Source organism: Lissotriton helveticus, chromosome 4_2, assembly GCF_964261635.1.
Source record: "Lissotriton helveticus chromosome 4_2, aLisHel1.1, whole genome shotgun sequence".
Lineage (NCBI taxonomy): Eukaryota > Metazoa > Chordata > Amphibia > Caudata > Salamandridae > Lissotriton > Lissotriton helveticus.
Genome location: NC_136064.1, coordinates 17,929,905 through 19,083,337, shown reverse-complemented (window position 1 = coordinate 19,083,337; position 1,153,433 = coordinate 17,929,905). Strand labels below are relative to the sequence as shown.

General features: G+C 45.8%; 1 protein-coding gene and 1 long non-coding RNA gene across 7 annotated transcripts; one reads left to right on the top strand and one right to left on the bottom strand.

Annotated features, from left to right (window-relative positions):
• Nucleotides 1–408,837: 408,837 nt before the first annotated feature.
• LOC144752189 (uncharacterized) lies at nucleotides 408,838–423,710 on the bottom strand. The gene is made up of 2 exons (XR_013594039.1): nucleotides 423,590–423,710; nucleotides 408,838–409,703 (listed from the first exon to the last, which is right to left on the bottom strand). It is a non-coding gene; the product is annotated as an uncharacterized LOC144752189 (long non-coding RNA).
• ST3GAL4 (ST3 beta-galactoside alpha-2,3-sialyltransferase 4) lies at nucleotides 420,921–941,095 on the top strand. 6 transcript variants are annotated; one of them, XM_078640129.1, is made up of 12 exons: nucleotides 420,921–421,313; nucleotides 564,629–564,697; nucleotides 689,981–690,211; nucleotides 748,735–748,822; nucleotides 819,601–819,675; nucleotides 824,915–825,012; nucleotides 827,358–827,421; nucleotides 842,665–842,760; nucleotides 872,720–872,909; nucleotides 873,629–873,778; nucleotides 888,373–888,516; nucleotides 937,697–941,095. In XM_078640129.1, exons 2-12 carry the CDS (start codon nucleotides 564,682–564,684, stop codon nucleotides 937,781–937,783), a joined length of 1,239 nt encoding a protein of 412 aa, XP_078496255.1. In that variant the 5' UTR covers nucleotides 420,921–421,313; nucleotides 564,629–564,681; the 3' UTR covers nucleotides 937,784–941,095. The 6 variants fall into 6 exon arrangements, 5 of the variants coding, with proteins under 5 accessions (XP_078496255.1, XP_078496258.1, XP_078496256.1 ...); XM_078640132.1 differs by lacking the exon at nucleotides 420,921–421,313 and adding an exon at nucleotides 422,669–422,696; XR_013594038.1 differs by lacking the exons at nucleotides 420,921–421,313; nucleotides 937,697–941,095 and adding exons at nucleotides 423,080–423,670; nucleotides 898,679–900,381 and having other exon boundaries at nucleotides 888,373–890,052.
• Nucleotides 941,096–1,153,433: the final 212,338 nt, after the last annotated feature.

Here is a 1,153,433-nt window from a genome sequence, read left to right as displayed (position 1 = left end):
GTTAGTTATGGGTGCATGATGCAACTGTTTTGTTGAATTTAAACATCATTGAGGGCATGGATGGCATGGGATTGTGCTGTTTTTTGTGTTTTTTGATGTTTTGGGCTGCTGTTGGGGCCTTTTGCCCAGGGGTAGTGAGTGGTGCATGGACTGAGTCTGTCTGTGGGGTCTCTTTAATGTAAACATCATGGATGGCATTGGATTGTGGTGATTTTTGTGTGTTTTTCGTTTTTTTTTGGGGGTGTACTGTTGATGGGGACTGGCCATGTGGGTGGGGGCCATTTTGAGTGCTGGTACAGGCAGGCCCTGGCCATGTGCTTAGGGTGCAAGGGGCCATTTTGAATGCAGGCAGTGTTGTCAGGCCTGCACCCATTTTGCCTAGCTTTCATCCATTATGCCCAGGGGTAGTGAGTGGTGCATGGGCTGAGTCTGTCTATGGGGTCTCTTTAATGTACACATCATGGATGGCATTGGATTGTGGTGATTTATGTGTGTTTTTTGTTTTTTTGGGGTGTACTGTTGATAGGGACTGGCCATGTGGGTGGGGACCATTTTGAGTGCTGGTACAGGCAGGCCCTGGCCATGTGCTTGGGGTGCAAGGGGCCATTTTGAATGCAGGCAGTGTTGTCAGGCCTGCAACCATTTTGCCTAGCTTTCATCCATTATGCCTAGGGGTAGTGAGTGGTGCATGGACTGAGTCTGTCTGTGGGGTCTCTTTAATGTAAACATCATGGATGGCATTGGATTGTGGTGATTTTTGTGTGTTTTTCATTTTTTTGGGGTTTCCTGTTGATGGGGACTGGCCATGTGGGTGGGGGCCATTTTGAGTGCTGGTAAAGGCAGGCCCTGGCCATGTGCGTGGGGTGCAAGGGGCCATTTTGAATGCAGGTAGTGTTGTCAGGCCTGCACCCATTTTGCCTAGCTTTCATCCATTATGCCCAGGGGTAGTGAGTGGTGCATGGACTGAGTCTGTCTGTGGGGTCTCTTTAATGTAAACATCATGGATGGCATTGGATTGTGGTGATTTTTGTGTGTTTTTCGTTTTTTTGGGGTGTACTGTTGATGGGGACTGGCCATGTGGGTGGGGGCCATTTTGAGTGCTGGTACAGGCAGGCCCTGGCCATGTGCTTGGGGTCCAAGGGGCCATTTTGAATGCAGGCAGTGTTGTCAGGCCTGCACCCATTTTGCCTAGCTTTCATTCATTATGCCAAGGGGTAGTGAGTGGTGCATGGACTGAGTCTGTCTGTGGGGTCTCTTTAATGTAAACATCATGGATGGCATTGGATTGTGGTGATTTGTGTGTGTTTTTCGTTTTTTTAAGGGTGTACTGTCGATGGGGACTGGCAATGTGGGTGGGGGGCCATTTTGAGTGCTGGTACAGGCAGGCCCTGGTCATGTGCTTGGGGTGCAAGGGGCCATTTTGAAGGCAGGCAGTGTTGTCAGGCCTGCCCCCATTTTGCCTAGCTTTCATCCATTATGCCCAGGGGTAGTGAGTGGTGCATGGACTGAGTCTGTCTGTGGGGTCTCTTTAATGTAAACATCATGGTTGGCATTGGATTGTGGTGATTTTTGTGTGTTTTTCGTTTTTTTGGGGTGTACTGTTGATGGGGACTGGCCATGTGGGTGGGGGCCATTTTGAGTGCTGGTACAGGCAGGCCCTGGCCATGTGCTTGGGGTGAAAGGGGCCATTTTGAATGCAGGCAGTGTTGTCAGGCCTGCACCCATTTTGCCTAGCTTTCATCCATTATGCCCAGGGGTAGTGAGTGGTGCATGGACTGAGTCCGTCTGTGTGGTCTCTTTAATGTAAACATCATGGATGGCATTGGATTGTGGTGATTTTTGTGTGTTTTTCGTTTTTTTGGGGTGTACTGTTGATGGGGACTGGCCATGTGGGTGGAGGCCATTTTGAGTGCTGGTACAGGCAGGCCCTGGCCATGTGCTTGGGGTGCAAGGGGCCATTTTGAAGACAGGCAGTGTTGTCAGGCCTGCACCTATTTTGCCTAGCTTTCATCCATTATGCCCAGGGGTATTGAGTGGTGCATGGACTGAGTCTGTCTGTGGGGTCTCTTTAATGTAAACATCATGGATGGCATTGGATTGTGGTGATTTATGTGTGTTTTTCGTTTTTATGGGGTGTACTGTTGATGGGGACTGGCCATGTGGGTGGGGGCCATTTTGAGTGCTGGTACAGGCAGGCCCTGGCCATGTGCTTGGGGTGCAAGGGGCCATTTTGAAGGCAGGCAGTGTTCTCAGGCCTGCACCCATTTTGCCTAGCTTTCATCCATTATGCCCAGGGGTAGTGAGAGGTGCATGGGCCTAGTCTTTCTGTGGGGTGTCTTCTTGAATTTAAACATCATTGAGGGCATGGATGGCATGGGATTGTGCTGATTTTTATGTGTTTTTCGACTTTTTGGGGTGTATAACTGATGTTCCTCTGTCTTCCATTGCTTTTAGGTGCACAAGAGAACCACCAGTGCCAGGAAGAAGTCCTGCAGCGGTGTGTGTGCAGCATAACGTCACGCGACGTCACGTGTGGCCACAGACAAGACAACTCTGCAACTCGTGCAACTGCGGCCTGATGTACTGACCTCTGAAGAAGATGGCCCCAAAAAAAGTTCCCCGTAGCTCCTCTAGCAAGAAAGTTGCCAGTAAGGAGCAGAAGAAGCAAGTGGCGCCACTTACCAAGGAGACTGGTGTGCCAACCGCCACATTTTTTGGGAAAAAAATAAGTACGCCTGCAGCAGCAGCAGGGTTTGCTGGGGACCAAGCTGCCGGGAGCAGCACCCCCGCTCCATTGGGCTCAGTGCCACCACCACCACGCCAACTTAGGTCCAAGCCCTTGAGTGCTTTAGAGGCCGCCAGTATAGTTGTTCAATCACCATCGACCAGTGATGTTGGCTCATCGCAAGAAAGTAGCAGCAATGTCCCTCAATCAACACAGGTTGTTGTAACTCATCTGACGAGTGTTCAACAGCCACAGCCGCAACAACAACCACATGTGCATGTACAAGCCCAAGTACATGTGGAAGGAGAGGCAGCGCAAGGAGATGCGCAAGCAGAGGTGCGTGGAGCGGCACAAGTGCCCACAATAGTTGTTCCTCCCGAAGTAGGGGCACATCAGGAAATCGACATTCAAGCCGAGGTATTGTAGTGTAGTTCCTATAGTCCCAATAGGCTCTGTGCATTGGAATAATATCTTCAGTAGTGTAGACGTAGGACTGAGGTTAACTAGGTCTCTACTGACTATATTAGACTTAAGTTTTGTGCCAGCTAGCTCAGAGTTCACTAGAAACTTTCTCGAATAGGCGAGGAGGAGTTTAACCTCCCTGGATTGACAAGAAGGGATTTAGTTTCTGACAACCATAAAACATGACAACTTAGCTCTACCTGAATAAGAGTATATGTCTAGAGTCGTGTGAAAACAAAAGACAGCTATTTCACTCAGTCAAAGGTGCGTACTTAGTTTCACCAGATGTAGAGAAAAAGAGAGATGGGCGTTTTCAATAAAAGGTGTTATTTATTGAGCAGTCTCTTTCCTCATACAAGAGAAATGAATTGCTACAATTGCAATACTTATAGTTAAGTAAAGTGCATACAGTAAAAGCAGGATTATAAAATAATACTGTAAAAGCATTGATATGGTTTCTTAGCCATATGATACTTTAAAATGGATAAAATAGATACATACATATGTACATTGACTAATCGTACTCAACTGGTGCTTCTAACTACGCCTACCCCGGTGTACCTGACCTAAGCCTAATACGTGGGAAGGAGTAAGTAAGTAGCAGTTTAAGTTAAGTTTGTTTTGCCAAGAATCTGACTCAAGAATTCTCTGTAAGGGTTTAGTCAGTTCAGTACCTGGGTATTAGAAGGCAGGAGGGCTGCTATCTCTCTCTCAGGACTCGGTATCCCAGTCACCCGCAAGGGTAGGCTGGAAACGCCGGAGGCTGGATTTCTCGGCAAGAGAAAAGACAGCGTCTTTCTCAGCGCGTCAAAAGGGAGGGGCAGCGTCCGTGGGCTCTCGCATCAGCTGGGCTCTCGGGCAAGTAGTAGCTTCTCCAGATTCATCACCACCGTGTGTTTGCTTAAGGCAACGTTGGTATATTTATACTTGAAAGGTGCCGGGTTTGACGTAAGGCTGGACATAAGACGTCAATAAAGATGTCACTAAGAACTGGTCGTTCTTACAGTGCTTTACAGGAGTTCTTCGGACGAAATCAAAACAAAGCAGCGGGGATTTCCCAGGTTGCTGGAGGCTTGGATTTGTTTAAGAACTCGGTGTGCTTTCTAGGGGGCTGGAGAAATAGGCTTGCTTAATGTGACAGCATGCGCTATGACTGAATTATGAAAAAGGGTTTCTACGCCATTGCAGGGATATTATTGATTTATAACCGGACAAGGGCAAAGAATAGGATATTGATTCAGGTACCTAGATAAAACACACTACACCCACTCCATGAATTCATGTCCATAATTACTAAACTAAGCAATAGTAAACATATCTAACGGTGCATGTGTATACCGATCCACCCCAAAATACATTTTTTTGCATCTGAAATAGCATATGCGAAATACACTAAAAATGAGTATAGGTACTGTATGCTTTCAAGCAGTGTAATCATGCATTAAAAAGGATGCACATATATATCAGCACGAATGATTTGCGAAAATTACACATGAAATGGCTCTTAATACAGAAAAGAAAGTGCGAGACCATTCCATCACATATAAATACATTTATTTGTAAGTATGCTAGAGGCTGAGGTAATATATTGTCTCTAGAGTTCCTAAAAATAGAAGCTATGTTCTCTAAGAATAGTTCTACTTTAAGCAGAGGATGAGTGCCTAAAAAAAAGGTAAATATTTTGGAATCGGGGAAAAATAGTTTCGTTTTTCAAGGGAAGAAGTCAAAACAGTTCCAAATATTTTCAGAAGCTTTTGTTTTTTCAAAGCTGAAGGCCAAATTCAGAGTTCAGGGAACGCTGAGTGCTCGTTTGCTTAAAAGTTTATTCTTTCTGTTCGGGGGAGAACATCATTTCAGACAGACTTTCAAAAAAGCAGTTTACCGCTTCAGGTGAAAGTTGGAAAATGCCGCAACTGTGCAGTCGTGAGAATGATTGTTATCATCGATGACAGGATCAGCAGTGCTCACAGAAGGTCGTACCTGGTTGATGCTGCTCTCATCTTGCACTTCACTACCCTTTAATCGCAGTGGTGAAGTCTCAACGAATGCCGTCATCAGGATGGGTAACCGCTGGGGACAACACGATGCATGAGCCTTTACTGGACTTAGCAAAGTATCTGTATCCAATGGTACTTCTGATTGTAGTGTGAGACAGACGTCTAACACGCATTCTTCTCCGCACAGCATACATCTTAACACAGGTAAGATACAGTTCTGCCAGATGGGTCTGAATGAAAGAAACCTGGTCATATTCAGATCTCTTAGCTGGGCTAATCCAAGGACTTTAGTTATGCGGTCCGATAACGTATAGCTAGGATCGTTTCTTCCATTGTTGCTGGAGTTTTGTCTGTGACGTGGCTTGCCATAACGAAGCAGGAGAATCAAAAATAAAATGCCTGCTACGAGTCCCAACAGGAGTGGAAGGCCGCCAAGGAGTGAATGGACAAAATTAGGAAAAGATGCCCAGGCCTGCTTTGAAAGGTGTCAACAGTCCCAAAAAAATTGTCTTAAATACACTCGCGATACCATTCGTATCAGAAATGTTTAAGATTTCATTTAGCATTTCTGCGAAGTGTAGGGGGCAATTTGTTGATAAAAGGTTATGTATCTTTGCCGTTGTCCTTGCAACTTGGAGATCATACGTTTCTTTTAATGACGTCAAGTGCACTGGCGTCTGTAGAAGAACAGACTTCATTCTGCTTAAAGTATCAATTCGAATAGAAGAGATTTTCAAACTGGGCCAAATTTTTCCCTCCCTGTCTGGAGTGTCGTTGGGATACAATACTTGCTCACAGCAAGTGACCCTGGACGTTACGCTTACCAGATAAGCTTTTCCTGGCACCAAGCCACAACATCTGTGGTCCATTATTAGAATGTAGCTCCCGTTTGAAAGCCGTCTAAAGAATGGCTCTATTCGAGTTGCAGGTGTGCCAAGCTGGTGACATGAAAGGTTATTTGAAGTCCCCTCACAGGACCCATGTAGATTTATACCCTGACACAGAAGTGTACCACTTAGTGATGTTTCACAATTATCACCACTAAGAAATACATTCTGTCCTTTTTCACTATAACATGTGTGAGTGTAAGGTAATTTCCATGATGACTTGATGTATCCTTTACCCAACCTTTCATACTGGCCTGCCTGTATATACTGTTGGCAGTATCGAAATTGGAAAGTTGTTATCGTAATAGTTATTATCCCGTGTATTATCCATTCAATGACAGGTCGTTCTGACATTGTCAATGGTAATCTCTCAAGTTTTTCAATGCTCAGAATTGTATATTCTGCTCCCTTTTGTGCCAAGCTGATTTGTATATCAGTAAGGTTAAAGATAGAGAACAGTGACGTTGTGTTGATTAAACGCCAAGGCACGTAGCCCGAACGCAGATTTTGTAACGTCCAGCCAAGCTGTACAATAGAACGCAATTGGGACTGACCATGTTGTAACATTAGCATGTCCTGTTCTATTATATCGATTGCAGATGATACAATCCTGTCCAGTGAATATATTCTGGAAGACAGAGTCATTAACCCGTTGTCCACAACAGAAAGTGATTTTTCCAAATTAATACGGTCAATTTCCCGTATTTTCTCTGCTGTTTTAATTTGAGTTTTTTTCCAAACTTCGTTATAAGCTGCATATATAGAGGCCGCTATGAAGCGTTTTTGACGCTGTTTGCGTGGTCCCATAATGAAATCACGCAAGTCAGCACCTTCTTTAAGTAAAGTTAAGTGTTGCTTAATTTCTGCCAGTGTGGATGTATGTAGCCATTCAAGGCATAGTTTACCTACACTGTATGTTGTTACAATCCCTGGATGTTGTCGCTGGGAGTATCTAGGGTCTGGCCTGGTCAACTTGAACCCCTGTATTTTGTTCAGGAATCTATCTTGACAGTTATTTGTGTCTGTGGGCCAGATCAACCATTTCTTCCAATCAGGATGTGTTCTGTTTTGGTTAAAAATATGGGATACGTCTATCTCAACATCTGTAGTGCTATTACTATCAGGTGATGGCTTTGGAATAGACGGTTTGTTTAAGTCTTTAATTTTGGCTAGGCCAAGACAGGTTGTTTGTTGAATTGTGTCATTCAGAAATATAATTTGTTCTGGGATCATGCAGGCACTGAATAGTGATTCTATACCTTGGACTTGCCAGTCTTTAGTACCCCAGATTGTTTTCGTTTCAATGTTATTTTTCCAAAAATCAAAACCAAATGTATTCATTTTTTCATAAAATGATTCTGAATAGATTAATTTTGTATTTGTTAGCATGGTTTTCATTCCTGTCTTATTTAACAATTTGAAATAAAATGTTTCTGCTTCACTTGTGTTAAACCCTGAGAAGTATGGGAATTTCTCATAGAATGTTTTTGAACTACCTTTTGGTGGAGTTGCACAATGTTCCCATTGATTATAATTTAAAACATTTCTAGGCTGAGCAGATCTATTTAAATAATGGTTACCATAGTGGTTGTAGCAGTACATCTGATCATAATTTGATGAACCCTGTAAATAATCATGTTCTGTAAATTTTGCTGACATAACTAAGTCTGACATCATATCATTAATACTTTCAAAGTCCCAATCATCAGAGAATGTACTCGGTTTTACAAAGTCACTTAATGAAACCTTAAATTGATGAGGATACTTCAAGAGCTCGACCGAGCCATATATATCGTACTCTGTTCTGTCCCATGCTACCCCACCGGGTAATGGATTGGCTGTGAAGTTTACTGAAGTAAGTTCTCTTTTCTCGATGTGTGAAGACTTGTGTGGCTTTAGGACCAGGTTGATATTCTGGCTTGCTGTGTCCATTGTAACATATTTTCCCTCAATGAAGTGTCCCAAGCATAGCACCATGATGAGCCAAAGCAGGAGGAAAAGTACACCTAGCACCACCCAAAATTCAATCCATGGAGAAATCAGATAGGTTTCTTTTAGTTGATGAAAGAGTTCTTTAGTCTTGTCTTTAAAAGTTGTTGTTTTTGTCGGCTGTTCCTCAGGTTCGCTCGGATCCTCAGAAAAGTCATCGAAGTTGATGAATTAGCCTGATGCAGTTCTGGCAATTATTGGGATTGCTTCTGGATTTTTCCTTGTTTTATTAGCATAGTCTGTGGCTACATCGTTGTAGACAGGTGTTTCTTGACGAATTGTTCTAATTTGGGTTTCAAGAGGCATAAGTTCCATGGCTTTGTTGCATAGTCCTTGTTGATTCACTGTAGGTTTATCAAATGTGATTAGTCTCTCAGTTTGAACCTCTTGATTTGTAGCAAACTTTGGTGTTCTGCTACTTCTTGGGAGTCCACTTGGCCTACTACTTATTATTGGCCACATGATTGTGGTTTAACCAGGTCGATGGATACAACTCGGTTCTCCTTTTTACCAGCAAGGGGCGGTAGTACAACTGATCTTGTTCCGTTGACAGCTAAGACAGGTACTGCTTTTCTGTAAGAAGGTTTTAAATTCCTTCTTCACCGCGATTTTCTCTCTGACCAGATCCTCAATCTTTGGAATCCAGACAGGTCTTGCTGGGACAGGTGGTTTCTCTTCAGTGGCTGTTGGCTGTTGTTTCAACTTTATGTTGCTCAGGTCTTTTCTTGTTTCATTTAAGTCCTGTAAAATAGCCAAATGATCTTTGATATCAAAGCATTTTCTTTCTACCACTGAAGTTTGACTATCGCGGTCCTGGATATGCATTCTAGTCCCGAACAATAGTTCGTACGGACTGAAACCTTTTAGAGAATTTCTTGGCAGATTATTAAGACTACGTTGGACACTTATTAAATGTTTGACCCACCCAACCCCCGAACCTAATACCTTAGCCGTTATAGATTGCTTTATGTCTCGGTTTTTTCTTTCCACCATCCCATTTCCCTCAGGAAGGAAGTGATAAGATTCCCACAATGCAATGCCCATGCTGGTCACATCCTCCTCATAAGCTCGAGAGCTAAAAGCAGGACCCTGATCAGAGTGTAGCATGCCAATTGCGTCTATGCCGCTATAGACTCGCAAATCTTTTTATAACAGTTCAGGCGTCAGCCGAGTGCTGGGGTCTACATTTTAAGTGAAACTAGTCTGAAATGATATTATTAATGGAACGCATTTTTTATGGGAATTTATGTGATCTCTAAAAGAAGGGCATTGGTAGTGCTCCGGGCATTTCGCCACTGCGGTCTCTGTTGCAGTTTTTACAGTAAAATGCAAATTTGTAGTTTTGCAGGCTCATTCCCGGCCACCAGTATATTGATTGTAATTGTTTCAGAGATTCCTTAATCTTAAGGTGTCTTAGACCCTCACCCATATGTGCGTCTGCCACTAATAAGTTTCTCCTGTTCGTGTTTGGAATCACTATATCCCCCACTCCAGGGATTTGAGCAAAAGGAACGGAGTTTGCATCGATTACGTATGTATAATTGAGTGGATAGTTGACAGGTAGCGCTGAACAGTCGCCTTTTGATGAGGTTTTTACCGCCAGCATTGTTTCCCTGTCTACGTATTTTCCTGATTGCTTTTTGTAGCTACGGAAGCCAACTTAGTTGCTTCCGCTGTGGCTGTCTCAGCCAATGAATTCCCTGGAACGTGAACGCCATCACGTTCATGACTCAATGAATGTATCACGTGAGTCTTTGGTAGTTCTTTCTGTAAAAGAACTACTTGATCCCAAAGCGTTTTTTGCTTTATTGTGGCACCTGTGTCATCTTTGTAACCGTTTTGAACCCATTTCTGCAAGTCGTTATTGTATGATTTGACGCAGTAATATGAATCGCACACTATTATTGTCGGGAATTCGCGATCCGCATTATCTAGCGCCATTTTCAACGCTATTAATTCAGTTTGTTTATCTGAATTATTTTCCACAGAGTGTGATTTTGTTACCAGAGGTCTTAATTTATCTCCGCGCCACACGTATTTAACAATCTCGCATGTGGCGTTATAGGCTTGTTTTCCCCAAACTGCGGGTTGTGCATGTCCGTCTGTATATATTACACAGGCGTACTGTTGTATGGGCCGAATGTCGATTGGCAGAGGATATTCTCTTTCATATTCTAGATTTTTTAATTTTTTCATTTCCGGGTCGAAATAGTATTTCACTTTGTCTGTAGCAAGAGAATTTTCCCATTGTATCCATTTTAGATTTAATGCCACAGTAGGTAAATTACATGGGCTTGTTAATGCCTCAAAGGCTGATTCTGCTGTTCTAACAGTAATCTGTCTGCCATCAGCTTGGTCTCTTTCTTTTGCTACAGCTGTTTGAACCGCATGAACAATGTTTTCCTTAATGCTGAATGTTTTTTCAGCTTCTGTGTACAAATGTGATTTGTATGCTATTGGTACTGTTTCTCCCTCATTAGAGGTTAGGTACGTGAATCCGCATCTTCCTGGGATGACTCGGATTACAAGGTTGCGAGTGTTATCGCGTGTTTGCAATTTTGTTTTAGTTAACATGGTTGTTTGCAATGATCTCAAAATTTCTGTGTGTTTTTGAGTCCAATTGATTGTTTTAAAATCTGGTCTTATTAGTTCATAGAGAGGTTTAACTCTCTCTACATAATTTAGAATGTAAGTTCTTCCGAAATTCAGGAAACCTAGAATTGATTGTAAGTTTTTCAGCGTTCTTGGTGCTTGGATTACAGCACATTTCTCTAAGAAATTGTCTGCCAGGCTTTTGCCTTCACTTGATAATTCATATCCTAAAAACAGGACAGTTAGATGGGCAATTCGTGACTTTTTAAAGTTGAATTTGTAACCCTCTGCTGCGAATTATGGTGTTCACTCTTTTCAAGTGAGTATCCAAGTCATCATCTGTTAGATAGATGTCATCGACATAAGATAATGCCTCATCATCATACATTTGTAGTAACTCTGTTACTCTTGCTGAGAATAATCCTGGGCTGTTCTTGAACCCCTGTGGGATCCGACAGAATTTTCAGCGAGCCCATTATTGAGAAAGCGGTCAAATACCTGCTTTCAGGTGCTATATTTTGACAAAATAATCCATTAGAGATGTCTAATGTTGTTTTGTATTTTTTGCGCACGATGTTATTCATTAGTGCTGCACTGTGTGAGTTTTGTACTGCAAAAGTTTTGTAACATGAGTTAAGGTGTCTGTAGTCCAAAACTAGACGATATGAATCGTCTGGCTTGGAGACAGGAAACAAAGGGCTATTCATTTGTGAGGTGCATGTTTCAATCACCCCCTGGTATTTAAGTTGATCTAAGATCTCCTTGACCTGTTTTTTAGCTTCTTGCTTAATTGGGTACTGCCTTTGTGCAGTTGGTTGATTTTTTAACTGGATTTTGTGAGGAGGAGAGTCCTCATCCCATCCAACATGTTTTTATATAATGCAGGAGCTTAGGCTACTGCCCACTTTCTTGCAAGTGTATATTTTTTATGAATTGGAATGTGATTTGAGAAGGCAGGCATAATCATTTCTTCGCCATGAGGGCACTCCCTGACAAACTCCGGTGGACAGTCTTTTTCAGCTAAAACGATGTCATAGCCTTTGGAGAGGTTATCCCAAAATAGACCCCTCATTTTCGTAGTCTTATCTCCCTCTATACGTAACGTTATTTCGTATATTTTATGAGGTTTGCTTACTCTGGTGTCTGCAGTTTCCACCTGAATGTATTCATTCGTGTCCACTGTCTCCAGATGATTCATCAGGATCTTGCGAGCTATGCTCACTTTTGCTGCGCTGTCTAGCATTGTCTGAGCCCACTCTCCGTTTTTCAGCTGTGTCCTCAGGATCCTCCGCATGTTTGATTATTTTAATGCTGGCTACCTTCTTTTTTGGAAATTGTAGTTTTTTACTTTGATGAGCAGGTTCCTTGTCTTTGGACTTGACGTGCTCTTCCCTGTGTTCTGACCGTCCTCTTCTTTCCGATTTCTGCGAGGAAGTCTGAAAAGATCGAGAGGGACGTGTATCAATATCTTGATATCTATCAGGTTTTTTCAAATTATCCCTATTTCTAAGGTTGTATCTTTTCTCAGAGGGCTCCCTCTGGGGAGACTTGTGTCCTTGGTCCGGAGATGTTTCTCTCCGCCGAGGAGACCTTCCTCTGGACTGGAATCTTTTTTCTTTGGGAGTGGATTGTTTATTTCCATCCCAACTCTTTTTTGGAGTGTTTAGATTATTTTTAATAAATATCTTTTCAGGATTTTGTTAGTTAGGGTTTTACTGGTTTCCCCCCCAATCTATCTCTTCCTAGCTCTTCATAGGATTTTTCTATGATTCTGGCAAGTTCAAATGGCTGTTCTGCTATATCTGTCTCCTTCAGTTTCTGACGGATCGCCACAGATGCTGCTTCTCCTTTTATGTTAGATAATAATAAAGCTGAGACCTGCTTGAAGTCTTTCAGTAATTTCATACCCAGAGTTAAAGCAGGTTCTGGACCGTATTCGTTTTGAATTTGTCTTAGCACATCTGGTATTACCGCCATGGACGGAACACCATGTGTTTTTGTGTAAATGGAAGCAAAGACTGTGCCCCAAGTGTCACAGTCCTCCACATGTGGTGCGATCCCCATTGGAAGACAGATAGTCAGAATTCTGTGTTTCTCAGCAGGGCTAGTATCCGGAAATACTGCCTCTATTTGAGTGATTTTTTGTGCTAACCAGAATGGAATTTGTTCCCGTTTTGCGGGTACTTTACCCAGAAACGACTGTATGTTCTGTGGTGTTATTTTATTTGTATTCCCCTGATGAGGGGTCAGCTGTGGAATGTTGATAGCTGGTTGGACTGTTGAAGTCCGCATTACATATTGGACTAATTGTCTATGTATTTTAATCAGTTGTTTTAACTGTACCAAAAGTTCTGGTATTGACATTTTTTCAATGTCTGGATGTGGTGTGTAGCTCGCTAGAACTGGCCACGTTGCTCCTGGTCTACCTAGTGGACCGAGCCTGGTGATGTGATTATTATGTTTTAGGGCGCCTTTAAACCAGAGCAGGTGCTCTTGGTATTTTAATGGGATTTCCACCTCCTCGAAAGGAGTGTAGATATCCGGTGGTTCCTCTATTTTGTAATAGTGGAACTCATGTGTGACAGCGTTTGCTGCTGGAAAGTTTATCCATGAATAGAATACCTCTGTCTGCCGATATTCATGTGCCTCAATTACGAATATGACTGTACCACCTCTCGATGTTAGTCCATTTTCTATTAGTTTAAGAGTTATAGTTTTTCTTATGCTGACCGGGATGAGTATTGCATCCGGGTCTTGCTGTAGGAGACTTGTGTCTTCCTCTAGGAGACGAGCTGCTATTCTAGCTGCCTCCCTTTCTTCTTCATTGTCTGACATTTTAGTGACAAGAAGGTTTTTTGTTGCAGATTAAGTTTTCAAGGAAACAAAGATTAGGTGCACAATATTTTGGAACACTGTATCCTTCAACGTTGAATAAACCAAAAACTATACATAGAAATCTCTTCCTACTAAGTTCCGGCGGATTTTAACCTTTGACCCACTCCAGACGTCTTTGGAGTATTTACGGGAGAAAGGGTCTGTGTGAAAAAGCACGACTGAGTTACTCTAACGTCTTGCGTTAGATTTATCGCCTTACCAAACATTGGGCGCCATGTAGTGTAGTTCCTATAGTCCCAATAGGCTCTGCGCATTGGAATAATATCTTCAGTAGTGTAGACGTAGGACTGAGGTTAACTAGGTCTCTACTGACTATATTAGACTTAAGTTTTGTGCCAGCTAGCTCAGAGTTCACTAGAAACTTTCTCGAATAGGCGAGGAGGAGTTTAACCTCCCTGGATAGACAAGAAGGGATTTAGTTTCTGACAACGTGGAGAAGTGTGGCTCAATGGTTAGAGCGGCAGACCCTGATGCAGAGGTCTAGCCCGGGACCAGGGTTCAATTCCCCGCCTCGGCGGGACTTGGGCTCAAAATTCCACGGACCTGATAATTCTCGCTCGGTGCCTATTCCAATCATAATGTCCAACTCTGAAACTCTGGGCAATAGCTTGCTTAATCTCCACAACGGCCCCCACAACGCTAAGGATGCCTGGCCTCCACCTTGGTGGTTCCCAGGAGTGGACACCTCACAGGGAAAGCCAGGATGGGTTCCACAGCGGTATTCGTACAAGCGCCTTGAGACCCTTGCGGGTGAGTAGTGCGCTATACAAGTATCAATTTACAATTTTTACAACCATAAAACATGACAACTTTGCTCTCCCTGAATAAGAGTATATCTCTAGAGTCGTGTGAAAACAAAAGACAGCTATTTCACTCAGTCAAAGGTGCGTACTTAGTTTCACCAGATTGTAGAGAAAAAGAGAGACGGGCGTTTTCAATAAAAGGTGTTATTTATTGAGCAGTCTCTTTCCTCATACAAGAGAAATGAATTGCTACAATTGCAATACTAATAGTTAAGTAAAGTGCATACAGTAAAAGCAGGATTATAAAATAATACTGTAAAAGCATTGATATGGTTTCTTAGCCATATGATACTTTAAAATGGATAAAATAGATACATACATATATACATTGACTAATCGTACTCAATTCGTGCTTCTAACTACGCCTACCCCGGTGTACCTGACCTAAGCCTAATACGTGGGAAGGAGTAAGTAAGTAGCAGTTTAAGTTAAGTTTGTTTTGCCAAGAATCTGACTCAAGAATTCTCTGTAAGGGTTTAGTCAGTTCAGGACTCGGTATCCCAGTCACCCGCAAGGGTAGGCTGGAAACGCCGGAGGATGGATTTCTCGGCAAGAGAAAAGACAGCGTCAAAAGGGAGGGGCAGCGTCCGTGGGCTCTGGCATCAGCTGGGCTCTCGGGCAAGTAGTAGCTGCTCCAGATTCATCACCACCGTGTTTTTGCTTAAGGCAACGTTGGTATATTTATACCTGAAAGGTGCCGGGTTTGACGTAAGGCTGGACATAAGACGTCAATAAAGCTGTCACTAAGAACTGGTCGTTCTTACAGTGCTTTACAGGAGTTCTTCGGACGAAATCAAAACAAAGCAGCGGGGATTTCCCAGGTTGCTGGAGGCTTGGATTTGTTTAAGAACTCGGTGTGCTTTCTAGGGGGCTGGAGAAATAGGCTTGCTTAATGTGACAGCATGCACTATGACTGAATTATGAAAAAGGGTTTCTACGCCGTTGCAGGGATATTATTGATTTATAACCGGACAAGGGCAAAGAATAGGATATTGATTCAGGTACCTAGATAAAACACACTACAGTATCACATGAGGAAGCCACTCCTCCTGATGATTCATTGTCTTCTAGATCCCCAGCAAGGAAAAGATCAAGGATGGTGTCTACATCTTCTTCAAGCCCCCTTCCTTCTGATGATATGGATGAAACTTGGGAACCACCACTGCCGTCTGAGAGTGAGGCACACCATGATCTGACAAAGGTAGCTAAGCGTAAAAGGAAGGTCCCCGAAACTCTCGTACTTATGGAGTGTGGTGCTGAAGAAGAAGTGGCGTATACTACTCCTGCTGATGAAGACTCTCACGACGACGACGCAGTCATCATACACGTCACTCCAGCCTCAGCGGGCATGCAGCAAACAGACATTTCGACCCTAGCCCGAAAAGCAGCTGAGCGTCATGTTGTCGACGAGGAGGCAATGGGAACACCATCATTGGAGTTAACTAGTACACCACCACCTACTGCTTCTATATTTTTTTCTCGCCAGAAGGGACCTCCATCCACCTCCACCTCAATTAGTGGTGGTGCAAGTGCACAACGTAGTAAAGTTCGGCAACATACATCCTCCACTTCATCTGCCATTAGCAGCATGACCACCAGTATCGCCTCCTCCGCCCCCCACAGAAATTTGAAGTCCGCAGTTTGGGACTTCTTTAGTGTTTGCCCAAAAAGGGAAAACATAGCCATTTGTAGCATTTGTAAGCTTGCAGTTAGTCGTGGTAAGATTGGTACCAACTATGGTACCGGAGGCCAGAGAGGTCATCTTAAGAGACAGCACACTGTCCAATGGCTTGCGCACCTAAAGGAGATCAAGGAAGCCCGAATTGGAAGTCAACAAACTGTATCCGTTGATGTTTAATCTGATGATGACGAGGAGGAAGAAGCGTCAAACGTTTCTTCACCTACACCCAGTACCCCTGTCAGCAGCACACCCCCTGTGCGCCACACTAAGAGTGTGGGAGAGAGTGAGACACCAATGCGAAAAACGTCATCACCGAGCGTAACTGGGTCGAAGAAGTCATCATCTTCCCGTAAAAAAATGGCCCAGCCCACCATTAGAAGCATGTTGTTTTCAGATGCGCCATTTGAACGCAACCACCCAATGGCGCGTCTGTATAACACTCAAGCTGGCTAAAATGCTAGCGCTGGACCTTCTCCCTTTTTCTTTTGTGGAAGGGGTTGGTTTTCTTGAATTAGTGGCAACGCTCTGCCCTAAATGGAAGGTTCCTATCCGGTTCTATTTTGCCAGAGTTGCGGTTCCAGCAATACATGCAGATGTGCTGGAGGCGATTTGGGCAGCTTTGAAGAAGAGTGCTGTTCACACTATACATCTGACAACAGACATGTGGACCAGTGGCTCAGGCACTGATTCCATGTGCATCACTGCACACTGGGTCTCTTTTTCAGGAGTTACAGCAAAGCTAAGGGCAGGTGTTCACACGGACAACGTTTTTAAAGCTGCTCGGAAACATGCAACACTAGCCATGTTTGGCATGGAGTCTAGTCATACAGCAGAAAACATTTTGCAGGAGTTTAACACAAAGGTCTTTCAATGGCTGTCCCCCCAAAAACTTATGATTGGTTATGTTTCCACGGATAACGGCGCCAATGTAGTTAAGGCCATGGATAAGGGTAACTATTTCAGAGTGCCGTGTTTGGCGCACTGTATAAACCTGGTTGTTAAAAAATTCTTGAGTGAAGAAAGTCCAGCGTGCGAGTTACTGACCACCTGCCGAAGAATGTGCACACATTTCAGCCATTCTTTTAAGGCCCGGAAGCATCTGAGGGGCCTGCTACATGAACGTCGACTGCCAGTGAAAGCACTCATCCAGGAGGTGGCAACACGTTGGAACTCAACCTTCTACATGCTTGAGCGTCTGTATGAGCAGTTTACGGTTCTCGATCAGTATTTCCTTACACTGGGTACAGCTGTGAAGGACCTGAGGTTACATGCGGAGCAATGGGAGCTAGTTAAAAGCCTGACAGACAAGCTTCGTCCTTTTGAGGTCTTCACGCGTGCAGTCAGCAGGGAGGACTGTAGTTTGGGAAAAGCTATCCCATTGTTGCGCATGCTAGAGCACCAAGAAGCTTTTGATTTGGCGGAGAAATTATTACAGCTCCTACTTTGCGATGAACGTCTTCAAAAGATCCACACAGAACAGCATTACATTTGTGCTACTATTCTGTATCCATGCTACAAAAAGGCACTGGCAGGCCGAGCATTGTTTGCTTTTGGTGACGCAGAAGTTTCAAAGTACAACCGTTGGCTAGCTCTGTCAGCCATGAGGTTTGAAAGAGAACGGCAGGAAATTGAAGGAAAAGACAGTACATCAGCATTAGCAGGCCATCCGGAGTCCAAAGAATCCACTCCTGCACCTGTGGCTGTGGCAGAAGTGACCTCTCAGCCGTTAAAGACACCAGCAACCGGATCATCTGCACCAGACAGAACAGTACCATTCTGTGAAGAAGACGATTGGCTAACTCAGCTTGGGATTGCTTCTGAAAAGGTCCCAGCAAAAAGTAAGCAAAGTGGAGGAACCCTGCAGAACCTTGAGTCAATGGTGCAGGACTATCTGAATGACCCAACAGAGGTCTATATTCATGATGACCCATTGGCGTATTGGCATGGGAAAAGAGAATTGTGGCCAGAGATCACCAATCTGGCTATAAATTACTTGTCTTGCCCACTCGCAAGCGTGTTTTCTGAACGTGTTTTCAGTGCTGCTGGTGGCATTGTAACTTGCAAAAGGACCCGTCTCTCGCCCAAAAATGTGGAGAGGTTAACAATGATCAAGATGCATCAGCACCTCATACCACCAGATTACAAAGTACGAGAATACACGCCGGAAGAAGACGAGGACCAACTCTGCTTCCCCGACACCGAGCCCTGAAAATGAGCCAATGAATCAATAACTTTCTTTTTCGTCCTTATTCACTTTTATTCCTGTGTGTATGTCTTTCTTTGTTTTGCAAAGTCAATATAAATAAAAAATGTAATCACCTAATCACAAAAACAAGCCCATCAGCAGAACTGTCTTCTCTTATTTGCTTATTGATTTGAAGGTGCCGCAGTCTGCATTCCTCAGGTTCACAAGTTCACAAGAACATGCTCCTCAATCCTCCTCCTCCAGACTCCTATTTCCCTGAAAGCAGAGGGCTGGATTACGCCCAATGAAGAAAGACTCTGCACTTGTGGGGGTGTTCTACTTCTTTGCGGGTGAGTTGACGGCTCTGGGGCCATTGCTGGGAAGGCCTAATACCGGATAAAGGTGGGTTGGACAAATTCGGAGGCAAAATTTTCTTTGCGTTTTTGCTGACTTGCTTGTCTTTGAGGTGCTGTTTGGGGGGGTTCCGGGTGTTTGTGGGTGGGTTTTGTGATCTGGGAGCACTGCTGGCACAGTCTAATTTTGATTGCATTTGTTTTTCAGTAAATCCATGGTGGAAAATGGGAGTTATGACCTAGCGGCACAGAAGGCCGAAAAATATTGTATGAGATTTTCCATTTTTGGTTTTTGGCTGTTTGGGGGTGTTGTGCCTTTTTGCGAGTGGGTTGGCGGGTCTTGGGGCATTGCTGGGAAGGTCTAATACCGGATAAAACTGGTTTGGACCAAATCCATGAGGATTTCGATCAATGTAGCGTTTTCGGGGGCCGGTTTGGGGGGCTTCCTGGTGTTTGTGGGTGGGTTTCGGGGTCTGGGAGCACTGCTGGGTATGGATAGTTTTGATAGCAAGAGGTTTGAAGAAAATCCATGGTGGCAGAGGGGAGTTAGGGCCTAGCTGCAGAGCGCGCGCGGAGTGATTTTGGAAATTGCCCAGAAAATGACTAAGTGCCCATTTTTTGGATTTTTGCTTTTTGGCTGTTTGGGGGTCTTCTACTTGTTTTCGCCTGGGTTGACGGCTCTGGGGCCATTGCTGGGAAGCTCTAATACCGGATAAAACTGGTTTGGACCAAATCGGCGGCGAAAACTTTTTTGCGTTTTTGCTGACTTGCTTGTCTTTGAGGTGCTCTTTGGGGGGGTTCCGGGTGTTTGTGGGTGGGTTTTGGGGTCTGGGAGCACTGCTGGCACAGTCTAATTTTGATTGCATTTGTTTTTCAGGAAATCCATGGTGGAAAACGGGAGTTATGGCCTAGCTGCACAGCGCGTTTGGACAGAATTGAAAGAAGGCCAAAAAATATTGTAAGTATGAGATTTTCCATTTTTGGTTTTTGCCTGTTTGGGGGTGTTGTGCTTTTTTGCGGGTGGGTTGGCGGGTCTTGGGGCATTGCTGGGAAGGTCTAATACCGGATAGAACTGGTTTGGACCAAATCCATGCTGAAAAGCCTTTTGGCATTTTTTGTAACTTAGGGTTTGTTAGGGTTAACACTAGCAGCAGTATTCCATGAGTTTTGGGGTGTTCTAGATTTTTGAAACTGGGTTCTGGGGTCTTACAGCACTCGTGGGAATGTGTAATCTTGGTTGCAAGTTGTTTGAAGAAAATCCATGGTGGCATTTTTTGTAACTTAGGGTTAGTTAGGGTTAGCACTAGCAGCAGTATTCCATGTGTTTGGGGGGGTTCTAGATTTTTGCAACTGGGTTCTGGGGTCTTACAGCACTCGTGGGAATGTGTAATCTTGGTTGCAACTAGTGGTTTGAAGAAAATCCATGGTGGGAAAGGGTGGATTTTGCCTAGAGAAAGAAAGCATTTGCCACTATTTTTAACTTAGGGCTCGTTAGGGTTAGCAGTATTGTATTGCATGTGTTTGGGCGGGGGTTATAGATTTTTACGACTGGGTGGGGTCTTGGAAAACTTGTTGTAATGTCTAATTTTGATTGCAAGTCGTTTGAACATAATCCATGGTGGAAAAGGGGGGTTTTGGCCATACTTTCTGAGTGCATTTTGACACGATTTGAAATTAGGCCTCTGTGAGGTAGCAGCAGTATTCTGCACGTTTTTGGGAGGGTAATGGGGGGTGTTCTAGATTTTGGGGATTGTCATCTCTGAAAGTGACAGTATAATTTTTGCACTACACAGCGTGCCTTACATATTTTTTTCTCCGAGGTGTCTTTAACACTCACTGTTTTATTTTTCCATCATCAATTACAGGCAGGCTTTTACCCTGTGTCATCGATGTACTACTCAGGCGTACAATTAGCGATCCGCAAATCCGCATCAGGCAGGCAGTGGACAGTGTGTCTGGTCACCAAGATTGATCGACGGAGCATCCGATGGAATGAAGGAGTACCGCGAGTAAGAGGAATGGCTGGATGCATCGACTTCACAAATTCAACGGGACCACTACAAAAAACAGTAACAGTATCCAAAATTCTCCTTATCTTTTCAATGATATTCTTGTGAACTTGAACTTATTTCTACGAGTGTGACTCTGTGCGTTTGTTTGATCTCTGCTTCAAATTCATCCCTCCAGCTATTTGATACGTCTTTGCTATGTTTAACACTAATTTAATGTTCTAAGTGTTTTTTGTCTGAGGGCAGAGAGGCAAGTGAAATTGCGTAATGACTGCAGCCCTGTACTGCCAAGTTTGCCAACTTGTTCCTTCATAGTTACTAGTAAGTTGCAGTAAGTAGTAGTACTACTTTTCAGTAAGCTAACCATCCATTTACCAAACAACTTCTCGCATGCAGTAGTGCACTTTCTTTATGTCCCTTTAAAGGTTTATCGATATCTTCAAATCCAAAGATTTGTTTCTCTTCATTTGTAGTTTTACTGACCATGTTGTGGTTTTTTTCCTCTCTACCAAACTTTCCCCAAAAAAAAAACCATTCCCATCCAATTTTCAAACCCTAACCCTCTTCCCCCGGGCTGTGTGGTATTTCATTGATGTGTGACTGACAACAACAATAAATTCCACACACTTGCTGGGGAGGATAAGGTCAAAGCATCCAGAAGTTCATGTGCGCCATCCTGGATTGATAATAAGAACATCCTCCTCCTACACGACGTGAACAATCTAAACCTTAATGCTTACCTTACGTTGGCACTGCTTAGGCTACAATTTAGGGCACTGTTCTGTACCGTACTATCTATATTGTACTGTTTCTAATGCTACGCTCAGGCCACTCAATGTTTAATTTCCTCTTTTTTTTCATATGGTGATACTGCCAGTGTGTACCACTACTGCTACCAGCACAACAATGATATTGCATCCGTCGAGGATTCAAGTCAACAACCAACCTTATTCTCCAACCGTGATTCGCAAATCACAGGTAAGATAAGCATATTGGGGAGGTAGTAGAATAATGGGCTAGGACTAAATTTGGAGGAGAGCAGAGACTAACAGTACTACTAGTAAAGTACAGTAGTAGGGCTACTGAATTGACTAACTCGGTTATTTGCATGTTGGTACATTTAGGACAAGATGTTTCATTCATGCTGGTAAGTTTGAAAAACCAAACGTCCAGTATGTATGGATGTTGTTGTCATCACAAAAATAGAATTACCCCAACTCACCCCCCTCCCTAACCAAATCAATGTCCAAAAATCAAAAAGTACCCTTTCCCAAAAACCCAATTCCCCCCCCCAACTGTCTTTAAAAGAGAGACAAGGGACAGTCACTTCCTCCGGTGGCGTTTAGAGAGCTGGTGCTGCACGTCCCGCAGCTCTTTGCGGAGGTCCCGGACCTGGCGCTCCAGGTAGTCCACTCGCTTTCGGAGGCGGCGCTGGCGTACCATCCAGGCTCTGGGGGGGCAGCTGTTGTTTTTGCTGCTGTGCGGCGGCGGGAGGCTGTCGGACCACGGCTCCGTTTGGCTGGAGGCTTGTGGCTGGTGGACCCGGGGGCAGTGGAGGAGGATGTGGAGGTTGTTGTAGTTTCCTTCTCATGCTCCCGAGCCCACAACCGTCGATACTCGACACAAATAGCCTCCAGCTTACGGGCCCTGGCCCGGACAGCCATCTCCTTACGGGTGAGCTTTTTGGGAGTAGCATCTATGAAAAAAGAAAGAAAAAAACTGTAGCCAATAGTCTTTACCATAAAGTCAAAATAATTCAACAGAAAGTTGACACTCAGTAACACCAGCATAAGTAACACCAGCAAGTAGCAAACACAGTATAACATTTTTAAGATAACGGCCCAGGTTTTTTTTTATTGTCGATCCGCAACTGGCGCCTCCCGTAAGTGACGTTATTTATAATTTCTAACCATTATTTTGAGGGTGCCCCAGATAGGAGGAAGAACCTAAACCTCCAATTAGGACCAAGATCCAAACATAATTGATACAGCAGGTATCTGTGCACACGTCGCCTTTTACAGAGTAAATGCTGTTGGTAATCAAACAACACAACCAGACAAACAATGTGGAAGTAGTCTTGATAGAAGTTTTTCTTCAATTCAGATTTTATCCACCACGCCCAGCCAACACGTGTTTCGTCAGGGCTAGTGGTCCGCGACTTCATCAGGGCTCCCGCGGGCAGAGGTTCCAAAGCTATTGCCACAATGGCTAGGTGCTCTCAGCCGGTTCTAATTCCGACCCTACTACCGGGTACTGTCGAGGTTCTAGCTGATTCGTCTACTCAAAAGAATTTCAATACGTAAGGAGTATAATAACTTACCACCGTCCGCCGCCGCTGAGTCTTCCCCCCCAGCTCCTCCTGTTGGCGCCGCCCCATCCTGAGTGGACCCCTCCGCACTGCTGGCCCGGCACTGGTTGTCATCTGTGCCGCGTCAGATGTTGTGACGTCTAGGAAAAACATGTCATATTTTCAGATGCCATACACAACCCCCTATTTTGTCTCGTAACGGAAGAAAATGTTACATAACACATTTTTTTTATTACTGGGATTGAAAAAAAGTAACGGTTTTGGGGAGGGTGTTAACCTTTTATATGCTTAATCCATTAAATGCTACACTTGTTCTTATGACAACTGATGAATGCTTGCTTAACAGGCACCATTTTTCTCATTACAGAAAGAAGATTCCATTGCCCTTCTGCCAGACAATACTCCAACTACTAGTAAGTCATCACCAGCAGTACTGTGTTTTCATTTCTTAATTGAAAATAAAACTTTAAAACTAACAAACACTGTGTGGTTTTTGTTTACGAGTGAGTGAGCGGAAAGGTTTGAACTACTGCACTTGGCAGTCATGTTTCAGTGACTCAGATAGGCCGGGGCTCGGAGGTAGTCTTCTTCAGTTCTTCTGGGTCGTAAAAATCATTGGTCAGACATTCTAGATAGTCGGTCAGGGGATTGGGGGTTCAACTTCTGTTCGGACTGAGGTATGTCGAAAGACGAACTGCACCTATCATCTTGTCCATACTTCTTTGTGTGCAGAATAGTCCCTGAAACACTAGCGGTATGGGATGTGCTCCTCTCAAATCAAAAAGGACACTGCTACCTTTTACTTGGTGTAAACAATTACATTTTGTTGTTGCAAATTGTCAAAGCACTTACATTAAGAAGACTGGAATAGACAGCAAGGGCAACCCAGAGGACTACACTCAGTGCCTAGAGCTATTGCTGTATCAGAGTTTTGTTTCACACCGTTTGCCGAATGGGCAAGCTTAGCTACCTACACAGACCGACTCATAATTGTAAATAGTAGTAGCACAGAGAGTGATGGTAGAGGCAGGATAAGAATGTAGAAAGTAGTCTACATTAGAAGAAGATCCAAGACTATTTTGTAAAACATAGAATTATTAGGAACCAGTGTATAATAAATAGGGGCTGTAAAAGTTAGGGAAGTATAAGTATTAAGATAACAATAAGACAACTTACTGGGGCCAGCAGAAGAGCCTGGAAGGGACTGATCCTGTCCAACTTTTGCCACCGGAGTCTCTGTCGCCGCCGTCGCATTGCCCCTGGGAGTTGCTTCTGGTGATCATGAAATAAAGAAACACAACATGGATGATTGTTTTTTGGGAAATATTTGATTTCTTTGTACTCAATCTAAAACTATGTCGGGGTAACAAATTAACATCAATTGCATCTGATCTGGTCAACTAAGAGGATAGTAGTACAGTATTGCAGGATTCGCAGACCGTCTAATAGGAAAGTTATGTAATTCACTAACTACATCAACAACAAAAAGGTTCTACTACGACTGCCATCACTTAGCAGCACGAGACGTCGCGTGACAGACACAGTCCGTCATCATGATTGCAGACCACTAACAAATGTCCTAGAACAAGTAATAAATAGTATACTCAACGTATCAATCCACCACTATCTCTTCAAAGTGGCAGCAGCAGGAGTACAAAGAAGGACTAGACTTGAGTCTACTGTCTCTAGCATTACGTAGTAATGCTCTCAAATGACTAAAAAGTTGCAAACAGGTAAGCATAGTAGCAACGCCAATAACCAGGCGAGCACCTGCAATAACAGAAGCTATTTAAACATTAATTTACCTGATGTGTAATCTAATCAGCAGCATTCGTACTCTTCAGGAAAAAAATAGATTAGCAATATAACAGAGCAAAAGGAAAAAAAGTAGGTATTAAATAGCTACTTACCAAGCCCAGGGATCTCCACACCAAACAGGTCGACCAGTTCATGCTCCCGGTCCAAGATGTCACTCCACCGGTGCGTCAGTTGGTGGTAGGTGCGCCGGACCCCAGACTCCATATGCATGCGCCGGCACACCGTGTCCCACAGCTCGCGACGCTCCCGGAGGCCGTAACCGGAAGCAATCCGCCCACCTACTGCCACGGTCTTAGGGAGGTGGACCTGGACAAAAACCAGCAAGGCGGCCACCTCCACCGCAGAAAAGATCTCCCTGGGCTGCACTTCTTTCCCCCTCCAATGCCCGCAAGAGAGCCGGGTACGTGGGGCGGGGCCCTTGCCCTTGTTGCCTCCCTTAGCCATGGTCCTGGGCACTAGAAGAAGGAAAGAAGAATAGGTGTGAAAAAAAAATAAGAGAGAGAGAAAAAGAAATAAAGTAGGTAATAAAGTAACAAAAAAGTAAAAAAAAACACAAAATATAGATGTAGGAAATTGAAGAGAGAGATAATAAGCAAAAAATAACAAAAAAAGTTCAGAAAAACATAAGATTGCAAAGATGTAAGGTGGATAGAAAGGTAGCATGCCCAAAACCATAGCAGTGAATGAAAAACAAGATGGCCGCGCCCATAGAGGACCGCGTGGGTAAGTTTGCGCGATATTTCCCCCGCGAGCACGCAAAAACGCCCAAGAATACGTAATCGCGCGCCGCATACGACGCGAACTTGCAACGAGCGGCCGGAAACGGAAACACGTCAACCAAACAAGATGGCCGCGCCCGTACATGACCTCATGGGCAACCTCGGAGTCGGTGCACTGCAAGCGGCCCGGGAAGAAGCAAAAAAACGCCCGAACACCCAAAAAAAAAAAAACGCCCGAACATGCAAAAAAAAGAGAAATCAGCAAATTCGCACGAATTTGCGGATTGCAAGTTCGATTTCGCGTCCCGCAAATCTCGCGAAATGGAAGAAATACAAATTTTGGAAAACTGAAAGCACTTAGCAGGTGCAAAAGTTCAAACTAATTTGTAACCATTCCCTGTAGTGCTTCCTGAGGTCCCCCTCCAGAGTTTAGTTGCCTACTTTCAACTATTCTCTGACCCTGCTCTGACCCTCAAAGCAGGGTCAGAGAATAGTTACAAGTATGTAAAAAAAATAACTGCAACAGGAAGGTCTTACAGCTAAGGAAGCAGGTGCCAGACTTGAAGCACAAATTCAGTGACACATTAACCAGCCCCAAATTAATTCATCTCAGTTGAGGCTGGGAAGGTGTGCTTTGCTTTCCCCCCATAATCTACAGAGGTAGTGGAGAACCAGAGGGTGCTGTGATAAACCGGAGGGGGACAGTGATGATCCAGAGGGTGGCAGTGGCAAACCAGAAGGTGCAGTGATGAACCAAAGGGTGGCAGGGAGGAACCACAGGGTCGCTAACAGGATGGACACGTAGAAACAACATGATCGGGATCGCTGCGACCACACAAGTAAGTTTGCGTTCCCGAACTTGTACAAAACCCTCGCGAACTGGCAAAAACAGCAAATTCGCACGAATTCGCGAACCGCGAATTCGCAAAATTCGCCCATACTTACATATTACTTATGCTCCTTTCAAATCATCTTACTTCAAGAGACATGGCTACAGACAGCATATCAACTATAAGATTTCATAAACCATCATATTCCTGCATTTAAACGACTGAACTTCGGCCGAAGTAGTAGAGGCCTAGCAATCTATGTATTGGCCAATGGCACAATTCACTCTTGGGAACAAGTGAGCGACACCTTAGAGCGGCAAGCAGTAGGCATCTCGTTTGGAACCGACAACAGCCAGTCAAGAATCTAACTTTGATAAACGTTTACATCCATCCAAAGTCTGGCATAAGGGCAGCGATCAAAAAGAAACTGACCTCCACAGTCTTAAACCTCAGATCAGAAAACCCCAGCACAGACATTATAATCTCGGGAGACTTTAATATGTGACTCATGATCAATCTTCCCGCAAATTAGATAATGCAGTCACAAGAAGGTGATTGGGCTATTCCATCCCAGGATCACCCCAGGTGGGGCAAAGATGACCACCCAAGAGGATGGGTCCTCCAAGGAAATCCGGAACACCTTGGTCTAAGAGCCCTCAATGGCCGATTTCACCCCGATAAGCCACCTGGCCTATCACACTTGTCCAAGACTGTGGCTTCCTTTATTGACTATACATTTGTCAGCCTTCCCTTGTTGATTCAAATCACTGCATTTGGGTTCTGTGAAAACATGGACAATGACCATCACCCTCAAGAGCTCACCATTAACAACCGGATGAACCAATACAAAGTGGCAGCTGACCGAGGTTTTGAAAGCCACACTATTAAACTAAAACTCATCAAGTGTTCCATCAACAGCCTCCCGACCCTGGTCAAATTGCTACTATCCAGCATCCACGAATCAGAGGGAGATCCAATCTTCAGATGGTCAATGTTCTCGGAAAAACTGGCAGACCAGTTTGCAAAACCGGTACGGGGCAAAGGAATGCTGCCTGTCTCACATGGGGGAGGCTTCTGTCATCCCATAAGTTATGGCAAAACAAATGTCAACCGGTTGTGGAGTAATCTCAAAAGGTCACTAATGGACCCAAAAGTAATAAGCAAGCTCAGAGAGGCTCAAAAACAGCTAAAGACAGCAAAACGTGAAATCCAAAGGAAAATCGGGAACTCCTTCTGAACTAAACTACTACACGATATCAGGACAAACAACTCCCCAAACTTTTGGTGCACCATAAATGGACTAGGAGGCTCTCTCCCTAAGGTGGCTTCTACCAACAACAGAGCCAGTGTGGTACCACTTCCTAAATGATCATTTCAATGCCCAACCATCACCAGACCAATTCCTCGCACAGGAGGAACGCTATGCGGCCAACGGTGTCCGGGAAATTACAACCGAGAGCCACGACCAAGCAACTGTTGGGTTCTACATTCCAGAAGACCTAATCCAAAAACAAACCACCAAGGGACGCTGGGGTGCAATTCCTGGCCCAGGGGGAATACCACCTGCTATATATAAGGACGACCCGGCATTCTGGGCCACCCAACTGGCCCCGTTCTATTCATCCATTCTGGAAAAGTACTGCATCCCCCCTTAGTGGAGTGGTTTGATACTTGCCCCAATTTTCAAAGGGTGACAAAAAATCGCCCGGGAACTACAGTATGATAGCCCTAATAGATAATGAAGCAAAGGATTCTCTACAATCATAAGCTGAGATAAATAAAATCATACCCCCAAACCAAACTGGATTCACAAGGCACACTAGGACAACAGTGAAGCTAACAGCACTCTCCTTCTTGATCGACCAGGCGGAATCAAACACCTGCTCCTTATATATGGGGTTTATAGACCAGAAGTCTGTATTCAACAGGGTCCATACAGGGAAGCTCTGGCAGAAACCTGCCCTCCTCAACATCCTTGACACCTTGCTCTGGGCTCAGCAGCTTCTACACCATGATATCTTGGTCAGAATTAAGATCAGGGATAGATCATGCCTGCACAGCCCATAATGCAAGGCCTTAAGCAAGGTTGCCTCCTTCCCCCACTCAGTTCATCATACTCTTATCCGATCTGTCTCTGGTCCTCAACTCCGTAAACTTGCACCAACCCAAACTAGGAGGACTCTGCCTCTCAAATCTACTCTATGCAAATGACCTGGTTCTTATCAGCAAAACAAAGATTGGTCTGCAACACCTCCTGGATGAAACTTCCACATTCTCCAAAAGGAATGGCCTGCAAATAAACAAAAAGAAAACCAAGATTCTCGCGGTCCAAGTTGCCAGGATCCAAAAACCAACATGGTGCCTCGACCAGGAGAAATTAGAAGCAACCAACTGCCACAAGTATCTAGGCGTCCTTTTTAATGATGATGGCAGATATGCAAGCCAGATGATAGAAATAAAAAAGAAAGGCACTGCACTTTTGTTTGCTCTCTTATCCGCACACACAAAACTAAAAGGCCTCACCTTTATACTGATCCTTCAGGATGCTCAGGTGAAGGTTCTCCCAACTGTTAGATATGGGTGGGAGGTTCTGAAAGGGCAGGAGAGCGAGGCACTCAACAAAACGCTCACAAAGATCTACAGATCAGTTTTCCAGCTCTCTTCTTACACATCGCCAGTGCAAATAAGACTGGAAATCGGAATTTGTAGACAGGCGCTGCCTCGCAAGGCTGCCTTTGGTATTAGCTGTCACAAACTTAGGGCCTCCAAGGAAGGCTCCCTTGCACACCACTTATGGATGGACTTGGCCTCAAACTATAGGTCAACATCGGGCAACCACTATCTGACCCAAGCACTCAGCACACTTGACTTGGGTCCCACCGAGGACTTACACACCAGCTATCATGAATTTAAAAGACTGGCAAAAATTAGCACGAAACGGCTCTCTTCAATAGAAGACAGGGCCAGTCTCCCTGCATGGTCCCATGGTTGGATGACCCTATGCACCTGTAAACAACTGACACTCCAGTGTTACTTAGATAACCCCTACAACGAAATGACCAGGCTACAGTTCATGAAGTTTAGAATGGGGTGATCCCCACTGCCTGGCACCTTTCAGCGTGGAAAAGGGGCAAGGTTGAGGCAATGTGTCGGCTCTGCAATCAACATAAAGAGGACATAACACACATCTTGTGCCTGTGCCCCATCCTTCTAGACGATAGAAAGGCTTTGCTAAGAAGGAGCTGGATAGCTAAACAACATAAGATCCTGCAGGGGAGCAGTCCTGGCCTGCTTCGACCCTTCAAATACCATCCTGAATTATGCCTTGGTTCAATTTATGGACCGCTTCTCTAGGAAGATTGAGGCTCAGATTCGTGCTCGCGATGGGCTTACAGATAACTCGTCTACCATTGGGCCCCCGCAACCGACTACTCCTCCCTAATGTCGTTCCCCTCCTTCTTCTGCTTAGTGACTAACAGGGAGAACAGCCATTACAACGCGGGGATTACCCCGCACTACCATTACAACGTGGGGATTACAACGAAAGTCGTTACAACGTCTTTCGCTGGAGGGCGCTGTTGGATAGGGAATAGTTTAATTTTCTATCCAACACCTTCCCTACTGTCAACGTGGGCTGGAGTTGGAATAGAAAATTCAACTATTCCTCTATCCAGCACCCTCCAGCGAAAGTCGTTGTAACGACCTTCGTTGTAATCCCCGCGTTGTAATGGCATGCGGGGTAAAAGCCCGCGTTGTAATGACATACAACCGACTAAGAGACATGCTCCAGTCCATACAAAAGTGTTACGCACTGTAGGTGTTATCTACTCGGACAAACTTTCCATATATTTACATCACATTTTCTCATTTAGAGTACATTATTTCAACTTCTTGCCATTTAACATATGCATCCACTTTTTATTCTAGCACCATTGTGTTAGCAACAAGTAATATCGGCCTATGTGACTCGCTGATTTCTTAACTTTTATTGTTTTAAACCTGCATTTTAAAAGAAATAAGCTTATGGAATACGCAAACTGTGATCTGATGCCACCTTTTCACATTGTAAAGGTTTTTTTTTTTTTTCATTTCAAAAGAGTTTATTATTTTGAAGGAGCACATAAGGAAATAAGGTACAAACATTAGTGATACCATTGAAATCAGACAAGTACAAACAACATATGAGGCTAAAAATAATTAGCTCGATACATATGTCTAATACACTAAGTCTACTGAAGTCAGGTAGATAAATCAAGAAAAGGAGAAAAATTAATAGTCAGTAGACGTAACTGTCAAAAGTAACACTATCAGGTAGTATATTAAGGGAAAAAGGGGGGGAGAAGAAAGAAGAGAAAAGAGGAAAAAAGAAAAAGAGAAAGGAAGAGGGAGCAGGAAAGCAGCAAAAAAAGAGGATAGAGAAAGGAAGAAAGAGATGAGAACGAGAGAAAAAGGACTTCCAAAGCACCTTCCTAAAAAGGAGAACATCATTTAAACAGACAAATCAAAGGGAAATTGAGCTACCAACCCTTTCGAGGCTGAATCCATGTATGAATCTAAGGCAGACCAAACACCAGCAGATATGGAAGGAGAAAGATGAGCATGATCAACTGAAGTATGAGCACTCCGTAAAAAGGAGACCCAAGCCCACCAGGTATGATGGGAAAGTGAAGAAAAAGACTTCCATTCCATGAGAATGATTTTCACTGCAACAGTTAACAACAGGTCCAACAATTGCAATTCCGTAGAATCCAAAGGAAGAGGGACCGGGGCAGCTAACGGGCCTAATAGAATTAATGGAAAAGAAAGGTGGAATTTAATACCAAAAATAAGCATAAGATGTTTGTGTATTAGATCCCAAAAGGGTTGGAGGAGGGAGCACCCAAAGAACATATGCTGGAAATCCCCAGATAACAAACCACAACTCCAACACAAGTTATCATCTTTAAGATTTAGCGAATGTAAGCGAGTAGGAGTCCAATGAAGGAGATTCATAGAGAAAAATTTAGATTGCATTAGTGAATAGGCAATTTTATTACGAAGAGAGAGCTTACCAATAAGCTGCCAGGTGTCGGGAGAAACATGAGCCGTAACGCCATGATCAAAATGATGCAACCATTTCCGTAGTGTAACAGTTGGGGTAGGTAATAAAGAAGATGATAAGAATTTATAAATTCTGGAGGCTACATGTCCAGACCGTACCCATAAGTGAAAAAGGGTGATTGTGGGGGAAGAAGGATGAAGGAGCACCTTGGCAAGTGCCACTTTAATCTTAAGGAAGGTATAAAAATCCAAGTTAGTTAAAGAGAATTGACTTGCCAAGGAAGATACTCGACCCCTGAGGCTTGAGCCGGGTGGTTGCTTTTTAAACTGCTTTTAAAAACCCTGATTCACCCCTCCCTTTGTGTCCTTCCCACACCAGCTACAGCGCTCCACACTGCTTGTCATTTCGGCGCTTTCACTCGCGCTTCATATTGGAGTTTCAGGACTCGTTTTGGTCTCTTATTAATTGCAATTTTTGACTCTGCTCGGTTTTGGCAGACTACGTGCCTTCCCCTCACCCTCCGTCCGACTTAGGGCCGTCATTACCGAGGGACCGAGAGAAAAGCTCAGTGGCGGACATCTTGGAGTGGGCTTTCCCTCCTGTCACTCGGGCGCCTATAAAAACTGTAGAAGGACTCTGTCTCAGTAGATTGCTGATACTCGACCCCTGAGGCTTGAGCCGGGTGGTTGCTTTTTAAACTGCTTTTAAAAACCCTGATTCACCCCTCCCTTTGTGTCCTTCCCACACCAGCTACAGCGCTCCACGCTGCTTGTCATTTCGGCGCTTTCACTCGCGCTTCATATTGAAGTTTCAGGACTCGTTTTGGTCTCTTATTAATTGCAATTTTTGACTCTGCTCGGTTTTGGCAGACTACGTGCCTTCCCCTCACCCTCCGGCCGACTTAGGGCCGTCATTACCGAGGGACCGAGAGAAAAGCTCAGTGGCGGACATCTTGGAGTGGGCTTTCCCTCCTGTCACTCGGGCGCCTATAAAATCATTCACTCATGGCTCAGCGCAGCGGACGCGTTCAGCGGGTGCGCCGGTCGCACGCCGGAGTCACGCCAGAGTCCTGCCCGTCTGCGCCCGTCCGCGGCCGGACGGGCCCAGGGGCCAGGGATGCCGCCACTGCTATTTCTTACTCCCCCTCTGCTCTTATGAGCCTACAAGCCTCTGCTTGCCCCCTATCTCTTGATACCTGGGCCAGGATCTCCTCACTGGGGATTGCAGGGTACTCCCCCCTCATCTGGGGCCGGCGCTACCTCTCATTGCCCCTGCTCTTGTTGAGCCGCAGCTCCGGGTATTATACCTAAACACTCGCTCTTTGGTCAGGCATCAAGCCGATATTTTCCATCTTCTCATGACGGAGAGGCCAGACGTTCTCTTACTATCTGAGACCTGGCTCACCGACGATTCCCTCCCTGACATCCTCGCTGCGTTACCCCCAGATTATTTTCTGTTGAACACCAACCGTCCTGGGGGCCGCTCCGGTGGAGGGGTGGCAGCGGTTATACGCAAGAATCTTAAGATTATCGCCTCCGCCTCCATGACCCTACCTGAAGTGGATAACCTGGTCCTCCGTCTTGGGACCGAGGTAGGTGCAGTTACCCTAATGGTACTTTATCGCCCCCCCCACCCCATGCCTTCCTTCCCCTCCTCTTTTATTGAACAGTTGACTAACCTTGCTACCTCCTCCCCCCGCACTGTCATTGTTGGTGACTTTAACTACTGGTTTCAGAACGAGGACGCTGGCCCCCATGCCATCGAACTGTTCGAGGCCCTCTCGAGCCTGAACTTCACTCAATTAGTCAGGTCCGCCACTCACAGTGGCGGCCACATCCTGGACCACATTTGGGTCCACGGGGTCAAGTCCTCCTGTCCGCTTATAACACCGTGTGTGTGGTCCGATCACTTTTTGATTGACACCACTTTCTCGGCTGTCGGTCAGATCAGGATCCCACTGCAGGAGGGCGGCACCGCCCGCAAGTGGAGAGCCGCCGACTCCTCTAAACTTCTATCTCACCTCTCTCTAACCCGTCCCCTGCTCCCCAACGATTTAAGCACCAGCGAGCTTCAGAGGCATATTTCTGACTGGCTCACGACAGCCAGCGATATTTTTGCCCCTCTAACTAAGTTCCCCCGATCCCGACATTTCCACTCCCACAAATGGTTCACCCCCCACCTCAAGACCCTGCAATTGGAACTCCGCCGATCTGAGCGCAGGTGGAGGAGAGACTATTGCTCGTCTAGTAGAGGCGTATATGTGGCCGCGCGCAATAAGTACAAAACAGCCATCTCCGCAGCCAAAAAAGCTTACGCCTCAGAAAAAATCTTATCCGCCCCTTGCAAGTCCAAAGCGATTTTTAAAGTCCTTAACGAATTCACTTCCGACCCCAGGACACTTCCGACTCAGGCCCCCACACAGGAATCTTGTAACGCGCTAAGTACTTTTTTTATTCAGAAAATTGCTTTGATTAAAGACACCATCCCGGCTACTCCCCCTGGCGCGGGTTCCGTCTCTCCCCCTCACAATGCCCTCTCTTTCACTCAGTTTCCTCCCTTAGATCCCACTTCCCTGGCCACATTGGCTACCCGTATTAAGTCTGGATCTCCAGACGACTGTTGTCCCCCCACCATACTACGAGACATCTGCCATTCTCTACCCGACTGCATCCTTCCCCTGCTGAATTCCTCTCTCTCGTCCGGTACGGTACCCTGCTCCTTCAAGGAGGCCGTTCTGGTGCCTCTACTGAAGAAGCCTGGGGCTGATCCCGCCGTTCCGGCGAACTACCGCCCCATCTCTCTCTTGCCTTTCTTCTCTAAAATCCTGGAAGCCCACGCCACCGCCTGTCTCTCACAGTTTATCGAGAGCTCCAACTTTCTCGAGGCCAATCAGGCCGGCTTCAGACCCGGCCAATCCACGGAGACTGTGATCTTGGCCGTGCTGGATGCCTTGAGAGACGGCGCTGACAATGGTACCCCCCAGGCCTTGGTTTTATTAGATCTGTCAGCCGCTTTCGACACGGTGGACCACAACATCCTCCTCCACCGTGTCGAGCAGGCTGGCATCCAGGGCCTGGCGCTGGCATGGGTCAAATCCTTCCTGACCGGGAGGTCTCAGACCCTCAGCCTGGGCACTCTTAGAGCTCCTAGGGAGCACTTGCCCTGCGGGGTCCCTCAGGGCTCCTCCTTATCCCCTCTTCTCTTTAACCTCTATCTTCGACCCCTCCTTTTTTCTCTGAGGCAGTGGGACGTCACCGTTTTTAACTACGCGGACGACCTGCAACTCATCTTTCCTCTCGATTCCCCCTCTGCTATTCCTAACTTCCAGGCAGCCATGTCCCACATCCTACAGTGGATGTGTCAAAACCAGCTCAAATTGAATCCCGGAAAGACGGAGCTCCTTCTTCCTGGCAGGAGCTCTACCCACTGGGGTCCGTACTTTTGGCCGGCAGAACTTGGCCCCCCCCACCCCTGTGGCCTCGGTAAAAAGTCTCGGGTTCCTATTGACTCCGGCCTCTCCCTTGGGCCCCAAGTGGGGACGGTGGTCTCCTCCTGCATGTTCCAGGTGCACAGGATCAGGAAGGTGGCCTATCTCCTCACTCCTGAAGCTCTTCTGCAAGTAATTATGGCCCTTGTCCTCTCCCGCTTAGATTTTTCGAACTCTATTTACCACGGTCTGCCTAAAACATCTCTCTCCAGACTACAATCTGTTCAAAATCAAGTGGCGAGACTGGCCCTTGGGATTCCGAAATGGCAATCCGCCAAACCCCTTCTTTCTAAACTGCATTGGCTCCCTGTCATCTCGAGGGCAGCCTTTAAGATCGGCTGCCTCACCTTTAAATCTTTATCTGGCTCCTGTCCCGTCTTTCTGAAATCTCTTATCAGGCCCTATTGTCCTTCACGGAACCTGAGATCTTCCCACCTTCACTTCCTACTCATCCCCCCCATCAAACTTTGCAGATCTGGAGGCCGGAGATTCGCATTCCTGGCCCCTAAACTTTGGAACTCCTTTCCCCTCTCTCTCAAAACCTCTAACTCTCTCATTCTTTTCCGTAAATCCCTAAAAACATGGCTCTTCCCTCAATCTGGCTAAATCCCTCTGGTCCTTCAGCATTCAACCAGCGCCAGGAAACCCACGGTGTCAGTGCGCTTTACAAGCTCACCTTACAATACAATACAATACAACGGTTGATCATCAGCATCATAAAGATGTTTAACAAGCGAAATCCCTTTGTTAGCCCAATAGGACACCAGAGAAGGATCAATATTGATTTTTATTTTAGAATTTCGCCAAATAGACGACCATCTAGATTTATGCAATGGAACCGCAACCCTTCTATCAATCTTGCGGACCGCAGCAATAGTATCTAAAATAATGGAACGGGAGAAAAGGATAGAAAGGGTGTTCGTAGTCATAAAGAAGCGATCGGTAGTGGGGAGGCCAGAGTTTGTTCTATCAACAGCCAAGATGGAATATGAATAGAGGGGGAAGAAAACCATAAAGCACCTTGAGACGCCAAGAAGGCAACTTGGTACTTCTCCCAGTCAGGAAGATTACATCCACCCATGTCACAAGGTTGACGTAAAGATTTATAGGCAATCCTAGCCCGTTTATCATTCCATAAGAATTTAGAAGTGAGAACATCAATTTCATGAAAGAAGGAAGCAGAAAGTTTAACCGGAAGCATAGAGGAGACAAAATTAATAATAGGGGTAATCATCATCTTAAGTGTTTGCAGGCGACCCCACCAAGAAATGTGTTTCGGAGACCAGGTTTCCAAAAGACGCCACACTTTAAGAATGGTTTGGGATTCATTATAAGAGACTGTAGCAGCTAAGGAAGAACAAAAATAAATACCCAAATATTTCAATTGTTTAGTTTGCCACTTAAAGCCAGCAGAACCCATATGATGAGAAAAACAGTACGCATTCAAAGGGAACATCGCCGTTTTATCCCTATTCAAGGTGTATCCAGAGACCTTTGAAAAGAGAGAAATCGTGTCAGAAATAGCAGGGATGGCCAATGCAATGTCATCAGAGAAAATAAGGACATCATCTGCATAGGCAACTGTTTTGAAACAATGCGAACCAAAAGAAAAGCCTTTAATATCTGGGTGGAGGTCAATCAGTCTGAGAAGAGGGTCAATGGATAATAAAAATAAAAGAGGGGATAAAGGGCAACCCTGTCTAGTACCTTGGCGAAGGTTAAAAAAGGATGATGTAGCACCATTAACTCTTATGTTAGCTCTAGGGCGAGAATAAACAGACATAACCATCTGAATAAAGGAGTCCCCAAGATTATGGGCACATAAAATCGCACGCAGGAAAGGCCAAGAAACCTTATCAAAGGCCTTCTCAGCATCGAGTGCCAAGGCCGCAGCTGGAAGTTGAGAACGTTTAGCTGATCCAAGAATGTGACAGAATGTTCGAATATTGTCACGTGCCAACCGACCTTTTACAAAACCTGTTTGCGAGGGATGTATCAGATGAGCGATAAAGGATTCTAAACGTTTAGCTAAGATTTTCGCAAAAACTTTAGCTTCCATGTTAAGAAGAGAAATAGGACGAAAAATTTTGGGGTCGGAATGATCCTTACCTTCTTTCGGAATCACTACAATTGTAGCATCAGCGGCAGAACCAGAGACAGAGCCATCCTTAATAAAAGCATCAAAGACGGATTGTAATTTGGGAACAATTACAGGAAGAAAGGTTTTGTAAAATAGAATAGGGTAGCCATCAGGACCTGGAGCTTTCCCAGAACGAGTATCTTTAATTGCAGCAGTAATTTCGTCAGAAGAAATAGGGCGATTCAAAAAGGAACTATCTTCCACTGATATCGATTTTATTGGAATTGTCTTTAAAAAGTCTTGGCATTGCTCAAAAGATACCTGATTAGAGGGAGTATATAATTTATCATAAAAATCACGAAATACCCCAAGAATCTCCTCAGTCTGAAATTTCTTATGACCCAAATGGTCAACAATAGAAGAAATCCTGGGAGATTTACAAGAAGATTCCTGAAATTTTAATGTAGCTGCAAGAATCTTGCCAGCTCGATTTTTTAATAAGAGTGCTTTAGATTTCTGAGCCTGAAGACCAATATGAGCCCGTCTGGTAATAATAGTATTATATGTGTATTTTAAGTGTTTAATGGATTGTAGACAGGATTTATCCTTAGATTGACGAAAAAGAGATTCTTGTCTTTTAATCTCATCAGCTAAATCTGTTAGTTCCTTTCTAATAGCAGCATTCCTCCTTGACATACATTTAATGACCTGACCCCGGAAAGTACATTTAAAGGAATCCCAGAGCACCACTGGTGAATCAACTGAACCTTCATTGTCAAGGAAAAAAGTTCCAATCTCCTTAGAAAACTCACAAACCTGCGAGTCATCATACAACATTTTTGTATTTAGCCTCCATGACCTTGATTTTGTCGTGGGAGCAAAGGACAGCAGCGTGAAAGAAATCGCAGCATGGTCCGAAATCAAAATAGGATGAATAGGAGGAGAGGAGGAACATTGAAGAAGGGAGGAGTGTACCAAAAGGTAGTCAATACGCGAGAAAGTAGAATGAGGGGAGGAGAAAAAGGAAAAATCACTACCAGTGGGATTAAAGAGACGCCAGACATCCTGAAGATGGAGCAGAGAACACATATTAGTCATTTGTTTATGTGACTTCGGAGGACAAAAATGAAAGGCAGAATTCCTATCTAGGATGGGATCCATTGGCAAATTAAAATCTCCACCCACCAGCAAATTACCAGAATGAGGAGTGTCATGCAATTTTTTTGTTACTGTTGTCCAAAATAACGGATCATCCTTATTCGGAGCATAAATATTCATGACAAAAAGATCAACATTACCATCAGACAATTTAGATAACAGCCAACGACCCTCTGTATCCTGTTCAGAAGAGACAGTAGACAAACCAGATTTTTTAGAAATCAACGTAATGACCCCATTTCTTTTGCCACACGCATCTGAACAAGCAACATCTGATACCCACTCCTTTCTCAGGAAAAGTGAGTCCTTGGCCGAAACCTTTGTTTCCTGTAACAGTACAAGATCCGAAGAAAGAGATTTGCAGTAGTCCAAAATGTTCGACCTTTTAACTGGGTGATTTAGACCCTTAGCATTAAGGGATAATACATTTAAGCCAGGCATGAATCATGTAGAAGATAAGACAGAGAAGACCTAGAAGATAATATATGAACAAGCAGAATAGAAATAATCTTCCAAACACTAAGCAGATACGTTAAAAAGGGGAAGGTTAATAAAGGAGCCCAAGAGAAGAGAAAAAAGCAGAGAGAGGAGAAAAAAGAGGAGAAGATCGAGGAAAAAAAGAAAGCAAGAGAAAAGAAAGAAAAAGGGGAAGAAGAGCAAGGAAGTGAAGTCTGAAAAAGACCATATTCATACTAGGGGGAATGTGAAAAGGGGGATCAAGGACGCCGTTATGAGGAGAAATAGATTCAGCAACATCAGCCCCAATAAAAATTATGTCTTGAAACAACTAATTTACAGAAAAATATCTTGAAGAAGCATCAAATATAACAAAATACTCAAGCAAAGTATTAAAATAGACTATCATGTGAGTGAAGAGAGAGTAAATATAATAAAGAAGCATAAAAGAAAAATGAAAAAGATACAATAGAAATATAAAAAAGTAGTCATATGATAGAAAAAGTATGTGAGAAGCAGGCGAAGTAACAGACAGTAAGTCGTCATTGATAATAAAAACATTAAATAAGAACACAATAAATAGGCAACAGCTAGTAGAAATCCATACAACAGGAAAAACCATAGCATGCAAAAGTAATTATCATTAAATAGAAAAAGAAAGAACCTCATGAAAAAACAGTGTAACTCTGAACAGAACCATATGTAAGTATATCACCTTCAAAATCTAGAGACTAATAAAAATGTGCAAGGGTAACGAGCGAGAAAAAGAGATAGCGGGATATAAAGAAAAGAACATCCAATGCAATGAAACAAAAATTCTAGAAAAATAGAGAAAACAATAAGGAGAAGCATCCTAAAACAGTACCTAACTAACTACATAGGGGTATAGAATACTAATGATAAGTGAGATAAAAGCGAAGACGCATCTGTCAAAGAAGGCAAAAACCAGGAATGGAGACGGAGATAATCGAGGACGGAAGAGAAGCAAACAACAATGAAAACAATTAGCAGTGGATTAGGAGCAACAGGAAAAGTATTCCAGACTGAGATAAGGACACATGCAATAAAGTCTAGAAAGTCATGAAAAGAGAGTACAAAAGCATGATAAATAAGGAAAGAACAAACAAAAAAGAGCCCATATTAAAGGATAGAGTAATCAATAAAAGAATAAGAACCGTATCTAGAGACACAGAAAAAATTAGGAAGAAGAAACACACCGTAAAACAAGAGAGGAAAAAGAAGAAACTGACAAACAGACCACCCCAGAAAAGGCGAAAAATAAAGAGAGAACACACAGGAAACAAACCCAAACTACCATGGGTAGAGCCACAAACAGACAGCACCACAATACTAGTTATAGAGAAACATAAAACCACCAAACCGATCATAAAAGACAACTAAGTCAATAGATCTGAAAAAGAGAGAACAAAGGAGGTACAGATATACACTTCATGTGCCAGAAGCACCAGGTTCAAGTGAAGCTGCCATTTGAAGTTCCATTTGCAGTTCCATCTGATTGTCCAAAAAAGAAGCTAGATCTGCGGGTTCATCAAAAATTCTGGAACGACCTTTGAAGGTAATACGAAATTTCGGTGGCCCAGAAAAGGATAAGGGAATGTTCATTTCAGAAAGGTGTTTCCAAAGATTAAGAAAGCCCTTCCTCCTTATCACTGTATCCCTGGTGAAGTCTTGAGAGATTGAAATTCGATGACCTTCCCAGGAAACCACTTTAATTTTCCTCATGTGGGCAAGAATGTGCTCCGTTGTTGATGACGTAATGGTTTAAAAATTACAGCTCTTAGCTGTGTGGCAGATTTAGATCGGAAGGTGGGAACACGATGTGCCCTTTCTAGTTCAAAGTCTCTCTGGAAAGAGATTTGTAGAGTAGAAGGAAGCCATTGGTATAAAAAATCAATCATTGAAGAGGATGTTTTCTCTGCATCTTCCGGCAGACCAAAAATGCGCAGATTAGATCTGCAATTAGGATCCTCCTGTTCAGTGAGATCTCTGCACAATGCCATTGAGTGCTCTAAGTGGGTAAGAGACCGAGATTGCTTCTGCAGATGGTCCTCTGCTCCACTAATACGTGTCTCCGTGGTCGAAACACGAATAGAGAGAGCCTTGAAATCATTCCTGATAGCGGACATCTCCACTTGCAGTAAATCTGCGTTAGTCTTTGTTGACTGCGCAATCTCATGAACCTCATTGAGGCGCGTTAAAATTGCGTCAAGAGTGGTATTAGTGTCTGTGTGAGAAGACTCAGGCGTAGGAGACAATTGTTTGAGTCTTTTAAGCGAGGCACCTGAATCTTTTGAGTCTTTAACAGATGATGAACGGCCCATATTGGCGGCCATGGAACAACAGACACAGAGAAAAAAAATATATAAAACCACTTGAGGAAAAATAGAGGCAGGCAAAAAAGGTTAAAGGAAGTGTCTTCCCCACCAAAAATAAGAGAAGAGAGCGCACTGAAAGCAGATAAATCAGAATAAGCTAAAAGGGCGGACTTATATGACAAACCTTTGAAGGAATTAGTAAAAGCACCTTCCAGAGTCCAGCAGGCTAAAGCAGAGACCCAACGAATAGATAGAACGCAGCTCAGGGCTCAAACTGCTGTACCAAGGCAAGCCAAAACGTGTGCAAGCATAAAGAGCCACAGAATAACCAGCCAAGCAGCGCGAGGGAAAAAGTGAGGAAGAAAAAATGAAAAAGTATCCAAATGTAGTCACAAGCACCTGGTATTCCGCCGAACTGGCAAGAAAGTATCCATGACGGCTTTGCTGAGAAGAGAAGCTGACGTCCGTCACAATCAGCTAAAATGGCGGCCGCCCGTAGAGATAACGAGCGCCACCTCAGCCTGTCAGAAATCACACCTCCGTAGCCAAAATCCGACTGAAATGCTCGCAAACGGCTCCCGGCATGTTCCGAGGGTCAGGAGAGCTGTTGTGATGAACAGGGGCACCTGGAAGCGGGCGAAAACCTCCAACGGCCCTCAGTCCCCCTGGAGCTCAAGCGCAAGTCGCCATACCACAGCGGCGCGCAAGCCACGCGCCCCCCACATTGTAAAGGTTTTAACTAATCAAGCAATAAAGTCTTAACCAACATGCCAGAGTGAAATATCATGAATTGATGCTTTAAGGCCAATGAGAAGTGAGCTAATATATATTCCTGAGGCTTCCTAGTACAGTAGGAGTTAATCACCGTCCAAGCATGATGTCTTTGTAATAGAGTGTTCTTGTCTGTGGAATGTGACAGGAGTTTTTTGTTCGGTTAATTGCTTAGTTGAAGGCCTCTTTCCCAATGCTGGAGTTCCAAATGTCTTTCGCACAAATATCCTCTATTCCCTTGTTTAAATAGCAACCCCAATAGCCTTGTATTTTCTTCTCTTTTTGTGCCTCAATTTCTTTCCAGCACAGGTTTTCAATGGAACCAGTTTCGGATGCACGGATCTTCTCACATAGTTTAAGCCCTCCCATGCTGGTGACGGAGCCGCTCCGTCACCAGCCTCTGTCGAGCTGTGCTGGTGACGGAGCGGTACCGTCACGGCCCGCTCGGCGCTGATTTCGCGCCTGCACGGCACGTTCTATTAAGCGGGCGGGGCCGTGACGGAACCGCTCCGTCACAAGCACAGCGCGCCCGAGGCTCGTGACAGAGCGGTTCCGTCATGAGCATGGGAGCGCCACGCGGCCCTCCTCGCCCCTAGCGCTGCAGCAGAATTGCCGCCGCAGCAAAGGGGTTACAAAAGAAACAAACAGAAATCTGACCTCTCAACCTTTACAAAGGGCCTTCCAATGCACAGAAACACGTTGCAGCATTTTTAGCAGCTTTTGAACCTTATGAGCTAGACATATTTTTTGTTGTTAAAATCAGCAAAAACATTTCCACTGATGATGGATTACGTGGCAAATGCAGCAAATCTCTATTTATGCATAAACGCGGCAGCCGCACACTCGCATAATTCCAGTGGCCCTGGTTACGATTAAGTTCTCGCTTAGAAGGGGCACAATGGAAAAATCAGGTAATACATATTTCACAATCACAGGGTTAAAATAAACAAGCTCAACAAGTCTTACGGGTTAATGCAATGCTACTGTTCAACTGCTAAAAAATCTAACTTTTTCAGACAAGTTACACCAATTGCACATCCTGACGTATTTGACAACACTACTTAAAATGTTTTATCCATATAGAAAATTAATTGCCTCCACACAATACAGGTCATGAAATAGCCACCGCAGTAAGTGTTCTTTGGTACAAAGCAACAAAATAAACAATAAGCCTCCAGCTTTCGGCACAAATGATCCCTCAAATGATAACATTAAGTAAGTCTTATAAATGTAATAATTTTCTCTGAAGAATGCTCTTGACAGTTTCCGAAAAAAAAGACATTTCACCAAGACATACTCAGCTTTGCATTTTTGCATGAATACGCTCACTTTTACCATACTATATAATGTTCCCAAAAGCAAGTTTTTACTTTAATTTTCCACAAATACTGATTTCATCCTAGGGAGAGACTTATCACTTTCCCCAGCACTTCTAATACCTGGTCCGATTTTATTCATATTTTTTTATTATCATCATCAAATGCTATTGATACCCATCATATTGCAGAGATTTTCATGAGTATTATGCATCAGTTTCCCAGGGCCACCTTTATCTAACATATAGCCAGATATATATACGAAGGACGCAGACAGAATGTCATGGAAGGACATCACTTTGTCACCTACAACCAGTCATCAGCAAAAAGCCACAATATATAAAAATAAAATGGCACCATAACTCCCCCGACAACCACCCCAAACAATCCACCCTCTCAACTCCAACATCACAGAAATGTCACACTCACCAATCACCGAAACACACAAATGCATGCATATTCAGTTTGCCCATTTTAAGATTCCCATGTTTTTTTCTGTGCTTTATTTTTTTTTGCCATCATTTTGGTTTTACTTTTTCCACATGTCCTATCTCCATATTTTTTATTTAATCATTTGCCTTTATTTCCATTTTCTTCCTTGAACCATTTTTTCTTTACCTTTTAGACTTACATCTCCCTTTTTTACAACACATCCATTTATGTCGTTTTTTCTCACTGACCTTCCTCCCTCTCTTAATCTTTCCTCCTTCTTCGGTCTGTTTCTGACCACCTAACAGCTCATCTTAATACCCACCCACAATCCATTGATGGCAGCAGCCCAGATCATCTCACAGTTCACATCACAGCTCACACTGGTATTGCCCCTACAGACAATCCACTTCATCTCAGAGAGAGAGGCTCAGCAGCTGCACACCAGGCATTCTCTACCACTAGAAGTCCTGCTCCTTGGAGGCTATAGCGCCAGCAGTGGTTGGTCACTTCCTGACATTCATCTTCCTGAGTGTTGGCGGGAACCTTTTCCTATACTGTGGATGCTGACTGAAGATGCATCAATCTGTATCCCTGTTTCATTTAAAATCATGAAAGCTTCACACTTAAAAAAAAAGATTTTACTGTTTTTGGAAATTTACAAGACAGGCCTTTCCAGCTTTGTACACGCCAAGTAAAACTATCTTTGTTCAGAACTCCATTGCTTTGTAACAAGGGCCATGCTGTATAACTCACCTACACTCATAATTATTACGTTACTATTGACTTAATTCCTCCCCATCAATCTATTGAACAATGGGAATATAACAGCGTCCCCCTTCTGCATCCACAAATTGTGTTTATAATGTTCATTGCCTGGAAGAAACCACCCCTTGTCTCCATATTCTTGAACTGAAAAAGTAATGAATATTAGCTATGGAGGCAGCCATGCATATTGCTTTTATGTCCTTTGTTAGTTTAACCCTTACCAACATGCTTTTTAATTGTCAGATGAACCAACAATCAGAAGCTTGAAAGAACCCGTTAAGATTAAAGTGAAAACAATAAGTGTGCAAAAACATCCCTCACATACTTTGTGTAAAAGACACAGGAGCATATTACCAACAAGAAGCGATATTTATCGCTAAATAGGCTTAGCGACGATTTTTTTATGGCTGAGAATCACCGGAATTTATCGCTGAGATAACATGCTATTAGCAACGTTTATCTCCAAAGCGATACATTTTCCGGCGATAACGGCGGAATGCGTGAATATCGCTGAGAATACAGAGATATTCACGCATTAGCGACAAAATGCTCTTAGCCATGTTATCCACCTCCCATTGGATAACATGGCTAAGAACTGGTCTGGGCAGGTGTTAGTATTTGGAGATATTCGCGCTTAGCGCGAATATTTCCATCGCTACGCCTGCCTTGCTAATAAGCGATAGCGATGTTAGCGACTGTTTTCGGTCGCTAACAGTTTGGGTACGCCCACTTTGCATGTCATTAGTGATAAATATCGCTAACATGCAAAGTGGGCCCCAAACTGCTCGCTATCACCTAAAAGCTGTCGCTAACTGCTGTTAGTGACAGCTTGCTAATAGGACGATAGAATTATCGCTGCTTAGCGGTTGAAAACGGGCGCTAAAGCGGCGAAAATTCACTATCGCCACCCTTGATAATATACCCCACAGTTAGGGTTGTGAAAAACACTTTTCAAAGGACAGGCCTGCGAGGCACATTGTACAGAGCATGGACATGAAACATCGTGCAAAAAGATAAAGTCCAATATACATGACAATACACGTTTTGGAAGACACATTATAAGAATGTCAGTCACTGGACAAGTTTTGGAAATCACACATCCTTTAGCAGATACGAGCATGGCGTGGTTGAGGACACTCTGTACAAAACAGGCTGTTGATAAGATAGTGAATGGCAATGCTTAAAGGGATCGATTACCCAAAATATACTACAAATTGGCTGGTAGGATCTGTTTTCTTTTCAAATGCTGAAAACGTGCTCCTACATTACATGCACACGGAAATATTTATTATGAAACTCTCCTTCTAAAATAAACACAACATGGGACTACAGAGCCATGCTTAAATATTGCGGAGAATATGTTATATTGATGAATTACATAGTGACTGTCATGTTTTACATCTCTGTTTTTTTATATAGCGCAAACCTGGGTTAAGGATATTGGAGCGCTTTACACAAGCACTGGATTACATTAAACCTTTCGCTGCTAGGCCTTTCCCTTCGCCTCTTCGCACTTAGGCCCCTGTAACTCTTTGTCCAAATAAGGTATTCATGCCAAAATTGCATCCTTTTCTTCCAATATCATGGGGATTTTAAAGGTACTCAGGGTTTGTTGATTACCCTGGAGGGGACCCAAAAATTAGCCAAAATACAGCAACGTTTTTTTTTGTTAAATGGGAAAAAAGTGCTGCAGAAGAAAGCATCTGGGGGCATATTATCAAGGACCGGTGTTAAAATTATCGCCGTTTTATCGGCAGGAAACCGCCGATAAAACGGCAATAATGGGCTTGATAATACGCCCTTGTTAATTACCATAGAAGCCCATGTTAACACCAGAACATGGGCTTCTATGGGAATTAACAAGGGCGTATTATCAAGCCCATTATCGCCGTTTTATCGGCAGTTTCCTGACGATAAAACAGTGATAATTTTAACACTGGTCCTTGATAATATTCCCCCTGGTTTTTTCCCCTGCAAATTATAACAACAAAGGGTTGGTGGTGCTGAAATCAGCAGCTTTCAGGGACAGACAGACTTTTGTCAGAAAAACAAACTTTTGCACACAGTTTTGGCATTTTACTGGGACATAGCCCATTTTTGCTATTTTTTGTGCTTTCAAACTCCTTCCAGTTAGTGGTAGAAATAGGTAAGAAAGCAATAATGGATCCAGGAAGGCTATCCATTTCTGAAAAGTAGAAAACATTCTGAATTAAGCCAGGAGTCATTTGCATAAATCTTTTAAGGTTTTTTTATAGGAACTAACAGTTGAATATAAGAAAAATTGAAAATGAGTTGAAAAAAACAGCCATTTGTGCCAACGTTTGCACCGGTAACTTCTTTGAAGTATGACAGATTTTTTAAAGCAATATACCGTTACATCCGCTGGACTCTTCTGGTTGTTGGGATATATAGGACTTGTAGGTTCACCAAGAACCCGAGGAAAAAGAGCCAATAACTGAGCTGCGTCTTGCAATAGATTTTCATTGTGTACCGGGTATATAGCAATAAATAAAGAGTGAAAAATAGGTACCGAGGACACCTATGCATTACCGAAATAGGAACGAAATATAGAGTTTAGAAGCAGTCACTATTTGTACATCTCTGAAATTGTGTGTACCCATACTAGCATGTGAATTTTAGGACATTTTTCAAAGTGACTTCTTTTTTTACACATTGTCTTACATTTGGAAAGCAGAAATGCATAGAAAGTCAATAGGTAATAACAGGTGATCTACAATTACATGTTCCCCTACATCTCCCATAAAAATGGTACCTCACTTGTGTGAGTAGGCTTAGTGCCCGCGACAGAAAATGGCCCAAAATGCAGACCCTTTTTTTGCGAAGTGCCTAGCTGTTTATTTTGAACCCTAGCTCAGGCGGCACCTTGGGCAATCTAGCAACCCTATACATTTTTGAAAAACAGACACCTAGAGGAATCTAGGAGAGGGTGACTTGTGTGGCTTTGACCAGGTTCTGTTACCCAGAATTCCTTGCAAACCTCAAACTTTGTAAAAGAATAAACGCATTTTCTTCCCATTTCTGTGATGTAAAGTTCTGGAATCTGCGTGGATCCAAAAAATTCTACCCACCTCGCATTCCCCAAAGTCTTCTAATGAAAACGGTACCTCACTTGTGTGGGTAAGCCTAGTGCCCATGACAGGAAACAGGCCAAAACGCAATATGGGCACACCACATTTTTACAGTGAACACTAGCTCTGCCGGCACCTAGGAAAATTTAGCAAACCTATAAATTTTTGAAAACTAGACACCCAAGGGAATCCTAGAGGGGGTGACTTGTGTGACTTTCACCAGGTTCTGCTACCCAGAATCTATTGCAAACCTCAAACTTTGTCACAAAAACAAATTTTCCTCACATTTCCGTGATGGAAAGTTCTGGAATCTGCGTGGATCACAAATTTCCATGCATCTTGCATTCCCCAAAGTCTTTTGTATATAAATGACACCTCACTTGTGTGGGTAGGCCTAGAGCACGTGACAGGAAACAGGCCAAAATGCAACATGGACATACCACATTTTTACAGTGAAAACCGACCCTTTTTTCAAAGTGCCTAGCTGTGGATTTTGAACCCTAGCTCTGCTGGAACCTAGGGAAACCTAGCACACCTATACATTTCTGAAAACTAGACACCCAGGGGAATCCAGGATGAGGTGACTTGTGTGGCTCCAACCAGGTTCTGTTACACAGAATCTCTTGCAGACCTCAAACATTGTAAAAACAGAACACATTTCCCAACATTCATGTGATAGAGAGTTCAGGATTCTGCGTGAGTCCACAAATTTCCACCCACCCGCATTCTCCAAAGTCTTCCAATAAAAATGTTACCTTACTTGTGTGTGTGGGCTAAGTGCCCGCAGCAGAGAAGGGCCCAAAACGTATGGTGAAGACATCAAAATTGCCTACCACAAAACGACCTGCTTTCGCAAAGGGGCTCACCTGGGTTTTTGTCCCGCGCTCAGCAGACATTTAGAGAAACCTACCAAACCCAGACATCTTTAAAAACTCGACACCTAGTGGAGTTCAGAGAGGTATGGCTTGTGCGAACCACCCAACATTTTTCTACCCAGAATCCCCTACAAACTTCAAATTTATTTGAAAAAATCAAATTTTTCTCAAATTTCTGTGTGGGAAAGTTGTAGGATCACCGGGCTGACACAAATTTCCTACCAGCCAGCATTTCCCCAGGTCTCGCGATAAAAATTGTACCTCACTCGTGTGGGTGGTCCAAGTACCCGCGACAGGCCAGGGTCCAAAATGTATTGTGGAGACATCAAAACAACCTGGTTTTGCAAGAGGGGGTCACCTGGGGTTTTGGCCCCCGGCTCGGCAGCCATCTAGGGAAACCTACCCAACCCACACATTTCTGAAAACAAGGGACCCGGGGGAGTCCTGGGGCGTATGTCTTACCCCCTGCAAACCTCAAATTTAGCTGAAATAATCACATTTTTGTGTGGGATCACTGTGCCCGCACAAATGTCTGACCACCCAGCATTCCCCTTGTTCTCGCGAGTAAAATGATACCTCACTTGTGTGGGTGGGCCAAGGGCCTGTGACTGGGAAGGGGCAAAAACATAGCGATTGAGGGTACAGCACAGCGAATTCTAAGCGCTACATTTTTTACAAAATACGTTTTTAACAGATTCTGCATTGGACAACTTTACCACACAGAAATTTGAGAAAAAATTGTTTTTTTCAGCTAAATTTGAGGTTTGTGGGGATTCTGGGTAGGAAAATGTTGAGGGACCCACTCAAGCCATATCTCCCTGGACTCCAGAAATGTCTGGGTTTGGTAGGTTTCCCTAGAGGGCCGCTGAGCCGGGGACCAAAAACGCATGTTTTCCCCATGCAAAACCAGGTCGTATTGTGATAGATAATTTTGAAGTCTGCACAATATGTTTTAGGCCATTGCCTGTCGAAGGTGCTTGGCCCACCCATAGAAGTGAGGTACCATTTGTATCGGGAGACCTGAGGGAACGTGGGGTGGTAGAAACTTTGTGTTAGCCCAGTGATCACTCCACTTTCCCACCCAGATTCTGGAACTTTACATCACAGAAATATGAGGAAAATGTGTTTTTGACAATGTTTGAGGTTTGCACGGGATTTTGGGTAACAGAGCCTGGTGAGAGCCACACAAATCACCACGTCCTGGATTCCTCTGGGTGTCTAGTTTTTAAAAATGTATAGGTTTGCTAGGTTTCCTTAGGTGCCAGCAGAACTAGAATCCAAAATCCACAGCTAGGCACATTACAAAAAAGGGTCAGTTTTCCCTGGAAAAATATGATGTGTCCATGTTGTGTTTTGGGCTGTTTTGTGTTGCAGGTATTAGACCTACCGACACAAGTGAGGGACTATTTTTATCAGGAAACTTTGGGGAATGCTGGGTGAGTGGAAGCTTGTGGATTCGTAGAGATTCTAGAACTTTCCATCACAGAAATGTGAGGAAAATTAGTTTTTTAAGTTTGAAGTTTGCAAGGGATTCTGGGTAACAGAACCTGGTGGGAGACACACAAGTCACCCCATTTTGGACTCCCCTTGTTGTCTAGCTTTCAAAAATGTACAGTTTTGCTAGGTTTCCTTAGGTGCCGGCTGCATTAGGGCCCAAAATCCATAGCTAGGCACATTGTGAAAAAAGAAGTCAGTGCCTAGTGGGCTTTCTGCCGTCCTGGTGGTTGTGGAGATTGGGGGCTATTGCCCCGATATGCCCCCAAGAGGGGCAGAAAGACTGTGGCTATTTTTTGGGGGGTGGGGGCATTTGCAGCCCCCATTCCTACGAATAAAAAAAAGCCTGCATAATCCCTGGTGCCTAGTGGACTCTCTGCCCCCCCAGGGAGCAGATCAGGGGCTATTGCCCGCATCTGCCTCCAGGGAGGGCAGGGAGGGCAGAAAAACTGTGGCATTTTTTGGGGTGGGGGCATTGGCAGGCCCATTCTGGGCAGCCCCCCTAGCAATAAATTAAAAAAACGAATCCCTGTTGCCTAATGGGCTTTCCACCCCCGCGGGCAGATCAGGGGCTATTACCCCCTATCTGCCTCCTGGGGGGGGGGGCAGAAAGACTTTTGCATTTTTTGGGGTGGAAGGGTGGGGGCAATGGTATGCCCATTCTGGGAAGCCCCCCCCCCCTGACCAAAAAAAAAAGAATCTCTGGTGTCTACGGGCCGTTCCCCCCTCCCTGCGGCCTAGTGGGTGGACCCTGCTTGGGGCACACCCTCCAACAGCAATAGCCAAGCAAGAATCCACTAGGAAAGGATACCATTGGAAAGGGGAGATTCTCTTGTTTCCAACAATACCTCTCCCATGTAATTTGGTACTCTGGTGGCTGTGATAGCCCCACGAGCACCGAAACAATGAAACTGAAACAAAGTTTCAGTTTCATTTTCAATGTAATGGTGTCAGCACGCCATGCACGCGATCGTCATTACATTGAACAAAAAAAAAGGCTCAGGAGGTTGGGGAAGCTCTTCCCCAACCTCCTGAGGCAAAATTTTAAAAAAGGAAATCCCTCTTGTCTGCAGTAGAGGGAGTTTGTGTGCCTGAGTACATGAGGGAATGGCTCCGTCATGAGCACAGGAGCACTGGTGCTCATGACGGAACCATTCTGTCATAAGCACCGAAGAGGTTATACAAGGTCAGACTCCTATTTGGTTTTTTTTAGGCACAGTGAGTTTAAGAAGCGTTGGGATAAGAATGGGGGGCAGTCGGGCATTGGGCCCACACCTATTGGTCACCTGTAGGCTGTTTTTAAGACCTCGCTCAACCGCCCAAAATAGCCTTACTGTCTTCCACGATGTCACCAATGTTACTGGATATTAGCTTTAAAGTGCCTCATTTACCAAACATTTCTCTACAAACAAGTCAAATGAGACAAACCAAATTGTGTTTAATGAAATGTCACGATCGGGGAAAATGGGCCACTTTTTCAGGAGTGACCAGGCTTAATTGTGATCCCAATCGACCTTGAGTTAAAATGAGTTGCCCAAAATCACAGAGTGTTGAGCTGATGCCAGGACTCGAACCTCTTCCCCTGTTGCAGGGTGGAAAGCTCTGGCTGTTCGGTCACACCTTGTCAATAATTGTATTCTGAGGAGTCCGGGGAGTTAACAAATACATCCAGTGTATGCTTGATGACCAAATGCCATATGATGAAATCATGTGGAAAAGCGTATTTATGTCAAAAAGTTTCTTCCTTTAAGAAATCTCCCGGGCTTTCATTTCCCATGAGAGGTGGCTAAGGTGCACACAGCCCTGTGTCAAAGGTGCAGGGGAGCATGTGTTATCATACATGAGAACATTTTAGAAGAGTAAAGTTAGAGATTTTTTTTTAAATAATTGGAAGAATTTGTTTTTTCTGTTGACTTCTATCGAAGCAGAGGCAATTTCAGGCGGTGGACAGCCAAATTAAAGCCATTTTTGGCATGAAAAATCAGGGATCTCCTGCCGGAATCGGGTCTATTGGCATGTGTGCGTGTTCTCTGGGCCAGTGATGTCCGCTTAGGTGCTGCTGGACTAGGATTTTGGTGTGGTGTATCCATTCAGGCCATGCGGGTTCTTAGCTGGAGCAATGAAGGACCCTGGGGGAAGTGAAGGTCGCAGACCAGTCTTCCCTCTGGGTGATTTGTGCAAGGGCCAATAGGACAGGGTGGCGGATAGGCTTAGTTAGGGGGAAGGGGCCGGTTCAAATAGGGTATAAAGGTGTCAGGAGAGGAAGATCCGGTCTATTCCTGACATCTGAACATCACTGGCCTGGGAGTTTGTCTTGGGCCTCCCACCCACCCTACATGCTGTAGGCAGAAAAGTGTGGTAGAGACATGGTTGGGCGTTGCCAGTTTAGGATGGGTTGCAGGGCTTAGGCGGTAGTTTGGGAGGGTGGTGGGTCACATACAGGCATATTCACCCCTCAGGAGAGGAAGAGTGCACAGGGAACTGATTGCGGGCACGGGATGCGATGAGCAAGGGGAAAGTCTTCAAGGGAGGATGTTTGGCAGGCGAGTGAAGGAAAGTTTAAGTAGATCGAATGAGGTCAGTGATTGAGAGGGTAAACAGTGGAACAAAGGATATGGTCTTTTGAGGTACATGTAAGCGGGCCACTGATGAATAGGGAAGGGAGAATGTAACTGTCTGGGTTATGTTAATGATTCATATTTAAAAGTATTGTTAAAGATAATAAAGTTCACCTAGTTTGTAAGCAACCTTGTTGTAATAAATGGCCTTTTACGCTATCACAACAGTGTGGAGCGTGGTTATTGCACAAGCGCTAGTGGGGCTGTTCCCTTGTGATTCAGGTGGGCTCCATAAGTTCGTGGGATTGATTGTTGCTTACTGACTACCCTCTGAGAAGGTGGTGTAGAGCAAGGATCCCCATTCCTGCTTTAGCCTGTGTTCTCAAAGGAACTTGGGGAGGCTATGATGAAAATTTGTGGGGAACATCCTTTACAACGCGGATGTTACCCCGCACTACAGTTACGACGCGTCTTTTACAAAGCAAGTCGTAACCACGACTTGCGCTGGAGGGCACTCAAGGACAAGGATTAGTAGATTTACCATTCCAACACCTTCTCTACTGTACGTAGGCTGGTCCAGCACCCCTACAGTGCAAGCCGTGGTAGCGACTTGTGTTGTAAAAAACACGGTGTAACGGTACGCGTGGTAATACCGCACATTGTACCGTCATACATCCAAAATTTGTTACCGCCCGAGTAGGCTCCCATTGTTAACACACCTCTTCTGTACTGGACATGCACAGCATGTTTATGGATAGCGAATGCATGAAAGGGGCTGAAATGAATAAAACGCACTTCACACATGCGCAAACCATTTTTGCCCTGCTGTAGTCCCTGCCTGTGCTTTGGACTTGCGCACTTCGCACTGTCAGCAACACAGGCCTTGGGAATGAAAAGAGACAAAATGACATACTTGTCATTTCGTGAATTTGCTTTTCAGCTGCACCAAGCTGCATAGAACATCAACAGGACACAGGCCAAAACGAAACATGGGCACACCACATTTTTACAGTGAACACTAGCTCTGCCGACACCTAATGAAATTTAGCAAACCTATACATTTTGGTCCGGGCACTGATGAAAAAAGTGGCCCACATTCACGGGCCGGGCCCACATTCGCGGGCGTGCCCTTTCATGAAACACACAAGGAATGTAAGTGGGAGGATATTGTGCTTGTGAAGGACAAAGAGCAAAGGTGACAATGTCCTACAAGCTGAGGACCTGAAAAACAGTGTGGCCCCTTTCTATTACAAAATTATTCTTCAGCCCTCCAGCGCAGGAGCACCTGAAAAACAGAGGCCCATTTCACCTGAAAAAATATTCCCCAACACTCCAGCGCAGGAGCATCTGAAAATAGCGAGGCCCCTTTATATTAAAAAAGTATTCCCCAGCCCTCCAGCGCAGGAGCATCTGAAAACAGCGAGGCCCATTTCTCTTACAAAATTATTACCCAGCCATCCAGCGCAGGAGCATCTGAAAACAGCGAGGCTCCTTTCTATTAAAAAATTATTCCCCAGCCCTCCAGCGCAAGAGCACCTAAAAACAGCGAGGCCCCTTTCTCTTAAAAAAATATTTCCCAGCCCTCCAGCGCAGGGGCACCTGAAAACAGCGAGGCCCCTTTCTCTTAAAACATTATTCCCCAACCCTCCAGCGCAGGAGCACCTGAAAACAGCGAGGCCCCTTTCTCTTAAAAAATATTTCCCAGCCCTCCAGCGCAGGGGCACCTGAAAACAGCGAGGCCCCTTTCTCTTAAAAAATTATTCCCCAACCCTCCAGCGCAGGAGCACCTGAAAACAGCGAGGCCCCTTTCTCTTAAAAAATATTTCCCAGCCCTCCAGCGCAGGAGCACCTGAAAACAGCGAGGCCCCTTTCTCTTAAAAAATTATTCCCCAACCCTCCAGCGCAGGAGCACCTGAAAAACAGGAGGCCCCAGCTATTTGTAAATTACTCAGCCATCCCCAGCCCTTCACTGCCTCAGGGCAATGGTGTGGCAGCAGAGGGACTAAAGCAGAAATACAGCTTCTGGGCCATCCATGGGGATGGGGGAGGCTAAGGTGAAGATGGTGCGAGTTCCCCACATCACCTGGCCCCCATGGTGAGACCCATTCTTCTTCGCCCACAATGCCCTGAATGAGAAGGGCTGTGGGCGAGGTGTTAATGCAAGCACTGTTTCTGGGCTGCGTGGGCCCGAGGGGGGCCGAGGTGAAAATCGCTCATAGGCCTGAGCAACACCTGGCACCCTGGGAGGCTGATTCTGGCACAGAATCACCCCACCCCAGCCCACCATCAGCATGATTGTTTGGCAGGGCAGGGGGTCAAGGAGAGGCCATAGCTGATCAGCGCTGAATGCTGGCCTCACAGCGAATGCTTTCCTCTCCCTGTCAGTGCTCTCTGTGGACTGGGAAAGAGGGGAAAAAATGACCCACAGAGTGCACTGAGACACCGGCCCTTCGGCCCATGCCCTAGTGCCCACAGTGCCAATCCGCCCCTGAACAGCAGCTTATTCTGTATCTGCTTGTGTTGGCGAGTATACGCCCTGGCGCCCCTGTGGGCCAATCACCCCTGACGTGTGCCCCTCCTCTGGCCTTCTGTCTCCTCCCCTGGGACCTAAGGCCATGGTCTGGTGCTGCAAGGAGGGGCACTCCCTCTCCTATTCCTACACGTGACAGCGGGGAGTCCTCTTCCCTGGGCCAAAGCAGCAAGGCACACGCCACTCTCATTTGGATGGGGAGGGGGGCGGGCACAAGAGGATTTAGTGTGGGAAGCCGTGACTTGGCCGTGGCGCACTGCCACGGGGCCCATTTTGGAGGGCTGAGCACAGGGCTCTGGGCAGCTTCCCGCACTGCCCACGCCTAGCGCCGGCCCCAGTTATTAATCACCACTTATAGAGCACTGAGGTCAGGCAAACCCTGAACATTAAAATTGCAGTACAAGAAACATTTACTTTAGAGAATGTAGGACCTTAATTCAGACATAAACGTACATCTCTTGCGAACTATTTACTTTGCATTTAAATTGACAGTTTAATGCTTACTCCCCATGCGTCTACATGTTTTATTTTTTATTTTATTTTTTATATAAGCGAGCCAATAAGTAGCACAGTTATACAAAACATTTTGCATGGAGCATGAGAAAAGCATCTAGCAAACCACATTACATTATAGCAGCAATTCTTACAGATTCATGCAGTAGGTACTTAAAACAATCCACACAGTGAGAGAGCAGATTAAGAAAGAGAGGCACAGATTTCAATCATAGCCTTAAATTGTACTCATTTTGCAATAACCCTCTGTGCTGGCCACAAACTTAATAATTAATTTGACCTAACATCGATCCCAAACCCTTGCGCCCAGTGTATGTTTGATTGGCCCCTTGAGAGAGTATAAACTATGCTCAAGGCTACAGATGGCATACAATCTTGCTCTCCACATTTCAAAGGACGGGGGTCTCTTTCTGCAGCCAAATTGAGGCTATGCATAACTTTGGTTGCCATAAAGAGCAAGTACCTGCCATGCTGTACTGCCCGATTAGTCAGAGACTCGTCTAGCAGACCTAAGAGCATTGCTGTGGGTGCGATGATAATTTCTGCACCATTTATATCTGTCAAAAAAATGTCCATTCCCCCAATTAGCTGTCTTAATTTAGGACACATAAAAAACATGTGAAGAATGTCAGCTTGATCGGCCCCACAGCGAGTACATTTTCCATCATTTGTCCCACCCCATTTAAATATTTTGACTGGGGTATATGAGAGATTAAAAATTGATTTATAATGCTGTGTCTTCAGATGGAAGAAATTAAAATCTTCTCCCCCATTGAAATAGATTCCTGCAGAAATGTGCCGCCTTGACTCAATCTGGCAGTCCATTTAAGATTTTGAGCGTCCAATATATTGGCTACCGAATCTGCCTCTCCGTCTAATTGCCTCAATCAAACTGTTTTTAGATATTGTAACCTTATTTTGCTTTCTCTGTATAGAATCCCAAATCTGTAGAAACTTTAAAAAATCTATTTTTGACGGTGAATTATTTTCTGCCAACTCGGAGAATGACATAGTATAATCTTTATATAATCTCCGAATATCCTTATCCCCTTTCATCTCCATCTAACCATAATGGTATCCCAGAAGATAGGAGGAAGTAATAGTGATGATGACGTGGATGTATAATGCCAGATCCTACCGAGCTGGAGACATTTTCGGACCTGCTTCCAAGCTTTATAAGCTGGCTGCCGTGAGAACCTTAAATCCGGTCTTCTTATGGTAACTCGGTTCACCCATCTTTAATAAACACCTCTTTCCCTCCGAGTCCAGTAGAATTTGATATATAGATAGGGCGTCTGCCACATCTGTATTCTCCTCCCCTGTGAGTAAGAACCGCAAGTGCTGTAAGAGACAAGCCCAGTAATAAAATGTAAAAATTGGGCATCGCCCAGCCCTCCTCGGATTCTAGGTAGAGTCATATATTTTATTGCCCTGTGAGGTTTCTTTTGACCACACATTAAACTACCACAGATCGACTGTAGTTTCTGCAGCAGGATTTTACCAAGGTCCAGTGGTACACACCTAAAAAAATACTTTATACAGTATATTCTTTTTAAAACATTGCAACTTCCGACCAACGAGATATGTAAATATTCCATTCTGTCAAGCTCACTTTTAATTCTAGCCAGAATAGGAAACCAGTTGGCAGCTATCAATTTGTCCAAGCAAGTTCCTATTTTGATACCGAGTGACACTGCATCCTCAGTGATCCTTGTGTCATTAAAAAGGGCTTGATTAGTTAAAATGATCTGGGTTTTGGATATATTTAATTTATACCAGGAACACTGCCTGAAGTGGTGGGCCAACCGCTCAATTACAGGCTTTGCCACTGTCGGTTCTGGAGTGACAATAGCAACATCGTTGGCATGCAAACATCCAATAACTTTCCTGTCCATGCTGAACAGATTTAATAATAGGGATACATTCCAGCATAGTCAAAAATGGGTTAATATATAAAGTGAAAAATAAAGGGGAGCAAGGGCAGCCTTGTCTTGTCCCACTTGAGATAGGTACGAGCTCTGATTCTAGGCCAATTACACAAATTGGGGCAGAAGGTGTTCTATACATGGTCCTTATTGCATTGATGAAACCTGGCCCAAAGCCTTGCCAGCTGATGATTGCCCACAAAAACTCTTAGGAGACACGGTCAAATGACTTTTTGGCATTGAGAACCACCGATTCAAACGGAGCTTGATGTACATTAGCCAGATCAAGTAAGGTAACCACCCTGCTTGTATGATTGACCATGCCTCTTCCCGGGATGAAGCCATGCTGCCGGAGCGAGACCAAAGGGGTTTTAACCCTAGCTAAGCACATAGCCAGAATCTTTGCGTACGGTAAACATTGTTTACAACACGGTGTTTACACCGCAGTGCCTTTACAACGATGCCATTACAACGCAAGTCGTTACTACGACTTGCGCTGGATGGCGCTGTTGGGCAAGGAATGTTGTAATTTTGTATTCCAACACCTTCCCTACTGTTACGTGGACTGGTGTTGGAATATAAAATTATAATATTCCAAAATTCGCGCCCTCCAACGCAAGTCGTTGTAACGACTAGCGTTGTAATGCCCGCGTTGTCAAGTACCGCGATCTTTTAGATCGCGTTGTACTGACATACATCCTTGCGTACATTTTATCATCACAATTCAATAGGGAAATGGGTCTGTATAACCCCGGTAATGTAGATGGCATATCCCTTTTTTTTAAAAATGACAATGTTAGCCGAATCCCAAGATAATGGAGCCTGTGCCTCCTGAAAAGTTATCAGTATGCCTTTTTTTAAATCTTGAAAGAAGGTTTTGTAGAATTCTAAAGGCAGCTTGTCGGGACCGGCAGCCTTGCCTATACCTAATGAGAAAATTAAATGCTTTTAATGAATACTGCAAGAGTAAACTGCTAATAGTAAATATGGACAAAACAAAGGTTATGTGCTTTGGTAAAAGGCCAAAGAGCTTCTGCTGGTATCTAGATAAAACTAAATTAGAAATAGTAAAAGAATATAAATATCTGGGCCTATGGTTTGAATCATCCTTAAAATGGAACAAACATGTAGAAAACCAAAATGCAAAAGCTTCTTCCTCCATTTGTGGTTTGAAAAAATTCAATAAAACCTACGGAGAGATGTCACATAAACCCATGATAAAAGCTTTCTCAGCCATGGTCCCCCCACAAGTACTATATGGGGCAGAGGTCATATTCCTTAGTGGTAAAGGGGATTGGAATCGGGAGGAAGGTAAAGCTGTAAAAACGCTATTGTCCTTACCAAAGTCAGCCATGCTACAGGCAATTAGACTCGAAACAGGATTGGTAAGGTGGAATACCCAGGCCAGAATGGCGGTGGCTAGATTCTGGAAACGTCAATCTCTAGAGGAAGCTCAAAAGGTGTCACATTGGTGTAGTGAGGTAATACAACACAGCAACCTAAGATGGGCAGCGGAGGCAAAAAAGAAGATAAAAGAGACAATTTGTTGCCTAGATGTGGGTACAACCCAAAACCCCTTAGAAGTAGTCTTTACAAAAGTGACACTTAGAGCACAAGGAAGGGAGCACTCGAGAATGCAGGACCTAGGTTATCTAAGAACCAAAAAATCGGTAAAAAACATGATAGAAGTATGGGAAACCGATACAGGATATCCATACCTAGAAGCACTCCCGATCTATGGATTTAGGTGGGATATTTTAAAAATGAGAATTGGCATTATCCCCTGGCGAGTGGAAGAGAAAGTCACGGCAGAAATGATGTACCCAGATGGTTTATGCAAATGCGGTATGGGGACTAAGTGTGAGATAATGCACATTCTTCTTGATTGTCTCATGTGTGTTGAAGTGAGAAAACGGATTCTGCGACTCATATTCATAAAATATGACACAAGAGTGAGAGCCCAAGCAATCAATTTAATACTAAGAATGGAATATCTAGAAATAGCGATAGCTCTGGGTTACTACCTGAAATAAATAAATCAAATGGTCAGGGGAAAGCTCAAAGAAGTGTAGTGATAAACACCATTTACCCTGTATATAATAAAAGAAGAAGAGTAACTTAGGCGGGACAAGTCCTATGGGTTTTAATATCTTTTAAATCTCCTTACTGTAATGGTGGACTGCTGAAGATAATGAATAGCCTTAACTTTAAAAGTCCAAGACGATTCAGCTTTTAAGTAGAATGTTTTGTATGTTTTTATACCTTTTAAAGATTTTAACAAAAGCTGTATATTGTTTTACTAATAATTAATTATCCAACCGTATGGCTCCCTTTCCTCTCCCGATAGGCGCTGCTAGGCGAGGCCGTGTTACTCCTGCGGTTGAGCCCAACCGCTATAAGTCACAAAAACGATTCCTCGAGTAGAGAAAACTTGGAGTCGCAAGCAAATAGTCGCAAGTCACACAGGATAATGTTTATGTTTATTTATTCTTCAATCCATGGGGTTTCAAAAACAAAGCAATAGACCAACGCGTTTCGACAGCCTCCGCTGTGTTGATCACGGTTAGTTTGTCAAGTGATTGTGCACAACTCAACAATAATTAATTATGTATAATACCCTGAATTTGACTCGATTTGGTTATAAAGACTAAGGTCTAAATAAACAGAGTTTCTCTCTCTCTCTCTATACCTAATGAGTTAATGGCCTTCGCGAGCTCTTCAAGTGTGATAGGAGGATCCAAATGATCACTGTCCTCAATACTAAGTCTCTGTATACACAAACCTTGTAACAATTCATTGTAACCAGAGTTCCCGTTTATTGCTTCCTCTGTATACAATTCTTCATATAATGTCCTAAACCCTGTAAGAATCTCGTAGTGTCCCATCTAGCCTACCTGAAGAATCTCCAATAGAGGCTATCACAAGCTCGACATCATTGCACCTAATCTGTTTTGCCAAGCATTTACCCCAGCCTCACCATAATCGTAGCATTCCTTATTGCACAAGTAGTATTTATGAGCATTCTCCTTAGACCAATGTAGATTGATTCTGGCCCCACCATGGGCAACCTCTATTTATGTCGAAGTAATTTACAAATTCTCCTGCAGGCATTGTACTAATTTCTGCTAGCCTTCCTCAGATCATCATAAAAGCCCTGTATCAGGAGCTTATGCTGTCTCTGTATATACACACCAAATCTGAGAACTTTCCCCCGAAGACCTGCCTTTAACGCATCCCATACCACCACACAAGCAGTAGTGTTACGATTGATTTCCAGGAATTGTACTATCCATTGCCTGATATGACTAACAAATGAAAAATCTAACAGAAGATTCCCATCAAAAGAAAAAGATGAGCTCCCTGAACTTCAAGATCCCAGTACCATTGCATACGTTTGGTGAACGCTTCTGTAAAGAGTTCAACAATTAATTTCTGGACATCTGATTCTTCCATCCCCTCTGGTATACCAAGAACTCTGAGGTTACTTAGTCGAATACGATTCTCCAAATCCGTCAGCTTCTACTGCGTATCGTCCTTCTGAGACCTTAGCGTATCAGTTCAGGTTTTCTTGGCTGCAAGCTCATCTTCTAGCATTGAAATTCGATTCTCAGCTTCACTAATCCTCTCAGCAATTTCTGAGCACGTCTTGGCACCTCACTGAATAGAGCTCTGCATTTTGCGGCAAGCCGCTTAAGTTCTTAGGCTCTTTGTCCTATTCTCTTCCCTGTGTGCCATGATGCTTTGGTAGATAACAGAAAGTGATGAGAGTGATACTTCTTCTGAACTCTCTTGGACACCTGGAATAGTCTGCATTGGCATTCAAGGCCCATCAGCACAAAGTGAAGAAGAGAATGAGTAATGTGAGCATGCCCCTGCTTCTTCTCTTTGTTCCACTGCATCAGGTAATCCTTTCTTTTTCCGTACAGTGCCCGATTCAGCATTTTTACTGCCAGTGTCCTCTTCCTCCAAGTGTAGGCCGCTCGATTCACTCAATCCACTACCTGGCAACTCTACCCCTTAAACCGCTTTGAGGCATAAGAGACCTCATCCCCTGAAGAATTGGACGGATCTGAAAGGGAGAAAGATTTCTCTCCAGAATCTGTCTCCTTTATGACATCAAGACTGCCAACTTGCTCCGCCCAGTGCTGACCTTTACTGTCCAATGTCTTAGCCTTCTTCAATTTCTTTTTGGATGTTACTTTTAAAGATTTCTCCTTTATCGGGGCTACTTGTGAGTGTTCACCTTGGTCAATTGCGTCTTTGCTCAGCATTATTGAAGATACAGGTGTAGGACCTAGCACTGAACCATCAGAGCTCCCCTCTATAGCCCCTCCAGTGCCCCGTCATGCCCTGCAACTTTGTTCAAATTATCCTCAGTGGGTAGGCTCACCTCAGCACTCTGACCTGTAACACCAGCCTCTGCCCACCGGTTCTCATTAACACATGTACTGTGTTAGATTTGGGGGTCTCTAGTTGGCAGAGGTAGGTACCTTTGACCAAATAGGGACCCTTGCGTCTAGTCAGGGTAAGGGGGTACACTCCTAAAATAACCCCTGCTCACCCTTTTGGTAGCTTGGCATGAGCAGGCAGGCTTATCTCAGAGGCAGTGTGTTAAGCATTTGTGAACACATACAGTAATACAGTGGCAACACTACAGCTGGGCATCACACAAGTTGTAGTATAAAAATAAGTACTTTTCTATAGACTTAACACAAGAGCAAAAACGACAAAAATCCACAATACTGTACTTTAAAAATGGTAGAAATAGCTTAGTTCTCTTTAGATGGTAAATGTGACACTTTAAGTTTAAGTTCAAAGAATCCCCGGTTGGACTTTTTCCCGGGTCCAGTGCATCATATTTTCTCAGAGGCAGTGTCAGCCAGCGCGCTCCACTTCATCATCACCCTTCGCTAACACCGAAACGTCCGCTGAACCGTGAACCTTGGCTCCTCTCGCCGTCTTTGGCAGCACTACGGGCAGCCCAGATCATATTGAGTTATTCCGCAGCCATAAAGCGGGACATCCAGCCCCAGCAATGGATTAAGACATGACAGGAGGGAAAAAAGAGAAAAAGAAGAAGCAACGGTGGGGGCAAACCTCCGCATGCACCAGGGAGAAGTGTACAAAAATAATTGTAGTTCTGATAGTCTCTTATTAGTAGGGCGGATACTCTTCTTTCTTAGGTCCACCGTCAAGACCCCACACATGAACCATGAAAGGAGTATTAATGAAAGGAGCACCCAAATTGATGAATTCACGATTAACGGTCCATGTTGAAGTCCATATTCATTTATTCAACGATAATGGTTCAGTTTCCAACATAAGCGTTCATTATATCACAAGCAAACAATTCAGTCAAATATTCAAAATCCAATCTTGAATATATGTTGTATCAATGTTCCTTGACACAAAGCAATCAACAGCCTACGCGCTTCGTCCCTAATGGGACATCATCAGGGCTGATTAGGGGAAATCGTTTCTCATGTATTGTTGAGAAGATTATCAAAAAGCGATCAAAAGCCTTGGTATCAATGTTTGCCTATAAAGCAGTTAGAGTCATCTTCTATTCCTTAGTACATGGAGGTCAGCGTTGAAATTGCTACTTCTTGTTAGACCAGAAGTTTAGACGGAATTTAAAAAGCCTTTGTGTCAATCTTTCATTAATACTCCTTACATGACAGGAGGGGTTGACCGAGTTGGAGAGTTTACACAGCTGACTGCTCGGTCACTCTCTTGCCTCGTATCCCCATGCATCTAAATTCTTAACTATTATTTTCACATTTTTCATTAATATTGACCTATAACATACATCAGCAGCAGATTAAACAAATCACAGTTTAGATAGTCAACATTTATGCAGTGCACGATTGCAGAGTAGAATGGATGTTTCCCCTCCCACTACCATTGAATGCACCCCCTACCACTACCTCTCTCTCCCTCCTACCCCCTGCCATGCTGTTGCGTATACATTCCCACACTGGTTAAAAGTGTTCTAGAGCATCTTCCCAACGTTTAGCCCCTTCTCCCACTGTCCACCCTTCAATGCAAATACGGTCAGGCGCTGTCCCTCCCTGACCCCTCCATTGTCGCGTGAGAGCTGTGTGGTGTGTTGGTGTCTGTGTTCGTGTCTGGGGCCATAAAACAATCCATCAGTTGTTCTCATCCTCTAGTCCTGTCAATTGTTCCCCATCTTCTCTTCAGCTCCCTGAATAACACAGCACTTTCAAGCCCAGCCCACTTGGTGAGTTCCTCTCGCCATTTAACTAGCCTCAGTCTCCTCGGGCTCTCCACTGCATAGTGAGTTTCCTTTTCACCAGGATCAGTGCCAGGTCAGTGAACCTAGTGGTCGTTTTGCATTTGGATGAGCGTGAGAATCCCTCAAGGAGGCAAGCCAAAGGTGTGCAAGGGACCGCCCGGACATTATTAATGCATTCTATCACTATATCCCAATACCCCGCTATGGAGGGGCAGGCCCACACCATATGGAACATCTCCTCCCTAAATTCCCCACATTGAGGACATATGGCCACTGTTATAGTATAAAACCTATCAACCCTGCCAGGTGTGAGGCAAGATATGTGTAGGTAGTAAATGTTAATGAGTTCGAACCTGGCATTATGGGAAATGGTGGGGAAATTCTCCAGTGTTCTGCCCCAGTCCACATCTGTAATCTGTAATTCCAAATCCGTGTCCTATTTCACCGTATGGTGTGTCAGAGACTTAACAATGTGAGTGCGGGGTGCTGAGTAAGAATTTGTAAAAATATCAACTTGCACAAATATCGAGGTAAAAATATTGTGGGTAAGAAATATCGTCAGACAAAATATCGTGGTCAAGAATATAGATTTTAGGTAAGTAACATCGATATAAAAATTTCGAAGTGTTTAATATCATTTGTAAACAAATACTGGCAGATGCATCAACGTAGCCTTTTGCTATTCCTAAATAGCGATTTTTAAGGAATCGCTATTTAGGAATAGCAAAAGCCTATGCATGTAGGAATCGCTATTAAAATAGGGATTCCTAAACATTCCTTAATTGCTACTCCCAAATTGCTAGTAAGGAATGCTGTCCCATTCATTCCCATGGGCCGACAGGCCCATAGGAATGAATTGGAGATTGCATGAGCAATGTGCGAGTACCAGTAGGTGCTCGCAAATTGCTCATGCAATTTCAAGGGTGCAAGGGTGTCGAAATGACACCCTGTTGCACCCCTGAAATTGATCTCTGCACATATGTTGCACACACACATGCCTTACGGGCATGTGTGTGCGCAACATGACACTTTGAAAAATGCACAAAAGTGCTTTTTTCAAACTTTTAGCAAATTACCATGAAGTTCAACTTCATGATAATTTGCTACTCTTATTAGCGGAATCGCTAATTTTTTAACTTTTATGCATTGCATTTAAGGAATCTCAATTTGGGATTCCTTAAATGCAATCGCAATTTAAGGAATCTCAATTTAGAGATTCCTTAAATTGTGATTTTTGCATTTGGGATGATGCATCTGCCCCTTTGCTCCCGGTATTTACTTTGATGCATATGCCTGATAGTTGTTAAAAATATCGATTTTTTTATTACTGTTATGTATTTTAGTATATATTTTATATCTGTGTGATGTTTGTTTTTTTGGTAAGGAATTGTTAATTTTTTGTAATTTAATTTTGCATTTTTAGTTCCGTAGCGGGTTGTCGGTTTATAGGGAAATAGGGTGGGAAGTAATTTAATTATACAAAATGTATTGATTAGTTATAGTGATTATTCATTTTTTTTTATTTGAAATTTGCGTTTTTAGTTACGTAGCAGTTTGTGGTCTTAAAGTGGAATAGGGTGGGAAGTAATTCTATTATATAAGCTGTATTGAATAATTGTAATGTTTAAGTGTTAAATGTGTAAATGAATTTATTGATTATTAGTTGTGAATTAACTTGAATTAATTAATTAGTAATTAATTATGGTAGATGTATAATTAATTTTAGGTGTGTGTTGTGGTGTTTATAGGTGTAAATTGTATGAAGGGTGCAAAGTAATTTGTTTTTTATTGATGAATTATTAATTATTTGTTAATTAATTGAAATTAATTAATTAGTAATTAATTATGGTAATTGTGTATTTATTTTTATGTGTGTGTTGTGGATATTATAGTGTTAAAGAATGTGTAATCAATGAAGGTTTATTATTTTTATTTATTAATAATATATTTTAAATTCATTATTTATTATGTTAATTATAAAAACGTTGACGTCTTTTTTTTGGTTTGGTGTTATAGTGTAGAAAATAAAATAAATACATTTACGTTTTAAATAATTTGTTTGTGAATATTTGCTCCTTTCAAATAAATATTGTTTATAAATACATTTATTACTTTTTTAAATAATATTTGTACCTTTTTGTTATTTGTAAATAACATTATAATATGTGTTTTTTAACATGTTTAATATATTTAATTGTATACTTTTAAAATATTGTTCATTTATTTGTAAGATTGTTTTTTAATTGTTTAAATGTTAATAGTAATTTTTGTTTCTCTACTATCCAATAGTTTCCCTACTGTTGCACTCATTGGAGTGGGAATAGTAATTTTTACCACTCTGCTATCCAATACATTCCTTACTGTTGCACTCACTGGATGGGAATAGTAATTTTCACCCTTTCGCTATCCAGCACTTTCCCTACTGTTGCACTCACTGGAGTGGGAATAGTAATTTTTACCCCTCCGCTATCCAAGGTTTTTCTTATTGTTGCACTCATTGGAGTGGGAATAGTAATTTTTGCCCCTCCGCTATCCAATACTTTCCCTACTGTTTGCACTCACTGGAGTGGGAATAGTACTTTTTAGCCATCCACTATCCAGCACTTTCCCTATTGTTGTACTCATTGGCGTGGTAATAGTAATTTTGACCCATTTGCTATCCAGCATTTTCCCTACTGTTGCACTCACTGGAGTGGGAATAGTAAATTTTACCCATCCGCTATCTAACACTTTCCCTACTGCCGCACTCTTTGGAGTGGGAATAGTAATTGTTACCCCAGCGCTTACTAAAACGTTCCCTACTGGTGCACTCATTGCAGTTGCAATAGTAAATTTAATTATGTCGCTATCCAACATTTTCCCCACTGTATTTATTGTATTGCTAAATGTACATTTTAGTTTTGTTGTAATAGTTTTTCTCCTGATCCTCGACCTTGAACACTTAAGTGCATTGGCCTCCAACTATTTCGTCAAACAGTGGCCATGGACAGCAATTTTAAAGTCGTCCCACTCGATCAGAGGGGAGGTATTGGCCCCCGTATTATCAGCAAAGTAATTGGAGATGACCTCCCCAATAGTATGTTGAACAACCGGGTTGCCCAGAGCCTACCCATAATCACCAATCAGTGATGCAGGGGGTCTCGAGCTCCCACTTCAGAGACAGGAACACCGGATTATGGTCCTATTGACAGCGGGTGTACACATGAAAGTGTCAAGGTGAAAATGAAGTTTGTGCATACCAGAATAGAATGAGTAGTCTTGGGGCAAAGGGTGGAGAAGTCTCCAGGAATCTTCCAACCCTCATTGCCTCTGCCAATCCGAACAAATGTGCACCAGCTGAGACACCGGGGAGTCTCGCAGGGGCAGATGGGAGCGATCAAGGGCAAGTTGACCAGCTCCCAAAGTCCCCCCCGGGTAATACCTTTTGTGTCAGGTATGGGGCCAACAGCTAAGTAAAGAACCACCCAGGTAAATATTCGGAGCATAATCCTCATTACCGCTAGGTTGCGCCCCGCCAAACTGCCAGTGACCACCACAAATCTAACCTCAGAGTCTGAGAGCTCACTCCTCTTCTGCAATTGTACTGCTGGCCTCACCAACAGCAGAACTCCCGGGGCAATACATTCTTCACTATTATGTATGTTCAGGCAAGACATATCTCATTATGTGAAGTGAATGTAATTGATTGAAGCTCGCATGAAATGCACCTTCCTATTTTTTATTTGCCTCGCCAGGCTATTTTGTTCCCAAAACAATCCTACATAATATACATAGAGAGGTCCTTTTGGTAAGTGGACTTTATTAATTAGTCGGTTAAACTCTCATTCAGATTTTGCTTCTACTCACTTGCAGCGGAGTGCATGGGGCAATGAGTCAGCCCACTTTGCCCACGGGCTCCCTTGCCTTTGAGTGACTAAACAACACATATTCCATTGTTCACATTCGCCTCAAAATAGTTCCTTTCTCTTCAAGGACAAAGCTGGCTTAAAGGGTGCATTATTTGTTTTTTTATATATTATCTTTAAATACCAGCTATTTATTTTGCCCGCACATAGGGTACCCAGCTAGAAGACGATCTGTTTTTTGTCGTCTTTCTAAAGATAAACTGTCAAAGTGGCACAGTAATATTGTAGCTGTCTGCAACGTGAGTGCTCGTTTTGTGGGCGATTCTTGTCTCCTTCACAAATAATAACAATAATATTAACTCATCAGGGGTAGTAAGTGCTATATAAATAAAATTGAAAAAGTATTACAATACATATACAATATAACAAAATGCATAGCACAACTGAAAGGTTTATTACAAAAAATGTACTAGTTACGTGGCCACTAGGGTGCTGGCTTAATACTTTTTACATTTTTATTGTGAACGCATGACGTTTAGGTGGCTGCATGGTTTCTTTTCAGGTTATTTTGTGACATGTTCTTGCATTAAAAATTGAAGATGCACCAGCAAGGACCGGTTTGTGGATTTTACCAATCTTTGGTTTCATTTTTTATGAAATGTGACAATGTTAACAGTTCATTTTTTATTGAAGAGTGCCATTGGTGAGGCAAGTCTTTATATTAATGGGAGGAAAATAAAATGTTGGTAAGCCCAATTGTTTGGCAAAGACAGACTGGACTTGTGAGGAAGGGGAACACAACAATAAACATGTCAACTCAGCCCAGCTACTGCTGAAATAGTTACATTATGTTCTGTACATTCACTAGTCAAAATCAGTGAACTGCATATGGGGCTAAATAACACTTATTCTTGAAATGTATGAGAAACAGAACTGTTGCAAATGAAAAGGGTCTTAGATGTTCTAGGAGACTGCCATGGGTAGATGTGTGTTTTGACACAATTAGATATGAAATGGGTAGAGTATTTAAGGGGACATGCTCCTTTTCGGTTTTGTACGAAAATGCAGTACAAACATCAATGGAAGTCCTCTCAAAGTGTCAAGTGGAATAGTGAAAAGGGCGGGATCATGGCGGGGGGGGGAGGTCATTCTCTCAGAGCGAAGGTTGGATAGACCATTATCCTCAATCTCTAGAACACAGAGAGACATGTCTGGGAGGCGAAGGTAGAGTTAGGTAATATACAATTTACAACAAACGTTGGCAAAGCCAATAGCTCTTGCCTAGGCAAGAGCTATTGGTTTGCCAATCTTTTTTAGCAATGTTGTACCCCAGTATGGTTGCTCTTGCTCTTCAGCATGACTAAAAGTTAGTGGCATAGAGAAGAGTGAGGTGGAGTGAAGTGTCATAGACTGTCATGGATCAGATTGATGTGTAATAGAGTTCAGTGGAGTCTTGTGGAGTACAGTGAAGTGTCATGGAGTAGAATGGAATGTTGAGAAGTGGAGTGGCATAGAGTGTCTTAGAATGGGATGGTATAGAGTGGAGTGATGTAGAGTGGAGTAGTGTAGTGGGGTGTGCTAATGTGTCGTAGAGTAGAATGGAGTGTCATAGGGCCACGTGTATGAACATTAGGAATAGCAATTGCCTAATTGCAACGTTCTATGAATCGATATTATGTTATCCTCCTTACTATGCGAAATATCCAGAACATCGAGTTCCGGAGTCAAGTGAGCCAAACAACGACTTGCTAGAACAACGACTTAGCCTTAACCACGCATGTGCGTGGTTAAGGCTGAGTCTGTCTAGTGTTCGGGTTGGACGGGGAGAGAGGAACGTCGAACAGGAACAGGACAGGTAAGAGGGGTTTAGAGTAGTTTTCAGGGGGTGGGAGGGGTTCAGGGTAGTTGTTAGGGGGTAGGGTGTTTGGGGTAGTTTTAAGGGGTTCAGGTTAGTTTTTAGGGAGTGGGGGTACAGGGTAATTTTTTTGGGGTGTGAGGGGTTTGGGTTAGTTTTTAGGGAGTGGAAGAGATTCAGGTCTGTTTTTAGGGAATGGGGTTTGGGGTTGTTTTTAGGGGGTGGGAGGGGTAAGGAATAGTTCTTAGGGGGTGGAGGGTTTAGGTTAGTTTTTAGGGGGTGGGCGGGTTTGGGTTAGATTTTAGGGGGTGGGAGTTTGTGGTAGTTTTTAGGGGTGGGGTGTTTGGGGTAGTTTTAGGGGTTGGGCATGGGATAGTTAGTAGGTGGTGGGGGGGATTGGGGTAGTTTGGCAGAGGTTGGGGGCCGTTTACCATGCATGCCTTTATCACAAAATCTTGTGGTAAAGAAATGCGTGGTAAAAAAATCATGGTTGAGACACAGTTGTTGTAGAGACTGCATTGTTAAGGTAGTCATTGCTGAGGAACTTGTTTTTCCAAAATACAACCAATTACTACTAATGAGGTAGATTGCAATTTGAGACCCCCTAGGAATCACTAAAATCATGGGATGGTGGCCTACTAGGGTCAGCAGATGACTATGTCTGTGATTGCTTTTCAATAAAGCAATTACAATTTTAAAATGCAGGAAAATGGGTAGCGTTTAAAAGAAATAAATCAAAAGTTTTTTTAAGAGCAGGCAGGCAGTGGTCATGCTTGCTTTGTACAGTGGAATAAAGTGTTGTAGAGTGGAGTGGAGTAGAGTGGAGTAAAGTGGAGAGGCGTAGCATACGTAGAGTTTCATAGAGTGAAGTCTCGTGGAGTGGAGTAGAGTAGAGTGGAGTGGCATAGAGTGGCATTCAGAGTCATTGAGCATCATACAGCATCATAAAGTGGAGTGTTGTAAAGTGCAATCGTATAGTGTCATATATTGGAGTTGGGTGGAGTGACCTATAGTAAAGTAGGGTAGAGAGTCATAGAGTGGCTTAGAGTCGAGTGTCATAGAGTGGAGCAGAGTGTCATAGAGTGTTATGTTATGGATATTTGTACAGTGCATAGCTACCCGACGGAGTACCGGCGCTAGCAGAGAGAGGGAGGTCAGAGCAGCTTAATAGGTGGGGTTTTGAAAAAGCCAAGTTTTCAGAAGTTTACGGAACGGAAGGAGATTAGGTTCTGAGCGTAAGTGGATGGGAAGAGTGTTCCAGAGCCTAGCAGCGGTGAAACAGAAAGATTGACCACCACTTCTCATCCTGTTGGTTTTAGGGACCGTGGCTAAGTGGAGACTTGGTGATCAAAGGCGTCTACTTGGATGGTAAGGGGACATAGTGGCTTGGAGGATGGGGGGCCTTTCTTCCAGAAAGATTTATGGGCAATGCATGGAGATTTAAAATGTTATTCTGTCCACAACCGAAAGCCAGTGTAGGGTTTTCATGGCAGGACTTACAGAGTGGCTGTTAGGAGTCATTAAGAGCATCTGTACTGCACATTTCTGGATGACTTGCAGTCTGTTAGTGGTAGTTCTGGGAGCACCTAAGAATAAAGCATTTCCATAGTCGAGGCGAGAAAGAATTAAGGCCTGAACTAGTCTTCTTGCTGAAAAGGGAAGAAGCAGGAGAGCTTTACGGAGCATCCGCAGGACGCTGTAGCAGGATGCAGCCAATTTTGTAGTCTGATGATCAAAAGTGAGTGAATGATCTAGCCACATACCTAGACTTTTGATCTGGTTTCTGGGTATGGGTGGGGAGCCGAGACAGCATGGCCATGCTGTGCCAATACCAGAAATAGATGAATTGCCTAGCAGCATGAGCTGTGTTTTGTCTCCATTTAATTTAATGGAGGAGAGTTCCATCCATTTGGTGACGCTTTCCAGGCAGGGGCCTATACTGGACAAGATGGATCCTGGAAAGTTTAGGGCCACCACTAATTGGGTGTCATTGGCGTACGTAACAATGTCTATCCCAAAGGGAAGGACGATCTGTGCCAGTGGGCTCATATAGACATTGAATAATGTTGGGCTCAGGGATGAACCCTGAGGGACGCTGCATCCAAGTGGGATTCGATCTGAAGAGTTGTCTCCTTCAAAGACTTGAAAACACCTGTCCTTGAGAAAGGACTGCAGCCAGATGATGATGATACTACCTGATAGACCAACATTCCTCAGCCTGTGGAGCAGGATGGTGTAATTAATAGTGGCGTAGGCAGCACTGAGGTCCAAAAGGATGACAGTCTTCGATCCTCCTTCATCCAGGATCTTTTTGGCCTTTTTAACCACTGCAAGTAGTGCAGTTTCAGTCCTGTGTTGGGAGTGAAATCCAGTTTGTGACTGGTGGAGTATATTGTTGGATTCAAGAAAAGCAGAGACTACTGAATTAACATGCTTCTCTAGCATTTTGCTGACACTGGGGAGGAGGGAAATTGGGCGAAAATTCCCAAGTGTATCAGGATCGGGCTGGGTTTCTTCAATAGTACCCTCACCATGGCGTATTTCCATGGTGGGGGTGCTAAACCTGTCGACATGGAGGAGTTCATCAGCTTCAGCAACACTGGGAAGATTGTATCCCCGGCCTTACTTAAGATTTGGGGAGGTGTTGGATCATTGGAAGAGCCAGATTTTACTGAGGCGCATATATTCACTAGGGTGTCCATGTCCATCAAGGGAATCTTCCTGAGAAGATGCTCAGCAGACATGGGATGCTCGGTGAGCTGCTGATTGATGGTAGGGGAGGAGGGGGAGGAAGGAGTTGTAGAAATCCTTGATTTTATTGGAAAAGTACACACCAAGTTTGTTGCAACGTGTCTTTGAGCTGTCGGATGGGACATCCCTGGCTGTGAGTTTTAGGAGGTGCTTAGCTATCTTAAATATTTCGCGTAGGGAGTTTGAGGCGGAGTATTTATGTTCCTCATCGTATAGTGCTCGTGCCTCCTTCACTTTAGATTGGTACATTTCTAGTCTTTTTCAGATTTGTTTGTATTCATGCAGCTTAGAGGAGTGCCATGGAAAGGGGTTGTTCCTGATTTTTTTATGGATATGTTTCCTAGGTGTAGCTGAGTCCAGGGCGGTGTTGTTCCACTGGTTAAATTGGTCATTCGCGACCGTGAGGCTGGGATCTAAGATGGGTATGTTGTTTTCCAGAGCTGCATACCAGGAGTCCAGCTGGAGGTTGGACCAGAGGCGTTTCCAGCTACTTATTGTGCCAGTGTTGGGGAGGCTTTGGTTAGATCCCATGAGAAGGTGACCTGGAAGTGGTCGGGCCATGGAACTGGGACTGGGTCTCTGACTGAGATTTTATTACAGTTGGAGAATATGGGTTCTAAAAAGTGCCCTTTTTTGTGAGTGGGGCTCGTAACCTTTTGTTTTATCTGAAGAGCCTGAAGATTTTGGGTAATATCACTCACTACTGGGTCTGAGGGGTCATCGAAATACAAGTTGAGATCCCCCAGTACAATAAAGTAAGAAAAAGAATTTGCCAGATTGGCAACAACTTCTGGTAACGTTTTAAACAGTTGTCCATGTGGTCCAGGAAGGCGATATATAAGAATGCCTGAGAATGTGTGAGTTGGAAAAAGAGAGGTTCTCACAATCAGGGAGGATAACGGGGGATGGTGCGGCATTTAAAACCATCTTTTAGGATGATGGCAATGCCTCCTCCCCACCCCTTTTCCTGGTCTTTCCTCAGGATATAATAACCTGGTGGGAGACATTGGACTAGGTCTGGTTCTGACTCAGCATGGAGCCAGGTTTCTGTGAGGAATAAAACGTCAGGGCATTCTTCCTGTAGTAAGATGGAGATTTGTGCAACGTGTTTAGGTAGTGATCTATAGTTTATAGACAGCATTTTGTAGGCTGAGGAGGAGGCAGGTACCCAGGAGGGTTTTGGAGAGGGAAGTGGACAAATGGAATGAAGGCAATTCTTGCTGGGAGATATCGTTAATCTCCTCAGTAGCTCTGGGGAATAAAAAAGGTGGAATGAGTTAGAACCTGCAGGGGGGTCGCCCCAGGCCCCGGCCGGATGTGGGCGGGCGTAGACGGGCTTGCCTTTGGTGCGCCGCTGGTATACCCGGAGCCTTAAAGCAAATTGGAGGTAGACTAGAGCATCTCACCTCAAAGATGACTGCCGTGTAGTGGCCCAGCGGAAGTGGATGGAAACACCAACTTCCTGGAGAGAAGAACAACTCCCTCCACTCAATCACCAGCCTGGCTGGTGTGGTGGAATGGGATGGGGAGCAGTAGGGGACCTCTAACGAAGGTGGCGGATTTAAAATGCAACCAGCAGAAATACAAAGTAAAAACAATAGTTGCAGTATAAGAGTTCCACACAATCACAATTAAAGAAGCTAAAAACGAATTTAAAGATTGAAAACGTTTTCTAAAAAGTAGGAAAGGATGTCACCAGCAGCGCTCTGTGCACTACCTTCTCAAAGCTTAATGGGGCTTAGTGGGGTGGTGTAGAGCTTCTCAAAGCTTAATGGGGCTTAGTGGAGAGTGGAATACAGTGTCGTAGAGGAGGGTGGAGTGGTTTAGCGGGGAGTAGAGTGGTATAGAGTGGCCTAGAGTGGAGTGGCATAAAGTGGAGTAGAAATTCGTAGAGTGAAGTGGCATAGAGTGTAGTAGTGTCGTAGAGTGTTGTGGAGTGTTGTAGTGTGTCGTAGAGTGCAGAGTGGAGTTTCATAAAGCGAAGTTTCGTAGAGTGCAGTAGAGTGGAGGAGAACGCATAGAGTGGTGTAGAGTGGAGCGACATAGAGTGGAGTAGAGCATTATGTAATGTTATATTACCTAGTTTTATTGAGCGCATGGCTACCTAAACTCTGGTTTCTCAGTGGTAGCAGACATAATGACAAGAGATTTGAGATGACTAACTAAACAGGTGTGTCCTTAATTTCTTTCTAAAACTCAGGAGATTGTGGTTTGCTTTCAAGTGTATGGGGAGGGAGTTCCATAGTTTAGATGCCAAGTATATGAAGGACCTTTATCCACCTCTGGTTCTTTTGATCTTTGGGATCACCAGGAAGGAGCAATTGTTCGACCTCAAGTCTTGTGAGCTGGTGTGTGGTTTAAAATATGTAGGCCCTGAGCCCATTAGATCTTGTGTGCAATGCATAAGACCTTGAACTTAATCGGTCTCTTTAGTGGGAGACAATGAAGACTTGCCAGGGCTGTGCGTTCAGAGTGAGATTTGGGAATATTCAGTAGAACGCAAACAGCAGCATTTTGAATGATCTGTAACGTTTTTATCACATAGGCTGGACTGCTACAGAAGAGGGAATTGCAGTAGTCAAGCCACAAGAGTATAAGGCCCTGTACCACAATTCGTCTTGATTCGCCTGGGAGCCATTTCAGAGTCTTCCTCAATGCACTTAATAGGCCGAAGCATGCCCCTGCCACTTTTTTTGCTTGGGTGGCCACAGTAGGACGAGAGTCCAGATGGATTCTCAGGCTCTTGACCTCTGGTGTGGGGGGCGGGCGATCCCCCAGACATTGAGGCCAGATAAGCTGGTTCCACAAAGAAGGGTCATTCCCCACCACCAAGACTTCCGTCTTGTCGCCATTTAACTCAAGGAGACTGGAGGCCATCCAATTATTAACTTGTACGACGAAGGTACTCAAATTCATCGCAGCTTGACTGATAGTAGGTGTCAGAGAGACAACAATTTAGGCAACATCAGCACAGGACACCATAGTAAGGCCAGAAGAGCAGATGAAATCTGCAAGGGGTCGACATATACATTGAAAATTGTGGGGCTCAGGGAGAGCCCTGAGGCACACCACATTTAAGCTGCTGAACATCTGACAGATGAAGGCCTTCCCTAAACTGAAATCATATATTTTCTAAAAAGGAGGACAGCCATTCAAGTACTTTTCCAATTATCCCAAGTGTTTCCAAGTCAAGGAATGAAGTGGTGTGGAGTGTTGCAGAGTGTAGAGTGGAGTGTCGTGAAGTGGTGTGGTGTAGAGTGGAATGTTGTATAGAGGAGAGGTATAGAGTAGAGTGGAGTAGAACGGTGCAGAGAGGAGTAGAGTGGCAAAGAGTGCAGTAGAGTTTCTTAGAGTTGAGTGGCGTAATGTGAAGTACAGTGGAGTAAAGTGTTGTAGAGTATAGTTGCCCTAGAATGGAATGGAGTAGAGTGGCATACCATAGAGAGGAGTAAAATGATGAAGAGTGGAGTAAAGTGTGGTAGAATGGAGTGGCATAGAGTGAAGTGCCACAGAATGAAGAGGAGTAGAGTGGGGTGTAGTGGCATATAGTAGAGACGAGTAAAGTGTTATAGAGTGGGCTGGCATTGTGTGGGGTGTTTTATTTATTTATTTTTGGAGTTTTATACAGCACTAGTCAGACCCGGAGGTATCGGAGCGCTTTACAACATTTGTACATAACAGTCTAGTACACCAAGAGTGTCCAGGAAAACATTGATTCCAAGGAGGGTCATTAATCCGTACACGTCAAGTAGCATTCGATGCAGAGTTGAAAGATTGTGGTACAGATAGGGGGGAGTAGGGTGCGGGAAAGGGGGAAGTGTTGTAAGGAGTGATCTTAACGTAGTTGCTGGGTCCTCTGTCTTGAGGTAGGAACTTCAAGTAGGTCCGTTGTAACATGGTGAGGGCTCGATTGAGGAAGAGCGCTTTGAGCTGGCTCTTGAATGCTTTGTGGGAAGGGTGTGTGCTAATATGTATGAGGATGGCATTCCAGATTTTGGGTGCATTTCCGGTAAAGGACCTAGATAAGGTCTTTTGTTTGCAGGATTTTGGGGGAATGAGTAGCAGAGAGTTGGTGCTTCTGAGGTTTCTTGTCTGTCCCGCTTTTTGGAGTTTGGCAGCTAGATAGGTGGGTTTGCCTGTGTGCAGCACTTTGTGTGTGAGGCAAGCAGTTCTGGAATTGGTCCACATTTCTATTGGGAGCCACTTAACCTCTTTTAGAGCGGGGGTGATGTGTTTGTATTTCTTTACTCCCGTCACCATTCTGGCTGCTGCATTTAGAGTTGTTCTGAGAGGAGCAAGGTGAAGTTTAGCTGTGTCTGTGAGGGTGGCGATCCCATAGTCTAATCTGGATAGAACGAGGGATTGCGTGGCTTGCTTAAGGTCAGTTGGTGGGATGAAGGGTTTGATTTTGCTCAGTAGCTTTAAGTTGAAGAAGGCGCCTCTTGCGGTGTTCTTGATGTGTTTGATCATATCCAGGTTGGGATCTAGAGTGATACCCAATGACTTCACTGAGTCTGCTGGGATGAGAGTACAGTCGAGAGCATCAATAGACTTTATCCATTCCGTGATTGGGGGGTCTGTTCTTTGTTGGCTATGAGAAGGATTTCCGTTTTGTCTTGATTTAGTTTCAGATGGTTTAGGGACAGCCACTTTTGTACTTCTCTTAGGGTGTTGTTTAGACTTTGCATGTCTGCTATGGAGGAGGTTTCTAGGTAGATCTGGGTGTCGTCGGCATAGAGGTGGAAGGGAATGTTGGCTTTTTGGAGGATGATGGTGAGTGGCTCCATGTAGATGTTGAACAGAGCGGGTTAAAGAAATGAGCCTTGGGGAACATCTCTGATTATAGGGTATAGGCCGGACGTGGAGTTATCCTATTTTCTTCTTTCGGAGCGGTTTTGTAGGAAGGAGGTGAACCATTGTGAGACCACCCCTTTTGCTCCTACCCTGTCTTGGAGAGTGTTGATGAGTAGTTTGTGGTCAACGGTGTCAAAGGCCGCCGAGATGTCAAGGAGTATGAGTAGACAGCAGCGGTTCTTGTCCAGTGATTTGTGAACATCATCTATGACATTTAAGATGGCAGTCTCTGTGCTACATCCTTTTCTGAAGCCTTATTGGTGTGGGTCGAGGAGGTTGTTAATGTCCATGTGGTGGGTGAGTGTACGGAGAACACATTTTTCTAGTAATTTTGCTAGGAAAGGAAGATTGGAGACAGACCTGTAGTTGTTGAGATCATTAGGGTCGGCACCTGCCTTTTTTATTAATGATGTTACTTGGCCTATTTTGAGGAAGTCAAGCATGATTCCAGTTTCCAGGGAGCTGTTTATAATCTCAGTCCAGACAGGGGCTAAGGATTGTTTGAGTTTTTTTGCCAGTTGAGCGGGGAGGGGGGTCCTTAAGGTGCGATGAGGGTTTGGATCCGGTAGTTAGCTCAATAATTTCCGTTTCAGTGGTGGGTGCAAAGGTTAGCCAGTTGTTGGTTGATTGGCTCGGTGGCTTTATATCTTCTTTGATGAGTAGCGGGTCTGCCATTGAGGGATGAGAGTGGTCCATCAGTGACAGCTCAATCTTTAGTATTTTTTCATTGAAGAATTTGACAAATTTGTTACATAGGTCTTTGGAGGCTGGAATTGCAGCCGGTGTTGGTTTGAATGTTTGCTGTCTGATAATGTTGAAGAGTTCTTTGGGGCGGTTTTTCACATTATTCAGTGTGTCGCAAAAGAAGGAGGATTTTCCATGCGTGATGTGCTTATTGTATTTCCTACGTTCCTTTTTGAGTAGTTCGAGGTGGGTTGTCGAGGGGTTGTTGTGCCACAGTCTTTCAGCTGCTCTTAGTTGCCTTCTTTCTAGGTTTAGTTCAGTGTTGACCACAATCTCGATGGTAGGGTCTTGCTCTTTTTCTGTTTCAGGGGTGCTATTTTGTCCAGCATGTCGGTCAGAGCCTCATTATATTGTGAGGTAATTTCTACTGTGGACCTTTCTCCTACTTTGGAGGGGAAGACTGTGCTCAGTCTTTCTTCTAGTTCTTCCAAGGGGATCTGTCTCAGGTTTCTCATCCAGTGGAAGTGTTGTAGAGTGACATAAAGTGGTGTGGAGTGTAGTAGGGTGGAGTGGCACAGAGTGTCATAGAGTGTTGTAGAGTGGGTTGTCGTAAAGTAGAGTGGAGTTAAGTGTCATGGAATGGAGTGGAGAGTTATAGAGTGGAATGTCGTAGAGTGACATAGAGGGGAGTAGAGTGCTTAGACTGAAGTGGCCTAGAGTGTTGCAGAGTGGCATAGAATGGTGTAGAGCAGAGTGGCATAGAGTGTTGTGGAGTGTCGTAGAGTAGAGGGTTGTACAGTGGATTTATGTAGAGTGGCATAGAGTGGAGTGGGAAAGAGTGGAGTAGAGTGTTGTAGAGTGAAGTGGCATAGAGTGGAGCAGTGTCGTTGAGTGTCGTGGAGTGTCCTAGAGTGACATAGAGTGTGAAGTGTCATTGAGCGAAATGTCGTAAAGTGGAGTGGCATACAGTGGCATAGAGTGCAATTGAGTGGGATAAAGTGGTGTAGCATGGCATAGAGCAGAGTGGAGGGAAGTGGAGTGGCGTAGAGTTGAGTAGAGTGGCGTACAGTGGAGTAGAGTGGCATTTAGTGTTTTGGAGTGTACTGATGTGGAGTTTCATGGAGTGTGTAGAGTGGCGTAGAGTGCCATTGAGTGTCATAGAGTACAGTGGCGTTTAGAGGAGTATGCATAGTGTTGTAGTGCACTGACATTACAGACTACACATTTTCAATTGAAATGACCAATACATTTGCACACACATACAGTTTCACTGACAAAACTATACAGTGCACCAACGACAATGTGTGGAAATGGCATCGCCTGGTGCATTTGTTTTAATACTATTAAAGTATTTGTTTCCACCACATTTTAGAATTACAAAAAAATATGTGTTCATTTGTTCTTTGCTAATTCTGATATATTCTAAAATATTTCTACAGCTCATTTACAGACATTTACATTTTGTTGTGTGCTAGAAGAAAGTTTTTCCTTTCACACCCCTAGATTGTCAGATAAATGTTCTCACTTTAACCCCTCCCATGCTCGTGACAGAACCGTTCCGTCACGAGCCTCGGGTGGACTGTGCTGGCGACGGAACGGTTCCGTCACGGCCCCGCCGCCGCGCCTGGGCGGCGCTGATTTTGCGCCTGCGCGGCGCTGATTTTGCGCCTGCGCAGCGCGTTCTATTGAGCGGGCGGGGCCGTGAAGGAACCGTTCCGTCACAAGCACAGCTCACCCGCGTGCCGTGACGGAGCGGTTCCGTCACGAGCACGGGACCGCCGCGCTGCCGCCCCGCCCCCTTAGCGCTGCGGCGGAATAGCCGCCGCAGCGAAGGGGTTAAAGTCAGAGAATGAAAAGTAAATATCAAGCTCCCCCAGAACACAGAACCTCACATTTGATGTCTTTCTTTGAATGCACAGTAAATTTGACAAGATAAGAACAAAATGTAAAGGTCTGTTTACAGAAAAGTGAGCGCTCATGGAAGAATACAGTAAACAGGCTATGTTCAACGGGCGGGACATAGACATGCAGGACAGCCTAAAACAAATAAAGTCAGCAAAAAGGAAGCAAGAATGTGTGAGTTACAAACTACAAAGCCAATAGTAAGCAACGGGTGGAATGCTTTGCCGGGGAATCTTTCAGACCGTCAACAAGAAGTCTTTGCAAACCAGATTTAGGCCTCAACCTAAAGCAGTGTTATAAACACTTTGTGTGTTTATAGCACAAGGAGGTTCATAAAGTTGCAGAGCTGCCAGTGGTAGACCTGCTTCTTGCTGGAGTAATGTCACAGTCTGTCTCTCAAACAGCTGTAGTTAAAGGGACATTGTGACTGTTGTCGAGCCTTTTTTCTGTCCCAGCCCGACCCACCTCAGTGCTCCAATGATTGCCTCAATACCTTGATGTTGCTACTTTTTCTAAAACAATTACTTGTGATGGGGCACTAGCTTTTACCTGAACCTTTAGAAGGCCTAAAAGAGGCAACCCTATATTTAAAATGGCCTCACCGTACTCACGCAATACTTCATTGGTGTCTCCTTGCAGCAAGATTGAAAAAAACACACACAAACAAGAGTGCTTAGCAACCATCTTTAATGTTTCTATTGAACCTTTGTCTGCCTACTGCTCGGAGTCTTGGGCATTTCCTAGGAGCCCTGTGGGTACACCGACTGCCAGGAGGCATGTTGGTGTCTGGCTATGTGCAACCGTTTCTAAAGATACGTGTGACAAGACAATAAAACTGAAGATGCTAAACTTGTCAATCTGGTTCCGAGATGATACTATTCTCAGCATCCAGCCAGTGCCCAGGCCTTAGGGCAGTTCACGTTGAGGGGGGAATCCTTTGACAGCTATGCAGATCAATTGTTCGCTTTCAAACTAGCAACAACCTAAAAACTTTTCTTCTGGTCCCTCCCTATTTAATTCGAACGAAGGCCATTGCCTTTACTTTAGAGAGGAGCCCTGCTGCCAATGGGCGCTTCAGAACCCACTTAACATTTTTTGCATAGTAGTGTAACCTTTGTGAATTGTATGTTGGAGATCAACACAAACTCACTTTATTGCTCTCATAGAGAGTCACTGGTGCGAATACTGGGTTCTGAATCCGGGAATTGTTTGATTTTACTTAGTAACAGTGGAAACATATAATTTGCTTACACTGCTTTTGTGTCACCGGCCGGGCCTTGACCGTTGTTGCAGAGAAAGGGGGGGAGGTGTTTTAAAGGTTGTTGGAAGTCTGCCATTGCTGTTACCCCCGCATTACCTCCATCGCCTGCTTCTCTTGGATCTTTGCAGTGCAAAGAGAGGTGGGGGAATGCCAACCCCTGCTTCCCGGTCAGCACGGGTCAGCATTGTTCCATGCATTGGTTCCAGGCTGAGGTAACCGCTCCTCTGTCACAGCCTGTGCTCATAGGGTCAGCGCTTGGCCCTGATGGAGAGTGGAAAGCACCGCTTCGACTGCCAGATTCATCCTCTTAGTCCGCTAAGCTGAGTCCGCTAAGTGGCCCAAGTCTAGGACGGGATGTGGCCATCCTCTAGGGACTGCAGCAGGGAGGAGGAGTGGTGGGCACTGCAAGTGGACATGTCGATTTGGCCGGCCATCTTATGACGGCCAATCCAACAGGCAAACTTACATTTCTCCAACCCAGCAGTGTTGCACCGCCCGGTGGAGAAGAGGCCCAGGTCCCTGAGCGAGCATCAGACGAGCCTGATCAGATCGACCCTGGCGCTTCTCTGGTGCTGGGTAATAGCATGAAAGCAGAGTCCGGATTGGATGAGGAGTCTGGGAGCTGGACTGCACTCATGGAATAAGTGGGACCCTGGCACATCAGGTCGGTCCTTTAAAAAAATATATTCTGCCCCACCACGCTGACTCACCATGTTCTATTGGAAGCAGCCTCCACTGTTCCGAACATACCATGCCTCTAGGCAATCACAAATCACCTCAAAATGTTTCATTTGCTCCCAGTGCATAAACTAATCCATTTTAGAACATGCAAATGTTGAGCGCTCCATTGACGACAATGGAGTCCCCCAGGCTTCAAATGGCTGGTGAAAGCCCGGAGCCTCAACATTCCAATGTTAATTCTCAGCAACAGCTGTGATCAAAGGCGTCATAGATCCCGAGGGGATTTCAACCACCTCGGGCTCCATGGGGCCTCTGTTTTACAATTAAGAACATTCGGACCTCTAGGGGACTAATGTTCTAATAGCGTTGAAGCCCTATGTAGCGGGCTCTACCGGCCATTAAGGACCGCTCTCTTGTTAAAGGCCCTCACTTTCAGATCGGGCCTTTAATACTTGAGCAGGCCTTTACGATGGCCAAAAATATCTTATTAAGAGACTTAGGACCTGATCTAGACTTTGCCGAATGGGATACTCCAACACAAATGTGACAGATATCTCCTCCGCCATATTGCAAGTGCATTCAGTGGCATAATGAAACTTGAGTGGGCCCCTCTGAACAGTACATGGAGGGGGCTTGAACCCAGTCAGGAGCTCTCAGGCCTGGGTCCCGCCGCCCATGCGCCATGCTGTAGGGGCCTCCTGGAGCTCGGACCCCACACATCGCAAAGGCTGCTGGGGCTATTGTTATGCCACTGAGTGCATCATATCCTTTGGCACTTGTAATACAGAAGATGCAATATCCGTCACGTTTGTGATGGAGTACCCATGGCCAAACTCTAAATCAGACCCTTACTCTTTATTGTCCCACCAATCCCGCAGATCATCCAGTGTGCTGCTTCTGAAGAGTCCCTGCTTTTTTGGCTTACAAAGCCAAAAAAGCGGAGATAAAATCAGCGCCCTATTTACAAGAGGGTGCTAACATGCATAATCGCATGTTAGCACCCTTTTTCCCAACGCCTCACTTTGCATCTCCAATGAGATGCAAAGTGGGCATTACTGGGCGTACCCCAGATGGACTACCTTGCAAATATCGCTGATGTTTACATTGCGATATTTACAAGGCAGCCCACAAGATTTTAGCACACATTAGATTTTGGCAAAAACTGCAATTTTTGCCAAAATCTAACGTCTGCTAAAATCCTGACTTAGACATCCCTAACATAGGGGGTGGATTATGCTGATACGACCCTGTGGGTTGTATCAGCATGGTTATCGCCGTTTTGCAGGGAACATCGCTGGAAAACCAGCGATGTTCCCTGCAAAAGGGCGATGACCTCGCTATCTCTGGAATTTGTATCGCCCTGGAGTAACGTGTTGTTAATTACATGCTACCAGGGCGATAAATACCAGAGATTGCCTGCGATAATATAATTTTCGCTAAGCACGGCCAGCGATGATTATCTCTGGACGTTGTTAATATGCCTCTTAATTCCTTTGTTTGGTTTGCTGTCTGCTTATGTTAGCGCTGGAACACCCTGAATAGAGCAGCTGGTGCACGGTCTAACTTATTCATTCAGTTATTCTTTAGTCACATTGAGGGGGAAAGTAGCAGTGGGTAGTGTGGGTCGGTGGCAGGAGCTCAGGTATTAATTTTAGGACGGTGGCGGATGAGGGGAGGGAAGTTGCTGAGGGTGATGAGTGGCAGAGCAACGTGCATTTTCTTAAACTATATGGGGTAATGAGGGTAGAAGAAACCATGTATGGTTGCGTAGAATGGCAGGGTAGACATTATTGGTCTTCTCTTTGAATTGCAGGACAGGGAAGGGTCTTGTGATAATGTTGCAGCAGGATGGCAAAATACCAGAAATATTCTGTATATTTAAGGGAGTGGCAGGCACTAACAAGGGGATGTAGATTGAAGGAAACCATGTATCTGCCAATTTTTTTTAAATATAATTGGGGGAGGTAGGTGAAGGAGATGACGCCAGTGTGTGCTTTGCTCTCCCATGCACCTTCTTCCTCTGTGCAGAGGAGAGGTATTTAGGATGGCATAGCATACATTTGTTGATAGATAATTTGTAATAAAGCAGAGTCCTACACCTTGTGGTTTCAAGTGGCATCATTGACTTCTCTCGCTGTCTTATACATATCATTTGGAACCTCTTGGTAGAAAACAACCCCGTTGTTGATAACTAACCACCTGTATCCCCACATGTTATGGACTGCATGTGGCAAGGGAGAAAATGAAGCGGGTGACGTTGATTGACTTTGGGATTGCTGTAAATGTAAACAAGGAGATGGTCTATCGTAAGCATTTCTTGCTGACCTGATCTAGAATTTCATCTTTTTGGCAGATGGTAATGGAGAGGACCAGCCTTATTATATATGAGGAAATGCATCTTTCTAAAAAGATGGTCATCTCGAATTATGTATGCAGCATTACCGCAAAGAGTCTATTCATTAAATTTGGCTCAAACAGTGGCGGCTGCTCGTGAAAGAAAAGTGGTGGACATGTAGGGGGAGAAAAACACAGGGAAAAAATAGTACTTACCTCCTGGCTAGTTGCTCGTCTGCTTCTCTAGGCTCCCAGTAGTCCATGCACATGTTCACAGGCTCCCCTATGCCAATACAGAATCTGCTCTCATGCTGGGAATACTATTACCCAGCATGAGAGAAGTGATGGGATTGGTCTCAGCAGGCTGGTTTGACGCTCAGTCGGGGCTTGGGAGCCTATGCCTGTTCTCCACCTGGCGTGCAGCACAGCTCGGGTGGAGAGATCTAAGTGCGCATGTCGGTTTGGCCATCCTATGACAGCCGGCCAAACAGAAATGCTGCACTTTCAGCAGTGCTCACCACTCTTCCTCCCTGCTGCAGGAACTGTCCATCAGGATGGCCCAGCCCCGCCCACACCGTCCTAGACTCGGCTCAGTGAGGAAAAATAAAATGATAATAACCTGTTTTGTTATCAGTTCATTTTTTATGTTTCCACTGCTGAGAGTTCAGTGGTGCGCAGCTCCTCCATCTTAACAGAGGAGCTGCCAATGGGCTCAAAAGCAATTATGACAGTTTAAAAGCTACTTTTGAGGAAGAATTGTGTTGGCACATTGTAAGTGAACTTTCACTAGCTTCTAATAGATTGTTATTTTGTAGATCACGTTTTGTTTTTTAAATGAACTTTTTAATAAACAATAAATAAAAATTAGACTCATTAAACATACTTTTTAAAGTTTTGATTCCAGGTACTACACCTCTTCCTGAATTCTCGGAATGGGTCAAATAAATATCTCTTTTGCAATACCTTCAAAACCTTGGGGCCGATTAGGATGGCGGACGGAAGAGCCACCGCGGCCCTGGAGTAGGCGGAAAAAGCCTCTTCCGTGTCCGCCTGCCGCGGATACTCCGTCCGCCATATCAGGATAGGAAAACGTGTCAAATTTCCGTCCGCGACGGAAAAGCACGCTCCGCCGGCCAACTACACACGACCACGCGGCGGACGTAACACATCCGGACGCTCCGCCGTACGCACTTACGTCTAAGACCGTCCCCCAAATCAAGATGGCGGAAAACACACATAAAACCGCAGCGGAAAAACAACCTGTCTTAACACGGCGGAATCCCCACAGCGAACATAGGTGACACAGCCGAGATACCCACCGCAAGCTGACCACCACCATGGACCCGGCGCTACACGCTTTCCCGATGCTCTTCGCGATCCACCACGTCCTAGTCATGGCCTACTATGGACGACGACGCAGGTAAGGTACAAACCATTGGCTGTCTGGAGGGGAATACCAGCAAGGGACGTGACGTAGGGAGGGGGAGTGTCATGTTATCGAAACCACTGATGAGAACCATATACGAATACACATTTGCAGTACGCAAGCAGGAATGGCAACGACAGACCACGAGACTTGATAGACTACCTTTATTGTCCAAAATAGGGGTCAAATCACAGTGTATGCGTGAGCATGGGCAAAGTGGGCACCAGAGCAGGTACAACATAGCAGGCAACGAGAGGGCAGCATGCAGTATCAGAGCATCAACAGTGCATTGTGCAGTACAGAGCAGGTACATCAGAGCAGGTAACGAGAGGGCAGCATGCAGTATCAGAGCATCAACAGGGCATTGTGCAGTACAGAGCAGGTACATCACAGCAGGTAACGAGAGGGCAGCATGCAGTATCAGAGCATCAACAGGGCATTGTGCAGTACAGAGCAGGTACATCACAGCAGGTAACGAGAGGGCAGCATGCAGTATCAGAGCATCAACAGGGCATTGTGCAGTACAGAGCAGGTACATCACAGCAGGTAACGAGAGGGCAGCATGCAGTATCAGAGCATCAACAGGGCATTGTGCAGTACAGAGCAGGTACATCACAGCAGGTAACGAGAGGGCAGCATGCAGTATCAGAGCATCAACAGGGCATTGTAGAGTACAGAGCAGGTCCATCAGAGGCAGCACGTGGGAGGGGCTAAGTGCATCAACAGTCCATTGCACAGAACAGGCCCTATCAGAGGCAGCACGTGAGAGGGGCAAAGTGCATCAACAGTCCATTGCACAGAACAGGTCCATCAGAGGCAGCACGTGAGAGGGGCAAAGTGCATCAACAGTCCATTGCACAGTCAGGTCCATCAGAGGCAGCACGTGAGAGGGGCTAAGTGCATCAACAGTCCATTGCACAGAACAGGTCCATCAGAGGCAGCACGTGAGAGGGGCAAAGTGCATCAACAGTCCATTGCACAGAACAGGTCCATCAGAGGCAGCACGTGACAGGGGCAAAGTGCATCAACAGTCCATTGCACAGAACAGGTCCATCAGAGGCAGCACGTGAGAGGGGCAAAGTGCATCAACAGTCCATTGCACAGAACAGGTCCATCAGAGGCAGCACGTGAGAGGGGCAAAGTGCATCAACAGTCCATTGCACAGAACAGGTCCATCAGAGGCAGCACATGAGAGGGCATACAGCAGCATGTGAACAACAACAGGGCAGTGTGGACACCAGAGCAGGTACATCAGAGGCAGTACAACACAGGGCATACAGCAGCAAGAGAACAGCAACAGGGCATTGTGGAGTACAGAGCAGGTACATCAGAGGCAGTAAACGAGAGGGCAGTATGCAGTATCAGAGCATCAACAGGGCATTGTAGAGTACAGAGCAGGTACATCATAGGCAGCACAACTACGTGTCCCTACCAACCCGTCACAGGGACCACAAGAGTGCCACGCAGTTCTCAATGGACACACCATGTGAAGTAACATTTGAGTGAAGTGTTCAGCACCTCACATCACAGATTCAGGGGGACTGCGTGAACTACCTGCCTCGGACACACTGGCAGCACCAGCAACAGGAGTGTGAGACACAGCCACAGCCCGAGTGACACACACATGGGCCACGGACCCAGACACACTGGCAGCACCAGCAACAGGAGTGTGAGACACAGCCACAGCCCGAGTGACACACACATGGGCCACGGACCCAGACACACTGGCAGCACCAGCAACAGGAGTGTGAGACACAGCCACAGCCCGAGTGACACACATATGGGCCACGGACCCAGACACACTGGCAGCACCAGCAACAGGAGTGTGAGACACAGCCACAGATGTAGTCACTGACACGTGAGCCACTGACCCAGACAGACTGCCAGCACCAGAAACAGGAGTGTGCAACACAGCCACAGATCTTCTAACTGACACGTGAGCCATAGACCCAGATACACTGCCAGGACCTGCAACAGGAGAGGGCACAACTGACACTGTGCCACCATCTGATACATGAGAGTCAACTGCACCAGCGCCACTGGGACAACTGAAATGATGAGCCACAGGGCTGTATGGGCCAGGAGGCAGGGTGGGCCTGGGAGCTGGGGATAGCTCACCTAGAGCCAAATCGGGGTTGGCAGGTGTCAATGGTGTGTGTCTGCGTTTCTTAGGGAGGTGTGAGTGCACCCTGGACAGGACTGGACTGCCAAGTGGTGGGGACTCCAAAGAATCACCACCCAGCATAGGTGGAGCAACTGCTGCCGGGGATCTGGTTTCGGGGGAGGTGCTGGAGCCTGCTTGTCGTTTGCTCTGTGCCTGCCGCCTGGACTCGGAATGATGTGTAATGGGGGATGCAACAACAGGGGACACCCTCCTCTGCTTCTGACTGGCCTGGATGGGAGTGGAGGTATGGGGGGACTCCGCCGCGGAGACATCAGTTTGGCGTTTAGTAGAAAACATCAGCCTCAGTGCAGCCAGGGGTGAAGTATGCCTGTCCTTGATAGCGCCATTGTCCATGCTAGATGCCTTGTCCGTAGGTTGTGCCTTATCCTTAGGTGGAGTGTTGTCTCTGGATGTAGCCTGTGCCCTGCTCGCCGCCCTGTTCCTGCCAGCAGACTTGTCGTCTGTGGTGCACCTGCCTCCAGCAGACACCTGCTCCCTGTGTGTGTCCCTGCCCTTGGGAGTGTTCCTATCCACTGCTGTGGGCCTGCTCTTGGGAGTCTCCCTGCTCTTAGTAGGTGCCTTAGTCTTCTCAGTGTCCTTGGGAGTGTTCCTATCCACTGCTGTGGGCCTGCTCTTGGGAGTCTCCCTGCTCTTAGTAGGTGCCTTAGTCTTCTCAGTGTCCTTGGGAGTGTTCCTATCCACTGCTGTGGGCCTGCTCTTGGGAGTCTCCCTGCTCTTAGTAGGTGCCTTAGTCTTCTCACTGTCCTTGGGAGTGTCCCTTACCTCTGCTGTGGGCCTGCTCTTGGGAGTCTCCCTGCTCTCAGTAGGTGCCTTAGTCTTCTCACTGTCCTTGGGAGTGTCCCTTACCTCTGCTGTGGGCCTGCTCTTGGGAGTCTCCCTGCTCTCAGTAGGTGCCTTAGTCTTCTCACTGTCCTTGGGAGTGTCCCTTACCTCTGCTGTGGGCCTGCTCTTGGGAGTCTCCCTGCTCTTAGTAGGTGCCTTTGTCTTCTGACTGGCCTTGTCCAAGGAACAGTCCATGGACATGTGAGTATCCCTTGCCTTCGGAGTACCTTTCGTGTTGAATGCCTGTGTAGCTCCGGAAGGCATGTCCCCCAACAACACTTGTGGATCCTGTGTGTGTACTCCAGTGCATCTGACGTCGTCTACGTGAACAGATTTAGCTGATCTAGGGGATGGGGTCTGTGCCCTGCGTGCCCTGACGTGCTGTCTGACGCTGCTTCTAGTGCAATAACCTGTATTTGAGTCCTGCTCTGAATAATCACTACCCCCTGAGACATCCAGCGGTGTAGATGGGGAAACAGAAGTAGCACCCTGTTCATTCGACTGTACTATTGCAGACGACACACTGCTTGCCAATGACTGCACTGTCCTGTGTAGACCTGCAAGATCGCCATGCATCCCTTCCATGAATGCCACCACCTGCCCCAACTTCCTATCATGGTCCTGGAAAGCATTTGTCATATTGGTCTGACCCACACACAGCTGTCGCAGCAGATCAACGGCCTCAGCACACAGTGCATTTTGGCTCACCGTGGCAGGGGCAGCGGTGCCTGCACCGAACGCCACTCTGCTCCCCCTACTCCTCCGGCCACGAACAATACATGGTGCAGTTGGCGGAAGTGTGGGCCCTGTGTGCTGTCTTCCGACAGAAGGTGATGAGTGCCCACTCCCAGTCTGTGACAACAGTGCAGGCTCACCAAGAGTGTCCGACGAGGAGGACGATGGTGTCTCCACATGCGAGTCCTCAGGGACGGTCCTGTCCCCCTCTCCGGCGCTGGCCTCCTCCGTGTCAGTCTGCGTGTGTGCGAAGTCTGAGCCGGACTCATTTCCTCGGCTACTCTCCACCGTCTGTGGCTGAGTGTCCTCTGTCAAAGCTGAAATGCACAGAAAAGATGTGTGAGTCATGGGCACACTCACGTACAGAAGGAACAGGATAGCCAAATCACATAGCAGACAAAGGTTCATGAGCCCTCATCCTGCACATGGCCCACCCCTACCAGTCATCCTCACATTTTCTGCCATGGGGCCATGGACCACTAGGGGATGTGCCTTAACACTCAACTACTAAGCAAGTGGCGTGTCAACATGGCGGACCTGGATGTCAAATGAGTACCACCCAATGGGACCAAAATGCCATCACAGGCATACATACGCAACACGGAACTCAATAGTGTGTCTGTGCACCAATACATGCATAGCACTCACAAGTTTCCTACACAGACAGTATGCTCACCGCTAGTTTGCTGTTGATCGGCACTCAGACGTTCGGCCAGTTCAGGATGCATCACTGCAATGATACGGTGCATGAGAGGGGTCATGGAGCGTCGGGCCAGACGGGGCGTCCTTGGAATCAGGCCCAGTGTTACTTCCGCTACATTCTTGCTCAGCCTGGAAATGTCGTCCCAGCGTTTGTGGCAGTGTGTATGTCGTCTGTTGCACACCCCCAATGCCCGTACTTCCCGTGCTATGGTCCTCCACAGGTCCTTGCGAAGGTGCAGCTTGACCTACCATGATGGGAGACAAAAGGGTTTAAGTCAGTGGACAGGTGGCCTGTCACACACATAGGGGCAAGACGTTACTGTCAGCAGCCATGCACAATCAGGAACATATGTCTAGCCCACACTACACAGCTAAGATAGAAATAGGCCTGATCATTTGGCCCCCTCATGAACACCAACATGTCCCACACTGCACTTACCACCCGTCCCGGTGCGCCGTAGAGGCGTCCATAGTTGCGGAGTACACCGTCCACGAGGACATCAAGCTCCGCGGCGGTGAAGGGTCGAGACCGGATCTCTTTGCCACTCGACATGGCAAGATCACGGAGTATGGCACTAGAGCAGCAGTCGGTGGTCAGCTCAGCAGCAGCAGCAGCAGGTCGAGGTGATGGTCACAGGCAGCAGTCGGTGGTCAGCTCAGCAGCAGCAGCAGCAGGTCGAGGTGATGGTCACAGGCAGCAGTCGGTGGTCAGCTCAGCAGCAGCAGCAGCAGCAGGTCGAGGTGATGGTCACAGGCAGCACTGGTCCCCAGGGTAGGAAGTTTCATTTTGGCCAAGACACATATATAGGGCCCTCAGCACGTGTCAGTGGCATACGTCGCCAGCAATTGGTCAGCCCTGGAAGCGTGATCGTGAAATGGGCCAATGACTGGCCCTGTTGTTGCGGTGCACAGCTTCCGCTACTTGCGATTGGCCGTATGCGGCCAGCGTCCCTCTTCCCATTGGCTGCATGTGCAGGGACCGTCACGGGCACACATCGGCAACCGCACGTGCAAGCTTCAGGCACGGAAGCTTCAGTTGCAACAATGTACTATCACTGGCGCCTCCATGGCGGTGCACGTACACAGCGGGGGAGGTGCAGGCCTATACACCCTGCAGATGTACTCAATGGACATGCCAGTTCATGACCCCCCTTACAGTCACCTTGCATCATCCACCGTACACCGGCCGGAGCGGCCGGCCCATGAACAACCGCCGGTCCCGGCCATGAACAACCGCCGTGCCCGGCCATGAACAACCGCCGGTCCCGGCCATGAACAACCGCCGTGCCCGGCCATGAACAACCGCCGGTCCCGGCCATGAACAACCGCCGTGCCCGGCCATGAACAACCGCCGTGCCCGGCCATGAACAACCGCCGTGCCCGGCCATGAACACAACCGCCATGGCCGGGACCGGCGGTTGTTCATGGCCGGGCACGGCGGTTGTTCAAGGCCGGGACCGGCGGTTGTTCATGGCCGGGACCGGCGGTTGTTCATGGCCGGGCACGGCGGTTGTTCATGGCCGGGCACGGCGGTTGTTCATGGCCGGGCACGGCGGTTGTTCATGGCCGGGACCGGCGGTTGTTCATGGCCGGGCACGGCGGTTGTTCATGGCCGGGACCGGCGGTTGTTCATGGGCCGGCCGCTCCGGCCGGTGTACGGTGGATGATGCAAGGTGACTGTAAGGGGGGTCATGAACTGGCATGTCCATTGAGTACATCTGCAGGGTGTATAGGCCTGCACCTCCCCCGCTGTGTACGTGCACCGCCATGGAGGCGCCAGTGATAGTACATTGTTGCAACTGAAGCTTCCGTGCCTGAAGCTTGCACGTGCGGTTGCCGATGTGTGCCCGTGACGGTCCCTGCACATGCAGCCAATGGGAAGAGGGACGCAGGCCGCATATGGCCTTTGGGAAGTAGCGGAAGTTGAGCACCGCCATGGCGGCGCCAAATATGTGATCTTGTCAGACGCTGCACCGTGATGTGTTGTGTGCAGTTGCGTCATGAGGGATGTGAGCGTGATTGTGAAAGGTCATATGTCATACAATATAGCATGTGTGTCCATACAATGGACATCGGTCGGCACACAATGGGCAACAGATGTGCATTTGTACGTGTTGACGTCGGGTTTGACCCTACAGACGTTGTTACATCTTCACAACTACACAGTACATCACGGCTGTGTGGCCAATTAATGCATCTGTTGTCAGTTTCTTGTTGTGTCGAGGTGACTACAGTGGTGGTGGTACACATGCATTCCGTGTATGTGATTTATACGTTCTGTCACCATGCATGTCATTACCGTATGCACATCATCATTGGTGGTGGCATTTGTGCTTGATGACATGGCGTGTGTAAACTTATCGTTTGTGTGCATGCAGTTGCATGAGTGTCTGTGATGTGTCTACGATACATTAGGGTGACGACTGAAGTTTTGTCAGTAAGGTACACATGTGATGGAGTTGTACACGTATGCGTCGTTTGTAAGTTGACCTAAGTTACATCTCTCTCCCACACAGGAGGGCTCCAAATGTGCATCGCCCATACACTCTGCTGGAGGATATGGTAGACGAGGAGGTGATTCGGAAATTCCGGCTGGATCGACGTCGGTTGCTGGAGCTTGTGGCTCAATTGTCTCCTCATCTGCAGCCACGTAGAACGTATCCTGGCTCGTTTACACCCACTGCACAGGTCATGGCGGTACTACATTTCTTCGCTACTGGCACATTTCAGTATACAGTTGGAGGTGCCGGGGGCATGTCACAGGCCATGTTCAGCACGGTTCTTCGGGATGTGTTAACAGCTATGATGCTGTACAAGGATGAGTACATACATTTCCCACGTCCGGAAGAGTTGCCAGCTGTCAAAGCTGGTTTCTATGCACTGGGCCACATACCTCACGTTGTGGGCTCAATTGATGGCACGCACATCGCGCTCATTCCACCACGGGCACGCGAACAAGTGTTCAGGAATCGCAAACACTTTCATTCGCTGAACGTGCAGGTGGTGTGCCTGGCGAGCAACATCATCTCCCATGTGTGTGCAAGATTTCCTGGATCCGCACATGACGCCCACATCATGCGAACCAGCAATGTCCCACGACTCATGGCAAATCTGCCACCCGGTCAAGCGTGGCTTGTTGGTGAGTGTGCAGTGGGGACTCTTGTGATCTCTGTGTTGCATGGGGTACCCACCATATCTTGTTCTGATGTTTGTCTCTGTCATCCCCCTACATAGGCGACTCGGCTTACCCAAACCGGCCCTGGCTCCTCAGTCCCCTACGTAATCCGAGGACGGCGGGTGAAATGCGGTACAATGAGGCACATGGAAGGACACGGAGAGTCATCGAACGTACCTTTGGACTGCTCAAGTCTAGGTTTCGGTGCCTCGATAAGACCGGAGGGGCCCTGCCTTACTCACCAGGAAAAGTATGCAAGATCGTGATTGCCTGCTGCATGCTCCACAACCTGGCAGTACGCAATAACATTGAACTGCTGTTGGACCCTGAAGACGAAGGAGTTTCTCGGCCTCCCATCCCACCCATGTCGACTGATGAGGATAGTGGTGAGGAGGAAGGTGTGGACCAGAGGCGCCAGCTCATTGATCGCTACTTCCCTTGAATGTGAGTATCTACCTCTAGTGGCGGTTGACAATGGCTCATGTATGTTTTCTGGTGTTGTGTGGATATGGGGTTAATCAGCTGGGTGTGGTTTGTGATGGTTGCACATGTGTGTCTTCATGTCTTTGGACATAGGAGTGTCCATGATGTGTGTGCTCCCATCCCATGCTTGTGTGATGGTTGTCGTTTGTGTAATGTTGCTGTGCATTGTGTTGCGATGTGTGTGAATCTCTTTAGTGACGTGTGTTTGCTGTCTCTGGTTTTCTCTAGGTCACTCCCGCAGCGCCATGATCATGTGCGACTATGATCCCTGTACCTGTTTACGTCTGTATCTGATGGCAATCATGTGAATAAACATGGAGGCAAAACATCATTGTGTGAGTAAATGCAATTTATTGACAGGTTGTGCTTTTGTGCTGGTGAATATTTACAAGTAAGTGGGGGGGAGGGAGTTGGAGTTGAAGGTAATGGCAGATGAAATGTCCGTGCTGACACCACATTGGGGGGTGTCAGGCTAGTCCAGCAGACCAGTGGCAATGATTGTCTATGTGGGACAGGATGGTTAGCAGGGTGAATGTCTGGCACAGGCAGTGGCATTGTCAAGGTCGTCCCCTCTTGGAGCGTGTGCCTGGCGCTCCAACACTGCTCTCAGCCACTTCCTGCCTCGGCCGCCCCCTCCGTCTCGGAGGTGGTACAGAGTCAGCTGGGAGGGCAGGTTGGTGATGGGCCACATCCGTCGCCAGGGGCTCAGGTGGTGGTGGCGGCGGTGGAGGCGAAGGCGGAGGTGACGGGGGAGGCGGAGGTGACGGTGGCGGTGGCGCTGCCACACTTGGTGGAGGGGGGGGGGGGGTTGTTCCCGCCAACCCATTCCCTCCACATCGTTGCCTGCTGGCCCATGATCACCAACATCTGGCCAAGGATGCCAGAGATCTCGCGCAGGATGTTGGTGTTGTCCACTGAGTCCTGGTGAACACGATCAGCGTTTGCCTGGGACCGGTCGTATGAGGCCTGGCACCTGGCAAGAGCTTGTAGGGACTGTGCCACTGGCTCGGGTAGCTGTCCCTCCTCTGACCGGCGGTGTGTGGCTCGCCTGATTGGCAGTTGTCCCGTTGCCTGTGTTTGTGGCCCACTCACCCTGCTTGTGTGTGGGGCCGTTGGACCAGCGTTGCGCGCTGGGTCATGCTGGGTGGCACCGGCAGGAGTCGTGGTGCTGGTGGTAGTGGTGGTACTGGTGGTACTGGTGGTACTGGTGGTACTGGTGGTGGTGGGGACTGTGCAGATCACAGAGACAGGTGCCGCGGGAGTCACACATGCGACGTTGGTCGGTCCCGGGAGTCCCTGTGAGCCAGATGGCCCTGGCTGCGTGCTTGGTCCCGCTCCATCCTCCGCCCCGGAGCTGCCTGTGTCGTCGTCAGCAGAGAGTCCTGTAGGTGTGGGAGGCGAGGCTGGCGGCCGGGTACTGCTTTCCCCAGTCAGTTGACGATCACCTGAGGGACAAGATCGAGCTGGTCAGTAATGTGGACAGTACATGGTTACATTGATTTGTAGACATTTCTGTTTCCTGTCGCACACACCCCACCCTCCACCACCACCACCACCACCACCCTCCCCGTGCACATGGGGGCCTGTTGGGAGTTGTAGTTTGGTCCTCTCACACACCCCACCCTCCACCACCACCACCACCACCACCCTCCCCGTGCACATGGGGGCCTGTTGGGAGTTGTAGTTTGGGCCTCTCACACACCCCACCCTCCACCACCACCACCACCACCACCCTCCCCGTGCACATGGGGGCCTGTTGGGAGTTGTAGTTTGGGCCTCTCACACACCCCACCCTCCACCACCACCACCACCACCACCCTCCCCGTGAACATGGGGGCCTGTTGGGAGCCATGGACATGTTAGTGTGTTGGTGTCCGACGTGCATGGGTTGGGGCGTGGGGGATGTTTCTTCTCAGTTGTGTGAGCCTGACCATGTCGTGCTGATCGTGGTGCTTGGTTTGTACTCACCAGTCTCTTCTCCTTCGTCAAGGCCGTCTAGGCTCTCTGGGTGTAGTATCACCAGCACCTTCTCCTCCCAATCGGTGTAGGGTATGGGCTCCGGGGGTGTGCCACCGCCAGTAAGATTGGCTCTGGCGTGGTTTTTCGCTCGGATGCCCTTGACCCTGGTCTTAAGGTCATGCCACCGCCTCTGAATGTCGTGCTTGGTCCTCGGCACAGTCCCCGACGCATTCACCCGAGTGACGATCCTGTCCCACATGTGGTTCTTTTGCGCCACGGTCGTCTGCTGGACTTGGGCCCCGAAGATGTTGGGCTCCACACGGATAATTTCATCTACCATTACCCGCAACTCTGTCTCCGTGAATTTGGGGTTTTTTTTGGGTGCCATAGTGTGTGGTGCTCAGTGTGTGAGTTGAGTGAGTTGGGAGGTGCAGGTGTGTGGTGTGTGATGTGTAGGATTTGTGTGGTGGGTGTTTGTGTGGTAGGGTGGTGGGTGGGTGTCTTCTATGTGATTTTATGTGAGTTAGCAGTGTCTCGAATGGCCCTCTTGCTGGCAGCAATGCTGTGGTGCAAGGGATTGTGGTTGTGTGGGGGTGTCTTTTTGTAGTCGTGTCTCAATGGTTGTTGCGAGTCAGGTGGTAGGTGGGCGTGTTGACTTGTGTGCATTATTGGATAATTGGGACGTGTCATGGTGGCTTGTGCTTGGGGGGGGGGCCTTGTCAATGTTCGTATGTTTGCTTAGGACTTGCGGTGCACTTTCATACATTTGTTAGGCGCTAGGGATGTTGTGCGTGTTGGCCTTCCGCCCTGATGCTGTGGTTCTCGTAGCATTGTTTCCGCCGCGGACGTGGATGGCTGTGAGTTCCGTGGTACGGGCGGATTTATCCTAATTGCGGCCACGGAGTATTCTCAGGTATGGCGGTACATGTTTTATTTTCCGCGGTCATTTCCGTCCGCGGCAGTGGTTGTTCATTGGACTCCGTCCGCCGCGGACGGACTTGGTTGTGTTCCGTCCACCGCGGACGGTGTTGGTTGTGATCCGTCCGCCGCGGTCGGAGTTTCGTGACATGAATATCCTAATCCCAACCGCGGTTTCTCCGCGGCGCAGCCGGGAGTAAAATTTCCCCCACCATGGCGGACAGTACCCATTTCCGTCCGCCATCCTAATCGACCCCTTAGTGTCTAGCCTTTGATGAAAAGTAACCTTTCCCATATCAACTTACCAAACTCAAGCAGTCAAGCTTTACACCAGGAAGTGACAGTTTTGAAACTCTGATAGTCTGATCCACTAGTTACAATCATTCCCACTTTATTGTCACAGCTATTGCTTGTAAAAGAATGCTTCTCCTTCCTCACCTCCAAACCTTGGCCTACTCTTCCTTAGTCCATCAAGAGTCCATCTAATTAATTCATATTGACTAAGCAGCTAAATAGTGAACGGTTAACCCTCTATAAATACCTTTGTAGAGTGACTTTAGCATTACTTCAGGGTGCATGGCCTTTCTTGATTCACAGTTCTTATGCTGCCACTGTGCCACAATCCCTTAAAACCTCCACTACCCTTCTCGCTGCTGGCCAGCCCTGACTAGAAGACTGGTTGCCGATACCGAACGCCACTTGCGGGGGCTGAAGTCTCCACCCATAAGCCTTTATGTGTGGACAGACATTTTGCACATAATATCCTGACCTCCTCAGGACATTCTACTTTCCAGCTAATCAAGTATCAATCCACCTCTGGAGAAGAACAGAATGGCAAACTGCATAGCTGTAAAAAAGATCACCCAGGATCCCTGGGTCACATCTGTTGCATGTATGGAGTTCAAATCACCATCTTCCTTTCGAGCATCTTTCTTAATAGCCGCATTGGCCTGGAGTCTCTCATTCCTCAAGAAGCATTGGATTTTGGAATATCTAGTTTGCAGATTCACATTCTTGTTTGACAACCTCAAAGGAAGATAGAAGTTTTGTTGGAGGTGAATAATAAGTACAAGATGTTCCAGTCCGACCTAGACTCAGAATTAATATTTTTTTCCAAAGGCATGGCATCAGTTGGAGTCTTCTTACAACATGGAATGACATATATCACTATTTGGAGGACTGGTTGGTGCGATCTTCACATCCTCCAAATATTGCTGCATATTTGTCAATGTTTTCTCCGCTCTTTAACTTTGGACACTGGTCGACATGTCCATGCTTTCTCTTTTCTTCAGCAGAAAGGATCTGGGCTCCACAATTGACCAGTTAGTCCCTCCAGAATCTTGCTTACACCAATATGTAAACATTTCACACACTCTGAACTAATAGTCAACTGTGTTTTGGTCGAACTAATTGAACACCTTGTAAAACATTTGAAACAGGTTGTGTTCCAGTGGAGATGTTTAACTGCAGAGAGGTGGAAGAAAAGAGAGAGATAGAGACAAATATAGGGCAAGAGAGAGATAGAAAGTGAGGGAGAGAGACAGAGAGGGAGAGATAATGAACAAGAATAAGGGTATGTGTACAGTGGAGGTGTGAGAAAGTGGATTGTTAGTTGGGATCGATAGTTGTCCATCGCAAGAAATAATAACGCTATTCTTGTTGGGTCCAGTAAAGGTTTCAGTAATCTGGACAACCCTTCAGAGCCCTACTTGGCTCATAAACAATACCTCATCTGGATGTGTTGCTTTAATTACAATTTCTTCTCTCCCTGTTTCCAATGAAGGAGCATTTTGCTATCCATGTCCCCTTCTTTTTCTCCACCAGTGGCAGCACAATCATCATCCCTCTGACTTGACAGTAAAGGTAAAATTTGATTTTGAAATGTCTGCGTCTTTAAAAGAATACTCCAAAAAGTAGTAGGAAGTATTGAAGTGAAGGGCTTTGTGTGCTAGAACTGAAATCTTCAGCTGAATTTGTGCTTCATAGGGTAGCCAGTTGAGAGATTTAAGGACTGGTAAAATGTGCTCATTTCATTTGGCGCCAGTAACTAGTCTGGCTGCGGAGTTCATTGAGGCCCTTAGTGGCGTCAAGGCGTATTTGGGAAGGCAACAGAGAGTAGCACTGCCATAGTCTAGTCTTGACAGGACAAGTGCTTGTACCACATGCTTGAAATCATTTTGTGACAGGAAAGGTTTGATATTTCTAAGAGTCCTTATCAAGTGGTTTGCCCCTTTACTAACATTGTTGATGTGATTGTTCATATGCAGGTGCTTGTCCATGGTGATTACGAGCGATTTGGCTGAGTCTATGATAATCGGAGTGCAGTTGAAAGCAGTGAAGTGAGTCAGCCAGAGGTCTAGATTGGGGATGTGTTTCGGAGGGGAGATGAGCAGGAACTCCGTTGGCAGTGTTAAGTAGGAGATGGTTCTTGGTTAACCAATTTTGAGTAGACGTTATGATAGTAATGAGTGAGATGATATTTTCCAGGGATGAAATTTTCAGGTAGAGTTGTGTGTCATCAGTATACATGTGTAAGAAAATTTTTGTTGAGTTTAGTGCGTTAGCAAGCAGTTCCAAGAAGAGGTTGAAGAGGATGGGAGAAAGGGCGGACCCTTGGGGGACCCCCAATGATTACTGGAGAAGGCTGGGAGACGGAGTGGTTTGACTTGAATCTTTGTGATCTGTGCTGGATTAAGGATGAGAACCATTGAAGCACCAAATCTGAGAAACCCATTCTATATTGCAAGATGGATAGGAGGTTGTCATGATTAACTGTCGAAAGTTGAGGAAAGGTCCAAGAGTATCAGTAGGCAAGATTCATTATGATCAAGCATTTTCAAAATGTCATCCATAACGTGTGTGAGGGCCGATTCGGTGCTGTGCCCCCTCTGAAAACTGGATTGATGCTGGTCTAACAGTTGATACTTCTCTACGTGAGCACAAATTTGGGGTTGAACACATTTTTCAGGGAGTTTCGCTAGAGTAGGGATGTTGGAGATGGGATGGAAGTTATTGAGATCAGATTTGTCAGTGTTGTTTTTTTTAGAATAGGTGAGCCCTGAGCTGCTTTTAAGCAGTCCGGGACCATGCCTTTCAATAAGGAAGCATTTACAATTTTCTTCCCGGTAGGGATGAGAGCAAACTTGATCTCTTTGAATATGGTTGTGGGCAATGTGTCACCGAAGTGGTTGGACGGGTTGATAGTCTGGAGAATTTTGTCGATGTCTTTTTCAGTAAATGGGGAAAAGGAGCCCCATGACGCATTGTTCTTAGCGATTAGGAGGGGCGAGTTATATTTTTCAAAGAGGTCAGTGGGTGAGGCTGCAATAGAGGAGGGTAATAGTGTCTTCGTAGAGGCGAGGTCAATAGAAATGAGCTGCGATTTCTCCGTGAAGAAGGCATCAAAATCTTCACAGGAGGGATGGTTGCCAACTGGATCTGAGAGAATTGGAGTAGAAACCGATTGCTGTTTGACCAGTTCGAAAAGTTTCTTGGGACGGTTCGCTGCTTGGTCTAATTGTAGTCTGAAATAGTGGGAAACATCCTTTACGACGCAGTAATGACACCGCAGTGCCATTACAACGCAGGTTTCACAACTCAAGTCGTTACCACGACTTGCGCTGGAGGGCGCTCTAGGACAAGGAATAGTGTAATTTACTATCCAACACCTTCCCTACTGTATGTAGACTGGAGTTGGAATAGTAAATTACACTACACCTTAGTCCAGCGCCCTCCAATGCAAGTCGTCGTAACGACTTGCGTTATAAAACCTGCGTTGTGATGGTCTGCGGTGTTTTATACCGCGTTGTACTATCATACATCCGAAATAGTCAGCCTTAGCTCTGTTGATCAATTTGTTGTAGAGGTTCCTGACCTCTCTCAGAAGTTTTAGTTGGTCCGAGGAGGGATTTAATCGCCAAGAGCATTCAGCTGCTCTAAGGTTGCGACGTTCTGTGTTTAAGTTGTCGTTATACCACGGTTTGGATAAATTGGAGAAGTCATTTTTAAGCTGGAGTGGTACAATGTCATCCATGATGTTGGTAATGGTCGCATTGTAGGCGTCAGTGAGTGTTTGAACCTCGTCCTGGTCGGCTTGAGACGAGAGTTCAGATTTACAGTGGTCAGCGGAATTGCTGAGGTTTACTGATCTGATACAAAATAGTATCTGATACAAAATAGTATGCTTAGGTGTATGGCAATCGCCACCACCATGGCGGAGATCTTGGCACAGAAAAGGCAGGTGGAGCAAAAGTGGAGCTTTCCACCCATAGGGGTACAAATTTCATTTTGCAGTAACAGAGTACCACTTTACGTACTACAAAATGACGTTTCTAAATTTTGTCCAGAGAGTGAGTGGGTTCTACTAGGAGTACACACAATAAAGCTACATTTTCCCTGATAAATAAGTTTATGATACAGGCCACTGTTAAAATAGAAAAAGATTAGTAGCCGCATAAACTATTTTTTTGGGATACATATGAAACTGTTTATTGACAACACACCTTTGGCAATACATTTAGACGTTCGTTATTCACGCTTCATTTAACCTCATCCCTGCGGCGGCTATTCCGCCGCAGCGCTAAGAGGGCAGGGGGGCCGCGCGGCGCGCCCATGCTGGTGACGGAACCGCTCCGTCACCAGCCGCGGTTGAGCTGTGCTCATGACGGAGCGGTTCCGTCATGGCCCTGCCCGCTTAATAGAACGCGCCACGCATGTGCGAAATCAGCGCCGCGCAGGCGCATCGGTCGGGCCATGACGGAACCGCTCCGTCATCAGCACAGCGCCACCATGGCTGATGACGGAGCGGTTCCGTCATCAGCACGGAAAGGGTTAGAGACCACTGCTGTCGAGTTACTGTCCATGTTGCACTGCAAGATGCTCAACAGATCATCCCATGAAAGTTGCAGCCATTTATAAAATTGTTGATGGTTCTACTTCTTTCCCATAACGTAAGATAATCTTACCCCGAAAAGGAGTGTGGCTTCTAGAAATAGTTGCCACTGCGTATATTCGTGCTCACCTTGGTGCTTATAGGCTGTGGGCAAAGCAGATCGGGTAGTAGTTTAATAAATATACATATATGTAATCATTTTCATTATGGGGGTGCATAATTAATACAAGATTAAAACGTTTACGGATTATATGCATCGTTTGTATATTAGTGCATATAAAATGAAATTTCTCCTGCAATGGGTAAACCAAAACTCGTGCGTTTAGCTACTCCATCGGGTGGAGTATGTAGGATGACCAGTCAGTCAGCAACGTGCTTGAAACAACCATACTGCTTTATGTTGCTCGCAGTTCATGCTCTGTTCGTGTCGAAACAAACCAGTGCTTCATTTGAGGCCACCCATCCCACCTGTGAGGAGCTGGATTTGTGCTGCTATAACGAATCAAGCTGAGTGCACCATTCAGTTTTTAACTTCCTAATTCACGTTCCTTCACATTTACAGAGCATTTTAAAATTTTCAATTCTCACATTTTGCTTTTTAAGTATATGTACTTTATTTTTTTTAAACTTTAATTTAGCATTTAGTATGCAAACTCGATGAAGAATGGAATGTTCCAAACTGAGAAAGTGATATACAAAGTGAAAAAGAGGGGCCGTTCCAAGAGCGTGGGGTTAAACTAGAGCTGTTGTCATACATACAAACAACATCAAGCAGCAAGTTAGTGACAAGATATGAGCCACATACAATTAGAGGGAGGGATGTGAGGAAGCATAAATGCCTAAATATCCATATTGTCATTACAGTAAACCAGGTCCTTGCTGACGCGGGATTTCTGGTCTATTGTTACCTTACCAGATCCCAGCTCAGGTCGACTGAATCGTTGGTACCTGTCATTGAGTAAAAGGCAATCCACTTCTAGGTTAATCAAGAAAGAACGTACACCACTCTAAAGAACCACTTACCACTAGAAAAGGTTTAAAAGTTTATTATAAAGCCAAAAGTATCTGGAGATACAAACATCTCAGAATAAGGTTCAAAAGATATATGGGTATCAATATAGAATGCTCTTAATCGGCAAAAGGAAATTATCAAAAATATCTCAAATACCATGAGAGTTGCAAGAATCGCTATGAGTTGCAACTTGAGAGTCATTTACAGAAAGGAAAAGTTCAGGTTAGACTGTCCCTACACTAGACTAAGTGACATCCCTACTTAACAAGATCTTTACCTAAAAAGGTGTCAGCAGTGGTGACTTCCAAAGAAGATCACACACTTCCCTTAGTCTTTGTCTCAAAGTCGAAGTCTTGCAGTTCCCTATCTGCCTACCCATCCGCTCTCTTAGGTTCCTCAGATCATCTGCTCTAACTCCACCCCGGGGTGCTGTCCCTAATACAAAATCACATTTCCAATAGGAACGCCCCTGGAGACGCCTCTTACGTGGTGTAGTTTCTGGCGGCAAATTCCATGCTGGTGCTCCTCGGGACCCTTCATTAAAGTTGACCTTGCTTCCCAGGCTTCTCTCCGACCAGGCGGTACCCCCTAAAATTCCTGAAGACTCCTACAGGCCTGTGCCTGGCGTCTCTGAACAAAAGTCTATTCATCATTTCTGATAAAGCCCCCCTCGCACCTGCAAACAGACACTTTCTCGGTAGGCCCCAAATTCCGGCCTTCCACCATATCTAAAAGTCGTAAACCATGTTACAGACTTTTCGTTCGTGCTCTATGCGACCTCTCCTTAACGAGCACATGCAGATCAAAGAAGCGACTTTATCTATTCAGGCCTACTAGAATTACATGAAACGGGCCTCTGCAATATGCACATTTAATTTCTTTGTTTAAACAGTATTCTAACTAACACACATTACTATAATGTAACACATCTATTTAAAACATTATTTCAATTCTATGATTAATAATACTCTATAGTAAAATGACATTAGAATCCAAGTTACTTAAAAGTGTAGCAGCATCTTTCGTTTCTTGTGAAATGCCATGTGGCCTACACATTTCCATGGTTTGCAGAATTACATTTCTTTTTCACACAGCCCCATAACGTGAGACTCCAACATCATTCTAACATTTCTACACCTCTACATTAGTTTTTCACACTGATATATGTATCCCTATTCTAATTAAACACTCATGTATATATTTTCTCTATATAAGTTTGACATTCTTGTATATTATCTACTAGACTAATACAACGTGCTTGTAAATATGGTGCAGTTCTAAATTTTTCAGATTTGTGCTCTCTCAATCCCCCCTTTGATGACTTACAGTAGTCATCATCATCACAACACCCTCTCTAAAGTATAGAGTATCAAACTGAAGTCGTTGCAACCTTCCCTCGTTTCATCTCCTCTAGAGCCCTCAGACTCCTGTACTGATTCTCCTGCATCGCAGCTAGTTTCCTCCCCTGCTCTCGCATGGACCTCTGCAATCTGTTTGCTCGATACCATTTGTACAGCCTCACCAACCCCCACAAAGTGATTACACAAATCACTATTATGATGATAGGTTTCAATATGTACCAAATGATATTCTTTCCCAGGTTGGCAAACCAACCTCCAACTTTACCCATTGCTTGACCTACTTTTTCCCACACTGTTACCTTAGTCAAATCTTCTATCTCATGGTGTATTTCAGTAATATTTCGAATGTACTTTTCTAGAGGTTTTGAATTGTCTGGAATGTAAGTGCAACATTCCTGGACCTTCAAAGCCTTACAGACTCCGCCCTCTTTGGCCAACAGAACGTCTAGAGCAAGTCGGTTTTGAAGAACCATTGCCCTTATTGATTGCATCTCTCCCTCCACCAGCATTAAAGATCTAGCAGTACTGGCGGATAGTCTATCTACAACTGTTGCCAATCTTCTTATCTTAACATCATTTAGTGCTATTCCCAAAATAGGGAACATAGCACCAAATACATCTCCAACTACCTCCTCAGCGCTTACGCCCCTCCTTCTCCTAGTTTGTTTTCCCCTCTTTTTGGTTTCTAAGTCCTCAGCATGGTATATTTTGGGGAAGACAATAGCTAAATAACATGATCCATACCAATTATCTGGTAGTTTCACGTATGCATTTCTTCCACAAACAAAATACACATTCGGGATCGCCTGCCTTTCCTTCAGGAAATCCTTAGAATAGTACTCTAATTGGAAAGCATGTTCACAACTGACTTCTCCCACAAACACATTCTCATAATATGTTCGACTTCTGTGTATACATAGCTTTCCCCTTTTCTCTCGGTCTAAAGCTATTGGACCACTGCTACCCTTTCTTTGGTGTTCTCTTACTTCCTGGGTCCAATCTGTTTTCCATTGTCCTGAAGCTTTTAGGATCTTTTGTCTTCTATATCGATCATCCACCTGCCCTATAAACTTTTTCTCAATTTCGGATACTTTACAAGTCAAATTATTTCTTCGGGCATGTGAAGTATCTAAAGTTCTCCATGGAAGGAAAAACTTCTGTAACCTGTCTTCACACTTATAATAATCCCACTTATTTAGGTGTTTATAATTCGGCACCTCTGGCAATACCGAATCGAAGTTCGAGAAGTAATACTCAAACCCCTCACGTTCATAAAATATGCTCAGCAATAAACTACATGATATTCCATAAGTCAATGGAAAATGGTGATATCTGATGCCTTCATCTACAGAAGCTGGCAACTGCATACAGACGTAGCAGTTCTTCGCCTCCATGACATCAATATATTCATAAAGCAATTTGGCATAAGCATTTGTTTTAAAATTCCCCTGTGATTCATCTGCATGTAATCTTTTTATTTCAGCATCTAACAAAGCTTTCTCCTTCGCTGTGTTTTCCCCCTGTTTGCCAATCGTAGGAGACTTCTGTGTTGATGCACTTTTTGCTTCCTTTTCTGCTTTCACATCATTTTCATGTCCCACTACATATGATACAGTAACCATTAAAACTATAAGAGAAATCACTACCACTAAAAGTGTGCCTATTATGCATTTTGTCCTGCGGTTCGGGTTGCCAGCCTCCATGGTCTCAAGACAGTGTAGTTCTGGTTTTCTTTCACAATACAAGTCTCTTTTCTTTGCTTCTCCAATCTTTCGAACCACACCTGGAAGCTGAAAATCCCCTCCGCAAAACAGTCTCTAAGTTCTGTAGCAATAGACAACCTTAGTCCTTCTCCATCCTCTAAAATGGAAATCCCTAATTTCTTCTTCTTCTTCTTGGTACTAGGTTATCTCTCAATCTGTATTTACAAAGTTCTTTGCAAAGTCTTTAGTAATCCGAAACTATGCGTGTTCCAAGAACTTCCACCACTTGCTCAAATATTTCCATACGAAGAAGGATTCCCTCAAGTATTGGACACCTTGAACAACAACATGGAAATTCAACTGTCTCTAGAATCAATTTTCTTATTCCGCTCAGGAGAGGAGGATAGACGATGTTAAGTGTCAGCAGTCTCTCGACCTCCACTCCTGGTACCACCAACTCTACTTCCACTGTTATGAAGGGGTCAGTTCTGGTCAGGGTCACTTTCCTCACCCTCCCAGTTCTGCGTCCCGCTGAGGACATCTGTAGCGAGGTAGGTCCACTCGGGAGTAGCGTATCTTCTGCAAGGCACTCGCACCCTCCTTGACCTTCTCGGACCTTCCTGCTCTTGTCCTTGTGCACTTTCTTCTGGATCTGAGTCTTCGGATATAGGAGCAAGAGTTTCCTCTCGAGCTGGCTTCAAGCTTGGCCTCCTTTTTCTTTCAGGCCAGGTAGCTGCTCCACGCCTTGTTCTCCTATCTCTTGTCCGTTCACTCAGTTCTTGATCACTCTGAATTTGTTCTGTCTCTGAGTTGGTTTCGCAACAGCTTTCTCCTTCCGTGGCAACTTCGGTTTCACTGCCGTCCTGCCTTTCTTCGTCTTCTGTGACACTCCCAACTTCTTCAGACACCCCCACAGCTTGACCGATCCCCTCTTGTGATTCTTCTTCCACTACTGGATTTTCGTCTGTGAGAGGAGCTGTTTCTTCAAGAGGTGCGGGAACTCTTCGAGTATGGGAAGCGTGGATCCAATTTGGCAGTCCTCCGCACTTCACGGCAGTGTTCGTGGTTAAGATTATCTGGTAAGGCCCCTTCCAGCGCACGTCCAAACAGTTCTTCCGGACGTGCTTCTTCACCAGCACCCAGTCTCCTGGGCACAGGTCGTGGCACTGATTTCTGGAAGGTGGAACTTCTGCGGCCTGTACCTGAAGAGACACAGAATGAATGGCGTCAGACAACCCCTTGCAATAATCCAGGATCAGGTCATCTGTAATGTTCAGTAATGCAGTTGTTGGGACCGTTGGAAGTCTCATTGCCCTCCCCATCAGCACCTCGTGTGGAGAGAGACCTGTCCTCCTGTCGGGTGTGCTACGCATACTCATAAGGACCAAAGGAAGAGCATCAGGCCAACTTAAGGAAGTTGATGAACACACTTTAGCCAGTCGACATTTCAACGTCCCATTTATCTGCTCCACGATACCTGAAGCCTCTGGTCGATAGCTACAATGCAATTTCTGATCAATGTTCAATGCAGAGCAAAGCATCTTCACAACTTCGCTGTTAAAATGTGTCCCTCTGTCCGATTCCAGAGAGGCAGGCACCCCGAAGCGCGGTATCAACTCTCTAAGCAACAACTTTGCTACTGTGAGTGTATCGCACCTGCGTGTAGGGTATGCTTCTGTAGTGTAGCTCCTATTTTCCCAATAGGCTCTGCGCATTGGAATAATACCTACAGCAGTAAAGGCCTAGACCAGACGTTAACTAGGTCTACTACTGTCGATACTAGACTTAATTTTTGGGTTTGCCAGCTCAGCTCAGAGTTCGCTAGAAACTTTCTCGAATGTTCAAGGAAGGATTAACTCCCCTGATTAGACAAGAAGGGATTTAGTTTCTGACAACCATAGAACATGACAACTTTGCTCTCCCCTAATCAAGAGTCAATCTCAAGAGTCGTGTGAGCACAAGGCAATTATTTTACTCAGTCAGTACGTGCATTCTTAGTCTCATCAGAATGTAGAGAAAAGGAAGAGACGGGCGTGTTCAATAAAAGGTGTTATTTATTGATCAGTCTCTTTTCTCATACATGAGAAATGGATCGATATTATTGCAATACTTATAGTTAAGTAAATTTAAAGCAATAGTATAAAATAATACTGTAAAAACATTGATATGGTTTCTGAGCCATATGATGTTTTAAAATGATTAAAATATATTTACATACACATATACATTTGACTAAACGTACTCAACTGGTGTTTCTAAATACGCCTACCCCGTGTACCTGACCTAAGTCTAATGCGTGGGCGGGAATAGAAAGTTACAGTTTAAGTTAAGTTTGTTTTTGCCAAGTGAATAACTAAGGAATTCTCTGTGAGGGGTTATTCAGTTCTGTACCTGGAATTTAGGATGAATGAGGAATGGTATCTCGTTCTCTGCTCTCGATATTCCAGGCTGCCTGCGAGGGCTGCCCAGAAGCGCCGGTGCTGGGTCTCTCGGCTTGAGATAGCAGCGCGTCTCTCAGCGCGTCAGGAAGGCGGGGCTGCTGCCAGCGGGGTCTGCTTCTGCTCTCGGCTTCGGCAAGTATGGCTGCTCCGTCTTGTCACCACGCGTGTGTTTGCATAGGGCAAGGTCGGCAATATTTATACCTTAAAGGTGCCGAGATTGACGTAAGGATGGACATAGGTACGTCAATAAAGATGTCATACGACTTGCTCGTTAGCACATTCTTTTGCAAAAGTTCTCTGTGAAATCAAAACAATGGCCGCACGGATTATCCAGGTTGTCATAGGTTTGATTTGTTATGAGAACGTCGTATGCCTTATCAGGGGCTGGAGGAATGTCGCTTGTCTAATTAGATCTCAAGCGTTATGACCTAATCAGATAACACGTTCCTGTGCCGTAGTGTGACTGCGTCAGATAACGGTATCTGCATCATGGGGGCTGTTCTTGCCTCATGGGCTGACTGTTAGTTAACTAGCTAGTTAGTTTAACCAGAATAGGGTCAGGAATAGGGGGATCGATTCAGGACCTATAGAAATACACGACACTTCAACCCATCTGGAAAATATGCATACTACCACCAGAACATACCTAAGGCGGTTGACTTTTGGCATTTCAATAAAATCTAATTGCATTCTGTTGAAAGGCCCCCCAGACCTCCCAATGTGACTCAGTGTAACTGGTGTTCTTTTCCCTATGTTCAACTGCTGACAAGTAACACATCGCTTACACACTGCTTCTGCTGCAATCCTAAATTTTGGGCAATACCAAGTCTGCCTGAACACCCTCAGCATGGCATCTCTTCCTAAATGCACTGGACCATGTATCTGTCGTGCCATTGGGCTCGCTAACTCCTCAGGTAACACTGCCCTTCCATCTGCTGAAACCCAAAAATCCATTTCGCTTCTCACACACCCTGCTGTTTCCAAGCCTGCTTCTCAGATTCTGGTGCATTGTCTTGCATTTGTTTCAAATCTTCCCAAGTATCAACCGTTTCTAACATCATGCTTAATTCTGTCCTTTCCTGAGCCCCACCTACTTCCACCTCCGGGAAAGAATAACCATGCTCCGCACAATAGCGGGCAACTTCGTCTGCATATCTATTTCCTTGTGACACAAAATCTGTATTTTTCGTATGAGCTACACATTTTACAACCGCGATTGCAGTTGGACCCTGTAATGCTTCTAACAACAGCCGCACAAATTCTCCATTTCTGATTGGCGAACCAGAGGAGGTCATGTAACCCCTCTGAGACCACAATTGCCCGAAATCATGAACTACACCGAAACCATATTGGCTATCAGTATATTCGGTGACTCTAATTTTCTTGCCTGCTGTACAGGCACGTGTCAATGCAACGATTTCTGCTACCTGTGCGGAGTGTCCTCCTTCCAGGCAAGCGGCTTCCACAACTCCAGTAATGGTGCAAACAGCATAAGCTGCTCTCAACCGACCAGTATCATCTCTTAAACATGAACCATCGACAAAGTAAATTTCATCGGGGTCGATCAATGGTTCATCCACAATATCTGGTCTTGGCTTCGTACATAGTTCAGTCACATCAAGGCAATCGTGATCTTCACAGTCTTCGCTTTCAATGTCATTAGGGAGTGGCATCAGTGTAGCAGGATTCAAGACAGAGCACCTCTTAAGGGTCACGTTCTCCGCAGCAAGAATAACTTGCTCATAGCGCGTGAGCCTACTGTTAGTCAAGTGCTGGGTCTTGGTCCTGGTCATTAACAGTTCCACAGAATGAGGTACATACACCACTAACTGGTGTCCCATCACAATGCTTTCGCAACGCTCAATGCTGACACCTGTTGCAGCAACGGATTTGAGACATCCGGGCAACGCTGCGGCTACTGGATCTAAGGTAGCCGAAAAGTAAGCAACTGGTCTACGGGCATTTCCATGGACTTGCACTAAAACTGACAAAGCACAGCCCTCCCTTTCGCAGCAATAGAGGGAAAATGGCCTCTCATAGTCCGGCATCCCCAGAGCCGGAGCACGACACAAGTCATCTCTCAGCTGTAGGAACGCCATCAAGCACTCATTGTCCCATGGTACCGGATCGCTCACCTCCTTGTGCGTCAGTTTCTGTAAGGGTTTTGCTTTCAGTGAAAAGTTAGCTATCCACTGTCGGCAATAACCAACCATTCCTAGAAACATCCTGACTTCTCTCTGTGTTGTAGGCGAGTTCATCTTCATGATTGCCTCTATTCTATCTGGTGACACCTTGCGCTTTCCTTTTTCTATCCGGTGACCCAAGTACTGTACTTCTGTCAGACAGTACTGCAATTTGTTCGGGGATACCTTGTGTCCATTTTCAGCTAAATGGTTCAGCAAGGCGATGGTATCTGTCTTACAAGCCTCTTCTGTTTCTGACGCAACAAGTAGGTCGTCTATGTACTGGACCAGAACCGAATTCTGTGGCAGCACTAGACTTTCAAGGTTCTTTTTCAACAGCTGGTTGAAGATTGAAGGGCTATCTGTGAACCCTTGTGGGATTCTACACCATGTTAAGACGCGACTCTCCATTTTAAAAGCGAAGAGATACTGGCTCTCTTCGTCTAATGGGATTGAAAAGAAAGCCTGACAAAGATCTATCACTGTGAACCACTCAGCTTGGAATGGTGTCTGAAACAGTATCACTGATGGATTCGGTACCACTGGACAACATGAAACAACAATGTTATTAATTTTCCGAAGGTCCTGTACTATCCTAAATTTCCCACTAGGTTTCTGCAAACCCATAATCGGGGAGTTGCATGGGCTTCCCACGATTTCCTTCATTATTCCCTGTTTAATCATAGAGTCGATCACGGGTTTTATTCCTGCAATCATCTCTTGAGACAGCTTGTATTGTGGCGTTCTTGGATAATCAACATTTGGTTACACTATGATCTTCACTGGCTCTACCCCTTTGACCAATCCTATCTCTTCTCCTGTAAAATCCCATACTTCTGATGATACTGCCTCGCGTAAGTCCCAAGGAAGGTCCTCCACAGTCAGAGTGGGATACAGTTCTATGCATGTTCTTGAATTCACAATTTTGAAGGTAGCGTCATCATCTGTCGTCTCTACCTCTACTCCCTGTGGTGTGCAGTATATGGTACAGTTCAGCTTGCACAATAAGTCCCTTCCTAACAGACACACAGGACTAGAATCGCACACCACAAACTGATGTTCATTCATGTAGTTTCCGATCTTCACTGACACTGGTTCCGTCAAAGGGCTAGTCATTCTCTTGTTTGCGACTCCTACCACCTGAATCGTTTCCCCCGACATTGGTAGATCCGGAACCACTGCTGATCTCAAAGTTGATCGAGTAGCTCCGGTATCCACCAAGAATGTTGTGGGACACCCTGCCACTTCTGCCTCTAGAAATGGTCCTCTTTGATCCACTTCCAGAACTGCCCCGAGGGTGCAGTCCTCTTCTTTGCTTACACATTGTCCTGTCAATGGATCAATGTAGTAACATTTTTCTTCGTCTACGAAAAGAGGCATTTGTCTAAAAACCTTTTCCCCAGTCGAAATCTTTGGTGGCTGCGGAAACTGAGCTCGTGGAGCCGAAGTCCCCCCTTTGGCCACCTTGATTCTCGGCACTGGCACCCCTTGAACTGGAACCTCTGGAACCTCCTCCTCTACTTCTAGTTCTCCGTTTTCAGGGTTATAGGGACACTCGCGTCTCCAATGTCCCACCTGATGACACTGGTGGCACTTTGTCGTTTTCTTCAACGTAGCAAGGTCTATTCTAGGTCTCGGGTTTTCCTCGCTGTCTCTATTCTGTCCGTTTGGTTTTCGTCCCATTGTCCCTGTTCCCTGTTGGCGCTGTCCACCCTTTCCAGCTGACTGCATCTGTACTACCATCAGCTTCTCTTTTAGCTTCTTTGCTTTGGAATCTATTTCGTCACTGCAGTACCTTGCATACCTCAAAATCTCATCTAATGGTCTGTTTTGCCAACAAATTAAATGTTGCTGAATCATCAAACAAATATCAGGTCTCAACCCCAAAACAAACTTTGACACAAACTGCCCTATGTCCTTGGGGTCCATTACATCGAGTCCACTGTATTGTTTGAATGTTTTCAAGAATCTCTCATAAAACTCATGAACTGTCTCCTTGGGTTCCTGTCTTGTTCGGTCTATTTTTACCCAATCTATGTCTTGTGGTGGGACCTTTTCCTTCAACCAGGTGATTACTCTTTCATATTTCAACATTACAGTTTCAGACGGTCCATTTGTAGCAGCATTCCTTTCTGGTTCTACAGTTGGCCACTCGACACTAGTCTTGCATGCTGTCCACAAATCTCCTGGCACCACAATGTCAAACAAGGTGTTCAAATCAATCCACAATACCTTTGAGATTTTCACAAACCTTTCTACCTGCTTGTACCACTCAACGGGATTGTCCCTTAACTTCGGAAATGAATTGGTAAATGCAGCCAAATCTCCTCTACTCCAGGGCACATGTACATAGTTCCCATTCGATATTTCTCTCAAAGGAAATGCCTCCATCTGCATTACCCTTCTTTCCGGAGACATCACACTCGTGCTCCGCCTGACAGTACCCCTTTTGGACCACCTCTCTTCCCATTTGTCCAGATCTCTCCACGCTCTTATTCCTGTTATCAGCTCCCTTATGTGTGTCTTTAATCCTGTAGTTCTCTTCTCATCTAAGTCTTGGTCTGAATACTGCAACCTATGGTTACTCTGTAATGTCTTTGTTCTGGACAAGTCCACCATATACTTCTCTGCCAGTTCAGACAGTTTCTCATGAATTGCTCTTGCCTTTCGGGTAATATCCTTTGCTATAAACAGTAACTCATCTTGTTCGTATAGGTCAATCCTTTCTAAGGCTAACGTCCCATCTATTATCTCGTCCAGATCATTTTTTAAACTAGTGACATCAAGTCTTCTGGCCTTTACTGCAGCTTTCAGTATGCTAGCTCTAGGGGGTCCATTCCCATCTCTCCCATCCCAGCTCCGAGTCCTACGTCTAGGCTCAGGCGAGTTATGGGGAGTCCTCCCATGTTCCCATCTCTCCAGGTCCCATGCAGTTCCATCCTCTCTGGGTGTGTGGTGAAACACTTTCCCATTTCTCATAATCCCACAAGTCCCATCCTGCATGGTTTCCCTAGATGTATGGTAAGACATTCCGTTATTCCCCCTTTCTTCATCATTTGCCGGTGGTCTCTGATCTCTCGACCCATGGCAAGATCCTTCACTGTTCCCCATGCTCCCACGACTCCAGTGCTGTACATTATCATCAGGTGCGTGGTGAGTACATCTAAACCTATCCCTGTATTCTTGTGTCCTTCGGTCTCCCTCACTTGTTATGAGACGGGACGTCTCTCCACATCCTGTACTTCTCTCACGTCTCTCTTGCTCATTCCCACCGGCAGTATGACGTATAACTCCTCTACCCTCCGGACTGTTACCATCCCACTCCTGACTGCTTGCGCTAGCCCCGCAGTGAGACAATGTTCCATTGCTTCGACTTCCCCAATCAGCCTCTGTTCTTGACCTGTGGGCTGGTACTTCTGTGGACCCATCCCATTCTCTCAAGTCAGCTCTCAGCTCCTTAAAGGATTTCGGCCGTGGTCCCCTCAGGTCCATCGGTCCTCTCTGGCCCCCCTGTTCTGCTGCGGAACCCTCTGCTGAATCAAATGGGGTGCTCCACGTCACTGGTCCTGGCAATTGCCTCCAGGCATTTGTCATGTTATTTCTCCTTTCCATTTCAGCTCTCTCTCTATCTAACCTCATCTGTTCTTCCTCTCTGTCTCTCTCGGGGTTGTAAATCGATACTATAGGACCTATGGTAACGGGTACTTGTAGAGCGTCTGGCAACCCGTAAGACTCAACCCTCTCTGTTTCTGGCACCTTCTGCACCACAAACCTTCCGACTACACTCTGTACTGTACTAGGCTGAGGTGTCTCCTCACCTTTGGTCGGTGTCCACTCCGATATAGGGAGTGGTATATACCCCTCTATGGCAGCCCCATCATCCCTTGCGAGTCCCCTATCCTCCATTCTCCCAACGTTCGGAGGCGGTCTATCTATCAGCAACCTATTTATCAAGTTGTCCTCCGACTCTCTCTCCTCATCCTCTTCCATGAGCCTCTGTTCTCCTGTCTCCTCTCTCACTGGGTATAACTTATCCACCTCAATAGCCTGTACCCTCCATCTCTTGGCGTCCGCATCCCATTGGGCATCTCGCACTGCCCTTACTGATCGCTTCAACCTTTCTTGGCGCCTGTTCAGATTTCTGTTGTGTGCCGCCCTAAGCCACGCATTAAGGGCCTCAAACTGTGTTGGTCTAGGCGGAGGATTCAATGAGGACATAATTGATTTCAGCCGATGTAACGCCTCTAACGTGAACGTTCCATACTTAGGAAACGTCAGTTCCTCATTCCCTTCCGAAATCTTATTCCATTCACTAATCCATAGTATCGTATGCAAGCCAACATTCGCTGCCATATAGTAAGCTGGTGTACCCTCTGGCGGTGCCTCTTCCCCGTAATAAGAGTTCCTTCTTTTTCTCTTAAAAATCCCTCTCAAACATTTAAAACACTTCATGTTCAAAACCTACAAAATGTCTATTTTTCTCCGCGTCTGTTTACTTCCTGATGACAATCCACCAATCTCAGCACGGTTCTTGCTAACTGCCCTATCAGAACGCGGCTTTTCACTGACGTCACACCAACCGCCCTATCACGGCACGGCTTCTCACTAACCGGCCTATCTCAGCGTGACTCTCGCTGACGTCACTCGTCCCCCTTCGCAGCAGTTCCCCTCCTTTCTCAGCTCGTCTCCGCGGTCATGCATGCGTCCCATTCATACCCCGAAAAATGATTACTTCCGTCCAAGCGATCACTTTTCTTTGACTGTACGCCCACAGTCTATCTGTAATTGTCGCCTTAACTGACGAAATGTCTTTCCGTTTACGTCCAGACAATCGCCTTCTCTGATAGGTTACTTACACACAGTAACTTTCGACCTGCGTCCGTTACTCACACATACACTCTTGCGTTCCCCCTATCTCGGTCCTGCGGCGGTCAATGGTACCTCATGACCTCCTTACTCTGGTCGACAATTACTCTGGATGTTCGATACACCCGAACCACTTAAGCTCTACCCCGAACTTAAGATTTTACCAGGTTGCGCGCGCTCACAACCTTCTCACAATCACACTACAGGCATTCAACTCCGCATGACATTACAATACAAATACAACACAAAACCGCAATCTGTTCACGCATGACCCTTTTTATACTCACTCTCGTCCGATACTGCTGCTTTTCTCTCTCCGTCAGTGCCTTCTTCGGCAGGCCACCTCTCGAACTCTAGGGACCTTGGGGTAAACTAACCTAGCCTAGATTACCTTCCTCAAGAAGATAACCATCCTCACTCTGCTACCAACTGCTGACGCGGGATTTCTGGTCTATTGTTACCTTACCAGATCCCAGCTCAGGTCGACTGAATCGTTGGTACCTGTCATTGAGTAAAAGGCAATCCACTTCTAGGTTAATCAAGAAAGAACGTACACCACTCTAAAGAACCACTTACCACTAGAAAAGGTTTTAAAGTTTATTATAAAGCCAAAAGTATCTGGAGTTACAAACATCTCAGAATAAGGTTCAAAAGATATACGGGTATCAATATAAAAAGATATTCTCTGAATGCTCCTAATCGACAAAAGGAAATTATCAAAAATATCTCAAATACCATGAGAGTTGCAAGAATCGCTATGAGTTGCAACTTGAGAGTCATTTACAGAAAGGAAAAGTTCAGGTTAGACTGTCCCTACACTAGACTAAGTGACATCCCTACTTAACAAGATCTTTACCTAAAAAGGTGTCAGCAGTGGTGACTTCCAAAGAAGATCACACACTTCCCTTAGTCTTTGTCTCAAAGTCGAAGTCTTGCAGTTCCCTATCTGCCTACCCATCCGCTCTCTTAGGTTCCTCAGATCATCTGCTCTAACTCCACCCCGGGGTGCTGTCCCTAATACAAAATCACATTTCCAATAGGAACGCCCCTGGAGACGCCTCTCACGTGGTGTAGTTTCTGGCGGCAAATTCCATGCTGGTGCTCCTCGGGACCCTTCATTAAAGTTGACCTTGCTTCCCAGGCTTCTCTCCGACCAGGCGGTACCCCCTAAAATTCCTGAAGACTCCTACAGGCCTGTGCCTGGCGTCTCTGAACAAAAGTCTATTCATCATTTCTGATAAAGCCCCCCTCGCACCTGCAAACAGACACTTTCTCAGTAGGCCCCAAATTCCGGCCTTCCACCATATCTAAAAGTCGTAAACCATGTTACAGACTTTTCGTTCGTGCTCTATGCGACCTCTCCTTAACGAGCACATGCAGATCAAAGAAGCGACTTTATCTATTCAGGCCTACTAGAATTACATGAAACGGGCCTCTGCAATATGCACATTTAATTTCTTTGTTTAAACAGTATTCTAACTAACACACATTACTATAATGTAACACATCTATTTAAAACATTATTTCAATTCTATGATTAATAATACTCTATAGTAAAATGACATTAGAATCCAAGTTACTTAAAAGTGTAGCAGCATCTTTCGTTTCTTGTGAAATGCCATGTGGCCTACACATTTCCATGGTTTGCAGAATTACATTTCTTTTTCACACAGCCCCATAACGTGAGACTCCAACATCATTCTAACATTTCTACACCTCTACATTAGTTTTTCACACTGATATATGCATCCCTATTCTAATTAAACACTCATGTATATATTTTCTCTATATAAGTTTGACATTCTTGTATATTATCTACTAGACTAATACAACGTGCTTGTAAATATGGTGCACTTCTACATTTTTCAGAGTTGTGCTCTCTCATCCTTAATCAAATCTGCATCCTTAGGGAGGAGGTCTCAACCCCATCTCATGGCAACCCTGTGCTTGGCAAGGAGAAGAGCTAACGCTGTTCATCGCCCTGACCAGGGCCGGACTAGGAATCCAAAGCAGCTCTGGCCACTTTGTAGGACCAGCCCAGGAGGAGCTGGGGGTGGAGGGGGCAGGGGTAATTTGGGGTGCAAGGGAGAAGCACAGCTGCTTTTGGTACTGGTGGCCGATATTGCAGCACCGCTGCAAAACTGGCCCCCAATAACATAAAACTGGCCCACACTGCTGAAAAAACAGCCCCACCCTTCTAGCCCCCCGGGAAAACGCCTGAGGCCGCTACAGCCAGTCCGGCCCTGGTCCTGAGGGCTTCAGAACATCCTTATCGTAGCGTAAATGGAGTTTGGACAAGAGAGGGGGCAGGGGAGCCATAATTTCAGGAAGTATCTTGAATATCCCGCTAAGAATGAGAAGGTGGGTGGGCAAGACCATGCCATACGGCAGTAGTTAGCCCCTGTGCAGTGGCATTGAGAACAACTGGGATTTGTGGTAAGGCCTAATGGCGTGCAGCCGAGCTGGTGTGTAGTGCATCCTATGTAAGTATTTAAAATTAATTAATCTGTATCTGCTGTTAAGTGATGTTCTCTGGAGCGGCTGACAGCGGTTTGTCCATGTGGCATCATTTAGCGTTGTGGTTAGATCCGGCTCTCACTTCTCCCTCGAGGAGGATTCAGGCTGCTTGGATGATTCTGTAGAGTGTCACTCAGCCTCTACCGCAGGGGATATGATGCATTATGCAATTTGAGGCTGGGCATGGCCACGGATGCCAATAAAAGGGTTGTAGACCAGCCGCAGCCTGTCTATACTGGTGAAGGGGTCACACCCCCTCAACTTCTTCAGAGGAGAAGAGTGTCCGTCATGCTGAGCAAAGGTCAGTCTGATAAACACTTGTTCAGGTCAGGCAGCTTGGACCTAGACATGCACTGAATGAGCAGTCTCCAGGCTGACTGAGCTGAACTTTGCCAGGCTGAGGTTTCACAGCCCTGTGAGCGTGACCCCCTCAGCCTGGCAACCGTTCCTTGCAGCCCTCCCCCTCATGAGCTGATTGCCTCAGACCTGGGCGCTTCACTTTTAGACCTGCTGTGCCCATGGTTGTGTAAATCAGTGATACATTATGACAGATTGGGGTGGGGTCAGTGGTTTCACTGACCCCATCCCACTTTTTGACGGGACTGCTGCCTTCCCTCATTCTCTGACCTAAGGTCAGCCAATGAGGGAAGGTAGCAGTCCCAAGTCTCCTGGGACCTCCAAGGATTTCTGCTCCAGGATCTGCTGGACAGGTAGGTAAGTGTTATGGTTTTGAATGTTTGGCGCATGTGTGTGTGTGTATAAATGTATACATTTGTTGATAGTGTGTGAATGGGTGTGTGTGCGCATGTGTGAATGCATGGGTGTGAGTGAATATGTATATATGTATATGTGTTTGTAGCCTGCCCCACCTGCCAAAATTACCGGGCGCCACTGTTGCAGACACATCCATACCAGAGTACCAGAGTGTTCCATGTATTGTTATTACTGACAGAGGCACCGAGTGGCCTGCATCTGGCAGGTCTACCCACAGGGGTACCACATTGGTGACTCGGGCAGACCTCCGACTGCCCTCGCTCTGTCACTTGTGCTGGTGAGTGCTGCCTAACGGTGCTCCCTAATCTCGGTACTGGGGTGAATGTATGAGATTGTTTTGCATTCTGTCCATCAATTGTTTTTTTTGCCTGCCATGCTCCAGCAAGCGCTCTCCTACATTGGTGGCACGAACGCTCTGCTTGCAGTGGGTGCAGCTCTCCTTCCCACATGACCTGTTGGTGCCTCCTGCCTCACTTGGACCGGCCCCTGCAGCTCGGCTCCAGCACAGGTGTGCCACGACCTGCCAGCTCCCAGCTAATCCCAATTGACAGTGGAGCCGCACTGCATTGATGATTGTTGCCCCCATGTCCTGGGAGAATTAGGCAGAAACATGCTGTGGGAGCAGCCCCTTGGGGTGGGTCGATAACACTGCAGGTGTATGGCCTTCCCCTGTCTGCTGCTCTTCTGCCTATAAGTTGGTGTCTGAGGCAAGTATTCACACCTCCATTGCAGTGCTCCCCCCGTTTAGTGAGCTGATGGACCCTGCAAAAGCTGTCCCCCTTTGGAATACATGGGTAGGGAGACTCAACAGTATTTTTGCAACATGATGGAAACCAAAGGTGGTGTAAAAAGGTATTTGCTGCTGCACTTCAGGGGAAGAGGAGGTTTACTCAGTGTTTGAGAACCTCCTTGGAAAAGATGAAGACAATCACTATGAGGCTGCCTTGGTGGAACTCAAAGCAAATTACGACCCACAGCTAAACCCAGATTTTGAGTGGTTTAAGCTTTATCAGGCAAGACATCTTGACAAATAAATAATCAACAGCTTCCATGCATGGCTCAGGGCACTAAAGATCATTGTAATTAATGATGATTAGCCAAAAGAGGTCAGGGCACAACTGATTCATGAGTGTCACTCATGTGCATTACGTCGCCTAATTCTGTACCAACCAGGCATGAAACTAAAGGCCATTCTCGTATTGGCAAGGTCACACAACCTCTCCAACAGCCAAACAGCAGCAACAATCTAGGGATTAAGGCAAAATGGCTTGCACTACTATTAGAGTACCACAACTAAGTCAGTATTGAAGGTGCTAGAACCTGGAGCGTAATCCCTATACGGTCCTAACAGGGAATAGAGAAAACTCTAGTTCCTTAACAACATACACCTGAGATTTGGTCTGCACCCTTCAAAATTCAATTCCTTATTACAAACTACAAAAAAGTGTTTTATAATAGCAACCCTTAGTAGATACAGAGTATTTCATGTGTTTTCCCAAAGAAACAGCAAACGAAGAATCTTCACTTCAATTCAGTTCTTTATTCAGTTTTCTTAAAATTGCAGAAAGCCAGATAGCCAACGCGTTTTGTCCATGACCAGACTTCTTCAGGGCTATACATAGTGCAAAATACAAAAATACATATTTACAAAGTGCTATTTACAAACATATAAAAAACTATTTAGCTATAGTCCAAGAACCAGAACTTAACAAGGTTATTTATGTTTCTATTTAAGATTGCTTGTGAAAACATTCTAGACTGGCATTAATGACAATGTAGACCTCAACCTTCATATTTTTTACAAATATTTATATTCTAGAGGATATATAGTCGGATAAGTACACGATGACACTATTTCACATATTCTCTTGAGGTCTATATCATTTGTTCACTCCTAAGTGCCATCAATAGTTAATTCAAAGAACACCAAACATAATTTAACACAGTACATAGAAAAAGAAAGGGTTGATTGTGATATACCTGAACAGAACGTATCAAAGACAGATTCAGGTACAGTTCATACCGCTGATTGTTTATTAATCTGTTGATGTAATAGTCCTCATTAGTGTATACGAAAATAGAACACGTGCTACACATTGCATATTCCATAAGTTAGACATTACACCATCTTACCCTTCTGTTTAGCTGGAAAGTTCATTAAGGCAAAATTTCACAAAGGATAAATGTCTCAAGGGCCCTACATAATAAAGGGGTCCTCACACAACAGTTAAAGCTATCTGATTCACAAAGATTGGCCACTAATGTGAAAAATTACACTTGCTATATCTTAATACTCACTTATTTATATTCTTTTTTTGAGTAGAAAAAGAGGTCTTCAGTGATTTGACGATAAATTCAATATTGGTGTTTTCAGGCAAATAGTAAAGCCTAAACACGAGACAAAATTGATATGATAATTTTTGAATCCTAGCTTATTTAAGATAGTCATCTATAAATGTAAAGCAATCCAAGACATAGATTTACATTTTCTATTTATGCTCGTTATTTTCCTAAATATGACAAGGCATACATTAAATTAAGACTCATAACATGTTTTCGTGAGAACATGGCAGACATCTTTAAAAGGGCCCTATAACGTAATCCCGATCATCACTGCTAATATCTAGAGCAGAATGCAGTCTTTATTGTCTGTTACTCTATTTATGCGGTCTACAGATTTGTATGTTCTTCTTGTAACCGTTTTTTTGATAACCGTTTTTTTCGACTTGTCTATATTAAAACTACGATCGTATTTCTTAAAAACCGTAACCGCGACCTCTAAAGAACATAGACACAGATTTAGGGTAATCCACGGCATCCATATTGAAAGGGTGCCGTATTATACGCTACTGATTACCTAATACTGGCATTGCTTATCCCAACCACTAACAAATAATCATCAAAAGAAATGTTGTTAAAGTATCACTGGACTATTGAGAATTAAAAAGAAATTCTTGTAATAACTCGCCATATCAGTATTACATGCTTGCTCGCCGCCCCTACTCACCGCAAATGCGCGTAGTATTCGGTCATAATGTGGTCGTCTGGTTCACTCATTTACTGAGAGACCAGTGTATTTATAGGCGTACTACAATCAATTAAAACACCAATTAATCACTTATCACATTAATTTCAGTTTAATTAGTCGCATCCAAAATACGTCATATTTATCTCAAAACCGGCGCCATTTCAGAGTGGTAAATATATTAAAACAAAGTCTGAACAAAACCTCAAATAACACACTTGCAAACTTGCTGTTTAAAATATTTGTCACCAATAAAATAATTATTTTGTGGCAACGAAAAATAAGTTAAAATCTCCCATTGTTCACTGTATCGCACAATGTAATCCGAAGTCATGATTTACATCCCGGGTTCGCGCCAATTGTAATGTTAATATTTATTATTTATTTATTTAAAACATTTGTATAGCGCGGCTGTCACCTTACAGGCATCCTGGCGCTGAGATATCTCCAGGGGGGAAGCACGGGGGGAGCAGCAGTACAGTGGCCAGTACGTTAACATTTAGGAAACAGCCAGGTTTTGACACATTTCCTAAAAGGAAGGAGTTCTTTTGTATGGCGGATATCCAGGGGCAGACTGTTCAAGAGTTTAGCAGCCGCAACTCTGAAAGATATGCCTCCGGTCCAAACTTTTTTGAATCTCTGCACTTTTACAAGACATGCCGTAGTAGAGCGAAGTGCTCTGGTTGGAGAGTACCAGTCAAACATGGCTTGCAGAGAGCTGGGCCCGAATCCGTGCAAGGCCTTGAAAACGAGACAGAGGGATTTAAAGGCCACTTGCTGTTTCAACGGGAGCCAGTGGAGTTCGGCCAACGCTGCTGTGGCCGAGGATCTCCTCGGCCAACCAAGGGCCAGTTTAGAAGCGGCAGTTTGTACTCTTTGAAGTCTGTCTAACAGCAAGGCTGGAGACTCGAGTAGCAGCGCGTTGCAATAGTCGAGGCGACTTAAAATAGTACACCTGACTATTAAAGCCCGGGCCTGTAAGGGAAGTAATGGCAGGATCTTACGTAGAGATCGAATGAGGACCGAACAGGTGGACACTGTTTTCGCAACCTGGGCTTCCATGCTGAGTTTGTTGTTCATCATAACACCCAGGTTGCGAACAGTAGTGACCGGCTGGGGTTTTTCCGAGGATTCAGGGGGCCAAAAATCCATCGGGAAAGGGCGAGGGATCCGGCTTCCGGCACAGCACAAGACCTCAGTTTTGGAGGCGTTAAACTGCAGTGAGTTGTTGTGTAACCAGCCAGCCGTGTCTCGCAGACAGTCATCAAAGGATTCCAGAGGAATTGATTCCTCACCCTCCCAAGAGAGGATGAGTTGAGTGTCGTCTGCGTAATTGATAGCCTTCAGCCGGTAAGATTTTATCAACGTGATCAATGGTTTGAGGTACACGTTAAATAAAATCGGGCTGATGGACGAGCCTTGGGGCACCCCATGAGATACCGGGGTGAATGCCGATTGAAAACGGAGGAAGGGATACAGCCGGCTTCCTATCCTGCAGGAAGGAACGAAACCAGTGCAAGGCAATGCCACCCACCCCGGCTTCCCTCAGTCTCTCCAGTAGAATCCCATGATTAACCGTATCGAATGCGGCAGACAGGTCCAGTAGAATCAAAGCTACTGCCTGACCCCTGTCTGCACGCAATCGAAGGTCCTCCATAGCAGTGAGTAGGTCTGTTTCGGTGCCGTGGGCTGGGCGGAAACCGAATTGTATTTCATCCAGAAATAAATGCTGCTCCAAATGTTTGGAGAGACATGAGCTCACCCAACGCTCAATGATTTTTGCAGGGAACGGTAGCAAGGAGATGGGTCTGTAATTCTGTAGGCACTCTGGATTTAGGGAGGTTTTTTTTAGAAGTGGCGAAACGAGAGCCTGCTTCCAAGAAGCAGGAACTGTGCCACTGTGCAGAGATTGATTACAGATCCTGCAGAGAGTATGAAAGAGTTCCTCTCCGGAGGCCTTCCAAATTTTGTGGGGGATAGGCTCCAGAGGAGATCCAGATGAGATACCGCAAGCCAATCTATCGAAGTCCGCCTCAGTGATAGGGGGGAGCTCCAGTAGACAATCCGCAGGCTGCCAACCTGGGTTCCCCGCACCGATGTCTATAATACCTTCCCCCGAGTAGGGGGTACAGACCATGGTAGGGGTAGTACTCAAGCTGCGAATAATGGTTTCTATTTTCTCATTAAAAAACAGAGCTAGATTATCGCAGAGGGCCTGTGTGGGAAGGGTCGATTTTTTTGAGCAGTCAGGGTGGGTAAGACTGTTCAGAATCTGAAAAATGCTTTTGGAACTATTTGCTGCTGTACATATTGTTGAGCAAAAATAGTCAGATTTAGATTTCTGGATCAAGGCTTTATATTCGGAGAGTTTCATTTTCCAGAGCAGTTTGCTGGCATCGGTGTAACCCTGCCTCCATTTCCTTTCCGCCTGTTTACAGGCAAGTTTTAGAGCTTTTAGAGAGTCATTGAACCATGGGGACGACACTCTGCCCTTATGCCTGCGTTTTTTTAATGGAGCATCGGAGTCAACCCTCGTGGTTATCCTGAGATACAAAGCCTCGTAATTGTCATCAACTTGACGGTCCGGGGAGAAGCTGTCGTCCACATTGAACACAGCCTCAGTAGTTCTCAGCCTTTCAAGAGCTCTCCAGTCTCTGTACATAAATTCAGAGGTGATGCCATGTGCCTGCATTCTAACCCCCTTACTATTAATATGGAATTTAAGAAGGGAATGATCAGATCAACCCATGGGCAAGATTTCGTCCAGGTGTACAAGCTGTGGGAACGAAAAAATAAGGTCAAGCCGATGCCCTGCTTTATGGGTGGATTCTCTGACTAGTTGCTGAAGACCCACACTTTCACAAGAGATCAAAAGATTGTGCAGCCCGGTGTCTAAGGTGCCATTCGGCCAAAGGCCAAATAACATGACAAATCTTTATACATGCAATCTGTTTTCATTCTCCATACATAGAGAGATTCTCGGGTTCCCACTAATGAGGTTACCGCGTAACGAGGTCAAATAACACATTGTAATTTTAGGAATGGGCGCCATCTTGAAACTACCAATACCTCGTTAGTGCCAATACAAGTTATCCATTTTATCGGTATGATCATTGAAGTCCCTGTTTATTCACTATTTAATAAATTCCGCAATCCTTGTCCCAAATGTAGATCATACAACAGATCTATAGTTCATATTACTCGAGTCTGATTTTATTTCATGTTATCAGTCAGCTCGTAACTAATGTCATAAGGAACGCAATCTGGCAAAAAGATCATTGTGTTCTCAGATATTCCTCAAACTAGATTTTCAGTTTGGCAAATAGGTTAGTGATTTTACACACACCTTTATAAGAACATTCTTTAAAAGGATCTCCAACAGCCATGCTGATAATATGGAGCTAACCTTGGGAAAATGGCCTGCAGCCCCAGCCCTCACCAGACCTGGGGGCATCAAAGTCGAGACATTTGTATAACCGCGGGCTAGAGCCCCACACGCCAGATAACTGTCCAGCAAAAGGAAAGGCATGTTCCCAGTGTGGAAAGCAGAATGACTTTGCCTGAACAGTGAAAAAGGTGAAAGGTTGCAGGCGCAACTGAGCCCCACATCCACACATCCAAGCTGACCCTTATGACCACTGACCCAACCAGGGAGACCCAAGGCTGCCTGCCTCAGAAGAGGAGGTCCTCAGCAAGGTGGTATCTCAGCAGCCGCGCCCATGCAGGTAAGCGTGATGGGGTGGTGGGGCCAGGTGAGGGGGGTGTTCGACATACAAGGGAAAATTATTTATTTATTTAATTTACCTCATGGTCGTCTGTCGAATCCCCCCCAACCCAACCCGACCATCACACTGCTCTTACATGCATGGGCCACAGCTGTATGTCAGAGGAAGGTGACCCCCTCTCATGTACACCATCATAGTGGAGGGAAAGACTATGTAGGCCCAAGAACACCGCTGCAATGTTCCAGCACAAAGATATATGCATATGGAGAGAGAGCACCTTTCCTCTGGCCCAAGTGATAGAAGTCGTAGCCAGAAACTAGGATATGCAGAAGAAAATCCAGTTCAATATCACAAGTGAGGATGAGGGTACCCTCATTGTGGGTCACACTGAGGAGGACTTGTACCTAGTCTACGTCACTAGCCAAATACAAAATCACAAAGAATATGAGATTCTGAAGGAGTTTCTCCAGCTATAACAGGGTACCTGAAGGGACTACTCCCCAAACTTCACATTGACACTCATTATGACCAACTGCACTCCGGCACGGGCGAGTGCCATTCCATTTCTGCCCTCTGGTAGAGAAAGAACTACAAAGGCTAGTGGAACAAGGAGTCATTGAGAAAGTATCAGGGACCACTCTGAGAGTGCCTCCACTGGTGGTTGTGCCGAAGCAACCCTGGCGCCAACACGCTATGTGTAGACATGAGGCTCCCCAACAAGGCAATATGGGGGAACAGCATCTGACATTGGCCATGGATGATATTATAGCTGATTTAAATGGGTTTCAGTGGTTTTCAAAGTTAGATTTGAATGGTTGACATCATCACCTAGAGCCAGATCCAGGCAGCCGCTTTAACACAACCTTCTCCCCTCACTTGGGACTACAAAGATACAAGCGACTAAGCTTCGGAATATTCTCGGCAGCCGAGGTCTTCCAAACTGCCATATAAGAAACATTGTGTGGTCCAGAGGACATTATCAACCTAAGTGATGCCATATTGAGTTACTCTACAATGCTATAAGACTACCATCAGCGCTTCTATGCTACTCTAGCATGACTGGCTGAACATAGACTCACACTACACCGGCAGAAGTGCTCATTCTTTGAGACCACCATTGAGTTCTTTGGATACATAATTTTAAAAGAAGGCATTCAGGATGACCCCTATAAGGCGGACTCCATCCAAAATACTCTGGCACCCCAGAACCCATGACAGTTTGCAGTTCAGTGGTGATGTCCACCTATTGTGCAAGGTTCATGCCATACCTGCCCATGATGTCTGAACCCCTTTGCACTCTCACAAAGGCCAAAGCAGTTTGGAACTGGGACTCCTTTGAGGACATCACAAATGCCCTCCTTTGATACGATATGATGGCATACTTCAACCCCCGCCACAGTAACAAACCTCTTATAGAAGTGATCCCCATGGGCCAGGGTGCAGTGCTGAAATAGGAAGTGTCGCATGGTGTATAGGTCTTCATTTCATGTGCCACCACACATGACTGGGACAGAGACAAAATACGCCCAGATCGAAATGGCTGTCAACATTTCCATCTTTACTTATACAGAAGGGAGTTCTTGGTGGTCACTAACCACAAGCCATTGGTTCTCCTATTCGCCGGCACCTCCCACCATTCGCTAATTCGGATCAAACAGTGGGCGGTAGAACTGCACCTTTGCAACTTCATAGTCATCTACCACCACAGCGCAAGAAACCTTGCAGACTATCTATTGTGGCACCCTCAGCCTTTGAAGAATAGGGACTCTGAGCAGGAGGAAGTATTTGCACACAACATTGCCCAGGGTGCCTGTCTAAAGGTGATGATGCCTGACAAAATCCGCATCACAATGATCGATGGCAGCTGTTTGAAGAAGGCTAGACACTCAATGCAACACCACTAGTGGAAAAGCTCCCTTGACAAAGCCAAGAGCAAGAGCGTGAAGTCAAAGTTAGTAATGATGCAGCTCTGGGGAGTTTGGGATGAACTCATCTGCACAGCAGATAGCCCCTGCTGCAGAGTCATGGTGCTATTTTGCCAGTCACTATGGAAATGACCGCTGAGTTGGCCCACCACTGAAAACAAGGGGCTGCCAAGAAGAAAGCGAGGCTCTAGGACAAAGTCTGGTTCCCTGGCTCGGATGCTGCCAGCAATAGCAGGGTCAGGGTTTGCAATCAATGCCAGATCATGGGAGGTGAGCCACACCCAGCCCCTGTCATCACTGTGATAAAGATCAATTTACAATGGTCAGGCGATTTCAGTAGTTGTTTCCTAAGTTAAGTTTGCCCGGCGCAAAAACGCCTCTAATACCATACGAAGTTATTCAATAAAGAGGCAGGCGCTGGAGACTGGAAGACAGGAAACAAGTTTTATTCCGACGGAGTAGAACACGTCTGATCGGACAACAAGGTATCGTCTCGAGGTGCTCTCTCTACCTCTCTGAGACCTGGTCTTTTATACACTGGTTCAAGACATGTGGACGCTCTTAATTACAATAAGGGCATTTATGAAGCATGAGAATGACATCAGAACGATATCCCCGACACCCCCCAGTTCCAGCCCATTCCAACACATGACAACAGTAGAGACTCTTTCCCCTCATATGATTGGGAGGGGGCTATCACGCAGCTGAGTGTTCTGCCGATTCCTTTGGAATGTGTGCGCCGGATCGAATCTCTGGGGGTGGAGGGTCGTGATCAATAGTGGCTCCTTTCAGGAGAGGCGAGTGCATACAGTAGTGGGCAATAAACTGTATCCTCGGGCTAAAGGATGACCAGCGGTCCGTGCTGACGTTCGGGCTCAGAGGAAGGGGTCATCAAAGGAGGGGTATTCATGGACGGAAAGGAGGTGTTGGTCAGGCGCGGGGTGCGATTCCCTGGGACAGAGTCATGCGGGAGGGGAGGGCTCATGACTTGTGCATGAGAGAGCGGGGGCAGTCAGGGTGCATGGGGAACGCTTGCAGGGTCAGGGAAGTGCGCTGATGAGCGATCGTGAACAGGGAGACCATGGTACCTAAAATGGCTGTCGTGTATGCTCGTACGTGGGTCTGCAAGATGGCGTAGATGATGTTCAATACACGAACTAAAATTCCACAGTCCTCCCTTTAACATGTCTCGCCAGCTTGTCAGTTCGGATCGATCCCCATGAGACCACGCACCTCTATTTCGTATAGGGGACTCATGTGCTCAGGTTTAAAGTTCAAAGTCTTCGGGCACATACAGTTGGAAATGAGTGCACATAAAGATGGTAAACATTGAATACCTAAACAACACCCACATAGTATCATGATTGGTATTAGTAAAAACGTGAACAGTCTCCATCCCCAGTTCTTTAAAGTGTCCCAGAACCAGCCTCCAAGCGACCATCCTTCCTGTTCATGGTGAACCTCCGAGGACAGTCTGTGGAGGTGTTCGATTGCTTTGTAGACTGAAGGTGAGTTATCTGGCACGTAGGTGCAACAGCTGGAGCCGATGATACGGCATGCACCTCCACGGTCGGCCAGAACCACATCTAGAACAAGACAGTTTTGAAGAGCCACCAGGCGGACTGCCTGAAGTTCAGCCGTGTTGTTGGCGAGGATGCCAGCGGTGATATTGATGGTTGTTTCTAATGCCTGAGTTAGGTGTCGGATTGCGCGGCTATTGGCCATTGGTCCCCACAGAGGAACAAGTCCCTTTGCTGCGTCCAGGAACTGTGCTCCGGTGGAGTCGGCTTGTTCAACATCTCCAGCGCGCTTTTGCCGGTGGTGGTTGGCTGGAGCCACATACGTGGGAGGAAGAATGAAGGCGATGTAGCACGTACCCTTCCAGCCTTTTGGGAGCCACGTGTAAGCTTTGGTGCCACAAACGAAGTACATATTCGGGGAAGCAACAAAGGAGGGGGGGTCAGCTGAGGCCAATGTTTTGGTGATGTGGCAAGAACTGTGACCCACCAGCTGCGTTCCTTGTCCTTTGAGGCACACGAGTCCTGTGACATTGATGACAGACAGGGCCGCAGTCAGGGTGGCAGCCGTTTGTTTCCGCAGGTGGGAGAAGGTGGATCTGGCTGGATTGTGGAGCACCTGCATTTCGACCCTTTCTTTGGCAGGGATGTTCGTAAGGAAGGTTGAACCTGAAATTGCGGGACAAAAGGGCTTTCCTGTGTTGTTCGGCCAGAACCCATAGTAGAAGTGCGACACTGTCTGACCAGAAGTGGCGTTGTCCTTGTGGCTTTCTTGCATGAGGATCAACCAGGCGAGGCAAGAGCCGTGAACTGAGAAAGGTGAAGGAATAAAGGGGATGGAGTGTCCGGTAGCATGTGGGAGCAACCCACAGATCCAGCAGTTTGTGGCATTTGCAGCAAGGTTGTGCTGGTGCAACAGTTGCACAAAGGAATTGTTCCAGAATTCCCTACGCCTTTCTCGAAGCTGAGGTGAAAGGGTGATCAGGTGGTGCTCTTTCACGGTGGTTGGCTGGACAGTGGTTGGCAACATTTGGTGAGCGGGCGTGCTTTCCTCCAGGATCCAGAAGGAAGTCATGAGGAGGAGGCAGAACAGGAAGACAATGAAGAAGGCGATTGTCTTTGATTTGTGCAAATTGTCAGTTTTTGGATTCCTATAGTGGGTATTTCCTGTTGCTTTCGACGTTTTCTTATCTGGCGCTTCCATCATCTTCTTATCTGGCGCTTCCATCATCTTCATCTTCAAGGTGCTCGGTAGTGGGCAGAACCACAGACTTAGTTTAGCTTCTCTCCAGGTAACCCTTGGTTGCTTTGGGTCACCGTTCTGAGATTTTTAACTTAGTCAGTGGCCTACTTAGCCGAAGCTCCCTCCTTTCGACGCAGGAAATACCCTTCTCGAGATGGCACAGTGGGATCAGAGTGTTTTGCAAGTTCAAGTGCCTCGGTATCAGGATAGCAGTTCAATGATGGTCGGTCTTTGTTCAGGAGCTCTTCCTGGGTGCTGACGTTGTCTGTCGTGGCCAGGGTTGAGGAAATATTTTTGCAGTGATGGGCGTGCAGCCAGTGCTTCTTCCCCTCCACTCGAAGAGCCGTCCGAGTGGTGATCAGTACTTGCCAGGGGCCCGTCCACCGGGGTTCCAGACTCTTCGCTCGTTGAAAGTTCCGGACTAGGATGTAGTCACCCGGTTGGATATCGTGACCGGGACACCTGGAAGCATCGGGGATGGCCTGCTGCACCTGTTGATGAATGACAGACAATGTCTTAGTTAACTTGTACAAATAATCTGACAACAGGACGTCAGGGACGTCATGAATGGAGGTTGGTTTGGGGGCAGTCCAGAGGTTCATAGGCCGCCCAAACACAACTTCGTAGGGGGTCAAGTGATGCTTAGTGGGGGTGGAGCGCATCGATAGTAATGCCAGTGGAAGGGCATCTGGCCATTTAAGTCCTGTGGTGGCCACTATTTTCGACAGTTTCAGTTTCAGTGTAGCGTTGTGTCGTTCAACCAGGCCAGCGGATTGGGGGTGGAAGACCGCATGGAACCTTTGTTTGACCCCCAACCCCTTCAGGATAAGTTGGATAACTTCAGCTATGAAGTGGGGGCCATTGTCGCTCCATAAAATTCGACAAAGGCCGTAGCGAGGGAAAAACTCCTTCAGTAGTACTTTGGCAGTAGTCATGGCAGTGTTATCACGGGTCGGATAGGCTTCCACCCATTTGCTGAAGGCACATACAATGACTAATACGTACTTCAAGCCTTGGCACCTCTCTAATTGGATGTAATCCATCTGGAGGACCTCAAAGGGGTGGTCGGGGATCCCAAACCCTCCCCGGGGTACCACAGTTCCTTTCCCGGGGTTGTGTTGTAAGCAGATAAGGCACTGTTGGACTAGGCGTTTGGCTGAGTCAGGGATCTTGCCGTTGTGCCAGACTTTGGAAATGAGTTCGATCATGGGGGCAGAACCTATGTGTGCAGGGTAATGTGCCATTGTCAGTATGGGGATCAAGTATGCATCAGGCAGCAACCATTTGTTCGTGTCCTTTGTCCGCCAGCAGACTTCATCGTCCCTTAGACCCACCCGTGCCCACTCAGTCAGTTCGTGTGGTGTGCTGGTCGATTGGATATCCCTGATCGTTTCCCTAGCGTTGGTCCATTTTTCTGCTTGTGACCTGGTCACATACATGCGTGTCGTGGCCCTATTCTCAGCTGTGGTTCGGGCAGTGATGTCGGCTAGTGCGTTTCCCTGTCCAACTAAATCTGTCACCTTCTTGTGTGCCTGACATTTGATCACTGCTAATAGTGTGGGGAGAAGGACTGCTTCAATCAGGGCGGAGACTAAATCTCCGTGAAGGATGGGTGTACCATGGAACGTCAGGAATCCCCTTTCCCTCCACAGGATCCCAAAATGATGAACTACCCCGAAGGCGTACTGGCTGTCCGTGTAAATGTTCGCCGTGGTTCCTGCTGCTATGATACATGCTCGCGTGAGGGCAATTAGTTCTGCTGCCTGTGCGGATCGTTGTGTGATGCAAGCTGTTTCAACTACTGTTCGAGCAGTTGTTACCGCATAGGCAGCAGAAGTGGTGCCGTCTGGGAGTTTGATGCAAGAGCCATCTACCCATAGTTCTCCGTCAGGATCTGTGAAAGCAATGTCTCGGAGGTCAATTCTACTCCTAGTCTGTTTGTCCGTGAGAGTCACACAGTCGTGTATAGGGGGCACATCGGGGTCATTTTCGGGCAAGGGTAACAGTGTAGCAGGATTTGATGTCGTGCATCTTTTCAGAGTGATGTGGGGCGCAAGCAAAGTCAATTCGTATCCTGTCAGTCGTGCACTAGTCAAGTGTTGAGTCTTGGTCTGGTTCAAAAGGGTGTCAACTGCATGGGGTACTAATACCGTGAGAGAGTTCGAAAGTACAATTCCCTCACTCTGTCGGATAGAGACAGCAGCAGCAGCTACTGCTCGAAGGCAGGCTGGTAGAGCTCTGGCGACTGGATCAAGAGTGGCAGAGAAGTAGGCACAAGGGCGTTGTTTGGCGCCGATGGGCTGAGTTAGAACAGACAATGTGCATCCCTCCCTTTCGTGAGTGAAGAGGGAGAAGGGTTTGGAGTAATCTGGTGTTCCTAGAACGGGTGCCGAGCAAAGGGCATCTCGCAACTCCTTAAAGGATGCTTGGCATTCGGGGGTCCACGGGAGTGGGAACGGAACATCTTTGGCCAACAGGGAAAGTAAGGGTTTTATAATGAGACTGAAATTTGGTAGCCATTGTCGGCAGAAAGAAGTAAGGCCTACTAATGAACGGACTTGCTTCTGTGTTTTCGGAATAGGGGTGTCTAGGATGGTTTGGATTCGGTCGAGTGTAAGTTTTCTCCCTTCTTTGGACAGGAGATGACCTAGGTATGTTACTTGGGACTGACAGAACTGCAGTTTCTTTTTGGAGACTTTGTGGCCATTCTCCGCGAGAAAGTGCAAGAGTTGGATAGTGGCTGTGATTGCAAGTGGAGTGGTGTCGGCCGCCAAAAGGATATCATCGACATATTGGATGAACACCACTCCATCTGGTAGCTGGACGGCATCCAGCTGCCTTTTTAGGGCCTGGCTGTAAATGCTGGGACTTTCAGTGTAGCCCTGGGGAGCTCTACAAAATCGGTATGAACGGTTTTTTAAAGTGAAGCCGAAGAGATAACGGCTGTCTGGATGGATGGGGATAGAGAAAAATGCATTTTTAAGATCTATAACGGTGAAGGTGGTGGCAGTGGACGGGATGAGGGTCAGAATGTTGGCGATGTCTGAGACTACGGGGTACTGTGGCACCACCACTTTGTTGACTTCTCGCAGGTCGATGATGAAGCGGTACGCTTTCTCATCCCCCTCACCTTGCTTCTTAACAATGGGTAGGATAGGACTATTGCAGACATTACTGACCACTTCCTCTACCACTCCTGCACCTACCAAGGACTGAATAATCGCTACCAATGCCTTCTCGCCTTCGGGCGATATCCGGTACTGTGGGAGTTTCGGGAGTATTGCATCTGGTCGAACAGTTATGTGTACAGGATCGATCATCATTCGTCCTACATCGAGTCGTTTCTGGCCCATAGGTGCAGGGGTAGCGAATCGAGCAAGGATAGGTCAGCATCTGTTAAAGTGTACATATGTCGTGCGGGGTAGGGTCTGGACATGTTCGGGTTGTCATACAGGATGACTCGGACTCCTTCCGGGGAACACCTAATAGTAGCTCGGAAATGTTTCAGTAAATCAATACCCATAATAGCGTCAGGGGAGTTGGAGGAGAGCAGAAACGTCGTGTCAGTGGGATTGTTTCCTAGGTCAAAGGAGATAGGTACAGACAGGGGATTAGTGGAGGGCGTCCCATTGAAACCTATCGAGGTAATGTGTGAGCCAGACAAGGGTGCCCTTGGAATCAGTCGTTTTGATAACACACTACGTGTCGCTCCAGTGTCTACCAAAAATGGAGACTTTGTACCCAGGACCTTAGCAGTGACATAAGGACCTTGCTGGTCAACACAGAGCTCGACTGGATCCCTCCCTTGCCCCTGGCAGTCCTATGCAGAGTCGTGATTATTGTAGCCATCGGACTGTTGGCACTGATTCGGTCGGGGGTGGTCAAATGTGTTTGGTCTACCAGATCGGTCATTGGTGGTGTCGTGGGTCTGTCCTCGTCCCTGCCCTCCAGTTTTGGGGCCATTTGCCATGTCCCTTGTCTCTTTATTTTTAATCAGTTCCCGAAGGGCTAGGCATTGAGACTTCCAATGTCCAAATTCTTTACAAAATGCACATTGGTTCTCATCAAGGTCGGTTCGTGGAGCGCCAGGGGTGGGGTTGCGGTCTCTAGGGGTCGAATTCCTAGGGGCATTTGACTGGTAGTTTCCCCTATACCGTTCCCTCCCTGTGGTCACTCCCTGTAGTTGTGCAATCATTACTCGTTCCTTTAGGTCCTTTTTCTTTTTCTCAGTTGCCCTTTCGTTCTCGTTCTTTTGGTGTTCGTAATACTGAGCCATCTGAAGGATAGCTGCAGGTTTAGAGGCTCCCCAACTACTTTCGCTAGTCTGTAACTTTTGGGAGACCTCTTGTGATAGCCCCTTTACGTAGTTCTGCACAAATAGGTGTTGTCCGGTTGCGGTGGTCATGTCTTGGCCACTGTAGTCGGAGAACACTGTTTCAAATCGTGAGAAGTATTCTGATACGTCCTCCTGAGGTTTCTGGTGGCAGGCCGTGACTATCGACCAGTCTACCTTCTTTTCTGGGATCAATGTTTTTAGCTTCTGCACTATTTTGTCGGGGAGTTCCAATATGTCTTTTACAGGTTTCTTTCCGGGCTCTCGCTGCCTATCTAGTTCATCGAGTTTTGTCCAGGTGTGTCCGAACAGATCTGTGTGGTCGGCTCTCCGGATTTGCTTCCACACATCAGCCGGCAGACACAACCCGAAAAACAAATCCATGTCCGCTAGAGTCATTATGGTTGAGCCCAAGGCTGTGCCTAATTCGGTATAGAATGCTGTAGGGTTCTTTCTTAAATCGGGCAGGGTTTGTCTAAAAGTTAAAATATCTTGCCGATCCCATGGTTGGTAAACCCAGTTGTACACAACCCTCCCTTTGGCATCTGCATGGTTGATATCATCGTTTGTTCCCTGACCTCTTGGGGGAACCCAATAGGGGGCAGCTTCTCTGATAGGCATCATGGTGTTGGCTGCTTCTAATGAGGGCTCAATCGTCTCAGGGACTGTGATCTTGACCTCTGGTTTCTGTTCCGCGAGGTGGCGGAAGACCTCAAGCGTTTGCATGAAGAGGTCCGTCACATCGCTTTCAGCCCCATCTCCGACATCAACCCTTCTATATAGAGCCGTCACTTTAGCAGGACCCTTAGTCTGGTACCTATCCTCATACGCGTTCAGGGTGTGGTAGCTGAACCGTAAAATAAAATGCCGTCTGTGACTACCGGCATGCGAGTTGTGCATATTCATCGTATATTCTTCGCTCTCCTTTCGTTCTACCAGGGTTTTTGCTATTTGGTCGATTCCATCCCGCTCATCTTTGCTCAACCTGTTTGGTCTGGCTGTTAGATGCCTGCCGGTCTCATGCTCATCTGCTGTTGTTACCAACGCGGTTGGTGCGAAGGCCGTAAGAGCCGGGGCACTAGCGCTAGGGTTACTCACACCTGTATTGTGAACTGGTGAGTGTTGTGCTAGAGGTTGGCTGGGAGCATAAGGAGGAGGCATGTAGATAATTGGAGGACCGAGCAGTAACTCGTCATTTGCCCGCTGTTCGGAGGGAATCTCCGGGTAGAGCGCAGCGGTGGTCCTGACAGGGCATTGACCTGTCAGTCCTGATTCTTGCGTTTGTTTAACTTCCTCTCTTCTTCTTATTTCTTCATCTAGTTCTTTTGCGGCCAGATGGGCTGCTTTTCGTAATTCTTTCACTGTTTTTACTTCCTCTCTTTTCCTGCGATGGTCTGCTTCTTTGCGCCACATGCCAATACTAACGAGCATAGTGGGCGTTACCTTATTTATTTTTACAGCTGCTTCTAGTGTTTTTATTTTGTTTTCATCAAAAGAACCTATCAGTGGCCACTGGTTTTTAGGATCCCTTTTTGTATATTTATGCCATAACTTACTATAAGCTATAGCGACTAGTCCTTGCTTAGTAAACATGTCCTTATAAGGGGTGCCTTCCAGTGGAGCTGGATGGTTCATCTCTAATAAGCGGTCCGGGTTGACCCAACTATGAGCCAATGGGGAGAAGATAGGCATGACGGATTACAATGGGGGGCAAAAGCCTGCACTACCTATCTTTTCACTATTTGCAAAGACTGGACAGAATAGTCTATTCTACGCTATTTGCAAACAGAGAATACCTCCAGAAAGAACCAATTCCAAACAGTCAATGTTTGGACAAACAATCAATCAATGAGGAACGAAATAGGTACGACGTGTTAAAGGTTTGCGTTACCTACCCTTCACTCTCTGCAAAGGGAGAGAGAATATTCCTATTCTTCCCCGTTTGCAGGCAGAGAAGATCCCTAAGAGAACCAACTTCGAACAATTCAATGCTCGATTCAATCAATCAATCAATGGGGAGAAAAAAATAGGCACGACGTGTTAAAGTTTTGCGTTGCCTACCCTTCACTATCTGCAAAGACTAAACAGAGTATGGTGATTCTGTGTTTGTTTGCAAATAGAGAATCTCCCAGAAGCAATCAATAGGTAATACTAGTATTTTCAAACAATCAATCAATCAATCAATTTCGCAATTTGTCGTGTGTCACGACCTTACCCGGACCGCATGGACAGTTTCTTGTCTTCCGCTTCCAGCGCCCGATCGTCCTCTATTCTCTGTTGCTATCGCGGCACTCCTGGTGGTTCCCAGTCAGGACCGTAGATCACTCGGGAGAGGTCTGCTCGGAATCAGTGAAGTTCAGATGATCGGCTGTCAGACGAGGGTCTATCGGACAGGAGCTCTTCCGATCGTTGCAGTCGTTCACTCTGTCGTCGGGACCTCTCCCACTGGATCCACGTGTCGCTGATGGGCCCCACGTTTGGGACGCCAATTGATAAAGATCAATTTACAATGGTCAGGCGATTTCAGTAGTTGTTTCCTAAGTTAAGTTTGCCCGGCACAAAAACGCCTCTAATACCATACGAAGTTATTCAATAAAGAGGCAGGCGCTGGAGACTGGAAGACAGGAAACAAGTTTTATTCCGACGGAGTAGAACACGTCAGATCGGACAACAAGGTATCGTCTCGAGGTGCTCTCTCTACCTCTCTGAGACCTGGTCTTTTATACACTGGTTCAAGACATGTGGACGCTCTTAATTACAATAAGGGCATTTATGAAGCATGAGAATGACATCAGAACGATATCCCCGACACCCCCCAGTTCCAGCCCATTCCAACACATGACAACAGTAGAGACTCTTTCCCCTCATATGATTGGGAGGGGGCTATCACGCAGCTGAGTGTTCTGCCGATTCCTTTGGAATGTGTGCGCCTGATCGAATCTCTGAGGGTGGAGGGTCGTGATCAATAGTGGCTCCTTTCAGGAGAGGCGAGTGCATACAGTAGTGGGCAATAAACTGTATCCTCGGGCTAAAGGATGACCAGCGATCCGTGCTGACGTTCGGGCTCAGAGGAAGGGGTCATCAAAGGAGGGGTATTCATGGACGGAAAGGAGGTGTTGGTCAGGCGCGGGGTGCGATTCCCTGGGACAGAGTCATGCGGGAGGGGAGGGCTCATGACTTGTGCATGAGAGAGCGGGGGCAGTCAGGGTGCATGGGGAACGCTTGCAGGGTCAGGGAAGTGCGCTGATGAGCGATCGTGAACAGGGAGACCATGGTACCTAAAATGGCTGTCGTGTATGCTCGTACGTGGGTCTGCAAGATGGCGTAGATGATGTTCAATACACGAACTAAAATTCCACAACTGGGGATCCATGCAGCAGTTCATGGACAAACGCCAGCGCCGATTATGGGAGCCTCCTAAATGGGTGACTCACGTTAGTGTTGCTGGACAGCTATTACAAGTATCCAATTGTCGCAGTAACACCCTCAATGTCATTCTTCTGGGTGAGGCCCATTCAACCGAAGGTCTTTGCCCCTTTTGGCCTCCCCAGAAAGGTTCAAACTGACAATGGGGCTCTGGGCATCAGAAACAAGAAAACCATGCCACAATGGTTGTAAGCCATTGACGAAGTGGAAAGGTTCATGTGGACATTGAACAAATTGCTCTGAATCAGCATAGATAATGGGAAGATCCAGGAATGATGCTTAAATCAATTTCTAAGGGAGTACTGGCACAACTGTCCCCATCCCCCACAGCAGAACACTAATTGCCACAATTGCTCTTATGTTTCAGGAACGGATTCATGGCAGCCTCCCCACCAGGCTTACCTGGCACCTGGTTCCAATCTGCATCGACGAGTACCCAGCAACAACGCCTGCCAGTAACAACCCTGCCAAGGTGCAAAGCATGAAACTTCCGGCCCTCCAAGCAGGGAATTGCATGGTTGTCTGGGACTGGCATTTGGGCTGGAAATTTCCGATGCCATCAGAGAGAATCCTGAAACCAAAACTGGGTAGGGCTCAAAACCGTAAGGCCAAGCCTCATGTAACTGAACGACAAAATACATGCCAGTACTGCCACTCTATTCTGATCTCTTTTTAAAGGGGACGTATGGATTTGAAACAATATGTACCATGGACCTCTTTTTCAGTCTGAAGTAAATCAATTTCTTTTATTTAATTTTTCCTATCAAAAGAACTTTTCTTTTTTTCTCTATTTATAAACACATGATTAACATTTGCACCTTAACACATCCTAGAAAAATTGAATTACATTCACTCTCTCTCCTTCTCACATTCCTTTTCATCCATTCATACATACACCCAACAACATATCCAAAGATTTCTTTTTTACAAAAACAATATATACATTTACAAGTTATTTACAAAACACAGCCATGGGAAATCATTTTAGTAATTGTCTGGTTTATATCTCATATCTTATAGGCACACTCCTAAGGCTGTAAGAAGAACTGGTCTACGCGTTTCGAACTCCCTCAATTAAGGGGAGTTCTCGTCAGGACAATTATTTTATTTTCTAACAGTTGCAGACACCCTCGAAGGTATGCAGCATTTAGAACGCAAGCATTACCACGGAATACCTTTACAAAGCGGGCGTAACAACAAAAGTTGTTACCACGCATTGACCTGGGGGGCGCTCAAGGATAGTAAATGATTTAATTTACTATCCCAACACCTTCCCTACTATCCATGGGGACTGGTGTTGGAATAGTAAATTAAATTAATCAATTTTGCGCCCCCCAGCGCAATGCGTGGTGACAACTTTCGTTGTTACGAACGCGTTGTAAAGGTACGCGTTGTCAATGTATGCGTTCTAACGTCATGCATCCCCCTCGAAAGGAGTCACAAACTATACCTGTGATCCACAGGTTAAGAACCAAAGCTCTTTTTGTTTGGTTCAGCCTAGACAGTGCGCATGGGCTGTCTGCTAGACATGTAGTATTCAGTAAAGGATGTAGCTCCCGTCTGCTGCTTACCATTTGTTCAGTGCAGTGTCAGTCTTCATTGTTGCCTCGTAACTGGCTTAAGCAGGGATATGTCACTTCCCTTTTTTATCTAGAGGAGCACAGGCCAAGTACAGTTGCGTTTTGCTTAGGTAGCTTATGTGTTATTTGGGTGAACTCTTTTTTAGGTCTCAACTATTATATCCCGCAGGGATAAATAGGCGAGTATACAGTAGGCCAAACAAAATCTCTACCAACTGCGGATTACGTCCAGTTCATGTGATGCAGTCGTGTGAGACACGCGCGTGCACATCAACCCCATCAGCCTAGCATCAGACTTCAATGGAATGCGCTCCCAAGCTGCTCCCCCGCCCCCTGCATCAGACTTCAAAGCAATGCGCTCCCGCCCCCCCACAGCATGCCAAGAGCTTGTTAATCCTCCTTGTTTTGTGTGTTGGCACTTCCTGTAGCTTTCTGCCTGTCCTTGCAGATCAGCTCACGCCTTGCGATGCTCTCCCCACACCATAACTTCCTATTACTGCTTGCTTTACTGCTGCAGTCACTTCTCTACAGCCACCTGCTACGTAAAACAGGTAACCGGCTGCCGCTCGTTCAAATTTTTTTCTTCCATTTCAGCCGTGTGTCTTGTTGTTTTATATAGCGCATACTCGACCCGAGTGTATCAGAGCACTTTACAGACACACAATCATTTTTTAGGCACTGGGAGATTTGCACAGAATCACAGGATGTTGAGCTGAGCGTCCCTGTCGAGACTAGAACCCGTTTCCAGAGCTCGACCGCTCCAGCCATTATATCGCATCCACGCCCAAATCTTTGTTTTATTTATTATTTATGTATTCATTTATTTAGCCTTTTTTTTGTCGAGATTTCTAGTAAGCGATCCGAAAAGTCTGCCAAGGGCGGATTAGTCACAGTTCATGTGAGAAAGGCGCGTGCACAAACCAGCCACATCACACACTACCATTTGTCTGCCTCGCATCAGATTTCAAAGGAATGCATTCCGCTCCCCCGCCTCCCTCACAGCAATGCCGAGAGCTTGATTAAGCTTCTAAGCTAAACGTGAAAGGCACTCCCCCAAGCCACTTTTATTTAGTCCAGTGCAAGTTCCTTTCTGCACGCATCACCTCGAAGGTTCCCATATGCTTGAGAGCTTGTTTAAGCTCGTAAGCTAAATGTGAAAGGCACTCCACCAGGCCACTTTTATTTAGTCCAGCGCAAGTTCCTTTCTGCACGCATCACCTCGAAGGTTCCCATATGCTTGAGAGCTTGTTTAAGCTTGTAAGCTAAACGTGAAAGGCACTCCCCCAGGCCACTTTTATTTAGTCCAGCGCGAGTTCCTTTCTGCAAGCATCACCTCGAAGGTTCCCATATGCTTGCACCACTCTCAAGTAGTTGTTTTTATTTTTTTAGCAAAGTCCTGAAGTAGCTGGGGTCTGATCACGTAGGACAGATGTTTTCACTGACTTAAGCCTCGTTTGTGACTGCTGTCCTGGTTGTCTGCGAGGCACATTACATTTTTTTACTAAAAGCTTTGTCTCTGTGCAACAGTTGCCACAATTATGTAATTAGCCTTGTTTTGGCTCTGATGTGGTGGCGAGGCCTATTGCGATTTCTTTATAAGTTTTCTGGATTTAGCCAACACACCCTTAACATGTCTACCCCGGGATTTGTTTTATTTTACTATGCCGCAGTGGGTGAATTAACGGAATTTCCCGAGCACTTTCATTTACAATACGTCCTTTTTCTTTTTGTTTTCATTGAAGAGAGCGTGAGAAAGTAGGACACGACTGTTGTGCCTATTTAGATATTTAACGTGCCCTGCGTTGCTTGGAGTACATACAACAGTAGAGCTTAAACGGACACACAGCGGAGTTTAATTAAGATAAGGAGGGCATATTTTTACCAAGCTTTGTTGCACCACACAGACCACCATACCTTGAGTCAGGGGCATAACGCAGGCCCCTGCTGCCACAAGTTGCATTCTCTCCCCTTCTTACAGCAGCGTAAACCACACAATCCAGTGGTTCCCCATATTGCAGAACTGGTGCCTCTAACCCCCACCCCCCATGTGCAAATCACCCTTGCCCTTTATCTGTGGTGTCCCGCCCCACAGTGCCCGGCACCACAACTCCATCTATTGCCCTCTATCTATCCATCCATCTATCGCCCTCCCTCCATCCAACCATCTATCTCCCCCCCTCCATCCACCCATCCATCTCCCTCCCTCCATCCATCCATCCATCGCCCTCCTTCCATCCATCCATCGCCCTCCCTCCATCTATCCATCGCTCTCCCTCCATCCATCACCCTCCCGCCATCCATCCATCGCCCTCCCGCCATCCATCCATCCATCGCCCTCCCTCCATCCATCCATTCATCGTCCTCCCTCCATCCATCCATCCCCCTCCCACCATCCATCCATCCATCCATCGCCCTCCCTCCTTCCATCTATTCATCGCAATCCCTCCATCCACCCATCCATCCATCCATCGCCCTCCCTCCATCCATCCATCCATCGCCCTCCCTCCCTTCATCCATCCATCCATCCATCCATCGCCCTCCATCCATCCATCCATCAATCCATCCATCCATTGCCCTCCATCCATCCATGGCCCTCCATCCATCCATCCATGGCCCTCCCTCCATCCATCCATCCATGGCCCTCCCTCCATCCATCCATGGCCCTCCCTCCATCCATCCATCCATGGCCCTCCATCCATCCATGGCCCTCCATCCATCCATCTATCTATCGCCCTCCCTCCATCCATCCATTTATCTATCTATCGCCATCCATCGCCCTCCCTCCATCCATCCATCCATCCATCCATTGCCCTCCCTCCCTCCATCCATCCATACATCGCCCTCCCTCCATCCATCCATCACCCTCCCTCCATCCATCCATCGCCCTCCCGCCATCCATTCATCCATCGCCCTCCCTCAATCCATCCATCGCCCTCCCTCCCTCCATCCATCGATCCATCGCCCTTCCTCCATCCATCCATCATCATCCATCCATCCATCGTCCTCCCTCCATCCATCCATCCATCCATCGCCCTCCCTCCATCAATCTATCCATCCATCTCCCTCCATCCATCCATCCATCCACCGCCCTCTATCCATCCATTCATCCATCGCCCTCCCTCCATCCATCCATCGCCCTCCCTCCATCCATCCATCGCCCTCCCTCCCTCCATCCATCCATCGCCCTCCCGCCATCCATTCATCCATCGCCCTCCCTCAATCCATCCATCGCCCTCCCTCCCTCCATCCATCGATCCATCGCCCTTCCTCCATCCATCCATCATCATCCATCCATCCATCGTCCTCCCTCCATCCATCCATCCATCCATCGCCCTCCCTCCATCAATCTATCCATCCATCTCCCTCCATCCATCCATCCATCCACCGCCCTCTATCCATCCATTCATCCATCGCTCTCCCTCCATCCATCCATCGCCCTCCCTCCATCCATCCATCGCTATCCCTCCATCCATCCATTGCCATGCGTCCATCCATCCATCGCCATCCACCCATCCATCGCCCTCCCTCCATCCATCCATCACCCTCCCTCCATCTATTCATTGCCCTCCCTCCATCCATCCATCGCCCTCCCTCCATCTATCCATCGCCCTCCCTCCATCCATCCATCGCTATCCCTCCATCCATCCATCGCCATGCATCCATCCATCCAGCGCCATCCACCCATCCATCGCCCTCCCTCCATCCATCCATCGCCCTCCCTCCATCCATCCATTGCCCTCCCTCCATCCATCCATCGCCCTCCCTCCATCCATCCATCGCCCTCCCGCCAACCATCCATCCATCGCCCTTCCTCCATCCATCCATCCATCACCCTCCCTCCATCCATCCATTGCCCTCCCTCCATCCATCCCGCACCCTCCCTCCATGCATCCATCGCCCTCCATCCATCATCCATCCATCGCCCTCCCTCCATCCATCCATCGCCCTCCCTCCATTCGTCGCCCTCCCTCCATCCATCCATCCATCGCCCTCCCTCCATCCATCCATCCATCGCCCTCCCTCCATCCATCCATTGCCCTCCCTCCATCCATCCATTGCCCTCCCTCCATCCATCCATCGTCCTCCATCCATCATCCATCCATCGCCCTCCATCCATCCATCCGTCGCCCTCCCTCCATCCATCCATCGCCCTCCCTCCATCCATCCATCGCCCTCCCTCCATCCATCCATCGCCCTCCCTCCATCCATCCATTGCCCTCCCTCCATCCATCCATCGCCCTCCCTCCATCCATCCATCGCCCTCCCTCCATCCATCCATCGGCCTCCATCCATCCATCCATCGCCCTTTCTCCATTCGTCGCCCTCCCTCCATCCATCCATCCGTCGCCCTCCTTCAATCAATCAATCATTGACACTTATAGAGCGCGCTACCTACCCGTAGGGTCTCAAGGCGCTGGGGGGGGGGGGGGTGCCGCTACTGCTCGAACAGCCAGGTCTTCAGCTTCTTCCTGAAGGAGAGGTGGTCTTGGGTCAGGCGCAGGTCGGTCGGGAGGGAGTTCCAGGTCTTGGCGGCCAGGTAGGAGAAGGACCTTCCTCCTGTAGTCGTTCTTCGGATGCGGGGGACGGCGGCGAGGGCGTGGTTGGCTGATCGGAGGTGGCGCTTGGGAGCGTAGAAGTTGACTCGGCTGTTGAGGTAGCTCGGGCCTTGGTCGTGTAGGGCTTTGTGTGCGTGGGTGAGGAGGCGGAAGGTGATTCTTTTGTTGACGGGGAGCCAGTGAAGGTCTCTCAGGTGTCCGGAGATGTGGCTGGTACGTGGGATGTCGAGGATGAGTCTGGCTGAGGCGTTCTGGATCCGCTGGAGTCTCTTCTGGAGCTTGGCGGTGGTACCGGCGTAGAGGGCGTTGCCGTAGTCCAGTCGGCTGGTGACGAGGGCCTGGGTGACGGTCTTCCTGGTCTCGGTGGGGATCCACCAGAAGATCTTCCGTAGCATGCGTAGGATGTTGAAGCACGCCGAGGAGACGCTGTTGACTTGCCTGGTCATGGAGAGGGAGGCGTCCAGGATGAAGCCCAGGTTGCGTGCATGGTCTGTAGGTTTGGGTGCGGTGCCCAGGGCGGGGGGCCACCAGGAGTTGTCCCAGGCGGAGGGCGAGGAGCCCAGGATGAGGACCTCCGTCTTGTCCGAGTTCAGTTTCAGGCGGCTGGTCATCATCCACTCGGCTACCTCTTTCATCCCTTCGTGCAGGTTGGTTCTGGCGGCGGCGGGGTCGTTGGTCAGGGAGAGGATCAGCTGGGTATCGTCGGCGTAGGAGATTATGCTGAGGTTGTGTTTGCGTACGATGGCCGCGAGGGGGCTCATGTAGACGTTGAAGAGGGTGGGGCTCAGAGATGATCCTTGGGGGACGCCGCAGATGACTTCGGAGGCCTCTGACTTGTACGGTGGTAGGCGAACTCTCTGTGTTCTTCCGTCGAGGAAGGAGATGATCCATTCCAGTGCCTTCCCCTGGATTCCGGCGTTGTTGAGACGCTGTACTAGGGTGCGGTGGCAGACCGTGTCGAAAGCCGCGGAGAGGTCTAGGAGGATGAGGGCCGCTGTTTCTCCCTTGTCCATCAGGGCTCGGATGTCATCGGTGGCGGCGATGAGGGCGGTCTCGGTGCTGTGATTGGCACGGAAGCCAGACTGTGAGGGGTCGAGGGATCCGTTCGTCTCGAGGAAGGCGGCCATCTGCTTGTTGACGGTCTTCTCGATGACCTTGGCTGGAAACGGGAGGAGCGAGATGGGTCGGTAATTCTTGAGGTCGGTGGGGTCCGCTGTTGGTTTCTTGAGTAGAGCGCTGAGTTCGGCGTGTTTCCAGCTCTCCGGGAAGATGGTGGTGTCGAAGGATGTGTTGATGATGTCTCGCAGGTGGGGTGCGATGACAGCGTCGGCCTTGTTGAAGACGTGGTGAGGGCAGGGGTCGGTCGGTGATCCGGAGTGGATGGAGTTCATCGTGCGGATGGTGTCTTCGGTGCTGATCGGGGTCCAGGCGTGGAGGGTGGTGGTGGGGGGTGGTTGTTCGGTCCTGGTGTGCGCAGGTTGGTTGTTGAAGCTGTTGTGTATATCCGCGATCTTGTTGTGGAAGTATGAAGCGAGGGAGTTGCAGAGGTCTTGCGATGGGGTGATGTCGTTGTTACCTGCGCTGGGGTTGGAAAGCTCTTTCACGATGTTGAAGAGTTCCTTGCAGTTGTGTGCGTTGTTGTCCAACCGGTCCTTGAATGCTGTTTTCTTGGCGGCGCGGATCAGCTGGTGGTGTTTCCGGGTGGCAAGTTTGAAGGAGGTCCTGCTGACCGGTGTCGGTTCCCTCCTCCAGACTTTCTCGAGGGCTCGGCAGTTCTTCTTGGAGCTCTTGAGTTCGTCGGTGAACCATGGGGCCTTCTTGCTGCCGGGTCTGCTAGGCGGGGTCCTCAGTGGGGCCCTCCCTCCATCCATCCACCTCCCTCCATCCTTCCATAGCCCTCCCTCCATCCATCCATCGCCCTCCCTCCATCCATCCATCGCTCTCCCTCCATCCATCCATCGCCCTCCCTCCATCGCCCTCCCTCTATCCATCACCCTCCATCCATCGCCCTCCCTCCATCTATCGCCTTCTCTCTATCTAGCAACCTCCCTCTATCTATCACTCAGGGGCACCACAACATCACTATGCGGTAACACAGCATCACTGAATGCCACAACATCACTCGTAGCCACCACATCACTCAGCGCCACTACAGCATCAATCTGCGCAACCATTCAACAACTGGTTCAAATATGTTTCCTCAATGTTTCAAGCTTTATTACAAATGGCACAAAAAACAAACAAAACAAAAATATTTCACCTCTGTTCTTGGATTTCGTCACAATAAAATACACTGAACTGAATCTTCACAAAAGTTATTTACAAAAGTTTAATATATTGCCATTATAAATTACAATAACTTATTTAAGTATGAATTATTAAAAAAATTAAAAGCCATTGTTATTTGTAATATCAATACATCTAAGTCACGTAAATACAACACATATTGCAGTACAAATGCTATAGGTGTCACATTTGCAAAAGTTAAAACTATTGGCATTGTAAATGACAAAGCTATTAATTTCGCTATTTTCAAAACCAACACAAAAATAAAAAATGTGTCATTTACAATAGCAATAGCTCAAACTTTCCTAATGCGAGACCTATTGCATTGCAAATGCTTGTTTTTAAATTGCATTGCTTCATGCTTTGCACACGTCTGTGGCGTCCCTACCACCCACCTGTCGCTCCTTGTGAGACAGAGACACTGCTAGATAATTCTTTTAGGAACATGCAAACATTATTTGCACTCCAAGTAATGCTTACTGCCCGCTCCTGGCATACAGGAAAGCACATCAAAGGCAGAGATACTTGAGAAGCGAGTCTGAGAAGAGCTGTGCTGTGCTGTGCTGGAAAACCTCCTCAGATGGTACATACTGCAGAGAGGACGGGATTACATTTCTATCCACAGTAATTCTGTAAATGCTCCACAAGGGATGCCATGATCATTTTCAGTTTTAAAGTGATCAAACCACGGACATGCGGCACTTAGGGGCAGATGTATCAAAGGAATTTTTAGTCGCAAACGCTGCGATTCGCAAAAAAGCAGCGTTTGCGACTAAAAATTCGCAAAATGGTATGTATGATGCAAAAATTAAGGAATTGTACATTTTGCGATTGCTTAATTTTGCATAAGCATTTAAGGAATCAAAATGCTATGTAAGAAACATTTTAGTTACGCGATTTTACCTTAAGAAATCACAAATTACCACCAACAAGTAGTTGGTGGTAATTCGCGATTCCTTTTACAAATGCACTTTTTGGCATTTGTAAAGGTGCCATGTGGCGCTCATACATGCCCTTTGGGCATGTATGTGCGCCAGATGCGCACACATGTAAATTTCAGGGGTGCAGCAGGGTGTCATTAAGACACCCTTGCACCCTTGAAATTATTCTCAATTTGCGATTAGCATATTGCCAATCGCAAATTGAGAATAACTTCCCATTCCTTCCTATGGGCGTCCTGGCCCATAGAAATGAATGGGAAAATATTCCTTAATTGCAATTCGCAATTTGCTAATCGCAATTACGGAATTTTAAGAAATCGCAAAAAAAATGCGAATATCTACATACATACCATTTTGCATTTCTCAAATAGCGATTCTCAAAATATTGCTATTTGAGAATCGCAAATAGGTATTTTGATACATCTGCCCCTTAATCATTGTAATAACCTTAATGAAAATACGAAGACATCGAGACATTGGAAGATCTGCAAAAAGTAAAAGCGCAAACCCTGTTTATTCGTTACAGTGTATTAAGATAAGTCGAGGTCAGTACTATGAGGTGACTGCGTTATTGCTAAGTTCTCCTACTTACCTGCATATTTGACCGTGTGAGCGTCAGCCTTGTGTTTTCATTTAACCTGGAAACAGCAGGTGAAGGCTTCGGCCACCATGAGCCTCCATCCTGCTGCCCCCACATTTCATTGCCTGCTATTCAGGGCTGACTTATCAAAGAAGTTGATCTTGCTCAATATGCAACTTCATGAGCCCTAATATTAAATGTGTTTGCCAAGATGGATGGTTTACTGCATGTTTCACAATTCTGCTGGATTCTGGGGGGAAGGCTGAAAAACTAGGAAGCATTTGAAACAAACAGTAGTCTAAACATCTGTTATCGTTTAGAGTCGTCCTGTCTTGTTTAATTTTTAGGTGGGTGGGATATGAAGAAGCACTTATAATTTACCTTCAAGGCTCATTAAAAGGCACATGTAGAGAAGGCTTGGTTTTTTTAATTCTAAAAATTCAAATGGCAGAGACAGACCTTTCAAAGGTTATAATGTGATGTGGTGCTATAACCTGACGCAGCGAGACAGATGGTCATATTCTCATTGTTCTTCATCAACATTACTAGTCATTAGATTAGTTTCTCCATGCACTTATGCAATTTGCAATACGTTAAATGAAGCATGCTTTCTAATTTCTAGGTTATAATCCTCAGCAATTTTTAAATGCTAAATGAGCACCACCTCAACATCACTCTGCACCACCTCAGCAAGACTGAGCACCATCTCAGCACCATCACCACATCTCCTTAGCATCACTCAACACAACCACAGCCCCCCACAGCACCATCTCAGCATCAGCACAGCACCATCTCAGCACAGCACCACCTTTGCATCAGTGCACCACCAGAGCAGCACCACCCCACACCACCTCAGCAACACTCAGCACCACCTCACCATTACTCAGCACCAGCACGGCACCACTTTAGCACCAGCACAGCACCACCTCAGCACACCACCATCTCAGCATCACCACAGCACCACCTCCGCATCACTGCATCACCGCCAGTGCAACCCCACCACATCCCCACCCCAGCACCACCTCAGGACAGCACCAACTCAACATCCCCAACACCACCTGAGTAGCACCTCAGCACAGTGCAGCACTACCATCTCAGCACCACACAACATAATGACACCCCACATAGTAACACTCAGTGTAACATACATAAACTCTGCATATTTACAATCAAATGACTCAACATAAAAACACCCCACATAAATGCCCTCCATACCACATACAAGCAATCCCCATAAATTCACTTCACACCATGACACATAATTCCAATAAGCACAATTTCATTCAACGCCACACATTTAAACACCAACCCTGTCATATCTCCCTCACGCACCCATTTGCCCTGTCATCACACTGCCACTAGCCGCTCTCACCCCTCCCTCACACTCCCTAGCTCCTTTCTGTACTGCCTGCTGACACATGCTACCTTCCTGTACCACCATGCACTGAGCAAAAGTCCACCTCCCGCCCCCCAACCTCTGGGTGCCCCTTCTTCTCGTCCCTCTCTCTCTCTCACACACACACCTCTCCCCTTTCTCACACACTCTTTCTGCTCCTCTATCTAGAGTACATTCACTACTTCACACACAAACTACCTATCCCTCTCTATCTTCCTTTCTCTCTATGCTGGGCAGCTCTCACCCCTGTCTATAAACCATGCCACACAATTCAACTATACTAATACACCTACCACCACACAAAAACACCCTACACAATTTCACAGCTCACAATTCCAATTCAAACCACATAATTCCACTCCAAACAACATACATCCAATCCACTCTAAACCAAAACACATAGATAAAAAACATTGTCATTTGCATTTCTAATAGATAGCTCTAAATCTCGAAAATGCGAGACATATTGCATTGCAAATGCTGTTTTAGTGATTACTATTGATTCAAGCAGCCATTTTGTGGAATAATCTGCTTCTTGCCTTAAAACTGAAAGTAGATCCTCTTACCTAAAGGCATGAAGTTAAAACTTTCTGTTCCTGGCCTGATACAGCATCGTTTTCTGACGTGAGAGCTTCAGTTCCTCCGCGCCAGCTGTTAGCTTGTGGTGATCAGGTACCATACATATCCTGAATGACATAGTGAAAATATAGAAGTGCCTCCGAAGTGTTTGCTAAGAAATTGTTTCAAGCTTCAGTAAGAATACAAACAATCAAACGGATCATAAAAGAGGCTATATCATGTGACTGGTACACTTTATTGAAAGGTGAGCTTGTTTGCTAAAATGCCCATCTTTAAGGACAGCAATGCCTTCAGTCATGATATTAATAAAATATATGCCTGTGGGGATATTGAAAAAGGCATCCATCCTTTAATTATTTCGTGATCTTACAGCTATAGGTGCCCTCCTGTCAGAATCTATATGGAAACATCGCCAGACAAGTATGTTAAAAACTATATTCCAAGATGGGGTAATATTTTAAGAAAAAGGTGCAGAAGAGATATGGAATATATGTGGGTGTTTTATCTTTGTAGTAGCAAATACCCAGATGCTAATCTGGGGTCTCGTTGGCAGTGGTAGTTCCTGCCAAAGAGGAGGACATCCTTGGCAGTGGCAGCAACCAAGTCTAATGTGGGGGCACTAATGGTAATGCCATGAGCCAGGAAACCTGTGTGGGTCCTCAGTGGCAGCCGCAGACTCCCAGAGGCATATCTGGTTGTAAATGTTAATATTTACCAAGTTCACAACCCAGACATCAATGGCAGTGGGAGATGCCCAGACAGAATTATGAGTCTTCAGTGGCAGTACCAAGCACTAAGAGCCCAAATGTAGGTCATACAATTACAAAGACGGGGATAATTATACATGTTCTTTAGCACATTGCTGTGTTTATTGCCAGTGGAATGAGGTGGATTGGGGTTGGGTGAACTGGAGTGGGGTGGTGTGGATTGAATTGGGGTGGGGTGGATTGGTGTGAGCTGGATTGGTTCTGAGCGCTGTGGATTGGATTGGAGTGGGGTAAATTGGATTGGTGGATTGGATTGGGGGTGAAGTGGATTGGATTGGGGTGAGGTGGATTGGATGGGGATGGATTGCAATGGGGCGGTATTTTTTTGGATTAGAGTGGGCTAGGTTTGAATGGAGCAGATTGTTTTGGATTGGAGTGGGGCATATTGGAGTGGGGCAATTTGTCTTGGGTTGGAGAGGGGCAGATTGTTTTGGATTGGAGTCGGAAATATAGGAGTGAGGCAAATTGTTTTGGATTGGAGAGGGGAAGGTTGTTTTGGATTTGAGTGGGGTTGATTGTTGTGGTTTGAAGTGGGGCAGATTGGTCTCAGGCAGAATGTTTTGAATTGGACTGGGGCAGATTGGAGCAGGCAGATTGTTATGGATTGAGTAGAGCAGATTGTTTTGAATTGTAGTGGGGGAAATTGTTTTGGATTGGAGTGGGACAGGTTGTTTTGGTCTTGAGTGGGGCAGAATGGTGTGGGGCAAATTGGACTGGGTAAATTGTTTTGGATTGGAGTGAGGTGGATTGGACTGGAGTGGGGTAGATTGGATTGTGCTGGATTGGGTTGGATTGAATTGGTGTAGGGTGGATTGGATTTGAGCGGGGCAGATTGGAGTGAGATGGACTGTTTTGGATTGGAGTGGGTAGATTGGAGTGGATAGATTGTTTTGAATTGGAGTCGGGCAGATTGGAGTGAGATGGATTAGAATGGGGTAGACTGTTTTGGATTGAGTGGGATGGATTGGTGTGAGGCTGATTGAAGTGAGGCAGATTGGAGTGGGGCAGATTGTTTTAGATTAGAGTAGGGCAGATTTTAGTGCGATGGATTGGATTGAGGCAGATTGTTTTGTATTGGAGTGGGGTAGATTAGAGTGAAAAGATTGTTTAGGATTGGATTGGGATGGATTGGAGTTGGGCGGATTGGAATGGTGCGAATTTGAGTGCAGCAGATTGTTTTGGATTGGAGTGGGGCAGACTGTTTTGAATTGGAGTGGGGCAGATTGTTTTAGATTGGGCAGATTGGAGTGGGGCAGACTGTTTTGGATTAAAGCTGACTGTTTTGGACTGGAGTGGGACAGATTGTTTTGGATTGGAGTGGGGCAGATTATTGTGCGTTGGAGTGGGACATATTGTAGTGGGCAGATTGTTTTGGACTGGGGCAGATTCTTTTGGACTGGAGTGTGGTAGATTGTTTTGGATTGGAGTGGGGCAGATTGTTTTGGAATGGAGTGGGGCGAATTGAAGTGGGGAAAATTGGAGTGGGGCAGATTTGAGTGGGTGGGTTGGAAGGACTAGACTGTGGTGAATTGTACTGAATTGGTTTGTGGTGAGTGGTTTGGATTGGAGTGTGATGGATTGAGTGGGGTGGATTGGTGTGGGGTGAGGTGGGGTGGATTGGTGTGGATCGGAGTTGGGTCGATTGGGTTGTACTGCATGATTGTGTGTTAAAGCATTATTTCAGATATTACAAATAAGAAAGAAACAATGTCCCTTTGTAGTAACATAATCTTCGTCTTTTGAGGACAGTGCCCACGATCAAAAACAAAAGAAAACATGAGTGCAAAGTGAGAAAAGACTTGCCAAATTAAAAGAAAGTTAACTATCCAAAATAAATATTTGCAATTTTGTTTGTCCTGCTGTGCACATTTTTGTCAATCACACACCTTCTGTTTGCAGGGCACTAAAGGTTAAAAAGAACAAAGTGATATCTCAAGCACATCTGGAGCAGCAGATGGGCACTGATTAAGTTGAATCAATCAGTGCTTGGTCCCTGCTCCACAGAGAGGAACGTAAATGATGCTAGGCCTGCTTTGACAAATTATGAGGCGACGAGAAGAGTGCCAGAATGGTAAGCAACAGGCAGGCTCAAAGTCCTTTTCTGTATACAGCGCATGCTCTTGCTGGCTCAAACCTAATTAAAGCGAAAAGTAAAGATATGGCATGCAATAAAACCCACAATCAAATGAAAGCTAAAATAAAAATATGGTCTGCAATAATTCCTGCAATAAAATGTAAGCTAAAACAAAATATGGTCTGCAATAATACCTGCAATAAAATGAAAGCTAAAAATAAAGATATTGGCTGCTATGGTCTGCAATAACACTTGCAATCAAATGAAAGCTAAAAATAAAGATATTGTCTGCAATAACACCAGCAATCACCTGTAATCTCTTCGCTATCCTAGTTCTTAAACATCAGCACGGCATATTGGTGACATCCTTATAATACAGGAGATAATGTAAGAAGGGTATGTCTTGGACAGGGAAGGCAAAGTGGGAGGACGTGAGTGCGTTATCGGCTCATTGGGACATACTTGGGGAAGAAAACAAAGATACAATAAAGGGGGGTTAGGCTTTCTCTAACTTTCTGACAGCTATGTAATATGGGGAGCTCTCAGAGCCCTCCTCTCTCCTGGGCAGCTGGGACCATACTGGGTTCATCACACTGTACAGGGACAAGGTGACCTGAACTCTGAGATGAGAAGGGACTATTCCACCACCTAAGCCCAATCAGTAACTGATGTTAAAATACGTGAGGGGTTCTGGTTTCCAAGACACACTGTGTTATTTCTGGGATTTGTGTTTGTTTCCTGAATGCTATGCAAAGGTAGCCTTAACCCCTTCCACACTCATGACGAGCTGGGCTCGTCATGAGGTAGCCTCCTCGCACGCTCATGACGAGCCCAGCTCGTCATGAAACAATGGGAATCAACAAATCTCAGCACAGGAGGGGAATATGCTGAGCATCGATGTGGTTAAGGACACAAGTGAGTTTTTAAAACGATCATTCGCAAAGCCAATAGGTCTCGCTTATGTGAGAGCCATTGGCTTTGGCAAGGTGTTTTAGCCATTATGTACACCAGTGTGAATGCTGTTCAGCATGGCTAAAAGTTAGTGGCGTGGAGTGGGTTAGATTGGAGTGGAGTAGATTGTGGTAGAGTGAAATGGGGTTAATTGGTGTAGAGTGTAGTGGAGTTAGAGTGGGGTGGATTGGGTAGACTGGATTGGGGGAGTTGGGTAGATTAGCATGGTAGATTGGAGTGGGGTAGATTACATTGGGATAGTGTGGGGTGGAGTGGGGTAGATCAGAGTAGAATAGATTGGGGTAGATTAGACTGGGGATACGTAGGAATGGGCTAGATAGGAGTGGGATAGATTGGGGTAGATTGTGGTAAAGTGGAGAGGGATATATTGGAGTAGCTTTGAGTGAAGTGGAGTAAATTGTGGAAGAGTGGATTGGGGTGGATTGGGATAGATTAAAATGAAGTGGGTTAGACTGGAGTGGAGTTGGGCTGATTGTAGTGGGGTAGACTGGGTCAAATATAGTGTGGTAGAATGGAATGGAGTTGGGTAGATTGGTGTAGTTAGGTGTAGATTAAGTTGTGGTGGAGTGGGATATATTGGGGAAGTGTGGTAGATTGGGGTTGTGTGGGGTAGATTGGGATGATGTGGGTTAGACTGGAGTGGGCTGGAGTGGGGTAGATTGGGGTAGAGTGGTGTAGATTGGTCTTGAGTGGGGCAGTTTAGAGTGTAGTATATTGGGGTAGGTTGGAGTGGTGTAGATAGAGTGGGGTGGAACGGATGAGTTAGATTGGAGTAAGGTAGTTTGTGGTGGCGTGGGGTTGGGTAGATTGGAGTGGGATAGATTGGGGTAGAGTGAAGTGGGGCAGTTTGGGGTGGAGTGAAGTGGGGGTAGATTGGGTGGATTGGAGTAGGAAGATTGGTGTAGAGTGAAGTAACTACGAGTGTATTGTGCGTAGCGGGGCTACGCAGAGGTCGACGGAGTTGAAAACAAACTCCGTGGAACTCTACAATGCCACCCGCCTCCAAACCCCATTATAAAAAAGTAATTAAACATTATTAAAAAATAAATGTAAAACCACTCTCCTGGCATGCGGTATCCCCGGGCTGCCCTCCTCCTCTTCTTCGTTGTCTAGCTAATTCTTGTGAGAACTGCACACACACATGCACGCGTGCATGCGCAGTTTTCACAAGGATTACTGATAGGGCGAAGAAGAGGAGGAGGGCAACCCGGGGACGCCACATGCCAGGTAAGTGGTTCTACATTTATTTTTTTAATGTTTAATTACTTTTTATAATGGGGGGTGGAGGCGGGGGCTTGCCAACTCTGCTCCACTGTGGAGTGTGTGGAGATTTTCCTTCTCTGTGGAACACGGAGAAGGCAAATCTCAGCACACTCTACGGGCAGAGCAGAGGTCTCTGCCTGGGGTTAGAGTGGAGTGGGGTTGAGTGGAGTTGGATAGATTGGAGTGAAGTCAAATTTGGAGTGGAGTGAGATAGGTTGGGGAAGAGTGGAGTGGGGTATTAGAGTGGATTAGAGTAGGGTAGATTGGAATGGAGTGGGGAAGATTGAAGTGGGGTAGATTGAAGAGGTATGATTGCAGTGGGGTAGTTTGGAGTGCGGTAGATTGGAGTAAAGTGGGGTAGATTAGAGGGGAGTGATTGGAGTGAGGTAGAGAGGGTTGGCGTGGGGTAGAGTTAGATGGGGTACATTGCAATGGGGTGGGGTAGGGTGGAGTGGGATAGATTGGGGTGGAGTGAGGTGAGGTAGATTGGAGTGGGGTGGATTGGGGTGGAGTGTATTAAATTAGAGTGTAGTGGGGTAGATTTGAGAGGAGTGTGGTAAATTGGAATGGGGTAGATTGTAGTGAGGTGGAGTGGGGTAGATTTGGGTAGTGTGGGAGGGGTAGATTGGAGTGTGGTAGATTTGAGTGGAGAGGGGTAGATTATGGTAGACTGGAGTAGGGTAGATTGTGGTGGGTTGGGGTTGAGAGGAGTTGGATAGATTGTAGTGGAGTTTGGAGTGGAGTGGGGTAAATTGGAATGGAGTGAGATAGTTTGGACTGGAGTAGTTTGGAGTGGAGTGGGGTAGGTTGGTGTTGATTTTAGTGGAGTGGGGTAGATTGGAGCAGAGTGGGGTAGATTTGAGTGGAGTGTGGTGGACTGGAATGGATTGGGAAAGATTGGAGTCGGGTGGGATTGATTGTGAGTTTGGCAGACAGGGTTACTCCGTCACAATCATGACTGATATTCCATCGTCCAAATTACAATTCCATAATATCTTATGGAAATAGTAATATGGTGGACAAAATATCCATCAGGTTTGTGATGGAGTATTCCATTCGCCAAGATCTTAATCAGGTTCTTGGTTGTTCTGCTCACCAAGCAAGGATATAAGAACAATACCATCCTTATTAAGACTGTCATTTGGCTAAACAAATTCCAGGGTTGTCCTGAATTCCCAGTCTTTTTTTCTGTTATGGTGTCTTCTCATTGACAGCTGCTCTACTTGAGCTAGGAAGATATTTCGCAACGATCACACAACTGTGTCTTCTGGATTGTCACAAAAGTGTAGGATGCACAACGTTATGACTAGGAGAGGGAAAAGTATGCCGCAAGCCTCTGCTGGGAGAGATTTGCTTCAGACCAGGTTACCAGTCATCATCTTTAGCCCTGCCAACCAGTTGGCTCATGGCCACCACTGAGGTGCCTAAATGGCAACATTATCAAGTCTGGACCCTATTTTTCTGACACAGTAAAGAATTTTGGACCTGGCATTTAATTGGGCCGCTCTGTTAAGATCTCAAGCGACAAAAATGATATTCATATGATGACGAATGAAAGTGAGACACTGAAATCAGTTAGTCTAGAGAAGATGAGAGAAGTTCTTAAATTTCATCTCAGGAGTTGTCAGCCCACTGTGGTGTCACCAGCCACAGTGGGCTGACACACCCCAATAGAAGAAATATCAACAGTGTTAACGCATGGAAAGCAAAACTGTTTAAAGTTCAAGAAATGGAAAGGAAATATGCAATAAGATCAGGAGCACTAAGAAAGTATGAAAAATATTGGAGTGTGTTTGAAATATAGGATAACAGCTTATAGTTGGGATAAGATGATTAAATCAATGCGGAGGCGTTTATTTGTTATAAAGTATTTTGCACTTCATTTCGTATAATAATGGGGATCTTTTGCTGCACATTTTTTAGGATCTGGTATAAAAAGACAGAATATGCATGTACATATGTATTCTGATTCAGCACTCGGCATTTTAACTCATTATGATCTTTTACTGTGTAAGGGGAATATTATGATTGTATTTTTTTGGAATGAGTATTTTTAATATTATAATACTTTGCACTTTAAATTTAAGCCAATCCTTCATTTCCTCAATATCTCGCATTATGTATTTATAATCGTAAATATCATGTTGTACTTGCTATGAACTCTCAATAAAATATTTAAAAAACAGTGTAATCAGGAAAAACAACACTCATTTTTCACTGGAAAGACAATAATAGCTCACGAAAAGTCTTCCTGTCTGAAAAAAACAGAGATTTAAAGATCAACTGCTCATCATATTTGAGTCACTGAGCATCACTGACCATACCTTGTCAAAGAACATAGAAAGATAGAAGCATGTTATAAATGGCTACAAGATCAGATGCCTCATTTCTGTAGCCAAAATTCCAGCATTAGCTGGCCTTATTGTCAATCTCATTTGCTCGCTTCTGTTTCAGTGGCTTTCCTTGTCCCGGCTTGCCCATAGTATTTGTCCTTCCCTGGACCCTATCCTCTTCACCATCTCTCGGATTGGCTGGTTTCTATCCTTCCTCTCACTTCTATCTGTTTTCGAGCTCTATTCCTTGTGTGCTTCCCCCCTCCATGCTCTATGTTGGTGTCTCCCTGGTGTTGCAAGCTCTCTCCTGTGTCCCCTTCTCCACACACTCTCCATTGACCCTCCCCCCACCCCCCTCACCCCCCCGTCCTCCATTTTTTGGTGGGAATGGGTGAGACCGGGAATCAAATAGCTGCCATCTCCATTGCCTTAACAAATAGCTTTAGCAATATTTATTTTTCATTTTCTTTTTACTGATCCATCTCAAATAGGTAAATAAAAATGGTGTCCATGTCATCATGAGGCATGAACTTACCCAACGGTACGGCTGTGATATTGCGGCCTTTAATTTTCTTTAATACTCTTGGCCACTGATCCAGCGGCCTATAGAAAATATGTCATAAAATACACTACCTAACTACACCACGCACTCTAAAAATCACCACTTAAAAACATGGACCCATTAACAAAACCTGAGATATTTTGACCAACTGAATCATGTGGCCTAATTAAACTTATATACAACTTATATACATTTATATACATCCGCAGAAAATAAAGACATTATTCAAACAAATCCTAACTATTTAATTGGCCACCATTGGCGATGGTATCTAGCTAATGATAACCTGCACTCCCGAAATGACAAGACCAGCTTGTTTTCAAAAGTAAGATTTTATTAGCTATTTATTTGAATTGTAAGAATATAGTTTTATTTAAGCATTTTATTAGAATTGTCATAAGCATATTTGTAAGCATCATATAGAATTCAGATTATTTGCAAAGAATTATAAGTTTAGCATTTTCCAGAACCTAAGTCCCTAAATAAGCTAAATAAATGGAAATAAAGTAAAGTCTTTAGGGATTTCTTACGTGCTCCAAGTAAAGTCCGACAGCACGACACCCTCATCCAAAGGTTAGAAAGCAGCAGCGTGACCCATCCACGGGGCAAGGATCTTTATACCTTTCTGCGCTAAGCTAATCTAAGTAAAAGTAAAACTTTCCGCAAAAGTCGATGTCCCATTGGCTCATGAGTGACAAGTGACATGTCACCCCATATTTCAAAACATCAGTTCCGTCACTTTCTTAGACTCCATTGTCTCTACTGTACGTGATCCGAGGCTTCCTTTGCTTGCAACAATTTTGCCATAGTTTTTCACTAGTTTCATTTCACTTCCTCGGATGCCAAATTATCAAATGTTCTTTCTGCCGGTTCCTGGCCTTGGCCACGTCTGACCAGAATAATGTAAGAGCCTCATCACAGTTCAACAAATGTTACTTCGATGGAAAACTTTAGAAAGGACATCTCAGGCTTCGTGCAGAAATTAAATTCATCTTTTAGTAAACTCGAGTGAACTAGGCCCAAGCAGTCAACTTAATTTCTCTAATGTATAAACAAACACACGAAAATAATGAATGAAAGAAATATTATTCATTCTGTTTCCACCCTTTGTTTGCTAATTATTTAACCCACCCGTTAGTATAATATTACCTAGCACAAAGCAAACAAATAAAGCAGCATTTTATATCTACCAGTCTTCATTATTCCACAAAATCCACAAAATCCTTTATGCACCTTTAGAGAGTAGAATGACATCTCATAGACAAGGAAAGCAAAATAAGCACATGCCACTTTTTAAATTCAGCTGCAGTTAGTTATGACATGACAGAACCACAAAATTAATTTATTATTTTTTCACGAACAAAAAGATGCAACAGTTATGCACATTTATGAGCACATGTGTTAGTTTTCCCACGTGTAAAAGTTTAATCTAAGTTGATTTAGTACGAATACATCACAAATCATTAATAAGATTATTTTATTTTATGGAAGTATAACTTCACGAGTTGGAATAAAAAGTTATTCTCTATCTCGCTCCATCAACTCCCTCATCTGGTGATTAACAAATCACCACACCACACCCAAAATTTAGAAAATGTTAACTAAAATAGAAAATGATTCAAATTCACTTGAGTTAGTATTCTAAAAATTTGTTTCTGCAAAATCTCTGCAATTATCATAACGAGCCCTATGTAATTCTTGTAATTCTATTTCATTTTCTCCTTCCTTTTTTATTTTATAAATTCTCTTCTTTTCCTTCATTTGTTTCTTTCTCTTGTGTAATAAACAACCAATTTTCGATAGAACTATTATAAATATTATCACAATCAAAGGTGTTAAAATCTTGCCAAGAACTGAACCACCTATTTCTTGAAACCATGTTTTTATAGCTTGAAACCTTTTTGAAAGTCGCTCTGAGAAATCATCCTCTTCTAATGGAACTATCTCTGAATGTATTTCTGTAATATTCTTAATGTACATATCAATATTCTTACTTTTGTCTGGTATGTAGGTACAACAATGTTGTACATGTAGAATGCCACAAACTCCTCCCTCTTTTGCTAGTAGTATATCCAAAGCAAGGCGATCTTGCATCTCCATAGTTCTAATTGCAATGACTTCAACATTCACTAATTGGAAACCATCTGCTGTATCAGTGGACAATCTATCAACAATTGTGGATAATGTTCTAATCTTCCCTGCATTCAAGGTTATACCCACTATGGGTATCACTGCTTCAAAAATATCTCCCAAAATTTCTGTGAAACTTTCTCTTCTATATCTATTTACATGATTATTAATTTTGAACAATCCTTCTGTATTTCTGTCAACATGAAATATTTTTGGAAAAACAATTCCAACAAAACAAGTCCCATACCAGTGATCTGGGAGATTATAATAAGCTTTGTCACCACAAATAAAATAAATTCCAGGAAAAATTGGATCGTTGCCACCTTTGAATCCCCAACCACCCATAATCTGTGTCTTCACAATTACTAGCACCCACAAAATAATTATCAAAAAGTGTATTATCTCTTCTAATACAAAGCTTACCACTAACTTTATCTATGTGAATTGCAACATTATCAAAAGTTTTACCATTAAGCTTCTCATCTTCTTTTTGCCAGAACCTAGATTTAGTCTGCTTAACTAATTCGTTTCTTTTATAAATTGCTCTTCTCTCCTCAACAAGGTTCAGGAAATTCTTGCCTTCGCCTCCTCATTTCACTATAACGCCTCCTCATTTCACTATAAGCCTCCCTGAGGCAGTCGCGGTTGGTACAGTCACGTTCCCCCTGTGGTATTTGAGAATGCTCTATTTGTTCTCCTAAGGACCCTATGCCTCTACATCCACGCACTGAGCGTTATGTATGTAATTGTACCTCAACTTAGCAAGCATTGTCTTACTTTATATTTTATATTCTTTGCTTTTGTGTAATTGTACATCGCTAAATGCATCAGTCATTTATGTAACGGAAGAATTACTGTACTGTGTTTCTTTTGCTTTCTTCTACTTCAATAAAAATGATTTGAAATAAAAAAAAAAGGAAATTCTTGCCTTCAGTACTTAGTTTACAAGTTAGATTATTCTTATAAGCATACTCATAAGTGAGTTCGTTAGTTACTAAGAAAAATTCCCTCATCTGTTTAGCTTTCTTATGTTTATTCAAAACACTCTCAATTTTTAAATTCGCAAACATTTCGTCAAAATTTGAATAATAGTATTCTAAACGTCCAGTCTGATAGAACAAACTAGCTAACACACTACATGTTATACCATATGTAAGAGGAAGCATATTATATGTTACTCCCTCAGAAACAGAAGCAGGTAATTTTACACAAACATAGCAATCTTTAGCATCCATTACTTTAACATATTCTCCTAAAAGCCTTGTGAATGTATTGCTTGAAAAATCACTAATAGATTTGTCCTGATGAATTTCAGGTTTGTGATCAATAACTTTGCCTGTTACACTATGTTTGTTTTAACTAATTGAAGCTTTGCTTGTCATATTGACCTTGTGTAAATTTTTGTTGATTTCAAAAGGAATAACAACAGCTAGTACTAACCAGAGCAAAATTAACACGAGCACACATACCAGAGTCATCTTACAGCATCTCTTGAATATAGAACACTTTGAAGTACTCCGTTCCATAACGTAAGGCATTTTTTTTTTTTTAGAAGATAAAAAGAAACAAAAATTATTTTAAAATATTAATTTCTAAATTGTACACCCCCCTTTTAAAAGATTTTTTTTTTTTTAACTTAGCCCTAACAATGTATCTTCGACCTTATGTCACAAACAATTTCACAGCTAAACAAGTTTTCTTCGACCTTGTGTCACCTAACAAAATTTCTTCGGCCTTTTGCCAAATAATAAAAAGAAAAAACCCAATTTAATAAATCAGTACTTCAATCATTGTCACTAATTTCTTCAATTTCATCTTCCTGGCTGCTACTATTAATCTCAATAACAGGAGGAATTATCAGATAAGTCCATTCAGGAGACCTATATTTATTTATTTATTTATTTATTTATTTTTTGCATTTGTAAGGCGCACAGATACCCACAAAGGGTTTCCCGGCGCCAGGCCTATGGAACCAGAGCTGTACAAAAGCAAAAACGACTAGAGACCAGATTATTTATTGAAAAGCCAGGTCTTAATGCTTTTCCTGAAGTTGGCAAAGTTTTCCTCCTTTCGTATAACAAGAGGAAGGGAGTTCCAAAGGGTCGGTCCCAAAAAGGAAAAGGACCTCCCTCCGACTCTAGCCAGTCTAAATCTGGGCACTGCAAAATTCGCTGCATTTAAGGAGCGGAGATTGCGTGTGGGGAGATAAGGCCTAACCAGTTTTTGCAGATACTTTGGTGCGGTACCTGCCTTTATTTTAAACATATAACTCAGGGCCTTGAACCGTACCCGGTTTTCCACCCTGAGCCAATGTAAGTCCTTAAGGTGTTTAGAAATCCTCGCTGTTCTAGGGATTTTGCACAACAGCCTGGCTGCAGAATTCTGGACAAGCTGGAGACGTCTAATAACAGCTTGGTTGGAACCCAGGTAAAGTATGTTACCGTAGTCAAGCCGTGATGTAATGAGGGCATTGACTACGGTCTTCTGGGTGACCAAGGGCAGCATCCATATAATCTTGCGCAGCCATTTAAGAATTGTAAAGCAGATGCCAGCTACTTTATTGGCCTGTTGTTTCATCGATAATGTGTCATCGATGTGCACCCCTAAGTTTCTAACCTGGGTAGCTGGTGTAGGAAAAGCACCCAGGGATGGCGGCCAATGAGTGTCCTTCCAGAGGTCCCTATTTTTACCTAAGAGAAGAATCTAAGTCTTTTCCCCATTGAGCTTCAGCTGGTTATTTGACATCCAGCTGAAGACTTCATGAAGGCCAAGTTTAAGCACAGATGGAGATGAAGGGTCAGATTCTGAGAGAGAAAAATAATCTGCGAATCATCCGCATAAGTCATTAATTCTAAGCCAACTCGCTCCACTAAGTCAGCGAGGGGACGAAGGTACAGATTAAAAAATAGCGGGCTCAGAATTGAACCCTGAGGCACGCCATGGGGCGAGCTGAAAATGTCCGACTGAGCCTGAGATGACGCGATCTGGAAGGTACGGTTGCAAAGATAGGATTCAATCCAATCCAGCGCTGCCCCTCCGACACCATCCTCACCCAGCCTGGCAAGCAGTCTGGAGTGAGAGATGGTATCGAAGGCCGCACTAAGATCGAGCAGGACAAGTGCAACCGTTTGCCCATCGTCCAAGAGCTCCCTAATCTTCTCAGTAACTCCCAGAAGGGCGGACTCGGTGGAATGTCCAGCCCTGAAGCCTGACTGGGAGAAATGGAGCAAGCCGTTTTTTTCCGTAAATGTGCTGAGAGCACTGTGAATATGCTTCTCCAAGATTTTTGAGAAGGCAGGAAGTAGGGAGATAGGACGGTAATTGGCTAACACCTCAGGGTCGGCAGTAGGCTTCTTCAGCTAAGGGCTCACCATGGCGTGTTTCCATGCCGCTGGAACTTTCGCGAATCGAATAGAGGCATTAAGTGTCTCAGAAACGATAGTCAGGGCGGGGTCATCCAACTGGCTCAGAATACTGATAGGAAGAGGATCACATGGGGAACCTGACTTGATGGAGGTAGCTAGAGATTTCAAAGTGTCCAGCGTAATAAGAGGCCAAGACTCAAGCCGACACCCTCCAGTTGTGATCGGAGGAAGGTCCTCTCTGTCATCCGTAGTAGGAGGATTAATGTTAGTGATGATGGTCTCAATTTTTTCCACAAAGTAAGTGGCCAAGTCTCGACATTTCTGGGTAGTAAGAGGACACGCAGCAGCCATTGAGTTAGCTCCAGCTAGTTCTTTCACCGTATTAAAAAGGGTACGTGGGAGGAGGAGCCAAGCCGGCAACCGCAATGGCTGCTTAGTCCCTCGGCTCCGATCACCATCTCATCCTGAGACCACATCCTGTATGCACTACCGCAGCAAGACGGTGCGCGCGGGGACATGAAAGCGTCCGCTTCCCGAGGGTGAGGCTCCGAGGTCCGTGCCTGCTTCTGGAGGCGAGTTAGGGTCGGCGAAGTTTGCATCCCGCGAAGGCCTTGAGACCGGGGCCTCGGCTGGACTGAAGCGGGTCCCTGAGTGCATAACAGCGGCCGCCGGTGACCTGGAGGAACCGGTCAGCTCCGTGGTGGTGTGTAGCGGCAGTTTTTCTGGCGGGCCCATATTGGCGTACTGTGCGCAAGTGTGAGGACCGTGCATATCATTCTGCCTCCATGTGGACGGATGGTGCGACACGGTCTTCGATAGTTCTCCGCCGAGAAGTGTTTTGTCCCGCTCATGGCGGGAGGCTCCCGAATTTCCAACGAGCCGCCGCTCAGCTGAACTAACCCCGGCGGTGCCTTTTGCTTGCTCTTGGTTACACCGCTTGCCGCCTTGCTGCCTGTGTCGCGGCCCCGCTCCGGCCCTGCTCGGCCCCGTGCAACTATGGAGAAGGGGTACATGATACACGGGGGCACGGACCGGATCTACATCTTGGCGATTTGATGGCTTCCCTAGCTGCCCTCCGTGACACCTTGGTTCAGGGCGCCCGATTACTGGGGGGCAAGTTGGACGGGGTGGCCCTCGCGGTGAAACGAATGAGATCGGCGGACCCGTCAGCACATGGCGAGACGCCGTCTTCGGCACCCAGAAGCTTTAAGATGGCGCCCATTACTGCAGCCGGAGGATCAGAACCACCGTGCCTCGTAACATTCTATGATCGTGCTATTGGATGCACTGGACAGTTCAGCGGCGCTGGACTGCATCTGACTTATGGACCCTTTTCCTGCGACCTGCTGCCGGAGATCCTGGTGCTGCTCCTGTCGTTTTTGGACATTGCCGTGTTGTTCTCCTGTGTTACCTCGTTGCATGATGTGTGGGAGGTCTGTTTTCTAGCTGGGTCTTGCCCGTCGCACTTGCTGGAGTTTGGTAATGTTGCTGGATCTGGTGATATACGAAAGACTGGACAGGGATGACTAACTCTCCTTCGGGTCCTCATCTTTTGGGCTGGGGGCTGTGAGGGTTACGCGACACGTTGCCTTCCTTAATGCTGCGCTGGGTTGATTTTGTCCCTTGCGACTTGTTTACTAATTCTAATTTCTAATTTCTAATTTCTAATTTAAAATACTTGTAGAGCGCAGCGTACACCTTGCGGTTTCTTGGCGCTGGGGGGATCGGCAACTGAGATGAAAAGGGACCAGGGAGAGATGAAAAAAAAACAAAAAAAATAAAAATAAAAATATTGAGGGAGTTTTTTAAGTGGGGAAAGCCTGACTAAAAAGAAACGTTTTTAGTTCTCTGCGAAAAGGGAGATACTGAGTAGCAGAGCGGAGGTGGTCAGGAAGTGAGTTCCAGAAGGTTGGGGCTAGGGTGGAGAAATTAGCCCCGCCCCACTTTTTGCGAGTGAAGCGAGGGATCTGGAGGAGGGACCTGGAGGAAGACCGAAGTTCTCTTGCAGGTACATAGGACTTGATTAGTGAGGAGATGAAGGCAGGGGCAGAGCCCTGACGGGCCTGGAAAACCATGCACCCGATCTTGAATAGAGCCCGTTCCTTTATGGGGAGCCAGTGGAGCTCCCTGAGAAGGGGGGTGGAATGGTGATATCGAGGGAGGCCGTACACAAGCCGGGCCGCTTGATTCTGAACGGTCTGGAGTCTACGCAAACTATAAGCAGGGATGCCGTGGTAAAGAGCGTTTGCGTAGTCCAATTTGGATATTACAAGTGCGGCCATGATGATCCTGAGTGCCTGGGGGGAAAAGAAGCGGGAAACAGTGCGGATAGTGCGGAGAGAGAGGAAACAAGAGGACACCACAGAGCTAATTTGTGAATGAAGAGTGAGTTGGCTGTTAATTTTGACCCCAAGTGTTTTGACCGTGGTGGAGGGGGTCGGTGCAGATCTGACTTTTGCTGCTTTGGTTCCCATCCTGTGTGACTATAATGATTATGTGAGGAGAGGCCGAGGGTCTGCTGTAACTTTGCTTTTTATTTTTGTTTTTGGTTTATGCTGCATTGGGTATTGTTTTCATAACATGGTTGCTATAGTGGATGTTGCTGATATGGGGGGCGGAATGTGCTGTTTTTTTAGCCGATCCTGTTCCATGCTTATTACTGCTTCCGCTCCGCTCGCAATAGTCCCGTCTGTCTACATCTTGCTCAATGATGACCCCTTGTACGTTTAGGTTTTGATTGCCGGCTGGGGGCGCTGAATGCCCGGGAGCGAGTCTGTTTCTCTCCTCCTCCACTCTTTATATTTTTTCCCTACTGTGGGGCAGTTCCGGGGCGACAGGCACACTGTTAGTGGGTTTGGCCATAGCCATTACAGGGGTGCGGGGTGGAGGGTGCGGGGGGGGGTTGTTATTTTAGTTTGTTTTGTTCTATGGTCTCTATCGCTCTTTTCCGGCTTTGGGAGGGTTCTTTCCTCTTTACTAGGGTTGGCTGTCTCTGGGTCGCACACCTTCTTCTTTTCTGTGTCTTCGCAAGCTTTTCTTTCCTGTTCTTGGGGGTGGGCTCTCTGGGTTTACACCCAGAAATGTTGATTCTGTAAAACTGCTTGTTGTCCAGTCTTACCGCTGCGGCTGCTCAAATTCTATACTTGCCGAACTCATAGCCTATCTCTGATGGTAAATGGGGTGGTTCCCCCTTGTTTCTACTGTATCCCCTTATGTATGGTGTGTAGTCCTTGTTGTTGCAGCCCCCTCTCTTCTTCTAAATTTAAAATGAAACCCTCATATCCTGTGTAGCGCACCCCGCAATCACGTCTGGTGTATTTTGTACTATCATGAGTGTAGATTCATCTACGGTTATCCTGTTTTTATTGACTGTCTTTGTGGCCGGCCACGATGGTTGTGGGCTTACGCATGTATCTCCTACTTTTCACAATAAAGGTTTTTAAATAAAAATAAAAAAATAAAAAAAGGGTACGTGATCTATTTGCAGCAGTATTGATGGTTTCCATTACATAACAGGCTTTAGCTTTCGTGCAGGCCGAATGATAAAGATTTCTAGCCTTGCGATAGGTCTCTTTTTTTAAAGGGTCATAGTGTTTACGCCATTGTCTTTCATGCACCTTACACTTAGATTTTTCTATTTTAAGACTTTCAGTGTACCAGGGAGCAGGTGGACGATGAACATTCCCTCTACACCTAGCAAGGGGCAGGCAAGTATCAACCGCCTTCTCTAACCATGTATGAGTTACAAGCGCGTTATTATCCATGTCGCAACCCAGAACAGGGGGAGATTTCTTCAATGCAATCTGCAATTCAGATGCATTTCTGATTAGGCTTCACAACTCTCTTAGTTTTTCTAGACACTACTTCTATTTTCCTCCCTTTTTCAGCTTTCTTTTCAGGCTCTTTTTGACTAGTGATTTCATCCACCTGCTCCTTAGAATTTTTAATTAGCCTGACTCTCAATTTTCCACTTTCGCTTGGCCACAAATCACCCTTTTTCAAGATCTTTCTTTTCGGTTCTGAAACATTTGTTTCTGACTTCCAATATCTTTTCTTTACTTTTCCATCTTCATCATACACGTCACTTTCTCCAGAGTCACTGTCAGAAATTTCGATTCTTGACACAGGAACTTTTCTACTCGGCAGTTTCACTCCGTTAGGAACTATACTTTGTCTTCCATCACTGGTACTTGGTAATTCGTTCTCCTCCTCCTCTTCAATTACCTTCAACTTCCCAGTTTCTGGTTTCTTGTTCCTTCTTCCAGAGCTTATCCTCTGCTTTTCAATACTCTCCTGGTCAGAAATTTCAATTGATTCAGCTTCTCTGTCTTCAAAATTTTCAATAGTCTTTACTCTATTCACTTTCTTGACAGACTCTTCTGCTGAATTTCTTTTAATCAGATCTTCATCACTTTCAGAGTCTATTTCAATGATTCCCAAATCTTCTTTATTCAAGTCTTTATTCACTTGCAGATTTTCCAGATGTCGACCTCTCTGTCGATCTTCAGAATCTGGATTTCTTTCACCTTCTATTTCGGAATCAGAATCATCTGTAGAATCACTCTCTTCATCAGAGTTTTCAGGAGTAGGAATTGGAATAGTGTGGCTGGGATGAATCCACCTTTTCAATCCTTCACATTTTACTGCATTCGTAGTGACTAAAATTATCTGCCTAGGCTTCTGCCACCTAGGGACCAAACAATTTCTTCTTCGATGAACTTTTGTCCTGACCCAATCTCCAGGTCTCAGATCATGAGTCTGTACTTTTTCATCAGATTGTGCTTCAGTTCCCACCTGATTAGACACAGAAGTCACTACGTCAGACAGTCTCTTGCAATATTCCAAAATAGCACTGTCATTAATACTCAACAATTTGCCAACTGGAACAAAAGCTTGCCTCATGACCCTGCCCATTAAAATCTCATGAGGACTCAGACCTGTCTTCTTATCAGGTGTACTCCTTAATGACATTAGAACTAGTGGAAGAGCATCTGTCCACTTTACACCTGTATCTAGACACATTTTTCCAATCCTGTTCTTAATTGTTCCATTAATTTGCTCAACAACTCCAGATGCCTCTGGTCTGTATGCACAGTGTATTTTCTGCTCAATATTTAATGCTTCACAAATTAACTTCATAAGTTTGTTATCAAAATGGCTCCCTCCATCACTTTCAATAGTGACAGGAAAACCGTACCTTGGAATGATTTCTCTAAGTAACAGTTTTGCAACTGTAATTGAATCACAATGTCGAGTAGGAAAAGCTTCTACCCATCTTGAAAATAAACAAACAATCACAAGAACATATTTCAAACAGTTGTGTAAGGGCATCTCAATGAAATCCATTTGCAATCTGGTGAAAGGACCACCTTCTCGACCTATAATTCCTGTACCCACTATTGACTTTCTGTTTGGGTTCATTTGCTGGCAAGATAAACACCTCTGACAAAAAGATTCAGCAATAGTTCTAAATTTTGTATTAAACCAAGTTTCTTTAAAAAGTCTGATCATGGAATCTCTTCCAATATGGCCAGGACCATGATATAATCTGGCCATGTCAGCAATCAAACAATTTGGTAAAACTACTCTGCCATCTTTGTAAGTCCATACTCCATCCTCATGACGTGGTCTACATTCTGCTCTTAACCACGAATCTTTTTCCTCATCATCAGCTTCATTTTGCAAATCCCTGATTTCCTGCCATGTTTCCACTACTGATGTTAGCATCAATGAATTTGAATCACATTCTTTGCTTTTTTCCCGATTGTATGCACGACAATTTTTGGCACGTCTGCATAAGCATTGCCTTTAAAATCTACACCTTTTGTATGTGCTGCACACTTAACTACAGCAATTTCTTTAGGTAACTGTATTGCGTCAATTAATTTTTTAATAAACACTGCATTTTTAATTGGTGACCCTGCTGAAGTTAAATAGCCCCTCTGAGACCAAAGCTGTCCATAATCATGCACAACTCCGTACCCATACTGGCTGTCAGTTATTATGGTAACTCTCAAATCCTTTGAAATTTCGCAGGCACGAATTAAAGCAATTAATTCAGCCACCTGTGCTGAACGAATTCCTTCAAGACATGATGCTTCTTCAACATCAGCAACTGTACAAACTGAATAGGCTGCTTTTAAAATACCTCCTTCTGACCTCAAACAAGAACCATCTACAAAGTAAACAAAATCTGATTCAGGCAAAGGAACATCCTTAATGTCCTGCCTAGGCTTGGTGCAATATTCCATAACATCCAAGCACTCATGTTCCACATCATTTTCATCAATAATTTCAGAATCAGGTAACAATGTGGAAGGATTAAGATTCATGCATCTTGCAATAGAAACATTATCTGCTCCCAGAATAATTTTTTCATATTTGGTCAACCTACTACTAGTTAAATGCTGAGTTTTACCTCTTGTCAGTAATATTTCAACTGAATGAGGCACGAAAACTTTCACAGGAAATCCCATTATGATTCCTTCACTTTGTTCAAGACTGACACTTGTTGCAGCAACTGCTTTTAAACAACCTGGTAAGGCTTTAGCAACTGGATCAAGAACTGCAGAGAAATATGCAATGGGCTTCTTTAAATTCCCATGTCTTTGTATTAACACAGACAAAGCACAGACAAAGCACATCCCTCTCTCTCACTGCAATATAATTCAAAACCTTTTTCATAATTTGGCATGCCTAAAGCTGGAGCTTCACACAAGCTTCTTTTTAGATTTTCAAAAGACTCAAATTCAGCTTCATGTCTTTTACATCTGATTTTGTCAATCTCTGTAGTGGTTTCGCAATTACAGAAAATCCACTTATCCATTGTCGACAGTAACCAACCATTCCTAGAAACATTCTGACTTGTCTTTGTGTTCTTGGAGGTTGCATTGCTTGAATCATTTTAATTATCTCAACTGTCACTTGTCTCTTTCCCTTTGCAATTCTGTGACCTAGATATTTTACCTGCTGTTTACAAAACTGCAACTTAGCTGGAGATACCTTATGTCCCTCATCTGCTAGATGATTTAACAGTATAATTGTGTCTGTCACACAATTTTCTCTTGTTTTAGCAGCTATCAACAAATCGTCAATATACTGCACCAACGTTGACCTGCCAGGTAAATCTAGATCTTCCAAAGATCTTTTTAACAACTCATTAAAGATAGAAGGACTCTCTGTATATACCCTTGAGGAATTCTACACCATGCGAGGGTCCTACTCTGAAATCTGAAAGCAAAAATTTCTTGACTCTAGGGATGTAATGGTACAGTAAAGAACGCATTGCAGAGATCAATAACAGTATACCATTCTGCATCATGTGGAATCTGGTACAAAATAACTTCAGGATTTGGAACCACAGGACAGCATGGAATAACAATCTGATTAATTTTTCTCAAATCCTGAACAATCCTATATGTTCCATTTGATTTCTTGATTCCCATAATCGGTGAATTACAAGGACTACTCTCAATTTCTTTTAAAATACCTTGTTTAATGAATTTTTCAATCACAGGAATAACTCCTTTAACTGTCTCTGCTTTCATTTTATACTGAGGGATATTTGGAAATTCTATTCCCTGTTTTAAAGATATTTTGACTAGATCGACATGTTTCATCAGACCCATCTCATTTCCAGTCAAATCCCAAATTTCAGCTTTTACTGTTTCTTTGAGCTCTTTTGGTAAATTATCTTTTTCAAAAGTAGGAAACAATTTTGATTCTTCTGTTTCTACTAACATCATAGTCATTCGATACAAACCATCTTCCTCCATTGTTTGTAGTTCAACTCCCTCAGGAGAACAATATATTCTACAATTCATTTTGCACAATATATCCCTCCGAATACAAATTCACAGGACTGCTGTTACAAACCACAAATCTGTGTTTGTCTTTGAAATTTCCAATTTCAACTGGTACTGGATCAGTTAGATCCGTTTTGATTTGTTGATTACTTACACCGATTACTTGAATGGTTTCCCCAGAGAGAGGTAGGTTTTCACTTTCCACTGATCTAACAGTAGAACGGGTAGCACCAGTGTCCACTAAGAAAGTGATGTCTACATCATTAACTTTCCCATTTACAAATGGACCAGACTGGTCAACCTCAAGAGTGGCTCCAATAACACACTCTTCCCCCTCTCTCGGGCACCGTCAGAAGTAATCATCAGAATCACTTTCTTGTTGCTCTGTTAATAAAAACTGTCCTGAAGCATTTTGCACAATTTGCCTATGGTTTCTTATTACCTGATCATCTCCTTGAAATCCCACACTTGGATTATATTTTTGACTTCCCCCACAATTAGGGAAAGGAGGTTGCGGAATTTGATTTTGCTGGTGATTCAATTGGTTTTGCAGCTGTCGCTGAAGACTCAAATCATTTAGATTTTGTTGCAACTGTAGCTGTCGCTGCAGATCAACATCACTCTGCATCTGTGGTTTTAACAATGGACTCTTTAAATTTCTAGGTGGTTTCTTACACTCGTCTCTCCAATGTCCAATTTCTCCACAATTGAAACAAGGTAATTTCAGTTTTAATTCTTCAACTTTAGGATTACATTTTCTGTTAATATTAAATTTAAATTTTCCTTGACCTTGATTTGAATTTTGAGTTTGAATAAAATTAGTATTTTTATTTCCAAGACTAGCAATTTGTTGCTCAGCCACTTTCACTTGAGCCCACATTGCTTTCTCCTTAAGCTTTTTCTGTTTCACTTCTAACTCATCACTGCAGTATTTAGCTTTTCTTAAAATGTCATCAACTGAAAGTGATTGCCAACCCACAATATTATTTCTGATCATTTCTCCAACCTCTGGTCTGAGACCATAAACAAATCTATATATAAAATGACTCATATCCTTTTCATCCAATTTCTCATAGCCACTGTATTGTTTAAAAACTAACAATAACCTCTCATAAAATGAATGAACTGATTCTTTCGGTTCTTGATTAGTTCTATCTATTTTGACCCAATCAACCTCTTTTGGTGGAATTTTTTGTTTTAACCATAAAATCACTTTTTCATAAAAATCCATTACTATCGGAGCTGGAGCACCTGTTTCTTTAATTCGTTCAGGTTCCTCCTTTGGCCAACTTATAGAAATTTTACATTCTGTCCAAAGATCTGATGGAACAACAATGTCAAAGAATCCATCCAGATCAATCCACAGAACTTTTGAGACTTTTATAAATCTGTCTACCTGACGATACCACTCGACAGGTTTTTCTCTTAATCTAGGAAAGTCATTTGTAAACAACAGAATGTCTTGTCTTGACCAAGGGACATGAACATACCCTCCACCTGCAATCTCTCTCATTGGAAACTGTTTTGACAATTTTTCTAATTTCTCATCTTCCTTCTTTCTTGTCCATTTAACTCTCCACTTACTCAACTCACCTAATGTTTTGATGTAAACAATTAATTCTTTTATATGCATTATTCTTCCCATTGAATTTAAGTGTTCAATATCCTTTTCTGAAAAATCTAATCTATAATGTTTTCCAAAATTCTTTTGCCTGTTCAAATCAATTTCAAGTTCTGCCGCCAGTTCTTCCAATTGATCGTATTTATTTTTTGTTTTCCACTGAATACTCTTGCAGATGAACAGGAGTTCATCATCACGTTAAAATTTTAAACTATCAGGACCAATTGTACCAATAATTAATTCCTCCAGATTAGCTTTTAATTTTGCAACATCAAGTTTAGAATTTTGTTTTCTAGCATCAGAAGATTCAGCATCAGATTCTGCACCCATCGGTGTTTTGGAAAAAGAACCTTCATTAAAAGTCAGATCAGGCATTCTTGTTTTTCCCGAATTAACTTCAGATATATCTGAGTAAAGTTTTTCAGCAACCCTTTGAATTTCAGCATTTAGAGGAATTGTTAAACCTGTTTTGTTAATTTCATTTCGTTCAAAAACAGGCTGAACAGGACCAATCGTTACTGGAACTGTCACAGCTTCCAAGCTTTTTGTCATTTATCGAATTAATTCTTCTTTTGATCGGAAATATTCAGAAGAATTTTCAACTTCTTCATTTTTTATTTCTCTCATATAATTTTTTGGAGCTTCCCTTTCTCTTGGAATTAACGAAAAATGTTTACCTCCAATACAGACATCAGCATTTGTCCTAATTTCTAATTTTTCTGGGGTTTCAAAAGATTCAGAATTATTTGGATATAATTTAGAAGATTCACTAATCGGAGGTGCACTCGGTGTAGTATCTGTAGAAACCATCGGAGCAGACCATGATTGGGGAGGTCTCAAAGGCTCATTTCTTTTGTTAGAAGTGAAAATTTCTTCTAAAACTGCATCTTCAGTCTCACTTCTTTTTTCACTAGGAGAACCTAAAACCATTTCTCTAATTAAATAAAGTCCATCGCTCATGCTTCCCTGTCTCCACATTCGCATTCTATCTTCATGAGTTTCTCTTCTATAGCTTGGTATTTTAGGAGGTCTTTTAATACCACTCGCTTCTCTTTGTAGTTGAAACATTTCATCCTCCCATTCAACTAAAGCTTCAAATTGAGTAGGTCTCGGCTTTGGTACAAGAGCATTCATCTTTTCTCTTAAATTTCTTAAAACCTTTACATTAAAAGAACCATCGTCCGGCCAAGTCAAAACACCATCATCTTTTGTATAGTGTTTCCAAATATCAAACCACAAAACAGTATGATAACCATATTCACCTTCCATATACGCTGCAGGTGTTTTATATTTATGAAGTAATTTACCACCTCGCGTTTCTATTTTCTTGTCCGGTGAAATAAAATTTTTAAGTTTCTGAAATAATGTAGGCTTTTTCTCAACATGTTTAAAATGATAACTCATTTTTAAGAGTCTAATTCAATTAATAAAATTGTTTTAAAATTATTTCCGGGATGTTCCGCAAAATCCAGCCAATCCGTGCGCGAAACACACCAACAAGCCAATCAGGATTGAGCTACGTCACCACTTTGCTCACCCAATAGAAATAGAATTTTACTGAAGAGCCAATCAGCTATTAGCTCGTCTGAGATTCAAGAGCCAACCAGAACACAGCTTGTGACGTATGTCACCCAATCATAGAGCGGCTCTGTGACGTACACAGCAGCTGCGGTTTCTCGCGTCTCACTCCCAGCGCTCACCCCTCCTTCACAAAATCTTTTCACAGCGCCATTTTAAGAACGCTCTTTCGGTGAAAATTAATTTTTGACAAGAAAGACTCATCTGTCTGTTTCTCTAATAAGTGACAGAATTACATTCATTCAAGTATTCTCAGCTTGGAATAGTCGGCCCTATTCTCATAGAATAATTTTCAATTGCCAGTAGAGCAACTCTTACTCTACCCTCCAAGCAAGTAATTAATGAACTCGTTTTCCCTCTAGAATGCACAATTAAGTGACTTAATTCGAAAGTTCGACTTGAACACAATTACAAAACATTCACGCACTTTCAAACGGAAAGACCCTAAAATCAAACACACATGAAATCCGTACAGGACTCTCACCTGTTTATAGATATCATGCACCGTTAATAAAATAAACGACGTTATCCGTACAGGACTTTCACCTGTTTATAGATATGAAACATGTATCCCTACAGGACTTTCACCTATTTATAGATAATCATGTACCGACGTTATCCTACCCTTCATTTAAGTTCGAATATATACTATTACTCTTATCACAGTGAGTTTTAGAACGGGCACATTGTCCCTATACTCATGCTGTTCAAATTTCTTAGATAATCCTCACTATACAACATTCACACCTAGCCCTAACATGTGTTGCACGGCCACAACACCAGTGATACACGGCGATACCACTACACTGAAACAGATCAAATGTACTGTGTGACTACCTTCTCATCACACTATCTGTACCGGTACAACTCACATATAGCACGAAAAACAAACTCAACATGTGTTAAACATCGATCCTATTTTCATACCATAATACATTGATTACCATAGCAACCATCAAAATCTGCTACCAGAAGAATTGATCCAGCGGCCTATAGAAAATATGTCATAAAATACACTACCTAACTACACCACGCACTCTAAAAATCACCACTTAAAAACATGGACCCATTAACAAAACCTGACATATTTTGACCAACTGAATCATGTGGCCTAATTAAACTTATATACAACTTATATACATTTATATACATCCGCAGAAAATAAAGACATTATTCAAACAAATCCTAACTATTTAATTGGCCACCATTGGCGATGGTATCTAGCTAATGATAACCTGCACTCCCGAAATGACAAGACCAGCTTGTTTTCAAAAGTAAGATTTTATTAGCTATTTATTTGAATTGTAAGAATATAGTTTTATTTAAGCATTTTATTAGAATTGTCATAAGCATATTTGTAAGCATCATATAGAATTCAGATTATTTGCAAAGAATTATAAGTTTAGCATTTTCCAGAACCTAAGTCCCTAAATAAGCTAAATAAATGGAAATAAAGTAAAGTCTTTAGGGATTTCTTACGTGCTCCAAGTAAAGTCCGACAGCACGACACCCTCATCCAAAGGTTAGAAAGCCGCAGCGTGACCCATCCACGGGGCATGGATCTTTATACCTTTCTGTGCTAAGCTAATCTAAGTAAAAGTAAAACTTTCCGCAAAAGTCGATGTCCCATTGGCTCATGAGTGACAAGTGACATGTCACCCCATATTTCAAAACATCAGTTCCGTCACTTTCTTAGACTCCATTGTCTCTACTGTACGTGATCCGAGGCTTCCTTTGCTTGCAACAATTTTGCCATAGTTTTTCACTAGTTTCATTTCACTTCCTCGGATGCCAAATTATCAAATGTTCTTTCTGCCGGTTCCTGGCCTTGGCCACGTCCGACCAGAATAATGTAAGAGCCTCATCACAGTTCAACAAATGTTACTTCGATGGAAAACTTTAGAAAGGACATCTCAGGCTTCGTGCAGAAATTAAATTCATCTTTTAGTAAACTCGAGTGAACTAGGCCCAAAGCAGTCAACTTAATTTCTCTAATGTATAAACAAACACAAGAAAATAATTAATGAAAGAAATATTATTCATTCTGTTTCCACCCTTTGTTTGCTAATTATTTAACCCACCCGTTAGTATAATATTACCTAGCACAAAGCAAACAAATAAAGCAGCATTTTATATCTACCAGTCTTCATTATTCCACAAAATCCACAAAATCCTTTATGCACCTTTAGAGAGTAGAATGACATCTCATAGACAAGGAAAGCAAAATAAGCACATGCCACTTTTTAAATTCAGCTGCAGTTAGTTATGACATGACAGAACAACAAAATTAATTTATTATTTTTCACGAACAAAAAGATGCAACAGTTATGCACATTTATGAGCACATGTGTTAGTTTTCCCACGTGTAAAAGTTTAATCTAAGTTGATTTAGTACGAATACATCACAAATCATTAATAAGATTATTTTATTTTATGGAAGTATAACTTCACGAGTTGGAATAAAAAGTTATTCTCTATCTCGCTCCATCACCACACTTCACCGCATCCTCTCAGAGCTGTATAACTTCGCCAAGAGACATTAGCATATCCATTGGGTTTCAAAGCCAAGACCTATTGGTTTTGCCAGTGTTTTTTTATGAAGAGGCACACATGGTGCTATTCATTATATATTATAAATGTGTATCCTTTCTCTCCAAATCAAATATGCCCTAAACCAGGATATAAACCGAACATTTAAACGATTATCATAGCTAGAAATGTTCCATGGAACGACACCGAGGGGAGAACAGAAAAGAACATACATGTCAGTAATATGCAGTGGTGGCTCGTCATCAGGGGCTTCAGGGCATAGTCATGCCTCCTGTGGGGTATCACTTAGTGCCTCTTGCCGCAATTTCTAATTATTTAACTGAGAAGTGTTCATCAAAACACGACTTTTAGGTTTTTATGAACACTGCCAGTGAGCAGGTCAGCCCTCTCACCCTTGTTTGATGACAGGCGGAAGGGGGCTTGGGGCTTCTAGGCATGACCCAACTACAGAATTGCGTTTAAAAACATGACACTTGGTAGGTGCATGTCTCAACTGTGCATGTACGAGAGGCGTGATTCTACTGGGATCCCCTCACATAGGCGGGGTCTGTTTTAACCATCAGCCATACTGTGCATACCTCAGCAGCACAGTATTTCTGCTAAAATGTGTCTGTCAGTACTTTTCCAGCTTCTTCTAGGGCTGTGCTTCCAGTCCTATCAAGAAACTAGGAGAGGAATTGTGGTGAGGCTTCCACTTTTCAAACCTGGCCTTGATGCTCTGTCTAGCTTGCTGGTTCGAATATTCAGAGCCAGATTCCTGCTCAGTGAGTGTGAATGTGTGTAGGTGTATTTATACGTGAGTGTGAGAGCCACTTAGTATGAGTAGATTTGTATGTTATGTTAAGTTATTTTATGTTATGTTATATGGTAATGAGATTTGTAGAGTGTATGGCTGCCCCAACAACAGGGCTTTCCAGCGCTGGGCCCTGTAATCCGGAAAAGTAACAGGAAGGACAAAGAAGATACTGAGATATCTGAGTAGCGAACAGCCATGTTTTAAGTTTTTTCTAAAGCAAAGATTGCTCGGTGTAGTCCTTAGATCATGACACATGCTGATGAAATGGACAAGTACCAACACCCAAAGGGTGCGACCACCCAGTTTCTTTTTCTTAAATGGGGGGACCAATGCCAGATTGAGTTCTGCAGAGTGAAGAGCTCTGGTAGGAAAATAAGCCAGCTCAAGTTCTGAGAGGGTGGAGGCTCCTGAGAAGTGCATGATCTTATGAGTGGTACTGAGAACTGTAAACTGGATGCGCTTCTCAATCGGAAACCAGTGGAGCTTTAGAAGGAGTACCGATGAGAGACAAAACCTAGAAGGACAAAACAGAAGTCGGGCTGCAACATCCAAACTGATTGCAACTTCTTCAGAGTTTATTTTTTACAACCCATATACAAGATGGAATATGTGACGTTACAACGCAAACAATTAAAACGCATGCCTTTGCAACACGGTTTTTACATAGCAACTACCATTACATCGCATAATTTCACAATGCATGCAATTACAACACATTTTTTAAAACTACCATTACAACGCATACCATTACAATGCATAGCATTACAGCGCATAATGCTTTTAGGGTAACAGTGGGGTAAGTGTTGGAAAGTGTAGGGTAAAAATTACTATTCCCACTCCAGTGAGTGCAACAGTAGGGTAAGTGTTGGATAGTGTAGCGGTAAAAATTACTATTCCTACTCCAGTGAGTGCAACAGTAGGGAAAGTGTTGGATAGTGTAGGGGTTAAAATTACTATTCCCATGTAGCCCAAAACCCATATCAACTCTAAAACCAGAAAATCTCCTTTACTTACCTTATAATGCGTTGTAATGGCATAAGTTGTAATGGCATGTGTTGTAATGGTATGAGTTGTAATGGCATGTGTTGTAATGGTATGAGTTGTAATGGCATGTGTTGTAATGGTATGAGTTGTAATGGCATGCATTGTAGTATCATACGTTGTAATGGCATGCAATGTAAAGGCAGTTGCATTGTAACAGCTGTGTTGTAAATGTAGTGCGTTGTAATGACTGTGTTGTAATGGTTGTTTCCCTTCGCAGAGGTGCTGAAGGAACATCTTATGTGATATGGTGTTGAATATGGGACTCAAGTCCAAGATAATAACGGATGCAGAACGTCCCCCATCAGCTACTCTTCAATCCAGATCTGTGGTTCGACCTCAAACCACTTTGGGACGTATCCAAAATGTGTTCTTTTCAAGGAACGCCATTAAGAGTTTGTTGACATGTTTTTCCACAACTTTAGCTAGGTAAGGGAGCAGGGGGATAGGGCGATATTTTTAAGGTTTAGTAGGGTCAAGAGATACTAGCTACATCAGAGGTATCTCCTGAACCTGCTTTCACGCCTGTGGAATAGTGGTCGAAGACTGGAATAGATTGGCCACCTCAAGAAATTTGGGAAGGATGGCCTCGGGGAATGTATTGACAAAGTCTGGTTAACGGGGATCATCTGGGGAGCCTGATTTCACTGTGAGGCACAGAGTGGAGAAAGAGGGCAGATCATGGAGAGCTAGTTCAGTCAGTTCTGGCCCAGGCTTAAATTTGGCTAAATGGACAGGAGAAGCCTCAGTATCAGAAGGGACAGATCTTGAGCGGAAAATGGGAGTAAACAGTATCGATCTTTTCAATGAAAAAGTTGGCTATGTTATTGCAGTGTTCATTTGAGGCCTCACCTGGTCATCATGACAGGTTTCATAAACCTGTTTACAATAAATATTTCTTTTGAGTTTTTTTAAAATTTAAGATCTTATTGGAAAGGAATTCTGCTTGCACTTTCCTCATTGCTTTGCAGTAGGCTTTGATTGTACTCGTACTTTATTTTTTGCCACTACATCAGAGCACTTTCTCCAGGCTCACTTGAGCACTATGCAGTTTTATTCCCTCTGCCACCAACTCCACGTTGAACCAAGGGGGAGAGGGCCTGCTTCTGGTTAAAACTTGACAGGGGGGTAAAAACTTGTCAAGGGCTGAGGTGAGACAATCTTTGACCATGGAATCAGCACAATCGGCATTGGTATCTAACTCGGGGCTGGTGGCAGGTAGCTTAGCTGCTAAATTCTGCCAGATTTCATTTGTGCCAACGCCTTTTCATAGTAATATTTCCGGTGAGAGAATTACTATTGATCAATGTTGCAGGACATGGGGATCAGACAATAGTTCGACAAGCTCATAGATCATGGAAGTGCAACCTGTAAATTGGGCAGTTTAGAAAAAACTGTATCCAGAAGGTGCGAAAGCTGTGTGTGCAGGGGAACTCTTACTACTTGAACAAGCTAGAGCGCAGCTAAGTCATCCAACAGTTCGTGGGATCCAACATCATTGGGCTGTTCCAAGTGAAAGTTATGATTACCTAAAATGATAACATTTGAGCATTTAAGAGCTAAGGTAATCACCTGGTTAATTATTGCTAAAGGCTTTGATGGGGCCAAAGGTTCTATAAATTTGAAGGCCGGAAAAAGTAACAATGTTATTCACGGATATCTGGAAAAGGGCACTTTTGGAGTCTTGAACAGGGCAGAGGTCCAATTTACAGGCTATCCTAGATGTATAGATGCCGCCCCTCCTGTCGCTGAGCCTGTCACATCTTGTGATGCTAAAACTTGAGGGCAGGGCTACAAGAGGTCCAGCAGTAGTTGTAGGGCTAGCCAGGTTTCAGTGAGAAATATAACATCAGAGGAGTTGTCTTGAATGAAATAGAATACCTCCGCACAGTGGCAAACAAAATAGCGGCAATTAATGGTTCACAATTCCATCTTTGATCAGAGACTATACTGAGAAGGATGTATGGCTGCCAAGGAAGGGCTAGTGGGCAGGCCCATACTAGGCACAAAGCCACACTGTTCTGACTTAGAAGAACTTTCCCCCAGGCACCAAGCATGTAAACCATGGGTACTCACAAACATTTTCTACGGGGCTACAAATTTGGTCAGTGAGGTGACCAAGGCCACATTGATACCAGAAAGGTGGTGGTCTGGTTTTCTGGAGGGTTTTGTGGTAAGGTAGGTGTAAGGAAAGCTAGGCGAATACATCTAGTGTCTGAACTGCACAATGTGAAACCAAAAATTTGGTATTAATCCCTGCTTCTCTGCTTAACCAAATTATGTAATCCTAGGCAATTATTTTATTTCACTTTCCCTCTATTTTCTTAATTATCACATAAGAGAACCTCGAAATACATGACTTCAGGATGTGTGCTGTGCAAAGCCTTCTCAGTGTTTGATTTAAAAAACTATATGTTCTTCCTGTATAATAGAAACTCAGGCCCCCAAAAAGTACACATGACAACTGACTTGCCTCTTCGAGCACTATTGGTATTACTAGTGTATGGAAGTGGAGGGGATGTGACTATCACCCAGATGACCATGATACAGTCCCGAGAATCAAATACAAACATTCACCTCCAGTAGTAGAGATTCTGGGAGCCAGGATGATTTGGAGTGCTAGAAATTGGAGCAGGAGCTCCAGAAAGACAGCAAGCAAATCTCAGTATCTAACATGCAATATCGGTGGTTCAGCACTCAAAATTTAACATTTACAAAAGCATTTGTATTTCAACATGCATCTTCAATCAATCAATCAATCAATCAGGGATTTATAAAGCACTCTACTCACCCGTGAGGGTCTTGAGACGCTGGGGGGGAGAGGGGTATGCAGATCAGTTTCAGCCGAAGAGCCAGGACTTGAGGGTCTTCTTGAAGGTGTTCAGGGAGGGGGCGCATCTGATATCTGTCGGTAGCTCGTTCCAGGTTTTGGCTGCAATGTGGGATAACGGTCTTCCGCCTGCTCTTGTTCTGTGGATGTGTGAGGTTTCAGCTAGTGCGAGGTTGGCAGATCGGAGGTTTTCATTTGGGCATGTGGAAATTTATTCTGTCGTTAAGGTATTTGGGGCTGCTTTTGTGAAGGCATTTGTAGGCGTGGGTGAGGATTTTGAAGAGGTCTCTCTTCTCCCCCGGGACCCAGTGGAGTCTCTGCAGGTGTTGGCTGATGTGTTTGGGCGGTGGGATGCCGAGGGAGAGTATGGCTGCAGTGTTCTGTATCGTCTGGATTTTGTGGAGTAGGGATTTGTTGATGCCGGCGTAGAGAGCGTTTCCATAGTTGATTTTGCTGGTGATGAGTGCTTGGGTGATTGTCTTCCTTGACTTAGGGAGGATCCATTTTTAAGGTCTTTCGAAAGATGCGGAGGGTGTCGAAGCAGCTGGAGGTGACGGCGTTGACCTGTCGGGTCATGGCGAGTGATGAATCGAGTACGATGCCGAGGTTTTAGGCATGGCCTGAGGGGGTAGGAGAGATTCTGAGGGCGGTGAGCCACCAGGTGTTGTACCATGCTGAAGGGGTGGTTCCGAGGACGAGGACTTCTGTCTTTTCTGCGTTAAGTGTTAGGCAGCTGTTGGTCATCCAGACTGCGACGTCTTGTTTTTCTCTCTGGAAGCTGAGTTTTGCGGTGGTTGGGTGCCTATTGAGGGAAGAGGATGAGCTGGGTGTCATCGGCATAGGAAACTATGTTGAGACTGTGACGTGTGACGATGACTGGGAGGGGGGCCACGTAGATGTTGAAAATTAACTTTGGCATGTGCAGAACATAAGTATTCTTATCCACTGAATATCATGCATATGACAAATGCATATCACGAAAGTTTCTTTATTCAAAGATTCTTTATTTGTTTTCTTCTTTTTAAAAAGTCCCACCAACAGACAGTAGCCAGCGCGTTTCGTCCTACAAGGACTTCTTCAGGGCTCTGAATTGTATGTGGACATTACTGGTTCTTCGAAATGTTATTGTATAATGAAGAACAAGGATTTTTTCATCCATCAAAAAGTATCAACGTTAGAGTACATATGCTCCACGATGAGAAGTATGTGTGACATCTGCTTCTGTAAAATGTCAGTGTCTGTCGATGGCAGGGTTAACCTGAGATGCCCTAGTCATCTCAGGGAACCGAAGAGGAGCAACACAAAAACGGTGCAGGGAACGCCAACAGTGCAAAATATGCTACTGGAGTAGGGCACCCATCAACGGATGTTGCCAGGCAAAGTGTAATATTGTGACTGGTGCTCAAATCTTCCCAGATGCTACTGAACCAGAAGAATCCCAAATCTTCTGGCTCCTTCTGGAATTTTCTGGGTCTTCCAGAATGCTCCAGTGCTTTCAGAATCTTCTTGGTCTTTCCACCTTGTCCTCCAAGTGCTGATCTATGCTGCCGTATGACTACACCCTCGTTTACCTCCCCAGCAACCACTAGGCCATCTGTCACAGTCTCCAGGTCAGCCCATAGCCGGCTTTAATCGAGGAGTTTACACATTTGACAGCATCCCTGTGATGGGCAGTTCGAACTCCAAGATTCCTCTCAAAATGGCTAGCCTGTCACTGGAATATGTACCATAAATCTTTCAATGGAGCACAAAATGGCCACTTGACTCAATACACGTCTAGAAGCATAGAGTGTTGGCCCACGTCGTATTGTCCTACTACTATTGCACGGTTCCTTGACACACAGCTCTAGCCAGGACAAAGTGGGCTAGCACCTCGTTAATAACGTGTCAAGACACAAGACAAAGTAGCTGAAACAGAAGCAACACTGGAGAAGGTGGAGAACATGCCAATAGAAAATACAGACAGGCATAGGAGGATAGAATCCTTACAATCCCAGCAGGTCTGTTTGCACTGCACCATCCATATTAGGATTAGATGTAGCAGTAGCTCTTTTGGGTCAGTAGAGGAAGAAATTTCATGTGCAGAAGAAAGTTGTTTGTGAACCCCAGTTGTTATCACTATTTTGCTAATGCTACAGTTCACACTCAGCCTACTCGCCCTCTCACTTTTTATGTTTTCTCACTTCTCGATTCCCATTAGTTCGCTTAACCTTATTGCTCCTATGCCTTGTTGGTATCCTGTGTCTGTTAGCTTTATCACCCTACTCCAAGATTTAATGATGACCAGTTCTGCAGCGAATGCTATTTTCATCGTGATTCACATTTGAAGGGGCTCTAGGTGTGCTTGGAGCTAGTTACACAGTGTCTACATGCTGCCCCAAATAAGTCTAGCTACTCTTCATGTGATACCCATGTGTATAGCCCTTATGTGCGTTACCCTTCTGTGACTCTGCTTTCCTTCCCCAGGGAGGATAAGCCAGGACCTAGGAAAGGGGGTTGATCAAACTACTTAGGAAACAAGAAAGAGTACTTTAATCTCTTCCAGGTTACACAGCTCTAGTAGAAAATGTAGGTATCCCACAGGAGATAAAATCACTTTGCCATATTCTGCCCATTTGGTTTTTCCATCATGCGACCTGTATGAGTGTGTAGGAGTGTATCTCTTTTACTCCCTCTCCATAGCTTCTTTTTCACTTCCACTTGGGTCCTATTCACAGTCCCCGAGATTACTACAGGGGGGGAATGGACCCATAGAAAAAATCAGAGGGATTCACCTAGATGTTATATGCCTTACAATCGTGACTAATTTGCAGACCATTCAAAAATGGATTCCACTGTGAGTCCCCTGCAGGCAGTGGGGAAAGCGAGAACTAAGGTATTGGACAATCATGCAATTTCACTTCATATTACTTCATAGGTTTAATTAAGTCATAGACCCCCTGGTTGCTTCCAGTGAAGGTGGAGCTTCTTCCATCACCCCTTCCAGTAAGCCTACTCAGTCAGGCTTTGGAGTAGAAGCTCCAGGTTGTGTCATCCTTTGGCTCTACCCTCCGTTGCTATAGGTATATCACAACCTGAATCATTTTCATGAGACTCTCACAGCTTTCAGTCATTCGTGACTCAATTATATATCGCATTCCTTCCAAAACTAGAGCAGTTTTCACCAGAGCGCGGCAAAGTCATATTTGTGTTATTCTACCTCAGCGAAGACGCTTTACCATGGCCTACCCTGCTAATTTTAAATCAGGAACTGTAGCTCTCCAGCTACTTGAGAAGAAACCGACTTGATCACCAGCCCATTCAGGGTTCCTTACCTTATGCCAAAAAATTAAGATGTTAATTTTGTACATCAGTCATTTATATCAACTGGTGGCTGACACTGCTTGGACTGCAGCAGCATTTTGCCAGGGCCTCAGACAACAATTAAAGGAGCCCTAATTAGATGTGCAATACAGACCTACCACATCAACTGCCCTAATAGATCTAACCTTACAGCTCAATGAACAGCAAAATCAGCAGTGTCAAGAAAGGAGATGGTATCCTTGACAAAATCCCATGGAAGTATAAACGGAATCAGGCAAGGAAGAGGTGGCCAGACCTGATGCAGTTTGGAAGTATCAGGAAATCGTTAAGCACAGATGAAAAGACTTGAAACAATTGTTAAAGATTGTCCACAACAGGGGGAAACTTCTGACTTGATCATAACCAGCAATACCTGGCTGAGTCCCTTTCCCACTCAGAGGTTTGAACCATAGTGTGAAGAATATGTAAAAGACCATTTTCAATTTCCAGTAAGGCTTCTTACAGCCCAAGGGCACTTAAACATCCAGGTTTTAATTTATTGTGGAATGTTTGGCTATTTTATGTGCCAAAGATTTCATAATGAACATTGCCTTCTGCTTTAGAAGGCAATGGAAACCAAGGAAAACTCCTGAGCAATTTTAGGCCTTGGTGGTATCAGAGGAAGTATGCTGGGAAACACTCTGTATAGGAATGACATTGGAGAATGGACATGTGCATATCATCTGACATAATTGACCCAGTTGACCCATTCCACAGAATAGGACCCATCCGATCTCACTAATTGACTAACTAGACCTAATTGACCCATTGACCTCATTGATACCCTTTTATTTTCTGTAGTTATAAGAACTCAATTGTTTCACAAACATAATCTAATTTACCAGGGAGCACAGACCATCTCAATTTCATCTAAGTTGCTTCCACAGAGAAGGATTGAACTGTGTCCTTCCTATAATCTGCTATGCCACTATCAAAATCCAGACTATTTAATGGTACAAGAAGGTTATAAAGAGTTCCAGGATGAATTCAGTAAGAAGGTTGGGCAATCAATTCCATCCTCGCTGTCCATATATTTATCGTATGGACTTTGTCCTTGTAGCTTAGATTCCTCATGGGAGAATCTATCCTGTCACTATAGAAGAATGCATAGTACTTCAAAAATCACCTAACTATGCTACCTGGTACTCTGAGGCATTTCCTCTACAAACATTATCTACGCATGTTTCCAGTATCCTTATACCCTAGTTTTCATGTGTGGGACTGCTAGAGGAGATTTTGATAGACTAAGGCACCTGGGGCCCGATGTAGGTAAAATAGATTTACCGATTTTTAATTACCGAATCATACCGATTCGGTAATTAAAAATCAGTAAATCTAAGGGGTGGAGATGTAGGAACATCCAGATGTTCCTTTTACCGAACCGATTTTGACAAGGGTGCAGGGGGTGTCACTTTGACACCCTCTAGCACCCCCAAAAAAGATTCGGGGGCCATGTGGCAGGCATACCTGCCCTAAGGGCAGGTCTGTCTGTCATATGGCACAGGTGTGCATGCACACATCTGCATGCACACCTGAATCGGTATTTTACCATCAAATATATTTGATGGTAAAATACCGAATCGGTAAGGGTTGTGGGACTCAGAAGAGTCCCACCTACATAGCAAAAATACCGAATAGGTATGAATACCGATTCGGTATTTTACAGATTCGGTAAATTTACAGATCGGTAAATTTATTGAATCTGTAAAATTCTGGGCCCTACATACCAAATCTTATTTACCGGTCGGTAACGGCCGAAAATACCGATTTTCGGCCATTACCGACCGACCTACATCTGGCCCCTGGACAGGAAAGGGGGAGGGGAGAGGTAATCAAACTACCTAGGAAACAAGAAAGAATTTTTGAATGTCTTCCAGGTTATACAACTGTAGTAAAGTAGAGCATGCTGTTGTTACTCCGCAGGAGTTAAAATCCAGAATAAGCCCTATTGTATTCGGGAAGCACAGAGAGGGGCAGTAAAAGAGAAGATTGAGTTCATGTTGTCTTTGGATAAAATAGAGCCATCCATGTGTGAATGGTTGATAGCTATTGTACTGGTGGCAAAATCAAATGGAGCCATCCATTTTCCCATCAATGTTTGCCAAGTTTATAAGGTATCTTCTTGTGATGCATATCCTATGCACAGAGTGGATGATCTCATTAAGTGACTGGGGTCGGCCCAATAGATTAGCATGCTACATCTCACAAAGGGATACCAGCAGATTCCTTTCTAGACCTCAGAGAGGGAAAAACTTGTAATTTCTACACTATTTTCCCTGTTTCAGTTTCATGGGCCTCCATTTGGGCAGCATGGAGCTCCAATCACAATTCAATGGCTCATGAATCCCATTCTAAGACCTCACAAAAGTTTTTCATGGTGTCTACCTGGATGAGGTTGCTATTTTCAGTCCGGATTGGAAGTCTCATTTCAAGCATTTGGGGTCTGTACTGGAAGCATTAGAACAAGCAGGGTTAATGGTTGATCCGGCTAAGTGCACCATAGCGGTAACTCAAGTATAAAACGTGGGTTACTGTATTGGAAATAGAAGGGTTTGTCCTCAGTTGAAGAAAATTGAAGCGTGTAGTATGATACAGGGACCTATAAATAGGAAGAAGGTTTATTCCTTCATGGGTTTTGTGGGACTCTACCGGCGATTTGTTCCACACTTTTTGACTTTAGCTGAACCAATCAAAGCGTTGTTAAAAAAGTGCCCTGCAAATCAATTACCTTGGGGTCAAGAACAAGAGAATCCATTTAGAGAACTAAAAACAGCTCTAGTTATGGACCCAGTGCTAAGTTATCTAGATATTAAACCACCCTTTGTGTTGCAGACAGATGCTTCTGGGATTTGGGCTTGGGGCAGTTTGGTTAAAGGAATTTGAGGATAATGAACACTCAACAGTATATATTAGTAGACAGTTACTGCCTATTGAAGTCTCATATGCAACCACTGAGAAAGAATGTCTGGCGATTCAATGAGCCTTGGTGGTATAGAAATATTATGTCTTAGATGGACATTTTGAAGTCATAACTGACCATGCTCCATTGACCCAGTTAGTTCAGAATAAGGATAGCAACAATCCAGTGTTACAATGGCTCCTAGCATTATAATCTTATTCCTTCTCAATAAATCAGCAACCAGCAGCCGCGGTCCATGCAGGTAAGAGCAGTAGGGCCAGGTGGGATGGGGAGGAGTGGATTTCAACAGACGACGACAAGGAAAAATGAATCATTTATTTAATTATCCCTTGTGGTCATCTGTCAAATCCACCTCTGCCAATCCTGCCCCACCACTCCTACCTGCACGGGCCGCAGCTGGCAACCAGGAAAACTGATGGGTACAGTAGATTATTTGTGAAGGATTCATGAAGTTGTCCTGACTGATCATCCTGGTTTAAGAGGGAATGAATGTGAGGAGTTTAATGTAGGCTACCCAAGAACCAATTTCCCGAGAGAGAAATGTCTGGGCCAGGAAGACCTGTAGTGGGAGAATTAGAGGTTACCATCAACAGGAGAGAACACTAAGTTGTAGCATGCTGAAACAGAATATCTATGCTTATTTCTCACCAGAATACATGTTCCAGAATGGGAGAGCAAACTCACCTGGAAAGAGAACAGGCAGGTTTCAGGGGTGTTGGTGAGGAGAAGAGGGCAGAGCCTGAAGTTTTACAGGGAGCAGAGCCACATGAGAGGAGGACCAATGGTGAAGGGAGAAGTAGTGGCAAGAATGTTCCTCCACCAATGAGAATGTAAGGGGAGGTTAAAAGAGAGGAAGGGCTTCGGGTTAGAAAAAAGCAAAGGAGACTGGCTGCAAGGGCAACACCCTTCTCTACTATTGATCATTCTTCTTTGCAGATGGAATGCTGTAGAGCCCACCATGAATTAGAGTCTTGCCGGAGATAAGAAGGCCCAAGGAGGACCCAAATGCCATTGGGTTCAAGGAAGGGTTTAGGGTGTGGGTGGGAGGCAATTAAAGCACAAGATAGAAATTCACCCCAAGAAAGTAAAAAAGAATAACGCTGTTTGTCATAACAAACAGCCTCTCTCCAGATCTGTCAATGGACAGCTGACACTCCTGCAGTGCTCTTTTAAGTGCTTTTATATACCTGTGTGAATTGGCCACAATAAATCAAAAAATTGATAAAAATGGGAAGAAGGGACTGTGTCCTCCTCACTACTTTATTATTAGAGAGTTGCATGTTTCGGTTTGATTCACAAAGAAGATTTGATTACCCTTTTTGTACTAGTCCCCATTTTTGTGGATCAGACTCATGGCTAGCTTCTGGGAGTTCATTTATGGCAAAACAAAACTGGACAGTGAAACAAAGCTGAGGGGGGAGTGGAAACATTTATTTATATTATTTTAAGGCTGAATGAAACACTGATATGTTAACTTAAAAAGGAGAATGTTCAGTGTGAAGGCACACCATCATTCCACCTTAAAAGAGAGTAACAGCTCTGGTTCATGTTTAAAAATAGACATGGGACACTTCCTGCACAATGGCGTCCTTGTGATCCCTACTGCGTCCATGAAATAATGAGTAAGTATCTTACTATGAGCAGATGCATTATGTGTTTCATGTTAATGTAAACAAAAAAGTAAACATATTGTTGTGTAGTTCCTACTAATCCATAGGATCTGCACATTATTTGGACAACATAAAATAGGAGCTTGGTGTCTAGACTGATTCTGGACACCCCCGCAGAATATGTCGGCCGATAGACCAAATAGCTTACAGTGCCACATGAGGCCCCAGACCCTACCAGGGAGCAAATGGTTTCTGGCAACTACTGAACATGACAACCCAGACACCCCCCCCAGGGATCGTGGAAACAGTACAGAACCTTTCGCTCAGTCACTTGTGCTTACTTCCTTTCAGGGAAGCATACAGAGACTACACAGTGGGATGTTTTCAATAAATTTATAGAACCAACGTTATTCTTGCAAAATACGTGTGCTGCAATGATTAATAGACAGAAGCAGATAGACGTGATTAGAAGCACAAAAAGCGTAAATAATAGATATAGTTCTACCATAGTGCTAAAACAGTGTATATTTGAAGGCATATAAAACGCACAAATAATCAAACGTAATCCTACAAAGCGGTCCTGACTCTAAGTGTACCTACAGTGTGTGTAGCTGTAAAGCCAACAATTGCGCAGAGGGACGATCCAACCCCATTACCTGATGGGATAGAATGAAGGACCCTAACTTGGTCACGAACTGGACACCCCTCATGAGATGTCAGATCACTCACTGCATGAGGATTGTTCAGCATTCAAGCATCCTTGGTGTCCATGGAAGTGCCTCCTTACTAATCTATTGGGATGGTCATCTTTTATAATAGAGAGCAGCCTTGCAATGGGCACATAGATTAACAATGTTATAGATATGTAGATAGCCCTATCGTCCCATGGATGAAGATAGAGATAACATTTGTAAATAGTCCAAAACAAGACCTTGCACATGATGTTCAGGGCATTGAGAAAATGTTGCGTGAAGGTAGATGGGTAAACAAGTTTAGTTTCAGGGAAACCAATCCAACATTGTTGTACACGCAAATATGTGCAAAAGGTCACAGCTGTAAATGTTATTGGACGGCAATGTAAGAAATAAGCTGCTTGGCTACATGGGCAGACCATGGGAATATGACAATATCAACAACTTAAGTTGTTATTTTATTTACTTTCAAAAGTAATTCTAATGTAAGTCCTGCAAGCGTATCCTTCTGCAGCCTTTAAAGCATCATGTCCTGAAGGTGGTAGTTGAGTTGGATGTTTACCTTCATTGTAGAAATTATCACTGAGAGATGGGGGCATGGCTTGTAAGGCCGAGATAGTGGACACACCTTAATGTTGCTTCGTCACACATCCCCTTTATCTGACATTTATCAAACCCCAGGTGCGGCATCTACAAACTTGTGGGGTCATCCAGTGCTGCTCTGCTCCCCCGTGCCGTGCTGTCCTGAAGCTGGGGGGGCCTGCAGACCACCGTTGAGGACTTGCGGCCTGGCCAAGAGAGGGGAAGCTGACGGTGATTGTTGGGCACAGGAGACAGGTGGCGCCAGCCTGGGTAGCTGCCTGGCGTCTGTGAACGCAGAGACGACCGGGCGATAGTGGAGGTGGCCCGGAACTCCTTGTGAGACGGCACGGGTGCCGTGGCTTCGGGCCCACGAAGGTAGGACTGTATAACTGAACTTGAGCGAGCCTGCTGCACCCACACATCAGAGTTGAGGCCTATTGGACTCGGGCGATTACTGTGGGCACCGCCGGCACCTGGGGGCTGACTGAGGAGTTACCAAAGTAGAGACGGAGGCAGATACAGTGGCTGGGTTTATCCTCCTATCAGTTACGTAGTAAGACAAAAATTGAGTATTTTGAAGAAAACCTGCCCTTAGAGAATTAGATAGGATACAACAAGATTTCATTGTAATCACTTATCTAGAAAAAATACTTTTTTTCTAGATACCCCTCACCCCCCAGGGTGGCATGATTCATCATTGGGGTTCCTCTTAATCCACTACAGCACAGCTTTTCAAACTGTGTGGCGCGACACATTACTGTGTCGCGCCCCAACCGTAGGTGTGTCGCGCGATGAGATGACTTCTGCCGGGAATCGGCAGAGTCGAGCTTCAGGGGCTCTTAGAAGGGGTGAAACAACAACAAAGCCCTATTATAGCCCCTGCAGCTCGACTCTGCCGAGAACTTCACAGGTCTTTAAAGACCTTGTGCATGTTAATAGGGCCTATTAACATGCACAAGGTCTTTAAAGACCTGTGAAGTGCTCGGGTGCGACTGTGAGCGGTCCCGGGCTGCCACACCCGACGGGGGGGGGGATGAGTGGGGGCTGAAGCCCTCTGATGCCAATGGGGGTGGGGGCTTAAACCCTTTGATGACTACATCAACCTCTTCTCAGTGAGTCCCCTAAATGAAGCTGTTCTGGAGTTCCTGATTTTGCTCCTTCCCATGGACTTTGTCAGCAGTTTGTCCACATGAACCCGGGCCCAGTGCAGAGCGCGGCACATACTTTCTCCGATATTAAATCTGTGGTGGGAGGATCGCCAGGGGGGGGCTTTGCGAGAGCAGGAAATGACATGCAGAGACCTGTGCATTTTTCAAATCGGTGGTGAAAAAATATGAGTATGTTGCTGGAGATGTGGGCCCCCGTGCCACCAAGGTACTTACCGGGGGAGGGTAAACACCCATTATTCCGCAACTTTCTTTCCGCATCCCATCACTCCGCATACTTTCATTACGAAAGTACCATGACTCCGCAATGCCATTATAACGCATAGCATTATATTGTATATGCTTTTACCACGCATACATTTACAACGAAATTCGTTGTAAATGCATGAATGGTAAAAGCATGTTTTTTTTTAATGTTTGGATAAGGTAAGTATGGGTATAGGGTATATGTTTTGGGGTACTGAAGTATATGTTTTGGGGTGTTTGGGTATTTTAAGGGTTCAGATATAGTTTTGGGTTATGGGGTACAGGGGTAGTTTTAGGGTTTAGGGTTAGGTATGGGTTTTGGGGTACAGGAGTATTTTTAGGGTTCAGAGCTAGGTTTAGGTTTTGGGGTATAGGGGTATTTATAGGGTTCAGGGATAGGTTTGGGTTTTGGGGTACAGGGGTATTTTAAGGGTTCAGGGCTAGGTTTGGGTTTTGGGGTACAGGGGTATTTTTAGGGTTCAGGGCTAGGTTTGGGTTTTGGGGTACAGGGTTATTTTTATGGTTCAGGGCTAGGTTTGGGTTTTGGGGTACAGGGGTATTTTAGGGTTCAGGGGTAGGTTTGGGTTTTGGGGTACAGGGGTATTTTTAGGGTTCAGAGGTAGGTTTGGGTTTTGAGATACAGGGGTATATTTAGTGTTCAGGGCTAGGTTTGGGTTTTGGGGTACGGGGGTATTTTTAGGGTTTAGGGATAAGTTTGGGTTTTGGGGTACAGGGTATATTTATAGGGTTAAGATGGGTTAGTGTTTAAGGGTGTTGGGGTATTTTAAGGAGTAAGGGTGGGTTATGATTATGGGGTGCAGGGGGTTTTAAAGGGAGCAGGGTGGACACCCGGAGCTGGAATGTACAGAACCTGGGAAGAAAAAACAATGAAATATTGAGCACAACGCTCACTTTTTTTTCCCGTAATCCCGCGCCCCGCACACGCCTACGCCCCTAGCACACGCCCACAGCACAAGATATGAGACATGGCATGAAGGGCGGAACGTACCACACACACCCAGCGTTTGTCACGCCCCCACAACGCAGACACGCCCACAAGGGACTACTTTGCTGGCACGGTTCTTTTACCTTTTAAACGTATATGGTGGGTGTCTGCATAGCCTATGTCCTTCTGCTGCAACTGCCCTTTCCAACGCTTTATTGGGTGTTGTGATTGGTGCTATGGTTCCTGAGATTACCCGCCTCAAAGGTTTGGGCTCTCTCTTTATTATATTAGTATAGATGGGGGTGGATTATCAGAATAAGCCCCCATTGGCGTTAATGCGAGAATATCGCTGGATTTGCAGCGGTATTTTCGCATTTCGCCTCTATCGCTGGATATTTTAGCACAATGGAGAAAAACGTTGCTAATAGCATGTTTTCTCCGCTAAAATTTCCAGCAATAGCCAGCGATAAAAAAAGTCGCTAACCACGTTTAGCGATAAATATTGTTATTTCTTGCTAATAGGCCCCTGTGTTATTAATCCAACTGCACAAGCACTTTTTTGTATATAATTTATTCTGGGGATTTTACCATTGGCTTTGTTTACTCGTTCTTGAACCAAAAAAAAACAAACACACTTAGTCTATGTCCGACGGGGTGTCAGGTTATAGAGAATGATGAAGGCGTCTCATTTTTTTGTAAAGTGTATGCAAAACAACACTCAAAGAGGATTATCCCCCTTTGTAGACTTCTGGGCTTTAATGATCGGCACACCGCTTTAAGAACATGCAAAAAAAAATACTAAAGACTATTGTTTTCTCAATTACAAGCAACTTGTCGTCGATATTGCACATTGGATAAAAGCATTAAAAAACTCCACATTTTTATGAGGTAACACGCCGTGTCAATTAAATGATTTGGATATTTTATTTTGAAAGAAATGCAGTATTTGAAGATCTCAAATTTTGAACAAAATTGAAGTTTAGGGCTATAGATGTTTTTATATATGCATTTGTCAGCTTTACTCTGTACCTTTCGGGAATTTGTGATTAGAGGGAGGCAGCTATTGAAGTAATCAAATTTTAATTTATATTTTATTTTAGCAGCATATGTAGTCTTTTTGGTAAATGAACATGTTCATTTTTAATTTGTTTTATCTGCATTTGTATGGTCTTACTGAACTAACTCAATGGAATGTTGACAATGAACTGCGTTGTGCACTTTAAGCTAGCATAACATCTCTCTAAGGCACATGGAACTGTTGGCTCTATTCCCAAGGTACCTGAAATTGTTAGAATTTTCAGATGGCATGACGAACCCTTTTTTTGGCCTATTTTTAAGGACTTTTTTGAGTTTTTTTGGCACTTTGGTTTTCTTTTCAGTTGGAAGATACCTTAGTGCCAAGGGGTGTATTATGTTCAAAAGCAATTCTATTTAATGTAATGGTTTTGGCTGTCATTTAATACAATTGATTGGTGATTTTATTTTTTTACTATGCACTTTTATGACTGAATGAACCGAAACAAAGTTTTGATGATGTAGAAGTTGAGAGCATTCTAGAGTCCTAGGTACATTACAGCAGGGCCAGCTTTAGTGCAGAACGACCGGAGTCACCGCACTGAGCACCGAGTTTTTGAGCGCTATGTTTTGAAATATTTTGTTGCTTTAAAAGCACCTGCTGCAGAATTCATTGTATTTCCAGCAATTTGCAGGCAGCAATAAAAAGTAGAGATAACTCTGGTGATTAATGTAACTGCTGGAGAGATCTGAGTTTTGCTAGTGCCGTTTTGAATCAATTCAATTCAATTAAAAAATTCTTTATTTCGGCCATTTGAGGCCATAAAAGAGCAGTAATAAATACATAATACAGAGGAAATAATGATAAAATTCATTGCATAGATACCATAGAATTCCTTACATGCATAGAAAACGTATTTACAGTATAAAAAGGATCAAGATGTTTTATGCTTAACATTCAATATCTACTAGTTGATGGCTCTTTGTCCACATGGCTAATAAATTCTTGGAAAATGCAAATACGATAAGACTTGAAGTGTCTGTCTTTAGAATTCTAATAGCATGTGAACACATTCTAACACCTAGGTTTCTGCAAAGTGGTACAAGCTTTGAATCATCATAATGGAGCACAGAGGGTTAGAGGTTTACTACTTGTGTCAGAGAGATCCATTTGTTACTTGCAGTTTATAGGTTACACGCTTAATATAGCACAGTGACCTATGAACTGTCATCAAAGAGCTGCATGTACACTGCAAGATATAGGTTAGAACATTGTATTGATTTCCTCAGTCTTTCCTTATCCTAATGTTGCTTAAAAGGGTTCTTTTGGAAAGAATTAAATTCTTATTAGTAAAGCCAAACCCAATTGCTGTGTTACGTTTTAAGTTCCGAGTTTGTGCTTCTCCAGACCAAGCACTTAAACAATACTGTCTACATGTATGGCTGGCGTGTGACTCCTACACCCGTAGTTCTCATTGTCTCATGTAACATTTCGTAAACACTGATCTACCTAGGTAAGATGAATTGTGTCTGTATATGTGTGTTTGATGTAAAGTGCTCTGATACCCTGCACTACTATGAGTAGCACTATAAAACAAATGGAATATGTGTGAGTGTGGGCTATGGAGAAAGGAGGGACACTGTTGGAAGATGGTAGTGAGGGAATCCTTGGATAGGACAATTGGGGGCACCAACAAAGATTGCCGCACTGGGTGCTACCAGCGGTAAAGCCAACCCTGCATTGTGGTACACTACAGTATTTCGAAGTGATTTGCCGTGGAAGAAAGCTCTTGGGAACAAGTTATACATAAGCATGCACCTAGATTAGTAAAGAAATGTAATGATTCTCAACCAAACAAGCCAGGCATAGTGACTGTGCCTGGGGCAGGGTGTGGGGGTGGTGGGGGATACTGTCTGTAACATCAACACAGTACTTGTGGTCAGAGTAGGCGAGCTGTTGTGACAGGGGCTTATCAAAGTAGATGGTCATGAGCATGAGATGCATTTATAGTTTATTACATTTAGTCATTCAGAACATTTATAGCTTCAATGTTGTTTTCAAATAATTAATACTGAATGCAGATTCAAGTAATCATTCTATAATTCTAAGATAAATCAGGAATGGGAAGCGGTGGTGCATATTTCTCAAGCCAAGATGTCCCTTACACCGTGAAAGTCAAGATCCAAAGGAGACACGTGTGAACTAGAACGTGGTCACCCTCTTTGAACTCTACTACTTTAAGTCACTTACCCTGGAGAACCTTGCTTCCCAGTGGCCATTTTTTGCCTGCTCCCATCTCACTCAGATGAAGACTGAATAGTGTTGCTATCTTCTCTGCAATATCCCCTTTGTGGAATCAGCTGAAAATCTTGAAAGGAACTGATTCCTGTTGGCGTGCCACCATCTTTGTTTGTATGGACTTGACTTTTACTTCCAAGTTAGCATTGTTTGTGAGATAGTTCAGGCAAAAAATCAGTTTAGTAATTGGTGTTTGTTAGTTTCCACAGGCCTCAAATGCATCAGATAAATCTATACCAAGTCCAAGAGATGTGCTGCTCAGTGACGTGTGACTTCCCAATTCCCATGGGTGCTTAATTTGTAAAACATTAAGTGCCAGGGCTCTTGGCAGGAGGCTACTGCAGCTTGCCCCTGCCAGCGCAGACAATGATAATGCACTAACCAGCACAATCCTACAAATGCGATAATGGCCACCCAAGCAATTTGGAGGCAGGAATAGTCTTCTTTTTATATATATTTAATTATAAAGTAACTGTTGTTGTGGTCATCCCTAAATTGGCCAGACAGCGCCACCTCCAAAGCACTGGTGTTGACAATTAAGTCCTGGTGCTGAGCACCGGAAACCACCCGCTCAAATTATGCACTGGGCAAGACAGAGCAGATTCAAAGCCCAGACATGCCTGCAGTGAAACCATGAGACTGTGAAGATCTCTGGAGCAATAGCATTAAACTACAGGATTATCTTACTTAAAAGAGGAATCTGTAACCTACACGAACATCCTTTTCTCAGCCGCAGGCACATTAACCATCTGAGCTATTTTATGAGGATTCACCCAGTAACTAGGGAATCCACGCAGATCTCTCCAGTAAGGGTATTATTCATGGCAGTACTACCTGTAGTATTCCTTAAAACACGTACGTTGTTGTAGGAGGGGCATTAACCCACTAAGCTTACTTGATATGCAGTCTGTTAGAAATTTGCAACAAAAAAAAGAATAATGCAGTTTGATTGTCATCCCCTCCATCCCTCCTGGTGCTGCCCTCATGAGTACGCCCCTCAACAACACTCCCTCAATGTCTGCATTCTGCGAGTCATATTGTTTCCATTTTCAGCACTGTTTGCAATGGATCTAGTGGGTTTCCAAACTCTACCTTGCGGGCACCTGGTCCGGGACAGTGTAGTCAGTCTGTTGTCTTCTCTGGCCAACCTTAGGAACAAGGATTGGCAAAGCCATTAGCAGGTAAGCTGAACACCAGCAGCTGCCCAGTGTCATTAAATGTAAATGTACAGGAATTTATATAGCGCAAATCACCAAGCGGTTTCTAAGCGCTTGCTAAGGGAACCCATCCTGGTATTCCCCTGTGAGATAACCCCGGCAGGGTATCCGCAAGGTGAAAGCCAGGCATCCAGCCGCGAGGGGCCGTTGTGGAGATTAAGCAAGCTATTGCCCAGAGTCGCAGAGTGGAGTGGTGCTGTATATGTTTGGCAGCAAGGCCAAAAGGAGCTTCCAAGAGTACTGACAACTAGCAACAAGCCAGCAGGAGGATAAAATGGAGCTGCCGTGTGCACTGAAAGGTAGCAGGGGTCTAATGGAAGGATGACAGTGAGCCTCCATCGGCTTTCAACCCCAGCAATGGTCTGGCTGCAGTTTGCAAAGTAGTTACTAGGCATCAGTCCTTAATTTGTAAATAAATAGGAGCCAGGGCCATCACCAGGAGACCACAGCAACCGCTGCTACTGACAATTCAGACTTTTTATACATAAAAAATTACTAATATCTATTTTAGAACACAGTATTTTACTGTAATGTTCAGTTCTACAATTGCTCTTAAGTGTATTATGAGATGTATAAGCAATCTTCTGATTTCATATTTTTTATATTATTTCTATAGATTGTAGTACTGTATAATTTCTGTTATATATTTACTCTTCTGAATGCAATATTATATTTGTATTTATGTGTTCTTCTTCTTAAATAAAAATTATTTTAACAAAAAAATTACTAATATCTGCCACCCAAGCTATTTTTGAGGCTTTGGGTGGCAGATATGAGTAATTTTAATGTATGTAGAATTATTAAACAACTGTTGTTGTGTTCATCACAAAATTGGAAAATAGTGCCACCATGTGGCTGGGTGTCATGTCTATGTCTATCTACTGTTTTTGTAGAGTGCATATTTCACCCAAAGGTCTCAGAGTGCTTTTCTGAGACTCGGGAACAGACAGAAAAGATGGCTAGAAGTGTCATAAGTCCCGGTGTTGATAACTAAGTACCGGTGCCGAGCACCAGAAACCACCAGCTCAAATTAAACACTGCTAAGTGTGCTGGCCATAAGCAGTGAACCGGCATAATTCTTCAGATGCTGTATGTTGGGCTGCAATGGTAATGCGGCTCAATGACAGCCTCTTACAAAGAATTTCAAAGGACATCCAGAGGCTGAAGTGCATAAAACAGGTCTGAGAAACCATGATCCTGAGTGCAAAGGTGACTTGTCCAGATATCTGGCTAAAAAAGAAAAAAATATTCCTCAACTATTTAGTTGGCCATTCACCTTTGTGTAAATGAATATATAACACACGCAACAGACAGTCACACAACTCAATTCTGGTTGGTGCACCAGGGAAGAGTGGCGTGTATTGATATTGTAACAAGGTCCCAGTCTGCGAATTAAAGCATTGTATATATACAAGTCATTATTTTAAAATTCAATTCCATACAGTATAAGATAGACTGCAAAAAAATATTCAAAGAGACTTTGGTGCGGATGTGGAAAATGACTAAAATTAGGTATCTATAAGCGGCGTTCATTTATGTTCGCCACTGTTGAAAGTAAAGTGAAAATCGAGAAACAGTGGCCACGCCATCTTGTCCCTTTTAGGCCCCATCATGCACGTAAGTGGCAGCCATTTTGTGTGTCGTGGCCTCTCTGCCCACTGCCAATAGCCTGCGCGTCTCTCCCACTCACTCCCCGGCCTCGCAAGCATTCCCCCGCGCCCCGACACCCCCCGGTCTCTCCTGCTTGGGCCATAAATGCACCTCTAACGCGACCCTGTCTCCGAGCCACATCCCGTACTGAACCCCCTCGCTCTTTCATCTCATTCAAAGAACAGGCCCTTTTTGATAACTTCTTTCTCCCTGCCCAATTGTCCGGCCTGATCCCAGGCCATCACCTAGCCCAACAGATGCAGTTTATTGCCCCCTACAGTAGGACCTCGCCTCACATCAAAGGAACGGGGATTAATCAATGCTTTCGCACCCCGAAGATCCGACTGATCACACACATCCCCGTTCCCAGCGGAATATCCAGTTGCGCGATAACCACCACATGCTGAGACCGGGGTGGGAACTCTACTGTAGATGTGTGTGGGAACGGGCCTGGACCGGGGATTCCAAGGATGTCTTTTCTGTCTTTCAAAGAAACATTACGGATGCAGTGTATGTAATAAAGCCATGAACCTGTGTATAAGAGGCCAGGCCTCAGAGATGCGGTTAGAGCACCTCGAGAAGATACCCTGTTGTCTGATTTGACGTGTTCTGCTCCATCGTAATAAACTCCTGTTTCTCGTCTTCCTGTCTCCAGCACCTGCCTCTTGTTTGGTAATCTCGAATGGTATGAGAGGCGACTAACGCCGGGCAAATACTGAAGGGTTCTTGGTCGAATTCGGCCCTACCTTTTCACAATTGGTGCCCAACGTTGGGCCCATCAGCGACACGTGGATCCAGTGGGAGAGGTCCCAACGACAAAGTGAACGACTGCAACGATCGGGAAGTGCACCAGCCCGATAGACCCTCGTCTGGCAGCCGATCATCCGAACTTCACTGGTTCCGAGCAGACCTCTCTCGAGTGATCTACGGTCCTGACTGGGAACCATCAGGAGTGCCACAGCAATTACGGAGAATAGAGGACGATCAGGTGCTAGAAGCGGAAGACGACAAACTGTCCATGCGGTCCGGGTAAGGTCGTGTAACACGACAAATTGCGAATTGATTGTTTGATTGTTTGAAAAAACTAGTATTACTCATTTGATTGTTTCTGAGAGATTCTCTATTTGCAAACAAGCACAGAGTCGCAATACTCTGTTTAGTCTTTGCAGATAGCGAAGGGTAGGTAACGCAGGCCTTTGCCCCCTTTGTAATCCGTCGTGCCTGCTTCCCTCTCCATTTGATTGATTGTTATCCAAGCATTTACTGTTTTGGAATTGGTTCTCTTTGGATCATTCTCTATTTGCAAACAAGCACAGAGTCGCAATACTCTGTTTAGTCTTTGCAGATAGTGAAGGATAGGTAACGCAGGCTTTTGCCCCCGTTGTAATCCGTCGTGCCTATTTTTATCCCTCATTTGATTGATTGTTTATCCGAACATTTATCGTTCGGAATTGGTTCTCTTTGGGTTATTCTCTATTCACAAATAAGCACAGAGTCGCAATACTCTGTTTAGTCTTTGCGGATAGTGAAGGATAGGTAGTGCAGACTTTTGTCCCCTTCGTAACCCGTCATGCCTATCTTCGCCCCGTTTGTTGGTAGTTGGTTCAGCCCGGACCGCTTATTAGAGGTAGATCATCCGGCTCTACCGGAGGACACCCCTAATAAAAAGGACATATATATAAAAATACGGATTAGCCGCTGTATCTTGCTAGCAAACTATTACATAAAAATCATTAGGGAAAACAAAAGGAATCGAGCAAAATCAGTAGGCCACTGATGGGATCTTTTTCACCCCGCTAAAATAGAAACATTAGGAACAACCCCTCATGAGAAATATGAAACTAGTGAGAAGAGCCGAGCTCGACGCCATGATGGCCGCAAGACAGCTCGACTCCGCCGCCCACCCCGCCCAAATAACGACAAACCCTATGTAACTATTATAAATATATACAACACTCCAGCAAAGTAAAATGTTAAAACGTTTTATTATACAACTATTTATTATACAACTATTTACATGGCAGCCGGCTGTAACATCGATCCCCATGCATTCGCCGTCTGCTTGACGCTGTAGCAATGTTGGGCTACTTTTTAGTAGGCTTTGGGCTATAAGAAAGTCTACAAAAGCCATCAGCCGGCGTGGTAGCGTCGGTGGCGGCCTGGGGTGGAGGACCGTTGTGCGAATAGGCCGGAGGCAACCCAACGCGTCGAGGCCCGTCCCCGGATCATCCAGAGGTGATGTCCAGCAAGTTGTGTGCGGGGGATGCCTTGCTGATGGCTCCCCCCTTTGTTGCCTGGTCCAGCCATTTTTTATACCTACGCCAGCAGATGGCATGGGGCGCCCGCGGAGAGACGGCGCGGACAGCCCCCTCCACCTCCAGATGGAGGTTCCTCTCCTGCACCAAGACTGCCATTCGCGTTCCACTCGCGGACCCCCCCCACGGCTGGCTGACCGAGAGGGGCCGCTCCGGTGGCCATGGTGAAGGGCAGCTGCTGGGGGGCTCTCAAGATGGCGGCCGGCTCCCCGGATTTGGGCCTGGTCCACTAGGATGGCTCTGGGCTACCATGGAACTCGGGTGCTTGCCTGCTCGGGCATGAGCCCCACTCTTGAAGACGTCCTCTCAGTTTTAAAGATTCTACGAGAGTCGTTGGCCCTCGACTCCCGCGGGCTTCCGGTGGGGGCAACCGCCACTGTTGCTCGACTATCCCCCATGGATATGCCGCTGCCCCGGGCGACCGCCGCCTTATCCACATCTGGTGCCGTAGGAAAGACTGATTCAGCGCATCTGTGGAGGGATACGCCTGCTGTCCCGCTCTCCAGAGTGGCCACAACGTTGTCACAAGATGGTGGTGCTCTCATGCTGACACCAGCTTTTGTCCGAATCACTAAGAGACACTGTAGACTGCCAACTAGATCAGCTCCGGTGGGACCTCAGCGTGAGCCGGTAGGGAAGATTTTGCCTTCCTCGCCTTTAAGTCGCGGCTCATGCCGCCTGTCCTTTCTGCTGGCGTTAACGGAATTCTTTGAACTGCCGAAAGGGATTCTGGTCCGGCCGCTAGTTATTGGAGGCATTTGAACTATACTCGACCCGCCTGGCCTCGACCAAAATGGCGCCAGTATGTGCGGGACTTGCAACTCCTTATGACGATTCTAGTTACTTAGCCTTGATGTTATGGGGGATGTATGCGGTCTTTGTGCACATGGCGGGCGGGGAAGAGTACTGGCTGGGCATGCGGACAACCCTATTGATGTCGTTTTTTACCGTTGATTATTGTATTATTAAAGCTCCGAAGTAATGTTACTCATGATATTCGCCTATGGTGTGTGTATGGACGATTTTATTGTAACTGACCCTGTTATACTTTCAATTATAAAATCAACCTTCACTGATCCTGCAACCGTTTGTCACGTTTAGTTTTTTCAATTAAAATGGCTCGCTCGTTACGTACTCCTATACTACAGTGTAATCTCTCCTTACCTCATGCATTTCCCGTCTGCCCCGTGGCCGGCCTGTATGGTTGGAGGCCCGTATTTGAATGCTGACATTTTTGCAATCAAGGTTTTAAAAGAAAAATATATATGGAACTAGCATCATAACAGTCATTTAGATTGATAGGGTTGTTTTTTTAAATACCATGCTCTGCGAACAAGAACGACCCTATACCACCGTAAACCATTTCTTTTCCTCGAATGAAAACAGGAATCCGTCACCCCCCCCTTATACTGAATACCCCTGGCCTTTGACCCTCCCCTACACTCGGTCTGTACTACCGCCCTCGGGCGATCTATGTAATGAACAGACTACCATTGGTTATCTTTGCCGCACTACCAGTTCCTCTGGGCTTCAATGCCGAGACATAAGGGACTGCATCCCAGAGAGATAAGTCAAGTACGTGGTAGGTAAAAACATTTTCGTGTTTATGCGCGCTGATATGCTTTGAACGCTGCCCCCCCCCCCTCTTTTTCTCTTTTTGCAGGTTACATCGGAATTTCAGCTGAAGTATGGAGAAGACCTAAAACCGCACCGTGTTCCACGCGTGGAAAATAGGCTAGCTCTGTGAGACGGTACATTATATGTAAGAGCTATCTCTGGGAGCGTGAAAAATTGTATGGTATGAATGTGCGCATGGGCCCTGATTTGTATGGTATGAATGCGTATGTGTGGCACACGTCTGGGTCAATAAAAGAATGCTTTTTGTATGATTGAGGCGTTGATCGAACGGTTAATGGGATAGGAAAATTAAGCCCGAACATGGTACGGATAAAAATATAGCACTTTCCTTACTTAGGAACGACTCTCTCTGGAGCTAACGAATGGGAGAGTGGCCTGCACCAGAAACTTGAAGGCTTATTTCAGTACGACGAACCCAACCCCAACCGATATCCCAAATGTACACCCAAAATAATGCGCACCAGTGAGTCAATTTATGTGCTGACTAAATAAGAAAAGTTAAGAGTACCCCGGGTTGGGGTTCATCCAAAATCCCCCTCAGCCCAGATATTAGGGATATTGTTATTTTTTTTAGATTTACCCCTTCTCCTTCCACCCTCGTAGAAAAGTCAGAATTGTACCATCGCACGTCCGACTGACACCCCTCCTTTACCTCAGCTTGGATCATCATTTGCTAGATGTTGGAAGACCCCACCGTGAGTATAAGCACGACTGGACTAGTGTCCGACCAATTAAAAAGGAGTAAGTATTTTTGAAGCGAGGTTACCAACAAAAATTGTCTACTATTAGGAAGGAAGGAGAACAAAGAGCTCGACCCCCAAAATAAATTAAAGGGAATACTGAGAATACGCAACATGCATGACAAAGTTTTTTTGCCCAAAATAGCTCTGTGTTCTGTCTTAGGTTTCCGTACTTGATTTATGTACTGTCGCACCCTATCTGGTATTTGTGTGTACGTAAACTATGAATTTATGTTTTCCCTCAGCTTGTGTTTTATACGTGAAACCGACCCGTACTGTTCTATATGTGTGTGCACTGAATAACCTATTATTATACACGTCTCTCTCTCTCTCTCTCTCTCTTTATGTTGTACGTGTACTAATAGCCTATTTGGTGCACACGACGCTCTCTCTCTCTGAGGGCTCCCTTGCTCCCTTCTGAATAAATGACGACACTGTACCTCGCCGGCACAGGTATAATTGGCCGACAGTGTTTGAACAAATTGACAGAAACAAAACGATCGTATTTTGCCATATTACTACCTCTCCTTTCTGTAAAATGATGGAACTTAATTGGCTGAGAAAGAAAGGACAGGTAAGACGACTAATGTCCCCTAATCTGACCCTTAAAAGGGAACTATATGTCAGTGGCTTTTGTTTTTGTGCTTTAGTAACACCACCCTCATCATTCGGATTACCACCGCCCATTGCACAAAAGTAGAATGTCCGAAACGTCCCCGTTTTTCCAGAATGGTCCCAGTTCTGTAAACCAGCCGTCCCAGAAAATCTTAAAGACTGTAGCTGACGACCTTGTTTTTAAAGATAAATCGTCCAAAAACTGATAAAAGTTAGCCATTGCTATCAGAAAAGAAAAAAATACTTAACGTATGTCCTTCCCTGGAAAAAGTAGCTGTAAGCCCATGATAATAAGCACTTCACACTTTTTATGAATTAGCAGACCTTGAAGAAAATAGCTCAACAGGATTTGTTTTAGAAAAACACGAGTCTCTACTGGAGGAGCCGGTTTGAATTCGATGAACCATGTAATTGTTAGATATCAGACTTCTTGCCACGCTCGCGAATATAGCAGGAATAAACACCAGACAGACATGATGTTTGAAAATAGAAAGATACTTGCAGACATGCACCACAGCAATGATGCATGAGTTAACAGCATACACCGGTGTAAGGATTACTAAGCATCCACCCTATTGTGACCAATAAACGTTTCCCCAACTACTTGGGGTTGGGAGAGAAATTAAAGTGTGTAAACATCTTCCCCTGCCAGTTCTTTAAGACTTGTTTTTTTGTACTCATTTAAAGATAACGTGCGGTTGTCGGAGGAGAGGGGCCGGACGTGATACACAGCCTGGCTGCAGATCGGGGAATATCTATGACCTCGACCAAGGTGGAGCCACAGAGCAAAGAGTTGCGGGACAAGGCACCATTCTCAACGTGGAAAGTGAAGGAAAGAAGGGCTGTCCAGAAGCCTCTGCATGTTGATGAGCTCGTGCCAAAAGTCCCAGCCCATTGTGCCCGATTGATGGGCCCACTTGCTTGAAATTTCTGCCCTCCTTGGTCCGTTTCAGACCTGATCCCACTCCACCCTCTTTTCCCTCGGCCTCCCGAAGCACGCCCCCAACACCCCTTTTCCATATGGAGTTTTTGAACTTGACTTAAAGAAGAAACACAGCACAAAAGATAGATTAGGGTTTGTCCCGAAAGAAGAACGGAATACGGGTACCCCGACTAAAGTACCCATGGTAGATTAGTTAGGTAACAGGACAAACAGGACTGTGGTCCGAGCGCAAAGAGTGGCCACACCCTGCAACGCGAAATCTGAATCCGAGCTGGACGCATAGCTCCACCGCCGGTGCTCAACAGTGCCAACGAAAGAAGAAAAACAATGAGAGCCTACCAGTGATGGCTCGCTGTAAAAAGACACTGGAAAGACGAACCTTTTTTTTTTAACATTGCCACCTCTTGACTGTCCCTTGCATTAAGTTGAATTCCTCTCCCAACCGCTTTGTATTGATTATCACCCAATTGAGCTTTCGAAACCTTACATCGGTCACTTTTCAACTGTACATGGATAACTAAGAAGGCGTTAACTCTGTATCTTGATGATTGTAGAACACCAGTTATGCACATGAACATACTGTCTAGTTTTGACCCCCATGGAGTCCAGACCTCAAGTGATAATAGCCCTTAACCTACCAGGACATTTTTGTATGACATCATGTTTGTATTCGAACGAATCTCCTACATCGTCTAATGTAATGTCCCCGCCTCCAAGGTCTAACGTATGACACAGCTAATGTAATTTTGTATGCACTTTCTCCCCGCCCACCACATTGACTACATATGGTTATGTACGATTCTGTCTGCATTGATAGCAGAATTATTTCCATCTGCCTGTCATACATATGGGCTACCAAGGCGAATTGTATAACTAATGTCAGCTTGTACATCCTCACCTGTGACATGAACAGGAATGAACTAACTTATGATAAAAACTGGGGACTGTGGAAAATGACTAAAATTAGGTATCTATAAGCGGCGTTCATTTATGTTCACCACAGCCACTGTTGAAAGTAAAGTGAAAATCGAGAAACAGTGGCCACGCCATCTTGTCCCTTTTAGGCCCCATCATGCACGTAAGTGGCAGCCATTTTGTGTGTCGTGGCCTCTCTGCCCACTGCCAATAGCCTGCGCGTCTCTCCCCCTCACTCCCCGGCCTCGCAAGCATTCCCCCGCGCCCTGACACCCCCCGACACCCCCCGGTCTCTCCTGCTTGGGCCATAAATGCACCTCTAACGCGACCCTGTCTCCGAGCCACATCCCGTACTGAACCCCCTCGCTCTTTCATCTCATTCAAAGAACAGGCCCTTTTTGATAACCTCTTCCTCCCTGCCCAATTGTCCGGCCTGATCCCAGGCCATCACCTAGCCCAACAGATGCAGTTTATTGCCCCCTACAGTAGGACCTCGCCTCACAAAGGAACGGGGATTAATCAATGCTTTCGCACCCCGAAGATCCGACTGATCACACACATCCCCGTTCCCAGCGGAATGTCCAGCTGCGCGATAACCACCACATGCTGAGACCGGGGTGGGAACTCTACTGTAGATGTGTGTGGGAACGGGCCTGGACCGGGGATTCCAAGGATGTCTTTTCTGTACTTCAAAGAAACATTACGGATGCAGTGTATGTAATAAAGCCATAAACCTGTGTATAAGAGGCCAGGCCTCAGAGATGCAGTTAGAGCACCTCGAGAAGATACCCTGTTGTCTGATTTGACGTGTTCTGCTCCGTCGGAATAAACTCCTGTTTCTCGTCTTCCTGTCTCCAGCGCCTGCCTCTTGTTTGGTAATCTCGAATGGTATGAGAGGCGACTAACGCCGGGCAAATACTGAAGGGTTTTTGGTCGAATTCGGCCCTACCTTTTCACAATGATGTATAAAAATATTTTTGCAGTCAGAAAGCCTGTGATTTTGAAAATTACAGAGCCTTTGACCACTAAGAGGTTTTTGAATGTACTAAACCTTTTTTGCAATTCAGTAACAGGTTGCTAAATCACTTAATGGGTTTAGAAAGGGATAATGAATCACTTATCGGAAGTGGTGTGTTCATTGCATCCTTTCCAAATAGTGATTTGTTATGGCATGTTATAATGGTCTGCAACTGAAATTCGGTTACAAAACTTTGAAAAGTTACGGACTCCTGAGGTGAAATGGTAAAACTTTAGCAAATGTGAATGTAAAAAACAAAGTTTGTTGGAGAGTTGGCAGTTGCCCAAGGGGCCACTGCCAATTCTCAAATAAACTTTAAAAACGTTTCTTTTTTAAAGGCACACCTGTTTCCTTTAAGAATAACAGACTGCTTTTGAAAAAAAGAGTTACCTTTATTACGATGCAATCAAAGACATGGTACTCCGATGACCCCAGCAGGCGCCATCCATCCCTGTGATGGCATACAATCATACTGAGTTGCAATTTGCACCCTGCTTCATGAATATTGATGAGGTAGATTTGATTGTGACACATTACTATTTACAATTTCGCAAATAGATCTATTAGTACATAGGTCGTTTCACAAAAATCTTTTCCTTCATGTAATTTGCATCCACTTTTTGCCAGTGGACATTTGATACATTAGGCTTTTAAGTTTAAGTTAAAGCAAACGTGTTAAAAAGAAATATTTGTAGTAAGACACAATATGACTGTACATAGTGCATACCTTGAATTGAGCACAAGAAGGACACCTTTAATACGTTTTCACTAGAAGCATGCACACCAGAATGTCACCGATAACACCACTGCATTACCCCTCAAGAAGAATAAACCTTAATCACCATGTGAATCCCTCAACTAAAGCGAAATACTGGCTCTCAAGCAGACTTTAGACTTGTCTAACAACCAATTGCGCACATTTACATCTATATCAGATAGCAGGCACCCTGTTGAGCAGGCGTGTGTCTTCTTTTGCCTTCTGCCTCTACCTTGGCTTCACAGAGCAGGTGACCACCTCCCTTCCTTTTAATCCACGGGCACCTGTAGCCCAGCATTGTAAGTTCTGGAATGGTTGTTATTTTTATTTACATTTTTTAGTATGCCAGCTGTTGTTGCAAAAATTAAAAGATTGGTCATGTTGTTCCTAACAGATACCGCCCACTTTAACCACTAAGATCGTCCAACGGCCATTTACAGGTAGAGGAGGCTTTGTTTTATTTCCATTGGTTCTGGTGCCTCGTGTTGTTGTGCTCACTCTGTGCCTAATCAGTCCACTTGCAAGGTGCCCATGGGCCGTGTTGGGGAACTGGGCGGAGCGGAATTCCTGTGCAGAGTTCCATACCACACAATTATAAGAGGTACAGAGTTCCGACTACGGGATTTACTGGCTGCAGTAAAAACAAACCAGATTTTACAAGCCAGAAAACCCAGCAGGTAAAATCAGTGCAACCTAGTTGTCAATCATTTTCTCTTCAAATTCATGTAGCGGCATAACAGCAAAACATATTACCTCCTCGTTAGTCTTCCTCGCCACATAACTAACGAAGTGAGCCTCAGCTCCACACCAGAACCCTCCAAAGCAAAAGTTAGCCTCCCATGCCTCCCCAATATGGCCGCCTCATACACTCCATGACCACTATAAGAGGCGGGCAGGCCCAAATCCAAAGCCTGAAACTACCAAGCACAAACATGAAGCCGATAGCCAGACAGGGAGGGAGAGATGGGAACTCATGTGGCGAGGTAGACTAACTCAGAGTAATGAAGATTACCTGTAAGTAACCGGGGCATTAACGGCATACCTTTGGTCCTGATTCATGATAGAAAAAAACTGCCCATATAAGCTACACAATAAACATATACTGTTCCATCTATGGCACTCCAAAGAGTAGAATTCTCCCATCCACAAATGTGCTTTGGAGTCCTGTTAGGAGTTAGAAATGCTATATAGATACAAGTGCAATACAATACAACATACTCAAACACTACAGTACTGTGAGTCCCTAATAGTAGCAATACAGAGCTAGGCAAATTACTATTGACATCAACTACCCCTTCCTTTAATAAACATTCATGTTTTACTCAGACCTTGATTCAAAGTTGGGTTTTAAATTCCTATTCAGGCATAGATGAATCTTTGCACCAATGACAGAAGTTATACAACAGTTACCACATCTGCAATTTTCTCCTGGCAGATTGCCCTAGATAAAGACAAAGGAAATCTACCATATTAAAATGCTTCAACATAACTGCAAAACATTCAGAAATCGGTGTGATAATCATCAATTCCACTTATTAGATTTCAGTCTGAGATGCCGGAACTCAGGAGAAGTTAATTATGTTTCTCATTAAATATCGCACATTAGTCAATTAATCAATCAATCAAGCGTTTGTAGAGCGCGACTACTCACCCGTAAGGGTCTCTAGGTGCTGGGGGTGGAGGGGGTGCAGGTTCCAGTCCATCAAGGAGGGGGTCTATCGAAGAGCCATGTTTGGAGGTTTCTTGCGAAGATGGGGAGCGATGTTGTCTGTCTGAGGTGGAGCGGAAGGGCGTCAAAGGCTCAGGCCGCGAGAAAGGAGAAGGAGCAGCCTCCCGATCTCGGCTTTCTAGTGTGGGGCACCACGGCGTAGGAGAGCTGGGCTTATTGTTGGGTCCTTTGGGGTGTGTGGAATTTGATTCCGCTGTTCAGGTATGCTGGTCCGGTGTTGTGGAGGGCCATGTGTGCGTGGGTGAGCATCTTGAAGGTGATCCTAGCCTCCATGGGGAGCCAGTGGAATGTGCGCAGGTGCTGGGAGATGTGGCAGTGTCTTGACAGGTTGAAGACCTGCAGCGGCGTTCTGGATTTTCTGTAGCTTGCGGGTGAGTGTTAATTACCATGTTAACTAATTAAAACCCAAACACTACATTTTCTGAAATTGTTGCCTTAGTCTTCAAATCTGTCTTTGTACTTCTATCATGTTGATATCTATACAGATACATGGGATTCATTATAAGGCCCTCTGCTTTCACCCTACAGCCTATTATAAACCAATCACTATACTGCTTATGATTATTGGCTTTGACATTTGAAATTGGGGGACTTGTTGTGGGTCTGTAGTGGGTCAGTAGTGGTCTACCTCTGTAGTTTAATAGCTGTTAATTTTACCCACTTGGTTTTGCTATAACTTTTGGATAGGGGAAAAAGGAAACATCCAGGCGAGGTTCCTAAATCGCCGAGTAGTGCCCACCTTCCCTCTTCCATTCTGAACTATATTACAGGTGCAATGGGGGTATTGGAGAGACAGATTATGAGTGTGGAGGAGTCTCTAACAAATTGCACCAATAACATCTCAGTTTTAATTCCTACTGAAACAGGTTTAACTGTCATTCCTACCCTTGCTCCAAGTCCTAGACCTGATAGTTCTGATAGTTTGCGGGTAATTGGGCAGCGAGAAGATAAGGAACTAGAGAAGTGTCCCGAAAAATCCCCTAGCATAGCCCCTCCTTATACCCAATTTGCCATAAAACCCCCAAGTAAACGCTTTAAAACGTCATCTTTCGAATTGTCCTAAATCCCTCCAGCATTAGCCCTGTCCGCCCGCCCTAGTACAGTCCTTGTCTGAGTTAGTTAGGGTCGCATTTAGCATTTGGAACAATTAAAAGGGATTGAGAGGGATATTCTTTCCCGACTGGACCAATCAGTCACTATCAGCAAATCCCCAGCAAATTAGAGATGATAATGTTTCAGACCAACCCTGTTGATGCCCGATCCTATTCTTAACACTCATGGTATATATCAACCCTACCACACAGTGCCTGATAGGACAGGGGACATGATTAGCTTCATTTCAAGCACTAACAATCAGGGTGTGGCCCCTATTTCCCTCCCCAGCCGCCACTACCCTGACCCAAGATTAGTAATCACTCCACCATATCACACAACATTTTTCATAATTCAATTCGCACTGATCATGCAACTACTGACTCTGTGCGTACCTTTCCTGTCTCAAAAATTGACTTTCTAGAGCTACAGCCTGCAGTTACACCCTATGTAGTAATTTTAGCGAACATCCAGGGTGCTTCTAGCTCTGTGCATGAATCATGTGAATCTCTCAGGAATAACTCTTCAAATTGGTTGAATGTGAGGGTAGGTCTTGGAGGGCACTTTTTGCAGACCTGAAAATGATTAGGAGGATTAAATGGGTGGGAACAGGAAGCAAAACTTTAGAAGGCGATTGTGTGGTGCTCTCATTAGCTTCCCCTAATTTAGTGAAACTCATCTTTGAGAGAGCTAGTTTACCATCTCTCACCATAAAGCAGATTGCGGTCCTACCACTTGGCTTTTTCTATCAACCTCCCGCCCCCTCCAAATATTGCCTCAAGCAGTCTCTACACATCACCTGGGGAATATGCTAGAGCACCAACACCCAATTGAAACCCACAACAGGTTTTATTGTCTTTCCACATTAAACGGTGTAGATTGACTAAAGACTACGGATAATCTAAGCAGGGATAATCAGAGTGGTTTGGCGGCTCTTTTGGTGCATGAGATGCGGCTAGGTTCAGAGATAGACGATGAATTTGTGTCCCTAGATATTCCTGGGCCTTGTTTCGCGGATGACTCCCTAGTTTCGCTGTGGTTAAGATGCCTGCAGCAGCCCTCACAGTTCTTTATTGGAATATAGTGGGTTTTTGCCATAACTGTATTATGAACGGATGGTTTGAATTCACGTCTAAGTTTAACATTCTTTGCTTACAGGAAACTTGGGCAGTGGAGTCAATCCACTTAAATGGCTTTAAAATATTTCACAGGCCAGCGATTAGGTCCAATTGTTGGCGACCCAAAGGGGGCCTGAGTATTTATGTTTCAAACATGTTGGCTCCTCTAAACACTACAGTGATTGCTATAAAAGTGTTTTTTTCAAATGGTTTCTTTTCAAATCTCTGCTCACGCCACTCTGGCCATTGTTAATTCTAATAATAAGGCGTGTACATCGGAAATTATTACAGTTCTCCACCAATTTGGCCATGACCTGGAGAAAGCTTTTCCCAACAATTGTAGGAATCCAATTATCTTATGGGGCGGAGAATTTAACACACGTCTCTGGCCTGTGTCATCTAATAAGGTGTGTGGCATGACATCTCCTGATAACTGTGAGATTAGCCACTTTCTTCATTCAGAGTATGAAGATACTCTAAATGATTTACTTTTTAAACACAATGTGTGGTTTTGTAATGAACTTAGCCGTATACCAGTTACAGTGAGGTGTACCTACAATGGAAGGGGCGATAACAGTGTGATAGACTTCCTATTGTTCCCTCAGCGCTATTCAGCACTGGTTTTGGAGTTTTGTATCTATGACATAGCAACCAGCCGATCATTTCCCCCAAAGTGTCGCCTTGAATTTCGACCTTTTTGGCCAGTTATGAGATGCACAAAAAGTTACTGCTCTAGAGGAAATTGTGATCTCCGGCCATAACAGGTATGTGTTAAGATGGTCCCTGGTGGATCCATCTAACTTTTTTGTGAAACTAATTCAAAAAGAGATGGAGGCCTTTGAAGTATGCCTAGAAGAAACTAGAGGCACACAAGTTTATTTTAGCTTTCAATCGCATAAAAAAGGGCATTGGTGAGGGGCTCCACGTAAATCAGAAAATAGCAAAGGCGGATTATTGTGGCTGGTTTGATTCAGATTGCACATAAACTCACAGAAATTTAAAATTAGCCATAGCTAAACAACCAAGATCTGTTAATGAGGTCCGGGAATGCAGACTAGCTTATAAACTAGCCATTAAACAATTGAAAAGAAACTTGAAGGAGGAAATGTTGAACAGATTACTCGATGCTAGTTTTTCCAATGATAACACCACGTTTTGGCGTGTCATCAACTCTCCTTCCCATAATTCCCCAGACTGCCCTCGAGCAGAAATAGCCATCACAGAGGCTGCATGGATAGCACATTTTACTAATTTGTATTTTCCTAAGACATTGCAATCCCCTCCCCCCCTTTTCCGTTCACACTAGGCACGCGCCTCTCACCAACGTTTCCAATTCTACTGGACCTTTAAACAACTTGACATATCAAAAAATGTCCTTGGTCAAAGTTGTTCTGGCACTGAAAGCAAGAAAGGGGGGTAGAGCCACAGGGACAGATGGGGTCCCTATTGACCTAACACTGATCTTTGGGGCCCCATCCTTACCTTGCTCTTCAGAGCCTGTCGGGAACAAGGTTTTTTATCCACCTGGCCTGAGTCGCCTATTGTCCCTATATTCATGAAGGGTGACAGTAACAACCCAGCGCAATGCAGGCATTTTTCTCTTCTGGATTGTTTAGTATAGGTGGCTGGTCGTATTCTTTTATGACAACTCCAGGACTGGGAAGAAACAAACAATATCCTCCCAGACCTTCAGCATGGTTTTAGGGCTGGGCTTGGGACTGTAGGACAGGCCATTAATCTAGATTTACTAATTGGTAAATACGTGCATGTAAAAGGTGGCAATTTATTTTTAGGTTTTGTAGATTTGTCTTCTGCGTTTCATTTAGTGGCTCACGATAAGTTATGGTCAATCATGGCTAACATGTGTGTGGACTGTACTATCTCAGAGATCTGTACACCCAAGGCAGGGGTAGAGTTCTCTAAGGCCTCGATAGCAACTGTACCGGGCCATTTAAAATAGGAAGAGGGGTACGCCAGGGATGAGTACTCGCCCCCTTCCTGTTTAATCTCTATCTTAATAGTGTAGGCAACATACTGGCAAGCAAATGTGTGGCCTACCTCAGGTGTGACATCGGCCTCTACCAGCTCTTTTTCATGCCGATGACGTGGTACTAATGGTCCGTACTCCTATTGACCTCCAGCGTCTAATTGACGAGTTTGCCCAGTTCATGCAAAACCTTCTAATATATTACCTACTGGCGGTCGCCAGTAGGTAGTTATAGTTAGGACCTAGTTTCCATAGGAAATCCGCAACATTCTATTGGGAATAACTTTGGCGTTGATGGATGGAATTGGCTGAATTTCTCCAAGAAAATGGCCAGCTTTGCTCTGCTCCTTCCCTGAAAATTTGGGGGGGTTCGTGAAGCAGGTGCCAAGATAAAAGGGGGTTCCCAAAACGTGTTTTCCCCATGTTAATTTCCATAGGGCGGTTGGACTCACTTTTAGCCCGAACGGCTGAATGTATTTCCTCCCAACTTGGCAAAATTGTAGGGACTGGTAGCCCGATGTGCCTTTGCTATGTCTCAAGATATGTGCTCCAGTGGATTTTGAGTAATTTACGTTAAAAAAATATATATATCTATAAGCACGCCCCGGTATGCGCACCGGGGCGCGCACCAGCGCGCTACGCGAGTTCGCAAGCGGAAAGCTGATTGGCTCGCGGGTGTCTGTCAACATTCCAAACAGTCCGGGGCGGCCGCCATCTTGTGTCTCGGTAGGATCGAGACACAAGAGGTGGCAAAAACAAAGGGGGAAATGACCAAAAGGGGGCAGGGTAGACCCCCCCTGACCTCCTAGGTTTGATGTGGGGGCCATAAAAGGGCCCCGCGGGGCAAATTATTATTTTTTTTTTTCGATTTACGCGGGGGGAGCGCCCGGTACGCGCACCGGGGAGCGTACCGGGGAGCGTACCATGGAGAAAAAAGAAAGACAGTTTTTAAAAAATGTAGCATTTTTTTATAAATTGGAGGTAGTTCTAAAAAGAACTGTTTTTTTAATTCTTTTTGTTGTTTTATATATTTTTATTGTTTTTTTGAATTTTTTTCCTTTTGTTGGCTTTTATGAACAATTTTATATTTTTTTTGTATTTTTTATGGGGACAAACAAAAAACAGGGATTTGTAAACGGCTCATCTGGAGCAAAAAAAATCAGGAAAAAATTAAGGCTTCTTTCGGCACTTGTGGTTGTCTCCAGCACGGTTTATTAGTTTGATGCTCTGCTCCCCATAAGAAATTGTAGTTCCGCAAAATATACAAGTAATCTTGTAATCTCCAAACTGGCGTTGGATGTTTAGGAACGTCTCTCTAGTCTCTGGACCCGATGGAGTGGGTTGTTTGGAGGTGCTCGGAGAAGATTGGGGAGGGTTTCTGGTCAGTTCTCTGACCTCTGCTGCAGCATAGTTGTTGGGGTGCCTTCGTAGCATGTGGCGAAGCATTGTGTGGTTCCCAAATGAATATTTTTTTTGCAGGGTTCCCCCTGGAAAGTACAGCGCCACAGATGAGACAGGTCACCTTTGGCACATTGACTTTCTTTTGGTCCTTTGGGATTTTAAAAAACTCCCACACAAAGTGCTCCTTAGGTTTATAGGAGGTATTGTCTTCAGGCAGGAACTGCCTCTCCTCTTCCTCCTCCTCCTCCTCCTCTTCTTCTTCACCACCAATGTGGTGGTGTGGTGGTCCTTGTGGTGGTGGTGGTGGTGCAGATGCTCCGGCTGCTGCTGCTACTGTAGCCATTTCTCTATGAATAGAAGCAGGTCTTCCTCACTCAAAGAACAAAGTGAGAATGAGGAAAAAAGGTAGGGGCTTTCATCATTTGGAAAACCAAACTGTTCTGAACCAATGAAAAGTGTTATTTTCAGGTCACATGACCCGGGCTTTCATCATTTGGAAACCAAAACTGTTCTGAACCAATGAAAAGTGTTATTTTCAGGTCACATAACCCGACGCGCTCACGCTACGCGCCCGGGGGATGTGATGTCATCAGTGATGTCCATTGAGATGTCATCAGTGATGTCATCAGTGATGCCCATTGAGATGTCATCAGTGATGTCATCAGTGATGTCATTTGAGATGTCATCAGTGATGTCACTAACCATGTCATGAATGATGTAATATGTGACATCATCAGCAGTGCATTGCGGGCGCGCGAGTTATAGTGAGTCCAACTAACTATAACGTGGGAATTTCAATGGTTTTATGTCAGTAAAATTTCCAGCTAACTATAACTGGTGTGAAACCTATGGTTTTGTCAGTGAATTTAATAGGTTTTTTAAATGCTAATTCCTAACTATAACTGGTGTGAAACCTATGGTTTTTTCAGTAAATATATATATATATATATGAATGAAGAAAAATTCCTTAGGAGAAGAAATCAGAGGCCAGAGGGGAAAACAGGGAAGGTAACACGTTTTATTCAAATTGTCCCAGTGGTGGCGAATGCATTTCGGCAAAAGCTGGCTTCCTCAGCGCCCTGCACTGTAACAAGTCCTTCACCAATTAACTCAATCCTGGTTAAAATACGTGCATGCATCCTAGTCTCCTCACCCTAATGCTGTCAGCACACCTGTAGAAGTTCATGGTGAGTGTATTGAACTTCAAATCCCAGAAGGCACTGTGTCGGCAGAACTGAGTAGGTGACATGGGGGAGTGAACAACAACAATGGGTCGGTGCGTGCTTACAGGTGAGTGGTAAAGGGATCCTCAAGGCAAAAAGAAGTCCACGGCCACTGTCCTGAGTCCCTTCGTGCTGCTACCGCCAGTTGCCACAGGTATATATATATAAAATAATCAAAATTAAAAACTTACCTATATTACTTACCTAAAATACAAACATATAAAAAAGAATCAAAAATGAACACTTACCTCACTTACCAACATTGCTTACATTACAATGTGTTGAAACGGCATGCGTTGTAATGGCACGTGCGTTATAATGGCATGCGATGTAATGTCACCTGCATTGTAATAGTTGCGTTGTAAGGGCATTACAATATAGTGCCTGCGGTGTAATGGATGTTTCCGCCATAAACTGTATGCAATTTCCCCTATAATCTCGACTGGATTAAGCTATCCCCTATACCTCTAAGGGAAGAATGAGATTTCTCATTGAAGTTTGTACCCTTATATTGCAACCCTCTCATTACGATTCTGTTCTGTATCCTCACCCAGACTTGATTATTTTAACTTATTCTAATATTGAGTATGTATACAACCATGTACTTTGGCAGCCCTTTCCAAGAGATCTTATGATTCGCTATCCTACATGTACGTATGAGTACCTCCCTGTGGTTACTTTGTCTCCCTTATTTCTGATATGCTTGTTAATAAAACTTATTTGAAATTTTAAAAAACCACAGTGAGGAACAAGACTCCTCTGTTGCAGCCTCCTTCATCTATTGTCATCTATTGTAGTATGTCTAATCAAGAATATTAAGTTGAGAGCCCTGACTGCCATATTTCTGCAGGGCACTGGTTCAATCATTACCCAGCCCTTTATGCAGAATTGATTTTTTTCCATCCACCCCTTTTGAGATTGTTGGTGACAATATTAACCCCTTTACGCTAGAGTAAACAAATGCTGCAGTCCGAGCTCAGAAACCAGGGAAAGCACTAGGTTTGCACAGGAGACCGTCAGTGGACCTATTCCACTCTGAGTGGCAGGTTTGGGGTCCCTATATAAATTCTCTATGGAATTCTTTAATGGATGGCGCCCCTATACTGAGCTCCTGGAAAGGAACTGAAACAATACCTATATTCAAAAAGGGGGATAAACCTGCCCTGGGAATTTACAGGTCTAATCGACAGCATAGAAAAAATATACCGTATGCAAATTTTAACAAGGCTGTGGGACTGAAACTCCTTAGGCAAGTGCTAACACACTTCCAGGCGTGATTCAAACTAAATACTAGCACAATCGATCAGATTATGCTGTTTCTGGTTATTAAATGGAAGACTGTTGCTAACGAGGGTTCCCTTTTTGTTGCCTTCATGGATCTCCGTGCTGCATTTGATCTTGTCCCGAGGGCAAAACTTTGAGAGGTGTTGAAAAGGATGGGGGACCCCTTGAGTTTGTTGTCTTTAATACAGGCATTGTATACTGAGAATTTTGCAAGTTTAGGTGGGGTACAGTAGGGGAGCAGATGGAAGATATCCCCATCAGAAGAGGCATTAGACAGGGATGCGTGTTGGACCTCCCCCCACTTTTATACATCAATGGATGTATTCACTATCTCCTATACTACAAGAATGATTAATCAAAAATGTCACAGCGCAAAATACCGGACTTCCTTTTCACAGATGACACTGCGAAACTGCGAGGAGCTTATCCACACTTCTGAAAAAGATGTTGCCTTTTCTGCAAAGAACATGGCTTGGAAATAAATAGCAATAAAACTAAGTACATGGGGGCCTGTTAGGATCACCGGCGGATCGCCATCACCTGCATGGCGGTGGCGATCCGCCCGTGATCCGACACCGCCCGCCACCCATTCCCCCCCGCCATATTACTATGGCGGGGGGACCGTGGCTGACGGAAAGACCGTCCACCGCTTTTCCGCCCCGTCAACGATTTGACCGGGCGGAAAAGGGTTTAATATGGTGGCGGTGTCTGTTAGACACCGCCACCCAAATTAACATGGGTGCGGAAAGATGCCTTTCAGTGGCGGCAAAGACATGCAGGAATAGACTTCGAGGGCCCGCGGTACTCTAAGGGGTGGGGGTGCACATGGGGGGTACCCCCCAGCAGTTCCATGCACAACATGGCAGGCACCGTGCGGTGCTTGCCATGTTAATACTAAAGACTATATTGTTTTCTCAGTTACAAGCGACTTGTCGTCGAAATGGCACATTAGATAAAAGCATTAAAAAACTCCACATTTTTATGAGGTAACACGCCGTGTCAATTAAATTATTTGGATATTTTATTTTGAAAGAAATGCAGTAGTTGAAGAACTCAAATTTTGAACAAAATTGAAGTTTAGGGCTATAGATGTTTTTATATATGCATTTGTCAACTTTACTCTGTACCTTTCGGGAATTTGTGATTAGAGGACGGCAGCTATTGAATTAATCACATTTTAATTGACCCTTTTTTTAGCCTATTTTTAAGGACTTTTTTGGAGGTTTTTGTCACTTTGGTTTTCTTTTGATGTGGAAGATACCTTAGTGCCAAGGGATGTATTATGTTCAAAAGCAATTCTATTTAATGTAATGGTTTTGCCTGTCATTTAATACAATTGCTTGGTGAGTTTATATTTTTACTATGCACTTTTATGTCTGAATGAACCGAAACAAAGTTTTGATGATGTAGAAATTGAGAGCATTCTAGATTCCTAGGTACATTACAGCAGGGCCTTCTTTAGTGCAGTACGACCGGAGTCACCGCACTGAGCACCGAGTTTTTGGGCGCTATGTTTTGAAATATTTTGTGGCTTTAAAAGCACCTGCTGCAGAGTTTATTGCATTTCCAGCAATTTGCAGGCAGCAATAAAAATGTAAAGATGTAAAGATAACTCTGGTGATAACTCTGGTGATTAATGTAACTGCTGGAGAGATCTGAATTTTGCTAGTGCCGTTTTGAATCATCATAATGGAGCACAGAGGGTTAGTGGTTTACTACTTGTGTCAGAGAGATCCATTTGTTACTTGCAGTTTATAGGTTACACTCTTAATACAGCACAGTGACCTATGAACTGTCATCAAAGAGCTGCATGTGAACTGCAATATATAGGTTATAACATTGTATTGTTTTCCCCAGTCTTTTCTTATCCTAATGTTGCTTAGAAGGGTTCTTTTGGAAAGAATTAAATTCTTATTAGTAAAGCCAAACTCATTTGCTGTGTTACGTTTTAAGTTCCGAGTTTGTGCTTCTCCAGACCAAGCACTTAAAACAATACTGCCTACCAGTATGGCTGGCGTGTGACTCCTACACCCGTAGTTCTCATTGGGGCAGATGTATCAAGGGATTCGTAAAAATTCTCAAAATGGTATGTATGATGCAAAAATTAAGGAATCGCAAATTTTGCGATTCCTTAATTTTGCGTAAGCATTTAAGGAATCGCAAATTGCGATTCCTTAAATGCTATGTAAGAAACATTTAATTTTTGCGATTTCACCTTAAGAAATCGCAAATTACCACCAACTTGTAGTTGGTGGTAATTTGCGATTCCTTTTACAAATTCACGTTTTTGGCATTTGTAAAGGTGCCATCGGGCGCTCATATATTCTCTTAGGGCATGTATGTGCGCCAAATGCGCACACATGTCAATTTCAGGGGTGCAGCAGGGTGTCCTTAAGACACCCTTGCACCCTTGAAATTATTCTCAATTTGCGATTTGCAAATTGCGAATCGCAAATTGAGAATAACTTCCCATTCCTTCCTATGGGCCTCCTGGCCCATAGAAATGAATGGGAAAATATTCCCCAATTGCAATTTGCGAATCGCAATTAAGGAATTTGAAGAAATCGCAAAAAAAATTGCGAATTTCTACATACATACCATTTTGCAATTCACAAATAGCGATTCTCATAAAATTGCTATTTGAGAATCGCAAATAGGTATTTTGATACATCTGCCCCATTGTCTCATGTAACATTTCCTAAACACTGATTTACCTAGGTAAGATGAATTGTGTCTGTATATGTGTGTTTGATGTAAAGTGCTCTGATACCCTGCACTACTATGAGTAGCACTATAAAACTAATGGAATATGTGTGAGTGTGGGCTATGGAGAAAGGAGGGACACTGTTGGAAGATAGTAGTGAGGGAATCCTTGGCATAGGACAATTGGGGGCACCAACAAAGATTGCCGCACTGGGTGCTACCAGCGGTAAAACCAACCCTGCATTGTGGTACACTACAGTATTTCGAAGTGATTTGCAGTGGAAGAAAGATCTTGGTAACAAGTTACACATAAGCATGCACCTAGATTAGTAAAGAAATTTAATGATTCTCAACCAAACAAGCCAGGCATAGTGACTGTGCCTGGGGCAGGGTGTGGGGGTGGTGGGGGATACTGTCTGTAACATCAACACACTAATTGTGGTCAGAGTAGGCGAGCTGTTTTGACAGGGGCTTATCAAAGTAGATGGTCATGAGCATGAGGTATATTTATAGTTTTTACATTTAGTCATTCAGAACATTTATAGCTTCAATGTTGTTTCCAAGTGATTAATACTGAATGCAGATTCAAGTAATCATTCTATAATTCTAAGATGTATCAGGGATGGGAAGCGGTGGCGCATATTTCTCAAGCCAAGATGTCCCCCACACCGTGAAAGTCAAAATCCAAAGGAGACAAGTCTGAACTAGAATGTGGCCACCCTCTTTGAACTCTACTACTTTAAGTCACTTACCCTGGAGAACCTGGCTTCCCAGTGGCCATTTTTTGCCTGCTTCCATCTCACTCAGATGAAGACTGAATAGTGTTGCTATCTTCTCTGGAATATCCCCTTTGTGGAATCAGCAGAAAATCTTGAAAGGAACTGATTCCTGTTGGCGTGCCACCATCTTTGTTTGTATGGACTTGGTTATGACTTCAAAGTTAGCATTGTTTGTGAGATAGATCAGGCAAAACATCAATTTAGTAAATGGTGTGTGTTAGTTTCTTCAGGCCTCAAGTGCATCAGATAAATCTATACCAAGTCCAAGAAAGGTGCTGCTCAGTGACGCGTGTCTTTCCCAATTCCCATGGGTGCTTAATTTGTAAAACATTAAATGCCAGGGCTCTCGTCAGGAGGCTACTGCAGCCTGCCCCTGACAGTGCAGACAATGATAATGCATAACTACTAACCAGGACACTCCTACAAGTGCGATAATGGCCACCAAAGCGATAAAGAAAGGCTTGGCAGGCAGGTAACAATCATTTTTTATATATATTTAATTATAAAGTAACTGTTGTTGTGGTCATACCTATATTGGCCAGACAAGGCCACCTCCCAAGCACTGGTGTTTACAATTAAGTCCTGGTGCTGAGCACCGGAAACCACCCGCTCAAATTAAGCACTGGGCAAGACAGAGCAGATTCGAAGCCCAGACATGCCTGCAAAGAAACCTTGAGACTGTGAAGATCTCTGGAGCAATAGCATTAAACTACAGAATTATCTTACTTAAAAGAAGAATCTGTAACCTACACAATCATCCTTTTCTCTGCCACAGGCACATTAACCATCTGAGCTATGTTATGAGGATTCACCCAGTAACTAGGGAATCCACGCAGATCTCTCCAGTAAGGGTATTATTCATGGCAGTACTACCTGTAGTATTCTTTGAAACACGTACGTCGTTGTAGCAGGGGCATTAACCCACTAAGCTTACTTGATATGCAGTTTGTTAGAAATTTGCAACAAAAAAAAGAAGAATGCAGTTTGATTGTCATCCCCTCCATCCCTCCTGGTGCTGCCCTCAGGAGTACGCCCCTCAACAACACTCCCTCAATGTCTGCATTCTGCAAGTCATATTGTTTCCATTTTCAGCGTTGCAATGGATCTAGCGGGCTTCCAAACTCTACCTTGCGGGCACCTGGTCTGGGACAGTGTAGTCAGTCTGTTGTCTTCTCTGGCCAACCTTAGGAACAAGGATTGGCAAAGCCATTAGCAGGTAAGCTGATTACCAGCAGCTGCCCAGTGTCATTGCTGGGAGTAGTGAAAGGCTGTATATGTTTGGCAGCAGGACCAAAAGGAGCTTCCAAGAGTACTGACAGCTAGCAACAAGCCAGCAGTAGGATAAAATGGAGCTATCCTGTGCACTGATAGGTAGCAGGGGACTAATGGAAGGATGACAGTGAGCCTCCATCTGCTTTCAACACCAGCAATGGCCTGGCTGCAGTTTGCAAAGTAGTTACTAGGCATCAGTCCTTAATTTGTAAATAAATAAGAGCCAGGGCCCTCATCAGGAGACCACAGCAGCTGCACCACCCATTACGCTGCTACTGACAATTCAGACTTTTTATACATTAAAAATTACTAATATCTATTTTAGAACACAGTATTTTACTATAATGTTCAGTTCTACAATTGTTCTTAAGTGTATAAGCAATCTTCTGATTTCATATTTTTTATATTATTTTTATAGATTTTAGTACGGTATACTTTTTTATATATTTACTCTTCTGAACGCAATATTATATTTGTATTTATGTGTTCTTTTTCTTAAATAAAAATTATTTAACAAAAAAATTACTAATATCTGCCACCCAAGCTATTTTTGTGGCTTTGGGTGGCAGATATGAATAATTTTAATGCATATAGAATTATTAAACAACTGTTGTTGTTTTCATCACAAAATTGGAAAATAGTGCTACCATGTGTCTGGGTGTCATGTCTATGTCTATGTCTACGTACTGTTTCTTGTAGAGTGCATATATCACCCAAAGGTCTCAGAGTGCTTTGCTGAGACTCAGGAACAGACAGAAAAGATGGCTAGAAGTGTCATAAGTCCCGGTGTTGATAACTAAGTGCCAGTGCCGAGCACCAGAAACCACCAGCTCAAATTAAGCACTGCTAGGTGTGCTGACCATAAGCAGTTAACCGGCATAATTCTTCAGATGCTGTATGTTGGGCTGCAATGGTAATGGGGGCTCAATGACAGCCTCTTACAAAGAATTTCACAGGCCATCCAGAGGCTGAAGTGCATAAAACAGGTCTGAGAAACCATGATCCTAAATGCAAAGGTGACTTGTCCAGAGATCTGGCTAAAAAAGAACAAAATATTCCTCAACTATTTAGTTGGCCATTCACCTTGGTGTAAATGAATATATAACACACGCAACAGACAGTCACACAACTCAATTCTGGTTGGTGCACCAGGGAAGAGTGGCGTGTATTGATATTGTAACAAGGTCCCAGTCTGCGAATTAAAGCATTGTATATATACAAGTCTTTATTTTAAAATTCAATTCCATACAGTATAAGATAGACTGCAAAAAAAAAATTCAAAAAAACTTTGGTCCGGATGTACAAAAATATTTTTGCAGTCAGAAAGCCTGTGATTTTGAAAATTACAGAGCTTTTGACCACTAAGAGGTTTTTGAATGTACTAAACCTTTTTCGCAATTCAGTAACGGATTGCTAAATCACTTAATGGGTTTAGAAAAGGATAATGAATCACTTATCGGAAGTGGTGTGTTCATTGCATCCTTTCCAAATAGTGATTTGTTATGGAATGTTATAATGGTTTGCAACTGAAATTCGGTTGCACAACTTTGAAAAGTTACGGACTCCTGAGGTGAAATGGTAAAACATTAGCAGATGTGAATGTAAAAAACAAAGTTTGTTGGAGAGTTGGCAGTTGCCCAAGGGGCCACTGACAACTCTCAAATAAACTTTAAAAACTTTTCTTTTTTAAAGGCACTCCTGTTTCCTTTAAGAATAACAGGCTGCTTTTAAAAAGAAAAGAGTTTCCTTTATTTCGATGCAATCTAAGACATAATCCGATGACCCCAGCAGGCCGCCATCCGTCCCTGTGATGGCATCAATCATACTGAGTTGCAATTGGCTCCCTGCTTCACGAATTTTGATGAGGTAGGTTTGATTGTGACACATTACTATGTACAATTTTGCAAATAGATCTATAGGTCGTTTCACAAAAATGTTTTCCATCATGTAATTTGCATCCACATTTTGCCAGTGGACATTTGATACATTAGGCTTTTAGGTTTATGATAAAACAAGGGTGTTAAAAAAAATATTTGTAGTAAGACACAATCAGACTATAGGTAGTGCATACCTTGAATTGAGCACAAGAAGGACACCTTTTTAATACTTTTCACTAGAAGCATGCACACCAGAATGTCACTGATAACACCACTGCATTACCCCTCAAGAAGAATAAACCTTAATCACCATAAAACCCTATGTGAATCCCTCAACTAACGAGAAATACTGGCTCTCAAGCAGACTTTAGACTTGTCAAACACCAATTGTGCACATTTACATCTATATCAGATAGCAGGCACCCTGTTGAGAAGGCTTGTGTCTTCTTTTGCTGTCTGCCTCTCCCTTGGCTTCACAGAGCAGGTGACCACCTCCCTTCCCTTTAATCCAGGTGCACCTGTAGGCCGCATTGTACGTTCTGGAATCGTTGTTATTTTTATTTAATTTTTTTAGTATGCCAGCTGTTGGTGCAAAAATTAAAAGATTGGTCATGTTGTTCCGAACGGATCCCGCCCACTTTAACCACTAAGATCATCCAACGGCCATTTACAGGTAGAGGAGGCTTTGTTTTATTTCCATTGGTTCTGGTGCCTCGTGGTGTTGTGCTCCCTCTGTGCCTAATCAGTCCACTTGCAAGGTGCCCATGGGCCGTGTTGGAAAACTGGGCGGAGCGGAAATCCTGTGCAGAGTTCCATACCACACAATTATAAGAGGTACAGAGTTCCGACTATGGGATTTACTGGCTGCAGTAAAAACAAACCAGATTTTACCAGCCAGAAAACCCAGCAGGTAAAATCAGTACAACCTAGTTGTCAATCATTTTCTCTTCAAATTCATGCAGCGGAATAGCAGCAAAACACATTACCTCCTCGTTAGTCTTCCTCGCCATATGACTAACAAAGCAAAAGTTAGCCTCCCATGCCTCCCATCCCTTCCCAATATGGCCGACTCATACACTCCATGACCACTATAAGAGGTGGACCGGCCCAACCCCAAAGTCTGAAAATACCAAGCCCAAACATGAAGCCGATAGCCAGACAGGGAGGGAGGGATGGGAACTTATGTGGCGAGGAAGACTAACTCAGAGTAATGAAGATTACCGGTAAGTAACCGGGGCATTAACAGCATACCTTTGGTCCTGATTCATGATAGAAAAAACTCCCCATATAAGCTACGCAATAAACATATACTGTTCCATCTATGGCACTCCAAAGAGCAGAATTCTCCCATCCACAAATGTGCTTTGGAGCCCTGTTAGGAGTTAGAAATGCTATATAGATACAAGTGCAATACAATACAACATACTCAAACACTACAGTACTGTGAGTCCCTAATACTAGCAATACAGAGCTAGGCAAATTACTATTGACATCAACTACCCCTGCCTTTGATAAACATTCATGTTTTACTCAGACCTTGATTCAAAGTTGGGTTTTAAATTCCAATCCAGGCATAGATGAATCTTTGCACCAATGACAGAATTCTAAGTTATACAACAGTTACCACATTCTGCAATTTTCTCCTGGCAGATTGCCCTAGATAAAGACAAAGGAAATCGACCATATTAAAATGCTTCAACATAACTGCAAAACATTCAGAAATCGGTGTGATAATCATCAATTCCACTTGATAGACTTCAGTCTGAGATGCCGGAACTCAGGAGAAGTTAATTATGTTTCTCATTAAATATTGCACATTAGTCAATTAAACAATCAATCAAGCGTTTGTAGAGCGCGACTACTCACCCGTAAGGGTCTCCAGGTGCTGGGGGTGGAGGGGGTGCAGGTTCCAGTCCATCAAGGAGGGGGTCTGATGAAGAGCCAGGTTTTGAGGTTTCTTGCAAAGATGGGGAGCGATGTTGTCTGTCTGAGGTGGAGCGGAAGGGCGTCAAAGGCTCGGGCCGCGAGAAAGGAGAAGGAGCAGCCTCCTGATCTGGTCTTTCTGGTGCGGGGGACCACGGCGTAGGAGAGCTGGGCTTAAAGGGTCCTTTGGGGTGTGTGGAATTTGAGTCGGCTGTTCAGGTATGCTGGTCCGGTGTCGTGGAGGGCCTTGTGTGCAGGGGTAAGTATCTTGAAGGTGATCCTAGCCTCGATGGGGAGCCAGTGGAATGTGCGCAGGTGCTGGGAGATGTGGCAGTGTCTTGGCAGGTTGAGTACCAGTCTTTTAGCGGCGTTCTGGATCTTCTGTAGCTTGCGGGTGAGTGTTAATTACCATGTTAACTAATTAAAGCCCAAACACGACATTGTCTGAAATTGTTGCCTTAGTCTTCAAATCTGTCTTTGTACTTCTATCTTGTTGATATCTATACAGATACATGGGATTCATTATAAGGCCCTCTGCTATGCCCATACAGCCTAATATAAAGCAATCACCATGCTGCTTATGTGTTTGCTTCCAAGTCTAAACAATGCCTTCAATGTGGCTCCTCCCTCATGCTATCAGCCTCCCAATTTAGGAAGGCTTGGTGAGAAGCAGAGGGACCTGAAATGCATGCTCTTAAATTGCAGATCAGCCGTGAAAAATGCAGCAGACATAGCAGACCTCATCCTCACGAATGAACTTGACCTAATCCTCCTAAGCGAAACATGGCTAAAGATCGACTCTGTACCCATCCTTGACATTCTAATCCATCCACTCTATGGCATATTAAGAGCAGACAGACCAAAAAGATCTGGGGATGGCATAGCCTGTATACATCGCACTAACCTTATGGTAAACCAGTCACAAACCATCGTCCTCCCCACCTGCGAATACCTATGCATAAACACTGTGAGCAACAACAGTCCACCATGTAAATTTCACCTGATCTACCACCCTTCAGGCAACAACCAAGCATTCATTGAACAAATCATGGAAATCATCTACACCAACGCTGGTCAACAGTGCTCCCACATTTTCCTCGGAGACTTCAACCTTGACTGGAACGACCACAATGACCCCACTGTTAATAGCCTAAAAACCTACACGCTGCTCGTGCTGCCACTGCTCGTTGGGGGAGTCCAAGCCCCAGAACTCTTTGCTATCCCAGGAGGAAGGAGCCTGCATCCTGCTTGCGCTTTAAAAAGTGCTCACGACACTGCAGCGCGGGACTCTGTTTCTGCTGCCACTGCTCGTTGGGGGACTCCAAGCCCTAGAACTCTTTGCTCTCCCAGGAGGGAGGAGCCTGCATCCTGCTTGCGCTTTAAAAAATGCCCAAGACAGCGCGGGACGCGCACAGGATGCACCCGGGCAAAGCCCAGGCCAAGGGCGGGCCCGTCTGAGCCCGTCAGCGATAGGAAGAGGCAGGGCCTCCCCTCTTGGTTTTGGTACACGACACAAGGAGCTGAAGTGACTCGTGCGTATCCTGCTCTGCAGCTAAGGTTCATCATATTGATTCACCTGACCCTCCTGATTTGCTTACATAACCCCTGGGACAATTGATTATTGCCTTTGACATTTGCAATTGGGGAACTTGTTGTGGGTCTGTAGTGGTCTACCTCTGTAGTTTAATAGCTGTTAATTTTACCCACTTGGTTTTGCTATAATATTTGAATATGGGGAAAAGAAAACATCCAGATGGGGCTGCTAAATCGCCGAGTAGTGCCCACCCTCCCTCTTTCATTCTGAACTATATTAGAGGTGAAATGAGGGTATTGAAGAGACAGATTATGAGTGTGGAGGAGTCTCTAACAAATTGCACCAATAGCATCTCAGGTTTAATTCCTACTGAAACAGGTTCAACTGTCATTCCTACCCCTGCTATGAGTCCTAGTCCTGATAGTACTGATAGTTTGCGGGTAATTGGGCAGCGGGAAGATAAGGAACTAGAGAAGTATCCTAAAAAATCCCCTAGCATAGCCCCTCCTGATACCCAATTTGCCATTCAACCTCCAAGTAAATGCTTTAAAACTTTGTCTATCGTATTGTCCTGAGGTCCTCTACCATCTGTATCTAGTGGAGTAGATGGGGGTGGTCAACGTCTAAAGAAACGTTTAACTCAAAAGCAATTGTCGACCAAAAAACCTAATAAAACAGTGGTAGAACAGCAGCATGCTGATTATGTAGCCCTGTCCGCCCGCCCTAGTACAGTCCTTGTCTGAGTCTGTGAGGGTCGCATTTAGCTCACTGACGGAACAATTAAAAGTGATTGAGAGGAATAATCTTTGCCCGACTGGACCTACGGGGTAACAATCAGTCACTATCAGAAAATCCCCAGCAAATTAGAGATAATAACATTTCAGACCATCCCTGTCCATGCCCCGATCCTATTCTTAACACACATGGTATATATCAACCCTACCACACAGCGCCTGATAGGACAGGGGACATGATTAGCTCCATTTCAAGCACTAACCATCAGGGTGTGGCTCATATTTCCCTCCCCAGCCTTTACTACCCTGACCCAAGCTCAGTAATCGCCCCACCATATCACACAACATTTTTCATAATTCAATTCACACTGATCATACAACTACTGACTCTATGCATACCTTTCCTGTCTAAAAAATGGACTGTCTAGAGCTACCGCCTGCAGTTACAGCCTATGTAGTAATTTTAGCTAACGTCCCGGTTGCTTCTAGCTCTGTGCATGAATCATGGGAATCTCTCAGGAATAAATCTTTACATTGGTTGAATGTGAGGGTAAGGCTTGGGGGGGCACTCTTTGCAGACCTGAAAATGATTAGGAGGATTAAATGGGTGGGAACGGGAAGCAAAACTTTAGAAGGCGATTTTGTGGTGCTCTCATTAACTTCCCCCAATCTAGTGAAACGCATCTTTGAGAGAGCCAGTTTACCATCTCTCACCACAAAGTAGATTGCAGTCCTACCATTTGGCTTTTTCTATCAACCTCCCGCCCCCCTCCAAATCTTGCCTCAAGAAGTCCCCACACATAACCTGAGGAATCTGCTAGAGCACCAACACCCAATTGAAACACACAACAGGTGTGATTGTATTTCCACATTAAACGGTGTAGATTGACTAAAGACTACTGATGATCTAAGCAGGGATAATCAGAGTGGTTTGGCGACTCTTTTAGTGCATGAGATGGGTGTTGGACAGGCCACATGAAGGGCTCGCTCCCTCCCCGCAGGACAGGGGCCGGGCCACCGTCAGCACCATTGCCCGGCCCAGCCGCCATCTTGGACACGGCACCACGGGGCCGTGCGGCCTCAGCCCGACCCCAACCCTGGGCCTGGCCAGGCCCCGACATCCCGGCACCACCCTCCACCCAGGAGGTGAACGGCCCACTTGGCAGGTCAATGGGAGTACGAAGTGTCGATGGCTCTCCCCCGCCAGGTGCCGAGCACCCCCAGCCTCCTCGGGCGCTGGCTCCACCCCCCTGCTGGGTGTCTGGACTCCCTCATCCCGGACCTCCCGACCTCCAAGAGCGAGGGTCCGGACATCAAAGGGCGCCAGACCTATAACTGAGGCAGCCCAGGACAGGAAGGCAGTTGTATCCTGGAGTCGAGAGACACCGCGACGAACTCATCCTTGACGGACTGTTGGCGCTGCCACAGCCCTGACTTGTGAACTATTGTCCTGCCTGCTGGCGCTGCCGCGGCCCTCTGCAACCTTCATCCTCGTGGGACCTGCTGGCGCTGCCGCGGCCCTCTGCAACCTGCATTCTCGTGGGACCTGCTGGCGCTGCCGCGGCCCGTTGTAACCTTCATTCTCGTGGGACCTGCTGGCGCTGCCGCGGCCCGTCGTAACCTTCATCCTCGTGGGACCTGCTGGCGCTGCCGCGGCCCTTTGCAACCTGCATTCTCGTGGGACCTGCTGGCGCTGCCGCGGCCCGTCGTAACCTTCATCCTCGTTGGGACCTGCTGGCGCTGCCGCGGCCCGTGCCACCTACGACCTCTTCGGGACCTGCCGGCGCTGCCGCGGTCTGACCCCTCCGAACACCGAGCTCGAGGATTGTGAGCTATCACCGTTACACACCCGTACCCGTGGGTACCAAGACTGTCCCGCTACCCCCTTCCCTTACTAGAGACTAGAATTGAGAGGATCATCGTGTCCTGATCGCCCTGTATCGTACCACACTACTACCCGAAGTGCCTATAAAAGGTGTTACCATAAGCTTTGTGTGGTGTCCATCTGTGGGGGGGAAGTTACCTGTCTGTGCGATCACTGTGCTCGGCCGACCCTCCAGGTCCCCGTCTAACATTGGTGGCTAGCGGCGCGATCCGAACCAACGCGTACCGTACAGACAGTAACTCACCCTACAACTAAAACCACAATGACGACCAAAGAGAGCGGATCGGCGGAGAAGTTCCAGATGGAAAAGCTGGAAGAATACAACCACCGAGAGCTCAAACAATTTTGCATGGACTTAGGCATTGCTACCACCGGGCTAAGCACAAAAGAAGACTTCAAAAACGCCCTAGAGGCCTGGACAGAGACAAATACCGCAACCCCCCGGGACCCCGCAGCCCCGGAAGTCAACACCACCCGGACGGAAGAACGGAGAACAGGCCCCTCCCATGAAGAGATCCAAGAGCGGGAAAAAAATAGATTACACGAGTTAGACTTGGCACGACTCAGATTAGACGGAGAATTGAAACTGGCGGAACAAAAAATAAACTTAGAACACTTACGGCTCAGAGAAGAGCGAGAGGAAAAACAGAGACAGAGAGACCTCGAAGAAAAAAGACTGGCATACGAGCACGAGTGCAAACTAGCGGAGATCGAAATGCGCAAACTGAACAAAAACCTAGGGGTGCCCGAGCAACCGCACTCCCCGGGTCCTACCGAGCAGAAGGTCCACATCCCCAAGGATGTGGTCCGAGAATATCACCGGAACGACGACATACAGCAGTGGTTCAAGGCCTATGAGATTGCCATGACCGCCCACCGGGTCGCTCGAAGTGACTGGGGAGCCGGTCTATGGGGGAGATTCGTCAACGAGGGTCGTGATGCCCTGCTGCAGCTTCCGGACCATCAAATGACGTCCTATGACCACATGAAGGCCGCCCTCCTCAATCGATATGGACTTACACCCGAAATGTACCGCCAGAGGTTCCGCAACTGCACCAGGATCCCAGGTACGACGTGGTTGGAATACGTGAACTATTTCAGCCGAGCCTTCGAGGGGTGGATCAAGGGTAACAACGTAACCACTTACGAACAACTCTTCAATCTCATTGTGTGGGAGCACCTCTCCAACAACTGCTTTGTCGAGCTCAGGCAGCACCTCCTCGACAGTAAATTGACTGAACCCCGGCAGCTCGCCACCGAGGCTGACCGGTGGGAGAGCACCCGAGTGGCCCGGAGTGGGCCGAATGAGCAGAACAGAACCAACCAAGGTCACCATCGTCCCCGAGGAGGAGGAGGAGGCCCGGGCCGGGGCAGAGACGCCGCCCCGGCCGCACCCACTAACGCCACCCCGGCCCCAGCAGGCCGGGGAAACCCCCCGATGCGCCCGGGGTTCCGAGCTAACGTGACGTGTCATCGATGCCAGCGAGTCGGCCACTATGCCAGTGACCCGACCTGCCCGAAGAACCAGGCCCCCGGGCCCCGCCAGATGGCGGCCGCCGCCCTGGGAGAAGAACAAGTCTCCGAAGACACGGAGACCTATGAGTCGGAGCAGTTCGAGTGGGAACCCGCCGCCATGACCCTGGCATGCCTAGGAGGAAGAGACATGGTCCCGCGGACTCCCCTGCCCGCCAACACTCGGAAGTACAGCCAATGGGTGAGCATCAATGGGCGCAAGGCCGAGGCCCTGCGTGACACCGGGGCCAGTGTGACGGCCGTCCGCTGTCACCTGGTGACCCCAGAACAAATCCTACCAAACGTACTTTGCCCCGTCCGATCGGCGGATAACTCGGAGAGCCTGTGTCGGATGGCCTGCGTCCCCTTCGAATGGGGAGGAGTGTCCGGCATGCTGAAAGTAACTGTCCGTGACGATGCCCCCGTAGACTGCCTCCTGGGGAACGATCTCGAGAGCTCCCCGTGGGCCGCTGTGGAAAGAAGAGAGCATCTGGGGATGTTGGGTCTCCCGGACTGGGCGTGCGTAACCACCCGGTCCATGGCCACCCGCACCATCCCTAGACCAGAAGAACCAGAATGGGCAGCACCTCCGCCCTCGATCATTCCAGAAGAAGACTCCCTCCAGACCGACCACCCGGACCCCACCCCAGAGGGGTCCACACAGCCCCCCGAGCTTCCCGACCTGGCTCAGTGGCGTCAAGAAGGGGGGCCCACCCAGGAACAATTCCGGCAGGAGCAAAAGACCTGCCCCTCTCTCGAGGGATTGCGACAGCAAGCGCTCGCCCAGAGCCAAGGGGACACCCGGTGCGAGGCCCGCTCAGCCTAGTCAAAGAAGGCTGGGAAATGCCCCCTCTAAAGAACACTCCAGATGTTTTCAAGTACCTCCTAACCCTCCGCAACCAGACCAGAAGGTTCAGAGAGATGGCAAAAGCAAACCTGGAGGCCAGTCAGGAGGACATGAAAAGGTGGTACGATCAAAATGCATCCTCCATCGAATTTGAACCCGGCCAACAAGTGTGGGTAATGTCTCCTACCGAACCATGCGCCCTGCTAGACAAATGGACGGGGCCCTTCAAAGTAATCGAGCGCAAGAGCCCTGTCACCTATCTCATCGATATGGAATCTTCCCGAAACCCTCTCCGGGTCCTCCACGCTAATAGACTGAAACCCCACTTTGTACGCTCCGAACTCAGTCTCCTGATGGCAACCGACAATGGAACCGAGGAGGACTCCGAACCCCTTCCTGACCTCCTACGGTCACGGGAGAAGGACGGCTCCGTGGACGGGGTCCGACTCTCGGAGGCCCTCACCCTGGAACAGCGCCAAGACTGCCGAGTCCTCCTGCTCCAGTTCTCCACCCTGTTCTCCCTCACCCCAGGGGTCTCCCCCTGGTGCTTACACGACGTGGACACTGGAGACAGTCCTCCTATCCGCCATCGGGCCTACCGCGTACCAGATCGGGTACGGGCCTGCATCCAAGAGGAGGTGGCCAAGATGCTCACACTCGGGATCATCGAGCCCTCAGACAGCCCCTGGGCCAGCCCAGTGGTACTGGTCCCCAAAGCGGCCGCCCCCGGCGCCACGCCGGAGCTCCGGTTCTGCGTCGACTACCGGGGCTTGAATGCGGTCACCAGAACGGACGCACACCCCATCCCCCGAGCAGATGAACTAATCGATCGCATGGGAGCTGCCCGCTACCTCAGCATCTTCGACCTGACAGCGGGCTACTGGCAGATCGGTCTCACACCCCGGGCCCAAGAACGATCGGCATTCTCTACCCCTGATGGCCACTATAACTTCAAGGTCATGCCATTCGGCATGAAGAATGCGCCAGCAACATTTCAGCGGCTAGTAAACCAGGTCCTGGCAGGACTCGAAGGATTCAGCGCCGCCTACCTGGACGATATCGCTGTGTACAGCCACCACTGGTTCGACCACCTCCACCACCTCCGAGAGGTGCTACAGGCCCTCCAACGAGCTGGCCTCACGATCAAGGCCAGCAAATGCCAAATTGGCCAGGGGTCCGTGACCTATCTCGGGCACCAGGTGGGAAGCGGTCTGGTGGCCCCGCTGCAACTCAAGATCGCTGCCATCCAGTCGTGGCAGTCCCCCATCACCCAGACCGAGGTCCGCGCCTTCCTGGGACTCACAGGCTACTACCGACGGTTCGTGAGGGACTATGGCAGCATCGTAGGGCCCCTCACGGAACTCACCTCTAAAAACCAACCCAAGGAGGTCAACTGGACCCCAGACTGTCAAGCAGCCTTCGAGAAGCTAAAGGCCGCCATGTGCTCCGCCCCGGTGCTCCAGGCCCCCGACTACAGCCGGGAATTTATCGTCCAAACAGATGCCTCCGACCACGGCGTTGGGGCAGTCCTTTCCCAGCTGAACCCCGAAGGACTTGACCAGCCAGTGGCGTTCATCAGCAGACGGCTCCTGGCCCGAGAACGACGCTGGAGCACCATCGAGAGGGAGGCCTTCGCCGTGGTGTGGGCCCTCAAAAAGCTCCGGCCTTATCTCTTCGGCACCCACTTCCGGGTCCAGACCGATCATCGACCCCTGCAATGGCTCATGCAGATGCGGGGGGAAAACCCGAAACTACTACGTTGGTCCATCTCCCTGCAGGGGATGGACTTCACTGTGGAACATCGACCCGGCCAAGACCACGCCAACGCGGATGGCCTGTCCCGCTTTTTCCGCCTCGACGAGGAAAGTCCCCAAGAAGATGGGTGACTCTCCCCGCCTTCAGCTGGGGGGGACGCATGTTGGACAGGCCACATGAAGGGCTCGCTCCCTCCCCGCAGGACAGGGGCCGGGCCACCGTCAGCACCATTGCCCGGCCCAGCCGCCATCTTGGACACGGCACCACGGGGCCGTGCGGCCTCAGCCCGACCCCAACCCTGGGCCTGGCCAGGCCCCGACATCCCGGCACCACCCTCCACCCAGGAGGTGAACGGCCCACTTGGCAGGTCAATGGGAGTACGAAGTGTCGATGGCTCTCCCCCGCCAGGTGCCGAGCACCCCCAGCCTCCTCGGGCGCTGGCTCCACCCCCCTGCTGGGTGTCTGGACTCCCTCATCCCGGACCTCCCGACCTCCAAGAGCGAGGGTCCGGACATCAAAGGGCGCCAGACCTATAACTGAGGCAGCCCAGGACAGGAAGGCAGTTGTATCCTGGAGTCGAGAGACACCGCGACGAACTCATCCTTGACGGACTGTTGGCGCTGCCACAGCCCTGACTTGTGAACTATTGTCCTGCCTGCTGGCGCTGCCGCGGCCCTCTGCAACCTTCATCCTCGTGGGACCTGCTGGCGCTGCCGCGGCCCTCTGCAACCTGCATTCTCGTGGGACCTGCTGGCGCTGCCGCGGCCCGTTGTAACCTTCATTCTCGTGGGACCTGCTGGCGCTGCCGCGGCCCGTCGTAACCTTCATCCTCGTGGGACCTGCTGGCGCTGCCGCGGCCCTTTGCAACCTGCATTCTCGTGGGACCTGCTGGCGCTGCCGCGGCCCGTCGTAACCTTCATCCTCGTTGGGACCTGCTGGCGCTGCCGCGGCCCGTGCCACCTACGACCTCTTCGGGACCTGCCGGCGCTGCCGCGGTCTGACCCCTCCGAACACCGAGCTCGAGGATTGTGAGCTATCACCGTTACACACCCGTACCCGTGGGTACCAAGACTGTCCCGCTACCCCCTTCCCTTACTAGAGACTAGAATTGAGAGGATCATCGTGTCCTGATCGCCCTGTATCGTACCACACTACTACCCGAAGTGCCTATAAAAGGTGTTACCATAAGCTTTGTGTGGTGTCCATCTGTGGGGGGGAAGTTACCTGTCTGTGCGATCACTGTGCTCGGCCGACCCTCCAGGTCCCCGTCTAACAATGGGGCTTCGTACAGAGATAGACGATGCATTTGTGTCCCTAGATATTCCTGGGCCTTGTTTCGCGGATGACTCCCTTATTTCACAGTTACCATCTGCAGTGGTTAAAACACCTGCAGCAGCCCTCACATTTCTTTATTGGAATTTAGCTGGTTTATGCCATAAATGGTTTGACTTCACGTCTAAGTTTAACATTCTTTGCTTACAGGAAACTTGGGCAGTGGAGCCACTCCACTTAAGTGGCTTTAAAACATTTCACAGCCCAGCGATTAAGTCGAATTGTGGGCGACCCAAAGGGGACCTGAGTATTTATGTGTCAAACATGTTGGCTCCTCTAAACACTACAGTGATTGCTACAAGAGTGTCTTATCAAATTGTTTCTTTTCAAATCTCTGCTCACGCAATTCTGACCATTGTTAATTTTAATAATAACGCCTGTCGGAACATCGGAAATTATTACAGTTCTCCACCAATTAGACCTTGACCTGGAGAAAGCTTTTCCCAACAATTGTAGGATTGCAATTATTTTATGGGGTGGAGATTTTAACACACGTCTCTGCCCTGTGTCATCTAATAAGGTGTGTGCCATGACATCTCCTGATAACTGTGAGATTAGCCACTTTCTTCATTCGGAGTATGGGGATACTCTAAATGATTTACTTTTAAAACACAATTTGTGGTTTTGTAATGAACTTCCTATTGTTCCCTCAGCGTTATTCAGCACTGGTTTTAGAGTTCCGTATCTATGACACAGCGATCAGCGATCATTTCCCCCAAAGTGTCGCCTTGAATTTTGACCTTTTTGGCCAGTTACGAGATGCACAAAATGTTACTGCTCTAGAGGAAATTGTGATCTCCGGCAGTAACAGGTACCCGTTAAGATGCTCCCTGGTGGATCCATCTCACTTTTTAGTGAAACTAATTAAAAAAGAGACTTTTGAGTATGCCTAGAAGAAACTACAGAGGCACACAAGTTTATTTTAGCATTCAATCGCATAAAAAAGAGGGATCAGTGACTAAATATCGAGGGACAAAATATAGACTACCCAAAATATCGATGCCAAAATATCAACAGACAAAATATTGAATTCCTATCTACAAACAGATAAGTACCAAAAAATTGAATCCAAAATATCGTTTGAAAATACATACTTTGTAAAAATATCGAATTTCTTAAAAATAATGTAAAATTAAAAAAATATTAATAATAAATAGCTAAAACATACTTAAAAATACTTAAATTACCTTAAAACTATTTAATAATTAATTTAACTTATAAAAAAACATACAATGATATATGTTAAAACATATATATATATTAACATAATATTAATACAAAATACACAATAATATTACCGTAGGATAGCAGGAGTGTAAAAATTACTATTCCCACTCCTGGAAGTGCAACAGTAGGGAAAGCGTTGGATAGCGTAGGGGTATAAATTAGTATTCCCACTCCAAAGAGTGCAACAGTAGGGAAAGCGTTGGATAGCATGGGGGTAAAAATTACTATTCCCACTCCAGAGAGTGCAACAGTAGGGAAAGCGTTGGATAGCGTAGGGGTAAGAATTACTATTCCCACTCCATGAGAGTGCAACAGTAGGGAAAGCGTTGGATAGCGTAGGGGTAAAAATTACTATTCTCACTCCAGAAAGTGCAACAGTAGGGAAAGCATTGGATAGCGTGTGGGTAAAAATTACTATTCCCACTCCAGAGAGTGCAACAGTAGGGAAAACGTTGGATAGCGTAGGGGTAAAAATTACTATTCCCACTCCAGAGAGTGCAACAGTAGGGAAAGCGCTGGATAGCTTAGGGGTACACATTACTATTCCCACTCCAGAGAGTGCAACAGTATGGAAAGCGTTGGATAGCTTAGGGGTAAAAATTACTATTCCCACTCCAGAGAGTGCAACAGTAGGGAAAGCGTTGGATAGAGTAGGGGTAAAAATTACTATTCCCACTCCAGTGAGTGCAACAGTAGGGAAAGCGTTGGATAGCATAGGGGTAACTTTTACTATTCCCACTCTAGTGAAAGTAAATTAATATAATTCACAAAATTATCAATTAATCAATTAATACAAATGAATTACCAATTAAGAATTAATTAATTACCAATTAAAAATTAATTAACAATGTACTCAAAATAAATACCAATAAATAAATTAACATATTTAATTAATTATAATTAAATTACTTCTCACCCTATTCCCCTATAAACCCACAACCCTCTACAGAAAATAAATTTATATTATTCACATAATTATCAATTAATCAATTAATAAAATGAATTACCAATTAAGAATTAATTAATTACCAATTAAAAATTAATTAACAATTTATTCAAAATAAATACCAATAAATAAATGTACATATTTAATTAATTATAATTAAATTACTTCCCACCCTATTCCCCTATAAAACCACAACCCGCTACAGAAAATAAATTAATAATATTCACATCATTATCAATTTATTAAAAATTAACTATCAATTAAGAATTAATTAATTACCAATTAAAAATTCATTAACAATGTATTCAAAAAAATACCAATAAATTAATTAATATATTGAATTAACTATAATTAAATTACTTCCCACCCTATTCCCCTATAAACCCACAACCCGCTACAGAATTAAATTACGCAAAAATTAAATAACATAAAATTAATTACTTAAAATAAATTACAAAAAAATATACCCTTTTCACACATATAATAACATACAAAACACTTTAAAAAATTCGATATTATTAAAAATTCGATATTTTTAATAACCTATATTATGTACTTCGATATTTTGACTTTGTATATTTTTAAAATCGATATTACATTACTTACCTTAAAAACGATATTTTTTATGTCTATATTCTGTCCATTCGATATTTTGTCCATTCTATATTTTGGAGTCGATATTTGTGTTACTCGATATTTTGGACTCGATATTTTGACCATATACCAAAAAAGGACATTGGCGAGGGGCTCCACATAAAGGAGAAAATAGCAAAGGCTGGTTATTGTGGCTGGTTTGATTCAGATTGCACAAAAGCTCACAGAAATTTAAAATTAGCCTTAGCTAAACAACCAAGATCTGTTAATGAGGCCTGGGAACTCAGACTAGAATATAAACTAGCCATTAAACAACAGAAAAGAAATTTGAAGGAGGAAATGTGGAACAGATTACTCGATGTTAGTTTGTCCAATGATAGCACCACATTTTGGCGTGTCATCAACTCTCCTTCCCATAATTCCCCAGACTGCCCTCGAGCAGAGATAGCCATCACAGAGGCTGCATGGATAGCACATTTTACTAATTTGTATTATCCTAAGAAAGACATTGCAATCCCCCCTATTGTTTCGGTTCACACTGGGCCCGCGCCTCTCACCAACGTTTCCAATTCTACTGGACCTTTAAACAACTTGAGATATCAAAAAATTTCCTTGGACAAAGTTGTTCTGGCACTGAGTAAGGGGGGTAAAGCCACAGGGAGAGAGAGATGGGATCTCTATTGAGCTGTTTAAAGCTAACACTGATCTTTGGGGCCCTATCCTTACCTTACTCTTCAGAGCCTGTCGGGAACAAGGTTTTTTTATCCACCTGGCCTGAGTCGCTTATTGTCCCTATATTCAAGAAGGGTGACAGTAACAACTCAGCACAATACAGGCCTATTTCTCTTCTGGATTGTTTGGTAAAGGTGGCTGGTCGTACTCTTTTAGGACGACTCCAGGACTGGGCAGAAACAAACAATATCCTCTCGGACCTACAGCATGGTTTTAGGGCTGGGCTTGGGACTGTAGAGCAGGCCATTAATCTAGATTTACTCATTAGTAAATACGTGCATATAAAAGGTGGCAATTTGTTTTTAGGTTTTGTAGATTTATATTCTGCATTTGATTTTGTGGCTCACGATAAGTTATGGTCAATCATGGCTAACATGTGCATGGACTGTACTATTGTGAACTTTCTCAGAGATCTGTACGCCCAAGGCAGAGGTAGAGTTTGCTATGGCCTCAATAGCAACTGTACTGGGCCATTATAGGAAGAGGGGTACGCCAGGGATGCATACTCGCCCCCTTCCTGGTTAATCTTTATCTTAACAGTGTAGGTGACATACGAGCAAGCAAATGTGTGGACCTACCACAGGTGGAACATAGGCCTATACCAGCTCTTTTTTATGCTGATGACGTGATACTAATGGCCCGTAGTCCTCTTGCCCTCCAGCGTCTAGTTGACGGGTTTGCCCAGTTCATGCAAATTCTTGGGCTAATAATGAACATTAACAAAATCTTTGCCATGAAGATTGGGAAGAAGGCCACCCGCTATCGTAACATCTTCATTGAGGGTTCTAAAATTCAGCTTACAGCATCATTTTCATATCTGGGCATTGTGTTTAGTCAATCTGGGAATTGGCAAGGGGCAATTAAATCAAGGCAACTCCATTTTGTCAAAACGATAATGGCTCTCCTAAATTTTGCTAGACAGCTTGGCATTAAACAACCAAATGAATTGATGACAATTTATAAGGCCAAATGCAGATCCACTGCTGTGTATGGGGCTGAGCTCTGGAAAGATTGATACACTCCAGCTTGAAGAAATTGCTTTTTTAAGGACTCGCCTTGCTAACCCAAAAAGCAGCGCAACCTATGTGTGTCACTCCGAACTAGGAGCCCCTCATATAGCAGATTTGATCAGGATCCTGCCAGTCCTACTCTGGCATAAAATGTAGTCATCTGAACATACTACTCTTAATCGAGCCATAATTGCTGATTGTTTAAAATCTTCACATGCGCTTAACATCTCTTGGCTTAAATTTGTGCACAATTTCCTGACAGACCTCGGCCATCACAAATACTTTAATCTTCCAGAGAGTCTGGTCAGCATCCAAAGAAAAGCCTTGAAACTGAAATGCATTTCATTATTGGAGGAAACCAGATTATCTTCTTAAATTCGGAAAGCCTCTGTGTTGAGAAATCAAATGATTCTGACTAGTTACTATATGCAACCATATTTAGCCAATGTGTATAATCCGCGCCACAGGTTCGTGTTGACCCATTTTCAGTTGGATATCTTTCACAGTTTAATTAGTTTTCCTATAATTAACAACTGGTCGCCTGACATGGGGAATTGCCTGTGTGATGATACCCTACCACAGAACACCATGCATCCTGTGCTTTTCTGTAAAAAAAATTCAGGGCTGAGAAAGAAATTCCTCAAACCTATGTTATTACAGCTGGGTTTTACACAATGTCACCCAGCTTTTATTTACCAGCAAATGCTACCGAACTTATACAATGTGTAGTAATGTCACAATTTCTGCTGGCCGTTAATAATTACAGGAAGCAGCTGTAAATAGAAATTGAGTGACCACGCAGTTGACAACTGTTTTAGATATATGTTTTTATACAGAATAACTTTTTGTACTCTGTTTTAAACTTGTATTCTGGTTTTTAAACTCTGTCATGGATGTACTTTTGTAGCTTTTATGATTCACTTTGTGATTTTGAATAAAGCTTATTTTGATTTGATTTGAAAAACCTACATTACTGACTTCAAACTGGTCCAAATATGCGACCCCAAGACGCACAACCTTGGGGCTAAACTGGATCTTGTCATCGTTAGATCAAACTCCATCAAACTTGAATCGATCGTCCCCTCTGATTGGACAGACCACCACTACATCACCTTCCTTAGTACTGAACCAACTAAGACACATAATTCCTAAATTAAGAAACCAAAACAATGGAAAAGGAACACCTGCACCATTAACCTGATCGATCTATCATCCCTCAGCAACAGTGTACTTGCACCACCAGTGGACATGACAGAGGTCCATGACCTCACAAACCACTACAACAACTCAATGACTAGCATTCTTGACGTAGTTGCGCCCTTTCAGCTAAAAAGAACCTCCTCTAAACACTCCAAACCAAGGTACAATGGGAGCCTAAATGAACAAAGACGCAACCTGAGATTAGCTGAACGGACATGGAGATCCTCACCATCGCTAAAGCACCTTAAGCAACTGAGATCACAGAGAAGCACCTACAACAAACACATCAGAATCTCAAAAGCAAATTTCTTCAAAGTTCAGCTGCACAAGGCCATAAAGTGCCCAAGGAAATTGTTCGAAATTATGAAGCAACAATTCGCTCAACAAGCTAGCACCACCACATTAGGTCCTAACTCACAACCCAAAATGTGACATATTCGCCTCCCTCTTCCTTGAAAAATCTAAAAAGATAGAAAATGAACTCAAAACAGCAAGGAACACCTCATAAAGATACCTTCTTGCATCCCCCAGTCGCCCCGATCTGTACACACCCTGAACCAACCTGAACTCACCCTCAAAAACAAAGCGTCCTAGAACACTTTCAAAACTTTCGACGAAAATGACATCCTCAAGATCTTAACATCACTTACACCATCAAATCACTTCTGCAACCTTCTTCCAGCCAACATCATCAGTGAGATCAAAAATTCTCTTATACCCCTCTGACAAAGATTGTGAACGCCTCCCTACTGCAAGGAACCCTCCCGAGCTGCCTTAAAATCAGGTCAGGTAACCTCCATTCTAAAACAAAACCACAGCTGACCACACAATCCCAGATAACTACCACCCAATATCCAATATTCCTACCCTAGCAAAACTACTGGAGAAATGCATACATTCCCAACTATGCAGCCACATAGCTCAATTCCACCTCATTGACCAGTTCCAATCAGACTACCGTCAGGACCATAGCACGGAAACAGCCATGACACACATTGATGATGACGTGCTCAGAATACTAGACCAAAATGATTCCTGCCTCCTAATCCTCCTAGACCTATCCTCAGCCTTCGATAAGGTAAAACATGACAGTCTCCAGGACTTACTTGAACACAGAATGGGATAATCTGGTACTGTCCTAAAATGGTTAGCCTCTTTCTTAGACAGCCGAACGCAAAGAATCAAGATCAACCAATCGCTGTCCACGCCCACGGCGGTCACCCTAGGAGTCCCACAAGGTTCCACCCTATCTCCTACTCTCTTCAATATATTCATGGAACCCTTAAGCGAAATTCGGAAACTCTCCAATGTTCACTACCGCATATATGCAGATGATATCCAACTATACCTAAAAGTATAATCTCCATATGATATACGTTCAGTCAATACAACTCTACAAAAAAACTCCCAACTGCCTGACCAGAAAACACATCAAACATAATGCGCTCAAAACCAAATTCCTCCTGATTACCCCTCCGCAGTGACACTTCGACATTGAATATTGGATGAAACACTTTACAGCCTTCAACTGCAAACCACACTTCACAGATTTCAAAATCTTTGGGAATAACAATCAACAAAACTCACAACATGCAGGAACACATCAGTACAGTCACCAGAAGGGCAAACATTCATATGAACATTAGAAAACTAAAACCCGAAATCCCCGCCGACGACCTCAAATCACTAGTATCTAGTGATACCCAAAATAGACTTTGGGAATACAACCTTATGTTCGCTTCCAAGATCCAGACTGGCTCCACTAAGAGCCTCTCTCAACATGGCCGCAAGACTTGTCACCGGCTCCAAAAAGAACAACCACATCACCCCTGATCTAAAGGCACTGAACTGGCTCCCTTTTGAGGTAAGAGCACAGCTAAAATTTGCCTGCATTACACACAAAGCCTTGCACTTCAACACAGCAAGGTATCTAGCCGATAAACAGGAACTCTCAGGTGGTGGCATAACGTCAAGAAGCTCCAGCACATGGCTATTGAAACTGCAAAGATTTCAGAAAAAGAAAACATACAACCATACTTTCTCTGGAATAGCAACTAGAATCTGGAATGCCCTACCACCGGAAATCAGAATGATCCCTTCTAGCACTTAATTCAAGAATGAAGTCAAACTGCTTCTAATGAACAAACTACAACCCAACACCAACACTTCACTTAACTCACCAAACATGAATTTCCTTACTATCTACTCTAATTTTTGGACCTCTTGTATCAAACTACTCACTTGATGTAACTTTGTAAAGCGCTCTGATACCCTTCCAGGGTCTAGTTTGCGCGATATAAAATGTTTTAAATAAATACAAATAAAAAGTTACTGCTCTTTTTTTGCTTCCTCTGTTTGTAATGTACTCCGTTTTGGCTTGCGCAAAATAGAGAGCCATTCTATGTTTAGGAAGGCTGTTAAAATTAATTTGTTTTATTGACTATCTTCATGTCTTTTCTGATTTAAGTTAGTTCAGCACCAAGATACATTACAGCATTTGTTGCCCTTTATAAGTAACATCTCAACTCATATCTTGCATGTGTAGATATCAATATATTTAATTAGTGCCCTTAGGCCCTAAAGACAGAGAAAGTGGGAACTTTAGAAGGAAGTGGGCAGAAATGATTTGTTGGGACTACTGTCTTTTGGTGATGAAGCAAAGTTGCCTGAGGCATAGCAAAAGGTTCAATCGCCTGAACAGTGGGTAGACTGAGAGATTGTTCAACTATGTTATGACTGAACATATCATTTATGTCTAAACAAAGGCAGACCTCTTACACGTAAAGCAAACTCCTCTATGATTAGTTTCTCAGAGTGCATTGTAAGATAGAGTGTTAGACCTGTCAGCTTTAGGGTGGTCTTCCCCCAAACATTTTTCTTACTCCACCATTTTTGCTGATCTCATTTTTGTTGATTTTAGAACTCTGTGCACTTTACCACTGTTAACCAGTGCTAAACTGCATATGCTCACTCACTAAACATGGTAAAATTGGCTTAAACTCAATTGACACATTTTATGTACTTGTAAGTGCCTAGTAACATGGTACTACATGTACTCAGGGCCTGTAGGTTAAAAGCTACTAGTGTGCGTACAGCACTGATTATGCCACCCACTTCAGTCGCCCTTCTAAACAAGTCTGAGGCCTCCATCTGCAGCCTGTGTATGCAGTTTTAAACAGCTGTTTCAACCTGACAAAATAACCCCTTTTCCAATCCTAATCCTTCCTTTTTAATAGCATATTCTCTAAACAGTCATGGGCAGGGTGAAATGTATTTAAAAGTTTGGGCTTGTACTTTCAAGTTTTACATATCCTGGTTTGTGAAAAACAATTACATTTGTTTTTCACTACTATAAGGTCTACTTCTCCTACTGGATAACGTTGGGTTACCATATTACATTTAATAGGTGCTAACTTTCAATTGGGAGCAAGTAGGAACAGTGAGATTGGTGTCTTAAGAATTGTAATGTAAATACCTATTTAATGGTAAAGTTGGATTTTAAGTCACAATTCGGGAAATGCCACTTTATGAAGGTTGACATGTTCTTGTCCTAACCATTTAGTGCCTGCAGCCTGTATCCTGGGTCACATGACTAGATGTAGCTGGCAGTTGGTCTTTGTGTCTTTATCTGCTTTCTATTTTCTATCTTTTCCTCTTTTCATTTCTTTATTATTCCTTATTTCCCTTGCTTTTCTTTTAATATATTAATTATATAATTTATTCATGGGTACTTAAGATTTTTTAGCAGATATTAAAATGTTAAATAACTGTTAAATAGTTCACTAGTTAACAAACCATGACATATGTGTACCTTTTTCCGATGCTCTTTTATTTATTATCAAAATCAATAAAATATTTAACAGAAAAGGCTGATGCAGTGAATAAGTAATAAAAAATAATTATTATTTTTTGTAGAGAATGTTTGTATGACAAAACGAATTGAATGGGTGGGGACTGTGTGATTTTTTTAGATGTAAAAAGACCATCATATTTTGCAATGCAAATACTCCATAGGAAGCAAACTGATGCAAAGAAACACTTGTCTGGGATAGGACCTATTCCCACTCTATAAATATTTTAAAGAATTTGTAACAAGTCTGAAAGACAGCTGATATTGACCCCACCCTATCATTATTTTGAACATGACAGAATGTGCATTGTTATGTTGCACGGAAAATTGCTGAAATTGGCCCATTGTGTTTTCTGTTTATTTATATAGCTACATGTCAGAGATGCCATGTAGACTTGCCTTTTCTCATTATAAATGTCTGAGGAGTAGTTATTAAATAAAAAGCTATGCCTTTCATAGTTCCTCCCAGTTCCAGGCTCTTTTGAACACCTACATGCAACCCCTTCCAACTATCCTCACCCAAATCTACATCAGAATCCTAAAAGATCAGGAATACAGTTACTTGAGGTATGACTGCCTCTTTCTCATACACTTGTGGGTGGCTGATACCTAAGCTTGCTTGACTAGTGAAAAAACAGATCTTGGTTTTCAGTACTGATGATCCAAGGGCCATCTAACTGACCTGACCTTAATTCTTTGATGCGTCCTCTCTCCCTTTTGCATTGGCCGAAATTGTGGGATCATTTTTAGACTGCTAGTTATCATTTTCAAAGAAAAAAGGACCAGGCTGTACTTGCAGGGCGTGGTTAGAGAGGAATGTTCAGAACCACTGAAGCACAGTTTTATGCCAACCAAGCATGTTTTCCAAACATGATAGAAGACTGTTGTGTGTAAAAGGCAGTAGAAAGGTGCAGAAGGATCAAGACACAGCCCTCACCCGAAGAGACTAATCAATGCATGACATTTGGTAACGTGGTTTTGGAGCATAAATCAGAAGGTGTTTTGTATCCAAGTAAGTAAAGGGTTGCAAAGTAACTACTGCTGTAGGGACTGTGTGATAGCTAGCTGGCAGGCCGGAGACTAGTTTATAATTGACATTGGTGGTCAACACTTGAACAAAGCTAAAGTGGCATGCTTAGTTTTGAGAGACAACCCTCCACAGAATGGAAGTATTGCTGAACCTCGTGGTGATCAGTGCCTTCGCAGATTGACCATATCTCATAATTTTGACATTGCCTGGTTCTGAAACTGAAGGAACAGGTTTAAGTGTATTAGTGATTTTGATCATGGTTGTAGAAGGTCCATCTAGAAGTGGTCTGCAGAACTCTTGTTGATGTGTATTGGTCTGGCGCAAGCTTGCCTGGAACTTTGCAATATATTTATCGATGAATGACTTTACAAAGATTTTGTGAGTGTGGCAATTGTAGGCGTTTCCAGATGTCTGTATGGCTGTTTGTAACCTCGGTTGTGGTTGCCCCACGCTGTTCTGACGACAGGCAGGTGTCGCATTTTCCTGCCCCTCTCGTGCCTTACCTTTGCCTTCGACGTATCAGAATCTTTGGGAACCATTTGTTGTGCCATGCATTGGATGACTTGCTTTGGTTTTACATGGGGAAGCAAGCATAGGAAGGTTGGCAGTGGCTATTTTGAATAGATAGGCAAGGTTGTTTTCGTTAATGGAAGAAGCGTGTGACATGGTTATCTGGCCATTCTTGTTTTGTGTGCTGCAGCACATGAATGTTGATCCAGCTTTCAAAAGGGGATTAGATAGTTATACACTGACCCACTGAGAGCTGAAGTGAAGGGCCTATCATGGTTGTATTCAGTCCTCAGTGCTGCTCATGTTGCTTGTAAACCCTTTACCTTATACATTAATAAAAACTCTACCTGATAGTGGAGTCACTGTGACAAACAAATTGCACACAATATGTTTATTTGATACTGACATTGTACTTCACCTTAAGAACCTAAGAGAGTCAGGTCTAAAATTGGTGGAGAAAGTTGAACATTTTTGATCAGTGTCCAGTTTAATGTTAGATGTGTACTCTCTCGGGTATCTGGGAATACAAGTATGCCATGGGGAAGCTGAGTCAATTCAAAAGAATACAAGCAGGGTTTTGGAGGTATTCAGAAAGTGACTACCGTCCTGCATAATACTGCTGTGATCAATTATGGACCAGGTTGCTCAGGGGAAAATCGTTTTGCTGCCCAGGGGTCTATGAGCAAGATGTACGATGCATTTTACCGGTCGCAAACAGCCCATCGGGCCGTTTGTGACTAATAAAATGCATTTTCGTATGCACCAACCTCATTTTGCGAGTTGGTAACCTATTAAAGACTCTCAAAATAGGGATTGCGAGTCCCTATTAGGAAGGGGCGTGTAAAGGGCGCTCTTTTTTAATAGTGAGTCATAGTGGTATGTATGAATGTTTTGCAACCTGGAATGTGGTCGCAAAACTTTTGCAGATTACAATCAATTTCAAATTGGTGGTAAGCTATTCACAAACAGGAAGGGTGCCCCTATTCCCTTACGGACCCCTTCCCCTTTGTGAATGGGGGCACCCACTTTTTTTAGGAGCAGGCAGTGGTCCCATGTGGCACTGCCCACTGTAAAAAAAATCAAAAGAAATCTTTTCACTTTTGAAATGCATCTCGTTTTCCTTTAAAGAAAACCGGCTGCATTTTCTTTTTAAACTGCTTTATTTAAAAAGCACCTCATGGAAAAAATGGGGGTTTGCCCGGTATTTCCTACTGCATCTGGGCAAGGAATACACTCGGGAAACAGACAGTGATGGAGAGGCACTAATATATATATTCTTTAATAGGGAAAAAAACAAATTAGTCCCTATCAATGAGTCCGCAATCTCTAAAATTATTTCCTTTATACCAAACCATAACACACTCCACAAATGGTTGTTAAAGCATATATTTTATCTGTTTTATTACGTTGAACACACATAAAGATACATACAAAACATGTTCATAAATACAAACATATCCAAATAAACAATCCTTTCTACCCGTTGCCTCTACATACGGATGCTAAAAAAAAAAACAAAGAACGTAATTCAAAAACAGCAATCCGAGATAGAGGGAGGTAGTCCATTACACATTCGAGGGAATCAATCAACCCTCCACTTGGTACAAGAAACGTGTCATCACAATCTTTTATGAATTAATCATAATCTGTCAGACTCCTCCTTGATGAAAGGTCGATGCGTTTCGGCCCATTCATTCGAGCCTCTTCAGGACAGGGGAGACAAGAAATGGCAATTCCTACAAAAAATTATTTATACAAATCAATACCAATTATATTAGTACTAATTAAAAACACAAAACTGAGGTGTGTATGACAAGACCACACCTTTACAGCACATATAGCCTCGTATGCTAGACTAGGATACACCAACCAAAAAGATGTGTTGGAAAAGGAAATCAAGTGCAGAAAAAAACAAGTAAAAAGCATGCCAGTGAAAACTCAAAACAAAACAATCATGGCAAAGGAAAAGGAAATCAAGAGCAGACAGTGGTCCCATGAATCACAGCCAACTATAAACAAAATGAAAAGAAAAGTTTTCACTTTTGAAATGCATCCCGAAAACGGACTGCGTTTTTATTTGAAAACTGCTTTATTTAAAAAGCAGTCACAGACATTGTGGTCTGCTCACCCCAGCAGACCAACATCCCTGTCAGTGCCACAAACTGCAATCTGCATCATGAATATTAATCAGGCAGGTCCCTAGTGACCTATTTGTGACTTACAAACAGTGTCTGAGATACTGTTGTACATCAAGTTTTGCGACTTGCCAATTGCAGGTTGCTAAAAATCGAAATTTGCAAGTCGCAAAACCTGACAGTCCTACATGTGGTGCTATGTGTTTTTCAAGGGTGCATGTGCTCCTAGCTGGGGTGCAACTGCAAAGAACCAGGGAGCTCATTGTCTACATTTTATCTGGGGGTGAAAACTGTAGTAGAGTAAGTAGAAATATCATCGTCGCCTTTCCTATGAAAGGAGACGGCTGAGCGTTGCTTACTTTCAAAATGACAGTGGCGGACGGTAATTTTAGGAGGGAGAAGGGCGGAACGGACACATGCACAGACACTCATACACACTCACTCATCCCCATGCATTCACACACACACAAACACAGCCATTCACAACACTCATGACCAAATATTGAAACATACATGCACGCACCAAACATTAATTATGAAAAAAATCACACTTACCTTCAGCTCTGCCTCGGAGGTCCCAGGAGGTTGGGACTGCTGCCTTCCCTCATTGGTTGACTTTAGGTCAGTCAATGAGGGTAGGCAGCAGTCCCAAGCCTCGGCAGTCCCAACCTCGTCACAGAGTGTGATGGGGTTGGTAAGAATGCTGACCCCACCTGACTCTGTGACAAAGTGTCACTGATTCATACCAGGCCCTGGGCGCTACAGAGCTTAAAATTGAAGTGCTGAGGTCCAAGGCAATGCATGACACTAGCCCTCGTCACCCAGGGGAGGGCCTCAAGGACCTTTGCTGAGCTCAGAAGATCACGACCACAGGAGCTGTGACAACCTCAGCCCAGCAAAGTTCAGCTCAGGCAGTCAGGAGGCTGCGTATTTAGCGGCTGCTTCTTGCACTGTTTGAAGCATCCATAACATTTGTTTGGTGGCACCTGCATACAGGCTGTTAAAGTAATCTAATCTTGATGTGATTAGTGCCCCGGACACCGTCTTTCCTGCTGAGCAGGAGATAAAGTCGAAGAACTTTTTGTGAGATTTTATCTGCTTGAAACACATCCCTGCCACTGCGAGTGCTTGTAGGCAGAACGAGAGAGAGGCATCAAATTTTATGTTGAGGGTTTTTACCACCTCAACAGTATTGGGTGGGGGGCAGATTCAGGCTACCATAAAACCATGTCGAAAGGGTATGAGATCCCTACAAGCATGATCTCAGTCTTGTCTGTATTACATTTGAGGTGGCTGAGTTGCATCCACTGGATGACCTCTGTTAGACATAGCTTAAAGTTATGCTCTGTTAGACATAGCTTAAAGTTATGCTCTGAATTTGTTGAATCTTTATCTAGGCTAGGATCAGCTGCGTGTCATTACCGTATGAGATTGTTTCTATATTAAAAGATGATATCATCGAGATGATTGGGACCATGTAGATAATAAATTATACAGGCTGAGAGAAGAATCCTGCGGTACGCCTAATGTAAGGGGTTGTTCAGTTGGCAGATATGGTCCTAGAGTGACAGTTTACCTACAGTTGGAGATGATGGATTGCAGCCAGGCTTGGGCAAGATGGGATATGCCACAACTTTTTATATAATGTAATAGTATATCATGGAGATGGTGTCAAAAGCAGCTGATATATCCTACAGGATCAGCACTGCATTATTCCCAGAGTCAAGAGTTAATTTTGAAGTATCTGCGATTTCCAATAGTGCTTATTCACTCGATTGTTTAGGACGAAAACACAATTGGCAGGGGTGCCAACTTTTTGGACTCTTCTAGAAAGTTTGTTAGCTGGTAATTAACCAATTTTTCAACACTTTTGCTGAAAATAAAGAGTGTCTGTCAGGTAGATCTTTGCTCAGCCTGACAAACACTGTTCTTGAGGGGCAAAAGTTGAGGAGGCGTGTCCCTTCAGACCCAATGGACCGTCTGATGTTGGGACCGTCTGATGTTGGAAAATAATCATATTGAATTGAGCAATGCATTTGTAGAGCGCAGCTGTCGTTTCGCATTGAGCATCCTAGCGCTGTGTGGAAATGAAATAGAGTTCAGATCATACATGGACAGAGTCAGATCTCTAGATCAGCGAAAAGCACAGAGAGTCTGGTGTTGCAAAGATTCAATAGTAGCATCTGGAATAGTACTCTTTTATGAATTGGCAGCCAGTTCAGAGTTTTAAGAGCTGCTGAGACTGAGGAGCATCGGGGCAACTTCAGTACCAGACGAGCGGCTGCTTGTTGCACTCTCTGAAGCATCCATAACATTTGTTTGGTGGCACCTGCATACAGGCTGTTAAAGTAATCTAATCTTGATGTGATTAGTGCCCCGGACACCGTCTTTCTTACTGAGCAGGAGATAAAGTCGAAGAACTTTTTGTGAGATTTTATCTGCTTGAAACACATCCCTGCCACTGCGAGTGCTTGTGGGCAGAACGAGAGAGAGGCATCAAATTGTACGTTGAGGGTTTTTACCACCTCAACAGTATTGGGTGGGGGGCAGCTTCAGGCTACCATAAAACCATGTCGGAAGGGTATGAGATACCTACAAGCATGATCTATGTCATGTCTGTATTACATTTGAGGTGGCTCAGTTGCATCCACTGGATGACCTCTGTTAGACATAGCTTAAAGTTATGCTCCGAATTTGTTGAATCTTTATCTAGGGCTAGGATCAGCTGAGTGTCATTAGCGTATGAGATTGTTTCGATATTAAAAGAGGATATCATCGAGATGATTGGGACCATGTGAGAAGTGAGAAGTGCGGCTCACTGGTTAGAGGAGTCATACCCTGAAGCAGAGGTCAGACCCGGGACCTGGGTTCAATTCCCAACGCAGCAGGGTCTTGAGCCCAAATGTCCACGGACTCGATAATTCTCGCTTCGGTGCCTACTCGAATCACGGGTTCACACTCTGCAGCTCTGGGCAATAGCTTGCTTAATCTCCACTACGGCCCCCCCGTGGCGGGATGCCTGGCTTACACCTTGGGGATGCCCAGTACGGGTTAACTCACAGGGAAAAAGCCAGGACGGGTTCCCAAAGCAAGCGCCTTGAGACCTTGCGGTGATAAGGCGCTATATAAGAACCTTTGACATGACATGACATGTAGATAATAAATAATACAGGCTGAGAGAAGAATCCTGCGGTACGCCTAATGTAAGGGGTTGTTCAGTTGGCAGATATGATCCTAGAGTGACAGTTTACCTACAGTTGGAGAGGATGGATTGCAGCCAGGCTTGGGCAAGATGGGATATGCCACAACTTTTCATATAATGTAATAGTATATCATGGAGATGGTGTCAAAAGCAGCTGATAGATCCTACAGGATCAGCACTGCATTATTCCCAGAGTCAAAAGTTAACTTTGAAGTATCTGCGATTTCCAAAAGTCCTTACTCACTTGAATCTTTAGGACGGAAACACAATTGGCAGGGGTTCCGACTTTTTGGGCTCTTCTAGAAAGTTTGTTAGCTGGTTATTAACCAGTTTTTCAACAATTTTGCAAAGGGCAGGACGTAGCAAGATAAGATGGAGGTTTGCGAGAGTGGAAGGATCTGCGACCTGTTTTTTCAGAAGTAATTTGACTGCTGTGAGCTTCCAGTCTGCAGGGACTTCTGCTGTAGCTAATGAAGATTTTATTATGTTATTACTTACTGCATTGACAATATCCACAATGGCATGGAGGACAGCAGGAGGGCAGGCATCAAAAAGGGAGTCGGATTTGCATGAAACAATTGTTTGACGTTACTGATCAAGGCTAATACTATGGGAGGCATGGAAGGAGGGTCCTGTGTAGGAGGGATCCAACTCTAGATCTAGAGGAGCTGTCGGCATAGTACTAAACTCTTTTTTTGTTTTTCCTCAACAAAGGAAGAGATCTGATTGCATAAGATATGAGAGGGAGGGATGTCTTTGTATAGAGCTCTTGGGAGTAGGAAGGGATTGACAAATTTGAAAATTGATTTTTTTCATTTTTGAGCGTCTGTTATTTGTTTAGAGAAATAGTCCTTTTTTGCTGATTTAATCTGTGAGTGGTAGGGTTTGAGAGCTATTCTAAATTGGACTAGATATTCAGTTTTTTAAGCTCTTCTCCACCTCCGCTCTAACTGTTTGCAGTGGAGATGTTAGTCTGCCAATGCCTGGGTGTACCAAGAGTCTAAGGCCTTGGGACCATGTTTCTTTTGCATTTGCACTAGCGGGGCTAATTTGTTACTATCCTTGGTGACTCAATTCTTAAAATGCCACACATCTTGAGTGGTGGTACCTGATAGCGTGGGTATGGAGGCTAATACACTTATAGTCAAATGGGGGTTGGCTATCAGCCTGGTCCATATACATGTTTTATCGGAATGGATGTTAAGGGCTCATTCTAGGTAATGTAATGCTAAACGGAATGAGCATGTGGTCTGACGAGGCTTGAGGAGTGGGAGATTTGGCTGTAAGGGTAGGGAGATTAGAGCATATCCCTTCCAGGATATGTCATGCACGGTGTGTGAGTAGGAGAGCCCGAGACTCTCGAAAGTATTTAAAAAGTTTCCTACTCTGGGTTCATATCTACTCTCAAGATGGAGGCTAAAGTCCCCCAAAAAGGTAAAATTAGAGTACGGAAGAAATAAAGGGCCTAATATGTCCCATTGAGATTCTGAAAAGTTGGAGCTACGGCCAGTGTTCTCCGCCATGTTGAGAGATCCATTAAAATTAAAACAGAAACCGAGGCTTTCCGTTCCTTTCAAATGAAGGTCAAAGGTTATGCATTGGAGTGATTCGCAATCAATAATTGGAAGTCCACCTCGCCGCGACATTGTCCTATCCTGTCTGCAGATGGTGTATCATGGGAGTAGGGCCTTAGCAATGTGTGGGTTGAACCAATCTTTGAGCCATGGTTGTGTAAAAAAAAGAGAGTCAAGCTGGGAATCGGTTATCAAGTCATGGATATCTTGAGCATGTTTACATAAGGAGCGGGCATTAATAAGCCACCACTTAGAAAATTTACTGATGGACAATTGTTACGAGAGTTTGGTGGTTTAATAATGGGTCTACACTCGGTTCTACAGTTTCGGCAAGTTAAGGGGTCAAAACCTGAAGAGCAAGAATTGGCAAAGCCAATAAGAGGTAAGCTGAACACCAGCAGCTGCACAGCATCAGAATGGAATAGGGGTGCTGAGAGTAGTGAAAGGCAGTATATGTTTGGCAGCAAGGCCAAAAGGAGCTCCCAAGAGTACTGACAGCTAGCAACAAGCCAACAGAAGGATAAAATGGAGCTGCGGTGTGCACTAAAATGTAGCACGGGGCTTGTGGAAGGATGACAATGAGCCTTCATGTGCTTTTAATACAACCAATGGTCCTGCAGCAGTTTGCAAAGTAGTTACTAGGCGTCAGTCCTTAATTTGTAAATAAATAGGAGCCAGGGCCCACATCAGGAGACCACAACAGCTGCACCACCCATTGCGCTGCTACTGACAAATCAGACTTTTTATTCATCAAAAATTACTAATATCCGCCAACCAAGCTATTTTTGTAGCTTTGGGTGTCAGATATTAGTCATTTTAATGTATATAGAATTATTAAACAACTGTTGTGGTGTTCCTTACAAAACTGGAAAACAGCACCACCATGTGGCGGGCTGTTATAAGTCCCAGTGTTGACAATTAAGTGCCAGTGGTGAGCACCGGAAACCACCGGCTTAAATTAAGCACTGCTAGGCGTGCTGACCACCAGTACCAATCCGGCGAGAGGATTAAGATACCTCTCCCTGCATGGAATATGAGCAGTGCCCAGTAGCAGGGTTTCCAGTACCCTGAGCCCCAAAGGTAGGTGCTCAACACATATTGGGCTAAAAGGGCTTTGGATCCCTCCCCAAGTCCCCCACCGCGCTCTGTGTAGTTTGTCGTGGTTCGGAATGCTGCAGCTTCCAGGACATTCATAATGCTACGGATGATGTGTGTTGTTCTACAATGGCGATGAGGGCTTAATGAGAGCCTCTCATAAAGTAGTTCACAGGCCATCCAGAGGCTGAAGGGCATAAAACAAGTATGGGAACTTTGATTCTGAGTGCAAAGGGGACGGGTCCAGATGTGTTCGGCTGAAAAATGGAACAAAATACTCCTCAAACATTTTGTTGGCCATTTACCTCCGTGTAAATAAATATAACATACATACCAGACAGTCATGCAACTCAATCCTGGTTAGTGCACCAGGGAATAGTGAAGTGTATTGATATTAAAACAAGGTCCAAGCCTGCGAATGAAAGCATTGTAAATATGCAAGTCATTATTTTAAAATTGTATTACACACAATATAAGATAGGGTTCAGCAAAATATTTAAAGAGATTTTGGACCTGACGTGCAAAGCTATTTTGCAGTTAGAAAGCCTATGATTTGCAAAATTATAGCGCTTATGGCCACAAAACAGCTTTTTTTAGTGGAGTTTTATATAGCACGAACTAGACCCAAGGATATCAGTTACGTTACACGCAAACATTTTTTCTTAGGCACAGGGAGATTAAATGATTTGCCCAGAATCACAGAATGTTGAGCCTCCTTGCTGAGACTCGAACCTGGTTCCCCAGCTCCAAGGTCGACCACCCTAGCCCATAGGACACATTTTCTCCCCATTCACTCTACATACACTCTCTTAATATACTAGCCCCGTTTTGCAATTCAGTAACCGGTTACTAAATCGCATAATGAGTTTAGAAAGGCATAATGAATCACTGTTCTGTAGGGGTGTGTTTAGAGGGTCCTTTCTAAATAGTGGTTTGTTATTGTATGCAATAATGTTTTGCAACTGAAATATAGTCGCAAAACTTTGAAAAGTTACAGAGTCCTAAGTTCAAATGGCAGCACATTAGCAAATGTCAAAGTAAAAAACAAAGTGTTTTTCGAAAGTAGGCCGTTGAAAGGCACCCCAGTTTCCTTTCAGACTACTTTTAAAAAATACTTTACTTTATTTTAATGCGAATACCCCGGCAGGCCACCATCCATCGCTGTGATGGCATCCATACTGGGCAATTATAAAAGGTTCCGAGTTCCTGCCTCGGATTTACTGGCTTCTGGATCAGAAAAACAGATTTTACCGGCCAGAAAACCCAGCAGGTAAAATCTGTGCAAAGTATTTGTCACTCATTTTCTCTTCAAAATCATGCAGAAGCTGAGCAGCAAAAACATATTAACAGCAGGACTCTGGTCCTGATGCATGAGAGAAAAAAACTCCCCATATAGGCCACACATAAACATGCAGTTTTCCATCTATGGCACTCCACAGAGGAGCATTCTCCCCTGCACAAATGTGCTTTGGCGCCCTGTTAGCACTTAGAAATGCTGTATAGATAAAAGTGCAATACAATACAACATACTCAAGCACTACAGTACTGTGAGTCTCTAATAGTGGCAATACAGAGCTAGGCAAATTGCTATTGACATCAACTACCCCTGCCTTTGATAAACTTGCATCTTTTACTCAGACCTTGATTCAAAGTTGTGTTTTAAATTCCGATCCAGGCATAGATGAATGTTTGCACCAAGGACAGAATTCTAAGTCACACAACAGTTACCACATTCTGCAAGTTTTTCCTGACAGATTGCCCCAGAAAATAACAGAGGAAATCTTCCAGATTTAAATGCTCCAACACAACAGCAAAACATGCAGAACTCAGTGTGGTAATCACCAATTCCACTTGTTAGGTTTCATTCTGAGGTGGGCAACTCGGGAGAAGTTAATTATGTCATTCATTTAATATCCCACATTAGGTGAGCGTTAATTACCATGTTACCTAATTAAAGCCCAAACACTCCCTGATCTGAAATCTTTGCTTTAGTCTTCAAATCTGTCTTTGTGCATCTATCATGATGATATCCATTCAGATACATGGGATTCATTATAAGGCCCTCTGTTTTGCCCATACAGCCTATTATAAAGCAATCACCATGCTGCTTATGTGTTTGCTTCCAAGTCTAAACAATCCCTTCAATGTGGCTCTTTCCTCGTGCTGTCAGACTCACAATTTAGAAAGGCTTGCTGGGGAGCAGAGGGGGATGTTACTTCTCTTTTGTGCGTCCTGTTTGTAATGTACTCTGTCCTGACCTGCACAAAAAAAAGAGGACCATTCCATGTTTAGGAAGGTTGTTAAAATGTATCTGTTTTATTCTCTATCTTCATGTCTTTTCTGACATTAGTCAGTTCAGTGCCAAGATGCATTATGGCATCCGTTGCCCTTTATAAGTAACATCTCAACTCATATCTTGCATGTGTAGGTATCAATGTATTTAATAGGTTCCCTTAGGCTGTAAACACAGGGAAAGTAGCAGCAATATAAGGAAGTGGTCAGAAATGATTTGTTTGGACTACTGTCCTTTGGTGTTGGAGCAAAGTTGCCTGAGGCATAGCAAAAGAGTAGGGGTCAAGAACAGTGGGTAGACTGAGAGATTTTCAACTATGTGATGCCTCAACATATAATTTATGTCTAACCAAAGGGAGACCTCTTCCACCTAAAGCAAACTCAGTTTCTCAGAGTGTGTTCGATTGTTAGACCTGTCAGTCTTAGGATGGTCTTGCCCCAAACGTTTTGCCTTATTCTACCATTTTTGCTGACCTAATTTTTGTTAGATTTAGGACTCTGTACACTCTGTCACTGCTAATTAGTGCTACACTGCATGCGCTCACTCCCTAAAACATAGTAAAATTGACTTACACGCAATTGGCACAATAAATGTACTTGTAAGTTATGTTATGTTATGTTATAGTAATTTTTATAGCGCGCAGCTGCCCCAGCAAAGGGGCGTCCCGGCGCTTTGACAGGCAGAAGGAAGATGCCCAGACATAACAAACCAAACATTACAGGAAGTCCAGCAGAACCCTTACATGCTGGGAGGGAAAAGGAATGTTGTAATAGCCCTCCTAAAGACTAACAAATCCTCCAGGGCACGAATGTGAGCTGGTAAGGTATTCCAACGCTTGGCCGCGAGGTAAGGGAAAGACCGACCTCCGGCACGTCAGCGTTTGAAGCGTGGAACAATGGCCAGATTTTGGCCCGATGACCTTAGAGAACGGGAGGGAACGTAAGGAGTAAGAAGATGTGCCAGAATCTGAGGAGATGACAGTTTAAGAATTTTAAAAGAAAGACAAAGAGTCTTAAACTCAATCCTTTGGGCCATAGGAAGCCAGTGAAGCTTATGGATGGCTGCCTTCGCAGAACAAAATTTAGGTAGACCCATCAAGGCTCTAGCCGCGGCGTTCTGGACGCGTTGCATCCAAACAATTTCCGCCTGATCGGCTCCCAGCAGGAGTGAACTCGCATTATCTAATCGAGAGAGAATAGTGGCCTGAATAATCAGCTGACGAGTCGGAGCATCAAAGAATTTAAGGGCTGGTCTAAGCTCACGCAGTATGCCAAAACAAGTGCAGCTACTTTTTTTGTATGCACAGAAAAACTAAGGGCGGGATCTAACCATACGCCCAGGTTTTTCACCTCAGACACCGGGATGGGAGTGGAGCCCAGCTCTGGGGGCCACCACTGATCACCCCAAAGGTTGCTGTGCTTGCCCACGATGAGAACCTCAGTCTTCTTAGCATTGAGCTGCAGACAGTTCGCCGTCATCCAGCCAGCCACTCCTATCAAACCCTCTCTGAACCTAGAGGCCTCGGAGTCGGCATCCCCGCTAAGGGCTACCGCCAGCTGCGTGTCATCCGCATAGGAAACCATATTCAGGCCCCATTGCTTGACGACCGCAGCCAGCGGCTGCACATACAGGTTGAACAACGTGGGGCTCAGTGCCGACCCCTGAGGCACTCCCTGCTCAATGGGATAGGGCTTAGATATAAAAGGAAAAGTAGTGACCCGGAATGTACGATCCGCTAGGAATGAACTGAACCAGTCCAATGCCCGCCCAGAGACACCTGCTTTGCCCTGACGACGCAGCAGTATCGCTTGCGAAACCGTGTCAAAAGCGGCACTGAGGTCAAGTAACACCAGTGCCGCAGTCTGACCGGAATCAAGCATGGACCGCAGATGTTCCGTCATAGCAAGAAGGGCCGTCTCGGTGCTGTGTCCTGCCAGAAACCCGTTCTGACTAGGGTCCAGGATATTAGCGGTGTGAAGATGTTTAGATAAGGTCTTATTCGCATGCGCCTCGGCAACCTTGGCGGCACATTGGAGAAGGGAGATTGGGCGGTAGTAGTCCCTAGTAATGTGGCACTACATGTACTCTGGGAATCTATGCTAAATGCTAATAGTGGACCTGCAGCACTGATTATGCCACCCACTTCAGTAGCCATTCAAAACAAATCTCAGGCCTCCAACTGAGCCTGTGTGTGTAATTCTATACTGCCATTTCAACCTGACAAAAGAAACCTTTTGCCAGGCCTAAGCCTTCCTTTTTAACACATATAAGCAGCACCCATTGGGTAGTCTCTAGACAGTCCAGGTAAGGGTGCAGTGTATTTAAAAAGTTGGACATATACTTTTTACTCTTTTGACGCTATTGACGGAACCGTTCCGTCATGTCCCTCGGGTGGGCTGTGCTCATGACGGAACGGTTCCATCACGACCCGCTCGCCCCGCCTGCGCGGCGCTGATTTTTCGCCTGAGCGGCGCATTTCATTAAGCGGGCGGGGCCGTGACGGAACCGTTCCGTCACAAGCACAGCTCACCCGCGAGCCGTGACGGAACGGTTCTGTCACCCGCGCAGGTGAGCCACACGCCCCCCGCGACCGTTAGCGCTGCGGCGGAATAGCCGCCGCAGCGAAGGTGTTAAGTTTTACGTATCCTGGTAGTGAAAATCAGTTACATGAGTTTTACACTACTGCAAGGCATACGTCTCCCATTGGATAACATTGGGCTAACTTATTACATTTAATAGGTGCTAACTTTCATTTGGGACAAGTAGGAATGTTGAGTCTGGTGTCTAAAGAATTGTAATGTAAAACCCTCTTTAACGGTAAAGTTGGATTTTAAGTCACAATTCTGAAAATGCTACTTTTAGAACATTGGCATTTCCCCTAGAATTGTTGTTAAAATCTAATCTTTCAATATGTGGATGCTTAATTATCAACCTAACAACAACAGCTATAACTCCAATGTCAAAAAAGAACCAATTATTCCCTAACCCCAACATTTAGAATCTTATAAATATTTGATAAAATGCACATACAATGCTATTGCCATTTTTAATATAACTCATCATCCAGTGGACCAGATACATCATCAAAAATTATACAAAATTACCTAAAAAAACAACACAATCAAAGTACTAAAAAAAAGGTTATTGTGTAGTCAAAGCTTTTGCTGTGGCTTCTTGACCTTTAACCCTCCTTATTCAGGACTAATAACTGAATTAAACCCATTGATACTCTCCAGGATTGTATATCATGTGTATTGAAGGTGTCTTGCTTTTATTGTCCTTCACCAATCATATTACGAAGTCTGTTTCTTTCACAATGAGATAAGAAACTGTCTGTTCAGTGCGGTTCCCTTCGTTTATTTTCAAAAAAAAGGAATGACAGCTTGTGCTCCTGTTGGACTCTGATTTTAACGAGAAATATGGGAAACCATATTGGCAGCCTGCAAGACCTTTGTTGCTTTGTAAACCAGCAGATACAATAAACTGTGTGAAACACTGTGAATCAATGGTTTTAATTCAGTTATTGGTCATACATATGGCCCATAGACCCAATGGCCAGATGTACAATGCATCTTACCGGTCGCAAATGGCCCATTGGGCAACTGGTAAAATGCATTTTCCGATGTACCAACCCTATTTTGCGAGTCACTAACCTATTACCGAGTTGCCAAATAGGGTTTGCGAGTTGCTATTAGGAAGGGGCATTGCTTCCTAATTTAACTGTATGCGTATATAAGTAATGCAAACATGGAGGATACTTTCCGTAATGGATCATGGCCTTTCATGAGGGTCTGGAACACCTAGGAATCCATAGAAATCTATTTATACAATAGCAAAAACTTGTGAGAGCTCTCAGGAATACATTGATGGGGTTCTCCACCTGCCACAAACAGCCATGCTCTGTCAAACCTGCTAGCCTAGAGTGGGGGAGTAGGCACATTTTTTACATTGTACAAAGCATTGAAAGGGACATTTGAAGCAGTCCCACTGAAACCGATTAAAAAATTGAGTACTTTTATTATGAGAAGAAATGTCAGATGCAGATTAGGAAGGTGTCAGATGGCCCATGTGCGCGAGAGACCAAGAGGGCTGTCCTTCCATGTGGCTCCAATAAGCAAGCAATGTATGCTGCAGGATCAGCGTCCACGTGCCTTTTTCATTCCATCCATGGGTGAGCTGTCCTGTAATATACCTGAAGAGAGAGATTGTACGGCTCTGCAGGGTTCAAGGTCCCCTGTGCCAGCATGAAGAATAGTCAGTCTAGGGTGTGCCCTGCTGTAGTGTTTCAGACCTACGGTTGGCATGGCCTTTGGCTGGACACTTCCACCTTCCCTGCATAAATGACTGCAGCTTGGGGCTGTAGTCTGTGACCAAACTCTCCCTCTTTGGTAGTTTGTGAAAAACAAAAATGTTTGGTGCGTGGCTGCCTATAACATGGCAGCCGTGCTCCAAACATTCAGTCACTGTGGTGGCAACTACTTGTAGGCAGCGATAAATGGAAGGCCAGCGGTGATCTCGTAATTTGGCTGGCGGTATCCCAGCCGGGGTGGCAGAAAGGATGACCTCTGCCCCCCGGCCCCCGACTGGCAGCATGGTCAGAGTCAGCCCCTTTAACATAAACTGCCCGAATTTAGGGATGCAGCAGACTGGGAGAGAACTTATTCTTCAGGAATTCGTGGCAAAGATTGATTGGAAGAGAGTTTCCTGTGCAATATGGTCTACTTGAAACCAGATGTACAAGCATTCCGTTTTGCGGGTCGAAAATTGCAATTTATTTTGCGACTCGCGATTTGTGACTCACAAAATTGAACGTACTAATGTGTCTCAGACACATTAGAAATTCTCAATGGGGTCGCTAATGACCTGCCTCATCAAATTCATGAGTCAGGTAGCAATTTGCAACCCACTGGGAATGGTTAGTAACACAGGGATGGTGGCCTGCTGGGGACAGCGGACCACCATGTCTGTGTCTAGTTTTTATATGAAGCAACTTTTTTTTCAAATGCAGCCTGTTTCCCTCAAAGGAAAACCGGATGAGTTTAAAAGAAAAAAAATTGAAGTTTTCTTTTCATTGTTTAAGGGCAGGCAGTGGTCCATGTGACCACTGCCTGCTCTTAAAAGATATTTTCGCTGCCAAACAAAAGGGGAAAGTGTCCCTTGCAGACCCCTTCCTTTGTGCGACTGGCTTACCACTAATTTGAAATTGGTGGTAACTGCGATTGTTTTGCAATCATATTTGTGGTCTCAAAACAATCAAACGTCTCCCTGGGGGGCTGGGGAAGTGAGCTGTGGAAGATTTGTGTACACAGCGCCGGCGGCAGTTACGATTTCATTTCCATGAGATTGAGCATGCAGCAGGTGTTTGTGTTGGAGGGAAAGGCAAGCACTTGCGCGCAAAGTACTGCAGTGCAGTCATAGCGGAAGGATCGGGTATGAGGGACATTACGAGCAGACAACTGGTCCTAGTGGTAGTCGGAACAGAACAACGTAACCTCTTTTGACAGCGTGGATGATGAATCGAAACACAGCTCCTACGTCTTCACAAGTGACAGTCCTAAACCACAGGACTGGACAATGGAAAAGAGTCCAACATACAGCTACTACATTTTTTACATGTATGCAAATATTACAGTCCTTAATAAATTTCGCAAGTAAGTCAAAACAAATGTAACTTCTTATACACTGTATATTTATTAATGGCTGCTGCTAAACATAGATGCAGGTAATATTCTCTGCATCATTATTTCCTAAAGACTTTACTGTGCCATCTCGTTATATGCCAGTATATGCTGTGCGGGCGACACTTCTGACGGAGAACTCACCGGGGCAAAACTTCACCACTGGCTGCAGGTCCCCCCCCGCTGCCGCGACCGGAACTCCACGCGGCTGCCGAGCGGGGGGGGCCACAATTCCCACAGACCTTTGCCTGCTGCTCCGCCCCTACCCGCCCACTGACGCGCCCGGAAGGCGCAGAAAAGGAGAGAACCCCATCTGGGGAGCGGGCGACTCTTCTGACGGAGAACTCACCGGGGCAGGACTTCGCCACTGGCTGCAGGTCCCCCCCGCTGCCGCGACCGGAACTCCACGCGGCTGCCGAGCGGGGGGACCACGGTTCCCGCAGACCTTTGCCTGCTGCTCCGCCCCTACCCACCCACTGACGCGCCCGGAAGGCACAGAAAAGGAGAGAACCCCATCTGGGGAGCGGGCGACTCTTCTGACGGAGAACTCACCGGGGCAAAACGTCACCACTGGCTGCAGGTCCCCCCCGCTGCCGCGACCGGAACTCCACGCGGCTGCCGAGCGGGGAGACCACAATTCCCACAGACCTTTGCCTGCTGCTCCGCCCCTACCCACCCACTGACGCGCCCGGAAGGCGCAGAAAAGGAGAGAACCCCTTCCGCGTCGCGGAACGCCGGGTGAAGCCCGGGCAAAGGGCGGGCCCTCTGTGGCCCTCCGAGGTCTGAGGAGGACGGGACGGGCCACCCCCTTTCGATTTCCGCCTTATCTGCCTTTTGGTCACTGTAAAAGGGAGGTATTATTATTATTTATTTATTTATTTTTTTTTATTTTTTTTTTATTTATGAACTAACTTTTCCATCAAATTGTCTGTCATTATACCTTCTTCGGTATCCCCTATTGGACTATCCTCTGACCTCCCTGTTGTCAGACTATTGGTGTACGTGCGCTTTTGCTTAGCCCCCTGTCGTTGTTTTATCATATATATATTTCCATAAAACTATCTATATTATGGCTGACAAAAGGCGCCGCATGAATAACAACTTCCAGGAAGGGCAACGGAAAGGGTCTTTGGACAACTATCTAATTAGGACCACATCGGCAATCGAGTCCGTCATAGAAAGAGTAGAAAAGAGTCTCTCTATAGAACCCATATCCAGTAACCACTCAGCTATGGTGCCACCAGACCAAACCCAAAATTTTTCTTTACTGGAGGAACTAAATCTGCTCTGTAAAACTGTGTATACCAACGTTGAAAACGGGAATGACCTAACAAATGCTCCTGCAAATGCTTTGCGAAATACTAGTCCCCAGTCTATTACCACATTTCAACTAAACTCAAGCCACTCTGGTACTCCCCCTCTATCAATACCCACAGACACTACACAACAGCTAGTAGATGTTCAGGTACCCTATCCAAATAGAAAGCATAAAGACCCTAAACAGAGGGGAAGATTAGCTAAAATACAAAGATTGTATCAAAGTCCCCTTCGGGCATTAACAACACCCCAAATACATCTGAGGTACGTTCAAACCTGGAGCTGACTGCAAATACTACACCATCTGACTTACTGGCCCAGATCGAACTCCTGGTCAGGTCTTTAATTTCCCCACTGGAAAAAAGAATTGAGGCTATAGGGGAAAAGCTCTGCTCCATAGAGGAAACCACCAGGTCAAACCGAACAATCACAAAAAGAATAGAAGGAAATAATCCAGTTGAGACCCTAGTCACTATTGATATCCCCATCCTCCCTGCACAAAGAAATATCATACAAACTCATGCACTTGCCTCCAAAACATCTAAAACATTAGTCATATCAAACCCCTCAATAACCCAGAATCCTGCACTCAGAGAAGGGCAGATTAAACGACTCACGCCGAAAGAGGGGAAGTCCCAAAACCATGGTAACATGCAAAGAAGGGCTAAACACATAGATCTACCGCCGGAGGCAGCTCCCTTTGTGTCCATCCTCTCGGGTGTGCCCGAGCTCATTAATAGCAAAATTGAAAGACCAGCAGATCTGGCAAACAAGGTCTCTTTCTGGCTGACAAAGAATAGACCCTTACCACCCAATATAGATGGAACGATCTTAAATGTCAGAAGGGTAGGGTGGTTGGGATCTATCCCCAAGGACATACCGGGAGACCTGGTTTTGGTCAACTTTAGGGACCCTCGAGTCATCCAACATCTCCGAAGTTGGCAGCCACAAATAGGTGATGGGCCAATCGGAACATGGGAACTGTATGACTTTTACCCCAGAACTACATATCTGCCCCCTGCAAGATCATCCAAACAACATAACCTTGGGACGGGTAGTAGTGGTCCTGGATCTAACAAGCATATACCACCCACCCATAATCGATTTGCTTTATTCTAAGGCATAGACCTGGTCCCCTGACTTGTTAAATCCGTTTACAGAAGGGCTCTCGTAAATAATTAAAATGGATAATGACTCACACTAAGTCCGTGGATGGTCCTTTCCAAAGGAACAACTTATGTATTTCTCTCCCTCATATCCTCTGAAGGACATTTGCCTTATTTTTTCACCACAACATTTAAACATACCCTATTTTCTAAGCAACTGACCTAATTGAAATTGCTACGACCATGCACTGTAACAAAGCTGCTAGGGTTTGTTTACGTTGAATTGTAAAAATGATTTATTAGTATAACGATTTGTTGTTAACTTTGTACATATAGTGACTTTGTAATGAATATAATTGATGTCTGCTTTTATTGTGTTTTTTTTACTCTGTATGCTTTTATGAATTTTTACTGAATTCGAATAAAGCTTGTTGAACTGAACTGAACTGAACTGAACATACATCTCCCTGCGACTCGCTTTTAGGAAGGGACGCCCTTGGCACGTCCCATCCTAATAGCGACTTGCAAACCCTATTTTTCGATTGGTAATAGGTTACCGACTCGTAAAATAGGGTTTGTAAATGCTACAACCCTTTTTAGCGGTTGCAAATGGCCCGATTTTGTGTTTGCGACCACTAAAAACGGTTGTGCATTTGGCCCTTGGTCCTCTAAATTAGATGAGTATTTGTCAGTCTACTTCAATGGTGTCACATTGGCCGGATTGATTAATGCAGAAATGGAGCGGGGATACAATTTATCGCATTGACAGGAAACAAACTAGAATTGTCAAAGCTAATGGGTTTCACCTATGTAACTTCTTTTTTCTTTGTTATTTTTTTATAGTTTTTTTATTGAAGTCTATGCTGTGATTTAACTGGATTCTTTAATTTTGTAAAAGTTAATTATAAAGACGAATCCATTTTGACGAAAGCGTTTGTGTTTATGTTTAGCTACACAATAATTATGAATTCAATCTGCAACTGTACCTTTTTAAGAACACACATATTACTGGATATATACGATTTCCTAATTTGTCCGTGCAGGCACCAGGGTCAGGATTTGAATGGTGCAGCAGGTGCAGTGGCACAGGGCCCAAAAGGTCTAGAAAACCCACAGTACACGGTTTATTGCTACATTTTATTAATGAGCAAACAGTCTATGCACGTTTTTTTAACTTCGACAATTGTTTTTAGACATGTTGCACAGCCGAGCAAGTTGCTGTGCAACATGGCTTAAAGTCAAGAAAAAAGTGCTATGCCGTGGCCAAGGTTGACTACGGTATAGCACTTTACTTTCTTTTCAGCGTCCTACGTAAAAGGTCATAAGCATTAAGCGAGAGCAAGAATGGGCTGTAGTGTGAAAAAAGAAAGGCACAGGGTTCACAGTGTGCCTACGGAATACCAGTCAACATGGCACTACAGGTATGCAACTAAGGATTGGGGAGCTAGAAGCGGTTCAACTAGTTGAATCAAATTTGGAGCAGTTTCTGTCTGTGCCAAATCAAACCCTCTCTGAAAAGGGCTGTCACCATCAACAAACATCCAACTGTGTCCACAACTGAAACATCTTAACAACATTTGCTTTGCCAGTTCCTCACTGAAGTTGTACTCAACATTTAAAAAGAACAAGAGTCAGCCAATTAAAAAGTTTCGACCCTGCATTTGTTTAAATTTGATAAATGAGACAGGGCTAACAAGTCCAATATTGACCAGGAAAGAGCACATAAGTAGGGAATAGCCATACTTAATGCTGTCAATAAAAGGTTCTGCCCCTTGGAGTAGCCCTGTTTCTACACAGCATAGTTTAAAAGGACCACCAATCAAAACACCTGTTTAAGTCGATTTCCAATCTCTAAACAACCCTCAAAAGCCCCGATTCAATAATTGACATCACACAGTCGACCGTCTCCATGTTACGGTCCAAGCCGTGCAAACTAAAACCAACCAGCAAGTTACAAACATCAAGCCAAATCTTTAAAAGGAGCAAATCGTTGCACGAGTCTGACAGTAATCTCAGCTGAAACCCTGAGGAGAGGATGTGGCGTAAGGGCCAGAGTGAAAACCACTGGCTTTGTCCGTGCTCTCATTCCTAGAGCTATAGTGAGGCCGCTGTGATTTGCATATCTATCTTCTAGACTCGAGTGTTATCCCAGTTCCACAGTAATTAATGGAAATGTTAAGGGGGTGCGTGACCCCCCCCTTGGGAGCCTTCAGTCTCCCTGCGGTGCAAATCCATAGCAAATCCCCAGGACGTTGCCGGTTGGTAATGGGAAGACCGGGTCACGCTGGCATCCTGGGAGGGGGGCTCTATAGGGGACACTGGCTCAATTTACAGCAAGCATGGCATTTTATATTGACCAGCAAGTGAAGACACAGGTGCAGGTCAAACCTAGTAATTGCATGTTCACCGTGGGGTTTCAAACAGCGGCATGCTAACAGAATGTGTCAAAACATAAGCAAGTGGCTGTTGACAAAACAACCTTCATTAGGGGGACGTCATGTTGCTTTTAAGTGAAGGGCAAGTAACAATTGCTACCACCTGCACGCTTGGGCAGCCATCGACCCATGTACATGTGCGAATTCAAGCTATGGGCAGCAAACTGCAGAGCGTGAAAAGGATTGTACAAAGATTGGTGTTTTCGCCATGACACGACCTGCAGCTTCTGCTCACACGATGAACAATGCGGCAACACCTTCCAACCCCCTCCCCCCACCCCCCTCCCCTCCTCAGTCTCTGCCGCCCCACCCCCCGAAACACACACAGACCCAATTCTTCAAACTGGGTTCGAGTCTTGGCGGGACAGAAGCCAGTGATTCTGGACACATCACTTCATCTTTCCGCACATAAAAATGATTGTGTCCTTGTGCAGTGCAACGAGCTCCTCACGTGAAGTGCTCTGATACCCTCGGGTTGAGTTTGCGCTATATTAAAGTGCAAAATAAACAAGCATTTGCAATGCAATAAATCTCGCAATTGCGAGAGTTTGAGCTATTTGCGTTGTAAATGGCAATGCATTTTCTTTATGCGTTTTTAAAAACCTGCAAGCGGTGCATAAACACAAACTTTGCACTTATAGTGTTTGGTTAGGAGAAGCAGGGCTGGCAGTAAAAGAGGCGCAGTTACTACCAACCTTGCTTCTCTGGTAAGCAACAACTATAAGTACAAAGTGGGTGTTTACGCACCCCTTGCTTGTTTTCAAAACACGTAAATAATCGGCATTGTTACTTAGAAGGACAATAGCTGAAACTCTTGCAAATGTGAGACCTATTGCTTTATGATTTAACGTGTTTAATAGGGTGCAATATGTAAACAATTCATGTCCTCCTTGTCGTTAAATAAAAAAGGTACATGTTCATACGTCGTATTGATTAATTATAACATTGCATTCTGTACGAAATCAGCAGACATTAGCCATGGTCAAAATGTCATGTGAATTTGAGACTAAACCTGCAGTGCCATCATGATGCGGACATATGTTGCTTCTTTGCTATTACCTATGGCTCACAAATGTGTCAATATCTTACGCCTGCCTCACAGCAGGCGTAAGACTGACGCAGGCCCAGTCACATGGGGCTTGCCCCATGTGAAAGGACACATTGCTGTAGTTGCGTCACTTTTGTGACACACTCCAGCAATGCATCACTTTTGCACCATACAGATACGTCAGAAATACTGACGCATCTGTAGCTCCTTGCGACATGATGCGTCATACACTAAATATGATGCATCAATCATGTCGCAAGGAGGGCACACTGAGAAGTGACGCATCGCTGCTTTCTCGCAGCGATGCGTCACTTCCCATGAATGAGGCCCTAAGTACTTTCCCCAGAATCACAAGGTGCTGACCCAACGTCAAGGATTGAAACTGATTCCCAGCTCCTAAGTCGGCAGCTCTAGCCCTGAGGCTACATCCACTTGAGTGTGACAGTAACAGGAGGTGTAGCAGTAGTGTAATTTTGAGCTCTTGTGGAACTAGCGATTGTAAGGAACTCTCATGTGTATCAGTCCTCCAAGCAAATAAGTTTTCTTGCTAAACACAAATATCTTGTTAATAAAAGTATATACCTTTAAAGAAAATAGAGCAGAAAAACACTTTACGGTGTTACTGTAATGTGATGGAAATGGTGTTTTACATGCCTGGATGTGCCTGGACCTCTGTACTCCCACCCACAGCAATCTCTAACAGTATACAAATGCACCAATCCCACGTGATGGCAGATGGGCTTAAAGAATGAACTCAGCCTTTTTAACCCCTTCGCTGCGGGGCGTTTTCACCTGCTGTGCGGGGGGGAGGGCCGTGCGCGGCGCCACTATGCTTGTGATGAGCTCGGCTCGTCATGAGGCACAGTGGAGCTGCACTCATGACGAGCAGAGCTCGTCACAACCACACCCGTTTTGGAACGTTCAGCTCGTCCTGAGTGCAGCTCAACCGCAGCTCAACCGTGCTCAACCGTGCCTCATGACGAGCTGAGCTCGTCATGAGCATGGAAGAGGTTGCCCATCTGAACATATTTATTCACAATGGTGTGCTTTCCCAATAAAGTTTCATTGACCAGAATCAGTGGGTTTTTTTGTTTTTGTGTAAGACGTTTATTGCACATTTCACAGGTTCAATCACATCTTTGCGCCTACAACCATAACAGGCCGGCTACATTCGTCTACAGTAAGTGCATGATGTTGTTAGGTATACACAGCCCATCAGCCGACATCCATAGGACCGGCGGCGTTGCAGCAAACAGCGTTTGCGTTATAGTGCAGAGCATCACATTTATCATAACGTGTCTATTTTCTTACATTTTGTGCTTTCTTTTATTTTTCCCTTTCTCTTAAACCTTGGAACTAAGAAAGGTAAGAACTATTACAACTTTAACCACTGTGTCACAGCATTCTCCCTCCCCTTAGTAATGGTTACAAACGTCGCACATCTGTATCATTTATATGGCAATCTATCCTATACATATTACTCGTCTCGGGCTAGTGATTGCGCCTGCAGATAATCCCTCAAATATAGCCAGTATTAGGGCGGGCACTGACTGGCAATTCCTCTTCATACGTTGCAAGCGTATCTCAGCAATATGTTAAGTCTTCTAACCAGTTTTTCATCCTCGGCCCCGTTTTACCATTCCAATGCAGTGAGACTCTCCTTTTTGCCATTAAAAGTGCGAACACACAAAACTTACGTTTCTGCGCCCTGAGCTGCGGGACAAGGCCTAACAGACAGACTTTGATCGTGCAGTCGAGTTTCTCCCCAAGCATTTCACTGACTGCCTGTATCACCTGTACCCAGAACCCTGCCACTGAGTGACACTGCCACGCTAAATGTATGAAGTCCGCGTTATCTTGCTTGCATCGTACACATCTCGAGTTTTCTCGTAACCCATACCTGTGGAGCCTCTCAGGCGTATAGTACATTTGGTGTATGTATTTATAATGAATAATCCTAAGGTTTCCATTCGGCGTTAGCATGCTAGTGAGCATGCATGTCGTTTCCCATTCTTCCTCTGTCAACGTGCCGTCTAACACTGCGCACCATTTACCTCTCATCGCCTCCGTGTTCCCTCCAATGTCCCTCTGTATGCACGTGTATAATCTTGATACTAGGTGTGTGGCGGTGGGTGTTGTTAGGACTAGTTGCAGTGGGGCCAGAGTCTGGGGCTCCTCCGGAAATGTGGCAAAGTGTTCTTTTACTGCTCTTTGCAGCCTATAGTAGTTAAAGCTGAATAACAGTGTCGGATTACTAATGTACTTTAGCTTGTCTAATGTTTGAAAAACCCCTTCTTTGTACAAGTCTCCCATCGTGTCGATACCAGCTTGCCGCAGCAGGTTTATCCCTACTTGTTCTTGAGTGACAGAAAGTGCCGGGTGATTTGCTAACGGGAGCGCTGGTGCATACAATGGCAATTTACCAGCTTTTTTACCCATCAGTCTCCATGCTTCAGTGGTGGTGTTCACCGGGTTTATATCGCGCTCATGCAGTCTAGTTCGCTTGTGTGGCAATATGTTGGCCAATGGGATTGGGGCAGCATCGCCCGTCTCCACCGCTACATGCGTTAGGAAGGGAATCTCGTGGTACCAGTAGTGCGCGAATTGCGCCTGGGCGCAGAGATAATAAAGATAAATGTCTGGGACCCTGAAACCCCCCTTTTCATATGGCAGCGTCATCGTTTGCAATTCTAATCTGGCTTGCTTGCCCGCCCATAGTAGACTCAGTACTAGTTTGTTAATGTTATGGAACACCTCTGCCGGAGGTTTAATGGGGATGTTAGCAAACAGGTAGAGGAACTTAGGCAGTAGTACCATCTTCACGATAGCAGCCCTGTCCGCTAGCGACAGTGGTAATTTATTCCATCGCCTGATCTTGTCATCTAAAGATGATATCACCCTCTCATAGTTGGTTCTAATGACCAGTTCTGGGTCTCTATGAAACCATACTCCCAAATACCTGGTCGGTTCGTCTTGCCATTCTAGTGGGTAATCTAGGGTGGATGGGATCGTGCCATCTGTCAATGCCAAGATAAGAGATTTTGTCCAATTTATCTGTAGTCCTGAGTAGTGGCCAAATTTGATGTATTCACGCAATAAGGGGTTGAGGTGTAGTTCTGGATTTTTAACATATAGAACCATGTCATCTGCGTACAGTGAGATGTGTATAGGGCGTGTTGGGAGTTGTATGGCCGAGTAGTGATGGTGTTGTCTTATTTTTCAAGCTAATGGCTCGAGTACTAGAGCAAAAAGCATCGGGGAGAGTTGGCACCCCTGTCTCGTCCCACGACAAATTGCAATCGGCTCCGAGACATGTTTGTTTACCCTGACACGTGCGGACAGGTTTGTGTAAAGCATGGAGATCCATTGTGTGGAAATTGGAGGAAACCACATTCGTAACAGGATCGTGTGTAGGAAATTCCAGTCTATCGTGTCAAACGCTTTGGCAGCGTCTAAGAGTACCGCCACAGCTTTGACCTCTGGTGCCAGATAATGGGCCAGCGCAAAGAGCGTGCGTGTGTTATGTGTCGTCGATCTATCCTGAATGAAGCCGGACTGGTCAGGCCTCACCAGTAATGGCATTAGAGGTTTGAGTCTTGCCGCTAAGAGGCTCGCTATTATTTTTGTGTCCACATTAATAAGGGATAAGCGGCGGTAAGAGTCACATTGTTCCTCATCCTTCCCTGGTTTTAACAATGCTATCAGCACGGCTTCCCTCATTGATGTCGGGAGAGTTTGTGCCTCGTGCGCTGCTCCGTATAGTCTCAGCAGGTGCGGTGCCAGCAGATCCGCGAATGCCTTATAAAATTCTATTGAGAACCCATCAGGTCCCGGTGCCTTGCCATTCGGCAGATGTTTGATTGTATCTGTCACTTCCTCTACGGTTATGGGGCGAGCTAGGTATTCTCTATGATTATTCGAGAGCCACGCTATTTCTACATCTGCCATATATGACAGCATTTCTTCCTGTGGCATCGAGGGACGTGCTTCATATAGTTGGCCATAAGTATCCATGAATTCACCCATTATGACCTTGATGTCACGTGTTACTATTCCCGCTCGAGTTTTGATTGTATTGACATGTTGAGGCGCTCGTCCTGAGCATATTTTCTCAGCTAGTGCCCTGCCGGGTCTGCCTCCCTCACCATACGTTCTGGCTGTTTTGCGCTTGGTTATGTACTTGAGCTCGTCTGCCGCAAATTGCTGGTGTTCTTTTAGGAGCAAGTGTATTTCCCCCAGTAGTGCAATGTCTCTCGTTTGCGTGTATCTGTGTTCTAATGTTTGTAATGTGTTTTCACGCGCTTTTAATTGCTGCCGTATATCTTTCAGTATGCCCGTGGTTGTGCTAATGCATACCCCCCGCAATGTGGCCTTGAAAGCTTCCCACAGGAGACAAGGGTCGTCCGTCGTGGGGCAGTTGAGGTCAAAGTAGTCCACTATCGCCTTATGTATGGTGTCAGTGTATATCGGGTCTCGTAACGCTCCAGCATTAAACCGCCACGTGAAAGGTGGGGGCTAGTAATGTGGTATGTCTACTGCTAGTATCACAGGGCTGTGGTCTGATAGTGTTCTTGGCAAATGTTTTACAGAGACGGTCCATGCCACCACCTCCCGCGTGCCTAGCCAGTAATCCAGCCTAGACCAGCTATTGTGTGCCGCCGTTATGTGCGTCGCTATGAGTTCCCCCGGATTGTGGACCCTCCATATGTCAGTCATTTGTAATTCCGTCAGTGCATCGTGTAGAGTCGCTCTTGCCCGTGTATGTGGCTCTAGTGTGTTTGGCGACCTGTCTAGTCCATCCCTTAGAGCTATGTTGAAATCACCTCCCCATATTATGTTCTCGATCTGGAGATTTGATATGGTATGCCACAGTTTAGTAAAGAACCCTGGGTCATCTGTGTTGGGGCCGTACGTGTTCACTAAGGCAACTTGATGATGTCTCACCATGCCTATGACAATGACGCTTCGTCCTTCATCGTCTCTGTGTACAGTTGTGATCTCAAAGTGTACCCCCTTCCATATTAAAATGCTGACCCCTCGGGAATAAGAGGAGTAATGTGAGCTGGTCACTGACTCTGCCCATCTAGCGCCCAGTGTGGAGGTGGTGTTGGCAGCTATGTGTGTTTCCTGTAAAAAGGCTATGTCTACATGCAATCTATCAAAGTATGCAAATATCTGTCGAATCTTCTTCGGATTACCCAGTCCCCTAACGTTCCACGTAATGTATTTCAGTGTGGTAGGTCGTGCCATGTCAGTGAGGTAGGATGTCGCGTTAGCGTGGTGTGGCCTAGTGCTCCAGACGCAATCGTTGCATAATGCCCAAGCCTGCATTTCAGTATACAGTTTTTCGCAGTGCTTGTGGTGAAAAGAAAGGTCACAATGCTTCTCAGACACAGTGAATCAGGTCGAACATTTCCCAAATCCCAATCCCTCCCCCCACCCACTTCAGCGCCCAAACTTTGCCAAAGCCATCCCCTTATAGAAACCAAACTAGTATCTGAACTGGAATAGGGGCGCACCCGCTTGGGGGTGTCGCCAGGTACACACATCTCCATCCACATAGTGGATGTGGACGGGTGCACATGTTGTTATTTGAACTATAGTGTCTCTTTTACCTCACATTTCCCGCCAGTCCCTGTTGGCAGTCATCTGCAAAAAATCGACAGTTACCAATTGTCCCATTGTAATACAGTGTGTGTTAGACTGAACATACTTTTGGATCCAGCACCTGTCTTTCGTCCCTTCAGTCTGTTCTGTAGGCACCACCTCCAGTATTGCTCATGCATTAACCATTGGCTGTCCGTCAACCAGTGCTGTGTGTCGTATGTCTAGTGCAGATAAGCCACTATATACACTTTTCACAATCCCGCAGTCCCTCCAGTGTCCCATGTCCGTTTTGGGCTGCAAGGTTACTCACTGTGCATGTTGCGGGCGCGTACATAGAGTGCAGGCTGGGCCCGTTCGTAAGGCACATTTGGGCCCTCACCTGTGCCTGCTCATATCCTGGCTCACCTGCTGTGCGTCTTATGGTGCAGTAATGTCAATCAAGAAATGTCTGAGTTGCATCCAGTGTTGAGGTGCTTCTAGCAGTGTGAAGTCCTGTATGCAGAAGCTTCACTTAGCCTCCTGACGTCTCAGTCATTGTCACTTCCCTGGTCATCTCGTCCCTGCACTTTGCATCGTCGACCCAGTTTCTTGATGTATTCCTGCGCTGCTTGCATCGTGGGGAGAATCACGGGTTTGCCCGCATTTGTGATTTTAAGCATTGCTGGATACAGCATCGCGTATTCGACTCCTAGATCCCGCAGTTTCTTTTTCATTGGCGCGAATTCCTTGCGTGCTAGTTGAACTGCCATGGTGTGGTCTGGATAGAATTCCAGGGTGTTACCTTGATGTGTGATTGCACCCATTTCCCTGGCCAGCCTGAGAACTGTATCTCTGTCCCTGTAGTTGAGCATACAGGCGATTATTATGCGTGGAGGAGCTCCCGGTTGTGGCTTAGGCGCTAAGGAACGGTGCGCGTGTTCAACAAGGAAGACTGATGACAGTTTTTCAGCGCCGAATAAGTCTTTCAGCAACGCCTCGATATAGTTTTCCATTTTGCCTGTGTTGGTGGACTCCGGCAAGCCTGCTATGCGGACGTTGTTGCGTCTAGATCTGGCTTCCTGATCTTCCACCTTAGCCTGCAGGACTTCCAGCGTTTTCTCCATACCTCATTGTGGACTTAGACACGTCCTCCACTCTGGATATCCTTTGTTCCGCTTCCACAAGCCGCTCATCATGTTTTTCGATTTTCGCGGCCATATTGTCCACGCGTTGCACCACGCTGTCCAGCTTGTTATTCATTTCCTGCAGGCTTTGCTGTATCGCCCTTAGGACTGCCTCCATGCCGGTCCCGTCGTTTGCTTCGTTATCCCCCTCTTCGTCCGCTGTCACCGCAGTGTTCTTTGGCTGCTTCCTTGCCTCGAAAGGCAGCTTAGTCTGCTGTTTTTCAGGCTTCCCCATATTGCTGGCGCGCTTTAGAGGGCTGCGCAGTGTTGTCCCTGGGCTTACAGTTGTCGAACCCCTTGCAGCAGTCAGGTCCTGTCATTGAGGTGTTCGCGCTGCCCACAGTGTACCAGATTTATTCATCAGGCACACGGCTGGTCCGCATGGCCACTTTGGTGTTTCGCCGTGTGTGTCGATTGATGCCAAAAATGTCGTGTTCCCACCGTGTCTCCGCAGCGCACACAATTATGTCTTCCCCTTTGCTTTCAGCGTCGGGGCAAAGCTTTCTGCTTATGAGCGCATGAGCACATGTATGTGCAGAAGTTTCCTGCTCGGGCAGCCAGTCACACTGTTCCCTTTTATTTGTTGCGTTCTACGTGTAGGTAAGCGCCTCCTTTCGCTAATATTAGGTTCATTATTCTTTTGTGTGTTTTGTTTTATATAGTCCTCCGTGTCAGGCGTCCAGCGCGGTTACCTTCATTTATAGATGTGTGCCTCACATCTCCTGATGTATTCCCGCCTCTCCAACAGCCCAGCGCCTCCGGACTAGAGCCCGCGGTCGAGCCGCTTAAGGGTACGCTCAGTGCTGCAACAGCTTGCTCGCCTGTTCTCCGGCATCCACAGTTGTCCCACGCTCCGGGTCGCCGAGACCTCGCCGATGTCGGGCTCCAGAGAAGTCCCGCTGGTTACCCTACGATGCTTTTACACCGAGGGTTCCACTGCAGTCGCCATCTTGGAGCTCCTGGAACGCAAACCATCAAACAGCATTTTCGGTGTCTGTAGTACTTCGGCGTTGATCTGTTGTGGCGCAAATCGTCCGTGGCGTGTGTGGGTTGCAAACAGTCCAGGACATTTCGCGTACCTGCTTATTGATCCGTCACAGTAGCCAACAGGTCCGATAGCCGGGAGCCACCATCTTGAATCGCTTCTCGTGCCTGTGCGGTTTTTATCGATATTTCCGTCAATCTTACTGCTTACTGAGTTTCAGCGCCGGTAGTCATGAGGCTGCATGTTCCGATCACTGGCTCTGTCCGTTTCGTTATTCCGGTGGTACTTTTTGTGGGTTTAGGCCGCTTTATCCTGCCCCCGTCCGGCGGAGCTGACTCACGAGCCAACCATCCCGCAGTGCGCCCTCTAGCGCCCCCCCTGACCAGAATCAGTGTTTCTGGCTTCCAGCAGTTGCCATCTGCTTGGCGATAAAAGCTGGCTAGCAGATCTCTGCTTGTATTTCCCACTTCACTGACCCGAATCAGGTGACAGTGGCCCAAAAAATCCCTTCCTCACTGCCTGCATCAGTTTGAAAGCTGCAGTATCGATGCTTCCAGAGAATTAGGATCACAAGAGCTCTTCCTGCCATCTCTGACAGCACACACAATCAACAGGAGAATTATCAAAGTATAATAAAAGTATGATACACAGGGCTTGAGTCGGGGGTACACGCAGGTGCACGGCGTCTCCCCCAAACTTTTCACAGGGTGGACGCCGTCCCCCTGCCAAGAAGCTGGGCCCCACAGAAATATGCTGAACATGTGCGGTGTAATTTTCAGACACCGGGACACGTTCAGCACATGACATGATGAGGTCATTTGCATATTGTCAGTCCCCCCATTTCTTTTTATAGGACTTGTGCCCTGACAATAAATGTGTACGCACGCCCAAACACAAGCACACTGCATGAACTTTTCTGAACAGGCAGAAATCGCTGTGTAGGCCTGGCTGTTTGTCAGGAAACAAGCAGGACACATTGCCTGCAATCTGCATACCCGCAATCCTTTGCACAGCTACAAACCCTTCTCCTTTATTTCCAGTGAAGCTACAGAGATTTACATAGAATGTATAAAACTGTAATAGATAGATAATTGCTCTAAGACATCGGGCAGAAAAAGCTATCTTTTCGAAGTCCTTCTAATATAGTTCGATGATTAATTTCTAATTTCTGCAAGCAGAACTCCTGTATGTATGGGTAAATGGTGATATCTAATTCCTGCAAGAGCTAGCTTTCATTTGCACATTGTGTTGCAATGAAGGGCTCTAGAAACTAACATTTTTGGACAATAAATATAAAGAAAGAGATGTGTGATGGGTTACGGGTATCCTTGTCATTCAGTTAGAACATGAGGGGGCAGATTTACAACTTTGACGTCACTTTTCCCATGTTAAAAGTGACGCAAAAGTAAATCTGCCCGTGAGTGGTGATTGTTAAAGGTAAAAATCATAGTTAATATACTCTTGAATGTTGAATTTTTTAAAAAGTAATCAGATGACTGGATCTTTGTTTTGTCGCTCGTGCTTCATTTGAATAATTCTGTGTGAACGAATGCCATGAACTCCGTCTGTGTCCACTGTGCTGCTCCCCTCCTCCTCCCTGCCAGTCTCCATCACCTCAGGCTTTGCATCAGTGTTTTTCTCTCGGTCACCAATAGTGCACGCTGTGGCCCAGCTCCTCCAGGGGAGGCTTCTCTTGCCTCGGACTCCCGCAGCACCAAAAGCGGGATTGTAAGGCATGGACCCGTAGATGAGGGGTGTGTTTTTATAATTCCATAACTTTATTCCCCAGAAGTTATGTTTTAACCACCAGTACATTTTGGTTTGTACCATTTTGTGGGCCCCTCTGTATAGTTTGTGTTAGTAATAATGCCTTTGGTTTGTTGGGAAATATTATTGATCTGAGTGCCCCCAGGTCTCAGTCCGGGTCCTGTCTGTGCAGCGCTGATGGCAAGGGATTCCTCGGCACCACCCGGCTCCACATGCTACTTGTCGGCCATGTGCTGCGGGTCAACATCCTGCACACTAATTATGAAAATATTTGCAATGCTAAATGGGAGACCTATGGCATTGGAAACAGACGACCGCCATTGTCCCGGCTGCTGCGAAAGTGAAAGCGGGCATGGCCTGCTGAATATAAGCAAAGCACATCGTCATGCTTGAAGTAGGAGAGACTCAGTAAAGAAAATAGAACATGTACAGTGTAAAACCAAGTAAAGGGGCCAGTAGCCATGGGCGATTACAAATGACATCATGGCCATACTAAGGAGGGACTAAAAAGCCTATTAAGGAATCAGACGCCAGCATTTACAAAGGACAAAGACACAAGCCAATGAAAAATAAGGGCGGGGGAGTGGGCAGGGCTTCTCTCCCATACTGAACTACAACAGATCTTCGCCAGAGCAGCGCTTGCGCGCTGACTCTAGGCTAGACATAGAAAAACAAAAAAATGGAGAATGATTGTTTAAACACAAGCATTCGTATGGAGTGCAGGGACAAAGATAACAGATGAGGCATAATGTCTGGAGCCGCCGTCTGTGAAGCTGGGAACCGGGTTCAAGTCTCGCTGGGAGGCTCTATAGATACACAGCTCCAAGTGGACGAAAACACACATTAAACAAACAAATAATGTATTTATAGTAATAAAATAATATGTATCCTGAAAAAAATGGAAGTCTGTATGCAATGTTACAGAAGGGATGTCTGTAGGATGCTGGCTCTTTATATAATACACCAAAGTAAGGTATAGTGTGCACAGAGTCCAGTGGATCTCCAAAGGCTTACAGGGGTAAAAAAAAGTAGATAACACCTTTTTCTCTATTTGTGGTAGTATGGGCGAAGAGTAAGGCTTTATCAGAGGGTAGTGTTAAGCATTTGTTGTACACACTCAGGCAAGAAATTATGTCACACGCTCAAAGACTGAGCTCAGACCAATTGTTTGTATCAAAAAGATTTCTTAGTTGTATTTTTATTTATACAACCAAGCAGGACTTGGTACAGGTAAATATGATTGTACTTTTCAAGACAGATTGTTAAAAAGCAAGCTGGATGAATATTGAAATTTCTTATAGGTTTGTCAAAATGTGTAAATACAGTTGTAATTACTTTTGGATTACTTTAGATTACTTTTCAGGATTACTTTGTCAGGATTACTTTTTCTACCCTGGGTAATATGTCTAAATCTCACACTGTGATATTTCCTGAAATAAAGGTAAATAAGTCAGTTTTTTAAAAAACACAGTTCTTTAGGTTTTCATACAATTTTCAACTCCACACACAACTTTTTCCACAGAAAAATGGTCAATGCAGTCCTATGGGAGAAAATCAGGTTATCAGTTTAAAGGTGAGTAATCACCCTTGGGAGTTGGGTTACTCGGGTTAGCACCAGGGTTTCACGAGGGTGAAGGATGCACTCAAAGAACACCCTCAGACGCACTAGGGCAGGCAGGTGCAGAGTTCTAAGGCCCAATGTTATCCAGTGGGGGATAGGGGGCTTCCGGTTGGTGGCTGCACACAGGCATGCCACTTGGATGTGGGAGCAAAGCTCCTAGTGTTTAGCTCAGGGCAAAGAAGGATCCAAGACAGCACACCAGGTGTAGCCACAGCGGCACAGGGGCGGCCAGGTGCAGGATGCTGGATCGACGTTGGGAGCCCTGTTGGTTACAATGGGGAAGCTCCAGTCAGAACAGCACTGCAGGCTCTGGCACGAAGATATTCTGGATGTGACCACCAGTTGGAGAGGTAAGTTGGGATGTCGAGAGATGCCAGGACACCATTGTTTGGGCCACACAAGGCCGTGGGAAGTCGGATGCAGGTGTGTCTTTTGGCATCAGGTTTTCCTTATTACCTCAGGTCGCGGTCTGGGGGATCCTCAAGATAAGTGCTGCAGGCATTATCGGGAGCCTTAAGGTAGGTCAGGGATCATCGGATCACAGGTCAGGATCGCTGGAGAGACCTCCTTGTGGTGTTGGGCCACTCAAACTTGGGCCATGGGTGTTGTGTGCAGAGTGGTGTAGACTCGCGGATTTGGCCGGATCCAGAGTCTGTTGGTGAGCAAATCCGGGGCTCTCAGGAGACAAAGTCTTTTTAGGGAAGGCAGGGCAGGTCCTCCGGGTTCTGGAGGGCTGCTGGCTGCAAGACACATCGGCAATCTGCTGCAGCAGGTCGAGGTCAGGACAGGCCGGTATGGCTAGGGCCAAGTCAGTTGCTGTCCTCCTCTTCTTCCTTCAGAACGGCTCTTCGGTCTTTCTTATTTTTTCTTGTCTGAGGAGGCAAGGTTATGGGTTGCCCCTAAAAACTAAATTTAGGGATGTTTCATGTAGGTACAGGTCGGCACAAATGAGTCCTTTCCTTGAGGTGGGCACGCCCCCTATTATGCCAACCTCCATTGGGACAGGGGCATAGCCTCACTCTGGTTGGCTGGGTCCCCCATGTTCAAGATGGTGGGGAAAGAAAGTTGGGATTCACCTCGCCTCCACTAACTGAGGGGTGGGTCTGGCAAAGGTGGGCACACCTCTCCTCCTATCTTGGTTTTCCTGCCAATTCTGCCGCCCAATGTGGGGGGTCAGAACCGGTGGCAGGCAGTTGCTGGGAGCAGCAAATGTGGGGTCAACTCGCAATTAATCAATCAGGCGGTAAGGCATTGAAGACTTCCCCTTCATGGACTCTGCCCATCCTGGGGAGGAAGCTTGGCACCTCCGCCCAAGATATGCTTTGTTTCAGGACCCCAAGAGGGAGGCTCTTGACCAAGGGATCCAGAAACATGTCTGGGGGTGGCAGCTGACGAGCAGCCAGTCAGCCAGGACACTGGAGTTAGGTCGTTATTCAGGGGGCATCTCTAAGATGCCACCTGAGTGCATTTAAAGAACAATATGTGTGCCAGGACTGATACTTATTGAAAACAAACACCTTCTATTGACCCTTATGAATGAAACATAAACGTCTGCTTAATCATTTGCATCATTTAATGATGTAGCTCGCATTTTTTCTTTTTTGTAAATTTTTGAAAGAAATATTCTTTGTGCAAAAATAACCTTATAGGACAAACTCCTAATTATATATACAAATATATACAAAATGTACAAGACATTTACAATTGAACAAATTGCACTTACACCACATACATACCTCTTTCAAACTACAAACATACACACGGTACAATAGTCCCTAGGAACTTCATAATCAAGTCAAAAATTACACATCAGGAATGAAACCGATTATCATAAAACATTTACAGTACTTTTTCAATTTGTGACTGTGAATTAAACTAAAGAACCAATGGTGACTCGTCAGTTCGTGTACCCTGGGACCAGGTCGACGCGTTTCAAACCCTCAAACTGGTGGGGTTCTCATCAGGACCAAAAAGACACTACAAGACAAAACCAAAAACCAATTTGTGGATAGCTGCTCCCAAAACTTGATCGTTAGTGCCTAACCAATGCCGAATCCCCTACCTTAAGTCTTCTCAGCAACCGCTTTCGTATGTGGTGGAGCTGTATTTAAATCTGAAATTTATATAGACCCAAGTAAAACCTTCTATGCTCAGGCTGACAAACAATTAGTAACACTCAGACAACAAACATTAAAAAATGCGTGGCCACAGGAACTTACCCCTATTATTATTGGACGGGAGATTTTAAAGGAGTCTCCTAGCTACCTGTTGGAGAAGAGGAAGTGAACTTGAATGAGCCTTATTTTTTTTAAAGAATTGCAAAAAAGCACGACTTGGCATAGCGTTTCACTTACCAAGTGACGCCACGGTTTCTCCAAGGGCTGATTATGTGTCCACGCTGTGTGACTCGGTGGCTGCGTTTTCTTAGGGAACTGCCTATGGGAGGAATCCAAGCATTAGAGAGTTCTCATGCTTGCGACGGTAATCTAAAACGCGGCACGTTTTTCTAAGCTTTGGATTCCTCCCATAGGCAGTTCCCTAAGAAAACGCAGCCACCGAGTCACACAGCGTGGACACATAATCAGCCCTTGGAGAAACCGGGGCGTCACTTGGTAAGTGAAACGCTATGCCAAGTCGTGCTTTTTTGTAATTCTTTAAAAAAAAATAAGGCTCATTCAAGTTCACTTCCTCTTCTCCAACAGGTAGCTAGGAGACTCCTTTAAAATATCCTGTCCAATAATAATAGGGGTAAGTTCCTGTGGCCACGCATTTTTTATTGTTTGTTGTCTGAGTGTTACTAATTGTTTGTCAGCCTGAGCATAGAAGGTTTTACTTGGGTCTATATAAATTTCAGATTTAAAGACAGCTCCACCACATACGAAAGCGGTTGCCGAGAAGACTTAAGGTAGGGGATTCGGCATTGGTTAGGCACTAACGATCAAGTTTTGGGAGCAGCTATCCACAAATTGGTTTTTGGTTTTGTCTTGTAGTGTCTTTTTGGTCCTGATGAGAACCCCACCAGTTTGAGGGTTTGAAACGCGTTGACCTGGTCCCAGGGTACAAGAACTGACGAGTCACCATTGGTTCTTTAGTTTAATTCACAGTCACAAATTGAAAAAGTACTGTAAATGTTTTATGATAATCGGTTTCATTCCTGATGTGTAATTTTTGACTTGATTATGGTGTTCCTAGGGACTATTGTACAGTGTGTATGTTTGTAGTTTGAAAGAGGTATGTATGTGGTGTAAGTGCAATTTGTTCAATTGTAAATGTCTTGTACATTGTGTATATATTTGTATATATAATTAGGAGTTTGTCCTATAAGGTTATTTTTGCACAAAGAATATTTCTTTCAAAAATTTACAAAAAAGAAAAAAATGCGAGCTACATCATTAAATGATGCAAATGATTAAGCAGACGTTTATGTTTCATTCATAAGGGTCAAAAGAAGGTGTTTGTTTTCAATAAGTATCAGTCCTGGCACACATATTGTTCTTTAGAGTATTTTGACTTAGCCGACAGATTTTGAGTCAAGGCCCATTTCTGTTTTCTGGTACCTGAGTGCATTTGGCATTAAATTCTACACTGGCATCAGTGTGGGTTTAATGTGCTGAGAAGTTTATATCAAACTTCCCAGATTTCAGTAAAGCCATTATGGTGCTTTGGAGTTCATAATGACAAACTCCCAGACCATATACTCTTTATGGCTTTACTGTACTTACAATGTATAAGAATGGACTTAGACACCATAGGGGTACAGGACTTATGCACCTGTACCCTCACCAGTGGTATAGTGCACCCAGTTAGAGGGGTGGCTTACCTATGCCATAGGCAGTGGATTGTAGGCAGCTTGAGTACGGCAGATGAAATCTGCAACGAGAAGGACTACTTTGTCCACCCTCTAGAGAATCAAAAACAAAATACATCGACCAGAAACAGACAGGAAATAACATGCCCAAACAAATAAAAAGTAAGATAAACAGAATGGCAAGCAGGAAAAATAACGAAAAGTTGGAGGCAGGCTGTCAGCCCCTTTGAAGAATTTTCTTTACTTACAAAAGACTTCACTAGCACAGCACAAGCTCTGTGCAGGCAAAACCTAAAAAGATGGCAAGGCATGCCCATTCGGTAGGTGCCTGGGGTGGCAGGCTCAAAGTGTAGTTCAATAAAGAGTACATCGACCCTGTTCTTCAGTCCCCTTTACATTTTGCAAGTGTGCTTGAGCTTCTGGCCTGAACCTTATGGGATTTTCATTCCTACAAAGGTTAACACATTTTGAGTCAAGAGTGTCTTCTGTCTCTTCATGCTGAAGGCACTGTTTTATGTGACAGAAACCTGGCAGTGGCCCTGTCTGATTAACTTTGTGATATAATTTGCTTTGGGGAACACTCAAGAATTCATAATAAATGGTATAGGTCTGGGATTTTTCCACGTATGTCTGGTACTTCAAGGGGTAATCTGGACTGCCCATTGCATGGCGCAAAATCTCTGTTGGCTATCTGGAATACTGTTTATTTTTGCAATTTTTTATAGGGCAGACATGGCCCCAAGACATTGGAGCGCTTCACAACAGTAGTCGGATGCATGGGTTACAGCGTGTGACAATTACAGTGATTAAACTCAGACTTTTACATCGGAAGATGCATGCAGGAGTTACTACATGAGACAATTACAGCAGTTGGTCAAAGGTCGTACCCAGTTAACACATCTATTTATATGGTGGTGGTCACATAACGAAGGTAGTTCTGATCCTGGTGAAGAGAGTATGTAAGTATGTTCAAAGAAGATGAAACGAGCTGTCTGTCAAATCGAAGGAGCTTGAAGTCCTATATGAATGTGGCTAAGCAGGTGGTCAGGTGGAGGGAGGGAGGCAGACAGTTCCAGATTTGTGTGGCCCTACTAGATAATGATTGGCTCATGTATCATTCTCACCTGAAGGTGGGGGAGTTCCAGGCGCAGGGATTGGCATTTCTTGAACTCCTATTTGCTCCAGAGATTTTCAGTTTCTTGTTTAGATAGTAGAGTAACGAGGAATGCAGCGCCCTGTGGTCAAGCGGTTTTGAATTGGGCCTGATATTCAATGGAAGCCATTGGAGGGCTAGCAGGGCAGGGAAAATGTGGTCAAATTTCTTGAGACCTTAAACAAAGTGTGCTGCTGCATGCAGTGTTGCTCTCAGTGGACCTAGGTGGATTTTGGGAATACCTAAGAGTAGGGCAAATCCGTAATCTAGCCTGCAGAGAACAAGAGGCTGCACCACTGTTTTGTTGACATGTTCCGCGATTAATTTCCTGATGCCCCGGATGTCTAAGTTTGTGTTTTGCACTTTTGGCTGAGCAGTGGCTGTGAAGATTGAGATGATTGCCAAGGGTGATACCAAGTAATCTGGCTCTCTGGACAATGGTGAGACAGCGGTCCACTGTGGGGAAGTTAACCATCCATTCCTGTACTGAAAGTTTTTGCTTTCAGAGGCGAAATCAAAAGAAATTCAGTTTTAGTTGGATTGAGTTTTAAATGGTGGTTAGATATCCAGTTTTGAAGGACAATGGCTTCTGGGGATGATATTTACATGTATTTGGGTGCCTTTGGCGTAGAAGTGGAATAAAATCCCAGTTTCTGAGAATCACACATAGCGGTTCTAGGTAGAGATTTAGGAGTTACCCATTTTCACGGCTTGGGAACAATTGGTGAGGTATAAGGAGAGCCAGTTGAGGACCGTGCGTTGTTCTAGAGTGCGTAGAAGGTCCAGGTGGTTGACAATGTTGAATGCAGCGGATATATCCAGGAGGACCAGGAGGAAGTAGTTACCGGAGTTGAGGATTTCAAGGGAGTCATTGACTATTTGGAGGATTGCAGTTTCTGTACTGTGGCCCTGGCAGAAACCTGATTGGAGAGTGTCTAGGAGGGAGGTTGTTTGAATGTGTGAAGCTAGTTGGGAGGTTATGCAACTTTCGATGACTTTGCCTACCGAATGGGAGTCTAGAGACTGGGTGGTAGTTATTCATGTTCTCTGGGTCAAGAAGTTGTTTTTTCAAGAGAGTAGAGACATGGCCCACCTTTAGTCATTCTGGAAATATGCCCAGTTTGAGAGAAGTGTTGACCATGTTGGTCCATGTGGGGAGTAGGTGAGCGGTAAGAGATTTGCTAATAGAACTTGGAATGGCGTCCTGAAGGTTGTTTGAGGGTTTTACTTTGGACATTGTTCGCTGTGTGTCCCATTCAAAAATTGGGGAGAAAGATGACCATGAATGCAGCTCTTGCATGGTAGAATCTCAGCCGTTTCTAGGAACTAGCTGGTGGGTAGCAAGATACGGATGTCCTTAACTTTTTTATCATAAAATTCCATGAAACTGTTGCAGGGGGCCACTGACGAGTTAGGAGCTGAAGTGATAGAGGGGTTTGTGGCCTGCGCGATAACCTCGAACAGGCGCTTTGGTCTATTCTTTACAGAATTCGCAAGGGCTTTGATATGGGAGGATTTGGTTTTGAAGATTCGGTCTTGGTATTGTTTCCTCACTTTGCAAAACTTGACCAAAGTCCTAAAGTTCTTTTGAAAACTAAGGACAAGAAGGTTTTGGTCTGGGTAATTTGCTCTTCATGGGTGCACATTTGTCGATAAGGGATTCCCTGCAGAAGTTCAAATTGTCAGTGACCTTGTTAGTACCAAAATGAGCTGTGATTCAAATTAGGGTAGGGAGAACAATGACGGCCATGACTTCTATGTCAAGGTTGGATGTGTCCCTCAGCTATATTTTCTCTTTCTTAGGTTGCCCAGATGTTTTGGTATAAACGCAGGATAGGGAAAACACAATCTTCATGTGGTGGGACCAGTCAGCTAAATGGGGTTCTACGGCTGTAAATTGGGGGAATTGCAGATTATCAGGTCAAGAATTGCACCTTTGTTGTGTGTGTGTTGGTGGCAGTGTAGTTGGAGATCATTGCCTTTGAGAAAGGAGGTAAAAGTGTCGACATAGCTGTTACCCTCGCCTCCCTGGTGGATGTTGAAGTCACCAAAGTAGGTAGTCTTGTATGAGCTGAAAAATTGAGAGGTGAAGAGATCCATGCATTTCTCAATGAAAGTGTTGTTTTGACCCAATGGATGGTAAATCACATTCAGTCGGAAGATAGAAGTAGTGGATGTGGAAATTTCGACCAAAATGCATTTGAAAAACTGAAAATGAGTAGTTTGGAGGGTCCTGCATCTCAGGGAGTTTCTGTGGATGAGTGGGAGACCTCCACCTTGTCTATCTTCCCGGTTGTGATGCAAAATGGAGTAATTGGGAGGAAGTAGAAGGTCTGGAGCGTGGTTAGAGGAGTCATTGAGCCATGTTTTGGTGACGAACAGGATGTCGAGATTATGGGCGAAGAGCAAGTATGATATTTCTAGACAGTGTTTGACTGGAGACCGACAATTTTGTAGCATGCATTTCATAAAATAACATTACATAACATGTATATTTGTAAAGCTCACATTCATCCAAGGGTTTCTTGGTGCTGAATAACAGGTTTATTTTGTTACCCAGTTCAATGGTACTCATTTTATCAACCTCAGAAGGATGAAAGGCTGTGTGGAACCACTGTGAGTTGAACCTGGGACCTTGAGGGCGAACACAGGTCCCTACAGTGGATGCTTTAGTCCCCTAAGCCAGCAGGTCAGAGAGAAGCTGTTGACTTTCTGGCTAGACTGTTCAGAGAGGGTAGTTGGGATTTGTTTGAAGTTAAGAGAGGTTAAACGTACACTGGACTGGGGTGTGTGAGTTTGACTGCTGTCTGAAATCATGGTGGAATTTGGGCAGTCCACTGCGTGAAGAGACGAGGAGGGGTTAACTGAATTTGAAGTTGTTGAGGGGAAATTGAGTCCGTATGTGTCTGGATAGGGAGCAGCAATGTGAGGACAGAGTGTTGCTTATGGAATACAGCTGAGGTGTAGATGTCTTTTTTTCGAGAGAGAGTTGTGAGAACGAGGAAAGTAGCTTTTTGATCGGAGGCCACTTATGTTAATCAATTATAGTTGGAGAAGACATGGTTTGTAGGTATCTGGTGTTGGGAGATGTTGGGGCAAGGAGAGAAGGGAGAGATAGGCTTATGGGCCAACTGTGGGGTGGAGAAAATATACCAGGCCACAAAGTCAAAGATGTAATTGTGTGGGATAATTATGAGGTAACAAAACACAAACTAGTGGCCAAGTTCAAAATATAGTAGGTCACAAAGTCAAAAGTGTAATTATGTGGGATAATTAAGAGGTAACAAAGCACAAACTAGTTGGTGAGGTCAACCTATGGGTTACCGTCAGACTTTCTACTGAACAGTGCATTGTGATTACAACAGTAGAGGAGACATTGAAGCTCCTTTATCTGTTCCTCAAAGTCTCTATTGAAATGATTTAGGCTTTCTTTAAGACCCTGAGGACTCTGGTAGTACAACTGATATGTGCAGACAGACAGCCATGAGTAAGCTGGGGGATACTTACTTTAGCCAACAGCTGGGATGCTAATTCAGTTTTACTTTTGGTCAGCTCTAGCACAATTTAACAATTATTGTCTATGCACTATATAGCTTAAACAACAAACGGCCTGCCCTAATTCAATATGGAATCAATGATCCCTGGTTTCTATACTTATACCTATTCAACAGAGCGTATACTACAACATCCTGTCTACATGTGCTCAATAAAGTCACAGATTTCAAGAATAAAATTGTGTGTGTGACAAACATGTATCTAAGCCCTCACCTCACTGTGCCTTTCTGAACAAGTGTATCATTCAAAAAAGGGGGGAGGGGAGTTGGCAGAGCCTCACGGGAGCAACACCCAGGGAGGAGTTTACAGGCTGGTACTCGCCTGTGTCCTCACGTTCTCATCATCAGCATCTGCCAACTGACAACATAAAGGGGATAAAAACAGTGCAGAAAAAGAAAACCTGTACGTGTTATGTGTAAGTGACCCAATGTGGTGTGCCAAACTTACACGTTGAGAGCTGGTCCCACCACCTGTTAAAAAGAGCTAGGCTACACTTGTTCGTCTAATTTTATCCCATGCTGTGTGTCCACTCTGATTAAAAAACCAACATGTTTCATTGCCTAGTTTTATTTACCGGCAATTTCATCAGGGTTATGGGTCAGCGTGATCTCTGCACGTCTGGATTCTCTGTATATAGTACCTGTGATTGTACACAAATTAAAAGCACACACAAACATTTACTCACTGTGTCTTGCTAGGATACTCCCAGCGGCAATTGCGACTACACCATCTAGTGTCTCAAAAACACATTACCAGGTGGCTGTTGAGCTCTCGCCTACCAGTGCCCCCGTAGAAGAATCAGGGTTGTAGACACCTATATCTCAGATTAGGTTCCGCGAACCGCCCATGGTCAGTTTCTAAGGGAAAGGGAAACATACGATCAATGAAAACATTTAAAAGTCATGTCCCTTCGTAACTGCCACTCATTGCTAGCTTCTCCGTATTTACATGTTTGTATAGATTACTCTGCCCTTATGCACATAACTGAGCTGCTGGTCCTCCACAGATTTCTCCAATTATATACATCACCACCCGGTTCAGGTATATATTTATTTAAAGAAAGACGCAATGCCATCCGGTTCATATTTTCTTTAAAAAGGAGGCATTTAAGTCAGGGGGGAATGGAGCGAGATCGGAACAGCGAGAGGAACTGGCCAATTTTATTCTTGAAATCTGTGACTATATTGAGCACATGTAGACAGGAGTTTGTAGTATACGCTCTGTTGAATAGGTATAAGTATAGAAACGAGGGATCATTGATTCCACATTGAATTAGGGCAGGCTATTTGTTGTTTAAGAGGTATTGAGTGGGGGGCGGCCTGTACATTCCCTTTCTTCCCCTTGAGGCTCCTAATAGGTGAAAGTATGCACAATATAGAGCCTTAATCATATGATAGATGAGAGACAAATTCTGGTCAGTGTAGCCCGAAATCTCAATTATTGGTAATCCACAATTCCTATTTACAATGGAATAGTTGACTCAATCTCAGCTGATCCAGTGATATCTTTCAAGAGGTAAGCTTTATTACACCGTCACAGCTCAAGGTCAGGGGAAACCTCTCCACTAGACATCTTCCTTAACGTCTTTCCTTTTCATGGAATTCAAGCCCCTTACCCCCAAAACCAGCTCTTCCACAGTTAGCCTCAACCTAAGGCCACTATAGTCCTTCTTATCTAATACAATTGATGCTGACTCAAAAAGGAAGTTCGACAAGTGTGTCTGACACAGAATATCACCGCTTTCCTGACGAGAGACCTCCTCCCCGGCCTGTGAGGAAAATGGATCCTGACACCGACCTCCCATGTAGGACCTGCCAGATGGATTACAGCAGCAGAGGTGTCGGGAGTGTGAGAGCAGTCAGTGCGATCGTCCGGGCTGCTAGGTACCAGTGCTGTGGAGATTAGCCACGCCTTTTGCAGCCGGAAAGCAGGCTCAGCCACCATTTAGTCTTTGTTGCTCGGCCCGCCCGCACTTGAAGCTAGAGGAGCCGCTGGGCGCGAGCCTGAGCAGAGGCTACACTTTTCTCCCCATACCTCCTACAGGGAGTGAAGTGGTTGTGGGCACCTGAGCCAGCCGTGGTGCAGAGAACAGCGGCAGGATCACATAGTGCCGTTGTGGCAGCCGTCGCTGCTCAAGGAGCCTCAATGTACTGGGCTGTGTTCATGCCCCGGGGGTGCTCGGTAGGCCAGATAGCAAAGAAGGCGATGAAAGTGGTGCGGCCAGGTACAGTGAGGGATCCTATCGCCGATGCCGCAGTGGGGTCATGGCAGCCTGTGGAGGGCAGACTTCAAGTTCACTTAGTGGCCCACAGTGGACTGCAGCCCCGGCTTCTCGGGCAGAGTGAGGTGATGAGGCCGGGTGAGTGGAGGCCACATCGCAAACTTACTATGCACAATTGAACAAGGCAGAGGCCCAGGTTCTTTTCTGCAGCTCCTGCAGACTGGTTGGGAATGTGGCAGGGGGTCCACTGGAAGTGTGCTCTGGAGGCGGTGGTGGATGGTGTTTCCTATCCCCACCCCTCCTTTCTACTAATCCGATGCTGGCCACAGCGGAGTGCTGAGGGACAGCATGGAGGACTCAGGGCCTGATTCACAGAACTAACTTAAGACAAAATCCTACATTTACTACCATTTTGGTATTCACAGAAGGCACTTACTCATTTTGGTATTCACAGAAGGCACTTACTCATTTCGGTATTCACAGAAGTTAGGAGTCCTAACTTTAGGACTGCTAAATGCCTTCTGTGAATACTGAAAGTCTTAAAGTTAGGATTTTTCTCAGTTTAGGAGTAGTAAAGTTAGGACTCCTAACTTTAGGAGTCCTAAATGCCTTCTGTGAATACCGAAAGTCTTAACGTTAGGATTTTTCTCAGTTTAGTAGTCCTAAAGTTAGGAGTCCTAATTTTACTACTCCTAAACCAAGAAAAATCCTAACTTTAAGACTTTCGGTATTCACAGAAGGCATTTAGGAGTCCTAAAGTTAAGAGTCCTAACTTTACTACAGTCTACAGTCGTCGTTTGACATGTACTGTCTCCTCTTGTTTCTATTCTCTCTTTTCTTTCTCCCCTATATCGTATCTTCTCCCTCTCTTCTTCTAACTGGCTTCCTTGTTTCTTCCTATATATTTCCTTCCTTATGTGATTTCTTATTATCTCTCCCTTTTTTCTATCTTTCTCTCTTACCTTATATTATTATTGTTGCATATATTGTTCTTTATGTATTTTTGGTGACTTTGAATTCAGAGTTATCTCCTGGAATGTGAAAGGTTTTATTAACCCAATTAAGGGACAGAGAATACTTTCCCCTCTTGCCCCTTATAAACCTGACTTGGTCCTCTTACAAGAAACCCACCTTACAGAACCTGAGGCACTAAAATTGAAAAAAAGGTTGGGTAGGTTCAGTCTTAGTATCCCCCACCTCTAGCAAGAAAAATGGTGTGGTTATTCTATGTCACAAGAAGCTGAAATTTAAGGTTATCTTGCAAGAGACTGATACAGAGGGTAGATGGCTGTTGGCGAAGCAGTCAATTAATAACATATCTTTGACTGTATTCAATGTGTATGGGCCCACCCATCCTGATTGCTCTTTTTGGCCTTTGATTACTCAGAAATGTATACTGTTTAAAGATGACTTCTTTATATTAGGAGGTGACTGCAATCAAGTTGTTGACCCCTTTCTTGACCGCCAATCTCAGGTACGCATTGCTCCCCATAAAACATATAAACACTTTCTCGATACCATTTCCCAAGTCCACCTTGTGGACGCTTGGACACTCTCCCATCCTGATATTCTTGATTTTTCTTTCATCTCTCCTCCTCATAACTCTCTTTCCCGTCTTGACTATATTTTTCTATCTCAATCTCTATTTCAAAATGTATTATCTTCCTCTATTGAACCTATTGTTATCTCTGATCATGCCCCAATTGTGGTGGACCTTGATTTGCTCCCTCCACATCCTAGGTCTTCCCAATGGCGCTTAAATAATTCTCTTCTCCTTGATCCCCTTTTCTCTTCTTCTTTTATTACTTTTGCTAAGGAATTTTTTGACCTAAACAATACTCCCATTACCCCCCTCATATATTATGGGATTCCTTTAAGGCTACCACGAGGAGTTCCAGACTAGATTTTGTGTAAAAAAAGAAGAAACATTTCCGCCAACAATGCAAAGATAACCTAGCACACATTAAAAGTAACCCTTGATCATTAATTTTAAACCTCACCGACAGACTCAGTAGTGCCTGATCTTATTCGTGCCAAATTGGCTTTTAATAAAAACCACGACTGATAATGCATCTTCCATACTTCTTTGTAGCAGCGCTAGATATTACGGTGGGCGTAATAAAGTAGGAAAACTCTTAGCGAACTATCTCAAGTCCTGTAAAGACCGTACACTGATTGACACTGTCTATTCCTCTGACTGTACTCCCATTTACAAAGATCAGGACATTCTTAAGGAATTCATGCTTTTTTACAAAAATCTCTATACCCCGGAGACTCCCCCTTCCCCTTCCCTTATTCAGTCTTATCTCAAGGATCTTCCAAATCCGTCTAATGAACATCTCAATCTTTCTGACCTTGACTCAGACGTATCCCTTCAGGAATATCCCATGCTTTAACTGCTTTAAAGAAAGGGAAAACCCCGGGCGCAGAAGGTTTTTCAGTTGAATTTTACTTGCATTTTTCTAACTAATTACTTCCTAAACTCTTACATCTTTTTCACTCCTTTTTTCTTTCTGGTGGGATGGAAGGCACTTTTCAAGAGGTCACAATATCTCTCATACATAAAGAAGGACGCGATCCTATGTTTTGTAAAAATGACTGCCCAATTTCCCTGGTTAACGTAGATTATACATTGTTTGCCAAAGTACTTGCTTGGTGCCTAGATCCCCTCATGCCTCATTTGGTGGGCAAAGAACAATGTGGCTTCGTCAAAGGCAGATTGACTTCTGATAACTCTCGTCTCTTTCTGAATGTTTTCAACAAAATCCCCACTCTTTCCACTTCCTTGGCAGCCATCTCTGTTGATGCTGAAAAGGCGTTAGATAGGGTTGACTGGTCCTTTTAGGTCTTGCCTAGCAGCGCACATGCGCTGCATAGGAAAGGACCTTAAGCCATCGCTTCAGCTTCACAGCCAAAAACGTGCACGAGTTGCATTGCTTTGAACGGCAACTCATGCACATTTGGCGATTCCCTCACCGGATCGAGTTTTAAAACCATCTGTTTGTAATTAATAGATGGTTTTAAAGCTGGCTCCCACAAGAGAAACAGCCACAGGCCCCTTCCTCTCTCCCCCCTCCTCCTTTCAGCGCAAGGCGCGCACTCTAGTTTACTTAGCTGCGAGACATGTTTTGAAGATGCCTTTTACGGAATTTGAACATGACACCCGACCCAGGCATGAAGGACTGACCACAAAGGAGAAATTAACAGAAAGTAAACAGGAAAACCCCTTCAGAATGCCGCTTCCTTTACTGTTTACTGTTTTTTTTTTTTACTTTCAGCGTTAGGCTTACTGACCCTTTTCCCCGTATCTCTCAGTCTCTTCAGCTCTGGTGTTGTCACCCCTCTTTTCCCCGTGCCAGCCTCTCCCCAAGCGCCCTCCCAGGGGTTCTCCGTTTCCCTCCCATGACTCCGCCCCCTGCCCTCGACTCTCAATCTTGGCTGTAGGGGTACTGAGCCCCCGCAGTACCTCGCCATAGCTGCAGAGCTGGCGTTGGTGGAACAGCCCCTGGAGAAGCACCTTCCGCAGCATGAGCTGTGGGAGGTGAACATGATCTTGTATGGGACGGAGAGCAGGTGAGGGTCGGCCGCCTGCAGTCTGGGGAGAAGGTGATAAACATTATTTAGGGGTTACAACAACCTGGGGAGAGGACTGGGGCTCCTGCTCCCTATAGCTCTCGAGTGGTCCCATGCCCTACTTACACCTTCAGAATTAGATAGTTATGACTTTGTAGCCTGCAGCATATTATTTGTTGTTGCAGTTTTTATTATGGTGAACTCGAGGCGAAGGTATTGGAGCGTGTTGGACCCGGCCTCATGGCGTGGTTCGCCTCTGTCCCTTCACACCCTGCGAGCGTAGGCCTGTACCCCGAGTCCCCTGCGCAGCCTCCCTGTTAGTGTAGCCTACCCCCCGAGCCTGGTCGTCCCCCTCCCAGTAAACCCAGATCCCCCCGAGAACCCTGACCAGGCCTGCCTTCCCCGCTCCTCGCCCGGCTCCGAGCGCCTAACCATGCAGGCCCCACGAGGCCCGGACGCCATTTTCCCTTCCCGACATCCCTGTCTCCTTGGGCCTAGCGTGACCCCGGCCCCAGCGAAACCCAGACTCCAAAGGCGCGCCAGTCCCAGCCAGGGGGTAGAGGGCTCCCCGAGTGAGATAAGCCAGGGAGTTTCGATGGCACCTCCGACCTCCCCTGAGGGGCCGGTATCTGTCACACCTTTGGGCCTCCCCTGTGGCCCAGTTTCGATCACCCCTCTGGCCTCCCCGAGGGCTGGCTCCAGACCCGCTGGGCGTCTGGGAATTCCCGGACCCGTCTTTCAAAGGGATCAAAGAGCCAACCGCCGGACCTCACCAACGACCAGCCCCCAGGGCTTGAGACCTCCGCCTGCGAGGGCCCGGAGATCAAAGAGCCACAGGACTCTAACTGGGCCCGCCCAACAGCTAGCGGGCAGTTGTATCTTGGACCTGAAGCCTGCTGATCTGATCGCGGCTGACGCTAAGACGAACTGATCTGGAACCATAGGAGCCCTGCTGATGCTGTCGCGGCTCAAGCTGAACTGGATCATCGGAGCCCTGCTGACGCTGTCGCGGCTCAAGCTGAACTGAACCATAGGAGCCCTGCTGGTGCTGTCGCGGCTCAAGCTGAACTGAATCATCGGAGCCCTGCTGACGCTGTCGCGGCTCAAGCTGAACTGAACCATAGGAGCCCTGCCGACCTCGTCGCGGCTCAAGCTGAACTGAATCATCGGAGCCCTGCTGACGCTGTCGCGGCTCAAGCTGAACTGAACCATCGGAGCCCTGCTGACGCTGTCGCGGCTCAAGCTGAACTGAACCATCGGAGCCCTGCTGACGCTGTCGCGGCTCAAGCTGAACTGAACCATCGGAGCCCTGCCGACCTCGTCGCGGCTCGAAGAGTACTCGGGTCCGTCTGGACCCTCGAGATCCCCATCACGACCTGAGCCGTCTCGACGGAAGTGAGGCAACCAGTACGATCATCATCCCGTATCCCCCGGCTCGAGGATTGAGAGCTGTGCGTAGGGTACGCCTCGTACTGTCCCAGAGACTAACAGACTGTCCCGCTTCCCCCTTCCCGAACCTGCAACGATCTAGTGGTCCCGCGACCACGGTGTATATAAGAGTGCCTTTCTCATTTTATTTTGTACATAAAGAACTGTTTACTTGAATCCAACGGTGTGGTGTCTGTTCGTAGTGTGGTGTGAGCTCAGTGTGTACGATCCTAGACTCGCAGTCCTTCCCGGTGGGGACCTCACGATCAAAGACTCGGCAGGTTCTGTGGGAGAGGTGGGTCTTGGGGGTGACCGGGTGAGCATAACCTGGCCCGCTGAGATAGCCCCTTCCAACATTGGTGGCAGCGGTGGGATAAGAACCCACGTCTAGGGATCGTACAGTACTGACACACTACCCGAACAAAGAACAACCATGAGCCTCAGAAACGACGAGACCCCCTTCCAGATGGAGCGTCTGAAGGACTATTCGCACCGTGAGCTCAAACAATTCTGCAAAGATCTCCATATCCCGTCAACGGGATTAAACACCAAAGAGGACTTTCAACAAGCGCTAACCGCCTGGGTGGAGACCGGAGCCCAACCTCCAGCACCGACAGAAGCCGATGGAGGGGGAGCACCCCTGATCGAAACCCACGCCCCAGAGCGGGAAAGAGCTGAGTCCCCGACACGGACTCACAGCACAGAGAGAGGTTGGTCTCGAGAAGAGATGACCGACCGAGAACGCAACCGAAGCCACGAGCTAGAACTAGCCCGCTTAAAGATGGAGGTAGAACTCAAGCTGGCCGAGAAGAAGCTAGCCATCGAGCAGCTGCGGCTGCAAGGAGAACTGGAAGAGAAGAAGCTCCAGCGAGAACATGACGGGAAGAAGCTCCAGCTGGAGCACGAGCGCAGTGTGCTGGAAATCGAACTAAAGGCCCGGAACGAAAGCAACAAAACAGCAGCGACCCGAGAGTCTGTTCCCCCGGTGGAACCCAAGGTCCACATCCCCAAGGATGTGGTTAAAGAATATTATAAAAATGACGACATCCAGCAATGGTTCAAGGCCTATGAAGTAGCCATGACCTCCCACCGAGTACCGCAGAAAGATTGGGGAGCCGGGCTGTGGGGGCGATTCCTGAGTGAGGGGAGGGACACCCTACTCGACCTACCCTCTGCCGAACAGACCTCCTACAGCCACATGAAAGAAGCCCTACTCACAAGGTACGGGCTCACCCCAGAAATGTACCGCCAACGCTTCAGAGACTGCAAGAAGATCCCCGGCACCACATGGGTGGAATATGTCAACTTCTACAGCCGGGCTCTGGAAGGGTGGATCAAGGGCAGCAAAGTATCCACCTTCGAGGGGCTCTTTGACCTTATTGCCTACGAACATTTGTCTCTGAACTGCTTTGTGGAACTCCGACAGCACCTTCTGGACAGCAAGTTGGCTGACCCCCGGAAACTGGCCGTCGAGGCCGATCGCTGGGTGAGCACCAGAGTCCCCCGGCGGCCCGGGGGAGACCCTGGCCGAAACGAACCGGGATCTGGCCGCCAGAGAGGGGGGGGAAACCAGAATAGGCAGAGGGGGTCCCAGGGAGGGTCCCCACGCAGTCCCCCCCGAAACCAGCCCAGCTCCTCGCCTCCCACCACGCGCGCAGGGTTCCCCCCAGCCAAGCCAGGGCCCCGAGTCAGCCAAGCCTGCTTCCATTGCCAGCAACCAGGGCACTATGCCAATGACCCCCGCTGCCCTTTGCTCAAGAAGCCTGCCGCTGCAGGACCCCCAGCGCGCCACATCACCTCAGTAGCCCTAGAAGAAGAGGAGGGAGAAGAGGAGGTCGAGGCAGCTGACCCCGCAGCAATGATGTTAGTCTCCCTGGGTGATAGGGAGATGGTCCCGGGAGCCCCCCTACCCGACAATACCAAGAAATACCGACAGCAGGTGACTGTCAATGGCCATAACATAGGGGCACTCCGAGACACTGGGGCCAGTATCACCGCCGTCAAACGGCACCTCGTCACCGAGGCCCAGATTGTTCCCCACATCTCCTGCAGGGTGATCGCAGCTGATAACTCCGTCCGCACCTGCCGGATAGCTCAAGTCCCGCTCGAATGGGGTGGCGTCTCTGGAGAGTTACGAGTAGCGGTCTGCTCCGACATGCCCGTGGACTGCCTGCTCGGCAACGATCTGGAGAGCTCCCCCTAGCAGCGGGTTGAGAAAAGGACCCACCTGGAGATGGTGGGCCTGCCCGAGTGGGCCTGTGTGAGCACCAGGTCGATGACCGCCCAAAGAGCCACCCCCGAAGGGGCGACCTTAGAGGCGGCGCCGGCGACCCCAGAGGACCCCGAGGTCCCTGACCCCTCTGAGACCCCTGAGTTGTTGCCCGGGGAAAGCTTCCCCTCCGACGCCAGCCCCCTCGGTCCTGACGTCGGAACAACCCCGAGCTTGGGCGACCTTCCTGAGCTGGCCCAGTGGCGCCAGGAAGGAGGACCGTCCCGAGAAGAGTTCTGCCTAGAGCAGACGTCCTGTCCCTCCTTGGTGGGACCGCGGCAGCAGGCCGCCGCTCAAGCCACGGGTGACCAGTCCGGTTCCCACTTTGTCTATTGGGAAAATGGCCTCTTGTACAGTGAGCAAAAGTCTGCCGAACTAGGGTCAGCCCGAGTGCTGGTGGTACCCCTACGCTTCCGCGGCTTTCTCCTAAACCTGGCCCACGATGTACCCCTGGCGAGACACTTGGGTCAAGACAAGACATATCACCGCCTGGTCACGCACTTCTACTGGCCAGGCACGCGCTCCGATGTGGAGGCCCACTGTAAGTCCTGCCCCACGTGTCAGTCCAGCGGGAAGAGCGGCGGGAGGCGCAAGGCCCCCCTCCAACCCTTCCCCGTGGTCAGTACCCCCTTTGAGAGGGTGGAAATCGACATTGTGGGTCCCCTCGACCCCCGGACCTCCTTGGGTCACCGCTTTATCCTTGTCTTGGTGGACCATGCCACCCGCTACCCCGAAGCCATTCCCCTCCGAACGGTGACCGCCCCGTAGTGGGGCGGGCCCTCATGGCCATCTTCTCTCGGGTGGGATTCCCCCGAGAAGTCGTCAGCGACCGAGGGACTAACTTCATATCGAAATACATGAAGTCCCTCTGGCAACAATGCGGGGTGACCTACAAGTTCACTACCCCCTATAACCCCCAGGGGAACGGTCTGGTGGAACGATTCAACCGGACCCTCAAAGGAATGATCATGGGTCTCGAAGAGCCCCTTAGGCGTAAGTGGGATGTCCTCCTCCCATGTCTCCTCTTCGCTTACCGCGAGGTCCCCCAGAAGTCCCTAGGGTTCAGCCCTTTCGAGCTGCTCTACGGGCACCCCGTCCGAGGACCCCTCAGCCTGGTCAAGGAAGGGTGGGAGACGGCGGCCCCCGAGCCCCCTCCCGATGTGTTTCGATACATCCTGGCCCTCCGGAACCAGACGAGGAAGTTCCGAGAACTGGCCGAGGCCAACCTCGAGGCCAGCCAAGAAGAAATGAAACGGTGGTACGACCAGAATGCCACTCTGGTCGAGTTCCAGCCCGGACAGCAGGTCTGGGTGATGGCGCCCGTAGAGCCCTGTGCCCTGCAAGACAAATGGACAGGGCCCGTCAAGGTGGTGGAGCGCAAGAGTCAGGTGACCTACCTCATCGACGTAGAATCCCCCCGGAACCCCTTGCGGGTCCTCCATGTGAACCGCCTCAAGCCCCACTTCGCCCGGTCCGAGTTGAGCTTGCTCCTCGCCACGGACGATGGGGAGGAAGAAGAAACGGAGCCTCTCCCCGATCTCCTGTCCACGAAAGAAAAAGATGGCTCCGTAGAGGGAGTAAGGCTCTCCTCCTCCCTCTCTTCCGAACAGCGCGAGGACTGTCGCCAGTTGTTGGGACAGTTCTCAGACCTCTTCTCCCTCACCCCCGGCGTCACCAGCTGGTGCGTCCACGACGTGGACACCGGGGACAGCCCACCGGTACGGCACAGAGCCTACCGCGTCCCTGACAGAGTCTGGGCCTGCATCAAGGCCGAGGTATCGAAGATGTTAGCCCTCGGGGTGGTGTAAGCCTCTGACAGCCCATGGGCTAGCCCCGTGGTCCTGGTTCCGAAGGCAGCAGCCCCCGGTGCTGTTCCTGAGCTGAGGTTCTGCGTTGACTACCGCGGGCTCAACGCAGTCACCAGAAACGACGCGCATCCCATCCCCCGAGCAGATGAGCTTATTGATCGCCTCGGGGCTGCACGCTTCCTAAGCACATTCGACCTGACCAGTGGATACTGGCAGATCGCCCTCACCGAGGGAGCTAAGGAAAGATCCGCTTTTTCCACCCCGGATGGTCACTACCATTTCCAGGTGATGCCCTTCGGGATGAAGAACGCCCCCGCCACCTTCCAGAGGCTGGTGAACCAGGTACTGGCGGGGTTAGAGGAGTTCAGCGCTGCGTATCTGGACGATATCGCAGTGTACAGTACCCACTGGTCCGAGCACCTCCAGCACCTCTGGGCGGTGCTGACGGCCCTGAGAAGTGCCGGTCTCACCATTAAGGCAAGCAAGTGCCAGATCGGGCAAGGGTCCGTAGTCTACCTCGGGCACCAGGTCGGAAGCGGCCTCGTAGCCCCCCTCCAGCCCAAAATCGATACCATCGTGGCCTGGGAGGCCCCCACGACCCAGACGGAAGTGCGGGCGTTTCTAGGGCTCACGGGGTACTACCGCCGGTTCATCAAGGGGTACGGCAGTATCGTAGCCCCCCTCACGGAGTTAACCTCCAAGAACCAGCCGAAGAAAGTTAGCTGGACCCCCACCTGCCAAGAGGCGTTTGAAACCTTGAAGCATGCCAAGTGCACCGCCCCCATCCTACAGGCACCCGACTACTCACGAGAGTTTGTAGTCCAGACGGACGCGTCCGAGCATGGCATCGGAGCAGTCCTGTCCCAGGTGAACGAGAACGGCCTAGACCAACCAGTGGCATTCATTAGCCGGAGGCTACTCCCTCGAGAGCAAAGGTGGAGCACCATCGAGCGGGAGGCCTTCGCGGTAGTTTGGGCCCTGAAGAAGCTGAGGCCCTACCTGTTCGGTACTCACTTCCGGGTCCAGACCGACCACCGACCTCTCCGGGGGCTAATGCAAATGAGAGGGGAGAATCCCAAATTACTGCGCTGGTCTATCTCTCTCCAAGGAATGGATTTCGCTGTAGAACACCGGCCTGGTGCTAACCACGCCAACGCAGACGGCCTGTCCCGATTCTTCCGCCTCAGCGAAGAGAACCCCCAAGAGGATGGGTAGTTCTCTCCGCCTTCAGCTGGGGGGGACGCGTGTTGGACCCGGCCTCATGGCGTGGTTCGTCTCTGTCCCTTCACACCCTGCGAGCGTAGACCTGTACCCCGAGTCCCCTGCGCAGCCTCCCTGTTAGTGTAGCCTACCCCCCGAGCCTGGTCGTCCCCCTCCCAGTAAACCCAGATCCCCCCGAGAACCCTGACCAGGCCTGCCTTCCCCGCTCCTCGCCCGGCTCAGAGCGCCTAACCATGCAGGCCCCACGAGGCCCGGACGCCATTTTCCCTTCCCGACATCCCTGTCTCCTTGGGCCTAGCGTGACCCCGGCCCCAGCGAAACCCAGACTCCAAAGGCGCGCCAGTCCCAGCCAGGGGGTAGAGGGCTCCCCGAGTGAGATAAGCCAGGGAGTTTCGATGGCACCTTCGACCTCCCCTGAGTGGCCGGTATCTGTCACACCTTTGGGCCTCCCCTGTGGCCTCCCCGAGGGCTGGCTCCAGACCCGCTGGGCGTCTGGGAATTCCCGGACCCATCTTTCAAAGGGATCAAAGAGCCAACCGCCGGACCTTACCAACGACCAGCCCACAGGGCTTGAGACCTCCGCCTGCGAGGGCCCGGAGATCAAAGAGCCACAGGACTATAACTGGGCCCGCCCAACAGCTAGCGGGCAGTTGTATCTTGGACCTGAAGCCTGCTGATCTGATCGCGGCTGACGCTAAGACGAACTGATCTGGAACCATAGGAGCCCTGCTGACGCTGTCGCGGCTCAAGCTGAACTGAATCATCGGAGCCTCGCTGACGCTGTCGCGGCTCAAGCTGAACTGAACCATAGGAGCCCTGCTGACGCTGTCGCGGCTCAAGCTGAACTGAATCATCGGAGCCCTGCTGACGCTGTCGCGGCTCAAGCTGAACTGAACCATAGGAGCCCTGCTGACGCTGTCGCGGCTCAAGCTGAACTGAATCATCGGAGCCCTGCTGACGCTGTCGCGGCTCAAGCTGAACTGAACCATCGGAGCCCTGCTGACGCTGTCGCGGCTCAAGCTGAACTGAACCATCGGAGCCCTGCTGACGCTGTCGCGGCTCAAGCTGAACTGAACCATCGGAGCCCTGCTGACGCTGTCGCGGCTCAAGCTGAACTGAACCATCGGAGCCCTGCCGACCTCGTCGCGGCTCGAAGAGTACTCGGGTCCGTCTGGACCCTCGAGATCCCCATCACGACCTTAGCCGTCTCGACGGAAGTGAGGCAACCAGTACGATCATCATCCCGTATCCCCCGGCTCGAGGATTGAGAGCTGTGCGTAGGGTACGCCTCGTACTGTCCCAGAGACTAACAGACTGTCCCGCTTCCCCCTTCCCGAACCTGCAATGATCTAGTGGTCCCGCGACCACGGTGTATATAAGAGTGCCTTTCTCATTTTATTTCGTACATAAAGAACTGTTTACTTGAATCCAACGGTGTGGTGTCTGTTCGTAGTGTGGTGTGAGCTCAGTGTGTACGATCCTAGACTCGAAGTCCTTCCCGGTGGGGACCTCACGATCAAAGACTCGGCGGGTTCTGTGGGAGAGGTGGGTCTTGGGGGTGACCGGGTGAGCATAACCTGGCCCGCTGAGATAGCCCCTTCCAACAGAGCGCTTTACACGAGCACCAGTTATGCGCATATTCATTTTTGTAGGCACAGGATAAAAAGTGATTTGCCTGCAATCACAGGATGTTGCTCCGAAACCGAGACTTGATCCTGGTTCCCCAATTCCAAAGTCAGCAGAGTAGGCATCTCTAGCGTTAGGCCACACTGTCATTCAGTATTGCAACCGTGACTATATACTCACAAAGGTGTAACAGTAAAGGCTCAACTACAAGTCCCAGAATGCAATCTGCCGTTGATTACAAAACTTACAGTGGATGAAGGTATCACATGATTCGAGGCCGCTTGTGCAGGCTAGGGGTCGAGTGTTGGCTGGTCCAGGAAACGTGGGTGAGGGGTTTACCAGAGGTAAGGAGAGGTAACTGGTGACCTGAGGGCAAAGAAGTTGTAGAAACCTGATGAGGGGGCATCTTGAGGGCAGTGCGATGATATCAGAGAACAGATGGAAGGAGACAGGCAAAAGGAGGATAATAAGAAAGAAGCAGTGTCTGAGGGCACTTATGTGATCAGGAAGGGGTCTGCGAAATTCACACAATTTAGACTGCTTAATGGCACATAATTTTGGAAAAATTATGCAAAATGGAAATCTGGCCTTTAGTGCTTTAAATGCGCCCTCTTGTCCAGTGTGACTTCATTTCACGCCCAGACAATCGTGCCAAATCCATGAGTGGCGCAAACAGCAGCAGCTCACATTTTGTTCGTTCATGTTATGCTCGTGCTCCCACAGTAGGATTTTTAACCGAACAGACTTGAAATTATGCAACATGACATAATGGCATACTTTCGGGAATTTTACGCAACAAGCATAATGTGAAAAGCCCAAAAATATACCAAAATGTCACCTTAGCCTGCTTTTTATGGCGAGAGTGGCTCTCATTTTGCAGTCATTTATGATAAAAAAAACGGACCTGTTTATTCATATATCTTGTACAGCCCCGGCTCGTTGCCTCATGCACACGTCTCTCGGCATTGGAGCACGCTGCTCCATCCATCATTGGCTCAAGGGTGACGTTGCAGGGTCCTACATACAATTGCCGGTGAGGCCATGCCTGTCAAGTGACCCCGCCCCGCATATCAGATGACAAACGTTATGAGGAATGGGAAGCAGGCAAGGATATTTGACAACGGGAAGACGATTGGGATATTGAGATATAGCAATGGGCATAACAGAGCACCCTGGAGAGGACAAGAAGAACACAAATACGGTAATGTCAGTGGGATCACATGGTTATAAGGGAGTAGGTAGGTTGGGGCAGCGATAACGTCATAAAGTGGTGTGTGGTGCACCAGAGAGCTGGTGGGTATTAAAGACCAACAGCAAGCAGGCCAAGATCATCACACCACTTTCCCTTGTAACACACAGTATGCTAATTCTCACATTTTGTTTACCTTTGATACTTGCACAAATACCAACATTGCCTACGTTACGTTTATTCTTGTGCCTGAGTGTCTAGCTTATTTTGCAGTATTATACCTCTTTTTGTACGTTGTTTTCTCTTATAATCTGCACACTTGTCACTTTCCTCATGGCACTTTTGCTACCTCATGTATTTTGTTTGCTCACAATTGTCACTTTTACCTCATGTAACTTAACGTCTGCTTTTGTAATTTGCTCATGTGTAATGTTTCTCCTCATGTAACAGTTCTGTTCCTTGTGTGAAGCGCTCTGACGCCTTTGGGTAAAGTCCGCGCTATATAAAAAGGCATAAATAAATAAATAAAAATAAGAAGAAGACAATTTCTGTCAGTACCAATATGGCTGGTCACTCTGCTGCTGCCAGTAACCACCCTTGCTCTGGTGGATGCTTTTCACCACCACCATCATATCTCTTTGCCTTTTTCACCCATTCATTGGTTCTTTACAAACCTGAATTACACCATACTTTTGGAACTGGGGCACTATGGTTCTGACCACCTATCCCGATGAGGATCCCTCTTATGTTGTTCCATAAATTCGAAACGTGTGTCGTTAACCATTAACGTTTTTGAATTGTTTTCTCTCATTACTATTCTGAAAAGTGCATTCCTTTTACAAACTGACATTTACAAGATTCCAAATTCCATTTGTACAAGAAAGCACAATCATAGTCATACCTTTCATATCCACCCAACAAATGATAAACAGCCAACAAATATGCAACAAATGATAAACAGAATGACAACACGACTACAACAGCACATGCGCTGAAGCAACATTTTAACTCCTATCTGTACATATGTAATGCTTCAAGTACCGAGGTCTGCTGTCTATCCATTCATTGGTTGTCCCCAGTCACTTTCTTGTTACCTAACCTTTCACTTATTCCATCCCAGACCATTGTTGGCGACTCGGATACCTTGCTTTTGTTCCACACTCAAACAAAAACATCATCCTTCACTCGAACCACCTTTTCAGGTGCGGAGAACATAAATTCACTCTTGCAAAGAATCGTAATTGTTTTCACCCCCACTGCTTCACTTATCCTCACCTTTTCTATGCTGCTTTTCACATTGCCAACTTCCTAAGCATCATAAATGTCATGTCTCTCTCCCCTTCCATATTGTCCTTGTTAACATGCTTCCAATTAATGTATTATTTGGTCTACCTGGTACCAGCAACACTAATCCTTAAAAGTGCAAACAAGGTTATGCTTGCATTGATTTGAGGTCTGCCTGCACAACTCACAACCTCTCTCTCACCATTTCCTACTAGTATAAGCCTTTCAGTGAAGCTAACTGTAAAATACCTTTAATTTCGTTCGACCAACCCATTACTTCTCAAGTGGAACAAGGAAGTCTCAACATGTCTAATCCCACACAACCTCGAAAACTGCTCCATCTCTTTGGCACAAGAGGTTTGCCATTCTCTGTCACAAGTTCTTCTGCAATCTCTTGTCAATTGAAAACACCCCTTTAAAATCTATGTTAGCTTTGAACACACAATATCCGTATATGTCATGTCAGGCCATCCAGAATCCTAATCCACCATAATCATGATGTATTTGAACCCCCAGTGAGAACACCAAATGCAGTGCCACTTAATTACTCTATTGATTACGACATACACTCCCTATAATACCACTCAGTGCCACATAATTACACGCCACACAATACCACTCAGTACCATATAATTGCATGCCACATACTTACACTCTACTCAATGCAACCTAAATACACTCCACATAATACCACACAGTGCCACATAATTATATGAAACATAATTACACTGCACTCAATGCAACACACACTCCAAATACCACTCAGTGCCACATAATTACTCACCACATAATTACACTTTACTGAATACAACATACACTCCATACAATACCACTCAGTGGCACATAATTATTTGCTACATAATTACACTGCACTGAATGCATCATACACTCCACACAATACCACTCAGTGCCACATAATTACACGCCACATAGTTACATTGCACTTAATGCAACATACACTCCAAATAATACCACTCAGTGCCACATTATTACACGAGACAATAACTCTACTGAATACAACATACACTCCCCATAATACCAGTATGTGCCACATAATTACACGCCACATAATTATACCTACTCAATGCAACATAAATACACTCCACATAATTCCATTGAGTACCACATAATCACACGTCACAATTACACTCTATTCAATGCCACATAAATACACTCCACATAATACCACTCATTGCCACATAATTACACACCACATAATTACTTTAATCAATGCAACATAAATACACTCCACATAATACCATTCAGTACCACATAATTACACGTCACATAATTACACTCTATTCAATGCAACATATACACACTCCACATTATAACACCATGCCACATAATTACATGCCACATAATTACACTGTACTCAATGCAACATAAATGCTCTCCACATAATACCACTGAGTGTGACATAGTTACACGCCACATAATTACACTACTCAAGGCAACAGATACACCCCGCATACCACTCAGTACCACATAATTGCAAGCCACATAATTACACTCTACTCAATGCAACATAAATACACTCCACATATTACCACTCAGTGCCACATAATTACACAGCACATCATAACACTCTACTCAATGCAACATAAATACACACCACATAATACCACTCAGTGCCATATAATTATACGCCACATAATTGCACTGTACTCATTTCAACATAAATACACTCCACATAAATGCACTCTATACCACATACCACCAATCAACATAAATGCACTCCACACAATGACACAATTTCACTAAGCATAATTTCACTCAACACCACAGTTCCAGACCACACAATTCAACTCCACACATCTCTAATACACACCGCATAATTACACACCAAACAACATATTTCAACTCCACAATCCACAACCTACCTTCAATCCACATCATATAGTGTCACCACCTGAGCACCAAACATCATTCACCACCTACATTTTGCATCAGCGACCCACCTTAAGCATCACGTCAATCTGCCCTTGGAATTTGGCATCTTTGATTCTCCCCTAGTGTCCGTCCACTGCCCGTGTTCTAATTAAATTACTGTTTTCACACCTCCGCTCCCCCGTTATTTATGTCCCATTCCCCATAACAAAACAATTATAACAAACAAGCATGAGAACAGGCAGGTAGTAGTTGCCAGCACTGCAAGTACAAAAAAAGTAAAAGACACTTTTCATGTTAATATTTCTTTTAATCAGGTTTTACAGTTGTATATAATGTCGTCTTCGTTTGTATAAAAGTAACAAAAATGCTTAACACTTTTTATTATAACTTTTCAACATAATGCACAGCAGCCACAATGCTCTACAACATAGACAAAAGTTTTGACTTACCACATAAGGTCCCAGAGGCAAGACCTATTGGCTATGCCAATGCTTGTTATTTGCTTCTTTGAAGTGGCATGGTTTTGGTCCCAAATTGATTTCACTTATTTCTCCATTATATTATGCCCCTAGGGCCTTTGTACTTTTAAATGGTTGTGTTTCTTCTTACTTCCTTTTACACGTGGTGTTTGTCAGGGCTGTCCTCTCTCCCCTCTTCTTTTTATCTTGGCTCTTGACCCTTTTTTATCCTCAATCTGCAACAATGTTTCTATATCTGGTTTCTCCTATGCCGACCATCATTGAAAAATTTCCACACATATGGATGACATTCTTCTTTTTATTTCCAATCCTGAGACCTCTATCCCTCCTCTATTACGTGAATTTAACTCTTTTTCACTTGTCACCAGCTATAAAATTAATTCAGATAAAACAGAAATTCTACCTCTTACAAAACTTTGTCTTCCGCATTCCTTTTCCTCTACCGGTTTCGCATTTATCTATTTCGGATTTATAATGCGCATAGCTGCTTCAGCAACGAGGCGTCCCAGCGCAACCAGAAACCCGAAAACCCAGGGCTGACAGACGGAGCAGCAAACAATTAGACTACTGGCAGAGGAAAGAGCCAGGTCTTTAAGGCCTTTCGAAAAGCCAGGTGGTTCGGCATAGCTCTCATGAAGAGAGGAAGCGAATTCCAAAGTTTCGCCGCCAGGTAACCGAAGGAACGACCTCCGGCCCTCGCTCTCCAAACGCGCGGGACACGAACCAGCGCAAGGTCAGCAGATCGTAGCAAACGTCCCGGCACATAGTACTCCAGCAGGTGGAGTAACCCTGATGGGGCCTGCTGTGTCAAGATCTTATGAGAGTAACAAAGTGCCTTAAACTCAATGCGCCGGTCAACTGGCAGCCAGTGGCGCTTAGGGAGCACATGCGCCACCGAGTGAGATCTGGGCAGTGCAACCAAAAGCCGGGCTGCCGGGTTCTGGACCATCTGCAGGCGCTTAATGCTCGCCTTGTTTGCACAAGAAGGACAAGATGGACACCTGGACAATAGTCTGGCGCACTCTAGGGGGAAAGAACCAGAGCAATGGTCTTAGGCCACGCAATAGCCCAAAGCTAGTCCCAGCGACGACTTTCGTTTGTTTATCAAAAGTCAAATCGCTGTCGAACCACACACCCAGATTTTTCACAGCCTCTTTAGGGCGAGGGGCGGGCTTGAGGCAGTGTCGTCGGCATAAGACACCAGGGACTGCTTCTAAAATTAAATATTTAGGTATGTGGTTCTCCAATTTCATTGCCTCCTCTATTAAATTGAGTATGACCGCGGTCCTCTCTCGGATCAATAAACTACTCTCCTCCTGGAATCCTCTTTTTCTCTTGTGGTGGGGCCGGTTAGACTCAATTAAGATGATGATAACCCCTATATTGATTTACGCCCTTTCCATGCTTCCGGTCCATATTGCTGCCTGTTATTTTAAAAGATTGATTCTCGCCAGGATTTCCTTATCTTCCCTTCGTAAGGCAAAATCTAATGGAGGCGTAAACTTCCCTGATTTTCGCATATATCACAAATCCTTTTGCCTTCGTCAGGCCTCAAAGTGACTCCTGGCTGAACCTTCTTCCTTTACTCCCTTGTGGTTTTTTATTGAACGTGCTCTGTTACTACCCTTCTCTTTTAGAGAAGCCTAGGCCTTTTCTGCTAAGACTCCTCTTACCTCTCTCCCCTTATTTAAACACACTTGTTCCTTGTTAAAACCTTTGTCCGCTTCAAAACTTATCTCTAGAGAATCCTTTTTAGAGTCTGCAATTTGGCATAATTCTCTTATTACTATTAATAATAGACCAATTTTCTAGAAATTTTGGAGACTCAAGGAGACAATCTGGGTTAAAGATTTATTTTATGGCCTTGCCCTGCGCTCATTTCCCCAACTTCAAGTTAGCTTTCATTGTCCCCACTCCTTCTTTCAGAAATTCTCTATTCTTTTGGACGTTATTCTTGATACTTTTTATTCTCTTCCCTCTATTCCTCCTCCCTCTGATCAGAACCCTGTTCTCAAAGCTCTCCGTGCTCTTCCCAAAGCTTTTCTCATTTACAAACTTTTCCTGTCTCCTAATCCTGATCGTGCTAAAACTAAACTAGAACGTGCATGGGAATCTGACCTGGCACGTGAATGGACTATTATCTTTTGGGACAAACTCTGGTCTCGTTCTCTCAAAATCTTTGGCTCTGCTTCCTTTCCTCAATCTATGTTCTTCCTTCACCATGGACTTTACTTTACGCCTGTCTCTATTGCTAGATTTTCACACTCTACTGATGCTAATTGTTGGTCTTGTGGTTCTCCTAATGTAGACTACATGCATCTTCTCTTTCTTTGCCCTTTAGTTTCTACCTTTTGGTGGAACCTTTGGTCCTACATTACTCGCATGTTTAACATTCTCATTCCTTATTCTCCCCCTCTTCTTTTCTCTGGCAGTTTGTTTCAAACCTTAGATCTTCCCACCCCTATCTTTTTGACCTCACTTTAGCTCTAAGTTTTCAAACACATAACTCTCAACTGGAAAACACTTGCAAAACTTTCTGTCCAACATTGGTGGGACAGTCTATGCCATTTTCACCGACTTGATATTGCTTTCGGCTCCTCCTGTAAGCCAATGGTTAATAGGGAACTTTTTTGGTGGCCACTCACTTCTTATTTGGATAAATTGGTGTTAGCAGATAGTTCTTGTTTGAATGCAGAAAATGTTAAACCTCCTTATACATTTACCTTCTCTGCTCTATCGTTCTAATTCTTGTAAGTTTATTATCTTTATTGTTATATGATAACTATTGTTTGCATTCCTATGTAAATATGCAATTCCATATTTTTACAATATGTGAGAGTCTCCCCTTCTCTTCCTTTCCCCTCCTCCCCCCTCTTTTGTCTTTCTCTCCCCTCCCCTTCCTTTCCCCCCTCACTTCCTTTATATACTTAAACAGCTTTCTCTTTTACTTCTCCGCTAGCCATATTAGTATTACGTATTATTCCAATATGCTACTCTCTGTATTGCTGGCCTTTGTACTTTTTCTATTAATATTCAAATAAAGCTTTTCAAACATGAGAAATCTAAACACACAATGAATATTATGAAGTAGCTGCCAATCTAATTCAAGGAGGAGATGTGGCCTAGTAAGGGCCTAGTTGAGCGTAGGCCAGAAAAAACGCAGCTCTAAACGTCTCTGTGTTTTTGTTGCCATTGCAGTAGACTCGCCTCAATATGCACATATAATTTTAATCAGGGAACAGCATCCATAAAAGGATCAATGTCAGAAAAAGGGTGTCTCGGGGACTAACAATCATTGAGACATTGATCTAGGTAACGAAAGGGATCTGAGTGACCCTCAGATCATAGAGCAAAAGCAATTGATATATTGATGATCAGCAAACAAAGGCTGCTCCATTTCACATTGGCCATGACAGCTATTGAGCTGGATGGGACTGAAGCACCTTTCTTCATTCCCCACTGCTCACACTGTTAAGCTATGCCTGAGTCACCCCTTCTACCAAATGAAGATGAGTGGATACCCTTCATACGAAGTACTACTGGCTAAGAGGAGAGTGGCTATTTGTTGAGGAAGGGTGCAAGTACTGTCTATGTTGCTATGGTTTGAGCATTTGATTGAATTGATTTTTTTATCATATGGACATATCTTGTGCCACTTTCTTCCTGCCATATCATATCCCAGAGAGTTAGGGGGTCTCTCCATCTATACTTGTCACAAAGGGGTGATTCAGGTCCTTACTGTGGGCCACTAGCAGTGATCCTACCAGCTACACTTGGGATTTGCTCTGCGCTGTGCCTGGGTGGTCGGGCCTGTACACTTAACACACTTTGGCATACTTGTGAACAGATGTGATGGATTTACTAGGATGATTTAGTGACTGTCTGACAGACCACCAGAGGAAATCTATATTACTTGTAGTCCACCCCTTAACATTAATCAAATACTGCTGCATCATACCACTATTATACACATGTTAGTACCTTATGTGCCTTCTTGATTCATGGTACTGTGATGCTGCATTGACAGTACAGTATTTTGAGGTATTGCTGCAGACTTCTAGAGATGTCTATTGTGGGACCTCTTGCCATCAAAACATCAAAAAGAAGCACAAGGAAGTACAGAGAAAGTAGGATTTGGTTCAGCTCTTATCAGCCTTTGGGTTTTCATGACTTAACATTGGTTGGTTGGGCTGTACGTCAATGCCATGGCATTTTGTGGATGGTTACATTGTCCCATTAGACTTTAGCAATGGTATCATCTGTTTTTTGTTTAAGCGCAGATGCAACTTAACATGCAGCTCGAAATTAATACTGATGTCATTATTATTATTATTATTATTATTATTATTATAAGAATAAAATTCACCTAAATGTAACTTTATTGATAAACCATTATTTTTCTTTTGTTACAGTGCTGGATGTTTTATATTTCATAGCAAACACAAGGAGATGATGGACGAAGCGCTGATACTTTTCAGAAACTCACTCCCAGTCACTATTAGATCTGAGGCTGGCCACGGCACATGCAGTGGACCCACTTAAGAGGGCAGCCACCTTAGTGCACATTAGGCACAGCCCCGGTCTAGTTTCTGGAGCCCCTGGGATCCCCACAGTCCGGCTCACGATCCTGGCATAATTTTTGGCACTCAGCAGGAGAGGGGCAAAGTACTTATATGTGCCCTAGCCTTCCTTTTCGGATCTTTTCACCATGCTGTTGGGTCGTCTACCACACCATGTGGTCCTGCCGGGTTGGGGCTAAGCTGCAGTCTACATCGGGTAAGTTTGTGCCAAATCACAATCCCCCCAGCCCCCAACCCCCTCCATCCCCGATCCAGGCATTCCTCTCTGGAGGCTGGCCTGCATCCACCCGGGGCTCTAATTAAGGCCCCTCTCACTTGGAGTGCCCTCCGCTCCGACTTTCATTACTGCGCATGGGTCCTGGGGGCAGTGGTAGCCTGGGCTAGGGTGGGCCAGGGTTGGCCGCCGTCCCAGTGACGTGACTGCTTTTGGCATGGGGAGTTTGCTGTCGGACCTCCAGGGTCAGTGCTGGAGGCTCCAAGGCAACGTTCTGCATGGTGGTGAAGGGGCATTGGGTCCCGCAGCTGCCTGGGGTGCGCGAAGCTGCCATCGCTCCAGAATGTATGCCACCTTCCACCCTAGCCAGCAAGGCGGTGGCAGCAAGCCGTGTGAATGCACGCCCCCGCCTCCCTCCGCCGTGTCAGCTGTTGGAGGCTGGGGCGCTAAAGTATTTACTTGCATGGCTACAGCTGCAGACCGGGGAGTAGGGGAACCAAAGCCTCGGGGCCGGCTGAGCATCCTAGGCAGTAGGCAAGTGACCACATGATGTGTGACACCACAGCATGTGACACCACAGGTGGCATCACATGAAGTGCCACCATGAGTACATTTGAGCGCATTACAATATTTAGTAAAGGAGTGCGCTGGCCACACGACACTGGCAGGGTCACGAGCTGGGCGTGTAGGAGCTGACAGCCCTCGCCCGACCCCCCCCCCCAACCCCCCTGCGGGGGGACATATCAGCACAGGGGTAGAATGTGATGGCAATATGGGAGCCAGCTGTATCTATGTGAACCCACTATTCCGCGCTTGGGGGGGGAGCAATAACCATTCTTGTTGTGTCTGCAGCTGAGGCGTCCCATCTGCAGAAAGGAAACCACGAGCCGGGAACGGGGCGAGCGTCGAACAGCACAGGAGCAGGAAGCAGGTACTAGGTGACATTCTTAGGCCGCCATCAGACGGCAGGAGTGTAAGCAAAGCTAGGGGCCTCCACAGTGCAGGGTGAGGGCACCGAAGTAACCGGTTTCATTTATTCCAGACAACGTCTCGATCGCAAGTGGACCGTATCTTGGGTACAAGTAGGCCGCAAACGGGACAGGGGAAAAAAAAGGAATCATCGCCAGGTAGGCGTACACAGGGATTTTCCCGTGGCAACAAGAGTAGCAACCGGGAACATTCTGCTTCCTGAACTTCCCTGTATAGATAAGGGGACTGGAGATCGCAGGGTCAAGACGGAGGGGGATGCGGACCAACGGGGATAGCGGTTGCGGTCCGCCCAGTGTGTCGAGACACACATTGGGGCTGTAGCAGTTTGTGATGTTTTTCTCTCTCACTCCCTCCCTTCATCCAGAGAACGCAGACGAAGTATCCGTCGACCTCGCGGTAGGGCGGGTCATCAGCAAGCCAGCCGGTGGAGACGGATGTGGGGCCCCAGAGCTAATAAGGGCCCACAGGCCAACGAACAAGTATTTCCACCCAAAGCGCCCACTTAGAGAACTAGGAAACAGGCGATTCATCGAGAGGCAGAGACTATGACTACGCCAAACACTAGCACAGCGCCGGCAATCACTCAGTCCATGGAAAAAATGGGTAATCTCATGGACACCATGTTGACTTTTATGTCTGACTTTCAGGCCCACCGTGGCGCTAACTACTACCACGCTAGGAGAGAGGCAACTGGAATCCAACCAGGTTGCAGGCTCCAGTCACTGCAGTAAGTGGCAGCACACCAGCACCCATCAGCATACCCTTCCCCAGCAGGCGGGTACCTTAGAAAACGTAGCTCAGCTCAAAGAAACAGGTCACATAGTAAACACACCAGTTGAAGCCTTGCCCGCAAAACAGACAGAACCGCTTGCAGCTACACCCACGGCAACAGACAAGTTGCTGCTCATAATAAGGCCTCTTTGGGGGAGATCAGTAACCACATGGGCCACTGTGAGTTATGGTAGTCAGAGATCACCTCGAGGAGGGTCTGGCATGGGACCAGGTCGGGGGAGGCCATTGTACTATCACGCAGAAGGGTAAATAGAGCCATGCGCAAGTTCACGGAGCCGAGGGGTTTTGGCTTCATTAGACGTGAGTTTTAACATGCCAACGCCACAGGAAATTTAGATCATATCGGAGTCCACCTGTCCCAGGTGGGCATGGGCATGTTCTTGTTGGAACTGAGCAAAGCCTTGGAGACAGGTTGCAAGTAAGAAATGTGCCTGCCTTGGTGTGGGGGCTCAGAGTGTGACGGCTGCCACATCCGGAGCAGTGGCAGAGTTACAGGGTGATCCGGAGGCTGAATGGTACATAGGGGTACCCTCTTCAGGAGCACATTAGGGGTGCATATAGCAAACAACCCCAGGAGTCTTTATGGCAGGATCCTGGAGGAAAACAACGGTGACCCCGCTAGTCCTTTGGGCAGTTGTAAGCCTGAGCAACTGGAGGCTTGCCCGGACACACTCTGCCCCTAAAAAGGCATGAGTATAAGGATGGACTGCTGGTCCATGGTACTTCAGTCTTGACCCTGTTCTTCATGGAAACTTTCACTGACGACCAGGCTGAGCCATGCAGGACTTTGTGCTAAGCTGAACAACTTCGGTAACTTCTTTTTTTTTTTTTTTTTTTTATAATTTTTATTTGACAAGCAAGTCAAGGAGATCAACATATCAAATACATAATCAGAAAAGATAAAATAAATCGAATTCAATTTGATGCAAATACATATTATAAAAATAAAAACACAAAAAAAAAAGGAAGAGAAGTAGTTCCTAGTCAGGACAAATCGCTAATAATTAATAATATCATAAACAAAGAAAAAACATACATGGTTCAAATCATTGCCGACATGGCAAAAAAAAATTACCCCACATTTTAATAAACTTAATTTTGGCTTTGATTCCTCTATTCCTGGCAATAGCTTCTTCCATAGTATACATTTCATAAACCAATGACCACCATTCAGTTGTATGAGGAGGATTCTGAGAAATCCAAGCCCTTGCTACCACCAGTTTTGCACAAGCCAATATAATATTTAGCAAATCTTTATAAATAGGACTAACCGGGTATATAGCCAAAAGTACCGCGGCGGCATTTAACGAAAAATTGATCAGTTGATTTTGGGTTAAAATATTTTCTATGTCCAACCAATATTTTGCTAATAATGGGCACAAATAAATCATATGTATAAGGTCTGCTGCCACCAGACCACATTTAGGACATTTAGTACGATCATTGTTGGAATTATTTTGCGCCCATTTTGAAATTTTTAATGGAGTGTAGTATAGTTGACTAATCGTCCTATAAGATTGGAGTTTCAAACTGAAAGACTGGACGGCTTTACTGATATTGACTAAGGCAGCGGAGATATTCTGGGTTGTCACGTTAAATCCTAAGCTGGTAGTCCATTTTAGTGCCAATCTAGGGGCTTCGTCAGAGCTATTTTGGCTGAGACACTTGTATCCCAAACTAATTAGTGATTTTCTATGCACAGAATAGAAACATGTCCATATATCTGAGCTGGTAATTTCTACCAGATTCATTTTGCGTACTAAATAGTCCTTAACTTGAATGTATTTGTATCTCATTTTTTCGGGCAATTTATACAAAAGTTGCAATGTTGGAAATTGTAGAAACCCATCCGTACCATAAAGATCACCTAGTGTCTCAATACCATAATTAGCCCATTCTCGGCCAATTTTATCTCTAAAAATATCTGGAAGCCCAGGATTATCCCATATTGGCAGCTCTTTATGAAACAAAAACAACGGTGACCCCGCTAGTCCTTTGGGCAGTTGTAAGCCTGAGCAACTGGAGGCTTGCCCGGACACACTCTGCCCCTAAAAAGGCATGAGTATAAGGATGGACTGCTGGTCCATGGTACTTCAGTCTTGACCCTGTTCTTCATGGAAACTTTCACTGACGACCAGGCTGAGCCATGCGGGACTTTGTGCCAATCTGAACAACTTCGGTAACTTCAACAGTGCCTCAGATCATAACCAGTCCACCCTGCACTCCCAGTGCAAATTTTGGGCTGTGCTGTGGGGGGGCAGAATGCAGGGAATTTGCGGAGACGGCATTGAGGGCTCTGCTGCACACGTGGATGTACTGAGCAAGTATGAATGTGTTGGCCATCATGTGGGTGTGCCTGGCCACCGCCACTGCAGATTAGCCTTCCCAGAAGCTCACAGCAATGCCTGTGCCCTTCCTGCTGTGGCGCCTCAAGAAGACAGGCACATGAGCATCTCCCTGTAGAATGAAACCCCAGCAGTCCGTGACTAGTTGCTAACTGGTGTGGCACTGTAACTCTGCAGGGTGCATTGCGCTTGTTCTATGTGACTTCTGTTGCATCTGTAGTGTTTTTAAACGGCCTCATTTGAGCCTGCATTTCATGCACTCATGTTTTCGCTGTGTCTAGTTGGTCTGTGGATGAAGCTTCCCTTTCCAAGCTGCATGCATGTTGAATTAATAAAAACAAAAATATGCAGATATGTTAAAGATCATATCAGGACTAAAACAATCATGTTAATTAACTGCTAAGTCATTATCATACTTTTTAGGTCTCGCTTACGCATGCGCTGCAAAGGCAAAAAGACCTTTAGCTATTGCTTTGGCTTTTCAGCCAAAAACGTGCACCTTCAATGGCAACGCGTGCACGTCTGGCGATTCACTTGCAGGAGTGAGCGCCGCCATATGGTAGCAATTATTGCTCTCGCAAGGGAATCGCACAGCTCCCCTGCTGCCGCGCGAGGTGCGCGTGCGACTTCCCCTACTGCCGGCATCCTGACGCGCTTGTGCTCCTCTGTTTACCCCCGGAGTAAACTCTAAAATGCTGCACTCCACAAGAGTAACGCCTTATATTGGGATTCTAAAGTAATACTACAGTGTGGCTCCCTCGTAGCAAAGCCACACAATGGGACCCCTTCACCTTCTTAAGGTGGCACCCCAGGTTCAAGCTTATACCTGCGTTCCCGCAGATCACGGGCCCCCTGAAGCAGTGACTGTATTTCTGCCCCTTGCTGGGGGTCTCGCGCCCCATCTATAGACGGCTATCCTTGTCACTAGAAGACACTCTCTCCAGTTGTGGTCCGAGTTGGGCAGCAGGCTCTCGGAGAGGACCCGTATCCAAAACAGTTCTTCTCTCAGGGTGGGGCCTGGTGAGCTGCGTTGGATTTGTGTTGGTGCGAGACAGCAGATCCACCGTCCTTTCAGAGGGCCCGGTCTGTGGTCAAGAGGGCTGGCGAAGTGCCAGCCAGGCCACGCCTGACCTGTGCTCACCCTCCCTCCACCACCGGCCCTCCTTTCAGAGGCGTCAAGCTGTCACTAAGTACGACTTTAAGTGAGACTCTCAATCAGCCCGACCAGTGGCACCAGCCTACCATGGTGTAGGGCAGGGGAGGAATCAAGCACGCTCTGCCTGACACCTGGATTTGCCCTTCCTCGACCACCGTATTTTCAAAGAAACGCGTTTCTGATTGAGTAGGGCTGGAGCACACTTGTCCTGTTGTGCCTGGCGCATGACTGACTCCCCCCAGCCCTAGCGACCTCCTAGAGGCCCGACATGTTTCTCATTTAATGTTCCTAGAGAGGAATCCCGCATCAGGACGGACCCTCACAGGGCTGAGAAATATTACCTGAGATCAGACCTATTTGTTCCAATTATCTTCTCTATCAGTTTATTAAAAACAGTTGGATCTTCAATTATTAGAAAATCGCAGATTTGTACCAGGCCATTTAATTGCCCTCATTCCGATAAGTCTAGATATGAACGTAAACACGGTGAGACACCCCAGGCGGGTATTGTAACTTGGTGAAAATAGCGGGTGTAACCTGCGGGGTCGCAGGCCAGAACCGTGCAGGGCAGCCATAACCTTATATTTGACCCATGTTGTTAAAGTATGCACCATCAGGTGGGGTAATAGTAGCTTATGCTGTTAGGAAATCCAGACTTTGGACACAGGGTACTATTATCATAACCTGGTAAAAGATCTCAGTGGGCTAATTCAACAGCGCTGGCTGTATTGGTAAAAGATTTGAATCCCAGAAGGTTGGACCGAACCTTTCCTCCTTCTAAATTGAACAAGCATTGGCATAGCCAATAGGTCCCACTTTTGGGACCTTCTAAGTATTTAGTTATGCAGCACAATATCCTTAGAGCAACAACATCAGCTGTTGCATGGCTAAACACTTATAAGGTCCCAATGGGGAGACCTATTGGCTATGCCAATGCCTGTTAAAATATGGCTGGGTCACGGTAAAGGTAGTTCATGTGCCCACAGAAAATACAGTACCAAGCTTTTTACTTTTACAAATGAATATTCTGTGTGGTGTAATTGTAGTGAACGAAAATTACAACCCCTACAATGCATTGTTTTGCTAAATGAACATGCCAATGTGGACACACTGGAGGACCTCTCGGCAGTGTCGTAGCAATTGGGGGTAGTCTGCCCCGGGCGGCATGAGTTTTAAGTGCGGTGTTTCCCTCCGCCGCTCTTACATTTGGCCGCCGCCAGCAAACTCAGGCAAAAGGCTTAGCTAAGCCACTCCCTCTCAGCTGCACTTTAAAGTTAACCACTACCAGGGAATACTGTCTCTTGCATGGACGTCTTTTCAGGGACTGTAAACAAGGACCGTCCTGTTCCACCTTACCCATCTACTTCCAGTCCCCTTTACCAACAACACTCTGGGGTCCTTTTTAATGAACTACATCAAACCAGGCTAAACACAGTATGTATAGTGGCATCGGGTCTTCCATGTGATGCTGGATGACATGATCTCATTCATACTGCAAGCACCTCATACACAGTCAAAAGATATATTAGAAAAAGCCCCAAGCGGGGCGTTGAGAACGAACAATTCTGCATCTTGGATGGCTAGACGAGCCAGCATCGCCTATGGGGCAAGGGGCCAGCCTGAATGGGGGAAGAGCTCCCTCCAGAGCTGACAGCAGTATTCCCTCTCCAGGCATGTCTCCAGAGGGACTGTTGCATTAGGAGGAGAGCCAGGAAGCTCAAGTTGGAGCTTGTTAAACTCAGGTTAAAGCGATAAAAAGTGAGAAAATCTTGGAGATGAAATTAATTTGGAGATAGAGAGAAGCAAAATGCTTTTTGATCTGAGCTTGAGAGAACTGGAGTTGCAAGCCAGGAGGGCTGAGTCCTGCTCAGATGGTGGCAGCTAAAATGTAATGTCCAGTATTACAGAGAAGGTTCAAATAGCCAGAGACTTGGTGCCTGACTTCAAAGAGGGGGATGACATACACCGGGGGTTCAGGTTTATGAGGTAGCCCCAGAGGTGCACACGGTCCCTGATTTGGCAGGGGGAGCCATATTCCTAGTGGTGGTAGGGACACTGTACTGACTCTGGAAGAGAGTGACAGGGAGAGGTGTTCCCCCCATGGTAGAAGCCCTGGTAAGGAAGTGTGGAGACACACCAGAAGAGTATGGGTTGAGTTTCAGAGACAGTCCGATACTGTCTCACCAGTCTCGGGAGGGTGTTGATGGGTAATTTTCAGGGCACTGGATAGAGGGGTGAAGGGTAGTAAGGTTAAAAAGTGTGAGGCTGCACACTTTGAGTGCTGGGGAGCATATGTTAGGTCACTGTTTTCCAGAGCTATGCCAACACCCGGTAGAGTGTGAGTTATCTTACCCCAGAGAAGGCAGACCTTTTGTTTAATACCGGAGGGTGTAAAGATGCTTTTGGGACTGATACTGATGGGGGTAGCTCAGGTTTTCCCCCACCGAGGGAGGCTGGGGAGGTTTGAAGTAGCCTAGATACTGTTTTGTTGGCTTTAGAACTCTAGGCACTTTACCACTGCTAACCAGTGCTAAAGTGCATATGTTCTCACTGTAAATTATATTGGTGATTGGTTTATCAATAATTGGTGTATTTGATTTACTAGTAAGTCCCTAGTATAGTGCACCAGGTGTGCCCAGGGCCTGTAAATCAAATGGACTGCAGCACTGGTTGTCCTACCTACATGAGTAGCCTTGCAAACCTGTCTCAGATCTGCCACTGCAGTGTCTGTGTGGGCAGTTTTCAAACATGGCAACTTGGCAAGTACGCCCACTTGACAGACCCAAACCTTCCCTTTTACAACATGTAAGGCACCTCTAAGGCAGGCCCAAGGTAGCCACATTGACAGGGTTCAGTGCTTTGGAAAGGTGGGACATATACTGGTGTGTTTTACATATCCTGATAGTGAAATACTGCTAATTTCGTTTTTCACTGTTGTCAGGACTATGTCTCCCATAGGTTACCATTGGAGCTGCCTTGTAACCTCTTACAAGTGTAACTTTCAATTGGGGAAACATAGAGATTTGGAGTTTGGGGTGTCTGAACTCACAATTTAAAACTCACAATTTAAAAATATGTCTTTTAGTGAAGTTGGTTTTTTAATTGCATGTTTACGCAGGATATTCACCAACTGGCCGACAAATATATTGCAAACATTGAGAGGGAAATAGCGGACTCCTTAAAAAACTGGTCACTTCTTCCTTTGACCTTAATTGGAAGAGTCAATATAGTTAAAATGATGCTGTTACCTAAAATAATATTTATATTTCAAAATATCCCACTTGCTTTTAAAGAAATCAGACTAAGAAAGATTCAAGCTAAATGGAACTCATTTATTTGGGCCTCTAAGGGATAAGGATCGCTTGGAAAAAGCTTTGAAGAAGGAAAGGCAAAGGTGGGCTATGTGCACCAGATCTGAGAATATATGCCTGGACTCTATTACTTAAGGCAGGGATAAGGCTATTTGATTCTCCAGCAGGGACCGAAACAGACTTTATGTTGCGGACTATGTTATCTGAGATTCAGGGAGGGACTCAGGGTTTTTTGTTTAAATTTGGAGATGCGCTTTTTTTTAAGAAAGTCCATCTAAAGGTCCTTAGAGATATGGCATATGTCTTGGCCAGAGTAAGAAAGATGTTGAACATTCCATACTACTCTGCGATGGCTCCAATTTGGGACTCACCGGGTTCTCCAGAGTGGATAAAGACTCATTATCTATCCCACTTCAGAGCGCAAATATCAAATTTTGGGGCCAATTGATGCCGAAGGGAACCTCCTGAGCTGGGATGAGATTTCTGAACTCACGGATAAAAACTTATCTAAATTTAAATATCTACAAATCAGAAGTTGGGCTCAAGCGATGACAGTAGATATTGGTGCTAAGGGAGCTCTGGAGGAACTTTTATTGAAGAAAACAAGGAAAGTTAAAACATCAACGCTTTACTGGCTTATTCTGGAAGGAGAAGATGGAGAGTTCGGTCTCCCGGAACAACTTTGGAAGGACCAAGTCTTGGACGTCGACTTGCAGAATTTATGGCAAGTATCTTTTGATTTACTACATGTTACAGTATCACCTGCCAATTTAAAGCAGAATCACTTGTTTTCCCTCCATAGAGTTTATTGGTCTCCGGTCAGGCTGGCTAAATTTTCTAAAGGGCCTACTCCATGTTGTCCAAAGTGCAACTTGGAAAAAGCTGATGATCTTCACATGTTTATGACCTGCCCTGCGCTCATGAATTTTTGGACTGAAATTGAAGAAGGTATGAAAGCGCTTTTTAATAATGATATACAGGGTAATGTACAATTAGTTTTTTTTAATCCCTCCCAATTATGAGGAACTTCCTCAAGACACTAATAAGTTATCTCTTTATTTAATTATTCTTGCACGTAGAGAAATATGTAAACTTTGGGTGAGTGCTACTGCACCACTGTACGTAGACTGGATTAGAGCAATCAGGCATACTCTCAGATTGGATAAGATGGTATGGAAAAAAAGGAAACATTTTTGGCTCCCATGTGTTAATTGGCTGGATAGACTATCAACGACTTTGTCCAATGATTATGCCTTTTTGCAGAATAGAGCACCCTAAGATCAGTTCATGGGTCTGGAAAGTTCGAAGAACTGAGCTGAATATATAACTGGCAGTACCTGTGGTGGAATTCCAGAACACCATGATGCACATACAGAGGTGGATGAGTCTTAATCATCTAAAGCTTAACCCAGGCAAGACTGAACTTATCTTGCCTGGGATAAAGCGAACTAAGTTGGAGCCCATGCTTTTGGCCATGTAGCATGGGGGCTCCACCTGCGAGATCCTCCTCTGTTAAGAGTCTGGGAGTCACACTTAGTGCGGATCTTTCCCTGGAAAGACAAATTGGCACAGTAGTCTCTGCCAGCTTCTTTCAACTTAAGAAAATAAAAAAAATAGCCCAATTTCTCACGCAAGCCGCACTCATCCAGGTTGTCATCGCCCTTGTCTTGTCCCGACTGGATTTCTCAAACAGTCTTTACTTGGGAATTCCAGCAGGCCTGCAAAAAAGACTCCAACTTGTTCAAAACCAAGCTGCTAGGCTTATCCTTAAACAGGCAAAAAAAACCTTGTTTCTAGATACAACCCCTCACTAAACCTTCGATCTACCTATAAAGCTTTATTGGTTGTTCCACCTTTTAAGAAAAAGCACCTTGGCGGCTGCTGTTTTGACCATCTGGCAGCCACTTTTTGGAACTCGCTACCTCTTTCTTTAAAAATGAGTCCAGATCTCCTCACTTTCAGACACTCTTTAAAAACTTGGCTTTTTAATCAGGCTTACTGTTGAGATTTAAAATTGTTATGTTTGCTGAGTTTTGCAATGTTGTTTTGTTCTCTGCGATAGCGCCATGAAGCCTTCGGGCGTATAAGAGCGCTTAAGAAATACATTTTAACAAACCATACCAGTACTGTGAGGTACGTTTTCGGGTGTCTGCAAAAAGAGCATCCATAAAGATTCTCAGAGACAAATATTGGGCACCCCTGCATAGTCCAGGGGTAGGTTGGAACAACTTACTCTGAAAATATCTTTTTTGGGCGTATGAGGACAAAAAAAGAAACATGTAAGGCACCTCTAAGGCAGGCCCAAGGTAGCCACATTGACAGGGTGCAGTGCTTTGGAAAGGTGGGACATATTCTGGTGTGTTTTACATATCCTGATAGTGAAATGCTGCTAATTTAGTTTTTCACTGTTGTCAGGACTATGTCTCCCATAGGTTACCATTGGAGCTGCCTTGTAACCTCTTACAATTGTAACTTTCAATTGGGGAAACATAGAGATTTGGAGGTTGGGGTGTCTGAACTCACAATTTAAAATTCACAATTTAAAAATATGTCTTTTAGTGAAGTTGGTTTTTGAATTGCATGTTTGAAAATTCCACTTTTGGAAAGTGGGCTTTTTCTTGCTGTGCCGTTCTCTGCCTGTCTTTGGAATCCCAACCTGAGGGAGGGTGACAGTTGGGCTGTGTGTGCAGTCACTCTAGACCTGATAGTCTTAAAACTGGGAGGGAGGCCCCCATAGGAAGACCCAAGGGATCCCAAGGGGGCGCCAGTCTCTGGCCAAATGAATCGTTATGCTTATAGCACTGCTTTTGTTTTAAGCAGTGGGGAAAAGTGAGTGGCAGTAAGACACTCTGTAATGGGCCATCACTAGCTTATTTTGTCATTTATATTCTAGCTAGGAAAAATAGTAACAGAATTCAACTGCAACGTTTAAAGATGTCTTGTGTTTAAAAAGTCGAGACGTATTTAAACATTGCTAGTTTAATCGAATAATTTTGAAAAATCGAGGGGGGTGATTCATTTTATTTCTTTACTGGTAAGGGGCACAGCACTAAAAAGTTTAAAGACAGTCACACAAAGTGAGTTGAGGTGTGCCCTGCATAACCCGATGGACCATTACCAGGCTGATGGTCTTCCTGAGCTAGAGTGGTGGGAGGAGTTGTCACTGACACCTGAACAGGGATGTGCCTTTCCTCACACAAAGCTGTCTCCACCCCCCTGTAGGGTGTTTGGAACGAGGTCAGGGAAAGTCAGGGAAAGTCAGGGTCTTGTGCACAACAAAGACTTTCCTTTGAACTTTGCCGACGAGGATATTCTGTAAAGAAGAAGACCTGGAGAAGCTGTAGGAGGTGAACTGCCACTCTGCTTGTTGTTGTGATGTGCTGGCCTGATGCTTGCTGCTTCTGTCTTGGACAGTGAAAGGATTGGACTTTGCCTTCCATTTCCTGTCCCCAATATTCTCGAAGGGCTTGTGTGTGCTTGTCTCCTGTTAAGAAGTCTCACGGCCATCAAAGTCTTCACCTGCAGCTCCTGAACTCCTCTGCTGAAAGGTCTGACCTGCCCAGTGGTGCCATTCCAGTTCTGGGCGCTTGGAGGTGGCTTTGCAGCAAAAAGAAAAAAATCCATGCATCAGCCTTCAGTGCCTGTTTTTCCTGATGCAGCAGCGCCGTGCGGTTGAAAAACCAATGCATCGCTGTGGTGTGGCCAAAGAATCGACACAGCGCCTACCATGCAGCTGCAAAGATGTATGCAATTTGAGTCCTGAGCACCATCTCCAATGTTCCAGACACCAGCTCCGACTTTGATGCAGGCCCTGCTGTGTCGCAAAAAAAAATGGATGCTTCAGCTTCAGCTGGAAAATCGAAGCAGCACCTGTTTTACTGCCGCCGCATTGACCTCAGCGCATGTGAATTTTTAACTCATCGTACCTGTGCACCAAGGTCTCCATTGACTTTGCACATCAGTAAGGAACCAAGACCACATGTCTGGAGTTGAACGCATAACATCCCCTCGCAGTAAGGAGTCAACGCATCACCTCCCCTGATAGCAAGAAATCGACACATCACCTCCCCTGGGAGTAAGTAATTGACACATCACTTTGTTTTCCGGTGTGTCATCTCTCCAGTACCTGTTTTCATCTTTTATTTTGATGTATCCCAGGTATTTTGTGATAAAGTTTTCTATGGACTGAACTATTTTGAACTATTAAAAAGTGATATCTTTGCTTGTGTATGTTGGATGTTTGTTGTTTTGATCTTGTTTTATTCCGCTAAATATATTTGTTATTTTTCTAAACTGGTGTGGTTTCCTTTTGTAGTGTTTTCACAGTGTTTACTCTTAGTGTATGTGCAAATGCTTTACGTATTGCCTCTGAGATAAGCCTGACTGCTCGTGCCAAGCTATCAAGGGGGTGAGGAGTGGTTACCTTAGCTGTGTAATGCCTTACCCTGACTAGAATAAGGGTCCCTATTTGGACAGGGTGCAAACCACTGCCAACTAGAGACCCATATTTCTAATACCTTCCCTACAGATGGATTTGGCTGTGTGTTGGCAAACAGACCTATTATCTATTATAGACTTAAGGTACACTTTGAGTGAGCCCCTTTCTCATGTGTTATATGGTTTTTCTAAGAATGTAGTGGTCTGTGTATTAGGTCAACATAACATCACAATATAGTAACTTAGTCTACTTATATCATTAGCAAATGTTGGTCTTGGATAGCTCATAGTAGCACGTCTAAACTCCTAACGTTCCAGAGTTATAGATGTTTTCAGTAACCTCAAACATGACCACTACGATTCACAAGGAATTCGTGGATACAGATCTAACCCTTTCGTTTGTCACTTTTGCATGCCCATGGTCAGAAAGAAAATACTTGAGCATACATTTTCACCAAATTCAGCATAGACCCTGTTTAAATGGCCTTATCGGACAGTGCCAGAGGTGCAGAAAAACATCTTTAGTTATTTACCTTTACATGCTCACGGTGTCACAAGAAAAGATACGTGAATACATTTTCAAATGATTATTGAAAAGATCTAACCCTTTTAAATAAAGCATGAGCTGCGAATATTAAGCAGATGAACCACATCATTGCTATGAGCATTATTAGAATGGTGAAAAACACAAACAACCATGTTAATTGTTCCTAATGTTATTCCTATCCATCACTAATACCTCTACACTAGCAGGAGAATATCGTATCAAGAGTAGCCTTCTGCCAGACGTGTTGGAAGGATCTAACTCCATATCTTGGTATAATGTGTCAGGAAGCCGGCCTCAGTGCATTAACAAATGGACGCCGTCTGAGTGTGCAGCCATGAACACTTTGCTTGCATGGCTATCTTCCTTCTCAGGATGAAGGTCGGGCTTGCAGAACTGCATCTCAGTCAGAGCAGCTTCCCTGATAACTTCAGCCTGAAGTGCCTCTCACCGAATTCAGCATGTACTCTGTTTAAATAATAAAACACCAGTCTTATCTCACTGTGCCAAATGTGTAGAATAATGTCTTTAGTTGGTCTGGAGAAAAAGAGCCGTCTCCTACGAGCCCAGAAACAAAAACAAGGGCATCGCATTCTAATAAGTGTGACCATGGAACTAATTGTGCAGACTACAGAGCAACAATTGTGTTAGATTTACATCTGTATTACTGCCAATGCGTATGCCATACATCTATGTGAGGTACCTTGATTCTTTAATGGAATGTAGGAATGCTAGGAATAATTTCTGTCAAGGTAGTTGGTACTGTTGGAGGGTACTGTGCTGCAAGGAATACAGTTACCATTTTAGACCCACCACTTCGTCTCATTTTGGATTCAACAAGTGGCGACGAGGATGGGTGATTTTCCCGGACACACGCACAATCTCTTCTTTAAAATAGAGCCACTTAAAGTCAAAGTGCAAGAAAACAACGAGCCAGAGACTGGCCCATGCTCAATTTTACACTAGAGCGTGTTCGGCATTAAATTGGCTGCACGGCTCTAATATCATCATATAAATGGTAAACTCACAGAGCATTGGTATTTATTTGTGGTACATTTTAAAGTGCATACCGTCTCTGTGATTTTCACACACATTCAGTGCAGATTGTTACAGTGATTTGCACACTTATTGAGTGCAGATCGTCTCTGTGATTTGCACACATATTCAGTCAAGTTGTTACTGTGATTTGTAAACTTATTCAGTGAAAATTGTTTCAGTGATTTGCACACTTTTACTGGTGCAGATTTCTACACTACTTGTACACTATTTCAAAGAAATGTTTACAATTTGCATCGGGGAGAGAAGTTGGCCTAACGGCTAGGGTGGCCGACCTCAAATCTGGGGCAAATGGGTTAGAGTCTCGGCAATGACGCTGAACAACCTGTGATTCTGGGCAAATCACTCAATCTCCCGGTGCCTAAGAAAAATGAATGTGTCCTCATGTAATGCAGCTGGCCCTATGTAAAGGGCTCTGATTCCCAATACCTGGTCAAGTTTGCGCTATATAAAATTCAGTTAAAAAATAAAAGTTTTTGGCTTGGTACTATTTGTCTTCAGCAATGCAGTTTGAGCCTCCCACTAAATTTCAACAAAATAAAGGGGATCCACCTATTCTGTGGATGCGCTGGAAAGAAGAGTTTTTGACATGGTTGAAAGCTATTGATGATGATGATAAGTCAAATTAACACAAGAAAAATATTCTCCTACATTCTTTAGGTTCTGAAGAACAATTGACTTTTTGCACTTTACCACTGATTCCTTTGGAGCAAGAGGATGACACCGATGAAATTAATGTTTTTCACGAAGCACTGGTAGGCTTGGAGAATAGGTTCAAACCGACAGTTAGTGTAGCTTTGAACCGGTTCAAATTATACACCAGAGCGCAAGGAAGTGAGGAAAGTTATGATGAGATTCTAACTGCTTTGAGGGGATTATTGTTGCATTGCAATTTTGGGGCGATAACTGATGAGATGATCAAATTATAGACTAGTGCATGTGAAAAGTAGGAAAGTGCAAGAACAATTGTGGGTCATGGGGGATCCAAAGTTGCAAGATGTGATCTCCAGAGCCAAGGAGTTGGAACTATCTGAAAGTGTATAAAATTTGTACATGCGTCAGAGAAAGTCAACAAGGATGATGTTGATGTTGTTGGTGCGGATGGTTCGGATGGAGTTTCTAAAACTCGTGGAGAAGTTGTTAAAAAAATTATGAAAAGTTTAATAGGATTGCAGCTGACAGAGGAAACAGGTTTGAAGGGGAGAGATATGTAAAGGAAAACAAGTGTGTATGTTATTGCTGTGGTAGTGCATCTTACATTGTTTCCTCGCCTTTTTGTCTTGCTGTTGGGAAAACATGTGTGAAGTGTGTCAGAATAGGACATTTTGCCAGGGTATGTCGTGATTTGAGGAGGAGTGGTAATTTGGGCAACAAGAATAAGCAATTGTATCTTGTTAGTGCAACTGTGTGTGATGAAGGAAACCTGGGACCTGCTTGTGGGTCTGTGAAGGATTCTGAGGGAGCTAGGGGAGTGGTTGTGTCTCTCTCAGAAGGGATAAAGGAGAATGTGGAAGAGGAGGTTAAAAGTTCTCCTAAATGTGTTGTATTAATAGGGTTGATTTAGAGCTTATGGCAAATTCTGGATCACCATGGACGATTGTCACTACTGGATATTTCCTTCATAAATTTGGACATGTATTGAGCATGGAAAGTCTAAATCCTTCAGACATTATTGGTGAGAGTTTTAATGGCATTGCCATTGACATGGTAGGATTAGTTGATACAAATATTCTGTTTAAGGGTAGGGAAGGAATTATAAAATTGTATGCGGCACCTTAGGGAGTGAAAGTTTGTGGTTGGAAAGATCAATGGAAGTTAGGTATAATTCCATTCCGGGGTCATTATTGACAACCAACTCTCCTTCAAACCCCAAGTCAAGGCATTGAGCTCCTCCATACATTGGACCCTGAGAATTATTAGGAAGGTTCTCCCCTTCCTACCGGAGGGAAGCAGAAAGACGGTGGTGACAGCTCTTGTACTTTCACGCATCGACTACTGCAACAGTCTTTTCCTCGAGGTACAACAGGGGGTGCTCAATAAACTTCAGGTCCTACAAAATGCGGCCGCCCGCCTTATTGGGGGACTGCCCATGTTTTCCTCAGTTACCAAAGAGCTGGAGAAGTTGCACTGGCTTCCGGTGCGGAAGCGGATTCTGTTCAAGGCTCTCTGCATAGTCTTCAAGGCATTACATGGTCTTGGCCCTCAGTTCCTTCAGGATCATTTTCAATGGTACAGACCAGGTAGACAATTTAGGTCGGCCAGTCTAGGGTTGATTAAAACCACCCGGATCAGGAAGGTGCGTTGGGGCGGAAGGAGTTTTGTTAGGGGAGCAGCGCTGGCGTGGAACTCCCTCCCTCTTTCCCTTAAACAGAACGAGAATCTGCTGGCATTTAGAAGGGATCTGAAAACATGGCTCTTTTCCCTCTAGTTCCCGAAAACACCCTCCCTGGGGATTATCACTTCAGCGCCAGGACACCGACTGGTAATAGCGCGCTTTATAAGTGTTATAAATAAATAAATAAAAAATAATTCTCGAACCTAGTAATCAGGAACCAGTTTTGATAACAGAAGAAGGGAAGCTGGATAAAGGCATTGTGTGAAAAGTTTCCTGAAGTTTTCAAAGAAAGTTGGGAAAATTGGAAGGATATTCCCACAAAATCAAACTTAAATAGAATGCCAGGCCTGTTATAAAAAAGTTACGTAATGTGCCCATCAATGTAAGGGATGAGTTAAAAAACATGTTTCTGGGAATGGTGAGTGAAGAGATAGAGTCCTCAGAGTGGGTATCTCCAATAGTTTTAGCACGCAAACCAGACAATTCTCTGAGACTCTGTTTGGACTTGAGAGCTGTGAATGCCAACATTATTGTGAACCGTCATCCTTTGCCCAACATCAATGAGGTGATTCACATGCTTGATGGTGACAGAGAGTTCTCCACTTTGGATTTGAGGTCTGCCTACCATCAAATTGAGCTGACTGAGGATTCTCATCATTTAACAGCATTCATTACACCACAGGGGCTATTACAATTTAGATGTATGCCTTTTGGATTAGCCTCTGCGGGTCTGTCTTTCAGATGACTATGTTACATCTGTTTAAGGTCATGGAAAAATGTGTTATATGTTTTCAAGATGATATCTTGATATTTTCAAAAAATGAGATGGAACATGGGAAGCATCTTAGAGAAGTGTGTGATGTTTTGAAGAAGAGTGGTTTGACATTAAAAGAGAAGAAATGCCATTTTGTTTTGCAAATCGGTTCAGTATCTATGTCACACAGTGTCCAAGGATGGTGTTATTCCAAACAATATCTGGTAGATGCCATTCTTAAGGCTCCTGTTCCTGATAATATGGATAAATTGTTATTGTTTGCAGGGCTTTGTGAATATTATAGCAAGTTCATTGAAAATGTTGCCACAAAGATGGAACCATTCAGGGAACTCACATGGAAGAATGTGGACTATCTGTGGACTGACAGACAAAATTCTGCCTTTGAGGAAATTAAGAATGAAATTACACATTCACCTAGTTAGAAACCTTTTAGGACGGGTGAACAATGCATTGTGACTGTGGGCGCGAGTATGTATGGCATTGGTGGGGTATTATCACAAAGGTTTAGTAAGGAACAGTGGAATAACACTTTTGCATCGCGCACGTTGTCTGATGCTGAAAGGAGGTATTCAGTCATTGAGAAAGAGCTAATGCCGTGTGTTTGGGCCATTGAACACTTTCGCAATTATATCTGGGGCACACGTTTTGTTCTCAAAATGGATCACAAACCTCTAGTGGGGATTCTTTCTCTAGGTGGGGGTTGGAAAGCCACTGCTTGGATTGCAAGACTGGTCTCCAAAATTTCAAGAGTATTATTTTGGGGTGGAATATGTGCCGGGACGCAATAATGTGATTGTAATGTAATTTGTGTCAGGTTTAAAGATACATGGAAGTGGGATGGCCAGAAAGGAGAAAGGTGCAGGGAGAACCTGTTCCATTTTTTAGAATAGCTAAGGAATTGGTTATGGAAAATGGTCTTGTTTTCAAAAGTAGAAAACGCATTTATCCTAAAGGAATGCAGGTTGATATTTTGAATTTGGCTCATGAAGGACATCCAGGTATGTCATCAATAAAGAGGCTCATACGCACTACATTTTGGTTGCCAGGTTTGGATAGAATGGCAGAAAACGTTGTAAGAGAATGTGCTATTTGTATCAACAGTGAGAAAATGTTGAAGGCTATTACGGATCTCTTCAACCTGCACCTGCGCCTACTCTTCCTTAGCAAAAGGTGGGCTTTGATATTTCTGGACTGTTTCAAGGGCTTCCTTCTGATTGTCAATTTGACCTAGTTCTAGTTGATTACCATTCTAAATGGCCAGAAGTAAAACTAGTGCATCATGCTAGATCAAGTGCTATTAATGAATTCTCCAAAGAAATGTTTGCTAAGGATGGTAATCCTGAAGTTGGGATATCTGAAAACGGCACTCAACTTGTGTCAAAAACAATACAAAGTTTTTTCACTTTCAGTAATATTGAGCATGTGGCCACTGCTTTATACGAATCACAATTAAATGCACAGGTCTAAAGGTTCAAAAGAGTTCTTAAGGAGTGCATTAATTGGGCATGTGGTTTTGGTGGTTGGTGGAAGGATAAATTGAGAGAGAAACTGTGGTGTTATCTCATTCCTCCTCAGGCTACTGATGAGGTCAGTCCTGTTAGATTGCTGAGAGGTAGATCACCTATATCCAAATTGTGTCCTTGGTGGTTCAGGAGAGAACAAACTATGTTTCAGAATAAAGTGAACGTTCAAGAAATCAAAGATAGAGTCCAGAGGAAGCAAGATAAAGTCAAGAAGTATGATGAAAAATGGAAAACCAAATGTCATTATTTTGTGTTGGGTGATTGGGTCAGAGTGAGGAAACCTGGAGGTTTTGAGGAAGAGTGTGCAAAAGTTTGGTAGGGCTATGAGGATCATCAAGGTTTATGGCAAGAGTGTGGTGACTCAAGATGTGAAGGTCTGGAATGTGAGACGTTTGGCTAAATGTAACCCAGATTAACAGGAAGAATTTAATGATGGATCTTTGCTGAGAATGAATTTGGAAGAACAAGTCAGCTTTGAATTGCAAGCTGGTGATCAAGCACAAAATGACTCCTCCTTCGATTTGGACGTGTCTGAGGAGGGAAGCTCTAGGGAATGTCTTGCTGAAGAATCTGTGGTGTCTAGAGTTATGATGGGAACACGTGTAAAGCGTTTTCCAACCAGATTAGCTGATTTTGTGTAAGTAATTGTTTTCCTTTTATCTTGCATCATCATATCTTCATGTTTATATTTTCTTTGTATATAGTTTTATTTTTGTTTTTATTTGTTAATTTTATTGGGGAAAGGTGTGTTAGGTTTATATCTGTATTACTGCCAATGCTTATGTCCTACATCTATGTGAGGTAACTTGATTCTCCAATGGAATGTAGGAATGCTAGGAATCATTTCTGTAAAGGCGGTTGGTTCTGTTGGAGGGTACCGTGCTGCAAGGAATAAAGGTACCATTTTAGACCCACTACTTTCACTCATTTTGGATTCAACAATTATATACCAGGAATAAATGTGTGTATGGCACTTCTTCATATTAGGGTAAAACATGTGCAAACCATCATCATAAAAAAGATGCTAAGTTAAAAAGGAAAGCTAAAATGGAGACTTAATGTAATCCCTACAACACATAAATCAGTGGATTTCTTGTCTGAGTTCCCTGCTCTTGATTCAATGGCTTACCTTCAGTTTTTAACACAGTGAGATCATAATGCTCCCTGAGCAGTGCAAACACTAGAAGATTATGATCTCAGTGTTTTCATTAGATGTGTTGTATCCTTTCTTTTTTTTTTTTTTTTTGGTCCTCATTCCTGCCCTTGGTATCTAAGTAGTAGTGCGTAGAGATAAGCGTACTGTCACAGTTAAACTGGTATGGGCATTGGATGTTACGAGGTGGTTCACCCATCAGTACTTCAATATACTCCCACAGCACCACATCAAGATAACCCTCAGGGTAGTATGCTGCAGTCAAATACCCAATCCTGTATCGAACCGCCCTATTGGGTATACAGACGTAAAAAGGAAAAGATAGCCAAACAGCGTAATCATTGGACTTCGGGGGAAAGAAAAAAAAAAACAACCCCACTACATACTCAATTATGGCCAGTGTAGTAAAGACCAAAAGTTTCTCTTATCTGGATTGCCCGATCTTTGTAGGTCCATTTTTGATGTTTGTAGCACAGACGTACGCCAGTCCTGTAGGGAAGGGGGTAGCGGGTCTTTCCACTTCTTACAGATTTCCCGTCTGGCCAACAAGATTCCAAAGAAGAGTAAGTTCTTTGCTGAGCCCTGGAATTCTGATGCAACCCCAAAGATTATAAGAGCGGGACATGGCCGGACTTGGGAACCTAATGCAGTAGTGAGTGTAAGACAGACCGCATCCCAAATCGAAAGTAACAAAGGGCAATCATAAAACATGTGTAGATCTGAAGCCGCTCCCAGACCACATTTGGGGCATGCCACCACTGGACTATTTGAAAACTTCGAGAGTCTCTCAGGCGAGTAGTATGCCCTATGTAGGGTAAAAAGGTGGTTTCGACGTAGCCACGATGGTTTTACTATATTCCACAAGATCTTAAAGGACTCAAACCATAGATTCTCCACATTTTGATTCGTAATGTGTGCGGCTCACAATGTGTCGGGCAGATGAAACTCGCCATCAACCTCCTCCAGTAGTAAGTTGTACCAGAATGAAACCTCTTTCTTTGTTGGCGGCTTGTCAATTAAGAGGGAGACCATATTGCTATTACCCCCTAACTGAAATCGGCCCTTAGCAGGAATTTGTGAGAGTGCCCAGCTTCGTATTTGGAGGTATTTAAACTTGGAGAGCCCTGGCCCTATCCTAGAGAGTAACACCTCCCATGGGAGTAAGCTACCCTCCACAAAGAGATCCCCCCACTCCTCCAATCCTGCCTCTCTTAGAGGTACTGCAAGACCATCCAGAAGCCAGCTCAGGGACCCAGGTGAATTCCAGAGTGGAGATCTACCAGAGAAATAATCAAGTTTTATGGAGCGCCTAAGTTTCAACCATGTTTTAGATATATCTCGCAATACCTTCAATTTTATTTTCTTAAAAAACTTGGGGTCGCCAAACTTAAATAAAAATGCATGTTCAGCTATTTTTTCCCCTCTAAACAGTGCTGCAAACATATACCCACAGGCGGAGTTAATGGGTGATTTTAGCAACATCCTAGCATGCGAGAATTGAAAGGCCCATGCATAGAGCTGGATATCAGGGGCCGCCAAACCACCCTTTTCCCTACGGCACCTTAATTTCTTCCACGATATTCTAGGGATGTGATCATTCCAAATAAAAGAACTTATATCACTTTGAAGTTTGGCTATCATAGAGGGTTAAAAAAAAAAGAGGGATGGTATTAAACAAAAAGGTAACTTTAGGAAGAATAGTCATTTTAATCAGGTTGGCTCTACCCAATAGCGACAAAGGAAGTGAAGACCAAGATTTCATCAATCTACGGCACTCTTTAGCAATAAGCAAAAAATTTGATGGAACTATTTCGTTTATATCATTATATATATTTAGGCCCAGGTAACGTAAAACAGGACTCAGCTGAGCCCCTGCCACAGGCTCAGGGTCGTTCCAAACCATGATGTCAGTCTTCGAGGAATTGATTTCATACCCAGACACGTTACCGTGTTCCTGGGCCAAAGCAATTATAGCTGGAAAAGCCGAGCGGAGTTCGGAAATGAAAACAAGGACATCATCTGCGTACAGGGATACCTTCTTCTCCCATCCCTCAAAAGTAAATGGCTTGATGTTGCAGTCGTCTCGTAACCGCTGAGCAAACGGCTCAATATATAGATCAAATAGGAGGGGAGAAAGAGGGCAGCCCTGACGGGTGCCCCTCGTGATGTTAAATGGGTTAGTTAATTCCCCATTGACTAACAAAGAGGCAGATGGATTTTGATACAAAAGTCTCACTGCACGTCTAAATTTTTCGCCGATGTTAAATTTTCCCAAGACTTCCGATAGGTATATCCAGTTGACCCTATCGAAAGCCTTGGTGGCGTCTAGGGTGAGAACAGCCAGTGGAAGAAATTTTACAGAAGCCATATCAATTGCTCCTATGAGATCATAGATCAATTCATAGAGCTGGCGTCCCTTTACGAACCCCTTTTGATCTGAGTGCAGGATACCTGGAGCAACTGCCCCCAACCTATTAGCTAATACTGACGCAAAGATCTTATAATCAGAGTTCAGAATAGAAATTGGTCTATATGACCCACTACAAGTTGCCGGTTTTCCTGGTTTTAATATTAATGTTATTGAAGCATTATAGCATTCCATCTTGGAGGATATTATTAAACAGCTCGGTCAGGAAAGGGAGAATTGTTGAATTCAGAGCCTTATAAATTTCTGATGGCAAGCCGTCGGGGCCAGATGCCCTTCCCTTTTTACTATTAATAATTGCTAATCTAACTTCTTCCTGGGAAATTGGATCATCCAAACCAGCACGTTGTTCTAATGAGAGTGCGGGAAGAGAGACTCCCGTCAACCAATCCCCAACTTGTTCAATTTCGATATTTTTGTCCTCACGGTATATTTCACTAAAAAATTCCCGGAGAATCTCCCTGATTTCTTCATCCGTAGAGTATGTCACACCATTGGAAATAATTGAATAGATGTTATTCCTGACCTGCTCCGTCTTTGTTTTCCAGGCTAGCAACTTTCCAGCCCCCTCACTATACTCAAAATGAGCCAATTTGCTCGCCTCCCATCTCCCTTGAACACGAGCATTCAGAACTGAGCTCAATTCCCCCTTTAGAGTAGCTACGTTATTTTGCCATTCCTGTACTTTGGTCATAGGGGCCTCCGGGTGCATAGCTATTTCTGTCTGCAATTTGACCATTTCCATTTCTAAGGAAGTCACAGCTTCTCTATAGGTTTTATTCTTATGTGCAGCTTTATTTGTTATTAGGCCCCTTAAAAAGGCCTTTAATGAATCCCATACACTACTGGGAGAGGCTGTTCCAACATTATCCTCCAGGTAATGCTGCACCTCCACATTGAGGGCATTGTTAACATCCAACGCGGAGAGCAATGAACGATCAAATGACCAGTTTCTCATACGACTCTTAGGGAACCCCTCCAGTTCTAAATAGATAGCCGCGTGATCTGATAAATGAAAAGGGAGATGAGAGACCGATGTCACCAAATTAACCAAAGATTGACTAATCAAAATAAAATCAATTCTTGACCGGTGGTGGTATCTATAGTTACGAAAAGTAACACCTCGTTGTTGTCCATGCAAAGATCTCCAGATGTCATTGTACCCTAGTTGCTTCATAGTATTCTGCAGAAAAGACCTGGTTTTAGATAAAGGCCTGGCACGGTTAGAAGGGGACTTATCCAATATGGGATCTAAGACTATATTAAAATCTCCTGCAAGAATAACCGGCTCAGGGAATGAATAAAGGTGGGAAAAAAGGGTCTTCAAAACTGACGGGTCGTCCTGATTTGGACCATAATATCCTATAATGGTGATTGGGGACCCTTCTATGATCACTGATGCAATTACCCATCTTCCGCTGGGATCAACCAGTTTAGGAACCAACTTAACTTTTACTGATTTTTTAAAATGTATTGCCACACCTCTAATATGTGCAGATTGCGACGTCATTATACATAGATCAATCCACCTATTCTTTTTAGCCAACAGGACCATTTCGGGTTCATCCAGATGAGTTTCCTGGAGTACTATAATCTGTGCATCAGCGTCTCGAAGGTACTGCATAATGTTATCTTTTCTGGGACTGATACGCAATCCGTTAGTATTCCAGGATAGGATAGCTAGTTTACTCATTATAACGAAAAAACCACACTAAGCCTTTTACCATCAAAAGCAACATAATAGTATCTATAACGAGACAACGGGGTTCATTTGTTACGTACCACCAAGGTAAGAAAAAAACGATCGTATAATCTTCATACAGCACCCACAAACTCAAAACCAAAATAGAGCGGAAATGAGGACGTTTTTTGAATTTTTCCCTTAACACCCCCCCCCCCCCTGTGCCCCAAACCCCCCCCACCCCTCCTGGGGAACCCTTGCTCTATCTATCTGGAGAACCAGAAGATAGCACCCCGACCCTGGGTCCCCGCCCTTCCCGTGAATATGTAAAACCAAGACATTATACCTAAACTATATTCCTTACAGCTATACTGATAGTGATATTTTATGTACCACACTTACTCTGTTGTATCCTTTCACTGCTCATGTCATAACCCTGCATTACAATACACACGGAACTATTTTGCCTCGTTCCTCACCTTATATTGATAGAAGGCCATCTTTTTAATGGATTTTAAACCATTCCAAGTTGCCCGCCCATGTGTGTGCCTGCTCAGTGGCAATCCTGGAAATCGCATTTTAAATAAGAACAGAAAAATCATTCAAAGCTGCACATGAATATACAAACATATGTAGGGCTGTTAACTATTTCAGGCTGCAGGATGAAAAGGCAGCTCCTTTCAGCAGCCACAGTGCCACTGTGTGAAAGGATATATCTTAAAGGTGACAAGTGCCTCAATTTAAGTGATGCAGTTTGGACGAAAAAAACGCATAAATGGCAATCTTTGTCATTTTTGATTGCCAATTAAGGTAATGCTGAATAAAGAAGTGAGGTGTCAAGCTCCACCTTCTGGCATCAGGAAGGAGAAAAGAACCAAGAAAGCAATATAAAGTCAGTAGAAAAGGGTAAAGATAGCAACAACAAATCAGGGATTCAAATGCATTGTGGCAATTCTTTCTCCTACCAAGCCTTCTTTATATATGCTTCAATCAGGAACTGACAAATGCGGGAAGGAACTCTGCCACAATTTGGATTCGGATACCCAAAACAGCCTTCAATAGACTATCATCTTAGAAAGGGCCTTTATAGGTTGACTTCAACCTCTTCTCAAGATCTTACAGTTTGACATCCTTCATGCCGCATGGAATTCTGGAGTGCCACTGCAACCCTTTTTATTACGTGTGTTATAGGACTCACTGGAAAGCCTTCCTGGTCTCTGCGAGTTCAGAAGCACAGGTGGTCCTATGCAGTACTTCTACCTATATATGTCATTCAGAATTATGGATAGTGTATATGTATCGAACCTTATAAAAATTCAACCTGTCCTGCTGTGGCATATATTTGGACTTCCACAAAAACTACTTTTAACCAGTATAATATAAAAGACAGCCTTAAGCTACAGCAGGCCTCTAATATCCCATGGCTAAAATATGTAAAATAATTTATGAATGACCTTGGGCACTGTTGGAACTGGCCCTTCTTGCAGGGTTATCCCCAAACTTTTTGCTTCTTCCTCCCTTATTTTTCCTGACTTGTGGCTGTTGGCAATCGGACTCTGCTCACTTTACCACTGCTGATCAGTGCTAAAGTGCATATGCTCTCTGTGTAAATTGTTATTATGATTGGATATACATGATTGGCATATTTGTATCACCAAGAAGTCCCTAGTAAAGTGCACTGGGTGTGCCAGGGCTGGTGATGATAAATGCTACTAGTGGGTCTGCAGCACTGATTGTGCCACCCACATGAGTAGCCCTAAAATGGTGTCTCAGTCCTGCCACCGCAGTGCCTGTGTGCAGGCTGTGAACTGCCATGTCCTCCTGGTCAGTGTCCCCACTGACCAGGCCTAACCCTTCCCTTTCTGTACACATTAGTCATCCCTATGGAAGGCCCAAGGTACCCCCTTGGGCAGGGTGCAGTGTATGTGAAAGGTAGAGCATGTACTAGTGCAGGTGACATGCTCTGGTAGTGAATTACAGCCATTTTCGTTTTTCACTATTGTAAGGCTATCTTGCTCCATAGGATATCATGGGGAATGCTGGCTACAGTGGCTATCAGCATATCTTCCCATAGGAGCAAGATAGGACATAAAAGTCTAGTATCCCTGAACTCAGAATTTAATAACACATCTTTTAGGAAAAGTTGTTTTTAAATCCTGTGTTTGGGAACAGCACTTTTAGAAAGTGGCTGTTCTCTTGTCTGACCTTTCTGTGTGCCTTGGCCTGTTTGTGAATTGACTGTCTGGTTTGAGAGTGACAGGGGCTGGGGAGCCTCCAGGAGGCTGGATGAGTCAGCCCTAGGCTGAATGACTGCATCTGCATCTTGAGTGGTGGGAGGGGATAGCACCTGGGACCTGAAGAGGACTGTGCCTGCCCCCCACAGTGCTGGCTCCACCCCCTGTGGTGCGTCTGATGTCTCTGCCCTGCACTGTGAAAGGAGAGAAGGAATCATGTCAACTAAGTGCTCCAGGGATGTGCTTTCCCTCCACAATGCTGGCTCCACCTCCTGCTGGGCGACTGACGACCCTGCCCCTCTCTCTGAATGAAAAGGAGAGGCCAGGAAAACAAAGTGCTCAAGGAACACCCAGAACTGGTTCAGACCGGGCTCAGAGCCCTCCTGCACAAAGGGAACAAAGAGTTTTAGGGGTAAAAGTACAGGACCCCAGACTACAGAAAATTAGATCATCCTGGAATCAAGAAGGAACCTCTGCCAAGGAGAAAGCTGAAACTGAAGAAGGAAGACTGTCCTGCTGTTGCTCTGCTGGACTCACCTGCTGTTGCTTTGCTGCCAAGGAGAGGGGAAGGACTTTGCTTTGTGCTGTGTCCCCTGTCTTGAAGGAATCTCCAAGGGCCTGAGAAGAGCTGGCTCCCTGTTCTGAAGTCCCAGGAACAAAAGGACTTCACCGCCAGCTTCCCTGAACTCTACTGAGAGAGTTCTGTCCTTCCTGGAGTGTGTGGCCCCTGTGTGGTGCCTCTAGAAGTTGTACTTGTTTTGGGAAGCTGGAAACCAAGCTTCTAAAGACTTTCTGCAAGTTTTGTTGCATCGGTCGCTTGCGGAGCGCATCCCCAACAGTGCGAGGAAATTCCCACCGCTACGAAGGTCGAGATCGTCGCAGCACCGTCGCATCCTTCATTTGCGGGACGCACCAGACCGGTGAGGGAAGATTACCATTGCTGCGAGTGTCGTCGCTGGGTGAGATCGCCGCACCGCTTGCTTGCGGACTGCATCACATTGCTGCGAGTGTCATCACAGGAGCCATCGCATCGAGGAGCTGCGAGAGAGAGATCACCGCTGGTCCGCGCATCATCACCCAGGAGATCGTCGCAACTCCAAAGATCATCGCATCGTGCCTTTGCGAGAGAAAACTTCCTACGGAACCTTGCACCGGAATCCATACAAGTCTGCCTTCCTCCCCACACAGACCAGATTCCTCGCTACACGTCCGCTGCTGCAGCGGGGTTGTCGCATCGCCTCCTCAGGGTCTCAGGAGTAACGCATCGCTTGTTTTCCACCGCACCAGCTTCTGCTCTGGAACTTTGTCACATTTAAAAGGTACTGTTGGCTAAACGTAACGCAACTGTGAACTTTTCACGCAACTGTGGATTATTTTATCGCAACCTTAAGAACTCTTTTGCAACCATATTCTTGAACTGTGTATGTTGGATTTTTGTCGTTTCGGTCTTGTGTAGTTTAGATTAAATACCTTTATTTTTTCTAAACTGTTGTGGAGTCAGTTTGTGGTGTTTTCACTGTGTTACTGTGAGTGTTGGTACAAATACTTTACACATTGCTTTTGGGTAAGCCTGACTGCTTGTGCCATGCTACCAAGGGGGTGAGCAGAGGTTATCGGAAGAGTGTTTCCTCCTTACCCTGACTAGAAGTAAGGGTCCCTATTTGGAACGTGGTACCTACCTCTGCCAACTAGAGACCCCCAGTTCTAACAGGCAACCAGAATATTACGAAGACCCTGGCTCCATAACTTCTGCTACCAGAATTTTTTTTTAAAGAAACTCCATGATGCTTCAGGAGACAAATATATTTTCTGTAGACATATTGAGGCCAATGGTACAATCTAACCAAATGACACTGACCATCTATGGTATTCAGCCGTATCTTAAAATGTACAATTTTTTTAGGGGGACATGAAAGATTTGTACTGACTTATTTTTGACTAGGGATCTTTTATAGATAAACACTTTTTCCCACCATAAATGATTGTTCTAAGATATTGAGTAATTGCCCATGCGATGATGTATCTCAGCAATCGACAATGCATGTTGTCCCATTGTGTAAATTTCATGAAATTCAAAGAAGCAAGTGGATTTTAACAATTTTAAGGTTACTTGGTCTCAGACAATGTCGTCCTGCATTTTATCACTGCAATTTCTTGATAATGAACATTTTATAAGGTCATTAGCATTGTTTTTTAAAAATGTAACCAGATGTAGACATACAATTTCAATATGAAATTTTATAACATGAAATTTTTGATCACGCTTGAAGGAAGTTATAGTATGTAATTTAAATTGTATACTGATAATTATATTTCAGTAATGATAATCTAAACCTGCTTCTAATTTTAAAATATTGTCTGATTTTATGTGCTTTAATGAGTTTATTAAAAAAAATTGAATAAGGTTGTATTGAATTTAATGGAATAGTATTGTCCATGGCAAAAATCCAGGAACAAATATAACAAGAAAAGGCATAAACCAAATGAGAGAAGTACCCAGCGAGGAAAGAAAAGGTGGGAAGGGAGAGAGAGAGAGAGATAATAAAGGATGAAGTAAAAGATGAATCCTCGAAGGGCTCATAGGGGAGTGAGGCAATAGAGCATGAAGTTGAATCAAAATACAATTTAAACAGATTTCCTTTCAGATTTCTTTGGAAACATCAGTATCATTATATCTCAAGGTCGGGTGGCAGTGAAATTCTGTGAAAAGGTGCAGCTACATAAAAGGCTTGAGCCACCGCTTTGAGCTCTCCATTTATTTTATTTTTATAATCATAAAGATTTTTATATGTCTTTTATACCCATACAACTGTAATGATGATCAGTTCAGTTGCACTGCTTTAAAGACAACCCAGGCCAGTCTAAACTTTATTGTGGCTTCTAGGAGGAAGCTATAAAGTTCTTTAAAGAGGAAACACAGTCATATTTTCCTGTGCCCTAGATAAGCTGTTGCAATCAATGTACCACACATCAGAGGACGGGTTTTCAATGCGGTTAAAAAGTTAAAGAAGAAATAAATATACCTCCAAAACTGAGCACCCATAGTTCATTATCACCAACAGAGGCCTGAATAACGAGACAGAAGTCTGCCATTTAAAAAAATGGCTTGATCTTTTTCACAGCTTAGAGTATGGCTAAGGCTTTTGAAGCAACAGTAGGATCAATCTGTGCAAACATGGAAAACCAAGAGTCGAAGGGTTAACGCTAATGTTGTGAAGCTCTTCAATCCCTTCATTGAAGGATTTTGAATGATGTGTAGACAAATAAAGATAAATTTAGTTTTTTTGTGTGTAAAACTTGATGATATTTTAGGATATCCAGTTGTGGAGATTTGAGAAACATTTTTAGGTTGTGGACGCGCTACACTCCTAAACCATCTTACAGCTCTGTTGCATGCCCAAGAGTGGGGTAGATCGGGACAATGTTAATGTCAATTTCATGAATCAATGTATCCCAGAGATAAGTTACAAAACAGCATCTCAGAAATACACTTAAATAAGTACGGTCTGATTGCAAAAGTGAGGTTGAGAGTAGATTAAGAAAAACCATGAAGGTGTATTTTTCAGAAATTAAAAAGTAAAATACAAGAAAATTGAATGCAAAAAATGCTGGTTTATACAGAAGTCAATACAAAGTCGTGAAAAAAAACAGATAAATGCCAAGTCTCAGGTCTTGTGTCGCAACACGCCACTGTGACACTTGCCAAGTGTGGGTATGTCGCACGACGACATGACGGCGTCTATTAATCATGCAGGATGGTACTGCTCATGTTAGTGACACACTCACTACCTGTTCCTATGGAAGGTGGAAGAGGAGGAGCATTGCGCTGCCGGTCTCCTGCGGGCCCGTTGCAGCGGCAGTGAGTAATATACTGTCGGGGGATGGGGCCGCTTGGGTTTTTACCTCCAGTGGTCCATTACGGGCACAGCCTGGGGTTCTGGGCCTGTCAGTGATCTGGTTACGGGCACAGCCAGGGGTCTAGGGCCACTCCCCGAAACGCCGCCCGTGGTGTATTCGGGGTGCGGGCGCGATCATTCTTTGCCTGCCGTACGCACAGGGCTGCAGCATGGAGAGTCAACTCACATCGATATGAGGGACGAGGGATATGGCGGCGCAGCCGGGCCCCGGGGGAAGCAAAGTCGCAGGCTAGTCTTTCCCCGGGTCATTCGCGCGAGGGAGGACCAGGTAGTGGGAAGGGGTGGAGTTAGGGGGGGTATAAGAGCGCAGGGGAGGAAGGCAGCTTCCTCTTCTTGCCCTCAGCACCATCGGGAGGGAAGTTAGTGAAAAGGAGTTAGTTAGGCATTTTTTAGGTGTATTTGGCGTTTTTGGTGGAGCTACGGAGTTGGAGCGCAGGGGTTCTTTGTCGGGACCTCGGGCAGGCGGCGGAGAGTAGTGTTGACTCACCAGGGTCTTGCGGTCGTGGTTGGCGGCGTCGGGATCACTGGTCGGTGATTGCGGCAGGAGCGGTGAGGTTAGTGGTGGAGTTGGCGTCATGGTGGGCGTGTCCCCCGAGGCGGTGACAGAGGCATTGTTGCTGCTGGGGAGCGTGGAGCGGGACGATCTCCTCCAGCCCCTCGTCCTGGGTCAAGCCTGGGTTGGCTTCTCGAGGGCGCCACGCGTGGCCTCAGCTGGAGTGGCGGCGGCGGTCCTGGCGTGCCAGGAGGACCCGCTGCCACGTGAAGTGAGCGAGGTGGAGCGGGGCTGGGGCGTGGTTTGGAAAGAGCCCGCCTGCGGGGGCAGGCGGAAGAGCCTGCCTCCGAGTTAATTTCCCTCCCTTGGAATTTATGGCGCGTGGGGCCGTGGTGCATGCAGGCCCCCGGGGGACTCCGGGGAGCAGCGCACGGAGCCCGAGGTGCAGGTGGGAGATGGAGGGGAGTTGTGCCTGCAACAGGCTGTGCCAGTGACCGGGGAGGCGATTGGTGCTGGAAAGGGGGGTTGCTGGGGAATGGGGCGTGGTGGGTGGGGAGGGGGGCGAGGGTGCTGTACAGTTAGCCCCTGGTTCAGAGAGAGCACTGGGGAAAGAGGATGAGGCTGATTTGGGGGAGTGGGAGGACGCTCCCATTGACCTGTCGGTCGGCTCTAGGGTGGGCACCCCGGCCTCTCAGGAGGGTGTGGAGGTGCCCCTACAGGTGCGAGGCACGGCTGGGATGGCAGGGGACGGGGCCCACAGGGCTGTGGAGGCCCAGGCATGGCTTGTACCGCATAGAGTGGGTGTACAGGGCTACTGCCCGCCCCCTCCCCTCCCGGGTTGGGAGGCATTGGCGTGGGAAGATAGGGTCAGGGAGCAGAGGCTCATGGTGCAGCTTCAGGAGGCACAGTGGGCAGAGCAGAACTTGGCTAGGCGGAGTGCAGTCTGGGAGGATGACGTTGAGGGTCCCCCTACTCCTACGTCGGAAGAAGAGCGGTAGGCAGAGCGTGAGGAGGCAAGCAGGGCGTGTTGGCGCGCGACCGGTGGTGTGGTGCAGGGCAAGGAGCGGAAGATACTGGCAGGGACGGCCAGGACGGCTTTGAGGCCCGATGGTGCCGGGGCCCACTCAGGCTGGAGATACCTGAGGGGCGGGTGGGGTTCCAAGCCGGCAGCTGTCAGCAGAGGTCGGGGTGATCTGGCGGGGCGCAAGACGACCCCGATATGCCGGCTTCAAGCAGCAGGGCGGTCCGCGGCAGCCATCCCTCTGGCACGGGATTGGGCAACGGCGGCGTGTGTGCCTGGGGGTCAGGGAGTGGCTGCAGTGAAGAGTAAGGGTGTGAAGAGGGCTGTGAATGAAGTGTTATGTGCACCTGTGGATGTGGATCCGGTGGGTGCGTTGGATTATGAGGAGAAGGAGTTGGAAGACGGGGAGGTGAGGGATGACGGTGACTGGATGGGGGGAGCCAAGGGTAACAGTGGCTTTGGTGTCTTACACATGCCTGGGCCATCGAACTGCAAGGAGAAGGCGGCGGCCAAGGTTTCTACCCCCAGAGGAAGGACAGGAGAGCTGCACTCATCGCTTTCAGGTGAGGGGACTGGGTGGGCAGCATGGGATGGTGGGCCCAAAGTTAGTAACAAAAAGGCTTTTAGGTCTGTGGGTGTGGGGGATGCTTCTGTCCGGGACTTTGAGGGGACACCAAAGGGTGGGCCGCCACCGGGGGACAAGCCAGGAGATGGTAAGTCGGTTTCTACGGTGGGGGTGCAGACTGACAAGGTGGAGGGGAAGGATGACAAAGGGGACAAGGGTGATGACAAACATCAGAAGAAGATCCCCTACATGGGGATAGCTATGCCCCTGGGGTCTCATCTGTCGGACAAGATTAAAGGTTGGATATGGAAGCACAAATATGTGGACATGTTTAAATTGTTGCACAGGGAGGTGCAGGTGAAAGAAGGGTCTAAGGAGGAGGAGTGGAGTTGACTAGGCGGCCTAGGGTGCCCGTGACAATGGAAAATTGGACTTCGGGGTTTGTGATCTACGCTAGTATTTAGCCTTGATGACGTACATGGACATCATAAGGAAGGCACAAATGCAGTTTAGTGGGTTTGCATGGCTGAGCTATGACGAGGAGTTCAGGGCTAGGGTTAGTGCAAACCCGGACAAGCATTGGGGGGAGGTGGATGCGGAATTGTGGATGCAGTGGATGGCATCTACGCATTCGTCAGCGTCCACTCATACGGCCAGCGGGTTGCCTGTGGTTTATCGATCTTTTCAGCCGCGTCCCGCCCAAGGTGGGGCGGGGGGAGCTGCCGCCAGCGCAGTCACCACTGGTCAGGTCTCCAAACCGGGCAGTTACAACACTGGGGCTTGTTGGAGCTACAACAGGGGCTATTGCTCGCGCTACCCCTGTAAATTTAAACACGAGTGCTCCAAGTGCGTAGGGAAGCATACCCTTACGCAGTGCCTTACCCTGGTCACCCCCTCTGAGCAGTGCCGGAACGCAAAAGGTAAGGGACAGACTGGACAGAAGGGTGCCTACACCCGTTAGGGTGGAGGCGAATGCCCCGTGGCTCTCGTGTTACCCGAATCAGGAGGCGGCGTTGCAAATTCATTGGGGTTTCACAGATGGCTTTTGGGTGGGCTATCAAGGTCCGAGGGAGATGAGGTGGGCTGAGAATTTGAAGTCAGCAAAAGAATTGCCAGGAGTGGTGGCTTCCAAATTGAGGAAAGAGGTGGAGGAAGGGAGAAAAGCTGGTCCTTTTCACGTCTGGCCAATGCCTGACCTAATCATCTCGCCGCTGGGGGTGGTGCCCAAGAACCAGGAGGGGAAGTTTTGCATGATTCACCATCTCTCGTGGCCTGAAGGTCAATCTGTGAACGATTTCATCGTGGAGGAGGACTCGAGGGTGCTGTATGCGTCCGTGGATGATGCCATTCGCCTAGTGCAGGTGCGTGGGCCGGTGGCGGAACTGGCGAAATGTGATGTTAAGTCTGCTTTCCGCCTGCTGCCTCTACACCCCGCGGATTTATCGCTTCTGGGGATGCAATTCGGTGTGCCATCTACGTGGACAAGGTTTTGCCCATGGGATGTGCTATTTCCTGCACGCTTGTCGAACTCTTTAGCACCTTCCTGCAGTGGGCTTTCACGCGTTTCAGTGGACATGGGGAAGTCACGCACTATCTAGACGATTTCCTCTTCTCAGGGAAGGCGCACTCTGGGGACTGTGGCAGGGCTCTGTCGCATTTCCAGGAGTTGGCAAGGCATTTTGGCGTTCCCTCGGCCCCGGAAAAGAAGGCTGGCCCCAGTTGCAGCCTGACGTTCCTTGGGATTGAGCTGGATTCCATACATTGGCTGGCTCGGCTGCCTGCGGCAAAGGTGGCGGAAATTCAGACGTGCCTTTTGTGGGCGATCGGTGAGTAGAGGATTGCTTTGAGGGCGGTGCAACGGCTGTTGTTTTTTTTATTTTGCGTGCAGAGTAGTCAGGGCGGGGCGGACGTTCTGCCGGCGGCTCAGCATGGCCATGTCGGGGGCAGTGCTTCCACACCACAGGGTCCGGATCTCCATGGTGGTCTGGGCTGACTTGAGGACTTGGCTGACGTTCTTGGAGGGTTTCAATGGTGTGTCCCTGGACTTTGATGAGGGGAGGGCGGTTTGGCAATGTCAAATTTACTCAGATGCAGTGGGGGCGGCTAGTTTTGGAATTTTCTGGGATGGCAGGTGGTGCGCGGAGAGCTGGCCAGCTCATTGGATGAAACAAGGGAGGAGCATTGCCTTCCTGGAATTCTTTCCTTTGTTGGTGGCGCTGGAAGTTTGGGGTCCAGAATTTCTGAACCGAATGGTGCTTTTCCATGTGGATAACATGACTGTGGTGGAACTGGTTAATCGCCAGAGGGCCAGGGATCTGAGAGTGTTGAGGTTGCTGAGGAGTTTTATGCTGAAATGCTAGCGTTTGAATGTGGTTTTCAGAGCCAAGCATGTCCCTGGAGCGAATAATGACATTGCGGATGCTTTGTCTCGTTTGCAGTGGCAGTGGTTCCGGCGTTTGGCACCAGGAGCGGATCAGTGCAAGACCGAGCTGCCAGACGGCATCTGGGCCTTGGGGGAGTGAGAGTGATGGGTCTGGTTGAACATTCTATTGCTGATTCCACGAGAATGAGGTGCTGGCTGGCCTGGGCGGAGTTTGGCTCTTTCATGGGTTGACGTGAGGATTCTGTCCTGGGTGACTGTGTGGCAGTTGAGTATGGTGTCCGGCAGTTTGTGTTGCATTGCATTGACAGCGGACTGACGGCTGAGACTATTTCTGGAAAGTTGGCTGGAGTGGCTTTTTATTGTAGCTTGTTTTTGGGGTTTGATCCTACGAAAGATGTAGTTTTGAGTAGGATGCTCAGGGGTTAGGGCAGGGAAAGACAGGGGGAGGCGGGGTGTTGCGAGAGGTGGTTACGTTTGAATTGCTGGTTTGGCTGGTTGGGGTGTTGGCAGAGTGTTGTTATGATTCGTTTTAGGTGCGGATTTTTCGGCTGTGCATGGTTTGGATGTTCTTTGGGGCTTTTCGGGTCTCTGAATTCTTGGGCATGAGGTCGCAGTGTGGAAGGAGGTATGATGAGGTCAGATTGGATGGTGTGCGTCTAGGGATTTGGTTGGGCTATTCAAAGATGGATCAGCTGGGCCGGGGCAAATGGGTTTGGTTGTGCGAGACAGGTGAGGGTAGTGTGTGTTCAGTTCTGAGTGAGGGATGTTTTTGGCGGCATCGCAGTGTGCGTCTGGCGAGATTTTTTGTCACAAGTCTGGGTCAAGGGTGACGTCGGGGCAGCTGTTGGCGGTGTTGCGCATGGCTTTGCGGTGTTTGGGGCTGGAGCCACCTGGTTTTGGGACCCACTCCTTTTGCATTGGGGCAGCGACAGCGGCGGCCCGTTTGGGGTGTTCTTGGGATAGGATTCGGTAGATTGGGAGGTGGCAGTCTCGGTGTTGTGAGTGGTATGTGCGGAAGTGAGGAGTGCGTGGGATCAGCTGATCAAGTTTGACATTCTGTGTTGTTGGCTTTCTGTTAACATATTTCTATTTTGTAGGTTGCGTGGGTGGACCGGGGGCCAGGACGATCACTTGGATCTTGGGACATTCCTTCGTTCACTGGGCATCCAAGTATGTGGAGCACGTCACTAGGGTTGGTGTCACCTGGTGCGAGTAACTCATGGTGTCACCCCCTCATGACTTACCGCATGGGCTCGAGTCTCGGCAATGACGCTGAACATCCTGTGATTCTACGCAAATCACTTAATCTCCCCGTGCCTAACAAAAAATGAAAGTGTCTTCATGTAAGCAACTGGTGCTATGTAAAGCACTACTCGCTGCTGGTTAGTGTATGTAGGATCACCCACCCTCTCTTGTTTGACAGAGTTGCACCACTAAACCTTTTAACCCACAGAAGGAGAAATATGGCAGCAGGTAAAATAGTATAAACTGAACTCCATAAGGGGCCTAAAGTCTAGGTACCAGCAGGTCACTCAGAGGGCTGTGGGTATATGAAATCATACTACTCAGTACCTTGGTTTTATCCCAGCAGTGTCACGTGCTGTAGCAGACCGGTACCATCAGTAATACCACTTTTTAAGGTTACCTCGCTTTTTAATGTTGACATAAATAAAATACCCTGCGCCACTGAAGTTCAAAATGTTCAAAGGATGTAAATAAAATTCAGACATCTGGCCCTGCACTGTCTTCAGCACAATAACAGCACCATGAACAATGGGGTTTTACAAACTTGTAAGGAGATGACATTCATTCTCTGCCCCATTAACGGCCTATTTTCTCACCTGCGCAGGAAGAAATGCCGAGGGTCTGACTACTTACTTCACTCAAAATTCTCTGTTGCCTTCCAAGGAAACTTTTATTACACCCACAAGGATGCCCTCACTCACTCTGCCAAGACATTCGGTTTTCAGTGCTGTGCCTGATTCGTCTTTTATTCACTCCTTTATTCTTTCATTCCCTGAACTGCTGCACCAGCAGAAAAAGCCTGAGCCCCTCTCCGTTCCTTCGCAGCAAGGGGCATAAAGAATGCTTACTTTTGTGTATTACCTTTTGCAAGTTATATCACTATTCTGCGCAACCCAGAGACTTGTGCGTGGCAGGTATAAACCCACACACTTTTTTTCTACTCAGCATCATTTCCTTTAGCGTGGAATTAAGAATACCTTTGAGAGAAAAAAGATTTAGGTGTATTTGTACACAAGCCATTTACACTTTCTCAGGGCACTGCTCTTTTTGAATTTTACTGCATACGCCGTTTTTTTCCCCACTGACGGATAAACTCATACAGTGAGACATGTCTTGTGGTCCAAGGTGCCACGCGCTCTGCTGAAATTCCAGAATTACCGTATGACCCAGGGAGTTGAGAAACGGAGGCGCGGATTCACGTTCTGACTTCAGAAGTCATGTATTTCTATATATCCCCTTAATGTACAAACATACTTTTTTCGTAGTGTTCCACTGTTAAAAACTGTGATTGTCTCCCGGGCTAGTCAGAGGAAAATGCCTTTGGTCTTTGGAGACAAACCTTCTGGAAGCTCTTTTTATCTCATTTGTTTTTGGCACTCGTGACCCTAGGCAAGGGTGCCTGAGTGTTTAACACATTTTTAGATAGGCAAGTTATGACAGACACTTCGATACCAGTCATACACGCTCTTTGCATACAAGCATCTTCCAGAAGTTATATTACAAGGACTCAGCCCGCCTGCAGTAAATGACATCTACCATTTCGAAAATATTACATCATATGCATGAGCGGAGTGAGACCCTGATCAGATAGGTGTACGGATAACAGTGAGGAGGCACCCTCATCTCCATGCCCTGTAAGTGGCAGAGGACCGAATAGCGTGGGTCGAGGCTGAAACATTAGCACTTGGGGACATGGACGGCGGGTCACAGGTGCGTTGCCTTCGCACCGTGCTCTTGCACTATAATACAGCAGCAGAGCAGACTTGAGGCTGCACTGCAGTGCAGAGCTGTGTTTGTGTTACACAGCGAGCCAGCAGTGCAACCAGATTGGTGTCACCCCATGATGGGGTCACACCCGGTGCGGTCCGCACCCACCGCATCCCCCTAGTGACGCCACTGCCTGGGACTCAAAGGACACCAGCATGAGGTGCACTGGTGGGGTAAAGGGGGAATGCGATGGGGGCACTTTTGCCTTGGCTCGCAAAGATGGTTCCCCAGAAGGGATGCCCGGATTTACTAATCATACATTTGGGGGAGAATGATTTGGTGAAGCTGTCGGGTTTGGCACTCTTGCAGCTGATGCAGAGGGACTTGGAGGTGCTGAAAGTCAGGCTTGCAGGGGCTTGCATTGCCTGGACTGAGTTTGTTCCCAGGAAAGTCTAGAGGGGTGCAATGAAACATGGGGCTAGTGAGAAGGCCCGGAGGAAGCTCAACAGAGCAATGAGACTGTTTTGTTGGGACAAGGACATTCAAGTGATCTCTCACACTGGAATGCGACTTGAGGAGCCATTACTGTTCAGGGACGACGGAGTGCATCTTTCACGTTTAGGGAATGCTTACTATATGATGGAGATGAGGGATGTGGTCAGTAAGCTGTGGAACGAGGCGATTTGGTGTCGCAGGGATGTGTGAAGGGAGTGGTGGTTGAAAGATGCACTATGGCCAAAGGGGGGGCAGGTAACCGCCCTACAGGGGGTTCCCTGGTTGGCGATACTTTGAAGGGGTAGGGGGGTCAAGAGCGGGCGCACCCATGCCTCGGGGGGGAGATTGAATGAGGGGGGAGGTCGAGGCATGACTGTAATGCCAGAGTATATCGGGGTAGGATGCTAGTTGAATTGTGGATATGGATGAGGTACGGAAGGGACACGGAGTGGTTGGAGTCAAAGGGGTGAAGAGAGTGAAGAAACGAAGAATGGTGTGGAGGTTTGCTGTTATTGATGTTGATGTTATTTGTTATTGTTTAGTTGTGCAGCCTGGTCCTAATAAATGGCCTTTTACGCTTAACACCTGCGTGGTCTGTTTATTGCGCGATGCTGCTGTAGAGATCTGTGCCCCGGACAGCAGGATTGTCAGCCACAAGAGAGGGAGCTCTGGAGGAGACACCCTAGGAAAGCCCGATGAATTGCAGTACCTAACGGCTGCACCTAGGTGGGGCACCGGAGCTGCAACGAACCGCCTGCCTGACTTTTATAAAATGGCAGCTGGTTCCCTGCCCCCCAGAGCTTGCAGCAGAAGAGCACCGCTGGAGCTGAATGTCGAGCTGTGCTGAAGAAGTGTGACATCGCGGGAGATATCGGAGTTGCGGCCTGGATTGAGGCCAGCATTTGCAATACACATTGAGGCAGAGACGCTGCCCTAGGGAGTGCGCCTGAGGTCACGGAGGCGAGAGAGAGACCCCCAGGAGAAGCCGGGTCAGTGCGCTGCAGGTTGTGGGTGATTCAGAGGGCCATAGATCCCCACCCCTGATGGGCAGCAGATTGCCAGGGTCTGTGGGGTTGTGGAGAAGGCCCAGAGACTTTTGCTGCAGAGCAGTGGAGCTGCATGACTGTCCCCTGCTGAGACCTGTGGGGGAGCCTGAGCTTGAGGGACGACCATTGAACTGTGGCACAGGCCTGTGAAGAGGCTGCATACTGTGTTGAGCCAGGCAGACCACACCAGAGTTCCCAGACAGTTGTGATGGAAGCTGTGTGAGAGGCGTGGTGGTGTACTTCTTGAGAATGGTGCCTGTCAGGAGTGGCTCTCCAATGGTTGTTTTGTCATTGCTGGGGTGAGAGACCGACGGCCATAAGGAAATAGGAGCTTGCAGGGGAGGCCTGAACAGATGAGTAAGACAGGGGCCAGCTGCAGGCGGAGGCCCTTTTTTTATTGATTTCGGTCAGGAGGCCCCCTGTGGAGAATTGGCTCAGACGGCAGTCTGATATTAGTGGAGGGGTTCACTGGCTTGTCAGCACCACATGCACGGTGTCTTAGGTACCGGTAAACACTGTGGTGGAGTGCCCCAGCTAATGTGATCTTCACTCTCATTTGTCTTCCTCCTTCTGTCCTGCCTAATGTCCTCTCACCTTATGTTGCTCACTCTTTCATTTCTCTCTAGTCCTGCAATCCTCATCATCTCTCATTTCCCCTCTCTTCTGTGATTTATCTCCTTTCCTTCTTTTCTATATTAATAATAATAATTAATAACAGCGGCTCTCTGAAAGGTGCCGCTGTCTGCGATAACCGCTACTGCCGCTCTGTTTTAAAACTACTATTTGCCATTGAAATTGATGTCACAAATTGATTTGCTGCACTGCTTATTTTAAAATTGAAACTCACTGCGCCAAAAGCAGCCTTCACACCGGCCCGACTCACTTCCTGGCATAATTGCCACTCGAGCGCCAATCCGAGTAGAGTGGGAGCGGCTAAGGCTGACAAAGGGCTACAAATTCCGGTAGCAAAGCGGGAGCGATCCCTCTGAAAGGTGCCGCTGCTTGCGATAACCGCTACTGCCGCTCTGTTTTAAAACTACTATTTGCCATTGAAATTGATGTCACAAATTGATTTGCTGCACTGCTTATTTTCAAATTGAATTTAAAACTCACCGCGCCAAAAACCGCTGCCACACCGGCCTGACTCACTTCCTGGTATAATCGCCACTCAAGCGCCAATCAGAGAAGAGGGAGAGGGGCTAAGGCTGACAAAGGGCTACAACTGCCGGTAACAACGCGGGAGCGAAGCGGAAACGCGCAGCGGGCATGTCAACGACACGCCAAATGCGTGCTAAAGGCAAGCCAGTCTGCTCCCGTCCACAGCCAACCAGGGCAAGGGGCAAGCCATCATACTCAAATTCCTACCTACTCCACGACCGAACTCAAATCTCTCCACTCAAACAAACTAGCTGTCGAACGGCGCTGTCTTGCTAGCACAGCCAAGAACGGGACAATGGAAAAAAGATCCTCTTTACCTGAATTGTATCATCGCACACACCCAAGTAAAGGTAATAACCTCCAGGCTATAAACAAAGTAAAGTCCCTAACAGTTATCTATCTAAACACCCGCTCCATGGTCAAACACTAACTAGATATACATAACTTGTTGGTGACCGAAAAACCAGATATCCTACTGTTAACAGAAACCTGGCTAACACAGGACTCCTCCCCTGCCATCCTAGCAGCATTTCATAGCGGCTTTTACATCCTCCAAGCCAACCGCCCTCAGGGAAAAACAGCGGGGATGGCAGCTATAGTCCACCAAGACTTGAAATTCTCAGCACTTACTCCCCTCGACTTATTACAAGTAGACAACCTAGTGATTAAACCAGAATCCAACTCCGCCCCTATGGTCTGTGTTATACTCTACTGTTGTATAGCGTTTTAGGACCCGAATGTAATTTTTCCAATTCATGCCCTTATATAGGTATAATTCACATTGCCCTTATATAGGCATAGAAATCATAACCATATTTAGACATAGCCCATGCAGTCCAAATACAGGCATGGATACTTCCACTAGTTCCGAAAAGCCACAACGATTTCTTGGAAAACTCAGCTTCAGCAGTCAGAGACATCCCCTTGTTTGAATATTGATTTGTCCAAGAACTCATGGAATTTTCAAAGAACTACCATTCCCTTGGGGTTCTTTGATGACGTTATTATGTCCGGCTTTACGTCAAACCAGGCACCTTCAAGGTATAAATATGCCTACACTTGCCCTAGCAAACACACGGTGGTTCGGAGCAGCTCGACTATCTACTTGCCTGACGCAGCTCGCTACAGCAAGTGCCAAGAAAGCCAACCCTCCAGCTGACGCACTGACAGAAAAGCTGTCCTTTCTCTCGCTGTGAATTCAGCTCTAGTGTTTCCAAGCTCCCCTTGAGGGGTGTTGGGAAATCAAGTCCGAGACAAAGAGATACCAGACCTCCTTCATTCTACACTAAGGTATGGAGCTGATTAGACCCTAAGAGAAATCTTGGATAGATTCTTGGCAAAAGAATACTAAACCTATGCTACACCATATTTACTTCTTCCCGCTTACAAGACTTAGGTAGGCATATTTTAGAAGCATCAGTTGAGTACTTTTAGTCGCTGTTATTTATGTATGTATTTTATGGCTTAGAAACCATACCATGCTTTTACAGTATTATTTTATAATACTCTTCTCGCTGTAAGCATTATACTTTACAGCCTGTATTACAATTGTAGCAGTTAATTTCCTCCGCATGAGAAAGAAGACTGTTCAATAAACCTTTTATTGAAAACGCCTGTCTCTCTATTTCGCTGCAGCTCTGATGACACGAAGCATGCATGATTGACTGAGTAAACTATCTATCTATTGTTTCCACGACTCTGGATATACATTCCTTATTCTTGAGGAAACAAAGTTGTCATGTTTATGCGGTTGTCAGAAACAAATCCCGTCTTGTTTATTCGAGAAAGTTTCTAGTGACCTCTGACCTAGCTGGCACTCAATGTTTGGTAAGGCACTAATTTAACGCTAGATACTAGAGTAACTCAGTCGTGCTTTTCACGGAGACCCCTTTTTCCCGTAAATACTCCAATAGACGTCTGGAGTGGGTGAAAGGATAATATCCGCCATAACTGCGTAGGACAAAAATCCTATGTATTAGTTTTTGGTTTGTTCAACGTTGAAGGATACAGTGATCCAAAATATTGTGCACCTTATCTTTGTTTTCTTGAGACTTCTCCTTCGGCTAACATTAATAATCTATGGTCTCAATTATTACAAACCTTTCAAACAACGTCAGCTGCACTAACATATCACTCAGACAAGATGGACATGCAGGTGCACCTGCTAAACACACTCGCGGTGTACACTGCCGGGATCGACCAAAAATTAGAGGCGCTCAACGCTCCTATCAAAAAAGTTCAAGCCCAAACTCAACTGGTGCAATCAGTGTGCTGTTGCTCCCCTATAATCGACTCCCTCTCATCTCTGCCCCAATTCCTTTCAGCCGTCCTAACGGAAATAAAGAAACCCTCGGAGTCTAAGTTGCCAGACTCCTCAACTCATGCTCCAAGCCAGTCATATGAGTCACCCTGCCCGAAAGTACCTCCTGTCCAACTTTTCCAAACCCCACAGAGTCAGTAGTAGCTAAACTACCCACCATCGAACCATCTAGAAACCATAACTTACACCGGTTGTCGAAAAGAGAAAAGAAAAGACAACAAAAAAGCCGGAATAAACTAAAAATTGGTATAACAATCTCAAATATAAGCAACTCCCCTAGGAGCGACGCAGCACTTCCAGGAAACGTTCCATCGGCCGCATCAGCATTACTTTTGAAAGGAGATCTGACAAGCCCACAACTATTATTGAACCAGTTGCCCCTCAGACAGAACCCTCAACCGGGACTACTCAGCTGTCAGTGCTACCTCAAGTTCTGGGATACCCTCTCCAGCCATCCATACAAGTAAAATCTAGTTCTAAACAACCATTTCCCAAGCCCCCATTATCGGAAGCAGAGCAACATAGTCCTGCAACTTTTCATAAGGCTGCCCAGGAAACCAGTTTCCCTCATCTTCTCAAAAAATCAGGCTGTTGAAAATATTTCACCATACCGATTAAGGTGTACCAACCCACGCAGCTCTTTACAGGTGTCAGAGGAAGCGCCAGCAACCTGTCCTTTTTATATGCGGCTGAAGGGAGCAACCCACAAACCCAACAATCTGTCACATTATACACGGCATGAGCATGGTGTAGAGTCTTGATAAAAACATTATCTCGATAGCCCTTACGCATACATTGTTCCCCATAATCAACAGTAACCATATTATGTTCGGGTAGGACAGAAGGAGTAGGGATAAACTTGTGAACATGGTAGGCTTCATCTAGGAAGAACGGTATCCCAAGGATTATTAAGAACTAGCAGCCCATCCCGACCTTGTCCGGTGCTTTCAGGCTTCCCCCTACCCCCGCCTGCCCCGATATTGCCCATCAGCGCGTGCCCCCGCCCGCCCCTTCCCCCGGCTGCCGCCTGGCCCGACCCTCGCCTGGAGGTGTTAGTCCCCGTCCCCCTCCTGCCCCGACCCCCGCCTGCCGCGACATTGCCTTTAGTAACTCCCCGTCCCCCGCCTGGCCCGACACCCGCCTGCTTACCTCATTCTCCGCTCCTGAGTTGACAGGTCCTCGCCGCTCTGCTCCTCACCGCCTGTCCGCCGCCGCTCCTCCCCCGCGCCATGTCCGCCTCTCCGCTGGTCTCTCACCGCCGCTGGCCTGTCCGCTGCTGCTCACGTGACCACTCCTCCCCCACGCCATATCCGCCGGTCCTCTGACGCCGCTCCTCGATGTGAGCACGCACGTCGCGGCCGGCGCTACTTTGGGGGGACTATTTTTTTTTTTAATTAATTTTTTCATAGCCTATAACCATCTACACACCCTGCCGATTTCTACGGTGGATCGGGTGTGTAAATTGGCGCAGTGGTTCCCGCATTTACTTGCCTCAAAGCCTGCAAGTATAGTAGTATAGATGTAACAAAAAGATGTTAATATGTCACTTCTGTTCTTGGATTTTCGTCACAATAAAATACACTGAACATAATCTTCACAAACGTTATTTACAAAACTTTGAGCTATTGCCATTATAAATTACAATAACTTTTATTTAAGTATTAATTATTGAAAAGAAATTAAAAGCCATTATTATTTGTAATATCAATACATGTAAGTCACGTAAATACAACACATATTGCATTACAAATGCTATAGGTGTCACATTTGCGAAAGGTATAACTATTGGCATTGTAAATGACAAAGCTATTAATTTAGCTATTTTCAAATACAAAACATATATACAAAATTTGTAATTTACAATACCAATAGCCCAAACTTTCCTAATGCGAGACCTATTGCATTGCAAATGCTTGTTTCTAACACTTCCCTGCCACACACACACAAATACCACCACTGCCCCGTATCAGCCACCAATAACCTCAATGCCTCGTCTGGGGTAGCAAGCACTTTATAAATGCAATTACAATTACACCTCGGGCATCTGGGTGTTATGCACTCCACGTACAGCTAGCTGTCTTATGTTTTTTACCCCTATATGTACAGCACTCTGCCTTATTAACCCTTTGCATCATACACTGCCTCTGTGTTGCTCTTCCCCAACTTGTCTCTGTCCTGTAGAGGCCTCGCATAGTTTTGTAAAAGTTCTCTAAGACCCTACATTTCCACTCCCGGACGTTCCTTTAACAACATATTGTAGTTTCAAACTTAAGCCCACAGTGTGCAGATGACCTTACACAAAACTACAATTCCCAGAATGACTTCTTTTGTACAGGGACAGAACAGGACGGACACTGTTCTGACACAGAGTCTTCTGGTAGCTGTGGCTGCGCACAGTCCTCTTGTTGCTTCTAAGCGCTTTGCAGTCCCCCCCGAAGCCCCCTCCTGGAGCAGCTGTGTTGCTCAGACTGGGAAGGAGAGACTTTGATGTTCTCTGCACTGGCTTATTTCCTCGGGTGTAATTGCAGCCGCTGAGCGCGGCAACAGGCGGTGTAATTAGTGAGATATAATTCAGCACTTGCCTCACTAATTGATGACAGCTATAAAGTGCTGTTAGCAGGCTGGGGGTAGGGAGAGGAGATGGGGGAAATAGACAAGGCGAGGAAAGAGGGATATGGGGAGGCAAAGAGGGAGGGGGGAGAGAAGAGCCGAGGAGCGGTAGATACAGAAAAGGAGAAAAAGGATAGAGCGAAGGGAGGCATAATGAAAGCACCGCCTCTGTAACTTTGTGGATGCTGGTCTCTCACCGCCGCTGGCCTGTCCGCTGCTGCTCACGTGACAGCTCCTCCCCCGCGCCATGTCCGCCGGTCATCTGACGCCGCTCCTCGACGTGAGCACGCACGTCGCGGCTGGCGCTACTTTGGGGGGACTATTTCTTTTTTTTATTAATTTTTTAAAATAAGTTTTTTTTTAAAGTTTATACAGCCTATAACCATCTACACACCCTGCCGATTTCTACGGTGTATCGGGTGTGTAGATTGGCGCAGTGGTTCCCGCGTTTACTTGCCTCAAAGCCTGCAAGTTTCTCCTTTATTATAGTAGTATAGATATAATGATGAATATCACAATAACCACTATTTTTCCTTTCCAGGACAGAGCAAGCCATGGTGAATCTGGTTCTGGTCTACGAGCAGCTGCAAAGGGCTGCTACTCCTCTGGGATGGGACGGCCAAAGGGATACATATCACCTAGCTAAAAGTCAAAAACTAAACTAAAAGAATATTCAAACAGTTCCAGTCACTCCGAAACCGGCCAGAGGGGGTCTTCACCCTCAAAAGGGATCTTCTCCCTGTGTCCGTTAAAGCCTCACAGGCAGGCTTCCATTCTTTATTCCCTAATCCCTCGACGGAGTCGCACAACTGCAGCAACTCAGGAGCACTAAACCTGGGCCCAGACGCAATCCTAGTGTCCCATTTGACAATGTCTCGATAGTGCACCAGGGCTCTTACCAGCAGCCCATCCCTACCACTAAGCTATACTTTCCAGCATTGTCCACGCCTATTCCCTATCTCAGCCCTTCATTCAGTGCTCAATTTTTCTTCTTCTCTTTTCTGGGCCGCAGATTATAACGGGTGCTCCCTCGCACTTCAGGATCTCTGAACAGAATGGGGAGGTCAATAGCAGGAGATGTATCCTCCGATGTTTTCTCACTGTGATCAGGGGAGGCCTCACCACTTGCAATCAGAGCCGGCCTCTTTTCACTTTCATTTGGCTCCTCACCCCTCAATGAAGCATCCGAGAAGGGGACATACCGAGGAACCGTCTCACACTCGTGATCAGCAACACCGCCTCTCACCCATTCATCATATGGCAGTGGTAGAGGGACGCGTTTGACATGCGATGCATGCGTCCATGCCTTCCGGCCCTCAACCCGAAGTGCGGTGCGGGTGCGAAGGAGCACTTGCCTTGGCTCCGACCACCTGGGTTCCAAGCAGGACTTCCGTTGGTACTTCTTCACGACAACCCAGTCCCCGGGTTGTATGCTGTGGCCTGGCCCCTCCGGCAGCGGCTTCAGGGTGTCTGCTACCTGCTGATGAATAGAACGGAGATCTTTAGTCAAAGCATACAGGTAATCTATCAACAGAGGATATTCAATTTCCGAGAAACATTTAGGTCTAGGGACACCCCACACGTTGGCCGGTCTACCAAATATAACCTCGTGGGGGGAAACACCTGTCTTGGAATTGACTGTCACTCTAGTGGAAAGCAAAGCCAGGGGAAGTGCATCTGGCCAGCGTAACCCTGTACTCTCTTGTATCTTGGCCATTTTGAGTTTTAGGGTGCCATTGAATCTCTCAACCAGACCTGCAGCCTGGGGGTGTTGTGCTGCGTGGAACTTTTGAGAAATTTGCAATCCTTTCCAGATCTGCTTCATTAATTCAGCATTAAAAGACGTGCCGTTGTCGCTCCAGATCACCCGGGGCAAGCCATATCTCGAAAAGTACTCTTTAATCAGCATCTTAGCTGTTGAGATGGCTGTACAATCTTTAGTTGGAAAAGCCTCCACCCGCCTACTAAATGAGCATAGCACCACTAGGACGTATTTGAGGTTATTAACCCTCTCCATCTCAATGTAGTCCATCTGTATTACTTCAAAAGGGAAGGATGGAGGGGCAAAATTGCCAACTGGAACAGGTGTTCCCTTCCGAGGATTATGTCTTAAACAAACCATGCACTGCTGCACTAAATGCGTTGCCACCTTGGAAATGTTCTTATTGCTCCACACTGGGTCTAACAATTTGCATATTCCCCTTGCACTAATATGAGCTGGCCCGTGAGCCATTGTCACCACTGGGAGGACATATGCCTCCGGGAGTAACCATCGTCTTTTATCTGACACATCCGTCCAACACTCATCCGAGTCCAACCGCCCCCCACCATCCTTCCATGTGCTCAACTCGTCCTGAGTCGCTTTTTCTTGTATGTTCCGCATACTTTGTACAGTATTTGCGAACATATTAACATCCGGTACCCACCTAGCTGGCCCTGCCACAAACATTCGTGGGAGTTTTGTCCTAGCCGTTTCCTTAGCTGTTTGATCTGCAAATGCATTTCCCCGTCCTACATCATCTACCACCGCTTTGTGTGCACTACACTTGATCACAGCCAGTCGGTTAGGAAGTGTCAAAGCCGTCAATAGTCGTAATATCAATGTGCCATACTGAATCTTTTGTCCGTGTGATGTCAAAAACCCTCTTTCTGCCCACAGTCGCCCATAACTATGAGCCACGCGAAAGGCGTATTGGCTCTCAGTGTAAATATTCACATACAATCCTTCACTCAGTTCACACGCTCGCATCAATGCTATTATTTCTGCAGCTTGGGCTGAGTGGTACGGGACCCTAGAAGTCTCCACCACCTTTTTCAATGTTGTGACTGCATATGCTGCAGTTGAGGTACCATCCGCAAGTTTAAAACAGGAACCATCAACATACAGCTCCCCGTCGGGGTCATCAAGGGGGGTGTCCGTTAAATCTATCCTTACCTTCGTCTCCTCCTCTGTCCGAAACAAACAATCATGGACTTCATCGTCCTTTTCATCTGAAGGGATGGGTAGTAACGTAGCCGGGTTCAAAGTTGCGCATCTTTTGATCGTAACATGGGGTGCAAATAATGTCATCTCATAACCAGTAAGACGAGCACTAGTTAAATGCTGCGTCTGTGTCCTGTTCAATAAAATGTCCACAGCATGCGGTACCATTACTGTGAGATCTGAACCCAGCACGAGCCCTGCCGATTGTCTAATTGAAACCGCAGCAGCCGCTGGAGCCCTTAGACAGGTTGGCAGCGCTCTCGCCACATTGTCAAGCATAGCGGAAAAATAAGCACAGGGTCTCTGTTTCCCTCCAAAACACTGAGTTAGGACAGACAGCGTGCAACCGTCCGCCTCGTGTACATAAAGCAGAAAAGGCTCCTGGTAATCAGGAGTTCCCAAAACAGGTGCAGAGCATAAAGCAGTTTTTAGTAACTCAAACGCTTCTTGGCATGCTGGAGTCCAAGGTAGGGGTTCGCGCACCTCTTTAGTAGTCAGATACAGAAGGGGTTTTGTTAGTAAGGCGTAATTAGGTATCCACTGGCGATAATACGAGTTTATGCCCAAAAACGCGCGCACCTCTCGCTGCGTGTTAGGTACAGCCATGTTAGTTATCGCATTAATGCGCTCCGGTGTCAACCTCCTCCCCTCCTTCGATAGGAGATGACCTAAGTAGGTAACCTCCTGTCGACAGTATTGGAATTTAGGAAGGGACACCTTGTGTCCTTTGTGAGCCAAATGGTGCAACAATTTAACGGTGGACTCTCGACACCCCTCCTCAGTGTCTGATGCTATGAGAATATCATCTACATATTGCAATAAAACATTACCCTTCGGGAGTTCCAAATCATCCAATTGTGCCTTCAAAGCCTGACTATAAATGCTGGGACTTTCTGCATAACCTTGGGGAATTCTACATAATCTAAAACTTCGTCCAGCCAATGAGAATCCAAAGAGATAACGGCTATCAGGATGTACAGGTATACTAAAAAAAGCATTTTTTAAATCCAGGACAGAAAAATATTTAGCTGTGGGAGGGATCATCGTCAAAATCATGGTGATATCAGAGACCACCGGATATTGGGGCTCAACCACCTTGTTAATGTGGCGTAAATCAATCACAAATCGGTAGACATCGGGTGCACCATCACTGGCATCGGTGGAGGGTCGTTTAAGGATCGGAAGAATAGGACTGTTACAACTGTTAGAGTCTGTCTCCTCCACTACCCCTGACCGGATCAAGTCCTGTATTATTTGTAACAAAGCCTTCTCTCCATCTCTGGATATCTTGTACTGGGGTATCCTAGGCAGTCGGGCTCCCACCTTAACCTTGATGGACACAGGGGCAATATCCTTTTTTCCCACATCGGTATCACTACTAGCCCCTGGGATCCCCTCAAACTCAGCCGGGAGGGGCTCATCTTTTGAAAAGCACTGCTGCGCATGCGCAACAGTAGGACCCAACGTGAGGTACACACCGTCTGGAGAACAATAAATGGTAGCATTCAACCGTTTCAGTAAATCCAAACCCAGCAAATTCTCGCCACAATTCGAAGTCAGAAGGAAAGGAGAGTCAACAGTGAAAGGACCAATCGTAAGAGCAAGAGGCTTAGAAATGGGGCTAATCACCGGAGTACCTGAGAACCCTACGGAGATATTATTCTTGCCAGACAGAGCCGCCCCTGGGACCTGAGAACGTGCCACCGAACTTTTCATAGCACCCGTATCCACAAAAAATTTCTGAGGAGACCCCAACAAATCTGCAGTCACATAGGGTCCTCGTTGATCGATATCCACAGAAACCGGTCCCATGCTCTGTCCTACACTGTCCTAGTTATGAGAGAATCCAGTCAGGTCGTCCATAGTATATGCATCGTTGTAGTACTGTCTATCTCTACCATTGTCACCCTCTGTTTGGAAGTGTTGTCGATCCCTGTCTCCATCAAAGTAATCCCCCCGGTCGCCTGCCCCCGTCAGACTGTCTGTCATCCCTACGAAATTCACCACGACCTCGTCCCCTGCCTTGTCCGTCAGTGGACCGAAGCTCCGGACAATCTCTCCACCAATGCCCTTCCTTTTTGCAGTTGGCACACTGATTCTGTCCCAGACGCTCTCTCTTTTCTCCCCTTCCGTAACTACTTCCACATTGACCAGCTACCATAGGTGGTGGGGCTCCACGTCCCCGACCCTTCGACACCAGCTGCAGTAACACTCTTGTCTTCAAATCCTTGGCCTTCTTTTCTTGTCTGTCTTTATTCTCATTCTCCCTATGTTCATAATACTGAGCCATACGCAGAATACCAGAGGGGGTGGATGTCGTCCACGTACTCTCCGACGCCTGCAATCGAGCTGATATTTCCGGTAACAAATTCGTTATGAATCTATTAACGAAAAGTCGCAGGCCTCCATCCTGGGAGATATCCTGACCACTGAAATCCATGAAAGTCTCTTCAAAACGAGTGAAAAAGTCTGAAACCGCCTCATCCTTTTTCTGTCTACATGCAGTCAATTTATCCCAATCTACTTTCTTTGGAGGAATAAGGGAGTGCATATATTTTATTATACGTCCTGGTAACGCTAAAATCTCAGCCTTCGGCTTCTCCCCTGGCTTCCGCTCCTTGTCCCAATCCTTAATTTCTTCCCAGGTACCACCCAGCTCTTCTGCATGGTCCATGCCCTTTACCTGTCTCCACACATCCACCGGAACCAGTAACCCAAAAAAACAATTCTATATCTGCTAAAGTCATAACTGTCGAGGAAGCTGCTTCCGTTAACTCTTTGTAATAAGCAGTCGGATTTTTTCTCGAGTCGGGCAACTAAGCCTTCAGTGCTAACACCTCGCTCCTTTTCCAAGGTGTATATTCCCACTGTTCTTGGAAATGAGCATCGACACAAGCTCGAGTGACATTATTAGTTACCGGGTCTAACACTTCAGGTACTTCAGTGTGGAAAATAGGGTGTACCTCTCGCATTGGATGTACCCCAGGAAAACAGGGCTCTCCCGCTGACGGCAACTCATTTCTATACTCCAACAGGGACCTCAAACTGCGCAACACGTCCTTCATTCCAGTGTTAGCCCTATAGGCTCTGTTCTTAATGTCATGAAGAATCACCGGTGCCTCTCCACCATATCCCTGTTCCCACAACGCTATCAGTGTCGTCGACATATGCCATAAAGCATGCTGTTGCATCAAAGGCTCGTAATCTTTCATTGTGGAGCAAATGTCTTCGAGTGAGAAAATATTATTCCTGGCCCACTGACAGGCTTGATTAGCCACCACCGTTTTTTCATCCAACCCAACAGTAGAACGCGTAAACACTCCATTTCCCGTACCTCGAGTCGGGGTCAGCAATGCACCCTGAGGGGTAGTACTGGCAGAAACAGCGGGAAGTGCAGAGGAAATCACAGAGGGGGCGGGTGAGCTCGCCGCAAAGAGAGAGACCAAGGGCGTAGGCAAGGAAGAGGTGACAGAAGACAAAGCCTGTTCAACAACAGAGGAAACGGGGGTGCCGGACAAGGGAGGAGCACCCGTTTGGGGAACTGAAACCACCACCGGGGAAGCGGAATCCATCAGCACTGGGTACAATGATTGTGGGGCATAAGGGGGAGGGGGCCGAGTATTCAAAATGTCCTCCATCTCATCTTGTTCTTCCTCTCTCACTACATAACTTTTATTATCCTGTAACCTGTAGAGTCTATCTGCGCGCTCAATCCGCTGCTCATTCTCTTTCTTAGTATGTTCTCTCGCCTTCTGCGCCATTGTCTGTGCCGCTCTCTTCTGAGCCACCTTTTCCTCCTTCAGCTGTCGTTCCTTTACCTCCTTTTGCCACATCCTCAAGGAATCGAACATACTCTGACAACTGCGCCTGGCAAACAATCTGTCTTGTAAATAGTCTAATTTCGCTCCATCGGAAGAACCAGTCAAAGGCCACTGCAAATCCACATTTCCCTTTGTATATCTATGCCACAAAGTAGTAAACAAAATCGGAGTCAATCCATGTTTAACGTACATCTCGAAATCAGGGGAGCCCTCCACCGGGGCGGGTTGGCTCTCGGCCAATCTAGTGTCCGAGGCGCAGCAGCAGCACCCGAGACACAGCAATTTACTGAAACACGGCATCTCCACTCACGCAATCACACACCAACGCAAAAACTCACACTCACCCGCTCACCAACTCCCAAATCACACAATCACTACTAAATACACACACATATGTTCATGCTCCCTATGCGTCAAATCCCTGCCAAAACACGTGTTACCAAAACAGGACATGGCCCGTCGACCAAGTCCTGGGGAACCTGGACTCTACCTAGTAACGTTTTAATCAACTCCACACGGAAACGTGGATAAGAATCAAGCTGGGCGAAGGCTGCCATGTCTCCAGGAAGATACGAACTAAAACCGGCTTCAAACAAGGGTGTGTATTGGCCCCACACCTTTTCAATTTGTTTATATCCGACCTCTCTCCAGCTCTCGACAGTGTAAACTGCCACCCTCCTCAACTCGACGGGACTCGCATCACCAACTTGCTTTACGCCGATGATCTGGTGCTTTTAAGCCACACAAAAGTGGGTCTCCAGAGGCTACAGGACGAATTGCTACCCTATACGACAAGAAACCATCTAGAGCTCAACTTGTCAAAAACTAAAACTATCTCTTTTGGGAAGCAAAAAAGGTCAACAGAAAGGTGGTACTTCAACAAAACAAATTTAGATTCAACCCCCAGTTACCAATACCTGGCCATCTTTCTGGATACAAGAGGCTCCTTTGTCAAGCACAAAGAAGCATTAAAAATCAAAGCTCTGTCATTAGAGGTGGCCGCTGCAAAGTTGGCAAAACAGCTACTAGTCCTAGCCTAACACCCATGCTGAAAGTAATGAAAGCCAAAGTAATCAACTCCCTGACGTACGGCCACGAGATCACCAAGGGCACAACTAGTATACTAATAAACAAGTTAACAAAAACAATCTTTAAAAGAGCCTTTGGGTTGCCAAAATCTGCCTCGCCAGCTCAAGTGAGACTTGAATTGGTACTCCAAGATCACCATGGAGTGGATGCAGGTGCATTCATTAAACTGTGTCATAGACTGCGCCGCGCTCAGGAGGGTTCCTTGGAGGCCCGACTCCGGCAGGAAATACAGCAAAATCAGACCAGCCACAAGCATCGGCAACTCCTGGATTACAGCCTACAGTTTGAGGCGCAAAAGAGCTCTGGGATATAAACCCATCTCTCCCGGTGCTACAGTCCGCCATAAAAAAAACATTAGATTGTGGTCCTTTCACTCGGACAGGGCGATACTCTCAAAGAGGAGACACACCTGGGCTGTAATCGCCAATTTTAAAGTGGGTGTTCAGCCGCTCTACATGTCAAGCACATACGCACTTTATTGGATACGCAAGTTTATAGCCTTGAGGATGGGAGAATGGCTCTTTCTGAAGAACCTCCCGGAATGGCGCCGGCCGGGGAGTAGCACAGAATGCAGATTGTGTGGCTACCATTCAGAAACAATGGAACATATCGTCTGTGCATGCCCTGCACTGCTCACAGCCAGACGGTCACTATTGCGAGGCCAATGTATTATGTTGGGAGTTCAATCTTGCCGCCAAGCAATAATGGCCGCTCTCAACCCTGACAACACCAAGCTAAACATTGGGCTTTTGAAATAAATTTGTCCATAAAGCGTTAAAACGCCATGAAGCCACTCTCCAATCCAAAGTCTCCCCATCATAGCAGAGCGGTCAAGTTAACAGATACAACATCCAAATCAGAGACTACAAGAAACCCAGATTTATTTACTGTATCAGAACATTATCAGATCTTATTGGCCCCCCCGAATCTTAAGTCATTTTAAACTATTTGTTTTAAAACTTTTATCACAGTCATTTCTATTAATGTTTGTCATGTTGTAAATTGTAAATGGTTTTTTTAACCAATCAATAAAGATTATTATTATTATTATTATCACACCTGGACGACTGTGACACTTGGGGTACAGTCTTTGCTGCAATCTACACAGAAATACATGGGGTTCCGTCTATGGCGGTAATTCCAGATGTCCTGAAACAGATTCAAAATTAATACGGGGCAGAGCATGCTTTAAATCTAGGTATGAAATTACTGAAGGATTTCAAACAGGTCTTAGCTATAATATTAGCTAATATTAAAGGTGAAGCAGCATCCGCGGCGATCCACCAAAAAATAAGAGAATTTGATATAACTGAGCAACCATATGAACTTGCCAGAATAATAGAAAAATCCTATGAAGAACTAGGTAGAGATAGTTTGGGTGGGAATCCAGTTAAGCCCCAACTAACAGAGAATCCTGAAAAGGTCTTTATTAAAAACACTCTCACTACTCCTAAAAAGAAGTGGGAGAATACCAAACAAACTTCTAAAGAGAAGCATTCTGAATCCAGTGGAAGGTCCCCTCAAAAGGAGCCCTCTGAAAAGAGGTATAATCTCAGGAACAGGGATAATTTGTGAAAACCTGATAGATATCAAGATACTGACACACGTTCCTCTCGTACCGTTCAGACTTCCACACAGAAATCGGAAAGAAGAGGACGGTCAGAACACAAAGAAGAATGCGTGAAGTCCAAAGACGATCAACATGTTCCAAAAAATAAGAAAACCCAATTCACCAAGAAGAAGGTAGCAAGTCTAAAAATCAGACATGCCGAGGATCTTCAGGACACAACTCAAGAACGGGGAGTGGGCCCAGACAATGCTGGACAGCGCAGCTGAAGTTACCATTAAGCATGGGCCAAAAGTACGTTCCGCTTGCGAAATTTGCGTATTTTCGTCAATTTCGCGATCTGCAAATCTCGCGAAATTGCCACAAAATTCGCAAATTCGCTTGTGGGCAGATTTTTTTTTTTTTATGGCTAGATAACTTAAGGGACCAAAGTTACAGGCACACAGGGTCACTGGAGGCACATCTTCTGGCCCTTTACGCAGCTGCAGTGTAGGAAAAGCACCATACATTTACCCAACGAGGTAGCACTTACTGATTAGCCAGTAGAAAGTACTCCAGTTGAGGAGAGGTATTGCACATGACAAAACGGTGGCATCTTCGTGGATAACTATGCAGGGCAGGATTCGATCTGGCACGAGGCTCCTGTCACAAAAATTAAACCTCAACAGGAAGCACTTACATATATAAATATAGCAGGTGCCCGAGTTGAAGCTCAAATTCAGTAATGTTTTAATCAGCCCAAAACATTAGTGAGCACGGTCGAGGCTGGGCAAGTGTGCTTTAACCCCATATCTGCTGTCGAAAATTAGCTGTAATACTCGAGGGACGTCTTTGAATCCATTAGTTTCTCGAGTGCAATCCCCATGTAGTTCCTGTGACCAGGAGGCTGCTTTCTCCTCACCTGCTGCCCTGCTCGCTCTCCGACACTTTATACACAAGAGGCATGTTGACACGCATAGAAGCCCCACCCGTTTGGTCCCGCACCACACACTAGCAGTATCAAACGTCTTCCCGCCCTTCCCCAACTATGCTGGACAGCTCACTCAAGGGACCTCGGCGCCTTTTGGCGCGGTGGCAAAGTTACAGGCACACATGGTCAGTGGAGACAAATCATCTGGCCCTTTACACAGCTGCAGTGTAGGAAAAGCACTATACATTTACCCAACGAGGTAGCACTTACTGGATTAGCCAGTAGAAAGTACTCCAGAGCAAATCGCTAAAAAATCCACGAGTACGCAGGAAAATGTGTGAATTTGCAGATTTGTTTTGAGATTTCGAGCGAATTCGCAGACCGCAGATCCGCAAAATTCGCCCATAGTTAGTTACCATAACTCACAAGATCCTGTTGGATCATCTGGAGACAGTGGACTTGAATGAGTACATTCAAGTTGAAACTGCCGATACCAGGGTTAGTGTACCTCATAAGTTATATGAAGTAACACTCCGGATGGAGGGGGACATAACTAGGAAAATAAGAGCACTCTTTTGGGAGAAGCTCTCTAAGGGTTAGGACATCCTTCTAGCTGAAAAAGACTGGCCACCAAAATTTGTCAGGGAGTGCCCACATGGCGAAGACATCATTATGCCAGCCTTCTCCAATCATATTACGATTCACTTAAAATACACCTATGCCAGAAAATGGGCTGTAGCCCAGGCTCCAGCATTATATAAAAATCATGTAGGATGGGAAGAGGATTCTCCTCACCATAAAATCCAGTTAAAAACTCAAACAACTGCTCAGAGGCAGCATCCAGTTAAGCAAGAAGCTAAAAAACAGGTCAGGGAGATATTAGATCAACTTGAATACCAAGCGGTGATTGAAACATGCACCTTGTCCATGAACAATCCTTTGTTTCCTGTCTCCAAACCAGACAATATATATCGTCTAGTTTTGGACTACAGACATTTAAACTTTTGTTGCAAAACCTTTGCAGTACAAAATGCACAGTGCAGCACTGATGAATAACATCACGCGCAAAAAAATTAAAACCACATTAGATATTTCTAACGGTTTCTTCTGTCAAAATATTGCACCAGAAAGTAGGTACTTGATCACTTTCTCAATTATGGGGACACAGCGTCATTTCTGTCGTCTCCCCCAGGGATTCAAGAATAGTCCCGGGTTATTTTCAGCCAGAGTAAAAGAGATACTACAAACATATGATGATGAGGCATTATCTTATGTTGATGACATCTATCTAACAGACGATGACTTGGACAGGCACTTGAACAGAGTGAATACCATAATACTTGGCTTTGCATCTGAAGGGTACAAATTCAATTTTAAGAAATCACGAATTGCCCACCTCAACGTCCTTTGCTTAGGATACGAGTTGTCAAGTGAAAGCAAAATCCTGGCAGCAAACTTTCTAGAGAAATGTGCGCTGCTCCAACCTCCAAAAACACGGAAAGACTTACAGTCAATTCTAGGTTTCCTGAATTTCGGAAGAACTTACATTTTAAATTATGCAGAAAGTGTTAAACCTCTCTACGAATTAATCAAACCTGATTTCAAAACAACTAATTGGACTCAAAAACACACAGAAATGTTGCGTTTAGTGCAAACAGACATGTTAGCAACGACACACTTACAAACACGTGTAAACGTACGCAACCTCGTAATCCGAATCATCTCAGGGAGATGCGTATTCACGTACTTCACCTTTAATCAAGGTGAAAGGTACCAATAGCTTATAAATCACACCTGTACACACAAGCTGAAATGACATTCACTTCTACAGAAAAAATTCTGACAGCGGTTGAAACTGCAGTAGCAAAAGAGAGAGTCCTCGCACAGGGAAAACACATAATGGTCGTTACACCTGTACCTGCCTTAGAGGCAGCGACAAAAGCAAGCATTTCAAATGCAAAGGCTTTACATCCAAGATGGATACAATGGGTTAACTCTCTTGCTGCAACAGACTTTAAATAAGTTTTTGACCCGTACTTAAAAACACAAGAATTTCTACAATACGAACAAGAATGTCCTCTGCCCACTGAGATTCTGCCTCTAGAACAATACGAATGTATAATTTATACAGACGGATCGGCACAGCCCGCAATTGGGGGTAAACAGGCATATAGTGCTGCGTGCGCGATCGTTAAAGGTCGCTGGCGCGATGGTAAATTCCGACTTATGCTCACAAAAACACAATCTCTCGGAGATTGTAAAGCTCAGCGAGCTGAACTACAGGCATTCAAGATGGCGCTTGACAATATACCGATCGCGATTTCCCCGCGCTCATAGTGCGCGATTCGTACTACTGCGTTCAATCTTACAATGAATACTTGCAGAACTGGGTTCAAAACGGTTTCAAAGATGCAAAAGGTGGCACAATCAAGCATAAGTTGCTTTGGGAACAAGTAATTCAGTTGCAAAAAGAACTTCAAAAGACTCATGTGATCCATACACTGAGTCATCAGCGTGATGGCGTTCACCTTGCAGGGAATTCATTGGCTGATGAAGCCACGAAGGCAGCTGTGCATACGGCTTCCGTAGCTGCAATCACTCGTTCAGAAACAAAAATAGACGGCAAAATAATGCTAGCTGTCAATGCCACAAGCAAAGGCAGCGATGCAGCGTTACCTCTAAAGTATCCACTTGAATATTCATGAATTATTGACGCCAACTCCGTTCCTTTTGCTCTGATCCCTGGAGTGGGGGATAGAGTAATTCAAAACAGGAGATGTAGAGTAGCATTGATACACGAAGCACATTTGGGAGAGGGTCTGATACATCAAGGGATCTCTAAATCTATACTAGAATTAAAAGAGACATACTGGTGGCCAAGGATGAATGCCCACATTCACGAATTTGCAATCAGTTGTCATGACTGCAACAGAGATCGCAGCAGAGAACGCCGCCAGATACCGGACTACAGTGTTGCCAGCCCAGTACAGACACCATTGTTAGACAGCATTAGACTATCTACACGAAGACGTCCCTATGGACAAATGCGGTCCCACAACTATTAGGACAGATTCATTTGGATATGGCCTCAGCTCTCGGATGACGCCCGAACTGTTATAAAAGATTTGCGAGTCTTTACGGCACATACGCAGTCGGCACGCTACATTCTGACCGGAGTCCTGCCTTTAGCTCTCGAGCTTACAAGGAGGCCATGGCCAGTCTGGGCATTGCATTGTGGTATTCTTGTCCATTCCATCCTGAGGGAAATGCAGTTGTGGAAAGAAAAAGCCGAGACTTAGAGCAATCTATAACAGCAAGGGTATTAGGCTCGAGTGACGGGTGGGTCAAACATCTAATAAGTGTCCAACTTAGTTTAAATAATCTGCCAAGAAATTCTCTGGGTAGAATCACTCCATATGAAATCCTTTTTGGTACCTTGAATGCTTGTCGGAGACCTCGATTGTCACACTTCAGTGGTGGAACAAAAACCTTTTGATATAAAAGAACGTTTGGCTGTTTTGCAGGAGTTAAATGAAACAAGAAGAAGTCTAAGCAACACATTGCAGAAGCCAACGACCACTGAAGGAGAACCACCCATTCCACCAAGGCCTGTCTAGATTCCAAAGATTGGGGATCTAGTCAGAGAAAGGATTGCCGATAAGAAGGAATTTGGGCTTCTTACAGAAAACCAGTACCTGTCTTAGCAATCCACGGATCAAGAACAGTGTTACTGCCGCCCCTTGCTGGAAGAAAGGAGAACAGGTTCGTATCTATCGACCTGGTAAAACCACATCATGTGGCCGATCATAAGTAGTAGGCCAAGTGGACTCCAAAGATGTAGCAGATGACCAAATCTGGCTACTATCCAAGAGGTTCAAACTGAGAGACTCATCACCTTTGAAGAATCTGCAGTGCGAAAAGAAGGACTATGCAACAAAGCCATGGAACTTGTACCTCTTGAAAACCCAAATAACAGTTCGTCAAGAAACACCTGTCTACAATGATATAGCATCTGAATATACTAATATGACAAAAGATCTGGTAGCTCTAGTGATTTCAACTAACCCTGATGCAATCCCTACAATTGACAGAACTGCCTCTGGCTACTTCATTAACTTTGATACGGTTTCCGAGGATCCCAGTGAACCTGAAACAACGCCAGCAAATAAGACTTTTAAAGAAAAGGTAACAGAATTTTTTCATCAACTTGAAAAAACTTATCTCGTTTCACCATGGGTTGAACTTTGGATTGTGTTAGGCGTATTTTCCCTCGTACTTTGGCTGACTCTTGTACTAACTTTGGGAATGCTAATAAATGGAAAATATAGTAAAATGGACACAGCAAGTAAGAATATCTACTTGAAACTTAAACCACACAAATCATCTCATCGTGAACAAATAGACTTGTCATCAATGAACATCGCAGCCCTTCCTATACCTGGTGGTATAGCCTGGGACAGAACTGATTATGACATCTTCGGTTCTACAGAGCTGTTGAAGATTCCACATCAATTTTCGACGTCCGCTCTAAAATCCCTGAGCACCCTGTAAAGATTTCGATCCAGCGCTGTTGTCGCATTGGTTGTGAGGTAAATTCCCAGATATGTTATACCTAAGCTTAGTTATACCCTCTCATGCCAGCTGGAGTTGCCTGGGGCCAGCAGTATGGCCGCCGTTCTCGCCTACGGGGTACACGTATGATTTCCCCCAGTTAATTTTGTACCCCGCATATCTACCATATGTCTCACAACTATCCATTATTGCGGGAAGTGTCTTCTCCGGGTTAGTGACATACATCAGTATATCGTCCGCATATAGGGAAATGCGTTCGTCGGTCTCAACATTTTCTCCACTCCTGAATCCCGAGATATCTGGGTGCGATCGGATCACACAGGCAAGTGGTACCTCAAAAACCTTTCTAATTAAGTGTAGGAGGGGCAGCACAAAATGCAGAGACATATATATTGACAACAAAAAGGTTGATTTTCCTAAGACATACTCTTATTTAGGAATCCTCTTCAGCCAAAGGGGTTATGGTGCCAGGCAGTTAAAGCAAGGGAACTATTATTTTCTAAAACCACTGACGCCCTAGCTAATTTTGCAAGGAAATTGGGAAGACCCCCGTGGAGTTGCTACACATACACCAGGCAAAATGTGTTACAATTGCCATGTATGGTGCAGGTGTTTGGGTCTACTGTGATCCTCAGCCCCTACAGTTGGTCAAGAATGCTTTTCTAAGATTTCTGCTGGTGGTCCCATGCAGTACTTCTACCTATATATGTCATTTAGAATCAGGGATGGTGTATATATCGGACCTTATAAACATTCAACCTGTCCTGCTGTGGCATAATATTTGGACTTCCACAAAAACTACTTTTAACCAGTATAATATAACAGACAGCCTTAAGCTACAGCGGTCCTCTAATATCCCATGGTTAAAATATGTAAAAGATTTTATGAATGACCTTGGGCACCCAGAATATTAGGAAGACCCTGGCTCCAGAACTTTTGTTACCAGAAAAGATTTTTTTTAAACTGCATGACGCTTCAGGAGACAAATAGATTTTCTGTAGTAATATTGAGGGCAACGGGAGTTTCTAACCAAGTGGCACTGACCATCTATGGTATTGGTAAAATAATTTAGGGGGACATGAAAGATTTGTACTGACTCGTTTTTGACTAGGGATCTTTCATAGAGTAACAATTTTTCCCACCATAAACGATTGGTCTAAAATATTGAGTAATTGCCCATGCGATGATATATCTCAGCAATCGACAATGCATGTTGTCCTATTTTGTAAATTTCATGAAATACAAAGAAGCAAGTGGATTTTACCAATGTTAAGGTTACTTGGTCTCAGACAATGTCATCCTGCATTTTTATCACTGCAATTTCTTGATAATGAACATTTTATAAGGTCATTAGCATTGTTTTAAAAAAATTAAACCAGATGTAGAAATACAATTTCAATATGAAATTTTATAACATGAAATTTTTGATCACGCTAGAAGGAAGTTAGACTATGTAATTTCAATTTTATACTGATAATTATATTTCAGAAATGATAATCGAAACCTGCTTCTGATTTTAAAATATTGTCTGATTTTATGTGCTTTAATGAGTTTATTAAAAAGAAATCGAATAAAGTTTTATTGAATTTAATGGAATAGTATGTCCATGGCAAAAATCCAGGAACAAATGTAACAAGAAAAGGCATAAACCAAATGAGAGAGAAGTACCCTGCGAGGAAAGAAAAGGTGGGAAGGGAGAGAGAGAGATAATAAAGGATGAATTAAAAGATGAAATCCTCGAAGGGCGCATAGCGGAGTGAGGCAATAGAGCAGGAAGTTGAGTCAAAAAACAATTTGAATAGATTTTCTTTCAGATTTCTTTGGTAACATCAGTATCAGTACATCTCCAGGTCGGGTGGCAGTGAAATTCTGTGAAAAGGTGCAGCTACATAAAAGGCTTGAGTCATCGCTTTGAGCTCTCCATTTTTTTCATTTCCATAATCATGTTATAAAGATTTTTATATGCCTTTTGGACCCAGACAACTGTAATTATGATCAGTTCCGTTACACTGCATTCAAGACAAGGCAGGCCAGTCTAAACTTTATTGTGGCTTCTAGGAGGAAGCTATAAAGTTCTTTAAAGAGGAAACACAGTCATATTTTCCTGTGCCCTAGATAAGCTGTGCCACACATCAGAGGACGGTTTTTCAATGCGGTTAAAAAGTTAAAGAAGAAAGTAATATCACTCCAAAACTGAGCACCCATAGTTATTATCACCAACACTGAGGCCTGAATAACGAGACTGAAGTTTGCCATTTCAAAAAAATGGCTTGCTCTTTTTCAAAGCTTGGAGTATGGCTAGGATCAATCTGTGCAAACATGGAAAACCAAGAGTCGAAGGGTTAAAGCTATTGCTGTGAAGCTCTTCAATACCTTCATTGAAGGATTTTGAGTGATGTGTAGAAAAATAAAGAAACATGTTGTTTTTTCAGAGTTAAACTTGATGATATTTGAGGATATCCAGTTGTGGAGATTTGAGAAGCATTTTTAGGTTGTGGACGCGCTACACACCAAAACAATCTTACAGCTCAGTGGCAAGCCCAAGAGTGGGGTAGATCGGGACAATGTTAATCTCGATTTCATGAATCAATGTATCCCAGAGGTGTTACAAAACAGCATCTCAGAAATACAGTCAAATAAGTAAGGTCTGATTCGAAAAGTGAGGTTGAGAGTGGATTCAGAAAAACCATGAAGGTGTATTTCAGAAAATAAAAAGTAAAATACAGCAAAATTGAATGCATAAAATACTGGTTTATACAGAAGTCAGGTGCCCTAATGGAGAACAATACAATGTCGTGAAAAAAAACATATATGTTCCAAGTCTCAGGTGTGCAGCAAAATTAGTGAGAAATCAGACTGCATCCCTAGTAGAGACCCCAAAACTGCTGGCTCACCCACAAATGTGAGGGTTTACTTAGGTCAGTGTTTTCCAAACTCTGTCGTGACACGCCACTGTGACTCTTGCCATGTGTGGGTGTGTCGCACGACGACATGACGCCGTCTATTAATCATGCAGGATGGTACTGCTCATGTTAGTGACACACTCACTATCTGTTCCTACGGAAGGTGGAAGAGGAGGAGCATTATGCTGCCGGTCTCCTGCAGGCCCTTTCCAGCGGCAGTGAGTAATATACTGTTGTGGGATGGGGCCGCCTGGCTTCTGACCGCCAGTGGTCCGTTACAGGCACAGCCTGGGGTTCTGGGCCTGTCAGTGATCTGGCTACAGGATGCCAGGGGTCTAGGCCCATTCCCCGAAACGCCGCATCGTGGTGTATACGGGGTGAGGGCGCAATCATTCAAGTGCCCATATCGGCCTGCACACCAGCCCCCTACAAGCAATATGCATATCCCATAAATAAACAGACCAGACAACTTGTTGATGGGAAAACGTTCCTGCAGGTTTATTAGCATAAACTATGCCAATATGCTGGGTTATTTTACAGACAGTCCAAAGGCAAGACGCCCCTTGCAGCTTGCCACCTGATGGGCCAAGTAGCATCGCGGCCTTGGCCAGACGATGCTTAGCGGTTGTGGTGAGAGGATAGCCCCTCCCATATCCGGTAAACCATTGGTCCACCCTCTTGCTCACACACCCCCCCCTACGAGGGGCAGAGCGTTCAAGCGACCCCCGTTGTACAGGTTTCCAACCGCCCGTAGGATAACAGGGTGCCATCGCACCCCAGGGTCCACCGCACAGATCTCCCGGGGATATTAGGCCATAACACCCTTTGTGCTCCTGGATAGGGTACTCCTGAGTACCTTTCCGCCTCTGGATCGTCCTGTTACTCCGCCTGCAACACAAATAACAGCTGTTACTGCACAACCTCCCCCTGCCACCCTGAGATGCCGGGTAAGCGGTAGGGAGGGAAACATCGAAGGAGAAGAGGTCAAAGAGGCCGCCAGAAGGGAGTGGGAGCCTTAAATACTTCCGCCCCACCCGACCGGAAGTGACGCGCCTTTGCTGAAGGGGCAACCTAAGACCCTGGGCTGTCTTGCGTGCTATCTTGCGGCACTAAGGGGGCCGCCCTCTTATGAGGGTCCCCTGCGGAGACAAGTCGGTCGGCCCACATAGTGCCCATATCGGCCCGCACACCCGCCCCCCACAAGCAATATGCATATCCCATAAATAAACAGACCAGACAACTTGTTGATGGGAAAACGTTGCTGCAGGTTTATTAGCATAAACTATGCCAACATGGTGGGTTATCTTACAGATGATCCAAATGTGGAAAATTAGTGCGTTTTGGTGAACATTATCTGCGCCATCTTGCCTCTTCCCCTGATGCCACACTTTTGTCGTGCGCGCCCGCCATTTTAAGATGCCCCGATCAGAACAAACCCTTTTGCATGCCGCTGGCCCCTGACATAGCCCTTTGCCTTCACTAAGCCTGCACGCTGACCACCCCCTGCTTGCACCTGCCTTGAGTCATAAACCCCTCTTCGGCGCTGCTCTGCCCCCGGCCCTCATCCTGTTCCCAGCGCGACACCTCCCTGCTTTCCTTTCATGATCTCCGGCCCTTAGATGCAAACCCCCTTTTTCCCCGTGTGCCCGTTTTGTCCTCCCCGTTCCCAAGCCGACACCCAGCTCTGCCAATACCATCCTTGCCCCTCCCCGTACAATAGAAAGCTTCCCCCATCAAAGAATCCCCGGGTTGATCAAAGCCCCCCCCCACCCCATGAGATCCGATCAGACTCCCCACATTCCGTGAATCGGCGGATTATCCAGCTGCGCGATGCTCATCACCTGTTGTGACTAGGGTGGGGACTTTAACTGTAAATGTGTGTGGGAACGGGCCCAAAGGGGAGTTCCGAGAATGTCTTTTCCGCACATCAAAGCTTTAAACATGTATGTGTAATCTGCAATAAAGTCATAAATGTGGATATAAGAGGCCAGGCCTCAGAAATACAGTTAGAGCACCTCAGAACGATACCTTCTGTCCGTTTCGTTGTGTTCTCCTCCGGAGAGAATAAAAAAACCTTGTTTCCTGCTTTCCAGTCTCCAGCGCCTGCCTCTTCATTGATTTAAATAACTAGAGGGTCACAGAGGCAATACCGCCAGGCAAATATCGATTGTCCCCGACCCGATTGAACTTTTTACAATTGGCGCCCAACGTGGGGCCCATCAGCGACTCGTGGATCCAGTGGGAGAGGTCCCGACGACAGAGTGAACGACTGCAACGATCGGGAGAGCTCTTGCCCAATAGACCCTCGTCTGGCAGCCGATCATCCGAACTTCACTAGTTCCGAACAGACCTCTCTCGAGTGATCTACGGTCCTGACTGGGAACCATCAGGAGTGCCGTGAGAAATACGAGAAAAAGAGGACGATCGGGCGCTGGATTCGGAAGACAAGAAACTGTCCACATGGTCCGGGTAAGGTCGTGTTGCCACGACAAGTTGCGAAAGAATTTGTTTTGATTGCTTGATTGTTCAAAAATACTAGTATTGCCTTGTTTATTTTTATTTAGAGATTCACTGTCTGCAAACGGAGAAGCAACAGGCTCTCTCTCCCTTTGCAAGCAGTGGAGGATAAGTAGGGTAGCAGCCGTGCTTGTTCTTTTTCTCCCCCACTCAATAATTGCTTGAAACTGAACTGTTGTTCACAAACTATTGTTTCCTGGAGATTCTCTGTCTGCAAGCAGGGAAGAGACCATCCTTTTTGCAGATAGTGAAAAGGGTAGGTAACGCAGATCTTTGCGGTCCTACTCATTCTCCCCATTGTTATTTTGTTGGTCTTTTGGTTTTTTTGGATCCATGAGGTATTCACTACCTGCAAACAACGTAGAATAGAAATATTCTGTCTAGTCTTTGCACCTAGTGATAAGATAGGCAGTGCTGACTTTTTAGTCCCTCGTTACGAGCCGTCATGTCTGTCTTCTCCCCATTGATAAATAGCCTGTTTAGCCCGGACCGGGTGTTAGAGGTGGACCATATGGCTCCACTAGAAGGCACCCCTAATAAGGACATGTTCATAAACTATGGGTTAGTCACCATAGCTTATAATAAATTATGGCACAGGTATACCGAAGATAGCCAAGACAAACAGTGGCCACTGGCAGGATCCTTTGACCTTGATAAAATAGAAACGTTAGAAATAGCCCTTCGAAATAATAAGACGACGCCAATTATGCTCGACAGTCTCGGTATGTGGCGCAGAGAGGCTACGAAACGACAGAGAAAAGACGAGGATAAACCAAGTAGGGAAATATACCGACAGGACAACCCCAGGACACCGCTACCCACAACTTATCCCCCGACACTATACAAAGGACGACCAGACTTAGGGTCAGACCAATGCGCTTTTTGTAGGTATGTCGGACACTGGAAAGCCCAATGCCCGACTCTACTGAGCGTAAGTAAAGGCAAAGGGCCGACAAGAACGACAGACCGACAGTACGAGAAAAGGCGCGAGACAGAGAAGAACCCGACTTACATAGACAGACCAGACAGAACCACCACGTTTGATTATGCCCGATGGCACAGATTTCGCCAGGAAAATCTCAGCGGCATGATCAAGTTCTCCTAGGTCGGGCAATGTCAAGACGGGAACCCAGCCTCGTTTAAAATTCACAGACGGAAAGAGATAATTATGACCAATAACTGTTTTTATATTTGTCTTGGGTCTTTGTATGTCGTACTTGTACTGTCCCCGTCTGAGTTCGTGTGTATGTAATGTACAAATCTGCGTCATCCCTCTACACGTATTTCCGTGTTACTCGACCCCTGTTAGCAGAAACTTAGCATAAAAGCAACCTGGAAAGAAAGAAATGATAAAACAAAATCCGTAGACCATTAATAAACTTGAACTTTTAATTTAACACAACAAACAAGGAATAATAACGATAAACTGTAGAAAATGAAAGTCAAACAGAACATTCGCCCCCCCCCCATTCTGGAACCTTCCAAAGTAGGGCAGGGTTACGGCTACGCCCAACCAACGGCAACCCATATAAGGCGAGCCCCGCCGCCAACTCTTGGTCAGGAAATCTTAACGTATGGGGGAGCCGGAGGAGAGACAGGAGCCCGCAGCCTGGGCATTTGCAGGTAGTCCCGCCACGTGTCTCCTTGGCCGGCCGCAACGGGCCTGGAAAGACTAAGGTAGTCCCGCCACATGTCAAGAGGAGAGCGAGGCACCTCTTCCTTTTCTCTTCCGTCACAGCCGCAGCAGTCCTGGACGGCGGGATGTCCTGCACGTACCTCCACAACAATTTGTCCAAGTTGGGCTGGGAGGGAGAGGCGACGCGGACGAGCCTCTCCCACCTCCACCGGTAGGAGGTTTCCCAGCCCCCAGCCCGGCGCCGAACACCCCCAGTCAGGCGATGGTGCCCATACTTCCACAGCACCGGACACACCATGGTGGCACCCCAGTACTTGCGCAGCACCGAACACACAATGGTGGCACCCCAGTATTTGCGCAGCACCGAACGTACAATGGTGGCACTTGGGGAACACCGGATGTGGAGAGGCCTTCATGCGGGGCGATGAAAAGGAGCGGCATGGAGTGCACCGGGAGAAGGAGACGATGTGAACGAGTCTCCCTCGCCCCCCAGGTGGGGGCATCACAGCTGCACCCCAGCCGAACGTCCCGCTCTCACAAAACAGGGACCTCTTCCTTTCACTCCGAAGGGTCTCTTCCATTCTTGCAAACTCGACGAGAGTGGCCCCTGTAGGGCCTCAAAATGGCGTCTGGATCCGCTGGAAGGCGGGCCCCGGCCACTAGAGTAACTTTGGCCAGCCATACAACTCGAACATTTGTCCCATGGAGCACGAGCCCCCATCTCCGACAGCATCTCCGCAGCCTTGAAGATCATACAAAGGTCCCCGGCGGAGCCTTCGGCCTTTGCAGGTTTCCGGTAAGGGACGGCTGCTTCGATCGCCAACGAAACAAACATGACATTGCCACACCTTCTGTTAGCGTGAATTCTAGAACTGCCGAAAAGGACTCTGGTCCAAACTGCCAGTAATGGAAACATTTCCCCCTGATGCTGCTTCCGGACTGTGCCGGCCCCGCCCAAAATGGCGCTGGTATCAATCGGAACTTACGAACACCTCGTGGTGTTCCTTCGCACTAATATAAACTTGATGTTCTGAGATTTTTGTGATCCTTTGTACACTTGGCTAGAAAAGACAAGGAGAGCTCACTCGACGAACAGTATGAAAAGATCCCCGTTACAAATGTTGATTGCGAATATACAATGTATTATATTTTTATAACTGATGTAACCCTCATTTACGATGCACACGTACGGTATGCATATAGGAAATCTGATTACAACTGTTATGATTATGTTTCTAAATTATGAAAATATATGCCCCCGAACCCCCAGCCAATTAATAGACGTTTTAGTCTCTTACAAATGAATGAGTAAAACTTTCCGATGTTTTTATTGTTGCAAACGACACCCCCCACTGTACGCACTTTAGCCATTGCCACGACCGACCAAATACGACCACACCCTCCTAAACCATATGCTGAAATGAATTTGCAAAATAAAGTCTTTGAAACTATGGACGGGTATTGCATGCTTTATTTTAAAACAATATGGGATGGGTAGGAAAGTTCCTTTTCTGTGCACCCTACTCTGCTCTCTCTTTAAGGTTAAAGGAAGATGGTTGCCCAGCCCTGGAGGACGGATCGGATCGACAACACGACACTCCGTCTTAAAAGTACGCGACTGACTCATGAACTCTCGCGTAGAGGAAGACCGTGACTTCCAAGGATGGGTAAAACGAATGGTGTAAATGAGGGAATGTAAAAGGAGGGTGAAATGAAATAATGTAAATATTGTAAAGTACAACGTTCCAAAGTAGCAGGGACCCAAGAACCGAAGAACTTTAGAACGCCACGGCGTTGAAAGAGGTTTAAGGATCCCGATAGTGAGATATATCCTTTGACTAGATACCTCGCACTAGGCCCCTCTGGTTTCCTTTTTATGTTTCCCCGCACACGCCCTACATGAACACACTACCCCCCCCCCCGACTCCGAAAACCATATCCCCGGGGACCCTGCCCCAAGGAGGAAAGACGAGTAAAAGGTAAGTAAAGGACTTATGAATCCATGTATTTGAATGCGCGCGAATGCTGTCTCCCCCACCCCCCCCCCCTTTTTTCCTCCCTCTGCAGGTTACATCAGAGATTACAGCCAAGGTGTGGCGAAGATCTGAGACCTTGCCATGTCTAAATACGCGAAACGAACTAGCGCCGCAGGGTGGTGTCTAAGCACGTCTGCAAACTACTCACGTATCGAACAAACCCGAAAAATTAGCACAACCTGATAAAAAGTGATCACCCTTAAACCAGACCGGACGAATGAACCCACGTTACGTATGATGCGAAACTGTGAGGGAATGTGTGTGTGTGTGACTGAGGCGTTGACCCAACTGGTCAAAGGACCGAGAATGCGAGAAAGTGCGACAAAATGGTACCTCCTTTTTCTTCTTTCCTTTTCTCAAAGCACGTCCCCTCTACCCTGTCTAATGCTCAAACTGCATGATTACAAGATTCTAACGCGGACTCGTGAATACCCTTTACTGTGTAATGCACTAAATAGCCTTTCTTGAATGCACTGCCGCCCTCTCTGTTGCACGTGTACTATTTAGCCTGCCGTTGCACTCTTTCTCTCTCTCTCTCTCTCTCTCTCCCTCTCTCTCTCTCTCCCTCTCTCTCTCTCTCTCTCTCTCTCTCTCTCTCTCTCTCTCTCTCTCTCTCTCTCTCTCTCTCTCTCTCTCACTCTCTCTCTCTATTTTTTTTGCACTACCACTCTTCCGAGTGGTTAGCCCCGAAATTGGCAGATTGCCACCCCTAGCACACCACCTAATTGGCTTCAAATACCGTCAGTATTTGCACAAACATTTGTCTTTAAATACAATCACCCTGAGGCCGCGTCATTACCTCTCCTTTTCCGCTAGAAGTCAATGAACCCAGGTTGGGCCGTAAGGGAAAGGACAGGTAAGACGACAGAGGTTCCCTAATCTGGCCCGAAATAAGGGAACTACATGTCAACGGCTCCTATAGTATAAAACAAGGACCTCAGAATACGCGACCCTCCCCTCCCCGAATCGTCGCAATACCCAAACCAGAAGAACGATCACCCCCGTTACCTCCCCTGTCTATGTCCCTGGTTGTTTCCCATAAAACCCCTGTCCTTCCTAGTTAAAGTAACCGGGCTGTAAAAGGTTACGTAGGACCCAGAATGATGTTTTACAAGGTTAACAGACTAGACCAAGGTAAAGAAATCATCAAAATGAACCCCGCAGTAGTTGAAAAACAGGATGCACCGATAGAAAGGAAATGTTTAGCCATGTTCGTCTCTCAGCAAAATACCTGTGTAGTACCATGTTGACGACTCACTGTACCCTTTTGTAAATGTGAAACTCTAGAGAACGGCATATCTTTGCCAGATTTGTCTCCCGAAGGTGGGTTACCATCAGATGAACCGTCATGCCTGTAATAAATGATTATGAAGGAAAGTCATAGTAAATCCAGCAGGTCCGCCACCGGTCATTCATATGCCAGTTGTGAACGTTAAATATAACGGACATTTTCATTCTTTGCCTGGAGCTGGGAGAGAAATAGACTTTTTGATTATCTTCATCCGCAAATTTTCTAAAAGACTGTCTTTTCAAACTTGTTTAAGGGTACTGCCGTTGGAGGAGAGAAGGACCGGATGTGGGAGCACGAGGCCTGACTGCAGACTAAGGGACTCCTGCGACATTAGCCAAGGCGAGACCACGACTGAAAAGAGCTGCAGGACGAGGCACTGTTTTCGACAGCATGAAAAGAAAGGGTCGACCTGATGCCCCTGCTCGACGTCCAGTGCCTGTCGACAAGTCCCCGCTCTCTGAATTCCGTCACACGCCCGCCTATTTGAAGTCTCTCGTTCCCCTAGTTTGTTCCTAATTTGGCCTTGCTCCATCCCCCTTTTTCCTCTGACCTACCCTATGGACTGTTTTGAACGCTCTTCTTCCATCGGAACTTTCTGACAATCACCTCAAAGGACACAGGGCGAAAAGGACCTTTCCGACCAGAAACGCGAGGAAAGGGTCGTGCCCTGCAACGCAGAACTTAGAACAGAGCTGGACTTGTAGCTCCACCGCCGGTGCTCAACAGCGCCAACGAAAGACCACAAAGAACAATGAGAACTCGTAAACTTCGAACATTTGACATCCTCAATCACCGTTTTTTGCCTCATTTCTCTCCCAGCCGCCATTGTATTGATCCTGCTCCAAACCGAATCTGAAATATGTATTAACCTGCCAGTTCACGTTATGATATGTACTTGCTGCTCGCCGTTTTTTGTATTTCATTCCTATGACTTTCCTGCTGAACAAATTTATCAAAGTTTATCAAATAGGTGCACCTCCTAAAAACTAGAAACCTCAAAATGTATTGTTTACAACTCTTTTTCTAGGGTTCCTACCGGTTTCTTTCTCATGCCCACCACAATAGACCCGAGTAGAAAATGAACCAGCAAGATGTCTTGAATATGTTAAAGGGAGGACTGTGGAAAATTAGTGCGTTTTGGTGAACATTATCTGCGCCATCTTGCCTCTTCCCCTGATGCCACACTTTTGTCGTGCGCGCCCGCCATTTTAAGATGCCCCGATCAGAACAAACCCTTTTGCATGCCGCTGGCCCCTGACATAGCCCTTTGCCTTCACTAAGCCTGCACGCTGACCACCCCCTGCTTGCACCTGCCTTGAGTCATAAACCCCTCTTCGGCGCTGCTCTGCCCCCGGCCCTCATCCTGTTCCCAGCGCGACACCTCCCTGCTTTCCTTTCATGATCTCCGGCCCTTAGATGCAAACCCCCTTTTTCCCCGTGTGCCCGTTTTGTCCTCCCCGTTCCCAAGCCGACACCCAGCTCTGCCAATACCATCCTTGCCCCTCCCCGTACAATAGAAAGCTTCCCCCATCAAAGAATCCCCGGGTTGATCAAAGCCCCCCCCCCGCCCCATGAGATCCGATCAGACTCCCCACATTCCGTGAATCGGCGGATTATCCAGCTGCGCGATGCTCATCACCTGTTGTGACTAGGGTGGGGACTTTAACTGTAAATGTGTGTGGGAACGGGCCCAAAGGGGAGTTCCGAGAATGTCTTTTCCGCACATCAAAGCTTTAAACATGTATGTGTAATCTGCAATAAAGTCATAAATGTGGATATAAGAGGCCAGGCCTCAGAAATACAGTTAGAGCACCTCAGAACGATACCTTCTGTCCGTTTCGTTGTGTTCTCCTCCGGAGAGAATAAAAAAACCTTGTTTCCTGCTTTCCAGTCTCCAGCGCCTGCCTCTTCATTGATTTAAATAACTAGAGGGTCACAGAGGCAATACCGCCGGGCAAATATCGATTGTCCCCGACCCGATTGAACTTTTTACACAAAGGCAGGCCGCCCCTCGCAGCTTGCCAACTGATGGGCCAAGTAGCATTGCGGCTTTGGCCAGACGGTGCTTAACGGTTGTGGTGAGAGGATAGCCCCTCCCATATCCGGTGAACCATTGGTCCACCCTCTTGCTCACACCCCCCCTACGAGGGGCGGAGCGTTCATGCGACCCCCGGTTGTACAGGTTTCCAACCGCCCGTAGGATAACGGGGTGCCGTCGCACCCCAGGGTCCACCGCACAGATCTCCCGGGGATATTAGGCCTCAGCACCCTTTGTGCTCCTGGATAGGGTACTCCTGAGTACCTTTTTGCCTCTGTATTGTCCTGTAATGCCGCCACAGCCTTGGGTGTAGCGACCGTCGCAACCAGGGCCCCCCACCTGAGCCCACTTTCTTACTTGCAGCCTGCTACTACTAATGCTTCTTCAAGGTCTAAGAGGAACAAGTCCTTGCCCACACTGGAAAGGTGAACTCCTTCATCCTCAAAGCATCTAGTGGATTTTGCCTGAAGTTCCCATGTCTAATAAAGCCTAAACCCATCTGGTCCGTGAATTTCCGCATTGCGCAGTTAACTCTCCTGCGCGCCACCTCCAAAGCTTGCCCCGAGCGTGCCCCATGCCACACCCAGGCGTGGCGTGATCTCTGACCACCACAGTTCACATGTCCCTAATATGTTGCTTATCTTGCACATGTTCGCCTTCATGTCCCTCAGCAAAAACCTTTTGCCCAGTAACGGTAGGTCGTTCCCCCCAAGGTGTATGACTAGCACGTCTGGAGGAGGGAGGATCCTATCCAGTTCTCGCTGCAATGTGCCCAACAACCCATTCAATGCATGCCCGGGAATCCCAACCACACGATTTGAGTGTTGCAAAACCCATGTTTCCACTTCCTGCTTTCGGCCCACTGTGCCAACTTGAAGACACCCTCGTGGCCCAACACCCAGACTGTTGTTCCTGGTAAATAAAGAGATGTGATGTATGAAACTTTTTTAATTAAACACAAATTAAACCACACTGAAAACCGATACATAACACAACACTCTGCTGCCAGACCGGGGGCCGTGTACTGGCAGCTCCATGACTTTGTGGCCACAGGCCATCTTGGCTTAGAATTACATGCCCTTAACACACCTTTGAAATGCCCCCCGCGGAGTCTGTTGTCGGACCTGACCATTTGATAATGCGCTCATGGTCTAATGTACCTTTTGAAACAATTCGATTGCCACCGCCCCATCTGCTTGATGCCTTCTGTAGGCAAGCCTTCTGTAAATGCTGTGGTGGCTGCGCCTATGCGAAAGGAATGAGTGCAAAAGCGCTTGCACGGGGCGTTCCCCCCAGATAGCGTTAGACATGCTTGCATGACGTGTTCAACCTGATATTTGGTGAGGGAGGTGCTGTCTGCATGGATGAGGAGATAGCCGTCCACGGCCGGGCGTGCTGCCAGGTAAGCAACCACTAAACTGACTGGGCAATATATGCTAACTCCTAGGCTGTGCAACCAAAACACTTTTGCTCTCCCCCGCTGATCAGTCTTAGATTGTCGCAGCGTGAGTTTGAGTGCCTCGCCAGAGAGTGACACATCCTGCAACTTCAGAGCAACCCCAGACGTGTCGTTCTTAGATCTAGCAACCAACTCGCAAATCCTGAACGCACCAAAGAAAGCCATGCTAAAAGTAGTCGCAAACAGTGCCGCCTCAAACTCTGAGCTAGTGGCCTGGGGCAGCCAATCCTTGTAGAGTCTGCAAGTCTATAGGTGTTCTACTGTCTGGTGCCTTAGGTTCACTCCTAGCCCAACCTTTTAACGCTGCCCTAATCACGAAGGTCTTAGTAGGGTCAGCTTGCCCCCTGAGGTTGGCGTGTGTGGCTGATGGCTGCTAGGCGGCCAGATATCCATGAATGGCTCTTCATGCTGTCCTTAGCCTATAGGATGAATGACTGCACTCTCACTTCTAAAGATGGCCCACTGTCCTCCCAAGCCCCCACTGTGGCACAAATTTTTTTAATGCATGCCCTGTATCTTTTGTTGGTCTTTGGTGCTAAAGACAGCTCCCCCCGGCCCCTCATTCGCTTTTCCACTTCAACAGGTACCAGAGATGTGCCGGGAAGGGGGTCCCTTCCTCTCTTGCTCTCGGCCATGCTTCTCGGAACCAACGCCACTGAAAACGAGAGAGAGCGTCAGACGCAATGTTCTGGGTACCTTGAATGTGACGCGCCCTGCATTCTACATTGTTGAAAAGACACACTCGCACCAGCTCACGTAGGAGGCACAAAACCAGTGGGCAACTAGCAGAATGGGAGTTTATGGCTTGTACTACTGCCAAGTTATCCAACCATAACAGGACCCTTTTGGCTGACAGCACTGCAGGCCATAAGTGAAAAGCCACAACAATGGGGAATAACTCTAGGACTGTGATCTTAGCTGTAACCTTTTTCTTATGCCATGCGTTGGGCCTTTTCTCAGCACACCAGTCCCTGTCCAAAATGGCACCAACCCCTTGCCTACCAGAAGCATCGGTGTAGAGCGCAAGGTCGGGGCTGCCAGCCCAGGGTGCCCTCCAGATCACTGCCCCGTTGAAATTGGCCAGGAACTCTGCCCACATGGCCACATGGGCCGCAGAATGGAGAGTCCGATCACGTTGATGTGGCGGCGCTGCTGTGTAGAGATCTGTGGCCCGCCTGGCTTCTGACCGCCAGTGGTCCGTTACAGGCACAGCCTGGGGTTCTGGGCCTGTCAGTGATCTGGCTACAGGATGCCAGGGGTCTAGGCCCATTCCCCGAAACGCCGCATCGTGGTGTATACGGGGTGAGGGCGCAATCATTCAAGTGCCCATATCGGCCCGCACACCAGCCCCCTACAAGCAATATGCATATCCCATAAATAAACAGACCAGACAACTTGTTGATGGGAAAACGTTCCTGCAGGTTTATTAGCATAAACTATGCCAATATGCTGGGTTATCTTACAGACGTTCCAAAGGGAAGACGCCCCTTGCAGCTTGCCACCTGATGGGCCAAGTAGCATCGCGGCCTTGGCCAGACGATGCTTAGCGGTTGTGGTGAGAGGATAGCCCCTCCCATATCCGGTAAACCATTGGTCCACCCTCTTGCTCACACACCCCCCCCTACGAGGGGCAGAGCGTTCAAGCGACCCCCGTTGTACAGGTTTCCAACCGCCCGTAGGATAACAGGGTGCCATCGCACCCCAGGGTCCACCGCACAGATCTCCCGGGGATATTAGGCCATAACACCCTTTGTGCTCCTGGATAGGGTACTCCTGAGTACCTTTCCGCCTCTGGATCGTCCTGTTACTCCGCCTGCAACACAAATAACAGCTGTTACTGCACAACCTCCCCCTGCCACCCTGAGATGCCGGGTAAGCGGTAGGGAGGGAAACATCGAAGGAGAAGAGGTCAAAGAGGCCGCCAGAAGGGAGTGGGAGCCTTAAATACTTCCGCCCCACCCGACTGGAAGTGACGCGCCTTCGCTGAAGGGGCGACCTAAGACCCTGGGCTGTCTTGCGTGCTATCCTGCGGCACTAAGGGGGCCGCCCTCTTATGAGGGTCCCCTGCGGAGACAAGTCGGTCGGCCCACATAGTGCCCATATCGGCCCGCACACCCGCCCCCCACAAGCAATATGCATATCCCATAAATAAACAGACCAGAAACTTGTTGATGGGAAAACGTTGCTGCAGGTTTATTAGCATAAACTATGCCAACATGGTGGGTTATCTTACAGATGATCCAAAGGCAGGCCGCCCCTCGCAGCTTGCCAACTGATGGGCCAAGTAGCATCGCGGCTTTGGCCAGATGGTGCTTAACGGTTGTGGTGAGAGGATAGCCCCTCCCATATCCGGTGAACCATTGGTCCACCCTCTTGCTCACACCCCCCCTACGAGGGGCGGAGCGTTCATGCGACCCCCGGTTGTACAGGTTTCCAACCGCCCGTAGGATAACGGGGTGCCGTCGCACCCCAGGGTCCACCGCACAGATCTCCCGGGGATATTAGGCCTCAGCACCCTTTGTGCTCCTGGATAGGGTACTCCTGAGTACCTTTCCGCCTCTGTATTGTCCTGTAATGCCGCCACAGCCTTGGGTGTAGCGACCGTCGCAACCAGGGCCCCCCACCTGATCCCACTTTCTTACTTGCAGCCTGCTACTACTAATGCTTCTTCAAGGTCTAAGAGGAACAAGTCCATGCCCACACTGGAAAGGTGAACTCCTTCTTCCTCAAAGCATCTAGTGGATTTGGCCTGAAGTTCCCATGTCTAATAAAGCCTAAACCCATCTGGTCCGTGAATTTCCGCATTGCGCAGTTAACTCTCCTGCGCGCCACCTCCAAAGCTTGCCCCGAGCGTGCCCCATGCCACACCCAGGCGTGGCGTGATCTCTGACCACCACAGTTCACATGTCCCTAATATGTTGCTTATCTTGCACATGTTCGCCTTCATGTCCCTCAGCAAAAACCTTTTGCCCAGTAACGGTAGGTCGTTCCCCCCAAGGTGTATGACTAGCACGTCTGGAGGAGGGAGGATCCTATCCAGTTCTCGCTGCAATGTGCCCAACAACCCATTCAATGCATGCCCGGGAATCCCAACCACACGATTTGAGTGTTGCAAAACCCATGTTTCCACTTCCTGCTTTCGGCCCACTGTGCCAACTTGAAGACACCCTCGTGGCCCAACACCCAGACTGTTGTTCCTGGTAAATAAAGAGATGTGATGTATGAAACTTTTTTAATTAAACACAAATTAAACCACACTGAAAACCGATACATAACACAACACTCTGCTGCCAGACCGGGGGCCGTGTACTGGCAGCTCCATGACTTTGTGGCCACAGGCCATCTTGGCTTAGAATTACATGCCCTTAACACACCTTTGAAATGCCCCCCGCGGAGTCTGTTGTCGGACCTGACCATTTGATAATGCGCTCATGGTCTAATGTACCTTTTGAAACAATTCGATTGCCACCGCCCCACCTGCTTGATGCCTTCTGTAGGCAAGCCTTCTGTAAATGCTGTGGTGGCTGCGCCTATGCGAAAGGAATGAGTGCAAAAGCGCTTGCACGGGGCGTTCCCCCCAGATAGCGCTAGACATGCTTGCATGACGTGTTCAACCTGATATTTGGTGAGGGAGGTGCTGTCTGCATGGATGAGGAGATAGCCGTCCACGGCCGGGCGTGCTGCCAGGTAAGCAACCACTAAACTGACTGGGCAATATATGCTAACTCCTAGGCTGTGCAACCAAAACACTTTTCCTCTCCCCCGCTGATCAGTCTTAGATTGTCGCAGCGTGAGTTTGAGTGCCAGGTACCAGAGATGTGCCGGGAAGGGGGTCCCTTCCTCTCTTGCTCTCGGCCATGCTTCTCGGAACCAACGCCACTGAAAACGAGAGAGAGCGTCAGACGCAATGTTCTGGGTACCTTGAATGTGACGCGCCCTGCATTCTACATTGTTGAAAAGACACACTCGCACCAGCTCACGTAGGAGGCACAAAACCAGTGGGCAACTAGCAGAATGGGAGTTTATGGCTTGTACTACTGCCAAGTTATCCAACCATAACAGGACCCTTTTGGCTGACAGCACTGCAGGCCATAAGTGAAAAGCCACAACAATGGGGAATAACTCTAGGACTGTGATCTTAGCTGTAACCTTTTTCTTATGCCATGCGTTGGGCCTTTTCTCAGCACACCAGTCCCTGTCCAAAATGGCACCAACCCCTTGCCTACCAGAAGCATCGGTGTAGAGCGCAAGGTCGGGGCTGCCAGCCCAGGGTGCCCTCCAGATCACTGCCCCGTTGAAATTGGCCAGGAACTCTGCCCACATGGCCACATGGGCCGCAGAATGGAGAGTCCGATCACGTTGATGTGGCGGCGCTGCTGTGTAGAGATCTGTGGCCCGCCTGGCTTCTGACCGCCAGTGGTCCGTTACAGGCACAGCCTGGGGTTCTGGGCCTGTCAGTGATCTGGCTACAGGATGCCAGGGGTCTAGGCCCATTCCCCGAAACGCCGCATCGTGGTGTATACGGGGTGAGGGCGCAATCATTCAAGTGCCCATATCGGCCCGCACACCAGCCCCCTACAAGCAATATGCATATCCCATAAATAAACAGACCAGACAACTTGTTGATGGGAAAACGTTCCTGCAGGTTTATTAGCATAAACTATGCCAATATGCTGGGTTATCTTACAGACGTTCCAAAGGCAAGACGCCCCTTGCAGCTTGCCACCTGATGGGCCAAGTAGCATCGCGGCCTTGGCCAGACGATGCTTAGCGGTTGTGGTGAGAGGATAGCCCCTCCCATATCCGGTAAACCATTGGTCCACCCTCTTGCTCACACACCCCCCCCTACGAGGGGCAGAGCGTTCAAGCGACCCCCGTTGTACAGGTTTCCAACCGCCCGTAGGATAACAGGGTGCCATCGCACCCCAGGGTCCACCGCACAGATCTCCCGGGGATATTAGGCCATAACACCCTTTGTGCTCCTGGATAGGGTACTCCTGAGTACCTTTCCGCCTCTGGATCGTCCTGTTACTCCGCCTGCAACACAAATAACAGCTGTTACTGCACAACCTCCCCCTGCCACCCTGAGATGCCGGGTAAGCGGTAGGGAGGGAAACATCGAAGGAGAAGAGGTCAAAGAGGCCGCCAGAAGGGAGTGGGAGCCTTAAATACTTCCGCCCCACCCGACCGGAAGTGACGCGCCTTCGCTGAAGGGGCGACCTAAGACCCTGGGCTGTCTTGCGTGCTATCCTGCGGCACTAAGGGGGCCGCCCTCTTATGAGGGTCCCCTGCGGAGACAAGTCGGTCGGCCCACATAGTGCCCATATCGGCCCGCACACCCGCCCCCCACAAGCAATATGCATATCCCATAAATAAACAGACCAGAAACTTGTTGATGGGAAAACGTTGCTGCAGGTTTATTAGCATAAACTATGCCAACATGGTGGGTTATCTTACAGATGATCCAAAGGCAGGCCGCCCCTCGCAGCTTGCCAACTGATGGGCCAAGTAGCATCGCGGCTTTGGCCAGATGGTGCTTAACGGTTGTGGTGAGAGGATAGCCCCTCCCATATCCGGTGAACCATTGGTCCACCCTCTTGCTCACACCCCCCCTACGAGGGGCGGAGCGTTCATGCGACCCCCGGTTGTACAGGTTTCCAACCGCCCGTAGGATAACGGGGTGCCGTCGCACCCCAGGGTCCACCGCACAGATCTCCCGGGGATATTAGGCCTCAGCACCCTTTGTGCTCCTGGATAGGGTACTCCTGAGTACCTTTCCGCCTCTGTATTGTCCTGTAATGCCGCCACAGCCTTGGGTGTAGCGACCGTCGCAACCAGGGCCCCCCACCTGATCCCACTTTCTTACTTGCAGCCTGCTACTACTAATGCTTCTTCAAGGTCTAAGAGGAACAAGTCCATGCCCACACTGGAAAGGTGAACTCCTTCTTCCTCAAAGCATCTAGTGGATTTGGCCTGAAGTTCCCATGTCTAATAAAGCCTAAACCCATCTGGTCCGTGAATTTCCGCATTGCGCAGTTAACTCTCCTGCGCGCCACCTCCAAAGCTTGCCCCGAGCGTGCCCCATGCCACACCCAGGCGTGGCGTGATCTCTGACCACCACAGTTCACATGTCCCTAATATGTTGCTTATCTTGCACATGTTCGCCTTCATGTCCCTCAGCAAAAACCTTTTGCCCAGTAACGGTAGGTCGTTCCCCCCAAGGTGTATGACTAGCACGTCTGGAGGAGGGAGGATCCTATCCAGTTCTCGCTGCAATGTGCCCAACAACCCATTCAATGCATGCCCGGGAATCCCAACCACACGATTTGAGTGTTGCAAAACCCATGTTTCCACTTCCTGCTTTCGGCCCACTGTGCCAACTTGAAGACACCCTCGTGGCCCAACACCCAGACTGTTGTTCCTGGTAAATAAAGAGATGTGATGTATGAAACTTTTTTAATTAAACACAAATTAAACCACACTGAAAACCGATACATAACACAACACTCTGCTGCCAGACCGGGGGCCGTGTACTGGCAGCTCCATGACTTTGTGGCCACAGGCCATCTTGGCTTAGAATTACATGCCCTTAACACACCTTTGAAATGCCCCCCGCGGAGTCTGTTGTCGGACCTGACCATTTGATAATGCGCTCATGGTCTAATGTACCTTTTGAAACAATTCGATTGCCACCGCCCCACCTGCTTGATGCCTTCTGTAGGCAAGCCTTCTGTAAATGCTGTGGTGGCTGCGCCTATGCGAAAGGAATGAGTGCAAAAGCGCTTGCACGGGGCGTTCCCCCCAGATAGCGCTAGACATGCTTGCATGACGTGTTCAACCTGATATTTGGTGAGGGAGGTGCTGTCTGCATGGATGAGGAGATAGCCGTCCACGGCCGGGCGTGCTGCCAGGTAAGCAACCACTAAACTGACTGGGCAATATATGCTAACTCCTAGGCTGTGCAACCAAAACACTTTTCCTCTCCCCCGCTGATCAGTCTTAGATTGTCGCAGCGTGAGTTTGAGTGCCAGGTACCAGAGATGTGCCGGGAAGGGGGTCCCTTCCTCTCTTGCTCTCGGCCATGCTTCTCGGAACCAACGCCACTGAAAACGAGAGAGAGCGTCAGACGCAATGTTCTGGGTACCTTGAATGTGACGCGCCCTGCATTCTACATTGTTGAAAAGACACACTCGCACCAGCTCACGTAGGAGGCACAAAACCAGTGGGCAACTAGCAGAATGGGAGTTTATGGCTTGTACTACTGCCAAGTTATCCAACCATAACAGGACCCTTTTGGCTGACAGCACTGCAGGCCATAAGTGAAAAGCCACAACAATGGGGAATAACTCTAGGACTGTGATCTTAGCTGTAACCTTTTTCTTATGCCATGCGTTGGGCCTTTTCTCAGCACACCAGTCCCTGTCCAAAATGGCACCAACCCCTTGCCTACCAGAAGCATCGGTGTAGAGCGCAAGGTCGGGGCTGCCAGCCCAGGGTGCCCTCCAGATCACTGCCCCGTTGAAATTGGCCAGGAACTCTGCCCACATGGCCACATGGGCCGCAGAATGGAGAGTCCGATCACGTTGATGTGGCGGCGCTGCTGTGTAGAGATCTGTGGCCCGCCTGGCTTCTGACCGCCAGTGGTCCGTTACAGGCACAGCCTGGGGTTCTGGGCCTGTCAGTGATCTGGCTACAGGATGCCAGGGGTCTAGGCCCATTCCCCGAAACGCCGCATCGTGGTGTATACGGGGTGAGGGCGCAATCATTCAAGTGCCCATATCGGCCCGCACACCAGCCCCCTACAAGCAATATGCATATCCCATAAATAAACAGACCAGACAACTTGTTGATGGGAAAACGTTCCTGCAGGTTTATTAGCATAAACTATGCCAATATGCTGGGTTATCTTACAGACGTTCCAAAGGCAAGACGCCCCTTGCAGCTTGCCACCTGATGGGCCAAGTAGCATCGCGGCCTTGGCCAGACGATGCTTAGCGGTTGTGGTGAGAGGATAGCCCCTCCCATATCCGGTAAACCATTGGTCCACCCTCTTGCTCACACACCCCCCCCTACGAGGGGCAGAGCGTTCAAGCGACCCCCGTTGTACAGGTTTCCAACCGCCCGTAGGATAACAGGGTGCCATCGCACCCCAGGGTCCACCGCACAGATCTCCCGGGGATATTAGGCCATAACACCCTTTGTGCTCCTGGATAGGGTACTCCTGAGTACCTTTCCGCCTCTGGATCGTCCTGTTACTCCGCCTGCAACACAAATAACAGCTGTTACTGCACAACCTCCCCCTGCCACCCTGAGATGCCGGGTAAGCGGTAGGGAGGGAAACATCGAAGGAGAAGAGGTCAAAGAGGCCGCCAGAAGGGAGTGGGAGCCTTAAATACTTCCGCCCCACCCGACCGGAAGTGACGCGCCTTCGCTGAAGGGGCGACCTAAGACCCTGGGCTGTCTTGCGTGCTATCCTGCGGCACTAAGGGGGCCGCCCTCTTATGAGGGTCCCCTGCGGAGACAAGTCGGTCGGCCCACATAGTGCCCATATCGGCCCGCACACCCGCCCCCCACAAGCAATATGCATATCCCATAAATAAACAGACCAGAAACTTGTTGATGGGAAAACGTTGCTGCAGGTTTATTAGCATAAACTATGCCAACATGGTGGGTTATCTTACAGATGATCCAAAGGCAGGCCGCCCCTCGCAGCTTGCCAACTGATGGGCCAAGTAGCATCGCGGCTTTGGCCAGACGGTGCTTAACGGTTGTGGTGAGAGGATAGCCCCTCCCATATCCGGTGAACCATTGGTCCACCCTCTTGCTCACACCCCCCCTACGAGGGGCGGAGCGTTCATGCGACCCCCGGTTGTACAGGTTTCCAACCGCCCGTAGGATAACGGGGTGCCGTCGCACCCCAGGGTCCACCGCACAGATCTCCCGGGGATATTAGGCCTCAGCACCCTTTGTGCTCCTGGATAGGGTACTCCTGAGTACCTTTTCGCCTCTGTATTGTCCTGTAATGCCGCCACAGCCTTGGGTGTAGCGACCGTCGCAACCAGGGCCCCCCACCTGATCCCACTTTCTTACTTGCAGCCTGCTACTACTAATGCTTCTTCAAGGTCTAAGAGGAACAAGTCCATGCCCACACTGGAAAGGTGAACTCCTTCTTCCTCAAAGCATCTAGTGGATTTGGCCTGAAGTTCCCATGTCTAATAAAGCCTAAACCCATCTGGTCCGTGAATTTCCGCATTGCGCAGTTAACTCTCCTGCGCGCCACCTCCAAAGCTTGCCCCGAGCGTGCCCCATGCCACACCCAGGCGTGGCGTGATCTCTGACCACCACAGTTCACATGTCCCTAATATGTTGCTTATCTTGCACATGTTCGCCTTCATGTCCCTCAGCAAAAACCTTTTGCCCAGTAACGGTAGGTCGTTCCCCCCAAGGTGTATGACTAGCACGTCTGGAGGAGGGAGGATCCTATCCAGTTCTCGCTGCAATGTGCCCAACAACCCATTCAATGCATGCCCGGGAATCCCAACCACACGATTTGAGTGTTGCAAAACCCATGTTTCCACTTCCTGCTTTCGGCCCACTGTGCCAACTTGAAGACACCCTCGTGGCCCAACACCCAGACTGTTGTTCCTGGTAAATAAAGAGATGTGATGTATGAAACTTTTTTAATTAAACACAAATTAAACCACACTGAAAACCGATACATAACACAACACTCTGCTGCCAGACCGGGGGCCGTGTACTGGCAGCTCCATGACTTTGTGGCCACAGGCCATCTTGGCTTAGAATTACATGCCCTTAACACACCTTTGAAATGCCCCCCGCGGAGTCTGTTGTCGGACCTGACCATTTGATAATGCGCTCATGGTCTAATGTACCTTTTGAAACAATTCGATTGCCACCGCCCCACCTGCTTGATGCCTTCTGTAGGCAAGCCTTCTGTAAATGCTGTGGTGGCTGCGCCTATGCGAAAGGAATGAGTGCAAAAGCGCTTGCACGGGGCGTTCCCCCCAGATAGCGCTAGACATGCTTGCATGACGTGTTCAACCTGATATTTGGTGAGGGAGGTGCTGTCTGCATGGATGAGGAGATAGCCGTCCACGGCCGGGCGTGCTGCCAGGTAAGCAACCACTAAACTGACTGGGCAATATATGCTAACTCCTAGGCTGTGCAACCAAAACACTTTTCCTCTCCCCCGCTGATCAGTCTTAGATTGTCGCAGCGTGAGTTTGAGTGCCAGGTACCAGAGATGTGCCGGGAAGGGGGTCCCTTCCTCTCTTGCTCTCGGCCATGCTTCTCGGAACCAACGCCACTGAAAACGAGAGAGAGCGTCAGACGCAATGTTCTGGGTACCTTGAATGTGACGCGCCCTGCATTCTACATTGTTGAAAAGACACACTCGCACCAGCTCACGTAGGAGGCACAAAACCAGTGGGCAACTAGCAGAATGGGAGTTTATGGCTTGTACTACTGCCAAGTTATCCAACCATAACAGGACCCTTTTGGCTGACAGCACTGCAGGCCATAAGTGAAAAGCCACAACAATGGGGAATAACTCTAGGACTGTGATCTTAGCTGTAACCTTTTTCTTATGCCATGCGTTGGGCCTTTTCTCAGCACACCAGTCCCTGTCCAAAATGGCACCAACCCCTTGCCTACCAGAAGCATCGGTGTAGAGCGCAAGGTCGGGGCTGCCAGCCCAGGGTGCCCTCCAGATCACTGCCCCGTTGAAATTGGCCAGGAACTCTGCCCACATGGCCACATGGGCCGCAGAATGGAGAGTCCGATCACGTTGATGTGGCGGCGCTGCTGTGTAGAGATCTGTGGCCCGCCTGGCTTCTGACCGCCAGTGGTCCGTTACAGGCACAGCCTGGGGTTCTGGGCCTGTCAGTGATCTGGCTACAGGATGCCAGGGGTCTAGGCCCATTCCCCGAAACGCCGCATCGTGGTGTATGCGGGGTGAGGGCGCAATCATTCAAGTGCCCATATCGGCCCGCACACCAGCCCCCTACAAGCAATATGCATATCCCATAAATAAACAGACCAGACAACTTGTTGATGGGAAAACGTTCCTGCAGGTTTATTAGCATAAACTATGCCAATATGCTGGGTTATCTTACAGACGTTCCAAAGGCAAGACGCCCCTTGCAGCTTGCCACCTGATGGGCCAAGTAGCATCGCGGCCTTGGCCAGACGATGCTTAGCGGTTGTGGTGAGAGGATAGCCCCTCCCATATCCGGTAAACCATTGGTCCACCCTCTTGCTCACACACCCCCCCCTACGAGGGGCAGAGCGTTCAAGCGACCCCCGTTGTACAGGTTTCCAACCGCCCGTAGGATAACAGGGTGCCATCGCACCCCAGGGTCCACCGCACAGATCTCCCGGGGATATTAGGCCATAACACCCTTTGTGCTCCTGGATAGGGTACTCCTGAGTACCTTTCCGCCTCTGGATCGTCCTGTTACTCCGCCTGCAACACAAATAACAGCTGTTACTGCACAACCTCCCCCTGCCACCCTGAGATGCCGGGTAAGCGGTAGGGAGGGAAACATCGAAGGAGAAGAGGTCAAAGAGGCCGCCAGAAGGGAGTGGGAGCCTTAAATACTTCCGCCCCACCCGACCGGAAGTGACGCGCCTTCGCTGAAGGGGCGACCTAAGACCCTGGGCTGTCTTGCGTGCTATCTTGCGGCACTAAGGGGGCCGCCCTCTTATGAGGGTCCCCTGCGGAGACAAGTCGGTCGGCCCACATAGTGCCCATATCGGCCCGCACACCCGCCCCCCACAAGCAATATGCATATCCCATAAATAAACAGACCAGACAACTTGTTGATGGGAAAACGTTGCTGCAGGTTTATTAGCATAAACTATGCCAACATGGTGGGTTATCTTACAGATGATCCAAAGGCAGGCCGCCCCTCGCAGCTTGCCAACTGATGGGCCAAGTAGCATCGCGGCTTTGGCCAGACGGTGCTTAACGGTTGTGGTGAGAGGATAGCCCCTCCCATATCCGGTGAACCATTGGTCCACCCTCTTGCTCACACCCCCCCTACGAGGGGCGGAGCGTTCATGTGACCCCCCGTTGTACAGGTTTCCAACCGCCCGTAGGATAACGGGGTGCCGTCGCACCCCAGGGTCCACCGCACAGATCTCCCGGGGATATTAGGCCTCAGCACCCTTTGTGCTCCTGGATAGGGTACTCCTGAGTACCTTTCCGCCTCTGTATTGTCCTGTAATGCCGCCACAGCCTTGGGTGTAGCGACCGTCGCAACCAGGGCCCCCCACCTGAGCCCACTTTCTTACTTGCATCCTGCTACTACTAATGCTTCTTCAAGGTCTAAGAGGAACAAGTCCATGCCCACACTGGAAAGGTGAACTCCTTCTTCCTCAAAGCATCTAGTGGATTTGGCCTGAAGTTCCCATGTCTAATAAAGCCTAAACCCATCTGGTCCGTGAATTTCCGCATTGCGCAGTTAACTCTCCTGCGCGCCACCTCCAAAGCTTGCCCCGAGCGTGCCCCATGCCACACCCAGGCGTGGCGTGATCTCTGACCACCACAGTTCACATGTCCCTAATATGTTGCTTATCTTGCACATGTTCGCCTTCATGTCCCTCAGCAAAAACCTTTTGCCCAGTAACGGTAGGTCGTTCCCCCCAAGGTGTATGACTAGCACGTCTGGAGGAGGGAGGATCCTATCCAGTTCTCGCTGCAATGTGCCCAACAACCCATTCAATGCATGCCCGGGAATCCCAACCACACGATTTGAGTGTTGCAAAACCCATGTTTCCACTTCCTGCTTTCGGCCCACTGTGCCAACTTGAAGACACCCTCGTGGCCCAACACCCAGACTGTTGTTCCTGGTAAATAAAGAGATGTGATGTATGAAACTTTTTTAATTAAACACAAATTAAACCACACTGAAAACCGATACATAACACAACACTCTGCTGCCAGACCGGGGGCCGTGTACTGGCAGCTCCATGACTTTGTGGCCACAGGCCATCTTGGCTTAGAATTACATGCCCTTAACACACCTTTGAAATGCCCCCCGCGGAGTCTGTTGTCGGACCTGACCATTTGATAATGCGCTCATGGTCTAATGTACCTTTTGAAACAATTCGATTGCCACCGCCCCACCTGCTTGATGCCTTCTGTAGGCAAGCCTTCTGTAAATGCTGTGGTGGCTGCGCCTATGCGAAAGGAATGAGTGCAAAAGCGCTTGCACGGGGCGTTCCCCCCAGATAGCGCTAGACATGCTTGCATGACGTGTTCAACCTGATATTTGGTGAGGGAGGTGCTGTCTGCATGGATGAGGAGATAGCCGTCCACGGCCGGGCGTGCTGCCAGGTAAGCAACCACTAAACTGACTGGGCAATATATGCTAACTCCTAGGCTGTGCAACCAAAACACTTTTCCTCTCCCCCGCTGATCAGTCTTAGATTGTCGCAGCGTGAGTTTGAGTGCCTCGCCAGAGAGTGACACATCCTGCAACTTCAGAGCAACCCCAGACGTGTCGTTCTTAGATCTAGCAACCAACTCGCAAATCCTGAACGCACCAAAGAAAGCCATGCTAAAAGTAGTCGCAAACAGTGCCGCCTCAAACTCTGAGCTAGTGGCCTGGGGCAGCCAATCCTTGTAGAGTCTGGAAGTCTATAGGTGATCTACTGTCTGGTGCCTTAGGTTCACTCCTAGCCCAACCTTTTAACGCTGCCCTAATCACGAAGGTCTTAGTAGGGTCAGCTTGCCCCCTGAGCTTGGCGTGTGTGGCTGATGGCTGCTAGGCGGCCAGATATCCATGAATGGCTCTTCATGCTGTCCTTAGCCTATAGGATGAATGACTGCACTCTCACTTCTAAAGATGCCCCACTGTCCTCCCAAGCCCCCACTGTGGCACAAATTTTTTTAATGCATGCCCTGTATCTTTTGTTGGTCTTTGGTGCTAAAGACAGCTCCCCCCGGCCCCTCATTCGCTTTTCCACTTCAACAGGTACCAGAGATGTGCCGGGAAGGGGGTCCCTTCCTCTCTTGCTCTCGGCCATGCTTCTCGGAACCAACGCCACTGAAAACGAGAGAGAGCGTCAGACGCAATGTTCTGGGTACCTTGAATGTGACGCGCCCTGCATTCTACATTGTTGAAAAGACACACTCGCACCAGCTCACGTAGGAGGCACAAAACCAGTGGGCAACTAGCAGAATGGGAGTTTATGGCTTGTACTACTGCCAAGTTATCCAACCATAACAGGACCCTTTTGGCTGACAGCACTGCAGGCCATAAGTGAAAAGCCACAACAATGGGGAATAACTCTAGGACTGTGATCTTAGCTGTAACCTTTTTCTTATGCCATGCGTTGGGCCATTTCTCAGCACACCAGTCCCTGTCCAAAATGGCACCAACCCCTTGCCTACCAGAAGCATCGGTGTAGAGCGCAAGGTCGGGGCTGCCAGCCCAGGGTGCCCTCCAGATCACTGCCCCGTTGAAATTGGCCAGGAACTCTGCCCACATGGCCACATGGGCGGCAGAATGGAGAGTCCGATCACGTTGATGTGGCGGCGCTGCTGTGTAGAGATCTGTGGCCCGGACTGTAGGAGCATCAGTCACAAGAGAGGGAGCTGTGGAGGAGACGCCCTAGGAAAGCCCTATGAATTGCAGTACCTAACGGCTGCACCACGGTGGGGTGCCGGAGCTACAACAAACCGCCTGCCCGACTTTTATAAAATGGCAGCTGGTTCCCTGCAGTGCAGGAGCTTCAACAGGGGGGCGGGACTGAACAGTGGAGATACCGGGGCGCTGCAGCCTCCAAGCATGACAGCCTCAGATGTGAGCCTGTGGGACTGAGGTGGAGACCCACCCAGAGCTTGCACCAGAAGAGCACCACTGGAGCTGCTGAATGTCGAGCTGTGCTGAAGAGGTGTGGCATTGCGGGAGCTACCAGAGTTGCGGCCCGTATTGAGGCCTGCATTTGCAATACACACTGAGGCAGAGGTGCTGCCCTAGGGAGTGCGTCTGAGGTCATGGAGGCGAGAGAGAGACCCCCAGGAGAAGCCCGGTCAGTGCGCTGCAGGTCTTGGGTGATTCAGAGGGCCATAGATCCCCACCCCTGATGCGCAGCAGATTGCCTGGGTCTGTGGGGTTGTGGAGAAGGCCCAGAGACTTTTGCTGCTGAGCAGTGGCGCTGCATGACTGTCCCCTGCTGAGACCTGTGGGGGAGCCTGAACTTGAGGCCTGCTTCAGGGCTTTTGAATAGGGGCAACCATTGAACTGTGGAACAGGCCTGTGAAGAGGCTGCATACTGTGTTGAGTCAATCAGACCACACCAGGAGTTCCTAGGCAGTTGTGATGGAAGCTGCGTGAGAGGCGTGGTGGTGTACTTCTTGAGACTGATGCCTGTCAGGAGTGGCTCTCCAGTGGGTGTTTTGTCATTGCTGGGGTGAGAGCCTGACGATCATAAGGAAATAGGAGCATGCAGGGGAGGCCTGAACAGACGAGTAAGACAGGGGCCAGCTGCAGGCAGAGGCCCTTTATTTATTGATTTCGGTCAGGATTCCCCCTGTGGAGAATTGGCTCAGACTGCTGTCTGATATTAGTGGGGGGGTTCACTGGCCTGACAGCCGCACACGCACGGTGTTTTAGGTACCGGTAAACACTGTGGTGGAGTGCCCTAGCTAATGTGATCTTCACTCTCATTGGTCTTCCTCCTTCTGTCCTGCCTAATGTCCTCTCACCTTAAGTTGCTCACTCTTTCATTTCTCTCTAGTCCTGTAATCCTCATCTTCTCTCGTTTCCCTTCTCTTCTATAATAATAATAATTAATAACAGCAGCACGCTGAAGGGTGCCGCTGCCTGTGATAACCGCTACTGCCGCTCTGTTTTAAAACTACTATTTTCCATTGAAATTGATGTCACAAATTGATTTGCTGCACTGCTTATTTTAAAATTGAAACTGACCACGCCAAAAACCGCCGTCACACCGGCCCGACTCACCCTCCTGGTATAATCGCCACTGGAGCGCCAATCAGAGAAGAGGGGGAGGGGCTAAGGCTGACAAAGGGCTACAAATGCTGGTAGCAAGGCGGGATCGATCACTCTGAAAGGTGCCGCTGCCTGCGATAACCGCTACTGCCACTCTGTTTTAAAACTACTATTTGCCATTGAAATTGATGTCACAAATTGATTTGCTACACTGCTTATTTTAAAATTGAAACTCACTGTGCCAAAAACCGACTTTACACCGGCCCGACTCACTTCCTGGTATAATCGCCACTCGAGTGCCAATCAGAGAAGAGGGGCTAAGGCTGACAAAGGGCTACAAATGCCAGTAGCAAGGCGGGAGCGATCACTCTGAAAGGTGCCGCTGCCTGCGATAACCGCTACTGCCACTCTGTTTTAAAAATACTATTTGCCGTTGAAATTGATGTCACAAATTGATTTGCTGCACTGCTTATTTTAAAATTCAAACTCACTGTGCCAAAAACCGCTGTTACACCGGTTCGACTCACTTCCTGGTATAATCGCCAATCGAGCGCCAATCAGAGCAGAGAGGGAGGGGCTAAGGCAGACAAAGGGCTACAAATGCCGGTAGCAACGCGGGAGCCCAGCGGACACGCAAGCCTGTCTGGTCCCATCCGCAGCCAACCGGGGCAAGGGGCAAGCCATCATGCTCAAATTACTACCTACTCCACGACCAAACTCAAATCTCTCCACTCAAACAAACTAGCTGTCGACCGGTGCTGTCTTGCTAGCATAGCCAAGAACGGGATAATGGAAAAAAGATCCTCTTTCCCCGAATTTTATCATCACACACACCCAAGTAAAGGTACTAACCTTCAGGCTATAAACAAAGTAAAGCCCCTAACAGTTATCTATCTAAACACCCGTTCCATGGTCAAACACCAACTAGATATAAATATCTTGTTGGTGACCAAAAAAACAGATATCCTACTGCTAACAGAAACCTGCCTAACACAGGACTCCTCCCCTGCCATCCTAGCAGCATTACCTAGGGACTTTTACACCCTCCAAGCCAACCACCCTCAGGGAAAAACAGGGGGCGGGTGACAGCTATAGTCCACCAAGACTTGAAATTCTCAGCACTTACTCCCTTCAACTTATCACAAGTAGACAACCTAGTGAATAAACTAGAATCCGACTCTGCCCCTCTGGCCTGTGTTATACTATACAGACCACCACAGAGCATGCCACAGTTCCCACAGTCGCTAAGTGAACAGATGACACATTTCACAACAAACCACGTGAAAATACTATTGATTGGTGATTTCAATTACTGGGCCAATGACCCAGCAGGTGGACCTCACTCAGCAGAACTAACAGACTTACTTAAGGGACTTAACTTCAGTCAGCACATCACCACCGCCATGCACATCAAAGGGCACACATTAGACCAGGTCTGGTCTACCAACCTGACTATAACAAATCCAGATGTGACTCTCCCTATCTGGACCTGCCACCATCTCATCAAATTTTCCATAAACAATCTTACCAAACCTAAAATTTCTCTGCCTGACCCTAGATCTTTTAGGAGCTGGAACACCATCGCCAAAGGTCAATACCTAGAAACACTGACCAACACAATCCCCATTAGCCAATCCTCTATCGATCAGAATGAGAGAAGCCTGTCGGACTGGCTTTTGACAGCCAGCAACAAACATGCCCCACTCAGTAAAATACAATGAGCACGTTGTCACGAAGCCCAGAAATAGTTTTCCTCTAACTTAAAGGAAATAAAACTTGCTCTGTGTCAAACAGAAAGTGGAAAAGTAAATTCTCACCTGAAGACAAAAGCACTGATCTAGCAGCCCTCAGAACTTACAACAAAATGATACTGGCCACAAAGACTGAATATTTCTCATCTAAAAGCATCACCTCCACAAACCAATCTAAGGATATCTTCTCAATAATGAATGAACCCTGCCAGAGTGATCTTAAAAACTACACCTTCGCAACTCCTATGCGACTCCCTGAACAACTTCTTCATTGACTAAATCAAAACTATTAAAGCAAGCATCCCCATATGCCCAAGGCCTACATGTTCAATTAAATTTAAAAACCCACACAGGTTAGAACAGATCCCTATGATAAATCAAGAAGTTTTCACAGATCCGTCTCCCCAAGGAATGCTGTTCCCCGTGCATCTTAAGGGAAGCCTTTACTGCCTGCCAGGACCCAGCTATAGCCCATTTAAACGAGTCGTTCTCCCAGGGTTACGTACCTGATGCCTTTAAAGAGGCATTGGTTATTCCCTCCTGAAAAAGCCTGAGCTGATCCCGGAACTCTAGCCAACTACCGTCCTATCTCACCGCTTCCTTACCTGGCTAAGCTACTCAAAGCCCACGTAGCCAAAAGCCTATCTGCCTTTTTGGAGCAGTCCGATTATCTGGACTCACATCAAGCAGGGTTCCGCCCAGCTCACTCCACAAAATCGGTGATACTGTCAGTCCTGGATACACTGCGAGAGAAGGCAAATGGAGGATCCCCACAAGCCCTGGTGCTGTTGGATCTCTCCGCTGCCCTTGACACGGTCGACCACAACATCTTTGTCGACCGCATCAAGAATGCAGGAATCCAAGGTTCAGCCCTTGAATGGATTAGCTCCTTTCTAACAAACCGATATGAGGCGGTTCACCTAGGAAATTTCACAACGCCCAAAATTAAAAACACATGCGGTGTTTCCCAGGGCTCCTCACTCTCCCCTCACTTATTCAACTTATAACTCCTCCCCTTGATCCACGCCTAAAAAGAAAGGAAAGTCTAAACCTTCAACTACGCAGATGACTTCTAAGTAGTATTCCCTATCAATGACTCCCCTACCACTGCCCACGAGTTCCAGACGACAATGCTGTTCATCCGCGACTGGATGAAAAGCAACCACCTAAAGCAAATCCAGACAAAATGGAAGTAATCATTACGGGAGGCTCACTGAACCCCTGTAGCTCCCACTTCTGGCCTAAAGATCTGGGGCAGCCTCCCATACCTTCCCTGTCTGCCAAAACCCTGGGAGTAATAATCAACAACAGCCTTACCATGAAAACTCAAATTGGATCCATGATCTCAACATGCTGTTTTCAGCTAAGGAAAATAAAGAAAATCAGCAGGTTCCTCACACAGGAAGCAGAAATACAGGCACAGGCAGTACTCGCTATGGTAATATCCCACATCAATTACGCCAACTCACTATACTTTGGCATCCCGGTCTATCTTACTCACCGTCTCCAAATGGCTCAGAACCAGGCAGCCAGACTGATATTTCAAGAAAACAAGCACCAACATATCACCCCTCTTTTGAGGAAGATACACTGGCTTCTAATAACCCAGAGATGCACCTTCAAGGTGGGATGCATTATCTTTAAATCCTTGAATAGCAAAAACCCAAAATTCATCAACAGCATGATCAACAGGTACACTCCGACCCGGACTCTACAATCTGATTATATGCATCTCCTGACCATACCTCCCTTTAGACTACAACGCGTTGGTGGGACAAGGTTCGCCACTCTAGGCCCCAAATACTGGAACTCCCTACCTCTTGAGATCAGATCTTGCACAGACCTCATGACCTTTCGCAAACTCCTAAAAACATGGTTATGTAGACCGGCATACTAGTAACATCTCAGTCCAACGCCATGAGAGTAGTGCCAAAAAACCAACCTGGTGTACGTGGGCTCTACAAATAAAGATTAACATAACATATTGGTGCCTAGATCCGTATATCTTTTACACATACTTTCATTGAGACACTCTCATTGCATCCCTTATCTGTACCCCTTTGCTTGCCAAATTTCTTCAAACCCAATCCTTGAATGTCATTTCTCATGTTCTTCCTATTTCTAGATATCCACATTTCTTCCTTTTCGCAGAAGCAGCCCCATAGTTTCCCAGATACAGGAGCACTAGCCACAGAAACAGCCACATTAGGCACAGAAGCACCATGGGCTGCAAGAAACGGATGCAGCAGCACTAGCAGCAGAAATAGCCACACTGCAGATACAGGCATCAGAGACAATAGCATCAGAGGAAGCAGGCAGTCACACAGAGGCACGAGAAAATAAAATCACTTATATGTCTCTCCTTAAAGATTACAAGACTTCCATTCTTTCCTGCAAAGCAGAGTATTTTTCATCAAAAATCTTGAAATCCGCAAATAAAACCAGAGACATCTTCTCAATTGTTGACGAATTGGTCAACCCTGAGAGAGTCTCTGCAAAACCAGTCCACTCACAGCTTTTATGCGACTCTCTCAACAATTACTTCTTTGATAAGATTGCTTCTATCAAAGCTAGTATCCCAGGCAACAGGACAATCAATATGCCTGTTTTATCTTATCAAAACTCTGCATCCCTGGATCAAATTCCACCCATCACTAAAGATGCCTTCTTAACATTAATCGCAAAAGTCAAGTCAGGCTCCCCCCTGGACTGCTGTCCACCCCACATTCTCTGTGAAGCCTTCCGCGTCTGCCCGGATCCCCCAATAGCTCTTCTTAACACATCTCTTAGAACTGGAACTGTCCCTGACTCCTTCAAAAATGCAGAAATGTTAGCCATCTTAAAGAAACCCGGGACGGATCCTCAAGTATTGAGCAATTATCGCACTATATCTCTTTTGCCATACTTGAGCAAGATCTTGGAGGCACATGTGGCAGATTACATCAGCTCCTTTATAGAGGAGTCAATGTTTCTTGACCCTCACCAGGCCAGCTTTAGGCCAGCTCACTCAACAGAAGCTATCATTCTGACAGCCATGGACGAACTAAGAAATGGGGCTGATCATGACTCCCCTCAGGCTCCGATTCTCCTGGACCTGTCTGCCGCTTTCGACACGGTCGATCACTCTATCTTGATCGACCGTGTCCACAGCGCAGGCATTCAGGGCCCAGCTCTAGGGTGGATACAGTCCTTTCTTAAGGACAGATATCAATCAGTCCACCTAGGAAACTTCGGCTCAACCAAAGGAAACTCCAATGCGGAGTCCCACAGGGATCTTCCTTATCCCCCCTTTTATTCAATTTGTATATGCAGCCCCTAATCCACGCTCTGAAAGAAATGGAAGTCTTGACGTTCAATTATGCAGACGATCTGCAACTAATATTTAACATCCAACCTACTAGATCGTCCGAGATAAAATTACAATTCATAATGACATTCATCAGCAATTGGATGAACGACAACCAATTAAAGTTGAATCCGGATAAAACGGAGCTAGTCCTGACAGGTGGCCCCTCAAAGCCCTGGAACACAAATTTTTGGCCCACATCTCTGGGCCTTCCCCCCACTCCGGCGTCCGCTGTAAAAAGCTTGGGGATCATGATTAGTAGTGACTGATCAATGAAAACTCAGATTAACTCCGTGGTTCTCGGCTTGCTTCTTCTTCCTACGCAAAATTTAAAAAATCTGAAGATTTTTATCAACAGAAGCCCTTACCTTGGTTGTCCTGGCACTCATTATCTCACGATTAGATTACGCCAATTCCCTCTATGCTGACATCCCCGCGTATCAAGCAAGACGCTTGCAATTAATCCAGAACCACGCTGCCCGGCTTATCTTCCAACCTCTGGCTTGTCAGCATATTAAACCTCTGCTGAAACAACTTCATTGGCTGCCGGTGGCTCAACGCAGCGCTTTTAAACTTGGATGCATAACACACAAGGCGCTGCTAAAAAAAGGCCCAATGTTCATTGCCGAAAAAATCCAGAAGTACATCCCTCCTCACATCCTTCGATCTTCCAGCCACAACCTCCTAATTATTCCTAGGTTTAAGCGCGTCAAACACGGGGGACTTAGGTTCTCTACGTTAGCTCCTAAACTTTGGAGCTCTATTCCCCCATCAACACGCACCACCGACGCTCATCTTCTGTTCAGAAAACAACTGAAAACCTGGTTATTCCTAAAAGCTTATGATGAATAGCCCACTGACTTAGCTTAGCTCTGCCGTGTTCCTGAAGCGCCAAGAAACCAATCTGGTGAACGTTGCACTATATATGCATTTTTAACATAACATAACAGAGACAGCCAAAAAGGAGACACTTTTGAAGCTCTGGTTTTGCTGTGGGACATTCCAGAGATTACTAGGCAATGGCAAGATAAGGCAAACAAAAACCCACAATGAATAATTAAAAAACTAAATGCCTGCGAAGATGATGTTTTCAATGAACAAAATGTAGCAGCTATTGAGGAAAATACCCAAGAATCAACTGAACGGTCTGTCTCAGTACTTAAGAAGTGTAAAGGAATAGTCTCCAATCCTCGTTTATAAAATAAAGCTTATAAGAAACTGGGGTTCACATTTGCTGGTAATGAAAACCATCTTTGTGCCCAGGGTTTCGTTTGTGGAGAAATACTTACAAATTAAAGAATGGTATCAAATAAATTAAAACGACATTTTACCACAAAACACAGCCATTTTTTAGAAAAACCAGTAGAATACTTTATTGAGCTTTCAAAATCTATTCAAGAAGCAGTCTGCATCATTCACAAAGAGAATGAAGAAATCAGAGAATGCTCAAAAGGCAAGTTACTTGGTTGCTCAAATGATTGCCAAAATCAAGGAACCACAACCTATTGTCAAAACCACCATAAAGGAATCTTGCTGTGCTATTGTTCAAACAATGTTTGGGCCAGAATTTGAGATAGAAGTTAATAAAATCCCTTTGGCAGATCAACACAATTGGAAGACGTATTCAAGACACGTCTGCTAACATTAAACTGCAAATAACGTATATTTTTCAAAGCGATAATATGATCTTTACATTGCAAGTAGACAAATCAACAGATGTCAGTGGTTTAGCTCAATTATTGGTTTTAATACGTTTCATTCATACTGACAGAATGATTGAGCAATTCCTGTGTTGCTTAGAACTTCCAATGAGAACTAGCTTTTAGATTGCTTCATGAAGGAAAGGAAAGTAATTCACAATGGTTAAATTGTGTCGGAATATGCAGGGATGGTGCACCCTCAATGGTAGGCTCAACAAAAGGTTTTATAGCTTTAGCAAAGAAAGAGAATGAAAATATTATAATTACTCATTGATTTTTACATCGAGAAGCACTAGTCGCGCAAACTAGTGAAAACTAATTAAGAAAACAAAGTGGTTCAAATGGTCAATTACATTAAAAGCAGACCTCTTAAATCCAGATTATTTGCTCATATTAGTGAACAAATTGCGGCAAGGTTTAAAAAGCTTCTACTGCACACAGACATTCGTTGACTCTCAAGAAGTTGCGTGCTTTGTCGTGTATATGAATTTGATGAAAATCAGCAACACGAATTCTACAAACTACTTCAAAACAAACTTTGGTGCACAAAATTAGGATAGCTTACTGACATATTTGAATAAAATTAACACCAGTATGTAAGGAAAAGGAGAAAATATCTTAACAGCAGTAGATTTAATTTGTGCTATGAGAGACAAAAGAGCAATTTGGAAAAGGAAAGTGAAAAAAGGCAATTTTTAAATGTTGTCCAAAACTGCTGAGTGCGAGCTGAAATGTGAAATCAGCCTGCTGCTTGTTGACCATGTAACATTGATCGGAGAGAAAGTTCATCATTTCTTCCCAAATGTTAAAATCCAAGACTATGATTGGATCAGAAATCCATTTCTTTCAACTGCAACTGGGAACTTTTCACTTATTGAAGAAGAAGAATTAGCTGAAATAAAAAATGATCGAAAACTGTTAATCTGCATGAAGAGGGTGATTCAGACAGCTTTTGGATTAGTGTTTCAAAAATGCATCCAAACATAGGTAAAAAAGTGTTTAAAATTATCCTGCAGTTTTCTACTACATACATTTGTGGAGAATCCTTTTCAACAAAGACAAACTTAAAGACACTGAAATGTGGAAGCTTGAAAAGGCTTGATGACAAAATGCCAGTGTCTTTATCTAATATTTCACCAAATATTGGCCAGCTGTGTTCATCCTATCAACCTCATACATCTCAATAAAATAAGAAGTGTTTTTGGTTTTATACACATTTTTTTAATTTTTGCACATATTTACATATTGTTACTCATAAAGGACAACAGGCTGAAATAACATCCGAAGGTGTCAGAATAAACCAGTTACATAAGCAACAGTGAACCATTATGAATAAATGCAATACAGTGTGCAGGCGGAAGGTGTTCGAGAAACTGCAACAGTAAGTAGGTCCTCTTCGAGAGCAGTGTCACTCAGAAATAAACAAATCTACAATTTGCTCACCAACATGCAGCAGGAACACAAACAAAGAATAAATACGAGGTAACATCAATTTTCGACAAGATGGCGTTGAGGGCTAGTTATCATAAGCCAGGAAAACACTCTTGAACATGTAGCAAATGTGATCGAACTGCAATAGTTTTGTCTGTATGTACATGGGAATTCGAGTGTAGATTAATAATGCATAGTTTAACAAGACTAATAAATGCGTCCTCAAATTCAAAACCTACCGGACAGCTTTGCCATCGTGTTGCAAATACATTTTGGCGACATGCTGAAAGCTTACCTAGGAATGCATTACAGCCATTGCTTACCGTTAGCTTTGTGTTTTGTTACTCACAGTTGCATTCTTTCTATTTGCTGGCTTTGTTTCAGCTGCTCCAGTACATCTTTGTCCCTCCGGTGGAGCATATCTTCTTTACCACCTGTATGATTGGCTCCTTCTATTCTTCCATGAGTGCTTGCTTTTGGGAACTCGTTTCTTTCTTGTGAAGCACTCAATGAGAGTACCTGCATTTTCCATCAGTCTCCGTTTTATGCTAGTATTTGTTTGTCGCCTGTATCCTTTGTTGTGTTTTTTTGTCTCTCCTTCATTCTAATCATCAAATAAGCAGGTTGGCACTGGTCATACCCAGATGTGTGCCGGTGGCGCTTAAAAGAGCCCCCAGGCCAGTTACCCTGTATCTAATGTTGATTTGCAGCAGTTGAGCCAACCCAGGCAGTTGTTCCATTCCTATTTTCAGTCTTCATTTTCCCTGCCTCCACTGATTGGTAGCTGGGCGCCCAGTCCTTAATTTCAGCGGGTGGTTTTTAGTGCTCTCACTTAATTCTCAACACTGGCGCTTGTGACAATATGCCACAAGGTGGCGCTCTCTGGCTAATTTATAGACGACATAACAAAAGTCAATGAATAATTCAATATACACAGGGCCACTGGAATTATGCGGCAGGAGATAGCCAACTTAAGCACCAGGGTTAAGAAAATTATGAAGCAAGAGAAGCCAAACTATGCGGCATAATTCTGCACATTTTGTAATCGTATTACTTCATAATTTCATCATTTTTGCACTTGGTAAAACTGTCTGGGCATTGGTTGCACCTCATTAGCAGTAGTTTAATACCTAAATATATCAATAAGTAACAGAAAGGTGACCAGTCCAGCTTTGCAAGGGGCCTTTCACTGCGCGGCAACTTGTGTTGCTGCATTTTTAGTAACTTTTGAACCATTTGAGCTTGAAACAAAACATGTTTTTGCTAAAATACGCTGATTATGCGGCAGATGATGGATTCTACCACAAACCTATAATTATGCAAAAAACATGGCAGCCGCACATTCATAGAATTCCAGTGGCCCTTAATATACATTAAAAATACTATTACCTGCCACCTAAGACATTCTTAAAGCTTTGGAGGCCTGGAATGGTGCAAACTGTCACACCTCTATGAGTGTTATCGTTAGTTTTTGTGTTGTTACTATCATTGGCAGCATAGCAGGGGCAATGTGGGGTGCAAGCTTCAGTGGCCTCCTCACGAGAGCTCTGGCACTTTTTTGTTTACAAATTAAGCACCGTCAGCTTGCCCTTTCCTGTGTGTTTCGTAGATCAATGGATGGCTGCCTGCGTTCCTCCCAATTAAGTTGACTATTAACACATCACATCTAGCTTCTCCTTTATCTGAGAAGTGTGTGGATTTCATTTTGTGGAGCCTTGTGGGAGAATTAATGTGACTCTTTAGTTCTAAAGAATTCTAGGTAAGTTCCAGCTCACTCACGAATCTGCACAGTGCCAACAGGCTGACCTAAATTGTCCAGGACCCAAGGATATTAATATTAACGTTTAGCTCTAACAACAGTCACAACTATGTTCTCCTTTAGCAAAACCGATAACACTGTGATGTTTCAACACAACTGCTTTCTATAAAAAAGCTGACAGTTTGTTGCCTTTAGCAATAATCAAATAATTTCTCAAAAAATGTAATAAAACTCAAAGTAGGGGATATGGGTGCAAATCTCTAGAAATCCGTATAACAGGTTCCAGGTCTGGTAGTGGAACCCAAACAGTTTAAGAAATCCTTATAGCTTTCAAGAAAACATTCTGACTGCTGATGGACACCTGTTCTGAAATGCATTCACGAGTTGTTGCTTTTGTTTCCAATATATCCTCACCTTTTCCCCCAAATGTCCCCTTCAAGTTCCTTTCTCCAGAAGTTCAGTCGTTTATTTTGTTATTCCCACTATGCTTAAAAGCATTTTCATTTCATGTATCGCTTTACCGATACTTAGGTAAGAACATAAATAAATTAGCATTCAAAGTGGGGGGGGGGGGGAGATAGGAAAATAAGTACTAACCCAGAAACACGCATTTACATGCAGGAAAACTCTTTCTATAAGTTTGTAACGCAATTAAGCTTTTGCTGAACAAATGTCATTTCTTGAGTGTCGCCTCACAAGCCCTTGCCCCAAAACACGGGTGCCCCTGTGGAAAGCATTGCCAGTCTGAGCAATGGGTACAGGGCTAAACCGACAAGCGCCATCAGATAGTCTGTGCCAGTTGGTGGTGGTTTACACTCTGTAGAACGCCACATGAAGTTTCAAGTTTAATTTATTTGCATAGTTAATTAAAACCATTGCAATGCAAATAATTCATGATTCAGTCAAATTCATCTTATTTAACAATAAAACTTCTGCCGTCTTCCGTGCTCATTTATACGGATTAACCCCTCCCATGCCCATGCTCCAGTGCTCATGATGAGCTGAGCTCGTCATGGCCTGTGGAACACTCGCACGCTGGGCTAATTCCCCTGCTGTGCTGAGCGTTCCATTAAACGGGCATGGTTGTGACGAGCTCAGATCATCATGAGCTCCAGTGCTCCTGTGCTCATGACGAGCTGAGCTCGTCATGGCCTGTGGCACGCTCGCACGCTGGGCTAATTCCCCTGCTGTGCTGAGCGTTCCATTAAACGGGCATGGTTGTGACGAGCTCAGATCATCATGAGCTACAGTGCTCCTGTGCTCATGACGAGCTGAGCTCGTCATGGCCTGTGGAACGCTCGCACGCTGGGCTAATTCCCCTGCTGTGCTGAGCGTTCCATTAAACGGGCGTGGTTGTGACGAGCTCAGCTCGTCATGAGCACCGTGGCTCATGACGAGCGGAGCTCGTTATGGGCATGGGGGCGCTGTGCGCGCTCCCACACCCCCCAGCACAGCAGGGGAATAGCCCCAGTAGCCAAGGGATTAAGGCGTCTTATTGGTGCGATAATGACGGGTGTTAATATATACGTTGATTAAAGTTTCATCAAATGAAAAATGATTATTATTCAAATCATCTATTATTACATTTATTTTATTTAAAAGGAAAATAATATGCGAATTAAAAAGAACACAGTGGTGAAAAAGGGTAATGAGCAATATTAAAATAAATTGTGGAAGTATTGTTATTACAATAGTGCCATCTATTGGCCAGGCACGAGGTGGATTTTTTCGTGGTAAAGGAACTCGTTTTTAAAAATGTAGTGGTTTAGCATCGTTGTTTAGCCTACGTGGTTTAGGAATTCGTGGTTTAGGCAGTAGTTGTTCAATCATACATCCAACTCGCCAACCACTCCCTTCTCGCCACCAACTCCCTTATATTTCATCGTTTAGGCATTGGTGAATGGCCAGGAAGGTTTGTTACAAACTGTTGGTTCTATTTGGCTCTTATTTCGTGTACATTGGTAGGCTAAGCATTCTGAAATGAGTATTATATGAACCGAATTTTTATTGAAAACTCGCAGGCGAATGTAAATAAGACGGACGAAACGGACGGGCGGACGAAATAAGAACCAAATAGAACCAACAGTTTGTAACAAACCTTCCTGGCCATTCACCAATGCCTTAACGATGAAATATAAGGGAGTTGGTGGCGAGAAGGGAGTGGGTGGCGAGTTGTTACCCAGACGGTGTGAGTTAGTTCTTGTAGTGATGGAGAGGGACCTGACAGACTGTCTTTATGAGGACCGTGCTATGGGGAAGAATCGACTAAAGGGCATGTGTGCCCCTGACCATCTCCCAAGGAGTGTCATGTCTAAGTGAGATCATAGGAGGTGGAAATGTGCCAAAGCTGTTCTAGTCAGCCGTTAATTTGCAAAAAAATAAGTGCCGGGGCTCTCGTCAGGAGGCAGCTTGACCCATCCCATTTCTCCTGTTAGCGCCGCCTAAAAGAGAACCAACTACTAACCATGAAAGTGGGGAGAGGATGTGACATAATGGTCAGAGCTGCTGACTTCGGAGCAGGGGAACCAGGTTGGAGTCTCAGCGTCAGTTCAACATCCTGTGATTCTGGGCATATAACCCAATCTCCCTGTGCATACCATAAACGATTTTGTCCTTAACTGGTGCTCATGAAAAGCACCAATGTTGATGATTAAGAATGTTCCTGCTTTAGACAATCATCAGGACTTATCCATTCTGTTCTTTTGTTTAACAGGTAATCTATTTACCTTGGGTCCAAACATCCATTTTGGTGCCCATTTGCATACCTATCCAGGTAAGCTTCCTTTGTATTAGGTCCATTTACGCTGTCACTATTTTTAGATATCTTTCTCTGTATTTATTTTGGTTTCTATTTAAAAACGTGCTATCAATATCTATTCAGTTCAATACTGTCACTCTACATTGGTTGGCATTAAGGGTCTTTACCTTTATCACATTTGTTTCACTGAACTTTATTTCACCTTTGTAGATATGTTTTAATACACTTATATTATGCACTTGTGGTTGCTTCTACTATTTACACAGAAAGTACATTTGTTCTATTAGTCTAGGTTTTAAAATAATTATTAGCTATGTATAATACAGGCGATTATGACTCACTGCACTAATTTGTGTTATATACATGTGTCCATTTTATTGTTTGTTTAGGTACTCTGTGGCTGTCCTGAAAAAGGAGCTCACAGGCCGAAATGCACGTAGACAAAAAAAAAAAGAACTTGTCCACCATCTAGCCACTATGTCTTAATAAGAAAGAATTAGTCTATGTTTACATGTTATTGTGTTGCATGTTTTGAATTTTTTGTATTGAATTAGTTCATATTTGTTTGTATAAATGTATCTCACGCTTCTCTAATATGTTGTTAAATACAGTATGTCTCAGTATCTTGGATTAAATTGTTTTTATTATGAATTTATAACAAAATCAATATTTTAAAATAAATGTTTAGTACACTGAGTCTGTACATATATCAATGAGCCTGTCATAGGTAGTTAGATGACCAGTTAATTGCCTAGGTTTTTTACATATATATATATATATATATATATATATATATATATATATATATATTGACGCTCACGGGGAATGACCAAACAGCGGGAGGAACTCGCACACCACAACGGCTTTTCCCCAACAGCCTTTATTAGGTTCAGAACGCTGCTTTCACCGGTAAGTGGGCTGCTTCAACCGGACGCGTTTCGGGCATCTCCCTTCCTCAGCGGCATACAGTCCCTGAGACACCATGAAGCTCCGCCTCCATATAGAGCCATATCGCAAGCCAGGGATTGTGGGACACTGCAACAAGGACATTATCACGCTGCCCACGCTGGGGCTCATCCAGAGCTTTGAAATCAGTGTATTTGAGCATCATGTAACTACGGACTACGCCTCCCACAAAGCAACGCAATCCGATCATACAGATCAGCCAATCCCTGGCTTGCGATATGGCTCTATATGGAGGCGGAGCTTCATGGTGTCTCAGGGACTGTATGCCGCTGAGGAAGGGAGATGCCCGAAACGCGTCCGGTTGAAGCAGCCCACTTACCGGTGAAAGCAGCGTTCTGAACCTAATAAAGGCTGTTGGGGAAAAGCCGTTGTGGTGTGCGAGTTCCTCCCGCTGTTTGGTCATTCCCCGTGAGCGTCAATAATTAGCGGCCGTCCTGCCGCTGGGAAGGCACCACTCAAGAGAAGGAGGCCACGAAGCTACATCCAGTGGCTTCACTTGTGGGACACTGCAACAAGGACATTATCACGCTGCCCACGCTGGGGCTCATCCAGAGCTTTGAAATCAGTGTATTTGAGCATCATGTAACTACGGACTACGCCTCCCACAAAGCAACGCAATCCGATCATACAGATCAGCCAATCCCTGGCTTGCGATATGGCTCTATATGGAGGCGGAGCTTCATGGTGTCTCAGGGACTGTATGCCGCTGAGGAAGGGAGATGCCCGAAACGCGTCCGGTTGAAGCAGCCCACTTACCGGTGAAAGCAGCGTTCTGAACCTAATAAAGGCTGTTGGGGAAAAGCCGTTGTGGTGTGCGAGTTCCTCCCGCTGTTTGGTCATTCCCCGTGAGCGTCAATAATTAGCGGCCGTCCTGCCGCTGGGAAGGCACCACTCAAGAGAAGGAGGCCACGAAGCTACATCCAGTGGCTTCACTTGTGGGACACTGCAACAAGGACATTATCACGCTGCCCACGCTGGGGCTCATCCAGAGCTTTGAAATCAGTGTATTTGAGCATCATGTAACTACGGACTACGCCTCCCACAAAGCAACGCAATCCGATCATACAGATCAGCCAATCCCTGGCTTGCGATATGGCTCTATATGGAGGCGGAGCTTCATGGTGTCTCAGGGACTGTATGCCGCTGAGGAAGGGAGATGCCCGAAACGCGTCCGGTTGAAGCAGCCCACTTACCGGTGAAAGCAGCGTTCTGAACCTAATAAAGGCTGTTGGGGAAAAGCCGTTGTGGTGTGCGAGTTCCTCCCGCTGTTTGGTCATTCCCCGTGAGCGTCAATAATTAGCGGCCGTCCTGCCGCTGGGAAGGCACCACTCAAGAGAAGGAGGCCACGAAGCTACATCCAGTGGCTTCACTTGTGGGACACTGCAACAAGGACATTATCACGCTGCCCACGCTGGGGCTCATCCAGAGCTTTGAAATCAGTGTATTTGAGCATCATGTAACTACGGACTACGCCTCCCACAAAGCAACGCAATCCGATCATACAGATCAGCCAATCCCTGGCTTGCGATATGGCTCTATATGGAGGCGGAGCTTCATGGTGTCTCAGGGACTGTATGCCGCTGAGGAAGGGAGATGCCCGAAACGCGTCCGGTTGAAGCAGCCCACTTACCGGTGAAAGCAGCGTTCTGAACCTAATAAAGGCTGTTGGGGAAAAGCCGTTGTGGTGTGCGAGTTCCTCCCGCTGTTTGGTCATTCCCCGTGAGCGTCAATAATTAGCGGCCGTCCTGCCGCTGGGAAGGCACCACTCAAGAGAAGGAGGCCACGAAGCTACATCCAGTGGCTTCACTTGTGGGACACTGCAACAAGGACATTATCACGCTGCCCACGCTGGGGCTCATCCAGAGCTTTGAAATCAGTGTATTTGAGCATCATGTAACTACGGACTACGCCTCCCACAAAGCAACGCAATCCGATCATACAGATCAGCCAATCCCTGGCTTGCGATATGGCTCTATATGGAGGCGGAGCTTCATGGTGTCTCAGGGACTGTATGCCGCTGAGGAAGGGAGATGCCCGAAACGCGTCCGGTTGAAGCAGCCCACTTACCGGTGAAAGCAGCGTTCTGAACCTAATAAAGGCTGTTGGGGAAAAGCCGTTGTGGTGTGCGAGTTCCTCCCGCTGTTTGGTCATTCCCCGTGAGCGTCAATAATTAGCGGCCGTCCTGCCGCTGGGAAGGCACCACTCAAGAGAAGGAGGCCACGAAGCTACATCCAGTGGCTTCACTTGTGGGACACTGCAACAAGGACATTATCACGCTGCCCACGCTGGGGCTCATCCAGAGCTTTGAAATCAGTGTATTTGAGCATCATGTAACTACGGACTACGCCTCCCACAAAGCAACGCAATCCGATCATACAGATCAGCCAATCCCTGGCTTGCGATATGGCTCTATATGGAGGCGGAGCTTCATGGTGTCTCAGGGACTGTATGCCGCTGAGGAAGGGAGATGCCCGAAACGCGTCCGGTTGAAGCAGCCCACTTACCGGTGAAAGCAGCGTTCTGAACCTAATAAAGGCTGTTGGGGAAAAGCCGTTGTGGTGTGCGAGTTCCTCCCGCTGTTTGGTCATTCCCCGTGAGCGTCAATAATTAGCGGCCGTCCTGCCGCTGGGAAGGCACCACTCAAGAGAAGGAGGCCACGAAGCTACATCCAGTGGCTTCACTTGTGGGACACTGCAACAAGGACATTATCACGCTGCCCACGCTGGGGCTCATCCAGAGCTTTGAAATCAGTGTATTTGAGCATCATGTAACTACGGACTACGCCTCCCACAAAGCAACGCAATCCGATCATACAGATCAGCCAATCCCTGGCTTGCGATATGGCTCTATATGGAGGCGGAGCTTCATGGTGTCTCAGGGACTGTATGCCGCTGAGGAAGGGAGATGCCCGAAACGCGTCCGGTTGAAGCAGCCCACTTACCGGTGAAAGCAGCGTTCTGAACCTAATAAAGGCTGTTGGGGAAAAGCCGTTGTGGTGTGCGAGTTCCTCCCGCTGTTTGGTCATTCCCCGTGAGCGTCAATAATTAGCGGCCGTCCTGCCGCTGGGAAGGCACCACTCAAGAGAAGGAGGCCACGAAGCTACATCCAGTGGCTTCACTTGTGGGACACTGCAACAAGGACATTATCACGCTGCCCACGCTGGGGCTCATCCAGAGCTTTGAAATCAGTGTATTTGAGCATCATGTAACTACGGACTACGCCTCCCACAAAGCAACGCAATCCGATCATACAGATCAGCCAATCCCTGGCTTGCGATATGGCTCTATATGGAGGCGGAGCTTCATGGTGTCTCAGGGACTGTATGCCGCTGAGGAAGGGAGATGCCCGAAACGCGTCCGGTTGAAGCAGCCCACTTACCGGTGAAAGCAGCGTTCTGAACCTAATAAAGGCTGTTGGGGAAAAGCCGTTGTGGTGTGCGAGTTCCTCCCGCTGTTTGGTCATTCCCCGTGAGCGTCAATAATTAGCGGCCGTCCTGCCGCTGGGAAGGCACCACTCAAGAGAAGGAGGCCACGAAGCTACATCCAGTGGCTTCACTTGTGGGACACTGCAACAAGGACATTATCACGCTGCCCACGCTGGGGCTCATCCAGAGCTTTGAAATCAGTGTATTTGAGCATCATGTAACTACGGACTACGCCTCCCACAAAGCAACGCAATCCGATCATACAGATCAGCCAATCCCTGGCTTGCGATATGGCTCTATATGGAGGCGGAGCTTCATGGTGTCTCAGGGACTGTATGCCGCTGAGGAAGGGAGATGCCCGAAACGCGTCCGGTTGAAGCAGCCCACTTACCGGTGAAAGCAGCGTTCTGAACCTAATAAAGGCTGTTGGGGAAAAGCCGTTGTGGTGTGCGAGTTCCTCCCGCTGTTTGGTCATTCCCCGTGAGCGTCAATATATATATATATATATATATATATATATATATATATATAGATATTCACACACTTTTTAGGCGCATTTCATGCAGGTTTTTATTTCCTGATCCACCCTGGATTGGTAAATAAAAATAAAAATTGCTCCTCTTATTTTGCAGGCTTGCACATCTGTGTTGGTCACACAAACCAGTTATAGGCCGTCTATGACCACAGAAGTGTTAATACTGAAATTTCCTATTCAGTGCTGCACCCAAGAAGGGCCTAACGGCTCACAAATCTTGTACTGTAAAAGAAAAATTGTAATAGGAAGCGCTACCAAAAAAATCTTTGGGGCATTATATTACGATCCATAGTAAGAAGAAAAAGACAGTTCAGTCATAAAGTCCATCCAGATGGGAAAGGAAATTCTGCTATTTGTCCATAAATACGCGAGAAGAAGTAGAGGTGAGTCTTCCAAAAAAATATATTCTTCACAAAATAGAAATATAAAGCCCAGCCAACGCGTTTCGCCCTTCAACAAGGACTTCATCCGTAAGCACATATCTTGCCGACGGGTCATCAGCTAAGGATGGACGCTCTAGGAAGTAGCTGTTGATATAGAGTTCTCAGTGTCAATGGACATTAATGATCTGCAACATTGAAATCACCTATATATCCTGCAGACAGAAAATTATATCTGGTGATATTAATGTTCAAGATATATGTGCTCCCTGATGAAGTCCTTGTTGAATGGTGAAACGTGTCCTCCCTGTAACCTCCCACTCACACCCCTCCATTAGAAGTATTTTTAGAGACAAACAACGTGTGTGAAGATTAACCTTGATTTGTACCAATACTAAAGGTATTATATGCATTACCTTTTGTACAATACTGCTTACCTTCCTGTTTAGGCCAGTCACGTTGAATTGGTATTTCTGTAAAGGCGAGTAGATTTAAAGCTCTTACATAGGCCCTATATTTGATTGCTGTAAAGGATTTTGAAAAAACACACAAAGAAATATACAAAAAAGCAATGCTGGTGTCTGCAAAAGGAAAGAGACAGCTTTTTCAGTTTTGCTAGTAGTCTGTACATGTTTGCCTGCTTTCTGCTGAGTGCAATATGGCGTTTGCTTTGCACTGACTATGTTTCTCCGCTGGGGAGAATGGGCGCTACTTTGATGCGAGACAAACCCCTTCATGACTGGTCGATATCAAACTGAACAGGGTCTGCTGGGCGTGCATGCTTTTCTGCCTGGTGAAATATATGCATTCCATAGCATCAAGGTTCCATTTGGTACTACTGCGTGCCAAAATGTCAAGTTAGCTAGATGAAAGTGCCAGGGAATATTCCACACGGGCTGAGTTTATTGCTTACCATGCTGCACAGTTTACCTGTGCTTGCTTCATTATTTGTACTTCCTTTGTCCACCAACTAAATCAACAGTATCACTTAGTTGACTCCTCCGCTACTGCGTGCTTCCGCCTGCCCTGTCCCGAGGCGCAGTCCTGGACAGGATGTGAAAAGGGGCGGGGGCGGGCGCGGTGCTTAATTTGGATAACAGAGTGCCGGTGCCCAGAAGCACTGCTCAGAAGTCCTCGGTCGGCGCTATTAAATGTCGTTGCGCATATAACCAAAGGTGCGCAGTGCTGGGTTCACATCGGGCCTCTTAAAATCCCCTTCCGGGTCCTTTATCTAATCTCACTCTTCCAGGTAAGTGGATGCGTCATGCTTATCTGGACGTGATAACCGACTATGCCATCTTTTTTATGTCTGGACTAAGAGGGCGAACTAGGTTAGCTCTTAACACTCCTGCGACTACAGGAGCAAACCTCAGCCTCGAGGCAAGCTGAGGTCACTGACAGCTGGCTCAGAAGCGCTAGGCAGGGAATTGTGTTTAATGTTGAATTAAAGGCTGTTGTCCTGATGGACGCGACTATTGTGCAAGTGACTTTGTGGTGTTGGTTTAATCTCGCCAGCGTCATGTTTTACAAAAAAAACATACTAAAGAATGTCTCCCTGTACCTGCCAAAAATGTCCTTGCTTAATGTAATGGTGCTCGTGTGAAGCGCTACATAAAAACTGCAAAACAGCAGAAAAAAAATCTGCCTAGAAAGTAGTTTAATTCAGTGTCGGGGCTGGCAGCCCAAGCTCTGCTTTCGCGTACCTTTGTGTTTATTTTTGTGATGGGTGATTTGAAAATATACGCGCAACACCCCCAGTGTCTGTTTAATACTGTTAGACCTATTCCATGTCTAGTGCAAATGTTCACCCAAATGCCATGTGTCGGCTCTAAATCCAGTCTATGCTTTGAACGGTTGTGTTCGTGAAACCAGAGGGCTCACCCGGGTTTCCACATAACCAGCCGTCTGATCCTGGACATGCCTGTCACTCACTTCACTTGTTGCCTTCTAAACCCGGAGCGCTTGGATACGCGGCATACGTCCAATGTTAACGTTTGTAAAAAAAAAAAATATATATATATATAGAAAAAAAAATACATTTCTGTCGAGTTTTTGGAAACAATCGTTATACCTGCTGGAATTGCAAGCTGCGTGTTTTACTTTCCGTGGTTCCAAAAAATCTATTTATTTAAGCCCTGGCCCCACACCGCAGGGGCTGAAACCCATGTAGACCCATAGATGCGCCACCTCAGCGTACCGTAGCGCCCCTTTCTGGACACGGTCTATTTCTAACCCCGGGTCACCTGCACGACTATAATTTCTCAATTCTTCATCGTTCACGTTTTATGGCGTCGGTTGATCATCAAACGCTTCGAACGCGGTTAATAACACTCTGGGCGTTCTCATACAACGCGGCCGCGCTGTACCAAGGAGGAGTATTTTGCTTGGCATGGCAAAGCGCCACGAAGCAGCTATTTAATCTGAATGTTGTGGTTTAGCTTTGTAACTCCCTGCGCTCGCGCAGGGAGTTACAAATAGAACCCCAATTATGATGACGTATAAAGGGTGCTCACTCAGAGCTCCCACGTGCAGTAGACGAATGAGAGGCAAAGTGTTGGGGTAGAGGAACTGACACCTGCACCCTCTGACCCCTGACGGTACTGCAGGGGCGACTCCCATTTGCTGCTGAGAGGTGGGTGGAGAGAGCCCTTCACATATTCGACGCATCAACGCGTGCTTTGGGTGACGCCTCGCCGTTCGGCGGAGGACCCGTGCAGTGCTTAATTTGTAAAAGATTACGTGCCGGGGCCCGCAGTTTTGGAAGTCAGCAGCAAGTGCTGCCTGAATACAAAGGCTGCGTGGTCTAGACTTAATGTCACCCGGTCCCTCTTTAATCCACCGCCGGTCAGTCGCCCTCTGTCCCTACACCACTCAGGCTATGTTGTGTCCCTGTTGTCTTTGCCACTGTTTCCTGTCCTTCTCTTTAGTGTTTCACTCCTATGCTCGGGGTCACAGTCTGATAAGTGAGAAATAGCTGCCGGCGAGCCCCACCTGCAGGCACCGCTTCAAATTAAGAAGGTGCGCTCTGCCCTTGAGGGTGGGGGTTGCGCGCTGACGCTCTGCCCCGGGTCATGCCTGCCAGCTCTCTGCGCCGTGGAGGGAGGGGCGCCCGCTGTCACGGGTGTCAGCGCTCCGTCGGCATTGCAGCTGCTCCCGCCGGCGTCTGTTCCGCGTGGAGGCTTTTGGTACTTGTGTGCAGGGGGCTCCCCTGTGTCCTGTGGTGGAGGGTGCAACCCCCAGTGTCCTGGGGGTGGAGTCTGCTCGCTCTGGTACCCATGAGAGGAGACTTCGGGCGCTGGGTGGAGTGCTCTCACTAGTGTCCCGGTCATCCTGGGTGAAGGCGGATTCCACTAGTGTCTGCTCCGTGTGGAGGCTTCACGCGCTGGGGTGGAGGGGCGTGCCTCGGGCGGTGCCTGCTGTCCCAGGTGGAGTCTGCTCTTACACGCGCCTCTGCCTGAGGAGGCTGCTGATGCTCTCTCTGGTGCCCCGCGGTGAAGGCTGGAGTCCTGGGTGGGGTCTGCTCACCGTGGTGCCCCGCGGTGAAGGCTGGTGTCCTGGGTGGAGTCTGCTCTCCCTGGTGTCTCGTGGATAAAGCTGGTGTCCTGGGTGGGCTCTGCTCTCTCTGGTGTCCCGCGGTGACGGCTGGTGTCCTGGGTGGAGTCTGCTCTCACGCGTGCCGGTTGCTACCACCAGTGTCCCGAGGTGGAGGCGGCTCCCAATGGTGTCTGTATTCCTCGTGAACGCTGGTGTGCGGGGGCGTGCCTCGGGTGTCCTGGGTGGAGGCGGCTCTCGTTGGTGTCTGTTAGTCGTGCAGACGTCTGTCTAGTGTGCAGGGGGCGTGCCTCGGGCGGAGACTGCTTTCACTGGTGTCTGTTAGTTGTGTATACGTCTCGTGTGTCCTGGGTGGAGGCTTCTCTCACCGGTGTGTCTCTGATCCTCGTGAGCGTTGGTGTGCAGGGGCGGGCCTCGTGTGTCCTGGGTGGAGGCTGCTCTCACCGGTGTGTCTGATCCTCGTGGGCGCTGTTGTGCGGGGGGCGTGTCTCGGGTGGAGCCTGCTCTCCCCGGTGTCTGCCTCGGGTGGAGGCCTCTGGCGCTAGTGTGAGGGTGGACGCCGCTCTCACTGGTGTCCGGGGCGGTGCTGGTCCCGCGAGCAGAAGAGCCACAGACACCCACCCCGCCTGGATCCAAGACCGAGGTATGGGCGCCTCTTTAATCATTCTCGGCCGTTGTATTGTAAACACCGGCGATGGGTCTGTATCATTTGTGCCATATATACTGTTGGGGACTTTCCTGTGTACAACCAACCAGTTGTGAAGGAAAGAGTTAGAACTGCGGCAGGGTTGTACCAAGCTACACTCGCTCTATCGCCTGAAGAATCGCTCTGCCCCGAAGAAGCTCATGTTTGGTTGAAACGCGTTGGTTACATACATCTGTGTTATTGTCAAGTTGAAGGAAAAATAAATGAAGAAACGTTGAAGCATCACTAGACTTGTCCTATATGCAGGGACATCTTAAGGATTTTGGGGGCCCTGGCCAGATATATTTTTGGGGCCCCTGTTCAGAACTGTTTTGAATTTGATTCAATTTCAGCTCTTTCATGCCCTCTATTGCCAGGTCTCTAATAGTGCACAGACCCACTTCTACAAGGGACAGTGGCGTTTTCAATATTGTAACACAGCAGCAGCTCACTAATATTACTGAAAATAATCTGTGACACCCTCCCATTTCTCATATGTGTGGTCCTATTTTGATCTTTAAAAAAAACTATATTTTATGGACTTTGCATAAAAAATAAACCCAACATTTCTATGTAAAATGTCTGTAATAGACCCTCACACATCACCGATGTTAAAAAATAAATTAAAGGAAAATGGTATTTAAAATAATCTGTTTAAGAATTATTAAAGTCCATCAGGGCAAGACTCTGCAGAACAGTGCTGACTGTATCGGCCCCCCCCCTGAAAGGCTGGGGCCCTGGACCAGAGCCCACTTTGCCCATGCCTTAAAACATCTCTGCCTATATGTCATGAATAATATCTGGCAAGTGTCTGTTTTTCTATTGCCTCTCATCCTCTATGTTATCTGCATGAAATAATTATTTATAAAGCACAACTACTGCCCGAGGGCGTGTAGGTGCTGCCAGCTGTAGAGGGGGCAAATGAAAAGACCATAGTGGCAAGTAGAGAAACCAATTTATCAAAACACAAGAGCAAACCTTACGTCCTTGGGAACTGGGTATAGCTAGTCGGCGTCAAAACAATTGTTTACAAGTGCACTCTCGTGAGCCGTCGTGATCGTCATTGAACTACGGTTTCGCGATAAGAAATCGGAACCATAGAGAACATTTCCAAGATCGGGGTGTATTGGGCAAAGTCGAATTCCCATTATACTTCCATAAGACTGCATTTTATATACTGGAGTAAGTCTTATTGCAATTATTCCATCTAGTCTTCATTCTTTACCTGGTTATCCCACATACCTATGGAGGGCTGTCTGTTCCTTGGAAGGTTCACTACTGGCAGAACCTGTCTATTGATGTTTGGGTGACGGAAAAATCATGGCGCCTTTTCGCATAAATTGAAGTGCCTTGGTTCCCAGAATTTCCGTCTTGAAGAGACCCCGATAACGATAGAGGGTCGAAACGTCGTCGACAATTGATAAAGGATAGTCCAAAGAACACTAAAACACACTCTAGGACTCTGATTTATTCAAAAACCTCAAAGGACATCCTTTAAACTCCAATACCAACACTTTGTCCTAAAACCATCACTTTAGCTTTATTCACTTGTTGTTCATGGTCACTTCACTGGGGTCACACAAGTCACGTGTTTTGACTCTCCATAAGTATGTAAATAGTGTCAATATCCAATGGAGGTTATGTGTGTATAGTTTTTTTATTAACACAATTTGTAATTGCAAATAAAGAGCACTCGCTTCAGCTGAAGTAAGTGTTATTTATAATCTCTGTTGGGCTGTTTTCTCTTCAGTCATATGGCTCTCTTTAAAGTCATATACTAAATGGAACTGAAAAAAAGTTTTGGGAACATATTGACTGTATCAATTGCGAAATGCGATTAAATTGCTGTAAGATAGAAGGAACTTGCATGAATTAAACAATTTGAACTAAATGAGTTACTTGTGAACAATTGTTTTGAAGCTGATAAGTAGGAAAACCAGTCCCAAAAAGAGATTGATTAAAAAGCAACATTTTCAGGCCTTTTCTGAAAGCATAAAGGGCATAAGGGAGAAAGGCATGGAGTTCCATTCTTTTTGCTGTACTGTAGATACAACTTCTGCCACCATAATACGTTTTTTTGATTTTGGGAACCATGACATTGCATGCTGATGTGGAATGCAAGATTCTGGAAGGATCTATTGAATGTTTTTGTTGCAGGTAGTCTGGGCGATGCCATTAAGAGCTTTGAAGACGATGCAGAGGGCTTTAAAAATTATCCACTTAGGCATCGGCAACTAGTGAATTTGGGCTCGGACGAGCGGGCCAGAATGGTATTTCGCAATTCTTAGTATCAAATGAGCAGCGACATTTTGCAAGGCTTGCAGCCTATTTCAAAGTTAGTTTCAAGTTGTCCAAGTGCATTGCAGTAGTCGAGCTTCATGAGCACAACAGCAGTAACCACCAGTTTTTGAAGCTCTTGGAGAATGAAGGGGAAAATCTTCCTCAGCATCTTTAGAATAAAAAAAAAGGAAGAGGAGGTCAAAGCTGATATTTTTCTCAAAGGTCCGTTTATCATCAAAGGTAACGCTAAGATTCTTTGCTTCGGACACGGGTGGGTAGAGCACATAATTCTTGTGGCCACCAAGCGTGGGACCAGAAGGAACTAGTGTTGCCCAACAGTAATACTTTGGTTTGCCCAGAATTAAGCTTTAGGCAATTATTGGACATCCACTTGCTGATCATTTTCACACAGCCAAATATTCTATCCTCTGAGACTTCTGAATTACTGGTTCTGAGATGATTAACCTGAGATATTAAGGTATAGTTGCGTGTGCGGAACTTTCTGGCGTTCTTCCCTCAGATAGGAATGAACTATAGTTACCTTTTATCTTCAGGGAGGACCATAATTGTTTTAAGATTTGTGTCAAATACCTAACCGGTGTTGTCTAATAATAATAATAATAATCCACATTTGTAAAGCGCGAACAATCACCCGTAAGGGTCTCTAGGCGCTGGGGGCTGTCGGGAAGATTAAGCAAGCTATTGCCCAGAGTCACATGGTGCTGGGCTAATCTGCCGCCGGCTCCAGAGATCGAACCGTGATCCCCAGATTCCGGAGTCAGTCGCCCTGGCCATGGCGCCACACCTCTTCCTAACACAACTTTTATTGCTGTGTTTAATGGGGCAATTGTTTATGATGATTTGTGTTACCTGACATTATCTCACCGCCTCTCCTTCAACTCATTAACACATTAAAGACATGCATTTTTTTCCCCACGTGCGATGAATTTTCACTATCTCTTGATTTAAGCCTGAAAATAGGCAAACACTTTTGGTAAGTCCTCTATTTAAAGGAAAATACCAACTTTGGTCCGAACACGCTGAAAAGTAATAATTAGTTTGCGCTGCCATTTTTTCACATCCAATGGATTTTGGGGGACAGCCGACTTCTGGGAGTGCGCCCCCCCCGGGATTTTTGGTGGAGTTGGTACAGCCCAGGCTATACCGTGGCTATTTTTGGGCTTCACTGAAAACGCCTCCTAGCCCATTATATACAGTACCCATTTTTTCTCACCCAGCCACCATGGAAGGTGACACAATAGCAGGAGGAGCTATTGGGTCAGAGGATTTCTCACCTGCCACCCTCTCCGTTCTTTAGTTTTAATTGGTTTGGGTTTATACTTCATTTATTGCCAAAGTTGGCTGACTTTTATTGGATACAAGTGTGCAGTGTTGGGTGTTTGCTGTATACTTGTTGACGCTTGAAGCAGGTGCTGGGCGGGTGCGTATAAACTGCATGGATTTTTAGATAACGTTTATTGTTGTTGCTATAAGTGAATCAGGATAAAAGAGAGGGTGTTGAGAAACGACACCTGAACAATGCAGAAAAGTTAAAGTTATGCAGTAGGAATTTTAGATAATTTGATGTTACTAGATGTAGGTTAAAAGTTAGGGGAGGTTAAATGCCACCATTTCAAATGTGCAGCAGGTTAGGAGGAGTTAGTTAAGTGTAGATTATAATTTAGGCTCCCGGTTTTATGGTATTTATTTTTTTGACATTTCCGTCTGTATTTATCCATATTTATTTTTTGCTAATTTTATCTGTATTTATCCATATTTATTTTGGGTTTGTTGAAAAAAATTTATCTGAAATTAGTATATTTCTACATTTATTTGACCAATAAATGTACACTCATGCCTGAACTACTGACAGGTTTCAGGGATATAAACATACTCAGATGATTAAATATGCTCTTATAAGAAAGCATGCACATTTCTTTATCAAGGTCGTGCATATCTATTGCTGTTTAAGGCTTTTTACTAAAATTCCTTAATTTTTTTTAACTCCCTTACCTTTTGATCGACAGAGCTATTGGCCTGGTAGTCACGATTGACAGCATTTAAAATTGCTCAAAACACAACCCAATTTCCGTTTTTATCCACATTTAAAAATAAATACAGAAAGGAAAATAACTGTTTTTCTGTCTGTATTCATCTGTAAAAATCAGTAAAAACGGAAAACAGGGAGCCCTAATTATAACGTAGGAGAGTGCAAATTTTAGGGGTGGGGTTTAGTGAATGTAGGTGACTTGTTGTATAGTAAGGATTATAGTTTGTAAGGAAAAAGGCCTAGGGATGACATGTGATGTGCACCTGTTTCAATAAATCAGCCTTTTTGACATCAAAAATAAGTGCCTGTGGGCTGTGCTGTTCCCCATCACCCAATACATACATAGGTGGACACGCTACTTTGCATGCTACTTTTTTATTTTAGTGTTCAAAAGAATGGTAGGAGCATCCAAAGTTTCTTACTGTCCTATTCTAGTGATTTAAAGAGAATTTCAAGAATTTACAAGCTTCCTTTATTCCTCTTTTTGTTTCAATGTCTTAAAACATATTTACAATGGGCATTTAGCCAACACACGATTCACCCCATTTGCTGTGTTTTTCATACCTGCTCCCATTTTCACATTGTTCATTGCTCTCTCACATCGTCAATCGATTACACCCTTGTGCGGATGGCAGGGTGATTATTCACACGCTTCCGGTTAGGCCATTATTCCCACTTCCGCTGGTAAGCGGTCTAGTTTTCCGACACCACACTATTAAAAATTCCATGATGAGTACGCCCAGTGGGCCCAGACGGGACCGGGGGCAACTAATTCTGCCCCACTTCCAAAAGTTAATCTTTCTCTTAACAAGGTCTTTACTTTCTAGAATATCAATTGTCACTCCCTTCCAAACATAAGATGGACATCTTTGATCTTTTAAATAGTGAACATCCAGATGCCATCCTCCTAACCAAAACGTGGCTACATACTAGTTCAGGTCCTGATGTAGCTTCGGCCTTACCGAAAAACAAAAAATAACTGTGGGTCTGACAGAGAATTCAAAACGTGCTATGTGTAGCTGGCTATGTGTCTGTTATTCCTCTAGAGATGGAAGACAGACTGGACAGTAAACCACTGTGGAAAAAATGTCCATCAGTTACGCGATAGTGGGCGCCCAGTACATCATGTGGTCTACTCCACAGTAGTATACCCACCACTCTATCACCATAGATCAATATTGGAGAAGAAGAGTGATGGATGGATGTCTGGTGGATTGAGTTGTCGTAACTGTGAGCAGTGCAAGAAAAATTAAAGTGTGAAAATATAAGATTGGATGGTGCATACAATTTTCTTTTATTCTGGCGTTACGCACCTCCAAGGTTAAAAATAAAGTGCAAGTAAGTCAGGTGGTTCAAACAAATACCTTCTGACTGGGCTATCTGGTCGACATGTTTCTGCGGTTATTGGTCAAGTGTTACCATCCGCTTCCTCAGGACCCATTAACTTAGTTGCTACTGCTAAATAAATAATAAGTGAAAATAGGACAATATACAAACATACAAAGTGTCACCTGTACACTTCCATTTTTCTCCTGTGAGTGTCCATTTTTGATATAGCCAGCGAATCCACATGTAATGAAAAACACAATAAAATAGCACTCACATTAGTTAAGGCTATCCCAAGACACAATTTGTCAATATTTATGATACTACATCTAGGTCAAAGCTACCTTAGAGTGTCCCACATTGTTAAAATAATAATCAATGTCTCACCTTAATTTGTAAGGGAAAACGCCTCACCTCACCTGGCAAACAGCTCAGGAAAATGAAGCACCGCTCTGTAGTGCAGAAAAATGTATACAGGGTCAGTGTCAAAAAAGCGCAGTGTCCGGCAAATACAGAAGCACAGCCAAGGTGGGTGCCCAGAAAGACTCCCCACGCGTGGGGGGCCCGTTAAACTATCGTTGTGCCCGCAAATGGACTGGATACGGTGTATTCACCATCAATATAACGTGATATCAACAGTCAGAGTGTTTCCAGAGCTGTGGTATTGTTAATTGTTATGTCTCTTTAGTCATTCGCCAAAGATAGAGAGAAGAGAGACAATCCTCCAAATAGGCGAAATATAATCTTGGTCTCACAATGTTAGTACCATCAAAGAAATGTGCATCACTATCGGTAATGTCGCTCGCTTCAATAAGACTAAGACCAAGTCAGGAGCGCTCCCACCCATTCAGGCAAGCGGCACATAACGCGCGCTGCTGGTCTATCAAGGAGTTAAATGAAGCCCCTCCTGCTGCCTTACCTATCCGTCGGTACTTCTGACAGCCGGCCGGGCTGTTTGGGGAGGTGCCGTGTTAGACGACGTGCACTTCCTTATTGATTCTGTGCCTGCGCACCAGGTCATGCGCGCAGATGCCAGAACTACCGCTACTCATGGGAAGTGTAGTCCGCATGGGTGACAACGAGCGTATCTGCGCGCGAGTGTGATCAAAAAACTACAGAATAGGGAAATGTAGTTTATTGAAAAGGCTATACGATCGCGCTCGTTTCAACCAGTTGTTAGACATAATGACACGTCAAAGACCCCTACACCGAGGGGCATGGATCTAGTCATATCTATATTTAGGCTCAATTTATAATACTATTCAGTCAGATATCAGCACTAATGACTTGGTGATGTAATTACAACTATCATCGCATGGAGGGTCCCTGAATGTAAAGAGACTCAGTGGTGTTCGAGCTCGTGTTTTATCTTAATGTGGTCTCATTGCGTCCCTTGTATGAAAGAGTCCACCACACATAACAATTATTAGTGTGACGAACAGATCTTAAGTTCTACTGTAGACTTCCTAGTATTTTCTGGTTTAGATTCTAATACAGTCAGTCATAGGATGGTCAAATGAACCGGAACTCTCTTGTTAAGGAGCGACCCAGTGTGTATAGAGCTAAAAAACTTCCATCTTAGCGTGGAACAGGGGATTACTATTAAGTAGTTGACCTAACAGTGACTCTATCTGGACAGCCTCTGGGTAGGTTCTGTTCCATGTCTTATGGGCAAGGACTAACTCAGGATAGCAGACGATGGCCAGCCAGACAGACTTCTCAGAGTGCATGCATTCCTGGAGTGTCTACAGTGTCATCCACGGGATGTCTTCGTTGAGCCCGTTCTTATCGCAGTTAAGCTTATAGACCCATTTTTGTTCGATTCTGAACAAGTATCTGGATATGTCCGTGATGTGGTTGGGAATGTTAGGTTGTTCTAACACAGTCCACTCAAAATCCGTGGGTCTGTGCCCTACTTGAATGAAGTGATTGGTCAGTCTTGTTGACTGCTTTTGGCATCTTATTGTGCTCTTGTGTTCTGAGATCCTAGTCTTCACCTTACGGGTGGTCATGCCAACATATCTCAAGGCGCAAGGGCAGGTAATTAGATAAATCAAATTACTGCTGTTGCAGTTAGTAAACCTTCTCTGTTCCCAAGGTCGAGTGGTTCCTATATCTACTGAGGTAGTTCTTCTTGTTTGCGGACATGCCGCACAGTTGCCACAGGGGTGGTGTCCCGTCACTGGTGGCATATTCCAAACAGTGCCCACTTGATGGATAGGCTTGGGTGGAGGTCTGGTATGTACAAGTCTGTCTCTCAGACTCGTCGCTCTTTTGAATGCAAATAGTGGTTGTGGAAGGGAATCTTCTCCTGTATTCAGGATCCTCCAATGTTTGCGGACAATACGTTGTATGGCGTTGGATCTTGTGCTAAAAGTGTTTACACAAGTAAGCCTGTCGTTCTTGGTCTTGGGGACCGGTGGTTCCAACAAGGATTCCCTGTTATTGTTAGCCGCTCTTTTTCTTGAGCGCCGGATCAGTTTCTTGGGATAGTACCGTTCAGCCAGTTTAGATGTCAGATCATCTGAATATTTGACCGTGTCCTCCTTGTTGGTGCAGTTCCGCTGCACTCGCAGAAACTGCCCATATGGGAGATTGTCCCGTAAAGATTTAGGGTGACAACTGGTATATTGCAATAGAGAGTTGCGAGCCATTGGTTTTCTGTACAGCTCGGTCTTCAGGCCCTGTGGTGTGATCGTAATTAGCAGGTCCAGGAAAGCCAAGGATTGTCGGCTGTTCTCCAAGGTGAATCGTAGGAACGGGTTCTGCTCGTTGAGCCATTTGTGGAAGTCATGGAGGGATTGTTCATCGCCACGCCAAATCACAAGGATATCGTCGATATACCTCTTCCAAGTGCATATCGATTCCAAAAATGGGTTCGTATTGATGAGAACCAGGTCTTGTTCGAACTTGTGCATGTACAGATTCGCCAGGGACGGAGCAAAAACGCTGCCCATGCTCGTCCCAGACGTCTGCAGATAGAACTGGCCTTCGAACTCAAAGAAGTTCTCTTTCATGGCAATCGTTGCCAGGTTCATCACTAGTGGAATAGGTGTTATTGATTCCCACGTGAGATTACCCAACAAAGACTCAATCGCCTCGAGAGTCTCGTTTTGGGGGATGGAAGTATACAGTGACTCCACATCGAAGGACACCAGGTGGTCAGTCAAGATGTTAAAATCAAGCTCTGGTAGTAGTCTGAGGAGGTCTTTGGTGTCCTGCAGATAGGTCGGCATTTGTTTTACCAACGGCCTCAGGAAGAAATCTACAAATGAAGATAGAGGCTCCAAGAGGGATCCGATACCCGAAATGATGGGTCTGCCAGGTGGGGGTCTTCTGGACTTGTGAATCTTGGGCAGGACATAGAAGTAAGGGGTCACGGGGTTCTGGGTAGTCAGATAGGCTGCTTCTTTGTTGGTGATCCAGCCTTCAGCCAGTGCCTCCTCCACGAGATGCCCAATAGTCGTTTTTAAGCGAGACGTGGGGTCGACCGTCAGAAGCTTATAGGAACGTGTGTCTCCCAGCTGCTGTAAACACTCCTCTCTGTAGGTCGACATATCTAGAAGTACTGTCGCCCCACCCTTATCCGCTGGTTTGATAATGATGGAACAGTCATTAGTCAGGTTTTTTAATGCTTCCTGCTCCGGTTTAGAGATATTCACAAATGGATTGTGAGGCTGTTTGAACAGTTCTTGGATGTCGTGTTGCACGGCTTCTTCAAAGGTAACTACTTTGGCCGGAACCATCGCTGTGAGTGGACTAAAAGTAGATGGTTTTTTGAGTCCTGTGTTTTCTAGGAGACTTTCAGGTGGATCTGTCTTCGAGAAGAAGAAGTGTAGTCGTATTTTACGAAAGAATTTCGACATCTCGATCTGTGTCAAGAAAGGATCGCCTGTGTTTGTGCTCACAAAACCTAGGCCACGATTCAGTACCTGCTCTTCTATTGGTGTTAAGTCGTGTGAACTAAGATTAACTACGAGGCTGGTCCCGTGCTCTGGCCCGCTTGGTCCTGCGGGATCTGCTTGCCGCTCCGTAGTCCCATCGCCTGTGGGGGGACGTTCCATTGTACTTGTCCCTGTCCTTGTGCCGTCCGGCGTCGTCCACGTGACCTCCCTCGGCCAAACCCTAAAAAAGGCACATTGGGACCCGGATAGTATGGTCCAGGACCAAAAGGTCCCATCTGTTGTGGGATCTGAGGTGGACCTTGCATCCAAGGGTTAGGTGGCCACCAGGGGTTAAATTGGCCCTGATTGTAACCCTGTCCTCCTCTGTTCTTCCACTGACCTCTTCCTCTAGGTTTTGTCGCTGGATTGCCTTGGTTGGAGGAGTCGGAGTCAGTCGAGTTCTCAGATAAGGATGTTCCGTAAGTCGAGCCTCCAGTTCTCCCATTGCGATTAAATGGCGTGGGAACATAATTCGCACTGGTGTAGGGGTAGACTTTCTCCTTGGAGAACTTCTCTAAATCCTTCTTGCACTTCTCAAGTTTGGAGAAGAGAATATTGTCTTTGAAGTCCTTGTTGGTTTTGTTATTCTCATCTTGTTGTTTAGTAAAGATTTTGCCAGTAAGGGTAGTTTTGATTTGGCCTTCTAGGAGCTGGATCTCGATCATTATTTTATCCGCGGCTTTCTTCGCGGTCTTGATTATCAGGACCAGCCAGTCCCTGGTGCACTTCCATGCTATGAGGTACCAGTCTCTTAGGAAATCCGGGTCATCTAAAAATAGTCTCGGTGAATTGACTACAATCAATCCCGTTGGTGCACCGTTTCCTCTAAGGTATTCAGCCATGGTGATACCGTGGATGCATGTTCGAGAATGACTTTTCTTCAAAGCCAGAATCTTGGGCCAGCCATCCTGACTACTATCCTGAGGTTTGGATAGATTATCCAGCATGCTGGGGTTTTCATCTAGTATAGATTGTATTTCGGCTTCATCGAATGCCAAGCCTAAAATGGATGCCATCGTGGAACCGATAGAACCAGCCAAAAGGGCCGATAGGGACAACGGGGTGCTCTGTCTATGCCTTGACACTGAACAATCAACAAAGACTATGTGGCCACAACCTCCAATGGGGGGTGGGCGGTGATATATTAATCACACTTTTCGCGAAATTGAACCCGCAGCCTCAGCTGCTCCGGAACTACAATCAACTAACACTTATTCTAGGGTTCAAGGGGTGTGTTTTAAGACCATCGCACAGTTATATCCCCCGTAATAGCATACAGAAAAACAAAAAATAACTGTGGGTCTGACAGAGAATTCAAAACGTGCTATGTGTAGCTGGCTATGTGTCTGTTATTCCTCTAGAGATGGAAGACAGACTGGACAGTAAACCACTGTGGAAAAAATGTCCATCAGTTACGCGATAGTGGGCGCCCAGTACATCATGTGGTCTACTCCACAGTAGTATACCCACCACTCTATCACCATAGATCAATATTGGAGAAGAAGAGTGATGGATGGATGTCTGGTGGATTGAGTTGTCGTAACTGTGAGCAGTGCAAGAAAAATTAAAGTGTGAAAATATAAGATTGGATGGTGCATACAATTTTCTTTTATTCTGGCGTTACGCACCTCCAAGGTTAAAAATAAAGTGCAAGTAAGTCAGGTGGTTCAAACAAATACCTTCTGACTGGGCTATCTGGTCGACATGTTTCTGCGGTTATTGGTCAAGTGTTACCATCCGCTTCCTCAGGACCCATTAACTTAGTTGCTACTGCTAAATAAATAATAAGTGAAAATAGGACAATATACAAACATACAAAGTGTCACCTGTACACTTCCATTTTTCTCCTGTGAGTGTCCATTTTTGATATAGCCAGCGAATCCACATGTAATGAAAAACACAATAAAATAGCACTCACATTAGTTAAGGCTATCCCAAGACACAATTTGTCAATATTTATGATACTACATCTAGGTCAAAGCTACCTTAGAGTGTCCCACATTGTTAAAATAATAATCAATGTCTCACCTTAATTTGTAAGGGAAAACGCCTCACCTCACCTGGCAAACAGCTCAGGAAAATGAAGCACCGCTCTGTAGTGCAGAAAAATGTATACAGGGTCAGTGTCAAAAAAGCGCAGTGTCCGGCAAATACAGAAGCACAGCCAAGGTGGGTGCCCAGAAAGACTCCCCACGCGTGGGGGGCCCGTTAAACTATCGTTGTGCCCGCAAATGGACTGGATACGGTGTATTCACCATCAATATAACGTGATATCAACAGTCAGAGTGTTTCCAGAGCTGTGGTATTGTTAATTGTTATGTCTCTTTAGTCATTCGCCAAAGATAGAGAGAAGAGAGACAATCCTCCAAATAGGCGAAATATAATCTTGGTCTCACAATGTTAGTACCATCAAAGAAATGTGCATCACTATCGGTAATGTCGCTCGCTTCAATAAGACTAAGACCAAGTCAGGAGCGCTCCCACCCATTCAGGCAAGCGGCACATAACGCGCGCTGCTGGTCTATCAAGGAGTTAAATGAAGCCCCTCCTGCTGCCTTACCTATCCGTCGGTACTTCTGACAGCCGGCCGGGCTGTTTGGGGAGGTGCCGTGTTAGACGACGTGCACTTCCTTATTGATTCTGTGCCTGCGCACCAGGTCATGCGCGCAGATGCCAGAACTACCGCTACTCATGGGAAGTGTAGTCCGCATGGGTGACAACGAGCGTATCTGCGCGCGAGTGTGATCAAAAAACTACAGAATAGGGAAATGTAGTTTATTGAAAAGGCTATACGATCGCGCTCGTTTCAACCAGTTGTTAGACATAATGACACGTCAAAGACCCCTACACCGAGGGGCATGGATCTAGTCATATCTATATTTAGGCTCAATTTATAATACTATTCAGTCAGATATCAGCACTAATGACTTGGTGATGTAATTACAACTATCATCGCATGGAGGGTCCCTGAATGTAAAGAGACTCAGTGGTGTTCGAGCTCGTGTTTTATCTTAATGTGGTCTCATTGCGTCCCTTGTATGAAAGAGTCCACCACACATGACAATTATTAGTGTGACGAACAGATCTTAAGTTCTACTGTAGACTTCCTAGTATTTTCTGGTTTAGATTCTAATACAGTCAGTCATAGGATGGTCAAATGAACCGGAACTCTCTTGTTAAGGAGCGACCCAGTGTGTATAGAGCTAAAAAACTTCCATCTTAGCGTGGAACAGGGGATTACTATTAAGTAGTTGACCTAACAGTGACTCTATCTGGACAGCCTCTGGGTAGGTTCTGTTCCATGTCTTATGGGCAAGGACTAACTCAGGATAGCAGACGATGGCCAGCCAGACAGACTTCTCAGAGTGCATGCATTCCTGGAGTGTCTACAGTGTCATCCACGGGATGTCTTCGTTGAGCCCGTTCTTATCGCAGTTAAGCTTATAGACCCATTTTTGTTCGATTCTGAACAAGTATCTGGATATGTCCGTGATGTGGTTGGGAATGTTAGGTTGTTCTAACACAGTCCACTCAAAATCCGTGGGTCTGTGCCCTACTTGAATGAAGTGATTGGTCAGTCTTGTTGACTGCTTTTGGCATCTTATTGTGCTCTTGTGTTCTGAGATCCTAGTCTTCACCTTACGGGTGGTCATGCCAACATATCTCAAGGCGCAAGGGCAGGTAATTAGATAAATCAAATTACTGCTGTTGCAGTTAGTAAACCTTCTCTGTTCCCAAGGTCGAGTGGTTCCTATATCTACTGAGGTAGTTCTTCTTGTTTGCGGACATGCCGCACAGTTGCCACAGGGGTGGTGTCCCGTCACTGGTGGCATATTCCAAACAGTGCCCACTTGATGGATAGGCTTGGGTGGAGGTCTGGTATGTACAAGTCTGTCTCTCAGACTCGTCGCTCTTTTGAATGCAAATAGTGGTTGTGGAAGGGAATCTTCTCCTGTATTCAGGATCCTCCAATGTTTGCGGACAATACGTTGTATGGCGTTGGATCTTGTGCTAAAAGTGTTTACACAAGTAAGCCTGTCGTTCTTGGTCTTGGGGACCGGTGGTTCCAACAAGGATTCCCTGTTATTGTTAGCCGCTCTTTTTCTTGAGCGCCGGATCAGTTTCTTGGGATAGTACCGTTCAGCCAGTTTAGATGTCAGATCATCTGAATATTTGACCGTGTCCTCCTTGTTGGTGCAGTTCCGCTGCACTCGCAGAAACTGCCCATATGGGAGATTGTCCCGTAAAGATTTAGGGTGACAACTGGTATATTGCAATAGAGAGTTGCGAGCCATTGGTTTTCTGTACAGCTCGGTCTTCAGGCCCTGTGGTGTGATCGTAATTAGCAGGTCCAGGAAAGCCAAGGATTGTCGGCTGTTCTCCAAGGTGAATCGTAGGAACGGGTTCTGCTCGTTGAGCCATTTGTGGAAGTCATGGAGGGATTGTTCATCGCCACGCCAAATCACAAGGATATCGTCGATATACCTCTTCCAAGTGCATATCGATTCCAAAAATGGGTTCGTATTGATGAGAACCAGGTCTTGTTCGAACTTGTGCATGTACAGATTCGCCAGGGACGGAGCAAAAACGCTGCCCATGCTCGTCCCAGACGTCTGCAGATAGAACTGGCCTTCGAACTCAAAGAAGTTCTCTTTCATGGCAATCGTTGCCAGGTTCATCACTAGTGGAATAGGTGTTATTGATTCCCACGTGAGATTACCCAACAAAGACTCAATCGCCTCGAGTGTCTCGTTTTGGGGGATGGAAGTATACAGTGACTCCACATCGAAGGACACCAGGTGGTCAGTCAAGATGTTAAAATCAAGCTCTGGTAGTAGTCTGAGGAGGTCTTTGGTGTCCTGCAGATAGGTCGGCATTTGTTTTACCAACGGCCTCAGGAAGAAATCTACAAATGAAGATAGAGGCTCCAAGAGGGATCCGATGCCCGAAATGATGGGTCTGCCAGGTGGTGGTCTTCTGGACTTGTGAATCTTGGGCAGGACATAGAAGTAAGGGGTCACGGGGTTCTGGGTAGTCAGATAGGCTGCTTCTTTGTTGGTGATCCAGCCTTCAGCCAGTGCCTCCTCCACGAGATGCCCAATAGTCGTTTTTAAGCGAGACGTGGGGTCGGCCGTCAGAAGCTTATAGGAACGTGTGTCTCCCAGCTGCTGTAAACACTCCTCTCTGTAGGTCGACATATCTAGAAGTACTGTCGCCCCACCCTTATCCGCTGGTTTGATAATGATGGAACAGTCATTAGTCAGGTTTTTTAATGCTTCCTGCTCCGGTTTAGAGATATTCACAAATGGATTGTGAGGCTGTTTGAACAGTTCTTGGATGTCGTGTTGCACGGCTTCTTCAAAGGTAACTACTTTGGCCGGAACCATCGCTGTGAGTGGACTAAAAGTAGATGGTTTTTTGAGTCCTGTGTTTTCTAGGAGACTTTCAGGTGGATCTGTCTTCGAGAAGAAGAAGTGTAGTCGTATTTTACGAAAGAATTTCGACATCTCGATCTGTGTCAAGAAAGGATCGCCTGTGTTTGTGCTCACAAAACCTAGGCCACGATTCAGTACCTGCTCTTCTATTGGTGTTAAGTCGTGTGAACTAAGATTAACTACGAGGCTGGTCCCGTGCTCTGGCCCGCTTGGTCCTGCGGGATCTGCTTGCCGCTCCGTAGTCCCATCGCCTGTGGGGGGACGTTCCATTGTACTTGTCCCTGTCCTTGTGCCGTCCGGCGTCGTCCACGTGACCTCCCTCGGCCAAACCCTAAAAAAGGCACATTGGGACCCGGATAGTATGGTCCAGGACCAAAAGGTCCCATCTGTTGTGGGATCTGAGGTGGACCTTGCATCCAAGGGTTAGGTGGCCACTCAAAAAACCATCTACTTTTAGTCCACTCACAGCGATGGTTCCGGCCAAAGTAGTTACCTTTGAAGAAGCCGTGCAACACGACATCCAAGAACTGTTCAAACAGCCTCACAATCCATTTGTGAATATCTCTAAACCGGAGCAGGAAGCATTAAAAAACCTGACTAATGACTGTTCCATCATTATCAAACCAGCGGATAAGGGTGGGGCGACAGTACTTCTAGATATGTCGACCTACAGAGAGGAGTGTTTACAGCAGCTGGGAGACACACGTTCCTATAAGCTTCTGACGGCCGACCCCACGTCTCGCTTAAAAACGACTATTGGGCATCTCGTGGAGGAGGCACTGGCTGAAGGCTGGATCACCAACAAAGAAGCAGCCTATCTGACTACCCAGAACCCCGTGACCCCTTACTTCTATGTCCTGCCCAAGATTCACAAGTCCAGAAGACCACCACCTGGCAGACCCATCATTTCGGGCATCGGATCCCTCTTGGAGCCTCTATCTTCATTTGTAGATTTCTTCCTGAGGCCGTTGGTAAAACAAATGCCGACCTATCTGCAGGACACCAAAGACCTCCTCAGACTACTACCAGAGCTTGATTTTAACATCTTGACTGACCACCTGGTGTCCTTCGATGTGGAGTCACTGTATACTTCCATCCCCCAAAACGAGACACTCGAGGCGATTGAGTCTTTGTTGGGTAATCTCACGTGGGAATCAATAACACCTATTCCACTAGTGATGAACCTGGCAACGATTGCCATGAAAGAGAACTTCTTTGAGTTCGAAGGCCAGTTCTATCTGCAGACGTCTGGGACGAGCATGGGCAGCGTTTTTGCTCCGTCCCTGGCGAATCTGTACATGCACAAGTTCGAACAAGACCTGGTTCTCATCAATACGAACCCATTTTTGGAATCGATATGCACTTGGAAGAGGTATATCGACGATATCCTTGTGATTTGGCGTGGCGATGAACAATCCCTCCATGACTTCCACAAATGGCTCAACGAGCAGAACCCGTTCCTACGATTCACCTTGGAGAACAGCCGACAATCCTTGGCTTTCCTGGACCTGCTAATTACGATCACACCACAGGGCCTGAAGACCGAGCTGTACAGAAAACCAATGGCTCGCAACTCTCTATTGCAATATACCAGTTGTCACCCTAAATCTTTACGGGACAATCTCCCATATGGGCAGTTTCTGCGAGTGCAGCGGAACTGCACCAACAAGGAGGACACGGTCAAATATTCAGATGATCTGACATCTAAACTGGCTGAACGGTACTATCCCAAGAAACTGATCCGGCGCTCAAGAAAAAGAGCGGCTAACAATAACAGGGAATCCTTGTTGGAACCACCGGTCCCCAAGACCAAGAACGACAGGCTTACTTGTGTAAACACTTTTAGCACAAGATCCAACGCCATACAACGTATTGTCCGCAAACATTGGAGGATCCTGAATACAGGAGAAGATTCCCTTCCACAACCACTATTTGCATTCAAAAGAGCGACGAGTCTGAGAGACAGACTTGTACATACCAGACCTCCACCCAAGCCTATCCATCAAGTGGGCACTGTTTGGAATATGCCACCAGTGACGGGACACCACCCCTGTGGCAACTGTGCGGCATGTCCGCAAACAAGAAGAACTACCTCAGTAGATATAGGAACCACTCGACCTTGGGAACAGAGAAGGTTTACTAACTGCAACAGCAGTAATTTGATTTATCTAATTACCTGCCCTTGCGCCTTGAGATATGTTGGCATGACCACCCGTAAGGTGAAGACTAGGATCTCAGAACACAAGAGCACAATAAGATGCCAAAAGCAGTCAACAAGACTGACCAATCACTTCATTCAAGTAGGGCACAGACCCACGGATTTTGAGTGGACTGTGTTAGAACAACCTAACATTCCCAACCACATCACGGACAGATACTTGTTCAGAATCGAACAAAAATGGGTCTATAAGCTTAACTGCGATAAGAACGGGCTCAACGAAGACATCCCGTGGATGACACTGTAGACACTCCAGGAATGCATGCACTCTGAGAAGTCTGTCTGGCTGGCCATCGTCTGCTATCCTGAGTTAGTCCTTGCCCATAAGACATGGAACAGAACCTACCCAGAGGCTGTCCAGATAGAGTCACTGTTAGGTCAACTACTTAATAGTAATCCCCTGTTCCACGCTAAGATGGAAGTTTTTTAGCTCTATACACACTGGGTCGCTCCTTAACAAGAGAGTTCCGGTTCATTTGACCATCCTATGACTGACTGTATTAGAATCTAAACCAGAAAATACTAGGAAGTCTACAGTAGAACTTAAGATCTGTTCGTCACACTAATAATTGTTATGTGTGGTGGACTCTTTCATACAAGGGACGCAATGAGACCACATTAGGATAAAACACGAGCTCGAACACCACTGAGTCTCTTTACATTCAGGGACCCTCCATGCGATGATAGTTGTAATTACATCACCAAGTCATTAGTGCTGATATCTGACTGAATAGTATTATAAATTGAGCCTAAATATAGATATGACTAGATCCATGCCCCTCGGTGTAGGGGTCTTTGACGTGTCATTATGTCTAACAACTGGTTGAAACGAGCGCGATCGTATAGCCTTTTCAATAAACTACATTTCCCTATTCTGTAGTTTTTTGATCACACTCGCGCGCAGATACGCTCGTTGTCACCCATGCGGACTACACTTCCCATGAGTAGCGGTAGTTCTGGCATCTGCGCGCATGACCTGGTGCGCAGGCACAGAATCAATAAGGAAGTGCACGTCGTCTAACACGGCACCTCCCCAAACAGCCCGGCCGGCTGTCAGAAGTACCGACGGATAGGTAAGGCAGCAGGAGGGGCTTCTTTTAACTCCTTGATAGACCAGCAGCGCGCGTTATGTGCCGCTTGCCTGAATGGGTGGGAGCGCTCCTGACTTGGTCTTAGTCTTATTGAAGCGAGCGACATTACCGATAGTGATGCACATTTCTTTGATGGTACTAACATTGTGAGACCAAGATTATATTTCGCCTATTTGGAGGATTGTCTCTCTTCTCTCTATCTTTGGCGAATGACTAAAGAGACATAACAATTAACAATACCACAGCTCTGGAAACACTCTGACTGTTGATATCACGTTATATTGATGGTGAATACACCGTATCCAGTCCATTTGCGGGCACAACGATAGTTTAACGGGCCCCCCACGCGTGGGGAGTCTTTCTGGGCACCCACCTTGGCTGTGCTTCTGTATTTGCCGGACACTGCGCTTTTTTGACACTGACCCTGTATACATTTTTCTGCACTACAGAGCGGTGCTTCATTTTCCTGAGCTGTTTGCCAGGTGAGGTGAGGCGTTTTCCCTTACAAATTAAGGTGAGACATTGATTATTATTTTAACAATGTGGGACACTCTAAGGTAGCTTTGACCTAGATGTAGTATCATAAATATTGACAAATTGTGTCTTGGGATAGCCTTAACTAATGTGAGTGCTATTTTATTGTGTTTTTCATTACATGTGGATTCGCTGGCTATATCAAAAATGGACACTCACAGGAGAAAAATGGAAGTGTACAGGTGACACTTTGTATGTTTGTATATTGTCCTATTTTCACTTATTATTTATTTAGCAGTAGCAACTAAGTTAATGGGTCCTGAGGAAGCGGATGGTAACACTTGACCAATAACCGCAGAAACATGTCGACCAGATAGCCCAGTCAGAAGGTATTTGTTTGAACCACCTGACTTACTTGCACTTTATTTTTAACCTTGGAGGTGCGTAACGCCAGAATAAAAGAAAATTGTATGCACCATCCAATCTTATATTTTCACACTTTAATTTTTCTTGCACTGCTCACAGTTACGACAACTCAATCCACCAGACATCCATCCATCACTCTTCTTCTCCAATATTGATCTATGGTGATAGAGTGGTGGGTATACTACTGTGGAGTAGACCACATGATGTACTGGGCGCCCACTATCGCGTAACTGATGGACATTTTTTCCACAGTGGTTTACTGTCCAGTCTGTCTTCCATCTCTAGAGGAAATAACAGACACATAGCCAGCTACACATAGCACGTTTTGAATTCTCTGTCAGACCCACAGTTATTTTTTTGTTTTTCTGTATGCTATTACGGGGGATATAACTGTGCGATGGTCTTAAAACACACCCCTTGAACCCTAGAATAAGTGTTAGTTGATTGTAGTTCCGGAGCAGCTGAGGCTGCGGGTTCAATTTCGCGAAAAGTGTGATTAATATATCACCGCCCACCCCCCATTGGAGGTTGTGGCCACATAGTCTTTGTTGATTGTTCAGTGTCAAGGCATAGACAGAGCACCCCGTTGTCCCTATCGGCCCTTTTGGCTGGTTCTATCGGTTCCACGATGGCATCCATTTTAGGCTTGGCATTCGATGAAGCCGAAATACAATCTATACTAGATGAAAAACCCCAGCATGCTGGATAATCTATCCCCTCAGGATAGTAGTCAGGATGGCTGGCCCAAGATTCTGGCTTTGAAGAAAAGTCATTCTCGAACATGCATCCACGGTATCACCATGGCTGAATACCTTAGAGGAAACGGTGCACCAACGGGATTGATTGTAGTCAATTCACCGAGACTATTTTTAGATGACCCGGATTTCCTAAGAGACTGGTACCTCATAGCATGGAAGTGCACCAGGGACTGGCTGGTCCTGATAATCAAGACCGCGAAGAAAGCCGCGGATAAAATAATGATCGAGATCCAGCTCCTAGAAGGCCAAATCAAAACTACCCTTACTGGCAAAATCTTTACTAAACAACAAGATGAGAATAACAAAACCAACAAGGACTTCAAAGACAATATTCTCTTCTCCAAACTTGAGAAGTGCAAGAAGGATTTAGAGAAGTTCTCCAAGGAGAAAGTCTACCCCTACACCAGTGCGAATTATGTTCCCACGCCATTTAATCGCAATGGGAGAACTGGAGGCTCGACTTACGGAACATCCTCATCTGAGAACTCGACTGACTCCGACTCCTCCAACCAAGGCAATCCAGCGACAAAACCTAGAGGAAGAGGTCAGTGGAAGAACAGAGGAGGACAGGGTTACAATCAGGGCCAATTTAACCCCTGGTGGCCACCTAACCCTTGGATGCAAGGTCCACCTCAGATCCCACAACAGATGGGACCTTTTGGTCCTGGACCATACTATCCGGGTCCCAATGTGCCTTTTTTAGGGTTTGGCCGAGGGAGGTCACGTGGACGACGCCGGACGGCACAAGGACAGGGACAAGTACAATGGAACGTCCCCCCACAGGCGATGGGACTACGGAGCGGCAAGCAGATCCCGCAGGACCAAGCGGGCCAGAGCACGGGACCAGCCTCGTAGTTAATCTTAGTTCACACGACTTAACACCAATAGAAGAGCAGGTACTGAATCGTGGCCTAGGTTTTGTGAGCACAAACACAGGCGATCCTTTCTTGACACAGATCGAGATGTCGAAATTCTTTCGTAAAATACGACTACACTTCTTCTTCTCGAAGACAGATCCACCTGAAAGTCTCCTAGAAAACACAGGACTCAAAAAACCATCTACTTTTAGTCCACTCACAGCGATGGTTCCGGCCACAGTAGTTACCTTTGAAGAAGCCGTGCAACACGACATCCAAGAACTGTTCAAACAGCCTCACAATCCATTTGTGAATATCTCTAAACCGGAGCAGGAAGCATTAAAAAACCTGACTAATGACTGTTCCATCATTATCAAACCAGCGGATAAGGGTGGGGCGACAGTACTTCTAGATATGTCGACCTACAGAGAGGAGTGTTTACAGCAGCTGGGAGACACACGTTCCTATAAGCTTCTGACGGCCGACCCCACGTCTCGCTTAAAAACGACTATTGGGCATCTCGTGGAGGAGGCACTGGCTGAAGGCTGGATCACCAACAAAGAAGCAGCCTATCTGACTACCCAGAACCCCGTGACCCCTTACTTCTATGTCCTGCCCAAGATTCACAAGTCCAGAAGACCACCACCTGGCAGACCCATCATTTCGGGCATCGGATCCCTCTTGGAGCCTCTATCTTCATTTGTAGATTTCTTCCTGAGGCCGTTGGTAAAACAAATGCCGACCTATCTGCAGGACACCAAAGACCTCCTCAGACTACTACCAGAGCTTGATTTTAACATCTTGACTGACCACCTGGTGTCCTTCGATGTGGAGTCACTGTATACTTCCATCCCCCAAAACGAGACACTCGAGGCGATTGAGTCTTTGTTGGGTAATCTCACGTGGGAATCAATAACACCTATTCCACTAGTGATGAACCTGGCAACGATTGCCATGAAAGAGAACTTCTTTGAGTTCGAAGGCCAGTTCTATCTGCAGACGTCTGGGACGAGCATGGGCAGCGTTTTTGCTCCGTCCCTGGCGAATCTGTACATGCACAAGTTCGAACAAGACCTGGTTCTCATCAATACGAACCCATTTTTGGAATCGATATGCACTTGGAAGAGGTATATCGACGATATCCTTGTGATTTGGCGTGGCGATGAACAATCCCTCCATGACTTCCACAAATGGCTCAACGAGCAGAACCCGTTCCTACGATTCACCTTGGAGAACAGCCGACAATCCTTGGCTTTCCTGGACCTGCTAATTACGATCACACCACAGGGCCTGAAGACCGAGCTGTACAGAAAACCAATGGCTCGCAACTCTCTATTGCAATATACCAGTTGTCACCCTAAATCTTTACGGGACAATCTCCCATATGGGCAGTTTCTGCGAGTGCAGCGGAACTGCACCAACAAGGAGGACACGGTCAAATATTCAGATGATCTGACATCTAAACTGGCTGAACGGTACTATCCCAAGAAACTGATCCGGCGCTCAAGAAAAAGAGCGGCTAACAATAACAGGGAATCCTTGTTGGAACCACCGGTCCCCAAGACCAAGAACGACAGGCTTACTTGTGTAAACACTTTTAGCACAAGATCCAACGCCATACAACGTATTGTCCGCAAACATTGGAGGATCCTGAATACAGGAGAAGATTCCCTTCCACAACCACTATTTGCATTCAAAAGAGCGACGAGTCTGAGAGACAGACTTGTACATACCAGACCTCCACCCAAGCCTATCCATCAAGTGGGCACTGTTTGGAATATGCCACCAGTGACGGGACACCACCCCTGTGGCAACTGTGCGGCATGTCCGCAAACAAGAAGAACTACCTCAGTAGATATAGGAACCACTCGACCTTGGGAACAGAGAAGGTTTACTAACTGCAACAGCAGTAATTTGATTTATCTAATTACCTGCCCTTGCGCCTTGAGATATGTTGGCATGACCACCCGTAAGGTGAAGACTAGGATCTCAGAACACAAGAGCACAATAAGATGCCAAAAGCAGTCAACAAGACTGACCAATCACTTCATTCAAGTAGGGCACAGACCCACGGATTTTGAGTGGACTGTGTTAGAACAACCTAACATTCCCAACCACATCACGGACATATCCAGATACTTGTTCAGAATCGAACAAAAATGGGTCTATAAGCTTAACTGCGATAAGAACGGGCTCAACGAAGACATCCCGTGGATGACACTGTAGACACTCCAGGAATGCATGCACTCTGAGAAGTCTGTCTGGCTGGCCATCGTCTGCTATCCTGAGTTAGTCCTTGCCCATAAGACATGGAACAGAACCTACCCAGAGGCTGTCCAGATAGAGTCACTGTTAGGTCAACTACTTAATAGTAATCCCCTGTTCCACGCTAAGATGGAAGTTTTTTAGCTCTATACACACTGGGTCGCTCCTTAACAAGAGAGTTCCGGTTCATTTGACCATCCTATGACTGACTGTATTAGAATCTAAACCAGAAAATACTAGGAAGTCTACAGTAGAACTTAAGATCTGTTCGTCACACTAATAATTGTTATGTGTGGTGGACTCTTTCATACAAGGGACGCAATGAGACCACATTAAGATAAAACACGAGCTCGAACACCACTGAGTCTCTTTACATTCAGGGACCCTCCATGCGATGATAGTTGTAATTACATCACCAAGTCATTAGTGCTGATATCTGACTGAATAGTATTATAAATTGAGCCTAAATATAGATATGACTAGATCCATGCCCCTCGGTGTAGGGGTCTTTGACGTGTCATTATGTCTAACAACTGGTTGAAACGAGCGCGATCGTATAGCCTTTTCAATAAACTACATTTCCCTATTCTGTAGTTTTTTGATCACACTCGCGCGCAGATACGCTCGTTGTCACCCATGCGGACTACACTTCCCATGAGTAGCGGTAGTTCTGGCATCTGCGCGCATGACCTGGTGCGCAGGCACAGAATCAATAAGGAAGTGCACGTCGTCTAACACGGCACCTCCCCAAACAGCCCGGCCGGCTGTCAGAAGTACCGACGGATAGGTAAGGCAGCAGGAGGGGCTTCATTTAACTCCTTGATAGACCAGCAGCGCGCGTTATGTGCCGCTTGCCTGAATGGGTGGGAGCGCTCCTGACTTGGTCTTAGTCTTATTGAAGCGAGCGACATTACCGATAGTGATGCACATTTCTTTGATGGTACTAACATTGTGAGACCAAGATTATATTTCGCCTATTTGGAGGATTGTCTCTCTTCTCTCTATCTTTGGCGAATGACTAAAGAGACATAACAATTAACAATACCACAGCTCTGGAAACACTCTGACTGTTGATATCACGTTATATTGATGGTGAATACACCGTATCCAGTCCATTTGCGGGCACAACGATAGTTTAACGGGCCCCCCACGCGTGGGGAGTCTTTCTGGGCACCCACCTTGGCTGTGCTTCTGTATTTGCCGGACACTGCGCTTTTTTGACACTGACCCTGTATACATTTTTCTGCACTACAGAGCGGTGCTTCATTTTCCTGAGCTGTTTGCCAGGTGAGGTGAGGCGTTTTCCCTTACAAATTAAGGTGAGACATTGATTATTATTTTAACAATGTGGGACACTCTAAGGTAGCTTTGACCTAGATGTAGTATCATAAATATTGACAAATTGTGTCTTGGGATAGCCTTAACTAATGTGAGTGCTATTTTATTGTGTTTTTCATTACATGTGGATTCGCTGGCTATATCAAAAATGGACACTCACAGGAGAAAAATGGAAGTGTACAGGTGACACTTTGTATGTTTGTATATTGTCCTATTTTCACTTATTATTTATTTAGCAGTAGCAACTAAGTTAATGGGTCCTGAGGAAGCGGATGGTAACACTTGACCAATAACCGCAGAAACATGTCGACCAGATAGCCCAGTCAGAAGGTATTTGTTTGAACCACCTGACTTACTTGCACTTTATTTTTAACCTTGGAGGTGCGTAACGCCAGAATAAAAGAAAATTGTATGCACCATCCAATCTTATATTTTCACACTTTAATTTTTCTTGCACTGCTCACAGTTACGACAACTCAATCCACCAGACATCCATCCATCACTCTTCTTCTCCAATATTGATCTATGGTGATAGAGTGGTGGGTATACTACTGTGGAGTAGACCACATGATGTACTGGGCGCCCACTATCGCGTAACTGATGGACATTTTTTCCACAGTGGTTTACTGTCCAGTCTGTCTTCCATCTCTAGAGGAATAACAGACACATAGCCAGCTACACATAGCACGTTTTGAATTCTCTGTCAGACCCACAGTTATTTTTTGTTTTTCTGTATGCTATTACGGGGGATATAACTGTGCGATGGTCTTAAAACACACCCCTTGAACCCTAGAATAAGTGTTAGTTGATTGTAGCTTCGGCCTTACCACCTAACTATGCTATAGTTAGACGAGCTAGAGATCGTGGCAAAGGTGGGGGCATTGCTATAATTTATGATAAGTCTTATCAATGCAAGTTAGAAAATCTACTTTTTTTTAAGTTGTGAGGCAGCTGTATTCAAAATCACGATGACCCGCAATTTACTTTTTTGGGCATTCTCGTCTTATCGGCCCCCCAGACCATCAGGTTCCTGGGCTTCCTCACTTCCAGATCTATTCACTCCATATATTCTTAAAGCAGCTATCTTCACTATTTTGGGTGATTTTAATCTACATCTCGATAAATCTGAATGTGCAGTCAGCAGTACACTGATTGCTGATCTTGCAGCACTAAATCTTGTGCTTTGTAACATTGGCCCGACGCACATTGCAGGCCATCTGTCAGATCCCATCTTCTCCAACGTATCTTACCTTCAGTGCTGTCCTCCTCTTCCTCTATGTTGGTCAGATCACTTTGCAGTTAAGTTTCACTGTACATTTCCGGTGAATCTGATTGCAGCCGCCGTTGGTACTCCACAAAGATCTCGGAATTGGGGTAAATTAGATATGGAAGCTTTTAATAAGCTCCTTTGTAATAGTGTCCCTACCATCGATCATATGTCCACTACCTCTTTTGGTACAAAATATAATTGGATTTCTAACACAATTGATAATTGTCTCCTACCATCTACTACAATATCTTAGTCACCGTCCTCCAGCCCCTTGGTTTACGGAGCAACTAAAAATTGAAAAAATCAAGTGCAAAGCACTGGAAAGACATTGGAGGAGAAACTACTCTCAGGATTCTAAAGTGAAATATAAGAAAGTTTTACATTATTATCGAGCTCCATCTAAATCGGCTAGGGCGGACTATGTTTCCCTCACCATTCCAATGCGCAGAATTATTCTCGTACCTTGTTCACTATGGTTAAAAAATTAGCTGGCTCTGAACACAGTCAACACGCCCTATTCTAGATGAACAACAATGCAACAGTCTTGCTTATCATTTGGTGAATAAAGTACATTCCACTCTGCACAATTTTCAGTCAGTGGACCCTGCCCTGTCACTCTCCATTACTGAGTACGCCCATATGGAGGAGTATACCACCAAACTGGAAACTTGGGCACCACTTGATATCAATTCCTTTAAAAAGATTTTAGGCAGCATTAAAGCCAGCTCCCCTTGCAATCTCCTTCGCGCCCCAGTGCTGCAGCAGCTGGATCTACCGTCTTTGATGTTAATTATGCAGCTGCTCAATGCCTCTATTTAAGAGGTTATTTTCCCGTCGGCTTGGAAACATGCTATGGTCCTTCCCCTTCTGAGGAAGGCCAATGCTGATCCAGCCCAACCATCTAATTTTAGGCCTATTTCTCTACTTCCAATTAATTCTTAAATTCTGGAAAGGCATATAAACCTGCAATTTACTCAGTTTGTCAAATCTGTTAACTTTCTACACCCCTCTCAATTCAGCTTTAGAGCCGGTTATTCAACCGAGACAACTCTCCTTGGAGTATCAGAAATGTTACGACAGCATTTGGATTCCTGGGACACCGTGGCCCTTATATTGCTCTATTTGACCGCCGCATTTGACACCGTATCCCATACTGTGTCAATCAATTCCCTACAGTCTCTTGGCATATCTGGTGCAGCACTCTGCTGGCTTTCATCGTTTTTAGCTAAGCGGACAGTCCAAGTCTTCATCTAGAGCCACCTCTAAAAACTACTCTTCTTCTTATGGGGTACCACAAGGTTCCATTCTAAGTCCTCTTCTGTTCAATGTGTATGTAAATAGTATAGTATATCTTTGGCAATAATTGCAGAGGAGGCTGGGTTGTCCCTTTTCTCTTACGCAGACGACTCCCAAATCATCTATTCCCTTTCTACGGAAGGGATGTCTGGACCTTCAGTTCTTCAAACCAGTTTGAGTGATATTGCATCTTGGATGCAAGCCAATTTACTTAAGCTTAATGGCGAAAAAACTGAAGTCCTACTTTTGGGGAAAAAAATAAAAATCTCTGGGGCCCCCAGCATTGGCCGATTGTAATGGGTGCTTTACCCCAACCCACTGATCAAGTCCGCAATTTGGGAGTCATCATTGATGACAAACTATCTATGAAGCAGCAGGCAGTGAAGGAGGCAGCCACTTGTTTCACCATTTTAATATGGTTGGAAAAAAATACATCTGGATTCTCCCGGCTCCTACTCAAAAGACCGTAATCCAGGCACATGTGACCTCTAGAATGGACTGCGGGAATATCCTTTATTTGGGGGTACACCAGGATGTTACGCGGATGCTTCAGGTGGTTCAAAACTCTGCGGCCAGACTGCTCTGCCAGACTCCAAAAACATCTCCCACTTCTAGGGGCACATTAGTATGTCGAGCGGACAAAGTCCGCTCGCTATACGTGTGGGAAATGGGACCGCCCGCTAAGGGTGCAGCGGTCCCGTACATACCATTAGGATGCGCCCGCCACTGTGGTGGGCGCATCCTGCATTCCCAACATTGCGGCGGGCGGTGCACTCAGCACCGCCCGCCACAATGCCAGGAAGTCATGTTGTGCACTTCCATGCACAACATGGCAGGCACCGTGCGGTGCCTGCCATGTTGTGCATGGAACTGCAGGGGGGTACCATAGGTACCCCCCATGTGCACCCCCCAGAATCCCTGGGGGCCATAGCGGGACCCCAATGTCAGAAACCGCCTGCCTTTCCGTGGCGGCAGGTCCCCGCCTGCATGGTAATATGGATGGCAGTGTCTACCAGACACTGCCGCCATATAAGCTGCTTTACCGCCCGGTAGGCAATCGGGCGGATTGCCTACTGGTGGAAAACCGGCGGACGGTCTTCCCATCCGCCGGGGTCCCCTCCGCCATGGTAATGTGGCGGGGGGAAATGCAGAGCAGGTGGAGGTTTTTGGCAGGCAGATCGCAACCGCCATACGGGCGGTGGCAATCCGCCCGTTATCCTAATGGGGCCCCTAGTGTCTTGAGAGATCTACATTGGCCTAGGGTCGAAAACAATGTTAAGTTTAAAGCCCTGAGTTGCATGTATAAAATCAAGGTCGGCTCTGCCCCAAAATACCTACAAGACCTAGTCCACCCCTACCAACCTTCTCGTCTATTACGATCGACCACTCAGGGAAAATTCTTGGTTCCCAAGCTTAAACTTACAAGAATGGGAGGTCGTTCGGTTGCTTACCTTGGCTCATCCCTGTGGAATTCTCTTCCCATCGCGCTTCGTAATGAAACTTCATACATGAATTTTCGCAAACTTTTAAAAACCTGGTTGTTCAACCAATAATTCATGATCCGTATTCTTCTTTTCTTTTTTCTTCTTTTCTGCTCCTTCAGGCTTGGCGCTGGGAAACCCTTGTTGGGTAGCTGTGCGCCTTACAAAATTAATTTAACATAACATATACCGAGGGCTTTTTCAAGACTTGTAGCACACAATTCCCCCCCCCCCCCCCCCCCCCCCATATCCGCATGGGCGCCACTGTTCACAGATGAGTGGGTGTGTTGTGTTTCTGGGGGGGTGAAGTGAAGGAGAAGCAAGGAAGTGTATTCAGGAGAGTGTGAAAAGAGCGTGCTGAATAGGAAAGATGCAGTGTATGATTGTAGATGGGGAACACCTGGCGAAAAAAGGACATACTAACACAGAATGAAGAGAATGAGACACTTTGAAGACCACTACCCCCTCCACAGGCTTCCGGAATGTTTAATTCACAGTCTCACAGTTTCAGAATTGAAATATTTTCAATGTTATTTCCAACAAAACGATTGTTGTTACTTATCTTAAATGGCAAATGCCCATTGTCAAAGCCAATAGTCCTGGGTGTTACATGTGTATGTCAGTTGTTGTGGTATATTTCAGGATGCAGTAACAACGCCCAAAGGAACCAGTCTGCGGCACACTATTGACATTGAAGAAATTTAGTTTGTGTTTAAGCCACCCCCCTAATTACATGTGAAGCATCCCTTTTAGAGACCCCCTCGTTTTTTTATATCCCACTTAAAGACCTATATGGAGCAACACTACAGTCTACTACGTCAAACATGAGAGCTCTTTGTACAGTACACATACTGAACGCTCGTATTTGAAAGGTTTCTATGATAGAACAGAAAGGTGGCTCGGTGAACTACAGTATTTGCCTAGGATCCCACAGTGTGGCAATGCAGGGAAGCCTGGATTGCTCCCGGATTTTACAGTTTCATTCTGTGCAGTTCAGCCAGAGTGGTATGTGGTCAATTCTTTGTTTTAATTCGTGAAGAATGCAATTAGAGGTTGGTGACGGGCAGAAACCGCGTTCTCTGTTTGGTATTTCACTTATCCCAAACTGGTGCCAAGGACTTAAGAGTGCTTCATAGCAGACAGACTAAAGTTGCACAATTCTTTCGGCACAGGGTGACTTGCCGGAATTCACAGGAGGCGGAGCAGACGCCGGGATTCGGACTTGGCTCCACATGTTATATGGCCGACAGCTGCAACCACCAGGCCACGTGGGCTCTTGAGAAAGCTCGGCTCCTTTTAGGCTCGAGGATCAATGAGGATCTTGAGCTGATCCAGGGCTTACAGCGGCTCGCCTACCTGCATCTAATAACACGCCACAGCTGGGTAACCCCAGGCCAGCTGTTGCTGCAAAAGAGAGAACCGTGGGAGACCCAGGGGGGCCGCGGTGGGTCTGCGCACGTTTGGTCTGGCCTCGTGGCTAGCCCCCCCCCCCCACATCCCCCCTCCACCTTCAGACCTGCTCGTTTAGATTTAGTCTCACCAATATATTTTCCAACCAGCATCGAACAGATGAACCTGTGACTGTGCCAAAGCAGCAAGGTATGTAAATTTTGACCAATGAAAGTACCTTTAAATACCTAAATGTGAATTCATACAGTACATCTAGTGAACACGTTTAAAGTGCATAGATCCTTAAAAAAAAGGAGGAGATGTGGCCTGGTTGCCATAGTGACCGATTGTGGAACTGGAGAACGGGAAACGGCCTTTACAACGAAGCCGTTTCCTCGAAATCTTTAACCACGCATGCAGTACAACGCATGCGTGGTTACCACTAAAGCCTTTACCACGCATACCTTTACTACGAGGTTTGTAGTAAAGGCATATGTGGTAAAGGTAAAAAGTAAAAAAACTCACCAGAAGTCACGTCGGGATCTGCACATAATCAGCGTAGTTTAAGAGAAATCGGAAAAAAAATTCCGTTTCCTCTTAACGACGTATGACGTCACCACGCAAGTAGTCGAGGTAAAGGTTATACGTGGTAAACTAATTCCGTTGTAACGCATGCGTGGTAAAGGCATGCGTTGCAACGGAATTCGTTGTAACGTCATACATTCCTGGAGAACTAGGTTCAAGTCCCAGCCTCGACTCAACCTCCTGTGATCTTGGGCAAATCACGCAATCTACCCGTGCCTTAAAGAAAGTATAGTATCTGGTGCTCAACGTACAGCATTTTAGTGCCCATCGGCCAAGTTTGTGCGCTTATAAAACTGAAAACATTAAACGGGGCAAAGATTATCTGCGCAAGACAATCCCTTTTGCCTGTTGTGTCCCCCATCCCAGGAAAAGGGTCGTAGGTGCAGCTCCCATGTGCAATAGGGTGTTTGCTGCTGCATACCAGTCAAGGTGCTATTCGTTAAAACTCATTATGGTATGCCAGATTCACTAAGAGGTTTCTTGTGCCATGAAATCTTTGATGTTAAGGCAGGTAATTACTGTTTTTGCCGTGACTTCTTTTTGGCACTAAAAACCTTTGGTTTTCAAGAAGAATCAGTGCTCCCACTTCCACCGTTTGGATTTAAATCTCTCCTAAAAACCTCAAGTGGCAAGATTAGCTTCAATAGAGACATTTACATCCTGCAACTCTAAGGAAAGATTAAAGCCAATAGTCAGGACAAACTCTCTGAGAATTGCACAAAAATATTTATTTTGGAATTTAGAACACAGAATTCACCGCCTGCTCATTTATGCTGTATGAATCCCGTACCTTTTAAATGACCTTACAGCACACTGGTCTCACAATCTGAATAATGGAAAAACTTGTAACTTGTGTATGCTGAGCACTCAGACCCTCGACCATGTTTTGTTTGTTTGCCCGTCGTTATCTTTGGCTACGACCAATGTTTTTACAAAATAGTGTTAAAAACGTGGCATCAGCCTGAGACTATTAAAAGACTATCTCTTTTGTCCAAAAAACGAAGCAGTGTGTGTTAAACTTTTTAATTATTTTAAGGAGTTTATGTACATATTTTAAATTTTAGCATATCTTTGTATTGGGCAGATATCCTTTCTGTTGGTCATCTTTTTAGGAAGTATCATTTTTTTTTCACACTGATTGCCTGCTATTTACTGCTATTTGGCACTATAGGGTTAGGTTGCTTCTGATTTCCACCATGCTCTTGTTGCCAACCTCAAATTTTAATTGAAGTGGGTCTGAGGTATTATCTTGCACATGAACTGGTTGCTACTGCATTGCTCTTTTGCACAGGTCCGGACATGCTTATTGACAATATTGTCTTGTTTTACTCAAAAGAAATGTATCCATCCTAACGCAGGTTCTTGATAACTAATGATGCCTTGTGGATTGAGCTTGTAATGTTTTATTACTCGTAATAATAAGTTTATATTTTTTTGTGGACTTCCTAGGAGGTCCAAATCTTTAATACATTTTGACTTTGAATTAATTATGGTATTCTATTAAATCCTAAACTAATTCTGAATGATCACCAGTGCTCAACAAACACACCATGGGCCAAGTCATGATCCCGTTTTCTGTGCTGCGCCGGCATAGAAGGCTACGCTGCATTTCTTCTTGACTCTTTGAGCTCATACATTATCTCAGAGTTACCTATTGTTTTGCAGACAGAAATGCTCGTAAACACAAAGAGGCACTTACTGGCCTGTGTTTCTGAGCTTTGGTGTCAGCTAGACATAGATTAACTAGAGATATTTTGAGCTAATGTGCACGCAAAAGACACAAAAAAATGCACATGCCTTCTGTTGGACCTGGCCCATTTTTCAGGGTTATCCACAAACCTTTTTGCCTTCTTCCTCCTATTTTCTCTGACCTGTTTGTGTTTGCTTTAGGACTCTGGGCACTTTACCAGTGCTAAAGTGCATATGTTGTCTCTGTAAATTGCGTTGGTGATTGGTTTTGCCATGATTGACCTATTAATTTACTAGTAAGTCCCTAATCAAGTGCACCAGATGCACCCAGGCCCTGTACATTAAATGCTGTTAGTGGGCCTGCAGCACTGATTGTGCCACCCACATGAGTAGCCCTGCAAACCTGTCTTAGACCTGCCATTGCAGTGTCTGCGTGTGCATGTTTAAACTGCCATTTCAATGTTGCAAGTGCACCCACTTACCAGTGGCGTAACTAAACTTGAGGGGCCCCACTGCAAGGCACATGGAGGGTCCCCCCAGTGGCCCGGCCCACCACCAAAAAATCTGGTATTTTTTTATTTGAAACCTCCAACATTTAATAAAATGCCTCTATATTGGCTTGCTCAAAATTCTAATGAGAAAGTGGGAAAAACTCAACATATACTCTCCACCATTTGTAACAATACTGTTAAAAGCAGATTATTTAACTGAGGCAGCAATCAGAAAAATGCCAAGGAGCACCCCTATTGTCTCAGGAACTGACTCTGGCTGAAGAACAAAGAACTATTAAGGGTCTGAATTAGAATTGACCTTAATGGACAATAACTTGAAACTTTTAAAGACAAACCCAAACCTGCAGTTCCATAGACTCGACTGACAATATACACGAGAAGAACCCACGATATCACTCCATATGCTGTGAAATTCAAGAGAAATAGACTGGTGAATCTGCATGCCACACACTAGTGACTGTCAAGGGTCAAAGAAAGTGCCACAGACACACCAGTCGAAAGTCTAAATGTGTTTCCATGTAATATTCAGGGATAGTGATGTGTGTTTTCAATATTGTAACACAGCAGCTGCTCGCTAATATTACTGCAAATAATCTCTGTGACACACTCCCATTTCTCATGTGTGAGGTCCTGAGTTGATCCAACTGAAATTATTCTATAGATGTTGCTTGAAATACAACATTCTTCTACAAAATGCCTGTAATAGACCGGCATATCACCAATATTGAAAAAAGCAAAGGTAAGTGGTATTTAAAACAATCTGTTCAAAAATCATTTAATGCTATCAGGGCAAGAGACTGCAGAACAGAGCTGTTTTTATCAGTGGGCTCCTGAAAGTCTGGGGCCTCATGGGAACAGTCCAGACCGAATTGCTAAGCCAGGTCCTCCCTGGACCGGAAACAAACCTCCCCGGACCGGTTTTGGGTTATGTCACCCATCATCAGCCAGGCTACCTTGAATCCAGTGGCACAGTGAGCAAGAGACCTACGTCTGGGCATACCCGACTGGGCAGGGGACTCCTTCTCTGGTTCCAGCTATAACAGCAGTGGAGGCAAGGAGTAGTGTGGGCCAATATGAAGAGCTTCCCACCAGGGTAGATTGCAGGCTCAGAGTGGACGATGCAACCTGCTCTTTGATACTAGAACCAGCTTGAGGCTTAAAACTGAAGGAGGGGGAAGGCTCTTGAGACAATAGTCAGCGGAACAAACTGCTGTGCCGTGTGAAAGCCTTACGCAGAGTGTGAAGTCATAGAAATCACCACGTAAAACATACATTGAAATACAAACTGTGCTATTTTTACAAGTAGGAAACAAGGAGAGATAGCAGGAATAGCGGAGTGATAAATAGTCCTTTTGTGAGATGGGATTCAGTACACTAAACTGGCAACTTTCCAGCTGTGATGTGGCAATCTCTTTCAAAATATGCAGGAACCAAACTAATGTTCCCAATGACTGTACTTGTAAAGGTCGCATAACCAGAAATTAGTGCCTAATTAACATTGAGTAACATAGTCAACGACTGGCAAAATCCTGCGCTTCACTGGCTCACGGCCATGTACCTAGATTACATCAACATCACAAAATAAAATTATGGACAGAGTATTGAAACGTTTCAAACACTCATCCCCAAAATCCATCCTTATTTTGCTCACCACGTCACCCCAGTTTGGATCCAGCCATATGCAAATCAGTATTGACCCTGCTCCCTATAGGGACAATCCAGCCCCAACTGCCATGCCAGGTCCTTCTTGGACCGGAAACAAGCATGCTGGGACTGGTATCACCCCTCAACAGTCAACACTAAGGCCTAAGTGAAAAGATTTACAGAAATTAGGTTTCCTTGTTGAACTTGACTTCAGTTCTATATATTGAGGAACATTTACTGCTTTTAAAAAGAACAAGGACTCAATTGCTTTAGCTAGTGAGTATAAAGAATATTTAAAACGCAAACAAAAAACAAATTGAAATACTTTTTGCTTTCGCTAGACACAAGATTTAAAGTAACAGGAAATAATTGCTATTTATTCCATTGCTCCATCTTTGGAAAGCTGCCGCTGGTCAGCCAGCTGAGACTGAGCTAAAAACTGGATTGTTGATAATCTGGGAGCCCTTTTTATTTCAATATACACATCACTGTGGCAAGAATCACAGGTGTCTCATTCACTACAACTATCCCCTTCTCTCTTGTTGACTGTATCGGTCACTAAAAGGGATTGCTCAATCTATCCACAGAGTTTGGGTCATTTACAAAACAGGCAAATCCCTGGGGGACTCCTTTTCAAACAGTTCTATGCGAAAACAGCTTTCAATACCCAGTCAAATATCATAAAGGAAATAAGGACTAGACATGAGTAAATCAGAATATGGGGCTATATAGACTATGTGTATATGGTTACTATGTGTTCTGTGCAACCTGTCGCCTATTGGTTTTGCCAAACAAATGACGGAAAAGCAGATAAAATGCATACAAATATACAAATCTATATGGTAATCTCTGTAAAGCGCCTACACGCACTTAAATTCTGCAGTGAGCGCTCTGGAGAGAGGTATCCATTGATACACAAACATTGAGTTAGGGGGTGGTGCGAGGATGAAGATGAAACAACACCTCTGAGTTCAACAAACTTTTCTGGATAGAATCGAGTAAGTGTGAAAGTGTGCACTGTTTTATGGAGGTGCTGGCTCGATGTGGAGGGCGTAGAACACCCACACTTCACTATAATATATCTGGTTCTGTTTATGGAATAAATACCATCTGTTGCTGACTTTGCTGGTCCGTTTTCCTCATTTCATGCTGGCGTGGAGGCGGTGTCTGCGAGCGCAGAGCGTGCTGAGGAGGAGCTGTTAAATATATATATATATATATATATATATATATATATATATATATATATATATATATATATATATATATAATTTCATTCTTTCTTTCATTCATTCATTATATTCACTTTATAATATATGGTTTATATTAAAATAAACAATTTCTTTTGAGGACTTTAGGAGTGACAGATTATTTTTACACAGGTGTGGAAAAAGCTCCTTACTAAGTTTCTTATATTGTATCTACTACTGCTGGGTGCATTTCCATTTGTTCTTAAGAAGCAAACATTGGATCCCATTGATTGAGGGTATACAAAAGGGAATTTTGCTCGTTGTCGAAATTCCTGCGCATACATATGTCCACATATACAGCATAAAATGGGATTTTAAGTCCGCTCATAGCCCTGCTGTCCGCAGCCTGAAAAAGACCGGATAATCCCCCGTTCAGTTTCCTAAAGATATATCAGGGAGGAAACAATGCAAATATCAAAATATTCTTCAACCTCACAAAAGTTTATTAAGAGTAATTAATTTTCCAATCAATTATTTTCATACCAAAAAAAATCACATCTATCAATACACATTTTAAAACAGTCCTTATGGGGTATCAATGATGAATCACGCAGTCTTTCAATTGGCAATACCTGCAACCCATATCGATGTTGACAGTCAATGTCAGTAGTGATACTCAATTTCAGTGGAAGCAGCCAACGCGTTTAGTGGGAAACTCAGCTGAAGTCCCTAAAATATAGAAAATATTTCTCTCAAAGCTCTCTGCACATTTTTAAGTGTTTTTCTTATAAGTATGTGCCCCATTTATTTGAAACAATGATCACACCCTTAGGTTTCTCCACGGTGGCGCTAGGTAATCCATCTATTTCACACTGAAATCCATATTCATGCACAGCATCATCATAAATATATTCCACAGTGCTTTTTTCACCATCCTACACTGTGCTCTCGATTTGAATCCAATGAGCGGTCTTAATATCATCTTTGTGTATATATAAGATATTTTAGTATGCCATGCTTGTCGTTTAAATTTTGTATAAATATCCTATCAATGTATTCGGCTTTTATGTATGTACTTTTATGGCTTTTCTTGATTGAAACCGAATAAAGTCATTTTGATTGATTGATATTCCACAGTAAAAGTTGTGTTATGAGATGGAGGTTTCTCTTATTTGAACAAATACACCATACAATACAGGTGAGCTTATCTTCACAGTGTATCCACACATGCCCTCCTTCTGAATCTAAGTGGCTGACTACTCCTTTGGAGTGCACTTCTGATGATGCTGCACATGAATATGGCTTTCAATAAGAAACATGTTTTTGCCAATACTTTGTGTCTGAGCCATACAACAGGCTCTAGTAAGAGCAATCAGCTTGGCAACCTGTGCAAAAAACGCATTGCACAAATATGATGCTTTAGCAACATACGTTAACGCAGAGACAGTATATGCTGCACGCCACTTTCCTTAAATATCTTTTAAACGAGCTATCAGCAAATTGAACCAAATCAACTGAAATCAGTGGCACATCTAATATGTTAGGTCTTGGGTTTGTGCATGAGAATATTACTTACAAGCAATCGTGCTCTTCATCGTCATTACTATCCTTTTCCCATTCTGCGTCAAGAATGATTGCCTCATATTTAGCCAATCTTCCATTAGTTAGATGTTGAGTCTGCTTCAGGGCAATTGTGTCTCCACGGAGTGTGAGACAAATACAAATAATTTGTGACCTAAAACCGCTGAATCACTCTAGGTGATGGCTACAGTTATAGCTACAGCAGATTTCAAACATCCAGGTAAAGCAACTGGATCAGACCGAGAGCACCCATCTCATTGATGGCAATACATACATTAGAAGCTTACGAAATCCATCATTCCTACAGCAAGTGCTTTATAAAAAGTGTGCCACAGCTCTTAGAAGCCTTTCATGCATTTTTCATCCCAAGGCACAAAATCTGTTAGGTTGCTGTGTGTCAATGGCTTAACTGTTCACTAGTGGGAGTAGCCCATTGTTCCCAAGAACATTCTTGCCTCTCTGTGCAGGAGGTGGACTCATTCTGAATTGCAGAGATGCATACTTTGGACACCTTCCTCACTCCTTTCTGAGCCAGATGTCCCAAATAAGTAAGAGCTGTCTGACATTAATGTCAATTTGTTTGCGAGACTCTGTGCCCTTCTTCAGCCAAATTATTTAATAATGTAATTGTGTCTAATTTATAAGCTTCTTTTGTTTATATAGTGATCAAAGTATCTTCGGTGTATTGTACCAGGCCTGACTCGCAGGGAAATCTCAGAGCATCTTGATCTTTCTTGAGAATTTATGGAAAGATTCATGGTGATTTGTATACCTGTGTGGCAGTCCATCCCATACCAGTATGGTATCTTTTTTAATTTAAAGGCCAAATATACTGGCTATTCTCATGAAAAGGATAGACATGAACGCAGAACGTAAGTCAATTATAAAATGCTGGAATTTGAAACTAAGTCCCTGATGAATTTAGTACTATTGGACAACATGGGACCGCTATATCATTCACTGCTCTTCAATCTTGCACTATCTTCCAATTTCTGCCGGCTTCACATATCCCTATTATAGGGGTGTTATATGGGCACCCAAAACATCCCGTAGGATACCCTGTTGTATCATCTTCCCAAACACGGGGAGATACTTCCTTCTTCAACTTCGTGAGAAAGTCTGTACTTTGGTATACATGCATAGACTGCTCTCTGCTTTAATGTAACCTGCACTGGCTTAGCACTTTTAATAAGCCCAATGTCTGTACCTGTCACATGCCTTCCTTTTCACAGCCTGTCTTAAATCTGGAGGTATGTCTTTTTCTGCGTGAATTGAGAAAACACCAACTTTCCCTGACTGATTTCAGTTTAAATTCAACATCTGGGTCATTGTCTGAATGCAGACACCCTCCGATGTATAATAAATTACACAATTCAACTTTCTAAGTAAATCCCTTCCCAGCAAGCTTACTAGACGTGTTTCGCTAATTATAAACTAATGCATATCTGTAACTGAACCTATTTTCACTAAAACAGGAACATATATTGTATAGACCACTTGTTAATATGCAATGTCCTAAACTTTTACTACTTTGACTGAGGGGGGGGGGGGGCGTAGGTAAAGAGCTTCCCCCAGTCAAATAACGGAATGGGTATGACCAGTATTATCTAGGAAGGATGTGGAGGTCCATTAACAGTGCCTTCCCCATATGGACCACTGTGCTCTATATCTGCTCCAAGTGTGCAGTCTTCTCCCGCCCAACACTTCCCCCAACCCCTGCTACTGTGATTGCATCTGACTAGGTCCTAGTGGTTACCCCTAGGGTATCTGCAAATTGTGGAAATGAATCCCTGATTGTCTTTCAAGCTGTTGTGCTGTACTATTATTTAAGTGTGATTGTCAGGATGATGCTGGAGGCATAGTTCTGTAGAGCAGGTGTGTGTTCTACACGAGTGTTTTTTTTGAGCTGGGGTCGCTGATATCATCACTGTTCAATTCTGTGACATTGAAGTCATCGCAGGTACCATCTGAATCTCATTTACATGAAACTGCACCTTTATACTTGCTCTACATTCTCTCTTCCAGTGGCCACTTTTACCACATCTGTAGGTCACTCAAGGCTTGGTCATCCCATTGTTTCCATTATTATTGAAGCCGTTACTTCTGTTTAAACCTTGATCCCCTTCCTTTACCACTCTGAGGACCAGGAGCTTGATTACCATGACATAGCATGGAATTGTCTTCTGGGGTATGGCTACTAGCCCTCCGTGCTGAAAAACTTCAGTTTGTGCCACCATCAATTTCTTCTTTGACAACGTCTTCTTATAGTCATAATAATCACAATATTTTGCACAAGCCTGAATTTCAGCAATGGACTTTGCTTGCCAGCACATCACACTTTGTTGAAGCTCTGCTCTAAACTCTGGTTTCAGTCGCAACACAAAAGGTGACTCAAAAGATGCACCTTCTTTAGTAGGATCTTCCATCCCACTGTTTTTTCTGTACATCCACATCAAATTCTCATAATACGCATCAACCAACTCATTTGCATTCTGGGTTCTCATCGTCTTTGACCAATTCACATGCTTTACCTGAACCTTCTTTTTCAAGTAATCCGTAATCTGTTTGTTGTTTTATAATCTCTGAAGTGGGTTTATAACTCAGTGTTGTTCTTTCAGGTCCCTCTTCTGGTCGTTTAAATACTGTCTTGCATTTAAGCCCTTGGTATTAAAATTGAAAACATCACATCCAAATATGCCCATAAAACCTTTGACACAGTGACAATCCAATCGACTTCTGTATACCATTTCTCTGGTTTTACTCTCAGTTTTGGAAGATCTTATGTGAAAGCCCTTAAATCATGGCTGCTCCAATTTCAAAAAATGTGAGTTGGTCCACTTGATGCACCACCAGGAACATCTTTCAAAGAAAACTCGCCTTCAACAGTATAACATTGTAAATTATGTGCACACTTCTACCATCACCTCGCAAAGGCTTTGAAATACATTCACTTAAGTCTTTCGTCATCTTCTCAATTATTCATTTTTAAAATAGTGTCCCTGCCTAATGATTCTTTCCTTTTGCATCTCAGCTTCTGACATTTTCATTACATAACATGTACAAATTCTCCTATTTGTGTAAATTCACACTAATTTATTTAGCTTGTTTATCTAGTTCCTCAGTTGCATGACACACTCCCTTTTCTGCTTCTAAAAGCAAACATATCAACTCATCTTATGTTAATTTTGGAAGCGTCTTCCTTAAATAGCTTGAACCTACAAAATATTCCCAATTCAAATTGCATGCTGAACTTCCTCGTCCATTATATCTCGCTACAGGCTTCAGCGACTCCACAACCAAAGATGAAACACCATGCTCTCTACTTTTCATCCTCATTATAGGACTGAGGTCTTCCATTCAATAATTCATGTATTACTTAATTGACGTGATCTGAATTGTTCTGTGTTGTGCCTTCAGATTTTCCTTTCAACTGGTTTGTGGTGTCCAATCTAGGTACACAAGAGAAAGTTCCCACAGTCTCTAACACGTTTGCAGCAGAGAAAGAAGAAATGCCTCAATCTAGTATTCACCAAATCCTGAATAGGTTTGCCAGCATACTCTTTTGGCTTAATGCATTTCTGATTAGCTTCTTCATTAGCTGGTGTGCCCATTAATTCAGTGATTCAAACTGTAGGCCTTGGATGCAGTTTCATATCAAACGGACATCTCGGAAAAGTAACTTAAAAAAAAAATCAAATGTACCATTCTCAGGAAACTGTAACTTTGTATTACTCGATGTGCCTTATTCTACTATTTCAACTAAAAGCCAATATATACGTCATAACTTTAATAAGCATTTTGTGAGCTGGACTTCCCAGTTGGGGAGATCGTTGTCCCATCAAACAACTTTTCACTTCCAGCAGACATTGGACCCATTGTTAAAATCACACACTCCAACAAATAAGCAAGCAAAGCGAATGCATATAAATAAGGTGTATTCCAAAAACACTATTCTTTTGAGAAAAAGAATTAACAAATGTTTCTGTGATCATCGGGAAACAGGAAGAAATTTCAATCTCACCATAAGTACACCATCACTTACAAGTGCTACACAATCACCCCTAGAGACAGGTCACGACTTATGAAAATTGACTCAGGACCAGAAATAGTTTACCCTTTTTGTGTAAATCAACTGTTACCACTATTCTGTCCTAAATTAATCCACACACCTAGACCATTAAGAAAGTTATAAACTTAAATTTGGGGGACGTAGCATGCCACACTTTAATCCTCCACAGACACTCTGCCTGAGTCCTTAACTTATGAGTCTACCAAAGTCTCAACACGCGAAATACATATAGTCGCATAATAAACAACCATGATGTTATTGAAAACACCTTCCCAAGAACAACACACCAAAAAATAATACATAACCTCATCCTGTGCTAGAAACACATCTACCGCCTACATCAAAAGCCTCTGATTCTCACAACTCCAAAACTGGACCAAGATACAGCGCCAAGAAACCTTCTGGGGAAGGTGTGATCTATAAATGTCCTTTAACATACCAGAACATCACCTCTCCCCCTATCAGTGCGCCTGTATAGCACCTCAAGACATCATGCACACTACCTCCAGACAAGGTGCCACAGGACAATGTGCCTCAAAAAGGGTGCCTCAAGGCGGTGCACACTGCCCATAGAACTCTCCAATCCAAAGTCCAAATTAATGAATTAATTGCCCGGATGTTCTCCAACAAAAACCTTTGCTCTGGGAGTTCTTCAAAAATGTTTAATGTTCTCTATTCTCCACCAAACACCATTGACTCTCTTCCCTTTTCAGAAAGGGTCGAACCTCAGGATGAGTGAAAGACCAAATTAATTCAAAAAGATGCTAAAATAATTTTCAGAAAGCTGCTTTCTTGTCTCTTATCATTAGATTTATTTAAGTACTATAGTTAAAATTACAGTTGTATTGTAGTCGGCACAAGTAATTTAATACAGAAAATCGGTTGTATGCTCTTGGCACTTAAACTGTTAAACTATAGGCACTCAGTTTGAAAAGAAGTCCAGCAGATAACTTGGTCATTTAGAATAAGTAGAAGGTTTCCTGGCTTGACAGCATGTCCTTGTGTGCTCAGACTTGGAGAGCATTTCATGGGGCACTTGTCCAACAAGTTTGTTATTAAATTCAATTAAACCAAGTGCACTTTGTGACGAGTAATTTGAAGTTAACATTAGTCAAGAGAATGTGGGTTCAGCGAGAGTTTTTTTGAGTTTTTTTCAGAAATTGATGGCGCTCAACAGTTTACGAGATTGTAAAGCACAAAAGTGTATTTGTTAGAAATTCTTAGTTTTGGTGCATCTTGGTCAAACCACAACCTTTGAAAAAGAAAAGGGTGAGTCGAGACCCCCTCTTCCAAATTGATCAAGCCCGGTCCAGAGCACACAAAAAGAGCATAAATTATTGTGAAGTGTATCACATATTACAGCAACAAAGGATGAGATCGTCACCAGAAAGTATTGTCTCAAAGAGTTTTATTCCTTTTCACAGCTGGTACTCCTATCAGAAGGAGATCAGCCAGGGAAAATTGCCAACCGACACGTGTTTCGTCAGCGGATAGTTATCCGTGACTCTTCAGGGCTAATCTCAAGTGAGACAAAGCGGTATCGGAGGACCGGCGATACTTCCAACCCGGTCCAAGTCGGGTTTACGTATTGAAACAAAACCGATTCAGTCGTTTCTCAAGAGAATATCGTTTTATGTCCAAAGTTTGGAGAGGGGAAGACGGGCGGGTAATGCCGTCTATAGAGCAATGGCTATCTGTCACTGCTGAGTTGGAGCGTAGAGTGGTTGCCGGATACATCAAGAGAACTCAAAAGTAAAAATAATGCAGAATGGACAAGAAAATGAGCGAATGCAAAGTAATGAAAAGTATCTTAGCAAAAACATCTCCTGTTGGGAAAATGCAATGCAGATCAGCAGGGACCGAGTCAAAAGAAAAAGAGCGAGCCTGCTAAAAGTTCAACTCCCTCTATAATGCTTTGAAAAACAAACATTATTCAGAAAATGCTGTGACATTTTAAAATACATAGCATTTGTTTGCACTAAATTTAAGATATGGAATGTTACATCAAATTAAACGCATTTCTCTTGCTTTCTGCCCACATGTTTTTGTTGAAAACGCATTTTTTTTTACCACAAGCAGAACATCAACTTTTTTTCTTTTTTTACGGAGTTTTACATAGCGAGAACTTGACCCGAAAGGTATCGGAGAGCTTTACACAAGCACCAGTTGCGTTACATGAGGACACATCCATTTTTGTTAGACACGGGGAGATTAAGTGATTTGCCCGAAATCACAGGATGTTGCGCGTCTTTGCTGAGACGCGAACTATGTTCCCCAGCTTTGAGGTCCAGCACCCTGGCTGTTAGGCCAACTCCTCTCACTTAAAAATTCATTTAATTAATTGTTTTTTTCCACATCATTTCTTCCAACATGTAACATCACGGAGAAGTAAATTTCACTCCGGCCAACCGACCTCAGAGTTATAGCCTTGAAATGTTACATCTTGTCAGATACAAAAAGATAGAGACAGCAAGACCGGCATTTGGAAATGAATTGACACTGTTTTTGTTTTACAGAGAATGCAACTTCTGCATGTTGAGTTGTAATGCATGTTTTAAAGGGCTACTAATAGCAACTGAACAATTATGTCGAGTATAGTTTTTTTTAATCTTTTGTTAGCTTTCGATTCAATATATTTATTTGATCTAATAAAGAGCATAAAATATGGTACATATCCATAGTCTCTCAAAAACGTAAAAACTGTTTTACATATAAAAAAAAGGTTACAAATATGTATACATTAATAAGATTTAAGACTCCACATTTCATCAAATGGCCAAATTTATAAAAGAACATAAAATGCAACTTTATAAAAGAACATCAAATGCAATTCACAATGAGATTCTAAGGCACCAATACAATCATATCACGGTTGGCCGAGGTTAAAGGAAAGTATGGGTAAAAGAAGGAAAACAAAAACCTCAAATATGGTCCGCTTGTTGTATCTTGGGCCCAAGGACCACATGCAAGTGCATTAAAAGTACAGACCCATAACGGGGGTACTGGAACTTGCCACAAGCACGTGCACCCGGGCCCTTTTATTAACAGGCTCACGTCACTCGTGACGCCCGTGATAGATGCAGGGCTCAAGTCGGGGATACATGCAGGTATATGGTGTCCTCCCCACTCTTTTCACAGGGTGGACGCCGTCCCCCTTGCCAAGAAGCTGGGCCCCACAGAAATATGCTGAACGTGTCCTGGTGTAATTTTCAGATGCCGGGACACGTTCAGCACATGACGTCATGAGGTCATTTGCATATTGTCTGTCCCCCCCCCTACTTTTTATAGGACTTGTGCCCTGGATGGATGGGTGTGTGGAGCATGTGTGCCCACTCTTCCTAATGGAGTGGTTAACAAACTCTGTGTCTGCTGAGACACTAGAATGTGTCCAGCAGGACACAACACCGCTATGGCTCCTACTAGCACAGAAGTGAACCGGGGACACCTCAGCCTAACTCCACCTATCCAAGGCACACTTCATATGTTGATAGTTAGCTTTTTTAATTCCTCCCTCTGTTAGTTGAAAATTATCGCACCATCACCACAATCTTACAATATCGTTGTCATCCTATCTGACCTTTTATTGTGTCATAGCTAACTTTTATAATCTCTTCTACTCTTCGGCTATTCTTCTGTCCAATCTGATTTCTTCGTTGGTAATTCTTCCTGCCTTCCTCTTCAATGTTTACACATATACATTTTTTTATTTCTTATTTAGGTTTCTCATTATTATCACGCGTACACTAAGTGATTAAGACTGTGTAAGCAAATATCATAGATGACCTCTTTTGGGAAATGTGAAGCCCTAGAAAAGGCTTTGATTATGCTGCCTAAATCCCCTTTCAAACATGATTGTGTACTGTAAACAGTTATGGCACCATGATTGTCACTGCACCCTGAGGTCTTTACTGAGTGGGTAGTGAATAGGACAACAAGGACATTCCCAGCATCCAGAGTCCCTCGGAGAGGGGGCAGATACAGAAAGTGAGGCGCCGGGGCAAACCTCTGACTCTATTGTCACAACGCACAGTGTCGTCTCAGTGAGACACTGCGCACTGTGAGGTCTTCATTGAGAGAGGTGAACACAGTCGGCTCCCTCTCTCCCTGAGGACACTCCCTGTACCCTGAATATTTGAGGAACTCATCTGGTTTCTGCTCAGCTTGCTCCAAATGGTTTGTGCAAACACAGGGAGATGATGGACGGAGCGCTTAAAGTTTTCAGACACTCACCCCCAGTCACAGATCTGGGTTGAATTCATCATCATTCTTTAGCTCACTTCGCCACCCCAGTTCAGACACAGCTACATGCAAATCAGTCTTGACCCTATGCCTCATGGGAACAGTCCAGCCCGAACTGCCAAGCCAGGTCTTCCCTGGACCGGAATCAAGCATCCTGGGACCGGTTTCTGGGTAACATCCTTCATCAGCCAGGCTGGCTTGAATCCAGTGGCCTGTGTGTTTGTTCCAAATGGTTTGTGCCAGAATCTACCGAAACGCACCCTCCTGGAACCAACTTACCCTCAGTCACTGGGTACCGCTGCCTGCTTCTAATTTGCTGGATGTCATGCTGACCTCCTCTCTCCGCGCTGCCACTATTCTATTTAATTATCTAGATATATTGATTTCTAATTAGATTTTTTGGAAAATGTAAATGTTTTTGTATGGTAAACTTTTTAGTATGTGTTGGTATTTAATGTGAGTATCCTGAATTCACCTATATGTATTTTGCAAGCATAATATGAAGTGTTGTTTTTAGGTGTGTATCATTGTAAAATGTTAAAAGCATAACAATTGTATTTTGACTGAATTACAAAAATATGCTTCAAAAAGTTATTTGTATTTGTTTGCCAAAAGGTGTGATAAAGCAGTGGGTTTTGGATAAAGAGGAAGTAAGGTATAGAGGCTGTTTAGTGGAGTGGCATACATTGTTAAAAAAAGGAAGAATGTGGTGGAAGTTGATCGTATAATGGTTGGTAGCAGATAGGATGACGAGTTGCAAATTAAACAAAGTGTAATAGGTTTGTAAAATATAATGACTAAAATATACTTGCTTTGTGTTTGCATTATATTGTGTGGTGGCAAAAGGGGATGCAGAGATAACCTGCTGTTACAATGAATGTTACTTGCATGCATCCTAATAGAGGTATTTGGTATGTTTGGTTTCACTGCAATGTTATTTTAATTTGTACCTGTTAATATGGATACCCCTGTTTTTTTGTGGTTTGTAGGGGTAGAAGTTATACTGTGTTGGTTTCTACAAAGTATGAATATGCAGCTTAGAAAGTATGTTTTTACATTGCAAAATATCTTAGAGCTGGGGAGACGAAAAATGTGTTTATACGCATAAAAATTGTTACATGTGAAAAGAGATTTATATGTGCTAAACAATTCGTTATCTATATGTGTGTATTTGAGATAAACACTGCAATGTTTTTTGTGTGATCCTTTAATTAATGTAAATACTTTGTTACTTTTAACACACACAGCTGAGTGTATTTCTTATAATGTAGTGTGAATGTGTAACAAATATAGTTTATAAATAGTAGTGATTGGTGGTGGGATTAGCTGCTGAGTAGTGATGTGGGAAGAAGAAAGAGCGAGGTGGGGGATAGTAATGTATGGATTATGGAGGATGACAGGTAAGTAGACATATAGATGAATGGGATGACTTTTGTTACGTGTACTGCATCCTCCAATTCCATGAAGTGCAAGCAGCAAAATTTGTTGTATGTGTTTGTGTTTGCTTGCCTGTAATTCTTTGTAGGTTATGGATTATTACCTCCTATCCTGCTCCTGTTTCTCCCTACCTTAATGCTCAGCAGCTAGTCTTACTAACAACCTCTACTGTGTACCAAGTATCGTTCAGATGAACTATTTTGTCTGATGCCCGATGGAGCTACCTGGTTTAGCTATCGGGGAGATGGGCCGTGGATTCCCTCCTTGATCGTCACCTACCCAGTCTGTCTTTAGACAGACTTCCTTTTGTCTCTCCTTGTTGTCTCTTCCCTTATCCCCCCTTTCTCACCTCCCCTGCCCCCTCCACTACTTTTCTCTCTCTTCTCTCCTCTCCTAATTGTATTGCCTATTTTTTGATGTATTGTGTATTTATTGATCTTTTTCTGTTACATTGTTGATTCTCGTAAAGCGCTCTGATACCTTCGGGTCTAGCCAGCGCTATATAAAACTCTTTAAATAAATAAATACACACACAAGTTACTGTGTAATCATGGTCATAGTAAGACTCTGTAGGTAAACTGATATGCTGCGCACACTGAGTTAGTGACTGTCGCAGCACTCACTGACTTACAGAAGTTACAGTAATGAAACGTACTTCAGCTTAGAGGCGGGCGAGCAACAGTGGGTGGGTGAGTGAGCCATGGGGTACATGAGCCAAGCTCGTACCAGATGCCTAACTTTGGCTCAGCTCCCGGTCTTCTTGGACTCTCGAGTCAAAAACAAGCAGCCTGCACCCGTGATGTAACATAATGGGCCAGAATTAAAGACAAAGCATTAAACTTTGATGTGAAAGGAGGAGGAAGAGGTGTTGATTTAGTGGCCGCATTGCACAATGTGAAACCAGAAAACCTGAGCTTAATGCCGGCTTCCCAGATTCATCAAATTGTGTGATCCTAAGCCGATATTTTATTTCACCAAGACTCGTTTTTCTTCATTATCACATATTGGAGCACCTACAAATATGTGCCCTGTACTTAAAACCCTAACACCGGGATCTCGGCCGCACATAAGGTGTACATGACAGGAGTCCTCTCAAAGCCGAGCTCCAGAAAAGATCTTAGGATTGTGAGAGCCAGCCAGGGGGCAGAGCACAGGCACCTCCAAGGCACCAGGGCCAAGGGAGTCTGAAATGTTTGACTTCCTGCAGCCACTGCCATGTAGAGGCCCTGCCCGAATCCCAGCCACCACCAGATGTGTCATGTCAGTATAGCCACAACAGTCTCTCTTTTTCCCAAACGGGGATGCTCTGCTTGTGGACTCAGCACCTGCAGTCTGGCAGCTCACCATGGGATCACACAGCAGCACTGAGCGAGCCTCCGGCAATCCAGAGGAGCTCGAAGTACACGAGTAATGTATTTCAGTGCCTGATGAAGAGACCAGCACTGAAATGCGTTGGAGTTACCTGAGATGCGTGACACTTGGCAGGGATGGATAGAGGGGCATAGGCAGGCAACTTCTGACTCTGGAAACGTGGCCTACAGACAGGGAAAAACAAGAAGATGCTTTATGGCACCAGGTGGAAGGGTATGACTAGCGTTCGCCAACTTGGATATACCCCACTTTACTATGGCTGGCACGAGAAGATAGACGTCGAATCAATAAAGCACGCAGAAGTTAGATATTTACGTCAAAGTTGGTGAGGGACTTTTGATTTTCCGTTTAAAGTTTAAAAGGAACGTGCCATACGCGTTTAAACATACTGCACAGGTAAAGTGGTATGCTTTCTATGTTCTCCCTCAGCATACCCCTTAATTCCAAAGTTTGCCTGAATCTCTTTTTTTCATGGAAAAAGAACCATGTGAAATGCATGCGTTGCTGCACAGACAGATCGATCTGTGGACTAAATGTCTTCACTATGCCCCTCCCACTGGCCAGGAGATCAGGACGTTCCTTTGCCAGAGCCCCGCCCTACTGCTTACCCTCCTGGGTGGTAACTGATACGCACACAGACCTCGCTGTGCAGGGGCCCCCAGTCTTCTGTACATAAAGGGGATCCCCTCAGCTTGAGAGTATGAGTATTGTACAGGGCCCTCACATAATGCCTTGCAGGGGGGACCCCCTAAGGTTTCCATGCGCCAATGTTACCCTCTTACATGACTGCAATTTCACTTTAGACTCCTGACTTCTTAGAGGACTTCATATTCCCAGGTCTGTGCGTGACTAACTCAAAAAAAATTATTCGCACCCAAGGACTTCTAGTTCTAATTTTAAAATGGCATAAATTGTGCTATAATCCACATAATGCAAAAAACTAAACTGGGTGGGCTCTTCTGCATTGAACTGGAAAATTTAAAGAGCTCTGCTAACGTTCATTCCTGCATTACTACTAGATACAGGGGGGCCCATTGAGCTAACCACACCCAAAAATAGACTTTTGGCAATTAATGTTCCCTTCTTACAAGATCAACTGCTCTGCTTTCAAAACCACCTAGGCAATGATGAGCATGGTAGCTCACCCATAGCGATGGATTAAACCCAGATCTGTGACTGGGGGTGAATGTTTTGCCATTGTGCAACATTCCGTCCATCATCTTGTGTGTTCTGCTGCTCACCCATGGCGCCAGGCACTTTCTTGACCTGGTGAAAAACACGAACGAGATGGTTTCACAAAGTATGACTGCTCAAAGAGGGCAAGGGAATTACATTTTTAGCTCTTGTTGGGGCCCGTACCACTCTTGATAGTCCACTGCTGCTGTTGCCGGGAAACATTCTTTACCACGCAATCTAAACGACGCAGTGCATTTACAAGGGCAATACAACAAACCAGTTGTTACCACATGTTCCTTTAATACACAAGTCGTTGCAACGACTTGCTTTAGTTAACGTGTAGTTGGACTGGTGTTGGATTTTAAGTCCAGCATCTTTCAGAGACTGGAATTGGCATAGTAAATTATACTATTCCAAAGTCCAGTGCTTTCCCAAGGCAAGTCGTTAGTTGTTGACTGTGTTGTAAACGCATGCTTGGGAATGGCATGTGTGGCTCCATACAACCCTGCTACAATTTTAGCGTTTCATCTGTTGGCTTGAAAAATGCTGCCATTAACCAGGGCTACTAGAATTATGCGATTGTGCAGTGATTTTCGCATAATTATAGATTTGCCGCATTGGCCTCATAATCCACCATCTGATGCAGAATCTCCAGATATTGACAAAAAAAGAATTTTGTTTCTACCTCAAACAGTTCAAATGTTACTAAAAACGCAGCAACATGCTGCCACGCACTGTAAGGTACTTTGCACAGGTTGACTGATTACCTTTCTGCAGTTTATTGCTATATTTGAGAGTTAAACTGGTACTAAAAGGTGCAACTAATGCCCAGACAGTGATAAGTTTAGAAAAGACAAATAATGAAGTAGTGTTGTCTCAAAATATGCCACGTAATTTGCTTTTTCTTGTAGCATAATGTACTCATCCCTGCCACATAATTGTTTCATCTCCGGCTGCATAATTTCAGTGGCCCTGCCATTAACAAATTACACTAATTTCATCGCTATCCAAAGGATGAACATTTTTTCTCTTCTGGGGATTCAGCGATTTACGAGTTCCTTCACCCCACTGCTCCCACCCACCCCCACAAACACTGTTTTTCAGAGTTGATACCTTCTTGGTTTGCAAACTGGTGAGAGAAAATGCAACAAAAAGATCTTTACATAAACCACGCCTAGCACGCTGGGATTCCACCTAAAAACTGTAGAACTGAAGCTCCAGTTAGGGAATATTTTGTCAGATGGGTTTTAGCAAGAAAAGCAGTTTCCTCAGACAAACGAAGGATTACTATTGTCGCAGTATTTGAAATGTGGCAAAGCTTTATTTTTTTTTCATTGTCCGATGCCTCTGAGCCTTCCCGTCTGAAGCTGTAATTTTTTATTTATTTTTTATATACTGTATACAATCGTTAATATTGACTGGTTGCCTCAAACACAGCACCTTTGCATTCCCCCATAACCACAAAACCCCTGCCCGGGATTGGGTTGCTTTTGGGCTGTGACTGCAGGCTCACTCGCTCACCCACCCACCTGTTGTAGGTGTCTGTCTGTCGCCCGGCCACGCCAAGGAGAGACTGACAACATAGTCGCCTCCCTCCTGTGAACTGATTTAGCCCCTTTGTCCTGCCTGACCAGTGTCCTTACTAACTCTGTGCTAAACCTGTTCGACAACCAGTCTTTGGAAAAAAAAGCCAGTTACTGGTCTAGGCAGATTCCTCGAGTCTTGGGGCGTCAACGCCAGAGACCGAAATACCCCTAAAATCGAGGCTGTTTCAGAAAAGCTGGCCTTTTGTTAAATGTGAATGTCTTCAAAATGCACAGTTCACACTCAGTTCATTCCATTATCTCTTATTTGTGCCTCATGCACCACTGTACTGATTGCATTAAATGAGAGTTAAGGGACCCCCACCCTCCCCGAAACCCACCCCCCTCCACTCGTGAAGCCGGATGGGGAGACCAAAGACAGGACCCCTTCATTATATTGGATCCGTTCCCCAAGAACTCAGCCAGAGACTCCTAGCGGTCAGGTGAGAAAATCATAGCCTCAGACAGGGTTTATTTACATACTAAGGTAAAAAAAATAGGTATTCTCATCTCACTAGAGTAAACAAGAATTTACAATGCAATGGTTTTGCCTTTGACAATGTTAGAGCTATTGGCATTGTAAATGTTAAAATTTCCATCTATGTTTTTTTTGAGTAAACAGATAAATAAATGATGTTGTTGTTTAGTAGTAAATAGCTTTATTTTTCGAAATTGTGAGACTTATTGCATGTGCACTTATATACACACACACACACACACAGGTATATGTACACAGAGCTATACATACACAGAGAGAGAGAGAGAGCTAGAGTGAGAAAGACAGAGAGAGAGCTAGAGGGAGTAAGACAGAGAGAGAGAAGGAGCTAGAGAGAGTAAGACAGAGCGAGAAGGAGACAGAGGGAGCTAGAGGGAGTAAAACAGAGAGAGAGGGAGCTAGACAGAGAGGGAGCTAGAGGGAGTAAGAGAGAGAGAAGGAGCTAGAGGGAGCTAGAGCGAGCAAGACAGAGAGAGGGGGAGCTAGAGGGAGCAAGGGAGAGAGAGGGAGCTAGAGGGAGCAAGACAGAGAGAGGGAGCTAGAGGGATTAAGACGGAGAGAGAAGGAGCTAGAGGGAGTAAGACAGAGAGAGGGAGCTAGGCGGAGCAAGACACAGAGAGGGAGCTAGAAAAAGCAAGACCGAGAGGGAGCTAGAGAGAGTAAGACAGAGAGAGAGGGAGCTAGAGAGAGTAAGACAGAGAGAGAGGGAGCTATAGAGAGTAAGACAGAGAAAGGGAGCTAGAGAGAGCAAGACAGAGGGAGCAAGAGTGAGTAACAAAGAGAGGAAGCTAGAGGGAGTAAGAGAGAGGGAGCTAGAGGGAGTAAGACAGAGAGAGAAGGAGCTGGAGAGAGTAAGAGAGAGGGGAGACAGAGGGAGCTAGAGGGAGTAAAACAGAGAGAGGGAGCTAGAGGGAGTAAGATAGAGAGAGAAGGAGCTAGAGGGAGTTAGAGAGAGCAAGACAGAGAGAGGGAGCTAGAGGGAGCAAGGGAGAGAGAGGGAGCTAGAGGGAGCAAGGGAGAGAGAGGGAGCTAGAGGGAGCAAGGGGGAGAGAGGTAGCTAAAGGGATTAAGACGGAGAGAGAAGGAGCTAGAGGGAGTAAGACAGAGAGAGGGAGCTAGGCGGAGCAAGACACAGAGAGGGAGCTAGAAAAAGCAAGACCGAGAGGGAGCTAGAGAGAGTAAGACAGAGAGAGAGGGAGCTAGAGAGAGTAAGACAGAGAGAGAGGGAGCTAGAGAGAGTAAGACAGAGAGAGAGGGAGCTATAGAGAGTAAGACAGAGAAAGGGAGCTAGAGAGAGCAAGACAGAGAGAGGGAGCTAGAAAGAGCAAGACAGAGAGGAAGTTAGAGGGAGTAAGAGAGAGGGAGCTAGAGGGAGTAAGAGAGAGGGAGTAAGACATATAGAGAGGGAGCTATAGAGAGTAAGACAGAGAGGGAGCTAGAGAGAGCAAGACAGAGAGAGGGAGCAAGAGGGAGTAACAAAGAGAGAGGGAGCTAGAGGGAGTAAGACAGAGAGAGAGCTAGAGTGAGAAAGACAGAGAGAGGGAGCTAGAGGGAGTAAGACAGAGAGAGAAGGAGCTAGAGAGAGTAAGACAGAGAGAGAAGGAGACAGAGGGAGTAAAACAGAGTGAGGGAGCTAGACAGAGGGAGGTGGAGTAAGATAGAGAGAGAAGGAGCTAGAGGGAGCTAGGGCGAGCAAGACAGAGAGAGAGGGAGCTAAAGGGAGCAAGGGAGCTAGAGGGAGCAAGACAGAGAGAGGGAGCTAGAGGGATTAAGACGGAGAGAGAAGGAGCTAGAGAGAGTAAGACAGAGAGAGGTAGCAAGAGGGAGTAACAAAGCGAGGAAGCTAGAGGGAGTAAGACAGAGACAGAGAGAGCTAGAGTGAGAAAGACAGAGAGAGAGGGAGCTAGAGGGAGTAAGACAGAGAGAGAAGGAGCTAGAGGGAGCTAGAGAGAGCAAGACAGAGAGGGAGCTAGAGGGAGCAAGGGAGAGAGAGGGAGCTAGAGGGAGCAAGGGAGAGAGAGTGAGCTAGAGGGAGCAAGAGAGAGTGAGCTAGAGGGATTAAGACGGAGAGAGAAGGAGCTAGAGGGAGTAAGACAGAGAGAGAGAGGGAGCTAGACGGAGCAAGACACAGAGAGAGGGAGCTAGAAAGAGCAAGACAGAGCGGGAGTTAGAGGGAGTAAGAGAGAGGGAGCTAGAGGGAGTAAGAGAGAGGGAGCTAGAGGGAGTAAGACATATAGAGAGGGAGCTATAGAGAGTAAGACAGAGAGGGAGCTAGAGAGAGCAAGACAGAGAGAGGGAGCAAGAGGGAGTAACAAAGAGAGAGGGAGCTAGAGAGAGCAAGACAGAGAGAGGGAGCAAGAGGGAGTAACAAAGAGAGAGGAAGCTAGAGGGAGTAAGACAGAGAGAGAGCTAGAGTGAGAAAGACAGAGAGAGGGAGCTAGAGGGAGTAAGACAGAGAGAGAAGGAGCTAGAGAGAGTAAGACAGAGAGAGAAGGAGACAGAGGGAGTAAAACAGAGTGAGGGAGCTAGACAGAGGGAGGTGGAGTAAGATAGAGAGAGAAGGAGCTAGAGGGAGCTAGGGCGAGCAAGACAGAGAGAGAGGGAGCTAAAGGGAGCAAGGGAGCTAGAGGGAGCAAGACAGAGAGAGGGAGCTAGAGGGATTAAGACGGAGAGAGAAGGAGCTAGAGAGAGTAAGACAGAGAGAGGTAGCAAGAGGGAGTAACAAAGAGAGGAAGCTAGAGGGAGTAAGACAGAGAGAGAGAGAGAGCTAGAGTGAGAAAGACAGAGAGAGAGGGAGCTAGAGGGAGTAAGACAGAGAGAGAAGGAGCTAGAGAGAGTAAGAGAGAGAGAGAAGGAGACAGAGGGAGCTAGAGGGAGTAAAACAGAGAGAGAGGGAGCTAGAGGGAGTAAGATAGAGAGAGAAGGAGCTAGAGGGAGCTAGAGAGAGCAAGACAGAGAGGGAGCTAGAGGGAGCAAGGGAGAGAGAGGGAGCTAGAGGGAGCAAGGGAGAGAGAGTGAGCTAGAGGGAGCAAGACAGAGAGAGTGAGCTAGAGGGATTAAGACGGAGAGAGAAGGAGCTAGAGGGAGTAAGACAGAGAGAGAGAGGGAGCTAGACGGAGCAAGACACAGAGAGAGGGAGCTAGAAAGAGCAAGACAGAGCGGGAGTTAGAGGGAGTAAGAGAGAGGGAGCTAGAGGGAGTAAGAGAGAGGGAGCTAGAGGGAGTAAGACATATAGAGAGGGAGCTATAGAGAGTAAGACAGAGAGAGGGAGCTAGAGAGAGCAAGACAGAGAGAGGGAGCAAGAGGGAGTAACAAAGAGAGAGGGAGCTAGAGAGAGCAAGACAGAGAGAGGGAGCAAGAGGGAGTAACAAAGAGAGAGGAAGCTAGAGGGAGTAAGACAGACCGAGAGAGAGCTAGAGTGAGAAAGACAGAGAGGGAGCTAGAGGGAGTAAGACAGAGAGAGAAGGAGCTAGAGAGGGAGGTGGAGTAAGATAGAGAGAAGGAGCTAGAGGGAGCTAGGGCGAGCAAGACCGAGAGAGAGGGAGCTAAAGGGAGCAAGGGAGCTAGAGGGAGCAAGACAGAGAGAGGGAGCTAGAGGGATTAAGACGGAGAGAGAAGGAGCTAGAGAGAGTAAGACAGAGAGAGGGAGCAAGAGGGAGTAACAAAGAGAGGAAGCTAGAGGGAGTAAGACAGAGAGAGAGAGAGAGCTAGAGTGAGAAATACAGAGAGAGAGGGAGCTAGAGGGAGTAAGACAGAGAAGGAGCTAGAGAGAGTAAGAGAGAGAGAGAAGGAGACAGGGGGAGCTAGAGGGAGTAAAACAGAGAGAGAAGGAGCTAGAGGGAGTAAGAGAGAGAGAAGGAGCTAGAGGGAGTAAGACAGAGAGAGGGAGCTAGAGGGAGCAAGGGAGAGAGAGGGAGCTAGAGGGAGCAAGGGAGAGAGAGGGAGCTAGAGGGAGCAAGGGAGAGAGAGGGAGCTAGAGGGAGTAAAACAGAGAGAGAGGGAGCTAGACAGAGAGGGAGGTGGAGTAAGATAGAGAGAGAAGGAGCTAGAGGGAGCAAGACAGAGAGAGAGGGAGCTAAAGGGAGCAAGGGAGCTAGAGGGAGCAAGACAGAGAGAGGGAGCTAGAGGGATTAAGACGGGGAGAGAAGGAGCTAGAGAGAGTAAGACAGAGAGAGGGAGCAAGAGGGAGTAACAAAGAGAGGAAGCTAGAGGGAGTAAGACAGAGAAGGAGCTAGAGAGAGTAAGAGAGAGAGAAGGAGACAGAGGGAGCTAGAGGGAGTAAAACAGAGAGAGAGGGAGCTAGAGGGAGTAAGATAGAGAGAGAAGGAGCTAGAGGGAGTAAGACAGAGAGAGGGAGCAAGAGGGAGTAACAAAGAGAGGAAGCTAGAGGGAGTAAGACAGAGAGAGAGAGAGCTAGAGTGAGAAAGACAGAGAGAGGGAGCTAGAGGGAGTAGACAGAGAGGAAGCTAGAGGGAGTAAGACAGAGAGAGAGAGAGCTAGAGTGAGAAAGACAGAGAGAGAGGGAGCTAGAGGGAGTAAGACAGAGAGAGAAGGAGCTAGAGAGAGTAAGAGAGAGAGAGAAGGAGACAGAGGGAGCTAGAGGGAGTAAAACAGAGAGAGAGGGAGCTAGAGGGAGTAAGACGGGGAGAGAAGGAGCTAGAGAGAGTAAGACAGAGAGAGGGAGCAAGAGGGAGTAACAAAGAGAGGAAGCTAGAGGGAGTAAGACAGAGAAGGAGCTAGAGAGAGTAAGAGAGAGAGAAGGAGACAGAGGGAGCTAGAGGGAGTAAAACAGAGAGAGAGGGAGCTAGAGGGAGTAAGATAGAGAGAGAAGGAGCTAGAGGGAGTAAGACAGAGAGAGGGAGCTAGAGGGAGCAAGGGAGAGAGAGGGAGCTAGAGGGAGCAAGGGAGAGAGAGGGAGCTAGAGGGAGCAAGGGAGAGAGAGGGAGCTAGAGGGAGCAAGGGAGAGAGAGGGAGCTAGACGGAGCAAGACACAGAGAGAGGGAGCTAGAAAGAGCAAGACAGAGAGGGAGCTGGAGGGAGTAAGAGAGAGGGAGCTAGAGGGAGTAAGAGAGAGGGAGCTAGAGGGAGTAAGAGAGAGGGAGCTAGAGGGAGTAAGAGAGAGGGAGGTAGAGGGAGTAAGACATATAGAGAGGGAGCTATAGAGAGTAAGACAGAGAGGGAGCTAGAGAGAGCAAGACAGAGAGAGGGAGCAAGAGGGAGTAACAAAGAGAGGGAGCTAGAGAGAGCAAGACAGAGAGTGGGAGCAAGAGGGAGTAACAAAGAGAGAGGAAGCTAGAGGGAGTAAGACAGAGAGAGAGCTAGAGTGAGAAAGAGAGAGGGAGCTAGAGGGAGTAAGACAGAGAGAGAAGGAGCTAGAGAGAGTAAGACAGAGAGAAAGAGACAGAGGGAGCTAGAGGGAGTAAAACAGAGAGAGAGGGAGCTAGACAGAGAGGGAGGTGGAGTAAGATAGAGAGAGAAGGAGCTAGAGGGAGCTAGGGCGAGCAAGACAGAGAGAGAGAGGGAGCTAAAGGGAGCAAGGGAGCTAGAGGGAGCAAGACAGAGAGAGGGAGCTAGAGGGATTAAGACGGAGAGAGAAGGAGCTAGAGGGAGTAAGACAGCTAGAGGGATTAAGACGGAGAGAGAAGGAGCTAGAGGGAGTAAGACAGAGAGAGAGGGAGCTAGACGGAGCAAGACACAGAGAGAGGGAGCTATAGAGAGTAAGACAGACAGAGAGAGATAGAGTGAGAAAGACAGAGAGAAGCTAGGATTTATCATGTAGTTGGGGGGAGTCTTAAATGCCAGTGTCCAGCACATTTACTCAAAATGGCCTTCCCTGTTCACTTGTAATATCTAGGAATCAACTTAGACATCACAGAGGCAAACTGTCCCCGTCTGCCTAAAAATGTCACGTTTCTACCGACAGGGGCAACCTTGGATGCCGGGATCCCAACGAGCCAATTGCACCTTTTCCTTGTTTCCCAGCCTTGAGCCCCGGTGAGAGAGGGCCAGGGAGTCGCAGACTGTACTTACGTTACTTGGTACCAGATCTCGTAAATCACCCAGGAAGCCCCCGGAAGTACGTTTTCGGCCCCACTTAGAAGCAGAACCTGGCTCTTGTCCATACACCGAGGCTAACCGGGGCGGGCGGGCGATGTGACCGGGGGAAGGGGGGGGGGCTGAGAAATAAATCATAAACAGAAATAGAACTGTAAACATTAAAAAAGAAAAGTTCATCTAATAACATAATCACACACATACCCAGTAGTCAGCGTAACGTGTGATGTTTGTGTGGGCATTCCATTAGCAGTCAGTTGTTGGGTGGGGGAGCCGGCGGCGCACAGCAGTCTGCTCCGAAAGGTGAGCCGCCGAGTCAGCAGACACGCCCACAGCCGCATGACGTCGCCAAAAAGCGAAAATCTGGTCCGAAATGACGGACAGCTCTGTCTTCCAATGGCTAGCCATTGGAACCCCCCAGTGTTTTCATCGAACTTAAAGCCCTGCATAGCAATACAATATACTTGGCACCACGCTATCAACTCAGGGACACTCTACCTTCCACACTGACATATATATTAGAAGCAGTCAGACGTTAGTTTAAAAAAAGCACGCCCTCCCACGTTCAGCATGGCATCAATGTGCTTTAATGGCCTTGTAATGCCCTCTAGAAACCCCCCTGCATAGGCCGGGCATAGGACCATGGATTACCAGGCTAAAGTTAAGATAACATACACATGGCACACCACAAACTTCTTCAGCAGGATCCGAACGAATTTTACTTCTATTCTTACATAATATAACATAACAGAAATGTAAAACATGAGTTGTATACCTACTCACTGGGGGATGGATGGATGGATGGAGTGGGGGATGGATGGATGGAGTGGGGGATGGATGGATGGATGGATGGATGGATGGATGGATGGATGGATGGAGTGGGAGATGGATGGATGGATGGATGGAGTGGGAGATGGATGGATGGATGGATGGATGGATGGAGTGGGGGATGGATGGATGGATGGATGGATGGAGTGGGGGATGGATGGATGGATGGATGGATGGATGGAGTGGGGGATGGATGGATGGATGGAGTGGGGGATGGATGGATGGAGTGGGGGATGGATGGAGTGGGGGATGGATGGATGGATGGATGGATGGATGGATGGAGTGGGGGATGGATGGATGGATGGATGGAGTGGGGGATGGATGGATGGATGGATGGATGGAGTGGGGGATGGATGGATGGATGGATGGAGTGGGGGATGGATGGATGGATGGATGGATGGATGGAATGGGGGATGGATGGATGGATGGATGGAATGGGGGGATGGATGGATGGATGGAGTGGGGGATGGATGGATGGATGGATGGATGGAGTGGGGGATGGATGGAGTGGGGGATGGATGGATGGATGGATGGATGGATGGATGGATGGATGGAGTGGGGGATGGATGGATGGATGGATGGAGTGGGGGATGGATGGATGGATGGATGGAGTGGGGGATGGATGGATGGATGGAGTGGGGGATGGATGGATGGAGTGGGGGATGGATGGATGGATGGAGTGGGAGATGGATGGATGGATGGATGGAGTGGGAGATGGATGGATGGATGGATGGAGTGGGAGATGGATGGATGGATGGATGGATGGAGTGGGAGATGGATGGATGGAGTGGGAGATGGATGGATGGATGGATGGAGTGGGAGATGGATGGATGGAGTGGGAGATGGATGGATGGAGTGGGAGATGGATGGATGGATGGATGGATGGATGGAGTGGGAGATGGATGGATGGATGGATGGAGTGGGAGATGGATGGATGGATGGATGGATGGATGGATGGATGGAGTGGGAGATGGATGGATGGAGTGGGAGATGGATGGATGGATGGATGGATGGAGTGGGAGATGGATGGATGGATGGATGGATGGAGTGGGAGATGGATGGAGTGGGATATGGATGGATGGAGTGGGATATGGATGGATGGAGTGGGATATGGATGGATGGAGTGGGAGATGGATGGAGTGGGATATGGATGGATGGAGTGGGATATGGATGGATGGAGTGGGAGATGGATGGATGGATGGAGTGGGAGATGGATGGATGGAGTGGGAGATGGATGGATGGAGTGGGAGATGGAGTGGGGGATGGATGGATGGATGGATGGATGGATGGAGTGGGAAATGGATGGAGTGGGAGATGGATGGATGGATGGATGGATGGATGGATGGATGGATGGATGGAGTGGGAGATGGATGGAGTGGGAGATGGATGGATGGATGGATGGATGGATGGATGGAGTGGGAGATGGATGGAGTGGGAGATGGATGGATGGATGGATGGAGTGGGAGATGGATGGATGGATGGATGGAGTGGGAGATGGATGGATGGATGGAGTGGGGGGATGGATGGAGTGGGAGATGGATGGATGGATGGAGTGGGGGGATGGATGGAGTGGGAGATGGATGGATGGATAGAGTGGTGGATGGATGGATGGATGGAGTGGGAGATGGATGGATGGATGGATGGATGGAGTGGGAGATGGATGGAGTGGGAGATGGATGGATGGAGTGGGAGATGGATGGATGGATGGATGGAGTGGGAGATGGATGGATGGATGGAGTGGGAGATGGATGGATGGATGGAGTGGGAGATGGATGGATGGATGGATGGAGTGGGAGATGGATGGATGGATGGATGGAGTGGGAGATGGATGGATGGATGGATGGATGGAGTGGGAGATGGATGGATGGAGTGGGATGGATGGATGGATGGATGGATGGAGTGGGATGGATGGATGGATGGATGGAGTGGGATGGATGGATGGATGAGTGGGGGGGATGGACGGATGGAGTGGGATGGATGGATGGACGGATGGAGTGGGATGGATGGATGGATGGATGGATGGATGGATGGATGGATGGATGGAGTGGGATGGATGGATGGATGGAGTGGGATGGATGGATGGATGGATGGATGGATGGATGGAGTGGGAGATGGATGGAGTGGGAGATGGATGGATGGAGTGGGAGATGGATGGATGAGTGGGGGATGGATGGATGGATGGATGGATGGAGTGGGAGATGGATGGAGTGGGAGATGGATGGAGTGGGAGATGGATGGATGGATGGATGGATGGAGTGGGAGATGGATGGAGTGGGAGATGGATGGAGTGGGAGATGGATGGATGGAGTGGGAGATGGATGGATGGATGGATGGAGTGGGAGATGGATGGAGTGGGAGATGGATGGAGTGGGAGATGGATGGATGGAGTGGGAGATGGATGGATGGATGGAGTGGGAGATGGATGGATGGATGGAGTGGGGGGGATGGATGGATGAGTGGGGGATGGATGGATGGATGGATGGATGGAGTGGGAGATGGATGGAGTGGGAGATGGATGGATGGAGTGGGAGATGGATGGATGGAGTGGGAGATGGATGGATGGATGGATGGATGGAGTGGGAGATGGATGGAGTGGGAGATGGATGGATGGAGTGGGAGATGGATGGATGGATGGATGGAGTGGGAGATGGATGGAGTGGGAGATGGATGGAGTGGGAGATGGATGGATGGAGTGGGAGATGGATGGATGGATGGATGGAGTGGGAGATGGATGGATGGATGGAGTGGGAGATGGATGGATGGATGGAGTGGGAGATGGATGGATGGATGGATGGAGTGGGAGATGGATGGATGGATGGATGGAGTGGGAGATGGATGGATGGATGGATGGATGGAGTGGGAGATGGATGGATGGATGGAGTGGGATGGATGGATGGATGGATGGATGGAGTGGGATGGATGGATGGATGGATGGAGTGGGATGGATGGATGGATGAGTGGGGGGGATGGACGGATGGAGTGGGATGGATGGATGGACGGATGGAGTGGGATGGATGGATGGATGGATGGATGGATGGATGGATGGAGTGGGATGGATGGATGGATGGAGTGGGATGGATGGATGGATGGATGGAGTGGGATGGATGGATGGATGGAGTGGGATGGATGGATGGATGGAGTGGGGGGGATGGATGGATGGATGGAGTGGGGGGGATGGATGGAGTGGGGGGGATGGATGGATGAGTGGGGGATGGATGGATGGATGGATGGATGAGTGGGGGGATGGATGAGTGGGGGGATGGAGGAGTGGGGGGATGGAGGAGTGGGGGGATGGAGGAGTGGGGGGATGGAGGAGTGGGGGGATGGATGGAGTGGGGGGATGGATGGATGGATGGAGTGGGGGGATGGATGGATGGATGAGTGGGGGGATGGATGGATGGATTGAGTAGGGGAGCCGAAGGCAAGGAAAAAACGAGTGCAATCAGGGGAGCAGAAGGCAAGAAAACGAGTGCAATCAGGGTAGCAGAGGGGGATGGAGGAGTGGGGGGATGGATGGAGTGGGGGGATGGATGGATGGATGGAGTGGGGGGATGGATGGATGGATGAGTGGGGGGATGGATGGATGGATTGAGTGGGGGAGCCGAAGGCAAGGAAAAAACGAGTGCAATCAGGGGAGCAGAAGGCAAGAAAACGAGTGCAATCAGGGTAGCAGAAGGCACGAAAACGAGTGCAATCAGGGTAGCAGAAGGCACGAAAACTAATGCAATCAGGGGAGCAGAAGGCACGAGAAACGAGTACAATCCGAGGAGAAGGCACAAAAAAATGAGTACAATCAGGGGAGCAGAAGGCACGAACAAGAAGGGGAGGCCCATGAAATGGAATGTGAGAGCAGCGCAGAGGAGACGGAGAGCAGAGTGGTGTGTGCTGAAGAACACAAGCAGAGCAGAGTGTGCCCCTGAGCTAGACGGTTCTAAGACAGTGACCGTCACGGCACTGAGGCCTGGAAAGTAACTTCAGTAACGGAGCAGAGAGTTGGAGAAATCGTGACATAGACTCGTGGAAGAGAGAGCAGAGGCCCCTTCTAACACTAACGTGACAGCAAAGAGAGGGGGGCTGCCACCGGAGTAGGATTAAATTACATGCACTGGGCATGGGGGAGGGAGGGGGAGAAGGGAGGAGCTTTTTGGCTGGGCGAGAACTTTCTAGGGCTTTACTAGTCATCTGGGTCGAGAGGACTATCACAAATCGATGCCTGCTGTTTCGAGTTATTAACGAAAGGGCTTCAACTGCTCTGCACAGACAGCGCAGTCTACCCTCTTCAAAGAAAGGTGGGCTTGCTTTTACTGCAAGAAGCCATCCTGAGACCCCTTTGAAGTGAAGCTCTCTGCATAATGAGCTAGAGCTAAAGTGACAGCAGGGGTGAATTAGGGGGGAGGAGAAGTGAGGCTGAGCGCGCGCTTCGGAACCTTCAAGCTTGATTGCCTGAGGCCGAGCGCAGGCTGGGGAAGCTTCAGAGATGCAGGGAGGGACATGTTTGGGGAAGCGTGAAGGGTTGGCCACGGGTGAATGAAGGGGATAAAGGGAGAGGTGATGTGAGAGCAGCAACCCACAGGCAGTGGGGTGACTTTATTATTTTCACTTCCCAATGAGCCCACAGTAAAAGGTAAAAGTGAGAGGCAGCTTGTGGGCACACTAGTAAGGCTGATGTCAAAGTGCCATGTTGGGGCAACACTGTGAGCCGACTGAAAGACTGGGGAACGGTGAATAATGGGACAGTCTCAATGAGTAGGCCCTGTCAAGCTGTCGAGAGACGGAGAAGCGACGGCGACGATAGAGAGCAGAAGACAGACAGGCAGGCAGACGCCCGCTGAGAGAAGAGATAGAGGACAGACAATGAGACAGCCAGGCATGAAAAGCAGAGAGCAAACAGAGAGACAGTCCTGGAGAGGAGGGGGCACTCAGATAGACGGTCACTGAGAGAAGAGAAAGAGAACAGACAAAGTGGCAGCCAGACATGAAGAGCAGAAGGCAAACAGAGACAGTCCTGCAGGAGAGGAGAGGGCATTCAGATAGACAGTCACTAAAGAAGAGGACAGGCAGAGAGACAGCCTGATATGAGGAGCAGATGGCAGACAGAGAGAAAGCCCTTGAAAGCAGAGGACACTCAGACAGACGGCCACTGAGAGGACAGAGAAGGGAAAGAGACAGCCAGATATTAACATCAGAGGACAGACAGATATTGGAGAGCAGAGGGCACTGAGATAGGCGGTCACTGAGTGGAGAGAAAGGAGACAGACAAAAAGACAGCCATACATGAAGAGCAGAGGGCAAACAGAGAGACAGCTCTGGAGAGCAGAAGGCACTCAAACAGACGGTAACTGAGAGGAGAGGAAGAGGACAGACAGAGAGAGGCAGCCCTGGTGAGTATAGTGCACTCAGACAGACGGGCACGGAGATCAGACAGAGACACAGGCATAACGAGCAGAGGGCAGGCAGAGAGACAGTCCTGCAGAGCAGCACTGCTGAAGCGCGGGGTGCCAGGCGGCTTGAGAAGCAAGTTAAAAAACAAACAAGTCGGATGGGGTGGGGGGCGGGGGAGAAGGAGAGTGAGCAGCCTTTGATGAGCGAGTGGGGAGGGGGAAGGGGGGAGGAGAAACTAGAGACACGGCCTGGCGGCCGTGAAAGTGAAAGCTCCGAAAGCCTTTGATGCAGCTGTGGGCGGTGAAGCTGCTGGCGGCAGATGGCTGGCTTTCATGTGCATGCGCATTTTAGGTCAATGTGCTTGCGCATTGAGCTTGCTTTTCACGGGCACCTTATGAAATCGCCAGTTTGGTTAAACTCTGGATAAGCCCCTATATTCTCGCAAGCTCAATGCGCAAGCGCATTGACAGGCGAGACCCAAAAAACTGAAGTTTGGGAGAATTCTGTAGCAAAATATAACTTTAACATCAATTTTGCAGTCATCTCAATGAAAGAGAAAGCACCGGCACCTGAGGGAAATTGACCTAAGACAAACATCGCAACATTGATTGTTCTATTGTTACGTTATCCGAACGTATTAAATAAGTAGTTAGAAATGGGACGATATGTTATTTTTTATGTTTTTGTATATTGCTTATTAGAACATTGGAATGTTGGGAGCTCCATTGAAAACAATGGAGTGCTCCGGGCTTATAATGGCTGGTATAAGCCTAGAGCTCCGACATTCCAATGATTCCAATCTCCTCACTCCCCATAAGGCTGGTTTTTTTGTTGTTGGAACATTCTGTCCTTTAGTGGCAGAATGTTCTAATAGCCTTATTGCCCTTAGTAGCTGGGCTATACCGGCTATTAAAGTCCCTCTCCCTTGTTAAAGGCCCTCGCCTTCGTTTTGGGCCTTTAACGCTGGAGAGGGCCTTTAATAGCCGGTATAGCCAACTACGGTAGGCTATAAGGCTATATTATGACATCATAGCGCATTCATAGTCGGTGCGCTTTCACACGGCTATAAGTAGGTGAAGGGCTCCTCAAAGAGGGGGGGGGGATAGCCAAGAACAAGTCCTAACACAGAAAAAAAACCTGCACAGATGCTGAAAAAACTGAGCATAGGACCCATTTTATTAGTTTTGAGAAAATACTTCTTGGGACAAATTCATTTCAACGGGGGAAAAGCCATAAACATTGCATATCAAACCATCAATATTAGTCGGTTATTTGCATCTGTAATTACAAACCTACACAGCTAACTAATTATCACTCCCCTAACTCTTTTATCCACACAGTCATAGTTGACTACCCAGCTGGCACTTGCAGCACCAGACACATGAATGGGGCCCTCCCACTAATTGTCCCAGGGTGCCTATCCGAATTTGACGGGGGACAAATTAGTCCATTCTCCAACTCGAGAGAGCCAGGCCAGCTATAAAGCTAAGACCAAACCACCAGCCTGACCCAACTTTAAAGAGGGATTTTCTTCTGGCGCCATTTGTGGGATAGGCCTGGACAACGAGGTAGGGTCACCAGATTTTGAGAAGCAAAAACTGTGACCAGTCAGACAAAAGTAGAAAGAAGGCCTTTCATGTTACTTGTATGTCTGGCCTGTCTCGTTTTTTTGTAACCTTGTAAATGTGTGTGTGTGTGTGTGTGTGTACGTGTCGGTCCCGGACTGGCCATAGCGGACACCGGGCAATCCCCCGGTGCGCCGCAAGGGTGGGGGCCGGTTTTGGGCCCTGGGGGCCAACTTTGTTACAGGGCCGTTTTTGCAGCATAGCTGCGAAATCGGCCCTGCAAAAAAATCAGCCCAAAACTGGCCCTAGCAAAGCGCTCGGCGGCACCTCCAACCCCCCCGAGTGGTTTTGGTTCCCAGTCCGGCCCTAGTACGTGTACACACACAAAGGTTAAAGTAACGCTATAGCGTTTCTCTCTGAGGTCAGCTTGTGATGTATTTCTATAGGTACTGTATCGATTCCCCTATTCCTGACCCTGGTTTGGTTAATAATTAACTAGCAGCCATCCAACGGTGCAAAAACCGTTATCTGATTAAGCCACACCACGGCACAGAAGCGCGTTATCTGATTAGGTCATAACGCATGCCATCTAATTAGGCAAGCGATATTCCTCCAGCCCCTGATAAGGCATACGGAGTTCTCAAAACAATTCAAACCTACAGCGACCTGGGAAATTCCCGTAGCCATTGTTTTGATTTCACCGAGAACTTCAGTAAAAGAATGTGCGAACGAACCCGTTCGTATGACATCCTTATTGACGTATATATGTCCATCCTTACGTCAATCTCGGCACCTTTCAGGTATAAATATTACCGACATTGCCTTAAGCAAACACATGCGGTGGTGACGAGATTGTAGCAGCGAGACGTGCCGAGGAGCCCAGCTGAGAGCGAGGCCCACAGACGCTGCCCCGCCTTCCTGACGCGCTGAGAACGAGACGCTGCCTTTCTCCTGCCGAGAAATCCAGCTCCGGCGCTTCCACGCAGCCCTCGCAGGCAGCTGGAATATCAAGACCTGGGATAAGAGATACCAGCCCTCCACCATTCTAGATCTCAGGTACAGAACTGAATAACCCCTTGCAGAGAATTCTTGAGTCAGTCCCTTGGAAAAACAAACTTAACTTAAACTGCTACTTATCTACTCCCGCCCACGTATTAGGCTTAGGTCAGGTACACTGGGGTAGGCGTGGTTAAAAGCACCAGTTGAGTACGATTAGTCAAATGTATATATGAATGTATCTATTTTATCCATTTTAAAGTATCATATGGCTCAGAAACCATATCAATGCTTTTACAGTATTATTTTATAATTCTGTCTTTACTGTATGCCCTTTACTTAACTATAAGTATTGCAATAATAGCGATTCATTTCTCTTGTACGAGAAAAGAGACTGATCAATAAATACCATCTTTTATTGAACACGCCCGTCTCTTCCTTTTCTCTACAATCTGGTGAAACTAAGAATGCACTGAACTGACTGAGTAAAATAAGTTGTCTTTTGTTTCCACACGACTCTAGAGATACACTCTTGATTAGGGGAGAGCAAAGTTGTCATGTTCTATGGTTGTCAGAAACTAAATCCCTTCTTGTCTATCCAGGGAGGTTAAAATCCTCCTTGCCTATTCGAGAAAGTTTCTAGTGAACTCTGAGCTAGCTGGCAATCACAAAACTTTAAGTCTAATATCGTCGGTAGAAGACCTAGTTAACCTCTGCCCTAGGTCTATACTATTGAAGATATTATTCCAATGCGCAGAGCCTATTGGGATAATAGGAACTACACTACAAGCTGCACTTCAGCTAGCCTGTATCCCTAAATCTTCCCATGCTCGAATTGGGGGCCGTTCTTTCGAGGTACAAGCAGCGCGACTCTGGAATAGTCTCCCCCTGGAACTCAGACAGATGCAGGATCTTCTCCCTTTTAGGAAGTCTCTGAAACCTGGCTTTTCCAGCAATAGAGTGATTTCTGTATGTTTGTGCTCATTGTTAGCCCCTCCCAGAGTTGGTAGCGCCGGGACACTCAATTGAGTAGCTGCGCTATAAGTCCCTAATAACATAACATAACATAGTTGAGGGTGGTAAAAAGATCTCCTTTTTAAAAAGAAAACCCTACAGAAATTCACCAGTTATAGTTCGCACCAACTGTAACGTGCGTCACCGGCTTGCACTGCTCATGACCTTACCTATGACATTGCTCATGGCGTGCTATGGCCTAATTTGACATCACTGATGACATCTCAAATGACGTCATTGATGAAACTTGGATGATGTCATCAATAATGTCATTTGAGATGTCATCAGTGATGTCAGCATCTAAGCTTCGTTTTCCCACATATTGCTCTATATATTTCAATGGCATTGGAGGCCTGACAGTAAGTGCAAAATAGTTCAGGTGAATGTCAGACATCATTCGTGCCAACCACTGCCTTACATATACTAAGCATGGTTATGTGCAACATTGACCCTATACCATACACTTCACAGCTAGCATAGTTCATCTTAACAATCAAACACAGATGCATGGGAAAGCCTCATTGGGTACAGTGTTCAATCTGTGTACAAATGTGCACCAAAAGCCAAGTTCCTAAAAACAGTGTGTTTTGTAGTTCCGAAACAAATGCTGTACTAGGGACAACTTTTAACTTGTTCAAACCCTTGACACTCACCGAACCTACATTGAGGAATGAAGTTGATATCAGTACAGGACTGGGCACTATACACAGTGCTTACTCTATGGAGAGAGTTTACTATATGCCACAGCGTTTACAAACAGTGAAACTCTCATGAGAAATGCACTACAGAGTATTATAGAATCTACTAAGAACAGTGTACATTTTATGCTACAGTTGGCAAAAAGATCCCTACTCCATGAACCCTTCATACTGTGGTGAAAACTTTGCCGGCAGCACATTTTCTGAAGCAAAACATGTACATAGGTTAGCACCTGGAGCACACAGTCTTCTGTCCTAAGTAGAACTTGTCATGCTGATACAATTGTCTCCAATAACTCCAGGCTCCTTACAAAAGATAGTATCTACTATAATGAATCTTTCTCCTGTTTAAAAGTTTCCTGCAGAACCAAAACACTTGTGTGGAACATAATGAACCCAAGACAATTGTTACCTGCACACAGTTACTCTTCAATGCAAAGATTTAAATTGTGTTTAATACCTCTACACACCTGTGATGCATTAGGAGCACGTGTGTTTTGTAAACACCCCCATAATCTGGACCCAAGCTGTACAAAATTAGGTAGAAAAGTGATATTAGTTACTTGCCTCTATGTAAATTATAAAACAAATTAAGGCACTTGTTGGATGATGTAATCAGTGATGTCATCAATTATGAAATTTCAGAGGTCATCAGTGATGTCATGAATGATGTCATAGAACATGTCATGAGTGACGTCATATGTGAGGTCATGAGCAGTAAATGGAGGGGGCGGGGCGCAAGTTATAGTTAGTGCTGCTGACTATAACTGGTGAAGTTCTGTGTTGATATTAGTTCAAAACATCACTGTAGTCTTTGACAAATTCTCCCAACTAGAAGTGTCATTTAACCTTAGTTTATTTCTAGTGAATGTGTAGTTTAAAAAAAGTAAAGTAATACTTAATTACCATACGTAAGAGCAACCCCAGCTCCATACATCCAACGCCACGCTGGCTGTGCGCAGTGAGGGTTGGCCATGGGGCCTGGCCCTGGGGACTCCATCCTCCAGGGCCATTTGTCTTTTAATTAAAGCGGAGGGGTGCTGCACAGCCCCTCCTTCCCAAGCCTTGTTACCCCTGGGAACCCAACCTGCAGGGCCATTTCCTAAAAATAAAGGGCTGGTAGTATGCACTCCCATTTAACGGTGGGTGCTCTGGTGCTTCCCCTAGCCAGCCACCATTGTCTCGTTGGGGTTTCGCAGCTGAAGCCCCAAGACCCCTGTGGTCTCAGCAGGCTCCACGCATACAGCGGAGCTGTCATTGCTCCTGCACGTAGGGAGCAGCTCCTAATGCTGCTCCCTGCGGGCAGGGGCAATATTTTGATCTGTTTCATTGCCCTCGTCACTGAGGGTGGGGAAACAGATCAAAAGTCTGCTTCAAGTGGGCGGAAGAGTTTTTGATGCTCCCACCCGCTGGGAGTGGACTTGGTGTTTGCTCTTGCTTGGCAGGAGTTTTGAAAATGCTCCTGCCAAGCGAGAGCAAACACAGGTTTCCCTGCCTGCACCGCTGATGACTGGGAAACAGCCAAGTCCCAGGGGTGGGCTCCCTGGGTCATAGGTTGTGAGCTAGCCCCGGGGGATCGGATTCGCCAGGGTCATTAATGGCTCATGAACTAGGGCCACGTGGCCTCCCTCCCTTAAAGTAAGCAGCCCCATATAAAGAAATGTTGGCCTGGGGATGGGCTCCCGGGGCCTCTGCAGGCGCGGGGAGGAGGGGCCATGCAGCCTCCCTCCCATTTACGAACACAGTCCTGGGGTTGGGCTCCCCAGGGCTTATTGTTATGGAATGCGGCCAGACGCCATTTTTCTTTTTTCCCGATCCTGCAAGAGTCTTGGGGATCACTGCTTTTTTCTTTTTTTGGCCCAGGAGGAGGGGGGGGACTTTCAAACAGGACACTAAGCTCCCAAGCTCTGTAATTGCTGCCAGCAAACAAAAAAAAATCATGTTTCTGTAGCCAGTCTGAGATCTTGTGGGAGCGAGATGGCCCAAGGGAAATAAAATTCTTTGGGCCAATCAGAATGCTCTGTTTTTAAAGTGACGCTCCCACAAGAGTCTTTCGAGACTCTTGCGGACCAAACTACCTAAATATAGAATTAATGTTTTTCTCGATTTCTCAAATCACTGAATAGATTTTCCACCAAATCACAAAAAGCACAATCTGCGGACGAAGATCTAGGTTCCTGACAAATTTGGTGCAATTCCGTTCAGCATCTTTTGCTGTGGCCCATCTTAAAAAAGTCTATGGGAAATGCCTGGGAATTTTGCTTTTTTGGACTGAGGCACAGAACTTTTTTTAGGGAAATCTTTGTGAAGAATCGGCAAACGGGGCCAAAGTTATTAGAAAGCCAATAAGTTTCTCAATGGAAAAGCAGACCGAACTAGAACTACCTAGTGGGCATCTATAAATATATAAATATAAATATAAATATATATATATATATATATATATATATATATATATATATATATATATATATATATTTGCATTTTCAAGGCTACATTAGACAACTTTATCTGTAGGAGGACTTCTTTCCCACTCTGTCTACCCTCTGCTGCAAGCATACAGCAGACCTCGTGTGATGCCCTAAAAGAAACAGATAATAACTTGTTACTTTAGAGGTGTCTGTTGAAAGGAGAACATAGTTTAAATTCTACAAAGTAGAACGACTTGACCTTTGCCCCAAAAACCGAGACATGTATTGAAAACTTAGAAAAGATTCTGGGCGTCCGTACAGTCCTCCAAAAACCAGGGCTGTTTGGGGAAATTAGACATCTGGCAAGGCCATAACTTGGTCCCCTGGTGCATGCACCATCTCCTCAACTCTACATGGCAGTAAGGGCCATGGACAGTCATAGAAGCTTCCACCCATAACCTTCTTGATCACTTGATGCCCACTGCCCCTACTCTGTTTAAAAAATAACGAGGCAAATCCAGAATTCGTCTGATTTTGGGAATGTCTGATGCCAAGTGTCTACCTTCCTTGTGCCCTTCCATGAGTTTAATCTGCAATATATGACCAGGTCCAAAGGGTAAAAAAAAACACATTAATTTCACCCCGCCTCCATACTATGCAGCAACACTTAACATTAGGGGTGGTTGGGCAGATGAAAATGACATCATGACATGATTCTGAGGAGCCAACAGCATGGTGTCTACAACCTGAAGAAAGGCAAATTCCAATCGTTCCCTCCCTTAAATAGGGCTCATCAGCCGTCCTGCAAAGGCCCTCCCTCCAACCAGACAGGGTGGGAATTAGATTTCAGGGGCTCTTGTGGCACCCCTGACCCCCGCCTTAAATTCAAAATTACCATTGCCGCTTTCATTGCCCATCTCTCCCCGACCAAATTTGTGTCATTACCTATCGATCGGGGTCTCCCCATGCAGGGGTCCTCTCTTGTTCAATTTCACAACTTTGGGGATGTTAACGCGGGATTACTGGTTACTAGTTACCTTACCAGATCCCAAACCAAGTCGACTGGATCGTTGGTACCTGTCATTGAGTAAAAGGCAATCTAACAATAAGTCAATCAATTAAGAACTTACACCACTCTGAATGACCACTGACCAGGATTAAGTTTTGAAAATGTAATATAAAACCAAAGATAACTGAAGATACAAACTTCTTAAGATGAGATTCAAAAGGTAAACTGGTATCACTATGAACATAAATTCTTTGAATAATCTGAGTCTACCAAACAGAATAATGAGTACAAGTTCAAAGATCATTAGGTTTGCAAGGATAGATATGAGTTGCAACCTAAGAGTCATTACAGAAAAGAAAATTCAAGTTAGTCTGTCCCTACACTAGACTAAGTGACATCCCTACTTAACAAGATCTTTACCCCCAAAAGGTGTCAGCCGTGGTGACTTCCTAAGAAGATCACGCACTTCTCTTTGTCTCTTCTCTGATAATGGGTCTCTCCTGATCAGCCTATCTGCCTACCCATCCGCTTCCTTAGGCTCCCAAAATCATCTGCTCTCCTCTCCTCCCGGGTCGCTTTCCCTAATACAAAATCACATTTCCGATAGGAACGCCCCTTGGGACGCCCCTCACGTGGTACATCTTTGCGCGGTAAACTCCATGATGGTACTCTTCAAGACCCTCGTTAAAGTTGACCTTGGTTCCCAGGCTTCTTCTCCAGTGCGCCGATACCCCCTGAAATTCCTGAAGACTCCTACAGGCCTGCGCCAAGCGCCACTGAATAAAGCTCCATTCATTTCGACTGATTAGGACCCCTCGCACCTGCATACAGGCCATCCTACAGTGGGCCTCAGATTCCAGACTCCACCATATCTATAGGTCATAAAGCATATGGAAAGCACAGTACTTGGCGCCTCTCGACTTCTTCTCTAACGAGCACATTTCAGATCAAAGAAACATCATTATCAGTTCGAGCCTACTTGATTTACATGAAGCGGGTCCCTGCACTCTGAAAACATTTAACTTGATTTAAACAGCATTCTTAACTAACATACGTTTCTTAAAGTACACATCTATAAAGCATATATTTCAAAACTAAATTCGATAATACATTTTGGAAGAACCACGTTAACCCCACCTCACATTATTTTAGCAGCACGTTTAGATTTTCTGTGAATTGCCATGAGGCCTACACAATTGAACTGGTTTGCAAGGTTCCACTTAACTCTTACATGATTCCTTTAACATGAGAACGTGAGGTTTTCATATTCATTCCAACATTTCTACATTAGTCTCACACTGTTATGATTATTGTTACCCTAATTGAACACTCTATACATTTCACTACTGTATATAAGACACTCTGGTGCAAGGCATATGTTAACTAACTACGTGCTTGTAAATATGATGCACTTATACATTTTTGCTCAGACTAGTGCTCTCTCAGTCCCCCCTTTGATGACCTTCAGGGGTCATCACCATCAAAACACCATCACAAAAATGTAGGACTCTTCAAAGTGAAGTTGTGGTAGTACCACTTCTTTTCATTGTCTCCAATGCCTTCAGACTCTTATATTGTGTATCTTGCATCGCTGTCAACCTTTTCTCCTGTTCTCTCATAGATCTCTGCAATCTGTTTGCTCTATACCACTGATACAAACGCACCAATCCCCACAAAGTGATTACACAGATCACAATTATGATGATGGGTTTCAGTATGTACCAAACGATACCCTTTCCTAGGTTGGCAAACCAACCTCCAACTTTACCCATTCCATGACCTACTTTTTCCCACACGTTTATCTTTGTCAGATCCTCAATTTCGTGGTGTATGGCAGTGATGTTTCGTATGTACTTTTCTAAAGGTTTTGAATTGTCCGGAATGTAAGTGCAGCATTCCTGGACCTTCAAAGCCTTACAGACTCCGCCCTCTTTGGCTAACAGAACATCTAAAGCAAGTCGGTTCTGAAGAACCATTGCCCGTATCGATTGCATCTCACCCTCCACCAGCATTAATGATCTAGCAGTACTGGCAGATAACCTATCTACGACTGTAGCCAATCTCCTAATTTTGATGTCATTCAGTATCACTCCTAGGATAGGAAATGCAGCACCGAATACATCCCCAATTACTTCTGCTGCACCTAGCCCTCTCTTCCCTCTAGTTGGTATTCCTGTCTTTGTCGTTTCTAAATTCTCAACATGATATATTTTGGGGAAGACAATTGCCAGATAGCATGATCCGTACCAATTATCTGGTAGCTTCACATAGGCATTTCTTCCACATAGAAAATATACATTTGGAATTGCTTGCATCTCTTTCAGAAAGTCTTTGGAGTAGTACTCCAATTGAAAAGCATGTTCACAACTGACTTGACCTACATACAGATTCTCATAATAGGAGTAACTCCTGTGAATGCACAGTTTCCCCCATTTCTCCTTGTCTAAAGCAATTGGACCAAAGCTACCCTTTCTTTGGTGTATCCTTTCTTCCTTGGTCCAATCTGTTTCCCATTGCCCTGAAGCCTTTAGAATCTTCTGCCTCCTGTATCTAGTATCCACCTGCCCTATAAACTTTTTCTCAATTTCTGACACTTGACAAGTCAGATTATTTCTTCGGGCATGTGAAGTATCTAACGTTTTCCATGGAATGAACCATTTGTGTAATCTGTCTTCGCTCTTGTAATAGTCCCACTTGTTCAGATGCTTGTAATTTGGGACCTCTGGCAATGTCGAATCAAAGTTCGAGAAGTAATACTCGAACCCCTCTCGTCCATAGAATATGCTCAACAATAAACTACATGTAATTCCATATGTCAATGGAAGATGATGGTATCTGATACCCTCCTCCACCGAAGCTGGTAATTGCATACAAACGTAGCAATTCTTCGCCTCCATGACATCAATGTATTCGTAAAGCAATTTGGCATAAGCATTTGACCTGAAGTTTCCCTGTGATTCGTCTGTGTGTAATCTTTTTATTTCCGCATCTAACAACGCTTTGTCTTTATCACTGATGTTTCCCTTACTATTAACAGTGATTGTTCTCTGTGTTGACACTCCCTTAACTTCCTTGACTGCAGGTGCATCTCTCTCATGTCCCACTATGTATGAGACAGTAACCACTAAAACTATAAGTGAAATCACCACCCCTAAAAGTGTGCCAACTATACATTTCGCCCTGCGGTTCGGGTTGCCAGCCTCCATGATCTCAAACAATGTAGCTTTGGATGTTCTTCCAGCATCAACTTCTCCTTCTCTCCGAACAAAGACTTTCTTTCAAACAATGTCTCTCCTTTGTACACTTAGAAGCTGACAATTTGCTCCGCAAAACAGTTTAAAGTCCTGTAGGAAATAGACAACCCTAGCCCTTCTCCATCCTCTAAAAGGGAGACCCTATCATTTTCTTCTTCCACTCGGCGCTAGGTTATCTTGCAGCAATATTTTACAAAGTCCTTTTCAAAAGTCTTTTATCAATCAGAATCTATGAATGTTGCAAGGAGTGACACTACGTCTTCATAAATGTCCATTCGAAGAAACATTCCCTCAAGTATTGGGCATTCCTTGCAGCAACATGGGAATTCAACTGTCTCTAGGATTATTCTCCTTATTTCACTCTGGACCAGGGGACGAACAAAATGAAGAGTTAATGTCTTTTCAATCTCCACTCCTGGTACTATCAGTTCTACATCCACAGTTACAAAGGGGTCCGTTCTGACCAGGATCACCTTCTTCACTTTCCCAGTTCTGCGCCCCTTTGAAGACATTTACAACAAGGTATTAATCCAAGACAATGAGTGTTCCAAGAACTTCCACTACTCGCTCAAGCATTTCCAGTCGAAGAAGAGTTCCCTCCAACACTGGATATCGTGAACAGCAAACCGGAAAATCAACTGTCTCTAAAATCAATTTTCTTATTCCGCTCAGGAGAGGAGGATAGACGATGTTGAGTGTCAGCAGCCTTTCGGTCTCCGCTCCTGGTAGCAGGAATCTTATTTGCACTGTGATGATCGGATCAGTTCTGATCAGGCTCACTTCCCTGATCCTCCCGGTTCTGTGTCCCACGGACATCTGCAACGAGGTAGGTCCAATCAGGAGTAGAGTACCTTCTGCTAGGCACTCGCACCCTCCTTGATCTTCTAAGACCTTCCTCGGCTTGATCCTTGGTATCTTCTTCTGGATCCGAGTCTTCGGATATAGGAGCAAGTGTTTCTTCCTGAGCCGACCTTAAACTTAGCCTCCTTCTTCTTTCCGGCCAAGTGGCAGCTCCAAGCCTTGTTCTCCTATTTCTCGTCCTCACACTCGGTTCTTGGTCGCTCTGGTACTGATCTGTGTCTGAGTCGTATTCACTACAGCTCTCCCCTTCAGTTGCGTCTTCAGTCTCACTGCCGTCCTGTCTTCTCTCCTCTTCTGGATCCGATGCGTTCCCACCTTCTTCCGACACCCCCTCAGCTGATTCAATCCCCTCTTGTGACTCTTCCTCCACGACTGAACTTTCGTCTGGGATAGGAGCTGTTTCTTCTAGAGGTGCTGGAACTCTTCGAGTATGGGATGCATGGATCCAATTTGGCAGCCCTCCGCACTTCACCGCAGTGTTCGTGATCAGGATTACCTGAAAGGGCCCACGCCAGCGTACATCTAGGCAGTTCTTCCGGACGTGCTTCTTGACCAACACCCAATCTCCTGGGTTCAGATCATGACACACATTCCTTGATGCTGGAACTTCAGCCGCCTGCACCTGAAGGGACACAGAATGGATGGCGTCAGACAGTCCCTTACAATAATCCAAGATCAGATCATCTGTGATATTCAATAGGGCAGCAGTTGGAACTGTAGGAAGTCTCATGGCCCTCCCCATCAGAATCTCGTGTGGAGAGAGACCTGTCCTCCTGTCAGGTGTGCTGCGCATGCTCATGAGCACTAAAGGAAGAGCATCTGGCCAACTCAAAGATGTGGATGCCACTACTTTAGCCAATCTATTCTTCAGAGTGCCGTTTACTTGTTCCACAATCTCTGAGGCTTCTGGTCGATAACTACAATGCAGTTTTTGATCGATCTTTAATGTGGAGCACAACATCTTCACTATTTCGCTGTTAAAATGTTTTCCTCTGTCCGATTCCAGAGAGGCAGGCACCCCGAAGCGCGGTATCAGCTCCCTGAGCAACAATTTAGCTACTGTGAGTGTATCGCACCTACGTGTAGGGTACGCTTCAACCCATCTGGAAAATATACATACAACCACCAGCACATACCTAAGGCGGTTAACTCTTGGCATTTCAATAAAGTCTAATTGCATTCTATTGAAAGGCCCCCCTGACCTCCCAATGTGACTCAGTGTGACTGGTGTCCTTTTGCCTATGTTCAGTTGTTGGCAGGTAACACATCGCTTGCATACTGATTCTGCTGCTATTCTAAATTTTGGGCAATACCAAGTCTGCCTAAACACTCTCATCATAGCGTCTCTTCCTAGGTGTACAGGACCATGTATTTGCCTTGCCATGGGATTCGCTAGTTCCTCAGGTAACACAGCCCTCCCATCTGCTGAAATCCAAAAATCCATTTCACTTCGCACACAACCTGCTATTTCCCATGCCTTTTTCTCTGCTTCAGGTGCGTTCTCCTGCATCACTCTTAAATCCTCCCAAGTGTCTACAGTCTCTAACATCATGCTTAATTCTGTCTTTTCTTCAGCACCATCAATTTCCACTTTTGAAAAAGAATAATCTTGTTCCGCACAATAGCGTGCGACCTCATCAGCGTACCTGTTGCCTTGTGATACAAAATCTGTATTCTTAGTATGAGCTACACATTTTACTATTGCTATGGCAACTGGACCTTGTAGTGCTTCTAACAACAATCGCACAAATTCTCCATTTCGAATGGGCGAACCAGAGGAGGTCATGTAACCTCTCTGAGACCACAACTGCCCGAAATCGTGAACCACACCGAAACCATATTGGCTGTCAGTGTATATGGTGACTCTCTTTCCGTTTCCTGCTATGCAGGCACGGGTTAGGGCAATAATTTCTGCTACCTGTGCGGAATGTACTCCTTCCAGGCAAGCGGCTTCCACAACTCCAGTAATGGTACAAACAGCATAAGCTGCTCTCAACCGACCAGTATCGTCTCTTAAACATGAGCCATCGACAAAGTAAATCTCATCAGGGTCAGACAACGGCTCATCCACAATATCTGGTCTGGGTTTCGTGCATAGTTCAGTCACATCAAGGCAATCGTGGTCTTCACATCCTTCGCCTTCTATTACAGTAGGTAATGGCATCAAAGTAGCAGGATTCAAGACAGAGCATCTCCTGAGGGTCACGTTCTCCGCGGCAAGAATAACTTGCTCGTAGCGCGTGAGCCTGCTATTAGTCAGATGCTGCGTCTTCGTCCTGGTCATTAACAATTCTACAGAATGCGGTACATACACCACTAACGGATGTCCCATCACAATACTCTCGCTCCTTTCAATGCTGACACCCGTTGCAGCAACGGATTTGAGACATCCGGGCAACGCTGCGGCTACTGGATCTAATGTAGCCGAAAAATATGCAACTGGTCTACGGGCATTTCCGTGGGTCTGTGCCAAGACTGACAAAGCACAACCCTCCCTCTCAGAGCAATAAAGTGAAAATGATTTCTCGTAATCTGGCATCCCCAGAGCCGGAGCACGACACAGGTCGTCTCTCAGCTGCAAGAACGCCACTAGGCATTCGTCATCCCATGGTACCGGATCACTCACCTCCTTGTGCGTCAGTTTCTGTAAGGGTTTTGCTTTCAGTGAAAAGTTAACTATCCACTGTCGACAATAACCCACCATTCCTAGAAACATCCGAACTTCTCTCTGTGTCGTAGGCGCATTCATCTTTATTATTGCCTCAATCCTCTCTGGGGACACCTTGCGTTTTCCCTTTTCTAACCGGTGCCCCAAATACTGTACTTCTGTCAGACAGTACTACAACTTGCTCGGAGATACCTTATGTCCATTTTCAGCTAAATGGTTCAATAAGGCAATGGAATCTACTTTACAAGCTTCCTCAGTCTCTGACGCAACAAGTAGGTCATCTATGTACTGGACCAGAACCGAATTCTGCGGCAGTACTAGATTTTCGAGATTCTTCTTCAACAACTGGTTGAAGATAGATGGGCTGTCTGTGAATCCTTGTGGGATTCGACACCATGTTAAAACGCGATCTTCCATTTTAAAAGCGAAAAGATACCTGCTCTCTTCATCCAATGGGATTGAAAAGAAAGCCTGGCAAAGATCTATCACTGTGAACCATTCTGCTTGACATGTTATTTGAAACAGTATCACTGATGGATTCGGTACCACGGGACAACATGAAACGACTATATTGTTAATTTTTCGTAAATCCTGAACTATCCTGAACTTCCCGCTAGGTTTCTGCAAACCCATAATCGGGGAGTTACAGGGACTACCCACAATTTCTTTCAGTATTCCCTGTTGAATCATTGACTCGATCACAGGTTTTATTCCTGCAATCGTTTCCTGGGACAATTTGTATTGAGGCGTTCTTGGAAACTCGGCATTTGGCTTTACCATTATTTTTACTGGTTCTACCCCTTTAATCAATCCTATTTCTTCTCCTGTGAAATCCCATACCTCTGACGCTACTGTATCTCGTAAGTCTTGGGGAAGATCTTCTACTGTCAGAGTAGGATATAGTTCTACACAGGATTTTGAATTGGCTACCTTGAAAGTAGCATCATCGTCTGTAGTCTGTACCTCCACTCCTTGCGGGGTGCAGTATATGGTGCAGTTCAATTTGCACAGTAAATCCCTTCCTAACAGACATACAGGACTCGAATCACAAACCACAAACTGATGTTCATTCATATGGTTTCCTATCTTCACAGACACTGGTTCTGTCAATGGACTAGTCAGCCTTTTGTTTGCGACTCCTACCACCTGAATTTGTTCCCCTGACATCGGCAAGTCTGGAACCACCGCCGATCTCAGAGTTGATCGAGTAGCTCCAGTATCCACTAAGAACGTTGTAGGACACCCTGCCACTTCTGCCTCAACAAACGGCCCTCTCTGATCCACCTCTAGGACTGCCCTGAGGGTACAGTCCTCTTCACTACTCAGACGTTGTCCTGTCAATGGATCAATATAATAACACTTTTCTTCCTCGATAAAGAGAGGCATTTGTTTAAAGACCTTTCCCCCTGTCGCTATTTTCGGTGGCTGTGGGAACTGGGCCCGTGGAGCCGAAGTCCCCCCTTTGGCCACCTTGCTTCCTGGAACTGTCACCTTTGGAGCTGGAACTTCTTGAACCTGCTCTTCTACTTCTAGTTCTCCATTTTCAGGGTTAAAGGGACACTCGCGTCGCCAATGTCCCACCTGGTGACACTGGTGGTACTTTGTCGTCTTTTTAAGAGTGGCAAAGTCTACCCTAGGTCTCTGACCTTCTTCATTATCCTTGTTCTGACCACTTGACTTCCGTCCCATTGTCCCCGTTCCCTGTTTCTGCTGTCCGCCCTTCCCGGCTGACTACATTTGCACCACCATCAATTTCTCCTTTAGATTCTTGGCTTTAGAATCTATTTCATCACTACAGTATCTCGCATACCGCAGGATCTCATCTAGTGGTTTGTTTTGCCAACATATTAAATGTTGCTGAATCATCAAACAAATATCAGGTCTCAACCCCAAGACAAACTTTGACACAAACTGCCCTATATCTTTGGGATCCATTACATCGAGTCCACTGTATTGCTTGAATGTTTTCAACAACCTCTCATAAAACTCATGAACGGTCTCCTTTGGTTCTTGTCTCGTTCGGTCTATTTTTACCCAATCTATGTCCTGTGGTGGTACCTTATCTTTCAGCCAAGCTATTACCCTTTCATACTTTTGCATGACAATCTCGGACGGTCCATTAGTCCGAGCATCCCTCACTGGTTCAGTATTCGGCCATTCAACACTAGTCTTGCATGGTGTCCATAAGTCAGATGGAACCACGATGTCAAACAACGTGTTCAAATCAATCCACAATACCTTCGAGATCTTTACAAACCTTTCTACCTGCTTATACCACTCTACTGGATTGTCCCTTAACTTCGGGAATGAGTTGGTAAACGCAGCTAAGTCTCCTCTACTCCAGGGCACATGTACATAATTTCCGTTCGATATTTCTCGCAAAGGGAATGCCTCCATCTGCATTACCCTTCCCTCTGGGGTCATCACACTTGTACTCCGTCTAACAGTGCCCTTTTTCGACCACCTCTCTTCCCATTTGTCCAGTTCTCTCCACACTCTTATTCCTGATACCAACTCTCTTATGTGTGTTTTTAATCCAGTAGTTCTCTTCTCATCTAGGTCTTGGTCTGAGTACTGCAATCTGTGGTTACTCTGCAATGCCCTTGTCCTAGATAAATCTACGGCATATCTGTCTGCCAAATTGGTCAGTTTCTCATGAAACGCTCTAGCTTTCCTAGTAATATCCTTTGCCATGAACAACAGCTCATCCTGTTCATACAATTCTATCCTTTCTAAAGGCAATGTACCATCAATTATCTCATCGACATCTGATTTTAAACTGGTGACATCAAGTCTCTTTGCCTTAATTTCAGCTTTCAACACACTAAATTTAGTTACTCCATCCGCATCTCTCCCATCCCAGCTCCGAGATCTACGTTTAGGCTCCGGTGAGTTATGCGGAGTCTTCCCATGCTCCCACCTCTCTAGATCCCAGGCTTTTCCATCCTCTCGGGTGGATGGTGAAATACTCCATTGCTTCTCACATTCCCACCTTCCCCGTTCTGCCTGTTCTCTCTGGATGTATAGTAAGGCATTCCATTACTCCCCCTTTCCTCACTATTTCCCTGTGATTCCTGATTACTCGAGGCATGGCGGGACCTATCACTGTTCTCCTTTCTCCAATGTTGGACGTCTTCTCCGAGTACATGATGAAGGCACCTAAACCTATTCTGAAAAGCATGTACCATTTGGTCTCCACCTTTCTCCCAGAGACGGGACATCTCCTCACACTCTACACTCCTACTATTTTGCTCCTGCTGTTCCTCTCATCCGTAGGACGTGTAACTCCTCTATTCTCCTGACTTTGGCCTTCCCGCCCCTGACTGCTTTCGCTAGCCCCACAATGAGATACAGTCCCGTTACCTCTGCTTTCCCATTCTGGTTCTGTTCTTGACCTGTTACTCGGGGTTACTGCGGACCCATCCCATTCCCTCAAATCAGCTCTTAATTCTGTATAGGACTTTGGCCGCGGTCCCCTTAGGTCCATCGGTCCTCTCTGACCTCCCTGTCCTGTGTTGGGACCTACAGTTGTATCTAATGGGGTGTTCCACGTTACCGAACCTGGCAATTGCTTCCATGCATTTGTCACGTTATTCCTCCTTTCCATCTCGATCCTTTCTCTATCCAATTGCCTCTGTTCTTCCTCTCTATCTCTCTCAGGGTTATAGATCGATACTATAGGTCCTATGGTAACAGGCACTTGAAGAGCGTCTGGCAATCCAAAGGACTCAACCCTTTCGGTGGTTGGCGTTTTCTGCACCACAAACCTTCCCACTACACTCTGTACTGTACTAGGTTGAGGTGTCTCCCCACCTTTGATAGGTGTCCATTCCGATATAGGGAGTGGTGTATACCCCTCTATGGCATTCCCATCTTCCCTTGCGAGCCCTCTATCTTCAATTTCCTCAACTCTCGGAGGTGGTCTGTCTATCAATAATCTATTTATCACATTGTCCTCCGACTCGCTCTCCTCATCCTCTTCCATGAGGTTCCTCCCACCTACCACCTCCCTCATTGGATACAACTTCTCTACCTCAATCGCCTGTACCCTCCATCTCTTTGCCTCCTCGTCCCATTTGGAATCTCGCACTGCTCTTACCGATCGCGTCAATCTTTGTTGACGCCTGTCCAAATTTCTATCGTGTGCCGCCTTAATCCATGCATTAAGGGCCTCAAACTGTGTTGGTCTAGGTGAGGGTTTCAATGAGGACATGGTTGCTTTTAGCCGATGTAACACCTCTAGCTTAAACGTTCCGTACTTTGGGAACCGCATTTCCTCATTTCCTTCCGTAAGCTTATTCCAAGCCCCAATCCATAATATCGTATGCAGCCCCACATTCGTTGCCATATAATGAGCTGGTGTACCCTCCGGCGGTGCCTCTTCCCCGTAATAATGTTCACTTCTTTTTCTTTTAAAAATCCCTTTCAAACACTTAAAACACTTCATGATTTCTCTTTTCTCCGCGTTTGTTAACTTCCTAATGACAATCTACCAATCGCCGTGCTGTTCTCGCTAACTGGCCTATCCGAGCGCGGCTTTCCTCCTACGTCACTCTAGCCGCCCAACCAGAGCGCGGCTCTAGCTAACGTCACACCAACCGCTCAATCACAGCGCGGCTCTATCCGACGTCACCCGTCCCCATTCGCAGCAGTTCCCCTCCTTTTTCAGCTCGTCTCCTCGGTCACGCATGCATCTCATTCATACTCTGAAAAATGATTACTTCCGTCCAAGCGATCACCTTTCTTGACTGTACGCCCACAGTCTTTTCTGTAGTTGTCACCTTAACTTGACGAAATGTCTTTCCGTTTCCAGACAATCGCCTTCTCTGATAGGTTACTCACACACAGTAACTTTCGACCAGCGTCCGTTACTCATACGCTCACTCTTACACTCCCCCTATCTCGGTCCCACGGCGGTCAATGGTACCTCGTGACCTCCGTACTATGGTCGACAACTACTCTGGATGTTCGATACACCCAAAACCACTTAAGCTCTGGCCTGAACTTAAGATTTGCCAGTTCACCCGTTTACCAGGTAACCGGTTCACCAGGTTGCGCGCGCTCACAACCTTCTCTCATTCACACTACAGGCATTCAACTCCGCAAGACATTACAATACAAATACAACACAAAACACCGCAATCTGTTCACGCATGACCCTTGTTATACTCACTCTCCTCCGATACTGCTGCTTTTCTCGCACCGTCTGCACCTTCGGCGCACGATTCTTCCGCTGCTCGTCTCTCGATGTCTAGGGGCCTTGGGGTAAACTAACCTCTCTAGATTACCTTCCTCAAGAAGATAACCATCCTCTGCTACCAACTGTTAACGCGGGATTACTGGTTACTAGTTACCTTACCAGATCCCAAACCAAGTCGACTGGATCGTTGGTACCTGTCATTGAGTAAAAGGCAATCTAACAATAAGTCAATCAATTAAGAACTTACACCACTCTGAATGACCACTGACCAGGATTAAGTTTTGAAAATGTAATATAAAACCAAAGATAACTGAAGATACAAACTTCTTAAGATGAGATTCAAAAGGTAAACTGGTATCACTATGAACATAAATTCTTTGAATAATCTGAGTCTACCAAACAGAATAATGAGTACAAGTTCAAAGATCATTAGGTTTGCAAGGATAGATATGAGTTGCAACCTAAGAGTCATTACAGAAAAGAAAATTCAAGTTAGTCTGTCCCTACACTAGACTAAGTGACATCCCTACTTAACAAGATCTTTACCCCCAAAAGGTGTCAGCCGTGGTGACTTCCTAAGAAGATCACGCACTTCTCTTTGTCTCTTCTCTGATAATGGGTCTCTCCTGATCAGCCTATCTGCCTACCCATCCGCTTCCTTAGGCTCCCAAAATCATCTGCTCTCCTCTCCTCCCGGGTCGCTTTCCCTAATACAAAATCACATTTCCGATAGGAACGCCCCTTGGGACGCCCCTCACGTGGTACATCTTTGCGCGGTAAACTCCATGATGGTACTCTTCAAGACCCTCGTTAAAGTTGACCTTGGTTCCCAGGCTTCTTCTCCAGTGCGCCGATACCCCCTGAAATTCCTGAAGACTCCTACAGGCCTGCGCCAAGCGCCACTGAATAAAGCTCCATTCATTTCGACTGATTAGGACCCCTCGCACCTGCATACAGGCCATCCTACAGTGGGCCTCAGATTCCAGACTCCACCATATCTATAGGTCATAAAGCATATGGAAAGCACAGTACTTGGCGCCTCTCGACTTCTTCTCTAACGAGCACATTTCAGATCAAAGAAACATCATTATCAGTTCAAGCCTACTTGATTTACATGAAGCGGGTCCCTGCACTCTGAAAACATTTAACTTGATTTAAACAGCATTCTTAACTAACATACGTTTCTTAAAGTACACATCTATAATGCATATATTTTAAAACTAAATTCGATAATACATTTGGAAGAACAACGTTAACCCCACCTCACATTATTTTAGCAGCACGTTTAGATTTTCTGTGAATTGCCATGAGGCCTACACAATTGAACTGGTTTGCAAGGTTCCACTTAACTCTTACATGATTCCTTTAACATGAGAACGTGAGGTTTTCATATTCATTCCAACATTTCTACATTAGTCTCACACTGTTATGATTATTGTTACCCTAATTGAACACTCTATACATTTCACTACTGTATATAAGACACTCTGGTGCAAGACATATGTTAACTAACTACGTGCTTGTAAATATGATGCACTTATACATTTTTTCTCAGACTAGTGCTCTCTCAGGGATGCACAAAATTCAGACATCTTAGATATGAATTACCAAGAATTGAAAGGCTTATGGTTTCTACTATTTTTATTTTTATTCATTTTCTTTGTATTAGGCTATTCTGTGCATATTTTGTTTAGTTACTCTGATTGTTTCGCTATATCTTATTTTGTTAGATTTGTAATGTTATGTTGGTTATAGGACTTATGTTTGAACATTATATAGTATTTCTTACTGTTTAACGTTATTTGTGCTTGTTTCGCTTTGTTTCTTGGTTTTGCTTTCTTTTTTTATATTCCTTGTGTTTCATTCTTGTTTTATTGTTGTATCCTGGTTTTTTGCTTCATTATTGCGATTTGCATTTCATATGCTGTGTTAGTATGTTGATATTTTGTAGATTGCTAGAAACAATACTCTTTCAAAATACAAGCAATATGTTCTTTTGTCGATTATTTATGGTTTTATGTGTTACGGTATGTTTTGTGTTACATTTTTTCACGTGTTAGGTTTTAATATGTTACACTCTTCAGTGTTGTATTTTGCCATGCTGCTAATTTTTTGCGTGTAATAGTTTTTGAGTCAAGCCCAACATAGTTATTCGAAATAAAGAGCATCTGAATGTTCTCACGCCAATGATTATACGGTTTTGCTTTTGTTCATAAGATGTTAAAAGTAAAAAAGTGCAGGGCCCAAAGTTTTTCTAAGGAGCCATCTCCCAGTGCTACTGAATGCGGAATGTGCTAAATATCATAGCTGCCTAGTTGTTGTTCCACCGCATCCCTCTGCTTTTTCGCCACACTACACTGCCTGTTTGTTTTAAAAAATGTATCCCACTGCTGCTGGTCTTTAGGTCTTGTTACAGACTGCTTTACTTAAGATGACCTCCTGTTACCAGTACAATCTAGACATAATTGAAGTAATCCACCGGAGAGTGGACATTGGGATAGGCGACTGGAATTATGAGATTCTGCAGCCGTGGCTTTGTTTATTACATAATTACGGAAGGGTTTTCCGCTTTTGCCACATGATCCATCATCTGTTGCATAATCCGCAGATGTTAACACCCAACCAATATTTCTAGCTCCAACGAATCAAGAGTTACCGAAAACATGGTGATGTGTGTTCACTAGGGTGACCAGAATTTTAAAGCTAAAAACTGGGACATTTCACAAAAATAGAAGAAAGACTACAACTTTACTTCATGTTGGAAGGCTATTCACAGAGGTTAACTGGTCATCTTTCAGTTACTTTATTTTGAATTTTAAACTGGTATTAATAAGGTGAAATCTTTCCCAGACAGTATTACCATTTGTAATAATAAAAAAAGAGTAAATACTATAAAAAAAACTTTGCTGCATTATGCCGCAAAATGTGCTGTTTCTTGCTGCATAATTTAGTCAAACCTGCCACATAATTTCAGTGGGCCCTGGGTTTGGCTCACCCCTTTAGGTATTGGTTGCCCTGCCGTTTTCAAGGTTTGTCAGGCTGCCCATCCAGCCTTTGGCCTTTTGTCGAAAGTCATGTTATTCCTTTCAGCTTTAGGACACGCATGTTCCAGCTCTATGTGGCTGTTGCAGAGCAGCAGGGCCCCCTCTGTCCCACATGCACCCCCACCAAATATGGACAGTTGTATGCTTTCACCAGAGGGGCAGTGGAGGCCATAAGAAACCAATGCATTAATATGTGCACTGGTATGAAACCTCTCCTTGATACAGGCCCTTTAGGAAGCACTTGCTATTCTGTTAATCAGCGTTGTTGCCCGTGGTCGCTGCCCTCTTTCTCTTTCTGGCTGGCATGACGTGCTGGGGAGAACTTTCCTTCCTTGCAGCAGGGACCAAGGTACCTCTGCTCCGCCCTCAATTCTCCTATTTTGTCAAGGGCACTTTTATATTTCATGTTTAGGTGAACACCTTAAACCTGATCATCACTGATCAACACCAACTCAAAAACCTTATTGTGCACAGGCAAAGTAGGCCATAACCATTACCACCGCGTCAAAAACGCAACTTTTACATTTAAAATATAGTTAACTTTAAGATTGCAAAAAGTATGAATAATCATTAAAAATCTATGATTTGATGAGTTACAAATGTTAATAGAACCCAAAGGTCTACAAGCTGAACAACAATTTGAATGGTTGAAGCCAAAGATGTCCCAATAATATTTAGTAATGTTTATAAGATCAAAGCTCCTGTCTGGACCAAATTCGGATCCAATATTTTACAGGTGCTAGGGCAATGCAATCCTCAATTTTTTCTTTTCATTCCCCAAATCTGCTCGCTGCGCATCCATTTGTGTTCCACGGCCCAGGTGCAGTAGCCATCACAAAAAGTTGTTCCTTGTTTTTTAAATGGATGGAGTTTCTCTATGCCCCCAAATCTAGGAACCATATATGCTGGCAGACCTGGCTTTAATTTTATATGTGAGGGTAGCCGAGTTTATCGAGCGGTTTCCATGCGATTTGGCAAACTTCCATACGGCACCGGCTTGCTGGGCCAGAACAGTAATACTTTGAGACGCCTGTGGGGCCCACAACGGTTTGCTATCCATACAAATGTCCAGATGATCATAGGTGGTCATGAGGTTCAATGGCATTGGCTCTTTGTTTATTTTTGGTACGTCCAAGTCAAGGTTTGTCGTGTTTTTACGACTTTGTTTATATAGCAGTTAAATAAAGCTGGTGCTAACACACAACCTTGCTTGACGCCTCTTTCTAGTGGTATCTCTGCAGAGTATTCACCCCTGGAACTATATTTCACCTGGGTTGTGGTGCCAGAGTGCATTGCAACTAGAAGCTTTAGAAGCCTATCGGGGACTCCATGTTTTTTTTTTAATTGGCCATAGTGTACGTCAATCAATGCTCTCAAAAGCTGTTTGGAGAGCAATGTATACAGAAGACGTTTGAATGGAAGTATACTTTGAGCAGATAAAATGTAATCTCATTACTTGGTCCAGTGTACTCTGGCCTCTCCTGAAACCCGCTTGAAATAGAGATTTTAGATCTTTTTTCATCCAACCACTGGTCTAGACAAGCTAGTAACAGTTTCCTGAGGCCTTTTCCACTCCATCGACCAGTGAAAGTGGTCGATAACTCTCCGGTTAATCACTAGGCCCCATTTTACATAACGGAACAATTGTTGATGTTCTTCAAGGTGGAATTTCCTGATAAGACCTATGTGGTTAATCGACCTGGTTAATACAGTGGACTATAGATTATGATGATTCCGGAAGACCTCTGTTGGGATTTATTTGACCCAGCTGGTTTGCGCTGTTTTTGCACTCTAATCACTTGGCCAACTTTTTTTCGGTAAATTCATCAGCTAGCCCCAAATTTAAGTGATGTAAATAAGCAACTAATGGAGCAACCACGAGAGAGCAGGAGGTTGATGTATTGGCCATGGTTCTTGAGTGGGTTGTGTTATGTTGTACTAGTTTCAAGTTTTCACTCATGTTTACCTTCGATTCAGCCTTTCCTTATTTTTTTTTTTTATTGCATCAGCGTCTTAAAGGAACTATTGTCTTTTGAGACATCCTGATTCTGTATGGCTGAGCCACTATGTTGTAACTTCCCCTTTAAGCTCTTTGTTCCTTGCTAGAATGGTAATGACATCAGCGGCGCATCATCAAAGTGATGAGGAATGTTGTCATGCTCACTGGTGGTGATGTTTGGAGCATGTATCACCTGTCAAAATATGCAAGGGAGGGTGTTGGTATGAGGTTTCAAATTTTAAAACTTGTCAACACCTCGATACCTGCTCATCAAAAGCAACAACAAACACTACAGACCCCCTCATCCTTGCACACCAGACTCACCAAAATTGAAAACTTGGAGAGAGGGTAAGGAAAACCCCACACAAATGTCCAATAACCAGGGTGCACAATAAACTAAAATGGCACCTGGCAGCCAACTATGTGGACTTAAAACCCATCATTAACTCCGCCCACACCCCAACCATTCAGGGCTGCCCCTCGCCCTTGGACCCTATCACACGCCTGAAGATCCTGGGGAGGGAGGACATTCCCGCCCTCCCCAAACCTCCCCTCTCCAGCTTTAGGCTCCAGGCCCCCCATTTCAGCATGGGTATCGGGCCCAGGACGTGCAGCTCACGCATGCAAAGATCAGACATGCTGAGTGAGCGCCAGGGTCGTAACACAGGCCCCTGCAGCCCCCGCGGTGCGGGGGGGGCCCTCACCCTCCAGGGGGCCCCGTCAGCACCGCACTTCTGCTGGGGAGCTCTAGATTGAGTCTGGATGGGGCCCCATTCACGTACCCTGCCGGGGGGGCCCCCCTCAAGATTCGTTACGCCACAGGTTGGCGCCCTCGGCTGAGAAACTAAACTAGGTGCATTTGCATGCAATCGCAATAACTCCTGCAATGAGTCGTACCATTTCTCTACACTTTATGAATGAAACACATGTACTGAGAAACCAGGTCATTATTTCATAATTGTGTAGAGTCAAGATATCAGCTGTACATAGTATTAAGAATTTAGAGGAACTATTTGGAAACCCCATTTTCCAACATGGTAAAATGTATCCTATACTGCTTTTACAATCCGCAGTGCTAAGCATGCTGGATCTTGTAGTTCTATAAACACACATGCCAAATTAAGACTAGAAGCCTGCTGTTCTTTGAGCAGTTTATTGAAAAACTAGGCCTGGCTAAGTCCTTCTCATGACATTGGGCCTGTTAAATGCTAAAAGGGCTTTAATGCAACAGAATAGTATGTTGATATATGGAGGAAGATAACAACAAGCACACACAATATATATTTGGTTTTTTCCTAATCAATGGCAAATATTATACAATTCAGACTCAATCAGAAATCACATAGTTCCGGTGAAAAGCTAGTGACCAAAACTGTTGCATTCCTACTCATAAAGCAAATGTGTACTAAAATACTGGTTCTTCCCATTCACCCTCTTACAAATTCGGGGAGGTCCAGCCTGGACCTTTCTGGTGATTATATTTTTTAATTATGTAAAAATAGTGTAAAAAGACTTGACGAGCTTGGTCAAACCATTTTCTGGCCTCACGCCCTGTCCAACAGGCCAATTTCACATTGGTGCTAAGATCCTTGCATATAGATATTTGCCTGTTGCAGTTGAAATCATGTGCCATTGTTGCTTACAAGGCAGACTTTTTGTGGGACAAGGTTAATACATTTTCTAATGGTATAGTGTTGAATTGGAGCAGAGTTCATTATTCAACTCACCTTTTTTATGTGTCGTTTTTATAATTTTTGTGACCAGTCATTGTTAGCTGCTGTTTCAACTCTCCTCCTTACCACCTGGAATGCTCAAGGTGTAGCTCATTGATGGTGACTTGGTCTGGTTCCGTCTGGAGGAAAAAAAAATAGCAACCCCCCCCCACCTCCACCCAGGCAAACTTTCTTTAAGAGCAAACGTAAGCAGCAAAGGCTCTCTAATTGCGAACCTCATGCTTCCAACCCCATGTAGATCACCATCTCTCAGGCATTGAATGGGTAGTGGAGTAGTGTGGCTCACTGGTTAGAGGCAGCAGATCCGGGAGCAGAAGTCTGCCTGGGACCAGGGTTCAATTCCCGAAGCGGCAGGGTCGTGGACCTTGGTCAGCGGACTCGATAATTCTCGCTTCGGTGCTTACTCTAATCAGGGGTTCCACTCGGCAACTCTGGGCATTAGCTTGCCTAATCTCCACAACGGCCCCACCAATTCCGGGGATGCCTGGCTCCACCTTGGGGACTCCCAGCAAGGGACCATCCCACAGGGAAAGCCAGGACGGGTTCCCCAGAGTTATACAACGCCTGGAGACATATGGACGGGTAGCAGTGCGCTTTACAAGCTCAAAAACATTTACATTTACCTCGACCCATTCCTTTCTGAGTGCACCGAAGGCCTTACTAGCAACTCTGGTTCTTTTCTATACCAAGATCAATTCACGGCATGTGAATGGGATCAGAATTACACTTCATTTGTCAGGGGATTACTTAGCTGCCACGTTTGCAGATTGCCTATGTGTGACATTTTCATGGTTTCAGTGTGTGTATGTGACATTCTACAGGTAAATGTGTGATACTTCAAGTGACACTTTATCGCTGATAAAAGCAAATAAAAAAGTTTAATTAAAAAAACAAAAAACAAGCAGGGACACCCATTTTGAGATAAAGATCACAAATTACCAACTTTTGAGTAATGATAAACTCTAAAGAAAAAAAGCCTGAGAACTGCTGTAAAACCCAAAATAGAATGGCACAAACCACAGCGATTAAACAGAAACCCCAGAATCCTCTCCGTCTGAAGACAGCCCCCGCACCTTGACCTATTTAGGTAACTGAGTTTCTTCTTTGAGTGGCCAACGGATATTCAGTATTCTCAGAAACCCAACGTCCTCACCTACTGCCCTCAATTGGGTGACGGGGACATTGCACTAAAAAACCTATGACGGCGAAAGTCTTTTTCATGCTGCAGCCACGCCAGCTCTAGTGATGCGAGGGAGGCTGAGTATGTGGCTATTTGTTAGCTTTCTCTGTGAAGCTGGACTGTCTCAGGTTAGATTTCCTCTGCCGACTGAGGGTTCAGATACCATGAGGAGGGGGTGTGAGCCAATGATGAAAACAAGGCAGGCTGAGGCAGTTGAAAAACATTCAACTTGAGGTGTTAAACAAATACAACATCTGCTAAAAAAAACAAAAAGGAGAAACATTGGAAAAAAATCTTTAATAAAAAAATATAGAACTTCTGCCGGGTTGGGGGGCGTCTCTTTTCTCGTGAACTTGGACAACATTGTCCTGGGTAGATCTGCTTGTTCCATATGAAAAAATTATCTGCTTGCACAAGCAGCAAAATAGTGGTTTATTCAACAACGCAGGGTTATTATCTGCTTGTGCACTTTGAACCTGCGCAGGCACAGCATCTCCTGGAGCAAATAATGCGGGAGCCCCTGTACAGTTGTATAGCTACGCAGCGTGAGCAAACTCTACCCATGCAAGGCTTTGCGTATGCATACATCGGAGGCATCTCCACATGCCTGGGGTAATCATGCTATAAACATGATCGTAAGAATTCCTTGCAAAGTTTACAGATGACAATCTTTGCAGAAATGTTCATGCTACCTGGCCTCATATCAAAGAATTGCCACACCAAGGATTCCTTAGGAGGCGGAGATGTCTGAGCTGGTGCAGGTGACCCCAGCAGTTCATCCAATCTGATGAAGTCATCTTTGTGATGCAAGGGAAACAGGAAACAAGATCAAGACAGATATGCCTACACTCGCCAAAATGCAATAGGAAAATAAATCAAAAAGGCGGTCGTATTTTTTCTAAATAAAGACAACCATATGAACCAATCACAATTCTACCTTAGGGTGTGCTTCCTTTCCCAGACCTCTTGCGAGAGGCTCGCGGGTGACTTGCGAGACCGTAAAAAAAGTAATTGTTTTATATCTTCTATAGAACAATACATTGTTTTTCTAACTTAATATGTCTAATGTTCTAAGTTTTTAAAATTACATGAAAGCACTGTAATTAACTTAATTCTAAATGTATGACCTCCTGAGTGCATTGGAAGAGCTGAACAGAAAGTACAGCCCACTCTGATTCTGCGCAGGAGATTGAGCATCAAGCTTCCACAAGCATCTCACAAGAGCCATCACTTTAAAAAATAAATATCCAACTATCTTTTTTTTCACTATTCTATTCTAGATTAGCATTAAATAATAACTAAAAACATGATACCTAACTGTATTAAATAGATTACAATGAAATGTACAACTCTACGGTACCGCAAGTGTCTTATGAGGGTCTTGTAAAAGTCATTACACCTGAAAAATGCATTGCTGGTAACATGTCTTGATATGAGAGTTTCAAGAACTGAGAAAATACAAAATCCATAATGATATATTGAATATTTATCTGTTTAATACTCAGACATTTTAGAAACATTTTGCAAACTGGGAACCATATCCTGTTATGTTACGATGGAAAGAAAACATACCAAGGAAAAAAACCTCTTTTTCAAAATAATGTCTGCACACAACATATATTATAAAGTCATTCACCATCCATATACTCACAAAATAAATTAATTTACTTGGAAAAAGAACCTAGAAATCTAATATTAAAAGGTTAAAGTAACATGATATTTAGGTGTAACAAAAATGTTTTCTTTTAAAAGAAAAATGTAGAAATTTACAAAAAAAAGGTTAAAGTTATAGTTAGGTGAATTTCTCAGTGACAACGTTTTGAACTAAAAAAAATCAGAAATTCAGCAGTTCTAGTTAGCGGCACTAACTATAACTTTCACCCATGACATGTTCTATGATATTGATGACCTCATCCAATGAGCGTGCAAGTTTGTTTTATAGTTTACATAGTGGCAGGTAAATACCATATTACTTTTCGACCAGATTATGTACATCCTGTGTGTAGCTAATCTGTTTAAGTGTTTACAAAATGTGTGTGCTTCTAATGCACCATAGCTGTCTAGAGGTATTGAACGTGTGATAAATGTTTGCATTCAAGAGTAACTTTGTGTGCCGGAGACAGTTGGCTTGTATTTATTATTTTCCACACAACTTTTTGGCTCTGCAGAAAAAGTTTCCCACAAGAGAGCGATTATACGTTGTAGATACAAACTTTTGTAAGCAGCCTTGAATTATTTGAGAGAAATGTGTCCGCATAAAAATGTATACTTAACATGGAACCGTGTATACACCATCTATGGTCTTATGTACGTGTTTTTACTTTGCTTCAGAAGAAGGGCCATCTGTAAAGTTTGTATCACACTAAGTAGGGTGCAGGTAGTATGATCATTAGCACCTTTAGATCTTGATTATTTTTAGCAAATACTGTATTTTTGACAACTGCTGCATAGAATGTACACTGTTCTTAGTAGAATATTTTCTATAGTCTGTGGTGTATTTCTTGTCAGTTTCAGTGTTGCAAACAGTGTGGTTTAGAATTAACTCTCTCCATAGACTAAACACTGTTTACAGTGCTCAGTTCTGTAATTAAATCAACTTCATTTTATAGTGTAGGTTCGGTGTGTGTCATGGGTTTGATATAGACAAAAGCTGCTCGTAGTGGGCAATTTATTTTGGAATTGGGCTACACTATTTTGGCTTTCTGTGAACAGTTGTATACAGATTGAACACCGTACACAATGGGGGTTTCATATATATATATATTCACTGAAAAAACCATAGGTTATAGACCATATATAGTTAGGAATTAGCATTTAGAAAACCTTATTTTACTCACACAAAACCATTGAAATTCCATATATAGTTAGTTGCACTAACTATATATCGCGCACCCGCAATCCACTGCTGATGATGTCACATATTACATCATTCATGACATGGTCAGTGACATCACTGATGACATCACTGATGACATCTCAAATGACATCACTGATGACATCATCCAGTGACTGTGTGTTTCTGAAAAGTTTAAATATGTTTTACATATTGAAGAATGAGTAGATGTAGAAGTGTCTGGATGAAGGATTTATTAGGTGAGTGACTGACTGTATGAGTGAGTGATTAAATGTGTCTCACTGAGTGCATGGGTTAGTGACTAAACTGTCTTAATTTGTGCATCATTATGTCTGTTGTTCTGTAAACTGCTGCATGTGTTGGTCAGTAGCTATATGAGTAACTATATGGGTTATTGATTGATTGCCCAAGTATTTGTATGGGAGACTGACTGAGTGTGTGTGTGGCTGGCTGGGAGGTGTGTGACTCTGTGCAGATCAATGTGTACTTGTATCAATGATTGTATAAGAGAGTAAGTATGTGTTAGTATATGTTTCAAAATGTAAGGTGCTCTATGTTTAACTGTATAGATTAGAAAATGGAAGTGTGATTGATTATTTACAGGACTGACTAGGTGTGTGAGTAACTCCATGGATGAGTGACAGAGTGTGAGAGTCTGTATAGGTGTATGAGTGCATATGATAGTGTTGTAAAGATGAGTGATTGTATGTATGAATGATTGTATGGGTAAATGAGTGAATGTGTGTGTAAACATAGGAATCACTGAGTGCGTATGTAGTAACTAGTATTGGTGTGTCAATGGTTTCAAAAATTATACTCTGTATTTAACACTGGGTGTAACAGAGGTTATATTAAAGTGTGAGGAGATGCATTGTATTGTCACATGAATGATATCATCAGTGATGTGGTCATTGATGTCAAATGAGATGTCATCAGTGATGTCATCAGTGATGTCATTTGAGATGTTATCAGTGATGTCATCAGTGATGTCATTTGAGATGTCATCAGTGATGTCATCAGTGATGTCACTGACCATGTCATGAATGATGTAATATGTGACATCATCAGCAGTGGATTGCGGGTGCGCGATATATAGTTAGTGCAACTAACTATATATGGAATTTCAATGGTTTTGTGTGAGTAAAATAAGGTTTTCTAAATGCTAATTCCTAACTATATATGGTCTATAACCTATGTTTTTTTCAGTGAATTTTCAAGGTTTTGTAAATGCTAATTCCTAACTATGTATGGTCTATAACCTATGGTTTTTTCAGTGAATTTCATTGGTTTTTTAACAGCTAATATCTGTAGCTGTAAAATGTATTCTTCTTTAAATCCAAAAATATATTTTATATGTTTATTAATAACTTTTTTTTTTAATATTTTTTTTTCTTCGTTCCCGCTTCGCGAATCGGGAAGCTTCCCGTTAGCTGACCTTGATGCCGCGAAATAGACCGCGAGCCGGTAAACGTTTCTTTACCGCAACTGCCGCGTTAGAAAACAACATCATCACGCCTCCCGTCCGCATGACGTTTCGCGTTGTCGCGTGATACGTCATATGACGTGCTACGTTAGCGAACTGGTACGCTTACCGAGTCGCAAAGCACAGGTTTCTGGAAGCAAACCGGGAGGCCCTGCAAAGAGCGTAACGTAAACACAGCAGGTCATGTGACTTGGTAATAACACTTTTCATTGGTTCATTTCACTTTTGGTTTCCTAATGATGTAAGACTAGGTCATATAATATAAAATGAACACTTTTCATTGGTTGAGAACTATTGTTTTTCCCAAATGATAAAAATCCCTCCTTCTTTCCTCACTCTGACTTTCATCATTGTGAGAGAAAGACCCTTTGTTACCAGTGAGCAATGGCTTCTTTAGTAGCTTCAGCTGGTGCTTCCCCACCACCTCCACCACATCCAAGGAAGAGTGGACCACCTGCTCAAGTTATAATTCAGCAAGAAGAGGAAGAAGAGGAACAGGACGACGAGCACGAAGAGAGGCACTTTTTGCCTGAGGAGCCCAGGACGTCTCACCGGAAAGAAAACTTCATTTGGCAATTTTTTAAAATTCCCAAAGGTCAGAAAAAAGTAAATGCAAGATACGTAACTTGCCTTATATGTCAAGATAGACTGTCCAGAGGGACCGACAAAAAATACAGTTTCGGAAACTACACAATGCATCGCCATATGACTAGGTGGCATCCTAACAACTACAGTGCTGCACAGTTTCGTAACGACCTAGATAATCTCCCTATTATGGCCAGAAGATCTGTTGTACCGGAAGTAACTGGACCAGAGGGCAGGGAGATGGTGCCAAATATACAAACAAGATTTCGTGAAGTAAAACAAGTCTGCGTACATTGCAGTGGATTCATTTGCTACGGAGAAAGAAGCATCACTCTGATCAACAGAGCTATTGACTATCATATGCAAGTTTGTACGAAACGCCCCAAATAATAGATTCTTTTTTTTTGTTTTGTTGCTCCTGTTGAGCCCTTTATAATGAATCGTTTTCGTTGCCCCCTCCGAAAAAAAACAAAAAAATATATAAAACTGTTCAGAAAAATTCAAAAAAAGTAAAAAAATGCTCAGAAAAATAATAAAAAAAATATAAAACAACAAAAACAATTTAAAAAAAAGTTCTTTTCAGAACTACCTCCCCGTTATTAAAAAATTGGTACAATATTTGGAACTGTGCCAACCTCTATTTCTCTTAGTTCGCTTCCCAGTTCGCTCCCCGGTACGCGAACCGGAAGCGAACCCATTAAAAAAAAGAACAGTAAGTATAAGGGAAGGAAACAGACAGTTATGTTAAAAGAAAGACAGCTATAGGGGAGTAAACTAGAGATACTATTACCCGTAATCCACTGCTGATGATGTCACATATTACATAATTCATGACATGCTCAATGACATCATCAGCAGAGGATTGCGGGTAAAAGTATCCCTAGTTTATTCCCTATAGCTGTGTTTCTTTTAACATAACTGTCTGTTTCCTTCCCTTATACTTACTGTTCTTTTTAAAAAAAATTTGTTAGATCAGTCAGAAACAGTGAAAGTAATGAAATATAAAAGACTACGTAGAATATGAGCACTGTATGCAACAACTTTGACACTTACAGAAGCCTCACCTTCTCCATGCCTCCTACACAGTTCTACATGTACATCATAAATGCAAACAGAACAGAATTAATTATACATGTTAAATGGTTTATTTTTGCTGTTCTCAGAATGTATCAAATTTCACTAAAACAGTGACTTGAAGGTATTCATCATATAACAGCGGGGAAAAAAAAACACAATCAAAATGATTGTGTTTAAAAAACCCATACAACATAACAAATCAGAATTCAGAACTCCTTAAAGTTAACTTACTTTCCATGACGGCCAAGGATGTCCTATGAACAGCTTACACTCTGTTGTGCTGTTATTACTTTCAACCCGCCACTTTCTGAAAGAAAACCTCCATCGTTTTCAAAAACATGTTACATACAATAAATGACTTCTCGCTCTCTACCACACGTTTCCACAAGGCCAAATCGTGTCTGAGCCATTTATAACTCTTAGAATTCTTTTAAACCAATCCCGTCATGTTGTATTTCCGCAACTTTCACAATTAAAATGTTGAAGATCATTTTCACAATCCTGGACTAGTAATATCTTCCCCTTCTTGCTCAATCATGTTCTACATTTCCTATCACACTGATACTGCTTACTATGAAGCAGACTTACACTACCTTTATGACTAGTACAATTATTTAATTCTCTACATCACTTTTAATCACAAAGCAATGTAAAACAGTAGACAGCATTGCAGACTTACATTCCCTCTACTCCATGTTTTGATTGGCTGCTTCAATTAGCTTATAAAAAGAAACAGTTTTTCTGAACTCATTCAAAGTGCACGTATTTCTCCATGACGTCCAGTGTTATGGTAAGAAGTTATGTCTCTATACTACACTTATCCTCAAGGCCAAATCGTGTAGGAGCCATTAGAACTTCTTGAAATTCCTCAGAGCACACCCCGAGATTCTTTCCCTAAAATTTTGGTTTTAAAAACATCAGGTAAGAGTTTTTAAGGTCATACGGCAATTTTTTTTTTAAAAATTAAAACAGAATCATTGCAGAATGACCAGCCATTTCTACACTTTAAATAAGCTGTATAATGTCCTGATGTTATTGAAGGACCATCATGATATATAATTGCTACAGTTACAAAAGTCCTTCCTGATATTGACAACTGTGAAGCCACAAAATTTTTAATTAAAGTTGTCAATTTTGTTCCATCAGGCCTACATCGTTGGAACATTAAAATGACATACTGGCCATATGTTCGTATAAATAATGTGGACATCATTTCAGATTTACATTGGCTACACTCCATGTTGTGATCAGCTGCTTTTACTAGCTTATTAAAAGAGACTGATTTACTGTCTGGCAAAGTTAAATATATAAATCTTTCTGAGTCTACACTAGTAGTACTTGATACCCTACAGTTCTCGCAGTCATGCTGCCATTGATAAGAAAGCCCAAACAGGTGATCTACATCTACACCTTCATCATGCAATACATCAAGCATATACATTAAAAACTCCTGACAATCTTGCTGACTATTTTGAGAGAATTGTGTTTGGCCTGAACATCTGTCTAACAGATTTCGAATTTCAGACACACTTTCTATGTTTGTTCTATCAGTGCTACATTTCTCTAACACAGAATTTAACAAACTGCAAAATCTTTGATCAGAATTGACCACAATCTCTTCTTTTACATTTTCTAGAGAAAACAAAACATTAACCACTACATTAGCATAGCAGTTGACACCAGAACTGTTTTCAAATTGAAAACCAACAACATCTTCAACAGAATCCTTTTTGTTTCTGCTTATAATTTCAGGTTCATCAACTTTTCGTCTTTTTGATACAACCTCCCCAGTATTGGTCACATTTCTTCGTTTCCGGCCTACCACACGTTTCTCAAACAAAGGATACTGAGGCAAATGTGGCGCATACTCTCTTCTTAACCTATTGTATTCCTTAACACAATCTAGATCCGCACAAATGTTTGTGACATCACACTCAATCAAGTACAATCCCGATAAAGTTCTAACTCGTGACAATGCCACATATGCCATACCCTCCTTGAACACAGAACTGCCAATATTCACCAATGCACAGTCTACACTTAAACCTTGCGATTTATGGATTGTCACCGCATATGCCAAGCAAACAGGAAACTGCTTACGACGAACATATAAGTCTTTTACAAGCAAAAACCTAGCAGAGCAACGACCAATTAGCTGTACTTCCTCAATGCCATCAAATTTAATTTTTAAAAATTCAATTCCATCTCTATTTCTGTATTTCACAAAATCAACAACATTACCCATTGATCCATTTACCAGACCTCTTTCAACATATAAATTCCCTCTTAAAATTATACTGCAGTTCAAGCACACATTCAGAGTCTTTTCAAAACCCGCAGTTTTAGATATACTCTTCTCTAATGAATCCAATTTTGTTTTCAGATTCTCAGACAAAATAATTGTTGATCCCATATGCTCTACTCTGTCAATAGCTTCCAGTTTCACAATCTCTTGCTTTTCTAAATGCAACATTTTGTTGTTGAATTTGGCACATTCTGCAAGAGTTGGCATCAAACATATTCCAGATTTTTTCTCAGTAACTTTCTGAAAAATATTCTCAGGCACAACATCTTCGTCTGGATATAAATTTGTCAGTAATCGTGCATGTAAAGCTTCTTTCCCATGCTCGGTCACTTTTCCAATTCTAACATCTTGTAGAATAGTCTTGTAAACTTCATCCTTTGCCTGACGCATATTTTCATGCAGTTCAGCATAATTGAAGTTTAACCATATATTGACGTCGCCAATGCTCCCTAAGCACTTCCTGGTATCTTCTTGCGTGAGCATTTTGAACACAGGTTGCCATTTCACTGGTGTCAGCTGCAGAAGATCTCCGAAAACAATGATGTGTTTGCCACCAAATAACACATCATACTCTGTTTTGAGAACTTCTTGCATTCTCAAATGCACAAAGGCAAGCATGACATTGGAAACCATGCTTACTTCGTCAATGATAAGAAGTTTCATTTTCCTCAAGACTCTTGAAACTTCAAAACAAGCATCTCCAGATAGCTTGTGATATTCTAATTTGTTGTCATGCTCCACTGGCAGCATCAGTAAACGATGTAAAGTAATCCCTTTAATGTTATGTGCTGCCAGTCCAGTTGGAGCGGTGACAACACAAGACAGCGATGACTCTGTCCTTTCCTGCAAATAACATGAAATTGCTTTAATAAGGAAACTTTTTCCAGTTCCCGCTTCTCCACTCACGTACAGTCGGACAGGCTTCAACGACGTACATGAGCACTCTTTCTTGTCATGACTTAATCCATGATCAATTTGCATGGTAATCTCGTCATATATTTTCCTCTGCTCAACGTTGAGTTGTCTTTCCAACTCTTCTAAGTTAACCGCATCCTCCTGAGCATGTGCCATGGCTCTTTCCACTTCATTCATAGCAGTGGCAGCTTCATTTTCGATAAGAGGTCCTCCTAGTGGATCCTGACTCAATGAAGCAGAACTCTGACTGTCCTGAGAACTGTCTCTGGCAATCTCGGCTGCAATCGTTGCTTCCTGCTCAATTTCCACATTCAACATTTCTACATATTTGGGAAAAGCAGGACATTCTATGGTCTCCTTGGCAGCATTGAATGAGTCTTCGTAACAAAGGAAATCTCCAAGCAGTTCCTCTTCTGCACGCCAAGGCTTAAAAAGTTGCAAAAGTGCTAAATAGAAAAACTCCTTTTTTTCAGGAGATTCGCCACTCAATTTTCGATGGTTTATCAAGTGGCATTTTCTTTGGTTGACCAGACATCCCTCACTTCCTATTACAGCATACACTCCTTTCTCAGTATCTTCTTTGATGTTCCTCTTGAATATGTAATTTTGCAGAACCTCATACAGACAAACATTCTCGAGGTGACTGCTTCGATTTGGATAATATGTATCCAACATGTTGCTCTTCAAAATGTCGGTACTGTTTGGCTCCTTTTCCGCCAAATACTCAATTTCCCGCACAGGTTTCAGAACTCGATTACGCGTTGCAGCAAGACCAACACTCGCCCAAACGATACTCCTGGACTTGGCATAGAGACTTGCTGAAGACAACCGGTCAGAACATTCGTAAGCTCCGATTTCTCGATGCGACTACATCTTCAGACTGAAACTGTACAACTTCTTGCTGAGGCTCTTTTCATGGGAAATGTCCTCCCACATATCCTTCAATTCTGTCTTCTCTTTTTTGGTGATGTAAGATGTCACATACCGAGCCACAGCCATACAGTTATCAGCCACAAACTGTATATCCATGTTAGCATTCCACATGGACAAAATCACCGGGTTGTAGTCGTTGATGTACTTAGACTCTTCGTTCCTCTTCAAATTGTATGTGTTTTTAGGTGATTTCTTCATCACATTATGTCGCAGCGAAGACATCAAACTGTTCACTCTTCCTTTAGAAATCACCGGTCGTGGAAAGACGAAACGACATTTGGTGTAGAACTTGTCTTTGTTCCGGAATTTACGACGACAGTACTTTCCACATCGATGGCTTTGGAAACGTAGAACTTTTTCTCTTAGGCTTTTTTTCTCCTTTGCGTTTGGAACAGCACACGTAGAATACTGTTCTATGAAACTCATCACTGAGTCTTCTGCATCCGTTCCAAATTTAGGTGCATCCTTGATCCACAGCAACATATGTATATGAGGAGCACCTCTTGCTTGGTACTCCTTCCTCCAGAAGAAATCCAACACCTCTCCAAGAGGTGGATTCTTCTTATTCATGATGAAAGACATAATACCTTCAAATCTATGATTGAAGTACCTACATACATTGACTGGATCCAAAGAGCACAGTTCTCCGGGTGTCTTGAATTCGATGTTTTCTACGTTAGCATTTGCCTCTCGTAGAAATTCAAGTAAGTCTTCCCAGCCATACTCAGCACAGCTCAAAGTGAGGAACCATGTGGGAGTTCCTAAGTTCCTCAGCATACATTTTAAATCACCATGGCGACGGTACCAGTACTCATTAGTACCACGCTGACACGCCATGAGATTAATCAGGTGAGAATCCAAAATACTGTCTTGGACATTGACTTTATCCATAAAGTCACTTGCCGAGATGTTTTGCATGTGTATACCACTTTTCAAGATGTGGTTCACTGCATATGACAGTCCAGACAGATCGCTTTCAAACAGGAGATGAAACAAATAAGGAATGCATTGTCGAAACCTAGGATCTCCTGCATCCAATCGCAAAGTCCAGTATTCAGAAGCAGGAATTTGATGAGGTCGCTCATCATATCTTCCTCCCTGACCTGTTGGAAAAAGCTGTGGGAAACACCGAGCTTCCAAACTTTCCTCCCAAACACTAATGGGACTCCCTTTCGCTTGTTTCATTTGAAACAACTCGATAGCATTCCCCATGACTTCCTTGGAATGCAAAGGATGAACACTATAATGTTCATATATTTCTTCACTAGTACAGGGTTCTACTTTCTCAATTTGACCAGCACACAAATCGCTATCCTCTTCCTCACTTACTTCCTCTTCTGCAACATATACATTTTTATAGTATTTATTATATTTTTTCAAATACAATGTTGCCCTTTTGACTTTCCTAACCTCTACTAAATCTTGCCATATTTTCTTATTCTTTGTCGGAACCCCATTAACTAAGATAACAAGAGGTTCCTCTTCCACTTTTTCTACTCCAATTGTGTTAATGTTTTTCTTCAAATCTAGAGGCAAATAAACAACTCTTCCCTTTAATCCTCTCTGTAAATCTGATGGAGGCAATTTCCCTGTCTTTGGCTCCATTCTTACAATAGCCTGAAAGGGATGGATACTTTGAATCAAAATATATTCATAAGTATTTAAATCCTTCAATTCAGAAGGAATCTCAACCAATTCCAGATTATTATGAACTGCTCTAGCAGGCATCTGGTTTTGATTTAATTTGTTACAACAATAAGTACACACACGTTGATCCAATCCCAAATCAAAACAATTTTCTACCATCAAGTATGTTGTAAAATCCTTCCATTCACTATTATTTTCCCTTTCACTTTTTGCATATAAATCCACTAACTTAGTCTGATTCTTATAGTAAGTGCGTCGACAACACACACAAGTGAAATTTGGCCTCTCACTTGATTTCACCTCAAACGTCGCAATTTCCCTCTGGAAATTATCTGTACTGGAAACCTGTACACTATCTTCCACATTACTCTCTTCTTCTTGGTCAATTTCAACATTCTCCTCTTTACTTCCAAAGTAACAAAACTCAATTTCTTCACATATATTCTTCACATCTATTTCAGAACCATGCAAAAGAGCAGCGCATAATTGTTTAAGCATAATTGCTGGACTCTTAGCATAATACAACATTCTAACTAATTTCCTCACTTTATTATGATGCACTGCTAGCATCCTGAAATGATGAAAAACACTCTGGCATACTCTCCTGGAAAGACAAGCCAGTGAATGACCATGCAAACCTATCACTTCTCTCACTCTGCAAGGATCTAATTCTTGCAACAACTTCATTTTCTGCTTCAAACTTTTCTTATTAAATGACCGTATAAAATCACAAAGCAAATTGATGGAATCCTGTCGTACACTGCAAATACTACTACACTTCCAGGTGTACACAGGACCCTTAGGACGTCTCCCTAAAACCTCATTACCTAACACCTCTTCTATCTCTGTTGTCACAAGTTTTTCTTTTTCAACTGGACAACCATCTTTCACTTCATAAGCTCGACCACTGGTGTCAACTGCATGCACCAAATCATTATTTTGGAAATAACTCTCCTCATTAAAAAATGCCTCAGAGCTTGAACTATGCATCCATTCTCCAGAAAAAACTTCACAAAAATTACTACGATTAACTATTCTCTTCCATCTACTATTTCTTTTGAAATCATAAATTGCCTTGTTTAGCTTCCTAATTCTATTGATTGTCAAAATAAATAACTTACGTTTAATTTCAAATGCCTGATCAATAACTTTCTCAACTATTTTTTTTCTCTTATAAAAAACCACTTTCTGTTGACCTTTCTTAATATTTTTTAACAAATTGCCAATTATCCTGTTGCGGAACATTCGTTTACGAATGTCCCTAAACTGTTGTTTCCTTCTACTTTCATGCATAGAGTTATCTCTTACTCTAGCAGTAACATTTCTCATTGGCCTTTCCTTACCGTTTGAATTGCTTCTCCTTTTCTGGACTGAAACATTTTCTGTAGTAATATTTTTTTTACTAGAGATATTTCTTATGAATGTTTTTGTACTCTTACCCGGTGCTTTCTTGGTGACTTGACAAATCTTTTTGTTAGAGGACTGCTGCTTTTTTTCATTCACCTGCTGTCTTTGACGTTTTGCAGCCTTTCTCACTCTTTCTTTGCTTGGCATCCTAAAATCTTGAAATAATCTGCAGTTGAATCTGTGGTAAAATATAATAAAAAATGTTATTAACCACTATTACCCAACAGTAAATTAATAACAGTCATCAAAAACTTAACACACTACTTAACATTTTTACATAGAAGAATTTTTTGTACATGGCAAATTTAGAATACAGAAATAGCAGAAAAGAAATGGAATTTATATTCATTTTACCTGTCCTGTTTTATATATGAATCTGATCTAATTTTATGACCATATTTTAATATTTTATTGAAGACACTACACATAACCTGTTTTTGAAGGTGTCTTTATTTTTAAATTAAACGGTTTACATATTTACTTTTTATTTATTATAAATTTATAAAATAAATGTTTATAGTTCCAGAGGCTCAAGCAAGTCAGCTTCCCATCCTATGTCATACAATTCTGACAAATCTGCATCCTCATCACGTTCTTCTTCATCCTCAGGATTGAAATCATCCAAGGGATCAACATCCACTGATGTTTCAATTACGAGTTCAATGATGAGGTCGAAATCAACTGATTGCTGATTGTCGCTCATGTTGATGTTGTCTTTATCTTTAAAGAAAGATAACAACAATGAGATGTTGCACAGTAAGAGACAAATCTCAGAGATTATAATAGTAAAATTGTTTAACAAGAGTAACATTTTGCAGCTATTATTTAACCATGTCCAACGATGCTGAGGAGCAGAGGAGGTGAAGCCTATCTCCAATTTTTCACTGAACAGGACTCCTCTCTTCTTAACCTTGGATAAACCTCACCGACTCTGTGTCCCCTGCACATAATTAAATGTAAAGGGGCAGATTTATATTAACTAGCACATCCCCAGGGATGCACCAGTTAACGTGCACCGCTGCTCTGCCACCCACGGTGTGCCGCATTTACAATCAGATAGGACAAAGCTACATCAAAACCCTGCGCCTGCTTGAAGCAGGCATAGATCTTGACGCAGGTAGGCTGAAAGCTAAAGCAACAACTAAGTTTCGTGTGCAGAAGTTGCAAAAAAGGAAAAATGGCGTTTAAACCAGTAATGAGCCCATGCTAACTTAACACAGAGTAAAGATATCCAGGATCTACATCAGTTTGGGGTTCACGAACCTGGCAGGTACAAGGCACTGAGGCTTTGCACCGTGCATGTCTCATCCCAAATCATATGTTGTTTGTGAATGAAACAATTTCCCAGACCAAATGCTTTGGATTGGCTACTTCTAAAAAATTAAACACCCCTACTATCCCGGAGTTACAGGAATATGATGGTTGGAGTAATTTTACTCGTTGTCCATTAAAGATTTACAGGCCCTACTCCGTAATTCTTCCTTTAACATTTCCAGTATAAATCCAAAAGGTTGACTGCTTTGGCAACGTGCCTTATCCACGGTTTAATAACGCTGCCTTTTGCTTTATATAAGTTTTCAAATTGTATGAAATATATACCAATAGGTCGTTATTAACCTTTAGGTAGTGGTTTTCTTCATGAGGTCTGGTCGCTTCCATACACATACAGATTTTCAAAGATGATCAAGAAGTTTATCTGAATGGAGAGGAATGCACTGAGACGCCAGATCATTCACTAATGTGTAGGCACATACAGTTACACGGTTCATGCAACAAACACCAACCAAATATGGCTTGCGTGTTGCAAGGCACGCCAGTTCCTGCTATCATCCCCACGTTCAAGTTGTTGGAAAATGGTAGTTATTTGATGCTCAATAATGAAGATTGTTCTGGGTTAATTAAAAGTATTCCTTTTATCGTAACAGTAAGTGAACGGGTTATTTTCTGCAGAAATGTTCTATTTCCTCCCACACATGAACATAGGGAGTTTTCAATCTGGCCACAAATACCAACCTTGGGAGCACATTTCAACGGCATGGCAAGAATAAGAGCTCTTTTGTCTCAGAGAGAGGTGGCCTTGAGTTCGGCCCGTGAAACTTTCGTGCTTCACATAGCGAACACCCGTACAGAGGTGCAGACCCTTTTAAATACAGATTCGCCTTTCCATTTCAGCAAGATGGTTCGGACTATCTCTAACGCGTCCTCCACAAAGGGCCTGGCGCACTTTTTTAAAGTTGTTACCAGTGGTCTCGTGACTTCATTTGAGAAAATCTTTGGAATCATCCCTGCTTTCTTTCATTCTATTTTTTCCACTGTGCTTGGTGGATTCCCATTTTTACTTGCATTACCAGCGGACGCTCTTGTGCTTTTTTACATTTTTAAATATGGATGTCCCTCCTGTGCAAGCTCCCGCCCTGCAGCTGCTGACGCTGTTCCGCAATCGCATGCTTGAATATTATGGCACAATGCCGTTGGCGATATTAAGCACGGCATATGGATTATCTTTTCGATTCTCCTACTTCACCTGTGTCCAGCCTGTATTTCACTGCCTGACCTGTGATTTCGATTGGGCCATTGATTTGTGTCTCTGCGGACCGGTTTCTCCTGACGTCGACTTTAATCAGCTGATGAGTCCTATCATTACTCACGAGTTGGTTTGTCCTGGCGAAAGGATTATGGCTGTGGCATTGATCCATGGACTAATTGGTCCCTGGAATTTACTGGCGGCAACACAGTCTTTCTTGGAACAGAGCTTTCTTGAAAACCCACCGAGCTGTCCTCTGATGGTGATAGAGGATCCGGTGCTGGGAGAGCACGTATGTTCTTTTCCGCTTTTAAATTGGATGGCTGAACTCTTTTCGGATGAAGACGGTGACTTCCTATTAGAGGCTGTTGCAGCTTATTTTGCATACACAGTTATGTCATAGACCTTTTTCATGTTTGATATGCTGAGTACTAGCATTTCATTGACAATTCATTGACTTATTTGTCAAGTTTTTATTATTTAGCTTGCCTATTGGCTTAAGCCTCGATAAAGTAGTTGGCTGTTTTATTTTTCTTTAGCATTAAATTGTCCTAGTTTTTAATGTTTTACCTTGCGGACCGTCCACATATAAAGTTGCAATCTGCTCTCATGAGATGGCACTTCTATTATCTTATTCAGTTCGTTTCCGGATCATGGGGAGGTGTCATGTAGATCCTGGATATCTTTACACCGTGTTAAGTTAGCATGGACTCATTACCGGTTTAAACGTCATTTTTCCTTTTTTGCAACTTCTGCACACGACACTTAGTTGTTGCTTTAGCTTTCAACCTAATAGTTCATCGTGATTTACATGAGAATAATATGTTATTGCTCTACTATCTGCTTTACTTGTTAAACTATATCTGTACAGCGAGTGCTGAAGTTTCAAGAACAACACGATACAGAATTGTTATGAGGTCTGATCTCCACGACTTCATACTCATAACATAAGTGCAGCATCTGCCAATTCTGGGCATGAGGCGGGTTTTATATTGCTTTGCCGAACACACATACACAACACTTGATGCGGTTCACATGAAGAGAGAGCTGGTGTATGCTGATGTGATTCCTTCAAATCTAAGACACTAAAGTATGGGCACGCCCTAAACCAACACAAAGAGACCTTCTTAGCAAATAATATAATATGTGTATTAGGGAGGGTGAGATATAAGCAGCCGCGGGCCGTGGAGGGAGTTACGGTGGGGCAGGGAGGCGGGGAGGGGGAGGGGCAGGGTGGAGCCCTCTCCACCCTGCCCCTCCCCCTCCCCGCCTCCCTGCCCCCCTGCCCCACCGTAACTCCCTCCACTGCCCGCGGCTGCTTATAAGTGTTGCTAACTCTTATTCATTTACAGCATGTTAACATACTGTCACCATTCGCTTTTTATGTACTAGTAACTATGCTGGTAATTTTGCTACTGATAATATGTGTACTTGTATTATCTAAGATACTACGCCTGAGAAGACGGCATTAGTAAATAAACATTTCAAATGCACATGTGTTCTTCTTAACTCCATGTTCTGGTTTCTAAGAAATATATAACGACCGAGTGTTCATGAGTTCCACGTATCCTGAGGTACTATAAGTTCATATTCTGGATTGTCTAAACATTGAGAGTTTGTTATATCCAATGTGACACTGTACCTAGCTTGCTAAGGGGTTTTTGATTACTAAGGTGAGTTTTGGGGCACCCTAATTCGCCGAGGTTCCAATCCTCTGTCCACAGTTCTGTGTGAGAACAGAAACCCTGCGACAGGGGCACCCCTGAGCCTTGCTGGAGCTTCATCACACTTGCGATACAACTCCAGCAATGCGCCACCTTTACGGCACAGATACGTCACGCATCTGTGCTGTTTTTGCCCCATGATGCGCCGCATTGTAAATGCAGCACACCATAGGTGACGGAACAGCGGCACAGAATGACTAACACATCCCTGGTGATGCGCCAGTCATCATAAATCTATCCCTATGCTTCTTATCTTGTTAGAGATGAACCGCCATATGTATCATCAAAGTTTTTTGCATTTCCTAAATAGCGAACTTTAAGGAATAAATAGCGATTCTTTACCATTCCTAGTTTGCGATGAGCTATTTGCTAATTACAAATTACCCATTCATTTCCATGCAGCAGGAGGCCCATAGGAATGAAGGTGCAATTTGCGATTAGCAATTACCTCATCGCAAATTACGAATTTTTCCGAGGGTGCAGGAGTGTCTGAAGAACACCCTGCTGCACCCCTGAAAAAGAAATTTGGGGGCATATGGCGCACATAAATTTTGAAAACATTCCTTTACCTCAAAAACGATTTTCAACTCATAATTTGAAAACACTGCACATGGGGAAATGACTTAAAATGTCCTTAAGACACATAAAAGCGTTTTTTGATTGCCTTTGCAGCATGTTTCAGTCACCTTTAACATGCCTATGTAACGCAAACATTCAAAATCTAAATTTGCCATGCACAGGTGGGAGCATATTTACAAGCAATTTGCTCCACAGACAAACTTCTTACATTGAAATGGGAAAAATAACATCAGAGACTCTCAATTACCTTATAAAGAAGCAGACACCATTATGTCCTTCTCATCAATAGTAAAACCATTGCTTTTTCTCAAAAACGATTTACAAGTCATAATTTGAAAACACTCCACAGCTCCTATGCACATAAAAACCCTGTCAGTACTAATACTTCACATTTTCTCCAATTACAATTTCTCAAAGAAACAAAATCTATTTGTAAAACACTTGAGACAAAGCAACATTTGAAAAACACAACTTTCTTCATAATTTTCTCCTTAAAGCACACTATTTTCTATCTAAATTAAAGAAGTCTTTTCTCACCTTAGCAAATACTTTGAGTTTCAAAACAGTCTCAGAAACACACCAATTTGTCTTCAGCAGAGCAAAAGGTATGCACTCCAGAGTCTGCAGCTATCAAAAGCACAGAAATGCTGTAATTCCTCACACATATCTCTCATGTCACCCAATCAAAACTCTTCCCTCACTTTTTTCAAAGCAAAACCCTTCCCTCCTCTGCCCCCTCTCTGCTTTTTCTGCATAGCAACCACCTCTTGCAAGACCTCTGGTGTTTCCAAGTTCACACAACAATGTTGCAATTGAACTCTGAACTCTCAGTGCACCTGCATATCCAGTGCAATCTTTCATTTAATGATTTTTTCTTCGCCACTCAAAATACATCTTTCAACGAACTCATCCATGCACCCTAACTTTCTGTTTTCAGCAATCAAAATCCACCAATCACTCTTACTGCTTCATTAACACAGAAACTCCTCCGTTTTTTTCATTTTACACTCTCATTTTTTCAACTGCCATTTCATTGCCACACTTCATCTGACTGCAGGAGAACCTTCTCTCGCCATGTTTTCTGTCTGGATTGTTGGACATAGTTACATCTATTGGGCTCAGAGGTACGCTGAAAACAGGAATTTACCTAACCTCAATTTACAAGATGTGGAAATTAAGTGGTTTGGCCACAGAGGATTAAAATGTCACCAATTGATACCATTGGTGAAAACCTTTATGCATTTGCCAAAACCTGACCTGTTAATTGTGCACTGTGGAGGTAATGATTTGGGCACTTTGACTGGGGTAGGTCTGGAAATGCTTTTAAAGGACACCTTTGAGCAATTGATGGCACTTTTTCCTCAGACTGCCTTGGTATATTCAAATATATGCCAAAGACAAAAATGGAGGTGGTCGAACCAATTTTGTCCACAAATTGAGAAATCGAGGAAGCATGTAAACAAATCTGTTTCAGCTTACATGAGAGACCATGGAATGGGCTCCCTGTACAACAATAACTTGCGTTACTACATGCAAGATATCTACAGAGGAGATGGAGTTCACTTCTCAGATGAGGGCAACAGAATTTTCACTCTGAATTTAAGACTGTGCATTGGTACCTACTTATAAGTACCTAAATGTACCATAAACCCAAAAGCTCTTCTCAGAGCTACCCTACATCTGATCACTCACAATTATTATTTTACTCTAACTTTTTTCACTAATTTTCAAGAAAGTACGCTCCCCAGAACGCTTCCCGGTTCGCGAACCGGGCGCACTCCACGCAAAAAAACTAAAAAAACTGTATATTTTTTTTTTGCCCTGCGAGACCCTTTTAAAGCCCCCACATCAAACCTAGGGGGTCAGGGACGATCTACTATGCCCCCTTATGGTCATTTGCCCCTTCGCTTTGGCCTCCTCTTGTCTCTCGATCCTACCGAGAGACAAGATGGCGGCCGCTACGGACTGTTTGGAATGTTTACAGACGCCGAAGAACCAATCAGCTTCGCAAACCTCCGTAACGCGAAAAGTACGCGAAACGGAGCGCTGTTACAGATATATATCTTTTTTTGAACGTTAATTTCTCAAAATCCACTGGAGCACATATATTGAGACCTAGCAAAGGCACATCGGGCTACCAGTCCCTACAATTTTGCCAAGTTTCGTGCAAATCCATTCAGCCGTTTTATTATTGTTATTTTTTTTTTTTGCCCCGCGGGGCCCTTTTAAAACCTCCACATCAAACCTAGGGGGTCAGCGAGAATCTACTACGCCCCCTTATGGTCATTTGCCCCTTCGCTTTGGCCTCCTCTTGTCTCTCGATCCTACCGAGAGACAAGATGGCGGCCGCTACGGACTGTTTGGAATGTTTACAGACGCCGGAGAACCAATCGGCTTCGCTTCACAAAGCTCCGTTGCGCGAAAAGTACGCGAACTGGAGCGCTATATATATATATATTACCTACTGGCGGTCGCCAGTAGGTATATATAGTTAGGATTTTTTCTCTATGGGATTTTTGAAAATTCTATGTCTAATAACTTTGGCGTTTGTGGACGGAATTGGCTGAAATTTTCAGGAAAATGGCACATTTTGTTTCTGAGCAGCCCTTGAAAATTTGGGGGGGGTTCGTCAAGGGGGGGCCGAGAAAAAAGGGGGGTCCCAAAACGTGTTTTTAACATTGAGTTTTCCATAGGGCGGTTGGCCTCACTTTTAGCCCGAACGGCTGAATGGATTTGCACGAAACTTGGCAAAATTGTAGGGACTGGTAGCCCGATGTGCCTTTTGTAGGTCTCAATATATGTGCTCCAGTGGATTTTGAGAAATTACCGTTTAAAAAGAGATATATATCTGTAACAGCGGACCGGGCAGCGCTCCAGTTCGCGTACTTTTCGCGCAACGGAGCTTTGTGAAGCGAAGCTGATTGGTTCTCTGGCGTCTGTCAACATTCCAAAAAGTCCGTAGCGGCCGCCATCTTGTCTCTCGGTAGGATCGAGAGACAAGAGGAGGCCAAAACAAAGGGGGAAATAACCATAAGGGGGCATAGTAGATCCTCGCTGACCCCCTAGGTTTGATGTGGAGGTTTTAAAAGGGCCCCGCGGGGCAAAAAAAATAATAATAATAATAATCGAACGGCTGAATGGATTTGCACGAAACTTGGCAAAATATTAGGGACTGGTAGCCCGATGTGCCTTTGCTAGGTCTCAATATATGTGCTCCAGTGGATTTTGAGAAATTAACGTTCAAAAAAAGATATATATCTGTAACAGCGCTCCGCTTCGCGTAACGGAGGTTTGCGAAGCTGATTGGTCATTCTTTCACTGGGCTATAGTTGGGCTACATCTGGCTGATATTTGGGCTACATTTGTTTTTTTGTGTGTCTGGCGGCCATCTTTGGGCTACATTGGGCTACATTGGGCTACATTTGGGCTCCAACATATATATAGGCCAATGTAGCCCAATATATATTTTTCAAAGTTAATTTTCGTAAAAACCACTGGAGCATATATCTTGAGACATAGCAAAGGCACATCGGGCTACCAGTCCCTACAATTTTGCCAAGTTTCGTGGAAATCCATTCAGCCGTTCGAGCTAAAAGTGAGTCCAACCGCCCTATGGAAATGAAGGAAATGAATGGGTAATTTGTAATTAGCAAATAGCTAATCGCAAACTAGGAATGGTAAAGAATCGCTATTTATTCCTTAAAGTTCGCTATTTAGGAAATGCAAAAAACTTTGATGATACATATGGCGGTTCATCTCTAACAAGATAAGAAGCATAGGGATACATTTATGATGACTGGCGCATCACCAGGGATGTGTTAGTCATTCTGTGCCGCTGTTCCGTCACCTATGGTGTGCTGCATTTACAATGCGGCGCATCATGGGGCAAAAACAGCACAGATGCGTGATGTATCTGTGCCGTAAAGGTGGCGCATTGCTGGAGTTGTATCGCAAGTGTGATGAAGCTCCAGCAAGGGTCGGGGGTGCCCCTGTCGCAGGGTTTCTGTTCTCACACAGAACTGTGGACAGAGGATTGGAACCTCGGCGAATTAGGGTGTCCCAAAACTCACGTTAGTAATCAAAAACTCCTTAGCAAGCTAGGTACAGTGTCACATTGGATATAACAAACTCTCAATGTTTAGACAATCCAGAATAGGAACTTATAGTACCTCAGGATACGTGGAACTCATGAACAGTCGGTCGTTATATATTTCTTAGAAACCAGAACATGGAGTTAAGAAGAACACATGTGTATTTGAAATGTTTATTTACTAATGCCGTCTTCTCAGGCGTAGTATCTTAGATAATACAAGTACACATATTATCAGTAGCAAAATTACCAGCATAGTTACTAGTACATAAAAAGCGAATGGTGATAGTATGTTAACATGCTGTAAATGAATAAGAGTTAGCAACACTTATAAGCAGCCGCGGGCCGTGGAGGGAGTTACGGTGAGGCAGGGAGGCGGGGAGGGGGAGAAGCAGGGTGGAGAATACAAGTACACATATTATCAGTAGCAAAATTACCAGCATAGTTACTAGTACATAAAAAGCGAATGGTGACAGTATGTTAACATGCTGTAAATGAATAAGGGTTAGCAACACTTATAAGCAGCCGCGGGCCGTGGAGGGAGTTACGGTGGGGCAGGGAGGCGGGGAGGGGGAGGGGCAGGGTAGAGAGGGCTCCACCCTGCTTCTCCCCCTCCCCGCCTCCCTGCCTCACCGTAACTCCCTCCACGGCCCGCGGCTGCTTATATCTCACCCTCCCTAATACACATATTATATTATTTGCTAAGAAGGTCTCTTTGTGTTGGTTTAGGGCGTGCCCATACTTTAGTGTCTTAGATTTGAAGGAATCACATCAGCATACACCAGCTCTCTCTTCATGTGAACCGCATCAACTGTTGTGTATGTGTGTTCGGCAAAGCAATATAAAACCCGCCTCATGCCCAGAATTGGCAGAAGTTGCACTTATGTTATGAGTATGAAGTCGTGGAGATCAGACCTCATTACAATTCTGTATCGTGTTGTTCTTGAAACTTTAGCACTCGCTGTACAGATATAGTTTAACAAGCAAAGCAGATAGTAGAGCAATAACATATTATTCTCATGTAAACCACGATGAACTACTAGGTGGAAAGCTAAAGCAACAACTAAGTGTCGTGTGCAGAAGTTGCAAAAAAGGAAAAATGGCGTTTAAACCGGTAATGAGCCCATGCTAACTTAACACGGTGTAAAGATATCCAGGACCTAGATGACACCTCCCCATGATCCGGAAACGAACTGAATAAGATAATAGAAGTGCCATCTCATGAGAGCAGATTGCAAGTTTATATGTGGACGGTCCGCAAGGTAAAGCATTAAAAACTAGGAAAATTTAATGCTAAAGAAAAATAAAACAGCCAAGTACTTTATCGAGTCTTAAGCCAATAGGCAAGGTAAATAATAAAAACTTGACAAATAAGTCAATGAATTGTCAATGAAATGCTAGTACTCAGCATATCAAACATGAAAAAGGTCTATGACATAACTGTGTATGCAAAATAAGCTGCAACAGCCTCCAATAGGAAGTCACCGTCTTCATCCGAAAACAGGTCAGCCATCCAATTTAAAAGCGGAAAAGAACATACGTGCTCTCCCAGCACCGGATCCTCTATCACCATCAGAGGACAGCTCGGTGGGATTTCAAGAAAGCTCTGTTCCAAGAAAGACTGTGCTGCCGCCAGTAAATTCCAGGGACCAATTAGTCCATGCATCAATGCCACAGCCATAATCCTTTCGCCAGGACAAACCAACTCGTGAGTAATGATAGGAGTCATCAGCTGATTTTGATTAAAGTCGACGTCAGGAGAAACCGGTCCGCAGAGACACAAATCAATGGCCCAATCGAAATCACAGGTCAGGCAGTGAAATACAGGCTGGACACAGACGAAGTAGGAGAATCGAAAAGATAATCCATATGCCGTGCTTAATATCGCCAACGGCATTGTGCCATAATATTCTAGCATGCGATTGCGGAACAGTGTCAGCAGCTGCAGGGTGGGAGGTTGCATAGGAGGGACATCCATATTTAAAAATGTAAAAAAGCACAAGAGCGTCCGCTGGTAATGCAAGTAAAAATGCCAATCCACGAAGCAGAGTGGAGAAAATAGAATGAAAGAAAGCAGGGATGACTCCAAAGATTTTCTCAAATGAAGTCACGAGACCACTGGTAACAACTTTAAAAAAGTGCGCCAGGGCCTTTGTGGAGGATGCGTTAAAGATAGTCCGAACCATCTTGCTGAAATTGAAAGGCAAATCTGAATTGAAAAGGGTCTGCACCTCTGTACGGGTGTTCGCTATGTGAAGCACGAAAGTTTCACGGGCCGAACTCAAGGCCACCTCTCTCTGAGACAAAAGAGCTCTTATTCTTGCCATGCCGTTGAAATCTCTCCCAAGGTTGGTATTTGTGGCCAGATTGAAAACTCCCTATGTTCATGTGTGGGAGGAAATAGAACATTTCTGCAGCAAATAACCCGTTCACTTACTGTTACGATAAAAGGAATACTTTTAATTAACTCAGAACAATCTTCATTATTGAGCATCAAATAACTACCATTTTCCAACAACTTGAACGTGGGGATGATAGCAGGAACTGGCGTGCCTTGCAACACGCAAGCCATATTTGGTCGGTGTTTGTTGCATGAACCGTGTAACTGTATGTGCCTACACATTAGTGAATGATCTGGCGTCTCAGTGCATTCCTCTCCATTCAGATAAACTTCTTGATCATCTTTGAAACATCTGTATGTGTATGGAAGCGACCAGACCTCATAAAGAAAAGCACTACCTAAAGGTTCATAACGACCTATTGGTATATATTTCATACAATTTGAAAACTTATATAAAGCAAAAGGCAGCGTTATTAAACCGTGGATAAGGCACGTTGCCAAAAAACCCGCAATCCTCTGCTGATGATGTCACTGAGCATGTCATGAATGATGTAATATGTGACATCATCAGCAGTGGATTACGGGTAATAGTATCTCTAGTTTACTCCCCTATAGCTGTCTTTCTTTTAACATAAGTGTCTGTTTCCTTCCCTTATACTTACTGTTTTTGGTTCGCTTCCGGTTCGCGTACCGGCGAGCGAACTGGGAAGCGAACTAAGAGAAATAGAGGTTGGCACAGTTCCAAATATTGTACCAATTTTTTTATAACGGGGAGGTAGTTCTGAAAAGAACTTTTTTTTTTTATTGTTTTTGTTGTTTTATATTTTTTTTATTATTTTTCAGAACATTTTTTTACTTTTTTTGAATTTTTCTGAACAGTTTTATATTTTTTGGGGTTTTTCTTGGAGGGGGCAATGAAAACGATTCATTGTAAAGGGCTCAACAGGAGCAACAAAACAAAAAAAAAGTATTTATTATTTTGGGCGTTTCGTACAAACTTGCATATGATAGTCAATAGCTCTGTTGATCAGAGCGATGCTTCTTTCTCCGTAGCAAATGAATCCATCGCAAAATACGCAGATGTGTTTTACTTCACCAAATCTCATTTGTATATTTGGCACCATCTCCCTGCCCTCTGGTCCCGTTACTTCCGGTACAACAGATCTTCTGGCCATAATAGGGAGATTATCTAGGTCGTTCCGAAACTGTGCAGCACTGTAGTTGTTAGGATGCCACCTAGTCATATGGCGATGCATTGTGTAGTTTCCGAAACTGTATTTTTTCTCGGTTCCTCTGGACAGTCTATCTTGACATATAAGGCAAGTTACGTATCTTGCATTTACTTTTTTCTGACCTTTGGGAATTTTAAAAAATTGCCAAATGAAGTTTTCTTTCCGGTGAGACGTCCTGGGTTCCTCAGGCAAAAACTGCCTCTCTTCCTGCTCTTCCTCGTCTTCCTCTTCTTCCTCTTCTTGCTGAATTATAACTTGAGCAGGTGGTCCACTCTTCCTTGGATGTGGTGGAGGTGGTGGGGAAGCACCAGCTGAAGCTACTAAAGAAGCCATTGCTCAGTGATCACAAAGGGTCTTTCTCTCACAATGATGAAAGTCAGAGTGAGGAAAGAAGGAGGTATTTTCATCATTTGGGAAAAACAAGAGTTCTCAACCAATGAAAAGTGTTCATTTTAGATTATATGACCTAGTCTTACATCATTAGGAAACCAAAAGTGAAATGAACCAATGAAAAGTGTTATTACCAAGTCACATGACTTGCTGTGTTTACGTTAAGCGCTTTGCAGGGCCTCCCGGTTTGCTTCCAGAAACCTGCGCTTTGCGACTCGCTTCGCGTACCAGTTCGCTAACGTAGCACGTCATATGACGTATCACGCGACAACGTGAAACGTCATGCGGACGGGAGGCGTCACGATGTTGTTTTCTAACGCGGCACTTGCGGTAAAGAAACGTTTACCGGCTCGCGGTCTATTTCGCGGCATCAAGGTCAGCTAACGGGAAGCTTCCCGATTCGCGAAGCGGGAACGAAGAAAAAAAAATATTTAAAAAAAAAATTATTCATAAACATATAAAATATATTTTTGGATTTAAAGAAGAATACATTTTACAGCTACAGATATTAGCTGTTAAAAAACCAATGAAATTCACTGAAAAAACCATAGGTTATAGACCATATATAGTTAGGAATTAGCATTTACAAAACCTTGAAAATTCACTGAAAAAAACCATAGGTTATAGACCATATATAGTTAGGAATTAGCATTTAGAAAACCTTATTTTACTCACACAAAACCATTGAAATTCCATATATAGTTAGTTGCACTAACTATATATCGCGCACCCGCAATCCACTGCTGATGATGTCACATATTACATCATTCATGACATGGTCAGTGAAATCACTGATGACATCACTGATGACATCTCAAATGACATCACTGATGACATCACTGATGACATCTCAAATGACATCACTGATGACATCATGACACACCAATACCAGTTACTACATACGCACTCACTGATTCGTACTTCTACACACACATTCACTCATTCACCCATACAATTACTCATACATACAGTCAGTTATTATTAGAACACTATCATATGCACTCATACACCTAGTCAGTCCTGTGAAGAATCAATCACACTTCGATTTCCTCATCTATAGTTAAACACAGAACACCATACTTTTCACACGTATACTAACACATACTTACTCTCTTATACAATCACTGATACAAGTACACATTGATATGCACAGAGTCACACACCTCCCAGCCAGCCACACACACACTCAGTCTTCCATACATCCAGTCATTCTTCAATATGTAAAACGTATTTAAACTTTACAAAAACACACAGACACTAGATGATGTCATCAGTGATGTCATTTGAGATGTCATCAGTGATGTCATCAGTGATGTCACTGACCATGTCATGAATGATGTAATATGTGACATCATCAGCAGTGGATTGCGGGTGCGCGATATATAGTTAGTGCAACTAACTATATATGGAATTTCAATGGTTTTGTGTGAGTAAAATAAGGTTTTCTAAATGCTAATTCCTAACTATATATGGTCTATAACCTATGGTTTTTTCAGTGAATATATATATATATGTATATGTGTGTATATATATTCACTGAAAAAACCATAGGTTATAGACCATATATAGTTAGGAATTAGCATTTACAAAACCTTGAAAATTCACTGAAAAAACCATAGGTTATAGACCATATATAGTTAGGAATTAGCATTTACAAAACCTTATTTTACTCACACAAAACTGGATGGATGGAAGACTGAGTGTGTGTGTGGCTGGCTGGGAGGTGTGTGACGCTGTGCATATCAATGTGTACTTGTATCAGTGATTGTATAAGAGAGTAAGTATGTGTTAGTATATGTGTGAAAAGTATGGTGTTCTGTGTTTAACTATAGATGAGGAAATCGAAGTGTGATTGATTCTTCACAGGACTGACTAGGTGTATGAGTGCATATGATAGTGTTCTAATAATAACTGACTGTATGTATGAGTAATTGTATGGGTGAATGAGTGAATGTGTGTGTAGACGTACGAATCAGTGAGTGCGTATGTAGTAACTGGTATTGGTGTGTCATGATGTCATCAGTGATGTCATTTGAGATGTCATCAGTGATGTCATTTCAGATGTCATTAGTGATGTCATCAGTGATGTCACTGAAGTATGGTGTTCTGTGTTTAACTGTATAGATGAAGAAATGGAAGTGTGATTGATTCTTTACAGGACTGACTTGGTGTGTGAGTAACTCCATGGATGAGTGGCAGTGTGTGACTGTCTGCATAGGTGTATGAGTGCATATGATAGTGTTGTAATAATGAGTGACTGTATGTATGAGTGATTGTATGGGTGAATGAGTGAATGTGTGTGTAGACGTAGGAATCAGTGAGTGCGTATGTAGTAACTGGTATTGGTGTGTCATGATGTCATCAGTGATGTCATTTGAGATGTCATCAGTGATGTCATCAGTGATGTCATTTGAGATGTCATCAGTGATGTCATCAGTGATGTCACTGACCATGTCATGAATGATGTAATATGTGACATCATCAGCAGTGGATTGCGGGTGCGCGATATATAGTTAGTGCAACTAACTATATATGGAATTTCAATGGTTTTGTGTGAGTAAAATAAGGTTTTCTAAATGCTAATTCCTAACTATATATGGTCTATAACCTATGGTTTTTTCAGTGAATTTTCAAGGTTTTGTAAATGCTAATTCCTAACTATATATGGTCTATAACCTATGGTTTTTTCAGTGAATTTCATTGGTTTTTTAACAGCTAATATCTGTAGCTGTAAAATTTATTCTTCTTTAAATCCAAAAATATATTTTATGTTTATTAATAATTTTTTTTTTAAATATTTTTTTTTCTTCGTTCCCGCTTCGCGAATCGGGAAGCTTCTCGTTAGCTGACCTTGATGCCGCGAAATAGACCGCAGCCGGTAAACGTTTCTTTACCGCAACTGCCGCGTTAGAAAACAACATCGTGACGCCTCCCGTCCGCATGACGTTTCGCGTTGTCGCGTGATACGTCATATGACGTGCTACGTTAGCGAACTGGTACGCTTACCGAGTCGCAAAGCACAGGTTTCTGGAAGCAAACCGGGAGGCCCTGCAAAGCGCTTAACGTAAACACAGCAGGTCATGTGACTTGGTAATAACACTTTTCATTGGTTCATTTCACTTTTGGTTTCCTAATGATGTAAGACTAGGTCATATAATCTAAAATGAACACTTTTCATTGGTTCATTTCACTTTTGGTTTCCTAATGATGTAAGACTAGGTCATATAATCTAAAATGAACACTTTTCATTGGTTGAGAACTATTGTTTTTCCCAAATGATGAAAATCCCTCCTTCTTTCCTCACTCTGACTTTCATCATTGTGAGAGAAAGACCCTTTGTTACCAGTGAGCAATGGCTTCTTTAGTAGCTTCAGCTGGTGCTTCCCCACCACCTCCACCACATCCAAGGAAGAGTGGACCACCTGCTCAAGTTATAATTCAGCAAGAAGAGGAAGAAGAGGAACAGGACGACGAGCACGAAGAGAGGCACTTTTTGCCTGAGGAGCCCAGGACGTCTCACCGGAAAGAAAACTTCATTTGGCAATTTTTTAAAATTCCCAAAGGTCAGAAAAAAGTAAATGCAAGATACGTAACTTGCCTTATATGTCAAGATAGACTGTCCAGAGGGACCGACAAAAAATACAGTTTCGGAAACTACACAATGCATCGCCATATGACTAGGTGGCATCCTAACAACTACAGTGCTGTACAGTTTCGTAACGACCTAGATAATCTCCCTATTATGGCCAGAAGATCTGTTGTACCGGAAGTAACGGGACCAGAGGGCAGGGAGATTGTGCCAAATATACAAACGAGATTTCATGAAGTAAAACAAGTCTGCGTATATTGCAGTGGATTCATTTGCTACGGAGAAAGAAGCATCACTCTGATCAACAGAGCTATTGACTATCATATGCAAGTTTGTACGAAACGCCCCAAATAATAAATACTTTTTTTTTGTTTTGTTGCTCCTGTTGAGCCCTTTACAATGAATCGTTTTCATTGCCCCCTCCAAGAAAAACCCCCAAAAATATAAAAATGTTCAGAAAAATTAAAAAAAAGTAAAAAAATGTTCAGAAAAATAATAAAAAAAATATAAAACAACAAAAACAATAAAAAAAAAAGTTCTTTTCAGAACTACCTCCCCGTTATTAAAAAATTGGTACAATATTTGGAACTGTGCCAACCTCTATTTCTCGTAGTTCGCTTCCCAGTTCGCTCGCCGGTACGCGAACCGGAAGTGAACCAAAATTTTTTTTTTTTTAAAAAGAACAGTAAGTATAAGGGAAGGAAACAGGCACTTATGTTAAAAGAAAGACAGCTATAGGGGAGTAAACTAGAGATACTATTACCCGTAATCCACTGCTGATGATGTCACATATTACATCATTCATGACATGCTCAGTGACATCATCAGCAGAGGATTGCGGGTTTTTTGGCAACGTGCCTTATCCACGGTTTAATAACGCTGCCTTTTGCTTTATATAAGTTTTCAAATTGTATGAAATATATACCAATAGGTCGTTATGAACCTTTAGGTAGTGCTTTTCTTCATGAGGTCTGGTCGCTTCCATACACATACAGATGTTTCAAAGATGATCAAGAAGTTTATCTGAATGGAGAGGAATGCACTGAGACGCCAGATCATTCACTAATGTGTAGGCACATACAGTTACACGGTTCATGCAACAAACACCGACCAAATATGGCTTGCGTGTTGCAAGGCACGCCAGTTCCTGCTATCATCCCCACGTTCAAGTTGTTGGAAAATGGTAGTTATTTGATGCTCAATAATGAAGATTGTTCTGGGTTAATTAAAAGTATTCCTTTTATCGTAACAGTAAGTGAACGGGTCATTTGCTGCAGAAATGTTCTATTTCCTCCCACACATGAACATAGGGAGTTTTCAATCTGGCCACAAATACCAACCTTGGGAGCAGATTTCAACGGCATGGCAAGAATAAGAGCTCTTTTGTCTCAGAGAGAGGTGGCCTTGAGTTCGGCCCGTGAAACTTTCGTGCTTCACATAGCGAACACCCGTACAGAGGTGCAGACCCTTTTCAATACTGATTCGCCTTTCCATTTCAGCAAGATGGTTCGGACTATTTTTAACGCGTCCTCCACAAAGGCCCTGGCGCACTTTTTTAAAGTTGTTACCAGTGGTCTCGTGACTTCATTTGAGAAAATCTTTGGAGTCATCCCTGCTTTCTTTCATTCTATTTTTTCCACTGTGCTTCGTGGATTCCCATTTTTACTTGCATTACCAGCGGACGCTCTTGTGGTTTTTTACATTTTTAAATATGGATGTCCCTCCTGTGCAAGCTCCCGCCCTGCAGCTGCTGACACTGTTCCGCAATCGCATGCTAGAATATTATGGCACAATGCCGTTGGCGATATTAAGCACGGCATATGGATTATCTTTTCGATTCTCCTACTTCACCTGTGTCCAGCCTGTATTTCACTGCCTGACCTGTGATTTCGATTGGGCCATTGATTTGTGTCTCTGCGGACCGGTTTCTCCTGACGTCGACTTTAATCAGCTGATGACTCCTATCATTACTCACGAGTTGGTTTGTCCTGGCGAAAGGATTATGGCTGTGGCATTGATGCATGGACTAATTGGTCCCTGGAATTTACTGGCGGCAACACAGTCTTTCTTGGAACAGAGCTTTCTTGAAAACCCACCGAGCTGTCCTCTGATGGTGATAGAGGATCCGGTGCTGGGAGAGCACGTATGTTCTTTTCCGCTTTTAAATTGGATGGCTGAACTCTTTTCGGATGAAGACGGTGACTTCCTATTGGAGGCTGTTGCAGCTTATTTTGCATACACAGTTATGTCATAGACCTTTTTCATGTTTGATATGCTGAGTACTAGCATTTCATTGACAATTCATTGACTTATTTGTCAAGTTTTTATTATTTAGCTTGCCTATTGGCTTAAGACTCGATAAAGTACTTGGCTGTTTTATTTTTCTTTAGCATTAAATTTTCCTAGTTTTTAATGTTTTACCTTGCGGACCGTCCACATATAAAGTTGCAATCTGCTCTCATGAGATGGCACTTCTATTATCTTATTCAGTTCGTTTCCGGATCATGGGGAGGTGTCATCTAGGTCCTGGATATCTTTACACCGTGTTAAGTTAGCATGGGCTCATTACCGGTTTAAACGCCATTTTCCCTTTTTTGCAACTTCTGCACACGACACTTAGTTGTTGCTTTAGCTTTCAACCTAGTAGTTCATCGTGGTTTACATGAGAATAATATGTTATTGCTCTACTATCTGCTTTGCTTGTTAAACTATATCTGTACAGCGAGTGCTGAAGTTTCAAGAACAACACGATACAGAATTGTTATGAGGTCTGATCTCCACGACTTCATACTCATAACATAAGTGCAGCTTCTGCCAATTCTGGGCATGAGGCGGGTTTTATATTGCTTTGCCGAACACACATACACAACACTTGATGCGGTTCACATGAAGAGAGAGCTGGTGTATGCTGATGTGATTCCTTCAAATCTAAGACACTAAAGTATGGGCACGCCCTAAACCAACACAAACAGACCTTCTTAGCAAATAATATAATATGTGTATTAGGGAGGGTGAGATATAAGCAGCCGCGGGCCGTGGAGGGAGTTACGGTGGGGCAGGGAGGCGGGGAGGGGGAGCGGCAGGGTGGAGCCCTCTCCACCCTGCCCCTCCCCGCCCCACCGTAACTCCCTCCACGGTCCGTGGCTGCTTATAAGTGTTGCTAACTCTTATTCATTTACAGCATGTTAACATACTGTCACCATTCGCTTTTTATGTACTAGTAACTATGCTGGTAATTTTGCTACTGATAATATGTGTACTTGTATTATCTAAGATACTACGCCTGAGAAGACGGCATTAGTAAATAAACATTTCAAATACACATGTGTTCTTCTTAACTCCATGTTCTGGTTTCTAAGAAATATATAACGACCGACTGTTCATGAGTTCCACGTATCCTGAGGTACTATAAGTTCATATTCTGGATTGTCTAAACATTGAGAGTTTGTTATATCCAATGTGACACTGTACCTAGCTTGCTAAGGGGTTTTTGATTACTAAGGTGAGTTTTGGGGCACCCTAATTCGCCGAGGTTCCAATCCTCTGTCCACAGTTCTGTGTGAGAACAGAAACCCTGCGACAGGGGCACCCCCGACCCTTGCTGGAGCTTCATCACACTTGCGATACAACTCCAGCAATGCGCCACCTTTACGGCACAGATACATCACGCATCTGTGCTGTTTTTGCCCCATGATGCGCCGCATTGTAAATGCAGCACACCATAGGTGACGGAACAGCGGCACAGAATGACTAACACATCCCTGGTGATGCGCCAGTCATCATAAATCTATCCCTATGCTTCTTATCTTGTTAGAGATGAACCGCCATATGTATCATCAAAGTTTTTTGCATTTCCTAAATAGCGAACTTTAAGGAATAAATAGCGATTCTTTACCATTCCTAGTTTGCGATGAGCTATTTGCTAATTACAAATTACCCATTCATTTCCTTCATTTCCATAGGGCGGTTGGACTCACTTTTAGCTCGAACGGCTGAATGGATTTCCACGAAACTTGGCAAAATTGTAGGGACTGGTAGCCCGATGTGCCTTTGCTATGTCTCAAGATATATGCTCCAGTGGTTTTTACGAAAATTAACTTTGAAAAATATATATTGGGCTACATTGGCCTATATATATGTTGGAGCCCAAATGTAGCCCAATGAAGCCCAATGTAGCCCAAAGATGGCCGCCAGAGACAAAAAAAACAAATGTAGCCCAAATATCAGCCAGATGTAGCCCAACTATAGCCCAGTGACAGAATGACCAATCAGCTTCGCAAACCTCCGTTACGCGAAGCGGAGCGCTGTTACAGATATATATCTTTTTTTGAACGTTAATTTCTCAAAATCCACTGGAGCACATATATTGAGACCTAGCAAAGGCACATCGGGCTACCAGTCCCTAATATTTTACCAAGTTTCGTGCAAATCCATTCAGCCGTTCGATTATTATTATTTATTTTTTTTGCCCCGCGGGGCCCTTTTAAAACCTCCACATCAAACCTAGGGGGTCAGCGAGGATCCACTATGCCCCCTTATGGTCATTTACCCCTTCGCTTTGGCCTCCTCTTGTCTCTCGATCCTACCGAGAGACAAGATGGCGGCCGCTACGGACTGTTTGGAATGTTTACAGACGCCGGAGAACCAATCAGCTTCGCTTCACAAAGCTCCGTTGCGCGAAAAGTACGCGAACTGGAGTGCTGCCCGGTCCGCTGTTACAGATATATATCTTTTTTTGAACGTTAATTTCTCAAAATCCACTGAAGCACATATATTGAGACCTACAAAAGCCACATCGGGCTACCAGTCCCTACAATTTTGCCAAGTTTCGTGCAAATCCATTCAGCCGTTCGGGCTAAAAGTGAGGCCAACCGCCCTATGGAAAACTCAATGTTAAAAACACGTTTTGGGACCCCCCTTTTTTCTCGGCCCCCCCTTGACGAACCCCCCCCAAATTTTCAAGGGCTGCTCAGAAACAAAATGTGCCATTTTCCTGAAAATTTCAGCCAATTCCGTCCACAAACGCCAAAGTTATTAGACATAGAATTTTCAAAAATCCCATAGGGAAAAACTCCTAACTATATATACCTACTGGCGACCGCCAGTAGGTAATATATATATATATATATATATATATATAGATATATATATATATATATATCTATATATATATATATATATATATATCGTTGATTGCTAATGTGAGCTATGCTACGTGTAAAGCCATGACAATGTATACAGCAATATGTGGGAAAATGAAGCTTCGATGACGTCATCAGTATTGTCATTTGAGATGTCATTTGAGATGTCATCAATGATGCCATAGAACATGTCATATGGGAGGACATGTGCATGGCTTGGGCGCAAGTTACAGTTAGTGCTGCTAACTATAACTGCTTAATGTGTGGTTTTCTCTTAGCTCAAAACATTAATGTTGTCACTGACAAATTCACCTAGCTTTAATGATACTTTAAATTTCGTTTTTTTCAGTAAATGTTTTTTTTATTTTAAGAAAAACGATATTTTTATTCTACCTAATTGTATTGTTACTTTAACCTTTGGATTTCTTTGCAAAAAAAGTGTGTGTGTGTGTGTATGTATGTATGTATATATATATATATATATATCAAAGTTTGCGAAAAACACTTTTGAAGATTAAACATTTTATTTTTTTATTGTTACTTACTTACATTTCAAACACTTATTTTTGAGGATTTGTTTGATGCTTTGCATCTCAACAGAACATACATTGTCCGGTCAATATGCTTGATGACTTGGTTGTGGTTCCTCATCTGTATCACTTTTCGTTGCTTCCCTGGAAATCTATAGCAAAAGGCATAAGCACTATATAGCCTATAAGTTGCGAACCAATGTATCAATGTGATTGTCTACAGATTATTATATACAATAATATAGTAGACTGCATTGTGACACTCAACAAGTAATATTTCATCTCCAATCTCTCCTCTAGCCAGATAACTTTAGTCCATAGTGGGGAAAAGCTAATGAGTCAAGAGTACTCCCAGGATAACATGTTACAATGTCTGTAATTATGTATTCAGTATGTTAGGGGAATGTTGTTCTATTTTTTTCTATTCCTAAAAATTAACTCTAGAGCAGGCGTGTTCCATCTACACATCCTACACAATTAGGAAAAGCTGCAATTTGATACCTTAATTTTTGTACTTTTAATTCAGCAAGGGTAGCAGTAAATATTATATGTACATTTACCCTGGTTAGCATTAAATCCAGGAATTGTCTAATTACCCCAGAAAGAGCATGTTGTGAGATACCTCTTATTATTGCAACAGAACTGTGATAACTCCCTAATGCATAACACCTGAACATGTGCACGATTAGCTTGGCTGTCTTCAGTCTACATCTGTAGCTTAATAAATCATGAAAGTGGTAGTCTTACTCATTCTGTATATTGCACAAAAAAAACACTGATTAAATCTGGTGACTCTTTATGTAAAAATCCCCCATCCTCTTCCTTTAGTGAACTATAGAGCTCCTAGTGCACTGCTCCTCGCCACCGTCCAATAGTGAAGCTACTGATGTTAAAGTGTTGTTCCATGTTTATGCTTTTAAGATATGTTTTTATCGAAATAAAGCCTTTTTTATACTCGTACTCAGTGAAGCTACTGCGAATGGCCTTTCGGTTGCACTTTTATGAGTTCCTCAAAGGTTTCCTCCTGCTTCCGCTTGATGGTAAATTGTATGTGCAATTATTCTATTTTGTGTCTGTTTGTAGTATGCAGATCTTTAGTACACTGGAATACTGAATTGGAAATAATTTCAGGAATTCAGGAAATCACAAAATAGATTTGCTATTATGAGATTTATGAAAATGCATCAAATGTTTTGGGATTCATTTTCTTATCTACTTTATTACATCACTGACCCACAAAATGCAAATTGGTTGGCGACCAGTTATAGACGCTCTTATTTTTGCACATCCAGACCTAAATTGAGGCCCTAAATCCTGCTGAGTCTTTCCACCGTACTTTGTGACTGAGCCAGCGTAAGCATAACCCAAAATACAAGTAACCATATTCTTACGACACTGCTGCCGCCCAATAACACAATGTACCAGTCCAACCAAACAGTATGTAATATACACTCTATTCTGCCTGCCCTCCATTCCCTTTAGTAGGCACATAATTGAATCATCTACCTCAGTAACTACAACAGCTGACTTGCCTTTCGACTGCAATGTGCATGCACTCAAGCCACTAGCTGGAAAACCCGCATTCCATGTTCTAATCATGGACACCTCCTTCTGCACTCTTTCCTTGCTAGTTTTAAGGAGAACTGCAGGAACTGATGGAGCCTGCGTCCTGAGCGAGACGTGGTAGGGCTCTCTTATTATTATTATTATTATTATTATTATTATTATGCGTTCTAATATAGCGATCGATTACCCGTAGGCATCTCGGCGCTTGCCTTGGGAACCCGTCCTGGCTTTTTCCCTGTGAGATACCCGTACTGGGCATCCCCAAGGTGAAAGCCAGGCATCCCGCCGCGGGGGGCCGTAGTGGAGATTAAGCAGCTATTGCCCAGAGCTGCAGAGTGTGAACCCGTGATTCGAGTAGGCACCGAAACGAGAATTATCGAGTCCGTGGATATTTGGGCTCAAGACCCTGCCGCGTCGGGAATTGGACCCTGGTCCCGGGTCTGACCTCTGCTTCAGGGTCTGCCTCCTCTAACCAGTGAGACACACTTCTCCACTTATTCTTATGGAAACTGGACTAGCATATGACCCTTTTTCTTAAATTGTGCCCCCTCCTTTCTGATGACTCCAATTGTGACTGCCTATAGACTTCCAGAACATAGACTTTGGAGTCAAGGACAAGTTTTCATGTTTATGGTGTCCTTAGGACAAGGAGGCCTAACACCCTGCAGCACAAACCCTTTGGCTGCCAGTTTACAGTACCCCATAACTGATCAGTAAAGGGCATTGTCCACAGTTAATGTAATATTTGTGTCCATGTGTTAATGCTGTTCAATCTTGCATTTATGGTTCATTAATGAATGAATGAATTTGTATTTGTATAGCGCATGGCTACCCTGAGGCCTCCCAGCACTGTGGACAGGGCAGGAAGAGGGACACAGGCATTTAGAGCGATACCTTGAAGAGTTGGGTTATCAAGAGTTTACGGAATGCCAGCAGATTAGGTTCCTTTCCTCAGATTGGAGGGGAGGGTGTTCCAGAGATTGGTGGCGTTGAGGAAAAGGAGCGCCTGCCCCATCTAGCCAATACAAAGGCTTTCTTATTGGGTAAGCACTTTAAGAAAATGTTGTAAGCTTGGACTGCACTACTGACAGTGGTGCCTATGTAAAAATGTGTACATAGGTTTTCAAAGTTTAACCACATCCATGCTCAGGACGGCTCCCGGACGTCATGAGTCACAGTAGACGTGTGCTCATGATGGTCGGGAGCTGTCCGAACGTTGCTGCTCCGCCCACGCATGGTTAATTCCCCGCCTGTGTGGGAGAATTAATCGGTGTGCGGAGTTCGGATGGCTCCTGGCTGCCATGAGCACACGCCCACTGTGATTTATGACGACCGGGAGCCATCCTGGGTACCTGAGCACCACAATAAGCCACCCCCCCCCCCCGCCCCCCCTCGCACCGCGGCGGAATTTGACGCGCGGCGAAGGGATTAACAATATGAGGCTACAAGACTGCTCTCTAATTAGATGCAGATATCTGCAGACTCTTGACAGCAGGATCGACAATCCTTTGCTTTCAAAATGAAATGTTCTCATAAAAATGCAACAAGGAAAAAAAACGTTTTGCGAAACTACTTTGAAAATGTAGGTAACATTTCTTTGAAGCATCATTGAGTAAAATGTGTTGATGCATGCTTGTATTTACAAACAATGTTCATAATGGGAAATAAGTGTAACCAGTTTCATCAAGATAATGGGAAACATGAAAATAAACAAGCATTGGCAAAGCCAGTAGGTCTGATATTGGTAGTCCGCCTTTTGGTTTTGTCAATGCGTGTCTTGTTTTGATATAGTTTATGTAAAACCTTGTGAGAGCTGCCAGGACCTCAGCATTATAACAACCTTTGGCAAAAAGCGATAATAATAGTTGTGGTCTCTAAATGCCCACATTGCCACAGTAGTCCCTAGTACTCAACAAACCTGCCTTGTGTGCTGATATGCTCCTTGTGAAAGAGGTAAAGCCTGCAGATGGATAGATAGATAGAATTTTAATAAAAACAAAAGGTCTTGGTTAAGTCAAGACCTACTTAGGTGCCCAATTCTTTAAGAAGGTCACAAATTTGCACCCATGGTATATATCCTTGCATTAGTGCAATTTAAGGCCTTCATGAATTCACAAGAATATACAGAAGTAGGTCAGGAAATTGTACTCCTAGAAAATATTTCTGAACTGCTTTTTAGCACAAGTAAATATGCAGGTGTTGCAGGACAAGGTGCTATGTGGGGCAAATGCAGTGAATCGATTAAAATGTGGGCATGCGTGGTAGAATTTGTGCATTAACAAATGGGTTGTTGAGTGCATGGATAAATGGCTAGATTATTGGGCGAGTGCATGAATGGATGCAAGGGGCTGCAAAGATGAAGTCCGATCGATTTCAAAACTGTTCATGGATCCAATGAGAACAGCCACTATATGTACAGAAAAGGTGACAAAAGATCACACAAAACCAAAAGCTGATTTCAGATTGCTTGTAGCGTTGTAGCCCAGGGGTGTGAAATTAAAAAAAATTAGGAGCATAGGAGGGGACCTCTTGAAATTGATTCACTTTTTTGCCCAAAAACGTGCACGCTTTGCATTGCTTTCAATTGCAACCCGTGCACATTTGGCGTTTCTCTGCACATTTGGCGTTTCCCTTGTGGGAGCGAGCTTTGGCGACATCTGTTTGCAATTATCTTGCAAACAGATCGTGCCCCTGCTCGCTCCTGCAAGGGAAACGCAGTGTGGGTCTGTTTTTTTTTGCTCGTCAGTTTCTGCAGGCACACTAGCCCCACTTCAAATAAACTTTAGTTTACCTAACGCCACACTTTACCACAAATGTAATCACGGCTTCAGGTGCTCTATTTCTTACAATTGGACTGGATAAAGTGGCCGGCAAGCCTATAAAGTATCTCACATTTTTATATGTGCATAACACATACACACATTTGTCACACTGTTAAAGCACTCAAAGTGACAACACAGAACTGAAAACTTTAGAAAGTAAATGAGCAGCTCAACCCCGCCCCCGTATACATTGTGAGCAAATTAAACGACCAGTAACATAACTAATGACTTTGAAAATAACCTCACTCTTTTCTCCATATCCCCACTAACGAGAGTCCAAAACCCACAAATCTGCTCTGCTCAATTACATCACGCCTAAAGCTACCCTATAAGAGGAGTAACATTTGAATTTAAGCAAGTATGTGCTGGTGATATCAGGTGTTGCATTCAATTACTGATAGAAAAATTGTGATTTCGAGAAAAACAAAAAAAAAAGGAATTGACATTCGAATTCCCAAAGATGCTGCAGTGAGTTGAGTAGTTTGTGAGGTTCGAACGAAATAATGTTTTAGCGAGTGTGCAAAGGGTAAGTCGAATCTGTGCAAACCGGAACTGCCAAAAAAGTACAATTGTGGTTTTCTAATTGGCGGTACTCTCGAAGTAACGTGAGCATTCGTTTTGTTGTTTCACTCCTTAACCTGCCACCGTAGTCTGAAAATATGCCCCATGGGGGTCAACTGATAATTATCACAAATATGAAAAATCACACGTTGAGGTAAAGTTCATTAAAAAAAAGGTGATAAATACACTTCACAAATGAAGGGAGGATGACCCGAGAGTCACCCTGTCCCTCCGCTGCCGCCCGTTCCCCAATACCCACCCAGGTGAACGTCCCTCTGGACACCTATGCTCCAGAGGGTGTAAAGAAACTAGACTTAACAGACAGAAATCGAAGCTGAAATATATAGTTGAAACTTTATTACCCCCTTCCGGTGAAAATGCGTGTTTTTCGGTATCATGGGCAAAAAGTACGAGGTGGGTATCCACCCCGGACATAAATTAACCCACCTCCCGGCCGTGTAGACTGGGGCATCAATCACTCAGGTCAACACTTGGTAAACAGGCCATCTGCAGGCAGGACAGGACAGGGCAGGGCAGGGCAGGGGTGGGGTGGGAGTCCAGGCACGGCCCTAAACAAGCAGCCTGGGAGTCTGTAAAAGCATCACGTGGTCCAGGGAGGAGGAACGCAGTTACTGCAGGGGGCACAACGAGAATAACCTCTGCAGGCTGCAGCAAAAGCAGGCGTCCGTGACACTCACAAGAGACAGCCACAGGCAAATGAAGAGGAAGTGTGTGTGGCCTAGCGGACAAGTCAAGCTGTTGACTGGCAGCCACAAAAGAAACCCAGTCCTGCTTTCATCTTCCTCATTTGTAACTATCTGTGTGATTCTGTGCAAAACAGACTAGCTTCCTGGACTGACAAAAATTAGAAGCATTTACAGACCAGCATAAATTAAGAGATGTATAAAGACTGAGCTGTTTAGTTTAGATTGATAATGGGTGTTTGCATGCAAGTTCAAACAAAAAAGTGAAATTGGCATATATTCAAGCCACAGATGCCCCAGTCCAAAACCCAGAGGACAGCCCGTGCAACGCCAAAGTTGCAATTTAGCTCCATGTGATGTGTAATTTTCTAATACATTTTGGGAGTGCCTGGGGAGTTACATACATTTGCCCTAGAAAAGATGACGTCTGGAGGAGCACTTTACTCCCTGCCATCATAGAAACTACTGGAACAGTACAAGGCAGGATGTATCCACAGCCACACAGCCATCCGAGTAGTATTCTGCGCAAAAAAGAACACCAGCGTTGGCCTTCTAGGGCAGGAAGGATCATGTGTGATTCCCCAAACCAAAACCTCACTAGGGTAAGGATCATCTTCCAAACAGGTGTGAACTTTCAGCAGGGCTAATGAATGTACAGCCAATTGCATCAGAGATAATACAAAGTCCATGAAGTTGAGGGAGTGGAAAGTGTAAGCAGCCACAAAGGGACAACAACCACACCATCACCAGCCGTCAGGCTACAAGGGTCTGTAAAGGTCAGGGCAAGCCTTCGATGTTCCACTCCACATCTCCTTATTTATTGCAAAGTAACGACATAATTACACAACATCATTACTCTCTACTAAATGCAATGTACCCCCCACATAATACCACTCAAAACCACATAATTACATGCCACATAATTACATAACACATAATTACATTATACTAAATCCAACACACACCCCACATAAAACCACTCAGTGCCTCATGATTACCTATCACATACAAACTCTCTCCTCAATACAGCATCAATACAATCCACATAATATCATTCAGTGCCACGTATTAACACGCCACATAATTACACTCCTCAATACAATGCAATATAAATACACTCCACACAACAACACTCAAAATCACATAATTGCACTCTACGAAATGCAACATACACCCCACATAATACCACTCAATACCATAATAATATAAATACACTACACATAACACTCAAAACCACATAATTAAACCACAAAATTACACTCACCTAAATGCAGCATACACTCTACACTTACTAACACATAATGACATGCAACATAATTACACTCTACTCAAAGCAACATAAATACACTATGCATAAAACAAATCGGTGCCACATAATTACACTCTCCTCAATACAACACAAAATCACTCCGCATAATACAACTCAGTGCCAAATAATGTTATGCTCCATAATTATACTGCACTCAATGCAACATACACTCCAAATAACACTCACTGCCACAAAATTACATTCCACATAATTCCACTCTACTAAATGCAACAATAATACAATCCACATAATATCACTCAGTGCCAGGTAATAACACACCACAATTTTATAACTACCCCCAATGCAATATACATACACTAAACAGAACTACACTCAGTACCACATAATTACACACCACATAATTACACTATACTCTATGCAACATCAGTACACTCCACATAATACCACTGAGTACCACATATAACACTTTTTATTAGAACTTTTCGACGTAAAACACATCGGCCACAATTCTCTACAACATAGCCAAAACTTAAACACATTAGGTCCCAAAAGCGAGACCTATCGGCTATGCCAATGCTTGTTCTATTAATGTTGAAGGACTTTTGTAACTGTGCACGTGACACTTTTCTGTAATACCTGCCATCGCTTAAAGACTACGATCCGATCAATCAATCAATCAAGCATTTGTTAAGCGCAACCACTCACCCGTAAGGGTCTCAAGGCGCTGGGGGTGTAATTCACAAAGGTAACTTACAATTTTAAGTAAGTTTACACTTCTGAATTTGTTTTCTACTTTTCTTCGTTTTTCACACACTGCACTTTTGTAGTAACTTACCCTTGTAGTTAGTTACACTTTGTAGTAAGTCCAGCACCACATATGGCCGAGCACTGGTACTGCAATACCCTCCAATGGACAATAATGGAAGGGGGAGGGGCTTAACTAAAAAGTGAAAGTTACTACGAAGTGAGATTTTTGACTACGGACAAGTAGTGAACTCACTCAAAAGTGTAAGTTACTACAAAAGTGCAGTTTGTGAACAGGATTCTTTAGAGAGTTTTGTAGTACTATAGAAGTGTTACAAAACACACTACAAAATGCAGTTTGTGAATCGTGCCCTACAAGCCAGACTACAGAAGGGTGCCTTTTGGATTATTTTATGGTGCTATAGTCCCGCTGTACCTGAGTCATGTTCTAATGCCACGCTCGAGGGTGTTTTTAAATGACATCACTGTGATAGTCAATACCACCTACACTTCACTAAACTAAGTTTTTAGGTCTCCTGGCGTTTAACAGCGCGTCAGCGCTGTGTCCGCCAGGAGATCTTTTGTTACTGACTCTGCTTCCCAGGAGACAGCACCTGCCGCGCGCATTTCGCAAAAGGCGATCGGCGCAGGCCACGCGCGCGCGAACGCGCTCGCCGTGGCTGTCTCCTGGGAAGCGCAAGCATACCCAGGCACACCTCCCCCTGCACGCATGCGCAAACACGCACACATACACGCACGGAGAGACATCCCCCCCCCCCCTGCCGTTGCACACACAGACACACGCACACGCACACATACAGGCACCCCCCCCTTCCCCGCTCACCGGCACTCCGGACGGTTGCAGCCTCCGACCGCGGGGCTCTCCCATCGCGTCACCACTGCTCCTCGGCTCCAGGCACTCCGTGGGCGCGGGCTTCACAAAACGGAAGTCCCGCCCCCACCATAGGTTTCGTTTTTGGGAGTGCGCGCGCAGTAGCGTCCTCCGCCGTGTCAGCTGCTCAGCGTTTTCAGTAAAAGGTGCACTTTTTTGCAATTTATAAACTGCAGATTATATCAATTTTGTTAAATGAAACATTAAAGATTGCAGCCCAGTTTTTAAATTACCACTTTGTAAGCTTTGAAAAGTTCTTATCTGTGTTTATTTCTTAATTAGGATTTTGGCGTGCATGGAACAGAAAACCGAAAAGTAGCTTCAGAGCGATGTTTTTTTGTAGCAAGAAATGCAGTGCATTAGTCTGCTATTTAGTGCGTAGCGTGTTGACTTTGCGGGTGGGTGGAGTGGGAGGTGGAGGGGAGGGATCACAGTTCTGGCGCTTTGAAAAAGGCCATAAATATATAAAGTAAACAAGAAAACAGCCAACAAGTGTTCCGCTCTGCGGTCTGGAAGCTTTGTAGAGCTTTTTCAAGGGTTGAAATGTTTCTGGTGGTTTTATGTCTGTGCCAGTAATAAGTCCAAATTTGGAGAGACGGTTTTGTGTGGCAAGTCTGGTTATTAGCCTCGACAACCGTACATGGGGGATCTCTGGCTTGACAGTGTTAGTTAGTATTCGAAAGACTACTGCAGGAAAAGCTATTAAAACATGTCAATCATGTCTGCTGAATAGAAAGACGGCAGTGTCCTGTGCATTCATTGTGTGTGCGAGTAATACAAGCCACAATGCTACCATGACGGTAAAGTAATCCCCAGTGTCCACCCATGAGAGGTGAGCTGCCGTATGGCTTCGTGTGGCTGCTTGTTGCTTTTACTGTTGTAAGTGTGGTCCATGCTTTTTCAAGTGACCCTACCACCTGCTAGAAGCCACCTGTCAGATCTTGGAGCATGCCTGTATCTGACCCTCTTCTACAATAGAAGGCTTTGGCTAACATCACTTCGAGTGAGGCCGTTTTTCAAGGAGGACTTACACATTCAAAGTAGTTTCCTTCAGTGCCAGGGAGTACAATGGAAATATTTTCTTTTTTAGACGAAAAATGTTTTTAGCCTATATATGTATTTGTGTGTGTTTGTGTGTGTGTGTGTGTGCGTGTGTGTGTGTGTGTGTGTGTGTGTATGACAAGGGCCCCTCCAGGTTCTCCAACAATTGTTTTAAAAAAAAAAAAAGTCAAAACAAGCCTAGACAAAGCCAAAAGACTGGCAGCCAACACCAGGTCTGTTTGCTTTGCCGATGCTTGTTTATATTTTCAAAGTCCTTCCTTCAAGGGGCTGTTTGTTTTGCGGTTCAGTGGCCCGGAAGCTGTGAAAACTGCAGAGTGCAATACAGCATGAATCTCTTAACCCGTAATGTGTATGCGAAAGAAGAGTATCTCGCGCTCGTCCGTTGGTTACTTGAGTGATTGGTGACCGGCTGAACTCATTTCCCATTGAGTAGCTGCTCGGAAGCTCCTCGGCCGTTGCTGATGTCATGAGGGACTGTAGTGTCTTGTGCACGGCTTGCAGAAGCGACTGGTGTCCGCTTTGTTCTGCAAACGTACCGAAGGCATTCTAGTAAACTGTTCTCTGCAAGCCAAATTCGTCATGTTCTAATGTCACGTTGATAAATGGCTCTAAAACACGCATTTTTTTTTTTTTGCACCAAAACTCTTCACGGATTTCTCCCTCCAAGCGTGTAAATATGACAATAGTTCCATTTAGTTTTTTGGGACATTTCCCCCTGACACCATAATCAGCAGTACGTTTAGCTAAAATTGGTAAAGTCTAAATGCATTCATTATTTGTCGCAATAAAAATTGGTCATTACCGTTTAGTTTACTTCTGCATCAGACTGCCTAAGCTATTAATTGCTGCTCATGTTATCAATAGAAATGGGCAGTGGGTCGGCCTCATCAACCCATGGGGCTCTTTTGCGTAAGCCCCCTTCAGCCATTGCGCCAGGAAAGTGTCTGACAAATGTACATAAGCTATTGCCATTATAAATTACAATAACTTTTATTTAAGTATTAATTATTAAAAAAAAATAAAAACCATTGTTATTTGTAATATCAATACATGTAAGTCACGTAAATACAACACATATTGCATTACAAATGCTATAGGTGTCACATTTGCGAAAGTGAGAACTATTGGCATGGTAAATGACAAAGCTATTAATTTCGCTATTTTCAAAAACAAAACTTAAATAAAAAATTTGCCATTTACAATACCAATAGCTCAAACTTTCCTAATAGGAGACCTATTGCATTCCGCCGTGTCTGTCTCCTGGGAAGCGCCAACATTTACAGGCACACCTCTCCCTGCACGCATGCGCACACAGAGACACACACGAGCACACCTACACACACGCACTCACACACACATACAGAGACCCCTCGCCGTCGCATACATACATACAAGCGCACCCCCCCAAACCCCACTTACCGCCAATTCTACACTTCTGCAGCCTCCGCGGGGCTCCCCCTCGGCCATGGGAGCCCCGTGTCACCAGCACTGCTTCCTCTCCATGGGTGCGTGCGCGGGCTTCCGAGGACGGAAGTCCCGCCCCACGTAAGTCACGCCCCATGCAAGGTTTCTGTTTCGCGCTATAGCCTGATCCGACCCAGGGGAGGGCTCAAGCAGCGTGGAGAAGTATGTCGTCGTGACACAGCAAGGCAGGATTCACCTGCCGTGCCTCCAGAAGGGGGGTGGGGGGGCATATGGCAGCGGGCAGGGCCAGCTAGATCTGCCAGTGGCAGCTTCTCCTGGTGAATTGCATTGGAAATCTGCCTTTATTGTAAATGCCACTGACTGGCACAGGATTCGCAATCCAAAGACGTGGAAATACATTCAGAATATTGTTTAATTGAAATCCGCTCCGTGTGTTATGTTTTTTGGAGCACGTCTCCTTCTGAGGTTATCAGAATTTTGTCAGTGGAAATTCTAGCAACAGTTTTCTTTTAATCAGTAGGCCACAGATAAAGGCAGACCGTCTGTCCATTTGACCTGACATCTGTAACCCTAGGTGACATTGATCCGGTGCTGCCCTGTGAAATTTCGAGTTTTGGTCGGATGATGTTGCTTGATATTTGTGGAGGTTCCTGCGGCGACGTTGTGCAGCTTCTGTGAATCTAGGTCAAATTGGATAAGTGCTGCCAGGTTGTAGATGTGCATGCAGGCCGGGTGCTCCTATGTAGTACTTCTGGATGTTAGCTGGGTGCTCCCAAGTGTTAGTTGTTGATAAATCCAAGTGCTAGTTGTGTACATTGCGGGTACTTCCATGTAGTAGCTGTGACTTAGTGCGGTGATGCTATGTGATAGTTATGTATATTGGCAGGGTAGGCCATGTTGTGAATGTTGGTCCGTTGCTACCATGTGATTGCTGTGGATATTGACAACTGCTGTGGCATTCATAGTTGTGGCTATTGGCCTAGTGGTTACGTATGCTAGTTGGGGTTGTTTGAGTGGTAATTCTATGTAGTTTGAATGTTGGTCTGTTGCTACCATGTGACTGCTGTGGATATTGACAGCTGCTGTGCATCCGTAGTTGTGGATATATTGGCCAGGTGATTACATGTGGTAGCTGTGGTTGTTTAAGGGGAGATGCCATGCAGTTCTGATTGTTGGTCTGATGTTACCATGTTGTTGTGAATGTTGTCAAGTGCTTTCATGTGAGTGTTTGCGGAACAATGCCATGTGATAGTTGTTGAAGTTAGCAGGGAGATTTCATGTTGCTGTGGATGTTGGGCGGGTGCTACATTTGAGTTTTTTTGTGTATATTGATTGGTGCTGCCACATCGTATTTGTGGAAATTGACTTTGTTACTTTGTGAATACCAGGACAATGGGGAAGAGTGCCTGTATTTCTGGATGCTGGTTGTGTACTACCATATGAGTGTGAATGTTGGCAGGATCTTCCATGTATTATTTGTGGATGTTAGCGGGATGGTGTCAAAAGGTAGCTGTGGATGTTGGATCAGTACATCCAAGTGGTACATTTTTATGTTTGATGGGTAATCTCATGTAGTAGTTGTGGATGTTGGCTGGAACACCATGAGTAGTAATTTTGATATTTGTTAGGTGACCGCTTTGTTTTTTTAAATATAGATATTGGTCATAAATCCAAGCATGCCTGTCCTTTTAAGGCCTCATTATTTTTTTTACCTGTGAGAGGTAAAGGGGAGCCCCCAGAGCCGCTCACATTCCCCAGCGCGGCTCGCTGTCAGGAGCGGGGACGGTGGGGCAGGAAAATGCACCCAAGCAAAACTCTATTGCTCGGTGCAGAGCTGTTCTCAGGCTCACTGGTAAGTGGGGATCATTCCCATGGCCTTTGGCAAAATGGCAGGCGGGATCGTCTCAACGCGAGTTTAAGCTATTGGCATTGGAAATGACAATGCCTTTCATTTATGTTTTAAAAACCAAAACATAAATAAAAGGCCTTGTCATTTGCAAATCATCTTTATACAACAATTCAGAGTTTGATAAAAAATTAATGTAACACATTGTAATATACAATGCCAATAGCTTCAACTTTAAAGCTGGGAGACCTATTGCATTGTAAATGCTTGTTAATAATGTGTTAGATACACGTGTCCTGAGAATGTGTAAGCGATGTGCTTTTAGCCATTCTGTGCTAGGTGGTTTATGTAAATTAAACTCCAAATACAGTTTTTGCAGTTGTGCAAATCGATTTTTAGATGCCAGTAAAGGAGGGAGTTTGTTGTGCAAAGAAACACATTTCTTGTGCATTTTGGATTGTGTGAATTCGTTTGAGAACGAAGAGTGTACACAAAGAGAGAATGGAGTCAGATGGCACGGGAGACTGCGTGGTGCCCTCCCTATGCCGCCGCTTGTGCCAGCCGCAGTCTGCAAGGGCCGAGATTTACTTTTATTCATGCTGTAACCCACCACGGCTCACGATTTTGTATTGTCTCTTGTCGCACAGTCCTTTCACAACACACTGGGCGGGGCACATGTGTTGGTTTCTCAATCACCTTCCAACCCTGTTCTCCTTTTGGCAGGTGCCGGTCCGGAGCCGAGCAGGGCACCCGAGCTGCTCCAGTGGGGGCGGACAATGACGAGTGGACCCGGTAAGTTTCCATGGCAGGTGGCCACTTCCGGGTATTTGTGGCGGGTGGTGAATGGTGGGCTTTAAAGTGTCCAATCCGAGGAAGCTTTGCTCAGACTTCCATGGCAGAGCAGATCCGATTGGCTGTTAGCAGAGGAGCTATATTCGCCAAATTACTGGTAGAACTCCAGGTATGAGCAGAGATGCCCTGTCCTATGAGCCTGATGTCCAGTGTCCAAGACCCCTGAACGGCCACATTCCCGCAGTCTCATGACTCGCAGTCTCATGACAATGTGTGTATATATATATGTATATTGGGATAACTCTAATCACTAGTATATGCAGTAGACCTTTGTACCATCTACCGTTCCTATGTGACTCTTAGAGTATATCCACTCGTATCCCTTCCCTATGTAGATAGAGTTAACTCTAATCACTAGTATATGCAGTAGACCGTTGTGCTCTCTTCCATTTCTATGTGACTCTTAGAGTTTCTCCTTAAGTATCCCATCCCTATGTATATAGAGATAACTCTAATCACTAGTATATGCAGTAGACCTTTGTACTCTCTACCATTCCTATGTGACTCTTAGAGTATATCCATTCGTATCCCTACCCTATGTATATAGAGATAACTCTAATCACTAGTATATGCAGTAGGCCTTTATACTATCTACCATTCCTATGTGACTCTTAGAGTATATCCACTTGTATCTCCTCCTTGTGTGACTTTACATCTTGTACATTTGCAATTTTTTCCGTGTGTATCCTTTTTGTAACGCATGTAATCCTAAATCCTTATGTTTTTCAACTGGTGCTTATGTAAAGCGCTCTGACACCTTCGGGTAAAGTTCGCGCTATAGCAAATTGCATAAATAAATAAATGACCCACAGATACATCTATAATTTATTATTTTTATATTGATCCAATCAAAAAGTTTAGCCCTTCCCTGAACCACTCTGGGGGACAAACCCTAAACACAAAAAAGGGACTAATTGTCTTGCACAATGTGCAGTGATGTTTCATCACATGAAGAGTGGTCACAACCCTATGTCTCATTTCCCTTGAATAGGAATGGATTACATTTCCAGTCAAATGTGAAATATATATTATTGCATGCCTTTAAAGATATAATATTATAAATCCAAAAACTGAGGCTCCATGACCAGAGCGGATTCTTTCCAGAACATAGCACAGGGACCGGTATAAGAAGACAGACACAGATAATGGACCGCCCACCCGATACCCATTCAAATAAAAGCATTGTTAGCAATTGGCATTCAGGGTCTTATACTGAGACTATCTCTTCCTGCTAGTATTGTATGCAGTGGGTGTGAGGTTGAGGTTTCGACTATGGACTGAATTGTTTTATACTAATCCCATTGCGTGAGTCCAGACCAGGCAAGTAATATCGAAATCTTTACAAAATGGTTTAGGCCCTTGACCCGGGTGTCCCCTGTCCCAGATATCGTTTGGAATAGCCTTTGAGGCTCTGGCATGCATGATCAGACAGGGGAGGTCTTACAGAGACCTTACCATTACAGGCGCTACACATCATACATCATTATTCGCTGATAACATGCTATGATACAGACAAAATGGGCAGGCGGCTATTGGGGTGCTATGCGTTCCCTTGAGAGGTTTGAGGAGGTATCAGGATTGAAGGTAAATTGGATTAAATCCATTGCACTCCCGGAACGCCAACCCTCCACTCAGGAAGATCTCCTGGATTGGGCTACCATGTTGATAACATACTCCGCCTCCGCCAAAGTCTCCCAATGCAGCGGTCCTGCTCTACTTAAAGGGCAGATCGAGTGGGATCAGATGGGATCGGCTTGGCTCCATAGATGCTGGTAGCGTTGCATGCATACGTTAATATACGAGGACAGGCATAGAATGTGCTCCCAGGTGATCTCACAGGTTTTGTGTATTGTTGTTTTTTAATGTTTTTAACCTGTTGTTGGTAACATTTTTGCATAGGGAATATTGTAAAAGACTGATATGACATGAACTCTTGACTCCCAGACTGAGCCAGAACTGTGACATGACCCTAAGACGAGTCTGGACTGTTGTCATTAAATGTTTGTGAAGTAAAAGAAACGTGATGCTGCATGTACACACTGTGCCACTGCTGAGTATTGAAAAATTATTAAGATCTGTTCAGAAAAAAAAGAATATTTTACAGGGACCCTGTTGAGATAGACGAGGCACATGTTCTTGTAGATCAAGTGTTTTGTCTGTCATTGCAAACCAGCAGCAGATATTAGAGCAAAGACTGAACCTACGTCATAAAATGACACTTGCATTGATAAAATTGACTCATGCCTGTCATGTAAAAAGTTTAGGATTACTTCCATAACCTGTGCAATGTTCTCTCGTGTTCATTCATGGGCCTTGAAAAATGACAAACCATTGACGTATCAGGTCAAAGGCGTGTCTTTGTGATCTACTTCGAGAAAGCCCTGTTGGTCATGAAGATATCTTTCCAAGCAGGAATTGCCGTGTTTTGTGACTGTGTTCAGATGGGGTCTACGCTATGTAAACAATACATTGGATATTATCGCAACCAGAAATGTGCCAAGAAGCTGTAAAAAAGTAACTTTACTTATGGTAAAGTTGTGTGTATTTTTTCAGCTCCTGAGACTTAGTTCAGCTTTGAAGTGGTACAAAGTGGGCACATTTTGAAAGAAAGGGGAGACCTGCTTATGTTCTACATTAAACAAGCAATGGCTAAGCCAATCGGTCTTGGCAATGCAAGAGCTATTGGCTTTGTCAATGTGTTTCAACATTGCATGGCCAGATGTTAAGTGTTGCCCAGGCAAATGCAGCACCCAAGCGCCTGCAGCGGATGCGCAGTTACTCCTTTGTGTAACCAGGAGCATATATGATCAAGGCATCCCAAATTATACTTACCATTTGATAGAGAGCAAAGCACAATACGAAATGTGTCAATTCCTTTAACGTGTGCTGCCGAAATTACCTAGTAAAATCATGCAACTTTTTTTTATTTACCTGTCTAGAACAGAAGGCACTGTCTACCTTATTGTAATTCTTACTTATTTTTTTATTTATTTATAACGTTTTATATAGCGCGAACAAGATCCCGAAGGATATCAGAGCGCTTTACAATAAATTGGAAGAGAGGCTAACATGAAATAAACATAGTGATTGAGAAAAGGAGAAAAAAAAAACTAAAACCGTAAACAAAGGAACAAATATAAGGTATAATATTGCTTTGGTTGATTTCTTCACACTGGCAGAGAGGCACTCAAACCACTGAGCTATCCGACTGGCTGGCTTTTACTGCTCATTTGCTTTTAACCGTAATTCCGCACCCATAACTAACCATGTGCTTGCTTATTACTCTGCGCTGGATTTGAAACCACAAAACGCTTACTATACAAATGCGCTCCAGCACCTAAGAGCGCATCTGGTGGCATGTGGCGCTTTACAATGACCATCCAGTGAATGGAAAGAAGCCCTTCCCGCAGCCTGTTTTACTAGTAACCGGCGAGCCTGTTAAGACGTGTTACTGTTTTGGTGTAACTATCTCATAAACACTGGTTTTATGTACAAACGTTTAATTTATAGCTCATTCCGACTGCGCCCTTGCACTTTCACTAACCCTTTGAGTTGCCCTGCCACTTACTGGCCATAAGTTGCGTTAGGTTTTATGGCACGGTTAAGTTGTAAACAGTAGACTCCAAGGTCGTCTCGTTGTTAAAAAAAAAAATAAATCAGTAAAAGAAATTGTACATGGAGATTGCAAACACTGTTTGCTGGCACATTGCTGCACTGCTTTAGTTGATGTAGGAAAAACAAACGGTTTTGCAGCCTGTGGCCTCTCGTCCCCGAATTTATTAGATCAACAAATATATGAGCAGACCACAACTAAAATATAAACAAAGAGTACTTGGAAAAAATAGATCTCCACAAACTCTGACTGCCCATCACTTTTCAAAACATATTACAATCGTTCTTTTTTTTTAACTACAAGTAAATGAAATTGTACTAAATTGGAAATTATTTATTGTTATAATTTCAATTATTCTGTTAATACTATTTCTCTTATTTTTACTAAATTAAACACGATACATCGCAAATATATTTTTTAAAAAGCCCTGTTTTTGACATCAGAACACGCTTGTTATTTTATTACAAATAACGAGTTCTGATATGAGCGAGCACTTCCTGGAAGGAAAGACGCCCGCAAAGGGTGTGCAGTCTTCGCTCTGTCCAGGTGCGTTATGTTGTCTACATCTGCACTTTGCAAAATAATACACAGCCTTTAGAAACACTGCAACAATATTCCTAGCCTCAAGGCGGCCATTGACAACGTCAAAATTATAAAGCTCGCTGGGGTATTGGTATGATACAGAATAAAATTAAGTAAGTGTGTGTGTGTGTGTGTGGGTTAGTGTGTTAAATATATAAAATAAAAAACAAGCTTTGGCCACGTGGCAGTAATAGTAACGCCGTGAAAGAGAAAGGCCAGCAGAGCGAGGCGCGTGTGGTAAGGGAGGGCCTTCACATGCACAATAAAAGAAGCCAAATGGCAGCTGTGCACGTCGCGTGCGCGTGATAGTAAGCTGGTCACCGGGAAAGTAGCACTTTTCAAAGCAGCTACTAAATGTCTTAGCCGAAGTAGCACATGCGCTGGATCAGGCCGAGACCTAAAAAAAATCACCTTGGAGTTCTGTGCCGGTTTAATGCATTCAATTGGCAGCTTTGGGCCTTTTAGGGCTGATACCGCTCTAGGCCGTCCTGAAAACCCTTTCCTTTAAATGCAAAGATCTATTTGACTTATACCAGAGAATCTTGTTAGATGCATGGTAGTTTTTTTTTAAGACTGTTAGGTTTCACTTTTTAATCGAGGAGTATTTATTGTTTCAAGTTACATCCATGCAAACTCTGGGATGTCGATATTTATTTGAAATTCGCATTTTCGGTGCACAAAATAGGTGTGGGTGTGTGCGAGCGTGTGTATCTGTGCATAAAAGTGCAAACTCTGTTTTATGCATGTCCTATGAGGAATATCCATGTATACGTATTACAGTAATCTTTTAAATGTGTTAGTCATCAGCTCCAGTATGTCGCTCTGTACATCTTTGTATAAATCAATATCTTATGCATTGGGCCCCAGTTACACTCTCTTTGGCACTGGAATGCGCTTCAGTTTTCTGCAGCCGATAGAGAGCACTTGAGGCTGAGCGCAAGGTCTTTTGCGGCGATAGAAGCCTGCGGTGACATGAATTCCTTCTGCAAGCCACTCTCCGCTCAATATGCCCGCAGACCAAAAGAACCTGAAGAAAAATCTTTTTAAAATTTTTAAAGTCTTTTTATTAAACATATAATAAAGCATCACAGCAAAAATCACATCTGAGCAGCCATGTATATATATTATGTCAATACAGCGGAGCATTACATTTATTCCTCCCTTGACCTCATATCTCATTTCAGATGTAACTATCCAACCCCTCATAGTCGGGCATTCTTGGGTACCCCTCCCCTAACATGGAAGATTGGGTGACACATATGTTTCCCCTGTAAGTATTCCATTTTCCAGAGATCTGCTCCCATATCTTGGGGAACAACAACAATGTAAAGCCTACGGAACACTATTTTGTTTTTAAGTTTGAAAAGGCTGGATACCATTAATTATCCAGTCTTGAGACAGTCCTTCTCCACACAATTTAATTGAGAAATTTTCACTTTAGAGTATCTCCAAAGAATAGCCAAACGCATAAAGCAATAAATAACCAATGTATAGTTCAACTTTTTCTTTTAATCAAACCACATTTGACCTCAATTACTGGTCTCTTGCTTTAAACAAAAAACTGTACACGATTTACATATATATATATACAAAAAACACACATATACTTTTAACTTACATACATATATACATTTTTTTGAGAACCAAACTCACGGTTCTAATGCCCCACTTATTTGAACAAGGATGTCAATGTATAATTTTTTACATGACATACCTACTCTTAAGATCACCAAAACAAGCCCAAAAGCAATGAAAGAAGGAGTGTATGAGGTTCTACCACTTTTGACATCTCTAGAAATAGCACTCTCTTGAATAATTATTTCTTAACAGTGTTCAAACAAATTTCTTGTTTTGGAGTTCTCCAATTAACTGTGTCGACGCGTTTCAGCCTCTGTTTATTCCAGGCCTCATCAGGACTACGAGGGCAGATATACTAGAACTCTAAAGCAAACAAACAAACTCAATTTATATTCATATTAAATTCACTGGGATAACATGTCACTCCCCATGCAAAGAAAAAAATGTTGTGACTCTATATACAATGTGACTTTATTTACACTATTAATTGTCCCTTCCTGAAGTGTATGGCAAGGATTGAAATTCAAATTAAAAAGAGCACCCTATTTCGTGTGCATTAATCAATCAAGACTCAAATCAAAACAGAACGATAGACCCTTCACCGAGGCCAAGTGAGAAACATACACAACACCTATGTACAACCAATTAATAGACCAAAACCAACGAAAATGAGACCTCAATACCCTAAAACATACATACCAAATGTGAATATACTGGAGCCAGAGCTCCACCTTCTTACATAAATATTTTCATTTATCTAGGCTCTGAAGCAAAGAAATATAAAGTAATTCTAAGTATCAGGTCGCTCTAATTCACCCTTCTCTGTTTATGTTAAATGTCCTGGCTTACCTATCAACTTGAAATCCTTCACTGAGGGTTAACCTCCCCACGGAAAATGAGCCTACAATACAATTAAATAACACAGCGTCAAACGGTCTGTTGCTCAAGAGATAAATAGAAATCTACCAATAAAGAAATAACTTAATGAGCAGACCGACCGTGGGAACTACATATTCTTACCTCAAGGGGCGTTCTATTCAGCATTCAAATCTTCCATGCCGGTAACGAATCCCAATCCGGTAAATAACAAACAGAGCTCTGTCTCAACACTCAGGGCGCCGAACGCGTTTCCTGGTTGTAAACATTAATGATGGACTATTCTTTAAAACAGCCCTAGCTAGCGTATTGCATAGCGCAAGTCTCGCGTGATTGAAGGACTATTCTTTCTAAACAGCCCTAGCTGGCGTAATGCATAGCGCAAGTCTCGCGTGATTACGCTTGATTCCGAGATAACGGACTCTCCAGTAGTTCTAAGTCCCAACCTCGCGGGAGTGCCTTCAGGCAGATAAACAAAAGCGGCAATCTTATCACGAGTCGGAGGAAAATGAAAAGACAGATTCAAAGGATAGAAAATTACATTAAATAAAGTGTGTTCTAAAACATCTACAAATCGAAAAGTAGAAAGCCCAAAATATTGTACCAAACAGGTCCTTATATCCCATGTGATGCCATCACTTCTCACAATCTAATATATACAAAAACAACATAATTACAACATGTTATTTCTATGTAAGAACCATTTGTCATACATTCATGGTATACATGTATTAATGTACACATTCTAAGAATATCAGCCCAGCCTACAGATATCATTATCCCACATCCAAGTTATTGTAATAATGACCAAACTTCATCCCTATCATTTAGACCTGTTCTTGCTGTCTGGTATTTTTCAATAAGTCTGGCTTCTAAACGGTTAAGTTTCTTTTCTGTCTCCCTTCTGTTTGTGTTAATTACTGTACATAATACCGACCATTCAATATCTTCTTCAGTGTGATTGTTTTCCTGAAAATGCAGCACCAATGGAGCCCCAGTGGTGTTGCATCTCACTCTGGATTTATGCTGTAGGATTCTTTTCTTCACTGTTTGTATTGTTTGCCCTATGTAAAATTTGTCACATGGACATTTAATGCAATATATAGTGTCTTTAGTGTTGCAATTGGAAAAGGCTCTTTGGTGATGGGTTTTTTTGTTAATCATTATCACCTTAGAATCCCGCGTAGAATCACATGCCAAACAATTGTGACAACGGAAATGTCCAACAACTGGTGGCAGCTTTAGCAGATTGCGGGTATCTCTCAAGGGTATTATAGTTTGAGAGGTCGATTTCACTAATTGATTCCGAATATTTTTACCTTTTTTAAAAGCAAATAACGGTTTGGGGATACCCAAGTTTTCAATTAGTTTCCAGTTGTTCATAATCAGTTTTTTCACCTTATTAGCTCTTGGGTCATATGTTAGTACACACGTGAGAGGTGTCTTTTTTTCTTCATCGTGTGTTTTCGGTACCAATAGTGTTTCTCGTGGAGTGTACCAAGCCCTTTTTAAAGCTATCTTCACTAGTCTTTTAGGATAACCTCTCCATATCAATTTGTTTTTCAATTTTTCTGCATGGAGGAAATATTCTTCTTTGGAACTACAGTTCCTCCTTATACGGAGGAACTGACCATAGGGAAGGTTTTCTTTCAAAGACCGCGGATGGCTGCTGGTAAAATGTAATAAGGTATTTTTATCTGTAGGTTTGGTATACAAACTCACAGCCAACTGACCCTCATCATGTTGGACATACACATCAAGAAAGTTAATTTTTTCTTTGTCATAGGACACAGTAAAGTTGAATTCCAAAGTTCGTGAATTTAACCAATTGTGAAATTCAGATAGTTCAATTTGATCCCCTTTCCAAATAAGGAAGTTGTCGTCTATATAGCGACACCAAAACTCGACATGATGTTTAAATGGGTTGGTGTCGCTATATATCCACCTCTCCTCGAATTGGGCCATGACTAGGTTAGCTATTTCAGGCGAGAAACAACATCCCATAGCCACTCCTGAGATTTGCAAATATAGATTTTCTTTAAAACTGAAGAAATTATTTTTCAAACATAGTCTGGCCAGACTAATTATGAATTCTGTCGGTACTTGGTGCGGGCGTTCTCTCAAATCCAACACCAACCTCATCACCTCCAGGGCTTCCTCCTGTGGAATATTTGTATAGAGTGATTCGATATCGAAGGTGGCCATAAGTTGTTCATTAGGGTTGAATCTTAAGCCCTCCACCTTCGATATCAGATCCATAGTGTCTCTTACATAAGCAGGGATGTGCCTAACTAAAGGGAGTAGAAATACATCCACATACTTGGCCAATGGCTCCAAAAGTGACCCACATGCTGCCACAATGGGTCTTCCGGGAGGGTTAGTCAAGGATTTATGTACTTTAGGCAATATGTAAATATGAGGGGTTTTATTATTGGATTCGTTATTAAGAAACTCAAATTCATTTTTACATAGCCAACCTCCTTCCATCGCTTCTTGGGTGATTTCTAAGATCTGTTGTCTAAGTCTCAGCGATGGATTAGTGTCCAAAGGTCTATAGTGTAATTGGTTGGATAACTGTTTTAAAACTTCTTGATCGTATTTGGAGGTGTCCCATAACACAATACCACAGCCTTTGTCAGCCGGTCTCACAGTTACTTCTGAAATAGAAGAAAGATTCTTTAATGCTGCCAATTCTAGTTTACTACAGTTGTTGTTATAGTAAGCTTTTTTTGTTCTGCAAATTATCCAGTTCATGCAACACCTGGTTTTCAAAAATTTAAATTTCTGGTGGAAGTAACACACTATCTGGTTAGAATTTGGATTTGTTCTTTAAACCACTAATGTTTTTTTGTTCCATAGTTTCTCGTTCTAGAAAGTAGGCTTTAAGTCTAATTTTTCTGAGGAACCCTAATACCTCTGTCTTGGTATCCACAGGGTTTTGCAATTTAGATGGTACAAACGTGAGTCCCTTTGCCAGAATCGCAAGTTCATCACTCGTAGGGGTATATTTAGACAAATTATAGATGGGGATCAACTCACTTCCTCCTTGATTTATCGTCTGTACGTCTTCCTGCGTGTACTGAAGGTGTCTGTCTCTTGGTTTGGATACTGTTCTGTTGGTTGGTATGTTCCCTGTTGGGGGTACTGTCCCCCTTGTTGGTTGTATCCCCTCCATCTCCACCCCCCTCCCCATGGTCTGAACCTCCCTCTGCCTAAAAAAGGGGGTCTAGATCTAGGAAACTGGGGATGGGGATAGTATCCACTTGATGACCCTTGATCTGAATCAGAGGAGGTGTCCGAAAAGGTAATAAACTCATTACGGGATCTTCCTCTGTATTGTAGGTTTAAAGAACTCGGATTGTTGTTAATATAAAAATCTTCCTTTAAATAAGGGGGACGCTCAGCATTCAGAAATGACCTTCTCAGACACCATGCACCAATTCATGTCTTTCTTCCATTCTGCTAGCGTTGGTGGTAAAGATACCAGCACATCTCCGGGCCACATTCCGTTTAGCGATCATTGTCCCCTAAGTTGCCCAGATCTGTTCCTTACGGCTGAGGTTCGTAGCATCCAATGTATTAAGGAGGCACCATTTAGGTAAAGGTTGTAAGATCACCCGCACACCTGTCGTATGCACTGTATTATAGCCTCCCAATAAGTTCTTATCACTGGGAAGTCCCAACGTATGTGTGTAGAAAGATCCTTCTTGCCCACACCCCCTGCCGCACCCAGAGTCTAGTGCTCTTCCCACTTTCACTAAGGTATTACAGAACAGGTAGGCTCTATGAAATATTCTGAGTTGAACTAGTTTGAGTTTCGAAGATATAGCTGACTCCTATGGCGAAGCCATGGCTTCTAGCCAGTCCTCATCTTTCAGTATTCCCAAGTCAGTATGCCAGCGTTCTGAAAGTCGTTGAAGAGGGTAAGAGGAATTATTAATACATTTTTGGTAAGTTAGATCGCTTTACGGTGTATGCAGTCAGTTAATAGTCTGTTTTCCAAGGGGGTTGCCTCTGGGAGGTCGCTACCTCATGGTATAACAGTAAGTAGGGTGTGTTTAATTTGGAGATAGTGGATTGTTTCTGTGGTTGATAGGCCAGTCATTTTCTCATTGTATGTCTCAGAGTGGGATGACCTCTCCCCTTGCCCATAGGTCTCCCACTTTTGAAATTCCTATATGGTCCCATCTGTCAAAGCCTGAGCACTTAAGTAACAGTCCGAGTGTTTCTGAGTCCCTAAGTGATGTCGCTTGGGTTATTTTGGTGTGCCATCCCAAATTCCTTTGTACCTGCTGTCAGAGTGTGACTGTGTGGTTTGTGGGTGCAGTCAAATAGAGATGTTTGGGGTTGCTATACAATGCTTGGGTGTACCCTCCCTGACTCAAGAGGTATCTGTCCATACGGGATCATCTTGCGGACAGTGCACCCACTGGTTAATAACTGCCAGTTGCGCTGCCCAGTAATAAACCTGTATGTTAGGTAACGCGGTCCCGCCATCTTACCACCCTCTCACCAACTTTTGTGCAGCTATTCGCGGACATTTCCCATCCCAAAGCAGGGTTCTAACTTTATTTTCTATTGCTTTGAAATAAGACTTTTGCACTTGGTATGGCATGTTGTGAAGCACATAGAGAAATCTCGAGAGCGCCATCATTTCAAAGAGACCCACTCGACCTAGCAAGGAGAGCGGTAGCGATCTCCAGTGTTTCATGTCTCTTTGAAGTCGTTGCAAGGGGGCTAGAAGGTTATATGTGTGGAAGAGGTCGGGTTCTGTAGTCCCATATATACCTAGGTCTCGAAGGAGGTTATTGATGCTGTGCTTGCCTCCACTTATAAGAATGTAAAAAATATTTTAATTTAGTTGGGAGTTTTTGGGCTGTTTTGAAGGTCACTGTTCCACTGTGACGGTCTGCGGCTTGTTGTACATGTGTGGTATGACTGGGGCTTGGAACACCTATAAGCAGGCATGGCGCAGAGCTGGAAACAAGCGACCGCTCCTGAGGTGAGCTGTTAAATAATGAAAAAAGACAGGTCCTAAAATGGATATTAAATGGAAGAGGAGCAGATGGCTAGTGGTAGTTGGCTTCTGCTCTGGGGGAGGGCTAAACACAGGAAGAGGCATGACGCAAGCATACCATGCACAAATGGGGAGAAAGAATAGGAGAGCGACGATGGAGCCTGCAAATGGGAAGCCTATGGGCAGGTTTACGCCCACATAGTATACACAACATGTCTCTTTCAAGATAGCGCATGTGCTGTCTAGCCAAGACCTAAAAAGGACATTATCGAGGAATAAAACATATTTTGTACCTGTTTAAGTGATGGTGCTAAATGACAGAGATGATTTCCGTTAGCAGTTTTATTTATTTGCCCTGAACTGCAGCCTTTACACATGCTAACCCATGTAACACCCCTAAAAGTTGTTTTAAGGGAGCAGAGAGTGCAGACCACCAGTGCATGGAGCCCATAGGTACCAGGGCCCAGCTCAGGGCATTCTTAACAAGCCCCCATACATGAATCATTGCTGGGGCCTGGACCCACAGGTCAGCATAACGTGGCTCCTGTGGCTTTTAGCAGCAGTGCTGCCTTGAACGATAGAATCCAAAGCATCCATTTTTCTTCACCTGTTCCTCAGTGCAGAAAGCAGGCATGTGTCACTGTACAAACAACCTGGGGCTTTCTGTGTAAAATAACCTATGGGCCTAGAGATATTTTTAGGTGCTTCCCACTGCTGGTGTTGTCGACCGATTCAATCCCTCTTTCTCTGAAATAGTCCCTTTGTTAGCCATTTTGCAATGTACAGCTCTCCAATGACCCATCTAGATTTGCACAGCGCTATAGAATTGTCATTTATTTCTCCTGAGCCAGGCCTCTCATTTATGCAGACTGGTTGATCCTCAATTGCACCTTGCCTGATATGAATAGGTTGCCCGGTGCTTTTTTCCCCTTTGCATTCTGGTATTTGTGGTGCAGCATTTATAATAAAAAACAAACTCCAGTTACCAGAATCCAATGAAAACAAACAAGCATTTGCAAATTCACTGAGTCTCGCGTATGCAAGGCATTGCCTTTGTCAGTGTTTTTAGCATGTAACGCAGCAGCACGGCTGACATTTTATTTAAAGCACTTTGAGGCTGGCCGCAAATATAGTGCTTTTTTTAAATTACTGACAGAGGCAGGAGGCATCTCAGAGAGGAGTCTGGGTGTGCATGCAACACAGAGGACGTAGATGCCTCCAACCCTGCCCCCAAGCCAGGAATGTTTCTTTTCACTGGGCTTCAGAAACTCAATCTGGCTACAGAAATGCCAAAGAAGCATCCATTGGTGCAACTAGACCTGAACTTCAAGCAGTGGGGTGGAACTACCCTTGGAGCCAATACAAGAATATACAGAGATAAATTGTGCATTTTTAATATATTGGTCAAACCCGATAACAAAGATGGTGTTGTGGATTTGACAATGTCTGTTGGCTACTGACGGCAGATCTTTAAAAAGGGGAATGAATGATACACCCCAAAAGCAGTTTCTATACATTTCAATCCAAAACACTTTAAAACCAGTTTTTCTAAAGTTATCAAAAAGACAACACCTCTTTTTGCCATTTCTTCGAAAAGTTCCTTCTGTAAAATGAGTGCATGAAATATTTTCAATTTAGTCTTCAGAAACGCATTTGTTTTGGGCTGCTGATCAAAAGTACATTTTCGTTCTACTCGTTCTAGCCTCCCGGAACCTCAGATCCAACCACCTCCGCCTTATGACCTGCCCCCGCTTTCGCCTGGCTCGTACGGGTGGAAGAGGCTTTGCAGTGACCACCTCCAAACTATGGAATCAACTGCCCATTGAATTAAGATTCTTGACTTCGGAACCTCTCTTCCGAAAAAAACTCAAGACCTGGCTCTTCTCCCTTATCTAAAAAATTTCCAATCGCAGCATTCTCCCTCACCCCTTTGTAGAGGGTACATCTTCAGCGCCGGGACACCTCCGTTGGAGGTAGCTGCGCGCTATACAAACTACTAAATAAATAAATACTCATTGGTACATTACCCCATATGCATTTGAGTGTGCACACATGTAAAGGTCTTGTTGGACTTGGCCCTTTTTGCAGGGTCATCCCTGAACTTTTTGCCTTCCTCCAGTATTTTTTCTGACCTGTTGTTGGCTATTTTCTGACTCTGGGCACTTTACCACTGCTGATCAGTGCTAAAGTGCATATGCTATCCCTACTGTAAATTAATGCATGTATTGATTAGTGGTTCCATGATTGGATATTTGGTTTACTTGTCAGACCCTAGTACAGTGCACGGAGTGTGCCCGGGGCATGTAAATCCAAATACCGCTAGTGGGCTTGCAGCACTGGTTGTGCCACCCACAGAAGCGGCCTTGTAAAATGTGTCTAAGGTCTGCCATTGCAGAGCCTGCGTGCAGTCTCAAACTGTCATGCTGACTGGGCAAGTGCACCCACTTGCCAGTCCCTAAACCTTCCCTTTTCTTCATATTAGACACCCCTATGGTAGGCCCATGGGCAGGGTGCATTTTAAGTATAAGCCCTGATGTGTGTGGCATGTCCTAATAGTGAATTACAGCCATTTTCGTTTTTCACTATTGCAAGGCTACCTGTTCTCCATAGGCCAGAATGGGCTGCGGGATTGTTATATGTTTATAATCCTCGCAGACTCAGAGAACATGGTAGAAATTCGAGTTTAGTATGCCTGGACTCAGAATAATAAAGTACTTATTTTAGTAACGTTTATTTTAATATTCTGTGTTTGCAAATACCACTTTTAGAAAGTAGGTATTTGCTTGCCTAACCATTTGAGCCCGCCCCTGCGAGGTTGTGTATTCCTTGTCTGGGTTTGTGTGTGACAGGACTGGGGAATTTCTGGAGACAGGCTGGGGCCACCCGGTGGTGAAGAGGGAGATCAGCAACTAGATGGGAGGGAGGAGTTGCACCTGGGACCTGAATGGGGCTGGGCCATCCCTCTACAATGCCGGCTCCACCCCCTATGGTGTGTCTGATGTCTCTGCCCAGCACACTGAAAGAAGAGAAGGAAGACTGTCAACAGAGTACTCCTGGACTGTACTTTCCTTCCACAATGCTGGCTCCACCTCCTGTGGGTTGTCTGATGTGCCTGCCCTGTGCTGTGAAAGGGAAGGAGAAGTCTGGTAAACAGAGTGCTTCAGCACTGGCTCAAACTGGGCACAGGCCCCTCTCCCCTCAGAGAACAAAGGATTTTGGGGCATGAGTATTGGGACCCTGACCCCATGAAATTAGATCACTCCTGGAACTGACAAGATGAAACCTCTGCTGAGGAGAAGGAACCTGAAGAAACTGAGGAGAGACTATTCCTAAGCTGAAGTGCTGCTTGGGGGATTGACCTGCAGTGGTTGCCAGAACTGCATAGAGAGGAGGAAAGACTTTGTGGACTTTACCTTTATTTTCAACTTGTGCAAAAGATCTCCAAGGGCTTGGAAGAGAGCTTGCCCCCTGACTGAAGTCCCAGGACCAGTGGACTTCACCAGCCTTTGTGAATTGCTGCTGGAAACAAGTGGCTACAGAGGTAGGGAGCTGTGACCGACTCTCCCGACCAGCCCGGTGTCTTGTTGGCACCACACTGAGCAACGTCCGCCTCGAACAACGGAAGCTCTGCGCTCACCGACGCCGTCAACGAGCCGTAGCCTGCACCGCGACTGGAAGGACACCGCAACGTGCACCGCCTCGCTACACCAAATTGAACTGGTCTGACCGACGCGGTCACTGCTGCTGACTTCGAGTCCTGTGACCGCACCGGAGTTGGGCACCGCCTCGCACGCTTTGCGACGCACCACCTGACTCGCACCGCTGTCCGGACTAATCGACGCCAGCTCCCGAACTCCGGCTCGAACGCCGCACCGTAAAGCTGGAAGCACCGCAATGAGCAACGTTCGCCCTGAACAACGCAAGCTCTGAGCTCACCGACGTCGTCAACAAGCCGTAGCCTGCACCGCGATGGAAGGGACACCGTGACCTGCAACGCTTTCTCTTTGTACACTGCGACGATCCCCGGACCCGGCTCGCACATTCGTGCCGGCCGCCGCAAGGAATAGGTACTGTGTTTGAGTCTGTCGACATTTGCGTGGGCCCGGACTGCCACGGTCGGCTGGATTTGTTAGACTCTGTTCTTTCAGCACGCTGTAGCCGGATGAGGCTACCGACTCCTCACACAGAACTCTGATTTACACCTTTTTAACCAGAAATTTTGAAGTTAAATAGTACTGTGGATTATTTTTGTTGTTGTTTATTGGTCTTGTGGTAACTCTATATAAAGTATACGTATTTTTGATATAAAACCTTGTGTGGTGTCCATTTGTAGTGTTGTCACTGGGGTACTGTATGTGGTCACAACTGTTTAACGTACATCGCCTCTGAAATAAGCCTTGACTGCTCGCACCACGCAACCTAGAGGGTGAGCAGGGGTTATTTTGAGAGGATAATTCCCTTGCCCTGACTAGAGGAGAGGGTCCCTGCTTGTCACAAGTACCTACCTGTGCCAACCAGAGATCCCCGATTCTAACCGGTCTCATAACATTGACCTTGGTGCGTAAACTTGATGTGCGACTGGCAAGTCTTGAGTTTGATTCTTAACGCCTCTTTCATTCCTCCTGAGAATGAATAAATGAGTGCCAGCCAGGGGTCAGTTTTACCACCCGTTAATTACTCTACCAGGGCTCTGCAGCATTCTAAATCAAAGCAAAATAGTTGTAGCAGCACACATCGGGCAGTTTTCATATGACATGACTGAGCTACATCCATGGGGAGGCACCAGACCTAAAGAACTGAGAAAAAAGTAGTTACATTGAAATAACTTTGCAACAAATGACATTCTAGCATACAAAGGACACACGTATTCATTTGAGCGCCAGAACACATAGAAAATGTGGCTGATAGCTAATGGCCTGCAAAGATGTCACTCCAGCAGCAATAGTGCTGTTTAACAGCATAACTTACAGTGACAGCAATCACGCTTTTAATTTCGGAAGCCGCAGCACTAAAAGTATGAAATTCCCCAAAATATCAATGGTGTTTTTTTAATCCTGTAGAGTCAATGTACTCTGCAAAAATGTAAAATTTGTAATATATTGCCTTAAAATTATTTTGAAAAAGAATCGCCATATTCTCTATAATGGTTGTCCCTAAAAGTCTATACTAGTTGTAGTAATTAGCCTGGCCTGGAAGAACCTTCAGTGGGCCATAAGAGAGAAAACAAGGCAGAGAGCAGCGCTACCAGTTTTTCATTGTAACACTGGAACAAGTAAGTGTTTTCACTGTGCACATTTTTCTACGTTGGTAACGAACTATACCCTATACCAGAGCTATGCTGCTTATGACAGACCCAGCCTTCGTTTGGCGGCAGATTATGGTCTCACAAGCATTTGATGCCAAACAGCCCTAGTTTGAATAGTCAGGACACAGCAATGCAAAGCATGCACATGGGGAGTCCTGGTGTACTGCCTTTGCATAGACCCAATCCTGGAGGAAAACACACAAGGCATATTGCATAAGGCATATGTTAGAGCAAATTCTACATCTGTCGTACAGTGCACTCTGTGAAACTGGTCATAGAGGTGTTTGCCTTTGGTGGGAGAGGTGTACCTCTGATTAGACACATGGTAAAACTTCACAGCTGCACATAGCCGAGTTATCTCTGTCTACCTAGATCCTGGAGATGTCCCTTAGAACAGAATGTCCCATCTCCAAAGGGCAAGAGCTACCACCCGTCATTTCTGCCCGATTTCTACTTTGCATCACCCCTGCGTTTAGTGCCAGGGGATACCCGCTATATATATTGAAAACCTATACGTGCAAGATCTGATGGAATCTTGCATTCTCTTTCTTTTTGTTGGAGGGTGACGCATTACCCTCCTGTGTATATGTAGATGTGGTGGGGTGCCATAACAAGGCCTTTAAACCCTGTTGATCTAGCCCCAGGCACTTACATAGCCCACTATAGCCCTGATTACAAGTTGCAGTGCACTGGGGTGCAAACTCGGCGTCAGTAATAATTACCAGTCCAAGGAGTAACAACCCACCCATAACCTGCAATTATGAGTGAAACCTCGCAGAATAGGGAATCATAGCAATTAGTCAGGCCAGAGTTACCTGTTGGTATGCCACATTGTATCCCCTTTTCTATTAGGTTTAAAGCACACATTTGCCACCTGCTTTCAGCAAGTGTTAAAAGTGTGCAGGGTGCTGTTTCAAGACAGGGCTGGACACAGGGGGTGAGAAGGCTGGAGCATGCTGGCTGGCGGGTGGGAGCATGTACTGCTGTCTGAGGTCAGTGTAGAGGTCATGGAAAGGGTTCAGGCTACAATGCATTCTTTTCCGACAGTCATTTTAGCTGCTGGGTTTTCTGATTGCTAAAATCAGGTTCTTGTTCCCACAACCAGTAAAACTGGGTGCAGGAACACTGAACCTTTTATCATTGTTTGGAACTGGTTCCCACGTGGGTATTCCGCACTGCGCATTTCCTAATGAAGGCCCATGCCTATATATGGGCACCTTATAGGTAGGCAGAGTTGGCAGAGTGAGTGCAACACCATGAGGCAAGAGAAGCAATTAAAAATAAACAAAGTCTCCAACTGTACATGGATTTTGGGCGACTTCAGCGGTTGAAGTGGGCGGCATCTATTGGCAACAACATTCAGAGTTTATAACAACTTTCCATACTGTTTTAAAAAAGACAACAACCATCTCAGAACGGATAGGACCTTCGGGTGTCTGTCTGAAAGGTAGGTGGGGGATGGGGATCTCCAGTTCTGAGAAGCAAAGGGAAAGGCAGGTAGCTAAAGAAAAAACATACATATTTGCCCGGATGCTTGGTACCGGGCAGAAATATAAATGTGTGTATTTGGTTAACCAGCCAACCTAACGGGTGCCAGGGAGCCGGTGTTTGGCTTTAATTCATGGGGTATTTTGAGGCTTCATAGTGACAAAGGTTTATTCTTTTGGAGTGGTAATGTACCGGTATTATCAGCTACATTCTGGTGTGCGTCTGTCTAATGGAAACCTATTAAACAAGCATTTGTAATGCAATAGGTCTCGCATTAGGAACATTTGAGCTATTGGTATTGTAAATGACAAATTTTGTATTTATGTGTTAGTTTTGAAAATAGCGAAATTAATAGCTTTGTCATTTACAATGCCAATAGTTATACCTTTCGCAAATGTGACACCTATAGCATTTGTAATGCAATATGTTGTATTTACGTGACTTAGATGTATTGATATTACAAATAACAGTGGCTTTTAATTTTTTTAATAATTAATACTTAAATAAAAGGTATTGTAATTTATAATGGCAATACCTTAAACTTTTGTAAATAACTTTTGTGAAGATTATGTTCAGTGTATTTTATTGTGAGGAAAATCCAAGAACAGAAGTGAAATATTAACATCTTTTTGTGACATTTGTAATACAGCTTGAAACATTGAGAGAACATATGTGAACCAGTTGTTGTTGAATGGTTGCACAGATTGATGCTGTGATAGCGCGTAGTGTTATTGTGGTGGTGCGGAGTGGTGCTGTGGTGGTGCTGTGGTGGTGCTGAGTGGTGCTGTGGTGGTGCTGAGTGATAATGTGGTGGTGCTGAGTGACGTGGTGGTGCTGAGTGATAATGTGATGGTGCTGAGTGATAATTTGGTGGTGCTGAGTGATGCTATGGTGGTGCTGAGTGATGCTATGGTGGTGCTGAGTGATAATGTGGTGGTGCTGAGTGATGTGGTGGTGCTGAGTGATAATGTGATGGTGCTGAGTGATAATTTGGTGGTGCTGAGTGATGCTATGGTGGTGCTGAGTGATGCTATGGTGGTGCTGAGTGATAATGTGGTGGTGCTGAGTGATGTGGTGGTGCTGAGTGATAATGTGGTGGCGTTGAGTGATGCTGGGGTGGCGCTGAGTGATGCTGGGGTGGCGCTGAGTGATGCTGTGGTGGCGCTGAGTGATGCTGTGGTGGCGCTGACTGGTGCTGTGGTGGCGCTGACTGGTGCTGGGGTGGCGCTGACTGGTGCTGGGGTGGCGCTGACTGGTGCTGGGGTGGCGCTGACTGGTGCTGTGGTGGCGCTGACTGGTGCTGTAGTGGTGCTGGGGTGGCGCTGACTGGTGCTGGGGTGGCGCTGACTGGTGCTGTAGTGGTGCTGGGGTGGCGCTGACTGGTGCTGGGGTGGCGCTGAGTAATGCTGGGGTGGCGCTGAGTGGTGCTGTGGTGGCGCTGAGTGGTGCTGTGGTGGTGCTGGGGTAGCGCTGAGTGGTGCTGGGGTGGTGCAATATCCAGTGCCACTTTTTATATCACTTTGTGCTACACGGTACTTGGCTGCAAATTAAATGGGAAAGAGTTTGCTCGTTTCCTTACCTAACTCAAAAGGCAGTTTATTCCGAAAATGCAAAATTTTGGAATAAAAAGCATAGATCCGAAGTCCAGACAACTCAAAATGAGAGCCTTGTAAGAGAAGTAGTACAGAGGCAAAGGGATGTTTTTATTGTAACTAAAGTTGCAAACCTGAAGAGCACACTTAATAAATGCAATAAAAGCACATTCATTCCTAAAATGAACTACTGTGCAGCACATTTAGAACAATGTGAAACGAGTGATAAGAAAAAACACAACCAGGTAGGGATGGAAACAGTAGCCTTACCAGAAGTATGTCTCAGAAAGACAGCACAAAAACTATTTTTGTACATACGCTGATTTTACTTTCGTAATTAGTTATAATGACGAGCATTCGCATAAAGCACAATTCGTTGGCCCTGGGACAAGATATATTGTGTTTTTGCAGAGAAATAAAGATTTAAAGGGCTTGAACATTGGCCTAGATTGTCGCAACTATTGCTGAATATCAAACTCACTGGGCAACTTAACGAGCCCCCGCCTGAGAAAAAAATAAATAAATAATAATTCACACCGGCCCATTGTATCTCAGGTGTAAATGTAGCATACACCCAAATTGGGGCAAATTATACAATAACAGTTACTTGATGAATACAATTCGCACACCTTTTTATTGCACAGTAAATCAAACATGGACTTGTAAATCACAAATCAGTTCAGCAGGATCGGAAAGCGAGTGACACGGATCACACAAGGCGCGTGCAAATCGGAGCCAAGAAAGGGAAATCTTTTTTAGTTCTTATATTTTTGGCGACGCTACCCCTTTAAATAGACGTTGTAAATACCTCTACCATCTCTTTATTTTACGACCTGCCATACCAAAGGCTCTGGAATGCTGTCTTTTCAGAATTAAACAGCAATCTTGATGGCAAAAAGCTAGTTTGTGGTTTGTAAACTACAGACGAGCTTCCCCCAGACACAAGCCACTGGTATGCACAAGCTGCATTCATGTGCAAATTGCTTCACAGGAACATTTTGTACTAGCACTGAGCGTGTGTGTGTGGGGCGGGGCTGTGGGGGGTGGATGCATGTTTGCATTATCCTAGAATGAGAAATGTGGGTTGTGGAGTCTGGACTGGTGTGAAACGCTGCTATAGTGACTAAATGTGTGTGAATGGGAGCCTGCAGTGGGACAATAAAGCCAATCTCGCCTCCTTATAAAGATCGTTATCACAGGTAGCAGATGCTAATGTGACTTCCATGCAAATGCACATATGGTTGCTTTGAAACTCACAAATCTGAAAGTTTTTCCCGGAGGTAGAAAGGCTCGAGAAAATTTTTTGTTTTTTGCTAAGCACTGGTGTCCTATGCGGTTTAAAATGTACTGAGGACATTGTTAAAGCCATGTCAAAAGTAGAAAGCAGCCTTGAAATAAGCTTCAGTGTGGAGCCTGCAGATCGTAGACCTGGTGACTCGAAAAACCAAGCAATGTTTTAAAAAAATAAGATTGTGAGCAGTAGGGAGGCGGGAGGTCATTTGTGAGCGGGGCTGGGTCAGTTAGGTGGGTGGACGTCCCGGAGTAAAGTAAGTATTATCCCGGGGCCTGGCCCATGAGATTGTGAGCAGGAGGGAGGCGGAAGGGGAGCGAAGGGATGCGGGAGGGGAGACAGAGACGGAGACAGCGGAGGTGTGTGCATCTGTAAATGGCCTCCGGGCTGGGACGGGGTCAGTTAGGTAGGTGGTTTTAAATGCCTGGAGAGAGCACAGCACATATACAACCTGTACCGGTAAACAGCACACGGAGTTGGGGCAGCGTCAGTTGCTTTCCATTTGGGGTGGCTTCTGCTGTGCAGAGTTTTGCAGCCAGAGGTTTGTTTGTTTTGTGTGCAAAAAGCTTAAAAGTGCTCAACAAAATAGACGCTCATCTGTAAAAGGCATTCAGGCTGGGGCTGTGTCAGTTTCTTAGGTGCACGTTCCGGAGTAAAGTAAATATTATCGCATGTGTCTGGGCCATGAGATTGTGAACAGGAGGGAGGCGGAAGGAAAGCGAGGGAGGCAGGAGGGGTGCTGGGGCAGCGTCCGTCACTTCTAATTTGGGGTGGCTTCTGCTGTGCAGAGTTTTGCTGCCTGATGTTTGTTTTGTGTGCAAAAAACATAAGTGTTCAAAATAATGGACGCTCTACTGTAAAGGTCCTTCAGGCTGGGGCTGTGTCGTGGACTGAAGTAAATATTATCGCAGTGTATGGGCCATGAGATTCTTAGCAGGAGGGAGGCGGGAGTAGAGCGAAGGGTGCAGTGGGGAGGGGGGGGGGAGAAATGCGAGACACCGCCTGGCGGCCGTGAAAAGTGTGAAGCAGGGGCGGGGGAGCGGATCCCTTTGAAGTGAAACTCTCGGAGGCAGGCGGCTCGGGAAGCAAATGGTAAGCGCGTTCACGAGCACATGCACTCGACGTAATCCGCCTGGTGGTTTCAGAGCTTGTTTTGCCCTTAATACTCTCGTCTATTTATCACTTGCGTGATAGAATAGTCGAGACCTAAAAAGGAAGAAGACGTCCTAGGTGATGGGGACCCATTTTGTCCTCGGTTGCCCTCACACACCTCAAGGAGTGTCATGCTTCATCATCGGGTGTTTGCTCCTCGTAGGGCCGGCGATGCAATTCCCTACGGGTCCCGAAGGGTCTCTTTATCAGAGATCTTTTCTCGGACTGCCGGATGGTGCATGCGGTTGTGTGGGGTGGGGGTCCCATGAGGGTGAAAAAAGTCCATGCCTAGTGATGAATCAGTTAATAAAGGGTAAACATGCAGCAAATGTTTAGATAGTATACCCTTCGCAGATTTAACTGCTGTGTAAAATTGTGCCCCTGCGGCACACTATGCCCGGGTGTCAGAAAGGTCAACGGTCAACATGTTTCACACCTGCTTCGCCTTACGGGTCGTTGGAGCTTCTTCAGGACTAAAACTATAAAAATATTTACCATTTGTCAAATCACTCAACAAAGTGATTTGATTTGTTTTGATCCTATTAAAATCTGTTTCCATTTCACTTCACTATTGCAAAAAACATGCTTTACGTTTGCTTTTCTAATTGCTGAATGTGCACAGTTAATGTAAAGGTATTTTCACATTTTGTCAGGTTACAAAAAAGCCATCCTACTGCATTTCCTTTCACACTCCCTGTACCCCAGCAAAATTGCCTCAAATTGATTTTACTTCTCTAAATGCAAAGTGACAGTAATAGGTATGGCTGGATCAAAGAGATGGGGAGCGAGTTATGTGAAGGGTGAGATGAAACCGATTAAGTATAAGCGAAATGGGCAGAAGAAAGGAACTTGCAAGAAAGACACGATAAAGAGAAAGCAAGCATGTAGGATCCTCTTCCATAAAGGCCTAAGTGTGACTGGACAGAATGTCTCACGATCAGCCTGCCATTAATGTGGCCCAATGCACGCCTTTCACGTGATGCTACAGTTAGTGCATCAATAGGGAAAGTGGCATAGTCGTTGCTGTGTGACAGGAGGGATCTGCCTTACGTGTCCCTGACTACAAGTGAGTGATGTGTTATGTGGCTGCAGTGAACAGGACGTGTGGGAAAGGTTGCTTGAGAACATGTGGTGAGTGGGTGGTGTCTTAGGTTAGCCTATAAACGAGCGGCGCAAGGACTGGGTGACAGAAAGTAGACAGTTTTGCCAGGGGAGTGAGCCATGAGACTTGGACATACTGGTGCTGGAAAGGATAGCACCAAGCTTGCTATACCCATAAGTGAGCATATTGCCCAAGATATCCCTGGCACTGTACCTTCTACATATTAACACAAAGCTGGAGATCGTGAGAAGCAGTCCGAACGATGATTTCCAGGCTGACCTAAGAAGTCCATCAGCAACATACATAAAGAGAACACACTACAGGGTCATCAGCTCAGAAGGGCCAGGATAGGTTAGATGTGGGTGCACTTCATTGTTAAATGGACAAGAGCTGCCTTTGTAGTGGTCAAAGGTAGAAATGTGCCACAACTCTTTAACAAGAAAGATAGGGTCCCTATCAGGCTCTCCATTTTTACCCTCAGGGTGAAAGAAAAAAACCTTAACACTGTAATAGTACAACCTTTGATGTAACTTCAGAGACTCGTTTTTCAGTTTTATATAGTGCAAACTTAGAGCGCTTTACATGAGCACTGGTTACATTATACCAAGGCATATTTATGTTTTGAATCACAGGATGTTGGTTGAGCATACATGATGCTTGAACCTGCTCTCTTAGCTCACAGGTCAGCTCCTCTAGCCTTCCGCCACAACCTTGCCCACAAGTAGCATTTTCAATATTATATTATATACAACAAAATGATAGTTGTTGCTTATTTATCTTATGCAACTTACATCCATTGACAAAGCCAACAGCCCTGGCTTATTGTAGTGTAATGATGCGTATTGTGTTATATATCTGGATGAATGGACAGAAGCACCAAAATAACAATTGGGCGGGACACTTTATTTTGCTTTTGTGTTTTAAGCCACGCCTTTAATTACAGCACCCACGCCCCTATCGGAGACCCTCCAGTGTTTTCATCCCACTTAAAGACCTGAGAACATGTATATATTTCTCTGTGGTGCTGCTTTTGATGAGGGGCTATCTAATCAGTTCATAAGCTAGCCGGGTACACAGCAACCTTTGGGACAGTCAGAGAAGCCAGTGATCTTGGACCATCGCCGCTTCAACCTCGTCTGCCGTTGCAGTACCTGGGCAGAGAAACTCTATAACACTCAGCGCTTTTAACGGAGATGAACTGAGTCCCTGCACTAATTTATTTCCTAATTTAGCGTACCTGCACCACTCTGCAATTGCGCAATACATTTAATCGAATAGTAGCAGGAATTGTAAGTAGCAAACAGGTACTCTACTGGGGTAACTCTAGGTCACTGATCTCACTCTACTGAAAATCGTTAAAGATTTTGCAGGGCGCTCTGCTATGCCAGAAAAAATATTTAAGCACACTGTTCTCATCTCCTGTACAGACTGTACTGCAAACACGGGACATTAGCTGCAATACATTATTCAGTGGGCCTCCGTAACGCTGTTTACTGTGCTCGAAGCAAATGAAAGGTCCACAAGGAACAAAACGAAAGTATACACAAAAAATAATTAGAATACTGTCCATTTCAAAGAAAGGGAAGGCAGTGACAAGATTAAACTAGTCACCTGTTTCTGCATCCACGGGAAGGGTGCAATAAAAAATATGCGCCTTCCGTTTTAAGTACACAGTTCCTGCGGTGATGGGGAGGAGGGAAATCACAACCACCAACGGAGTTTGGTGCAGGTGGACTGAGAAATCTACCATTCCTGCCCGTCAACATTTTAATTACTCAAAATAAAAACAAGAGCCTATGATTCCAGGAAACCAGATACATTCTTCCCCGTGCCTTCCTACCTGGCTTAGAGTTAGCTGAGTAGGAGGAGGCCAAGAGCTCGAACGGCTGCACTGCAATTTTATCCGGTGCCCGTGACGTGCGCGATCACGTTTACTCAAGAAGCATTCTTGAGAAGCAGTCGGCAGGATTTTCCCATCCAATCCAAAACTAGAGTACAGTCTCCGAGCCACTTCAACCAATGAATAATGCGACCAAAACAGTTAGCCAATCCTGCCACAAGCAATCTCCAGCCAATCCATGATGCCTACAGGTTCCAGCCACTAATAGAATATATTTACTCGTACGTGATTGGTTGTAATCCTGGTGGGTGGCACAAGAAGATTTTAGTTAGCCGTATGATTATGGTAAAATCTTTGGCAGTGATCCCGACACAAACAACACATTTCTTATTCGTTTAACGAACTGCTAGGGAACCTTCTGCAGAGGTGTTACTCATCTGGTCCTTTGCAAAGAATAACAAGATGTGCGCGTGACGAACTGCCGTGGGGCGGGACTTCCGTTTCCTGCTGGAAGCTCGTGCCCATGGAGTGGCTGGCCAGGACCGGAGCAGTGGTGACGTGGGGCTCCCATGCCCGAGGGAGAGCCCCGCGGTGGCGGCTGAAGTCCGGAGTTGCGCCGATGCGGTAAGTGGGGCTTAGTTGTAGTGGGGCTGGTGGCAGGGGAGTGGGTGTGTGTATGTGTATGTGTGTGTGTGTGTGTGCGCGCGTGTGTAGCTGTGCGTGTGTATGTATGTGTGACTGTGTGTGTGTGTGTGCATGCCTGTGTGTGTGCGTGCCTGTGTGCGTGCGTGCGTGCCTGTGTGTGTGTGTGTGTGTGTGTGTGTGTGTTTGTGCGCGCTTCTGTGTGTGTGTGTGAACAGCATGCGCGTGGCCATCTCTTGTCTCACTGCAAGCAGTGAAACTGAATGCTGCTTTGCCTGCGGGACAGGAGATGTGCACGCGCGTGCCCGTACGTGCGCGCCCACAAACCCGAATTGCCGCGTGTGCCCCGGTCTGTCTCCCTTGAGAGGCATCTCAGCAGCAATAGGTCTCGAGAGCGAGACCTAAAAAGGTACAGTCTGAATGCGTGTTACAAAACGTATTTTTTTTACATGCTTGTTTTTAATTTTAAGCAGGAAGGGGAAGATTTACAAACAATTTTCTCTAGGCTGGAATTACAATAGTGATGCAAACAGTTCATTTGGATTTTCTTTCCAGTGCAAAACTTTATTTGGGCTGGAAAGTAGCACTAAAGTAACGCAAAACAGTGCTTGCACTGCTGTGCATTAAGGTGATGCATCATGGGAGGTTTATAGGGTTCCCATGCACCCACCCATTGTTTGCTGCCCAGAGCCCTATTTACAAGCATTTCTTGACAGGACTTTGCACAGAATAGTAACACATCTTTGAGACTGGGGTGGACTTACAGAAATGTTTTTATTTCTCCACATTGTTACCACTTTGCATGCATGCTGCAGTGTACAGCAAATGTGCAAAGTGGGAATAGTATTATACTATGTTTAAGCATAGTATTTTGTATTGGAAAGGTAACCTTCCTCTACAAAACCGATGCTTGCCAGAACAAACACAACCTTGCACCGGTGCCAGGGTGTGTGTGTTGGCGCATGTCCAGCTGAAGTGCAGAAGCAAAGAAAGAGAAGAAAACAGCACCATATCTTAGTAGGCATGGTGCTTGTTCGCCATATTTTAGTAGCTGTGGTGCTGCTCCGCACACTCCTTTTAATGCAGCGCAGCGTAACGTTAGTTGCGGCGATGCTTTGCATGAAAAGTTAGTAAATCTCCCCCTTCTCTGTCTGCACAGCATTTCGTACACTGGGTGCAATACAATTTTAAAATAAGGTCTTGCATATTCCCTGTGCTTTGAGTCACAGACTGGGGCCAAATAGCAATATAACTACACGTCACTATACGACTGATCCCAAACCAGGATTCAGTTGTGTGACTGCCTGGTTACACACACAGACATCTATAGTGACCCCATTAACCAATTCAGCTTTCATAGTCTAAAAGAATGCATTTCCCACAGATTATGTTTTTAGATTTATTTTAAAATTAAGGTGTGTGCTTTATATTTTGTATTTATATGCCTGAAGGTCGACACAAATAGTTGCAGAATATTTCTTCATATTAAACCACATTCATCGCCCCACCAGCATTGCACTCAGGATTAGAGTTCCCACAGTATATATATTTCGTTAGACATCATATACGTTGAGGCCTCATCTCCTACACAGCCCGGTACACATCAGCTAAAGTTCTCTGTGTGTCCTAGAAGCTGCAGCAGCCCGGCTGAGAAACACGGCGGGGAGGGTGGAGTGGGCGGATGTTTTGGGGGGAGGAGTGGTTTGTTGAAGCCCTTTTAGCCCAGTGGGCATTGCACCCCAGCTAGCGTCCATCTAACAATACTTCCTCTAAATTCAGATGGCTCAGAAGCATTATTAATTGTAAGAACGCAGTTAGAATACCTTTCACACATTTCACCAGTATCTACATTGGTACTGCAATAAAGATACCAGTCTAAAATTGACAAGGAGGGTGGTATCGGTGGAAGTTTTTAAAATACAGGGGTGAAAATTGTTGGTGTTCAACTACTCAAGATCTTAGGAAAGTTTTACATAATTTGGTCAAAATGGGCACAATCCCACTAGAGCCCAAAGGAAGGACCCACGCTGGGCAGGGTTCCACAGTATACCGAGCATCTTTATTTTTTCTATTATAAATGCGGAGCTATTATTAGTTCCACAGTGCAAAGTGTTGTGGGCATGACAAAGCATTAACATTAATGTCAGAAAGAGATACCCATTTAGTGGCTTAAATTGCATAGTGTGAAACTGGAAAATCTGACACCAATTTGGCTTCCTTGGTGTCCAAATTGTTTGCTCCTCAGCAGATACTTTATTTCGCTGAGCATCCTTTCAGGTCGAGCCTGCCAGATCGCGCATGCTCTGTCTGTTGGAAGACATATTGTTGCTTACCAAGAACATAGTGGGGCTTGGAGCTCACCATTGCTGATCATCGATTGGCTGGCCTGTCACTCTATATTGCCTGATTCTTATTTGTGTACCAGCTCGTCAGTCTTGTGTTTGTTAATCCCATGGAGAATTTCCACTTTATTGTCCCTTGATGTGCTGTCATCTCTACTTCCACTGTTAGCCTTTTAAGCACTACTTTTTTCTTTTGTGCTAAGCACTGCATGAGAGTGCATGTTTTTTCGAACTGTGTTCTTTTTCTACTTATCTTTCCTGCACTCAGTGTTCGTCTCTGTTGCCATGTGTTTCTCACAGCCCCACCACTCTGTTGCACTCATCCATGTGCTTCTCCCCACTCATGTTCTCTTCCTCTCTCCCTGTTGCCCCCCCCCCAAGCCCTCAGTGTTGCTTTCTCCGAAGCACGTGTTGCTTCTGCAACACCGCCCGGTTTCCACTGTGTTGCTTCCACATGCCGCGGCCATCTCGCATGTTGCTTCCGTGTGGCTTAGCTGTCCTGTGTTATTTCTGCCACCAGTGCTTTCTGATCCCCCACCCACCTGCTTTTTGCTTTAAAAAAAAAAAAAAGCATTTTAGTGACCGATCCAACTCTGATCTGTAACAAATTTTTTTTTAAAAAGCACTCGCCTCATTTATGAGGCGTGCACATGCTTGGTGTGTGCACCTACAAAATGACGTAGGAGGCCGTGACCAAGATTTTTTTGTACAGCATCAGTAATGCTGTACTGCAGGGCTAAAAACCACTGGCAAAGCCAAAAGGTCCCAGAGACAAGGCCTTTATTGGCTTTGCCAATGCTTCTTTAGTTCATTATTAGATATGAGAGCACCTTCAAGCACGCGATTTCAGAATCGCCCTGTACAAAACCCTGTCCTCTATTTAATAGCCTATACTACTGCTCCATCTATAATAAGATTCTTGACCACATATAGGATACACATGACCATTTCCTTGCCTCTTTCTTCCCTAATAACTTTGTCATCGGAGCGGGAATGTTTCTCAGTCCATGTTAATAAATCTCACTTTTACTAAATAAAAATCTGATGTACTATGGCAAGATGCTTGGCCGTGTTAAAAAAATAAAATGTTGTGACTTCTGTAGACACATTATGATATTTTAACATGTTTGTTGCATGATTTACATGGTACATATTTTCCTGGGCTCGGCTCGTGCACAGGCTCTGAAAACCAGAGCTGGCCCTTGGCTCGACTCTCTCTGTTAATTTGTTGACTTGCCCACCTCTAGAGAGTAGTGGCCTCATTCACCCATATTAGGCTTTGCTGGCCTTCACCCTTGCTTTTGAAGGGGGTAATCTTATAGCTTCTACAAGGGTGAGTGCAGTGCCTCAGTGCATCTATTCTTGTGGGGCCATTGTGTCACCAGTTATGGTAAGGACCTATTTCCGCACTTATTTAGTACGGCAACAGTGATTTATTGCAACCCTAGTTGTAGCATGAGTTACCGCATCTAGTCTGCTCAATGGTTACCCTTCAACTCCTTGCACATTCAACATTGTAATAACATTCAGTGTTCTCACATTCTACTTACAGTGGCTACGGTGGTCCAAACACCTTGTAGGATTATTGATGGGGACCCGTGAGTTACGGGGATTGTTTTTAATGAGGCGTTCTGAGTGACATGAACTAGACGAGAGTGGAGCTAGAGTTATCTATGATGTCACTCAGAACCCCTAGGTGAAAAACATCCCCTTAATTCACTTTTTAACCATCTATAATTTTATGTTATGTATGGCTTCCCCAAATCGCCTGCCCCTGCTTTCAGCTGCTACGCGGGGCAGAGTAGTAATAGGAGAGCATTACATACCATGGCCTTTCCTCCCTGTCCCAAATCGAAAAAAACCCTGATCTCTAGTCTCCCATCTTCACTTCTCTTCGTGCCTTCCCTTCTTCCTCTCCTTTGGAGCTGTGCTCCGTGCATTCCTGCGCTGCACAGACAAGCTCTTACAGAGCCCAGGCAGGCAGCTTGGAATTCCTTTATGAAGTAGCAACGGTAAATGTTGAGATTTGTAACCCACCATTGCTGTGTCACAGCAGTGAATTACTACATTTTGAATGGGACATTCACTCTACATAACATAACCATAAATACATCCTAACATATCGCCCCCTTTAACAAAAAAATAAACATTAATATTCTCCATATATACACAAAGACATTAATAATAAAATTTACACTTCCATTTAGACAATATATTTAAGTGCCATACTTTACACTCGCATGTTGTGTACCTTCAATCACCTTTGCACACGTTTTTGTCTTTTTTAACCCTCACAAAATCACCCAGCTTAACATGAACATTCTTTTTTTATTTCAGTAAAATTTTATTGAAAATTATATTTACATGGTACAGAGGATATACAGGATATACATGGGAGATAACTGAGACAAGGAAGAGGGAAGAGGGGCCCCGGGGGGGGGGGGGACCGTTAGGTAGTGATTTGCCGCCATTTGTCCACTTTGTTCTCACTGCTTCTTCAGTTCTTCAGTTCCTCTTGGCAAACCCCCTTCCTCCTTGCTGAATTGTCCAATTGTCTTTTGTTCCCCCGGTGGCGTGGAGAGAGAGGTATAGAGAAGAAGAGTAGAGAGAGTAGAGAGCATAGTCTTAACTACTTCCTTGTTGCTGTACCAGGATTTAGAAACCTCTTGTGGCAGAGCAATTTTCCTTCTGGCCTGACCTGGAGAAAAATTCACTCTCCTTGCATGAGGCATCCAGCACATGCTCTCTTCGGAAATTGGAACCCTGCCTCTCATCAATTCAGATGGACAAGGATTGGTAACCACACACTGTGTAATCCTATAAGGCCAAACCATTTTCAACACTTCTTCCTCAACAAAGTTTATGTACTTGCTAGTCGAATAGTGAAAACATTTGTGAGAAAAGTCATTTAATACCTGTTTTTCTATAGAAGTAGTAGAATAGTTTTCCCCCAATAACATCATCATCTCTTACTGATAACAGTGGTTCAGGGCTGTTGGGACTCCAAATTATTCAGAGTTCTCCTTGATCCAGCCATCCCAAAACAGATGGTACATCCTTTGGGATATACAGTTTACACTCTGTGTTCCTACTTTTGAATGTGAAGATTATTTGGCTAAACCCACTCCTATCAATAATAATCCATGTGCAGTGTCTAGCTTTAATACAAATACTCACCCAAATGTGTTAACAAACGGTAAGACCACACATCTTTGGTATTAATTGTATGTGGGGGCCCATAGTCCCTACCTCATTTTGACCTCCCAATAAGGAGTTTTCCTTGTTGGATTACAGACACAACGCATACTTTCTTCTGTAATACAGAACACACACCCAACCTCCATGTTATCATCCGTATCTGACTCCTGAACACATTTAACTTTGAACTCTATTTTTCTTTCTGCATACTTTCACGTACTGCCATACAATCCCACATTTAAAATATTTCGGATTTTGTGCTGGAAATGACTTATTATAGAAAGTGAGATGTTCACTGGTTCCACATCTATAACACCTATGTATTTCACCACCTTTTATTTTTCTTAACTTCCTCGACAGGTTTATTAGATTTGCCCACTTGAATGCTCTTCTCAGTATTATACTGGTTGCCTATTGCCAATTACATTATTCACAACCTCTTTACTTTGATTTTCTTCTATTATAGCATTCCACAATGATCAGTTATTTCAACTTTTTTGATTAAGTCTATGACATCCTTTACTTACCATTTGCTCACTACCTATTTTGGATGTTGAGATTACTCACATTCATAATTATTGGATCACCTATTAGTTCATCAAGCAGTGCACCAATCTACATGTTGAGGCTCGTTTTTGCAATGCACACACATTATTCTACATTTTCATGTCCGCCTTGCTTTCTTTGGAAAAAAAATGACTCTATCCACAGCTACACATACTACTGATGCCAAAATGTGCATCTAAATCTTCTAGAGCACGTGAAAAACATTGCCTACTCCTGCTTATCTAACTTGTTTTTCAATCTGATTCCTATTTGGTATTGAAAGACCTGGACCTAAACAACACAGTAAAACTTTATTTGTATTTTCTGGAATAAAGTCTTCATCATCATCAAATGTGGATAAACTATTGCAGAAATATTCCTTCCATTTGTCCTATCACATGGAATGTTCCCTCTTCCATGTAAAAAGGGTTGAGGTACTGCTAAATTTAATTAATTCATGGCGTGAACATACTGTTCTATAAATCCACCATAAAGTACAGAGTATTTCAGTTTTAGTATCTCGGGTATAGTGCCAAATTCAATGAGCCAGTGTTTTTAAAGTGTGCACAAATACCTTTGTCTAAATGTCTAGTGCGAGTCCCTTTGGTGCAGATAAGCTGATGGCAAATTGTAATATTATCTTCAAGACACCAAATCGCGAGGAAGCGCCAAGTAGAATACTGCTGATATGAACCCCATACTTCAAGGACTTGTCTTGTATATCAATGCATTGAGAGGACACTACTACACTCAGGATGGCAGCACATTGGTCTCTCCCACCCTCCCCCCAGTAACTATTGTTTGGCATAATAAGTTGATGTTTAGGTATCAATGGTCCTCAACAGTGGATCCGCACACAGCTGACCAACAGGAGTACACACGCATGCAAAGCCGGTTTACAAGAGCTCCCAAGATTTCAAACCATCTTACCGTTCCTAGGTAATGGTTCCTTCGTATAAATAATTGCTGTACATTCCTTAGTGAAATGTCAAACAAATGCCCTAAGTAGTTCAGTAGACATGCATTTCACAGATAGTCTCGTTTTTCTCTGGCACAAAGAATTCGAACTCCACGTAAATCCTCGTAGTGTGATGTCACAACATAGACAAATATCTGGGGTTACACATGCAACTCATCTGCAATTTTCTTAAGATAATGACCAATTTCACATTCATTTAGTATAGTAAGTTTGATTTATTGCAACCCCAGATCTAGCATGTGTAACAGCATCCAATCAGCTCAAAGGTTACCCTTCAACTCCTTGCCCATTCAAAATTTTAAGAACACACTTTGTTATAGCACTCTACTCACAGTGGCTTCAGAGGTGCAAACATCATAACCATAAACACATCACAGCACCCTTCATCCCACCCACAATGCTGGGTGCTGCTCTTTCCGGCGAGAATAGAGCGTAGCGGTTGTGGCTGCACTCCCTGGCCCAGTGCCAAGGGACACAGCTTAGAAGGAGTCTGAAATGGGTCTGTAGAACAGAACATTTTCTCATTTCTGGATGCCCCTCGTGGATAGCATAATGAAAGCAAACTTCTGTCTTATCAACATGTATTATCTACCCCTCCAATAATGCTGGACTGAAGCATGTTATGCCTATGACAGTCTTCTGGCCTAACATATCTTATTTACATTGGTAACACCCACATACAAAGGGCATCTCCAACCCAACCAGGCATTCAGCTGTCAGTATCTTATCACAGCAACAACAGGGTGATGGATGAAATGCTTGAATTAATTTCAGCCACTGGCAGTCACACATGGCTGGATCCCAGTCCATCATTGTTTGCACACCATGCCACTTCAGCTTGATTTGCAAATGTTTGGATCCAGTCTTGACCCTACTCCAATGGGAAAGGCCCAGCCCGAACTCCCTAGTCCGGTTCCTCTCTGAACCAGAACACACGCAAACCAGCACTGGTTTCATCCTGATTGGGGCTCATCATCCAGTTCTAGCTTGATTCCAGTGGCATTGAGAGAACGGGACCCACACCTTGGCCTGCCCGTCACACTTAGGGTTTTAACTGCCACAATGTGAAGGATAAAATGCTTGAATTAATCTCCACCACTGGCAATTGCATGAGGCTGCATCACAGTCCCTCCCTTTTCTCCCTCCATGCCATCTCAGTTCAGACCCATCCATTTGCAATTCAGTCTTAACCCTGTTCAAATGGGATAAGTCCAGCCAGAACTGCCAGGCCAGGTCCTCTTGAACCGGAACACAAGTAACCAAGGGCCCCTTTTGCCCTGCTTAGCACTCATCAGCCAGGTATCGCTGGACTGTCCCCACTAGACCAGGATCAAGACTGAGTTGCATATGGCTGGGTCCAAACCAAGGTGGCTTTGTGTTCAAAATATTGATGGACTCTGATGCGGCCTGAATAATTACCAGTGGTTGAGTTTAATTCAAATATTCCATCCATCACTTTTTTGTTAATAACTCCTGTAGCTGAAAAATTGTGTAATACAACGCAAGCAGTGCTTTAAATGGGCCGGTACTCACCGGCACTGAGTACCGGCACTTCTATTTTTTACCGCTCTGAGTACCGGCACTTCTCCGCTGCCAAGGAGAGTACCGGTACTCATCAAAGGTAGGTTCATTGTTGCTTTGGTTCACGGACACGAACGAGGCTGTCTGACAGCCAAAGCTCCTCTGTAGCCCAAGCGGAGCCCCCTTCAAACTATTCAGCAGGGCTCATCTGCATAATGTCCGGTGTTCACAACCACACTGTGTTTGACAGAGCAGGGTCCATTCAGGCCCTTGGCTGTCAATCACATTCACACCATGGTGTGTATTTGTGCGCACACTGAATACAGGCAATAGCCGCAATTAAGAAAGCCACGGGAGATAAGGGGTGTAAATGGCCTTTATCTCACCTGAGTGTTTTATGTGACTGTCTGCTTGTGTCTGGGTGTTTGCCTGTTTGTGTGTGTGTAAGAGAAAAGCGAGTGAAAGAGTGAGAGAATCCAGACATTAGGGAGGGATTTTAAAGGGCATTCTGATATGCTTTGTGTGAGCATTGCTGCTTGTTGCTGTGAGTGCGCAATCAAGAATATATAAGTATTCCGCCACATAGTAGAAGTGCCTTATATGTCTTGTCCTTAGCCCGGCCCATAGCCCCGCCCACTTGCTACACTCATAGCTCATTTTAAGAGTACTTTCACTTATTTTTTCCCATTTAAAGCACTGAACGCAAGTCTCAGTTTGAGTTAGACAGGGCTCGGTGTAAGATCCAAGTGAGGGGTGCCAGAGTGTGATAAAAAAAAATTGTAATAAACTATCTACTTCATTGAGTTGGCAAATCAGCTGAATTAAATTTGCAATGCCACCGTGAGATAATCGACCCAAAAGTCCTTAAAATCTGCTTGAGGAGCTTGACTTGTTTGTGACCAAAGCAAAATCGAGACGGCCATTAGGAGCAAATGTGCACATCTATGTATCTGCCTCTTGTTCTACTCCCCTTCAAATGAACATCCTTGTTCTCTTTGAAACCATTAGGCATGGGACAAATGATAAAAGGTCTCAGATTATATTATATATATATATTATTATTTATGTTATGAAATTTGTTAAGCGCACGGCTACCCCCTCCGGGGTGTCCCGGCACTGTGGACAGTAACGGTAGTTACCAAGGCGGCTAGTAGCTGGAGAACAGGTATGTTTTCAATTTGGACCTAAATTGGGATTCTGATTCAGTTAGTCTGAGGTTAAGTGGTAGGGAGTTCCATAGCTTCGCAGTAACCTCCGCAAAAGCTCTGCCTCCTCTTCTGGAGCGGTGGAAACGGGGAGGGAGTAAAAGACGCAGGTGGTTAGATCTAAGATAACGAACTGATTGAACCTGCTTCAGTCTGTTCCTGAGGTAGCCTGGTCCTTCCCATTAAGTGCTCTAAAGGCCAAGACCAGGGCTTTAAACTGGATGCGATGAGATATCTGCAGCCAATGTAAGTTCTTTAAATACGGGGAAATGGAGTGGCGGTAGGGGACGTGGCAAATCAGTCTTGCCGCCGCGTTCTGGACGATCTGTGGTCGATGACGTAGATATGCAGGAGCCCGAAGATAGACTATTAGAATAGTCCAGATGTGAAGTGATGAGAGCGTGCACGACAGTCCTCATCGAGTCCCTGGATAGATAGGGGGAGATTTTTTAAATCATTTTTAATTTGCCAAAACAGGCAGAGGTGACCTTTTGGATTTGGGTTTTGCATGACAGTTCGTTGTCAATATAAAACCCCAAGTTTCGGGCCGAATTGGCAGGGATAGGGGGAGGGTTCAACTCAGGCAGCCACCAAGTGGAAGACAGCCGTGGGGATTTCAGATTAAAAAATAGCACCTCGGTTTTATCGGTGTTCAATTTTAACGTATTAGATGTCATCCATTGAACAATGTTAGTGAGGCAGGCTTTAAAATTAACGAGTCCTTTGTCAGAGTGGTCTCTAAATGAAAATCAGATTAAGGCAGAGGCAACCAACCTACCGGCTTCAAAGAATTCACTGAGATCCTTGGCTTGACCCGACTGAAGAGAAGGGGCAAGGAGTTCACTTGGATGCCTACAGGAAGGGGTAGAGGTGATGGAGGGGTTTCAATGGAGGACTTTAAAACTAGGGCTTGTAGGGCTCCTTTGCTGAAGTGAATATAAGGCAGTATATTTTGTTGTGGGCAGCGTTGTGCTCGGGTTCTAGTTCTGATATAGGTGCAGAGTGAGAGTGGGTTGTTTCCTAGTAGTTGAGCGTCTTGAAGGCGTGATGATAATCGGAACTAATGCACGTTGTCATAGTCTTGTGGTGAAGTTACTGCGGTTGATGCAGTGATGGGGGTGATCTTTGTAAGTAGTTGGTAGTAATACTTTCCAATGTTGTAGAGGGGGAGGGAGGAGGCTTCTCCTCCTCTCCTCCCCGGCCACTCCAAGAACTTTTGAAGAAAAAGAATGTTGGTCACATAGTGCATTTTAATGACCTGTTTTTACACAGATTTTCATAAAAACTGTGTGCCAAGCCAATAAAGCATGATACTCCCCAGGATAATACCCCATCTGTTTTCATTCAAAATGTGCAGTGGATGCCCTTCCCAACCCTACATGTGCCATGTTGCCCCATTATGCCAAGAACGCTGGGTGACCTCTATATCAAATGTTATTTCTAGTATGTGAGGGCCAGCGTATTGTCTGGGATGTTCTTAACGCCTTCTCCACCCTGATATGCCATGGTCTTCCCTAAATCCAATAATTAATTTCTGCATGCCAGTACCAACATTTTGTCATGGGTGCCTCTTACTACAAGAATTACCACCGATGTGCCATGCCAGCTCCACCATTTTATTGTACATACGTCATATGCTACGAATTACATCCAAAACTGAAACACCAGGGTTTTTGCCACATGTGCCCCTTAGCCCTTGCCACTGGATTCAAGCTAGCCTGGCTGATGAAGGGTGTTACCCAGAAACGGGTCCCAGGATGCTTGTTTCCGGTTCAGGGAAGACCTGGCTTTTTCACTTCGGGCTGGACTGTTCCCATGAGGCACAGCGTCAAGACTGTTTTGCATATGGCCATGTCTTAACTGGGGTGGTGAAGTGAGCTAAAGAATGATGATGGATTCAACCCAGATCTGTGACTGGGGTAAGTTTCTGAAAAGTTTCAGCATTCCGTCCACTATCTCCTTGTGTTTGACCCCTTAGCCCTTATGCCAAGAACAATGTGTATGCAAGTATCTTGCCGTAGGTGTCCCATATTCCAAAGAATTACTGCTTGTGTGCGTACATGCATTGATACAAGTACTCCTTGCGTCAAGAATTACCTCCAATAAACCAGTGCCAGCATTTTATCATGGGTGCTCTTTATGCCCAGAAAAATGGGCAGGATGCCACTGTCAAGAGTTTTCCATGGGTATACCATATGTACAAAATGCCTCTAACGTGCCAGCAATCTGCCATGGCTGCCTCTTAAGCCAAAATTGATGTTCAATGTGTCAGTGGCAGACTAACAAAAGTAGCACGTACCTAAACCTAGTCATGCTGTCTTACATTCACTCATTCGTACTTATTCACACTCACAGTCCCTCATTCACACTCATACTTGCTCACAGGGATTCTTTTGCACTCACTTCGTCGCTGTGTCTGAATCTCAATCTCACATTCTCAATGTATCCCTTATTTTCACTACCTCTGGGTCACTGATTCTCACAGTTACACTCACTTCCCTTGTCACTCACTCTCACTCGGACACGCACACACACTCTCTCTCTCTGACACACACACACATACACTCTCTCTAGTATGCACTCACTCATTTGGCAATTCGTTTGACTTGACATTCTAAAAAGTGCTTTGCATTGGAGGAGGTTGATTAGACCTGGTGCAGATGTATTTTGAATGGTTTAGTTACTGTGCGGCCAGGTGGGGAAACAACCTTTACAACGCAGTCGTTACATTGCACTACACTTACAACGCAGTCATCACATCGCAACATCCTTTACAATGCATGTCACTACAATGCATACCATTACAATGCATACCATTACAATGCATGACATTACATTGCATGTCACTACAACGCAGGCATTACAATGCAAACCATTACAACGCATAGTACCCCTACACTATCGAAAACTTACCCTACTGTTGCACCTCCTGGAGTTAGAATAGTAATTTTTACTCCTATACTATACAATACTTACCTTAAATGCAATGCATTGTAATGGTATGCGTTGTAATGGTATGCATTGTAAAGATAGTATACGATGTATTGGAATGCGTTGTAAAGGTAGTGTTTTAATATGCGATGTAGTGTTATGCGATGTATGGAATGTGTTGTCGATATTGCGATGTAAAAAAATGCGGTGTAAGTGCATGCGTTGTAAATGTATGCGTTGTAATGTCATACATTCGGCCAGGTGAAGGGTGACAGTGGTGTTTGTTTCATATCCTGCCAGTTATTTGGTTGAGAGGGCAGAGTTGCCATTTGTCACTGGTTAGCATACTCTGTGGCAGTGGTGACAGGCTGTTGAGAGGACCCATGGCCATATGTAGTGTGGTTGGATTAGTGAACTCTTTGCCTTTAGTTTAGTGCAGTGGCTGTGGTTGAGAGCTTCATGTGCCAGTTCGTGTGTTACCATATACAGCAATGTGGTTTGGTGGTATGTTGTTTGCTGTTGGAGGTTTAGAGCTGGTTTGCTCGTTCACATTTATCGTGGTGTCCTAGTGTAAGGATTTCGGTGACTGTGTTGGGCTGTTAGTGTAATCTTGTGTGTGTGCTGTTTGTTTTTGGTCTATGAAGGGACCTGCGGGGTATCTGATGCTGTGAAGTGGTGGGTGTCACTCCTTCCTTGTTTATGGATGAAATGTTTAAGAGCATGTTTTGTGGTTTGGTGGCTTCCATTCAATAAGAGTCATCATTAAATATATCTATTTCGGTATTTCCATAAATATTCTAAACCTACAACAATGAATTATAAGATAAAAGAAGATAAAAATAAAGTTCATTCCATGGCATCAAAAGATGATGCTGGGGTAAAATGTGTCCTCTAGTCTGGGATCTTTGAGTATCTCCACTCGCAGAACACCTTTCCAAGAGAGGAGAAAAGTGTCTTAATATAATTGTATTCACATTTTAACTTCTAATAAAGGAAATAATAAATCTATAAAAGAGTCCAGAAGAAGTTTCAAAAACGCGGGAGCATCATTGTTTGTTCAGATTCCTGGTTGCTCTTTCAAAATCGAAACCTTAAATGATATGGTCAGTCAGGGCCGGACTGCGGACTGGGGACTGAGGACTGAAACTGGCCCTGGCACACTGATCGGCCACCTCCCCTGGTGGGGTGAGGGGGTGCAGCCTAGCTGGTTGCTAGGGCCGGTTTCGGACGATGCTGTTAATGGGGGCCGATATTGCCGACCCCAGTAATAAAAAATATCCCCCAGGGACCCAAAACCGGCCCCCACCCTGGCGGCCCACCGGGGAAATGCCCAGTGCCCGCAAAGGCCAGTACGGCCCTGTTGTACTCAAAACTGACTGTACTGACAGGCATAGCACTTCAACTGACTGTACTGACAGGCATAGCACTTCAACTGACTGTACTGACAGGCATAGCACTTCAGTAGAGACTGAAAGTTGCATTGTGTCTATAAGAAAGCCAAGGCGCAACACTGAACCCGGCACGCCTCACAGTGACGCCCTCAAGGGGAAATACCCCAGTAGGGACCCACCCACTGGACACCAGGGCTCCTTTTGGCTTGGAGGGGTGAAAAAGCCCCTCTTGGCAATAGGCAAGTGCAACCATCGCCTCCTCAATGGAAACAGTTTCTCTTCCCCCTTGGGAAAGGGACGATGAGAAATCATTATAAGCTGCAGCTAGGTTGTTGGCTCGGGATATCGCATAATTCCAGACATCCACTATATATACAATATACATTTCTTCGAGCCGAAGGGTCTGACAGACGTAACAGCATATTACCTTTGTACATTGTCCATTGGGGCAAAAAAAATTACAGATAAAAGCATTGTCACCGATTTCCATTTTTTTTCTGACCTATTTTCATTGATTTTAAATTCAGCAGTTAGTTTCTTTGGGAAAACCATGATTGACACGTAACTAAATGTGTCTACTTTACTGAAATTCATAGCTTTCTGGGTTTACCCATAGGTTTCACACATATTTTCACCAACAAAATCTGCCAGTAGGTAGAAACTGCTAAAAATAGGACATCTGGATTACCACTTTGAAAAATGCCCAAACTACAGAAACAATTTGTTCTTGCAAATCTGCCTGTTCTTGAAAGCTGGGAAGATGGTGGTTTTAATACAACACACTTTTATTGATGCCATTTTTAGAGAAAACATGCTTTCTTGCACACCACCTTTTCGAAGAAAATATTGCAATCATTTACCTATTTTCTCTTTTCCCTCCAACACAGTCTACAAACCCAGGGCACCTTTAGAATCTCCAACATGTGGGGGAGATGGGAACGGAGGCTCATTGGCCTTTTGTGTTAGAAAGGTAGACGGTTTGATATTGAGTTGCTCTAAACATCAAAAAGAGGGCTAATCACTGGTGGGGATGGAGAGGCGGGGGAAGCCTCGGGCTAGTTTTCGAAACAGTTGTGGATGCCTTGAGTAGCCATCATTGCCACCAGTGGCTTGCGGACCACAGGTTGAGAATAGCTTTTAATTTCATACACTGTCACAAGTGCAACAGCTTGCAGAGGATGTGATGATAGGTCTACTGATTACAGGTGAAAACAAGCATTGGCAGAGTCAACAGGCCTCGCCTTTAAAAGGCAAGTGCCAACAATTTACCTTTGTCAATATGTCTGCACTGGTGTGCCCACAAACTTTTTACATTTATTTTTATTCATTTTTCCATTTTTAATGTTCTCATTCTGAAATGGGCATTGGCCAAGTTGGAATAGTAATTAAAAAATTACTAAAAAGGCCTCTGTTGTGTCATGGCGCATGCACCCACAAGGCAGCCAACTAGGAACAGTTTGCGCCTGAAAAGAGAGTGGGGTCTTTTGAAGGGAAACAAACTGGGGGGGGGGGGGGGAGTGAAAGGATAAAGAGAGTGGCTGTCGGGATGGTAGGGAAAAGACAGGGGCAAAAGAAAGAAAAAAAGTAACGAATTGCTGAATGACAAATTAAGGGCATCTCGGGCTTGAAGTGGAAGGACTCGACTCATTCAGTTCGAAGTAGTGTGAAGTCGCGTGGTTCCAGAGAGGGCGAGGCGGCCGCTCCATTAGGGCGGAGGAGCACTGCCCCCCTGCCACCACCAGCAAATAAAACGATAATAAAACGGGTTTGGGGTGGGTTCAGGGGAAGATACTTCTGGTTGTGAAATGGTGGTGGGCACTCCCTTCACTGTGCACGAGGTTTGGCTGGCCGTCTCCGGCTGGCCAAAACCTCATGCGCAGTGAATCTCTCTCTGGCCCCAGCTGCGCGGCTGGGGCTGGAGAGAGCAGGCAAAGGCTCACAGTCTGCCTGGGAGCGTAAGTTGCCAGTGCTCAGGCCAATCCTGATGCTGCTTTCATGCAGAATCAGGATTGGCCGCAGTGCAGTCTGGGAGTACCCAGAAGAGGAGCGTGATGCGGCGTTCGGCGGCTTTCAGGTATATTTTTTTGTTTTTCCCGAAATATTCACCACTCCACCTACCTCCTCCTGCCCGCCGTCCACTTTGGCAGGGTACCAGCTGCTACTGAGAGAGGGCAAGCCCAAAATAAAGTAATGAAGGCCTAGAAATAAGAAACCTAAAAATGTGATAGACAAGAAAACCATCCAATCACGAACAACGGTCTAGCTCAAAGCATACTCCAGATATAGCATTGCAACACTAACAGGTAGATTCATCAAGCATTTTTGCTAGCCCAAACAGTGCGAATCGCAAAATTCGGCCGTTTGCGCCCACAAAAATGGCATTTGAGATTCATCAATGGTTCATGAACTCGCAATTTGAAAAATCGCAAATAATTGCGATTTCTCAAATTGCGATCGCATTTAAGGAATCTCAATTAGAGATACCTTAAATGCTATTCATGAACCTTTTAAAATTGCGAAATCGCAATATTGGGCCGCTATTTACCGCGAAGTGTAACTTCGTGGTATATAGCGAAAACTCAGAAAAATGCTCTTTAGGGCATTTTTTGTAAGTTGGATGTTACACACATGTGTGTGCGCAACATCAGTCTACATTTACATTTCAGGGGTGCTACAGGATGTCCTTTGGACACCCCTGGCACCCTTGAAATCGCATCCTTATTTGCGATTAGCAAATTGCTAATCGCAAATAAAGAATGACTCCCCATTCATTCCTATAGGCCTTAGGCCCATAGGAATGAATGGGGAGTCATTCCTTATTTGCGATTAGCAATTTGCTAATAGCAAATAAGGAAGCTGTAGAAATCGCAAATAATATTGCGATTTTTACATGAATCCCGTTTTGCGAGTCTTTAATAGCGATTCCTTAATAATCGCTATTAAGGACTCGCAAAAGAGGACAATGATGAATCTGGGGGTAAGTCCTTGAGAGGAAACAGCTAAAGGTGTGTGTAGATGAGACCTTTAAAAGCGATGTGTGCTCCGTCCGGTCCCAATGTCCGTGCAAACTACACCAGGGCAGTCCGGGTCACTGGAGACTACGGTTCAAAGGGGACTTTGACTGGTTCAGGTTGTTCTTGGCGTGACTTCTAGGAACCTGTGGAACAGGAGAAATCGATTAAAAATAATGAAACGCTATTGAGTTGGCCTCTGATTTAGTAGACCATTTGCCGGACCAGACTGCAAAACAGATTTGTTTGAAGTGTTTTGGAGTAGCCGCATTCCAGCTTTCCACAAGGACCCACTTGAACCATGAGAAAGGCACAATAAACATTTTGGGGTCGATTAGGATCGCGGACGGACTTGAGTCCGTCCGCAACCCCTGAGGAGGAGGGAACGTCCGCATGGGCTGCGGCGTTCCCTCCGATCAAATTAGGATGTGACCGCCAGGGTGGCGGTCACATCCTCTATCTCTAACATTGCGGCGGGTGCAGCTTCAAGCTGCACCCGCCGCAATGTAAAAAATCCATGCACAGCATTTGCGTGCACAAAGCGGCAGGCACCGCGCGGTGCCTGCTGCATTGTGCACGCAAATGCAGGGGGGTACCATAGGTACCCCCCATGTGCACCCCCCACCCCACCTTCACCCAGGGGGCCCGCAACGGGCCCCCGAAGTGAAGGTCCGTATGCTTTTCCACGGCGGTAAAGCCGCCGCGGAAAAGCATATATTTTCAGACATCCTAATATGCCTGGCGGTGTCTGATAGACACCACCAGACATGTTAGTGCTTTTCCGCCGCGGTCGCCTTCCGACCGCGGCGGAAAAGCGGCGGACAGATTATCAGACCCACCAGCCATCCTAATTTGGCGGTGGGTCTTTGGAGTCTCCGCCGCGGTTTTTCCGCATCCTCCAGGCCGGCGGACACTTCCGCCGGCCCGGAGGATGCGGAAAAACCGCCATCCTAATCGGCCCCAATGTTTCCACATTGCAGGAGCCGTGGGCTTTGACACAAGGTTGCCATAGATTTCCAATGCAGACATCCTTGCAGAAGGACAGGTTAGCAGAAGTAATTCATGCAAATCATTGCAGCTAAGCAAACAGTATAGTCCCAAACAAGCCCTGCACCCCACCCAGTGATGTCAATGAAGGAGGAAAGCAAGACCGCTCCTCTGTCCAGAGTCAGCCATGATCCAGATGCTGAAGGACAGAATTACACTCGTCGTCATTCAACTTACATTTTTGTTGCACGGAAATGCACATCTTTTTTGCGGAGACCTTGGAAAATATTCATGTCCATCAATGCATTCCGAGGCGCTACAGGTTGGGGGTAATACATTGTAAAACACAAAACAGCTGGTTGGGTGAGAGGTGCTTGCAATGTAAAAAAAAAAAGCAGCACATTTTCAGGTTTCAATTATTAACACAAGGAGGTACCCCTGAAATGTATTACAGGGAGGGGGGTAATCACAAACAAAAAGAAATGTTGTATCCCTGTTGTATGGAAAGCGGATTTCATTCGTTAAGTTTGTCATAAATGAAAAAAATCTAACTTCAGTGGGGTCTAACTATCTATACCCGTGTAAATTCGGGAAATATAAGGCAAAGTGGACAACTACACCAATGAATCAATTTAAGTAAATATACCAGGAAAACAATAATTATAAGAAAGGATCCAAAAATGTATTTGTTCCTCCCAATTGGGTTACAATCTAAAACACAATTAAACACAAATTAAAAAGGTTAAAAAACAACCACCATCGGTGGCATTACAATGAAATTTCTAAGCAGTCAAAGTTAAAACAGTCGACGCGGCGTTTCGGTGCTTTTTGGTTCTTGACACCTTCTTCAGGACATTAAAAACATTTGACTCCGTATCTACAAATTAGAAAAATATTTTCAGTATTTTATGCAATATTTACGTCAACCCACTTGCCTTACAAATACTTATTGATAACTTAAAACCTGGCCTATTATAGCATATACTAATAGCTCTTTGTTTTATACTACTGAAGCTTTAGACAGTTCAATTGTAAGTAACTCACTGAGTGTTAAAATTTGGTAGATTGTCTCAATAACATAATGCTTCGATATACAATTTGCCGGTTCCCTTGTAGATTGGGACAATAAAGTGGGTCTCATACCTGTAATTTTAACAGAACTTCTTTAGAAGCATTTCAAATGGCTTCAAAAAACTGTTACGACTTTCTCAGGAGTTTCATATTTCCCTTGGTCTGTATAAATACAACAAATATAGGAGGGCTCAGTATCTGGGTTTATCTGCTCTCTCATATGTCTGCAACCATTATCGATAGTATGAAATTACCTCTGACCACAGAGCTAGAATCTTCTGTGCGCACGGAGGGGCCACCGTCAGTTGTGGAGGGGAAATAATTTCCCTAGATCTTTAGACCTGGGTGTATAAAGGTCATATTTATCTGCAGTGTTCTTTAGTAATGTTGAGAACTCACGACATACCTTTAATGATTTAACCACTACAATCTCATAGTATACTGACCTGGTTATATGTAGAGAGGTTCTTATTATGCTCTATGCTTTATTGGCATAATATAAATTTTGATGATTCTTAAGATCTTTTCTTCATTGATGGAAGAAGAAATCTGTGAACAATATAGTAGTCTTTAGGTGGGAAACTAAACAGAGGTGCAAGTTCATACAAGCTTAATATGGGTGAAAGGACTAATCTGTTCACTTAAATGGAGTGGTATAGATTACAAAAAAAACCTTTACCATTTGTGACTTGAGTTTAACGGTAATGGTTAACAGATATTTACTGCCTTTAACGTAAAATATTTGTTTATAAGTTGCACCCGGTTTACTCGTTACACAGAATATACTATCCGGCGAAATCCATGACTTTAATAATGCCAAGATTCGCAAAATTCTAAAAAACGGGCGGGGGTTTTAGCTACCATCTATCTCCCGCTTATGCAGGTATTGCTCGGAATTTCTAAAAAAACGGGCGGGGGTTTTAACTCCCATCTATCTATCGCTTTTACAGGTATTGCTCACCTTGTGATAAAGTTGCGGCCTCCCTGCTCCTCCGTGCTCGCGTCTTCATGGGGATTCGAAGAGTGGCTTGAACTAATCATGGCTCTTGTTTATATGCTAACGCTTCCTCTTGTCGCCCGGAAGTAGTCCCCTATAGATTTTGGAAATAGGGCTTTGGACAGAGCTTGCTACTCCTTAAATTATTTTGGAGACTCGTCTATGCTGTCTGGCATATTTCATACAGCATGTATATCTCTTTTATCTATTTAGAAAATAAATAACGGGCACTAACCCGGAAGCAGATCCCGACATCGTGAATTCAGGAAATGTTATTTATCTATAATTTGTGGCTTCTAATAACAAGCATTTACAATGCAACGGTTTCGCCCTTGGAAAAGTTTGAGCTATTGGCATTGTGAATGACAAACTTTTTATTTATGTGTTGGTTTTGAAAACAGATAAATAAATGGCATTGTCATTTACAATGGCAATAGCTTAATCTCTCGCAAATGCGATTTCAACGTTCCAAGCACATCAGCCAGCGTAGTGAGGCCAAGCTGTGATAGAAGACTGTCCCGGGAAATATGGACCCCTCAGGACTAAAGGCCTGCAATATTAACTGGACTCTTCCCAGGAGCGACTCGGAAAATAGTTGTTCTTGTTGAAAGAGATAACAACTACAGCACTAATACTCTGAAAAGTGGTCACCATGGAGAGAAAGCAGACAGAAAAAGTGGTAAACAGAGATTAAGCACCGCACCGAGTCTTGTCCAAAGACACCGCTTGTTTTTTTCCTTTCATTTTTAAAAAAAAAAGTGAATTTATTATCCATGCTTTCTTTTACAAAGTAGAAAAAAGAGCGATGCAAGAAGGGTCTGGAGAAATTTGGAGCAAATATACTGGCATCTGACCAATAATATATTCTATACATAAAACTGTCAGCTAGCCAGAGATATTTCCTCAAGCCTTATGAAGCATACTCGACTTTCTTTGGAAATCAAGGACCTGCCTGCAAATGAACAACTGGTCTGGCAACACTGATCAACCAAACCAGACCACCTTCCAAGTAGATAAACGCTTTTGGGTGAGGCACAGAGAACAGAAAATGGGAAACTGCTTGAGGACATAAGGCTGGTCCAGACCCTATACTCTTAAATGAGCTGTGTGACAGAGATGCTGCGGATTCCTTCTAAGGCGCAAAAAATCCAGATGATTGTTATAGATGTGAATATTAGCTCCTGAAAGGCTACGTAGACGATGATGTAAACTCATAAACCATTAAATGAAAATGCTGTCAGGCTCTCTAACCCCTCCTTCATGCTGATATGAGATATTAACAGAATATACATATTTAGTTCAGTAATATTTCTCTATTGCAAGTAAAAGTGAGCAGTAGAAATAGAAAGCTTGTGGAAAGGTTAATATAGAAAAAAGGGATATGGGGATATGAAAAACAGTAAATAGGACAAAGTGATATAAATGTGACTTTAGAAATAGATGAAAGAGAGAGGGCGAAAGAAAGGGGTAGTGTGCTGGGGAGCATACATTTAGGAGTAGCAAAAGATAATGAGTTTGAGGAAATTAGAGACAAGAAATAGATGTAATAGTGATATAAAGAACAGAGGGAGTGTTGCAAAGGATTAATAGGAAAAGTGATGGAAGATAAACAGACGAGAGGGTGCAGGGAAAAGTGCAAAGGAGTGAGTGGCAGAAAGAGGGATCTAACAAGAAAGACAGGAAGAGGATTTGTGAAGAGGCTGATAGCCGGAGTGGGATGTCAGGACTGCAGTACGCCTTTGCCCTTGATGAATGAAGCTTACTTACTTGAGTTTTACATTTAAAATATACATTTATATTCTCTTATTGATTTTGAATAAATTCTCCTGACGGAGACAAGGAAGTGGATCTATTATTCTGCAAGTAGATGGTATAAATAAGACATAGATCAAGGGCAAGTTCTAATCTCCAAGCGCTACTCAGGTCCACCAACAGCAGGCAACAGAAACTGCAAATGTCACACAATTAACATCACGTTGACTCGTGGCAACACTGTCAAACACACACATGAAGCTACACACCCATTCGTCGCACATGCAACCATACACACACATTGCTGCATGTTAACTCTCACACATACACATACAGCAAACACCAGCAATCTCATGCCCACCTGTCATTAAACTATCAATCACACACACATGGTCACACGTCCATTCATTAGACACCTGTCCCTCACACACAGTCACATATTCACTCTCAGACATACAGATTTCCATATAGGGTGACCTAAAGTCGTCTATGGAGGCATGGTACTTTCAGATGGATACATTTTAGGGAAATGAGTGTAACTCGATACGTATGTTAGTTATTCCTGTCACTTTTTCTGAAGGAATCCATACTTTTTTGCACACTGTAAACCATTTATTTTAACATACCGAACTTGTCTTTCCTTAATGTACGAGGCCCATAATTTCCCCCCCATACACTTTGTATTAGTCAGCGACTGCCAGGCAGGGTGTCCCCTCGTGCGATGCGCTCGCCGCAGGCCTTGCAGACGGAGATCCAAAAGCCTTTAAAGTCTGGGTAATAAAAAAAGGTCAACACTTAAAGGAAAACCATAAAAGCACGCATGTCAGAGCATAAAAATAGAAATTTGGGAAACGAGAGCAGGTCATGGGATGAACAGGAGCGAAATGCAGCTGGAGGAGAGCAAGGGAAGGAGGGACGAAAGGAGGGGGAGAGGGTGAAAGGAGAAGGAGGAGAGGGTGAAAGGAGGAGGGGAAGAGAGGGTGAAAGGAGGAGTGGAAGAGAGGGTGAAAGGAAGAAGGAAGGTGGGACGAAAGGAAGAGGGGAGGGACGAAAGGAGGAGAGGGCTAAAGGAAGAGAGAAGGAGCGGGCAAAAGGAGGAGGGAAAGTGGGCGAAAGGAGGGGAGGAGAGGGCGCAAGAAAGAGGGTGAAAGGAGGAGGGGAAGAGGGCGAAAGGAAGAGGGGCGGGGAGGGACGAAAGGAGGAGGAGAGGGCAAAAGGAAGAGGGAAAATGAGGACGAAAGGAAGAGGGAAAGCAGAAGGATAGGTGCAGGCCTGTTTGACATCTGAGCTGCCAAAATCCAGATGTAGAAATGACCCATCCAAGGGCTTACGTCAAAGGGCAGCTAGGATTTGAATTTACGAAGTGCCTTTCCAGTACCTAGGGTCTGACACATGCCTCCAGCCTGCTTCTGCTTAGAAGCGGGTAGCAGATTGGAGGCGAAGGGGGGGCGGGTGAGGCCCCCGTGTGTACACTGTACACGGAAAGCAGTAAAGCGCCGGCAGGGTGTCCCCTCGTGCGATGCGCTCGCCACAGGCCTTGCAGACGGAGATCCAAAAGCCTTTAAAGTCTGGGTAATAAAAAAGGTCAACACTTAAAGGAAAACCATAAAAGCACGCATGTCAGAGCATAAAAATAGAAATTTGGGAAACGAAAGCAGGTCATGGGATGAACAGGAGCGAAATGCAGCTGGAGGAGAGCAAGGGAAGGAGGGACGAAAGGAGGGGGAGAGGGTGAAAGGAGAAGGAGGAGAGGGTGAAAGGAGGAGGGGAAGAGAGGGTGAAAGGAAGAGTGGAAGAGAGGGTGAAAGGAGGAGTGGAAGAGAGGGTGAAAGGAAGAAGGAAGGTGGGACGAAAGGAAGAGGGGAGGAGAGGACGAAAGGAAGAGGGGAGGGACGAAAGGAGGAGAGGGCCAAAGGAAGAGAGAAGGAGCGGGCAAAAGGAGGAGGGAAAGTGGGCGAAAGGAGGGGAGGAGAGGGCGCAAGAAAGAGGGTGAAAGGAGGAGGGGAAGAGGGCGACAGGAAGAGGGGCGGGGAGGGACGAAAGGAGGAGGAGAGGGCAAAAGGAAGAGGGAAAATGAGGACGAAAGGAAGAGGGAAAGAGGGCGAAAGGAGGAGGGTGAAAGGAGGAGGGGAGGAGAGGGCAAAAGGAGGAGGGTAGGAGAGGGAAGGAGAGGAAAAGAGAAGAGGGCGAAAGGAGGGGGGAGGGTGAGAGGAAGCGAGAGGAGAGGAGAAGGGACACAGCGTCCAGCAGCGGGGTGTGTTTAGTCCGAGCAGAGAAGACCCTGGATTGTCCCGAAGCTTATTCTCCGCTTGCACAACCAGCCTGAGGAGTTTGCTGGGTACAGTTGGTGGTTTGATGTGGCACCGTCAGGGAGAAGCTGGCACTGGCGGGCAGTGTGGAAAGAGTGGGGCTGGCAGGCAGAGGCACTCTGAGGAAGGAGAGCCGCTGAGGGCAGAGGGAGAAGCCCGCAGCGCTTCGTTTGTGAAATAACAAGTGCTGGGGACTAAAGCGCTGCTCAGACACCTGTGTTTGGCGCTATAAAATGTCAGCCTGTCGAATACCAAGGGTGCGGAGCCTTAAATCCACCGCTGCCCTCTTTAATTCGCTGCCAGTCACTCCCTGCCCCCTTATCTCAGTTTTACAGGTTCCTGCTTTCTCTGTTTATGGCGGGGTTTCCGTCTTTCTCTTCCCCCGTCTTTCTGTTTTGTGTTCGTTTCCTTCTCTTGCTCTCGGAAAAAGTCTAATGAGGAGAATTAATTGTTGGTGCCCACACAGGCTCAAATTAAGCACTAGAAGCATGTACCAGTGATCAGTGCTTTAAGTGGCACCAGCGGACAGTGTAAGAAGCATCTACTAGTGAACAAGCGCATAACTACCGAGCGGGGGGGGGGGGGGTGGGGGACAAGGCTTCCTCCGTTGGCGGTGGGGGGGGGACAGCGGGAGGGGGATGTAAACAAAAGCAGACAGAAAAAATACATGAAGAGCGAAAACGTGCGGGAGCGGGATGTAAATTCCTCCGTTACCTTCTTCATGTTCTGTGCCATGTCATCGTATCTCTCGGCCTGTTCTGCCAGTTGGCTTTCTGCACCAGCTCGTTTTTATCCATGACTGCACATTGTTGGTGCCCACACAGGCTCAAATTAAGCACTAGAAGCATGTACCAGTGATCAGTGCTTTAAGTGGCGCCAGCAGACAGTGTAAGAAGCATCTACTAGTGAACAAGCGCATAACCACCGAGCCGGGGGTGGGGGGAGGCTTCCTCCGTTGGCGGTGGGGGGGGGGCGGACAGCGGGCGGGGGGTCGGGAAGGCTTCCTCCGTTGGCGGTGGAGGGGATAGGGCGGGAGCGGGATGTAAACAAAAGCAGACAGAAAAAATACATGAAGAGCGAAAACGTGCGGGACCGGGATGTAAATTCCTCCGTTACCTTCTTCATGTTCTGTGCCATGTCATCGTATCTCTCGGCCTGTTCTGCCAGTTGGCTTTCTGCACCAGCTCGTTTTTATCCATTACTGCACATTGTTCAATCAATCAATCAATCAGTGACACTTATAAAGCGCGCTACATACCCGTAGGGTCTCAAGGCGCTGGGGGGGGGGGGGGGTGCCGCTACTGCTCGAACAGCCAGGTCTTCAGCTTCTTCCTGAAGGAGCGGTGGTCTTGGGTCAGGCGCAGGTCGGGAGGGAGGGAGTTCCAGGTCTTGGCGGCCAGGTAGGAGAAGGACCTTCCTCCTGTAGTCGCTCTTCGGATGCGGGGGACGGCGGCGAGGGCGTGGTTGGCTGATCGGAGGTGGCGTTTGGGAGCGTAGAAGTTGACTCGGCTGTTGAGGTAGCTCGGGCCTCGATCGTGTAGAGCTTTGTGTGCGTGGGTGAGGAGGCGGAAGGTGATTCTTTTGTTGACGGGGAGCCAGTGAAGGTCTCTCAGATGTCCGGAGATGTGGCTGGTTCGTGGGATGTTGAGGATGAGTCTGGCTGAGGCGTTCTGGATCTGCTGGAGTCTCTTCTGGAGCTTGGCGGTGGTACCGGCGTATAGGGCGTTGCCGTAGTCCAGACGGCTGGTGACGAGGGCCTGGGTGACGGTCTTCCTGGTCTCGGTGGGGATCCACCAGAAGATCTTTCGTAGCATGCGCAGGATGTTGAAGCACGACGAGGAGACGGCGTTGACTTGTCTGGTCATGGAGAGGGAGGAGTCCAGGATGAATCCCAGGTTGCGTGCGTGGTCTGTCGGTTTGGGTGCGGTGCCCAGGGCGGGTGGCCACCAGGAGTCGTCCCAGGCGGAGGGTGAAGAGCCCAGGATGAGGACCTCCGTCTTGTCTGAGTTCAGTTTCAGGCGGCTGGTCGTCATCCACTCGGCTACCTCTTTCATCCCTTCGTGCAGGTTGGCTCTGGCGGCGGCGGGGTCGTTGGTCAGGGAGAGGATCAGCTGGGTGTCGTCGGCGTAGGAGATTATGCTGAGGTTGTGTTTGCGTACGATGGCCGCGAGGGGGCTCATGTAGACGTTGAAGAGGGTGGGGCTCAGAGATGATCCTTGGGGGACGCCGCAGATGACTTCGGAGGCCTCTGACTTGTACGGTGGCAGGCGGACTCTCTGTGTTCTTCCGTCGAGGAAGGAGATGATCCATTCCAGTGCCTTCTCCTGAATTCCGACGTCGCTGAGGCGCTGCACTAGGGTGCGGTGGCAGACAGTGTCGAATGCCGCGGAGAGGTCTAGGAGGATGAGGGCCGCTGTTTCTCCATTGTCCATCAGGGCTCGGATGTCATCGGTGGCGGCGATGAGGGCGGTCTCGGTGCTGTGGTTGGCTCGGAAGCCGGACTGTGAGGGGTCGAGGGATCCGTTCGTCTCGAGGAAGGCGGCCATCTGCTTGTTGACGGTCTTCTCGATGACTTTGGCTGGAAACGGGAGGAGCGAGATGGCGCGGTAATTCTTGAGGTCGGTGGGGTCCGCTGTTGGTTTCTTGAGTAGGGCGCTGAGTTCGGCGTGCTTCCAGCTCTCAGGGAAGGTGGCGGTGTCGAAGGATGTGTTGATGATGTCTCGCAGGTGGGGTGCGATGACAGCGTCGGCCTTGTTGAAGACGTGGTGAGGGCAGGGGTCGGCCGGTGATCCGGAGTGGATGGAGTTCATCGTGCGGATGGTGTCTTCGGTGCTGATCGGGGTCCAGGCGTGGAGGGTGGTGGTGGGGGGTGGTTGTTCGGTCATGGTGTGCGTTGGTTGGTTGTTGAAGCTGCTGTGTATGTCCGTGATCTTGTTGTGGAAGTATGAAGCGAGGGAGTTGCAGAGGTCTTGCGATGGGGTGATGTCGTTGTTTCCTGCGCTGGGGTTGGAAAGCTCTTTCACGATGTTGAAGAGTTCCTTGCAGTTGTGTGCGTTGTTGTCCAGCCGGTCCTTGAATGCTGTTTTCTTGGCGGCGCGGATCAGCTGGTGGTGTTTCCGGGTGGCAAGTTTGTAGGAGGTCCTGTTGTTCGGTGTCGGTTCCCTTTTCCAGACTTTCTCCAGGGCTCGGCAGTTCTTCTTGGAGCTCTTGAGTTCGTCGGTGAACCATGGGGCCTTCTTGCTGCCGTGTCTGCTAGGCGGGGTCCTCAGTGGGGCGAGTTCGTCCGCGCAGTTGCTGATCCACTTCGTGAGGTTGTCGGCGGCCTGGCTGGGGTTCGCTGAGCTGGCAGGGGGGTGCTGGCTCAGGGAGGTGGCGAGCTGGTCTGCTGTGATCTTGTTCCAGCTTCTGCGGGCGGCCTGTTGCTGGTGTTGGTGGGTCGTCGTTCTCTTGAAGGTGAAGTGGACGCAGCTGTGGTCCGTCCATTGAAGCTCTGTGGCGTGGCTGAAGTCGATGTCTGTGCTGGATGAGAAGACGGCGTCGAGTGTGTGTCCGGCGCGGTGGGTGGGGGTGGACACCAGTTGCTTGAGTCCCAGGTTGGCGAGGTTGTCGAGCAGGGTGCTGGTGTTGCGGTCGTTGTTGTTCTCCAGATGGAAGTTGAGGTCTCCCAGGAGGATGTAGTCAGCGGAGGGGAGGGCATGCGGGCTGACGAAGTCGGCGATGTCCTCGCTGAATTGCGTGCGTGGTCCAGGGGGTCGGTAGATCAGGGTGCCTCTGAGGGTGGTGTTCGGGTTGGTGGTGGGTTGGTTGTTGGTGCCCACACAGGCTCAAATTAAGCACTAGAAGCATACAAACGCCCCGTCAGGGGTAGTAAGAGTTATATAAAAATGTAATCTAAACAAAATATACAAAACTATAAAAATAAAAAAAAACACACAACATAAAACGCCGTGACGGCCAATGCAAACGATATGTCTGCTAATTATGTTCTGAATCTCTGCAATGACGTAGCCGGTGTACCATAGGGTTCAAACAAACACGTTAAACACAAGTATAATTGGAGGTACGGGGGGGGGCTATTGCACCCTGGACCACTGCAACTGATACATTGTTATTAGCTTCGCCCTTATTTCCCAAGTCAACATATAAATACGTAGGAACTGACTGTAGAACGCTCAAGTTACTAGCACAGTGCATGCGTAACTTCAGTACAGGAATTAAAACTGAATTCTGGGATTGGAAGTCCTGGTTATATAATGGGTTTTACAAGACTACAGATCAAAACGTGCTACTAAAAAACTTGAACTGGATGAGCTACTCACGCATGGAACTGGACACTCTGACAGCCTACAGCTGCCGGTAATGCCTTCTTATCCGTATCCTTGCCGCATATCTTCTGAAAAGACAGCGACATCAACGCTTCACATACCCAAACGCTTGCCTTGGTTTCAAAGGCTTCTGATTTCCAGAGCCTCTCGTTTTTTTCCCTCGCGAAATTGTGTGAAGTTGCTTATGTGCACGTTATGCATGGGAGAAAGCTGAACAAAGAGACTTCTGTGTTGTGGAGGAAAATAAGAAAAGCAAACAAACTGTGACTGCATGAAATGGAATTAGCATCCCCAATTCCACTGCTGATGCCTGTGAAATCTCAGTGACACGCACAGTCAGCTTCAATGAACCGAGTAGCACGAGCCCCTGAAGCACGAACCCACCTGCGTCTCGTCGAGTCCTGCTCTGGAAGACGGGGGCGGCTGCTCTGCAGAGGAGGTGAACAGCCCCGCACAGCAGCAGGAAGAGGCCGAAGGCGCGTAGGCCCAGAAACCTGCTGCGCAAGGGGCGAGCGGGGCTCATGGCTTCTCCTGGTCCTCGGTGAAAGAGTAGCGGCTAGCGCACACACCTTTTCTCTTTCGTAAGATGGCTGCCTGAGAGCGAAGCCCGGCCACACCCTCCTATCTCGTTTGCTGCGGGAACGTTGAGAGAGTAAAGAAAAGCCGCATCATGTGAGGAGCTTTTGACCTCCCTCACGCACCAAATTAAGAATGAATGTGTCCTTCCCAGTGTGTAGTTGAGGCATTTTTTTTTCACGGAATTCCTCTGAGGGCAAAAAGAGAACAAGTCAGGTCCCGGGCCGCACTGTGATTGGCTGACGTCACGGGGGTGTCCCGGGCCGGCAGCCAATCACAGCGCGGCCCGGGAATGACGTCACGGGGGTGTCCCGGGCCGGCAGCCAATCGCAGCGCGGCCCGGGACAAAGGGGTGGGGCTTAAAAAAAGCACCAGAAACGCCCCCGAATCGCGTTTTCAAAAGAAAGCGCGATTGACAGCCTCTGTCTCCCAATGGCTAGCCTCCATTTATGGAGCTAGCCAATGAGAGGCAGAGGCGGTGCCGACATCCCTACTGTAGACAATAGTTTTCGATCTGGGAGGGGCACTGCGTGCCCCTCGCCAGGTCGAAACCTAAAAAGGGGTTTAAGTATCTTTTTTACCGAATTCTACTTAGGTCATGATATGCTCAATACCGGTTATCTACATTGCTAGTTTTTTGCGAGTTATGTTTACGTCGGCCATCTTGGATTGGGCACAGTACCAGAAGCTGGTAATCGAATACAGTTTGAACAAATACAACTGATACTGAATGTCCTTCAGTCATTTATACTTTGTAATTGCATTAATATTACACATTATTATGTGATCATGCCTCTATTCTTGTATCTTCTGTTTAGTTATACATATTAAAAAATGATCAACCGGCTTGATGAGTAATAAAGATACATATCGCCATAAAGCCTACTTTCTAATCTATATGTAGATACTCATTACATCCTATTAGTAATAAACATTATTGTGCACAGATGCCAATTCGCTACTGCATATCACTACAAAGGTTTACAAACGAAGTATGTACACAGTTACACAATGTTCAGATTTAAGCATCGCTATACATTTGTGCTGGTCTTATCATTTAAGCTGTTTGATTTAGCTATAAAAAACAGATACACAGAAATGATAATTAAAAAAACATAGCATCATATGGTCTACTCCAAACTGTGTCTCTAGGTGCACATATCGTGATGTTAATAATCAACATTGGTATGCAAATATATTGGTTCACTAATAAAATATTTTTTGTCTGTTTCTTTTCTGTACCTCAAAATAGAGTCCAAAAGGATGGAGACCTTTATACCATTTTGCATTCATACTGCCTCAAACCATGGACAATACTTAGTCAAGGGAATAGGATATACAGTACAGAGAGTAGTAGCTTGGACTACTTTTACATTCATAAAATTAATCTCTCCCATTCCTCTCTGTTGTTTAACCCGGTACGGAAGGTATTAAATAGAGACATATAGAATTGTTCTCTTCTCTTACGTTTATTGTCCATATTTCCGCCTCTTGTATTGTGTGATATTACTTCAACAACACATCATTTTAAATCATCTATTTTGTGGTTGTGTGTTAGCCAATGTTCTACTAACTAAGGTTTCGCCTGAAGAGTGTGCCTGTGCTGTCCGTGAAATATAATGTTAGTTAAAAATAAATGCCTAAAAACACCAATTTCAACCATTGGTAGGCTTCCACATCACTCTCGTTTCCTTGCTTCCTACTGGTCGCGCCTCTTGGCGGCTGCTCATCTCCTCCTGCTTTCTTCCAATGGCTTCTCTCCCTGCCGTCAGGCTTAGACCTTCCACGGCTTCCTGTTTGAAGCCAGTGGCTGTGCACTGCTCCAGGTAATTAATCTACTTATTTTTTACTTTTTGCCATGCACTTAAAGTCCAATAAAGAGATTTGACGTGGCCAACGCTGGCCACGTCTTATCGCTTGAAGCCATGTTGCACAGCAGTCAGCGCTGCTGTGCAATTAATATGTCAAAAAACTGCAATTTAACTAAAGGGAGGTAAACGACCTCTTGAAATTAAAAAGATATATTCTCAGGATTGCCTTTTGGAAGAGGAAATATTGACCATTCTGAAGCTAATTTGAATGCTTGCACCATTTTGCCATCCTCCACAGAAACTCTTACTTCGGGAAAGAGGGAGCGCGAGTTATGACGGTGGGGATATCATATTAAGGATATTGGCCTATAATGTGCCACTCTTACTGTGGGTCCTTGTCGCTACATACAACATCTATTGAATATACTCTTATGCTACCTTCGCATCAGGAGTTTTGACGATTTCTATTTCGAATACATGTTGATCTGGAGCGCGGACATATTATTACCCCTCTTTATGATATATGAGCCCTGATGAAGTTCCCACAGTGGAACGAAACACGTTGGCTGATGTCCATGTTTTACTACAAAGAATAAATAAAGGATACTGTTTGGATACATTTTGAGGACATTGACTCCGGTTTTGGTGCACCTTCCTCATCATTCAAAGTTCATGTTTCTTGTCTCCAGTAGAGCTTAACTGCAGCGAGATCTGGAAGTTGTCGCACAAGACTTTTTATATTTATGAAAACTTGGGATTTGATGTGCTGAACCTGTGGTCATCTATTGATAGGACTAATGTTTGTGTTGTTTCTAGAAACTCTACTTCTGCAGTACGAGTTAGCTCTGGTTTATATTTCCTTTCTGATACCGGGTCCTTTCTTTTGTGTAGGTTGACATGGGCTCCTATAGGCTGATCGGCTTATGGGTTGAATAATGAAAGTGAAGCAGGCTTCAACAAGCATTTCCAATGCAATTTATTTACTATTGACGTTGTAAATCATGTTTATAACTTAAGTTTTGTTTGCAAGCATTTAACACTGCTGTTCTTAATTTTATAGCAGATGCATATAAGAGTGGTCTGATGACCTTCTTGCACCGATAAGCACTTTCCCTGACCACTTCTAGAGACTAAGAAAAAATCTTACATGAGCATAATATTTAATCAGTACAGAAGTAGTTACAATGGTTGTATATTCTGGGGAAAGGAAGCTTCCCTTCCCGCGTATAAGCGAACCTCTGTCGTTCCCGGCAATGATCAGCACTGAAGCAAGTGGGTTCCCACATTCCTTGTGATGTCATGGGCACAATGGACCCCTTGGGTGCTGTTGGTCCTGGTTATCGAGGAATTTGCTGCAGAAGCACAGTGTTTTATGGATCTCCGCTGGCAGGTGTAACCCCCACCCTCTTGCATCTTTTCTGTGTCTCTTTCCATATTGCGCTGTATTGTGCTATGGCTCTGCTGATTGCATGCACTGCGCTGCTGCATGGTGGATACGCCCATGATCTGGGGCACTCGTCTGAGAAGTACTAAGATGGAAAAGGCTGTGGTTGGACATGGGGCACCCAGTAGTGCCCTGTAAGGACGGGCCTGTCTACACTATGGAGTAGCAGAAAAATCCTGCGAACAACATAATGCATTCTGGAAATAGCAATTCTAAACTAACACACCTGAAAAATAATTTTTAAACCAAAGGCGGAATACTAAAGCATTTGCTTCCTTCCAGACATGGAGTTTCCTAGTAACCTTACACGCAGCGCAAATCAACATTCTTTTGAACGAATGTTTACCTTGACAGTAGCGTAATTTACATTTTAAACACACACAAAATCACAAAACACTGGGGCAATGGTAGAGCTGAAAACTGTGTGTGGATACTTAATTTAAAAACCCATCACCCAGAAAGACAAACTAATGAGAGGCGAAGGATGAACAAGAAGAGATTTCCTTACTAGACTGACGGTGCAACGAGAACACAGCGTGTATGGAACATGCAGCGTAACACAAAAACTGGTAAATAACCGGGAACTGACCGAGGATGACCTCGCAAAGCCAGGCACGAAAACACTAACTAGCTAAGATTAGAAAACAGATTGTCACATGAAGACCCAAGGACATACATCCATGTTGATAGGCAGAAACAAATGGCAGACCACACAAGAGACTACACCTGATTGCAGCTGCAGGGCTGGCAGCACCAGTTACAAGCAGCAAAGGCACCCAGCCACCGTATTTAAGGATAAAGCATGGTGGCAGTCACACTGATTATAATTGAAAAATGCAAGTACGGCATCCGTGATGCGGTCGACATACTAACGCATAAGCCAGAGGCACATCCCCAAAAAATTGTGCGTACAAAGGAATGTAAATTAAAAAAAGAGCAAGACCACATGTAAGAGGGGCAGTATGCTGGGAGGGTCCGAAACACCAAAAGACAGGACAAATTAAGCATGCTGGCCAAACAAAAGCAGCCATTTATGAAGGACACAAACATGAACAAATTAAAAAGATGAGAGGTGCTTCAAGCCACAGTGAAGATTACAGCATTCCTGGCAGAGCAGTGCATGCGCTTCCTAGGCCCGCCCTAAAATGGGGCTGTGAAGTCTAGGCAATAATGCTCGTTCCTTCCATATGTCTGAAAGAAGTAGATTTCCATGGACTGATTCACAAGCAGCCAGTTTGTTTTATAAACTTTGATCCTCTTGCACATGGTGGTTGTTATGATATTCAGCTCTTCACTGCTCACAGCCCATTCATAAATTCTACCCCTATAACTGTAAACATGGGGTCTCAGAGTCTGTTGCATATTTTATCTTAGAAGAAGCCTTTGAAAATCCATATTGTGTGATATTCCTTCAGTAATTAAAGAGGGGCTTGTGCAAAAGCGTATCGGGATAGAGGCAAAAGCACCGATGTTCGGGCTGCTGCCTGTCCAGAATGTAGCCCTCCCATTTCTGGAAGAACAGATCTCGGGTGGAGGGGGGAGAAATGGAGGTGGCGATGGGCAAACGTTGGATAAGTAAAATTGACAGGAGAGGGATCGGAGGAAGCTGTGGAAGATCTGGGAATATGTGGGACACATGGATTGGTTGGGTAGGTATTTGTTGGTAAGCAGTACACAAAGTGGGAGAGAGCTGGAAAACATATGCAATCTCATGAAGACCTGAACTAAAAAAGGAGCTCCCTAAAAGTAAGCCGTGGAGCAATACAAATCAGCCAATCAAAACGTTGGAAAAGAGGGTATGCTCAGAGGGGGGGGGGGACAAACTCAACAGGAAGAGACTCAGAAAGCCATTGAATAAGAAACAAGCAAATGACAGTAAAGCCAACCAATGGTAAGCAGTGGGCAAGCTGGAAGTCCACTCTAAGCAAACAATATGTCTTTCACAACCAGACGGCGCGACCTAACCAGTGGGATCTGTTAGTTTTATTTTATGTACTTATTCACAGTGGGATCCCTCAAATATATAAGGGGCGTTGATATGGGTAACCATAAAGCAAATGCTTATCCCAATTGGTAATGGTATGTGTTCTTTAACAAAGAAAACACATAATGCATCTGAAAATACCTAGTCCGCTATCATATTGTAAAGCAAGGTTAGGGTTGTCTCAGAGAAAAACGTTTCCAGAACTTTCCTATCAATGAATTACAATGAAGCTTTAGAAAATGAACAGATTTTATTGATTTTTCAGGTGTCATACTTAAACATCTCACAAATATTATTGGGATTGCACATGAGTCTCATCGTACATCGTGAAGTAGTTAAACATAGTAACCCCAGGACGTCCAGCTGCAATCGATCATCAGTCTCCCTAATGAGCAAGGCAAATAGTGTTCATCAAAGACCACGGTTGATCTCTAACCCTTTGTCCTTTATTGCTTTGCAACTCAATCTATCAGTTATGAATCTCCTCGAGGTTCTTCTTCCCTATCAATGCCCCCAGCAAAGTTCCCTCCCAACCCACCCCACCCCAAACTCCCACCCTCCCCACCGCCCAGGAATGCCGCTTTATGATCAAATCCCCCACATGTGGCCGTTAGCCAGTATAATAGTACACAGTATGTGCCTCTCCATCGAACCTGACCTGCTGATGAAGCAGTGTGGGGTGCTTGTGATATCAGTCAGACCCATTATGTGGTCAACAGTCCGGGATGCTAGATGTGCCAAGTGATCAATTCCCCGGATTAGGGCCCTCCCCGTCAAGGTTTTCATCTCCTTCATCAGTCGGTTGCCGCAGGAGTACCACTAATGCCACCCATGCCCTCACTGCCTCCAATGTCTTTTATGTTTCTCTCAATGAGTGCTTTTTTAGCCATGTACACTCTAACATCACAACACTGAAGTAGTTGGTAAAGATGGTTCCTACACTTGACTATCAGTACAGCTTTTGTAATTTGGTCCAGGCATACCCACTGGAAAAAAACACATCCCTTGGTTAATCCATGAAATTCTTTTTTCCACTGTCCACATTTCGGTAGGTGAGCTGACTCAAAACTGAAACTTTGGGTTAGTATGAAGACATAGATGTGTTTTTTTTTTTAAAGCCCTGTTTGGGAACTACCACTACCATACCATATCAATCTGAAAACTCCAAATTCTTTTAGTTCCTCTTCTTTAGACAGTATCTTTTCTTCTGCTAATCCCCTGTAATGAATACAATTGCTGTCATTACTTTTTAATGAGATTTTACTGGCCTACTCTGCCAGCTAAGGATAAACCAATGCTCCTTTACTTCATGATACCATTTAATAATGGCACTTATATTGCATGTAGTGTGTGTTTAATGTATCTTGTTGCAGCCACTGGCCTGGAAATTGGGTCTTCCCACACTAGAAGCACCATTCAGATACTGTGAAATTTGATTTCTTCTGCTGCTGTACAAAGCCTATTATGTTCTTAAATGACCAACTTAAATCCTATGAGCTAACATTAGCAGCTAAGTACGAGTTGCTAAAAAGTGGCAAGACCCCTAATTAGATTGCACATTTATTGAACACCTTGTTTCTTACATTTTGCAGACTTCTTAACAATTTTGGGACTTGCTGGTAATCTTGAACTCTAACACTGGATCATTGCTATCCAGTGCCACGGTTATGTGCTTTTTGGTTTAAAACATCATGAAATTGGATTAAAACCTGATTGACACATTTAATTTTTCCCATGGCTTTGAAAACAAAACATGGCTTTGGGCGTACCTGTGTAGCCTGACCGCATCAGCTAGAACTTTGCTGCACAGGCCTGTGAAAATCACCCTTTTGACAGGTAGGACAACGGATTTTAAATATTAAATAACTCACCAGTAAGCTCATCTTGCTACCAATAAGGTAAAATTTACTAAATAAAAAATAAAATAAAAAAAATAAAATAAAAAATAAGGTAGGGTGCATGAAGAGTGGAGCATGTGTGACATTAGAAATGGCATGTTCCTCTGTTGATTAGGCCCAAACGGCATTGTCACTGGTCGGGCTGTAACTGACACACATGAAAAGCGAAAGAATAGGTTATTCACTTTAATCTATAACTTTTGACCTTTGCCCGCTACAGATTCCATTCAAAGACTTATTTGAATATTTAAATAAAAATTATAGTCAATGGTGGCGTCAGATTTTTAGGTTTCTCCTTAAGTGCGCACGCACTGTCCGAGAAAGCTATTGATATAAAAAAGGGGGTGGGGGGTTTACTTTACTTACCATTGGTTGGCTCCCATATCGCTCTTTTTTTTTCCTGCTTTCTATTGGTCTGCGCCACCTCCTTGTCTCTGGCTTCCTTCTGGGCATTAGACTTTGCTTAAGTGTTCTTCCCTGCTGTGGAGTATGAACCAAGTACTGCTTCCTGTGGCCAGTGTCCTTCCACAGGTACTCCTTTTTTTTTTTTTTACACTTTTGGTCACTCTCCTTTACCCTGCCCTTCTCCCACTCTCCATTGTGTCACCTGCACTCATTCTTGATTTAGTTTTTTAAGACATCCCACCCATCCCTGCTGCCTTTCCTTTCTATTTAACCCACCCATCTATACCACTACAAGATATATGTGCATGCACAATATTCATCATGGGCACTTTCAAGCAACACACAGAAGATTGCCCATTGTTACCACCGCTGCCATCTGGACAGTGAAATTTCCAGATTTCTTAAATAAAGAGAAAAATTTCAGTTTACACAGTTGATCAAAATACTGAAACAGCAGTTAGTTTCATACGATGAGGCAATATTTCCACTTGTGAGTTTTAGCTGTGCTCATGTCTCAGGAAACTCATTCTTTGTTGTAGTGTTCTTTAACAACTGCTTAGCTTGAATGAATATCCCAATAAAGAAACCATGAGTAGAGTTTAAAGAGTTGCCTCTGTGGTGTCCAGTGTCCACACTAAAGACAAGGTGAGAAGAGGTAACCTTCATTTAGACATCTCAGCCACCTTTGACTGTCAATTCCACATCCCCCCTCTCGACTTCTCCATTACATCATTCTATTACATTATACCATTCACAGCTATTATTCTGTCAGTCAATATCATTGCATGCTCCACTAACCTAGTATGCCGCACTTCTCTCTCCCATAATAGAAACCCAATAAATAAACATCAACAATTGCCTCAAAGAGAAAATGAACAAGAGAAAGATTGTCAAACAAATAGCACTAAAAATTAAATGACAACTCATGAATGACCCTCACCCCAACATAAACGAGAGCTACTGCTTAAGATGACACCGAGAAAATTAACATTAGCACTGAAAATCACATCATCTTGAAAGTATCCGCCCATGTTAATCTGCAACTTTATCTTCCACTCTTGCTCCTGCCAAACACACCAGTAGGTGGTCCATTGATATCTACAATCAGCTTCCACTTCATTCTTGATTTCTGCATAAATCGATATTACCCTCCGCTCCTACGACTCTCCTTTTGTTCCAAATTCTGGCATCATGAATCTTGACTGCATTCTTGAAAAGGGTGAAAACCTCCAACTTAGGCCAATCAGCACACACAGTGGGGTGCCTTTACTCCTACCCAATCACCAACCTCAATTACAAGATCCTTCACATTCTTTTGCATATCATAGTTCTCCTTCCTTCTTGTTTGTAAGTTCATTTCCTTCTCTCTCCACTCTCCTGGAACATTGCTCACACACCCTTTATTCCATATCTTCCATCCTGGGCATACCTTTGTACAAGGAGTTTTACCCCTGAACAGTTCAAAAGAACATACACCTTTGGTGAAGTGAGGAGACGAGCGATATCCAGCTATTCTCCGGAACAATTCCATTTTATAATCTTTACAATTCACTCTGGTCATCTGTATCCCTTCCTTCAATGTAGTTATCATCATCTCAATTGCCCATTCGTCTGAGGGTGATATAAAGCGGATGTCTTATGAATTATTCTGCACTCCGTTAAATAACCTTTCATCTCTTTAGAACAGAACTGTACACCATTGTCTGTGAGTAAATATTAAGGGTAACGTTCTCTCTTGAATATGTTTTCGAGAAACCTTATCTCGTAAAAAAGACACTTCTACCCACCTTGAGTATAGATCCATTTGTTGAGGTGTCTGATGCAGCGGTTTTCTGACCCGCTCATCGCCAAACTGAGGTGTCTAGTCTCCACACAGAAGCTAGGAGACAGACTGAGAAGAGGTAACCTTTATTCAGACACCTCAGCCACTACCAACCATCAACTCCACCCCCACCCTCTCCATTCCATTAGATCGTACCATTCCCCAGCTGTTATGCTGGCTGTACAGTAACATAGCACCACTAACCTACAATGCCACCGTCTGGTTTCTCCTGCTACTCTGCAAAAGAACCTAAATTGGGCTGCTGCTGGCGCAGGTAATTGGAGCGCTACACCCGAGCACCAGTTACATTACACAAGGATGCCTTCATTTGTTTTAAGCACTGGGAGAATGTCCTTTGCCCAGATTAACAGGATGTTGAGCCGACGTTGTGGCTCAAACCGGATTCCCCAGCACCAAAGTCGGAAGCTATGCCCGTTATGCCACACCCTCTCCCTTCTGTTGCCATAAAGGATACTAAGCACTGTTTCCGTGTGCTTCCTCGTATCCACGCCAGGCAGGTAGAACATTGAAGAGTCTATTTTATTAACATTGGCTGTCACCTGTGAAGTTGATTAAAAAAAAAAAGGATACAGTTAATGGTTTTCACAGGGCATGTAAACTTAATGTTCACTTTTGGGGAAATATTTAGTACCACAAGGGATGCCAACACTCTAGGGTGGTGTTTGCAGGTGTGCCATTTGTTTCCTGGGTGAGGAGGGGGCAGTATAGCCTTCTCTAGGTTGTACCTGGCAGCCAGGACATGGGGCACCTTTCTTAAGCTGTCATCCTGTGCATTTATTTTTACAGTTTGTTTATTGGATTTGTACAATAACGAGCTGCCCCTATCGTGTAAAGAAGTCGTCTTTTACTTTTATTGTCTTGCTGTGTTCTCACGGTCACTAATTCCAACCAGTGCCAACACGGCCAGAGCACACGTGCCAGGGCATTTCGGCCCTGAAACGGGAACTTCTCACTTCTTTTTGTTTCTATCTTAGAACGTATTTGAATATATTGCCATTGCTAGATAGTATCTTTTGATTTTCCTGTATGTTTCATAAAGACTCCTGGTTGCATCCCCGCTCACAGGACCCTAGGTTTGAGCAGCAGGCTTGTTTACTTTAAAAGAAATGATCCAATGAACACCTGACTGTAAAGATAACCTTTCTGCACTGCGCCTGCCCCTTTGATAATCGAGCAAATGAAACAAAACAAATCTATTCCAGGAATGTAGCACGGCAGGTGTGTGCGCTAACTGCAGTCCTGGTAGGGCTGACTCGGGCTTCCCTCGCTGGTTTCATAAGTAAAGGTGTCATCTGTTGTTGACAGATGGGTTCAAAAGGCAAAACAGTGCCAGAAAGTGTTATTTAAAAGCAAGTTGTGAATATGTAAAATTCTTCAGACTGTTCTGTAAAAACTACAAGTTGAATAGCGGAATCGCGCGTTTTCCGCTTGCGGCAGCCTGTGGGGCAGGCCTGCACCCGTCGGATGCCACGTCAGGCCGCGGTAACAGCTGTTTAAAACATCTGCCTGCACAGCGGAGCCTGCGTGCTCTGTCTCGGGAAACACACCACGCTGGACGTCGGTGTCATGGCAAGACAGCCAGGCTAACGCTGCTTATGTCTACCAGAACTGGGCGAAGTCGAGCTGCAAGCAATCCCGCTGCCAGCTGGTGGGGCGGCGAGAACACGTGCCCTGTGCAAGAACCAGGCCGCTTACAAGTGAGTTTTCGGAACCACGAGGAACCGTTTTCTCTGGGAAATGCCAGAGGTTGTCATTGCACCCATTGGAAGTACAAATCCAGGGGTTATCATTGCACCCTTTGGAAGTACAAATCCAGAGGTTGTCATTGCACCATTTGGAAGTAAAAATCCAGAGGTTGTCATTGCACCCTTTGGAAGTAAAAATCCAGAGGTTGGAATTGCAATATTGACTAATAAATGCCATACAAGCCATTCTTAGAGCTGAGGGGGCCTGGAATAGTATGAATTATCACACTTCTAAGGTTGTGAAGGTTACTAATTGTGTTGGTACTGGCCGGGGCAATGGATAGGAGGAGCAGCATTGGCCCCCTGACGAGAGCCCTGGCACTTATGTTTTTTTTTTTTTTTTACAAATTAAGCACTGGCGGCATGACTTGGGAAATTTTGCTGCACAGAAAGGAACATCTTACGTCACAAGAATGCGTTTATTGCAGCACCTTATTTGGTGACAGTCAATGGTTATGTCCAAATAAAAAGGGAAACTGCAGGAAGAAGCCATGGTGTGTGATCTCTTAATCACGTAAAGTATCAACAAGGGGTGGTGTGGTACACTGTTGGGTAAACGTGAGTATTCGGCTTCTGGTGACTCTAAAAACGTTGTTTACCTTTTTAAAGTGTCCGTGTGGACTCCCTTATGTGGGGAAAACCCGAGAGAAAGATTAAGACTCGTCTGACAGAGCATAAAAGTACAATTAGAAACAGAACCACCAAGGCTCCAGTAGCCGCCCATTACATTTCCAACTGTCATAACATCAGTCAGATCCGTTTTCTGATTTTGGAGTGTGTTCCAATAAAGCAAGGCTGTGATAACAAAAAAAGACTTCTCCAAAGGGAAATTTTTTGGATTAAAAAATTGAATTCCTGCAACCCCACGGGGTTAAATGAACGTCTTGAATTTAGCAGCTTCTTATAAAATTGCTCAGTAACTTCAGGCTCCCACACATTATGAGCTTCTATGTGCATTACATTTTTTTACATTTTTTTACCTGAAGTCATGCTCCAGATGCATATGTAATTTACTGGAAAAACGAAAATTAGAATTTAAAGTTTATTCACTAAGTTGGGAGTAGTGGTAGGCACCATGAATGTTTAATTCAATGTGATTTCACATGTTTGCTTATATTTTGTTTACCTGTCCAAGATGGCCGCGATGTAGATGGTCCCAACATCCGTATTTTTTAATTTCGTTTTACTCATTTTTTATTACGCTTTGCACCGATCGTTTATCTTTCCTTTACCCACTCATTATGTAGTTGCACTTCTAATTATTTTTTTCGCGCATGGAACATCCCTTTACATTTCACTTTTTCTCACACGGGAAAGAGAACCCTTTCATATAACGCGCTTAGCACGCATGCGCAAGCAGAATCGTTTCCGATAGTTGAGCAGCGACCCGCTTGAACACCCGGTGAGTTACAGATAGCGTTTACATACTTATACTGCATGTTTCTTTCACATTTCTTGTTTTTAACAATCCTTGAGCACTTTCTTGCACCCGTTGTATATTCACGTCGCGGTGACGTTTTACCGCATTGTTCCAATAAATGACACCCTCGTTTTCCGGCACTCATAGCACCTTAATGTCGCCTGTACCTAGTTGACTTAACCTAAAACTGTACCACTCTTTCAACCGTTCCGAACTACACATGGGGCATGTACTTGATTTTCACATCGTCTGTGCTAACACCTCACTACCCGACAATATGTTCGTAAAATTCCTGACACCCCCCGAGCACATAGCGTTAACAACCACACTGTGGTCTGCTCCCCGCCATTGATTATATTTTATATTTGATTTTACCCTGCAGAAATGTATTCCCCCTGATGAAGTGCTGACAGGCACGAAATGCATTGGGTTCAAGTTGACGTTGTGGATAATATGTTTATTTGGAAAACGATGAATTGACACACAGCTGTGATGCAACAGCTTAACTTGAGAAAAGTGATTTAACCTTTGAAACAGAAGAATAAACCTGCGAAAACAAAGTTTATGATGGTATATTGTCATGATTACACATAATGTTTAAACTGCAAGAACCTTAGGGATTGATTTCCCCAAAAGAGTGCGACTGGTTCACCTGTCAAGCTTGACAGCTACAACGTGATCTCTTAATCACAACATCATTCTGCTTGTCACCCACGCTCTAATCTCATCCTTCAAGATTTAAGACCAAACCATCAACCTTTGAGGTCAGAAATGCCCATCTAGTGGCTGAATTGCAGAGTGAAAAAAAGTGTATCAATCCTGCCTTCCTGCTTGATCAAATTGAGTGATCTTAGGCAAATACTTTGTTTCACTGAGACCCCGTTTTGAAACGACTACTTTTTTGACCCTGTCACTCTGTAGCTGCCCTCCACTCACCAGGGTTAGGCACCCCGAAGGGAACTGTTGGCAACCCACACGGGCGAGCAGCCTGTCAAGTGTCCCCTCAGCTCCTCCCCTACAAATTGAAAATACGTGTACACATGTTAGGGCTGTTGGGGAGAGGCTGTATGGGTATGATTGCAAGAAGCTACTGCCAGAGTGGCTCAGTGGAAAAATGCAATATGAGTTGTGTGCCTTTAAGAGTGCAGGGTGAGATATATGCCGGAGTGCAAGGTGTGTCTGTTTAAGTGCAGGTTTACAGTGTACCTGAATGAGTGCATGATGAGGGTGTGCCTGTGTGAGTGCATTGTCTGAAAAGTGTCTATATTTCATGCCTTTCCTATGTGTGTGCAGGGAGAGCAATATGCCTGAGTGCACGGTGTGTCTGTTTAAGTGCAGGGTGAGCAGTGTACCTGAATGAGTGCATGATGAGGATGTGCCTGTGTAAGTGCATTGTCTGAAAAGTGCCTGGTTTTCATGCCTTTCCTGTGTGTACGCAGGGAGAGCCGTGTGCACTCTGCGGGCAGAGTGAGACCTGTAGAAGTGTGGGTTCAGGATGAGGAGGTGCCTATGTTGGCACAGGATGAGAGGAGTGCTTGTGAGTCCAGGGTCCACTGTGTGCTGGTTCAGTCCAGCGGAATGGTGTGCCCTTGGGAGTTCTGTGGAAGCAGTGTTTTTGGTATCCGGCTTAGTTTAGGCAGAGCTCTGCGTTTAATGTTCCGCTTGGAGACAAGGGACACAGAGAACAGTTTTTAATTCATTCCAATCTCCTTGAGAGGAGGTGTTATCGAGTTACTCCTCATTTTCAATCATGAACCCACGACCTGTTTAAGGCGACCAATGTTGCACGGTGGGCACCTTCGTATTGGAGCTTTGACTCACCGTTTCAGTTACAGGAGTTATTTCCCTGAAGCTTCAAGTTTGGAATTGTTGGGTTCTTCTGAACATCCCTGACAATCTGGTCTTCTTCTGGGTTCACATCAGATTTTAGTCCTGGGCTAATATTCCCCCTTTTCTGCTCCTAGGCTTTATTCATCGTCCTGTGCCCTGAAGAAGGTGTTTTGTAGGCTGACCACAGTCCACCGAAACGCCCATCGCCACCTGCGATATAGCTATAAAGACACCCAATTTATGTAGCTTTGCATTGAATGTGGAATGATTATTTTCTTCTGTCTGGTGTCAGGAGACTGATGAAGTAAATTTGAATAAACTGTATAACAGGAACACATCTACATGTTCCCAATTTGGGTTTACACATAAGTGTAGCTTAATAGGCTTTTGGGTTTCATCACTGTATAGATCTTAATACTGCATGGTGATGTTTTATACATAAGTTTTAATGAGGTTGTGTTGTGGTATGCGCGTACGATATGTATTTTTTTATTCACTGATTGGGAGATATGACCGCTTGTATGTTGTATTGAATATGTATGATTGAATAATTTCTTCTTTTACATGTTTGTTTCTATTTGAATGTGTTGTTGTCGAATAAATAAAGAAATCAAACAAATGTTACAGTAACTTGTTGTACTGTTCTGTTGTTGTTTGACTCCAAGTTGAGCAGTCAAAGGAGGTGGGTTTTTGCTTCTTCTGTATTTCCCCTGTCCCACTCCATATCAAATTTTTTTTAATTGGGGACACCTTTGTTTGAAATTCTGGGTAAGCAGTGTGCCTCTGCCAGTGTGGGGTGAACAGCATATAGGTTGTCTCTATGAAAGGAGGATATGTGGTGTACGTGAGAGATTGCAGCCCTTAAAAGTCAGATCTTTTGCCTTTGGCGGTGTTCATTTTGGTTATAATGTCAAAGCTAAAGAACGGACTTAGAAATGTTACATATCTCTTGGTTGGGTCACATTAATGCGGTGAAAATGAACTACCTGCCCCGGCTACTCTTCATCATGCACACTTTACCCTGTTCATTCCACGCAAAGTTATTCAGCATACCCGCAGTTTGGGTGGCATAATACCACCCCCCGCATAGCACGCGCAACACTGTACAAGAGAGCATCGGATGGAGGGTTTGGGCACCCCAATATGGATCATTATATCCAAGCTTCCCAATTTCAGACCGCACTCGACTGGCTTGCTCTCCCCCATATTAAACCCTGGGTGCTCCACGAACAGGGTTATTCTGTCACCCCGCTGCATCATATCATGTGGTTGAGACCCCAAGACCATTTTGAGCCTCACACACTCCCCTCTATGCACCCGCTACTCATGATGCTTTGATAAAATAAATCACTGTCAGTCATCTGCAACATATCCTTCCCCTCTCTCCCATACTGTACACACCCCACAGGTTGCACCGGGTATGGTAGATTTGTGATTTGCAGATTGGAGGGCGGGGAAACCTTCACTTTTGGGGGAGTTGTGCCAGGTTTGGGTCACGCTAGACAAGCAGATGTGTTGTCAGCGTTTCCATCTTTACGCTGCTGATGAGTTCTGTCTTAACCAGCTTCTCTACTGGGTGAACACACCATTGGTGAAAGACAATGGTAGCAGAGGCAAAACACTTCTGGAACAAATCTTCTCCCATGGGGCTTATAGGAAGGGGTATCACTTAACTCTACACAGCACTGGGTGGGAGGGTTCTCTCCCAACCTCGGTGACACCTTTACCTGTCAGGCTGGGAGCAGGACCTGGGGACTACCATTGCCAATAGGCTTGGCAGCAGCTCTGGGCGCGCATGGCCAATATCTCCACCAATATCTCCATCTGTCTGAAGCACTAGGCTAATGCCTACAAAATCCTCACAAGATGGTACTTCACACTGGTCCGGGTTCATGCAATGGTCGGAACCTCTGATAAATGTTGGAGGGGTTGTGAAGCAAGGGGCCCTTACCTGTGAGTTGGCGCCACACACATGTGACACGCTTCTGGTCTGAGGTGCTCCTTTTCATTCACTGGATTTGTTCAGTGACCCTGCCAATGGACTCTCTGAAGCTTCTGTTGGGTGATGCTGGGGAGGGCATGGTTTATCCACATACCACACCTAGGGGTAAGCTGCTCACCTTTGTTTCTCCTGGAACACGTTTGGCTATAGCTCAAACTTGGAAGAACCCTTGCCCACCGAGCCTGTCACAATGGTGGACTAAGTTGTGGCATATAAACGATATGGAGTGCTTGAGTACAATAGTTGCTGATAAGATGTTTAACTCTCAATGAATCTGGTTACTTTTTGAGTCTTATATAAAGAGAGTTAGGGTGGGGCTGAATCTATCTATCTTTATGCTGGATGTCCTACGGTGGGCCCAGTTGGGAGAACTCGTTGTCAAAGATTGAGGCTGGCGGAGATGAGACATAGTCCCCATGAAGGGGCGTGAACCATATGACTTTGTGTTTTGTCTGTTTGCAACACGTTTACTAAAAATTCAGGGTGTCACAATATTCCACGGATTGTGCCACAAAATTGTGATTCACAGAAAACTGGGGAGCTCTGAATGCTAACAGTTATGGGCTTTTAACACCAGAAGGCTCCGGCACCATCTGGGTTCATGGGCCTTTGTGCATGTGAAAATCTTTATTGTGATTAAAGTGCAGCAGCATGTTTGTTGAGCAATATAATGGCTGATGTCATGGGAAGCGTTGCCATGACTTACAGAATTACAAAGGAACATCACAAAAGATAGTTCCCAGATATAACCAAAGGATGTGGGAAATGTAATCCCATTCAGATAATTTTACATCTAAATTAAGCAATAAAGCCTATTGACACAAAACCATGGGAGAGTGCACGTTTATCTTCAGAAAATGATAGAGGAAGAAATGCAAAGTCTCCTAGATCAAGGCATAATAACCAGTGTCAGGACCAACTGAGGGGGTATCCCCAGTTGTGGCAGTTCCCAAAAAAATGGTTCAGACAAAACTATGTATCTGTATTGGCTTGAGTAGCAAACACTACAACTGCAGTTGTATAATGTTGGACTTGTCCCTTTTTGCATGGTCATCCCTGAACATTTTGCCTTCCTCCTCTATTTTTTCTGACCTGTTGTTGGCTGTTTTTTGACTCTGGGCACTTTACCACTGCTGATTAGTGCTAAAGTGCATATGATCTCCCTATTGTAAATTAATGTATTAGTTTGTGATTCCATGATTGGCTGATTTGGTTTACTTGTCAGACCCTAGTACAGTGCACTGAGTGTGCTCAAGGCTTGTAAACCAAATGCTGCTAGTGGGCTTGCAGCACTGGTTGTGCCACCCACAGAAGCAGCCTGTAAAAATGTGTCTGGTACCGTCATGCTGACAGGGCAAGTGCACCCACTTGCCAGTCCCACCACCTTCCCTTTTCTTCATATCAGACACCCCTACGGTAGGCCCAAGGGCAGGGTGCATTGTAAGTATAAGGTAGGACAAGGCCTGATGTGTGTGGCATGTCCTAATAGTGATTTACAGCCATTTTCGGTTTTTACTATTGCAAGGCTACCTGTTCTCAATAGGCCAGAATGGGCTGTTAGATTATTACGTTTATAATCCTAAGTGACTCAGAGAACATGATAGAAATTAGAGTTTAGTATGTCTGAAATCAGAATGATAAAATACATCTTTTAATGAAGTTGGTTTTAACATTCTGCATTTGAAAATACCACTTTCAGAAAGTAGGTATTTTCTTTCCTAACCTTTCAAGCCTGCCTCTGCTAGGTTGTGTATTCCTTGTCTGGAGTTTGAGTGCCAGGACTGGGGTTTTCCAGGAGACAGGGTGAGTCCGCCTAGTGGTGAATAGAGAGATCTGCATCTAGATGGGAGGGAGGAGTTGCACCTGGGACCTGAATAGGACAGTGCCTGCCCCCCACTGTGCTTGCTCCACCCCGTGGTGTGTCTGATGTCTCTACCCTGCACTGTGAAAGGAGAGAAGGAATCATGTCAACAAAGTGCTCCAGGGCTGTGCTTTCCCTCCACAATGCTGGCTCCACCTCCTGTAGGGCGTCTTATGTTTCTGCCCTGCACTGTGAAAGGAAAGAAGGAGTCATGTGAATAGAGAGCTCCAGAACTTGTTTGGACTGGACAAAGGCCCCTTTGCCCCCAGAGGACAAAGGATTTTGGGCTATAAATATTGGGACCCTGATCCCAAGAAATTAAATCACTTTTGGACTACAAGAAGAAACCTTTACTGAGGATAGGAACCTGAAGAAACTGAGGAGAGACAATTCCCAAGCTGAAGTGCTGCTTGGGGGATTGGCCTGCAGTCGTTGTCTTACTGCCAAAGGAAGGAGAAAGGAACTTTGTGTACTTTGCTTTCAACTTGTGAAGGATCTCCAAGGGTTTGGAAAAGAGCTTGCCTCCTGCTGAAGTCTCAGGGACAACAGACGTCACCCCCCAGCTCCCCAGAGTACTTTTGGAAGTGCATGCTGCTGTTTTGGGCCTTCTGAGGGACTGCGTGTCGCAAGGAGCTGGAAGCGCGACTCAACTAAAACGAAGTGTGTCGCCGTCGCTGCTCCTGCCGTCGCATTTCTGAACAAGAGTGTCTCCGCTGGAGTTGTCGCATTGCACCGCATCGAGAGAAGCGCCTCAACGAAGAGGAAGCGTGTTACCGTCGCTGCAGCCCGCCCTCGCACTTCTGAACAGGGGTGTCGCCGCTGGAGTTGTCGCACTGCACCGCATCGAGAGAAGAGTCTCGCAACGAGAAAGAAGCGTGTCGCTGTTGCCTGCCGTCACACTTCTGAACAAGGGTGTCACCGCTGGAACTGCCGCATTGCATCGAGGAAAGCACCTCGCATCCCAAGAGAAGCGCGCCGCCGTTGGAGCTGCTGACGTCACATTTCTAAACAAGGATGTCGCTGCTGTAGTTGTCGCATTGTGCGGAAGCTTCACGCAAACTGGGAGAAGTGTCGCATCTGAAGCTGTTGCCGTCGCACTTCTGAACAAGGGTGTCACCGCTGCAGTCCATGCATCGAATCTTGAACTTCTCGCATTCCCGGAGAAGCGTGCCACATCTGGAAGATCTTCACGTCTTTATTTCTTTGCACCTGAACTTTGCCGCATTCCCATCACTGCGACATTGCTTGTCGTGGAAGCTCAACGCAACATAAGGTACATTGACGCAAAGTGTCGCATCTTAAGAACTGAACTGAACTAAGCTAAATCTACCATCTTAAAGTAACAATATTGTGTATTTTTGTCGTTTATGGTCTTGTGGTAAATCTATGTAAAGTATACTTATTTTTTATATAAAACCTTGTGTGGTGTCCATCTGTAGTGTTGTCACTGGGTTACTGTATGTGGTCACAAATGCTTTACACACTGCCTCTGAGATAAGCCTGTCTGCTCGTGCTAAGCTACCAATGGGGTGAGCAGGGGTTATTTAGGAGTGTAATCCCCTTATCCTGACTCGAGGCAAGGGTCCCTATTTGTCACAAGTACCTACCTGTGCCAACAAGAGACCCCAAATCTAACATATAAGGACTATTATTAGCTGACATAAGTTGTTTTAGTTGAAACTGAAGTTTATTTCAAATTCATATTTTTGTTAGAGATCCCATCATCTTGAACTAGAAAAACAATGATGGTACAACAATGTCTTTTTGACAAACATGGGACTGTTTCAATGCAAAAGACTCAATTTTGGAATATCAGCAGCAGCCTGGAATTTTCAACAGATGATCAGAAAAGTTAGTTGACCAGTAAAGAAAGGCTTAATTTATAGTGACTGCATCCTGGTACTTGGAAAGCAGCTCAGGAAGACCACGATGAGGCACTGAAAGAAGTGTGTGCATAGCTCATAAAGACACGCCTGACACTGAATTATAAAGTGTGAACTCAACAAGTGTTGACATTTTTGGTCATGTGTTTTCAAGTAAATTAATTAGGCCAGACCCCAACAAAGTAGAAACGATTCACAAAACAAGAGATTCACAGGATGTGTCAAAGCCTGACCGAAGCGTAAAAGGCGAATTCTCAGGCAGAAAAACAAAGTTTGGTGGTGTCCGGACTTGTGAGCATCTGTTTCTATTTGGAAAGTCATGGACCAGCAAGAACTCATTAGAATGTATGGAAACTCAAATGGATAATCCCGCCTAGGGATCAACAGTGGAAAATGAGACTTCTGGACTATGACTTTAAGATACCATACAAGCCTAGAAAGGAATGCAATGTGGCAAATTACACACCGTGTCACCCACTATCCAAATTGGATCACAGGCATTCACTTGCTGTAGAGTACATTGATCCCATCGTCAGAGAGTCCACTGCAGAAAGAGCAACAACAGAAGAACTAAAAAAAAAATGATTGAAGAGTATATAACAATGCAAGAAGTGATTACAACGATTCAGACACATGAAGTGGATACATGGTATTGCTGTGGCTCGCAGTGGCAGCTGGTGACCTTTAAAAGTGGTGAGGCGTAATCCTTGGCTCGAATTTCAGTGAGCAAACCTGACTTCTTGAAGGGTTTGAGGTTTCACTAGCACTCGCTTGCACTCAGTCTTACTCTCTCACTCATTCTCACTTAGTCTCATTCACTTACTTTCAATCATTCTTGCACTCACTTTTACTTGTTCTTACTCACTCAATCTCACTCATTCTGACCCACTCAGGCTCACATATTCTCTCTCGCTCATATTCATTCTGATTCACTCAATCTCATTTAGCCTTATTTTGGCTTACTCATTGTTAATCAGTCTCCTGACTTATTTGGTCTCACTGAGGTACTCAGTCCCACTCATTGATTCCTAAATCTCATTCTCATTCTGACTCCTTCCCAGCCACTAAGCCTTATTTACACTGACTCAGTCAGTGTTACTGATTGCAACACTGACTCACTCATTCTCTGACCCGTCTGTTTCACTCCAATTCACTCAGTATCAAACAGAGTAACACTCAGTTAACTTATTGCCATTTTCCCTCACTCACTCACTTGCATTCATTCTCACTCATTTAATTCCCTCCTTCAATGTGTCTTCCATTTTCACTCACACACACACATAGACACACTCAGCATGCTCACTCATACACGTTTTGTCTCACAGACACACATTCTCACCCATACGCACAAACATTAAAAAACTTTCTTACTTACCATGCACCAACACTTATTCTTTGCAAATTTAGCAATGAATCTGCCACATTGGTAGCCCCAAATAAGTCCCAGGCCCAGGACCTCAAACATTCTTAAGATCGCTTGGTTTCAAAAAGGGGTAAAGAAGGACGAAATGTTGGCTATTGAAGGGATCCAAGATGTATTTGCACTGACTGCAAAAAGATTTTTGTTAAGAGGAAATAGGATTGTAATGCCACAAGTTCTGCGTAAATACATAGTAAACATTGCTCCTGAGTCATTTCAGCATGGAGTTATCAAAGGAGTTACAATGGAAAAGGTGTGGTTTCCAAGGAAGGTTGCACTTCCTGGTTAAACATACCATACAGTCTTGGATTGTGGGAAAGCAAAACTCATCTGCCTGGTTGATAGTATTGGATCATCCAGAATATGAATGGGTGTCAACAGTGGTCGGTTGTTAACTGTGTGTTGTGATCGAGTGAGTACTCACGCTTCCCTGTCGTCCATGAAGTGTCTACAGCTTCTGCCATGGCTGTACTTCCTGTTTTGGATTTTTGGATGAAATGTTAGCAGACTGGGAAATACTGGTAACATTTAAGGCACGTAACTGCCCGCTATTCAGTGGAAAGTAGTTTCAACTTTTTGTATGATATCTAGGTGTAGCTCAATGGAAAATCTTGCTATTATGGCCATAAGCCAATAGGCTTGCAGAAACCTTAATGGTTAAAATCAAGAGTGCTGGTCAAAAGGCAAAAGTACTACAGATAACTCTGTATCAAACAGTCTGGCAAAACATTGTAAGACCACAAGCTTGCCCTCATTCTTTCAATGGAAAGTCCACATCAGAAATATTATTTGTAAGGATAGTTAAGACAATGTTACCTCAATTTATGGGCAAGTAATCAACTGGTTGAAATTAAAGTTTAGAGTATATCTAACCAACAAAAGAAATAATATGCAGATGTTTTGCTGTCACACAAGAGTTTCCGATATTGGTCGTGGAAATTGGGCATTGGTGAGGCAACCACAGCTAAAATAGACTGATGCTCCATTTCAAAGCACTCCATTCCAAGTTACGCAAGTTAAAGGTGCTTCCGTATTGACAACAAAATCTGGAAGGTCTATATAACATAACACTTGTATTTGTAAAGCGCACTTATCACCTAGGGGTCTCAAGTCGCTGAATAACAGGTGTTTATTGTTGACCAACTCAATGGTACTCATTTTATCGACCTCAAATGGATGAAAGGCTGAGTGGACCCACCGGGATTTGAACCTGTGACCATGAGGTCAAACATAGGCCCCTGCAGTGGATGCATCAGTCCACTAAGCCACCAGACCCGGCTTATATAACATTAAGAGTCTCATTTCAAACGAGTAACGTGGAAAAACTTTATGCAAGATCAGAAACATATTGAGATGAATTGCATAGAAAATTGAGAGTGTGAGGCGCAAGGTTCAGATATGGTTGTGAGGTTGATTCTGGGGATATCTATGCAGACAACCAACATTTTGTTGGTGTTGAATTGATACCAGAATGTCCCATGGAATGTAGAGATGCACCTGTCCGCATATCCAAGAGAAGTATCAAAAAGCCACAACCGCTGATTGGACATGTATGATGTCATCACCACATTAGTTTGTGTTTGTAGTCTTTATTTTTCTTACTTCTTTAACTATTCACATAATTGTCTAAAGAACAGACAGGAAGAAATAATGTCTCTATTTCTTTAACTGGAATCATAACCTAGTCATGATTCCAAGATGTCTTGTGATTTAGAATTTTTGATTTGGGTTAGTGGGTCAGTGAGAGCTAAATTTGCAAGGACGAGCCTTGTTGTTTGAGACTTAAAATGATCAGTCCTTGACAAATGTTCTCTACTAATAAAGCATCTCAGTTGTTTTGTCAGAACTAAAATAGCACGCCATTGTTTCTGCGACTGGCATTTCAAATATGAGTTCTTTGTATTTCAAATATGCCGTCTGGTGTCTTTCTTCTCCGACTTGACATAACTGGGCTGACTCAGGACTGTACCAACCCATCAGGACTATCTTGAGTGAGTCTTACTCCATCTCAAAGCTGTTCTCTGCTGTGTTATTGAAATGTAAAAATATATTTTAATCTGGTCTGTCAAAGCTGAAACAGCTACCTGATTTGTTAAAATAGAAAGCACCTTTTTATACCTTGGACCGAACTACTCCTTGCATCCAGTAAATCACCGGAGAGTGATGAAATACTGACCTCACTCCAGGTTCAACCCACCTCATTGGACTCTCTGCCATTTAATTTAATGTATCCTATCTGAGACGAGCCGTGTGTGCTGCACAATAAGTGAGAGCATCTGCTGGGTGAAGGAACCTCCAACTATCGATTGAAACATGGTCACGGTCTCCACTACCTCGAAAAAGCTACAGTACCCACCAATGGATGTCGCCATTTTTCAGTACTACCATCCAGGCCCGTATTTCAGCCTCTCCTTACCAATTACGAGGCTAATAGAAAATGATATGATGTCCTGCAATGTAGACTTAACAAATGCCTCTTGACGTGAGCTGGGGACATACACGTAGGTGGCGTATTGTACGGAACTTCCTGTTCAGAACAATACGCCACCCCCTCCTTGCCCATTTGTGAGTTCTGAATAAAAAAAAGAACACATGTAGCAGACAGTATGCCCACGCCTGTTTTGGTTGGAACCATGACATAAGCTAGGGTTGGACCTACAGAGTTTTCGTAAACTATCACAACGCAACAGGTTGATCTTCTGGAGAAAGCAACCTCCCCCCTTAAGCCGGTTCAGGGTCTAGTCTCTCAGCAGGAGAACTAAGGCTCCTCACATTATAGGAAATAAAATGGAGCTGCCTACCCAGTAGTCAATTTAGCCTCTTGTAATATTTTCCAAAGTTCCTGTTGTGCCAAATATTGTGATCTGAGTGAATAACCCAGCTTTGGAAGAAGCCTTCCCCCAAAGGCTCGTCTTCTTAGTCTGGCAAGAGTCGCAAACCCCGACAGATTTAATACAACAAGAAACTCCTGAAACTAAGGATCTCTGAAGTTCCTAAAATAATGATGGGCATGGCCTTCCGGGGCTTCCTGGTGACCAGACTTCATCACATCATACTTATTATCACCCTCACCTCTTACCCACCACCTGCTTTAGCTAAGCTTCATTGACGCCTTGACTGTGACTGTCCTGCACAGCCAGGATCAGCCAGACGTAATGCCTCTTGGACCACCTGCGGACCCTCGTTGCTTTGTAGAGCGATGGAGATGATGGTCCTGGTGGCTCGCTGGACTCATCTATCCAGTGGTACCTCGAGACTTCTCTGAGTGTCTCGAGGTACCGACGGAGAGAGCGGGTCCTCAACATCCTGAGCATGGTCCAGGTGAGGTGAAGTCCAGTCCCCGGTCAAGCTGGATGCCATTCGCATCCCTTGATGTGGAGGATCAGATTTTTTATTTCATTCATCTAATCACAGCAAGTATTTCACATTATTGTTGTGTTCATGTAAATTTCACCAATAGATGCAGTAGCAATTATAAGAGAGCAGAGGCCCTGAAGAAAGCCTAGGGACGATTGGCCCCGCCTGGCTGAAACATGTTGGCCCTTTTTGGCAGTTATTTTTTCAAGCTGCGTTTTGCACTTTTCTGTTTTTAATTAGGGGTTTGTGTCCGCACTCCTAATAAAAATTCTCTTTGTTGGGGCACTCCACCTTATTTTAATTCACCACTCACTTTTTTTCTTGCACTGCTTCCTTCCTTTTTCTCAGTGGATATTTAAAGTACTGCTCACTGTAGAGTGAATTTGGGCGGGATCCAACCTCGTACACACTGGCGTGGTGTCCTCTATGATCAAGAGATTCACCATCCCTTGAGCTGGTTGACCAAATGATAAAATTGATCACCTCGAAGAGTTGATGGTTACCCAGATTTTGTTAAAGGGTGATCCCAACCATATATCACGGAGAGACTCGTGTTCCTTGCGTGTGGTTCCTTATATTTAGGTGTTTAGTAACATCCCACGGGGAGCACTCAGCCTTTCATCCATCTTGGGGCACCCTGTGAGTGCTGTTGAGTTAGGTAACAGTACATATCCGGCATCTGCGCCTAACATCTTGTCTGTGAATGTGCACTCTGCACATAGACTATTTATTTTGGTGGCGTGGGAGTGTTGAAATCATGCTTGAAAATTGAGGGGTACACTGGTCCCTGATTACAGCAGAGGTGCTTGGTGCCAGACCCCTTCCACCAAGTCTGTGGTTTTTTTTTGTGGTTTTTTGTTGTTGTTTTTTTTAGAGGAAATTTTTATTAATGATATGTATTGTTTGTGGACCAATGGTCCGAATAAACGTGAAATAAACTGAAACTGAAGTCCGTGTATGCAGGAAGGCTGAGCAGGCTTGTGGACTTGTGTAGACAAAAAATACTTCCACCGCTTTACAATAGACCGTCCCTTTCCTTAGCAAAAAGATTTAAATATATTGACTGTGACGGCCCTTCCTTCTAGAGAAGTAAAGAGCAAGGCCTGGTTTTTCCGGCTATCAGTACAGTCTACGTGCTTGAAAGAGCTTGTAACCTATTATCTTCACTTCTTTTGTTATAATCTGGTGGGAGTTTAACCTATTATTTACATACCAAATGTGTTTTTTTTAAACATTTTTAACTGATGAGTTTCTCCTTGTTACACCACTTGCTGTAGCAGAATGTTAATAGTACTTTTCATACAAGTTTTCACAATCCCTCCCTCCCTCCCTGAACTCGGTGCCTTCACTCGACTGGTCTGCGCCACTGGAGAGGAAGGAGAGTGGAAAGTCCTGTTCGGGTCCAGTCCCGCACATAGAACAACACTTCTACATGTTTAGCCCCCAGTTTGGCTCTGGTAGTTCAAAGATGGTCTGGAAACAACGATTCCACCAGGGCTTAATTTGTTAAGCAAGAAATGCCACTGCAGTCTGCACAACCTTTTGTCCTAGCCAGAGCTTGCAATGACAGCACCAACACACTAGGATTCATCACACTCTTAAGAGTGTGACAATTCCCGGACCCCAAAGCTATGAAAAGGGCCTGGGTGGTAGGTATTAGTCATTTTTACCACTGGCTCAAATTAAGCACTATAAAAAAAGAGTCCAAACAAACAGCGATTCCATTCTATTTGTTTCATTTATGTTTGTAAAAAATGGTGTCAAAGTACATAAACTCTCACCTGCAGGAGTGCCTGGAAAGGATTCTTCAACTTGCTGGTAAATGATGCTGCGATGCATGTTAGTGGTCTTCAAGCTACTAGCCCCACACTGGCTCTGTGGAAACCAAAGGGAAGACATAACGCATATCCTTTGCCTGTGTCCAAGTCTGTTGAAGGAAAGAAGGTCCCTTTTACGGAGAGGCTGGATCACCAACGAGGTCAGATCATGCAGATCCGCAGTACTAGCCTGCTTTGATCCACGGAACACTAGCCTAAACTGTGCTCTAGTAAGGTTTATGGATCCTGCTGCAAAAAAAATTAGGGGAGGCGATTCATTAGCAGCAACCCTCATCAGAAAAACAACCGGCAGAACCTTCTTGTAGGACAAGAGTGGCTCAGTGCACAGGTCAGCACACTCCGGGTCTACTTCGAAATTTGTAACATTACCACATTGCCTCAAAGGGTTACATCTAATGTGTCGGCGAAAGGGCAACTATGATCATGCACTCCGCAAATATGGACGACAGCGAGTTTTTTTTTTATATAAAAAACTGGGGCTTTATCTTCTTTTTAATGTGCAATAATTCTTTCTCTTTTGTAACTTGCAAAGGTTTTTTTTTTAAATCATGCAATCAAGCTATTATTATTATTATTACTAGTCCCACACTCAAGAAGTGGCTAGTTCTGGACCACGGTCTGTTGTGGGTAGTGGCTACCGTGTACTGTGAGTTCCAAAGATAAAGAAAGCAAGGTGTGGAGGGAAACGCTTCTCCTTCTTATCAGCCAAACCATGGAACTCACTGCCCACACACCTGAGACTTCAACCCAGCAGATCTGTGTTCAGAAAGGAAATCAAAACATGGCTCTTTTCCCAACCCTGAACATGTTGGTCACTGTCTCTGCACATCACTTAGCGCCAAGACACCTCGGCAGTAGTGCGCTCTATAAATACAGTCCATTCAAAAACGATAGTCCAAGGCAGGCACGCAAATCCCATAGGGCTGAGCGGGCTTTTGGATAGGGTCGACTCAAACAGTGGAAGGTAGATTTTTATGTGTTCCAAAGCATGGCTAGTTAGCAAATGTTATAACAGAGCGATTTAATTAACAGGTGTGATCCTGGGTTTAAAAAATGTAATTTCATGTAGTTTCTTAGGACATGTTCTGCATTTCTGTGTTGATGAGCACTGGCATTCTCTGGCACTCGGTTAGTGTTGTTGTTCTCCTTCAATTTTTGGGAAATGTCCCGTTTTTTTTGTTTTTGTTTTTTAAAATCTGCTCACCCTTGAAGTATTCCTTTTGACTCCCAATCATATATGAACAGATTTTGCGTGAACAGCCTGCGTTCGCATTTTGTGGGTTTTTTTTCCTGCAACTCTAGTGCACCTATACCCGCTCGGCCCATCCTCATTATTTCCCTTTCAAAGAAAATTGGGAGGTTTCCAAGACGGCAGCGCGGAAAAACAGCTGCTGTTAGAGTCCACCATTACCCCCAATATACAACATGTTCACTGGAACAAAAGCCAGGCACCGAGCCCTAATGAATGAGCAATTTAGGCACAGTGACATGCCATAAGGATTTTATCTGTAAAGAAAATGCTTATTTTTGTTAATTTTTTAATTTTTAAAATTTTTGTTATTATTTATTTAGGGCTAACTTGACTGAAAGCTATTGGAGAACTTTACATGATCACCAATTACATATTTTTTTGGGTAGACACCTGAAGATTAAGAGATTTGCCCAGAATCACAGGATGCTGAGGCAATGCCAAGACTCAAACCTGGTTCCCCAGTTCCAAAGGCGGCTGCTCTGATGAAAGTACAACCACTTAGGATGTGAAAACATTAATATTACAAGCAGTTTTTTTAAATTTCTTAGTCCTAGTGAAACCACTTCCAGGGAGCAATGCCACTACATAACTGAAAATGGAATCTAGCATCCTGACATAAGAAGTAAGAATTGCTATATAAACGAAATTGGAAAACATGCAGAAAATATGTATTTGTATATAGATAGGCTTATGCGCCTTCCGAAGGGCTCTGAAGTCCCCGGGACATGAGTTTGATTTCCACCAGCCTTATCTTAGTCTTTCATCATTCTGGTATTGATACAATAGGTAACACTATACAACGTTTGTAGTCTTGGGTAACTTTTTACATTATAAATTGCACATTTCTTAGATGGAAAAAACTGATTTCAAGAAAAGTTAGTTACTTTGCGTTGTGTACTACAACACGTATAAAAGCCCCAAAATTACTCAAACGCATTAAAGTACATTAAATCTTCCTGCAGAGATGCACAGGACTTGGTTGTGTATTTAGAGTAATGCTAGTCATTCAAAATATGTACTATATATCGTTTAAGAGTTGTACTCTATAATAGTGTATCCTTGACTCCTGTTGAAAACTTTACAGCGAGTTTCATTGACTGTTTCCCTAATTACAAGTGGCCTAGTTAATTCCACAATGCGCAGTAACTAGAAGCTAGGACTGCATCTCCACAAATTTTCGCAGGTAAATCTCAGCATGTCAAGCCCGACAAAATTAACCGTGGAAAAAAAAGCCAGGTAAAAACCAAGATATGTCACTTTTGTGTGGAAAGCACCAAATGAGACCCGTTACGCCCCACTTTTGGGCAAAATAATAATTGGTGCTAGTTATCAAGCACAAAAATATTCAGATCCAGGGATGCTGGATTTTATCAGTTGTTATAAATATCGCGCTGGATTTATAATCTTGGCCCAAGCGGAGCTAGGTAATTCACGGTACAAAGCTATGCAGTCTGAATAGTATCCTTTACCATGCTTGTTCAGGGGATAATATGGATAATATATGCTTGCAATGTTTTTTGTGACTGAACATGTCTTTTTTCATGCTTTATTAATTCCGTAGATGTTCATTTGCATTACATGTATTTGTAGCACGTTTCTATGGATGAAAATTCATTGATCTAAATATCCTTTGAAGAAGAAACCCCTGGTCAAGCAGTTGGAAAGCTGGAGTTGTGTGGAAGCCTAGTGTTGGTGCAGTACTTGTGTCCCTCCTGCTTTTTTGTAGTCTTCAGATTAAGTAGCCTGATGCGTTCAGATAACATCTGTATACATTTTCCAGTTGCTATCAAACTAGGTAGAAAGTGGTCCTTCAATGGGAAACCTAAATGTGGGAAAATGCAGAGAGGCTTGGCATGGTAGGGAAGCTGCTTTTGATCACTTTGTTCACTTGAAGGACGACTGAGATATACAAATCCCAGATTACTCCAAAGTGTTCATTTAAAACAAATATCTTTGTTTGTCATTTTTTACATAACACAAACAGACAAAGAAAACATCACTTTTCAACCCATCCCTTCAACTTGCTCCCTCTAGAAAGGAAGTTTTTTTTTTTTTTTATTTATTTTTATTGCAGAATTAGAGACAAGACCTCAAAATTGGCCAACCATTACACTTATGGCATCACGAAGGTTGAAGTGACATAAATACACTACACAGCCATTTAGCCCACATCCCGGAGGCTGGGCGGCGCGCCAAGTTTTCTGCTCCCCAGAAGCTGCCTCAGTGTATGCCCTTCTCGGGCGTCCGGTCAGTTGCACCATGTAGTATCTGCTTTTACCCCCCTAAAACCCACCCCCCCTTGCACCATCGAGACCCAGATTGCACCCTGGTTCACCTTCAACAGTTCTTATCCACATCACTTCAGGCCCATCTGGTCCTTTTAAACTATGTCGCGGTGCTTCTCAGAAATGCCCCCCCTCTCCACCCACCCCTCAACTGCTGCTGCCGTGGGCACCTATACTTCGTCTGAACGCCAAAGCACGCCACCTATCAGGATCCACGCGCAATCATGTAATCTACATGGAACCCAATCCTATCACTGCTCTTCCTCTTCATCGTCCGTCATATAATCACGCAGCGCTTGGACCACCATCTCCCAGGCCCTCGCCAGCTCCAAGCATTTCTCATTGCCAGTCCTAGTGGCCTGTCGCATTCTGATAACACTTTCACAGCCTGACCATTTCAACAGCTCATTCACCCATCTCCTTACTGATGGGCCTTCTTTAGACTTCCAGTGCCAAGTTATCTCTCTTTGAGCCAACATGAGTCCCAGGTCAAGAAATGTACTCGTTATTTTTGTCCTCTTAGTATGAGGGAACCAGAGGAGCAGACATGCCGCCATATCAAAGTCTACCTCCCTGTCCGTTACTTCATTCAGGAGTTCCCCCACTTCCGGCCAGTACGCCCCTAACTTCGGGCATCCCCATAGCAGATGATCCAGATCAACCTCGGGCGCCAAACATCACGGGCACACGGCATCGAGCACCTGGAAATACCGTTTCATCCTCTCCGGGGTCAGGTACGCCCTATGGACAATGAAAAAGTGCACTTGTTGAAATTGTGCGTTCATCGTTCCCTTCCATGTCTGTCGCAACACCTGGTTCCAGACAGTGTCTGCTATGGGCTTGCCTATGCTGACCTCCCATCGCGACTTCAGTGCCAGCAGCGGCGCAAGTCCCTCATTCAGCATTCTAGTATGGAGGCAAGTCACTGCTTTGACAGTGCCCGCTGCCATCACCACATATTGGCATGCCATGGTCACCTCCGGCTCTGTCAACCCTCCTTTCCAATGTCTCTGCATCGCCGCCACCGCTGCTGCGTGCAGTAAGAAAGTTCCGTCCGGCAAGCCAAATTGCTCCTGTAGCGTCTGATAGGGGACTAACGTCCCATCGATATACAGATCCCCCACCACCTGCAAGCCCAGCTCTTCCCATGCCAACCGTTGGGACCAATCGCCCCCATGAGGCAGCGCGGTCAGCATTCCCAGCGGTATCTCCGGTGCATACGGCCGATCTCTTTTTGCTCTTTTTAAGCTCCTATGCCAACATAATTTAAGCGTCTTTTCCTCTATCGTAAGCTCTCTCATATCCAGTTTCTGTTGCATTACTATATACGACAAAACACACCTCTGGATGCCGATCCCACGTCCATGCTCAGGACCCCTGAATTCTCTGGCAATATTTTGTGTTAATACCTGGAGTTGTGCCGCCAGGTAGTATAATTCAAAGTCTGGAACGGCCATCCCCCCTTCAGACTTGGGTCTGGTCAGGGTACCCAGTGCCACCCTGCGCCGTCCATGGCCCCAAAGGAAGCTAGTCACCAGCATCTTTAGGTCTTTTAAGATCCGCTGAGGGATCCATATTGGTAGCGTCCGAAGATAATAGAGCAGCCGCGGGAGTGCCACCATCTTCAACAATGCCACTCGAGGAGGAGGAGCTTCGCGCGCACCCAAGATGGTCGCGTGAGCACAGGGCTCCCGGACCCTCGCCACCTCCATCGACTATCCTGTACTTTATCCTGGTTCAGACGACGGGTGTTTATTGGCACAGTTCTACTGCTCATTTATTTGCTTCAACGAACTTTTTTGGACTTCGGGGTCCAGAGCTACAGACTGTCGCAGTTTTCTGGCCTGCTCCATGGTGACGCTCCGCGCTATCTTGTCTCGCTTGCCGTTCAGTAAGTGAACAACAACGGGCTGCCAGACTTGCGTGGGCTGGCGATCGCTTTCGGTTTCGATTTCTGTCCGGAGCTCAACCTGACTTTGTCGGCTCCGTGGGCGGCCGGACACTCCTACACCCTTGGTCTCTCCGTTCCTACTGCCGATCTGTAGCGGTTTCCAGATCTGAGACTGGCACCACCTTCGCCCTTTTGGTCCTACATTTGCCACCGCAGTCACCATTTTTACCCGTCAACAGGCGACCCGTACGGGTCCAGGATCCAAGATGGCCACCAAGCCTGAGGGTGGGAAGCGCGGGCCTAAACCAGGCGTTCGAGGGAGTGCTCTGCAAACTAACATTATGGAGTGGTACACTCAAGCTAAGGGATCGCCGGGAGCAGCAGCTAAAACCTCGACGACAATGCCGGAGGACTCATCGATTCAGGACGAGCCCTCGCTGCGAGATCTCATGGGCGCCATCACTGGTATGAAGGCCTCATTGGGGCAACAATATGAGGCCTTGACTCTCAAACTGGATACTGTGGCGATTGACGTCAATCTGATCAGGGCGGACTTGGCGAAGACAAACGCAAAGGTCAAATCCTTGGATCGAACGACCTCTAGCCTGGTCACCGACGTTTCTGATTTGCAGGCTGAAGTCGGGAATCTGAGGAAAGCCAATGATTATTACTCTGGGCGCCTAGAATACTATGAAAGCCGTGCCAGGCGCAATAACATCCGCCTGATTGGGGTCCCGGAATCATCGACTGCTGCCTCGACGGACCTATTGGTGGAAGACCTGGTGCTGAATCACCTGGCGCCCAAGGGTCTCAGCAAGTTTTTCGCTGTCGAACGTGCACATAGGATCCCCGGCGGCACACCTAAATCGGGTGCTAACCCTCGACCTATCATTGCGAGGATTTTTCATTTCCGGGACAGAGACGCTATCCTGCAGGCTTCGCGGCAGTCAGGTCCCATTGCCTTTGAGAACTCTACTGTCAGCTTCTATCCGGACTTTACACAACAGATCCAGAAACAGAGGCTGGGGTTTCAGGGGGTCAAGAAGAGACTCCGGGAAAGGTCAATGAAGTATGCCATGCTCTTTCCGGCCCGTCTGCGGGTGGTACATAAGGATCGTACTTTTTTCTTCAACCATCCTGGGGTTGTGAGTGACTGGCTTGACACGCTGCCTATGGATCATGAACCTTTTGAGGACTCTGGCAAGTCGGATCGGGCGGAAGGTGGCCCGACGGAGCAAGAGTAACTGTTGACTTTGACCCCGTACCCTTCCCGTTGGCTTTGAACTGTGCTATGCTGTGTTCTTAATGTTTGCAAGTAATAGTCTTTTTTGGGGGTGGGTGGGGGGTGAACGGGTCCTTTCTCCTCCTGGGTTTTCTTTTCGTAGATTAGTTGGGTGGTTGGGCGACAGGCACTGTTGGACAGGCCACATGAGGGGCTCGCTCCCTCCCCGCAGGACAGGGCCCGGGCCACCGTCAGCACCATTGCCCGGCCCAGCCGCCATCTTGGACACGGCACCACGCGGCCGTGCGGCCTCAGCCCGACCCCAACCCTGGGCCTGGCCAGGCCCCGACATCCCGGCACCACCCTCCACCCAGGAGGTGAACGGCCCACTTGGCAGGTCAATGGGAGTACGAAGTGTCGATGGCTCTTCCCCGCCAGGTGCCGAGCACCCCCAGCCTCCTCGGGCGCTGGCTCCACCCCCCTGCTGGGTGTCTGGACTCCCTCATCCCAGACCTCCCGACCTCCAAGAGCGAGGGTCCGGACATCAAAGGGCGCCAGACCTATAACTGAGGCAGCCCCAGGACAGGAGGGCAGTTGTATCCTGGAGTCGAGAGACACCGCGACGAACTCATCCTTGACGGACTGCTGGCGCTGCCACAGCCCTGCCTTGTGAACTATTGTCCTGCCTGCTGGCGCTGCCGCGGCCCTCTGCAACCTTCATCCTCGTTGGGACCTGCTGGCGCTGCCGCGGCCCGTTGTAACCTTCATCCTCGTGGGACCTGCTGGCGCTGCCGCGGCCCGTTGTAACCTTCATCCTCGTGGGACCTGCTGGCGCTGCCGCGGCCCGTTGTAACCTTCATCCTCGTGGGACCTGCTGGCGCTGCCGCGGCCCGTTGCAACCTGCATTCTCGTGGGACCTGCTGGCGCTGCCGCGGCCCGTTGTAACCTTCATCCTCGTTGGGACCTGCTGGCGCTGCCGCGGCCCGTTGCCACCTACGACCTCTTCGGGACCTGCCGGCACTGCCGCGGTCTGACCCCTCCGAACACCGAGCTCGAGGATTGTGAGCCATCACCGTTACACCCCCGTACCCGTGGGTACCCAGACTGTCCCGCTACCCCCTTCCCCTACTAGAGACTAGAATTGAGAGGATCATCGTGTCCTGATTGCCTTGTATCGTACCACTCTACTCCCAGAAGTGCCTATAAAAGGTGTTACCCTGAACTTTGTGTGGTGTCCATCTGTGGGGGGGAAGTTACCTGTCTGTGCGATCACTGTGCTCGGCCGACCCTCCAGGTCCCCGTCTAACATTGGTGGCTAGCGGCGCGATCCGAACCAACGCGTACCGTACAGACAGTAACTCACCCTACGACTAAAACCACAATGACGACCAAAGAGAGCGGATCGGCGGAGAAGTTCCAGATGGAAAAGCTGGAAGAATACAACCACCGAGAGCTCAAACAATTTTGCATGGACTTAGGCATTGCTACCACCGGGCTAAGCACAAAAGAAGACTTCAAAAACGCCCTAGAGGCCTGGACAGAGACAAATACCGCAACCCCCCGGGACCCCGCAGCCCCGGAAGTCAACACCACCCGGACGGAGGAACGGAGAACAGGCCCCTCCCATGAAGAGATCCAAGAGCGGGAAAAAAATAGATTACACGAGTTAGACTTGGCACGACTCAGATTAGACGGAGAATTGAAACTGGCGGAACAAAAAATAAACTTAGAACACTTACGGCTCAGAGAAGAGCGAGAGGAAAAACAGAGACAGAGAGACCTCGAAGAAAAAAGACTGGCATACGAGCACGAGTGCAAACTAGCGGAGATAGAAATGCGCAAACTGAACAAAAACCTAGGGGTGCCCGAGCAACCGCACTCCCCGGGTCCTACCGAGCAGAAGGTCCACATCCCCAAGGATGTGGTCCGAGAATATCACCGGAACGACGACATACAGCAGTGGTTCAAGGCCTATGAGATTGCCATGACCGCCCACCGGGTCGCTCGAAGTGACTGGGGAGCCGGTCTATGGGGGAGATTCGTCAACGAGGGTCGTGATGCCCTGCTGCAGCTTCCGGACCATCAAATGACGTCCTATGACCACATGAAGGCCGCCCTCCTCAGTCGATATGGACTTACACCCGAAATGTACCGCCAGAGGTTCCGCAACTGCACCAGGATCCCAGGTACGACGTGGTTGGAATACGTGAACTATTTCAGCCGAGCCTTCGAGGGGTGGATCAAGGGTAACAACGTAACCACTTACGAACAACTCTTCAATCTCATTGTGTGGGAGCACCTCTCCAACAACTGCTTTGTCGAGCTCAGGCAGCACCTCCTCGACAGTAAATTGACTGAACCCCGGCAGCTCGCCACCGAGGCTGACCGGTGGGAGAGCACCCGAGTGGCCCGGAGTGGGCCGAATGAGCAGAACAGAACCAACCAAGGTCACCATCGTCCCCGAGGAGGAGGAGGAGGCCCGGGCCGGGGCAGAGACGCCGCCCCGGCCGCACCCACTAACGCCACCCCGGCCCCAGCAGGCCGGGGAAACCCCCCGATGCGCCCGGGGTTCTGAGCTAACGTGACGTGTCATCGATGCCAGCGAGTCGGCCACTATGCCAGTGACCCGACCTGCCCGAAGAACCAGGCCCCCGGGCCCCGCCAGATGGCGGCCGCCGCCCTGGGAGAAGAACAAGTCTCCGAAGACACGGAGACCTATGAGTCGGAGCAGTTCGAGTGGGAACCCGCCGCCATGACCCGGGCATGCCTAGGAGGAAGAGACATGGTCCCGCGGACTCCCCTGCCCGCCAACACTCGGAAGTACAGCCAATGGGTGAGCATCAATGGGCGCAAGGCCGAGGCCCTGCGTGACACCGGGGCCAGTGTGACGGCCGTCCGCTGTCACCTGGTGACCCCAGAACAAATCCTACCAAACGTACTTTGCTCCGTCCGATCGGCAGATAACTCGGAGAGCCTGTGTCGGATGGCCTGCGTCCCCTTCGAATGGGGAGGAGTGTCCGGCATGCTGAAAGTAACTGTCCGTGACGATGCCCCCGTAGACTGCCTCCTGGGGAACGATCTCGAGAGCTCCCCGTGGGCCGCTGTGGAAAGAAGAGAGCATCTGGGGATGTTGGGTCTCCCGGACTGGGCGTGCGTAACCACCCGATCCATGGCCACCCGCACCATCCCTAGACCAGAAGAACCAGAATGGGCAGCACCTCCGCCCTCGATCACTCCAGAAGAAGACTTCCTCCAGACCGACCACCCGGACCCCACCCCAGAGGGGTCCACACAGCCCCCCGAACTTCCCGACCTGGCTCAGTGGCGTCAAGAAGGGGGGCCCACCCAGGAACAATTCCGGCAGGAGCAAAAGACCTGCCCCTCCCTCGAGGGATTGCGACAGCAAGCGCTCGCCCAGAGCCAAGGAGACACCACCGGGGCCCACTGGGTTTATTGGGACAATGATCTCTTGTACAGCGAACAGAAAATCGCAGAACTGGGGGCCGGGTGAGTGCTGGTGGTGCCCCTCCACTTCAGAGACTTCCTGTTGAACCTAGCCCATGATGTCCCCCTGGCCGGGCACCTGGGCCAAGACAAGACCTACCACCGCCTGGTGACTCACTTTTTTGGCCCAAAATGAGAAATGACGTATCCAACCATTGCCGGTCCTGCCCGACCTGCCAGGCCAGTGGGAAGAGCGGCCGCAAACTCAAGGCACCCCTACAACCATTCCCCGTGGTGACCACCCCGTTCGAAAGGGTGGGAATAGACATTGTGGGGCCCCTGGACCCCCGAACAGCACAGGGACATCGCTTCATCCTGGTCCTGGTGGATCACGCTACCCGCTATCCTGAGGCGGTCCCCCTTCGTACGGTAACAGCCCCAGTAGTGGGTCGAGCCTTGATGGGGATCTTCTCTCGAGTGGGCTTCCCCCGGGAAGTCGTCAGCGACAGGGGTACGAACTTTATCTCAAAATACATGAAGTCCCTCTGGCAACAGTGTGGGGTCACCTACCGATTCACGACCCCCTATCACCCTCAAGGGAACGGACTGGTTGAGCGGTTCAACCGCACGCTCAAAGGGATGATTGGGGGGTTGGAAGAGCCCCTCCGTCGCCAGTGGGATGTGCTACTACCGTGCCTTCTCTTTGCCTACCGAGAAGTCCCCCAGAAGTCCCTCGGCTTCAGCCCTTTCGAACTCTTGTATGGACACCCGGTGCGAGGCCCGCTCAGCCTAGTCAAAGAAGGCTGGGAAATGCCCCCTCTAAAGAACCCTCCAGATGTTTTCAAGTACCTCCTAACCCTCCGCAACCAGACCAGAAGGTTCAGAGAGATGGCAAAAGCAAACCTGGAGGCCAGTCAGGAGGACATGAAAAGGTGGTACGATCAAAATGCATCCTCCATCGAATTTGAACCCGGCCAACAAGTGTGGGTAATGTCTCCCACCGAACCATGCGCCCTGCAAGACAAATGGACGGGGCCCTTCAAAGTAATCGAGCGCAAGAGCCCTGTCACCTATCTCATCGATATGGAATCTTCCCGAAACCCTCTCCGGGTCCTCCACGCTAATAGACTGAAACCCCACTTTGTACGCTCCGAACTCAGTCTCCTGATGGCAACCGACAATGGAACCGAGGAGGACTCCGAACCCCTTCCTGACCTCCTACGGTCACGGGAGAAGGACGGCTCCGTGGACGGGGTCCGACTCTCGGAGGCCCTCACCCTGGAACAGCGCCAAGACTGCCGAGTCCTCCTGCTCCAGTTCTCCACCCTGTTCTCCCTCACCCCAGGGGTCACCCCCTGGTGCTTACACGACGTGGACACTGGAGACAGTCCCCCTATCCGCCAGCGGGCCTACCGCGTACCAGATCGGGTACGGGCCTGCATCCAAGAGGAGGTGGCCAAGATGCTCACACTCGGGATCATCGAGCCCTCAGACAGCCCCTGGGCCAGCCCAGTGGTACTGGTCCCCAAAGCGGCCGCCCCCGGCGCCACGCCGGAGCTCCGGTTCTGCGTCGACTACCGGGGCTTGAATGCGGTCACCAGAACAGACGCACACCCCATCCCCCGAGCAGATGAACTAATCGACCGCATGGGAGCTGCCCGCTACCTCAGCATCTTCGACCTGACAGCGGGCTACTGGCAGATCGGTCTCACACCCCGGGCCCAAGAACGATCGGCATTCTCTACCCCTGATGGCCACTATCACTTCAAGGTCATGCCATTCGGCATGAAGAATGCGCCAGCAACATTTCAGCGGCTAGTAAACCAGGTCCTGGCAGGACTCGAAGGATTCAGCGCCGCCTACCTGGACGATATCGCTGTGTACAGCCACCACTGGTCCGACCACCTCCACCACCTCTGAGAGGTGCTACAGGCCCTCCAACGAGCTGGCCTCACGATCAAGGCCAGCAAATGCCAAATTGGCCAGGGGTCCGTGACCTATCTCGGGCACCAGGTGGGAAGCGGTCTGGTGGCCCCTCTGCAACTCAAGATCGCTGCCATCCAGTCGTGGCAGTCCCCCATCACCCAGACCGAGGTCCGCGCCTTCTTGGGACTCACAGGCTACTACCGACGGTTCGTGAGGGACTATGGCAGCATCGTAGGACCCCTCACGGAACTCACCTCCAAAAACCAACCAAAGAAGGTCAACTGGACCCCAGACTGTCAAGCGGCCTTCGAGAAGCTGAAGGCCGCCATGTGCTCCGCCCCGGTGCTCCAGGCCCCCGACTACAGCCGGGAATTTATCGTCCAAACAGATGCCTCCGACCATGGCGTTGGGGCAGTCCTTTCCCAGCTGAACCCCGAAGGACTTGACCAGCCAGTGGCTTTCATCAGCAGACGGCTCCTGGCCCGAGAACGACGCTGGAGCACCATCGAGAGGGAGGCCTTCGCCGTGGTGTGGGCCCTCAAAAAGCTCCGGCCTTATCTCTTCGGCACCCACTTCCGGGTCCAGACCGATCACCGACCCCTGCAATGGCTCATGCAGATGCGGGGGGAAAACCCGAAACTACTACGTTGGTCCATCTCCCTGCAGGGGATGGACTTCACTGTGGAACATCGACCCGGCCAAGACCACGCCAACGCGGATGGCCTGTCCCGCTTTTTCCGCCTCGACGAGGAAAGTCCCCAAGAAGATGGGTGACTCTCCCCGCCTTCAGCTGGGGGGGACGCATGTTGGACAGGCCACATGAGGGGCTCGCTCCCTCCCCGCAGGACAGGGCCCGGGCCACCGTCAGCACCATTGCCCGGCCCAGCCGCCATCTTGGACACGGCACCACGCGGCCGTGCGGCCTCAGCCCGACCCCAACCCTGGGCCTGGCCAGGCCCCGACATCCCGGCACCACCCTCCACCCAGGAGGTGAACGGCCCACTTGGCAGGTCAATGGGAGTACGAAGTGTCGATGGCTCTTCCCCGCCAGGTGCCGAGCACCCCCAGCCTCCTCGGGCGCTGGCTCCACCCCCCTGCTGGGTGTCTGGACTCCCTCATCCCAGACCTCCCGACCTCCAAGAGCGAGGGTCCGGACATCAAAGGGCGCCAGACCTATAACTGAGGCAGCCCCAGGACAGGAGGGCAGTTGTATCCTGGAGTCGAGAGACACCGCGACGAACTCATCCTTGACGGACTGCTGGCGCTGCCACAGCCCTGCCTTGTGAACTATTGTCCTGCCTGCTGGCGCTGCCGCGGCCCTCTGCAACCTTCATCCTCGTTGGGACCTGCTGGCGCTGCCGCGGCCCGTTGTAACCTTCATCCTCGTGGGACCTGCTGGCGCTGCCGCGGCCCGTTGTAACCTTCATCCTCGTGGGACCTGCTGGCGCTGCCGCGGCCCGTTGTAACCTTCATCCTCGTGGGACCTGCTGGCGCTGCCGCGGCCCGTTGCAACCTGCATTCTCGTGGGACCTGCTGGCGCTGCCGCGGCCCGTTGTAACCTTCATCCTCGTTGGGACCTGCTGGCGCTGCCGCGGCCCGTTGCCACCTACGACCTCTTCGGGACCTGCCGGCGCTGCCGCGGTCTGACCCCTCCGAACACCGAGCTCGAGGATTGTGAGCCATCACCGTTACACCCCCGTACCCGTGGGTACCCAGACTGTCCCGCTACCCCCTTCCCCTACTAGAGACTAGAATTGAGAGGATCATCGTGTCCTGATTGCCTTGTATCGTACCACTCTACTCCCAGAAGTGCCTATAAAAGGTGTTACCCTGAACTTTGTGTGGTGTCCATCTGTGGGGGGGAAGTTACCTGTCTGTGCGATCACTGTGCTCGGCCGACCCTCCAGGTCCCCGTCTAACAGGCACACTGCGAGTTTATGGGGCTCTTTGGTCTTCAGCAGGGGTGCGGGGTGGGGGGTATAGTTGTTTTGACATTGTTGGGGGGCTGGGTTGTTTGTTTGAATTTTTTTGTTACTTGCAAGGCGAGGGAAAGGCGCACTCCTGTTTTTTGCTGTTGCTCTGGGTGCGGGGCCGGGGAGGGGCTGGGCACGGGGATGGGGGGTAGGGGACTTCGGTTATTGTGTTGGAACGTGAACGGGTTGGGGGATGGGATTAAGAGGAGGGTGGTGTTACAATTGCTGAAACGTTTGACTCCAGATGTTGTCTTACTGCAGGAGACTCATTTGCTCGGCAACAAGTGCTACGCTTTGAATAGGCGTGGTTATCGCCTTGTGGCGCACTCGGGTTTCACTTCGGGCTCTAGGGGGGGCGGGCATTCTGGTTCGGGCCTCCCTCCCCTTGGCCATTGATGATGTCATATTGGATGATAAGGGACGATACGCCGCCATTGTGGGGCGCTGGGAGGGGAAGGTTCTTAATCTGATTTCTGTGTACGTGCCCCCGGGCCTCCAGGCCACCACATTTGCTGATCTGAGTGGACTTATCCTGGGCCTCCCCGAGGGTTTGCTTTTGGTTGAGGGTGACTTTAATGCGGTGGTCTCGGGAATGCATGATCGTCACCCTCCCAGGGAATTGCCGAGGGCCCAGACTTGGTTGAGCGACTTCCTGGAGACGTTGGGGCTCACTGATTGCTGGCGGTTGCTTCACCCGGGACAGTTGCAATATACCTATCATTCTGGTGCTCATGGTAGTCTCTCGAGGCTTGATCACGTTTTACTGCCCTCGGCCCATGCATCCCTCATACGGGAAGTTAAACATCTGGCACGGGGTATCTCGGACCATTCTCCGCTTTGGCTGGTGGTTGATGCACGGCAGGGTTCGGCGGGCCGAGTGGCCCCGATCAACCCCTGGTATTTGAAGGACCCCAGGGTCAGGGATGAGCTGGTTAAAGCACACGATTGTTATTTTGAGGAAAATGTGGGCTCTGTTTCCTCCCCTAGTGTACTTTGGGAAGCTTACAAGACTGTCATTCGTGGCCAGGCCCTCTCATTGATTGGTAGCGTGAAGTTGGCCAACCGTGCTGAGACGGTTCGACTTGAGGGGGAGGTCACGGCCCTGGAGGAGGGCTTGGAATCTGGGGTTACCGCTGAGGGGTTACATCTACTGGAGTTGAAACAACATGAATACAGAGCACTGGTCACTGAAGCTGCTAAGGAAATGGGGAGGGAACAGCAGGGACGCCTGTATGATGTGGGTGATAAGGCTGGGAAACTGCTTGCTTGGTTGGATTAGAGGGAAAGTGCGAGTCGTGTCGTCCCTGTGATTGTTGCGGAGAATGGAGAGTGTTGTACGGACCCTGTTGATATTGTCGCATGTTTTGCTGATTATTTCCGCGAGGTGTACTCCCAGATGTCTGATCGATCGGAGCAGGACTCCCACCTGTTATTGCGTGATATTGCACTTCCCCGATTGTCTGATATTGATAGGGATGCTCTGGATGCTCCGCCTACTGTGGACGAGATTGCCACTGCTGTCCGTTCGGTCCGATCCGGCAAGGCCTCGGGCCCTAATGGGCTCCCTATTGAGCTATATAAACTGCGCCCGGATTCGCTAGCTCCTCATTTGCGCTCCATGTTTCTTGAGTCTTTGGAGGTGGGGTTTCTCCCGCCAGACCAGAGACTGGCCACTGTTGTTGTCATCCACAAGGATGGTAAACCTCGGGATCGCTGCGCCTCTTTTCGACCCATTTCGTTGATTAATGCGGAACCTAAAATCTTGGCCAAGCTGCTGGCGACACGTTTGGCGTCCGTTATTGGGGACCTGGTTCACCCTGATCAATCCGGCTTTATACCGCATCGTAATACGGCGCTTAACCTCCGAAGGTTGCATGGAGTTCTGGCACGGGCTGAGACGCTGCGTGAGCCCGCCATCTTGGCGTCCTTGGACGCTACGATGGCGTTTGATACAATAGAATGGCCGTATTTGTGGGCGGTTCTTGCTAAGTTTGGTTTCGGTTCGACTTCGTTCGATGGGTCAAATTGCTCTACGCCGGTCCCATGGCCCAGGTGGTGGTCAATGGTCGGGTCTCTGCTCCCTTTGCACTGAGCAGAGGGACGCGACAGGGCTGTCCCCTGTCCCCCTTGTTGTTTGCTCTTGCCTTGGAACCGCTGGCGGCCTGGTTGCGGTGGGAACCGTCCCTGAAGGGCATTAGATGGAATTCGGAGTTTGAGGACCGTGTATCTCTTTACGCTGATGATATTCTGCTTTATCTTACATCACCCCGTCAATCCCTCATTGTGCTGTTTGATGTCTTAACGTCCTTCCGCAAAAACTCAGGTCTTGTCATCAACTGGGCGAAGTCCTGTGTATACGTCCTGTCGGGTACCGCCCCCCTTCTGCCAAGCGGCTGTCCTATCGCGATTGTGGAAGATGGATTTAAATATCTAGGCATTTTTATCTCGCTGAGCCCTGCACTGCGGTTCGACCGTAATTTGCTGCCCCCTCTTCAGCGCCTTCGGGCAGATGTGGTCGCCTGGGGGAAACTTCCTCTCTCTCCCCTGGGTAGAGCGGCATTGTTTAAGATGATGTCACTGCCCCGATTCCTCTACGCATTGCAAAACACGCTTGACGTTGTCCCGGCTACATATTTCCGTGAGGTCGAGGGTTTACAGAGACGACTGGTGTGGGGGGGTAGGCCCCGGATTGCCATTGCTAAATTGTCGCTCCCGTGGTACGACGGTGGAATTGCTTTGCCTGATATCCGTCGCTATTATTGGGCGTCTCAACTGGGGGCAATAAATCATTGCATGTATGGCCCTTTGCCAAATCCGGCCTTCGCGATGGACAAATGGTTGTTACCGGGGGGCGACTACAATAGAGCCCTCTACTCGAAACTCACCCCTCGCAACGTGACGGGCCCCACTAGGACGGCCGTCCAGGTATGGCGACATGCTTCCATGGCGCTTGGGTGGACTGATAAATTGACTCGTGCCACCCCCCTGTACGCCTCTGATAGACTTGGCTCACTTTGGCAGTCCCGGGGGTTTGATAGGTGGGACTTGATTGGTATCAGCAGGATTGATGATGTTTGGACTAAGGGGAGAATGAAGACGTTTGAGGAATTGAAAACCGAGTACGCTTTGAGCGATCGCGAATTCTTTCGCTATGCACAGATCCGCCACGCGGTGCTCTCGATCTTCCCTTCGGGTGTGGAGATTCCGGAGTCGTCCCCGCTTGAGGACAGGGTACTGGACGGACATGTTCCTGATAGTACGATTTCGCTTATTTATAAAAAGTTAATCCACTCCAGGTCTGACCTCCTGTCTCGACTTAGAGAGGTCTGGACTGGTGATGGGCTGGAGCTGGACGATGAGGACTGGCGGGCGGTGATCTCCTCCCCTAAAGAGGTGGCCATCCAGGCGCGCCTTAGATTTGTGCAACTTAAAATCCTGCATAGAGTGTATGTCACTGGTCCCCGTTTGGTGCATATGGGCTTCTCTGTGGATGGTTTGTGTCGGCGTGGCTGTGGTCTCCTGGGCACCTTTTTACATATCATCTGGGAGTGCCCTGAGATAGTGCGATTCTGGACCCGTGTGCACGAGGTGATGAGTGAGGTTACCGGGGTGCGATCGATGCCGGAAGCTAGGAGATGCCTGCTGAACGTATGGGAACCGAATGATTACTCCGTGTCGCAGCTACGGTGGGTAACCTTGGGCAACCTGATTGCCAAAAGAGACATTGCGCAATTGTGGGGCGCTCAGGGCCCGCCCGGACTTCAGAAATGGAAACAAAACATGGACTGGTGCATGTTCAGAGAAAAAACTGTGTATATTTCTCGTGGTACCCCCCGGAAATGGGGAAAGATATGGACTCAGTGGAACACTTATCGTGGCGATATATGTGCCCCTCCTCTTCCTGACCCTGATGTTGCACCTATGTCCCCGTAACCCGAGGGTTCCTCCACACACTATTGTATACTGATTGCTATTTGTTTCTTCTGCCCCCCCCCACTGTGTGACTCTTTCCCGATAGAACGAACGCTCATTGGATTGTCCTTCCCGCTCCAGCACCATGTAATGCAACGTTGTGTATATTGATGTCTCTTTTTCTTCCTCCTTGCAAGTTGTTTGTGTTTGTGTTATAAAATCAATAAAAAGTTTTCACAAAAAAAAACAATGCCACTCGACCCAGCACCGACAGAGGTAGGGTGGCCCAGAAATCCATGCAACCCTTCAGCGCGCGAATACAACGCTCCACGTTCCCCTCCAAGAGGTCTACAGCCTCGTGATAAATGCGCACCCCCAAATAGGTGAAGCAGGAGGGCTCCCACACCACCTCTCTCGCTAGCGGTGGGCAGGGCGTACTCTTCCGCAATGGGAATACACAGGTCTTAGTCCAATTCACCTTGAGGCCCGACAGCTGCCCGAATCTACCCAGCATGTCCATTGCTCCCTCTAGTGATTGTCCAGGATCCGCTAGATACAATAACAGATCATCAGCGTATAGTGATATATAATGCGACTCTGGTCCTTGCACGATCCCATTATACAAGGCGCCTGAACGTGCCTGTGCCGCCAACGGCTCCATCGCCAAAGCGAACAACAGGGGGGACAGCGAGCAGCCCTGTCTCGTCCCTCTACAAACCGGGTAAGCCGAAGATACAATAGGCCCCAGTCTTACTCGCGCCTTTGCCGACGAATAAAGCACCCTCGTCCATCTCCGAAAGCCTTCTCCGACCCCAAATTTCAACAGCACCCCATCCAGGTATTCCCACTCGAGGCTATCGAAAGCCTTCTCTATATCAACCGCCAGTACCACGGGATCAAGAGCCGATGCCCCGGCGCCATCTATGATTCTGATCAGACGACGTATGTTCATCGAGGTGCTCCTAGTCGGGATAAATCCCGCTTGATCTCTATGCACCAGTGTGGTCATGTACGGCAGTAAATGGTGGCTAGGATGCGACTCAAGATCTTATAGTCGACTGTTAACATGGACAGTGGTCGGTAAGAAGTCACATCCAACGCATCTCTGCCCGGCTTCAGCAGCGGCACCACCAGTGCCTCCCTCATAGATTCAGGCAAGCACCCCACCTGTTTTGCTTCCGAGTACACCACCAATAGTCTGGGCGCTAGTATATCAACAAATTTGGCGTAAAATTCTATCGGTAATCCGTCCACCCCTGGGGTTTTATTCCGTGCCATGTGTTTAATTGCCCCCCTTATCTCAGCCAATGTTATGGGGCCCCCCAGTTCTTTCGCCTCTTCGCTATCCATCACCGGTAGTGGGATCGGATCCAGGTATTCGCCTATCTCCGAGACCTCCGCCTCTAGGTGGCATTCATACAGTCCTGTGTAATAGGACTGAAAGCGCGCCAGGACTGCTGATTGAGAGTAGACTATGTCCCCATCCTCCTTTCTTATACTCATGACCGGGCACCCCCTAGGCTCTGGATCAGCTAGCTTGGCCAGGAGCGTACCCACTTTATCTCGTTCCTCATGTGCCTTAGTAACATACAACTTATAATCATAGCACCGCAGCCTTTCCGTTTCAGTCGCTACCACTTCTTTAGCCTGCAACAGTTGCTCCTGTAAATCCGGCCGCTCAGGCCTTCGCTGCTCCAGCCCCCTCAACACCTCTTCTGCTTTCGCAAGATCATTCAAGACTGTCTGTTTCGCATTCGAAAATCTACCCATGCATACCCCTCTCACCACCACTTTCATCGCGTCCCATTCTATTGACCTGGTCGTGGCCGAGCCCCCATTTTCTTCAAAGTAACAGTCAATGCCCTGACGAACCGTGTCGCTAAACACCAGATCTTCCAGTGTATCAGGCCGCAGTCACCATGATGGAACCGCCGACTTCGCCTGCTGCCACTGCATTGAGATCAATAAGGGGTTATGATCCGAAATGGTCCTGGCCAAATATTCAGAATGAGTCACCACAGCCGCCAGGGGGCCACTACACAGCACCGAGTCTAGTCGAACATGTAAGTCGTGAAGTGTGGAAAAGTAGGAGTAATCCCTGATCTCAGGATGCTGTTCCCTCCACACATCTACCAATCCCCACCTCTCCTGCCATTCCTTCCTGTGGGTTGCTAGCCTGCGCACCGGAGAATCGACCAATTGCGGGTGCGACCTATCCAGCTGCACATCAGTAATTGAATTGAAATCTCCCACCAGTAAGATAGGGCCCGCCAAGAAATAGGCCAGCAAGTGCGTTAAACCCTCAAAGAAGTGGGCCTGATCGGAGTTAGGAGCATATATATTGCACAGGACCACCTCTCTGCAGTAAAGTCGCCCCTCAACCGCTACATATCTACCCTCAGGATCTACCCGCTGACTCGTCACTTGGAATGGTGTACCCGCCCTTACCCATATCAGCACCCCTCTGGCAAATGCTGAGTATGTTGTGCCAAAGACCTGACCCCGCCACCTCTTCTGTAAAGCCCCGCACTCTTTCTTGGTCAAATGAGTTTCCTGAAGCATTGCTATCTGTACACTCCGCCTCACCAGATAGGCATGCACCTTATGACGTTTCACCATCGTACGAAGTCCTCGGACATTCCATGTGACACATTTCAAATTAGGTAACGTCCCCATGATGTACCTTTCTACACAGTGGCACTAGCAAACAATTATCTCCCACATTGCAGCAGTTGTACCCCCCCTTCAAAACATCCCCCATAACTCCCCAAACCCCTCTCCCCAGGACAGGACCTAATAACCCAGCTTCAGCCCCGTTCCAAACTTCCAACACCCCACACATTATTCTAACCTGTGGTCGTCACCACAGAAGGCCTTAAGGGCCTCGAGAGGTCGATGGAGCGCCGATCCAGGGTAGGCAGAGCTCCCACCCCGCGCCCGCAGCCCCATACTGCTTGTACAGCCCCATACCTGGTAGTCCAATAAAAGTCTGGAGAGTCCGTACCAACAGATACCTCGGAATTGTTCAGTGTTCTCAAGCCTCACTCATTAAACAAGCCATCCGAAGTTTGTGGTGTGACCGCCGGTCCCCTTGCACTCCCCGTGTCTGATTCGTCGCCTCCGGATTTCTCTCCCTCCTCCTCCGATTCCGACCCTCCGGGTAGTCTCTCCTGCTGTGACCCCGTGATGGTCGCCGTTGCAGCCAGCGCTCCCCTCCTGTCAGCAGGCATTTGTGCTTCTGGCTCGGCCCTTTTGAGCTTATTCCGGGAGCGGATGCGCTGTGACTTTCTGATCCGGACCGGCTTCTGCCGTTCCCTTCCGCTTTTGTGCGTGCGATCCGTCCCTGCACGATACAGTTCAAGCCACGACCATGCCTCGTCAGGGGTCTGAAAGAAGTGGGTCCTGTCATCAAGGATCACTCTCAATTTGGCAGGAAAGAGCAAGGAGTATTGGATCCCCTCATCTCTCAGTTCCTTTTTCACGGACAAGAAGGATGCTCTGCTTTTCTGAACTTCCTGCGTGTAATCCGCAAAGACCGTAACTTTGTTATTGTCCACTTGGAAGGGGCCCTGGGACCGTGCCCTCTGTATCAACAGATCGCGGTCCTTATAGTGCAGCAATTTGACCACCATCGGCCGAGGCGGTCAACCCTCCAGGGGCGGTTTGGCAGGGACCCTATGCGCTCTCTCCCGGGAGAAGAAGGGAGACAATCCCTCCGGTGCCACAACCGTTTTAAACCAGTTCTCCATATAGGACACAGCGTCCCCTTTTTCAATTTTTTCTGGAAGACCCACTACCCTCACGTTATTCCTCCGCATCCTCCGCTCGTCGCTCCAGAGTCGCCAGACGGCCGAGGATATCCGTCAGTTTATGTTCTGCGGTCACCACCGCTGGTTTCAGGTCCTGAAGCAGTTGTTCATTCGTTTTCACTCTATCCGAGAGCTTGGCGTGGTCCGCCCTCAGTAGGCCCAGCCCCGTTGCGACCTGCGCAATGTCCTGATGTAGCGATTCCTTTGTCGCGGTAATCGCCTCTAGGATGGTGTCGAGGCGCTGGTTCAGCCTCTGTTCTTGCGCCGAAGCCTCCAATGGGGCTTGAATACCGCCATCTTGGGCCATAGCACTCGCGTCCCCTCGCCCTTGTGGCGTATTCAAGACCTCACCCAGAGCGGCCATCTTGACCGTGATCCGTGCTCCACTCGGGCCGCCGCTAAGGGCCGCACCAGTTCACTGTGCTCACACCATAGGCCCCCGGTCCCAGGCACCTGCCCGCGGCGACCAGTGATATAGTGCACAAGGTTCGGCAACCACCTTCACAGACCCACCATGCCCTCACAGCACCCCTGAGCCCACCTCCAGTCACAGTCCACTACCGCTGATCTATGGCCGTGTGTTGCGTGGGGTCACCAGCACTCCCACAGCAACCCAAGGAGCCGTGATGTCCAGAGCAGCAAGCCTGCAGCACACCTTCAGAAGGGCAGGCGGGCGTTGTCCAGGGTCAATCGCGCCCGGTACCCAAACCAGCACTCCGCAGTCACTGAATCTGCCGTCCCAGCTCTCGGTCCACGCTCGCTCAATCACCGCGCTACGCGGTCTCCAGGCGAGCGGCGCCCACCGCCGGCCCCGGGGCACACAGGACGATCCCACCAGCTCCAGTCACTCAGAGGGGCACTCAGGGACCGGAGGGGCTCAGGTCCGGGTCCGCTCTCACTGCCACCGCGCCGGCCGTCGCCTTCCCACAGCGCTTCTCACCCGGGCAGCCGATCCCCTCGTCTAACACGGCCCCCTCCAGCCAAGCCCGACCAGTCCCCCGGGTGAGCGGCCACCGCCGGCCGCCAGCGCCGCCGCCCCGGGTCAGTCCGTCGTCCACCAAGCCCTCTTGCCGGGGAGCGGAGAAGCGGGAGGGGGAGGGGCTCCGCAACCACCGATCTGCGGGATTCCAATATCCCCGCCGCTCCGAGCCGGCTCTGACGACCCCCCCCCCCCGCCGAGACCCGGCTCCACTTGCTCCGCTAGTCAGCCTCCGGTGTGCCAGCTCAGTTCGAGTGAGTCAGCTCTTGGATCTTCCGAGCTCCGTGCGCCGCCATTTTCCCTTTGTCCCCGGCCCGGCTTCTCCGAGCTCCGAGATCAGCTCAGCACACTGTTACCGAGGTCCCACTGGCATCCAGACTCTCCCCTCCGGTCTGGCAAAACCTCGTGCAGCTATGTCGTACCTCCAGGGGCACCAGGGGCAGGATGTACAGGATATTTGTCGGGGCTCGGCGCGGAGCTACACGCTCACACAGCCATCCCGTTCGGCGCCCAAGCCACGCCCCCTCTAGAAAGGAAGGTTTATTGACAATGTTGGTATTGTTTACCTTGCCTGTTACAAATATATCTGTTCCCTGGTTACACACTCTTCATTAGGTACTTATCTGTAGGATCCATTATTCCCTCTTAATCTGCTCCAAAGTTAACCATTTAAGCCCCCTGTGTCTATGAGGAATAGTCACCTGGTAAATTGAATAGTATGGATCATGTCAGCCGTAAGTTCTAGGTCTTCAGCCACCTCTTAATCCTTTCTAGTCATTCTCATGTGGGGATCCTGTGCTTGGACCTACTCTGTCATGCCTTTCACCTTGATTTTGACCCCGTGCACTGTAGGCTTCATCCAGTGGACGGCAATTCAATGTTTTGTCAAGACTGATCCGAAAAGCACACATATGTATCACAACTTATCTTTTCTGGGTTTGGCCAACAACCCCTGGTCCACGAATCTTACATCCACGAGGGAAAGTCTGCAACTTGCTGTGGAGAACTGGGACACGAAAGCTATTAACTACACAAGCATTAAATCAGCAATAAAAAGCAATTATATCTTCGCTCATGTGAACTGGACATGGAAGCCCTCTAGGCAAAGGCCTTACATGACTCTTAATGAGAGCGGTCACACCACTGTGCAGGCCCTCCTGGACGTTTCTGCTAGAACCCGCAATCCCATATGTACACTGTGAAGCACTAATGGTGAAGAGCACTACATCTCCTGTGGAAGATTAAGTGGAGAACCACTTGAATGTGGAAGTTCGAAAGATGGAACGCAAACTGGGAAGGTTGGCCTCCCAGGCATTAAAAAACCTCTATCGTGAAGGGCTGGACCGGGATGGCATCGGACTGTGTGCACTCGCACTCCTGCAAGAGAAACCTTCAACAGCAGCAAAAAACAACACAATTCACATGCTAGGTCCAACTCCTCATGTCAAAAAAATAACTCCGCAGTTAAGGGGGAAACAAAGGGCTCACAGGAAAATTAAAACTATTTCCTCAAAGGAGCAGCTAAGGATAGCAGCCAAGAAACAGAAACACCTTATTTAACCCTTTGGCTGCTGCCGTTGGCCAACGGTCGTCGCGTGCACTACCTTGGTAGTGCTGCGCACGTCCGTTGGCCGACGCTGCCGCACCCGTTTTTTGAACGTACAGCACTGGAGCTGAACCTTCGACACAGCCAACGGGTTAAGAGCTTGGGTGGAAAGCACAGGCGGTCAAGTGGATTAAAATATTTGATTTGATGGCTGCCAATAAGCACCAACAATTTTGGCAATATCTTAACTCCCTATGCCACAGGGTTAGCAACAGAGGGAACTCTGTTCCAGCAAAGAAATGGATCGCACACATCAAATCCCTTTTCATTGAACCTCAGGACACATCTCTCCCAAGCAAATTAGATCTCAGGACGGAAGCAGAAGAAACTGACGTAGAGACGATTGAGGCATAAGTGGAACACTAAGCACTGAGTGAACTTGCGGTCCGCAGTGTCCTGAAGAGGATCAGGTAGGACGGTGCTCTTGGCCCCAGTGCCCTACCTGGGTCATTATTTAGAGATGAGACACCGTTTTGGGATTTGGCACTCGTGCCATTGTACGCAACTGCAGGCTCTTTGAAGGTGTCCAGAGTCACAGAGTGTCTCTCTTCTGCAGCCCATTGTCAAGAAAGGCGCTGACACTGACCCAAGAAACTATCGTCTAATAGCATTGTTGGACATTGAGAGCAAAACCAATGGCAGTAGATTACTGCAGGAACTAGAAAACTGGGCACCACCGAGGGGCTACTACCCTTCTAGCAAAAAGGGTTCTGAGCAGGAGGGCCAACAGTGGACAACATTGTCACCCTCTCCTATCTAGCCCATCAAGCAATAACCCAGACATCCCCTGCCGTCTTTGCCTGTTTTATTAGCTACTCTGCAGCTTTTGATGCAGTTCTCTGTAACATAGAGGATATAGAAAGCTGGAAATTCTGCCCTAAATTACTGCGAGCAATCATGTCCCTCTACACCGGAACCTGGTTAAGGGTCAAGCTTACAGGGATGACACCTACTGCCAAAATCTCCACTGATAGAGGACTAAAACAAGGCTTTGTGTTGGCCCCAATTTTATTCAACCTATACACACCTGAGTTGCCTGGGCCTTTCCAGTGAGGCCTTAGACACCCCGAGATTTGGAGACAAGAAAATCCACCTCATGATATACGCTAACTATCTGTAGGCTGACTTTCATGTGGTTCAAAAGCCACTAGAGAGCCCTCAATACCCTGAACACACATAACCGTAGAACAAGCTTGTAGCCAACGAAAACAAAACAAAAATAGCGATCTTTGGACAACACCCAGAAAAAAGGTCACAAGATGGTGGTTCAGGACACAGAGGCTAGAGTGCATACACAACTTTAACTGAGGTGGCAAGTTGAGCTAAAAAATGTTACATTCAACCCAGATCTGTGACTGGGGGTGAGTTTCTGCAAATTTTCAGCGCTCCGTCCATCATTTCCTTGCATTTACGAGAATATAACTATCTAGGAGCATGACTGTGCAAAACTGGAAGACCAACACGGCATCTACAAGCAATAAAGACCAAAAGGAGGATGGTTACGTATGCACTCTGCAAATTAAACACCACGGTCGACAGCCCAACAACCAAAGCTACACTGAGGTGACTCGGTCAAGATTGCTCTCTTGGTCAACTACGCACAACAAGCATTTCCTGGTATGTTGGTGATCAAACTCGAAAAGAGCCTATATGAAACTGCTTCACCTTCAATCCTATACAAAGAACATGTTGATCAGGCTCGAATCCAGCCTCGTTCAGCAAAAGCTAGAATGCATGGCCACCCGGGAAAAGTATTTTTTCCAGACAACAGCTGATCCCAGCAACATCGTGTAGGCACTCATAAAAACAATCTTTACAAGAGCCAACAACCCCTGGTCCACTAATCTTACAGCCACGAGGGGAAGTCTGCAACTTGCTGTGGAGAACTGGGACACAAAAGCTATTAACTACAGAAGCCTCGTGGTGCAAAATAACTTAAAAATGTATGTCCCGTGTAAAATGTGCGCAGAAGAGCAAGATCCTTTTAGATTTTTGGGCAAAATTGAACGATGTATTAATAATGCAGCTACCAACCCAAAATGGCGACAGCTCCAGCACTGCAAGCACAGCCATGGTATGCCTGTCCAAGCCTAGGTATGAGCTCCATGCATTTTACATCGGCCCCTTCACCTGGAGTAAGACTGCGAGCTGCTCCATTCCATATTCCCTCCTAAGAGGACGGATCCATTACAACCTGAGGGTGGGGCTCCATGCTGAGGAATGCATTGGCACGAAGTCGGCAGATTTCTCCGGTTCTCAGGTCCGTTTGTCAGTGCTTACCATAATTTGTGAGCCCCTGGGGAACTCAGCGAGCCAGATGAAAAGCAAAGGCCGGCCTCTCCCCAAGCGGATGGCCACCACGCAGGGGCGTAACAAAGGACCCCGCAGCCCCTGCGGTGCGGGGAAGCCCCTAGCTCCAAGGTGCCCCCTCAGCACTGCACTCTGGCCGGAGAGCTCCTGATTGAGCCCAGAGGGGACCCCTCTAAGTACCATGCAGGGAGGCCCCCTCACTCTTCATTACGCCAGTGCCACCACGGGCTCCCTGAGCACCAAGAGAAGAGACTGCGGACTGTTGAGAGGGCATGGCCAATACCACCAACAATTGCAAATGCACTATTTATAGGATGCAGCCAAGGTTTATGGGTTCGTTGCGACTCCCTCTTGTAAGTGTCTGAGTTGGGGATTTCTAAAAGTGAGGCTCTTCCTAGACTAGCTTTCCGCTGATGATTCTCACAGACTTCAATGTCGATTCACCACCCACAATGGGGGCCCAGACCGTGCTTCAAAGGCGAAGCCTTGCCGGTCCTCTGTATTGTCATTAAACGCCTCCCTGATAGTCGGTACGGTTGGTCTTTGTGCCCAGTTCTGGAGGAGGAGGGAGAAGGGGGCATCAAACCTTTCATTGTGTAGAAAGATATTTAGACCAGCATTGGCATAGCCAATAGTTCTCGCCTTTGGGACTTTATAAGTGTTTAGCCATACAACAGTTGATGTTGTTGCACCAAGGATATTGTGCTGCATAACTAAATACTTATAAGGTCCCAAAAGCGCGACCTATTGGCTATGCCAATGCTTGTTTCTTTTATTTCTCTTGCAACTGCCCTCTCCCCCCCCGTCTTGTTGCTTCCTCTATTACCGCGTTGTTGTTTGCCCTGTCCCTCTGGCACCCTCCCGCATTGGTGCATGCCCCATTACTCCTCCCCCCTTCAGTGGAAACTTGTAAAGTACATGGAGGGGGCCCGCCCACGCTTCAGACCCAATCAGGAGCCACCCGTACACCGCCGGAGGGAGTGGGGCTAGAACCTGCCCCCCTCCCCTTCCCCCACCGCGCCGGGGGAATTGTTACTAGGGTGACCAACCGTCCGTAAATTTCACGGACAGTCCGTAAATTGGACCTCACGTCCGTTGTCCATGAGGATCCTATTTACGGACGCCTTTTGACCGTAATTTTGGCAGTCACAGGGAGCAGTACTGCTCCCCTGTGAGAAGCCTCATCCCCCCTGATGGGCGCCTCGCACTCCTCCTGGAGCACAAGAGCAGCCCCTCCCTCCAATTGTCATTCTGTATGCCGAGTAATTGCTACATACAGAATGTCAATGGGGCAGTCAGGGGTGTTAAAGTATGTGGTGCCCTCTTCCTGCCTCAGTGTACAGAAGGGCATTCGGTTAGATAAAAGGTAAAACACGAATGCTGCAACTTTAGCAACGTTAGAACACAGTTTATATAAAGTCTGTAAAATAAGTTAAAAAAGAATGGGTTATCGTTCTTTCACTGTCTCATCATTTTTTAACTGAAGTGTTTTTAATAATATATTCAACAAAGCCATGGTTGCTGCTTTTTTATTTTAAGCAACTAACAACCATTGATAAAGCCAATAGTCCTAGTTTTTGTTGGTGTAATGATACTTGCTGTATTATATATATATCTGGAGGCAATGACATAAACAACATAATACCAGTCGGGCGGAACACTATGCTAGCGCTGATTTTTAGCCTAGGTGTTTTAAACTACGCCCTTAATTACATCGTACACCCCCTTTGAAGAGACCCCCCCCCAGTTTTTTTTTATAGCACTTAAAGCCCTGGAAACAACACCATGTCACAGTCACCTCATACCCTGGCACTGTGCATCATGCATGACTCATGACTCATGACTTCTACTTTTTCAGTCTGCCTATGTGCAGGGGCATAGTGAACTTTCCCCCACCCCACCCCTTGCTTTAGGAACTACAGCAAGGTGACGTTCTTGATGGGCCTCTTCTGTCTGCAACTCTGCAGACAAAGGCTCAGCTCTTAATGTGAAAAGGTGGGTGAGTAAATAAGTGAAGGAATGTGTGAATGGCTGGATGGATAACTGAAAGGATGAATGAAAGGGTGAATGGATAGATAAAAGAAAGGATGGATGGATGAGTGGAAGTATGGATGAGGGAAAAGGTAAATAGATGGATGTATGGGTGGAAGGGTAGATGGATGGGTAAAAGGGTGGATGGGTCTATGAAAGGATGGATGGATGAGTCCATGAAAGGATGGATGGATGAGTCCAAGCTTAGATGATGGGCAAGTGAATGGGTGGATAGATGAGTGAAAGGATGGATGGATTGAATTGATAAGTGAAAGGGTGAAAGGATGGGTGAGTGAAAGGGGGTAGATGGACAAAAGGATGAATAGATGAGTGAAAAAGTGAAAGGGTGGGTGGATGACAGAACGGATGGATGGATGAGGGAAAGGATGGTTGAGTAATAGGATCAATGGATGGAATAAATGAATGGATGAGTAGATGGATGGATGGGTGGATGATGGATGGATGGATAAGTGAAAGAGGGATGGAGAGAGAAAGGGAGGATGAATGACAAAGTGCGAATGGGTGGAAGGATAAGTGACTGGGTGGGTGGATGAGTAAGTGAATGAATGGCTGGATGGGTGAAAGGGTAAATGGCTGGATCGATGAGTGAATAGATGGATGGGTGAAAGAGTGGATGGATGACTGTAAGGATGGATGGGGTGAAAGGGTGGGTAGATGAATAACTGATGGATGAGTGAAAGGGTGGATGGAGGGATGGATGAGTGAAATGATGGATGGAAGGATATATGGTGAATAGGTTTGCAAATGGTTAAATATGTTTGGATATAAATGGGCACATAGATGGAAGGACAGAATGAATGGTGAAATACTGAATAATAGATAAAAGAATGATTACACCTAGTAGCACCCATTATCTTAAGTAGCATTTCCTATACATTGGCTTTCATATTAATATGAGTCATTGTCTCTATATAATGTGTGTTATGTAACGCACTCCGACACCATGCCCTACATAATTGGGATGAGTAACACTATAAGAGAAATTAAATACACATGAGAGACGGTCTAAGTGAAGATGAGGGGCACCATTGAAGGGTGGTAGCAAGGCCGGATTGGCTGGATTGAGCATAGGGTGTTTCCCTGGGAGGGAGTGTTACTGGGGGCCGACACTGCAAAGTTCCTTGTATATCTAGTATTTTTCAATCAACAATAAAAGCGGCCCCACTTATATTCAGGTGTGGTTCACCATTGTCTGGTGACTAATGTACCTGCTGTAGCGAGATGCAAATTTTGAATTGTCTAAGGCAGCAAGCTGCGGCCATACTGAAAAACCGTGAGGTGCACGATTGTCTCAACCTAATATAAACCTATTTTGACTTGTACTTAGACGGTGAGGTGGACGCTGGACCGGGGGTCGAGGGCGGTGTTAGTGCTGCTGGATCTCTCAGCAGCATTTGACACCGTCTCTCATAAGATCTTGCTGAGAAGGCTGGAGGACCTGGGTTTGGGCGGCACTGTGTTGTGGCTCTCATCTTATCTTTCTGACCGCACACAGCAGGTTTATACCCCTCCCTACACTTCCTCCGCCAGACCACTCAAATGGGGAGTCCCACAGGGTTCTTCCCTAAGCCCGCTCTTGTTTAATGTTTATTTCACCCCCCTGGCCAAAGTGATTGCTCAGACTGGGATTAAATCCACTTCCTATGCTGACGACATTCAGCTACTTTTTACCTTTGATACTCCCTCCGCCTCTGCCTGTGATCCGTTGAAATCCTGCCTTAGGGACATCTCTAGTTGGATGGATGCCAACTCCCTCCGACTCAATGCAGGAAAAACGGAGATCCTGTTTTTTAACTCACCATCCCCTCTGGATTCCAGTCTGTGGTGGCCTGAAGATCTGAGCCAAGCCCCCACGCCCAAAGACTCGGTGAGAAACCTAGGAGTACGTTGGGATAACCACCTCAGTTTCTACGCTCAGGTACAAACAGTAGCAGCCTCCTGCTTCGCAAAGATCAGGACTATTAAACGGCTCATCAATTACCTGCCGGCGGACTGCCGTAAGACTGTGGTCAAGGCATTGATAACATCCCATCTTGACTATGCCAACGCACTATACCTTGGTATCACAGCAGGCCTATGTCATAAACTTCAGACGGTCCAAAACGCTGCCGCTACGTTGGTGGAGAGAATCCCTGCTAGACATCACATCTCTCCACACCTCCGTAAACTGCACTGGCTACCCATTGCTAAAAGATGCGTATTCAAGGCCATGACGTTGGCCTTCCGAGCGTCTAAAGGCAATGGATCGGCCCATTTGAAAAGCACTCTGCGGCCGTATGTCAACACCAGGACACTACGCTCCAACTCCTTACTTTTCCTGGAAACCCCACGATTCAAACGAACTCGTGCAGGAGGAAAATCATTCGAGGTTTGCGCCACTCAGTGTTGGAACAAGCTCCCGGTAGCCTTACGTGCTTGCCAAACAGAATCGGCATTCCGTAAGTCCCTGAAGACCCACCTTTTTTCCTCTTAATGGCCTCCTCTGTTCCTACGCCCCCTGTTTTCAGATTTATCAGCGCCGGGACGCCCCGTTGGGACAGCTGTGCGCTCTATAAAATACACAAATAAATAAATAAATAAATAAAATGGTTGTCTATTTACATATATACTATTGCGCGACCACCTCTGACGTGTCTTTAAAACTTACCTTTTGTCTGAAGTTTTGTCCTGAATTTTGACCTTTTGTCCTGAATTTTTACACTCACTGTCCTGAATTTGTACCTATGCCAGTTGGTCACCCTAATTGTTATGCCAATGTCCCCTTCGGCTTTTTTTGCTTGCTTCCTTCTTTCCCTGCTTTCTTCAGTTTTCTATTATTCACGTAAACCTTACTAAGGTTAATAACATGTTCCTCCTCGTTGTGAAACCTTCGTCAGAGACGCCTGTTCACGACACCATATCTTGACCCTGTGCTGAACAATGCGCCGAAGTGTCATTAGTTAACGCTTGCGCTCGAACACGTGCCTCTTTCTTCCCGATAAAGCCTCTCCACAGAGAGGGCGATAATGACAAGACTAGGGCGGGCTCACCAGCTGCCCCCACCCACCCACAACTGCCGCATCCTCTCCTTGGAAGGCCCACGTCTGACTTATCGCTGCTTTCATCTCCTTTCTTTAGTAAACGAACTGAGTCCGCCGCTGAATGCACTAACCCGTTTCAGAAATGTATCCAAAGTGACTTTTAACCCCATTCCTTCCTTAGGGTTGGGCTGACAGCATGAGGCTTCCACAAAGGCGGGGGACTGCTAAAGTCCAGTAGGGCTGGCGCAAAGTCAGTCATAAGCATCATCTGTGATGAGAGAAATGCAACAACTGAACATGCGAGCCAGCCGGTCCTGTTTCTAACGAGACTTCCACTTTCAGACCGGAAGCCGACTTATAGTTCACTAGTGAACACGTGTGTGCTCTGTTTAGTAATGAATTCAAGATGCCATCAGTTTTTTATTCCAGGCAGTCAGCCTTCGGCATGATTTAGAGCACTTTCTGAGTTTCTTTCACAAGATTCCGTTTTTTAATTGTACACTGACGTCAGTACTTGAAACAATGCTAAATATGCGACATTGAAACAATGCTAAATATGCGACATTGAAACAATGCTAAATATGTGACATTGAAACAATGCTAAATATGCGACATTGAAACAATGCTAAATATGCGACATTGAAACAATGCTAAATATGCGACATTGACACAATGCTAAATATGCGACATTGACACAATGCTAAATATGCGACATTGAAACAATGCTAAATATGCGACATTGAAACAATGCTAAATATGCGACATTGAAACAATGCTAAATATGCGACATTGACACAATGCTAAATATGCGACATTGAAACAATGCTAAATATGTTACATTGAAACAATGCTAAATATGCGACATTGAAACAATGCTAAATATGCGACATTGAAACAATGCTAAATATGCGACATTGAAACAATGCTAAATATGCGACATTGACACAATGCTAAATATGCGACATTGACACAATGCTAAATATGCGACATTGAAACAATGCTAAATATGTTACATTGAAACAATGCTAAATATGCGACATTGAAACAATGCTAAATATGCGACATTGAAACAATGCTAAATATGTGACATTGAAACAATGCTGAATATGCGACATTAAAACAATGCTAAATATGCGACATTGAAACAATGCTAAATATGCGACATTGAAACAATGCTAAATATGTGACATTGAAACAATGCTAAATATGCGACATTGAAACAATGCTAAATATGCGACATTGAAACAATGCTAAATATGCGACATTGACACAATGCTAAATATGCGACATTGAAACAATGCTAAATATGTTAAATTGAAACAATGCTAAATATGCGACATTGAAACAATGCTAAACTAAATATGTGACATTGAAACAATGCTAAATATGCGACATTTAAACAATGCTAAATATGCGACATTGACACAATGCTAAATATGCGACATTGAAACAATGCTAAATATGTTACATTGAAACAATGCTAAATATGCGACATTGAAACAATGCTAAACTAAATATGTGACATTGAAACAATGCTAAATATGCGACATTGAAACAATGCTAAATATGCGACATTGACACAATGCTAAATATGCGACATTGAAACAATGCTAAATATGTTACATTGAAACAATGCTAAATATGCGACATTGAAACAATGCTAAACTAAATATGTGACATTGAAACAATGCTAAATATGCGACATTGAAACAATGCTAAATATGCGACATTGAAACAATGCTAAATATGCGACATTGAAACAATGCTAAATATGCGACATTGAAACAATCCTAAATATGCGACATTGAAACAATGCTAAATATGTTACATTGAAACAATGCTAAATAAGCGACATTGACACAATGCTAAACTAAATATGCGACATTGAAACAATGCTAAATATGCGACATTGAAACAATGCTAAATATGCGACATTGAAACAATGCTAAATATGCGACATTGAAACAATGCTAAATATGCGACATTGAAACAATGCTAAATAAGCGACATTGACACAATGCTAAACTAAATATGTGACATTGAAACAATGCTAAATATGCGACATTGAAACAATGCTAAATATGTTACATTGAAACAATGCTAAATATGCGACATTGAAACAATGCTAAACTAAATATGTGACATTGAAACAATGCTAAATATGCGACATTGAAACAATGCTAAATATGCGACATTGAAACAATGCTAAACTAAATATGTGACATTGAAACAATGCTAAATATGCGACATTGAAACAATGCTAAATATGCGACATTGAAACAATGCTAAATATGCGACATTGAAACAATGCTAAATATGTTACATTGAAACAATGCTAAATATGCGACATTGAAACAATGCTAAATATGCGACATTGAAACAATGCTAAATATGCGACATTGACACAATGCTAAATATGCGACATTGAAACAATGCTAAATATGTTACATTGAAACAATGCTAAATATGCGACATTGAAACAATGCTAAATATGCGACATTGAAACAATGCTAAATATGCGACATTGAAACAATGCTAAATATGCGACATTGAAACAATGCTAAATATGCGACATTGTGCATAATGTGATGTGTCCTTGAAACAATGCTGCATATGATGTGAATATTGTACACAGTTTGCAGCTGCATCTGGCACTGGATGGATTGGACCATGTGATAGACTTTTTTTCATTACTTAGCCACACAGGGGAGATGCTGTACAGATTACCTAAAAAACATACACCAAGCCAATAGACAACCTATTGGCTTTACCAGTGCTTGTTCTTAATTATTGCATATGAGAGCATCCTAAAGTCTTCAAGTTATGCACTTGTTGGAAATGGCCCTTTGGCAGGGTCACCCCCAAACTTTCTGCCGCCTTCATGCTTTTTGCTGGATTCGTGTTTGTTAGCCTTAAGGACTCCTCACACTTAACCATTGCTAGCCAGAGCTAAAGTGCCTGTGCTCTATCCTCAAACATGGTAATGTTGGCTCAAAACCAATTGCCATATTTAATTTACTTATAAGTCCCTAGTAAAGTGCACTGCATGTGCCCAGAGCCTACAGATTTAATGCAGCTAGTTGGCCTGCAGCACTAATTGTGCCACCCACTTAAGTAGCACTTTAAACATGCCTGAGGCTTTCCATTGTAGACAGTGGCAGCTCGTCGAGGGAGTGTCACAGGGCGGGCGGGGGAGGGGCAGCATGGGGGGTAGTGGAGTCCGACATACGACGGAGAGGAGTAAGGTAAGTAATTAAATAAAACAATTTACCTTGCGCGTGCTGTATCACCCAGTTAGAGATGCAGCGCACGCAAGGTAAATTTTTTATTTATTTAATTACTTGCCTTACTCCTGTCCGTCGTATGTCAGACTCCACTACCCCTCCCCCCCTCCACCAACCCTGCCCCGCCGCCCCACATCACTCCCTTGGCGAGCTGCCACTTATCGTCGAGCCTGTGTGTTGAAGTTTACACTACTCTTTCGATCTGGCAAAATAAACTTTTTACCAGGCCCAAGCCTTCTCTTTTTATACATATGTCACCCCTAGGGTAGGCCCTGGGCAACCCAGAGGGCAGAGTGCAATCAATGTAGTGAAGAGGCAATACTTTACGTTTTAGTGAAAAACTCTTAAATTGGTGTATCACTGGTGCAAGGCCTAACTCTTCCTTCCCAGGACCTGCTTTCTCCCTTTGTGACTGATTTTCTTTCTTTCTCCTTCTTTCACCTCTGTGTGTTTGTCCCTCAATTGCCCTCGGAAAATTTCTGGTGAGCAAATAAAAGTGCTGGTCTCCAAAAATGAGTGTCGATGACGCCCCACTGGTTCAAACTAAGCACAGACCTATGCCACTAAGTAGTACTCAACCTAATACTGCTACGAAGAAGGAGTAATGTTGTTTAAAGCAGAAAAAAAACTAAGGGTCACGGAGAGTTAAGCCAAAGTGCAGCACGTCACGCGCCAAAACACACACACTGAAGCACGAGGGAGGTTGGTTCTCGGGCATTCGATGGGCCGAGCTTGGCACACAGTCCGTGAAATTGGCAGGTGGTTAGCTGGGTTTGCGCAATTTGGTGGTGTTGAATGTTTTCCAAAAAAAGCGTAATCCAGTAAGGTACAGCAACGGCAGGTAAACGTTTTATTCCCCACAGTTTTCTCCTCCCACATGCTCGGGGCCATTTGCAGTTTTTTTCCCCCGTTGTTTTTTGGGGGACGTCTGCTCCCCGCTGCTGAGGATGCTGCTAGCATGCAGAGTGATATCGGGACAGGACATTCCGTCCACCGACTGACCGAGCTGTGACCCCTCGGAGGAGTCCAGGTGTGTGAGGCTGCTGGTGTGGGGGCGGATTCCGTTGTGAGGATTTTGCTGAAGAAACGTTAATTAGGGGAAGGGGTGGCCGCTAGTCTGAGAAATCGGTTTATTTGCAGAATTATGAAATGTGACAAAAGTATGCCGATTTTGTTTTGTTTTGTTTTTGAGGGGGAGAAGATGTGGCATCCGTGTCCTCATGCACGAATATGTCCATAATATATTCTTTGTACGATTTTGCATTTAATTACTTCTTTGTTGCATGCGTTCTTATCTGGGCTCCACGGGGTGTCTGTGTTGTGGCTCGAGGCTCACTATCTCCGGGGTTGTAGTTCTCGAAGTGGCAGTTGGAGTCTGTGGTTTTGCGGTTGTTGTTGGCAGGCTGTTTTAATTTTACTAATAAAGTATAAGAAACGACTTCCTGTTTGCATCACATGCCTTCCTGCTTTGCGCTTCTGTCTGCTACAGATGCGTTGACACATCAGGTCATCAAGAGAGAGGCTCGTATCCATGTGGCATTTCTCCCTCACAAAGCTGTTAACATGTTGCGGCTCTTCCCTAATCTTTATTGTAAGGTGGTCTTACCCAGGGTGATGCCTTCCATGATGTAACATTGAAATGTTCCAGGCAAGAACTCCAAATCTTACAATGGTTACGGGAGAGGTCTGTGCAAAGCCACTGTAATTATATGATTCTGTGGCATTTTCCACATAATTATGGATTTGCCACCCTTGTCACATAATCCATACTTTTCTGCATAATTTACAGATATTAGTAAGAAATAAATGTTTCTAACATGAGTGCATCAAAACGTGCACAAAATCCTAATGAACTAAAAAAAAAAAAAATTATTTATCTAGGATTGCTGCATTTTTCAGTGGATTTTTTTGACCGTATTTTTGTTATGTCTAATTGTATGATTTGGATTGTCATTGTCTAACCTGTTACCCACACACAGTCACCAGTCACGACTATGTACTTCATGTCTTTGACTTTATGCATTGTTTTTTGTGGACGGCAATCTTAATACGTTTTGAAGAATACCGCCTAAAGGTTAAATACTGAAGATGTACCTTCCTTTCTCTGTGGTCAACTGTGTTTTTTGTTTTGGAAAAACATCACCTATTTGAAATAATTGTCGTTCTATGTATTGAATACATGGTACAAATCAGTTGTCATCCCAAAAGAACCAATTTGTTGTATATATCCTTCACCCGGGTTCTGAGGGTCACTGGGTTACCCCATTATTCTCAATGGTGTCTGGAGAGCAGCCAGAAAATTAAATTTGAAAGAGAAGCAACCCAAACCGGTTCACAGACCTCTGAGAGCGGAGCCACATTGAATGGCTACAAGATGTTTATAAAGGCGGGAATCAAACCACCCCACTTTGCTCAAGGTCCCAATCCTTCTAAACCAAGGAAGATAGTGTACACAGAGTACTTCAAGGTCTGCTGTGTGCTCGTGTCTGCTGTAGCATGACTGCCAGTCAATTCAATTCAAATAACTTTATTTCGGTTCCACAAAGGAATCATAAAAGTATACATCAAGATAAAAAAAGACACAAATTATTAAAAAAAGCCACAATACATTTTACATATTTCTGGTTTTCAATATTAGAATCTTGGCATAAGAAACTGAGTCAAATTTATCATTAGACCAACATCGATTCATTTTATGGGGTTTTCAACCCACAGCATGTTTTAGTATCGATTTCTAATAACAAGAGCTGATCTAATGAAATTAAGTACGGCATTACAGATGTTAGGGGTTGACAAAGATAGTAGATATTCATAACCTTCTTTATAATAACGTGAACCAAAGGATAATAGTAATGGTCTAATAAAAGGGTTTCTTGGGACCTTATACAGAGCACAAAAAAGAATAAGGTGCAGAGTATTTTGCGAAACCTTATCATTACAGGGGCAAAATGGTAGTTTCTCGCACCACCCCCCTTGCTTTGGAAATGCAAAAAGGAAGTGTAAAGTGCTAATGCGAAACCTTGTCAAGTAAAAAAGCCATTGCGTATTGGTAATATATGAAAGATAGAAAGGTCGCAACAATTTGCCCCGACACACAATGTATGTTCACTGTTCCTTAAGGTACCCAAATTAGAACCATAAGCACTTTTAATAGTTAGCTTTGCATCCTTGCTGATCATGACAGCCAGTCGCCCAGAGGAGAGAAGTAATCACCTGAAGTCTGCACTTTCTGCTGGAGGAGCTAAGAAGGGCCTGCCTAGAAGCCGCATAACTGCTGAGAGACGGAAGGAGGGTGCCAGGCCCTCCAGGAGGAGAAACAGTCTGTGGTGAGAAGCTCAGCATGTTCTGGCATGAAAAAGCCAGAGAACAAGTAATTGCCTGGGAGTATTTCAGAAGGGACCCATATGCAGGGCCACTGAAATTATGTGGCAGTAGAGGACCAAATTATGTGGCGGGGTTGAGTGAATTATGCAGCAAGAAGAAGCTAATTATGCTGAATAATGCGGTACATTTTGTAAAGGTATTATTTCATTATTTTGTCATTTCTAAAATTAGTAACACTCTCTCGGCATTGGTTGCACCTAATTATTACCAGTTTAATACCCAAATATATCAATAAGCAACATAAACGTGACGGGTCCAGTTTTGGATTGGGCCTTCCTTTTTAGTAACTTGATGAGCTACACACACATTTGTTTTGTTAAAATCCGCAGATTATGCAGCAGATGATGCATGGATTAGCAAAAGCAGCAAATCTATATTTTTGCGAATATCGTTGCAGCCGCACAATCACATAATTCCAGTTGCCCTGCCCATATGTGGAGGGTTTCCCCATTCACCCATAAGATTCTCATCATGAACCGCATTAAAACTTCTACTAAATGCAGCCACTGAGCGAAATAGACAGTCTGCTGCTGAGGAAAACCTAGTGCCGCCTTCATTGGAATCCAAGTGCTCCTGCACTACTGAGGTGTGCACCCTGATTGGCCTGGAGATCACAACTACTGAAACCATCTGAAGTCTGAGTAGAATGGCCCAGTGACAGCACCCGACAAACTAGCACCCCTCCGAGTGCACGGTCTCCAAAGGAACTGCCGAAGACTGTAAGCCAGGGTTCTTCAAAGTCGGTCCTGGAGGACCGAATTCATGCCAGATTTTTAACCGCTTTGTCCGCCGCGGTGCGGAAAAAAATTACGCGTTCACAGTTTGGATGGCCCCCGCCCGTCCGACGCAAACGGCCACTGTGACGTCGGACAGCCGGGGGCCGTCCGACGCATGGAAGAGGTTAAGATAACTACATTTATCTAAATGGGGATGTGCTAAAAATCTGGCAAGGATCCGGCCCTCCAGGACCGACTTTGGAGAACCCTGGTGTGAGGTAAGAGAGGAAGTCGCTGCGCCAAGACCGCAGAAGTCTGCGTGTTCCAAGCAACCCCACAGGCACAGCTGCGACAACTTAAAAGTCGCTGCCTGAGTGGGCCTGCTGTACGTATCTGTCCCACATGTGCCAGGACTCCAGTTCCACTTTGTTTTGTAATCCACTTTTTTTGTAAAGCGCGAACAATCCCCCGTAAGGGTCTCTAAGCGCTGGGGGCCATTGGGAAGATTAAGCAAGCTATTGCCCAGAGTCACATGGTGCTGGGCTAATCTGCTGCCGGCACCGGGGATCGGGGATCGAACCGTGATCCCCAGATTCTGGAGTCAGTCGCCCTGGCCGCGGCGCCACACCTCTTCCTTCCAGTTGCCCAAAGTAGATAACTGCTGGGCAGAAGAACATATGAACAAGAGTCTGAGAAGTGTGCACAAATTCATTTTCGATGCTGTTATTGCACTGAATGAAAAGCTAACCTCAATGTTGACTCAAGTATAGAAGTGTTTGAGTGACACATCTGTGCCTTGCCAGTGCATGTCCCCAATTACCACCAGGGATCACCTCAGACTCTGTTACAGGGAGGTCGAACAGGATTTAGACCTGTATTTAATTACTCTAGATGCACTTTGTGGCATTGTAATACAGAGTAATGCTGTGTGACTAAGTTACTGTCTATCACCGTAAAAACAAGCACTGCTCTGGACACAAGTTTATAGTGCCTGTTGGTTGAGGGTTCAGTTCCGAGCTCTGCGTCCCTCTGAAGCCTATGACTGCTCACCCTTGCTACCCTGAGAGTCAAGTGCAGAACGTTTGCAGAGCCATAGTAGGGCGGACCCCAGGACACCAACAATCTCAGCTGACACACTCTGCACACAGGGGCCTGTGACTCCCTCTGAGCCCCCGAACATGTCTGATACACCCTATGACGAAAGCAGGTCTCTTGAAATTGGTGCCATGTAACAAGAATCTTTGTGCATATTTCTTGTGTTGCTTTTTTTGTGGAACTGATGTGCTGGTTTTTTTGTGCAGTTATGCATGTGTGCTGCCTTAACGCAATGTATGATGGTGGTTGGTGTTGCATAATGTTCCGTTTTGACTGTTTTCTGTGTTGTGCCTGGTTATGTTTTAATTGCTTTGTATATTTAATGTGTTATGTTCTGTACAATAGATATTCCTATAAATCATACTATTTTTTGCTGCAGAAAGCTACGCCGATTTACCACTGTATAATGTGGTAAAACAGCGCGGCTGAAGCTCTTAATTCAAGTCACCAGTCAGCCCAAACCTGTCTGAGACCAGCACTTCCAGGGCTCACTTAATGGTACAGCCTCTAAACTCTGACCTCTGCTACTTAACCCCTTGGGCGCGGCCGCAATTCTGCGCCTGTTCGGCCGTTTTTAAGAGTGGGCGGGATCAGCACACGCCCACCATGATGCATGACGGACGGGGGCCGTCATCCGCATAGAATGGGTTCAGCAACTTTAGCCTTATCTGTAACTGTTTACCACACTTGCCATTTGTTTTGTAAAACATTTCTTTCTGCTAGAAAAAATAAACATTTGCTCACTGTTGTTTTTAGTTACTTCAACAAAAAAAAACTTGTTATAACTTATTTCACCAAAACTCCGGTGGCTTCACCTCGCTAGGTTAGTGTGCCCTGGTAGGGTGAGAGTGCCAAACGCCTGTTTGATACTCAGTTGTGGCATATGGGAGCGACCAGCTGCTACATGTGCCATCTACAACTTGGTTCTGGCAGGACTGTAGGTGATCTAGAAAAAGCTACTCCCCAGATAAACAGTGGGCCTTCTGTTGTTTAGTCATTTAAGATTGTACTGAGGTGAGGCAAAGTGCAGTAAACTCTTCTGCAAGAGTGGCCAGATTCAAGAACTAGCAGATGGTAACTAATACTGTAATACCCATCAGTGGTGTTCAGAGTAGTATTCCTACACTCGAGAAGTGGCTACTGCTGCTGGACCATGGGCTCCTGTGGGCAGTGGACATAGTGTACTCTCTGTTAAACAAGTTAACCCAAACCCCAGAGATCGACTGATTGGATGAAACGTTTGCTGGTTTGGGCACTGGGGTTGAGCAGCATGTAACGCGATAAACTCGTAGAAGCTCTGGCAGAGTGGGTGGAAATGTTAACCAGGCTGTATCATCCTCCAAATAGTAGACCACCATGAACTTGGTGGGTTGGCAGGGAATATGAAGGTACTTGTATCGTGTATGGGGTGAGTTGTAGTGTAATTGTCGCGACTGTGTGCAATGCTTTGTATGGCACACTGCCACTTATTTGAATGGTTGTTGAAATGGATGCAATGTAGATGGTGTAATGATTTGCCTACTGATATGTGTTGATCCCTCATTGTTGATAAAATGAATACACAGAAGTTTTTAAGAAAAAAAAACAAGTTACTTCATGGGCAAAGGCATGCAGAGCTGTTCTGTTGAAATATGCCTGCTGGCTGGTTGCCAATGATGACAGGAAGCCATAATGACCCCAGTTTGATGGAATTGCTGGTTGCTTTTTTTTTTTAATATAACTGAGAAATAAGGATTCACATCTTATCACTTTCCAGCTCCGGCAGATCATTTATCCTACTATTGTTTAAATGGCTGCCACTCTCTGTCCTTATCCGTACTTGACACTGTTCTGTCGATCCCATCTTCTGAGATTTTCCCTTTGGATATTACCCGCTTATAGATGCCATGATGGGTGGTGGCAAGGAGTATTTAATCTCCAGTTCCATGTGATATCCCCAACACATTCGGAGATTACAACTTATTTTTTACAGAATGGGGAATAAACTTTGGACTCTGGAACACATGGTTTAATTCCATGTCCCTCCTCCCCCACCATTCCAGGCAAATAACAAGCCCACATTCTCATCCACTTTTGGCACCGCGGGTATCGGCTGCAGCAGCTGCCTGCAGCAGCACACACAGGCCCTGGTCCAGTGTCCTCAGGCCCAGAATTGCCAGGTCTGGAGTTTGCAGCTCTGGTAATTCCAGGCTCTGAAACATTGAACAAGTTTAAATGGCCCGCAGCTCCTAGGCACGCCTAATGAGCGCTAGATAGGCTCTTCTGGGCACATTGTCGACCTGGTGCTTAATCTGGACTTGACTTTTGTCTGATGAGTAGCTGAAAATAATGAGGAGCCCAAATAAATATGTGTTCATCTCAAAGAGAAATTAAAGGATCTACAAACTACCTCTCAACATGGCGTTGTAAGGTACTGGACTGATGACCACAGAACTGAAAATGAAGATCTTGCTGAACCAACTTCAAAAACTACTTTTGGAACCCTAGCACGATTCATATCACAGAGGGCATATCATTTTTTTCCAAAACATAGTTTATTAATTTTATACACAAAACATACTTGATTGTTACAAAACACACATTACTCTCATCCCATAGTGACATATCGCTGAATACAATAGTTCTGACAATCAGCATCCCACTTAAACAAAGTTTCGAATACTTTTCTTCAACATGCTTTTATCTAAATCTTACCCTCCTCCCCTCTTCCCTAAACCCGTCACCGACACCTGCAGATGTGTCCTGTCTCCTGTATAGGTGTGCGCAGGAAAATACGTGAGTTCTCACACTTGATGCCCTGTCATGGTCTAGGGTCCTACCTCAATCAATGAGCTGTTCCACATTGATATCTTGCGTCTCGTGGTCCCGTAAAGCCTGAACTAGCGCTTCCCATGCTGTCGCTGCTTCTAGCATCTTGTCATTCATGTATCACAGAGGGCATATCATGAAAATAGAATAATAGAAGTTAAATAAAAAAACAGAAAATGCAAAAAATCTAGTATTCTGTCTCTAGGCCCATGAAAACCCTTTAGTAGACCCCTTTTCAAATAAGTGATCCATCCTTTTTCCATTATCTTACATGTATACTTTTTCTCCTTTGCAGGAATCCAGAATACTTTCATGAAAGAACGTTTCGTAATGTTTGGATCCACCTTTACATCTATGGCCCATTATCTACTCTGGCCGGTCCACTGGATAATTGATCAACTGCAAAGACTTCGCTCTGACATTCTGGAGGTGTTCACGCTAGCCCCTGTGCTCCGCTCCCAGATCCTTCGCTGCGGTGAGAGTGCCATCAAGCAAGCCAGTGTCCTCAGCATGGTCTGTCTAAGAGGTACGCTACTGTGTCACGGGGAGAGATTGAATTGGATGGGGAGCTGATATGTTTCTCAACCCTGCATGCAGCTGCTTGTGTCTTTGTTGACAGTCGTGTTAACTTAAGTCTTAGATCCACTGTCCTTCTGTGCCATGAAGAAACTGGTTGTTCAATATTTTCTATGTGCTTGCAGATAATTGTTAAAAAGGTGGAAGACCGATTTCTTTGCTTAAAATTCTTAAGGCTTTTTTTAGATTATTGGAATATGATCTCCGTATAGGTTTTTATTCTGTTTTATAGAATATTTGTGCTGCGTACTTTTATGGCTTTAATCAGCCGAATAAAGTTTATTTTGACTTAACATCATATGCTGTTTCAGCCAGTATTATGGCTGCATTTTAATCAGACTGAGGAGAGGCCTGAGCTGTTAGGAGCATTGGACATCAGCTTGTCAATTCAATTGATCTTGATTCAATCTCTCAAAAGCAGATCATAAAAAATACACACACACATACATACAATGATAAAAAACATGTATTAAAAACCCCCACAATAAAATAGAGGTAGCATATTAATTTGCAATTTCCAAAGTATAGTGCCTAATACTTGAATCCAAAAGCAGCAAATCTACTAAAACAATGCAAATAGATAAGGCAAAGGCTGCGCGGAACACAAGTTCCAATTTACAGTATATGGCCCACCGCACTTAAAAAAGAAAAAAGATATGAAAATAGTTTTGTTAAAACAACATACTCCTTCTTTTAGCTAATATACTCTTCTGAAAACTAGCAACTGCATGGCATACACAGTGATCATTGAGATGCAACAGGTACAATAAAGCTGCTTTACACTTGGAGAATGTATGCCTGCGTAACGGGGTAATAAGAATTTTCTTGTAAACAGCAGATAAAATTGACAAAAAAACACAAAGTGTAAAATAGTTTGACTAGATTGCTCATCACTTGGACAGGTGCACATTGAGGCAGAAGAATACTGACTTAAGGGAAAACATATTATCCAGCAAAAGGAACCTAACCTGAACCTTGCCAACAGTGTCCTCTCTTAAACATCAGTCACATAATAAATAGGCTGTTATGAAAAACAAGGGAACCCAAAGTAGCAATCGGTCTGGGACCTTGGGAATATGTACGGTTTCAAAAAACAATGGTCCCAACCATTAGGAGGGACAGGCAAAAGCAATAAATACAGACCATAGATTGAATCTGTATTGACTGTCCAGCCGGACAGGTTTTAATAACAAATATAATTATATGTATCTAGAATGGTAAACAATTTACAAGTGGGACACAGCCTGTGTCCAGCTACCGCATATGTGGAAACATATGACATACATATAAAAGAGAGGCAAAGAAGGGGGCAGTCTGCAGGAAATTCAAGGTAAAACAGACAATTGGTTTTGTGGTACACTCAAGGGGATTTTCCATAAAAACATTTAAATCATCAAGCGTACATTGTCGACGACGTTTCTGTAGTAATCCAAGAGTCAGGTGACTGTGTTGAAGAAGTTTATTAGACAAAATCTACACAGCTTATCATCTGCCAGCATCTCCAGAGTGTACAGTTTCCCCAGTGTTGAATCAAAACATTCCACACTGTTCATGAAGCAGATGACATCACAAGCATAGAGTCAGCTGAGGAGGACAGCTGGGAAAGACCTTCCACTTAAAGTGACAATGTACAATTTACAGGTTATAGAATATAACATACCTCCTTTTCTTCCAGCGAAATAAACCAAATAAAGCAAAAGAAAATATAAACAGGCATTAAGTATTAATCAATAACAAGTGATAAATTCATTTAAAGCATCCTAAAGAAAACACAAGAAGATAACAATATGACAAGAGTCAAAAAAAAAGAAAATAATGTAACATTGGAAATAACGCTAATCGCGAAATCTATGAGGCAAAGTAATAGATCTAAAACTTTTCCTACGAGAAGAATCCATATTGTTGACATGCATATCACATTTTTTAGAGACACCAAGATTAGTTTTAACCTTTACAATTTTTGAGATGTTCCACCAGTACCCCCCTTCAACTTGAACAGCATTCCCACCAATTCTCACTATTTTGATAGGTTCACTGTACTTACTCCTTCCTTTCTTTGTGTGAGTAGAATTCTTTACCCTCACCAAATCCCCCACACATAATGTGACCATCTTGGCGTTTTTCTTTCGATCAAACCAAATTTTCTCCTTATTTTGTGTCAAGATGGAATTAGATTTGACTGTTTCTAAAACAGACTCAATATCAACTAAGGGACAAGACCATTTAGACATCCAACTGGGTCTAAAACTGGTATTGGCTTTTCTCCCCCTTAATACCTCAAAAGGAGAAACTTTCGTGGAAGAGTGCGGTGTCGTCCTGTAAGACCAAAGCATACTTTCAAGGGATGCAACAACATCTCGCCTCCCCTCCACTGCCCACTTGACGCACTCACCCACAACACGATTCATCCTCTCAACTAGACCATTCGTTTGTGGGTAATAAAGTGAACTTTTAAGGTGCTTGATTCCACAAGATTTAAGAAAGGATTTGAACTCAAAACTGACAAACTGAGTCCCATTGTCTGAAACTATAAATTCAGGAAACCCTTCTCTCAAAAAAACTTCCTTGAGAAACTCAACTACAGTAGTAGTACTGACCTCCTTAACAACTTTTACCTCAGGCCACTTCGATGTGTAATCCATTAAAACAATAATGAACCTCATCCCTCGAGGTAAAACTTCATAAGGACCCATGATGTCAATACCTACTTTAGTCCAGGGACTGGTGGGACATTCAATAGGGGACAAAGGAGGAACGACAACTTTAAGTGACTTTTCTGACACTGAACACACTGGACAGTTTTCAACAAAAGTGCGAATCTCATTGTCCATGCTTGGCCACCAAAAATCTTGTCGCACTCGACGTATAGTTAAGGAGATACCTAAGTGTCCCTCATGAGCTTCCTTCATGATGACAAGTCTGAGATTATGAGGTGGTATAAGTTTGTCACATCTGACTAATAGACCATCCTCAATTGAAATTTCAGACTCAATCTTCCAATAAGGTTGCAACACAGAAGGCAAAGACTTCTCCTTGGGCCAGCCATTCTTGACAAAATCGAAAACATCTTGTAACACCTTGTCCTTAGACAAAGACTCTCTCCAATCTTCCTCAGACCCCACAGCTAGGACAGGAACATCTATTGAAGCCACAAAACAATCTTCCTCATCTTCATCATTCAATTCAATAAAACCCGTACCTTCATTCACACCATCACTCTGAGGAAAACGTGACAAAAAATCTGCACGTGTGTTTTTGCCACCTGAGATGTGCGTGACATCAAACTGATATTGAAGTAATTTGGTAACCATTCTCGTGATTCTGGGTGTACAACATTTGCTGGGACCAGCAGACAAAATAGACACTAATGGCTTGTGATCAGTAATCAAATTGAAATGCCTGCCCCATACATAAGGTCGATACTTGTCAATAGCCCATACACACGCTAGTAACTCTTTCTCTATGACCGAGTATTGAATTTCAGCACTCCTAAGCACTCTGGAAGCAAAAGCAACAGTGAATTCTTTTTCACCAGAGCGTTGAGTAAGAATCGCTCCCAAACCCACCTTGGGTTTGATGTTCTTTGAAGAGTTGAGTTGAATGAAATTCCTTTGAAAGCAGATGGTTTGAAAAGGATGTAAAAAATCCTTGAAGGGTTGAAGATAGACACGTGGGTTCAGCTGTGTAGAGCCGCGTCGCCAAAATTATGTAGTAATCCAAGAGTCAGGTGACTGTGTTGAAGAAGTTTATTAGACAAAATCTACACAGCTTATCATCTGCCAGCATCTCCAGAGTGTACAGTTTCCCCAGTGTTGAATCAAAACATTCCACACTGTTCATGAAGCAGATGACATCACAAGCATAGAGTCAGCTGAGGAGGACAGCTGGGAAAGACCTTCCACTTAAAGTGACAATGTACAATTTACAGGTTATAGAATATAACAGTTTCGATCCCTTTTAAATGTGGGATCATCATCAGGACATATTGATTCATGCCTAACAATTATTTATACATGCCCAGTGAAGAAAAGCACATAAAATACATAAACAATATAAAACAAGATATACAAGAAAAACGGGTGGGGTTAAGGGAAAAAAGAGAAAAGGAAAGATTACACATATACATTGAAAACATTATTGCTATATTACTTTAGAAAGCTTAATATCTGACTCAGTGCCCATGTGAAAGAAAAGAGACTAACTTGGAATACCAGGTAATCCAATGAACATCAAGGCAGAGTGAGATAAAAACCTATCATGTCCGATGATCTAAGTGAATTCACCACGCAGTGAAATGACCGGGTGAGTGCTGACTGTGCAAACCGACGGAAAAGACCAATGTGACCAAAGGGGGGGGGGGAATTACCCAATCCAAAAATGAAAATTCACAAAATGAAATTAAAAGATAAGGTGACCCTGAAGCTTTCATCGGGTACCTATAGATATATCCGCACGAATGATAGTCAATAATAACTTGCTTGTGAAAGGGATCATAACTAGATTAGATAAGGCGTTATATCAAAAATGGGGTCAGTTCGAGCAGATTAAGTAAACGACTGAGGCGAATTTAGTCCTCGTGTCCAATACAAACAATAAAAAACAAAATAAGTGAGCAGAGGAATTGGCTTACCTCGATGTGTAACACGAGGATAAGGTCGTCAAATATTTGCATGGTACAACGACCTATGCATGCAGTGACCTAATGAGCAAAGAAACGAATTAAGGCCCCTTTGTTAAAAACTAGCATGTTGAATAAGGTAGTCAAAAAAAGTGTAAAGCCATACCACTGAAGTGTTCCGAGGAGGGAAAAAGGAACACGTCAGGGGCAGTCCTAAAGATAAAGAAGTACATCACAGTGAGGCTCAATATTGCAGATTCCTCAGCAACCAATCGAAAATAGTAAACTAGCCAGATTATTAACCGCATTCTAAACCGGAACCGGTTAGAATAACCGAGGGTTCCTGCGGAGTATAAATAACAGAGTAGGCATTATAATAAGGAACCAAAAATAAATAAAAAAGAAAAAAGAGTGAGAATCAATGTTAGCGGCACAACGCTTACCTATGAAACAGCAAAGGAGCTCCTCAATGGGAGTCTGCAGTAGACATCGAGTGAATGCTCGAACCGTTGAAAACGCTAGTAGCGTAATAAAAGGACTGTAGGCGAGGTCAGGTGATTCTGGTCATGTGAAGAGACTCGCTCACCGTAATAATTACGCGACACAGTGATTATGCGGGCAGCCATCTTGGAGAGGGCTACAATTGTGTGCAAGTAACATAAATAAACTGAGCGACCAACTTTGCATGAAGAGTATAAGCGTATCGAAATATCGTAATAGATACTGCAATCCCATAAGTTTAAGAAATAAAGCCAAGTTTGTGCATTTTTAACTATTCATTAAGCGGTAAACTACTAAATACCACAACCGACTACTGATAGCAGGGGAGAACCCGTGAGTGACCAGTGTGGAGATAAGTAAAAAACAGGCGGCCATACTTGCATAGTGAAATAGCTCAAATAAAGGGATAACAATGCGATCGAGCAGTGGATTCAAGCATTTAAACTGTAAGTTTTTGATAAAGGCTACTAAATTATGGCATCAGACACACTAAATAGTTTGCTTGCAAGGAAAGGAGCTAATAAAGGACTACAAGAGCCAATTGCTAAATCCCGACGCATCATGTGATTAGCATATGAAAACAGATAGCAACTGTTATATTTTTACACAGTATTTTGACCTGAAAGATAAAAACAGTTATACTGTTACACAGTTTAAAGAGCAAACATCCTAAGTAAAAGGATCCAGTTTGTTAAAAAGATCCATATACTGAAGAGGTAGGAGTGGCAAGCTGAATCAAGAGGAAATCAGACAGTGTCCTTATAACAAAGAGGTCCAGTCCTCCATCCGATTCAAGCCAGTGTGGATACTTTTAGTTCTGAGGATCCATTTTAGTTCTTCTTTATTGAGCAAAGTTCCCAAGTCACCACCTCTCAGCGGGCTTTTGATAGCATCAATGATTGTCCATTTAAGCTCCAATTCATTGTGATTTTTCTCCACAAAATGATCCACAAGCGGTGCATTAGGAGTCTTGCACCGGATACGACTCTTGTGTTGTCCAATTCGAAGTCGAACCTTTTGCGTTGTTTGCCCTATATATATCAATTCACATGGACAAAAGATGATGGCATAAATAACATTGGAACTGTTACAATTTGTCAAATGTTGTCTATGAAAAACAATCTGTTTAAACAAGAAATCCTTTCCTTCGATAGTGCTGTCACAAGCAATGCATGATCCACATTTCACGTGCCCAATTCGTCGTGGGAGCCCCCACAAATCGTCAAGTGTGTGCTTAGCATTTCCTGACGGTAAGGCTGCCCTTACTAGATGTTCTTTGATGTTTTTTGACTTTTTGAAGGCAAAAAGAGGGCGTTCAAGATTGAGTTTGCCTACATTAAGGGTATGCCAATGCTTGATGACGCTTTTTTTCAGGGCATTAGAAATGGGTGAAAAGGTAGTGATACATACAATACACTTTTGATCCTCTTTCTGTTTTGGTTCAAGTAGCGTTTCCCTTGGACAATACCAGGCTCTTTTAAGGGATCGTCGAATAAGTTTTTTAGGGTAACCTCTTGTTGAGTGAATTTTCATTTTTGGATTGGAAAATTTTTCCCCCCCTTTGGTCACATTGGTCTTTTCCGTCGGTTTGCACAGTCAGCACTCACCCGGTCATTTCACTGCATGGTGAATTCACTTAGATCATCGGACATGATAGGTTTTTATCTCACTCTGTGGATTACCTGGTATTCCAAGTTAGTCTCTTTTCGTTCACATGGGCACTGAGTCAGATATTAAGCTTTCTAAAGTAATATAGCAATAATGTTTTCAATGTATATGTGTAATCTTTCCTTTTCTCTTTTTTCCCTTAACCCCCCCCCGTTTTTCTTGTATATCTTGTTTTATATTGTTTATGTATTTTATGTGCTTTTCTTCACTGGGCATGTATAAATAATTGTTAGGCATGAACCAATATGTCCTGATGATGATCCCACATTTAAAAGGGATCGAAACGTCGTCGACAATGTACGCTTGATGATTTAAATGTTTTTATGGAAAATCACCTTGAGTGTACCACAAAACCAATTGTGTGTTTTACTTTGAATTTCCTGCAGACTGCCCCCTTCCTTGCCTCTCTTTTATATGTATGTCATATGTTTCCACATATGCGGTAGCTGGACACAGGCTGTGTCCCACTTGTAAATTGTTTACCATCATAGATACACATAATTATAGTTGTTATTAAAACCTGTCCGGCTGGACAGTCAATATAGATTCAATTTATGGTCTGTATTTATTGCTTTTACATAATAAATATGCAGCAATAGTGGGCACAATTTGGATAATGCAGTGGTCTCGGACTGAAGGTTTGAACACTTCCTTCAACTTCCTGTTAACTTGTTTATGCCTAAAGAAACACTCCAGAACCCAATTTGTATCTTTTTTCAGTATGGCCTTGGGGTGCTGAAACAATTGAGCAGAACCCAGTGCTAAAAAGTAATCTTTAATCTATTTTAACCATGGTATGGCCAATCCTTGAGCACAAGATAAGCAATCTCAGACTGAGGAGGGGCCTGGGCTGTTAGGAGCATTGGACATCTTCTTGTCAAAAAATGTTTTATGACTGCGGACCCCAGACATGGGACCATGGTAACAATGTAATGAAAAATGCCTAGAAAGAGGGATTGGGTGGAAATTGGGGTAGAAGTACTTTAGTGGATTTGAGTTTTTATAGTCCCAAGCCCGAGAAAGATGGTTATATGTCAGAATAACTAGGGAAGAAATATTATCCTTCAAAAATATTGTTGCCTAAATCCTGAGAACCAAAATAACTATGCAAGTATATATTTACCATTCCTGACTCCACATACATGTGCCTTGAAGATACGCACATTGCCAAGGTACATATATGGAATGAATCCAGAAGTCTATGTTATGGGGTCAGAAACTCACACTGCACGAGTGTGTTGGCAGATATCTTAATTTATTTAGTTAACCATAATCACTGAATTTGTGATTGTGGTTAATTGAATACATTATTGACGATATCTGCAATAAACTAATTGAGTGCCATGCCCGTTCTTGACCCCATAACAGTTGATTCTGGATTATTTCATCTGGCTTGATGCTTTATCGAGTATATGGGATTCCGCTGCGGTTAGGCGCCTTACGGAACAAGCAGCGTCCACGATTTTGCAATATGTGGTGTTAAATGCATTAAACCCAGATTTACCCTCATTTACACCTTTGTGATATATTGGGAGGCGATATTTTGTCCCCAATATTTTTGTAGACAATAATTCGAACACAGTATTCTGATACAATGCCAAAGAGAAATAGGACAGTTTAAGTTAATAATAAATCTGAAGGGTGTACCTGTAAAAGTTGAAAAGCATGCATTTGTTGTGCCTTTCATTTAACAAGCTTCTTTTAGATCCCTATAATTTGGAGATTTTGGGAGTTGTTTTTTTTTTTTGCATTGTCAACTTTTTGATCCGTAAACTGTTATTTTTTTTTTTTTTGCATAAGGATTCTCAGAGAGGCCAGAACGCAAGTGTGCACCCATTCTGCGTCTCCCTAAACTTTGCAGCCTTCCTGGTTCTGAATGTATTCAGAAACTTATATATTTATTTATGCAGCATGGTTGTGTAGCGCATACAAACAAGAATGAAGGGGGTGACAGTCCGCTTTACATACATACTTTCAACATGATTGAATTTATCCCACATGGGCTTCACAGAACAAAGAAGCTGGGGTAAATACCAGTATATTGCAACTCCAAAGGTTCCTCGGGAGAGCAATCCTCATCCTTACTTAATTAGAACGTAGAATCAGTTTGGTTCCCATCAATACTTGGTTAGGTCACAGAATTGGTGTGATCATCGGACAAGTGTCTTTGAAATAGTAGGGTTGTCCGCTTTATTTTGAAGGAGAGGTAGCAGGAGGCTGTCATGAGGTTTGAGGGGAGAGCGAATTGAAACATATGACCACTTCCTCTGAAAGTAAGAGCATTGTGGAGCTCCATGGCTGGTGCTGCCTTCCTCATGTAGTCTGTTTCTGAGCTTCGTATTTCGAAGTGCAAGGATTTATAGTTTGTGCATGCCAATTGATTGAGGTTTAGTGCTTTGATGGGGAGCTATATTTGAAATGGCCAGAACTTGAGGTTTATGCAACATTTTCTTGTCCATGCTACCTGCCTTGCAGCTGCATGTACATATTTTTTTAAGAAGAGCAAGGTGGATCCTCTGGAATTCCAACTAGAAGAGTAACATAAGCAAAGTCTAGTTAGTAGCAGTAATTGAACGCCCTGTTTAAGAGCACCAGCATGGACGAAGGATCTAATACCACACAGCTTTAGTTGATGAAGTTGCCCTTTTGTGATTACAATTATGTAAAATTGTTTAAGTCTTTGGCAAGTAGAAGTAAGGTGAGTTGGAGCATTCTGCTAAGGAGGATTGCATTTCAGTACCAAGACTGAATTGAGTCGAGATTGTTCAGGAATAGAGGTGATGTGTGGAGAGATCAGACAGGATTTATTTAAGATGGGCTGGATTTTGAGATGTTGAGGAGTCATGCATGATTAGATTTCTGCAAAACATTCAATATCGTTAGGACGAAGATGAGTAAAGGTAAAGTTTCTCCTGCATAGAAATGGTATGTTATATCGGATTGTTGTACAATAGTGGTATACCCTTCCATGCAGATGTTGAAGAGTGTTGGTCAGAGAGTTGAGGACCCCTTCACATATAGTGGAAGGATGTGAGATATTGCACTAATTTAATACATTCAAGGTGGTATTGTAGCTAGAAAGAAGGCTTATTGAGGATAGGGTTGCTGATATTAATTTTTTCTTTCAGTCTGCTGATTAGGGGTGGGGAGAACTCGCTGACTTCCCTCTGAAGAATTCTGGGGAGTTACAGAAAAACTCTGCGAGATTCCACGGAATTCCACCAACGGGTTGAAAAAATGCAGCTCGCATTGCAATTTAGCGTGGGTAGCAGGAGCAGCGCTGAAATTTAATGCGAACTGCACCATGCATTGCGCAAGAGCACTTAGCCATTCTAGTTGATTTTACTGCCGTTTGAGTAGAAAATCTATTTGAGCTGCAGCAAATCTACTCAAACTGCAGCCCTCTGACCGCGCACACACGCCTGTGACTGCTGCATTAGAAATATGCACTAGGAGATGCCAAATCTCGCTCGTCAGCTCACGTATTCTGGAGCATCTTGGGAGAAAAATTCCGTCACAAGGATGAAGCATGCCACGGGTGGTACATGTGGGTGAGGACCCTAAAATATATATATAAATATAGATATATATATCTATATATAAAGAAAAATGTATATATCTATATACATGTATATAAACCATTTTTTCATCTTAATATAGACATGGTACATACATAGGTCTGAGATAAATGTAAATCCATTAATAGATGATCTGCTGTAGTGTGCATCTCCATGGGTATGTTCCTATATGTGGCCCACTGTTTCCATATTTTAGTGTGCTTGTGATGACATCTATGAGCAATAAATACTTCTCGTTCTAACTCCATGGCTAATCAATGCTACCCTTCCACGTCGTTACATTAGGGGGGGTATCAGTCTTCCAGTGTTTTGCAATATCCCGTTTTGCAAGCATCAGGCCTAAAAATAATAAATGTCTTGTATAATGATTGCCCCCAATTTCATCTGCGCTGTGCAATGCAGAAGCGTGATTTTGGGAGATCGAGAAATATCCCATTTTAATAATGCCGATGGGCTTTGTAGAACCCCCGCCAAAATCGATAGAGAGTGGGACATGTCCAGACAGTATGTAGGAAGGTGCCGTCTTCAGAATGACAGTAAAGATACTGGGAAGAGGCGATCAATCCAGCCTGCCATAATCTGTGTCGAGTGTAGTACACCCTATGTGGGAATTCGAATTGTATGTAACGTAGTCGGGTGGGGATTGCGGCTCCACATGGTGATTGGAGTGCCTCGGACCAGTCATCATCTATTGGTCCTATATCTGTGTTCCATGAGGCCCATGTTAGACTGCGCTTAAGGTATATAAACCAGGCCCTTACCAAGGAGGCCAGCACAGGAAGCAATACATGGTACTTTTATTGACCCGTTTCTTTGTTGAGCTCACCACTGATCACCAACACAGAACACGCTCTGTCTTCACAATTTGCTTGTGGATTTCAAGATTACTCAGCTATAATATGCCCTGATGAAGTTCAATTCTTATTGAACGAAACGCGTTGGCTGGAGCTTGATTGTCTGAGGACATTTACAATAAAGGATTGCCGTACATAAAGGAACTGGTCCATTTTGGTTATTGAAAAAACATTTTGGTAGTGCACAGCTCCACTTTTGTACAGTATAGATGCAAACACCTTGAAGAACTCACTGGGAAACCCGTTGGGTCCCAGCACCTTGCCAGACACAATCTCTGCTGCCACCTGTTTGAGCCCCTCTGGCGTGATAGGTTAGTCTAGGGAATCGTGAGCTGTGTCAGACAATACCCTGGGCGGAATGTCCTGAAACTAATCCTCTATCTGGGATTCTGATATGACCTCTTATTTAGTGTAAAGGGAGCGGTAGAATTCAGCAAAGGTCGTGGCAACATCTCTCCAGTGGGCTAAGTAATCACGGGTACATCTTTCGGTTTGATGGCATAATGACACAGCCTGTGCAGTAATTTCCCGGACTTATCACCCATTTGGTCGATTCGACTTTGTGGCAAGCCAAGCCAGTTTAGCTTCATCAAGAAGGAGGCTTTGATATTGTTTCTGTAGCACAACCAGTTGCCTACGAGCTCTGTTACCATCCGACACCAGTGCATCACACTCAGATTTGAGGATCCAGGCTTCAAGTTGTAATAGGGTCGATTTCTTCTGACGTCTGGCGGCCGTGCAATAACTAATATCAAACCCCTGAATGGTGGGTTTCATGGCCTCCCACAGGATTGAGGCAGAGGGTGCTGATTCTGTATTTAAAGAGAAGTACTCAAGGCAGTATGGAGATTTGTTTTGTAGGCGGGGTTATGTAAATGCCAAGGCGACATACGTCAGTGAAATGCAGAATGCTAGGAGCCGATTTGTAACTATGTAACTGAAGTTGGACTAGGGAATGATCCTACAAACCTCTTGGCAGAATCTCTGTCGCCGCTACTCTGGAAGTGTGAGGTCTAGTAATGAAAATGTAATCCAGTCTGGAAAAGGACCCATGTACCGTGGATAAATATGTGAAGCTGGTGTCTGTGGCATGAAAAATTCCCCATGAGTTGACCCAGCCCAGTGTCTGTACCAGGGGTCTCAACTGGGACTCTCTGTGCGTGGCTTGTGGCTTGGTGGGGTGACATCTGTCTCAGCTGGGGTATATCACTTCGTTCCAGTCTCCTCCTACGAATGACAATACATCTGCCAATGAACCCCAAGTGTCAGTGAGGCACTCTGAAAATGCATGGCTGAGGGGTGGGGGGGCATATACGCTGCACAGTATTATGGGCTCTCCCCAGATTGTATCATGTAGAAGCACGTAGCAGCCCTGCATGTCGATGCATGTATGGATATGAGCACATGGAATTCTACGATGGATGACTATAGCAACACCCGTGACCCTCTCGTAAATCCAGAGTGTTTATCCTAGCTTTGTGTAGTATAATTCTCTTGTGTGTATTAAGTACTTTTCTTTAAAAAAAGTAAAGCACTGACTGGACATTGATTTTATCAGCTGGTAGTACGGTGTGTACTGTATTCTGAATGTCTAACCACACCTCACCTCCTTGAGTATGCCTTGGACTGCTCTGTTTCGCTACCCTGAAGGAGGAGTACATGGTTGTCCAGTTTTTAGTCTACTAGTACTGAGTCCCCAGGACACCAGTTGAGGAACACTCCAGTTGATGCAATTGGAGAACAGTAGCCCCGGAGTGACCTGGTGCACAGGAAGCAGTGGCTAACAGGTTGTTCTTGAGGGAGTATTGAGTGCTACCACTCAGTAACGTTCTGGTTGCTTTAATAGCCCTTAGATTGTATAGGTTGTGTGTACTCCTTTGACTTTTAACACGGGAGATTTTTGACATCTCTTTCTATTTGACAATTTCTTGTTGATAATCTTCTGCTACATCTTCAGTGTTTCTTTGATAAGTGAATTTGAGGTTCTTTGGGTGTGTGATCTTTTGGTTTATTCATAGTCTTGCTGTGGGGGGGGTTACTGTTGAGGTGTGAGAGATGACAATTAACAGTGTTTGTGATGGAGTAGATGGTATTTTGGATGTGCCTAGGGACAGAGAAGTACTAATTTTTTCCTAAGAGTAGGTCAACTTTGGCTGATAGTTTATAGATGGATGTGTGTTGGACTTGGCCCTTTTGGCAGGTTCACCCCTAAGTTTTTGCATTCTCCTAGCCTTTTTCTGTGACATGGTGTTGTTGGTTTTAGGCCTCTGGGCACTTTAGCACTGTGGTCCAGTGTAAAGTGTGTGCGCTCTGTTTGTTACATTGCTGAGATTGGCCTGCCCTCCCATAGGAATACATTGGGGATTCCATGATCAGTGTGCCAGTGATGATATGGGAGGAGCAGCGTGGTCAAGTGTAGTATGTATGAAATTTTAATAATAAATGCTGCGCATTTGTGTGCGCAGATCTATAATGACTATAGGAGAAATGCCACTTTCAGAAATTGTTCTCTCTTCTGGTGCTGTTGCTGAACCTGCAGGCGTGCTGCTGCTGGGGCCCAGGAGGAATTGCCATGAGGGCTTGCCTCCCTTGGCTCAGCATTGCCCCCTTGGCCTCTAGGGACTGTTTGGGAACCCTTGCGCCCTGGGAGCACTGTTCTTTTTGTTTTCCAGGGATTTGGGGGCTCCTAGTGCCAGGGTAGCAGGATATCCTGGAGTCCCCCGAGAGGAGGAGCACAAGGGCTCTGCAGCACTGAGCTGCACGTCCTGATGGAGGGAATCCCGGTGTGAGGGATTCCCCCGTGATGCCTAGAGCGGCGGGTGCCCACCCCGCTTATTTTGATATTTAAATGGTGGGTGCCTACCCCACATGGCCGCTTTAGGTTTGTTTTTAATGCGGGTGCCCACCCCGCATTGTCTGCCTTGCCGGAAGCCCACCCCGCGTTCTGCTTTTGAAAATCACTGCCGCTGCCTGAGCCGCTAATGAAATCTTCTCCAGGCTGCTGCTCAGGGTAACTTGGAAGTCAGGCAAGGCTGTGCCTGTCCGTGGTCGGGCTTCCGGGAGGAAAGGGAAGCCCCACGTGTGTGAGGTCCTGGAGCCTCGCAGGCTCCATATTGAAGTTCCGGGTCCCAGGAGGGGGCCCGGGTGAAGTAGGGAGAAGTGCCAGCCGGACGGAGGCGGAAGTCAGCAGATGCCGAGCAGGGCTCCCGTGAGAGGAGGGAAGCCCCATGTATGCCCGGGTGAAGCGAGGACGCCGAGAGTCAAGCCTCCAGAGAGAGCCCGGGTAAGGTGAGGAGAGCCTGCCCCACCGCCCAGTGAGTGGAAATGGCTGGGGGGGGGGAGACTAGGTCGGGACACAGTGTCAGTTCTCATTTCATGAGCGGCCGCTCCAACATTGAGCATAAGTGAATGAGAAGTCCCTGAGTGGGACAAGAGAGGGTACAGTGGTGCCCGTGGTTTCATGGCCGATCCCAGCTGTCCTGCGTGAGTGCAGGCAGCTGCAACCATGGGGGCAGAGTTATTTAGAGAGCCCCAGTGGGTGCCGTGGGCACAGTCATGCCAGGGCCCATTTGCTTTGTCCTCCGCTGCGCCGCGGCAGATGCAACAGTACTGCGTATTTGTCCAGAGGGCACAGGGAGTGTCCAGGCCCTAGTTGATGTTCACAGCTGCAAGGCAATTAGCTTCAGCTGCTACGTTTAGGCCAACAGTTCTTTGGGGGTATGTTTTATGAGCTAGGAGTGAGATACACTCCCCTACCCCAGGCCAATTGCGCACGTGGATTCTGCTGCATTGGCAGCCGCCCTGACATTTGGGGCATAGGGCATTTGAGCCCCTTTGAGAAGGCCAGTTGGCCAGGTGGACTCTTAGGTTTGTAGGGCGCCAGGCCCTAAGGTGATTTATGTGGCGCTAGGAAATGTGATTCATGTCCTGAGAGTTATGCACCGTGATTTATGCCTCTAATGTGGTTTGTTTATGAGGTAATTTGCATTCTATGATTTATGTTTGTGAGGTTATTGTCTAAGTGTTTAGACTTATCAGATGATTGCATAATGTGTTTCTGCTGGTGATGTTATCGCATAATGTGTTTATGCTAATGAGGTTGGCGCCGAACGCATTTGGCGCCTAATTTGATGCTGCTTACATAATAGGATTTCTGTTGCAGGAGAGGATGCTAAGTAAAGTATTTTTCCAGTAGTTACTGTATTTTTCTCACAGATGTTTCACTTAATTCGTACTGAAGGCATAATGCCACCTAACTGGAAGGGCGCAATAATTAGGCCAATCCACAAAAAAGGGAATATGGAGGAACCACAGAATTACCGATTGATCAACCTCCTTGATATAGGAGAGAAAGTTTTCTCAAAAATGGTATTGAACCAACTTAATGCATGGGTAAAGGAGTTTCACATTGTACCCATAGAACAGGGAGGATTCAGAGAAGGGCACTCCACGATTGATCATGGATTTGCACTATGGGCCATGGCAAAGAAGTCAACGGAACAAAACGGCAAGTTGTGCTGTTGCTTCGTCGACTTCCGAGCCGCATTCGACTTAGTCGATCGGGTCTGTTTATGGGAATCTATGACGAAGGTAAATATACCCAAAGACCTTTTGACCTTAATAAAGGAATTGCATAGAGGAAACTGGGCTCAAGTCATTAAGGATACCGAGGGATCTTTGACGAAAAAAATACCCATTGACAATGGTCTAAGACAGGGTTGTGTTCTGGCCCCACAGCTTTTCTCGATTTTTCTGTCAGACCTCCCGGCCTATCTAGAGGTAGAGGGTAGCGCAAGTCCGAGAATGGACGGTAACAAGGTGCCCTGTTTACTCTATGCAGATGACCTGGTAATAGTGGACCAGACCGAGGGAGGCCTCCAAAGAAAGCTTAACGCCTTCAATGTATACTGTGCCAGGAAATTCTTAACAGTTAACCTAGACAAAACAAAAATACTATGCTTTGGGAAAAAGATAAATAGGTTTAACTGGTACCTAGGGGATCTTAAACTAGAGACGGTAAATGAATACCGATACCTGGGTATATGGTTTGATAAGACATTGAACTGGTGCACCCATTTGGATTCACAAAAAGCAAAAGCACACGCTTCAATCTGTGGACTAAAAATGTTCAACAGGGACTACGGAGAAATGTCACATCGACCCATGTTAAGAGCTTTTGAGGCAATGATCCCCTCCCCCCCCCCCCCCCCCCAAGTCCTATATGGAGCAGAAATCCTTTATTTGAGCGGTAAGGGAGCTTGGGACTTGGTGGAGGGGAAGTGTCTAAAAAGCCTTCTAGCTCTCCCACAATCGTCTATGGTCCAAGCCATAAGAACTGAAATAGGTACAAAGTCTTGGGATACACAAATCCAAATGGCACTAATTAGACTTTGGAATCGATTTGAAGATCTAGAAGGGCAAAAAGTTGCCCAATGGTGTAGGAGAGAAATACAAAAGAGTGACCTAAAATGGGCAAAAGCGTGTAGAGAAAGACTGATGCAAATCTGTAAAAGGTTAAAGGTGGAGGTGTCCCAGGAAACGCTCCAAGTATCATGTACTAAGAGTGAGTTAAAACTAAAAGGGATGGAAGTAAGCAGAACCATTGATATGGGATACCTAGCAAAGAAGAAATCAGTAACACACATGATGAATGCCTGGTCAAATGAAAACTGGTTCCCCTACCTAGACATACTTCCCAACCGTGGCTTCAGGCAGGAGATACTAAGGCTGCGGATAGGGATCCACCCATGGCTAATGAATAAAAACTGGAAAGCAAAAATGCTAGATCATGAAGGGTGTTGCAGGTGCAGCTTAGGTTGCAAAGGAGACCTGGTACATATCCTACTTGATTGCCTGTCATTTTTAGAACAGCGGAAAATGTGGTTGCGACCTGTATTTATAAAATACGATGTAAGGACAAGGGCGCAGGCAACAAACTTACTATTTGAATTCTCAACTATTGACATTGCAATTGCCCTGGGGAAATGCATAAAGGCGATGTTAAAAGCATTAAGAGGCCAAGAATAATCTGTAGTACTGCATGCATTTTAACATGAAGGAAAGTATACAAGAACTAAAGGAAAGAAATAAGTTTTAAATGGAAGAATACGTTTTTATTGTAAGATGTAAATTTTAGGGAAATTGATATATGTAAAAGAGACATGTAAGAGTTTTATCTGACATTGGATTAATTTTACATTGTTTTATGAGTTTTATGGGAATATTTTAAGCTTCTGATATTGCTTTTCGCTATTGTTTAAAGACTATGGTCATAATAAAATTAACTTTGACTTGACTTGACAGTAGTTACTGGTTGTGTTCTAATTGTATTTTATATCCTACAGTTACTATGTTTACTTTGTGATCGTTCTGACAGGGGCCCCTGTAAATATTGCCTAGTGCCAGGTTGCACAGTGTATATTGTGTGATTACTATTCTAATGTGTTTTATGATAATACAAAGGGTACTTTTGATATAACCTTGTGTGGAGTTAATTTTGTGGTGTGCCTAGTATGTTGTGGCTGTGTTTGTGTTGAGCAAATGCTTTACACATTGCCGCCGAGATAAGCTTGACTGCTTGTGCCAAGCTACCAAGGGGGTGAGCTAGGGTTATCTTTGGCGTGTAACTCCCTTGCTCTGACTAGAGTGGTGGTTTCTGCCTGGCTTTGACGCAAGCCTTAGCCAACCAGAGATCCCATTTCTAATAATGTGTTTGTCAAGGAATGATTGGTGTGGTTTTCTTCTTGCAAAATCCTTTTTTTGTTGGTGGACAGATTGATCATCTTTGATTTGTTCTTGATTATGAGAATTTATTAGCAGTACGCTTGACTGACAGTTTTGCTTTGTTGGGAAACTCTGTGTATTGATATCACATTTACATTCGGTGCGGGCTGGTGCTGTAGTTGTGGCATGGTTCCTGTGTGTTGAGATAGATGTTCTGATGGAAGTTCAGATTGGTGGTACAGTGCTCTGTGCTCTGGGAGAGCTCTGTCACTGGAAAATTTAAAAGTATTTGGCAAAAAGGCAGATTAACATTTTTCAAATACCCGAGTGAGGTGCGCGTGGACTAACAAGTTTTCCAGGATCCTCTTTAGTGCTGGTATTTTTCTTAATCTTCATCCTCTTGTTAAAGTTTAGCATCTTTGAGGGTCAGGTAGATGCTAGACCAGTGAGCTCAGGCCTGTTGTGATTGTGTGCTTCACTCACACCTGAACTGGACTTAGGCAGGCCCGCTCTGGCAGACAACAAGTTATAATTTGCTCCTCTGCTGATTCTTTGTTGCTGAAGTTCCCTTCATTTCTGGAGGCAATGCTGTGTATTGTCAAAATGTGCTTTTTCAGACTGAGCTACATAATGCCAGATTCAAACTGCTGCGTTGTTTGAGTGGTGACCTGAATTGGTGACCTGAATAAAAATAGTATTGCAATTATTTTCCCTTGTGAAGTAGGGTGCTATTACTGCTCCTGAATATGGATATTACCACATGCAAAGAAGGAGAAGTGGAGAAAAAAGTGTGTGGGGGTGGTGGGGCCCTGGGCAAAGGAGCAGCTGAGCATAACGAGGATGTCTCGTTCTCTCCCTACGGCATGTTGCTTGACTGGAATTACTTCAACCCTGTACCAGGCCTTGTATGTGTAAGTCTCAGAAGCTGGGGTATATTAGCTGACAGTGACCACAACAGCAGTGCAGCGCATGCGCTCATGGGGTCTGCGACCCCCCCTTCATTCGTGGCCCGGAAATGACCGCATTGGCCTGCGACTTCCTGAGAGGAGCTGCCGTGCGCGCGGGTGCGGCCTCAAGCGGTTATGGTGAGATGTGCTCGTGCTCTCTCAGGCTAGAAAAATAACCCAGAAACGCAGAATCAGGCCACACCAAACAGTCTCCCTGTCTGACTGTGGAAAAAAAGAGTGTACACTGACGGTTACAAAACATGGTTGTTTGTGACAGAAGCGTGCAAGGTTTTTGGGCTGCTGTAGAGTGTTTTTATTTCACTTTACAGAAAGAGCGCCGATGCTAACAACTCAAGTCATAGCACAGTGGTCTAGTAATACTGTTTAATGGAGGTTAAAACGAGGAGCACAAGCACACATCTTGAGCATTAACGAAAGAGGTTTAGGTGTTGGCTATGGTGCTGGAAGTATAGGAGATGGACTCATGATTCGTTGTTTTGTTTATGTGAGCGACCTGTGATGCCTAGTGAGTACTGCCGTTGTTGATGTCTTTGGGGCTGAAGTTTGCTTTCAGTAAAGTTTACTTTTCATTATGGTCTCCAGTCCTGACATAGAATTCACTCCAAGTCACAGAAGTGATCCAGCGGTAATTTCACGGTAATTTCTCAATGCAAAACCTCATTTACCTCAATTTTACTGCTGAAAAGGTGTTGGATCCTTGACACCGTGTCAAGGATCACACACCTTCAGGAGACTTTACATAAACATGAAAAATCAAAATATAATTAATATTTAAGGTTTTGTTTTCTAGTTAAAAGTTAAGGTTCTCTGACCCTTTATTCATTAGTCAAATATCAATCAGGTTACAGAATTAGGTGAACAGAAAAATAGAATTAATACAGAACATATTGTAGGTTGCATACAAAGCATTCCATAAAGGAAGGGAATGAGGCATCAAGTGTCAGTCAGAAGTCTTTAAAGAGTTCTGGAAAATATATTTCAAGAGTGTGTTTCGCAAGGCTAATCAATAATTAATAATTGGCAAAAATCTCCCATAAAGAGAAATAAATGAAAAATACAAATCTTTTCAAACCTAGTTAGTTAGTCAAAGCATAAACTTAGAGTTTTAGCATCTAAATCTAAACCTGTTCCCATCAACTGCATTCTCTGCCCTGGTCTGTTCCTCTGCCTCTCTGTACTTCACAGGTAACAGGATCGCCGGAAAATGCCCTGCTTCTAGGTCCCAGAAAGGCCAGAGGGAGATTCTTCAGCATGTGTGTATACTGAGATACTGGGGACAGTTACTCAGCTAAGGAGTCTCTGTACTGCTGATCCAAATGCTGGCAGCACTCAACAGGGTGTCTACCTTATAAAATGAGATTTGTTTATATATGTTTTACTTGCAGTAATGTAATGCACATGTTCACTTGGTAATTTCTGGAACGAAATCGTTGTAATGGTTGCAACTGTTATTGAGAAGGAGATCCCTGCCTCTCCAGGCCACTGACTACTTGGATGGTTCCCTCATACATCTAAAAATAAGGTCACTAGTAAATTTCAGGACTTAGCATTTATACTGGCTAAACGAGAAATCACGAGAAACTGGAAATCATTAGGAGGCCCCCAGCTAGCTACCTGGCTTAGGTAGGTGGAGAACTTGGAGAGATGCAGGGGAAGGTTGCTGCAGAGAGAAGCCAAATGCGGGGTGGGCAAAATAGATACAGCACGAGCCTTGGATACCCTGATTGATACCTTTATATCCCTTGGCTCTGAGACCCCGGCACCCTCGCCGGCGGGAACACCATCATAATCCTCTAATAGATCGCCGTGCGGAGGCACACATTGTAGACAAGCCTGAAGAACGGAGATAGCCTACTAGTGCGGCCAACAGAGTACCCCCTTGCTCCCCGCGGCTTAAAAATAGCACACTTAGACAGCACATCCAATGTATATATATGCGTCTACGTTCTGACTCATGGGGAAGGGAACGTTTGCTGTTGAGTGAGGATAGTAATGTCACTGTAAGGATGTTCTGTGATCCCATGGTTAAATATTTTAATACACTGTATTGCAGACTGGACAAAACTACAATAACATCTTTCCAAAAGAAAATAATGTGATTTATGAGTTTAAAAAATGATGCAATGTGGCTCATTATCTGGTGCTAATTTGGCATGAGTGCACTGCTTGCTAATTTAATTTCTGTGGATATTTTTTATTCTCCACAAACTTTAGGCTAGTTTGCATAGTACTATCACCGAAGCGACTGGAATTATGTGATTTCACAGCTGCTGTGTTGTCCTTGTAATTATGGCACGGACTAATTTTCAACACAGTCGAGGCTGTCCAAGTTCTCCTGGGATTCAGATGTACCTGGAGTACAACACAGAGGCTAAGTGGAGGAACCACAAAGGTATCCCCAATTCAAAATGGAGTATTTGGAAACTGGCAGGGGAAGATTTTCTCTATGAAAGCTTCTGCCTGGGCTGGATTACCCAGTGGTAACTTTGTACTGTAGTTTTCTCAATTTGTATTTACCATTTGGAGTTATGTATCCAGGCTGGCAGGGCCACTTGGACAGGAGATCAGCTTTCCTCCACATGACAGGGAGCGAGCCCCTTCCTGAGAGACTTGCGTCCCTGGTGACCCTCTGCCTGCCTGATGCCTAGGCAGAGGTGTGCAACAGCGGCCAGAGTGGCAGACTCTGGAGCTCGGGGCTCACAGTTCGATCCCCGGTGCCCGCCGAAGCTCAGCTCAGTACCATGTGACTCTGGGCAATAGCTCACTTAATCTCCCCGAAGGCCCCCAGCTCCTTGATACCCTCAGGGGTGACATGTTCGAGCTTTACAACTGTTGAATTTATTTATTTATGTTTTGTTGAAGCTGTGAACGTGATGCACCATCATTGAGTGTGCACACTTTATCTTCTATCTAGGTGGTGCTGGCAATAACCTCACATGGCCCAACTGAGACTCTGTGTAGTTTAAAGGGAACAGACCTCACCTCAGTTAAAGGGATATACGGTAATCACCTGTTGCTTGTTTGAACAAAGCATGAAATTATTAAATCTCAGTGTAGGAAAGTGGGTTTCTGTTGCAGTAAACCCCCCCTCTCCCCCCACGCACACGTTTTGCCAGACTACTGATGCACGTTGACTTGATGTGCCCTGGGTCCCTGCCAATAAGGTTCCGAGGGCCTGTGTTCTTTGCCCAAAACTAACCCAATTCGCATCTCTGGCCACAGGTCTGCCCCTGGTAAATGGTACCACAGGTACCCAGGGCACTGTGACCAGGTAAGACCCCTAAGGGCTGCAGCACATATTGTGCCACCCTTAGAGGCCCTGTACCTTAACACACACACACTGCCTTTTCAGAATGCGTGTTTTGGTGCAGAACAAAGTGAAGTCGACATGGCACACATCCCTGAGTGCCATGCCCACAACCGACTGCCCTGGCATAGATCAGTCACCAGTCACCTGTCACACCTCTAGATGGGTGCCCAATACCAGTGGTAAGGGTAAAGGTGCATGAGCCCTGTACCCCTACAGTGTCTAAGTCCATTCATAGACATTGTAAGTGCAGTGCTGCCATTAAGATTATATGGTGCTGGGAGTTTGTCATTACGAACTCCGCAGCACTATAATGGCAACACTGAAAACTGGGACGTTTGGTATCAAACTTCTCAGCACATTAAACCCACACTGATGTCAGTGTGGGATTTTATGAACAATGCACACAGAGGGCATCTTGGAGATGCCCCCTGAAAAACGACCAGCCTCTGGTGAGTTCCCTGACTGGTACACACCAGCCTGCCACCACGAGACATGTTTCTGGACCCCTGGAGTGGGACCCTTTGCTCCCTGAGCCCAGGAACAAAAGCTTTCCTTGATGGAGGTGTTCGCACCTCACGCAGATCAGGTAAAGCAATCTGTGGCTGGGGAGCTTCAAAGGCCTGGCAGCCTTTGTAATGCAACCCTAGCCTCTCCTGCTATCAGGAGCAGGCCCCCTTCCTGTCTCCCCTCCTTTTTGGCAGGAAGACAGGTGGTAGAAAATAGCCAGCCAGAAGGTGTGCCCACCTCTGCCATCTCCACCCCTCAGGTGGAGAAGGTGAGGTGAAGCCCTCTCTTCAGTGGCCGCCATCCTGCAGATGGCAGCAACTCCCCAATCAGGATTAGGGATTGTGCTCACTCCCCCACGTGGTGTGAGCACACCAAGGGTGTAGTCACCCTAAAGTCAGTAGCCCATTGGCTACTGACCTCAACACCCCTAAAATGCCCTCCTAAAAACAGTATTTAGGGGGCAGCCCTGAACCAATAAAGCAGATTCCCGCAAGCTAAGAAAAAAGGACGAAAGAAAATGTCCAGCAGAGTAGACTGCAGAGAACAACTGACTTGGCCCCGGCCCGTCAGCAGTTTCCACAGATCCTGCGCAAAAAAATTGTCTTGTCCTGCAGCCAGCGACCTCCAGAAACCCTGGGAGGACTGCCTGCCATCAACAAAGACTGGATATCCTGTAAACAGCAGCTCTGTTCAGAAGTAACACCATAACACCAAAGAAAGACTCTGAGCCTGCTGAGTAAAAAGAAACCCTACACCTGGAACCACCACTGCACCCGCCGCCTACGTCCCGAGTTTTAGTTGCCCACTGGTCCCAGCGAGGTCCCCCAGCACTCCAGAGTCTGAGTCCACCATGGGTTGACCCCTCAGGACTCCCTGATGTCGCCTGCAGCCTCTGCACGGAGACACCCCCCACAACCGCGAGTGGCCCGGTAAGGTGATATCTGACCTCAAAAGACGCCCCTGCATCCCGCCACCCTGCGCCCTGGAGAAAAGAACCCAAGGTGCACCTACGTCCATGAGCCCTCCAACTTACCTGCCCAGCTTTTGGTTCCTCCCGGACGTCTTCCTGGACCGAGCTTGAAGCCTAAAACCAAAACCGAAAATCCCCATTGAAAACAACAGGGCACCCAACGCCAAAACAGCACCCTGCACCCAGCTGCCCCTGCGCTGCTGCGGGTGCACTTTGTGTGTTAAACCGGATTCCCCTTTGCCCTAAGCCTAACACCAGGAGCTTGGCCACCACAACCTTGTGGCCTGCACGTCAGCAGCCACCAACTGGAGGCCCCCTATCCCCTATTGGATAACATTGGGCCTCAGCACTCTGCACCCGGCCGCCCTAGTGCCCCTGAGGGTGTAATTAGAGTGCATCCCTTATCCTGGGGGACCCCTGAGTCTACCCCCAGAACCTCAACTCCAACTATTGAATACTTATCCGAAAACCGATAACACTATTTTCCTCCATAGGATAATATTGACTGTTTTTCTTGGAGTTTGAAAACCTAAAGAAATTCTTTAAAATTGTGCTATATAACAAAAACTATTTTACTTAACTGTTTCCAGGAAATGTCCCAGAGAAGTATCCAGGTATACTACTCTGAGTAGGAAAAGTAATCTAAAAAGTAACTTACGTGATATTTTACTGAAAAACCCATTCAAGTCTATGTACTGTATTTACGAAGCATTGCATTTCTCTGAAACAATACTGTAAGTCAAAACAAAATGCATATACCATTACAATCCAACACTGTATTACAACTGTATATTTACCGCAAAGTATTTATCACTTACCTGTGCCAGGCTTGCTTGGTTCTAGGAAATAAAATAACTAAAAGAATATTTTTATACAAAACAGTTGGTCTGAAGTTCAGTCTGAGTGTGTGAATTCGTTTGCTTACTGAGTGGGTACAACAAATGCTTAACACTGTACTCTGATACTGCCTTACTGCTGGACCACACTACTACACATAGAGAGTGAGGTTCTATCTAGCTTTACCTCTGCCTACCTTTGGGGATCTACTGGACTCTATAACTCACGTTGGTATAGTATATACAGAGCCAGTTTCCTACACTCAGTAAAAATGTATGTGCTTATTTCCATCTAGTCTTGGACTAAGATAATATTTCCGACCAATGCCGTGGGGACAAGTGATCGCCATCTTGGGTGGGAACACTAAGGATGGACTTATATGTTTCACACAAGATTACACTATTTTATTCACACAGTCGTTGTTTATTGGGACGTATCTCAAAATATTTTTTGCTGTTGTTTCCATTATCACCTTCCTATGCTAACACACAAAGAAAGAGACCACTTTTTTTGGTAGCAGGTATCTGAACAGGCATTGTCAAACGTAATCACTTTCGCCTTTTGGCTTTACCAGTGGTTTTTACACATGCTGTTCAGCAGCTGCAAGAAAAAAAGTTCAGTGATGTTTATGCATGTCTATTTCATTATTCTAGCGCCTGTATGTGTTAGGACGCTGCACCCTCCACCTCGTGATGATGTATACTTGTTAATGTATTTTTTCTTTTTTTTTAAATGTGTAACATTTTAAAATGGTGTCTGCCAGTCTTGGTGCGGTAAAGGAAAAATATGAGTAAATGCCTTTGAAAAAGAAAGGAGCACGTAGGTACCAAATCTGCTAGACTTGATGGTGGATGCTGCACACAAGGGTAAGGTCAAGAAGACACATGCACTCTTGTGGGGGTGTAGCGCGGGGGTGTTAATTTGAAAGAAGACGCACCTTCTCTGGCCCTGCGCCGTCTCAACTCCTGGCCTGGACCCACGTTTTCTGATCTCCCTCCTCTGGCAGGATCAGGAAGCAGGCAGCCTCCCTCCCCTTTGGTAAACTCAGTAAATTCGGTAAACTCACTAGTCTAGAAGCTAAGTGAAGACAGCTAACTAGAGATGCCAATGGTGCTGTGCCGTCACCGACCGTGCCAAAGCCAAGGCTGTGTTTTTTGGGGTAGCGTCATGATGGTCCGGTGGCAGTATCACCGGCGTGGACCGTGGGACTGGAGGCAGACAGGCTGCAGCCGCTCACCTCCGGCGGCTCCACATAATAGGACCAACATCAGCAATTGCCCGGCTGAGAAGAGTTCGACTCTTAGACGGAGGTGAGGAGTGTGATTCTGCTGGTGGGGCGCCCGACCGGAGCTGTTTCGAGGACCGGTGGCTACCTGGGCTGCCTGGGGGGAGTCTTATGACGTGGGGAGACGGCGCTGGCCCTCAGTGTGGGCCCCTGATCTGGGAGGGCCCGCTGGGCCGTGTGAGGTGCCCTGGTTGGGCTGGATTGCAGGAGCCTATGGCCTCACCCGTGATCTTGGCGCCTGGAACGGGACACTCACAGCAGTGCTCCCCACAACGTTTGTCATTAATTAATCTCTTTTGACTGTCTGGCTCCTTTCCCCTTCTTGTTCTTCCTCCGTTGGTTTGGCCCCCTGGTTTGCTTTGGACTTGGCACTTGTAACTTTTGCACTGGAACTCGTGTGCGCCCCGCCATTTTGGGACCATCTCCTGTTGTCGCTCTTGTCCTTGGTCCGCCATCTTGCAGAACAGCAGTCATTCTACTGCCCTCCCTTGGTGCTGTGACTGCGTCCCCCGTCCAACCCCACGTAATGGAACTCTGCTCTCATGGTTTTTGGGTCCTGACCTGGGTGCTTCTTGCCATTTTGAGATGGTTTCCATCGATGCCCATGACTCGGGTCCGCCATCTTGTTGATTCTTGTGCTTTCCTTTGGTCCACTGGATTCCATCCTGCCGACCTTCAGTCATTTCTCTTTTGCTGGATTGCCTTATCTCTTTCTACCCCTCAGGTCCCCCTATCTCCTCTCACCAATCTCAGCCTCCGACTCTTCTCCCCCACCTACCGCTCTCTAGCCCTTTTTCTTTTTTTCTTTTTATTTCTCTTTTCACTCTGTAAATATGTGACATATACTTGTCCAAGCCTAATCGCTGGTAAAATGTAATCCTAAGCAAATCTATTTGTGTGTGTGTGTATATATATATAGAGAGAGAGATAACTCTAACCACTAGTATATGTAGTAGACCCTTGTACGCACTACCATTCCTATGTGACTCTTAGAGTTTATCCATTTGTATCTCTTCCTTGAGTGGCTTTAAAACTTGTACATTTGCAATTTTCTCTGTTTGTATCTTTTATGTAACTCATGTAATCCTAAATCCTTATGTATCGCAACCGCTTCTTATGAAAAGCGCTCCGACACCTTCGGGTAATGTTCGCATTAAATAAAAATAAATAAAAAGAAAAATCACAATGCTGCAATGGCAGGGTTGTGATTCGTGGGGATGCCAACCAGCCAGGCGTCCATGGGGAGGCCATTTTCTCCATGCAGGCTGCATGCAGCCTACATGGAGAATTTGGAAAGTGCGCATGACTGGTTTGGTTGGCCGAAGAGGGCTGACCAAACAGTCAGGGCCTGCAGCATTGGGCAAGCCACTCCTCCCCTGCCCTCGTGCAGACCCGCCCGCCCCCAACCAAACCCTTCTGCTTTCTAACAGTGCGAGAAGCAGACACATAAAATGGTAAAACTACCATTTTATGTGTCTGCTTCTCGCACTGCAAGAAAGCAGTAGAGCAACGGTCCTCCCCCCTAATGGAGGAGGAGCCGCCCCTGAGGAAACAACACCAGCTCCCTGAATAAAATCAGTAGAAGGTCCCAAATTATCCATGCAAAACCCAAACAGAATACATTGAGCACACATTGCAGACTCCTGTAGCTGAAGAGGAAGGGTTTCATGGAAAGTAAAGACGGTTTTGGTCAATCTAAAGCATTTCAAGACTAATTTTATTGATCGCATTAAACTGAGCTGATCTAGTATGTAGAAAATGTTTCACATCAAGTCTTAGATGTACATAAACCTACTACATCCAGTTTGACTAGTGCGGGGTCCTTTTGTGATTTAATATTTAGTAGTTTAAGTGTGTCCTATTCCGTGATACACAGTAGAAGCTGTAAGTCAGTTTACTCTGCTAGTGTAGAACAAGGTTGGAGCTATAAGGAAGTGTGTTCAGCTCTCCTGGAACAAATAGGATTTAATCCTGAGATGAAACGACATTCCTGAGTGGGGAAAACCTCATGAAAGCATTTTTGCTTTTATTGTGCTACACCCAAGTATGTTTTTCCCTAGTGAACAGATACTGTTCTTCTCCCGGGTCCAGTTTCTCAATCAAATTATGGAGAATATCTATTTGTGGGATCAGCATATAATTAGGTCTCGCCTACAAACCTGTTTAGCTGTCACTTGGCCTGACCCAATGTTTGCAAGCTATTGCATACACTTAGAGAGTGTGCTTTGGACCACTTGCTCGTGATTGGATGGCTTGCTTCTTTACTTCCACTCATTGCTCCTGATTTGATGACTTTCCTCCCTATTCTTATGTTTGTCCTTCCCAGCGGAGCACAGGGTCTTAGCTTGGTCAGTAAGACTGAGGGAGTGTGTGCTTCCAATTTTTCGAACAATCATACTGGCATATCATGTTAATCATTATATAAGAAGCAGTGCTTAAGGGCCAGGGGAAAGGGTGCGGACTACTTAAAACACAGTATTTTATAAAATAGTCATGTCTGAAGACATTCAAAACGGAGATGAGTGTATGTGCGTTTTTGTCTGAGTATTTAAAAATCCGAGAAGAAATCCGACAAACACCTTACCATACCCGACTGGAAGCTCCTGTACCCAACTATTTATCAAATAAGACATTTAATACGGGGTGTAACACCTCACACAACCCCCTGGAGCTACGTCCTTAGTGTAGTATTTGAGGTTCTACCACTTAAGTGTCAATGGGTTTCATCCTCTGGGAACCTGCCACACACTGAGAGCTGCACGTGCTTAGATCTCCCCTCTCCCATTCTTCGCTGCACTATATTTCGCAGCAGTGCTTGGATGCCCCTTCCGCTCTGTTGGCAATGCTTGCGTCCATACATCTGGCTTATAACAGACAGAGGAAGTGGCGGGTCTCTTGACCCACCAACTGTCTACTTCCGCAAGACATTGGCTAGCATTCTCTTAGTAATTACCGCACACTCACACCTTCCCGCCAACCTCGAGCAGCCTTTACAAAGCAATAGCACCCTGGGCCGGACTGGCCATAGCGGGCACCAGGCAATCCCCCAGTGTGCCGCACGGGTGGGGGATGGTTTTGGACTCCTGGGGGCCGTTTTTGCAGCATAGCTGCAAAATCGACCCTGTACCAAAATCGGCCGAAAACTGTCTCTGGCAAAGAGCTCGGCGGCACCTCCAACCCCCGCCCCTCCCTCCACCCTCCCCCCCCCTTCCGAGTGGGGAGAGGGGAGGGGGGCTGGCCGAGCACTTTGCCAGGACCGGTTGTGGTTCCCAGTCCGGCCCTGATAGCACCTCGGACACAGTGGTTGTGAAATTATGGAGTGACCTATGAACTCAGATGTTTGGATCAGGTGCTGGCAATCGAGCGTGATTTTTTGTTTTGTTAACAGTACTCTTTGACAGAGGGGAAGCCAAGGACCTGCCTGGAAGGAACAGTACCACCGGCTATTCCTTTTGAGCAGTTTAGACGGAACCTTTCAAGCATCATGTCTGGTATTTCTTAAATCCTCTCAAGTGTGAGTTGAAATGCTCTTCTGGCTTCAGTAAAAGAGGAGAGAAGGGATTAGCAATACTCCATTCTAGATTACATTAATTGGGCTCATTGCCAGTCTACAGACAGTCAGGGTCCTAAGGGTAAATCATTGGAGGGCTGATACAGCCTTTGATCATTCTAATGCTGATAACGTAAATACAATTGAGCTAGTTCTTAAAAAGGTTTGTTTTTCAGATGCTTAGAGGTGATTCTGTAGCATCTGCTACATGTTAATGCTCTATCGATCATCAAAAAAAATAGGAGCGAATCATATGCTATGGGGTAGGAGCGTCGCCCCACTGCTCTCAGAGCAGGAGAAATGAAAAAGAAAATGATAATATCATTATTATCATTTTATTTTTCACTACGGGGCTAGGTTAGGCGGGGCTGCGGTCACAGAGAGAGGACTGGTGGCATACTCTTAGTGCGCATGACTGTTTGACTGGCCGTCTTGGGCTAGCCAAACAGCCATGCACACTTTGCATGTTCCCCCTCAGGATGCATTGCGCAGCCTGTTGAGGAACATGCCCAGGCTCCCATTCCACTTCTGAACGCCGAACCATGGATGCTCAGACCAATCACAACTGCATTGCAGCATTGTGATTGGCTTAGGGGAGGGAGCCTGTGATCTTACTGAGTAGGACATGTATTAAAGCAAACATAATCAAGTTGTAAATAATGGTAGAAGGATGCTTCTTAATCGCCTCAACAATTGCAATTTTAAGTACTGTAAAAATGCTTAACTTACTCTGCAACCCTCTATTTCATAAAAATGATACCAGTAGCCTTCCTTGGGCTTAAACCGTTTGCGTAACTGTGAACATCACTTATTACTGAGCTACTATCTGAAACTCATTCAGGACACATTGGTGCTACAGTTTTGCCTCCCAATTCCCTCAGACTTACCATGGGAAGGTGCAAGTGTAATCTGTTATTCTTTCTAAGGTAGAATATTGTAGCTGCAAAATCCATTTGAACTTCAGGGTATTTAAAATGGAGCATGCCTGTATGGGATTAAGGGGCACATGCATCAATATTGCTTTTTGTGATTCCTTAATTGCGAAAAATAAGGAATCGCAATTAAGGAATTGCAAATGCAATGCATCAAGAAATTGCTAAAAAAATAGCGATTTCTTAAAATTCCATAATTGCGATTCTCTAATTGAGAATCGCAATTAAGGAATACCTCTCCATCAATTCCTATGGGCCTAGAGGCCCATAGGAATGAATGGGAAGACATTCTTAATTTGCGATTCTCCATTAGAGAATCGCAAATTGAGAATGCAATTTCAAGGGTGCAGGAGTGTCCAAAGGACACCCTGTTGCACCCCTGAAATCTGCCTATAAGTACATTCTGCATACACACATGCCCCAAGGGCATGTGTGTGTGTAAAATGGAACTTTGAAAAATGCACTTTAGAGCATTTTTTAAAATTTTCGCAAATTACCATGAAGGTCAACTTTATGGTAATTTGCTCCCCTTATTTGCGAATTCGCAAATTTTAAAAGTTTGATGCATTGCATTTAAGGAATCTCAATTTGAGATTCCTTAAATGCAATCGCAATTTAAGAAATCGCAATTTTGCGATTTCTTAAATTGCGAAAGGTACAAAAATGGTGATGCATCCCAAAAATTGAAATTGCATTCGCAAACGGACGAATTTTACGATTCGCACCATTTGCGAATCCAATTTACAATGATGCATGTGCCCCTAAGGGTGTAAAACATTAAGAACAGAAATTTGTCAATGGTAAGGAGGAGTTTTAGCCACTGACTGTTGGGGAAAAAATCCATTAAGGTCCGTTTATGACCCAGGTAGCGTGGTATCCTATATCCCAGCTCTTTGAACAAGCATGCTACGTGTTCCATCATGTTACTTAAGATCTAGCTCTGAACTTTCCTGCAGATACTTTTCTTACATTTTATTCAATGGCTTTCCCTGCTCTTCTTGTATTTGTCCCTTCCCTGTAGCACAGCTTTTCTACCGTCCCTTTGATTGGATGAATTGTATTTTGTCACTGTTGTTATGAATAGACCTACTTTATTGCCTTTAGAACTGCATGGGGTTGCATGCATTTTCTTGCTCTCTTCCCCGTTGGCTTATTATCCCCTCACATCCTTGGTCCTTCCATGTTGCCCCTCACGCCAGCTCGTTCATTCCCAGCCTTCATATCTTTTATGTCATTTTTATTCTAATTTAACCGATTCCCAATTTATCCATTACTCCCATCACCTTTTTACTTGTTAAACTTGCTGTTTGGCGGCGTTTACTCCTCCCCCTCCATCCACCTTCTGCTCGCTCCACCACCCCTCATTTTTATTTACATGATTTTTCCTTTTTTGGAGGGCATAGCAGCCAAAATCTTCCTGGCTGCTATTTTTTTTTTAAGTTCTTCAATCCACATTTAACTATATGTTTTTGTTTACTTACTTATGCCTACTACCCCTCCTGGGACATAGGCCATCAACCAGGGCTCTCTAGCCATCTCTGGCTTGAAGTTTTCTTTAAATCGGGTTCCAGGTGTAGCCTATCCCCCTGCAGTCAGCCTTGAGGCATCAACGCCACAGTCAGCCTAGAGGCATCAACACCAGGTGTGTCTTGGCCTTCTTCTTTTCCTTTTCCCTTGAGGTTTCCAGGTCAGGGCTTACTCAGTGGTGTTCGATGCAGGTTTGCGGAGGGTATTACTTTTTCAACCCTAGTGTCTTTTCCGGATTTCTTCATGGGCTGAGAGTTAAAAATTCTGTTGTCCTAGGTTATTGTTGCTGATGGTGTTTGGCCAGCGGAATTGGAGGATTTTCCTCAGACAGTTGTTGATGATGGTCTGGACTTTGGTGATGGTGGTCAATGTTGTCCTCCAAGTTTCTGCTCCATACAAAAGGACCAATTTTACTTTGGTGTTAAAAATCCTGATCCTGCTTTGCAGCGTTAGGCCCTTGGGGTTCCAGATCTGACTGAAAGGAAAAGCAGCTCTTGCTTTGCAGATTCTTGCCTTTAAATCAGTGTCTGTGCCGCCCTTCTTGTCTATAACACTACCCAGGTAGGTGAAGGCCACTACCTGTTCAAGTGCATCGCCTGTAAGAGTGACTGCAGCTGTGCTGGCCGTGTTGTCCTTCAGGATCTTGATTTTCTCCCTCTAGATGTTGAGACCAAGTTGTGTTGATGTGGGTGCCACTTTGTCGGTCTTCTCTTGCATCTGCAAATCAGTATGGGAGAGTAGGGCTAGGTCATCTGCAAAGTCTAGGTCAAACCGCATCCCAGGTGTCCACTGGATCCCATTTCCTCCCCATGCTTTGAATGTATTTATAATCCAGTCTATGGGCAGCAGGAGGAGAAAAGGTGAGGACAAACAATCCTCAATTGTAGGCATTGCCTGCTTTTAGGCGATTTCAATATTCATATGGATGTGGCAGATGACGTTGACACCATTAAGATTTTTGATTCCACTAATCCACTGGGCTTGATGCCCCATCTTGCTACCCCCACCCATAATAAAGGCCACACACTGGACCAAATTTTTTCGACCAAGCCCATAGTTGTGGCCATACCTGAACCAGTGTTTTGGTCTGATCATTAACTGGTGAATTTTGATATTCTGCATTCAACCAGGTCAACAAAGAGGGGTTCAAACTGTCATCCCCTGGCCTCACGCGCTTTTCACCGTGTGTCAGTGGACATGCTAGCACAGTCCCTGACGACACATCCCTGCTCGCTAACGGGTGATCTAGAGGAAGATCTAGATCACTTTCAAACGTGGCTTGCACAGCGCCTGGATGAGTTAGCAACGCCCCTGGTTGCTTGCAAAAAATCCACCCGTGCCTGGGCACCTTGGTTTACGCTGGCACTCAATATTAGTCGCAGGCGTTGTAAGAAAGCCGAAAGAACCTGGCGATTAAACTATGATGGTCTACTGAAGGAAGTCTATAGGGAGTGCGTTAAGACCTATCATAAAGAAATCAATCGGGAAAAGAAAGCTGGAGAATTGATGCGGCCACGAATACCAGCAAGGACATTTTCGTGATAGTGAAGGAATTCACTTCGCCTGCGTCCATCGCACCAAAGTGCTCTCACCAGGAATCTTGGGTCATTCAATTGGCAGACTTTTTTGCCTCCAAAATATTCAGGCGTCTTTTTTGCCCTCAGCCTCGGTCGTGGCCCTCAACTTGATGCCCCTCTCTTCTCTGTCCGAGTTTTTGGCCAAAATAGCACATGTTATCAACCCCTTAATCAACCCGATTTTAAATCAATCCCTTGAGACTGGAGTGGTTCCGCGGGTCTTGAAACAGGCTCTTATTCTTCCTCTCTTAAAGAAGCCTACCCTTGACGCTAACATCCATGCTAACTATCGTCCTATTTCCCTTCTCCCGGCCTTTGCTAAGGTCGTGGAAAAGCATGTGCAGTCCGCTCTCTCTGATTTTTTGGAGACACATGGTATACTCCACCATACCCAGTCTGGGTTTCGTGCTAATATGAGCACAGAAACAGCACTGCTGGAGGTCTCGGAAGCCATCAAAGAGGTCTTGGATGTTGGAGGCAAAGCAATGCTGGTGATGCTAGATCTCTCGGCGGCTTTTGACACCATCCCCCACAACCGTCTCCTTTTAAGACTCTCGGAGATTGGCTTGGGGGGGACGGTGCTCAGATGGTTTGAGTCTTTTCTTGCTGACCGCCATCAGACAGTCTGGGCTCCTCCGTATTCAGCCTTAGTGCCGCCATTGGAAGTGGGAGTTCCTCAGGGGTCTATCCTGAGCCCTACTCTCTTTAACATCTACATGTCCCCTTTGGCGGCGCTGGCTGAGTCCTATGGCGCCCAGATTGTTTCTTACGCTGATGACACCCAGCTTTTCTTCACTTGTGAAAGGCACAGTGACTTCGATGGTGAGAGCATTAAGAGCTGTTTGGGGGCCGTCTTTTCATGGTTCCAACTCAACCATCTAAAGTGCAACTCTGACAAATCGGAGGTTCTCTTTTTTGGCTGCTCTCCGGCTCCCTGCTGGAAGTCTTGGTGGCCGGCGGCGATGTTTCCGCCCTCCGTTGCCACCTCGGCCGCCAAAAATCTAGGAGTGAAGGTAGATAATTCTCTTACCTTTAAACCACAGATCCTGAGCCTTGTTGGTCAGTGTTTTGGTCTTTTAAAAATGTTGAGAACATTTCTTCCATTTTTATCCCTGGCCCATAGGAGGACGGCGGTTCAGGCCCTGATTGGCTCGAGGCTTGATTATGCAAATGTGTTATATCTGGGATTCCCCGAATATCTTCTTTCGCGCCTTCAATTGGTACAAAATTCTGCCGCCCGCGCGATCTTTGGCCTCAGCCAGAGATCTAACGCTGCAGTGCTCCTGAAATCTCTTCAATGGCTGCCTGTCCAAAAGCGCATTTCCTTCAAAACCCTCACCTTGGCTTTTAAGGCCCTTCATGGTACCGGCGCTCGCTATCTTAGGAATAGAATTGGTTTCCATCACCCGCCAAGAGCATTACGTTCGGCATCACTGTCTCTGGCGACGGTTCCGGCAATTAGGCGCGCTCGCATCGGGGGTCGCTCCTTTAGACATCTGGCACCCAAATCCTGGAACGCACTGTCTTTGTCTTTGAGGAAGACAGATAATCTGCTGTCATTCAGAAAGGATCTCAAAACATGGCTGTTTGGCCAATGATTCCTTTGAATTCCTTGCTCTGTGCTTTTTTTGCTTGGTCTCATAGCGCCGGGACACTCTGCTTGAGTAGCTGAGCGCATTACAAAACACCAGATAACATAACATAACATAAGGCTTCCATATTTTTTCCTCCATGTACTATCTTGCGGGTTATTCCCTCATAAGAGTTCCTCATGATTCTTCTAGTCTAGAACAAGTTTGGAGCTGTAAGTCAATGTATTTTGTTAGTCTAGAACAAGGTTGAAGCAGTAAGTCAATATATACCACTAGTATAGAACAAGATTTAACCTTTTGGGAGTCTAGAGGAAGATTGAGCTTGAAGTCATTGTATTCCACTAACCTAGAACAAGGTTGGAGCAGCAATGTAATGTAGCCCACTGTTCCAGAACAAGGTTGGAGCTGCAAGTCAGTGTATTCTGCCTTTCTAAAACACATGGAATTTATTCCTGAGATGATGGGCCATTCCAGGGTGGGGAAAACCTCCTGTATGCATTTTTGGGAGACCGTATAATGTTAACTCTTTCAGTTGCGCTGTATGTAAGAAGGTTTTCCCCTAGTGATCAAATACTGTTCGTATCACTGGGTCCAGTTCCTCATTCAAATTTTGGAGGCTCTTTTATGGGATCCACATATAATTAGGTGTCAGATGCAGGCAGGTTTATTTGTGTTTTGCCAAGACCTATTGTCTGCAATACATTACATACAATTACTCATGATTGCATGACTTGCTTACCTAGTTCAACTCATTCCCCCCAATTTGTAGGCTTTCCTTCTTCTATGGCTTGTCCCTCCCAGAGGAGCATTTTGGTTCTGCCACTTTAGATTCAACTGGTTTCATCCTCAATGTGTCTTGATACATACTGTAGAGCTGCAGGGAATCTGTTTTGAGTGCTCCCAGCCTCACTTGACAACCTTTCACAGCAGTGCAGTGCAGTGTGGCTCAATGGTTAGAGCGGCAGACCCTGATTCAGAGGTCTGGCCAAGGACCAGGGTTCAATTCCCGCCTTGGCGGGTCTTGGGCTCAATTTCCTCCGACCTGATAATTCTCGCCTCGGTACCTATTCTAATCATGGGTCCCACTCTGCAACTCTGGGCAATAGCTTGCTTAATCTCCACAACGGCCCCAACAGCGCTGGGATGCCTGGCTTCACCCTGGGGGTGCCCAGGCGTGGGAATTTCACAGGGAAAAGCCAGGAAGGGTTCCACAGCGGTATGAGTACAGCGCCAAGACACCTCAGGGTATAAGTGCGCTATACAAGTACGAATTCATTTCATTTCATTTCATTTCTTTTGGCAATGCTCACCTCCATGCCAGTGTGGAAAAGTCAGCCCATAACGCACCTGATGCCCAGGCTGCTGGCGCAGGACGTCTCTTAGTTCCCATCTTGAACAATTACCAAATAAAGAGACGGGCGCTGGAAGCAGGAAAACAAGAACAGAGTTTTATTTCTCATGAGGAGAGCCTGTCATTTCGGACACTCGCATAGTGTCTTCAGGAGGTGCTCTAACAAGTTTCTCTGAGGCTTCGTCTTTTATACACATGTTTATGATGCACAAACATTCCTTATTGCAATAAAGACGCTTTGAAGTAGGAAAAAGCATGTTTGGAATCCCAGCTTCCGGCCTATTCCCATACCAGTCGCTCAGATGTCATCCTCCCCTCCTGAATGTAACAAGAGATTGTGATCCCTCAGCCGGACATTCCTACAGGACACGAGGGCAGGAGGTGATGATCAGATCAAAGGTTGGACAGGCGATAAGATCGGGCACTTCGGTTGGTGTATCATGGTTTTGTTATGCTGGGCAGGAAAAGGGGGGGGGTGTACATCCACGAGGCTTGGTCTTAGGACTTGGGACCGGGTCGATAGGCCAAGTGCAGCTGGGGGGGGGCTCGTCAGCTGAGGGGAAGGGTGTTCTTGGGAGGAAATGGGGGGTGTGGGTCAAGCAAGAGTGTTACTTCTAGAGCAGGGTCACGGAGAGGGTTTTATGGCCGATGCATGAGCAGTGCGCGCGGGGAGGGGTGCCGGGGGTTTAACAAACGGGCAGAGAGGCCATGGTGCCTAAAATGGCTGTTGTGTACGTGTGTGCATGGGTCTATGCTGGCGGGATAACACAGTCAGTGTTTCGCGATATCCGTTCTGCTTACAACAAGGGGTACAGTGAACACAAATGAACGCCGCTTATGTGCATATACATTGCCATTTTCAACACCAGCATTTGCGTTATAATATAGAGTGGATGTGACCGGTCTCTTAAACTCTTGACTGCAGTAAGCTGTAACACATTGACTAACATTTATTGCGCCCCGCACACCTTCCCAGCCAACATTGAGCAGCCTTTAAAAAAGAGAAGCAACATCCACAGAGTTGTTGCTGTGCCATTAAAGAGTAACCTATGAATCAAGATGGTTGCATGAAGCGCTGGAAAAACAGAGTGTTTTATTTTAACAATACTCTTTGGCAGAATAGACGCCTCTGGCCAAGCTGGATCTAGGGAGGTGTCACTGCTGCAGTCGCCCCTGTCACTGACCTCGGGGGAGGGGGGTACCATGTTTAGAAATAACAAGGGTTTAAACATTACCCTCTGCAGAATTGCTTGTGTGTCCAGAATTAATGTTCCTGCTGGAGAGAGGTCAGAGTTTTATCTAGTGGCAGTTTCCACACATGCTAAAGTAGCACAGAGGGCTAAAATGCCTGTTGAAAAGAACATGTTTCTTGCAGTTAATAGATTACAATCCTAATCTAGCAAAGTGACAGATGAACAGTCATTATTGTTTAATATATTTTTGAGTTTTGTATAGCGCCAGCTAGACCTGAAGTTATCAGAGTGCATTACATGTTGTGTGAATGTTTTCTCAAGGTACATATGGTGAAATGTATGGGAGACCACATAGCAGATGGTATTAAAAATAGTCACTAAAGAGTATATAGCAATACATCATTAAGGTGATTGCGATGAAGAATGGTTCCCGATTAAGCTAGTCTGGCGACCCCTGGGAAGATCAAATCGGTGTAGATAGGGACTGTGAGAATCGTAAATCAACTTGCATGCTTGTTGAAGTAGTTGTTGAGCAGTAGAGATTTGAGGTCCCCTTTAAAGTAGGAGAAGGAAGGGTTGCAGAGGAGATCTATAGGAAGTGAGTTCCAAATCTTAGGAGCATTCCCTGAGAAGGAGCCCGCCTGGGAGGATTTCTTCTCGAGCTTAGGAGGAATGTGAAGAAGAGAGTAGGAGCTTCTCAGTGTTCAGCCACTTCCTGCTCTCGAAAGTTTGCATTCTAGGTTATTGTTTTTTTTTTAGTGAAGGGCTTTGTGGGTGATGCAAGGTATCTTGAAGATTCATCTTCCTTCAATGGGAAGACAGTTGACACTCTTGAGGGCAGCTGAGATATGATCAAACCGTTTGATTTCCGTGAGGAGCCTGGAAGCTGCATTTAGGATGAATATGCCACGTCAGTTCGCATGCATTTAGAATGCATCCCATTAAAATGTGGTTGTTACAATGGCTGCGTTGTTACATCCCATACCTTTACAACGCAAGTCAGAACAAAGACTTGCTGTAGGGGGGACACTGGATGTTGGAATAGTATAATTTACTATTCCAACTCCAGTCTGTGCAACAGTAGGGAAGGGTTGGATTTTAAATCCAATACCTTCTGCCCCCTACAGCAAGCCGTTGTTCTGACTTGCGTTGTAATGGTATGCGATGTAACACTGCAGTTGTTGTAACAACTGCATTGTAATGGCATGCGTTGTCTCGAATGTGTGGTAAACTATGCTTACCATTTAGGACTACTCCTAGAGGAGCAAGATGAAGGTCGGGAGTTCCTGTGATGATGGCAGTGCTGTAATAGAGTTTTGAGAGGACAAGTGCTTGCACTACCGTCGTTTGAGAATGATTTGATTTTCTTTGTGTTTTTTTTATTTCAGTAATTTTTTATTGTATATAGAAAAAAATATATATTTACATGGAGCATGGTATATACATGGGTGGAGGAAGATGGAAAAGGATGTGTAGAGCACGCATTTGGCTAAGTTACTTATTAGGTCCTTCATTGACATGTTTTTATCCAGTGTCACACCCAAGGACTTTACGGAGTTAGCTAGTGATAGTGAACAGTTTGGTGAGTCCAGGTTCTTGACCCATTCTTTCATTGGTAGATGTTTGTTTTTTGGTAGGAGGAATAGTAGCTCAGTTTTGTAGCAGTTCAGCTTTAGGTGGTTGATGTGTATCCATGTTTGAATCTTAAGTAGTATGTCATTAAAGTGCAGGATGTTGCTGGGTGATTTAATTTTGTAGTAGAATTGAGTGTCATCGACATAAAGGTGATCTTTGATGCCATTTGCTTAAGGATGACTGTGAAGGGTTCCATAAAAAGGTTAAAGAGGCATGGCGAGAAGTACACCTTGTGAGACTGGTGTGGGCTTTGCGACACAGCTGTTGATTTTTATTTGCTGCTTGCGATGTTGCAAATAGGATGCGAACCGTCTCAGGACTGTGCTACTACTACCCGTATGGTTCCTGAGTGTCTCAAGTAGGGCTTGGTGATTTACTGTATCAAATGCTGCAGATAAGTCGAGTAGGAGTAGGAGGCAGGAGTCTTCTCCATTTAAGGATCTGAGAATATCATCTGTTAACTAAGCATAGCAGTTTCAGTGCTACTGCCTTTCCTGAAACCTGATTGGAATGTGTCATGGAGATTCAATTAGTCTGTGTTGGGTGAGTTGTATTTGGACATACTTCTCCATCGTTTTCGCTAGGAAAGGAAGGTTTGTGACAGGTCTTAGGTTAAGGTAATTTAGGTCCGCCTCTGGTTTTTTGAGAATGGGCGTGATTTGGCTTCTTTTGGAGGGAGTCAGGTACATAGCCTGATGATATAAAGGAGTTTAAGATTTTTGTTCAGAATGGGGAGATGATATGGTTGAGGTTCTGTACTGGGGTGGAAGGTAAGGGGATAGGTAGTGTGGGATGTGGGTTTCAGGTTAGCCATTATGTTGAAGACTTTTCCTTCAGTCATGGTTTTGAAATCTGTCCACTTGGCATTGTGTTTGGTTGTCTTCAGTTTTGAAAGAGTTGCACGTAAACTGCATGGTATAGGTTAGAACATTGTTTTTCTCCAGTCTTTCATGATCCTAATTGTGCTTAAAAGGGTTCATTTGGGTAGAAATACATTCTTATTAGTAAAGCCACTGTGGTATGTTTTTAAATGCTTAGTTTGTGCTTCTCCAGACCAAACACTCTTAAAATATACTGCCTACTAGTAACAGTGACATCGACTCCAACACCTAATAATCCTTGTGGTCTTATGTAACATTTCCTATAGGCTAATTTACACACGCAAGTCATTGACTGTTTAATGTGTGTGTAACGTAAGGTGCTCTGACACCCAACACTAGTATTAGTAGCAAATTTCATGTGAGAGAGAGCCTATGGAAAGGTGAGGGCCACTGGTGGGGTGTTAGTGAGGGAATTCATAGAAAAGGAGTGTTTTTTGGGAGGAGGGCATCAACTACGATTGTCGCACTGGGCTCCACCAGCGCTAAATCCGGCCCTGGCCACAGGCCTGTCTGGAAACTGCAGTGCAGCGAGCAAACCTATTTGAGCATGTTAGACAGAACCTTTTGAGCAACATGGCATTTAGCTGGTATTTAATAAATCCTCTCAGGTGTGAGCTGGTGTGCTCTTTCAACTCTAATAAAAGAAGAGAAGGAAGCAAATATACTACATCCTAGAGTAAATTAACATAGCTTCTTTTCCATCCAAAGACCGGCAAGGTCATAGGTGGAAATCATAAGTTGAGATATCCTTTCATCATTCTTATGCGGATAAAGCAAATACTATTGTGTTGATCTTGATAACGTTGCATGCGCTGCATGTTAATTGACATTGATTATTGAAAATAGATATGATTTGAAGACATTAATTTAATTGATCACATGTAAAGTGGAGGCACATACCAAGAATGAGATCTTTTGGTGCTATAACATTTGGCACTGGCTGCATACATGTAGAGAAATACAACACAGAAACTGCTGGGAGCTTTGTTTTTTTAGGTCGAGCCTGGGCAGTGCATGTGATACTCTGCTGTGAGGCATGCTGTGTTCAGTCTATGGGCTTTTAACACACCCAGTGCTTCTGGTTGGTTGGTTGGCCTGCCTTTTGAAATTCCTTTAGTCTGGTTGGTTAATAGTGTCCATCTGTCCCACCTTTGGGTTCCTTGGTTCCTTCCCAGGTGACGTCACAGATTATTTATTTTGGTTGGCTAGCTCTGGCCATTCGTTTCCTCCTCGCTCGCACCCCTTCCCTCCCGTCATGATATCTGCTGAAGAAATGCAATGCAGGACTCATTATTTATCTGGAGGTTATCACAGGAAACTTCTGAGAGGCATTGGGGGCAGTTCTGAGACTAGGGTGCCCAAAAAACAGAGAAGAGGCAGGGTCTGGTACTCTTAGAATTCGGATTTCAGTTTTCCATCTGTTAAGACAAAGGACATTTTTCCCCAGTCACTGTTTGGTGGGGTGTAGGTGGTTTTGAAGGAGAATTCTATCACCACGTCCGGTCCATACTATCCCGGGCCACAGCTGCTTTGCTTTGTCAACAAGTCTTTTATTTGAACGTGTGCGCGTGTGTTTTCATCAAGTCTATTTATACTGTGCTACTAAAATATGTTTTTCTTATGCTTGTTACTCCTAGTGTTTACTTGACCTGCAGAAATGACAAATGCACCCCCCCCCCCCAGGCACCCAAAATGTAATCTAGATTATTTAAGCTCTTTTTCTAGAAATGCGAGTTTTAATTTGCCAAGAGCTGCTTCAAGGAAGTCTTACATGCTGTTATTTCAACACTACAACGGTTTTATCACCACTTTTGCAGAACAGGGATTAAACATTCAGAGAATGAACGTAACATAAGTGCCTTTAAGGAAATAAAATGTGAGTGGTTCGATTGTCTACTCTGAGAGGAAGAGGAAGGTACATCTGCGGTTGGAGTGTTCGTTTAACTTTACAGAAGTGAAAGTGAGCCGCCGTAAGGTAGACGCATACTGACAGCATTTTCTTCCCAAAATTTTTTTATAATGCTGGACCCAGAGTTGTGATTGCATTTACAACTGCTATGCTGTTTTTTGGAGTGCACTAGGCAAACTTTCTTCAGAAGTACTTAAAAAACTGATTTTGAATCTATTTCATTGAAAGTCTCTGCATTTAAAAGTTTAACTGCCCCATCATAATCAGTGGCTGGGTGACAAGTTTGCATTCTTGCATCTGTAAACTACAAAGAAATCCCACAGCATGATGTATGAGCAAATTAGAAGTAACACCAAAAACAGCAATAGGTGCTGTGCAGTTGACAAACAAGACGTAACGAAATGTAGTTCCTTTTCGCGAGTGGTTTATCGTAGCATAGTTATTTTTGTATTTTTATTTTGGTTCTGATCATTTGCCCCCTCACTCATGACCATAAGTGGCTGGAGGCAAGAGGATGAGTCAACAACTCTCTGCATCTTGGAGCCATGGGACCCATTCTACCACCTTCTGACTTGCCTGCGTCTATGACTTGACTAACCATTCCCCGCCATCACATGCAATGCAGAGCTTGGTAGAGGCCGAGGCACAGAACTGCTTTGATTACTCCTATAACCAGCATGAACAGAGCATTGCTTTACCGCCTTCCTTCTGTCTTCACAATCCTGCCCCTGCTGTAACAGTCAGACTGCCCTGGTCTTCTCTGCTGTCCTCTTGACAAGAGAAGTGGCATCTTTATGGGCTTCCTAATGAAACGTCAACCTGGCGTGGAGTGTGAGCACTTACAGCTCCCTGCCTCATGCCTTTCAAATGTACGACCACATCACACCCCATCTAGTGTCACTCAATCAGCATCTAGTCAACCACAGCATGGAGTACAAGGCCCCATGTTTCATCTTTAAAACCCCACAGAGGCATGTACCACTTGGTGTTATAAAAGTGCTGACCTTGTGCCAATCACCCAGAGACCTATGGTCTACAGCCCAGAGCCGCCTGTCACTCCATGCAAACTGTTCTTGCGACTGCAGGTCACGTGATGGCTTAACTCAGTGCCTTGAGGATTCTTTAGGTGCTGAGCTGATACAGTGGAATTCCCTTCCAGCGACGGTACGTGACTCGCTAAGTAATGAGCATGCTGTACAAAGTTCTACAGAAAGACACACAACAGAGGTCTTTGCTTTCTTAAGGTGGGGAGGGCATATCCTTACCAAGTGCATCAATGTTTGGCCAATTACATCATGTAATATGTAATCCTAAAAGTATTATTTATAGGCGTTTGTGTGCCATTAAAGGCAGCCCTCAACAGCCCACCACATAATTAAACTCTGCTACATAGCACTCCACAACACAGAATACCATTCTACTTATTTGCACTCCAAAACACACAATCCCACTACACAAAATTCCAGTACACTCAATACCACATAATTACTATACATATAATTCCACAACACACCATGCCACATAATTCCAGTACACAAATCCACTTCACATCACACTATTTCACCCCACATAATTACTCAAATAACTAATTCAATCCAACCGACGTAATTCTACAACACACCACATACATACACTCCATAACACAGAAGTAAAAAAAACATTGCCATTTCCAATGCCAGTAGCTCCAACAAATACAAGACCTATTGCATAAGTAAAAAAACATTGCTATTTACAATGCCAATAGCTCCAACTACTGCGAACCCTATTGCATTTCCAATGCTCGTTTAAAACATGTGCAAGGGAGGCACAAAAGTGAGTGGTTTTGTGTAGAGTGAATCACTTGCCTGTAGAATCCAGAGAAATGGCAATATATACAGTAAGGAATATCACACTGGTTTAGTGTACTTTTAAAATGAAGTTGTAAATGGGCATTGAGGGCTGCTCCTTAGTCGTCTTTGCAATTGAATTTTAAATGTTTTAAAAAATGAAAGCTTACTCTCTAACCCTCTGTCTTGTGAATATGAACTCTGCAGTCTGCCTTAGGCACAAGTAGTTTGTGCCATCACAGCAGGCGTGCAACGCCCATTGGGCTAAAAGGGCCTCAGATTCCCTCCTGCCCCCCCCTCCCCCTACTCATCCTGGGTCATAGCCCGGGATGCATCCCCGAGGGTACTTGTCTTGGTGAAAGCCCAGCTGTTCAGAGCTCTGCTCGGAAAGCGGCGTCAGAGGTTACATTAAATTAGCTTTAAAATGGCAGTTCAGCTTCTCCTGCTGCTTGGAAATGTGTTCTCATGAAGGGGTGGAGGTTGCTGGTGAGTCACAAAATCCTAGCTTGCAGAGCTCCTGGTGGGGGCTGTCGCTGTGCAGGGCAAAGTGTTTGGGCCTTCAGTGTTGTTTTATAGGAGAGCTAATGACTGCCTCTGAGCCCTGGGACTGGAGAGAGCATCTGCACTTTAAAGGGGATCTCTGCCCCTCCCCAACTTGACTGATACGCTTTGAATACTTCTCAGAAAGTAAGTCAGAAAATGACAAATTGCATTGTGTGCAATTGCATTTATATATAGCGCGTACAACCCATGAAGAGCGGTAGCAAGCACTATATAAATGCAAAGAAGGGCAGACTTTTTCTCTTTTTAAATGGGTTTGAAGTGGGTCATTGTCTACCAGCCAGTCCAGGCTTTTCTGTCAATTACATTCTGTTGGGGCAGAGGCAGGTTGCGTTTTTTCTCGTAAAAATAAAATCCTAGTGGTGGCTAAAAAGGTAAGAATCTGCAAGTTGTATTTGCAAATAGACAGATACAACTCTTAGCAGGATCCTCCTGTACCTCAGCAGGCAGGTTGGCTTCCAGGTGCTTCAGGTCAAGGGTACAGGTCTTCAGTAAGGCAAGACTCCAGGCGATTTCCCCTCACTTAAGGCAGCTGGTTGTCTGGCAGACACCAGCTCTGGTTGCACAGAAGTCCTCTGAGCAGCACTCCTTTCCTTGGTCAAAGAAAACTTGGAGCTCCAACAGGTGGGTCAGTGGATGTCACTTTTATGCGGGCAAAGCAGAGGGAAGATATCAATTCTCTGTCTGCACTTCCAGAACTGGTTTAGGGTGTTTCTTTTTTCATGTGTCCACCAAGCTCTTCTCCAGGCATGACCTTTTTGTAGTGATGCTACCCACAGCAGTATAATCTCCAACCTGGAGTATCCACTAAAGAGACACAAAGAGGTGTTAGGTTTCTGCACCTTGCTTATTAACAACCACACTGAATATTGATCAGGGAAGAGACATAAGGTAGGCCTCACTTAAAGGATCCCTCTCACTCTGAAAAACAGAGATTGCAGTCTCACCCTTCACCCTCACCATCTACCAAATTGTGGAAAAGTAAATTTTGCCATGTTCTGTGTCCCTACGTGTCCTCCATCTTATGTTATGTGTGCATGATTAATATGCATATGTATTCCCCATGTTCGATTAATAACGCAATCATAGTTGTGTCCATCTCTAGTATGCCAGTTTCCAGTTCTCGTGAATACTACGAATATTAGGCCTATGTAAAGGTACGTTGCCACGTTTCCCAGTGTGCACGTTATTTCATTGTAAAGTCCCCGTTTCTAGGCCTCAAAAGGGCCTGGACACCAGATTCAGCTCCTGTCTCCTGAGCCCTCGCTGAGGAGCGATACAGCCCCCACCTGTATTCCTGACCCTTCACTTACTTCCTGCCTCACAGTGCCCGGTTCAGCCTGGCTCTGCCTACGAGTCTGCCAAGAGTATGTTATGATTCTAGTTATCAGTCCAGCCCTCCTTCTCTGCATTCCTAAGCTACTGAATCGCATCAATAGTTTCCGTCATCGTCTAGCCTTTACGTCTCCATGTAAGAGAAATACTGTATTTATGGTCATTTAATATTCTTCAACACGCACTACATGTAGAATAATGCATGCTCCAGTCTTAGAGTCTGTTAGCCTTTACCCCGATAACTCTTGGATTCTATCAACATGTTCTCTAAACATCGGATACTAGATATTGTTTAGGCACATGTCGCCCTGACTCTCCAGACTTCAGTCTCTGCTCCTAGCACAGAGTTCATAGCCCCCAGCTTCTCTTAGTAACACGTCATTGTCAGTTTGCGCGCACCATTAGGTTAGAGGTCCCGGCTCCTTAGGTAGCCCCCTCCATGTTTTCCGCCCCATTTATGACATATTCTGTTACGTTTACATCACATGTCTATGTATACGCCTCTTGTTACACCCACTTTCACCCTTATCTTTCGCGACTGCTATTGACCACACCCACTGCTCCGCCTACTGTATTCACTGTAATGCAACTGTTTTAGTATATATGCTTGTGTATTGTTATTAAAGTTAGCGCGCTCATTCCAGATCCTGCCCCCAGGCAGCTGCCATCCTATTCCCGTGCAGGTTGTCCTGTTCCTGTCCTTTATGCTGTATTAAACCTGCAAACTCCTACTACCTCGAATCTTGACTCTTATTTATTGAGCTATCTGTTATTACGATGTCCAGTCAAACCTAGATCCGGTATTATTTATTTATATACCACATAATGGCGCCCGAACAGGGACTTGCCCTTTCCCCACGCGCCGGTGAAGCCACGTATGCCCCCTGATCCTCTGCAGCCGTAACGGAACCATACCGTGCACGTGCAGATATTTCTGCTTCAAGTATCCCTCAGGCCCACGGAGGAGACGGAGGTTGCGGTCCAGCATCCAGACGAGGCGGTGGAGGAACGCGGCGAGTCCCGACCAGAGCCCAAGCCGAGAGTCCAAGGTCCGAGGTATCCGGAGGCCCACCCGTAACAGAAGTCCGAAGTTCGTCCGTCCGGCGTCGAAGCAGTCCAGTCCAGTCCGAGGCCTTCCGTTCTTGCTGCCCGGTGAGTACCGTTGCTGGGGTAGTATCTAGACAGGGTCAATCTAATTGTCTCTGGTCCGTGGGGTTTGGTGGTACACAGATCCCAAAACGAAGTGTCCACTTCGGTGGATGCGGGTCCTGACGTGTCTCTTTATGAGACCGGTAAGTTTCGTACTGTTTCAGCAGTGCATCTAGTTTCTGTTCTAGTCAGTTCTGTTCTCGAGAAAATTCATGTATTCTGTTTTCAGTATTCCAGGTAGTATTCTGTTCGAACTGTTATTCTGAATGTTCTTCATGTATTTTAATGTCGTGGTATGAAAGTGGTGTAATTATCGTGTTCATTGTGTATTGTATTGTGTCCAGATTACAGTTCAGTCATGCCGTTATTTTCTAAGCTACGTCAGTTAAAAACCAGAAAAGGTCTGCTAGAAGCAGCAGTTCCTGTCCCGCCTAGGGACAGTCCAGGTCATTTTATGTATCAGAAGCATGGCATAAGTGCCATATTATATCTAGATTTATGGGTAGAGTATACCAAACAGTTAGAGGAAAAGTATAGATGGCCCGTATCAGGTACGTGGGATGCCGAGTGCATCATGCGAGTAGAAGAAGCATTATGGAAAAAGAAAGCCAGACAGTCACAGAAAGATGCCATCGAGTTATGGCGCAAAGAATCTCATAAAAGAACCGAAAAAGAAATCAAAGTCAGAATTAAGTAGAGAATCCTTAGAACGAGCCCAAGAAAGGGAATTAATCGAGATAGGTGAACGAGTTAAGACCGAACAGTCAGACAGACAGAGGCATGCCCTTATTAAGGGTATGTATCCTCTTCTTGCCGAGGGCTTGCCAAAAGCGACCCCGGAGGCATCTAGTAATTTTCCGCCACCACTAGTTCCGACCAAGCTACGTCATAAACCGACCGCAGCTGATATTTTCATCTCGTCCTATTTGGACGACACAGTCCCAGAATATGCAAATCCTGTTCCGCCAGTCCCTGTGAATCAGGCAATTCCTGCTCCTCCAGACACCGGGGCACCCTTTGCAGTACCTGCTACGGTACCCCCGGTCCAGCCTACATTACCATTTCCCGCCGCGCCAGTACGAAGAGTATCAGTCGATGATACCAGTTTAGGGGCCGCAGGAGGAGGTCCTCCTGGTACCCCGCCACCACACCAACGTTTAACATTAGTCGAGTTACATGAATGTGCGTTACAGCGTACGCCCAAATATAAGTCCGTTGCAGACATCCGACGAGCTCTTACTGAATGTCGCTATGATCCAGTTGCAGGTGATGATAGTACAGTTATATATTCCATCCGTGTAAGACGGGTGACCGGGTATTTGGACACCCTACCAGATATGAAAGAAGATCTAGACAGAATATATCGTTTCATCCGTACAGGGGATGATCCAGAAAGTATAGGTGAAGCCATGTCTCAAAGGAAAGCTGAAATCCAGCTCATGATATTAAAGTTTTTGATTAATTGTTTAATAAGAGAACAAGATTACCCGTCCAAAGATCCGGCCGAAATGAGAAACCTGACAAGGTGGAGTGATAATATAGCCGAGGGTAAACACAGAACTATCAGTAGTATAGAGAGTATGTACAAGAAAATTCGTAAGGAAATAATAAGGTTACACGAACAACGTAAAGCAGCACAAGTAAGCGAGAAAGAGAATGACTCTCCTACGGAAGAGGTAGAGGACGAGAATCCCGCCAGAATATCGTATGTAGGAAAATCTAGATTTCCAGACCGCCATTCACGCCTAGAACACAAGTCAGTTTTTCATCATCCAGCACCAGAACAAGGTTCTCTAGAACAAGTATTTCAAGCTACCGATCACATTCTGAAATCACGAATCGGTTATAGTGAGTTAAGTACTATGCATGAACAAGAACTAGTCCGATCAGCAGTCCGATGGATTACTGATTCTACCACTTTTCCAGACGAAATAGTGGCACAAATGTTCCTGAAACTGCCCCCAGCCGAGCAGCGACTGGTGGGTATGTATATGATCCAGCACCTCATTACATTGTATGAGGGTCAACATTCTGATCCAGGTCCGTTACATGATGTCCTGAACGAGTTACTCCAGTATAGATGGAAAGGTTTAGGTACCGATTTAATTAGTGTCATTCTAGAACAGCGTCACAAATATAGAACGTTCCTGAACCCGCATTTTGTTCATGTCTCACCCCCAGAAAGTAGACCGTTTTACATAGATAGACAGAATCCGCTACGAGAAGTACATCCAGTTAGGACAGCAGGTGGTGAAATGCAACGAGTGTTTGTTTACACCCCGATTACAAAGATGGAACTCTTAGAAATGAAGAAATTAATTCCTTGTCACGACAAAGATCCAGCAGGGTTCCACCGAGAATTAAAAGACATGCTCCGTATGGGAGAATACACGTATCCAGATATTATTAAAATGTTAAAGGTCCTGTTGCCCGCAGGGGTATACGAGAAACTCAAGGAAAAAGATTGGGAGGTGGGAGAGAAAAAGATCGATTGGGCAGTTCTAGAAGCTGAAGATAAGATACGAGTACCAGGTACCGGTCTTGGAGAGAAATGTAACGAATTACCAGAACTATTAATACAAGTTTTGCCCAGGTTATTAGCAACTAAAAAGGAAGACTGGGATGCAATCTCAGCCTGTAAACAGAAACAAGACGAAGACACTAGTGATTTTTATTCTAGATTTGAGAAATGCTTTATTATAAACAGTGGCTTGAAGACGAGTAGCGAGTCATACCCTCATCTTTTTGTTACTAAACTAGTCGAGAATTCAAGTCCACAAGTTAAGAATCGAGTTTTGAAAGTCGAAAGTACATGGCAAGCTAGTACCCCGTCCCAGATGTTACAGATGCTCCAGTACCACCTGAATAGAATCAGAGAAGAGCAAGAACACGAGAGAAAGCGTATGAAAGACACGAAAATGAAAGTACTAGTTGCACAATCCGTTCCTCAAGACAGTCAGAAGAGGGGTCCGATTCAAGCGAGTCATCCTGCAGCTCCCGTTAAAGGGACATGCAATTATTGTAAACAGCCAGGTCATTTCATAAACGAGTGTGCAGTTCTGAAACACAATATAGCTACTGGTAAGACTAAAGAAAGACCACGTCCGCCTAGACAAGAACAAGTTTCACAGACTTCTCAGCCACAGAATGCACAACAGACAGTTACAGCACCGCAGCCTATTGCTGCAACACAGCATGTTACACAGCAGATGTACCAGTATGCACAGACAGAGTATCCAGAGTATCAACCATATTCATGAAACAGCCTAGAGAGGGAGGTAGGCTTGCCTCTCATCGAGATTCCTGTAGATCAAGAAGGTCCCTATGTTCATAGTCAAGTGCTAGGGCAAGACAGAAAGTTTCTGATTGATACAGGGGCAAGTAGGACGACCATCAGTCACGCCGAAGTTCCAGGGGCTCCGCTCTCAGGCTCTAGAAATGTTTCCCTTGGATTTTCAGGAAAGCCTATTGTAAACGAGATTTCAAAGCCAGTTACTCTAGAAGTAGGTCCATTGTCCCGCACTACTGATCTGTTACTTACGACGTCATGTCCAGAAAATTTGTTCGGTATTAAGACACTGAAGGAATTAGGTGCAGTCATATGTTGTTCCCCAGAGGGACTACGATTGTTTTTACGTGACTTCAAGGGTCACTATGTATTACGAGATTTTGATCCGAGATTGTCTAATGTTCCGCAGCATCTATGGGCGCAAGGTCCAACTGATGTAGGTTATATGCAAATCACACCCCATCGTGTGACTCTCAAACCAGGTGTAGTCCTGCCACGAATCAGACAGTACAGATTGCCACCTGAGGCTGTAGCAGCCTTATCCAAAATTATTGACGAGCTCATGGCTCAAGGAGTGGTTGTAGAAACTGACTCCAATGTATGTAATTCTCCGATCATTCCCGTCATGAAACGTACTGATCCAAATGCACCCCCAGTATATCGATTAGTGATTGACCTTCGAGAACTCAATAAATGTATTATTCCCCAGTACCCAGTTGTCCCAGATATCTCTTCCCTATTGACAGCCATTGATTCCGAAGCTTCATTTTTTACAGTCATAGACCTCAAGAACGCGTTTTTCAGTGTCCTCATTCATCCAGACAGCCAGTTTCTTTTCGGATTTTGTTTAAATGGAAGAAGCTATATGTTCACACGAGCTCCTCAAGGTTTCACAGAAAGTCCTAGCATTTACAGTCAAGCACTTAAAAGACAACTAGACAACATTCACATGCCAACTGACACTGCCCTGCTCCAGTATGTCGATGATCTACTGATCACAGCCCGTTCTGAACGTGCTTGCGAGCGAGCGTCACTTACAGTCTTGTATTTCCTTGCCGAGATGGGGCACAAGGTGTCCCCTTCGAAGCTTCAATTCTGTGTCCAGCAAGTGATCTACTTAGGCCACTTACTGTCCAAGTGGGGTAGGCAGTTGACACCAGACCGTATCCAGTTAATAGCGAGTCTTCCTCAGCCCAAGACACAGAAGGAGGTACGTGCTTTTATCGGTCTTACTTCTTATTGCAGACAATGGATTCCTCAGTATGCATTTCTAGCTAAACCACTGATACAGTTAACGACACAGGAGGCAACCGTATCGACTGTCCTCCCTTGGACATCTGAACATACACTTAGTTTCAATGAGTTAAAGAAAGCTTTATGCCAAGCTCCTGTTCTAGCTACACCGAACTACAGTAAGCCTTTTACACTTTTCGTCACAGAACGCGAAGGTACAGCATTATCTGTTCTCACACAAGATCAAGCAGGACAGTACAAGCCTTGTGCTTATTTTTCAAGCACATTAGATCCTGTAGCCCAGGCTCTGCCTGCGTGCCTCAAGTCAGTTGCAGCCACAGCACTAGCTATCAGACAAAGTGATTCCATAGTATTAGGACACTCCCTGACAGTACAAGTTCCACACTCCGTGGATGTTCTTTTAAACCGAACACAAACTCAGCACTTGACAATTGCACGTTTAACAGGTTATGAACTGACACTGTTCCAGCCACACATAGAAATCAGACGCTGCAACGTTCTAAATCCTGCTACACTGTTACCGTCAGTTAATTCAAATCCTGCCACACACGACTGTGTGGAAGTAGTTAATATTATGACTAAGCCAAGACAAGATCTGACAGATATTCCATTACCAGATCCCGACCTGACACTTTATGTGGATGGTTCATGTATGAGAACAAGTACAGGAGAACTAGTAGCCGCGTATGCAGTGACTACTGACACTGAAGTTATAGAAACACACCGTATTGACACCCTGTCTGCTCAAGCAGCAGAGCTAGTTGCTCTGACACAAGCCTGCATACACGACTTCGGAGTGCTCTGGCAGGAGAGAGGTTTCATGACTTCTCATGGAACCAAGATTCAGCATGGTCTCCTTATTCAAGCTCTGTTAGATGCCATACATTTGCCGACATCTATTGCTATTATGAAGTGCAAAGCACATACGAAAGTTACAGACATTATTTCCCAAGGTAATGATCTAGCAGATCGCACAGCCAAGCTTACAGCACAGACACCAGATATGCCAGTTAATCCGACACAGACACATACTCCAGACCCGACTATCTGTATGACAGTTAAGGACCCTACTCAAGATGTCATAGATATCCAGTTACATGCTACTCCCGAAGAAATCAAGAAATGGTCCGAACAAGGAGGGGTCCAGACAGATCAGGGATGGGTAACGAAGGGTAGAGCCACATGGTTTCTCCCCGACTCTATGGTTCAAGTCATTATCAATACCGCACATAGTCCAGCACATTTAGGAGAAAAAGCTATGTTAGACAGTATCCAGAACATTTGGTTCAACAAGCATTTACGAGCTGCAGCCAAGCAGAAAGTCCGTACCTGTATGATATGTTGCCAGTTTAATCCAGGTAAAAGTGTCCCGGTGGAACAAGGTGGATTCCAGCCCCCTGACCACCCTTTTGAAGTCCTCCAGATGGATTATATTCAGATGGAGCGATGTCGAGGTTTCAAGTATGTCCTCGTAGTTGTATGCGCTTTGTCCAGGTGGACAGAAGCATATCCAGTTCCAGATTACACAGCCACGACCACTGCCAAGCAGTTGGTTCGTGAGTTCTTCCCCCGTTATGGACTCCCTAGAGTCGTATATTCTGATAACGGCCAGCCATTCTCATCTGAGTTGATGAAACATGTTTCCCTTTTGTTAGGGTACCAGTGGAAGTTCCATTATGTACGCCATCCAGAAGCAGCCGGTCTCGTAGAGAGACATAATCAGACCCTGAAAATCCGCATTGCTAAAATATGTAAAGAGAAAGGTGTAGACTGGTTAGTAGCTCTGCCAGTCGCTTTGTTTTACATGCGCATGGTCGCACACTCCAGATCAGGCCTGTCCCCGTATGAGGTCGTATTCGGCCGCCCCCCTAACATGTGGGGTACACCTAGACCCCGAAGTATTACCGATGTTTCAAGTAATATGCTGACAGATTACCTAGCTTCCTTGATGTCTGCCCTACACTCTTGTCGTTCACAGGTTGCTGCCGCATTTCCAGACAATACCGAGGTGGCACCGCATGAAATCGTTCCCGGATGCATGGTTCTTGTCAGGAACTTTGATCGTTCAAGTCCGCTGGAGCCTCGCTGGAAGGAACCCAGACAGGTCCTCCTGGCCACCCGTACTGCCGTCAAGCTGGAAGGCAGGAAGGGCTGGGTCCATTTGTCTCATGTGAAAAGGTTTTACGGATTAAAGACTGTTTCTAAGAACATTCCCGAGGATTTGAAAGACTGCCAAAGTACTATTCTTAAGGACTGTCCCGCAAAAGACAATGATACAGATCACTCCCTGTTAGAGAAAACTCCGCAACAGGAGTATAAGCTAAAACTAAGGTCTAGTAAAATAAGTCAGCCAGTTTGATTGTCCAAGTCCTCCCCTAGGTGAAACGGTTAGACCGGTTTCTGACATGTATAAAATAGACCCCCATAGTGAGAGAGTTAGTCAAAACTCAATCCGATGTATCGTTTTTCTAAGTTTCATATTGTTTCTCAGCCTTATGACTACCTGCACAAGTTATGCATTTTATTTGTGTTTTCCAGTTCCTCATGTAAATAAGTCTTCTATTGCTACAGTAGAGCACACGTTCAGTGATCTGCCTCCTCATGAACTATCTTATCGTCTTGCTATGCGTAACAATTCCTTTATCCGCATGTTACATTATTCACACCAGACCAGCAATGCTACTAATTGTTGGGTGTGTGGTCGACTCCCCCCTTTCCAGACACCGAAGGGAGTTCTGCCACTCTTTCCTTATCCATTTTCACATAATGGTTCGTGTGGAGCATGGTCCACGTTAACGTCATCCTCAACAGATATGTCTTTTCTTAACAGTACATGTTTTCCAGACAAGCAAGGTCTTCCCCACAGAACAGGGTTAGATCTAGAAAATGAAGTCTATAATTTAGGTAATTATTCTTCGAATTTTATGGTCCTGAATGTTCAGTCTGATACTACTCCAGACTTACCTGCTATGTCAGTATTACCAGTCAAAGGCGAATTATGTGTCCGAAAGAATGGTTCCGTACATGTAGGCCATAGTGATTGTACTACTATAGTCAAGTATAGTGACAGTAGGAAATCTATTTTTAAAGCTTCACGTCATTCTTATTTTGTTTGTGGTCAGACCGCATATGTTCGTCTGCCCCTCGATTGGGAGGGAACCTGTTACATTGCCTTCCTACTGCCACCAGTTTTTCTAGCCCCACCTGACTATCATAGGAATTCCCACCTAGTACATACCAGACACAAGAGAAATCTCCCGATTGTCGATTATACTGAAACTGCTCTAGAACAATATATAGAAATCAATAAAGGTGTCTTCCCTTATTTAGGTACTGTCGTGAATAGTAAACTGATACGTAGATTAACCAGAACCCTCGAAGCAGTAGTGATTGAGACTACCTCTGCCCTAGGTAACTTAACCGAAGAGCAATCCTTTATGAGAATTGTCGTGCTCCAGAATCGTCTCGTCCTTGACGTCATACTGGCCGATAGGGGCGGGGCATGTAGAGTCTTCGGATCTAGTTGCTGCATTTTCATTCCTAATAACGCGCCGTCTGTTTATTCAGCTATAACCAGACTCCATAAAATTGCCCATATGTTACACCAAGATCCAGGCACCTGGACATGGTCCGGTTGGTTCTGGAATATAATTTCCGCCTGGGGATGGAAAGTATTGTCCTTTCTAGGTATTGCAGTAGCGATCATATTCAGTTGCTGCCTCTGTATACAATGTGGCCCTGCGATTTGTGGCATTTGTGCTACCTCTTGTATTCCTAGTCCCAAGTCCCGTTCTAAATCCCGTTCCAAGAAAATTCGAGACGAGCAAATGATACTGTATGAAATGATAAATGGTATCATGAATATTGATGTTTCCTGATGGAAACGTAGTGACAAGGAGGGAATGTGGAAAAGTAAATTTTGCCATGTTCTGTGTCCCTACGTGTCCTCCATCTTATGTTATGTGTGCATGATTAATATGCATATGTATTCCCCATGTTCGATTAATAACGCAATTATAGTTGTGTCCATCTCTAGTATGCCAGTTTCCAGTTCTCGTGAATACTACGAATATTAGGCCTATGTAAAGGTACGTTGCCACGTTTCCCAGTGTGCACGTTATTTCATTGTAAAGTCCCCGTTTCTAGGCCTCAAAAGGGCCTGGACACCAGATTCAGCTCCTGTCTCCTGAGCCCTCGCTGAGGAGCGATACAGCCCCCACCTGTATTCCTGACCCTTCACTTACTTCCTGCCTCACAGTGCCCGGTTCAGCCTGGCTCTGCCTACGAGTCTGCCAAGAGTATGTTATGATTCTAGTTATCAGTCCAGCCCTCCTTCTCTGCATTCCTAAGCTACTGAATCGCATCAATAGTTTCCGTCATCGTCTAGCCTTTACGTCTCCATGTAAGAGAAATACTGTATTTATGGTCATTTAATATTCTTCAACACGCACTACATGTAGAATAATGCATGCTCCAGTCTTAGAGTCTGTTAGCCTTTACCCCGATAACTCTTGGATTCTATCAACATGTTCTCTAAACATCGGATACTAGATATTGTTTAGGCACATGTCGCCCTGACTCTCCAGACTTCAGTCTCTGCTCCTAGCACAGAGTTCATAGCCCCCAGCTTCTCCTAGTAACACGTCATTGTCAGTTTGCGCGCACCATTAGGTTAGAGGTCCCGGCTCCTTAGGTAGCCCCCTCCATGTTTTCCGCCCCATTTATGACATATTCTGTTACGTTTACATCACATGTCTATGTATACGCCTCTTGTTACACCCACTTTCACCCTTATCTTTCGCGACTGCTATTGACCACACCCACTGCTCCGCCTACTGTATTCACTGTAATGCAACTGTTTTAGTATATATGCTTGTGTATTGTTATTAAAGTTAGCGCGCTCATTCCAGATCCTGCCCCCAGGCAGCTGCCATCCTATTCCCGTGCAGGTTGTCCTGTTCCTGTCCTTTATGCTGTATTAAACCTGCAAACTCCTACTACCTCGAATCTTGACTCTTATTTATTGAGCTATCTGTTATTACGATGTCCAGTCAAACCTAGATCCGGTATTATTTATTTATATACCACAAAATGATAGTGCTGCATGACTAATCAACAGCCCTTCTCAGCAAAAGAAACTAAGTTAATTTCATAAGGAGCCCTGTCTCCTCTGTCCCTCCTTCAATGTCTCCGCCCACTCCCAGCTTCAGAAATGTCAGTAACACACAGAAACTGTCTGGGAAAACGACCTCGCCTTTATCTTGTGCACAATTACAGGCCACAATGTGAGGAGACAGGCCTAGACATCTGTGCACTCACCAGATTAGTGAAAATCTAGAGTAAAAATCAAGAACCAGGATGCTAGATTGTCTCAGTCATTTGCTCAGGGGAGCCTGACTGCAATTGTTCCTTGTAAAGGAGTGTGTTCACTAGCACATTCTCTACAAGAAATGAAATCACGTCTGTTGCTCTCAAACGGCAAAATATTAAAATGGGCTTCTTGTGTTATTTTAAATTCAGTGCCTTTAAACGTACTCAGGCTTTTTGGAGCTAGTTTCCAAAATCTTTATGGCACACAGGACATCACTGGTTTCTTCTGTCTTCTCATGTCTTCAAAGTCTGCAGCATCACCTTCAAGGCGATGTACATTAACTTCCCACCATACCTACAATCAAGATGTCTTTTGGAGTTTGTAACACTGTAACAGCAACAGGTTTGAGCCAAAAAGATCCAGAAAAAGGAGAAGGCTGTCCATCACTCCCTTTTCTGTGACACATTCAGACTCTGGAATTCCACCTCACCTCAAAGTGCTCAAGCTACAACCCTCCTTAACTTTTGGTAGGACCTGTGGATTCGCAGGGATGTCGCCTTCACATGTCGTGACCACGAAACCCGCCCTAGGTTTCGGAGAGCAAAGAGACCTGCTCCTCCCTGATTGAAATGAATGAGACCACTCTCCCCTTAGAGGTATTCACAGCAAAAGATACAATGGCAACGTTATGGTATCAAGAATATCAATGCCCACCCTCCATGCCCCCTCAATCCCCATGAAATAAAGACTTATCAAAGCTGCACAGGACTTGGACAGCATGCTGGACAAGATGCGGACCAATGGACACTCACCCGGAGTAGAATAGTCCAGTCATGGATAGAAGTTTAGCCAACAAAAAGATACTCCACATTTCTTCATCTTGCACCTGATTGCACCTCGCTTCTCAAGAAATAATCCCGAAGTTTAAAGTTTGCACTTGAAACAAGAGTTGTATAGCAGGAGAAGGGAGAGCAACAGAAGAAGACAGCCTTTGTCACTTCACCTCATTCCAAGCCATCAAGGGGATAGGGGAACACATCACATTGAGTGTGCCAGAGACACCCAGATTTAGCTGGGAGATCTAACGTTGCAAGAGTTCAGAGGGAGGAGTCTGCGGTAATAGAGCCATCGGTAAACAACTTTTACCGCAAATCTTTCATACCCGCAGGGAATCACAACGACCGCGTTTGGATTCCGCATACCATTACTCTGCAAGTCGGAACAACGACTTGCGGAGGGGGGGGGGGGTTGGGGGGGGTGTTGGATTTAAAATCCAACACCTCCCCTATTGTCCGCACTGACTGGAGTTGGAATAGTAAATTATACTATTCCAACATCCAGCGCCCCTGCTCTGCAAGTCGTTGTTCCGACTTGCGGAGTAATGGTATGCGTAATCACAACGCGGTCGTTGTAACGACCGCGTTGTGATTCCCTGCGAGGAGAAATACAGCGGGATGGCATCACATATTCAGAGCCATCACTTCCTGCTCAGCTCTGATTGAAGTGTAGCTCAGATGGGCATTACCTGGAGAAATAAACCCAAGTAATCTATGGATTCTACTTGAGAACTTCAGGACACGGTGTGCATTATGCCCTTGAGCAACCAAATTCTTTGTACAAAACTCTGGTGTACTGATACTAATGTTCTCTCTGCTGTATATTGTTCAGAGCATTGCTAGCCTTAGATGAGCACATAGATGTTAAGTGCACCTAGGCTAGGTTGTGTCTTCTACAATGAGTCATCTGCTTCAATTATATAACATAGATTTCTTCTTTTCACAGGCACAATGGCGACAGGAGTCCTGTTATTCATGACCTTTTCAACTGGAACACTGTGGTATCTGACATTGAAAACTCATGTCCAACCCATGTGAGTTACATACATTCTTTTGTGTTCATTCCAAGTCTAGTTATTTTGGATAATCCCCATATTCTTGCACATTGGAGCATGTTCTAATGTTGTGCCTGTGTCTGTCTGTCAGTGTGGAGGCTGGTGATCCAGGCAGTGTCATTAGGGGTGCTTCATGAGGCCAATCAGAGATTTCTTCCTCCTTAGGAGTTTGAGTCTAAGCAGTGTGGCTTGGAGACTCTGCTTCAGGGGGGGGGGCGCTCCTAACTGGCTCTAGAAGCATATGCTTGAATTTACTAGTCCAAGACTCAACACGTCACCATCCAGGCCAAATTGGTCTCCGAACTTAGTCACTCAATGCAGGCTCCTTGCCTTAACACAATCAAATCAAATATGATTAGTAACAAAAAAAGCAGCTGCTTCCAATGTAAAAATTGAGAATTATAAAGACAGTGCAATAAATTTATATTTACTACATTTAAAAGCATAAACCCAACAAAGAGAAGATTGAAATCTGCCACATGCATTTCCAACAATCCCCAGTTCTTTGGTGTGACCAAACACTCCTATCTCTTCATTGTTTCCTGCGGCATCTCCTTCCACTAAGCACTACCCCGTTTGCCTCTACCCCCATACACTTCTCCTATTTTTCATTTACCACCATCTTGTGCTCTGTCTACCATTAAAAGCCCCATAAACACCTTGATAATGATTTTTTTCCTCCACTTACTCATGCGCGACCACAATCCCCGTCATAACATGTATATCTGGGCACTAATCGATGCAACTACATGTGCAGCCCTTTGCTCTTTCTCATACTTTGCCCTTTCCTTCACCTCTTTCTATCACCAGCCTGCATCACTTACCCCCTAACATCTTTCTACAACGCCAGCCTTACCCCTCAACCAGCCCCATACACACTTCCCTCAGAGCACGCGTAGTCCATATGCCTCTTCGATTCTACCAAACCCCATGCGGCCGCTGCTTTGGATACTGGAGCAATTTGTTGAATGTATCTCCAGTCCTTGCTCCCCGCTTCTACTGCCACTTCAGCCAGAGCTACAGCCAGAGTGATCTTTAAACCTCACCAAAATGTTCAGCCTCACCTCTGCAAACCGAAGTAATGATGAGCCCAAACCTTCCTTCATTAACACTGAACTGTACGCATGCTCCCGAGCTTGACTCATAACTGTATCTATCAGATGAATTAACAGAACACATACAACATCCATACAACAGTTGAGGAAGCAAGTTTCTGCATGATACCAGTAAGTAAAAAGTGTGTAATACCATCTTCCCGCCAAGCCAGCCAGGTTAAGCAAAAGGGCCATCCCCAGAGAAACTTTGAGCCAACCTACACAAGTCTCAGCGACTACCTCCCACCCCTGCCAGAGGAGAAATCACAGCCCATCCAGAAATCACCTATCTTCTGTGCTAAAAGAATCCAGGTCAGAGTGCAAAAACAGAATGGATTATCAGTGACCATCAAGCTGATGTCTTTGGACCTTCTCTTCATCCTGTATTCTAAGTGATAATACTGCACCCATACCCCAGGAGGCAACCACTGATCATGACGTAACACTTTTTAGACACTACCTAAACCAGAAGAGGGTTAGCAGTGGTCCCCACAAATACTGAACTAACATCCAACATTACAACATCACTGCCTTCATTCCTTGTTCGCTGCTCATTGTCCACAACTTTCTCCACAAATACCTACCTACCAAATAAAACTGAGCCTTCACAGATGCTCTGCTGGACTCAATTGAGGATGTTCTAATAGATCAGCCAAATTGTGTATCCCGGAAGATCTCACGATCTGGTCTGAACAACCCGCATTATGCCAGGCCTCATCTGCCCTCTCTAACATGGATGTTCTCCTGCCAATTGGTCACTAGGCCCACCAATCCAGCAGGCCACACTTTTAATGCTGTATTTGCCTTGAAGGTTAATCTTAATCACAGGAAGTAATCCCACTATTAGGAACACCCACCACGCTGTCATTTCAATCATAACTTCCAAATAGCAACTCATTTTCAAAGACCCTGATACAACCATAGCCAGTAGGCTCTAGAACATTTTCATCTAAACTTCTTAGAAAACTCATCGCATCCACTCTCGAGGACTGTCCATAAATCAGTTCTGCCAATGGTTAAAGGGGTTTAAATACCAGGGACATAATTAAAACATGGCTGCAGTCCTCACACAGATGGACAGGGAATTGGTTTAACTAAGAAATAAAACATTGGAAAGGAGGCACCAGGTTTCTCAAAAGACTAAACAAAAATATACGACATCAACAATAAAAAGATGCCCCCAAGACACTCAGAGAACCTCCTTTAAAAAGCCCAAATATCCCAGTACACTCAACACATTTTTGATGCTGCATACAAGCAAAGAGCTCTTACAAACAGTAGAAGACTACATTAACCTGTCCAGCCCATCAATAAGCATAAAGACACTTAAATATTCTGTAATGTCCTAGTAAAACAATTTATTGAAAAAGTTGATAAACTTCAAAATGACTTCTCCACATTTGACATGGTAGATGGCCAACTATTTGCTCAAAGATTAGATGTTCTAATATCCGTGTTACAATCCTCTGCTGGACAAAATGCTTGCTGAACAATAGAATGCAAACCTCGTTTCGACACTTTGCTCTTTACCTGTTGGACGCCTTCCTCAGGGCTCAACAGTGGGCCTCTCCAGTTCATTGTGTACCTATCACCCCATCCGGATCTTGTGAAATCTTTGAACCTCGCCTACTACAACCCTTGCTGATGACACTTGAAGTATCTTAAAACAGGAACACCCATCAGAATTCAAGACATCCAGGATCGCAAATTCCTTCTATCAATGGCACGGTGGATGACGAACGACTCAAACTTAATTCCTCTACCCCTTAAATACTGACCCGTGTATCTCAGCAAAAACAAATCCCATATCCTCTTGGTCATTGGAAAAGGGGCAGCTGATATCCTTCAAAGGAGGATAATCATTTGTATGTTCATGGACTTCAACCTATTACTTCAAACACAAGTCAACAAAGGAACACATGTTCCCTTGCTTACAGCTTTCTAACAAGATGGTCATCAGTAGCCCTTGTGATGGACCATCTAGAATATGCCAATGATCTCTACACCAGACTTAGTCAAAATGAATCAGTAAGCTGCAATAAATTGAGAATGCAGCAGCCAAACAAGTCCTACACCCAAACAGAATGCCCTTAGCCATGCCCCACACAGTACCAGGGATTCATGATACGGTGCTGTGCACGGCACACCAGACAGTCCATGAAATTGGATCAACCTTTTTGCATTCTAAACTCAGCTTTATAAAGTGTGAAAACTCGGATTGAGAAGGCCTATTTTCAAAAGGCCTGTATTGGTGGAAACCCTTTCTCAGTAAATACATGCAAACTGTGGAATAATTCCTCAAGAAAATAGGGGCTATCAACTGCTATCAACGACATTGTGAATTCAGAGAAACAATGAAGACCTTGCTTTTCCCAAAAATTTTCTCAAATGATCCCCTGCATGGCATATGCAGCATAAAAACTGCAAGTTTGTTTTGTTTCTTCCTGCTTGTAGCGCACAGAGAGTCTGCTTGTGTGGCCAAATTCCATCTTCTATCAGTCAGGGTAGGTGTCAACCACCTCTGTGTTGATAAGGAAGTGGGTGAGAGAATCAGGCAGAGACAGGTATGCCGCCAGCACAAAGTATGGTCAAATAGAAAACATTGTGTTCAGATGGGTATGTTTAAGAGACTAAAAAGGTTTGAAAGGGTTTGCATCATCTAAATACCGTACCAACTCTGGTGATCGGTCTAAAGGACTACAGAAATTTAGTGAATGAGGGTAAAATTTGGGACAAAAGAGGACACCAGCAGCACCATGGGGATTGACAGTCGGAACACCACAGTCTTAACCACGGGTGTTCCAACTACGCAAGCACAACCATGCTGGCCTTAACTAGGCAAATGCTTAAACCACCCATATGGGTGGTTAAGGCAGTGCATAATCTAGCTACTGGCTAGAGGGAAGCGGGAAGGTGCCGCGGAAAGGTGAGTGGGGCTGAGGGTAGTGGGTAGGTTTCAGGTCAGTGGAAGTGGCCAGAAGGAGCCATCCACCTTGTGTTCCCTTTCCAACTTCTTGCAGTGCTATGCCCTCTTGCACTCCCACCACACATGCAACATCTTTAGACAAATGAGAGGTCCTCTAGTTTAAGGGCTACCAGTAGGAGCAGAGGGGGTAAGGAGCAATAGGGCCACAATCAACAGCTGGACATGCCAAGACACATCTGTATCGTATATTCAGGGTGTAAGAACAATGTGTGAGGCCTCCTTTCGTGATCACTTATGAAGCTCAGACGCCTGAGACCATCACAACCAGACCTCTCCATAACCAGCTTTGCCTCCGGAGACTCCCCTTCCTCATGCTCATCAGAGGAGAGGAAATATGCCAAAAAAATGATGAAGAAACTAGGCATTGAACAAACCATAGGCTGATAGAGGAGAACCACCAGCAGTAGACAGTCTGACTGTTCCACAACAGGATTTCGCTTCTCTGTCTGGTGCACCAGAGAAATGATAGAAAGACCTGTAGAGGGAGCTAGACGAAGAGTGTGACAAATCACCCTCACCCTTCATCGCTGTCCCAATTTCGCCAGGTCATTCACAACCATGACTTTTTCCTCGGGCATCTGGAACCTTAAAAGGTCCCAGCATTCAACCGGCTTCTTCCTGCAGCCTCCCGATGCCCGCACAGGAGCAAGTTGCGCAGTGGAATGAATGCTTCCATCTATGCAGTACCCTCTTCATTGCCTGCCACAGCATGCTGGGTCACCTTTCATATTTTGCAACCAATAGAACGAAGCACATGTGATGCCGGCTTCTCCTTGTCCCACCATGATCCAATACAAAAGGCCGATCTTGCCGCGCTCAGACATCCCATTAGTCACTATTGCTTGGGACAGGCAAGATTAATGATGTAGTAGGTTTATAAAGTATCCTCTCAACAAACACCTCCTCCCCCACCTCAAGCCCCTGTTACAGGCCTGGTGTTCCGAATGAGTAAAGTTTGCATTCTTCCCTATGTCCCTTCTGGTGCTTGTGGGGATGGGAAAGAATATATTGTGCCATGTCCATTTGCTACCTTACACTGTTTGGAATCTCACTCCCTTCACCTCTTCAATCCATGAAAATGTGCAACCCTAAGCCCTACTCTTCCTCACAACAAAGTGTGCATCTGCCTCATGCCCTTGCTTAAGACGCAATAGCTCCGCACATGCTTTTGACAAGCACAGGGCCATCTAGCAGCCAGCCCCAGAAGACCCAGTCCCCACAGCTCAGTGTTTTTCCATATCCAGTATATCCTAGAAAAAGACACAAACACAGTAAAAATGTTTTAGTTTTTTTCAGAATCGCCGCGCTAGTACGGTCGAGCAGAACAACTGGTGTGGGGAGGAGAAGCAATAGGAAAGAGAGAAACGTTCAGTGGGAGGGTGAGAAGCACACAGGCAATAAAGTGCAACACGGAGGGGAAAATCAAAGCACACTAGCATGACAGCTGGACAACGTATTCACTCTTGTGAAGTGCTGGAGAAAAAAAAAGAAAAAAAATGTGTACCTAAAAGTGAGCAGTGGAAGGACACAAGTTAATTGACAATGCTTCAGGGTTGGGACAGGCACAAGATCGACAAGGCAAACCATCGAATAAGAAGCTACCAAAGGAGTGACGGGGAAGCCTATCACAGTAAGCAATTGGTGAGCTTCAAGGACCTGTGTGTTTCTGTGGTAAGCCCACAATATGACGAGTAGGTTTGCCTTAAAATGGATGGTAGAAACAGGTCAGTCAAACTACAAAATTGTGATTGGCTGGTGGATATCGTGTCCAGGACATGGGCACTAGGACCCTGGGACAGCGCGAGGGCGAGGGGACACCGGACACCACATCCGGTCAGGGGGTGGAGAGGAACGGCACTCTGATGCTGGACCTCGAGGCAGGAGGTCATGAGGCAAGCATGATGTGAATCAACAAATAAAGGAATACCTGCAAGATGCCCATTGTGTCCTGTGTGAGTTCCTGGGTGGTAGGACACGACAACTGGCGACGAGGAGTGGGATGCGGTATCCAGCGCAAGAAGAGGTAGAGGCGAGGCATCATCAGGAGGCCAGCAGCGACGTGGAAAAGATCGTAATCTAAAGAAGGAGCCCACCCTGGATCACAGTACAGCGAAGAAGAAGAAGAAGGAAGTGCTGGAAGAAGACGTGCAGCGACGTGGGAGCCCACCCCAAGCGCTGCAGAAACAAGACCAAGTGAAGCGGTAAGCGCCGAGGCAAAGCGCGAAGTCTTGAAAGAATTGGCGCGAGCTCTCGCGAGAGTCTCGGCGGCCATCTTAGAAACAGGCGGGAGAGCCAATAGGAACAGAGAACAGACGGGCGGCCATTTTAAAGCCAGGCAGAGTCCCGATTGGATGGGAAAGAACGCGAGAGCAACGGCGGCCATTTGTAAGTCAGGCGCGGGAGCCAATAGGAAGCGAGGAACAGCGCGGCGGCCATTTTGTGGCCAGGCAAAGCGCGAGAAAGGACGAAAAGTGAAAATAAGTGAAAAAAAAGGGTGACTTAAAGAAAATTAAAGGAAAACAAGAAGGAGTAGTAACTTAAAGGGACAAAAGAAGTGGAAAAGAAAGAACACAAGAACAACAAGTAGTGATAAAAGAAGAGTGCCAAAAAGGGTAATTTAAAGTGATGTTAAAGGGAAATAAGTGACAGAAGTGACCTAAAAGGAAAAAAAAAAAAGGAAGAAAATAAGGATTAGGACCTCGGAGAAGGAGGTCGGAGAGAAATAAAGAGAAAAGGAGAAGACAAAGAAATAAAAGAAAGAGACAAAGAAATAATGCAAGTGAATACAAGGAAAAAGAAGGATAAATAAAAAGGCAAAGAGCAATAAGGCAAAGGAAGATGATGATGCAATAAGAAAAGAGATTACCAGAGGATAACAAAAGGACAAATAGAGAAAGAGAAAGAAGGAAAGAATATATACACATATAAGAAAGAAGAACAAGAGAGTGGAAGAAGACAGACAAGGCTAAATAAAAGACAGAAAAAGAGACACAACAAGGAAAAGAAAAGGAAAGGAAAGAGAGCAGAACAACAACGAGAAAGAAAAGGACAAAGATTGCACAAGGACAAAGAAAGAGCAAAGGAGAAGGTACAAGGAAGTAGAGAAAAGAAGAAAGAAGAAAGAGGAGTAAAATAACGAAGAGGAGTAAAATAACAAGGAAAGAAGGGACAAAAGAAAAAAGAAAAAAGGACAAGGAGAGCCTAGAAAAGGCTAAAAGGGCAAGGAGAGCCTAGAAAAGGCTAAAAGGACAAGGAGAATAACAGAAGAAGAAGAAGAAGAAAAAAAAAGGACACAAAGGGACACAAGGGAAAAGGACAAGGAGAGCCTAGAAAAGGCTAAAAGGACAAGGAGAATAACAGAAGAAAAAAAAAAGACACAAAAGGGACACAAGAGAAAAGGACAAGGAGAGCCCAGAAAAGGCTAAAAGGGCAAGGAGAGCCTAGAAAAGGCTAAAAGGACAAGGAGAATAACAGAAGAAGCAGAAGAAAAAGGACACAAAAGGGACACAAGAGAAAAGGACAAGGAGAGCCTAGAAAAGGCTAAAAGAAAAGGAGAATAACAGAAGAAGAAGAAGGAAAAAAGGACACAAAAGGGACACAAGAGAAAAGGACACGGAGAGCCTAGAAAGGCTAAAAGGGCAAGGAGAGCCTAGAAAAAGGGGTAAAAAGGAGCAACACGAAAAGACATACCGCAGGAGAAAGAGCAGCAAAAAAAAAAAAAGAAAAAAGAGAAAGGACAAAAGACATGAAATGAGCAGAGCGGACAAGCGACACAAAGGAAATAAAGGCAAGAGGCACCTCAGGGCAGGACCAAAGGTGTTGAGCATAGGGCCAGGACGAAAGGTTGAATATAGATGATAAGACAACAAGTTTTCCAAAGAGTCACTGGCGGTGACGAAAGTGAAAGGATCGATGATAATGCCTGCCCACGAACAACAACGAATAACAAGAAAAAGATATAATTTCAAGGACAAAGAAGGCGGAGGAAGAAGAAATGGCAGCGACAACGGCAGCCACATGGACGGTGGAAGATAGAGGATAAGGAAGAGATGGAGACACTAGATTCATGAAGAAATGTAGAATGACAAGTACTCTCTCTCTCTCTCTCTCTCTCTCTCTCTCTCTCTCTCTCTCTCTCTCTCTCTCTCTCTCCCTCTCTCGCTTTCTCTCTTTTCTTTCTTTCTTTCTTCGTTTGTTTTGCAACACGGGGGGAGATATCGTGTCCAGGACATGGGCACTAGGACCCTGGGACAGCGCGAGGGCGAGGGGACACCGGACACCACATCCGGTCAGGGGGTGGAGAGGAACGGCACTCTGATGCTGGACCTCGAGGCAGGAGGTCATGAGGCAAGCATGGTGTGAATCGACAAATAAAGGAATACCTGCAAGATGCCCATTGTGTCCTGTGTGAGTTCCTGGGTGGTAGGACACTACAGTGCCTAAATATGTAGACACTGTAGTAGGAAAGTAAAAATTGTATTTGACTGCAGTGATTCACATCGCTTACGCAAACAAACAGTGCCAGAGAGCTGTGCGCTAGTACTACAGAGAAAGGTCCTGTTTTGAGAGCCCTTAGTGGCACACGCAAATTGGAGAAATATTGTTTCATGAAAGGAAAGGGAATGTGATTAGCGCAAATGAGGAAAGCTGGTCATTTGTATACTGCTTCCTGCAATGCTATGATTGTCGCACAGAAAGAGCTGCCCCATGTTTTGATTTTGATGCAGTGGTAGTTTTTATGTAAATTTTTGGTTTCTAGTCTCCAACAGAGGCCCTGCTAAATGCAATTTATGAGGTTAGAAGATGTGGAGTCAACTGTAAGTTTCCATCTCAAGAAATGCCTTCATTTGGCACCAAAAGGATCATGTTGGCTATATACCTCCAGACTTGCTGGGTGCCCATTTTTAGATACTACAACAGACCGCTTCTATTTCTATCACTACACTCAACATACACAGATAATATAAAGAAAGGGGCTGCATATCATCCCACTATAGCAGCAGCTATTGGCCAAATTGGGCAGACCCTCTTAAGGCTTGTGGCTCGTTGCTGGGTTGCCCAAGATGTCTGGGACCAGCCCACGGCATGTCGCTGATGTCTACAATCCCACAGGACCACCAGATATGTGTGTGCTTTGACAATGCTGCACTGCGCATGTTCAGAGGCCATGTCCCCATTTGGCCCCTGAAGCAGGACAGCCAGACCAGCGCGCATGCGCGCTTGGTCTTTCTCCCTTGGGTGCTGCCAGCGGGCAGCTGCAGCGGCTTCCCTCGGCCATACACGGGATGTTTATCACGTAACCTGCGCATTAGTTATTTGTTTACCTGTTGGCAGTAAATCAGCCACTCCCCACGCTCCTTTGTACCTAGGATTAGATATGTTTAGTTAAACCCCTTTTGTTTCTGCTGTGCGTGTAAATAGAGGAGTCAGCGCACAACAAGTGGTTTAAGCCTGGGCTGTGTGTGTGTAATGCTGTATTACATCAGACCTTTGCATTAGGCATTGCCACAATACTTCCTTGTGGCTGTTGCCAGGCTGCCTACCGATGGAGTCATCCTCCGGGAAGCGAGCTCTCTGGGCCGAGGGGTCAGTGCAGGGTGAGCTCACTCACTGTGAGCACAGCTGTGGCCTGTGCACAACACTTGCAGTGAAGTCTGGGTTTGTGAGTCTCCCGCCGCAAGGCTCAGTGCAAGCCCCAGCACGAGCGACAGCAAGCTCGAGCTCTCGGCTGATGACGAGGCTTCGACGCCTCTCATATTTTAACCCGACTTATCGTCCTTTAAACCCAGAAAGCAGCATTTGTTTTCCAAATACAATTGATAACACATGGTCCGCGGTATCTCATTCAGCAAGAGAGCTGAACTAGGACAGCAGCCCTGGCACCCTGCCGGAAGTAAACACTGCTACCTCTGACCTGTGTTCAGCAGGTGAAATGAGGCTAGCTCCCTGTCTTCGTCGCAGTGACTTCGGAGCACTGTTCTCACTACGATGAAAGGTAGGGTGAGCAGAATTTTAAAGCCAAAAACCGGGACATTTCACAAAAATAGAAGGACTACAGTTTTACTTCAAGCGAGCGCACAGAACGACAGCGCTCACCAGCAGAAAATTACAGAACAGGCAGTAAGAACATACATAAAATGCTGTTTTAAGCCTTGTAGCTTGTCTGTTAATGAAATTGCTTTCTTGAAAAAACTGCTAACTATCCCTGTTTTGTAAAACATAAAAAAGCACCTCCTGCCATTGTCTGTCGTCCCTCTTTAAAATCCGGTACATGAGCTAAATTTCCTGAAATCTGCCGGGACAGCTGGTGAAAAACTGGGAAGCCTGGTCACCCTAATGAGAGGGGTTCTTGTGGGAAGCAAACTAGATTTATTGTTTGTAGACTCGCGCCCACGCTACTCAGCGACCTATAGCAATAGAGTTGGGAGGCTTACTCATACCAGATCCAGGACTGTTATTCATGCTAGGAGTAACAGTAATTATATTATTACAGCACAACATGTAGTAGTGGCTGTTTAAAGTGCATGCTGAGGAGGGCCAAGTTGCAATCATAGTCCTAGGAGACTTACATGAAAGGTTCTTCTGTAACCAGAGTGGTGATGGAGCAGGGTTACTTGAGAGCCTTCATGAATTCAGGTGATGGAGCCGGGTTCCACCTTCTAGATCTGCTCTGGAACCCGAGTTCAATGGCTCTTTTTCTCAGCATGTAAGCGTAGGGGGAGAGAAACGGTTAGTCACTCAATCATTGCAGTTCCAATTTACTCTGCCTCCGAAGAACCAAGGACTCCCAGTTGTTTAGTTAGTTTATTAAAAAACCAAGAACAGTTGGACATACAAACGCCTCAAAGTGAGGGTGTAGAAATACAACAGAACTAATACAAAGCCAAACCTCCGGATGACATTAAGGCTGTGCAATATGCACAGGATTATCGGTTTGAGAACCAAGATACAAAAGATGACGGCACTAATATCTAGGTTTCCCTTCATTGTCGTTTCGTGGGAATAAAGCATTAGCCTGTCCCTACACTACTACTAAAGTGACATCCATAGTATTTCACCAGGCAAGATTCAATATGGTGTCGGCTTGTGAAGTCTTCCTAAGAAGTCTCTTCATATCAGATGGGTCAGGTAGCATGAAACTACAGATCTCGTTTTAGGATGCCCTCTCTCAAGTCAAAAGGGGGTGGTGATGGGCGGAGCATCTGAACCAATCAAACACTCACACCCAGTCAAAAGATCTGGGTTTAATCCATCACCGTTCTTTAGCCCACTCTGCCACCCCAGTTCAGACATGGCCATATGCAAATCAGTCTGACCCTGTGCCTCATGGGAACAGTCCAGCCCGAACTGCCAAGCTATGCCTTCCCTGGACCGGAAACAAGCTTCCGAGGACCGGTTTCCGGCATTACAGCCGTCTTCAGCCCGGCTTGCTTGAATCCAGTGGCAAAGTGAGCAAGGGACTCACGTCTGAGCATACTCTGCCACACTTCTGGCGGCCAAAGCGGTACAAAAGGGGGTGGTGATGGACGGAGCATCTGAACCAATCAAACACTCACACCCAGTCAAAAGATCTGGGTTTAATCCATCACCGTTCTTTAGCCCACTCTGCCACCCCAGTTCAGACATGGCCATATGCAAATCAATCTGACCCTGTGCCTCATGGGAACAGTCCAGCCGAACTGCCAAGCCATGCCTTCCCTGGACCGGAAACAAGCTTCCGAGGACCGGTTTCTGGCATTACAGCCGTCTTCAGCCCCGCTTGCTTGAATCCAGTGGCAAAGTGAGCAAGGGACTCACGTCTGAGCATACCCTGCCACACTTATGGCGGCCAAAGCGGTACAAAAGGGGGTGGTGATGGACGGAGCATCTGAACCAATCAAACACTCACACCCAGACAAAAGATCTGGGTTTAATCCTTCACCGTTCTTTAGCCCACTCTGCCACCCCAGTTCAGACATGGCCATATGCAAATCAGTCTGACCCTGTGCCTCATGGGAACAGTCCAGCCCGAACTGCCAAGCCATGCCTTCCCTGGACCGGAAATAAGCTTCCGAGGACCGGTTTCTGGCATTACACCCGTCTTCAGCCCGGCTTGCTTGATCCAGTGGCAAAGTGAGCAAGGGAATGGGGTGGCAGAGTGGGCTAAAGAACGGTGATGGATTAAACCCAGATCTGTCGACTGGGTGTGAGTGTTTGATTGGTTCAGATGCTCCGTCCATCACCAACCCCTTTTGTACCGCTTTGTTCGCCATAAGTTGGCAGGGTATGCTCAGACGTGAGTCCCTTGCTCACTTTGCCACTGGATTCAAGCAAGCCTGGCTGAAGACGGCTGAAATGCCAGAAACCGGTCCTAGGAAGCTTGTTTCCAGGGAAGGCATGGCTTCGCAGTTCGGGCGGGACTGTTCCCATGAGGCACAGGGTCAGACTGATTTGCATATGGCCATGTCTGAACTGGGGTGGCAGAGTGGGCTAAAGAACGGTGATGGATTAAACCCAGATCTGTTGACTGGGTGTGAATGTTTGATTGGTTCAGATGCTCCGTCCATCACCACCCCCTTTTGTACCGCTTTGTTCACCATAAGTTGGCAGGGTATGCTCAGACGTGAGTCCCTTGCTCACTTTGCCACTGGATTCAAGCAAGCCTGGCTGAAGACGGCTGAAATGCCAGAAACCGATCCTAGGAAGCTTGTTTCCGGTCCAGGGAAGGCATGGCTTGGCAGTTCAGGCTGGACTGTTCCCATGAGGCACAGGGTCAGACTGATTTGCATATGGCCATGTCTGAACTGGGGTAGCAGAGTGGGCTAAAGAACGGTGATGGATTAAACCCAGATCTGTCGACTGGGTGTGAGTGTTTGATTGGTTCAGATGCTCCGTCCATCACCACCCCCATTTGTACCGCTTTGTTCGCCATAAATTGGCAGGGTATGCTCAGACGTGAGTCCCTTGCTCACTTTGCCACTGGATTCAAGCAAGCCTGGCTGAAGACTGCTGAAATGCCAGAAACCGGTCCTAGGAAGCTTGTGTCCGGTCCACGGAAGGCATGGCTTGGCAGTTCGGGCTGGACTGTTCCCATGAGGCACAGGGTCAGACTGATTTGCATATGGCCATGTCTGAACTGGGGTGGCAGAGTGGGCTAAAGAACGGTGATGGATTAAACCCAGATCTGTCGACTGGGTGGGAGTGTTTGATTGGTTCAGATGCTCCGTCCATCACCACCCCCTTTTGTACCTCTCTCAAGTCAAGGCAGAAGTCCCCTGGACACTTTCCTTAACTTCAGTATATCAATTCTTTCAGGTAGTATCCAAGATACATGATGGTATCACACCATCCATCCAAGCCACCTCGTAGGTGTATTTCTTCCAGGCAGAAATGCTCCCAGGCCTTGGCAAAATGACCTTGATTACCAAGCTTGCTTCGATGAGAAAGTACAATAGTTCTCCATTATCAGTATCAGCGCTTACTGTATCCTCTTCTCCCTAAGCCTAAATCCTAAAACAAACACATTATTCTAGCTAACAAGGATGAATTCTCCACCTGCAACAGAAACTTGAGAAAGAACAAATCCTACATGCACATGAAATTTAACTCTTAAATCTAATGCAAGAGCTTCCAGGGAAAAATAAATTTCAGGCTTGCAGAAATCAGCCAACTTAAGAAATGGTACTAGGCCTCTTGAATATGCATATAATAAAAACACTATTTATTGTGCATTTCTAAATGAACACATTACATAAGCACATCAAATACGTAGATGATTGTCTGCAAAATATACAAATTCTGCTCATTAGGGTTTTCAGCTAAACACATGTAGTTGCAACATTAATTATTTCTTTATCTATTTAGAGTTTTATAGAGCGCGAACCAGACCCGTAAGGGTATCCAAGCACTTTACAGGAAAGGCATGTAGTGTACAAGGGAACTTAGAGGGGGAGGGTACATAAGGGATAACACAGAATGGAAACAGTTAGGATAAGAACAGATAGATACATATTGCAAGAGACAGGCGGTCTCCGGTCCAGGGTGGGATGCCCAGAGGTGCCAGGTGAGTGTCATCCGGACACCGGGAGAGCCCACAGGAAGGTAGCACAAAGTCGCTAAGGTGATTTCTTCACATTTATTGAAAATATCCCTAACACTTCACCTTTCATGTTATTACAGTTCACATTCAAATTTTTTAGGTTAGTGCAATATTTGTAGGTGCAGACTACCCATGATCATAATGCGCTCCTGCAAAGAAAGAGCAAAAATTGCACTCTAACACGGGTTACATCATTAGGTTGTAGTGTAGTTCCTATATTCCCAATAGGCTCTGCGCATTGGAATAATTAATCCTATTGATTAGACGTTGGACTGAGGTCAACTAGGTCTCTATCGAATATACTAAACTTAATTGTGAGTGCCAGCTAGCTCAGAGGTCACTAGAAACTTTCTCGAATTCACAAGAAGGGATTAGTTTCTGACAACCGCATAAACACAACAACTTTGTTTCCCCTAGAACCGGAACAATATCTTCAGAGTTGTGGAAACAATAGATAAGTATTTCACTCAGTCAATCGTGCATGCTTCGTTTCTACAGATTTGCAGAGAAATAGAGACATGCGCATGCAATAAAAAGGTTTATTGAACAGTCTTCTTCCTCATGCAAGAGAAGTGAACTGCTACAACAGTTATGCAGACTGCAAAGTATAATGCGTACAGCGTAAACAGTAATGTGAAATAATACTGTAAGAGCATTGTATGGTTTCTAAGTCATATAAAAATACATACATAAATACACAGACTAAAATACTCAACTGGTGCTTCTAAAATACGCCTACCCCAGTGTACCTAACCTAAGTCTAATTCGCGGGAAGAAGTAAGTATTGTGTAGCTTAGGTTTAGTTTTCTTTGCCAAGAATCTATCCAAGATTTCTCTAGGTTCTAATCCGCTCCATACCTTAGTTAGAATGAAGGAGGTCTGGTATCTCTTGTATCGGGACTCGATTTCCCAACACCCCGCAAGGGGAGCTTGGAAACACTGGAGCCGGATTCTCGGCAGGAGAAGGACAGCTTCCTGATCAGTGCGTCAGCTGGAGAGTCAGCTTCCTTCGGCACTTGCTGTAGCGAGTTGCGTCGGGCAAGTAGATAGTTGAACTGCTCCGAACCACCGTAGTTTGCTAGAGCAAGTGCAGGTATATGTATACCTTGAAGGTGTTTAGGAATGCCATAGTTTGACGTAAAGTCGGGCATAAAAACGTCATAATGAACCCCTTGGGAGTAGTTGTTCATTGTAAAACTAACTGAGTTCTTGGAGAAATCAATATTCAAGCAAGGGGAAGTTACCTGACTGCTTAAGCCAATTTTCCAAGAAATTGTTGTGACGTTTGGTACGGGTGGAAGTAGCCATGCCTGTATTTGGTTTGCATGGGCTATGCCTAAATAAGGGGTTGATTTCTATGCCTATATTAGGGCAATGTGAATTGTACCTACATAAGGGCATGAATTGGGAAAATTCACTCGGAGCCTAAAACGCCACACAACAAGGTGAGGATTAGGTATTGGGGCCCTTAACCCAGAAACTGGTGGAGTTTGATTGACACAACCACCGTTTATTTGTTTGAAGTAGGGAATGTCTGGAAATGATCACAGGGCCCCCCTGGTACCACCTGGTAACCCTGTTCAAGTTTCTTTCTGGACAAATACCAGAATCCTGAACTCCTCTTTCTCACTCCTGTCAGCCTGAATTGATCTAAAAATACTACCATCCTCTGATTTGTTTGGTGTCAGGAGTGACAATATTTGGCTGCCTCTTGCCGGTTGCCAAGGGACCTCTTCTTACAAAACTGCCAACTGCTTTGGGTCATGTGGATCCACGTTTTGAGTATTCCTGCAGAGAGAACAAGGACTCATGGATCATGAACTTTGAACTGCCTTGTCACTGGAATCTTTAGGCTGCACTGATGGGCAGCGTAGAGTCGCTAGCTCCCAAAATAGGGTTCCAGATTGAGTGTACAACATGCGCAGCTGTCTCAATCTGGAACATTTGGGTTGGCTACGTGAATACCCTTCAACACAGAAATACAGTTCAGCATGCAGTGTAAACCATGCCCAAATATCTACTCCATTGATCGCCTTACGTAATATCTGTCTCTCATTAGCTTTTCATATTGGCCTGCTAGACATGCATCCTTTGGGTATTTCTAGCATCTGCTCATAGAATTTAAACCTACACAATAATGGCAAATAACTGGATGCATTGATGAATGCGTAGGTCTCACCATCTCACCATCTCACCAACTTGAGAGAATAAGTGACAATCGACCAAAATATGCACCAAAAAGTCTTGAAGCAGATTTATTTTAATGTTTTTTTCGAGCAGACTAAAGATGAAAAACAAATCTGGAACCATTTGGCTAGCCTTCGAGAATGCCTAAAACCATGTATTCTCTTTCCTACAGGATTTTTCTCTGGTCCTTTTTCATCTTTCACCTCATACCCTCCGTGAGGCATTCTGCCATCTTACCATGCCCCCTAACACCTTTTTTATTGCACCTACACATTATTTTGTTTCTCCAAATCCCAAAAAATAGCCCATTTACTTCTCCTTATCCCTACCCTCTCACCAGCGTCCTGTCCTAAAATTCACTTTACACTTTGCCTCTTCTCGGAGTGTTGCCCAAACATACACCTCTAAGGGCACATGCTTGACAGTCTCTGAGATTATCCCCTGAAGCCACATGCATGTGCACTGCCAGCTTGCTGTTTTTGATTAGTTCACCATGGATGGTCTTCGGTGAGCTACTCTGAGTGGGTGCTTGGTGAAACAGTGAGTGAGTGCCAAGCAGTGAATGCATAGTTGAGGGTCATGCTTTAGTTAGCAGGAGTGTTTGCATGTTGGAATTTTGAGTGAATTCAAGTGTGCTTTGGTGTGTTTGGGTGCAAGAGTGACTGGTGTATAGGGTGTGTTCGTGTGAGTATGCCCTAAGTCAAACAGATAGCATGTGCATTAGTGTGATGATTTTAGTGAGGGTCATGTGTGAGTGAATGTACAGTGAGTGAATGCATTTGCGTTATGATATGAGTACATGAGGGAGAGTGTTCAGTGAGCTGGTGTGAGTGGATGCATAGCAAGACAATGAGTGCATGCATGGTTTGGGTCATGTGGACTTAGTATGAATAAAGGGCTTGGATGAACTGGTGTGTGTGTCTGGTTGGTGAGACAGTGAGTACATGAGTGTGTTGTAGTGTGTGAGTGCAGGAGGCTAGCAATGCACAGCATGCAAACACACACAATCCTTACACAGACCAGCATCAACATAGTTGTTTATTGTACTTGTTATACATTGGCAATCCAAATTTAATACGGTCATTACATATAATCCTTTTTTGACTAGCATTTTCAAAGCCAATGGGACTGGTTTATAAACGAATGTGAATCAGACTTGTTGGCTTTGCCAATGTTTGTTTGAAGTGAGAGTGACTTCTTGTTGGCACACTGGCATGTCATTTTGGTAGCCAAATGTTCACTGTACCCAACAAACTAAGTTGTAACTTGGTGCTTACATGAGTTATTACCTGGTTCTGATTTGCAGTTTTGTTTAACCTCAGAAGGTTATAAATACATCTGCTGACCCAGGTTTGGACCTGTGCCCTACAAGCTAAGCACAGTGGTGTGATCTAGTAAGTCATTAATGCATCCTCTCTGTTGTTGCCCTTTGCCTTGCTGCTCAGTCTATGTGATGTCATCAGAATGTTGAGAGTGTTTGAGTAGAAAAAGGAATCAGCTGGTGTGGAAGGGCTGAGCATGAAGGAGGCTGCTCCTGGTGGGGCATTGTCCGAGGCATAGCATGATGCTTAATATGGATCCTATCTGAAGAATAAAGCTGTGATCCTATTATACATCACTGGACTACATATCATTCATTTAGTTGTAACACACAGCTTTCTGCAGAGAGCAACAATCCAGCTCAGGTCACCAACTGGAAAAGAAAATATATATATATCACCTCCACCCAAAAAGTAACTCCATCCTCTGTCTCTCTGTAGTATAAGAATGGAATGCCAGCTGTTACTGAGGTCCTCTTCTTGTAGATGCAAAAATATGAAAGCCCGGTTTTCAAAGCTGTTGGTGGCACGTGGAACTAGCGACGAGCCTCTGCTCCGAATATTACTATTATTAGTCTTGCACGTTGGAGCATTGAGGCTCTCAGGGGCCTGACACCCATGACGTTGGTGGTGAAGGACAACAAATGTTCATGTTTATCCTTCTCTTCTGGACAAGCAGCCGAATCCCCTGCAGCACAAACCCTTTGACTGCAAGTTAACTGTACTAGGGCTTAGATCTTTGAAAGAGGATTGTCTGCCACTAAGGGAAAGAATCATTTCAATAGGCATATGTTATTCAGATTTGTATATAAAATTCATTAATGCAAACCCTTTACTATTAGGAAAGACACTCTAAGGAAATGCTGTGAGCTCAGCTTGCATTATTAGCAGTATTTCCGGTATGAAATCCATTTTAACAACTTGAGGCTATTTATTATCCTCCCAAAATACAATGGTGTTGTGAACAGTAGGACAGGTCCAGTTTAAGCCTCTTTTATTTTAACCATGTGCTAGTTTGCAGATTATTTTATGTCTTTTAGTAGAAAGTGTGACGTTGTAGACATGCGCAGAAATGTCAGTGTCATGTCTGCTTACTGTCTAGGCTGATATTTTATTGTTTTTGTTATGGGCGCCTTTATACCATCATGGACACTTCCTGTGTAAGCGGACATGTTTCTGTTGTTTCAGTTATGGGGGTATTATCCACATGTAAACCAAGATGACTAATTTATCACCATATTTGTTTAGTCCTGTTGATGCTTTACTGTTCTGGGTAACATTAAAACAACTGGGGGCCAGATTCTCAAAGAAAGTCGAGTGTAAACCTGCAGGCATCGGTGCAGTCTTAAGATGTTGAGACATTTACAAGGATTTTCAGAAGTAGGCCTGAAAAGCCTAACTCCTAGCGAATTTTGTGTATTTTCGCCATAAACGGATACACATGCATATATTTGCTCATGCAATGCGTCAGGATTGCAAATTCATTTTCCATACATCTCCTTTTCTCCACTCATGAAAAGGTTTTAATCCTGGAGTACATTTCCAACCTTTTCCATTATTGGGAGCAATTCAAGAGGATTTGATGAATAGCCTTAAAGATGGTAGTCTGTAAGCGTGCACAGACTCGCGTGGCATTCCAACTGAAGGACAACAACTTTCCACTTAATTCTAGCCCCTTTTTGTAGATTTGCTGGCAGGTGGCAAAATCAGAGTTTTGCTAGAATTCACACCAAGTTCAAGTTCAAGTTCAGGTATTTATAGAGCGCACTACTCACCCAGAGGGTCTCAAGGCGCTAGAGGGAGGGGTTCATTGTTTATCGAATAGCCAAGTTTTCAGTTCTTTTCTGAAGGAGATGTGATTCTGAGTAAGGCGGAGGTGGGTGGGGAGTGAGTTCCAGGTCTTGGCAGCCAGGAAGGAGAAGGATCTGCCACCCATGGTGGTTTTTCGGATGTGCGGGACTGCGGCGAGGGCTTGAATGGATGATCTTAGTTGGCGGGTGGGATAGTAGAAGGACAGTCGGGAGTTGAGGCATTCTGGTCCTAGATTATAAAGGGCCTTGTGTGCGTGGGTAAGAAGGCGGAAAGTAATTCTTTTGTGGACGGGAAGCCAGTGGAGGTTTTTTAAGTGACCGGTGATGTGCTCTCGGCGCGGGATGTCTAATATGAGTCTCGCTGATGCGTTTTGGATGCGCTGGAGCTTTTTCTGCAATTTTGTTGTGATTCCGGCGTAGAGAGTGTTGCCATAGTCCAGTCGACTCGTGACCAGTGCATGGGTGACAGTCTTTCTTGTTTCGAGGGGGATCCAGCGGAAGATCTTTTTGAGAATGCGAAGGACGTTGAAGCAGGACGACGATACGGCGTTGACTTGTCTGGACATTGAGAGTGAGGAGTCTAGAATGAAGCCAAGGTTACGTGCATGGTCAGTGGGTGTGGGCGCTGATCCCAGAGCGGAAGGCCACCAAGAGTCGTCCCAAGCTGAGGGGGAGGATCCAAGGATGAGCACCTCAGTTTTGTCTGAGTTGAGTTTTAAGCGGCTCTGTTTCATCCATTCGGCTACTTCTTTCATACCTTCGTGAAGGTTGTCCTTGGCGGTGTTGGGGTCTTTGGTGAGGGAAAGTATCAGCTGGGTGTCGTCGGCATAGGAGATGATGTTGAGGTTGTGTCGACGTGCGATGGGGGCGAGGGGACTCATGTAGACGTTGAAGAGGGTAGGACTGAGTGAGGAGCCTTGAGGTACGCCGCAGATGACTTCGGTGGGCTCTGAGTAGAAAGGGGGGAGTCGGACTCTCTGTGTTCTCCCGGCAAGGAACGAGATGATCCAGTCCAAGGCTTTTCCTTGTATGCCGATGTTGTAGAGGCGTTGTATGAGGGTGTTGTGACAGACAGTGTCGAAGGCGGCGGAGAGGTCGAGAAGAATGAGGGCCACTGTTTCACCGTTGTCCAGGAGTGCTCGGATGTCATCGGTCGCCGCAATGAGGGCGGTCTCGGTGCTGTGTTTGGCTCGAAAGCCGTTCTGTGAGGGATCCAGGGAGTTGTTGGATTCAAGGAAGGCTGCGAGTTGGCTGTTGACGGCTTTCTCGATGACTTTGGCTGGGAAAGGGAGGAGGGAGATGGGTCGGTAGTTTTTCAGTTCTGATGGGTCTGCTGTTGGTTTTTTCAGAAGGGCGCTGAGTTCGGCGTGTTTCCATATTTCTGGAAAGGTGGCTGAGCTGAAGGAGCAGTTGATGACATCGCGGAGTTGGGGAGCGATGATGGAGTCAGCTTTGTTGAAGATGTAGTGGGGGCAGGGGTCAGTAGGTGAGCCAGAGTGGATTGAGTTCATGAGGCGGATGGTATCTTCAATGTTGATTGGGTTCCAGGAATTGAGGTGGTTAGTTGGCGGGGTGGGATCAGAAGGGGGTGGGGTGAGTTGGTCATTGGGAGTGGTCTTGAAGCTGTTGTGGATGTCGGCAATTTTGTTGTAGAAGAAGGAGGATAGCGCATTGCAGAGGTCTTGGGAGTTAGTGATGTCGTTGGATGCTGCGGGGGGTTGGTGAATTCTTTGACGATATTGAAGAGTTCCTTGCTGTTATGAGAATTGTTGTCGAGACGGTCCTTAAACGCTGATTTCTTGGCGGATCGAATCAGTTGATGGTGTTTGCGGGTGGCTGTCTTGAGGTAGGTCATGTTGTCTGAGGTTGGTTCTTTTCTCCAGTTCTTCTCCAGGGTGCGGCATGTCTTCTTGGATTTTTTAAGGTCATCATTGAACCAGGGAGCCTTTTTGCTGAATGATTTCAATTGGTGTTTTTTCAGGGGTGCTAGTTCGTCTGCACTGTGTGTAATCCATTGCCTGAGGTTTGTGGCCGCTTGGTCTGGGTCCGTTGTTAGGGTGGGAATGTTTTGGCTGAGGGATGCGAGGAGTTGGTCGGTGGTGATTTTGTTCCAATTTCTTCGGGGAATGGGCTGTGGACGGTTGTGGGTCAGGGTTGTTTTGTAGCTGAAGTGAACACAGCTGTGATCCGTCCAGTGGAGAGCTGTAGTGTGATCGAAGGAGATGTGCTTGCTGGAGGTGAAGATAGGGTCGAGCGTGTGTCCGGCTGTGTGAGTGGGGGTGTCAACAAGTTGTTTGAGTCCGAGATTGGACAGGTTGTCCAGGAGGGTGGTGGTGTTGTTGTCGAGAATGTTGTCAAGGTGGTAGTTGAGGTCTCCTAGAAGGATGTAGTTCTCGGAGGCTAGGGCGTGTGGGCTGACGAAGTCAGTGATGTCGTCGCTGAATTGGGATCGGGTGCCTGGGGGCCTGTAGATGAGGGTTCCTCTAAGGGTGGTCCTGGGGTCGGTGTGGATCTGAAAGTGGAGGTGTTCGGCGGTTGCAAGATTGTCGTCAGAGCTGGTTGTAATTTTGATGGTGTTTCTATGGACGATGGCGATGCCTCCTCCAGTTTTTTTAATGGTGCGGTCTTTCCGAATGATCTTGTACGTGTCCGGTATGGCTATGGCGATGTCGGGGGCAGAAGATGCGTTCATCCAAGTTTCAGTGAGGAAGGCGATGTCAGGTGACACAGTGTCGATAAGGTCCCAGAGTTCGGTTGCGTGTCTGTGGACCGAGCGGGTGTTCAGTAGGATGCATTTCAAGTCTTTGGGTTCGGAGCTGTGTGTGGAGGAAGTGTGTTTGGTGAGGGTCCTGACGCAGTTGAACTTACAGGAGAGGCAGGAGAAAGGGCAGTGGGTACGTCCTGGGGTAGCTAAGCAGCATAGTGGGGTGCGTCCTGCGTTGAAGGCGAGGAGAGTAGCGGCATCATAAGTTACTCTGGGGGGTTGGGAGCGGCATTGGGCAGGGGGTCTGGCGCTGGTCGCGGTCCAGGCGCGGACGGGCGCAGACGGGCTTACCTTTGGCGCACCTTCGGCGCAACTGGGGCGCGAACGCTGCGCGTGGACGCTGCGCGAACCTACAACTGTCATAAGTGGATGGAGAGGGGGGAGGGGCGAGGGCGGGGCAGCTGGGAGGCGGGATCGTGGTGGGGAACTGGGCTCTGGCTTGATCAACAAACAACAAAATGGCTGCGAGCCAACAAGTCTACCACGAACAGATTAGGGCACTCTGACCTGAGTTAGGCTAGGGGAAAGGGCAATGGCGCCAGTACAATTAGCCCACAATCAATGACACAGTTTAAAGGCAGACAACACAGTTGGTAGGTAACCTAATGTGCACAGTGGCAGTATAGCGCTCTGAAGTGATCCAATCTCCTGTGTAGCGCTACGGAAAATAAACAGCACTCTAGCACACAAGAAAGTGTCAGTAGTGCGAGCAGAGCGCTACTTCAAACGATCAGGCAAGCATAGAGTTAAGCAGCTGAAGTGCGAGCAGAGCGGGACCCAAATTCTATAATTACAAATCAGCGGTAATGCGAGCAGCTGTAGCGTGAGTAGGGCGGGCACAGAAAGAGTCTGAACTAATGCGGGCGGAGAGTTAGATCTGATTTTGGCAAGCAGCTGTAGCGTGAGCAGAGCGGGCGCAAAATGAATCTGGACTAATGCGGGCGGAGAGATAATAAATCTGAATTTGGCATGCAGCTGTAGCGAGAGCAGAGCGGGCGCAAAATTAATCTGCACTAAAGCGGGCGGAGAGATAATAAATCTGAAATTCGGCAAGTAGCAGTCTGTAGAAATATCTTAACGATACCAGTTATGGGTCGGGTCAGGGCAGGGAGCAGCGTTGGGAGCGACCGCTTCTGGCAGTGCAGGACGGTCCCAGATATAATGTGAGCACTAACATATTCAGAGAGGCTGTTATCAGAGCTCTGATATAATTAGAACTTTGTCTTGATTTTCAAATCATTCCATTGCGCCAAAAACGTATGCGTGGATGTTTGTACGGAATAAGTAGATTTATGGAGCATCATGTCCCTTATAGTGTCATAAATTCCACACCCTTGGGTTCGTGTGCTAGGTATCTAAATGAAATTAGGGATTTGAGCCTTAAGGATGTACATTTTATTGGTAAAGAAATCCAGAACATTAGCATAGGGCTTTGGAGTGGGAATAAAATACATTTTTGGTGCACTGGTCAAGAACATCTCCATGAAGATTTGGAAAAGCTCCTTTCTGGAGTTAAAGATTGCAGCGATGTGAACTAGTAATGCTCTTTTTTTGCTCTAGCACAACGCAACAGGCTAAGCAGTCAGAAGGCAGTTTGTTTTTATTCCAATACCTTTCTATGGCTCTTCATGCCTTTTCATTGGGCAGAAGCTATCTGTTTACCATTTATTTGATTATTGGACAGATGCTTCTTGATTATGGAGAGAGTGAAGCAGCACTCATCCAGAAATTTCTTTAAACCAAATCACCTTTTCCCTGAAGAACCGAATTACACCTTTACTCATCAGTGGGGCCCATAACACCGTGAGTCACTCATACACACATTCATCCTACTTCAAGGATTCGGTGAATAATTCAAAATGGAGGAGAGCCACTGTATCATTTAGCGGAGTGTCCCTATTAAACGCTAACTATTTATAATATGTACATCTGCAGTTTCAATTCTTTACCATGGTTTATCTTCGGGGAAATTATCAGACACACCACCATAATTTTGTCAATGGATCTGCTAGTAAAAATTAACTAAAGGATAAACAAGAGCAGCTTAATTCTCCATTTATTTAATTTTTATTCTAAAGCAAAAATCTTCTAGCATGACCTTTATTTATTCAATCTTTACTTTAATCATTCAGTAAAATAGCCTAGAAAAAGAAGAATTAAGTTGAAACATTTATATTTATTTTAGTTCAGTATTTCAGAAAATAGGCAAATTATTTACCAAAGCCTAAGGACACAGACATTAGCATAGGACAGAATGTTTCCCAAAAATCATCTCTCTATTCTCTCTAATTTTCACCTCATCTAAAGACTCCGTAGCCATCCAAGAAAAGTTAAAGTTCAGAAAATTCCAAAGTCCTTACGCCTCAGGAAAGATTCAGCAATCCGGCAGCATGTCGGGATGCAAAGATGGAAATCGAAAAGGAAGCTTTTTTTCTTCAGTCCGAACATATTCTGTTATACCCTTTTTCACTAACTAATCTATCTAATTTTTTTAACATTTGGGGTCTTTAACAGTTCTGATTGGACGAATCGAGGGGCAGATGAGCATAACCTCATAGTTCTACTGTCCAAATTTTGCACGATCGGCAAATATGAAAGTGGTCCTTAAGTTGATATTTTCTCATTTCTTCCCATGCTCACGACTCGGAATTTCAAATACAGTCAGGTCTCCAGGGCACATCGTCCTAGACCCATCCTGCACGGCACAGGCAGCTAACATTCAATCTAAGCTTTGTTGCGCATGCGTACTGAGCTTCATTCTCGGAGTCACAGAAACGTTCATTTTGTTTAGGCCGCATGGGCCAGAACGGTAACTATTATACAAACAAACACAATTTAAATGTTGCTTATTGAATTATAACCCTTCTGTGTACCTCCCCCTCTGCTAAGGTATCCGTGTTAGTTATTACCTAGCAAATAAAGCAACCTATATGCGTAATTTACTTCCCAATCTTCATCTTTTATGCCACAAACAAACAAATAATAATCACATATATGCCGCTTTTGATTAGGTTATAGCATTTGCATAAGATTAACGTGACAACATCACTTAATTAGTCAATTATGGTTTGTAACAAAAGCAAATTAGTTTCCCACTTGTATTTTTGTGTATGCATTCTATTCTATGTTGGTTAATTTTCAAAACCACACAATTAGTTCATGTTACTGTTATGAGGAAATAACTTCACGAGGGCTATACAAAATTTGTTTTTCCACCTCGCTCCATCAAGAGCCATGCAATTGAGGGCCGTCACAGCCTTGAAGGTTAGTTGATTCAGAATGTCATCTGGGTGATTGAACAGAAGGTTTGGAATATCATTTGGTGTTTAAAAGAAGACTTCCGGATGTATGTTGCTAATGTCACATCTTGAGGATGAAAGACTGATTTTGAAGCTTGGCTTGTGTCCTTTGATTGGCAAGGGGTCTAAGTAGAATTTGATAAGGAAGTGTCCTGACCATGAATGATCAGTGTGTGTAAGCTTGATTTCAGAGAGTGTGGAGAACAGGAGGTCAAGGTTATGGCCTCCTTCATTGTAAGTTCCAGCGCAGCTGTGTGTAGCCAAGAGTGCCCATGTCCTCATTTAAGGTGTGGGAGAAGGTATTTGCGGGATTGTCTTCCCAAGATATTAAGGCATTAGGGCATGTTGGGTTAGATTTAAGAAGTCTGATTGGAATGTGGATAGGTAATTTATAGGTGGATGGTTAACGACCTGAAGGAGGTGAAAGATGCTCCATCCATAAGCCTTGCAAGTGATGGACTAGTGCTACCCTACTTTTCATCCATGAACTCCTTTTGATAGCCGGGTCATGGCTTGGAGGATGGAGGTTGGTTATATCAGCAACTCGAGGAGTCTTTGAGCCACATTTATGTATTGACCAGGAAGTGAAATCGACATTGAATGATGATGTCATGAATATTGTAGGCACTGTTTGTGGCTAGGACTGCGTTAATAAGTGCACCCATTAAATGCTCAGCGGATTGTGGTAAAATAGCCATTGAGTAAAATGATTGTTGGTGAGATAGTAGAAGTATGTGTTGGATGATCAATTATATGGGGGTGGTAAGGTCAGCCGATGGAGTAATGAGGGGACTGAAACAGCCAATCTCAGGCAGAGGGGATTTGATCTAGGTCAATTTTGATTTTAGAAGTGCATGCCAAAGGTCTGTAGTTTGCTATTTGTTATTTAAATATATGGTTATGGTGGAAGTCAGGGTGATGAGTACTAGTTTCAGTCCTCCAGCTATCATTGATCTGGTGAGTGTCGAGTATCATAGCGTGAAAGATCTTTTCCACAACATTGTATCTGGTGTGTAGAACATGAGGCATCAGCAATTAATGTTTTGAGAATTCAGTGGGAATGTTGGATATGGATTTCTTTTTGTTTTGAGTTTACTGATGTGAATTATTGGATGGTGAAGGTTGTTGAACCGATGGAGATTGAGCTCAGGTTATTTACTTGCGTTAAGTAGGTGCAAAGTTGAAATATTTCTCATTAGCACCTAACTCTACAGCCCTGCAGTAGTCTATTCTATTCTGTGCATCCAGAGAAGGGAAGTGAGGGGGTTTCCTGATAGGCTTTACATTCCTCAGGATGTTTTTGTATTATCCCTTGTGAATCTTTAATGGTAGGTATTTTTTATATTTTAGGCTGTTGGTGAGCAGTCTGTGTGCTTGAGGCCACTCACCCATCTTCCTTGCCTTCCCATTCATTGCTAAGGTGACTCTTGCACTCACTATAGTCTTATATTCATATGTTAGTTTGCTTAGTTTGTATAGTGCGCTCAACCCTTTTGTATGGGGTAATGTGTATCCAAAAGCAACTTTTTTCCCTTAAAGTGTCTTGCTTGAGCCTATTATATGCGTTTTAAGTGGACATGATAATAATACTTAATGCCTATTGGCTGCCTTCAGTTTGTCACTATTAGTTCTGGTAAGCAACAGCTTTAGCGTCCTTACAAAAATGATGTATGATTATAATTGTTTGTTCTTTACTATCTTGGCCATGCATAAGAGCATCAGTCACCTGCCATTCCTTCACATTAGAGGTTATATTAGTCAGGTTATATTCAATAGTGATACACCATTCTCTCAAATAATTATTGGGTCTGTTTTAAGATGTGTTAAGTTGGAGAGGGGGTTGTTGTCCATTAGGTGGTAGCCTATTCGCATAAACATGTGGTGAGGACAAGAGTTAAATATATAATTTTTTACAGTCGGATTGAGTAGTCACCAGGCATCTCTCAGATTGAAGATTGTGCATAAGACGTATTAGCTCTAAACTTACAAGAGGATAGCCTGTCCAGTGATCCTTCCCATGGAAGTTTAAAGTCCCCTCCCTCAGTAACCAGTGAGCCGTTAGGGCTGCTCCAGATGCCTGGATTCCAGTGGAATCTACTTATGTTGCGTATGTAATTACATACCAGGATCATAAGGACTTGTGAATTTATGTCTGAACGCCGCCATGTGATCATTGGCTTCTAGGTAGTAATAGCAGTGGAGTTAATAGTATTAAGAGCAGTATTTTCGGAAGGTGAAGCCCAAGCTACATGCCTAATTAGGATCCTCCATTTCTTTTCTCACCTGGTCAGCATGAAGGCCACATTTGTGTAAATGACCAGGTGCCGCCATCTTGTCTTCACCTCCCTGGCTTTACTGCTGAACATTGGTGCTGTTCTCAATGAACGCTTTCTGATGAGCATGCTCTCTGCATACCTTGTCTTGCGTCTTGTTCTTTCTCCTGCCTAATTGCCACTACTGAGCAAAAATCCCTTATAACATGCAAGTTCATGGTCAAAGTTTAGTGATGCAGAGCTGAGCTGCAGGATCAGGCGGATATCTTGCCCAGACTGGATTTTTAGGTTTCGCTTGAGCTTTGCTTGCAAAATCTCTTGTAATTAATTAAAAATCTTAAATGGGGCAGAGATGCCGCCTATTACTTGCCATTGGTTAGCTCCCACATTGCCTTGTTTTCTTGTTTCTTATTGGACAGAGCCTCTTCCTTGCCTCTGGCTTTATCCTGTCTTGCCTCCAACTTCCTCCCCAGGCTCGTTGTGTGTCCATGCTGTGAAGCTCGGACCAAGTACAGCTTCCTACCTATACTTGCACGCCTGCAGAGGTTTAACATTTTTTTCTTTTGGAGTGTAGAACTCCATCAGAAAGTAACTTTCTGCAGGCTGTCTCTGTAGAGACCAGATCTCCACACCATGGCCTCAGTTTCCGAGTTGTCCTTTATTTACGCTGCTCTCATCCTCCACGACGACGACATATCCGACAGAGCGAGCCTCCAGGAATCGCAGTGTACATCAATTATTTGCAAATTTGGTCCCATCCCTTTAAGTTAGTTGCTGCCCCACAACTACCATCTGTTTCCATACCTACCTTGCCACACACCCTCCCTTCCATGCAATTGCACTGGGTGTACTGTGTGCTTTTGTGTAATTAGGCATCTTAACGTAAAATTTTAAAAAGTTCCTTTTGACGCAGCCATTCTTGACCACGTTGGAGCGTTTTTTCCAACTTTTTTATAGTAAGCCATGCAATTTTGGATAGTACAGGGTATTGTTCAAAATTGTTTCACATTTTGCACCCCCTACACACACACGTCGCTGTTTGTACATGAAAGGAACAAGTGCACTTTCTGCGTGGCAGACAGCGCCATAAACATGCTTGTGCGATAAAATGACCAATAAGAATAGGGAGGGGGCTAGATCGGATGGTACTTGGAAGAGTTGGGTCGTTTGCTTCTCCCAACCAAACCACCACCATCTCTCCAGTCCTCTTTGTGGGCATTTTTTGCTGCTTTATCAGCAAAGCTCAGTGTTTGAACACAAAGGAAGGTGTGCTGTTCTGGCGGATGGATGACGGTATAGGCGCAGGCTTCATCCCTATACCACCGATTCTCATCAAGTCCCGTGGAGAAAGTGGATTATATTGGGTAATGAGGGAACTCTGTTCAGAGGCGGTTCCTCTTCGAGTGTGCTGAGGCGTTGCTCCTCTATATTTGTGGTCCCCAACTCCTATTTGCGGCCCTTCATCCCCAATGTACTGAAGCAATTTATTAATAAATTCTGGTAACGGCGGTCAGCTTCTCAGCCATGGGTCAATTGAATAAAGTAAAGTTTCTGATTGAGGGAGGTGGGTGAGGTGGGGCTTCAAATGTCCAGACACAGCAAACATGATTGACAGTCACTGACTCACTCAAGCATGTCTGGCTGGCCGCAGAAAGGCAGCTGTCCAACCCAACAAGCGCACTTGAGGGATTTTGCATCTGCTCAGTTAGTGAGCAAGGTGTCTTGCAGCTGCAGCTCCCCCCGGTCTCCTAATGAGTGCTAACTTCGCCTGCTCAAGCCAATGCTGGTACTGCTCTAATGCTGTGTTGAGCAAGAGAGCAGTGTCTGGATTGGCTCAAGCGATACGGTTAGTTGGCCTTTCTGGTGAACAATGGGCAGCACAGGGTGGAAGGCTCCTGTATTGCCATGGAGCTCATGACCAATCACTGTATGGCTTTATTATGAAGCCATGCAGCTATTGGCCCGCTCTCCTGTTGCCATGCTGGAGTCTGACTCTTCCTGCCATTTGCCTCCAGGACCAGTCCACTAGCAGCAATACAGCATTGTGGCAGACCGTTAGAGTGCAGACACGATGACGTGGAAGCCCAGTGGTGGACGAAGGCAATTAAGACGAGTAGTGAGGTGTATTATTCCTCTTACTTACCATATCACTCATCACCTCTCTGACTGACTCTAGCTCGCACGTCCCACGTTCAAGCCCAGGCCTGGCCTCACCGCAAGGCTGCACTTGAAGTTGGGCTCTGAGAAGCTGAAGCAGGCAGCAGTGTAAAAAAATAAATAAGGTAAAAAGAAATTGAAAATGAAAGTAAGTTCAGTCTGTGATTAAGTGTGTTTTCACTATATGGTTGTTGTAGTGGTGCCACTAGTTATAATGTGCCTCGGAGATATCTTTGTTTTTCATACTAAAAGAATGTGTTATTGTTCACATGTGGAAATTAATTGTTGCACCAAGTTGAGTTGACCTGACTTACTGAAGCTAGATGCACGCGTACCCTCACCTTGCACTGTTCTTGCTTAGTTTTACTTGCTTCTCAGCCTGTGTGCAGTCAACCGCGCGCTGTTTGTCTTTTCCAATTCTTTGTTGGGTGTGTTGTAATGCTAATGTAATCTCTTGTCCGCATCCGCAATGGGGCTGTTGAGCAAATATTCCCCTGAGAAAGGGGCTTGCTGCCCAAATTTGCCCCAAAAAGATCCCAGCTATGAGCCACAGTACAAAAGTTCTGACCTTCTGGATTAGAGCTAACAGAGTCTTCCCAAATAGGGTGTGAGATTGCTAAAGTTACTATCTAAAAACATGGAAATACCCAAAGCTTAGGGTACAATATTTGCCAGCTTGCACGACATTTTTAGATTTCGCCTGCTTTCGCTGTGCTTATGAAATCTATTGTGTTTAATACATTTTAAAGGGGACTTTTATCAGTTCCCATCTCCGAATTGCTGTGTTCATTTGTTTTTGTGTGGGACTTTTTGTTTTTAATTCCCCTGGGGGTATGCAGATTGCAGGCAATGTGTCCTGCTTGTTTCCTGACAAACAGCCAGGCCTGCACAGCGCTTTCTGCCTGTTCAGAAAAGTTCATGCTGTGGGCTCGTGTTTGCGCGCGCGTACACATGTATTATCAGGGCACAAGTCCTATAAAAAGAAGTGGGGGGACTGACAATATGCAAATGACCTCATCACGTCATGTGCTGAACGTGTCCCGGTGTCTGAAAATTACACCGGACACGTTCAGCATATTTCTGTGGGGCCCAGCTTCTTGGCAGGGGGACGGCGTCCACCCTGTGAAAAGAGTGGGGGGACGCCGTGTACCTGCGTGTACACCCGACTCGAGCCCTGTGTATTATACTTTTATGATACTTTGATAATTCTCCTGTTGATTGTGTGTGCTGTCAGAGATGGCAGGAAGAGCTCTTGTGATCCTAGTGCCCTGGAAGCATCGATTCTGCAACTTTCAAACTGATGCAGGCAGTGAGGAAGGTATTTTTTGGGCCACTGTCACCTGATTTCGGGTCAGTGCAGTGGGAAATACAAGCAGAGATCTGCTAGCCAGCTTTGATCGCCAAGCAGATGGCAACTGCTGGAAGCCAGAACCACTGATTCTGGTCAATGAAACTTTATTGGGAAAGCACACCATTGTGAATAAATCTGTTCAGACGGGCTAATTAAAATGGCTGTGTTCATTCTTTAAGCCCGTCTGCCACCATTTTTGGATTGGTTCATTTGGATACTGTTAGAGATGGCTGTGAGCGGGTGTACAGAGATCCGGGCACATCCAGGCTGGTAAAACACAATTTCCATCACATTACAGTGACACCGTGAAGTGTTTTTCTGCTCTATTTTCTTTAAAGGTATATACTTTTATTATCAAGATATTTGTGTTTAGCAAGAAAACGTATTTGCCTGGAGGACTGATACACATGAGAGTCCGCTACAATCGCTAGTTCCATGAGAGCTCAAAATGACACTACTGCTACACCTCCTGTTACTGTCACTCTCGAGTGGATGTAGCCACAGGGCTAGAGCTGCCGAATTTGGAGCTGGGAACCAGTTACGAACCTTGACGTCGGCTCAGCACCTTGTGATTCTGGGCAAAGTACTCACTCTCTGGTGCCTACCTTTTTTGGAAACATTTAATCATTTGTGGGGGCGTGGCTTGGCCGGCTGCGAGATGGCCGCACCTTGAGTGGGCTCTGCCGGCCAAGCTTTTAATCCTTCACCATCCTGCAGCCTAATCAACCGCTGCTGTCCCTCCGCACTGCCTACCTGCCTGTGGGGACGTCCGACACCTGCTGCCGCCTCTCCTGCCTGTTTGGAGGCTCCTGGGGCTGAGATTGGGGCAGCTGGCCAGGAGCTGAGGCCGGGCCTAGTGTCTGCTCCACTTGCAGCGCCCGGTCTGGGGCCGCAGCGCTGAGGTAGCCTCGTGGCTATACATCCTGCACCCTCCGGTGAGTGGCACCTCATGGGGGGGGGATCAGCTGGAGGTGGGCTGCGGGCTCCCTGCCGTCTGCCCGCGCCCGAGTGTTCGTGGCCTGCCTGGGGCCTAGTGCCTGTCCCGGTTCTGGTCGGCTGCCGGGTCCCGGCTTGCGCGCGGGCCTGTCAGGGCAGCGGCGGCGGTGGTGGTCCTGGGCTCCGTCTGGTCTGTGTTTCCCTCCGTGGGGCTCGCGCCCCTGGGTCCTGCGAGCTGCGGCCGGGTCGGGCCGGGGGGTCCTGCCGACGCTGCACGCGAGCGGCTGGGTCCTCCGGCGTGACCGCGGCTGGGGTGGCGCGGCGACTCCGGCGGCTGCGAGGGCCCTCCGGGTGAGGCCTCTAGCCCCATCCTTTGTTCAACCAGTGAGGCGGAGCAGCAATACACCATATGCGCAGAGCAGCGCTGGGGGCGCCGACCGGCATTCTCTCCCCTTCTGAGACCGCCTGACGGCCGTCCCAGGCCTGAGCCTCGCAGTGAGGCCCCCATCGGCGGTGCTGGTCCTGTTCTGCTTGGGCCCCGACTGCCTGACCCCACGGTGTTTGCACTGTGCCTGCCTCCGCCAAGAGTCATCCTTGGCCGTGACCCTTTTTATCGGACTCTGCCTCCTTCCTCTGAGACCGGTGGTCCCCACGCGCATCGGGGCAGGTCCACGCCCATGGCGAATTGGCTCTACGACCCACATTTGTAGCGGAAACTCAGCCGACTCTGCTGAGATCCTACCTGGTCCGGTGGTTATTTTCCGGGGTGCTGGGCCTGTGCTGTTCACGGAGGTCGCTATCTAGAGGGTCCCTACCCGCCCCAATCTGGACAATCTTCTGCGCTCCCTACCAGCACCCCCAGTGATGCCTTGGGGCCCCTGAGGCGGCTGGCCCTGCGGGATTGGCCTCGCCGGGCCTGTTCTTTCTCCACTCTTCTACGCGGGCCTGCGGTGTGGCGAGAACTGATCATTAGTGGCTCTTACTGTGTCCTGGGTCTCCTGGTTGATATCTCGCCTCTTCTGCGCCTTTCATTCCATTCTTGGCACCGACGCTTCTCCTGTTGTCTGCCTGCCCCACAGCGATCGGGCCCGACATGGGCAAGTCGGATCCTAAGCAGCCCAAAATCGCCTTCGATCTGTGCAGGTCCTCCTGCCAGGATGGTGCGGGCCCTGAGGCGACGGACTCTGGCGGGGTTCCTGATGCCCCCCAGGTCGAGATGACGACCTCAAGGCGATCATGTTGGAGGTGAAGTCAGCAGTCTCCGGCATTGCTTCTCAACTGGAGCAGCTCTCGGCTCGCCTTGACTCGGTCAAGGCCCAGGTGGACTCTCACCACAATCGGCTCCTACACGTCGAAACCAGGATCTCGGATGCTGAGGACGCTGCCACCCAGGATAGACAGAAGCTACTCCAGATGGACAAAATCCTGGCTGTCATCTGCGAGAAGAATGAGGACTTGGAGGCGCGTTCCCGTCGGAGCAACCTCCACCTGATGGGCCTTCCTGAATCCACGAACATCTCTAAGATGGAGGACTACATGGAGAACCTCCTCAGAGATCTTTTTGGTGATGTCCTCTCATCCTTCTTCATGGTGGAGCAGGCGCATCGCTCACTGGGGCCGCGCCCTCGCCCTGGCATGCCCCCACGCCCCATCGTGGCTAAAATGTTGAACTTCCGCGACCGAGATGCCATCCTCCGTGCGGCCAGGGACAAAGGCACCATCACCCACCAGGGGAACACTCTTTCATTCTTTCCCGACTACACCGTGTCAGTACAAGCCGCGAGGAGAGAATTCCTACCAGCCAAGAAAATCCTTCAGAAGCTCGAGGTATCCTACTCTCTGGCTTATCCGGCAAAACTAAGGGTTCGCCAGGGCACTACAACGTTGATCTTCCCTGAGCCTAGGGAGGCCCAAGCGTTCGCAAAACAACTGGACAAGGAATCCAGACACTCCCCCGCCGGATCTTCACGCGAGGCCTCCAACCAGCTGAGTGATAATGACTGATGAGTTTTACAGGTTACATTGTGTTCTTACTGTCTCTGGTTGCTATCTGCTCCTCCTTTGCTAACCAGGGGGGGTCTGGTCCTTCTCCCATTTTCTTCATTCCTGTCAACTCTGGAGCCTCCCCTCTCCATTTCGTAGTGTATAATGTGTCCTAAGATGGTGCGCCGATGCCGTGCGCTGCCATTTTTTCGCCCTGTCTCTGTCCTCCCCCACAATTAGGCTTCTCCTTTATATTAGCTTTGAGTGCCTAGGGCAGTTTGAGCATACTGCTCTTCTTGCAATTGCCTAATGGCTTCTGTCCTTCTCGAGCTTGGCCACCCTGCTTCTCTGCAGGGGTATTCACCGAGTCCCGCCATGCCACTCCAGGAATGATTCCCAACTTTCTGGTTCTGTTCCCCTGTCCAAGTTCCGGGTCCCTTGGGTGGGGTGGGGGGTTTCTCAACCTGATTGGGGGGTTGGAGTGGTTTGTGGGGGGGGGGAAACCTGGGGGGTATTCTGCTCGTTCTGTTCTGTGTGGACCTCGGTCTGCGAACTATGGGGGGTGGGTGGGTGGTCTTGTTCTGTTGTCAACATTGTGGCTCTATTGTATTGTTCTCTTGTTGATGCTATGTAAACTTGCACGCTCTGACGCTCCTATCATGCCATGTAAGAGATTCTCTTTGAATTGTGGCGGGTGGATTGGTGGTTTTGCTCCATTGATAGTATTATGGTAATGTTGCTTCTCCCTTATTTATGCTCTGTGGCACCAGCTGTCCTGTTGCTCCTGCTATGCCATGTTTGATGTTTTATCTCCCTTTGCTCTGCATTGGCTGGACTGTGGTGGGGTGGGAATGAAAAAAAAAAGAGAAAAAAAACATTTAATCATTTGTTCCATACCTTCATTTTGGTTTCTTTTAAAATGTATTAACAAAGGCTTGGTAATTTATTTCAGATTTGTTTAGTTGGTTTCTTCAAGGATATGTCGTTATCATTCAAACAAACTCTTTATTCCATTTTTCCAAATATTTTTGTGTATAAAAAGACAGCTAACAGCCAACACGTTGTGTTACTTCTATTGAACTACTTCAGTGTTGTTACTCAAAATAATAAACAAATTATCAAACTATTTTTTAGGAAAAATATCACAACCAGCCATTTTAGTCATTTTGTTTGTGAATACAGTCATTGTTCAATAACAGAAAAATGCCATAGGTAATAGCAAATAAGCAACATATGTCAGCATCATGATGGCACTGCAGGTTTAGTCTCAAATTCACATGACATTTTGACCATGGCTAATGTCTGCTGATTTCGTACAGAATGCAATGTTATAATTAATCAATACGTATGAACATGTACCTTTTTTATTTAACGACAAGGAGGACATGAATTGTTTACATATTGCACCCTATTAAACACGTTAAATCATAAAGCAATAGGTCTCACATTTGCAAGAGTTTTAGCTATTGTCCTTCTAAGTAACAATGCCGATTATTTATGTGTTTTGAAAACCAGCAAGGGGTGCGTAAACACCCACTTTGTACTTATAGTTGTTGCTTACCAGAGAAGCAAGGTTGGTAGTAACTGCGCCTCTTTTACTGCCAGCCCTGCTTCTCCTAACCAAACACTATAAGTGCAAAGTTTGTGTTTATGCACCGCTTGCAGGTTTTTAAAAACGCATAAAGAAAATGCATTGCCATTTACAACGCAAATAGCTCAAACTCCCGCAATTGCGAGACTTTATTGCATTGCAAATGCTCGTTTATTTTTCACTTTAATATAGCGCAAACTCAACCCGAGGGTATCGGAGCGCTTCACGTGAGGAGCTCGTTGCACTGCACAAGGACACAATCATTTTTATGTGCTGAGAGATGAAGTGATGTGTCCAGAATCACTGGCTGGTGTCCCGCCAAGACTCGAACCCAGTTTGAAGAATGGGGTCTGTATGTGTTTGGGGGGGGTGGAAGGGGTTGCCGCATTGTTCGTCGTGTGAGCAAAAGCTGCTCGTGTCATGGCGAAAACACCAATCTTTGTACAATCCTTTCCACGCTCTACAGTTTGCTGCCCATAGCTTGGATTCCGCGCACATGTACATGGGTCGATGGCTGCCCAAGCGTGCAGGTGGTAGCAATTGTTACTTGCCCTTCACTTAAAAGCAACATGACGTCCCCCTAATGAAGGTTGTTTTGTCAACAGCCACTTGCTTATGTTTTGACACATACTGGTAGCATGCTGCTGTTTGAAACCCCACGGTGAACATGCAATTACTAGGTTTGACCTGCACCTGTGTCTTCACTTGCTGGTCAATATAACATGCCATGTTTGCTGTAAATTGAGCCAGTGTCCCCTAAGGAGCCCCCCCCCCCCCCACACCTCTCCCCCTCCCAGGGTGGCAGCGTGACCCGGTCTTCCCATTACCAACCGGGAACGTCCTGAGGATTAGCTATGGATTTGCACCACAGGGAGACTGAAGGCTCCCAAGGGGGGGTCACGCACCCCCTTAACATTTCCATTAATTACTGTGGAACTGGGATAACACTCCAGCCTAGAAAGAGAGTTATGCAAATCACAGCGGCCTCACTATAGCTCTAGGAATGAGAGCACGGGCAAAGCCAGTGGTTTTCACTCTGGCCCTTACGCCACATCCTCTCCTCAGGGTTTCAGCTGAGATTGCTGTCAGACTTGTGCAACGATTTGCTCCTTTTAAAGATTTGGCTTGATGTTTATAACGTGCTGGTTGGGTTTATTTTGCACGGCTTGGACCGTAACGTGGAGACGGTCGACTGTGTGATGTTCATGACTGAATCGGGGCTTTTGAGGGTTGTGTAGAGTTTGGAAATCGACTTAAACAGGTGTTTTGATTGGTGGCCCTTTTAAACTCTGCTGTCTAGAAACGGGGCTTCTCCAAGGGGCAGAACCTTTTATTGACAGCATTAAGTATGGCTATTCCCTACTTATGTGCTCTTTCCTGGTCAATATTAGACTTGTTAGCCCTGCCTCATTTATCAAATTTAAACAAATGCAGGATCGAAACTTATTAATTGGCTGACTCTTGTTCTTTTTAAATGTTGAGTACAACTTCAGTGAGGAACTGGCATAGCAAATGTTGTTAAGATGTTTCAGTTGTGGACACAGTTGGATGTTTGTTGATGGTGACAGCCCTTTTCAGAGAGGGTTTGATTTGGCACCGACAGAAACTGTTCCAAATTTATTTCAACCAGTTGAACCGCTTCTAGCTCTCCAGTCCTTAGTTGCATACCTGTAGTGCCATGTTGCCTGGTATTCGGTAGGCACACTGTGAACCCTGTGCCTTTCTTTTTCTCACACTACATCCCATTCTTGCTCTCACTTAATGCTTAAGACCTTTTATGTAGGACGCTGAAAAGAAAGTAAAGCGCTATACCGTGGTCAACCTTGGCCGCATCATAGCACTTTTTTCTTGACTTTAAGCCATGTTGCACAGCAACGCGCTCGGCTGTGCAACATGTCTAAAAACAATTGTCGAAGTAAAAAAATCTTGCATAGACTGATCATTAATAACATGTAGCAATAATCAGCGTACTGTGGGTTTTCCGGACCTTTTGGGACCTGTGCCAGGGCGGCTCTAGGCTCACGGAGGCCCTGAGCAGGGAGTGTAGGTAGGGGGCCCGAGGCCGCCAAATCCCTGCCAGGGGCCGCCACGCAAATATGCATCTAAGGATATATATTGGCGTGGCGGCCCCTGGGGCATGGCGGCCCTGTGCAGGTGCACAGCTTGCACATGCCTTAGGCCGGCCCTGCCTGTGCCACTGCACCTGCTGCACCATTCAAATCATGACCCTGGTGCCTGCACGGACAAATTAGGAAATCGTATATATCCATTAATATGTGTGTTCCTAAAAAGGTACAGTTGCTGATTGATTTCATAATTATTGTGTAGCTAAACATAAACACAAACGCTTTCGTCAAAATGGATTCATCTTTATAATTAACTTTTACAAATTTAAATAATCCAGTTAAATCACAGCATAGACTTCAATAAGAAAATTATAAAAAAAATAACAAAGAAAAAAGAAGTTACAAAGGTGAAACCCATTAGCTTTGCCAGTGCTTGTTTGTTTCCTGCCAATGCGATAAATTGTATCCCCACTCCATTTCTGCATTAATCAATCTGGCCAATGTGACACCATTGAGGTAGACTGACAAATACTCATTTAATTTAGAGGACCAAGGGCCAAATGCACGACCGTTTTTAGTGGTCGCAAACACAAAATCTGGCCATTAGCAACCACTAAAAAGGGTTGTAGCATTTACAAACCCTATTTTGCGAGTTGGTAACCTATTACCAATCGCAAAATAGGGTCTGCAAGTCGCTATTAGGATGGGATGTGCCAAGGGCGTCCCTTCCAAATAGCGAGTCGCAGGGGGATGTATGATTGTCTTGCAGACTTCTGGTCCCCCGTATTTCTTGTTAAAATCAGAGTCCAACAGGAGCACAAGCCGCCATTCCTTTTTTTGAAAATAAACTGAGGGAACCGCATTGAACAGACCGTTTCTTATCTCATTGTGAAAGACACGGATTGATCGAACTATTATTGGTGAAGGACAAAAAAAGCAAAGCACCTTCAATATACATGATATACAATCCTGGAGAGTGTCACTGGTTTTAATTCAGTTATTAGTCTTGAAGAAGGTGGGGTAAAGGTCAAGAACTTTGTAAAAGGTTTAGCTAATGCAGAATTTCATCACGTGTTTATCTTAATCCACATGGAAGCATCGCTAGCAGCACGTACTTCAATTCCGTGGCGTCCCGATTTCTTTCTGTAGCTCGAGTGAGTTAAACCATTCCTTCGACCAGCATAGATGCACATTCGCTAAAGCTACGAGCTACATTGATCTTTAACAAAGTTGATATAAATCTGCTTTACAATCACCCTAACTCTTTCCATGCTGATGACGGAACCGCTCCATCATCAGCCGTGGTGGCGCTGTGCTGATGACGGAGCGGCCCGCGTTTTGAGCGGGCGGGGCCATGACGGAACCGCTCCGTCATCAGCACAGCTCACCCGAGGCTGGTGACGGAGCGGGTCTGTCACCAGCATGGGCGTGCCGTGCGGCCCCCCGCCCCCTTAGCGCTGCGGCGGAATAGCCGCCGCAGCGAAGAGGCTAAGAACGCCAACTAATGATGACAACTAATGTCCATCAGAATACCCGGTTACCCATTAATAAGAAGCCCTGATGAGAGCCCCAATACTACAAGCCTGGGCCTTGAAGCGCGTTGGCATCTTTAAACACGGAGGTGCTGTGAACTAATATGCTTTACTGTTTGAGAGAAATGGACTGAAAATGATCCCCTGTCTGTACGCATAAATTAGGTCCCTGTGTTAGGCGTTTTCTTGAGCTTGATACAATTGGTAGTTCCAAGGCTTGCCTAGTCGTCAAATGAAATGGTGTAAAAACAACGTTTTTTTTAATCATTGTACATAGTGATGTCACATTTCACTGTTTGTTTATGAATGTTTTCTGTGGATTGTTGAATGTATTGTTTGTATACGTCATCAAAAAATTAAGTGTTTCTCATCTTTTCATGCATTTGCATTTCGGTTTAAAAATATAGGTAAATAATTCTAAGTGGAATGGTTAAATAAATAACCTAATCTAAAAGAAAAGGTAGTTGTTTGATTGATGCTGTAAAGCGATAGCGCACAAGTTGTGAAGGAGTCAGGTTTCCCCTTTTGTATTTGATATTTATCAGGGCCCTACCTGACCCGTCCTTTGGGCCTAACCCCTCCAGTTGTACCTTTCTAAAAGTGGCATTTTCAGAATTGTGACTTAAAATCCGACTTCACCATTAAAGAGGATTTTACATTACAATTCTTTAGGCACCAGGTTCAATATGCCTACTTGTCCTAAATGAAAATTAGCACCTATTAAATGTAATAAGTTAACCCAATGTTATCCAATGGGAGAGATGGGCCTTGCAGTAGAGGAAAACAAATTGAAGTCTTTTTCACTTCACCAGGATACGTAAAACTTAAAAGTATATGTCCAACTTTTTAAATACACTACACCCTGCTCTGGCTTGTCTAGAGACTACCCTATGGGTGCCTATTTGTGTTAAAAAGGAAGGTTTAGGTCTGGCAATTTTGTCAGGGCGAAATTGCAGTTTAAAATTACATAAACAGGCTGCAGTTGGAGGCCTGAGACTTGTTTTGGATGGCTACTGAAGTGGGTGGCATAATCAGTGCTGTAGGTCCACTAGTAGCATTTAGCATACAGTCCCTGAGTTCATGTAGTGCCATAATACTAGGGACTTAGAAGTAAATTCAATGTGCCAATTGGGTGTAAGTCAATTGTACTATGTTTTAAGGAGTGAGCACATGCAGTGTAGCACTAATTAGCAGTGAAAAAGTGTACAGTGTCCTAAATCTAACAAAAATTAGGTCAGCCAAAATGGTAGAGTAAGGCAAAAAGTTTGGGGAAGACCATCCTAAGGCTGACACGTCTAAAAATATATCTAACAATGCACCCTGAGAAACTGAGTTTTCTTTGGTTAGACATGAATTATATGTTCAGGCATCAGATAGTTGAACTATCTCTCAGTCTACCCACTGTTCTTGACACCTACCCTTCTGCTATGCCTCAGGCAACTTTGCTCCAACACCAAAGGACAGTAGTCCCAACAAATCATTTCTGACCACTTCCTTATGTTGTTGCCACTTTCTCTGTGTTTAGAGCCCAAAGGAACCTATTAAACATATTGTGATCTACACATTCAAGATATGAGTTGAGATGTTACTTATAAAGGGCAACGGATGCCACTGACTAATGCCAGAAAAGACATGAAGATAGAGAATAAAACAGATTCATTTTAACACCCTTCCTAAACATAGAATGGCCCTCTTGGTTGTGCAGGCCAGGACAGAGTACATTGCAAACAGGATGCAACGATAGAGAAGTAACATTACCCTCTGCTCCCCAGCAAGCCTTTCTAAATTGTGAGTCTGACAGCACGAGGAAAGAGCCACATTGAAGGGATTGTTTAGACTTGGAAGCAAACACATAAGCAGCATGGTGATTGCTTTATAATAGGCTGTATAGGCAAAGCAGAGGGCCTTATAATGAATCCCATGTATCTGAATGGATATCATCATGATAGATGCACAAAGACAGATTAGAAGACTAAGGCAACGATTTCATATCAGGGAGTGTTTGGGCTTTAATTAGTTACCATGGTAATTAACGCTCACCTGATGTGGGATATTAAATGAGTAACATAGTTAACTTCCCCTGAGTTCCCCACCTCAGAATGAAGCCTAACAAGTGGAATTGGTGATTACCACACTGAGTTCTGCATGTTTTGCTGTTATGTTAGAGCATTTTAATCTGGTAGATTTCCTCTGTCATTTTCTAGGGAAATCTGTCAGAAGAAATTGCAGAATGTGGTTACTGTTGTATGACTTAGAATTCTGTCCTTGGTGCAAACATTTATCTAAGCCTGGATCGGAATTTAAAACCCAACTTTGAATCAAGGTCTAAGTAAAATATGCAAGTTTATCAAAGGCAGGGGTAGTTTGTCACTAGTAATTTGCCTAGCTCTGTATTACCACTATTAGAGACTCACAGTACTGTAGTGCTTGAGTATGTTGTATTGCACTTTTATCTATACAGCATTTCTAACTCCTAACAGGGCGCCAAAGCACATTTGTGGATGGGAGAATGCTCCTCTGTGGAGTGCCATAGATGGAACAGTGCATGTTTATGTGTGGCCTTTATGGGGAGTTTTTTTCTATCATGCATCAGGACCAGAGACCTGCTGTTAATGTTTTTGCTGCTCCGCCTCTCCATGATTTTGAAGAGAAATACTTTGCACTGATTTTACCTGCTGGGTTTTCTGGCCGGTAAAATCTGTTTTTTTGTTCCAGCAGCCAGTAAATCCGAGGCAGGAACTCTGAACCTTTTATAATTGCCCAGTATGGATGCCATCACAGGGATGGATGGTGGCCTGCCGTGGTAATCGCATTACAATAAAGTAAAGTATTTTTTAAAAGTAGTCTGAAAGGAAACTGGGGTGCCTTTCAACGGCCTACTTTCGAAAAACACTTTGTTTTTTACTTTGACATTTGCTAATGTGCTGCCATTTGAACTTAGGACTCTGTAACTTTTCAAAGTTTTGCGACTAGATTTCATTTGCAAAACATTATTGCATACAATAACAAATCACAATTTAGAAAGGACCCTCTTAAGACATCCTACAGAATAGTGATTCATTATGCCTTTCTAAACTCATTATGCGATTTAGCAACCTGTTACTGAATTGCAAAATAGGGTTAGTATATTAAGAGAGTCAACGTGGGGTGAATGGGGAGAGAATGTGAACTAAATGCTAGGGTAGTCCACCTCGGAGCGGGGTAACCAGGTTTGAGTCTTGGCAGGGACGCGCAACATTCTGTGATTCTAGGCAAATCACGTATTCTCCCTGTGCCTAACAAAAAATGAAAATGTGTAACGTAACTGGAACTCCAGTAAAGCGCTCTGATACCTTTGGGTCTAGTTTGTGCTATATAAAACTTCACAAAAATAAAGCTGTTCAGAGGTCTTAATAACATTTAAAACTGAACAGGCAGTCACAAGTGCAGTTACCTTGCAGACAACAGGGTCATGATTTGAACGGTGCAGCAGGTGCAGTTTCAATGGGCCCAAAAGTTGTCAGAACTCCTCTGAACACCTAATATTGCTATATTTTACTACAATACAGCCAGTCACAATTGCAGTTACCTTGCAGTTAAAAGTGGCTTGATTTAAAAGGTTCAGCAGGTGCAGTGGCACCGGGCCAATATTGGTTGTTAGAAATGGGGTTCTCTAGTTGGCAGAGGTAGGTACCCTTGTCTAAATAGAGACCCTTGCTTCTAGTCAGGGTAAGGGGGATACACACCTAAAATAACACCTGCACACCCCCTTGGTAGCTTGGCACGAGCGGTCAGGCTTATCTTAAAGGCACTGTGTAAAGCATTTGTGAACCCATACAGTAATACAGTGAAAACACTACAAATGGACACCACACCAGTTTACAAAAATAGGATAGGAAATCTTTATCTAAACCAACAGGACTAAATACAATAAAAATCCAACATACAATACTCTTGAAAAATAGTACTTGTGCAAAATAACCATTAAGTTGCAGGAAAATCAATAAAACACAGTTCTTCCGACTCGGTAGCTCCTCCTTGGGCTACCCCAATACTGAATACAACAGAGTCCAACAATGCCAGCCGACCGCGTCGATATGGGTCAGCTAAAGCATCGACAGACTCGGACACAGTACATTTCTTGTTGTGACCAACACGTCGGTGCTAGTCGGTTGGGGCAAACGTCGCAGTCGCGTTGTGAAGAGCATTGCGGCACATGATGTCTACACAATTCGGTGCAGGCAGCGGCTCGTTGACGGAGTCTGTGAGACCAGGGCTTGCGTTAAAGGGTAAGACGGTGCTCGCTGCAGTACTGGCAGCTCACAGTGTGGCGACTGAGCCGGTCGATGTTAGGGTCGGGCAGCGATGGAGTTGATGACGTCCTTGCAGCATGTGAAGCATTGCGGAGAGCGGTGCAAGCAGCGGCTCGTTGACTCAGTCGGGGAGACCAGGGTTGCGTTGTGAAGCGAGTCATTGCTCTCGGCGGTGATTTCAGGACATGGAATCCTGTGACGGACTTGATGAAAGAGTTGGTTACCCTTTTCTTCTGCAGGGATGATCAGAGACAGTGCCCACAAACACGGTGAGGTCTTTGCTGTTCCTGAGACCTCTGGAACAGGGGGCAAGCTGTTCAGGCCGTTGGAGATCTTCTCTTGAAATCCTTTCACCTTTCCTTGGCAGCAAGTAGGCCCTGCAGGCCAACCCCAGACAGCAAACAGCACAGGGGCAGTATTCCTCCTCAGCTTCTCCGGCTCTTCTCCTTGGCAACGGTTCCTCTTGCTTCCCAGAAGTGATCTAAAAGTCTGGGGTCTGGGCCCCTCTTCTTATACACCAACATCATTTGTTCTCTGAAGGCAGAGAGTGTCTGTACCCAGCCAAGACCATCTCTTTCCTCACTGGTACAGCTTCCTGGCAGGAGGTGGAGACAGTATTGTTAAAGGCAGAACAGGCCCATTCAGGTGAAAAGGAAATCTTCTTCCCCTACTCTAAATGCAGCCCAGGTCTATGCCGCCCAGCCCTGACTCATCAGACTTCTGGAGCCACTGCCCCTCTCCAGCCCCTGTCATCAAAAAGCCAGACATGCAATACACAAACCTAGCAGAGGCACACTGGATGGTTAGGCAAGAAAATACCTACTTTCTAAAAGTGGTATTTTCAAACACAGAATGTAAAAATCACCCTCACTAAAAGATGCAGTTTAACATTCTGAGTTCAGGCGTATTAAACTTTATTTTTCAACCTTGTTCCCAGGGCCAGTTATGTTTATAAGATGTTATGAACAAAACTTCCCATTCAGTCCTATGGGAACAGGTAGACTTGCAATAGTGAAAAACTAAATTGGCAGAAATTAACTATTAGGACATGGCACGCACATCAGGGCATGTCCTACCTTTCACATACATTGCACGGTGCCCACAGAGGTACCTTGGTCCTACCTTAGGGATGTCTGACATGTAGGAAAAGGGAAGGTTAGGGTGTGGCAAGTGGGTGCACTTGCCAATTTAACACGACTGTCCAGACTGCACACAGGCTCTGCAATGGCTGGCCAGAGTTCTATTTTACAGGCTGCTTCTGTGGTTGGCACAATCAGTTCTGCAGCCCACTTGCAGTATTTGATTTACAGGCCCTGGGCACACACAGTGAACTATACTAGGGTCTGATAAGTAAATCAGACAAGCCAATCGTGGAATCGCTAATCCATAAAAACAAAGTTACAAAGGGAGCACTTGCGCTTTGGCACTGAACAGCAGTGGCAAAGTGCCCAAAGCATCTACAAAACTGAGTCCAACACCCAGCAAAAATGCAGGGGATCCCCACGCCAATGGTGACAGGTCTATCAGTTGTCATAACTCCACTAAACACTAAATATGCCCTATTTTACAACTAAACAGGCAGTCATCTTTCAGGCACTAGGGTCCTGATTTGAATCGTGCTGCAGGTGCAGTGGCAATGGGCCAAAAAGTTGTCAGAATTCCTCTAAACACCAAATGTTGATATATTTAACCACTAAATAAGCAATCACAAATGTCAGTTACGTTGCAGGCACTAGGGTCATGATTTCAGTGGTGCAGCAGGTGCAGTGACACTGGGGCCCAAAGCTCTAGCAACCCCTCGAAATACCAAATATTGCTGTATTTTACTACTAAACAGGCAGTCACAAATGTAGTTATCTGCACGCACTTGGGCATGATTTGAATGGCGCAGCAGGTGCAGTGGCACCAGGCCCAAAAGTTGACAGAACTGCTTTAAACACACATTATTGGTATTACGTCAATTAATTCTATTATTTCCCTCTTTCATTTTTCAAAATGTTATTACTTACCTGCACTAAACCACTAGTAACCGCACAATATATTGACTTTTTGTACATAAACAAGTCATAACACTTTAAAAGACGTTCTGTAACTTATATTGTACAACTACTCAGCAAGCTACAACTTGCAACAAAAAGCAGCTTATTATTAATCACACTGGCGAAACCTAATGCATTTACCAATGTTTGTTATTTATGCACCTCGGAATGGGGGACTACCCCTATTGGCTGCTACCTCATATCTGAAAATGCACAAACCACTAAAATTAGCTATTCGGTGCATAATTTGGTTGAAAAATTGAACATCAAAGAACCCCGGTTAGTGAAATAAGACACCTGTTATTTTCTAAGCCTGGGCAGTAAATTCCGTTCCGCTCTCGGAATTTGGGTAATTTAGAGTTCCGCGAAGAGCGCGAAATTGCCCAAAATTCTGCCTTCCGTGACTTCGCGAAATTTTTTGCTTGTTTGCGTTCTCAAAATGCATGTTTGCGAGATATCCCCCACCCCCCCCCCCCCCCCACCCCGAGCACGCAAACAGCAATTGCGAACAGGAAAAAAGCACAGCGAACAAGCAATTCTGTGTGTTCGTGGAATTTATGCGTGTTCGCGGAGATTTTTTCCTGTTTCGCGGTGATTTGCGTAACGCGATTACCAAATTCAACCCACCCCTATTATTTTCCCAGTTCAGACGGCACACAGTGAACTTCAGAGACATTCCTCATCCACTTGATGGGCCCCCGGAAGAACGAGGTGAAGTGGCCCGACACTCCTGGATCTCATGCTTATCCCTAGGCTATATGCTATTGCTATAACAGTGTTTGCGTCAGGGCCTGAATCTAGTCCTATATTGTAACAGTCTGTCAGAGAATTCTCGGAGTCCCCAGATGCTGGCGGAAGTGGAACAGCACCCAGGGCCCGATCGTGAAAGTGTTGCGTTTTACATGGGAAAACTGTGCCCTATCACCATATAATTTGTAATTGTGTGTGTTGGGGTTACAAATTAGAGAGGGCACATCTGGAGTCGGATTACGCGGGAATGGGAAGGACATGCAAAGAACCCGTTTTCCCCAATTCGTGTATTGCCCGTATTAATTAGCAAACTGTGCATTTGTGCAGTTTGCATTCGTTAGTTTTGTTGTGCCGAAAATCGTGAATAGAAACACTCGTAAACTGAGGCCAGACGGTAATCTCACTGTGGACACACAGTCACACAGCAGTTTGCAGTGGAATTTGCAGCCTTTTCTGTTTAGAGACCAACGATCACAGGCCTTATTAAAGACGTATATAATTAACAACCACACATACCAGCACAAAAGCCACTAAAACATGAAGGTGAGCGTTTGCTAACACACACACACAGAAACGTTCGCACACAATGTGGTGTGGCATGGCTGTCTTTTTGGCATCTTTGAGTTGGTGGTGGTAGGTGGTCTGTAGTTCTGGTTCTGACACCATCCTGCAGATTTTCTTTGTAGTTTGTGAACTCTTTTCAGCCACTTTCAGCTCTGCAGGCTTCATTTCCAGGGACTTCAGTGTCCTGTGGGCACAGCTCACTCCTTGAACCTCTTTAAATCTTGCAGCGCCCGCATGACAGATGCTGCTCCTCTCAACCTGGCAGCATCTGCAATTATCCCTCCGGATATTTATCCTCATGTGTGATTCCACTGCTCGCTATATTATCCTTGAACTGTGGAGTGGCTATGCTTTCCCACGTGCACTCTTCCCAGGTGCATGGTTTATCGATGTTTGGAAAGTGTCCTTTCTTCCTGAAGGAAGCCATGGTAAAGGAATGTCTGACTCGCGAAGAACACATCTCCCACACTCAAAGAACCACGCAAACACTTGTAGACAGCCTGAAGGAAGCCAGGGTATAGGAATGTCCCACTCACGAAGAACACATCTCCCACACTCAAAGAACCACGCAAACACTTGTAGACAGCCTGAAGGAAGCCAGGGTATAGGAATGTCCCACTCACGAAGAACACATCTCCCACACTCAAAGAACCACGCAAACACTTGTGGACAGCCTGAAGGAAGCCAGGTATAGGAATGTCTCACTCGCGAAGAACACATCTCCCACACTCAAAGAACCACGCAAACACTTGTAGACAGCCTGAAGGAAGCCAGGGTATAGGAATGTCCCACTCACGAAGAACACATCTCCCACACTCAAAGAACCACGCAAACACTTGTGGACAGCCTGAAGGAAGCCAGGTATAGGAATGTCTCACTCGCGAAGAACACATCTCCCACACTCAAAGAACCACGCAAACACTTGTAGACAGCCTGAAGGAAGCCAGGGTATAGGAATGTCCCACTCACGAAGAACACATCTCCCACACTCAAAGAACCACGCAAACACTTGTGGACAGCCTGAAGGAAGCCAGGTATAGGAATGTCTCACTCGCGAAGAACACATCTCCCACACTCAAAGAACCACGCAAACACTTGTAGACAGCCTGAAGGAAGCCAGGGTATAGGAATGTCCCACTCACGAAGAACACATCTCCCACACTCAAAGAACCACGCAAACACTTGTGGACAGCCTGAAGGAAGCCAGGGTAAAGGAATGTCTGACTCGCGAAGAACACATCTCCCACACTCAAAGAACCACGCAAACACTTGTAGACAGCCTGAAGGAAGCCAGGGTATAGGAATGTCCCACTCACGAAGAACACATCTCCCACACTCAAAGAACCACGCAAACACTTGTGGACAGCCTGAAGGAAGCCAGGTATAGGAATGTCTCACTCGCGAAGAACACATCTCCCACACTCAAAGAACCACGCAAACACTTGTAGACAGCCTGAAGGAAGCCAGGGTATAGGAATGTCCCACTCACGAAGAACACATCTCCCACACTCAAAGAACCACGCAAACACTTGTGGACAGCCTGAAGGAAGCCAGGTATAGGAATGTCTCACTCGCGAAGAACACATCTCCCACACTCAAAGAACCACACAAACACTTGTGGACAGCCTGAAGGAAGCCAGGGTATAGGAATGTCCCACTCACGAAGAACACATCTCCCACACTCAAAGAACCACACAAACACTTGTGGACAGCCTTACCACAAACACAGGCAACCACACCCAAGCAAACGCATGTATAGTAGTCATTGATAATGTTCATCACCTTCCTCAGAGGGGCGGACAACATAACGGCACTGCATGCACCCAACCACACAGCAAGGGGCGAAATGTGGGCCTCGCTGGATAGACACTTAGGTCCAAACAAACCCCCATAGAAGCCGTCGTACTCAGCCCACCGAAGCCAATAATGGGCACTGGAGGCTCACCGCGGAGAAACAACAAACATCATAATGCTCTGTCTCCCCTCCCCCACACCTACCTTCCTCTACTCCTCCTTTCCTCACTCCTCTCTTTCTTCTTAGTGAGGGTACAACAGTGTTACCTGGAACAATTTACGCCAAACAGCAATTCGAGCGTTTGTGACTTACTTCAAGCCATACGAGCCACTATGCCTTATGTAACCCCCAAGGCGTCTGTATTCACCCTCACGCACAACTACTGTACTGTGTGTATATATATATATATATATATATATATATATATATATATATATATATATATATATATATACATATATATATATATATATTTATATATATATATATATATATATACAAATCTTCAATAAAATACTTTGAAATAAAAAAAAAAAGATAATGTTCACCACACAGTCTTGCAGAATTACCCAGTGAGAGGTTTATTTGCTGGACTGGAAGTGGGTTTATGTAAAGGCAGCCTTAGGCAGACTGCTCATTAACCCCATACACGTCACCATCTGTGTCATAACTACACTTTCACAATTGCTTTATTTACCTTCTTGCGTTCTCAAATTTGCTTGAAAATGCACCATTGGCCCACTCTTTTTCAAAATGTTCTTGGAGGTGGGGTCCCTGACACCCACCCACCCCTCCCTTATGCAGGCCGAGCTCACTCGTTACGCACGCTCGCTCGCCACGCGGCACTCATCCAGACTTTTACCTCCACCGCTTAAAAATTCAGGACCCCATGAGGGCTTGCCAGCCACACCCCATTGCAAAGACTCTTTAGTCAATTCTCGGCACCTCAAATGCTAGATCAATCGTTTGTTTACATTTTTGTTTATTTTGCCTTCCGCTGGTTACTGTCAAACATTTCGTTAACTGATCGCCTCTATGGAACATCTTGTACCCTGCAGAGCAACTTCCTCAAATTGCTTCTGCAAATAAATGACATGCTCGGAGCAGTGCGAGCCTCACGGGCCCGGCGGCATTCGCTCAGTGCGTGAGACTAGGCGAACCCTGTGTTTGCCAAGGCTGCCCGTGGGTGCGCGTAGGGGACCCTCCAACAGGGCGGCTGCCTTAGTGCCACAGGAAGGCACAGAAGTTGGCTGGGCGGTTTTGCCCGGCCATTGCCAATGCCTTTGACGATGTCTTTGCCCACCTTGAAAGGGGGGATGGGCAGCTCCCGAGGGGGACAGGTCAGAGCCCTGGTCCAGGCCCTGAGGCTGCCGCGTGGCTCAGGGCAGGACGGCGAAAAGGCCAGTGAGTGTAGCCTGGCTCCTAGCGGCCTGGGGCAGGCGCACTTATCACGCGGTGGGGGAGGAGCGCAATGTGCTTGCATCTCCTCCATCTCCGGTAGCACGGGCGCTACCTGCCACCAAGGGGCCTCGGCCCACCAGTGGGCCTGGAGGGGTGGGGGTAGAGAGCCGCGTGGCTCCCACCTCTGTTGCACCACCATGCCAGCCGCGCTGATACCGGGCCAAAGGCTTGCGCGGGCATGTTGTTGGGGGTGGGGGAGCAGCAAGCGATATTCCGCCAAAGACCCCCTTTTGTAGCACTATTATTGTGGCGGGGCCAGTGCCTCAGCCCTGCCTGGTGTGCCCGGGGGTGTAGAGTCTGAGTGTGAGGAGGGGAGCCCCTCTCTCTGTGCCCGGTCCCTTCCTCGCAGGAGGTTTTGTATGCAGGGTCGTGTGTGTTGGCCTGCAGCGCACCCTGCCATTCCCTACCAGCTCGGACCCAATGCCGCCGCCGATGTCCCAAATCTTTCCCCCTGTGGTAATAGGTGGGTTGCAGGGTAGTAGCAAGGGTTTAGGACCCGCGGCCTGGCTGGACACGGCTTTGAGGTGTCCACGGGCATCACAGCTTGTGGCGTGGCTCGCGGGGAGAGCTGTCGAGGAGGGGAGCAACAATTTTAGAGTGAGTTGTGGCCCGGAACCCCTGTGGGAGGCTGAGCTCCCACAGTATTTAGGGTGCATTACCGGTGCCCAGGCACGCAACACCCATTGGACTCACCGGGCTTCAGCCCCCCCGTCGTGTGTTGCAGCCCGGGATGAGACAGATCCTGGGCACACATGTCTCTTCCCGGGCACACACAGAGCCGCACCCGAATGTTTCACAGGTCTTTAAAATACCATTTGAATGTTAATTTGGCCTTGCAGTTGTTTCACCCCTTCTAAGAGCACCTGCAGCTCAACTCTGCCTACTGATTAACGGTTCAGCCCTCCCGAAATGTTTTCTTAGCCCCCCCTGAAATTTGGCTCTAGTTGCGCCTCTGCCGGTGCCCAATATCGAGACACGCGGGTGGGCCCTGCTCATGGTTGTGTATAGCTGACTGTGGCGCCCCGGGGGCGGACGGAACCTCACATCCGGGAAAAGAAGTTTCAGGAACCGAGGAAGTGCTCAGTCAGTCTTTCCGTCTCGCTCGCCCGGATCCCAAAGTGTGAGGTGTCACAGTGTGGCCTTTGCGTCTACACGGAGTACTGGTGCGGTGGTGGCCAGGAGGTGCCTGCTGGGTGCGGACCAGTAGGGGCCCTTGTCTGGGTGCCCCCCTGCAGGGACGGGGCTAGTGGTGTGCTTACGTGAGCGCATTCGCCTCCTTGTCCGCTTTACCTTTGCGCCCTTAGTGCTTCCGTGCTATTGTACAAAGAACGCGGTCAATTGTTGCCCGGCAGTCACGCAGACATAGGTTCAAGGATGCAATCTGTGCGTCGGCTAACCTAGCAGCACCATCAGGTCCACGGAGATTCAGCACATCGGTTAATGTGGGCAACAGTGCTTCCCCAGTAGTGCAGTTTGTTGCGTGTTTCGTTCGGATATAGAGATCTTCTCGAGCGGCAGGTTAAGCTACGGGCACTGCATTGGTGTGACTCAAGTCACTTGGCCCCTGCCCTTGCTGCTCGCAGAGGGGAAACATCATTTACAACGAAGGCATTACTACGCGTAACGTTTACAACGGGGCACTTACCACGTAAACGTCTTTTCCACGCGTATGCCTTCCACAATCGTCTTTACCACGCAAGTTACATTCCGGTCAACCTTCATACGTTCTGCGTGTACATAAAAAAAGAAGTCCTTTTTTTATTTTGTTAGAAGTGTTTTCACACATACCTTAAGAACGTGAAACGTAGAAAAGACATGGATGGTAATGGGAAAAATTAGAAAAGGGGGGCTAGGGCGGGGGTCTCCCCACCACCGAAGGCTGGATACGGTCACAGGAGAGACGACGGAGAAGTAGAGATTGCCCCCGGCTGCACCGGAGACTGGATGCGACCGGAGGCTAGGGCGCCCTGCCCAGAGGAGCGAGTGAAGTGAGCCCTGAGTCCAGCAAGAGCTGCAGGGGTGACAGAAGACTGAAGCCTGCCCCCATTGGCATCGGTGGATACCTGGTAATCAGTTGTCTGGCTTCTCAGGGTAATATAGGTTTGGAGCCCTGGTTTGTGATCACGCTCATACAGTGCACATATATCTACGAAGCGGAAGAGACTGAGCCAACTTCGGACTAAAACACTGCTTCTGCAAAAGTCTGCTGGCAAGATTCTGCTGGCAATCTCAACTCAACAGGCACACAGAGTCTTAAGGTATTTACTTCTCCCATCGCTCCCTCCCACCCACCTGCTCACTTTCAAAAAACTACCTCCTTTGTTCAAAATGGCTGGGGCCATAAAACTGTAGGAATAAATCTTCCCCCCTTACCTCTGTTATCCACGAGGCTCCTCAGCTTAACTCCCCCACACAGAGATAAGAATTCCTCCCAGCTAGACCGAGCATGGCTTGCTCAAATGGAAAGAGAAATTCCTTCCCTAAGCTCAAAGTAATAGCAGCAGACAGAAGACTAATATCTCTATGCCCCCTGCCTGCATGACTGTGAATGGAAACTGCTCCTCCCTGCTATCTATGTAACATCAACAAACAGAGGACTACTGTCTCTATCTCACCTATTTGGTGGCCATTTTGACCAGTCTCCCTTGTGGGCGGCCATCCTGGACTAGTCATTTTCATCACCATCTGAACACACACTAAGAACTTTGTCATTTTAGACTAATCCCAACTACAGAGTACTTTGCTCAGTGATGTATCTACACCCTCTTGGGAAAGAATGCCTGCCTATTATTGCAATATTATATTTCTACATATACTTTGAACATCTGTAGTGCACAGATTGCTACCTCATTTATGAATGACTGTCTGCCTATTATTGGATTATTACACCTCTACCTGTATTTTGAACAATGGTAATGCACAGATTGCTACCTCATATATCTTTTAGTGCAGTATTATACTTCTACCTGTATTTGAACACTGGTAATGCACAGACTACTACCTCAGATACCTTGGTTTCTAACTAATGCCATTTCTGATTTTTGATTCTTGATTCATGTACTGTCTTCATCTGTGTTCTGCTCTTTTAGTCGTTCCTATTCTGTACATTTCCGCAACCTGCACCCATCCCCGCTTTCCTCTCCTGTTATGCACCGATTGCTATCTCATATATCGCATACTTCTTCTGTATTCCGCACTATTCTACACAGTTCTGCATCCTGCATCCATTCTCACTCTTCTCTTCTCTCCTGTAATGCACCGATTGCTACCTCATATATGTCTGGCTGCTCTCTAGGGTTACGTCTACCTGTATTTTGAACATTTGTAACACACAGATTGCTACCTCATATATTTTGATTGCTCTCTAGTGTCACTCCTACCTGTATTTTGAACATTGGTATTGCACAGATTGCTACCTCATATTTCTTGGTTGCTAATTAATGTCACTTTGATTTGTGATTTTTGACTCATGTAAATTGCTGTTTGCATTTGTATCCTGCCCTTATATACTATCAGTATTATACCTACACTTACACCTTGTACTTTGGTTGCTAATTAATGACACATTGATTTGTGATTTTTGATTCATGTAAATTGCTGTTTGCATTTATATCCTGCCCTTATATACTATCAGTATTATACCTACACTTACACCGTGTACTTTGTAATTTACCGTATGTATTTGCTCTATTGCACACTCTTATATCCTGGTGATGCTGGTTGATCACTAGTGCCACTTTTGTAATTTATAACTTACTACTGTGTAACCTACTGTATGCATTTGTTTTTCTGCACATGTGTACCACTATAGTGCATTAGCGCATTCCCCCTCATACCCACCTAATCCATCACCGCTACATGGATCCTATCGGCAAACACACATACAAAATCAACTACCCACCATCACTCACCAAAAAAGCCGCCAAACGCTTTAAGCACAACTTCCTTAGGTCACACCCTGAAACTCCCTTTGTTGACACCTACTTCTCACCAGTCAATGGATCCCTGAACACTGATTTCATCTTCCACACCACACGCAGAGCTCAATGGAGAAAAGCGTTCCTCATCCTACTCACCGTCTCCTCCACCAGAAAATCCGCTCATAGCATAACTCTCTCCATCACACCATCCCAGGTTTTTCCAGGCAGAGCCACCATCACTATTTACAATAACGGGATTGTCCTAGCACAAGCTACAGACAGGAACCTGGAACTGCTAGACAACTTGTTCCCCACTTTCAAAGAACACCTCCCCAATTCACGGACCAACACTCATATCTCCTCCAGTCCCACCAACCATGAACTCACAGCTACATACTCCTCAATCAGGGGCACACCTACCACCCCTGACCTCCCATCCCCCACCCACAACCCCACTATCCCAATTCAGCTCTCAAGCACAGACACAGATCGCTCCCCCTCATACACCACTCACACCCCCGCCCCTTCTACCAACTCGCGGACCTCCACACATACCTTCAACACTCCTATCACACCCACAGCGAGCATTAACACCCCGCTCACCGCTGACAGCACAGCTACCACCCTTAACACACCTAACTTAGTCCAGCACCAGAATAACACACACTCCGACAAATCCCCCCCCATTATCCCCCCCATTCTCAGTCCCCATTACCCTCTAACCAACTACGCAGAACATACCTCCTCTCTTAATTTAACTCCCCCTCCCCTCAACAGGATCATCTCCAATGCCGCTTCCCATCCTACTCTCAGCCCCCACTATCCTCCCTGCACCCCCACCACGGCTATCAGTCTCCCAGACTACACCTTGACCCCCCCGCTTACCACCAATGCCCTCACTCATACCACCAACGTCCTCCCTACCTCATCCACACCCCTCCCACCCAAAAGCTATCACCTCCCTAACTCCATCCCGCACACCAGCACAACGCAGACCTGCTCGAACACCAGCCCTCTCCCCCACCTGCACACGAATTCCCTTGTCAGCCAATCACCCCTGACTGCCACCTCCACCCCCACCACCTCCCCCACGATGGAAAACATCATGGCCACCCTCACTCAGACCAAAGAAGACATACACACCATCAAAGAACTACTCTCTACACACCCTATACACCCCTCACCCACCTCAACCTTCCCGCCCAACTTGTCCCCTACTCCGCCGGCTGACTCCCTCACTCAACACGCCCCACACCGGGCGTCAATCCCTGCTCATAGGCGCAGCAACTGCCCTCGGCCCCCGCATCACCCCTACAACGTCTCACGCAACTACACCTCCCCGCCCAACTTGTCCCCCACCCTTCCGACTAACTCTCTCACTCAGCTATCCCCCAATCTGACCTCAATCCCAGGTCGTAATCGCAACAACCGCCCTCGTCGCACCCACAACTCTTCTTCTGACCTCGACACACTCACCCTTCTCCGCTCCTATGACCCAGCCCCCCAAAATAACACAACCACCCCACACCTCAACATTCCCACGATACACTCAAATCCCCTTAGACCACCCACACTAAACAGCAGATTCTCCATCCCCAATAACCTTAGAAAAGTCCCTCTCTCTCTAGAACCATCTACCACCCTCAACACACCCCGTCTCAAATGCACTCTTCTCAACTGCAGATCAGCCAAGAAACATTCCGCCGCCATTGCTGACCTCCTCTTATCGCGGGACCTTGACCTAATCATCTTGACTGAAACCTGGCTAACTGAATCTTCGACACCTATAATGGACATCTTGGTTCCTCCCGACTACCACATTATCAGGCTCGACAGAACAGGCAAAATAGGTGGTGGAATCGCATGCATCTACAGGAACAACCTCTCTGTTCAGAAAGTCAATTCCACCTCCCTACCATCCCCAACATCCTGGGAATACATCTGCCTTGACATTATTAGTGAGGGCAAACCGATATGCTCGCTTCACAGCATTTACCACCCACCCAGGGACAACCTCACCTTTTCCCAAGAAATAATGGAGTTGATCTCAACCAATTCCGGACGGCAACTCACCCAAATATACCTTGGTGACTTCAACCTCCACTGGAACGATCGCAACGACGCAGTGGTAAATAGTCTTAAAAATTTCCTCAATGCCCTTAACCTCACCCAAATATGCAACAGCCCGACCCACGAGAAAGGTTCTACCCTCGACCTGATCATCTCCAAAGAGGACTCTATCCAACTCGAGTCCATCCAACCATGTGACTGGTCAGATCATCATATTGTCACATTTTTTATCAATGAAAAAGTCAAAGTTAACCCGGCTCAACTCTCCAAGCCCAAAGTCTGGAAAAGAGACTCGAAAAAGCTCAACCCAGGCTCTTTGCCCCCTAACAGTTGCAACCTCCTACTGCCACCGACAGGCGCTACAGACGTCCAAACTCTGACTGACCACTATCTCAACGCTATGACCTCTATAATTAATGAGGCTGCACCTATGGACCTGAAAAGAGTCTCTACTAAAATCTCCAAACCATGGTACGACGGGAGTCTCAATGAGGATAGACGAGACATGCGAATGGCAGAGCGTACCTGGAGATCAGCTCCCTCTGCAATGCACCTAAAAGAGCTGAAGAAAAAGAGAAACGCCTACTTCAGGAAAATAAAACGCTCAAAATCAGACTTCTTCAGCCTCCAACTCGACCAAGCAAAAAACCGCCCGAGAAAACTGTTTGAGCTAATCAGAACACAATCCAAGGAACAACCCCAACCGCTCAACACTAGGCGTGAGGCACCCTCCTGTGAAGACTTCGCTGCTTTCTTTATCCAAAAAACAGACAAAATAAAAAGCGATCTCCTCATTGACGCAAGCCTCTACTCCAAACCCCAATGCCTAGCACCCACTGAACCAAAAAACAATGCTACATGGTCAACCTTCGGCACACACTCGGAAGAAGAAATTGGCAAACTGCTCAGCACCCTGAAAGCATCCAATCACCTCACGGACCCCCTCCCTGCCTCCGCAGTAAAAGACTTTACCCCTTTGCTTCTCCCTCTCTGGACTAAAATTATCAACAGCTCACTCCAACAAGGAAGCATACCTGACTCCCTCAAAGTTGGTCAGGTCACACCTCTACTAAAGAAACCTACAGCCGACCCCTCTGATCTCAACAATTACCGTCCCATCACCAATATTCCTACTCTCGCCAAACTGTTGGAAAAATGCGCACAACTACAATTGACTAAACACATTGAGCAATTTGATCTCCTCAACACCCACCAGTCAGGCTTCCGAGCAGGACACAGCACAGAAACTGCTATGACTCACAAAATTGACGACGCACTTCAAATGCTAGACCAAAACGACACCTGCCTCCTCATCCTTCTAGATCTCTCTTCAGCATTCGACACCGTTAAACATGAGAATCTACTAGAACTACTAAACACAAGAATGGGTTTATCTGGAACTGTTCTCAAGTGGTTCACTTCCTTTCTTCACAACAGGTCGCAGAAATTCAAGAGCAACAACCTGATGTCCTCGCCAATACCTGTAACGCTAGGCGTCCCCCAAGGATCCTCTCTATCCCCAACTTTGTTCAACCTAGTCATGGAACCTCTCACCTCCTTGCTACAAGCATCCAACGTAAACTTTCACATGTACGCCGATGACACTCAGCTATATCTCAAGCTACAATCCCCCAAAGACATCTTGCGTCTGAACTCAACGATCAGAAGCACCCAATCTTGGCTGGCTGATAACCACCTCAAACTCAACGCTATGAAGACTGAGTTCCTTCTGATCTCACCTCCCACGAAAATATCTACCACACAAACATGGCTTAAGCACCTAACAGCACTCAATGTCCAACCGACCATAGTGGATTCAGCAAAATCTTTAGGCATAACACTTGACACCAACCTCAACATGCAGCAACATATCAGCAAGGCAACAAAGGGAGCGAACTTCCAGATCAATACTCTGAGGAAACTTAAACCCTACCTCCCAGCCAAAGACTTCCAAACAGCAGTACAATCGCTAGTCATCCCACGTATTGAATACGGCAGCACCGCCCTCTGCGGACTCCCCCTAACTACTACCGCACCACTAAGAGCTTCTCTGAATGCTGCAGCGAGACTCATCACTGGGTCAAAAAAGCACTCCCATATTACCCCTGACTTGAAATCCCTGAATTGGCTGCTTTTTGAAGCCAGAATACATCTGAAAATCGCCTGCATGACACACAAGGCGGTACACCTAAACTCACCCGGCTACCTCGCTCAGAAACTGACAATCTCTGGGGGAATTAGAAACACGAGAGGCACAAACAATCTTCTGCTGAAACCTCGAAGATTCCGGAAGGAAAAAACATACAAGCGCTCCTTCTCAGGATTGGCGCCTAGGATTTGGAACTCACTCCCTCCCGAAACCAGGCTTATCTCTTCCACTACACTCTTTAAAAAAGAAGTAAAAGGTATCCTCATGGCTAAATACACTTGATCTATTATCTCGAACTCTGTTAACACCCTGCACCGATCTGTACTACATGCTTGACCCATTTACTTATTTGTATGAGTTGTCTTATTACTCACGTGATGGGCTTTGCAGCCACCTATTTGTACTGTGTGATCTATTGATTTATTGTTTGACTATGTTCCCTCATGTACCCCTCTATGTAAAGCGCTCTGATATCTGTTGAAGATCTAGTTCGCGCTATATAAAACTTTGAAATAAATAAAACTTTGAAATAAAAAACAAGAAAAAAAAATGTAAAATATGTTTTGGAATCAAAAATTAAAAACGATGACAAATGCTGACTGAATGTGTAATTTAAAATGTGTATTACAAATGAGCTTCTTTGACGAATTATTCAGCCATCTTGCTTGGGGACACGTTTTTAGAGGGTCAGTGAAAGTGACAAAAGACAAACAATGTCACTTCTGAAGACATATTTTTTTTGCCTATCCGTTTCATTATGTTTATTTTTGGGCATAATGGAGGTTGGATGCTTACTAACGTTTTTATGCGTGGTAAAATTCTGCGTTCTTTTATTCTGTGTGGTAAAGACATTTGCGATGTAAAATTCGCGTGGTAAAGCCATGCGTTGTATTTGAAATCGTGGTAACATCATATATTCCTCGCAGAGCTGCTTGCGGGCCCCAGGAGTGCGCCGCCTCTTGCGCTCAGTTTCTCTGATGTGGTGCCGTCGGCGGCGGTGCAGCAGTAGGGTTGTCTGTGATATCACCCCCTACTTAGATTGACAATGGCGTGGATGTTCCGGACTGTCGGATCCATGCGTTTCTGGGCCGGTAGAGAGGGCGCGTGGGTGATCCTCAGACCGGTAAGACAATCCAGAGTTTCATTGCACCTTTCTCGCCTCATCTCCCCGTGTTTGCGTGCACTATTGCCGAGCTTGAGTTTCCTCAGACCTCTGCCTCGACAGACACCGGGCAGCGCATTTTTTAATTTTTTTAATTTATTTATGCGTTTTTATATAGCGCGGACTTTACCCGAAGGCGTCAGAGCGCTTCACAATAGGAACAGAAAATTACAAATGAACAAATTACAAAAGCAGACGATAAGTTACATGAGGTAAAAGTGACAATTGTGAGCAAACAAAATACATGAGGTAGGAAACAGTGCATTACAGGAGGACAGAGAGACAAGTGTGCAGGTTACAAGTGAAAACAAATTACAAATAGAGGTAATATACTGCAATATATGCTAGAAACTGAGGCACAAGAACAAACGTTATGTAGTCAATGGTGGCACTTGTGCAAGTATCAAAAGCAAACAAAATGTGAGAGCAGGTGCCCCGCCTCCGACCGTGCCATAAGTGTGCTCAGTGGCAGCAGCACCCAGTGATCCTGCAGGGAGGCGAACAATGGTAGACCCCGAGCTGGTGAACCACCATCACCACGGACAGGCCAAGGAATACGTACCAGGGCAGGCGTGTTTTCGGGCTGGGGCGGCTTGGCTGAAGGGGGCAGGCCACGCTCATGGAGGGCGCAGGGGCACCTGCCCGACTTCGAGGTCAGAAGCAACATTTCCAGTGATTACAGGGGATCCCGGACACCTTTAGCAGCAGGGGAGGCCACCCCACCAGGTTGACCTTCCCTGTGCGGAGGCTGAGAGGGGACTAGTGCGCGAAGGGTCACAAGTTAGAACAGTGGCCGGGCGGGTGTGCCATCTCTTCCCTCACCGCGTCCCAGGCCCCAAATGGACTAGAATTTGGCCGGGTGAAACATGAGGTGACCCAGGAATCTTCTCTCATTAATTACCTCTTCTCCTGGAGCAAACTGTATTGACTCCTTAAGATGCTATGGATGGATAGAATTACTGCATGGGGAATTTACTACACCATATGCCGGGCAATATAATTAATTAGGGCTGGAATCACCCCAAAGTTGTATCCTTAGGAGAACACATTCTTAAATAGGGGGCGGGGGTGAGGCCAGGCTACTGCTCAAAAGGCGAATGAGCGGTGGAATCGCCTCTGAATTATTATCCTTGCCTGGTGTGTTCGAGCCAGGGAGCAAAAGTTAGGCGAGGCTGCCTTACGGAGTGCCTGTATCTGTGATGGCTACAGAGAGTTGTAATTCCGCTCCAATATCTGGGCAGCCGAGGTTTGACCTATTTAGGCGGCCAGGAAGGTACCCATATGCCTATGGCTACACTATATAAAACTCTACTTAGAATTAAAATAAATAAATATTCTTAGTTCAGCCCTGAAGGCAGGCTAAGATCCAGGGACTGGATCCTATGCGGTGATTGACCACATCATACCAACACAGGTATCCCATTGTAGACCGTGTCATGCGTCCGGATTGTTTATTTTATGTGCAATTTGACATCGGAGGGCCTCTCAATGGTGGCAGGAGAACAAGTGTACTGCATGCTAGTTACATTGTTACATAATTGCCAAAGTCTCAGATTGCTTGTGGGGCATGTTCCTAACTTCAGTGTAAGACTGGGTGACGTTTCCTTAAGAATGGGCGACTCTTTCACCTTTACAATATGGGCAGGCAGGATCTTTAGGAGCCTGGGTGTATGTTTTTTTACTAATATGGTTCAGCTCATGGTTTAGGAAAGGGCTTCCGGAGTAGGTGCCGCGACTCCGGATGTGCATTTGGTTTGGCTTATTGTTGCTGGGTGTGTGGGGCCGGTAGAATAGTCTAGTCGTTTTGCTCCTCCTTACCCATTTGAGTGCAATTCCAACAGAATTTACCTACTTGTTTTGTCCTCCTCAAATACTTTTGCAACCCCACCGAAAGGTCCCTTATTTATATACGGGTTGCTGGTGCTACCAGTGCTCATACTGGGCTACGACAATGCAGTGTCTTCTTTACCTCCCCTTTGTTTGCCCTAGTCACCAGTCCAAGGTTTGAGAAATTAAGTTCATGAGGACTCCAAGTGACCAGTAACATATTTAGATCTGGCTTACCCCGGTTTGGAAAGTTATTTATTTTATTTATTTATTTATTTATTGCATTTGTATGGCGCAACAGCTACCCTGAGGGTTTCCCGGCGTCTTGGATCTATGTTACACATGGAATGAGGGGGAGGGGCTCTATTGATTGAACAACCATGATTTAATTCCCTTCCGGAACCGAAGGTAGTAAGGTTCCAGGCGTAGTAGGAGCGGGAGTGCGTTCCACAGTGCTGGGGCCAGATGGGCAAATGAGCGGCCGCCCATCCGAGCCCGGTTGACCCTGGGAACCACAAATTTTGCCTGGTTCATGGAGCGAAGATTACGGAGGGTATATATTTCTGGGCGATCTTACATAGATATTCGGGTGCTTCTCCTGAACTAATCTTAAACATGTAGCATAGTGCCTTAAATTTTACTCTGCTAGCAATCCTTAACCAATGAAGTTAAAGTTAGGAGTGGCCCCTCGAGACACCCCCCAGTAAGTTGTACATGGTTTTTTCAGGGGTTGATTCTAAACCTAGGCAAGGTTTAAGTGGAAATCGTTCGCCCAGGCTTCAGTATTGTTACTTTTGCCTCCGGTGTTTTACAGGTATCCCTGCCACTAAGCAACGGTTTCCACTCACAAGCACAGCTCTGAACTTTACCCTGTATAATCATCGCAGGGCAGGTGTGGGGCATTATGAGGCTCGGTCATTGGTAAAGAATGCTTAGGAGTTGATTGAAGTCCATTTCCAACTGCCCCACAGGGCGAATGTTTTAGGCCACATGGCTTGGGAAGGGCTTTTGTAGTAGAGCCTGGTTGAAGAGCTAACGTCGGCCAAGTGCGTCTTGTGCTTTCTTCGCACTGTTAAGTCTCGGTCACAAGCTGATCTTATCAGGGTGAGCGGGCTGGGGGGTCAGGGAGTGCCAATGCATCAGAAGCACTGAGCAGCTTTCAATCAGGTGTGTATGGTTGATTCTGATGCAAGGGGCCTCTGTTAGACTGAAGCTGTAATTCTCCCCTGCCAAAAGTCACCATGTTACACACTTGATATATTCGACCCAGCATTTTATCTAGGTTACAGCCTCTTGTGTAAGTGTGGGCCAAAAATCCGTTCCGCTCTCGTAATTTGCGAATTTTCGGCAATTTCGCGATCCATGAATCTCGCGAAATTGCCACAAATCCGCACGCGGGCGGATTTTTTTTTTTGGACCCACAGGAAGCACTTACAGTTAAGGCAGGTGCCCCAGTTGAAGCTAACCTTGTAACCATTTTAGAATGGCGCCGGCAAGCTGCCAGAGTTGAAGTTGCAACTTCAACTCTGGCAGCTTGCCGGCGCCATTCTAAAATGGTTACAAAGTTAGCTTAAACTTGAGCACCTGCCTTAACTCTGTAAGTGCTTCCTGTGGGCCAAAAATTAAACCTCAACAGGAAGCACTTACAGATATAAAGCAGGTGCCCGAGTTGAAGCTCAAATTCAGTAACGTTTTAATCAGCCCAAAACATTAGTGAGCACGTTCGAGGTTGGGCAAGTGTGCTTTAATCCCATATCTGCCGTCGAAAATTAGCTGTAATACTCGAGGGAGGTCTTTGCATCCATGAGTTTTTCGAGCGCAATCCCCATGTAGTTCCTGTGACCAGGAGGCTGCTTTCTCCTCCCCTACTGCCCTGCTCGCTCTCTGACCCTTTATACACAACAGGCATGTTGACACACATAGAAGCCCCGCACCACACACTAGCAGTATCAAACGTCTTCCCGCCCTTTCCAACTATGATGGTTAGCTCACTCAAGAGACATCGACGCCTTTTGGCGCGGTGGCAAAGTTACAGGCACACATGGTCACTGCAGGCAAATCTTCTGGCCCTATACGCAGCTGCATTGTAGGAAAAGCACTATACATTTACCCAACGAGGTAGCACTTACTGATTAGCCAGTAGAGTACTCCAGTTGATTAGAGTGCAAATCGCAAAAAAATCCGCAAATTCGCTGATTTTTTTGCGGGCGCGAGTAAGGGAGTGGACTGGCGGTCCACTGATGGGAGGGGTGGCCCCTCCCAATAATTGGCAATCACCGGATGGCGACGGCCGCGGTGCAATTTGGCTCATCCAGCGGGCAGGCGGCTTAGGGGCTGGCCTGCCCTGGGATCGCCCGTAAGATAACCCACCATGTTGGCATATTGGTTATGCAAATAAATCTGCAGCAAATTTCTCCACTAAGGTGTGTGGTTTATTTATGTATGTTGCTGTATGAGAACGGAGGAATGTTGCCGATATTGGCACTATGGTATCTAGCCGCTCTGCAGCTTGGGGCTGCCGTGGCATCTCTGGGGAGGGCGCTCACTGGGGGTACTCTATCAGCCTGCCAGTGTTATAAGAGCCCTTCTTAAAGACCAGCAGAGGCGGAGTGGTAATCACGAGGGCGGAGTGGTAATCACGAGGGATAGAGCCCGTGCTGGATGGAATCATTTAAAGGTGCACACCTTTTGTGTTTATTATTGCATCGTGGCTGTATTCTCAACAATAATATGATTTTAGAGCATTTATGAAAGCGCTATTGCCGTTCCTAAGCCCTGTAAAGTCTAGGAATGACGGCCGGGTCGTCCTTGCTGGGATTGAGCTCGTGTCCTTCAAACCATCGCTTTTGTCAGTGCTTCTTAATTAAGCTGCCCAACTTGCGGCTTCTTTACTCTAATGTAGTCACTTACCCAGGTTTCACAACAGCACTGACAATCTAGTGTTCTTTGGTCATGCAGTGCTGTCTTCCTCCTTTACGGTGCACGACCAATGTGAGCAGTGGCAAGAAACAAGCTCAACAAGCATTGGCAAAACCAATATTTTTTGCTCATGCAACATCCTTTGCATTTGTCAATGTTGTTTGCGGACGACATTGATTTGATTTAAATCATGGAAAAGCCAAATGAATTTGATGAAATGAATCTACATTCATGAAAGGCAATACGTAATCCAATTAAAACAAATTTTGAAATCAATAGGAGTCCATTCATATTTGATGAACCAGAGGGAGTGCCCACATACTGGGATGCGCACACAATCTGTGTGCACACATTATTGAGACTTTTACACATGTTGCACAGCAGCGCTGGTTGCTGTGCCACATTGCTAAGAGTAAAGGAAAAAAATGTGTGCTGCAGGCAGCATTGGTCATCTCATACCACTATTATTTTCTTTACTGTCGGCCATGTTGTACATGCCTTAAAACATTGACAACGCCAATTGATATCACATAGGCGACACTTATTTCCTGATATTATGGCAGTGCTCCCTACTCTGGTAAGCACTCTATCACCTGCACGCAATATTGTATAAGCCGGCGCTCGCACTGTGCTTTGAGGAGTGCACCATTCTAGATTTACCAAATAAAGTCTACATGGTGGCTCCTTGCAAACAATCGGTTGGGGCTTAATTTAAAGATAAGTGGGCCATATCATAGCATATAATTTTAACAAAGTTATATGCTTCACCTGATGATACAAAAGGTTACATGTTGAGGGGAAAGCCAGCAGAATATAGTGATGAATTTACCAGTCGGTGAGTGACCAAGAAGAAAGTTGAGCAGTTGCTCTTGATTTATTTAAAGTGCAATAATGTGCTTCAGGAAATGAAAGTGCAAATTAAATTAGATAAGCTAAAATGTTTTTTAGAAGAAAAGCTTCTGCAACTTCATTTTCTCCCCGTAGGTATGGGAATGTCAAACATGGGCATCTTTAATTGAGCGAGAGTCTAGGCGTAACATGTCTAGGCCTAATTCACTGTTTCAATATCCTCAGCCATCCGACTGGATCCAAAAGCTTTTGTGCAGTATTTCTGTGTGCAGGTAGGTGGCTCCATGCAGCTCCACACCTGTGTCATTCCGGTCCAGAAATGATATGGGGTGCATCCGTAGGCGTCACTCCTGCGAGCTGAGGTCAGTTGCTTTCAAGACTGTCTGAGCTCCCAGACACAGAGTCCCAAAAGCATTTTGGTGGACCAGTGGGCAGATTCCTAGACTTATTATCTTATTAATGGATAGAGTCCTGTCACAGAACAGGGAGGATGGAAGGTTCGGTGAGGAATCTGCGGCTAGATAGTCTCCACCAGAAAGAGCATTACTGAGGGTAACTAATTTGTTCTACTGATAGAAACTTTTAGTAGGTGATTGCTCACCTTCTGAATAGATACTAAAGCAGTACCTAATTGGAGGTAGGTTGTGAATGGACTCGAACCGGAAAGTCTTATAAAGACCTGAACAGGAAAAATGCCCCTCTCAGCAGACCTTACCGTCCAGTCAATAGTACTTCATGAACGTACGGAGAGACACCCAAGTAGCCATCTGGCAAATGTCCAGGACAGGGATTTTGTGTGTCAATGCAGTGGCAGCAGCTTTGTCCCTGGTAGAATGAACACACAGTCCTTCCAGATGCTTTTTAGTGTAGCTGATCTTAATACAGAGCACGATCCACAAGAGACGGGTTCTCTTCTGTACAGATGTGCCTCTCTTCGCTAGTGTAAATGCCACAAAGAAGTGATCGTCCAACCTGTGGCCTTTCGAATAATCAACGTAGAAACTCAATGCTATCTTAGTGTCCAAGTCATGGAGTCTTGCCTCCTCCTCACAGGGGTGAGGCAGAGCATAGAACGTCAACAGGGTGATGCTTTGACCGACGTGGAATGGTGTCTCGACTTTTGACAGAAATGGTGCCAGAGTCTGCAGAAGCAGCTTGCCTGGAAAGGATGTGGTTTATGGTGGTGGAAGGGTAGAGGAGTCTGCTGCTGACCCAATCGTAGTCCAGTAACCACCACTGCAGATCTTTCATAGTTTCATCTGAAATCTGAACACGGTTGCAGTGGGGCTCTTGATGGTGGGCCCACTCAATGTTTAGATCCCACTGCAGAGCCTGCATATGCCACCTGGCATGCTGGATGAGTAGGAGGCCATCTGTACCAGCAGCCTCGGAGTCGACTTTGCTGAAATCTAGGACTGAGGCTGAAAGATCAAGATCATTGCATGAGTGTCCTGGATCTTTCCTGAGGTAAAGGAAGGACACAGAACCGTATCCAGAATCGCACAGATGAAAGGGAGCATCTGAGAATGAGTTGGGTGTGACTTCGGCACGTTCATAGTAGGCCCCAAGGATGAGAGGAGATTTGACAAAGTCTGAGGAGGTTGGTAATTGCTTGAGGCGAGCCCACCGTCAACAGTTGGTATTTGAGGTATCGGGCACCCTCAACCTCCAAAGACATGCTACCATCACTGCTATCACTTCTGTGTCAGGGGGTCCTTGTTGTTAACACAGTATCACTTCTGTGATCACCAGAGGTGAACTGGTGAGACCAAAAGAGGGAGCACAGCAAACTACAAATACTTCTGTCCCACCACAAACCAGAGGTAACACCGGTGGGCCGACCGGATGGATATATAGAAATAGGTGTCCTGCAAGTCCAACGCTGCTATCCAGGTGGGCCAGCTGGATGGGTATATTGAAATAGGTGTCATGCAGGTCCAATGCTGCTATCTAATCACCAGGGTCTAAGGCAGACAAGACCCGGGCTAGTGTATCTTGAATTTTTCCCACCAGAAGAAGGCATACAAAGGTCACACTTCTAGAATAGGCCAGAGAACTCTACCCTTCTTAGGCACCAGGAAATAGCAGGAATAGCAACCATTTCCTACTTCTAGCATAGGCACCCTCTTTGGCCATTTGAGAGACGTGGAAGTGTAGAAAGGAGGGGAGGGGGCTTAGCCCTTCCCAACCATATTCAGGACCCACCTATCTGATGTTATTGCCTGCCAACCCGACAAGAACTATTAGATCCTGCCTTTCACTGGGTGGCTGAGCTCCACTAAGGGCCTTCTAAAGAGGGTTTTGCAGGTGGAGTTGGGGGTGGCGGGGTTGTAGGGTAGTGGATTGAATGGCCCTTTGACCTTGGATGTGAGGGCAGTGGGTACCACAGCCACGACCTCAAAGTTGCTGGGCGCCATGCTGAGGTTTGATTGGCTGACGGTATGGGTTACCTCTGCTTTAGGTACAAAAGGAACAGTAGGGCTGATCTGACTGATGAGGTGGGGCAGTTAAGCTCAGGGAACGTGTCATGGCCCTCCTCTCCTTGAACTGCTCAAGAGCGGAGCCCGCCTTATCCCCAATCGGGAGAGTCCCATTGATCAGCATGCCCATGATGGACCACTGGACAGCGTCTGAAAAAACAGTGCACCATAGCCAGGCATCGCAGCGAATGGCAACACTAGTGCTAATAGCCTACTCGATGAAATCAGTGTTGTCCAAGACCCAATGCATTGTGAACTTGGTAGCATCCCAACTGTACTGAATGACCTGGGAAAAGACAGGCTGGTGATCTTCTGGGACACCTAGGAGAACTTGAGACCTGAAGTTTCATGGGGTGTGGGAATAGCACCCCAGCTGGCATTCACTGACCAGAGAGCCAAGCTGGTGGATGAAAATACTTGTTTTTCAAATGTTTCAATACATTTTGACTCTCTATCTGGGGAAGCAGTTGGGAAGGTGTTGGGACTGTTCTTCATTGAGGACGCTTGCACCGCCATACTTTCATCTAAGGGGTGCTGAGATAGAAAAGCTGTATGAGCCAAGGCAGGGTGATGGCTTCCTACAATTTGGTGGTTGACTGGTGGACATGAGCTAGGTTTGACTCATGCCCCCATTAAGGTGTCTGTTAAGCCCTTGTTAAATGGCAGAAGGAGGCCAAAAGCTGTTTTCCCTTGCTGGACAACTACAGTAAATACATAAGTCTTTACCTCCAAGGTGGGGAACTCGAGTTCAAGGACTTCATCATTACCATGGCCTAGGCAGCGGACTCCTCTGTTGCTGGTCCAGGGGGTGAGAGGAAGCCCACTTCAGGAGAGGTATCAAGACCACTAGCCTCCTGCAAGCCATCAAACCAATCACCATCTTGATAGGGCTAGGCAAACTCATCACCCGCACCATAACCATTTTCCATACCATGCCAAAAAGTTAATGTAGTGTGTATTGTCACACCCTATGAGGGTGTGAGAGCAAGTGGAGGAAGCAGCACCGCAACAGTCATCGGGTGTGGCCAAACCATCACCGTATCGGACAGTAAAATGGTTAGCTTCCTGGCCGGCATCCATGGATACAGTACTGGTGCCCGCTGCACCCGTACTGGAGCCCAAGCCATGATAACAGACTTGGAGCATCCAGCTGGTGAAGACGACAAACACACCACCAGTACTCCAGGTGAAGGGCCTCTTGCACACTTTAGACATTTTGAAAAGATATTGAGGTTGAGTGTCTGAGAGACAAAAGAGAGCATCTGGAGGCACGGAAAGAAAAGAACTAATGTCAGTGCAAAAGAGTGGCGCTCGGCACAACATTTCCGGAACTGAACGTCATCGATGCAGAGCTCCACAGAACCACCTTCAGGCACGCAGACGTACAGCTGGCATGTTTCCAGATCCAGTCTATCGACTGGGCAATAGCCAAAAGGTAAGGAATCTGCAGCTAAAAGTCTCGATCAGAAGAGATGTTTTTTAATTAAAGTCTTCAATATATGCTACCTGTCCCTAAATGGACAATGCTGCTGCTGTTCAAACAGTAAAGAAGACCAACACCATAAAGGGTAAACAAAGGTATTCTACTCCAAGATAAACGGCTTTCAAAGACACTTTCCAAGATAATTTGTTCTAGCGTCTGCAATTTACACCCAGTCCTCATGCAGCCAAGAGAAGTTTACTGAGCAAGTGTTACAAATGCCTCATACAGTGATATGAAAGAGCTGAAATGCATTCATATTTTACTTTTTCAAAGTTTTGAAAGAATTAGAGGAATAACTAAATATAAAAAATCCTAAAGAATGAATGCACCAATCCTAATAGTGTCTCTATTAAAAGCTGGAATGTATACACTGTATACACTGTATCCCACAAATGACCCAAGCTTTCTGTTTTGCAGGCCTTATATTCAGATTTTTATTAAACTGTTAATTAAAACCGTAACATGCTAACGACATATTGATACTCGATAAAATATTAAAATATATAAGAATTCATAAAAATTATGTACACATTTGTAAATCTGGAACTACAGATACATTTTAAAGTCCAAAGAGCAACATTTCAAATTAGTTGAATATATCACAATTGGCCGTTTGATCCAAAAAAGGGTGTCACAATACTTGTTTCTAAAGGTTTAGCTTCCATCGACATTGATTTATGCAATAAGAATGGGGCTTGTCAGTTTCTTAATACTGGACATTGTGCAGTGCAGTTAAAATGATCTTAACAAACTTCCCAGCTCTTGCTAGAACTTGGGCTGAATAGTTACAGAAGCACAAATCAGATGCTTCCCTGCAGTGTCTCAGTAACTTTTCCCGAAAAACTGGAAGCAGTAGGCGTCGGCGGTCGTTGGCAAGATGAGGGCAACAACATAACAAATGTAACCAGGACTCGTATGGATAACTGCAGAGCCTTTATGTTAGTTGGCCATTCCTCAGAGCCCACAGCGGGTTAAAGTCATAAATTGGAAGGGCTAACAACCTCATATAAATGATTTTATTGCTGTTGAAACAGTAAAGAAGACCAACACCATAAAGGGTAAAGCAAAGGTATTTTACTCCAAGATAAACGGCTTCCAAAGACACTTTCCAAGATAATTTGTTCTAGCTTCTAGCGTCTGCAATTTACACCCAGTCCTCATGCAGCCAAGAGAAGTTTACTGGGGATGCTGTCTTCACCAGAAAGGGCATTACCATAAGTAAGTAACTTGTTCATCAACTAATATGGGAATGAGCAAGTGTTACAAATGCCTTGCACAGTGATATGAAAGAGCTGAAATGCATTCATATTTTACTTTTTCAAAAAGTCACATGAAAAAATGTTTTCTTCCAGGTACATATTAGCATATTAGAAGAATACTGTCTTGGAGCACGGCATTAATATTTTTGTATAATTTGTTTTAGTTTTGAAGGAATTAGAGGAATAACTAAATAAAAAAATACTAAAGAATGTATGGACCAATCCTAATAGTGTCTTGATGTGAGCTCTCTATTAAAAGCTGGAATATATACACTGTATCCCACAAATGACCCAAGCTTTCTGTTTTGCAGGCCTTATAAAGATGACCGTCGGATAGTGTGTTCTCCTGGAAGTGTGGAGGCCATGGCAACAGCATTCATAGAAAAGTGAGTATGCTGCCATGCTACATATGATTTAGGGGGGGAGTGCTGTGTCTTTTAGTAGTCTAATAGGTAAGAATGCTAGCAAGAGAGGTGTTTAAACATATATAGTTATACATATGTTCATAAGTCATTCAGTGTGTCTTTAATTGACATTACAATCTAATTGAAGATTCTTGAAGAGAGGAAAATTATTAAGAAAAATTATCACAAGCAGGTGTATACATTCATTATCTTTTAATATTGAAAGCAAACAAATCTTCATGTGTACAGTAGCAGTGGTTCACATAAAAAATATCATGATACATTAACCAGGGTCATCGCTTAGTTATAGACTGAATCAGATCCAATATGGTCTCTTATCCAAAATCCACTTCCTCTTCATGCAAGTGAGGGCAGTCAAGCAAAAGATACGGGGCTATAGACAATATGTCATATAATGGCTAAGTGAAGTTGGATTGTGCGTCAACGTTTCGGTCTCGGTCATTGTGTATCAGTGAGACCGTCTTCAGGACTTTGGATATTTCAAGATAAAGGACCAATCTGAGGCCTGATGTTCTAAAGTTGTGTGGGACTATTAATGCCTGCTGGAAAGTCATGCTGTTTGAAATCTAATGCAGCGTTAGATTCGAGCTGAACGTGCAGAGATTCCGGTGATATCTCCCACCCAGGTTGTCAAATGTGAATTCCTCGATTTTTTTTTTTTAAATTATTTTTTTGGTTTAATTGTTTTTATTTTTTTTATTTTCATCCACATGGTATCATTTTGTGAAACCACTCAAAAATGTATGACTGAGCATCTTTTGCATCACCAAAATCATGAATAGATGTGGTCTCCAGCAGCATGACTTTCTAGCAAGCTTTCATATTCCCAGTCAACTTAAGAACATCTGGGACAAGCAGTCACGTTTTTGCCCTCCTTGGGGCAGAGAAACTACTCTGGTTGATTTTTTTTTTTTAGACTACAATTTTGAACAGAATAGACAGTGAACACCTGGCTTTGTTGGTGCACTGTACCCTGCACTACCCTGCCTTGTTTGGTTGACTGAGTAGGGCGGCTGGGGTGTCGGCACCTCCTTGAAATGACTACATTCTATCTTGTCAATCAATGAGTTAGTGTTGATGATGATTTTGCCAAGACCATCACAGTGTGCCACAGGGATCACACCTTTCTCCTATCCCGTTCAATGTTTATGTACTATTGCTTCATCTATTTCTAGCTGATCTTGGTGTCATTTTAAGACTTATGCAGTTGATACTTAAAATTGAAGTTTGGCTATCACTGAATCTTTTAGCTGAATGGTTGAAGGGGTCTGATGTTTCTGCTATCATATGGAATAGGTGAATCCAAGCTGCATGAGCCTGAATGCCCAGAAATCTAATTGTCACTTGTTGTTCTAGATAACTGGAAAACAAGACACGAATTCTGGGCATCAGATCTTTAGGAAGTAAAAATGCAGGGATTTATTTTTCAACAGTGACTGCCTTGGACTGTCAGGTGAATTGGGCTATTGAGTCCTCTATGTTCCACCTAGAATTACATCGCAATTTCCATTATTTACTATCATTATTTACTATCACAGAAAACAGAGCAACAATTGCTGCAGCCATGAAAAGATCAAGGATTGATTAGGTACCAAAAAAATCTAGCATTATAAAGATGCTTGTATTGCAGAATTCTGCAGCTCATGCCCATATTTCCTGCAGACTTTATTTGTTGCATTGGTTGGTGGTGACCTCACGGGTCCAATTTAAAGCTATAACCCTCACCCATAAATCACTTATTTGGTGATCCTAAATATCGGATGCATAATTTAATCTACACTAGCATGTTAGTTTCTTGAGGACGACCAGAGAGAATGTCCCAGTTCCTTCACTGAGTTAATAAAAAGGCAGGAGGTAAATCTTTCCTGACCATTGCAAGCACTTTGTGGAACTCTTTCCCTGACAACTTGCAGCAGGCAACAGAATTTCTTCCTTTTTTGATGATTCTTAAGACTCCGCTCTTTTAAGCAATTGCATTTGGACTTTATCAGTTTCAGAATTTTTACTACTATCGAAATGTATTAATTAAGTGTTTGACATCAGACACATGACGTGATGTCGCGGTTTTTCTATACAAGAACGCATGGAAAGGTTTTCCAAAATGCAAAAGAACAAGGACGTACAACTGTTTTTTTTTTTTTTATCTTGGTAAAGAAGAAAGATTTAAGACTGGATCTGAAATAAGTCAACAGATGGGTAAAGCGGGCGTAGTTTCTTATGTTACTTCTGCATTTTACTTTTCCCCATTTTAATTGGGGACACTGCATAGCATCAGTAGGCCTACAAGACCTCCTTCCACCTGACCTTTGGTTTGAAGGCAGCTCAGAGATTTTCTCCAAGTCCTAGGCGGTGGCTGCAACCAAGAGAAAAGTGTAAACTACTCTACGAGTACTTGTACAACTGGCAAATAACCTCAGTGCATAAAGATTTCATCTTGCCTATCAAACCATCAAATTCTATTATCAAACCATTTCAAGTAGTAAAGTATATGGAAGCCACAGCAGACATAAACCTGGCAAAGTGACATCTTTAGAGGACTGTCATCAATACATACACATATGCTCTCTTCATGAGCAAGCTCAGCTCTGACTGATTGACCAGTGTAATCTCTAGGTGGCTTTAACTCATGCTTCTTTCTGGCCCCGAGTACCAGAATATATATGCATCCTCTCATTATAGCCTAAGGGCCTAGTGGACATATAAGATTGGAGTCATTCTAAACATAGCACAGTGTTATTGGATCCGCAATTGGATTTAGCTGTTTTGACATACATGTGCACTGTGTTCTGCTTTCTTTATGTAGGTGCCCTACCCCGACCTCTGTATCATTATATATTACAGGTAGTTTAGAAAGTGTTTTTAGTGTGCAAACTAAACGTATTTTGATTTTATTTTCGTTATTTTTTTTTTTCTCATTTTGATTTGTCACCATGGGTGTTATTTTACAAAATTGATTACACCAGCTCTCCTAGGTCTAGTTATTCCATGACTCATGTCAAACTTCTGTTGTTAAATACTAAGGGCCAGATGTATCAAAGGGTTTTACCCATTTCGTGTCTATGGGAAAATGTGTTCATACATATGGCCTTAAATGTATTCAGTTTAGTGTTTTGTACTTATTGCAGATTGATGAAAAACATCTCTGTAGACCCAGCAAGAATATTTTGATTTATTAACTCCCAAATTATTAAATAAGTTCTTTGAGTGTATGCTTCTTCAAACTTTTCTCTGTTTTATAGTTTGTAACTGGTGGGGTGCCAGGCATTATGAACCCATCCTTCGATCAAGGCTTAGTTGATTTCTCCATATCCTCTAACCTTCCCTTTAGTTTCTTTAGGTCTGTTTTGTCAATCATTGAGTAAACTAGCGCAATTGGCAATTTTCTGTATTATGGACTTTTGGAACGCAAATCATAACTCTTTTCTTTAGCAACTAGACCCAGGCAAAATCCTTACTGCTACCGAGGGAGCGGCCAACAAACCTGTTTCCGTTCATTAATCCATTGGCTAAGTTAATAGAACAAAAAACTTAATACACTCTTGTAAATTGGTTGTTTAATGATCTTCTCCTTGTCTGAACTACTGTCTCAGTTAGAATTTCTTTTTTTAATAAAAGGTTTAGTAACCCTCATCCACCATTCAAGGTTGCAGTGTGACTGCCTGAGGTCTCAAGTCTCCATCTGGATCCAACACACAACTCGTATCAAGCCCGCCGATAATCCATTGATGGTTTTACGCATTATCATATCATCCAGTCCTATATTTTGTCTATAGGTCAAAGTCATGGCAACGTCCCCCTCATGCAAACAGCACTGGAGTACCACAGGAATCACTCATAAACCCAGATTCCATAGACAAAACTTTAGAATAGATTCTGTTATTTCACCTCTGAACTTTTCATGACCAATCCCCAGGTCTTTCTTTCCTCACAATAATGCATGACCTGCTTAGTAATTTAAAAAAAGCAAAATTAACAATTGATGTAACTTTGCTACCATTACTATTCCACCCGTAACTATCCTGCCCCCAACCTGCTGAGATCTCACTCTGTTCCCCCCAACATCACCTTGCACACCTCCCTTTTGAACTTATCATGGCACACCAATGGTTTCTTTTCACTCACACCAAGCATGTCTTTCTACAGCTGGACCACAACTTTTGCTCATCTTAATGGATGATTTGTACTAACACAAATCCATCCATATATTTCAATATTTCTATGAATTATTGATCGAACAATCCTTCTCATTCAGGAAATGGCTAATCTCACTCTTTTCCTCTGCCTCAAGATTTAGGCATCTGGATTAGTGCTCTGCATCACAATACCTCTCCTGCAAGAAAAAGTCCCTCAAACCTTTGAATTGTTTTTGCTTTCCAATTCCCCAATATTATTGAAGTGCTCATAAATTTACCCTATATAATTGACTTCTTATTCAACCGAGACATGGCCTTTGCTTAATTTGCTCCTGTGTCTGTGTACGGTATGTCACAGGCGGCGTGCCAGTATGTTGCCATCTTCAGCTTGGATGTTATGCTTTCCGCTGCTGCCCAACTCAACCCATACAATGCTGGTCCTCCAACCCCATCATCCCTCCAGCATCCACAACCAGGGCCTTGCAACGCAGTGCCCGTTACTTGTTTTTTCTCTCGCCTATGAACTCTGGCCTGTTGTTCGCTGTTTCTAACCATCTCTTCTCCCCCGGCACCCTTCCCCAAGTATTTTTTCCTATAGTTGTTTTTCTCTTTAATATATTGTTGAAAGAAGTTTTTTATTAATAATTCTCTTGTGCGCCTGTTTATAAAAACGGCTGAGTACGGTCTAAAGCGGAGCACTCTAGGCACCCTAGCTGCTCAACTGAAAATAATAGTACAGATAGCTGTAAGAACTTCTGGGTCTGGAATTCATGGCGTCCAAGAAGAGAGGAGATAGGCTTATTAAAACCTACTTTGATTATAAACATGTTTTTTAAGTGTTTCAGGCTCCCCTGTAGCTGTGTTAATATCCTAGTAGTCATGTCATTTATGAGATAAAATGTACTGTGTTGTGTGGCTACCATTGCAGGCACATTGTAACCTGCTCTGGGAGAGAGCCTGTCTTGGACACAGTATTTCTCACCCAGGATGGGAGATACTGCTCATGCTACTACCAAGATGATGTGTGCTCCTGTCCTGCATCAATAAACATTCTGCTTATATTGCAGCTACACCCGGGATCACCAGGCTTTTTTAGAGCCCAGTAACTTCTTCTGGGTGAAGACCAACTCTACCTATACACTCCCATTTGGCACCAGGGGAATTGGTAAGAAGCGCTTTTTTTGGTGTATCTAGATCTCTGCTAGACTTTGCTTTCCTTTTCTTCTTCACTCCTCTCTTTTGTCTCCTTTTGCTTCTGTGTCTCCATGAATGCCTCCCTTACATGCGTCGAAAGCTGCGTGAAGTAACGTCTGCGTGATGGAGCAACTGCGTGAAGTGTACAGGAAAGCGTAAGCGACATTGAGTCAACGGATCCTACTTACTTTCTCTGTTTCTAGCACATGTTGGCCTTATACTAACCATATTGCATTTCTGAAACAGACGTGCAGGTGAACAACATTGTCTTTTATCGCTCTCTTAATCTTTTTAAATTTGTAAATCTTTAGAGGAATAAAATTAACAATTGGTAATTGATTTTATAAAAGAAATGATTAAACCAGCTGTACAGTTATAGTGGTTAAATACAAAATAATATCACAACACTAAATTGACTCCTGAAATTTAACGCACACGTGCTCAGGAACCTGGATTAAAGATCAAATAAAAAGTAATTTGTAAATAGTAGCTGTTTGGATTTTGTCAACCATGTAAAGGTGGAAGGGTAAGGTAATGGAGGGGTTTATAAAACTAAACAAAATAGGGGCATATTTATGAGTTCTGGCGCATCTCTGCAAATCAGCAGGGATGCGCCAGAACTTATGCGTCATGCAAAATTACCCTTGCGTCACGGCGGATGCGCCGCATGTACAATGCGGCGCTCTGTGGCGCAAGGGTAGGCAGATGCGTGACGCATCTCATGACGTAAGGGCGGCGCATCGCTGGAGTCGCGTCGCAAGTGCGACGCGACTCCAGCAATGCTCGGGTGTGCTCTATACTTAACGTGCTGCGTCAGTCCTTAATTGACGTAGCAGCGTCGCACAAGTGCCTGCGTGAAACCTTGTAGATTTCACGCAGGCACTTTTGAGAGGCGCACCTGCCCCGGAACGCCCACCCTTCGCCGGAACGCCCACATGTGGCGCAGGGCTTTTCAACGTGACGCATCTGCCTAGATGCGTCACGTTGTAAATGGGTCGCAGGGATGTGCCACGTTTACGCTGCCATTGCGTGACGCAACGGCGGCGTAAACATGGCATAAGTCCGACATAAATCTGCCCCATAGTACTTAAATGTATGCCTGACAACTGCCATTCTATGAATGTCGAAAGTGAGTAACTGTTGTAGGGCGCACGCTTTGATGCCTTGCGAAGAAATTGAAAAAGCTCCGGTCCCAGGGTCTCCTTTTGTAGATTGTGGTCCACATTTGGGCAATACTTGATATCATTTGGTGAAAAAAAGTGCAGATCTCTGCATGTGGTTTTCACTTGAATAAGTCCTTTTGGGTGCAGTGAACATGTTTCTCCTCTCTGTTGATAGAGTTCCTAATTGGGTCCTAATCTTCTCTTATTTGGAGATCAAGGAATTTCCAGAAATTAAAATCATACTTGGGTGTTAACAATAATTTGTAAAGTGAGGGTTTTGTCCTGGTGCCTCCACTCTGCTCTTGAACAACTCTTCCCCTTTAAAAAACAAACCCGCCCAACCCTATCTTAGAGCCCTGGCGCTCTGTTCTCTCCCAAGCCCTTCTTCACTGATATTTTGCTAAAAGTGCTCAGGAGCAGAAGCAGGCGAAATGCGCCCAGGGTCTTGGTGAATGCGACAAAGTCAGACAGAACAGCCATAGTCTTGTCCGTGAGGTACAGTCGCAAAGAGCAAGCCTTGCATCCTTGTGGATGGAGCAGAGAAAGTCAAACCAAGCCTAGTGGCCTCCTGGTCTCCGGCCCAGGTAGACAAAACATGTCTGATCTCCACATGGATGCAACTTTTCTGGCTCGTCTTTGTCATTTGTCGTCAGGCAAATTGTGAGACCTCCTCACATGGCTTTGAAGAACTGACTGTAAGCCATAGGGGCTTCATGCTTACTGGACAGACCTCATTCACTGATCGCAGAATACAGAAACAAGGCTGTTCTGGCTTCTTAGAGGAGCTGGTCAAGGCAGAGGGGACCATGTGGTTCTGCTTTTAAGCACCAAAGGAGGGCAGTAGGGCTCACAAAAATATTGTCTGCTTTTATCTTTGGAGTTCTTTGAAGTCCAAATCCTGAATTGAATTGTATGTTCATCGAGCCCTAGTTTTATGCTTCGACTGGAGACGCTGCCGTACAAAAGACATGTGTGCAGTTGCACCCAGCGACCATCTGACCATGTAGAGTCAAATCATACCCGTGTGTGACCTTTTACAGTCTATACATTAAGAGGTTGCTGTTCACCATCACAGACCTCCATTTCCAACTATCAAGCCACTGCTCTTTGGGTTCTGCACCTCCAACATTAATTTTCGTTTCTCTCTTTGCAGAGGACCTGCTGCTCAAAGTCCTGACCATCACTTCAAAGTATAACCTTCCGCCAGAGATGAGTAGGTGAGCGCAGGTGAAATTTGAACCATTGGCATTGTTTAATTGTATAATTATAGGTGTCTCTTTGTGTCTTTGGTGATAACGTGATCCCAAAATGCACATGTGCTGAGCATGATCACAGCCATGTGCGGTCTTCAGGGTTCATGTCAGTGGAGTGGTATCTTTGTGACGTACCCATGGTTCCTCTTGAGTGTTATTATGTCCCATCTCTTAAGCAAGCGGCAGCCAGACAGGTGTTCCTATCATTGGAAAGCGCAGTCTTCCATTGAGCTTCTAGACTCCTTTCAGTTCCCCATGTTTAGGGATCATGATTGCATCATTTTAAGTCTGATTAGTGGGGCGCTTGCACCATTTATGAAGAACATCCTACAATCTATACTCGCTTTAAGTGGATGTATGATGTTACAACGCATGCTATTACAACGCATGCCTTTACGACGCAAGTTTTACAACGCAAGTCGTTACAACGACTTGCGTTGGGGGGCGCTGGATATATTATATAATTTACTATTCCATCTCCAGTCCCCGTGGATAGTAGGGAAGATGTTGGAAACTATTCCCTATCCTAGAGCGCCCCCCAGTGCAAGTCGTTGCAAAAGTTGCGTTGTAATGGTTGCATTGTAAAGGCACTTCGTTGTAAAAGTTGCGTTGTAAAGGATGTTCCCCACTTTAAGTGGCTTTGGCCCCGCCTCCTTCAGCCTTAGACCTATTTAGGCTTGATATATTCAGCCATTGGCTTGAGACACTGTCAATCACATCTTTCATCAGCTGACAGGAATGTTTCAGTCTCGCCCTGTTTGTTTTTGCTCTTTGGGTGTGCTCTTTCACCTCGATAAGGAATGCGTGAGCGCAATTTTACATCAACAATCAGTTGGCAAGGAGCCATGGGGCTCTGGGGAGCACCTGCTGACAAAAGCATCCAAAGTAAGGAATGACACAGGAATTAACGCAACACTCATTGCTTGTGTATGCCGCATTGCAGATGCTTTGTTTGTGCTTCAGTAGAAGAAGTGTGACATTTGCACAGTGCACACACACACACCCAATCTGTGCGTCACTGAAACGGCAGCACGTGTTTGTTTTCACGGTCTTTGCACTTCCCTGAGAGCTGATGAATCTGTGTGCGTCAAGGCTTTTGCGCATTGATGTCAGTCAGTTTATGATACAAGCGGTTACATGATTCCTGCATATTTTTCGTGTCTTTTCGTAACTAGCAAAAGCTAGTTCAGTACATGCCGGCTAAGTGTCACAGTTAAAGTTGTCAGCTATTGCGCAACATTTGCTAAGATTTTGTGGAAAGAAGAGGGTTCTCTGTGGTTCCTCATGTCCTCTGTCCACCTGCTGTGTTTTCACGATGCTAAATCGTGTAATCCCACTCTTCTGCCAAAGTGTCGCCCTTCCCTGACGACCTGTGCGTCCCCTTACCTCACGCTCTGTACGTCACCCTTACCTCACCCTCTGTACATTGGTCATTCTTACCCTGTTAAACTGTTTAGAGTTTTGTTAACCTTTTCATGATGACGCATAGAACCTAAAAGTGCTCCTCAGGGCATGTGTTCTGTGCGACTTTTGTGAAGTCACCATCTTGAGATTTTGCTTTGTATGAGATATACATTTTATTAGCTTGATATTTCAGCATGCAAGAAGCTTTATGGTGCCCTTAAACCAAGAATGTAAAATCGAGATAGTGTGCGAATCAAGCAGGCTACTGAAGACCCCGATGAGTCCAAAAAGCGCGAGCGCCACTATCGATCAATCATTTGTAAAGCGCTGCAAATCATCCGTGGGGGTCTGGAGGCGCTGCGGACTAGGGACCCAGACTCTCACCTACCTCTCTGTGTAGCCACTGAGACTTCTGTTACTCAAGTGTGTCATACTTACTGCAGAAGTTCCTAATTTCGGCCCCAACATCCTTTTTAGGTCGAGCTGGTGTAGCAATGCAAAGCATTGCGTCCAGCGAAGCATCTATTGTTGTGCACTTGCTGGGAATCTGAGACAGGGGATGTGCACGCGCAAGCCCTCGGCGATTTCATCTCGTGGGCGCGCACGCCTAGCCCGGCGCTGTGCACATCTCCTATCCCACATTCTCAGCAAGTGAATAACACACACGCACGCAACAGCTACACTCACACATGCGCGCACACACACACGCGCAGGCCCATACACACGCTCCTCACCGCTGCCGTTGGGGACAATCATTATTGGAGCGCCGGTCCTCGGCTCCCGATGGATGGGCGGGCGGGGGCGACGCGGCCAGGGGCTCCAGAGCAGGGACAGGCTGACAACTTCCAGCCTGCTAACTTTCTGCTGCTCCGGCGGGACCTGCGGTGTGCTGCGGGAACGGTGGCTGCGGTGCACGGGCGGGGCAGGACGGCGGCCGCGCAGGATTCGTAGCCCCTGCCCTTCGGCCGCCTCCGGGACTCCGCCCTGCTAGCGCGCCATTGGCTTAGCGCCCCTCAGCGCTGGCTCGTCGCCAGAGCTCAGTTGCTTCAGATTGGTGTTTTTTTCAAAGCAAAGGATAAAAGTTAGTACTGTTTGGACGCACAACGGGTGTTGTGTCAGGTGAGTGTGAAGGGACAGACATATTGCCCAAGTAGCTCAGATGGAGATGTCGTTAATTGTAAGAGCACGAGGCCGGTACTTTGAAGTATCTGGTGCTGACGCTGTCCGTTTTGGAATATACGCCCAGTCAAAGGCGGCATTAGCATGTCAGGGAATATGCTTGCGCTTTCCCTGTGATGACTCTATTTGAAGTCTGTTGCTCAATAGTGTGTGCTTTCTAAAGGCCGCAGAGTTGCTGGTGGTTCTTCCAGATGTGCACCGTCTTTGAAGAAATGCAATTTCACATTCATTAAACATTTTAAAGTTCATCAGGGGCTAACTACAGCAAAACGCATGGCATTGGCGACTGGGCGTCCATGGTGGGCGAGACAGCCTATTGATCATCCAATTGATTTTTATGGCTTTGGCACTGAATGTCACCCGCTGTTATGCGGTGGGCTCCGTTCTTTTCCTGTTAGCGCGCTTCACTGATAGATTAGACAAAGCTTACTTGCATGATTACGCATTAATAAAGTAGCAGGTTCTGCTCTCTTTTCTGCTTTTAAAGCGCACCTTTGCGAATCTTCACACTGCGTGATATCGCGTCTGCCGCATTTTGAGCATTTCAAGGCGGTACAATCGATTACAATAATGCCATTTTCTGGCATACATTTCCCTAAACTGCACTTCATAGATTGTCAACCTCAGAGGCCGGGGTAGCTTTTTATTAAAGCTTCTTCTGTTTAATTCAGGAATAAGTGCTTTTCTAGGGATGGAAATTACATTCTGAGATTTATGTAGTGCGGTTTATCACACGTGAGGGTATCCAGCACTGTTCATGGGCACAGTGAGATTAAGTGATCCCCAGCACCCGAGTCAGCTGCTTTGGCCGCTGCGCCACATCGTCTCCTGAGAAGGAAACAAGACTCCTATCTTTCATGGAGGTTTTCCAACAGGGATTTTTCTACATGGTGTAAATTACAGTAACTTTTATTTAAGTATTAATTATTAAAAAATTACAAGCCATTGTTATTTGTAATATCAATACATCTAAGTCACATAAATACAACACATATTGCATTACAAATGCTATAGGTGTCACATTTGCAAAAGTTAAAACTATTGGCATTGTAAATGACAAAGCTAATAATTTCGCTATTTTCAAAACCAACACATAATTAAAGTGTCATTTACAATACCAATAGCTCAAACTTTCCTAATGCGAGACCTATTGCATTACAAATGCTTGTTACTTCAGCTAAGCTCACACAGACACTATCTCACTCCACTGTCTCAGACAAGCCCCAAAAGTCCTTGGCACAGACTCGGGTGAGTTCCTACCCAGTGCATCACTTCATGATGCCATACTCCATGACGCCTCCTTTAAGCATGCTTCCCTTGTTCGTTTGAAACTGAGGGTCGTTCACATAAAGAATCTGCAGACCCCCAGCATGAACCCCTTGGCAAACGTCGCTGGTGGCCCAGTGGGTTTCCTGGCTGTGGTAAGGCAGAAAACTGTTTCAGGGAGGCCTCATTGGAAAGGGACACTCCCATTCGGGAAGAGTCCGTGACATCAGCCAGTGACTGACAGACACACCGGAGAGGGATGTGGGCGTCGGCAGTTGGCACCAAAGAGGTAAAACCTCAGTGAGCGTTGCATTGCGTGCTGTTAAATCACAGTAAGAAAACGTATTGTGCACTAACCTCAGTGAGCCACCCACTGAACACTGTTACTATTAAACCACAGTGAGCAGCCATTGTGCACTGTTAAACCTCAGTGAGCATCCATTGTGCACTGTTAAACCACAGTGAGCAGCCATTGCGTGCTGTTAAATCTCAGTGACTATACATTGCGCACTGTTGAATCGCAGTGAGTAACCCATTGTGCGCTGTTAAACCTCAGTGACTCACCCATTGCGCACTGTTCACCTCCCTGAGCCACCTGTTGCACATTGTTAAACCACAGTGAACACCCATTGCATGATGGTGAGCCTCAGTAAACATCCATTGCACACTGAAGAATCACAGTGAATAACCCATTTCACACTATTAAACCACAGTGATCACCCATTGCATGCTGTTAAACCTCAGTAAGCATCCATTGCGCGCTGTTAAACCTCAGTAAGCATCCATTGCACGCTGTTAACCTGGGTGAGCATCCATTGCACGCCGTTAACCTGGGTGAGCATCCATTGCGCAGTATTAAACCTCAATGAGCATCCATTGCGCCCTGTTAAACTACGGTGAGCATCCATTGCGCAGTATTAAACCTCAATGAGCATCCATTGCACCCTGTTAAACCACGGTGAGCATCCATTGCGCGCTGTTAAACCTCAATGAGCATCCATTGCACCCTAGTAAACCACGGGGAGTATCCATTGCGCGCTGTGAAACCTGAGTGAGCATCCATTGCGCAGTATTAAACCTCAATGAGCATCCATTGCACCCTGTTAAACCACGGTGAGCATCCATTGCGCACTGTTAAACCTCAATGAGCATCCATTGCACCCTGTTAAACCACGGTGAGCATCCATTGCGCGCTGTTAAACCTCAATGAGCATCCATTGCACCCTAGTAAACCACGGGGAGTATCCATTGCGCCCTGTTAAACTACGGTGAGCATCCATTGCGCAGTATTAAACCTCAATGAGCATCCATTGCACCCTGTTAAACCACGGTGAGCATCCATTGCGCACTGTTAAACCTCAATGAGCAGGTGTGAAAAAAACCACGGGGAGTATCCATTGCGCGCTGTGAAACCTGAGTGAGCATCCATTGTGCAGTATTAAACCTCAATGAGCATCCATTGCGCCCTGTTAAACCACGGTGAGCATCCATTGCGCCCTGTTAAACCACGGTGAGCATCCATTGCGCAGTATTAAACCTCAATGATCATCAATTGCGCGCTGTGAAACCTCAGTGAGCGTCCATTGCGTGCTGTTAACCCTGAGTGAGCATCCATTGCACAATATTAAACCTCAGGAGCATCCATTGCGTGCTGTTAAACGACGATGAGCATACATTGCACCCTGTTAAACCTCAGTGAACATCCATTGCGCGCTGTTAGACCACGGTGAGCATCCACTGCTCGCTGTTAAACCTGAGTGAGCATCCATTGCGCAGTATTAAACTTAATTGAGCATCCATTGCTCAGTATTAAACCTCAATGAGCATCCATTGTGTCCTGTTAAACCTGAGTGAGCATCCATTGCTCAGTATTAAACCTCAATGAGCATCCATTGCGCGCTGTTAAACCTCAATGAGCATCCATTGCGCGCTGTTAAACCTCAATGAGCATCCATTGCACCCTGTTAAACCTGACTGAGCATCCACTGCTCAGTATTAAACCTCAATGAGCATCCATTTCTCAGTATTAAACCTCAATGAGCATCCATCGCGCGCTGTTAAACCTCAATGAGCATCCAATGCGCGCTGTTAAACCTCAATGAGCATCCATCGCGCGCTGTTAAACCTCAATGAGCATCCATTGCGCAGTATTAAACCTCAATGAGCATCCAATGCGCGCTGTTAAACCTCAATGAGCATCCATTGCTCAGTATTAAACCTCAATGAGCATCCAATGCGCGCTGTTAAACCTCAATGAGCATCCAATGCTCAGTATTAAACCTCAATGAGCATCCATTGCGCCCTGTTAAACCTGAGTGAGCATCCATTGTGCAGTACTAAACCTCAATGAGCATACATTGCGCTCTTTAAACCTCAATAACCATCCATTGCTCAGTATTAAACCTCAATGAGCATCCATTGCGCGCTGTTAAACCTCAATGAGCCTTCATTGCGCGCTGTTAAACCACAGTGAGCATCCATTGCGTGCTGTTAAACCTGGGTGAGCATCCATTGCGCAGTATTAAACCTCAATGAGCATCCATTGCATGCTGTGAAACCTCAGTGAGCATCCATTGCGTGCTGTTAAACCTGAGTGAGCATCCATTGCGCAGTATTCAACCTCAATGAGCATCCATTGCGTGCTGTTAAACCACGATGAGCATCCATTGCGCACTGTTAAACCTCAGTGAGCATCCATTGCGTGCTGTTAAACCATGGTGAGCATCCACTGCTCGCTGTTAAACCTGAGTGAGCATCCATTGCGCAGTATTAAACTTAAATGAGCATCCATTGCTCAGTATTAAACCTCAATGAGCATCCATTGCTCAGTATTAAGCCTCAATGAGCATCCATTGCGCGCTATTAACCCACGGTGAGCATCCATTGCACCCTGTTAAACCTGAGTGAGCATCCATTTCGCAGTATTAAACCTCAATGAGCATCCATTGCGCCCTGTTAAACCACGGTGAGCATCCATTGCGCCCTGTTAAACCTGAGTGAGCATCCATTTCGCAGTATTAAACCTCAATGAGCATCCATTTCGCAGTATTAAACCTCAATGAGCATCCATTGCGCCCTGTTAAACGACGGTGAGCATCCATTGCGCGCTGTTAAACCTCAATGAGCATCCATTGCGCCCTGTTAAACGACGGTGAGCATCCATTGCGCGCTGTTAAACCTCAAGGAGCATCCATTGCACCCTGTTAAACCACGGTGAGCATCCATTGCGCGCTGTTAACCCACGGTGAGCATCCATTGCGCGCTGTTAACCCACGGTGAGCATCCATTGCGCGCTGTTAAACCTCAAGGAGCATTCAATGCTCAGTATTAAACCTTAATGACCATCCATTGCTCAGTATTAAATCTCAATGAGCATCCATTGCGCGCTGTTAAACCACGGTGAGCATCCATTGCGCGCTGTTAAACCCCAATGAGCATCCAATGCGCGCTGTTAAACCTCAGTGAGCATCTATTATGCGCTGTTAAACCTCAGTGAGCATCTATTATGCGCTGTTAAACCTCAGTGAGCATCCATTGCGTGCTGTTAGTCCCATTAAGGGAATGTTGATCAAAGGTGGGCGTTAGTTTTTGTTTGTAACAGTTTTGCCACATTCACCCTGGATGTTTGTTTCACAGACAGTATTGATAGAATTAGTTTGTGGCTGTTTTAGAAGTTTCCCAAAAAATAATAACCTCTCATTTAAATAACAAGATTTTTCAGGCAACATAGGCCAGAGCAGAAGTTCTGGTAAAATGGCTTTGAGTCGCTTTCATAAAGAACCTCGAAGCCACAGTGATGGCAGAATTGGCGCCAGCAGCAACGGTGTAGGGGCACACTGCGAAAAAAGTGTGGACGGGAACAAAGGACAATTGAACAATTGTAACGTGTGCATTTCCGCTGAAGGCCTTCACTAGAAACTAAGCGTGAAAGCCAAGAGGGCAGCTCTGAAGGGACATGGACTCTGAAGGGACATGGACTCTGTAAGGACATGGACAGACGGGTAGGGACATGGACTCTGTAGGGACATGGACTCTGTGGGGACATGGCCTCTGCGGGGACATGGCCTCTGCGGGGACATGGCCTCTGCGGGGACATGGCCTCTGCGGGGACATGGCCTCTGCGGGGACATGGCCTCTGCGGGGACATGGACTCTGCGGGGACATGGACTCTGCGGGGACATGGACTCTGCGGGGACATGGACTCTGTGGGGACATGGACTCTGTAGGGACATGGACTCTGTAGGGACATGGACAGACGGGCAGGGAAAGCTCAGTTCCAAACAGGCTGGTGCTTCTCAAAGCACAGTATGCCAATAAGAAACCCAGGGTGCTGCTGACGGCCCAGGCCCGACAGCCTTCCTTGTAAACCAGCTTTGTGCACAATTGTTAGGAGTGTCCAGAAGCTTAAGTCCGGTGTGAGTGACTTGCCCAGTCCAGGGTATTTTATGTCTGATACTTGTAGTCCTGTGCAGTGTTTTAGTGGGATGGGATAGGTGGGTGGGGCGGTCCCTGAAAGGAAGGTGTGTGGCCCAAGAAGCTTAACTCGAAATCCTGTCCAAGAGGCATGGTCTGTGTAATTATTGACGTGGCTGAAAACATGTAAACTAAAAAAATCCTGTGCATTCCGACGTCACACAACAACGGAGATATGCCTAAAGCAAGAAACTTGTTAGCCTTGCCAGTGCTTGTTAGCTGTATCAGATAAATGATACGAATACTTTTGTTGTGAACAATCATAATTGGGAATGTTTCAATTATGAAAATAAAGTACTGCAAATTAAGCAGTACTAATGTCTGTGGCACGGGTAGTGTCCTTCAAAGTGTCTGTCACTCCGCCTGTCCCTTGACCCCACGTTCCTCTGCAGTCTCCACTCTGTTAGACACACCCTTTTTCTCCCCACCTGTCCATCTGCATATATGTAAATGTAAATGTAGACGTACTTGTAAAGCGCACTGATACTCCTGAGTGTCTTGGCGCTGTACTCATACCGCTAGGGAACCCTTCCTGGTTTTTCCCCGTGAAATGTCCACACCTGGGCATCCCCAGGGTGCAACCAGGCATCCCTAGCGCTGTAGGGGGCCGTTGTGGAGACTAAGCAAGCTATTGCCCAGAGTTGCAGCGTGAGACCCATGCTTAGAGTAGGCACCGAGGCGAGAAATCAAGTCCGAGGAATTATGAATCCAAGAACCGCCACGACCAGCAAAGGCAGGAATTGAACCCTGGTCCCGGGCCAGACCTCTGCATCAGGGTCTGCCGCTCTAACCATTGAGCCACACTTCTCCACTTCTCCATATATCACACGTTAGCACATTTGCAGTCGGTACATATTCAACCATCATTCTATGTGCTCTGCAGAGAGGCCAAGAATGGGATGTGCATGTAGTCTGCACACCTTGATGACCCACTAAGAGGCGCTAAGAGACACTCTCCCTGACTTCTGCACCAACTTCAAAGCGGTCACTTATTCACATTCATAAACACCCAGCCGAAACCTGAACGCGCTCAGACACCTAGGAGTCGCTCACTTTCAAAGTAAGCACTATTCAAGCGTCATATGTTGCCTACAAAATACAGAAACAGAACATTTTGGAACAAAAGCAAATATTCTTGGCGAATACAAGAGGAAGTTAAATATGTGAACTGTCTTCAGAAACTGGACGGCTGAAATCCAATACTTTAAGGGTGTTTACAGTCTTGGGTGAGACACGGTGATTTTGCCCGAAAGGTTAAGGTCCTGACCCGGTAGAACACAGGAGCCGCCCACTTCAAGCTCTGGTTCTGCATTTCCTGTTTTACATCCAGGACGTTGAGTAATTGAGAGCAAACACAAAACCTTCAGGATTGTCTCCAACCTACTGGCTGGTTTCTGGGCGCCTCCAGGCACATGTGTGCGTGCCTCGTGAGAAGCAGTGGGCGCTGGCCCAGGGGCGGAGCCACTCAGGGCGCCTCTAGGGACAAGTGTGCGTACCTCGTGAGAAGCAGTGGCCCCAGGGGGCGCTGGCCAAGGGTCAGACCCCCCCCCCCTGCAGGGCAATACGGCGGTGCAGAAGGGCTAGTCTGACCGGTCGTGCTATTCCGGTTTGTTGGCCGTGTGTGGGCCAGTTTTAGAATCCGCTGGGAAGGTTTTTGTTGTTGATTTTCCTGATATTAAAACAAACATTGCCTGCAGCAAATCCAACAATGCAGCCAAATCAGGCACCCAGGTCCCAAGCTGGTCAGCCTAGCAATCTGGCAATCGAAGTCCTAGAGTTCGGCTACTTGCACCTTCTTGAGTGCATGAATATATTGCGTGAGGCACGTTGGCCCACTATACACTCAGTCAGTCAGTCAAAGTACTTTATTCGATAATTCAATATCATAAAAAGACAGTGTAGATCAATATATGTTACAGTTACATTCTTAAAAAGTTCACAAAGTTTCATAAATATTAAAAGTATTAGAAAAATGTTAAGTGTTATGCCACCAAGTGGCAGAGATTTGTCTACTGCTGCACTCCAAGCAAGTAAAGAATCAAGATATCAGCTGCTAACTTTGACCCCTTCAGACAGCAGGCCTTGCATACTTCAATATACTTCCACTTAGCCCTGATGGCAGCATACCTGCAGAACTGGGAATTTTCATCCCTTCTCAGGATTCATGTGCGTAAGGCATTTATGGAGGGACTCAAAAGGATAACACCCCCTAGGATACCCCTGCTACAGTGTAGAACATTAACATAGGTCTCACGAGATTTGGGGGTCCGTCTGTTGAACCTCTCCACTCTTGCAGCTTACAACTTCTCTCCTGGACATGGCCGTCCTGATATCCATATCCATAACCTAACTCTGGCGCATCAGCACTCACCGTTCAGGCACCCAAGCACAAGTTAGTTCTTAGGACCAATCTTAAGTTCCTTCTCAAGGTAGTTTAATCTTTTCACATTAACACAACTATTGAGCTGCTCATATTCTTACACAGCCTGATTCAGCAGTGGAAAGGCCATTACACACTTTGGACTTTGAACGGGCAGTATTGCATTGATAGCACTAACACCCAGTTGCATCAACAACCCATTTTGCGATTCCTTAATAGCGAAAAATACCGATTCGCTATTCAGGAATAGCAAAATGGAATGAATCAAGAAATCACAAAAAAAATAGCGATTCTCAATTTGAGTTTCCTTAAATGCAAATAATCGCAATTTAGCAATTTCTCAATTTGCGATTTTTGCATTTGCATTTTTGCATCCCAAATGCAAAAATACCGGTCGCAAAGGGGCAGATTCTGAGAATCTGCCCCTTTGCGAGCAGATTTTTGTTTGATGGATCTAGCTCTAAGTCCTTCCATAAAACTAACCAGCTCTTTGTAACTTTTGCAATCCTCCCCAAGGCACACACTACACATAAGAAAAGAGCCACCATGGATTTTCTAAGTAACATATTAGCAGACATGTGCAAAACTGGACATTAACAGGTCCAACAAGTTAACAAAATAAAGCAGCTATTTCGTATCATTTTCAGCTCAACAGAAGGTCAATCCTAAAATTAAAGGCAATATTGCAAACTGGATTGTGCATTGCGTTCGATTGTGTTTTTCACTGTCTCAGAAAGTGCTCTCTCTGCCAAAAACCACACGAAAGAAGGTGCAAACACTGCTTTTGTCCCTGATTCCTTGCATAGCCTGTACAGAGCAGTGATATGTTCTTGGGTTCTGGTCATGCAGATAGTCTTTTTTTAAAGAACCTGTTTGATCCCATTCACTCTTCACCGCAGCCTTCTTAGAGATAGAGTGCGGCTTCGAAATCCATGCACAGCAAGTGAATCGAGAATAGTTTAACACTGAATGTGCTGATATTTCCATGCGAATCTCCCCTCCCTTAGGAGATCCACTGGTTTACTTTCACTAGACCTATGTCACTATGTTCACGCTGTTAATAGAAACAAAGTTGAAAATGGTGTGATTGTGGGTATTGAGTCCATGTCAATCTGAACCCAAGTGCTAGCTACTGGGATAACACACCATGGGACCCTGGGATGGCTGCAGGACTATTGTTACAGGTAAGTAGCATTTTCGTTTTACACTGGTACCCCTGGAAACACCCCATTGTAACCCATATAGAAGTGGGGAGATGGGTTTCTGAAGCAATATCTCTTCCAGTTTTATGACCTGCTATGGAGGATTCATTTTCTTCCTCCGTTAAGAAACATTCTAGTATCAGAATGTGGACAGGAGTGATATAAAACCAAACAAATCAACCAATCGCTTCCCGTTTCGGTACCAGTGATGCTAGCTGTTGCTCGACATCCGACCATGTCCTTCTGCTGCTGAAGGTGGTTGCTCAACTTTCTGTACTTTGTGCATCAGAGTCCGCAAAAGTTTGTGATCTGAGCTCGGTCTGGCTGGATCTCACTTGCTCTTGATGCCCCCAGACCAGGTTAAGAGGGACGCAGGTTGGAAAGGCAGGCCTCTTTCGCTGCATCCCCCTCACTGCATGTGGCCCAGAGAGCCCCATTCCTTCGCCAGACTCCCTGGTCTCCTCCCTTCTCTGTTCTTAGTGCCAATATTGGCACGCACACCAGCCCCCATAACATAATGTATATCCCATAAATAAACAGACAAGACAACGTGTTGATGGGAAAAAGTAGCTGCAGGTAGCATAACTTATGCCAAAAATGATGGGTTATCTTGCAGACGATCCAAAGGCAAGCCGCCCCTCGCAGCTTGCAACCTGATGGGCCAAGTAGCAACGTGGCCTTGGCCAGACGGTGCTTAGCGGTTGTGGTGAGAGGATAGCCCCTCCCATATCCGGTGATCCATTGGACCACAGTCTTGCTCACACCCCCCCTACGAGGGGCGGAGCATTCAAGCGACCCCCGGTTGTCCAGGTTTCCAACCACCGGTAGGATAACGGGGCGCCGTCGCACCCCAGGGTCCACCGCACAGATCTCCCGGCGGAAGCCTTATGTACTTCTGTGCCACCCCACACCGGGCCGGAAGTGACGCGCCTTTGCCGAAGGAGCAGCTGACTCACAGGGCTGCCGTGCTTGCCATCTTGTGGCACTAAGGGGTCCGCCCTCTTATGAGGGTCCCCTGTGGAGACGAGTTGGTCGACCCACATTCACGTGGCAAGCGTCCAGGTGCAGGTGCATCCACAGCACCATCACTACTGCTCCGTCTCCACTCGTGTCGCTGACTGTGCCTCCTTCTGTTGCTAGGGCAACTGCCAGCTCCTCTTGTCACTGACGCAGGAAATGGCCTCAAGGGCAGTTCCTCAGCGTCCATTATTGCTCTTCCTGGCGGAGGGCCGCCATTGCTGGCTCCCGTGTCCTTGCTTTGTAGCGAGGACCCTCCTCTCTTTACAGAGTGAACTGAGAGCGATTCATCAGGTTCTGTTCCTGAGCAGGAGTCTGCACCTCCGAACAGGCACTTTGAATCTTAAATGTCTAAAGCAATGGAAAGTGAATTGGAAGGCTAGGTTTTTAAATGGCACCTTGACGTCAGGTACGCATGTGCCAACATGCATAGGATACATGTGCGCGCCTGCATGCATGTGCACTCCTGCATGCCTGTGCACTCCTGCGTGCATGATTGTGCACTCCTGCGTGCATGATTGTGCACTCCTGCGTGCATGATTGTGCACTCCTGCGTGCATGATTGTGCACTCCTGCATGCCTGTGCACTCCCGCATGCCTGTGCACTCCCGCATGATTGTGCACTCCCGCATGCCTGTGCACTCCTGCATGCCTGTGCGCTCCTGCATGCCTGTGCGCTCCTGCATGCCTGTGCGCTCCTGCGTGCCTGTGCACTCCCGCGTGCCTGTGCGCTCCCGCATGCCTGTGCGCTCCCGCATGCCTGTGCGCTCCCGCGTGCCTGTGCGCTCCCGCATGCCTGTGCGCTCCCGCATGCCTGTGCGCTCCCGCATGCCTGTGCGCTCCTGCATGCCTGTGCACAACTGTATGCCTGTGCATGCCTGTGCACTCCTGCATGCCTATGCACTCCTGCATGCCTGTGCAGACCTGCATGCCTGTGCGCTCCCGCATGCCTGTGCACTCCCGCATGCCTGTGCGCTCCCGCATGCCTGTGCACTCCCGCATGCCTGTGCGCTCCCGCATGCCTGTGCGCTCCTGCATGCCTGTGCGCTCCTGCATGCCTGTGCGCTCCTGCATGCCTGTGCACAACTGTATGCACACTGAGGTACATTTGGAATAATTTAATTCCAAGACGACTGCTGTGTGTTTGCATGTGTCATGGTGCACCAGTGGCCATTTTTATTTTTACTTTACCATTTTAACTTGGCCGACAGCCATTTTAGAACAGTAAAATAAAAATCCTAAAATAAAGCCGCTGGAGGAAGAGAGTGGTTTGGTAGCACGAATCTGCTAGGGTTCAGTGGGGGAGCACCAGGAGCAGTGGGCAAGGATGCTGGATGGAAGTGGGGAAAGCATGCAGAGAGTGTGCAGGGTGAGCGCCCTCTGGAGGAACAAACGAGGAATTAACACCCGAGTTTGGTTTACGTATTTTTGAAGCAGTTCACATCCGCGAAATGCTGTGGGCGGGTGCCAGTGTTGATGGACAACCCCTACAGCCAGTCCTTAAATCCAACTAAACTACATTTGTCAGTGTCTGAAAGGAGCTGTTCAAAAGCCCCTTTCTGTGTCTGTATGTTTCTGCTTTTGTGTGTGGTGTTATGACATGAACTGTCGTCACACTGCAAAAGTGGTGTGTAGACGACACCTAAACTTTTTAACCTAAAAAAAGATTTAAATATTAGCAGAAACAAAAATGAGTGGAAAATAAACAGTGCATGTGAAAGAGAGGTATAAATGGATAAAACTGTATGCCCCTCCAGCCCCCCTTCCCCCCCTCCCCAAAACACACTCATTTTGGGTTGTCAGCTTTCAAGAGCCTTTAGTTTCTGTGCAGCTATAGGACACCGACCCATAAAAGGCATCTCAGTCCTTTATAAGCCTACGTATTAACGCTCTTTCTGTCTGGTCCTGCAGATGTTGTGCAGTATTTCTCCAGTGTTTTATGTCACTGCATCTGTTTTGGGGAGGTTTTTTTGTGAGATTTTGTTGTACAGAGGAGAGACCTTTTATCATATAATGTATTTTGATGAAATGTGTATTTTTACAAAATAGTTTGCTGTTATGGCTCCTGGCTGCCGAATAAAGTACTTTTGACTTGACTTGACTACCAGCGCATCAGTTTTGGGAGGGTTTTGCTGTGAGATTTGGGTGTACAGAAGAGAGGGCGGTTACACATTCCCAAAGGTTGCTTTACGCATGCAGGGCGTGTGGGGGCTCAGGAATGCTTGACACCTTTCCGTTTTCTTTGCCACATACTGATGTCATGCCATGTTTTTGTTTCCTTGTCAGCAAAAAGTGCAAGACGTGTGTGGTGGTGGGAAATGGAAACCGACTACAGAACAGCTCTCTTGGGCATCACATCAACAAGTATGACGTTGTCATCAGGTAAGTGGTCACTATTTTCAAGAAGGGGTTGCTTTCCTTCTGTGTTCTTTCCTCTCTGCTCCTCCGGTTCACTCCAGCGCTCCCGCCTCCCCCACACGAGGCAGCGGTGGGTGGGTTCCTTTGTGCCCCGGTGCGGTGGGACCCATGGGTGATCGGGTGCCTGGGGGCACAACGAAGAGAGGTTGGGTCACGTGTAGGAACAGTCAGCATATATGTAGCCGCCACACGTGGGTCAAAATATGGTGGATTTGAATGGCTTATTCAGAGACATCAGCCCAGTGGTATGTACAAACCACTTGAGCTGGGGGCTCGAGTACTGTTGAAGCATTCAAGAATAATAAAGCAGAATGAATCCTACCAGAGGAAACTACATAGAAAATAAGGGGTCTCCTGATAGAACTGCGGGTCCTTCCAAGGGTTTGTTATTAATGGATCCCTTTGGAATCTTCCAGGTAATGCATCTGAGGAAACACATGCATAGGCACTGGAACTGCTGTGGCACAGTGAATAGACAAAGCATAGCGAATAGACACAGCACAGGCACAGTGAATAGACACAGCACAGGCGCAGAGAATAGACACAGCACAGGCGCAGTGAATAGACACAGCACAGGCGCAGTGAATAGACACAGCACAGGCGCAGTGAATAGACACAGCACAGGCGCGGTGAATAGACACAGCACAGGCGCGGTGAATAGACACAGCACAGCGAAAAGACACAGCACAGGCGCGGTGAATAGACACAGCACAGGCGCGGTGAATAGACACAGCACAGGCGCGGTGAATAGACACAGCACAGGCGCGGTGAATAGACACAGCACAGGCGCGGTGAATAGACACAGCACAGGCGCGGTGAATAGACACAGCACAGGCGCAGTGAATAGACACAGCACAGGCGCAGTGAATAGACACAGCACAGGCGCAGTGAATAGACACAGCACAGGCGCAGTGAATAGACACAGCACAGGCGCAGTGAATAGACACAGCACAGGCGCAGTGAATAGACACAGCACAGGCGCAGTGAATAGACACAGCACAGGCGCAGTGAATAGACACAGCACAGGCGCAGTGAATAGACACAGCACAGGCGCAGTGAATAGACACAGCACAGGCGCAGTGAATAGACACAGCACAGGCGCAGTGAATAGACACAGCATAGCGAATAGACACAGCACAGGCACAGTGAATAGACACAGCACAGGCGCAGAGAATAGACACAGCACAGGCGCAGTGAATAGACACAGCACAGGCGCAGTGAATAGACACAGCACAGGCGCAGTGAATAGACACAGCACAGGCGCAGTGAATAGACACAGCACAGGCGCAGTGAATAGACACAGCACAGGCGCGGTGAATAGACACAGCACAGGCGCGGTGAATAGACACAGCACAGCGAAAAGACACAGCACAGGCGCGGTGAATAGACACAGCACAGGCGCGGTGAATAGACACAGCACAGGCGCGGTGAATAGACACAGCACAGGCGCGGTGAATAGACACAGCACAGGCGCGGTGAATAGACACAGCACAGGCGCAGTGAATAGACACAGCACAGGCGCAGTGAATAGACACAGCACAGGCGCAGTGAATAGACACAGCACAGGCGCAGAGAATAGACACAGCACAGGCGCGGTGAATAGACACAGCACAGGCGCGGTGAATAGACACAGCACAGGCGCGGTGAATAGACACAGCACAGCGAAAAGACACAGCACAGGCGCGGTGAATAGACACAGCACAGGCGCGGTGAATAGACACAGCACAGGCGCGGTGAATAGACACAGCACAGGCGCGGTGAATAGACACAGCACAGGCGCGGTGAATAGACACAGCACAGGCGCGGTGAATAGACACAGCACAGGCGCAGTGAATAGACACAGCACAGGCGCAGTGAATAGACACAGCACAGGCGCAGTGAATAGACACAGCACAGGCGCAGTGAATAGACACAGCACAGGCGCAGTGAATAGACACAGCACAGGCGCAGTGAATAGACACAGCACAGGCGCAGTGAATAGACACAGCACAGTGAATAGACACAGCACAGGTGCAGTGAATAGACACCGCACAGGTGCAGTAAATAGACGCAGCACAGGTGCAGTAAATAGACGCAGCACAGGTGCAGTCAACAGACGCAGCACAGGTGCAGTGAATAGACACAGCACGGGCACAGTGAATAGACACAGCACAGGCGCAGTGAATAGACACAGCACAGGCACAGTGAATAGCCCCACAAAGGCGCAGTGAATAGACACAGCACAGGTGCAGTGAATAGCCCAGCACAGGTGCCGTGAATAGACACAACACAGGCGCAGAGAATAGACACAGCACTGGCGCAGTGAATAGTCCCTGCACAGGCACAGGCGCAGTGAATAGTCCCTGCACTGGCGCAGTGAATAGTCCCTGCACTGGCGCAGTGAATAGTCCCTGCACTGGCGCAGTGAATAGACACAGCACAGGCGCAGTGAATAGACACGGCGCAGTGAATAGACACAGCACAGGCGCAGTGAATAGACGGCACAAATGCAGTGAATAGACACCGCACAGGCGCAGTGAATAGACACCGCACGGGCGCGGTGAATAGACACAGCACAGGCGCAGTGAATAGACACAGCACAGGCGCAGTGAATAGACACAGCACAGGCGCAGTGAATAGACACAGCACAGGCGCAGTGAATAGACACAGCACAGGCGCAGTGAATAGACACAGCACAGGCGCAGTGAATAGACACAGCACAGGCGCAGTTTATAGCCCAGCACAGGCGCAGTTTATAGCCCAGCACAGGCGCAGTTTATAGCCCAGCACAGGCGCAGTTTATAGCCCAGCACAGGCGCAGTTTATAGCCCAGCACAGGCGCAGTTTATAGCCCAGCACAGGCGCAGTGAATAGACACAGCACAGGCGCAGTGAGTAGACACAGCACAGGCGCAGTGAGTAGACACAGCACAGGCGCAGTGAGTAGACACAGCACAGGCGCAGTGAGTAGACACAGCACAGGCGCAGTGAATAGACACAGCACAGGCGCAGTGAATAGACACAGCACAGGCGCAGTGAATAGACACAGCACAGGCGCAGTGAATAGACACAGCACAGGCGCAGTGAATAGACACAGCACAGGCGCAGTGAATAGACACAGCACAGGCGCAGTGAATAGACACAGCACAGGCGCAGTGAATAGACACAGCACCGGCGCGGTGAACATCCCCAGCACAGGCGCAGTGAATAGACACAGCACAGGCGCCGTGAATAGACACAGCACAGGCGCCGTGAATAGACACAGCACAGGCGCCGTGAATAGACACAGCACAGGCGCCGTGAATAGACACAGCACAGGCGCCGTGAATAGACACAGCACAGGCGCCGTAAATAGACACAGCACAGGCGCCGTGAATAGACACAGCACAGGCGCCGTGAATAGACACAGACCAGGCGCAGTGAATAGACACAGCACAGGCACAGTGAATAGCCCCACAAAGGTGCAGTGAATAGACACAGCACAGGCGCAGTGAATAGCCCAGCACAGGCGCCGTGAATAGACACAAGACAGGCGCAGTGAATAGACACAGCACAGGCACAGTGAATAGACACAGCACAGGCGCAGTGAATAGTATCTGCACTGGCGCAGTGAATAGACACAGCACAGGCACAGTGAATAGACACAGCACAGGCGCAGTGAATAGTCCCTGCACAGGCGCAGTGAATAGACACAGCACAGGCGCAGTGAATAGACACAGCACAGGCGCAGTGAATAGACACAGCACAGGCGCAGTGCATAGACACTGCACAGGCGCAGTGAATAGACACTGCACAGGCGCAGTGAATAGACACAGCACAGGCGCAGTGAATAGACACAGCACAGGCGCAGTGAATAGCCCAGCACAGGCGCAGTTTATAGCCCAGCACAGGCGCAGTTTATAGCCCAGCACAGGCGCAGTTTATAGCCCAGCACAGGCGCAGTGAATAGCGCCAGCACAGGCGCAGTGAATAGGCACAGCACAGGCACAGTGAATAGGCACAGCACAGGCGCAGTGAATAGACACAGCACAGATGCAATTTATAGCCCAGCACAGGCGCAGTGAATAGTTCCTGCACAGGCGCAGTGAATAGTTCCTGCACAGGCACAGTGAATAGACACAGCACAGGCACAGTGAATAGACACAGCACAGGCGCAGTGAATAGTCCCTGCACAGGCGCAGTGAATAGACACAGCACAGGCGCAGTGAATAGACACAACACAGGCGCAGTGAATAGACACTGCACAGGCACAGTGAATAGACACAACACAGGCGCAGTGAATAGACACAACACAGGCGCAGTGAATAGACATAGCACAGGCGCAGTGAACGTCCCCAGCACAGGCGCAGTGAACGTCCCCAGCACAGGCGCAGTGAACATCCCCAGCACAGGCGCAGTGAACATCCCCAGCACAGGCGCAGTGAACATCCCCAGCACAGGCGCAGTGAACATCCCCAGCACAGGCGCAGTGAACATCCCCAGCACAGGCGCAGTGAACATCCCCAGCACAGGCGCAGTGAACATCCCCAGCACAGGCGCAGTGAACATCCCCAGCACAGGCGCAGTGAATAGACACAGCACAGGCTCAGTGAATAGACACAGCACAGGCTCAGTGAATAGACACAGCACAGGCGCAGTGAATAGACACAGCACAGGCGCAGTGAATAGACACCGCACGGGCGCGGTGAATAGACACAGCACAAGCGCAGTGAATAGACACAGCACAGGCGCAGTGAATAGACACAGCACAGGCGCAGTGAATAGACACAGCACAGGCGCAGTGAATAGACACAGCACAGGCGCAGTGAATAGACACAGCACAGGCGCAGTGAATAGACACAGCACAGGCGCAGTGCATAGACACAGCACAGGCGCAGTGCATAGACACAGCACAGGCGCAGTGCATAGACACAGCACAGGCGCAGTGCATAGACACAGCACAGGCGCAGTTTATAGCCCAGCACAGGCGCAGTTTATAGCCCAGCACAGGCGCAGTTTATAGCCCAGCACAGGCGCAGTTTATAGCCCAGCACAGGCGCAGTGAATAGACACAGCACAGGCGCAGTGAATAGACACAGCACAGGCGCAGTGAGTAGACACAGCACAGGCGCAGTGAGTAGACACAGCACAGGCGCAGTCAATAGACATAGCACAGGCGCAGTCAATAGACATAGCACAGGCGCAGTCAATAGACATAGCACAGGCGCAGTCAATAGACATAGCACAGGCGCAGTGAATAGACACAGCACCGGCCCGGTGAACATCCCCAGCACAGGCGCAGAGAATAGGCACAGTGAATAGACACAACACAGGCGCAGTGAATAGACACAGCACAGGCGCAGTGAATAGACACAGCACAGGCGCAGTGAATAGACACAGCACAGGCGCCGTGAATAGACACAGCACAGGCGCCGTGAATAGACACAGCACAGGCGCTGTGAATAGACACAGCACAGGCGCCGTGAATAGACACAGCACAGGCGCCGTGAATAGCCACAGCACAGGTGCCGTGAATAGACACAGCACAGGCGCAGTGAATAGACACAGCACAGGCGCAGTGAATAGACACAGCTCAGGCGCAGTGAATACACACAGCACAGGCGCAGTGAATAGACACAGCACAGGCGCAGTGAATAGACACAGCACAGGCGCAGTGAATAGACACAGCACAGGCGCGGTGAATGGCCCAGCACAGTGAATAGACACAGCTCAGGCGCAGTGAATAGGCACAGCACAGGCGCAGTGAATAGACACAGCACAGGCGCAGTGAATAGCCCAGCACAGGCGCCGTGAATAGACACAACACAGACGCAGTGAATAGGCACAGCACAGGTGCAGTGAATAGACACAGCACAGGCGCAGTGAATAGCCCAGCACAGGCGCCGTGAATAGACACAACACAGACGCAGTGAATAGACACAGCACAGGCACAGTGAATAGACACAGCACAGGCACAGTGAATAGACACAGCACAGGCACAGTGAATAGACACAGCACAGCCGCAGTGAATAGTCACAGCACAGGCGCAGTGAATAGACACAGCACAGGCGCAGTGAATAGTCCCTGCACAGGCGCAGGGAATAGACACAGCACAGGCGCAGTGAATAGTCCCTGCACAGGCGCAGGGAATAGACACAGCACAGGCGCAGTGAATAGACACAGCACAGGCGCAGTGAATAGACACAGCACAGGCGCAGTGAATAGACACAGCTCAGGCGCAGTGAATAGACACAGCACAGGCGCAGTGAATAGACACAGCACAGGCGCAGTGAATAGACACAGCTCAGGCGCAGTGAATACACACAGCACAGGCGCAGTGAATAGACACAGCACAGGCGCAGTGAATAGACACAGCACAGGCGCAGTGAATAGACACAGCACAGGCGCGGTGAATGGCCCAGCACAGTGAATAGACACAGCTCAGGCGCAGTGAATAGGCACAGCACAGGCGCAGTGAATAGACACAGCACAGGCGCAGTGAATAGCCCAGCACAGGCGCCGTGAATAGACACAACACAGACGCAGTGAATAGGCACAGCACAGGCGCAGTGAATAGACACAGCACAGGCGCAGTGAATAGCCCAGCACAGGCGCCGTGAATAGACACAACACAGACGCAGTGAATAGACACAGCACAGGCACAGTGAATAGACACAGCACAGGCACAGTGAATAGACACAGCACAGGCACAGTGAATAGACACAGCACAGCCGCAGTGAATAGTCACAGCACAGGCGCAGTGAATAGACACAGCACAGGCGCAGTGAATAGTCCCTGCACAGGCGCAGGGAATAGACACAGCACAGGCGCAGTGAATAGTCCCTGCACAGGCGCAGGGAATAGACACAGCACAGGCGCAGTGAATAGACACAGCACAGGCGCAGTGAATAGACACAGCACAGGCGCAGTGAATAGACACAGCTCAGGCGCAGTGAATAGACACAGCTCAGGCGCAGTGAATAGACACAGCACAGGCGCAGTGAATAGACACAGCACAGGCGCAGTGAATAGACACAGCACAGGCGCAGTGAATAGACACAGCACAGGCGCAGTGAATAGACACAGCACAGGCGCCGTGAATAGACACAGCACAGGCGCCGTGAATAGCCACAGCACAGGTGCCGTGAATAGACACAGCACAGGCGCAGTGAATAGACACAGCACAGGCGCAGTGAATAGACACAGCTCAGGCGCAGTGAATACACACAGCACAGGCGCAGTGAATAGACACAGCACAGGCGCAGTGAATAGACACAGCACAGGCGCAGTGAATAGACACAGCACAGGCGCGGTGAATGGCCCAGCACAGTGAATAGACACAGCTCAGGCGCAGTGAATAGGCACAGCACAGGCGCAGTGAATAGACACAGCACAGGCGCAGTGAATAACCCAGCACAGGCGCCGTGAATAGACACAACACAGACGCAGTGAATAGGCACAGCACAGGTGCAGTGAATAGACACAGCACAGGCGCAGTGAATAGCCCAGCACAGGCGCCGTGAATAGACACAACACAGACGCAGTGAATAGACACAGCACAGGCACAGTGAATAGACACAGCACAGGCACAGTGAATAGACACAGCACAGGCACAGTGAATAGACACAGCACAGCCGCAGTGAATAGTCACAGCACAGCCGCAGTGAATAGTCACAGCACAGGCGCAGTGAATAGACACAGCACAGGCGCAGTGAATAGTCCCTGCACAGGCGCAGGGAATAGACACAGCACAGGCGCAGTGAATAGTCCCTGCACAGGCGCAGGGAATAGACACAGCACAGGCGCAGTGAATAGACACAGCACAGGCGCAGTGAATAGACACAGCACAGGCGCAGTGAATAGACACAGCTCAGGCGCAGTGAATAGACACAGTACAGGCGCAGTGAATAGACACAGCACAGGCGCGGTGAATGGCCCAGCACAGTGAATAGACACAGCTCAGGCGCAGTGAATAGGCACAGCACAGGCGCAGTGAATAGACACAGCACAGGCGCAGTGAATAGCCCAGCACAGGCGCCGTGAATAGACACAACACAGACGCAGTGAATAGGCACAGCACAGGCGCAGTGAATAGACACAGCACAGGCGCAGTGAATAGCCCAGCACAGGCGCCGTGAATAGACACAACACAGACGCAGTGAATAGACACAGCACAGGCATAGTGAATAGACACAGCACAGGCACAGTGAATAGACACAGCACAGGCACAGTGAATAGACACAGCACAGCCGCAGTGAATAGTCACAGCACAGGCGCAGTGAATAGACACAGCACAGGCGCAGTGAATAGTCCCTGCACAGGCGCAGGGAATAGACACAGCACAGGCGCAGTGAATAGTCCCTGCACAGGCGCAGGGAATAGACACAGCACAGGCGCAGTGAATAGACACAGCACAGGCGCAGTGAATAGACACAGCACAGGCGCAGTGAATAGACACAGCACAGGCGCAGTGAATAGACACAGCTCAGGCGCAGTGAATAGACACAGCACAGGCGCAGTGAATAGACACAGCACAGGCGCAGTGAATAGACACAGCACAGGCGCAGTGAATAGACACAGCACAGGCGCAGTGAATAGACACAGCACAGGCGCAGTGAATAGACACAGCACAGGCGCAGTGAATAGGCTCAGCACAGGCGCAGTGAATAGGCTCAGCACAGGCGCAGTGAATAGGCTCAGCACAGGCACAGTGAATAGACACAGCACAGATGCAGTTTATAGCCCAACACAGGCGCACTGAATAGTTCCTGCACAGGCGCAGTGAATAGACAACAGCACTGGCACAGTGAATAGACAACAGCACTGGCACAGTGAATAGACACAGCACAGGCACAGTGAATAGACACAGCACAGGCGCAGTTTCTAGCCCTGCACAGGCGCAGTGAATAGACACAGCACAGGCGCAGTGAATAGACACAGCACAGGCGCAGTGAATAGCCCTATCACAGGCGCAGTGAATATCCCAGCACAGGCGCAGTGAACAGGCGCAGTGAATAGACACAGCACATGCGCAGTGAATAGACACAGCACAGGTGCAGTTTATAGCCCTGCACAGGCGCAGTGAATAGACAGAGCACAGACGCAGTGAATAGACACAGCACAGATGCAGTTTATAACCCAGCACAGGCGCAGTGAATAGCCCTATCACAGGCGCAGTGAATATCCCAGCACAGGCGCAGTGAATGGCCCAGCACAGCGAATAGACACAGCTCAGGCGCAGTGAATAGGCACAGCACAGGCGCAGTGAATAGACACAGCACAGGCGCAGTGAATAGACACAGCACAGGCGCAGTGAATAGACACAGCACAGGCGCAGTGAATAGACACAGCACAGGCGCAGTTTATAGCCCAGCACAGGCGCAGTGAATAGACACAGCACACGCACAGTTTATAGCCCCAGCACAGGCGCAGTGAATTGGCACAGGCGCAGTGAATGGCCCAGCACAGGCGCAGTTTATAGCCCAGCACAAGTGCAGTGAATAGACACAGCACAGGCTCAGTGAATAGACACAGCACAGGCTCAGTGAATAGACACAGCACAGGCGCAGTGAATAGACACAGCACACGCGCAGTGAATAGACACAGCACAGGCGCAGTGAATAGACACAGCACCGGCCCGGTGAACATCCCGAGCACAGGCGCAGAGAATAGACAAGGCACAGGCACAGTGAATAGACACAGCACAGGCACAGTGAATAGACACAGCACAGGCGCAGTGAATAGACACAGCACAGGCGCAGTGAATAGACACAGCACAGGCGCAGTTTATAGCCCAGCACAGGCGCAGTTTATAGCCCAGCACAGGCGCAGTTTATAGCCCAGCACAGGCGCAGTTTATAGCCCAGCACAGGCGCAGTTTATAGCCCAGCACAGGCGCAGTTTATAGCCCAGCACAGGCGCAGTGAATAGACACAGCACAGGCGCAGTGAGTAGACACAGCACAGGCGCAGTGAGTAGACACAGCACAGGCGCAGTGAGTAGACACAGCACAGGCGCAGTGAGTAGACACAGCACAGGCGCAGTGAATAGACACAGCACAGGCGCAGTGAATAGACACAGCACAGGCGCAGTGAATAGACACAGCACAGGCGCAGTGAATAGACACAGCACAGGCGCAGTGAATAGACACAGCACAGGCGCAGTGAATAGACACAGCACAGGCGCAGTGAATAGACACAGCACAGGCGCAGTGAATAGACACAGCACCGGCGCGGTGAACATCCCCAGCACAGGCGCAGTGAATAGACACAGCACAGGCGCCGTGAATAGACACAGCACAGGCGCCGTGAATAGACACAGCACAGGCGCCGTGAATAGACACAGCACAGGCGCCGTGAATAGACACAGCACCGGCGCGGTGAACATCCCCAGCACAGGCGCAGTGAATAGACACAGCACAGGCGCAGTGAATAGACACAGCACAGGCGCAGTGAATAGACACAGCACAGGCGCAGTGAATAGACACAGCACAGGCGCCGTGAATAGACACAGCACAGGCGCCGTGAATAGCCACAGCACAGGTGCCGTGAATAGACACAGCACAGGCGCAGTGAATAGACACAGCACAGGCGCAGTGAATAGACACAGCTCAGGCGCAGTGAATACACACAGCACAGGCGCAGTGAATAGACACAGCACAGGCGCAGTGAATAGACACAGCACAGGCGCAGTGAATAGACACAGCACAGGCGCGGTGAATGGCCCAGCACAGTGAATAGACACAGCTCAGGCGCAGTGAATAGGCACAGCACAGGCGCAGTGAATAGACACAGCACAGGCGCAGTGAATAACCCAGCACAGGCGCCGTGAATAGACACAACACAGACGCAGTGAATAGGCACAGCACAGGTGCAGTGAATAGACACAGCACAGGCGCAGTGAATAGCCCAGCACAGGCGCCGTGAATAGACACAACACAGACGCAGTGAATAGACACAGCACAGGCACAGTGAATAGACACAGCACAGGCACAGTGAATAGACACAGCACAGGCACAGTGAATAGACACAGCACAGCCGCAGTGAATAGTCACAGCACAGCCGCAGTGAATAGTCACAGCACAGGCGCAGTGAATAGACACAGCACAGGCGCAGTGAATAGTCCCTGCACAGGCGCAGGGAATAGACACAGCACAGGCGCAGTGAATAGTCCCTGCACAGGCGCAGGGAATAGACACAGCACAGGCGCAGTGAATAGACACAGCACAGGCGCAGTGAATAGACACAGCACAGGCGCAGTGAATAGACACAGCTCAGGCGCAGTGAATAGACACAGTACAGGCGCAGTGAATAGACACAGCACAGGCGCGGTGAATGGCCCAGCACAGTGAATAGACACAGCTCAGGCGCAGTGAATAGGCACAGCACAGGCGCAGTGAATAGACACAGCACAGGCGCAGTGAATAGCCCAGCACAGGCGCCGTGAATAGACACAACACAGACGCAGTGAATAGGCACAGCACAGGCGCAGTGAATAGACACAGCACAGGCGCAGTGAATAGCCCAGCACAGGCGCCGTGAATAGACACAACACAGACGCAGTGAATAGACACAGCACAGGCATAGTGAATAGACACAGCACAGGCACAGTGAATAGACACAGCACAGGCACAGTGAATAGACACAGCACAGCCGCAGTGAATAGTCACAGCACAGGCGCAGTGAATAGACACAGCACAGGCGCAGTGAATAGTCCCTGCACAGGCGCAGGGAATAGACACAGCACAGGCGCAGTGAATAGTCCCTGCACAGGCGCAGGGAATAGACACAGCACAGGCGCAGTGAATAGACACAGCACAGGCGCAGTGAATAGACACAGCACAGGCGCAGTGAATAGACACAGCACAGGCGCAGTGAATAGACACAGCTCAGGCGCAGTGAATAGACACAGCACAGGCGCAGTGAATAGACACAGCACAGGCGCAGTGAATAGACACAGCACAGGCGCAGTGAATAGACACAGCACAGGCGCAGTGAATAGACACAGCACAGGCGCAGTGAATAGACACAGCACAGGCGCAGTGAATAGGCTCAGCACAGGCGCAGTGAATAGGCTCAGCACAGGCGCAGTGAATAGGCTCAGCACAGGCACAGTGAATAGACACAGCACAGATGCAGTTTATAGCCCAACACAGGCGCACTGAATAGTTCCTGCACAGGCGCAGTGAATAGACAACAGCACTGGCACAGTGAATAGACAACAGCACTGGCACAGTGAATAGACACAGCACAGGCACAGTGAATAGACACAGCACAGGCGCAGTTTCTAGCCCTGCACAGGCGCAGTGAATAGACACAGCACAGGCGCAGTGAATAGACACAGCACAGGCGCAGTGAATAGCCCTATCACAGGCGCAGTGAATATCCCAGCACAGGCGCAGTGAACAGGCGCAGTGAATAGACACAGCACATGCGCAGTGAATAGACACAGCACAGGTGCAGTTTATAGCCCTGCACAGGCGCAGTGAATAGACAGAGCACAGACGCAGTGAATAGACACAGCACAGATGCAGTTTATAACCCAGCACAGGCGCAGTGAATAGCCCTATCACAGGCGCAGTGAATATCCCAGCACAGGCGCAGTGAATGGCCCAGCACAGCGAATAGACACAGCTCAGGCGCAGTGAATAGGCACAGCACAGGCGCAGTGAATAGACACAGCACAGGCGCAGTGAATAGACACAGCACAGGCGCAGTGAATAGACACAGCACAGGCGCAGTGAATAGACACAGCACAGGCGCAGTTTATAGCCCAGCACAGGCGCAGTGAATAGACACAGCACACGCACAGTTTATAGCCCCAGCACAGGCGCAGTGAATTGGCACAGGCGCAGTGAATGGCCCAGCACAGGCGCAGTTTATAGCCCAGCACAAGTGCAGTGAATAGACACAGCACAGGCTCAGTGAATAGACACAGCACAGGCTCAGTGAATAGACACAGCACAGGCGCAGTGAATAGACACAGCACACGCGCAGTGAATAGACACAGCACAGGCGCAGTGAATAGACACAGCACCGGCCCGGTGAACATCCCGAGCACAGGCGCAGAGAATAGACAAGGCACAGGCACAGTGAATAGACACAGCACAGGCACAGTGAATAGACACAGCACAGGCGCAGTGAATAGACACAGCACAGGCGCAATGAATAGATACAGCACAGGCGCAGTGAATAGACACAGCACAGGCGCAGTGAATAGACACAGCACAGGCGCAGTGAATAGACACAGCACAGGCGCAGTGAATAGACACAGCACAGGCGCAGTGAATAGACACAGCACAGGCGCAGTGAATAGACACAGCACAGGCGCAGTGAATAGACACAGCACAGGCGCAGTGAATAGACACAGCACAGGCGCAGTGAATAGACACAGCACACGCGCAGTGAATACACACAGCACAGGCGCAGTGAATAGACACAGCACAGGCGCAGTGAATAGACACAGCACAGGCGCAGTGAATAGACACAGCACAGGCGCGGTGAATGGCCCAGCACAGTGAATAGACACAGCTCAGGCGCAGTGAATAGGCACAGCACAGGCGCAGTGAATAGACACAGCACAGGCGCAGTGAATAGCCCAGCACAGGCGCCGTGAATAGACACAACACAGACGCAGTGAATAGGCACAGCACAGGTGCAGTGAATAGACACAGCACAGGTGCAGTGAATAGCCCAGCACAGGCGCCGTGAATAGACACAACACAGACGCAGTGAATAGACACAGCACAGGCACAGTGAATAGACACAGCACAGGCACAGTGAATAGACACAGCACAGGCACAGTGAATAGACACAGCACAGCCGCAGTGAATAGTCACAGCACAGGCGCAGTGAATAGACACAGCACAGGCGCAGTGAATAGTCCCTGCACAGGCGCAGGGAATAGACACAGCACAGGCGCAGTGAATAGTCCCTGCACAGGCGCAGGGAATAGACACAGCACAGGCGCAGTGAATAGACACAGCACAGGCGCAGTGAATAGACACAGCACAGGCGCAGTGAATAGACACAGCTCAGGCGCAGTGAATAGACACAGCACAGGCGCAGTGAATAGACACAGCACAGGCGCAGTGAATAGACACAGCTCAGGCGCAGTGAATACACACAGCTCAGGCGCAGTGAATACACACAGCACAGGCGCAGTGAATAGACACAGCACAGGCGCAGTGAATAGACACAGCACAGGCGCAGTGAATAGACACAGCACAGGCGCAGTGAATAGACACAGCACAGGCTCAGTGAATAGACACAGCACAGGCGCAGTGAATAGACACAGCACACGCGCAGTGAATAGACACTGCACCGGCGCAGTGAATAGACACGGCACAGGCGCAGTGAATAGACACAACACAGGCGCAGTGAATAGACACGGCACAGGCGCAGTGAATAGACACGGCACAGGCGCAGTGAATAGACACGACACAGGCGCAGTGAATAGACACGGCACAGGCGCAGTGAATAGACCTAGCACAGGCGCAGTGAATAGACATGGCACAGGCGCAGTGAATAGACACGGCACAGGCGCAGTGAATAGACACAGCACAGGCGCAGTGAATAGACACGGCACAGGCGCAGTGAATAGACACGGCACAGGCGCAGTGAATAGCCTATCACAGGCGCAGTGAATAGCCTATCACAGGTGCAGTGAATAGACACGGCACAGGCGCAGTGAATAGACACAGCACAGGTGCAGTGAATAGACACGGCACAGGCGCAGTGATTAGCTTAGCACAGGTGCAGTGAATAGACGCAGCACAGGTGCAGTGAATAGACGCAGCACAGGCGCAGTGAATAGATGCAGCACAGGCGCAGTGAATAGACGCAGCACAGGCGCGGTGAATAGACACAGCACAGGCGCGGTGAATAGACACAGCACAGGCGCGGTGAATAGACACAGCACAGGCGCAGTGAATAGACACGGCACAGGCGCAGTGAATAACTTAGCACAGGTGCAGTGAATAGACACAGCACAGGTGCAGTGAATAGACGCAGCACAGGTGCAGTGAATAGACGCAGCACAGGCGCAGTGAATAGACGCAGCACAGGCGCAGTGAATAGACGCAGCACAGGCGCAGTGAATAGACGCAGCACAGGCGCAGTGAATAGACGCAGCACAGGCGCAGTGAATAGACGCAGCACAGGCGCAGTGAATAGATGCAGCACAGGCGCAGTGAATAGATGCAGCACAGGCGCAGTGAATAGACGCAGCACAGGCGCAGTGAATAGACGCAGCACAGGCGCAGTGAATAGACGCAGCACAGGCGCAGTGAATAGACGCAGCACAGGCGCAGTGAATAGACGCAGCACAGGCACAGTGAATAGACGCAGCACAGGCGCAGTGAATAGACTCAGCGCAGTGAATAGACACCGCACAGGCGCAGTGAATAGCAGGATGCTGTAGTTCAGTTTCCTCTTCCTCGTGTTGTGGTTTCATGGCCTGCAGATTCCCCCGGATGCTTGTTTGGGATGCTAATAGTGCTCGTTTTAATTTTGTTATGTCTCACCTCATTCGGTGCTTATCTTCAAACGTGCCCATTCGTTTTTAGGAACTCCTCTGTGCGCTGCATAGGCTGTAAAGTCTCTATGCCTTTCGTCTGATGTTCTGCGACTGGCACCTGACTTCTCTATTTTATCTTCCAGCACACCTTTTCCAATCAGACCATCCTTGTGGGCTAAAAAAATAACGTGTATTTTAACCTTTCTTTTTCTTTAAATTTCGTTCCAGTGTGTTTCTTGCACGTGTGTCCCACTAATCTCTCTCTCCCGACCGTTCAAAGCCATGTGCTACGCAGATTTTAAGACAATAATACATATAGTTTTACATATGTTTACCTTAAAGGTGTATCCTAAAAATAAAAGCATTAGAGCAGCGACGTTAATGCCGCCACGTCTGCGGCAGTGGCGGGGAAGCCTCCGGTGCAGCCGCTCCCTCTGTCAATATCAGACAAGCTTCAAAGTAGAAACACAAACTCAAGACTCGGATGTGGGGAGCTCAGGGGAGGGTGGGGTACACTTCGGGTCAGTAATGGTCCTGGAGGGTTAGGATCTTTCAATAGACTGCCACGCACCAGTAGCAAGGACCTGGCTGGCCACCAACTTTCTAAAATAATCCGACCATTTCTTTCCACAGAGCTCTCTGTGTGTCTCAACCGTCTGAGTCCAATATTCATATTCACATCAATTATCGATCCCGTAAGGTTAAATGGACTGTGCATCTAGTTCTGCAATAAAAACCGTTTACAAAAAAATATATATATCAATTATCATGACCGTGCCCCCGGCAAAAAGTATTTTGCCGTTGGAGCACTCCCCATCTTCTGTAGTTGTGGGGGGAGGGAAGGGGGAACAGCATCATCGAGGTGGTAAGAATGCAATGCACAAGCGAAAACCGGGCTCTTACTCCCACAAACACTGCTGTGCCAGATGCATACGAACATCTGTTCTACCCATTATGTACATGTCCCCTGCCAGGTGAGATAACATGGCTAAGCACAGCACATTAAAACAGACTGGCATATCTCTAGGTGTGAGGGAAGTCTGCAGGCAAGACGCTGCCCAGTCACCCACCCCCCACATACCACATCAGTGGAGCACCAAATGCTTTAATGATAGCTTGGAAAGTGTTTTTGGCTTTTATACCAGGGCTGTCAGACGTTGTCAGTTGTCAGGCATGACTGCACCCTATAAATAGTTATTTTTGTGTGGATGCTGTTTGAAAGAACCACCAGCTGCGGTCAGGGCTCGAGTCGGGGTACCACGTGGATGGACGGCGTCCCCCCACTTATTTTAACGGGGGGATGCCGTCCCCCCTGTCAAACAGCTGGACTTCACTCTTTGGCCCCTCGTCACTTCCGGTGACAGCGTCCCCCCACTTCTTTTTTTACGACTTGTGCCCTGGCTGCGGTGCTGAAGTCCGAGCAGGCTAGGCATTCACTACTCAGAAAACCCCTCATACACGTGCTGCCATTGAGGAGCAGCTGACGATGTATACGGAGAGATGTATAGACCGAAGTGGTGGTTAATTGAGGTGCCAACTTGCATTTTAGCCTAACTAGCACAATTTGTAGCTTGAAGAATATTGAAGGGGGTGGGAGGGATAGGAGGGGGGGGGGGGGGAATACTCCCTCTCCGTTTGGGAGGGTTTGCGTGTATGGTGAACCCTATTAAACCAAGCACCAAAATTGCCAGTAGAAAAAGAGGAGCTATATAATTTGAGTTTGAGAAATAGAAGTGGGTGTACTTGAAACATTACTAATTGCACACAAAAATCCTAATTTAAGTAGAACCACTGAATTACAGATGCACTCTGTGACCTCACTGACGTAATCTTCTACTAAGATTGACACGGCACAGTATGATATTAAAACACGTTCTGTGAGAAAAAAAGTTATAGGATTTATTTTAATTTTAAAAATCAGTATTTAGTGTAACATTGACATCAGAGAGACATGGCGTCATATGACCTTTGACCCTCTGAGGACTTGGAAAATAACATTACATGAAGCCACAATTAGATGAAAATGTCACGTGGCTTGATGGCAATGGCATGATCTAAATCTTTGACTTTTGAGCACTGGTTATTCAATCTGTGAGCTGGTTTGTCTTGGCTGTGCGCTCTATCAGCTGCATCCTTTTCCTTTCCCTGGGTAGTCGCGCGCTATGGTTGCATTCATTTAGTCACTCATTCACGGATCTGCTGATCAATGAACAAACCAGTTCTCTGGGACCAGAGTTTGAACACCGGCCTTGCCACATCTGTGTTCAAAGGACTCATCCGTTTTGCAGCCGCGTGCTGCGGGGTTACAGGCTGCCAACACTGGGCGTCCTCCGAAATAGCGTAGTAATGGGTTCAATTAAGGAAGGAACCCGGATGTTTCGGATGTTTACATTTGTGGTTCAAAAAGGCGAGCTATGGAACAGAATGTATTTACTGGGGAGTGGTGGGTTCATGATTACATTTACAGAGTTCACAACCAAGAGGCTCAAAGTTAAATCCTGGCTTCCCTACTTGAATGAATTATGTGCTCTTGGGCACATCACTGTATATGTCTTTGCCATCAGCCGATGCATCTTTCAGAAACTGTCAGCGTTTAGAGGAGCTCAGTTTACAGTTAGGCGCTATACCAAGGATTCGGGCAGTATAGTCATGCAGAGAGGAGAGCTGCTTTGGCGAGAGAATAAACTTGACTCTCACTGCATGTGCCTGTTTCTAAAAACCCTGCTGAGACTGTGATGAAATGGACTTCAACACACATATTTTAAACTGTGGCCAATATAAGCCAAGGAGCCCTTAATTCTCACCAGTGCCACCGCCCTGGGACTCTGACCTGCTCCTAGTCTTCCGTTTCTCCTTCCCTATCGCAATTCTTAGAAAACCCCTTCCCCTCTATATTATTATACTCTGGTTTCCTTCTCTTTTTCCTCCTTCCCTATTCTTACCTCTTCCCCCTCCTGTTACTCTGGTATTCTTTCTTATTTTCTTTCTTACTATCTTTTCCTTTTTCATTATTCTTATTTTCTCTTCTCTCTGCTTTTTACTTTCACATATTTTTCTTTTCTTTTCATCCACTCATTTTTCATGCTACGCTCAGTTTATATCTTTTGCTATTGTTATCTCATACTAGGTCATAACTTTTGTGCTGTTAACTATGAATGTATTTTGCTACGAATAAGCTTTATTATTATTCTCTGTATTTTTGTTACTATGATCTTTTATCATCTTGATATTTACTATGTATTTTATTGAATAATCCAATAAAAAAAATTCAACACAAAAAAAAGAAAACCCCTTCCTTGACAATATTGCCTGTTCGATTAAAATAACAAAATAACAGTGGCTTGTATATTTCATAGTCCAGTCAAGTCAAGTCAAAAGGCTTTATTTCGATAAAAAAAATTATCATAAAAGCAGCACATAAACACAATACACAATAATTTATAAAATCAATAGAGCATATATAGAACATTTTTACAAATTTATAAGCAGTTCATTTAAACAGTAAAAAGGAATTAAACAGTTAATTTTAGCCTCTTGATACGGATGGACCAAGCCCATGATAAAAATTTGGCTAAAACACAAGCATAGGTGGGACGGCTATCAGACATTAAAATCCTGATTGCAATCACATGACTCTTGGTACCTAACTGCCGACATAAATTTTTGAGCCAAACCCTCCTTGGAGTTGCATACTCGGTGCATTCGAACATAAAATGCGCCAATGACTCTGGTTTAAGTGAGCACGCTGGACAAAGCTCTGTGGTTTGAACGTGTGATTTCCAACTCGAAGTAAAAGAATAAAGGGGAAGGGTTCCTGCTCTAAATTTAAAATATAGAGCCCTATCAAAGGGTTTTTCGATAGTGTCAAGATACAATTCCCGTTTAGGTTGGTCTTTAAACTTCAGGAAATCCTCAGTAAGTCTGCCCATGGTAGTACTAGTATTTCTTTTTGTGGAGATCCAGTCCCAATAAAGTTTCTTGAGCGTTAACTTCGGGGGAGAAGTTCTATTTATCCACGCCTCATTTAGGCCCAGATTGGCTAGCAGCAACTTCATGTCTCTTAACCATTTAATTTTGTGCCACCCAGGTAGTGACATGATTTCTGCAAGGCCTTGGGCGTATTTGCTGAGTTCCTCCACACGCCACAGCCGCGCCCATAACAAGAGTGGTCGAAATTTTGCGAGGTCATCGATTGGGCGACATCCTAGGTCCAACATTAGCGGGACCGTGGGTGTTCCCTGCGGTAGAGACATAATCGCTCTGTAAAATTTCGTCTCAGATCTTGGTAGAGCATCGGAGATGGCTGACCCCCAGAGTTCGGCCCCATAAAGGGCAGAGCTGACACCCTTGGCCGAGTAGATCTCTAGGACAGTAGCTATAGGTCTTATTTTGCAGGAGCGTTGTTCTTTCAGAAGGGCTCCTGTTATTCTCTTATGAGTTAAAAGCATTTTGTCCAAATGTGGTGACCAATCCATTTTATGTGAGATGCGTATCCCAAGATAGTCGAAAACTTCGACCCTTTCCAGCGGTTCAGTATTCAAAATAGAAGAGCGGACTGGTTTTTTGGGAGGATTCAGAACAAGATATTTTGTCTTACTAGTGTTGATTACCAGGCCACGATTAGCACAGAAAGATTGAAAGTTATTTAGGAGTCTTTGGAGACCTATAGGGGTTTTGGATATTAAAAGGGTATCATCCGCGAAGAGGAGGGTTGGTATGCGTTCGCCAGCCAGGGATGGTTCATCGGAGGGTTGTTTCCGAAGATGCTCAACCACCCCGTTGATATAAAGAGAGAAAAGAGTGGGAGCCAGGACGCATCCCTGGCGTACACCTCTCTCTACCGGGATACTATTGGTTTTTTCCCCCCCTGGGCCCCACCTAATCTGGGCAAAACTCTTTTCGTGCAACCTAACAAGCAACACAAGCAAGTAGTGCGGTAACCCCATATCGGCCAGTACGCTCCATAAGGTCTCCCTAGGTACAAGGTCAAAGGCAGTCTTTAAATCGATGAACGCGAGATAAAGACTGCCCTTGCCTATGACCACAACCTTCCAGTAAACCATCATGAGCCTAAAAGCTTGCTCGATTGTCCCAGTTCCTGTTCTAAAACCCGCCTGGTAGTCAGTGAGGATTTTATTTTCTTCAACCCAATTTAAAATTCTTAGCAGTATAACCTTGCCAACTACTTTTTGGCTGATATCCAACAGGCTAATGGGCCTATAATTTGCCGGGTCTTCCCTGGGGCCTTTTTTATAGATAGGGACCACTTCCGGCCCTTTCCACGAGGAGGGGACAGGGGCGCCCCTACAAATAGCGACAAGTAGGGAATGGATGAATTTACCCCACTTTAAGATGTCAGATCTTAAAAGGTCACCAGGGATACCATCCGGACCAGCCGCTTTTTGGGGAAGAATAGTGCCTATGGCATATTCAACCTCCTTAATAGTAAAATCAAAATCGCTAGGCTGAATGTTCCAAATTGGAGGGAGCAATGATGGGCCCGCAACCCCCCCTTGGGAAACGCTCAATAGCGATTGGTCAGCTTGGCGGGTGTATAGCTTAGAGAAATGTTTGACCCACGCCTGACTAGGGATATTACAAGTTATTAGATCACTATCAGGCCTGTTCCGAGCTCTAATAGTGTCCCAAAAACATCTAGAATCCTTCTTAAAGCTAGCTTCTTTAAGAGTAAGCCAGTAGGCTTCTTCCCACTCCTTTTTTGCTAGACCCAGTATTCTCTTATGTTCTTTCCTGGCTAGCTGTATTTGGGAATGAGATTTGCCTTTGACGGCTTCAATTAGCCGGGACTTAGCATTCCTGCAAGCTCCTGTATACCAGACATGCATTCCCTTGGGTTTATTCTGGGGCCTAAACTTCCCTGCATTGCCCTTGACCCAAAAGGCTTCCCCTATAGTCTTGACAGCAGCTTCGAAAATGGGTGTTGCTCTATCCGCTGCCGTGGCTAAATCAATAGTATCGAATTCTATTTGTGAGGCCGCAAGAACCACCTCTATGTTAGCAAGTTTGTCAGGGTTACTGACAACTTTGTCCCACTTTAAGCGCCTACCACAAGAGGAAACAGTAACCTTATGCAAGCATTTGGAAGGTGCTGACAGTGCTGCATTAGACCAGGGATTCGTGATAGTTAGGGAAAGCGAATTATGGTCGCTCTCGACAGTTGGTATGACAATCATATCATCAACCCAACTCCAAAGCCCCAAGTCCGGCAGGATGTAGTCAATCCTTGAGGTATGACCAACCCTGTTGAACGTCGGGGCGCCCATCCGATCAGAAGGTGTACGGCCATTGGTGGCTCTTAGCCCAAACTCTAAGGTCAGTGCATTTAGCTGTACTGCACTGCGAGTCCAGCGCCTAATCGGAGGGATGGAGAGTGAGGGGATGCCCCATCTACTGTCTTCTTCGCCCAAGTCAGGGATACCATCTAGGGGGAGTGGCTCATAGGTGCAATTAAAATCACCTGCTACTAGGGTATAGTCAGCTTCTTTACAATCCCTGAGTTGCACTTCAAGATCTGATATTACAGTTGGTGTGCCCATTTTTTATACCTCTAGCATAAACATTGTAGAGAGCCAGAGACAAAGCTCTACATGGATTGCATAGTAGAATGCCTAAGATATCTGGATTATTTATCTGTTTGGATGTTATTCTACAGTTCAGGGAAATGCTTACCCAAGTAATGAGACCCCCCGATGGACGCCCCTTCCCATTCATGGGTTTTACTGCTGGGATAAAAAAGGTGACAAACCCAACCCGGTGGAGTGGTTCTGTGCTCCAGGTCTCTTGAAACATGCAGATCTTATGTGCTTCAACCAGATCACTCCACTCAGGTAGATCCAGTTTCCTATGGATGCCCGCAAGGTTCCAACTAAGGATTTTTATTTTCTCCTTGTTGGTTTCTCTTCTATTGCCAACGGTGTCTCCCAGGCTAGGGGATTCTGTACATTCCCTCTCAAAGGCAGAGGATGATGGCTTAATCAGGCTAGTGGCTGTCACAGTTGGAATTTTAGGGCATAACAGGTAAGACATAGCATGTGAGTCCTCCTCCTCACCCCTACTGGTGGTAAAATACATGGGGAGAGCCTCATTGGGATTAAGTCAATCCACCTCTTCCAGCGCACTGAATCTATTCCAGTGGGCAAACTGGGATACAAAGGGGTCAAGAGGAGGAGGTGGACCCTGCCATGGATGCTGCCACTGATGAGTAGTATGATGTGGAGCATGTGTATACCCTCTATTTAATGGGAAGCTAAATTGAGGGGGAAATTGTCTTGGGGGCATGGGTAGAAAGTAGGACAAGGGAAGGGGGTATATTTGAGTAGCCGGCCCACTATTAGGTGAGTTGCAAATATAGCTCACTACCCCTGTACTCCTAAAATTAATGGTTATAACATCACCTGCTATAGTCTTGGTGTTTCTACCTACCCAATCTCCTCTTCTAACTGCGTGTATTTCACCACACATGTTATTGGGCAGAGGTTTATGCATGTGGAGCCACTGGGCGCATTTATTTTTTAATTCGGCTAGGGTTTCTCTTCTCCCCTCCTTCAGTGGTGGCACCCCCGTCAGTACGACCACAAAAGGTGACACTTCCGGCGGCAAGTTAATTGACTTAAATCGAGCCGACCTAGGCTTAGGATCATCAGGCTTGTTAAGAGAAGTAGTTGCTGTCGAGATGGTGGCTATATTTTTAGGCCCCTTAACAGATTGATTAGGCACTTTTTTGGAACCAGAAGGAGTTTGGGGCTTTGTGGTAGAGACTGCACCACTAAAAGTTGGTAGCGGTGCAGGAGCCTTTTCCCCCCTTTGGGCCAAGTGATGCGATACTGTTCCCGGTTTATCCGATATGATATTGGCCTTTACAGTGGGATCTTTTGGCAGGTTGCTGTTGATGACATTCGCCGAGGGCGCTTCTTTAGTTTTCCCTTGAGTCTGAGTGGGCACATTTCCACTTGCCTTATTAGGCCATTTAGTATTGATAAAAGATGTTAGCCTATCAATTTTGGACATTAAGGGCTTGATTTGGGCCGATATTGAGGCTTCAAGATCTGATTTTAGGTCTGCTACCATATTTTCGACCCAGCAGGGTATGCCTGATGATGAATTTGGAGCTGGTGTCGCAAGGTTATGATTCCTGTTGTTAGTTTTAGGTTTTTTCTTGGTCTTAGAGATATTCCTTAGTTCTGACAATACGGGAATGCATCCTTTCCCTAAATCCTGAAGACAGTTGTCTGTAGTGGGCTCTGGCCTTTCAGGTGTTTGGCAAGCTTCAAGGTCTGGAGTGGTCTCTAAGTCAACAAATGATGAATCAGACTCAAGGTGAGAGACTGATAAGTCTACTGAGTTTGGTACAGTAAGTGTACCAACAGCATGTTGAGGTAAGGGAAGAGAACAATTGATTACAATTTGCTGAGGGGGTGAGGTTACAGTTGATAAGGGGCCCAAGGACAAGCGCTTGGCTTTCATAAGGTCTAATGATACTCTTCGTTCCAGTAAAGAGATACTGTGGTCAATTGTCTCGTTGACCCGGGATATGAATTGGTCAATAGGCCCAGTGATTTGGGCTACGGCCATCGCAGATTTGGTTTTACTTCTGGTTCTTCCAGGCATAACAGACATATGTGGGGACTTATAAAATGACTATGAAGCCAGTGCAAAGAACCAAAAGGGGTGGCCCGGTCCGGTCTCTGCCGGTCACTAACGGGCAACAACGGGCCCGCCCTTGGCCCGGGCTTCGCCCCGGGCTACGACCCGCGCGCGTCCCGCGATGCGCGTTACGGGCCTTGTTTAAATCGCTGAAGGGTGAAAGGGGGCGTGGCACTGGGAGGGGGCACGGCTCACGCGGGAAGAGGAAACAGCTGATGGACTTGACGCTGTTCCTCGCAGTCCCGGGACCGCGCCTCTCACCTCCTCTGCGGCCTCGCGCTGGTTTTCTCCTCCCTCTCGTGGCACGATGAAATGGGCAAATTAGCTGTTACTCCTGTAGCGAAATGCAGGTAACACTGGAACGCTGGGTCAGAACCTCAAGGCGAGCGGCACCCGCGATGAAGGACAAGCTGTCCTTCATTCAGGCAGCTCAGTGGAGAAATGTACTCTGCCGCTCCGGCGGAGTACATACAGCTCACCATGTTTATAGGGCTCGGCCGATGCCTTCTGCCGAGCCCGTGCCCTGCTGCTGCCCATGCGGAGTACAGCCCTCTATATCTAGTGGGCTCAGTCTGTGCCTTCTGCAGAGCTTGTGCCCTGCCGCTCCGGCGGAATACAGCCCACCATATTTAGAGATCTCTGCCAATGGTGATCTGTGCAGCAACGGGAGGTGGCCCCCTACCTTGCCTGGCACCGTCATGTTGAGTCTTATTTCATTGGTTCAGGAGGGCCAGAGTAATGCCAGATTTTATAAATGTCCACAAGGGAAATTCATACCCAATATGGGATTAATTTGTGTATGTGTTTGTTATCGTGAAAATATGGCATGGTTGAGTATTTTATAGGCCAGTCACTATATAATGTCATCTTTTTGTTGCTTTTCTTTTTCCTTTGTTCTGTAATGTCCCTAGTTTTTCCACCTCCTTTCCTTGGAGATGAGCTTGCTGTTATAGGATGGAATCTTTTAACTAAGCATTTAAACAAGTAATGCATCAGAAGGCTTAGGGATAGCAAATACAAAAAACTCAACAAACAGTCTTGTTTCTAGACCTCAGACTTCAGATTCAAGCGCGAGAATAGGCAACATCTCTGCCTAACCCCCTGCACAGAAGCCCCTCTTGTCCTGTCTCTACAGATGGAGAAAAGGGAAGGAAGGACGAAGGTGGTGGGAAGGGAGGGATTATGGGGGAGAGTGGGGGAGTTGCAACCAATAAATCCATCAGGTTTCTTATAAAGCGCGACTACTCACCCGTGTTGGGTCTCAAGGCGCTGAGTGGAGGGACGAGAGGATCAGTTGTTAAGTTGAAGAGACAGGTCTTAAAGTCCTTCCTTAATTGCGGCAGCAATTGTGATTGACTGAGGTGCAGAGGCAGGGAGTCCCAGGTCTTTACTACGAGATAAAAGGATCTTCCTCCAGCCATGGTCTTGCAGATCCGTGGGATAGTGGCCAGGGCCAGTGGAGATGTCTAGTGGGAGTGTAGGAGAGGCAGTGGTTGAGGTATGCAGGTCCAGCTTTGTGGAGGGCTTTGTAGGCAAGCGTTGTAGGGGAGTAGGATCTGCTTACTGTGGTTACCCCCACTTTTTGCTGGGGTTTCACTGTTTTTCGACTTTAGTCTGGCTGGGGCCCTGCTAACCAGGACCCCGGCCTAGCTGCTTCCTCTCTAAATTGATTGCATGTACATTAGGTACACTCCAGATTGGTTACTGGGTTACCCTTGTGAGTCCCTAGTATATGGTACCTTAGGTACTAAGGGCGTAGGTACCCCAGATGCCTACCAGGGGCTGAAGCATGTATTATGCCACCCCTGGGAAGCCTTCCAAAATGACACCACAGGTCTGCTACTGCAGCCTGGGTAAGGTGGTGCATGCACCCCTTACTGAGATATAGGTCACCTATATCTACCTTATATCATTGACACATATAAACCTATAAGTCACTCCTATGGCAGCCCTTAAGAATCCTGAAGGCAGAGTGCTTGGTTTTGTGTGAGAGGGTGCCCATGCATGAGCAGGACCCCTCTGCAGCTTTAGGAATCACTTCTCTGTAGCTGTTCTGTGATACAGTCAGACCATATACTCTTAAGTGCATTATAACCTCGCGGTTATTGGTAACTTTGGAATGGCTGCATGGAAACATGTCGTGTTTGGTGTCAAACACTTTGGAATCCTACCCCCAACCAGTTCTCGCGGCGGGGGTAGAATTCCACCCTTCTAGAGAGAGAAGACATGTACACACTTACCTGACTGGTAATAGTTTAAAAGAGCCCTGGCAGCACAAAATGGATGCTGCAGCCACAGGCACAAGTCTGACCTCCTGCTGCTGGACGAAACTCCGGCAGGGGAGGCCTGGACAATAGGTTTCCTGTCACAGGGAGGTGTAACCACCTCCCCCGACAGGCTTTAGTGTATTGGGGCTGGGTGGGTGCAATCAGTGAATGCTTTTCAGACAGTGCTGGGGGTGCACTTGGTGTCCCTGTGCATACCCCAGTTCAAACTGGTTGCAGGGGCACTCAGCCCCTGCTCTGGCGTGAAACTGGACAAAGGGAAAGGGATGTACCCACCCCCACCCTGGGTCCTCCTATAGGTGGGACCCTAGAGTAAGTCCAACCGCTAAACTTCGTATAAGTATGGGAACCCAGTCCTTAGGACTTCAAATTACGAAACTCTGCAACATATATCCTGGACCTTCGACATTCTATTTCGACTAGAAGACGGAAGAATCTCCCTTGGGGTCAAGGAGTACCTTCCCTGTTCAAACGTGCACCAAAGAAGCATCTTGCCTGCCTGCGTTTTCAATGGCCATCTGCTGCAAAGTGCTGCTGGCGACCAAGTCGAAAGTGTCCTGGTGGACCCAAGGGTGGATCAAAGATCTGAAGAACCTGAAAGTAGAGGGAACAGTGTCTGGGTCACTTGCCAGTGACCAGGAAGGCGATGAGAAGATGCCAACCAATGTCGGGTGATTTCAGGTGAAGAAGGTGAAGCTTGACTCTTCAGCCACGAGGACCTGGAGGTGTCAAGGACGACCAGAAGCTGGATTCGAACTGTCCCACGCAGGATGTCGAGTGCTGCGGTGTCGGTTTCCGGATTGGTCCCAACACGCCTTGGCAACAGCAACCCACGCAGAAAGCAAAGATTGGCTTCGGTGCAGGCCAGAAAGGTCTGAGCGACTCACCCTTTGAAGGGGAGTCTGGGACCATCTAGAGCAACAGGAAAAGCCCAAGAAACAGAATAGTTAACTACGTGGGGACCCACCAGTGGACGGACCAGGGACCGCGAAGGAGCCTCGAGCGGAAATGCTAGAAGCGGGCCCACAGAACACTCGTGGAGTGAAGGCCCACAATCTTTGGTGCAAATGGGGCTTGGGGCTTGGAATTCAAGTAGCCCAATGCACAACTTCGGGAAAGCTCGGGAAGTCGCTGCACTATCAAATGTTTACGGTATCCAGGAGTTCCGGTCCCACGTCTCTCATGATGGCTACAGGTCTCAGCTTTGCTGTGATCTTGTGTCGGCCTCTGAGATGTCTGGAAGTCTGTGTCCTGTGTCGCAGAACCTTCGGGTTCCGGCAGAATAATGCCAAGGTTTTGTTCGTCGTCCATAGGTGCGGGGCGGTGCAGAGCGTTGCAGGCTACCATGAATCGTCCCAGGAGGACGGGGTGGAGCCCAGGATGAGGACTTCGGAGTTGTCTGAGTTAAGCTTGAGTCAGCTGTCCTTAATCCATGTGGCGACTGCCTTCATCCTATAACATATAGGCTCTTAAACATTTTAAAACCTGGAATGAACACAAGTAGTCCAACCACCAAACTCTAACAAGGCCGCCGTCATGTCACATATGCTGCGTCTGTTCAGACAGGTCACTTTATTACCCTCAAGTACCTTCAAGGCAAGATGATGGGCCCAACAAAGACCCCATTTCCCAGCATGTTCACAGCTCTCTCATCTTGAGTGCAGAAAGTTCTGAGCAGCCTCTGGGTTCATAAGTATCAATTTCTTGTGCTTACAATGAACTGTCACGCGGCAGGAAGCCACAGAGTACAGAGTGTACAACCCTCCCCTGATTCACTCGATTATCCTAAACGCCTTACAGAACCATGTACATGTCATTCCTGGTACATAAGCTCCTGCCACAGGTATCATTGGGTGCCCCAACAACAATGTAGAACTTGAAGCCCAAAGTGCCTCTGAGAGCTTCTGGGGGGAGGACAGAGAGCTTTTTGGCTACCCGTTGCCTATTTTTCCTCAGTGCCATTTAAACAAGAAATTGATAGGCCATTTATGCAGCCCCTCCTTGTCCTCTGCTTTCTCTGGCACAGGTCCTGTAATTAATTGAGTGCACTGGGGCGCAACAGGCATGTGCCCCCATTTTGTGCACCCCAAGGTACTCTGGTATTACAAAAGGAGCCGCAGGCGTTTGTGCTACCCCTTCTGTAATAGTGATAGTGCCGGCTCACATTTAGCGCCAGCGCTATCATTAGAGGGCGTTTCCTCATTTGCATGGCGGCATGACCCCTTGTAGATGAGGGAATCACTTTGCCCCTGCACCCATGCCGTAATATGAACACTGACGCAAAGGCAAAGAAGCTGTCAGGAGGCGCACTAAGAGTGTGCCACAAAAAGGCGCGCCCACTGATGGCAGCCCTCTGGAGAGGGGGCCAATCTACTTGCACCCACTCACTACACCCGCCTGAAAAAAAAGAATCTCTAGTTCCTCTTTAAAGTGTAGGAGGGTGGCCACCTGCACAGTGAAACACGGAGTGGCTTTGAAGCACTGTTTTTCACTTGAATGCACTGCACGATTTCGATCTCCCTTTAGGGCAGCGTAAGCTTCATAATATGGCTCACTTTCCCCGTCTGTGCATGGCTCACCTATTTAAAGATGCGCTGTGGTGCAAACTGGGAAAGTGCACCCTATGTGTAATACGGCTCCTGGTTTTCCAAACTTGCATTGTCGTTCAAACTTTGCGGCATTCCATTCCCGGTTTTCTGCCATTCGGGCCCCTCATGGGTACTCTGGTGTTAAGCTGACTGCCCAACTAGAGGCACGCATACTCAGCAGGTGCTTCAATCTTACATGCCCTGGGCACCCAGGCTGGCATGTCTGTCACTGTCAAAATTCAATCTCCAGCAGAGCTCAGAGCCTGAGAAGGCTCTCCAAGTCGAGACCTCGCATTCCCAGACCTGAGCCTTCCTTCCTCACTGCCTCCTCACACTCCTACACGCGCAATGATAAGGTACCAAGAAGGTGCCTTTAAAAGTTCAAAAGCAATATCTGCAGGAATCAGGATCGCAGGAGCAGAGAGGGCAGCTAGGAGCCTTCCTTTTAGTATCAAACAATTAGCACACAGGTGATCACTCCCTCTCAATTGTGGGGCGCCGTAAGGTAGTCTAGCCACTCATAAGTACTATTGCCTGTTGCTTTTTTTAAATCTTTGTTTCTATTTCTGAAATGGGTCTTTAAGAAAAATAAAAACAGTAGAGATGTGCCCTTAATTTTCTGTTTAGTTAAAATGTTGCTATAAAAATCAAAATGCCAGGTTGATATTTGTTGTTTAGATTTTGGAAAGAAAATGTTTGATCTATTAAAGATTCTGTCCATAGGCAGCAACCTTTAGTGCTTGTAAATTTACCAATGATGGAGAATAAGGATTACAAGTAAGTAACTTTTACTTGACCTTGAAGCAGGCATCTCTGCTAGATGTTAGGACACAGGGAGATGCTTGTAAAATGTGTCCACAGCCATGATCAAAGACATGTGCTAGTGTTTAAAGTTACCTTGTTCGCTCCATAGACTGAACAACGCCCCGGTTAGACGGTACCAGAAGGATGTGGGGAACAAGACAACGATGCGCTTCTTCTACCCCGAATCTGCGGACTTCGATCACTCAATAGAGAACAACCCGGAGACTCTAATGGTCTTGGTCCCATTCAAACACCTCGACTTACTGTGGTTGAAATCTGTTGTAAATAATGAAAAGAGGGTAAGTATTAGGAACATTGGTTTCAGGACTGTGCATGTAACCAGAACAATGCTGCAATACTCATTTTAAATTAAATTCTTCAGTTTTAATGAGACATAACCCTACCTGTCAAAACCTAAGTAAGATTAAATGATCAGATTTTTTGATAATGTTATATTGTTGAGTTCCACCTATCACAAAGGAGGGACTAAGGGCTTTTTAGACCGGTCCAGCATACATGACCTAACAATAATGAAGATACAAAAGGTATGCTGTTCCTAATATCGAGACGAGGGAAAACTGGTTTTATGTGGTCATGAAGTGTAGGAGGATGAGGATTCCTCCTCTTGGGAGATAGGGCCCTCACTCACCCGGCGACGTGCCATGCATCATGATATGGGCTGCTCCTCGTCAGTAATACTTGCAATACCTGACAGGCTCCCTATGAGGGGCTCTTTGGCGGAGATCTTTTATTCCAAATGCCATTTGGTGCTGTGGGGTGAGGGGCCTAATTAGTGTCTTGAGCATGACAACTTGCCGGGTGTGTGAGGGCCCCCTATTCCAAGAGGAGGAATCCTACTACTCTTCTTGACCACATAAAACCAGTTTTCCTTTGTCTCGATATTAGGAACAGCATACCTTTTTGTATCTTCGTTGAGTTTCACCTCTTATTAACTATTTCAGTTATAATAGAAGTTCCTTCCTCTCACTCCTGTTGTATTTATGTTGTTTTTTTTTAGCAGCCCGCCAAGGGATTCTGGAAAAAGCCTCCAATCATGTTTAATGTGAAAGTGGATAACATCCGGATATTGCACCCTTATTTTATGCAGGTGACGACGGGCAAACTTCTGAATGCTTCAATGATCCAGTCGAGCAAAATAATCGCTCAGGTAAGCATTGCAGGCAGTCGCGCGTGGGAGGTAGCCTGTCCACTCATGTCCCACAACATTGAGGCAAGGCCCATGTGGTAAAGTGAATACAGGCCAGCACTACACTGAGATATCTAGCCCATCCACTCTTAGTGCTTACTTGGTTAACATTATTTTCTAAATTAATATATGAATTGCTCTGAGGGTGTTTTTATAATGCAAACAGACCTAGAAAGAAATGAGATGCAATGGCTTCTCTGTAACTCTACACAATTTGTGGAAATGTTCAGATCACCTCTAACTAAACATCAGCCTGGAGTGTGAAACCACACATTGTATATGTGCCTTACTAGGTGTAGAATATTATAGCAATTCCAGACCCTGTGATAAGTGGCGCCTTGTGGCTCTTAAATATATCCCAGTGGAAAATGTACCCCTAAAGTAAGAATCCTCTTAACTCCTTTGTGTGAGAATGAGGTCTTTACCACTCAAAAAACATTTTACTTGATTGGTGCCAATTACTAGCTCTGATGCAATTAATGGGTAACAAATAGCCGGGGAGCCCCAAGTCTGTGCGTGTTCTCTTACTGTGCCGTGTTAACAATATTCACCAAAGTCTCAGATCCCTAAAGGTCACACAGCAGAATATACAGAAAACCGAGCACCAAACAGGCTGGAGTTTACTTCTTCCTTCCAACTTTTTAGGATTTTACTTTTACTTCAACCCTGTAATCCATTTCTTTTATCAGCTCAATATCACGTCGCCTCTCATTTCATCCCCTTTGTTTACTTTTTGTACTCGTCTCTTCAATACCTTGGCACTTCTGTTTCAGCATCGTACAAAAGTATCCAATCTCCAGATCATAAAGATATTGTTGATGAAAAAAGAAGAGTAAATATAACGTGCATTATTAAAATGACTCAAAACCTGGAAGCATCCAAGAAAAGTTTAAAATATACAATAGAAAACATTTTTATTTTATTTTCTTTATAAAATATTGGTTGTTAGAATTGGGGGTCTCCAGTTGGTGTAGGTAGGTACAAATAGGGACCCTCTCCTCTAGTCAGGATAAGTGAATTACACTCCTAAAATAACCCCTGCTCACCCCCTTGGTAGCTTGGTATGAGCAGCAAGGCTTTATCTCAGAGGTGTTGTAAGTTGAGCATTTGTGACCACACACAATAACCCAGTGACAACACTACAAATGGACACCACACAAGGTTGTATATCAGAAATAAGTATATTTTAAATAGAGTTACCACAAGACCAATAAAGACAAAAATAATCCACAGTACTAGTAGATTTCAAGAGTTCTGGTTAAAAGGCTTAGATCAAGGTTCTGTGCGAGTCGGTAGCCGTGTCTGGCTACAGCGTTGTTGAAGTAACACAGAGTCGAGCAAATCCAGCGGACCGCGTCGGTACGGCCCACTCAAATGTCGAGAGACTCAGTCACAGTACCTTTTACTCGAGGCGCCCGGCACGGATATGCGAGCCGGTTCCAGTGTTCGTCGCAGTGCAGAAAAGGAAGCATTGTTCCTCGATGCGGTTATGTTATGTTATGTTAATTTGGCTCTTCTATAGCGCAACGGCTACTCACAAAGGAGTGTCCCGGCGCTTTGGCGAAGAGGACCTTTATTGGAAAGAAAACATAACTGGGATTAAAAGACTTCACAATTCATAACTAAAAAGCCAGGTTTTTAATGCCTTTCTAAAAGACATCAGACTAGGGGCCTGTCTAAGATCGAAAGGCAATTCATTCCAGGCACGTGGTGCCAGGTAGTGAAACGAACGCCCCCCTTGTCGAGTGCGTTTGATGGATGGAACGCACATTTTGAGCAGGGAGGCAGAGCGAAGAGCTCTGCTCGGTTTGTACAGAGCAAGCCGTTTTCTAATATACCTGGGGCCCAGGTCGTGAAGAGCCTTATAGGTTAGAGTCAGGCTCTTGAACAACACCCTTTTGGCTATAGGGAGCCAGTGCAATTCCTTAAGCAGGTTAGAAGTACTCGCTCGTCTAGGAAGACCGTAGATGGCCCGTGCAGCTGAATTTTGCACAACCTGAAGTCTCCTTACCAAATATTTAGGAAGACCCAAATAAAGGGCATTTACATAGTCCAAGCGAGACCCTACCAATGCTTGGACGATAACCCTGCGATGGTTCACGGAAATCAAAGGAAGAAATTTCCTGAGCATCCTCAGGATACCAAAGCATTTCCCTGCAAGACTGGCAATTTGGGGTCCAAAAGTCAACTCATTGTCTACAATGATACCAAGATTTTTAACCTTGGTACTAGCATTGGTAGGAGGGAAAAGATCCTGGGGCCACCAACTTTTCCAATTTGGTTCAGAGACACACCCGAAAAAAAGCAGCTCCGACTTATCGGAGTTGCATTTCAGGCCGTGTCTCTTGAACCAGTCAAAGACTGCTTCTAAGCAGCCTCTGATACGTGTCCCATCAAACATCTCATTCTTGTTCTGGGTGAACAAGAGCTGGGTGTCATCAGCGTAAGACACGATCTGAGCGCCAAACGACTCCGCAACCTCTGCAAGGGGGGCCATAAAGATGTTAAAAAGCAGGGGGCTAAGAATAGACCCCTGAGGGACCCCCACTTCCAGGACTGACATAGCTGCGGAGTGAGGTGGCGCCCAGATCGTTTGCCGGCGGTTGGCTAGAAATGACTTAAGCCAGGTCCACACCGTCCCCCTAAGACCACAATCCCAGAGTCGAATTAGGAGAGTGTCATGGGGAACGGTGTCAAACGCCGCCGACAAGTCTAACATGACCAACATGGCCTTACCTCCCGAGTCTAAGACCTCTCTAATGGCGGTGGTGACTTCCAGTAAAGCGGTTTCTGTGCTGTAATTCGCACGAAACCCAGATTGGGTACTGTGCAACATGTTGTTATTCTCAATAAAATCTGAGATGGATCGGTGCACATGCCTTTCCGCCACCTTTGCCAGAGCAGGGAGGAGAGAAATAGGCCTATAGTTGGCATGTATGATGGGATCCAAAGTTGGTTTTTTAATTAGTGGAAGAATAAGAGCACTCTTCCAAGCCTGTGGAACAATGCCAGAAGAAAATGAGGAATTTAGAATGGAGTTAATAGGACTATTTAGCACAAAGGCTATTTTATTAAGACAAGAGACCGGGCAAGGATCTAAAGGGGAGCCCGATTTCAAGCCTGTCAAGTAGTCCAATGAAGCGGCAAGGCTTAACTGCGGAAATTCCCAAAGAGTGGGATTCGCAGAAAAAACAGCATCCGGATCAACCACCCGAGACTGTTTAGAATAAGTTGCAAGGTCGGCTTGAATGGTAATTATTTTGTCAACAAAATAATGAGCTAGTTCATTCAGCCAAGATTTGGAATGACCCTGAATAGAATTGGCCAAGGGCGGAGAGGTGAAGTCTCTAACAATATTAAAAATCTCCTTACAGGAGTTATCCGAGCCTTCGGTGCAGGCAGCGACCAGTTGACAGAGTTGGTGGATCCAAGGCGTGCGTTGCAGGGTGAGACGGTGCTTCGATGCGGTGTTTGCAGCTTGTGGTGCGGCGACAGAGCCGGAGTTCGGGAACTGGCGTCAATCAGTCCGGACAGCGGTGCGAGTCGGGTGGTGCGTCGCAAAGTGTGCGAGGCAGTGCCCAACTCCGCTGTGTTCACAGGACTCAAAGTCAGCAGCAGTGACCGCGTCGGACAGACCAGTATGAGTCGGTGTAGTGAGGCGTTGCACGTCGCGATGTCCACCAGTCGCGGTGCAGGCAACGGCTCGGTGATGGCGTCAGGACGGAGACGTGAGCTCAGAACTTGTGTTGTTCGAGGCAGACGTTTCTTGATATGGTGCCTACAGGACACCGGGCCGGTCGTGAGTGTCGGTCACAGCTCCCTGACTCTGTAGCCACTGAAACAGCGTTTCCAGCAGCAGTTCACAAAGGCTGGTGAAGTCTACTGGTCCTGAGACTTCGGTGAGGGGGAAAGCTCTCTTCCAAGCCCTTGTAGATCTCTTCACAAGTTGAAAGTAAAGTACGCAAAGTTCTTTCTCCTCTCTTTGGCGGTCAGGCAACCACTGCAGGCCAATCCCCCAAGCAGCACTTCAGCTTGGGAATAGTCTCTCCTCAGTTTCTTCAGGTTTCTCTCCGCAACAGAGGTTTTGTCTTGTAAGCCCAGAAGAGATCTAATTTCATGGGATCAGGGTCCTAATATTTATACCCCAAAATCCTTTGTTCTCTGAGGGCAGAGGGGCCTGTACCCAGTCCAAACCAGTTCTGAAGCACTCTGTTTACCAGACTTCTCCTTTCCTTTCACAGTGCAGAAACCTCAGACTCCCCACAGGAGGTGGAGCCAGCATTGTGGAAGGCAAGTACAGTCCTGGTGCAATTTGTTGACAGACTTCCTTCTCTTCTTTCAGTGTGCATGGCAGAGACATCAGACGCACCACAGGGGGTGGAGCTGGCATTGTAGAGGGAAGGCCCAGCCCTATTCAGGTCCCAGGTGCAACTCCTCCCTCCCATCTAGATGCAGATCTCTCTATTCACCACCGGGCTGCCCCAGCCTGACTCTTGGAATCCCCCAGCCCTGTCACTCACAAAACCAGACGAAGGAATACACAACCTCGCAGAGGCAGGCTGAATTGGTTAGGCAAGCAAATACCTACTTTCTAAAAGTGGTATTTGCAAACACAGAATATTAAAATAAACTTCACTAAAAGATGTATTTTATTATTCTGAGTCCAGGCATACTAAACTCGAATTTCTACCATGTTCTCTGAGTCTGTTAGGATTATAAACATGTAATAATCTAACAGCCCATTCTGGCCTATGGAGAACAGGTTGCCTTGCAATAGTGAAAAACGAAAATGACTGTAATTCACTATTAGGACATGCCACACACATCAGAGCTTGTCCCACCTTATACTTACAATGCACCCTGCCCTTGGGCCTGCCATAGGGGTGACTAATATGAAGAAAAGGGAAGGTTTAGGGACTGGCAAGTGGGTGCACTTGCCCAGTCAGCATGACAGTACCAGACTGCATGCAGGCTCTGCAATGGCAGACCTTAGACACATTTTACAAGGCCGCTTCTGTGGTTGGCACAACCAGTGCTGCAAGCCCACTAGCAGCATTTGGATTTACAAGCCCTGGGCACATTCAGTGCTCTGTACTAGGGTCTGACAAGTAAACCAAATAGCCAATCGTGGAATCACTAATTAATACATTCATTTACAGTAGGGAGCACTTGCACTGTGGCACTGGCACAGTGCCCAAAGCATCTAACACCAGCAAAAACACATGAGGCAACAGCAAAAATGGAAGGGAGATCCACCGACAATGGTGCCAGGTCTAACATTGGTGGTCCTCGTGCGTTAGAATATGAACAGGGAGGTACTCCGCGGTTGTCTTTGCCACGAAGAGAAACAGTCCTCCCACTAAGTTTCCTTCGTCAGCGGTGTAATATCCAATGACCTGATCACTTGTGTTGAATATGAAGTGAACAATACCATGTATTTCCTCCACTCTGCACAATTTACTTTCTAGAGGCTGCACGTGTATTTGCAGAAGCAGTAGGAACAGTTTAGATGGTTTCTAAAGAATTTGTAAGGACATAGACATGAATTCTCATCACAACTTAAGGAATAATTTAATATAACTGTCACACTGCAACATTTCACATTATTGTAACCTCTCGAAGATCAGTTTGGAGGGATAGGACATCCAATATATAATTGAAATCATGCATTCTTTTGAAAGGAAATATAGAGGGACGGTTGAGAAAGAAATCAAAATGTTCAGGTTTATTCAAAAAAAGATCTTTACACAGCTATGAGGCAATATAGAGAACATACAAACATACATCATATCAAATCTAGGAAACATTTTTCTTAACTAATACCTGATAATCAATCAAGTGTCAAGGGGGGTTGGTAGCATCATCTTGTATCATCAGTTTTTGAAATTTGGTTGATGCCGCTGTAAATCTATAATTTATTAAAAGGAATCATGTCAGATCTGATATAATAGATGACAATTGAGCCTGACAATGTTCTGTTTGAAACAAATTGTTTGTCGTCTTGCAACATATGACAACGTAGTATTCTAATAAGTCAACTAAATAACCCTTCATTGGGAGATCGGTCAAGTCTTCTGTCAAACTCTCAAGAACAATGTTGTGCATGGATTTATAGACATTAGTCTGTAAAATAGGATTCATTTTATTCCGAAGCTGAACCATAAAACCGTGCACTGACATACATTCAAAATATGCATCCTTTTTCTCAATAAAAGCAACAACTACCAGATACGGAAAAGTAAAAAGAAAGTAAAAATTCTATAACATAGAAAAAATGAATGAGTGATTTTAGTAACTGAAAAAAATGAAAGACCTCTTCTAAATGTTTCTCCAGATGTCTACCTGGTGGTCTTTAACTTGCAGATGTGCAGTTAGGTATGTGTGTGAATTAGTTAGGAAAGTGAGTGATTGTGTGTAGGAAATGGGGTTGTTGGTTGACTGGGGTGTGAGGCTCTTGTCAAGCAGCAACCACAGTCCTTGCTGGGATGAGGCACAAGCCATCCCTAAATTAACCTGTGCTCCTCCCTCTGGTAGCTCGGCATACAGCAGTCAAGCATAACTTAGATGAAAAGTGTGAAGTATTTGTACAGCAGTTCAAACAGAAATAAAATTATAAACACCACACAAAAAGGATCCCACACCAGATCAGAATAGTAGCATCATTTGTAATAAAGGAAACAAGATCAAAACGACAAACATACAATCAGCAGACCCGTAGATAATGCAGTTTTCAAGACTTTAGGGAAAATAGCACCAAAACGGCGGGCTGGCTACACGGACCCATTTAGGCCCACTGAACAAGGTACATTAAATGCTGCTTTGTGGACATTGCGAGGATCTGCGCTGAAGTTGCGTCACTCAGCCAAAGCAATGCACCTGTTCCGAGTTGTGACGAGGCTATGTTGCGAGGTCTTGCGTCGTCATCGAGTACCTCTTCGAGGGCTTGTGATGCGAATTCCAGCATTGAGGATGCATTGCACATTCGGAGTGATGTGTTGATTTCAAGGAGCTGCAAGGCTGTGATGTGGAATCTGGCATTGTCAAGGCTGCCGTCGATGAGGGATGCAAGGGCCTGCGTCAAGGATGCGTCTGCAATGTGGGTCTTTTCAGCAGTTTTAATTATTGTAGCGTCGGTGGTGCATCAGTTCTGCTTGGGTTTGTGCCATGCAGCAGAGGAGATGTCTGTTCTTCTTGATCCACAGAGGCTGGCAAAGCACCTTAAGCCTACTTCTAAGGGTCTATTACTGGGGTTTCACCACTTGGCAGGGTAAACTCACAGATGGCAGAATTCAGGTGCTGGGTTCCAGGTTATTGGAGCCTTTTGTCAATGAGGCTCAAGTCAGGATACCAGACAACTTGCCCTTGGAGTCACTCTGGTAATCTTAGGTACCTCACCGAAGCAGGGTAGCAGGTCAGTTCAGCATGGCTGCAGCCCTTCAGATCAGTAGTCCAGCAGAGTGGTAATCCTTTAGGCAGCACAGCATTACTTCTTCCTGGACTGAGTATCCACAGGTCCATTGGCCAGATGTGCATAGATTCAAGTTTGTGATTTCCTAATAGCGAATATTTGCAAATCGCTTTTATGAAATCACAACAGATATGAACAACAGTGAGTTTTACGCTGTTTGCGATTCCCAGTGGGTCACAAATTGACCTACCTCATTAATATTCTTGAGGTAGGTCTCAGTTTTCGACCCATTGTATATCGCTAAAATCACAAAGATGGCAGCCTGCTGGAGTCAGCAGACCACTATGTCTGTGCTTGCTTTTAAATAAAGCAATGTTTTTTTTGTTTTTTTTTAAAATACAGCCTGTTTCCCTTAAAGGAAAACTGGAAGAGTTTCAAAAATAAAATTGAAAAGTTTATTTTTGATTTTTTGAGAGCAGGCAGTGTGCCTACTCTGCTCTTAAAAAACGATTTTGCAATCATTCACAAAAGGGAAGGGGTCTCTTTGTTTCTTGTTTGTGTATGGGTTACCACCTACCTGCAGTAAGCGGTAAAATGCAAACTGTATTTCGGTCGAAAAATATTCACTCATACCACTGCTCATCGCTATTTGGAAGGAACGCCCTTAAGCCTCTTCCTAATACCGATTAGCTAACACATGTTGCGATTCGGTAATAGGTTACTGATTCGCAAAATAGGGTTTGGTACATAGAAAAAGGCTTTTTTTCCAGTCGCAAATGGCCACATTCTTCAAATAGGGCCTTTTGCGACCTCCTAACCTTCAGGAGACTACTCAAGACCTGGCTCTTCGAACAGTAGCAGCGTTCCCTCCCCCCACACCCTCCCCCCAGCGCTTTGAGACCCTCACGGGTAGGTAGTGCGCTTTACAAATGCTATTAATTTATTGAAAAAATCTATGTGCATCTCGGCCTAGAACTGTACTGTAGAGTTGGTGTCTGAAGCCCTATTTTTATACCCTGGTGCTCTGCTTCTGGAAGGTGGGAGAAGCTTCTAGACAGTGGTTGCTTTGCAGTGCAAGGAATTTCCTGACTACTGTGCCCTAGCTCGGCTGCAGTGACACACGTTTAGGTGATAGGTCCGTTCTGTGAAGGCTCCCTATTCAGTTGGAAGTGGGGCTGTGCTCAGCTCTGCCTTCCACTCCTGCGAGCAGATCACCCATTGAGAAACACCTAATCCCTCTATTGTGTGACTGTCTCGGAGGAATTCACAAAGTCTGTCAGTTACACCCAGGCAGGCTGCAGGCCCAAAAGAACTTAGGGACGAAAAATGTAAACTTTCAAAAAGTGGCTTTTTCAAAATTGTAATCAAAAACCCTTATTTTACTTTTAAATAGGGTTATTCAATATAGAGTCAAAAGACACCAAACATATAGCTACCTGGTTCCAATTGGATATGACACATTTTTAAATATAATAAGGCATCTCCAATGTTATCCTATGGATAGGTAGGCCTCACAGTAGTGAAAAATTAATTTAGGAGTTTTTCATGACCAGGACATGTGATACTAAAAAGTACATGCCCACCTTTCAAATACAAGACTTCCTACCCTATGGGCCACCTAGGGCCTAACTTAGGGGCGACTTGTGTGTAATAAGAGTGGAGTTTAGGAGGGTTTCAATGCCAAGTCATCTTGGAAGTCTAAAACAGCATACAGACTGCAGTGACAGGCCTTGGACATGGTTTAACTTAAGTGGGTGGCACAATCGGTGCTGCAGGCCCGCTAGTAGCCTTTAATATACAAGCCCCAGGTACATGGTATACCACTCTAGAAGGGACTTATAGGTAAAATAAATATTTCAATTGAGTATAAACCAATTAAACTTCTACTCAAACACTTTAGCACTAGTTAGCATTGGTAAAGTGCACAGCCCTAAGATAGGTAAAAGGTGTGAGGCAGGACACCCTAAGTCTGACCAGTCTAACATGAGTCCCCACGGAGGTGAAAGTGGGGAGAACTACCCAATCCCTTGGGAGTTCTCTTCACTAAGGTGGAAAATCCTGGATAGTCCATCACCATTGGTGCTATGGTCACTAAGGCAGTCTCCCTAATATACAAAAAGATAATGAATAACTCATCGGACCCACTGTTTCCATTGTGAGAGGCTTGGAAAGAGGATGTGGGCCCCCTGGAAGACCAGGAATGGCGGGGGGAGCTCTGTAGAGCCCCAGGGAGGTAGCCATACGAGCCAGATTTCGCTTGGTGCAACTCTGTGTGTTACATAAGTTGCACCTCTCTATATCCAGGGTACACCGGATGGGCTGCTGCGAGTTGGACTTGTGTGCCAGGGGATGTGGTAACATAGGTACCTTTTATCATATGATCTGGGATTGTCCATTAATCCAACACTTCTGGAGCGGGGGTATATAGAGGGGATGAAGGTGGTCACTGGACTGATAGTCCCATTAGAGGCCAAATGGCTGACACTGGGTATTGCAGGGAAAGAGAATTGCCCCAAACACTCTGTTCGGTGGCTGGCCACCGCCGCGGGGTGGTGAAGCTTAACGTGGCTAGACTCTGGTGAGCGAGCAGACCTCCTACGGTCAAGTAGTGGGAAGATAACCTTGACTGGTGTCAACTGGCAGAACGTAAAACATACCAAGCCCGAGGCTGCCCCCGTAAATTTGAAAAGATTTGGGGACCATAGATGCAACATAGGGGGGCTTTTGAAACAGGCTGAGTGGGGGAGAATGGAGGGTAAACGACAATTTCTTCCCGAATGTAGGCTGTGGACAACTACCTCCACAGCGCATGATGCAGCACTCGTGGTCGGGAGGTATGTTCGCGATAAGAGATGTTCCAGCCCCCTGCGAGTGGCATTAATACGCTTTTATCTCCTGTTTTATTGTATTTTCTTGACTCCGAACAACTGCTTAGTAAAAATGAATATTTAAAAAAAACATCTAGTGGCCCTATGGAGAAACTGAGAAAAGAAGATTGGTAAATAAAAGTTCACAGGATAGGACTACTGTTGTAGGCAGTCAGCACTAGTTATAAATCACCATTCATCATTGTTTTGCCAATAAGGTTAATTTCCCTGCCACAGTTGTGACAACTAAGAGTATAGTAGTGCCAGTAAGTCCTGTGCCCTCTTTGTATATGTAGTACATTGGAAAGATATTGTTCTGAGGCTTGTGTCACAGATGGTTCATCTGAAATAAAGACCCCACAGTCAGTGTGTATCAACAAGTATGCTGTAGTTCATCTAACTCACCTTATCCATGGCCTTGGCATCGTTGTCTGTGAATTCCACCTGGAGGGCTTTCAAAATGCAGTGATCTCATGTGTTGTATCCTTGTTGAATTACCAAGAGTTGTGAAGTTCGAAGTGAGTGTGAAGTTGGCATTGCCAGAATTTTGTACAGAAAATACAGAAACAGTCTGTTATGAAGGAAAAGATCTAAGTCAGGTTTTAAGAAGGTTTTTATGCAAGAGTCAAGTTGTGGCACATTGTCAGATTGGGAGTGTGTGTAGACTCACAATTGTGTAGTGAGGAATGTGTGCGGAGTTGGAAGTGTCCTTGCCGGATGGGTAATGAGAGAAGTTGAGAGTTTATAGGACAGTGTGCAGAATTAAGGAGTGCATGAGATGTCAGGAAGTTATGGAGTCATGAGAGTGTAGATGGTGAGGAGTGAGTGTGTAGTAGTAGTGTGAGTGGGTTCAGATGAGCGTTTAGTCAGGAGTGGAGAGTTATGTGTACAGTCAAGTGTGTAGTAAGGAAAGTGTGTGGACAGTCATTCATGAGTTTATGGTACTGTGTGTGGGATCAGGACTAGGTATGTAACATTAGAAGTGTGTGTGGGGTGAGAATGTGGAGTCACTCAAGTGTGTTGGGTGTGTGTATGTGTGTGTGTGTGTTTGTGTGGAGTCTGCAATGTGTATAAAGACCTGTTTGTGCACTTAAGTGTCTTGAAATCAAATATTTTTGGGGAGTTGAGTTTGTGTAGAGATAAGAGTGTATGAGATGTCAGCAGAGTATGGAATCATGAGGGTATAGATGTTGAGGAGTGAATGCATAGTAGAGTGTGTAGATTCGGTAGTGTATTCATTCAGGAGTGGAGAGTTAAAGGTGTGCACACAGGAATGTGGATAGCCAGGAGTGTGCTCAGTTAGTAATATGTCATTTAGAGTCGAAGTACTGTCTATAGAGCGCCTGTGATGTGCCAGAAGTGTTTGGAGTCAGGTGTGTGTAGCATGGACAGTGTATACGTTTGAGAAGTGTATGAGATATTCGTGATTCCCACTGCAGTGCATACAAAAAATGTGCTTGTGCACATATGCACCACTTGTAGGCAAACGTCTACTAATCTAGTGATTCTTCAACATGCCACTAGACACTCACATGTCCTTATACATTCCGAATAGCTGAACGGATTTTCACCGAACCAGGGTCTGAGTGACTAAAAAAGCCACTGTCAGAAAGCACTGACCTTGCAGTCTGTATCCACATTGAATGTTTCTGCACTTCTCTATAGCCTCAGTCAGCCATATATAGATCAATGTGTTTGTTTACCATTGACCTTGGGAAAATGAGATGGCATAAGAGAATAAACAGAAACTGGATATCCCCAGCCCCACTTGTTACTTTGCTGAGAACTGACATCTATAGTTCCTAGCTTATTTCTAAAAACAGGATTAAAGTCTCTGGTACTCAATCACTATATTGAATTATATATATATATATACATATATACATATATACATATATACATATGTATATATATATATATATATATATATATATATATATATATATATATATATATATATATATATATACAGAATATAGAATCTATAGAATATATAGAATCAGGCACATTATTGACTTATGCATTTCAGGCTCCATGCCCTTGTTCACTGGCGTTTTCCAAAGCATTCACGGCAGCCATGTGGACTATAAACCATAAGCCCCGCCCATTTAAGACCTCGTATTTTCATTTATTTCTGGGTATGGAAGTCCGTTCATACTTCACAGTGATTGCTGTTCAGTGTGCATGAAAAATTTAAAGATGTACTCCCCAAGTGGGTTACGGGGAGAATTGTCCAAAGTTCCTGCTGCTGGACCTTCTGTGTAAGAACCAGCTTTAGTATTCTGAATTGATTGAGTTAGGTTATGAGTCGGGGTGGGCGGAATTTGCGGAATCGCGTTACGCAAACGGTAAAAAATCTCTGCGAAGTTCCGAACATGCGGAATTGCTTGTTCGCTATGCTTTTTTTCTGTTCGCAATTGCTGTTTGCGTGCTCTGGGGGAAATATCTCGCGAACACGCATTTGAGAACGCAAACAAGCAAAATATTTCGCAAAGGCAAGGAACGCAGAATTTTGGGTCATTTCACGTTCTCTGCGGAACGTGAAATTACCCAAATTCCGCAAATTCCGCGAACGGAACGGAATTTACCGCCCAGGCCTAGTTATGAGTTACTCACCTGGATGTTAAGATATAAACCTGCCCAAGTTTGCGTAATTGCTTTTGAACTTGATCTTAATGTAACAGTTGACTGAATTAGATCGACATTGCATTTAAAACTACTTGACTGGTGAAATTTAGGAGGAGGAGAGTTTTGGATTGAAGTACACGACCAGTCCAGGTGTATTGATTTTTTTGCATCACTCTTCAGCCTTGTCTTATGATTATGTAGGCCGTAGAGTTATTTTCCAAAATGGGTAAGAAAGGTGTGCCTACATTGGATAATTACTCTGCCCATTTCTTATAGGCACATTATAGGCTCGCCCCAGAGAGATCTCCGAAGTCGTCAGTTTTAGGTCCACACTTTGATGTGAGGGTATGAAAAAGAAAGTACGTTCTTTGCGTGACCTATCTGGAGAGGTGGGAGAGTTCTAAGAATAGGTGTTCGGGTGATTGCTACCGGTCGATTTCTTGAACCTGTGCCTGGCAAACAATTACTCCTGTAACAGGCAATATTGTCAGGTATAAGGGAAGGTAAGAATGACATCTCTTATGTGTGATGGGGCCTGAGACGTAGATTTAATCCGAGCGCATTGTGCCCTTTCAATATTGTTGGTTGATTCCAAGGCGGAAACATTGGTGGCAGAGATATATATATATATATATATATATATATATATATATATATATATATATATATATATATATATATATATATATATATATATATATATTTTTTTTTTCCCTCCTCCAATGCCGGTTTGTGCACACAGGCTGTCGTTGCGCGGTCCTGGACAGGCCACCGACAGGCCTCGAATAATTCCCTCCAAATACCTCGAAAATTTACGAAGCACACCAGGACACACCGAGTTCGTTTGCAGGTTTATTAGCAGGTGAAAAAGTGCGACGCGTTTCGCCGATAAGGCTTGCTCACGCGCGTGAGCAAGCCTTATCGGCGAAACGCGTCGCACTTTTTCACCTGCTAATAAACCTGCAAACGAACTCGGTGTGTCCTGGTGTGCTTCGTAAATTTTCGAGGTATTTGGAGGGAATATATATATATATATATATATATATATATATATTCATATTCATAGACCCAGACACCAGTCAACAGTTCAGTGCAAGCCCTTAACAAATAAAGTAGAATACTGATTTTTGTGAACTATATATTAAAAGACTTATACATATATAGGGATTCCTTGAAAAATTAAATTACTATTGGAGAAGTCTTTTAATATATAGTTCACAAAAATCAGTATTCTACTTTATTTGTTAAGGGCTTGCACTGAACTGTTGACTGGTGTCTGGGTCTATGAATATAGAAAACTATAACCAAGGTCTAATGCATTTTTGCTGTGTAATATATCTGCTAAAAATAGAAATGTTGTAAACTCACCTAAATGCCAGCCTAAAATACTTTTTTAAACAAACAAATAGTAAATATATTTACAGTATGTTACAGTATGTGGTTAAAGTTGTTTATATTTCTTTAAGAATGTTTATATGTTTCTGGGCAGTTTAACCAGGCAGTAGTTTAGTAAAATGAACTTCTTCAGGGTCCAGAATCTTTGCAATAACTTGTTTAGATAGGGAAATGTCCTAAGTTAAAAGTAATGTAAGTGATGTGACCTTCATGGTTCTTTTTCTCTCTCTCCTTCCTTCCTTGCTGTTTCCCTGCAGAAACCAACAAGCGGCTTGCTGGCTATTACATTTGCTCTGCATTTCTGTGATGTGGTCCATATCGCAGGGTTTGGCTATCCGGAGCTGACTAATAACAGAACGCCGATACACTACTATGAGAAAGCCACACTACATGCCATGGTGGTAAGCTCCTGCAGCTGACTGACTTTTATGTCTACTCAGCATAGCTCTGTTGGTTCAGATATGCCAGATTCTGCATGCTTTTGTAGTGTAGTTCCTATTATCCCAATAGGCTCTGCGCATTGGAATAATATCTTCAATAGTATAGACGTAGGACTGAGGTTAACTAGGTCTTCTACCGACGATATTAGACTTAAAGTTATGTGTGTGCCAGCTAGCTCAGAGTTCACTAGAAACTTTCTGAATAGGCAAGGAGGAGTTTAACCTCCCTGGATAGACAAGAAGGGATTTAGTTTCTGACAACCATAGAACATGACAACTTTGCTCTCCCCTAATCAAGAGTATATCTCTAGAGTCGTGTGAAAACAAAAGACAACTTATTTTACTCAGTCAGTACGCGCATTCTTAGTTTCACCAGTTTGTAGAGAAATAAGAGATGGGCGTAGTTCAATAAAAAGATGTTATTTTATTGATCAGTCTCTTTTCTCATACAAGAGAAATGAATCGCTATTATTGCAATACTTATAGTTAAGTAAAGTGCATACAGTAAAAACAGAATTATAAAATAATACTGTAAAAGCATTTATATGGTTTCTTAGCCATATGATACTAAAATGGATAAAAGTTATATACATATATACATTTGACTAATCGTACTCAACTGGTGCTTCTAACTACGCCTACCCCGGTGTACCTGACCTAAGCCTAATACGTGGGTGGGAGTAGATAAGTAGTTTAAGTTAAGTTTGCTTTGCCAAGGATCTGATTCAAGAATTCTCTGTGAGGGGTTATTCAGTTCAGTACCTGGGATTTAGAAGGCTGGAGGGCTGGTATCTCAATCTCAGGACTCGATATCCCAGTTGCCCGCAAGGGCGGCTAGGAACGCCGGAGCTGGATTTCTCGGCAAGAGAAAAGGCAGCGTCTCTCTCTCAGCGCGTCAAAAGGGAGGGGCAGCGTCCGTGGGCTTTTTCTGCATCAGCTGGGCTCCTCGGCAAGTATCGCTGCTCCAATCTCGTCACCACCGTGTGTTTGCTTAGGGCAATGTCGGTAATATTTATACCTGAAAGGTGCCGAGATTGACGTAAGGATGGACATAAATACGTCAATAAGGATGTCATAAGAACTGGTCGTTCATACATTCTTTACTGGAGTTCTTGGTTAAATCAAAACAATAGCTGCGGGGGATTTCTCAGGTTGCTGGAGGTTTGATTTGTTTTGAGAACTCGGTATGCTTTCTATGGGGGCTGGGGGAATAGTGCTTTCCTATCGTGGTAGCATGCGCTATGACCTAATCAGAAAACGGGTTTCTGTGCCGTTGTATGGCCACTATTGATATATTAACCGGACAAGGGTCAGAAACAGGTATATTGGTACAGTTCCCATAGGAAATACATCACACCCACTCCACGGAATCTATGTCCATATTTACTAACCTAAGCGTAGTAAACATAACTAATATTGTATGTGTATTCAAACCCGCCCAAAATACATTAATTTGCATTAAATTTGGTTTAGCGTAATACATGAAAATGAATATAGGTACTGTTGGACCCGGTCCTTTGGGCAGGTCTACCCCTTGACTTTTTGCTTTTTCCTAGCCTGTTTTTGGAACCTGGATTGGTGATTGTAGGCCTCTGCGCACTTTTTTACTGTGGTACAGTGTAAAGTGCGTGTGCTTTCTGTGTATGGATGGTGAGTGACCTGCCCTCCCATAGGAATGAATGGGGAATATGTATGCCCATGGTAGATTCCTGATGCATGGGGAGTGCAGGGTCGAGTTTGATATGTATGAACTCGTGAGAATGAATGCTGCAAAATGATGTATGCAGCATGACTGTGTCTAGTCCAGAAGTACCACTTTTGGAAGTTGGCATAATTGTGTAAGTTGGTGCTAGCGTGTGATTGGCTGGTGAGTCTGCCCAGGCATGCCTGGGCCTGTTGGTAGATGGACTGTCTGGTTTGAGTAGAACAGGGTCTGCAGGGTCCGCAAGGCCCCGAAGGAGGGCGTAGATGAAAGGCCCCCCATCTGCTGTTAGGGAGGAGTGGAGAGAGCTCTGGTGGTGCCAGGCTGTGTCTGTCGGCCCACCCTGGATGACTCTCCCTCCCGATGGCCCCCTGTCACCTCTGACCTGAGGCTGACAGGGGAGGGAAACCAGATACTCCCAGAGCTTAGGGCTCGCCTTGCACGAAAGCTTCAAAGGCTTCAAAGCTTTTTCTGTGGATAAGAAGGGGCTCTGCCCCTTCCAAAATGTTCTTGTCCTGGCTCTTGTGGCTGAGTCGGATCTACCAGGGGTGGGCGCTGCCCAGCCCCTGGGTGCCTGGATTCCTGGACTCCTGGGGGGACCCTTCTGCCCTGCCTGGGCTGAAGGGGGGACTTTGCTTAGCCCCCTGGGACTCTCTGGGACCTTTGTGCAGCATGGTGGAGCTGCATTGCTGAAGGACTTGGCTGGACTTGTCCCGGTAGCGCTGAGGGAGCGCTTCATCTGCATCTAGCGCTGAGAGAGCGCTTTATTGCCTTCCAGCGCTGGGAGCGCTGGACTTGTCCTTCCTAGCGCTGAGAGCGCTTTATTTCCCGCCCATGGCGCTTGGTTGCACTTCTAGTGCTGGAGCGCTTTGTGTGCCTCTATAGCGCTTGGAAGCGCGCTGCTGCTGGAGGCCGGCGGCGGATCGGCGCGGGAGCCCACTCCGCTCATTTTCCCGACTTGGATTTGCCCAGGTTTATGTGAGTTACGAGTGCCCACCTCGCGATTGCTGCCCGCCTGCCTGCCTAGCGAGGGCCGCCGCGCTGCCCGCGGCGACCCGGAAGTACCTGGCCGGCCGGCCAATCCCTGCGCGGCCGGCCGGAAGTCCCGCCCCGCAGCCTGTGAGGCGGGAGGAAGAGGAGGAAGGCGCGAGGGAGATGGCGGCCGATGCCGAGAGGGGAGAGCCTGGGGGCCGAGGCGCATTGTCGGCGCCTGCCCCAGGAAGACGGAGGAGCCGCCCCGTGAGCCCCGGTGAGTCTGGGCTGAGGGCGGGCCGAGTGGGAGGTCCCCCTTCGTCAGAGCGGCCCCGTATGGCAGCGGGCCGCTCCAACGGTGTGTAGAGCCTGGGAAGGCTCGAGGGGCCAGTCTTTGTGTTGAGCCCTGCAAGGCTCCAACGCGGGGGGCAGAAGAGAGGAGGGGCGCCGGGACACGTTGTCGGTGTCCGCCCCCCCCCCCGCAGTGGCGCGAGCTCGCGCCTAGTGCCAGTAGGAAGCCGTGAAGGCTTCCTGGGCGGCCCCAGTTGGCAGTGGGTCGCCCCAACGCGCATGAGCCTAGAGAGGCTCAGAGGGGCCGCATTATGTGTACGAGCCCGTTTGGCTCCCGAGAGGGCCATATTCGAGAGGGGGGCTTCGGGGCATATTTTCGGTGCTCGTCCCCTCCTGCCCCTGAGTGTGAGGGCTAGAGTCCGGTGAGGCTCATGGGGGCATCTGTGTTTTAAGAGCCTGTGTGGCTCCAACGGTTGGCATCATTGCTTTAGGGCCTCTGTGGCTCCAACGTCTGGGGCATGTGCTATGCCCAGAGCCTGTGTGGCTCCAGCAGTGGCGCAGTTGGCGCCTAAGGGCCAGTGAGGGCCCTGGCGCAAGTTTGTTGTTCTCCAGGTGCCCAGCACTTTGTGGGCACCTGCTACGTTTAGGCTTTTTGGTACTTTGAGACTGGCGCTGCATGGCAGCGCACCCTGACACTGAGACTCAGGGCGTCTGAGCCCCAACAAGGCCGTTGGCCTAGGGACTGCCACAGGTAGTGGCTCATGTGATAGTATCTGCCTAATGTGAGTTTTGCGCATTGTGATGTGGTGCTAGGAAATGTAATGCTTTTAGTATGATTACGCACCTTGATCTTACACCTCTGAATGTTTTTAGACATCATGTGATTCTTGCGCTATTGCTTTACTTTGACACCCCTGAATGTTTCATGCATTATGTGTCTTTCTCTTCTTGCGCTACACCTCTGAATGTTTAGTCATCATGTGTCTTCTTGCGCTGCACCCCTGACTGTATTTTAATTGCATCATGTGCTCTGTCCTGAACACCGCTGAATGTGTAGGTCTATACATCATGTGTTTTCTTTCTTTACTACTCCTCTGAATGTATATTCATGCATCATGGGTAGTGTGTTTTGAGCTATACCCCTAAGTGGATTTCATCCTTAGGTGGTTGTTCTTTCTTAGTACAGGTGGTCCTAGTGAGGTCCTGGTCCCCTGCGTGACAGTCTCCCAAGGAGTGTAGGGTTGCGTAGGTGGTACTTACCTGTCCCCAGTAGTTACTGGGGGTGATCTATAACTGTTCCTTTGTGGTACAGTGATTTTATACACTTTTATTCTAAGTTCTATAAGTACTATTTCTATTTTAGAAGTGCTGATTATGACAGTGGCCTATGTGGCCCTGTCCTGTGTACATAATCCCTTGTGAATATTGCCGTGCCAGTTGGCACAATGTACATGTGTAATTTCTATCTGATATGTTTTTACAATACAAAAGTTATTTTAATATAACCTTGTGTGGAGTCTCTTTTGTGGTGTACCTAATATGTTGTTGCTGTCGTGCGCTGACGCAAATGCTTTACACATCGCCTCCGAGTTTAGCCTAGACTGCTCGCGCCATGCTACCTAGAGGGTGAGCAGGGGTTATCTTGGCGTGTGACTTCCTTGCCCTGACTGGAATGGTGGTTTCTGCCTGGCTTTGGCATAAGCCTTAGCCTACCAGAAATAGCCGGTTTCCAACATTGGTGGGTCAGCGGTGCGGATTTGGACGTGCGTTTGCCCAGTGCCATAGCGACAACTGGCTACATTACAAAAACTCTGCGTTTTTCAGATAGTCACATATTTGGGATTATTGTTTTTGATTTTGTTTTTCCTCAAAAGTGTCATTTTCAGATGGTGTTCCTGCGCTTTATGTTTAGTGGCAGATGAGAGAAAATGACAGGGCGGGACGCCAGTAGATAGGGGAGGTTCCCATAGATTAGGAATCCCTTGCTGGGTCCTGTGTCCAACTCCTATTCCTGTCCCTGTGTGGGTAGATGGAAGAGAGGGAGGGTGGAGGAGAAATTGCTTGCTCAGGAGGGTGGTTATTCCCTGAGTGTAGTGTGTGTGTGTCTGGATTCCCCAGTAGCGTAGGATCCAGTGGTGGCAGCTTAAATGTGTCCAGTGCGTGAATTCCCATTCCCAGTTCCCAGAGTATGGTGCCTGGTGCTCAGTAAGAGAGTGACGGGTTGAGAGTCAGAGGCAGTGAGGAACTGTCTCACCAGTCTGGAGGGGGAGTGTGTGGATGAGTGGTGTCTTGAACTGGAGGAGTTCGTGTGAGTTTTTTTTTAAGGAGCTTGCACGTGAGGTGTACCTCTGGTGGTGTGCAGGAGATCCTGCCGAGGCATTGGACAAGAAGGTGGATGTCTGGCGTTGTGCTGGATGTCGTGCAGAGACATTAGAAAGTGATTCTAAAAGTAGTGGCTTGTGTATCTGATGATCCTGTGTAGGTGAAGAGGTTCATGTGTAGCCCAGCTATGTCCCATTAGGATGGTAGGGGTGTAGGGGCTCACGTCCTGTCTCAGTGGAGGCGGAGTGAGTGTGGGACGGTGTGTCCCACGTTGGCCCGAAACCCTGTCTCGGGGCCTGGAGGGTTCCCTAAGGGAGCGCCAGGTCAGGGGCCTAGGCTGTACGTATAAGTCATTTGAGGAGGATCTTCCTGTGTCAAGAGGACCGGGAGTTTCTGTAACCAGACCTCCGGCGGTCCTAGTGTTGGGCAGTACCGCTCCTAAGTGGAGGGTGCAGAAGTCCTGGTTCGCTGAGCATTTAACCGTCTAGAGTGCTTGACCATTTGTGGGGCCTCTGGAGGTTGTTCCCCGAGGAGGGGGGAGGCCAGGTTCAGGTTCAGCCTGATCTGGAGGGAAGGGCATCTGTAACCAGTGTCCTGACCGGTTGTTGGCTTCCAGGGGTACCGCTCCCAGGTGGGAGGGTGCAGAACTCTGGAGGGGGGTGCAGAGGGACGGTGTCCTTGCTTCTGACCCCGGTGGGAGGAAAGTGTGTCACTGCTACGCCGCTGGCGTGTGCTCTGTCTAGCCTGAGACATACTGTGCCTGTGATAGTGGAACTGGAAGGGGGTGCAGAAGGACGGTGTACTTCTGACCCCGGTGCAACTTAAGGGTGTAAATCCTAGGTTGGGAGATTAGGAAACTTCTAGGTCAAGAGGAGTCTCTACTAAGGTGGGTCAACTGAAGAGACTGAGGAGGCGGCCCTTGCTGTGTGTTCTGGGGCCCACCTGCAGTTTGTTGTTTCCACTAAGGTAGAGGAAAGGGGGCTTTGCTGTGTGCTGTGTCCCCCCACCTGCTTGAAGAGGGACTGGTGCTGTGTGCTTTGTACCTCAGAAGTGGAATCGTTTCCAGGTGATAGACCAGTGACGGAGTGAGGTCCTGATCTGGTAGGAGAGTTGTGTTCTGGTGAGTGCTTCGCTGTGAGGGTTATTCCTTCACCATGACGGGAAGCAAGGGTCCCTACTTGGTCTAAGGTACTTACCTCTGCCAACAATGAGACCCCCAGTTCTAACATTGATGGAGGTAGGGTGGGGCATGCTTGCCCGTGACCTCTAGACAGCCGAGGGTGTGGTCCCTAGGGTGTAGGATCAGTGGTAGTGTAGCTACCCTGAGAGAGAGAGTGGAGATTGGCTATTGTGTGCCAGGGGCTGCTGCCCCCACTCTGTGGATTGGTTAGGACCTGTGATCTTTGGATGGCCTAGGGCCTGGTTCTGGCTGTGGATGACTAGTGTGTACCAGTGGGGTATCCTAGTTGTGTCAGAGAGCTTTTGTTGAGGGAAATCCCTGTGGGTTCCGAGTGGCGAAAAACTGTAAGGTGGCCCTGCCCTGCAGGCCCGTCTCCGTGGTTTTGTCGCCCAAAGCATTGAAGACCATCAGTGTATTGATTGGTCTACCCTGCGTTTTGGCTGGAAGGGGGATGTGTTGGACCCGGTCCTTTGGGCAGGTCTACCCCGTGACTTTTTGCTTTTTCCTAGCCTGTTTTTGGAACCTGGATTGGTGATTGTAGGCCTCTGCGCACTTTTTTACTGTGGTACAGTGTAAAGTGCGTGTGCTTTCTGTGTATGGATGGTAAGTGACCTGCCCTCCCATAGGAATGAATGGGGAATATGTATGCCCATGGTAGATTCCTGATGCATGGGGAGTGCAGGGTCGAGTTTGATATGTATGAACTCGTGAGAATGAATGCTGCAAAATGATGTATGCAGCATGACTGTGTCTAGTCCAGAAGTACCACTTTTGGAAGTTGGCATAATTGTGTAAGTTGGTGCTAGCGTGTGATTGGCTGGTGAGTCTGCCCAGGCATGCCTGGGCCTGTTGGTAGATGGACTGTCTGGTTTGAGTAGAACAGGGTCTGCAGGGTCCGCAAGGCCCCGAAGGAGGGCGTAGATGAAAGGCCCCCCATCTGCTGTTAGGGAGGAGTGGAGAGAGCTCTGGTGGTGCCAGGCTGTGTCTGTCGGCCCACCCTGGATGACTCTCCCTCCCGATGGCCCCCTGTCACCTCTGACCTGAGGCTGACAGGGGAGGGAAACCAGATACTCCCAGAGCTTAGGGCTCGCCTTGCACGAAAGCTTCAAAGGCTTCAAAGCTTTTTCTGTGGATAAGAAGGGGCTCTGCCCCTTCCAAAATGTTCTTGTCCTGGCTCTTGTGGCTGAGTCGGATCTACCAGGGGTGGGCGCTGCCCAGCCCCTGGGCGCCTGGATTCCTGGACTCCTGGGGGGACCCTTCTGCCCTGCCTGGGCTGAAGGGGGGACTTTGCTTAGCCCCCTGGGACTCTCTGGGACCTTTGTGCAGCATGGTGGAGCTGCATTGCTGAAGGACTTGGCTGGACTTGTCCCGGTAGCGCTGAGGGAGCGCTTCATCTGCATCTAGCGCTGAGAGAGCGCTTTATTGCCTTCCAGCGCTGGGAGCGCTGGACTTGTCCTTCCTAGCGCTGAGAGCGCTTTATTTCCCGCCCATGGCGCTTGGTTGCACTTCTAGTGCTGGAGCGCTTTGTGTGCCTCTATAGCGCTTGGAAGCGCGCTGCTGCTGGAGGCCGGCGGCGGATCGGCGCGGGAGCCCACTCCGCTCATTTTCCCGACTTGGATTTGCCCAGGTTTATGTGAGTTACGAGTGCCCACCTCGCGATTGCTGCCCGCCTGCCTGCCTAGCGAGGGCCGCCGCGCTGCCCGCGGCGACCCGGAAGTACCTGGCCGGCCGGCCAATCCCTGCGCGGCCGGCCGGAAGTCCCGCCCCGCAGCCTGTGAGGCGGGAGGAAGAGGAGGAAGGCGCGAGGGAGATGGCGGCCGATGCCGAGAGGGGAGAGCCTGGGGGCCCGAGGCGCATTGTCGGCGCCTGCCCCAGGAAGACGGAGGAGCCGCCCCGTGAGCCCCGGTGAGTCTGGGCTGAGGGCGGGCCGAGTGGGAGGTCCCCCTTCGTCAGAGCGGCCCCGTATGGCAGCGGGCCGCTCCAACGGTGTGTAGAGCCTGGGAAGGCTCGAGGGGCCAGTCTTTGTGTTGAGCCCTGCAAGGCTCCAACGCGGGGGGCAGAAGAGAGGAGGGGCGCCGGGACACGTTGTCGGTGTCCGCCCCCCCCCCCCGCAGTGGCGCGAGCTCGCGCCTAGTGCCAGTAGGAAGCCGTGAAGGCTTCCTGGGCGGCCCCAGTTGGCAGTGGGTCGCCCCAACGCGCATGAGCCTAGAGAGGCTCAGAGGGGCCGCATTATGTGTACGAGCCCGTTTGGCTCCCGAGAGGGCCATATTCGAGAGGGGGGCTTCGGGGCATATTTTCGGTGCTCGTCCCCTCCTGCCCCTGAGTGTGAGGGCTAGAGTCCGGTGAGGCTCATGGGGGCATCTGTGTTTTAAGAGCCTGTGTGGCTCCAACGGTTGGCATCATTGCTTTAGGGCCTCTGTGGCTCCAACGTCTGGGGCATGTGCTATGCCCAGAGCCTGTGTGGCTCCAGCAGTGGCGCAGTTGGCGCCTAAGGGCCAGTGAGGGCCCTGGCGCAAGTTTGTTGTTCTCCAGGTGCCCAGCACTTTGTGGGCACCTGCTACGTTTAGGCTTTTTGGTACTTTGAGACTGGCGCTGCATGGCAGCGCACCCTGACACTGAGACTCAGGGCGTCTGAGCCCCAACAAGGCCGTTGGCCTAGGGACTGCCACAGGTAGTGGCTCATGTGATAGTATCTGCCTAATGTGAGTTTTGCGCATTGTGATGTGGTGCTAGGAAATGTAATGCTTTTAGTATGATTACGCACCTTGATCTTACACCTCTGAATGTTTTTAGACATCATGTGATTCTTGCGCTATTGCTTTACTTTGACACCCCTGAATGTTTCATGCATTATGTGTCTTTCTCTTCTTGCGCTACACCTCTGAATGTTTAGTCATCATGTGTCTTCTTGCGCTGCACCCCTGACTGTATTTTAATTGCATCATGTGCTCTGTCCTGAACACCGCTGAATGTGTAGGTCTATACATCATGTGTTTTCTTTCTTTACTACTCCTCTGAATGTATATTCATGCATCATGGGTAGTGTGTTTTGAGCTATACCCCTAAGTGGATTTCATCCTTAGGTGGTTGTTCTTTCTTAGTACAGGTGGTCCTAGTGAGGTCCTGGTCCCCTGCGTGACAGTCTCCCAAGGAGTGTAGGGTTGCGTAGGTGGTACTTACCTGTCCCCAGTAGTTACTGGGGGTGATCTATAACTGTTCCTTTGTGGTACAGTGATTTTATACACTTTTATTCTAAGTTCTATAAGTACTATTTCTATTTTAGAAGTGCTGATTATGACAGTGGCCTATGTGGCCCTGTCCTGTGTACATAATCCCTTGTGAATATTGCCGTGCCAGTTGGCACAATGTACATGTGTAATTTCTATCTGATATGTTTTTACAATACAAAAGTTATTTTAATATAACCTTGTGTGGAGTCTCTTTTGTGGTGTACCTAATATGTTGTTGCTGTCGTGCGCTGACGCAAATGCTTTACACATCGCCTCCGAGTTTAGCCTAGACTGCTCGCGCCATGCTACCTAGAGGGTGAGCAGGGGTTATCTTGGCGTGTGACTTCCTTGCCCTGACTGGAATGGTGGTTTCTGCCTGGCTTTGGCATAAGCCTTAGCCTACCAGAAATAGCCGGTTTCCAACAGGTACTGTATGCATTCAAGCAGTGTAATCATTCAAAAAGGATGCACATTCTATATCTGCATGAATGATTTGCGAAAATAACACATGAAATGGCTCTTAATACAGAAGAAAAGGTGCGAGTCCATTTCATCACATAGAAATACAATCGTATGTCTAAGTAACCTAGAGTTCGAGGTAATGTCTCCTAGAGGTACCTGAAAATAGAAGTGTCTGTTCTCTAAGAATAGTTTACTTTAAGCAGAAGATAAGTGCCTGAAAGGTAAATATTTTGGATGTTTGGAGAACGTTCCTGTTTGCAGGAGCAGACTCGAAGAATTCTTAGTGGCTTTATTTTTAAATTTGAAGGCCAAATTCAGAGTTCAGGGAACGCTGTGTGCATGTTTGCTCAAAGTCATTCTTTCTGTTCTGGTGAAAACATCATATCATTTAGATGTTCAAAAAAACAGTCAACAGCTTCTGGTGAGAGTTCGACAAGGTTGGAAAATGACGCTACCATGCAGTCATGAGCATGATTGCTTTCAGTGATGGTTTGCTCCGCATAGCTGACAGATGGTCGTACCTGATCGATGCTGCTTTCATCTTGTACTTCACTACCCTTCAATCGGAGTGGTGAAGTCTCCACGAATGCCGTCATCAGGATTGGTAGCCGCTGGGGACAGCACAATGCATGAGCCTTAACTGGACTCAACAAAGTTTCTGCATCCAATGGCACTTCCGATTGTAGTGTGAGACAGGTGTCCAACACGCATTCTTTGCCGCATAGCAAGCACCTTAATACAGGCATAACACATGTCTGCCACAAGGGTCTGAATGAAAGAAACCAAGTCATATTTAAATCGCGTAGCCGTGCTAATCCAAGGACTTTAGTTATGCGGTCCCGGTAGCGGATAGCTAGGATCGTTTCTTCCATTGTTGTTGGAGTCATGTCTGTGACACGGTTTGCCATATCGAAGCAAAAGTAGCAAAAATAGGACGCCTGCTACTAGTCCCAACAGGAGAGGTAGTCCGCCAAAGAGAGAATGGACGAAGTTTGGAAAAATACACAGGATCGCTTTGAATGGTGTTAAAGCGCCTGAAAAAACTGTCTTAAATACACTGGCGATACCACTGGTATCAGAAATATTTAAGATTTCGTTTAGTATTTCTGCGAAGTGTAGGGGGCTATTCGTTGATAGCAGTGAATGAATCTCTGCCGTTGTCCTTGCAACTTGGAGATCATACGTTTCTTTTGATGACGTCAACCTGGTTGGTGTCTGTAGGAGCACAATCTTCATTCTGCTTAAAGTATCAATTCGAATAGAAGAGAAATTAAAACTGGGCCATAACCTTGCCTCCCTGTCTGGAGTATCGTTCAGGAACAATACTCTTTCACAGCACATGACCCTGGTAGTCACGCTCACGATATAAGGTTTTCCGGGCATTAGGCTGCAACATCTGCGATCTACAATTAGAATGTAACTCCCGTTCGAGAGTCTCCTAAAGAATGGTTCTATTCGTGTTGCAGGTGTGCCTAGCTGGTGACATGAAAGGTTATTTGAAGTCCCTTCACAGGCCCCATGCAAACTTAAACCCTGACACAGAAGTATACCACTTAGTGATTTTGCACAATTATTGCCACTAAGAAATACACTCTGTCCTTTGTTACTAACACAAGTGTGTGTATAGGGCAAGTCCCATGTCGACTTAATGTATCCTTTACCCAACCTTTCATACTGGCCTGCCTGTATATATTTTTGGCAGTATTGAAACTGGAAAGTTGTTATCGGAATACTTATTATCCCATGTATTATCCATTCAATGACAGGTCGTTCTGACATTGTCAATGGTAATCTCTCAAGTTTTTCAATGCTCAGAATTGTATAGTCAGCACCCTTCTGTGCCAAACTGATTTGTTTATCAGTAAGGTTAAAGATATTAAATAATGACGTTGTGTTGATTAAACGCCAAGGCACATAGCCTGAACGCAGATTTTGTAACGTCCAGCCAAGCTGTACAATAGAACGCAATTGAGACTGACCGTGTTGTAACATCAGTAAGTCTTGCTCTATTATATCGATTGCTGAAGACACAATACTGTCCAGTGAATATATTCTGGAGGACAGAGTCGTTAACCCATTGTCTACAACAGAAAGTGATTTTTCCAAATTAACACGGTCAATTTCCCGTATTTTTTCTGCTGTCTCAATTTGAGTTACTTTCCAAGCTTCATTATAAGCTGCATATATGGAGGCCGCTATGAAACGTTTTTGACGCTGTTTGCGTGGTCCCATAATGAAATCACGCAAGTCAGCACCTTCTTTAAGTAAAGTTAGGTGTTGCTTAATTTCCGCCAGTGTGGATGTATGTAGCCACTGAAGGCAGAGCTTTCCCACACTGTAAGTAGTTACAATCCCTGGATGTTGTCTTTGGGAGTATCTAGGGTCTGGCCTGGTCAATGTGAAACCCTGTATTTTGTTCAGGAATCTGTCTTGACAGTTATTTGTGTCTGTGGGCCAGATCAACCATTGTTTCCATTCAGGATGTGTTCTGTTTTGGTTTAAAATACTGGTTACGTCTATCTCAACATCAGAGGTGCTATTACTGTCCATAGTTGGCTTTGGAATAGACGGTTTGTTTAAGTCTTTGATTTTGGCTAGACCAAGACAGGTGGTCTGCTGAATTGTGTCATTCAAAAATATAATTTGTTCTGGGATCATGCAGGCTCTAAATAAAGATTCTATACCTTGTACTTGCCAATCTTTTGTGCCCCAGATCGTTTTCGTTTCAATGTTATCATTCCAGAAATCAAAACCAAATGTATTCATTTTTTCAAAAAATGAGTCTGAATATATCAATTTTGTGTTTGTAAGCATGGTTTTAACCCCTGTCTTATTTAACAATTTGAAATAGAATGTTTCTGCATTACTTGTGTTAAACTCTGAAAAGTATGAATATTTATCATAAAATGTTTTTGAACTGCCTTTTGGTGGGGTTGCACAATGTTCCCATTGGTTAAAATTTAAAACATTTCTAGGCTGGATAGATTTATGCAGATAATGGTTACCATAATGATTATAGCAAAACATTTGATCGTAATTTGATGAACCTTGTAAATAATCATGTTCTGTAAATTTGGCTGACATCACTAGATCTGACATCATATCATTAAAACTTTCAAAATCCCAATCATCAGCGAATGTTCTTGGTTTTTAAGTCACTTAATGAAATCTTAAATTGGTGTGGGTACTTCAGTAGTTCAACCGGACCATATATTTCATATTCAGTTTTGTCCCATGCTACCCCGCCGGGTATAGGATTGGCTGTGAAGTTTACAGACGAAAGTTCTCTTTTCTCGACGTGTGAAGATGTGTGTGGTTTAAGGACCAAGTTGATATTCTGGCTTGCTGTGTCCATTTTAGCATATTTTCCCTCAATGAAATGTCCCAAGCATAGTACCATGATGAGCCAAAGTATGAGGATAAATGCACCAAATGCCACCCAAATTTCAATCCATGGAGAAATCAGATAGGTTTCTTTCAGTTGATGAAAAAGTTTCTTTGCTTTGTCTTTAAAAGTTCTTTTTGTTGGATGATCGTCAGGTTCATTCAGATCTTCAGAAAAATCATCGAAATTGATGAAGTAGCCGGATGCTGTTCTGTCAATAGTGTCAATTGCATCTGGATTACTTTTTGTTTTTAGGATTTGCTTTGTTTCATTAGCATAGTCCGTTACGTCATTGTAGAGTGGAGTTTCTTGATGTAAAGTTTTGATTTGGGTTTTAAGAGGTTCAAGTTCTATTGCTTTGTTGCATAGTCCTTGTTGGTTCACTGTAGATTTTTCAAATGTGATCAGTCTTTCAGTTGGAACCTCTGTGGGTGTAGCAAACTTAGGTGTTCTACTACTTCTTGGGAGTCCACTTGGCCTACTACTTGTTATTGGCCACATGATTGTGGTTTAACCAGGTCGATGGATACAACTCGGTTCTCCTTTTTACCAGCAAGGGGCGGTAATACTACTGATCTCGTCCCGTTGACAGACAAGACAGGAACTGCTTTTCTGTAAGAAGGCCCAAATTCCTTCTTTACCGCGATCTTCTCTCTGACCAGATCCCCGATTTTTGGAATCCAGACAGGCCTTGCTGGGACAGGTGGTTTCTCTTCAGTGGTTGTTGGCTATTGTTTCAACTTTATGTTGCTCAGGTCTCTTCTTGTTTCATTTAAGTCCTGTAAAATAGCCAAGCGATCTTTGATATCAAAGCATTTTTCTTTAACCACTGAAGTCTGACTATCTAAGTCCTGGACTAACATTCTAGTCCCAAACAATAGCTCGTACGGACTGAGACCTCTCAGAGAATTTCTTGGCAGATTATTAAGACTACGTTGGACACTTATTAAATGTTTGACCCACCCAGCTCCCGAACCTAATACCTTTGCTGTTATTGATTGCTTTATGTCACGGTTTTTTCTTTCCACAATTCCGTTTCCCTCAGGATGAAAGGGACAAGAGTACCGCAATGCAATGCCCATGCTGGTCATGGCCTCCTTGTAAGCCCGAGAGCTAAACGCAGGACCCTGATCAGAATCTAGCATGCCAATTGCGTATGTGCCGATATAGACTCGCAAATCTTTTATAACAGTTCTGGCGTCAGCCGATCGCTGGGGCCACATCCATATGAATCTCGTGCATGAATCCACTGCGGCCATGATATATTTATAGTTACCATCCCTTTGTAAGGGACCGCAGTGGTCCAGGTAAACACACGCTAATGGTTTATCTGAGATTAGAAGGGGTGTCTGGGCTGGTCGTTTCACTGTTGATACCTTCATTCTTTGACATATTTCACATTCTAGAACATAGTTCCTAGTTTGTCTTCTCATTCTTGGCCACCAGTATCTCTGTTTTAATAATGATACTGTGGCTGAAACGCCAGCATGTACAGAAGCAAGCCCTTCGTGTGCCACTATAATGAGTCCTAACCTATGTTCCATGTTTGGAATTGCCCTATCCCCCACTCCAGGGATTCGAGCAAATGGAACATTATTCGCATCAGTTATGTATGAGTACTTTACTGGAAAGCCTTTTGGGAGTGTTTCTATCGCATCTTTTACTGTAGCGCTGACAGCCTGTAATATTTCGCTGTCTATTTTTGTTTTTGACCGGGTGATAGCAGCTACGGAAGCCGTCTGCACAGCTGCCTTCGCTGCTTCGTCAGCCAATGAATTCCCTGCAACGTGAACGCCATCACATTGATGACTCAGTGTATGTATCACGTGAGTCTTTTGTAGTTCTTTTTGTAAAAGAACTACTTGTTCCCAAAGCATTTTATGCTTGATTGTGCAACCTTTTGCATCTTTAAAACTGTTCTCAACCCAGATCTGCAAGTATTCATTGTAAGACTGAACGCAATAATATGAATCGCACACTATAAGTGTGGGGAATTCTCGATCGGTATTTTCAAGCGCCATCTTGAATGCTAGTAGTTCAGCTCGCTGAGCTGTACAATCTCCTAGAGATTGTGTTTTAGTTATAAGTGGTCTAAATTTTCCTTCGTGCCAGCGACCTTTAACAATCGCGCACGCAGCACTGTAAGCTTGCTTACCCCCCACTGCAGGTTGTGCTGATCCGTCCGTATATATTATAAAGCCGTAATGTTCCAGAGGCAGAATTTCTGTGGGCAGAGGACATTCAAATTCATATTGGAGAAATTCTTGTGTTTTTAAATTGGGATCAAATTCGTATACCACGTCTGTTGCAGCAAGGGAATTAGCCCATTGTATCTATCTCGGATGAAGTGCTTTAGCATTTGGAATGCTTGCCTTTGTTACCGCCTCCAGGGCTGGTATTGGTGTCACGATGATTATTCGTTTACCTTGTGCTAGGGCTCTTTCTTTCGCTACAGAAGTCTGTACTGCTGTAAGGATTTTTTCCGTTGGGCTAAATTTCATTTCAGCTTTTGTGTACAAGTGTGATTTGTATGCTATCGGTACCTTTTCTCCCTCATTAGAGGTTAGGTATGTGAATCCGCATCTTCCTGGGATGACTCGAATCACAAGGTTGCGTGTGTTGTCACGTGTTTGTAGTTTTGTTTTAACTAACATGTCTGTTTGTAAAGATCTCAAAATTTCTGTGTGTTTTTGAGTTCAGTTGATTCTTTTAAAATCTGGTTTTATTAAATCATAGAGGGGTTTAACCCTCTCTGCATAGTTTATAATGTAAGTTCTTCCGAAATTTAGGAAACCTAGAATTGATTGCAAGTTTTTCAGTGTCCTAGGTGCTTGGATTACAGCACATTTCTCTAGGAAATCTTTAGCCAGGCTTTTGCCTTCACTTGATAATTCATATCCTAAAAATAGGACAGTCAGATGGGCAATTCTTGACTTCTTGAAGTTGAATTTGTAACCCTCTGCTGCGAACTCAAGTATTATGGTGTTCACTCTTTTCAAGTGAGTATCCAAGTCATCGTCTGTTAGATAGATGTCATCGACATAAGATAATGGCTCATCATCATACATTTGTACTAACTCTGTTACTCTTGCTGAGAATAATCCTGGGCTGTTCTTGAACCCTTGGGGCAAACGACAGAATTTCTGCGAGCCATTTATTGAGAAAGCGGTCAAATATCTGCTTTCAGGTGCTATATTTTGACAAAAGAATCCATTAGAGATGTCTAATGTTGTTTTGTATTTTTTGCGCACTATGCTATTCATTAGTGCTGCACTGTGTGAGTTTTGCACTGCAAAAGTTTTGCAACATGAGTTCAAGTGTCTGTAGTCCAAAACAAGACGATATGAATTATCTGGTTTGGAGACAGGAAACAAGGGATTGTTCATTTGTGAGGTGCAAGTTTCAATCACCCCCTGGTATTCAAGTAGATCTAGTATCTCTTTTACCTGTTTTTTAGCTTCTTGCTTAATTGGGTACTGCCTCTGTGCAGTAGGTTGTGATTTTAACTCGATTTTGTGAGGAGGAGAGTCCTCATCCCATCCCACATGATTTTGATATAATGCAGGAGCTTGGGCTACTGCCCACTTTCTTGCAAGTGTATACTTTTTATGTATTGGAATATGATTAGAGAAGGCAGGCATAATTATTTCTTCGCCATGAGGGCACTCCCTGACAAACTCTGGTGGCCAGTCTTTTTCAGCTAGAAGGATGTCATAGCCTTTAGAGAGATTATCCCAAAATAGACCCCTTATTTTCCTAGTCTTATCCCCTTCTATACGCAATGTTATTTCATATATTTTATGAGGTTTGCTAACTCTGGTATCTGCAGTTTCCACCTGAATGTACTCATTCGTGTCCACTGTCTCCAGATGATTCATCAGGATCTTGCGAGCTATGCTCACTTCTGCTGCGCTGTCTAGCATTGTCTGAGCCCATTCTCCGTTTTTCAGTTGTGTCCTCAGTATTTTCGGCATGGTTGATTACTTTAATACTGGCTACCTTCTTCTTTGTAAATTATAATTTTTTATTTGGATGAGGAGGTTCCTTGTATTTGGACTTGACGTGCTCTTCCCTCTGTTCTGATCGTCCTCTTCTTTCCGATTTCTGCGAGGAAGTCTGAAAAGATTGAGAGGGACGTGTATCAATATCTTGATATCTGTCAGGTTTCTTAATATTATCCCTATTTCTAAGGTTGTATTTTTTCACAGAGGGCTCCCTTTGGGGAGACTTGCGTCCTTGGTCCGGAGATCTTTCTCTCCGTCGAGGAGACCTTCCTCTGGTTTGGAATCTTTTTTCTTTAGGAGTTGATTGTTTATTTCCATCCCAGCTCTTTTTTTGAGTGTTTAGATTATTTTTAATAAATATCTTTTCAGCATTTTCAATTAGTTGGGGTTTCACAGGTATTCCACCCAAACTGTCTCTTCCTAGTTCTTCATAGGATTTTTCTATGATTCTGGCAATTTCAAATGGTTGGTCTGCTATATCTGTCTCTTTCAACCTCTGGTGGATCGCCACATTTGCTGCTTCTCCCTTTATATTGGCTAGTAATATTGCCGAGACCTGCTTGAAGTCTTTTAGTAATTTCATACCAAGAGTTAAGGCAGGTTCTGGACCGTATTCATCTTGAATTTGTTTTAGCACATCTGGTATTACTGACATGGATGGAACACCATGTGTTTTTGTGTAAACGGAAGCAAAGACTGTACCCCAAGTGTCACAGTCCTCCACATGTGGTGTGATTCCCATTGGAAGACAGATAGTCAGAATCCTGTGTTTCTCAACCGGGGTGGTATCCGGAAATACCGCCTCTATTTGAGTGATTTTTTGTGCTAACCAGAATGGAATTTGTTCCCGTTTTGCGGGTACTTTACCTAAACAGGACTGTATGTTCTGTGGTGTAATTTTATTTGTGTTCCCCTGACGAGGGGTCAGCTGTGGAATTTTAATAGCTGGTTGGACTGGTTGGACTGTTGAAGTCCGCATTATATATTGGACTAATTGTCTGTGTATTTTAATCAGTTGTTTTAGCTGTGCTAAAAGATCTGGTGCAGACATTTCTTCAATGTCTGGATGTGGTGTGTATCCGGCTAGGACCGGCCACGTCTACCTAGTGGACCGAGCCTGGTGATGTGATTATTATGTTTTAGGGCGCCATTAAACCAGAGCAGGTGCTCTTGGTATTTGAGTGGTATCTCCACTTCCTCGAAAGGAGTGTAGATATCCGGTGGTTCCTCTATTTTATAATAGTGGAACTCTTTTGTTACAGCGTTCGCTGCTGGAAAGTTTATCCATGAGTAGAATACCTCTGTCTGCCGATATTCGTGTGCCTCAATTACGAATATGACTGTACCACCTCTCGGTGTTAGTCCATTTTCTATAAGTTTTAAGGTTATAGTTTTTCTTATGTTGACCGGGATTAGTATTGCCTCCGGGTCTTGTTGTAGGAGACTATTGTCATTTGCTAGGAGTTGAGCTGCTATTCTAGCTGTCTCCCTATCTTCTTCAATTTCTGACATTTTACTGTCAGGAAGGTTATTTTGTTTATTTGCAGATCAGGTTTCTATGGAAACAAAGATTAGATGCACAATATTTTTGGAACAGTGTATCCTTCAACGTTGAATAAACCAAGAACCATACATAGGAGTCTCCTCCTACGAAGTTTTGACGGATTTGACCGTTTACCCACTCCAGACGTCTTTGGAGTATTATGGGAAAAGGGGTCTGTGTGAAAAAGCACGACTGAGTTACTCTAATGTCTTGCGTTAGATTTATCGCCTATCCAAATGGTTGGGCGCCATGTAGTGTAGTTCCTATTATCCCAATAGGCTCTGCGCATTGGAATAATATCTTCAATAGTATAGACGTAGGACTGAGGTTAACTAGGTCTTCTACCGACGATATTAGACTTAAAGTTATGTGTGTGCCAGCTAGCTCAGAATTCACTAGAAACTTTCTCGAATAGGCAAGGAGGAGTTTAACCTCCCTGGATAGACAAGAAGGGATTTAGTTTCTGACAACCATAGAACATGACAACTTTGCTCTCCCCTAATCAAGAGTATATCTCTAGAGTCGTGTGAAAACAAAAGACAACTTATTTTACTCAGTCAGTACGTGCATTCTTAGTTTCACCAGTTTGTAGAGAAATAAGAGATGGGCGTGGTTCAATAAAAAGATGTTATTTTATTGATCAGTCTCTTTTCTCATACAAGAGAAATGAATCGCTATTATTGCAATACTTATAGTTAAGTAAAGTGCATACAGTAAAAACAGAATTATAAAATAATACTGTAAAAGCATTTATATGGTTTCTTAGCCATATGATACTAAAATGGATAAAAGTTATATACATATATACATTTGACTAATCGTACTCAACTGGTGCTTCTAACTACGCCTACCCCGGTGTGCCTGACCTAAGCCTAATACGTGGGTGGGAGTAGATAAGTAGTTTAAGTTAAGTTTGCTTTGCCAAGGATCTGATTCAAGAGTTCTCTGTGAGGGGTTATTCAGTTCAGTACCTGGGATTTAGAAGGCTGGAGGGTTGGTATCTCAATCTCAGGACTCGATATCCCAGTTGCCCGCAAGGGCGGCTAGGAACGCCGGAGCTGGATTTCTCGGCAAGAGAAAAGGCAGCGTCTCTCTCTCAGCGCGTCAAAAGGGAGGGGCAGCGTCCGTGGGCTTTTTCTGCATCAGCTGGGCTCCTCGGCAAGTATCGCTGCTCCAATCTCATCACCACCGTGTGTTTGCTTAGGGCAATGTCGGTAATATTTATACCTGAAAGGTGCCGAGATTGACGTAAGGATGGACATAAATACGTCAATAAGGATGTCATAAGAACTGGTCGTTCGTACATTCTTTACTGGAGTTCTTGGTTAAATCAAAACAATAGCTGCGGGGGATTTCCCAGGTTGCTGGAGGTTTGATTTGTTTTGAGAACTCGGTATGCTTTCTATGGGGGCTGGAGGAATAGTGCTTGCCTATCGTGGTAGCATGCGCTATGACCTAATCAGAAAACGGGTTTCTGTGCCGTTGTATGGCCACTATTGATATATTAACCGGACAAGGGTCAGAAACAGGTATATTGGTACAGTTCCCATAGGAAATACATCACACTTTCTCAGCTACCCCAAAGACATACAATGAGATGTGGAGAGGAGGCGTGTGAGGGTTCCAAGTATATGGTTGTTTTTGATTCCCCACTCTGGCCCTGACTGATGGGCTGGGAAGTTGTAATATATATATATATATGTATATATATATCTATATATCTATATATCTATAGATATATAGATATATAGATATATATTTACAAAGGTGTAAAGGGAGAGGGAATAAATAGTCGAAGCAGGGAGCAGTGACATTAATTTTACAAAGTTTGGAGTTACATGTTTTAACGTAGGAAAGATTAGAGTGCTGTAGGGGATCGCGTTTGGCTACCGCGGCCTGTCGGTTATTATTTTTATTGACTCCTATTCACAAGTATTCGAAATGCAGAACCACCAAGTTTAGCCTGATGCAGCCTAATCTATTTTTTATTACAGAAAATGGATTATCAATGATTAGAGCTTGACATTTGTTAGCATTCATTTTAAATTCACCACACTTACAATGCTACTCAAACTGTATAAGCAATTCGTGAAGAGAAAACTCAGTTCGTGAAATACGACCAGTGTCAGCTGCATAGTTGTATGTCAAAATAGCATACTTTGAAACATCATCTGATATAACCTTGTTCTAAATAATATATATATATATATTTTTAATAAACATTTTTTATTGGTTTATTATGGATAGAACAAAAAGGGCATGGGTGGGTACCCCAAACAAACAAAGGAACATAGTGGAAGGACAGTAGTACATCAGATATTTCACAATAGTAAATTTGGACAATGGGAGAAAAAGCATCAATGAATTTGCAAATTGGCAGACATGACAGGTTAAAGTATTCCCCTCAATGATTTTGCAAGGTAGACACAACCGCAGTGCCCTCGCCCCCATCTAGTTCATAGGATGTAATCCAACTACCCCATACTTCACAAACTTATGCAGGCACCTTCTACTCTTATGTCACCTATTCCGCTACCGTAGTGTTTGGTTTCCCTTTCTCCATTCAGCCATGGCAGGTGCATTAGGGGCTCCCCGATGCCTGGCCAGATCTCCTTTAGCTGCCACTAAACCCAAGTTGCACATTTAGTTTCATCTATGGGTGGTCTATGTCATTGGGAATGGCTAAAAGCACGTATTTAGGGTCTTCAGGCAGTGTCGTCCTAGTATTGTGTTGAGTTCCAGAAGCACATTTCGCCAGAATGAATGAATGACTGGGCATGTCCATAATGTGTGAAGGAAGTCCCCTTGACTCCGCTCATAGCGTAGGCATTCTGGAGAGAGTGCTCTACCTATTCTATGGAGGAGTACCATATCCTAGTAATCCCTATGCAGGATTTTGAACAGAATGAGTCGCAGTCTGGATCTAATCGTAACCTCTCATGGGAACGTTAATGCTGCCTCCGATCCAAGTCCTCCAATTCGCCAACATCAGTTTCCCATGTGGACCGTTGTTTCAGTAGGGTGAGGGGCATATTATTGTTAGTAGTTTTGTAAATGTAAAAGACTGCTTTCTCCTGCAATTCACCCATTAAGAGCCTATCCTCTAAAGGAGCATATACCACGAGGTCTGAGGGGATATCTTCCGCTTTCCAGGTATGGGTGAGCTGTAAATATTTACAGTACTGTCTGTTGTGGAGTTGGAATTCCGTCTGGAGGGACGAGAAGGGCATCAAGGCACCCCCCTTCGATCGGGTCACCTACTTTAGAGATAACAATATGATCAAGGCTGCAAACCCTTTACATTTTCCTTTTTTCATCATACATCTTCCCACCCACAATGGGGTCTACTGGGTGATCCTTTGCTTCTATCCGAGGCAGTTGCTAGCCCTGCGCCACGCTTCAAGAGTCACTTGAGTAGCTGGAAATAGACCTCTCGCTCCTTTCCCCCATAGAAATAAGGATGGTATGGGTGCACTTGGAATTGCGTAATTTTTTAGGCTTATGTGGTCGCCATCTGCATGGTCCTAGTCATTTATTGCTACTAAATGGGATGCCCAGTAGTAAGCCCGGATGTCTGGAAGGGTTGTCTCCCATTATAGAAATTGTGTTGGAGCGTTTGGAGGCTGTTCTAGGGTGTCCATCATTCCACAGCAGTTTTCTAAGTTTGCCATCAATTTTGGCAAAGATATCATCTCGGAGGCTGTAAAATTTGTTTTATAGGGCATATAAGAACTTGGGAGAGTGATCATTTTGAACATCGCTGCTCCTCTTCATATCGTTAGGGGGAGTTACTTCCATTGGCCTGGGTCCACATGTGTAAGCCAGTACTGTCCTAACATTATCCTCAATGCACAGCTCTTGGTCCATTGTGGCATAGATCCCTAAGTATTGGAATCCCTCCCTAGTCACTCTAATCCTCCCAGGAAGGTCTGTCAGGTCTGAATGTCTTCTGATGGGGAAAAGAACAGATATGTCCTAATTTATTGTATACCCAGAATGGGCCCCATACTGATCAAAGGTGTGGAGTACTGCGGGGATCGACTCTGTTCGCCGAGATCGATATAACAGGATGTTGTCTATGTATAGAGAGATCTTTTCTTCTAGGATCGGGGAACCATTCACTTGAAAACCCCTTACTTATGGATGTACATGGATCACACAAACCAGAGGCTCCGGGGGCAGGGGGCACAGAGGGCAACCCTGACAAGTTCTCTCTTTATAGTAAATACTGACTAAAACACTCTGTTAACTCTAACGCAAGCTATGGGCTCTGTGTGGAGTAGAGCAGCCCATTCCATGTACTGTGGTCCAAACCCCATTTTCCTCAGAGTTTGTATCATTAAAGGCCAGTGTACCACAACGAAGTCCTTTTTGGTGTCCAATGAGACAAATGCATGTAGGTCTTGTCTGGTCTGGACTTCCATCATCCAGTTATGGAGTCTACGGAGAGTTCCTCTAGTAGATCGTTTGAACAACAAGCCAGTTGGTCATTGTGGATTAACAGAGTGATTACCGTTAGAAGCCTAATAGCCAGGACGATGACTAGGACCTTCGTGTCTGTGTTGATCAATGAAATCGGCAGAAAGAAGCTGCAGGCGGTTGGGGGTTTCCTTGCCTTATGTATGACCATGATCATGGCTCTACGCAAGTTGGGTGGGATGATGGCATCTGTCCTTCCTGTTAGATATAGCTGGAGCAAGTGAGGAGCAAGGAGGTCTACCTGCTTCTTGAAAAATTCAGTTGGGAGACTGTTAGGTCCTGGAGTTTTGCCCAAGTTTACTTGGCATATAGCAGCTTGAACTTCAATAAGGGTGATGTCTGCTTCCAGGGCCTTGCAGTCCTCACCAGGGAAAGTTGGTAAGTTAATGTCAGTACCTCTATCTGGGCAGTGTCTGTCGGGGGGAGGTGGGTGGGTCTTTGTAGAGGGTTTCATACATTTAGCAAATTCCTCACTTATTTCCCTATCTGTGTTGTGGAGGTTACCCTCCGCCCCTTGTATCTGGTGGACCCATCTAGTCTCCATTTCTCAGCAGCTCACCCAGGCCAACTGTGTCCCAACTGTATTGCCAACATCGTATAGACGATGTGCGTAGTCAGCATTTGGTTATGCCCCTCTACAGTAGCCAGTGCTATATATTCAGTTTGCAGGGCTTCAACTCATCTTAGCATCAGGGGCTCCGTGAGAGGGCATTTCATGCCTCCGCCTGTAGGAGATGCTTTTTTCGATTCCTCCACCTCCCTAACAGCCTTCTTTTTCTTGAAGGTAATAATATTCTGTATCCCGTCACACATCATTGCTTTGTAGGCCTCCCAGAGCATTCCGGCCGACTCAACAGAGTCTGTATTTTCCAGGAAATAGTTATAATCCTGTACGGATCTCACATAGGGTATTGTCATCCCTCAGCACCCAGGCATTTAGTCTCCAGACTCTATTGGTATCGCAGTGTCTCCGCCCTGCTATTATTCGGAGTGGAGAATGATCGGACAATCCTCGGCGAAGGCTGTTAAGTCGTGCTACTCTAACTGATTTTTAGCGCTGGGAATTTGTCCCGCGCCATACAATTAGACTGTACGGCACTAAGCGTCGTGCCAGAGGGCAATGCTACTGTCTGTCACTCGAGTAGACATTGTACTCGAGCGGCAGCTTCCTTAAATAGAGCGTCAGATTTCTTAACGCAAGCAGTCACGACCGCCCACATTGGGAAATCTCACCGGGAGGAGGTCTAGAGCGCAATTTTTTCTCACGAGCGCTCGACAGCTCTACTGTGGCAAGCCCCATGAGAGAAAAAACTCTGCTCTGCCTCACTCAGCCTAGTTTTTCGGAATGGAGCACAGAGTGGGCAAAAGTCTGCAAACTAGGGTGGTGGAGCGGAATTGTTCACCCACCCGTCGTCTTTGGCCTGGGTCCTGTTGCCGATGGTGTCTGCTGTCCTGAACCCATCCTGTACTGTTGAGGAAATCGGGGTAGTTTCTCCAACAAGGTCCCGGCCCCCTCCGTAGAATGAAAGGAAGAGGAATTCCCTTGGTACAAAACCTTCATTTTAGCATCTGGGAACAGTAGCATGAATTGCAACTGAACGGCACGTAACTTTGTTTTTACTGAATCAAACGTGCGTCGCTGACATTGGACTTCTCAGCTATAGTCAGGGAATATCATGAACTTGGCATATGCCCCTCTTATGACGTACCTCGCAAAGGATCAATTCTCTATCTAAGATGTTTCAAAACTAAGCAATTATGGGTCAGGGAGGGTTCTGCTTAGGGCTCCTTGTGCATGTTTAACCACAAAGCTTGTGGAGAATTGGTCAGCAGGAAAGGTGGTCTTCAGCCAAGAACTCAGTTGTTGCGGTGTCCTCGACTCCCTCCAGAAATAAAACAAAGCAGGGATTGTTTCTCTGGGCTCAATTCTTTGCATCTTCTAAGTCTGTTCAACTTTAGTACTATTTTCCTGAATATATTTTAAATATTAGCTCTTATAGACATGGTGGAACCTTCAATTTGAATAAATCACCTTCTGGATTGTACTGTTAATATTATCAAAGGTCGTTTGTAGGTCCACAAATGCTATAAACAGCCTTGCATTCCTAAGCCTAACATACTTCCCTATGATCAACTTCAGCTTTAGGCATTTCTCTGTTTTTTACTATTACAATGATAGCAGATGCTCCCTTTCAGTAGAGTTGTTCTGGACAAAGCACAGTTTCGGGCCTATCCTCCCAAATGGAGAGTCCAGGATATTTGGGCTATGATTATGATGTTTCATCCTCTTTTCCTGGATTTTGATGAGACTCTGAGGCTCTTGGGCATCATGGCCTCCAGTATCTTGCTAGTTGGGCGGTTCCTCCTTCAGGGAGGAGGAACATCATCCCACCTGCTGCGAGCGCAGCAGCCGCAGAAGGCGGGGGTGTTACCATTTCGACTTGCATGCAGGTCACAGTTGCCTAAAGAGCACATGTCTGATTGGTCGGCTGGCTTGCACCGGCCAGCCAGATATGCGCACTCAGATCACTGCAAATGCTAGCTTTATGACAGCAGACAGACTGCATACACAGTATCCTAGACTGAATAGGAGCTCTGCCTTTGTCTGCTCTGACCAATCATGGAGCTACTCTCATGCTGAAAAATGCATGAGAACAGCTCCAGAATGGTTAGGTTCATTGGCCCTCTTCCTGTCTTCAAATTATAATGAACAAGTACTGCACGCGTTCAGCGTTCAATTGACTGGCCTTCTCTGAAGACACCAATGGTGGAAACTGACGTTGGTAAGTAGTACTTATCATATACCCTCATTGATCTCCGAGGTTCTCCTGTTCCTCTTCTCTTCCTTTCTCGCACAGCTCACCTATCTCGCACTTCTCTTGCCCCTTGACGTAATCTTGCAACGTTCCCATACCGTTAGGCTATTTCCTCTTTTGGTCCCCCTACCAGCAAAGTTCCATTATGGTAGTGCCTTTATCATGTGCAGTTATATTGTGTATTAACTGACATTACACTCAGCTATCTGCCTGTGGCACAGACTGTAAACTGTGAGCGCAGGTGCACAGCCAAACATAGCTATTCTTACAGCACCCCAAACCCAACTGCAATTATACGGAGGCGCACCCAGAAGGGAAGGAATACTTGTCTCTGATGAATGGCACCTCCAGGTGGCTATCGGTACTGATTGAGTAATTACTGAACTACCAAAGAAAATGAAGTATGGGTGAACAACTGCAGAATAACTAAGTTATGAACAAATGAAACTACATCTACCATAATGCATTGTGGGTGAATTTGTGCAACATGTTATAGGGAAAATTACAGCTGTGATATGCTGACGGTGCATGGATCTCTACAGAAGGTGTGTTTTAAACCACCCGGCTTTCTTACTGGCTGCTACATAACACTGAGCTGCACGGAGAAGTCAGGAGGGCCTTAGCCGTCTGCCTTTTTCCAGGCCTCGTCTTGACACCAGCAGGCGACACTGTGCCCAGCTTTGACATTGGTTCACCGCTACACAGCAGCAGCCGACAGCCATGATAGGAGGTGAGCGGGGATGGGAGAGGAGCCGAGCAGGCAGGGCGGGCTGCCTGACAAGAGCAGAAGGTTGTGGGGTTGCCCCAGGTACTGGATCCCCTATGTTTCGGTAACTGTGCTTGCACACCGTTGGAAGGTGGGATAGGGACAGCTGTAAACTGCCCTGTTGTACTTGTTTAATAGACGGGGCTGTGGCCGCCCATCGTGCTAGGCCATGGTATCCGACTACGGACCCTGCAAAACTAGGGGCTGTTATCGGGTCACAGGGAATGAGGACAACTTTGCAGAGCCAGACCCTGTATCCAAACCAAGCAGATCTGGATTATACCTACATATTGTATAAAGTTTTATTATTATTATGGCAACTTCTATGAATAGGAGCTCTGCCTTAGTCTGCTCCGACCAATCATGGACCGAGGCCCATGTCATTCTTGTACTTCCTGATTGGGTGTAGTGAGTGTGGTATCCCGAACTCCTGAGCATGAGCATCGGTCCTTTGATCAGGTGGCCCCTTCGGGAGGATCTTCGATCACAGCAACAGGAAAAGTCTTGCACCTAAACCTGTGCACCCTCCGCCTTCATGTGTTGAGTTTGAGCAACGATGGTTGACAGCTTTTGACATTCCTCATGAAGCCTGTGATGTTAATCTGGCAGCCAAGTGCCCCCTCACTATGACAGTATTGCCTGGCACAAATTTGTGACATGACGAAGAATTTTTTGTTCGTTTTTAAGAGTTTTCTATAGCACGAACTAGAACAGAGCGCTTTACATGAGCACCAGTTTCGTTACAGAAGACACATTACATTTTTTTGATAGGCACAGGGAGATTAAGTGATGTTGAGTGTCGTTGCAGAGACTCTAACCCGGTTCCCCAGCTTTGAGGTCAATCCTCTTTCTGCAGCCCTCTCCCAAGTTTCATTGTTTGTTATTTCTCTGGCCCAACATGGCTTTGTGCACTGAAAGGGCTGTTTGTCGGCCATCTTGGCTTTCTTGCAGGTACCCTACCAACCTTCTTTGTTTAAGTCACCTGTTGTGACTTGCTTTCATAAGGGACTTCAGCATCTGTTCCCTCCAAGACCATTCATCGTGCTCCAATGAGATCTTAGTCTGGTCTTAACATTTCTCATGTGCGTGCCCTTTGAGCCCCTGCTCAACCACGCAATTTGCCTTATCATCAAAACCGCTTTTCTGGTGGCTATAACCTCAGAAGGAGGCTCAGTAAACTGCATGCACTGTCTGTGTATCCTCTTTACACAACTGTCTATCCAAACAAACTGTTTCGGAGGACCCATGACTGTTTCCTTGCGAAGGTTTTGTGACCTTTTCACACACTCAGGCTAACCCCCTGCCTACATTCTTCGCTCTGCCTCAGCTTTCTAAAAAGACCACACTGCCTGGATCCAAAAAGAGCATTGATTGTACCAAAGAGCATGGGGTGGATGATCAACTGTTCTGTGGGTATGTCGGGGCGAAGAAGGTAAAGGTTGTTCCGAAATTAACCATCTCACGATGGATAGTGCCCTGCATAAAAATCTGCTAGGCAATCGCCAAAAAGCAACCACCGGGGAATTACATACTCATTCCACCAGGGCTAAGGCTGCAACCAAAGGCTCACAGATACCCTGTCCTGGACATCTATCAGCCATGAGTGTGGGCATCACTGCACACGTTCAGCAAACATTACTTTTGGGACAGCCCGGTACATCCTGATGGTCATTTTGCCTGTTTGGTCCTACTGGACTATTTGGTCTAATCTGCTTGCAGGCCAACCGCCTGGGAGGTATTACTTGGGTATCTATTCTAAGGTAAGTGTAGGACTTGGCCCTTTTTGGATACAGTTCCCTAAACTTTTTGCTTTACCCTTAGACCTTTTTTCTGACATGGTGTTGCCAACTTAAATGCTTTGGACACTTTGCCACTGCTAAACAGTGTTGAAGTGCAAGTGCTCCCTGTATAAAGTCTAATGATAATTTGTTGTCCAGGATTGGTATGTTTACCTTGCTAGTAATGTCCCTAGTAAAGTGCACTATGTGTGCCAGGGCTGATAATGCAAATGCTACTAGTGGGCCTGCGGCACTACTTGTGCCACCCACACCAGTAGCCTTAAAGAGGGAACTCAGGCCTGCCATTGCACTGCCTGTACACAGTTTGTTAAACTGCCATGTTGTTCTGACATGTGCACCCACTTGCCAGACCTTACTCTTCCCTCTCTATGCACATCAGACACCCGTTTGGAAGGTCCAGGATACCCCCTTGGCAGGGTGCAGTGCATGTGAAAGGTAGGACATGTATTAAGGTGTGTACCATGTCCTGGTTTTTGCATTGTGTATTTAGAAGCCACTCGTTTAGAAGTGGCTGGATCTTTGTGCTCTAACATTTCTATGTGTCTCTGCCTGGTTGTGGATTGACTGTCGGGATTTGAAAGCGATAGGTTCTGGGGAATGTCTTAACCCAGGGGAGGAGGTGAGACAGCAACAGGCTGACCTGCATCTGGAGTGTAGGGGGAGGATTAGCCCCTCAAGTTGAAGAGGTCTGTGTTGCTGCTATAAAAAAATTGTCCATCTCCTGCTGAGTAATTGAGAATCCAGACCCCCACTAATCAAAGGAAGAAGGTGTCACTGGTAGGGAGGCACCCAGAACTGGTTTGAACAGGGGTCCGTGCCTCATGAACACAAAGTTTTGGAAGCCATAGAGGGTTATAACTATGAGAGCTGAAGTCCCTGAACTTTGGAGAATGGCTTGATCAAGATTGAAAAAGATTGGAGCTACTTCGTTGTCAAGAGGACTTTTGCCAAGGAAGAAACAACTGAAGCGACTAAAGGGAAGGTCTGACCCTTGCTGTGTGACCTGGGGCTGACCTGCAGTTTGCTGTTTTTACCAAGGAAAGGCTAAAGGGACTTTGCTGTGCCCCTCTGCTTGAAAGGACTTTGCTGTGCTGTCTCCTGAAGTAACTTATACCCAAAGACCCAAGGTGAGCTGGCTCCCTGTTGAAATCAAACTCATGGAACACAAACGATTCCAGGAGAGTCTCAGCAATGCTGTGTGTGTGTGCTTTGTGCAGCCTGAGACCCTCGTAAGCAGTGCCATGTGATCGTCGGCACCTGAATCCCAAGCGAGGATCAACAACACTGTGTGCGGGTGCTTTTTGCAGCCTGAACCCTTCGTGAGGATTGCCTTGTTATCGTGCACACCCGGAATCCAAGTGAGTCTCAGTGACGCTGTGTGCGTGTTCTTCATGCAGCCTGAGACCTTTGTGATGAGTGCCCGGTGATCGTGCACCCGAAGCTCAAGGGAGTCTCAGCCACGCTGTATGCGTGTGCCCTGAGGCAGCCTGAACACTTCGTACAAGTAGCAGCCCACACAGGCAACCCCGGAGGAGCTAAGCCGCCAGCCCAAGCCCACCATTGCCAATTCACAAAGATTGCATCGGAGGCCCAAGTCACTGGAAGAGGAGAGGAGAGTGAGGTCGCACCTCCCTGGTAACGTGTATCGACGCCTGGGGCGGGGTGCGGGCTCGGAGGGAGACGCTCTCGGCCTCTCTCTCATTCCGGCAGCGCGAGCCTCTGCTTTGGGTCGTATCGCGGCCCGTACTTGCCAAGGGAGTGGCAGTACCAGGGCAGGAGTGCGGAACTACACTTTGTTATACCAGCCCGTGTTGGGGGCAACTGTTCACAGAGGCTAACTGCGAGTCAGCACGAGTGGCGGAGAGACCGCCTAAGGCGCCGGGATCGGTGCCGGAGTGTATAACGCATTGCTCTATTTCTGCATAACGGAGTACCTGATTGTCGTATTACACATTGCACAATTTCCGCATAACTGAGTACCTGATTAGTGTATTCCACATTGCATTATTCTTGCATAACGAACTACCCGATTAGAGTATGACGCATGACATTATTTCTGCATAACGAGCTACTTGACTGTCGTATGACACACTGCATTGTTTCTGTATAACGGACTACCTGATTAGCATATTACTCATTGCATTATTCCTGCATAACAAACTACCTGATTAGTGTAATACGCATTGCCTTATTTCTGCATAACGACATACTTGGTTGTTGCGTTACACATTACATTATTTTTACATTGCAACGTGCCGTATTGTTGCGTTAAACATTGCATTATTTTTTATCTTGCAGAGTGCCTGATTGTAGCATTACGAACTGCATAGCATGGTATTAGGACTACAGTGGAATGTTTAGAAGTGCTCATTAATATCGTCAGAACTTACAGGGCTGACTGGCCTAACAACCAGCCAGGAGGAATATTGCACATATTTGGATTTATATTGTGTGGTTTTATCGTGCATCTTTTTATATAAAATGTATACTCGTTTTTATAAAACTCGTGTGGAGTCTATTTGTGGTGTCATCATTGGGTTGCTGAGAGCATGGTTGCAAATACTTTACACATTTCTCTTGAAGATAAGCCTGGCTGCTCATGCCAAACTACCAAGGGGTGAGCTGGGGCTATCTCAGAAGGTGTCCTTCCTTTCCCTTACATGGAAACGCGGGTCTCTATTTGCCCTAGGGTACCTACCTCACCAACCAGGGATCCCGGGTCTAACAGTAAGGCATCTATGGCTAGAAGTCTCTATCAGATGAACAAGTTACTTAACTTCTGTAAAAGCGTTTCGGTAGAGACTCGATCGAGTTGCAGATTCCTTAAATCCCACTCTACCACCTTCCCATCCTCCCTGCTGTGTGAACTGATTTCTCTATAGGGTTTATAGGAATCCTCTGAAGATCACCCTCGCTTACAGTCTTCAGGAAGAAATTAAAGACCTGGCTTATCGACTGAATCCCACAATCCAGTACTGGATACCCTCACGGGTGATCGATTGATTGATTGATTGCCCTTATGAAGCCTTTAGCTCCACACACCAGTGCATCCGCTTTCCTCGTGGCTCTGCACTTCTGGTGATGAAAGTAGCGCAAAGAGGTCTGTGTGCTGGGGTGGTGGCTAGGTAGGCACCACGCTTGTCACTTCTGACGTGGATGTTACTGCAGATGCTGAGCCAAACTAAGCCACCTACGCAGGGGTGCTGCTCAAGAATTTCCGGATCCAGTCTGACGCCTGGGGAAAATTCTAAGGTTTGAAATCTGCGGCTAGATCTTCTGTACCATAAAAGGCGTTACCAAAGGTAAGTAACTTCTTCATTGTTCACCTATCTAATGATTCCTTTTTTCTGATGATTACTAGTGGTGCATGACGCTTATCAATCAGCAACTGTCAGTGGACTAACCACAATTTATACCTCTGTTATCGCACGTGTCCCAGCAGCATAGATCTTTCAAGTTCTTTTTCCCTTGACCTCAAGTTCCCTTAATCGAGCACTCTTGTCTGCTTTTCTACTGTGCTGCAGTGTCTGCCTGTTTTTATTACTATGGCACTTTTACATTCTACATACTTACTCTGGGTGGGTATTATTTGAGCTCCATAATGGAGCACAAGAAAACAATTGTTCTGCTTTTTGAAGTGATCACCATGTTCCACCTTATACCTTGGATAAATAGAAGTAGGGGCCTCTCAGTCGCTCTTTTTATCAGAATCATCTCTTGGCCCATTGTGTAATACTTGTTTTACAGCCTTTAAATAGTCAGGCGGTTGAAACTTGCATTGGCTGTTCTTTGAAACCTCTCAAAAGCCAAAACGATTGCTCTATTGTTCCAATAGCTGATCATTAACCTGCCTTACATATATATATTTTTTCTGTCTGATCAGTTAGGGAAGAATAGCCCAAATCCATATTTTTACAAAAATATATATATAATTGAAACCCCTTTCTACATCTCTAAACCCTAAATACCAAACCCTTTCTACCCATTGCTCTACCCATCATTGGACTCTAAAAAATGCTTACACATCGCTGATCCCAAGAAAACCCTACTATCCCTTACTCCTACCCATCCTGAACTCTAAAATCCCATTATGTCCACCATTCCCGAAGCCTATAAACCCCTTACTACCCTTGCCCATACCCAATCCTCTTACTATCCCTTACCCCTACCATAATCCTCCTACCACCCTTTCCTATCCCTGAACCCTTAAAACCCATTACTACCTCTTCCTGCACTTCAACCCTAAAAAAACCTTACTACCCCTAACCTCTATCCATGCCTGAAACCTAACATTTTATTTTTTAATGTGCCATAAATAATGTGTGTGTGTGTGTGTGTGTGTGTGGGTGTGCATGTGTACTCCTAAATCATTTCATTTCATATAAATAAATATATAAATAGAACGCCTGCATGATAACGTTTTGCGTTGTAAAGTACCTGAAAATGTTCTGCTTGGTATTTACCTGCATTGGAAAGAGTGCATGGTGAGAGTTACCTACGGGTACGACTGAACCTTGTAGGTAGGCACTAATGAGCAGGTCCAGGATCTTCTTATGAGATGGATTGTCAGTAGACCTTGTCAGTATACAACTAATATCAGCAAGAGCTGGCTGCATTTTTCAAAAACCTTGCATTGCTGTGCCAACTTCAGAACGAGTCAACAGCTAAATGTAAACGCGCCCTGTACTACACAGGACTCCTGAACACAACGTTAAAAAGGCACAATTGACCTAAATGTTATTAGGACCCTACTGTGTCTTCAATAGGGAGTCAACATGTTTCTGCCCTGTTTGTACCCTGAATAGGTCTGTGGCATCCTTCACAATAGGCTGTACCTCCACACAATAAAAGCTATAGTCATTGTTGCAACGTACCAGTTTGGCTATTTAATCTGGTTCAGTGCCCTGTGTTGTAAAACAAAACATTCACAATGCAACTGTAAACATTGGCAGCTATTTCTGCAATACAATTAAAATTAAATCGTATGAAGCTAATATTGTGCATAATTTGTGGTGTTATGATTTCTTTCATTAACCTTAACTTACCTCTCGTATACCCCACTTGTTGCCAGTTGTCTTGTGTCGCAATTGACTATCTTGTTTCTGCTCTTCGATTAACCTTAAGGCCGTTAGGCAACGTGAGATGATTTTTTATATCTCCAAGCATAAGAAGAATCCGCAACAGGCTTCTTCCAAGTCTTGCGCCGCATCCAAAGCCTGCTCTTTGTCCCGTTCCCAGAGTAGTCAGAACCGCTTCAGAGGTCGGTCTTTGTCGCACTCCAAGGCCTTAGGCTAGCGTAACACACATAACAAGAAGTGGGATTCTGCTCCCTCGCATTTTCCTGAGCAAGAGCCAGAGGTGCACCATCCCTCTCTGTCTTGACTTCCAGGGCCTTCAGCCATGCCACGGTATTTTCAAGGGTTCTGAACAGCCATGTTCTAGCTCTTTAAATCGCTGCCGACTCCCTCTGGTGCATCTTTGGGCACCAAAGAACTACAAGTCCATTCACTTGGGTGTACAGAGGACAGGTTTGCACTTGGCATACGCCGGACCCTCAACAATTGTCTTGTATCCAAATCGGCTTCAGGCACCATGACCCATGCCGGCACTGGGCATGTTGACGCCAATGCGTACTTCACCACCTGAAGACGCGACCCCTATTGTCCTCACCAACATCGGTTCAACTTCAACCTACGTCCTGCCTAAAGGCGCAGATTTTCCCACTTGAATTACCACAGTCTCTACAATAGTCTTTGCAATACCTTTTAGGGACTGATTCGGATAATGACTGTAACACAGGTGATGAGTTCGCTCAGCCCTGCCACGATGACAGGTGGTCTGAGGTCTTACAGGCAGCTAGTAACTTTGATACCTCCCCGGAGACAGGTATTTATTTTATTTTATTTTATTAAAGAAGTTTTCTATAGCGCTAGCCAGACCCCAGGGTATCGGAGCGCTTCACAGTAGGTAGAGCACAAATAATCATCAGATATAGAATAGAGGGGAGACATATCCACAGAGGAGTGCAAAAATTAAAGAGCAACACAATGTAGTAAATGACATTTTGTCTTCAAGGTTCTTCAGAGTCTTAAAACTGGAGCGGAGCTCGATGATTGTTAATTGCTCCCCACTATCCATTTCCAAAGGAGCGGTTGAGGAACAGGTTTTTGAGTTGGCTTTTGAATTCTGCAAAAGAGGGAATGGTTATGATATGAGGGGGGATGGAAGCGCTTCCGGTGAAAGATCGATCAGCAGTTTTTTCTTTCTGGTCTTAGCTGGGATGAGCAGAAGGGAGTTTGAGCTTCTTAGGTTCCTGGACTGACCTGCTTTTATGAATTTTTTAGCCAGGTAATCTGGTTTGCCGGTGTGAAGGGCTTTATGGGTGAGGCAGGCTGTTCTGAAGCTAATCCGCATTTCTGCTGGGAGCCATTTGAGTTCCTTGAGTGCGGGGGAGATATGATCATATTTCTTGATACCAGTGATCATTCTGGCAGCCGCATGTAGCTTTGGTTTGATGGGAGCCAGGTGTGATTTTGGAATTCCTGAGAGGACTGCGTTCCCATAGTCCAGTCTTGACAGAACCAGAGATTGGGTGGCCTGTTTGAGATCATTGGGCGGAATGTAGGGTTTTAATTTGTTCAGTAGTCTGAGGCTAAGGAACGCACTTTTGGCCGAATTCTTAATGTGTCTCATCATATTCAGTTTTGGATCGAGAGTGATGCCTAGGGATTTGACAGAGTCCGCTAGGATCAGATTTCCATTAAGTGCATCGATGGCCTTTAACCACTCGGCAATTTGTGGGTTGTCTTCCTTATTTGAGATGAGGAGTGTCTCAGTCTTGTCAGGGTTAAGTTTCAAGTGGTTGCATGTGAGCCAACGTTGGACATCTTTCAAGACATCATTAAGTCTTTGTATGTCTTTGAGAGAGGTTGTTTCCAGATAGATCTGGGTATCATCAGCATAGAGATGGAAGTGAATGTTGGCTTTTCTGAGTAGTTTGGAAAGAGGTTCCATGTAGATATTAAAGAGTTGCGGTGAAAGCACCGAGCCTTGAGGGACTCCCCTGTTGACTTGCTGGAGGTCGGAGGTAAAGTTTTTTATTTTTATTTTTTGTATGCGGTTGTGGAGGAAGGAGGAGAACCATTTGAGGACTACCTCGCCAAGGCCGGCTCTTTCTTGAAGAGTCCTTATGAGGAGTTTGTGATCAACAGTATCAAATGCTGCCGAGAGGTCAAGGAGAATGAGGAGGCAGCATTGGTCGGCGTCTAGTGATCCATGTATATCGTCGATGATATTGAGAATCGCGTTTTCTGAATCACAGCCTTTTCTGAAGCCAGTAGAATGGTGGGGGTCCAGGAGGTTGATGTGGTCCAGGTGCTGGGTTAGTTGATGTAGTACGCATCTTTCAAGTGTTTATGAGAGAAGGGGGTGGTTCGACACAGGTCTAAAATTGTTTAGATCTGTCACATCTAGTCCAGGTTTTTTCAACAGGGGTGTGACTTTGCCCATTTTGAGGCAGTCAGGAACCACTCCGCATTTCAGGGAGCTATTTATGATCGTGCTCCAGAGCGGAGCTAGAGCGTGCTTCATTTTTTTGGTCAGTAGGGGAGGAATGGGATCAAGGACATGGGCTGAGGGTTTGGAGGTGGAGATCAGCGTGATTATCTCCGTTTCTTGGATAGGATGGAAACTGAGCCAGGAATTAGGAGAGGGACCAGGAGAGAGATCAGGAGGAAGATCTGGTGACCCAGCCGCATTGCTCTTTGCGTGGTGCGTGTTAATGCCGTCCAGTGAGAGTTAAATTTTTGTAACCTTGCCCTTGAAAAATTTGGCGAATTTGTTGCATAGTTCTTTGTACGCCTGCACAGAGGAGGGTATGGGCTTGGAGGTTTGTTGTCTGATGATGCTATAGAGCTCCTTGGGTCTGTTTTTGGCACTGTCCAGTGCCGAGCGGAAAAAGCTGGATTTTTTTTTTCTGGTCTTTTTCTCCCCCCTTTGACCATCCACACCAAGATGATGTGTAGGGCGGCTAAAGTGCTTGACCCCCAGCTCCGCCCTTGGAAGTTAAAAATAATGTTCTAACAGAAGTCCACCAACAATGGACAAACATATTATGAGCCCCTTCTTCTTGTTAACGAGGCACTTAGTGGGGGCTTGGGCCAAACCTTGCTCTGGTCCCCAGTCAGTAAACCATTTGCTAGGTGCCATCATCCTGCTCCTGGTGACCTGGCTTTTCTTTTGCAGTACCGTTCACCAGAAATCCTAGTGGCCCAGACTTCTACCAGTTGCTCTAATCACAACCCATTTCCCATCTCTCCACCTGATAGGGAATCTGTTATAAACAACTTTATTGTGTAGTTAATTAAAACCATTACAATGTAGCATAAAATGCCCCCAGTACAACAACGTTCTTTGCATGAGGCGTTTTCTTTATGTTGTGGTATTCCACATCTTTAAATAATTGTAAAACGACGGATGGTGAGGTCCGGGCCAATACTAAAATATTTTCAAACAAATATCTTAAATAAGACTTTATACATCTTTTTGGCTAAAGCAATAAAGTGTGGTCTGTATCAGCTGTGTGCGAACTGCCCGCTGTTTTAATTTTTGGTAGATGCATACATACTCAGTGCCTTTAAGCATTTAATGAACAAAATTACAAATTAATTCGACCGTCTTAAAATGGAACATTGATAGGCAATCTAAGCGACTGGAAACATTAAGAAACTGGTTCTTTTCTTCTACCAGCTAGGCTCTCCAGTCTGTTAATGACATCTGCTTGTTGGGATGCTAATACCTTTGGGCTTCAGTGGCTCAAACCTTTGAAGACCTTCGCCCTGTATTATCTTGGGCGAGTCAAGATGGTTATAATATTGCCAAGTTCATGATTTGTTGTGGCTTGGGTACCACCAAATCCATTGGACGGGCCATAGGCACCAGTGTTGACATTTTCCGCCATGCATGACTATGATCGACTGGGTACTCTGGCAATGTCCAATCCTCCCTTGATGGACATGCCCTTTGACGGAACCCGCCTGTTGGGGGTATGCTGATTCTACTCTTGACCGTTTTTTTTAGGCGATATGGAATACCCATCGATTTATCGGCCTTTCCGTTCCACCTCGGCATATGCAACAGTTCCACCATTCCTTTTATGGCTTTAGCAGAGGCGTATCTTATTGCCAGCCCATCCAACCCCTACAGGGAACCCAGTAGTTTTGCTGTAGAGGCTGTGGTGCTCAACAGCCAAGATCAGGGCACCACCCACCCTTCTCATTTCCCCCTTGCAACCCCACCTACCAAATCTCTTTAGTGTGCCCTTCCCGAAACACAGCCACTAATTGTTACGGGCTTACAGCGATTACGTCGGACAGGTGGGGTCCTACAGATTGTTCATAGTGATGTCTTACCTTTTTCTCCTCTTCACCACATCTTCCATCGCCCCCTCAGCGACTGACGGAGGACCATCTCTACTGGCTTCAGATATTAACACACACACATCTTTGATCAGCCCAGAGGTGTATTACCTTCTCATCATCATGCTACTGGCTGTTTGGTGCATCATTCCACTTCCAATGCAGTTCTTGCATTTCAATGCATGAGGGACTATTTTACATCTAAATAGTAGACTCTACCATCATGCAGTTTGTCATAGTCAGTCCTTCATCGCAACATGTATTGCATGCAGAAAGCAGTTTTTTTGTACTGCAGCAGGCATGTTTTTTTACATTTCTGTCATGACTTTAATGCACGTTTGAATTACTTGACCTACTAATTGTTTTTATAATCTAAGACTTGGGGGCCTGACTGTCCTGAAGTAATAAAAGATCACTTAAGAGGTGTATGGGATGCTCACATGATAAAAGTAAAGCCACTGCCACCACAAGAAATATTTTGCACTGTTTGTTGCACACAAAACTATCCAACATCAAGCCAACTGCAAATAGCACATCCACAGTACCACCACCACTAGCATCGCCACCTAAACCATTTACATCAATACTGCCACCACATGAATTACACCAGTGCTACCATCCCCATTGCTACCACCACCTGACACTTAGCAACCCTCCACTCGTAAGACCACTGCCATCACCTCTAGTCCCAAGATTGACAAAGTCAATTGGTATGGCTTTAATGTGCTGGTCATATCAGAATCCTTTCTGCATGCCATTGATTCCATGCATTGTAAGAATAAGCACGGACCTATTGGTGTGTCAAACATTGTGTAAAAAAACAAACTATGGTGTAAACTGTGCTATACTCCATAACTAAGTACATACACAAGTCTTTCGGTTCATTTCTGGCTTGGCATTGGTATTGGAAGTGGATCAGTGACTAAATATCGAGGGACACAATATCGAGTGTCCAGAATATAGAAGCAAAATATATCGAGGGACATAATATTGAATACCTATCCACAAACAGGTAAGTACCAACATATTGATTACAAAATATCGTTGTGAAAAATATAGGTAACTAAATATCGATTTTTTTAATAAAAAAATATTAAAACTAATATAAAAGTAATTAAATAATAAACACAATTAAATACATCATAATTAAAATAATGTACAACTAATAAATGTAAAAAAAGAATTTTTATTTTTTAACATGTATATAACTTAATAATATGAAAACATAATTAATATTCTTATTAAAATATTCAAAACATTATTCAAAATATAATTACATATATATAAACATATTATATACATTTAAAAATAAATAATATACAATAATTTAAATAATATTTTGTATGCAAATTAATATTTTGCACTACATTAAATGGAACAATAATAAACATTTTGCATAGAGTAGTGAATACAAATAGTATTCACACTACAACAAGTGCAAAAGTATAGAATAAGTTGGATAGCGGGTGGGTACAAATTACTATTCCCACTCCAGTGAGTGCAACAGTAGGGAAAGCGTTGGATAGCACGAAGGTAAAAATTACTATTCCAACTCCAGTGAGTGCAACAGTAGGGAAAGCATTGGATAGCGGGAGGATAAAAATTACTATTCCCACTCCAAGGAGTGGAACAGTAGGGAAAGTGTTGGATAGCGTGAGGTTAAAAATTACTATTCCCACTCCATTGAGTGAAACAGTAGAGAAAGTGATGGATAGCAGAAGAATAAAAATTACTATTCCCACTCCAGTGAGTGTAACAGTAGAGAAAGTGTTGAATAGCGGGAGGATAAAAATTACTATTCCCAGTTTCAGTGAGTGCAACAATAGGGAAAGCGTTGGATAGAGGGAGGGTAAAAATTAATATTCCCACTCCAGTGAGTGCAACAGTAGGGAAAGTGTTGGATAGCGTAGGGGTAAAAATAACTATTCCCACTCCAGAGAGTGCAACAGTAAGGAAAGCATTGGATAGCGGGAGGGTAAAAATTACTTTTCCCACTCCAGTGAGTGCAACAGTAGGGAAAGTGTTGGATAGCGCAGGCGTAACAATCACTATTCCCACTCCAGAGAGTGCAACAGTAGGTAAAGTGTTGGATAGTGGGAGGGTAAAAATTACTATTCCCACTCCAGTGAGTGCAACAGTAGGGAAAGCGTTGGATAGCGGGAGGATAAAAATGACTATTCCCACTCCAGTGAGTGCAACAGTAGGGTAATTGTTGGATAGGGTAGGGGTAAAAATTACTCCAGTGAGTGCAACAGTAGGGAAAGCGTTGGATAGCGTAGGGGTAAAAATTACTATTCCCACTCCAGTGAGTGCAGCAGTAGGGAAAGCGTTGGATATCGGGAGGATAAAAATGACTATTCCCACTCCAGTGAGTGCAACAGGAGGGTAATTGTTGGATAGGGTAGGGGTAAAAATTACTCCAGTGAGTGCAACAGTAAAGAAAGCGATGGATAGCGGGATGGTAAAATTATTATTTCCACTCCAGTGAGTGCAACAGTAGGGTAAGTGTTGGATAGCGTAGGGGTAAAAATTACTATTCCCACTCCAGAGAGTGCAACAGTAGGGAAAGTGTTGGATAGCGTAGAGGAATAATTTAGTAGACCCAGTCATACAATTTAGTTAAAATTAATTAATAAAGAATTAATTATTTACATTTAATTACCTCCCACTATATTCCACTATAAAAGTCACCTCCACTAGTTTAAAATATTAATAAATTAACATGATTAATTAGCATTTAATGAATTAGCTAATTACAATTAACAAAAAAATAATGATATCTAAATTAATTAACACAATTAACAGTATAAAAGAACTGATTAAATATTATATAAATATTAATAACAATTTATCTTCAATTAAATTAATACACACCATACTCCCCTATAAACACAACACACGCCTCAAAAAATTAACATGATTAACATACTAATACATCAATTATTAATAATTCATATTTAAATAGTTACCAATTAATACAAATTTACACAATTGACATAATTATCATTTAGTTAAAAACTTTTATTAATAACTTTTTAAATTTTTCATAATACATGAATTAACTTAATTACCAATATTAATTATTTACCATAAAATTATTAATTAATACATTCTTTTCTAATTTAAATTAAATTACTTCCCACCCTATCCCCCTATAAACCCACAACCCGCTACGAAACGAATATATGCAAAAATTTACTAACATAAAATTCATTATCTTAAAAAAATTATAACATACATTAAAAAAATATTATAAACTTTTAACAAATATACTAACATATAATACAATTTAAAAAATGTTGATGTAATGACATTCTATATAATGACATTCTATAAAATTACGTACTATGACATTCAATAACATTCTGGACAAAAACCTGAACATGCAGAAGCACATAAGTTTCCTCACCCAAGGAGCAAACTTTCAACTCAGCCTACTCAGGAAACTCAAACCCTTTCTCCCTGCTCAGGACCTGAAGGTGGCAGTACAAGCATTAGTGTTCTCAAAGCTGGACTATGGTAGCGCAACTCTTTGCGGCCTGCCTAGAGTTAGGATGGCTACGCTTAGGGCCTCCCTTAATTCCGCTACTAGACTCTTAACTGGCACAACATATCTCCGGACTTGCGAGTCCTGAATTGGCTTCCATATGAAGTTCGGATACAGTTAAAAATTGCATGCATGGCTCACAAGGCCATCCACTTCAAGACCCCCCTGTACCTCGCTTGGAAACTGGAGCTCTCCTGCAGTTCTAGAGCCTCTAGAAGTGCCAGCACCCTTTTGCTAAAACCACAGAAATTCAAGAAAAAAAATACCTGCAAATTAACCTCCTCAGGGATGGATTTGGAACTCCCTTTTACCCGAAGTCAGGGTGTACCCCTCCACTGTCTTCTTCAAAAAGAAGTTAAAGGACTCCTGATGAAGAAATTTCTTCTTTAACATGGCTCCTTTATTTGTTTTTGGTCCGTACCCGCTGACTATGGCCCATCCTCTTGGTTCAAGAGTCTTCTTGGACATTTCTAGATTTAGACCTTGTTGAGCTGATGATTTTTTGTGTTTGTTTTTCCCTTAGGATAATGTTTGTCTATTAGACTCTGATTTTGTTGGATAGCTGATTTTGCATGTTTGATTACAACCATCATGATGCATAATCTGTAAAGCGCTCTGATACCCTCGGTGGTCATGTTCGCGCTATATAAAACTTTCAAAATGAATAAATATACAGTGACATTCTATATCATGACATTCGATATAGTTCAAGTTCAAGTTCAGGAATTTGTATAGCGCACTGCTCACCCAGAGGGTCTCAAGGCGCTTGGGAAAGGGGTTCATTATTTGTCGAATAGCCAGGGTTTAAGTTCTTTTCTGAAGGAGATGTGGTTTTGAGTAAGGCGGAGATGAGTGGGGAGTGAGTTCCAGGTTTTGGCAGCAAGGAAGGAGAAGGATCTGCCACCCATGGTGGATTTTCGGATGCGCGGGACAGCGGCGCGGGCTTGATTGGACGATCTTAGTTGGCGGGTGGGCTTGTAGAAGGATAGCCGAGTGTTGAGGCATTCGGGTCCTAGATTGTAGAAGGCCTTGTGTGTGTGGGTGAGAAGGCGGAATGTAATTCTTTTGTTGACGGGAAGCCAGTGGAGGTCTTTTAGGTGTCCGGTGATGTGATCTTGGCGAGGGATGTCTAATATGAGTCTTGCTGATGCGTTTTGGATGCGTTGGAGTTTTTTCTGTAATTTTGCCGAGATTCCGGCGTATAGTGTGTTACCGTAATCCAGTCGACTCGTGACCAGTGCGTGAGTGACAGTCTTTCTTGTCTCGAGGGGGATCCAACGGAAGATCTTTTTGAGAATGCGAAGTACGTTGAAGCAGGAGGAGGAGACTGCGTTGACTTGTCTGGACATCGAGAGAGAGGAGTCTAGGATGAAGCCAAGGTTACTTGCGTGGTCTGTGGGTGTGGGTGCTGTGCCCAGAGCGGAGGGCCACCAAGAGTTGTCCCAGGCGGAGGGGGAGGATCCTAGGATGAGCACCTCTGTTTTGTCTGAGTTGAGTTTTAGGCGGCTGTGTTTCATCCAATCGGCTACTTCTTTCATGCCTTCGTGAAGATTTGTTTTGGCGGTGTTAGGGTCTTTGGTGAGGGAAAGGATAAGCTGGGTGTCATCGGCGTATGAGATGATGTTGTGTTGACGCGCGATGGAGGCGAGTGGGCTCATGTAGACGTTGAAGAGGGTGGGACTGAGTGAAGATCCTTGTGGTACGCCACAGATGACTTCAGTGGCTTCAGAGTTGTGCGGGGGGAGTCGGACTCTTTGAGTTCTCACAGCGAGGAATGAGGTGATCCAGTCCAAGGCTTTTCCTTGAATGCCGATGTTGCTGAGGCGTTGTATAAGGGTGCTGTGGCAGACTGTGTCAAAAGCGGCAGAGAGGTCGAGTAGAATGAGGGCCACTGTTTCACCGTTGTCCAGTAGTGTTCCGATGTCGTCAGTTGCTGCAATGAGGGCGGTTTCGGTGCTGTGTTTGGCTCGAAACCCGGATTGAGATGGATCGAGGGATTTGTTGGATTCAAGGAAGGCGGCGAGTTGTTTGTTGACGGCTTTCTCGATGACTTTGGCCGGGAATAGGAGGAGGGATATGGGTCGGTAGTTTTTAAGTTCAGAGGGGTCTGCTGTGGGTTTCTTCAGCAGGGCGCTGAGTTCGGCGTGTTTCCAGCTTTCTGGAAAGGTGGCAGAGTTGAACGAGCAGCTGATGACATCACGGAGATGGGGTGCGATGATGGAGTCTGCTTTGTTGAAGATGTGGTGGGGGCAGGGGTCAGTTGGTGAGCCAGAGTGGATGGAGTTCATTAGGCGGATGGTGTCTTCAGTGGTGATTGGGTTCCAGGCGGTAAGGTTGTTAGTTGGTGGAGTATGATCTAAGAGGGGTGGGGAGGGGTGAACGCTGGGAGTATTATGGAAGCTGTTGTGGATGTCGGCAATTTTGTTGTAGAAGAAGGAGGATAACGCATTGCAGAGGTCTTGGGAAGGAGTGATGTCGTTGGATGCAGCGGTGGGGTTGGTGAATTCTTTGACGATGTTGAAAAGTTCCTTGCTGTTGTGAGTGTTGTTGTCAAGACGATCCTTGAATGCTGATTTCTTGGCGGATCGGATCAGTTGGTGGTGTTTGCGGGTGGCTGCTTTGAAGGAGTACATGTTGACGGTGGTTGGGTTTTTTCGCCATGTTTTCTCCAGGGTGCGGCAAAGCTTCTTGGATTTTTTAAGGTCATCATTGAACCAGGGAGCCTTTTTGCTGGTTGATTTGATCAGGTGTTTTTTCAGGGGTGCTAATTCGTCAGCACTGTTGGTGATCCATTGCTTGAGATTGGTGGCCGCTTGGTTTGGGTCCAATGAGAGGGTGGGAGGGTTTTGGTTGAGTGATGTGAGGAGTTGGTCGGAGGCGATTTTGTTCCAGTTTCTCCGAGGAATAGGTTGTGGGCGGTTGTGGGTCAGGGTGGTTTCATAGCTGAAATGAACGCAGCTGTGGTCCGTCCAATGGAGAGCTGTGGTGCTATTGAAGGAGATGTGCTTGCTGGAAGTGAAGATAGGGTCGAGCGTGTGTCCGGCTACATGAGTGGGGGTGTCAACAAGTTGTTTGAGTCCGAGATTGGCCAAATTGTCCAGAAGGGAGGTGGTGTTACTGTCGTGTTTGTTTTCAAGGTGGAAGTTGAAGTTTCCTAAAAGAATGTAGTTCTCGGAAGCGAGGGCGTGTGGGCTGACGAAGTCGGTGATGTCATCGTTGAATTGACTGCGGGTACCTGGAGGTCTGTAGATGAGGGTGCCTCTAAGTGTGGTCCTAGGGTCGGTGTGGATCTGAAAGTGGAGATGTTCGGCGGTTGTAAGATTATCATCGGAGCTGGTCGTGACTTTGATGGTGTTCTTATGGATGATGGCAATGCCTCCTCCTGTTTTATTGATGCGATCTTTTCGGATAATCTTGTAAGTGTCCGGTATGGCTATGGCGATGTCGGGTGCTGATGATGTGTTCATCCATGTTTCTGTAAGGAAGGCGATGTCCGGTGACGCAGTGTTGAGTAGGTCCCAGAGTTCAATTGCGTGTCTGTGGACCGAGCGGGTGTTCAGCAGGATGCACTTCAGGCGGTTAGAGTCGGTGCTGGTTATGGAGGAAGTGGATTTGCTGAGGGTCCTGAAGCAGTTGAACTTGCAGGAGAGGCAGGCGAAAGGGCCGTGGGTGCGACCAGGGGTGGCTTCGCAGCATTGTGGAGCGCGTCCGGGGTTGACATTCGATATTACTTACCTATATGTCGATATTATTTCCAACTATATTATGTCTATTCTATATTCTGTCCTCTTGATATTTTTGATTCGATGTTGTGTCCTTTCGATATTTTTAGTTCTATATTTTGGTCGTTTACCATTGGTAGTTTTGTGGGCAGCGAGCCAGGTTAAATCTCCAGACACCACCAAACCGTATACCTAGTGGCACTTTTCTTCTACCCCATAACCTGCGAACTGTGTGCCTGCTGACTCCCCAGGAGAATATTAAATTGACGTCCATGGGGCCGATTACGTGCCCGCCATCGCTGGTGGAAAAGGGACCGCCCGCCATAGGTGCGGCGGCCCAGAAAAATGAATTAGGATGTGCCCACCACATTGGCGGGCGTGTCCTGTATGTTTACATTGTGGCGGGTGGCAGCACCTGCCACAATGCAAAAATACATGTTTTGCATTTGCATGTACAACGTGGCAGGCACCGTGCACTGCCTGCCACCTTCTACATGCAAATGCAGGGGGGTACCCATGGTACCCCCCACATGCACCACCCCACCCCCCACCTCCCTGGGGGCCCGCAACGGCCCCCGAAGGCATTTTCCACCTGTCTTTTTGCGGCAGGAACTCTGCCGCAAATGACAGGCATCATAATTCCCACGGCGGTGCCTGCACGGCACCGCCTCCATTGCCCCATGATACCGGGCCCCGCAAGGCGGGCGGAAAAGGACCGCCTTGCGGGACCACGCCGGATGGGCTTTCCGTCTGCCGCGGTACCATTCGCATTCCCACCGCCATCCTAATTTGGCTGTGGGAATTTTACGGGTAATGGTGGGAAGTCTGCCACCGCCGGGCTGGTGGTCCCCACCGCCGGGCTGGTGGTCCCCACCACCGGCCCAGCTGTGGCGGACTTCCCACCATCGTAATCGTCCCCATAGTGTTTTGTGAATCTCCAGAGTAAAGTGCACAGTCAAAGATCTTGTGTAGTAATCGTTTTGTAAAGAATCTGTCCCTAACACTCGTTCATGCCCTTAGCTCCATATGAAGTAACATTGCACCAGTGCGTTCAACTCTTTTTCTACCAACCAGTGCAGGTACGTCATTCGGACCATCCAACCTTCGTAAAAACACTACTTTTCTCCGATTGGTGCAAATGTTTGCATTTGTCAATTGTAGCATATAACGATGCAAGTTTGCACTGCACTGGAGCAACATTGATGCAACTCTTTCTCAGATGCCAAGGAAGGTGTTTATTGTAATAATATTCTAAAGATTAATTTTCTACAGACTTATCATAATTGGTCTCGAAATGTGAATTATGTTTGTCAGCATCATGGTTCATAATTTCCAAAGCGAAATAACTATAAAAAATATTAAAGTTTCATCACTTCTTTGCTGAATATTTTTGGCTAAAATGTTTTAGATGGTGCCAGCCTAGTTTTATGCTGAACTTGATGCTGTTGTCATTTCCAGCTTTACTCCAAGACTGGCCTGTTGTGGCCAGCATCTGACTGGGTCCATGGTTTGTTTAGAAGAGTGGGTTCATCTCGAGTCTCACCCCTCCAAAGTATTGGCACGGTTATCAAATCCTGCTAATTTTATATATGTATGTACAAATATATATGTTTATTATATATATGAATACATATACATGTATGTGTGTGTGTGTGTGTGTGTGTGTGTGTGTGTGTGTGTGTGTGTGTGTGTATATATATATATATATATATATATATATATGTGTGTATATATATTTTGCTATGCAGCATAGTATCCCCTTTCTGGTAGCGGGTAAGGCAGGATGTGAGAGCCAGTCTTAATTTCCAGTGATGCCGTCTGTGCAGTAAGGCAACAGTCTCAGCATCTTTAAACGCATTGGTCCGAGGCTATCGTGTCTGCAGTAAACCGCATTTGAGCACTGTGGAAGTGTCCTAAACTTTATTCTATTGAACACGGAATAAGTGTGGCAAATGTTAAGGATTTCCGGGATCCGTTCAGGACCGCCGCAAGTTTGAGCCCCGTTCTACCGGACAATATATATATGTATATGTATATACATACATATATACATATACATATATATATACACAAGGATGATAGCTATCCAGTGGCTCGTCATTTCCAACTTGGCCATGACAGTGACCCTAAGCACCTAAAATACTATGCAGTAGACACCATCAGGCCGCAAAAAAGAGGAGGGGATGGGGAAAGTAAAATAAGGAGATTAGAAACGTCTTACATCCTCAGATTCGATTCCAAACATCCCAATGGTCTAAATATTAGTGAGGACCTATATACCTTCCTCTAATACATGTATTGGTCTATAGGTTATCCGTATAAAAATTAGAATCAGGTCTCACTGAGTGTCGTGTGTATGGTACGTGGGATTGGATTTTGAGATAAGGTATTTAAACAATGAATTATTTCATTAAATGTAAATATATGATTTTTAGGGTGTAAATTTATTTATGGATAGTATTAACTTTTAACATATTTATTGAAATTCGGGATTAATTTTTTAGAATCATTAAATAGAAAGTATATATATATTTTTGATACTTTTTATATTTAAGATGGTTTTATGAAAGGATTTACCCTGGTCAATATAAATAGATATGTTCAAGTTACTGTCCAGATTGCACTTTGCACTTTAAAAATCCAGTTTATACAGGTCATGTCGTTCTGCTGGTAAACTGCACAATGTAACAATGTTACTTATGCTTTATCACTTTAGGGTATTGCACTGTTTATAAAGTTTATTATTTATTAATGACACTGAATAAGTTTCTTTTGCATGGTGGTATACAAAGGCACTACAGGCATTTATCCAAGTATTCACTTTTTCTTACAAAATTTGTAATCAAAAGGTACCTATTGAGGGTTAATTTAGAAACACTAGAATAACAATTTTAAATGTGTTTTTAATTGGGTGATTATGTGTGAAATGTGCCCACATAACAGTCTTTCCACCATGTTTATGTATGGCTGCTTTGCACTGGCACTTTAAAAGGCAATTGGTGATGCCTTTGAGCTGTCATGTGATCAAGGGAGGGATCTCCCGAAACGCGTAATGGCGGCAAATGGCTAAATAAATGAATGCACGAAGAAATTGGGTCTACGCTCGTTTTTCCATGAGCTATTTTGAGGTGATAGCGAGGAGTAAAGGATAAATATATATATAGCTATGCAGCATAGTATCCCCTTTCTGGTAGTGGGTAAGGCAGGATGTGAAAGCCATTCTTAATTTCCAGTGGTGCTATTTGTGCAGTAACCAACAGTCCAGACATCTTTAATCATCTATGGAGCATGAAAGAAGGGTTTGAAGCTGACCCTAGATAATGCATATTTCATAGTAGTTTCAATGGTCAAGTATGTGGTTTTTCAGATGTTTCAATGTGTATAAAATATATTGCTCCTTACTTAAGTTGCATTTTGGAAGTTTTGCACAGTAACTGAATTTACTACTGATCATCTTAAAAGTAAAACAAGAAAAATGACCTGATTTTCTTTCTCTTTCATCTAGATGTCAGACCACAACATAAGTCAAGAAACACGCACTATCAAACGGCTCCTCGATTATGGGATTATCAAAAACCTCACCCTCTTCTAAAGTAGCATCTCTTGTTCTGCGAGGTTACGTATTAAGGGCTTGGAATCCTCCTCTGAGTGCCACGCGTACAACTATCGATTTCTCAGCGGTATCACTTTGACGACAAATCCTGGTGGGCAGCTCCAGTACCAACGCTGGCTGTTGGCATATATAAGGATATATAAGGATGTGCTGGTTTGGCTAGCACAAAACTTTTGTGTGGGATAAGCTATGTCATATCACAACTTCACGTCCTGGAGACCAGGTTGTCTGATGCTATTTGAGGGAGGAGTATTCCAACAACCCTGTTTCAGCGGTGACAAACCCAAAAGGACACCAAGAGAGATCTATTTGAAATAGACAAGGTGCCCTCTAAACCTGTTTAAGGACGGGCTTGACAGCGATGCGGTCTGTCATCCTTTTAACAATTCTTCAAAATGTACATAAAGTGGGACTTGGCTCTTCTAGAGGAGTATTTAATTTTCACCATTTGCTATTGGCTCTCTTGTGTATCATTCTGCCTCCTATGGAGTGCTTGCCTGATTTCATTACAATACATGAGGGACGATTTTATATTTCGAAGGTACTTTTAATCATAACACATTTACTTCTATGTTGAGTCAATGCATTCTACACGGAAATCTTTTTTTTTATTTGGACTATTTTGTCAACATCAGGCTTTTTAAAAATATGTTTAGCATAACTTAAAAGACAGACAGAGCTATTGACTTTGCTACTGCTTGTTTCTTGTTGGTGCTGGTAATTCTGAAATGAAGAAGAACTGAGCCAGAGCTTCTGGTGTACTCCCTGTTGGGGAGATCTTGGACAGGTGATTTGCTCAGCTTTCTTTACCTGAACTGGATTGGTCTAGCTTTGGTACCTCATGAAGCTGATGTTCTTTCCAAAAATGGAAACCTGTCAAGAGGAATGATGGGCATCGCACTCTTCTTACCCTGGACCTGCCAAGTCGCATCCAGCTGTGCCCTTCTATCATCGAAGAGAAAGTGGAAACATGTGGAAATGACCCAAGCTTATACCACCAATCGAAGAAGGTGTTGTGGGAAAAGTGAAAGGCATGGCTCTTCCGAGATTTGGACTTCTCAGCCTAGTTCGTGCTGTGCTGACCCTCTCTGTGGTGGCTTCAGAAAAGAGCTGTCTGTGGGCTAAATACGGGTACCTGTGAAACCAGGCTAGGAAGGAGACCATGGCAAGGAAATGCCATTCATGGGGAATAGCTTGTAATACCTGTGAAGAAGAGGCGGGGGCGAGATCTTGACTAAAATGATTGGCCGAATCCACTTCCGAATTAGGGAGTTTTTTTAATGCTTTAGGAGTTATGTATTCAAAAGCACATTCATGAAAAAGTAGTGTTTTGAAGCAGAGAGGAGTTTATAACGTTTCCATTACATCCAGATGTTTCTGAGAGATGTCAGTGTTTCTGACATTTACATTACATCCAGATGTTTCTGAGAGAGGTCAGTGTTTCTGACATTGACATTGCATCCAGATGTTTCTGAGAGATATCTCTGAATCTTTCAAATATACACGTTCATTTCCATAAGGTGCTTTGTGCGAATATATGTAAGAGCTCGTTTTAGAATCACGGCCTTTATCTGTAAAAAGATCCAATTAGCAACTTAAAAACGTTGCCCATTCCCGTCTACTCAAGGAGCTGCACGCTTCAGGCCTCAGGGTTCCCCCAACTAATAGTTCTGGAAGCAGACATGTTTTTATTCAGATGGTGGGCTTTCAAAGAGAGTCCCAATGAATACTATAAAATGTTATGTTACTGGGATTTTTAAAAGCGGTCTGTTACCCTGAGGTGTCCTGGCGCTGTGCACTACCAACCAAAAGAGCATCTGTAACTGTTCGCTAAAATGACCATTTAAGTAAATAGCCATGTTTTTAATTCTTTCCCAAAGGGGAGAAGCTCAGTCGAGTGTCTAAGAAGGAAAGGCAGGCTATTCCATAAAGCCCTCAATGGTCAAGGCCGCTCGTATCTGTCTAGTAAACTTGCCTCTTACACCCCCACACGCACACTTAGATCAAGCACTGAGCTTCTGCTCAGTACCCCTAGGATCAAAAAGGCACGCAGTGGAGGCAAAGCATTCTCTTATCTTGCCCCAGCGTTTTGGAATAAATTGCCTTTCCATCTACGTTCTTGTCAAAATCTGGCCCATTTTAGAAAGTTGCTAAAAACTCACCTCTTCTAACTTTTTGGTCTCCGCTGTTCCTCTCCGTCCCAAGCGCCGAGATACCCTCATGGGTGATTCAGCACTATATAAACTAATAAATATAAACAAACAAACATTCCAAGCCTTGGTGGCGCAGTGACGAAAGCTCCTACCACCCCAGCTAGTCTTTTTATAGCGGGAAGGATTCTTGTTTGGCTTGCAAGGAGCGCAGAGCTCTTCCAGGAACATACCACTGTATTGAGTGTTTCAGGAAGTTAGGACCAATGCCATTGAGGGCCTTAAAAACTATACACAGGGCCTTAAACTGTATCCGTAGCTCGACAGGGAGCCAATGGAGAATTCTGAGTCCCGACCTCGCTGAGACAAACCTGAGTGTACCTGTAAGCAGCCTGGCTTAAAAGAGGGAGAGTTGAACAATGTTCATTGAAAACATTATTGTACTTAATTGCAAAAATGATGTTCAAGCACCTGCTCCGCTTAAAATGGCATACACAAAGTCCAAGCCAAAACAAACTTTGGTGTGGGTGGTGAGCACTGGCACGGGGATGTCATTGGTCTGTGGACTATGTATAGCGGGTAGGAGTCACTGACCACTGGCACAAAGGTGTCCCAGATGTTTGGTTTGGAGCAGCCAAAGTTGATTTTAGTAACGGATATTTTACTTTTTACCCTTTTTTTCTAATTTTAAAATGCCTCAGCAACCATTTTGTTTGGGTTTCTTTTACCATGGTACTGGCTCTGAGTTCTCAAGGAAAAGCGATTTTCAGTTCACAATAACCTTCTGGGGAAATTCTTTAAAAAGGTTTCTTCATTTCCAGTGTTGTCTACTTGGTCGTGATAACGTTTATGTGGAACAATGTTATATGTATTATTGTTAATTAAGTTAACATGAATGTAAAATGTTATTTATTAAACAAATGCTGACTGTGCGAGTATTAATTTCTATTTTTTAAAGTATTTTTATAACTTTATGGAATAATTTCATGCAAAATTCACATGGATCAATGTAAGGTATAGAGTATAATTCTGCATCAAAAGAACTGCTGACAGAGCATGTGAGGTTTAGTTAGCAGTGCTGTCAAATTATCATCAAGGTATTTAAAATGTAAAGAATCTGTCAATAAACATTATTTCTTCATTTCTGATCTGTTTCCTTTTCTTTAGGGGACACAGGTGTATATTGTTAGGCCTAACTTGTATACAGCTTCCGTGCCAGGTTCATATTTATTTTTCCAAAACTTTTTATTGAGTCGGCAGATATAATAATAACAAGCATTACAATGTAATGAAAACATACAATAGTCAATATACTGATTTCTAGGCAGATGGCCATTATATAGCATTTGTAAAACAAAAAAATAAACCATTTGGGTCTATAAACGACAGTCCCAAACATTGTTAACATCTGTATCACATACTGCAGAACAATACCCGGGTCCTTCCCATCAAGCCTGTCTATGTACATCATACCTAATTGAACAACCTTACTGATCTGTGTTGTCTCTCTATATGGTTTCAGCTTCTGCAGGTTGTGGCGGAGGCAGTTCTAATAAGAGGCCCCCAAAATCCGCCCATCTTTTCCATATTTTAAAGTGTCTCTGAGGGCACCCCTGTGCTTTAAAGATGGGCTGCTCCTGACCCATACACGAGTCAAGGCCCGCCCTCCAATCACTCAATTTAGGTGGAGCCGGATGCTTCCATGCCTTTGCAATATCCTTTTTAGCTAGGGTAAGACCGAAGAACAGCAAATGCCTTATAAAAATGTTACCCCCCCTTTGTCGTCTGTGATGTGCAGAAGAACGAGCCTGTAAGAGAGAGGTATGACCCAACCTAACACTTCAAAGAGGCAGCGAATAACCCCCCCTCCAAAGCTTCATATTTTTTTTAATACGTTCTCCCCACTTACTTCTGAACAAGTACTCCAACTGCTTCTCAGCACCAAACCAGGCTCACCAAATGGCCCTTATCCTCCTAAAATTCTTCATCAGATAGCAGAGGTGATCACTGCTCACCTCACTCCCATTCTAAATGAAATAATCCACACTGAAATATTTCCCAAAACCTGGAAAATGGCTCCCATTCTGCCTTTGAATAATAAAAAAGCATGACTTCCTCCTCAGATCCCAATAACTATCGCCCTATTTCACGCTTCCCCCTCCCAGCTAACATCATTGACAAAGCACTAAATCTTCAGCTATTAGATTTCATCAACAAAAACAATATACTTGCTATAGAGCATTTTGGCTTTCGTAAATATCACAGCACCGAAACTACCCTTATTATGGCAGCAGAAAATATAAGAACAATCATAGATCACGGTGACCATGCTCCCTTGATTCTTTTGAAACTCTCGGCAGCTTTCGACACCGTCAGCCATAGGATCCTTATAAGCCACCTTCATGGACTGGGCATCAGAGATACAGCTCTTTCTTCTAGCCTCCTACCTCTAAGAGAGAGGACAACAAGTAGCCATAAACGGCTTTGTGTCAAAATCCTTTATCCTCCCTTGTGGTGGCCCAAACACTGCATCCCTGAGTCCCACACTGTTTAGTCTTTACATCATTAATCTAATAAAATTGATCAGAGCTTTTGGGTTTGCAGTGGTGATGTATGCTGACGACACCCAAATCAGTGTACCAGTGTCAGCCAACCATTCCTTGACAGCTGAAAATGTCTGTAAATACATGGAAAACATCAGCGTATGGATGAGTGACAACTGCCTTAGACTTAACTCGACAGCATCTTGTGGTCCAAAGATTGGTGGCCACAGAACGTAGTCCCCTTCCTACACCAGTGGAGAAAGTTAGAAATCTCAGAGTTATATTTGACAGGCGACTTACTTTTGGATACCAAGTGAACCAAATCGCTTCCGCGGTGTTTCACCTTGTTGTAATGTACCTTTTACTCAATGCACTCTCTCTACAGATGTTCTTTCCTTTGCTGCTCAGCCTATGATGAGGTCAGATAGAATGTTGAGTGTGTTTGGATTGGAAGGGAGAATGAGTTGGTGTGGATGGGCTGAGCAGCGAGGGGGCTGCTCCTGGTGGGGCACTTTAAAGGATCTAACTTACATCTGGTCACCTGTAACTATGAAGAGATCTTAAGAATAAAGTAGAGAACTTATTCAACATCACCTGGTCTTCGCATCTTTCATCTTTGTAACACACCTCCTAAAGATCATTAGGAAAATTATGCCATTTATCCCCTCCCATCTTCAAAAACGTGTGGGAACAGCAATAATCTGGTCTATATTGGATTACTGCAATGGGCTTTATTTGAACATGCAACAGAAATTACTGACAAAACATCAAACCTTGCATAATGTGGCAGCACACCTTATTTTTGGCCTTCCCATACATCAGTCTGCATCCACAACATTACACAAACATTACTGGCTGTCCATATGGAAAAGAATTACCTTTAAGGCATTATGCATTGCCTATAAGACTTTGCATAAATCTGGACATGCATTTTTTATTCAGAATTTTGGCTGGTATAGGCCTTCCAGATCACTTTGTTCTTCAAACGCAAAATATGCATTAGTGCCAATATTCAAGAAAGGCCTTAGGGTGGAAAAAGCTTTGTGACTAGCTCTGCAAAGATCTTGAACTCCCTTCCTCTGAACCTTAACGAAGGACAACATCTCCTTCAATTTAGGAAGATCTTGAAGACCTGACTCTTCAGTCACTAGCCTTCCCCCTCATTTTTAGACCCTCTTTATTCTGCCTCCTTGCAGGGCAGCGCCAAGACACCTTTGACTATTATAGCGCTATACAAAACATTAACATAACGCAACAAAAAATCATTACAAAAATGCACACATTTATAGAGACAGGCACTATTGGTCACCTTTGTCATCCGTCCTTTGGACTGTCATGTGTCATTCACATTTTGCTTCTTCTCACCACAACATAGGACACTTAATCCACTTCATCTCCTAGTTGTCTTACATTGGGTGTAATGGCCTGTTCAGATGTGCACAAGCACATCAAAATGGGTGCACTTCTCTGCACACTGGCTGAACAGAGAGGCCTGCTGTGTGCAGCATAGATGTGAGGCACCAACAGCATGAAGGAGAAAGAAAGCACTGGATAGACTTTTATTTTCACTATTTCCATTACGTTTATATAGAACGGTCACAGGGAACCTCGTTACTGTAAATATAGTTATCCCCAATTCAAAATGGCTGCGGTAGTATCATCTCTTCCTCTTTTAGACTACAGGATCAGTCACAGGTTATGACGTGCTGCGAGGCATGAGAAAATCTCTCCTTAACTCGAAGACTTAACATGCACATTTGCTCCCATTTTCATTTATGCACACCAGTTGCTCACTCTCAGCCCTCAACATTTTCTACAGGTGTAGCACCGTGGCCGAAATTGCCCGCTTCCTGGTGTGTGCGCACTCAAGCCCTTTTTGATGTGTGGTCACCTCATTACCTGTCTAGAACATAGTTACTTGGGCTGTGGCTGAACTGCAGCAGTTAAGGACCTTTTCAGTACCATTACTTCCCAACGGGTGGAAAATTAAATCGACAGAAACGCCAGTCATTTCAAAAGTATGCCTTACTTTCCTATTTTCATACTTCTCCAGTCTCCCAACTTTGGGGGTGATTACTATAGCGGGCGGATTGCCACTGCCCGTATGGCGGTGCCGATCTGCCTGCAAAAAGTCACCGCCACAACTCATTTCCCCCGCCATAGTACTATGGCGGGGGGACCACGGCGGACGGGAAGGGTTTACTATGGTGGCGGTGTCTGCTAGAGAACGCCATCCATTTTAGCATAGGGGCGGAAACATGCCTTTCCGTGGTGGTGTTGCTGCCACGGAAAGGCATGCGGATTTCTCTTGCGGGGAGGGGAGGGTGGGGGTGCATAGGTACCCCCTGCATTGTCTTGGACTTGGTGGCAGGCACCTCGCTGTGCCTGTCACCTTATGGATGACAATGCACGCAGTGCATTACCAGCAGCACCACCCACCACAATGCTGGGAAAGGAGGATGCCACGGTGGCGGTGGCATCCGAATTGCAGGTGCAGGACTGCCACACCAGTGGCGGCTGGTCCCAGCACCGCTAGGTTGGCGGGCGGACTTGCGTCCGCCCGCCATCCTAATCAGGCCCTATATATCCATTCTCCATATAAATACATCCTTTAGACCCACTGCTGCATAGAATTTACTCTTCAGACCACATCAGCAGGGTTTCCAAGTCGATGTTGCCATGTTGTTGAACACAGCTTTGTTTTGGCCAGTATAATTTTCAGTATTGTTGGTTCTCATTAAAGCTGTTGATCCTTAAGTGGCTGCATCTGTGTGATGGAGAGAGCAAAAAAGTGAGAGTGCTCGTGAGAAACAGAAATAGAAGGATACGAGCGCGAGAAGGAAGTGTAACAATAGGGTTTGCGGGGCAGGAAAGTGAGGTTTTCAAAGGGAAGGAGAATTTGCGAGGGGAGCATTTCAGTGAGAAGTGAGGATGCGAGTGAAAATGGGACGGTAAGAAGCGTGGGTGCGGCAGAGGCAGAAAAGGGAGCATTAGAGAGAGGGGTGTGAAAAGATCGAAATGTGAGCCTAAGCGGTGCACATGAAAGGAGGGGGGGGGGGACTAAGAAAGAGGGAAAATGTAGGAAAGGAGAAAATGGCTAGAGGTAGAGGTTGGATAGAGTGTGAGAGAAAAGAATATGTAATAGTAGGGGGTAATAGACATAGAAAGGGCAATGGTGGGAAAGAACAAGAGAGAAGGAAGGCATGTTGTTTGGTTTTGCTTTAAATGGGCTATACTGGGCATGTCACTCCCTCCATCCACTTAAGCACCACAAATAAATAAGGTCCTTTTATTGAGGATAGAAAGGGCCCACCCTTTCAGATCTAAGTTTCATTGACAAATGTGCATGTGAATGACAGCAGTTGGATCTAAACACAGTGACAGCAACAAGGCTGCTGGGTATGCCCCCAGGAGTTACAGCAACGACAGCAGGACTTTCAGAATGTGTACAAGGAATATCACCCTAGGGAGAATGGTGTCAGAACTTGCATTTTCACTCACTCATCCACCTATACATTCCTCTGCGAGTTAAGCACCCGCTCAGTGGCGTAATGAAAGTTGAAGGGGCCCCCCTGCAAGGTACACCGAGGGGGCCCCCCCCCCCTCGGGATTTAATCCGGATCAGGCCTGAGTATTTATTTATTTATTGATTTATTTAATGTGATTTTATAGAGCGGAAACTTTACCCGAATGGGTCAGAGCGCTTTACAAAACGACCAGTTACATTAGATAAAGACTTCCGAGTACATGAGTTACATAAAAGATACAAACAGAAAATCTCTAAATTCACATAAGATCCAGACCTACCCCAAAGCCACACTTCGAGGAACCCTCGTCTACAGAACCCCCGGCCCCCGGACACCATTCGCCACCACCATCACCGACTTCATTGCACCCCACGCCATTGCCTCAACGTACTAGATACTCTTTGGACACCTGAACTTCCACCTCAAAAACCCTTGCGACCCCAATTCCACCATCCTCTTGGACAACCTCACTAGCATCGGACAAAAACAACTAGTCAACACACCGACCCACAGAGCAGGACACACCCTTGTTCCCATCTTCACGGCAGGTAACAGCGTCCATTTTAGCCTCACAACGCAACCGCCATGGACCGACCACTGCTGCATACACTTTACCGTCGACAAACCCAAGGCACCCAAACCAGCCCTACGAACGCTATATAGATCTGTCTGTAACCTCTATGTAGCACATATTTAAATGTGCATGTTCTGTCAGTGCTGAAAGCTTGAACTAGTCTGCCCTGCTGAAACTGGTATGTGGGGAATTAGGGTCGCATTTGGTACCTTCTATGAGAGAAGGAAGCTTCTCTTGCCACTGCCATACGTTGCACAACCTGCTGCTTGATTTGCGTGTGTTCTGCAATAGGGCGAGAATGAGCTGCTGCTCCTCTATCTGTCATCTGATGGATTAGGGTGACTTTGTAAATATTTAAAACCTAGCATACAAGTGGCTTAATGTCTTTCATAACAATAGGGGCCAATTCTGTCGGTGTTGCCAAGAGCACTTTGCATGCTGCGGTGTGGAGTCCATAATGGAACACAATGCAAGGTGATGATGGATACAAAAAACAGGAATGGCGGGTGGTACTGTATGGAGGGCCACAGGAATTATGCAGCAGTGCTTGACAAAATTATGCAGCCAGGAACGGAACATTATGCAGTATAAAGTGACACAATCTGTAGCAGAATTATTTCTTTATTTTGTCATTTTAGCAAATATCGACAGTGCCTGGACAACGTTAGTGTCAAATAAAAACCTGAAAAGATATATTTGCAACTAAAAGGTGACCACTTAAAACTTTGCAGAGGATCTGTCATATCCCAGAATTGTATGTAGCGCTGTTTAGGTCTCGTGTTTGACAGCGCATGATGTGAGGTCTCAGCGAGACTTGAGTAATCTCCATGTTGGCTTCAAGTTTGTGTATTTTCTCTTGCCCCTTGCGATTGGTTTAAATCTGGCATTGCTGCTGTATCTTGCTTTCTGTTGGCTGTTGCTCCTGTGCCATCCTCGGTGCCCACTGCCTACGTGCCAGGCCTGGGGATGAGGGGCTGACGACAGGAAGTGCGAAGCTGCATGTCTCCGCCTGGGTGGGCTCCCTGGCTCCTGGGCAAGAGGGGGAGGCTGAGAGAAGGATTTCTAACCACAGATGCAAGAGGATGGAGTCTGCTTCTCACTAAAATGACAGCCCTTTCTTTTATTACAATACCACATCACTCGGGGACACCACCACATCACTCAGGGGCACCTCCACATCACTCAGGGGCACCTCCACATCACTCAGGGGCACCTCCACATCACTCAGGGGCACCACCACATAACTCAGGAACACCACCACATCACTCAGGGACACCACCACATCACTCGGGGACACCACCACATCACTCGGGGACACCACCACATCACTCGGGGACACCACCACATCACTCGGGGACACCACCACATCACTCGGGGACACCACCACATCACTCTGGGACACCACCACATCACTCAGGAACACCACCACATCACTCAGGAACACCACCACATCACTCAGGGGCACCACCACATCACTCAGGGACACCACCACATCACCAGGGACACCACCACATCACTCAGGAACACCACCACATCACTCAGGAACACCACCACATCACTCTGGGACACCACCACATCGCTCTGGAACACCACCACATCACTCTGGAACACCACCACATCACTCTGGAACACCACCACATCACTCTGGAACACCACCACATCACTCTGGAACACCACCACATCACTCTGGAACACCACCACATCACTCTGGAACACCACCACATCACTCTGGAACACCACCACATCACTCAGGGGCACCACCAGATCACTCAGGGGCACCACCACATCACTCAGGGGCACCACCACATCACTCATGGGCATCGCCACATCACTCAGGGACACCACCACACCACCACATCACTCAGGGACACCACCACATCACTCAGGGACACCACCACATCACTCAGGGACACCACCACATCACTCTAATACACCACCACATCACTCTAATACACCATAATCACTCAGCCCAACCACATCATCACTCGGCACCACAACAGCACTGTCCTTGCTTGCTACCAACAAGCATTGCCATAGCCAATAGGACTCGCATTAGGAAAGTGTAAGCTATTGGCTTTGTGAATAACAATGCTATTAATTTATATATTTTTTCATTTTAGCAAATATCGACAGTGCCTGGACAACGTTAGTGTCAAATAAAAACCTAAAAAGATATATTTGCAACTAAAAGGTGGCCACTTAAAACTTTGCAGAGGATCTGTCATATCCCAGAATTGTATGTAGCGCTGTTTAGGTCTCGTGTTTGACAGCGCATGATGTGAGGTCTCAGCGAGACTTGAGTAATCTCCATGTTGGCTTCAAGTTTGTGTATTTTCTCTTGCCCCTTGCGATTGGTTTAAATCTGGCATTGCTGCTGTATCTTGCTTTCTGTTGGCTGTTGCTCCTGTGCCATCCTCGGTGCCCACTGCCTACGTGCCAGGCCTGGGGATGAGGGGCTGACGAAAGGAAGTGCGAAGCTGCATGTCTCCGCCTGGTTGGGCTCCCTGGCTCCTGGGCAAGAGGGGGAGGCTGAGAGAAGGATTTCTAACCACAGATGCAAGAGGATGGAGTCTGCTTCTCACTAAAATGACAGCCCTTTCTTTTATTACAATACCACATCACTCGGGGACACCACCACATCACTCAGGGGCACCTCCACATCACTCAGGGGCACCTCCACATAACTCAGGAACACCACCACATCACTCAGGGACACCACCACATCACTCGGGGACACCACCACATCACTCGGGGACACCACCACATCACTCGGGGACACCACCACATCACTCTGGGACACCACCACATCACTCTGGGACACCACCACATCACTCTGGGACACCACCACATCATTCAGGGGCACCACCACATCACTCAGGGGCACCACCACATCACTCAGGGGCACCACCACATCACTCAGGGACACCACCACATCACCAGGGACACCACCACATCACTGAGGAACACCACCACATCACTGAGGAACACCACCACATCACTCAGGAACACCACCATATCACTCAGGAACACCACCACATCACTCTGGGACACCACTACATCGCTCTGGAACACCACCACATCACTCTGGAACACCACCACATCACTCTGGAACACCACCACATCACTCTGGAACACCACCACATCACTCTGGAACACCACCACATCACTCTGGAACACCACCACATCACTCTGGAACACCACCACATCACTCTGGAACACCACCACATCACTCTGGAACACCACCACATCACTCTGGAACACCACCACATAACTCAGGGGCACCACCACATCACTCAGGGGCACCACCACATCACTCAGGGGCACCACCACATCACTCAGGGGCACCACCACATCACTCAGGGGCACCACTACATCACTCAGGGACACCACCACATCACTCAGGGACACCACCACATCACTCAGGGACACCACCAGCCCAACCACATCATCACTCGGCACCACAACAGCACTGTCCTGGCTTGCTACCAACAAGCATTGCCAAAGCCAATAGGACTCGCATTAGGAAAGTGTAAGCTATTGGCTTTGTGAATAACAATGCTATCAATTTATATATTTTTAAAGCCAACACATATTAAAACTATTTGTAATTTACAATACCAATAACTCACACTTTCCTAAAGCGAGACCTATTGCAATGCAAATGCTTGTTGTTTAATAACGTTTTATCTGTTCAAGCTAGAAATACGTTTTTTGGGGGAAAATTCTCAAAATATGCAGCAGATGGTGCATTATGTGGCAAATGAGTTTTATCCATCATTTTGCAGAAGTCTGGGCCCCAGAAACGCATAATTCTAGTCGCCCTGATCATGTCACCGTACCAAGTGGCAGACTTGTAAAATGCAAAATGAAATTTAGTTCCTTTCTCTTTTTTTGTGGGCCATCGAGGGTTAAACAGCCCAGTGAGTGAGAGGGCTAAAATAGCCTTTCAAATGCATACATGTGCATCTCACTGCCAACATTAACACTCCTTGGATAAACATATCAGTGCAGCCCATGCTACAGATGCTGCGCCGCGAGGGCCGCCGGGACACTTGACATTCCACCACCTATGATGCGGAGCAATCTGTTACAATCAATGAAGAAGGCCGCATCAGTGAAGCCATTTATTACAGTCCCCAGCTGGTGGCTCCTTACTCAATCAGAGAAACTGTTACAGGATTACAACTCAAACAAGCATTGATAATGCAAATAGGTCTGGCTTTAAAGGAATGTTGTATGGTAATGTGAAGCATTACAAGCAGATAGCATGGGAAGGGATATGTATGTGTGCGGAAGCAAAGTACGGTAGAATGATATTGGTATAGGTTAAAAGGTCAAGTGACAGTTGTGCTGTCAAGCTAGACCTAAAATGTCATGTAGGTTAATGACTGCCGCCTCCCATGTGTGCTGCTGCCAGAGAAAATGCCATTATTTTTCAAAGACACTTTAATAGCTTTACAGTGCCATGTGTGTGCCCCTCAAAGTTGAAGCTCAGGCAGCTTGATAAATGAAGTGATTAAAAGATGTGTGGAAGGCAAACACTTTTTTGAGGAAGGAAACAATTGTGCCCAATCAACCTCCTGACTCCCAATGTGTAGTTGGAGCCAAAGCCCCTCTCCCGGTGATTCTCACATAATTGTCTGACAACAGCTGTACTCTCAAGCCAGACCATAACAACTAGCAGAGTAAAACTGGAAAGTGTAATATTTTGTCCAGTAAAGTTTAATTGTGACACTCCGCTCCCTCAATCAATCAATCAGGAGTTTGTTAAAGCGCGACTACTCACCCGTAAGGCTCTCAAGGCGCTAGGGGTGGGGGGGGAGGGGGGGTGCAGGTTCCATTCCATCAAGGAGGGGGTCTGTCGAAGAGCCAGGTTTTGAGGTTTCTTGCGAAGATGGGGAGCGATGTTGTCTGTCTGAGGTGGAGCGGAAGGGCGTTCCATGCTTTGGCCGCGAGGAAGGAGAAGGAGCGGCCTCCCGATCTGGTCTTTCTGGTGCGGGGGACCACGGCGTAGGAAAGCTGGGCTGATCGTAGAGTCCTTTGGGGTGCGTGGAATTTGAGTCGGCTGTTCAGGTATGCTGGTCCGGTGCCGTGGAGGGCCTTGTGTGCGTGGGTGAGCATCTTAAAGGTGATTCTCGCCTCAACGGGGAGCCAGTGGAGTGTGCGCAGGTGCTGGGAGATGTGGCAGTGTTTTGGCAGGTTGAGGACCAGTCTTGCGGCGGCGTTCTGGATGTTCTGTAGCTTGCGGATGAGGTTTTTGTTTATTCCGGCGTAGAGTGCGTTGCCGTAGTCGAGTCTGCTGGTGACCAGGGCGTGAGTGACTGTCTTTCGGTGTTCAAGGGGGATCCATTTGAAGGTCTTACGAAGGAGGCGGAGGGTGTGGAAGCAGGAAGATGAGACAGAGTTGATCTGGCGGTCCATTTTGAGCTCGGAGTCCAGGATGATTCCCAGGTTGCGTGCGTGGTCTGTGGGGGTTGGCGGGCTTCCGAGGGCGGTGGGCCACCAGGTGTCGCTCCAGGCATCGGGGTTTGGGCCCATGATGAGTACTTCTGTTTTGTTGGTGTTTAGTTGTAGGCAGCTGTTTTTCATCCATTTGGCGACGGCTTCCATGCCTTCACGAAAGTTGTGTCTGGCGGTGTTGGGCTCGTTGGATAGGGAGAGGATGAGCTGGGTGTCGTCTGCATATGACACGATGTTGAGTCCGTAGGTTCTGACGATGGGGGCAAGTGGAGCCATGTAGACGTTGAAGAGCGTCGGGCTGAGGGAGGAGCCCTGGGGGACTCCGCAGGTGATAGGTGTGGGGTCCGAGAGGAAAGGGGGGAGTCTGACCCGCTGCGTCCTGCCGGAGAGGAAGGAGCAGATCCAGTCGAGGGCCTTGTCCTGGATTCCTGCATCATAGAGTCTGCGTATTAGGGTGCGGTGGGAGACTGTGTCGAACGCCGCTGATAGGTCGAGGAGGATGAGGGCTACTGTTTCTCCTTTGTCCAGTAAGGTGCGGATGTCGTCTGTTGCGGCGAGGAGGGCGGTTTCCGTACTGTGGTTTTTTTTTAAGCCGGATTGGGAGGAGTCGAGGATGTTGTGTTCTTCAATGAATGTGGCGAGTTGGCTGTTGATGGCTTTCTCGATGACTTTCGCTGGGAACGGGAGCAGGGAGATGGGTCTGTAGTTTTTGAGGTCGGTGGGGTCCGCTGAGGGTTTCTTTAGGAGGGGGTTGACCTCGGCGTGTTTCCAGTCGTCAGGGAACGAGGCGGTCGCCAGGGAGCGGTTGATGGTTTGGCGGAGCATGGGTGCGATGGTGTTGGCGGCTCTGTTGAAGATGTGGTGGGGGCAGGGGTCCATGGGGGCCCCTGAGTGGATTGACTTCATTGTCTTCAGTGTGTCTTCGGTGGTGAGGGCTGTCCAGTCATCAATCGCTGGTTTCCGGGTGTCGGGGGTGGTTGGTGAGGGTTCAGTGTTTTGGTTGTCTTCGTCGAAGTTGTCGTAGATGCTCTTGATTTTGTGGTGGAAAAAGATGCTGAGTTTGTCGCAGAGGTCTTGTGAGGGAGGGATGTCGGTAGACTCGCTGGTGGGTTGGGCGAACTCCTTGATGATGCTGAAGAGTTCCTTGCTGTTGTGTGTGTGGGTGGAGATTCTGTCTTCAATCGCTTTTTTCCTCGTTTCTCTGATGAGTTGATGGTGGGCGTTGGTGGCGACTCTGAAGTTGTTGTGGGCTTCTGTGGATTTGGTGTTTCTCCAGGCCTTTTCGAGGCGGCGGCATGTGCGCCTGGACTCTCGAAGTTTGGTGGTAAACCATCTGGCTTTCTTGGCACGGGTATTGTTGTTTTTCTTGAGGGGGGCTATGGTGTTGGTGCTGTCCGAGATCCATCTATGCAGGGTTCGGGCTGCGGTGTTGGGGTCGTCGTTTTCCGCGATGGTTGGGGTGGAGTTGTTGAGTGAGGAGGTGAGCTGGTCATCTGTGATTTTGGTCCAGTTTCTTTGTGGAAGCAGGTGCTGGTGTCTGTGGATGGTGGGTGTTCTGAAGGTGAAGTGGACGCAACGATGGTCGGTCCATGGGAGTTCGGTGGTGTGGCTGAAGGTGATGGAGTTTCCTGTAGTGAAGAGGGGGTCGAGGGTGTGTCCTGCTGAGTGCGTGGGCTCGGTCACGATCTGGCGGAGTCCAATGGTGTGGAGGTTGTCCAGGAGGGATGTGGTGTTGGGGTCCAGTTGATTGTCGAGGTGGAAGTTGAGGTCTCCCAGCAGGGTGTAGTTGGTGGATGCGATGGCCTGCGGGGAGATAATGTCCGTGATGGAGTTGGCGAAGGGTCCGCGGGGTCCAGGGGGTCGGTAGATGAGGGTTCCTCGGAGGGCGGCGGTAGGGCTGGCCAGTATCTTGAAGTGAAGGTGTTCCATCAGTTCTGTGGACTCGTCAGGGAGTGTGCTCAGGCGGAGGCTGGATTTGTGGACGATGGCGATTCCTCCTCCTGGGTGGATGGGGCGGTCCTTCCTGGAGATCTTGTATCCTTGGGGGATGGCGATGGCGATGTCCGGTCCCGAGGTGGTGTTGGTCCAGGTTTCGGTGAAGAATGCTACGTCTGGGGTTGTGCTGTCGAGGAGGTCCCAGATTTCTGTGGCGTGTTTGTGGAGGGATCGGACGTTGAGGAGGATGCATTGCAGGGTCTTCGGTTCGGTTGTGTTCTTGCGGGTTGTGCTGGATCCGTGTTCTTGGCGGTGCTGCAGGTGTGCCGGCAGCGGTGGCAGCTGAAGGGTCCATGGGTGTCGGCTGGTGATGCTAGCTTGCAGTTGTTGTTGCAGCCTGGGTTGAGTGCGTGGAGTGCTGCTGGGTCGTAGCGTTGGCGGGACAGAGGTCCAGGGTTCCTGGTGCTGGTCGCGGACGGGTCACAGACGGGCGCAGACGTGCTTGCCTTTGACGCGCATTCGGTGCACCAGCGGCGTCCGCAGCCCGTGGCCGCCATTAAGTAGGGGTCGGGGAGGGCTGGACAGCTGGGAGGCGGGAGCGGGGAGGGGAGCTGGATTGGGCCGGTCGTGCTGGGGGGGGAGGGGCCGCGGGGGCAGCAGCGGCGGGGAAAGGTAAAGGGAGGAAAGAAGGGATAAAGAAAAGAGGGAAAATAAGCAGAAATAAGGCACAAAAGAGCAGAGATGCAGAAAAGAGCAGAAAGGTGAAAGATAGAAAGGGTAAAAAAACGAGTGAAAACGAGTGAAGGAGCAGAGGGAGAGAAAGGGAAAACGGGCAGAAATAAGGCACAAAAGAGCAGAGGTGCAGAAAGGTGAAAGATAGAAAGGGTAAAAAAACGAGTGAAAACGAGTGAAGGAGCAGAGGGAGAGAAAGGGAAAATGGGCAGAAATAAGGCGCAAAAGAGCAGAGGTGCAGAAAGGTGAAAGATAGAAAGGGGAGAAAAACGAGTGAAGGAGCAGAAAGAAAGAAAGGAGACAGAGGTCCACTGGACCACCAGGGATGAGGCGCAGGGAAACCTGCGGGTGGAGGAGGGCCTCGATCACCAACACTCAAGAGTGCAGGGGCAGGGGCACCTCACTTAATGGTGGAGCTGCGAGGGTGGGAGAGCAATTTCACTGACAATGAGTCAGTGGTCTTGCTCGCCTGTCCCCGCAGTGGCCGCCATTAAGTAGGGGTCGGGGAGGGCTGGACAGCTGGGAGGCGGGAGCGGGGAGGGGAGCTGGATTGGGCCGGTCGTGCGGGGGGGGAGGGGCCGCGGGGGCAGCAGCGGCGGGGAAAGGTAAAGGGAGGAAAGAAGGGATAAAGAAAAGAGGGAAAATAAGCAGAAATAAGGCACAAAAGCGCAGAGATGCAGAAAAGAGCAGAAAGGTGAAAGGTGAAAGATAGAAAGGGTAAAAAAACGAGTGAACGAGTGAAGGAGCAGAGGGAGAGAAAGGGAAAACGGGCAGAAATAAGGCACAAAAGAGCAGAGGTGCAGAAAGGTGAAAGATAGAAAGGGTAAAAAAACGAGTGAAAACGAGTGAAGGAGCAGAGGGAGAGAAAGGGAAAATGGGCAGAAATAAGGCGCAAAAGAGCAGAGGTGCAGAAAGGTGAAAGATAGAAAGGGGAGAAAAACGAGTGAAGGAGCAGAAAGAAAGAAAGGAGACAGAGGTCCACTGGACCACCAGGGATGAGGCGCAGGGAAACCTGCGGGTGGTCTTTATGTAACAAAATAACCAAGGGAAAAAGAAATTGAAAGAAGTCATTAAGATGTGCAGGTCTTCCACTTTGGCCATTTTCTCAAGTTTAGAAAATCTTTACTAGGACCAGAATCATCATCTTGAGAGTAAGTGTCTACAACATGTTTCCCATCATTAGCATCCACTTAAAGTGCCTTAAGAGAATAAAGTTGACACGATTCAGATGTAAACAGCACCCCCACGCTTTCTACTACCTGTCGAATCATATGAGACACAGTGGGTTAGGATTATTTCTTCATATGTTCCTCCCCTTTGTAATGATAGACCCCCAAAAAGTATAAAGAGGGCAAGATATTGTTGGTCAAGAGTTTTCTGGAGGGGAACAAGTCACCATTATAGCAACCTATGCCTCTTTTACTGGACAGGAGGCATTCCTCTGTCATCTCACAACAGCTGTAGCGTAATTTGCAGTGGGAGACCTAAGCCTAATGGGTGAATGAAGAACCGTATCTGCATATGGATAAGCCAGAAAGGCAGTGACACACACAGGAACTTTTCTTAAAAATTGAAGGTTGCAATCAAAGATTTACACCCTCATGATGTTTAATGAAAACAACATAGGGATTCCCAAGAATACATTTGTTTGTCACATGCCTTTAACACTTACTAGAGAACGGACTACACATAGAACGCGTTAGTACCCGCCATTCAGATATTAGCCCAATTTGCTCATCAGACCATGCCCCTGTATTGTTTGAGATAGGTCGGTGCCCAAGAATTTTGGGTGGTGGATATTCTACCCCTCTCTGCTGGGAGATCCAGTTTTGAGGGGGTAACTTTGCACACAGACACAGGTGAATATAGTCAAACCTATGGATGCCTTTAAGGTGGTCCTTCCAGGCGACTGTATTGGGCTTGTCGGGACTGTCAAAAGACTTTGATAGCAACACAAAAATCAACTTGAGTGAGAACTGCAAAGTGCAGACTTAAAATAGTGATTCTCCCCAAAAAATGCATAGAGACTCTGAATTGCTATATCTATTAATCTTTTAATGCTACTCCATTGCAGCACTTTAAAGAACACATGACATAATAAAACACTAACAATCCAGTACTAGAATCTTTCTTGTAAATGTAATGTAAATGTAAATGTACAGGAATTTATATAGCGCAAATCACCAAGCGGTTTCTAAGCGCTTGCTTAGGGAACCCGTCCTGGTATTCCCCTGTGAGATAACCCTGGCAGGGTATTCGCAAGGTGAAAGCCAGGCATCCCGCCGCGAGGGGCCGTTGTGGAGATTAAGCAAGCTATTGCCCAGAGTCGCAGAGTGTGAACCCGTGAATCGAGTAGGCACCGGAGCGAGAATTGTCGAGCCCATGGACATTTTAGGACTCAAGACCCCGCCGAGCCGGGAATTGAACCCTGGTCCCGGGCTGACCTCTGCTTCCAGGTCTGCCTCCTCTAACCAGTGAGCCACACTTCTCCACTTCTTCACATATATATAGCCCCTTCACGGAATCATCTTCCTCTTTAAAATGTGAAACGATGCTTCTTCCTAGCTCGTCAGTTCAAAATATCATCTAGCATATTCCCTTCCTCTGAAAACGAGTAATCATCCTCCCTCCACTTAACTATTGATTGTTTTCTGAAACAAGAAAAAGTTGGTAAATAGCCAGTCAAAAAAGTAAGTATTCAAAGTAAGCCTTCTATTTCTTTTTCTATATTCATTTCTTTTCAACTTAAAACTTACCAATATTACTCTCATAAAACTAGGGAGAGGCGGGTGGGCTAATGCTAGCCTCCATGTCTAATGAAATGAAGGTTCTCTAGTCATTTTGTTTGGAGAATCGCTATTTCAATACTAGACCGGAGGCTACCATTATGCAAGTTGGTAGCCCTCTAAATCCACATTTCCTCAATTGGATTGTAATAATGCTTTGCAAATACACAAGCATTTGACCAGTCAGCCGCTCTCATATCTTCCAGTCTCCCACCTTTCCAAAAGGTGTGGCTCGCCATTGCACCTCTCATCGAATGAGCTTTACATTTGGGTAAAGCAACACCCGCTTGTTTCATAGTACATTTCACCCATCTCGCAACAGTAGCGGTAGTGACAGCCTTGAAAAGATTCACAAAAAACATAATTAATTGGTTCACTCCCTCAGGGCGATACTCCTCCACTCTAGAATTATATTCTTTCATACCATCAACTACACTCAGCTTTTTACATGCCTCAAATGTTGGATAAAATATAGTTTCCGACATGGTTTTAGTTCTTTTAGTAATATTAAATGTCACCCTAAAAGGGTCATCAACTCTGTTACTCACCTCCAAATCTTTCACGTCTGAAACTGCAACAAGAACATAAGCATAACAAAGGTGCAAACTTCATGGTCAATCTTTTCAAGTCTAAGTACCTATTACTTGGCAGGGTCAATAAGAGATAAAAACATATTCACACCACACAAGATCTCATACGTTACTTTAGAAGATCTCCGCAACCTGATACTTTTAAGGACTCCACAAATTAAAACCTTCTAACCCACACTTCTACCATCATCCTGACTGTGTCCATCAGATACTGCTGACATGTAGCAATTTGTGGTTATAACTAAGGCCTTTTTCATGTTGTTCCACCAGGAAGTTAACCTCCTCAATTACAGATAACTCCTCTGGATCCAAACTCCATTCCGGGCACCAACATATCCATAATTTCGAAATCCCTTTCTATCTATGCCGAGTACCTGGTGCCCAAGACTCCTCTGCCTTTCCCAAGAGTCCTGACATGCCTGAAGATCTCTTGATACTTTCCAGACAAGAAGGTTCAAAGCCCTTGTCTGGACCAGAGGGTGTTTCTCTCCATCTGAGTCTCTCAAAAGACCCTCCATAGCAGGAGGATAAATTGGTATTTCGCATGTGAGTTCCAACAGCATTGGAAACAACGCCTGTGACAACCAAAAGGGAGCTACCAGTACTAGAAGAACATTCCTCTCTCCTCTCTTTCTGCAGAACTCTGACTCATAGTTAAGGGAGAAAACGCATAGACGTTTTCTCCTTTCCAACTCTGTAGAAAAAGCATCCACTGCTAAAGCACCTGGATCTGGCATCCAACTGTAATAATTCTGTACCTGAAATGTCAACCTGCTCGCAAAAAGGTCTGTCTCTAGAAACCCCATCACCAGTCTATTTTCTTGAAACATTCCAGTTACAATTTCTAATCGCAGTAATCCCTAAAAAAAACGTAAATTCCAGGCTGTAGTTACATTTTCCTTATCAGGCAAATATTCTGCCCTCTAATTGATTTTGTGCTCCAAACAAAACAGCCAAGGCTCTTTTACCAATTCGGACAGACAAAGGACCTTGTTTATTTATTTATTTATTTATTTATTTATTTTTAAAATTTCTAAAGCGCTGCTTATACCCGTGGGCGTCTTGGCGCTGTAAACCAATTATTTGTAAGTGCCTCTGAGCTGATTGACTATTGAGTGAACAGCCAGGTTTTCAAAAGCTTACGGAATTGAAGGAGGGTGGAACTTCGCTTGATGTTGAGAGGCAGAGTGTTCCAAAGCCTGGGGGCGGCCACCAGAAAACGGCGATCGCCCCAGGTGACAGTTTTGGTACGTGGGGTAACTAATTGGTTTAGGGTGGCTGACCTTAAGGCTCTGGAAGGTTTGTGCAATTGAAGTTGGTCTCTTAAAAACTGGGGGCCTTGGTTGTTAAGTGCCTTGAACACAATGCATAGGGCTTTGAATTGGATTCTTTTCTGCACAGTGAGCCAGTGAAGGTCTTTAATGCTATTGGAGATGGATTCAAATTTGGTTTTGCCAGCAAGCAGGCGTGCTGCGGCGTTTTGAATGGTCTGTAATTTGGTAATGACTCTGGCTTGGGCATTTAGGAAGAGACCATTACAGTAGTCCAGGGAGGACAAAACAAGAGATGTGACCAGTGTCTTAATGGCTGATTCAGGTAGAAAAGGGTGTATTTTCCTGATCATCTTAAGCTTTAAATGTGCCGAAGACACCGTTTTATTGGCATGGTCCATAAAATTTAGGGCATCATCGAAGATGATGCCAAGGTTCCTGACTTTGGTAGCGGGGGTAGGAGGCATACCAAAGGTGTCCGGCCACCAACTCGAAGGCCATGCTGGCAGAAGAGTTCCAAAAATAAGTACCTCTGTTTTGTCAGAGTTCAACTTTAAACAGTTGGTTGACATCCAGTCTCCTATATCTAGGAGTCCTTTCTTGAATTGTTCGGCCACTTGATCCCTGTCCCCTTTGATTGCCAACACTAGTTGGGTATCGTCGGCATAAGAGGTTAGGCTCATCCCATGGGCTTTGATGGTTTTAGCAAGGTCCGACACATAGATATTAAAAAGTGTCGGACTCAGGGATGAGCCTTGAGGGACACCACATGGGGCTGAGAGTTGGGCCGATTGAAAGGGTCCTAGGATGACTGCCTGCGTTCTTTTGGCAAGAAAGGACGCGATTAGATTTTTGGCAGTGTGACAGATTCCAAAACCCTCGACCCGGTCGACCAAGATGGTGTGGTCGACCGTGTCGAAGGCTGCGGATAGGTCTAACAAGACCAGAATGGCTGTGCCCCCCTGGTCCCTGATAACCTTGATATCGTCGGCCGCTTTAATCAGGGCTGTCTCTGTCCCATGGAATTTCCTAAATCCGAACTGGGTGTTATCTAAGAGCTGATGTTTTTCTATAAACTCGGAAATCTGGGAATTCATTGCTTTTTCAAGCACTTTCGCCATAAAAGGGAGGCTTGCAATGGGACGATAATTTTTTAAATCACTTTTATCAAGGGAGGGTTTTTTCAACAAGGGTTTTAGTAAGGTATTTTTGAGGGGGTCTGGATAATTGCCTGATAGAAGAATGGTGTTGCAGACCTGAGTGATCACTGGAATGATATCTTCCATAACCGGCCGGAGTACTGATATTGGGCAGGGATCGAGAAGTGATCCTGATTTGATGGAGGACAGTATGGCTTTTATATAATCTGGGGTAACTGGTTGAAAGCTGGTGAATGTGTTTGCAGGGGGCGGGATAGGGAGACTGCCTGTGCACGAGGGTGGATTAGAAGCAAAAGCCTGGTAAATATCATCTACTTTAGTGTAGAAAAACGAGGCAAGAGCATCACATAATGATTGCGAAGGAGGGGGAGTGAGATCAGGGGAGTTACCTGACAGTACCTTGGTAATTTGAAACAGTTGCCTGCTGGAGTTTTTAGCGTTCTCAATTTGGTCGATATAGTAGTCCTTCTTTGCTTTTGTTATCATGGCTTTATAAAGCGCCAATGCTTCTTTGTAGGTGTTTTTACTGTCGATATCGTAATTCTTTCTCCATTGACGTTCCTTATAGCGATTTATTTGTTTTTGTGCCCTTAATTTGTCATTATACCAAGGGGCAGTTGGTTTAGATCTATTACTGGACCGTTCTTTAGTGGGGGCTGATTGATTCGTAGCCTGGCCTACCCAGGTATAAAACTGCTGAAGAGCAGAATTAGGCTCCGGGGACAGTGTAGGACGGGTAAGTTCAAGTGTTAGTTTTAATTGATCATGATTCAAATTTTTCCAATCTTTAAAAGACTGTTTGGGCACGAGAACTGATCTGTTACTACACTGATTCTGCGTGATTATTTTTGCGAAAACGACGTAGTGGTCCATCCAGGGCATGGGCAGGATGTTTGTTATTTGCATGCCTTCAAGGCTTGAGAAAATAGGGTCCAAAATGTGGCCCGCTTGATGGGTGGGAGACATGACAAGTTGTTTCAATCCTAAGGTTTGCAAATCAGATATAAGAGTGGTAGAGTCAGTTAAGTGAGTAAGATCTAGGTGAAAATTTAGATCACCTAGAATTGTAAACGCCCTTTCTGTAGCTACAGATTCCATCATGGAATTAATACTAGATAAAAACGCCGTTTTGGATCCAGGGGGTCGATATATCAAAATCCCCTTAAAATTAAACTGGGGAGAAAAATTAATAGCAAATTGCAAGGCTTCACACGAGTTGGATGGAATGGGGGTTATTCTGACAGGGTAGGATTCTCTGGTTATTATGGCCAGTCCACCTCCTCTTTGTTTTGGCCTATCCTGACAGTAGGCTTTATATCCATCTGGGACTGCGATAGCCAGGTCAGGTTGTGAGGTACCGTCAGTCCAGGTTTCAGTAAGGAATAGTGCATCTACTTTGGAATCAGTAATGAGGTCGAAAACTTCCTGCCTATGCTTTCCAAGAGAGCGTACGTTAATGAGAGCTATGGATATACTGACTCCTTCCTCCTGATAGTAATTTGTGGAACTGATGTTGGAGAGAGGAGGAATAGTAAAGTTACAATGAGGACATGTAATTGGGTTCTTGTGGATCTCTGAGAGATTAAAATGTGAACAACTAGTACTGGCAGGTGGCCTAAGAGCATGAAGACTTTGATTAGAGTATTTTATAACAGCTTCTGCCCTTTCTGCCCTTTGAGAGACAGGGGTCGTGGCCCTCGGCCCGGTCCCGGCGCGGACGGGCGCAGACGGGCTTGCCTCTGGCGCGCCTCCGGCGCGCCGCAGGCGCGCCCGCTGCGCCCGCCCGCTGCGCGGACGGGCCCCCTAATCGATATATATACATATAAGCCACTGCAGAAACATTGTCTATCTTTAACAATACCGCTCTGCTTTGCAAAGTATGCCTGAAATTCATGAGATACACCGTCCACTCTAAAGAGTTTGTGGTGTTCTCCCTTCGTGTTTGACCACAATCTACAAGTCTCCAGTGACCCAGACATGCACCCTAACCAGATTTCATTCTAGTGTCAGATGCGAGTCTATCACATCTGACTCCTGTATGAAATCCATAGCACAACCAAAGATTATTTGTCCATTCCAATCATCTAAATTCTCTAACCATCAATATTTTTTTTTCTGGCGTTTTATATTGCACAAACTTGACTCGAAGGTATCAGGTATCAGAGTGCTTTACATGAGCTCCAGTTACGTTACACAAGGACACATTTTGTTAGTCATGGGGAGACTACGTGATTTGCTCAGAATCACAGGATGTTGAGCGTCATTGCCGAGACTCGAACCCGGTTTCCCAGATTGAGAATCGACCTCCCTAGCCCACTAAGCCACATCCTCTCCCCAATGTAGTTCCATCTTTGATACCTTATCTAGGCTTATGTTGTCTTCGTACCATAAGCCGGCCCAAAGGGTTCTCACTTTCACTCTTTGCAGTGCGCAATAGTATAATGGACCAGGAACAACTGCTTGAATGCTCTATTTACCTCTGGCCGCCCCTTGTTTGGTGATCTTTTGCTATAAAAACCCATGTAAACCATCATTCAGTGTGCTCTCTCCTTGAGTATCTCTATGGTGCTTGCCGGACGGAGCCCCATTCATGATTGATAAATAAATGACCTATGGTTTGTGATTCCTCCTTACTTGTTAAGAACCCGTGGGCTAAGGGTGACCCTGCACTGGTGGGTTATCAATAATCCACATCCACAATTCTGCACTTCTTGGGTGCTTTATATTATAGGGTGATCACCGTTCGATTGGACTTCACCATAGTCTGCACAAAGAGTGTTAACTGTCCTAGTGGAAAGTTAAGTACAATGCCAACGCATGTTGAATGGCCCCATTAAACTGGCTCATTCATCACCAAAAATCTGTTGGGTTGCACATTAAAGATGAATAAGCCAGCCACTGATCCGTAGAGAAGGTTTATTTCAAGATTCAAGAACAGTGGGGCCACACACAACCACTCGTCAAGGCACCAGCTGCAATCTCACCTAATGCCAAGATTCCATACTGATGTCACACACTCTAAGAGTCCATTGCAGGTGCCAATCACAGACTGACCACTGAACAAGTGCAGACCAAAAAGTAACAAGCATTGGCATAGCCAATATGTCTCGCCTTTTGGACTTTATAAGTGTTTAGCCATGCAGCACAATTTCCTGGGTGCCAAGCCAATAGGTCTTGACAACTTAAGACTTGGGGAGAGGAGGTGGAGTTAAAAAAAACTGTACTATAAACTTCTGTAAAGTCTGGTGCATTCTCTAAAGCTAGAGCTAGATGCTCCGACCCACTCTCTACAAGAATAAATTACCAACATAACATTGAAAAATGCAGTTTTAAATCTGGGCATCATTTTCTTAGAAAACCGAGTAACATTTATAAATAGTGAAAAATACAATTATTATGAGACCACACCAAAAGCTCCATAAAGGGGGAACAATGCATACGACGGGGATGAGAGCTCAGAGAAAGTGCTGCTCTTTAAATAATTCTCAACTCCTTAAACATTAGCATCTTAGAGAAAATGCTAAGTGACACAACACTACAAAAATAAATTAAACAAGCATGACATATGATTATATTTAACAAAAATCATAATAGGGTTCACGGGAATAATGGCAGATTATACCTCCTTAGATTAGAAAAGGGAAAATTACTTGACAGCACAATGAACATTGTTCCCCGTGAATATCAGACACTCCCCGACCCTGCACACGTTCAGGAAGGACCTCAAGACCTGGCTCTTCGACTGATCCAGAGCTGCTCCCACCCTCTCACACCCCTCCCCCCAGCGCCTTGAGACCCTCCTGGATGAGTAGCGTGCTTTATAATCCCCCGATTGATTGATATAAGCAACTTTGTGATTTTTCACAAATCTACTGTACAAAACTTCAGCATGATGTTTCTGTACTTTAACTCCCAAAAATAAAATGGTCAACAGCAGCTCTGAGTGCTGGGCGCCACTTCAAGTCACAGCAGAGGGTTATGATGAGGGCTAATCACATGCAACCATATCATCACAAGAAGCCCAAGACTTGTATCTAAAACAACCTCACCACTGCTCGATTCCCGGGTTGACAGTCAGTGCCTGCACTCCAAGTATTACTGCAGTCGGAGAGCTCCTGTTGGTGCAACACCCTGAGTAAAAGCAGGCACTGAGTATCTCTACTTGCGTGACATTGCCTCTCAGTGCAGTGATGCAGGAACATGCACTGTAATGCGTTTTTTAAGCCGTTATGCCAGAGGCCTTCAAACTAGGGGGCCTTAAGAGATCTCAGAAGGGGTGCTGGTCTCTCGCCAAGAGAAGCCTCATGCTTTGTTTTAAGTGTTACAAACATGAGCGTCAGTCAGCCACCTTCTAATGAGCCATCGCTAACAACTTTTGCCATTTATATCCTGACTGCGAGTATGTGTAAAAATGGGTAACACAACTTAACTGCAATTTTTCAATGTGTTTCAACATATTTAAACGTTGCCAATTTAGCAGAATAATTGTAAAAAATTTGAGAGGGTGCCAAAGATTTTCTTTTTTACGGAGGGCACAGCATTAAGTAGTAGTAGTAGATAAGCTTTATTGGAATAAAGATTTATCATAAAAGCATTTACAGAATAGAAAAAATAATATCATAGGGTAAAAGAATCCAATTTAAAGAAATGGAGCACAGATACCATAATGATCATGAGAATAAAAACCATTAAAAAGCCACACTATACAATTGAGGATAAACATCAATTTCATATAACTAGTGTCACAAATACATAAGAAAGGAATAAAAACCAGATATTAAAACAAGTCAGTCGCCCATATCTTACAGAATTAGGAACACATTACATTTTTACCCAGGGCTTTTAGACGTATTAACCAGGCGCACCCTAGATACTTGGCAACTCCACAGACTATTGTCAAAGAGGAGGTGTCAGTTTTCAGGATACGCAGGGCAGCAATGTGGCTCATAAAGCCTAAAGTCACTGTGTGGGGCACTGTGTCAGTGCCCCAAACCATGGCACTGTCGCTAGTGCTAATGCAACCTTTTTACTTTTTTATCTTCCACTTGAGACCTTTATATACCATTAATTCAATTCCTCAACCAACTGTAATCATGATTCATCCACGGGCAAGGAAATGCCAATTTGCTTAAGTTTCTCATATCTTTGATGGGCCATCCGAGCCTCTTCATTCAAAAATACGTACTGAAGGCGTGTTTCATCATAAGCAGTTTATTAAAACCCAATGCATTTCGGGCCTCCAGGGGCCCTTCGTCAGGGGTAACTGTGAAATTAAATTAATTAAACAAATATTAACATACAATGCGCTAATTAATAAACTGAACAATTGTCACATTATCAAGTTTTACTTGTTAAAAACAGCAAACATGCAATTCATGAGCCTTATATAACCTATCTATGTAACGTTAATTGTCCCTTGTATCAATTTTCTGGCATGTTCTAGTTGTCATTGCGTGCAGTCGCATAGTCGCCTGTGAGCTGCTGTATTCTCATAGTGTGCCTTCCCATATCTTCCTCAGATACGGCTAACAGCAGCAGAAGGCTGCTAAATTAAGAAAAGTAAGAACGAATAAAGAAATCACCTGTTTGGACTATGAAAACAGGAACGGAAAAGGCGGGAAGCGCGTGTTTTGGTAACCATGGGGGTACAAGTTGTTTGGTTATTGAGTTTAACAAGAGAGTAGTAAGAAAGCTTTAAGACCAGTGACGAAACTAAGGGGAAGAGAGGCGGGAAGATATGGGAAGGCACACTATGAGAATACAGCAGCTCACAGGCCACTATGCAACTGCACGCTATGACAACTAGAACATGCCAGAAAATTGATACAAGGGACAATTAACATTACATAGATAGGTTATATAATGCTCATGAATTGCATGTTTGCTGTTTTTAACAAGTAAAACTAGATAATGTGACAATTGTTCAGTTTATTAATTAGCGCATTGTATGTTAATATTTGTTTAATTAATTTAATTTCACAGTTACCCCTGACGAAGGGCCCCTGGAGGCCCGAAATGCATTGGGTTTTAATAAACTGCTTATGATGAAACACGCATTCAGTTCGTATTTTTGAATGAAGAGGCTCGGATGGCCCATCAAAGATATGAGAAACTTAAGCAAATTGGCATTTCCTTGCCCGTGGATGAATCATGATTACAGTTGGTTGAGGAATTGAATTAATGGTATATAAAGGTCTCAAGTGGAAGATAAAAAAGTAAAAAGGATGCATCCGCACTAGCGACAGTGCCATGGTTTGGGGCACTGACACAGTGCCCTGCACAGTGGCTTAATGTTTTCACGTGCCTAGGAGCTGGGCACGTTACCATTGAGCACGCTTCTTGAAATATGGAAACAGACGATGAATTTGACAAAAGTATGGTGTCCAGCCCACCCCCACAAGTTGTTTCATAAAGCCTAAAGCCTTACATGCTGGCTTGAGCCACTTTTCTCTGGCATTTTTGTACGCCGGACATACTAGGAAAAAGTGAGCGGTACACTCCTCATGATGTCCACAGCTTGGACAATATGCCGGTACCAAATTTAATCCTTTTCATAACGATGTTACAGTGTTAATTTGCAGAGTTCCAAATCTCATCTTCATATACAGGGACCTATCCCTAGGGACCTGAATGAAGTCGAGATAGGGTTCCAGTCTGCAGATGTTTTTATGCTCGAAGAACCCCTCGGTAAGCTTCCCAGGCTGTTGGATGGATAGGTCACGTTTCGACACCCAGTCCCAGTAGGCACTCTTTAAGTCCTGTTTGGATGGGGGTGTCTGCGTGGCCCAGGCCTCACTTAGTCCAATAATGCCAGTATGATGTCTGAGGTCATCTATCCATTTTATCCTACGTCCTGTGTGGAGTGCCAGCAGCTCATCAAAAGCCGCGGCATAATTGGACAACTCGGTGGTCCTCTTGAGGCGAGCCCAAAAAAGCAAAGGACGAAGCCTAGCAATGTCCTGTATGTGCCTCCTTCCTGTGTCATAAAACAAAGGCTTCAGGGGAGTAGAGGCAGGAAGAGAGGTAAGGGCTCTTAAAAATGTATTTTCACACCTAGATAAGTCTCCCAGGTTTTCCATACCCCACAATTCTGCTCCATAGAGGGCCGAAGATAATGCTTTCCCCTCATAAATGGCGAGCGCCATGGCAATCGGCCTACTCACAGAGAGGCTCTGTTCTCTGATGATAGACCCGGACACCCGCCTGTGATTTAGAAGCATCTTATCTAGATGGGAGGCCCACTTCATACTTTTCATGATTCTGATCCCCAGATAGTCGAAGGAATCAACCATATGTAGTGGGACATCCTTTAGGGTGATGTTATTTCTGAAACGCTTGGATGGGTTGATGGTCATCAACTTGGTTTTATTGGTGTTGATGATTAACCCCTGCACCTTACAGAATTGGTCAAATCTATTGAGCAGTTTCTGTAGTCCGCCTGGGGATTTAGAGATTAAGAGGGTATCGTCGGCAAACAGAAGGGTGGGTGTCTTCTCCCCTGCTAATACTGGAGCGGCAGTTGGTTCCTCATTAAGATAGCCCAGCATTAAGTAGTTTGACACTGCATTATGCTATGTCACTTGGCAGAGCTGGAACCTTAAATTAGCTGAAAAATGTTGGAGACACAAAGTTTAGCAGGCTCAGGCTGATGGCCAGGTCAAATGCCCTTGAGTCTTCAGAATCCTCCTACCTTAAAGTCTGACCACACCGGGGAACATCCATTACGACGCGGTGTTTACACCGCACTACCATTACAATGCATCTTTTACAACGCAAGTCGTTACCACGACTTGCGCTGGAGGGCGCTCTAGGCTAAGGGATAGTAGATTTACTATTCCAACACCTTCCCTACTGTACGTAGGCTGGTGTTGGAATAGTAGATCTTACTATTCCTAAGTCCAGCACCCTACAGCGCAAGTCGTGGTAAAACAAGTAAGTGCTTTGCGAGCCTGTATAAGTAGCAAAGGTTTTAAAGGGACTTGTTTTCGTGCAAGGTATTGCTTTTCCCAATTCATGGAAGGGATAAAAAACATCTACAGATAATAATAGGGTTGACAGGGAGGTGCGATAGCAGAATATTGATATGTGTGGATCTGGTGAGGACTGCGGGCAGCAAGTGATAGATACGCTAGTTGCATAAGAAAATACTGTATATTTTTTCATTATCCTCCATTAATTATTAGTAAGGAAGGGAGAAGAGAAGTGTTCACAGACAGCATTTAGTTAGTCTTACGGTGACAAAGAATGCTGTGGTCTTTGGTAGATGCCGTCCAGAAGTCATAGGTATATATTATCCGGAGTTGCCATTGAAAGGAAGTGGAAATGCGCTATAGGTGTTGTTGGTATTGATAGCTACTGTGCGGTTTCAAACTTCACTTGGCTGACAGTAGGTGGGGAAATGCTACGTTGTCACTATAGGTTTAATTACATGAATCGCGCATTCTCTCTGTTGCTTATCCTTGGGGTACTTGCAGACTGGTGCTACACATGGGATCAGGTTTGCATTTGACAGGAGGTATGGTTTAGTGGGGTACATAGTGTAAATTAATGTTGGTTGAGGAAACAAACTCAGACCCTTTGTACATTTAATATTATTGTGTGCATCATGCAGAGGATGAAAAGTAGCAGGAACGGCTTTGATGCTGTAGAGGCTAGCAGCAAGAACTGTTTTGGGGTGGTCAGTTGAAGAGATTGTTTAACATGTTTTAAACTACTACAGTGGCATTGGGGAGGGCAGCAGCTGAAAGGCTCTGTCTTTACTGGTAGGCAGTGGTTAGATGGGGACCGGCCATCAGCGTTTCTCTCGGAGGTGGACAAGGGAGCAATGGGCGGTGGTCACAGGTTCGCAGAGACATCCAAGGGGTGGTTTTAAAGGCAGGCGGAAAAGCATAACTGCGGGTTACATAGGGGTGAGAGTAGAGCTAATGGATGCCTTAGTAGCAGACATGAATGCAGTGGTCTGTGTTTGGAGGTGGTAAACCGAGCAGGCTTCGCTTAAAGGTGGGTCATCATGTAGGAGGATGTGTTTGATGGGCCGGCTGGAGGCAGTGTTATGTAACTTTGCTGGAGGGCGCAGCAGCAGTATTTACTGATCTATGTAAATCGCCCTATGAAAGGGCAGATTTGCCCAATGGAGGAACCAGAATCCTTTTTTATGGCTGGGGTGAGCCCCCGCAGTATGGCGGTTCACTGGCCTGAGAGCTGTTGACTGACATGGAGAATGGGGGGGGGGCCCCTCCATGTACTTTGCAGGGGGACCCCCTCAAGTTTCGTTACGCCACTGGTGTTGTTATCAAGAATGTCACATTGGAACTGGAAATTAAATTAAGATATGTCACGTCACACCAAGGGCAAACTTGCTCAACCTGCTGTTATAAAGATTACTATCCATTTTTATTGACCCTGTCCAGACAAACACTGAAGAGCCGATTTGGAACTGATTTGCTGCATTTATTGAACTTTAAGATCAACAAGGTTAGGGAGTGTTAGGCTAAACTCCTTTTATGACTTCAAAAGAAAGGAATGCCTCCCGTAAAACAAACATTCTTCCACTGGCTGTACATCATTTTTAAGTCATAAAAGGGGTTTGGCTTGTGTGCCTCTACTCTCCGTTGCAGTGAAAACAAATGAGGGAATGCAAGCCTGCCAGCCCACCAGGTTTATTGGCTGGACCGCAGAGTGTGCTGGAATCCACCGTGCACTCTCAGATGATTTGTACAAACTGTCTGAGGCTGGAAGACCAGAAGGATAAAGGCAGGCCCATAGCATGCCATCCCCTGCTCACTCCCACAGCAATACTCAATGAGAGTGAACTTGGGAGAAAAGGTGGAACATGCACCCACCAGTAGCCATTTGCAGGCTCCGATTTCTTTTTTTTTGTTGTATAATTCTTTTTTATTAACAGTAGGAATCAAAATCACAAGGCAAAATGCAGTACATTCTCATTTCAAGGTTCTTACCCAGATAATAATGCACAATATGGTAACAATTGATAACTGGTGTTATGTCTACAATGATTCATCTTGAGTTGGCACCAGTGGTGGGGTGCAAACGTTTCCTCTGTACTCATTCCAGTGGTTCAAAATGCGGGACCATTTTTTAGGACATCCCCTAGCTACATAGACATATTTTTCACGGAACATGCACCAATCCATATCCCTCTTCCATACGGAGACCAGAGGTGCCTGTGATGCCCCCATTTCTGAGCAATGTTACGTTTCGCTATCATCTACCCCAGCGTTACCCAGGTGATGCATGTGTTGTTTATATCCGTGGGCTCCCATACTTTCAGGACACATCTCTTAGCCTCCAGAGGGAGTGCATGATTTAACACTTCACCCAGCACCTCATGTATCTTCTTTCAGTACTTCTGGACAAATAGGCATTCCCACAGTATGTGGAGGAAAGTGCCTTCAATTCCACAGCCCCTTCTACATTTACCATCTACTGCTCTTCCCATCTGCACCACAATGGGCCCGTGATATAGATCCGGTGCAAGATTTTGAGTTGTACTAGCCTCAGCCTCGCTGCAATGGCTACCTCCCGTGGTGAAGCTTCCGCTATTTCCCATTCTTCATCGTCGAATATTATACTATCTTTTTCCTGCAATTTCAAAAGGGGGTCTCCAGAGTGATTTACTAACTTTTTGTAGGTGAGCGAAATGGCCTTCGTTGGTAAATAGCCATCGAGGAGCCTGTCCTCAAGAGGTGTAAGTTGGGGGGGTCTCTCCCTTTTGGAGGCAGGATTGCAGGGCGTGGCAGACTTGTAAGTATCTAAAGTAATCTGTAGGAGCAAGATCATATTCTTGTTGCAGGGCTGAACTTGACATGACCTCACCCTTTATCCATAGGTCGCCTATTTTTGATATACATATGAGGTCCCACTTGTCGAAACCTTTAGTCGACCACAGGTTCCCAAGCAGCTCCGAATCCCATAATGGCGTAGCCAGAGTTATCCTATGGTCTCACCCCATACTTCTGGTGGCTGCTTTAAAGACCTGCACCAATTGTTTGGTTGGTCCGATCAGGCGGTGTTTTCCCGCTTTCGAATAGATCGCTCCAGGTAGTACCCAATGATCCATTGTGTAGCCCTCGTCACCCGCCTGCCAGTAGGTATCATGATTAATGGCTGTCAGATGAGCTGCCCGATAATATTTTTTAAGATCAGGAGGGCGATCCTCCCATCATACCAGGTGAGATTCAGTTTAGGAAGTGCTATACGTGGCTTCCCATTCCATAGTAATCGGCGTTGTAGAGTCTCGATCTCTCTGAAGTAGCTTGTGGGAGCTAGATCTAATGAGTTTTGCAGGACATATAGGAACCGGGGTAGGGACATCATCTTGAATAGGGACGCTCTACCCAACAGCGGAAGCCTCATCCAACGCTCTGTGTACTTCTTCAATCTCTGCAAGGGAGGGAGTAGGTTCTGAGAGAATCTATCTGCGGGGTTAGAAGCAATATAGATGCCAAGGTATTTGAAGCCCTGTGTAGTGATTTGCCTCGGGCAGTTCCTTTGATGGCCGGCGAGGGGTCCCCTTAGGACGTACAATACTGATTTGAGCCAATAAATTGAATACCCTGAGTATCTGCCAAAGATGGTGAAGATATCGAATACCGCTGTGAGCGAGGCCTTTGGGGATGTTAGAAACAACAGTATGACGTCCGCATATAATGAGATGCGGTCCTCCAATTATTCAGCCCACCTAAAGCCTCGAATCACCGGATCCCTCCTTACCCAGGATGCCAGGGGTTCCAGGGCCAAGCAAAATAGGAGGGGTGAAAGCGGGCATCCCTGCCTGGTGCCTCTACTAAGTTCGAACACCTCAGATTTCTTGTTGTTTACGACTATCTGGTCTAGTGTTTTCGAATAGAGGAGCCACACCCACTGGATAAATTGGGTCCCAAAACCCATTTTCTCGAGAACTGCAAATAGATATGACCATTTGAGCATATTGAATGTCATGGAGGCGTCCAGGGACACCAACACCGCCTCCTCCTGTATGGTGGCCACCCTCCCCATCACCCCATGCACTCTGCGCAAATTTAACACAGTGTTATGCTGAGGCATGAAGCCTGATTGGTCCGGGTGCACCAGGTTATTAATGACCTTGATCAGTCTATTGACGAGGAGTTTAGCTAAGATTCAATAGGCCTGCAAGAGGGGTTTACCAAATGCTTTGATTCCACACATTACAAGCTATTCTATTCCTTTTCACAAGGTTTCTCACAGGGAAATGATCCTAAAATTAGCCCCTCTGTCAGACTGATTACATTGCTCAATATAGGTCTTAAGATTTTCATGAAACTCTAACCCATGCGTGTAGTGAATATCCTTCCTGGTGCGATCCATCCTGATCAGTAGGGATTGATCAAGAAGTACATGATAGCTTGTGCAGGATTCTTTCACCTGATTGAAAAGGCAAAGAAAAAGGTGATACCGGCCATCTTAGGGATCTTAGGAGCAGACAAAAGGCTTCATCATTGCACCCCAACTTCTAGAATAGCATTAAACAGAGGGCATTCTCGCCATATGACTTTAAGCGGGGAAACATGGCAGAGATGTACACTAGGACCTTTACTGTTTGCTCTTATTGTAGAACTACTGGGCATGAACAGTAGAAGAGGCATGGGTAATAAATGTCTGCTGGTTGGCCAGTAACACTCAAGTTGGTGTTATTAGTGAATGACATCTCATTGACTCCAAACTCCTTGCCTACGAGAGCTCTTGAAGGAGTATGAGGCCATCGCAGGATTTAAGGGAAACATGTCTACATCTGAAATATGAAATGTAACAGTTCCACAGATGGCCATTGATGCCCTTAAGATCTGCACTCGCTTTTGATGAGCCTCAAAATCTATTAGATACTTGAGAGCCACTATTACTTCTGACCTCAGGTACCTATACAAAACTAATTTCCATATCCTTGACACATTAAAGGAGAAATGTAATGGATGACTGATGATCCCCATCTCATGGATAAGCAGGATAGGCTATTACAATGACAGTGCTACCTAGGGTGTTCTACAGTTTTTAAGGCTTTACCAATTGTGCTTCTGTATAGTTTTATTTGCTGTCTTAGCAACAGCACTGCTGAAATTTATTTGAAAAATAGGTCACCTAAGAATTGCTTATAAAAGGATGACCAAACCAAATGTAGAGAGAGAGCATGGCCCTACCTGAAGACCTATTACTGAGCAGTCCATCTGAGAGTTATCATGGAATAGAGCGCTCATAGTATGGATACATATATACAGAGCAATAGTGAGTCTCTCACAGTTAGACCTCACATTGAAACAAAACATTGATCACCCATCAAATGCTTACCTTTACACACCAGTACAAAAGGGGGTGGTGATGGACGGAGCATCTGAACCAATCAAAAACTCACACCCAGTCATGCCTTTACACACCAACATCCACAACACTGCAGGTCTGGGACACCTTACATCGTCATCTATATTTGACCACATATCCTACACCGCATCAACATTCACGCCTCCTCTCCATCTGGTGCCTTTTCCAACTTAGCATGGTGGAGGCTGCCTTATGATCTTGGATTTATTTAATAGTGAAACAATTGAGACCTTAAAAGAATGTAAGAAGGATTTTGATTAAGACAAAAAGGAAAGATTCCACTAACACAGCTATGGCACTGGGTGTTACAGCCAGGGTGAAGGGCCACAGACACCAGGGGCCTAACCCCCATTTAAAACTTAATGAGACATGTAACATATATGCAATATTCTGGGTAGAGAGGCACTTTACAAATTGTTAATTGACTGGTATTGTTATCCAGCGAAACTATACACGTTTACCCTCTCGCTAGCCTGGTGTGCCTAAGGGGCTGCAATTCAAATGGAGATTTGAAACTCAGATGGTGGGACTCCACCCATGTCTTGGCATTTTGTTCTTATGCTTTAAAGCTACATATGATCATTTTAGGTTCTCTCCTTCAACTAGATTTACCTACAATATTTTTAGGGGTGAGGACGCCCACTTTATGTCAGACTGGAGCAGATAAATTAATGCTATGTAAATGCCTTGGTGCAGCCATAACTACAGTGGGGGGGCTGGAACAAAGTGGGTCCTCCACCTATTACTCACTGCCATGCATGTCGGAGAAACTCCATAACAGTTTAAGGTAGAGGAAGCTTGCCTCTTAAACAACATGGGGTCCATTACTTTCCAATCTAACTCAAGGGGTCACATCCTTATCCTGGCTGCTGTGATTGAAACCCATTAATTGATTTGCGCTTTTTTCTTCTCTCAGAGGTCAGTTGGGAGCTGTGCAAGAGACTCTCGAGGTCAATTTAGATAATTCACTGTTGCTTGAAAATATTTGAACTGGAAATAAAAGCCAAACTGAGGAGATTTACTGATGTTTTATGTTTGTGCATGGGGTAAAAGGAAACTATGCTGAGGAACGATTAGGTGGGGGGGTTACCTGTTTTGTGTTAATTGTCATGCACCAAGTTGTATATGATTGTATGGCGTGATACCACGTTCACTACGAATATAACTCACTACAACGCGAGTCATCACATTGTATGGCATTACAACGACCGTGTTGTTACCACGAAATGCCATTACTATGCCAGTAATTACATCGACTTGCAGTAGATGGCGCGCTGACATTAGAAATGTATAATTTACTATTCCAACTCCAGCCTACGTAACAGTAAGGAAGGTGTTGGAATAGTAAACTATACTATTCATAATGTTAGCACACCATCTACTGCAAGTCGATGTAATGACTGGCGTAGTAATGGCTTTGCAAGGTAACAACGCTGTCGTTGTAACAACCGTGTTGTAATGGCATTGCGGTGTGATGACCGCGATGTAAAGGCTGTCTCCCGTTCACTGCAGATTATAGAATGCCCAGTAAAATCTTGTCTTGGTAAGTTTTCACAGTGAATGTCAATGGTACAAAAACGCTGCTATTAAAACAGAAAAATAAGCAAAAAACAGTGATTAAAGACTTACCTTTCCTGTGCCCGATATTTGAGAGAAGCAATTGGGGCTTTAGGATGAGCACCAATGAGGCCCTGTACATGATGTTTGAAGCTCATATGAGCATAAAGACCTGCGGTCAACTTCAGATAATTTATGTGATGAGACCTCTTGGTATGAGACTAGACACCCCGGTTCTCTTGAGCATCTAATGCTTTAAGAATATCATCCAGGCAACCAGCTGAACTATATGCTTTGGTTTCCATAAACCCTCAAATTGAGAGGAACCCAAACAGAGAAACATCAATGCCAGCTTCATGTGCAGTCCATTTGACCCATGTAGCAAGAGTAGGTGCTGATACAGGCTTGAAAAGTTTGTAAGAAAGGCTTGTAAGAAATCAATAATTGAGAAGGGAACAAATCATAAGTTTGTACTTCATAACAATGCAGATATGAAACTACTCATTACTTTTTACAGTCATTAAGAGCAGAATAAAATGATGATGATATGGTTTTAGTAGGTCTAGTCAAATAGAATCTGGTTCTCTGTGGAGAGAAATAAATGTTATCCTCATCCAAGGCAGTAACATCTGATACTCTTCTAAATGGTAAAAAAAAAAGACACAAGATCATGGTTAGCTTAGCTGATGGTTCATTTAATGAGACCATATCAATGTTTGGGCAGGACAAAATTAAATCTAGTTTCACCTTCACATCCCATAGAACTGAGTATTTCGGCTTAGATGGAATTGTAAAATGGGTCGTTAGCAAAGCTTTCCCAGACTAAGGAATATTTCCCTACTAAAATATATGTGTCTCCTATTTTAAAGTCTATAGGTTTTTATCAATATAGACCTGCATTTTTGCACTTACAATTATTATTAGACCCAACTGTTATTTTAGCTGTGGTGTCTTTTATAAAATATGCCATAAAAATGAATGCTGCTATATATCTCTAACTGTGTTTTACTAAAGTATGATGCTCTTTACATATCATACCTTTTAAAGATAATGTTAGATGACATGTTTATCCTTTTTAAAAGTGTATATATTTACAGCGGTTTTTATGTCAAAAGTTGCATTGTCCAAGGTTTCAGCTTGTACTTTTATGATGATTAATTAATAATCAAATAAATAAATATTGACTGACTGACTCTACTGGTTCTCATTTAAAAAGGATGTGCCCTGAAGAAATAGCTAGTCTATAAAAGATAACTGGTGTATGGGCCTTACCTGAAACAAAAAGGGATTTTAGCAAATTAACCACTACTAGGGGAGGCGCAGATATGGGATCAATGAGCTAATCCATGCACCTGCTAACTCAGGCTCCCCCGATGTATCTAGAACCTGATTAAGTGGAAGAATCCCAGGACTCTTTGATAATTGCCAACACTTCAAGTGAAAGTGCCATGACATGCCAGGCTGATCTGAATTCTTCCAAACTGAGATAAACATGGGCTTGAGGGCTAGGTTGTGGGTAGACCTTGAAGATCTGTGAGAAAGATGGAAAGGATTCTAGGAACATCTACTGAGAGCTCTAGAAATTGAGGGAACACACCCTGGACAGCCAAAAGGGTGTTAATAAAACAAATGAGGCTATGTCCCTCCTGATGTGTATCAGAGTCCTAAGTATCATTGTGAATGGGGGTAAGGCATAAGCAAGAATAGCGATTCTTCAAATTAAATGCCTAGAGAATATGGATTTCATTAAAGTCATGGAGGCTAACGTTGGGCATTATTCCTTTAATGCCACTCCAGGCAGCCACTTAAAAGTCATACATCCAGAACAGAACTTTCAAGGCATATAATAGATTCATGCACATCACAGACTGTCTCTGAAATGCAAACGCTACTCTTCCTTCATATTCAAATAAAGAAAATAAATCCAATGGCAATGGAAGAAACATCAGAAGAACGAAGCTTTGTAGAAGAACGAAATAAAAGGAAACCTCTGGCACCTCCAAAGTCAAGAAAGAAGAAACTACATACAGGAAAAGGACTATTGCACGTTATTTGAAATTAAAGAGAAATGTTAATGCTCCATTTTAAAATGACCTGCAAAATTGTAAAGAACAACCAAATCATGAGCTACCATTAGATAATAAAAGATTGCTTAAAAACATAACATCCGGGGAAGGAGCCTAACCAGCGACCAAGATGGCCGCTTAGAGAGACGGCTCCACCGATCTCCCTCGCCCTCATCAATATTCTGCGGCGCATCCTGATCCCCAGCCCCTCTCCCGTTTGTGGGAGTAGAAGCGACCCCCGCGCAGACTGGTGCGAGCCGCCTCCGAGGTCCGGCGGCAAAGATATGTCACCGGGCAGTCTGGGGCCTGGTTCGGCGGCCCGACTGGGGCCTCAGGTGATTTGCTGGCCGACCGGGAGTGCAATAACATCGGGCGCGGAAAGCCAGTGGTCCCGGTTTGCCCAGATAATCCCCGAAAGTCGGCCGGAATATAATGAACCGGCATTGAGGTATACTGCAGGGGCATTGAGGCGGGGGGGGGGCCCGAGCCGATGAAGACACACCCTACCAGGCTGCACGAAGGTTTATGTGCCCATGAAAGCAAGCATAAGCTCCACAGCGTCGCCGCGATCTAGTCCGACCCCCTGGCACAATCCTGACAGGAGAGCAGAGTGGAGTGGCTTAGTGCTGGCGGCGGGGTCACCCGGTGGGGGTGCAGCCCCGGGGGGCCCCTTGAGACACGGGAGCCTGGGGTGCCGCGTCGCCCGCCCTGAAACCCGAGAGAGAGGAGCATCCGGAGTGGGTGTCGGTGAGTGTCTCTCCCCGTGGAAGTTTCCTGGACCTGTGAGCTGTGTTGGTGAACCACACGAGGGGGGTGAATAACTGGCCATTGTTGAGGGGGCCCGGTCACCTGGCGAATGGAGACAGTGCTGCGGCTTGTGGTTGGAGGTATCTGGCCGGTGCCCACCACACATGGGAACCCGGTGAGAGACAAGCAGTTACTGGGGACGAGGACATGAAACAGCGGACAGGTGGCGATCGGGAGCTGGAGGGGTCGCCGGGCGGTCGCCTCTCGCGGTAACCCCGTAGCTGTGGCCATTGTTCCCCATGGCTGTTTCAGATGGTGTAGCTGACCGAGAGGTGAGGTGAGGCCCCGTGGGGATCTGTGGGGCGAGTGTGGAGAAAACCGCCATTGAGAGGTGTAATGGTGTGACTAGGGAGTGTGCGCCACGATGGCGACGAAAACTGATCAAGACAAGGGCCAACCTTGCACCTCCAGAGGAGCCAGGAATGTACAATCCAACACATTGGAGCGCTGCACCCTGCAAAAAGGGTCACCTGTGGAGTCGAAACGGGCGCAAGTGAGGGTGGAGTCAGATATTCCTTCCTCGGAGAAGCCAACATTATCGGACCTCATGGTGGCCATTGCAAACGTCACTGGGACAAAAGATGGAAGCCCTGGACAATAAGATAGACACTGTAACCATCGAAGTGGGGCTGAAGAGAGCGGATCTCACCAAGGCGAGTGAGAAGGTAAAATCACTGGAGGTCAAGACAGCTAGCCTCATAGATGACGTGAATCTGTTGCAGCAGGTGGTGCGGGACCATAAGGCCTCAAGGTCCCTCACAGATCGGAAGCTGGACGAATATGAAGGTAGAGCGCGACGCAACAACGTTCACATTTTAGGGGAGCCCGAGAGGTCAGAGGGTCAAACACCTGACTTGTTTGTCGAAAATATCGTGCTTAACCACTTTCAACCTAAAGGTCTTAGCAACTTTTTTACAGTTGAGCGTGCCCATAGAGTTCCAGGGGGCAGGCCCAGGCTGGGGGCGCCTCCCCGCCCCATGATCGCAAGGGTCCCTAATTTTCACAACAGGGATGTGATATTGCAGGCGACCCGATCAGGGCCCCCGTTAAAATTTGAAAATGTGACACTTTCCTCTTTTCCGGACTTCACTCACACGGTGCAAAAACAGCGACAGGGGTTCTTGTCAGGAAAGAGGAGCTTGCGTGACAAAGGTATGAAATATGCCATGATGTTTCCAGCCCGGCTTCGAGTGGAGCATAATGGAAAGGCCTTGTTTTTTGACAATACTGATGTAGCGGTGGACTGGTTGGACGGCACGCATGCAGCGGGAACTGAGAGCCAAAATAGAGATGCGGCAGAGGAGCAATAGATAACTGAACATGGGAATGAGCAGGCCTGAACTGTGGAGTGCATTGAGCAGGGGGTGGGGTGGGGAGGGGCTGTAAAACTCCGCAGACACCGCTAAGTTGGCAGAGATGCTTCAGGGGATTGATCTGCGCACAGGGGGTGTGGAGCGGTGCGGGGCGAGTTCGGACTGGGGTCCTCCTCCATTTACTACCTTTAGTTATTTGTAGAGTAGGTTTGGGCGACAGGCACACTGATAGTTGGGGATGAGCGTAAGCTACAGGCAGGGGTGCAGGGTGGGGGGTGGAGGAATGGGGTGTATGGGGGGTTTGAGAGTCCGAAGTTTTGTTAAATCAACTGTGATGACAATTTCGGTAACATGGTTTGAAGTTTGTTTTTATCGTTTTTTTCACGAATCAGGTGACTTAGATATGATGTACCATCTTAATGTCTTCTGGTAGAAAGGGGTTGGGGATAGCCACGCTCAGCTGGAATGTGAATGGGCTGGGAGATAAGATAAAACGAGGAATGGTTATTCAGCTGATCAGGAGACACTCCTCGGACGTAGTGTTGTTGCAGGAGACGCATTTAGTGGGAAATCGTTGTATGGCACTGCACAGGAGGGCGTATAGACTGGTGGCACATGCTGGATTTACCTCGGCTCCAGGGGTGTGGGGATCCTATTGAGAAATTCCTTCCCGCTGACAATTCAAGCCACATGGGCGGACAATCGCGGCAGATACATTGGGATTTCTGGGTTGTGGAAGGGGAGGACGGTTACCTTTTTGTCTGTGTATGTTTCACCAGCCCTGCAGGCTGAAACCTTTCGTGATCTAAGTAGAATTTTCCTAACCTTGCCTGTCGGAATGTTGATTGTGAGGGGTGATTTCAATGCTGTAATGAATGGTGAAATGGATAGGCTCCCTCCCCGAACTCTGCCACCGTCTCGCCGATGGCTGTCCGACTTTGTAGAAACCACCGGGCTGGTGGACGGATGGAGGCTGAGGAATCCGGTAGAAACATATTATACACACTCCTCTGCAGCCCACTATTTCCTCTCAAGGATAGACTATGTCTTGGTGACGACGTCACAGGTGGCGGGGGTTCGAGAGGTGCGACATCTGGGCAGGGGGATTTCTGATCACTCACCGATCTGGCTTCGTGTAGAGGTGAGACAGAGGGACGTCGGTAGAGTCGTTCTCATAAATGCATGGCAGTTAAAAGAACCTGCATTCAAGAAGGAGATTGGCCGGGTTACGAAATGCTATTTCCAAAACAATGTGGGAATGGTGGAGTCAAAGTGCACCCTGTGGGAGGCATATAAAACAGTAGTCCGAGGGGAGGCAATGTCTTTGATCTCTGGAAAGAAGAAAAATGGTCGTGCAGAGGTAGATATAGTGGAGGCAGAATTGGCGGCCTTAGAGGGGGAAGAGTCTGGGGATGACACTCCGGAAGGGGGACATCGCCTGAGGCTCCTTCGGGTTGAATATAGGAATCTGGCGAGCGAGAGGGCTGGGGTGCAGCACGTGGTCACTCAGAGTAAGATCTATGAGCAGGGTGATAAAGCTGGGAAGCTGATCACATGGTTAGAGAGAGGGGAGAGGGCGTCCCAATTGGTACCTGAGTTGCACTCGGAGAGCTTAGGTAGAATCATGGATCCGCAACAGATAGTAGAGGAGCTCTCGACCTATTACAGAGTAGTATACACGGCGGCAAATGCATACACGGAGGCTGATAATGCAGATATGATACAAGATATCCGGATGCCGATGCTCTCGGAGGAGGACAGGCAATATCTAGACTCCCCCCTCACTAACGATGAAGTTGCACAGGCGATCAGGGGGGTGAACTCTGGGAAGGCCACCAGCCCAAACAGAATCCCCATAGAGTTGTATAAATTGAATGCAAACAAGTTGGCGCCTTTTCTGCGAGACATGTTTATTGAGAGCAAAGAAGAGGGTCAGCTTCCATATGATCAACGTGTAGCCAATATAGTTGTCATTCATAAAGATGGTAAACCCAAGACAGCGTGTGCTTCTTATCGGCCAATTTCTCTTATAAATGCAGAGCCCAAAGTGCTAGCAAAATTGTTGGCTATTCAGCTCGTCAAGGTCGTTACGGCCCTGATCCATCCGGATCAATCTGGATTTATGCCCCGTCGTAGTACAGCCCTAAACATACGGAGGCTACATGGGATTCTGGCTGGGGCGTCACACATACACGAGCCAGCGGTTCTCTTGTCACTGGACGCTACCATGGCCTTTGACAGAGTCGAGTGGCCATACTTATTTGCAGTTTTGAGAAAGATGTGCTTTGGACCGAAATTCATTGGATGGATCCGTCTTTTGTATGCACCCCCCGTCGCACGGGTGGTGGTGAATAACCACAGATCTGCGGATTTCCCTCTGGGACGGGGTACAAGGCAGGGATGTCCTCTCTCCCCGTTGCTATTTGCGCTGGCGCTTGAGCCACTGGCGGCGTGGGTCCGTTGGGACTGGACGATTAGAGGGCTGAGATGGACGCCAGACTGGGAAGACAAAATTTCGCTCTAATCAGATGACATCCTGCTCTATCTTACCACCCCCTGGGAATCACTGACTAATTTCCTGGACGTCCTGGCTATATTTGAGAGGTATTCGGGCTTCGCCATTAAGTGGATGAAGTCAGTCCTTTTTGTTATTAGCGCCGATCTTCCAAATGTCTCAGGCACCTGCCCGCTGCAGGTGGAACCAGTGGACTTTAGATATTTGGGGATTTTTATTACCAAGGACCCGAAGCTACGGTATGATAATAATCTGGGGCCCCCGTTGGCTCGGTTTTGGCGAGATGTGGCGAGGTGGAAGGAGTTGCCACTCTCCCTGCTGGGTCACGCGGTATTGTTTAAAATTATGGCACTGCCCCGGTTCTTATATGCGCTTCAGAATACCATGGATCCGGTACCTCACTTCTATTTCAAGGAAATAGTCTCTTCAGCGGCAGCTCCTCTGGGAGGGCAGACCGCGTATTGCATTCTCCAAACTTACGTTGCCCTGGTATGACGGAGGTACCGGTTTGCCCGACCTCCGTAGGTACTATTGGGCCTCCCAATTGGTGGCGATTAATCATGCGATCTATGCATTGCCCCTGGACCCTGGGTATGCGATGGATCGAGGCCACATGCCAGGGCGTGACTACATGAGAGCCCTCTATGCTAGATAGGCAGGGTCTCCCTTATTGGACCGACAGCACATGCTGTTCGTGTGTGGCATGTGGCTATCCGGCATCTCAAGTGGGATGGGAGGATTACCTTGGATACTCTGCTATGGAGTTCGGAGTTTTTGGGTAGTTTGGGGAAAACGAATAGATTTGACCGGTGGGACATCATTGGGATCTCACGGATTACAGATGTGTGGGGGAAGGATGGGATGCTTACGTTTGAAGCCCTGCAGGAAGGCCACCAGCTACATGAGAGCGAGAGATATCGGTACCTCCAGATGAGACATGCCCTGCTGGCAAATATTCCCCAGGGCACTGTGCCTCCGGAGGCTTCCCCATTAGAGGATCGGGTGTTGGATGGGCATCTCCCCACTAAAACTATTTCATTGATCTAGAGAAAACTGATTAAACACATGGAGTATCCGTTGGTAGCACTTAGAGAGCAGTGGAGTGCAGATGGCCTAGTCCTAGATGATGAAGATTGGAGAGAGTCGGTGTCTTCCCCTAAAACGGTAGCTATCCAAATGAGACTGCGGCTGGTGCAATTGAAAATACTGCACCGACCTTACATAACAGGACCTCGATTGGTGCGGATGGGCCTGGCGGAGGACGGGATGTGTCGGAGAGGATGTGGTGAGACCGGAACGTTTATGCATGTTTTATGGCATTGTATTGAAATAAAAAGCTATTGGGTTAAGATCCATGAAAAGTTTAGAGAGGTGCTGGGAGTGGAGGTACTGTTGGAGACTCGACGCTGTATCTTGAATGTTTGGGAGCCTTCTGAGCTTACAGCACATGGGAAGCAATGGGTGACCCTGGCATATATGATTGCTAAGTGTAAAATCGCACAGTTCTGGGGTGCCAGTCAAGTGCCTCAAATTGGGAAATGGATGGAAGATCTAGACTGGTGTATGTTTAGAGAGAGGTCGGTATATGTGGCTCGGGGTCGACCCGGGAATTGGGGGAAAATTTGGGGCTCTTGGAATAGTTACAGAGGAGATATCTGTACTCCACTGACCGTACACGAAGATGCTGTAGCGTTGGAGTCTCCATGATCCCTAAGAAAATCCTAATTGTATATTGTGATGTTTCGTAACGTACATGTGATTATGGCAATAATATTGGTGGTCACCTGATGCTTTTATTTTGGTTTGTTAATAAAAAGATTTTTTTTTTAAACAAAAAAATAACATCCATTATATTATGTTTTGTTTCTTTATTTCTTCTTTTATTTTTTTTAAACCTTAAACTCTTCCTCAAAGACCATTTCAGCTGTTCTTTATTTTTATTTCTTGTGTATCCACATTCTCTATTGGGCAGGGAGGGTGGGATAATGTTTGCCTCTGTGTCTTTAATGAAATTCAGATTCTCTTGGCATTTAATTTTTAGAATCGCTATTTCATTGCAAGACCGGAGGCTACCATTATGCATGTTAGCAGTTCCGCAAAACCACATCAGACGTGCTTAATCGGTTGACAGTAGTTTTATGCAAAGGTAGCAGAATTTGGCCAATCAGCGGCCCACAGACTTTCCTCCAGTCTGCCACCCTTCCAAAAGGATTGACTGGCCGTAGCTTCCCTCACAGTCTGAGCTTGAAATTTCTGGAGGTCCACACGAGTTGATTGCATTGTCCATTTAACCCACCACTCTAAAAGGTTTCACAAAGGAAATCAGAGGTTGCTCTGTACCATCAGAATGAAGCTCGCTCGTCCTGGAGTCATATTATTTCATACTACTTACAAGACACAATTGCGTGCAATTGTCGAATTTTAGATAAAATATAGTGTCGGACATTGTTTTTGTTCTCTTAACTATCTCAAAATTCACCGCAAAGGCATCATATACTCTATTACTTACCTCTAAAGCTCTAACATTCACCAACAGGATATTAAACAGAGAAAGGAAGCTAGCCTCATAGAGAGTCTCTTAATATCCAAATATCTATTACTTGGCCATGATGAGAGCAGCTCCAACTAAATTTACATCCCAAAGGGTCTCATACTTGGGTCTAGGGGGTCTCCTTAAACTGATTCTCCTAAGAACCCTACAGACCAGTACATTTTTCGCAACACTTCTGCAATTCTCCAGAGTGTGTCCAGCTGAAACTGCAGATCTGTAGCAGTTAAGAGTTCTTTAGCCAAGGCCGTTATCGAACTGCTCCAACCAAAAAATCACCACTTGACCAATAAGGGACTCCACGGGATCCAGGTCCCCCTCAAGCACCAACGTACCAATGCTTTTCATATTCCACTGTATCTACTGCGGGTTCCAGGAGCCCAGGACTCTTCAAGGAATTCCTCAGCTCTTCCCGAAAGGCCTGACATCTCACTAGATATCCTGTTATTTTCCAGCCAAGAAGGCTCAATGTTCCTGTCAGAATCAGAGGGGGTCTGCGTTCCATCCACACGTCGCAGCTCCTGGAGGTGTTGCAACACGCGCAATCTATTTATTTATGTACTTATTTCTAGCCGGCCGTATGCCGGAGTATACTACCCCACTCCCTGGCCCTCCCCCGCCCCGCCCCACCGCTCCACAGCACTCACTCCAGGAGCCGCGACTGCCATCCCAGACTATTAAGAGACCTTCCTTAGCAGGAAAGAAAAGGGGTGCGCCGCAAGCTAGCTCCAAGTTCCTTGTAAACCAAGCCTGGGAGGACTAAAAGATGGTTACTAACACAAGTGAACATCTCTCCCGTCTCACCTTCTGAATAACTCTCTGAATCATTGCGAAAGTATGAAAGCCGTAAGCATGAGTCCCCTTCCAATCCTGTAGAAACGTTTTGACTGCCGGAGCACCTAGTTCTGGCATCCAGCTGAAGCATCTCTTCAGCTGAAATGTCAGTCTGCTTGCAAAAAGATCTAACTCCTAAGGACCCCATACCTGAGACAGACTTCTGAAATAGATCTCGTTCAACTTCCAGTCACTGTAATCCCTTAAAACCCCGAGTTCAAGTCTGATGTCACATTTGTCTTCCCAGGAAGATATTCTGCTCTCAAGCTGATTTTGTGCTCTAAACAAAACTTCCAAAGTCTCTTGGCTAAATCTGATACGTCTGAGTATTTTGTGTCCCCAAACCAATTTGTGTAAGCCACTAGAGACATATTGTCAATTTTCCACAGAACTGCGGTGCCTTGCACATGATGTTTGAAGCTCATATGAGCATAAAGACCTGCAGTCAACTTCAGATAATTATTGTGATTTGACCTCTCCGGGTGAGACCAGACACCCCCGGTGTCCTGCACATCTAGTTGAACAACACAAATATGAATTCCTGAGAACAACCAAAGATCGCCCGGCCATGCCAGGCATTCTACAGCCACTGATTCAACTCTAAACTGGCCTCCTGATCTAGGTATACCGTCTCCATACCACAAACCTTTTCGCAGTTCCTTCACCTTTACTCTCTGTAAGGCACAAAAATATAATGGCCCTGGAAAGAATGCTTGAATGGAAGAAGTGAAGAGGCCCAGAAGCCTGGCATGCTCTCTCTGAGTTAAGGACTCTCATTTCAATACGTACCTTATCTCTTTCCGAATCTTGACAATATTTTTCATCGGTAAAAGAAAAAACACCTTCACTGTATTTATAATGAAGCCTAAGAACTCTAGGGATCTGGAAGGGGTAAAAATAGACTTCTCCCCATTTATTATGTAACCCAACCTCTCCAGAACAGTCATAACCTTTCCAAACTGTGTCTGACATTGCGACATAATAAGGATATCGTCCAGGTAGACGATCATAAGTACTCCCCTCTGTCTGAGGAAGGAAGCCACCACTCTCATCACGGTGGTAGAGCACCAGGGTGTAGATGAGAGACCGAAGGGAAGTGCAAGGAACTGATAGAGATGGCCTCGCCAAGTGAACTGGAGATAACACTGGCACTCCCTGGCTGTAGGGATGGTAAAGTAGGCATCTTTCAGGTCCAACTTCACCAACTAGTCCCTCTCTTACATCATATCTCTCAGAAGATGGATTTTCTCCACCTTGATATGTCTGTATAAAAGGTACCTGTTCAGGTCCCTTAGATTTATTACCAGTTTCCACCTTTTGTCCTTTTTTTCACAAGGAAGAGTGTACTTACAAAATCCTTGCACTCTAAGGGTACTTCCACTATTGCATCTTTCTGTAGCTTGGAATTCAATTCTTCTACCACCTTCTGCTGTCTAAAGTTAAATACAACTCTCTTGGGGAAATAGTCTGAAGGGGTACCTCTAGAAAATCGATCTTGAACCCTTGAACGGTTTCCAGAACCCATAGATCCTGTGTAATTGTTCCCCAAACCTGGGGAAAAGACCTGAGATAGCCCCCACTCTTTCCAGGGAAGAAGAAATGAGAAATCATTGTAATCACTCTGGAAACTGGTTGAGCCTTGATCACATGATCCAAGTCATCTTGCACGGTAGGCTCGTCCTCTTTGTGGGTAGAAGTATGTTGATGCCGCAGACTGAAAGCCTCTGCTGAAGCCTCTTTGTCTACAGTTGGGCCTGGGCTGGCAGAATTGCCCCTTTTGCTAGCCCAGCAAAAAACATCCTATGTTGGTTTGGGCCTTGTAAAGTGCTGTGAACGTAGCCACATACTTGCCCAGCGTCTTAATCATATCCTCCCCAAAGAGGAGCTCCTTGGGGTTCTCTGAGGGATCCTTGTCCGCAAGGTCACCCAATTTTGGATTGATCTTCATTAATCCAACCCTACGTCGCTTGGTGTGAGGCCAGCATTGGCATTGCCAAGAAGGGCCAATGCCCTTAGGCTCCAACCCCCGAGTAGTTGTACATCTACGGGGGTCTAACTGAAGTATGCCTCCTCAGCCATATCTATCATTCTACAAGGGGACCTATCACATCAAGAAGGCGACCCTGGCATGCTTTAAGGAACCTCTTGAGACCTTTCCTTTGATCCCTGCCAAGTATATAGAGAAAAGTAATGATCACCGGATCCAAGTTAGGGGTAAAACAAACTTTTTTCTGGATCACGGACCTCGAGCACTCAGCTTCTCAAATATTGCGGGACTTCTTCTCCAGAGCGTTTTTGATATATCGCCTGAGGAATTTTTCCTTGTGATCTGAAGGCCACCACTCAGCACTTCTGGGCTGCCTGATAATGTGTGGGGAAAACATTTCTTGCCCCAAAGGATCCTTCACTATCGCCTTCGAGGTTCATTCTCTATAAGAGGTCTTCCAAGTCCAAGTCCCCCTGGTCTAGGTCAAAGATATTTTTGTCTAGTGGACCCTTATTCTGAAGTTCTGCTCCTCCATGTTTGTATCCTGTGTGCCATTTTGAGCACCTGAATCAAATGTGCCACTACACACACCTTTCAAACCTCTTTGAAGTGCTTAGACCTCCTGATCTCTTTGAAGTGCTTAGACCGCCTGTGTATTTCGAGGTGCTTGGACCGCCTGTATTACTCAGGGAAGAAGCCTTCTCAATGTGCCTTGTCTTTTTTACTCTTGTGTCCCCTTTCTTACCGCATTCTTACCGCAATCACAGTCTCCTCCTGAAGCGGTGGTCTCTTGTAACCCATGACTTAGTCTAAAGTCTTGTGTATGCAAGAATGCATCTCTTGCTGTAGGAACCTTTTTATTAGGTCCTCATTTAATTTGGTATGTGGGACTTCAGGGCTATCAATTTCCTGTCCTGATCTGACTTTTTTTTATATATGAGGTACGGAGGTACTCTTTCGAGCCCGAAACCAATTGATATTAACAGAAGTGAGCTTTTCCAGATCAACCTTACGGTTACCCGTGTTACTACAATGATAAGGGTTTTTAAAACTACTGGAAGGAGAGCAATACCTTTATTATGAGGACGATGAGAGACAACTCTGATCAAACGATAAAGAATGAGGCACTAGAAACTCGTCGAAGTTGCGAGGCGATGAGAAGTGAACCAGAGAGACAGCTGATTGCGGAGACACTGTAACTGACTTTGTGGTGTTACAGTGTTTTTCTGCGATCAGCAGCGTCCCGCTTAGTAAAGGGTTGTAGCCAAATCTGAAATGGCGGCTCGATGAGGGCTGGGCTGGCAGAGCCGTTACCAAACACCTTCCCAAAGTTTTATTTCCCCGACGCATCATGTCTATGAGACTAGTCTGTTAAAAGTGTGCCTTGAGTTTGCCTCCGAATAATATTTCCTCGATGCCTCATGCCTATGAGGCGTTTCGGTTAAAGGTGCACCTTCAGTATGAGGCAAATGACGGTCAGTGGCTATTCGCACAGGGACCACGGCAATGTAGAGGCACAGCCCCTACAGAGGAGAGGAGATGTAGGACCCACAAAGATTCAGGATCTAAAGACGGTGCGGCTAGAGGCGTCTGGAGGTGCCTATGAAAATCCCAAAGCAACGACTAGAGTCGGTCCTTGCGAAGGAATTAGAGGAGTTGGGAGGGGCCTCTAAAATCCCCAAACCGACCAGAGCTGGCCTCCGGTCCTGCCAACACAGTCAGCAAGGTCAGGCCCATGGTAAGAGGGACGGGGTCAAATTGTCTGCGGCTAAATGTAAAGTAGTAAGACACCCTTACGTGCCAATGTTAGGGTAAAATGAAAAAAGAAAAAAGAAATTCTCAAGGATGTTGCCATCAATTGGAAACTACCCAAAATGCTAATAATAGCTCCTAACCACAATCAACAAAGACATATAATGAAAGGTACTTATCTTGAGTGGAGCCCCATTTACAAGAGGCAGACTTTAGCGTGCATGAGTCTATTACATGCCTTGAAGTTTCTGTTCTGGAATCTTTTTCCTTATGATGGAAAACTTTTAAGTGGCTGTGTGGAGTAGCATTAAAGGAATAATGCATAATAGTAGCCTCCAGTCTTCTAATGAAATTGAGTCCCACCATAGTGATATGCGTACCTGCTTCTGCCTCTGGTCTCCCGTTTAAGAAATATGGGACTTTGCAATTCAGATGAGAAACAAATAGATCTACCTAATTTGGACCCAAAAGGTGGAGAACTTTGTTGAAAATATTGGGATGTAGTGAGCAATTGCTGTTGTCCTGAAGATATCTGTAACCCCAGCCCCCCAATGGCTTGGGAATATACTCCACTACAATGTAGGATCCCTCTGTCTAGACATAAATACTAGAACTCCTTGGCTTATTCTACTACATCATTATATCTGACTGCTCCATGTTGATTGTTGTAATGGTAAAAGAAGTCCAGGTTGCAGTAAAACAGAAAGTAGATTGTAGAAAATGGTTTATTAAGCTTAGTTACAGGATAAACAAGATGGTATGTAAGTAGCAGATAGCATGTAGATAGCCCCACCAGGAGAAGCCTCCTTGCTGCTCTGCCCACTCACTCCAACTGACACAAATATATGACGTTACAATGCATACCATTACCACACATGCTTTTACAATGCAGTTTTTATAATGCAAATACCATTACTTCGCATGTTTTTACAACCCATAGCATTACAACGCATGTACATGGAGATACATTAAAACTAACATTACAACGCATACCATTACAATGCATACCATTACGAATTGTGCTGTAAACTGTACGGTGCATACCTAGAAAAAAATCACACCCCAAAAAAAATTCCAAAAAGAAATACTTGTTTTGCAAAAAACGCAGCAAGATTCCATTGGTGCAATCCTCTCTCGCTCGAATTCAAGTTACAAAAACCATGAAAAAGTAAAAACGTTTTGAAAAAAATCACAACCAAAAAATCCATTGTTGAAATCCTCTCTCGATCAAAGTCCAGCATAACTCCCAAAAACCATATAGCAATGGTTTAAAAATGTCCCAAAAAGGATTTTTCAACCCACGAAGTCTTTGTCCATGTTTGTTCATCCTATCCGGAAAACCGTGACGACACAATAACAACATTTCTAAAAAACTATTGCATCAATAAAATTACCTAGTTCTTACTATCTCCCTCCTCTTACCTTACAATAAACTATACCACCCTTAATCTACTTGCAATAATTTAAATTTACCTTACCTGGACACAGCTCTCTCTTGCTTCTGATGCAGACCGCGACGAACCTCGCATTGACGAAACTTACGTTCAAGTGGTGACGTCATCGCTTTCCATAAAATGGTAAAAAGGACAATTTCTCCCATTGACTTCAATGGGAAACCATCGGCAACCCTAAAAAGAAAATAGACAATATATATTACAATGCATACAAAAATCTATGTTTATAAAAAAACAATATTACTAATAAAATATTTTTACCACATTTTTTAATTTTTTTATTCTGTTTTATATTTCTAATAGGTATATATACAATACTATTAATGGGTCTAATGATTGTTTTGTTAACTATTACGTTTCTTTTACATTTTTGCTTTTATACATTTTATATGTCTATTTATGCTTACTCAATTTTTAAAATATACTAATTAACTTTTAAAAGATTATTCATTTCATATATTTAATTTAAAATGAATATACATTTTTAAATTATAAGTTATATTTATTCCTTTATATCAAATCACCCCCTTTTCTCAAAACACCCTGAATTTATCTGCACATTACTTATTTAAATTGTATTAATTAAAATTAATTTAAAAGTTTTACATAAAAAAAGTATAAATTAAGTAATAAACACTTGTGGGACACCCCCGCGCCGCACGGCCACCAGCTGCTGCGTGTGCCCCCTGCCGCCCTCTGCCTCGCTGCTGCCTCGTTTGCCGGCTGCCGCCGCTGCGAGTGGTTTTTCTTGTTTTGACGGTTATTTGTGCTTGTCTGGGATAAACTTGTTTTTTCCCTGTTTTTTGCGTTCATTTGTGCCTGTTTTGTACTGTATTGTTATTTTTCTTCCGTGTTGCCCTCCTTCCTTGTTGTCCGCCTACCTCGACGCCCCCCGCCCTCCCTTCCCGCCACCGCCGCTTGTCCCCGCCCCTTTTTGCCTTCTGTAACCCTCCCCGCTCCCGCCTCCCAGCTGCTCCGCCCACCCGCGCACTTCGCCTTAAATGGCGACCGTGCGAACGCGCAGCGGTCTCGCGCAGCGGGCGCGCCGATTGTGCGCCAAAGGCGCGCCAAAGGTAAGCCCGTCTGCGCCCGTCCGCGCCTGGACCGCGCCCAGTGCCAGGACCCCTGGCCTACGAAGACCCCGACCGACCCGCCTGACGTACTCCGCCGCCACCCTCACCGCTCTCAACACCGACCGACTCCCAGAATGCCATCAAGCCACTCCAAGACGCACCCACGGACCTTTCAGCTGCCACGCCTGCAGGTTCTCCTGCAACCGGACCAGCCCCGCACCAGCACCCGCCAAGTCGAACTCCAGCAACACCCACCTCAAGTGCATCCTGCTCAACACCCGCTCCGTCCACAGACACGCCATCGAACTCTGGAACCTCCTAGACGCCACAGCCCCTGACGTTGCCTTCCTCACGGAGACCTGGATGAACGCCTCTTCAGCTCCCGACATCGCCATCGCTATCCCAGAGGGCTACAAGATCGTCCGGAGGGACCGAAACGCCAACCAGACGGGAGGAGGCATCGCCATCATCCACAGGAACACCATCCGTCTCACGACCAGCACCGACAACACCCTGACCAGCGCCGAACACCTGCATTTCCAGATCCACACCAACCCGAACACCACCCTCAGAGGCACCCTGATCTACCGACCCCCTGGACCACGCACGCAATTCAGCGAGGACATCGCCGACTTTGTCAGCCCGCATGCCCTCCCCTCCGCTGACTACATCCTCCTGGGAGACCTCAATTTCCACCTGGAGAACAACAACGACCGCAACACCAGCACCCTGCTCGACAACCTCGCCAACCTGGGACTCAAGCAACTGGTGTCCACCCCCACCCACCTCGCCGGACACACACTCGACGCCGTCTTCTCATCCAGCGCAGACATCGACTTCAGCCACGCCACAGAGCTTCAATGGACGGACCACAGCTGCGTCTGATAGAGCGCGCGAGGCCACCCGACCAACAGTTTTCACCGTTTTCCGGCTTCAGGGCCCATATACTTTTCAAATCACCATATACATCGATCAGGTGACTTCACGAGCTCTATCAAGTTGGTGTGTGTGTGTTCCCTGCTACCAAATTTCGGTGCACCCGACTTACCATCCACCGATGCGGGTGCCTAATGACCACAATGAATCAGGGAGCTAGCTGTAAAGGAAAGGCAGCAAAATACAAACCCAACCAATAACATTCAAATACTGTTTAAATGACCACGGACAACTGGAAGTTTTAAAATGTTTATCTAAAGTTCAATATTTTCTTGCATGAGGTACAGTAAAATAAGGCAATCAATAACCAAGATAACGTAAATCACATAGGCAGAAAGAAATAATGACAGAGTAATCATCAAGGTACAAAATAAAATGTAACGAGAAAATACTATATAAGTCAGTATTATCTAGACAGGGATAGACTAAGTGTGTGTGACTATAGAAGAACTTATAATGAATAACACGCTTCACTTAAGGTGAAAGGGCCTTTGAACAACCTAGGCAACGAAGTTCTAGACCATATCAGAAAATGACACACTGCTATGCAAAATATGATTTCTAACAAATGAGAAGACATAGGAATAACTTCGCAAAATTATAAATGACTGTTCAATAGTTGCGGAAAGGCATGGAAATATAACATATGCAATGTTGAACTTTATTTAAGCAAAAGTTAGAAATTCAGAAGGTGCAAGAATTTCAAGAGGTTCAGAGTAATATTTACCTAGAAAAGGTGTGGAAACCAAACCCTGGCCACGGGTCAGTTAAGGACAGGAAACCCTCAAGGAAGGATACCCTCAAAGGACAGCAGGTGCAGAATGGACACCCAGGACAGGACAGGATACCCTCGAAATAGGAATCAGGACAGGACCCTCAGGACAGGACAGCAAACCCTCAGGACAGGACCCTCTTCAGGACAGGACCCTCTTCAGGACAGGACCGGAACCCACAGTTCGGAAGCAACGCCTGCGCTCCACCCGCTCTGCAGCTATCGATCAAGACCCCGATTGGGTCAGCGAACTCCCAGCTAAGTGCTTTGCCAGCACTTTAAGGTTCAGTAGAACCTTAGCCTATGGTCAAATTCGGACAGAGTGCTCCGCAGCGCTCTGTATCTTCAGTCACCTATTGAGTGCGTTGGGTCAGTGACAGGTCAGCTAAACCAGACAAGTCGGACGGTTCACTAGGTGAACCCAGGGTAGATATACAGTTTGGGGACAGTGTACCACCCCCCAATGTTGCAAAGTGTCAGAATCCCTCAATTTCAATTGGTCCTAAGGTAGGGTTTGGGTAACACACCAATCACAATACGCGAATTGAAGCCTTCATTAACATATTTGGGTACCGCCTAGCAGATTTGGGGTTCCCATGAGCTAACAGTAGCGCAATATAACAATGTATCACATAAGGAGCTACATTCGCTGTTCTCGCAGGGCAGAGGTGACTTTCTCAGGAGCATCTCGCCCATCACTGCCAGCTGGCTATGTTCCATCAGCCAAGGTCCCTCGTGCTGCCGAATGTCGCACAGGCGCAGAAGGGACCTCCAATATGGCTCTCCTCTCACTCAGACCCCCATTTCCCGCGGTACATGAAAAGTAAGCGAAAACAAATTAATACATAATAATGTCATTATGAAAACACATCACAGGGTTTGTACTTTTAACTCATCATCAAGAAATAAACTTAATTGCATTAAATGTTAGCTACATTGACACGGACACAAGAGCAGTGGCACGAGCAGTACCACATGATAAGCACAGCTATGAATTACGCATGCGCACAACTTTCCCTCCACTTCTGCAGACGCGTCAGGACACGTGAGTGTGGCTGACGCATGCGCAGTAACTAAATTACAAGCGGCGGCCATTTAAAGGACACGGATTAATTTCATTAGAAATACACATAGGCAAGCGTCTTAAACTTTACTCAAACTTAATATAAATGTTAGTAAGACGTACATTTATTACCTTGTTATACATAAACGAGGTTCTTGATTTCGGCAAGCCGCAAAATATGCGAAGCTTTGCTTCATCAATCCCCTCTTTGATGATATTTACTATCATCACAAATTATAATGGAACCAGATGCCAACTTTCTTTCACACTTTATAAAGTTCTATTTCTTCCAGCAACCGCTCCAACTTTTCTCTTTCAGTTTTAGCAGGGTGAGAAGTTTTCACCTTTTTGTATATCTGATCATTCACTTCCTCTAATTCAATCTCATCCACACTTCGTTTCACTCCTCTTGCATTTACCTCGTGCTTTTTGGTGCGCTTGCGGTATTTACAGCATAAGAAAATGGAAAGTATAATAAGACCTATAATACCAATTGGCATCAGAATTTTGAATAATAAGCTTTTACCTATGCTAGCAAGCCAATGACCTACATTTGAGAGACCATCTACCAGTCTCTTCCAGGCACTATCAACCTCGAGTGGTTTGAGTTCCTTTGCCAAATTAGTAATGTTTTTCACATATCTTTTGATCTGTACACTTTTATCCGGAATATAAGTGCAACAATGTTGCGCCTTCAACATCCGGCAGACTCGCCCTCTTTCGCTAATAAGGTGTCAAGAGCAAGTCGATTTTGTAAAACCATTGATCTGATCACAACCATTTCGGTATTGACCAGCAGAAATCCATGAGCTGTTTCAGTAGACAGCACATCTACTATAGTAGACAATTTGCAAATTCTGTGAGTGTTCAGAACCACTCCCACTCCAGGTATCAGTGCACTGAAAATACTACCCATAATTTCACCTATACTTTCTCTTTTACTACGCACTAAGCCATTAGTATCTTCATTGCTTCCAGCTTTTCCATTCACATGGTATATTTTCGGGAAAACAATGCCAAAGTAGCAGCTCCCATACCAGTGATCCGGCAATTTGAAATAAGCCTTGTCCCCACAAATATAATAAATTCCAGGAAACACAGGCTCTGACCCATTTTTGAAACCCCAACCTCCAATTACCTTGTAATTATGTTCGCATTCACTGGAACCAATGAAAACATTATTATAATAGCTAGTCTTCTCGCGATGAAGACATAGCTTGCCTTTCTTTTCAAAATCCAGCAACAGAGCAGGACCCGCTCCACCAGATGAGGTGCCTTCCATGTTTTCTGCCCACTTTGGCTTTTTCTGACTTTCGTCATTAGCCTTCTTCTGAATTTTAATTCTCCTTTTCTCTGCCATGTTCAGGAACATCTTTTCCTGCTCACGCAAAGAACAAGTCAAGTTATCTCTGTGTGCATCTGCTATGTCAATGTTCCCTATAGTCAGAAAGTAGTCTCCCATATATCTTATGGTGTCAGTTTTGGTATGTACAGGATTCAAGTTCCCACGTATAGGCAGTTCAGAAAAGATCACGTCATTGTTAGAGTAATAATACTGTAACGGTCCCCTTTTGTAAAATAAACTAGCTAAAATGCTACAGGAAATTCCATATGTTAATGGCAGATGATGGTATGTCACGCCTTCAGCCACCGAAGTAGGTAGCTTCATGCAGACATAGCAATCTTCAATTTCCATAGTTTCTACATAGTGTATTAACAAGTTTGCGAAAACATTCAAATGTGTCCTGTTTTTCATTCCATGGTAATGTAGTCCTTTCTCATCTGATGCTTCTAAGTCTCGTTTAGTTTGTCTCAATGCTCTCTCATGTCTTTCTACACTCTGTGTTGTCAGCTCCTCATTGTCAGTATTTACAACTTCAGTAGGGACAATGTTAGTATCTTTACTTACAGCAAAGGGAATGAAAATTGTTAATCCTATCCAGATAACTATCAGCACTACTACACTACATATACACACCTTGCAACACGTCTTAAAACGGCTGCAACTAGGTCTACCATTCACTGTTGAATCAGACATTTTAGCTCAGTAGGAGTGTTCTCACCCCTCTTTTTTTACTTTTTACACAACTAGCTTACTTTGTGCAAATTCACGGTGGCTCGTCTTCCTCTTCAGCTGAGTACTCTGGGACAGGTTCTCCGTCGCTCACGTCAGTTATATCAAGATCTTCAAGTTCTTCCAAAACCAGTGTCCATTCAGGAGACTTGTACTTTTTGTTTTGCCTTTTTATTCGCTCACTCCTTCTTTTGGAAGAGTCTTCTTCTTGTTCTGCTATTCGAGCACTTCTTCTTGCTTCTGCACGTTTTTCTTCCACTGTCTTTATCCTTAGTCTCAGTCTTTTTACAAACCTAGGCTCAAGGTTGTTTCTTTTCTTTAGTCTCTTAGTCGGTACTTTGACTTCACTTTCTTTTCTTATTCTCTTGTTCTCCTTATCTTGTGGTAATTCTTCTCCACTTTCTTCTCCTACTTCCCTTATCTGACTAGTTCCAGGACTAGCATCAAATTCTTCTGCCTGGTTACTAATCTGGCCTTGTTCAGGAATATTTTGTTTTTGGCTTTCAATTGTCTCTGTTTCTGTTTCTGTTTCTGTTTCCTGAACCCGTTTTTCTAACCCTATCTGATCCTGTTCAAGCACTTCGATCTCTTTATTTTCTTCTGCTCGAACTATTACTCTATGTCTAGTCTGTCCCTTATCCACATCAGGAGTTAATGGAGGAGTATCAAACACTTGCTCTGTATCCTGCACTTGTTCAGTATCGGGTACTTGTTCAGTCTTGTTCACTTGATCTGTATCAATCACGTGCTCTGTCCCTGTCTGACCTTCTCCTTCCTCAGTTTTGATTTGAATCTCAATCGGCTGAGGATCTTCGCCTGTGCCTTGCTTTTCCTGACTAGTCCACTCTCTACCTTCACTAAGTCGTTCTCTTGTTCTGATAGGATCTTCGGTCAGATCAATCATCGGTATCCATTCTTCTGGCCATATGCTTGGCAGCTCGTCTTCAGCTACTCCTGGCTCAGTTTCCTGGACCTCTTCAGCAGGCTGGTTTCTTGGCAGTTCGCAGTCAACTACTCCTGGGCCAACGTCTGCTGTTCCTGCAACCTGACTGGTGCTGGGCTGCTCGTTGTCAGTTGCTACTGGTCTGGCTCCTTCAGGGTCCTCTGCTGGTTGCCCTGGTTCTTCAAATCCTTTGTCTGGCAATACCTTCTGAGTGTGTCCGGCGTGGATCCACTGGGGAACACCTGCGACTTTCACTGCAGTGGTTGTCACCAGGATTACTTGGCGTTTCTTTCCCCACCTTGGTGCCAGACAGCTTGATCGAGTGTGCTTCTTTATTTTGACCCAGTCTCCTGGAACCAAGTTGTGGAGAGGAGTCGTTGGATTAAGGATGCCGTCGTCTCCAATCTGGCGAGAGATAGAACGCACTTGGTCACCCAATCTTCTGCAGTATTCAAGCACCAAATCATCAGTAATACTCAACAGTTTGCTTCCTGGTACCCATGCTTGTCTCATCACTCTTCCCATAATGATTTCATGGGGACTTAGGCCTGTCTTGCGGTCTGGAACACTTCTCAGTCCCATCAGGACCAGGGGCAGGGCCTTCACCCAGTTCATGCCAGTAGCATCTGTCAGCTTTGCTAGTCTGTTTTTGATAGTTCCATTTACTTGTTCCACTATTCCAGAAGCCTCTGGGTGGTATGCACAATGGAGTTTCTGCCTTATTCCAAAGGCCTTACAGAGTTCAGCCAGTATGTCATTCTGGAAATGTCCACCCTTATCTGATTCAATAATGCATGGTATTCCGAACCTAGGTATCAGTTCTTTTAGTAAACACTTCGCTACTGTCAGTGCGTCACTTTTGGGAGTAGGGTAAGCTTCTACCCATTTCGAAAATACGCACACAATGACAAGGACATATCGCTTTCCTTCACAATGGGGCATGGTGATGAAATCAATCTGTATTTTTATAAAGGGACCCCCTGACCTCCCAATCTTGCTCAGTTCAACCATTGTCCTTTTGCCTGGGTTCATCTGTTGACATGACAAGCACCTCTGGCAGAGTGACTCTGCTACCTTCCTGAACTTTTTACTGTACCAAGTCTGTTGAAATACCAGAATCATGGCATCCCTACCAATGTGTGATCCTTCATGTATTAATCTAGCCATTGTGCCAAGCAAGTGTCGGGGTAACACAGGCATACCAGTTGGGCCCAAGATGACACCATCCACACGTCTCGGTCTACATCCATCCTCCTTCCATTTCTCTCTTTCTTGCCAAGGAGCCGACTCCTGCCACTCTCTCACCTCATCCCATGTAGGCACTTCCTCAAACACCTGAAGCTGGCAGCTGGTTCCTGGCCCCCCTCGTTTTGGATTTATAATATACCGATCTTTGGCACACCATTGAGCCACTCGATCAGCATAATCGTTTCCCAGAGATACTCTGTCCATGCTCCTTTGATGAGCAGTACATTTTACCACTGCCAGTTCTTTGGGTAACTGGATGGCCTCTAAAAGGTCATGAACAACTTTTGCATTCCGAATGGGAGTACCTGAGGAAGTCATGAATTCCCTCTGCAGCCATAATTGGCCAAAGTCATGCACAACGCCATAACAGTACTGACTGTCAGTATACACTGTTATGCGTAAGTCCTTCCCAATTTTGCAAGCCATTATCATGGCTATCAATTCGGCTACTTGTGCAGACTTGATGTTATATAGGTAACCTGCTTGTTCAATTTTCGTGAAAGACACTACTGCATAAGCAGCACTCAAGCCTCCTAATTCATGTCTTAGGCAGGAACCATCCACAAATAGTTCTTTATCATGCTCAGGCAATGGTACTTCTTTTATGTCTGGGCGTGGCTTGGTACTGAACTCTGTCAGATCAATACAATCATGTTCATCATCATCCCCACCTTCCATTTCCAAGGGGTCGGGGAGTAAGGTGGCAGGGTTCAGAATACCGCACCTAACAATGCTCACATTTGCTGCACCCACAAGAATCCTCTCGTATTTAGTCAGCCGACTAGGGGTGAGATACTGTGTTTTAGTTCTGGTCAATAGGATTACCACTCCATGTGAAACATACACGGTCACAGGATGTCCCATGACAATGGACTCACTCTGTTCCAAACTTGCACAGGTAGCAGCTACTGCTTTCAGACAGCCTGGTAACCCAGCAGCTACTGGGTCCAGTGTGGCAGAGAAATAGGCCACAGGCCTCCTGGTCGTGCCATGTTCTTGAGTCAGGACTGACAATGCGCAATTATCGCGAGTGTCACAGAAAAGGGCAAACTCTTTGGAATAATCTGGCATTCCCAACGCAGGGGCCGTACACAGACAGTTTTTCAGTCTTGTGAAAGCCATTAGACTTTCATCGTCCCACTCTACAACATCTGGCATTCCTCTTGTGGTCATTTTTATCAAGGGCCTGGCTAAGGCTGCAAATCCCAGAATCCACTGCCTGCAGTACCCTAATACACCCAGGAACATTCTGACTTCTTTTTGAGTACGGGGCAACTGCATTTTTTGAATTATTCTCACTCTTTCTGAAGTAACTTTTCTGACACCCTTTTCTATCTGATGTCCTAGATATTTCACTGATTTTGCACAGAACTGCAGTTTGTCAGGGGCCACTTTATGCCCTTTCTCACACAGGTGATTTAGGAGGGCAATGGTGTCAACTACACAGTCCCTGTGACTTTTAGACGCCAATAGAAGGTCGTCTATGTACTGCACTAATACAGAGTTCCCAGGTAAGATTAAAGTCTCTAGACATTTTTTCAAGATCTGATTAAAGATAGAGGGACTCTCTGTATACCCTTGAGGGACCCTGTTCCAACAATACACGTGACCCTCGAAAGCAAATGAGAAAAGAAATTTGCTGTCGGGGTGCAGGGGTATCGAAAAGAATGCATGACACAAATCAATCACAGTGAACCACTCAGCATCCCAAGGAATTTGGTACAGAATTACTGCAGGGTTCGGGACAATAGGGCAGCAAGGAACTACAATTTTGTTAACCTTTCTCAGGTCCTGCACTACCCTATACTTGCCACTAGGCTTTTTGATGCCCATAATCGGTGAGTTGCATGGGCTGCTCATCACTTCCTGTATGATGTTTCCTTCCAATAATTTTTGTATTTCCAGAGTGACACCTGCTTTCACCTCAGCATTCATTCGGTAGGGCCTAGTGTTAGGATATACTGCATTGTCCTTGATGGCTATTTGTATGGGGTCCACATCTTTCATCAAACCCACATCTTTTCCAGTGAAATCCCACACTTCTGGCTTTACGGCTTCCTGGAGTTCTTGGGGCAAGTCCTGCAGGGTCAATCTTTTAATTTCTGAGTCAGGTCTAAGCAACAATAATTTATAAATGCCGTCTTCATCTGGGGTCTGTATTTCAACACCCTTTGGTGTGCAAAAGATGGTACAGTTCATTTTGCACAGCAAATCACGTCCCAGTAGATTCACTGGACTGGTGTCACAGACGACAAATCTATGCATCTGTTTAAAATTTCCAATTGAAATCTCCATTGGTTCGGTAACAGGAGTACTAATCAATTGATTAGATACACCCACTACTTGGATATTTTCTCCCGAGAGGGGTAGGTTTGGAACGTCCACTGTTCTTACAGTAGAACGGGTAGCGCCAGTGTCCAACAGAAAGGTGACATCATTTCCGTCAACTTTTCCTTCAATATATGGTCCAGACTGGTCTACCGGCAAGGAAGCGCCAAGTACGCACTCCTCGTCCTCCCCTCTCAGGCCCCGTCAGTCCTGATCATTACAAAGGAAGGTATCATTCAGCAGATACTGCGAAGTTGCTGTATTTCTGTTCTCCCCGCTTTCCCAAACCTCTATCTCTTCATTTTCTGCCTGTCTTCCCCTGTATACCTGTTTGGGTGCTCGAGGCACCTGAACTGTTTTTACCTGGGGTTGAGTCTTTCTTGGTCTTTCTTTCTGCGTCTGTGGAATTAAATCAGGAGTTTTCTCATTAACATCGACTAATTGGGGACACTCGTTTCGCCAGTGTCCAATTTCGCCGCACTGATGGCAGGGAAATTTTTTCATAGCCTCTTCCCTGCTAAATTTGGGCCGGGGCTTTCCTCCACCCCCTCCCCCAGGACTTTTGTTCTCAGCATTTTTAACCATGTTACTCAATTGTTTTTCCTGTTGTTCTGCGAGCTTCACCTGAGCCCACATAACCTTCTCCTTAAGGGCCTTTTTCTTTTCTGCCATCTCGTCCTCGCAGTACTTAGCGTACCGCAGGACCTCATCCATTTTCTTAGTATGCCAACAGATTTTATTGTCTTTTATCCACTGACAAATTTCAGGTCTTAAACCATTTACAAACCTGTAAATAAAGTGCGTCATATCCTTCAGGTCGATGTTATCAATACCACTGTATGTTTTAAATACCTGCAATAACCTCTCATAGAAAGAGTGCACTGTCTCGTCCCTTTCCTGTGTTGTTCTATCTATTTTTGTCCAATCAGTTTCCTTTGCGGGCACCTTTTCTTTCAAGTGCTGAATTACCTGCTCATATTTTCGCATGACATCCTTTGATGGCTCCCCTGTTTTCTTGTTTCTGGGATACTCTTCACTGGGCCAATCTATGGCTATTTTACACTGGGTCCATAAATCTACTGGAACCACAATGTCGAAAAACCCATCCAGGTCTTTCCACAGACATTTCTGTACCTTCACGAACCTTTCCACCTGCCTGTACCAGTCAACTGGTTTCTCTCGTAATTTTGGAAAATCGTTCGTGAAGGACACAATATCCTGCCTAGACCAGGGGACATGCACATATTTTCCCCCTGGAACTTCGCGCATGGGGCATAACTGCTCAGGTTTTTCTACCTCTCTTAAAGCAAACTCGGGAGTCACTTGTCGGGAGCGAACCTCTTCCCTCTTTTTCGCCCACCTGCTTCTCCATTTTTCCACATCTCCCCATTTCTGCAGTACCCCCATTAATTCTTTAATCTGCAACTTCTTCCCTGCCACATTCAGGTGTTCTATATCTTTGTCTGAGAAGTCTGCTCTGTACGGTTTCTGTAAGGGCTTGGATTTTGAGATATCTACCCCCATACTAACTGCTGTTTCGGTCAGTTTTTCATGGAGCACTCTGGTGTTCCTTGTAAAGCTTTTACATATGAACGATAATTCTTCCTCAGAGTAGGTATTCAATCGATCCAACCCCACATTTCCTGCCATTAATTCTTCTATTTCAACCCTCAGCTTGTAGAGGTCTAAAGGCTTTGTTTGCGGAGTCTGCTTTTCTAATTCACGACTCCAACTCTCAATTTCATCCGGAGTTACCAGAGAGACATTCCTAGTACCTGTTGCTGTCTCTAATTTAATTTCTTTTGTATTAAAAGGGTTATACCTCTGCTGTATTCCCTTTCCAGTCTGTTTGTTTGGCAATTCCAAGAATGCAACTTCAGACTCGCACTCACTGGACTGATCATCTATGATGATTGGTTCCTGTCTCGGGGTTGCTATGACTGGGGTCATGACTGGAGTAATCGGATTTCCCTGACCATTTCCGTATAACGGGACCACCGGTCCAATAGTTACTGGAATAGTCAATGCCTCAGGACTGGTATTGATCTGAGAAATTTTCTGAATTATTTCTGTTCTTTGTCTAGCTAGAGCCTCTTGCTCCTTTTCCACTAGTACCCTTCTTAGAGTTGTGTCATGTAATATCTGTGGGGTCAATGGAGGAGTAAAACTCGGGGCAGTAGGATGCGTTTCACTTGGTCCTCCCCCATAATTTGGTTTCGGGAATAAAGTTCCAGTATTAAAGGACCTGCGCTCTTCCCCATATGGAGGTTGAACAAAAGGCAGTCCTGAATTCGAAGGTTTCTCTTCGTTTTCATACAAAGGTCTGGGAAAAAAGGTTTTCGTACGTGAATATTTTTCTTCCTGACTTGCGGGCACTTTGGGATATATATCCCTTGTTTCCGTTAGTTCAGGTTTTTCAGGATAGGGCAATACTTGACCACCCCCTCCCAGTCCCAGGGACCTGTCTTCTTCTTTTAGGAAGTGGCGTCGGGTAACATCTCCTACACTGGAAGGTCGGGTTCCCTCATTGTAAGGTGGCGGACTTCTGGTACAGATGTCATCTATTAGTTCATCATCTGAATCCCCCAGGGCCCCCCAATGCTTACATTTTTCAGTACTTTTCTCACCCGTTCCAATGTTATGACATGCCGGCATCATGGGAAACAGACCCTCAACAATCATGCTTTGTCTCCACTGTTTCATCCTTTTATCCCTGGACTCCTGTTTCTGCCTGGGGTACCACTTGGTCAAACCCTTGTCCATTCGGGGTCTTTCTCTTTCAAAAGCCTCAATCTCCCATTCCTCTAATGCCTCATACTGCGTTAGTCTTGGTCTGGGATGCAGTTCATTCATTCGGGTTCTTAAATTAAATAAGATTCTACCATTGAAAGTACCATCTAACGGAAAAGCCAATACTCCGTCATCTTTTGTGTACTTCACCCAATTCTCCAGCCACACACAGGTATTGTACCCTCGGTCAAACATCATGAATGAGGCAGGAGTATTGGGTGCTGGGACAAGAACACCTTCCCTAGATTTAATCGGTTTGTCCGTTTTAAAATAATTTTTCACCTTATTTACAAGGGACATTTTTCTCTTGGTTCCGTACATAATATCGTATCTGTTAGCCTTCCACTGATCCCTTTCAAACCCTAGATGCCTTGGATCAGGTCGAGTCTCTGTAGTCCGCGAATGCCACATACGACTTCTGCGCTAACTTTGTTTACAAACTACCTCCAATCAGAATGCGCTTCAGAAAATTCGTGCAACCAATGGGTGCGCGACACAAAATAAGCTCCGCCAATGGGTGCGCGGCCCCTTCGTGAGACAGTTCCCACGCTCCGGCGCTCACCCCTCCTTTACAATTTCAGCTCCGCTACCCGCCCGCTGCGTCTACCAATCCCAGCGCGGCACAGAGTGACGTCAGAGGCGCTTCGCGACTGACTCCCTCCCTTCACAAGGTAACGGAAACTTTCTTTCTTTTAAAGTGCTCAGTGCTTGGTTATTTTACAACAAATACACATTCGCCACAGTGCTCAAGTGTCTAGACAGAGAAAGAATTCTATTGCTGCAAGTAAACTACTTCCATTTACTTTTCACTCGCTGCGGGCAGATCTCTTCCGCCTACCCTTCACTCTAGCATCGATGAACCTGTTATTCCCCTAAACTCATCCACTTCTTTCCGGGATATGTTCCGAGTTTAAGGTTTCTCAGCGGACCCCTCTGCTTTCACGCTAGCTCCGAGGAACCTGCTACTTTTCCGATGTGACCCTTACTAGGTTACGCCACTATGGGAATTTTGCCAATGAACCCCGTTACTGTCATTTATTCACACATGTATTCAGAAAACCCTAGTTAGTGCTTCCCGGTTATCCTAACCTGCACCTAACTTTCCTCGAACCTGTGACCTCAGGACAATGGATTCTATTCACCACTTGCCCTTTCAATTCCCCGGGGAGTTCGGACAACACTTAACTAAACGATTGACAATTGCATGGATTAGTACATATAACAATATAAGAACAAGAAAAATAACAATACAGCAGTTCATGAATTGCTTTTACAAGATATTATTCGTGCGTATTCACAAGAGATTGATCAGGTCTCTTTTAGAACAGCCGCTCTTATAGCAGCATTAATATAATAGCAGCTTCCGACTTAACTAGTCCAACTAGTCCCTGCCTTACTCTCAACTAGTCCCTAACCATCCTCTAGCTACCAGAAAACTGATAGAGCGCGCGAGGCCACCCGACCAACAGTTTTCACCGTTTTCCGGCTTCAGGGCCCATATACTTTTCAAATCACCATATACATCGATCAGGTGACTTCACGAGCTCTATCAAGTTGGTGTGTGTGTGTTCCCTGCTACCAAATTTCGGTGCACCCGACTTACCATCCACCGATGCGGGTGCCTAATGACCACAATGAATCAGGGAGCTAGCTGTAAAGGAAAGGCAGCAAAATACAAACCCAACCAATAACATTCAAATACTGTTTAAATGACCACGGACAACTGGAAGTTTTAAAATGTTTATCTAAAGTTCAATATTTTCTTGCATGAGGTACAGTAAAATAAGGCAATCAATAACCAAGATAACGTAAATCACATAGGCAGAAAGAAATAATGACAGAGTAATCATCAAGGTACAAAATAAAATGTAACGAGAAAATACTATATAAGTCAGTATTATCTAGACAGGGATAGACTAAGTGTGTGTGACTATAGAAGAACTTATAATGAATAACACGCTTCACTTAAGGTGAAAGGGCCTTTGAACAACCTAGGCAACGAAGTTCTAGACCATATCAGAAAATGACACACTGCTATGCAAAATATGATTTCTAACAAATGAGAAGACATAGGAATAACTTCGCAAAATTATAAATGACTGTTCAATAGTTGCGGAAAGGCATGGAAATATAACATATGCAATGTTGAACTTTATTTAAGCAAAAGTTAGAAATTCAGAAGGTGCAAGAATTTCAAGAGGTTCAGAGTAATATTTACCTAGAAAAGGTGTGGAAACCAAACCCTGGCCACGGGTCAGTTAAGGACAGGAAACCCTCAAGGAAGGATACCCTCAAAGGACAGCAGGTGCAGAATGGACACCCAGGACAGGACAGGATACCCTCGAAATAGGAATCAGGACAGGACCCTCAGGACAGGACAGCAAACCCTCAGGACAGGACCCTCTTCAGGACAGGACCCTCTTCAGGACAGGACCGGAACCCACAGTTCGGAAGCAACGCCTGCGCTCCACCCGCTCTGCAGCTATCGATCAAGACCCCGATTGGGTCAGCGAACTCCCAGCTAAGTGCTTTGCCAGCACTTTAAGGTTCAGTAGAACCTTAGCCTATGGTCAAATTCGGACAGAGTGCTCCGCAGCGCTCTGTATCTTCAGTCACCTATTGAGTGCGTTGGGTCAGTGACAGGTCAGCTAAACCAGACAAGTCGGACGGTTCACTAGGTGAACCCAGGGTAGATATACAGTTTGGGGACAGTGTACCACCCCCCAATGTTGCAAAGTGTCAGAATCCCTCAATTTCAATTGGTCCTAAGGTAGGGTTTGGGTAACACACCAATCACAATACGCGAATTGAAGCCTTCATTAACATATTTGGGTACCGCCTAGCAGATTTGGGGTTCCCATGAGCTAACAGTAGCGCAATATAACAATGTATCACATAAGGAGCTACATTCGCTGTTCTCGCAGGGCAGAGGTGACTTTCTCAGGAGCATCTCGCCCATCACTGCCAGCTGGCTATGTTCCATCAGCCAAGGTCCCTCGTGCTGCCGAATGTCGCACAGGCGCAGAAGGGACCTCCAATATGGCTCTCCTCTCACTCAGACCCCCATTTCCCGCGGTACATGAAAAGTAAGCGAAAACAAATTAATACATAATAATGTCATTATGAAAACACATCACAGGGTTTGTACTTTTAACTCATCATCAAGAAATAAACTTAATTGCATTAAATGTTAGCTACATTGACACGGACACAAGAGCAGTGGCACGAGCAGTACCACATGATAAGCACAGCTATGAATTACGCATGCGCACAACTTTCCCTCCACTTCTGCAGACGCGTCAGGACACGTGAGTGTGGCTGACGCATGCGCAGTAACTAAATTACAAGCGGCGGCCATTTAAAGGACACGGATTAATTTCATTAGAAATACACATAGGCAAGCGTCTTAAACTTTACTCAAACTTAATATAAATGTTAGTAAGACGTACATTTATTACCTTGTTATACATAAACGAGGTTCTTGATTTCGGCAAGCCGCAAAATATGCGAAGCTTTGCTTCATCACGTCCACTTCACCTTCAAGAGAACGACGACCCACCAACACCAGCAACAGACCGCCCGTAGAAGCTGGAACAAGATCACAGCAGACCAGCTCGCCACCTCCCTGAGCCAACACCCTCCTGCCAGCTCAGCGAACCCCAGCCAGGCCGCCGACTACCTCACGAAGTGGATCAGCAACTGCGCGGACGAACTCGCCCCGCTGAGGACCCCGCCTAGCAGACCCGGCAGCAAGAAGGCCCCATGGTTCACCGACGAACTCAAGAGCTCCAAGAAGAACTGCCGAGCCCTCGAGAAAGTCTGGAAAAGGGAACCGACACCGGACAACAGGACCTCCTTCAAACTTGCCACCCGGAAACACCCCCAGCTGATCCGCGCCGCCAAGAAAACAGCATTCAAGGACCGGTTGGACAACAACGCACACAACTGCAAGGAACTCTTCAACATCGTGAAAGAGCTTTCCAACCCCAGCGCAGGAAACAACGACATCACCCCATCGCAAGACCTCTGCAACTCCCTCGCCTCATACTTCCACAACAAGATCACGGACATACACAGCAGTTTCAACAACCAACCAACGCACACCACGACCGACCAGCCACCCCCCCCCACCACCACCCTCCACGCCTGGACCCCGATCAGCACCGAAGACACCATCCGCACGATGAACTCCATCCACTCCGGATCACCGACCGACCCCTGCCCTCACCACGTCTTCAACAAAGCCGACGCTGTCATCGCACCCCACCTGCGAGACATCATCAACACCTCCTTCGACACCGCCATCTTCCCTGAAAGCTGGAAACACGCCAAGCTCAGCGCTCTTCTCAAGAAACCAACAGCGGACCCCACCGACCTCAAGAATTACCGCCCCATCTCGCTTCTCCCGTTTCCAGCCAAAGTCATCGAGAAGACCGTCAACAAGCAGATGGCCGCCTTCCTCGAGACGAACGGATCCCTCGACCCCTCACAGTCCGGCTTCCGAGCCAACCACAGCACCGAGACCGCCCTCATCGCCGCCACCGATGACATCCGAGCCCTGATGGACAATGGAGAAACAGCGGCCCTCATCCTCCTAGACCTCTCCGCGGCATTCGACACGGTCTGCCACCGCACTCTAGTACGGCGCCTCAGCAACATCGGAATCCAGGACAAGGCGCTGGAATGGATCATCTCCTTCCTCGACGGAAGAACACAGAGAGTCCGCCTACCACCATACAAATCAGAGGCCTCCGAAGTCATCTGCGGCGTCCCCCAAGGATCATCCCTGAGCCCCACCCTCTTCAACGTCTACATGAGCCCCCTCGCGGCCATCGTACGCAAACACCACCTCAGCATAATCTCCTACGCCGACGACACCCAGCTGATCCTCTCCCTGACCAACGACCCCGCCGCCGCCAGAGCCAACCTGCACGAAGGGATGAAAGAGGTAGCCGAGTGGATGACGACCAGCCGCCTGAAACTGAACTCGGACAAGACGGAGGTCCTCATCCTGGGCTCCTCACCCTCCGCCTGGGACGACTCCTGGTGGCCTCCCGCCCTGGGCACCGCACCCAAACCGACGGACCACGCACGCAACCTGGGCTTCATCCTGGACTCCTCCCTCGCCATGACCAGGCAAGTCAACAGCGTCTCCTCGGCGTGCTTCAACATCCTACGCATGCTACGGAAGATCTTCTGGTGGATCCCCACAGAGACCAGGAAGACCGTCACCCAGGCCCTCGTCACCAGCCGACTGGACTACGGCAACGCCCTCTACGCCGGGACCACCGTCAAGCTCCAGAAGAGACTCCAGCGGATCCAAAACGCCTCAGCCAGACTCATCCTCGACATCCCACGATCCAGCCACATCTCCGGACACCTGAGAGACCTTCACTGGCTCCCCGTCAACAAGAGAATCACCTTCCGCCTCCTCACCCACGCACACAAAGCCCTACACGACCAAGGCCCGAGCTACCTCAACAGCCGAGTCAACTTCTACGCTCCCAAACGCCACCTCCGATCAGCCAACCACGCCCTCGCCGCCGTCCCCCGCATCCGAAGAGCGACTACAGGAGGAAGGTCCTTCTCCTACCTGGCCGCCAAGACCTGGAACTCCCTCCCGTCCGACCTGCGCCTGACCCAAGACCACCTCTCCTTCAGGAAGAAGCTGAAGACCTGGCTGTTCGAGCAGTAGCGGCACCCCCCCCCCCCCCCAGCGCCTTGAGACCCTACGGGTATGTAGCGCGCTTTATAAGTGTCACTGATTGATTGATTGATAATATTCAAGTATTACAATTAATACCAGGGTATTAATACACTACCCCACCCGAAACCACTGTTTCCCATGCATCCTGTCCCAGAGGGTAGGTGTAAAAGCCTTTTTCAATATTATTACTAAACATATATATGTAATTACTTAATTTATACTTTTTTTATGTAAAACTTTTAAACTAATTTTAATTAATACAATTTAAATAAGTAATGTGCAGATAAATTCAGGGTGTTTTGAGAAAAGGGGTGATTTGATATAAAGGAATAAATATATGTATATGTTTAGTAATAATATTGAAAAAGGCTTTTACACCTACCCTCTGGGACAGGATGCATGGGAAACAGTGAGAAACAATATATATATATATGTATATATATATATTTATTTAAATTATTATCTAACAGTTAAAATACATTTCTATTAATTCTCAAGTATTAAAATTAATACCTGGGTATTAATACAATCCTTCGCCAAAAACCCATGTTTCACATGAATCCATTCCCAAATTATACCTAACCATTTTTCAAATAGTTTAAATAAATTAATATAAAATATTTCTATCACTATAAATAAATTATTACGTTTTAAAATTATTACCTGAGAATTAATACACTTCCCCGCCCAAAATCCCTATTTCCCATGCATCCCAACTCAGAGAATAGGTGCATAAGCCTTTTTTATTTTAATTTAATTTAAACAAAATAAGTTTTAACATTTACTATAGCTAAAACTAAATATAAATTAATTCTCAAGTATTAAACTTAATACCTGAGTATTAATACACTCCCCCACCTACAACCCCTATTTCCCATACGTCCTGTCCCACGGAAAACGTGCAAAGCACATTTAATATATTTTACTTTAATATATTAAATTATAGATATATATATATATATATATATTTTAAATAAATTAACCACTAATCAAATTTTTCAGTTGAACACAAATATTTTGAAATAACACCTGAGTATTAATACGATACCCAAACAAAACCTATCCTTTTTAATTACATTTTCGGATATATATTTTTTTAAACAAATGCACTTTTTGTAAAATATTACTATTACCATTAACTATTACTTTCCTAAAAAAACAAAATATAAAAAATAATCCAAAATAACAACTTACCTCACTTACAACCATTATTTACCTTACTACGTGTTGTAATGGCATGTGTTGTAATGACATGCGTTGTAATGGCACATGCAATGTAATGTCACCTACATTGTTAAAGTTGCATTGTAAAGGCATTACAATGTAATGCCTGCATTGTAATGGATGTTTCCCTCTGACACTCTCAACCTCACAGGCACTCCAGCATTCCATTACCCCACCAGGCACTCCAGCATTCCACAACATTACATCCATGCTGGGTGAGCAGCAGGGAACAGGTAACTGAGGGAAAGGATGCATAATAACAATTCAAGTCAAAACATTTATCTAACGGATGTTGTATATATTGTCCATTTGGAGGAGAGTAAAACAATGTTCTTGGGGTGGATGCATAATAACAATTCAAGTCATAACATTTAATTAACGGACGTTGTATATATTGTCTATTTGGAGGCGAGTAAAACAATGTACTTGGGGTGGAGCTAAGCCTGGTAAGGGGAAGAAGCCTGCTAGCAGTTCTTAGTAGTTCATATGACCTTGATTTGCTTCTAGAGACCATCTTCCTCCTTGACAGCTTATTATACGCTGCCTCCAGCATGTTATGCTTGCGCCTGACTCTAATACGATATCAAGGGCCTTGCCAACATTGGAGTTTTCTTTCCACACTTCTATATGGGAGAGCCACCATTCCAACTTTGAAAGAAAGGAGCGTTAATGCCGGATAGGGGAGGCCTCTCCAAAGATGGAGGGCTTTGACTGATTTTAATGCCTGAATATGAAGAGAAGCAGAGATGATTGCTTGTATGGATGCAAACGAAGATCAACTATCCTAAGCTATCAGTATTATAGGAGGATATGTTAAGGGGTATGGGTCCATTGTGACTCCCCTTAATGAACTCACCTCCAAAAGAATGCCTAAGAAAGTTATGTGGACAGTTAGCTGTCAAAATGCATCTGATGACTTAAAGCAGGCCATGTGCACTGCTCCCATTCTGCAAATTCCTGATTACCCCAAGACCTTAATTGTCCAAACAGATGAATCTGAGATAGGCGTAGGAGCTACTGTATCACAACTTAAGGCAGAGGGCCAGACCCAACCAGTAGATTTAGTAAGCAGAAAGTTGACCCTCTGGAAGAAACGTTGGTCAGCTATTGGGAGGGAATCCTTTGCTGTGGTCTGGGCCTTCAAGAAGTTGAGGCCATACTTGTTTGGTACTCACTTCATTTTTAAGACAGACCATAGCCCCTCTTATGGCTTAAACAGAAGAAGGGTGAAAATCCCAAACTTTTGAGGTGTTCCATTTCCCTTCAGGGAATGGACTTTTCTGTGGTACATAGACCTGGGAGTAACCATGCCAACACAGATGGACTCTCCAGATATTTCCAATTAGAAATTGAAGACTCAAGTGGGCAAGATTAGTCTCATCTCTTTTCGTTGAGGGGGTTGTGTAAGAAAGTAGTATTTGCTTTTATGGTTATCCCCACCCCCCTTTTTGCTGGTGTTATGCTGTTTTCTGATGAGTCTGACTAGGATCCTACTAATCAGGACCCCAGTCACTGTGCTCCCTCCCTAAATCTGACAATGGTAAGTACTTTGGTACCTCCACCATTGGCTACTGTTGTACCCCTCACCACAGTATAAGACTCCTTATATCTGAAGTCACTACACTTAAAAACTATAAGTCGCTCCGATGGTAGGTTCTTCAGTCCTGAGTGGAGGGTGCTTGGTTACAAGTGTTAGGGTGCCACTGGTTGAGCAGGGCACCCTTACAAACCCCCAGAGTCAATTCTCCAGACTTTGTAATTGCAGTCAGCCATTTAATACAGATAATGGACATCTAGTCAATTTCGAGATGTCTAACTATATATTGGTTGCACCGAAACCGGTTATATTTGGTATCAAACATGCTGAAATTCTACCCAAACACCGATTTCAGTGTAGATGGGATGTAGGATCCCATGTACTGGTGGGCTTCCCGTGGGTGCACCCCTGTATTCGCGGTACCAGCCTTTCAGGGTCTAACAGCAAGCTAGTGCTGCTGCCGACCACAGACAAGTTTCTGCTCTCCTGCTGCTGAGCTGAGCTCGAGCAGGGGAAGGCAGATCAATAGGTTTCATGTCACCTCCCAGGCTGGACTAAGTTTATTGGGCTATGTTTGGGGGGCTTGCCAGCACCACCAGACTACTTTGAAGGGCAAATGTGGTGCCCTTCTTGCATACTCCAGTTTGAGCCAGTTCAGGGAGTCCTTGTCTCCCGCTCTGGTGCGAAACTGGACAAAGGACACAGGAGTATCCTTCCCTCTGTCCAGCCCCTCCTTTGGGAGGGATCCTTAAATCGTCAACCCTTTCCCTAGGGTACCTTAGGGTTTACCTGTGGGTGGCTCTTCAGATTCGTCATGGGGCAAGATTCAAAATCGAAACCACTTCAACTTCAACTGTCTGGGCACCTTGGACTTCACCTAGAACCAAGACTGCACCATGGAAGACTGCTGCTGCTCCTGGTCTCGCTCTGGGCATCAAAGATACCCGAAGGACTCTCCCTAAGAGTGAAGGAATTACTCCCCTGCATCTGCAGGCACTGCAACAAATTTGACCAGTCAGCTGCTCCTGACGTCCCACGAAATCCAAAAGGCTCAGCAACAAAAGTGGTGGTTCTGCAACTTCCTTGAGGCCTAACTTGTCCTCTAAGCAAGTTTGTGGCCAATATCCCACGTCAAACCTCTGGAACAGAACCCCTGTGCACTGCATCTACAAGAGGCTCCTGCCTCTAGCTTCTCTTCCTGCTAAGATCTTTATCCTCATCATATCCTCTGCACTGTGGGCCTGCATCTTTGGTGAGCTTCTCGACGTCCTTTTATGACTCCTGTGCCTTTGGCCTGTGGGTCCTCTTGAGGGTCTTCTTTGGCTTCAGTGGGCCCCCCTGCTTGCTCAGGGCCTGATCTGACGCACCTGCACTTGGACCTTGCTGTTCCCAACGCTGCACCTTTTTTATTTACCATGTCTGTTGTTGCTGCCAAGACTTGATGGTGCGCCCGTCGGACACTGGCCCCCTGGTTCTTAACTTCCGACGTGTGACAGCTCTAGAACAGCTCATGGTCTTCTACAGCATTGCCTAGTCTTCACAGCTGCAGCAACAAGGTCATACTGTGCCTCTTCTATTTTCAAGCTCCAAAACCACATGCTCCGTAATCACATGATGCTGCTCTAAGCTTAAGTAGTAACTGACTCACTTTCACGGCACCGCGAGTATCCTGCTGGAGCCGTGCTAACAGGCCGCCTCTCGAGTATTCACTCGGTAAGTTTAATTTAAGCAGAGCCTCCTGACACCGCGTTTGTTACCTTATGCGGTTCACTAACCCTAATCTTACCTCTCAGGTCACCCGCCGTAAATGCAGTCCGCGACAGCTTTTTCCATTGATTTTAACTCCATCACTTGATGCATGGATTTGGACCTCGTACTCAAGTAACCCATCTCCGGCCTTATTATCAGGTAAGACCTTCAGTCCCTTATGCCTTCCGCCCAACGGCATCCTCACTAGTTTTCTAAATGAGCCTTTTTTCACCCATAGGCATCTGCCTCCCTTAGCCATAAAGCAGAACTTGGCCGTAACGGCTTATCACGAGCCCGACTCACTCGCAACCAGAACCTGCACACTAATGGTTTGCATGCATCATGCATCATTTTCTCACTTCCCTCCTCCACAGCTTGCTCATGTAATACAGTCATTTCAAATAAGTGGTCTGACCTTGCACATTTTTTAATATGCTTGTCACAAATTTCTTATCTTTATATTTTTCTCTTTTTTTGCAAAAAATTCCTTCCCTTGTCTGTAAAATGTTGTTTTGCCTTTATTTAAGGGTTGCAAAATAGATTTTTGTTTGCACGCAGGCATGTTCTAATTTACTGTCCTGAAGATGATCCCATGTATCTAAGTTGAGGATCGAAACGTTGACACCAATTGTACCATATGGCACTAAATATTGTGGATGTAATACACAATGGTACTAATACAAAAATCAAGTCTGTCTAAAATACACTAGAATACAGACCCCCGCCTTGCCTGAACCCCCTCCCTTCTAATTTTTTGTTTTGTATGTGTGGTTCGCAGGTTGCGCTCCACTTGAATGTTGTCACTAATTGTATATAAAAGGCATATTCTTTAAATAAATTCTGTCCGGCTGGACAAAGAACATAGGGGCCCATTACAATGTCGGGCGGATTTCCTCCGCCAGGCTGGCGGTGGCCACCGCCAGCCTGGCGGAGGAAATCCGCCCGACATCCACTGCCCAATTCCCCCCGCCATGTTTGGATGGTGGGGGGGACCGCGGCGGTGTCAAACACCGCCCGCCTGTTTTCCGGCCCGGTTGCCTTGCGGCCGGGGCGGAAAATGAGTGACATGGTGGCGGTGTCTGTTAGACACCGCCCGCCATATTACTATGGGCATTTACAAATGCTTTTCCGTGGCGGCAATGCGGGCCCCCTGGGAGTCCGGGGCTTGGGGGGTGCACATAGGGGGTACCCCCGCATTTCAATGTGCAACATGGCAGGCACCGCGCGGTGCCTGTCATGTTGTGCCTTGAAATGCACAACATGCATTTTTACCATTGCGGCGGGCGGAGATTTCAGCTCCGCCCGCCGCAATGGTAAATATACAGGATGCGCCCGCCTGTGTGGCGGGCGCATCCTAATGCCAAAATCGGGACCCCGCCCTGTATGCGGGCGGTCCACATTACCGAAAGGGTGGCGGGCGGGCAAAGCCCGCCCGCCCGCCCGCCATCCTAATAAACCCCATAGTGTCTATTTAGCATATGTTGATTAGTTGCTCTTTACCTGTTGTCTAGGGACCACTGTCTTTAGTAACAATTACCTACCCAAGGTCCCTAGTAAATTGCCTTTGGGTTCCCTTGTTTCCTTAAAAAGCAACAAGGTCACCGTCATCACTCTTGCATCTTCCATCACCAGTGGTCATTGGTCTTCAGTGCCTCCTGGTCATTTCTGCGTGGTATAGACTCTGTCCCCTCTGCTTGCAGGTTCTCCTCTTCAAGAATCCATCTATGGATTCCTCCGGACTTTCACCTTCTTTGCCAGCGGCATTTTTTATGAAGTCCTCTATTGTGGTCTAGCCGTTTCCGACGTCACTTAGCACCTATGCATTCGGCTTCCCTGGTGAAGATATCCTGGTTCATGGGGTATCCATGGGTGGGGTGACTCTCCAACCCTCTGTCTTCCACAGGATTTCTTCAGCGTCTACTGGGAAGGGTCCTTCTTTTTGAAAAGTGCAACCACAACTTCCCCATTGACTTGCATTAAGTACCCGGCTGTGTTTCCATTCTGCACACAGTCTCCTTGGGGTTCTTGGGTACTTACCTTGGGTGGATCCTTGTGTCCCCAGCTCTTCTGTGTCTTCTAGTAAAAGTGGCGACTTCGGTCGCAGTCCGCATTCCACTTCTTTAGTATATGGTTTGGTCTCACCTTGGAGACCACAGTGTATTTGTGATTACTTACCTATTTACATTCGAAATATTGTATTGATATCTGTGGATAGGAGATATACCAATGTGTTAGTGAGTATGTATAATAAATGTACTTATTTATATAATTACCTGGTGCGCGTCCGTCGAGGGGGGAGACTACATCTCCCAGGAGTCCTTGCGGCTGGACGCCGCCCAGAAGCCCGTTTCGCACCAGGTGGCGCCTAAAACAACATCGGAGCTGCGGTGGAGTGGGTGCTTCAAACTCTTACCTGGTCCCCTGTTGCTTGCTGGCCATAGTCCTCTGGGGGCATATCTGGGCGCTGAGGAAGAACCGTTGAGGCGCAAGGACACATAGCACCGGTCTCCCCCGCTGCCTTTGCCCTTTTTTGACCTGGTGCACGGCCGTCAAGGGTGGAGACTACATCTCCCTGGGGTTCTTGCGGCTGGACGCCGCCCAGAAGCCCGTTTCGTGCCAGGAGGCACCTAAAACAACGTCGGAGCTGCGGTGGAGCGGGTGCTTCAAACTCTTACCTGGTCCCCTGTTGCTTGCTGGCCATAGTCCTCTGGGGGCATATCTGGGCGCTGAGGAAGAACCGTTGAGGCGCAAGGACACATAGCACCGGTCTCCCCCGCTGCCGCTGCCCTTTTTTGACCTGGTGCACGGCCGTCAAGGGTGGAGACTACATCTCCCAGGGGTTCTTGCGGCTGGACGCCGCCCAGAAGCCCGTTTCGCGCCAGGAGGCACCTAAAACAACGTCGGAGCTGCGGTGGAGCGGGTGCTTCAAACTCTTACCTGGTCCCCTGTTGCTTGCTGGCCATAGTCCTGTGGGGGCATATCTCGGCACTGAGGAAGAACCACTGAGGTGCAAGGACACATAGCGCCGGTCTCCGCCGCTGCCGCTGTCCTTTTTTGTTCTGGTGCGCGGCCGTCGAGGGGGGAGACTACATCTCCCAGGGGTCCTTTCGGCTGGAAGCCCGCCCAGAAGCCCGTTTTGCGCCAGGTGGCGCCTAAAACAACGTCGGAGATCCCAAGTTGCGGGATGCACGTGGGTGGCGCCGGGCTAAGCCCGGGCAAAGGGCGGGCCGTTTGTGACTGTCAGGGGCCGAAGGAGGGCGTGCATGGCCACCCCTCTCGGCTGGACGGGCAGTGACTCGACTGGGCCCTTTTGTTGTGGTAATCACTATTTCATTCAGCCAAAGCTAGTCTCTAATGTGACATTTTTACATCGACTATTGAAATTGTGTTTTAGGGCCTTATTATCTTTTAGCAACCAGTTCGGTTTTCTTAATTTATTTTGAATTGTTAATTTGAGTTCTGTAAATTTAAATCTCCAAGAATCCCACGCTGAGCACCATGGGCAAAACTAATTCCCCAATCTCTCGCCCTCTTACAAGGCAAAAAGCAGCCTTAACAACTCCAGTCCCGAGTTTAACAGCTATCGACAAAATGTTACAAAAAACAATAGGGGTGGTTGCATCGGCTATAGAGAATACTGAAAGACGTCTCTGACTTACACCTGCTATGTGCTATGCCCCCCCCCCTTTGCCAACCGGGAATGTATCTTTAGCCACTGTTAATTCTCCTGACTCGATGCTAGTGTCTTCTTTTGCTGAGCTTCCATGCACGCAGATTGTGCCAGATGCTAGCTCTCCTATTAATCCTGCACCGTCTATAGTTTCCCAGGCAACTAAAAAGCTACTAAGCCTCGCCCCAGAACTAAGAAACCAAAATCACTTAAAAAAGTATCCAAGAGAACTATATCTGCCCTAGATTCTTCACAGACAGAGTCAGGCCCCCTCTTTTCCACTCTAGCACCTCCGGTCTGGGCTACTCATTTATTAATTGATTTCCAAGCTCAAATGGAACAACTCATCAAATCTATCCGAGCTCGGCGGAGATGGGTAGGTGTTTCCACACGGTCACGGGCTGATTAAGCTACACCTGAAGGCTTAACCCCGATGTACTGTCCCGCCGACTACTCATGTGGCTCTTAGACCCTGACCATTAGGCATAGGACTTTCCACAGAGGTAAAATACACCTACACCACATACATGACACTGGCATGTTGTTGAGTTCTTCTTTTATTATATTTTCTTCACTCCTATAAGGTCCTGATGAATCGCAGGTGATTTACCCAATTGCGAGAAACATGTTGACCCTTTGTTCTTCAAGGCTCGTCTAGGGTCACTCTACCTAACGAGGTGACACAGAGCGACCTTTTTTCACGGTTTTAATTGTAGTAGGGGGACCTCCAGAATAAAGTAGTTTCCGGCACCCCTTGCTGCATTTTAATCACCACACCAGGCTTACCTGCTATCCTGCCCACACACCCGCACTTCATCACAGGGCAGTTGGATACAAAAGATCTCCGCCAAAGTGCCCCTCTTTGAGGTGAGCCCGTCGGGGATTGCACCGCCCCCCCGACGAGGAGCAACCGCCGATGATGAAGCATGACACCCTTCTGGGTGTGTGAGGCAAATACATCCAACAAAATGGATGCCCAAAGGTGTAATACTTACACCTCCGGTCACGCCAGCTTTACCTAACCTTCCCCTTCTTTCAGGAACAGTTCAGCACCCCTTTTGTTGAACAACTCATCAAATCTCATTTCAAAATCTTGATGAGTAGAATTGATAAAGTAGTTCCATTGATAAACAACAAGAGTGAAGGAGGAGAACAGCTACCCACCTCTACTGGGAATAACACTGTCAAAGTGATCTTAGGCAATACCAATCAGGCAACCCAAGGTCATAGCTTAAGTGAAGGTCCTCGATCAGAAAACCTAGCACAGGGATCGGTTCCAAAAAATAAGCGTAAACGTACCCCTGATACTACTGTCCCCGATCCTGTTATTCCACCCAGGGTGCACCCAGACACAGCTAGCCTGATTCCTCGAGACCTATCTCTTACTCCAAAAGCCATTAGTAAGCAGCGGCCAGACCGGGGTATGGCACCACAAAACCCTGCTATGAAACCTTCCGGCAATAGAATTCAACAATCACCACCTTGCCCCCAGCTACCACCTGAGTCTTCTCCGTACGTGGTGGTTTTAAAAGGAGTTCCTTTGCTGTCAGGTGAGCGAGGCAAAACATTCCCCGAGCTGAAGAACAAAATTATTTTCTGGCTGAACAGATACAGACCATTAATGAGATCAGGCCAGGGGGGAATCTTATTTGCTAGAAGAGTTAGCTGGCTGGGGACTAAACCCAAAGATATTGGGTGGGACTGTGTGATTGTTAATTTCAGGGATCCCGGAGTGGTCAATCACATCCTCGAGTGGGGAGGTTCTTGTAATCCGGGTTCAATCAATCCTCTCCCCCTGGGGTATTTCTACTCACGGGATTTAGCATCTGGTGGCCTTGGACCAACTTACTTCCACCATGGTGGACACGAGTTAGAATATAATATACCTGTAGTCAACAGATTTAGTGCCTTGAATAATGAGGATTGACTACTTCACCAACCAAGGCCCATCAAAATGGTCTCCAATGTAGCCAGGTGACCTGTGGAGGAGGGCGCGAGAGCTGAGGAGGGTCTATCCCAGATGGTTTTTGGGGCTAAGGAAGATGGAATGACAACGACCCCATTAAGTTTAAGTTTAAACACTAGCCATTTAGGAGATGGAATGGAGCCGGATATCCATACAAGAACTCCCTCTTCTAATGTGCTCTCATCTACTATAGCTAGTCCCGTAAGGGCTGAATCCCGCAGATCTCTAATAGGGTCCTGGAACTTAGCAGGGCTAGACTCTAAGCTATCCAATCCAGAATGGGGTGAGTTGGTGGACAAGTACGATTTGTGCTTGTTCCAAGAGACTTGGTTGTTGACTGCCCCCATAAGGGTGGGCTTTGCATCATTCTATACACCGGCTATTCAGGGACCCAGGGGAAGACCTTTGTGGGGACTGTGTATTTGGGTAGCCACATATTTGGGGTGCTCAGTGAAAGTAATAGATTCCCACTCCTCAGATATTCTCTGTATTGTACTTAAATATTTGGATGGTATGATGGTGGTGGTTTTTAACATTTATTTGTGCCCTATTCCCCACTTGTTGGGGTTATCTATGTTAGAGGCTCTTGATGAACTTCTCTTTTCATTTCCCTCACCGATACATAGAATTATCGGGGTGATTTTAATTGTCATTTTGAACCCCTGGCTGGGATCCCTTCTGTAACTTTAGATCAGGATTCTATTTGGCACATTTAGGAGTGCTCCATGTACCCGGCAAAGCGCTTGACGCCTTTGGCCTTGCAGATCAATAAGCTTTTAGTAACTCTCTCCCTCAGAGCCTGTAAAGGCAGACTCCCTCCTGATGTCCCAGGTAAGAGCACCTATAACAGAGTGGGGAAAATTACAACCATTGACTATATTATGGTCAATGTAGAATTTTGGTCCCAAATGAGGGGCTTCACTGTAATTCAAAGAGTAGATAGTGACCACAATCTTCTGTCACTAGAATTAAAATACACACTGGGACACCAACATGAATGGGGGGCGCTGGAGACTTTCGCTGACTCTAATCTAATCGCAGCGGCGGGTGGCAGACGTATTAGGTGGGCCAAGTTTGCGTTAGGTCCTGATAAAATAGCTGAGCTATATCAACACGCTGCCTGCTCCCTAGCAGAGGTTTTTGAACTCCCGGTTGACAACTATGATCCTTCCTATTTCCAGGTGCTCGAGCATATCCACACTAATCTTTTCTCTACTCTGGCCGATTATTTTTATACCACAGTTAACAATAGGCCACGGCCAAAAAACCAGGCCCAATGGTTTAACAAAACCTGTAGGCGGCTAAACGTGCACTTTTTAGGGAGGTTAAAACCGGTTCTGTGCTGAGTATTAGAGTGGCTAGATATACTTACAAAAGTATAATCACGGAGTCCAAGTCGGAATGGGAGGCTCTAAGATGGGAGAGCATAAAAGAAGCCCTGGACGGACGTGACTACAGGGCCTTCTGGAACCTAGTTAGAACAGGCACGTCAGAGGGGTCGTCCGCTATAATACCTAACCTGAGTGAAGAGGTCTGGATAGCCCACTTTAAGCCTCTCTTTTCCCACACTGATACCGCATCCTCAGCAGACCTAGTTCCTCCAATGAAGAGTTCACTTGCTCTAGTATTAACGGATACAAAGGATTCCGATTATCAACCCTGCACTATGCTGGAAATCCAGGCGGCCCTTAGAAGCTTGTCTTCAGGGAAGGCACCGGGTCTGGATAGGATCCCTGGAGATCTATTTTTGAGTGAGCAGAAGGTATGGGTCCCTTATATTTGGCTATACTTTAATGCCATCCTTCATGGTATGGAGATCCCCCCCAACCTGGCTGGGTGTAGAGATCATCCCCATCCATAAAAAGGCTTCCCCACTCGAACCGGCTAACTGCTGCCCTATCAGTCTCATCGATGTCTTGTAGAAACTGTTTGCCCGCCTCTTACTAACGAGGTTGCAGAGCTTGATGGACGATCATCACATCCTAACCTCCCTCAAAGCGGGCTTTTGTGGTAAGGTCTCTACCACCGACCAACTGTTTAGACTTCAGCTGGTCTACTGGAAGACGGTGACCATGGGGGCTGGTAGTCTTTACCTGATCTTTGTAGATCTTCGATCCGCATTTGACTTGGTACAGAGAGACAAGCTCTGGGCGATATTGTTAGAGATGGGTGCCCCGGTATATCTGTGCCAACTGTTTAAACATCTGCATCAAGGCACTTTTGCAAGGGTGAGGTATGGGAGGAATGGGGAGCTTTCGGCTCCCTTTCCGGTGGAAAAGGGTGTGAGGCAGAGATGCGTGCTGGCCCCCACGCTCTTTTCCTTGTTCCTCAATGGATTGATTGAACATCTAATGGGAGCGAGGGATTTAGATTCTCCTAGTTTAGCAGCACGCAAGATACCAGCCCTGATGTTCGCTGATGATACACTTTTGCTATCAAAATCTTCTATGGGTATACAGCGAACACTGAAGGCGTTCTGCTCCTTCTGCAGATCTAGAAACCTGGAGATCAACCTCTCTAAAACCAAATATATGGTTTTCAACGCAAAATCATCCAACTGCCCCCACCCTCACTTGGATGGCTCGGTGTTGGAAAGAGTCTCCACTTTCGACTACCATGGGGTAACACTAAACGACAAGATGGAATGGGGGTCGCATATAGTCAAGGCAAATATGAAGTTGGCCCAAGCCTCTGGCGGTATTCTAAAGGTTTCTAATGAGTGCTCATTTAAATCCTTGGGACCGCCAGTGGAAATTTACAAAGCTCAGGCGAGAGGTGGGGCGCTCTATGGAGTAGAGCTATGGGGCCACGTTAGCGCCACCTCCCTGTCCACCACCGAGAATAGTTTTATTAGGCGCCTATTGAGACTTCCCCAGAGCACACTCTTGACCCCTTTACCGTTAGATTTGGGTTTGGCCCCCATACAGGAGGTTTTCTCAAATCGCACTCTGCTGTACTGGAGGCGACTCTGGTCTACTCCAGAGCTCCTAAGCTATAGGGAGGATCTAAGGGACCTATTGACCATAAGGGGTGTGGGGAAAATCCCCTGGTTAAAACATGTTAAGCAGCTCTGCCATGCACTGGGTAGGGGAGACATGTGGCTCTTTCCCGAGGAAACTTGTGCCCTGACCACCAAGAGGTCGTTGGTCATTGTACTCGAGCAATATCGAATGGACCTTATACCATCAAATCCATCTCTGGGTAGGCTGACCAATAGATTTCTGGAGGTCAAGGATAATTATCAATTTGAGAAATTTCTGGATGATATCCAGCCCTTACTGGCAAAGAAATTATATGTCCAATTTAGACATGGAATACTCCCAGTAAGGGCTGTGACAAAAAAGTGGTCAAACGCTCCCCACGTACCGAGTTCTTGCCCAGGGTGTGAAAGTAGTGAAGAGACGGATCTGCACGTTCTGCTCTTCTGCCCTTTCTCCTCTAAGGCCAGAGCTAAATGGATCGTCCAACTATGTAAGTCCAGGGGTCTCGGGGATTATAGGGAGGCATTTAGAATACTAAAATATGACACCACCCCCCTGATCGTGTTTGCAACCTCCAGATACCTTTTTTTTCTATGTGGTGCGCAAGAGGCGCCAAAATTAAAAAATGCCAAGCTGTTCAAACTGCGCTAGCATAATGACTGTAATCAAAAAGGAATCTCTAATACTAATGCGTGCAGGCACCGACCTATTTTTCCTCGTTTTGTTTTGTTTAATCTGTATAGGATCATGTTTTTAATATTGTATCTTAAACCATTCTAGGAGTATTGTCCGCTATCTTGAGTGCATTGTATTGTTGTATAATGGTATGTTTTTATCCTAAATTTTGTATATATGTGCTTTTATGGTTTTTAACCGATAATAAAGCTTTTTGACTGACTGACAAATATACTTATTTTTATAATTACACTGTGTGGTTATTGTTTGTTTATCCTACACTATATATTTAGTTCTGGTAAAACAAACTGCTTAACACTCCTTCTGGACTGAGCCTGAAGGCTGCTCTCCACAGCTACAACTTAGAGAGCTTTCTATGGCTGTCTAAGACCCATATAATCACCATAAGGGCTGTTTGGAGTAGCGCAAGGTGCTACATTTAAATAAGCGTACACCATATACTGAGCCAGCCTGCTACGTGAGCATAGTTATTTTCACAGCGATCACATTACTGCTTGTGCCCTTAAAAAGACATTCCCCTGCACAACCCTAACCTGAGCCTGTTTTGTTTTAGTGTGGCCTACATTAAGACCCTAATGCAACCACCGGGCTACAAATATTACATCGCTGTTTCAGAGCGGATTGCAGTAAATACATGAATATTTCAGTAATAATGTTGGTAATCCTACTTTATGCACGTTAGGTAGTGTGCTGCCTCCAGGCAATCTTCCTGCTGCTGCTGCACTACCAGCCTTTCTTAATGCATGCAGGACCGCGGGTCCATTCACACCCTTACAGCCAATCAAGTCACTGCTCTCATGCTACCTGTATTTGTAAACAGCATGAAAACAACACCAGGATGTGCAGGTGACCACACAGCGCTCCAGCGGAGATATGGGGCTGTGTTTGTCCTTCCTCGGCTCTCTGAGACAGAGCGAATTGCTGAGGCCTGAAATGCGCATGTCAGCCTGGAGAAGGGCACCATACTACCCCGGGTGACATGCGCAGTTCACTGAAGTTGCACGGCCACCTAATCCTACCAATCAACATGATTGACCACGCCATATCCAACACTAGGAGAGCATGTTGCAGCCCGGCGGGCTCCAACTTTACAGAAACTAATTTAGGCAAACCCTAATTTATGAAATGTGAAGTAACATGTACCTGTTTTGTAGTGGGTTTTGCGGCCAGGGGTGCAACACTCCAGCGCTCCGATTGGTGAGCCGCCTCCATCCCCTCTAATTTGAAGTATTTGTAAAACAAAATTTGTTAAAGAAGTACATTAGGTTTCCGACTGGTGGATAACCCTCGTCTGCGTTTCTGAAGTAAAAAGAGTTTGCTAAGGAAACAGGAATGTATCTTTGCAATGTCTAGTTTATATTAAATATATCATATTAATATTCTGAAATATTTTTATGCTTAAATTACAAAGATATGAACAAAAATACCATGCTAGTCTAAGAGGGGCAAAGGGTGCATTAAAATGACTTAAACAAACAACTAGAGTGAAGTGAATGAAATGGTAAAAAAAAGTTTGTTTTGTGGCAACAGGTAATGGAAACAGAGTTTCTAATCCAGGCGGCATTGAAGGAGACAAATGCCCGCTCAAGGAAATAAATCTTTTTGTCAGGGTGTGCTCTACACAGTAATGTTTTGCCCTGAGAGGGAGACACCTGTGTAAACTACTGGTGCCTGCTATGAACAAAAGGGAAACGTGGGCCACGCCCAGGCGCATGCAGAGAAAGATGCACTTTAGGCAAACAAAACTGTTAGTGTGTCAGTAATCATAACTCAGCATAACTCGGTACACAGATTGAAAGAAATAGGCAATAAATAAATGAACACGTTTGATCATAAGAGCAGTAACTTTTAGCACACATGAGACAAATTAAAATACATTAAAACACAAGCATGTAATACTTATTTCTGCAAGAGCAGCACGGAAAAAGCGGATTGCTTCTATGCAGAGAAGGCTACACTGTGGGTTGGCTGATGATTGGTGGCTCTACTGTGACGTCATTGGCATACCAAAGCCCTGACCTCAGACTGCACGTGCTAAAGTGTTTATTTCTTCATCCATGTTATGCATATTGTTTACTTTGATTGCCGCAAAGAAGTCACAATGCTCATGTAATAGAATCTCCAGGATGTCATTCAGGCCCAATCACAGTGGCTTTTGGCAGACCTGTGAAGCTCCGTCCGGTGACTTTGGTTCACCCTCTGCCTAATCTATTGTTTAATTTGAGCTGTATCTTAATGTCTTGCAGTACAGCTAGGGGTGGGCGATAAATTCCGCACCACCGGCTGATTTGGCGGAGTTTTGGCCACTCTTCATTACGCATGTAACACAGAGTTCCAGCCGAATAGTAGGCATATAACGTGCGATTCGTCCCCACCATACTTTCCCCTCCATTTTTGCCCACCACAAAAACACCATACAAAGTGTCTGGTCTTCACTGCGTAGTCTTTATTAATTCTCAGATAACGCCCTCTTTATTTGTTGATGCATTGTCAACATTAGACCAACTTTATTAAACCAATCCAACACACATTGATAAACATTGGTTTGTGCAGTATTCATTTGCACCACAGGTTACAATTGACTTTACAATCCATGATCTCCAGAGCCACCTTGGATGTGGGATGTACCAGCAGGCCACAACCCATCTCCATTGCTTCACTTCCATTCCAGGTAACTACCCATCGTCTAGCCCCTAGACTCGGCCACCTGGTACTGCTTTGCGCCTTTCCTTGCGCACGAGTTTTCAACCCGCTTTCACCAGATTGCTTCTTCCAAGCACCGGCATCTCGGGTAGGGCCGGAGACTCCAGGACCATCAGCAGGACGGCCCCCTCTCCCGCCAGCCCGGAGCCCCATTAACTGCCCTCCCTGTTCCAGGATGAGCCAGTCCCTGCCAAAAAGGAGTCCCCGCCATTTTTCTTGCCCGGGACCCCGCCGACACCGGCATCTCGGGTAGGGCCGGAGAGTCCAGGACCACCAGCAGGACGGCCCTCTCTCCCGCCAGCCCAGAGCCCCATTGACTGCCCTCCCTGTTCCAGGATGGGCTAGTCCCTGCCAAAAAGGAGTCCCCGCCATTTTCTTGCCCGGTACCCCGCCAGTTCTACCTTTTAAAAACAGGGATGGGTGGGTGGGCAACTTGCTTCTAGCTGCGACCCGCGGCGCCCGAGGCAAGAGGACAAAGAGGGCTTCTCCCTCGTGTTCAGGGCTCTTATCCTTTTCCCTGGGGGTGGTGGGCAGCTTGCGCACCTAGGTGACGCACTACAAGCCTATCCTACCTCCTCGTATTTCCTGTTGGCTGCCCCTCCCACTTCCCTGTGCACTGGCCCAGCCTCTCTTTTTGCCGCTTCTCGCACGAAATGCCACTAAAGGCCCCCCTCCCCTAGACGCGGGGGTGGCCTCTCATTCCCCCCAACTGCTGTGTGTTGTAGTTTTTTTAATCAGGCGCAGCTCGCCAATGGTAAATTGCCAAGTGTGAGCGAGATTTGGCTTCCCTTAGCGCGATTTTCGGCTGCTAGGAGGGCATCCGGTGAGATTTCCCCAATGCGGGCTGCCAGAAAGGTGCCACTTGAGTAGAAAAACTGCTCCAGCGTCAGCAAAATCAACTTGAGAAGCAATGCCCTCTGGCTGATTTTCCAGCACAGAACGAGCTTGCAGTGCTAAAATTCAGGTCACCGTGCCTAATGCCGTCTGTTTGCAGAAATCTGGCGATTTTTGTGGAGTTTTCATGTAACTCAGTGAAATTCCATGGAGTCAAACACTGGAAGTATCGCCCATCCCTAAGGACAGCCTGCCTCGTACTCACAACATACAACGCTGCCCCTAGCTGTACACATTCCCTCTGTCTGCTGGGTCAGAACAACTATTTATCTCAATGGGTTATTCCTCATGCGCGGGCTGGGAGGTATGGACTTTGGCGTTGAAGAACCGTTTTTGAAAGCTCACGGTTGCTGCTAGCAGCCTTGGGCCTGATATAGAGTTTGTTGGAGAGGGTACTTTGTTGCAACGGAGTACCCTCCCACCAAACTGAGGTTCCACCTGCTTCATTTCAGTAAACTGAACTTAAGTATGTCAGTAACGGAGACTGTTCAGTATTCACTGCTTACATACTCTGCCTGCCCTATTTTAGAGTCGGCCGACAAATGCCCAGTTTTTATTTTCACACACTGCAATCCAAAATGTGGTAGTAAGTGAAACTAAAAACATTTTAATGACTCACACGCCATGGGTGAAAACTCCCAAGGAGAGGGGCCTAATTGCTTTTTTATTTGCAAAAAGAAAATCTTGCTTTGGGGATTTTGGTTTTGAAAATAGAAAAATATATATTGAATGTGTGCTGTATGGCAACATCATGATGACATAGTGCCATTTGAGAATAGAAAACGATATATTGAATGGGACTTTATCACTGCATACCTGTTCGTGGGCGCTTGGGTTGCTGCTGTTTCGCCCAACTTCTAGCCGGACCCGCTTCGCGGGTCCCGCATCGTGATCCCGGGTTGAGCCAGCGCAAGAGGAGAAAGGATTGGGAAAAAAAACTCAGCTGTGGGGCGTGTGGTCGGCGCTGCAGGGCTGCGAGTAGTGTGTTCAGGGACTCCATCTCCCAGGAGTCCCTGATAGCCCGATTGAGAACACCTGGGCCGCTCTCCCTGCAAGCCCCGCCCCCCACCCATCCTATTTCTAGACGCCAGTTCTTCTGCCGTGCGGGAGTGTCCCGGGAAAAGCCCGGGACAAGGGCGGGACCGTTTTGACCGTTCTGACCGATCTGGGCCGGGCCACCCCCCTTGGCTTTAATTTCTCTCCTGACAGTATATAATTATATACCATTGATCGTGAACTATGTCTGGCCGGGAATTAAGAAGCAAAGTATCATCTGCTGGGGGCTCCATTGTGGGAGGAATGGAGAAATTCTTAACTAGAGCCAATTCCATAATTAATACAGAAATCTCCGTTTTGGAAAAGCGAATGTCTCTGGTAATGCCGGCTAATAAGAGATCTTCCCTTGGAGCAATGGCCTTAGCAAAAACTCCTGAACGGTCTGGCCAAGCCAACACATCTGAACCCCGTACAATTGAACCTAATATTCCACCCGGTGTGGAGACAAATGACTCCCAGGACCTAGATGTTTTATTTAATGAAATTCTACCGATCCATCTTTCCTGGTCTGACCACCTGGCGGTCCCTTTCCTTCTGAAACACCACAGGGAGAACCCCCGTAAATTAGGGAACCATACAAGAGAAACTTCTAGAAATTTCAGGAATATTAATAGCAATTCCTTCGTGCCCTGGGCTGCAAGCCTTGCTATCACCGGCCTAGATAGCGTACAGTCTGCAGTCGCTCACTTTGAACAGGTCACCACCAAGGCCCTGAATCAACTAGCCCCAGAACAATCCCGGTACCGCGCTAGAAAGAGACCTTCTGCCCCCTGGTTCTCCAACTCCCTTAGGCTTCTTCGGCAAGAAGTGAGGAGAAAGGAGAGGCTATGGCATGCTAGTTGGGACTTCAAGAACAAGGAAGCTCATCGACTTCTTGTTAAAAAATACAAAGCTGAAATTGCGCAGGCTAAACAAGAATACTTTGTGACCGCGACCTCCTCGCTCTCCTCCCCGAAGGAACTTTTTAAAACTGTGGACTCCCTGGTCAGATTGCAAGCCCCTGACCCCGTCATCTCTTCGCAGGACCTCTGTGATAAGATTGCCTCATTCTTCCACTCTAAAATTCAGGATATCCACCTAGCCCTCGAGGAACAAAGAGATGTTCTCAGTGCATCTACACCTAGGGTAGAGACGAGTTCGATCATCACTGAAATCTCCCCACCATGCACTCTGGACACCTTTCCCCCGCTGGCTTTACAAGATCTTGAGCTACTGTTAGCCAAGACTAAGTCTGGTTCACCTTTGGACACCTGCCCACTAAAAGTCATCAAGCAGTGTAGGGAGACCCTCTTACCACCGCTGCTAGAGATAATGAATCTAGCCATTAGAGATGGCATTTTCCCTGCAGAGTGGAAGAAGGCGGTAGTAAAACCCCTGCTGAAAAAGGCCTCTCTGGATCCGGGGATCCTAAAAAACTTCCGGCCTATTTCCTTGCTCCCTGCTCCTGCGAAGATGCTTGAGACACACCTTAACAAGCATCTCGCTGCCTTTGTTGAAAGCTCAGGATGCTTAGACTCCTCCCAGCATGGATTCAGGAAAGAATTTAGCACCGAGTCAGCCCTCACCATCGTGCTTGACAAGATCCGCACGACAGTAGATGAGGGCCAGACCTCTTTCCTGGTCCTGCTAGATCTAACTGCGGCTTTCGACACCCTCTCCCCCTCAGTACTTACATCGCGGCTGAGGGAGGTGGGGGTGAAGAACGCAGCTCTGGATCTCTTGATCTCCTTCCTCACGGGGAGGGAACAAAGAGTCAAGCTTGGGGAATTTCTATCTCCATCCCGTCCTGTGCTATGTGGGGTTCCTCAAGGGTCAGCACTTAGCCCGACCCTCTTTAATATCTATGTTACCCCACTAGCCAAATTAATAAGATCATTCGGGATGGAGGTAGTCTCGTATGCAGACGACACTCAAATCCTCGTCTCTCTTCCCCATTCAGATGAACTAATCGCCTCCAAGTTTAGATCCTGTATGGAGGCGGTTGGTAACTGGATGATCCAGAACTCTCTCAAACTGAATGGGGACAAGACGGAGGTGATGGTGTTTGGGGGGAAAGAAAACATCTGGTCAGCCAATTGGTGGCCTGACTCTCTTGGAACGTGCCCTTCCCCCACATCTTCTGCAAAAAATCTCGGGGTGCTAATAGATCCTGCCCTTAACTTAGGCAACCAGGTGAGCAGAACCATTTCCACCTGTTGGGGCCTGATTTACACCCTTCGAAGGGTCAGGAAATATCTTTCCCTCCAGGCAAGAAAACAAATAGCTGTTGCTCTCATTGGCTCGCGTCTGGACTATTGTAACGCGCTGTATGCTGGACTTAATAAAGGACAGCTGCAGCGCTTACAGGTAGTACAAAACGCCATAGCCAGATTTGTCCTGGATATCCCCAGACGCTCTTCGGCCACTGCAGCCAGGAAAACGCTGCACTGGCTGCCGGTAGAATATCGCATCCGGTTTAAGGTCCTTTGTATGACCTATAGAGCCATTGCCAAAAAGAGCGACACTGGAATAGGATCCATCATCTCCCACTATGTCCCCCGAAGGACTCTGCGCTCCTCTGGAAAACTGCTTTTGGCAGCCCCCCGTGTACGAAGAGCCAAATGGGGTGGCAGAGCCTTTTCCACCCTTGCTCCTAAGTGGTGGAACGAACTTCCTCTGGATCTGAGATCTCTCCCGTCCCTACAGAACTTCCGTACTGCCTTAAAAACCCTTTTCTTCCGCCAAGCATATGTTTAGGTCCTTATGTTCTTTCCTGATCATTCTTTTATCTTTGCTAGGCGCCTTGATACCTGCGGGTCATTGTTCTTGCGCATTATAAATTTTCTTTCAATTCAATTCAATTCAATACCTGAAATCAACTTAGTTCTTGGTAATCTTGTGCCCATACAATCCGAGCCCGCAATCACAGACAACAGTTCGCCGTCCCGTGGGGTAAAGGACGGAGCCATCCCTAAAAGGAAACGGACATATAATAAAAAAGAAGGGAATAAGGCGAAAATAGCCAAGAGACAAAATAAAGGGCCCAAATTAGTTTCACCTATAGGGGGACCCCCTGAGTCTGTTCATGGGGCGGGTGCCTTATTTATGCCTCCCCCTGCCCCTGATTCTTGTTCCCTGCCCGTCAACGTCCCTACCTTGGAAAGCATTGCAGTACTTTTTAGATCTATTATATCACCTTTGCAAGCTAAAATGGAACAAATCGATCTAAGGTTGGCAGCCATTGAGAAAACTATTTCTGCTCAATCAGCTGACCTTAGTGCGATTAGTAAGTCTGTTGAAGCTTTTGTACCAACACCTGTATGCCAGGCCGGGGGGGTTTACCCCTAGGGGATGGGAGAATGTCTAATCTTAATAGTATAATCAATCAATCAGGTCATTTATAGAGCGCACTACTCACCCGTAGGGTCTCAAGGCGCTGGTTTGGGGGGGGGTGCCGTTACTGCTCGAACAGCCAGGTCTTGAGCTTCTTCCTGAAGGAGAGGTGGTCTTGGGTCAGGCGCAGGTCGGTTGGGAGTGAGTTCCAGGTCTTGGCGGCCAGGTAGGAGAAGGACCTTCCTCCTGTTGTCGCTCTTCGGACGCGGGGGACGGCGGCGAGGGCGTGGTTGGTTGATCTGAGGAGGCGTTTGGGGGTGTAGAAATTGATCCGGTTGTTGAGGTAGCTCGGGCCTTGGTTGTGTAGGGCTTTGTGTGCGTGGGTGAGGAGACGGAAGGTGATTCTCTTGTTGACCGGGAGCCAGTGCAGGTCTCTCAGATGTCCGGAGATGTGGCTGCGTCGGGGGATGTCGAGGATGAGTCTGGCCGAGGCGTTCTGGATCCGCTGGAGTCTCTTCTGGAGCTTGGCGGTGGTTCCGGCGTAGAGGGCGTTGCCGTAGTCCAGTCGGCTGGTGACGAGTGCCTGGGTGACAGTCTTCCTCGTCTCGGTGGGGATCCACCGGAAGATCTTGCGTAGCATGCGCAGGATGTTGAAGCAAGATGAGGAGACGGCGTTGACTTGTCTGGTCATGGAGAGGGAGGAGTCCAGGATGAAGCCCAGGTTGCGTGCGTGGTCCGTCGGTTTGGGTGCGGTGCCCAGGGCGGGGGGCCACCAGGAGTCGTTCCAGGCGGAGGGCGAGGAGCCCAGGATGAGGACCTCCGTCTTGTCCGAGTTCAGTTTCAGGCGGCTGGTCGACATCCATTCGGCTACCTCTCTCATCCCTTCGTGCAGGTTGGCTCTGGCGGTGGCGGGGTCGTTGGTCAGGGAGAGGATCAGCTGGGTGTCGTCGGCGTAGGAGATTATGTTGAGGTTGTGTTGGCGTGCGATGGCCGCGAGGGGGCTCATGTAGACGTTGAAGAGGGTGGGGCTCAGTGAGGATCCTTGAGGGACGCCGCAGATGACTTTGGTGGCCTCTGACTTGTACGGTGGTAGGCGGACTCTCTGTGTTCTTCCGTCGAGGAAGGAGGTGATCCATTCCAGTGCCTTGTCCTGTATTCCGATGTTGCCGAGGCGCTGTACTAGGGTGCGGTGGCAGACAGTGTCGAAAGCCGCGGAGAGGTCCAGGAGGATGAGGGCCGCTGTTTCTCCGTTGTCCATCAGAGTTCGTATGTCATCGGTGGCAGCGATGAGGGCGGTCTCGGTGCTGTGGTTCGCTCGGAAGCCAGACTGTGAGGGGTCGAGGGATCCGTTCGTCTCGAGGAAGGCGGCCAGCTGTTTGTTGACGGTCTTCTCGATGACTTTGGCCGGGAACGGGAGGAGCGAGATGGGACGGTAGTTCTTGAGGTCGGTGGGGTCTGCTGTGGGTTTCTTGAGAAGAGCGCTGAGTTCGGCGTGCTTCCAGCTCTCAGGGAAGGTGGCGGTGTCGAAGGAGGTGTTGATGATGTCCCGCAGGTGGGGTGCGATGACAGCGTCGGCCTTGTTGAAGACGTGGTGAGGGCAGGGGTCAGTCGGAGATCCGGAATGGATGGAGTTCATTGTGCGGATGGTGTCTTCGGTGCTGATCGGAGTCCAGGTGCGGAGGGTGGTGGTGGGTGGCGTTGTTGCGGTTGTGGCTTGCGTTGGTTGGTTGCTGAAGCTGTTGTGTATGTCCGCGATCTTGTTGTGGAAGTAGGATGCGAGGGAGTTGCAGAGGTCTTGCGACGGGGTGATGTCATTGTTTCCGGCGTTGGGGTTGGAGAGCTCTTTCACGATGTTGAAGAGTTCCTTGCAGTTGTGTGCGTTGTTGTCCAGCCGGTCCTTGTATGTGTTTTTCTTGGTGGCGCGGATCAGTTGGTGGTGTTTCCGGGTGGCGAGCTTGAGGGTGGTCATGTTGTCCGTCGTTGGTTCTCTTCTCCAGGCTTTCTCGAGGGCTCGACAGTTCTTCTTGGAGCTCTTGAGTTCTTCGGTGAACCATGGTGTTTTTCTGCTGCAGGGTCTTCTGGGCGGGGTTCTCAGAGGGGCGAGTTCGTCCGCGCAGTTGTTGATCCACTTCGTGAGGTTGTCGGCGGCCTGGCTGGGGTTCGCTGAGCTGGCGGGGGGGTGCTGGCTCAAGGAAGCGGTGAGCTGGTCGGCTGTGATCTTGTTCCAGCTTCTTCGGGCAACCTGTTGCTGGTGGTGGTGGATCGTCGTTCTTTTGAAGCTGAAGTGGACGCAGCTGTGGTCCGTCCAGTGGAGTCCTGTTGCGTGGCTGAAGGTGACGTCTTTGCTGGATGAGAAGACGGCGTCGAGTGTGTGTCCGGCGAGGTGGGTGGGGGTGGTCACCAGTTGCTTGAGTCCGAGGTTGGCGAGGTTGTCGAGCAGGCTGATGGTGTTGCGGTCGCTGTTGTTCTCCATGTGGAAGTTGAGGTCCCCCAGGAGGATGTAGTCGGCGGAGGGGAGGGCATGCGGGCTGATGAAGTCGGCGATGTCCTCGCTGAATCGTGTGCGTGGACCCGGGGGTCGGTAGATCAGGGTGCCTCTGAGGGTGGTCTGCGGGTTGGTGTGGATCTGGAAGTGCAGGTGTTCAGCGGTGGTTAGGGTGTCGTCGGTGTTGGTCGTGATGCGGATGGTGTCTCTGTGAATGATGGCAATGCCTCCTCCCGTCAGGTTGGCGGTGCGGTCCCTCCGGATGATCTTGTAGCCCTCTGGGATGGCGATGGCGATGTCTGGGGCTGAGGAGGCGTTCATCCAGGTCTCGGTGAGGAAGGCAACGTCGGGGGCGGTGGTGTCGAGGAGGTTCCAGAGTTCTACGGCGTGTCTGTGGACGGAGCGGGTGTTGAGCAGGATGCACTTGAGGTGGTTGCTGCTGATGTTCGGCTTGGCGAGTGCTGGTGCAGGGTGAGTGCGGATGCCGGTGAACTTGCAGGCGTGGCAGCTGAAGGGTCCGTGGGTGTGCTTCGGGGCGGCTTGATGACATCCTGGGATGCGGCCGGTGTTGAGTGCGATGAGATCGGCGGAGTTGTAGGTCCGTCGGGTCGGCGTTCGTCGGTGGGGTCCTGGCCCTGGGCGCGGTCCAGGCGCGGACGGGCGCAGACGGGCTTACCTTTGGCGCGCCTTCGGCGCACAATCGGCACGCCCGCTGCGCGTCAACGCTGCGCGTTCGCACGTTCGCCATTTAAGGCGAAGTGCGCGGGTGGGCGGAGCAGCTGGGAGGCGGGAGCGGGGAGGGAACAGAATGAAAAAAGGGGCGGGGTCGGCGAGGAAGGCGGGAAACACGGGGGAGGGCGGGCAGCGACAACGAGGGAGACAAGCACAGCTGGTGGACAAAAACAACACTTTATACGGGCCGAGACAGCGAGGGAAGGAAAAACAAGCACAAATGATGGTCACAACAATACTAAATCCGGGCAAAAACAGCGAGGGAAAAAACAGGCACAAATGACGGTCAAGACAGCACAGAATCCGGGCAAAACAGCGAGGGAAAAAAACAAGCACAAATGACGGTCAAAAACAGCGCAGAGCAATGCCGGCAGGGTCAGCCGGCAGCGCGGCTGGCAGCGAGTCAGAGGGCACAGCAGGGGGGCACACGCAGCAGCTGGCGGCCGTGCAGCGCGGGGGTGTCCCACAAGTGGGTCACACTCACCTGTGTCGCACGGTCGCCTTTTAAGGCCAAGTGCGCGGGTGGGCGGAGCAGCTGGGAGGCGGGAGCGGGGAGGGAACAGAATGAAAAAAGGGGCGGGGTCGGCGAGGAAGGCGGGAAACACGGGGGAGGGCGGGCAGCGACAACGAGGGAGACAAGCACAGCTGGTGGACAAAAACAACACTTTATACGGGCCGAGACAGCGAGGGAAGGAAAAACAAGCACAAATGATGGTCACAACAATACTAAATCCGGGCAAAAACAGCGAGGGAAAAAACAGGCACAAATGACGGTCAAGACAGCACAGAATCCGGGCAAAACAGCGAGGGAAAAAAACAAGCACAAATGACGGTCAAAAACAGCGCAGAGCAATGCCGGCAGGGTCAGCCGGCAGCGCGGCTGGCAGCGAGTCAGAGGGCACAGCAGGGGGGCACACGCAGCAGCTGGCGGCCGTGCGGCGCGGGGGTGTCCCACAAGTATACCCCCCGTACACCCGGGTCTGGGGATTAACCAGCATGTAGGACTATCCAACTCACAACCTCCTAAACAGATTCCAGCCCTTCTGCCTAGTCGTAGTAATACCCGGGGGAACGCTGATGTACACAATGCAGCCCCAACGACAATAGATAAAGGAAATAGAAATATTAGAACCCGAATCCCAGATTTCCCACCTGAAGCTAATCAATATACTGTGATTATGGCCGGTGCCCCTGCTTTAGAAGAGGGGGAGGGGGAAAACTATAGCTCCCTAAAATCCAAGGTTGTCAAATGGCTGAATTGAAATAGACCTTTGCCTGGCCACCTGTTGGAGAGTAGGGTCTGCAATCCTATGATCACCCAGATTTTTTGCTTTTTGCTGCACTGGTTTACGACTTTCCCTGGCTGTGGGCCTGCTAATCAGACCCACAGCCTAGCTGTTCTCTCTATCCAAATTGTACTCAGGTACTGAATTGGCCCTGGGCCCTCTCCAAGTCCCTGTACCCAGGGCTGAGGTGCACCCAGAAGTCTCCCAGGGGCTGAAGCATGTATTGTGCCACCCCTGGATTGACTAACTAAAACTGACACAACTGGCTGCACGACAGCTGGGGCAAGGTGGTGTACTCACCCTTTGCTTTAGATATAGTATACCTATATCTAACCCTAAAATGGACACACAGATCTCCTATCAGTCACTCCTATGGCAGGCCTTAACAATCCTGAAGGCAGAGTGCTTGGAATCGTGTGAGATGGTGCTCTGGCATGAGCTGAGCCTGTCTGCGGCTTTCGGGATCCATCCCTTAGCCGTTTCCATGATATCGCATACCATATACTCTTAAGGGCATTATAATCCTCGCGGTTATGTGCCAACTCTGGTATCGCTTTATCAAAACATGTCGAGTAAGGTGTCATACGAATTGGAATACTAACCCCTCGCCAATTCTGGCGACGGGGTTAGCATTCCACCCTTCTAGAGGGACACGACATGCATGTAACCTATAACCCGGTTAAAAGTCAGACAGAGCCTTAGCATCCACAAAATGGATGCTGCCACCGAGACACAAGTCTGCCCTCCTGCTGCTGGGAGTCCTCCCAGAGCAGGAGATAAGGACAAAGGGTTTCCTGCCAGGGGCGGTGCCAGCACCGTCCCAGACAGGGTTTTGTGTATTGTAGGTAGGCAGGGCTTTAGAGGAAGGTGACTGCACGTGGCACCCCGGTGCTCACTGTGCATAGGCTGGCTGGAACCAGTTCCAGGGTCACTCCAGACCCTGTGCTGGGGAAAAGCCCGCCAAGGAAGTGGGTGTAACCACCCCCCTCCTAGTCCCACCCATAGGGCAGGACTTAGTCGCGTGCCAGCCCCTTTTTACAGGATAAAGGTAGAGACTGGCCCCCTTCCAAATCAGATCATCTTTGAATCCTGAAACTACTTTCTGCGAAAGGAACTCAAGACTTCTTCCTAAGATTTCTCCCTTGTGACTAAGGAGTAGTCACCCTGCATCCGCAGGCACCATCTAAGAACACTGCGGTCTGCTGCAAGTCCTTCCTCCGGAATCCGACTGCCCAGCTCGACGAGAACCGGCTTCCCTGGCACCTCTGACCTCTACCTGCATCATCAGTCACGCTGAGATTCGTGGGTGTGACGAGACCTCGAGGGACCGGCCATCTTCAAGACTGCACGACTTCTTTCCAGCAAGCCCGCCGAGTGAATTCCTGGTGAGTGCTTTGGGGTCCGAGAAGCCCCCACCCTGAGCAGCTCCAGCACCGAAGAGCAGCCCCCCAGCATCTCCACGATCTGCGTGGGGCCCTTCTGCTTTTTACTGCTCACCGCGTTGTTTGGCTACTAGCCCGCTGGCTTGTGGCCTTCCTGACGACGCCCGACGACATTTCCGCTGCTGGTCTGGTTGCTCCAGACTGGCCCTTGCTTCCCTCCATCGGAGAAGTACCCTGGACCCTCCTGGTCCACCCAAGACGCCATTTTAGGTCCACCGCGTGGGCCTTGCATTTGCCAAGACTTGTTGCCCAATCCTGGGTCCAGCGACGTCGACAGCAAGAACCTTCGTGGGACAGCTCGCACCTCCATCCTGGTCGCCGACAACGCCTCCTGGTCCGAGAGACTGCAGAGCCCAGCAGCGCCCACTCACCTGACTGCGGTGACTTCGCCCGGTGCCATCCTGGTGCCCACTTAATCACTGGCTAGTGATTCAAGAACTTGGTCCCCTCTGCTTTCAGGTTTTCTTCTTCCTTGATCCAGGCTTGGATCCATCGAACTTTCCTTCACTGGTCGCCTGCCAGCAACTTCTTCCTTCCAGGCTCCTGGTCCGGCAACGAGATCCCCGACGTCTTTTCAGACCTATGCAGCTGCAGCCCCTGGGCTAGGTAACTTCGGCACTTCGGTGTCCCAGCATAGCCTCACTATCCTAGGGTCAGGATCCACTGTCGTTTTCTTCCTACCAGGTCGGGTTCGCCCGTGAACACTAACTTTGCCTTTACTAGCCTCCATAGACTTTGTCCCGCATCCCGCGTGAGAGTGCACACTCTGCACCCGAGTCCCCTAGGCCTCCTAGAAGTAATCTAACGATTCTATAGTCAAGTCCTAGCGATTCCAAAGCCTATTAGTACTGTACTTACCTGCTAGTAATTTCGCATCCCACTTTTAAAGTATATGGTTTTTCGTGCCCCTCGGGCATTTGTGTATAACGTGCTAACTTAAGTATTTTCGTAAGAGTTTTGTTGTGTGCCTAGCACCCTGTCCTCATAAAGAGTACAGGGTTGTTGTGATTCTAATAAATACACTGTTTATTTTCATAACACTTGTGTGGTGTCCTTTCACTGGGTGTTCAAGGGGTAATGTGATGGTAAAACAGCTGGCTTAACACGCCCTCTAGAGTCTTAGCCTTAGACTGCTCGTATCCATGCTACTAGGATAGCTGGTCTATAAGGTTGACTTACAACCAATCATCAATAAGGGTTGTTTGGACTGATATATAGTGATCACTAGAATAGTGAGCACTGCACATCAGGCCAACTTCTCACATTGGTGAGCAGCGGTTGGGATTTGAGCTTGCTGTTGTTTTACCACACATGCCCTAAGAATATCTTGTGAAAGATCACATAAGTACTAAAGGTACATATAACTTAGCTTAGAATACTCTGAGTTCTACTGAACCAGCTGTCGTAGCTCCTAGGGCCTAGCACACCCTAAACTACAACTCTAGCAAGGGATCAGTAGGCAAACATATAGTGTAGGTAAGTGCACCACTTACACCTCACTAGAAAAGCATGTCTACCCAGGGAGAATCTACTGAGACTCCCCTGGTCAGTGTTGACCCTCCACAGGTCACTTCAAGATATGCAGCTCTCAGTTTCCAGGAGATGAGACAAATCTGTGTCTCCAGAAAACTGAAGCAGGGGTCTAACCCCACCACTCCCTTTCTGATAGGTCTCTTAGAGACATATGATGCCAGAAAGCTTTCTCAGTTACATGAGAACATGCCAGCCTTAGAGGGAACCTCTGGGGATCCAGATCTCCCCAACACTGATTCAGCAGTTGAGGAGGAGGATCAGGAGGTACTCTCTGGGGATGAGGTAGACAAAGGTCTTGAGGTAGTCAGAAGGCTAACTAGGACCAACTTAGACTTACTTGGGCTAGGATCTGGGGGCCCCCCAGTACTAACCCGAAGTGGGCCTAACCTTGGAGTTAGGAGGGATAGATCTCTTTCTAGGGACTCCAATAGATCTCTGCACTCTAATGCCTCTTCTCAGGAGAGAAGGAATCCTCCACAGAGGAGATTTACTTCCCCTCAGAGAAGGGAGCATGAAGCTAGGATGAGACAAGCTGAACTGAGGATTGAAAGGGAAGAAATTGCCCTGGCCAAAGAGAAGCTTGCCCTGGCAAGAGAGCAGCAGATGAGTGGGCTAGCTCACACTGGTGGCAGCAATCTCCCAAGAGATAGAGAGAAGGGTTTAGATACTAAACACCTGACTAAAATAGTGCCCCCCTTTAAGCAAGGGGATGATATCCAGAAATGGATGGCTGCTCTGGAGAGGGCCTGCACTGTGCAGGGCATTCCCCAGAGTCAGTGGGCAGCTATACTGTGGCTCTCCTTTGATGGTAAAGGTAGAGATAAGCTCCTCACTACAAGAGTGGAGGATGCTAACAATTACCAGGTCCTGAAGAATACACTGGTTGATGGGTTTGGTTTAACCACTGAGCAGTACAGGTTGCTGTTCAGAGACACCCAGAAAACTCAGTCTCAGGACTGGTCTGATTTTGTGGATTGTGCCACTAAGGCTTTGGAGGGCTGGTTGCTGGGTAGCAAGGTTACAGATTACACAGGATTGTATAATCTAATGATGAGAGAACACATTTTAAACAATTGTCAGAACCAGTTGCTGCACCAGCACCTTGTTGATTCAGATCTGACCTCTCCCCAAGAATTGGGAAAGAAGGCAGACAAATGGGTCAGCACAAGGATCAAGCAGAACCAGAACCAGAACCAGGGTGGTCAGAAGAAAGCAGACCAGAAGGGTAATGTTAAGAATGAGCAAAATGACCAGAAGTCTTCACCAGGTCCCCAACAAACCAAAGAGGGTGGGGGTCAGGCTTCCCAGAAGAAGAAGACTCAAGAAGGCCAGTCAAAAAGGTGGTGCCAGTACTGCAAAAGTAAATCTCACTGGTTTAGTGAGTGCACCAAAAGAGGAGGACAAACTCCTGCCACTACAGCTCCTAAAGCAACTGCACCCCCTAGTACAGTCAGTAGTGGTAGTGTCACTCCCAAGGCATTAGTTGGGTTAACCTTGGGTACTGAGGGGTCTGACAACTTAGTTGGCACACTCACTCAGGCTGTCCTTGTCTGTACAGGGGATATGGATATGTCCCCTGAAATAAGTCCCAATACTTTGGGCAAATACAGGCAGACACCTTTGATTAATGGCAAGATGGCTCAGGCCTATAGGGACACTTGTGCCAGTGTCACCATGGTGACACCTAACTTTGTGGACCCTGGACAGATCATGCCAGGTACTGATTTCCTGGTGACCAATGCCAGCAATGTCACTACTAGTCATAGTGTGGCAATTGTGGCTTTCTCCTGGGGAGGAGTGAAGGGACAAAAGAAAGTTGTAGTCAGTTCAGACCTCCCAGTTGATTGTTTGTTGGGCAATGATTTGGAGTCATCACAATGGTCAGAAGTGGAGCAGAGGACTCACATGGAGATGTTAGGCTTGCCAGCACATGTGCTTGCTGTGACTAGGTCACAGGCCAGAAGATGCCCCACTGAACAGGTGCTGGATCCTGAAAGTATGGACCAGACACCTTCCAAGAAGAAGAGCAGTAAGGGTAAGGCTTTGCCTTCCCCCTTGCCCCAGGTTGAGGATCAAGTCTCTGAGGAGGCTGATCTAGAAGAGCTGAAGGAAACTGAGCCTAAAGAGCTTGAACTTGATCAAGTTGAGTTTCTGGGCTCAGGGGGACCCTCCAGAGCAGACCTGGGGAAGGAACAGTTGAGCTGCCCTTCCCTTGAACCCCTCAGACAGCAGGCTGCTGCTGAGGCTGCAGGGAATGCCACAGGTGCCCACAGGGTATACTGGGAAGATGGACTCCTGTACTCTGAGTCAAGAGACCCCAAGCCTGGTGCAACCAGGAGGCTGGTCATCCCCTTGTCTCTGAGAGGTTTCCTTCTCACCTTGGCCCATGAGATTCCCCTTGCAGGTCATTTAGGTCAGACAAAGACTTGGGACAGGCTTGTCTCACACTTTCACTGGCCCCATATGAATGAGAATACCAAGGAGTTTTGTCGCTCATGTGTCACTTGCCAAGCCAGTGGTAAGTCAGGTGGCACAACAAAGGCCCCCCTCATACCACTACCTGTGGTGGGGGTTCCCTTTGAAAGAGTGGGGATTGACATTGTTGGTCCAATGGAACCCCAGACAGCATCAGGACACAAGTTTATACTGGTGGTGGTGGACCATGCCACCAGGTATCCTGAGGCTATTCCCCTTAGGACCACTACAGCCCCTGTAGTGGCAAGAGCCCTAGTTGGAGTGTTCTCCAGAGTGGGTTTCCCTAAGGAGGTCGTTTCTGACAGAGGTACAAACTTCATGTCAGGATATCTGACTGCCATGTGGAAAGAGTGTGGTGTGAACTACAAGTTCACCACACCCTATCATCCACAATGCAATGGGCTTGTTGAGAGATTCAACAGGACCCTGAAAGGGATGATTCATGGACTACCTGAACCTCTTAGGAGAAGATGGGATGTCCTGATCCCCTGCCTCTTGTTTGCTTACAGAGAGGTCCCACAGAAGGGGGTTGGCTACAGCCCTTTTGAGCTTCTGTATGGGCATCCTGTAAGAGGACCCCTGTGTTTGGTGAAGGAAGGATGGGAGAGACCTCTCAAAAAGCCTGCAACCAACATAGTGGACTATGTACTTGGTCTCCGCTCCAGGATGGCTGAGTATATGGAAAAGGCATCCAAAAACCTTGAGGCCAGCCAGGAACTTCAAAAAGCTTGGCATGACCAAAAGGCTGTACTGACTGTGTACCAGCCAGGACAGAAGGTGTGGGTGCTGGAGCCAGTGGCCCCAGCAGCTCTGAAAGACAAATGGTCTGGGCCCCACACCATCATTGAGCAAAAGGGAGAGGTTACCTACTTGGTGGACCTTGGAACTCCCAGGAGCCCTCTCAGAGTGCTCCATGTTAACAGGCTCAAGGCATATGTTGACAGGAAGGACATGAGCTTGCTCATGGCCACAGATGAGGGACAGGAGGAAGAGAGTGACCCTCTCCCAGACCTGCTCACTCAGAATCCTGATGATGGGTCAGTTGATGGTGTTGTCTTTTGTGGCAGCCTCACTGAACATCAGCAACAGGATTGCAGGCAAGTTCTGCAATCCTTTCGACATATGTTCTCTCTGACACCCAGCCAAACTGATTGGTGTACCCATGATGTTGACACTGGAGACAGTCTGCCTGTCAAGAGTAAAATCTACAGACAGCCTGATCATGTTAGAGACTGCATCAAAACTGAAGTGCAGAAAATGTTGGAACTGGGAGTCATTGAGCCCTCAGATAGCCCTTGGGCTAGCCCAGTAGTTCTAGTGCCAAAGCCTCACACCCAGGGTGGTAAGAGAGAGATGAGGTTTTGCGTAGACTACAGAGGCCTCAATGCAGTCACTAAGACTGATGCCCACCCAATACCAAGAGCAGATGAGCTTATAGATAGATTGGCTTCTGCCAACTTCTTAAGCACCTTTGATTTGACAGCTGGGTATTGGCAAATCAGGTTAGCTGAGGAAGCCAAACCTAAAACAGCATTTTCTACCCCTGGAGGGCATTATCAATTTGTGGTAATGCCCTTTGGACTGAAAAATGCACCTGCCACCTTCCAAAGGTTGGTGAATCAAGTCCTCACTGGGCTGGATGACTTCTGTGCAGCTTATCTTGACGATATTGCTGTCTTTAGCTCCACCTGGGAGGATCACCTGGTCCACCTGAGGAAAGTGTTAGAGGCCCTGCAAAAGGCAGGCCTCACTATCAAGGCCACAAAGTGCCAGATAGGGCAGTCACAGGTTGTATACCTGGGCCACCTTGTAGGTGGAGGCCAGGTTCAGCCACTGGAGAGTAAGATACAGGCCATCAAGGACTGGACTCCTCCAATCACCCAGACTCAGGTTCGAGCTTTCTTGGGCCTGACTGGGTACTATAGGAAGTTTGTCAGAAATTATGGGTCCATAGTGACCCCCCTTAATGACCTGACAAGCAAGAAGATGCCAAAGAAAGTTCAGTGGACAGCAAGCTGTCAGAAAGCATTCAATGACCTAAAGCAGGCCATGTGCACAGCACCTATCCTCAAGAGTCCAGATTACTCCAAGCCATTCATTGTCCAAACAGATGCTTCTGAGTTGGGTGTGGGAGCTGTTCTGTCTCAACTGAATTTTGATGGTAATGATCAGCCTATTGCTTTCATTAGTAGAAGGTTGACACCCAGAGAGAAAAATTGGTCAGCTATTGAGAGGGAGGCCTTTGCTGTGGTCTGGGCCCTGAAGAAGCTGAGGGCCTACTTGTTTGGCACTCACTTCACCATTCAGACAGACCATAAGCCCCTCTTGTGGCTAAATCAGATGAAGGGTGAAAACCCCAAACTGCTTAGGTGGTCCATTTCCCTACAGGGGATGGATTTTACAGTGGAGCATAGACCTGGGACTGATCACAGCAATGCTGATGGGCTCTCCAGGTATTTCCACTTAGAGCAAGAAGACTCACCTGGTCAAGGTTAGTTTATTGTCCCAAAGTTTGGGGGGGGGGTCATGTAGGAGAGTAGGGTCTGCAATCCTATGATCACCCAGATTTTTTGCTTTTTGCTGCACTGGTTTACGACTTTCCCTGGCTGTGGGCCTGCTAATCAGACCCACAGCCTAGCTGTTCTCTCTATCCAAATTGTACTCAGGTACTGAATTGGCCCTGGGCCCTCTCCAAGTCCCTGTACCCAGGGCTGAGGTGCACCCAGAAGTCTCCCAGGGGCTGAAGCATGTATTGTGCCACCCCTGGATTGACTAACTAAAACTGACACAACTGGCTGCACGACAGCTGGGGCAAGGTGGTGTACTCACCCTTTGCTTTAGATATAGTATACCTATATCTAACCCTAAAATGGACACACAGATCTCCTATCAGTCACTCCTATGGCAGGCCTTAACAATCCTGAAGGCAGAGTGCTTGGAATCGTGTGAGATGGTGCTCTGGCATGAGCTGAGCCTGTCTGCGGCTTTCGGGATCCATCCCTTAGCCGTTTCCATGATATCGCATACCATATACTCTTAAGGGCATTATAATCCTCGCGGTTATGTGCCAACTCTGGTATCGCTTTATCAAAACATGTCGAGTAAGGTGTCATACGAATTGGAATACTAACCCCTCGCCAATTCTGGCGACGGGGTTAGCATTCCACCCTTCTAGAGGGACACGACATGCATGTAACCTATAACCCGGTTAAAAGTCAGACAGAGCCTTAGCATCCACAAAATGGATGCTGCCACCGAGACACAAGTCTGCCCTCCTGCTGCTGGGAGTCCTCCCAAAGGGTTTCCTGCCAGGGGCGGTGCCAGCACCGTCCCAGACAGGGTTTTGTGTATTGTAGGTAGGCAGGGCTTTAGAGGAAGGTGACTGCACGTGGCACCCCGGTGCTCACTGTGCATAGGCTGGCTGGAACCAGTTCCAGGGTCACTCCAGACCCTGTGCTGGGGAAAAGCCCGCCAAGGAAGTGGGTGTAACCACCCCCCTCCTAGTCCCACCCATAGGGCAGGACTTAGTCGCGTGCCAGCCCCTTTTTACAGGATAAAGGTAGAGACTGGCCCCCTTCCAAATCAGATCATCTTTGAATCCTGAAACTACTTTCTGCGAAAGGAACTCAAGACTTCTTCCTAAGATTTCTCCCTTGTGACTAAGGAGTAGTCACCCTGCATCCGCAGGCACCATCTAAGAACACTGCGGTCTGCTGCAAGTCCTTCCTCCGGAATCCGACTGCCCAGCTCGACGAGAACCGGCTTCCCTGGCACCTCTGACCTCTACCTGCATCATCAGTCACGCTGAGATTCGTGGGTGTGACGAGACCTCGAGGGACCGGCCATCTTCAAGACTGCACGACTTCTTTCCAGCAAGCCCGCCGAGTGAATTCCTGGTGAGTGCTTTGGGGTCCGAGAAGCCCCCACCCTGAGCAGCTCCAGCACCGAAGAGCAGCCCCCCAGCATCTCCACGATCTGCGTGGGGCCCTTCTGCTTTTTACTGCTCACCGCGTTGTTTGGCTACTAGCCCGCTGGCTTGTGGCCTTCCTGACGACGCCCGACGACATTTCCGCTGCTGGTCTGGTTGCTCCAGACTGGCCCTTGCTTCCCTCCATCGGAGAAGTACCCTGGACCCTCCTGGTCCACCCAAGACGCCATTTTAGGTCCACCGCGTGGGCCTTGCATTTGCCAAGACTTGTTGCCCAATCCTGGGTCCAGCGACGTCGACAGCAAGAACCTTCGTGGGACAGCTCGCACCTCCATCCTGGTCGCCGACAACGCCTCCTGGTCCGAGAGACTGCAGAGCCCAGCAGCGCCCACTCACCTGACTGCGGTGACTTCGCCCGGTGCCATCCTGGTGCCCACTTAATCACTGGCTAGTGATTCAAGAACTTGGTCCCCTCTGCTTTCAGGTTTTCTTCTTCCTTGATCCAGGCTTGGATCCATCGAACTTTCCTTCACTGGTCGGCAACGAGATCCCCGACGTCTTTTCAGACCTATGCAGCTGCAGCCCCTGGGCTAGGTAACTTCGGCACTTCGGTGTCCCAGCATAGCCTCACTATCCTAGGGTCAGGATCCACTGTCGTTTTCTTCCTACCAGGTCGGGTTCGCCCGTGAACACTAACTTTGCCTTTACTAGCCTCCATAGACTTTGTCCCGCATCCCGCGTGAGAGTGCACACTCTGCACCCGAGTCCCCTAGGCCTCCTAGAAGTAATCTAACGATTCTATAGTCAAGTCCTAGCGATTCCAAAGCCTATTAGTACTGTACTTACCTGCTAGTAATTTCGCATCCCACTTTTAAAGTATATGGTTTTTCGTGCCCCTCGGGCATTTGTGTATAACGTGCTAACTTAAGTATTTTCGTAAGAGTTTTGTTGTGTGCCTAGCACCCTGTCCTCATAAAGAGTACAGGGTTGTTGTGATTCTAATAAATACACTGTTTATTTTCATAACACTTGTGTGGTGTCCTTTCACTGGGTGTTCAAGGGGTAATGTGATGGTAAAACAGCTGGCTTAACACGCCCTCTAGAGTCTTAGCCTTAGACTGCTCGTATCCATGCTACTAGGATAGCTGGTCTATAAGGTTGACTTACAACCAATCATCAATAAGGGTTGTTTGGACTGATATATAGTGATCACTAGAATAGTGAGCACTGCACATCAGGCCAACTTCTCACACCACCTCTGTAATTAAATTATTGCGGTAAGGAGGGTGCCATGGGTGGGGAAGACACGTAAGACCATTGAAGGAGACTGTATAATGGTTAATTTTAGAGATCCCAGGACTGTCTCCTATATCTGTGTCGGGTTCAATAGGTCTTTTGATTCCACCATCCAGACATTGCCCCTGACTTTTTTCTTCCCCCCCAACTATATAGCACAAGGAAGAGGGGTGGATGAATGGACAAGGGTAGAGCGGGGGGGGGGGTAGCAATAGAAGATTTGATATGAGACCCGCCCCTATGCAATCCCGGGCACCCTTTTGCGACTATAATCGCTTTAGCTGCCTGGATGCTGTGGACTGACTACCCTCTGTTACCCCTACACCCTTAGGGGTAGACATCCTGGACTCGTCCAAAAATCAATTGTCTATTAGTACAGACTTTCTAGAGCAAGACCCTGTTGTACCCCTGCCTATGGTCACTGCCTTTTCAATAACAAACATTCACTTGGACCGTACTGTCTTTGAGCTTTCCAACCATGGGCATCAAGCTGTCTTGTCTACCTACTGTTCTAACCCGGACTCACCTCTAAAAGGAGTTTAAGATGACTTTCTTGAGGGAGCAAAGGCTACTCAGAATGTCCAAGGGTATAAACTATTAAGTTGGAATATTGCCGGATGGCGGAACAAGGAAGAGTCACTGGGCTGGAGGGAGTATGTCTCAAATTACGATTTACTCTGTCTCCAGGAGACATGGTCCACTGAAGAGATCTCCTTTGATGGATTTGTGTCCTATAACTGCCCGGCGCAGCACTCCGCCATGGGCAGGGCTAAGGGAGGTCTGGTGGTCCTTCCGGCCGTGAACTTTCCTGGCCGGGTCAAACTCCATAAGACTGTTGGTTTCCACTCACAGGTACTCTGGCTACAGCATAGTGGGGGCCGTAACATTCTTCTAATTAATTTCTATAATAATTTGTTTGACTCTTCGTGTCCTATATTTGTTAATGAGCTGGAGTCTGTAGTCGACCAAATTTGCAGGGCCAATCCAGTTCCCTTTGATATCATTTGGGGAGGGGATTTTAACCTTGTAACATGCCCCTTCTCCTTCACGAGCGTTTGTGGCTTTGATGGGGATGCTGGAAGGGATCATGGTCATTTTATACATAACCCTTACGGAGAGGCTCTTAACTCCCTTATGCTGAAATTAGATGTAACAATTTTCCAGCCGGGACGTGACCAGGAGGGTAACACGATCCCGACCTTTGTGGGGAGTCATTCAGGCAGCACTATTGATCATTTGTTGGTGTCGACCCACATTGGTCCCCTCTGTTCTATCCCGGAGGTTGTTGAGCTGGGTTTAAGTGACCATAATGGTATTTCTATGACCACGTTAGTCTGGGGGAGGAAGGTTGATTTTGCCCATAGGGCAGTGGTAGATATAATACCCTGGAGACCGAATGGCACCAGGATTAAATGGTGCGGAGATAACTCTGATCAGCTGCAGACTAAAATCGTGGCCGCTAGTATTGAGGTGCTGCAGAAATGTCTAGATATCAATGCCAATGCAATCGGTATACTAGCAGACTTTGAGAAACTAAATTCTATAATTCTTAGGGTCCTAACGAATACCAGGGCCAGAAACACGAATAAGCATTTGGGTTGGTTCAATGGGGTATGTACTAAATCCCTACAGGAATTAAAGAAAGCCCTCTCGAGCCGCCCTAGGGATAAGGAAGCAGTCAAAACATTTAGGGCAGCCTATAAATTTAATCTAAATTGTAGGAAGCAAGAATTAAAGGAGGAAGCTTGGGACCACTTGTCCAAAGCGGTAGATCTTCAGGATAGCAAGCTATTTTGGAGTATTGTAAATAGCCCTTTTCTCCAAAAAGAGGAATTCCCTGTACTGTCTGCCCAGGTCAGCGAGGAGAGTTGGGTCCAGTACTTTTCTGGTATCTTTAACCCTGGCGGGGATGAAACTGGATGTCTTAGGGGCTCAGACCCGGAGTATAAAATTGCCCTTAATATTACTACATTGGAGGTAGACGACGCTATCCGGAAAAGCAAGGGAGGGAAGGCCCCCGGACCTGACGGGGTACCGGTTGACCTCTACAAATCAGATCCAGTGTTATGGAGCCCCCTTTTGACACAGGTCTTTAATGCAGCAGTTGTGGAAAATACCCCATCCACGTGGGGAGAGTCTATAATTATACTTATCTACAAGAAGGGCAATCGGGGCGAGGCCAAAAACTACTGCCCTATCTCCCTCCTTGACTCATCCCAGAAAATCATGAGTAGGGTCCTTCTGTTGCGGTTAGAGGAATGGGCAGAGGCCAATGGTATCCTTGTGGATTCACAATATGGGTTCCGCAAGGGACTTGGCACTATTGAACAGTGTAAATACACTGCTGCTAAGCAGGGGTCACTGTTCCTTTGTTTCGCTGATTTATCTAGTGCGTTTGATTTGGTGGACCATGCCTTGCTATGGTCCACTTTATTGGACATGGGGGCCCCCGCACCTATTATTTATTTTTTAGCCAGATTGTACAGTAAACTGTCTGCCCGGATACGATTCGGACAGGCAGGGGAATGTACTAGCAATATTAAAGTCAAATCTGGCATTAGACAAGGATGTTTCCTTGCCCCCCTCCTTTTTTCCCTTTTTATAAACGCTATGGACTCTGACCTAAAACAGTTAAGGCCGATGCTCCAGTTGTTGAGGGCCAGGCGACCCCAGTTCTGCTTTATGCAGATGATACAGTTTTATTGTCCCGGACACCGGTGGGTTTGCAGACATTAATGAATAGGTTCTGTGATTTTATAAAGGGGAGGAAACTCAAAATTAACAATTCAAAGACTTTCATTATGACATGTGGCAAGAAGGTGAGGAAGCTAAGGCTGTTTTAACTTACCGATCAAAAAATAGAGGTTGTAGATAAGTTCTGCTACCTAGGAATTACCTTTAGTAGTAATGGGGCATGGGCACTGGAGATATCGAACACTAAGGCCAAAATGGGTAAGGGTGCACACGGAGTATTTAAATTTGCCTAAAAACTAGGTAGTCGTTGTATCTATGATATGCTCTATATTTACCGACATAGATGCGTACCAATGGCACTTTACGGTTCGGGGGTCTGGGGTCACTGTCGCCATGGAGAACTACAAGTGGCGGAAAATGACTTTTTAAAAAGACTTCTTTGTCTACCCACTTCTGCATCCAATGAGCTAGTTCATCATGAAGTGGGGCTCGCTTTTCTGACTGATTCGATAGGATTAAGGCCCTTAATGACCTGGAAATCGATCTGGGCCAAGGAGGAAACAGGCTTTACCAAAAGAATTATCAATGACTGCCTTCTTTTAGAGAAACGTGATAAGATCCCATGGCTCAACTATGTTATTACCTCATACAGAGATGTGTTCTGTAAGGATGTTTCCCTAGACCCTAATTGTGCCACTGAGCTCTCGAAGCAGGAACTTAAACGCATTTATTAGGGAACCAAGACTAAAGAGCGCAGTGAAGCCAGTAGCCATTTTGTTACTCACCAATTCTATTTTAATAAAATTCTAACATATGGCTTTAGTAAATATCTTAAAATTGTTACCTGGCATTCCCACCAGTATGTGCTTACTAGATTGCGTCTAGGTATGGTTCATAAGCTGGTGGCTTTTCCTAAGATAAAAAAGCCTACGACTACGCCCTGTCCCTGTAATGGGATTTTTAAGCAGAGCACTGTACAATTTTTGCTTATTTGCCCACTATATCTGCATCTCCGTACTGTATACCTTAAACCCCTTTTTAAAGAGCATTCCGTGAGAACTGTTGAAGCCGCTATGAAGTTTTTATTTGTTCTTGAGGATCCAGGGGTGTGTTTCTTTACAGCGACATTTATTCTTAAATGTATTTCGGCAAGGAAAAGTATGGAGTTCAGTAGCTAATTTGGGTCTGGTGCTTTTTGTAATATGCTGCGTATGCCCACCCGCCTCCCCCCATGTGCCAGTTTTTTACCCTCACTGTATTTTTTAATATGTATTGATGTGTATTCTTGTGCTTTTATGATTGTTTTTAAAATGATCGAATGAAGTTTTTGAATTGAATTGAATTGAATGTGTGCTGTGCCATCTTGTTGACATAGAGCTACTGTAGACTTCAAAATTCTTTGACAGGAACCACCTTCTTCTGGGTATGTGCTCTTGCTACAGGCAAGAGTGGAATGTGACAGTCAATGTATACATTTAAAACAAGCATTTGCAATGCAATAGGTCTCCGATTATAGTTACTGGAGTTTTAATGTAAATCTTTTGTATTTGTGTGTTATGGAGTGAAGTGGTAGGGGTCCTGAGTCGCCTGGACTATTGCAACGGCTTGCTGATCTCGGCTAACGATTCCCTCCTCAACAGACTGCAGGAGGTGCTGAACACAGCGGCCCGGTTGGTTCTCAACGCTCCACCTCGAACCACTTCACCGCCCCTTCTTACGGAATTGCACTGGCTCCCTATTCGCCAACGTATTCAGTTCAAAACATGCTGTATCATCCACAAGGCGCTGGTCAACCTGGGTCCCCCATATCTCGCTGAGAAATTTGTGCCTTATATACCTCCCAGATCCCTACGCTCAGGTGCTAAGCACCTTCTGGTGGTACGGCGAATAAGAAAGGCCAGACGAGGTGGAAAAGCTCTCTACTATTGCGGCCCTCTGTTATGGAATGAACTCCCGCTGCACTTGAGACAATGCTCCAAAGATCTGCAGTTCAGAAAAATGCTCAAGACATTTCTTTTCTTCCGTGCCTGATTCGTTTTTCATTTTTCTCTGAATTCATAGATACCCCTTTGGGGGTCGATTCTAGCGCTATAGAAATAAATACAAATACAAATACAAAGTGGATGTATGTGATGGCTATTGTGTGTGTTACAATCCATCTAAAACAAAGGAATCTGGGAAGTTGAATGTGGCGAGGTGTGCCAGGCTCAGATTGCTGCTCTCCGAGGCACAGTTAATACACCTTTTGTCTTTCGAAATGCTATTCCAAGGGAAACAAATAACAAATTACAAAAGAGAGGCATGAAATCAGAATAGGTCTGCACAAACCAGAAGTACAAGCATCAACTGTAACAGACTAGTTTGCCAGTGCCACTATGTAACAGGCCCGAGCTATGGGTTTTAAAGTGCAGTAAAATACAAATCCTGGCACTAAAATATAAGCTGATCACAGCTAAAGATGTGAAAGTGACAGCTTTTAAAATGCATTAGCATGCCTACAACAGTAACCAAATACAACACAGTTCAAAATGACCAATTTGGTTTTACACAGAACCTGTGTATTTGTAAAAAATAAAAAAAATAAACAAATGAAATAGAAGAGGTGCAGATGTGCTTTATTTTAAGACTTAAGACGAAGGGGCTGCAGAAATTTTCTGTCTGGTCTCCACCACTCCACCTCCATAAAGAAAGATTATAATATTTTTGAAGAAAGATGGAGAGGTGGGGGTAACAGAATAGCGGGTGGTGGTATAATTGGGAAGTGGACAGGGACAAAGTAAATAAGCACATGATGGAGAGTAACATGGGGGAGTAGAACACAAGTGACATAGCAGCGTGGGGACGGGAGATAGTTTGGCGTGGAAGAATCACACAAACAAGAGCTTGCAAAATGAGGGAGAGAGCAACACAGAGCGTGTAGAGCGTATTTGATCACCTAAATAAACCATCAACCTTGCTCATTTCTTTTTCTATGTTTCTTTCTGACCTATAATAGTACAATGTGGCATTATCTGCTGGTATCGTATAGGAGACACTCCATGGCACTTAACCCCTTCCCTGTGGGGGTAATTCCCCCAAGGTGCGGGGGGGGGGTGAGCGCGGTGTTGCGGTGCTCATGACGAGACCAGCTCGTCATGAGTCACAATGGTGCTGTGCTCATGACGATCTGGTCTCGTCATAACGGCTCAGCGCCGCCCACGCGCGATTGATTTCCCGCCCGTGCAGGCGAATTAATCAGTGGGCGGGGTCATGACGAGACCGGCTCATCATGACATCATGAGCACAGCTCCACCGTGACTCATGACGAGCTGGTCTCGTCACGAGCACCACAACACAGCGCTCACCCCTCCCCCCTCCACACCGTGGGGGAATTACCCCCGCAGGGAAGGGGTTAAATGCTCTGAAAGCTGAACGAACTGGACTGCTAAGGAATGACGTCTTTAAAATGAGCAGGCATAGTAGCCCACACTGTTGTTGAGGGAGGAGGGGAAATCAAAACAAAGGGCTCCCAGTGTATGCAGCTGGTTGGCCAGCCTGGCCGTAGGGGTTATGGGGGGTTGGGGAGCCAGTGTGTTTGGATCAAATTGCAGTGAAACTCATTCTGACTTGGATGGATTCGTTTAGGTTGAAGATTTACTAATGCAAAAATAAAGGTACAGGAAGATCAGGGAAAAAGGAAGAGCTATTTAAAGATCTGGCTTCGGAAGGGGGTTGAGGGAAAATGCATGGCAAGAGGTAAGAATATGGGGCATGAAGCAAGGTGAAATCAGATAAGGGAATGAAGTTGAGTTAAGGTGGAGTGGGGAAAATGTGGCTACATAAACGGGTAGGAGTTCAAATAATGTGGAACAGGATTAAAAACAGGTGCCTTGTGTCGGGACCCAGAACTAATCCTGATTGGTAGTGCTGTAGACGGAATGAGGCATTTTTGTATCCGTTCATTTAATTTCGCAGGAGGAATGTACATGAAGTTACCATGCCCCTCCCCTGCACCGCCTGTGAGAAAAAAACACAATAATGTAAATTGCAGCGTCCCTTAAGCGGGAGCCGTGTTGTTAAAATAAAAGCTGTGCGGCATTCAAAAGTATATAAATAAACACATTTTGTACAATTTAATCAGCAACACGCTTGGAAACTCAGGAAGTGACATCACTGCCTGTTAACATACCGCTTATGCTTTTTGGAGCCATCCACAGCCCAGCCCAATAAGCCTACGTCTGTGGGGGAGGGCGAAGAGTTAGACAAAGAGCAGCAATTAATTAACAAACGTGGGTGTGTACGATATCAGAAGGGAAAGTCAGGAAGCAGTAAAAATGTATTAGGAAGGGAAACGCAGAAACGTTTGTGAACATAAGCCCGAGAAAGACCCAAACAAAAAAACACAGAGCCAGGAAAAAACATAAATAAAAAAAAGGAAGATCACATGTAGCAGGGGCAGTCCAAAGGTGGGTCTACTCCAACAAAAGGCCGGATTAAATAGACATTCTGACCAAACAGAAGCATGCATTTCTAAAAGGCATGAATGGGAACAAATGAGAAAAAGAGGAGAGGCTTAAAGCCGCAGTGTACAGTACAACATGCCTCGCAGAGCAGCGCATGCGCTGCCCAGGCTCGACCTAAAAAGAAAGCACTGCTGCAAATGCGCAACAACAATATGAACTCTCTTGTGGCTTTCTTAATTGTCACAAATGGACGCATTTGAAAATAACATATGCTGCAGAGCTCTCTGCTGTTCCCAGAAAGTTCTGAGTTGTGATAGCAGTGAGGTAATACAGGAGTCAGTGAACTTGCAACAGAGATCTGTATGCACTTTTGTCACAGCTTTGACTCCTCATAAAATAGCATAGAGGTTAATGTGCCTCTTTCAAGGCACAGTGTCTAACAGTAAGAGGCTGAGTACAGATGATTTTCTTCATGTAGATAGCTCAGTGGGTGACTGCTCCTGTTGCAGAAATCCTGGTATGTTCTCTCGGTCACAGATGACAATCCTTCTATCTGAGCTTAGTAAGTTATAAACTGACATCAAAGAGCTGCGTGCAAACTTTAGAACCTTTCTGTTGTTTGTCCCAATATTGTGTTATTCTGTTTGATAAAAGCGTTCATTTGTTAGCAAATAACAATTATTACCAAGTGCTACCTAAATGGTCATTAGTGTAATTATTCATATATACCGATGTATCTGACATTATTATGGTGTGTGCAATCAGAGCTTAGAAAATGAAAAACCAAACAACTTCAAAATCGTAGTTTATATATTGAGCATCTGTTAAATGACAAGCTAATCGTCTTTTTTACGAGCATCACTGTGTTAGGCTCCAGCTATCTCCTAGCCAGGAGGAGACTCAAACAAAATGAGTGCTGAATGGCTCTTTAAATGAGGCATATTTATGGTAGGCCCAGCTGGGGCTGATATTAAGAGATCTCCCTCAGCCCCTGCTGCAGGTTGATGTGATTTGTTGGAAAATGCACCATTTTTGCCATTATGGCTTTCAAATGAATCCTTCGGCAGAGAATCCCCCCAGGCACCTTGCACTGGTCGGGCTCACTTGCTGCGGGGCTCGCTACGAGCAGTAGAGGGATTGGTCTGTTAAAACTTGCCAGGGATATTTTTGCCTCCTAGTCTGGACCTGTCCGGACAGAGTCAAACACCATTGCTGCCTTTTGAATCTGCAGATTACACACAGATTTCAACTGCAAGCTATCAACATGCTAACCTAAGCTCCCCGTCAACATCAGATGCTCGCAAACCCTGCACACCTTCAGGAAGGACCTCAAGACCTGGCTCTTCGACTGATCCGGAGCTGCTCCCACCCTCTCACCCCCAAAGCGCCTTGAGACCCCACAGCGCCTTGAGGCCCTCATGGGTGAGTAGCACGCTTTACCAACCCCTGATTGATTGATTGATTGGCATGCATCATACCAGCATACCATGAAGTGGTCAAGTGAAAAGGATGCTATATTGGAGGGGTTAAAACAAATTTATAATGAGGATAATATAAAGCTTATCCTACATTAGTTATGGGAGTTTGGGTGTGGGGACACCGATTAGTGCCATTTGGTGGCAGTTAGTCTAGGACCCCCACTGGTTACAGCACAAGGTTTCCTTGGCCTTGAGTATTTTGCACTCATTGTGTGACTGTTAAATAAGTAAATGACATGACCATCGGTGGTGAAGGAGGAATGTGGTTCCGGATGTGGGGGTACAGGCAGTTTCAAGAAAGGGTACAGAAGTCAGCCTGTGGATCCAGCCCTCATCATGTGTAGAGTAAGTTGAGTGGTGGCTGTATGGAGAGGGATGCTTATGAGCCGCATGGGCTCATCGCTCGCTCGATGACGTTATGTGGCACATGGGGGATTGGGGCACCAGGACCACACGTGCTCATCAGGCATTTAAAGTGATGGCAGCAAGGCACATAGGCCTCTGATTATCATCTGGTGCTGGGGTACATACAGCAATGCAGGGTGGTCTCCACACTGGCTGTCTACTTCTTGGTTCATTCAACAAAAGGAGCAGCAGAGTGTCTTCTTAGCCCTGGAGTATGGTCCTCACACTCATCAGATTCTGCCTTCGATCATCTCCTTCCTCTACGCCGATGTGCGGAGCTACTTGAGTGAAAAGTTGAACAATGGACATGCTAGAAGGGCCAGCTTGTATCGAGTCCTGAGGCCAGTGTGACCAATTACGATCAAAGTTCACACAAAACTGTAGAGAGAGAAAATCAGAATGAGATGCATTTTCCTTTTGGTTGACCTCCGCGCTATGGCAACCATTTGGAGAAAACACTGCCATCTTTTGTGGAGTCCAGGAAGACAGCACAAAACATAAGATACATGGCAGGGAGTCCGAGTCACTCTACAGGCAGTGTGCCTTGAGCCAGGTGTCCAGGGTGCAAGCTCAAGTGTTGCTTTCTAGAATAGATTTAGAGCCTGGTTTAGAGTTTGGCAGAGGAATATATACTCCATCAGAGTGACGGGGTAAAGTACTCCATCACCCTGAGGAAGTACTCTTCAACCAAATTTTGAGACATCCGCCAGCCCAGCGGCCATCTCTTGCATTTACTGGCAACATAACGGAGCCATGCAGCAAACTCAATGTTTTCTTTACGAGAAAAAAAAGAATAACAAATACCACCCTTGTCATGGGAGTACTCACCTATGACAAGGGAGTAATTTTACACTGTTTACTCTTCCTTTCTGCCAGGGTTATGTGCTGGTGACGGACAGTGAGAGCTGGCCATCTGTATGCCCATTTAAACAAGGTGGGTGGATGAATGGCCAAATCTCCAACAGCACTTACTACGCCTCTGTTCTGAAGGATTACCCTCTCTGCCAAACTAGAAAATTGCGCCCTTAATTTCAACTCTGTGTAAAAAGTGCTCTTTTCACTTGATGAAGATTTCCAGCCACGCCCTACACTTGGCTTTGGGATGAATGACAGCAGGGGCGGAGGAATCTAAAGAGCAGCATGCTGGGAAATACAGGGAGAGTGTAGACCACTAAATCCGGCCACCACTAACCCTAAGGACCACACTGCCACAATACTACAGGCAGTGGGGACCACAACACATCCTCACATGTTACCCTTATCCAATCAGTGAATGAGAGGCACATCTAGGACATACAAAGTTTATTGAATTTTGCAGGCTGATACAATTATATTCTACGAAAAGTACTTATTAAAGGTACACACAGTGGGATGGCAATGACGCTCCGTGGATCTATGACATACTACAGTGATATGTAAGAGAGAAAGTATAAGCAGTCTCCTGACTGGAGATCTGGTGAAAAGGTCTGTATCTCACCACTATAATAAGTTGACAGTCACCATTTGTAGTGAGATAGCCTGATTAAGGGAATTAGTCACCCACATTGACAGGGGTATGTCTCCTGTCTTTGGGTGATTCCAGATGTCTCAACATAGGTGAGTTCATGTAGATCTGTCATGAGGGTCTTGTAATAAGGGTCTTTTGTACCAGAAAACACATTGGGGTTGCAAAAAAAGCAAACTGTAGAGAGGCGTGCATGTGTGCCAAGTAGATCTTGAACCAACAGCATCCGAATTGTGCCCACTTATGCAGCCTCATTCATATGTCCAGACCTTTAGACCTGTGTCCAAATCTAGAGTAGGCAATTCTAGAGTTTTGTGTCAAGGTTCCCAAAGACACTACTGATTTGTGCCCATTTCTAAACACCTCGTCTGTACAAACTTTAGCAGCAACTGTTTTCATGTTGTGGCGGAATCTAAGCTATCTCTGAAGTGTTATTGTTCTTATCTGGAGAACTGTGTCAAACGCCTGGCGCCCCACCTTGTACATGTTGTGGCATTTTCAATGTATGCCCTAGAATCCTGCAACTGCTTTTAGGGGACATATTGGCAGATAGTGTCAAATTCTGCATGGCACATTTGTAGTCCTATGCACATGTCTGAAGGCCTCACTGCACCTCTACTGTGCTGTTTCACGTTTTTTGGAACAGGAGTGTCTGTTGCATTAGTTTACAGATGTGCACCCTTCCTCTCGTTAACCTCAGCTGCTGTTTCACTGGTATCTATGTTTTTTGTGCCCCGCTCACATGACAGTCATGTGCACATGCTGTCATCCCTCCTATCTCTCTCCCTGACTCAACCAATGTAATCCAGATGCTGTGTATCAAGTTTTGTACACACCCATCTCAAAGGATACGGAAGGCGTTTTTGTTTTCACCTTCCCTGAGCCACGTAAGTTCTAATGAAGACCTGTGACCAAGGGCATGGCCCTAACAAAGGAGATGGGCTATGACCCCCTTTGGCGACTAGAGCCCACCTGACCTTGTGGTCAGCCACATGACACCTGGCATTCTGAGACTCCATTGTAAATGTAATATGTAAATTAGAATTGTATCTTAATAATGTAATTGGAATTTTGTATATTAGTGTTGGCAATATATCGTTAAATGAGTAAAAGAAAAAAGAAATAATGTGGGTGTTGTAATCTACTTGCATCCTCCCCATTGTTGTTCTCTGCCTTGCTGCTCAGCCAGTGGTGAGTTCATTAGAATGCTGAGAGTGTTTGTGCTTGAAGAAGGTTCAGTTGGAGTGGATGGGCTGCGCAGCAAGGAGGTTGTTCCTGGAGGGCATTACATTGAAACCTACCATCTTCCTATAACTGAAGATATTTATTTATTTATTTAAACTTATAAGGCGCACAGCTACCCGCAATGGGTTTCCCGGCGCCAAGGGACAGACTAAAGAAGGAAAGAACTGCCAAGCAAACTACTAGAAAAGACTGCTCTGATCACTGCTGGAAAAGCCAGGTTTTTAATCCCCTACGAAAACGAAAAAGATCCGTCTCCAACTTCAGGGTCGCGGGCAAGGCGTTCCAAGACTGCCATCTGGATGAGAGAGAGAGTGGCCACCCATCTTCACCAGCTTAAATCTAGGGACAATAAAATCGCCTTTTCCCGAGGATCTCAAACAGCGGCTAGGCTTATAAGCCTGAATGAGACCATGTAGGTACTTCGGGGCTCAGCCCTGTTTAATCTTAAAAATGTGGCATAAGGCTTTGAATTTAATTCTACTCGTTATTCTCAGCCAATGCAGGTCGCGAAGGGCTTGAAAGGCGGATATTTTCTGAGGTTTATTACGTAGAAGCGGTGCGGCCGCATTAACTTGAAGAATAAACTTACATCCTTTATCTACATGACCTGACTACGTGGCATACTTCGTTTTAACACTGGCGACGAGGATGGGAATAATTAGCAGGCTCGTATTCATGACTAAAAAAATCAAGAGAGGACCACTATTAAATCCAATCAGGGACAGGGGAAAGGTGTGTTACAAAGGAAAAAACTCCCTATGTGTTGAGAGTATGAAATCTCAGATTAACAGTCTACACTAACCAAGCCACCTTACAGTACAAACCACTATGAAATTGCACGCAGCAAAATAATAAATTGATAAAAAAAATATATTCGATACATTTTATTAGGTACAATACATATTAAAAAAACAACACAATTGTTTAGCAGTTTTATTTCTAATATCACAGCGTTGTTAATGGCCGTGGTTCAATGCATGAAGAAAGCTATAACTTTATTTAGGTGTCTAAAATGCATTGAATGGATTCTATGAGCGATAAAATCACGACTTCATGTTATCAGTGGTAAGTTTGCGGCTTCATGTTATTAGTGGCCGCGGTTCAATGCATAAAACGAACATATGAGAATATTAGAAATAAGTCGCCTCATATAGTGATAAGAGGGGTATATTTTATCATATGTATACCAAAGTCAGCAAAGTCCAGCCGACCACTGAAAATCACAGTCATAAGCATTAATGACAACCAGCCACCAAAAACCACTGTTGATTAAAAAATGTTGATGTTGTTAGTATCAATGATTATGTATAGGCAATGTTACTAGGTAATATGAGTAACTTCTCTGTTCTTCATTGTTTAGAAACAGTCCTGAAGAAGGTGTAAAAATTGCTACTAGACCGAAACGCTGCGTCGACAAGTTTTTCTGCATAAATATTTGATTTGGATAATCAATTACTTTGTATGAATACGCTGATTTACTACTGTCTGTGACCATTGTAATTGGCACTTTGCTATGTTTTAATTGTGTGGATATTGTCAATGTCCTAATTTTAATCTTATTGCCTAGACAATTGTGTTTTTTTATTGCCTAAACAATTGTGTTGTTTTTTAATATGTATTGTACCTAATAAAATGTATCGAATATATTTTTTTAATGAATTTATTATTTTGCTGCGTGCAATTTCATAGTGGTTTGTACTGTAAGGTGGCTTGGTTAGTGTAGACTGTTAATCTGAGATTTCATACTCTCAACACATAGGGAGTTTTTTCCATCGTATTTATGACTGCAAACACCTATTTGATCTAACTTTGAGTAGCCCATACACCTGCTGGCACAAGATGTTCTGCTCTTGGAACATACCGTAGCCTGTGCGTGAACACTCTCACAAAGGATTTGTCACCAGTCTCTTCTGTCCCCAGACGAGTTCAGACCTGAACAGGGAAGTAGGAAAATTAGAAAACCTCGGAGCCGGAAACCTACAGAACTTCTAATTCAAAGTGACCACCTCTGCAACACCCGTCCATTGCCCAGTTGTGACTCCAGAAGCAGCACATACCTGGTTGTCACACTCTATACGTTTGACTATGCTGAACTTAAGATGGATTACTTTGCTTTCCTTACTCAGACTAGACACTGCGCCTAAATTCCATATCACAAGCATCCGCAGTTATACTACGTTTGCTGGTGAAAACAGAATAATCACATTGGTTCTCTGTAGGAGGCTGACTTAATATATAGTGCATGCTTATTTAAGTGAAGCAGGCAACCCTTATGGTGTTTTTTCTGGTCTTAGACAACCTTAGTAAGTTCTTTGAGTGGTAGCTTTGGAGAGCAGCGTTCAGGCTTAGTCCAGAAGGAGTGCTAAGCAGCTTGTTTTACCAGTAGTGTAGGTTAAATAAAAAAGAACCACACATTATAGTTATAAAAATATGTCTATTTATTACACAACACTCACTAACACATTGGTATATCTCCTACCCGGAGATATCAACACAAATACACAAGAATCATTCAATTGCAAGAGGTAAGTAAGCACAATATATAGTGGTCTCCAGGAGGAGAGAAAACCGTATACTAAGAAAGTGGAATGCACACTGCAACTGAAGTAGGGACTTGGGCCAGGAGACTCACAAGAGCTGGGGACACAAGGAACCACCCAAGGTAAGTACTCAGGAACCCCATGGAGGCTGTGCGCAGAGTGGAAACACCGCCGCGTACTCAATAGAAGTCAACGGGAAAGTTGAGGTTGCAGTTTTGAATAAGAAGGACCCTTCCCAGTGGACCATGAAGAAACACAGTGGAAGACAGAAGGTTGGAGTGTCACCCCACCCGTGGATACCCCAGTAACCAGGAAACCTACACCAGGGAAGCCGGGTGCATATGCGCAAAATGAAATCGGAAACAGCCGTAGACCACAATGGAGGACTTCAGTAAAGAGGCCACTGGCTTAGGCAGTGCAAGTGTATGGTGAAATTCACAGGTGGATTCTTGAACAGAAGAACTTGCAAGTAGAGAGGACAGAGTCTATGCCACTTGAAAGTGGCCAGGAGGCATGGAAGATCAATGCCCGCCAATGACGTAAGATGCAGGAGTGATGGCGGTGAACTTGTTGCAGCAGATGTGAGAGCCAGGCAATACTGTGGAATTCCAGGGGTTGTCCCACATCAGAAGTCGAGAACCAGGGGGTCGTGGTCCAGCGAGAGCACCAAAAAGCCTTGGCAGCAGCAACAGATGTGAAAAACAATGAAGGAGCAACATTGGGACAAGCAAGGTCCTAGGGACTCACTAAGTGCAGGAAAGTCAGAGCAGGTCCCGAGCAAGCAGGGGAGCCCAATGAAGCAGGAGAATACCTTGAATACCCACAGGCCGAAGGCACAGGAGTCAAAAGAGGACTTCGAGCAGCTAACCAAAGATGAAGGCGCATGGTGCAGAGGATGCAGTGGAGGATGCTGAAGAGAGGATGGAGGCTGGAACTTCTTGAAGCTCAGAGATATCTGGAGTACAGGGCCAACAAGTCTTGGCAACAAGTCAACGCGGTGAGTTTGAGTTTAAAAAATGCGGTGCACAAGGTTTTGGTCCCAGCGGTTCTGACGTGGGATAAAGGTATCACAATTGCAGTGAGGACAGGTCAGGCCTCAAGGGAGTTGCAGAACCACCACCTGTGTTGCTGGACCTTTCAAAATACTTCATTACAGTACCTGCAGATGTAGGGAGTGACTCCTTTGCTCCAAATGAGATAACTTTGGGTGTTCTTGATGCCCACAGGTCTGTTGAAGGTCTAGGAAGAAGTACATTCATAGACAATGAAGAAGACTTGCAGAACAGCGAGACCAAGATCAGCAGCAGTCTACAGTTCCAGGTGAAGTCTAAGGGCATGATTAGGATGGCCCTCACGGTAAAAGGGACCACCCGCCATATGTGCGGGGGTCCAGTGAGTGACATTAGGATGCACCCCCCACACTGGCGGGCGCATCCTGCATTTTTAACATTGCGGCGGGCGGTGCTATCAACACCGCCCGCCGCAATGCCAAAAATGCATGTCATGCATTTGTATGCACAACGTGGCAGGCACCGCGCAGTGCCTGCCATGTTGTGCATGCACATGTAGGGGGGTATCACAGGTACCCCCCATGTGCCCCCCCAACATCCTGGGGGCCCGCAACGGGCTCCCAAACTCAAAAACTGCATGCCTTTCCGTGGCAGCAACCCTGCCACGGAAAGGCTCCCTCCCGCCTGCATCCTAATATGGATGGCGGTGTCTAGCAGACACTGCCACCATATGAAACCCTTTTCAACTCGTTGACCTGGCGGAGAAGCGTCGGACGGTCTTCCCGTCCGCCACGGTCCCCCACGCCATACTAATATGGCGGGGGGAAATGGGTGGCGGGCGGGCTAGGATGTAGGGCGGATCGCCACTCCTATGTGGGCGGTGGCGGTCCGCCCTACATCCTAATGGGCCCCTAAGTGTTCAGACAGTCAAAGAGTGGTGTGATTTCAGGCCTGGGACTTGTCCCACGATGAATCTGAGGATCCATCCACAGGTAGGTCTTTTATACCCTAATAAAATCGTTAGTACGTCTCAGGGGTCCCTCCCTGAGGAGGAGCTGGACAGAGGAGAGGAAACTCCCAAGTCCTTTGTCCAGTTTCACGCCAGAGTGGGAGCTAAGCACTCCCAGAACTGGTTCCAACTGGAGTGAGCAAGGAGGGCACCAAATATGCCCTTCAAAGCAGTCTGGTGGCACTGGCAAGCACCCCCGGCGCGAAACACTAAGTCCTGTCTGGGAGGTGGTTATTGTACAACTTTCCCCTGCTCGTGCTTTGCTCAGCAGCGGAAGGGCAGAATCAGGTCTGTGGTCAGCATCAGCACTAGCTTACTGGCAGACCCTTGAAGGCTGTTACTGGGAGTACTTTGGGCTTCCCGGAGGAGCCCCCCCAGTGCTTGGAATCATACCTCCTGTGAGAAGTTAGCCTGGCATATGATGTCCACTAGTTCTAGTGGGCACCTTGCACCAGTCTAATCGACCCTTATTGATGGTGGTTGTAAAGTAAACATTATAGAAAGCTATCCTAGTGGTAGCGTGGACCAGCAGTCATCAGGCTAAGACTTCGTAGGCGATGTTAAGCAAGTTGTTTTACCAATTATAATCCCTTGAGTACCAAATGAAAGAACACCGCACAAGGTATATATCATATATATGTATTTATTCTAAACACAACCCCTCTGCACTCTTTATGAGGTCAGAGGTAAAAGTACAATACAAGTTAAATAATTAGCATACGATAAATTGCACAGTATATGTTTTACCCTAGGGGCCTCACAAACCATATACTAAAATAGTGGTATAAGAATCGCGTGAGAATTAGAAAGCAGGCCTAGGGTCTAGGGAATCGCTGGGGCTACACTAAACAACCAAAGGTTAGGAAGTAGGAGGCCCATGGGAGACGAGTGCAGTATCTAAACACAGCCACGAGTTACCATAGACTTTCTATGGGAAACGAAGAAGTAACAATTATACAATTTAAGGATACTTCCGGATGGACTACGATGAAACCCTTTTAGACTTAGACACTAGGAGGGCCAATACCCTTGAGGCTACCAGAGTACTCGTGTTACCTCACCCACGGAAGCCGGGTGCATAGGTGCCTTTTGATGTCGGGTTTCGTCGTCGATTTCAAGGGAGAGCTGCAAAGAAGTGCTGCAAGCGACCAGAGGAAAAGTGTCTGGGTGGATCCAAGGGTGGATGCAAGATCTGAAGAACTTAAAAGCAGAAGGGACAGAGTCTGGGTCACTTGCCAGTGACCAGGATGGTGATGGAAAGCTGGCAGCCAATGTCAGGTGATTTCAGGTGAAAAGGTGAAGCTTGTCTCTTCATCCACGAGGTCCGGGAGGCGTCGACAACAACCAGGAGCTGGGTTCGAGCTGTTCCACAAAGAATCTAGTTGACTGCGGTATTGGTATCCGGATTGGACCCAACAAGCCTTGGCAAACGTAATCCATGCAGGATGTTGAGATTGGCTTTGGTGCAGACCAGCAAGATCTGTGGCACTTCTCCTTTGCAGGGAAGCTGGGGCAAGCCTGGAGCAACCAGGAAAGCAAGTTAGATTCAAAATGGAGTCTTCCAGGGGCTCACTAGTCAACGGACTTGGAACTGGGAAGATGCATCAAGCTGAAAAGCAAGAGTGGGCCCCACGGGACACTCGTGTAGTGTGGAGGCCTGAGCTTCGGTGCAAATGGTGCTTGTACCCCAATGCACAACTGCCAGATACCTCGGGAGTCGATGCAGTTAGCAAAATGCAGGATGTCCAGGAGTTCCGGTCCCACGTCTCTCGTGTCCGCCACGGGTCTCCGCTTTGCTGGGAATGTTGAGCAGCATCAGAGATGTCTGGAAGTCTATGTATTTTGTTGCAGATTCCTCGGGATCTGGCGGGACCCTCGAAAATGCAGGCTGGCAAAGTTGCTGTTGGTGCCTGTTTGAACAGGGTGGTTACTCCTTGACCACAAGGGAGATGTCTTCGTCTTCCAGTCGAAATGGAATGTCGAAGGTCCAGGATTTGTGTTTCAAAGTTTCGTCCAGGGTAATCTAAAGTCCTAGGGACACAGCTCCTTTACTTATACTAAGTATAGGGGATGGACTACCTGTAAGGTCCCTCCTATGGGTGGACCTGGGAAGGGGGTAGTTACACCCCTTTCCCTTTGTCCAGTTTCGTGCCAGAACTGGGGCAGAGTGCCCCAGCAACCGGTTTGAACTGGGAAATGCATGGAGCACCTAGTGTGCCCCAGGCAGTGTCTGCAAAGCATTCACTGAATGCAGCCCTCCCTGCCACAATACACCAAAGCCTGTCTGGGGAGGTGCCAGCACCTCGCTGGACAGGATACCTATTGTCCAGGCCTCCCCTGCCGGAGTTTCATCCAGCAGCAGGAGGGCAGACTCGTGTTTGTGTCAGCAGCATCTATTTTGTGATGCTGAGGCTCTGTTTAACTTTAACCGGGTTTACCAGTAACTACATGTCTTCTCCCTCTAGAAGGGTAGAAAGACTGGCGGGGGGGGGGGGTAGTATTCCAAAGTGTTTGACACCTTACACGACATGTTTTGATAAAGCCAAACCAAAGTTAGCATTAACCGCGAGGATTATAATGCATTTAAATGCATTTAAGAGTATATGGTATGGCTATATCATAGAACAGCTATAAGGAGATGGTTCCGAAAGTTGCAGAGGGGCTCAGCTCATGCTAGGGCACCCTCTCACATAAAACCAAGCACTCTGCCTCCAGGATTGTCGAGGCCTGCCATAGGAGTGGCTTCTAGGTGTATATGTGTCTATATATGTATATAGATATAGGTATACTATATCTAAGTAAGGGCTGATTACACTACCTTACCCAGGCTATATGAACAGACCTGTGGTGTCAGTTTGGAAGGCAAATCAGGAGTGGCGCAATACATACTGCAGCCCCTGTTAGGCCTAGGGTGCACTTATGCCCTGGGTACCTAGGCGTACACTATACAGGGGCTCACAAGGGTGACCCAGTAACCAATCTGGTATGTACCTAAAGTACATGGAGTCCATTTTATAGAGAAAGCAGATAGACTGGGGCCCTGAATAGCAGGGTCCCAGTCCAACTAAGTCAAAAACCAGCAAAACACCAGGAAAAAAGCGGGGATAACCATATAGTCAGATTCCACCTTCCTACACCTCCAACACCGGTTATGGTGTTGAGTTATGAAACATGCCCAGGTTTGGCACATTTATATAGTTAGCCACTGCATAATGACACATGGACACTATACGCATTAAAATGGCTGACCACGCCTGGAGAATCGACTTTGTAGGGAGTGTCCTTCTCATGCAGGGGCACCCTCACACTCATGGCCCAGCACCCTGCCTTCAGGATTGAAAGGCCTACCTTAGGGGTGACTTACAGGGTTTAGGTGTAGTGACTTCAGATATACAAAAACGTATATCTGTCGTACGTGGTGCTAGCACCAGCTTATAGAGGCTGTACTGGCAGGCCTGTAGTCACAGGTTAAGTGGTCTCTCATGGGTGGCATAATACATGCTGCAGCCCATTGGAGACCCCTTGTATACCTATGTCCTGGGTACCTTAGTACCATATACTAGGGACTTACAGGGGTACACCCATAAGCAATTGTGGAGGTGCAGACGTACTTACCAAGTCAAATTTAGGGAGGAAGTACAGTGACTGGGGTCCTGATTAGCAGGATCACAGTCAGACTAGTCAAAAAGCATACTGACACCACCAAAAAGTGGGGGTAACCATGAAAGCAAGTCCTACTTTCCAACACCTCATCTTGCTGTGTGAAAGTAATGCTACATACTGTAAGCTAGTTCTAGCTTTATGACAAAGCAATTAAACTTACGAGGAATACAAGGCTTGCCTCTTTTTCAAGGTGGTAGCACAGACTGGACAATGCCATGACTGTGTTGTATCCTTTGTTGTACCCGTAGCCAGCCATCTAACCCCGACCACTCTTCAGGAGAAAAATCAAGACCTTTTGACCTTGAAATCCACTGCAAGTCAAAACGTTTTAAAAGAGGTAATTGGCCATTCGGTGAGTTGACAGTAGTGTCTAGTTCCTGAGGTACCAGGGGTCACTCGTATACATTGTTACAAAGATGGCCCAGTCTCATCCGCTCCAGTGAGGTGGTCTGAAAGTGGGGTTTTGGGAAGAATGATCTTCCCAGTGAAATCCATGACAGATTCATTCCAAGATGTGTAAAACATATACAATAGCCACTATTTCTGGAGCCCACTGCTCCGCAGGTAAAACACACAGTCATGGCTGGTGACTGGCACCCCATTGACTGCTATGGCTGCGGCCTCCAGAGCTGCAAATGCACCTGTTTGTCTTGCCTGCTGCCCAAGACAGCTTGCAGTGCTATTCCTGATGAATGCCACCTCAGAGCAACAGTTCCAAATACAGGATGGTGAGATGCACACCTATATGCTCCATTATCAATGTAAACCTCGTTTTGTGTCCTCTCTCAGTTCAACCTGGTACAAACATGAGTGCATGTAGCATGTTTATCATATCATAAGCATGTTAATTGTAATTATAGGTGATGTATTTTTTTATTATAGATACCCCCGAAGAAGCGTTTTCCCGAAATGCATTGGGTGTTTTCCAATAAAGCGTGACATCTGGAAACATGCATCATTCCTGTGCTTATTTAATAATATTGAATTGAAATAAAAATGAGTAAAATGAATTGAAGAAAACAAAGAATTACAGAGGACGAAATGGAATGGACAAAATTGTGGAAAAAGCGGAGAGTTTTATGGATTTAATTAATTGGATTTGTTTAGAAAAAAATTACTGTGCAGCTTGATGGGGATCGTAATGTGGTGCCCTCGTGTTCTTACCTCAGAGCAACAAGCATAGCCATTGCTGGTAGTTGCTACTCTCAAGGCAGCACACACCACTGTGGCAGTTTGTCGTGGTCCCAAGGGAAGCATTGACTGCTGTTGCTCATATCAGCTGTTCTCCAGACAAACACACTGCTATGGTTGTTTTTTGCTGCTACTGGGGTTCAGGGGAGTTACACACACAGCTAGGATAAGACACACTGCTATGGTTGGTTTTTGCTGCGACTAAGGGGGGGCTAACAAGCAGCTAGGATAAGACACACTGCTATGGTTGGTTTTTGCTGCCACTAGGGGAAGTACACACACACAGCTAGGATAAGGTACACTGCTATGGTTGTTTTTTGCTGCCAATCGTCGGGGTGGGGGGGGGGTATACACACAGCTAGGAAGAGACACACTGCTATGTTTGGTTTTTGCTGCCAGTAGAGGCGGCGCACACACAGCTAGGGCAGGTTACTACTGGATCCACTAGAGCAGGGCTGTATTTGCCAGTGACTTCTGCTCCCATGGCAGCTTATGCAGCTATGACTGGTGGTTGTGTCTATCTGGTGGCTGCTGACTCATGGCAGCACCAACACTTTTGTTTAGCTATTACAACTTATAACATCTTCGACAAACCCTAGGCATATTTTACTGTTTTTATACAGGGCTGTAATAATCAGTCATAGTGGTGGGTGTTACCCTAGAAATAGCAGACACAAGCAATAGTTGCCAACATGCCCTTGGGGCAGGAATAACTTCCCACATTGAATCGACACCTTGAGAGTAGTAAGTGAGCAGAGTGCCAGTGTTTACTGCAGTTGAGGAAGCATTCACCAGCAAAAGAACTGTAGCTGCCTTAGGGACAGCAGTCAACAAAAAAAGAAATCTATAATGCTATTAGGGCCACAGCCACTAGCCATTGTAATTGTGCTACCTTGGGCACACCTGTAACCACAGCTGTGTATGCCATCTAGGGAGAAGCAATGCGTAACTTCCCCATAAATAGGCCCCTGAATGCAAAACAAACAACATAACAGTCCAACCAATTCCCCATCACCATAACTTCCCTCTGTGGTGTTGCTAGGTAGGTTGTTAGGGAATTAACACCTATTCATTTGTGATGACACATGTATGTTCTGTTTATAACTTGTAGGCAAGGAGTGGCATTTGCTGTGAACTTCCTGCGTGAAGGACGTGCTTTCTGCTCTTTCCCCATTATACAGAATTAACTTATTTGAAGCAAGTAAAACATTTGTGGCATTTGTGGCATTCTCACTACAGATTAGGCGACAAGTTGAGGAGACTTACCTACACCTTCGTGGTTGCTGAGCAGGTCCCTACAGTCGACTGCATTGATGTCATCTTCAGAGCGCACGCAGTGAGGAGGGGGGAGAGACGGCAAATTGTGGATGGTGGACGAATAATCCACATCCCTGTTGCATGGTGTGTGGCCTGCAATGTTCCTGTGGTGAAGTTTAGGAACACAGTCATGAAGTCTTGAGAAGATGCGTGAAGATCCTGCACGTGTGTTGCACTGGAGAAGGCACGTGAAGATCCTGCGTGTGTGTTTCAGTGCCTGAAGAGAAGCGCGATTCAGTGACGTGTAGAGAGCATTGTTCATGCGGCAATGTCAATGTGCAGCACTGCTGCGTCACATGGTCCTTCTGTGTCTCGACGTTACTTCGGAGGCCATTTTGAAGCTGGTTGGGCTTCAAGTTGTTTTGGTGATACGCTCACCAAGGCGTGTTATTTAATTTACATTGTTGCGGGGATTCTGCTCACACACAGAACTATGCACAAGAAAACAGGACCTCTGTAAATAGGGGTGTACCTCCTACCACATTAGTACCCAAAATCCCAACCAACTAGCAATAGTGTCTCATTTGGTCTCCTATAAATAGCAAGAAGCTACGAATGATTAGACGACTCAGAACACAAGCAATACCGACTCACCTCAGGAATCGTGGGAACAAGACACTCTTTCGCTCACTCGTACTTGTCCACAATAAGAATAATCAAAGTCACTAAATAAGTTCAAATGTTTATTTTGACTCTAGTGATTCATAAAACAGTATGCGAACCACGACCAGCAGCAAAATGCCTAAAGCTAGCATCATTAGCATTGTTAAAATACCATAAAATACAAAAGGAGTCGTCATTTCATAAAGAATGTGAAAAAGGTTTAACAACTAGGCCTAATCACCCTCCCCTTAGCAGTAAGAAGGTATTTTATATAACAGAAGATATCTAGGCATTGTTAGCAGACCCCCTACCTTCAGACAGAATTGAAGCAAAAGCTGAGAACGTGAAAAACAATCTGTTATCATGTACAGGGCAGAGGCAAAGTGTTGCGAAACCAAACTCTAGCAGAGGCGTTTGCAAAAGCAGCAGCATAGGGCAAGCAGAACTCATGCTAACTTAGCAATGTCGACAATGTATCTAAGGGCCACATAACACCATTAAACACCCTCCCCATCCACCCTCAGTAGGGCATAGACAGAAGAACAACAAGCATTGGCATAGCCAATAGGTCTCGCCTTTGGGACCTTATAGTGTTTAACCATGCAACAGTTAATGTTGGTTCACCAAGGATATTGTGCTGCATAACAAAATACTTATAAGGTCCCAAAAGCGAGACCTATTGGCTATGCCAATGCTTGCTTTTCCTTACCAATACAACTGGGATCAGTTGCAGAAAAAACAACTATCATGTCAGCACACGCGCGGAGGGTGCACAAGCTTACAGAAGGATACGTCAGAACCTTTTTTTGTTAAAAATACATGTTTAGCCACTCAGGACAGCATTAGGGATATGCTGTGGTGTATGGTTAAAACCAGTTGCAAAGCTAATAGGTCTCGAAGGCAAGACCTATTGTCTTTGCCAACACTTATTTCCTCCAAAGGTCTCTCCCAAGTGTGTATATAGGGTTGCCACCTGACCGTCCTTTTAACTGAAACTACCAGTATTTCATGCACAGGATGGTAAAAACTATAAAAGATATCACCAAAACGTTCTCCTTATCCGCTTTAAAGGAGCAAATCCAATTAGAAATCTTTTTAAAATGTTCCAGAACTGCTTAAATGAACCCGGCCCGATAATTAAACATACAGAAAAGACATTAAAAATAGAGGGTTTTACATAACTTTCTATTTAGGTATAATGTCCCTAAGACATGAACAAATGACGATAGTATCCTCCGGAAAAGGTGGCAACCCTACGTCGAGATGATTAAACTAACTTTGTTCCAGGAGTAAGAAAGTCAAGGAACCCGACCAAAAAGACACCCTAATAAGATACGATTCCAATATAGTGCCGTTTCCAGCAATATTATTATTATTATTATTAAAGGGGCTTATAAAGCGCATGGTGACGCCAGCAGGCGTATCCCCGCGCTGTGGAGAAGAATCAAGGTGTCAGGAGGAGAGATCTACAGGGTGAATAAATGGGTTTTTAGAAGTTTTCTAAAAGTGAGCTCGTTATTAGCTAGTCTAATGTTGGAAGGGAGGGAGTTCCATTTGTTGGCTGCCAGCGAGCGGAACGATTGACCTCCCATTCTCGCTTTTTTTATGCGAGGGATCTTGAGCAAACACATTCCCATGGAACGAAGGGATCTGTTAGGCTCATAGGGAACGGCGAGGTCAATCAAGTAGGACGGAGCTTTATTAGAGATAATCCTATAGCACCAGAGAAGTGCTTTAAATAAGATTCTTTTCCTAATTGGCAACCAATGATAGGTAGCTAGGGTAGGTTTAGAGGGCACTCTTCTAGGCAGCCTCAACACTAGTCGTGCGGCAGAGTTTTGTAGCACCTGCAGCCTCCTGATGTTAATTTCTGAGGAACCTAGAAGGAGCACATTGCCATAATCCATACGTGAGGTTACTAGGGCCTGAATCATGGTGCGCCTAGATTCCAGGGGAAGGAGGTCAAGGGTGCGCTTGAGGGTTTTCATTACCCCAAAACATTTCCCTACCAATTTATGTACATGGCTGTCAAACGAAAGCTTCGTATCCCCCCCAGACACCTAAGTTCTTTGCTTCCCTAGCAGGAATGGGAAGGGGTCCCAGACAGGGTGGCCACCAGTCTTTGGTCCAGTTAGTGTCCTTACCTCCTATTACTAGGACCTCCGTTTTAGAGCCGTTAAGTTTGAGGCAGTGTTTGGACATCCAATCAGCGAGATCACTCATGCAAGTTTTAAAATTTTCAGCCTCCACAGAGGGAGCCTGGGACAGGGAGATCAGCAGTTGAGTATCGTCGGCGTACGAGACCAGCTCTACGCCATACGATTGGACCTCATCTGCCAGAGGAGCCATATACAAGTTGAACAGGGTGGGACTCAGGGCAGAGCCCTGAGGTACCCCCTGTTCTAAGGCAATGCTATCCGAGAGAAAATTGCCTCTCTGAACCTGAAAGCATCTGTTGGTTAAGAAAGCCTTCAGCCACCCCAGTGCCTCCTTGATGACTCCCGCTTTGTTTAGACACTGTAGCAAGATGGAATGTGCTACAGTGTCAAAAGTGGCACTGAGGTCTAGCATAATAAGTGCCATGGTCTTACCCTCATCGGCTCCTTCCCGTAGCGTTTCGGTCGCTCTCAGGAGAGCTGTTTCCGTTGAGTAGCATGCAGCACCTGCTGGGCACAATTCAATGTACATTGCTCACTCCGTTCGATGATTACTTGAACTAACCCTAAAAGTTATCCCTATGTTACACGTGCTAGAGCAAGCAAATTGCTGTACAATGAGAACCATGCAGGAAAAAAGGCTGATTGGTTTGTTCTAGCTATTAAATGTAGCAACAGTTTATTCACTTTGACGGCTGAGGGTATAGCGTGTTTAACATCACGAGTCTTCTGAGTGTCGCGTTTTTCTTGGCAGACATGTTTTGAGTGGCAATCTATAAGTCTGCTGTGATAAAAGCACCATCTTAGTGAGGGTACGCAACCCCAGTGACAAGCAATTATAAACAGAAAGAAGAGTTGTTAGTACAAGCTCTGGTCCGGAAAAAACAAGCCAGATTAGGCTACAAACGCTTACGGAACTAACTGCAGGAAAAAAAAATTCCCATGACACAGGCGGTTAGAATGCCACCCTTGTCGCTATTCTGAATCGATTATAGGTGGCAACAACCCAGAGACCATACAATAAGTACATGGCGTTGAGGTGGCACTATCCTTTTTACAAATTTAAATTAAATGCATGCGGACTTCTGGGACATGCCGAAAAAAAAGTACAGCTGTACAACTGTCATGGAAAAACAAACGTGCAGTTTCTTCTTTTTAAGAACTGGGTGTATGTACATTGTAAGAATACATTGTTTCCTTCACGAGGCATATTACATTATACTAAACGGAATAAGGAGTGTGTTCAACAGAGCCTTGTCTAAGACAAAATATAAAAACTGGACTACGTTTTAAGGAGCTAAAAACTGCTTTTGGCGCCTTCAGCGACTGACTATGGCGTCATTTTTGTCTACGAAAGCCCATCATCCTAAATGTGACAAGAAGATGCCACTGTCTCGGCTCCTTTGTTTCAACGAGAAGCTTTAATGCAATCCCCTGTTTCACCCAAAATGGCGGTTAAATAACATTTGCGAAGGCTTAAAGCAACAAAGAGAAATTGGGTAACGGTACGAGATTACAGCATGCGCCCGTTACTGGCCCTAAAGATGTCAGCTACTGCTCCACGATGTTACGTGCTGCAGAACCAGCAAACTTAGTTGAGGAAAGAGATAGCCCGCCAGATCTGACTGTGCCCACTCTCACCTCGCAAGATTTACCCGTCGCCATATTCCCTCCTACTACAGGCCCGTTGGCAAAAACGCACTCAGAGTTCCGATGTGAAGCGAATGTTTCTAAAACAGCTCTGTATGCTTGCAGTAACTAACAAGCATTGGCCGAAAGTGAACGTGATCGCGTCAAAGAAATCACTGAAAGTCTCCGTGCCTAAATAAAACAAGCGCGCGCTCACGCTGCAAGTTTAAACAAGCATTGGCCGAAAGTGAAAGTGAAGAGATCAGCAACAGAACATTAAAGAGGCAGAGGGAGGCGCGCGCGCTTGTGCGCGTAATAGCAAGGTGGTGGCCGGCAAAAGCTTTGGTAGCACTTGAAAAACCCGCTAACTAAATGTCTCGCCAGTTCAGCACATGCGCTGGCTCTAACGACACCTAAAAACAGAGTTCAAAAGTCAGGCAGTGTTTAGAATATTGGTGAGGAGCTTTCTAAAACATCAAATCGTTGATAAAGGGAAAGTCCGAAGAAAAAGAAAAAAGCACAATGAGGTTGAAAAAAAACTCTGTAACCCAGAGTGCGGAGTTGTGACGACCAGAGTACTCAATCCATGAAGGTATGCGTGTAATGAAATGCAATTCCCTCCAATAGTTCATCCCTGTCATTGGTAGTAAAAATCAACAACATCCAATTAAAAAAATTGAAGGAAGAAACATGCAGGAGCATCTAAATGAAGAATTGGAAAACTTGTGTGATATTCAATGAAACTAAGTTGTAGGAAAGTCTGCGTAGCCGCACAGATATCCCATTCAGCCAAGATTCCAAGTAAAGCTGCATGCGTCATTTGACCATCCACAGAACAAGCCTTGTCATGCGCCTCTAAGGGACCCATCAACCGGCTGAAATCAGGGATTGGACACCACATGTTCGATAGGCAAAGATCAATAGCCCAGGAGAAAGGACATCTTATGCAATGAAGCACTGGTTGCACGCAAGTATAGTAGGCTAAGCGAAAGGTCAAGTCGTAACTGCCGCCAAGTGTTGCTAAAGGCAAGCAACCAAATGCCTCATATAGGCGATTATGGTACAGTTGCAGCTGGGTTGGCCTGTGCAGAGCCACAAAGCAAGCAGCCATTACGGAGCACAATGGGGAGAAGCAGGACACCAGCCGTGAGCGTTAATATTAAGGAGAACCCTCCGAAAACGCTGGAAAATATAGAATTAATAAAAGTTAGTGTTACCCCGAATATAGGTTGAAAGGAAGCGACAAGGCCAGATCCCATACATTTAAAAAAATGTGCAAGGCCAGTCGTCTCAGATGCAATAAAAATTTGGAGAATTAGTGGGAGGTTAGTGTCTCAGCTACCTGTAATCGGAATGTCTTTCGAGCGGAAGTGAGGGTCACCTCCGGTTGGAATAAAAAGGGCTTTGAGCCTGCTCAACTTGTTGAACTCTGTTTTCAAAGTTATAATGGAAGGCCAAAGTGTAGAATCTAAATCCCTCGCTGGGGTGGGAAAAGGACATTGGTACAGCAAGTTACGTGCTGGGAAACTGTTACCAAGTATGGGACTCCCGCCCGCAAACCACAGCAGTCTTGATTGTTTAAAATAAGATAGCTGCATTAGTAAGCAACATAAAGACATGTGTAATGGATGGCACTGAAGTCCCTTTTAAAAAGCAAGCCAGATTTGGCGCTGACATGTTACACTCGCCGTGCAATTTAACGTGTTTGCACACAAGAGAGTGACCCACTGTCGAATCACCCTCGTCCCCAGTAAGGAAAATTTCTTTATCCTCCCTCTGACACCGATAAGCAAAGAGCAGGGCCCATAATTCATGCAGTAAAGCACTACCAAGTGGTTCAAAGCGGCCAACAGGAAAGTGTTGCATACATGATTTAAACAGAAAAAGCGAAACGGGCAAAGTGATAACCCTATGAATTAACCAAACAGCAGAGTCTGTTTCTGCCACAGAGAATGGCAAAGGCTCCAATTGTTCAATTTGTAACAGTGTGTGTACAGCATCTTTCATGGACATAAACCTCTGTTTATCAGTCAGGTTAAAAGGCAAACATAAAGCAGTGGCATTCATATAATCCCAAGGCACTTTACCCATTTCCAGTGTCTGCAACGCCCAAGCAAATTGCATGACATACCTTAACTGATTCTGACCATACAGAAACATCACTTTGAACAATATCTATTGCAGAAGAAGCAATAGTGTCTAAGGTGTAAATGCGATAAGAAAGTGAGTTAATGCTATTGTCCACTACAGCTAGGACTTTTTCCAAATTAGCCCTATCAATTTGACGCAAACGAAAGGCTGCTTCCATCTGTGAAAGCTTACAAATTTCATTGTAAACGCCATAAACAAATCGCTTAGCTCTTGGATTGCGTGCGCCAAGGAGAAAATCAGTCAAATCAATATTGTTCAATAAGAGGGAAAGATGTTTCACAGATGCCAGGGTAGAGTGTTCCAACTACTGCTGGCATAATTTACCCACCGAGTATGTAGTCACAGAATAATGAGGTGGATAACGTGGGTCAGGCTTAGTCAGAATGAAACCAGGTGTAACATTAAAAAATCGCAACTGCCATGCATTTTTATTAGTTTGCCTCACCAACCATCCTGAAGAATCAATTTCAGAAACATTACATTAAAAGAGGCATTTTGAAGCAGAGCTTCCAAAGGCTCAATGGTATAGTTAGTATGTAACCGTCAATTTTTATATTCAGCTAAGGAAAGAATGGAGGGGGTATTCACTTTTCTGACAGTAGCAAGGTCATAACAAGAAGTTTGAGAAATGGTATCATTTAAAAATAGCAATTGACTATGGATCAGGCAGGCACAATGTAATGCCTCAGTGCCCTGAACCTGCCATGGCTTTGTGCCCGAAATGGATTTTAAATCTGTAGTCTGTTTCCAGTGGTCATAACCGTGAGTATCCAACTGTGTTCTAAACAAGTTGGCGTAAATCAGTTTAGTATGGGATAACAGGAACTTGGGTACAGGGGATTTTTGAAGCTTAAAAAAATTTGATTCAGGATTAGTCCAATCAGAATCTGAAAAATGTGAGAACATATTTCTAAGAAGTTTAGAACTCCCCTCTAAGGAAGTTGGACAACGTTCCCATTGGGTAAAACTAAAACAGGTCTCAACATGTTAGTTTTGTGTAAAAAATGATGCCCATAATGTTGATAGCAAAAAAGATCACCATAATTGGCAGCATTTAAATACAAACCTTCAGCATCAAAGGAAGCATAATATTTTAAATCTGAAAACAATGCATGAACTGCTTGTACATCCCAATTATCCGAATGTATGTATGTCCCGTGTCACCATATCTCCTCATGAGATGCGAAACACGTATGGAACTCAAAGGACCTCAGTCGGCCCATGAATTTCGTAAGCTACTTTGTCCCAAAGGATGCCATCAGGAACTGGGCATGCTGAAATGTTCACAAGAGACTGGTCATGTTTCATGTTATGGGATGATGTGTGAGGAGCCAAAGTTCCATCGACCATTCTTACTGCAGAGCGTTCAGGGAGATAATGGCCATTTATGAGCAAAAAGAACACTGTCATAAATCCAATTGTCATGAAGAGGAAAATCAGGATAAGCACCAACCAAATGTAGGTCCATGGTTGGACGAAGTATGTCTTTTTGAACCAGGAGTAAAAAAAATACAGAATCTAGATGGTGGTGCATCAGACAAACTGGATGATGAGGAGGACGAGCCAGAAGAAAGGTTTGCCGGTTCTCCTTCACAGGCACTCCCTGGACCTGCAAGCAAAGGCGAAAGTGCTGAATCGTCCATTTGCACTCATGGGCTAGATGGCATCTCACTCACAGAATCAATAGGCTTTTAGTTGTTCTCCTGAGGCACAGCCGGGAGCAGGGACATTCTGTGATTTTTAACTGTGTAATAACTTGTGTTTTTAAACGGACCTAAAGCTTGATTTCCCCGCACAGCGGCAGAACGCTGACACGGGCGGGTGGTTCCTGAAGCCCGGATGTCATTGGCCAGTTTCAAAAGGCACTCCCACTGATACAAGCCACGCCCCCTACCTGTACAAAACGCGTGCTGACTGCTAGCGCGGTGCTTTTAGTTGTTCTCCTGAGGCACAGCCGCGAGCAGGGACATTCTGTGATTTTTAACTGTGTAATACCTTGTGTTTTTAAACAGACCTAAAGCTTGATTTCCCCGCACAGCGGCAGAACGCTGACGCGGGCGGGTGGTTCCTGAAGCCCGGACGTCATTGGCCGGTTCCAAAAGGCACGCCCACTGATACAAGCTACGCCCCCATTTTCCCACCTTTCCCACTTCCATAAAGGATGTGTCAATGCCGGAAGCACAGCGGACGAGCGCAGCGGGCGCAACGATTGCGCGCCAAAGGCGCGCTTAAGGCAAGCTCGTCTGCGCTCGTCCGCGCCAAGGTAGTGCCATGGGCCACCTACGCTGTCGGTTTTGATCTTCCATATCAGGAGCAACTCCCTCTCGGTCCACCTTACTCTAGAGAGGAGCTCATCTAAATAGGTAAGCAGCATGCAGATAAAGGCATACTCTCCCTAACACCTACGTCACATCCTCGAGCTAATGTATTATGTGACGCTTTTCTGAATTGCGGGCTCCTAACGTTAGGTCCCTGCCTAAACACTGTACGAAGATCCAATTTCTAATGGAATCTCACAAATTAGATATTCTGTTCATGACAGAAACTTGGACTCGTCCTGACTGCCTGGTCGACCCTGGCTTTGCCTGCCCATCCGGGTTTAAATTTCTCCATTCCCCTAGGCCTACTGGAAAAGGCGGGGGTGTGGGAGTGATTTTCAGAGCCTCTTGCAGCACTAAGGTCCTCACCTTAGACCCTACTTTGGGTACTGAGATGTTGGGACTTTCAATCCAGATCCACTCTGGGACAACTGTCACAGGGCTAGTTTGCTATCGCCCACCAGGGTCGTTTAGCCTTCAACAGCAACAAGCGCTAATCACTACCCTGACCAATATCGCTCTATCTCACCAGAAGTTACTTATACTCGGTGATTTCAATCTTTGGCGTAATGGTACACTTGATTTAGCTCTCGGAACTTTCTTCTAGCCTGTGATAGTTTTGGTCTCTCCCAACTGGTCTCTAGGGCCACTCACAAAGCTGGCCACCTCTTGGATCTGGTCTTTGCGGCTCCAGATCTGGTGGTAATGGGGGATACCCTGCCGATGGACTGGACAGATCACTCACTAGTCAAATTCTTCCTTCTTAAGAAGACGGGCTCCTACAAAGCCCCTGGCCTGACTAGGGAAATTAAGTGCAGAGACTGGAAGGCTCTCTCATGATTACACCCTTCTGGTGAATTGTTCCATCTGGATTCGCTCTTCGAGGTGAACAAAATTACTGATGAAAATTACAACTCTCTTTATACCAGTATCTCATCGGTTGTTGACGCCCTTGCTACTCTAAAAACTCGGACCTGCAGGGGTAAAGACTCTGCTCCTTGGTTAAACGACGATCTAAAAACTTCAAAACTGGGATGTAAACAAGCAGAGAGAAGGTGGAGACGCGACTATAATGAAATTTCTAGAGTAATGTGGAAAACTAAGATCCTTGCCTATAAAAATCTCATTAAAAAATCTAAAGCTGACTATTACTCCTCTCTAATCTGTAACACCACCAATAACTCTAGGAGTATTTTTAACATCCTAAATAGCGTCACCAACCCGGAGTCCTGCAAGAATGCGATTGTCCCGTCCCAAGACCTTTGTGACAATCTGGCCACTTTCTTTAAAGAGAAAATAGAACTGATCCTTAAAGACTTGGACTCCCCTCTTGATATTGATACCCCCTCTGTCCTTAGACCTGTCCCTCCGGTGAACCGATTATCTGATTCGGTTCTGGCTCCGAATAATTCATTAGTCAGCTTTCTGCCGCTTACATTTGAAAACTTTTCCAAGGTAGCTAGAGGGATTGTTTCCGGGTCTCCTCTGGACCCGGTGCCTCCCAAAATTTGGAAGGAATTTGAAGAATCTAATCTGTAATCAATCCCTGCTGACTGGCACCGTCCCAGCTCACTGGAAACGGGCGTTAGTCTCCCCCTTGCTAAAAAAACACTCCTTGGATCCTGACTGCTCCAAAAACTATCGGCCCATCTCACTGCTGCCGTTCCCTGCCAAGATAGTTGAAAGGGTGGTCAGTAATACGCTTTCCACCCACCTGGAACATCATCTACTACTTGACGAGGACCAATTCGGCTTTCGGCCTGCTCATGGAACTGAAACAGCCCTCATCACCGCTATGGACGAACTTCAAAGGCGCGCAGACAGAAGACAGGCATCGTTTCTGATCCTGCTCGATATGTCTGCCGCCTTTGACACGGTAAATCATAAGATCTTACTGAGGCGGCTGTTTGAGGCAGGAGTGAGAGATACGGCACTGCAATGGTTATCACTGATGAGACGATATCACTGGCTCACCATTAAAAATCGAATAAAGTTTAAGTCCTTATGCATAGTCTACAAAACCCTCAATAACCAAGGACCTCATACCCTAAAGGATCAACTAAAACCTTATATTCCCCGCAGACATCTTCGATCCTCGGAACAGCATCAACTAGTTGTTCCTCGATCAAAGACGGTGTCATGGGGTGATCGCCGTTTTCTCGTGGCCGCTCCTAAACTATGGAACACACTTCCTCAACACATTAAGATGAGTCCCTCTCTCCTCCAGTTCAGGAAACTTGTAAAGACATGGCTGTTCAACCAATGAAATTATCTGCACAACTAGGAAACAAATGAATGGTCTAGCGCCGAGACGCCTCAGGGTATTCGCCGCGCTCTATAAATGTCAAAAATAAAATAAATAAATACAATAAATGGTTTCACTCTTTTCTGCAGGACAGGCAGCAGGCAGTATCTATGCCTCCTTTTCAATCATCTTTCTCCCCAGTACTGCACGGAGTTCCTCAGGGCTCCGCTATCAGCCCAATACTTTTTAACGTTTACCTTAGGCCGCTAATTTCACTTATTAAAGGCTTCGGCATTAGAATCGTTAACTACGCCGATGACACGCAGATGATCCTCTCCTTGGAAGGAGAGGATTCTATCTCTGTGGAGGTCTTACATAATTGTTTACGGAACACGTCAAGGTGGCTGAAGGATAATTCACTTCAGTTTAATGTCGGGAAAACCGAGGTGCTCTTTAGCGCTGGCACGAGGATCCCTCGCCCGATCCCTAACAACTTTTGGCCCCCGGAAACAGGCTCCAACGTACGGCCTGCGGACTCTGTCCGCAACCTAGGGGTCATGTTGAACCATAGGCTCAGCATGGAGACCCGTGTGCAAAAAACATCGGCGTGCTGCCTCGCCATCCTTCGCTCACTAAGGAAGGTTCTGCCCCTCTTACCCACCCATGCGCGCGCCCAAGTGCTTAGATGCACTATCCTGAGCAGGCTGGACTATTGCAACGCCCTCCTGCTTGGGTCCCCTGACTTTCTGCTGGACAGGCTCCAAAGGGTCCAATCTGCGGCTGCAAAACTGGCCTTGGGGCTGCCGAGAAGATCTCATGGACCATCTGCCTTGGCAAAACTACACTGGCTTCCTCTTAGACAGAGGATTCAATTTAAGGCCCTCTGTATAGTTTTTAGGGCCCTCCATGGCTGCGGTCCAGCCCCTCTTAAATCTAAGTTTGTATGGTACGCTCCTACTAGACAACTTCGTTCATCTGACGCTAAACTGGTAGTTGTTCCCAGATTTAGGAAGGTCAGAGCCGGAGGTAGATCCTTCGAGGTGGCTGCAGCCAGACTATGGAACACTCTCCCCATCGAGATTAGGCATATTAATGAACTCCTGCAGTTTAGAAGAAAGGTGAAAACTTGGCTTTTCCCTGGCTAAACCTTCTTCCTCTGTTCCTGCTTCTCGCTCCCCTCTGAGTTCGACCAGCGCCAGGATGCCTGCATAGGTGACAGTTGCGCTTTATAAATTCTTAAAATAAATAAATAAAATAAATAGCCGGAACAGGACACCCGATATCCATTGCAGAAGAGGAGTGTCCCAATAGTTGAAGATTATTTACGGTGTCCATCATATGAGCAGATATCCGTGGGGCAGCAGATGATGAGAAAGTCAATGCTGTTAAGGAAATTGCATTGCAAGAAATTGCAGGTGTCACACTATTCAGAATCGGCCACACCTTGTAACTTTACATTGTCCACTGAGATGTACATGTTGCCTTTGTGACCTGGCAACGGTGGTAGAATGACTATACGAGTACCCTTCAGTCCAAGTACTGAAACAGGAGCACAGTAAGAGGGACCAAATTCGTTTTTGTTTTCAATCTTCTCTTGAACCTCATCCCCAATTTTAGGAAGCCAACCGGTGACAGGAATCAGTAGTGCCTCAGCAGTGGATGCGGGTAAATGCTCAGATGCCAGGGTATCACATTTCTTTTGTAGATCCTGTAACATAGCAGAATGATTATCTACATCAAACTTAGAGGCAGCCGCCACAATGTCCAGACCATCAAGGTCAGGAACAAACATGTGAAAGCCAAAGAGCTTTTCGTAAGGGGTCCACCCACCCAGAGATCTTCTAGAGAGATTATTAACTGCATATTGGACCCCATACAAGTTGGATAGCCAGTTCCTGCCAGTACCTAAGACTCTAGCTGTCAAGGATTGCTTTATGTCACGGTTCATTCGCTCCACAACTGAATTGCCCTCGGGCCTGTATAGAGAGGAAAACTGCACCTGTACCCCCAACGACTTCATCGCATACTTGTAAGCCTTATAGGTAAACGCTGGACCATGGTCAGAATGGAAGGTACCACAGGAAAATATCCAGACAAAGAGACACGAATCCCTGATGACATTTTAATCGGCAGCACTACGTTGTGGCCAGACCCATGGAAATCTAGTGCACAAATTAACCGCAACCAAGATATACTTTTATACAGTATCAGAAGAAAGAGGACCACAGTGATCAAGATAGACACAGCCAAAAGGTCTATTGGAAATACATAACTGAGTTTGTGGCGAACGTGGGACCGTAGAAGGCTTGATTTGTTGACAAACATCACAGCAAAGAACATAGTTACGAGTCTGTTTATATAAACCACGCCACCAGTAACGTTGCAGAAGAATAGAGAATGTTACTGAGACACCAGCAAGGGCTGAAGCAATGCCCTAGTGTGCGGCCTTGATCAAAGCCTATCTGCATTCTGAGTTGGGAATCAGCCAATCCCCAACCGAAGGAATGGTAACATAAGTAACCTGTTCGGGAATTACGTGATAAGAGTACTTAGAAGGGAAACCTGACGGATAATTACTCCCTCCCTAGTTGCAGCAACCGCTGCCAGAATCTCATTATCTATTTTAGTCATAGATATTGTAACTGCTGCTACGGAACATGTGGCTACTGCAGATTTGGCTGCTTCATCAGCCAAAGAATTATCAAGAGCATGCGTTCCGACACGCTGGTGGCCAAGAGTGTGAATAATATGTGTGAGAGGCAGACATTGTTTAAGATCTCTCACTCGAACCCAAACCGTTTTATGCTTAAGTGTGCTGCTTTTAGAATTGTGGTAATCATTTTGAGACCAAAAGATTAAGTTGTCATTGAACGACTGGACACCGTAGTAAGAATCACACACAATAAGAGTATTCACTAGAGGATCAGCAAACTCGAGCACAATAACAAGAGCACGCAGCTCCGCCAATTGCGCGGTACAGTCACCAAGTGCCTGAGTGTGCACAATGGAGGTCTTAAACTCCCCATCTACAGTGGAGCTAGCTACAATAGTGCAAGCTGCTAAATAAGCATGTTTGGAATCTGTGGCCGGTTGCACCAAACCATCGGTATAAATGATGCATTTATATTCACTCAGTAGAAGCGATGGATGAACAAATTCATACTGTAAAAACTCCTGAGCCTGAAGTGATGGATCAAAGACAAACGTGACATCCAAAGATGTCAAGGAAGTAGCCCACTGAATCTATCGTGGGTGTAGAGCCTTTGAGTACACTAGCTTTAGTCACCGCTTCCAAAGCAGGGAAGGGGATGACCATAAGAATGCATTTACCCTGAGCCAGTGAGCGTTCTTTCAGAATCGCCATCTGCACTGCCATCAAGATTTTTTCCACAGAGGAAAAACGCATTTCAGCCGCAGTGTATAAGTGTGATTTGTATGCAATGAGTATTGTGTCTTCTTCATTGAATGTTAAGTATGTGAAACCCACTGCCCCTGAAAAGATACGTATTACCAGGTTGGTGGTGTTATCACGAGTCATTAAGAAGTTAGTTGAAAGCAAATCTGCCTGCAAAGACTGCAGAACTGAAGTATGTTCCAAAAGCCAGCTGGCAGATGAAAACTTAGGTTGTATCAACGCATAAAGCGGGTTGATATGCTGGGCATAATCAGGCATGCATGTCCTCCCGAAATTCAAAAAACCCAGCAGGGATTGTAACTTTTTCTAAGATGAAGGTGGTTGCAAATGTGCACATTTCTCTAGGAAGTGAGGTGCTAAACCCTTTCGTTTGTTATTGAGCTCATAGCCCAACAAGAGCACTGCCAAATGGGCGATGTGTGACGTTGCAAAATTGAATTTGTAACCGTAGTCTGCAAAAGACAATATAATGTGGTTGACTCGGTCAAAATGTGGCGCGAGTTAGTCGTCAGTCACATAAATGTCATCAACATACGACAAGGCCTCAGGGTCAATGTCATGCAACAAAGACACTATGCATGCCGCAGATGCCCTATGGCTATTCTTATACCCCATAGGCAGTTGTGTACATTTTTTCTGATTTCCGACGGCACTGAATGCTGTCAAGTCACCATTCGCGTGGTTGAGATTGTTACAGTAGAAACCATTGGAAATTTCTAGTGTTGTTTTGTATTTTTTTACGAACATGATTGTTCACCAGTGATGAACTGTGTGTATTTTGTACCGCGAAGGTGCGTCAATGGCTGTTCAAATGTCTATAATCCAATACAATCCGAAATGAACCACCAGGTTTAGGGACAGTAAAGAGAGGGTTACTCATAGGTGATGTACATAACTCAATTACCCCCTGATACTCCAACTGTCTCAGAATGTCACAAACTGAAGCTTTTTCTTCACACTTGATAGGATATTGAGGTTGAGGTTGTGGCATAGAGCGCAACAGTATTTCATGAGCCGGTGATTCAATATCCCAACCCACCAGATTGCGATGCACCGCTGGCGCCAAGGCCAAAGCCCAGACCTCTGCAAAAGCCTGCGCTTGTTCCTCAGAGACACAACGTGAAAAACTAGGAAGTATCATATCTTTCCCTCGAGAAGAGGCTATCACAAAGAGGGGAGGCCAATCGTTCTCCGCTAACAAAATGTCATAGGATGCGGTCAGATTCTCAGAGAAAACCGCCTTCATAGGACGAAGTATATCATCTTCAATTAGTAAGAGGACTTCATAGAGTCTATCTGGGGGGGTAACCCGGGTATCTGCAGTCTCAATGGTAACGAATGTTCCGGTTGCTCTCGCATCCAGACGGGGACGCAGAGCCTCCCTGACTATGGTAACTTCTGCCACACTGTCGAGCACCAATCCAGGAGTCGCATTCTCACCATCTGTGGCATGTCTCGCTGTTGAAGCGCCAACTTTTTTCTTTTGAAAAGAAAGTTGGGTGCGAGGGAAATCACCCTGCTTGTCCTGGACTTCAAGCTGTTCATTTGATATTTGATATTTATTAAAATTTGTATAGCGCATCTATCGCTCCGGAAGGAGCATCTTGGCGCTGAGCACAACAGAGAAACCCACATGGCGAGGTGAGGATCAGATGGCTGCGAGGACCGATGAATTAGGCTGCGAGAAAATCCAGGTCTTCAGGAGTTTCCTGAAAAGGCTTTCGGTAGGAGCGTGTCGAAGGTCGAGGGGGAGACCGTTCCATGCCCTAGCCGCCAAGAACGAGAAGGTTTTACCCCCTCTCGTTTTTAGCTTTATTCGAGGGACAGAAACTAGGTTGGCTCCTGATGACCTCAAGCAGCGCGATGGAATGTAGCGCGAAAAGCGCTTGGTCAGATAGGAAGGGCCAGAGTTCCTGGTGGCTTTAAAGACCGTGACAAGAAGCTTGAAAAGAATTCTTTTGTGGAGGGGCAGCCAGTGGAGGGTGTTGAGGGCTGCAGAGGCCGAGGACCTTCTTGGAAGTTTAAGTACAAGCCTGGCCGCTGCGTGTTGGACGCTCTGCAGTTTCTTAAGGGAAGACTTTTTTATTCCTGCCAAAAGGCCATTACAATAATCCAGCCGGGATAGAATCAATGCCACCGCGACTGATTTCCTGGCTGAAATAGGAAGGAAGTCGAAAAATTTCTTCAGTTGTCTAATGAGGCTGAAGCAGCACCCCGCAGTGATGCGTACATGGTCGTCAAAACTGAGGGACGAATCAAATTGAACACCGAGATTGCGGGCCGAGGAGACCGCACTAGGCGGAGCTTCAGAGTTTTGGGGCCACCAATCTTTTGGGGAAAAAAGAATGTCTTTGCCCAAAGGTATTATTTCAGTTTTGGCGCTATTGCACTTAAGGTGGTTATGGTTAAGCCAAGAAAAGACTTGGGAGAGGCAATTCTGGAATCTAAGGGCAGCGTCTGGTTGCTTTTTATCTATGGTGACGACAAGCTGAGTGTCGTCAGCATAGGAAGTTACAAGGGTTCCGTGGGATTCAATCAGTGAGAGAAGGGGGGCCATGTATATAATAAAAAAAAGAGGGCTGAGGATGGACCCCTGGGGCACTCCAGATGTTGTAGGTCTCTCGTCGGAGAGGAATGGACCTAGAGAGACAGTTTGTGATCTATTGGATAGGAATGATGTAATCCATATTAAGGCAGTACCCGACACTCCAATCTCACTCATTCTGTTGATGAGGATGGCATGGGAGATGGTGTCGAATGCTGCCGTTAAGTCGAGTAGGATGAGTACAGCTTGTTTTCCCTCATCCTGCAAGAACTTAATGGTATCCGATAGCTCAATTAAGGCGGTTTCAGTGGAGTGGCCCGGGCGGAAGCCTGATTGCTGTGGGTGTAGAATGTGATTGCTTTCCACATAGACTTTTAATTCCTCGTGAACTAGCTGCTCAGTGATTTTACCAAGTGCCGGGAGAAGAGAGATTGGGCGCATATTTGATAGGTCTGTCGGGGATTTGTTATGTTTTTTCATTAAAGGCTTGACTATGGCCTTCTTCCATTCATGAGTTTGTGACGCAGGTTGACTTCTACCTCAATCCTTGAGGCTTGTGAGCCTGATGTTTCCTGTAAAGAACGAAGAGAACGCTGATCAGGAACCTGAAATCTATCAGGAAACTTAAGTTTAGCTCGCGCAAGTCATAAGTATGCTCAGAAGCTTCAGGGGTCTGTGAACTTGCATGCGAACCCCGCTTCTGCTGTTGTGAACCTTGTTTTTTAGTTCTTTGCCAGGAAAGAAAGGGAGCCCATCCTTATCTGGCTGGGCTTTCTGTTGATGTAGAGACTGCGTTTATGTTTGTGTTTGAGTTGAAGGCTTATTTCCCAGACTACCGCGGCCTCTGGGATTTTATAAGCCTCTGCAATTATCTTAGGTAATTCTTGTAGTTTGTCAGCCTCCGCAACCATTTCTAAGCAGTTTGCTACTTGAAAGCTGACAGCATCGCCCTTGACATTGGCAAGGATCATATCAGCAACCACGTCGAACACCCCCACCAGTTTCATCCCCAGCTCGACAGCTGCTTTGGCTCTGTGTTCATCTTGAACTCGTTTAATCACAGAAGGGAGCACGGTCATGGAGGGAGTGTCGAAACACATAGAATATACCGTTGTAAACACCCTGTCCCAGGTGTTACATTCAGCCAACTCTGGAATTAAGTCTTTAGGTAAACTAATAGTTAAGATCCTGTGTTTCTCCACAGGAGTGGTATTTGGAAAGACAGCTTCTATCTGTCCAAATTCCTCTGCAAGCCATAAGGATATGCATCCTTATTCTGCAGGCGCTTGCCCATAACAGAATTAACCACAAGGGGACTGATGGTCACACCACCAGGACCCGCAGGTTGTACAGCAGAGCCCGGTGGTCCCACCTGGACGCTGCGTGTAACGTACTGTATTACAGCTCTATAAATGCGAATTAACGAAGTGTGTAAGACGCTGAGCTCTGCTAGAGTGGCAGTTGTAAAAGCACGTGGGTGTGGGGTAAACCCAGCCAAAACGGGCCATGTGGCCTCATCTATAGATAAAGGGCCTAAATGGACTGCTGTTAATGGGTGAGGAAGGGTGCCATTAAACCATATACGATGTTGCCAAACTGTAAGTGGAATCTCAAGAGCTCTATAAGGCTGATATAGCTGAGGAACGGCAGGGGGAGTGTATTCCTGAAACAAATTATCAGTTCCATCCACCACCGGTAAGGTGACCCAAGAATAAAATACTTCAAACTGGTGAGCCGGATCAGCTTCCACCACGAAAACAAGCACGGCCCCAGCATCCTGGACTGCATAACGAGTCAAGTGCCCTCTCAGCGCGGCCCTGTTATGAGCCTGAATATCAATCGCAGCCATTATAGAGAAGAAGTAGAACAACTTAAAAGCGGTAGCGCGAACCACGGATTATTAGAAAAGAAAACCTTTTATAACTTCAAGCTTGAATAAACCTATAAAAATGTCAATATAGGAGGTTACTCCATCACAGCTGTCTCCAGAAACAGAAGTGAGGGGATTGTGGACCAGCACGAGCATTACTCAAGCGTCTCGCAGATAAGAACCAGACCACACATTGATGGTGCCATGTTGCAGGGATTCTACTCATACAGAAGAAAACAGGACCGCAGTAAATAGGGGTGTACCTCCTACCAGATTAGTACCCAAAATCCAAACTGACTAGCAATAGTGTCTCATTCAGTCTCCTATAAAAAGCAAGCAGCTACGAATGATTGGACAACCCAGAACACGAACACTCCCGACTCACCTCAGGAATCGTGGGAACAAGACACTCTTTCGCTCACTCATACCTGTCCATAATAAAAATAATCAGAGTCACTAAATAAGTTAAAAATGTTTATTTTGACTATAGAGATTTATAAAACAGTTTGCAAACCACGACCAGCAGCAAAATGCATAAAGCTAGCACCATTAGCATTGTTACAATACCATAGAATACAAAAGGAGTCGTCATTTTATAAAGACTGTGAAAAAGGCTAAACAACTAGGCCTAATCACCCTCGCCTTGGCTGTAAGAAGTTATTTTATATAACAGAAGATATCTAGGCATTGTTAGCGGACCCCCTACCTGAAAGCCTAAACGCAAAGGTTTAAATCATAGGAACAGCAGAGCCCAGGTCCATGGAACAGCAGTGTGTTGTAAAAACATGCAACAACGCTATATCAAAGCACGATTCTTCCATATTGCAGCTGTTGGTAACATGTTTTGTCTAGGTAATAGCGACTGACCGGAACAGAATAACAAGAGACATTGTTGATCAACCTTGCACATTATGTTCAGACAGAATTGAAGGAAAAGCTGAGAACGTGAAAAACAATCTGTTATCATGCACAGGGCAGTGGCAAAGTGTTTGGAAAACAAACCCTAGCAGAGGCGTGCACAAAAGCAGCAGCAGAGGGCAAGCAAAACTCATGCTAACTTTGCAATGTCGACAATGTATCTAAGGGCCACATAACACCATATAACAGCATCTGTTGAGGTGATCCTTCGAGTTATATTGGTGATACACTCACCACGGGGTGTAATATTAATTGCATCTGCTGTGGTGATACACACACCTTATGTGTTTATCGTAAAAATCTTCAGGGACTTTCAGTGATAGGCACATTCTACATTGCGTATATTGAGTAAAGGCAGGCAGCAATTGTGGTGATATGTGCATCTGTTGCAAATCATTGTGTCAACATTCTGGAGGCATAATTCAACGTTCTGGTGGCAGTAGTTGACAGCATATCCCTTATTTGTTACGGTGATACGCACACTTGATCATGCCAAAATTCAAGAATACTTTTCAAGGTAAAACGCATTTGATATACTTTCTGTGGTCCTTCGGTGTACTTTAAGGTTTTGGGTCGTCCAGCTAGTTACAAGTACTTGTACTGCCAAGAACAGTTTCTGGAGAATTACGTAGCGTGGATTGTATTTTAATGAGCCTATGAAGTGACTGTTATAAGTATTGTTAGTTCATACAGTCAGGTGCTATTTTTGGAGAAAAGAAATTGTGTGCCAAAACTTTTTCACTTACCCCGCCCTTACCCTTTTTATCATGTTCAGGCAAACCTCAGATGAAATGGCCAGAATGGAAAATATATTTTTTAAATTATATTTTGACCATAGAGGAGGAAGGATTTTCATCTTCCTGGAAGAAGAACATTATTTTATACAGCCTAAGTCCAGAAGGTCTAAGAGTTTTTAACCAAATGGAAAAAAAAACTTGAGGAAGTGGGATGTCTTTATAAATGCATTAGATGATCTTGATGGGTACTACCAAGTATGTGCACCTAGGGCACTACAGTCAGGATTTTTAAAAAAACAGCTTTTCTGAAAAATGGTCCCATGTTATTTAATTTTTTTTAATCAAATATGATGTCAATAAAATTCATCTTACTGATATGCTTCTTACTATTATGACCACATTATTAATACTTTCAGCCACTGTGAATCTATATAATAAATAGGCCCACCCACATGTCCTGTCAATGGCATGGGCTACACTGGCAATGTGGTGACAAGAACACACACATGCTGGAGAAAGTATTTATTTCTAATAAATATTACAGTCAATGGTGGCTGGTGTATTTGAACTGACACATTACTAACTTGGTAACAAACCATGGCATCCTTAAGTCAGTTGTTCTTAAAATAGCTACATTGTGTATTTTTTAATCCTTTGCACCTTTGCAATGACAAGCACCACTTCAAGACTGCGTTATGACGGAAAGGCAGACAATGCGCTGTAGAAAATACAGGCGGTACAAAAGGGGGTGGTGATGGACGGAGCATCTGAACCAATCAAACACTCACACCCAGTCAAAAGATCTGGGTTTAATCCATCACTGTTCTTTAGCCCACTCTACCACCCCAGTTCAGACATGGCTATATGCAAATCAGTCTGACCCTGTGCCTCATGGGAACAGTCCAGCCCGAACTGCCAGAAAATACAGGGGCATCCAAGGTAAGTCCAGGAGGGCCGGACCCTTGCCAAATATTTAGGATAACCAAATAGAAGACATACACATAAAATGACTCTAAATTGCATTTGTTTACATAGCGCATGGATAACTGAATATCTTGCATGGATCCGGTTCTCCTAGACCTATGTGGACACCCCTGAGAGACTCAACGTTTGCATTCCTTTCCGAGGAGGCACAGAAAGAAAAAGTAGCAAGAGAAGCTTTGTATTTCTAGTGGCTGCAGAATTTTAACAAGTGTAGATTTTAGAGCTGACAGTTCTAAAAGCAAATCGGCTACAGTGCCAAATGACCACCATGGACAGACGCACAGAAAACCCAGGCTAAAAAGAAGATGCATGGACATTTGAAAAACCAGTCGGCACCAGGGGAGTGCAGCCCAAGTCGATAGAAAAGAAATTAGTAGAGGTGGCAGCCTACAAAAAAGTTAATGGAAAGTGCTGGAGGCGCTTTTCTGCCTGCAGATACACTCTTTTTGTGTAATCTAAGTCTATTTGTTCATTTTCAGAGGGGAGCGGAGATCAATCTTGAAAGACGTGCCTACGTTTTTTAAAATGTTTTTAATTTCAGCATAACAATGTACACAGTTTTGTTAAAAAAATAATTGTTCGTGTACTGATATGAGGAGATGGTCTTCTGCATTGTAAAGATTGGTTTAAATTGCTTTTTTAATTTTTGTATTTGAAGTGTGTGCACTAAAGGGCATTCTGACGAAGGCAGATAACAATTAGCAAAGCTGCAGAGGGCGTGTGGTGTGGATAGGCAGGAGAGCAATGTCGCAGAGACTTGTCATGGACAAGTAGACTGGCTCACAGGAGTCGGCTTCTAAACACTGAGCAGTCAACACTGGCGTGGCACTTGGTTATAATGTAGCTGATGCTCGGATTAAGGCTCATGGTCTCATACTCTATAGAAGACCGACAGAAGTGCAGAAGCAGGGGCCTCTACCCCAGGTTCATCCTCCACCTTAGCTATAGAAAATGCAGTTAGATGATCCAGCCTGTGCCAGAGCAGTGAAAGGATGTATCAGACAGACTCCCGCCACTAAAGGCACACATCAATGGCTGAAATAGCAAATACATCCTACTCATACAGTGCACGTTGCACTCATTGAATAGTGGTTTCAACTGAATCTGTATTCAGCTTAATGTTATGGCCTATGACACAATAATGTTATTTAAAATGCAAAACATACTAAGACGACTTTCTTCAAACTGCCGCCCTTTGCAGCAAGTCTCTTTTATTATCCTGAAAGGCATGAAGTCTTTCTGGAAGAAGCGCGCATGCCAACTACTGCGATAACATAGGACGACGGCTGACTTTGTGTGGCCTCCGACAAACAATGATGTACATATTAGCATGTTCAATTTATATTTCAAGGAGGAAATTGTAGGTGATTAGACTGCATCTGAGTTCTCTCCTGGACTTATAAATGTGCTTGTAATGCTTAACCGGTCTAACTCGGAGTGGATGCGCTCTAAACTCCTCCATATAAGTAACTGGAACTGCTGACCTTTTGCTGTTATGATGACACAGGGCCCGGCAGTCCTGGTGCTCACCCTTGCCTTGCAGTGCATGCCCATTCACTAAGGCCGACTCAAGAACTTCTACTGAGGCAGCCTACTAAACAACTTTCATCATGCAAATCCAACAAGCTCAATGACCTTTTTCAGGATCAGACTGGCGCTCCGCTCCGCTACAGGTTGTACCATTTGCTATCGCGTGAGTAAGCGCAGAGTGACGTTGTCTTTCTTTTATGTCCGTGATGGCTGACTTGGAAATAAAAGAGGAACAACGGCGCTTAGTTTAACCCCAGTGCTGCTACTTCTAAAGCTGGCATTTAAGCCGCGCCAAACACCTTGGATGAGTCAGGTGACTTGATGTAATATAGAACCCCAATAAGAAAATCGCCACCCCGTAACAAAACTGGCCCCAGGAAACCCCAGGTACTGCCCGTCTGGGCCTGTCTCATAGGAGGGGCCCACTGCACGTGCACAGCTCCAGAGGGGGTCCCCTGTAGCTAAGGGCCTCCTGCGCTGTAGGGGCTGCAGGGCTGCGGGGCTATTCTTATGCCCCTGCCATTAAGCACAGTGACAGTTAACTGGCACACTCATTTATTCCGCAATGCTCCAAACACCAATCAGATGAGCCAAGGAACTAATGCAATGGAATAGAGTGGAGGGGGAAACAAAAATGAACAATCAAGGTAACATAATGAAAGATGTATTGCAGAGCATGAGTCAAAATCATAGTTAGACCCAACACTTTCATAAAGAGTAGGCTGCTGTAGGAGGTGGAGACTGCCAGGAGAGAGTGACTGTCATTGACGAAAAACAATACAGGAGGAAAGAAGCAGCAAGAAAATCAGAGCAGTCAAATAGCGGGAGACAGCAGGCCATAATGGATGTATAAGAGGAAAGAGAGACTAAAAGAGGATGCAAGATGATACAGTCAAGGAAAGAGAACAAAAAGGAGACCGAGAAGGACAGTCATTACAAAAAGTGGGTATAGACAGTTAGTAATGAAGGAACACTCTTAAATAATGTGTACGAGAGAGAGTAAGTGAAAGAGTTAGGGATAAAGAGGGAGAAAGACCACTTAGAAAGTCAGGACAGTTGGCAAAGAGAGAAAGGAATGAGTGAGAGAAATAGGTCAGAGAGGTAAGGGTAAAAAGGAGGGACATTTATGGGAAAGAGAAGAAAACAAGAAAGGGAAAAACAGAGAAAGAAACAAAAGAGCTAGAAAGAGAACGAGGGTATGGAGAGTCAAGAGTGACCACCTCTGAGCAGATGCTGTCTAGAGAGTAAGTTTACCTGAAATGAGGGTCACTCACATTGCATGAAGGGGACTATATGGAAGAATCACAGAAGAAAAGTACATCATAGTAGCAGCTAGAGAGAGGGGAGGAAAGAAAGCAGGATGAAAACTACACATTAGCAGATAACGGAGATCAAGTAACCCAGAGAATAAAAAGTGAGGCAACCCACAGGGAAAAAGAGGGATGTTGTGTTGGGGATAGAGATTTGAAAGGTAATGGGAAGACACAAGGAATAAAGACATTGAATGCAGCGTGACTGTTTGCTTTATTTCGAGTAGCCGAGCTATGGGAGCTTTTACACAAGTTTTCAGTGCTTTCCTACAACACGAAAAACATACATTTTAAGGAAGTGCAGTGCACTCATTTTAGTGCAGTTTGAAAAACAGAAAGCTGTCCCATCTTTCTCACCCAGCTTTCAATATTTATGAAGGAAAAACATACATGTAAAAGGAGCAATGTCCACTATTCAGAGGATCATTGGGGTAGAGCTGCAGGCCAGGGCTCTGAACCATAGGGGCCACCGTACTACACTACCTAGGCACTGACAGTCTGAGCCGACAACACCACTGCCAGAGTCACCGGATCTGAACCTGACTTGGTTCTCGTCTTCATCCTCAGACCAGAGCAACATGTGCAATCCACATCTGCAGTAAATGTCATTCTGCTTGAGGTTGTAAATCCTAATGCAGGTGCATTTACTTGGTCAGATCTCACTTAGGGGCAGAACCTACCTCTGAAAAGCAAGACCAAGCAATGCAAGGAGTCCCTCATACCCAGATTACATCCGCTGTCAGGCATTGTTAAAATAGTTACCTTTGTTCAGTACTTGCAGGTGTCCCAGTGGGGTTAAGTCTGGTGTGACCAGGTGGTGGGGCATAATAAATGCTATGGTATCAGCCCAGTACCCCCAGGGCCTGCCAGTTACTCCATGCCTCCCTTTATTATACATCAAGGTAGAAAGAAAAGGGCTGTTGGTGGACTAACCTGTTTGGGTGACCCCAGTTAGTCCAGCGCTACCCTCACTATTTCTTTAATCCCCAGGAATCACAGCCCTTCAGCAGCTGAAGGATTCCAGCATGGCTGGGAGTAGGCAGATGCAGGACGCATGAGACCCTGTTGCTCTTTGCTGCTTGCCACCTCTGTAGTCTGACTCTGATAATGGACTCTTACTGAGGGTGCAGGCTGGATATGGGAGGGTCCACATACAATCATTGAATCCTGCTTTAGTAATCCATACAGGCCTTCTGCAAGAGCCCTTCACCCTCTCCTGCAACTAACAAAACCCTGGCCTGGCTTCCTGTAGAATCAGTGGCATCCTAAAATGTAACAATAAAGTGTTACTTACATTTCTTCAGAGCAGTGTCAATCTATAGCACTTTTTCTGCACAAAGACTAGAGCAAGTTGCTAAATATCAGGACAAGCAAGGTGCATAACTGAAGGGTCCCGGGGGACTCCTGCACTATGGGGGGCCGGGCGTTAAGCACCTTTGTGTGCACATACATTCACACACAGAGTTCTGTCATCTGTCTCTCCCTCCCAGCATTTCTTCTTCCTTTAAACTTTCTTTTGACCTTCTCCTGGTTGCTGCTCTGTAGACTGTTTCTTTCTGCACTCCAGCACTCTGACTCACAGATAAATCCTGGGGGGCCTTTCCTTCCAAGTTCCAGGCCTTCCAAGTTCCAGGCTTAACTGAAGAGAACAATGTTGATACTTTGTTTCCCTTCAGTCAGCGCAAGGGGCTCAGAGCAGGCTGCCGACTGCACCTGCTTCAGAGGGAGAGAGGCTTGCTTTAGCGCAGGCCTCTCTCTCACAGCTCTCACTGAAGAGCTGAGGGGGCCCCCTTTATTTATTTTAGAGTGGGGGTCCCCCGCACCGCGGGGGTAGCGGGAGTGTTTGTTACCCCCCTGTGTGCTACAATCGTGTACTTTATGGTGTTTTTACAATTATATTTACATTATTATATTTTCTTGCTCTGTACATTGTATTTTCACTGCTGTAACGCCACTGGGTGGGATCCTTCATTTTCTTTGGTGCATTCTCTGTTTTCTGAAAGGATTCTTACATGCCTCACCAAGCCCCTACTGTTGCTGCAAATTGCATTTTACTGTCATATTTAAAAAAAAAAAAAGGGGTAGTCCTTCAATTGTCTTCATATTATAATGTGGTTTTTAAAAAAAAAAAATCCATTCTACTGTTAAAAAATAAATGCATTCTACTGTGTGGCACTTACAGCCACACCAAGCTCTGAAGCTTCCTCGTTTTACGTTGCACTGTATGGAATTCACCACCATACTTTTACTGTACCATGCGGTATTGTCCACTCCACCTTGTCGTGTTCTGCATGTATGAATTGTATCCATATCTACTTTTCATGCATCCGACTTTATTTATTACGTGTGATCCCTGCCCACACCTTTCTTACCAACATGCTTTGAGGGAGATTTTACTGTTTCATGTGGTGCGTCCCCACATCTTCTCCATGTGGTGCTTCCCCACATCCACTTTGCCTGTTATACATGTTTCATTCCTTCATGTAGTCTTTCTCCACATCTGTGCCTTGTTCGCACACTTTTCACCTCAACCTGCTTTGAGGAAAATGTTACTGCTTCATGTGGTCTTCCTCCACATCCTTATCACAGTTTCATGTTGTACACAGTGCCGTGTGCCGTTTCCGCACACCTTTCACCTCAACTTGCTTTGCGGGAAAACTCTGTTTAGCTCACCTTCTCCTCTCCCACTCATGTGAGCTCAGTACGTCCTACTGCTCTAGCTCACCTCTTTCTTTCCTACCCCTGTGAGCTCAATACCTCTTCATTTGCTGTGTTTTTGGGGATGTACCCCCATTCTTCTGCTTTGTTGATTGACAGCCACTATCTCACCTTCTCTGTCTGCGGCTGTCTTTCACCCTTTATCTGTACTTTGTTGTTTGTTTCACTTATCACTTCCTTCCTGCACCCTTTACTCTCCTTGTATCAGCCTGGCCAGCTTTCATGATCTGTTTATTTGGGTTGTTTTGTTGTTTGTGTGAGGTCGTGCGTGTTTGCTCTTGTGTGAGATAGATGGATGGTGCATGACTGTGTTGTCTTTTGGGCCTTCTGGTTTCCCTATCAGTCATTTTCACTACTTTCTCTTTGTCTCTTGGTGTCTTCTCATTCTTCCATTTTCATTCTTCCTTTTCAGGTCTCAAAGTTAATTTTTCATGTTACATTTTTACGATGTTTTCACTAGATTCTTTCCTTGTAATTTTCCTCATGCCTCTTGTAACTTTCTCCCTTTTCATTGTAAAGGAGGGAGATGTTGTAATATGATGCTCAGCCATTATGAATGTATTTTAGAATGTTGGGATTTAGAACATTAGAAAGAAAGCTGTAGTCAGTTGCTGAAAGGGCTGAGCACCATACAGGCTCTCCTGGTGGGGCTCATTCCTAATATAACTTTTCTCCTAAATAAACCTTCCTGAAAATACCTCTACTGAAGAAACATTTCATTACAGTAGGTTGTTAGGGAATGAATGCCTATTGTGATGACACAGGTATGCTCTATTTAGAACTTGTAGCCGCGTGAAGGATGTGCTTTCTGCTCTCCCCCGTTATACAGAATAAACGTATTTGAAGCGAGTACAAATTTGTTGAGTTCTCACTACACACACCGCCCCACACCCTATACTTTCCCGCTGTAGAAGCATCTTTGTTTTTAAGTTTTGACTTTCTTGGCAAAGGGAAGGCTAAACAATCAGTGCATATGATCCAGCGTGGTTCTCAAACAACCCTCACAACTCATCCCACTTAACCCTGGAGCTAACTTACACATACTCATTGGTGGGGCCCATAACACCGCGAGTCACACATTCACACTCCATACAGCTCCAGGGATCAGTGAAAACAGAAGGTGAGTTGCTGGACAGCGGAGCACCCGAAAATCCTAAAGTTTAAATTTATACATTAAATACAGATGCATCTATAAGCAATTTCTTCTCTTTAAGTTTTTTACGAAATAACATCAAGGCACCCCACAGTTTTGGTCGATGGACCAGCTAGTAGAAGTTAATTGATGGCAATTAAGACCAGCTCAATAACAATATTGCCATTATTATTTATTTTCTACCTTGTCATGACATCTATTTAAAATGAAGACGTAGACTTTTTTATTTTTATTGAAAGCATTTATCTAAAATTGTAGACAAGAAAGAAATTATATTTAAATCAAGGAAAACATTAGCATTTATTAACACATTCAAGAAATAGAAATGTAGAAATTATATTACCACTCTGCCAAAGAAGTTGACAGAATTTCATGAAACAGGTTCCCCAGCTGACTGTCTCTCTAACCTCCTCAATGTCTACCTCCCATCAGGACTCCGCACTCAATTATTTGCATCATCAAAATTAAAGTCCAAAAATGTTCAAACTCTTTCCGCACCAAATTTCGTTCAGTCCGACAGCATGTTGTGGTGCGTAATAAAATCATGGAACCAAATCACACCCTGCTTTCGTACAGGCTCTTTTATACCATTTTTCCCTAACTATCTAACTGAAACTTGTAACTTTAGGGTCCATTCTCAATTTTTATTGGTCCATAAGAGGGGTGGTGAAGATCACCTCATGTCCTCCTTGTCCAAACTGGTTTTCATGTTCGCCTTTACCCATTCTCACACGGTCAAATTTGTCCATTTTGCAATCTGTCATCCTGTCCTTGTATCTTTTATACATCATGTAGTTACAGCACACATGTTTCCCAGGCTTTAAAATTCAGATATCCTTTGGCACAACTCCGGTGTCCTAGGCCAAGCTGACCTTGACACCTTTACCCCAAGCACAGTTCGCCGAACATCTCTGGCACAGTCACGCATGCGCAGAGCCATACTTCTTGGAGTCTCGCATAATCAGCCATTTTCGAACTAGGCCGCACAGGCCTCAATGGGAACTAATATGAAAATAAATACAACAAACGTTACTTTTTGAATTTTAGCCCTTTTGTTTACCTCCCACCATTCTAAATTTTCCCTGTTAGTGGTTACCTAGCTTAGAGCGACATATATGCGTTAATTACTTACCAAATGGATTCGTTTTGCCACAGAAAAACACTTACAAAAGCACAAATACTCACCTTTATTCATTAAAAAATATTAATATTGCACTATAGTAGCATGACTTCTTCACATTATTAATATATTTGTTTTTGCCAAACCGCAAATTAGTATTCCCACGTGTGCTCCTTTTCTGTGTATGCTTAAGGTGGATTAATTTTCAAGTTTCACACGGATAGTACATATTATTGTTATGAGGTGTCGACTTTGCAGGGGTACACAAGGGGGTCGATTCCGATCCGGTAAAAAGCGCTCCGAATTGTAGTTCGGAGCGTTTTTCCCCGTACGAATCGCACCCGTAGGCGTCCCCGTACGATTCAGCAAGTACGATCACAAATTAATGCGTGCCTCCGTACGACTCGTAAAAAACACCGTACAAATCGAAAATCCATACGAATTGCAGTCGGCTGACGCACCACGCAGCGTCCGTACGTAAATAGACCTCGCCTTCCGACCCAGGAAGTACGATCCGTGTCGGACACACACCGTACGGCTCTTTTGCTACGAGAGCTCAAAACTACCGTAAACCCTCACTCCGGCAAACCCGGCACCCGGTACACGACAAGCAAGACATGAACGCCATCGTCCGTGTCATCCCTATCCTGTACGCCCACCACCTCGTATATAGAAACCGACGACGGCGCAGAAGGTGAGTACAACGAACTCCAACATACCTGTACGTGTTGCCACACGGGCACATCTCCATTGCACGACTGTCATGTCTGGGTACGTTGCACCACACACTCCCGCACATCACTAGTGTCATACGGATAGCGGCCGCACCAACGTCATTGACCACGGGGTACGTTACGTCACCGCACAACACCATTGTAATACGGGGACGGGCCCACCAACGTCATCGACCACGTGGTACAGAACGTCACCGCACATCACTAGTGTAATACGGAGACGTACCGCACCTACGTCATCGACTTCGGGGTACGGTACGTCACCGCACATCACTAGTGTAATACGGAGAGGTACCGCACCTACGTCATCGACTTCGGGGTACGGAACGTCACCGCACAACACCAGTGTAATACGGAGACGTCCCGCACCTACGTCATCGCCCACGGGGTACGGAACGTCACCGCACAACTCCAATGTAATACGGAGACGTACCGCACCTACGTCATCGCCCACGGGGTACGGAACGTCACCGCACAACTCCAATGTAATACGGAGACGTACCGCACCTACGTCATCGACTTCGGGGTACGGAACGTCACCGCACAACACCAGTGTAATACGGAGACGTCCCGCACCTACGTCATCGCCCACGGGGTACGGAACGTCACCGCACATCACTAGTGTAATACGGAGAGGTACCGCACCTACGTCATCGACTTCGGGGTACGGTACGTCACCACACTCCACCAGTGTTATACGTGCCGCATGTACGTCATCCAGCTCGATGTACGTCATCCAGCTCACCGCACAACACCAGTGCAATAGACGTGTGGGACATACGTCTGCTAAGTAATTGTATGTGTAAGTATGAGAGTGTGTGTCTGAGACCCCCCCCCCCCTGGCCACCTGTGCCCAGCATCAGAGTGCCCACCACTGCCCACCACTGCCCAGCATCAGAGTGCCCAGCATCAGAGTGCCCACCACTGCCCAGCATCAGAGTGCCCAGCATCAGAGTGCCCACCACTGCCCAGCATCAGAGTGCCCAGCATCAGAGTGCCCACCACTGCCCACCACTGCCCAGCATCAGAGTGCCCAGCATCAGAGTGCCCACCACTGCCCAGCATCAGAGTGCCCAGCATCAGAGTGCCCACCACTGCCCACCACTGCCCAGCATCAGAGTGCCCAGCATCAGAGTGCCCACCACTGCCCACCACTGCCCAGCATCAGAGTGCCCAGCATCAGAGTGCCCACCACTGCCCAGCATCAGAGTGCCCAGCATCAGAGTCCCCACCACTGCCCAGCATCAGAGTGCCCACCACTGCCCACCACTGCCCAGCATCAGAGTGCCCAGCATCAGAGTGCCCACCACTGCCCAGCATCAGAGTGCCCAGCATCAGAGTGCCCACCACTGCCCACCACTGCCCAGCATCAGAGTGCCCAGCATCAGAGTGCCCACCACTGCCCACCACTGCCCAGCATCAGAGTGCCCAGCATCAGAGTGCCCAGCATCAGAGTGCCCACCACTGCCCAGCATCAGAGTGCCCAGCATCAGAGTCCCCACCACTGCCCAGCATCAGAGTGCCCACCACTGCCCAGCATCGGAGTGCCCACCACTGCCCAGCATCAGAGTGCCCAGCATCAGAGTGCCCACCACTGCCCAGCATCAGAGTGCCCAGCATCAGAGTGCCCACCACTGCCCACCACTGCCCAGCATCAGAGTGCCCAGCATCAGAGTGCCCACCACTGCCCACCACTGCCCAGCATCAGAGTGCCCAGCATCAGAGTGCCCAGCATCAGAGTGCCCACCACTGCCCACCACTGCCCAGCATCAGAGTGCCCAGCATCAGAGTGCCCACCACTGCCCACCACTGCCCAGCATCAGAGTGCCCAGCATCAGAGTGCCCAGCATCAGAGTGCCCAGCATCAGAGTGCCCACCACTGCCCACCACTGCCCAGCATCAGAGTGCCCAGCATCAGAGTGCCCAGCATCGGAGTGCCCACCACTGCCCAGCATCAGAGTGCCCAGCATCAGAGTGCCCACCACTGCCCAGCATCAGAGTGCCCAGCATCAGAGTCCCCACCACTGCCCAGCATCAGAGTGCCCACCACTGCCCACCACTGCCCAGCATCAGAGTGCCCAGCATCAGAGTGCCCACCACTGCCCAGCACTGCCCAGCATCAGAGTGCCCAGCATCAGAGTGCCCAGCATCAGAGTGCCCACCACTGCCCAGCATCAGAGTGCCCAGCATCAGAGTCCCCACCACTGCCCAGCATCAGAGTGCCCACCACTGCCAAGCATCGGAGTGCCCACCACTGCCCAGCATCAGAGTGCCCAGCATCAGAGTGCCCACCACTGCCCAGCATCAGAGTGCCCAGCATCAGAGTGCCCACCACTGCCCACCACTGCCCAGCATCAGAGTGCCCAGCATCAGAGTGCCCAGCATCAGAGTGCCCACCACTGCCCACCACTGCCCAGCATCAGAGTGCCCAGCATCAGAGTGCCCAGCATCAGAGTGCCCACCACTGCCCACCACTGCCCAGCATCAGAGTGCCCAGCATCAGAGTGCCCAGCATCAGAGTGCCCACCACTGCCCAGCATCGGAGTGCCCACCACTGCCCAGCATCAGAGTGCCCAGCATCAGAGTGCCCACCACTGCCCAGCATCAGAGTGCCCAGCATCAGAGTCCCCACCACTGCCCAGCATCAGAGTGCCCAGCATCAGAGTGCCCACCACTGCCCAGCTCGTACATCATAAACATACCATTGTCAACCTCATTACCCTCAGGAGATAGACACATTTCAGTAGACCAAAATGTGAACATCACACCAGCTCCCAGGCACCCAGCAGTCACAGACATCATCACACAAACTACAAATCTGAAAAGCAAAAATTTGCTTTATTCAGCGGAATCACAAAATAAAAGCAAATGAGAGTCCTCGCTCATTAAAGGCCAATGGCCAGTCCAATAGAGTCTCAGCAATAGTTTGTGCCTCCATGGGTGTCATCTCACCCAAACCTGCCTGCACGTGGCGTTTAATCAGCTGTGCTGACTACGGGGGCACCATCTGTGGAATCCTCCGGCACCGCATGAACAGGAGAGGGAAGGACAGGTGGAGTGGGTGCAGGTGTAGTGGATTCATCCACACTGGTTTGGCCATCGCCGAAAGTAGATTCAAAAACCTGGCTGCACACCTCAGCCAGGGCGGAAAAACTACCACCTGAACCCGGGGACACATTGGGGGTGGAGGTACAGGGCTGTGAGTCAGTCCTACTGGGTGTGTGGATGCGTGTGTGAGGTGTCTCCCCTCTCCCTGTGGGTGTGCCTACTTGCCCTTGAGACTGTGTGCGTGGAGCTTTGAGCTTCTTATGCTGTGTGTGTGCGCTGGGTGTGTCTGACCTGTGGCGTGTGCGTGTATGCTGTGTAGGTATGTGAGAGGCAGAGGGAGGTGGATGGCTCTGAAGGAGGGGGAGGGGACAGATGCTGCTGGGTGTAGAGAGGTGCCGTCAGTGTTGATTCAATGGCAGCCACACTCCGACGCAGATCAGACATGGCTGATGACATGCCCTCCATGAACGACACCACCTGTGTCATCAGTTGTGTATGTCCATGGAGGACAGACAGCATGGATGTCTGACCTACTGCAATCTGCCTGAATAGGTCCACTGTCTCAGCACTGAGGGCAGCAGGGGACACAGGGGCAGGGGCTGCGGTGCCGGGAACAAAGGAGACACGGGGGCTAGCACGGACCCTAGGCACACCAAGGACTGGGAGGTTGGAGATGGGACTGGAGGAGGGGAGGGCAGCCAAAGATGTATGAGTGACCATTGCTGCATATTCCCCCCCCTCCTGAGAGTCTGTCTCAGATTCGTCGGCATGGTACGATGTGTCAGTCACATGTCGTGCGGCCTGCAGACTCTCCTCCCACTCTGTGCCACTGCCTCCCTCTGACACCTCCCAGCAGGTGGCACTGTCGGTGTGTCCCTCCGCCTGGTCCGCGCCTCTGTCTCCTCCAGATTCAGATGATGATGCTGTGAGCAAGGAGAAGAATGAAAACATATCAGTCACCTGTACACATCAGACATATCAGCTGCAAATCAAATGGCCTTATTCGTCACCATGGCATGCATCATGAGTCACATGACACATAACTCTTCATAATGACAATTCTACTTGTGGAGAAATGTCAGAGACACAAAGCTCAATGTAAGGTAGGAGACAAGGTATAGGCAAGGAAAATACTTGTATGAGAGACACAATCATGATCCACTGCCTGACAACAGGATAGCTGATGATGCATAACAGTTCATTAGCCAACCCTGCCACCCAAATGAAGACCTGGTCATGTTTGATTTGCTTTGACTCTGTGCCACATTAGAAAAGTCCTGGGCAAACTGCCATGTGATGCCATCCTGTAACCTGAAACAAGTCTTCCATCACCTCACACTGCCATCACCGCTTTGTACATCCAAAGTCACATTGTGTGGCAAACCATCAATACTACGTACAAAGAACATGCCACAGATGTTGAGAATATGCACACACGCACTGCCCAGTGTGAGTATGCAGAAGTCCAAAATACAGCACATGTACATTGTGCACCTGTAGCTAACGCAAGATAATTAGAAAGTGTACCATGGACAAAGGCCACTGAGGCTGACTTGTGCACAAAACACTTGTTGAGACTCCATAACAGTGCCACAATATGAAGGGCAGACATAGTGCACATGTGGTGCTACATTTAAGGTACGAACAGGTGTCACATACCCCCCTACAACATGATGATGTGCAAAGGAAGATGCAACTTGAGACACTGCACCATAGGAGTACATGTCAAAAACAAGCATTAGCCAAAGCAAACCTCTACTGTGGAGTAGGGCAAGGCATGTAAAGAAGCAGCTGCTGACAGAGGGACAATCGAATTCCAATGCATGAACTGCCTGTCTGACCACACCACTCAAACTATGGGAGTGTGACCATGCCTTAGAGCTCTTCAGGTACCATTTCTCACACACATGACTACAAACAGACATGTACCTACCCCCTTCGTGCTGCTGTCCCTCCTGCAACTGCCTATGGAGGTCTGGGAACACCACTTCCAGGACCCGGAGCATGTTGGGGGTGAGTTGGCGGCTGCCGCCATGCCGGCGTGGAGCTTCCAGCTTCAGCTGGACTCGGGCGATGCGGCGGCTCCAGCACCGGATGTCCTGCCACCTCTTCTTTATGTTTCGAAGCCTCCTGCGAGGCCCCCCCTCTCTCCGGACAGCCCTGGCGATGTCCAACCAGATTTCACCCTTCTCATAGGCAGATACCTGTCACAAATGTAAAGTTACAGAACATCAGTATACCTGGTGCATGTTCCCAAGACACCCATATGTGCACAAAACACATGATGACAACAGGGCAACGTATGGCACACACATTAGCATCATTGTCCAGGAGTATGTGGCCTGTGTGCTAACACAACTGCTTAGCATGACATAGAAATTTTACAGATTACATGAGGGCTGTAAAACACTCTTTGAGCATGACACTCACTGAACAAGATATGCTATATCTGGGTGCAATGCAGCACGTGACATGCTGTCACACACCACACTACAACAAATAACTCTCTTCTAACAACACTGTGCACCCTGGCACTCACTCACAACAACATTGCATATATCCACTATTACTACACAGTGGCTATGATGTCACACACACAACAGGTGCACACTCCAAGGTATTGCACACATCACTCACCTGATCCTCTGGTCTCCCATACAGCTTGCTGAAGTTTGGCAGGAGGGCATCCAGAAGGGCCTTGTTCTCACCATCAGTGAATGCAGGTGCCCTCTCCATGTTCAGCTAATCAGGGCCAGAGGATGCAGAGACAGCAGCTGTGGTTAGCACACCAATGTTGTGCAGGCAAGTGCCCTCCCACAGCCACATGCTGCCTTATATCTGTGCTGCAGAGGGTCTGTGAGTCCAAGGAGTAGTGTGTGATAGGCCACCATAATTTGCATCCCATGTTCCATCCAATCACATCACACCTAAGCCCATGACACACATATGCATGGTTTGAAAATTGAGCCAGAGCTGAACAACAACTTTCGCAACATTGTAAATTTTTCCTAACTGATTCTTCCAGGACACCTGTAGGAGTGTAAAAAAAATCCGTATCCATGACAACCTGGTTGCATTTTGAACAGTACACTGTTCCCCTAGTTGTTCCCTATGCATATTTTAAAATCCACACACAAGTACGGTGACATTGCCATTGCCAATGCTACACATTGAATGGTGTAACGATGCGTACACAGGCACGTACCATTGGGGTACGCTCAGGTCGCGTACAGCCTAAAGGCGATAGGGAAACGATGCATACACACGCCCGTACCATTGGGGTACGCTCAGCTCGCGTAGAGCCTAATGGAGATAGGGAAACGATGCGTACACAGGCACGTACCATAGGGGTACGCTCAGGTCGCGTACAGCCTAAAGGCGATAGGGAAACGATGCATACACACGCCCGTACCATTGGGGTACGCTCAGCTCGCGTAGAGCCTAATGGCGATAGGGAAACGATGCGTACACAGGCACGTACCATAGGGGTATGCTCAGGTCGCGTACAGCCTAAAGGCGATAGGGAAACGATGCATACACACACCCGTACCATTGGGGTACGCTCAGCTCGCGTAGAGCCTAATGGCGATAGGGAAACGATGCATACACACGCCCGTACCATTGGGGTACGCTCAGCTCGCGTAGAGCCTAATGGCGATAGGGAAACGATGCGTACACAGGCACGTACCATTGGGGTACGCTCAGGTCGCGTAGAGCCTAAAGGCGATAGGGAAACGATGCATACACACGCCCGTACCATTGGGGTACGCTCAGCTCGCGTAGAGCCTAATGGCGATAGGGAAACGATGCGTACACAGGCACGTACCATATGGGTACGCTCAGGTCGCGTACAGCCTAAAGGCGATAGGGAAACGATGCATACACACGCCCGTACCATTGGGGTACGCTCAGCTCGCGTAGAGCCTAATGGCGATAGGGAAACGATGCGTACACAGGCACGTACCATTGGGGTACATTGTGTCAGACATGGTCAAGTGAACGATTGTGTAGGCTGCGTCCCTGTCCACCTTCATGTCACCATTGGCAGAGTCACACAAGAAATCACACAGCAGGGATGTAGTCTACACTCATGTCAACCATGTGGATGCATACATCTGCATGGCACACATACATCAGTATGTGCCAGGTTTGGCAGACATTGAAGAAGCACAGGGATTGTGAGCCTGTGCCTCAGTTGATGTGTGAATAACTTGCACAACATGTCATCATTCATGATGCACATGTGCATCACATGCATTCAACAATTACAACACAATTAACGTGTGCAACATGTAGGGAGGCACATGAACACTCGAATGGGCCACAATTCAGTACAGGGAACTGGCACATGATGACAGGAACATGGCCACTGTCACAGAGGTGTCATAGCCGCACAGCATGACCCTGTGTGACCACGTCATGTGTGTGCCATGTGCAACATTGTGCATGCTGTTAGCATATGCCATGAACAGGTCAGTAAAGTATTACTCACCTCAGAATATCCCCACATGTCATCCTGGACATGGCAATTTCCGTAATACCGTACACTTGTGTGTTGGTGTGTAAATCCTCTGGCTCTGCTAGTATCCTTGGCGTTGTGTGTGCCCTGATGACGTTATCTGAGTAGTCATATGTCACCTCTGCGTCCACACGTCAGGTCCTCTGTTTGTTTCTCAACACCAACGCAGGTCCGGTCTAAGTTAAAGCTTACACATTTTGTACCCTAAATCATTGTACTAACACTTCAGAACATTTACCTATTATTGGCATACTCAAGACCGTGCCAATAGGGATGTCACTTACAAAGCCTGTGAGGAATGAAAAGGCCTCATGTTGGTGAGTGACCCTCACCGTCTGTGTCTCCACGGTTTTCACGTCAGGCACAACAACAAGAGCTGCTCCAATTGCGGGGACCTGACATATGATTCCAGGTGTGATATCTCCCACAAGCCACTCAGACTCCAGCAGTTGGCACAGCACCACAATAGCTCATGGTTGGGATGTAGGACCAGTGCATGTGTGTGGGTGTGGAGACATGTGAGCCCCTCATTAGTACTTCATTCCCCAGGGCAAACTCGTCAGGTGAACAAAATAAGTCAGAGATGTGTAATTGCATTGACAAATAACCACGATGCAAGTGCAATGCTGCATGGGATTAGGGTGACGGCGACCACACGGCTCCATCAGAATAGCAGCCATCATAGCCAGTACCACGACCTACGGTCCCAGCCCTGCATGTGACACAGGAGGAGTAAGTGCACTTCCTCATGTCCATGATGTCCCTCACCCCGCCCACTGACTCCGCATCAGCTTCTGGCCCACCGTACCCGTCAGGGGGCAGTTGCGCCTCTGTTGATATGCCCCTGACGCCATCATTCGCTGACTGACGGACGCAGGCGGTGCATACGTCCCAGAACCGCTGTGACAGACATGATCGGAATGTTCATCCTGGTCCCCGCTGGTTCAACTCACAACCTCACTGCCAGATCTCCCCCAGGTGTCAGCCGTGGCGCCATTCTGGGGTGGTGCTGGCCCCGATACCACACACTGTACGGCTCCGCCGTGGTAACTGTGTGGCAGAACAACGCTCTTAATGCTGCATGGGAATGTAAACATCAATGAGCTGGCCACACCTCATTACAATTGGCGCTAATGAGTATTGGGAGGGTCAAGAAGACCCACTGGCACGTGAGTGTCAGTCCCAACACCACAGGACAGGTGGACTGGGGGATGCGAGTGTTGTGGACACCTAGACAGACACAGGTGATGTCTCAACTCAAAATATGTATTTGGATGATTGGGCAACGTTCAGTGTAGTGTTTATGTGGGCGGTTGGAAACATGGCCCTTCGTCTCCCTGTTGCTGCGGTGAGGACCAACTTGTCACTCAGGTCCTTCTACTACACTAACGCTACGCTGAGCCTCTGCAGGCCTATCTTGATGAGAGTACTGTATGTATATTTGCAAGCATGTACAGCCACGCAGCATGTTTGTCTGTACATAGGCACGTTGTCAGACCCCCACTGCCCTACCCGGACTGACCATGTTCCCTGTCCTACCACCCCATCCCAGGAAGCATCTGCATGCAGCCCTCAAAACCACAGAACACATTCCCGTTACCTACGCTGTAGAGGGTATCCAAGAGGTACAGGCACTACGCAAAGATGTCATCATCCTCCCTGACTCTGGGAGTGATGTTTAGCTACTTGACATGCATCTTTGCCTGCTACCCACACTCTCTGTGGGATATGTTTGTGTAACAGCTGCCAGTGTATGCGTTGTAGGTACGGCCAAAACGTGGCCACGCCCTTTTCGGATGCCAATCAACAACACTAGTTTTGTTCCGGTGTGGCCTGGATAGCCACCACTCACTGGTCAGATCGATGACACCCAGGGAGGCAAATTAGTCCTAAGCTATGTATGTATTGAAATGTGACACTTTGCTACTGCCTACTGTTCCTTACAGATATTGGTTTACAAAAGGTAAGTAACTAGTCCTTGAAAGTACTGTGCATCTGCTGTAGGAGCATCTATGTTGTGTCCTTGCTGTGATGGCAGGGTGACTAATGTACACACACCATGCCACGTGTGTTAATGACCCGTTCACATGTGTGATGGCATCACAGACCGTCAGTGACAAATGTAATTATCATGCTGTATGATGATGGTCATGTAATTGTCACTGAAAGTACACACCGCGACATGACTAAGGCTGAACAGTGCAAATGATTGCACATGTGGTGTGTGTGTGTGTTGCAGTCTGCCCTCTGGGTGTGCAGACAACCTCCTACTGACATTGACAAGACGTGTCTCACTGACATGATACATTGTCATGGTCACTAAGACCTTTACATCAGAAGGCTTGTATGCATGTCACATCCATTCCACACACTACAGGTATTTTCCTTTGCCACGGAGGAGTGTGTGGGAGCTGGCATCTGTGTGTATCCCACGCCACACTCCAAATTGTCTACATTATTTGAAGAAGTGTTGCTTGTGCCATGTACATTGTTATAGTCTTAGTCAGACAGTTGTAGACATTTCCTTAAAATTGTGTCTTGCAGGGCACCCCCTCTGGAAAGGCCCTTGCCTGACTTGGAAGCCATGAGGGAGCGCAACTGCATCCGTCGATATCGCTTCGGCCGACAGTTGATCAAGGACCTGACGGGCAGGCTTGAGGCTCACCTACAACCACACCACAGGTATCCAAGTGCACTGACACCCAAGGTAAAGGTGATGGCAGCCCTCCATTTCTTTGCCACAGGTACCTTCCAATTTACCATAGCTGATGTGGGAGGGATGTCTCAGACCATGTTTAGCCGGGTATTGGGTGATGTTTTGGGAGCAATGTTGCTCCACCTTGATGAGTTCATTACATTCCCTACTCCAGAAGAGTTGACAGATGTCAAGGGGGAATTCTATGGCCTGGGCCGTATGCCACATGTAATTGGTGCAATTGATGGTACACATGTTACTCTTGTCCCACCACAGGCTCAGGAGCAAGCGTATCGCAACAGGAAACACTACCACTCGATAAATGCCTTGGTGGTGTGTCTTGCCAACATGATTATCTCACATGTTTGTGCACGTTATCCAGGATCGTGCCACGATGCTTTCATCATGAGGCGTAGCAGGGTACCACAGATGATGCTGCAGCTGCACAACCACCGGGCATGTCTAGTTGGTGAGTATACACTGTGAGCTCTGTATGTCAGTATGTCACAACTTCATGATCTGCATCATATGATTCACTCTTGTACATGATTACAAATTGCAGGAGACGCTGGATATCCAAACATGCCGTGGCTAATGACTCCGCTACGCAACCCCAGGACAGCTGCAGACCAGCGTTACAACAATGCACATGTGAAGACCAGGCAGGTGATCGAACGGACCTTTGGACTCCTGAAGAGCCGCTTCAGGTGCCTGGACAAGACAGGCGGAGCCCTCAGATACAGCCCACGCAAGGTGTGTGACATCTTCACCGTGTGCTGCATGCTACACAACATGGCAGTGGAGAAGGCTGTGCCACTCTACCTGGATCCTGATGAGCTGGAACATCCGCCCATTGAGGATGAAGGCCTTGGCCAGGATGCCAGTGATGAGGAGGGTGAAGATGATATCCGCGGTCACCTCATCCGCAACCACTTTTCATGATGGTGAGTCCTTTCGTCTTTTAAGTAAAAGATGGACTATAGAGTAGCATGGGTAGCATGCTATGTATGCAACAGACTGTAAGCAAGATCACTTGGATGTGTGTTGTGCTGTGTCACATGTTCAGTTGTAATGCTACACACATACGTGCTATGAGTGCACTCGGAATGTACAGGTGTCATACTACATCTGGCTATTCAACAGACAATGACAAAATGACATTATACCGAACGTGACCCCTTGTGTGCCACTCTCATCCACAGCTCGCCCTGCCTGTTGTCCGTTGGGGTACATCGTGGTCATCCTGCTACTGCTCATTATGATTGCAACGTCAGCCACATCAACGGAGCATGCTTGAACATGTGGAGAAGTCAATTTGGGTAAGGACTCATTTGAGGCTGTTTAGCGTTGGTATGTGTAGAAATGTGTGGTACATGTTCATGTGCATGTGGTGTCATCTTGCATACATGCTACTCCATTATGTACCTCATGACATGTATGGCCACTCCCATGACAGGATAGTCACCCCTTCTGTCATCTGTTGTACTTTGATACTCTGGTGAATGCATCAATGTGTGTAGACATTGCCACAGCAACATTGCACATACCATGGCATGACATTGTGTCAGAGCTCACAACCACGGACTCTGTGGGGGATTGCAGCCTCACTGTGTGCATTAGAATGTGACTGGATCCTCACCTCCAGCTTGTGGGCCAGTCCAGTGTGATTACCATGAAACCATGAGGTGTTGGTGTTGCCCAGTGTATGTTCCACATCTTAAGACAACTGTCCTGTGAATCAGTTAACATGAATGCATTGCCCCTTGCAGCAGTATATCATGTCACTGTCATGTCGTTACCTCAGTGCAGGTTAAGAATACTGCTACGCCAGCCTTCACAGTGAGTAGCCGTGATGTTTAGATGCACATGATGCCATGTATGTTTAGCATGACAAAGTAAAAAGTGTGAAAGATGCACATGTGAATTTCTGTGTAGCACCAGTGGAGTGCGGTCATTCACATGAATCTCTGGTCGCCGGCACCATGATTGTGCTATGGTAGGGTCTGATTATGTAGCTTGGATGGACATCACTTGCACGTAATATTTTTTGTACATGCATATCATGGTTAGCATTGTGATGCATACTTGACACACCAAAAGACTGGCTACAGAGTGCCTTCATTGCATGTCGATCATTAGCTTCCTCATCATATGTGATACTAACAGCTGTAGTGGATTTGCTCAAGTTAGCCTACAGGGCCCTTATGGCTAACCAATATCACATACAGACTTTAGAGTTAGCGGTAGTTGGATTTCCATATGTTTCCATTTGTTACTGAGGTCTACCTCATCTGTGCCTGGGAATGTGTTTATACTACATAGATCTTTTTGCATGGGTGCTCACTTGTGAGCGTTACACATGACGCTAATGGATGACAGACTGTCCCAGTTTCTATGTGTCTGTGTCACAGCATCGAATCTGATGTGATGGCATGATTAATCATCATTATTTGTCACCAGACAGTACACTTCACAGGTGTGACTGGTACAGTGTAGCTAATGAGGTTTTTGAAGTGTCTGTGACATGAGAATGTTGTCCTAATGCTTAATTGCCTCTGTTTCAGGTCTCCCTCCCAGCAGTTCCCATCCTCTCCTTCCCTCGCCTGATCACCCTTTTGTGTCTGTTGTTTGTGCTCAGACCAATGGGCTATTTGGAGGTGGAACCCTTAGAGCATCACACCAGTCTGATGAAGAAAGGTACGGCCAGTCGTTGACAGCCTTGTAGGTATTCGTAAAGCGGCATTACAGGTGACATCATGATTAGTGTAAATTGGACTTATTGACAATGCACATGTATGATTGTGAAAGCTCCATGGGCTCACAATGTAGATTATCATGTTGTGCATGACGTCTGACTCCTACAGAATATAGTGCCTGCTTGTGGCTCTACACACATGTCCGTCTAATGTGCACATATACTATTTTGAACGTAGTTACCTCATGCTTGTTAGGTGTGTAACTGTATATTGACCACACGCATGGGGTGGGTGAAGGCTAGAATACTATGTTGTGTGTGAGGTACATGTCTTTGTTGGTGCAGTTTTCCTTTGAACATACTAGCTCTTGTATACACCTGCAGACGCTGTGTGTCTTGTGCCTCACTTGACCGTAAGGGCCCTGATCCAGTGACTGTGATGTGTGGTGATTACTGTGCCATTTAGTTGTCAGTGATCCTGAGTGAGGCAGACACTCCTGCCTTCACATCCACATGTCACTTTGTGCATTGCGGGTGCCCTTGTGTTATGTGTTTGTTTAGCAATTAGTCACACGCCTCCTGCCGTCATGTCTTCACTCATTGCTGCAGCTGCATACACCACCACCATGCAGCACACACTACCCAGGAACACAGACACCTACAGGATGACCCTCCTTCCATCCATTAATAGAGCATGTTCATGCCACCCTACACACAGACAACACCAGACATTCACCCTCGTGCTATGAAAATGCTGTGTACTCAGCCATAGCTGCTGCTATGCGTGTGTGTGCAACACATACTGGCACAACTATGCAGATTCACATGACATTGGGTCTACGTACCACCAGGTCATGTGGCGTGTCCAACACACACACACACCTTACATAGGCACAATATTGTACAGTGTTAGCTTGCCAACACCACTAGATCCGAAAACTGTTAGCTTACAGTCACATGCCAGAACACAACATGCTCACACCACTTCAACATTGCTGTCACAGTCAGTCAAGTTGGCACATGGGACACACACCATGACCCTGTCTCTTGGGTGTGGTGTGATTTGGCCGTTCCGGGGTTGGTATTTGTCTGATGTGTGTCGTTTTTCTGTATGCATTGCTCCCATTACAGTTGTATAGTACTTGTAGCTCCATAGGGGTAGGTCACCTAATCAGGTGTGCTTGTCTAGAGTGCTCCAGCCCATTGCCCACAGTCTGTCCTGCCACCGTAATCCTGTGCGGCATTAATCACATACACAGTAATGCATCATGCTGATGGTAGCTCACATACCTGAGGACACAGTTGTAGGTACTCCCTACATGGACTACTACTTTTGTGACACTGACATGTACTCCTCAAAGTGACTCTCCTGGGCCTGCCTGTGCTAGCAGTATTGGGATTCAATCCCCCCTCCAGCATTGACTGTCCCACACAGGTGTGTCTTGCCATCCATGTATGTAGTTTGTGGAAAATTCTGACCAATGTGTGTCCTCACTCAGATTCTGATCCAAGTGTGTGGATGACTGCTGTTTGTTGTATACCTTGCATTTATGACATTTGCTGACACATATACATGTATGCTGTTTCAAAGATTACTCACCAAATGCGTATGATGTTTACATTATTTATTGGGTGCTCTAGTGCATGAAACGTGAATAGGTGCTGTACAGAAAGGGGGGGAATCCAAAATTCACTGCTGGAGATGAGAAGCCTTACTGTTTCAGTCAACAGAGTCTAGCCCACAGTGCCTGACATCATTGGGCAGACTGGGACCAGCAAGTCCATGTGGGAGAGTCTCATAGGGGATGCTGTTGCACCCAGGGGCTATATGCCAGGTGCAGTGTCCTGGGAGAAGTCCATGGGCCACAGGCCCTCAACGTCTTCGGCGTGGACGACCCGCCTTCCTTGGGGGACCCTCATGTGCAGGCATGGACGGTGCATGGGACGCTACGTCAGAGGGTTCAACCTCCTCCCTCTCCTCCCTCCCTGTGGCAGGTGTTGCACTTTGCCGTGATGTTGCTGGCCTTGTGACACAGGGAGGGGGCTGCATGTTGGCAGCCATCTGACGTAGCACATGGACAATGTCCCTATGCACCATCAAGAGCTGAGCCTGGTGTGCCTCCACCCGTCCATAATGCAGGTCTTGCCTGGCTATTTGCTCTGCCTGCTGTTCTTGGAGCTGGTTGAGGGTCTCCGCAAGCTGGCTTACCTCACTGGTGTCCCGCCGGTATGCCTCAAGGATGTTACCGAGTTCAGCCATACCGGTCCCTGCAGCTGACTGGCCAGATTCTCGCCTCCGCCTTGCGCCACTCCCACCACCCTGACCCACATGAGCACGGCCTGCGCTTGTGGGCACATCCGATCGACGGGCCCCCCGAGTGCTGGGAGGGTGGAGGTTGTCACCAACCTCAGGGGCGCCCGACAAAGGGTGTCCCTCATTTTCAGACTGGCTCGATTGTGAATCATGGGCAGGGCTCTGACCTGTCTGCTGGGATGTGGTGGGAATAGGTCCGGTGGTTGGCTGAGATGTAGCTGGTATAGTTGCTGCAGGGGTTTGGGATCCAGAGGAGCCAGGTTGGTTGGGGTCATCCACAGTGCGTTGAGGGACGGCGCTGGCGGTGGGGTGTGGGTCCTGCTGAGCCTGGGACTGGGATCCTAGGCCCCCCTGGCTGGGGGGGAGATCCGCACGTTGCCCTGTGTGTGGGAGAGAGAGAGACACTGTTAGGGCTATATCAAGTGACATGTGGTTTGGTTATCCATTATCAGCATCACTGTTCCACAAGCTATACATTGTTGACATTGTACAGTTGTGTATTTAGTGGTAGAAAAAACAATAGTACGATGGGGTATATACATTCTTCCAATCTCTTGACAATGACTGACACAGCCATTGCTGTGTCTTGTGTTGCCGGCACCACACGTGTAAAGCATTTGTAAGTTTCACGCAACATCCTGGATGTGGTGAAAATTCTTATGTGTGCGTCAAGCATGCACAGAGTTTAGATGCAGCATGTTGATGTAAGAGACAGAGCATCATTATTTTGCATGTCAGCGACTACTTTGGATCTCTTTTGCTGTTCCATGCTGGCCAAACAATGCCAACACCGCTGGACCTGTACACCCACTTGGAGTTCATGGCTTTAGAACTTGGCACTTCTCTGAGACGCATCACCTTGTCAATACCCATGTCCATGTTGGTACTTATGTACATCCACAAAGTTTATGAGATGGGGCACTAGCTTTTTTAGAGGGGCACAATGGACTGGAGCTTCTGTTATGTGCTTGTAAGAGTTGTATGCATATTCATATGAGTACGTGTTTTGTTGTGGTACATGGCAATTGGGACAGTGTTGCAATACAACGCCTGTCCCCCGGGGATGAGTTTATGTAAGGGGTGTGTACAACAGGCCATGCTATTACTTTGTTTGCGAATTGCAAGCGTCCATTGTTCATGTTTCGGCTGTCCCCTCATGTGGCATGCTGCCATTATGTTGGATTTGTGTTGGTGCACAGGATGTGTGACCTTGTCCTGATGTTTGTGTTGGCAATGAGCACAGGAGGGACTTGTGCTGCCTACACCTGTGCCCATTGTGTACTATAGAGCTTTCTGAGATGTGTGTCCTGACACAGTACAGTGTTGACAGCAAATGGTGGGTGTCTTACAGGCACATAGCAGATGCTTGCTGGTACTTGTGAGACATCCCTTAACATTCAGCTCTATGGAGTTTGTGAGGCCTGTGCAGTGCTTGTGTGCAACTGTGTGTGTGCCCCAGGGATGTGCGTTGAGGTGACCGAGGGACAAACACTGACTGATGGAGACAGAGGGAGAGGGCGACAGAGGGAGAGGGAGACAGAGGGAGAGGGAGAGGGAGAGGGAGAGGGCGACAGAGGGAGAGGGCCACAGAGGGAGAGGGAGACAGAGGGAGAGGGCGACAGAGGGAGAGGGAGACAGAGGGAGAGGGAGAGGGAGAGGGCGACAGAAGGAGAGGGCCACAGAGGGAGAGGGAGACAGAGGGAGAGGGCGACAGAGGGAGAGGGCGACAGAGGGAGAGGGAGACAGAGGGAGAGGGAGAGGGCGACAGAGGGAGAGGGCGACAGAGGGAGAGGGAGACAGAGGGAGAGGGAGACAGAGGGAGAGGGCGACAGAGGGAGAGGGAGACAGAGGGAGAGGGCGACAGAGGGAGAGGGCGACAGAGGGAGAGGGAGACAGAGGGAGAGGGAGAGGGCGACAGAGGGAGAGGGCGACAGAGGGAGAGGGAGACAGAGGGAGAGGGCGACAGAGGGAGAGGGCGACAGAGGGAGAGGGAGACAGAGGGAGAGGGAGAGAGAGAGGGCGACAGAGGGAGAGGGCGACAGAGGGAGAGGGAGACAAAGGGAGAGGGAGAGGGAGAGGGCGACAGAGGGAGAGGGCGACAGAGGGAGAGGGCGACAGAGGGAGAGGGCGACAGAGGGAGAGGGCGACAGAGGGAGAGGGAGACAGAGGGAGAGGGAGACAGAGGGAGAGGGAGACAGAGGGAGAGGGCGACAGAGGGAGAGGGCGACAGAGGGAGGCACAGACAGAGGGCGAGACAGGGATGGAGACAGGTAGATTGTGCTTGCTCTCTTGCTACACTGCCTTACTTTGTCACAAAATGATGCATCTCTGAAAGGTGTGTCAGCAAAATGTAAATATTTAGCAGCTGTGGTCTAGTATCTTGTGTGATGTTTACCTATCCCTGTGCATTGGGTATTATGCTTGTGTGTGTCCCTGGGACATATGGCATGAGAGCAGCCTCTTACCCTACACATTGCACCCTATGTTCCTCCCCCTTGCAACTACCACCATTTGCTTGTGTACTGCTTGGAGTCATGGCCACCCACCCCACGCTGCTGGGCACTGTTGTTAGTCTACCCATGTAACTTGTGTTTTTTGTACACTCACCAGGCTCAATGGCTCCTTCTATTCCATGTACTCCCACCGCTGGCAGTAGGACCATGACCTTCTCCTCCCAGGGCTGGTATACAGGAGGTCTGCGGGGACCACCGCCTCCAGTGTGGTGTGCATTGGCGTAATCCTGTGCCATCTTTTTCTTCACCATCCTCCGCAGATCGTACCACCTGGTCTGGCAATCATCCCTGGAGCGTCTGATGGGTGCAACAGCATTGACCCGGTCTACAATCCTCTCCCACAGGTGTGTTCTTTCTGCCAGGCTGGTCTGTCTGACCAATGCGCCAAACAGCTGCGGCTCGACTCTGATGACTTCATCAGTAAGTATCTCCATCTCCGTGTTGGTGAATTTTGGATTCTTGGGTGTGGTCATGGTGTGAGGTGTATGTGATTGAGGGTGTGATGGTGTGTATGGATGAGGGTGTGTGTTTGTGATTGTGTAGGAGGTGGTGTTGGTGTAGATGTGATAGGGTGTATGTGTGAAGGTATGTGGCTGCAATTGTTGGTGTGCTCTCTGTTTCCTCGCAAGAATGGGTATGTTGCAAAGGATGATGGGTTGTATGTGTGGTCCCTTTTATTGGTCAAATGGTGGGTGTGGCTTAATTTGAATTGTTGGTGTGGGTGTTATATGGGGTGGGTGTTGGTGTTGTCCTCTGTTTGGCTGCTTGGCTGTGACCAGGACATTGATTGTCAAAGGTGTGTACACAGGAGACATGTTCAGTGTGGTAGTGCGACTCGTTAGCAAGGTCCTTGTGGTCGTTTTGGTGTTGGCGTTATGTGTGCTTGCGGTACTTGTGCGTGCGAGTGAGTAGTACGGGCCGTTGGCGGGTGGGGGTGTTCGCGTAGGCTTGGCCGAGGGGTGTGCGTGTCGTACTTGTGCGTGCGAGTGAGTATTACGGGCCGTTGGCGGGTGGGGGTGTTCGTGTAGGCTTGTTGGGGGGGTGTGCGTGTCGTACTTGTGCGTGCGAGTGAGTATTACGGGCCGTTGGCGGGTGGGGGTGTTCGCGTAGGCTTGGCCGAGGGGTGTGCGTGTCGTACTTGTGCGTGCGAGTGAGTAGTACGGGCCGTTGGCGGGTGGGGGTGTTCGCGTAGGCTTGGCCGAGGGGTGTGCGTGTCGTACTTGTGCGTGCGAGTGAGTATTACGGGCCGTTGGCGCGTGGGGGTGTTCGCGTAGGCTTGTTGGGGGGGGGTGCGTGTCGTACTTGTGCGTGCGAGTGAGTATTACGGGCCGTTGGCGGGTGGGGGTGTTCGCGTAGGCTTGGCCGAGGGGTGTGCGTGTCGTACTTGTGCGTGCGAGTGAGTATTACGGGCCGTTGGCGGGTGGGGGTGTTCGCGTAGGCTTGTTGGGGGGGTGTGCGTGTCGTACTTGTGCGTGCGAGTGAGTATTACGGGCCGTTGGCGGGTGGGGGTGTTCGCGTAGGCTTGGCCGAGGGGTGTGCGTGTCGTACTTGTGCGTGCGAGTGAGTAGTACGGGCCGTTGGCGGGTGGGGGTGTTCGCGTAGGCTTGGCCGAGGGGTGTGCGTGTCGTACTTGTGCGTGCGAGTGAGTATTACGGGCCGTTGGCGGGTGGGGGTGTTCGCGTAGGCTTGTTGGGGGGGGTGCGTGTGGTACTTGTGCGTGCGAGTGAGTATTACGGGCCGTTGGCGGGTGGGGGTGTTCGCGTAGGCTTGGCCGAGGGGTGTGCGTGTCGTACTTGTGCGTGCGAGTGAGTATTACGGGCCGTTGGCGGGTGGGGGTGTTCGCGTAGGCTTGTTGGGGGGGTGTGCGTGTCGTACTTGTGCGTGCGAGTGAGTATTACCGGCCGTTGGCGGGTGGGGGTGTTCGCGTAGGCTTGGCCGAGGGGTGTGCGTGTCGTACTTGTGCGTGCGAGTGAGTAGTACGGGCCGTTGGCGGGTGGGGGTGTTCGCGTAGGCTTGGCCGAGGGATGTGCGTGTCGTACTTGTGCGTGCGAGTGAGTATTACGGGCCGTTGGCGGGTGGGGGTGTTCGCGTAGGCTTGTTGGGGGGGGTGCGTGTCGTACTTGTGCGTGCGAGTGAGTAGTACGGGCCGTTGGCGGGTGGGGGTGTTCGCGTAGGCTTGGCCGAGGGGTGTGCGTGTCGTACTTGTGCGTGCGAGTGAGTATTACGGGCCGTTGGCGGGTGGGGGTGTTCGCGTAGGCTTGGCCGAGGGGTGTGCGTGTCGTACTTGTGCGTGCGAGTGAGTAGTACGGGCCGTTGGCGGGTGGGGGTGTTCGCGTAGGCTTGGCCGAGGGGTGTGCGTGTCGTACTTGTGCGTGCGAGTGAGTAGTACGGGCCGTTGGCGGGTGGGGGTGTTCGCGTAGGCTTGGCCGAGGGGTGTGCGTGTCGTACTTGTGCGTGCGAGTGAGTATTACGGGCCGTTGGCGGGTGGGGGTGTTCGCGTAGGCTTGTTGGGGGGGGGTGCGTGTCGTACTTGTGCGTGCGAGTGAGTAGTACGGGCCGTTGGCGGGTGGGGGTGTTTGCGTAGGCTTGGCCGAGGGGTGTGCGTGTCGTACTTGTGCGTGCGAGTGAGTATTACGGGCCGTTGGCGGGTGGGGGTGTTCGCGTAGGCTTGTTGGGAGGGTGTGCGTGTCGTACTTGTGCGTGCGAGTGAGTATTACGGGCCGTTGGCGGGTGGGGGTTTTCGCGTAGGCTTGGCCGAGGGGTGTGCGTGTCGTACTTGTGTGTGCGAGTGAGTAGTACGGGCCGTTGGCGGGTGGGGGTGTTCGCGTAGGCTTGGCCGAGGGGTGTGCGTGTCGTACTTGTGCGTGCAAGTGAGTATTACGGGCCGTTGGCGGGTGGGGGTGTTCGGGTAGGCTTGTTGGAGGGGGGTGCGTGTCGTACTTGTGCGTGCGAGTGAGTAGTACGGGCCGTTGGCGGGTGGGGGTGTTCGCGTAGGCTTGGCCGAGGGGTGTGCGTGTCGTACTTGTGCGTGCGAGTGAGTATTACGGGCCGTTGGCGGGTGGGGGTGTTCGCGTAGGCTTGGCCGAGGGGTGTGCGTGTCGTACTTGTGCGTGCGAGTGAGTAGTACGGGCCGTTGGCGGGTGGGGGTGTTCGCGTAGGCTTGGCCGAGGGGTGTGCGTGTCATACTTGTGCGTGCGAGTGAGTAGTACGGGCCGTTGGCGGGTGGGGGTGTTCGCGTAGGCTTGGCCGAGGGGTGTGCGTGTCGTACTTGTGCGTGCGAGTGAGTAGTACGGGCCGTTGGCGGGTGGGGGTGTTCGCGTAGGCTTGGCCGAGGGGTTTGCGTGTCGTACTTGTGCGTGCGAGTGAGTATTACGGGCCGTTGGCGGGTGGGGGTGTTCGCGTAGGCTTGTTGGGGGGGGGTGCGTGTCGTACTTGTGCGTGCGAGTGAGTAGTACGGGCCGTTGGCGGGTGGGGGTGTTCGCGTAGGCTTGGCCGAGGGGTGTGCGTGTCGTACTTGTGCGTGCGAGTGAGTATTACGGGCCGTTGGCGGGTGGGGGTGTTCGCGTAGGCTTGTTGGGGGGGTGTGCGTGTCGTACTTGTGCGTGCGAGTGAGTATTACGGGCCGTTGGCGGGTGGGGGTGTTCGCGTAGGCTTGGCCGAGGGGTGTGCGTGTCGTACTTGTGCGTGCGAGTGAGTAGTACGGGCCGTTGGCGGGTGGGGGTGTTCGCGTAGGCTTGGCCGAGGGGTGTGCGTGTGGTATGTATTGGTGGAGCTTGCAGTGATGCGAATGTCCCATACGAATCAATGTTGAAGCGTGAATACTTTGGCCCGTACGTATCTCGCTCTGGCATTTCGTTCCGAATCGGAATAGTGAGTTTGTACGGACTGATTACGAATCGTACGGTGGTCTGCCCGAGGCTTATTCGTACGGGTATACGAATGTCATTCGTACGGATCGTAGCAAATCGTACGGAATTCAACGGTAACGGATCGGAATTCGCTGGTCGGACGGTAGTTTCCCATTCGTACGGAATCGGCTACGAATACGAATCGTACGCCGGATTTTTTTACCGGATCGGAATCGACCCCAAAATGTTTTGTCTTCACCCCGCTCCATCATTTTCCCCTTTGGTGATATTATCACCACATCACACTCAAACTAAATTTAAACAAAAACATGTTTCAGGTTCTTTTTTGATCTTTGTTAATTTCAAAGTTTAGTATCTTTCATGTCCATATCTCTTGTATCACTTTACATTTTATCTTGATATTCTTCTAACTCTATTTCACCCATTTCACGTTCTCTTTCTTTATTCTCTTCTATTTTCACTCTTCTTATTTTTTCAGTTTTTCTTTTTCTGATACATTTACATGCTAATCTCAATATTAGTACTATGAAAACTATTATAGTCAATGGAATTAATACTTTCCCTATTATTGATTTACCTATTTCTAAAAGCCACTTTTTCACAGCAGAGAAACTCTTACCAAATTTCTCAAGAGCACCATCAACCTCCAGTGGAGTAATTTCTTTGTGTAATTCAGCAATGTTTCTAATATATCTTTGAATATGTTGACGTTTGTCTTGAATATATGTACAACAGTGCTGTACCTTTAAAATTCCACAAACTCCTCCTTCCTTTGCCAATAAAATATCAAGAGCAAGTCGATTCTGCATCACCATAGCTCTCATAGCAACCATTTCAGTATTTACCATTAAAAAACCTCCAGCTGTATCTGTTGATAATGATCTACTATCGTTGACAATTTTTGAATTTTATTTGCATTAAAAGATATACCCACTGCTGGTATCAATGCTCCAAAAATGTCTCCTACAATTTCTAAGAAACTTTCCCTTCTTCTACGCATTAATGGTTTACCTATCTCATGAATTCCATTAGTTCCTCTATCTACATGAAATATTTTTGGAAACACCATGACTCACTCCTCTTCCACGAGCCGAGTGGTCGCTCCCAGGGTCCCTGCTGACTGCTGGTATCGTAGCGCTGAATTGCTTCACATAGCCTTGTACTTTTCAACTGTTGCTTGCAGGCTTAGCGCTTTGCTGCAGTAGCGCTTGGTGCATTTCTGTGCTGTTTAAATTGTTTAAACGCGTTTTGCCGCTAGCGCTCCGCTGTGCCCCCCCCCTCCGCCTCCATTTTGTTTGTTGTGATTGTCCTCGTGTGCCCGCCCCGCCTCCCAGCTGAGACTCCCTCGCCCCTCCCCCTCCACCATCCATATATGATAGGAGTTTCCGCGCGCAGCGTCTACGCGCAGCGTCCGCGCCCAATCCGCGCCGAAGGTGCGCCAAAGGTAAGCCCGTCTACGCCCGTCCGCGCCTGGACCGCACCCAGCGCCAGACCCCCTGCCCCTCGCGCTGCCCAGCCCCCCCGCATTACCTACGATGCCGCCGCCCTCCTAGCCCTTAACCCCGGTCGCGCCCCCAACTGCGTTCAAGCCGCTCCTGGACACACCCATGGACCTTTCTCATGCTACTCCTGCAAATTCAGCGGCACCGTCAACATCTCCGCTACAACCACACATCAGACTCCCAACCCCAACCACTTACAATGCATCCTGCTCAACACCCGATCGGTCCACAGGCACGCCATTGACCTATGGAATCTACTAGACACCATGTCTCCGGACATCGCCTTCCTTACGGAAACTTGGATGAACGCTTCCTCCGCACCAGACATCACCATTGCCATCCCTGGAGACTATAAGATCACTCGCAAAGACCGCACCAGCCACACAGGAGGAGGAATCGCTATCGTCCATAAGAAATCCATCCGCATCTCAACCAGCTCTGACGCCAACCTCGCCAACTCCGAACACCTTCACTTCCAGATCCACATCGACCCCAAGACCACACTCAGAGGCACCCTTCTCTACAGACCACCAGGACCCCGCGCAAAATTCAGTGAAGACATCACGGACTTCATCACTCCACACGCGCTCCCCTCCAAAGAATACATCCTTCTGGGAGACCTCAACTTTCACCTTGAAAATATCAACGACCGCAACACCGCCACCCTCGTGGACAACCTCGCCAACCTCGGACTTAAACAACTGGTCACTTCCCCCACCCACATCGCAGGTCACACTCTCGACCCCATCTTCACATCCAGCAATCATGTCTCCTTCGGCCACACCACGGACCTCCTCTGGACTGACCACAGCTGCGTTCATTTCACCTACAACAAACCAAAACCCTACACCCACCTCCAACCTACCCTGCAAAGAAACTGGAACAAAATCACCACGGACCAAATCTCCGCATCGCTCCTTCAAAACTCCCCAACCCCCTCTTCTAACGCCAACGAAGCCGCCGCTAACCTCACCCTATGGTTATCCAACACCGCCGACACCTTAGCACCACTGAAAAAACGGCCAAGCAAACCTGGCAGCAAAAAGGCCTCATGGTTCAACGATGATCTCAAGAAGTCCAAGAAACTCTGCCGCTCCCTTGAAAAGGCCTGGAAAAAAGACCCAACCACCAGCACCAAGGTCGCCTTCAAAAACGCCACCCGCACTCACCACCAACTGATCCGAAAAGCCAAGAAAACAGCATTCAAGGATCGACTTGACAACAACGCCCACAACAGCAAGGAACTTTTCAACATCGTCAAGGAATTTTCCAATCCCTCGGCCAACTCCAACGACATCACCCCCTCTCAAACCCTCTGCGACTCCCTAGCATCATTTTTCCACAACAAGATTGCAGACATCCACAACAGCTTTGACAACCAACCCGGAAATCAACCCACCCTACCATTTGCTGATCATCTTCCCCCCGTGAACATTCTCAACGACTGGAACCCAATTTCCGCTGAGGACACCATCCGCCTGATGAATTCAATCCACTTAGGATCCCCCACAGACCCATGCCCTCACCACATCTTCAACAAAGCAGACTCCGTCATAGCTCCGCACCTCAGAGATGTCATCAACTGCTCCTTCAACTCCGCCACCTTCCCGGAAGACTGGAAACACGCTGAACTCACCGCCCTTCTGAAAAAACCAACAGCGGACCCCACCGAACTCAAAAATTACCGCCCCATCTCGCTTCTCCCATTCCCGGCCAAAGTCATCGAGAAAGCTGTCAACAACCAGCTCGCCACCTTCCTCGAAGCCAACAAATCCCTCGACCCCTCCCAATCTGGCTTCCGAGCAAAACACAGCACTGAGACCGCCCTCATCGCAGCAACAGACGACATTCGAACGCTACTAGACAATGGAGACACAGTCGCACTTATCCTCCTCGACCTCTCCGCAGCCTTTGACACAGTCTGCCACAGCACCCTCCTACAACGCCTCTATAACATCGGAATCCAAGGAAAAGCACTTGAATGGATCACCTCGTTCCTCACCGGAAGAACCCAGAGAGTCCGCCTTCCTCCTTTCAAGTCCGAGGCCTCTGAAGTCATCTGCGGCGTACCACAAGGATCCTCACTCAGTCCCACCCTCTTCAACGTATACATGAGCCCCCTCGCGGCCATCGCACGCCAACACAACCTCAACATCATCTCTTACGCGGACGACACTCAACTGATCCTCTCTCTCACCAATGACCCCAGCACCGCCAAAACTAACCTACACGAAGGAATGAAAGAAGTCGCCGAATGGATGAAACAAAGCCGTCTGAAACTGAACTCAGACAAAACAGAAGTCCTCATCTTAGGTACATCCCCCTCTGCATGGGACGACTCCTGGTGGCCGGAAGCCCTCGGAAAAGCACCCACCCCGACAGACCACACACGGAACCTAGGCGTCATCCTGGATTCTTCACTCTCAATGAACAGACAAGTCAGCGCCGTATCCTCTTCCTGCTTCAACATTCTTCGCATGCTCAGAAAAACATTTCGCTGGATCCCCTCCGATACAAGGAAAACAGTCACCCACGCTCTGGTCACAAGCCGACTGGACTACGGAAACACCCTCTACGCGGGCACTACCGCAAAACTCCAGAAGAAACTCCAACGAATCCAAAACGCCTCAGCCAGGCTCATATTAGACCTCCCACGCAACGAACACATCTCTGGTCACCTTAAAGACCTACACTGGCTACCCGTCAATAAGAGGATCACTTTCCGACTGCTTACCCACGCACACAAATCACTCTACGACATCGGTCCAGACTGCCTCAACTCACGACTGTCCTTCTACACCCCCTCACGCCAACTACGTTCCTCCAACCAAGCCCTCGCCATTGTACCTCGCATCAACAAGACCACCATGGGAGGCAGATCCTTTTCATACCTGGCTGCTAAAACATGGAACTCACTCCCCGCTTACCTTCGCCTTACCCAGAACCACCTAGCATTCAGAAAGCAACTTAAAACGTGGATATTTGACAAGTAATCATCCTCCCCTTCCTAAGCGCCTTGAAACCCTCTGGGTATGTAGTGCGCTATACAAATCCTATGACTTGACTTGACTTGACATAGCAAGATCCATACCAGTGGTCCGGCAATCTATAATAAGCCTTGTTTCCTCATAAATAATAAATTCCAGGAAATACAGGATAATTTTCACCATTAAATCCCTATACCCCTTTGATAATGTATGTGTCTTTACATTCACTAGTACCTACAAAATAATTGTCATATAACGTGTTATCTCTGCGAATACACAATTTCTCTTGTTGTATTGTATCAATACCTATTGCTACATTTACATTATTTTTGTCAAGGTTTTCATCTTAAAAGTTCCACATTTTTGATTTCTGTTTGTTTTCAGTTGCTTTTCTTTGAAATCTGATTCTCCTTTCTTCTACCATGTCCAAAAAGACTTTTTCTTCTTTACGCATTTTATATGTCAGATTATTTCTAAAAGAATATTCTAAAGTTAGTTCTTGTGTTTCAAAAATCATTTTGGTCAGTCCATCTGTAATATGCAATGTTGCAAACGTGTCATCAGAATCTGAATAATAATATTCTAATCTACCTGTTTTGTAAAATAAACTAGCTAATACACTACATGTTATCCCATAAGTCAAAGGAAGATGATGGTAAGTCACACCCTCGGACACAGATGCAGGTAACTGCATACAGACATAACAGTCTCGGACATCCATAATTTCTACATATTCACTCAAAAGTTTAGAAAAAGCATTCTTTGAAAAATCATTAACATAGCTATCTCTATGCAAATGATTGTTATCAATAATTTCCATATTATTCTTTAAATCATGAATCTTCTCACTTTTGCTACTATTTTGTGCAACATGTTCAAAATCTGGTACAAAAGCAATTACTATTGCTAGAGTAAGCCATATCAACATCAATAATCCTGTACACATTAATGACACTCTACACCATGTACGAAAAATAGCACAATTTGATCTGTTAACCTCATTAGTTGACATTTTTTCTTTTTTTTTTTACACAGCTCTTTTTTACAATATTACAAATGTCCTTCAGTCTCTTTCTTTTCTATTCTTTTCCTTTAGTTTTCTGCACATGAAAAAAATATGTGTCCTTATGATATCAATTCTTTTCAAATGTTTCCACTTATTTATTTTGTCTCCTTTCAGTTTTCCTGTTTAGACTTTTCTCCACTTACCACAGTTTAAATGTTTCAATCTTTTCACTCAGCCAGAATTTCTTGACTACTTTTCACTTCTTCAATAGTAGGCAAGGCGTAATACATCCATTCAGGTGACTTGTATTTTTGGTTTGGTCACCTTACTCTTTTTGGCCTTTGCACAGTCTCTTTATTTTCTCATATTAGATCCTTTTGGCTTGTAATTTCATTTACTTGTTCCTCTTTATTTTTATTAACATTTATTAACTTGAATCTCAGTCCTTCATTAGCTTTAAGCCAGTTGTCTCCTTTACATGGCTTTTTATTTTCAGGCTCTATTGTTCCGCGTTCAACTCTCCAAGCTCTTTTTCTGGAGCTTCTCCTTATTTTTGTTTCTCGTTCACTATCATCCGACTCAGTTTCAGACTTTTCTTCTCCTCCTTTTATTTTGAATTTTATTATTTCTGATTCATCAATTGAATCTGTATCTTCGTTAGGCAGTTCAGTTATTTTGTAAGGAACTTCTTCAGAGCTGTACTTTTAATCTCATCCTCATCGTGAGTTTTTTCCTTTTCACCAGTTTCAAGATTCACGTTTTCTGTTTTTCTTTCAGAACTTTTACCTTTACCAGTTTCTTTGTGTCCTTTATCAATGTTCAAACTGGTACTTGGTTTTTCCAGATGTCAACTTTCAGGTCGATCTTCAGAATCTGGAATTTCAATAACTTCACATTCTCCTTCAGATGCTGAACTTGTGTCTGATATTTCCAGATGTCGATGTACCGGTTGAACTTCAGAATCTGGATTTTGGTCTTGTTCACCCTCTGGATCAGAGTCTGAACTACTATTTTCTTCTTCAAGATGCTGATTGTCAGGTTCAGGCACTCTGATTGTATGGCTTGCATGAACCCATCTCTTCACTCCAGCGCACTTACTGCTGTGGTGTTGACCAGGATAACTTGTCGTGGTCTATCCCAGCGAGGAACTAAGCAGTTTCTTCTTCTGTGCACTTTTATTCAACCCCAGTCTCCAGGACTGAGGTCATGAGCTGGATGCTTTTCCTTTGTACTTGCATCAATCCCAACCTGGTGAAACACAGAAGTCACCATGTCAGACAGGATCTTGCAGTAATCCAGTATGATATCACCATTTATAGTCAATAGATTGTCAACTGGTACAAATGCTTGTCTCATACTCTTTCCATCAGTATTTCATGAGGACTCAATCCTGTCTTTCTATCTGGTATGCTCCTTAAGGTCATTAGAAGTGGCGAAGCATCAGGCCATTTTAGTCCTGTGGCCAAACATATTTTTCCCAGTCTGATTTTGATTTTTCCATTTACTTGTTCAACAACCCCAGAAGCCTCAGGTCTGTAAGCACTATGCAATTTCTAACAAATGTCCAGTGCTTCACATATTAATTGGATCAACTCGTTTTGGAAGTGGCTTCCTCTATCTGACTCAATGGTCACTGAAAAACCGAACCACGGAATAATTTCTTGTAATACACGTTTTGCAACTGTGACTCCATCATTTCTCCTGGTGGGGAAAGCCTCAACCCATCATGAAAACAAACAAATGATTACAAGGACATATCTCAATCTGTTTCACTGTGGCATCTTGATAAAGTCGAACTGCATTCTGGCGAAAGGACCTCCCTCCCATCCTATGGTTCCCATCCTTACAATAGTTTTTCTTCCTGGATTCAATTGTTGACACACTAGACATCTTTGGCACAAGCTCTCTGCGATCATTCTGAACTTGGGATTATACCAAGTCTGTCTAAACAGTCTGATCATAGCGTCTCTGCCAATATGAGCTTGACCATGATACATTCGGGCCATGTTAGAGATCATGCTATCAGGCATTACTGGTCTTTCATCTCTGTAAAACCAAATTTCATCTTCTTCTCTTTGTCTGCAACCTGCTTTTACCCATGTATCTTTTTCCTCATCACTTGCCCCTTCCTGCAAATGTTTCACTTCCTGCCAAGTCTTAACTATGTTAGTAAGCATTAAAGGACTTGAAACATGTTCTTTTTCTCTTGCCCGATTGATAGAAGCTTAATTTCTGTCCCAGTGCTGAGCAATTGCATCAGCAAACCTGTTGCCTTCAGTGAAAAAGTCATCTCCATTCTTGTGAGCTGCACATTTTACTACAGCAATCCTTTTAGGCAGCAGTATCGCCTCAAGTAATATTTTCTCGAATTCTGCATTTCCGATAGGTGATCCCGCAGGAGTCATATAGCCTCTTTGAGAGCACAGTTGCCCATAATCATGGACAACCCCAAATCCATATTGACTGTCTGTCACTATGGTAATTTGGACGTCTCTTCCCAATTTGGTGGTGAGTGGGCAGTGGCAGAGCCCATAAACTGCTGATACATGGCTTGACACTTGTTACGCTTTCATTTTAAATTGCACTTTGTTTTAATTGCATTCTTTAAAAAATTTAAGGAATGTACTTGGGGCTTCTGAATTAATAGATATGCGTCACGTTACTCTAGGTTTCGTCATTCTGCCTCTCCCACTTATTCTAGCGTGGGGACACGCCGACATGGCGTAACCAGGTGCTTTATAAAGGTCTTTATTATTATTATTATTATTATTATTATTATTATTATTATTATTATTATTTTCAGCTACTTAAGAGGAACATATTCCTTTCAGACAAGACGCTTCCATGACATCTGCTACTGTACATACAGCATATGCAGCACTCAAAACTCCCTTATCAGTTCTCAAGCATGAACCATCCATAACCATCACAAAATCAGATTCTTCCAAAGTTTCATCTATAATGTCAAATCTTGGTTTGGTACAGTATTCAAGCACCTCCAAACATTTGTGATCAACCTCATTTTTGACTTCCACATCCAATGTATCAGGTAACAAAGTGGAAGGATTCACATTTACACATCTTGCCACTGTCACATTATCTGCACCCAGAATTTCCTTTTCATATCTGGTCAAACGACTATTTGTTAGATACTGGGTTTTCGTTCTGGTGAGAAGGATTTCAACCGAGTGTGGTACATATACCTTAACTGGGTATCCCATCACTATACCTTCACTTTATTCCAGACTCACACTTGTAGCAGCAACTGCTTTCAAAAACCCAGGCAATGCTTTAGCCAGCTACTGGATCTAATACTGCAAAGAAATAGGCAATTGGTCTTCTCATTCTTCCATGTCTCTGTATTAGGACTGACAAATTCACATCCTTCTCTTTCGCTGCAATACAGTTCAAACATCCTCACTTGCTTCTGTGTTTTTGGGGGTTTCATTCCTCTAATAATTTAATTCTTTCTGAGGTCCCCTGTCTCATCCCTTTTCCAATCTTATGACATAGATATTGTACTTCTTGTTGACAAAACTGCAATTTTGATGGAGACACTTTATGTCCTCCCTCTGCCAGATGGTTCAGCAATGCTACAGTGTCAGAAACACATGCATCCTTGGTTGTTTATGACACTAAAAGGTCATCAATGTATTGAACCAACACAGATTTTCCAGGCATTTTTAGACTTTCTAGTGATTTCTTCAACATCTGATTAAAGATGGAGGGACTCTCAGTATACCCCTTAGGAATTTGGCACCATGCCAAAATACTTTCTCCAAACCTAAATGCAAAAATTGGCTGACTGTCAGGATGTAATGGAACTGTAAAGAACGTATTACACAAATCAATGACTGTGTACCATTCTGCATCATGTGGAATCTGATACAATATCACAGCTGGATTTGGTTCAATTGGACAACATGGGACAATGATGTGTTAACCTTTCTTAAATCCTGCACTGTCCTAAAGGTTTCATTAGGCTTTTTCAGTCCCATTATAGGTGAATTCCATGGGCTACTCATTATTACTTACAGAATCCCTTGCTCAATCATTTTCTCAATTACAGGAGCTACTCCTTCAATTATCTCTGGGGTTAATTTATATTGTGGGACATTTGGGTAATTAACTCCTTCTTTTACAGAAATCTTTACAGGACTCACATCTTTCATTAGACCTATATCCACTCCGGTAAAGTCCCACACTTCCTCTCGGACTATTTCTTTTAACTCACTTGGAATTTTCTCTCTGTCAAACACAGGAAACATTTCACCCTGATCTGAATCTATTATTGACATAGTCATTTTATACAGTATGTCATCATCTGCTGTTTGAAAAGCAATGCCATCTGGAGAACAGTAAATGGCACAATTCATCTTACAGAGTATGTCGCATCGAAGCAAATTAACAGGACTGCTGTCATATACTACAAGCCGATGCATTTCTTTAAATTTTCCAATTTTTACTTCCACTGGTTGAGTGAGTGTATTTTTAATCTGTTTATTAGTTACACCTACATCTTGGATATGCTCACCTGAGAGAGGAAGATTTTTAAATTCCACTGATCTAACTGTAAAACGAGTAGCACCTGTATCCACTAGGAAGGTAATATTTACACCATTCACAAAAGGACTAGATTGATCTACCTCCAGAGTTGCGCCAAGCACGCACTCCACTTCCTCTCTTAGGCACCGTCAGTATTCCTCATCTGACTCATTTCCATCCAATCTCAACCAAAACTGCGGAATTGCAGCTGTACGCAGCGATCTTTTTACCTGCTCTCCTCCGTAGAATCCTGTTTCTGCACTGTACTTCTGGAGATTTACGCTTTGCGGGAGACGTGGCACTGGTACCTGACTCTGCTGAGTATCTACCTGTTGCTGTGACGATGACTGTGGATTTACCTCATTCTGCACCTGTGGGTTCAATGATTTGTTTTCCGGATTAATCTTAGGGGGTAACTTACACTCGTTCCTCCAATGCCCTATCTTGCCGCATTTATGACATGGCCATTTCTTTTTCGCCTCATCTATATTCAATTGTTCTTTCCCTTTATTCATGTTGCCCTTCAATTTTGTTTGACCCATCTCATCATTTTGATTAATCAACTGCGCTTCTTGTTGTTCAGCTTTTATTGTGCCCACATAGCTTTTTCTTTGAGCTTTCTCTGTTTGGCATCAATTTCATCACTACAGTATTTTGCATATCTTAATAGACCACAGAGCTGGACTGCCAACACATCATGTGGTGTTTTATCATTTCACCTATTTCTGGTCTTAAGTCAAATACAAATCTGTATACAAAATGACTCAATGATTCGTATCCACTGCATTGTTTAAAAACTAAAAGCAACCTTTCATAGTAAGCATGCACAGATTCTTTAAGTTCTTGTAAAGTTCTATCGATTTTTACCCAATCCGTTTCTTTTGGAGGAATTTTATTTTTCAAAAATTTAATAATTTGATCATATTTTCTCATTACCTCAGGACCTGGTGCACCTGTTTTAGCATCTCTTGGATATTCTTCTTTTGGCCAATCTACAGTAATTTTACATTCTGTCCACAAATCTGCAGGTACAACTATATCAAATAATCCATCCTAATCCTCCCACAATACTTTTGAAACTTGCACAAAGCTATCTACTTGTCTATACCATTCTACAGGTTTTTCTCGTAATCTCGGAAAATCATTTGTAAAAGACAATATATCCTGATGAGTCCATGGTACATGCACACAACCTCCTCCGGGTATTTCTCTCATAGGAAATTCAGTCGCTACAGATTCTTTTTCTTCAACATGGAATGCTAAGACAGTTTTATCATTGGTCTCTTCCCTCTTCTTCGTCCACTTGCTTCTCCACCTATCTACATCTCCCAATGTTCTTAATAGGACAATCAATTCTTTTATTTGGGTAAGTCTTCCTGTTATATTCAAATTATCTATATCCTTTTCGGTAAAATTTACTCAGTAAGGTTTTTGAAACATTTTTATTTTTGCAAATCCAATTCCTAATTCATTTGCTGTTTCTTCTAATCTGTCATGCAGATTTTTAGCTCTCCATGTTATGCTTTTACACATAAACATGAGCTCATCATCTTGGTATGTTTTTAATCTCTCAGTTCCAATAGTTCCAATAATAAATTCTTCCATATCTATTTTTAGTCTAACCATGTCTAAGAGTTTAGGTTCCAATTCTTTTTGCTGTAGAGTTTTAACCCAATCATTTAATTCTTCTGCTGTTGGCCCTATCGGAGTTTTTGTCAAATCTATTTTGTCCATACCTCTCTTGGAAGTCTCAGATGCTGATTCTGCTCCTATAGGAATTCGGTATATGGGACTTTGATTTATAGTCAAATCAGGCTGTGTCATTCTAGTAATACTTCTGGTTTTATTCAAATCAGGATAAATCTTTTCCTTTACTTTTTGCAAACTTTGATTCAATGGGATTGTTAACAAAGGCTCATTTATTCTTTGGTTCTCAAATACTGGAATCACAGGACCTATAGTAACTGGTACAGTTACAACTTGTATATTTTTGGTAAGTTCCTGAATTTTCTCAGCACGTTTATTTGTGGAACGCATTAATTCAGAGGTACTAGGATCTTCAACTGGTTTTAATTCTTGCTTCTCTATGCTGCTTCTTACTTCAGAATTTTGCTTTGGGGTTCCTGTCAACCTAGTCTCCATTGGCGGTGCATTTGGTGTTCTACTGTAGAAATCGGCTGATACGGAGCGGGTCTTCTATTAAAAATCTCCTCCAACACCTCATCCGCAGTGTCACTGATCCCACAACTTTTCTTGTCTAATTCTACATTTTTCTTTTTCTCTGTGCTTTTTCTCTCTACAGTGTCATCAACTGTTCTCATCGGATACATTCCATCCCACATATCAGCATATCTCCATCTTCTCATTCTACCCTCATGAGTCGCTCCCCATAAGCCTCTCATATTACATCGTCTTTCCTTCGCATTATCCAATCTCTCTCTTTCCGACTCACGCATCTCATCTTCCCATTCCGTCAATGCTTCAAATTGTGTTGGTCTAGATCTCAGTTGAAGTCTCATCATCTTTTCTCTCAAATTTCGTAATACTGCTAGGCTGAATGAACCTACTTCTGGAAACACCAATACTCCATCGTTTTTGGTGTATTTCGCCGAATTCTCTAGCCAAATACAAGTATGATAGCCATATTTTGTCATCATGTACGATGCAGGCGTTTTCGGTGGAGGAAGTATTTTTCCCTCTCTAGTAACTATTTCCTTATCCTTTTTTAATAGGTTTTTGAATTTCCTAAACCATGAAGGTTTCTCTTTATCTTGTCCATAATAATATTCAATTTTTCTACAGACTTTCTACTTTCACAACAACCGTATACTCTATTCTAAAACTGCTTCGATATGCTGACCTATCCCAGCGTGATTCCCACTAACGCACCAATCAGGATAGAAAACGTCATAACCACTTCGACCTATGCTTGCGCAGTTCTCGCTAAAGCACCAATCAGCACTCAAAAAGTCTTAGTCACGTGGACCTATCCCAGCGCGACTCTTGCTGATGTTAGCTCTGCTCTGCCTTCTGCTGACCTCTCCTTTACAAATTTTATCGGCACAATATTTATATATTTTAAACAACTTAAATCAGTTAGTTACAACACAAAACATTTCCATTCGTCTGTTTCGCTAAAACCAAAGTGATAGTGTACTCAAACATACAAGAATTCTGTACTTCCAGTTGACAGCGCTTACCTCTTCTCTACCACAGAATTCAGTTTCGCCGATAAACCAGCACTTCCCTCTACTTTACCCTTCTGACAAGCTTAGGTAACAAACCCGCTACTCTCCCAGGGATACGTTTTAATCAGAGTACATTTGACTCCTGTTCTTAGAGTCGAGATTTTACAGGTGTCCTTCGCTATACATTCACAACTTTTACATGGAAAATGTCCCTAACAATAATACACGACATTGTTACCACTTTGAAATCAGACTATGTACTGTCGACTTCTCTTGCCACACACATTTCCTCTGCCTGCAGACAGAGTGACCAACTTCCTACTTCCCAGAAGTTTCAAATTCGACTATATATAACGTAATACAACCAACCTAAATAATAATAAAGAGTTTGTAAAGTGCCTGGTTACACTGACTAGTGTGTCCCCGCGCTGCGGCCAGAGGATGCTACAGAGAAGACTGGGAAGAGCAGGAAGAGCCCAAAAAGCTCTATGTCTGGAGGAGCCATGTCTTCAGTTTCTTCCTAAAGATTTTCTCAGATATTTCCATTCGAAGATCCATGGGAAGCGCGTTCCACTGTTTAGCTACCAGGTAGCGGAAAGATCGGCCCCCCATTCTCATTCGTTTTATTACAGGGACTTGAACCAGCCCTGAGCCCTGAGAAAGCAAGGCCCTGGTCGGTGTATAGGGGGACAGTAGGTTGTGTAAGTAATTTAGGCCTCTTCTCATCAGGATCCATTGACTAATACATAGGGTCTTGAATAGAATTATTTCCCTTATTGGGAGCCAGTGTAGAGTAGTTCGGGCATTTTAGGATGAGGCTCTCATAGGAAGCATCAGGACTAGGCGGGGCAGCAGTGTTTTGGATGTGTTGTAATCTTTGCACGCTCTTTTTACTGGCGCCTATGAGAGTGCATTCCCATAGTCCAAGCGAGAGGTGACAAATGCGTGGACTAGGGTTTTCCTGGCAGCTACCGGGAGCACATCTAAAGTCTTCCGAAGGCCCTTCATTATGCCACAGCACTTTCCCACAACGTTCTGGTGTGGTGATCGAAAGAGAGATTAGAGACTAGCCACATCCCCAATATCTTAACCTCCTCCTTTGGGATGGGGGTGGTGCCCAAAGTCTGCGGCCACCATCTAGGTGACCCTATCGAGGGAGCCTTGCCCACAATTAGGACCTTGGGCTTGCCGCCATTCAGCTTTAAGCAGTTGTTAGCCATCCAGACTGCAAGCTCTTGTAGGCATGCGGAAAAGTTAGTGGCAGCTTTTTCCTGAGATTGAGACAGGGATACGACAAGCTGCGTGTCATCTGCATATGACACGACACTGATGCCGTATTTTTCAATGATTTTAGACTGAGGGGCCATGTACAGATTAAAAGGCATAGGGCTAAGTATAGAGCCCTAACCTGATATTCTTGGAGTAATACTGCCCTTGGGATACTTGAAAGCTCCTGTCCTGTAGGAAGGAGCTTAACCATTTCAGAGCCAGTTTGGTCAGTACACTCTCCTTAAGGCGCTGAAGGAGTATGGGATGGGCCACGGTATCGAATGCAGTGCTGAGGTTCAACAGAATCAGTGCCACCGTTTGTCCAGCATCGTCCTGTCGGTGGATTGTTTCAGTGAACAGAAGTAGCGCCGATTCTGTGGAAAATGTAGCTCGGAAGCCCGATTGCGTGGGGTGGAGTAGGCTGGCCTGATTCATGTGCTTAGTTAACTGAGCATTGACCATCTTTTCCGCGATATTGGCGAAAAAAGGTAGGAGTGATATTGGTCGAAGATTCTCCAACTGGCTGGCGCTAACCCCAGGTTTCTTTTTAATGGGTACAACCACTGCCTCTTTCCACCTTTGGGGGACTACTCCAGCCTCTGATGAGGTGCCTAATGTAAGGATCCAGAATGTCCATACTCTCCCTCATATTTCTTGGTTTAATAGGATCTCTCGGGGAGCCTGACTTGATTTTCAAAACTATGGATTTGAGGTCATCCAAGGAGGGAAGGCTGAAACTGGAGAGGCAGGAAGCTTCTTCCATTTCACACACTCCCGTCCAATCAGATTTCCTGTTGCGTGCCTCCTCTGGGAAGGTTGAGTAGATCCTCTCTACTTTATCAGAGAAATAATCTGCTATCAAGTTGCAAGATTCAACAGAGACTTTACTAGCGGCAGAGGTTCTGTCAAGGGACGAAAGCTCTTTAAAAATCATAAATAGCTCTCTAGAGGAATTTTCGGCAAGTTCAATCTTTATATTGAAGTACTCCACTCGCATCTTCATTATTAGAGAATGATACTGCTTAAGATTGGTTTTATATGTGGTCCTCCTATTTTCAGAGAAATCTTCCCTCCATCTATGTTCCAGACGTTTACAGGAGGACTTCACAACCTTCAGCTCCTCATTGAACCATGGTGCGGACCTAGACTGTCTCCTAGGAGCATTGGTGGCCCTTGGCGTCACTTTGTCAAGCGCCTCACAAATGCGTTGATCTAAAGCACTGCAGGCCGTTTCGACCTCACTCTCTCCTGGTTGTCCCCCTGCTGTAGAGCAAGATTAAACTTGGTTGCCGAGAAATTGGCCCATTTCCTCTGGGGTCTACCTGTGTCTGATTTTAGCACAGCTTGGGCTTTAGGAAAAAGAATCCTGAATCCTGAAGGGAATGATATAGTGATCTGTCCATGGGACTGGGATTGGAAGGTCAACCCTGAGCTCTCCCCAGTTGGTAAAGATAGGTCAAGTAAGTGTCCATGCTGATGCAGCTCCTGTTAGTCATAAATCTTGAATATACATTTTATATACACCTGACTGGTCAAACTATACATTACTTATCCACTAACCTATAGCAACCAGACCTCTGCTACCAAGAAATCTGATCCAGCGTAGCTCTCAAACAACCCTCACAACTCATCCCACTTTACCCAGGAGCTAACTTACACTTACTCATCGGTGGAGCCCATAACACCCCGAGTCACACATTCACACACCATACAGCTCCAGGGAACAGTGAAAACAGAAAGCGAGCTGCTGGACATCAGAGCACCCTAAAATCCTAAAGATTAAATGTATACATTATATACAGATGCAACTATAAGCAATTTCTTCTCTTTTAAGTTTTTTAGGAAATAACATCAAGGCACCCCACTGTTTTGGTCGATGGACCAGCTAGTAGAAGTTAGTTGATGGCAATTAAGACCAGCTCAATCACGATATTCCCAATATTATTTATTTTCTACCTTGTCATGACATTTATTTAAAATGAAGACTTAGGCTCTTTCATTTTTTATAGGAAGCATTTATCTAAAATTTTAGTCAAGAAAGAAATAACATTTAAATCAAGGAAAACTTTAACATTCATTAATGCATTCAAGAAATAGAAATTTAGAAATGGTATTACCACTCTGCCAAAGATGTTGACAGAAATTCATGAAACAGGTTCCCCAGCTGACTGCCTTTCTAACCTACTCGATGTCTGCCTCCCATCAGGACTCCGCACTCAATTCTTTGCTTCATCAAAATTAAAGTCCAAAAATGTTCAATGTCTTTCCGCACCCAATTTCGTTCAGTCCGACAGCATGTCGTGGTGCGTAATAAAATCACGGAAGCAACTCACACCCTGCTTTCGTACAGGCTCTTTTATACCCTTTTTCCCTAACTATCTAACTCAAACTTGTAACTTTAGGGTCCATTATCAATTTGTATTGCTCCATAAGAGGGGTGGTGAAGATCACCTCATGTCCTCCTTGTCCAAACTGGTTTTCATTTGGGCCTTGTCATCTTTACCCATTCTCACACGGTCAAATTTGACCATTTTGCAATCTGTCATCCTGTTCTTGTATCTTTTATACATCATGTAGTTACAGCACGCAAGTTTCCCAGGCTTCAAAATTCAGATATCCTTTGGCACAACTCCGGTGTCCTAGGCCAAGCTGACCTTGACATCTTTACCCCAAGCACAGTCCGTCCGAACATCTCTGGCACAGTCACGCATGCGCAGAGCCATACTTCTCAAAGTCTCGCATAAACAAACGTTAGATTTAGAATTTTAGTCCTTCTGTTTACCTCCCGCCATTCTAAATTTTCCCTGTTAGTGGTTACCTAGCTTAGAGCGACATATAGGCGTTAATTACTTACCAAATGGATTCGTTTTGCCACACAAAAAAATCTTACCAAAGCACAAATACTTACCTTTATTCCTTAAAAAATATTATTATTGCATTATATTAGCATGACTTCTTCACATTATTAATATATTAGTTTTAGCCAAACCGCAAGTTAGTATTCCCATGTGTAATCCTTTTCTGTGTATGCTTAAGGTTGATTAATTTTCAAGCTTCACACCGTTAGTACATATTATTGTTATGAGGTCTAGACTTTGCAGGGGTACACAAAAATGTTTGTCTTCACCCCACTCCATCACATATTTATCAAACAATAACTTAAAATTGCCCAGGTAGTGTTCTATAATTATTATAAAGTAAATATGATGCTTATTCTGTTAAGTGAAAAAGCATAGTATCACGTAAATACAACACTCAGTATTCTAATACAATAAGCGAGTGCCTGTGGGCACCTAATAACACTTCTTGTGGTTGTGTTTTTGCGTCTGTACACAGGTTTCTATGTGATGGTCTTACAAAAACTGAACCAGACAGGCATAGCATCTGGTTTGCCATGGGTGTGCAGACATTCACTGTTACTTAGTTCACTGTATGTTTTCTGTTGCCTGAAGGAGTGCAGATGGCGATCGTGCATGCTTCAAGTACACCTGCCCCAGCATGGAGCAGCTTTCTATCGATGGTGTGGCTCTGATCAGCACTGCAGCAGAGGAGGGAAGGACTCTTGTGTCTTTTGGGTGAAGTGAAACAGGGTAAATAACGCCAGGGAGGTGTACATCAGGCAACCCTATGAATTATTGGGTTTTCATTGAGCACAGATGTGACTACTTGGGCACAAAGAAGGTGGAGCAAGGGGTTTTGTGATTGTAGTGAAGTGCCAGGACGACAGGGTAGTTTAAGCTAGTCAGTTGCTTGTGAACTGTTGTCACAGTGGTTTCAATGCTGATGGTGGTTTGAGGCAAATCATGTTATAAACCTCTGGAGTTTCTACAGTGACTCTGCATTCAGGGGACAACCCAGAGGGTTGTTGGGTGACGCAGCTATTGGAAAGACCGTGGGCAATCCAATTATGTACTCAGAAGTCTGGTCAACATATTTTAGACTCTGTCCTCCTTCTTCAGCAGATGTGTGACTACCACTAAAATCCTGAGATGACCTATGACTTCCAGATGTGCATATATCCATGGGAGCCCAACCTGGAGTACTCCATCCCTTCATTCCCTAAGTCCTATAAAATTATCCACAGATTCCTACAGGGAGAGACAGTAGGCAGTCTCCCTCCCTAGTGCTGACACAATTATAAATCATCTACCGCCACCGGCTACTCATGGTATGGGCTGGCCACTGGGATGCAGTCCCTCATGATAAACTAAGGTAATCCCCTATGGTCCAAAAAGTCTAACTCTCTGCGGTGAGCACTATGCAAAATCCTATCAGGGGACTTGTTACACGCCTTCAGGACAGAAAAGCATACCATGTCAATCAGAATGCTACAAATATGAGCATGCTGGCATATGATGATGTGCGGGGGACTGTCCACCCTGCAGGCATTATCCATTTCACATACTGTGCATTGTGATGCCTAGCCAGCTCAAGGTTTGGAGCAGCAGGCCAAGGTATAGAATGCAATGGCTGGAGATCAATTTCTGGGCAAACAGGATCCGCCACCGCTGTAGCTGCGGGAGGTACATTTTAGAGTGATCTTAAATGACAGAAAGAGTGAGTTCCAGTGTTGCACAGAGAGGACGCTGAAAGACTTCAATCTAAGCTAAACGTGGCCTATGGCTGTTTGGGACCGGTAAATAGGTTTTGATTGACAGATTTCTGCCTGGAGTGTTGCGGGAGTGGATGTGGTAGAGGTATGCCGAAGAAGTACCCCGTTTTGAGTTTCATAACAAGGTAAGCAGTCTATACAGTGTCTTACTTCTGGATGAAAAAAGTATGCTAGCATTAGCAGAATCAGGATAGTCTTTCTACATACAAGTCTGTTTGTTACTTCACCATTCAATAGCTGCTTTGGGGTGTGGAAGGGGAACATGGGCCAATTGTGCACATGTTCAGTGCTTGATATATTGCAGCTGTTGCAAGAGTAGAGATGAACATATCCTGGTGCATGCTGAAGTTAAACAGCATGCCAAGGTGTGTTCCCTCTAAGGTGCACATCTGCATAGAGTGGTCTCTGTCTAGAATGAAACAGTGGGAAAAAATGGCCTGAAATGAGGCCTAGTGCGTATGACCAATAGCTGAGACTAGTTCAGGCCTTCCTTGCTGCCCAGGCAATTCCTCACTGACACTTCTCTGATGAGACCAAAGAAGGCCTAGGGTGCTTGTATTCCCATCTGGAGGGTAGCTGGCCAGGTCGTTCAGTCCGGGCTGTTCCCATTGGAGCAGGACCAAGAATGATTTCCATAAGGCATGTCTCTGTCCAGAATGTGGTCTGATTATGGCCAAGAGTGATCACCAGTGGCTGAGAATAATTCAAGCAATTGTTTCATCACCTTGTTGGTTTTGCGAGCAGTCTCATGACGGTCTCCTATTACAGAGGCGCAAGAACTAATCCTTGGGGGTGAGATGAGATCCCGATGACCGATTGGGCCTTACAAACTTGTTGGATAGCCTATGGCTTGAGAAAAGTGTGTATAATGAGGGACAGCTACGTGTCTGGGAGGACAGCTGTTACTGGACAGTTAATAACTACAACCATTTTGTCTCTTTGTTCTCTGTATGTATGTATGTGGATTTATGAAGCGCGATTGCTCCCCGGGGGCGTCCAAGCGCTGAGAACCAACAGAGGGGACTAGTGAGGCAGGAAAACTGGTAGAGCATTACTGTGGGGAATTCAAGAGGAATGTTTTGAGCTGTTTCCGGAATGAGGAGAGGTTAGGGTTTGCTCTCAGATGGAGGGGTAGGGTGTTCCATGTCTTGGATGCATTATGGGTGAAGGTCCTGCCGCCAGATCTGGCTTTTTTTATTCTGGGTGTTGTGGCCATGAAAGTCTGGTTAGATCGAAGAGAAATACTGGAGAGGTTGTGATACTTCTGACATTTTTTACACTATTAAATAGTGTGGATCCACTGCCTTCCAAAAATAAAGGTCAGTTGAAAAATAAAAAGGTATTTTTAGATATGCAGTCCTTGGCAAAAGAACATAGCTGTCACTTTACAAAGTACAGATTCTGGAGATGCCTTGCTGTTGGGGCAGGAATGCTCCCTGCATGGTCTACAGTCATGTTTCCCTGCCCTGAGTGCCCAATTTCATGTATCTGGTATCCTGCTTTTGAGTTCAGTGCACAGATCAGTGGTGGCAGTGTACTGTGATTTGTGAATCCATACTTGAGACCAGAAATGTTTAACTGGGCGATTATACTGGAGGCCTACCAGACACTCAGGTAAAATTAATTTCTATTCACTAGTCCAGATCCTCATGCTAACATCTCAAGCATATTGTGTGCATGTTTCCTGCCCTGTTAATGCATTCTGTGCATAAGTGGACCAGAGTGGTGAAGGGCAGGGAAACCATGTTTGATTCCTCAGACCTGACCTTGTACTCACGTTGAAGGTGAGTAGTTTTATGAGACATGAAAGGTGTATTGCTGACATTCCTGAAAGTTGGGGGAGGAGACCTAGAGACTGAAATGAGGAAAGAAGAGAGAAGGTCCCTTTAGAAGTTCAATTAGACCTTTAGCTAAGAAGAGCTGCTGATCAGTCTTGCTGAAGGTAGGGGTTAATCCTGAAGAGTGGCTGCAGTATCTGTTGTTTAAGGTGGAAAGTGCTCTTTATGTGAGGCCAGCCTTTTATCTTTTCCATTATCACTCTTCAGTGTAGCAGATGACAGCCTGGTGCAGAAAGTTCACACCTCTTTGTGCCTCTGATGTGGATACTCCGGGCTGGAGACCACTCAGCTGTGTGGCGGATTACTCTACATTAATGCTGCATCTGGAGAGCACCCTGGAGAGGACAATTAAAAAGAAAGCCACCCAAACCAGTTCTGAAAGTACAGAGAGCAAATCCATATCTCCTCTTTTCTCTGATTGTATAAAAGTGGATCCAACTGACCCACTTGTTGTTTCAGTTCCAAGTTCTCTATGATCAATGAAGGGACTGGATCGCAGAGTACTTGGAACACTGCTGTGCTGTCTTGCCAGAGCTAGTTTCTGGCTGGCAGCCAGATTCCCAGATGTAAGGGACATCACCTATGAGAGTGAGAAGGAGTATCCCAACCCTGCAGGAGGAGTGACTTTGCAGGAGAAGAGAGGTGCTGGAATGAGCACGGCATTCTCTGTGCTTTCCTCGCAATTCAAGCAGGAATCAAGGACTTACATTGTTGTCTTAGCTACTGAGTTTCATCTGGGAATATGCAAAGTGATTTGAGCCATACAGCCCTATCTGTGAAGTTGTGGAATGGCCTGAGTCACTGCACCCAAACTGCGAAACCGCGTATGTCCGCAAGCAGCAGGCACGCAGAATCCGGCCGGGAAGATCCTTGCCCACATGGCGTTGTTACACAAATCTGGACGATTATAGGTAAATATTATATCAACACTACACTTTGAAATTTTTCGCAGAGCAGATTCAAATAAGTTACCTTATTATTCATATTAAGGATCCATATGGAATCCCTTTGAAATCTTGTATTCTTCCTACATGTTAAAAAGAAAATTAGAAGTAGAATCGTTAAAAAGGATATTACAAGAATAATCTCGCCCTGAAGTAGTCCGTAAGGACGAAATGCGTTGGCTACTCCATGTCGTAATTTTTTAAGAAAAGAACACTGAATAAAGAAGTTACACCACGACCTGCTGATTTCTCACAAAACATTTGTTTGCCATAAGAATTTATACAATTTGTTGGAGTGCTGGATTATTGCGTGCACTAAATTGAGCCATACAGCCCTATCTGTGAAGTTGTGGAATGGCCTGAGCCACTGCACCCAAACTGCGAAACCACATATGTCCCCAAGCAGCTGCACCTGCAACTAGTGTCTGAATGACCCAAAGCTGCTGTAGGACCTCGGCATGCCTTACACCATGGTCTACCATCCAACCAGTGAGGCAAGACCTCACCATCTGCTTGAGCACAGCCATGCAAGATTGCACCGACCTGGACCCAAACAAACTAGTAAGGTCTGTGCAAGACCCCGCCCTCTGCTTGAGAGCAGCCATGTGGGATTCCATTAATCTGGACCCAAACAGCCTCAGTTGGGCTGTACTGATCACCCGCCTGAACAGCAGTGAGAAAAACCAGCACTGCCATGAGCAGCTGTCCCTGGCTGCAGTTGAATCACTCAGATGTGTCTGCTGAGGAGTGGAAAGGCTACTGTTTATCCCAGAAAGAGTGAGAAATTGAGAATCGAAGGAGCCGGGCATTCATGGACTGAAAGAGACTTATTGGCTGAGGACTAATAAACTCAGTTAAAAAGACTCTGCACTAAGAGAAGAGTACTGGAGTAATCTGCACCTGAGTCTAATCATGGTAGAAGCAGACCCAGGGACGGCATCACCTGGGCCATAAGGAGGGTGCAATAGCAGGAGGAGGTGTTGACCTAATCTAGTGACAGGGCACTAAACATTGCGAATATTTTCCTGTGTGTATTATTATATACAATAAAGTACATTTCTTCTTGAAGGTCAAGTACTGGATTGGATAATTATCTATTGTACTAATATGTGTTTGTTGACTGCTGAGCTTGAGCACCCCCATATGCCCCCCATCCCCCGAGACCCCTGTGACTGCTCGTTATTACTACCTCTGAAAGTCAAGTGCTGAAGGGGTTGTACCTGGCCCAGTGTTCAGAGCTGCAGATGGATGTGCCTCAGGACAGCAGAGGAAAACAACCTCAACCCCCACGGTTGTTTCCCGAGTGGCGGTATGACACATGTCCACACTCTTTCATGCGCCAAAGGACCCCCAACATCAGTTAATGTCTTGCTAGAAGCAAAGAACTCTGACCCAATGCAAGGCAGATGCCCACTTCTCTGCCAAACTGCACTTTCATAACGCATTGCTGGCACTTCCTGCTGCAGCTTTTGAATTAGAAGTGTGGGTCTACATGTCCCAACCTGCTTTCATTCGGATGAAATGCCAGGACTGGATGAAACTCACACTAATGATAGAGGCCTTGCTCACAGCTATGCGAGGGGAAACATCCTTTACAACGCAACTTTTACCACGCAGTGCCTTTAGGACGCAACTTTTACAACGCATGTCATTACAACGCATTGCGCTGGGGGGCGCTCTAGGATAGGGAATGGATTTAATTTACTATCCAACACCTTCCTTACTATCCACGGGGACTGGAGTTGGAATAGTAAATTAGACTATTCACTATCCAGCACCCCTAAGCGCTATGTGTTGTAACAGCATGCGTTGTAATGTCATACATCCCTAGGCAAGTTGAGGCCCCGCAACCCACTTTCATTCTCCTCAGACAAAAAAGCATTGACAATTATTGTGGTGCTTCTATAGTGAAGAGGACTTCACAAGCTCCACCAGCCATCTTCCCTACAAAGATACAGAACAGGTGTAGGCAGGACACACAACGCACAGGTAAGCCAGTGCAAACATGCCTTGCAGGGCAAACAAGTACATGAAGACATGCATAATGCAAACAGAAGCTGTATTTGCCCTTTGCACATAACACATCATCACTAACTACCATATAAGCCTCCCTCACAAAACTATATTTCACATATTGATCAAAGACGGGAAAGCCTGAAAAGCAGCGGTGCAAGATTTCCTTACTGTCTGGTTCTAAAGGATAGTGAACTGGTTGTTCGGAGAAAGCCAGGTTCCCTTTTATGCATGCACTGACTGTTCAGAGAAAGCCAGGTCCCCTTTTATGCATGCACTGACTGTTCAGAGAAAGCCAGGTTCCCTTTTATGCATGCACTGACTGTTCAGAGAAAGCTAGGCTCCCTTTTATGCATGCACTGACTGTTCAGAGAAAGTCAGGCTCCCTTTTATGCATGCACTGACTGTTCAGAGAAAATCAGGCTCCCTTTTATGCATGCACTGACTGTTCAGAGAAAGCCAGGCCCCCTTTTATGCATGCACTGACTGTTCAGAGAAAGCCAGCCCCCCTTTTATGCATGCACTGACTGTTCAGAGAAAATCAGGCTCCCTTTTATGCATGGACTGACTGTTCAGAGAAAGCCAGCCCCCCTTTTATGCATGCATCCACTGGCTGTTCAGAGAAAATCAGGCTCCCTTTTATGCATGCACTGACTGTTCAGAGAAAGCCAGGCCCCCTTTTATGCATGCACTGACTGTTAAGAGAACATCAGGCTCCCTTTTATACATGCACTGACTGTTCAGAGAAAGCCAGGTTCCCTTTTATGCATGCACTGACTGGTCAGAGAAAATCAGGCTCCCTTTTATGCATGCACTGACTGTTCAGAGACCGCCAGGATCCCTTTTATGCATGCACTGACTGTTCAGAGAGAGCCAAGATCCCTGTTATGCATGCACTGACTGTTCAGAGACAGCCAGGATTCCTTTTATGCATGCACTGACTGTTCAGAGAAAGTCAGGCCCCCTTTTATGCATGCACTGGCTGTTCAGAGAAAGCCAGGCCCCAGTTTATGCATGCACTGACTGTTCAGAGAAAGCCAGGTCCCCTTTTATGCATGCACTGACTGTTCAGAGAAAGCCAGGCCCCTTTTATGCATGCGCTGACTGTTCAGAGAAAGCCAGGCCCCTTTTATGCATGCACTGACTGTTCAGAGAAAGCCAGGCCTCTTTTATGCATGCACTGACTGTTCAGAGAAAGTCAGGCCCCCTTTTATGCATGCATCCACTGGCTGTTCAGAGAAAATCAGGCTCCCTTTTATGCATGCACTGACTGTTCAGAGAAAGCCAGGCCCCCTTTAATGCATGCACTGACTGTTCAGAGAAAGCTAGGCTCCCTTTTATGCATGCACTGACTCTTCAGAGAAAGCTAGGCTCCCTTATATGCATGCACTGAGTGTTCGGAGAAAGCCGGGCCCCCTTTTACGCATGCACTGACTGTTCAAAGCAAGCCAGGCTCCCTTTTATGTATGCACTGACTGTTCAAAGGAAGCCTGTCTCCCTTTTGTGCAGGCACTGATTGTTCAAAGAAAGCCAGGCCCTTTGTATGCATGCACTGACTGTTCAAAGCAAGCCGCGCTCTCTTTTATGCATCCACTGATTGTTCAGAGAAAACCAGGCTCCCTTATATGCATGCAGAAGTGTTGCTAGTCAGTGTAAAACATATACTATGTTGCATTTGTAGAAACAATACTTTATGTACACACTTCTTGTAATAAAAGGTGTCTCATGCATTCATCCCTTACCAGTTCTGTTTTCAACTTGTCTAGTTGCCTCCGCTAGCATCTCTTTCCGTCACCTGCACAACAGTATTTAAGAAGAAGATTGACCACTTTTGGGCTTCAACAAACTTGCTTCTCGTTTGCAGATGGTTTTTGACCACCATCTTGAATAGGCCTCCTAGGCCTCTTTCCTCTGACACCGCCAACGCCAAAACCACCACCACCCCCTAGACATGACTGCTCACTCTCCACAATCACTTGAAAACCAGCTCTATTTCCACATCAATACTCTTGAATGCACACAGCAAAAAAATGTTTGTAGAACATTGATTACAGAAGTATTGTGTTACAAGAATATTGTAGCAAAAAGATCGACAGCCCAAAATGTTTGGATGTAAGTATATGTTTGATAGTCTAGATTTATTATATATATATATATCTATATATATATATATAGATATATATATATCTATATATATATATATAGATATATATATCGTCAAGATTCATATACGTTGAGTTCAGAATAGTAAAGCTACATTCACCAATAAATATCTATCTTGTCAATATTTCGGGCACAGATGTTTCTGCTAGGATATGTTTGTAGTACTCTATTTAAGAACCGATATTCCCTTACCAAAAAGTGAAAAGCAATTAGAGGGTACATGTATGGCAAGATCTCCACCTGAAAGAACACGAGTGTCCGCCATAGAGGACAAGGTGTTGAATAGATTGCAAGGCGCTGTGAGGGCATGGACCTAAGATTATATCAATTTTGGGAGAGATCAGTGTGTGATTGGAATTGACGAGAGTGAGTAACAAGACTACTCACTACTGAGAGGATAGGAAAAGCAGGAAGAGGAATGTATGCCACCATAGGAAATAATCTACAGGAAAAAGAGGATGGACTGAGGAGTGAGACTTGATGGACACTAACAGGTAGAGGAGAGAAGAGGGTAGAAAAGGGGGCACCAGGAAACCCAGAACTATGGCTGGGTAGAAAGAGAAAGTGCCCTGCTGTCAGGCTGAAGTATGATGTTGGGGATAGTAGAGTTTCACCGAGAGCACTAGTGAATGGGAATAAAGGACAGGTGCTTATTTTGTGCGTTTCTGATAGAGGTGGACACCCAAGGGGCCATCTCTGTGGGGTGGGCGTCCCAGAAACCAGGCTGGAGATGGTTAAGTAGATTGTGTGTGAGGGGAGAGCTTGTCATGTAAAACATGTGACATTTAAGAGTCTTGTAAAAGGGTTAATTAAGGGACAATGCAGTAGTTGGGAAGGTAGGTTTCTTCAGTAGTGGCACAATTGCTGTAGTTTTGAAACATAGAAGTGTTGAGTGAGAGAGAAGAAAATTATTTGAAAGTTCAGGCAGATGAAAATGTTTGAGGCGAGAATGATATGTTTATTTGCAGCTGAAAATGTTCAAAGATGTTCAGGATGGAGTGGTGGTCTTAAGTATTGCTACAATTTCCATGGAGACTATGGGAGAGACGGATAAGACCTGGGCGAAGTGAGAGGCGAAAGGCGGAGTGATCCAAGAGAGGGCATGGAAGCGAGTGTGCAGAAATAGTAGTGTTTCTGGGTCAGAAGTATATGTAGAGTTGGAGGCAGGAAGGTTTGATTGAATAATGATGGCGCGCAGGGTGTCGGTTCAGCAGGGATATGATGGTGCAGAAAGTGTTTTGTGAGTATTGGGTATTCTTGGAATGAAGTCACTTAAGTAGTGTCAACTCCAGATGTGAAGGCAGTGCCAGCTTGTAGTAGGAGGTACTGAAGGAACCAGATCTTGGAATACTAGCTCCATGTCCCAGAGTGCTTTCGATGAAGCTGGGTACCAGACTTGTCTAGCTGAGGCGATGCATGCCAGGATGCTTAGTCAGACCCCCAGCATACAAAAGGTAAAGCTATGGAGGGAGGAAGCAGAGGAGATTCCCATAGTCCCACCCTCGTTCCAAGGCAGAAGGAAGACTCTTGTTGGCCTTTGCTGTCAGAGCTGCCGGATACCCAGTGGGTTACCAGTGGTCCTCTGTTGTCGGTTTCCAAGGTAGCACATACGCAAGCAGTATTGATATTCACACTAACACTTTTATTATACACCAACTTTTACAGCAAAACTTAAGCAAAATGGTAGCAAAGATCATGAAGAAATCAGCAAATACAAACATAGGATGTACACAGGATGAAAAAAATCCCAAACTTATATGTATACACACGTATAAATATATGTGTGTGTATGTCACACACACATATACCTATGTGTGTGTGTATTAAAAAAAACATTTAAAATAACATCATGGTTCAAGTAGTTGAAACACTGTATTATTCACATGTGAAAAAAACACAATGAAAGTGATGTCATAGTTTCACATCAAAACCTAAAACCCTTTGAAATTTGGCATTTACGGTCAAAAACCACCACCACCCCCATAATGGAGTGCGCATGACCTCACACGTGATGTGGCAGCAGTCACCAGAAATGGCAATCGTGAAATTACAGATCATTACATCTTCGGGCACAGTATAATCATTTTATGTGCGTTATTATGTAAAGATGTGTTTTTTGTATTCATGTCTATGTATTTATTGATAACAAATATTGTGAGTTCGCAGGCAGCCTATTTGGGGTCACTTACACAAGTTCCTTGCTCTAGTTTTAGAATAAATCTTTGGCCTAGGCTCTAGCCCCACCCCTTGTTTTGCACAAGGCATTTGCTCAACATCTAATGATACCAGTTTCTGTCACAAATACAACGCGGCTTCACCACACACAACTGCCAGCACTTTCTCACGATTTGAGTTGCTTCCCCTCCTGGTGCCCTTTAAAGGCCAAAAGGTAGCGGCGTATGAACTTCCAAATGCTTATTTGACCCAAATCTGTGAAAAAGAAATCTTTAAAAATGTATAGACTTTGTGAGCGACAGAAAATGAAAGACATTCAGTAAACAACAAATAGCAAGAGAACTTAATAGTGCACTTGTAGAAAACAAAAATAATTACAAAGACCAATACAAACAGGAGAATTTTATCACAAAAATGTTTTTAGCAACAAAATATTCTCCAAGAAGCGAAGTTGGGAAGCATTTCAAACAGTGGAAGTGAAAAGTTTGCACTGTGGTTTAATAGCAGACTCCACTAAGAGAATCATTTAAATTCACCCTCAAGCACTACATTTTTAGTGTGAAGCATCTCTTTGCATCCAACACCACCAGGGCCTGATTCACAAAGGGCCTCCACACTCGCGGCGGACGCCCTGCAGTTTTTGGGGGGCCTGCACTCGTAGCAGGACCTCCGGATTGCAGTTTCTCATTGCAGATGTCCCACCACAAGTGCGAGGCCCCCACCATGAGTGCGAGCCTCCCACCAGGAGTGCGATCTCCCCACTACAAGTGCGAGACACCTACTACAAGTGTGAGCCCCCTGCCATGAGTGCGAGCCCCCACCATGAGTGTGAGTTTCCACCATGAGTGCAAGCCCTCCACCACGAGTGCGAGCCCCCACCACGACTGCAGACTCCTCACTACAAGTGCGAGCCCCCGCCACGAGTGCGAGCCCCCACCACGACTGCAGACTCCTCACTACAAGTGCGAGCCCCCGCCACGAGTGCGAGCCCCCACCACGACTGCAGGCTACTCACTACAAGTGCGAGCCCCCGCCACGAGTGCGAGCCTCCCACCATGAGTGCGATCTCCCCACTACAAGTGCGAGGCCCCTACCACGAGTGTGAGTCCCCTGCCATGAGTGCGAGCCCCCACCATGACTGATAGCCCCCACCATGAGTGCAAGCCCTCTACCAAGAGTGCGTGCCCCCTCCACGACTGCAGGCTCCCCACTACAGGTGCGAGGCCCCTACCATGAGTGTGAGCCCCCTGCCACGAGTGCGAGCCCCCACCACGATTGCAGACTCCCTACTACAAGTGCGCGGCCCCTACCACGAGTGTGAGCCCCCTGCCACGAGTGCGAGCCCCCACCATGACTGTGAGCCCCCACCATGAGTGCAAGCCCTCTACCAAGATGCGTGACCCCACCACGACTGCAGGCTCCCCACTACAAGTGCGAGCCCCCGCCACAAGTGCGAGCCTCCCACCATGAGTGCGATCTCCCCACTACAAGTGCGAGGCCCCTACCATGAGTGTGAGCCCGCTGCCACGAGTGTGAGCCCCCACCACGACTGCAGACTCCCCACTACAAGTGCGAGCCCCCGCCACGAGTGTGAGCCTCCCACCATGAGTGCGATCTCCCCACTACAAGTGCGAGGCCCCTACCACGAGTGTGAGTCCCCTGCCACGAGTGCGAGCCCCCACCATGACTGTGAGCCCCCACCATGAGTGCAAGCCCTCTACCAAGAGTGCATGCCCCCACCATGACTGCAGGCTCCCCACTACAAGTGCGAGGCCCCTACCACGAGTGTGAGCCCCCTGCCACGAGTGCGAGCCCCCACCACGACTGCAGACTCCCCACTACGAGTGCGAGCCCCCGCCACGAGTGCGAGCCTCCCACCATGACTGTGAGCCCTCCACCATGAATGCAAGCCCTCCACCATGAGTGCGAGCTCCCCACTACAGGTGCGAGCCCCCGCCACAACTGCGAGCCTCCCACCGCAAGTAGGAGCCCCCCACCACGAATGCAACCCTCCACCATGAGTGCAAGCCCCCCTCCAAGTCTGCGAGCCCCCCACCACGAGTGTGAACCCCCCACCACGACTGCGGGCCTCCGCCACCAGTGTGGAGGCCCTTTGTGAATGGGGCCTTCAGAGTTGGCATCATTGCTGCAGACTATACGATGGAACGTACATCTAAAGTCTTATTTACCTTTAATGTCTCATGCACCCTCCTCTCACCCACGTCCTGGTGACGTGTTAGCACCAAGGGCGTAGCTGCCATGTATAATTTGGAGAGCATTTATTGTAAATATGAACATGCAAAAGAGAAGAACATAAAGAAAATGCAATTTCCCATGCCACGCACACATACATCTGTGAGCTTTCAACAAAGCAAAGAGACAGGCTTTCAGCAGCTGGACCAGGCACTGGCTGGAAGCCAAAGCTAACATGAAAGTGGATACATGTGGTTTGAATGCACAGGATCTTTTGGGTGGGTTCCCTGGTATCTTGAAAGAGGTTCTCAGAGTCATCTGGGAGAAACGTGCTGAGCGCAGGCAATGAATCCAAACAGAATATTGTGTTTAATAGTCAAATAACTTTTACTGCATATGACTTTGATTGGGGAAACGGGCCAATTAATAGCCAAGAAAACACACATTTACATGGACACGTTTCAAAAGAGAAGCCTAACAAATCGTGAGATGATTAGAAGCGTCTATTATGAATATTATCTCACGTATGTGAAGCATCAAAGTTCATACAATTAACAAGGGCTCATTTCTTTTCATAACTTTGGGGTGTTATTACACTGAATCAGGATGTCATCTTAGTGAAGATGGTCACAATATCACAGTGGTGACCCGTATTGAGCCATGAAGGCCATGGCAAATCAGATCTCCACACTGAATTAATGTATATACAATAAATCTGAATGGTAATAATTTACTTAAGCAGCTGTTTTCCTGAATTTCTATCATGGATACAGCTCCTTTAGACCAATGCAGGACAACTAGCATCGCAGTCCACTCGTTACATCATTGCTGTTCAAGGCATATATGTGAAAGAAACTTGCATTGCTTCCTGCAAGAAGACATTACCAAAAAACAACACATCTGAAAAAATGTCTCACAACAAATGACAACAGAGATAGCGGGCCCGAGTCACAAAGGCAATCTGAGACAAAAGTCCAACTTTGCGACTTTTGGTATTCACAGAGGTCATTTACAAGTCGTATCTGCATTCGGGCTGGAATCTTCGACTTGGGCCGGAATCTCCGCACCTGGGGCGGGATCTTTGACTCAGGCCAGATGAAGTGGTATTATTGCAATTTTTACAAAAAGGAACATTAGGTACGTTAGATAAATAGTAGAGGAGGTCATGAAAATCAGTTTGAGCAGGGAAAAGGGTGTGGCCAGACATTACATCACATCCCCAAAAAGTTTGCTCCTTTGCATCATGGTACGTGCAGTCCATAATTTGTGATCTCCTCAGTGTTGCACTGATGGAAGTGCAAATTGTGAAGTGCATGTACATTGAAGCAAAGGAGGAAACTTTTCTGGGATGTGATGCAGCATCTTGCCACCCCATTTTCCCTGCCCAAACTGATTTTTATGACCTCCTCAACCATTTATCCCACATACCTAATGTTTTTTTTTGTAAAAATTGTGTTCCGGCCCATTGATAACACTTTATCCGGCCCAAGCCAGAGAGTCCACCCCATGTGCGGAGATTTTGACCTGGGAGTGGAGATTCCAGCCCACCTACGGACGTAAAGATACAACTCGTAAATGACCTCTGTGAATACCAAAAGTCGTATAATTAGAATGTTGTCTCATATTAACTTTGTGATTCAGGCCCCACACATATACAGAGGGGACTGACATGATTGGTCCACGAGGACCAGAACCATGGCATGTTTTTGAGGTATCTGCATGGGTACATTGCCCTAAAGTAAAGTGAATTGGGAATGATTTGCAAACTTACTGATTTTCCTGAAAATCTTCCAAGGATCTGGCTTTGGATGTTTTGGGCTACAAATTGATTCCCTGAATACACATAATACATGAATACACATGGGATGGCATATTACATGAATACACATGGAAAGGCATATCACATAAAGATGGCACATATCCAATAAGTGTAGTCACTGGTCAGTGGCGAGGTGTTTCTTTGATACAGTGCATAACTTCATTCAATCTTTACAAAAGTTAGTCTTTACTCTCTGCTTTACGCTGTATAGTGCCCGGAGTAGGTTGATGGAAGAGTAGAAAGAGGTCTGTATTCTCTACACTGATCGATTGTTG

What these genes read in the sequence shown, in the direction of transcription:
- ST3GAL4 (XM_078640129.1), top strand. An exon ending in GCAACAGCATTCATAGAAAA is followed by an intron (nt 819,676 to 824,914) that starts GTGAGTATGCTG and finishes CTTATATTGCAG; the next exon opens with CTACACCCGGGATCACCAGG. An exon ending in TTGTAAATAATGAAAAGAGG is followed by an intron (nt 872,910 to 873,628) that starts GTAAGTATTAGG and finishes GTTTTTTTTTAG; the next exon opens with CAGCCCGCCAAGGGATTCTG.